The sequence below is a fragment of the Camelus bactrianus genome, chromosome 17 (assembly GCF_048773025.1).
Source record: "Camelus bactrianus isolate YW-2024 breed Bactrian camel chromosome 17, ASM4877302v1, whole genome shotgun sequence".
Taxonomy (NCBI): domain Eukaryota; kingdom Metazoa; phylum Chordata; class Mammalia; order Artiodactyla; family Camelidae; genus Camelus; species Camelus bactrianus.
The window spans coordinates 32,155,380-33,179,808 of NC_133555.1; the positions used below are offsets into that span (position 1 = coordinate 32,155,380).

Here is a 1,024,429-nt window from a genome sequence, read left to right on the forward strand (position 1 = left end):
AAACGACAAGCCACGTTCCTCCACTTCCGGGATCCTTAAAGTGTTTACTTCGGGTGGTTAATCACGGCCCCATCCCAGGCCATCCTGGGAAATGTAGTCCCACCCACCCCCAATACAAGGATGTGGTCGTCTTCGAACTGCATTTCCCAGAAGGCTGTGCTCGCCGTTTCTTTAGCCGGGCTACGGGTCGGTAGAGCGAACCCCTCATCCTGGGCTTTTTAATTTCTCAGGGGGAATGAGTGACGGTGGACAGAGGCCTTTGGCGGCGCCGTCCGTAGGCTGCTGGGCCTGGTGGAGCTGGGCGCGGAGGCTATGGAGGCGGTCATACAGCGCTCCTTCCGGTCGGGGGACAAAAAGTCGAGGCGCCGCGTCTCCTTTAATCGCGGTGGGCGGGGCGCGGCGAAGCGACCCGCGTTGCTATTGGCGGCGGTTAGGGGCGCGGAAACTGAACGGGCGGCAACGGCAGCCGCTGCTTCCTCCGGCTCCTCAGGCGTCCTGGGCACCCCCGGCCTCGCCATGGCCGCGCCCTGCCCGGTAAGTTCCTGCCGGCGGCGGCCGCCCGGGACTTGGTCTCCCCTCGGGGACAGTGGGACTCTGGCCGGACCCCGGGTTCCAAGCCGGTCCTCTCCGGCCACAGTTTACCGTCTATGCAGGAGGCGCCGGGTCGGGGCACCTAGTGAGCGCCTCCTACATGCCAGGCCTTGTGCGCGGCTAACAAACCATTTTCTACCCCGACGATTTGCATCCTAGAGGAGTCACTAGTACTGCCCGACTGGAAGTGTGACGTGGGGCCAGCGCCGGGCCTCTCTGGCCTAAGTCTCGTTATCCTAAGCAGTGGATGGCTTTTGAGGGTGCACTCGGCTTCGACTGGTGGGAGCAGCGGGATCTCTGCTTGCCTGAGACGTCCCAGGCCTGCAGTGTGACCTGGACCAGGCAGCCCCCTCTGAGTGCCAGGTCCTGTCAGAGGCAGAGGGGAGCACTTCAAAGCCCCTTGTTTTGAGAGATTATTTTGAATTTGCCTGGCCTTCTGACTGGGTTGAAAGTCAGGGAGGCTGGGTGGTGGCTTATTGGCTTTCTTAGGTGTAAGGGCACTTGAGCAGAGGGCCCAGACTAGGAGCCAGGCCTTTGATCCCTAATCTGGTGTTCTCCCCCACCTCAATATATACTCCACCTTTTGGGGGAGATGAGGAACGAGCAAGCCTTTGGGATTGGAGGAGAGGGTGTTGGGAGATTTCAGGGGTTCCCTGGTTAGGCGTGGATCTGCACTTGCCTTTAGAGGCGGGTACTGTTTTACTTTTGTTCTTCCAAGAAGCTCAGGTGGAGCAGTTGCTGCTCTATTGGGGGCCCTCCCCCAGCTGCCACTCCTCTTGTTGAAAGAAGGACTCTGGCAGGTGTGTTGGGGGTGGAGCTGGGCACAGAGACATAGAGGTTTTGTTCCGGTTACAGCTCTCTGGAGTGGCAGTGGCCTTGCTCTCCCCCAAGGACATTTTCCTCCCAAGAGGAGGCTTTGCTGGGCTCCCTGGTGCACCCAAAGTGCTTCTTTGAGGTTTCTGATGTTTGGGAAAGGGAGAGATGTTTGCATGGCTGGGATATAACTCTTCAAGTGCTGAGACATGAGTTGCTGTTGGATGGGGGAAGTCTCTGGAATATTATCTCCACGTCTTCCTAAGCTACTGCTCCTCTGATGCTGGGTGGAGTGGAAATAGTGGTAAAGCCGTGGGGGGCCTGTTCCAGGGCTGACCTTCGGATTGACTGGCCAGTCCACAGTGGAATTAAGGGTATGGGATCTGATTCCTGAGACAGGGATGCTGAAAGTCACCATTTTCTCCTCTTGGGCCTTTTGAAAAATAACTTTTATTATTCATGCACCATAAAATTCACCCCTTTGAAGTGTAAAATTCATTGGTTTTCTATTACACTCACAATATTGTGCAACCATCACTATCTCTGTCCAGAACATTAAAAAAAATTTTGTGTGTGTGTGGGAGGTTCCAGAACATTTTTGACACCCCAAAGAGAAACCCATGCTCATTAAGCAGTCCCTCCCCTTCCTCTCCTCGCTCCCTCCATCCCTGTCAGCCACTAACCTATTTTCTGTCTCTATAGATTTGCCAGTTCTGGACATTTCATATAAATGGAATCAGACAGAATGTGTCCTTTGGTTTCTGGCTTCTTTCACTTAGCATAATGTTTTCAAGTTTCATCCATGTTGTCGCATGTATCAGTACTTCATCCTTTTTTATGATTAAATAATAATCTGTTGTGTGGCTATATACCACGTTTTGTTTATCCATTATCTGTTGATGGACATTAGGATTTACTCACTTTTGGGCTATTATGAATAATATTGCTATGAACATTAGTGTACAAGTTTTTGTGTGAAGATGCTTTCAACTTCTTATGCGTATTTACCTAGAATTGCTGGGTCCCCACTTGATAACTCTGTTTAACTTTTTAAGCAACTACCAAAATGTTTTCTACAGTGACTGCTTTTCCTTTTTTTTTTTTTTTAAATTGTTTTGTCTACTCTGGCTGTTCTGGCTGTCTTACGTTTCATGTGAATTTTAGAATCAGCTTGTCAAATTTCTGCAAAAAAAAAAGGCACCTAAGATTTTGATAGGAATTCTGTTGACTCTGTAGATCAATTTAGTAAATATTGCATCTTAACAGTATTAAGTTTTCTAAACTATGTATGTGGGATGTTTTTCCATTTATCTAGGTCTTTTAATATTTCTTTCAATGATGTTTTTTAATTTTCACCTTGTAAGTCTTACATTTGTTTTGTCAAGTTATTCCTAAATATTTTGCTCTTTTTTATATATTTTAAATGGAATTGTTACCATACTTTTATTTTTCACATTGTTGATTGCTGGTGTACTTGATTATTGTATATTGATTATGTATCCTGTAACCTTGCTAAACTTGTTTGTTACTTTTTTAGTGATTCCTTAGGATTTTCTGTATACAAGATCATGCCTTGAGCATTTTTAAACCTTCCTGGCTATTATAGGAAGAGTCTTGGACGTGGGGAAGCCCCTTCCTCATTCAGGCTTCACACATTTGACCCTGGCTCTCTCCCAGGAGGACCCCTCGCTGGAGAGGCATTTTAAGGGCCACCGAGATGCTGTTACCTGTGTGGACTTCAGTCTCAACACAAAGCATCTGGGTAAGAGAAGGCATCTTGTTGTTATGCCACTTGTTAGGCACTGAGTTATGAGCTGAGCTAGTCTAATTTCTACCTGGGAGGTGTGGCGTGTGGGGAACAGGGTGCCGTAGGGACCCAGGTGCTTTATCTAGACCTACATCCTGCTTGAGCCAGCAGTCTCTCTGGGCGCTGGGCTTTGTGAGCTCCATTCTGCATGTAGAGTGTGAGGCTCAGAGAGGTTGGGGGCCTTGCTAAGGTCACACAGCCTTTCAGGGTGGGACCAGGTTCTGGGCTTTTCCATGTACACCCTACCTACCTCTTGGGTCTGGCCTGCAGTATGGGCTTTAAATAGTGGCTCTTTTTCCTTTGGGTCTTTATTGGCTCTGTTGGCCACAGTAATGTGGGCACACCTTCTTGTTGAAGATGCCCACCAGTGGGAAAGGTGTGGAGCAGAGATGGGTACTCCTCTCCCCTCACTGCCCTTGTGCTACAGCTGAGGCCCCCCTGCTGGGCCCCCTGTGGGTTCAACAAACTGTCATGGCTGCAGCTTTCTTGTTTCTATGGACGAGGCTCCCTCTTCAGTCAAGGTCCCCACCAGAGGCTGCTGGTCTCATGATGCGCTGTAGATTAAAAGGAAACTGAAATCATTTTTGGTCTGTTTTGGGGGACCTCCTCTAGGCTTTTGATGGGTCCTCTTAATGGTAAAAAGCCCATTAGATTGAGCTGGTTTCCCAGTTTTAGGAGGACTCGCTCTATAGGGCCTCAGCATATGTCTTTGGGGAGACCTGGGGCCCTCAGTTGCAGCTCAGGGCTGGCATGTGAAGGGCATCTCTGGTCTGGTTCCTGTGTGGGCCTGCTGCTTGGAGAGCTGGCAGACCGTAGTCTTTCCGAACTCCTCTCTGCAGTTACTGGAGGTGGGGAAGGCGGAGCCAAACTGTCACGCATGTTTCCCTGCTGCTCCCCCTGCCCCAGCGTCCTGGTGGAGGCTCCAGGCCCCCTAGAGCCGAGGGTCCTAGTGTCCCCTCTCTCCTCAGCCAGTGGCTCCATGGACTCGTGCCTCATGGTGTGGCACATGAAGCCCCAGTCACGTGCCTACCGCTTCACCGGCCACAAGGACTCTGTCACCTGTGTGAACTTCTCCCCTTCGGGACACCTGCTTGCCTCAGGCTCCCGTGACAAGACTGTCCGCATCTGGATACCCAATGTGTGAGTTACAGACTTTTGAGGGGCTTGTTCAAGTCTGGGCCCTGGTGCCAGACTGGTTACAGGGGGACATCTCCCTCACTTCCAAGGACGAGCTATAGGAAGGTGAGGCTTCGGCTGCAGCCCTCCCCTCAGGGTCACCAGGGAGTCTGGGCTGACCTCAGCCATCCTGGAAGGGATTCCACTGATGCTGCTCGCCCAGGAGTGAGGCAGGCAGGGGGTTCTGCTCTTGTAGGGGAGGCTCTGACCTCCCTTTCTGGGACTGGGGAACTCAGGCTGGGATTGACTTTGGGAGGGGTACTGAAGGGTGGGGAGAGCTTCCATGTGCCCTTATGTTGCTGTTTGGGGTGTGAGGGTTTCCTGACTCTGGGTACCCCTCCCTGCAGCAAAGGCGAGTCAACCGTGTTTCGTGCACACACGGCCACAGTGAGGAGCGTGCATTTCTGCAGTGATGGCCAGTCCTTTGTGACAGCCTCCGACGACAAGACAGTCAAGGTGTGGTCAACTCATCGCCAGAAATTCCTGTTCTCCCTGAGCCAGCACATCAACTGGGTCCGCTGTGCCAGGTGAGTGTGGCTCTGCCTGGAGACTGTTGGAGGAACCCGGGGGGTTGGGGGACACAGGGGAGCTGCCAGGTGCCGGCATCATGACCCTGGGCCAGTTACTTAGCCCCTCTTTAATATTCCTGAGCCCAAATCCCTTATCTGTGAATAAGAATGATAATCGTCCTTATGTTGTGAATTGGCAAAGCTTCGTTGAGCTGATGCATGATGAGTGAGTTAGTTCCTTGCCAGACACTGTTGACCCCCAACATCTGTGCAGAAGCAGCCCAAGGTGCATCATCAGGGGCCACTTACTAGCAGTAGCCACAACAACAGTAAGATAATTTCAGTACCACTGCTAGATTTTTTTTTTTTAATTCCTCATGGCAGTCCTGCAAGTCGGTGACATCATTGCCATTTTGCAGATGAGGAAACTGAGGCTCAGAACAGTGCAGTATCTTGCCCTGGGGCACATAGTAAGTGGCAGAGCTGGGGTTTGAAGCTGAGTCTCTGGCACAAAGTCTTACCTACTTTCTTCTGGGGTCAGAGGTCCAATGGGGACTGTTGAGGTGTGTTCTGGGGACCTGTTCCTCTGTCCCAGGAGGTCCCTGATTGCTCTGAGAGGCCTCACCATTGGGCTGCTGAGAACAGGAGGGGCCTGGCCAGAAAACATGTGTCAAGCCCACACCAGGCCTTTGAGGGTGGGTCTCTCAGAACCGCCACACCTTTTTGTTGGCAGGTTGTATCTTGATGACCCATTCACAGAGGCAGTGTAGACTCAAGGGACCTGGGACTGCGATAAGGATGCTGTTGGTGGGCTTTGGGGCACGTTGATGTTAATAGCACCAGCACGTGTTGCCGTGTGCAGTGCTGGGGGCCTTGTGTATGGCACTACTGCTTACCTGCTTACCTCCTTACCCATCTTGCAGAGAGGAAGGCACTCGCCCAGGATCACTCAGTGTCAGAGCAGGTCATGTGGCTTCAGCTGGTTCCTGGGGTCAGGTGGTGGGCAACGCAGGAAGGGTGGCCGTGGCAGACGGTGTGGGGTGCCCTGATGTCTGTCAGTCGGTGGTGTGACCCATGCCATGCCCGGTCAGGTTCTCCCCCGATGGGCGGCTCATCGTGTCCGCCAGTGACGACAAGACGGTCAAGCTGTGGGACAAGAGCAGCCGGGAATGTGTCCACTCATACTGTGAGCATGGCGGGTGAGTCCCCAGACCCGGTCCTCCACCTGTAGGCATTCGAGGAAAGCACAGATCTGGGCTCGATGAGGCCCTTAGTGGCCTCAGGTGGTGGCAGCTGGAACCTGCAGCCATATCTCTGCTGCTCTCTGTCTCAGCATCCCCTCCCGTGTGGCTGGAAGGTTTGGCCTTATCCCCATTCCTACAAACGATCGGAATGCTTAACCTCAAGGCTTGCCATTCCTGGGGCCTCTCTTCCCTTTACTTACTGTTTTACAGAATTGTGACATGTCTGTCTGAAAGTTGTACCCAGAACCCAAAAAGATGTTAACATGTTCTCCATGGTGATGGCTTTATAAATGAAAGGCTAATCTGGTTCTTGTAATGGATGGTGGCTGTTCACTTTGTGCCACATCATTGAGAGAGGGAGGAGCCTGCCTCTGAGCAGGGACTTCCTGATCTGGGTTCCTAAATGAACCCCAACTTCTGCCCCCTGTTGGGCTGGGAGCCTAGGTAAGGGCTCCCCCTGAGAGCTGGCTATGATGCCAGCCTGGTGTCACATCTGTATATATTGAGGCCCCTGGCCTGACTCCTGGATAAGGTGAGCCAGTGGCCCTGCCACCCTGTTGGCCCTTCACATCTGGCCCTCAGCTGGCAGGGCCTGCCCTGCCTCTGGCTCTGGTTGGGGCGTCAGCTGTCAGTGAAAGCCCTCGAGTGGCCAGCTGACCTTTGGTCTGAAGGCCACTTTCTCTGCTTGTATTTTGAAGTTGATGCTGGGACTTGCTCCCTGGTGAGTCCACCTCAGGTCACTGCTAGGTATTGTTCTCACCCTCTCCTTCATGCTCTCCCTCGGCCACCAGGTAAAGAAACAGGGCAAAAGGGAAGTATTCTGGGCTGAGGGAACAACGTGAGCAGATGTGCAGAGAGGGGGACGTGTTGGATGTTTTAGGGTCTGTTCTGATCCAGGGCAGACCTCCTACAGCACGTGGCGGCCCTTGTCTCTCCAGCTTTGTCACCTACGTGGACTTCCACCCCAGCGGCACGTGCATCGCTGCTGCCGGCATGGACAACACAGTGAAGGTGTGGGATGTGCGGACGCACCGGCTCCTGCAGCATTATCAGTGTGAGTGTCCCGGAGCAGCTGTGCTGGGGCTGTGTTGCACCAGGCATGTAGCTCATGGCTGTGGTGCCTGAATGGGCTTGAGAATGGATGGGAGGAGTCCTGGGTCTGTTGGGATCTCCAGGGTGGGTAGTCTATGGCGTGGCTGTCCTGGAATCTTGGCTGGGAGATGGAGCATGGTGCTACCTGGAATCTACCGAGCCCTTTGCTGCCCACTGATGAGGTGTCAGAGTCTCACGCACACTGCGTGCCCGATGTGGGGCCCTTGATGTCTCTCTCACCAGGCCTTCTCTTGAGGGGCACTTCTTGGGGGCTGCCCATGCCAGTCACCTCCCCCTGTAATGGAAGCTCTGCCTTCCAGGGCCAACGTGACAACCCTTGATGTGTGGTGAAGGGGGCAGGTCTGTCAAAAGAGGTCAGTGTTGGCCACCTCTGGTTCTATGGTGTCCTCCACAGGTGTGGAGCCATGAGCTGTATGAAGGGTCGATTTTGTTTGGGGGCCAGGCTCAGGAGCCACCCCCAGGTTGTGTCCCCTTGTTTAATTGTAGCCTTGATAGGCAGGGCCTTGGGCAGTCGACATGGGCTGGTATCAGGCTCCAGGAGGGAGGTGGCGGGGGTGAGGGAGACTTGGCTCTGATTAGGATGAGAGAGCTGGAGGGACGGGGGTAGGGGGCTGGCCTCAGAGCAGGTGTGACTGGGCAGAGCCATAACTCACCCTGGTTGTGGGATGGGGCCCAGGAAGGGAGCTGGTACGGGGCTGCAAGAGGAACTGGGAGTTGTGCAGCAGGCCAAATGGGTGGGCAGGCCTGTGGGCTCAGGGCTGCCACCAGGGAAGGTCAGGGCTGGAGTTGTTTGAAGAACTGTAGTTGTTGACTTGGGACTAAATTTAAAGTCCATGGCCCATTTACACAATTCACACCTGAAAATGGGAAGGATGTATCTGGACAAAAGTGTGGGGCTTAGGGTTCAGAGCTCTCCACTCGACACCCCCAACAAGCCCTTCCTAGCTGATTCTTAGACGTTTGAGGATGGCACTTTCTTGGGGTAACCAGGGGAACAGACCTTCAAAGAAGGGGGAGTGTATCCTGGTCTTAAAAAGCACATGATGGGAGGTGCCTCTGCAGCCAGCTTCAGCATTCCTAGCTGGGTTACTTGAATTCTCTGGGCCCCCTGGGACAATGATAAAGCCTGTTTCATAGGTGGTGTTGGGAGGGTAATGAGTTGGTCTCTGTCATGAACTGAATGCCTCACACAAAGTGGGATCCAGGTGCATTGTTAGTGGCAATGACTAACAGATGCCAAGTCTCAGTCCTGGCTGGAGTCTGCAGGACTGCTCTCAGCAAGGCTGGCCGGGTTGGTCAAGGCCTGCAGTACCGTACACCACCACCAGGCGGCCAGCTACAAGAACTGGTTCTTTCCTCAACTAGGGAGCCCTGAGGTTTGTCACTGACGTTGTTTCAGACAGAGGCTTGGAGAACAGAGCAGCAGCGGGGGCTGCTCTCTACTTGGAGACCACGCCTCTCCCTTTCCTCCTTCAGTCTTAGAGGGCTTTCTCCTCCTGTTCTGGGCCAGGCCTGAGATGGAGACTGGCTACATCTGCATAGTTGACTAGGGGAAGGTGGGAGGCACAGAGGAGTGCTGGGCCAGAAGGCCGCCTCTGAGTGTGGGGTCAGGAGGGAGGGTTTGGGCAGGGAGAGGTGGGGAGGGAGGGTCAGGGTATTACAATCCACATGAGGAGTATAACAGAGTTCTGGGTATGTGGCTTGTACCACGTAAGGCTTGACACTGGGAGGAGAGAATCTCTAGGTGACCTTGGGAGAGGCCAGGCCTACCTCTGATGGTTGGGAGCCTGGGTCTGGTGTTGGCGGGGTGCAGCCACAGGTACCCACTGGGGAGGGCCTTGAATGCCATGCCTTAGCCCAGGGTTCCAAAGTTGTAGCCTGACTGGAAGTGCTGGGAGAGGAGGGAAGGGGTGAGGGGCATCTGAGAGGACAGCAATGCTGAGAGCCTGCTTGGGTAGGAAGCCACATACCTGGGTGACTTGTGGGCAGGCTGTCCATGCTCGATGTCCCGTGAGGGCTGTGCATCAGAGTGGGCAGGGGTCAGCGTGGGCAAACCCAGGGGATGGGTTTTGGAGATTGAATAGAAGCAGAAGCTGATGCTATGGAGTAGAGGGGCCAGCTGGGGTGTGAGAAAGGCTAAGGCCATATCCTGCATCCCTGTAATTGAGGGGCCATGGAAGAAAAGGTCCATAAAGCTGCCAGAGTGAGGGGTGGGAGCCCCTTCTCCTGGCAATGGAGGGCTGAGGAGAGCAGAGCCAGGGTAGTGAAGGATTGAGGGTGTCTCACAAAGAGAGTGGTCAGGAGGTGGAGTGACGCAGAGCAGTAGGGGAGAGGTCCCTGGAGTTCTTGAGTGAGCAGGCTTTGTGGGCGGTAGGGAAGAGACAGTGCCAGGGAGGTGGTGAGTGGACTCAGATAGCATCAGAAGTTGAGTCCTGAGGGGCCCTGAGGTGCAGGAGATTGACAGGCTCCGCAGAGAGATTTGAGTCTGTTTTTGCAGCTGTCCTTTCCTCTTGTGACAGAGCTACTCAGCGAGCCTGCAGCATCTTATTCCTAAGCCACCCTTCATGGAAACCAGAGGTTTCAGGGGGCCTGGAATACTCCCTCTGAGCTCCCTGCCCGATGCATGGCACACGATGGGTATTCAAAAGGCAGCAAACTCATCCCACCACCTCTGGGCTCCCTCTCCGGGGCTCAAGGAGAGCCTGGCAGATCGGAGCTCTGGCTGGGGGCACACCTTCACCCTCTTTGCTGCTAGAGGGGCCTGGTCAGGTGGGCTCAGTCCAGTGGCTCCCCTAGAGAGCCCCAAGTAGCTGCTGTCCTCTGACCATCCACCCCTCCAGCCAAGAGGTGCAGGGGGATCTCTTTGGAGGCTGATACCCCAAGAAGGGGTATCCCAGCCCCCTGGCAGTGGACACTGAGCTGTTTTTTGTCCTTGATCCCTTGGAAACCCAGGGGGAAGTTTTTAAGGACAGTGACATCCAGTGCCTCCCCTGACTGTGCTTTGGGTGCACAAGGCTGTCGGGCTCTTCAGAGAGAAACTGATTCATGATATTGCAGTGTGTGGCTGGCCCACCCAGCCTGCCCATGTCCAGCTGCCCATGGTCTTGCTCCATGGAGGGCACTTCTGGTCCCATGTTGGGTTGTAGGAATCACTTTGGGCTCCAGCAGGCAGCTGGCACCATTTGTCTCAGGCAAGGAGATTTTTTGCTCCAGCCTGTCAGTGCAGCGAACAGTTCTGATTTCCCAATTCAGCAAGGAGTTGGTGGGGCTCCGGGAGCCCTGGAAGTGCCAGTCCCCACGGAGGAGCCCACATTAAGGCTGTTCAGACATCTGAGCAGCAGCCTTGTCCCTTAATGTGCCATGTGGTTCACAGGCACGTGAGGGCCCATTTTCCAGGGACAGGCCTGAGTGGTCAGCATTTCACAGGTGGGGTCACACAGCTAGGAAGCCATGAGTCTGGGTTTCCACCTGAGGGCCTCTGAGTCTGGTGTTTTCTCCACCATCCCAAGCTGGGTTCCTTACACCGTGTTGATTCTAGTCGTGTACTTGCCCGAGGCCCCTGGGACGACTTGGCTTGGTTCTCTCCAGAAACTCCATTTAGAGCTCTGAGTCCAAGACTCTCTGTCTACTGGTCCTTAGGACACCCCTGGACCCCCACCTTGCCCCAGACATGATCATGGAGGGTTTTAAAGCCACTCTGCAGCCAGCAGGGCAGGCCTGCATCCTTTTTGGTGTTTTGAGACCAAAAAGATTGATTGGGAGGCAGTGCAGTGTCCCACCTGATCTGGCCAAGTCACTGGCTCTTTCTCACCATCCCTAAGTGGGTGTTTATGTGACGTTTGCGAGGAGGAGTGTTTTGAGGGTTATGCTGCTGGTGTCAGTGCATCTTCATTGTGTGAACCCATAGCCCACAGCTTCTGTGTCACTGGTAATACCCATTGTGCATCATGAGAAGCCACCCTGAGCAGAGTGAGCTGAGCCCCTCGTGGTGGGGACTGCCGTGGGGATCCACCCTGGTGTGGCCTGCTCCAGAAAGGTACCTCTTCCTGGAGCACCGGGGGTTTCTCTGGGCTCCTTGGTCAGTTTGAAGCCCATCAGGCAGTGGGCCAGATTTGCTGAGGGCTTCTACAGGCAGAGGTGTGCACACAGTGTAGATTGTGGGTACCAGGTCTCTCCTTAGGCCACCTGTGGCCCACAGGCAGTGGTCCACTCCTGGTACTTGGGGGCAAGGTCTACAACCTCCCTGGCATCCTGGTCATCTGTAGAATCTTTTTTTTTTTTTTTTTTTTTCCCTCTGTAGACTTTTTAAAATTTGGCGTACAGCACAATTCTTCAGTCATACATGAACATACATATATTCATTTTCATATTCTTTTTTACCGTGAGCTACTACAGAATATTGAATATATTTCCCTGTGCTATACAGTGTAAACTTGTTTACCTATTTTGTGTATACCAGTCAGTATCTTCAAATTGCAAACTCCCAGTTTATCCCTTCCCACCCCGCTCCCCTCTGGCAACCACAAGTCTGTATTCTATGTCTGTGAGTCTGTTTCTGTTTTACATAGAAGTTCATTTGTCTTGTGTTTTTAGATTCCACATATAAGTGATACATGGTATTTTTCTTTTTCTGGCTAAGTTCACTTAGAATGACATTCTCCAGGGCCATCCATGTTGCTGCAAATGGCATTATTTTATCATTTTTTATGGCTGAGTAATATTCCATTGTGTAAATATACCACAACTTCTTTATCCAGTGACCTGTCAATGGACGTTTAGGTTGTTTCCATGTCTTGGCTATTGTAAATACTGCTGCTATGAACATTGGGGTGTGGGTGTCTTTTTGAATTAGGGTTCCCTCTGGATATATGCCCAGGAGTGGGGTTACTGGGTCATATGGTAAGTCTTTTTTCAGGCTTTTGAGGACTCTCCATACTATTTTCCACAGTGGCTGCACCAAACTGCATTCCCACCAACAGTGTAGCAGGGTTCCCTTTTCTCCACACCCTCTCCAGCATTTGTCATTTGTGGACTTTTGAATGATGGCCATTTTGACTAGTGGGAGGTGATACCTCATTGTAGTTTTGATTTGCATGTTTCTGATAATTAGTGATACTGAGGATTTTTTCATGTGCCTATTGGTCTTTCGTATGTCTTCATTGGAGAATTGCTTGTTTAGGTCTTCTGCCCATTTTTGGATTGGGTTGTTTGTTTTTTTCTTATTGTCATATGAGCTGTTTATATATTTCTGGAAATCAAGCCCTTGTCAGTTTCATCTTTGGCAAATATTTTCTCCCATTCCAAAGGCTGTCATTTTGTTTTGCTTATGGTTTCCTTTGCTGTGCAAAAGCTTGTAAGTTTAATTAGGTCCCATTTGTTTATTTTTACTTTTATTTTTTCATCTGTAAAATCTTGATGTTGGTACATCTCCATCCCTGGGTTGGAGTCCTCTCTTTGGGGCTGAGGTGGGGCCGGGGGAGTAGCCCACAGCTGTGCCCGAGTGGCAGTCTGCTGTCAGTCATCACTCATCTCTGCCATGCGGCCGGGAGGAGGGCCTGCAGCTTTGGGCCTGGTGAAAGTGGATCGTTCGTGGGCTGTCACTGCTCAGGGCTTCGTGACAGGAGGCTCACCCCCTTGGGGGGCAGCTGGGCCTCCGTGGAGACTGGCAGGGATGATTCTTAGGATGAGGCCTCCCTGGAACAGCCCCCACTCTGCCGAGCTGGAGAGGCTGCCCTAGGCTGGTGAGGCCAGTGAGGGAGGTGGGAGAGCAAGTGGGAAAGGAGGTTTGGTCCTGGTGTCCGGCACATACCTCAGAGCCTGCCATGCCAGGCTGGGCCCTCTTCTGGAGTAAATGGTTCCAGATGTTTCTACTCCAGCCAGGAGGCCTTTGCTATTCCTGCTGTTTATAGTGCAGCAGAGCTTTTTGGGCACACTTCCTCCGGGGCGGACTCCCTCCCTTGGGTGGGCTCGACCAAGGTAGGGGGCCCTCGCGTGGTAGCCACACCCTGCCCCTGCCGCCCTACGGATGCCGAGGAATCCCTGGGCTCCCTGAGCTCGCCTCCCCCGATCCACCCTGCTGCTGGCTCTCCCCGCCAGCTTCGTCTCAGGTGGAGCAGGGGTGGTGTTCATGCTGGCACAGGCTGCCACGGGCTCCAGGCTAGGGGAGGCACATGTGCCAGGAGCGGCATTTCAGGAGACCTGAGGGAAGATGGGGGCGTGGTGAGGTCAATGCAGGGCGGCTGTCTCTCAAAGCGGTCCTGCTGAGGGGCTTAGGGGTCAAGGGTGGGCAGGACCCCCTGGGGGATCTCACAGTGTTTGGGCCCCTCTCCCACCCCCTTCAGTGCTGGTTTGAACAATGATGTGGCGGGCACAAGCACACACAACATCAAGTGCCTGCAGGCCCTGGGTCTCCTGCCTCCCCAGATGTGACACACTCTTTTAGAGGGAGGGAAGGGTTCACTTTTTATGATTTGCTCAGTTGTGTAATCATAGCACCTATATTCTGATGGTTAAAAACTATATCATGTAAGTCTGCAGAGTAGAGATGAGAAGTCCCCCTGTTCCTGTCCTCCCCAGCGCAGAGAGGGCCCCTGCGCTCTGTCTGGAGCTTCTGTCCACACCTGCTCTGGGTCTGCACACATAGCTGCGTCCCTCCGCAAGTGGGCGGTCACATACGGCTCTGTGTGCTACTGATGTTCTTTCTGCTACTGCCTGTGGCTGGTGCCTGTTCAGTTCCTGCTTCGATCGGCTGTGGCTTTTTCCCCCCTTCTCTTCATGCCCCCATTTGTGATAAACGCTGGGGGTGCTGCTCCCCTCCTCTGTGGCCTTGAGTGTGGGGAGGGCGTCGGGCTGTGGGGGCTCCATACTCGGCCTCCAGGAGCTGGCTGTGGAGACCCCGTCAGCCCCACTCCAGGCCATCTCTTGGAGTTCCTAGTGCTTAGAGAATGTTCAGACCTAAAAACTGTGTTATATAAAGCCCTGACTGTCTCCCCTGAGTGTTCTTGGGAACATGGATCCACATTCCCCAGGGGAGTCGGCACATCAGCTGGACTGGTGTCTGAGGGGCTCCGTGCACCTCCATTTAGTGGTGGGTGGGTTGACTGGTCCAGAAGTGGTTCCTGTGTTCTCACAGTTCCAGGCGAGGGGTTGGTTTGGAGAATCTGCCCCTATGTTTGTGGCAGTTTTGACTTGGCGGGGTCCTTGTTATCTTAGCCCTGTTTGTTTCCCTCACCAGGCCTGTGGTAACGGATACAAAGGCACCATGGTCTTCCTCAGCAGCTTCCCTAAGAAGCTGTGATGTAGCTGGTCCACGCATTGCCATCTGTCCCCATGTGCCCTGCTTGAGTCTAGTTCACCCCTTCACCAACCGCTTTTGAGTCCTGCTCTGTGTCAGGCCCTAGGCCAGGAGCCGTGGACCCAACATCAGCCCCTTATGGGGCACATGGTCTCATGGGGGACCCAGCTGTGAACCAAAGAGCTGCACATAAATGTAAAACCTCTGCTGTGTAGAGACTCCTGGTGCTTCAGGAGGACAAATCCAGGTGGTGGCCCTGATGGGGAGGTCAGGGGGGTCTTCCTAGAGGAGGTAACTGAGCAGTGAGCTTCAGGGTCAGGGGAAGAGGTGGGCAAGAGTCTCCCGGGCCCATGGGCCATGGGGATTAAGGGGTGGACAGGTACCACAATTAGGGAGCCGACGGGGCTGGGGTGGCCAGATTTTGGAGAGCGAGGGCTACCGGCATGGATGGTGGGACTTGGGCTGGAGCAGTGGGGGAGAGAGTCATGATGGGGCTGAGCTGTTGATTTGGGTAAAGGCTTTTCTTTTCTGTTTGGTTTCACTAAAGCAGTAGCATGTTAGACAGACTGAGCATTATATTTGAGCACTCTGTTCTGCTCTAGCTTGACTGCTTGGTGAGGGGGAGAAGCAGAGGAATCTCTTGATGCCTCCGGCCTGGCTTCATGTGCTCCTGCTGCCTGCCCTCAGCTCTGATGAGCCTCCCCCATCCTTTGCTTGTGCTGCTCCCCTGGGAAATCCTTGTGGGCCTCCTCACAGCTCCTCTGAGGGATGGCCACTAGACCAGCCTCGGTTGGCCCCGATGGCCCATCTTCAGGCTTCCCTGGGCACCCCCAGCCAGGCCTGACTCACGTCCTCCCTGCAGTGCACAGCGCAGCGGTGAATGCCCTCTCCTTCCACCCGTCGGGAAACTACCTGGTCACGGCCTCCAGTGACTCAACCCTGAAGATCCTGGACCTCATGGAGGGCCGGCTGCTCTACACGCTCCATGGGCATCAGGTGAGGGCATCGGCCTGGCCTGAGTGGCATGGAATGGGGCAGAGGCTGCCTGAAGGTGGCCCTTCCCTTGGAGCCCAATGGGGTGGCTTCTGTGGTCCCCTCGAAGCCTGGGCAGAGGGGTGAGAGGCAGGAACAGGTTTCCCACTCACGACCTGCCCTGGTAGAAATGCTGGTCCTGGTGCTGCAGCTGAGAAGGGAGTGCGGAAGTTCAGTTGGGTGGGGAGTGGGACAGGAGACATTTGGACATAGTTGGCACACTTTTCCCAGGGGCTGAATGGAATCTGTCCCCAGTGACCTTGGGCATCCCTTGATCCAGCGGTTGAGTAGTGCCCTGGAACCCCTGGTCTGAATTGCATGGGCCTCCTAGGGCCCTTTGGAGGCAGAAACAACAGATGTCTTGCAGAGGCCAGTGTGAAGGAGGGAAATCTTCCTGCACGTTCGTTTGGAAATTCCTAGAGTTGAATCAAGGGAGAGAGGCCTTCTTCCTGAGCTGCTTTCACCATCTGGTGCCCTGGCTCTGTGGGCAGGCAGTGGGCTGCGGCTCCCTTTAGCATCTGGCCTGGGTGTGGACCTCTCATGTCCACCACCAGGAAGTTGAGGCAGAGCTGTCTTCTGGGATGTAGTTGCCACACCTGGTGGGGCCAGGGATACAGAGACCAGAGCTTTGCAGTTGGTCTGCTTTGCCACCTGTGAGCAGGAGGCAGGCGGGGTAGAGAGTGGGGACAGGCTCTCGAGGGCTGAAGGAGGCCCTGGGGTGCGCCTGTCTCTTAGGCTGGCAGCCAGGTATGAGGTGTCCATCCTAGGGCTCTCTGGACCTCACTGCCCTCTGAGTTGGGGCACAGGGGGCCTTGGTCATGGCTTGGAGTTGGGGCGCAGGCCTTTCATTATGCTTCTTTAGGATATGGAGGCCGCTTGTCCTCAGCCCATGGTGAGTCCTTGTCCTCTCTGTCAGAGACGCATCTCGGGTGCAGGACCAGCGGGCCTGTCCCCCCGGAGGCCGGCACATCTCGGTATTCTGTGGGGCCACTGGGCTGGGGTGACTGCTGCTCCTATCAGCTGGTGGAGGCCCCACCTCTGTTAGCTGTTTGGCAAGTCAACCGTGTAGATTCACACATACCCAGTTTGGGATCTAACCAGGAGGGCCTTTGAAAACCACATAAATGCTGCTACCTCTCCTGCTCCCACAAAAAGGAAAAGCCATGCATAGAAACACCACGCCAGCAGGTGCATGCATAGTGATCACTCAGAGCCTTCTCTTTTCTTGTGAGCATTCTTAAACCGCTGACTCACCTCTTAGCCGGAGAAGTCTTACACCCTTGAATGTGGCATCTGAAAGGCCCTTCCTGTGACGGGGCCCAGCAGCAGCACATACAGTAAACCTGTGGATGTTGTTCTCCCCAAGAAGTGAGACCGGGGCCAAGAGAAACGGCGTGGTGACTTGTCTGCTGATGAACCTGGAAGAGTGGGAACTAGGCTGAGGGACAGGGTTGGGGTGTGGAGAATGGAGGTGGCTCCAGGAGTCATTTCTTCCTCTGGGCACCAAGCTCGCAGTGCCCAGAGGACGTGAGTAGAAGGAAAGTGAGCTCACTCTGTTCGTCTTGCCATCTTCTTGTCCATCCATCATCCATTCGCCAGCTCACTGGGCTGAGCACCAGGGGTAGGAAATGGATGTCATGGTCCCACCCACTGAGGCTCGTGGCCTGGGAAGTGGGGGACTCCCTGAGAATGTCAGCCGAATGGAGCTCACGTGAGATGGGCTGGGAGGCAGGTTGAGTCTGTGCGGTACTTGGAGGGTTGGGCGATGGAAGATGGGCTTCTCCCCAGGCTGCTGCTCCCGTGAAAGTGGGAGTCTGAGTGTGAGGCTCAAATTTGTTTCTGTTCCAACCCTCCAAAGTCCCTGTCAAATACAGGAACTTCAGGATTGGTGTGCCACGGGTCTTAGGGGCTCTTCCTCCAGGGGGCCCACGACCCAGCCCCACTGTGTGGTGCCGGGGGATGGGAGCCCCGGGGCCTGGCTTGCTCATGGTTCTGCAGACCAATTTGGGGAGGAAGGAGCCGTCCAGGATGGCCCTGACTCTGTTCCATTCCTGAGCTGGCTTTAACCTCTCTCCTCTTCCTAAAAAGCTGAACCCTCCCTTCCTCCTCCCCCTCTTCCCGGAGACCTGTGGTAAGAACCTCCATGCACTTGGTGGCAGCTGGGTGCTGGATTCTCCAGCAAGCCTTCAGGGCAGATCAGGCCCGATTCCTTTGCCGCCTCTGCCTCCAGGGCACTTTCTAATGATATGGAAGCAGCATTGTGATTGAAGAGTCTGGTCTTGGAGCTGATGCTGGGGTGCAGGCACGTGGTGCAGCTGCCTGAGGAGAGCCTATGTGCCCAGCAAAGCCCCCCGTCCCCACCCTCCGTGCCCCAGGTCCACCAGGGTTTGCTGTGGCTCCTTGTTGCACCTGGCTCTGCCCCTGGGTTTGGGACAATTCAAAGACAGCTGAGGATGCCTTCCTGAGGGAGAATATAGTGCAGTTGAGCAGCCTTGATTTGGGCAGTTGTTAAAAACAGAGCCAGCCACCCAATGCAGGTGGACATCTGTGGCTGGGAGCTGCTCTGCTCAGCCTGACAGGAGAAACCTGTGGAAGTTGGGCCTTTGTTGTCACTTGGGAGTCAGTGTGTTCTGAGGATGTCCCTGACTTGTGAGAGTTTGTGACATGCTGTTGGGCCAGAGTGGCTTCGCTCCAGGAAAAAGGTCTTTGACATATTTGTTGACCTTTTTGGGGTATGTATCACCCCTGCCAAGCCCCAGGGAGAGGACCTGGCAGAGGCGCTGCATCACGTGCTGGGGAGTGGGCTGGAGCCCCACCTGGATGCTCTGTGCAGTGTCTGGTTCTCTTAGTCCCCCGACTCATGAAGTCCCTTCCCTGCCCCATCCTTCCGGGAAGACGTGCAGCTGTGCTCCTTGGTGACTTGAGCTTCCACATTCTGTCCCTGGAGGTGGCTAAGGGCCTCATCCAGCACAGCTGCCACCAGGTGCTTCTGACTCCAGATGAATCTGCCCATCCCGGATCGGGTGTGTACAGAGCGGGAAGGCATTGCCAGCCTGGAGATAACGCACCATCCTCCTTCCTCCACCTTCGACCCCGGGACACCAGTGCGACTTCTCTCTCAGTGGTTGGGCTGGTAGGGAGCCTGCTCCAGTTACCTTGCCAGCCGCTCTGACTGAGGCCAAGTGCTGGATGTGTTCGGCTGGGGAGGGTTCACAGCCTTGCCTGATGCCCAGCTTTAGGGAACCACCCCAATATTTTGGAGGACAAACAGCTTGTACCCACTGTTTCTGGTTTGGAAAAACCATCGTTCAGCCTGAAAAAACTGAATTTCAGGAGGCGACAGATGGAAGGAAAGGGCTCGGATACTGGAGTCAAACCATTCTGGCTCTGCCTCTTACCCTGTGACAGCGGGCAAGACCTTGCCTTTGCTGAGCCTTTCCTCCTCTGTAAGAACCACGCCCTTACCTGTCATACTGCGAGAGGATGCGTCTGTGTTGCCCCTGCAGACAGTAGGTCCTCACAGATGTTCGTCCCTTTCCTGTGCTGCTTGGGGAAAATGATCCCATGCTGTTCTAGGTGAGAGCTCTTTAAAAGGCCATTTAATGTTCCTGTTAACGGTCCTGGTCCTGCCCCCATGGGTGGGCAGTCACTGTCTGTTAGAAAACAGAGTCTGTGGTAGGGGGCTCTGACGAGTTAGCCCCCATGGATGGGCACAGGGCCATAGCCCTCAGCCCCCACCACCCCTGGATGAGGATCGCCTGTTTCCCCTCCCCCCACTCAGCCACAGAGTCTCTCAGCGGCTTATCTGGCTTCTGGTTTTGTTTAGGGTTGTCCTCATCTGCCCCAGAACATCCTCTTGCTCTGGCTTTTCGGTCACACAACTTCTAAAATCTGTCCCACGGTGGGTGGGCCATAGTGATTCCCCTGACCCATAGGCGCTTGTCCCCATTAGCTGCCCTAGATGGGTTTGGCCTGCTGACTCGGGGTCTATAGGTCTGTTTGCATTGCCCTCTCAGTCCTGCCCATTGGGTCATCGTTTCCAGGGCCCGAGTCCCGGAGGACAGGCCAGATATCCAAGGATACCAGGCTGGCTGAGGGGGCCAGCACCCTCTCTGAGGCTCTGGAACGTCTTGCTGTGGGGATCTGCTGTGCCTGGGACAGTTCAGCAGGAAGAAGGGGAGTCCCTAATTCTTGCTGGGTCCAGCACAGACTTGGGAGTGTCAGGGCTGCGCAGGAGCCTCCTCATCCTACCGCATCCCTCACTTTGCAGCAGGAAAGTCCAGGAGAGGGAAGGGCTTTCCCTGCACCCATAGCTGTCTTTCCAAGCCTTGTGCCCTGAGCAAGGCCCCCATAGTTCTCTGTGGCAAATGTGGGGGCAGTGTGCTAGAAATGCAGATTTATTTTTCTGTATTTTCTGAAACATAATCTTGAGCCGTGCTCATTTGGTTTAAGTCCCCAGAGCTATTTGGGAAAGGATGGTAGGCGGGACGTGGGTGGGAAGTTAAATCTGGTGTTTGTGGCTGTGCAGTTGGTGTTCGTGTCTCTGTGGAGTGATGAACGGCACAGGGACTGATGGGCCTGTGGTTCCACTTACCACAGCTGGCCCACAGTGGGGCAAGCAGCCACCACTGAGGGCCCAGAGCCCCGATCCAGGGCAACCGTCTATGCAAGGGGCTGTGCTTGGTTGTTGAGAAATCACAGGTTCAGAGAATGAGATTGGCTGATGCTGTTGGCAGATTGTGCCATCCTGGAGCCTAGGCTGGGATTGGGGAAGTGGCAACAAAGGGGCTGACCCTTTAGGAGGAGAGGCAGCAGTGGGACAGAGTGGCCCGGGGACGTGGGCCACCCCCAGCTGGAAGGAAGCTCTCAGAATTGCCCCTTTTCCCTCATTTCTTTGCGGCCCTATGGCTGTTGTGTAGTCCTTCCATTTTGGAGACTTGCTTTGCTGCTTGAGAGGCTCAGATCTGACTTTGATGAGGAGAGGTAAAGGGACATCAAGAGGAAGATCAGCTCATTGACCCCAACTTAAGTAACCGTGAGCTCGGCCCGGCCCCCTGTTCCCTGCCGACAGCCCAAGGTTGAGGGTTGGGAGCAGGTGTCCGCATGGGGCACAGGCGCCATCCGACAGCCGCTGCAAGTGAGTGAGTGCACAGCCTCTCTGGCGGGGGTTTGTGGAAGACACGGCCCGCTGCACTGGGTTGCGGTGACTGCCTGAGCACGAGGGTCAGAGACTGGGGCACCCACGCTACAGGCCTCCCAGGCCTCCTTGGTCTCCATGTCTGTTTGATGGTCACTCTTCTATTACCTCTGACGTGGGGCATGTGGTGTGACATTCCTATATGTTGGCAGCCAGTGAAAAACTTGTCAAAACCCTTGCAAGGTGGGGGTGGGGGTACCTTGCGGGGCCTTTACCACTGTAGTTGTTGTGGGTACAACGTGCAGGGTGTCAGGGAGTCAGGCGGCAGCTGGTGAGGAGAGTGGAGAGGTCTGGACAAGCTGCAGGGCCTGCGGAGTGAGAGTTACCTAGAGCTGTGGGATCTAAACACCACAGGATCCTTTGTTTTGCCGATTTTCCCCACTCCGTTGACGCTCTGCCATTTGAGAGTGAAGGAACCAGCCAGTATGGGTCCCCTGGATCTAGAAGTTCACACGGCAGAGGTGGTGTGTGGTGAAATGACCGTGTGTGAGTCCAGCCGAGCTCAAGGGCCACGTGTGGCTGGGGCAGCGAGGAGAGAGGTGGGAGGCCGGGCCACATCCAGTGCTCATGATGGTCATCTCATGAAAGACTCTGACCACCCGACCCAGAGTGGGAGAAGGACGGAGCTGGTGGAGCCTGTGAAGCGTCCCTGCCAGTGGACCCAGCCTGGAGCCACGTGGGGACCAGGACATCAGGCAGGTGGGCACCCCCGGCGATCAGGGGAAGGTCAGATCCCCACTGCTGAGGTCCCAGCTGAGAACTGCTGCTCTGAGTCATGCTTGGGAGTCACTGCAGAGGCCCTGGACCTTGCCTGTGGGAAGAAACAACTTGGCAACATGCCCGCCCTGAGCTGGTGAACAAATGAATCAAGAGTGACTAATTGACTGAGAGGAGTAAGCCGCCGTGAAGGCGGAACAGTCTCAGAGAACACACATCACATCTGAGCCCTGCTGGTGATAAAAGAGGCTCCCCCAGCCCCCGGGGTTTGGAAACTAGCATGCACTCAGTAACTGCTGGGCTAGAGAAAACCGCGGTAGAAAGGAAACGTTGGGAGAGGGGCGACAGTGAACATGTTGCGTATTGCAGACTTTGGGGATCTATGTAAGGTAGTAGTCCAAGGCAAACTTGTATCCTTGAATGAATTTATTAAAACCAAGAAAGATGGAAAATACCTGAATTAAGAGCTTAGTTCAGGAGGCTACAGAGGGAACACAGAGAGAGACCTTCTGGAGCTCACGGTGTTTGAAGTGCGGTGAGCAGTCCAGAGGCGCTGGAGCATTAATGAGGGCAAAGGAGTGGGGCTGGGTTGTCTGGGGCCCTGAGGGCCCACTGAGGGGTTGGGGTGTCGGCAGTGAAGAGATCTGTCTGCATTCCAGTCCATGCTGCCTTCAGCCCGCAGCGGAGCCCAGGGCCAGCCATTCTCTGGGCTGTGTTTTGAGCACCCTGAGCTGCTTTCGAGGGCCCTGGATGGATGGGTAGGAGCCTTTGTAGAAGGCCGCTCTTTCCAGGAGCACCAGGGTACCCGGTGGAGGAGCCATGCAGTCCTCTTGGTGAACAGGCACCATTGGGAGGACTACGAGCCTCTACCCTGGAGATTTCCTCACAGCGCCCTTGTCGCTTGCAGCCACCCCAGAGTTTCCCACGACCAACCTTTCCTGCCCGGACGGCTCCCAGCACCTGCTTTCTGGTCTCAATCCCCCTGCCGAACTGTGGGCTGCCGGCCACATTCCTCAGTGGTGCTGCTGCTGCTTGGCCTCCAGCATCTTGTCCCCAGCTTGGCATTTGATGGTTGAGTGATAGTTGAGTGACACCAGGAAAGGAGACAGACCCATAAATATTTGTTTGATTCCTTAGTTGTGACTTCTCAGGGACCTGCCATTCTTCAGCGGGCTCTGGATGGGCAAAGAGCCCGGCTTTTTGGATACTCCATGTACTGTTTTCCTTCCCTTTTCTGTCTTCCCTCTTTGTTTTTCTTCAAAATGAAAACAGTTTTGTTGTTTTGTTTTTGTATTAATGTAACAATTCTACATACTCGTTACTAAAAATTTCAAATAGGGGATATTACAGAGATTTCCAAGAGTCAAGTAAAAGTCACCTGAAATTGTGTCCCCCTGTAAGTCCTGTCAATGTGTGATGACTGTCCACCTGGAAGGATGTCTGAGTGACGCCTGAGCTGCCCCCATCCTGCACCCCGCGCGTGATGCCGTGCACCTGGCATTTCACACTCACTGTCAGTTAGAACGGATCGCTTTGTCCTGTTGGATGGCTGCACAGGACTCCCACGCTGCTGTGATCCCAGCCCCTTGGGCCCCACCTGCATGAGAAGGCAGTGAGAGACATGGCTGGGACCTCATCTCTGACCCCTCCGGCCCTGTTCTCTCCTCTTGGACATGTCACCCTTCAGAAGGATAAATGTACAGACCATCCCCAAGCATTAAGCGGGTTAATGCAGATGAAGCGCTCCGAGCAGCCTGAGCACCTAGTAGCAGCCGGCCTTGTGCTGCTTTCTCCTTCATCACCCTCGTTACGGGCAGCTTGGGGAGGAGGAGCTGTGGGTAGATTCCAGAAGCACGGGCAGACATGATTCCTCCTGTCTAGAGTGCCTGGGCCCAGGGGGCAACTCAGTCTAACCTGCCTGTCTCTTCTGGGCAAGCAGAGGCTGGCCTTGCTCCGAGACCTTGGGTCCCTTTCCAGCCTACAACTTTTCTGGTCTTTTCTGGCATGAGTGGAAGAGCTTGCCAGTGTTCTTCATGGTTCCACTGCTTTGTCAGCCCCACTGCCGGAGTCCCCTTATATGGGCAGCTGGGGCTCCTGTTGCTCCCCAGGCTGGTCTGGAGTAGCTGAGGTGGCCTTTGTGACAGTGGTCACATTGTTGTTATCAAGGAGAGAACCTCTCTTACCTGGTTTTGCTTGGGGAATGCCAGGTACTGCCACTCTGAAAGTCTGGCCAAAAAGAGGAGATGGTTTGTGGTGGTGTGCTGCTCTGTGCATCTTCCTGTAATGGATTTCAGGCATGGAGAAGAGCCCTCCCCCCTCCCTGGGAGATCATGCCCCCTGCCCCAAGTCTGCCTATGCTCACTGGTCCTCAGAGTGCGGCTGGGGGCAGGCCTGGCACCACCCTTGGGACAGTCGTGCCGTCTCAGCACCTGAGAAGCCAGAGTGGCACGTCTCCTCCCAAGGCCCCAACGTGAGGAAAGTGACGTGCCTGTTAGAAGAGCTGTCACATTGCTCCCCTGCCGGGCACCTTCAGTAAATCCCTGCCAGCTTCGTTCCTGCCCTGGTTCTGGCCTCTTGTGCCTCCTGGGCTCCCCGACTGCGCCCTGCCTCCGCTCATTGGCTCCTCCGTGGGGCTCCGGGCTTCTCTGGTCAGTCACAGGGTGTTGGGGGTGGAGGCAGGGAGCACAACCTGGGTCAGGGGCATCGAGTTCTAGTCCCATTGCTGGGCCTGGGTTAAGTCGCTTCATCTCTGTGACCTCCGGCTTCTCCTTGGGCAGGGGGACAGTGGTGCTGGCCCCAGTGGGACTGTCAGCAGGGACTGTCCCACTTATTTCTCTCTGCCATCCCTCGACCTCGTGGCCTGGCCTTTGTCCTGTTAGTGGTGCTCGGGGACAGAGGTCTCAGCAGTAGTCCTTGTGCTTGGGCACCTGCAGGTTCCTTGGCCAAAGGTTGGGGAGGACCCTGGGCTGAATGAGGCTCTCAGCCCTTTGTCCTGCTGCTGCCTTCACTCAGGAGCTTCTGGTTTTCTTCCCATGTATTGAGTGCCTAGAGTGACCTGTGGTGTTTGTTCTTTTTGGTTTATTCTGATAGGGTCCAGCCACCACTGTTGCCTTTTCAAGAACGGGAGAGTATTTTGCTTCTGGAGGTTCTGATGAACAAGTAAGTGAGGAATGGTTGCAGAGGCCTCAGCTGATACCGATCAGGACAGACGGGGGCTGAGGTGTCTTGGGGACGCCTGGGCTGGGTTTCACCAGCTTCCTTGGTGGCTTTCAGCGACCTGGAAGGCTGGATCTTGGGGTGGGGCACTCAGACCCCGGGCGCTTGCCCCCCAGAGCAGATGTGCTGCAGGTGCTGACCCCGTGGCCACATCTCAAAACCCTGACTGCTCAAACCAGCATGAGTTGGAAGGAGTCTGGGTTGTTGCTGCCATGAAAAAGTTAAAACAAAGTTCGTTAGTAACTTCTTTTTCCTGATTATAAGTGAATGATTAGATAATTATTGGATGTTTACCCTGGGCCTGGTACTGTGGGTAACGTGGCAAGAGCTTCTCACCTCATTTATTCCTCGTAGCAGCCCCATGGGATGGGCCCTTTCTTCCCCTGTTCTATGGATGGGGAAACCAGGTCTCAGCAGATGGCGGGGTGGAGGTTGCCCCCGGGCCTCTACTCCATCGTCTGACGACCTTTGCTTCCTGGCTGCTCATGTGCTGTGTCCACAGCTTCAGGGAGAGGATGTGTGTGAGGAGGTCCTGCCCCGCCTTGTCACCCTTTGCCCCGAGGCTTTCCACCTGCCAGCCCTGGTGCCTCCTGCCCAGACTGCTCAGCCCTTATGACCTGCCTCCTGCAAGGCACCCTGGCCCTGGGATCTGGCCCAGATTCTGGCACCTGGGAGGCTTCAGGAGCATTGAAGATTCCACTCGTCAGAGGTCTTTCTCCAGTTTATGTGTGGTGCTGCTTGTTCAGAGAACTGCACTTCCCTCAGGGGGAGGAAGCGGTGGCCGTTTTGAGCCAATGTTGGCCTGGTGGGTTGCTCAGAATGTTCATCCCATTGCTGCCGGGCTTCCCAGGATAGTCCCACTGGCCTCCCAGTGAGCCCCAGCCCCAGCCAAATGGACTGGTTTTGGTTGCACCTCTGCCAGTAAAGCAGAGGGAGGTTGGAGGCTTTTTCAGCACAGCCTGGATAAGAGCTGGCAGGCATCTTCCCACGCCAGCACCAGTTCCTGTGCTAACCAGACAGGGTAGAGGAAGCAAAGGGGACTCCTGAGGCTTCCCTGGGAGTGGAGGCCCATCTCATTGCTTAGAAAGACTAGGGAAACTGGTACAGTAAATTCACAAATAAAGTCACGGTAAACGAAATTTGCATAGCACAAGAGGTAACCTGGTAGGAGGTAGGACTTCCCCTACCCTGGCCTGTCCTCAGGCAGCCGCTGCCATCACAGGACCCCATAAGCAGGGGTGTGTCTGCCAACGTTCTGTTTGGGAAGGGGACACATGAGAGACCCTAGATGCCCATCAGGGTAGCAGTAAACAGTGGTGCTGCTCTACGAGTGATGAGGAGCTTCCCTAAGAACCAGGCTCGTAGCTGCATCTTGATGGGGAAAGCATCCTGGGCACGTTGAGTTTTAATCTGTGGATACGGGGGTGTTTCTGTGGCTTCAGTTCATAACTGGCCATGTTTCACAATTCCTGCCATCCTGGGAGTGTCCTTAGATGAGTGCAGCTGCATGTGGCCGACACCCTCCAGCAGGGAGCGCTCTTGTTCAGCTTTTGTTGGAGGAGCCTCAGGGCATGAAGGTCCTGGGATGTGGAGTAATGGGTGTGATACTGACTCCTCCCTGGGGGCCAGTGTCTGTGCCTACAGCCCTGTGAGGCAGAAACTACAATCATCCCCTTTTCACAGATGAGGAAACTGAGGAACGGAGAGGTTGAGGTCCTTCCCTAGTGCCACATGGTAAGAGCCAGGATCTTAACCCTAGTGGTCTGTCTGGCCTGGAGTCTGTGTCTGAACCACTTCTCACAGTGAAGCTGACCAGGCCACCCCTCTAAGGAACATCTGTTTTAGTGGAGAGACAGATGATAAACAAAGAAAAGGGACAGAGATGAAATAACTACCGACTCTGATGCTATGAAGGAAGTAAATGGAGGGCTATGATAAAAACTAGCAGGAGGGCCAGGGAAGGCTTCTCTGAGGTGTTAGAGCAGACACTTCAGCCCGAGGAGCCAGCTACATGGAACTTGGGCCTGGGACGCCCCAGGCACAGGAAGCAGCCAGTTCAAAGGCCCGATAGTGATAGTGTCTCCCCATCCTGCCAGGGCACCCTGGTCCCCTGGGGACCTGTCTAAAAAGCCTGCTCTCCAGGGAGGTGGGGCAGGTCCCAGAGATGAGTGGGGGTGTCAAGTGGGGACCGTAATCCCACCACTGGTCCAGAACTTTGGGGATGGCCTTTGGGCCCATTTTCTCCCTGGAGAAGGACTGGCAAGGGTTTTTTCTTCCCCCTGATGTGTGCTTGTTGGTCTCGGCAGGTGATGGTTTGGAAGAGTAACTTTGACATTGTCGACTATGGAGAAGTCATGAAAGTGCAGAGGCCCCCAGCCACGCTGGCCAGCTCCTCTGGGACTCTGGTAAGTGGCTTGACAGGCACATCCCAAGCCCTGTGACTGGTGGGCTGGGTCATGGTGAACAGCACTGGGCTCGGGGATGGTGGGGCTGCAGGCTTAGGCCAGTCATGCAGAAGAGACCCTGGTCACTTACCAAAAATTACTTAGGTGCTCATGGGGCTTGGTTTCAAACCTGGAATGAACAGACAAGACATGAAGAGGCTGTTAAGAGTAGACAGCTGGGTGCCTAGGCCCCATACCGTCTGGTAGGGGGTGTTTCCATGGCACAGGCTGCTGGTTGAGGCCCGAGGAAAGGAGGGACCTGTCCCATGCTGAGCCTGGAGCCACAGGACCCAACGTCAGGTTCCTAGAGGGTATGGGGCCTGAAGCCACAGCTGGGAGGAATAGGAAGGGCCCCAGCCCTGCTGTTCTCACTTCCTTTTTTTTTTAAACCATGGAAAGGAAGTTTCTCAGCCACAGACCATTTTTAGTTCCTTTGTTGGTAAAAGGGCATCAGTGTTCCTGAATTAAAATAGTTAACAATATTTGTTGGACAAATATTTAGGGAGAGGAAGATAACTGATAGGGTCTCAATGAATAAGGTCACATTCAGCTTTGGCTGAAATAAACAGTAAAGCCAAGGAGGCGGAGCCCTGAGGGTTGTAAGTGCCAGTGGCCGCAGGCTGTTTAAATCTCTCCCTCCTGGACCTTAGAGGCAGCGTGGCCTCTCCCACCGCGGAAACTGGCCTGAACAACAGGAAGTGGCTTGCCCAAGGCCCCCAACGAGTCAAGGTTGGCCCAGAATAGAACCAGGAAGCCTCCGAGTCCATCCTGGGGCTTTCTTTGGCTCCAGCAGAGGGCCCCACCCCGCACATGCCCGGCCTGCATGTCTCTAGGAATAGGCTAGGTTGGGATTTAAAGCTTTCCTTCCAAGGATCACCCTTGGCCCAGAGTTTTTGTTCTCCCTCCACGTTTGCTAAGGAGTGGCCAGTTCTCAGCTTCCAGGTTTGCTGGGGGTGGCCGGGTTTCCTGGTGGTCTGCTTGCTGCCATTTTATATCCACCTAGAAAATAATTTTCCAGGCTGTGGAATTGGGGTCCTCTGGGGTCTTCGGCCAGCTCCCCCTACCAGCTCCCCTTCTTTTGGATGTTTATAGTGAGCCAGGCCCAGCTGAGGCCTTTTTGTGTACCGCCCCGTGCATTCCTTACCTTGTCAGGGAGAGTGGGTAAGGTTACTGTTCTCATTCACAGATGAGACACCTGGGGCTTAGTCACTCGCCCCGGTGCCTGGACCTGGGGACCCACCGTGCTGGTCCCTCTGAGTAGGACTGACTGAGCTGGATATTGCACGTGGTCGAGGGCTGCCTGGAAGCGCTTCCCCTTCCCAGGGGAGGGCCCTGCCACTTGTCTCTTGGGAATGGCTAGTAATCATCAGCAAGGAGAGAACCCTGTGCTCCTTTTCTTGTAGCTGTTGGGAAAGTAACAAGTTGCCTCTTGTCTCTGCAGTCCTGGCTCAGAGCTGGGCTGTGGGGCATCATCACTTCCCATGGCTGTGGGGCCTGATCATCTAGGATGAAGGGTGTGGGGTGGGGAAAGCCAGCAGGACAGGCAGGGTAGGGCCTGGGTGGGCGAACCATCAGCAGGGCTTAGGAAGACAGGCCCGTGACGGAGCTGTTGTCACAGGTCCGCCCAGTGGGCGTCACCACATGGGGCTCAAATCAGGGAACACGTATGGGCTCTGGTGTCTGAACCCTGGCTGTGTGGTCCCAGGTAAAGCACCCACTCTTCCCAAGCTTTCATTTCCACCACGGGACCTGAATATCCCCAGAGGCAGGATCCGAGGACCCCACATGTGACACAGGTGAGCTCTGCCAACTCACGAAGTGACTTGACTTACTAATCCTAAAATTGTTCCTTGTTTAGGGCTTTTTCCTCATTTGTTACAAGCCCCTTTGAGACTCTGAGTTGCCACAAAAGTTCTCCTCCAGACACACGTGTGCCACCGGTGTACACTTTCAGGGGCTGCTCTGATCTCAGGACTGCCAGGCCAAGAGGAGATCTAGGGGTTTGTTTTGTTTGTTTTGCTTTATATACATAACATAAAATTTATTTTACTTATTTTTAAGTGTGCAGTTGATTAGCTTTAAGTACATTCACACTGTCTGGGCAACTATCACCACCACTGTACACAGAACTTTTTCATCTTCCCAAGCTGGGGCGAACCAGTTGGTATAGCGCTGCTAAGTGGCTAGGCTAGTGGTTTCCCCTGAGGTGGGGAGGCAAGCTGGCAAGTGTGGTCTCACCCTTCCTGCCCAAGGGCTTCCTTGGTGCTGAGATCGGTGCCTGGTGATCGATTCTGTGACTGTCCAGGGGTCTCAGCTCCTCAGGGAGTCCAGGTGCTCTGCAGCCATGTGCCAGGAGCTGGTGAGTTCAGGGAGCCTCCGCCCCTCCAGCTCTGTCCACACACCATCCTTTCAGCAACCCAGGGGTTCTCAACCTTGGCACTGTCTATCCTTTGGGCCAGACAAGTCTTCGCTGGGGGGCTCTCCTGCACATTGTAGGATGTTTAGGAGTGCCCCACTAGCTGCTGGTAGCATCTCCCCAGCCCTAGTGATAGTCAAAAATGTCTTCAGGCATATGCCTCCTGGGGGCTAGAGGTGCTTCCGGTTGAGAATCACCGTAGTAACTCCTGCGTCAGAGTGAGCCTAGAGGAGGGGTTGCTGCAGCGACAGGAGGGTGGGACTGTGAGCGTGGCTGCTGTCAGGGTGGGAGGGCACCGAGGACGCCGGTGCCTGTGCTCCTGCTCCACTGGGCCGGAGCTGGGCTCCCCTCAGCAGGTGTGGCCCAGGTCTCTCAGCCTGGGTTTCTAACACAAACTCATTTTGTAGAAATGTCATTTGGCTTATCACACTTTAGAATCTTCCAGAGGTGATGGTAAACAACAAAAAAAAGACCTTTAGCAACTTGGTTTCCATAACTCACACTCGAAGTGTGTTCTGGTCCTTCCTGCCAGCGGGCTTCCCTGGCTCTGAGATAGTACCTGGGGAGTGGTTTGGTGACTTGGCTTCTCAGAGAGCTCACGAGCACCGCCGCCGTGCCGCATCCAGCTTTGTCAACACACTGGGCCTCAGGCCCTGAAGCCGCATGAGTCACACCCGGGCATTTGGGGATTTTAGGAAGCCCATCGGGCCAGGTGCTGTATCTTGAATTCTGGACCATGTGCCCGTTAGAGTTTGGCAGTTTAAAGCCAGAGGAGCAGACCATGGCCAGGGCAGCCCTGTGAAGCTGTGACAGCCCCCTGCTTTGACTGTGGCATTCAACTCTCACTCTTGGAATGAAGGCCATCCTTGAGCCCACTCTGAACAGAGCTCTGTTCACTGCGGGAGCTATTTTCAACCTCTGGTTGAAATTCACAGCTTATTTTTAGACACATTTCATGTTGAAAAGCAAAAGCCATTTCCCAGCCCTTCAGAATGAGAATAATGGGTTCCATTTTCCCTCTATTCTTGGCTCACTTGTGATGAGGAGGGATTTCAGGGCCATGGCTGGGGAGCTTTCTCTGCCTGGGAGGCTGCAGAGGAAGGACTCCAGCCCAGACACCAGGCTGAGGGTGGGAAGGAAACTCCACATTCTGCCCCTGACATGCAGCACGGAGAAAGGCTGGAAGGTTTCGGACAGAGCAGTGCCTCCCAGAGGGGCTTGTTGGGGGTCCCTGAGCTGTCTGTGGCAGGGGCTTGTCCTGGCGTTTTCAAGGGTGGAGCATTTAGCTCTGTTCCCTGCTGCGGCCCTGGTCACCTTGCCCTCTCTGCACTCATCCTCACAGTTCTCACTCCCTCCTGCTGTCTGTGCTTTGGGGTCTGTCCCTGAGGCACAAGGACCACTGTGTCTTGGCTGACCTTGGATTTAGCACCTGCCTCCCAGGTCCCAGCCCTTGTAGGACTGATTTTTGCCTCAAACACAGAATATTTTAAAAACACCTTTAATAGCAAAGGTGCGTTAATTCTGATTTAGTCTTATTCTTGCCCTCCGTTCAACCATCTGAGAGCCCTTATGCAATTGGGAAGGAAAATTGTTCTGGGTGGGGCAGAAGGGGAGGACGGCCGAATTCTAGGTATTTTCAGTAAAACTGAAAAACCACTTCCTGAGTCCAGGCAACCTTGAGGGCTAGGACTGAGGGCTTTTCTCTACTCACCTCAAATGGGGAGATGCCTGGTCCCTCCGCAAGATTTCACAAGATGGTACATGCCAAGAGGCACTTGGAACCGTGCGAGGCACATGGCAAGTGCTCACCAAGCTTTAGCTATCTTCAAATTGTTCCTCTTTCTTCCTCTGTCTGACAGAGCTGGATGAGCCCTCTGCCCCATCAGGGGCTTTGTGGGTCCCAAACCTGTTGGAGTATGGGACAGACAGCAGGCAATGGTGGGGACCCTGCTACTGGGTCAGCTCAGCTGGCTGTCCCTGTGAGGTCCAGGGTGGGTTCTAGACTTTTGCAGGTGTCAGCTGTGTTTCCTGATGAGAGGTCCAAGCCCTCTCTGCTCCCAGACACAAAAGCAAATCCACAAGGTGGGTAGAAACTAGCCTCTTTTCCTCCTTCACCCCCATGATTCCTCAGGGCATGGTGCCCAGGACCCCCGGAGCCTCAGTGCTAGAACTGTCCACAGGAAGAGGCAGCCAGGCTAGCCGAAGATGTCTAGTCCAAGGCCTCGACTTTCTCTCAGGATGACTCGTTTCTTCTTTCGAGTTCCTCTGGTTCTGAATGGGGAGCCCCAGACCCCCCTGGGCCCCCATGGTAGCTCCCATGGTTCTGTTTTGGGGCTCTGCACAGGGTAGGCTTGTCTTAGGGGTTCTTTGGCCCTGATTCCTGGCCCACAGAGTCTTGGTACTAGATCTTGTCCTGTGCTGAGGATCTGGGGGGTTCTGGGTGGTGGTTGCTCAAGATCTGGGTTCTCACACAGACACCTGGCTTGTGGAGTCAGGGTCAAGGTGGGAGAAGGGGTCCTTTTCCACCTGCCTAACAGATTTCCTTTCTGCCTTGGGAACTTGGATGACTTGGGTCTGTTACTGAGAACACATACTTCTGGCTGGCATTTGCTTTCTGTAGTGATAAGAGTGTGGATTGGAGATGCTTGGCAGATGGGGCATTGTGGGTATTTAGAGCAGGAGTGAACCCAAATTTACGTGTCTTAGAAAGGAGCCTCTCCTTTCTCCATTTGACGCCAATTCTGTCTCTGAATTTTCTAAGGCTGTTAAAGGGGGCTCTTGGCAGCAGGTGAATCAGATGCCAGGCACTTAGGCATCTTGGGAAAGTGTTGGTTTCCTGGGGCCCTGACTCCTAACACATTGGCTGTCCTTGCCCTGGGCTCAGGGCATCTGTTGGGGTTGAGATGTGCCTCTTAATGTGCTGGGGGCTCTCGCATCGTGACACCTGGCTGAATAGCTGGCCATCCACAGTCTCCTTCATCCACGTGAATGAGAGCCCCTGGTGAGAAACACCCTGATGAGAAGCACAGGAAAGCAGACCCTCTCCCAGCACCTTCCTGCCTGGTTTGACCATGATTGGGCCTGGCAGGGCCTGGGCTTTGGGGGCTGACTTAGGAACAGTGGGATCATGTTTCCTGGGACTTACTTGGCAGCACATTTCTGTGTAGTTCCCTTGGGATGATTCATTCCTGCCCTGTTCGCTGTGCAGAGGAGAAACCTGAGCCTGAAGGTCACCTACTGGTGAGTGGCCCAGGCCCCGATCAAAGCCATGCCCCTCAGTCTCAGCCTTTTTGTTAGCAAAACTAAGAGATCCTTGACTGGAAAAGAACAAGAGGGATTCTCCCCATTTCTCAGTGGGAAAAATGATCCTAGCATCCTCAGCCCCTGAGACAGATACCCAAGCCCTAGAGTCTGGTGACTCAGAAATACAGCTGTCCGTCACTTTTGTGGGTGTGCACTTGTGTGGAGCCCTGGCAGCACTGCCTCACAGCCTCTGGTGTCTGCATACCCATTACCATCGGTAAAATTTGACTCCCCACTGCATGTCCCTGTTATTCCTGCCACCAAGACCCCAAGGTTCCTCTTCTGTGAGGCATCTCCAGATCCCCTGCATGGCCTGGGGCTGGGCACAGTACAGGTGAACAATAAGAGACCTGGCTGGCCACGGCCTGGCACTTCCTGGGATGGGGACAGCAATCTTACAAGGATGGCTGTCCTGGAAAGGATTCCTGGGCAGCCCTGCTAGGGAGGTGGATGATGCTGGAAACTTCTGGCTCTGGGAGCCACTTTAAGAGCTTGGCTGGCAGTAAGAGCTGCATTGCTCCAGTATCCTGTTCCAAGCTGAGCTGGGGCCTGGCTGGATGTGGCACATCTCTCCTGTAACCTCAGGCAAGTCATCTGGATTCTCTGTACCCTGATTTCTCTCTGTCGGCCTACATTACTCCTTTGGGCATTTTCCATTTTACAGGCTCACTCTGCAGAAGACCATCCTGCGGGGGGTCGAGGGGAGCAGGGCAGCTGCAGCGGCCTTTGCTACCTCTGGGTGACAGAGGCCGTCAGACAAGTTGCCTCACTTCACAGTGGATTGCATTTTCCCACCTGTGCTCTGGGTTTCTTGGTTTCCATGGGAAAACAGAAGAGACTAGAAATTTAAAAGATTCAATATTTGTTACCAAATTACAATTCTTAAAGAAAGTTTCCTGCTTGAAACAGCATCCTTGGGCAGTAGCTGGTGGGTGACTTGGCTGTGAATAGTCTAAGAGCACCAGAGATTCTGATGCCTCTGCTAGGGGTCACGGTTGGGGCTGGGCCCTTCCTTCCGACCTGTTGTGTTCAGTCCTGGGAAGCAGGCAGGATCCCTTCTCCTTTTCCCTCCAGAGGCTACAACTGATTTACTGGGAGATGGGTCAGGGCTGCTACCAGGCACATGTTAAATAATTACGGTGTTTACCAGAATAGAGGGGTTGCCTTTGGCAAAACAAGAACAATGTTTGCAGAAATGCATCAGGAGGAGTTACTGTGGGCTTCCAGGTAGTGAGTGGGGAGACGCAGTGTAGTGAGGAGGTGGGCCTTTTAACGTTTCACATTCATTGCAGTAAGCCTCTTAGATTGGTTCTTAAATGTTTGTGTGCATCAGAATCACCCTGCAGACTTGTTAAAACTCAGCTTACTCCCTCCCCAGAGGGTCTGATTCAGTAAGGAATTTGCATTTCTAACAAATTTCTAGGTGATGCTGTTGCTGCTGTTCCAGGTAAAGATGAAAAACTTAAATAATAAAAAAAACTGTGATGGTTAAAGGATGGGGAAATAGACTGGTGCAATCTTCATATAGGACACTATCTACAAAAGTATTAATATGTATTCCCTCCCCCTTTTTAAAAACTGGGGTGAATTTCACATAACATAAAATTAACCTTTTTCTAAAGTAAGCAATTTAGTGCATTCACCATGTTGTGCAACCACCATTTATATCTAGTTCCGAAACGTGATCACTCCAAAATAAAACTCCGTATTCATTTAAGCAGTTACTTTCCATTCCCCACTTCCCCAGTCCCTGGCAGCCACTAGTCTGCCTTCTTTTTCTGTAGATTTAATTATTCTGAACTTCACTCTGGAATCCAGAGGAAACCGGAACACCCTCGTGTCAGCTCTGTGTGCATCTGGACACACCTGGTGCATAAACCTGGGCACACACACACTTTTGAGAGCTCTTTTATCTCTTTCAAGGGTCTCAAAACTATTCTGGGTTTCCTTTCCCACTGGCAGCCAAAGCGTGGGTTCAGGGTCAGTGGAGATTCCACAGTTGCACATTGGGAAGTGAGCCCAATCGCAGGACTGTGGGGTCCTGACATTGTGGTGCTTTACTTCAAGGTACACGTGGCCCCAGGCAGGGCAGGCTGCATGCCTCAGAGTGCCTTTATTTCAGCCCTGGGGCCACTGCTGTGATGCTGCTCTTTTGGTGACAGCGATGATGAGCATCAGCATGCCTGGTCAGGCCACGCTGACAAGTCCCCTCTCAAAGGGCAGCCAGCTGAGGTCATGCATGTGGAGCAGAGAGGGTGGGCTAGAACTGAGGCCACAGGCATCTGAGAGTCTTTCTTCCTTCCTTCCTTTCTCTCTCCCTCTCTCCCTCTCTCCCTCTCTCTCTCTCTCTCTCTCTCTCTCTTTCTCTCTTTCTCTCTTTCTCTCTTTCTCTCTTTCTCTCTTTCTTTCTTTCTTTCTTTCTTTCTTTCTTTCTTTCTTTCTTTCTCTTTCTCTCTTTCTCTTTCTCTCTTTCTTTCTTTTCTTTCTTTCTTTTTGGTTCCATGCTGCTTTCAAACCCAGAAACCTGAAAATGGAAGAAATGAGCCACAAGTGGAAATAGACCCAGTTGCTCACATCTGACTCTGATTCTTTGGCCCACATCCCCTGTTCCCTAGTGGAGCTGTACTCATTCTTTTAGTCTGTTTCCAGATGGCTCCTCCTCCACGCAGCCTTCCCTGGAAGGGCAGCAGGTTATGAATTCGTTCTGCTCTGCCTGCCCAGAGGCTCTGCTGCTGCAGCAGCCCCTCTTCTGTGGCCAGCTCTTCGCAGGCCTGCCTTGTTTCTCTGGAGGGCTGGGACCTTGGTCTCCCCGTCGTGGCCAGCATACGTCTGGGACACAGAATGCTCAAGGAAATCAGCTCAGTGGGCACATGCCTGCTGTCTGTGGGCAGCGTGGGCTGTGTGTGTGAGGCTAGAGGCCGGCTCTGGCTCTTTCCTTTTGGCATTTTTGATGGTCCCAGGAAACCACCCTCTGGCCTGGTTTGGCAGTGTGGGGGCAGGTGGCGTGGGCTTTGTCTGGCAGTGGAGGGTGGGAAAATCCATGTGTCTGGACTAGAAGTTTTAGTCCTTGTTTTCTTTTTCAATGGGAAGAAGCCCTTTGCAGCTTATATTTTCCAGATTGGATGGCAGCATTGCCCATGTGGTGGTGTAAGGGTGTTGGATAATGCTTGTGTTTATGTTCTCATTGGTTACCATGGAAAAAAATCAGAATAGATCGTTTCCATGGAGATTATCTTAAAATTAGTTTCTTTGAAGGTCCGGACATTGCTGCAGGGTTCACTGAAGGCTCTGGGTGCCATCCGCCTTTCTCTGCGGCAGTGCCAGAGGCTAGTGCGAACATGCCTGGATTCAGATGAATTCGCCTCCTATGCTAACAATGCCAGTCCCACTGAGGGGTGGGGGGTGGTCCTGTGCCTCAGCTGCCTCTGGGTCCCACTTGCCCAGCCTCGGCTCCGCAGTTCATTCCTGCAGTTCATTCCAGTCACTTGGGAGCCTTTTTTTTTTTTTTTTTTTAATTAAACAAAACAAAACCTCTCTATTGGGGAAATTTTCAAGCTAACGCAAAGTCAAGAGGATAATATGACCCCCACCCCCGTGTACCCTGTACCTAGCTTCAACATTTTGCCAATCTTATTTCATTCATCTCCCACATTTTTTAGAAGAGCTGGAGGGCTTTTTTGTTTGTTTAATCCCAGATAACATTATTTTACCCTAAATACAGACTTTTCTTGGTTAAATAACTGCAGTGCTCTTATCACATCCAACAAAATTAATAATTCCTTAATATAAGATGCCTAGTCTGTGTTCACATTTTTCTGCATTGTGTAGAGATCGTTGTTTTGTGCTCTTTGTTCAAATAAAGATGTGGGAGGCTTTGAGGAAACCCATCTCTTCCCTCTTCACCACAGTTCTGGAGCGTGGAGAGGTCGAGCCACAGTTGGGCCAGAGGCAGGCGGACCCTTGGGGCTGCCCCCTCCCTCTGTCCTCAGGGATGGCTGTGGACTCTGAGCTCCATCCAGGACGCCTCTGTTCCAGCCGGGAGATGTGTCAGCGCAGGTGCACCAGCCACAGCCAGCTGTCCCCGGCTGGCATCCTCTGGGGTGCGCTGTCCCTCTTTGCAGCCTGCAGCCCTCAGGGAGGGAGAGAGAGAGGTGATGTAACCTTGACTCACAACAGCTGTGTGCAACTTCAGTTTCCAGGAAAGGGAGGCTGTGAGACCCTGGGGTCAGAGGAGGCAGCCTCCCTCACCTCCTCCCTGGGCAGCACTGAGGTGAGGACTTTGGCCCATCGGATGCCTGCTGCCTCTCTGGGGCAGGCAGAGCCAGTCCTGGTTCTGTCTTGGCAGGCTTTGCTCGTGTCCTGAGATGCTGCACAAAATATGAATTGCCGAGCTTGGGAGTGGTGCCCGGGTATGGTCAGTGCCTCTAACACTCTCCATTGAACTAAGTGCAAGGAGAGTTTAAAATAGCTAGCCTTTGTTCCCGAGGTTTTAAAAATTCAACTCCAGTAGTTACAATGAGCTGTCTTCAAGTGGATCTATAAATAAACTGCTACTGTTCCTCTTTGTCACCGAGAGCTTCGGCGTCTTCCAGAGACGTCGGCTCTGCCACTCATCTTCATTAGATGCCTCTCATCTGTGGGGCAGCTGCAGCCATCAGCAAGCTGGGCTGACACGCAGAGTTTGTAATGACAGCCACACGTTCCCTTTTAAAAAGCCACAGCCCCCCAAGATTAACTACACAGAGAAAGATGAAAGATGTAGCTTTGCATTAGAGAAACCTGACAGAGGTCAACCTCACCTGTCTACATGAGTCCCACGATGTCGTGCACGTGGCTTTTATGGTGTTCTTGTCAAAAATTGCATCACTCCCATCCAGTCATGAGAAACGTCTGACAGACCCAAACTGAGGGACACTTGACAACATAACTGATCAGCACTCTTCAAAAGTGTCAAGATCATGAAAGACAAAGGAAAACCAAGGAACTGACACAGATTGCAGAAAACAAAGGAGAAAGAGCTAAATGCAGTGGGACATCCTGGGTAGGATTCTGGAACATCAGGATCCAAGGACATTAATAGAAAAATTGGTGAAGCTCAGGTGGAGCCCTTCCTTAGTGTGGTTAATGGAATTGTCCCGATGTTAACTTCCTGGTGTGACCATTGTACTGATGGTTATGTAAGATGGTAACTCTGGAAGAGCCTGGGGGAGGGAGATATGGAAATTTCCTGTACTATTTTTTGCAAATTTTCTCTAAGTCTAAAATTAGTTCAAAGCAGTTTAATTTAAAAAAAAAAACACACACACACACACAAAAACTACAGTCAACACTTGAGCTTTATCAGAAGCCTTGATCTCCCTCCCAGGGTGTCTCAGTTTAGGTGTCTGTGGTGGGGCTGGTAGGTGTTCCTGTCTTGAGGCAGGAGGTAGACAGCCTGGAAGGGGGCCCTTGCGAACATGTGTGGAACTGAACTGTTGAGGAGCCAGCCCTCCGGAAAGCAGGTTGTGTGCAAAGGGAATGCTGTTACAAAGGTGTTGGTCACCAGCATGGGGACCGCAGTGCGGTGGTGTCTGCTTGGCAATGTGGTTGTTTCTCCAAATGCTCCCAAGGTGCATTTGCTCCAGGAACTTGGGGCGCAGCAGATGCTCTCCAGCATTGCCTCCTCCCAAGGCTCCCCTGGGCTGTGTGGAGGACCCCCTCACCCTGCCCTGCCCTGTTCCTCCTCGTCCGAGTCCCTGACCCTTGGGCTCTAGCCTTGCTGCCAACCAGTGTGTGTTTCTGGCTGGACCAGGCGTGGTGACCTGGAGGGCTTCAGCCCCTAAAGGCCTGGGATGATTTTCCTCTGTCCTCAGAACCAGGAGGGCTGTCCTCTATGCAGAGGACATTCTCGATGCATGAGAGTCTGCTTTCTCATGCTAGCCACCAGTTCAGTTCCTCAGCCTTCCTCTCCCCATTCCATCCCCGCTCCTTTCTGCCCATAGCTTCCCTCATACGGGTGTGTCCTTTCAGTAGGACAGTCCTCCCCCACCCTCCTTTTTTCTCCTGGGGGCATATTTGGACATTGGAATGACTTTCCATTTCCTGCTTGCCAAGGCAATTCTTTCATGCCTTTAAAACATTTGGCTTTATTTTTTTTTTTTGACTTTTTTTTTTAATTTATTGAAGTACAGTCAATTACAATGCGTCGTTCTCTGGTGTACAGCACAGTGTCCCAGTCATGCATATACATACATATATTCATTTTCATTTTTTTTCCATTAAAAGTTATTACAAGATATTGAACATAATTCCCTGTGGAAACATTTGGCTTTATAAGTCAGCCCTCTTGTCTGTGGGGAAATGCGTGGAAATCCTCAGCGAGTTTGGCTGCGGGGTCAGCAGGAGACAGCTGGGGGTGGAGCCCAGGGGTGGCCGACAGAGCCCTGATATGGGGCCTCCGTCTGGCTTTGGGCCTGAGTGAGGAGATGGGGGTTCCTTGGTTTGTGCATTTAACACCTCCCACATGCCCAGGAGATCTGTGACAAGTGTACTAGGATGACAGGGACAGCTGTGGTCCTGGGGTCTGGACGGCACTGGTTCTGTACAGAGTCCTGGGTTGGGCACGTGGATCCCTCACCCTCCACGTTAGACCCATCCTTAAACCCCTTCACAGTTTGTAGTTCCAAGGACACCCTGTCTGTGTGGAGGCACCCTGTATAGTCATACTCTGGGTAGAAGCCAATAGCAGTAACCAAACCCCATACTCATACTTGGACTGGCTTGGAAGAACATTCGTAAGACTGCCGAACAATTAGATGATTTTAAGAAACCAGAATTCATCTTGGGCTCAGGGCTATGTTTAGAACCAGAAGTTTTCCCTCTTGTTAGTCTCCCGGCCGGAACCCTAAATTATAGGGCAAACAAGGCCGTAGTATCTCTAGTCCACAAATATATGGGGAGAATACAGTACCAGGTTTCTTTTGAGCGTTGATTTGAGGAAACAGCTGTGCCTATTTCCATTTGACAAGCTGGAGCTGAGAGGAGCCCAAGTGAGCTCTGCCCTGTCCCCGCTCTCCTCATCAGGGCTGGTTTAGCAAACAGGGAGGAGGCAGACTGGATGCCTGTTAACTCTCCATGAGGCAAATTGTCAAAGCCAAAGGCCTGAGGTGGAGACTAAGAAACGTCTGAGTCCGTGAAGCTCCATATCCTCAGTGACTACGTGATGAACAGTTTGATGAAAGATGAAGTTGAAAAGACATAATCGTGTGTGTCTGTCCATTTCTTCCAGTTTTGCGCTAAGGGTCTATACTGTATACTAGGAGGGTACTAGTGAGACAGCCCAGATCTGGGGCCTGGGTCACTGTCCTCTCCTCTCCTCTCTCTGGCCAATCTCAGGCCATGGACCAGTTGCTGGTTGCTTTTGTCTGTTACAGAGTTTCAGTTTCTGGAGCAAGCTGGGCAGGGGCAAGGTCCAGTGTTAGAGATTAATAGAAAAAGAGAAATTTCCATCTTGAGCAGGTGTTAATGATTGACCACCCCACTCAACTAGAGGGGGGCATTCTGTCAAGTCAGCTCATGACATCTTTATGGTAAAACTCCAGCCACTGCTGGCTGTTGGCCAGGTGCGTGCAGACCTCACTTGCTCGTGACTGTCAGGCTGTGTATAGGCCCCTAAGCAGCTGAGTCCTGAAGTTCCATGGACTGGGCCGCTGCTGCTCAGGAAACCCTGCCTGGGACATCTGCTGACAACTGGGGAGTCACTGAAATGTGACTCTGGCCCTTCAGCATCTGAGGTCCATCCCCAGACCAGTGGTGGACCTCACGGGCCTCACCTGTGGTCTTCAACCTTGGGTTTTGCCCACTGGTAATGTCCTGTGGAGAAGCAGTGATTTTCACCTTGAGTGCAGAATGGCAGTGATGCGTAATGTCAAGTGCAGTGTCACGATGGGCAGGTGGGGGTCCTAGGGGCATTTCAGTTGTAACTGCACCTTTTGAAAGTCAGGTTTATTAGTATACAAATAGTAACATTCACCATTTTAGAAAGTGAACCATTCTGTGTGATCGCCGTCATGATCAAGTTATAGAATCTTTCCATCAGCCCCCAAAATTCCTTTGTGCCTCTTTGTAGTCAATCCACTTCTTCCACCTCCAGTTCCACGCAACTGTTAATATGCTTTCTGTCACTGTAGATGAGTTTGCAGTTTTCAGAATTTGATATAAATGAAATCATGTAGTTACATATATATTTTGGGGGGATCTGGTTTCTTTCAGCCTAATTATTTCGAGATTCACCCATGTTGTTACATGTATCAGTAGTTCACTTCTACTTATTTCTGAGTACTTTTCCATCAGATAGATAAACAATTTTTTATTTGCCTGTTCATGTTTGGGTTATTTTCAGTTTGGGGCTATTACAAATAAAGCTGCTGTTAATTTCTATATAAATATCTATGGGCATACGTTTCCATTTGTCTTGGATAAATACCTAGGAGTGGAATGGCTGCAACATATAATAGGTATATGTTTAACCTTTTTTTTTTTTTTTGAAATGTTTAATCTTTTAAGTAACTGTCAAACTGTCTTCCATAATGGTTATAACATCTTACATTCTCCCTAGCAGTGTATAAGAGTTCAAGTTTCTCCACTTCCTCGCCAGCACTTGAGGTGATCAGTCTTTTTAACTTTAGATCATTGTAATAGGTATATAATGGTATCTCACTATGATTATAACCTGAATTTTTCTAATGACAAATAATGTAGAGCATCTTTTTACAAGTTTGTTTGCCATCTTTATATGTTCTTTAGTGAAGTGACTGTTCAAATCTTTTGCCTTTTTTTTTTTTTTAACGTTGTTTGTCGTATTGGATTTTGAAAGTTCTTGTATATTCTGGATATAAGTCCTTTACCAGTTATGTGACTTGCAAATATTTTCTCCCAGTCTGTGTTTTCATAACAGCGTCTTCCAGAGAGGAGATGTTTTGAATTTTGATGAAGTTCATTTTATCAACTTTCTCTTTTCGGATCACGCTTTGGGTGTCATATCTAAGAAATCTTCACCTGACCCGAGGTCACAAAGATTTTCTCCATTTTAGAAGAAAAATATATACCAGTATTATAGTTTTAGAGTTTACATTTAGGTCTGTGAACCATTTGGAGTTACTTTTTGTGTATGGTGTGAATGTACTGAGGTTCTTCTTTTTTTTTTTTAATGGATATCCAGTTGTTCCAGCAATTGGTGAAAATACTGTCTTTTCTCCACTAAGTTGTTTGTGTACCTTTGTTACAAATTAATTGACCCAATATGTGTGGGTCTATTTCTGACTCTATTTGTTCATTGATCTATGTGTATATCCTTTCACCAGTACCACACTGTCTTGATTTCTATAGCTTTAGACTGTCTTAAAATCAGGTAACGTGAGTCTTCTAATTTTGTTTTCCCTTTCAAAATTGTTTTGGCTTTTCTAGTTCCTTTGCCTTTCCATATAAATTTTAGAGTCAGCTTTTTGATTTCTTTAGATGATTTTGGGGGAGAAATTGATCTCTTAACAACATTGAGTCTTCAATACATGAACATGATGTATCTCTTTGTTGATATTATTAATCTGGTTTTTCTCATCAGTGTATTATCGTTTTCAGCACACAGATTTTGTACATATGATGTAGAGTTCTATCTAAGCATTTTTGTAATGGGTTGAATGGTGCCTCCCCCCAAAAAAATGTCCATGTCTTAACCCCCAGAACCTGTGAATGTGGCTTTACTTGGGAAAAGGGTCTTTGCTTATGTAATTAAGGATCTCAAGATTAGATCATCCTGGATTATTAGGTTGGCTCTAAATCCAGTGACAGGTGTTCTTACAGGGGACACAGAGAGAAGAGAAGGCCCTGTGAAGATGGAGGCAGAGAGTAGAGTTATGCAGCGATAAGCCAAGGAATCCTGGAGCCACAAGAAACTGAAATGGATTCCTTTTTGGTGCTTCCAGAGGGAACGTGGCCCTTTTGAAGTCTTAATTTCAGACTTATGGCCTCCAGAACTCTGCGAGAATACATTTCTCTTGTTTTAAGCCACCAAGTGTGACAGTTTTTTAGACAGCTCTAGGAAACTGATAACACATGTTTTTTGGTGCTATTCAAAAGATAATGGCCAAGAATTTTTGGAAAGTAATGAAAGGTATCCAACCATAGATCCAAGAAGCTCAGAGAAATGACAAGCCGGTTAAAGAAACAAGAAAAACAAACCAAAAGCCCACACAAATTATATTCAAGCTTTTGAAAGCAAAGATTAAGAGAAATTCTTGAAGGTGGTCAGAGAAAGGAGATGCATTATGTACAGAGGATCAAAGGTAAGAATTCTGTTCTTATTCTCATATGAAACTACACAAGCCCAAAGACATGGAAGTAACATGTTTAAAGTATTCCAAAAAAAAAAAAAAAACCTGTCAACCCAGAATTCTATATGCAGAAAAAAAAAACTTTTAGAAATGGAGAAATAGAAACTTTTTTTCCCCAGACAAACCAAAGCTGAGAGAATTCATTACCCGTAAACTCGTACTATAAGAAATGTCTTGGGAGAGGGTATAGCTCAGTGGCAGGGCACATGCTTAGCATACTCCAAGTCCTGGGTTCAATGCCCAGTACCTCCAAAAAATAAATGTCTCTGTTCTCTTTCTTCTCTCTCTGAGATTCCAGTCACACATTTAGACAATTTGTTGTTATGGATGCTCTCTTCTGCTTTCCTCGTCCCTGTTATGTTTCAGTTTGAGGACTTGATCTGTCTTCAAGGTCATTGATTTATTTTCCTCAGCTGAATTGAGCCAACTACTAGCCCAGGAAAGCGATTCTTCTTATCTGTTACTGGGTTTCTTATTTCTAGCGTTTCCATCGACTCGTTCTTATAACTTTACCTCTCTGCTGAAATTCTACCTGTTCGTGCATGTTGTCCACAATTTTTCAATGAAACCTTTAACATACTACTCATAATTATTTTCAGTTCTCCATCTGATAGTGCCAGCATCTGTCATCTGAATCTGATTCTGCTCGTTACTTTGTCTCTTGACAATAAGATTTATTTTTCCTTGTCTTTTTGAGTGTCTTAGAATTTTTTTGGTTGAATTTTTGATTGAATGCCAGACATTGTGTTTAGGATAGCAGAAACTAAGATACATAGTCGGTCTGATCAGGAGGTGAGCTCAGTGTAGCATTACCTGGCACTTAGGGAGCGGTCCCGGTGTTGGAGGATTTTCCTCAATGTCCTTGCTCCATCCCCAGCTTTCAGCCCACCCTGAGGCCTGCTCCTCCGAGGGTGTCTGTTTCCGTGTTCTTGTGCTTCCCCCAGCAACAGGCTTCTGTTGCTTGTTCCTGTTGCTTGCTGGCTTTGTTGGAGGGATTCTCTGCTGTCCAGGCCCAGCTACAGTCTTAGTCAGGCCCTGTGTCCCTGGGTCTCAGAAGTAGGGCATTCTTAGTAGCCCTGCCCTTCCTCGGCCATTGGAGCCCTCAGTCGTCTCCACTCAGGGTGGTTTCCTGCCTCTCCCCCAGGGAAGAGGGGTTTTTATCTTTTTTTGCTCTGTCCCCAGTAGCTTAAGGATTTTGTTCCATAGGTAAGAAGGGTCCTGGCGGGACTTCATGCCTTTTCTATGTCTACTCCCTGCCTCCAGGCCTGCACCCTGGAGAATGAGTTTCTCCCACTCATGGCCCTGCCCCCTTCTTTCTCCTGAATGCCCAGTGGAGGTTTGTGGAGACCCTGTGAGGAGAGGCAAACTTCCCGTGTCTTTGACTCCCAGCGGTTCTTCACTCTCACCCTGTCCACACTGTGGCGATTTGTTAAAATGTGTAACTTAATTCTTCTCAGCCACTTGTGTGGCATTCAGTGTCTCTTCTTCCCATGCTTTGCCAGCAGTCAGCTGAAGCCCACTTCCTGTTTTCCTTGGAAGAGCCTGCCTTTCCCTTAGATTTCAGGCTAGTTGTTTGCTCTGTGACCTCAGCTCTCTGATTTAAGAAAACTTATGGTTCTTTTAGATTGTCGGCCTTTTTCTTGTTAGGCTGGGATAAATGCTTCCCCTAACTTTATATCTTATATAGCCAAAGCTCCTATCCATACCTGCATCTTGATGATGAAAAAGTGAGACCGTAGTCAATCCAGAGAGCAGTCAAGAATGGTCTCAACCTGATGGGTTGATTTCTTGTCCCAAGGAAGACCTGCAAGCTCTGCTCTTAGGTTTTGTTTTTTAATGAAAATTTACATTAGTCACCATGATATTTATGCAATTCCTACTGTGTGCACAGTGCTAAGCTCCTGGTGGCATATGACAGGCTGGCAGCAGCAGAACTGAGGGAAGCAGAAGATTAATCTACTGGGGGAAGGATAAATTAGGACTTTGGGATTAACAGATACACAGTACTATATATAAAGTAGATAAACAACAAAGGCCTACTGTATAGCACAGAGAACTAGATTAATTTCTTGTAACAAGTTATGATGGAAAAGAATCTGATAATATATGTATCTATATGTGTATGTACACATATAACTGAATTGCTTTGCTCTAAACCTGAAACTAACATTGTAAATCAACTACACTTCAATAAAAGATAAAATTTAAAAAAAAAAAAAAAGGTTAACATGTGAGAGCCCGAGCTCCCACACCAGGTGGGTGAGAGGGGACACCTCCCCAGACCCCAAATGAGATTTCCACAAACTTAAGTAGATTCATCTATTCAGAGTTTCACCTTTTTGTTCTTGTGATGTTAAGATGTTTCTATTTGATAAAACTGAAAGTTGTTGACTTGGTGCAGCTCTCTGCGTATGTAGGTATGTAAGCATGAGTTAAGTTGTGATTTTAGGGGTGATATACCTAAGGGAGGACGACCAGGCAAGGCCCCAAGTGGCCCTTGATGTTGAACAGACAAAGCCCTGATAGGACGTTTCCCCCTAAACACTGCCTTTGTTATTCCTCACAGCCCTTCCTCTTCTTGCCTTCTTATCTCTGCTTTATCGCATACTTATTTGCCAAGCTCTGGGGGAAACTGGCCTGGCTGTCTCCAGAGTGCTGGAGTGCAGGTGAGTGGCTGAAATGCTGTGCGGGGGTAGGGCTGCTGGCCCTTGGCCTGGGGAAGGTTTCATTCCACAGGAATGTCACCTTGGTGGGCTTGGCTCTGGGAGGCGTGGAGTGTGTGTGGAGGGCCCACTCTGTGTTCAGCTCTGTTCCCAGCAGGCATTCCAGGTCAGGCAAGGTGGGGGAGTGACACAAAAAGTGTTAGAGCCAGAGCCAGGAGCCTCTACCGGGAGGTAAGAGAGGAGCTGGGCACGGGAAGCAGGTCTGCAGGCGACAACTCCTGTCAGAGGCTGCTTCCTGTCAGGGAACTGCCTGTACTTTGGGTTCAGATCCCAGCTCTGTCGTTTCCTGTGTTAGAGCAGGTTATTTAACCTCTCTGAGCTTGCTTCCTCATCTGAAAAGTGAGGTTAGTAATGCCTGCTGTGGAGGGTCATTGTTAGGACTAAATGAAGTGCCATAAAAATGCTGGCACATAGAAGGTGGCAAGTGAACCACAGCGATTGCCATCCTGATGGTGCTAGACTGGCCGTGTGTTAAATGCTGTGATGTCTGCGGATGAGCGTGGACGGGCAGTAGAGAGGGCTGTTTCCTGGTGAAGGTGAGACCAGGACCAAAGAGCGTGGCCAGAACCCTGGACTCGTGAGTGAGGCTGGAGGCTGGGCGCCTTCCGATGGTCACTTCCTGTCTGAGCCTCAGGTTCCTGCTGCTCTGTCTGCCAGAGGCCACCTCCCTGGCTCGGGCACGTGGCTGCTGTCCTCGGGACTCCTTTGGAGCTGGCTGGTTTTGGGCTTAGGAGGGTTTCTGCCGCTGAAGTCAGTGGTGCTCACTCCGCCCCGCTTCCCACTGTCAGTGAGCTTCCAGAGGCTCGGCGCTGTCCATTTCTGGGCTGCTCAGTAAAAGCACTCAGAATTTCCATCCCCTCCTTCCCAGGCAGCAGGCGGTGCTGGTCTGGCCACTCCTTGAGGATGCTGGCTGTCAGGACAGAGTGGCCTTTCCTGAGGAAACCGGGAGACTCTGTCTAGAGGAAGAGCATGCCTGTCTGAAAGGGGGTCCTTCGGAGGTAGTGGGCACAGGCGTCTCAAGAAAGGCGCTGGTGATTTTCAGAGAAGCGCCTCTTGCAGCTCAGTCATCACCCCCATTTATTCTGAGGAAGGGGAGGGATTCCCAAGATAGATTAAACCTCTTGCCCAGGGCCCCCCAGCCCTGGTCAGTGGTGGAGCTCAGATATCAGTCAAGGCCGTCTCTTCCCTACCGTCCACTACTGTGTCTCCTGACAGCTGCCTGGGTCTGGAGGCCGCTGCAGTGAGGTGGAGGCCAGTCAAGGCTTCTGAAACATTTCCTTTTGGGATGGACTTCTGGGTGGGCTTTGAGACTGAAGTGTATCGCTTCCTGGAGGACTGGAAGGGCCCCAGTCCCGTGGGCACCACAGCAGACATGTGGACAGTGGGCATGTGGATGTGGCGCTGTTCCTGTTTTCAAGCACACTCTTTTGGCTTGTGTCTCACATTCAAGTTCTCTTTAACTGCCAGGGCCTGCATTTTTCCAAGTTCAAGTTGACATGCATTTGAGAGTTTGTTATCTATGAAATTAGAACACTTGCCGAATAAAGGAAAATACGCAGGTAGGGCCTGTGTGCTGAACTGCCCTCCTCTGCTGGTTGGGAATCCTTTCCTGGGCTGAGTCTTTTCAGGAACTCTGAGGCCTGCCCAAGGTGAGCATGTCCAGGGCTGAGCACCTTCCTGGGGCCGGGCCATTGGATTCATCCAAGAGATGGGTCGACTCAGAGGAGATGTAAGCCGGCTGCTGATGGTGGGCATGCAGGCCAGCCTAGTGTCAGAGCTAGGAGGTGGGCTAGTGTGCAGGTATCCTTGGTGAGCCCCAGTCATAGCCAGTATACTCCAGTGGCCGTGGCAGGGAGGGGTGCTGGGTGGAGTACCCTGGCTCTGTGATGTAGGGGTAGTTGACAAGCTTTGAGCCCAGTGATGTGCTGGATTTGGAGGGGAGAGGAGTGATGAGTGTAGATGGGAGACAAGGAGAGGGACAAAGATACATGGGCAGGTGGTGGGCCTTGTGGGCGGTCTGGCATTGATTCATCCCACTCATGTGTTCTGGCCCTGGAGATGCAGTGGCTGGAGGAACAGGATAGGGATGGGGCAGGTCCAGGTGTTCAGGAGCACAGAGGAGCTTCTGATTGGGAGTGCAAGGTTGTGGGTGAGTTGAGGATGGGATGCTCAGAGCAGGGGAAAGGAAGGGTGGAGGAGGGCCTGCCCAGCAGTGGGGACCATGGGAGCTGGGCCTGGGGATGCAGAGGCGTGGGGGAGCTGTGGAAGGAGGCAGGCCAGAGCAGGGTGCCCGTGAAGGGGCTTGAATTTTCTCCTGAAGGTGGTAGAGATCCCTGGAGGACTGGCAGAACTGAGGACTGGTGTGGTAACACTTGGAAGGTCTGTCAGTGAAGTCATGGTTTAAAACACTGAGTCCCCAGTGTGGCTGCATTTCTGGGTGACTGGGGCTTTGGGGCTTGTCATGCCCACAGGGAACAAGTCCACAGAGGAATTGTGGGTTCCAGGACCAAAACTGGGACATCTGCCCACTGTGTCCTTGAGAACCGAGTGGCTCCCAGAATCCCACCCACTGAACACATGCATGATGCTTTTGAGGTCCCGAGAAGCCTTTGTGTGCAGAGCCGTGCCTGACTTTCGGGGAAACATGCTGGACTGGAATGAGCCCCCTTTGGAAATCACGGATCCTCAGTGGTGGTGGGCGGCGGGGAGGGGATGGCTTCTGCAGCTGGGGACTGAAGGATCTTAGGCAGAGATGCCAAGCCCCTCAGTGGGTTCCTGGAGTCTTGTCTAAGCAAGCCGCCTGTCCTCTGGATTCTGACTCCTGCCAGCCACCAGGCCAGGACGTTCACATAGAATCCCTGTTTACCCAGGGTGTCTGCACCAGGGCAGGGTTGTTCTGGGCCATCCCCATCCCTTGAGTGAGGAAGTTGGCATTGAGCTGACCAGGAGGAGGGCTGACTTCAGAGCCAGGCCGGCCTTCAGGGTCTTGACTCTTGAGAGGCCTACAGGGAGGTTCAGGTGATGTGAAGAGTTGGCAGCCCCCAGCCTCTCTGAGGGCCTCCAAGAGCTGGCGGAGGGCACTCGTCAGCCCACCTCACAGCCCTCCCAGGCCCCTCCAGGCCAGACTGCCAGGCGCTCTGATTCTGCTCCTCACTCATGGCCTCTGGTCAGAAAGGAGGCCCCAGAAGGGAGCGTACAGGCCCGGACATGGGAGTCCTGCCACACTGCCGTTACTCACCAACATTTGGAACTCGTTTTCTCAAGTTTGCTGGTGGTTTAATCCACTTAATCCATCAGAGGGCTATTCCTCATTGTGTTTCCTCAGCACTAAATCAAGACTAAGGGGCTCTCTTTCCTTTTCGTTGTCTTTAGCCAGAAGTGGATTTTCCTGTCCCACCAGGCAGAGGCAGAAGTCAGGAGTCGATGCAGAGCCAGCCCCAGGAGCCTGTCAGCATGCCCCAGACACTGACCAGCACGCTGGAGCATATCGTGGGCCAGCTGGACGTCCTCACCCAGGTAAGCTGTGCTGTAAATTCACCCCATCGTCTGCACTGGCCTCGCATTTGGGCCATTTGAAATTGGGTTTTTAAAAAACATTATAACATACCTATTTGCCAACCCACATGAATGAAACAGCTGTGCCTGCCCTGGGATCCTGGTTCTCAGAGCCATCCAATCCCTGGCCAGACAACTGGACCCCAAAATCACCAACCCTGGATCCTGCTAGGGAGCACCCCACCCAGTGCTGGCTTGGGCCGCAGCAGCTTAGAAAGAAACACTGTCTGTCCCTTCCTCTGACTCTTCACTGGGTGGGCACTCCAGGGACGTGCCAGGGAACCACATGCAGTGAGAATCAGGGCGTCTGAGAGCCCAGGCTGCGGGATCGAGCGGGCACTGCTCCTTACCCTCTGAGCAACCTTGGAGAAACATCTTCAGCTCTCCAAGCCCCGGTGTGTTTATCTGTGATGTGCAGTGAGGTGGGCTACACCAGCCACATTTGTGATCAGGATTAAAGGAGATGAGTCTGCAGGAAGTGTTTGGCCTGTGCCTGGCCCTAGGGAGCTGCTCAGTGCTTGTTAGCTGTCTACCCTCATCAGTGAGGTCAACATGCCCCCAACCTCCCAGAGTGTCAGTGCATCTGGCAACTCATAACACAGACTTGCAATACAGTGGCTCCAGTGAGAGCAGTATCCCTGGCAGAGGGGGCGGCCAGCACTGCAGGCCTGCCCAGAGGGGTGTCTCATCCTCGAGTGGGAGAGCAGTCCTGGCAGAGGGAGCGGCCTGCCTGCAGGTCTGGAGGAGGCCATGGGTACATCCAGGCAGTGAGCTAAGCCCAGCGCGGCTGGCATGGGGCATATAGGTGGTGGCGGCAGCTGGGCCAATGTGGGATTTAAAGATCCTTGGGGTTCCTCCCCTCCTTGGATCTGGGTGCAGGCCCCTGTTTCCTGTGCCAGCTCAGGGGTAGAGCAAGGATGCAGGAGGGAGGCAGAGGACCCTGGAGTCTCTGACAGAAATTGAACTGAAGTGACGTGGCGTCCCTTCCCTAGCTCTGGATCTGGGACCAAGTGCACCAAGTTCCTCCACATTGTGTCGCCTGGTCCTCAGTGTGTCACAGCACCCCAGCTGCTACTGCACACCGTGGACCCACTGAAGGAAGGACGTTTGAAGGGAGAGGTCAGACCTCGGTGACTAGGGGCTGGTGGGACTATGTGCACATCATCCAGATGGTTCTGAGTTTCTTTACCCTTGAGAAGAAGGCGTGAGTTAAGACAGATGAGCAATGGGCAAAGACTGAAAAAATTATCCCCCTCAGACCTGTCAGAAACTGCCGTGCCCGCCTCCTGTTCTTCGCGGCATCATCAAGTGAGAGATCAGGGGAGGTGGAATGAATTAGAACTTCATAGAATAAAATTGGAAATTAAGTCTGAGAGGATGGTTAAAAATAGCTTCATTGGATCCAGAGGAGTATAACACTGAAAACATTTCCTGTCACTGTGTTTGAAGGGTGTACATGGAAGGTTTCATTATGTGTTAGCCGTCAGGAGTACGGTAGTAACTTTGGAAGAAACTGGCATTGCACGAAACTAGCGAAGGCTCTCTGGTGGCCTTGGCGTGTGGCTGGGGTCTGGATGTCTCAGACACCCTCGTCCTGCTCACACCATTCAGCCTGTTTGCAAATCCAAACAACACTCCACCCTGACCCAGTGCCAAGCCCCTGAGCCAGTCGCCTGCTCTGCTGGCCAGCGTGCGTTCCTAAATGCCACGCAGGGAGGCGCGTTCCTGATGGACTCAGTGTGTCCTGAGGAAACGTGGGTTCCACAGATGAAGCCCCAGTTCGGGCCTTGGAGCGCAGCCCATTTTCAGAATGCGGAGTGGTGTTTGCACGTGCTCCCTTCAAGCTTGGTCGCCGGTTGTCTTCCAGGCCCACCTCCTGTCCTGGAGTCAGGGCTCTAGCTGAGGTGTTCCAACTACAACCAGGGCTTCCCCCACTGGGGTTGGAGGTTCCCTGCCCCCTCCTCTTGGGACCAGCCTTGCTGGGGTAGCCCCCTCCCTGGAGGATCCCCTGGGGCGTAGACTTGGGCGACCAGCGGCATCCTCCCCCTGCCAGTACCTCAGCGGGGCTCTGAGCCTCCTTGTTATGTAAGTATTGCCCTCGGATGCTGCCGCCACAGCGGGTGCCCCTCACCAGCCTGACACACCTCTGCTCTGGAGGTCGGGGATGCCTCGGCCACCCCAGCACTGACTCCTACTTCAGTGTCTTCCGTCTGAATCGTGCTTGTTCTCCTCTGTCCCGCCCCATCACTGCCCCTTCCCTCCCCCACAAGGAAGTCTTCTAAGCAGCCTGTGAGAGAGACAGTGCCTTCTGGGTCCTTCAGGCCTCCGTCCTGCAGAACATCCTTCTGGGAAGAAGCATGGGGCCGCAGTGGGCAGTGGCCGGGATGGGTTGTTTACTGAGTGAGTCACGAGCCTCTAGCCCCTGGGTGACAGAGCAGGCGCCCCACCGTGGAGGCTCACTGTCTTCAGAGCCTGCCTTCCCTCCGGCTTGTCAGGCTGGGTGCAGCCCAGTGATTGGGTTCTTCTCGAGGTTTGTGGCCCATTTGGCACTGGTCCGAAGGCCAAGGACCCCGCCTCAGTCCTCGTCAGCGCAGCTCTGTGCAAAGCAGAGGCCCAGAAGTCATGTGGCTGAGCAAGCCTGGGGAGAGATGTGGCTCAGAGCTCATTTAGGTGCAAGTCCTGGCTTTCCCACCTCTAGCTCAGTGACCTTGGGCAAGTCACTTAACCTCTGTGCCTCAGTTTCCAAATCTGGAACACAGAGCTGATGATTGCACCCACTTCACGGGCCTCCTGTGTGGATTAGATGTGTCAGCTTGTGTGAAGCTCTTTGAATGGTCCCAGCACTGCCCTGTGCTGCTGTTGTGGTCAGTGCTGCTCCTGCTCTGCCTCGGTCATTATTCAGAGCCTGGCTGGTGTGGGTATGGGGAATCCTCACGACAGCACCAGAAATAGCTCTCTAGTTCCCCACCACCTCAGGAGAGCCATTCCTCAGCCCTCACAGTGGAGGTGGTGGTTTCCCTCCATTCACATACATTCACTGAGCCTCTTCTGTGTAGGGGGCCCTGGGTGAGACCCAGTCCCACCCTTGGGAGGGCCCCACAACTGAATCTGCTAATGTAGGAGCCAAGCCTCCAAGGAGGAGCAGGCCACTAGGGCCGCTGGAGACAGCTGGGCAGAGCACGCCAGGTGGGAGTCCAGCAGGCCAGATCGAGAAAGCCATGGGTCCCTTGACGTGGGCTAATGGAAGAGGCAGCACAGGAGTTCGGGCTTCTAGTGGGCAGAAGTCGGGGCCAGACTCATGCTGAGGGTCTGGGGTGGAGTGGAGATAGGGACTCAGAGAGGCTGGGACCCAGGTCGGGGTGGAGCTGTCATGGTCCTACCCTCAGGAGGTGACTTCTGCAGCTGCCCCTGCTTAGGTTTCCCTGGAGCCAGGTTTCCCTGCAGGGGAGGAAAGGTGAGGAGAGGAGCAGACGGCAATCGGCCCTTGGGCTCCTGAGGAATGAGGGCTTCCTCTGGCCCTCCTAGGCCCTAGGGGTGTGTGCAGCATCTGAATCCAGCCCTTCTTTTAACTTCTGCATTGAAGTTGTGCTGTTTTATTTTTTAGGAATATCTTTTTCATAAAATGCACACATTGTTTTTTGTAAATGTATTTATTCGGGGAAATAGATGCCGGGATGGCCTTCAAGGTGCTTCAAGGTACCTACTCCCAAGCAGGTTCACTCTTCGGCTGTCCTGGGCTGTTGGGTCTCCCCACAGTGTTGTTTTAGATGGAAGGTCCTCAGAGTGAAGGGATCATATCTTCATCATAATTTTCCTCCTGATGTTTGTCTGAGGCCTACAACTTGCCAAGGACTTTCCTCCACAACCCTCGTGTTACCTTCCTGCATGGTGCCCACTGCTGCCATCATGCCCAGTGCAGATAGGGTATTCATAATGGCTTGTTGTGCCTGGACCAGCTCCAGGGTCTGTTCAGCCTGGGGCTTCTCCAGGATGCCATATGATCCTGAGCTCAACCCATGTAGATCAGAACTTCCCCAGCTTTCTTTGATAACCGGTTTTGGTGTAGTTAGGGATGGCTTCATCAGGAAGTTCATCTGCAAACCAAACTTGAGCTTCCTGAAAGTTAAGGGCAAAATCTCTTGCTCAGTGCTCTGTGATCACAGAGCCCAGCAGGCATGGCCCCTGAGTTCGCTGACCAGAGAGCACAGCCCCTTGCCCTGACCCTTCCATGTTTGGGAGAGACACCCCCCCGCCTTACCCCTGTGAGGTTGCTATTTGGGGCTTCACTGGTTCCTCCACTGAGCTCCTCAGGACTCTGACCCCAGCTGGATGCCATGTCCTAGGCAGCCAGGGTTTATTTGGCCTCATACATCCTTACCAGCTGTTGGGAGCAGAGGTCCCTCCTTGGGTTTCAGAGCTGCTCTGCTCAGCCCAGTGAGCCCTGCCTGTTAGCTTGCCCTCCTGGACTTGAGGGCCAACTCTACCGTTCACCACGTAGGTGACCTTGGGCAGGTGATGTTGCTTCCCAGAGCCTCAGCTTCCTCGCTTGGAAAGTGGGGACAGTCAAGCCTGCTTGTGTTCCCTGAGCACTGTTGTGAAGCTCTTGATTGCCTGGATGGGCTTGACTGGCGCCAGCTGTTTTGTGAAGCACAGCGTTAAGTATTAAGTTGATGTTCTCCGAGGGGCAGTGTAGGAAAGCACCCAAGCGGCCAAGTGACACAGGAGTGGACATTCCACAGGCTCTGACTGCTGGAGTCCCAGGAGTGCTTTTGGGCTGCTGGTGAGACTAGTGGTCTGGCTGGACAGTAGGATGTGAGGGAGAGAAAGAGGAGGTCTTTCTCCAGTTCCAGGAAGGAGGACAGCCCAGGAGGTGACAAGAGGGACTAGGGTGCCTGGGGGCTGTTGAGAATCAGATGGGTCATAGGGCCCATTAGATGGGAGCCCTGAATCCAGAGCCAGGCATCAGAGGCAGAGACTGAAGCTCTTCAAAGATTTACATACATCTTGTGATAGCCGTTCTTTGAATCCAGTTACCGAAATGGTTGTTGGGGATTTAGGTTTTTCTTTGGGAGACTTTTTGTTTTTCAAAACCCCTCGTGGGAATTCTCAAGAGCAGCTAGGGCTGAGGTTACAAGTGTGGGTGCTGGGTACTGTATGTGCCCCTCTCTTCCTCTTGTGAGCTGGCCCTGGGTCCCACCCTCTCCTGCCACCTCTGGGGAGAACACACGCCTGTCCCGCGGCTGCCCTGGTCACTGACCTGCCAGGCCTGCCCCAGTCTTCTCTTCTTGAGAGGATTGGCTTAACCTCAAAGGTCCCCAGGTCCAGAGAAAAGTTCAGCCCAGCTGCTCTGGCCTAGCCTTGCCTCTTTCCATCTGTGTGGACCTGGGGAAGCCATGGTTTCCTCTTCCATAGAGGAGAGACTTGAGGCACAGCCCGTCTGTCTGTCCCATGGGGTGCGCAGCAGCGGTCAGTGTCTCAGGTGGGGCTGGGACTTCCCTTAGGGCCTTCTTTCCATGTGTCACCCCTCCCATCTGCCCATAGCCACGCCCCTCCCCTCATGGCCACGCCTAGAGGAAGGACTCTAGGGTGGACCCCTGCCAGGCCTGCCTGCTTGGTGATGGGCATTCAGTGGGTGTCCAGACAGAAGCCCTGACCTTTCCCCTTGTGTTCTTGTGGGGGTGCCACAGGTGATTTAGGGGTCTGTTTCCCTCTGCTGGCATTCCACGTGAGCTCACCTCCTGCTTTGGCTTCCTTCGCTTCCTTCACGGGCTCCTGAGTGACAGAAGTTGGGTGGGGTCTGGAAGTTGCAGGGGCCCCAGGTCTTCCTCAAGGACCAGGGTGTGGGTGTGGAGATGTAGACAGTACCCAGGAGCTGGGGAGGCTGCAGTGAGGGGCTGGGGCCTGGGCCTGGGCCTGGCAGGCGGCTGGTGGTTTCGCCCCAGAAGCCCATAGCAAAGTTATTTTTGACTCTGGTTTCACGTCTTGCTGCTTTTTAAAAATACCGAGCCCTGAAATTCCTGCGCCAACTGTGTTTTTCATGGAATCCGCGTTTCAAGCTGGCCACAGCAAGGCTGTGACGTCACACATTCAGGTTCCTGTGACTCACCGGGGGCTGCTGGGCTCTGAGACTGGAACGTGTGCACAGTGGGAAGTGGGGGGAGGCAGGCCCACCCAGCCCCACTGGTTTAAAGGTCCAGATTATTGAAACTCTGCTGACCTAACTCAACAAGTCTAAGGATTTGGGCTTCTTTGCTTTGAGGACTTGGATAGAGTGACCCGTTACTTTGAGGCATCCTGCCGCTCCCCTCCAAGGAGCTAGTTTGCTAGTTTCACACTGGTGGGAAGGTGGGAACACTGGGCCCACCCTGATGTGGGCTGAACTGCCTGACCACTCTCAGGGGCTCTCGGTGTCCCTCTTTCCTGGACAGACCAGCTGTTGTTTGTGGAAACAGACTCCAGATTTTATAGCAGTTATGCCATTTTCTGTGGGGGCTGGTCCTCCCAGGTGTGCCCAGATGGATCTTGCTGGGAAGTTACAGAGTGAAAGTCACCCTGTGCCCCGCCCCTCCCAGTGATCCCTGCTTGTCGGGTGTGTGCAGCCCTCCTGATGTCAGTCGCACACGCAGGCAGTACCTAGGGGTGACTGTTGCTGGTTCCCACGAGAGAGGGCCCTCCCTCCACTGCAGCACATCTAGCCACCTGGCCTAGACCTTGTTTAGCCATCCTCTTCATGGATATTTAAAGGCTGCTCTTGGGCCAAAGTTGAGTTCTGGACAGCCTAAGCTCCTGCCACTTGGGGTTTGGAGACAAGAGACTGGTTTTCCTCTGTTAAGAGGCTACTTCCTGGGAACAAAGGACTGAAGACACTCTGGTCTCTTAGACACTTTGGGTCTCTCTCTAGCCGGTTGCAGAGAGGCTGGGCCCTGGCTTTTCCCAAGCCCTGTTGCTCATTTTGACAGTTTATCTGCAGCCTTCTCTGGCTTTGCAAATGCAGAGGCACAGGGGAGTACCAAACCAGGGGTGGGGCTGGTGGCAGCACTCAAAGGTGGCCCGAGCTTGTGTTTGTTATTGCATGAGGGGGCTGGATGGCAGCTCCATCTTCTATCCCATCTGCAGTTGTGACCAAAAGCACCGCCTTTCCAAAGAGGCTGCAGATGGAAGGCCCCCGCCCACCAGATGGGTTTGGGATGGCTGCGGTTACCTCTGGGGCCTGGGAATGTTCACGGTCTTATGAGATTTCTCCTGTGAGACCCAGAGCAGGCCTAGAGCTGGGGGAGGAGGAGCAGGAGCTGCAGCGGGAGAGCAAGGCCCGTATAGGGACATCTCATTCAGACTGACTCTGGGATGATTCTAAGAGCAGGGACAAAGGGGACTCCAGGTGATTTGTTCAAGGGCTCTCCAAAGAAGAGTCAAGCACACTTCATGAGAAAGGGCCTAGGAGTCTTTTGGTTGTGACAGGCAGCCCCAAATGGGCCTGCATGGCTCTGAGATTAAGCAAGCCACAGCTGACCCCGTGGCCACTTGGCGATCTTCTGAACGAAGCACCATGAGAGCTGGGTCAGGAAAGGCTACAGTTGGACCTGCCATCTCTCTCCTCCCACTCTGTACAGACTACCTGGGCCTGGTCTGTCATACAGACTCCCACTGGACCCACAATAGCCACGGCTGGGTTGAGGAGATAAAGCAGAAAGAAGCTTTGAACTCAGGAGAACATGGTCTTTAGGGGAGTGGTTCTGTGTCCCCCATTCTGATCTGGGTCTAGCCAGTGGCTCCACAAAACCAGCCAAGATGAGAGGCCAGGTTTCGCACCAGGGCTCAGTAGGTACTGGGCAGGGCAGAGGGGCCTGTGAGCCCTTCATTCCTGAGGTGGTCCTATTGGACCTGGGCCACGGCCTGACTTGTCAGGCTATACTGAGCTTTTCCAGACTTCCAACAAGCTGCCAAGCAGTCCCTCTGACTTGTGAAGACTGTGTTTTATCAGGTATTGGCAAATTAACTATTTTAAATGGATTGTTGGAAAAATGAGCATCTGAAGAAAAGGGATGCTAAACGGGGCCAAGGCCACAGTACATGCCCCTCGCTTAGCCCTGTTTGGACTCACCCTGGAACTAGAGTACAGCCTATCGAGCAGTGACTGGCATCCTGCACCTTGAGGCCTGTTCCTGTCAGACACTTGGCTTCCCTGGTGGCCTGCTCATGGCTGCCAGAGATGAGCTTGAACCCAGTCCAGTGTTGGCAGCAGGTATAGCTCGGATCTTCCTCCTGGTGTGGGTGGTGCCCCGTGGGTCCCAGAGCATCCGGTTTTATGGATGGTGGTGAGCGGACCCACTTTTTATAGCTTCTCTTTTGCGGGGTAAGCAATAATGTGGAAAAGCCTGTGTTTATTTAAAAGAAGTTGCTATAAAGCCACAAGGAAGGTAAATTAGCCAAGATTCTTTAATCTGGTGACTAATCTACCAATAGAAAATAGTTTTTCATGTATTTCCCGAAGAGAGCTAATCCTCATTAGAGGTGGGGGCTGGGGGATGCAGAAATGCCAGAGAAATCCTATATCCCTGAGATAATGTGAAACAGAAACATGGACTTCTGGGCCCAAGGGACAAAAGCTCATTTCGTGTTGTTAGCAGCAGGCTGTGGGGTGATGAGGAGTAGCTATAAAGACATTTGCTGAGCCCAGAAAGATTGGGAGGAATTTCTTTAGAAACGTGTATTTTTGTGTGCATCAGCTGTGTTTGTGATCCTGGACAAGTTAACGTGTCACACGTCAGTGTGAGTGGGAATCTCCATTTCAGGCCTCAAAGCTTTTAGTCCTCATCAAATCAGGCCTGAGGTGGGAGGGGAGGAACTGGGCTGCTTCCTGGACTCCTGCCCCACTTTGTGCCCCCACCACGTCCTGCTGAGGCCAGGAGGCTTCCTCCCTCCTAAGGCCAGCTGTTAGTGGCCCCTCCAGGCTCCAGCCTGCCCGCCCTCCTCTCCCTCCTCCGCCACCCCAAGTCCTCGAGGTCCGAGGCCCAAGCTGGGGGGAATGTTCCCCACCAGCCAGGCGGGCTCATCCCCAGAGTACGGCTCCCCAGGCCCGGGGGACCTGGACTGGCTGGTGCAGGACTTGCCTTCTCTGCATCCCCATGGTTCTCAGGGTCTGGCATTTGTCCATCCAGCACTCATTGTGCACCTATTAGGTGCCAGGAGCTGTGCCTGGACCGAGAAGATAGCAGTGAGTGAGAGTAGACAGAACCCCTATCCTCATGGGGCTGGCACTCAGACTGATGGCCATCTGCAGGCTGCTCGGGGAGGATGCATCACACCTCTGACTCGAAGGCCCCTGTGTCACAGACCTTTAGGCACTGGACAGAGGCTGGGGCTAAGAGGCAGAGCCTTTGTTGGTAGGAGCTAGGCCCAGACCAGCAACCCCTGTCCCCAGGGATCTGGGCTGGCCACTTCATCCCCCATTCATCCCTGACATGTGGCCAGGGCACCATCAGCAAGCCAGGGCCCTGCGTGTGTGCACAGGCCCGCGCACATACACCAAGAGACAGAACTGGAGCTGGCAGGAGACAAGGCAGAGCTGGGCAGGCGCTGGCCCAGCAGCCCCACTTTGTTTTGATAGCTCACAAGACCCCACAGCAAAGAGATTCCCTTTTTATTGCATCTGTTTTAGATCTTTAGAATCTGAGTAAAGTCAAAACCATGCTAAGGGGAGATTAATTCCACATTTTTCCATCTTTGCAATGAAACCAAAGGAAAGTTAGACATTCTGTGCGGCACAGTCGAGACAGGGGTGTTGAGCCAAAGGCCAGCCCCTGGATGTTTCCCATGGCCTGGCACAAGTGCCCCAGTGCCATGGCTGGGTGACTGTGCTCTCTTCTTGAGACCCAGGACACCTGGGACCCTCTACCCCCTAGAAATCTGGCTGCTGTGTTGGGAGAAGGGGGCTGGGGTGCCCCACCCACTATGGGGAGACCGCCTGGAGGAGCCAAATCAGCCACAAGCCTGGAAATGATTAAAAGGAACTTTCCATCACAGGAGAACTTTAAGAAGCAGCCAGACCACCACGTGCCCTGATGGCTCAGACCCTACAAGGCTTGACCACAGGCCACCTTCTTCAGGGCTTCATCAAGCCCAGTGTGTGCCTAGGGCCCCCCAACAGCCCAGAGCTATTCATAAAGTATTACAGTGGCTCTTCAAGAGATGCGTTGTACAGAGGAGGAGTCTAAAGCCATGAGTCAGATAACTTGTCCAAGGCCACTCAGCAAGTTAGCGGTCAAGTTCAGATTTGGACCCACGTGGTACAGCTCCTGAGCCTGTGCTCTTACCACCCAGGTCAAAGGTGGGGACTGGGAGTCACTCTGACAGCACTTTCCAAGGGCCCACGCCTTTGCTACAGCCAGGACCTGCTGAGAGAGGAGGAGGGCAGGGACCTGGGTGCTGGGGTGGGGATAAGGAGGACTTCTTGGGGGAGGGGGGCCGGAGTGGGGCGTCGGGTAGGTGTGGTTTGCCCCAGGAGAGCAGTAGTGACAAGCAACCCGGGCCTTGGGTGCCAGGTGAATGCCACGCCGAGGAGTTGGCCTTTATTCTTGAGCTCTTGAACAGGAAAGAAATACAGCAGAAGCAGGGTGGAGGGCAAAGGGGTGAAGAGGGACCCAGAGTCACCAGGAAGCCAAGACAGAAGGAGCGAGACTGGGAAGCAGTCACTGAGTGGGAAATGCCGGGGGGACTACAGCACTGACTGTCGGGGTCCAGGGGAAGGGAGGGCCTGCTTGAGTCAGGTGAGGCATCTCCTCGGGCAGAGCCTGGCCCCGCACAGCAGCCACAGTGGGCTTGGGCAGCCCAGATCCTATCACGTTATTTATTTCTGGCACCTCCATCACCCCGTCCTGCAGCCCCTTGCCCGCCCCAGGGCCCATGTGCTCACCACTCCCACTGCCCAGTGCTGCCTCCACCCGACACGTCCCTTCTCTTGGCTGAGTGTCTCCCCATGCTGGAGCCCTGGCAGACTTGTGCTCGTGTGGTGCTCTGACCCCCAACCATTTCAGCCCTCTTAGCCCACTCCCTGTCTTGCCCTGTTCAGACCCCGAGGCCCAGTCTCCTGGCTTCCTGGGAGAGAAAGAGCAGTTTTCGCTCCCCTCGCCCCCAGGCAGAGGATGTCAGCTCTCTGCCTCTGCCATCAGTCTGTCTCTGGCCCAGCCACTGTGTCCACCTCATGCCGCCTGTCTTCCACGTTCAAGGGAGGCCCAGGAGGGATGTGCAGCCACAGAAACCAATACCACTGACCTAAGAGGGGCCCAATGCTCCATGTGGGGCCCTGCTTAAAGGTGGCTCCAGGGACTGGGGCACTGGGAAAAAGAGCTGCCCCCAGCTGGACAGATTGGGGAGTGCAGTGGGGAAGCCTGGAGTGAGGCCTGCACCCGGGGAAGCATTTTGTAAGGAACTAACCAAATAGCTGGGAAATGCAGATAGAACGGCTGGCCGATCACCCTCGTTGTTTCCCCTTCCTCCAGAATGTTATTCACTGTTGGTAATGGCTGAGCAGCTTTGCCGAAAGCCCACCAGGATAGGACTGGTACTGTAACCCCATCAGTACCTGGAAGCCCCGAAGAGCCAGAGTGTCGGTTGCTGCACATGGGGGGCACCTGACAAATGTGTGGGAGCAGACGATGGTGTCAGGAGGGCCCGTGTTGTGGGTGTCCTGTGGCCTCTCCAGAAGGCTCCAGTCTTCCCACTACATCTGCACGGGGAGTGCGTGCAAGAGGCCTTCAGTAAAGGTGACGGCAGCAGTGGCTCTGGGAGGAGGAGCAGCTGCTGGAAGGGGCCTGGCCCTGCAGGCCATGCTTGGCAGCCTCACCTTCAGTCCCAGAGCAGCAGGAAGGCAGTGGGGCTCCTAAGCCGAGGAGGGGTGAGACCCTGCTGGCTGCTACATGGGGTCTGGTCTGGGAGTGGCTGTGTGGCCGTGGTGAGGCGTGATGGAGGCAAGAGAGCACGAGAGGGGATGAGTGAGCGAAGAGTCAGTCGAGGGCCAGGGTCGGCACACTTTTTCTTAACAGTGAATATTCTGGGCTTTGTGGGCCGTAGAGTCTGTCACAACTACCCAACATGCCATTGTAGCCGGAAAGCAGCCATAGACAGTATGTAAGCAAACAGGCACGGCAGTAAACCTGACTGACAAAAACAGGCAGCAGGCTGACTGTGCCAAGCCTTGGTCTGGAGAGACAACAGAATTCAACAGCAAACAGGAGAGTTTCTAAAGGACCGATTTTCCATGAGAAGGGCTGTGGCTTCCTAGAAATTGCTGGTAACAGCAGGAGAAGGTGGTTCTGAAAGAAGCCCCCCAGGTGACCCCCTGGCAGGTGCAACTTGGAAAACGACATTTCTGGATCTCTTACGACCTCACCTGACTTGCAGGTGGAGGCCATGACCCCTAGAGGCAGATAGTGTTGGCAGAAGGGTAACAGTGTCCAGGTGTGGGGTCCTGTTGCTCCACTTCAGGGAGGGAAGTGCCTTATTTAAAGTGGAGCCCAATCTTGTGAGGGGCAGGGTGTTAGCAGTGACCTGGGTGAGTACCACAGAGTGGTTTGAGACTGATCACTTACGCTGTAGTGACACAAGCGCCCCAGTGAGAGACGGCATCTAAAATTAAGGTGTTAGGGTATTTTCTCATTCCCTGTCTGTTTAAAGGTTCTTGTTGGTATGTCCCTTTTGTCCCTATAGTTTTGCCTTTTCATAGCATAAAATTGTGACTTTTGTGATCATTCCAAACCTAAACATTTAGCCGGATAAGAGAGTCTGTTTCATGGGCACTGGGGGCATCTGAGGCCTGGGAACTGCCTCTGAGAGTGGCCTGATAGTATGAGGGGACTGCTGGGTGACCCTGACGGATGTCCCTTCCAAGCACTTCTGCTCATTTAATCCAGAGCCATCGAGCTAAGTGGCCTGACAAGTGGCTGCCACTGGGTGAGAAGAGAGATCCAGGAGTTTGTCCTTAGGCTGCTCAAGCTTGGGCATCGGGCGGGGGACAAGCAGATATCCTGGGGTCACAGGGCCTGTAGCCCTCAGGCACTGCCAGAGCCAGTGGGGAACAGGAAGTAGCCAGCCCTTTCCTTATACGTGCTCAATGCGGACAGAACAGGGTACACAGTTCCTGGTACCTCATTCTGCACTCTGAAGCCAGGCCACCACGGTTCATGGTCCACGTTAGTCATTTACAAGCTGTGTGACTTTGGGCGAGTTAGTATCACTGTGCCTTGGTTTCCTCATTAGGAAAAACAGGCTCCTATCCTGAAGGGTCCTTGTAGAGTGCCTGGCACATCATGCACGCTGCGGGAACGAACGTCAGCTGCCTAGAGCAGCCCCCGGAGCAGAGTGTGTCAGGAATCGGGAGGGGCCCCCAGAGCCCAGTCCTGGCTTCTCCCGCTGGTCTTCCCTTGTGCCTGGGCTCTACACCCAGTTACAGAGGGGACCTTGTGCCTGGATGGCACCAGAGCCAGGGAGAGGGCATGAGCTGCCTGGTTTCTCCAAGGTCAGCAGACAGGAGGGACATCTCTGAGGAAGAATTTGGTCCCCGGTGATGGCCATCTTTCCCAGCTACCTTGCCCAGACAGGTCCGCCCAACAGCCAGAACCCTGGACTCATCTCTTTCTCTAGTTTCCCTTTGCTCTGCTTAAAATTAAATCAGAGACCCAAGGACACCCGTGTCAGGCAGGGCCATTTCCCTCTTTGGCATCTGCCACCACACCCAGCGTGCACCTCCTTGGGGACTTTGTGAGAGGCTGGAACCAGGTCAGATCTCATTCGCCCTTAGGAGAGTAGACTCAGAAGGACTGCAGAGGTGTTTGCCTTTCCAGTGCCTCTCCTCACCCTCCAAGGCAGGTGGGCCTTGTCTCTGGGCCTGGGGAGCGGGACACAGTGTGGCAGGAAAATTCCCAGGGCTGGACCTGGAGCACGAGGTCGGGGCAGCTGCGAGCAGCCTGCTTGGTGTGGCACCGGGCCTGGCGGGGAAGGACTGTGGGCTCTGCTCCACTCTCTGAACATTGGGACAGCACATACTCGCGGAGGCTTGCTGTGCCCCTGACATTTGGTGTGGGGATATTGCTCTGAACCAACAGGGAAAGTTCACATGGCAGAGGTGGCCGGGGACCCATCCTTGCTAGGGATGCGCTACCCTCTCACTGTCTGCACCGCCAGCCCTGAGTGTACTCAGGCTGACCACTGCTACTTGGCTGCTCTGATAGGAGCCTTTCCATCACTGGGGAAGCCCTTTCCTTGGTGGAGGGAAGGCATGTCAGCAAATCAGAGGTCAGGCTTTCTAGGTTTCACTTTCTCAGGAGCGATAACCATTTTCTATGAAAATGAGGGCCCATGCTTTATTGGAGTAGGATTATTCAGACAAATTTGTGAAACAGAGACTACCAGTCGGTGTTCTAAAGTACAGAAATCCAAAGTGCCCTCCTCTCCCTGGCCCATCCTTCCAGCTCAGAGGGGATTTGGTGGGATCAGATGTCACTGGGAAGAGCCGGGTAGACTTAATCCTTGGATGATGGCTGCCACCCAGCATCTTCTCAGAGTAGCTGGAGGCAGAGGGAATAGGGGGAGCGGAGATCAAACACGGAGATGATGTGACTCTTCCAGAAGCTTGCCTGGGAAGGGGAGAAGCCAGAGAGCGGCAGGGGAGGGAGGAGCTGCAGGTTTAAGAGGGGGTGGACATTTTTTCAGCCTGTTTGTCTTTAACGTGCTATGAAGCATCCCTTCAAAGCTCCCAAAGGAAGGACCCATAACTGGGCCAGCACCCTCCATTCAGCGGGCAGGAGGGGAAGTAGATGATACTTTTCTGTTCAGAGAAATTTAACATCAGACTTAATAACCGTATTTCTACCAAGCTGAAATCTGGGTCCCCTGTGGAACTAAGCGGAGGCCTCATGAAATGCGTGACACCCCTGGTATTGATGTTGGCCCAGCACCCACTGCCTCGACATTTGGAAATTTCGTCCCTGTGAAGTGTGTGTGTGTGCTGGGGGCAGTGCTGGGGGTTGAGCAGAAGAGGAAAAGCTGGCTGGCTCCCCTACTGGGGCCTGGAGTCTGGAGCCATCGGAAAAAGTCTGGATGAAAAATGATTTTGGAGCTTGGCTCAGTGTGAGTTTCACAGCAGCCAGTGGAAACTTCCAGGAATGCTGCTCTGGGCCAGCCGGGGGCTGTTTCCGCCACCACTTTTACGAGACGCAGACCCCCTCCACGGCTGGCCGGCCAGCACAGGGGAAGCGTGACGGTCTCTTCCAGCTCAGCTCTGCCTCTCAGAGTTCAGTTCATGCTCCACAGGCAGCAACTTTTCAGGCTCTGTCCCATACCCCAGGGCATGGAGCCCTTGCTGCTGGGCCAGCTCTTTAGAAGGGGCCTGCCCCCAGGAGGAGCAGCCTCTGTGAACGGTGGCCTCCGTGAACAGTGACATCCATGCGGTATGCTGAGAGAATTTATAGCGGCCTCAGAGGGGAAACTCCCTCCCAAAATGTTTCAATGTTTTATTAAACGTATGACAGGAAACTTTCCTTTCCACTGGACCAAGGCCCAGAGCCTCTATGGAGCCTCAGGGAAGGTGGCAGAACCTCCTGGGGGAGCCCACAGACAAATGGGTGAAATTAATAGAAAGTTTTGTTTCTGAACCTGACCTGTTTCTGATGCCTGCAGGCTCCACGGCACAGGAACTGAGCCTGCCCCATTCACAATGGACTTGCCCAGGGCCTGGCGTGCACAGGCACCCAACCAACCCTGGACGAGGGGAGTGACAAGCAGGGACTTGATGCCCAGCGTGCATCAGGCTGAGCGAGTGCTGGAGTGGGCATTGACTAATGAGGTGGGCTTTTGGGGGGAGTACTTGAGGGCAGTCAGCTAGCCCCTCTCTGGGGAGCACATGGGCTCCTGGACACCACTGCCCCTCTGCCAACACTCTGTCCAAAGCCAGAGGAGGGGCGCAGGTTTTTGCAGCCTTGTCTGGGAGCCATGTCTGTGAGACTGGTCCTGGCCCACGAATCACATGCAGCACCAGGGGTGAGAGCATTGGACGGGCCAGACGGCCAGGTCTGCAGGCCAGCCTTCAGACTGGGTGTACGAGAGAGGCCAGGGAGCAAAGACTCGGCCTCTGGAAGCCAACATGATGACAAGCATTGGCACAGTGGCCAGCGTGGGTCAGGCCAACACATGCTGGGCACCATGCTTGCAGTCTCCAGGACCACTGTGAGCTTGACATCATTCCCATTAGAGAGGAAAAACGGCTCAGAAACAGGGAGTTCGGGCCTAACCCCCAGACAGCACATCATCCTTGCAATGGTCCTCAGTGGACTTGGACAGGAAGAGGCCCCCCTGGGCTCGGGGGAATCACCTCCCAGCCTGGGAAGCCCTCCGGGTGTAGCGAGCAAGGGCCCGAGGCATGGGCAGGACCCAAGGTGGGGGCGTCTTCATTTGTTGGTAATTTTCTCACCTTTGGAACAGAGATGGTAGATGGTCTCCAATTGGTTATGGACAGAGTGTGGCCCAACCGAGAAAGTGGTTCTGCTCTGGAAGCCCAGTCTAAACGCCAGACCACCAGGGTTGGGGGTGCCTGGCCTTTGGTTGTCTTGGGGAATGACCAAGGGCCGTGGGGCCTGCTGCCTACTCTTCCTCCCTGTGTCCTTCCCCTGCTCACCAACATCAGAGAACAACCGTCCGGAACCAGCAGGGGTGGACAGGAAGCCCAGAGACAAGGCGCCAGGCAGGATCCCTGGGTAGGAAGAGCTTGTCTTTGTTTGGCGGACCGAGGCAGCTGAGCAGGACTGGTTGAGGGGATCCCCAAGGCAGCCTAGTGGCCCCTCCATCCTCTGGGGCTGACCATTTGTTTTGCAGACAGTCTCCATCCTGGAACAGCGGTTGACACTGACAGAAGACAAGCTGAAGCAGTGTCTGGAGAACCAGCAGCTAATCATGCAGAGAACAACACCGTGATCAGGGGAGCAAGAATCAAGAGCTCGGTCGATTTGCGGGGTGGCAGGCCGGGGATTTGTACTGTGGGACGTGGGTGAATAAATAAAGGGGCTTCGGCTCTGGGAATCACATCCGTCCGGAGCCCCAGGGGTGGTGCTCTTTTGCTCTTCACCTGCTGTCCACACCTGGATACTCTCCACCTGGCAGTGGGGGGCCCCTATAGGCGGGGCCCACATCTGCACCATGGACCACATTTAGTTTAATGTGAAGGAACCACTTGAAAATGTCTGTGGCCTTGGAGTCCTAAGGAGCCCTCAGATGGCAGCTCTCCGCCGGAGGAGGTGGCTTCAAGCCACCTTGCTTTTCATTTATCTTACTGGGGCTTGTCACCCTTTCTGCCACGTGACAGGCTTTTCCCATCTCAGCGTAGAAATGGACTACTCGTTGGTTGGATAAGCCCGCAGTTTCCTCTAAATATGACAAAAGGCCCAGCATAGGCCCACCTGAGTCTGTTTTATCCAGGAACAAGCACTCTGGTGGGGAGGGGGTGGCTTTGTAGTGGCCTTGATTTCTGCCCCACACATGTCCACTGGGTCCTGGTGGCTTCCCCCTCTGCATGTGTGAGGGCAAAGGAATCTGAACATTAAAAAATACACTTTATTGAGCTTGTCGTAGAAATGGCTTGTTCTGAGTGAGACCTAATCAGCGCCCACCCCCATCCCCAGGGCCCATGAAGGGAGAATAAAAATGGCGTCTTGGGAGGGCCTCTATTGGGATGACCTCTGAAGCCCAGCACACCCTGTTTACAGCTGTTCAGAGCCTTGGGAAGCAAGACAGCCAGAGCCCCTGCACATATGCCCTCCCTCTGGCTGGCCTGGCTGCTGGCTGCTTCACCTGGGACCTGGAGGTCTCAGGCACCTGCCTTTCTACTTGCTTGTGAGGATTCCATAGGCTCCTTCTCGTGCATCCTTGCAGGAAAGCCAGGCAAGTGTTTCTTATATGTCTGAGTGCAGTCTGTGCCTTCAGCTTTGCGCTTCTGGGGGCGTGGCCAGCCAAGGATGTATTTATCCTGCAACACACCTGCCCTGCCCTGGGGGCTAGGGGAAGGCACTGTTAGATCTTCCCTAGAGCTGTCAGTACCAGGCAGCTGATGAGCTTCCCAGACTCTGCAGTTTCCAGGTAGGAGCAGAGCCTGGATGCCTAAGGGCTTGGACTGACAAGAGGCAGCCTGTGTTGAGTCCTGATGAACGAACCCGAACCCGAACCCGGGGAAGCTGCCTCTTCCCACTGGGCAGAGAGGGAGCTGCAATCTGGGGTCAGGCCTCAGGCTCTGCCTTTGGTCAATCTGTGTGACCTCAACATGGTGACATGAGCTCTGTAAGCCTCAGGTGCTTATATTAGGTGGTGGTGGTAACCACCCGCACCAGGTGGTGATGAGGTCGGTTCTGCAGTAGGTGCTTAACAGAGGCCCGTCGCTCCCGGGCCCCACCAGTCCCTCTAGGCCGACGGGGCCTGCTGTAGGTGGGGAAGACGCTGCTGGCTCAGGACGTTCTGGAGGCCCCCAGGACCTGCTACAGTCCTCCCACGTGGCCCTGCTGGTGTGTAGAAGAGCCCAGCAGGCCTGCTGGTCTAAATTGACAGGTTAAGACCCCCCAACTGCCTTGGGAAGTCATGGGCTCCCATGGGAGGCTTTTACGGGGAGTCTGGGCAACCCTAAGTCAGCTTGCGCAGAGGGTCCAGTGCCTGTGGGTCGGGCTCGTCATCCCGGCCCACGCTCGCTGTCCTACCACTGCTGAGCCCTCAGCTGTCGTGCTGTGGCCAGCAGAGCTGGGGCTCCCAGGTGGTGGGGCTCCAGCCCAGGGCGAGATCCTCTCCAAAGACCCAGATGGTGCCCCTTGCTGGGGACAGCAGGGCAGGAGCAGCATCTCCAGGGCACCGGGTGGCAGCTCTGCTCACAGGCCTGGCAAGGGCTGCCGTCGTTGCCATCTTCAGTGTATACAAGGATCTCGCCTTGAATTTCTCTCTGAAATCTGCCTTTCTGTGTGGGAGAAAATGTGGATTTGAGGGTCTGCTAGGGATTTGGGAAATGGTCTGGAAGCCCCACCGTGGCTACTAGGTGTAAACAGTCTGGAAAGGGCCCCCCCCCCACAGTGCAGGATCAGCGTGTCCTAGGACGTCTGACCTGGGCCCCCCAGGTGGAGGCGGGCTCTGGGCGCGGGCTGTCTGGGAGGGCTTTGTTAGAATGGCCTGCACATCACACTCCGGCCTCGACAGAGCCACCAGCCAGACCTGCAACTGGGGCAAAGGATGGTTCTTAGAGAGCTGCATATGTCTTTAAAACAGCATAGAGCTGCCTCGTCCAAGCCAGTGTGTATGACCACACCGAGGTCAGAGCTGTGGGGGACTCGACTCGGGCTCTCATTTGGGCCAGTTCTTCCCCAGAGAGTTCCTTTTCTTGCTCATGTGGGGCCCGACCCAGGACCTCACTGCTCTGAGAATCTAGGGGCCAGGTTGCTGCTGGGGGCAGGGGGACAGGGGACCCTGGGGTGCTCTGCTCTCTCTGAGCTCTGTCTCTCCAGCCTCATTTCCAACCCCTTTTCCCTGTGAAGGTGCTGCAGGACCCTGAGCTGGGCGACACTGCTGGGGCTGGTGGCAGGCAGGACTGGCTACGGGGCCTGCACGAGACGAGGAGGAGTATGGGGCCTCGGGTCCTTGAGGTGGCTTGGCCAGGTTGAGGGCAACAACAGAGGTCCTTTGTTGCGGTGCTTCCCAAAATGACACTCCCTGCTAGCCCTCCCCACGGCTCCCCTGGGGCTGGGCTCTTACCAGTCCCCCACTGGGGCTGCCAGCCCTCTGGAAATGTAGATGCCTTAGCTCGGCCGTCATCTCTCCTAATTTTGGATTTTGGTAACTGAGCTCCCAGAAAACCAAATTGCAGGCATCTTTATTTTTCTTCCTTCCTTCCTTCCTTCCTAGAAAGAGGAGGTTAGGTTAGGAGTTTTTTGTTAGGAAGAGCATCTCAGGGCAATTCCTACCCCACCCCTTCATGCCCTAATTTTCCTAACGTGAAATAAAAGAACAGTTATCTGTGATTTAAATCATGATCCCCCACCTACCCTTCACCAGATTCTTGGGGTTCCGGGGATGAATCTGCACTTCCTGCCAGAAAAACCAAGGGAGGCAGGTCAGGTGGGCTGGATGACAAAGCCAGCAAGAAGCAGCTGAGTCCAACCCCTGCCCGTGGCAAGCGTGCTGCCCTTTATTCCTGGGTCACCACTCCCAGGAGCACTGGACAGGCTGTGTTGCTAGCTCCCTGCAGGCCTGTCTTCCTGTCCTGGAAACTCTGTTATCCTCCCACCCGGCACTGTCCTTGTCCCTCTGTCCTCTGATCTCCGTGGTGGCCAGATACGTGAGAGCAGGCTGGCGAGAGGGCAGATCAGAGGAGACGGGCCCCTGACCCACAGCCGGAGTCTAAATCTGTCCCCTGTTAGCTCTATGACCTTGAACCTGTTCAGTAACCTTGTGGAGACCGTTTGTAAGCTAGTACCTGTCTTGCTGGGCACATGAGGCGCTCAGAACAAGCGTGCGATCACTGTGTGACTGGAGGGAGTCTTCTGGCAGGTTTTACCCTTTCCCTAGAACTTGGCCTGTGTGTCCATAGAAATGGGGTTTGATGGTCCTAGGGTCCTTCTGGCTCTGAAATTCTCAGTAGCCAGACTTACGGTCTCTTGATCCAGTGGTGAAGAGGAAGTTGGGATGGCAGGCAGCCCTTCCCCACCCAAGGAGGCAAGCACTCCAAGGCCACCTCTTCAGCCATCACAGAGGCCGAGGCCGAGGCCGCTACTCTGGAGGGCCAGCACAGGCTTTGGGGTGGGTGTTTGTGATTGCCGGGAATCCCGGAAACCCAGCCCGCTGAGCAAGCGAGAGCACAGTGAGTCACACTGGCCTGCCGTCCCGGCTCCCTGTCAATAGCCTCATCTTCCTAAACGGTTTGCTCAAGATGGGCCCCTGATGGCTCCAGCCTTAATTGGGGTGTGGCCATTTAAGGGGGACAAAAATCCCCCCAAGGGGTTCTCTCCAAGCACCCCCCCTCCACCCTAGCCTGCCCCAGGCTGCTGAGGAGGGAACCACCTTGCCAAAGCAGCAGTGGCCAGCTGGCGGCACCGGCCCCCGGGACATCACTCCACTTCCTGCGAGCATCGCCGCCTGACGCAGCCTTGTTCTGTTGCTGGGTGGGCTCCAGCGCACCCCAGCTGGCTGCCCTGGCACCCTGGGTTCCCTTGCTTGGCCGCTCTGGAGAAGTCTTTCAAGAGACCCAGGACGTGGGGCTCTCCCAGCCATGCTCCAGATGAGGCTGGAGCCAGCCCAGAGAGCCTGGGGCAAAGCCATTAGGATGCTTTCAGTGCCAGCCCCTCCTCCAGCTGAGAGCCGCTGTGTGGAAACACTCTCCCAAGAACCTATTTATAGAGCAAGGCCCCAGGAGTGCTTTCACTTCAGGTGAGGCCACCTCGAGCCCCATCTGCCCGGGCCTGCAGCTTGTGGCAGGAACCCCGGTCCCCACGCACCCTCTCCTACCACCCATGAGGAAGCTGAGCGCTGCTGGACAAGGAACTCAGGCAAGAGAGGAAGTCATACTCTCCTGCAGCTTCCCTTTCTCAGCCCTTGAGCTGCTGTTTCAGGCACAAGTGTGTGTTCCCGAAAGCGGGACTTAGGCATCTGTCGTGGGTGCCCAGTGGGCAGAGAGAGGCCTGCCCGCAGGACCCAGGCTGGTGCCGGCAGTGTCGCTCAGCCACGCATACTGACGTCAGCCCCTGTCCATCTCCATCCTTCCCCAGCTGGGCACCCAGACTCAGCTTTGGAAGGGAGACTGACTTTGGAGCCATGGCCTTCCCCCATGTTCACCCAATCCGTGTCGTTTGAGTCTCAGGCCTGACCCAGGGCACATCTGCTCAGCTGGCCTCTCCTAGATAACTGCGCTGCCCCTCCCCTCCACAAATTAGGCTCAGCCCAGGGCCTTGCTTTGACCTGGCAGGTCTCTTTGGAACCATCCAGCTCCCCTAGAAGTTCATACGGTGCCTCTCCACCTCTCCACTCAAACTGTGACTCCAGCCAGAGTCACCCCAAGGACATGCCCTCATGCCCAAGGTTGGCATGGGAGGGCCAACCATGTTCCCCAGGGCCAGCACACCCCCTGACCTCCACCCTCAGCTCAGCCCCCAGAATCTTCCTCCATGACAGCTGCTCCTGGGTTGGCTCCTCAGAAGCCTCGGAAACTTCGAGCGGGAGAAGCAATGTAATTAGTCTTCCAGACCCTCCAGGCAGCAGCTCACATGTGCCTGCTAACAGAAAACAGAAGGTGCTCTGTCACAGGGGCCTGGGCTGGCCCAGGTCAGGGCTGCTGCCATGAGACCTCTTGGCTGGAATTGTGAAGCTGACCTTTGCTCCTGGGGTGGCCCTGGTCCTGAGGTTGGGTCCAGTTCCCCTAAGAGTTGGGGTGTGCTTGGGAGTAGAGCCATCTGTGAGGCCCCAGGATGAGGCATGTCCTGAAGTCTCCTGGTGGGATGAATGCCACTGGCTTGGAGAAACTCCAGGTCTGAAGGCCTCTCTGGTGAGGGAAGGGGGCCTTAGGCTGGGGCAGGTCAGGTGAGAGCCCTTCCAACCTGCCCACCACTAAGACCATCCCAAAGCTGGACCCCCAAGGAGCCAGGACTCACTGAGATGGTGCCTGCTCCTTTCCTGCCTGGTCTGCTTCTGCCTTTGGCCCACTCCATCTGTTCTCAACAGCAGCCAGAGTCGGCTAAGCTATAAGATTAAAAAATAATAAATCAAAAAAGAAAACCTGTAAGACAGCTTAGGCCATCCCTGCCCAATCCCTTTCAGTGGTTCCCCAGCCCCCTTCAAGTATAAGCCACAACGTTCACCACAGCCAAGAGGCCCTTCTCCATCCTGTCCATTCCCCCACCCCCATCTCTGACCACCCTTCACCCTCCCTTCATTCCCCTCCAGCCACACCAGCCTCCTTAGTGTTCCCTGGACACAACAGGAACATTCCAGCCACAGGGCCTTTGCACCTACTATTCCTACTGCCAGGAATGCTCTGACTTCACCTTTCTGTGCCTTGGCCTCCTCATCCATAACATGAGGTAACAGCAGTAGTGGTCTCATAAGGCTTCTGGAAAGATTTGCTGAAACATTCCGCACAAAGCTCTGAGAACAGGCTTTGTCCCTGCAGGGCTCCGATCCATGGCCTAGGGAGGGCTAGGCCCCATCATCAGAGTTCTACAGGCCAGCCAGCTGGCTACAAGGCCTACCCCAGGCTCGGCCTTGGTCGGCTGGCTAGAAACCTGGGGCTCAAACAGTGTTCCTGGAAGGGGGATCTGTTGTACCCCGTGAGGCCCACAGACTCTGCTCCCTAACTGCTATGGGTCTGTCTCCCTGGAGACCTCACCACACATGCTGACGTGGCTCCTACTTAGCCTTCTCCCAACCAGGCTTCCAGCCACCAGGCCAGTCTGGGTGCCTGATAGCTGAGAGGGGCTGAGATGGGGGTCAGGGCCAATGGGGCAGTGGCTTCACCGCACCCACGGCTCTCTGGTGTGGTAGGGGCCACTGGGCTGGATCTGAAGGAGCCTCTTGCTGCTGGCCAGCTGGCTGGCTGTGGAGGGGCTGCCTCCTGCCCGCAGGGACCCTCCCACCCACCTGTTTTTATCCTGCCCCGAATGGCTCAGAATCCCAGTCAAACAAGGCCAGGGATTTGGGATTTTTTCTGCCTAAAGGAGAGGAGTGGGCCCCCTAAGTGGTCTCTCCTACTGCTGCACCCCAACACTGTGGGCCTGGAGGCCTCCTGCAGGGGCCTGGGAGGCTAGCAGCCACCCTTGTAGCGGGTGGGCACTGGGATTTCTAGGGATGGTCCTCCGCTCCTCTCCCTCTTCCCCCTCCCTAACCCTCCCTACCCCTCCCCTTTCTTCCTCCAAACACATGTTTCCAATCCCCTCTCAGGCCCCTCTCCCCCTCCCCAGCCCCTTCCCATTTCCTCTCAGAGGCATTGACTCCAATGTGGAACTCATTAGGAGACCCTGAGGGCTCGTAACCCAACTCTGGCCTGGGCTCAGGGAGGGGGTCTGTCCTCAGCCCCCACGCTGAGGCGAAACAGCCTCCCCGTCTGGCCCCCGTCTGGCTCTGTGCAGCCTTGAGCTAGAGACCACAGGAGCCGGTCATGGCCAAGAGCTGGGCAGTGCGGGTTGGGGGAGTGTGGCCAGGCGTCCGGCTCATCTCAGTCTGGTGCCCATTTCATCATCCAAGCCTCCTCAGGAGCCAGGCCAGGGCAGCTTCTGGTCCTACTGTGGCAGCTGGACCTGCTGGTGAAAAGCCAACCTCAGGGCTCCTAGAGAAGACCAGAGGAAGGGTGTGGGGTTCTGACCTGCTACCTGATGACCCTCAGCTTTTCATCTGAAAATGGGAAGGGAAGTCCAGGGAAGGGAGCATGGTTTGAACTGGGCATGTATGAATAAAGCCATTTTCTCTCCGGAAGGGCACAGTCCCATGGGCTGGAAGTAGAGGTTATGCAAAAAAACTGATGCTGTGGTCACTGGAGTTTGGGACATGCCAGATGAACAAAAAGCCAGCTACATCCCTGCAGGACTTTTCAGAGCCTCTAACACACTCCTAAGCTATGCAGCTGGGGCCACAGAATTGACAGTGTTTCGGAGACACTTGACCACACGACGCTCTTTATTGAGGTGTGCCTGGCGGGCCTAGTGTTCTATGGACCCCACTCTGGGTAATTCGACAGAAAGAGCCCTCAGAGGGCAGGAGGCACGTGTCAAAACCCTCTGATGGGAAAGGCTCCCTGAGGGTCAAAGCAGGGGCTGTTGTCTGCTGGGTCTGAGCAAAGGATGGGAATTGAATAGTGATGACAGCTAAGGAGGGGGCAGCAGGAGGCAGCAGGAGGCAGCAGGAGGCTGGTGTGGCCAAGGTTTGGAGGTGGGACCAGGCTTGAGCTGTGACTGATTCCCTCCCTACCCTTCCTTATTGGGGGTGGGGGCAGGTGTGGGCACAGAGGCAGAGGCATGAGGCTGGTGGGTAGGGCCTTGCCCCATGGGATGTTGGGAGCATCCATGCCCCACATCAGCCTCAAGACAGGGCAGTCATGGCTCTAGGTTCAGAAAAGTTACTCTGTCTCCTCTGTCCCTGTTTCCCTTCCTGTTGGGGCCAGCCTCTCTGCTCAGAGCCCATTCTATCCACACTCCCTAGCATAGCTGCTTCCAGTCCCCTTCCCATCCCTCCGCTTTCGGAGCCCTTCCCACAGGGACTCACTGCCTGCCCCCAGGGCCCTATTCCCCACCGTCCAGGCATAAGAGGGAGACATGTGCTCAGCCCTGGGCCAGACCCTTCACAGGGCACATTTCCTCCTGCCTCACAGCAGTCTTGTATGGTATCCTGTACCCCGTTATATAGAGGAGGAAATAGGCCTGGAGAGGGGAGGCTGCTGGTAGAGTCAGGATAACAACCAGGCCTCCTGGTCAGGCTCCCCAGTCTCCATCCTCCCATCTTACCTTTGCTTGTCCCAACACGCATGGCACACTCACTCCTTGGTCGTCTAACAGCCACACTGGGTTGTCTTGCTTTGTCCAGTGCAGGGCCTGGCAGGTGGTCAGCACTTGACCTTGTCTGGTACAGGTGCCGGGCCAAGGCCACTGCTGCTCGCAGTGCACGAGGGTGGTTGGGGTCTGTGCCCAGCCCCTTGGGCCAAAGAGGCCTTTCCCTCTGATGGTTCCAATGCAGAACCTGCCTGGCTGCCTGCACCCCAGGGAACTAGAGTAGGCAGAAAGTATTGCCCCATTTCACAGATGGAGAGGCAGGGGCACCTCCAGGGGCCACCCAAGTCCACAACAGCTTCCCAGATCTGTGGGTTCTAGCTCCCTCCTACCTGGGGACTCCATGACCCACTAGTGTTCACCACCTGGAGAATCCAGCCACTCCCCAGCCTGAGTTCTTGGGCCTGGCCTGGTGGTTCTGGGGAGGTTTCGACAGAGGGCTCCAGCTCTGGCCAAACCCACCCTCACCAGCCCTGGTTTCAGAGCTGCCCTTAGGGCTCAGGCCAGAGGGCTGGCCCTCAGAGAGCCCCACTAGAAGCCACCCTGAGGGTTCATTGGCTCCCTCCTCTCTCCCAGGGGACCGTAGTCTTTGCAGGGAGGGAGCCTCCCAGGTCTTGGGGCATGTGCCCCAGTGGCAGGAATAGGGCTGCGTGGGGCCAAACCAAGAAGGGGAGTTCCTAGTGCTTCCAAGGCTGCCTGCCTGCCTGCCTGGGAACGCTGCACATCCAGCTCCAGGCTGCTGCTGGACAGCTAAGCCCATGTAGGGTGGCACTGGGCATGAAACCTGGATGGGGCTGAGCACTGAGGCTTCAACCCAGCCACCTCGTGCCTGGGCCAGACCAGCTGGCTCCCAGACCATGTCCCCAGCCTCATCATGGTCACGTGAGCACTGTCACTGTCACGATCAATGCCTCATAGGAGGGATTCCTGAAAAACAGGGCTGTGTGGGCGGATGGGGAGGGGACCAGACAGGCCCAGGCTGGCGGCAGGCAGATGCTAATGAGGCGTTAGGCCTGGCAGGTACAGAGACCTAGCAGGCTGTGCCCCTTGGCCCACCAGAAGCTGACCCAGCCCAGGCCCCTGGCACATCCGCCCGCCAGGTACCCTGGGAATTCCCAGCCTCCCCCACCCTCCCAACCTCAAAGGTTGGACTGGCTTTGCTGTCAGGAGCCTGCCACTGCTAGCTCTCCTAATCAAAAAACCAGAGCTGGTTTGGCAAAGACAGACCAGGGCACCACCCCAGACTCCACCCCAGCTCCTTGTCTTTGCTCTGGCTGGGAATGCCTGCCCAAGATGCCCTCCCGTCCCCCCGCCCCTGCTCAAACCATCCAGGGCTCCAGGCCCTTCCTGGCCAAAGTAGCCTCAGAAGGATCAGAAGCTTCAGGCAGGAAGCCAAGGGTGACATGGTGGCCAGAGGCCAACACCTGAGGACCCTTGTTCCCCAAAGCCCTGGCTTCTAACCCTCAGAGCCCCAGGTGGGCTCAGGAGGTGCTGCCTATAAGCCCTGAAGTGTTAAAGGGAGGGGAGATTGGCCAACAGCAGAGGGGCCTGCAACAGGAAAGGGCTTGCCTTCACTCACGACTTTGGGGCAGGGGACCGGCCCACCCAGGCTAACCTGAGTCCTTTTCCTCTCTCCTCTGCCTTCCTCCCAGCCCCAAGGAAATCAGCGCTAGCCGCCAGGTTTTTCCGGATTGCTGAGCTGCTCCTCCTGGCCCTCTAGGGATGACCTCAGTGTTAGCAGATGGGGCTCCCCGACCCAGCTCAGCCCCTCTTCCAGGCTCACGAGGGGTAGTGGGCAGGCCTGGAACCCAGGCTTGGGAACTGAGGGGCCCCTGGGTCCACCAAGAGGTGGGAGTTTGGGTTCAACCTGCAGAGGGAGGCTGAGCTAGCGACACTCAGATGGGGGAGGGAGCGCCCTCTCTGAAACGGAAATTGAGGCCCTGCAGGAGCAGGGATCCATCCCATCATGGTGAGGAGCCTTCTGGCTCCAGGTGATCTCACTGAGTGACTCTGGGCAGGTCATGCTGGACAGGCTGAGGCCCAGGTGGGGAATGGAAGTGAGAGCTTCTGGAATCCTCTAGTATGGCAGGGGAGGGCCGAAAGCATTTGAAATCACAGGACCATGTGCTCATGACTGGCAGGACAGAGTCCAGAAGGAAGTCAGGATCCCAATTCTGACTCAGCTCCTTCCCGGGTGCCCACTCTGGCTCTGGAGGATGAGTGGATTTAGGGGGAAGAATAAGAAAGCAGTCAAAGAAAAGAGGCTGGAAAGGAGGGCTGAGGAGGGCTGAGTGTAAAGACCCTGAAGAGACAGTGGGCAGGGTGATGTAGGGGCAGCGGGGTAGCGAGGGAGATTGGAGGGCAGCCAGAGAGTCCTGGACGACCCCTCTGGCTGCTGTGTGGGGAATGCACTGTGGGGATGGGGCAGGGGGCCAGCAAGGAGGCTAGTGAGATGGTCCAGGGGTGAAAGAGGAGGATGTGGACTGTGTCAGTGGACAGATTTTGAAACTGGGTGGCGGGAAGGATCAGCTACATGTGCCATGGAAGTGGGAAGAGCATTTGATAGCACATACGCCACCTGCGGGATATAGCCTCCCCTCCTGACAGGGCGAGTAGCTTGTCCAGGCCCCCAGTCTGCCCCTCACCCTGCCAGTGTTGGCCCCTTGCCACCCCAGTGATGGGAAAGGACTGGCAGAGCAAAGGGCCCCCTGAAGAGCGTGCTTGGGTCTCCTCTGCAGGAGCCTGGAGCCACAGTGAGAGCTGGCTGGGGGTGTGGGTCTTAGTCCAGGGCCCAGCCCCTTGCCACAGCAGGGGTTAGAACCATGGGCCTTATTTTCCCCATCTGTCAAGTGAGTTGACAGCCCTCCAAGGGTTGGTGCAAAGCCTGGACATGGGGCCAGAAGGAAACACGACTTGAGACGATCAGGTGTGCTCCTGACCAGTAAGCCCACAGGGGCCTGTGTGTGGGAGCCCTAGGCAGGCACATCCCCCCTCCCCCACCGACCGCCTTTCCACTCGCCCGTGTTTATGTGTTTCCTTCCCATCACCTGGGCCACCGTGACTCACCCCAGGCCCAGTGGGTGAGTGAGTAACTGGCTGGGGTTGGAGCCAAGCCCTTGGGCCAGACATTTCCCTTCCTAGGCCTCAGTTTTCCCGTTTGGAGAATGGATAGACAAGCCCTGCTCTGCTCACGTTACTGGAGAATCTGGGGCAACGCAGACCTGAGGAGGTGAAAGCTGCAACGGGGTGAGGGCAAAGTAGGGGACAGCCTTTGTGTTGGGACCAGGCCTGCTTGACATCAGTTCCAAGACAGCCCCGAGCAGGGCTTAAAATGCTCACTTGCCCAGGCTGACCAGCCCAGCAGACCCCCTCCTCTTAGGGGAGCCCCACACTGGAGAGGGCTTGGAATGGAGGATGGGTGAGGCCCAAAATCTCTGGGCGACCTCCTGGAGGACTCCAGTGTTGAAGGGAGGCTCACACAGGAAAAGTCGCAGAGAGAGAAGGCTCCACACCCAGCCCTGCTCCACCCCAGACCCCTGCAGGCTGAGCAGCCCATAAGTGGGCAGAGAGTGGAAAATGCTGGGCCCTGCCTGGGAGGACTCGGAGCAAGAGCAGACTCTGCTGAGGTTAAACAGGGCAGGCTTTCTAAGGCCATGGCCCCTCAGAAGCTGGAGATGATTTCAGAGGGTGGGGGTGTGGAATGAGGAAGTGCATAGAGGCAGGGGCACCGTGTCTGGGGCACCAAGTAAGAAGCAGAAGAAAGTCAGGGTGAAATGAGCTGGGGGTGGGGACAGAGAAGCCATGGCTGGTCTAGCTATGAACTGGGGTCTCAGCAAACAGGCTTTATCTCCCTTGTCTACCAAAGTCAGTCGATTGGTCCTGCCTGCTTGGATGGGTCTTGAGGCCAGAGGATGGTTCAGCAAGAGAAGGTGCTGTGATTGACTAGTAATGTCCGCCAGGGACAAATCATAGCACAGTGGTGAAGGTGGCTGGCCCCAGTGGGCTGGTAAGTGGCCATGGTGAATCCACCTGGGGAGGTTGGCCCAGGGCCTGCAGTCACTCCTAGGTGGGGAGCTGGGAGAGGGAAGAATCTGTCTCATTTCCCTCTGAAGTCCCACTTCACCGCCCGGCACACTCCCTCGCCCAGGGCAGGTGCTCAAAAAATGAGCAGGAACTGATCAGGAGGCTCCCACAGAGGCATGGCTCCCTGCACTCTGCCTTCTCCATGCGGCCTTGGGGAGTTCCCAGATCTTCTAGGCCCTGGCTTCCATCCTGCCAGGTCTTGTTCTCTGACTTTCCTGGGTGTGACCCTCTCTCCCACCTGCTCCCCAGGGCCCTGTCCTACCCTCTCTGCCCAGCACACCTGGGCCGGGCAGGGGGAGAACAGACAGGCTGGTTCCCCAGCACGAGCTTCCCTGGGCCATGCCTGCCATCGCCCAGGGCCTGGCAGCCCCCTGCTGGAAGGAAGGCAGGGATGGACTTCCCGTCCATCCAGAGCTTGTCACCACAGAGATCCCAGCAACAGGCAATAGGGAAGAGTGAGCCCAGGTGCCTGGAGGGCTGGGGGAGGGAAGTGTGGATTCCACCACCCTGGAACAACCCCTCTGTGGGCACCCCTCCAACAAAAGGGCAAGTGCCCAGATGTACCGGGTCTGTTTGCATGTGTATTGTATATTTCTGCACTCGTGCATAGGTCTGTATCTGTGTATTTCATATGTATATGTGCCTTTGAGCATACGAGCACGTACAGGTAGGTCTGTGCGTGTTTATGCCTGCACTGTGTGTCCCTATGTGTGTCTGTACATGCACACGTGGGGGTGTACAGCCAGGACTTCCATCCAGGGCAGGAGAGTTGCCAGGTCTTTCACAGTCCACTCCTGGCCTGGCTTTGACATTACCTGTTCTCACTGTAACCCAGACAGGTGTCTCACCGAGGGATGGGGGAGAAGCTGTTCCAAGTTTCAGGGGTAAGCGGGTGACCCCTAGTCTGGTTCTCAGGCAGGGTCCTGATGGGACATCTCCCCCAGCCTGCTAGAGCTGCCGTGGGCAGAGGCTGGCTTTGTCACCAGCCACAGGCACCATGGACTAGAGTGCCCGGCCCCTGCCCCAGGTCCTGATCAGCTCTCCTAGTGGGAAATAGACCCCAACTGGAAAGCTGCTCTCCTGGAAGCAAGCAGGAGCTAACCCTAGATTTCTGCTAGCCTCATTAGGATAGGAAGGCAAGGAACTGACCCCCTTCCTCTCCTCCCCTTCTGGCATATGTCATTCAAAACCTGGTGGCCCATCTCTAAGAAACCCATGGGTACCAGAGGGAAAAGGAAAGTCTTCTTCCAAGATGCTTAAACAATTCTTGGTGACACCGCTCCTGGGAGACTATGCCACATGGATGTGTTGGGGGTGGGGGGGGTGCACTGCATAGTAGTTCTTATCTGTTCAGTTCACATCAAATATTCCACTATCGTGGCCAAGCCTCGCCCTGCTGGGAATGTCCCTTCACTGTGCAGTTCTGGGGCTGGATATGGGCAGACAGGGAAGGTAGCTCCAAACATGCCTCGCCGGCTTGGGCCTGGCACCTGGATGACTAGGGATGAGGCAGATGGCAGGAGGAGGAATGGGCTTCATGAGGGGCAGATGCGCCATTGGGCCTCCAAAGGGAGAGTCTGGTGGAGGGTTTTGAACTGTGACTGTGATAGAGTCCAGAGCAAAGATTTGGGGCAGGGGTCCCAGGATCACGGGGCAGGGGGTGCTGATCTAGCCTGGAGGATTAAAGGAGGCCTCCCTGAGGGTGAAAACTGAGCTGGGATCTTCTAGAAGGCAGGTGAAGGGTGAGGGCAAAAGAATGCCCCAGCTGAGGGAACTGTGTGCAAAGACCCGGAGGTGTGTGGGAGAGGGTACGGCTGCAGTGAGCTCAAACACACCCCACTCCTGAGAGACCCAGAGACCTGTTCTGGGGTCCTCACCCTGCCCCTCAGGAAGACCCTGATGAGTGGGGCATCTCTCTCAGGGGCTGCAGGTGAGGGGTCTGAACTTTGACAGACAGGAAAGGCCACATTCCTAAAGAGGAGGAATGTCTTTGATCCCATGTTCTAGCCCAGGGCCCCAAGTCCCCTCTCCCAGCATCCTTGAGAGAGGCTGACAGTTGGAGGGCGAGGCCCCTGGGCAGGGGCAGCTCTGTCCTCTTGCTCTGACCATAGGCAAGTACATGTTATGCTCTGAGCCTTGTAAGTCAGAGGGTTTTGTGTCTGTCCACAGCTCTGTCATCAACCCCCAAGGGCAGCCCTGCTGTGATCCATTTTATACATTGTGTCTAGCTGTTCAGGACAGGAGGCAGGGCTTCCATTCAGGAACCATGGCTTTGGGCCTCTCCTCCAGCCAGGGTGCTGGGGGCCCAGGACCCTGCCAGCATCTCACAGGGCCAGGGTAATTCTCTCACCATTTTGTTTCCACTGTCACCCCCTCCCCAGATGCTCTCCCTTCTCCTGTACTCAGCCAAAGCCTGCTTCTTCTTACATCCCTGCTGGCGGGTGCCCACCCCCCCGGCGAGTTTTTCCAATTCCGCACATTCTCATAGGTCTCTCCTCCAGGCTGTATGTCTCCCTAGAGGAGTCCAGAGGGGGTGGAGACCCAAGGGAGCCATCACCAGCTAATGTGAGGGGTGGTGGCCCTCCTACTCTCTTCCAGGGAGGTGCTTCGTCACACACAGAGGACCAGACTGTGGGGACACAGTGGAGGTTCCTATTTCAGTTGTGCCCCTACTAGTGAGAGGCACAGTCTTAGCTCCAACAGCCCCTAACGAGCCCATGGAGGAATGAGTCACTGGTCAGCAGGGGTGGGTGTGTGGAGGGGAAGGTGGTTAGCGGGACTGCTTCAGGGCCACCCCTCTTCGTGCCTTCAGGTCAACAGAAAGCTCAGATCCTGCAGGTTCCAGAAGCCCTCCCTTCGGCAAATCTCAAGCACTACCTCCCCTCACCTGTGACCCTGACTCCCTCCAGCTGGGTGTAGAGGCTGCGTGGCTGTGAGTCGACCAGCCTCGGGCAGAGTGGGAGGGGTAAGCCCCAAAGAGGTGGGGGCACTCTGCTCGTCAAGGAAAGGACCAGAGAAACCGCAGGGCTCCGCTGCGAGCTCCCTCCCAGGGCAGACAGCCCTGGTTCTGTAGGGAAAGCGCGGCATGCCCTGCGCACGCGCGCGCGCGCGCCGCTCGAGTGGGGCCGCTTTGTTCTAGCGCTACCTGCGGATCCATTCACCTCCTCCGCCCAGCCAGCCAGCGAGCCGAAGCACAGCGCTCGCTGAGACCCCGCCCATTTCCCGCGCTGGGTGGGATTTTCGGCCGGCCCCGCCTCCCTCTCCCCCGCAGTGTCTCCTTCGGCTGCGATTGGCCATCTGCGTGGCGCACTCCCACCTACCGCAAAAGTTGATTGGTGCGTTGGGAGGAGGTAGGCGGAGGACAGTCGATTATAAAGGAGCACTCTCCCACCCGCTCCAAAGTAAAAGTCACGTGGCGCTTCACTAGGTTCCCCCCGTCACCACCCTGCTTCGAAAGCTTTCTTAAAGTGACCGTTCTCTTTTCCCTGGGCTGGTCCTTTCCAGGATTTCTTCACCCTTGCCCTCGGAGGGTGGCAAGGCCCTAAGCCGTCCTACTCCGCAGTCGTCTAGGTGATGATTTCCCCTCAGGCCTGCTAAGGTGAGACTACCTTCAGGTTCCCGAGCCTGTGGTCCTCAGTGGGACTGTGCAGTCGCCTAAAACAGTGACAGCATAAGCACAGGGCCTGGCACATAGTAGGCGTTCGATTTCAATTTGTTGAATGAACTCGCTGAAAGAATGAATGAATGCGGTTGACAGAAGGAGGGGACATTGGGTCAGCTTGATCGCCCCCTCCCTCCGCCACATCCCCGGGGAAACTCTGCTTCAGGGAATGTGGGAAGAGGGTGCCAGGTGCCGGACGCCCCCAGGGCAGCCCTTCAAGGTAGGCGCAGAGGAGCTGGGAGCGCTGACATAGGGGACCTGGGCATAGGCGTCTTGGCCAGGCCCCCTAGACGAGTCATAACCTGTTCTGGGCAAGGTGAGAGGACGGCAGCGCTGGGGCCGGAAGAAGGCCCGGACGCCAGTCTCCGGACGCAGGTCTGTGGGCGCACGGGACCGCTCGCGAGCCCGCGTACTCGGTGGGGAGGGGCGGCGGAGGCGCGGCTCCTTTAAGCCCGGGCGCCGGCATCGCGGCCCCGCCCCCCGGAGGACGCCTCGGCGCGCGGCCGCCGGAGCTGCCGTTTAATTGGGGCTGTCAGGCCGCGGCGCGCGCGGAGGGCCGGGCGGGACGGAGGCCGGGAGGCCGGGGTGGCCGGCGTGCAGCTCGGCGGGAGGCGGGCGCCCAGAGACGCCGCTGGGGCCCGCGCGGCCGGGGCGCGTCCCAGGGCAGGGCTGCCCGGCCCCGGCCCCGGGCCGCCCGCGCTCCCCATGAAAAACCAGCTCCGCGGCCCCCCAGCGCGGGCGCACATGTCGGCCTCGGGGGCGTCGGCGGCTGGGGACACCGGGGCGGGGTCCGAGCCCGGTGCGGGGTCCGGGTCCGGCGCGAGCACCGGGGCAGGCGCGGCGACGGGTGCGGGGGCCATGCCATGCAAGAGCGCCGAGTGGCTGCAGGAGGAGCTGGAGGCGCGCGGCGGCGCGTCCTTGCTGTTGCTCGACTGCCGGCCGCACGAGCTCTTCGAGTCTTCGCACATCGAGACGGCCATCAACCTGGCCATCCCGGGCCTCATGCTGCGCCGCCTGCGCAAGGGCAACCTGCCCATCCGCTCCATCATCCCCAACCACGCCGACAAGGAGCGCTTCGCTACGCGCTGCAAGGCGGCCACCGTGCTGCTCTACGACGAGGCCACGGCTGAGTGGCAGCCAGAGCCCGGCGCTCCAGCCTCGGTACTTGGCCTTCTCCTGCAAAAGCTGCGCGACGACGGCTGCCAGGCCTACTACCTCCAAGGTGAGGGCAGGACCCAGATCCCGTCCGGGATTGGGGCTCTTCCGCGGCTCTCTGATAGCCCCGTGAGAGGCTGCTTTCTCTCCCCGTGCCCGCAGCCTCCCAGGTCGGCGCCACGTCGCCCCCGGCCCGCATCCGTTCCTCCCGGGAGCCCGGCCCCTGCGGTGCAGGTTTAGGCCGGCGCCGGGGGCCTCCTCTATACCCCTTTCTGGGCACGATTCGAGTGGGCTGAACAAACTTTTCCCCGTCTGGACTTTCCTTTTTTGCCTTTTGGAGCCTTTGCAGCTCCCAGGTCCCAGCTGAGCCCCTCTGCGGAGGGAGGGTTCCCTCCTGGGCACCCAAATCCAGCTCCTCCAGCCTAGAATGCGTGTCCCTGGAAGGCCAGGGTTAGAACAATAACATTTCACAACGATTCCTGCCCCTGCTAGGGCATAGAGACCGATTAGGTTGGGGGACTCCGGGCATCCTGGCATGAGTCTCACCGCTTGGGGAGTCACCGCCTCTTGGAGGCGCTGGGAGCAGGGCTGTAAGCAGTGTGCCTTGCCCCAGCTATGGTTTTCCGGGACCCCCAAGTCCTTAGCCTGCTGCCCAGAGATTGTGGAAGAGGGAGTCAGCGCTGGGAGGCGAGTGGCTGCAGCCGGTGTTTCCAATTAACATTCCAAAATGGCCTCTTGCTGGCAGCAGGGCGGGCAGACGAGAGGGGAGGGGAGGCCTGCGGCACCCTCGGGCGCAGGGCCCATGCTTAGCTGCAAGGCGCTCCCCATTTCTTGTTCCTGTACAACCCCAAGCAGCCTCTCCTTCTGTAGGTCCAAGGCTGGGCAGGAACCTTGTGTTCTAAGGGGGGTTCTGGAGAGGTGGAGCTGGGACCCCTTTTCTGAACCTGCCCTTACTGGGGGAAAGAGCCAGCCAATACCTTCACACTCCCTTTCTTGACTGTGGTTGAGGGTCTGGGGCAAGCACTGGATTCTTAGTCAGGAGGCCCAGGCCCTCTCAGCCTCTAGCTGACCCAGCCACAGCTCTGGTGCCTTAGACTCACATCTAGGAGGAGTTTGCAAACCCATAAGTGCTGGCCTGAGATGGGGTTTGCTTTCCTTTAGCACAGCAGTTACTTAGCACTTGTGGGTGCCAGGTGTGCTTGGGAGCTGTGGAAGAAGAATGAGCTGGGGTCTGTCCTCAAGTGCCCTAAAGCTGGTGGTGTAGCTGGGGCCCTGAAGCCTTATGGGTAAGGGTATGGAGCTCAGGCATGTTACTTCACCGCCCAGGGTCTCAGTTTCCCCATCTCCCCATCTGTGAAGTGGGTCATAGGACAGATGTGGAGAAAACAGAAGATACATATGTAAATACTTGGCACCGCCCACGTTGTCCATGGTTCAGTGCTTGCCGAGGGGGAGCCCTGGCTGTCGCTGGTCTCGTGCAGCCTGTTTGGTCTGGGGGCACTGGCTGGTGACATTGTCAGCCTCTCACCCAGGCCCTGTCTCACCCTGGCCACAGGTGGTTTCAACAAGTTCCAGACAGAGTACTCAGAGCACTGCGAGACCAATGTGGATAGCTCGTCCTCGCCAAGTGGCTCGCCGCCCACCTCGGTGCTGGGCCTGGGGGGCCTCCGCATCAGCTCTGACTGCTCCGATGGTGAGTCGGACCGAGAGCTGCCCAGCAGTGCCACCGAGTCGGACGGCAGCCCTGTGCCATCCAGCCAACCGACCTTCCCCGTCCAGATCCTGCCCTACCTCTACCTCGGCTGCGCCAAGGACTCCACCAACCTGGATGTGCTCGGCAAGTACGGCATCAAGTATATCCTCAATGTCACGCCCAACCTGCCCAACGCCTTCGAGCACGGGGGCGAGTTCACCTACAAGCAGATCCCCATCTCTGACCACTGGAGCCAGAACCTCTCCCAGTTCTTCCCTGAGGCCATCAGCTTCATTGGTAGGTGCTGCCGGGCTTTGGGCAGGGTGGGTGCGCAGGCGTGTCAAGGTGTGTGTGACTCTGGGTGTTGCCTGTGCCTGGCCAGGTACCTCTGGGCCTGTTGAGACCTGTGTGTGCCCTACATGTGCCAGCGTGTGCCCATGGGTGTACCCAGGCCCGCTGTGAGTCACAGTGGGCCTCAGGGCCTGAGTCCCAGGCTCCCTACAGCTGTCGGCACCTCCATGGACTCTGCTGTCCAGCTTGGGTTTTCCTGGCTGCGCTGTTTTGGGCTCAGCAAGCTGAAACATCCTAGCTCTCAGACCTCCCACGGGTCTCACTTGCTCTGCGTCATGCCTCAGCACACGTGTCTCTTTAGGATGGGGCTGTCACGGTTCCTCTTTGGGCTTTACAGTGTACCTGAGGGGGCCAAAGGATGGCCTGGAGCCAGAGGCCTCCCCCAAATAGGCAGCTGTTGGAACATGGTGACTCTAAGGGTCTCTTCAGGGCTCCAGATACTCCTGGCAGTCTGTGGGGCTTGATTGGCATGTAGAGGGTATCCAGAGAGTGTGGGGGAGGATGAGGAAGGCCTCCCCCAGGGCAGTGTGCTGTGCCGTCTGGCTTAGAGCCCTCTGAGCCCCCAGCATCCGCAGCCTCAGCTGACTCCACGAATCGCCTTATTTCTGACCTCCCATCCGCTTCCTCCCTGGCCAGCTGGAGGCTGTTAGATTGCAGGTCGTCTTCCTTGGCCTCAGTTCTCACCAGGGTTTGGGGAAGGGACACCAGATCAGGGTGGACATAAACCCTGGGCTCTCTGAGCCTGGTAACCCAGGGTTCTGCCCAGCCTCCGGTGGCAGGGAGAGGGTGGCCCAGGCAGGCTTTTCCTGCTGGCAGCTGTGTCCAGTGGAGGGCGTTTTGGTGTCAGCTGGGCTGGGCTAGCTTTAATAACAGGAAGTGGGAGGCTTCCCCGCCTCATCCGCTTACTGGGAACCAAAACTAGGTGCCTGGCTTGGGGGAAGGAAGGAAGCCAGAGGCCTGGGGGAGGGGCCGCCCAGGAGGACATGGCCAAGAGGGCTCTGGTGCCACCTCGGCATTCGTGTTCTCCCCGGTGAGGGAGTGGAGGGGGGCCCCCGGATTCCCCAGGGCTGAGCCTGGTTTATAGGTGCCTTTATCCTTCTTGAAGTCCCCTTTCTATCTGGGGAGGGGGACAGACCAGGGTGCAGAGGTAGAGGGAACCATTGTCCTCATTTGACAAGTGAAGGAATTCATGTTCAAGCATCCCATAGGACTCAATGGGGCAGGATCAAACACCAGCACCCCCACGGCTCAGCTGCACCCTGAGAGGGCTAAAAATAAAGCCAGCGGAAGTGGTTTTACCTTGGATCACCCGGGAGTAGGTTTGGGGGCCAGGCCTTCCCTGTATCTTGATGTGTCACCACTGGAGGCTTATCGCCACCATCCCCTTCTGCTGCCCCACATCGCAAGGTCAGACAGTGTGATTCCCCATGAAGCCGCAACATTTGTCTCTTCCCCTGCTGGTCTTGCTCCCAGTTGGTCCCCAAGTCTGGATGAAGCACCTCCTGCATGTTAGCCCTGGCCACCCTCATGTAGGGGTGGGGAGGGAAAGTCCTGCCAGGCCAGAGGCAGCAAACACCAGATGAGGAGCAATTTGAGAACCTGTGCAGCATCCTGTAGGAGTGCACTGTTTAAGTGCCAGCTGTATGCCTGGCTCCCAGTGGGCTCAGGAGGGGGACCTTGAAGGCTGCAGGTCTGTGTCTTGTTAATCTATGTTTCTGGCATGGTGACGTAGCTGCCCCAGGGTTCTGTGGAGGAGCGATGACAGGACTGAGTTGCTCAGTGGCTCAAACCAGTGTTTACTGAGCTCGTACTACATGTCAGGCAGAGGAGTCTGACAGCAGCACTGGGGGGACTGGGGGGGTGGAGGGGGAGCTGGCAGAACCTGGTCGGCTGTGGTGGGAGTTGTCACAGGCACATGGGCTGGGTGGGCCCCACCTAAGCAAACCCCACTTGTGAAACTTGAGGCGTGGCCCTCATCCCTGACTGTTCAGGAGCAGGGCTAAGACCCCAGGGACTGGCTGGTCACAAGGAAGAGATGAATACAGGGCCAGGCACCCCCTGTTCTCTTGTGGAGGAGCCTCTTCTAGCCTGTTTCCCAGCAGGCTCTCGGGGGTACCCCTGGGAGCTGCCCCAGGTCATGAGCTGGCAGTGGTGGGTGCAATGAATTAGGAGGAGCCTGTGTGTGGCCTTGGGCTCGTCACTTTGTTGCTGTGTCTGTTTCCTCATTTATAAAATTAGCTTGGTAGCCACGGTGCAGATGACCTGAGAGGATGCAGGTGACACCCTTGGCATAGTCGTAGCACAGTTATGGCAGCAGTAGGACTGGCAGTGATCACACTGTTTATGACACCCTCAGGTCCTCCTCAGAGCCCTGTGACTAAGCCAGCCCCTCTGACAGATGAGAAAACGGAGTTGCAGGGAGGTCCAGTGACTTGCAGTTCATGTGTGGCCGGGCCCTCTCCACAGTCATCCTCTTGACCTCTACCCAAGTCACTGTGCCCCCCGCCTGGGACGTCACCAGATCCCTTGAGAGTCAGGCAGCACCAGCTCATCACCATGCCACCTGTGGTGGCTCCCTGGAGGAGGTGCCTCCCTGACCCGTGCCTGTGTGTTTCAGATGAGGCCCGCTCCAAGAAGTGTGGGGTCCTGGTGCACTGCCTGGCCGGCATCAGCCGCTCGGTGACCGTCACGGTGGCCTACCTGATGCAGAAGATGAACCTGTCACTCAACGACGCCTACGACTTTGTCAAGAGGAAAAAGTCCAACATCTCACCCAACTTCAACTTTATGGGGCAGCTGCTGGACTTCGAGCGGACGCTGGGGCTGAGCAGCCCGTGTGACAACCACACCCCCAGCGAGCAGCTCTACTTCTCCACGCCCACCAACCACAACCTGTTCCCGCTCAACACGCTCGAGTCCACGTGAGGCCGGGGCCCGGGGGCTGGTCCCTCCCCGGTCCTCCCTGGGGCCAGCTGGGAGGGCCCACACCCGCTGCCTCTGGCCTGAGGAACCTGGACATCGCCTGTGCCCAGAGGCCCGGGCTGACGGGCGGCCGAGCTTCCCGCGCCATCTCAGGGCTGGCGCAGCCCCCAGCAAGGCCTCCCCCGGCAGGACTTTTTGGCGGGGCCCTCTGCGCTCAGACCCGTGGCTTGGTGAGTCCCGCGGGGGCCCCCTCCTTGTCCCAGGACACTCTTTTCTGCTGATGGCCCAGCCAGTTTGGCTAGTTTTTTTAAAGACACATCCATGGACCTGAGTTTACTTTTTACTTTTGGCAGGTAAATCCGAGCTCCCTGGAGCACAGAGTGTTCATGCTCTTCTTGATTTTTCTTTTTTTAATGAAAAGTGTTATTTTCAGGCTACATGCAACAGTGGATTGTATAAACCAGTATTTCATCCCTTTCTTGATCCTGCGAGAGAGAGAAATGTTCTTAGTTTTGTTTTTCTATTTCAAAAAGCAGTTTTTGGGTTTTTGTTTTTAATGGAGAAGACAAACCCCACGTTGATCTTGACCAAATGCGTTTTGCACATGTGTGAAGCCTCCATTTCTGCAGCAGCCCTTCTTAAAAGGGGTGGCTTGCTGCTCTCCCGGCATCGGGACCCCCAGCCCCGCCCAGACCTCCCACCTCTGCCCAACCCGACTTGGCACTGCATTTACCTATGATGACTGCCCCGGGTTGTGAGTCAGGGGCTGGACAGGCGGCCTTGGTGTTCTCTGCCCTCCCAGCTGCCCTTCTGGTGGTCCCTGCAGACTGCCTGAGGCAGGAGATAGAGGCCCTGTCGCTGTCCTGCTGGACGTGGGGCCACGTGGGACTGCCAAACAGTAGCATTAGCCCTTTGGGCTCAGCCCTGGGTTGGGGGGGCTGGGCCCCAGGCCCTTTTCTATATGTACTCACTACTTCTGTCTGTCTCTCTCTCTCTGTTTGTAGCTGAGAGTAGAGGCCCAGGGACCGGGGAAGCTTTTTGGTGGTGCGGCCCAGCCCCACCTCCCAAGTTTCTTCCCATACCCTGGCCTTCGCTCTGGTTCAGCTGCCACCCCCAGCCCCCTTGTCCCGTGGAAGCCTGCCCTGCGCTCATCTCACCCATGCCTTCCATTAAGAAACTCGCACCCATTTCAATCCCAGCACAGGGAGGCAGCAAGGATAGACTAGGAAAGAAAGGGGTGTGAGGCTCTGTCCATCCCTCACCCTGCCCCTGTATCCACAGAACAAAGCCACGGATTCCGTTATCCTCCTCCAGTTCTGTTCCTTCTCCAAGCTCAGTTCTCCCAGGTGTCAGGACTGCATGGGGTCCCCGGGAGGGGTGAGCAGTCGAGCCGGGGTCCCTGAGCGAGCCCACCCTCAGCATGAGAGCGAGGCCACGGAAACTCCGCCCCCACTGCATCTTACCTCACGGGGGTGGTTTTCAGGGATTCTTTAAGGCAGCAGATTAAAATCTTGCCACAGTTGAGAAATTGACAAAAAGCTTCCATGCTGTACATGGTTCTCTTCCTCTCTTTTTTACCTTTAAAAAGAAAAACCCAGAAAGATGCATCAGATTTGTGTAAATGAGGGTATGCCAAGAGGGTGGCCAGTTTTGCTTTATGATCTTATGAAGGAAAATTTGTGACCCTACATATATACACACATACATATATATATCCCGAACCAGCAACGGGACTTTGTTTATATTGCAAATAAATATTATTTTTTCTTTAAAATGACTTGTGTCTGATCAGGGCCTAGGGTCGGGGTGGAGTGGCAAGGACGGGCACTGTGGCCAGTGTCCCAGCTCCTGCTGGGAAGGAGGCAGTGGCCTGGGCCTGCTGAGTGCTAGCTTTGACTGGTCAGCTGGGAGGAGCCACTGGGCCTCTGGAGAAGCTGGAGTGCGGGCATTTCCCCAGCCGTTCAGGCGCAGGCAGGCAGGGGCATCTGGGCTTTCTCAGAGGACTTTGGCTCATTGGTTGGCAGGAGATGAGGCTTGGAGAAGTTTTGTGGCCCAAAGTCACACAACTGAGCCCCTGCTCGCCCAGAATTGCCCAAGGCTGTCCGCTTGGATGTTGCCCAGACTGCCCAAGCGCTCTAGGCTCCTGACCCAGCCCGCTGCAGCCCCAGGGCCCTGGCCCCTTCTCTTGCTGCTCTTGTGGATGGGACAGGGGGTCCGTTTATCTACCCCACTCCTTCCCCCACTGGCCTGGGGATGCCTGTAGGACGTGAAGCCTGGTCAGTGAGCAGGTCAGCCCTTCTTTGCTCCTTAGGAACTGTGTGGCCTCAGACAGGTCCCTCAGCCTTAGTATCCATTTCTGTAAAGTGGGGCCAGTCACACCCAGATACCCAGTGCTTTTCGTGCTCAGGCACGATGAGCCCATTATGTTCTTTTCCTGGTCTGGACCTACAGGGAGGCGTTGGCCGTGCCTGGCCTCTCCAGAGCAGGTGAGGGCCAGGCCTCTATGCAGGCCCCTCTGGAGGCTCAAGGCCCTGGGCAGGAGTAGGGAAGGGACCTGGAGAAAGATGAGGGCCATGGCTTGGGGAGTGAGGCCCCCAGTGGGCCACACAGCCCCATGTTACAGACGAAATGGGAGCTCTACAGGGGCTGGCGTCCACCTCACTCTGGCTGGATTGAGTGAGCCCGTCAGGAAGGGCGGGGGAGCCCGGATGCTGACTCAGTTTCCCCATCTCTGCCTCTCCCCTCGCTTTATCCCTTTGCTGTGCCCAGCACTGGGCTGGCCCCAGGTGGAGAGAGTGGGCAGGAGCCACCCAGCCCCCTCCCCAGGACTCTCCCCTTTGGGTTTTTCAGTCCCTCCTGTCTCTGTCTCTGTCCCTGCCCCATCTCTCCCAGGAGTTAAGTCTGACCAGAACAGTCACAACTTCATGCGTCTGATGAGGGCTAGAGGTCAGCTTCTGCAGGTCAAGGGACATGGGTTCAAATCCCAGCTGTGTGGCTGCTGGCTCCTCAACGCTCTTACTCCGGCTTCCCATCTTGAGAATGGGGCAACACTGGAGTGAAGCCAGCAGGCCAGTGAATGGGGAAGAGGAGGTGGTTTCTCGCAGCATCGGCAAAGGGGCGGGGGCTGCTTTTGCTCTTGGGCTCCCTCAGGGCCCTGGTCCTTCTGTGCCAGGGGCAGGCAAGGGGGTGGGGGCCTGAGCAGGCAGAGACTGGACCTTTGTTCCCTCTCGCTGCCCTTGGCCAGGGCTGGGGAAGCCCGCGGGTGCTGGGCTGGGGGCTGGGCCCTAGACCGAGTAAGTGCCTGGCAGTGCCGGCGTGCCCAAGCACAGGGTGAGGGGCGGGAGTGGCAGTTGCCTCCTGAGCTGCCTCCTCCAATCAAGGACTCAGGGGCTTGACCTTCCATGCAACCTGAAGCCAGGTGGCCTCTCTGACCCTCAGTGTCCTCATCTGTAAAAACTCCCACCTCAGTCCTATGCCTAGCTGAGGTTCCCTTCAGCTTCCTTCCAGTGAAGACAGAGGAATAGGTCATGGCTAGGTGACTGGGGCCCCTGGTCCTGGCTCTGACCTTAGCCTAGGCCATGCTTACTCTGGACTGCTGATCCCACCCTGGGTCCCAGGTTCCTGCCTCATGGTCCCTCACTCTGAGCTCCCGCTGTTCCACCTTGTCTTGGCTGTGCTGTCCCCCCATGGACTCTGTCTATCCCAGGCCATCTTTGGCTGAGGCCTTGGATGCTGGTGTCCCCAGAGCTCATGGACACCTGGCTCTCTGGGCTGCATCTGCTTCATCTCTGTGCCCTCAGTTCACTCTTTCCTCTCGACCTTCTTTATGCCTCTCTTTGGGTCGCTGTTGTCTCCATCTCAGCCCAGGCCCTGGGGACCCCCTCACTCCCTTCTTAGCCACTTCTTAGCTTTCTCATGGGAGGAGGATCTGAGCTACTCACTCACTGACTCGCTCCCTTGCACATTCATCCAGGAGCCATTTCCTGTGCCTCCTGGGCTGTCCCAGGAGTGGGAACATGCCCGAGGGAAGTTCAGTGATGTCAGGCTGGGTGGCAGGATAATGGGGCCCTTAACTTGCCCTCTGAGAAATGACTCAGGTGCAACAGCAGGCGTGACTGAGGTTGGGCCCGAGCAGGAACTCGTAGCGCTGTGGAAGAGTCACCCCGAATGGGGTCTGACAAGGAAACCACAAAAGAGACGAACACTTCCCTAGGTGGTCCGGCTCTAAGCCTGGGGGAGGGGGAGGCAGCCCTCTGGAGAGGGCCCACCCCAATGGGGCCCCTCCCCAGAGTGCAAACATAGTCATCCATTATGAATGGGGGGGCGGGGCCAGCAGCAAGCCTGTGCTAGAACCTGCCCCCTCCCCTGCTGCCGCCCCGGACACACGCAGGCCTGCCCGGACACTGTGTGCAGCGGGCAGAGCCTCTGCATCAGCAAGGATGTGGCCAGGGATACCCACACCCACACCCAAACCCCTGACGAAAGCCAGAGAGGCTGGTGCGGGAGCCAGGTGTCACTGGAGGGAGCATGCTAACATGTTAACCTCGGGGCACCTCAGGGGCCTGGGTGGCATTGGGGGTGTCTGGGTCCTGATCTTTGATACTTTTCTGCTGCTTGTTCTAGGCCCTCCCTACCCAGACACAGCCCTCTCGCCTCCTCTCAGAGGCCTTCTGGGATTGGTCTCGTCTGAATTCCAATGCCCAGCAGACCTGAGAGCCCAGGGAGAGTTCAGATTCGTCCTGTTCCCCTTCACCCCATGTAGACAGGCAAAGCAAGTCTAAGCCAGGGTGTCACAGAGTCAGTCACAGTAGAAGCAAGCCCACCCCCAACACACACAAGCTTGCAGCCCTGAATCTTTTCACCCAGGTCCTGCCGCCCTCATCGGTCTAGGAGCCTTCTCCCTCTGTCCCTATGAAGGACCTGACGCACACGTGCACACACTGCCCCCTCATTTCTCAGACAGGACAAGCCCAAGCAGGTCTCATAGTGATGGAGGAGCCGCCTGCCTCTGACTCCAGCCTCCTCTCATCAGGGTGCGGCCCAGTGAGGTCATCCCTTCCCAAGCGAGGCCATTAAAGACCATCATTAGCAACTCTCCAGAGGGAAGACGAGGCCTCAGCCCCATTGTCTCTGGTGGGCCAGATGAGCCCTGACAGGCAACGGGGGTCCCCACTCCAGCCCCTGCCGCGCCCCCTTTGCTCAGGCAGCCATCTCCTTTCCCAGGGCTGGTCTGTCATGTACCTCCAGGGGCATCATCTCGCCTGTGGTTTCTGTGCATCTATAGCATGTCCATCCAGTGCCTCCACACCAGCGCCTCCTCCTCTGGGCCCAGCACCCTTCTACCCCTGCTTCAAGCAAAGGAGAAGCTGCAGCCCCTTCTCCAGGGCTGGATGGGCCAGGAGGGGGGTAAGGGGTTGTGTCTAGGGGACAAAGGAGCCCCTAAAGAGCTTTAAGCCCAGGGCTGGCAGGGTCTAGTTGTCATTAGAAAGATCCCCTAGTTTCTGAATGGAGAACAGGCTGAAGGAAGGTGTTCAGGACAGGGGATGTTGGGGAGGCTGGGACAGTCATTTACGGTGGCTGCTGGGGGCTGGACCATTGTGGCATTAGAGGAAGGGGAGAGAGAAGGACACATCAGGACCCGCAGGACTTGAGCCTCATGGGAGGGAGGACTCCTAGTGCAAGCGGAGGGTCCCAGCTTGTCTGACTCCATACCCGTGACCTGAATGCCAGCCACCCTGCCATGGAGAGGATGGGTCTTAGCCAGGCCGTGCATGGGTCCAGGACGGAACCCTAGCCACTGGAGTCTGAGTCCCTACTCACCTGACCCCATCCCTCACTCTCTGTGTACCCACATGCTGACCACCCAGCTGGAAGCAGTAGCCACCAGGGTCCTTCCTCATACTGGAGACTTTCCTGGGACAGCATAGCCCTGGCGGCCCCTCTCAGAGCCTCAGTCTTCTCATCTGTACAGTGGGGATAAGAGTTGTAAGCTCTAAGAGGAAAAAGCAGGCTCCAGCTGCCCCTCATAGCTGTCCGGCCTGGGAGTTTTGCTGCTATCTGATCGGCTGGCAGCTCTAATTGCAGTAAGAGTAATAATAACACACACATGCATGCATAGCCCTTACTCTGGGCCAGCATGTCTGCTGGCTTTACATGATAAACTCATTTAATCCTCCCTTCAGCCCTTGGAGGGAGGTGCTGACTATCCCCGGTGGGCAGATGAGGAAGCCAGCCTGGGAAGGGTCCACATTGGAGTGCATGTCTGGCTGACTCAGGAATCCCTACTCTCAAAAATTCCAGGCCTGAGAGGTCCACAGTGGCTTTGGGGCATCTGGCCCCTCCCAATCCCGACACTACCTGGGCTCCCACCAGGTGGTGGTGCCAACCCTGGGAAAGCAGCATCTTGAGGGATGGAGCCTGCAGCCCCCTTCTGAAGGGGCTGTGATGCCTCTGTGGGTTCTGGGGCCAGGCAGGGGAGGCAGAGCTCGGGAGGCTTGGGAGGGAGTGTCCCTGAGTGCACAGGCTGGAGGGGAAGAGACTCAGGGACATCTAATTCTAACAGGTAAGGCGGTCTGGGAGGCTTCCCAGAGAAGGGGACATCTCTGTGTGAAGATGAAGCTTCTGCTATTCCTGCCTCCAGGCCTTTGCACTTGCTATTTCCTCCCCTTGAAGATTCTGCATCCCTACCGTGCCCTTTGACTGGCTACCTCTGTCTACTCTTTCCCTGAGCTTGGCTCAGATGCCTCCTCCTCCAGGAAGCCTTCCCCACCTCCTCCTCCAGCTAAGGTTCTGGTGCTCCCTCTGGTTCCCATGGCCCTCTTGCAGCCCCGTCCTCTGGAGGCCTTGCTAGCCAGGGTGCTGGGTCCATCTTGGCATCCTCAGCCCTCTGGCCACTGCCTGGGGCACCTCTGAGAACTTACTCAGCTCTGGATGTCAGGCCTGCATGACCTGCATACACAGAGATGTCACCTGTGGCCCCAGGGTCCCTGCCTTACTGTGTCCTCACATGTCCAAGCATTGCTGATTCTGCGCCTGCCATTGGAGTTGCTGAGGAGGTGGGACTGGGAACCTCTACGCCACCGACAGGATCTTTTGCCTCTGCAGCCCCTGTTCTCACCGCCTCTGTGCCCACCATGATCGCCAGCCCTCCCCTCTGGTTCCAGGCAGAGCTCCTGTTTATAAATATCTGCCACTGCAACAGCTAAGTGGAGGGGTCTGGAGGCCACGCTAATTGATTAATTAAACCCTCTCGGTTAATTAGCTCCATCCCTCTGGGGAAAAAACTCTAGAGCTGGAGCCAGAGCCTCCTCTGGGCTGGGGGAGGGTTTAATTAGCCTGGGTCAGGCTGAGCCTGATGCCAGCTGCTGGGGGCAGTGGCGAGCCGAGCCAGGGAGGAGAGTAGTTCAGGGCACTGGAGCTGGGCCTCCTGGGATGGGGAGAGGGAGCTCCAGATTTGGCCTGGACCAGCCACTCCCGCTCACCTCGTCCAGCCTCCTGGCCCTTCACCTGGGCCCCAGATGCCAGGGGCAGCTGGACCTGGAAGAGGGGGGAGAGGTGCACCAAAGGAGGCAGGACCCATGGGAGCAAAGGAGTGGAGGCTGGACCTGGGAAGACACAACAGCCTTTACTTGGTTCCCACGCACGGGCTGAGGAAGAGGCTAGCCTCTAGAAAGGGCTTCTCACCCTTGGCTGCTCAAGCACAGTGAGGGACTTGAATGCCAGCACTAGAGCTGGAACTTTCTCTGGATGTGGGAGGACACAGCAGGTCTGAAGCTGAGGTGACCAGGTTTGGGTTTTGGAAAGATCTCGGGGATGGCGACTAGCAGACAGTTGCTCAGGGAAGAGTGGATGGGAGGGGCAGGAGAGAGATGGGAGCTAACAGAGAGGGGCTTCACTGTCCAGAGAGAGTAGCGGTCCATCGGGGTGGGAACTTGTGGGGAAGGAGGTCTAACCTGGGAGTCAGCAGACCATCTAGAGCTGTGTGGCCTGGGGCCACGAGCTCCCTTCTCTAGGCCTCTCCCCCATCACCTGCACGTTTGGGGAAGGGGTTCCCTGAGGCCCCTTGCTCGGGATGTGAAGTCACGGACATGTTTCCTTGCCCCAGGACAAAGCACCTTATTTACCCTCAAGCTCTCTTGGCACCCAGGCATCCTGCCCAACAGGGTTCACATGTATGTGACAAGCAGAGCCCAGCCCCCAACACTGATCTGTAACATCTTGATTCCAAGCCAGAGGAGCTCAGGGGAGGGAGGGGGACACCTTGGTGGGGGAGATACCTGTGCTGGTCCCAGGCTGGTCCCAGGGAGGGAGCTGGCAGTGGGTAGGAGGCCAAGAGCCCAGGACACTCCGACCGCCACAGCAGCAAGCAGGGCTGCAGCCTTGGCAGGAAGCCGACCCCGGGCCGGTCCTCCAGCTCCCTGAGTGGCTGCCCAAGTGGGAACAATGACCCTTTCACGTCACGCCTCCTCCAGTCACAGCAACTTTGGCGCCGCAGGACAAAGGGGCCGTTTCATCATTGTTGGGCTGGATCAACAGCCCGCCCCGCCTGAGCCCTGCTGCCCCCACCCAGCCCAGGCCCGAGCAGGGAGGCCGACTGCCCAGCCTGGCCAGAGCCCGGCACCTTCTCCCCACCCAGCCCAGCCACAGCCAGCCGTCCCAGAGACCCTCATCGCAGTCCTTGCCTTTCCCCTGCGGGCTCAGTCCCTGTCCTTCCCCTCCTGAGCCTTGGTCTCCCTATCTGTGGGAAGAGGGCTGGGTGAGATGGTCTCCCAATCTCCATCCCCATCTGCCACCCTGACCCTGGTGGGGAAGACTCCACCTGTGCTCCCACCCCAGCCAGCGCTGGCCCCTAGAGGGAAGCAGCGATACTCCTAGAGGAGGGGTTACTGGCCCACAGGGTAGGGAAGACCAGGGGGTTTCTTAGTCTGAGTCCTTGCCAGGCCCCTGCTTAGCCTCTGCTCCCAGTGACCTTCTGTACTGTGAGCTAGTTCAAAGCCACCTTTGCTCATTCCTGGGCTAGCCTCACCTCCACGAGCACCTAGCTGTACAGAGGCCGAGAGGGCCAGGGCTCTACCGAGGGCAGACTCTCCAGTGTGCAGCCCTGTCTCCTGCCTCCTTTGTTAGGGACTGGGAATTGGAGCCCTGAGCTCCCAGGCTTCCTCCCTTCTCTTTTTGGCCAGGGTTTGCTGGGGCTTCCTAAGAGAGGGAGGGCTGGGATCTTGGGGAAGAGGCCCTAGTCTGGGGATCAAGGTAGAAATTACACCTCCTACCCTGAGGTCAGAGGTGAGTCAGAGAAAAGCCAGACATCAGGGGTCTGAGGCACACGCTCAGAAGCAGGGCTGTGGGACAGGATGGTGGCCTTGATAGTTTTAGAAGAATGCACGAAAAAAAATCAGTGAACTGTCATATTTAAGGATCAGATAGACAAAGGTTAACATTAATTGTGAAAACTCCTGTGTTGGTAGGGGTGTGAGGAAGCCGCAGGTTTGGGAGCCACAGTGCTGGTAACTCCCCCGTCCCCCCAGCAGAGTGCAGGGAGGCTGCATCTGGTGGGTGCCACCAGAGGGTGGGGATGCAGACAGCTCAGCCAGGGCTGATGGGGTAGGGGTCACCCCGGGTACACGCACATGACATAAACCCTTCAAGCAGCCACTCTTTGAGAAGGCCCTGCACTTGGGTCCCGAATCCCCACCTTCTGCTCAAGGAGGGCATAGGCTCTACCTTGGTGGGCTCTGCCCTGGTGGGCTCCTTCCCCAGGACCCCGCAAGTGGGCCAAACTGGGAGGGTGGGTTCCTGACGCTGGGGCGGTGGAAAGCCGGGGGCGTTGGGGAGGCACAGGTTTCCCCACCTCCCAGATGAGAATCCTGAGGCTCAGAGGAGCGAAGTGACCAGTCTCAGCCACACAGCAGGTGAGCGACAGAGCAGAGACTCATCAAGTGGCGACCAGGGAGCCGGAGTCTGGGGCTGGTCACCACTGGGGCTTGGTCTCCAGGTGACCCTCCTGGGCGCTGGGCAACAGGCCAGCTGTCAAGGGCAGACACTGTGTCTACGGCTGCGGGGGACCTGCAGGGCCAGGCATGTTCCCTGCTTCCTACAGCTGCCTGTCCTCTCAACCCTGCCCCGCCAGGCCCGGCGGCACTGCACACACACTGCCCCTTTGCCCTGCCTCACTTCCTCTGACTAAGACTAAAGAATCACCCCTTCAGGGGACTGGAGCCTGGCACCCATCAGCAGGAAATGCCTAGCCCAACCCTCCCCAGAGCCTGCCTGCCCTGCACATCCCTCACCCTAATCTGGACTCCCAGGAACGTGTGGTGCGGGAGGGGCCACTGCCCTGGGTGGAGCGTGCCAGGCTCAGGCTTGGAGTGGAGGTGAGTGCTCTCCCACTCAGACCTGGCCAACAGCCCCTTCTGTCCCAACTGCCCATCTTGTTGACTTCTAGCCTCAGAGTCCCTGGTGCCTGAGGCCTCCCCCAGTCCACTCAAGCCCAGGAGCCTGGGAGGGGGCTCAGGGCTGAGCCCCTGCTATAACTCCAGCTGCAGAAGGCCAAGATCTGGGCTCTGAGCACAGTTTCAATCTCCTTCAATTCCAATGTGGCCTCTGAACTGTTTCCCTCCAGGAAATAGAGAGGTTGAGTCTGTCTCAAGACGCCTGAGGACAGAAGTGGGAGCCTGGCCTGAAGACACTGGAGGGCTCCCCTTCTCAGATCCCTGGATGGTCTGCAGCCGCCATCAGGGTGAGGCGAGGGTCGGGGGGATGGGGCTTCAGGCAGCTTTCAGCTCCAAGCGGGGTCACAGCTCCAACACAGCCCTCAGTCTCCAGGCTTTTCCCAAGGCTTGGGCCCCAGCAGCAGCCAGAACCTGCCCAAGCTGGGCCTGTAGGAAGCAGAGGCGGCTACTGAGGCCTGAGGAAGAGGCACAGATGCCCAAACGTTTCTCAGCAGGGCCGGGAGGCTGAGGCTCTGGATTCTGGCTCCAGCTCTGGCCCCAAACGGCTGTGGGCCTGTGACTAGGTTCCTGAGCCCTCTGGACCTCAGTCTCCAGAGCTGCACCCTGGCTGGACTCAACGAGGGCTGCTCCCAGTTCAGATACCCTGAATTCTTGTATAATACCTGCCAGGCCAGACATCCCACGGTCTAACAGCCCACCCCAAATGGCCACCTCATGTGTCTCAAGGGTTCTGGTAGGGGACCCTACTCTGTCCTCAGCCCCTGATCTCCCATGAATGGTCACTCTGAGGAGGACACACGATGCCCTAATGGCTCCTTCCCTCAGCCCCAAGGCTCCTGAGAGCCTCTGTGTCAGTGTGCACCCCACTGTTGCCCTAGGCTCAGTAAGCAGCTCCAAACTGTGTGATCCAGGGCCAACTCTGCTCTCCCTGGGCCTCAGCTGCCACCTCTACGCAGTGAGTCCTTCCCCTCCTCGGGGGCTGTGGTCAGGATCAGAGATGTCTCATGAATGAGCCAGGTGGGTATCGCACACAGCCATGTCCAGTGGGGTGGGCTCTGAGGCCTAGCTGAGAGTCTGGCTTTGCAGACTGGTTTGCAATTCCACCTTCAGAAGCTATCGCTGTGTGACCCTTCACTTCTCTGAGCCTCACTCAGTGGGGACAATAAAGATACCAGTCTCACCAGGTGTGGGAGTGACTTGTCTGAGCCACCAGGCCCTGGGGGGTGGGGCAGGGTAGAGGAACAGGTGTTATTGGGTGTGGCTGCTGGTGGGGGGAGGTGGGCATGAGGTGGGAAAGCAGAAGCTCCCACACACCCCTTGGAGCCCACTGGCCCTGGGCTGGGGCTGGATTCCAAAGGCACTGTGGGGAGATCCCCAGGACACACCTTCAGGCACTGCCCAAGCAGCCACACTGCGGAGTGTGCCCCAGCTGGAGGACTGAGGGGGTGGACATGCCTCCTTGAAGATGGGGGACACAGTCTGGTAACCCTGCAGGTGGGTAGGAGGAACAGGATGCTGGGCCACTCTGCCCTGGGGCCAGAGTCCTTCTATCACAGGGGGAGCCCAGGGGCTTTCGCTCCCAGGCCACAGGTATAACAGCTTCCAGAAGACAGCTGGGCCACAGGTATAACTGCCTCACCACCCGCCAAGGGCATGGACCCAGAGATGCTTTCTGAAGGCCATTTGGCCCCTTGTGTCAAAATAACTTGTGGCCCAGCGGTCCTGTTCCTGGGAATTTGCCCCACAGAGATCACCACTGGAAGGAAAGGAGAAGCAATTAGCCTCTAACTTGCTCTGTGGTCTTCAGAGAATTACTTTCTGGACCTCAGTTTCCCCGACTACACAATGAAGGATTGCAAACACATGGCCAACACACCTCAAGTTTCTAGAAGCATACAGTCCACAAAAACTCAATCAAGAAGAAACAGATAATTTGAACAGACCAATCACTAGAAGTGAAATAGAATTTGTAATTTTAAAAAACTCCCTGCGAACAAAAGTCCAGGACCAGCTGGCTTTACTGGGGAATTCTACCACATATACAAAGAAGAACTTATACCATTCCTTCTCAAACTCTTCCAAAAGATTGAAGAGGAGGGAATACTCCCAAAGTCATTCTATGAAGCCACCATCACCCTGATACCAAAAGCAAACAAAGACATTACCAAAAAAGAAAATTACAGGCCAATATTGTTGATGAATATAGATGCAAAAATCCTCAACACAATATTAGCACACCGAATCTAACAATACATAAAAAAGATCATACACCACAATCAAGCTGGATTCATCCCAGGGTCACAGGAGGGTTCAATATACACAAATCAATGTGATATATACCACGTCAACAAAAAAGACAAAAACTACATGATCATCTCAATAGATACAGAAAAAGCATGTGATAAAATTCAACATCCATTCATGATAAAAACACTTACCAAAGTGGGCATAGAAGGGACATATCTCAACATAATAAAAGCTATTTATGACAAACTCACAGCCAACAAAATACTCAAGGATGAAAAGCTGAAAGCTTTCCCACTAAAATCTGGAACAAAACAAGGATGCCCAGTCTCATCACTTCTATTCAACATAGTATTGGAAGTCCTAGCCATATCAATCAGACAAGAAAAAGAAATAAAAGGGATCCAAACTGGAAGAGAACATAGGCAAAACATTCTCTGACATAAATCGTGACAATGTTTTCCTAGGTCAGTCTACAAAAGCAATATAAATAAAGGCAAAAATAAACAAGTGGGACCTAATCAAACTTGCAAGCTTTTGCACAGCAAATGAAACCATAAACAAAATGAAAAGACCACCTATGGAATGGGAGAAAATATTTGCAAATGATGCAAATGACAAGGGCTTAATTTCCAAAATACACAAACAGCACATATTACTTAATAACATAAAAAACAAACAAGCCAATCAAAAAATGGACAGAAACCCTAAATAGACATTTCTCCAACAAAGACATACAGATGGCCAACAGGCACATGAAAAGATGTTCAATATTGCTAATTATTTGAGAGATGCAAATCAAAACTACAGTGAGGTATCACCTCACACCAGTAAGAATGCCCATTATTAAAAAGTTCACAAACAATAAATGCTGAAGAGGGTGTGGAGAAAAGGGAACCCTCCTACACTTGTTGGTGGGAATGTAATTGGTGCAGCCACTATGGAAAATAACATGGAGATTCTTAAAAAACCAAAAATAGAGTTACTATATGATCCAGCAATTCCACTCCTGGGCATATATCAGGAGAAAACTCTATTCTGTCATTCTCTCTTTTTTCTTTTCCCTTTTTTTTTTTTTGCCAATTTTTTTTTTGAGGGGGGAGATAATTAGGTTTACTTATCAGGAGAAAACTCTATTTCATCATTCTCTCTTTTTTTTTTTTTTTTTTTTTGCCAACTTTTCTTTTGAGGGAGGAGATAATTAGGTTTACTTACTTACTTATGTTTAGAGGAGGTACTAGGGATCAAACCCAGGACCTTGTGTATGCTAAGCATGTGCTCTACCACTTGAGCTATACCCTCCTCCAAAGAAACCCCTATTTTGAAAAGATACATACACCCCAGTGTTCACAGCAGCACTGTTTATAATAGTCAAGACATGGAAGCAACCTCAATGTCCACCAACAGATGACTGGATAAAGAAGGCGAGGTATGTATGTACCAGCCATAAAGAAGAGTGAAATAATGCCATTTGCAGCAACATGGGTGGACCTAGAGATTATCATACTAAGTGAAGTGAATCAGAAAGGGAAAGACAGATATCATATATCACCTACATTTGGAAACTAAAACATGATACAAATGAACTTATTTACAAAACAGAAACAGACTCACAGACATAGAAAACAAACTTATGGTTACCAAAGGGGAAAGGGGGGTGGGAGAGGGATAAATTAGGAGTTTGGGATTAGCAGATACAAAACTACAATATATATAATAGATAAACAACAAGGTCCTACTGTATAGCACAAAGACCCATATTCAACAGCCTGTAATAAACTATAATGGAAAAGAATATGAAAACGAATATATATGTTTAACCGAATCACTTTGTTGTACATGAGAAATCAACACATTGTAAATCAATTGTACTTCAGTAATAATAAATAAATAAATGGATAAATAAATAAATAAACGACTCCTGCTGGGTGTGCCTGGTTCACACCCCTTCAAAGTGCCTTCTTCCGCTACAGGAGCCCATGTTTTAGATGGTCCCCTGATGAGTTTACCTCCTAGACGTCTACAACCGGTAGCTCCTATTCCCCGCCCCAAATTCTGAGGGTGGACAGCTTTCCGGACCATCCCCCTTAGTGCCCTTCCTGGGCTGCTGGAAAATCCCACCATCTTATTCCTCCAGTGCTGTCCTGTATCCTTTACTGGGGGGGAGTCCTGCCAATACTACATGCAGTGTACCAGCCTCCCAATACCAAACTCTGTCCCTTAGGGAAGTACCAGCTGTTGACAGAGGAACAATCAGAGTCCTTGTGCCTCTTCCTATGGCTGACCTAGCTACCTGCAAAGAGAAATTTGGATGTTTTTCCGACAACTCATAGAGGAATTCACTAAGCCGACAATGTCCTATGAACTTACATGTGGTCCCCCTTCCTACATGCTGCATTTTTTGAAGAGAAAAGCTGGATCCTTGGTGCAGCCTGGGCACACAACAATGTCAAGGACGTATAGTCTATCTTACTGGAAGGGACGCAATCCTCGACCAAGACCCACACTGGGACTACCAATAGGGAGGTACAGGGCTTGAACCCAGGAACCACATTATAACTTGCCTCAGAGAAGGGATGAAAGGCTGTGTTGTTAAGCCTTTTAATTATAACAAAGTCAGAGAAGTAACACAGGGAAAAGATGAGAATCCAGCCCTCTTCCAGGGCCCCTTGGTGAAGGCCTTTAGAAAGTATATCAAAAGCAATTGCGACACCCTCCAAAGGGCAAGTCCTAGTAAATACCCATTTTATCACTCAATCTGCCCCAGACATTAGGAGGAAATTACAGAAGGCAGCTATGGGACCCCAAACCCCCATGACTCAGTTCATGGACTTGGTCTTTGGAGTATCTGACAATAGAGATAGGGTTGAGGAAGCAAGAAGGATTGAAGGTCAACAACAAAAGGCAGAATCATTGGTGGCAGCTTAGCCCCTGAACCATCTCAGGGTCATCTCCCTTCAGAAAGTCCATGGGGTGAGGAGGTGGCGGGCAGGATCTAGAAAATCTGGATCAGGGACCTGGTTTTATTTATTTGTTTATTTTGTTTTTTAGGGGGGGGTAATTATGATTTTTATATATAGAGAGAGGTACTGGGGACTGAACCCAGGACCTCATGTATGCTAAGCATGCTCTCTACCACTGAGCTATATCCTCCCCCTGAAGGGACCTGTTTGAAATTGCAGCCAAGAGGGTCACTGGAAGGACGAATGACCCTCCTGTATGGAAGAGTCTACCCGAACCCTACCCGATATGCAAAGGAGAAGGCCACTGGGAGCGGGACTGCCCACTACCACCCTGGTCCTAAGGGGGCTTGGGGGTCCCAAACCGATAATGGCTGAGACGACCAAAGAATGATGGGTTCTGGGGCCCTCCCTGTTTCCTGAAGGACAACTGGTGATTTCCCCAGAGGTGTCCCAGGTAACCCTTGATGTGGCAGTAGGAAAGTTATTTTCTTACTAGATGCGGGGGCCACCTACTCTGTGCTGATTTCCCTGGACTGCTGTCCTCCAAATTCTGCACAGTAAGGAGGATGGATGGACGGTCCGAGGCCAAATGATCACCACCCCCTCCCCTTCAGCTGCTTACTAGGAAGTTACCCTCACATACCAGTTCCTGCTCATGCCTGAGTGCCCCGTCCCCTTGTTGAGAAGGGATTTGCTCACTAAATTCCAGACAACAGATAATAGTTCAATTTGCAGATCCCTTCAGAAAAGGCACCACCAGGAGAAACAACTGCTCTTAACCACGGGAGCCTGCTCAGTCCCAAATCAGACGGGGTCTCCCTCCCCCACCAGATTGTTTCTCAAATAAACCCTTCTGTCTGGGACACTGAGATTCCTGGCAGAGCTACTAATGTGCTCCCAGTTCAGATTTCATTGAAACCCAATGCTGATTACCCGTGGAAAAAACAGTCTCCCTTGGGCCTGAGGCCCAGCGAGGTATCCAGCTTTTAATAACCAAGTTCTTAAAATATGGGCTGTTACGACCCTGAGCTGCATAATACCCCCATTCTGCCCATAGAAAAGCAAAGTGGAGAGTACAGATTTGTTTAAGGCCTCAGGGTAGTTAATGAGGAAGTGGTCCCAGTTCATCCAATAATCCCTAATCCATACGCCATACTGACCCAAGTTCTGGAAAATGCAAACTGGCGTACTGTGCTGGACCCGAAGGATTCCTTCTTCTGCATTCCCCTGCACCCAGATTCTCAATATCTCTTTGCCTTTGAGTGGACAGATCCAGACACACTAACACTCCCCGGCTAACCTGGACTGTGCTGCCCCAAGGCTTCAGGGATAGCCACCACCTGTCTGGTAATGCATTAGCAAAGGAATTAAGAGAATTACATTCAGTTAATGGGTCTCTCCTACAGTATGTGGGCAATCTCCTAACTTCCAGTCTCAGGGAAGACTCAGATAAAAACACCGTTCAGGTCCTCAACTTCCTAGGGGAACGAGGATATCAAGTTTCTCCTCACAGAGCCCAGATTTTCACCCAACACATTAAGTATCTGGGATATGTGCTCACCCCTGGGACAAGGACTCTAGTCCAGGACCAAAAGGAAGCCACTTTAACCCTTAAACCCCCAGACTAAGAGGCAACTGAGGGCCTTTCTGGGGATGGCAGGATTTTGTGTAATCTGGATCCCTGGATCCAGATCCCCTTCTACGAGGCCCTAAAAGGACATGACCACGAACCCCTTAACTGGGCTGAAAATTGCCAACAGGCGTTCCTAGCTCTAAAACAAAAATTAGGGACACCCCCCCCCCTTGCATTGTCTCCTGAACTTAGAAAAACCCTTTACCCTTTATATAGCTGAGAAGCAAGGGATAGCTTTGGGTGTCCTCACTCAAAAACTCAGGCCCCTGCCTAGACCAATAGCTTTTATCTCAAAACACCTTGATCAGGTGGTCACTGGATGGCCAGGATGTCTTAGGGCAGTGGCTGCCACTGCTTTGCCAGTAGAAGAGGCCAGTAAGTTCACCCTGGGACAGTCATTGCAAGTCCTAACTCCTTACCAGGTACAAGGAGTCCTAGAGGCAAAAGGACACCAATGGCTGATGGGTGGACGATCGCTAAAATACCAAGCGCTCCTACTTGACACTCCAGGAGTAACTCGGAAAGTTTGCCAAGCCCTGAACCCAGCTACTCTAATGCCGGACCCCCACCCCACGGGTCCCTTGTTCACTCCCACGTGGAGACTTCTGAGCATGTTCACTCCAGGAGGCCTGACCTCAAGGATGAGCCCCTGACCGATCCCGATGCAGAGCGGTTTACTGATGGAAGCAGTTTCATGCACAGACCGGGGAGACAGACTGGCTTGGCCACAGGCAGCCTGCAGACAATTGTTGAGTCTGGAGCTCTGCACTCTTCACACTTCTGCCCCAAAAGCCGAGTTGATCATCTTGACCAGAGCACTGCAGCCAGGAAAGGCATTAGAACCAATATATATATCCTGATCTTAAGTATGGATTCTCAGTGCTCTGTGCCCTGCTGCCAAGGGGAAACACAGGGGACAACTAACGGCCACAGGGTCCCCTATAAAACAACCAGGCGGAAATTCTAGAAGTAGAAGCAGTCCAGCTTCCAAAGGAGTTTGCAGTCAGTCATTCATTGCAGGGGTCACCGAAGGGGCAACATTTCTCTCATAAGGGGAAACGCCCTAGTCCACAAGGCTGGGCAGCCTGCAGCCCAAGAACAGCCGTCCCACCAGCTGCAGCTCTCAAACCCGACAGTCTCCCCTTCCCAACGCCGCCATCCGATATGCTTGAAGAAACCCAGTGGGCTAAACACTGGGGACTGGACAGAGAACTCTCAGGGTGGCTGACGAGAGATAACAAGCTTCTTATTCTAGGGGCCGAGCAATGGAAAATAATTAAGCACCTCCACGAATCCTCCCACTTAGGGTGAGACTCCCTATTCAAACTGGTCACCCAGGTGTTCCTGGGTGAGGACTGTCCCAAACTGATAAGAATGTCACCAGGGCTTGCAAACTTTGTGCCCACAATGACCCAAGAAGCCATCCCATAACCCCACCCCTAAGTCAGCCCATTCAACATCGAGGAACCTATCCCGGGGAAGACTGGCAGATGGACTTGACCCAGATGCCACCACACAGGGGATGGAAAAACCTATTGGTGTTCACAGACACCTTTACAGGATGGATAGAAGCTTCCCCTACTAGGACTGAAAAGGTAACACAAGTGTCCAAATTTCTGCTTAAAGAGAAAATTCCGAGATTTGGGTTACCAAAAAGCCTACAGAATGATAATGGACCTTCCTTCACTGCCGAGGTGACCCAGGCTCTGGGTATTAACTACCGCCTCTGCTCTTTCTGGAGGCCCTCATCCTCAGGCAAGGTAGAAAAAGCCAATCATGTTCTACAAAGAACGCTTGGTAAGCTGTGCCAAGAGACTTCAAAAACCTGGGTCTCCACCCCTGCCCCCTGTAGCCCTTCTGCAGAACAGGATGGTCCCCAAGGGAATTTTAAAACTTTATTTGAAATGACTGATAGGTGGCCCTTGACTTCAGACCTCGTGTTTGATGAAGAAACCCACCAACTGGTCTCCCACTGTTAGCTTGAGCCAAGTTCAAAGGGCCCTCCAAGAATATGGAAACAAAGTGCTCCCCACCTCACAAAAGAAAAGGTCTTCTCCATCCAGTCAGGAGACTCTGTCCTACTAAAACTTGGAAGGAAGGGTCCCCTGAAGACCAGCTACCACCAAAATGGAAAGGACCTTATGAAGTGTTATTGAGTACCCCAACTGCTGTCAAGGGAGTTACTGGTTGGGTACGTCTGTCTAGAATAAAACCTGTATCTTGTAAGTCCCAACAGGAACCAGAGGCGACCCACTCCTGGGAGCCAGTGGAAGACCTCAGATACCTGTTCATGAGAACAGATAACTGACTTCACGTGGCCGTGGTGGGTTGGCCTCCTACTTCTTGTGTTTCTATCATGCCCTTACTCTGCTGCTTTTCAGAACCCCCTCCCCTTGATAAACATCTTCTTTGTCCCTGCTGGGTCTGAAAAGAAAAAGTACAGTAATATGATGTCAAAAGCCATGATAGTCCCAGTAGGACTTCTGACGGTGGTGGCGGCTCAGGGGGAATGGGCAATAATGCTGTAGTACACGTATCTAAAAGAGTCGCCCGGGGAGAAAACCTAGTTAATTGTTGTGTCTGTCATAAAACCCCTGACTTATAGCAATCATTACAGGTACACATAGGTACACATGACCAGAGCTTATCAATCAAACACACGGAAGCCCACCTCCACCCCCCCATCACCGATACTAGTGCCATGGGTAATACCCCCGTCAGGCCTCATTCCTTGCCTGCATTTAACTCTTTTAAACAAGGTGACTTAAAATTTTTGCATTAATCATGGCTACTTCTGTTATCCAGAAAACCAGTCATGCTTCTGACGCCACTATACCTCTAATGGTTCTCTTGGCTGTGGTAAACCTCTTTGGAATGATCCCTGGCCCCTGGGTGGTAATATTGCCACAATGTTTTTGAACCCAGACCCAAAATACATTCCCACAAATGCCTCCAAAAGGTGTGCTTATAATGAAGCCCAGACCCAAGGTGCCTAGGGGATAGGGATGGAATGGACTAAAAATTGGGCTACAAGTGGTCGGGCTCTATGGAAGTGGTAAGTAAAACCTTCATACTACACCATCTCATCTAAGCAGAGGGCATGGAATATTCCCCAACTTAACTATTTTGCAAATATTAAAGGGCCCTTTTCCCCACATTATGTTCTAACTTGTCCCTTCTGAGCTTGCAAGCAGCTGCTTCCTTGATGAACTGCTCTTCTCCCAGATCTCTTATTGCACCTTCAGGATATGTCTGGACATGTGGCACTCCCCACAATGAGGGCCCAAAGACAAGGGCACCCCTGGGCAAATGTGGCCCCTATGTAAGTGCTTAGCCTTATATCAGTAATGTGTGGCACGAGGGAGCCTGTACATTAGGACATTTGAGCCCATTCACAGTCATAATAACACTAAATATTGTCCCAGGAGGGCCATCAGATTAACACTGGCAGGAATAGGACTGGCAGGGGGATGGGCAGCTCCATGGGGAGGCTTTGCCTACTAGGTGGTAACCCTAGAAATCTAATCAGCACTTTGGAGACACTAGCCCTGACCACTGGAAAAGCCCGAAACAGACATCTAACTTCTTTAAACTCACTGGCCAATGCGATCATAGACAATAGATTGGCCTTGGATTAATTGCTGGCCAAGCAAGGTGGCGTTTGTGAGGTCAGAAACAAAACCTGCCGTATTCTATGTCAACAATTCGGGCCAGATCCAGATGGACATCAAAAAGATTTATGAACAGGCATCATGGTTACACCACTACAACCAGGGGGCAGACCCTAATGCCATCTGGTCCACCAATCAGAGCACCATCCCTAGCCTTACTTGGTTCCTGCCCCTCCTGGGCCCAGGAATGATCATGCTCCTTCTCCTCCTCTTTGGACCCTGCCTCTTTAACCTCTTGGTAAAGTTCACATCTTCCAGGTTACAACAGTTCCATGTCAAAGTGAAGGCTACACGAGGATTCCAGCCCATTCCGCCCTCTGATTTAAAACAGAAGACATCCTGCCCCTGGGACCCTACACCAGGCATCCAAAGATTTTTTTACTCCCTGATAGGCCGGGTCCATGCCCCTACTCAGCCCTGAAGCAGCTACAGAAGACAGTCACCCCTCTGCTTCCCATAAAATAATGAGAGTAAAATTTCTGAAGCAGGAATGAGGCAGGAGGGAAAGGGGATGGACACAAAGGTTAGATAAACGAAGAAGGGGCACCACTGTTGGGATGCGATAAAGTCTGTCCAGAACCAGCTGAAATCAAGGTGGCTTTTAGAATAGTCTGGGCATTGACTTTAAGCTCATTATACCTTCATTATGACACTCAAAATGACTCCTCCTTACACCAAGACTCTTCCAAGATGGACCATGAAAGACCAAAAAAATGAGCAGTCACCCAATGCCTGGAAAACCCCCCTTGTTTCACCAAAATAGCAAGAACATTCCTTCCATTTGTTAGCATATGAAATTATTTAGCCCCTAAAGACCTATGACCCCCATGCCCCAGGCCGCTCCCACTTTCTGAGATGGTCCGCCTTCTGCCTATGGAGTGTGTATCCCTCTAAATAAACCCACCTTTGCTTTTCTCTGGCTCGCTCTTGAATTCCTTCCTGCAACAAGCCAAGGACCCTCACTTGGTGGTCTGTCCAAAGGACTCCTGCAGGTCCCGGGATGTGAGGTTTCTCTCTCCTGCAACCATGAGAGGCCTCTACCCTCCCTGTGGATCTCGATTAGGGCTGGGGCGGGGACAGGCTCTCCTCTGCACGTTGCTGGTTCCCCCACCCCCTGCTAAATTCCAAGCACCTCTGGGAAGGTATGAGGCTGAGGTCCTTCTCCAGGACAGGCTAGTGGGCATCCTGACAGCACAGCCCACAGGGACCCATCTAATGGGTCATAACCTCAACGCAGCATTAGCCTGCAACACCTGAACACACCTGTCTAGGCCTGTGGAAGGTCAGGGCTGCACAGGCCTAGGGGGTCATTTGTCCCTCCCCTGGCTCCAGGCCCTGCAGCCTGCAAACCTTTGTTTTACCAACAGGAGGCAAGTGGAACTTGGCCTGGGTGTCCCGTGTGCATCCAAGAGACAGAAACACAAGCTGCTGGGCCACGATCACAACACAGTGAAGAGGTAACTAATCCACCCGCCCCGCAGGCCTCATGCGAAAGGCTGCCTGCCTCCCAGGAGCTCACAGGCCAGCTGAGTGAGGGAAGGGGAAACTCTAAGGAGTCGGCCTCCTGGGTGCAGGCTGTGTCTCAGGCACACACCCCCTTATTTCAGCCTCATGAGATGCGGTTTTTCACCCCGTCATTTGGACCACGGAACAGAGACTTACCGGGAGGATAAGGCGCTGAGCCAGGAAGCTGAGCTGTGATCCTGCAGGCGGTCCGGAGGGAGCCCTCGGAGGCGCGAGCAGGGCCAGGCCAGGCAGGGGTCCCTGAGGCCGTCCGGTTGGTGCTGCAGCCGGTGCTGGGTAGGATCTGCTCAGGCCTCTCCCAGCCACACAGCCTAGGCCCTGGCTTCTCCCTGTCGCCTCTGCTGCAGCCCTGGGATGTGCCCGGAACGCCAAAGCGGAGCAGCAGAATCCACCGCCCGGCGCCTAGCCAGCTACCCGGCTCCAGGCCAGGCTGGGCCCGCCTCTCCACACTGCTCGTGCCGCTGAAGCGTCGGCTCCACCCGCCCGGAGAGACCCGGAGTGAATTCAGCTGTGGCCACCCGCTCCTGTCCCACCTGGGAGAGAGGTGTTGTGGGGACGGAGGCTCCTGCAGAGCCCAGCTCACCCGCCTGCGCTCAGAGCCCACTCTGGGGGGCTCCACAGAGCCACGCGGATGCGCTCGGTGTCCAGCGGCTCACATGTCCTGAGATGCAGCACAGAAAACCCCGTGCAATATGTACAGTGGAATAATACTCAGCCTTAAAAAAAATGAAATAACGCCATTTGCAGCAACATAAATGGACCCAGAGATTATCACACTAAATGAAGTCAGAAAGACAAAGATAAATACCATATTATATCACTTATATGTAGAATCTAAAATATGACACAAATACACTTATTTAGAAAACAGAAACAAACTTATGGTTACCAAAGGGGAAAAAGGGTGGGGGAGGGAGAAATCAGGAGTTTGGGATTAGCAGATACAAACTACTATATATAAAATAGGTAAAAAAATATGGTCCTACTGTATAGCACAGGGAACTATATTCAATATCCTATAATAAATCATAATGGAAAAGAACATACATGTATAACTGAATTACTCTGCTTTACACCAGAAACTAACACAACATTGTAAATCAACTATACTTCAATAAAAAAGAAAAAAAAAAGAGATAATCCTGTGAGAAACAAGCTGCCTTCTGCTGAGGGCCACAGATACCCTCTCTGTGTGGGGTTAACAGGTCATCATAGCGGAGTTATTCCTGCAGGTGCAGGACACTTCTGCCACCTGCAGCTGTGTGACTTTGGGCACATTGCTAACTAGCCCTGCAAAGCCCCACATTCCTCATTGGGAAAATAAGGACTGTCAGACAGGTACCCCAGAGGTTTAGATGGGCAGTGCAGGGCCGGGCGTGGTAATGAGAACACCCCATTTAGTGTGGCTTTGCTCTCTACAGACCCTGTAGCAAGCATTCTGTATGCTCAATCTCACTGGATCTTCACAAAAAGCCCAAGAGATAGGCGTCATTTTCCCCATCTTACAGAAGAAGAAACTGAGGCTCAGAAAGGCTGAGACACAACCTGTTCTCAGGAAGGAGTGATGGGAGTGGGGGATGTGAGCAGATGCTGTCTTGAGGGGGCAGCCTGTTGCAGCTACAGGCTAGGGGCAGGAATGAGGGGGTTAAAGGGCATGGGGTCTGTCCAGGCTAGAGGAACAGGAAGGAGGCAGATCAAGCGGGGCAGGTGCTGGACCAGCTTGTTGAGATCCCAGAGTGGGACTGGTCCAGATAACCTCCCACCCTGCTAGGAAGGGAGACAGAACAGGAACTGAGGTCCCTGGTCTGTTCTGAGCAGATGCCTCTCCTAAGCCCCCAAATCCTGCTGTCAGGGCTCCCAGGAGACCCTGATCCTCACTACTCACTAGCCTGGTAGGCACAAGACAGGCACTAACACAGCTCAGGAAGAAGCAGGCAGACTCCAGGAGGCCAGGGATGGAGACTTCTTCAGCGCTAGGCTGTCCCTGGGACATCATTGTCGCCCTTGCCTCCCTGCCGAGTCTCTGCCTAGGAGGACCAACAACTTCTCTCCAGCCTGCACATCGGAGCTGGCCAGGCTCCCAGAGAAGTCTCAGAGTATGAATGAATTCCTTGCCCCACCCCGCAGCAAGCAGAGAAACAGCCAATACTGGGGCCCTCCTCCTGGCTGGCCTCCATGATTAACCCAGCAGCTTCCACCTACAGAACAAGTTCAGAGGCAGCCCCGTGCTTATCTCCTGAGGATTGGAGGTCTGTCTGTATCTTCCCTTGGCTTGCCATGAGGTGACCCAATCAGTGTCCTAGGATAAAAAGCTTTCCACACCTCAGGTGCCAATGCCTCTAGCCAAATCCAAGGAAGGGCCCCTCCAGGGTACGGGGCTTATAGGGGAATGTGGTGGTGGGGCTGACACGGCTGTGCATGTCTGTCCCCTCCCCTCCCCAACAGCCCCTGGCGGCTCCTTTCTGCATGACTGCCACGTTCACTGGCTCCTTCCCCATGTCCAGGGCCCCTTCCCTGCACAACTCAGACACCCCTCCCTGCCCAGCATGGCCCAGGCTGAAGAGTACCCAGAACCCCTGAAGATGGTCACGAGTAAAAAGGCTCTCAAAAGCCACCCAGGCTCCCATGCCTGCCTGATGAATTCAAGGCTCCCAGGGTGCCCCCTCCTACATTTCATGTAGCAAATACTTCCCAGAAAAGCCTCTGGCTAGTTCTGGGTCAAATCCACTGCCCTGGACACCAGGACAGAGAAAGGAGATCCAGGGTTCATCCCCACAACCAGGCCTGGTCCCTGCCACACCCTGAACACACCAACCCTTCATGATCCCAATGGCAAGGGTTGCAGGGTTCCAAGAGTGCCCCCGGTGGGGCCGTGATGAGTCCATCTTCCAGCCCAGGAGAGGGGTCTCCTTGTTCCCTCTGCCTCCTCCTCCTCCTTCCTGTCTCTGTAGCCCAAGGCCTGGGTTCTTCTCTCGGCTCCTAAGGTGGGCACCATCTCTTCAGATGGGACCACCCTGAGGACCCAGCAGGTGGTGGCTAGACGTGGCCCAGGCAGGGAGATAGCAAGACCAGTGTGCACAGCCCCGAGAGAAGGCCTGACCACCTCCAGGGGCTCATAAAGGGGAAATGTCATGATTTATGCTCATGTGTTTGTTCGTTTTTGACTTCTTAATTTCTTCAAATATTTATTGAGCCAAGGTAGGGAGGTGAGGTCAGCCTAGGGGTTTCTAACAGTTTGGGGGTGTCAGCTTTTAGCTCGCAGAGGGATCCCAGAGGTGGCCTCTGCCGGGCACCCAAAACCCCTCTGGGTAGACAGTGCTCTGAGAGCCCTGTGTTCAGACCCTAATTGAGCCACTTCCCAGCGGTTCAGCACTGGGCTGGTGCCCTCAGCGCTCTGGGCATTGCCTTTCTCAGGAAAATGAGGCCAAGGCAATGCCTGGTCCCCAGGGTAGAAAGGACAGGACACAGGCCATGCAGACAGGCACCTGAACAGAGTAAGTGCCCAGTGATGCAGCGCCATGTCGGTTTCCCTTCCCACCCTGTGCAGGAGGCTGAAGGCAGGGTCAGGACCCCGAGCTTGCTCCCTCTGACAAGAGCAGCCCAAAGCCCATTCCCTGGGCCTCAGTTTCCCCATCTGTGAATGGGTGAGGCAGACTCATGGGGCCTGGCCATGGCACCAAATATGAAGAGGAAACACACTCCACGCTCAACAGAAGCCCAGCTCGTCATCCCGGAGGGCATCAGGTTTTTCCACAAATAAGACAGCCAGATGTCCTGGCCAGCAGGCATAGGGGCGGGGCCTGGGTGGCCAAGGCAGGGGGACATGGGGCCTTCTGTGCCCTCCAAATGACCCTAAGTTATCTCCTCCAGACAGCTCCTTCCGCCAACTCTGTCCTCTGGCTACTGCTTATCTCCCTGATAAATGGCCCCACTGTCCTGACAGAGGAAGAGCTGTCTGTGTCCTTCAGAGCCCTCCCTGCTCTGGCAGGGCATAGCTGGGTGAGGACTCGGGCCTCAGCACGTCAGCACGGTGGCTGAAGATCCCAGGCCACTGACCCAAGATTCTGGCCAGGTGGGATGGGGACCCCAGCCCCAGGGAGGCTGGCTGGCTATCTCACTGCTGGTTGTCTTCCTGGTTAAGGCCCTTGGGGACTCTGGTCTAAAGCAGGAGAAAGGTCATGTCTTGGGGAGTTGGGGGGAAAGCCAGGCCCTCTTCTCACAAGGAGCTCATTATTTTCTCCCAGAACCTCCCAGGCCCTACTCGCACCCTCCCCACCTGACACAAACACACACACACACACACACACACACATGCACCGTAGGATACCCCAACCACAATCTGGCAGCAGGGAGGGGCTTGCTTTGAGCCATGATTTGTACATGACCCTAAAGTGACCCTTGGCAGATGCTGGCCACGTACAGGCCATGCAGTGACATCCCGTGGAAGGGGCGGGTGCCAGCAGGAAAGGCGGCGAGCCTGTCTCCATGAGGTCCTTTTGCCCATCCTACCTCCACAGCTGTTGGAACACTGGCCCCAGGGAACAGGGGGACTGGCCCAGGCATCCAGCAGAACGCCTGGAGTCTCTGGGGCTATGCAGACAGGGTCAGCCTGTGCCTCTTTGCAGACAGAGCTGCGCTCAGAGACCACACATCCCATAGGAGGAGACGTCTTCTCTTCCCTTTGGTCCAGGGCCGAGGGTCGGGTCTGCTGACCCCGCTTTTCCTTCTGGCTTCAGCCTGGCAAAGGCAGGTCCTCTGTCCACAGCCTGAATCTTGGACTGTGCCAACCCCTGGCACGTAGTTGGCTCTGAAGAAATGTCTGTTGATGAATGAATCTTGGCTCCACATGAATCTTTGATACTCTAGGTTCTTACATCCAAATATGATGTTTCATTGAAAAACATTCTGCACTTACTCGGGGCTGAGGTGGCTCCCAGCACACAGCCAGTGTCACTGCTGTTGCTGTTCACTTCAGAGCTGCCCTGAACCAGCCACTGCCAGTGACTTGGGGGGCAGGCCTGGGGGTGGTTACATTTTAGGGGCCAATAAAACCATCTTTCCAACATTCTCAGCATATGGGTATGAATAGGCATTTAAATCCTCCTAGCTGTTTGTGCCTGAACTTAAATCTCCATTGATAGAAACAATAGCTGTGGCTTTTACATTAATTTACCCCTCATTCGACATACACTGATGATGTGCATGCCCTGGGCTCATCAGGAGTGAGAAGACGTGGTCCAGCAGGGACCATGAGAAACCCGCCTGTGTTGCGAGCTAAGGGTGACGTGAAATGTGTAAGCACACCATGAAAGGCCCGATTCCAGGTTCCGTGAGTGCTCTGAGGGGCAGTGAGGGCGCTACAGAGACGGGTACCAGGGGGCTGTCACGATCTGCAGGCTGGGAAAGCTGCCCAGGGAGAGGACTGGGGAGCTGACTGTGAAGAGTGAGTGGGAGTCAGCAAGGGAAAAGGAAAGGGACACTTTCCAGACACAGAGAAGAACCTGGGCAAAGGCCAGAGGGCCAGAGAGACCGCAAAAGCCTGACTGTTGGTTGCAGTTGAGTGGAGGAGGGAGTCCAGTTCCAGGGAGAGGCTGGACCAGAGCACACAGGGCCTCTGGGGGCAAGCAATGGGGAGCCATGGCAGGTCAAGCAGAAGGAGCAGGAGGCCAGAGGCAACTTCGAGAGATCCCTCTCCAGCTGTGGTGTGGAAGAGGGTTATGGAGAATTTCACTCCCCAAAGTCTGGAGCTGATTTTGCCAGTAGAGACAGGGATGCAGTTTTTCATTGTTCTCTGTCATCTCCTCCATGCTTGTCCAGACTGCAGGCTCTCAGGGACAAGGGAGAGTCTGTATCTCATTCATTTCTGAGGGCCCAGAAGCCATCACAGGCCAGACATACAGCAGGGGTCAAACAGAAGCCTGCTGAGTGAGGGATCCCACTGACCTGGTGCCCCACCTGTCTGCCCATAGATGCCCGGGGAACTGTCCGTCAGACCCTGCCTCTACCCACTGGCTCACATCCTCAGCTGAGCTGGGCCGGGCCCTGCAGGACGTGCTGGACAGCAGGCCGGGCATCCAGGAAGCCGACTCCGTGCCTTTCCTCATGCTCCCACACTGGCTGCCAGCCGGGGAAGTTCTGGTCCGGAAGCCCTCCCAGCCATCAGGCTCAGAATTGCAGGCACCATCTACTGGGGCCAGATCAGATCCAGAGCCATGCAGCCTGCAGAAGCCCAGGGCCCTGCTCATGGAGTCCACCTTGGCCTCAATCTTACCTCAGGCAGTGGAGGCAAGACAAGAAGTCAAAGGTAGGGTAGAGATTAGGATGCAGAGAAACTTGGGTGGGACTGGAGGAGAGCAGTGCCTCCTACTCAGGAGGAACTGCTCACCAGCTACAGCTAGGCCAATTCACCACAGGCAGCCAGGGAATCAGTGAGCTCTCTGTCCCAGGAGGTGTGTAAGCAAGACCAGAAGCTGGCGGAACTTCCAGATCCCCTCCTTCACTCTGTAAGAATCCCCTACCCAGCATCCTCTCTCTACTGACCCCTAAAAGCCACCCCTCCTACTCCTGGGGGACGATCACGGCTCCTGTGTGGTCTCATCGCCCCTCCCTCCCCATCTCACTTGCCTCTTCCATGACATAAGAGTGGATGAGCTCAGGAGGTGTTTCTCTTTCATTCTCCGCCCTCCAAGCACCACACAAGAATTGTATTTATTCTCAATATCCATAAACATTTTCTTCTAAAACAAAAACATGTAAAGTCCCAAACCAATTAGAGAGAACATAAGAAGTCACCTTAATTTCAGGACACAAAGAAATACCATCAGGCTACTTGTGGTAAACTGGATTGCTTCTCCAAAGGCCTGAGGCTGTCTGGAAGGGGTCTGAGGGAGGCCAGAGTGGGAGGTCCCAGGACCCCCTCCTCTGCCCCTGTGCCCCTTAATACCTACCAGGAGCCCTCAGGTTGGGGCCCGGGGTCCAGTTTTGCCCCTGCAGACACACACCCATCCTCCTCTAGTCCCCAGATAACCGGCTTCCTCTTCTCTTGTACTTCTGATGAAATCCACCCCCACCCCCAGCATGGCTGACAGGGCCCTGGATCTGAACAAACCAGGGCCTCCACCCACTTCTTCATGCCCACTTCCTCACTCTCTGCTCCTGGCCTTTGCACTTAATGTTCCTTCCTCCCTGAACTCTTTTCCCCTCTCTTATCTTGGCTAAGGGTACATGCATCCTTTGGAACTCAGCTTGTATACCCCCTCCTCCAGGAAGCTCTCCTTGACCTAATCAGAGGTTTTCACAGCCACTTGTACACCCCCTGTCACAAGCCTGCTCATTCTGACACATACCTTCCTTCTCACATGTCTGTTACTTCCATTGCCACTCAGTGTCTCAGGGCCCAGCACAATGCCTGGCACAGAAAGTGTGCCTAGAAAGTGTTTGATGAATGAATTAATGTCCCCCTTAATGCTCTCAGAACCCTAAGCTGGCGCTGACTAGATGTTCTAGTTCCAAGCCCATTGTAAAAGCCCAAAAGGGCACAGCCTTGCCCTGAGTCTAGATACAGGTCTGGGGCCTGGGACTTGGGGATCCCTGCAACCTGGGGTGGGAGGGTGTGTGTTCCCAGAATTCTTTCCTAACGCGGTCCTGTTATTTAGATAGACCAGCTGAGAGCCCTCCATGAGCAGGAAGCAGGAAGGAGAGCTGGGCCTCTGTTCTCCCACCCAGTCCCCAATTTGGAGGGCGTGCAGCCTGTAATTTGGAAGGCTAATTTGGTCTGGGGTTAGAAGGGAGCTCTCTGTGTACTGAGCGATGCTATCCCCTCCCAGAGGAGGAAGTGTCCTCTCCCTGGGGAGCTGGGGCCTCTGCTCTCAGGCACAGGCTACACTGCTCCAGCGTCTCCCTGAGGCCCAGGCTAATATCCCTAGAACACAGAGTAGCCAGCCCTCAGCCAGAGGAAAGGAAGAGAGAGAAACCTGGGGTCTAGTCCCTTGGGCCACTGACTGCCCAGACAGGGGTTACCTCGGTCAGTGTGTCTCAGACATCAAAAAAAAACCAGTGGAGGGTCCCCAAGGACCAGGGTCCCAGAGTACCCCAGCCAACTGCTCAGGAGAAACACGGGGGAAATGGGAACCTGGCCCAGAAGCCGCATTCCCCAGAAACTCCCCCACTCCTGCTGCTCCCTGAGCCCAGCCACAGAGTCCCTTAACATTGCTCTGGCATGATGGGCTATCACTTCATTTCCATCCTTTGAACACTTTTCACCTCCTCCTCTGTGAAGCCCTCTGTGACCACCAGGCTGGATCAAGAGCCACTTTCAGGCTCCCACCATGCTGGACTTTTCATTTCATGGCACTGGGTGTTCTGCCCTACAGATGCCTGGTCATGGTCATCTTGGTGGCCCAGATCCCTGCCCAGGGTCTAGCTGGGCAGAGCTAGTATGACAGGACAGGCAGAGAGGCTGCTCTACTCCCAGCTGTGTGGCCTTGGCCCAGAAGCGGCACTTCTCTGGGCCTCAGTTTGCTTATCTGTGGACCAGGCAGATGGAAGCATTCCAGTGTTTGATGAACATGTAAATGAATGAATGAGAGTCTGGTCTAGAAGTTTTGTAAACCCTGACAACTCAAACCTTCTAGAGTTTCTTCTCCTCATTCAAGCTGCATGGCTCTCTGCCCAGGTACATGTCGGCAGGGACTGGCATTGGCCTTGGGATGAGGTAGGCAGAAGCCCCAGGGACGGTCAGGGCTGGCAGGAGTGGCAGCGGAGCTGAGACACTGGGACCTTGATAGGGTGATGGGTGACCAAGTCTTGGTGGGAGGGCAGAAAGACTTCAGGGTGCCAGGTACAGTCTCCCTCGCTGAACATGCCTGGTGTTCCAGGACCCCAGCCTGCTTGGGGGCTGCACCCCATCCTCAACTCACCCACATCCCAGCAGCTTCTCCCTAAACTTCTTCTCGGCTCTGCCGTCTGTCACCGGGGCTGGTGATTCACACGCTCCACTCTTCTTTCCTCTTCCTGACTAATTATAGCTCCTGCGTGTTTCTCCCCCTGGAAAAAATGTCTTCTTAAAAAAACATATTCCCAAGCCAGCAGTAATTAATTTGGTGAGCACCAGTGTGCAATTCAGACAGACTCTGAGGACGGGAAGGTCCCAGGTGTGGGGAGATGTCTTCCGTCCAACAGAGGAAGGGAGGGGCGTGGGACTTGGGGTGGACATGGGGCACTTCAAGCAGCAGAGGCTCAGTCCATCCCCCACTCCACCCACCTTGGCTCTGGGGACCCTGGGGAATGACAGTCACAGGAACAGTCATGGGGGCTCTATTGAGCACTACTAAGTGCTGGGCACAGTGCCAAGTGCATGGACATTTCATCCTCTGACACCTGCTGAAGTAGCCCTATGGGCCCCACTCTGGAAAAGAGGAAATTAAAGTTCAGAACTTGCGCAGGAACCCAGAGCCCTCAGTGGTGGGGAGAAACGTGCAGCCTGTGGTGCTGGGAGCTGTGGCCTGAACAGAGGGAGGCCCTGGACCACTAGGCCTCCAAGGGAAAGGCCAGCCCATGGCCCTCTGGCTTGTCTCTCTCTCTCACCCACCTTCGAGGAATCACAGCAGTTCCCCTGGAGCTGGGCCAGAGTTGAGACCACAAGTGTTGTCTGAGCTCTTCATGGGGCCCAGTGAGCAGACGTCAGAGCAGATGTCTGAGCTGGTGCCCCGGCCAGGTGGGGAGAGGAGACACTGCCGGGATCAGGTCCTAGAGCAACAGTGACAGAAAGGCTGAGATGTCTGAGACTGGGTGAGGGAGCCAGACAGAGATGGAGAGGGGGCAGACATGGAGACTGAAACAGAGAGATAGGGTCAGGTCTGAGTCAGAGGCCAGAGAACAAAGATAAACCCAGAAAGAAAAGACAGAGGTGCAGGGCATGGGGACTGAGCCCCAGACTGGGCAGGCGGGACAGCAGAGATGGGAGGGGACCCCAGACCTGGTGTGGCCCAGGGGCTGGTTTGGAAAGTCTAGGAAAGCCAGGAAAGAGGGCACATTGAAAGGAAAGTGGGAGAAGAGAGATGGCAGCCCAAAGCCCTACAAGGTTAGGCTCTGCCGGCTGGGCCCTCAAGGAGATAGGGCGGCCATGGGCCCTTCAGGCCTGTTATGGGGGTTGGGAGCCTGGTGCCTCCTGATCTCTAGCAATCCAGGAAGACTGCTGCGGGAGGTGGCTCCAGGGGAGTTGAGCATGTGGGCATGAGGAGAGCTGAGGGGGCATGGGTCAGGTGGGCAGGGGGGCCCATCCCAGAAGGGCTCCTCTGGAACCGGCTGAGGTTAGCCTGCCCACCCCCTCCACCAGCACAGAGGCAGAGACCCTCCCCAGGGACTGAGGAAAATCCAGGCAGGACTAGGCCTCTCCTTTTCTCCATAGAGAAGTGAAACCCTGGGGCTGTTGGTGTGGTCAGCCTGAGGCTGGAGGCCTCCTGTCTTGTCCTGCAGAGCCACCCGCCTCCCAGCTGAGGGGGAACTGGTGGGAGACAGGTTCAGAGCTTCCCCTCCCCAAGCCCAGGGTATGGGTAGCCTTCCCTGTGGTCAAGATGGGACAACCCTCACACCCTATGCCCCACCAGCCATTAGGAACATACCCCCTCTACCAGCCCTCAAGGCTAGGGGTCTGTCCCCATCTTCAGATTTCTCAGCCAGGCCAGGTCTCTCAGCTTAGGAAAGACTGTTCTTCTTACCCCAGATCTTCAAGACAAGACCTGTCTCTCCCCTCAGACCTTCCAGGCCAAGGTAGGACCCCTCCCCCAGGCTCCTCGCCTGCTCTGCCTTGGCAGCCTGGGAGGTGTCGACAGCCTTGCTAACCACAGGCAGACTGCCCCTAGCTCCAGCCATCACCTCCCCCAACTCCTCTGGACACCTGACACGGCCACTGCCCGCCCTGGGTCAGGGCCCAATGCCCAGGACCCGTGAGCCAGGCAGCTGTCGGGATTTCCGGCTCCCGGGGCCTCTGGGGCTGACACCTCTCAGCCACATTCTCGTCTGGACTCTGCCAGCCAAGTCTGGGCTCTTCTGGGGTCCGTGTCTGGATCCTGGAGCATCTGTCATGGGAAGGGAGGGTGACACAGCCGGGAGCAGGTGGCCTTGGGTGGCCCTGAGCCCAGAAGCCCAGCAGCCCAGCACAGCCTCCTAGGATGTGCCCTTGAGCCCCAGGAAGGAGGGGAAAGTGGCTGCTGATCCCCGGGAGGGGGCTGACCAGTGCAGGAGAAAGGTGCCCCTGCAGGCCCCCCGTTCTTGGTCCAGCCACCCTGCTGGGCCTAGAACAGTATGGTGATCAGGATATTTTGATGAAAACACTTGTTTCATGGGTTCCCCAAACAAACCAAGAAACCTCCCTTTGTAATGATGTAACAGGAAGCAACACAAAGTAGGGGTTGGAGTCTAACAAACTGGGTCCATCCAGCTCAGGCTCTGGGAAGATGACCAAGCCTCAGTTTCTTCAGCTATAAAATGGTGCTGCCCGTAACTTCCCCCTCAGAGAGTGCTGTGAATGATCAAGATTTCACACATGAAGCTGAAATGTGGATGGCTCTGTTTCAGGCGGCTGGCTCAGATCCCACCAGAGGCTCCAGGCCTCCCTGCACCACCCCCAAGCCCCCTTTCCCTTCTAGGATCCTCCTGGCAGGAGGAGACAGGCAGCCCTCGGCCCCCAGTCTCATGGCAGCCTGGGCAGGCCAAGCTGAGGTCTGAGGGGAAGGGGAACGCCTGGGTGAAGGCAAGGAGCCAGGAGAGCTAGGTGGTGGGCCCCTCCTGGGTGGGACCACTGGCAAGACCTCTGCCCTTGCCCTCAGTCTCTGAGCAGTGGGGACTGGACTGCTGGGTGCCTTCTTGACCCAGCCTGGAATCCTCAGGCCACCCCCAGGGCTCAGTCACCCTCTGTCTCCCCACCCTGGCTCCGGCCCCCTTGCAGGCCAGCCTGGCCTTTGGCCCCAGCTCCTCTGACAAGAAGAGAGGGAGAACACCAGGGCCCATCCCCATCTCAGACCGTTTTTAGCCCCCAAGGAACTCGGCGTCCTCCCAGCGAGGGTGCGTGGGTCGTAGCTGGGTATTAATAGCTCAGCTGGAGGAGGTGACCGGGACTTTCACAGCCAAACCCTAGAGGCCTCACATCCTGGGCGGACAGGGCAGCCCTCTTGTCATCCACATGTCCTCCACTCGCTCCCCCTATTCCTGTCCCCTCAGGTACTCTCAATGGCCTCTAGCCCCCACCCACTCATACATACCTGGTTCCCTCCTTGGTTGAACCTCCCTGTCCTCTCCTATGGTGTGGGAGAGACCTCTGGGGTCAGAGCTCCAGCAGTGGGGGAACGGCTGAGGCTGGTCCTTGACCAGGCTCCGTGGGAGATGAGAACAGAGAGGCCTGTGATAAGGCTTCCTCCTTGGCACCCATCTCCTCTGCCCGCTGGCCTCTCATTCCTGCTTGCCTACTCCACCCCAGCTCCCTCACTGGCTGCCATGTGGGCTGGTCCCCAAATATCTGTCCGTGCTGGGCCTAGAACGGAGAAGAGGCGGGAAAACTCAGCTGGCAGAGTGGAGGCCTGGAAAAGGTGCCTGGGATGGTGCTGCCTGCACACGGCTCAGGTGGGGCAGCTGAGGCCTGAGGGGCTGCAGAGCCACCTCTCAGGGGTAGCCTGGGGAGTGATGGGGACCTGGGTAATGACTGGACACCTAGGGCCTCAGCACAGTTCTTCCCCTGAAGCACCCTCCCATGCCACAAGGCATCTCACGTACCTGCCCCATCCGCTCATCCTCTCTCTGTTAGCCCACCTACCCCCATCCCAGGGCTCACACTCTCGTAGGGCATGATCAACATGGAGGTGGGTGCCACGATCATCCATGTTTTAGAGATGAGCAACTGAGAATCCCATCTGAAGGGCAGGAAGCTGGGGCTGGAGACCCCTAGCCCTGCTCTCATGGTTTTGGATAGAAGATCTACGCCCAGTCCTTTTCAGTCATGGTCAATCCCTGGAAGCTCTCATCTTATTTATCGTAGGTCCTCCGTCACTGGTCCTGCCCCAGGTCATTTCCAGGATACAGGAAGGCTTCTGAGTCTTTGGGGACTTCCTCCTCTGTCAGCTGAGGGCTGATCCTGACCTCGACCTCTGGCCCTACCTCAGCCTGAGTCCTGCCCCTGACCTCAGAATGAGCTTAGCTCTCCATCCTCATCAAATGCTGAACGATGGCCCCTGCCCTCTGACCCCTGACTCCATGCCAAGTCTGGACCACTGATCGCTGGACAAGACTGAAGCCCAGCCCTCTGGTCTCCAACCTCAGCTCCAGTTTAAGTTTCAACCCTTAGGCCCAGGTTGAATCCGGGCCACCACCCGCTGGCTCCCACCCCTGGCTGAGCCCCCAAGCCAGCCCTAGGCCTAGCAAGGACTGGTCCCCACTTCCCTCCCTGGCTCAGCCTGGCCCCCAGCTCTCAGCTTCTCAGCCTGGAGGAGGCCCTGCGTGCTCCTCACACTCATTCAGCCACCCCCACCCTGAGTTCTGAAGCAAGCTGACACAAGAAGCACATCACACCAGGCGATTTATGACTTGGACTAGCAGAGGCTGGAAACATATGCTATTTCTGAGCTGGATCCTGTTGGTTTGGACCGCAGGGAAGCAGAGCCCATAGGAGAGGGACGGGAAACACATACAGACAGATAGACGCACAGACACCAACCACGTGGTGACCTGGGACTGGGGCCACGCTCTCCTGGGGCAGAGGTAGGCACTCTCACCCACTCCGACCTGGAGGAAACAAATCATGATAAACGTGGCACTCCCCCCAACTCCTGCACCTAGTTTCCTTTCTAGCTGCAGAACCCATCTTCCCAGTGGCTCAGAGTGGAAACGGTCCAAGTTCCGGCTCTCCTTCCTACAGGCTGTGAGCCCTGGGGCATGCTGCTGAGCCTCAGCCTCCAACAGTGTTAGCAGCCTCATCTGTAAAATGGGGATATGATGCAATCTTCCTCATGGGGTTTTATGAGGACAAAAATGCAATTGTGGAGGCAGAGTCCCTGAGCATGCCTAGCACACAGCAAAAGCTTACGAAGGAGTAGCTACTAATATTTTATCAAAAGATCAAAGCCCAGCTGTTCCAATTGGAGGGTCCATAGCCTCCTCCTTCCGCTCTCACCCCAGGGCTCCTGGGGTACACAGTTTGGAAACCCTTGGCCTAGATTCTGGGCTGGCAGTAGGACCAAAAGTAGCATTAGCTGACGATTACAGGAGGCAGAACAGCATGGAATTTGTCAGCATGGAATTAGGTCACTGAATTCTTAAAACAGAGGAGCTACAGAAGCCAAAAAAACTCAACATCTGAAGGCACAGTGATCTCCTGGGCCAAGAATGGTGTGGACCAACCAAGAAAGGATGGATCCCTGCCTTGGACAGCAGGCTGGGCACCGCCATGTGCCCCTCGGCTTTCCCTGGGTGTCCTGCAGCATCCAGCGAGGTGGAGGGCCTCCAGCTCCATCGCGATCTCCAAAGCCCCACATATCCTGGAGATCTCTTGCTTCCCCACTGTCACTCTGCTCAGGTGTCCGGAAGGTCCAGCTGCTCCCGGGCCCTCCTCCCCAGCCAGATCGCCTCTATGACCCTTCCCAGGACTCCTCACCCAGCTGCTGAGGTCCCAGGGGTGAATTAGCCACCAGAGGCCCTGCAGAGTGGGCTCTGGACACATCAGTGACCTCAGGCCCTACCTGCTCTGGGCCTCCCATTCCTCAAGAGTGAAGTAAAGGAGTTAACCCCGTTGGAAGAAGGTGAGCACTGGTGCCCTGGGAACCTACTGTGCATCAGGCCCTTTACACCCACCATCTCTGATTCAGGAAACAGAGGGTCGGACAGGGGAGTGACACGCCCAAAGCCACATGGCTGGGAAGCGGCGGGGGAGGATTTGATCTAAAGCTACAGTCCTGAGAGGCAAGAAGTGGGGTCCCGGGTGTGAGCAGGCTACCCCTCAGTGGGCAGCAGCAGAGACCTATGGCCAGCACATCCTGCATCCTGATATCTGGGGGCTCCCAGTGGCCACCAAGGCTGGCGGAGCCCCAACACCGGTGCCATTCCCACATGACCTTTCCAGGTGGCTAATGAGGGCCCAGGAACCACTCAGTAATTGGCCTCGTTAGGCGGCTGGGGCTGCCCAGGGGATGGGGTGGCAGATGCTGGGCCCCGTGGGGACAGGCCAGACAGCCTCCCGTTAATTACCTGAAAAATCAGACAATTAGGCCTCCTGCCACCCGCCTGCCTACGTCCTGCTGGCCCCTAATTACTGATGTCTGCTGAGCAGGCCAGGAGTGACCTGGATTTGGACTGAAGACTAGCCACTGCCATCTCCCCCACCTCCCACCCTGCATCCATCACAGGCTGTGGACATAGAGAGCAGGGGGGAGGGTTCTCTCAGGGATCTTCCTGTAGCCCCTCTTCCCCTGCCCAGACCCTTCCCACCCACTACCTCTCCTGTTGAAGGCAGCTCTGGAACAGAAGAGATGGATGCCTGAAGTCCCGGTGGTGCTCAGGGAATATGGGTGGGCTACTAGGGGAGGGGCAAGGACCCAGATAGGGGGTCCAAGAGGTATGGGGCCTGATGAAGTGGTTGACCTCCCCCTTCTGCCTGGCTCCTCCAGGGAAAATTGCCAGACTGTTCAGGAGTCGGAATGGCTGAGAAGATGAAGCTGAGAGCCCTCCCGTGGACCCTGGGGATGCTGGGGGTCCTGGGTCTGCCCTGGGGGAGTCCCCCAACTCAGAAGGCAAGAGGGACCTAGACAAAGATGAGCAGGGTACAGCTTGTGGTGTTGGGGGAGGTGTGAAGAGAGGGGCTTGGCCTGCCTGTGGTGGTCCTGGAAGGCCTCCCAGAGGCAATGACCTTTAGGCTGAGCCAGGTGGTGGGTACACTGTCCCAGGCAGAGGGAACAGCCCATGTGAGGGCCTGGAGGTGCATCCTTTTCTGCTGAAAGCAGTGACAGAGAGGCAGGATACCTCCTCAGTAAGTATCTACCATGCACCAGGCCATAGGGTGGAGGTGGCTAGACTGGCCCTGACCCCAGACAGCTGAACAGGGAAGTTGTGGGGGGCAGGTAAGGGATGCAGGCATGAGCCAGACAGACATGAACTCCTGGCCTTGTGGAGTTTACAGTCTCGCAAGGCAGCACACTTTGTTGCTGTTCTTGTGTTGTGTGGTAGGTCACCAGTGTCCATTATATAATGTGTGGTTGGATGGATGAATGGATGGATGGATGGCAGACTGAGCCCCTCAGGTAAAGATGAAGAGACAGAGCAGACCGTTACTTCCAATCTTCTGCAGCCTCCACCTCTATTAACATAGTGCGAGAGTCCTGGGCCAGGAAGAGGGCTCTTTCCTAGGCTCTGCATGTCTCTCTATTGCATTTCATCTCCCCCACTGGCTCTAGCTCTCCCAGAGGTTGGGTTTCCTGCCCCATCTACCAACCTGGCACTCCAAGCCAAATTTGACCTTTGCCTGCTGATCAGTGAGAGAATCACCTTGTGGGACATTCAGCTGGGACTGGAGATTGGAGGAGGGATGGGGTCCAGGGGTTGGGACTCCTCCTGGATGAATGTGATGGAGTATCAGTGAGAGGAGGCAGGGAGAGGTGTTCAGCCTCCATAGTTCACCCACTTGGTGGGATATTTTTTGGTGGAAGAGGTCAATTAACTTTGTGTTTATTCCTTATTTCTCTCTTTAAATATAATATTTGATTAATGTAAAGGAATATTTGTGACGATGCATAATCATATAATGGACACTGGTGACCCACCACACGATATAAGAACAGGAATTAAATGTGCCTTGTGAGACTGTAAGTGCAATGAGGTCTGGGGTTCATGTCTGTCTTGCTGTCCCTGCATCCCTGCCCCGCACACCCTGAGTAGCGCCTGGCACCCCTGGGCCAGCAACACATGTTCACTGGTGGAATCTCCCCGTGAGTGCCACCTCTAACCAACTCCTGTCCCCTCCAGCATATCAAGAATCTTGGTTTATCACATTTTGGCCTTTTGTAAATAGTTCTATCATAAACATATGAATGCTTAAAACAATACTGTTTAGTTTTACTTTGGGAGGGAGCTTTATAAAAATGGCTTTGAACTGAATGTAGTTTCCTGCAATTTGTTTTCTTTACTCCCCATTATGGTTTAGGATTCACCCATGTTGCTGTGGGAGCAGTAGTTGATTTCTCAGTTCTCCTCTCACTGGGTATTTGTGTTGCTTAGTTTCTCCTTAGAAACAGTGCTGCTAAAAACATCCCCAGGGTGGGGGTGATTTTATGATCATTATTGTTATCACTTGTCTGGTTCCCATCCCGGCAGAGTTCACTGCTCCTCCATTTCCCTGACCCTCCTGCACACGCAGGCACGTCCTAGGCACACTGGTGCCCCAGAATGAGGCTCCTTGTGACCTGAGCCCACCCTGGAGGGGTGAGGGATGGGGAGGTCTGGGTAGGGGTGCAGCTGCAGCAACTCTGTTTATTTCAAATCTGGATCCTACGTGCACTGCACCTTGAGTCACCCTCCTAAGTACATCTGGTCCCCAGGCTCTATATATCCCCGCCTCCACCATTACTGTTACTGCTTGCATTCAACAATACTGGGCTGAAGGGTACAGGGGTCTCCTCCAGACTTCCTGCTGGACCGAGCCCACTGCTACCACCCAGCCAGGCTAGCCCCTTTCATGGTGCAAGGCCAGGGATCGAGGCGGGCCTTCACCCCCAGTTCTGCTCCCACAGCACTGTCCTCCGAGAGCAGGCCTGTAGAGAACTGGGTGAGAAAGGGCCGGCTCCCTTCAACGTTCTGCACCCCTTCCCACCTGTCAACGCTGGTTTTTTCCCATCTCCTCTCAGGGAACCCCGTCCTGGCTGCTGCTGCAGCAGCAACATTCCCTCCAGGCTCCCGCCCCCGTAGCCCCCAGGCTCCTCCTCCGAGCCAGGGTGGGAGCACAGTAATTTGAGTTATTTTTAGCCAAGCCGCATCCTCCTGGAGATGCAAGTCAAGGGGAAGCCGCCCCCGTGCCTCCAGGAGCTGCTTGCAGAAAAAGATGGATTAAAACCAGTGCTTCCAGGGCTTGGGCCAGGCAGGCCACCGCCGCTGAGATGGGTGGAGCCAGGACCCTGGGCTTTTCACCAGTAAGCTCCCCACACTGGGGCAAGCTTGTTAAGGGTGACGGGTGTCCCCCACATGCCCCTCACTGCCACCACTCAGCAGCTGTCCTCAGCCTGCCCTCTCCTGGTTCCATCCCCATCCTCCCTGCCTGCACTGAGGAGGGCATTCTGGGAGCCATCCCCCTCTGGGCAAGGTGCCTTGGGAGTGGGCAGCTTCTGTGTTTCCAGGGGAGATTTGGGGGCAGGGAAGACCCCCCTTCCTGATATCACCTGCCTGGCCTTCTGCCTGGCCCTAGGAGGGCTACCAAATGGGACGGACACCATGGTCCAGGCCCCGGAAGTACTTGGCATGAAAGAGTGCCTGGAGCCGTAGCAGCATAGTAGGTGGCGCCCTCATCCCCATCTCTCAGGCCAGGTCACAGAGCCACAGGAGGACGGAGCATTTGCTCAAGGTTACCCAGCTGCTGAGTGTCATAACGGCATCTGAGTCATGCCCTCCAGCCTTCACTAGTGGACAGGCCGTGAATGCCTGAGAATGTGACGACCATCTAACAACCAACTAAAGAACAGAAAGGAAGACTGATAATGTTGTACTGGGGGGATGTTGTACTGGGATCCACAGGCCATGATGCCAGAGCACACTCTCTCACAGGCTCGATACTCAGTGGTCACCAGTGTTGAGTCTCAGGCAACAACGTCCAAGCCCAGAAGAGCTCCCAGGAGTGACCTTGACAGAAAAGGAGCAGGGTGACCCTGGGCAAGTCACTTAACCTTTCTGAACCTCAGTTCCCTCATCTGCAACAAGAGAGGCCACTCTGCGGGTGTGGCGAGGACAGTGACAGCTGATGCACAGCTCCTGGCTCCAGGCCCTGGCAGGTTTCCTCTTTCCTGCCCAAGCTGGAAGGATGGTATGCTGGAAGGTAAGGACATTCACTGTGGGCCAAGCCTCCGGGACTTTGCAGTAGGTGCAGCAACAGCCTAGGCACGCCCTAATCAGCTGGGTTCCAGTGCCAGAGACCATGGGGAGCAAACGCCGGCTTGTGCCTGCTCGGCCCACTGTATTTGCCTCACCCCCTCCCACCTCTGCCGGACTTACATGGCCTGCCTTTGAGCCCCAGAAGCATGCCTCGTCTCCCAGGAAGGCCTCCGCGTCCCCTTCCAAACCTGAGGCTCCTGCCTAGATGGACCTCTCTCTGTTCTGCATCTTGGGGTGCTGTGCCCCGCAGCTTCCTCTTGTCCCAGCCCCTCAGACTTTGAGCATAGGAGATCTTCCAGGTGATCATGGCAGTAGCCCTGGCTCAGCAGACATAAAGGTTTCAAACTTGGGGCCTCAAAAGGCCCACCCACTGATCTCCCAAGTGGAACCAGGGGTCACCCTTTCTGTTTGCTCCATCATGGAGAATCTCCTTGTTTTACAAGGGATGGGGATGGCAGGGCGGGTGAGGGGCAGCCCCTGGGTAGGCGGGTGATTTGCCCAGGGACCCACAGCTTAGAAAAGGCAGCAATTGGGCCAAAGCCCATTGTCTAGGGCCACAAGCCCTTCTTACTCAGGGCACCTGATAAGACCATTAGGATCTCTAGCCCTCCTGACTGTGCCCCTCTTCAGATCCCCAGCTCCTTTCTGCTCTTTCTGGTGTCCTCTGTTCCTCCCTAAACAGGGATAGGCCTCCTCCCTCACTAGTCCATTATGTGCTGGGGCTGAGAGGGGGTTTACTGAAGCACTAAACAGGCAGCAGACAAGGGCAGGCCCACAGCTGCCCCCAGACTCCCACCCCTGTGGGGTGCAGCATCCAATGACCTCATCGCCTGTCCTTTAACCCAACAATAAGGATGGCCCCAATCCCCTCCTCTGACCATCTGGGTTCCCTGCTTGACTTTGCCACCCACTCTTTGTGTGCCCTTGGGCAAGTCCCTTCTCTCCAGACCCCCATTTCCCATCTATAGGCTTAGAGAGGGCAACTAGGTGATTGTCAAGGTCCCTGCCCCAGTGCTGGTTTTCCCAACTCTCCCAGGGGCTCCTGGGTTGCAGCTTTTGTCTCCTGGGAGAGGGTTGGGACTTGGAGAGTTGGGGGCTTGAGATTTTAGGGAGGTGACAGACCCCTGGTTCATTCAGAAGAATTCTTGCAAAAGCCACTTCATCCTGCCCTCTCTCCACTTAAGAATCTTCCATCTGATCCTGAGGCAGGAGTGGCCCTGGGATCCAGCTCCTGGGCTATAACCAGGGCTGAGAAAGGAACCTGCCCCTGTCCCCAGCCTCTCTTTACCCGGGCTAGGGAGGCACGCACAGGAGAGAGGGGCATCCAGGTAGGATGGGGCGAAAGGAGAAAGGGGAGCTGGAGGGGCCGTGGTTGCCATGGCAATGACGTTGCTGGCTCCACTGGAGGCTGCTAAGGGAGAAGGGAAGGGGTCCTTCTCAACCCTCAGCTTCATTTTTCCTTTTCAGATCCTCTCAAAACCTCAGATGCAGGAGTGGGAGCCCCTCTGGTGTGCAGTCCTGCACTGTCCAGCCCCAACGTGTGCCCACATTTTCCATCCCTCCCTTCCTAGCGGGACAGTCCTCTGTGCTACCAAGCATCTCCCCCTTCACACTCGGCCAGTCCCTGCCTTCCTGAGGCCAGCGGACCCCAGCCCCACCCCGAGCCTGCCCTCCTCCCAGGGACACTGCCACCACCACAAACACCCCCTCCTTTCTAGGCCTGTTCTGGGTGGGGTGAGTGGGTCTGAGTCGACACAGGCCCCTACTCTGGGTATCTGTTGGCCATGAAGGCCAGGGGCTTCCCCCAGGTCACCTGGTGGTCAGTGTCACAGGGCTTCCTCCATGACCTTACCAAGCACACACCATCCCATGCTCCTCAAGTCCTGGGGGGGCATCTGGACCAGGATAGCTCTCCATTTGGCTGTGGGACCACTAGCAAGTCACGCCCAAGGACTCCATCTCCCCATCTGTGAAACAGGGTGATAAGAACCCCACTAGCTCCCTAGGCTGCTGGGCAGTCTCAGGAATGCTCAGCCGGACTCCAGGAGGCTTCTTGCCTGCTCAGCACTCCCTCCACTGTCTCTGCCTTCACTGTCTCCCTCTCCACTGTCACAAGTGAAGAGGCTGAGGCTCAAAGAGGTGAAGTCACTCTGCTGGTGAGTGGCAGTCAGAATTTGCACCCAAGTCTGTCTGATTCAAAACCTGTTCCTTTAAACTCCAACAGACATAGCATCCAGTAACTCTGAGGTGGACCAGCAGGGGCTGTGCCCAGGAATACCTGCAGGCGCCATGTTCTCTGCCCTGATCCCTCTCTGGGGGAAGACACCATCCACCACCACTACCAGAAGCTTGAAGCCAGGGGAGACCCAACCCACCCAGAGAACCTGCTGAGGATGACAGAGGCTTGGTCCATGGGTGGGGGAGGTGGGAGGATTGGTGCCAGAAGCAGGGATGGGAGAGGTCTGGGAGGCTCAAAGGGCCTCCTTCTCAAAGGAGGGGTGCTCCAGCCGACCTGCATCAGCACCACTCCACCTGAGGTCCCATGCTGCCCCCATGTGGACGACGGGCTCACATTCCCTGCTGGGGACGGTGCATCACTTCTGGGCAAGGGGCCCCACCCAGAGGGAAAAATCAGTGGTCTAGGGCTGTGAAGGTGTCCCCAATGACCAATGAGCTGCACTCCCAAGCCTCTGCAGAGCCTGTTTTCTCTCTTCCCCACAGATCCTGGGCCTCAGCCCGGCCCTGCACGCTGCCCACCACCTTTCCTTCTCCCGGGAGCTCTGAATCCCAGACTCTTGGAAGGAAGTGAACTTGAGAGTTTTATCTTCCAACCCTTCATCCCATATTTCAACCTCCACCTCCAGTAATCCCTTGTATCTAAGAGCTCACTACCTCTGGGAGCAGCTCATGGTTTGGAGGAAACTCTGATTGTTAAAATGACCCCTGGCCGAGGAGCTAGTTTTTGTCTCCCTCAGTGATAGCTCTGCCCTCTGGGGCCACAAGAACCACATGGCCTCTCACTGGGGAATTTCTAAGCAGACTCAAAGCTTAACCTTGTGCTTAGGGGCCTCCTCTCTGCCCTCCAGTCCTCCCCTACAGGTAAAAAATCCTGGCAGTGTCCCTTAGTGGGTTTTAACCCACTAATGGCCCCTCTTAATCTGGGCACACTGGTAGGCCCTTTCCTCTGGAACTTCAGGACTGAAGGGACCCAGCACCTCTGAGGACTGTCATTTCCCTCCATCCTGGCCCTTCCTTAGATCTGTCCTCAGTTTTAGCATTCACTTGATACTGACATTCTTTCCCTAAGCCATGTCTTCCTCCCCAGAGGCCTTGTGAGGAAATAAGCATGGCTGGGATTAACAATGATTGAGCACCTAATGTATACTCAGCGCAGTGTTCGGTGCTTAACTCAGATTTCCAGTTTAATTGATAAAGGAACTTGAAGATGATTCAAAGAAATGGAAAGATATTCCATGCTCTTGGACTGGAAGAATTAATATTGTTAAAATGGTCACCTACCCAAAGCAATCTACGGATTTAATGCGATCTCTATCAAACTACCCGTGACATTTTTCACAGAACTAGAATAAATAATCCTAAAGTTTATATAGAACCATAAAAGACCCAGAATTGCCAAAGCAATCCTGAGGAAAAGGAACAAAACTGGAGGCATAACCCTTCCCAGACTTCAGACAATAGTACAGAGTTACAGTAATCAAAAGAGCATGGTGTTAGCACAAAAACAGATATATGTATCAATGGCACAGAATAGAGAGCCCAGAAATAAATCTTCACACCTACAGTAGATTAACAAAGGATACAAGAATATACAATAGAGAAAAGACAGTGTTTTCAGCGAGTGGTGCTGGGAAAGCAGGACAGCTGCATGTAAATCAGTGAAGTTAGAACACTTCCTCACACCATCCACACAAAAAAACTAAAAGTGGCTTAAGACTTAAACATAAAACAGGACACCATAAAGCTCCTAGAAGAGAACATTGGCAAAACATTCTCTGATATAAATCGTAGCAATGTTTTCCTAGGTCAGTCTACCAAGGCAATAGAAATAAAAGCAAAAATAAACAAATGGGATCTAATCAAACTTATAAGCTTTTGCACAACAAAGGAAACCATAAACAAAATGAAAAGACAACCTATGGAATGGGAGAAATATTTGCAAATCATGCAACCGACAAGGGCTTAATTTCCAAAATATACAAACAGCTCACACAACTCAATAACAACAACAACAACAACAAAAACAGTCCAATCCAAAAATGGGCAGAAGACCTTAATAGACATTCCTCCAACAAAGACATAAAGATGGCCAAAAGGCACATGAAAAGATGCTCACCACTGCTAACTGTTACAGAAATGTAAATCAAAACTACAATGAGGTATTACCTCACACCAGTCAGAATGGCCATCATCAAAAAGTCTACAAATAATAAATTCCAGAGAGGGTGTGGAGAAACGGGGACACTCGTACACTGTTGGTGGGAGTGTAAATTGGTGCAGCCACTACGGAAAACAGTATGTCTTAAAAAACAAAAAATAGACTTACCATATGATCCAGCAATTCCACTCTTAGATGTATATCCGGAGAAGACCCTATTTTGAATAGATATATGCACCCCAACATTCACAGCAGCATCTTTTAAATTAGCCAAGCCATGGAAGCAACCTAAATGTCTACTGACAGATGACTGGATAAAGAAGGTGTGGTATGTATATACAACATATATGCCATAAAAAAGAATGAATAATGCCACTTGTAGCAACATGGGTGGACCTAAGAGATTATCATATTAAGTGAAGTAAGTCAGAAAGAACAAGACAAATGTCGTGTGACCACTTATATGTGGCATCTAAAATATGATACAAATGAACTTATTTACAAAACAGAAACAGACTCACAGGCATAGAAAAAAAACTTACAGTTACCAAAGGGGAAAGGGGGTGGGGGAGGGATAAATTAGGAGTTTGGGATTAGCAGATACAAACTACTGTATATAAAATAGATAAACAAGGTCTTACGATAGAGCACAGTGAACTATATTCAATATTCTGCAACAAAAAATAATGGAAAAGAATGAAAAAATACACAAATACATACACACATATATATATAAACTGAATCATTTTGCTATACACTGGAAACTAACACAACATTGTAAATCAATTATACTTCAATTTTTAAAAATTGTCCATTTTAACCCCATGAGACAATTACTATTTTTATCAAGTTACACTCAGAACTGAGGCTTAGAGAGCAGAGATCTGGACCAAGAAGAGACTTTTTTATTTCTGTGAAATCCCTCCTGGCCAACTAACCTCTTGCCTCCTTATTCTGCCACCTGCCCGGATTTGTGAAATGTGTACATTTAATTCCTCAAACATTTATCAGGTCCCCACATGTACCTGGCACTGCGCCAGGCACAACAGTAATAACCCCAGATCACGATGTCCTGGGTTCACTTCCCAGTACTTTCATTAAAAATAAATAAAGAACCCTAAGGACCTCACCCCACCTGAAAATTAAAAAAAAAAAAAATTTAAAAATAAAAAAGAAATTGAAGAATTAAGAAATATCAATAACCCCAGATGTCTCTGACCCTGTAACTTCAGTGAGCAGGCCACACTGGATCCCACTCAGGATGTGGTTGGGACTGTAGCTCCAGACAAGGCCGAGACAAGACAACGCCCCTGCAGGCGACACGGTTCAGGTGGGTCATATCCAGCCCCGCTCAGCCCAGGGTTGGTCTGCTCACCAAGGCCTCACATCTCTCTTTGTCTGGGGCTAAAGGCATCTGCAAGGAACCTGGGTAATAGACATTTTGCGGAGTCCAGCCAGCAGCTCTGCCCAAGACTCTGCCATAGAGCAGGGCAAATGGACCCAGGCCTCCGTACAGAAAGAGATGGGGCAAGAGCCACTCATACATGGAAGGTGGGAGTATGCTGACCCTGGAAAAAGGGCAAGTTCTTCACCTTTTTTTTGTGTTAGAAGCTCCTCTGACAAATGGTGATGTTTATGGACTTCTTCTCAGAGTAAGATTTTTATTTATTCATTCATTCATTCATTCATTCATTTTTTTGTAATGGAGGTACTTGGGGTTGAACCCAGGACCTCCTGCATGCTAAGCATGAGCTCTACCACTGAGCTATACCCTCCCTCTTCAGAGTAAGATTTTTAAATGTGTAAAATAAAATAGGTTTACAAAGAATTTTCATGAAAGGAAAAGATGTCCACGAATTACGATTGAACAAATGAAATCAGGTTACAGAAGAGCCTGTGTAAGCTCTTTATACATTTACTATGAGAGAGGGAGGGAGAGAGAAGGAGGAGGAAGAGGTGAGGGAAGAGGGCAGGAATGGAGGGAGGAGGAAGGAAGGAAGGAAGGGAGGGAGGAAGGAAGAAAGAAAGAAAGGGAAAGAAAGACAGAGGGAGGAAAGAGAAAAAGAGAAAGGAAGGTAGAAAAACTCTCTCTATATACACTTGGCCAGCCCTACAGTCTTTCCCACTTTGAAAAGCACGGCAGGCTAGTGGCTCCAGATCATGGTCCCCTTTGGCTCTCTAAATGGCCTCCTCAGACTCAGTCAAAGGTCCTCATTCTTGTCACTGCCTCCTCCCTTGCCTGACGGCCGGGATCTTACCCGGGGCCTATCCCTACAGCAGCTCCAGTGGTTCTGCATGGCTATCATCCATCTCTGAATCTGCCTCCTCATCAGACTATGGCTCTCTGCTCACTGCTCTTTCTGACACAGTCAGAACAACCTGGCAACACCAAGTCCTCGGCAGGTGTCATCACTCACTTTTTAGGAGCTGTGAGAGCTGCTGCCTAGCTGGAAGGCCACACAATGGGGCAGCCTGCTTTCTTTACAGCAGTCATGGCCTTTTTTGCCGGCCCCCACTTGCTTGCTTCCCTTTCTCAAGGTGCAGCAGTCAGACCTTCTCCTCCTTGTCCCAACTTCTGGCCCCACCTCTCCCACTAGCTCCTCCACCTGTCTTTCTGGCCTCAGTTGTTTCTTTGGTGGCACTAGGTCACCCTGTGAGCATCTGAGCCTGCTCTTCATTCTCTGAAATCACATCTGCCAGATTTCTCTCCCTCTTCTCAGGAATGCTTCAGTGAGGAGTCACTTCTGTGTCCTGCCTCCACATCCTCCTTTCCCCTTCACTCCTCAACTCTTTGCAAAATGCTCCTGTCACATCAACTTGCCTGCCAAGTATGTCCAGTTCAGTAGGTGTTTGTTAAGCTCCTGTTCTACATCAAGTGCTGTGTCAGGCAGTGGGAAAATGAAGGTGACCAAACCAATCCCAAACTCATGGTGCTTGAGCCTATGAACACATTCAGAAATCAATAAGGAATATAGCAGTACACCAGAAATTAAACACAACGTTGTAAACTAACTATATTCCAATTAAAAAAAAAAAGAATGGCAAGAAAGAAATCAGAACCAAAGAAAGGAATATAATTAGAGTTTGGGAAAGTTCTATGAAGGAAACAGAATGAGAGGACACAGAGTAACTTGGGAGATAGAGCAGAAGGTATCTAGTTTAGATAGGTTAGCGTAGGGAGGTCTCTTCAAGAAGGTACACCATTCAAAGAGGTGGGAGAAGGTGGCCCAGGCAGAGGGGATAGTAAGTACAAAAGCACTGAAGCAGGAACAAGTGTTTGTGCCTGGCAGGAAAGAAGTCCGTGGGTTTGGAGAGAAGTGGATGATAAGGAGAGCATGGCCAAGGTTAGGGTGGGGAGGTAAAGAACGTATCCCCAGTGCAAGGGGAAGTCCTTGTAAGTGATAAAATGTGATTTGTATCTTTAAAAATGCCCTCAGGCACCACTGCTGTGTGGAAAATGAACTGTAGGGTAAGAGGTGGAGAGAGTAAGTTATGAGGAGGCAACGTTTACTCACTTTGGATGTCCAGATGCATAGCACATTTAATGCATCTAAAAAGAAACATCTGGATCACTGTCTCCTTGAAAACAAAGCAACAAGACCCCTGCCCCTCCTCCCCCAATCTTCCCCATTTCTGTAAACCGCACCGTCATTCACCTCCTTGTTCAAGCCAAAAACTTAGGGGCTACACTGGCCTTCTTCCTCACCCCCATCTTCTGCATCCCAAGCCCAGTCTATTCTCTTTCTTTATCCACTCCTATCCATCCCCACGCCCAACTCGGCTCTGGGCGCCATCACTCCTCATAGCTCTCTCTCCTCTCCTCTGCCCCCTACAGTTCATTCTCCCCGCAGTAGCCAGGGGTACTCTTTCAGAACACAAATCTCCCATCACGCCCCGCCCCACTTAAATTCCTCAAGGACTCCCTTCGCCTTCAGGACCTTTAATGAGACTTGGGACCCAAGTCTAGGAGGAATAGGAGAAGGGAAAAGGGCCGGTAAAACCTGAAGGAGCACCGCCTGCCCGTCTGGCTTGTGCCTTCCCGGGATTAGGAACCTTTCTTCAAGGCTCTGGGGGAAGCTTTTCCAGTAGTACCTTCCTGCCGCGACGACCCTACTTCCCGTGCTGCACCGCGGCCTTCCTCTTTCTCTTCCGGTCCCAGGCGATTCGGGATCTCCTGGCTCCGGTGAGTGCAAGCCGCGCGGCATCCGAAGCCATCCGTGACTCCCGGCCGGCGGCGGGGCCCAAGGCCTGAGGAGGACAGGGAGGCTGTGTGTGGCTGTGGGGAACGGAGGCCGCTAGGCAGGGGAGGTGTTCGTGGATTCTCATGGGGTAGATGGGAAGGGGAGAACCAGGATTTTGGGGGAGAGCGCAACCTTTTGGCTGGGGGGCGGTTGGTTTCGAGGCACCATTACCTGAGCTTGGGAGGGGGCGACTGGCATCGGGTCGTGCAGAGTGAATTGAGGCGGGTGGAGGCCGTGGAGGCAAGGCATCTGTGCTGCAGCCTCCTTCTGGCTTCTGGTCGCACGTTCTTCCAGCCAGGGCGGCAGCGGTAGGCCCAGCACAGCGAGCCCCCAGCCCTGATCTGCGCTCTCGTCCTCCAGGTACAGGCATGGCCAAGTCGAAGAACCACACCACACACAACCAGTGTAAGTTTCCCTGGCCCAGCCTTCATCTAATGCCCCAGACTTTGGCCAACATTATGGTTCCTGGGCAGGGCGAGGGGGCACGTTTCTACTGTGGGACTGGAGCTGATTTTGTTTTCAGCCACTATTACCTTTGGAGTTGTGGACTTAGAAGCTAGAGGTCCACTTGAGATACCCACAGTGCATTGCATTTAGTTATAACAGGTTTCCTAAACGGATCTCAAGTAATGGTTCTCCCAGGCTTGCCAGCTGTGATAGTGGTCTTAATAGAGGACATCTCTTTTGGTCTAATTCCTTTTCTTCCCCACAGCCCGAAAATGGCACAGAAACGGCATCAAAAAACCCCGATCACAACGATACGAATCTCTTAAGGGGGTGAGTTTGTGCACTGAATCACATAGAAGTGTGTCTCTTAGGCCCCAGTTGCACAGTCAAGGTCTTTTTCCAGCTTCAGCATCTGCCTGAGCACCGCTAGTAACTGTCACTTATCTTACCTGGCCTACCAAAGCCCACAATTTCTTTCTCTACCCAGCCAGTTTTTGCTTGAACTTCAAGGTCTGCTAGACCTGTAATAAAGCTTTACTCAGCCTTTACCCACCCAAGGTATAACCCCCTGGTCAGGTATAACCTGCTTCCTGAGGACAGTGTGTCTGATCATCTCCCTTGCTCACCCAGAACTTTTCAAGGGAAGGAATGGCCTTGTTTGTGTGCACCTGGTGTCTTTGTGAGTCTTCTGTTGTACATTAACCAGCCATATGATCTTAATCTGACCCAGTGCTTGGCCAAGCGGTGGTGAGCAGCTTCTCTTTCTGTGCTAGGGAGTTGTGAGGGTTAGCTGAGAAGGCTGAGACTGTAGGGTCTGAGCAGGAGAACTGAGCCCCTGTCCTCAGTTTGCTTCTCCCCTGTATCCTTAAGGGAGAGGGGGTGGGGTGGCCCTGAGGGGGTTTCAGAAAAAAACTAAAATTCCTGCTCAAGGAATTTCTTTCCTTCTGTGCTTGCATTTTAGCTCTTTTGGGCTCTAGGCCTGTAGCCCTGAAAATGTGGTCTGTATAGCATTAGAAGGGTGGAATTACTGGCTTTGGGGTGGAGATACATGTTTCCCTGGGATAGTTTTTAAGGTTCGGGTATTTGTGAATTTAAGGTTGACTTGATGCTGTCTAAGCTCTCAGTGGGTCTCAGGTGGAGCCTGACCTTTTGCTTACTGCTGTGGAGAGGGGCACTAGGGGTAACTTGGGGGCCCCCACATACAGCCGTCTATACTTTCCTTGCCTTCCAGGTAGACCCCAAGTTCCTGAGGAACATGCGCTTTGCCAAGAAGCACAACAAGAAGGGCCTGAAGAAGATGCAGGCCAACAATGCCAAGGCCATGAGTGCACGTGCTGAGGCTATCAAGGCTCTCGTAAAGCCCAAGGAGGTCAAGCCCAAGATTCCAAAGGGCAGCAGCCGCAAGCTCAGTCGACTTGCCTACATTGCTCACCCCAAGCTCGGGAAACGTGCTCGTGCCCGCATTGCCAAGGGTCTCAGGCTCTGTCGGCCAAAGGCCAAGGACAAAGCTCAGACCAAGGCTGCAGCTACAGCTCCGGCTCCGGCTCCGGCTCCGGCTCTGGCTCCGGCTCCGGCTCCGGCTCAGTCTCCCAAAGGCACCCAGGCCCCCACAAAGGCTCCAGAGTAGAGGCTTTCATCTATTGATGTGAGGATGTAAGGACTAGTGTGACCCCTGGGTAGCTGTCTGCATGGGGCTCATGTCTACCTGTGCTGTTTGTACAAATAAACCTGAGGCAGGATCTGTCAGTCATCCTGTGTCTGTGATTCAAGAGTTGGAACTAGGGTTTATTTAGGTGGGGTCGGTGTGTGTAGGAGAAAAGTTTAGCCTTCCCTTGATGGTAGCGTATTGGGGGAAGTCTGGGAAAATAGAGCCCTAGAGTGCAAGAAGTGGCTGGTAAATGAGGAGTGGTTGGGTGCCTTAGGGACACGGGCACGTGATTTGCTGGACTGGGCAGGGTGGTGAGGAAAGGGAGAAATCCCAACATCCTTGTCAGGTCTTGAAGCCTATGAAAAGACAGGGGAGGGACCCTGCGGAAGAATTCTGCACTCTGGCCTGAGGAGTTCTAGGTTCCTAGTGTGCCTGGCTAGCATCCACTGCTCTGGGTTTTATGGTCCCCCGAGTTCTTGGGACGAGTTGGTGTTAATTATGCTGGGGCAACAAGTGCCCCCCATGGTGTGTGGCCCTCATGTCTGAAGTAGGTGTTAACAGTTAAATCTTTGAACTCCTGCTCCATGAACATCCTTGCTGTTAAATACTTCAGAAGTGACCCTGTCCACATAGACTTTATTGTTGGGCAGGAGAGAAAAGGGGTCCTTGGCATTGGCCAAGGGTGGAGGTTAGGGAGTGTGGGGCTCAGCCATCACTGGGCAGGGCGGGCACACTGGCCAGGGCGGGCAGGAGCCGAGTGTATATGTCAATCCCGCGGAGGAACACGGCCTCATGCAGCCGCTCATCATGGTCGTGGAGCAGCACGGGTGTGCGGTTCATGGGTGAGAAGCCCAGAGCTGGGACCCCCGCCTGCAGGGGGCAAGGAGGAGCCATTAGGGGGAAGGCCAGTGCCCAGAACCACCCTACTGCCCACCCTACTGCAAGAGGCTCACTGCGCGAAGATAGCGGCTATCGGTGGAAGCAGGGAAGATCTCTGGCTCCAGAGTGAGGTTCCTGCAGAGAGAGCCTGGTGAAGGTGGAGGCAGAGGGGAGAGGGTGAGGGAAGGACTGAAGGGGCAAAGGAGGGTGGAAGGGGAGAGAAGGGCTGGCCAGTATGCTCACATGTCCTTGCAGACCCCACTAAATGCTGCCCACCAGGGGTCTGAGTCATCAATAGATGTCACTTGGAAGTCTGTCCACTTCTGTGGGGAGAAGGATGGCAGGGTCAGGGCAGGGCCTGGCATCTTGCCCTGTCGCAGGGCACACATCCACCCACCTACCCAGATATCCAGCTGGCCAGTCCAGCAAGAGACCCTCTTTCAGTCCCTCAAAGGCTGCAGGTCTGGGGCCTTCCCCTCCATTCACTTATTTCGTGTCCATCCTTCCTTCAGATCCTAGCCCAAGTGTCCCTTCCTCAAGATGGTGTTCCCAGACATCTCAGACTGGTCACATCCTCCAGTTACTGGTTCTCACAGTATAAGGTCCCAGCCTTTCCTGGACCATGGTGTTCATATTTATGTAAAAATAATATATTTGATTCATGTCTTAAGTCTTCCCTTCATATTGTAAGTTCTGTGAGGGCAAGAACTCTGCTCTAATTTTCCTCCCTAGAATTTATTCCCCAGCACACAACAGTGGCCCCCACAACCAATGTTTGTTGGTGAATAAGACGTCTTGCAGCCAAATAAATGCCTGGATGTACGCAAACACTGCCAGCAAACACTCATGCAGTGACACACTCGGCATACCATCTCCCCAGCTCCCACGAGTCCCCCATCGTAGGTCCTGAGTCCATACCTGAGCGAACTCCAAGGTGACGCCCTCACCAGCTGCCTGGCACCAGCCCTGCAGCTGCTCCTCGAAAGCCTATGAGAAGGGAGATAACCTGACCCCTCAGGCTCTCCCTGAGCCTCTAGGACAGGCTGAGGACCCAGACTCCCTTCTGACCCCGGCATAGGTGGCACCTTCAAATCCACATCTGGTGCCACACGGAAGTCAAAGCTGGCACTCATAGTGGCAGGTACCACATTATAGGCCACACCGCCTTCTATCTTCGTCAGGTTCACAGAAGTCACAGTCCCCTCCTTCAGTTGAGGGTTTGACTGCAGCCTGGGGGCGGGGTGGCAACAGCAGCAAGGAGGAAGAACAGATTAAAAGGTGGCTCAGCCTCCATCCTCCCCTGCACAGAGTCCCAGAGCCCTGCGCCGTTTCCCAGGCTGCCTTACCTCTGCCTCTCCTTCTCCCGAAAAGCCAGGATGGAGCTCACAACCTTGTGCTAGAAGAGTGTGAGATTAGATGTGTGTGAGGTTAGTGGCCCCAGGACAGAGCCTTCGGAACTCCCCAACTCCCTCCCCATGCGTCCCGCACCAGCTTCTCTGCTGCTGTGTCCTCAATGAAGCGCGAGCCGTGGCCTGGCTTCCCAGTGCTTGTGACCTGCACCCCTGGGAGAGGTAGGAACAAGGGGATGTCCTCAGCACGGGAGGGGCTGGGAAAGCAACCAGCCCTGGGTGGGCCCAGGGCCTTCCCCTCATTCCCAGCTCCTCTGGCAGGGCTCTGTCCCCCTCAGAATACACAGTGTAGAGCTGGTTTCTGCCTGAAGTTAGAGCCTCCCCTCAGAAGCTCAGGAAGGAGATGCCCAGGTAGGATGGGGGCTGGGAGGCAGAGGACCTGGGTTCAAGGCCTACTCAGGCCCTGACTTGCTGGGGAACCCTTGGCAGCCCCCTGCTCCTTCCAGCCCAGTCTGCCACCTGCATATGGACCCCCTCCCTCCAAGCGTATACTCACACCAGGGACTCCGCTCACTGTAAAAGACGGTGAAGGCGTCAGTGGGGTTGGCCAGGCCTGAGGAGGGAAAGGGGGTTCAGAGGGCGGAGTGGCCCAGCCCTCACTAGCAGCCTCCCTATCACCTGCTGGCCACTCAGCAGCCTGCCACCCTGCTCACCCTCATCCAGGGCAAAGCCAGCCCTCAGGGCCTGGAACTCAGGCCGCTTTACAAACAGCTCCATGCCTTGGTGACCCCCAGTCTCCTCATCTGTAAAAGCAGCAGGAATGTGAGATGAGGGGGCTGCCCACAACACACTCTCCCTGCCCTAGAAGGAGCACCTCCCTAAGCCACTCCTACCTGGCACAAAGGTCATATGGATGGTTCTGGGGAAATGGTGGCCCTCATCCTTCAGCCTCCTCACAGCCTCCAGGTACCTGAGGGGTAGTGAGAGGGTGTGAGCCAGGTGCTGTAGAGAACCACCAGATGCTTCAGTGGGCAGGCTAGAGCCCTTAGCCCTGCTCTGCTACAGCCCAGCAGGTGATTCCAGAGAGTCCCTGTCCCTGTCTCCCCATCCGTGCAATGGTCATAGCAGTAATTCCTGCCCATGAGAAGGGGTCAAGATGTTCCTTGGCTTTGAGGTTTTCCAAACACCTGGGTCTGGGCTCAATCCAATGAGCCAGTGGGGACACTGGGAACAAGGACTCACTGGATGCTGACACACTTCATATCCTGGGTACCCCTGCCATAGATGTAGCCATCAGCATCCTTGAAGGCTTCAAAGGGGTCATGACTCCAATGTTCCTGGAGGCAGAGGCAGGAAGAGGGACCCAAGCCCCAAATGCAGTCATTAATCCACTCTGCCCTACGAGCAGGTGCCCCAGGAGCCCACACCACCAGAGGGTTGGGGTGATGAAAGGGACAAAAGAAGGCTGAAGAGGGCAGCTGACAGCCATCCCTCATCTCTGTCTCCCACTCCCACCACCCTCCCATGCCCACCCAACCCCTGGCATGGAATGGCTACTGGGCAGAGGCTGCTAGAGTGGAGTAGTGCGTATGAGATCGAGAGTCAGTGCCAGGTCCAGCACTGTGGTCTCCCTGCGGTCAAATGGGGGGTCTGCAGCATCTCTGTCCCCAAGGACAACCCCCACACCTTGAAGACAGGCACCACATCTGTGTGGGAGTTGAGCAACAGAGAGGAGAGTCTGGGGTTGGTGCCTGGCCAGGTCAGCACAGTCACCACACGGCCAGGTGCCACCTGGAGAAGGCCAGGAGGAGAGTTAGTCAGTGCAGGCTGAGGAGCTGCCCCAGGGCCACCTCCCCTCCCCAGGCAAGGCCACAGGCTCACCTCCACTTTCTGACAGCCCAGGCCCAGCTGACGGGCTCTCTCCTCAAGGAAGGTCACGGCAGCCCCTGGGGACACAGAGAGTTTTGCTGCTGTTTCTGCCTCCCTACACCTCCCACCGGCCCAGGCAAAGCTGGGGGTACATCCAGAGAGGGGGAGCAGACCCCCACCTCAATGCAATTCTACATCCTTCCAGAGACACCTGCATTTCTGTCCCCAAGGAAGAAGACACATCTGGCCAGTCAGTAACCCTTTGTAGAAGGCCAGGTGGGAAGTCAGGGTGAGAAGCAGGTGTCAACATTATCTTCCTTAAAGATGGGGCAACAGGGGCAGAGACATGAGGCTCACCCACCGTCTCCCAGATAGTAAAACACACATCAAGGATTTGGACTGGGCCCGTGTACACAGTTCCCAGCCACCAAACTTGATTCCCTAAGGGCTTCTGGGGCCACTTTTTCCCTTGTGGCTGCCCCATCCTCCCCTCCCCCACCCCAAGTCCTGGGGAGTCAGGTGAAGTTGTTCCTTATTTAAAGCTAGGAGTAACTTTTGGAGCAGGACAGCCTCTGGAGAAACTGTCCCTCCACAGCCTGGAGGGACTGCTGAGCAATCTAGGGTGGATTGCTACAGGGGTGGAGATGCCATTTGAGGCAGCAGATTGGGCTCAGCTGGGTGACAACGGTTGGAGCCTGGTTTAGGGCACAGTCCCAGCCCCTGAAGCCCCACTGCAGGGCCTTGAACCGCCGCGTTCTCACCATAGTCGGGCTCGGGCTGGACGGTGCGGATGCGCAGGTACTGACGGAAGAGCGTCACGGATGGGTGCTCGCCCTCGCGACCCTTGCTGGCCATGGCGCTGCCCTGCCACCGTGAGCTGGGGGCAAAGCGAATGACTACCTACCCCTCCGGGCCGCTGGGGCCGGTGGACTCCTGCACGCTGCCCCTTTCCGGGCGGGGGTTCCCCGGACGTCCCACAGGGAGAGCACACCATGTTTCGGAGCCCCCAGTTACAGAGCCCTCAATCTGTGTCAGGCGCTGTGCTGGCCTCTTTCAACACATTTCCGTATTTACTCCCCCAAAGAGCCTCATGAAGTTCGTGCCTCTGAATGCCCACATTACAGGGGAAAAAGCTAAGAGAGGTTCAGGGACAGATAGGGAGTAGCTGAGCCAGGTTTGAACCCAGACACTGACTCCCCCGCCCTCCTAAAAAAATTTCTCCCAATTGCCCGGATTTCATGTCAAGGAGTCCCCGAATCCCTCTACCCGTCTCCAGGGCTCCCCACCTCGCTCTCTGCTGGTCTTGGGTCCGCGCTCGCCCCTCAGCGCCCGCCCTGAACTCTGGGCGAGACTCAGGGTCTAGCGAGGTCTCAGGTTCAGAACCGCCCCGGTCCGCCCACCACGTGGCCGGATCCAGACTACTGGGCGGGACCGAAGACTGCGAGTAAGGGCCGTCCCAGTCCCTAAGGCCCAGTCGTCTTGGACCTCTACGCCCGCCCTAGGTTCCAGCCTCCGCCAGTTACCCAAGTCTCGAATTCAGGAGCACGCCCCGGGGAAGCTGCCTCCGCCGCCAGCTCCACCCCGCGGCCGACTGCGACTCCAGGCTGGCCCCGCCCCCGCAGGCCCTGTCCCGCCCAACAGGATACGCCCCCTCCAGGCCCCGCCCTTGGTCCTGGGCAGCAGGCGCCACCTCCTGCAACCTCCCGATTGGGCCAGAGAGGAGGAGGGCGGGCACTGACCCTAAGCATCGCAGCTGACTCCTTGGGCGCCCCCTCGCTCTCAGGGTACAGCCCTGAAAAGTCCTTCCGAAGCTGGCCCCTGCCTGCCCTCCAACCCCCTCTCGCGACTTTTCGACTTCTCCCTTCTTCACGCCTCAGCTCCTCAGGGAAGGCCTCCCTGACTCCTCGGCCTCCAGTGTGGAGAATTTATTGGTTAATATTTGTTCTTACATACTGTGAGCTCCAGGAGGTTGGTCCATGTACCCGCAAGATTCTGTCCCTGGTAGGACACAGAGCAGACGCTCAGACAATGTGCCAGGAATGAAGGATAAATGGACGGACAGGCGCATGTGTGCTCGCTCGTGTGATTGTGCTGCTGTGTGGGCAAATCTAACAGTGTGTATCAGTGGGTATGAATGCATGACAGTGTGAGAAATGGGGGTTGGATATGACAGAGGATGTCACGGTGAGAGGATGTCATCGTGACACTATATGGCAGAATGAAAGGCTTTTGTATACAAAAGCATACATATGGCACATTCTTAGCTGACCCTGTGCCAGGCTCCCTGGTTCTTCTGCGGCCACCAGAGAGGAAGGATAAAGAGGCACAGGTAGTTCCACTGGCCACCCACAGACTGCACACAGTTGTAGCTGACCATTTGTGCGTCCGGCTGCCCTTTGTACTCTCAGTGGGTTCTGCCCTTTGCTCCTGGGGTTGAATCAGCTTGGGGAGGATCAGGGTTGAAGACTTCGACCTCTGGGTACGGCGGAGGCAGGCTGGGAGGCTAGGGTAAGAGTCCCTTCCAAACCTCCTGGGGTTTAAGCCTTGGCTGCTGTCCCACACATTCCCAGAGGCAAGCAGACTTGCTGGTTCACCAACAATGCTATTGTTGGGGCCCAGGGTAGGTTGCCCCAAACTTTGCCTCACTGGCATATTGATTATTTTGCATTAAAGTTACTTAAGAAATGTCCAATGCAAAGGGACATTCTGACCCTCTTTTCTGTCTCCTTGAAAGCAAGAAATAAATCTGTCAGGTGAAAGGTACGCTCCTGCATCTGGAGGTAGGACATCCTTATTGCCAGAAATAGAGAATTTAGGCCAAGAGGCCTGTATAAACAAACCTTGTTAACTTCTTTAATGTACTACCCCCAAGCCCAAACTCTGTCTAGATTCTTCATTAATTGAGCATCTAAAACATAATTTTCTTTGTTTTGTCAAGTCCTCACAAATATATTCTTTGTCTGAAAAGTAAGAAAAGCTGCCTGCTTTGGCCACTTCTTAGGTCCAATGAGACCTCCATGGGCATGATTAAAAATCTGTCTCTTTTTCTCCTGTTAATCTGTTTGTGTCAATTTTACTGTTAGCCCAGCTGGCAAGAACTCAAGAAGAGTTTCCCTCTCCCCAGCACTAGCACTGTTACTTGTTAAACCACATTCCCCAGCCCCATCTCTAAACATCAGGTTCCCTTAGGCAGTAGGTCCTGCATTCCTGACTCTCAGTCAGCTCAGCTGCCAGACCCTGGATTTCCCACCAAACCCAGTGGTCATTTAGCAATACTAATGTCCCCATATCCCTGACCCCACCCCCCACACCCCAACACTGTGTGGCCAAGTGCTCTGCTTACCCAGATTCACGCAATCCTAAAACCATTCTCTGAGCTAGGTGTTACCATCATGCCCATTTTACAGATGAGGAAACTGAGTCACAGAGTGGTGAGGGTAGCCAGCTATGAAGCAGCCCATGTCCTAAGCCTTCCCAGGCTCTGGAGCCCTCCCTCAATCTCCCAGCCTTGAAGCAATCCAGAGTTGTCTCCAACTCCCACCACAATTGCAGCAAAGCCAGGAAACAGGACCTGTCACTCCCCAGGCATGACAAAAATGTTTTTTTTTATTGTGTCTCTGAGATGAAATGAGAGGTCCTGACAGGGCCCAGTCCTCTGGCCTCTGCCCTCCAATCCCAGGGGCTGCCTCCCTGGTGGGGGACTGGTCTGACCCTTCAAACTCAGGCCAGGCCTAGGGGGCCTGGACAGTGGGTGAGCTCAAGGCAGGTGGTCAAGGAAGGCAAGGAGGGCGAGGTGGAAGTCTTGCGGCTTGTGAAGGTAGCAGGCATGGCCTGCGTCACGCAGCTTCACCACTGAGTGGTTAGGCAGGTGGCGGAGCTGCCGCAGTGACTCTCGTGCCAGGATGCGGTCCAGCTCCCCATACAGGATGAGAGTTGGGGTCTGCAGAGCAAGGCAAGGGGCTGTGATCCTGGGGTCTGATGAGGACTGACCCTGAAGCCACCTCCTTAGGAAATCTTCCCCAAACACCCCATTTCTTCCATCCAGATCAGGAATGGGGCCATGTGTCCTCCAGGTAAGACCTGAATCCTTTCCCCACCATGATTCGAGCCAGGGACAGGGAGCCAGGAGACCCTTTGGAAACCCTCCTCCCAGTACCTTCACAGCCCAGAATTGTTCCTGGGTGTAGTTCTGGGTGGAAGTGGGTGCAATGGGCACGAATCCCTGCAGCTGGTGGTGGCCTCTCATCAGGAATGGCAGAGCATAGCGGCCACTCAGCGAAGGGCTCACCAACACGGCATTCTTCACCTCCAGGTCCTGCAGCACTCGCTCCAGCAGCTCTGCCCGCCCTGCCTCTGTGCCTGCCTCCTTTGAAGGTGCTGAGTTCCCAAAACCTGGGAACAGCAGAAGGCATCTGCTGAGGGGGGCTGGGAAGGAATTCAGGCCTTCTTGCCCACCACGGTAGGGAAAAGAGATGGGGGGCAGTGGCACATAGCACCTGCTACCCCAGACTTCCCAGAGCTATTTTTTTTTTGTAATGTGATAGGCCTGCTAGAAAAAACATCTTTCATTCATTATATTGGCAAAACTAAAAAGACTGATAACATGAAGTGTTAGGGAAGATGTGGGGAAATGTGCACAGTCATACATGACTAATTGGAGGATAATTCCATATAGCATTTTTTGGAGAGTAAGATAGATTATAAATATTTATTTTAAAGATAAAAATTTTTAAAAAATATGTCCTTTAACCCATCAGTTGTCCTTGATGGCTACCCTACAGAAATTATTGCCCACATGCTCAGAGAAGCACATCCAAAGATGCTTTGACTTCCTTACTCAAGCATTTCAACTGACACTAAAAGCTAAATCAGCCACCAGGAAAGAAATGGCCAGATAAAACTGCTCTATCCCTCTGGTGGCTCACACTACAGCGAGGGAGGGTCAGACTACCTAGCATGATCCCTGAGACATGGTAGAGGAGGAGAGACCCAGGCTGCAGATAGACTGGCTAAGCAGGCAGGACCCCTGTCATGTTTATAGCCATCCACACACACAATCCTGCATATAGTCTGTGTCTCTAGGTATGGAAACGCCCCAAGAGGGGCTGGCACCCCCAGACTCCTTAGAGAGGTAAGAGGGAGAGAAACATGGCATGGGCCTCTGAGGGCATCACTCCTGTTTGATTTTTTAATGACAAGAATAATAGCATGGGGGGAGGGTACAGCTCATTGGTAGAGTGCGTGCTTAGCATGTACAAGGTCCTGGGTTCAATCCCCAGGCCCTCCGATAAAAATAAATAAATAAATAAACCTATTACCCCTGCCCAAAATTTAAAAAAAAAATAGCATAAATCATTTGTATAGCTGAAAAACAAACAAAAAGCTGCCTAGTTTGTCATCGAAAAGTCCAGTGAGATCTCCCCAGGCAATCGCTTGTAAGGAGGGTCATGTTTCTAACCGCTCTGGGACATGCAACCAACCACACTGCTGTCTTCAAGATAGAAAATAAAAACACAGACCTTTTTGTGTTGCCACCTTGCCTTGCAATCTGCCACTGCCTGTCCAGATATTGGGGTCTAGATGCTCCCCAGTCACACCTTAGGGCTCTCCTACTCCTCCAGTTGTCCGCTCTAGGAAACTGCCCCCGTAGACCCATGGGTAGGGGCTCTCACCTGGGAGGTCGAGGGCCACGGCCCGGTAGCCCCTCTGTGCCAGCAGCTGCAGCGTGCCCAGCTGCTCCCATGTGTAGGAGTTAAAGGCCTTTCCGTGGAGCAGTACCACATCCAACCTGTGGGTAGGCACACAGGGGAATGTGTGTTCTGGGGGTCTGGGAGTGGCCCACGGTTCTTTCATCCTAGGCTTCTCCCACAGCCCGCCTTCCCAGGCCCTGAGCACCCTGAATTAAGCTGGGGGTTCCACAAAGGGACTCCCCTTGGGCCTAGTCCTGGCACTATGCCCTGGGGTCAGCACCCACCTGCGGACCCGGTGGAATGGGATCACCTCGCGGTAAAAAATGGGGGCGTTGCCAGGGGTGAAACCAGCCAGGATCGTGACATTGGGATCTCTCCAGAGCCAGGAGGTCTGGTCAGGGGGTCCTGGCAGTCCCATGTACAGTAGCAGCATGAGCAGCAGGCCCAGGCCCAGCAGGGCTACCTGGGACCGGCTCATGGAGGTCTGAACCAGTCTGTAGGAGGAGAGGAGAGGGAGAAGAGGGTAGGGCTGAGATCCACAAGGCCCCCTGAACTCTTCCTCAAACCCCACCCAGAAGTCCCCGGAGAGGAAAAGCTCAGCCCTTGCCCTTTCTCCTGCTCTGGGCAAGGGTCTGAGGGTTCACACCCACTACTCCACATGCCAGGGCAAGGGCTCAGATACCCCACAGCATGAGGAGCATCTGAGATGTCCCCCTAGCATCGGTGGCCACCATTATCCTTGTGCCAGCTGAAACCACTTCCACTCATCAAGAGCTTCTGACAACCAGGCTCTGTCCTTGGCCCTTCACATGTAATTCCTCATGAATCCAATTAAGAATGCTGTGGAGCAGATATGACTATAGGTCTCCAACAAATGAGGAAATTGAAGCTCAGAGAGGTAAATTCTCATGCCCAACGTGCAGAGTAGCCAGTAGGGGAACTGGGACTTGAGCCCATGTCTGGCTTGCTAACCACCAGGCCACACTTGGTTTGCCAAGATGGAAACCTGAGCTGGGAGGTAATGGATGAACGGGAACCTTGCTAGTGGGATGGGAGTTGGGAGGGTTATTAAAGGTGAAAGACATTAAAAGGTAAAAGCATGTTTGGAAATGGTTCTTTTTATCACGCTGCATATAACAATGCTAAAATCAGAATGTGTTTTATAATTGAAGGGAATATCTAATACTCTACCCCAGCTAATATTAAGTGGGAGGGCAGATTATGGAGAATATCCTTGATGGAGGAAGTGCCTAGGCACGAGGGGGTATGAGGCTAGGGAGGAGCATGGCCCACCTAGAAACAGAAAGGGCAGCATGGAGGCTGGAGAGACGAATGTATCCCACCCCCCAGCTTCACGGCAAATGACCTGCTTCGTGGGCTCCTCCAGTCTGGATCCTTTGCCAGCCCAGAAGACAGACCTCAGGATCCAGGACCCAGGCAGAGCAGTTAGCCCTGCCTTTGAGATTCTGCTCTGTCAATTGCTGGCTATGTGCCTTCAGTTTGTCAATAAAACGGGGGTGACAACTTCATGGCTGCCTTCCCAAGCTTCCTGTGAGATTTCAATAATACAGTGAACTTGATGGGGGCTGTTGGGTCATCATGTCTTGGGTCTAGGATGAGCGGGCCTGCCTTGTTCCCAGATTCCAGTAAACACGTCTTTAATAAGTGCCAACTGGGAGCTGGGGAATCGCCTATGCCCTACCACCTCTCCCAGAAGCTTTGGGGATGTTTCCCAAGCCCCACCCCCAGGAGTCAGGGTTAGGTGGTGACTGCAGTGGCAGGCCAACTAGGGCTAATGGAAACCCAGCAGCTGGGTGGAGGAAGAGCGGGCTCCTCTCTTCTTTCTGACCGTGACCAGCCAGACTCGCATGCAAGCCTCCAACTGGTGTCACCCTAGGTTCCCACCAGGCCAAGCATGCACGCTGAACCTCTCTTCGTGGTGGTCCTGGGGCACTGGGGCTTCTCTCCAGGAAAAGAGGGACGGGACTTGTTGCTATGGTAACCCAGGCAGCTGGCACACTAGACAATATACTCTACAGATATGGGGGGGAGGGGGGAGCTGTACCCGCGTTAGGTGCTTGGCAGCCACGTTGACAATGACACATAGGTGTACACACGTGCACACAATGAGTCTTGTCCCCAAACACTTCATTTGTACAATCAATTCCCTGCACGTACACGCAGCTTCCTTGCACACGCGCGGGCCTGTGTGCAATCGATACTTGGAAATACACACCCTCAAAAATCACACACAGTCAGATACAGATAGACATACGCTTTCAAAATCATTTGCAGACCCTCATATTTCAAGCACAGTCATACACACAACCCTAAAACTACACATGCTCACAAGAAACACATGCACAGGCAGACAGATGGACCCCGCAAACACAGACCCTCAGAAATACATACACAGACTCTCAGGTAGAAACAGACCCTTAAAATCACACTCACAGAAATGCACACAGTAGACATACACAGACACCAGCGGGCAGACAGACCCACACACTCTCCCAACGCAGGCACAGAGAAACACTAACACACAATACACTGACACACACGTACACCCAGACCCCCAAGAACACACGCCGACAAACGTTCGCGGGGGTGCACACACACGCACACAACACGCGCGCGCGCGCGCACACACACACATCACACGAACATACGCACACCCGCTGTCCAGGCGCGGCCCCTCCCGCAGGACTCTTCCCCAAGGCGCCAGGACATGGGGCGGGGTAAGGACAGCCCGCCCCGGGCACCCTGCTGGCCTCACTCCCCTGGGACACTCACCCGGCCGACTGGGATGATCGACCGGCTCGGCCACTGCGGGGCGGGCTCAGCACAGGCGCAAACAGCCCCAGACAGCGCGGCGACCAGTGCGCTGCCTGCGCAGCTCTGCGAAAGGCTACCGGCACTAGGCGGCGGAGAGCGCGGCCACTGAGGCGCGCTTGCGCAGTCCGCAGTCGTAGGGTCCGCGCCTTGTAGACGCCTTGGAGAGGGGACTGGGGGTGGCGTCCCAACACAGCACACAGTCCTGGCCCCTCAGTCTAGATTTTCCAGATTGCTTTCGGGGAAGAACCACATGGCTTCTTCCCACCAGGCTCCACCCATGCTCAGTTTCTGTTCTGGACAGTTGAGTTTAGGATAACGGTTATCTTAAGAGGACCATATAGGGTTGTCACCACCACGGAGAACTGTATTAAGGACTTGGGGGCCTGTCGAACCTTAGAACAGTGTCCGGCGCGGAGGTCTCGCTGCGTAACTGCCAGATATTAGTACCATTACGCAGCAGCCCCAGGTCTGAACCCAACCACTGCCCTGACTCCTACAAATACACAGGTGGCACGCGTTCGGTTAAAACCCGGGGTGGCCTCTAGGCTCCTTCACGTCCCCATAGGTCACCTATCCTTGGCGACATATGACCAATATTTGGTCTTCCTCTGGCCTGTGCTGCGAGGCCCCGCACAGGGAGGCTGCAGGGAACCTACAGGACTCACTTCTTATTAGCGCTCTTTGAGGCAGGCAACATCACACCGATTCTACAGGCAAGGAAATTGGCTCGGAGGCGTTGGGAAAAAGATCAAGGCTGGACATTGGCAAAGCTTCTCACTCAAACCTGTCGGGCCTCAACTGCGTGCCAGGCTCACAACTCCCGGCCTGGACAGCCCAGGCTGAGATTGAGGGGGATAGGGAGAAAGGGTGCTGAGAGCAACAGGGATGAGACCACAAAGGAACCTTCTTTCTCAAGCCACACCATGTGCACGTGGGGCAGGTCGCTGAGGGTCTCAGGCGCGACCCAGCGCAGTGCTGGGAGCACGTGGGGCCGCTGTGAAAAGATGGGCGCAGCAGCACCCACCGGCCCTGCGACGGCCTGTGACCACAAGAGGGAGCCTCGGAGCCGGGGCACGGCTCGGTCCCCGCCCTCCGGAGGGCCACATCCCCGCTCCAGCCCCTTCTCTGCTTCCCTGCCCCGGGCCCCAGTCGCCGCCTCCCCTCGCCGGCCTCCTGTCTGCGCAAGCCCACGCAGCTCCCCAGGTACCTGCCCCGCGCCCCCGACCCTCTCTTCCTCTCTCCAGCTAGAGCCCGCCCCCACCTACCCCAAGTTTCTGCCCTTCCCATATCGGCTCCCCCGGTCCCTTTCCTCGGGTCTGCCCCCACACCTTCTGCGTGCGCCCTACCAGACCCAGCGAGCCAGAACCGAGGTCCTCGGAGGGGACAGAGCGAGCGGTGGTGGCGCCGGTGACCGCGCCCTTGACCGCGGCGTCAGTGCGTTGGGCCCCAGCGGGCAGCGTGCTGAGCACCCCCCATCCCTTGCTGGCCGGAACTCCAAAGTTCCCGCTCACCGCTCAGCGCTCTGGTTTCCGCCCCTGGAAGATAGGATTTTTTACTCCAACCTCGACCCTCTCCGGCTTGCGGTGCCAACTCACGACCTGTAACAGTGTCTAGAAGAGGAAGAAGTTGACAAGCAATAGTCAGCTACTCAGAGTTGATTGAACATTGACTATGCTTACTACGGGCTAGGCACCGGCTGAGTGTTTTACGTGCCCGGCCTCATTCAATCCTATCAGCCGCCTATGAGCTGAGTACTATTTTGTTAGCCCCATTCGTAGAAAAGGATAATAACAATGAGAACAATAATCGTAATGGGAGCCCCATGTATTGAGTTATTTCTAAGATTGGGCACCCTCACTTGTCGATTCCTTTTTTTTTTAAACTGGTAAATTATTGAGGTAGGCTTTAATGTCCCAAATTTCAGATGAGGAAACCAAGGCCCAAGGCTGTACAATTAGGTGAGTAGCAAAGGCAGAAATAACACCTCTGTCTTCCTCACCCTAGAGCATGTTTGCAGAGTTCTGGGGGCCTCCTAGAGGCCTCCTTGTTGCTTCGGGAGGGTCCCCCACCCTCTCTGTGGCAGTCTTCCCGGTGCCCCCTGGGGCAGGGTGTTCCTGGGCTCCTCATCAGTCTGGCCTTGAACTACAGGCACTTCACCAGCACAGAGGCAGGTATGGCGGGCGTGGAGCTGCGTGAGGGCACCATCCAGGTGCAGGGTCAGAGTCTCTTCTTCCGAGAGGCTGGGCCGGGCGGTGGGCAGGCTGCCTGCTTCTCCGTGCTGCTGTTGCATGGTATACGCTTCTCCTCTGAGACCTGGAAGAACCTGGGCACGCTGCACAGGCTCGCCCAGGCTGGCTACCGAGCTGTGGCCATTGACCTGCCAGGTATCTCTGGGGCAGCCTTCTGGACAGGGATTGTGGGGGCCTCACAGGGGACCAAGGGCTGGGGGCTGGGAGACTGGGAGGACCTAGCCAGGCTGACCTCTGAGCTTGATAGGACACAGTGTACACTGCAAGGGCCTTCGGGCCTCTCTAATCCTCGTCCGAATATGGTCTGGAAGTGCCCAACTGTGTTGCCCAGGCAGTGTTTCTGAGCCTCTGTTTCCTCGTCTGTAAAGGGAGATAACCACAATCATTCTGGGGGTTGGCTCTGGTGAGAATGGAATGAGATTATCCATGTAAATTTGTGGCCAGTACCTGACACATAATCTGTGCTCAGCTGATTGGAAGTAAAATATTTTGAAAGAGCCATAACCACAGGCTCTGTGGAGAAGTGAGACTGAGTCTCCTGACACTCTGTGGACAGGGCAGGGCCTGGTGGGTGGCTAAGCCCTCAGTCATGATTTCACCTACAAAGCTCAAAGTTAGATCCTGGAGAGGCAGGGTCCACCCCAGACTGCCAGACATGACTGGCAGGCCCCAGCTTATGGTGCCAAGTGTGGAAGGGGCAGCATGGCTGACCTGCTCCCCTCACTGGCCATGGCCAGTATGGTTTTCAGTGTCCAAGGGCGGGCCTCCAGGCCAGGTTAGGATTGGTTCTGACAGTGGGTTGGGTTGAACTTCAAGGCCAAGGCCTTGAACTAATCTCTCTGTAGAAGGTAGGGACTAATTGGAGGGGAGGTATGTGGGCAGAGCTAGCCCCTCAGCCACAGTGCTGGAGGCATCCACCCTGCTGGTCCTGGGACAGATGTCTCTGAAGCAGTTAACTCACTTAATTTTCACAACAATTTTAAATGGCAGATACTTTGGTTATCTCCTTTTAACAGATGGGGTAACTGAGCAGCTGAGAGAGGGCTGAGGGGACTTTCCCAAGGTCACATAGTAAGTGGAGAACTGGGACTTGGACTCAGCCATGTTGGACTTCAGAGCCTGATTCTTTGAGGACACTATACTGCTGGGGGAGATGGGCACAAACACATAGGGAAATGCCTTATAGCTTGCTCCAGATATGACAGATCTAGGCTGCTTTAGGAATAAACTCAGGTACATTGCATGCTGCCAGAGATTGACCTAGGAGGGCTTCCTGGAGGAAGGAAACCTCTCTCCCCTGTTTTCCTACTCACCACCTCTGTCTCTCCCACACCTGAATCCCTGCAGGTCTGGGGCGCTCCAAGGAAGCGGCAGCCCCTGCCCCTATCGGGGAGCTAGCCCCGAGCAGCTTCCTGGCAGCTGTGGTGGATGCCTTGGCCCTGGGCCCCCCTGTTGTGATCAGCCCGTCGTTGAGTGGCATGTACTCCCTGCCCTTCCTCACGGCCCCAGGCTCCCAGCTCCGGGGCTATGTGCCAGTGGCCCCCATCTGCACTGACAAAATCAACGCTGCTGACTATGCTGGTGTGAAGGTACCCCTGTGCGGGAGGCTGAGATATCCCTGCCGGGAGCAAGGAAGGGTCCATTCCAGGACTCTTCCTCATCTGGGGAGGGGGTAACCAATGAGTGGCTTCTGTGGGGAGCTGAACCACCAAATTCTGCCCTTTTGGTAACTTATCAGCAGATTACTGTGCCAAGCCTTATGCTAAACTGTGTGCCGGGCAGACACAAATTCATGCCTCTCTGTTCCCCTGCCCGACTCTACCCCCGCTATGGGCCACCTTGTCTCTCCCTCTCATCTGAGGTGACCCCAGGGACTGACATGATGGGGAGGGCTGGAGCTGATCTCCAGGAGACTGGGGCTGGTGTGGCAGGTCCCTGTTGACTCTGCCTCCCTTTCTTTTCTCTAGACCTCGGTTCTTATCGTATATGGAGACCAGGACCCCATGGGTCAGACCAGCTTTGAGCACCTGAAGCAGCTGCCCAACCACCGGGTGTTGGTCCTGGAGGGGGCGGGGCACCCCTGTTACCTTGACAAACCCGAGGAGTGGCATACAGGGCTCCTGGATTTCCTGCAGGGGTTAGCATGAGGCCCAGGCCTGCTGATGGCGGTGGGGCAACCTGCCTGCCTTGGGCTCTCTCTCATTCTCTCTCCCTCCAGGGCTCCTGCTCATTATGCACACGCAACACGTGTGTCTGTCTGTCTTTTGTCTCTTAGGGTCTATCTGTCTTTTCCTCTTCCTCTTTCTCTTGCAGTGACAGACTGGAGCGGTGAAATCCAGAGAAAAAAATTAAGGAATCAAGGAACATAATCTGGTGGAGGGTAATCCATTAGATGAGCTTCCCTTATAGACATTCCTGCTGGGCCTGCACTCCTTCCTCTGCTCTGACCAGCCTTCCCCCACCTCCCACCTCCTCTGCTCCTTTGGCTGCCCTGCTGAGCATTCACACCCCTTACCCCCACCTCTCAGGCCACGGATACATACATGCCCACCCACATGTTTCTGGAGGGACAGGCACACTCTCCCAGCAGCTATGCATTGCGCGCGCGCGCACACACGCACGCGCGCATACACGCAAACTGTGCCTCTCATACAACACTTGCACAGGCACATGCTGCCCTTCTCAACCATATAGCATGCCACATCTGGGAAGGTGGGGACCTCATGGGCCAGGCCTTGCAGGAGATCCTCTGCCAGGCTTAGGTGTGGCCAGCTCTGAACTTCATTTACCCACAGGCTGCAACTGGCCTTAGATAAGAAATGCCCCCAAAAGCAGAGGGCCACCCATTCCATCCTCAGGTCTCCCAGCTTTCCCCCCTCCTTCTGGGTGCTCCACAGAGCCTCAGGTTATTAGGCCTGGGTCTTCTCAATCGAGCTTGCTTCCTGCGCTGAGGTTTGGGGGCTGGGGAGACGGAGAGCGGAGGTCTGTGAAATAAAGTGATGCAATTAGACCCCGCAGGCTCTCGCTGTCTCCGGAGCGCCGCCCCTCCCCCGCCCCCCTTGGGCCCGCCACGGTGGCCCCTCCCCCACCCTGGCGGGACCAGATGGTCCCCCTGCCCTTTGTCCACCGGGCCAGATGGAGGGGAAGGGAGATTGGATTCCCCTCCCCACCCACACACACCCAGGTGCCAAGAGACTCAGCTGTAGGGGGAGGTGGAGGTCAGTGGGACCAGACTGAGCCGATTACGGATGAGAGGGGGGAGGTAGATTTGCGCCCGCGGCGGCGGGAGGTGCGGTGCGGGAAGGGGAGAGCTTGGGAACCGCCCAGCTCCTCCCCCTACTCTTACGCCTTCCCTAGTCGAGTACTCAACTGTGCGGCGTCCCTGGCGACCCTAGCCCGAAAAGGAATTGTGGGGGTAGCTTTGGGGGAATCACGGGACGGGTGCACAGGGTCACACCGCTCTCAGGCACCTCCTCCAGCTGGTCTGGTAACCTGTACTGGACGGACAAGGGCCGGGCCTCGCGGAAGCTGTGGGTGGCTGAGGAGTGTGGGGCTTGGTGGGGGAGAGCCCCGCGCGGGGATGGATGGCGCAAAAGCCAGGAGCTCCGGGAACCCGGCCCGGCCGAGGGTCGAAACCCGAGCTCCGAGGGAGCCGAGCCGGAGCAGGGCAGCGCGGGGGCTGGCAGCAGGGCCGAGGCCGAGATGGGGGTGCAGGGGGCTCGGCAGAGGCGCCGGGCTGGCGGCGCGGGCGGGAAGGACCGGCCAGCGGAGAGCGGAGGGACTGGGAGTGGGGCGCAGCGCGGGCTGTGCGGGAAGGACCGCGGCCGGGACCGCGTTTTAGGCCGGTTCCCCGCCTCGCTCCCGACTCCTGGGGGTTGGAGGAGCCGCCAGGGAAGGGTCGCCCCAGCCCTCCCGGAAGCGGCCGCCGCTCCGGGCGCACCGCGGTGCGCGGGGCGGGGCGGGCGGCTGCGGCACTTGGGCGGCTGGGGCGGGCCCGCCGCGCTGTAATCGGATCCGGGGAGGGGGCGGGGAGGGGCCGGGCCCGGCGGGCCGGGGGTGGGGGGGGGGGGCGCGGAGCCGGGCTCCGGGCCGGCCGGGCTCCGCGCCTGTCAAACCCCTCATTGTTCGCAGCTGATGTCACTCGCAGTTGTGAGCGGCCGCCTCTCCCGGGGACAATGTGGGACTGAGCGGCCCAGCCGCCGCGCCGCCGCCGCCGCCGCCGCCGCCGCAGGACAGCCCCAGCGAGGTAGGGCGCGGGCCGGGCGGGGCACCGCGGGCCGCGAAGTTTGGGGGTTCGGCCAGGGGCGGGGAGCCCGCGCTCGAGTCCACAGGCTGGGGTCCCGGGTTTGAGAGACTGGGAGACTGCGAGGAACATGTTCCCTGTCTGTCCCACACGGGCCCAGGCCTGCACAGGTGGGGGGAGCTGGTCTGCCAGAGGAGCCCCCAACACCAGGGAGGGGCTTCTTGGACCTGAGACCCCAGATTTGAGGCCCTCATCCCACCTGCTGTTTCTGTCCTTTGGACCTGCTCCTCTCTTGTCCTCCTGCTTTGGGTTCTGGTTCTGCTCCATCTGTGTCCCCATATGCCATTTCCCTGCAGTTCCTGGCTCAGCACACACCCCTTCCCATTCTCTGCAATCCTTAGGGGAGCCAGACAGACCTCCAGGCCAGGGGTGTGTGGAGATGACAGTTGGGGGCTCCGAGTGGCCCCTCGTGCCCTGGGGCTCTTCAGCTCCTGGGCTCAGACCTAGCTTCTTAGCTGAAGTCCTGGGAGGTGCGGGGGCTCTGGCTACTCACTTCAGCACGGCCCTGGAGCCTCCCTGGCCAGGAGATGGAGGTACCCGCCTCCTCACTCTCCTATCCCAGGCCCGCCATCTTGAGACCTGTGGCACCCTGTGCCCTGCCCGGCTCCAGCACCCTGGGGAGTGGTCTTCAAGGGGATGCACCCAAGGCCAGGTGCATTCCCTTCTCCCAGAATGTAGGCTCTTGGCCCCCTCAAGCCCAGGGTGATCACCTTCTTGCTGGACCAACAGAGCTTGTGTCCCGGGGGCCCTTCTTCCCCTACAAAGAGCATTTAGAACCCAGGGACTCCCCAGGACCTTAAATCTCGGCTCCCACCTTCACTTTTTACTGAGGTTATCCTCATTGCTTCAGAGCCAGCAACTGAGACCCTATCTTTACCATCTGAAGATCCCCCAGCCCCTCCAGGCCCTAGGAGCCCCTTCAACCTCCAAGGCACCCCCATCCCAGCCCCCACCCCCCAGCCTTCATCAGCATGCAGGCTCAGGCTGCCCAAACACAAGGGGATTGTTCTTCTTGCATGCTCAGGGTGGGGGGCTGGGAGCAGGCGGCCCACACACCCTGGCAGGCCCAGGCCATAGGGAGGCTGGTTTTGCCCCACCCTGTGTCCCCAGACAGGCTCTGTCCACCCTCCCTACTCCCATCACTGCTCCCCTGCAGCCTCCATCACCATTGCTTAGTGGCACTGATCTCTTGAGGGAAGAGCTCTGAGCTGCACAGGTGGACCCCTGGGTTCTCCCAGCTCAGCCAGTTGCCTCTCATGTAGCCTTACAAACAAGCCCCTTCCTCTCTGGACCTCAGGTTCCTCTCTGGTGGGGCCCTTACAGCTGTGACAGGCCGAGCCTGACTTTGTGAAACCCACACCACTCCACAGCTCTTCTTCCAGCTCCCCTTCCCCATGGGGAAACCCACTCTGGGCCCCCAGAAGTCTCAAAGCACAGCACAAATCCCCCACTCCAGTAATATGTACAGGGAGCCCCTAAACCCAGAGAAACAGCAGGAGCAGGGGCTGGAGGTGCTGAGGAATGGGAACTGGGAATACTGTCCAGGCAGATCCTCACTCTCCCATGTGACTGGTCCTCTTCTCACTCTACCCTCACTGCTCCTCTGGGACCCTTAGCCCCATGTCTCATCCCTAATTCCTCTGGGCCCTGCAAGCCCTTTCTTCTTCCCGCACGCTAAACCTGGTCCTAGCTTCTACCCTCCTGAAGGACCTCCTGCTCTCCTGGAACTCTCTGTGTAGAGGAAAGACAGGCTTGGAAATGCTCAGTTGAGGCTCCTTTGAGTTGCAGGCATCTTTGGGGGAGCAGATAGGCCTGAGTGATTACATCTGACTTGGAAAGTTGGGGAGGGCTTCACAGAGGAGGTGGCATTTCAGAAGGATTTGGACAGACAGTGGGGAGGATGGGCATTTCAAGCTGGGATCAGCCTGGGCAGAGGCCCAGAGGCCCAGAGGCCTGGAGGTGCTAGGCATGTTTTGCAGTCTGTTGTGTGTGGGGGATGGGGTGGAAATGAGACAAGAGAAATTGGCAGGGGTCAAATCATGAAGGGCCTTGAGTGCCTGTCATTGGAGGCACTGGGGAGCAAAGGATGAGCAGCAGAGTGGCCCAGTCTCCAGCCTGCAGAATGGAAGCTAGAGACATTTCTCAATTTGGGTGAGACAGTGACAGGATGGGTACCAGTGGGTGGGGCTGTACTATGAAGTTGAGCCCTTTCTCCTGGAATCCAGTCTGGGCCTGAGCCTGCCTTACTTTCCCTTGGCTGTGAGGACTCTTGGGGGGTTGTCTAATGATGCTCAAAGGAGGCTGTAGCCCTTCTGGCACCAGCCAGCCTGTCAGAGTGTCCCTCCTCTGCCTCGCATTGAGTCTACAGGACAGTTCTAGGTCAAGAAAACAGAGGCTGGAGCTCATGGACCTCAGGCTGCCCGCCTTCAGGGCCCTTGTCCCCTCACTCTCCTAAGAAATGGCTATGAATGGCTATCCTGGTAGGTTGTAAGGCTTAGAGCCTGGGTGCATGGGTCTGAGGATGCTGGGGCAGTCCTTATGGAGGCCTGGCTAATCAGGAAGGGTGAGCATGCCCAGAGAAGGAGATGGGCAGGGGAGTCAGGATCCCTCAGTGCCAATCCCCTCCAGGCCCAGAGTCCACCCTGCCTGACCCACCACCACGCCCTGCTTTGCCTGATGCCCCGAGCCATTCCCCAGCATCACTGGGTGTGGCCAGCATGGCTGCTTTTGGAGTGGGAGTAGAAGGAAGCTGTTAGGTTGGAGGCTGGAGATGCTGAGGGGGATGTTGGGGGATGTGAGGTGGGGGATGAACTTGGAGACTGGACTTTCCTCTCTTCCCAGCCCAGGTGGGTCTCTAATCCCTAGCTGGTCCAGACACTCTGGCTAGCAGAGCCGAGGGAATCCCCCAAGGGGCGGGCCGGTCCACTTGAGTCGCCTGGCCCCAGGAGCCCTCCCCTCCCCCGGATTGTTCTTGCTCCAGAACAAAGCCAGGGTGGACACTTGATCCCTGCATGCGGGGGGGGGGGGAGCTGGCTAAGCCCCCGGCCCTTTGATTGGGCAGCTGTCATGAGAGAGAGACAGCTGGGGGGGAGGGGCAGGAAGGGGCAGTCGCCATCGCTTACACAGCTGTCACACACACCCCCCCCGCCCCCTCCAGCTTGAGTGGCAGGAAGCCAGGGACAGAAGGAGTGGGCACTGCATCTGGGGAGGGGGTCTGGGGAGCAGGAGGGAAAGCCTGAGGTCAGAGGCCTGCTCTGAGCTTAGTATGTTCTGCCAGGGAGCCCTGCTGAGCAGAGGGGGCTGGGCACCCCCAAAGGTGAGCTGGAGGTCAGTATGGCTTGACGCGTGGCTGCCATGTGGGTGACCCAGCAGGGACCCAGGGCCCACTAGGCTGGAGCAGCAAATAACTCCTTAGAGACCCAGTGAGGGTAGAAGGGGCGCCAGTACGCCTAGTAGGGCTGCTTGTTCTTAGGGCTCTTAGGGAAATAATTAGGGAAACCTGTGTCACAACCCCTGGTTCTCCCCTAAAGACAGGAAGAACCTTGGATGTCCCTCAGAACAGAAATGACACAGAGAGACCAGCCACTGCCCCCTGCCCCCAGCCCATGTACATATATAGCACAGGTTGGTAAACTGAGGTCCAGGTCTGGTCCAGGCCTAACCAAGGCCACCCTCTGAATTTGGGGAAATGGGGCTCTGCCGTGGTCCCAGGTACCTTTTTTAGGGCAGGAGCCCTAGTTCTGCCATGTCATGGCCCTTCTGCCCTATTTTCCCAGGAGCCTTTGCCCACAGAGGGTACGTAGAAATGGTACGGGGTCAGTGTCAGGTCTCCCACAGGAGACTGCCCCAAAGGGGTCCCTAAGCCCCAGAAAATTCTGGAGCTTAAGACTGTGGCTCTGGATGAGCTGTCAGTCCTTTCCAAACACAGCCCACGTCTACTAGCCAGGCAGAGGTCTCAGGGATTACTGATGCCTGCTCCCACCTTTGAAGAGCACCCCCACACCTAGGAAGAGGACTGACAGACCCAGACGGGACAGCCAGAAACGGGAGGCAGACAGGGCCTGTGACAGAGCCTCGCACTAGCAGGAAGGACCCTGCTAGTCCCACCACGCCCCACCTCTCTGTGACCTTGGGCAGGTTACAGACCCTCTCCAGGCATCAGGCTCAATTTCCCTTTGGAGAATTGGTCTGTTCAGATAACCAGTGTGTTCTGAGCACCTTCTCAGGCCTGGCTCTGGCCTGACCTCTGGGAACACAAGGAGAAGGCGGCAGGCAGCCTTCGCTCCTGCTCTAAGGGACTCCCGGGCTGGTTAGGACAACAGAAACCAAACGCGTCATCATGAGTGTTTCTCTGGGAGAAGTGCAGGCAGCTGGGGGATTGTTACAAGGGCAGCTAGCATGAGGTTGGCCAGGATGCTCACAGAGCACCATCCCTGCATCCAGTGTTGACCTCTGACCTCTGGAGAGCCTATGGGCAGAACTTGAGACAGAGGAGCAAGTGCTGGGGAGGCGACAGTTACTGGGTGCCTGGGGAGACAGGATTGTCACCCCCATGGTACAGATGAAGAAACAGGCCTCAGGCCATACAGTGGCTTGCTCAGACTTCCTGAGAAAGCCAGGCTGGGAGCCCCAGCCCTCCTCCTCCACACGCAAGCTCTGGCTAGCAAGGGAGGTTCTGAAGAGGGCATTGGACAGAGCTCCATACCGTTGACCATCATGTCAGGATAGGGCAGGGAGGTGCCCAGAGGACTCCGGAGTGCTCGAGCCCAGTACACTCATTACGGCTGATGCCCTCCCGGATGGTAGAAGTTTGCAGGGTGGGGGCTTGGTGTTGGCTCAGACTTGGTCCCAGTTGGTTCCCTCCCTGTTTTCCTACTCGGGGTCTGGTCCTCCAGTGAGCTCCCCATTAAGGCTGAGCCTTGGCGGGAGACAGCCACTGGAGGAGAGGGATTTCCAAGCAGGATTAAGGTTCAGGATTAAGTTGGGGCATGAAAAGGGGTCGGATGGGGAGGGCTGGTGGCTGGGCTAATCCCAGCAGCTAATCTCCAGCTCCTTCCTCCATCAGTTAACGGCCTTGACATTACCCAGCCCCGCAGTCCCTTTCTTACCCATTACCCAGTCCCAGGGGGAAGTAGTCCCTCAATTTTACGGGTGAGGACATTGGGACTCAGAGCCCAAGTGACTTGTTTCTTGTAAAGTAGGAAGTGCTCCAGGCTGAGAATGTGGCGAGCCTGGACACTTCTTACCTCCTCAGCACATAGGAGGTGTGCTTGGAAAGCCACTGTACAGACTGCTGGTCCTCTGACACCCAACCGCCATCCCCTAGTCCTGAATGAACCTTGCCCACAGCTGATTTGCAGGAGCCTCTGCTTTAGTGACCTCTAGTGGGCAGACCTCTAGTGGGCAGACCTCTAGTGGGACTTCCTGGAGCCTCACCACCTTCACTTCCACCCTCCTTTCAAGACCGCCATGGCTCCCATGGCTGCTCCAGCTTCCTCTCCAGCTACTCTTCATGCTCTAGCCAGTGGGGCTCTGGCCCCTAGACACAAGTGCCTCTTGTTTAAAGTAACCTTTCAACCTTAACCCAACCTTCAAGGCCCCATTCACAGGGGTCCCCTCTTCCAGGAGGTCAGGGAGGAGGCACCCCTTCTCTGGACTCTCATACCCTCCTAGTTAATTCTTTCTTCTAATGTACAAAGGGAAGGGAAGGATACTCATGGAGACTGGGTGCCTGCCACGTGTGCTTATCTCATGTTAATTCCCCTAACACTGCAGGTAGGGCTGGGTATCCCCTTCTTACACGTGGGGCAGCTGAGGCTGGCCAGGTTGACACAGCTAGTGAGTTGCACATAGCACACAGGTCAATGTGACATTGAAACTTGGGGTCCACACTGTCTCCCTGCTCTGGGAGTTTGGCTAGCCTGGCTCTGGGATTCCCAGGTAAGGGCAGGGGACCCAAAAGAGAGCTGGGCTTCTCTCTAATCCCTCTTCCGCCACCCCTGCAGAGCCGGCCAGGCCACAGCGTGGACATATTCCCAGGCCACCTCGGCCCCAGCCCCGCCTGACAGGATGAGCGGCTCAGATGCGGGGCTGGAGGAGGAGCCAGAGCTCAGCATCACCCTCACGCTGCGGATGCTGATGCACGGGAAGGTGAGGGGGGTGGTTCTCAATGGCTCGGGAGGAGGTAGAGGGCAAGGCCAGGCCAGCTGGGAGAGAGTTTGATCTTGGGTGTCCAGTCTTTTGCAGAGCCCCTGCCCCAAGTGGGGGAAAGGGCAGGGCCTGGGGCATTGGTACCTGCTGACTCCACTCTTGTCTTGTTTGCAGGAGGTGGGCAGCATAATCGGGAAGGTAGGTGCCCGGTTCTGTTCTGCATGTCCCCTTCAACGTGAGGCCTCAGTCCATGAAAGGAGGCAATGACCAGTCAGCCTAAGAGCCATTCTCTATTTTGTCTCCTGCAGAAAGGAGAGACTGTAAAGCGAATCCGGGAACAGGTGAGGATGGAGTTTGGGAGAGGAGCCCAGGGCACCTGGTTTGGAGGGGAGGGGAAATCCCTGCCCCACCTTGTCCCTGAACCCACCATCTGGGATGACCAGTGAGTGCCCCTAGAAGGTGGCCGTTTCCATCCTGGGGCCTGCTGAGTGGAGGGGTAGGCAGGTTCCTGCCCGGGAAACAGAGAAGGAGCCGCACTGCCCGGCGGTTGTCCTGTATCCGCAGAGCAGCGCCCGGATCACCATCTCTGAAGGCTCTTGTCCCGAGCGCATCACCACCATCACCGGGTCTACAGCAGCCGTGTTCCATGCAGTCTCCATGATCGCTTTCAAGCTGGATGAGGTCTGGGGCTTGCTAGGGTGGGAGGCCAAGGGTGGTTCCTGGGGAGAAACAGGATTCCGACGCCACAGGATGGCTACAGGTGGGAGGGAAGGCCAAGCCCAGGGCAGGCTTCTCTCGGAGTGGGATGGGGGAGGGCTTTGCTCCTTCATCCCGCAGCAGGAAGGTGTCCCGGGGGTGGAGAAGCAGCAGGGGTGTGCACAGCCAACCCACAGTCTTCCTGCCCAGGACCTTTGTGCTGCTCCGGCAAATGGGGGGAATGTCTCCAGGCCTCCAGTGACCCTACGCCTGGTCATCCCCGCAAGCCAGTGTGGCTCGCTTATTGGGAAGGCCGGCACTAAGATCAAGGAGATCCGAGAGGTAAGGGGAAGGGGCTACCAGCCTCAGGTCTTACCCTTCTGTTTCGAGGGGCACCTGGGCTTATGGCTTCCTGTCCCCTGAGGAACTCCAAGCCTGGGCACTCTACTCTGGGTTATGGGAGTAGCCGGAGGTGGCCCTGTTCTCTGCTTGCAGACTACAGGTGCCCAGGTGCAGGTGGCAGGTGACCTGCTCCCCAACTCCACTGAGCGTGCTGTCACCGTGTCCGGGGTGCCTGATGCCATCATCCTGTGTGTGCGCCAGATCTGTGCTGTTATCCTGGAGGTGCTGCCCTGGGGCAGGGAGAGAGGGCAGGGGATGGGCCCATCCCCTGCCTTGTCAGGCCCCTAAATCCTCTGCATGTGACCCCAGGTAGAGGGCAGGGCGGGGCTGCAGGGATGGATTAGGAGCTCCAGGATGTTGGGATACATTTACCTGGGGGCTATGGGGAGGGCCTTGGGGAGGTCAGGGAGTCCTGAGAGGGTCCTGATAGAGCCTCCCCATTTGTGCCTTCCAGTCCCCACCCAAAGGAGCCACTATCCCATATCATCCAAGCCTCTCCTTAGGTACTGTCCTTCTCTCCACCAACCAGGTGAGGGGGGACAGCAGGAGGGGTGGGACGTGTTACTGGAGCAGGGGGAGGAAACGGAAGAAAGAATTGGGGGTCCAGGGAGAGGTGGGGAGGAGTGACCCTGGCCAAATTGCCCTGACCTGTCACATTAACCACTTTTACCCACTTTGTGTCCACAGGGCTTCTCCGTCCAGGGTCAGTATGGGGCTGTAACCCCAGCTGAGGTGAGTGACTACAGCCCAGGCACCCCTTCCTGTACCAAGCCTCCTCTGACTCCTGACCCCTCTTCTCGGCACAGGTCACCAAGCTCCAGCAGCTCTCAGGCCACGCAGTCCCCTTTGCCTCACCCAGCATGGTGCCAGGTGAGCAGCCCCTGCAGCAGAAGGCGGGGGAGATCCCAAGGGGCCGGGCAGCGCCCCCTGGAAAGGACGTGGGGTGGCAGGAAAGGCCTGGAATCACACCCAATCCCTCTCTCCCTCTAGCAGGACTGGATCCTGGCACCCAGACCAGCTCACAGGAGTTCTTGGTTCCCAATGACGTGAGCAGGGGATGAGGTGGTTTGAGGGCGGGTAGGGGGCCCAGGGGCCTGGGCCTCACCGAGGGTTGACTTCTGCACACCCTCCCCCAGCTGATCGGCTGCGTGATTGGGCGCCAGGGCAGCAAGATCAGTGAGATCCGGCAGATGTCAGGGGCACATATCAAGATCGGGAACCAAGCAGAGGGCGCTGGTGAGCGGCATGTGACCATCACTGGTTCCCCAGTCTCCATCGCCCTGGCCCAGTACCTCATCACTGCCTGGTGAGTGTGGGGTAGGGGATTACAGGTTGTGGGGCTTAGGTGCCTGAGAAAGGCTGAGGTCGGGTGGGGAGAGCTGAACTCCCTTCTTCGGGGGCCTGTCCCCTGCCTCCCCTAATTCTGTCCCACTCAGTCCGTGTTGCCCCATCTGTCCCTCATGTCCTCTTTCCCCATCCCTGACACTTCTCCCTGGGTCTTTGGCTTCCCCATTTCTCCCCTCACCCCATATGTGTTTGTCCCTTCTTCCTATCCCTACTCTTCCAGCCTTTCCCATCTTCTCCCCAAAGACATCGACCCTATGTCATTGTTCTCAATTCCTCTCTATTTTTCATCTAATCTCACCCCTTATATTTGCCCTCACTGCCCCCTTTCTCACCCACCCCTCCACCTTCCCCTTCATCTCCTCCCTCTATCCCTCTTTCCAGTCTAGAAACGGCCAAGTCTACCTCTGGGGGGACACCTGGCTCGGCCCCCACAGACCTGCCTGCCCCCTTCTCGCCACCCCTGACGGCCCTGCCCACAGCTCCCCCAGGCCTGCTGGGCACGCCCTATGCCATCTCCCTCTCCAACTTCATCGGCCTCAAGCCTGTACCCTTCCTGGCTCTTCCACCTGCCTCCCCAGGGCCGCCGCCGGGCTTGGCGGCCTACACTGCCAAGATGGCAGCGGCCAATGGGAGCAAGAAAGCCGAGCGGCAGAAATTCTCCCCCTACTGAGGCCAGCTGAGGCACAGGCGCGGGGGCAGGCTGGACCGCCGGCAGGGGGCTGCCTCCTCACCTTACCTGCCCAAGGAGACTCCAGTCCCAGGGTCCCAAACGCCGCTAATGCCCAGACGCATGGATGCACCCTCTGTCCTGCCCCGGTCTGTGGGTGTTCCTGCTCTCAAAGTGGGAACAGTTTCCAGCCCAGGGTTTTGGGAGCTGCGGCAGCCCCAGTGTAGGGGGCTCCACCTCCTCTAGCTCTGTGCTTGGATGCAGGGAGCATCCTTAGTGCCCCCACTTTGGGGGGGGGTCACTCATGCACTCCCCATCCCTTAGGGTCTTCCCACCTACTGCCCCCACTGTGGGGATCAGGGAGGAGACCTGGGGGGTGGCTGTGGGCCATGCTTCTCTCCCCACCTCCCTGCAGATTCCTGCTGCTTCCACTGATACCCTTTTGACTGGAATGGACTGACTGGGCTTGGCAGAGGGCAACCCAAAAAGGGGGCACTGCCGGGCAGCTGGGGGAGTGGCATGGGGGCAGGGGCCGAGTTCTCAGCAGCAGACACTCTGTACAGTTTTTTCAATCCCTGTTTTTGAATAAATATTCTCAGAGACCAGGAAGCTGTGAAACACTGTGGGTGTTGGCAAAACCTCCAGAAAAAGGGTGTGGCTAAGGGAGGCCCCAGAGGATCCCCACCTGTGACTCCAACAGCCGCGGTTGGGCTTCAGCCCCTTCCACATGCCAGTTCTAGAGCTTCAGGGCTCCTTGGGGGTCATGTTGTCCAGCCTCCTGCTGCTGGCACCAAGTAGATACGGTTGTTTTCCGAGCATTTTAGAAGCTGATGGAGGAGCTCCGGTAGTTTTGTCCAATCTCTCCTGGGTGCAGATGTCAGGAGGGTGGGGGTTCTTTCTGGGTGTCTCCCCACTGGTTCCTCTTGCTGTGGCTATAACCCAGACCCTGTTCTGCTTGGCCCATCCCTTTGGCTGTGAGCCCTTAGGGCCCTCTTCACTGTGATCCTGCCCACCTCTGCTCCTTCCTTGGCCCGGGGACCATCCATGAGTGTCCAAATCACCCAAGCTGGAGGAGCCCTTAGAGATGGTCCAAGACACAGATGGGAAAACAGACCTAGGGAAGGGTAAGTCTGTGCTCAAGGTCATGAAGAGATGGGTCCAGAACCAAGGATTCCGAGCTCCTAGAAGCCTCTGGGCCTTACTAGGCTGCAGGCCTCCTTTCTCCCATTCCAGAGCCAGAAGTCCAGGCAGGGCATTTGCCACACGCTGTGCAGGAGGCTGGATGGGCCCCTTCTGATACCACCCTGCTTTCTCCAGTCCCTGCTCAGCTTAACAGACAGATCTCTCAGGTGGCCTCTGGCATGCTCAGGCTCTCTCCTCCTGCCAAAACCTGGGTTTGTTCTGGTGCCTCAGAAGAGCCTAGAACAGGGCCCTCTGGAGGTCCCTGGAGGTGCTGCAGGAGTGCGCGAAGGTGCCAGGCCCGCGAAGTGCAGGCCCGCGGAGGCCGGGGCAGCGCTCGGCGGGCGAGGCGGCCCAGCGTTCGGCGCACGGGGCGCTGCAGCAGGCCATACAGGAAGGGGTGAGCGGCGAAGGCCGAGTAGGCTACCCAGGTGACGGCCGCCTCGGCCGCTGCGGCCTGCGCAGCGGGCGCCAGGCACGCACAGCCGTAAGGCAACCAGCAGGCTGCGAACTGGCCCACAGCCAGTGCTGGGGCCAGGGCTGCTTTGACCCCGCGCAGGCGAGGTCGGAGGGGCGGCAAGATGGAGAGGCGGCTATCCAGAGAGTCGGAGCGCGGCCGGGACCCGCGCGCGGGCCGTGGGGGCCTCAGGGCAGCGCGGCGCGCCACGAGAAAGATGCTGCCGTAGGCGCCGAGCAGCAGGAGGGCGGGCAGCGCGAAGGCCAGTAGCGCCCAGAGCGGCCGGAAGGGCCCGAGGCCCCCGGCCAGGACCGAGCAGCGAGCCGGGGCCGGGGGCGGTGCGGGCGGCGGCCCAAGCAGGGAGAGCGCGCCCAGCAGCGCCGCCGCGGCCCACACGGCGGTGAGTACGAGGGTGGGCGGAGGCCGCGCGCCGGGCCGTAGTGGGTGCACTATGAGGCGGTAGCGCGCCAGGCCGAGCGCGGCCACACCGAGCGTGCAGGCGGGCAGCAGCGCCGCCGAGAGGAAGCGCGCGGCGCAGCAGGGAGCGGGGCCCAGGCGCACGCGGCCCAGCCCCGGCGGTGGTGCTGCCAGCAGGCCCAGCGGCATGATGGAGGCGGCCGCCAGCAGGTCCACGATACACAGGTGCACCAGGTAGAGCGCGTCGCGCAGTCCCGGCGTGCGCAGCACCACGACCAAAAGTGCGCTGTTGCCCAGAAGTGCTGCCGCCTCCACGACAGCCGCCAGGATCAACCCTATTGAGGCTGCGACTTCTGGGGCGTTCAGCTCTGTGGTGTTGGCCATTCGAGGGCTCAGGCTTCACCCTGTGCTGGGACGCAGAGAGCTAAATGGAGCTTCCCTCTTCCCCGCCATTCCCTTCACCCGTCCCTTGCTCCTCTGGCCTCTCACCTCACAGGCTGCCCAGGCGCTGGCTCGGTCGCCCAGACTGCCATCCTCTTGGGGACTTGGCCGTCCCCATGGAAGGGTGCAAGGCTGGGACTGCGGCTCTCTTCTCCGCCCCAGCAACTCAGCCCCTGCTGGAGATGGTACTGGCTGTCACTCTGATGTTGCCCTTTGGAGATACACAGAGCTGACAAGGGAGGGGCAGGGCCTGGCACCAGCCCCCTGGGTCCTAGCAGCTGCCAGCTGGAGGCTGTGCTGTGGAAGTGCTGGGGGTGCCTCTGAAGGGGGGCCCAGGGCAGGCACAGGCTGGAGTCTAGACTGAGGATGTTAGCATGTGGGCTTTGGAGTTGGCCAGACCCTCTTCTGTCTTTCCCAGGGATGGGAAGTGCCCCGCTCCCCCCATCTGCTCTCTTCTGCCATCCCCGACAGTGGGAGTAATCAGATGGTTCGGCCTTTGTACTGAAGGGAAGCTGAGGTACCAGTGACACAAGAGCTGGAGCAGGGAGACCTCTAGGTACCCTCTGGTCCGCAGGAGGGCTGGTTCTCTCAGAAAGAGGAGGCAAGGTAAAGTGAGGGGAAAAAATCACAGGGCTTGGCACATAGTAGCTGCTCAGGTGGTATTTGCTTGGCACAGAATAGATGCTTCATGACAGTGTGTGGAATTAATGAGAGGAGACCTTAGGAGGCAACTGCTGGGTTTTTTTGTTTGTTTTGTTTTGTTTTTGCTGTTAGCAAACAAGTCCCCTTCTGCTAAGAACACCCTGAGTTTTCTTTAGGAAGCCACCCCTCCCCAACTCTCAGGACATATGGTTTGGTGAGCAACACCCCCACCTTCCAGATTCCTGATTAGACACAAAACCCAGTCCTGACCAGTCAGTGTATGGTACTCCCCAACCCACAGTATTGGCTCAGGGAAAGCCACGTGACTCCAGTGGGACATATGCCACCCAGGTGTAGTCACCCAGTCCCATGGCAGAACCCCATCTATACCCTGATGGCTTGCATTGGTGTCCGAAGCTCCTTCCTCTCCCCTGAACCCCAGACTTGGGTATCCAATTGTCTCTTCAACATCTCCCCCAGTGCTTTGACCACTGGGCATCTCAAACATCCTGTGTCCAAAATAGAACCATGACTCTTGACCCCTCCCGTCTGCTCCTTCCAGTCTTCCCTATCTTAGTAAATGCCATCTCAGAATTTTCCACTGATGCCTCCCCCCCCCCCCACGCCTCACATCTAATCCATCAGCCTGTCTGAATCCAACCATTTCACACCACTGCTACCATGTTCCCAAACTCCATTACCCCTCATTGGGACCATTTCAGCATCCTGCTAACTGGTCTCCTGGCCTCTGCTCCTGCACTTTGTGCTGGTTATTGGCCTGTTTGCCCTCAGACCCATTCTCCGGTCTTCCCTGAGCCTGCTCTGCCTTCCAGGAAACTGTGTCCCCAGGCTCCTCTGCCAGTTGGTTTAGGGGTAGATTCAGCCACTGGAAGTTACCAGCAGAAGGCTGGAGTGTGGCAGGAGCGAAGAAGCTAGGGTATTTTCCCTCTCATGCTCAGCCTGGGATTCTGGAACTCCCTCTGTGGAAGACAGCCTCTCTCTCCATCGCTCTGGCTCCCTTCAGGCAGCCCCCTCTGTGGGTCTGGTGCCTGCAGGGTGACTCTGGTCTCTGGGTATTAGAATACTATTTCCTTCCCTTAGCCTTCCAGCCTAGGGGAGGTAGCAACTTCCTGCTGTTGCTGATCCTGGGATCACCTCACTATTCCCTTTGGTAGTTCAATTCCTTCCCTGTGTCAAGTTCCCCTTGTTTGGAATACCTAGAGTGGTTTCTGTTTTGCTGATTGGCTCTTGACTGACACCAGACAGCCCACTTTCTACACAGCAGCTGAAGAGAATCCCTTTAAAAATGAATCAAAACAGGTCATGACCCTGCACTTATCCCTCCAAGAGCCTCCCATCATAGAATAGAATCTCACCTGCTCTGTGCTGAGGTGGCCCTCTCCCCACCTCTCTGACCTCACCCACTTCCTCCTCGCCTACCATACTTCCAGCCATACAATCATCTTGCTGGTCCTCCCACATGTCAAACTTGTTTCCATGATTTCAAAGACCTCAGGGTCTTTGCATGTGCTGTTTACCCTGCAAAAGAACATCCTTCCCTGAGCCCTCCCCATGGCCTGCTCCCTCACCTAATTCAGGTCTCCGCCTGAGAGAGGCTTCAGTGACCATCTTTGCTAAACTCGTTACACCTTCTCAGCACTAATCCTTTTATCCCACATTATTATTCTTCCTGACACTTTTCCTACCTGCTATTATAGTTCATGACTATGCACGTACTGGTTTAGAGCCTGTTTTGCTAGAATGTAAGCCCCTTGAGAGCAGGGACCTTGTCTGTGTCTTGTTCATGTCTGTACTCCTAGAACCCATCCCAGGCACATTAGTTAGCAGCAGTACAGATGTAGGTGGTAAGAGACAGGGCACAGACCTCCAGGTTTGATTCATCTGTTGCTGGAATTTGCAGGGCCCCAGTCTGATTCTGTATTATTCAGATGAGAAAAGTGGTGCTCAAAGAGGGAAAGAATGTTCTAGATCACACCTTGACCCCAGAGCACCTGTTTCGTAGGCTCTGTCCACATAGGTACCACTTCCTGGACTTGGACACAGCTTGAATTTAAGCATTTGCCTCCAGGAGGTGAAGCTGGATTTTTGAGGTCTCGGTTGAGAGGAAGGAGAAGGTGTTGGCTTTCTCCCTGCTCAGTTAGGCCTGCAGGTCCAGGGCAACCTCCAAGCCACCAGGGCCCAAGGAGGGCTCAGCAGGGCCAGGTGGGAAGAGCTGAGAAATGAGAAAACTAGACTGGGCAAGGCAATAGGGAGGGATGGGGACCAAGGTGGGTTGGAGAGTGCTCCCTCCGAAACCCTTCCACTTAATGAACAATGAAAACACTTTGTAGTTTATGGTTTTTTATTTTTTTAATTTGCAAAAAGAAATGCAGGAAGGATAAACTTCACCCACCCCCTCTACAGCAGGTTGGCTGGCATGGATTAAGATGACTAGAAGGACACTCTGCTTGGACTTTTGTACAACTTGGACTTTTGGGAACCATGTTAATGTTCTACGTATTGAAAAAAAATAAATTAACAACGATGAGGAAAACCCAAGAATAACAGAACCAGAAACAAATGAACCGACCAGCATTTCAAATGAATAACATAACTACACTGAAGGGAAACAGATAACTAATCCAAGTAACATTGGAACCTGGGCTCAAACTGTTACTTTGACCATTGACCCTCCATCTAAAGACAAAAAGAGATTTTGAATAAGATTCAATAAATCTTGAACTCTACTTAGAAACTTTGTTTTTCACAATGGCTTGGATGTAGCAATTCTGGAACTTCTTTTTCTGTGGAATTGAACAAATAAGTAAATGTACTGATGTTGTTGGGAACCAAGGCTCTGACTGTTAGAGAAAGGGGTATAAACATGGATTTGGGGAAGAATGGAAGGACCCTGTGGTGCTGAATTGGAGTTAGAGAAATAGATACAGATAGATGTGTTTGTTAATTTTCATAGACCTATTTCCTAGCTCTCTTTGCTACAAGGACTTAAAAGCAGTGACACACAATATCAAAGAACAAACCTACTGCTCAGATCTTGGATTCTAAATACCATTTCTGGCTCCAGAGAACCAGGGCTCCTTGGAGAAATGGCAGATTCCAGGTTTGTGCAAGATGAGCCTGGAACATCTCGTGATGCCAGAAGCTAAGGAAGTGCTCACAAAACGATGTAGCCACAAGAGTCATCGTGAAGGACCTTCTGCTGGCCAAAGCTAGGAAAATTTAAGGATCAAAATAATAACAGTAACAGATTATAACCCATTGCATAGAAATAACAACCCATAAATCCATACTGATAAGAAAGAATGAAAGGGGACTATTAAATATAGAAGAAATGATGGAATTAGGTAACTCATTTGCAACCATCTAAGCAAAAGTTGATTCAAGCCATTGATTTCAGGTAAAAATCATCATTGGATGTGAAAGCTAGCTGGTGAAGGTTGATGAGGAATGGGACAGTCACACCTCAAAATATTTCCCCACAGATTGCTGATTAATTACAAATGGGAGAAGTGGTAACTTCCCAGTGGAGAAACCTGGTGGACACCACCTTAAGTGATCAAAGTTAACATCACTAACAATAGGATGTGTCCCTCCTGATACAGTGCACCGAGGACACATCGTTCACCTAATGTTCCTGCCCAAACTGCAATGCCTGCATCTAATCACTGCAAAACATCAGACAAGCCCAAATTGAGAGACAGTCCATCAAACAACTGGCCTGTACTCCTCGGGAGTGTCGAAGGTGTCAAAGTTATGGGGAAAAAGAAAAGCTGAGGAATGGTTTCAGATGAAAGGAGGCCACAGAGACATGAAAACAAAATGCAGTGTGTGACTCTGCACCAGATCCTGACCTGTTGTCTAGTGCCTGCACCCCTCGTCTGTGGACAGGGTTACCAGGGGTGATAACTAGCATGCCTTTTGTGACACCAGAGCTGTGCCCCTTGGACATATTCTCAGCTTGTCTATAATATTCAGATATAAGACACACATGGGTGTTTGGTGCCCAGACATGAGGCCCGCTTGATGTGCGTGGCCACGTTTGGGCTGAAGGACAGAATCACCAGGTGGGTCCCACGTGACTAACAGTTCTGAGTTGATGGCAAGGGTCCCCTCTGAAGGCTCAGTGATCAGAGGAGGCTGGCTGTTGCAGTGACTGATGTAGATTGACCAGGTGGGTGGGAGTGTGTGACCCACATCAACCCTTGTGAGCGGTCGCTCCCTAGAGTGGGGCTGGAACTGCTGTGAACTCCCTAGAGGTCGCCGTGGAGAGTGAGGAGGCCCGGGCCTGGTGCAGCTGTGGCACCGACAAGCAGAGGCCAAGGGTGAGTGAATACAACATTTAATAAACACGCCCCTGCGTGCCTGAAGTTCGGCCCACCTTGGTGATCACACCTCTCGGAAGGACGGTCTGGGCTAAGTGGACGGCCCGAATGGATGAGGAACCCACCCACTCTCAGCCTGTGCCCCCCAAACTGCTGTATCCAGGTCCCGGTAATAATGCCAGTTCATCAGGCTCATCACCTGAGAAGGCGAGACCCTGAGGCTACAGCCACGTCAGGACTAACAAGGAATGGAGGGAGAGGCGATCACTGTCTGGAACCCAGGAGGGAGGTTTAAGAGTAGGAAGAAGGAGTGATATGGGGACACCAGGGATGGGCAGAAAGATTGAGGAGGATGGGTGAGCTCCTAGCAGGGCCCTGGCTGGGCAGTTGGGGTGCAGGCAGACAGCTCAGAAGCGAACTTCCTGCAGGTAGCGCAGGTGGCACTGGCTCTCCTGGTAGATGAGATACTCGCTCTGGGAGAAACTGGAGCTGCTGAATTCTGGGCAGGGCACGGGTTGGCCTTGGGGCACTGCCACTTGCTGTCCATCCAGCTCCAGCTCGGTGTCCTGGGTTGGGTTTGCAGGGCACAGCAAGGGCCATGGGTGACCCAAGGGTCACTGGTCCTCGGCTTTACCAGTAGGTCCTGGCCCACTATGCTCTCCACTTCTGCCACAGGGAGGGCCTGCTCATTCCCACCTTGCCAACCTCCAAACCACTGCACAGGCTGGGCCCTTTCCCTGGAATCTCCTCCCCCATTTCTCTGCCTACTCATCTTTCAGTGCTCAGTTGATGACACCTCTTCTCTGAAGCCCTCTTGGATGCCCAGGAATGATTAGCTAAATCGTGAATGTTTGTTGAATGACAAAGTGAGTGAGTGCACTGAGGAAGCCAGCTACTTTTTGTCCCTCTTCACATCCCCCTCTCTGCTCACTTCCTACCTGTAAGAGTCCTGCTCCATCTCAGCCCCACCTCTACCCTTAGGCCTGTTCAGCAGCTTCCTGGGACTCACCAGGCTCTGTGTGGCCTCAGGTGATGACACTGTTGAAGCAAGCGGGTGGCTGTTTCAAGCTGGGCTTGTCGTCGGTGAAGTGGTACTCTGTGCCCAGTGCCACCTCACCCAGGAACATGTAGTCAATGTGATGGGCCCCGCAGGACATACCAGTAACTGGGGGATGCAGGGAGGCTCAGGGTAGGCGATGGGCCCTCCTGCCTGACTCCTGGGGTCCCTCTCAGCTGCACTGTTAGCTCCTCTGGCTTTGCTGCCCCAGCCCAGAAAAGTGTTCGTTCATTTTCCATCCTTCCTCCAACCATTTCTCCAGCCCCCTTGTCTTGGCCGTGCTCCCTCCCTCCTCCCTCCTCCACTCCTTGGCTCCCTGAGGCCAGGCCTCTGCTGCCTTCACCAAGGTCAGTGGTGGCCTCCCCATGACTGTATCTGGGGCAGGGGCTTTTCTCTCTGTCCTGCTCTGCTGATTTTGCCACTGGCATCCTTCACCCTCAACCCTGGGACCTCCCTGCAATGGCTTTCCTGAGGCCACCCTCCACTCCTTCTTCGGGTCCTCTGCCCTCCTAGCGGACCCCTGGGCCTCAAGCAACCTTTAGCCCCATCTGCTTTTGGATGAATCCTCCAACTTTGCTCTCTTGGGTGGGTGGGTGTTGGTGGTCTCCATTAATGGGGTCAGCATGGGCTGAGGAGCCAGTGGGGGGAGATCACCTCATTGAGGACACCGCTGGACAGAAACTTAAGGGTCATTAGCGACACCTACGACCCTTTCCCACATGCTGCCCATCCCACATCCTACACACACCTCTCCCTCTCACACAGCCTCCCTGCAGCCTTTGAGATCCTGCTATATACATGTTCAGCTGTGCTCCCCATTGCTCTCTGAATAAGGCTCCTTGATCCTCCTGGGCCCCCAGGCCCCCCACCCACACCAGGCATTTGCTCTAAGCTTTACTATCAGGCTGCTGACCTGCTGCGGCCTCACAGCCTTGGTGCCACCCACTGGCTGCTTTACTTCGAAGGCTCCTCTTTCCCCTGCTCCCAGGTCAGGGTGGTCCACTCATCCTATCTGCATCACCTTCTCCAGGAAGCTGCCCCTGACCACCCGGGGTTTCCTCTGAGTGCTCCCAATCCCCAGGATGCCCCACTGAGCACTCGAGTTAGTAACTGTGCCAGGGTTCCTCGCCGGGACCCACCACAAGCTGGTCAATCCCTGGGCCCCAAACTCCTTGGCGTCCCCACACCCACTCAGGGCTTGGCCCCAAGAGATGCCTCACCACAGCTAGCTGACTTGCTGTTCTCTGGGGCGAAGTAGATGCCCTTGCCAACACGGCCACCAGAATGTGGCATGATGCGGAGCCCGCTGGTGAGGATGGCGGCCACCGCAGCCATGTTGGTGCCATGCCACAGTAGCTTCTGATTACCCAGCTTGGAGTGAGCCTGGAACTGATTGCCCTGTGGTGGGGAGGAGGTGGGAACAGGCAGAGTCACACCATCCAAGGTCATCAGAGGGTATGACCAAGGCCAAGGGCCCCCTTGCACACATGCACACGTGCATAAAACCTAGGCCTGGTGGAAACTGGTCAGAGTTGCTCAGCCGACTCGCTAATGGGCAGATAAGCCATGGTCATCTCCTTAACGGACAAGGTAGTGATGGGTGGGGAGCTCTCCCTTACCGCCCCTTCTCGGTTCACTTTCCAAATGTGTTGGAGAGCAGAACACCTGTAGTTGTTGCCAGTCTGTTCTAAATAGGTATGCATCACCTGTGGGGAGAGCAGAAGCTGGGTGCCAAGAGCGACAAACGTGTGGACCAACCCTACTAGTCCCAGAGCGATCCTCAGGCCCTGGAGACATGGGGAGAGAAGGCACAGGGTGAGGGACTCCTCCTGGCCCCTTGAGGGCAGATGGGCTGAGGGACAGTGCCCACTGCGAGCCCCGTTCCTCTGTGGGGCATCTGGTACTCCGGCGCCTCTGGGTCCAGCAGCTGGAGCTGGCATTTGAGGAGCTGATAATATTGGTCCAGTGGGTGTGGCACCTCCTCCACCTGCTTTGTCTCCTCTGGGGCTGCCTTCAGAGTCTTGGCCAGCACCTAAGGTGATGGGCATTGGCAGCCTGTCTGTCCACTTAACCCTGGACCCCCCCCTCCCTCCCACATGACCAGGACCATGGTCTCCCCACCTGTCTTTCCACTGTTCACCCCTGCCCCTGTCCTTCTGGCCTTCTCCTCCCCTGTCCTTCAGGGCCTGCCCATCGCAGTCCATCTATCTGTCCCCCTTCTCCCTTGCCCAGTTCGCCTTTTCAGTACCCCCACTGCCTGCCCACCTGCCAACCCTCACCAGCAGCATGTCCTTCTTGGCCTGCAGAAGCTCCGGGGAGTTGGTGGGGGGGGGGCCGGTTGTGGCTGAAGTTGTGGGGAATGACAGTGTAGAAGTGGGAGGACAGCTCCTCCAGGCTGCAGCCACCATCTGTGGGGGCTTTCAGAGTCACCTCCAGTGCCTCCGGGGCCTCAAAGCCTCAGGCAATCTGCTGCTTGCTCAACTTCCCCAGGGGCATCTTCTTCACATCTAGGGGAGTGGAGAGAGTGGGGGACTCAGCCCTGCAGCCCTGTCACCCCCGGGTCCCTGCTACCCTGCCTGGCCCCTCTCCCCTCACCCAGGTTCATGAGGGCCATGGCATTCTTGAACACGTCCTTGCTGAAGATGTTGGTGATGAGCTTCTGTGTGGCTGGGTCCAGGGAGCAGGGCCGCACCCGTTAAACCACAGTCCTCATGGAGCCTCCGTCTACCTAGGGGCAGAGGGCACACGTGGGCAGGGGCAGCCACACCGGGAGCAGACCCTGGCATTAGACAGACTGGCCAGACCGAGGCTGGATGGGGGAGGCCTGTGCCTGAGGTTGCAGAGCCAAGCAGTGGCGGAGCCCAACCAGCCAGGTCACTCTGTGCAGTCCCCTCCCTCCGCCCAGGCCCAGCCACCCTCCCTGGCCACTTCACCTTCACCATGGCTTCCTGGGCCTCATCTTCTCTCTGTACTTCGATAAGTGTGTACTTGCTGGGGTGGGCCACAAAGTGGTCCCGCTCTGCCCAAATGTTCTCGGTCTTGTTCCGAAATTTCTTTTCAAAGTCTTTCTTTTGTCCTCCAGTGACACGAAGGGGCTGAGCTTTGACTGGCCCACCTCTCCCTGCAACCAACGACTTTCAGGGGTGTGCCTACCACAGTGCCCACCGTAAATGTTGGCCTCTATTGTGCAGGCCCTGTGATGAGGGCCCCTGGATGTCAGAGGCGGGGAGGGGCCACAGTCAGCAGCTGTGGCCTTTTGGCCTGAGTAAGCTGTAGGGAACTGGGGAGCAGGGAGCATGCGTTGAGCAGGGAGAGGTGGGGAGGATGCGGTCACAGGGTGGGCGGGTGGCACTCACCACACGGCCCCAGCGGTTCCAGCAGACGAAGTGGTCGCCCTCCTCCAGCAGTTGGATGATGTAGAACTTGTTGTTGCTCGTGATGTTGGTCTGGTTCAGGATGCAGTCGTAGTCTGTGCACCTGTGGCCAGAGGAGGGATGGGGAGGGCAGGCTGGCTTGGGCCGCCCAGGGGGTCAGACTGTGCTGGGGTGTCAGAGAAGGCCCTGTCTGGGAACACTGCCTTAGGTGTGGTGGGGGAGGCCTGAGAAGTGAGGGGGACTGGCCCTGGAGTCTGAAGAGCAGAAATGACCTGCCTGGATCTGGTGGGATATAGCCCAGCCTGACCTCTGAGGTCTTGGGAGAACAGAGCTAACTTGGGAACCTTGAGCTAGTGGTAAGAGCCAAGTGGGAGGGGAGCAGGTCTGAGTGTATTTGTACTCAGGAGGGAGCAGGCACCAGGACTGGCCAGAAGCTACAGCTTACCTGGGTCCCGGGGTTGCTGCTGAGCGGGCACAGGGGGTCCACTCGGACTACATGCTTCTCTGTGGGTGCGGCCCTCAGGGCCTCGGCAGTGGAGTGGAAATTGTCCTCTTCTTCTGTACCTGGCTGCCTCTTCTTCTCAAGGCCCTCATGCTGCACTTGGGGCTTGCACTTTGGGGCCATGGCTATTCTGGGGCACAGAGGGGGCCCTTGGGCCTCCCTGGCCTTTGCACCCCACGTGGCTGGCATAGCACCAACTTGTCCCACACTGGGTTTGCCCTTTGGTGACCTCCCACTGCCTCCCCCTGCCTGCATCTCCTCCCTCCCAGCCTCTGACCAAACCCAGCTCTCTGCAACCCAGATACGCCCTTTTCTCCAGTCACAGGACCCCTGTCCGGTCTGTCCACTCTGGTCAAGGAGTGGGGGCTCTGCACCCTCTCTAGCTCTCCTGTGTATCCTAAGGTAGAAGGGAAAGTGAAAGGAAAATCTCCCTCCCTCCCACTTCTGGGCTCCCCCGACCCCCTCCCCCTTGGACCTGGCATAGCTGCTGGGCTGAGTCACCTCAGGTATGGAGGAGAGTGGGCAGTGGCTCTGAGGCCCAGCACTCCTGAGGCCAGATCTGTCCCTCTGGAGTCTGGGACCCAGTGGTGCAGAAACTTTTCCCAGCAGGCTGAAGAGTTTTGGGTGCCAGCCAGGGTCCCAGCCCATAACTGCCAGAGGGCGAGGGCCAGTCGCGTCCGCCCTGCCCTGCCCTGCCCTGTCCAGCCCTGCAGCCGGCTATGGGCAGGGCCACAGGGCACTCACCTAAGAGAAGCAGGGACCTGGGAGAGGTGGCAGCCACCGGGTCAGTACCTCCCAGGCGGTCCCGGTTCTGACAACCCTCTGTAAGCCTTAGTGGGGCGGAGGAAGAACTGGGGATGGGTAGGATTCCAGCTATTTGGCCACCAGTCTGGTGAGTCAGAGGCTGGGCAGGCCGAGGCGGCAGCCTGTCCCACGGATGGATGGACACTTGATCCAGACACGGCCAAGGCCCTGGGATTGACGCGCCCTTAGCGCTGCTCATCTGGCCTGAGGCATGCCATACGTGTCCACCGGTTGCCGAGTGACTTTGGGCCCAGGTGCGGGCATTACCTCCCTCTCCTCGGGGCTGTCTGGAGCCCCCTCCCCCGGTTTTCTAGTGCCAGACTGGTTCACCCTTGCCCCCGCCCCTGACCGGGAGGAGTCACGTTCCGGGACTCCGTGTCTTTGGCGCCCCCCAGCGTCCAAGGGGCGCAAACACAGAGAATGCGTCAGGGTCCGACCCCTCCCTCTTTAGACGTCAGCCAGCGGCAGGGCGCACGCGCCAAAGCTTTGGGCCGGAAGCACCAGGGAGAGGTTTGCTTCCTCCTGGAGCCTGGCGCGGGAGCCTATAGGAGCTCTAGGAGGCGAGGCCATAGGCGTTTATCCTATGGGCGTATAGGGGCGTGACAGAACCTACGGAAGGACCCGGAGGAGCTGAGGGAGGCGGGGCCCGCCAAGAGGTGGGAGCCTATCCGGGCTTGGAGTCTTGCGGGACCGCCCGGGTTTAGCCGCCACGTGAGTTCTCTGGTGGCCGCGGCAACACACACGGTGGGCACCATGTCTGCGACAGCGGCAGCTCGAAAGCGGGGAAAGCCAGCCTCCGGGGCCGGGGCCGGGGCCGGCGCAGGGGCCAGCAAGCGGCGGCGAAAGGTGAGCATGGCGTTTCCGTGGGAGGGGATCAGTCCCGCTACTGGGACCACGGTCTACCCATCCCGGGGACCAGTGCCCCGGTCCCCTCCCTCCGGGATCCCAGCTGGAGTCAGCGTCTTTTCTCTTTCAGCGGGCCAAATCCTGAAAGGCCTTGCACTTGAACCGAGGGCCAACGCCTTTCTCTGTGGCTCTCGAGGGACCGAAAGGGGACTTGGTCAGTGCTGGGGTGGTCGAGACCAGTGACCAAATAAAGTATTTTATAATTCCTAGGGCGATTCTGCCGGGGACAAGAGCAAGTCCAAGGGTGGCAGCAAGATGAATGAAGAGATCTCCAGCGACTCGGAAACTGAGAGGTAAGCTCTTTTTTACACTTAGTGGAAGGGAACACGGAGGCCCACGGTGTATGGAAGGAGTACTCAGTGAGTGGGTACAGAGCTGGGCCTGGAACCCAGGATTCTGGCCGTTGGTTCTCAGATCTTGGCTCTTTCCTCCAGTTTCTGACCCTGAGAAGTCTCATCTTTCCTGCAGGGTCTCTGTGTGGGGAGGACCCCCGAGTTCCAATGGGAGACCAGTGAGACCTTCCTGGCTCAAGACAGGGAACTGAACTCCAGACAAGGAGAGAGGGATGCAAGAAATGCTTGCTAGTTCTTCATTCTGTTTTCCCACCATTTCACAAGTACTGAGAGTCTTGCCCCAACTCTCAGCATATGCCAGCCACTGGCTTCACTGCTAAAAGACTGGAGATGAGCAGGTGAAGGCAGAATGTATTGTGATGGGGTGTGTATCTTATTGCTGTGTGTTTGGGGAGTTTAAATCCAGTCTGGAGAGATGAGGAAGGGTCCCTCATGGAGAGGGAGGGAAGGCAGTCAGGGATCAGAGGAAAGTCTGAGGGTTAAGTGGGCAAATGGAAGATGGAGAGGGTGGAAGGGCAGGTGGAAGGTGCATTTGGACTGTGGAGGGCTTTGAGTACCTCCTTCATTCTGCAGGTGACCAAGGTGGACCATGTTGCAGAGTCTCAAAGGGGGCTAGCAAGGTGTCAGGCCTGACTCTGGAATGGAAACTGTCATACCAGGGAATCCTGGTGCCTTTCTTAAGAGCTGGCTTTAGAAATTCTGCTTCTAAAATTGCATACATGTTGGCCTTAACCTGCTCACAGAAGGACCTAATATGCTTTTTGTAGTCCTAAGGTTACTGGGGCTGAGTGTGTGCCGGGCCCTGTGCTAAGCACCTTTAAATACTTTAAAAATGTGTCATGAAGTGTATTAGCTACAGAAGAGTTAACAAAATGTAATTGTCCTATAGAGAGTAATGATGAAATGATGAACCTCTGTGTACCCACCAGAGCTAGACCATTCACAGAAACTTAGAAGCCCCATCTGTTGTTCCTGACTTGAGTCAATCATTTCTTTGGTTTCCTTCCTTCCTTTTTCTTTATCTTTTTCTTTTAATCCTCCTCCTCCTCCTTCTTCTTCTTCCTCCTCCTCTTCCTCCTCTTCTGCCTCTTCCTCTCCTTCTCCTTTTCCTTCTTCTTCTTTTTTTCATTTTCTGATTCAGGTATCACATACAGTAATATTCACCCTTTGTAGTGTATAGTTCTGTGAGTTTTGGCAGATGCATATAGTCACATAACCACCAGCACTATGAAGATAAAGAAGGTTTCTACCCCTCTAAAATTCCCCCTGCTTCTTTGTAGTCAATTCCCCCTAGCCGCCCCAACCCCAGGTAACTACTGTCCCTGAAGTTTTGCCTTTTTCAGAATATCGTATGAGTGGAATTGTAACATTATATACTTCCCTTCCCTTGATTTTCTTTAGAGTTCTGTCTCCTATGTGTGAACCCATAAACAATAGATTGATTAGTCTGGGTAAACTGAGTAGATGTTCTGACCGTGGTTGTATGAGAGGAGGGTAGCACCAAGCCTGTTGGCTGAACACTTGCTGGGTACTGGGCACTAAATGATATCTGGAGCATGGTTAGGCCTCGGCTTCCTTGAGAGTTTCCAAGGTCCGTTCCAACGGATAAGGTCATGAGTGAGTCTGGGAAACAGCTGGGACACCTGACAGGGACTAGATATCTGCAGGCACGTGATCTGAGGGAACAGGCTGCCTGGATTTTCTGCTTCTGAGATCCCATGACCTATCTCCAGCTCCCAGGAGCAAGTCAAAGTAGGACTTGTCTTGAGCGAGGGGTGTGGAGGGAAAAGCAAGAATTTCACCAGCACCAGGTTAAGCCAAGAGCAGTTAAGCTTCACCTGGAATCTCATTCTCGGGGTAGAGGATGGTGCCATGACAGGGAGGATGGGGCAATGATGGTCCCCACGTGTCTGCCTCTTGGTTCCTTGCATCAGATCTGGGCTGACTGCTCCTCTTGTGTCTGGAAGTGGTCGTTCTGAGATCTACCTTTTCTGCTTTCCATGTTGGATCTTCTGTTTCCTTCTGTCTTCCATGCCTTCCTCATTCTTAGTTTACTCTCTCGTCCTGGAAGCACATCCTCCATCCTTAAAAGGAGGAAAAAGGACTCTGTGGCACCTTGTACTTCTGATAGTATCTTCACTCATCTTTAAACGTTTAACTGACACGCCATTCCAGGGGTTAGCTTTTTCTTCCAAATTTTGTGTGTGCGGCTCTTTTTTTCCTGCTCTCGTTGTTGCTGTTGAGTCATCTGAAACCATTTTGATTCCTGACCCTTTGTACATGGGACCTGATTTTTCTTGGAAGCCTATTGAGCCTTCTCTTTCCTCGGGAGTTGAGAGATTTCACAGTAATCTCTTTGGGTTTTGGGTCTGTTTTTATCCTTCGGTTGGGCACTGGGTGGGCCCTTTCAGTTGTAAGTCACATCTTTCAGTTTCCTGCATGTGTGATCATTGGCCACAAGGGCTGGCAGGAATGGGGGCGGTCGAGTGGCAAGGGAAGCAGTGAGGAGTCCCAGTCCTAGTGGCCAGAGGAGCCGGCCGAGCTCCCTCAAGCCCAGCCCCCTCCTCCCCACAGCCTGGCTCCCAGGAGGACTGAGGAGGAGGAGGAAGAGGAGCTGGAGGAGACTGCACAGGAGAAGAAGCTGCGCTTGGCCAAGCTCTACCTTGAGCAGCTCAGGCAGCAAGGTGAGCCCGTGGGTTGGGCAAGTGGTGGGTGGGGCCTATGCCTTTGTCTGCCTGCTGCAGTCCCAGCAACCTGATGGGTGACTGGTGCAGGTACCTGGTGGCTGCTGGTGCTGGCTGTCCTGTGAGAGGGTGGCTGGGAGCTCTCATGGCCTCCTGGGCAGGCCAGGCCTCCAGGGGGTTTTAGATTGATCTGATAAGTAAAGGCAGGGGGTGAGCAGGAGACCATCTAGTTCTCCCTCCCCTTTGCCAGAAGTAGCCCGAACGTCCATGAGACACAGCCCAAGTGTTCAGAACCCAGGACTGAGGTGGTGGGTGGAGATGGGAAGGGACAAGTGGGGTCTTGGCCTGGGTTTACTTGGCCTGGTCTGTCCTCCACAGAGGAGGAGAAGGCTGAAGCCCGTGAATTTGAGGAGGACCAGGTGGCGGGGAGGCTGAAGGAGGATGTGGTGAGTGTGGAGGGAGGAAGGTAGGAGGGAAGGGGTGGGGCTGGTCCTGCTCCTGGATCTCACCCCTCTCCTCTCCATGCAGCTTGAGCAGAGGGGCAGGCTGCAGAAGTCGGTGGCAAAAGAGGTGAGTGGGCAGGGCACTTTAGCATCAGATCGGAGGGAATCACCTGGGTTGGTGGGCAGATGGCCTAAGTGGGGACTCAGGCTGTGGAGTCTTTGCCCTGAAACACACTAGGGCAGACAGTCAGAAGGATCTGGTCCTGGCAGCCCTGGGTCTGGTTTTCCATCTGGGCAGGGTGGTGGGAAAGGACGGCGTGTGTGTGTGTGTGTGTGTGTGTGTGTAGGGGTGCCTTCCTGACCCCAGTCACAGTGACCTGGCCCCTACCTGCCTAGGTTCAGGCCCCAGCCCCAGCCGACATTCGAATCTTACGGGGCCACCAGCTGTCCATCACATGTTTGGTTATCACCCCAGATGACCTGGCCATCTTTTCTGCCGCCAAAGACTGCACCATTATTAAGTGTGAGTGAGTGTCTGGGTGGGGTGCCACACCCAGGGGTCATCTGGGAGGGCTGTTCTAGGGAGGAGGGGATAATCAGGGCAAACTGAGGCCTGATGGGGAAAGCTTCTGGTTGCAGGTTGGTTCCCTAAGAGGTGTTTTCTGGGTGACAGCGGAGGCTTCTGCCCGGGAGTGGGGTTTGTGAGCTCCCTGTCACTGTCATTGGAGATGGTGGAGCAGAGGCAGTGCCATTTAATGAGCATTGATGCTGCAGGTGGGAAGTTGGACTGGAGGACACATGAGGCTCTGCACAGCCCTGGGACTGAGTTCCTGGTCCTCCTGGGTTCCCAGCCTTCTTCCACTGAGCACTGTCTTCATCCACCCACAGTAGTAACAGAAGACCTCACACCATCAGTCCCAAAGCACTTTCCTGTCCTTTATCTTCTGGGCTTCATGGCTGCCCTTTGGGATTATTGTCACCACATGACAGATGAGGAAACTGAGATGATTTGTCTAGGGACTCACAGTGGCTGAGCCAGATCTTCTGATCTGAGGCCAGGACTTTTTCCATGACCCCACACTGCCCTTGATGGGGGTTGCCTGGCAGTCCTACCCCCCATCCCAGTAGCACCTCTTTTCCTCCTTGGTGTCAGGGAGCGTGGAGAGTGGCCGGAAGCTTCACGTGATCCCTCGGGCCAAGAAGGGTGCCGACGGAAAGCCCTCCAGCCACAGCAGCCACATCCTCTGCATGGCCATCTCCTCCGACGGCAAGTACCTGGTAAGGCAGGGTTGGCCCTGAGGGTGGGTATGAGATCTGGGCACACAACAGGTGCCCGTGACCATTGTCGTCCTCCCACAGGCCTCAGGTGACCGCAGCAAGCTCATTCTCATTTGGGACGCCCAGAGCTGCCAGCACCTGTACACCTTCACCGGACACCGGGATGCCGTTTCGGTAAGGAGCTGGGCCTCCTTTCGTGGACGTTTTATAGAGCACCTGAGTGGGCCAGGCTTGGTGCTGGGCTCTGGGGAACGGGGTGAATGGGGCAGAGGGCCCCCATCCTCAGGGAACCTGCACTTTGGTGTAAAGGGCAGAAACAGGGTGAAACAATAGGGAGTCGAGCTTGCCCAGGGAGAGGGAGGCTTTGAGAAGTCTGCAACTGCCGGAGGGCAGGAGAGCGTGGCCCTGGCCCCGCACAGAGCCCCGCAAAGCGCTCTCGCAGGGAGCCGGCTCTCTGTGCCACGTGGTGTGCTTTTCAGTGATGTGCTTTTCCCGATGTCCTGCCTGGGCCTGACCTCTGTCTCGCCTGCTGTAGTTCAGGTCCCATTTGCCCTCTCTCCATGCACCCCCAGGGGCTGGCGTTCCGCAGAGGAACCCACCAGCTCTACAGCACATCCCACGATCGCTCTGTGAAGGTGTGGAACGTGGCGGAGAACTCCTACGTGGAGACGCTGTAAGTGCAGTTGGGCGCACGCACGTGGTGGTGGGGATTGGTGGTGTGTGGCTCTGCGCATGCGCATTTACATGTGGGCCCCATCCACCTCTGTCCTCCCTCTATCTTCTGCTCCAGTTTTGGGCACCAGGATGCAGTGGCTGCACTGGACGCCCTGAGCAGGGAGTGCTGCGTGACTGCCGGGGGGCGAGATGGGACCGTGCGTGTGTGGAAGATCCCCGAGGAGTCCCAGCTGGTCTTCTATGGCCACCAGTAAGGCGGTTCACTGCGCTGGGCGTGGGGGCGGCTCGCTGTGCTAGGCGTCGGGGTGCTGCGTGGGTTGGGGGTGAGGTCGGGCCACGCCTCTCACGGTTCCTTTCTCCAGGGGCTCCATCGACAGTATCCAGCTCATCAACGAAGAGCACATGGTGTCGGGTGCAGACGATGGGTAAGAGCTGCCTTTTTGACATCTTCCACCACTGCCGCTGCCCCCGGACTTGCTTCATGGAGTACTCCCTGCTTGGGGGCTCTCGTAAACCCTTCTCATAGATGAGGACATTGAGGCAGAGAATTCAGGTGCATTTGTCTGCTTCTTGTGGCTGGTGTGCACTTGATCCCATCCTGCCATGTGGCCTTTCTGCCCTGCCCCCTCACTGGCCTGCTCCTTGTCCACAGCTCTGTGGCCTTGTGGGGCCTCTCCAAGAAGCGGCCACTTGCCCTGCAGCGTGAGGCCCATGGGCTACGGGGGGAGCCAGGCTTGGAGCAGCCCTTCTGGGTGTCATCGGTGGCAGCCCTGCTCAACACAGATCTCGTGGCCACAGGTGGGTGCCCTGTGTGGCAGAGAGGAGGGGGGCCACAGGGTGGGCGGTGCTCACCGTCTCCCTGCTCCCCAGGCTCTCATAACAACTCTGTGCGGCTCTGGCGGTGCGGAGAGGGCTTCCGGCAGCTTGACCTTCTCTGCGACATTCCCCTGGTAAGTGTAGCTTGAATGTCCAGCCTGTCTTTGCCACACTCCCAAGGCCCCTTACAGCCTTTTCCTGCCAGAAAGGCACCTCCTCAGAGTAGGGCCAGCTGTGACTTCTCTTTCTAGCCCCAGTTCCTAGCACAGGGCCCACAGGAACCCTCCCATCTTCCTCTCCCTTCTCCCCTGCTACCACTTCCCTCCTTGTCCTAGGCCCTGTCCTGAGGACTGAGGTACAAGGCAGGGAACAGTGTGGGGAAAGGCCTGAGGGGCCTGGCACTGTCATCAGTTCTGCATGGCTGGTGCTGGGTTGAACGCCAGGCTAGGGTGTGTGGACTCGGGGCAACCTAGGGCAGAGTGGCAGGATCTGTCAGTGACTTCTAGTGACATGCATGGCTTGGGTCAGTGGTGATGATCAAGGGGTCTCCAGGGTGAAGAGCCAGGCCATACTTGGCATACGGTGTTTCCTTAATCCCCATAAATTCACTGTGAGGCCCGCACTCCACTTCCTCCATCTCACAGATGTGGAGGTCGAGGTCCTGAGGGAGGGAGGGCTGGCCCAGGTGGCCAGAGGCAGAGCAGGGATTTAACCCAGGCCAGGCCTTTAACTATGATGCTAGGGCTGTGGTGGGGGATCTGTTCTCACGTCTTACCTCCCTCTTCCCAGGTGGGCTTTATCAATAGCCTCAAGTTCTCCAGCGCTGGGGACTTCCTGGTGGCTGGGGTGGGGCAGGAGCACAGGTATGATGCACCCCTCAGGGGGTGAGGGTGGAGCAGGTGGCACCGTTTGGGTGGCTGGGTGGGAATGGGGGTGGACACCGGCTGGGGCTGGGCCCTGCCTCAGATGCTCCTCTCACCCCTGCAGGCTTGGCCGGTGGTGGCGGATCAAAGAGGCTCGGAACTCTGTCTGTATCATCCCTCTCCGCAGGGCCCCCAGGCCCCCCACTGCTGGCTCCTGACACCCTTGTCCCCTTTATTTAAGTTCTTCCCAGGCCATCCCCTGCCTTCTTTGTATTAAAAGCCTCTTTTGGGCTTTGTCTCCTCCAGCTTCTTGGGCAAGGAGGGCGGGGTGGGGAATGGTGTCAGGGACTGTGGCCTGGTAAAGAAGGGCCTGAGGGCTTTTATCCTTTTCAGGGAACTTGGGGATGGAGCCCTCAGCTGGCTTCTGGCTCCTGGACCCTGAGTGTCTTCTCTGACCGGGCTGGTAGGGGTGAGAAGCTGCTGACCCCTCAGCTGAGAAGCTGTGGCTGTCCAGTTGTGTGTAAGGGCTGGCTGTGGGGGCTGAGAACTGCAATGAAGACAGCTCAGCCTCCCAGTCAGGCTGACCTACCCCACCCAGGCCAGGTCAGGAAGCTCTAGGAGCCAGACTGCCCTTGGGGTGGGGGTGGGGGATAGAGGTGGGACCCTGCATTGCTCACTGCTTGGGGACAAGGGTCAGAGTAGGGGAATAGCTCTGCCCTTGGTCCAAATGACAGTCTGCTCTACTCCTCGCAGCAGTGACCCTGCCAGGTGAACGTGTCCTGATTTCACCAACTGGACAATTTTCTTCTGCCTTGGGGTGAAGTAAAGAGGAGGTGGAGGGGCTGACTGGAGGGGTGGAAGTCTCTTCTCAGTGGGAAATGAGCAGGGAATGCTAAAGATTCGGCTCCAGCCTTTCCTTAATGCCTTGCGTCCAACAGCTGAGCCTGTGGTTCTCAAGGGGCAGTGCGGTCACCTCAGAGGAGGAGGCCACAGGGTTCCTTCCTGCTCCCACGCTCATGAGGCCTGCTCCTTAGACAGACCTGCTCCTGCCTTCATTCTCCGGGGGGCCAGAAGTGTCAGGTGCAGATTGAACCGCTGAAAATCCTGCTAGGGATCAGAGGATGTTCTAGAATTCACTCCCTACGTCCTGCCATTAATTGATCTCAACAATGGCATAAATGTACCTCCTGAATAACATTGCAAGTCACACAGAAATGCCCCTGGTACATGAATCCCTTTCCTATTAGCACATTCTCAGAGAAAAAGTTCAAAAATAAATGCCCTTGGAATTGAAACTGAAAATAGTCTATCCTACAGCTTCTCAGCTTTGGCCAGCTGAGACCTCTACTGTAGTTGGGCTCTGTCTTTCTTATTTATTTATTTAAATTGCAGGAAAAAACACAGAATATACCATCTCACCCATTTTTCAGTGTACAGGGCCATGGTAGTGGTGAGTGTATTCATGTTATATAACAGATCTCTGAAACTTTTTCATCTTACAAAACTCTATACTCATTAAACAACAACTCTCCTCTTTCCCCCAGCCTCTGGTAACCATCCTTCCACTTTCTGTTTCTATGAATTTAACTACTTTAGATACTTCATATAAATGGAATCATACAGTATTTGTGTCTGACTTACTTCACTCGGCATGATGTTCATCCATGCAGCATGTGGCAGGATTTCCCTCCTTTTAAAGGCTGAATGATGCAGTGTGTGGATAGCCCACATGTTGTGCAGGCAGTCTGCCACATGCCCTACTGCTCAGTCCAGAGCATCGCTCCCCTTCCCTCCTGCTGGACCTGTGGTCTTCTGCTCCTGAGTAGCTAGAGGATGTTGCTAGAGGGCAGTATCAGACTCTGAGGGTCCAGGAGGAGTCAAGGATTGAGTGACTAGACCCCACATTGAACATCAGATAAGAAGCTAGTATCCACTGTTCCTTCCCCCTGCTTGAGAATGCGACTAGGAGTAAGGACTGAATCTCTGACCCAGCTCTACCCACCATCCTCCCATATAGCACTCTCAGGGATGCTCCCACCAGCCCTGACAAACGGAGACTAAGAGGTGAAGGCAGTGGGGCTGGCATCCCACCTTCCCAGAATTGGCCTAGATCTTGCATCCTGGGCTTCATCTTTCTGCAGTCCTGGGATGTACCCTCTGGTGGCAGTGGCAAGGGTGATGCCACTTCCTGGCGATGATGACAGTATTACCTGTCCTGGTTATGAGTGTGTGTGTGTGTGTGTGTGTGTGTGTGTGTGTGTGTGTGTGTGTGTGTGTGTGTTTTAATCTTCTTTTGAGGAAAGGGTAGGTAATGAGGTTTTTATTGATGATGATGATGATGATTTTTAATGGATGTGCTGGGGCTTAAACTCAGGACCTCATGCATACTAAGCATGCACTCTACCACTGAGCTATACCCTCCATCCCTGGTATGTTTTTTTTTCTGCCATGTACTCATTTCCTTTCCTGGAAAGGGAATTTCCATTTCTCTTGGAAAACTATCCCATCCTCTGTGTAGCATGTTCATCCATCCATCTGTTCAACAAAACTTTACTAAATTCCAGTGATACCCCTGTTTTAGGCTGTAGGGATCCAGAAATGTGAACAGAAACATTTTCAAGTGGAGGACCATAGATGTGTAAACAAGCACACACGTAACACAAATTCAGATTGGTGTTACGAAGAGATAAAGCTGGGCAGGAGGGCAGAGACTGGGGTGGGTGGTCTCTTAGGTCACTCTGGAGAAGCACATTGAGTGTGACCCGAATGATGGGAAGATCTGGGGGAAGAGCATCCCCACACCTGGAACAGCCTGTGCAAAGGCTCCAAGACAAGAGAAGCAGAGAGGTGGCCATTGTGGCTGATGATGGGAAGGTGGGGAGAGTCAGCTGTAGATTTCAGCAGGGCAGGTGCAGGTGGGGCCTTGGGATCATTGGAAAGTCCTGTATCCTACAGTATACGATCTTTTGAGACGGGTGTAATGTCTGTTAGCATAATGTCTTTGAGATTCATATGAGTTGTGTGTATCAATAGTTTGTTTCTTTGTACTGCTGAGTTATGTTCCTTTTTGCGCATGTTCCAGCGTTGGTGTTTATTCATTAATTGTTGAAAGATATTTGGGTTATTTCCAGTTTATGGCTAATACAAATAAGGCTGCTGTGAACATTTATGTAAGTTAATTTCACTAGGACAAATGACTGGGAGCATAATTGCTGGGTCATACGGTAAGTATATGTTGACCTTTATAAGAAGCTGCCACACCATTTTGCAGAGTGACTGTATTCTCATTACAACCAGCAATCTCTGAGCATTCTGGTTACTCATTCTTGCCAGTGCTTCGTGGTGTCAAGATTTTTAATTTTAGTAATTCTAATAGGGACATAGTGACATCTCATTGTGGTTTTAGTTTACATTTCCATAGTGACTAATGATGTTCAGTATCTTTTCATGCACTTACTTTGCCATCCTCTTTGGTGAAATCTTTGTTCAAGTCCTCTGCCTATTTTTAACTGGGTTGTTCGTTTACTTATTATTAATGACTCTTACTTTTAACCTGCTTACATCATTATATTTTAAGTGGGTTTCTTTTATTTATTTATTTATTTATTTATTTATTTATTTATTTATTTATTTATTTATTTATTTATTTATTTATTTTATTGAAGTACAGTCAATTATAATGTGTGGATCTCTGGTGTATAGCACCATGTCCCAGTCATGCATATACCTACATATATTCATTTTCATATTTTTTTCCATTAAAGGTTATTACAAGATATTGAACATAGTACCCTGTGCTATACAAAAGAAACTTTTTAAAAATCTATTTTTATATATAGCAGCTAACATTTGTAAATCTCAAACTCCCACATTTATCCCCTCCCACCCCCTTTCCCCAGTAACCATAAGATTGTCTGCAAGTCTGTTTCTGTTTTGTAGATGAGTTCATAGTGTCCTTTTTTTTTTTATTTTTCACATTCCACATATGAATGAGATCATATGGTATTTTTCTGTCTTTTCTTTTTCTGGCTTACTTCACTTGGAATGACATTCTCCAAGGACATCCATGTTGCTGTAAATGGCATTATTTTATTCTTTTTTATGGCAGAGTAGCATTCCATTGTATAAATATACCACAACTTTATCCAGTCATCTGTCGATGGACATTTAGGTTGCTTCCATGTCTTAGCTATTGTATATAGTGCTGCTATGAAAACTAGGGTGCATGTATCTTTTTGCATTAGAGTTCCCTTCGAATATATACCCAGAAGTGGGGTTACTGGATCATATGGTAAGTCTATTTTTAGTTTTTTGAAGAATCTCCGTACTGTTTTCCATAATGGCTGCTCCAAACTACATTCTAAATGGGTTTCTTTTACAAAGCCTATAATTTGTCTTTTTAAAATAACCAATCTTATAATACCTTTTTTATTTGCCATACTTAGACTGTTTACATTTAATATAATTATTGATATCATTTGATTTAAGTCTACATTATATTTTTTGTTTTCTGTGAATTCCTTCTGATATCTTTCCCCTACCCCCATTCTTGATTTTTTTGGGGTTATTTGAATATGTTTTAGTGTTCCATTTTAATATATCTTTTGGCTCTCTCTCCTTTTTTTAAGTAGTGTTTGCTCCAGGGATTACAATATACATACTTAACTCTTCGCAGTCTACTTAGAATTAATATTTTACCACTTGAAGTAAAATGTAGAAACCTCACAACCCTTTACCTTCATCCTTTTATGTAATAGTTGCCATGCGTATTACACATATCCTTGAGAGTCCCACCAGACAATGCTATAGCAAGATTTAAAGGACTTACAAGGAAAATAATCTATTATATTTACTCAAGATATTTCTGTTGTATTGTCTTTGTTACTGAAGTCCCAGGTTTCTCTCTGGCATTATTTCCCTTCTTTCTGCAGAACTGCCTTTAACATTTCTTTAAGAGCAAGTCTGCTAGCAGTGAAGTTGCTTATTTCTATCACCTGAAAAGGTCTTTATGTCACAATTATACCTGAAGGATATTTTTGCTGGCTATAGATAGAATTCTGGGTGACAGGTATTCTGTTTAAGCACTTTAAGGATATTGTTTCACTGTTTTCTGGTCTCCATGGTTTCTGATAAAATATCCACAGTCGTTAGAATCATTTTTCCTCTGGGCTGCTTTTGTGATTTTTTTCCTTTATCTTTAGTTTTCATCAGTTTGATTATGATGTTTCTGGCCTTGGTTTTCTTGAGTGTATCTCTTTTCTCTTTTTTTATTGTATTAAAATGTATGTAATATAAAATTTACTATCTTAATCATTTTAGGTGTACAGTTAGAGGTATTAAATATATTCACATTGCTGTGCAGCCATCATCATCACCCCTCCCCATAACTTGTGTAGATCTGAAACTCTATACCAATTAAGCAATAGCTCCTCCTTCTCCCCTCCCCACAGCCCCTGGCAACTTTTTGTCTTTATGATTGTGACTAAGTACCTCATATAAGTAGAATGATACAGTATTGGTCTTTTTGTGACTGGCTTATGTCACTTAGCATAAGGTTCTCAAGGTTCATCCATGTTGTAGTGCATAGCAGAATTTCCTTCCCTTTTAAGGCTAAATAATATTCCATTCTATGTATATGTATATGCATTTTGCTTATCCATTCATTGGTCAGCGGACACTTGGCTTCCTTCAACGTTTTAGCTACTATGAATAATGCTGCCATGAATGTGGATGTACAGATATCTCTTTGAGACCCTGCTTTCATTTCTTTTGGGTATATACTTAGAAATAGAATTTCTGGATCATACAGTGATTCTATTTTTAATTTTTTGAGGAAGCTCCACACTGTTTTCCACAGTGGCTGTCCCATTGTGCATTCCCATCCAGAGTGTACAGGGTTTCAATTTCTCCACATCCCGGCCAACTGTAGTGTAATCCCTGACAGGTCTCCTTTTGCTCTGTTTTGTTTTGTAATGTAAGTGCCTGATTTTAGCTTTGTTGCTGAGGCATCCATTTCAAAGAGGCAGTCCCTTCAAAGACGGCTGGCTACTTGAATAAACACATTGCCAGAGACTTAACTAGAGAAAGAGCCAGCGGTTCCCCACTCCCAAGTCTTCTTTGTTTTAGCAATCTTGGGTGATTTCAATAACTAACCATTGGGCTGTTTGTTTGTTTTCTTCCCAGGCTTTAAGTTCTCCTACTCTTAAGCTTTAAATTAACCAAACGTGAAACCATAGGTCCCCACCCTCAACCCCAGTGATAGCAGAACCCCAGACCTGAGCACTCTCATTATTCCTGCAACCTCGCTGTGTGGCACCAGGTATGCTATGTAACTTCCACGTCTTTTAAATAATAAACCTCTATTTTTTTCAAAGTTTCCTGATAGTTACTGCTGAAGGGCGCCTTGCAGTTGTAACAGGAACCGCAAGGGCTGGTCCAGCTACAGCATTGGTTAGTGACAGGCTGAGACCAGCACTGAAACACTAACACTTGTTTTCTGCTTGTTTTTTTGTTTTTAACAGTAGCCATACTAATAAATGTGAGGTGGTGTTTTACTGTAGTTTTGATTTACATTTCCTTAATGATTAGTGATGTTGAGCATCTTTTCCTGTGCTTATTGACCATTCGTATATCTTCTTTGGAAAAATGTCTCCAGGTGTTTTCCCCATTTTTGAATCAGGTTGTTTATTTATTTTTGTTGACTGAGTATATCCTTTCTGGTGTTTGCTGAGACTGACTCTGTAAATTTACGCCTTTAGCCAAATTTGGGAAGTTTTTAGCTTTATTTCTTCAAAAATTTTTTCTATCCGATTTCTTTCTCCTTTTTTTCTGGGACTCCAATAATGTAATGTTAGATCTTTTGATATAATTCCACAGATGATTGAGGCTCTTTTTATTTTTTTTAAATCTTTTTTTCTCTCTGTTCAGATATTTCTATTGCTCTATATTCAAGTTCACTGACTGATTCCTGTGTCTTCTCCATTCTGCTATTGAGACTGTTAGTGAATTCTTTCAGGCGTTGTATTTTACAGTGGTAAAACTTGCAATTAGTTCCTTTTTTGCTTTGTTTTGTCTTAGTTTGTCTCTTCTGAGAACCCCTATCTTTCCATTCATTTAGAAAGTGTTCAATCTTTAGCTCATGGATGTTGGTTATAATAAGCACTTAAAAGTATTTGTCTGATATTTATAACATTAATTGATTGCTTTTTCCCTTGAGAAGTAATCAGATTTTCCTGGCTTTTCATATGAGCAATTTTGAATTGTATCTTGGGCATTTACTGTAGCCAAGGAGATGGGTTTTCTGGAGTTCATAGCACTACCACTGTAGCAACACAGCTCTGTAGCTTAACCTTGGGGCAGAGCCAGGGGAGAAGAAAGAAAGACAGAAGAAAAAAAAAAAGGAAAACAAATGCTGTCTATAATCTCTGGCTTGAGGTGTCTTTTTCTTATGCTCTGGTGAAAAAGAAGGGCTTTCTCTTGGATTATTTGCTGTCTGCACTTGCAAAATTCTGCATTTTGAGCTGCCCTCAACTTTAACCTGGAAGCTAGAACTGATTATTCTTCAGGTTTTGACCCTCTTTCCCAGTCAGCCTGCTAGTGTTTACTATTCAGAGTCCAGATTTTTGTTTGTTTTTTTTTTTGTACTCCAGATGTTTTAGTTGTATTCAATAGGAAGTATCAGCTAGAGTACACTTACTCCATCTTGCCAGTGCTGGACTCAACAGTTTTTATTTTATTTATTTTTAACAGCTTTGTTATGATTCCTGTACAGTAAACTACACATACTTCAGATGTACAATTTGATGAATTTTGTTAAGATATATACACCAATGAAACCACCGCCACAGTCAAGATAGATAACATTTCCATCGCTCCCCAAGAGGTGCAAATTTTGAATTCCTAATTTATCCCTTCCCACCCCCTTTATACCCTGGTGACTATAAGTTTGTTCTTTATGTCTGTGGACTCAGCAGTATTTTAAAGAAATTTTAAGAGATGGCCTCTACTGTTTACCTGCACATTGACCACCACTGGGTGGTGTTTCTGCCTGCTGTTCTGGGCTTCCATTAGCATTTCTTATAGTGGAAATCTGCTGGTGATAAAGTAGCATAACTCTTGTTTTTCTGAAAATGTCTTTATTTCAACTTCATCTAAAAAAAAATCAAGGTATAATTTGTGTATAGTGATATGAGGAAATCTTAAATGTGCAGTTAAATGAGTTTTGACAAATGCATATAGTCCATAATCTGCACCTCATCAAGCTACAGAATCTTTCTGTCACTCCAGAAAGTTCCTTTGTGCCTCTTCCTAATCAATCTCAACTCCCAGTGGAAACCAATGTTCTGATTTCTATCACTGTAGATTAGTTTTGCATGTTTTAAAACTTCATAAAAATGAAATTATATATGTTCTGTAAAACGTATTTGGCTCTTTTTCTTTTTCTTTCTTTCCTTTTTTTTACTCAACTGAAGATTTATCCATGTCATTACATGTATCATTAGTTCTTTACTTTTTATAGTTTTATAGTTGAATAGTATTTCATTTTATGGGTATTCTTTTAAAATTTACTTACCCATTCTCTTTTTTATGGACATTTGACGTCTTTTCAGTATTTGGCTATCATGAATATAGTGCTACGAGTGTCCAGTACAAGACTTTTTGTGAACGTATGTTTTCGTTTCTCCGGAGCAAATACTTAGGAGTGGAATTGCTCAATCATAGAGTCGGTGTAGGTGTATGATTCATTTTATCAGAAACAGCCAAACTAATTCCAAATTGGTTGTTCCGTCTCGCCAACATATAGTTTTTAGTTTTTTTCTTTCATTTTAGCCATTTTGATGGATATGTAGTGGTATCCCACTGTGGTTTAAATTTTGCCTTTCCCTAATGAATAATGATGTCAAGCAACTTTTCACATGTTTAGTGGCCATTTTTGTATCTTCTTTTATGAAGTATTGGTTTAAGCCTTTTGTCCATTTTTATTGGTTTGTTTGTCTTTATTATAGAGTTGTGGAAGTTCTTATATTCTGGTTATGAGTTCTTTGTCACATATATGTATTATAAATGTTCTTTTCCTCAGCTGGTGACTTTTTAAAGTGCCATCTTTTGATGAACAGGTGGTTTTCATTTGAATAAAATCCAGTCTATCAGTATTTTATACTTAGTGCTTTCTCTGTCCTAAGAAATCTTTGTCAGCTCCAAGGTCACAAAATAATTCTGGTAGGTTTTCTTCTAGAAGCTTTATAGGTTTAGCTTTAGGTTTTTTTTTTTTTTTTTTTTTGATCTATGAGCCATTTTGTCTTTTTTTTTTTTTTTTGTCTATGATGTTAAGGGTCAAGATTCTTTTTTTTTCCATCGAAAAATGCATTTCCTTTCTGCATTGAATTATCTTGATACAATCAAAAAATCAATAGACTGTGTAAATGTGAGTCTATTTCTGGCTTCTCTAGTCTATTTCATTGATCTGTTTGTCTCTTCTTACACTAATGCCACCTGTCCTGATTACTGTAACTTTATATTGTTTCCAGACGGTAAGTCTTGAAATCAATTAATGTAAATCGTTCAACTTGCACTTCTGTAACAGTAATTTCCCAACTGTTCATACAGTTGATTTTTGTATATTGCCTTTTAATCTTTCAGTTTTGGGGGCAATTTTAATTTTTATTCTTAAATAGCTTTATTGGAAAATAATTCACACACCATATAATTCACCCCCTTAAAGTGCACAGTTCAGTGGTTTTTAGTATATTCACAGATACATGCATACAATACCTTGGGTATCTTGCATGCTTGCTAAATTTTCTTAATAGTTCTATCTGATTTGATATAAGTATACTTTGTGAAATGATTACCAGTCAGGTTGATTAACACATCCATCACATCACATGGTTACCATCTCTGCTCCCTGTGAGAATGCTTATACCCTTTTAGCAAATTTCAAGTATACATACAGTGTTATCAACTATCGCCACTGTGCTGTGTATTATTAGATCCCCATAACTTACTTATCTTATAATGAAGATTTGTATCCTTTGACTAGCATCTTTGCATCTTCTTAACCCCCTGGCCTTGGTAACCACCATTCTTCTCTGTGTCTGTGAATGTGATTTTTTTTTTTTAATGATTCCACAGATAAGTGATATCAGACAGTATTTCTTTCTCTGACTGACTTATTTCACTTAATGTCCTCTACGTTCCTCTATATTGTTGCAAATGTCTTCTTTCTCATTGCTGAGTAATATTCCAGACTCTCTCTCTGTCTCCTCTCTCCTACTCTGTCCATCTGTCTGACACATCACATCTTTATCCAGTCATCTGTTGATGGTATCAATTTACATTCCCACAAACAGTGCGCAGGAGTCCCCTTACCTCTGTATCCTCACCACGACTTGTTATCTTTCTTTCTTTCTTCCTTTCTTTCATAGAGGTACTGGGGATTGAACCCAGGACCTTGTGCTCATGAAGCACATGCTTTACCACTGAGCTATATACACTTAACCGCTTCTCTTGTCTTTTTGATAAGAACCATTTTAACAGGAATGAGGTGATACCTCATTATGGTTTTGATTTGCATTTCTCTGATGATTAGTGATGTTGAGCATCTTTTCATCTACCTGTTGGCCATTTGTGTGTCTTTGGAAAAATGTTTATCCAGGTCCTTTGCCTAAATTTAAATTAGGTTATTAAATTTTTGCTATTGAGTTGTACATATTCCTTATATATTTTAATATTAATCCCTTACCAGATGGTTTGAAAATATTTTCCCTCATTTCATAGGTTGCCTTTTCATTTTGTGGTTTGTTTCATTTGCTGTGCAGAAGCTTTTTAGTTTGATACAGTACCACTTGTTGATTTTTGCTTTTGTTATTTGTGCTTTAGTGTCATTAAAAAAATCATAGCCAAGACCAATGTCAAGGAGCATTTTCTCTTTGTTATCTTCTAGGAGTTTTATGATTTCAGGTCTTAATGTTTAAGTCTTTAATCTGTTTCAAGTTGGTTTTCATGATTGGTGTGAGATAAGGTGCAATTTCGTTCTTTTATATGTGAATATCCAGTTTTCCCAGCACCGTTTATTGAAGAGATTGTCCTTTCCCCATTGCATATTCTTGGCTTCCTTGTAAAACATTAGTTGGCTATATACGTGGTGGGTTATTTTTGCCTTGTGGTTACCATGAGTCTTACATAAAACATCTTATAATTACAATATTCTACTTTAAGGTGATAACAGTTTCATCTGCATACACAAACTCTATCCTTTTACTCCTCTCCCTAGTTTTCTTTTTGATGTCACAATTTATATCTTTTATACTGGGTATCTATTAACAAATTATTGTAGCTGTAGTTGTCTTTAATACATTCATCATTTAACTTTCATACTAGAGTTAAGTGATTAACAAACCACTGTATACAGTATTAGACTATTCTGAATTTGAAAAGTCTCTACTTACTTTTACCAGCATGCTCTATATATGCATGTTTTCCTCTACTAATTAGTGTCCTTTCATTTCAGCTTGAAGAACTCCTTTCAGCATTGCTTGTAAGGCTGGTCTAGTGGTGGTGAACTCCCTCAGCTTCTATCTGGGAAAGTCTTTTATCTTGCCTTCATTTCTAAAGGACAGCTTTCCTGGGAAAAGTATTCTTTTTTTTTCCCCCATGGGAAAAGTATTTTCAGTTGGCTTTTTTTTTCTTTCAGCACTTTGAATATAATCATTCTACTCTCTCCTGGTGTACAACATTTCTGCTGGGAAATTTATTTTTATTTTTATTTATTTTTTATTGACGTATAGTCGGTTACAATGTATCAATTTCTGGGGTACAGCATAATGTCCCAGAGATATTACATATATTCGTTTTCATATTCTTTTTCATTAAATGTTATTACAAGATACTGAGTATAGTTCCTTGTGATACACAGAAGAAACTCATTTTTTATTTATTTTTATATATAATGGTTAACATTTGAAAATCTCAAACTCCCAAATTTATCCCTTCCCACCCCCTTATCCCCAGTAACCATGAGATTTATTATGTTTGCGAGTCTATTTTTGTTATGTAGATGAGTTCATTAGTGTCCTCTTTTTTCTTTTTTTATTAGATTCCACATATGAGTGATATCATATCGTATTTTTCTTTCTCTTTCTGGCTTACTTCACTTAGAATGACAATCTCTAGCTCTATCCATGTTGCTGCAAATGACATTATTTTATTCTTTTTATGGCTGAGTAGTAGTCCATTATATAAGTATACCACAATTTTTTTTCTTTTTAAGTTTTTTTTTTTCACCTAACCTGCCTCCTATTATCATCTCCTTTATAATTATAGGACTTCCTTTAGTCAGTCTTCAGGGTTAGGCCTGCTGGTGACAAAATCTTACTTTTCCTTTATCTGAAGGTCTTCATCATCTTTAAGGTCTTTCTTTCCCCTTCATTTCTGAAGAGTATTTTTGATAGATACATAATTAAGGTATAGGATTAATAATTAAGATGTAGAATTAAGAATTACAGTATTTTTTTCAGTACTTGAAAAAGGTTGTGCCATCTCCTGGCCTCTATGACTCCAAATGAGAAATCCACTGACATTTAACTGTTCCCTTATAGGAAACATGTTGTTTCTCTCTTCACACTGAATCCCCAGTGAATTTTCTGTAGGAATAAGGCAAGATTATTCTAAAACTTGTCCAGAGAGGCAAAGTCATAAGACTAACCCGGAAAAATTAGAGAAGAGGGTAAGAGGAGACATGCCCTATCAGAAAGCTCTGGTAATTAAAACAGTCTGATACGTAAGGAACAGATGGCCAGATCAGGGAGACAAAACAGAGGGTCCTGAAAGAGACCCAGACAGAAGATTTACTATTAGAAGAATATACGGTATATTTTATTTTACTTTATAATTTTTAAACTTTTAATCTTATTTTTATCTTATTTTATTTTAAAAAATTTATTTATTTTTGATGGAGGTACTAGGGGTTGAACCCAGGACCTCATGCATGAGCTCTACCACTGAGTATCCCCACCCATCTAGGGTATATTTTTTTATTATTATTTTATATATTTTTATTGAAGTACAGTTAGTTTACAATGTGTCAATTTCTGGTGTACAGCACATTACTTCAGTCACATAGGAACATACATACATTTGTTCCCATAGTCTTCACCATAGGTTACTACAGGATATTGAATATGGTTCCCTGTGCTATACAGTATAAACCTGTTGTTTATCTATTTATATATATATAGTAGTTAGTGTCTGCAGATCTCAAACTCCCAGTTTATCCCTTCCCACCCCCTCCCCCACTGGTAACCATAAGTTTGTTTTCTATGCCCGTGAGTCTGTTTCTGTTTTGTAAATAAGTTCGTTTGTCTCCCCCCTACCCCAGATTCCACATATAAGTGATATGTGGTATTTTTCTTTCTCTTACTTCACTTAGAATGAGAATCTCTAGGTCCATCCATGTTGCTGCAAATGGCATTATTTTATTATTTTTTATGGCTGAGTAGCATTCCATTGTATAAATATACCACCACTTCTTTATCCAATCATTTGTCAACGGACATTTAGGTGTTTTTCCATGTCTTGGCTATTGTAAGTAGTGCTGCTATGAACATTGGGGTGCGTGTGTCTTTTTTGAATTAAGCTTCCCTCCGGATATATGCCCAGGAGTGGGATTGCTGGATCATATGGTAAGTCTGTTTTTAGCTTTTTGAGGAATCTCCATACTGTTTTCCATAACAGCTGCACCAAACTACATTCCCACCAACAGTGTAGGAGGGTTCCCTTTTTTCCACACCCTATCCAACATTTATCTTTTGTGGACTTCTGAACGATGGCCATTGTGACTGGTGTGAGGTAATACCTCATTGTAGTTTTGATTTGCGTTTCTCTGATAGTGATATTGAGCATTTTTTCATGTGCCTATTGGCCATTTGTATGTCTTCACTGGAGAATTGCTTGTTTAGGTCTTCTGCCCATTTTTGGATTGGGTTGTTTGTATTTTTCTTATTAAGTTGTGTGAGCTGTTTATATATTCAGGAGATTAAGCCCTTGTCAGTCTCATCTTTTGCAAATATTTTTTCCCATTCTGTAGATTGTCTGTTTTGCTTATGGTTTCCTTTGCTGTGCAAAAGCTTTTAAGTTTAATTAGGTCCCCTTTGTTTATTTTTGCTTTTATTTCTTTTGCCTGGGTAGACTGCCTTAGAAGAACATTGCTGAGATTTATGTCAGATAATGTTTTGCCTATGTTTCCGTCTGAGAGGTTTAGCGTGTTCTGTCTTTAAGCCATTTTGAGTTTATTTTTGTGTATGGTGTGAGGGAGTATTCTAACTACATTGATTTACCTGCAGCTGTCCAGTTCTCCCAACGCCATTTGCTTAAGAGACTGTCTTTACTCCATTGTATGTTCTTGCTTCTTCTGTCAAAGATTAATTGACCAAAAGTTTGTGGGTTTTAGGATATATTTAAAAACTTACTATGTGGATACTCTTTCTAAATGAGAGAAATTCAGAAGTCTGACGGGAAAAGACACAGATTGGACTGCATAAAATTTCAAAGTACAGCATGCACGTGCGTGCGCGCACGCACGAGCACACACAGTCCTACTACATACTAAGACAAAATACAAGTGATATCTTGTGAGAATATTCTGTATCTGCAAGATAGATATGAAAGTTATAAAATCCCACCACACAAAGAACTACAAATCAATGACAAAAACACCGGAGAAGGGGTATAGCTCAGTGGTAAAGCGCATGCTTAGCATGAATGAGGTCCTGAGTTCAATCCACGGTAACTCCATTGAAAATTAAATAAACCTAATTACCCCCCCAATAATAAAAACAATAATAAAAACACAGGGATCCTAATAGAAAAATAGGCAGAGGATATGAACAGGTATTTCACAGCAGAGAAATAAGAACTAGTCAATAAACAGATCTGTTTATTCTCATGAAAAGTAAATTCAAACAAGACGTTTTAACTCAACATACGACAAAGTTAAACTTTGATAATATTCATTTGTCATTCATTGAATCCTCACTCTGCACAAAACAGTCTTAGATTCATAATGCTTGGAGCCTAGAGAGACAGATAATCATGAATACACATATATACTTACAAACATAATTGCAAATTATTTTAAGTGATAACGAAAGTGTAGATCCCATGAGAGTTTACAACCAAAGGAGCCTTGTTCAGAGATCACACTGGAATCAGAGAACCTATCTTCAAAAAACAAGTTGCTTGAGTTGAAATATGAACGATAAATTGAAATGCCCTGATCAAGTCGTGCTGTGAAGGCACCTACAACCTCTTCGGGGGTGGAGCACATTCTCGCGGCCACTGGGGAAACAAAGTCAGCTCGGCCAGAGGAGGAAAGCAATGCAAGAGGCGGAGAAAAGACAGGTGAGGTCGCGCACAGCCTCAGGGACCATGTGAAGGACTTTTGCCTTCGCTTCAGGGCAATCAAAAGCCATCAAATCATGTCAAGCAGAGGAGTATGTTTGGAAATGCTTTTATAAACATTAGGCCGAATTCTGAATGAAGAGAAGATTTGGAGAAAATGGTGGAGCTACACAAGACTGCGGGTGAGAATAGTTTGGACAAGCTTAGTAGTTAAGATTAAACACAGACACACGTCACTCTCAACATGTCCCCAGACGAATCCATTTCTTTCCTAAATTTGTCTTTTCTTGTGTTTATCATCTTAATGAAATAAAGTGATTAACTAAGAGATCTGGGCAAGTCATCCGTGGTATCGTCGAGCTGGTCATGAGCAGGTGAGAAACAGTGGTAGACGAGGTTTGAAGGAACGGCCTGCTGCAAACATCTCACCCAAGCGCTGCGCCCTGTACCGCCAAGAGGACGTCACACCCCCTGGAGATAAACCGTGTTTTCCTTCTGCACAGCGGGCGCGAGGCCCTGCGTACTTTCCAGTCTGCTCTCATACCGCCTCTCCCTGGACCGCTTTTCACCGGGCCAGCGAATTAATTTCTTCCTTTTTTCTCTTTCAGTGCTTGTCACGGGCTGTTTTTCTTTCCTGAGTCTCCCTTTCACACAAACTCACAAGTAAATTGTCCCTCCACCTGGACACTGCTCCCTGTTGCGACGGGCCTGACGCGCTCCTGACCCTCCCATCTCCACCCAAAGTCTAGCCCCATCCTGCCCCACTCGATCACGAGCTGGTAAAGAGCAGGTCCCAAAACCTCCGCCACACGCCCGGGACCGAGCCCACCGCGCTTACGGAGCGCAGGACACCAAGACTCGCGGGCTGTACACACCGCAGGTTCCACGAACTGGGAATTGCGGCCCTGTGCGACGGCGGTACCGCCCACGACGGCTGTCAGGGTTGGAGGCCCTGGATGGAAGTGCTGGGCTGCAGTCGGTTCTGGGAGTTGTAGTCGTCTGAGTGCGGAGGGCCTGGCCTCCCGCTGAGGCCGCGGTCGACCCTGGGAAGCGTGGCTGCCCGAGGCCCGCGCTCTGCGCCTCGTGCGCGCGGGGCGTACTGGGAATTGTGCTCTGGGCGCCTGCGCGGAGGCCGCGGTGGAACCTGGGAAGTGTGGCTTCCCTGGGCCCTGGCGCTGCGCCTCCTGTGCACGGGGCGTCCTGGTAGTTGTAGTACGTGGGTGCGTCCGCGCGGAGGCCGCGGTGGACCCTGGGTAGCAAAGCTGTTCCAGGCCTGCGGCTTAGTGGCGGTTGGTCCCTGAGGCTCTGGAAGGCGCGGTTTGCGGGGCGCTGTCGCCGGGTCCCTATCGCAGAGCCGAGAACCTGACCGCGCGGGCTGGGGTAGGTGAGGGCCGGCCCTGCCCGAGCCACGCCGGAGTGCGCTGGGCTCGGCTCCATCCCGAGCTCGCGGACACCAGGCCTGCCAGGCCGGCGCGCAGGTGGAAGACCCGAGCTGGGCCCGTTAAGGGGGGTGGCGCTGCGCGCGGGTCAGCTCCGGGCTCGGAGCCCGCGCCTTGGCGGGACGGGGCCGTGGCGGGACGGGGCTGTGACGGCGCCTGGACCGTGTGACGAGGGCGGTGGATGCGGAGCGACGGGAAGCCAGGCCGGGGCCCTGTTCCTCCAGCCCGCGCGCTCAGTTCTGTTCTCTCCCTGCCAGCCCTGCGTTTGCTCTCCTGTTCCCCGTGGGCCCTGCTGGAGCCATGGCTCAGGTAAGCTTGCGGGAAATTCATTTCCTACGGAACTTTCTTTGTATGTATGAACTTTCTTTTTCCCCTTGCTGCTTTTAAAATTCTTTTTTGTCTTTAATTTTAGACAGTTTTTTCATTTTTCAGTTTTATGAGGTAGAATTGTTATAATTTGCACATAACAATGCATTGCATGTAAATACATACATACAATATACCCATGTTTTAAAAAACTTACGTGTATGTACTGTTTATTGTTTCCAAGAATGTTTAGAGCTTTAGGTTTTTAAACTTACATCTCTATCAAAGGAATAAAGCCAACCACAAAATAAGAATTAATTCAAAAAGATACATACACCCTCCTATTAATGGCAATATTATTTATAATTGCCAAGGTATGGAAGCATCCCAAGTGCACATCAATAGATGAGTGGACAAAGACAATGCAGCATATATATGTAGTGGAATACAACTCACCCATAAAAAAGAAAAATACTGTATCATTTGCAGTCCTGCATTTACTTTTTTTTTCTTTTCACTTCAAAAACCGGAGTTTTATACCTGGTATAAATATTTCCATTGCATCAAAAACAATAAAATACCTAGACGTAAACTCAACCAAGGAGATTACCTGTACTCTGAAAACAGTAAAACCACTGATGAAAGAAACTGAAGATACAAAAAATTGGAAAGATACCTTGTGCTCTAGGATTGGAAGAATCAACCTTATCAAAATGGCCGTACTACCCAAAGCAATCCAGTGCAACTCCTGTCAAAATACGTTTTTTACAGAACTAGAACGAACAATTCCCAAAATTTGTATGGGACCATAAAAGGCCCGGAACAGCCAAAGCAATCTCTTGTAGATCTTTTTTTTTTTTTTTTTTTTTTTTTTTCTCTTTCTTCTTTTGTTCTCTTTTCTTATGGTTTGATGACTAGAGAAGTTCCTTTAACATTTGTTGTAAAGGTGGTTTGGTGGTGCTGAAATCTTTTAGCTTTTGTTTGTGAAGCTTTTGGTTTCTCCATCAAATCTGAACGAGAGCCTTGTGGCATTGAGTATTCTTAGTTGTAAGTTTTCCCCTTTCATCACTTTAAATATATTGTGCTATTTCCTTCTGGCCTGTAGAGTTTCTGCTGAAAAATCAGCTGATAACCTTATGGGAGTTCTCTTGTGTGTTATTTGTTGGTTTTCTCTTGCTAATTTTAATATTTTCTCCTTGTCCTTATTTTTTGTCAATTTGATTACCGTGTGCCTTGGTGTGTTCCTCTTTGGGTTGATCCTGTGTGAAACTCTCTGTGCCTCCTGGACTTGGGTGACTGTTTCCTTTCCCAAGTTGGGCAAGTTTTCAGTTACTATCTCTCCAAAAAATTTTTTGGGCCTTTTCTCTCTCTCTCCTTTTTCTGGGACCCACATGATGCGAATAGCGTGCTTCACGTTATCCCAGAGTTCTCTTAAACTATCCTCATTTCTTTTCATTCTTTTTTCTTTTCTCTGTTCTGTTCTAATGATTTCCACTAATCTGTTTTCTAGCTCATTGATCCGTTCTTCTGCCTTATTTAGTCAATTCTTGATTCCTTCTAGTGTGTTACACATTTCAGTGATTTTATTCAGCTCTGTTTTGGTATTTATATTTTTCAACTCTTTGCTAAAAACTTCACTCTGTGCACCTGTACTCCTCTTGAGTTCTCTGAACATCTTCGCCATCATTACTTTAAACTTTTTCTCAGATAAATTGCCTATCTCCTCATCACTTATTTCTTCTTCTGGGATTTTATCTTGTGTTTTGGCCTGGGAGATATTCCTCTGCTGCTTCATATTGTCTATCTTTCTATTTGTATTTTGAGGTAAGTTAGTTCCATTTGTCAACCTTAGAGAGAGGTGGCCCTCTGTGGGAAACGTCCTGTGCGTCCCAGGAGTACACTCTTCTCTTGTCATCCAAGGGCCACGGTCCAGCGGGTCCCAGGGCAGAGTCTGGACTGGGTTTGTGGATTCCTTCCACAGGCTTTGGGGCTGCTGTTTTCTTATTTCTGGTGTCTGCCCTCTGGTGGATGAGGCTGGACTAGCGCCTTATGCAGGTTTCCTGGCAGAAGTGTGTGTGTGTTCCCACTGACAGGTAAAGCTTAGTCCTGGACCTCTGTGGGGTAGGGCCGTGTCTAGAGGCGTTTGTGGCTTAGGAAGTCTGTTGACGGGTGATGTTTGGCCTGAGGCTTCCCTACAGGGTGTTGGGGCTATGTCTTGGTGCTAATGATCCAGTCAAGATGTCAGCCTCTAGGAAAGCACATGTAGATGAACACTCCTGGAAAGTCCTCCACCAGCCTTTATGTCTCCTGGGCAAGCTGCAGCTGTCCCCTAAGTCCCCAGGAGACCTTCTAAAACCAGCAGGCAGGTCTGGCCCCGGTTCCTATGAAATTACCGCCTCTGCCCTTGGACCTGGTGCACATGAGATTCTGTGTATGCTTCCCCAGAGAATGAAGTCTCTGTTTCCTCCAGTCCTGTGGGGCTCTTGGAGCTAAGCCCAGGAGCTTCAAAACCAGATGTCCTGGGGTCTCCTCCTCCTCCTGGCCTGGGGAGCCTGACATGGGGCTTAGAGCTCTCACTCCTGTGAGAGGCCCTCTGCGACTTAATTATTCTTCAGCTTGTGGATCACCCACCTGGGGGTATGGGGCCCGATTATATTGTGAGCATGTCCTTCCTACCGTCCTGCTGTGGTTCCCCCTTTACGTTTCCAGTTGAATACGATATTTTTTGCTAGATTCCAGTCTTTTTTTTAATGGTTGTTTGGCAATCAGTTGTGGTTTCATTGTAGTCACAAGGAGATGAGATTTTAGACAGTGTTACTATAATATGGCTTTGGATTGAACCTGGGGGACCTATGAGTGTCATGAACTGGATGCCTAAATCTCTTGCTGGATTTGGATGTTCTCAGCTATTATTTCTTTAAATTAGCTTTCTGCTCCTTTCTTTTTCTGTCAGAATTCCTAGGAGGGAATCTGAGGCTTTCTCTGAGCTTTTCTGTGGATACACCTGCTCCACACTTCATGTTCCTTCTGAGGGTGGGGTAGGGAGTTCTTAAGAATGTGTGCCTTCCCTCAATCCCCCAAAGCCAGGTGGGATTCTGATAGCCTCCTTTGCTTTCCCTAGGGTGGTGCTCAAGCCTGTGTGCTTTCTCCGGACCCTGCAGAGTGGACCGGCTTTCTACGCATGCTCATGAATCATCTGCAACGTCTCCTACTTGCCATCCTCAGGGGCCCACACAGGGAGTCTGCCACAGGTAGGGGAGTATGTGGGTGAATGGCTGCTCCTGGGGGCCTCACAGAATTCCCTGGGCATTGCATGGATGGGTCTAAGACAGTCATTGGTAGCGGTTTGGCAAATATACCTTCCTCCCCCTTCATCTGCATTTATAACGTATATGTATAATTATGTACCTTCATGGTTTTATTTACATCAATGGAGTCATAATGATGTTCAACTTTTTCACTTACATACATCTTGGGTACACTTTTTCATCAGTACATATAGATCAAATTCATTATTTTTCAATAGTTATGTTGTAGTCTATTGTATGAATGGACTGTAAACCATAAGATCAATGCCCAATTTTACCAACTGGGGAAGTCACCAATGACCGACTATCCACCTTCACATCAGTAGGCCACCATTTCTGGTGTCTTGCTGTTGGAGCCAGGGCTTTGGCCATTTCCAGCAGAAAAGAATAGACAGCACTTCTGTCTTCTCCTTGTAGGGGCTCAACTATTGGGAGCCATCCAGGTGCTTGAGTCATAAGTGCCCTTATGACATCATAGGTCTCCCTTCTCCATTCTTTGTCTCTATGCCATGGCTAGAGGAACACAGACCTGAGGGGATTTGAACCATCTACACCCAATCCATGTGGGACCAATGGTGAGTAAGAGAGAGACCCACACACTAGACTCTTTAGGGATGACCCCATAGATCTCTTGGGATGAGAGGATCCCCCTGACATCTGCATACTCTGGGAAGCCCTGGAACCTGGGTCTGTGTGGGTTACTGAGCCTCACTCGTGCCTTTCCCCTAACTGCTGATTGCAGGAGAAGGACCAGCCTAAAACAATAAATGAACAGGCTGAAAATGAGCCTCTGAAGAATGAGGGGCTGACCTCTTTACCGCCAGTGCAAGCACCACCACCGACCTTAGAGAAGAAGGCGGAGGTAGGAGGAGCCCTGACTTGGAAGTCTCTGGTTTTGTGTCTTATGCTGGTTGCTAGTTTCTTTTGTAGGTTTCAGAGCTAAGAACAGGAATAAACTCATTTTTGTCTGTGTTCTTTCCCCAAAATATAGTTGTGACAAAGGGAGTGGATGGTGCTACCAATAGACCCAGTAGAGTATGATCCCCCCACCCAGATGCCGCAGGGCTGGGGGTGGGAATGTGGGAGCTCTGTTTGCAGAATGGAATGGCCACCATATGGGAAGCTGGGCTTAATCATTGGGGGGCGGTGTTTGAATGTGTGCATGTACGTTTGCTCTCTCATGAAGGTTTCAAGTGTGAAAGTCAAGAGAAGTGAAGATGGGGAAGAGGTGAGAGGTAGAACTTTATGACGTGGGAGAAACCTTTAATACTGTGGTATTACAGAGGAAGAGAGCAGGTTGTGGATTGGAGCTGGAGTCAAGGATTAAAGGGTAGGATTAACAAAGGATGCCGATGCTCCAGCAGGTGGGTGGGGTCTAAGGGGAAGGGTCATGGGTCCTGGTCAAGTAGGCAGGCTCAGGTGGAATATGATAACCATTTGATCATGGCATTATTGCCCTCAGGTGGCCAACTTGACCCATGTAAAACTGGGTAGCCTGGACAGATATACTTCCATTTTACAGACAGGAACTCTGAGATTCAGAGCTTAATGTGATATGTTTGTGTTCATTAACTAGACGGGAGCAGAGATGGGGCAAGTACCTGGTCTTCTGGTTCTTGCCAGTGTCTTGCCCAGTTCTCCTGAGGTTCAGAAGAAGGGCTGATTGCTGATAGGGCATCAGGGTCCCTTACTGGTACACCCTGGGGCTGGAGGGGGTGGGGTATATTCTCCAAATGTCTCCTCTTTTTTCTTACTAGATCCCAAGAACCCCAAATAGGCCTCCTGTCAGTTATCCAGAAGTAGTCAAGATCCAGGCCTGGTGGCGGGGCACCCTGGTGCGCAGGACGCTGCTGCACGCGGCACTCCAGGTGTGGATCATTCAGTCCTGGTGGAAGCAAACACTGGTGAAGCTGGACCAAAGGAGGCGGCGGGCAGCCCTGGAGATCTTTACTCGGAAGGAGTGGGCAGCAGTCAGGCTACAGTCCTGGGTCCGCATGTGGCGCATCCGTCGGCGCTACTGCCGTTTGCTCAGTGCTGCCCGCATCATCCAGGCCTACTGGAGGTGCCACTCCTGCGCTTCCCGGGGCTTCATCAAGGGCCACTACAGAGTCACGGCCAACCAGCTGCATCTCGAACTCGAGATCTTGCTGGGCTCAGGGCCTTGCATTGTGACAGAGTGTATCCCCCTTCCAATAAAGCAGTGAAGTGATCTTTCCCAGCCTCTCTGCTTGATGCTGGTCAGAGCCATTGATAGCAAATACTTGGCATCTCATAGGCTAGCTCTGAGGAACCAGCAGGGGTTTTCTGAGGCCCCAAGGTTGTCAGGGAGGACGATTGTCCGCCCTTGTCCAGACTGAGCAGAGACTGTGATTGACTAGCAGTGTCTGACATAGGTAGGAAAGTTGAGGGTACAGATCTGCCATGTCACCAACTTGGGGAGCATCTTTCATGCTTGGTCTGTGCACATGGTTCCTCTCTGCAAGGTTGTGTGAGTGTTGTGATGCCAATGGCAGCACACTGGCCTGGAATTCACCCACCTGGGTCTGGTTGCTCAGGGCTCATTTCCCCACCCCCTGATTGAGAGGAGCCCACCCACCCCAAGCTCTTGATTGTGGCTCCTGTTGGTTCATAAATTGGTTCCGGTACTCAAGAGGGCAAGAAAAGACCGAAGAAAGAAGCAGACCACATCAGATTGGTAAGTGGCAGGTTTACTAAGTAGGGGAACTTTCAAGTCTTCTCTTGGGCGGCAACAGACAAGTAGATCTCGGTACTTGCTTGCCAGAATCTTGAAAGTTTGAATAGAGGCCTTACTGGGATGCAGTCATCATGTGTACCATCCAGATGTTCTCAACAACAACATGCTCTCTTAACGCTGCATCCTTGAAAGTGCCTCTGGGAATGTTGGGCAGAACGTACATTCCAAGGACGGAAGGGGGTGACAGACCTCCACTGCCTGGGTCCAGCTCATGGCTCAACTGGTGGTCTGACACTCTTCTCCCTGCATGGGTTCTGACGCTGCCAGCAGGCCCCCCTCTTTCCCCTGCCCGGGTTCTGTGCTGGGCACCCCTCCTTTGCCAACACTTTCTTCCTGCTCTTAGGAAATCCACACCCTATTCTGTTCTTCCATGGTGGCTCTCCCCACCAGGTGCACCTGTGTTGCACTGCCCAGTCTAATGACTCAGACCGAATTCAGCCCACCCCACACCTCGCCTTCAGTCTGTGGAATTAGGGACATGGCATCAGCAGGCACGGGAGGATTCTCAAAACAAAGATGAGCACCCAACCAGGAATCACCAAGCCTGGGAGGAAACCAACAGCATGAAAATTCACCAATCAGAAACATGGTGGCCAATGGAAAGACTAAGAAGGCAATTTAAAGAAGTGAAATTAATATTCTCAGTGAATGGGAGAAGATATCTTGGCCACAAACAAGTAAAGTGTTATTAAAAAGAGTCATTTATAGATCTTAGAATAAAACAGTGTTCAAATTAAAACCTGACGGATGGGATAAAGAGCAGAGTGGATGTAACTAAGGTGCAGATTGGAGAGTGGAAAATTTGACGTGAGAAATCCTCCTGGAATTTAGCACCAAAGGGCAGAGAAATGAAGAGGCTAAAAATAGGAAATAAAAACCCAGAAGTTCCAGTCGTAGTTGAATTAGTGTTCCTGAGAAAGGGAGAACAGAGATGGAGAGCAGGAACATTCAAAGTATTAATGAGCCTCCCAGAGCTTAGAGACGGATTGATTGCCCTCAAAAGGTGAAGGAAAACAGATGGAGCTCCCAACAGGTTGCAGCACAATCTCATAGCTGATGAAGAGAAAATAACTGAATATTTAGAGAGAAAGAAAATTGGCAAAACTATCCACTAAAGAATAAGTTTCAGGTTGCGATCGGCTTTCTCAGCAGCAATGCTGGTGCAAGGAGAAAGCGGAGTGACATCCTCAGGGCTCTGCAAGAAAAGACTGACTGATAGACGACCTAACACATTATTCAAGGGTAAGGGCAAAACAAAAAACCATTTTCACTCATTCAAAGACTTACTAACTCAAAGTTTACATCAAAAGTCTCTGAAAGTCTTTCTGGGAAATGAATTCTGTGACAAAAACAAATCCAGGAGAATGACATGAGAAGTAGTGAGTATGGATTTATAAAATTTATTTTTTGGGGGGGTGTAATTAGGTCTTTATGTATTTTTTAATTAATATTATTTTTAGTGGAGGTACTGGGGATTGAACCCAGGACCTCGTGCATGCTAAGCACACACTACCACTGAGCTATACTTTTCTCCTATTTATTTTAATAGATGTACTGGGGATTGATTGCATGCTAAGCATACAGTGCCACTGAGCTACACCCTTCCCCTAAATGTGTAAAATTTATTGTTGCAGACAAGATTTTCCTATAAGAATGCATATTTCTCTAAAAATATGTATAGCAGTTTAGAAGATACTGACATGGGAGGTTGCTGGAGGCAATGGGTAGAGAAAAGAAAATTGGGGTAAAGTTCTTATGTGCTTGGGGCAGAAGAGCGATGTACTGATTTGCTCCAAGAACTCCACAATGTAAAATTAAGTACGTGTTTAAGTGTAAGTCTTATCAGAGGAAAAGGGATAAGATGTATAACCATATAAATTAGAAACTGTGTTCAGCTAACAGAACTCTAAAATATAGTGAGTCGAAAAAATTGGAAATTTTTACATCACATAAAAGAAATCTGAGAGTGGGCAGCCCAGGCCTTGTATGGGATACCATCATGGGACTAAGCTACTATTATCTCACTCCCTCCCCACCATCTCAGGGAGGTGACCCTTGTCCTCATAATCTCAAAGTAGTTACCAGAGTGCTGGCCATCGTGTCTGTATTTCAGAGAATAGGGTTAAGGTACAAGGGCAAAGGGGCCAGAGGGTGTAGCTCAAGTGCTTGAGCACATGCTTAGCATGCACAAGGCCCTGGATTCAATTCCCCAGTACCTCCTCTAAAAAAATAAACCTAATTACCTCCTCCCCCCAAAACAAAAAATACAATAATAAATAAAATATTTAAAAAGGTGAAATGGCAAAAAAAAAAAAAATCCAACCATTTGAGTTGTTAAAGAGCTTCCCAAAAAACTCATCCAGCAACATCTCATTGGCCAGTGAGTATCATGACCCTTCCAACTGCAAGGGAGGCTGGGAAATGTCATTCATTTAAGTAAGCATGTTGCCAACCCCAATAAACTGGCATATCTTTTGGTGAGGAGTAAGTGAGGTGTGGATATGGGTGAGCAACTCAGCAGTCTCTGCCACAGTTTCTAAAGCAGTAGTGGGGAAAATACTCACCAATCTCAAAACTCACTGAAAACTTAATCTAACAAAAGATAAGGAAAGAAAAACAGACCATAAGAAAAAAATGATAGATTTAACGCACAAAGTAAGATGGGAATAAGTCCTTACATATTAGGTATCAATAAATGTGAGTTAGTAATATCCCCCATTAAAAAATGAGACTCACGCTGGCTCAAACAGATCTTGCTTATGGTGGATGTGGAGATGCACTACTCAGACTCCCCTTCAAGGAAAGACTTGTCTCAGCTCCTGGGAGTGCTGACTGCAGCCGTCAGCCCCTTCAGGGATTGCTTCAGCTGCAAAGAGCCTGCCTCACCCACAGGCTGTAGTTTGCGAACCCAAGCCCCAAATCCACGCCCATTATCACGGTGCTGAGTCCCTAACAGGTAGGAGGTATGTGTCTCAGAACTGATGCATGGAAATGGTGTGCCCCTGTGACCATACCTTGTACTGGTCCGCTTGTGTGTTTGTCCTTTCTGTCCCTGCAACTTGAGGCTCCATCTCACTGGAGGTTCTAGTTGTAGACAGCGAAGGCAGTCATTAGGGGTCATAGTAGGAGTCCTGTTAAACTTAAAGCTCTAGCTGTGACCTGGTCACTTCAGACTCATTTTGTCAGGAGACAAGCAGATGATGAAAGGGGTCACCATACTGGCAGGGATAATTAACCCTGATTCTGAGGAGCAGGCGAGGGGGCTGCGGCTACACTATGGGGGTAGGGAAGACTAAGGATGCTGCTTGAGTGATTCATTGGAAGATCTCTCGATGCTTTTGCTTCCCAGGTGTAATGGTAGACGCATACAGCCATGGCTTAAGAAGTACGTGGTGACCAGAGAACCCGATCCCTGAGGGATGAGGGTCTGAATCACTGCTCCCCTTCAGACACTGCCTAGATTGGCAGAAATGCTAGTCAAAGGTGAGGGGGATTCTAGAAAGGGTGGTGGAGGAAGGAGGGAAAGGAGTGTGAGTAATGGCTTCAAAATAAACTGGAGCAGTAGGGACTGAAGTTTGTCCCTCTTCTAAGTCTTCCCAGGAGACAAGACCACCTGAATCCCAAAGAAGCTGTTTTTTAACTTGGTGAAAGCTTGCTATGGAAAGCAAGTACCTCTGAGTGATGTGAAGGGGTGGGCGGTAGTGATTGTGTGAATGTAGTAAGTAGACCCTCTCTTAGCTGATGACTCATCCCGCAGCTCTTGGGAATATCGGCTGCTGCTGGGTCACTGCTGTGTCCTGTACTGGGAATCGCCTTTGGCCACAGGGAAGACATTAGACTGAGGTATGACCTTTCCTAAGGCGAAGCCTGCAACTGGCGACTCTTATGGTTGGTGTTAGGAGTTGAATTATGTCAGCTACCCAGGACTATCCAGTCTTGAACTCCCCCGATCCCACAACACCCTGAACAACCAATATGGAGACCCTCCAGACCTCCCAGATCTGACGCCCAATGTAAGTGAATGTGTCTCTTGGGCCAGGGCCCCTCTCCTGGTGAGGTAAACTCGGGTTCTGTTGTGGCTCCAGGTCTCCAGCGCCCACACTGGGGTCAGAGTTGGGCTGGGGACCACTAGGTATTCAAGTATTTTCCAAAGAGGAAGAGTCTTTTGTGGGCGACACCCCCCCCCCAAGCCCTAGAGCAAGGATGCAAGTTGGGCCACGATGGGGTCTTGGACCTAACCTCAAAGCCAGCTGCCAAGACCTCGTCGGGGAAGGATAGTGGGCTCTGGGGGTGGAGTCCATTCATTCATCTTTTCACTGTAATACAGGAAAAAATGAGGGAGTACGAGGCCATGTTCCAGGTCTGGGTTGAGTCCCTGGGATGCATCCCACGAAAGTGAGGGTCCTTGGCTTTATGTAGGAAAGAATTCAAGAGCGAGCCATAGTTGAGTGAAAGTACATTTGTTTAGAGATTTATTCCATAGACAGAATGTGGGCCATCTCAGAAAGCAGAGAGAGCAGTGTTGCTAGTTTTTATATGCTAGCAAGTGGGAGGATTATTCCAGCTACTTTGGAGAAGGGGCGCAGATTCCTAGGAATTGGGCCACCGCCCTCTTTTTGACCTCTCACTGTTATGCAGGTGGGTCATTCACCATACTAATACTTTACAATGGGTTTAATGAAGCTCAAGGTCCCCTGGAGGTTGAATCTCCCACCATCTTGGGCCTCAAGGTCTCCTGGGAGTTGAATCTTCCGCTCTCTTGGTGCTAATTGCTGTGTCATTCTTTTAATTGCTGTGCTCTGCCTCCTTCCCTCCTGTCTCACCCGGGCCTCACCCCTGTCTGCCTACCTCCATCCTGAGACCCAGCCCTTGTTCCCTTGGGCTCCATATGTGAGATCTGTCCTGTGCCCTTGGAGTAAAGGGACTCGAACCCCTCCCCTACAACCTCCAACACACTCAGATCCTACAAGGCTGTATGCATTACAGCCAACGTGGATGAAGGCGTTGCAATCAAATTTCATTGAGGTGTAATTTGGATACACGTGACATGTATCATTTTAGGTGTGTAATTCATTGATTTTATCCTCACAAATTTACACACCTATGTGGCCACCATGAAAGTCAAAATACAGAACATTCCATTATCCACAAAGTTCCTATGCACGTCCAACCCCCCAAGTCTGAGCAACTGTTGTTCTGTCCCCATGGATAATACTTTTCCTTTCTGCACCACAAATGTGTGATTCACATCGTGTGCCCCCTTCAGAGTCTGAGCTTCTTTTGCTTAGGTAATTTTTAAAGATTCAATGGAGGTTTCTTAGTGTTTTTTCCTATAAACAAAGAGAATCAGAGTGCTGGAGGAGATAGGGGTGCTGGAGTCCACAAGGTGTAGTGGTCCACAGTGGAGCCTCGGAGTAGGGCAGCTTTGGGACCAAGCGCCAGCTCCAGGACTGATCAGCTGTGAGACCAGAGTAAGCCATGTAAGGTCTCTGCACCTCAGGTTCCTCATCTGTGAAGTGGGTTGAACGTCATCACGCCATTATTATTACCAGGAACAGCAGAATGTGGTGACTAGGGGCCAGACTAAGGGAGGCATTAAACTGATGCGGGTCTCCCAGGGGCCTGGCCAATGCCTTTATCTTCAAACAGATGCTTCTGGTACCTTCACTGTCCCATGTGTCATACTCCACTATTTCCCCCCAGTCTCCAGTTCACTCTTGTCCTTCCCACCCCCGCATCCCATTAACTTCACATTGACACCCCCTTAAATGGCCTCCTCCTCTTCTCCACATCCACTCACCCCATAGCCCCACATCGACTTCCTCCATACCCACCCCACACTTTGCAAATGCACATCTCAGTGACCCCTGGTGCTATGGCCCTGAGAGGTATCCAGGACCTCACGATGACCAGGTGGGTCTTCAGAGGCCAGGAGGTAGCAAAAGTGAGACCTTGCATCTGCAGTGGCTGACCCTCCCCCATCTCCTGACTGTGACCTTGGCCCTCAGGGGAAGAAGGCAGGAGAGTGCTTGAGGCCAACTGAGCTCAAGATGGGGGCCCTAGCTGGTCCTGGGAGCTTATGGCTTCTCTGGCCTGTGTGGGTCTTGCTCTCCCTGGGGCCTGATAATTAGGTGACTGACAGACAGGCAAGATATAGGGGGTGTGGCCACAGCAAGGAAGTTTACTCTGTTCTCTCACCTCAGGTATCCTCATCAGAGATGATCATTGCTAATTTTTGTGGATATCTTCCTAATTTGCATCACCTACCTATCTATCCATCTATGTATCCCTCCCTCCCTCTAAACTGAGGCACTAGGATTGAACCCAGGACCTCGTGCATGCCAAGCACGCACTCTACCACTGAGCTATACCACCTGCGACTCCACTGCCTTTTAAAATAATGCCTTTACAAGACATGTGTATATATATATATATGCTTATACTGAGTTCATCTTGATCTGATAAACTTGCTAGATCTTGTACACTCTTCTGTATCAGTAAATACAGAGCACACTCATTCCTTCTAATTGATACTTGGTATGCCATTGTTTAAATGAATTGAAACCCATTTAATGAATACCAGCCAGGCTTTAATGAGTATCACTATACATTTTGGTGTGAATGGGTCAGTATTTGGGGATATTTTTTGTAGCCGGAACTCTAGCTACTTAGGTAGGAAAGAAAGGATCTTCTGGGTTTTCCTTAGAAGGGGCTCAACTGTTGGGAGCCATGCTGGTGCCTGAGTCATAGGTGCCCTTATGACATCACGACCATCCCCTCCTCCCCTCTTCCTGCCAGAGCTGTGGCTGGAAGGAGAACAGACCTGGAAGCGATGGGAACATCTAGCCCTTAAGCATCCTAACCGTGGGTAATTTGGTAGAGTGCAGACCTGAGGGCATTTGACATCCACCCCAAGGCATGGGCATTTGATGTTTTGTAAGAGACAGTCCGATTTCCCCAGACTTTCTGGAGGGCAGTACATGTCCCAGAGTTACCTCTGGAGGGGATCCCTTCGCCATGTTGGAGATCCTACGAAAGTCCAGGAAGCCTAGTGTGTGGTTGACTTGGCACCTTGGCACCTAGTGCTGGGGAAAGCACCCTTACTTTCATGTTTTTGTCTCTGATAAGGACAGAAAACCTTCCAAAGTATAGTCAATGATAACGATGAAATCGCATTGATAGAACAGAACTTAAAGGAGCAAAGGAGAGAAGAGGAAGGGACTCCACCCGCAACAACCTACCCACACCTCTGCCACTTCCCTCCCTCTGCTCCGTGGGTAGATGGAGCCAGGCTGTACTGTTGGGGACAGCCTTGACTTGTGACATCTCTGACCCTCTGACCCTCATGGTCTAGTGGAGTGACCCAAAGGTCTGTGAGCGTGTAATTTGTTGTCCAAAGAGAGATGCTTCAGTGAGTGAAAGGGCACTTATCAACATTACACCAGGACAACAGGCATAAACCCAGCATGTGCCAGGCAAAGTGGGATGAATGGCCACCGTCACAGAGCAGGAAATGAACAGGGATCGACTGTTCCTTGGCTGTTCTTTCCCCCCATTTCCTCCTTAGGCTGAGAGATGTGAGTCTAACCAAGGTGTGCAGATTGTGCCAAGGACGAGGGCAAGGAGCGTGAGCCCAGACCATGCAGGGTTGAGAGCTCAAAGTGGGGACTGTGTTTGGGGGATGCAAAGGTCAAGGAAGAGTGGATCGTGTCTGTGTGTGTGCATGTGTGTGCACGTGTCTTTGTACTGATGTGTGTGTTAATTGTGTTAAGCTCTTAATAGAGCATGTGAGGTGGAGGAATCTCAGTATTTTGGTGAGGCAGAGGAGAGATAGTAGGTTGCAGTTTTAACTTGAAGTCACAGGTGAGGGGGCAGGGGAACAAGGATGTCACTTTGTCAGCATATGAGAGGGGTCTGAAGGGTAGAGATGTGGATCTCAGGCTTGTGTTGAGGCCCGGGTTAAAGTTGTCTCTGTTTCCCCTCTAGATCAGAGTATTCTTGTCTAGATGGTCAGCCAGTTCCACGTAAAGCCGGTGAAGGTAGCAAGTGCAGGGTACCTCCATTTTACAGCTGGAGACCCTGAGACTCAGAGGGTAAGATGATGTGTCCGTGTCGGTTAATCAGAGAGTGGCAGAAGCGAGATATCTCTTACCTCTGAGGTGCAGCCGCTGCCCATCACAGCTCTCCTGACCGTCAGAGAAAGGGGTGATTGTTGTTAGAGGATCGGGGCCCCTTCCTGGCAGACGTGGGGCCGCAACATACGGGTTTCCCAACGGTCCCCTGTTTTCTCTTGCAAGGCCCCAAAGTAAGGATCGTGATGCTGGGAGAAGACAAAGCGGCCGTGTTTATCCAGGCCTGGTGGCGGGGCACCCTGGTGCGCCGGACGCTGCTGCACGCGGCGCTCAGGGCGTGGATTATTCAGTGCTGGTGGAAACAGAAGCTGGCGAAACTGCTGGAGAAGAGGCGGTGGGCGTCCCTAGAATTGTATGCGCGGCAAGAATGGGCAGCTGTGAAACTGCAGTCCTGGGTCCGCATGTGGTGCATCCGCCTTCGTTACTGCCGTTTGCTCCACGCTGTCCGCATCATCCAGGTCTATTGGCGCTGGCATAGCTGCCACACCCGGGGCTTTATTCAGGGCCATTACAACCTCAAAGAAAACCACCTGAATCTTCAACTTGAAATCTCTTTGGGCTCGCAAGCTTGTAGAGTTCAACAAAGCATACCCCTTCCAATAAAGGAATGACCAGGTCTGCTATATGTGTGTCCCCAGCTCTTTGCAGCCATTTCAAGGATGTCATTGAGCTAATGATGGCAGATACGTGGCATCTCATAAATAGGCTCTGAGGAAGTGGCAGGGGTAGTCTGGGTCTAGTGTGGAGGATTTGAGTCTGGTGCTGGATGAGCAGGGCCTGTGTTGATCAGCAGTGTCTCCGTGGGTAGGAGAGTTGGGGTTTCAGGGCTGCCAGGTCTTCCAGGGCTGCCAGCTCTAGGGAGACTCCTTCACAGTGTGGTCTGTGTAAATGGCGCCCCGATGTCGCTGTGCAACAGGGAAGCCTGTGTCATCTTTTGTTCTTTTCCCCAAAGTCTTTAAAACTACTATGAAAAAACTGGTAAATATACATAACATAAAATTACACTTTAACTATTTTTAAATATACAGCTCAGTGACAGTAAGTATATTTACACTGTTGTGCAACTGTCACCACCATCCACCTCCAGAACTTTATCTTGCGAACTTGAAACTCTGTGCTGTTGAACAATAATTCTTCATTCTCCCCTCCCCCAGCCTCTGGCAACCCCTGCTCTACTTTCTGTCTCTATGAACTGGATTATTTAAATGCTTCATATGAGTGGAATCATGCAATCTTTATCCTTTTGTGACTGACTTATTCCACTTAGCATAAGGTCTTCTAGGTTCATCTATGTTGTAGCATGTGCCAGAATTTCATTCTTTTCTAAGGCTCAGTAATATTTCACTGTATGTATATACCACATTTTGTTTATGCATTCATCTGTGGATGGTCAGAAACAGAGTCCACAAACTGTGGATATTCCTCAAACTCAATGATTTCAATTGTCCTATCTTTAAGTTTACTGGTTCTGTTTTCTCTGCTGAAATCTGCTTCTGAATCCCTTAGTGAAATTTTCATTCAGTTATCATACTCATCAAACCCAGCAATGCTTTTTGTTTCTTTTTATGTTTTCTCTCTCTTTATTGATATCTCCACTGTGTTCATACATCATTTTCTTGATTTTTCTCATGTCTTCTTTTAGCTCTTTGAACACCTTTAAGACAATTGTTGTCAAGTCTTTTTCTATAGAGTCCACCGTCTTGTCTTACTCCGGGACAGTTTCTGTTGATTTACCCTTTTCTTTGAATGGGCCATATTTTCCTTTTGCTTGTATGGCTTGTATTTTTTGTTGTTGTTGGAAACTGGACATTTTAATCTTATAGTACAGTTTTTCTAGAGATCAGATTCTCACCCTTTCCATGCTTTTACCTTTTTTTTTTGTATTGTTCCTTTGTTGTAGGGTGTCTCTGTGTTGGGGATCAGTGTAAGGTGTAAACTGAAGGTCTTCCTTGGTCTTTTTTGAGCCTGAACCTTTCTCTGGGCATACATGATGTCATTTTATTTTATTGTATTTTGTTTTTATTTTTTATTTTTTGGAATGATACACCTAATAGCAATAATTTTTCTTCCTGTATTTCATAGAAAGCTGAGGAAAAACATGTTTCTTCTTTTCATATTCTTTTCCATTATGGTTTACCACAGGATATTGAATATAGTACCCCGTGGTATACAGGGACACCTTGTTGTTTACCTATTTTATATATATAGTAATTTGTATCTGCTAATCCCAAACTCCCAATTTAGCCCTCCCTACCCCCATTCCCATTTGGTAACTATCAATTTGTTTTATGTGTGAGTCTGTTTCTGTTTTATAAATAAGTTAATTTGTGTCATATTTTAGATTCCACATATAAGTGATATAATATGGTATTTATCTTTGTCTTTCTGACTTCATTTAGTGTGATAATCTCTGGGTCCATTTATGTTGCTGCAAATGGCGTTATTTCATTTTTTTTAAGGCTGAGTATTATTCCACTGTACATATTGCACGGGGTTTTCTGTGCTGCATCTCAGGACATGTGAGCCGCTGGACACCGAGCGCATCCGCGTGGCTCTGTGGAGCCCCCCAGAGTGGGCTCTGAGCGCAGGCAGGTGAGCTGGGCTCTGCAGGAGCCTCCCTCCCCCCAGCACCTCTCTCCCAGCTGGGACAGGAGCGTGTGGCCACAGCTGAATTCACTCCGGGTCTCTCCGGGCGGGTGGAGCCGACGCTTCAGCGGCACGAGCAGCGTGGAGAGGCGGGCCCAGCCTGGCCTGGAGCCGGGTAGCTGGCTAGGCGCTGGGTGGTGGATTCTGCTGCTCCGCTTTGGCGTTCCGGGCACATCCCAGGGCTGCAGCAGAGGCGACAGGGAGAAGCCAGGGCCTAGGCTGTGTGGCTGGGAGAGGCCTGAGCAGATCCTACCCAGCACCGGCTGCAGCACCAACCGGACGGCCTCAGGGACCCCCACCTGGCCTGCTCCCTGCTCGCGCCTCCGAGGGCTCCCTCCGGACCGCCTGCATGAATACAGCTCAGCTTCCTGGCTCAGTGCCTTATCCTCCCGGTAAGTCTCTGTTCCGTGGTCCAAATGACACGTCTCATGAGGCTGAAATAAGGGGGTGTGTGCCTGAGACACAGCCTGCACCCAGGAGGCCGACTCCTTAGAGTTTCCCCTTCCCTCACTCAGCTGGCCTGTGAGCTCCTGGGAGGCAGGCAGCCTTTCGCGTGAGGCCCGCAGGGTGGGTGGATTAATTATCTCATCACTGTGTTGTGTTCATGGCCCAGCAGCTTGTGTTTCTGTCTCTTGGACACACACGGGACGCCCAGGCCAAGTTCCACTTGCCTCCTGTTGGAAAAACAAAGGTTTGCAGGCAGCAGGGCGTGGAGGCAGGTGAGGGACAAATGACCCCCCAGGCCTCTGCAGCCCTGACCTTCCCCAGGCCTAGACAGCTGTGTCCAGGCATCGCAGGCTAATGCTGTGTTGAGGTTATGACCCATTAATGGGTCCCTGTGGGCTGTGCTGTCAGGATGCCCACTAACCTGTCCTGGAGAAGGACCTCAGCCTCATACCTTCCCAGAGGTGCTTGGAATTTAGCAGGGGGTGGGGGAACCAGCAACGTGCAGAGGAGAGCCTGTCCCTGCCCCAGCCCTAATCGAGATCCACAGGGAGGGTAGAGGCCTCTCATGGTTGCAGGAGAGAGAAACCTCACATCCCGGGACCTGCAGGAGTCATTTGGACAGACCACCAAGTGAGGGTCCTTGGCTTGTTGCAGGAAGGAATTCAAGAGCGAGCCAGAGAAAAGCAAAGGTGGGTTTATTTAGAGGGATACACACTCCATAGGCAGAAGGCGGACCATCTCAGAAAGTGGGAGCGGCCTGGGGCATGGGGTCATAGGTCTTTAGGGGCTAAGTAATTTCGTATGCAAATGAGTGAGAGAAATGTTCCTACTATTTCGGGGAAGGTAGGGGGTTTTCCAGGCATTGGCTGACCACTTACTTTTGGTTTTTATATTCCATCTCGGAGGTGTCTTGGTGCAAGGGGGGAGTGGTTTTTTTTTTAAAGTCAAGAATTTATTTTATTTTAAAATGAACATTGACGAACACCCCCCCCACCCCCGTTCCCTACCACCCTACAAAACTTTTGAATGTTCAATAGCCTATTCATTTTAGGGTACAAAGCCAGCAAAAACTCCAGTTGTCTAATGATGAATGTTTGAGAATAGTTTTATGGGTTTGTTGTCTTTAAGTAGCTGAGCACCTACTGGAAAAATTCCTTAGCTAATGGCTGGAAAAAAAATTCAATTTCTGCACAGAAAATACCATTAACTTAGTAGCCTTTGCTTAATGGGATTAATTCTCCATGAAGTCGAAGTGCGATACAAGCAGCATTAAGTTCATAGGCACACAGAACTAGTGCTCCAACTGCTAGCACAAATTTCAGCTTAGTACGTAAATTACTAACCTGTCCATCTCCATCAAACTTGGGACTGTCCCTGTACATCTAAGGGAAGAAATCACCACTTTGAATATAAATACCTCCACGAGAAAAGGGTAATTCAGTTAGGGTTAGACAAAAGATAAGTGCAGGTACTACAGAAATAGCTGTTGGAGATAACCATAAAATTTTTTAACACTAACTGCGTGGAGTGAACCACATAAGCTACTAGCTGTTGAACACCAGTGTTTTCAAGATACGACTTTTATAAACATGTTTTATTTGTTTGCTTATACCATCAAGGGGGGGTGGTTTTGAGTGTTACAATGAAGGTATAATGAGCTAAAGGTCAATGACCAAACTATTTTAAAAGCCACCTTGATTTCAGCTGGTTCTGGACAGTCTTTATCACATCGCAACAGCTGCAGCCCCCTCTTCATTTATCTACGTTTGTGTCCCGCCCCTTTCCCTTCTGCCTCATTCCCGCCGAAGAGATTTTACTGTCATATTATTATGGGAAGCAGAGGGGTGACTGTCTTCTGTAGCTGCTTCAGGGCTGAGTAGGGGCATGGACCCGGCCTATCAGGGAGTAAAAAAATCTTTGGATGCCTGGTGTAGGGTCCCAGGGGCAGGATGGCTTCTGTTTTAAATCAGAGGGCGGAATGGGCTGGAATCCTCGTGTAGCCTTCACTTTGACATGGAACTGTTGTAACCTGGAAGATGCGACTTTACCAAGAGGTTAAAGAGGCAGGGTCCAAAGAGGAAGAGGAGTATGACCATTCCTGGGCCCAGGAGGGGCAGGAACCAAGTAAGGCTAGGGATGGTGCTCTGACTGGTGGACCAGATGGCATTAGGGTCTGACCCCTGGTTGCAGTGGTGTAACCGTGATGCCTGTTCATAAATCTTTTTGATGTCCATCTGGATCTGGCCAGAATTAATGACACAGGTACAGCAGGTTTTGTTTCTGACCTCACAGACGCCATTTTGCTTGGCCAGCAATTAATCCAAGGCCAATCCGTTGTCCATGACTGCATTGACCAGTGAGTTTAAAGAAGCTGAAAGTCTATTTAGGGCACTTCCAGTGGTCAGGGCTAGTGTTTCTAAAGTGCTGAATTTCTAGGGTTACCTCCTTGTAGGCAAAGCTTCCCCATGGAGCTGCCTATCCCCCTTCCCGTCCTATTCTTGCCAGTGTTAATCTGATTGACTGTGACTGTGAATGGGTCCAAATGTCCTTATGTACAGGCTCCCTCGTGCCACACATTATTGATATAAGGCTAAGCATTTACATAGGGGCCACATTTGCCCTGGGGTGCCCTTGTCTTTGGGCCCTCATTGTGGGGAGTGCCACATGTCCAGACATCCTGAAGGTGCAATAAGAGATCTGGGAGAAGAGCAGTTCATCAAGGAAGCAGCCATCCAGATCCATGGAAGGGACAAGTTATGAACCCAGGGTGGGGAAAGGGGCTCATTAGTGTCTGCAAAGTAGTCCAGGAGAATTCCATGCCCTCGGCTTAGATGAGACAGTATAGTAAGAAGGTTTTGCCCAACAATTCCATAGAAGAAACCCATGCCCCTGCCATGTTATCTGTGTCTAGCCCAGAAGTCTTGTAGGCCAGAAAGGGATGGGATGATGTATTCAAAGAGCTGAGAGAAAAGACTGCCAACCAAGAACACTATATCCAGAAATGTTATCCTTCAGATTAACATTAAGGGCAGACAAAGAAAAGCAGGGTGAGTTTATCACTAGACCTGCCTTGAAAGAAACGCTCAAGGAAGTTCTTCAAGTTGAAATGAAAGGACACTCAGAAACATCCTGGAAACACATGGAAGTGTCAAACTCACTGGTAAAGTCAAATATATAGTCAAATTCAGAATGCTCTCATACTGTAATGGTGGTGCATAAATCACTTTTTTTCATTTTTCAGATTTATTAGGTAAAATTGATACAGTTTGACTCACAGACAACATAGTGCATGTAAATACATATATGCAATATACTACACATATTTTAAAAAATAAACATATGTGTACTATTCAGTGTTTTTAAGAACAGTTTAGAGCTTTAACTTTTTACCCTTGCATAGTTATCAAAGGAATAAAACCAACCACAAAATAAGAATGAACAGAATGCAGTAATCCAATCATAAAGGACAGTCAAATGTGCTTACACATATAAAGAAATCAATCATTAAATTATAAATATAAGTAATTCATTTGTGTCCTTTTTTAGATTCCACATATAAGTGATGTGATATATGGCATTTTTCTTTCTCTTTCTGGCTTACTTCACTTAGAATGACGATCTCCAGGTCCATCCATGTTGCTGCAAATGGCATTATTTTATTTTTATGGCTGAGTACTATTCCATTCTGTATATTTATACACCAGGCCTTCTTTATCCAGTCATCTGTTGATGGACATTTGGGTTGTTTCCATGTCTTGGCAATTGTAAATAATACTGCTATGAACGTTGGGGTGCCTGTGTCTTTTTGAATTTAATTTTTCTCTGTGTATATGCCCGGGAGTGGGATTGAAGGATCATATTGTAAGTCTATTTTTTTTTTTTTTTAAGGAAACTCCATAATGTCCTCTGTAGTGACTGCATCAATTTACATTCCCACCAACAGTGTAGGAGGGCCTTTTTCTCCAAACCCTCTCCAGCATTTATCGTTTGTAGCTTTTTAATGATGCCCATTCTGCTGGTGTGAGGTGATATCTCACTGTAGTTTTGATTTGCATGTCTCTAACAATTACTGATGTTGAGCATCTTTTCACATGCTTGTTGGCCATCTGGATGTTGTCTTTGGAGAGATGTCTATTTAGGTTCTGTCCATTTTTTGATTGAGTTGCTTGTTCTTTTGATAGTAAGTTGTATGAGCTGTTTGTATATTTTAGAAATGAGTCCCTTGTCAGTCGCATCGTTTGCAAATATTTTCTCCCATTCTGTAGATTGTCGTTTCACTTTGTTGATGGTATCCTAGCTGTGCAAAAGCTTTTAAGTTTAATTAGACCCCATTTGTTTATTTTTGCTTTTATTTCCATTACTCCAGGTACTGGTTCAAAAATATATTGCTGCGATTTATGTCCAAGAGTGTTTTGCCTACATCTTACTCTAGGAGTTTTATAGTCTCTGGTTTTACATTTAAGTCTTTAATCCATTTTGAGTTTATTTTGTGTATGTTTTTAGAGAATGTTCTAATTTCAGTCTTTTACAGGTAGCTGCCCAGTTTTCCCACCACTTATTGAAGAGAGTGTCTTTTCTCCATTGTGTATTCTTGCCTCCTTTGTCATAGGTGATTGACCATGAGTGGGTGGGTGTGTTTGTGGACTTTCTATCCTGTTCCATTGATCTATGTGTCTGTTTTTATGCCAGTACCATATTGTTTTGATTACTGTAGCTTTGTAGTAGAGTCTGAAGTCAGGGAGCATGATTCCCCCAGCTCCGTTCTTTATCAAGATTGTTTTGACTATTCAGACTCTTTTGTGTTTCCATACAAATTTTAACATTTTGTGTTCCAGCTCTGTGAAAAATATCGTTGGTAATTTGATAGGGATTGCATTGAATCTGTATATTGCCTTGGGTAGTCTGGCCATTTTAACAATATTGATTGTTCCAATCCAAGAACAGGGTACATCTTTCCCTTTGTTTATGTCACCTTCAATATCTTTCATCAGGGTCTTACAGTGTTTGGAGTACACGTGTTTTGCCTCCTTGGGTAGCTTGATTCCTAGGTATTTTGTTCCTTTTGGTACAATGGTAAATGGTATTGTTTCCTTAACTTTTTTTCTGCTATTTTGTTGTTAGTGTATAGAAATGCAACTGATTTCTGTATGTTAATTTTGTGACATTTCCTCTGTTCCTTTTTTTTAAAGCATGTTGTTTAATACATAAGTGTTTGAAGGTTTTCCTGATGCCTTCCTGTTATTGAATTTTACTTTATTCCGTTATGTCAGAAAAATACTCTGTATTATTTAAATTCTTTTAAATTTGTTGAGGTTTGTTTTATGAATCGGGATGAGTCTATCTTGGCGCATGTTCCTTGGTTGCTTGGTATTCTGCTATTGGATGGAGTGTTCTATGAATGTCAGTTAACCCCTGTTGGTTGATGTTTTTGTTCACTTCTTTTGTAGATTTTCTGACTTTTTCTGTCTAGTAGTTCTATTGATTGCTGAGTATGGTGTTGAAGTCCTAACTATAATTGTGGCTCTAACTTTTTTTTCAGCTCTGTCAAGTTTTATTTCATATATGTGGGAACTCTGTTGTTCGGTGCATACAGAATTGGGATTGTTATGTCTTCTTGGTGCATCGATCCTTTTATCATTGGGTAATATCCCTTTTTATCTTTATTAATTTTTTGTGCTCTGAAGCCTATTTTATGTGATATTAATATGTCTATTACTATTTTTTAAACATTTGTTAGCATGATACATCTTTTTTCATCATTATACTTCGAACCTACCTGTTTTGTTGTGTTTGAAGTGAATTTTTTATGGACAGCATGTAGTGGGTTATGTTTTTTAATGCAATCTATCAATCTTTGTATTTTAAATGGGGTACTTAGACCATTCACCTTTAAAGTAATTATTGATCACGATTAAGTCTGCATTTTATTTGTATTCTGTTTCCTGTTTCTCTTTACCTGGATTTCTGTGAGTTACTGGAACAGTTTTTAGAAGTCCATATCTAAAAATGTATATTGATTTTGAATATATGACTTTGAATAACTTCTGAGTGGATGCTGTAGGTAATACCATGTACTTACATAACTGACCGCAGCCTGTATTGATGTTTACCACGCTGAGTGAGGTATTGAAACTTTGCTTCTACTTCTGTCCCTTCACCCTCCTCACTTTTAAAATGTAATTGCCTCAAGTCTTCTCTTCCATACATTGAGCACCAAAACAGATGTTATAATTTTTACCTCAACCATCAAGTGTGACTTTTGAATCTCAGAGAAGGATAGTCCATTAGACCTAATTTTACCCATTCCACTGTTCTTTCATTCTTGAAGTTCTAAGCCTTCTTCTATCATTTCCTTTCTGTTGTTTCTTTTAGCCATTCTTTAATGATAGATCTGTTAGTGACAAATCGTCTTAGTTTTTCTCTGTCCGAGAAAGTTTTTATTTCCTCTGAATTCCTGTAGGATGGTTTTGGGGGATAAAGAATTTGAGTTTGACAGTTGTTTTCTTTCAGCACTTGAAAAATGGGATGCTTTTTTTCTGACTTTGATTGTTTCAGGTATTTTTGAATTACTTAAATTATTTTTTCCTGTAGGGAGTGCGTTGTTTCTCTCTGGTTGCTTCCAAAATTGTTTTCTCTGTGTTTAGTTTTCCAAAGTTTGATGATGACGTGTTTTGGTATAGATTTATTTTAGTTTATTCTCTTTGAAGCTTGATCAGCTTCTTGAATCTGTAGGTTTATGTATTTCACTAAATTTGAGAAGTTTTCAGCCATTATTTCTTCCAGTAGTTTTTCAGCATCACATGCTTTGTCTTCTCCAGGGACTCCAATGATATAGATGTTTATCTCTTTTTTATTGTCCCAGAGGTCCCAGAACCTCTGTTCATCTTTTTTTTTTTTTTTTAGTTTTTCTCTCAATTGTTCAATCTGAGTAATTCTATTGATCTACCCTTAATTTTTTTTTTGGGGGGGGGAGCATAGGCAATTAATCTTATTTATTTTTTTTCTTAATGAAGGTGCTGGGATTGGAACCCAGGACCTCATGCATGCTAGGCACACACTCCACCACTGAGTTATACCCTCCCCCTGACCTTTAAGTTTAAAAATTTTTATTTTATGTTGTCTCCAATGTAATATTGAGCCCATCTAGCAAGTCTTTTTAAAATTTCAGTAATTGTTTTTTCAGCTTTATACTTTGCATTTTGTTCTTTTTAATGTTCATTTCTTAAGTGAGGTTTTCTATTTTTTCTTTTGTTTCCAGACAACTTGTAATTACGTGTTGAGGCAATTTTTATGAGGATTGCATTAAAATTGTCGTAAGATAGTTCTAAGATCTGATTCACTTCAGGATGAGTTGATTGTCTTTTCTCATTCAAGTTGTGATTTTATGGGTTCTTGGTATAATGAGTGATCTTCTATTGTATGGTGGAGATTTTGGATATTATATTAGGAGGCTTTTGATGCTATGTAAACCTTCTCTTTTAGAAGGCAGCATCTTGTTTAGATTTAGCATGTGGATTCTGGCCTCCTTTTGTGGACCCTTTTTCCAATGAAAATTTTCTTTTCTGGGCTCCTTCAATGCAATTCTGCTTTATTCTTTTGGTTCTGCTGGATCCTTTCTGGTGTCACCTGCGAGGTGGAGGGCTTTTTCCTGGGTCTCCTGTTGTCATTAGATGGAAGGTTCAGGATGTTGGACCTCTGAGGTAGAGAGCAATACCCTCACCAGTTCTCTGGCCACCTGGTTGCAGTGGGTTTCCCACTCTACCTGTGCTGGTGCCCCTGGAGGAGAGAAGGGGCTACCTGGACTGCATTTTGCTGTTGGGTGGAAGGTGATGAGAGTCCTGTTCCGGGTCGTCTCCCGTGGCTGGAAGGACAGGCAGGGACTGCTGGGTCTGGGTTGCCTCTGCCACAGATGGAGGCCAGGAGATGCTGAGGAACAGGAGAATGCCCTCTTTCCCCCATGTAGTTTGGGGCAGGAGATGGGTTGGCATGCTCAGGTTCTACTGTTGCTGCTGTGGGTGGATCAGGCCTGCTTCTGTGAGCAGATTAGAAATGCAGTGGGTTGACCCATGTGGGTTCTGCTGTTATTGCTGCTGAGGACAGGTTGGGCCACTGCTGCTGTCAGATGTGGTGTGTGGAGTGGGTGGACAAGCCTCGGTTCCAGTGCTGCTGCAGCTGCTGTGAGCAGATCTCGCCTGCTGCTACCAGTGGGGGTGGGGCATGGGGATGGTTGTCTCATATGGGCACTGGAGTCACTTCCGTAGGAGATTCATTTGAATGTTGTCACTAGGTATGGGACTCCCTGCTTAGTCTCTGCTGGGCTTCCCCTTCTTTTAACCAGAAAGGGCATGCTTTTCTTGGTCTGTTTGCTTGTTTTGTTTTGTTTTGTTTTCCCTATGCCTGTTGGTGGTTTTAGGTTGTAGACATCTCTGCTGTCCAGTCTGAAATATATGATAGGTAAAAAGAAAAGGCAGGGAATTCATCAAGTTGTACTTTAAAAAATCTTGAGATTCCTGCTGAGTTACCATCTTTCCACATTAAGAGTCCTTTTATAATTGTCTGTTGAATTATTTTCAGAATATTTATTTTGTGTTTAGAGAGGAGGAGAAGGGAAAAGTGAGTTGACACCATCCTATGCAAGAATTGGAAGCTCCCACTCCTACATCTTTAACCAGATAAAGCACAAAACTTAGATTACCCAAAAAAACTGTTCACAAGTATACATAGCAGATTAATTTGTAATCACCCAAACTAGAAACCACTCCAAGATATTTCAGTGGGGAACAGCTTCTGATACATCCGTGTGACAGAATGGCACTCAGCAATTGAAACAAGTGAATACCCACAGCACCACCGAGAGCTCTCACTCACATTATGCTGAATGACAGAAGGCAGACTCAAAAGTCTACAAACTATTAATTCTTTTATGTGACACTCTGGGAAAGGGAACACAATAGGTACAGAGTGGTTGCTAGGGTCGGGTGGTAGAGTAGTGGGTGACTACAAAGGGGCCCAGGGGAGTTCTGCTTTACGTCTCCTGAAGGTCAGTTGTAAGGAACATACTGATTCTGTGATATTAAGGAATTATTGTGGATGTTGAAAGATATGATACATTGATGTTACATTTTTACGATGGTCTCACCTATCAAAGAGATATTCTCTCTGAATTAAGTGGTATGACTTTTTTTGTTTGCCTTTTGTAAATTATGTTTTTCAGTAAAAAGTAGTAGTTAACTCCGTAGCCTAATGTAGAGAGGATGCGTAAGGTCTGAACAGAGAAATAAGCATTGGATTTTGCCAGTGGGAATATTGGTGATGTTGATCAGTGCAGTCTCAGTGGAGTGAGAGGGGAAGATGCATGACTGGAATGGGTAGAAAAGAAAATTGTAGGAACAGAAGTGGAAACAGTGACGGCATGTTTTATACCATGAGGAGAAATAGAGAACTGGAAAAGAAATTGACATCAGATCTTTTAAAGATGGGAGAAGCAGACATTGATCATTTGGATAGTGGGGTTATGAATGCAGGATCACGTATTTGAGATGGCACAGGATAGTGGAGGGGGTTAGGCTTTGATGGGATCAAAGACCCTTCATGTGTTCCAACTGGAGGGAAGGCAGCAAGTGTGGTCCAGATGGAGCTGGGATGGAAAATGAGGTGGTAGGAAGATGGGGGTCCAGTCTGCTCCCATTTCTTCAGTTAAGTGTGTGGTGACATACATCATTGTTATGGAGTTCAAGGGGAGAAGATGTGGAATTGGACGTTGGGAGAGGAGGTGATATGAATTATTCAACTCAGAAGAAAGAAATGCAAAGACACTAGAGAAATTTCTTGGGAAAGTTGTATAGTGGAGACCTGCCGTCACGAATATCAGCTGAGGCCACCCCTCGTGGTTGTTGCTCTAGCCTCGCTCCATCTTCTGCAGGCACAGAGCAGGTGGATGACTGAGTCCATCCCATACAAGTTTACAGAGGGAGGGCCAAGGGAAGTCAAGTTATGCAGGAGAGAGTTTACAGTAATTAAGTACAGCATCTTAACTGGGTAAAAACAGAGATACAGGGGCTTCTCAGGTGTGATGCTGTAAAACATTTTTTGTAGAATCAGTGGACTGGAAGACCTTATCCCATCTGAAGGAACCTTCTATTAGGGATCTTTGAAAGGTGAAGTGGAAGGAGAGAATAAAGTAAAAAGAGAATGGAACACCAGAAAAAGCAATTTGGACAATAGCATAATTGTTGGTAATGGTGAGGTTTAGAGCCAGTCTATTCAATGGAATAGCCACTAGCCACATACGGTTATTTAAACTTAAATCCATTTAAATTAAATTAAAATTAAAAAATTCAGTTCTTTAGTTGCACCAGGCCCATTTCAAGGGCTCCACAACCATGTGTGGGTAGTGGCTAGCACAGTGGACAGCAAGCATACAGAACATCTCCATCATTACAGAAATTAGTATTGAGTAGCACTGCTTTAGCATGACCACAGGAGTGAGAATGGAGACAAGAGTAGGGTTGGGGGTAATATGAGAGGGAGCCCTGTTTGTTGCACATCTGTCGGGGGGTGTTCTGGTCAGGGAATTGTGGAGATGGAGTTAAAGGGCCATGAAGTCCTCTTTTCTACCTGTCCCCAGGGGCATCACCTGCTCATCAGCATGTCCAGTGACACCTGACACTAAGGCCGGCCTCCCGTCCTTCACGTGGGGCTGCACCGCCCTGCTCCCAGCAAGTCAGCTACACGTTGACCTTTTCACTAGGTGATTGCCAAGGACCCGTTGTCTGAGGCATCTGAGATGGCAGCCAATTCGCAACCCCAGGCTGACAGGGAAGAGCCTCAGGGTCTGTTGTCATGTGCAGAGGTACCCAGAGTCTCCAGGAAGATGCAACCCACCTGTCTCTCAGGTCCCCGGTGAGAAGAAAGGAATGGGGCTGGGATCGGAACTGGGACTTGTGGCTCTGTTATGTGTCAGGGTAGAGTAGGACCTCAGTTTCTTTTTAGACAACTAAGTAAGTAGCATGTGGACCTTGTCATTCCAGAGCAGGGTCCATGGGCACAAGGGGAAAAGCTCACTGAAGTTCTCTCGCAGAGAGGAGAGGAGGCAGCATGGCTTAAGTCCTCAAATTTCCATTAGGTTGGGGGAGAGGATGAGACATATGAGATCAGGTTAGAGCTTTACTGGGGACAGGAGACACAGTGCCCCTTCTTGTCCTCCCTCAGGGGTTGATGATCTCAATGTGGAACTGCAGGTGAGTGGCTGTGACCACACAGTGGCCCCTGAGGAGAGCACAGGTCTGGCAGTTGTGGCATTGCCAGTGGCACTGGATGATGTAGATGGCGTTGAGCACCTGGCAGTATCGCCAGTGGACGCGCCACATACGGACCAAAGACTGGAGCTTGACCACCGCCCTCTCGGCGTGTGCGTAGGTGATCAGGGCTGCCCTCCGCTTCTTCTGCAGCCGCCTGTCCAGGGTCATTCTCCACCAGCACTGAATGACCCAGGCCCTGAGGGCCGCATGCAACAAGGTCCGGCGCACCAGGGTGCCCCGCCACCAGGCCTGGATCTTCGTGGCTGCTTTTATTCTCTCTTTTAAAGCTTTCTAGGCAGAGATAAGAGAGACCACTCAGGGAACTGCCTGCCACCAACTTCTAGGATATTGCTGGAAAGGGCCTGGATTCTCTTAACAGTCAGCCTTTACTTGGAGAGTTCAGGAGAGTTAGCCGGACACTGCCTAAGAGGCAGAAGTCGTGGGTGGTGAGTCCTCGTCTGTCAATATGGACACATCACCTTGCCCTGAGTCACAGCATCCTCCTCTTGACTAGCTCACAGGTGCTTGGGAAAAACCATTAGGAACTAGGAGGGTGCAGTAGGGATCTGAGGGACTTGGTTAGTCACTCTCTACCTCTTCGGTATTTATTGGGTTTGGGAGATTTGGCCTCAATGCTTTTGCCTAGTATTCTCTGCTAATTCTAACCCCATTGGCTGATTTCTTTGTGCCACAACAATGTATTTCAATCTGGCAGTAGGTTTTTTAACACCTTCATCACATCCTGTGCCCCTAACCTTCCCATAATTTCTTTTTTAATGGGGCTACTGGGGATTGAACCCAGGACCTCATGCATGGTAAGCAGTGCTCTACCCTGAGCTCTACCCTCCCACCCCCCCCCACCCCCCCGTACTCCCAGCTTTCGCATATTGTGAACTTCCTGCTCTTCCATTCAGAGTCCTCACATTCTCATCTGTTCAGGCATGTCTTAATGGCTTTCATTCTTTCCAAAACCCAGACCCAGAGAACCCATGCTGGGAAGGGAGTGGAGGAAAAATAAGCCAATATTGAGTTGACTCCTGATTATTTTAAACTCTGGAGCCACAAGAGGCATGATTCCACACCCTTGTGACAGACAGGAATGTTCTGGATATCTGTGAACTATGTGGAGATTTTACCTACCTTTTTTTTCGACAGCTGCCTCTGCTTCTTCATCTTCCATGCAGTTATTTCTTCCGAATCCTCAATTACAATTAAAATTAAATGGCCATCTTTCTGTTATCAGAATTAAACAAAATGAATGGATGAGCTAAGACTACTGTTTGTCTGTAGGCTGTACACAGAGATGCCCACGGCCTCAGTGTCCCTTCTTTTCCCCAAACCTGTGACGTCCAGGTGATCACCACCCACCCCGGGCCTGCCAGGTGTATCTGGCCATGTCTCTTACACAAAATCGAATCCCCATGGCGCCTGTCTCTAGATGGTTCTTTAGCTTTGATTTGTCTACTTCCCAAGGTCTGGCATGAGTAATATGAGGGAAGGAGCTATGACTTAACAATCGGTTTATGACATGAGGATTAGGATATTTGCCACATAAGTGAGTCTTCCTCAGAAACAAGCTCCATGGAACTTGGTCTCCCTGTTCAGGTCCCTTCTGTCAGAGATGTACCAGCGCTCAGAGTGGAGGGATTGGGCACCTAAGTGCCATTGTGTACCAAGGCTCTCCTCCAGGGAGGCCTGACCACGTCCTTTCTCATTCTCAGTCACCCGGGAGAGCAGGAGAGACTGTGGCAGTCTGTCTCCAGACAGCTCTCTCGTGTCTTCTCAGACTTGGCACTTTGTCTCCCCTTGATTCAGGTCTCAGTCCCTCAGTGCACCGTAGGAACTGGAAGGAGAGAGACTAGATGAATCTAGAAAGCAGTAAAGTAAAACCTTAAAATTAATTAAATAGAAAACAAAAATGAGTGGTAGATGATAAATGGAAAAGGTGATCTTTTTCAAATTACTGCCTCTGTGCTGGGTGTCAGAGCACGTGGGATTTTTCATGAGTCTTTTAAGAACAGAGTCTCTGTTTCATACAGCCCTCCAGCTCTCCCCCGCACAAGCCCCGCTGGCCTTCAAAGCCAGCGATTCTGGGTCCTTGTCATCCAAGTGCAGGATCCCCGGGCTGCGGAGCCCAGTTTGGGGCTCAGACCCCTGACACCTTGGGGAGAAGCTCTGCAGTCATTGTCCTCCTTCTGTTTGTGGGTTGTCCCCCGGGGGTTTGGGGCTTGAGTGTACTGTGTCTCCACCCCTCCCACCCATCTCGTTGTGGTTCCTTCTTTATATCTTTAGTTGTAGAAAAATATTTTCTGCTGGTCTTCAGGTCATTGTCATAGATAGCTGCTTTGTTAATAGTTGTAATTTTGGTGTGCCCGTGGGAGGAGGTGAGCCAGGGTCTTCCTGGGCCACCGTCTTGGCCACACCTTCAGGTTAGCATTTCTTGATGATTCTTGCCTGAGTTATTTATTACTATAGTTGTCTCTAAGCGGTGAATTTCTAATACCATAATTTTTCGTACATATATTAGTTGCTTTCTACTGTAAGGAAGATATTTCTCTTCTCATTAACTTTTCAAATATTAATTTGTATCAGTGTGAACTGATGGGTTCATATTTAATTCAATAGGTCATAATCTGCTGTCATCATAATAGCTTTGGTGCTGAAAATGACCGAAGTTTGGCCACTGGGAGCCCTTCATGCTGGTCTCTATTCTTTTGATGTGTCCCCTTTACCTTTGATTCTTTCTTTTTTTCTTTCTTTTTTTGGGGGGATGGTGGTGGTAATTAGGTTCATCCATTTGTTTATTACTTTTGGTGGAGGTACCAGGGATTGAACCTGGGACCTCGTGGGTGCTTGGCATGTGCTCTACCACTGAGCTATACCCTCCCCTTTCTTTTTTTTTTTAATTCGAGTATAGTCAGTTACAATGTGTCAGTTTCTGGTGTACTGCATAATGTCCTAGTCATGCATATGTATATACACATGTATTTGTTTTCCTGTTCTTTTTCATTAAAAGTTATTACAAGGTATTGAATATAGTTCCCTCTGCTATACAGAAGAAATTTGATTTTTACCTATTTATATACAGTGGTTATCATTTGCAAATCTCAAACGCCCAAATTTTTCCTTTCCCACCTCCTTTCCTGCAGTAACCAGAAGATTGTTTACTATGTCTGCGAGTGTGTCTGTTTTGTAAATGAGTTCATTAGTGTCCTCCTTTTTTCTTTTTTTTAATACTTCACACATGAATGACATCATATGGTATTTTTCTTTCTCTTTCTGGCTTACTTCACTTAGAATGATGAATGTCCTTCTACTCCACCATCTTGGCACTCCCTTCACCTTTGATTGTTTCTTACATTGAGATATTAGACTTATGAGATAATAGAAAATATATATTGATCTTTGCCCCTAGACCCTGGCACAAAACTCCTGAAACCTTTGTAATTTCTTAAGTGATAAGAGCATCTTTTGTTCTAATATTTAGTCTTTGAACTGGATCCTGAAACAGAGCTCCTGAAATTCTTGTGATTTCCTGGGTGACAGACGTGTCATCTGTTCTCATGAGGTGACTCTGGGTGAGCTCTTAGAAGGACTAACAATGAAAGCTGGTCATAGAAAAGATCAGTCCATGATTAGAGTGTGGCATTTCCAGCTTCACAGCCCATTTTCTTGAGAAGGGAAAGGATTGAAATGGATTTTTCCAAAAAGTGTCAGAAATTGTGTTTTGTATGAGTACTAAAGGAGACACTCAGGGAGAAGACTTGTACGAGGCAGAAACTGAGCTTTTCCTACTTCAAAGGGGAAGAACTGGAGGTGTTTCTAACTTAGTGAGGTTCCCTAGATCCGCAGCATCACCAGGAACCTTGTTAGAAATACTCGTTCTTGAGAACCTGATATGCTGAATGAGAAATGCTGAATGGTGCCCAGAAATCTGCTTTAATGAGCCCTGTTCTAAATTTAATGGGAATACACTGATTGATTCAGAGCATCAGATGACCCAGGCCTTCATGCTGCAGAACTGGTGGTGGTGGTGGTGGTGGTGGTGGAGGGGGCACAGATGATACTGTGAAGGAGTTTCCCTGGAGTTTGGCTGACTTGGTGGCCCTGCAACCCCAAGTCTCCTACCCATGGCAGACATTACTAATCAATCCCAGGCCCCACTCATCCAGCCCCTGGCTCTCAGAATCCTCCTTCACATGGGGCCCCCGACAACTCCCACTGCTTCCTCAGAGCTGACCTGTGAGATGCCCAGTATCTTCCATCAGTTACCCTGACCCCTCACTGAGATGAGGAGCTTGTCTGACAGAGACCTGGTGACACAGTTTTGGAGCCGACCTGATCAGTTCTTTATTGGGAAGGGGATGCAGTCTGTAATCCGACAGATCTTTGAGCCCAGAGAGATCTCAAGCTCAAGTCCTAGCCGACTTGCTGTGAGTTCATAGCTGCCCTGGAAAAAGCCACGGTTTTGACATGTATACCAGCGCCAGTAGACCTGGATGATGCGAACAGCGTTGAGCAAACGGCAGTAACGGAGGCGGATGCGCCACATGCGGACATAGGACTGTAGCTTGACCACTGCCCAGTTTTGCCGCATGTCCTGCTGCAGCGCAGCCCGCCGCCTCTTCTCCAGCAGCTCGGCCAGCTTCTGCTTCCACCACCACTGAATGATACACGCCCTGAGCGCCGCGTGCAGCAGCGTCCTGCGCACCAGGGCGCCCCGCCACCAGGCCTGGATCTTTATTGCTTGCAGCTCTTTGTCAGGGGCCTGTAAGGAAAAAGTAGGGACAGTCAGGGGACATTCTGGACACACCTCAGTCCCGGAGTGAGCCAGGAAGGAGTCCTGATCCTTCATCAAGAATGGCCTCTTCCTCAGAAATTCAAGAGCACTGGGCAGGCCCCTGGCTGGAGCCAGAAGACCAGATAGGTGTCCTGTCTCTGTCACTCTTGGTTAACAGACACACGACGTGGAACTCTGAATCTCAGGGACCTCATCTGAAACCTGGGGCACACCTGCCCTAGCTGTCACCTGGTTACGTGGCCCTGGTTGGCCAGTCTACACAAGAACACCATGATCTATGGGTCAAAGGTTTATCACGTTCCTGGGCCTGAGCACCCACCTGGGATGCGTATCACTTCCTTCAGCCCTCGCCCACAGCTGGACAAGGGGCATCCTTTGCTCTGCTTTCATGCCTGACTCCAGCTCCAGTGCACAGCCTGCGCTCCCCCTCTGTCAAGTCATAGTGTCAGAAGTCTGCCTGCACCGCACAGTTTGGAGTCTTTCTCACTAACTGCTCACTTTCACTTTTCGTTCTCACACCTTCAACTCCAGTTAACACATGTACACGCACTCAGGTAAATACACACACACTTCTACATAGTTTTAGACTTGTTTCCCTGCACTTGACTATGCATCCCCTAAACACAGCCCTCAGCACCCCCTCCCCAGCCTGGCATGGTCTGATTCCCACTTGTCAGGGTTTCTCCTCCCCACGACCAAGTCTCCATGTCTCAGTCACACCCATCTTTCTCGGACAGAGAGGGAACTAGGACAAAAGGACAAGGATGAGTCAGTTCCTTTTTGTTCCAGGTCTGGTAGGACAACCTTTCATCCTGGTTGGCCTGGGACATTCTCAGTTTATGGTGGTTGTTCCTGAGCAATAATTCATAGCAGTATCTTTCACTCACGAATGTATCCTGCTTTGGGTGACAAATTCCCTGATCATCCCAAGCTATGGGCCACATGGAAGACAACCTGTCACTCCTGGATGACTTTGATCAGACATGGTGCAGGTCAGGATCCCCCTCAACTTTGAGGGCCTCTATCAGCCTACCTTTGCTGTGGTGGGTGAAGATTGAGGCTTTTCTTTCTTTTTTTTTCCCGTTGTTTTCAATGTGGTTTTATCAAAATCCTTCGTTATGATTTCATCCGACTTGCCACCCTTCTGTAATCAGAGTTTAGAGGGGAAAAGTATGGGTAGGTTGTTCTCTATAAACCCTTTACCAAGTTCACTACATGCTCAACCTTCTGCCTTGCCTAGAGACCCTTAGATAGGGACTCACATCCTTAATTAACTGTGGAAATGCACCTTTCCCCTGCCTGCAGCTTTGGGTGGTCTGGCTCTCTCTTACACATCGAATGCCCATGACTTGGAAAAAGGTGGTTCAAATCCCTCAGGTCTGTGAGTCCCTAAATTTCCCAAAGTCAGGAGCTATGCTTCTATCGCTCTTCAGATCTGTACTCTTCCTTGAGATCCATACGGGTTGATGTAGGTATCAGTAGTTCATTTCTTTTTATTGCTGATCAGTTTACCATGGTTTGAATGTACTACAGTTTGTTTTGCTGTTCATTCATTTAGCTGTTTGTGTTGTTTCCAAGTTTTTGGCTATTATCCAGCTATGAAATTTTTGTACAAGTTTTTATTTGGACAAATGTTTTCAATTCTCTTGGGTATCTAAGGGTAGAAGTGCTGGGTTATATGGTAATTCTGTATTAACTTTTTGAAAGACCATCAGGCTGTTTTCCACTGCAGTTACCCCATTCTACATTCCCATAGCGTTGCATGAGAGAGAGTTTTTCCAATCTTCACTACCTGCTGTATTTTAGATATTCCAGTACTGCAGAGATAAAGCCAACAGCATTTCCTGATAGGTTGATATGGGAGGGAATGAATGGAGGTAAGTAAAACAGTATTGAGAGAGAAATTTCAATCAAACAGACTGCGCGAATGGTTAAGGCATAACGAGAAGCAAGTTTTGGACAGAAACATAAGGTGTGGGGAGTGAGAGGTTTTGTTTCTGCTACATCATGTCCGAAAAACCAATTAGACATCACAGCAGGATGTCAAGTGGTATGTTGCACTTTGGGGTATGGAATGCCTAGGAGGTATCTAGAATGGAAATGTAGATTTGAATAAGGATAGAGCGAAATATTTAAAACCACATGACCAGATAGGAGTAAACATAAAGAGGAACGAAAAGAAGTTTGAGGATTGAGCTCCTCATAGGCTGATCAGTGGAGAAGCCATTGATAAGAAAGAGCAGCCAGTGTAGAAAGGAGAAACAGGACACTGAAGGTGTTCCTGAATCCAAAAGGAGAATTTCAAGGAGAGAGTTTTCAACTGTGCAATCTGATGCAGACAGGATGACAAATGAGAGCAGAGAATTGACCACTGGACTAGGCAGGTTAGTTGGTAATTTTAGAGTGTTTAGTTTTTGTCATTTAATGAAACACTCAAAACATGGAGGCTTCAAACAACATTCGGTTCTGTGAAGTCACAGCTTGGGCTAGGCTCTTCTGGGTGATTGTTCTGCTTTCAGCAAGGCCCACTCAGATATATGTGGTCAGTTGGCAGGCGAACCGGGGGGGGGGGGGGGCTGGTGATGTAGGATGGCCCCATCAAAGATGGCTCGTCTCTGCCCCATGTGGTCTCTCATGCTACAACAGTAATCTTCTGTGCATGTGGCAGATGGCTGTACAAGGCTTTTTAGAGCCTAGGCTTGCAACTGGCACAATACTGTTTCTGTTGCATATTGTTGGCCAAAGAAAGTCCAAAGGAAGCCTAGATACAAGAGGAGGCAAAGTAGCCTCCATCCCTTGACCAATGGATTTAGAGTCACATTGCAAAGAGGCACAGATACAACCAGGGAAGTAATTTTGGTCATTTTCGCCACAGTCTCTCTCATTGAGTACCCTTGATGAGCATGGTTTCTGTGGAGTTGGAGGTACGGGAAGCCCAGCTGGAGGGAGTGTAGGAGAGAATGGGAGGAGTGGAAGGGGAGTCAGTGACAACATATTTTGCTATGAGGAGATGTAAAAGCTAGAATAGGGGATAGTCTGGATGGACTTTTTAATTATGGGGCACACTTTGTATTGAAACCCTGACCAGGTGGAGGAAGTTAACTCTGTGTTGCCTGCAAGCATGTAGACCTCAGACCAGTTGGAACCAAAAGGTTGATGTTGATTCCCGGTTACTCACTATCAACCAATCAAAAGAATGTCCATGAACTGATCATGCACTCCCACAGCCCTCTCAGCACGTAGCCCCTTCCTCTTTTCTTCATATTACCTCTGAACAAAACCTAAAAAGTCAGGTATTGGTTCTTCGGGACATGAGTTTACCTTATCCCCAGGATTGCCAGCTTTCCCAATAAAGCTATCTTTCCTTTTACCCAGCAGATGTCTCTTAATATTGAATTCTTAAACGATGAGCAGTTGAACCTAAGTTTGGTGACACAAGGACTAGGGCGAGGCCACTCAAGTGTGGTGTGCCTTTGTTACTGCTGAGATAAGTACAGAGATGGAGAGTAAGCATTTAGAAACTTCAAAGCAAATTGAAATAGTAATTTTATGTATGTTCACTCTAATAATTAAAAACAAGCCTTATATTCTGTGTTCCTTTTCCATTTATTTTTATCGTTTTACAAAAGATTTGGTCTATGATGGATTGGATTTAAAAAAAAAAGGTCCTTCCCTGTAGACAGCTTCAGAAGGATTGATTTACAGTGGGATCATAGGAGTGGATGACTAAGCTAGGATGGAAGCCAAAATCACTGGAGGTGAGAGGCAGGGGGCTTGGGGGCATCATCCAGTCAATGTTGAAGTCACTAAGAATGATGTCATGCATAGGGGGGAGGTGATTGATATCAGTGAGAATGTTCTTAGTGTTCAGAAGCCTGGAGAAGCTGGTCCTAAGGAGGGAGGATGGAGGCAGAACTCAAGTTTCTTAAGATCATGATATCTGCGATTTCCCAGAGAAAGTAGTATCCAAGTTAGCATGAAGCTTGCAAAACCTTGTGTCCAGTCATCACTAAGACCAGCCTCCTGTGCTTTCTCTAGGCTGCTCTGTTCCCAGGAGAGCCACCCAAGTAACTGACTTGGGTAGAAATAGAAAGCCAGTGGGTGCAACCCCAGCTAGCCCGTGAAGGCAGGCTGAGTGTGTGGCATGGGCTTGGAGGCAACTCTTATAAGGGGAGGTACCCAGAGTCTCCAGGAATATAAAGCCCAACACTTCCCAATTGCAAGTTTAGGAGACAAGAGTGGTGCTAGGGCTGTGGAATGGGACACCTGGCTCATCAGCAGTTTCTGATTTGGATAGAGTCAGTGGCATATGGCCACTGAGTCTAGAGTAGGAGCCATGGGCAGTAATGGGTGGGGGTGGAGGAGGGAGGGAGAGGTACCTATACTGAAGTATTTCCCCAAGCAGAAGAGGAAGGGCAGGGCCTGAATCCTTGGGTTCCCCATCGTGTGGGAGTCACTGAAACACACAAAACCTGGTCAGACATTTATTGGGGCAGTGGAGCCAGTTCCCCACTCTATAGCACTCTTAGACTGATAGGATTTCAATGTGGAACTCTGGCTGATTGAAAGTGCCTCCATACTGTGCCTGTGAAACATCATTGGTCTGGAAGGTGAAGCAGCTCTTTGGGGCTTGGAGTATGCAGATAGCATTGCACACTTGGCAGTAACGTTGATGGCACTGCCACATGCGAACCCAGGACTGGAGCTTGACCGCCGCCTGCTCCTGGACTACATAGTTCTTCAAAATGGCCTGCCGCTGCTTATGCAGCTGCTTCCACACGAGCGTTTTCCACCAGTACTGAATCATCCAGGCCCTGAGGGCGGCTGCCAGCAGGGTCCTACGCACCAGGGTGCCACGCCACCAGGCCTGGATCTTCCCAGCCGCCTTCTCTCTTGCTCTCTGACGTTGTTTGGCAAGAAGCAACTAACCAAGCAAAGCAGAGGACTCCCAGTGAATTTGTTACCATCAAGCACAGCTCTAGTGTCTGCCCCAGAGGACTTGATCTACCCTCTTAATAGTCGGCCTTTCCCCTGTTGGTTCTGAGGACCCAGGAAACCTGGGTGGGTTCTTGACTCTACTTCTGTCTTGTCTGTGATCATGAACACATCTGCTCATGCTCTGGGTCACAGAGTCTTTGTCCATAAAATGGAGATAGGCTTCTTGTCCTGTGGTCTTCACAGGTTCTTGGAATCAGTGGAAATGATTTCTGACCCAGAAGACCTCACTTGCACGTAAGGAACCAAATGGTCCTCATGAGGATGAACCTCTGCATTTATAGCTTGCATCTCAGCCCAAATTCCAGCCCATGATGCTGACTCCTGATGCCTCATACCATGTCATAGCCCCTTGGGGTCTCCCCCCAGCTTATTTCTTTTGATGTCCACTGCTACCTCTCAGTCACCCCCATATCCTTCTAGGCCCAGGCTGCTCTTTCTCCAGCTCTCCAGTTCCCCCTGTACTGCATCCCACCTTCCATGTTGCCTGTGGGCATCCTGATTCCTCACTTCTTTATCCTTAACACAGATCACCCAGAGTAGAGAGGATATTTACAAGAACTGGAGGGCAATACTGAGCTGACTCTGGTGAGACTAGAGATGGAGTCTCCACTTCCAGGGACTCTCGTGTCAGAGGGCAAATGATCTGTGGGTCTCTCATGCTCCTGGACCCCACCTACCTTCTGCCTCTCTCTCTCTGCTGCATCATCATCTGGAGCAGATTTCTGCAATAAAAATGTAGGGAGATACCAAGTTACCCAGGACATTTTTCACAGAACTAGAATAAGTAATCCTGAAATTTAAATGGAATTACAAAAGACCCAGAATTGCCAAAGCAATGCTGAAGAAAAAGAATGAAGCTGGAAACAGCTGTCTCAGATTTCACACAATACTACAAAGCTATAGTAATCAAAACAGCATGGTATTAGCACAAAAACAGACATGTGGATCAACGGAACAGAACAGAGAGCCCAGTAATAAACCCACACGCCTATGGTCAATTAATTTTCAACAAAGGAGGCAACAATATACAATGGAGAAAAGATAGTCTCTTCAGCAAATAGTGTTGGGAAAACTGGGCAGCTGCATGTAAATCAATGAAGTTAGAACACTCCCTCACTCCATACACAAAATAAACTCAAAATGGCTTAAAGATATAAACATAAGACAGGACACCATAAATCTAGAAGAGAACATAGGTGAAACATTCTCTGATATAAATTGTATCAATGTTTTTGTGGGTCAGTCTACCCAGGCAATAGAAATAAAAGCACCAATAAACAAATAGGACCTAACTACACTTAAGAGCTTTTGCACAGCAAAGGAAACCATAAATAAAATGAAAAGACAATCTACAGAGCAGGAGAAAACATTTGCAAATGATGCAACTGACAAGGGCTTAACTTCCAGAATATACAAACAACTCAATAACAAAAAAACAAACAACCCAATCCAAAAATGGGCAGAAGACCTAAACAGACAGTTTGCCAATGAAGATATACAAATGGCCAATAGGCACATGAAAAGGTGCTCAACATTGCTAATTATCAAAGAAATGCAAATCAAAACTACCATGAGGTATCACCTCACATCAGTCAGAATGGCCATCATTCAAAAGTCCACAAACAATAAATGCTGGTGAGGGTGTGGAGAAAAGGGAACCCTCCTATATTGTTGGTGGCGATGTAGTTTGGTGTAGCCACTATGGAAAATAGTATGGAGATTCCTTGAAAAACTAAAAATAAACTTGCCATATGATCCAACAACCCCACTCCTAGGCATATATCCAGAGAAAACTCCAAGTCAAAAAGATACATGCACCCCAGTGTTCACAGAAGCACTATTTACAGTAGCCAAGACATGGAAGCAGACTACATGTCCATCGACAGATGATTGGGTAAAGAAGGGGTGTGTGTGTGTGTGTGTGTGTGTGTGTGTGTGTGTGTGTATGTATACACATACAGTGGAATATTACTCAGCCATAAAAAAGAATGAAATAATGCCATTTGCAGCAACATGAATGGACCTAGAAATTATCATAAGTGAAGACAGACAAAGACAAACATATATCACTTATATGTGGAATCTAAAAAAAAAATGACCCAAATGAACTTATTTACAAAATAGACTCAGAGACATAGAAAATAGACTTACAGTTACTAAAGGGGGACTGGGGAGGAGAGGTATAAGTGAGGATTTTGGGATTAGCAGATATAAACTACTATATACAGAATAGATAAACAACAAAGTCCTACTGTATAGCACAGGGAACTACATTCAATAGCTTGTAATAACCTGTAATTGAAAAGACTATGAAAAAGAATATATATGTATAACTGAATCACTATGTTATACAAGCAGAAACTAACACAACATTGTAAATCAACTGTACTTCAGTAGAAATAAAAGAAAAAAGAATGTAGAGAGAAAACATGAGTGAGGATCAGCCTCTATGCAAAGTCCTCATAGCCCCAGCTCCCGATTCTTTCACTGGGTCCTCTGAAATCATCTGCTGTTTCTCTCGGCCATGGGGCAACTCCCCACCCCTGAGGAAGGGAGCGTCTAAGTCTTACACAGCATTTACTGCCCATGGTTTGGGGGCAGTGTTTCAGGTGTTCACACCCCCCTCTGGTCGCTGCTCCATTGGCCCTGGCAGAGGCAGGAAGGATGGTAGATGAGGAGATAGTCACGATGTCACAAGGGCAACTATGACTCAGGAACCATATTGACTTTTCCAGTCTCAAAGTTGTTGGATAAAGTGGAAACACACCTGTCCATTTCCCTCCTACCAGGGATGGACGTGGGTCTTCGGTAGAGCCACAGCCCCAGAAAGTCTGCCTTCTCCCAAGGATGTTCTCTGGTCTGGTCCACCCACAAGACTGTCCTGTCTGCAGCCACTGAGTAGAGCAGCTCATATGATGCAGAGGAAGGTGCGTGGGCTCAGGCTGTCGCCCATGCCCATCTGCTTTGTCTGCCAGGGTGCCCTTCTTCAGTGGGTGAGAAAGTCCTTCCTTTAATGGGGATCAGCGTGGGTATGGAGGATGACTAGAAGGGGCCAAGGAAGGGTTGGCGTGGATGTACCTCAGCCAATTTCTATTCCCTCCCTCCAGCTGTAGTAATCCCCTGTCCTTCTGAAGCTGTTTTGTTGCATTTAGCAAGACAATACGTGTTCCTTATAACAAAACAAGTCCTTTTATCCTATGTCTGAAAGTTAGTGAGCTGGAGGAATTTCCCAAACATGAGTCATTACCTAGGAGATAGAGATAGCATCGCTCCCTATCCTACCCCCCGCCCCCACTGTGGAGTCCTCTGGTTGTGGCGGTGGTCATATTTTAAAGGAGTCAGTTATCCAGGCTTGCTTCAAAAACCAGCTGTTTTCTGTCTGTCTTGACAGACACTTCCCAGCCACATTCACTTTCTCTTAACGGACTCTGGATAGCTCCCTCTAGATCCCAGCAACACGCTGACACTGGCATGGCCTCTTTATTTGAAGGCATTATCTATCAACTTCTCACTAAAGAAGATGCAGATTTAGCTTTCTGCCCTACTCAGAACAACCCCACTTTCCCCTCCCCTCTTCCTCCCCATGAGGTTTTTTGCAGTTGAGGTCCAATCATGATTTAATGTTTACATTTTCTTGACTGCACAGGTGCCATGACACTGTGCCATGGAGTACACTCCGATTCCCTTTCTTCCCAGTTTCATAGAAGCTCTTTTTATTACCAGGATGTTTAAAAATATGCATAATCGGACAACAGATAATGACTCCATATGTACTCATGACCCAGCACAACCCGTTTGTCTCCTCTGAATTAATTTCTGAGTGACCTCCCATGATTGTCTACAGCAGTCAATGCTGCAAGGAGCATTTTCCTCTCTTTGCAGCTGTGGGAGGTGTTTTCCAGGAATACACACGGGGTGGCTTGCTGAGTCGGAGGACAGGTGGCTCCTCCATGCCACTAAATCCTGGCAGATTGCTCTCCACAGTGGCCGCACCAGCACCAGTCTAATCTCTGTCAATCACTGACTAATTTTTCCTGAACTGAAAGATGTCAGGTGGTATCGCCTTGCTGTTCTAATTTGCATTTCTCCGACCAGAGACTTGAGCAGAGTGTGATTCTTAAGGGTGGGTACCTGGGCTCCAGTCTTGACACAGACCCTTTCTGGCTGTGTGAATTTGGCAAGTCTTTCAGCCTTTTTACGTCTGTTTCCTCCTGGGTAAAGTGGAGATAGTGACATAGTTCCTCCATCATGGTGCTGTTGTGGTGACTCACGCAGGTGAAGTCCTTGGAATGGCATTGTGTTCCCATACTTCTCCGTGTCTTTTAGCTCTTGTGATTACTGCATCTTGGCCATTTGGTATCTGTGTAATTGCCTGATCCTATCCTTGTCCTCTTTTTCTACTGGATTCCCAGCATTCTCTTGTACGACTTCCTTGGATAATCCTTTGCTGGAAAGAAATGTTGCAAATATCCCTTCCCAGACATCATCTGCCTGTTAACTTTTTCCATGATGTCTTTCGTTGCACAGATATCTTTCCATTCATTTCCCCCTTTATAATCATGCTTTCCCACCCAGGGTCACGTATTTTTTTCTATTAGATTCTCATTTATGTTTTACATTGACATCGTCCCCAAGTGACAGAAACATGATCCTGCCCAGTGTGTCTCCCTCTTTCTTGTATTTAGTCCCTGATTTTGATTGAGCACATTCTATCATAGTTTCCTAAGGAAAGGTGCATGGATGTGCATTTGTAGAGAGTTGCATGTTTGAAAATGACTTTATTCTAGTCTCAAGACTGGTAGATGGTGTTGCTTTAGTATAGAATTCTAGATTGAAAATCATTTTCCTCAGAATTTTGAGGACTTTTTTCCAGTTTCTTCTAGAAGTCTATTGCTACTCTGATTTTTTTTTGTCCATGGGATATGACCTATTTTTTCCTCTCTGGAAGCTTTAAGATCTTTTCTTTATCCCTGATGTGAAGAATTTATTGTTGTTTCAATATATATACTTACGTAACGAGTACACCATTCTATCCAGGTCTTAGATTTGTGGCTTCAATCCTACTCTCTAGAAACAGCTGTCGCACCTCCCCTGACAGTTCTCTCAGCTAACCATCCCAGGTCCCTCATACCCAATAAACATGTTGTTCTCAACGTCTCCAAGATTTTTCTCTCATTCATTATGTTAGATGCTTGATTAGCCTTTTAGTTTAGAAAATTCATGTCCTCCAACTCTGGAAACCTTTATTGTATTAGTTAAAAAATAATAATTTCTCCCCTTCAATTTTCTCATTTTCATATATAAATCCTATTAGTGAGATCATAGATTGATCTTCTAATTTTTCAATATTTTCGACATTATTTTCCAACTCTGTATTTTTTGTTCTATTTTTTGGAAGATTTTCTCCATTTTTAAATTTTTTAAAAATTTATTATTTTTTTTTATTCTCTCCATTTTTAAAAGAATCTTAACTTTCAAGAGCTCTTTCCTGTCCTCCAAATAGTCTTTTCTTTAATGGGATACTATTCTTATTTCATTGATTTATCGTCTTATTAGTCTAGAATATTAGTTATAGGGTTTTTTTTTTTAACATTTTTCTTCTGTTCCCAGTATTCCCTCTATTTCTTTTCTGTTTTTGTCTCAGTCTTTCATGTTAGAAGATTTATGCAAATTGTAACAATTTACGTTGAATGTTGCCTATTTATGTGTAAGAGAAGAACACTAAAAAGTCCAAGGGAAGCTCAGCGGGCCTGGGTGGGGCTTACTAATGCTGTTCAGTATAGACTCATAAGGCAGAGCTGGGGTTTGCTTCAGTGGGGGAGAGCCTAGCCATCAGTATTCATTTGTCTTACTCTTTGGAGCTTGTGTAAGGTTGCATGAGTGGTCTTATATTCACATCTTCTGCTGTGGAACTTTGAAGTTTCTTCCCATAAGGGAACAGAATCCATCTTCCTGTGCCTTGGGTTTGGCTACGTGACTTGCTTTGGCCAGTAGAATGAGGTAGAATGATGGCATGCAAGTTTGGCCTTGGCTTTGAAAGGCTTTGCCCATTTATGTTTGCCCTTTTGCACTTCTGCCATTGGCAAGACAAGAAGATGCCCGGGTAGCTTGCTGGTGGGAGGAGGAGGAGGAGCACATGGAGCACAGCTTTCCCAGCGAAGCCACCCCAGCTGAATCCAGCTTAGGTCAACACACTCACTGTTGCATGCCACTGAGGCTTGTGGTAGTTTGTTACGCAGCATTTGGGTAGCAGTAACGGACTGATTCCCTAGGGAAGGATCCCAGGACCTTGAGTCAGAGTAGGAAAATGAAACTTGACCACAGGCCTTCAGGAAGCTGAGCTGGCACAGAGGGCTGGAGGTCTCACTGTTCAGCCTGCACACTTCCAACCAGCCTCTCCATTTCAGTCTGGCACTTCGCCTCTGCCTTCAGCCTGAAATCCCTGAGTCCAGATGCTCTTTGGTTTAACTTATCCAGAAAATAAACCTCTTTTTTTGGCCAGGGTGGAGAAGAGGCTATTGCCCAGCTGTACACATGAAGGAGGGGAAATGGAGTAAAAGGAGAATCCCAACAAATCCTTAAATAAATGTTTAAGCCTCACCTTAGATTCTTAATCGCTGGCGCTTCACGTTAACACTTTGCTGTTATAGGTTTGTAACGTATTTCAGTGTGACTGATCATTCTCCCAGTCTCCTTTTTCAAAATTGTGTTAATTGTGGAAATGTATTCTTCAATATGATTTTTTTTGCCTCAGTTTGATGATTTCCCAAAAACTCCTGATGAGATTTTTATTGGGATTGAGTTTAATTTACAGATTACCTTAGAGATAATTGGCAACTTTACAATGTTAAGTCATTTTATCAATGACTATATAGTATTTTTTTCCTATTTATTCAGGTCTTCTTTTATGTCCTTCTGTGCTGGGGACAAAAGTGGCATGTGTAACTTCAAGGATATGCCCTTAAAGAGAGGTAGCATGCCTTTCTCCTTCTCTTTCATCCTTGCTGGCTTGATTGTGGATGTAATTACTGATTCTGAAGCTGCCATTTTGGATCATGAAGTGACCTTAGGAACAGAGGCCACATAGAGCAGAATAACTAGTTGGAAGGGGCCAGGATTTGTTACCCTGTGGGGGCCACACGACGCCTGGAACACCTGTTTCTGAACTTCTATGGGAAAGAGAAACCTCCATTTGTTCAAACCACTGTTACTTTGGTTCTGCTTTCATGTACAGCCACCACATCGTCATTAAACACTGCCCCAGGGATCAACATAGTGAAGTTCCCTAAAATGGTAGCCACAGCATTACCTGGAACCTTGTTTGAAATACTCATTCTTGGGAACCTGATATACTGAATCAGAAATGCTAGGTGGGGCCCAGAAATCTGCTTTAATGAGCCCTCCACATGATTGGGACGTATGTTAAAGTTTGAAAAACATTGCCCTAACTATTTCTCTCTCAGGTCCAACACCCCTGATAGGCTCTCTTCATGGGAAGACTGCCCACTTCCTTTAGAGGGCAGAGCTCAGAGGTTATCCACAGCACATAAGCTTCACATAAATGGAGCAGAAGGCAAGAGAAGGACCTGACTGGTTTGTCTAGTCTTCATGCAGTTGTTTCTGGCTGATGGTTGCCCAAGGCTTCCTCCTGCTGACTTGTTGAACTAGGCAAATGATAAAACTCCACATTTGGCTCATAGGTGACCAATCCATGATTACATTCACACTCAGACCATTTTTATTCTAGACGATAAGCTGATTTATTTATCAGTCCACAGCAGTTTCCTTTTTTTTACAACACTACATAGCATTACAAGAATGTCCCAGTCTTCTGGGCACATTAAATGAGAGATAATCCCATGTTTGCTGTCAAGAATTTCCTAGGTATACCTTCTGCCAAGTTTTTAATTCAAAAACCAATCTTTGGAAACCACTTCCTAAAAAGCAACATACATAAAATTCAATCTCCTTTAAGTGTTTACTAATCTGCTGAGGTCTCCTGCTTTTTTGCTGTCTGTCTTAGCAAACTGACTTAAGTGAAAATGGAGGCTTTTTGGCTCACAAAACGAAGAATTCCCATAGCACAGTGGGTGGTAGCTTCAGACACGACTGGATCTAGAGGCCCAAAGGAATCCTTAGGACTTAGTTGCTTTCTTTCCATCTTTTGGCTCTACTTTCCTCTGTGTTGGCTCCATTCTCAGCCAGCTATTTCCCTGTGGTGTTCCGCAGCAGCTCTGGTTTCATAATTCTTATAGTCAGCTCCAGACTGAGTCTCATTGGCCTGGCTTGCATCGTGTGCAGATCCTGGAACCAATCACTGTGGCCATATGTGTAAATTATTCTGACATCCCTCTCACTACTTGTGCATCCTGGGCTGAGGCTTAAGTAAGTGCCTCCATCACCTGGGAGCAATCATGTGGGTGCCTTGCGTGGGGATTCTCTATCCCGTCTCTGTGGAGCTATTAGGGATAAGGGGTGTCAGGGCTTAGAAGAGCAGATCTGTGTCTGAGGATTGGCAGGTTAAAGAAAATGATCCCTACTAGCAATTTACAGATCAGAAAATCCACTGAGTCAGAGAAACACACAAGGAGACAACATTATAAAAGATGTAGGTAGAAGGAGGCAGAGACGGAGGGAGAAACTACTGTTGAACATAAAGAGATCATTATAGATACAGTGAAAGACAAGATTATGAAGTGTAGACAGAGAGACAGCGTGGAAGACCAATCTCCAATGGAGATGGAGAAAAGTATGCAACACAGTACTGGAGAAATGGAGACACAATAACACCTCCTCTTTCCACCACCCAGCGTGTGTGCGCACGTGCACACACACAAACACTGGCAAAGAGAAATAAAAATTCAAAGAGGTTGAGAAAGACATGTCTTTGCGGTATGGTGGATCTGGGATGGTTGTCAAGAGAACCATTCATTCGGGGTGGTGGGACAGTCGTTTCAGGGAGGGGGATTGAACCATGGTAAAGCCACAAACCCAGGGCCTGGATAGAATTGTGTATTCATTCATTACCTAAATATTTATTGAAACAACAAAAAGGAAACCACAACCCAATTAAACATTTTTTCAAAACTGGATTAAATTTTTCTCCAAGGAAGATATACAAGTAAACAGCAAGCACATTAAGATGTCCATCATCATTCGTCATGAGGGAAATGCCAAACAAAACACAGCAAGACATCACTTGATACTCACTAGAATGGCTAGATTTCTTGTGTATGTGTGTGTGTGTATATTTATTGAAGTATAGTCAGTTTACAATGTTGTGTCAATTTCTGGTGTACAGCATAATGCTTCAGTATACATGAACATACATATATTTGTTTCCATATTCTTTTTCACCATAAGTTACTACGAGATACTGAATATAGTTCCCTGTGCTATCCAGTATGAACTTGTTTATCTATTTTATATATAATAGTATCTGCAAATCTTGAACTCCCAATTTATCCCATCCCACCCCCTTCCCCCTCTGGTAACCATAAGTTTATTTTCAATGTATGTGAGTCTGTTTCTGTTTTGTAAATAAGTTCGTTTGTCTTTTTTTTTTTTTTTAAATCCCACATATAAGTGATATCATACGGAATTTTTCTTTCTCTTTGTGGCTCTCGTCCTTAGATTGACAGTCTCCAGGCCCATCCATGTGGTTGCAAATGGCATTATTTTATTATGTCTGAGTAGTATTCCATTGTATAAATATACCACAATGTCTTTATCCAGTCATCTGTCAGTGGACATTGAGGTTGCTTCCATGTCTTGGCTATTGTAAATAGTGCTGCTGTGAACATTGGGGTGCATGTATCTTTTTGAATTAAGGTTCCCTCTGGATGTATGCCCAGGAATGGGATTGTCAGATCATATGGTAGGTCTATTTTTCGTCTGTTGAGGAATCTCCATACTGTTTTCCAAAATGGCTGCACCAAACTACATTCCCACCAGCAGTGTGGGAGGGTTCCCTTTACTCCACACCCTCTCCAGCATTTATTTATTTGTTTGTTTGTGGACTTTTGAATGATGACCATTCTGACTGGTGTGAGGTGATACCTCATTGTAGTTTTGATTGGCATTTCTCTGATAATTAGCGATATTGAGCATCTTTTCATGTGTCTGTTGGCGATAGAATGACTAGATTTTTTTTAAAAGGAAAAATAAGAGTTGATAAGGATATAGAAGTATTGGAACCTTTGTATGTTGCTGGTGGGATGTAGAATGGTTTAGCTACTAAGTATTTATAGTGGCATTACTCATAAAAGCCAAAAGTTGCGAAAGGTCCAAATATCAAGAATGTGTAAACAAACAGTGATATATCCATATAATAGTTATATACGCTACTACAGAAAGTAATGAAGCGCTGAGGCATGCTACATTGTGGAAGAACCTAGAAAAACATCACGTTAAGTGAAAGAAACCAGACACAGATATTGTATGATTCCATTTATATGAAAAGACCACACAAGCTAAATATATGAAGACAGAATGCAGATTAGTTGTCACCATTGGCTGGAGGTGCAGGTACTGGGGAATGATTGCTTTATTGGTATGAGGTTTTCTTTTAGGACAATAAAAATATTTTAGAACTTGATATACATAATAGTGGTTGCTTAACACTGTGAATGTAGTAAATGCCGCTGAATTGTTAATCTTAAATAATGGTTACTATTACATAGCTAATCTAACAATGGTTAAGTGAATTATACTTATATCTCATATATACATGTACATGTATATGTATTTTATGTATGTGTGTATGTATATATATATTTAATGTTCATTTACATAGATGGCACTGCCAAGGAGTTTCCCTGGAGTTGGCTGACTTGGTGGTCCTGTAACCCCAACTCTCCTACCCATAGCAGACATTACTAATCAATCCCAGGCCCCACTTATCCAGCCCCTGGCTCTCAGAATCCTCCTCCACATGGGGCCCCTGACAACTCCCACTGCTTCCTCAGAGCTGACCTGTGAGATGCCCAGTATCTGCCATCATTTACCCTGACCCCTCACTGAGATGAGGAGTTTGTCTGACAGAGACCTGGTGACACAGTTTTGGAGCAGACCTGATCAGTTCTTTATTGGGAAAGGGATGCAGTCTGTAATTCGACAGATCTGTGAACCCAGAAAGATCTCAAGCTCAAGTTCCAGCTGGCTCGCTGTGAGTTCATAGCTGCCCTGGAAAAAGCCACGGGTATGGCAATTATGCCAGCGCCAGTAGACCTGGATGATGCGAACAGCGTTGAGCAAACGGCAGTAACGGAGGCGGATGCGCCACATGCGGACCAAGGACTGTAGTTTGACCACTGCCCATATTTGCTGCGCATACTGCTCCAGTGCAGCCCGCCGCCTCTTCTCCAGCAGCTCTGCCAGCTTCTGCTTCCACCACCACTGAATGATACACGCCCTGAGCGCCGCATGCAGCAGCGTCCTGCGCACCAGGGCGCCCCGCCACCAGGCCTGGATCTTTATTGCTTGCAGCTCTTTGTCAGGGGGTGGCTTTTTCACTGGTGGGGGGGGCTGCAAGGAAAATGAAGAGACAGTCAGAGAACATTCCCCACCCACCTCAGCCCCAGCCTGAGCTAGAAAAGGGTTCTGATCCTTCATCAAGAATGGCCCCTTCCTCAGAAGTTCAGGAGCACTGGGCAGGCCCTTGGCTGGAGCCAGAAGACCAGACAGGTGTCCTGTCTCTGTCACTCTTGGTTAAAAGACACATGACGTGAAATTCTTGAGTCTCAGGGACCTCATCTGTAACCTGGGGCACACCTGCCCTAGCTGTCACCTGGTTACGTGGACCTGGTTGGCCAGTCTACATAAGAACACCATGATCTATGGGTCAAAAGTTTATCATTTCCTACCTCGGCCTGAGCACCCACCTGGGATGCGTATCACTTCCTTCAGCCCTCACCCACAGGCTGGACAAGTGGCATCCTTTGCTCTGCTTTCATGCCTGACTCCAGCTCCAGTGCACAGCCTGCGCTCCCCCTCTGTCAAGTCATAGTGTCAGAAGTCTGCCTGCGCCGCACAGTTTGGAGTCTTTCTCACTAACTGCTCACTTTCACTTTTCGTTCTCACACCTTCAACTCCAGTTAACACATGTACACGCACTCAGGTAAACACACACACACTTCTACATAGTTTTAGACTTGTTTCCCTGCACTTGACTATGCATCCCCTAAACACAGCCCTCACCACCCCCTCCCCAGCCTGGCATGGTCTGATTCCCACTTGTCAGGGTTTCTCCTCCCCACGACCAAGTCTCCATGTCTCAGTCACACCCACCTTCCTCAGACCGAGAGGGAACTAGGACGAAAGGATAACAAGAGTGAGTCAGTTCCTATTCGTTCTAGGTCGTATCTGACAACCTTTCATCCTGGTTGGCCTGGGACATTCTCAGTTTATGGTGGTGGTTCCTGAGCAATAATTCATAGCACCATCTTTCACTCATGAATGTATCCTGCTTTGGGTGACAAATTTCCTGATCATCCCAAGCTATGGGCAACATAGAAAACAACCTGTCACTCCTGGGTGACTTGGATCAGACATGGTGCAGGTTGGGATCCCCTCAACTTTGAGGGCTTCTATCAGCCTACCTTTGGTGGGGGGGGTGAAGGTGGAGACTTCAGCTCTTTTTCCTTCTTTTTCTCTCTTATTAATGTGGTTTCATCAACATCTTCTATTACAATTTGACAAACATGGCCATCCTTCTGTAATCAGAGTTTAGAGGGGAAAGGTATGGGTAGGTTGTTGTCTGTAAACTCTGTGCCAAATCCACCATGTGCTCAACCTCCTGCCTTGCCCAGAGACCCTAGATGTAGGACTTGCATCCTTAATTAACTGTGGAAATCCACCCTGCCTGCAACTTTGGGTAGACCTGCTGTCTCTTACACAACATCGAATCCCCATCACTTGGGAATAGATGGTTCAGATCCCTCAAGTCTGCGATCCCGTATATTTCCCATAGTTACGAAGTAGGTGGCTCCATTGCTCTCAGGTCTGTACTCTGTCAGACAGAGCTCCAGCAGGAAGAGAGGAGGAGGGGAGAGAGAGATGATGTCATAAGGGCACCTGTGACTCGGGCACCTGTGACTCAGTCACCAGGATGGTTCCCAACCATTGAGCCATGTTGGTGAAAATGCAGAAGTCCTGTCCATTCTTCCTGCCATAAATGACCAAAATTTGGCTAAAAGAGCAGGACACTGAAAATACTGGCCCATTAGCACAAAATTGTACAAAGTCAGTCATGTCTGATAACATGGCTGGTTGATAAAAACAAATTTGAGACAATTTAAACATCATTAATAGGGAGTTCAATTTTGTGGATTTCAGTTCAATCAAACAATGGAAACAAATAATATTTAGAAAGAATGAGTTTGGAGCAAAATCTTAAACAAGTCTGCACAAAAGGAGATTTACAAATGGCTGAGAAGGACATGAAATGATGGCCAACATCAGTAGTCAGGACAGAAATAAAATTAGAACCACAATGAGATATTTTCTAGACACCCGAGAGAATGGCTAAAATGAAAAATACTGAAAGCATTAAATATTGACCAGGATGTACAATAGCTGAATCTCTTAATGGGAATGTATGAAGCAGTAGAAATACTTTGAAAACTGGTTTGGCAGTTTCCAATAAAGTTAAGCATATCTCTACCCTGTAACTCAGCAATTCTACTCCTAGGTATTTACACAGGACAAATGAAAACACGTATCTTTGAAGGATTTATGCATGAATGTTCATAGCAAATTTATTCAAATAGGTCAAAATTAGAAACAACTGATGTTCACCAAAGGTGACCAGACAAAGCAATTGTAGTATATTCATATAATGAAGTAATAAACAGTAATAAAGTGATGAAAACAAATATATGGGTGTATATGCATCAATGGGACACTGTGCTGTACACTGAAATTGACACATTGTAATCACCTGTACTTCAGTTAAAAAAAGAACAAACTACTGAAACATACAATATCATAGAGGAATCTCAAAAACATCATGCTAAATGAAAGGAGCCATTAATAGGACAGTACTTACAAGATGATTTCATTTATACAAAATTTTACAACAGGCAAAATTAAACTATGGGTAAAATAATTCAGAATAGAGGGTACATCTAGAGTAGACGTATAACAAACACCTGCAAACAACAGAAAGAAACAGAGAAATGTGCTGTTACCTTGTTCTGGGTGGTGCTTACTAGGCAATATAGAACTGTGAAAACTCACCTAATCATCTCCACTTAATAAAACCACAAAGAATGAGTTTGTTCTCTATGTACCAACATGGAAGGTAAAAGTAAAACAAATTGAACAATATGGTTCCTATCTAGGTACATATTTATATGGATGCATTATAAAGACATTATTTTTAAAAGGAGGCGATTAGGGAGTTACACAGTATAAAATTTAACAACGATCATCTTTGAGACTAGTGTAGTTGGGGAGACAGTAAACCCCTTCACTGTGGCTGAATCCCCTGTGTCTGGCTCATGTGCCAGGTACCCAGTTATCAGCTTCCTGGGAGAGGAATCCTGAAAACCCACGAAGCCTCCAGGGCCAGCTAGGGCCCCCATCTCAGGCTCTAGTGGCCTCAAGCAGTCTTCTGCCTTCCTCTTTACGTCAGGACCTCAAGGTCACAGTAAGGAGATGGGGATGGTCAGCCACTGCACAAGCAGGGCCCTCCTCTGCCTATTTCTGGCCTCAGAAGACTCACCTGGAGCCACAAGGTCAGTGCTGAACAGAGAAGCCCTGGCCAAGGCCTGGGGGTTATTATTATTTTTTAGGTTTTTTAAAAAACTGAATTATAGTCAGTTACAATGTATCAATTTCTGGTATACAGCACAATGTCCCAGTCATGCATATACATACATATATTTATTTGCATATTCTTTTTCATTAAAAGTTATTACAGAATATTGAACATAGTTCCCTATGTTATACAGCAGAAACTTCTTTTTCTTTTTTTTTTTAACATTTTTTATTGATTTATAATCATTTTACAATGTTGTGTCAAATTCCAGTGTTCAGCACAATTTTTCAGTTATTCATGGACAAGAAACTTCTTTTTCTTTAACCTATTTTTATGCATAGTAGCTAACATTTGTAAATCTCAAACTCTCAAATTTACCCCTTCCCACCTCCTAAGGCCTGGGGGTTATTGAGAAACCCTGGTTCTCTCTCAGAGTCACCATCCCAAGAGTTGGTAAGAAGCACATTTGGAGTGTGGTGGGTGAGTATGGGGGAGGCCAGTATGACAGAGGGTGTATAGAGAAGAGCAGGAGGCCATTTAAGGCCGAGGGTGTCAGTGTAAAGTTAATGGAATGAAGGCAGAGGGGAAGGTAAGAGTGAGTGGGAAGACAAGCGAAGTTGTGGGTGCAGTGCATGGGACGGGGAAGGCTTACTTGGGAAGCATCTGGAAATAAAGGTGTTAGACGATGCCAGGCTTGCATCTCTGGTTTTCTTTCTTAGTTTAGATCATGGCCCAGAAATTTTTTTATTATCTTATTACTTTTCAATTCCTTCAAGCAGAAATTTAAAAAAAGATTTTGATCTGCTTTTCCAATTATTCTTAGTTATAGGATTAATGCTAATTACTTAGTACACCATTGTTAGAAGTGGGCGCTTTCTCATTGGTAAAGGCAAAGTGTTTTTCCTACCACTTTATATTTAACTTATTTCCTTTTGTTAGGAAAATCCAGATGTGTCTTTTTTGATCCAGTAAGAAAGTCTATGTATTTTTAATAGATGAACACTGCCAATTCATATTTGTTATGATTTCTGTTATGCCTGGACATGTTGTCGTATTGTTTAATGGTTTCCATTTATCATCTTTTTTGTCCCTATTTGCCCTATTTTTGTTGGATTGGTTGAATTTTCTTTTAAATGTATTCCTTTTACTGTTTTGAAGTTGAGACAGAGAGTGTTAGTTGCCTAGCCAGGATTCATTTACTAATAGAACCGTGATAATTGGATGTGGAGTAAGGAGGAGGAAAAGGCGACCTGCAAAAGCCTCCTGAGCAGGTAGGTGTGGTCATGTGGCACTCACTGGCCAGTGAGATGTCAGCAGAAGTCATTCGGTGGGTCTTTTAGGAAAGCTTATAAAAAGGCTGCCTCAAGCCAGGAGGGCTTTTTTGCCCTTTGCCTTTATCTGTCTTCTTTCCTCCAATGTTCATGTGATGTCCGGCACTCTGGTAGCTATATTGAGAGTATGAGGATAAGGGTCCAATCATGAGCCTGGGAAAGGAGAGTGACAGAAGTCTGGATACTGGTCAGGGACTTCCCACATCTAGGTTTTTCCTATGTGAGACAAAAATAATCCTCTAATTTATTTGAGTCACTGTTGTCTAGGTTTCTTTCCAATTTGGATTCCTTGTGTTTATTTTGTCTGATTGCCGTGGCTAGGACTTCCAATACTTTGTGGAATAAATGTGGCAAGTGTGGGCATCCTTGTTTTGTTCTTGATTTTAGAGGACGTATATTGTGTATCCCTTAACTGCTTATTGTGGATATAGATGGCTTTACGACTTTGATTTTAACCTTCCTACGGGCTCTACAAGTGGCTGATCTTCTACCTTTACTGTATGTTTGCCTTTACCAATGAGATTTTCTTTTGTAATTTTCATATTTCTAGTTGTGGCCTTTTGTTTTATATTTAGAGAAGCCCCTTTTACATTTCTTGTAAAGCTGGCTTCGTAGTGCTGAACTTGTCTGTAAAATACTCAGGCCTGCTGTTCATGCCAAACCCGCCGCCTGCTCTATCGTAACCATTTTTAAGTATATGGTTCAGTGTTACTCATATGTTCATAATTTTATATAACTGTCACCACCATTCATCTCCATAACTCTTTTCTTCTTGTAAAATTGAAACTCTATACCCATTAAACAATAACCACCCATTCCTCCACCTCCAGCCCCAGGAAACCATTATTCTTTCTGTCTTATGATCTTAACTCCTCTCAATACTTCTTGTAAGTGGAGTCATTCAGTGTTTGTCATTTTGTGACTGACTTATTTCACTTAGTATAATGTCCTCAAGTTTCATCAATGTCGGGGCATGAGTCAGAATTACCTTCATTTTTAAGGCTAAGTAATATTCCATTTTATGTGTACATGATATTTTGCTTATCTACTTATCCATTGATGGACATGTGGTTGCTTTGATATTTTAGCTGTTGTGAATGATGCTGCTGTGAACCCTGATGTACAAGTATTATTTAATATTGAGCTTTCAGTGATCTTGGTTATATACCTAGAATGAGACTGCCAAATCATATGGTAATTCTATCCTTAATTTTTTTTAATTTCATTTTGTTGAGTTATAGTCAGTTTACAATGTTGTGTCAATTTCCAGTGCAGAGCACAATTTTTCAGTTATACATGAACATACATATATTCATTGCTGCATTCTTTTTCACCGTGAGCTACCACAAGATCTTTCCCTGTGCTACACAGTACAATCTTGTTTATCTATTCTATATATACCTGCCAGTATCTACAAATTTTGATCCCAGTCCGTCCCTTCCCAACCTCCCTCCCCCTTGGCTACCACAAGTTTGTATTCTATGTCTATGAGTCTGTTTCTGTTTTGTATTTATGTTCATTTGTCTTTACTTTTCTTTTCTTTTCTTTTCTTTTCTTCTAGATTCGACATATGAGCGATCTCATATGGTATTTTTCTTTCTCTTTCTGGCTTACTTCACTTAGAATGACATTCTTCAGGGACATCCATGTTGCTGCAAATGTCTATCCTTAATTTTTTGAGGAGCTGCCATGCTGTTTTCCACAGCAGCTGTACCATCTTATATTCCCATCAACAGTGCACAAGGGTTCCAATTCCTCCACATTCTCATCAACACTTGTTATTTTCTGTTTTTTGATAGTCTCCATCCTAATTGGTGTGAGGTGGTATCTCACTGTAATTGTGATTTGCACTTCCCTCATAATCAGTAATGTTGAGCACTTTTATGTGTACTTATTGACCATTTGTATATCTTCTTTGGACAAATGTCTATTCAAGTACAAATGTACTTCCTGAGAAGTACGTGGTGATCAAAGAACTCAATCCCTCGGGGATGAGGGTCCGAATCACTGCTCCCCTTCAGACACTGCCTAGACTGGCAGAAATGCTAGTCAAAGGTGAGGGGGATTCTAGAAAGGGTGGTGGAGGAAGGAGGGAAAGGAGTGTGAGTAATGGCTTCAAAATAAACTGGAGCAGTAGGGACTGAAGTTTGTCCCTCTTCTAAGTCTTCCCAGGAGACAAGACCACCTGAATCCCAAAGAAGCTGTTTTTTAACTTGGTGAAAGCTTGCTATGGAAAGCAAGTACCTCTGAGTGATGTGAAGGGGTGGGCGGTAGTGATTGTGTGGATGTAGTAAGTAGACCCTCTCTCTTAGCTGATGACTCATCCCGCAGCTCTTGGGAATATCGGCTGCTGCTGGGTCACTGCTGCGTCCTGTACTGGGAATCGCCTTGGCCACAGGGAAGAGGTTAGGCCGAGGTATGACCTTCCTAAGGCGAAGCCTGCAACTGGTGACTCTTATGATTGGTATTAGGAGTTGAATTATGTCAGCTACCCAGGACTATCCAGTCTTGAACTCCCCCGATCCCACAACACCCTGAACAAGCAATACGGAGACTCTCCAGACCTCCCAGATCTGACGCCCAGTGTAAGTGAATGTGTCTCTTGGGCCAGGGCCCCTCTCCTGGTGAGGTAAACTCGGGTTCTGTTGTGGCTCCAGGTCTCCAGCACCCACGCTGGGGTCAGAGTTGGGACCACTAGGAAGGAAAGAGGAAGAGTCTTTTGTGGGCGACCATACCGCCCCCCCCCCCCAGCCCTAGAGCAAGGATACAAGTTGGGCCACTACAGGGTCTTGGACTCAACCTCAAAAGCCAGCTGCCAAGACCTCATGGCAGGGACAGTGGGCGTTTTGTGGACAGAGGAGAGCAGCAGCAGGCCTGCTGAGTGGGGAGAGCCTGAGGATTCAGGGCTTCCCCTGGGTGTAGCCTGAATAAGTCACATTTGGTTACACTTTCTTCCGCCCTTCTCCCTACCTTTCTCTTTCAGACTCCAGGTCCCCATGACACTGCCCCTACCCCAGGTTTCTCCATTTCTCCTTCCTAGGCTTTCCTAGTGTCAACTTCTCTCCTGGCCCCAAAGTGCTCTGGCCTCCTTATCTCAGACCTGGGGATTTTCAGCACCACCCCGAGCCCACTCCCACTCCTGCCAGGACAGAGGGGACAGGGTAGGGCGTGACAGCCTCTGTCCCTAGTTATGGAGAGAAGGGTAGCAGGTCCTGAAGCCTTTGGGTGTCTAGAGAAGTGCACTGGGGCTGGAGTCCATTCATTCATCCATTCATTACTCACTCAATGAACATTTTTTTTTTTAACTTACCATGTTCTGATATTGTGCAGCCTCAGGGGCCACAAATGTGAAAGTGGCTCCGGGAAGCAGTGAGGGAAGAGTCTGGTCAGCAGACAGAGGGCGACAGCAGGATCCCACGAGGGCCAGAGTGGAGGTCTGGAAGAGGAGTTGGGATTTCTCAGGGTGTAGATCTACCAAGTCCTCCTCTGAGGGGCTGCCAGGAAGACAGCTGTGCCGGGGTCTGCGTGCTAGGGGAATCCAGCTGAGTGTGGGGTGGAGGCAGAAGAAGGGACCCAGGCAGGGGCTGACAGGAAAGGGCTGCCTTAGCGCAGGCCCCGCCCAGCAGACCTGCTTTCCGCCCCCTGTAGGCTCTGGGGCTGGGAGCAGATTCAGAGGGCTGATCCCCTAGAGATCTTCACTGACCCCTGCTTTCTTCTCTCTTTTCTGCCCCTCCCTGAAGGGGTCTGCTGAGAATCTCTAGGGGGAAATTCTGGTAGAGGTGGCAGAGAATGGTGGGGATGGAGTGGGAGAATGGGGAGAGATCCCAGAATGCAAGTACTTCCGTGGTTCACACACAGTGACCCTGAAGGGTGTTTGTATTTTGTCCCTTGTGCTGTGTCCCTTACTCCAGTTCTAAGAGGCATAACCCCATCGCTCCAGGCCCCTTGCCCAGCACATGATCAAAACTTCCTCTGGGATAGTGTCACCCCTCTGTTTCTCAGTCCCTGGGGAGGCTCCTCCCTGCCCACTGGCTTGAATCTGGGCAGGTCCTAGTGACACTCAAGGCCCCAGCACCCTCCCTATCCCTAGGGTTACCACGTCTACCAACAACGCAGCCCCTGGGACCCTTCCTTGTCTGAGTTTCGCTCCACCCTGAGACCCAGCCCTTGTTCCCTTGGGCTCCATATGTGAGATCTGTCCTGTGCCCTTGGAGTGCAGGGACTCGAACCCCTCCCCTACAACCTCCAACACAATCAGATCCTACAAGACTCTGCATTATAGCCAACGTGGATGAAGGCATTTCAAACAAATTTCACTGAGGTGTAATTTGGATACATATGACAGCATATGTCCATTTTAGTTGTATATTTCATTGATTTTATTCCTACAAGTTTGCACACCTGTGGCCACCATGAAAATGAAAATATAGAACATTCCATTATCCACAAAGTTCCCATGTGCATCCATCCCCCAAGTCTTAGCAACTATTGTTATGTCCCCATGGATAACATTTTTCCTTTCTGCACCAGAAATGTATGGATTCACATAGTTTGCCCCCTTTGGAGTCTAAGCTTCTTTTGCTTGGTAATTTTTAAAGATTCAGAATAGAGGTTTCTTAAAATTTTTTCTTAGAAAAAAGGAGAATCAGAGCACTGGAGGAGATAGGGGTGCTGGAGTCCACGAGGTGTAGTGGTCCAGAGTGGAGTCTCGGAGTAGGGCAGCTCTGGGACCAAGTGCCAGCTCCAGGACTAATCAGCTGTGAGACCAGAGTAAGCCATGTAAGGCCTCTGCACCTCAGTTTCCTCATCTGTAAAGTGGGTTGAATGTCATCACGCCATTATTATTACCAGGAACAGCAGAATGTGGTGACTAGGGGCCAGACTAAGGGAGGCATTAAACTGATGCGGGTCTCCCAGGGGCCTGGCCAATGCCTTTATCTTCAAACAGATGCTTCTGGTACCTTCACTGTCCCATGTGTCATACTCCACTATTTCCCCCCAGTCTCCAGTTCACTCTTGTCCTTCCCACCCCCACATCCTGTTAACTTCACATTGACACCCCGTTAAATGGCCTCCTCCTCTTCTCCACATCCACTCACCCCATAGCCCCACATCGACTTCCTCCATACCCACCCCACACTTTGCAAATGCACATCTCAGTGACCCCCTGGTGCTATGGCCCTGAGAGGGAACCAGGACCTCACGATGACAGGTGGGTCTTCAGAGGCCAGGAGGTAGCAAAATTGGGGCCTAGGGGCTGACCCTCCCCCATCTCCTGACTGTGACCTTGGCCCTCAGGGGAAGAAGGCAGGAGAGTGCTTGAGGCCAACTGAGCTCAAGATGGGGGCCCTAGCTGGTCCTGGGAGCTTATGGCTTCTCTGGCCTGTGTGGGTCTTGCTCTCCCTGGGGCCTGATAATTAGGTGACTGACAGACAGGCAAGATATAGGGGGTGTGGCCACAGCAAGGAAGTTTACTCTGTTCTCTCAACTCAGGTATCCTCATCAGAGATGATCATTGCTAATTTTTGTGGCTATCTTCCTAATTTCCACTGCCTGCCTGCCTATATATCTATCTATCCATCCGTCCCTCCCTCCCTCCCTCCCTCTAAACTGAGGCACTAGGATTGAACCCAGGACCTCGTGCATGCCAAGCACGCACTCTACCACTGAGCTATACCACCTGCGACTCCACTGCCTTTTAAAATAATGCCTTTACAAGACACGTGTATATATATATATGCTTATATTGAGTTCATCTTGATCTGATAAATTTGCTAGATCTTGTACACTCTTCTGTATCAGTAAATACAGAGCACACTCATTCCTTCTAATTGATACTTGGTATGCCATTGTTTAAATGAATTGAAACCCATTTAATGAATACCAGCCAGGCTTTAATGAGTATCACTATACATTTTGGTGTGAATGGGTCAGTATTTGGGGATATTTTTTGTAGCCGGAACTCTAGCTACTTAGGTAGGAAAGAAAGGATCTTCTGGGTTTTCCTTAGAAGGGGCTCAACTGTTGGGAGCCATGCTGGTGCCTGAGTCATAGGTGCCCTTATGACATCACGACCATCCCCTCCTCCCCTCTTCCTGCCAGAGCTGTGGCTGGAAGGAGAACAGACCTGGAAGCGATGGGAACATCTAGCCCTTAAGCATCCTAACCGTGGGTAATTTGGTAGAGTGCAGACCTGAGGGCATTTGACATCCACCCCAAGGCATGGGCATTTGATGTTTTGTAAGAGACAGTCCGATTTCCCCAGACTTTCTGGAGGGCAGTACATGTCCCAGAGTTACCTCTGGAGGGGATCCCTTCGCCATGTTGGAGATCCTACGAAAGTCCAGGAAGCCTAGTGTGTGGTTGACTTGGCACCTTGGCACCTAGTGCTGGGGAAAGCACCCTTACTTTCATGTTTTTGTCTCTGATAAGGACAGAAAACCTTCCAAAGTATAGTCAATGATAACGATGAAATCGCATTGATAGAACAGAACTTAAAGGAGCAAAGGAGAGAAGAGGAAGGGACTCCACCCGCAACAACCTACCCACACCTCTGCCACTTCCCTCCCTCTGCTCCGTGGGTAGATGGAGCCAGGCTGTACTGTTGGGGACAGCCTTGACTTGTGACATCTCTGACCCTCTGACCCTCATGGTCTAGTGGAGTGACCCAAAGGTCTGTGAGCGTGTAATTTGTTGTCCAAAGAGAGATGCTTCAGTGAGTGAAAGGGCACTTATCAACATTACACCAGGACAACAGGCATAAACCCAGCATGTGCCAGGCAAAGTGGGATGAATGGCCACCGTCACAGAGCAGGAAATGAACAGGGATCGACTGTTCCTTGGCTGTTCTTTCCCCCCATTTCCTCCTTAGGCTGAGAGATGTGAGTCTAACCAAGGTGTGCAGATTGTGCCAAGGACGAGGGCAAGGAGCGTGAGCCCAGACCATGCAGGGTTGAGAGCTCAAAGTGGGGACTGTGTTTGGGGGATGCAAAGGTCAAGGAAGAGTGGATCGTGTCTGTGTGTGTGCATGTGTGTGCACGTGTCTTTGTACTGATGTGTGTGTTAATTGTGTTAAGCTCTTAATAGAGCATGTGAGGTGGAGGAATCTCAGTATTTTGGTGAGGCAGAGGAGAGATAGTAGGTTGCAGTTTTAACTTGAAGTCACAGGTGAGGGGGCAGGGGAACAAGGATGTCACTTTGTCAGCATATGAGAGGGGTCTGAAGGGTAGAGATGTGGATCTCAGGCTTGTGTTGAGGCCCGGGTTAAAGTTGTCTCTGTTTCCCCTCTAGATCAGAGTATTCTTGTCTAGATGGTCAGCCAGTTCCACGTAAAGCCGGTGAAGGTAGCAAGTGCAGGGTACCTCCATTTTACAGCTGGAGACCCTGAGACTCAGAGGGTAAGATGATGTGTCCGTGTCGGTTAATCAGAGAGTGGCAGAAGCGAGATATCTCTTACCTCTGAGGTGCAGCCGCTGCCCATCACAGCTCTCCTGACCGTCAGAGAAAGGGGTGATTGTTGTTAGAGGATCGGGGCCCCTTCCTGGCAGACGTGGGGCCGCAACATACGGGTTTCCCAACGGTCCCCTGTTTTCTCTTGCAAGGCCCCAAAGTAAGGATCGTGATGCTGGGAGAAGACAAAGCGGCCGTGTTTATCCAGGCCTGGTGGCGGGGCACCCTGGTGCGCCGGACGCTGCTGCACGCGGCGCTCAGGGCGTGGATTATTCAGTGCTGGTGGAAACAGAAGCTGGCGAAACTGCTGGAGAAGAGGCGGTGGGCGTCCCTAGAATTGTATGCGCGGCAAGAATGGGCAGCTGTGAAACTGCAGTCCTGGGTCCGCATGTGGTGCATCCGCCTTCGTTACTGCCGTTTGCTCCACGCTGTCCGCATCATCCAGGTCTATTGGCGCTGGCATAGCTGCCACACCCGGGGCTTTATTCAGGGCCATTACAACCTCAAAGAAAACCACCTGAATCTTCAACTTGAAATCTCTTTGGGCTCGCAAGCTTGTAGAGTTCAACAAAGCATACCCCTTCCAATAAAGGAATGACCAGGTCTGCTATATGTGTGTCCCCAGCTCTTTGCAGCCATTTCAAGGATGTCATTGAGCTAATGATGGCAGATACGTGGCATCTCATAAATAGGCTCTGAGGAAGTGGCAGGGGTAGTCTGGGTCTAGTGTGGAGGATTTGAGTCTGGTGCTGGATGAGCAGGGCCTGTGTTGATCAGCAGTGTCTCCGTGGGTAGGAGAGTTGGGGTTTCAGGGCTGCCAGGTCTTCCAGGGCTGCCAGCTCTAGGGAGACTCCTTCACAGTGTGGTCTGTGTAAATGGCGCCCCGATGTCGCTGTGCAACAGGGAAGCCTGTGTCATCTTTTGTTCTTTTCCCCAAAGTCTTTAAAACTACTATGAAAAAACTGGTAAATATACATAACATAAAATTACACTTTAACTATTTTTAAATATACAGCTCAGTGACAGTAAGTATATTTACACTGTTGTGCAACTGTCACCACCATCCACCTCCAGAACTTTATCTTGCGAACTTGAAACTCTGTGCTGTTGAACAATAATTCTTCATTCTCCCCTCCCCCAGCCTCTGGCAACCCCTGCTCTACTTTCTGTCTCTATGAACTGGATTATTTAAATGCTTCATATGAGTGGAATCATGCAATCTTTATCCTTTTGTGACTGACTTATTCCACTTAGCATAAGGTCTTCTAGGTTCATCTATGTTGTAGCATGTGCCAGAATTTCATTCTTTTCTAAGGCTCAGTAATATTTCACTGTATGTATATACCACATTTTGTTTATGCATTCATCTGTGGATGGTCAGAAACAGAGTCCACAAACTGTGGATATTCCTCAAACTCAATGATTTCAATTGTCCTATCTTTAAGTTTACTGGTTCTGTTTTCTCTGCTGAAATCTGCTTCTGAATCCCTTAGTGAAATTTTCATTCAGTTATCATACTCATCAAACCCAGCAATGCTTTTTGTTTCTTTTTATGTTTTCTCTCTCTTTATTGATATCTCCACTGTGTTCATACATCATTTTCTTGATTTTTCTCATGTCTTCTTTTAGCTCTTTGAACACCTTTAAGACAATTGTTGTCAAGTCTTTTTCTATAGAGTCCACCGTCTTGTCTTACTCCGGGACAGTTTCTGTTGATTTACCCTTTTCTTTGAATGGGCCATATTTTCCTTTTGCTTGTATGGCTTGTATTTTTTGTTGTTGTTGGAAACTGGACATTTTAATCTTATAGTACAGTTTTTCTAGAGATCAGATTCTCACCCTTTCCATGCTTTTACCTTTTTTTTTTGTATTGTTCCTTTGTTGTAGGGTGTCTCTGTGTTGGGGATCAGTGTAAGGTGTAAACTGAAGGTCTTCCTTGGTCTTTTTTGAGCCTGAACCTTTCTCTGGGCATACATGATGTCATTTTATTTTATTGTATTTTGTTTTTATTTTTTATTTTTTGGAATGATACACCTAATAGCAATAATTTTTCTTCCTGTATTTCATAGAAAGCTGAGGAAAAACATGTTTCTTCTTTTCATATTCTTTTCCATTATGGTTTACCACAGGATATTGAATATAGTACCCCGTGGTATACAGGGACACCTTGTTGTTTACCTATTTTATATATATAGTAATTTGTATCTGCTAATCCCAAACTCCCAATTTAGCCCTCCCTACCCCTGTTCCCATTTGGTAACCATCAATTTGATTTCTGTGTGAGTCTGTTTCTGTTTTATAAATAAGTTAATTTGTGTCATATTTTAGATTCCACATATAAGTGATATAATATGGTATTTATCTTTGTCTTTCTGACTTCATTTAGTGTGATAATCTCTGGGTCCATTGATGTTGCTGCAAATGGCGTTATTTCATTTTTTTTAAGGCTGAGTATTATTCCACTGTACATATTGCACGGGGTTTTCTGTGCTGCATCTCAGGACATGTGAGCCGCTGGACACCGAGCGCATCCGCGTGGCTCTGTGGAGCCCCCCAGAGTGGGCTCTGAGCGTAGGCGGGTGAGCTGGGCTCTGCAGGAGCCTCCCTCCCCCCAGCACCTCTCTCCCAGCTGGGACAGGAGCGGGTGGCCACAGCTGAATTCACTCCAGGTCTCTCCGGGCGGGTGGAGCCGACGCTTCAGCGGCACGAGCAGCGTGGAGAGGCGGGCCCAGCCTGGCCTGGAGCCGGGTAGCTGGCTAGGCGCTGGGCGGTGGATTCTGCTGCTCCGCTTTGGCGTTCCGGGCACATCCCAGGGCTGCAGCAGGGGCTGCGTGGCTGGGAGAGGCCTGAGCAGATCCTCCCCCAGCACCAGCTGCGGCACCAACCAGACGGCCTCAGGGACCCCTGCCTGGCCTGCCCCCTGCTCGCGCCTCCGAGGGCTCCCTCCGGACCGCCTGCAGGATCACTGCTCAGCTTCCTGGCTCAGCGCCTTATCCTCCCGGTAAGTCTCTGTTCCGTGGTCCAAATGACGGGGAGAAAAACCGCGTCTCATGAGGCTGAAATAGGGATGTGTGCCTGGGACACAGCCTGCACGCAGGAGGCCGCCTCCTTGGAGTTTCCCATTCCCTCACTCAGTTGGCCTGTGAGCTCCTGGGGGGCAGGTAACCTTTTGCATGAGTCCTGCGGGGCGGGTGGATTAATTACCTCATCACTGTGTTGTGTTCATGGCCCAGCAGCTTGTGTTTCTTCTGTCTCTTGGAGGCACACAGGAGGTACCCAGGCCGGAAGTTCCACTTGCCTCCTGTTTGAAAAATAAAGGTTTGCAGGCAGCAGGGCGTGTAGGCAGGTGAGGGACAAATGACCCCCCAGGCCTGTGCAGCCCTGAGCTTCCCCGGGCCTAGGCAGCTGTGTCCAGGCGTCGCAGGCTAATGCTGCATTGAAGTTGGGGAATATGAGGGGAGCGCATTAAATGGGTCCCTGTGGGCTGTGCTGTCAGGGTGCCCACTAGCCTGTCCTGGAGAAGGACCTCAGCCTGCCAGAGGACCTCGTAACTTCCCAGAGATGCTTGGAATTTAGCAGGGAGTCGGGAACCAGCGCTTTGCGGAGGAGAACCTATCCCACAGAGCTAGTCGAGATCCACAAGGAGGGTAAAGGACTCTCATAGTTGCAAAAGCGAGAAACCTCACATCTTGAGACCTGCAGGAGTCCTTCAGACGGACCACAAAATGAGGGTCCTTAGCTTCCTGCAGGAAGGAATTCAAGAGGGAACCAGTGGTAGAGTGCAGGCTTAGCGTGCTTGAGGTCCTGGGGTCAATCCCCAGTACCTCCATTTAAATCAATAAATCAATAAATAAATCAAATAACCCCACTACCAAAAATAAATAAATAAAATAAAGTTGTAATACTAAAAAAAAAAAAAAAAAAAAACAGAAAAGCAAAGGTATGTTTATTTAGAGGGATACACACTCCATAGGCAGAAGGCGGACCATCTCAGAAAGTGGGAGCGGCCTGGGGCATGGGGGTCATAGGTCTTTAGGGGCTAAGTAATTTCATATGCTAATGAGTGGGAGGGGTATTCTTGCTATTTCAGGGAAAGAAGGGGATTTTCCAGGCATTGGGTGACTGCCCACTTTTTATCCTTTTATGGTCTATCTCAGAGGTGTCTTGGTATAAAGAGGAGTGGTTTTGAGTGTTACAGTGAAGGTATAATGAGCTAAAGGTCAATGACCGAACTATTTTAAAAGCCACCTTGGTTTCAGCTGGTTCTGGACAGTTTTTTTGCACCCCAACAGTGGTGCCCCCTCTTCATTTATCTAACGTTTGTCTCTCCCCTTTCCCTCCTGCCTCATTCCCCCCGAAGAGATTTTACTGTCATATTTTTATGGGAAGCAGAGGGGTGACAGTCTGTCTTGTGTAGCTGCTTCAGGGCTGAGTAGGGGCATGGACCCGGCCTATCAGGGAGTAAAAAAATCTTTGGATGCCTGGTGTAGGGTCCCAGGGGCAGGATGGCTTCTGTTTTAAATCAGAGGGCGGAATGGGCTGGAATCCTCGTGTAGCCTTCACTTTGACATGGAACTGTTGTAACCTGGAAGATGCGACTTTACCAAGAGGTTAAAGAGGCAGGGTCCAAAGAGGAGGAGAAGGACCATGATCATTCCTGGGCCCAGGAGGGGCAGGAACCAAGTAAGGCTAGGGATGGTGCTCTGATTGGTGGACCAGATGGCATTAGGGTCTGACCCCTGGTTGTAGTGGTGTAACCATGATGCCTGTTCATAAATCTTTTTGATGTCCATCTGGATCTGGCCAGAATTAATGACACAGGTACAGCAGGTTTTGTTTCTGACCTCACAGACGCCATTTTGCTTGGCCAGCAATTAATCCAAGGCCAATCCGTTGTCCATGACTGCATTGACCAGTGAGTTTAAAGAAGCTGAAAGTCTATTTAGGGCACTTCCAATGGTCAGGGCTAGTGTTTCTAAAGTGCTGAATTTCTAGGGTTACCTCCTAGTAGGCAAAGCTTCCCCATGGAGCTGCCTATCCCCCTTCCTGTCCTATTCCTGCCAGTGTTAATCTGATTGACTGTGACTGTGAATGGGTCCAAATGTCCTTATGTACAGGCTCCCTCGTGCCACACATTATTGATATAAGGCTAAGCATTTACATAGGGGCCACATTTGCCCTGGGGTGCCCTTGTCTTTGGGCCCTCATTGTGGGGAGTGCCACATGTCCAGACATATCCTGAAGGTGCAATAAGAGATCTGGGAGAAGAGCAGTTCATCAAGGAAGCAGCCATCCAGATCCATGGAAGGGACAAGTTATGAACCCAGGGTGGGGAAAGGGGCTCATTAGTGTCTGCAAAGTAGTCCAGGAGAATTCCATGCCCTCGGCTTAGATGAGACAGTATAGTAAGAAGGTTTTGCCCAACAATTCCATAGAAGAAACCCATGCCCCACCCTGCCATGTTATCTGTGTCTAGCCCAGAAGTCTTGTAGGCCAGAAAGGGATGGGATGATGTATTCAAAGAGCTGAGAGAAAAGACTGCCAACCAAGAACACTATATCCAGAAATGTTATCCTTCAGATTAACATTAAGGGCAGACAGAGAAAAGCAGGGTGAATTTATCACTAGACCTGCCTTGAAAGAAATGCTCAAGGAAGTTCTTCAAGTTGAAATGAAAGGACACTCAGAAACATCCTGGAAACATATGGAAGTGTCAAACTCACTGGTAAAGTCAAATATATAGTCAAATTCAGAATGCTCTCATACTGTAATGGTGGTGCATAAATCACTTTTTTTCATTTTTCAGATTTATTAGGTAAAATTGATACAATTTGACTCACATAGACAACATAGTGCATGTAAATGCACATATGCAATATACTGCACATATTTTAAAAAATAAACATATGTGTACTATTCATTGTTTTTAAGAACAGTTTAGAGCTTTAACTTTTTACCCTTGCATAGTTATCAAAGGAATAAAACCAACCACAAAATAAGAATGAACAGAATGCAGTAATCCAGTCATAAAGGACAGTCAAATGTGCTTACACATATAAAGAAATCAATCATTAAATTATAAATATAAGTAATTCATTTGTGTCCTTTTTTAGATTCCACATATAAGTGATATCATATGGCATTTTTCTTTCTCTTTCTGGCTTACTTCACTTAGAATGACGATCTCCAGGTCCATCCATGTTGCTGCAAATGGCATTATTTTATTTTTATGGCTGAGTACTATTCCATTCTGTATATTTATACACCAGGCCTTCTTTATCCAGTCATCTGTTGATGGACATTTGGGTTGTTTCCATGTCTTGGCAATTGTAAATAATACTGCTATGAACATTGGGGTGCCTGTGTCTTTTTGAATTTAATTTTTCTCTGTGTATATGCCCGGGAGTGGGATTGAAGGATCATATTGTAAGTCTATTTTTTTTTTTTTTTAAGGAAACTCCATAATGTCCTCTGTAGTGACTGCATCAATTTACATTCCCACCAACAGTGTAGGAGGGCCTTTTTCTCCAAACCCTCTCCAGCATTTATCGTTTGTAGCTTTTTAATGATGCCCATTCTGCTGGTGTGAGGTGATATCTCACTGTAGTTTTGATTTGCATGTCTCTAACAATTACTGATGTTGAGCATCTTTTCACATGCTTGTTGGCCATCTGGATGTTGTCTTTGGAGAGATGTCTATTTAGGTTCTGTCCATTTTTTGATTGAGTTGCTTGTTCTTTTGATAGTAAGTTGTATGAGCTGTTTGTATATTTTAGAAATGAGTCCCTTGTCAGTCGCATCGTTTGCAAATATTTTCTCCCATTCTGTAGATTGTCGTTTCACTTTGTTGATGGTATCCTAGCTGTGCAAAAGCTTTTAAGTTTAATTAGACCCCATTTGTTTATTTTTGCTTTTATTTCCATTACTCCAGGTACTGGTTCAAAAATATATTGCTGCGATTTATGTCCAAGAGTGTTTTGCCTACATCTTACTCTAGGAGTTTTATAGTCTCTGGTTTTACATTTAAGTCTTTAATCCATTTTGAGTTTATTTTGTGTATGTTTTTAGAGAATGTTCTAATTTCAGTCTTTTACAGGTAGCTGCCCAGTTTTCCCACCACTTATTGAAGAGAGTGTCTTTTCTCCATTGTGTATTCTTGCCTCCTTTGTCATAGGTGATTGACCATGAGTGGGTGGGTGTGTTTGTGGACTTTCTATCCTGTTCCATTGATCTATGTGTCTGTTTTTATGCCAGTACCATATTGTTTTGATTACTGTAGCTTTGTAGTAGAGTCTGAAGTCAGGGAGCATGATTCCCCCAGCTCCGTTCTTTATCAAGATTGTTTTGGCTATTCAGACTCTTTTGTGTTTCCATACAAATTTTAACATTTTGTGTTCCAGCTCTGTGAAAAATATCGTTGGTAATTTGATAGGGATTGCATTGAATCTGTATATTGCCTTGGGTAGTCTGGCCATTTTAACAATATTGATTGTTCCAATCCAAGAACAGGGTACATCTTTCCCTTTGTTTATGTCACCTTCAATATCTTTCATCAGGGTCTTACAGTGTTTGGAGTACACGTGTTTTGCCTCCTTGGGTAGCTTGATTCCTAGGTATTTTGTTCCTTTTGGTACAATGGTAAATGGTATTGTTTCCTTAACTTTTTTTCTGCTATTTTGTTGTTAGTGTATAGAAATGCAACTGATTTCTGTATGTTAAATTTGTGACATTTCCTCTCTGATCCTTTTTTTTTAAAGCATGTTGTTTAATACATAAGTGTTTGAAGATTTTCCTATTATCTTTCTGTTATTGAATTTTACTTTTATTCCATTATGTCAGAAAAATACTCTGTTATTTAAATTCTTTTAAATTTGTTGAGGTTTGTTTTATGAATCAGGATGATTCTATCTTGGTGCATGTTCCTTGGTTGCTGGGTATTCTGCTGTTGGGTGGATTGTTCTATGAATGTCAGTTAGCCCCTGTTGGTTGGTGCTGTTGTTCACTTCTTTTGTAGATTCTCTAATTTTTTCTGTCTAGTAGTTCTATTGATTGCTGAGTATGGTGTTGAAGTCCTAACTATAATTGTGGTGGCTCTCTCTATTCTTTCAGCTCTGTCAAGTTTTATTTCATATATGTGGGAACTCTGTTGTTCGGTGCATACAGAATTAGGATTGTTATGTCTTCTTGGTGCATCGATCCTTTTATCATTGGGTAATATCCCTTTTTATCTTTATTAATTTTTTGTGCTCTGAAGCCTATTTTATGTGATATTAATATATCTATTACTATTTTTTAAACATTTGTTAGCATGATACATCTTTTTTCATCATTGTACTTCGAACCTACCTGTTTTGTTGTGTTTGAAGTGAATTTTTTTATAGACAGCACATAAGTGGGTTATGTTTTTTAATGCAATCTATCAATCTTTGTATTTTAAATGGGGTACTTAGACCATTAACCTTTAAAGTAATTATTGATCACGATTAAGTCTCCATTTTATTATTTGTTTTCTATTTTCTGTTTCTCTTTACCTGGATTTCTGTGAGTTACTGAAACAGTTTTTAGAATTCCATATCTTAAAATGTATATTGATTTTGAATATATGACTTTGAATAACTTCTGAGTGGATGCTGTAGGTAACACCATGCACTTACATGACTTACCGCAGCCTGCACTGACGTTTACCACGTGGAGTGAAGTAGTGAAACTTTGCTTCTACTTCTGACCCTTCACCCTCCTCACTTTTAAAATGTAATTGCCTCAAGTCTTCATTCCATACATTGAGCACCAAAACAGACGTTATAATTTTTACTTCAACCATCAAGTGTGACTTACGAATCTCAGAGAAGGATAGTCCATTAGAGCTAATTTTACCCATTCCACTGTTCTTTCATTCTTGAAGTTCTAAGCCTTCTTCTGTTATCATTTCCTTTCTGTTGTTTCTTTTAGCCATTCTTTAATGATAGATCTGTTAGTGACAAATCGTCTTAGTTTTTCTCTGTCCGAGAAAGTTTTTATTTCCTCTGAATTCCTGTAGGATGGTTTTGGGGGATAAAGAATTTGAGTTTGACAGTTGTTTTCTTTCAGCACTTGAAAATGGGATACTTTTTTTCTGACTTTGACTGTTTCAGGTATTTTTGAATTACTTAAATTATTTTTCCCTATAGTGAGTGCGTTGTATCTCTCTGGTTGCTTCCAAAATTGTTTTCTGTGTTTAGTTTTCCGAAGGTTGATGATGCTGTGTTTTGGCATGGATTTATTTTAGTTTATTCTCTTTGAAGCTTGATCAGCTTCTTGAATCTGTAGGTTTATGTATTTCACTAAATTTGAGAAGTTTTCAGCCATTGTTTCTTCCAGTACTTTTTGAGCATCACATTCTTTCTCTTCTCCACAGACTCTAATGATATAGATGTTTAGATCTTTTGTTATTGTCCCAGAGGTCCCTGAAGCTCTGTTCACCTTTTTTTCGGTTTTTCTCTCCATTGTTCAATCTGAGTAATTCTATTGATCTACCCTTAAGTGTGTTTCTTTTGGGGGGGCACAGGCAATTAATCTTATTTATTTATTTTTTAATGAAGGTGCTGGAATTGGAACCCAGGACCTCATGCATGCTAGGCACACACTCCACCACTGAGTTATACCCTCCCCCTGACCTTTAAGTTTAAAAATTTTTATTTTATGTTGTCTCCAATGTAATATTGAGCCCATCTAGCAAGTCTTTTTAAAATTTCAGTAATTGTTTTTTCAGTTTTATACTTTGCATTTTGTTCTTTTTAACTTTTATTTCTTAAGTGAGGTTTTCTATTTTTTCTTTTGTTTCCAGACAACTTGTAATTACGTGTTGAGGCAATTTGATGAGGATTGCATTAAAATTGTTGCCAGATAGTTCTAAGATCTGATTCACTTCAGGATGAGTTGATTGTCTTTTCTCACTCAAGTTGTGATTTTGTGGGTTCTTGGTATAATGAGTGATCTTCTATTGTATGGTGGACATTTTGGATATTATATATTATGGTGGAGGCTTTTGATGCTATGTAAACCTTCTCTTTTAGAAGGCAGCATCCTGTTTAGATTTAGCATGTGGATTCTGGCCTCCTTTTGTGGACCCTTTTTCCAATGAAAATTTTCTTTTCTGGGCTCCTTCAATGCAATTCTGGTCTGCTTTATTCTTTTGGTTCTGCTGGATCCTTTCTGGTGTCACCTGCGAGGTGGAGGGCTTTTTCCTGGGTCTCCTGTTGTCATTAGATGGAAGGTTCAGGATGTTGGACCTCTGAGGTAGAGAGCAATACCCTGACCTGTTCTCTGGCCACCTGGTTGCAGTGGGTTTCCCACTCTACCTGTGCTGGTGCCCCTGGAGGAGAGAAGGGGCTACCTGGACTGCACTTTGCTGTTGGGTGGAAGGTGATGAGAGTCCTGTTCCGGGTCGTCTCCCGTGGCTGGAAGGACAGGCAGGGGCTGCTGGGTCTGGGTTGCCCTCTGCCACGGATGGAGGCCAGGAGATGCTGAGGAACAGGAGAATGCCCTCTCTCCCTCTGTGTAGTTTGGGGCAGGAGATGGGTTGCAGGTTCTACTGTTGCTGCTGTGTGTGGATCATGACTGCTGCTACCGGTGGGGGTGGGGCACGGGGATGGTTGGCTCATATGGGCACTGGAGTCACTTCCGTAGGAGATTCATTTGGATGTTGTCACTAGGTATGGGACTCCCTGCTTAGTCTCTGCTGGCCTTCCCCTTCTTTTAACCAGAGAGGGCATTCTTTTCTTGTTCTGTTTGTTTCTTTTGTTTTGTTTTCCCTATGCCTCTTTGTGTTTCTAGGTTGTAGACATCTCTACTGTCCGGTCTGAATTATATGACACATAAAACAAAAACCCAAGGAATTCATCAAGGAAACTTTGCAAAATCTTGAGATTCCTGCTGATTTCCCATTTTCCATATTTCAAAGTCCTTTTATGATAATCTGTTGAATTATTTTCAGAATATTTATTTTATATTTAGAGGGGAGGAGAAGAGAAAAGTGAGTTGACACCATCCTGTGCCAGATTGGAAGCTCCCACTCCTAGGTTTTTAACCAAATAAAGTGTAAAACTTAGATTCACACAAAAACTGTTCACAAGTATACATAGCAGATTAATTTGTAATCACCCAAACTAGAAACCACTCCAAGATATTTCAGTGGGGAACAGCTTCTGATACATCCGTGTGACAGAATGGCACTCAGCAATTGAAACAAGTGAATACCCACAGCACCACCGAGAGCTCTCACTCACATTACGCTGAATGACAGAAGGCAGACTCAAAAGTCTACAAACTATTAATTCTTTTATGTGACACTCTGGGAAAGGGAACACAATAGGTACAGAGTGGTTGCTAGGGTCGGGTGGTAGAGTAGTGGGTGACTACAAAGGGGCCCAGGGGAGTTCTGCTTTACGTCTCCTGAAGGTCGGTTGTAAGGAACATACTGATTCTGTGATATTAAGGAATTATTGTGGATGTTGAAAGATATGATACATTGATGTTATATTTTTACGACGGTCTCATCTTCAAAGAGATATATTCTCTCTGGATTAAGTGGGGTGGCTTTTGTTGCTTGCCTTTTATAAATGATGTTTTTCAGTAAAAAGTAGTAGTTAACTCCGTAGCCTAATGTAGAGAGGATGCATAAGGTCTGAACAGAGAAATAAGCATTGGATTTTGCCAGTGGGAATATTGGTGATGTTGATCAGTGCAGTCTCAGCGGAGTGAGAGGGGAAGATGCATGACTGGAATGGGTGGAAGAGAAAATTGTAGGAACAGAAGTGGAAACAGTGACGGCATGTTTTATACCATGAGGAGAAATAGAGAACTGGAAAAGAAATTGACATCAGATCTTTTAAAGATGGGAGAAGCGGACATTGATCATTTGGATAGTGGGGTTATGAATGCAGGATCACGTATTTGAGATGGCACAGGATAGTGGAGGGGGTTAGGCTTTGATGGGATCAAAGACCCTTCATGTGTTCCAACTGGAGGGAAGGCAGCAAGTGTGGTCCAGATGGAGCTGGGATGGAAAATGAGGTGGTAGGAAGATGGGGGTCCAGTCTGCTCCCATTTCTTCAGTTAAGTGTGTGGTGACATACATCATTGTTATGGAGTTCAAGGGGAGAAGATGTGGAATTGGACGTTGGGAGAGGAGGTGATATGAATTATTCAACTCAGAAGAAAGAAATGCAAAGACACTAGAGAAATTTCTTGGGAAAGTTGTATAGTGGAGACCTGCTGTCACGAATATCAGCTGAGGCCACCCCTCGTGGTTGTTGCTCTAGCCTCGCTCCATCTTCTGCAGGCAAAGAGCAGGTGGATGACTGAGTTCATCCCATACAAGTTTGCAGAGGGAGGGCCAAGGGAAGTCAAGTTATGCAGGAGAGAGTTTACAGTAATTAAGTACAGCATCTTAACTGGGTAAACAGAGATACAGGGGCTTCTCAGGTGTGATGCTGTAAAACATTTTTTGTAGAATCAGTGGACTGGAAGACCTTATCCCATCTGAAGGAACCTTCTATTAGGGATCTTTGAAAGGTGAAGTGGAAGGAGAGAATAAAGTAAAAAGAGAATGGAACACCAGAAAAAGCAATTTGGACAATAGCATAATTGTTGGTAATGGTGAGGTTTAGAGCCAGTCTATTCAATGGAATAGCCACTAGCCACATACGGTTATTTAAACTTAAATCCATTTAAATTAAATTAAAATAAAAAAATTCAGTTCTTTAGTTGCACCAGGCCCATTTCAAGGGCTCCACAACCATGTGTGGGTAGTGGCTAGCACAGTGGACAGCAAGCATACAGAACATCTCCATCATTACAGAAATTAGTATTGAGTAGCACTGCTTTAGCATGACCACGGGAGTGAGAATGGAGACAAGAGTAGGGTTGGGGGTAATATGAGAGGGAGCCCTGTTTGTTGCACATCTGTCGGGGGGTGTTCTGGTCAGGGAATTGTGGAGATGGAGTTAAAGGGCCATGAAGTCCTCTTTTCTACCTGTCCCCAGGGGCATCACCTGCTCATCAGCATGTCCAGTGACACCTGACACTAAGGCCGGCCTCCCGTCCTTCACGTGGGGCTGCACCGCCCTGCTCCCAGCAAGTCAGCTACACGTTGACCTTTTCACTAGGTGATTGCCAAGGACCCGTTGTCTGAGGCATCTGAGATGGCAGCCAATTCGCAACCCCAGGCTGACAGGGAAGAGCCTCAGGGTCTGTTGTCATGTGCAGAGGTACCCAGAGTCTCCAGGAAGATGCAACCCACCTGTCTCTCAGGTCCCCGGTGAGAAGAAAGGAATGGGGCTGGGATCGGAACTGGGACTTGTGGCTCTGTTATGTGTCAGGGTAGAGTAGGACCTCAGTTTCTTTTTAGACAACTAAGTAAGTAGCATGTGGACCTTGTCATTCCAGAGCAGGGTCCATGGGCACAAGGGGAAAAGCTCACTGAAGTTCTCTCGCAGAGAGGAGAGGAGGCAGCATGGCTTAAGTCCTCAAATTTCCATTAGGTTGGGGGAGAGGATGAGACATATGAGATCAGGTTAGAGCTTTACTGGGGACGGGAGACACAGTGCCCCTTCTTGCCCTCCCTTAGGGGTTGATGATCTCAATGTGGAACTGCAGGTGAGTGCCACTGTGTACCAAGGCTGTCCTCTAGGGCGCCCCAACCATGTCCTTTCTCATTCCCAGTCACCCAGGAGAGCAGGAGGGAGGGACTGTGGCTGTCTGTCTCCAGACAGCTCTCTCATGTCTTCTCAGACTTGGCACTTTGTCTCCCCTTGATTCAGGTCTCAGTCCTTCAGTGCACTATAGGAAATTGGAAGGAGAGAGACTAAATCAATCTAGAAAGTCGTAAAATAAAAATAAAACCTTAAAATTAATTAAATAGAAAACAAAAGCGAGTGGTGGATGATAAATGGAAAAGATGATATTTTTCAAATTACTGCCTCTGTGCTGGGTGTCAGAGCACGTGGGATTTTTCATGAGTCTTTTAAGAACAGAGTCTCTGTTTCATACAGCCCTCCAGCTCTCCCCCACACAAGCCCCGCTGGCCTTCAAAGCCAGCGATTCTGGGTCCTCGTCATCCCAGTGCAGGATCCCCGGGCTGCGGAGCCCAGTGTGGGGCTCGGACCCCTGACACCCTGGGGAGAAGCTCTGTAGTCATTGTCCTCCTTCTGTTTGTGGGTTGTCCCCCGGGGGTTTGGGGCTTGAGTGTACTGTGTCTCCACCCCTCCCACCCATCTCGTTGTGGTTCCTTCTTTATATCTTTAGTTGTAGAAAAATATTTTCTGTTGGTCTTCAGGTCATTGTCATAGATAGCTGCTTTGTTAATAGTTGTAATTTTGGTGTGCCCGTGGGAGGAGGTGAGCCAGGGTCTTCCTGGGCCACCGTATTGGCCACACCTTCAGGTTAGCATTTCTTGATGATTCTTGCCTGAGTTATTTATTACTATAGTTGTCTCTAAGCGGTGAATTTCTAATACCATAATTTTTCGTACATATATTAGTTGCTTTCTACTGTAAGGAAGATATTTCTCTTCTCATTAACTTTTCAAATATTAATTTGTATCAGTGTGAACTGATGGGTTCACATTTAATTCAATAGGTTATAATCTGCTATCATCAAAATAGCTTTGGTGCTGAAAATGACCGAAGTTTGGCCACTGGGAGCCCTTCCTGCTGGTCTCTGTTCTTTTGATGTGTCCCTTTCACCTTTGATTATTTCTTACACCAAGTTATAACAGATTTGTGAGATAATAGAAAATATATATTGATCTTTGCCCCTAGACCCTGGCACAGAACTCCTGAAACCTGTGTAATTTCTTAAGTGATAAGAGCACTAAGAGCAACTTTTGTTCTAATATTTGGTCTTTGAACTGGATCCTGAAACAGAGCTCCTGAAATTCTTGTAATTTCCTGGGTGACAGACGTGTCATCTGTTCTCATGAGGTGACTCTGGGTGAGCTCTTAGAAGGACTAACAATGAAAGCTGGTCATAGAAAAGATCAGTCCGTGATTAGAGAGTGGCATTTCCAGCTTCAAAGCCCATTTCCTTGAGAAGGGAAATAATTGAAATGGGTTTTTCCAAAAAGTGTCAAATTGTTTTGTATGAGTACTAAAGGAGACACTCAGGGGAAAGACTTGTACGAGGCAGAAACTGAGCTTTTCCTACTTCGAAGGGGAAGAACTGGAGGTGTTTCTAACTTAGTGAGGTTCCCTAGATCCGCAGCATCACCAGGAACCTTGTTAGAAATACTCATTCTTGAGAACCTGACATGCTGAATGAGAAATGCTGAATGGTGCCCAGAAATCTGCTTTAATGAGCCCTGTTCTAAATTTAATGGGAAGACACTGATTCAGAGCATCAGATGACCCAGGCCTTCATGCTGCAGAACTGGTGGTGGTGGTGGTGGTGGAGGGGGCACAGATGATACTGTGAAGGAGTTTCCCTGGAGTTTGGCTGACTTGGTGGCCCTGCAACCCCAAGTCTCCTACCCATGGGCAGACATTACTAATCAATCCCAGGCCCCACTCATCCAGCCCCTGGCTCTCAGAATCCTCCTCCATATGGGGCCCCCGACAACTCCCACTGCTTCCTCAGAGCTGACCTGTGAGATGCCCAGTATCTGCCGTCATTTACCCTGACCCCTCACTGAGATGAGGAGCTTGTCTGACAGAGACCTGGTGACACAGTTTTGGAGCCGACCTGATCAGTTCTTTATTGGGTAGGGGATGCAGTCTGTAATCTGACAGATCTTTGAACCCAGAGAGATCTCAAGCTCAAGTCCTAGCCGACTTGCTGTGAGTTCATAGCTGCCCTGGAAAAAGCCACGGTTTTGACATGTATACCAGCGCCAGTAGACCTGGATGATGCGAACAGCGTTGAGCAAACGGCAGTAACGGAGGCGGATGCGCCACATGCGGACATAGGACTGTAGCTTGACCACTGCCCAGTTTTGCCGCATGTCCTGCTGCAGCGCAGCCCGCCGCCTCTTCTCCAGCAGCTCTGCCAGCTTCTGCTTCCACCACCACTGAATGATACACGCTCTGAGCGCCGCGTGCAGCAGCGTCCTGCGCACCAGGGCGCCCCGCCACCAGGCCTGGATCTTTATTGCTTGCAGCTCTTTGTCAGGGGCCTGTAAGGAAAAAGTAGGGACAGTCAGGGGACATTCCGGATACACCTCAGTCCTGGAGTGAGCCAGGAAGGAGTCCTGATCCTTCATCAAGAATGGCCTCTTCCTCAGAAGTTCAGGAGCACTGGGCAGGCCCTTGGCTGGAGCTTGAAGACCAGACAGGTGTCCCGTTTCTGTCACATTTGGCTAACAGACACACGACGTGGAACTCTGAGTCTCAGGGACCTCATCTGAAACCTGGGGCACACCTGCCCTAGCTGTCACCTGGTTACGTGGCCCTGGTTGGCCAGTCTACACAAGAACACCATGATCTATGGGTCAAAGGTTTATCACGTTCCTGGGCCTGAGCACCCACCTGGGATGCATATCACTTCCTTCAGCCCTCGCCCACAGCTGGACAAGGGGCATCCTTTGCTCTGCTTTCATGCCTGACTCCAGCTCCAGTGCACAGCCTGCGCTCCCCCTCTGTCAGGTCATAGTGTCAGAAGTCTGCCTGCGCCGCACAGTTTGGAGTCTTTCTCACTTACTCTTGACTTGTACTTCTTTTGGTTATCATACCTTCGACTTCGGTTAACACACATACAGCCACTCATGTAAACACCCAGCCCCCTCCCCCGAATTCTAGACTTGAGTTTCTTGACCATGTACTTGACTATGCATCCCCTAAACATAGCCCTCAGAACCCCCTCCCCAGCCTGGCATGGTCTGATTCCCACTAGTCAGGGTTTCTCCTCCCCACGACCAAGTCTCCATGTCTCAGTCACACCCACCTTTCTCAGACCGAGAGGGAACTAAGACGAAAGGATAACAAGGGTGAGTCAGTTCCTATTCGTTCTAGGTCCTATCTGACAACCTTTCATCCTGGTTGGCCTGGGACATTCTCAGTTGATGGTGGTTGTTCCTGAGCAATAATTCATAGCACCATCTTTCACTCACGAATGTATCCTGCTTTGGGCGACAAATTCCCTGATCATCCCAAGCTATGGGCCACATGGAAGACAACCCATCACTCCTGGGTGACTTGGATCAGACATGGTGCAGGTTGGGATCCCCCTCAAGTCTGAGGGCCTCTGTCAGCCTACCTTTGGTGGAGGGGGTGAAGGTGGATGCTTCGGCTCTTCCTCTCTCTCTATTATTAATGTGGTTTCATCAACATCTTCTATTACAATTTGACAAACATGGCCATCCTTCTGTAATCAGTGTTTAGAGGGGAAATATATGGGTAGGTTCTCTGTAAACTCTGTGCCGAATCCACCATGTGCTCAACCTCCTGCCTTGCCCAGAGACCCTAGATGTAGGACTTGCATCCTTAATTAACTGTGGAAATCCACCTTCCCCTGCCTGCAACTTTGGGTAGACCTCTCTCTTACACAGCATTGAATCCCCATGACTTGATAAATGGTTCAAATCTCCGAGTTCTGCAAAATTTAGGTCCCCTAAATTTCCCGTAGTTAGGAAGCAGGTCTCGGGTCTGTACTCTTCTGGGAAGAGCTCTGGGAGGTAGAGAGGAGGAGGTAGAGATGATGTCTTAAGGGCACCTGTGACTCGGGCACCAGGATGGTTCCTGACCATTGAGCCATTCTGGTGAAAAGGCAGAAGTCCTGTCCATTCTTCCTGCCATAAATAACCAAAATTTGGCTAACATAGCAGGTCACTGAAAATACTGGCCCATTAGTACAAAATTGTACAAAGTCAGTCATGTCTTTGATAACATGGCTGGTTGATAAAAACAAATTTGAGACAATTTAAACATCATAAATAGGGAGTTCAATTTTGTGGATTTCAGTTCAATCAAACAATGGAAACAAATAATATTTAGAAAGAACGAGTTTGGAGCAAAATCTTAAACAAGTCTGCACAAAAGGAGATTTACAAATGGCCGAGAAGGACATGAAATGATGGCCAATATCAGTAGTCAGGACGGAAATAAAATTAGAACCACAATGAGATTATTTTCCAGACACCCGAGAGAATGGCTAAAATGAAAAATACTGAAAGCATTAAATATTGACCAGGATGTACAACAGCTGAATCTCTTACACTCTGCGGATGGGAATGTATGAAGCAGTAGAAATACTTTGAAAACTGGTTTGGCAGTTTCCAATAAAGTTAAGCATATCTCTACCCTGTAACTCAGCAATTCTACTCCTAGGTATTTACACAGGACAAATGAAAACACGTATCTTCAAGGATTTATGCATGAATGTTCATAGCAAATTTATTCAAATAGGTCAAAATTGGAAACTGAAATGTTCACCAAAGGTGACCAGACAAAGCAATTGTAGTATATTCATATAATGAAGTAATAAACAGTAATAAAGTGATGAAAACAAATATATGGGTGTATATGCATCAGTGGGACACTGTGCTGTACACTGAAATTGACACATTGTAATCGCCTGTACTTCAGTTAAAAAAAGAACAAACTACTGAAACATACAATATCATAGAGGAATCTCAAAAACATCATGCTAAATGAAAGGAGCCATTAATAGGACGGTACTTACAAGATGATTTCATTTATACCAAATTTTACAACAAGTGAAATTAAACTAGGGGTAAAATAATGCAGAATAGAGGTTACATCTAGAGTAGATGTATAAGACATCACCTGCAAACAACAGGAAGAAACAGAGAAATGTGCTGTTACCTTGTTCTGGGTGGTGCTTACTAGGCAATATAGAATTGTGAAAGCTCACCTAAATGATCTAGACTTAACTGCTTATTGTGGATATCAATGGTTTTACTACTTTTGATTTTTCACCTTCCTACAGGCTGTGTAAGTGGCTGATCTATTACCTTTATTGTACGTTTGCCTTTACTAATGAGATTTTCCTGTTTTAATTTTCGTATTCTAGTTGTGGCCTTTTCTTTTACACTGAGAGAAGCCCCTTTTACATTTCCTGTAAGGCTGGCTTCATGGTGCTGAACTTGTCTGTAAAATTCTTTATCTTTCCTTCATATCTGAATGATACCTTGCTGAGCAGAGTATCCTAGGTTGTAGATTTTTCCCTTTTCACCACATGGAATATGTTGTGCTATCCCTTCTGGCCTGGAAAGTTTCTGCTGAAGAGTCAGCTGGTAGTCTAAGGGGAGTTCGCTTATATGTAAAGAGTAGTTTTCTCTTGCTGCTTTTGAGATTCTATTTATTTTTTGCCATTTTAATTATAATGTGTCTTAGTGTGAACATTTTAGGGTTCATCTTGTTTGGGACTCTCTGTACTTCCTGGCTATCTGTTTCCTAGGATAGGGGTGTTTTCAGCAAGTATTTCTTCAAATAAGTTCTCTGTCCTTTTCTTTCTTCCCCTTCTGGGACCCATATCACGTGTCAGTATGCTTGATATTGTCCTAGAGGTCTCTTAAACTATCTTTATTTTTTAAAATTCTTTTTTTTTCTCCTAGGCTTGGCCAGTGTTATTTTCTCTAATCTGTTTCCAGTTTTTGGGTCCCTTCTCTGTGTCATTAATCTACTGTTGATGCCTCTAGTATATTTTCCATTTCAGTTATTGTATTCCTCGGCTCTTCGGTTCTTCTTTAGCCTTTCTAACTTTTTTGAAATTCTAACTTAGCTGTCTGCATGGTCCAGAGGGGCTTGGTCTCTGGTGCTAATAGGCTAGAGAAAGGATTCCAAACTGGTGCTGACCGGTGCAGGTATTATTGTGGTAGAATGAGCTCCCCCAAATGGCTGCTGCCAGTGTCTCCATCCCTAGGAAGAGTGTACCCTACCTCTCCAGGCGGCTCTCCAAGATCAGCAAGTGGGTCTGACCCAGGCTCTTTTCAAACTGTTGCTTCTGTACCTTGGCTTGGAATGTTCAAGATTTTGCATTCACCCTTTAAGAGTGAACTTTCTGTTTCCTAAAGCCCTCTGGCTCTCCCCAAAATAAGCCCACTGATTTTCAAAGCCAGACACTCTGGGGGCTCATCTTCCCAGTGCAGCTCCCTGAGCTGCAGACCCTGATGTGGGGCTCAAACCCCTCGATCCTCAGGGAGGACCTCTCCAGCTGCGCTGTTCTTTCCATTTGTGGGTCCCCTTCCCCTTCACAGGGGTTTGGGCTCTGACTGTACTGCATTCCTGCTCATTTTGTTGTGGTCCCTATTTTATGTCTTTAGTTGTGGAAGAGATTTTCTTCCAGTCTTCAGGTCATTCTCATAGACAGTTTCTCTGTAAGTAGTTGTAATTTTGGTGTGTCTGTAGCAGGAGGTGAGTTTAGGGTCTTCCTGTTCTGCTATCTTGGCCACTGTCCAGCCCTTGGGTTTTAATTTTGACAACTTTCTTGTTCCTCTGTAAGATCCATAAGTGGTTCTTTCAAAGAATGTGTTGTTTTTTTCATGTCTAAGTGTTCTCCCATCTGTCAAAAATATTAACTTTATTTCCTTAAATTATCTTCTTAAGTCTTCCCTTTGGCTACTGTGTTTCTGCTTGTTAGATTTAGGGAGGCTTTTTCATGCTGTTGGTTTCCCCTAAAGCTTGATGATTCCTGGCTGGGTGTTCATCTTTGTTCTGAGACTCCCCTTAGCCTGCTGATGAGTGCGTCAGTCCCTGATTCCGCAGATCACATGAGCCAGTGTGAGACAAACTGTCGGAGTTGGGTGTCAGTGGGTGGCCTCCTGGGCAGGAGTCTTACTGTACAAGAGGGTTACATGGCACCAGGCCCTGCCTCCCCTTCCCAGGTCACTCACAGTTCCTCCCTGAAGACGGCCCTGTCTTGCCAACTGCAAGACTCATCTGTAAAGCTGGCTCCTCCTCCTCCATACGTATTCCAACCAGTCCCGGTGGTAGCCCGCAGCCTCTGCTGCCCCCGGACCGGATGCCTCCAAGCTTGGAGGGAGTGCATGGCCACTCCGCACTTTGAGACCTTTTTTGTTTTTAGAGCTTTGATTAATTTTCTTTCAGTCTTTTCATATCTGCCTCTGTCCTTTAAAGCATCCATGTAATTTCTGTCCAGTGACGTTCTCTATTTTTTTTTAGGTACTATTAGTTTTTTTTGTTTTAATGCATTTCTTTTCTGTTATTCCCATGAATTTGCAGTGGAAGAGGAAGGTCTGAACCTGTGCTCAAGTATTTTAATCCATTTTCTCATGGACAGTTCCTGAGTTTTCTTTGAGGTCATGTTTCCTTGAGGTTTGTGGTGAAAACACTGAAGCAGATTTTAGCTAGTGCCTGTGCATTTCCTCTGCTGATGGTGTGTCTCTTATCTTGTTTTTAATGAAAAATGTAAACTTAGTTTCTTCCTGTTCTTCCCTTCTATTTTCTTCCTTTATCTCCTGAACATTTCAGTCTGAAAGTCATTAGGCTGAGCAGTACGTGTATTGTGTATTTCTATTCTAAAACGATCCATGCACTTTTTAAATTGGTTTCAGTTTTCTGCTAAATTTCTCATGTTGTCTTCTATTTTCATCAACACATTAAGCATATTTATTTTGAACTTTGAATCTTGTGACTTCATTATCTGGCTCCACTGGAAGTCTATTTCTGTAATTTCTCTTGTTATAAAGCTTTTTTTTTTGGTCTTAAGTTTGGCTATAAAAATAATAGGTGTGAGGATGTGTAGGAAAAATTTTCAAAGTAAGTTGAAATCTGAGAGATGTTCTCCTTCTTCAGAGATGACTTACGTTTGCTCTGGCTGGTGACTGGAGCATTAGCAATCCTGGGTCACCTTAATCCAATGCCAGAGATTTAGATGTTGTGAAACTGGTCTTCTGTCATTGGAAATGCTAGTCTATTTCTAGTTCACTGTTCTCCTAGGATGGTAAGCCCTCTCAATTTCCAACACTGAACATTGGGGTTTATCAGGGTGCCCTCATTCTTGGCAGGTGTGGTCTCTAAATTCTGTGCCTTCTCCTAAAGAAACCGTCAAAAATTCTGCTAAAAAATTCAGCTTGTTGACTTTCCAACTGCCTCTTCACCACCCCTCCCACTAACCGGGGCTGTGAATAACAAGATGCTAATGTTGAGCTGACCTTTTTATTTTTGACTTCTGTGTCCAGAACACTTAATGGTTGTGACATCAATAATCTAAATTTTATTTATTTATATGAAACAGCTGTCTTTCTTCTGCTTCCCTAAAAATGTTTCAACTTCCTTACTTTAAATTACTGTTTACTTTTTTAGTCATAAAATACACAGAAAATATACCATCTTAACCATTTTTAAATGTACAGTTCAGTGCTATTAAATATGCTCATGATGTACAACTATCACCACCATTCATCTCCATAACTCTTTTCTTCTTGTAAAATTGAAACTCTATACCCATTAAACAGTAACCACCCATTCCTCCACCTCCAGCCCCAGGAAACCGCAATTGTCTCTGATCTCACTCTCAGTACCTCTTATAAGCGGAGTCATTCAGTGTTGATTGTTTTGTGACTTATTTTGCTTAGCATAATTGTCCTCAGGTTTCATCAGCTGTGGCTTAAGTCAGAACTACCTTCCTTTTTAAGGCTAAATATTCCACTGTATGTGTGCACATTTTACTTATCTGTTTATTCATTAATAGACATGTAGGTGCTATATTTTAGCTATTGTGAATGCTGCTGCTATGAACACAGGTGTGCAAATATATTTTGAGATTGTGTGCTCAATTATTTTGGGTATATACCTAGAATGAAACTGCCACATCATTTGGTAATTCCGTCTTTAATTTTTTGAGGAACCACCATGCTGTTTTCCCAGCAGCTGAACCATCTTACATTCCCACCAATAGTGTACAAGGGTTTCAACGTCTCCACATTCTCATCGACACTTGTTATTTTGGGTGAGGTGGTATCTCATTGTAATTATGATTTGCATTTCCCTAATGATCAGTAATGTTGAGCATTTTCATTTGTACTTATTGGCCATTTGTGTATCTTCTTTGGACAAGTGTATATTCAAGTCCTTTGCTCATGTTTAACTTTATTTTTGTTATTATCTTTAGAAGTTTTTTTTAGTGTATTCTGGGTATTTATCAGATATGTGATTTCAAATATTTTCTTCCATTATGTGGATTGCCTTTTTGTTCTGTTGGTAGTGTCTTTTTTTTAAACTGAAGTATAGTCAGTTTAAAATGTTGTGTTAATTTCTGGTGTACAGCATAATGGTTCAGTCGTACATGTACATATATTCATTTTCGTATTCTTTTCCACTGTAAGTTACTGTAAGATATCGAATATAGTTCCCTGTGCTATACAGTGTGAACTTGTTGTTTGTCTATTTTACATAATTAGTTATTATCTGCAAATCACGAACTTCCAATTTATCCCTTCCCACCCCCTCACCCCTGGTAACCATAAATTTGTTTTCTCTGACTCTTGTTTCTGTTTTGTAAATAAGTCTTTTTTTTTTTTTTTAGAGTAATATCGTATGGTATAAGTAAGTAATAGAATATATGGTATTTTTCTTTCTCTTTCTGGCTTACTTCACTTAGAATGACAATCTCCAGGTCCATCCATGTTGCTGTAAATGGCATTATTTTATGGCTGAGTACTATTCATTGTATTCATGCACTATAGCTCCTTTATCCAGTCATCTCTCATCTCTCAATGGACATTCAGGCTGTTTCCATGTCTTGGCTATTGTAAATAGTGCTACTATGAACATTGGGGTTCAACAGTGTCTTTTGATGCATAAAAATTTTAAATTTTCATGTAATCCAGTTTGTCTATTTTTTTGCTTGTTGCCTGTGCCTTTGGTGTCATATCCAAGAAATCATCACCAAATTTAATGTTGTACAATTTTTGTCCTATGTTTTCCTCTAAGAGTTTTAGAGTTTTATGTCTTTGATCAAATTTATTTTTTATATGGTGTTAGGTATGGGTCCAGTTTCATTATTTTGCATGTAGATATCCACTTTGCCCAGGGCCATTTGTTGAAAACACTGTCCTTTCCCCCGCTGAAAGGTCTTGGCATTCTTGTAAGAAATAATTCGAACGTATGTGTCAGGGTTTATTTCTGGGCCCTCTTTTCTGTTCCATCGGTCTTGGTCTGTTTTTATGCCAGTACTCTACTGTTTTGATTATTGTAATGTCGTACGCTTTGAAATGAAGGAGTGTGAGTCCTTCAGTTTTTTGTTTTTTTTTTCAGGATTGTTTGGGCTATTCAGGGTTCTTTGAGTTCCATATAAATTTTAGGATAGACTTCTATTTCTGCAAAAAAAAATGGGCATCAGGTACTGATAGGGATTGCACTGAATCTACAGATTATATCTTTATTAAGTCTTTCATTCCATGAACATGGAATATATTTCTATTTATGTTTTCTTTAATTATTCCCAGCAATGTTTTATAGTTTGCATTGTACAAGTCTTTCAGTTTCTTGGTTAAGTTTGTTCCTAAGTATTTTATTTTAATGCTATTGTAAATGGATTTGGGGGGTAGTTTTCGTTTAGGATTGTTCATTGTTAGTGTATACAAATGCAACTGACTTTTTTTTTTTCTAATGGAGGAAGTGGGGATTGCACCTAGGACCTCCTGTGTGCTAAGCATGCATTCTGCCCCTGGGCATTCTACCCACCCTCTGCAATACAACTGATTTCGGTCTTTAATTTTGTATTCTGCTACCTTGCTGACTTCATTTACTAGCCATAACAGTATTTGATTGTATTCCTTAGGATTTTCTTTATCCGACTCTATCCTCTGTTAACAGAGAGAGTTTTCCATCTTCTCTGTGATTTAAGTGGCTTTTACTTCTGTTTCTTGCCTAACTGCTCTGGCTAAAATTTCCAGTAATGTCAAACAGAAGTGAAAATGGACATCTCTGCCTTGTTCTTGACGTTAGTGGAAGGTTTCAGTCTTCCACCACTGAGTGTGATGTTCCCTGTGGGTTTTTCATGTGTGGTTTTCTATTATGTTGAGGTAGTTTCCTTCTACTCCTAGTTTGTTGAGTATTTTTCTTTATCATGAAAGGGTATTAAATTTTGTCATAATGCGTTTTATGCATCATATGGGTTTTTCCCTTCATTCTGCTAATGTAGTGTATTACATTGATGGATTTTGTATGTGAACCAACTTTGCACACTGGGAATCAATCCCACTTTGCCCTAGTGTATAATCCTTTTAATATGCTGCTAAATTCAGTTTGCTAGTATTTTGGTGGAGATGTTTTCCATCAGTGTTCAAAAGGAATATTGGTGTGTAGTTTTCTTTCTAGGCAGTCCCACACATGCTTCTCATGGCCGTGATCCCATGTCCTTGGGTCAGCTTTCTTCTCTCTCCTCCTGTGGGTCCTTGAGGATGTCCCTCTAAGCCAAATCTAGATGCTGGCCAGCACATCCGTCTCCAGCTCTCCTCAGTGCATCCCAGATGAACACAGTGTTGTTCCTTTTTAAGATTTTCTACATGGGGAACAAAGAAAAACAAAATGGGCATTGCAGCAAAGTTTAGAGCATTAATACAGTATCCAGTCCCAAATTCTTGCTTGTTACTACATGGGATGGTGTAGGAAACTAAGGTATCCACGTGCTTGTTTTAGTATCTCAGTTTGTGCTTCCATTGCCTTGCATGGGAAGCCAGTCACCTCAAAATTCGCTGTGACAGCCAGCTCAAGGTGCAGGGACACATCTCACCAGGACCTCTTGGTAGACAGGATACTTCTGGACTTTTATCCATACATGTGTCTACCATTGCACTGGATCTTGGCTCCACTGAGATGATCAGGAAGAGATTTTACTTTTTCTCTTCATTCCAAGTATTATGGCTTACTTTAGGCTAGCCCAAATGATGGAGGAGCAATACAGGATCAGAACAAGGAAAAGGATGTTTAGGAGATGCAGGGGAGAAACGGTCATAAAATGTAGCATCTCAAAGATATGAATGGAATGCAGGGCAGCTCCAGGACTCCCCAGGACGTTAGTGGCATTCACTCTCGTCTAGATGCTCCAGTTGGGAACTTTTTGTGTTCTAATTTCTGTTGTTACTACCATTTCATGTCTACATTCTCTTTATTCTATTTCCTCTGCCTTATAACATTAACTACTTCATAACTTGAGCCTGGTTATGACCCCTCGTGACCCCTCATATTGCATCATTTATGCAAGTGATCCTCAGCTCTGCTGCTCTCATTCCAATTGTCTCTTTCAAACTCTTTTTATAAAATTCAAATTTGAGGCCAAGAGAATATTTTCTGATAGTTATTACATACATATTTAAAAACAAAGCTCCACATATATCCATTAGATATTCAAATATTCTATTATCATTTTTAATCCACATATTTATTTTACAATATCATATTTTATAAATTGAAGAATAGCTGATGTACAAAATTAGATGCTACAGGTATACAATATAGTGATACAATTTTGAAAGGTTGTACTCCATTCATAGGTGTTATAAAATGTCAGCTATATCCCCCCATGTTGTACAATCCTCCTTGCAGCTCACTGGATACCTGCTAGTTTGGACCTCTTCCTCCTCCGCCTCCACCTCGCCCCCCCTTCCCTCTGCCCCCTGGTAACCACTAGTTCCTTCTCTACATCTGTGAGTCTGTTTCTTTTCTGCTATCTTCACTAGTTGGTTCTAATTGTTTTAGATTCCATGTGGAAGTGATATCTTCCAGCATTTGTCTTTCTCTGTCTGACGTATTTCCCTCAGCATCATGCCCTCCCAGTCTACCCACACTGTACACCAGAAACGAATACAACACTTTGAATCCACTGTAGTTCCGTTAAAAAGCAAACAGACTGTGTGGAACTCTGTGCTTCCTGGACTTGGGTGAGTGTTTCCTTTCCCAGGCTTGGGAGCTTTTTGGTTACGATCTCTTCAGAGATCTTCTCAGGTCCTTTCCCTCTCTCTTCTCTTTCTCGGACCCCTATCATGTGAACAGCAGTGCTCTTCATGTTGTGCCAGAGTTCCCTCAAACTATCCTCATTTCTTTTCATTCTCTTCTTTTTTTTCTGTGCTGCACTAGTGATTTCCACTAACATGTCTTCTAGCTCACTGATCCGTTCTTCTGCCTCATTGAGTCTATTTGTGGTTCCTTCTTGGGTGGTGTTCATTTCACTGATTTCATTCTCAATTCTGGGTATTCTTTGTGTGTGCGTCTGTGTGTGTTTTTTTTTATTGAAGGATAGTGAGTTTACAGTGTTGTCAGTTTCTGGTGTACAGCATAATGCTTTAGTCATGGATGAACATCCATATATTTCTTTTCATATTCTTTTTCATCATAAGTTACTACAAGATGCTGAATATAGTTCCCTGTAGTATACAAGAGAAACTTGTTTCTCTATTTTATATATAGTAGTTAGTATATCTGCAAATCTCGGACTCCCAATTTATCCCTTCCCACTCCCTTCCCCCAATGGAAACCACAAGTTTGCTCTGTCTGAGTCTGCTTCTGTTTTGTAAAGAAGTTCGTTTGTCTTTTTTTTCCCCCAGATTCCCTATATTATGGAATTTTTCTTTCCTTTTCTAGCTTACTTCCCTTAGAATGACAATCTCCAGGTCCATCTGTGTCTGCAAATGATATTATTTTGTTATTTTTCATGGCTGAGTAGTATTCCATTGTATACACATACCACAACATCTTTATCCAGTCATCTGTCAATGAATATTTAGGTTGTCTCCATGTCTTCTTGGCTGTTGTAAATAGTGCTGCAGTGAACACTGGGGTGCGTGTCTCCTTTTGATTTAAGGTTCCCTCTGGATGCATGCCCAGGAGTGGGATTGCTGGATCCTATGGTACGTCTGTTTTTCATCTGTTGAGGAATCTCCGTACTGTTTTCCCTTATGGCTGCCCCAAACTACATTCCCACCAACCATGTAGGAGGATTCCCTCTTCTGCACACCCTCTCCAGCATTTATCGTTTGTGGACTTTTGAATGAAGGCCGCTGTGACTGGTGAGAGGTGATACACCTAGCTGTAGTTTTGATGTGCATTTCTCTGATGAGCAGTGATATTGAGCGATTGTTTTCCATGTGCCTCTTGGCCATTTGTATGTTTTCATTGGAGAATTGCTTGTTTAGGGCTTCTGCCCATTTTGGGATGGGTTGGTTTGCTTTTTTTTTTTAATCATTAAGTTGTATGAGCTGTTTATATAGTCTGGAAATTAAGCCCTTGGTCTCATGTTTTGCAAATATTTTCTCCCCTTCTGTAGATTGTCTTTGTTTTGCTTCTGGTTTCCTTAACTGTGCAACAGCTTTAAAGTTTAATTAGGTCCCATTTGTGTGTTTTTGCTTTTCTTTCTGTTGCCTGGCTAGACTGCCCTAGGAGAACTTTGCTAGGATTTCTGTCCAATAATGTTTTGCCCATGTTTTCTTCTAAGAGGTTTAGAGTATCTTCTCTTAGGTCTAAGTCTTTAAGCCATTTTGAGTTTATTTTTGTGTATGCTATGATAGATTATTCTAATTCCATTGATTGACATGCAGCTAGCCACTTTTTCACAGTAGCGGATAAGAAGACAACCTTCAGAATAAGGAATATTTTGCAAAAATTGAGACGGATGAGGGCTTAATTTCCAGGATATGTAAACAGCTCATACAATTTAGTAATACTAAAATAACCAAATCCAAAGATGAGCGGAGGATGTATATAAGCAATCCTCAAATGAAGACATACAAATGGCCTAGAGGCACCTGAAAACTGTTCAGTATTGCTAATTATCAGAGAACTTCCAATCAAAACCACAATGAGCTATCACATCACAGCAGTCACAGTGGCCATCATTCAAAAATCCACAAGCTATAAATGCTGGAGAGGGTGTGGAGAAGAGGGAACCCTTCTACACAGTTGGTGGGAATAGTTTGGGGCAGCCGTAAAGGAAAACAGTATAGAGATTCCTCAACAGATGAAAAACAGACTTACCATATGACCCAGCAATCCCACTCCGGGGCATATATCCAGAGGGAACCTTAATTCAAAAAGATACACGCACCTCAGTGTTCACAGCAGCACTATCTCCAGCAGCCAAAACATGGAGACAACCTAAATGTCCATGGACAGATGACTGGATAAAGACGTTGTGGTGTGTGTATACAATGGAATACTACTATGCCATTTGCAGCGACATGGATGGACCTGGAGATTGGCATTCTAAGGGAAGTAAGCCAGACAGAAAAAGAAAAATTCCATATGATATCACTTATATGAAGACAGTGGGACTTATTTACAAAACAGACAGACTTACAGACATCCAAAACAAACTGATGGTTACTGTGGGGGGGGGGGGCGGGGGAGGGATAACTTGGTAGTGTGAGAGCTGCAGATACTAACTACTATATACAAAATAGGTAAACAAGAAGTTTCTACTGGATCCCAGAGAGAACTATATTCAATATCTTGTAGTAACTTACCGTGAAAAAGAATATGAAAACAAATATGTATGCTCATGCACACCAGAAACTGACGCAAACATTGTAAACTGACTTTACTTCAATTATATATGTGTGTATATATACACACACACATACATACAGAGAACAAGAGAATACCAAAACAGAACTGAAGAATGAAATCAGTGAAATGAATACCACCCAAGAAGGAACCACGAATAGACTCAATGAGGCAGAAGAACGGATCAGTGAGCTAGAAGACATGTTAGTGGAAATCACTAGTGCAGCACAGAAAAAAAAGAAGAGAATGAAAAGAAATGAGGATAGTTTGAGGGAACTCTGGCACAACATGAAGAGCACTGCTGTTCACATGATAGGGGTCTGAGAAAGAGAAGAGAGAGGGAAAGGACCTGAGAAGATCTCTGAAGAGATCGTAACCAAAAAGTTCCCAAGCCTGGGAAAGGAAACACTCACCCAAGTCCAGGAAGCACAGAGTTCCACACAGTCTGTTTGCTTTTTAACGGAACTACAGTGGATTCAAAGTGTTGTATTCGTTTCTGGTGTACAGTGTGGGTAGACTGGGAGGGCATGATGCTGAGGGAAATACGTCAGACAGAGAAAGACAAATGCTGGAAGATATCACTTCCACATGGAATCTAAAACAATTAGAACCAACTAGTGAAGATAGCAGAAAAGAAACAGACTCACAGATGTAGAGAAGGAACTAGTGGTTACCAGGGGGCAGAGGGAAGGGGGGGCGAGGTGGAGGCGGAGGAGGAAGAGGTCCAAACTAGCAGGTATCCAGTGAGCTGCAAGGAGGATTGTACAACATGGGGGGATATAGCTGACATTTTATAACACCTATGAATGGAGTACAGCCTTTAGAAATTGAGAATCACTGTAGTGAATACCTGTAAGATAGAACATTGTACGTCAAACTACTGCAATTTAAAAAATATGATATTGTATATAATAAAGTTAAAGAAAAACGTCCTGGCTGTGAACACAGCCCACCCCATCAGCAGACTTCCTGAGCCACAGATGCCTCTAGACACGGCCCTACCCGCTGGAGGTCCAGGACCAAGCTTCACCCGGCAGCACCCACTCCTCCTGCCAGGAAACCTGCATAAGGCGCTAGTTCAGCCTCACCCACCAGAGGGCAGACACCAGAAATAAGAAAACAGCCCCAAACCCTGTGGAAGGAATCCACAAACCCAGGCCACACTCTATCCTGGGACCGGCTGGACCCTGGCTCTTGGGTGACAAGAGAGGAGTGTACTCCTGGGACGCATAGGACGTTTCCCACAGAGGGCCACCTCTCTCCAAAGTTGACAAATGGAACTAACCTACCTCAAAAATACAAATAGAAAGATAGCGTGAGGAAGCAGAGGAATATCCCCCAGGCCGAGCAAGGCACAAGAGAAAATCCCAGGAAAAGGAATAGGGGATGAGGAGATAGGCAGTTTATCCGAGAAAGAGTTTAAACTAATGATGGCAAATAGGGTCGGAGGACTCAGGAGGAATACAGAAGCACAGAGCAAAGATTTTAGCAAAGCGTCGGAAGATGTAAACAGCGCCCAACCGTAACCCTCCCAGACGTCAGACAATACTACAGAGCCGCGGTAATCACAGCAGCATAGTGCTGGTCCCAAAACACACATATGGATCAATGGAACAGAAGGGGGAGCCCAGAAAGAAACCCACAGACTTTTGGTCAATTAATCTTTGACACAGGAGGCAAGAACATACCATGGAGTAAAGACAGTCTCTTCAGCAAATGGGGTTGGGATTACTGGACAGCTGCAGGTAAATCCACGAAGTCAGAATACTCCCTCGTAGCCCACACAAAAATAAACTCAAAATGGCTTAAAGACTTAGACCTAAGAGAAGACACTCTAAACCTCTTAGAAGAAAACATGGGCAAAACATTATCAGACAGAAATCCTAGCAAGGTTCTCCTAGGGCAGTCTAGCCAGGCAACAGAAAGAAAAGCAAAAGTATTCCAATGGACCTAATTAAACTCATAAGCTTTTGCAAAGCAAAGGAAACCAGAAGCAAAACAGAAACCCAACCTACAGAATGCGAGAAAATACTTGCAAAAGATGAGACCAACAAGGGCTTAATTTCCAGACTATATAAACAGCTCATACAATTTAGTAACACTAAAACAAACAACCCAATCTCAAAAAAACAAGCAATTCTCCAATGAAGACATACAAATGGCCAAGAGGCACATGGAAAACAATCGCTCAATATCACTGCTCATCAGAGAAATGCACATCAAAACTACAGCTAGGTGTATCACCTCTCACCAGTCACAGCGGCCTTCATTCAAAAGTCCACAAGCTATAAATGCTGGAGAGGGAGTGGTGAAGAGGGAATCCTCCTACACGGTTGGTGGGAATGTAGTTTGGGGCAGCCATAAGGGAAAACAGTACGGAGATTCCTCAACAGATGAAAAACAGACGTACCATAGGATCCAGCAATCCCACTCCTGGGCATGCATCCAGAGGAACCTTAAATCAAAAGGAGACACGCATCCCAGTGTTCACTGCAGCACTACTGACAACAGACAAGAAGACATGGAGACAGTCTAAATGTCCACTGATAGATGACTGGATAAAGACGTTGTGGTGTGTGTATACAATGGACTACTACTCAGCCATGAAAAATAACAAAATAATGTCATTTGCAACGACACGGATGGATCTGGAGATTGTCATTCTAAGAGAAGAAAGCCAGACAGGAAAAGAAAAAATTCCATATGACATCACTTATATGTGGAATCTAAACAAATAAAGACAAATGGGACTTAATTACAAAAGAGACAGACTCACAGACATCCAAAACAAACGGATGGTTACCCAAGTGAGTGGGGGAAGGGTTGGGAAGGGATAAATTGGGAGTATGAGGTTTGCAGATACTAACTACCATATATAAAATAGAGAAACAACAATTTTCTACTGTATAGCACATGGAAATATATTCAATAGCTTATAATAACTTTTCATGAAAATGGAAACAAATCAGAGGAAATTTTTGTAAGAAAAAAAAAAACATTATCCAGCCCTGCTGTGTGCCAAGTACTGTTACAAGCATTTGTTAAATCAGAGTAAGACAGGCAGTCTCTAGCCGCATAGAGATCACATTCTACTTGAGGGAGACAAATCGGTAAGTGTGCTTTCTGTGAATTGGGCCAGATGACCATTTTGGACTGTGCACTGAGAAAGATGTTTATGGACCGCATTGTCTACTTTTGACAACGCTAACCCTCACCAACATGGGCAAGTGGGTTAAAAATTTAGTTGCAAAATATCCTAGTCTGAAATGTTACCCGTGAGCTCAAGGAACCAGAAGAAACTATGGTGCTGATAATTTTCCTTCCTGTAGAGGGAGCTCCTCACCAGCCAAAATGGGATGCCATGGAAAATGCTTTTAGAACACGTTCTGAAACATTTTCTCCGTGAGATTTTTGTTGGGAAAAGCCAAGTGGTTCACTCATAAAAATTCTTTCAGCTTAATGCTTAGAGCTTTGGAAATATAATTTCCTCACCCAGTATCACTTATCCCTCCAGCCCAATTTTAATTTATTTGTTCAAAGTATTAAAATGCAACACCTTCTGGTTTGTTTTAGAATAGCTGATTGTCATTATGAAGTACAAACTTTTAAAGCCAGATTTCAATACAACCTTTGCATAATTAGTGGATACAACTGGAAAGTGTGTTAGATTAGGAGGCAGAACCAACAAGGCCAGTTTCCCTCCAAGCAGCAGGTCTTTGTGAGAGTCTTTCCTAGCTTCAGCAGCCATTAAAATCAGTATCAGAGGGAACTGAGCTTCAACTCCAGACCAGCAGATCCCTCCCAAGACAAAAATAAACCAAGACTTAACCCAAATAAGAAGAAAAAACAATCACCTAGGCAAAGGATGTGAACAGACAAGTCATAGAAAAAGAAACAGCAAGGGGGAAAGGATTCTGAACATATGCAAAGATGCTCTTAAAAAAATGGTGACTGGTGATTACCAGTCCTTCAGGTTGGTAAGGGTGAAGAGAAACAGGCTGTATCACATGTTGTTGGTCAGAATGCAAACTGGCAAAACCTCTCTGAATAACAATTTAACAAAATCCATCAAAACTAAAAATGCAGCAGTACAACTGATCCAGCAATTGTACTCTGGGTATTTTTTCTACACAAATACTCCTACCAAAAGTCAGCATCCACTTGACATCAAAATCTGTAATTAGGTTAGCACGGGATTAGAAAACCATAGGCCAGCCTGGCTTGTGAACCCAGATGCAAATATTAGCAGACTGACTCCAAAGGGTAGGATTTATCCTATGAATGCAAGTATATTGATCGTTGTTCCTAACTGGAAACAACACAAGCTGACCCATATTTATTTAAGCAGAAAATAAAAGTAGTGAAACAATATTTATTAGCTCACCAAATTTTCAGGAAGTCTGGAGACTAGGCTCAGAAATAGATCATGTCTAGAACCATAGAAAATGCCATACCCAAGAACTAGCCTGATGAGGATTCCGCCATGGGCACAAAGGATGCGCCCTCGGTTCTCCAGATCCCATACTGCAAGCTGAAAACTCCTCGTGGGTACATTTGATTGGCCAGAACTGTCACATGTCTGCTCAGCAGCCAAGGAAGCTGGGAAAGGAAGAAATTGGCATTTACAGCTCTGGCACTAGAAGCAGGCTGTCTCCCACCAAGACAGATAAGAAGGGTAATTCCCAAACACAGGGAAGAGACTCAGGTGCCAGGAAGTCTTAAATATGGCCGAGACCCGCCACTGTGAGATTTCCACAGTAAAAAAATCTTTTGATGTAATTCACAGTATTAACAGATCAAAGAGGAAAACCATGTAATCTTCTCTATGGCTGTGGGGGAAAAAAGCATTTCATTAAAAAAAAAAATAGCAAACAACCTAGCTTAAAAAAATAAGCCCAAGACCTTACCAGATACCTCACCAAAGAAGACATACAGATGGCAGATAAGCACGTGAAGAGATACTCCATATCATGTCATCAGGAAAATGCAAATTAAAACAATGAGATACCATGACACACATGTTAGAATGGCCAAAATCCAGAATACTGGCAACACAAAATGCTCTCATTCATTGCTAGTGGTAATGCAGAATGGTTCAGCCACCTTGGAAGACAGTTTGGCAGTCTCTTACAAAATAAGCATACTCTTATCATATGACCCAGCAATCTTGTTCCTTAGTATTTATCTAAAGGAGCTAAAATTTACGTCCGCACAAAAATCTGCAAACAGATTATTAGAGCAGCTTTATTCACAACTGCCAAAACTTGGAAGCAACCCAGATGTCTTTGAGTAGGTGACTGGATAGACTGTAACACATCCATACAATGGAACATTATCCAACACCAAAGGAAAAAAAGCTATCGATGAAAAGACATGGAGCTTCAATATATGCGTATTACCAAGTGAAAAGGCTACAAACTGTATGATTCCAACTATATGACATTCTAGAAAAGGCCAAACTGTGGAGTCAGTAAAAAGTATCAGTGGTTGCCAGGGGTTGGGTGAGGGAGGGATGACTAAGAGGAGCTCAAAGAATTTTTAGGGCAGTAAAAATACTCTGTATGATCCTATAATGGCGGATACATGCCATTCATTATACATTTGTCTACATCCACAGAATGTACAACACAAAGAATGAACTCTATCACCCAAAATTTATAGTTTACATTAATGTGTCAGGGTAGGTTCATCAATTTTAACAAATATACCACTTTGGTGAGGGATATTGATAGTGGAGGAGGTTTTGCATGTGTAGGGGCAGAAGGCAAATGCGGATTCCCTGTATCTTCTGCTCAGTTTTGCTGTGAAACTAAAACTGCTCTAGAAAATATTTTCAGAGAAAGACAAATACTGTATGATCTCACTTATACGTGGAACCTTAAAAAAACAAAACAGAACAAGCTCTTAGAAAAAGAGATCAGACTTGTGGTTACCAGAGGCAGGGATGGGAATGGGGGATTGGAGGAGGCTGGTCAAAACGTACAAACTTCCAGTTATAAGATAAATAAGCACTAGGGATGTAATGTACAACACGATGGCGATAGCTATCACCGTATGCTATATAGGAAAGTTGTTAAGAGTAAATCCTAAGAGTCCTCATCACAAGGAGGAAATTCTTTTTTCTTCTTTCTTTTCTTTTTATTGTATCTACATGCGAAGATGGATTTTAGCTGAACCTATCATTTCACAATATATGTAAATCAAACCATCATACAGTAAACCTTAAACTTATACTGTGACATATGTCAATTATTTCTCAATAAAACTGGAAAAAATAGAATATAATCTTAAAAAAATAAAGTCAAAAAAAACCATTAGAATATCAGAGCAGGAAGAAACATAATTATTTTGAAAAGCGTAACTAAAATAACCACCCACTAACATCCTCATTGGTGGGAAAGCATAACAAATGTTAAGGTCAGAGGGAGAAGAGGTGCCACGCCCCACCAGATCCTTTTCAACACTGTACCAGAATCCTTGTGTAACAACAGCAATAAACTCAAATTACTAAAATTAGGAATGACTTTGGGGACCTTATGAAATAAAAGGGATCATAAGAGAATACCATGAATAATTGTATACCAACAAATTAGATAACCTAGATGAAATGGACAGATCCCTAAAAGCACAAACTCTCAAAACTAACTGAAAAGGTAACAGATCTGAACAAGCCTATAAGAAGTGAAGAGATGCATCAGTAATCCAAAACTTCAAAGAAAGCCAAGGACCAGTTGGCTTTGCTGGTGAATTTTATACACATGAAAGAAGAACTAACACCAAGTCTTCTCAAATTCTTCCCAAAAATAGGAGAAAAGGAACTGCTCCCTCACTCATTTCCTGGAGGTCAGGATTACCATGACACAAAAGCCAAAGACACTATAAGAAAACTGAAGACCAATACCAATTATGAGTACAGATATAAAAATCTTCAGCAAGATACTAGGAAATTAAATCCAAAAGCATATTGAAAGGGTTATACACCATGACCTAACAGGATTTATCCCAGGAACGCAAGGCAGCTTCCACATATGAAGATCAATGTAATACACTGTATTAATAGAAAAAAGGGGGGAAAGTCACGATTATCTCAATTAATACAGAAAAAGAATTTGACAAAATTTAAGACCCTTTCATGATTAAAACAAAAACCATACAATAAACTGGTAGTAGAAGGGAACTTCTCAAACTAATAAAGGGCAGCTATGAAAAAACCACAGCTGACATACTTAGTGGTGACAGACTGAAAGTTTTTTTTTTTTTTCTCTAAGATGAGGAATGAAACAAAGATACCTTCCTCCATTGCTGCTATTCATTATTGTACTGGAAGTTTTAGCCAGGGCAATTAAGCAAGAGAGAATGAAATTACATTCAAATTGGACAGGAAGAAGTAAAACTATCTCTATTTGCAGATGACATGATCTTACACATAGAAAATCCTAAAGAATTCACACAAAAAAAGTTGTTATAAACTAATTCAGCTAAGTGGCAACATGCAAGATAAACATTTTTATTTCTACACAAAACCATTTGTATTTCTAAACAATAACAATGGAAATTTAAAAAATGAAATTAAGAAAACAATTCTATTTATAATAGTGTCAAAAATACTAAATTACTTGAGAAAAAAATTAACCAAGCAGATGCAAGACTTGGACACTTAAAACTACAAGACATCATTGAAGTACCTTAAAGGAGACCTAAATATATTTACCGAATCCAAGTTCATGTGCTCATGTGATGCGCAGTGAGGCCAAACAGTACCAAAATGTCAGAGTCTGGAGCAGACAAAGGTTTGTTGCAGGGCCAAGCAGGAACAGGCGCCTCCTGCCCAACCCCCCACCCGTCCCGCTGCCCCCACCCCAGCCCCCTGAAGGACTTCAGCAAAGCGTTTTTAAAGAACAGGTGAGGGAGGGGCAGCCCAGGGCATGTGATCAGCTGTGCACGCTTCTGATGAGCAGTTCTTAGGTGCCAGAAGGTCTGGGAGCTACCTGCTCATGGTCATCAGATAGTTAATTTCTTCCACTTGGTGGTGGTTTTTAGCGCTGAAAACCTCAGGGAATGTGTACTAGGTATTATTATCTGGGTACTTCAGAGATACAGGGGAGGGGTCTGTCTTGGGAAGGCCCCATAGGGTCCTTCTCAGTTATAATTCCCCTTTTTTCTTCAATACTTCTCAGTATTGAGAAGAGGTGTTGGATGAGAAGGGGAATAATGTTTTGGTTCATCATAAACTCAGAAGAACTCTGTTTTAATCTCCAATCCTGTCTCATCCTTCCACAAATCTTTCAGGGAATGAGGCAACGGCTGCTCTCCTTCCTGCTGAAATGGGGCACAGTCCCACCGAGACCGAGCAGGACCCTGTGGGGCACCCCCCAAACCCCTGCCACATGTGTATAGAAAAGCTGAATCTCCCAGGTCCCCCTGAGTCATGAAAGAACAGGCTCGAGCAGTTGATGACTAAGACAACAGGCAGAGATCCACTGCCTGATGCACTTTCCTCAGTTGTGTCACAGATACTCTGCCACCAGAGGGGGAAAACGAAGCTGCATGATGACCAGATCTTTTCCCTAGCCTCCCCAGAATGGCTGGTGGTGTCCCAAGTATGACGCAGCTTAGATAGTTCCAAGTTCTCAACAATACAGGAATGCGCCTGAGATCACGTCCACAGTGGCCACGTAGTTTTTACCTTGGATGTCTGAACCACAGCTACTCCATTTAGACTTTCAAACGTATTCCCCTCAAGGCCAAAGCAGAGGTACAATGCACATCCACAAGGCCACAAGCAGGCCGCTATGGTCAGTAAAGTTTAAGTTAAACTATGTATAAGCAAGAGTGATATCCCCCTATCTCAACGTGTGCAGGTTTTTCCATCATTTCCCCTTTTGATTGCAAATCTTTCAATAGAAAGCACTGATGATCAAAATGGCCATCCCTCTGTTGGGATGGTGGCTCCTGCCCCAGCTTCAGATCATGTCCCTGGTGCTAGGCCTCCTTTATATCTGGTTATTCACGTTGGGGAAAAACTAATCAGGTATCAGCAAAAGGCTCAGAGGTATGCTAATGCGGGAACATGTTATAGGCCATCCATTTTATCACTTATACGTTGTTACACAAACATTTTACATGTGCTTTTAGCAACAGACTTGAAGCTAGCATTGTTACACATGTTGACTAGTTATACTCTGTGACAACTCCATTAGAGAATTCTCTTTCTATCCTAAATGTATGGGGGCAACAGTGTGGTTAGAAGTTAAACAATAACTTTCAGTACGGAGAGGGAACCAAACACTTGGTAAACAGTTCAATTAAAGAACGTAGATTAAAAGCCAGCTAATATTTCAGACAAAACCAAAAAACTACAACCATATTCATCAGTTCATTCAATCCTATGAAATCCATCCTTTTCACTAACAGCTTTATGAAGTTTTCATTAGACTTTTAAAATATCTTACCCAGCTCAGCAGTATGATTTTAAAGAAACCGGCACTTGTCCAGAAGTCCCTTTTATGAATCCTCTTGAAGGTGAAGTCTTGCAAAGCATCAGCTTAACTGTCCATGAAGGACAAAAGAACGCAAAAGGCAAGGTAAAAGATGCGAATACAGTGTGCCTGACAAGCTTAATCAAGTTGCTGTGACATACAACGTTCCATGGCAACCAGAATCCTGACTGACAGCATTAAACCAGGACACACCCAAATTTCAGAAATTTCATATAATTTCTAGAATGTCTAAATTAATATTTACCCATAATGTACAGTCTGAGGAGACACCGCTCATTTGACAGTGCTTCCTGTGCAATTCAACATACCAACCGATCCTAGTTAAATATTTTTCTTTGAGATGCCTCAGGGGCCCTCTGAAGCATCCCAAAGTTAGCTGAAGTCAAACAGAACTTTAATTAGAATTTGATAGGAAGTTTGTCAAAAATATCAAAAAGTTTCACACCAGTTGTTATCAGAATAATTCTGCGTTAAATTTCTTTTCTTAAGCGAGGAACCAAATCCCGTCCTGCAGCAGCCTACATTCAATAACAAGATCCATTCATCCATTAAGTTTAATCTCAGCCCGACCATGAAGGTCTCCCTTTCCACAAACTCTCCACAACTTTCTGTATCTCTATTAGTTTCTCTTATTTTTTTTCATCTAGAAACAACCAGCTTTAGGACAAAATCATTTTTTTTTAACAAAATGCAATTCCATTCCCACTATCTCTTACTCAAAACATACATTCTACTTTCCTACTATATACTGAAATGTTCCCTTTATTATTTTTAGTAGTTTTAAAGACATATTTAAATTAGAATCCTCAACTCTTAAAAAGCTCAACTTCTAGTGAAAACCAAGAAGATAATCATGAACTGTCTTTTCCATTTTCTATAGATTGGCAAACACAAACACCAATAATAATTTCCAAAACACATGCTCTGTACAGAAAATATCTCACTGCGGCACCAAACATATTTAACAATAGTCCTAAACATCTTTTAACTTCTCTGCAGGTGGAAGCCAATGCCCAGTAAATAATGATTCAGTATCTTATTTAGGAATGACCTAGCTATTCAACAAAATTCCATCATTTAACTTCTTTTAGCACAATATCAAGAGATTTTTTTTTTTCAGTTCTTCCTCTTACTGTTTTTACAAAAACCAATCATCTTGGCTATTTTCAGGGATTTTTTTTTTCTTTCAGTTCCCAAATATCCACTTCAGCTTTAAAAAAAAAAAAAAAAGCAACAGTAACAGACAGTAGCAGATCTATCATTCACTTTCACGTGCCTCACTTTCAGCAAAACCAGGAAGAGACAACACGACTTGGACTCAGGTACCGACACACGCGCGCGCAGGTGCACATGCGATAAACCTGAAGCAACTACAACAGGCCACTTTGATATAATAGCAGAGCCATTAGGGGCCATTTTTTCTCCAGATCTCAGGAAGTACTGAGGCCACACAGTGTTACAATAAAAATATCATTTTCTTTCATTTAAGAGAGCATAGCTTAAGCTCTCCCAGTTTTGCAAAAATACCCCAGGGGACTATAAAATGGAACAGAGCTCTGAATACCCATAATAATTATTCATGGTTGGTGTTGTCAAATATCAAGGAAACAATTCAGAATGGTCTCTCAGGATCACGGTTCCCTAGCCCCAAAAACGGAGATTCTCAGCCAATTCCCCATCAGTCCAAAAGGAAAGAACCCCAACCAATGCCCCGTCAGAGATGAGGCTGAATGAATGATCCAGGCGGGTCCAAAAGGGAAAATCCCAGTCAATGCTCTATCGCAGGCAAAGCCAACACAAAGGGAAGGCTACCCCTGGTGCTGTCACACGCAAGCCCATTACTCACCAGAGACGTCTCAAACTGCCAATGCAAGTACTGATACACACACACACACACACTACCCCCCCTTTTTTTTTTGCAGTAATGGACAAGCTAATCTCTCTTCTTTTTAAATGGGGGTACTGGGGATTGAACCCAGGACCTCCTGAATGATAAGCACACACTCTACCACTGAGCTATTCCCACCACACACCCTCCAGACAAGCTAATCTTGATGTTAGTATGGAATTGCAAGGGTCCCAGAATAGCCAAAATAATCTTGAAAAAGATAAAGTTGGAGGACTCAAACTTCTTGATTTTAAAACTTGCTACTACAAAGCTCCAGTAATCAAGACAGTGTACTGGCAGGGGGATAGATATATAAATCAATGGATTTGAATCGAGAGATGAGAAGTAAACCTATGGATCTATGTTCAATTGATTTTTCAACAAGGGTACCAAGATCTGGGGGAAAGAATAGTATCTTCAACAAATGGTGCTGGGATAACTGGATAGCCCCGTGCAAAAGAATGAAGGTGGCCTCTTACTTCACAACATACACAAATATTAACTCATAATTGATTGAGGTCCTAAATGTAAGAGAGAAAACTAAGAAATTCTTAGAATAAAAACCATAGGGGTAAATCTTTAAGATTTGGCAATGGATTTTTAGTTCTGAGACCAAAGCACAAGCAACAAAAGAAAAATAGATAAACTGGACTTCATCAGAATTTAAAACTTTTGTGCTTCAAAGAACATGATGAAGAAAGTGAAAAGACAACCCACAGAATGAGAGAAAATATTTTCAAAATGTATCTGGTAAGGATCTAGTGTCCAGAATATATAGACGACTCTTACAATTCAACAACAAATAAGCCAATTGAAAAGTGGGAAATGGACTGGAATAGACATTTCTCCAAAGAAAGATGTACAAATGCCCAAGAAGCACATGAAAAGATGCTCAACATCATTAGTCCTAGAGAAATGTAAATCATAACCGCACTGAGACACCATTTCACACTAGGGTGACTATAATTAGGAAAATGGAAAATAACCTGGGGGGATATGTTGATTGGTAGGAAGCTAAAATGGTATCGCTGCTGTGGAGGAGCTTGGTGGTTCCTCGGAAAGTTGAACAAAGAATTACCAGATGACCCAGCAATTCCACTCCCAGGTATGTATGCAGAAGAACTGAAAACAGGTGTTCAAACAAATACTTGCACACCAATGCTCATAGCAGTACTGTTCATAACCACCAAAGAGTGAAAACAGCTCAAGTATCTGTCAACCTATGAATGTACAAATGAAATGTGGTTTATCTATACAATGGAGTATTATTTAGCCATAAAAACGAATGAAGCACCGAAACATTCTACAAAGTGGATGAACCTTGAAAACATGCTACATGGAAGAAGCCAGACCATATATGATATGATTCTGTTTACATGAAGTGTCCAGAGCAAGCACATCCATAGAGACTAAAAGCAGATTAGTGGTTGCCAGGGTGTGGGGTGAGGGAAAGGTAATGGGAAGTGACTACGTAATGGGTATGGGGTTTCTTTTGAGAACGGTGAAATTAAAGTTAAAATACGATGAAATTAGAAACTGGACTTAGTAGTGATGGTTATACAACATTGTGAATGTACTAAAAGCAACTGAATTGTACACTTTAAAATGGCTAATTTTGTTATATTATTTTTACCTCAAATTAATTGAAAAAGACACGCAGAAACACAAAATAGCTTTATATTTGTTTAGGTACATGGATGTACTATGTCTATAAATATATAGCTAATAGTCCAGGATACACTCTAAGCTGGGAGCAGTAATAGTATAAGGCGGGAACATTGATCGCCAAGGGAAATTTATTTTGAAATGTATGAATTAGAAATAAATTATTAATTAAAAAATGTTAGGCTGTGTATGAGTATAAGACCTATAGGAACAGCTCTGGGGGCAAATTTCATGGGAAATTCACTTTCCACCTTATATATCTCTGCATTATTTGAAATTTTAGAAACAGACACACCATATTCATAAACAGCAAAAAAAATTAAGCAAGAAGAAGAGAACCTGAAGCCGAAGAGAGGCGCAGTGAGGAAACCGAGGCCAAGGATCATGCATGGCCTTCAGCCCCATCCCATGCCACTTTGTGAATAACTGCCAAAGCATGAATAGAAAAGGTGCTGGCAGGTTTTTCCAGGGACTTTCAAGACAAAACCAGGATATTCCGGCAACAGCCAGACCAGCGTGGGGTAGGGGAGAGGTCCTCAAGAACAGGGGGCTCTAGTGTTGTGACCATGGCAACCTGACCTGGATGGACTGAACCTCGGCATGCCAGCCGCGTCCAGAGCCCCCTTCTGAGCGATCCCTTCTGCAGAACGCAGCAGACTGGGGTGGAAGTAGGTGCCTGATGCCAAGACCAATGGCTTAATGCACTGATAGAGACCTGTTAAGACCAGCGCTCTGCTCACCCTGATTGACAGGCATTAAAGGAAGCAATAGGTCCACCCTTGAGGACTTTTAATGTGACATAAAGAGGCTGCTTGGTTGACAAAAGGATCAGAAACCCTAAGACACGCCAATAAACAGCGCCATGGCAATTAGTACAAGTGATGGTACAAAGCCTCGAATACACAAAAACAGGAACCACAGACAGTACATGGCCCCACAAGCGGTGGGCACCCAGCAAACCCTCATGTAGAAAAATGAGCAATAACAGGCATGCTAAAGCCAGAGCCAGAATGGCCTTCCAAATCCCAAAGGACTCACAGCATCTCTGCATCACCCGTGCCTGCCGTTCCAGTCCTAATTCTGAATCCTAGAAACGCAGCTCTCTGTGAGCTCCCAGGAGCCCTGGCCACACAGTTGCATTCTTATAGCACAGCAGGGCCGATCCAGGTTTTGTGGGACCTGAAGCTTATGTAATTTGGAAGGCCTACTTTAAGAAAAAAAAATTTAGACTTAAAATCAGGCAAATGAGTATTTAGGACAAGTAAAGAAATCATAAATTACACATTTTTAAAGGTTGGCAGGTAGCACAAACAACAGTGTACATGTTAGTTAACTGTCCTACCTCACTATTTCCTACATTTTTAGCTGCATAACCTCTGATTACTTTTTCATATGATGATTTTGTAATAGGATTTTCTATAGAAACTTGTTTGTTATTGATATTGCATAAAATGTGATTTCTTGAATCACTTTGCTATATACCTGACACATTGTAAATCAATTATACATGAGTTAAAAAAAAAAAAACACAAACCCCAAAACAGAAACATGTGATTTCTCTTGCTGACTTACACACTGTTCATGGCAGTTCTGCTTGGTCCTCTGCAATCACAGGAATTCTGTGATAAATCTATTTCACCAAATTTATACCCAAGAAAGAAGGAAATTTAGAATGTTTCTAACTGTCGTATTGCATTATCAAATATATTCATGATGTGACAAAACTTCAATTTTCACCAGGAATCAATGAGAACAGAATCCTCCAGTTACAGTTTACCATGTCTGAGAATAGGAAGAATTCTCTACAGACCAGCTTTTGTTCTCCACACTCTCCAAAGCTGGGTTTTCCTTCCCTGCCCATTCACTCTGGTGCTGGGCCCTGCAGGGCACGTCCGTACCACTGCAGCAGCACTTCTGTCCCCGCATCTTCATACTGTGACCCAGATGAACAGATGTGGTAACTGGCAGCAGTACTCCTGGAAGCCACAGCTAGCAGGATGGGGAGCGAGAATTTCTCTCTTTCCAGAGGTGGTTGTGAACCACATAAACCTATCCCATTAACCCATAATAAGTGTATCCCAACTCAGCCTCCCGCCTAAGTCACATCCCCAGAGAGACTGTAGCCGTTCCACAGCACCCAACAAGAAAAGGGTGACAGAAGGAGTCAGAGAGGGGGAGACAGAAGCCCTCTCCAGTCGCAGTGAAAATATCTTGCTTTCACGAAATTTACAAAAAAACCATACTAGCCCAGGAACACACTGCTTGGGTCCCTCCCAAAGGCTGACACAGAAGCTTCCAGAAATCCACATGGGTGAGGAGTATTCCTAAGCAAAATCACTTACTTGAAGGAAAGCTGCATGAGTCTCTCTCTTTGTTGCCACCAGCAGGAACAGAAGTGAGTGCCTGGAAGTTGTAGAAAAGAGCAAGACTTAAGATGACAGTTGGGTCTGAGAAATAAACTGAAGGCAAGAGATCACAGCCGGCCCCCCAAAATGGTGGGAATGAATATGTCAGGGGACTGGGTGATCTATAAGGAGACACAAGCAAGAGAAGAGGGGAAAGACATGTGGCCGAAACGTGGACAGACAGGACCTGATGAGGGGAGCCATGTGCGCAGGTGGGCGGAGTCTAATGATGGGGGTGACTAACAGTTGAGGGTGGGGCTAAAGTCTAGGGTGGCCTAACTGATGGATGAGTGGACTCTGAAGATCAGGGCCATGGACACACAAAATGTGAGTGAGGCCCGTACAGAAGGGACCTGCCCAGCGGATGATGAGCAGTGTTTAAAGGTGAGTAGGGGTTTGGAAATAAGATGGATGGGGCCTAGAACTGAGAGGCCAGGGCTGCCTGGGTCAGGCCCCTTTCTTGCCAGCACCAGAGGTGGGGACGGGCACGGGAGGGTACCCCACTGAGCATCTCCGTGTTCTTCCTTCCCCCAATCAGTTAGAGAAGGCAGCCATAAAGATTCAGTCCTGGTGGCGTGGCAACATGGTACGCCGGACATTACTGCACGCAGCACTCAGGGCCTGGGTCATCCAGTGCTGGTGGAGGTCGATGCAGGCCAAGATGCTGGAGCAAAGACGGCGCCTGGCACTAAGACTCTACACCTGCCAGGAGTGGGCCGTGGTGAAGGTGCAGGCACAGGTTCGGATGTGGCAGGCCCGCAGACGGTTTCTCCAGGCACGCCAAGCAGCCTGCATCATCCAGTCTCACTGGCGCTGGCATGCCAGCCAAACCCGAGGCCTGATCCAGGGCCGCTACGAGGTCAGAGCCAGCCGGCTAGAGCTCGACATCGAAATCCTCATGACCTAGGGTGCGGGCAGAGCCAAGGAGACTGGATCTCTCTTCCAATAAAGACATTTACAGATCATGGTCTTGCACTTCGGAAATGAGACCCAGAGGAGGGGGATCAGCCCCTTATCTCCCTACCTTCCACCCGCAAACAGGTTCCCTGGCATGGTCTAGAGCCCGTCCCAGTGCAGCCCACGATAGGTAGGCCCTCACTCCTAATGCCAACCTGACCAATCTTGTACTGAAAAGAAACCCCAGGGCTCAGGTCAGGCTCTGACACCTCGGCCAGCCTGATCCCAGCTCCCTCCGTAAGTGGGGTTATCCATTGGGCTTTATTTTTCCGCAGCCTCTGCCCGGGCATCTCCATTCAGGCAGGACGTTAGAGAGTCTGGCTGCAGTCAGAGCCAGCTGGGAAGGCCAGGATTCCACAGGCCTATGATTGGCAGGGCCCTCAGGGCCAGCACAGAGCTTGGCAGGGAACCAGGAGGACAGGGTACCCCAGAGGAGCAACAGCGGGACAGGCGCTGGGCCTCAAGGGGGGACAGCCAGGCAGAGCTGGCCCGGGGGAGGGGCTGAGATGCTGCAGCTATGCCTCCCTCCCCGGGGCCGAGAGACAAGGCTTCCATCCCCTCTGCTGGCCGCTGCCTGTGAGAACCAAGCGTGGGACTGGGGAGGGGAGAGAGAGTTGGGGGTGGTTTGCGGGGATGTGGGTAAACAAGCAGGGGAGGATTAGGGGTGGGGATCGGGGAGGGCGATCCCTTTTTCATTGGAGGTCACTGGCTTGGGGATGCAGGCTCTAAATCCTACCATGTCCTCAGAAGCAGCGGTGCCAGCCTCCCTGCAGAACCCCCTTTCTCCCCCAGCCTCCCACCATCTACCACACCCTCTGCTGGGCCTGCGTCTAGTGGGTGCTGGTGGGTCTCCGCTTTTCTGAATCTCTCATTATCTTTTGGCATTTCTGACTCAACCATCTCTGTATAAGATCTCTCACCGTCTCTGCTTTGTCATCCCTGCCCAAGGTCCCTCACCCTCAGCCTGTGGCAGGTATGATGTTTGTCTCTGAACCTGCATCCCAGAAGTCTGAGGTCCATGACCCTCCCCAGGATTTTGCAATGGGTGGCCTTGCACAAGGGATGGGAGGACCAGCCGGGGAGGTGTACAGAAGCCAGAGGTCTTCATGGGCCTTGCAGCTGGGTAAGGTTTTCTCTCACCCCAGGCCCCCTTGGATGTGTGTGGGATTCAGGGCAGGGTGTCTCCAGAATAGTTGTTGACAGATGTGAGGGATTCAGAGATCAGTTCAATATCCATCGCCTCCAGTAGCTGCAGGTGGCACTGATGCAGCTGGGTACCTCAGTCTTCCAAGGGACCCCTTTTAGGAGCTTCAGACACAGCTCTCTCCTCCCCTGCTGACAGCAGAGATGGGTAGGAAACTGGTTATGTCTGCAAGCTGGACGTGGCAGGAGTTCTGCATGACTAGCCCAGCAGGCACCCACCCCTGCAGTGAGAGGTGTTCAAAACCTGTGCTGGCGAGAGTTTAACTCTGATTCACAACCTAAATTGGGCATTGGAATCCCCTAAAACACACACACAAAAATACTTGTGCCTGGGCCCACCCAGAAATTCTGTTTTAATTGGACTGGGGAGAGGCGTGGGCATTAAAATTCATTATGTGGCCACAATTTGGAAACTGCTGAGTTAAGCCCTTCCCAGGCCAGGTTATCTGGCCCTCAGTCAGCCTGCGTGGTCCCACGCGGGGATGGTCATGCAGAATTCCAAGCTGAACGCTCAGTGGGCTCAAGGTAATCAAGGCTTTCTGCATTCTTAGCTCATCAGGGAGCAAAGTTAAACAGGGATCTAGAGGCAGAGCTACTTTGGGTCAAAAACCTTTGGAAACAGGAAGACACAGCCCCTCCGGAGAGCTGGGGCCTGGAGGGGGAGAGGCTGTTGGAAGCAAAGTAGGCTGGGCCTCTTGTCCCAGGTAGACCAGATCTCAGGAAGATGGTGCCACACAGGTTGTGGGCAACGGAGACCCTGGGGCTAGCCCAAGAAGGCCAAGTCTCATCCAAAGTCTTCCCTGCCACCTGCAAGAGTCCCTCCAAAGTTCAGGGGTCTTGAGAAGCCATGGATGGCCTAGCCCTGTGGACGGTGGACATCAGAGAGCCCCATGCCGAGGAAGTGAAGGAGGCACAGAACGGGAGTCAGGACAGAAGCTCCTTTTAGAGCAAAGTCTGTGTCTAGTGTTGGCCTAGACTGGTAGAGCCAGGTAGGACTTTTTAGAGGGGGACCTCACAGACCCTCCCTTCTCTTCTCTGCCATCACTGAGAATTGAGCTGCACAAGGACCTCTTCCTGAGAATACACTGAAACACTGCAAGTGGGGAGGGGAGGCGTGTGCTTGCAGCTGTGGGGCAGAAGTGGGTTTAAGAGCAGTCTGGGGGACTTGGTATCCCTACTATTGTTCCTCCTGGAGGTGACATGAAGGCCCCAAGAGCTATGTGCCCGAGGCCCAATCAGCAAAGACATATGCTGACCCTCAGACTGGCCCAGCCTCCTGGGCCCCTGAGAAGGCAGTTCAGTAAGTAAAGGCCCATCTCCTGCAGGTCATTCCAGCCCTGGGAAGGGAGCCCCAGGTGGCTTCTAGTCTCCTTGCCCCAGGATGCCCGCCTCATGCTCTCAAGCCCCTCACCTGACACACCGCCAACCTCATCTCTGATCCCACAGCTCCAGGGTCTCAGCCTGCCTCACCTTCTGCCATTCTCTGCCCCACGTGCCAAACCCGAAACGAGACGCCCAGAGCCACTGCCGTGCCGTGCCGTGCCGTGCCGGGAAGGCTGAGTGGGCTGACCAGCATCCCACCCATCACTCCCACATATCCACACGCGTTACTGGAGGGCACTGGTTCTGACCGCCACCCCAGCCACCCTCACTGTGCCAGGTGTATGTTGCTCAGTGTAAGGAGGTCTTTGTTCAGCTTTGTTTCTAAAAATCGAGTTTGTTTGAGTCCACCACAAGAGAGTAGTCTGGAAGCAAGCACTTGTTAGGCAGAAGAGCTGGACTGAGTTGAGAAGAAAAGTTGTTTTCTGGGCACTCCCAAGCTGGGCTTCCATATCACCTGTCCAGAACCAAGAACTTAGGAGAGTGTGATTCTGTAGAGGGTGACCACAGATTCTGACGGTGAAAGGGGTGGGAGACAGGGCAGGTAGAGACGGTTCCAGCCACACAGGGAGAGACAAAAGCCCACTCATGGCCCTGCGACAAAGGAGGATGAGGGGGCACAGCTACTGCTGCAGCCTGCCGCCAGATCCTGCCCTCAGCCCTCCCCAGGTCACCCCGGCAGGCACAGGGGACTCTGAGAACACAACCTGGGGAGGCTGCACGGCTCAGAGGTGAAAAGGGAGGGGCCAAACGAGTGGGCCTGAGGGCTGCCCCCAATGAGCCCTGGATACTCCCCATGGGGCTGGGAAGTAGCCAAGAGTTCCTGCGCCCCCCCAAGATGGGAGAGGCAAGACGTGCCAAAAGGACCAGCCTCCTAAGGAGGCCTGGGACAGAGACAAGAAGCCACAGACTGTGGCAACCTCACCACCTGAGGCCAAAGTAGGGAGCAAGGGCATCACAGAAAGTGGCTTCAGGTCTGTGGGTGGGGGACACAGTAGGGTCATCTATTAGGAGTGGGCTGAAGACAACATGGTTTCCACAAGAGCAAGCAGGACCACCCACAAGACCCAACCCAGGAGGGGAGGCGGGGGTATCGGGGAATGATGATTGGCTATGAGTCGGTAACTGTTGAAGCTGGAGGAGCACTCCTCTAACTCTGGATGTGTTGAAACATTTCCACAATAAAAACATGAAAAAATAACTTCAGTAGAAATAATAGAAGAATAAAAAATAACTTAAATAACTTCCAAACTGTTAGGAATTATATTGGGCTCTTAGGAACAGAAACCTGAAAACCCGTGGCTTAAACAAGTTTGTTTTCTTCTCCCATAAATAAAGCCCAGCAATGGGAAGGCCAAGGGACAGCAGCTGCATGATGTCAAGAGGCCCCATCCTCTCTGTTTCCACGCTGCACCCCTGGGATGGGGCTGGCCCTTTTACTCTAGGATGGCTCCTAGAGTTCCAGCCATCATTCCACATTTCAGGAGAGAGAAGAGAGCCACTTATGCCAGCTGACTTCATTTCTTTTAAAGGCCTTTCCCACAAGGCTCACTCATCCAGCCCCCTCCACTGATATTTCAGTGGCTAGAACTGCTACCAGACCCTCCCTGCTACATATAAGGACACCGTGACCAAACTCAGGTGCATCCCAGAAGGCTAGATTCTGCTGTGATACAAACTTCCAAATCTCAATGGCTCAAAAGAAATGTATTTCTCACTCACACAAACCTGCTGGGCTCCAGGCACCTCTCCACGCAGTGTCCCACTGTGTGTTTGCTCAGCCTACCAGGCTGCTCCCACTCCTACCTCACCTCCACGTGGACATGAGCTCCTGTGACTGAACTGGTCGAAGTCTGGGCAGGAAGGTCTGGAGAGAAGAGCACTGGCATTGGAAGAGTCATAGTTCACTTACGCTCCGGTTTTATTGGCTCAACAGCCATGTAGCTGTGTCTAACTTCAAGGAGAAGGAAAACGCCATCTTCCAACGTGCCTGAAAGGAGCGGAAAACAAGAATATTGGTGAACAAGTCAATGTGCGCCACCTCAGCGTTCCATTTACAAGACAGAAGGGAGAGTAAGTAAGTACTGGGAGGCAACCAGCAGCCTCTGCCACGCTCCTGAAACGTCAGGGGGAAACATGAAGAAATCGCAATCAATTCAACAGGAATATGAAATGGAAAAAAACAAGTAAGAAAGCAGTGATAGAAAACCCAAAGATGGGAATAAATCTGTATTAAATGGAAATGGGTAAAATTTGTCTGTTGACAGAATCTCACACTAGGTTTTTAAAACTATCCAACCATATGTTGTTTATAATTCAGACATCTAAAATAAAAGAAAGCTGGAGATTAAAACTGAAACAACAGAAAAAGATAAAGCAGAAGAGAACATTTAGCTATTTCAAAATATACGTAATCTCCTCTCTCCTGAGATCTAAGGAAAATGAAAAGAAAGCAATTGACTTCACCAAAAAAGCTCACAATTATTAACAAAGTGAAATAAGGGCCATCAATGAATAAGAGGGACCGCAGCTTGGGAAAGGGGAAAGCAAGAGGAGAGGGCTACCAGGTGAGGCAGGAAGGAGGACACTGAAGGACAAATGCTCGGGGCAAAAGAACGAGGGACCAGGACTCAAATGCAGACATCTGACTCCAGGATCTGGGCTCTTAACCACTCTCCCAACTGCCTCCTCCAGGAGACTTGTGTAAGAAAGCCCTGATAGAATGACAGAATGGAGCGCTTGAAGAAAACACACACACACACCTTTATTTTAAGGATAAAATGAGTATTGAGGGCAATGGGCAGTCCTTGCCACCAGGAAGTTCAGCAAAATGTAAAACAGCTGACGATTCCAGCTAATATAAAGTATTCCGGAGTACTGAAAGAACAGAAACTTACCCAGCTATCTTTATGATGCTAGCATAGCACTGATATCAAAACCAGACAAGTATTCTGAGGATCAAATATATAACCTGGTGACTATATTTGATAACACTGTATTGTGTAGTTGAAATTTGCTGCAAGTAAATATTCTCACTAGATAGACAGAGACAGATATGTTAATTAACTAGATGGGAAGAATCCTTTCATAATGTATTTATACACCAAATTATCACAATGTACAATTTTATTTGTCAATTACACTTTAATAAAGTTGGTTGGTTTTTTGTTTTTGTCTTTTAATTACGCCTTGTAATTTTTTGCTGAAAGATAGACGTTATATACTGTGTAAAAGGAATTATGGTAAACAGACCCTCAGTGATATAGTGGTAAGGTGTGGAGGGAGGGGAAGCATTCAAAGTTCTGTGATTATATGTCTTTTGGTGATTCTGTGCCCCTGGACTATCAATTTCACCAGCGCTTCTCCATTTTTTTCCTCCTCGCATGGAACAGATCGACTGGAGGGGACTGGAGTTGTGTATTTCTCTTCCCACATGCGGTAGGCAAAGCCAACTAGACTTGAGTATTTCTCCTCCACCTTGGACTGAGATGTAACACCAGCAGGTTAGGCTCTGGTAATGATTTCTTGTGAGGGCAAGTCTTATTAAGGAGAACAGAATGCTCTTGAATAATTCAAAATGGTTTATTTCCCCTTCCCTTGTCAGAAGTACAAGGGTATCTTTCTCTGATATTCACTGTAAGGATCTGCTTGAGCTCCTGGAGATTAAACTCACAAAATATGAGGGCCCCTCTCGGGCTAGGTCCCCCTGGTGTTCTTCTCTCTCATGCTTGTCCACGCTGAACGTCCAGTAATTCATCGGTTATAGTTCAGCTGTTCCCACCTCACACTGGTTCTCATGGAGGTTTCTGTTCTGGTAAGTTGTGATTCTTTGTGTCTACCTATCTGTATCTCCAATTTGGGGGTAATGGTTTGCCCCGTGACCTCCCTTCTCTGACACATTCAGAAGAGTTGTTGATTTTTTAGTTTGTTCAGTTTTTTACTTGTTAGGATGGAGGGAAGGCTTCTAAAGTCCTTACATGATGGACTGGAAACCATAAATACTATCATTAATTTTCTATTCCAGTTATTGTATTTTCTCACTTCTGTAAATTTTCTTGGTCTTACTTCTAAATTTGATGATTATGTATAATTTCTTATTTCTTCCAAATTTTTATATTTGTCTTTCACTTATTTCAAAATACAGCATAGAGTTACCTTATTTCTTGGCTTGACAGTATTAGTATCTTAAGTCTTTGCAGATCCATTCCTGCTAGTTCTCACTCTCAAGGTGCCTTCTTTCCTTGTGTGTTTACTAGGGTTTTTTAAAAAGTCATCTGCTCATTTTACCTGTGAGAATTACTTAATTCCTGGGATGAATCCAGAAGAGGACTTTGTTGCTTCTCTCAGATGCTTGGGCAGACAATTAGTCCAGGAGGACTGCAAACTAACATCTCAGCTTGTATGTTTTTGGATAAACTATGCAGTGCGAATTTTGGCTGAAAACCTGCAATAGGGAGATCTTTGGTTATAAATCCTCAGGAGCAATTTTTCTTTCTCTGCACAGTACCAAAAATCTACTCAAGAAATGTTCTCTGCCATGTTCAAGCGTTGGGTGATAATAGTATTTGGGGGTCCCAAATATATAAAAGGATCTCCTATTTGACTTCCCACTTTGGGCATGTCTTCTTGTCCCCTGATCCATATAATGCTGTGACAACCTGAGCTCAAATTCATATGGTTTGGTAAATTTCCTCAAGACAAAAAGGCAAGTTTACAACTCCAGTTACATACCTCTCTGAATTCCCATCTTGATTTGGTTGAGTCTCTATTCTTTTCATCTTGCCATACTATCAATGCTTTTAAAATATAGTTTTTAATTTTTGTTCAACATTTAAATTATCCTCAGCATGTAGACTAATCAGGATTCCTAGTCCACTAGATTGCTTAAAACGTAATAGCATAATGGACATGACTTTCAAATCCCGTTTCACCAGATCCATAACCGTTTAAAACAGACATCCTGGTCCATAGACCCCGAAGATAGAAATATCCCACAGCATCTATATTCTGTGCCATATATTTCTTACGTCAGTCGGAGCCCATGAAACCTGATCCATTACAAGAAGGATGGCATGGCATGAGAAACCGTTGCCCAACAAGGAAGATCTGGATCAGTCTCTCATGAGCTAGAATTTGTAAATATGGAGCCAGTCTTTGAACAGCATGTGCTAAGGCTTCACATGTCTTAGATTCCATCAGATAGAGGGTAGAACATGAACAATCTGAGAAAACCAAAGGTATGACATAGAGAAGGCCCACAGAGGAGATGAAGACATTAGTTGACAGGAGGAGAAGGTAAAAGAAGCAGAGAAACCCGAAGGAGCCCAAGAGAGCAGGTCCACAAAGTTCTGAGTTCTAGAGAAGCACCCCATTCTGTTCAGGTTTCTGGGATGCTGGTCTTTCTACAATTCCATTACTCTAATCCCCAGGACATATCTACTCTCTTATCGATCCCTGCAATGGTCCCTCATCATGCATGCTACCTTTTGTGACACTCCTCGAAACTAATGCAAACAGTAAAACCTCCTATGACTATTTCATCACAGCCATGATGTAATACCATGGTAGATCCACAGGTGAGCACACAAAAGTCCAGGAGAACTTGGTCAGCAAGGAAGCCCTTGCAGTTTTTGTCCAGCAGCCTGAAGCTGGCTGACTTATATATTATCCTGATAGGATTTTAATTCCTCTGGGAGGTAACAGAAGCACAATCCATGATGTGATTGAACAAGTGAGTGGAAGTCTTGGGTCCTGCTACCATATCAAAGGGACTAATAACCCAAGGTCTTGGGATATGTGCTACGTGAACACTGTGACATATCCCCTATGTTGCTTTTTCCTTTTATTCCCAGTTGTGCGGAAGAGGGTTAACATAGCAGGCCTGAGAACGCTATCCTTAGGAAGGCATGCTTGAAAAGTCAGCCATTAGCTCATGTCAAGGAATTTGGATTTTCAGAGGGTTCCCACAATTCCCTAACTGATAAGGTCATTTACTGCATCTGAACTGTTTGTACAAGCAATGTCATTTGTGCTGAATACCTGCTTTCCTTATGAGACCCTGGAATTTTGGTATATGCTATCCAGAGGGTGTCTATATGGCTGAACCCCAATAAAAACCCTGCGCCCCTTGAATCAAGTTACCCTCCCTGGTATACATGTTGTCTCAAGTCATTGCAGGAGGAATTACACACTTCCTGTGTGACTCCCCTTGGAGAGTACTCTTGGAAGCTTGCACGTGGCTTCCTCTAGACTTCACCTACTGTGTTTTTTCCCTTTGCTGATTTTGCCTGTATCATTTTCCTGGAATAAATCTCAGCCACAAGTATGTCTATACGTGGAATCCTATGAGTCCTAGAGAATCACTAAACCTGGAGATGCCCTGGGGGACCACCAACATAGCAGTGTACAAAATCCAGAAAACAAAAAAGCCATTACTTTATTGTACAAATATAAGGACAGAAACTGAGAGGGTGGTGCTAGCAGCCATAAGAGGAGGAAGGAACAGATACAAGTCATGAAACCCAGATCAAGAGAAGACAGGAAAGGCTTGAGCCCTGTAAAATCTGAGAGAGGACATGTGGCACCAATATCCCTGCTCTCCTAAGTAGCTGGTAACAGGCAGGGATTACAGATGGGCTACAAAAGAAGAGGACTTTGGTGTGGATGCGACTCAGAGATCCTGCATTTCCATCCTGGGCTCCTCTCTGTCTCTGATGGAGGTGAAGCGGACAGATGTTACAACCTGCCCCATGGCACTGGTTACAGAAGACACAACAGTGTGGTGGGTATAAAACCCTTATGTCACAGTTATAATTATGATCTTGTAACTCACCTCTCTCTCCCTTCCTACCAGTGCCAGGACTCTCAGCAACCACATGAGACTTGGCTGTCATCCAGAGCCGTGGCCAGATCTATTCTGGTGGTTTCCACAAGACTGGGAGTATCACGTGCCTTCTTAAGTCCTGAGACAGGATAGGAAGCCACAAGGAATAAAACACCTCGTTTTCTACTCATCCTTGTAATAACAACAGAAAAGTGGCCAATGTATTAGAATTGAAGACTCTGAAGACACAATCCAATGGCACAAGAATAGGTAAGTGTACTTACTTAATAAAACAGAAACAAAAGACACATGGAAGCTCCACAGGGATAAAGAGAATCTTAACTGTTTAAATATGAACCCTTGGGATCCCAGGACAGAGAATTTGGTCTTTTTGTTGGATCCAGAGTCTTCCATATTGAGAGCTCAACACCTCTCTTGCTGCCTCTCATCCTCCCCTTTCCAGACTAGGGGGAGGGATGTTTCTGGATGAGAGATGGAGCATGAATGGTGGGAAGAAGAATCGGCAAAGTGTGAACAGGGAACAGGAGAGAAGGACAAGACTAGGGACTGGAAGGAGCTGTATATGGAAGACCTGGACAAGATATACGTGGTAAGGGAGTAAGAGTAAAGGCCTGAGAATCAAGAGAAGTTGGGAGAAAGATAAGAAAGGTTCAAAGTCTTCTGGGTGAATAGGTGGCAGCGTATAGGAAGCCACGGCACTGGGCTAGGACTGGCAGGGTTAGCCATGGACGTGCTGAGCAAATCAGAGGGCCGCTGCGTGGGTGGAGTCTATGGGGAAGGGACGAGCCCTGAAATTATGAAGGCCGGCAGAAGAGAATTCCAGAAACTCATATGGTGTCCTCCAGATCGAACATGCAAAAAGTAGTACAGGAAGCTCAAACTCAAAGAACAGAGTGGTATGCCCTTAAGGGGAGAGGGGTTACCACTCAGGTATCCTGGCTCCAGTCACTGCTAACTCCCTGAACTTTAAGGAAGGGCTGACTGTTAATAAGAATCCAGGCTGTTCCAGAGACACCCTGAGACTGAGAAGGGTGGCAAGAAATTCTCTCTCTGCCTAGAAAAGAGCACAACAAGAGCAAGGGCATCCATGAAGGTGCAGGCCCAGTGAGGATGTCCCCTGGGGTGCTGGACACTGCTGGATATAGCCCTTAGGGAAACTCAAATCCAAACCACGATGAGACATCACCTCACACCTGTTAGAATGGCTATTACCAAAAACAGAAGGTAACAAATGCTGGCAAAGATTTAAAGAAAAGGTAACCCTTGAGTACTGTTGGTGGGAATGTAAACTGGTGCAGTCACTATGGAAAACATTATGAAGTTTCCTCAAAGAATTAAAAACAGAATTACCATTTGATCTGGAAATCTCATTTCTGGGTATATTGTCTAAAGGAACTGAAGCCAGGATCTCAGAGGTATCTGCACTCTCGTGTTCATTGCAGCATTATTCACAAGCACCAAGATATGGACATGACCTAGATACCCGACAACAAATGAATGGATAAAGAAAATGTGACCTGTATAAAGAAGATGTGTGCACACGCACATATATATACATTGGAATATTATTCAGTCATAAAAAAAGAGTGGAATCCTGCCATTTACAATAACATGGATGGACCTGGAGGACATGATGCCAAGTGAAATGGGCAAGACACAGAGGGACAAAATACTGCATGATCCCACCTTTATGAAGAATCTAAAATAGTCAAATTCAGAGAACAGAATAATGACTCCCAGGACTAGGAGGAAAGGGAAATGGACAAGTGTCTGAATAAATTCTGGAGGTCTATAGTATAACAGAGTCTATAAGTAACAATACTGTATTGTATACTTAAAATGTGCTAAGAAGGTAGAACTTATGTAAATTGCCCTTACACAAAAGAAGAATTATTTAATTTAATAAATAAGGGAATGGAAGGAATCTTTTAGATCTGATGGATACATTTATGGTCTTGATTTTGGTGATCTTATGGGAGTACATTTATCTCCAAACTCATCAAGTTGTATATATTAAATATGTAAATATTATTATGTATATATTAAATATGTAGCTTTTTGTATGTCAATCATGCCTCAATATAGTGGCTTTTAAACAAATTATTATGAACAACTGTACTCCAACAAAATAGATAACACAGATGAAAGGGTCAAATTCCTAGAAAAAAAATTATGAAGTGACCCAAGAAGAAACAGACAATATGAATAGATATATAACAAAGAGATTAAATCACTAATCAAAAACTTCCCAACAAGAAAAATTTAGGTCAGGTGGCTCTGCTACTGAATTCTAAACAAACATCTGAAGAATGAATGCCAATCCTTTTGGAAAACATAAGAGGAGAAAACGTTTCCTTAATCATTCCATAAGACCAGTATTACCCTCCAATCAAAACCAGACAGGGACATCATGATGACAGAAAACTGCATCTCAGTATCTGTTGTGGGCACAACGGGGCGGGCTGGTAAGGCGGGTTGGTGAGAGTTCATCGGAGGTTAAATATAAGTATAGCGGGAGTGTATTAGGGTACACTGCCTGTCACAGGCGATCGCAGGCCATAGAGGCGAGGGGCGCCCATGGGAGCACCGAGGGCAGGTTGTCGGGGTGGTTTCTAAGGTCAGGTCATAAGGTGCCTGATCTGCTTGTTCACAAGTCTCTGATTGGTTGTAGGTGAGGTAAGAGGTTTAGGGTCACCTTTCAGGCAGTGGGGTTTTACTCTGATAAGGTGGGCTGAAACAAGCCAGCCTGAGCCTTACCCTAGGGCTGTTAGTTTGTTAGAGGAAACATGGGCAGTAAAGAATGTACTTTATCTGTTGAGACATCACAGGCAGACATCTGAGAGCCCAGAAATGGGGGTCATTGGACTTTGAAGGACATCAGTGGGCCCAACAATATCCCTTATGAACATAGATGCAAAAATCCTCAACAGACATTAATAAGGCAGATCCTACAGCATATTAAAAGAACTGCACACCACGACAAAGTAAGACTTACCCCCAGGATTTAAGGTTCAACATGCAAAAATCCATTCAAAGTAATGTAGCACATTAGTAGAACAAAGTGGTAGGGGAGAGGGGAAATCACACGACCCTCTCAATTGATGCATTAAAAGCTTTGGACAAAATCCAACATCATTTCAGGTTTATAAAAACACTCAGAAAGCCAAATGGAAGATCCTCCACATGAAGAGCACTTATGAAAAAATGCCAGCTAACCTCACACTTAAAAGACTGAGAGCAGCCCCCTCAGAGTTAAGAATCTGACAAGGATGCCCACTTTCACTGTTTTTCAACACTGTAGTGAAATTCTAACCAGCAATTAGGCAAGAAAAACAAAATTAAAAGCATCCAAATCAGAAAGCAAAGAGTAAAATTATCTCTGTTTGCAGATGACTTGATCCCACATATAGAACATTCCAAGTAATTTTTAAAAAACCTATTAAAAATTTTTTAAAAATAATAAAAACTATTAAAGCTAATAAATGAATGCAGCAAAGTTGCAAACATAAGACCAACACACAAAAACTAGCTATGTATTATACACCAGCAATGAACAATCTTTCTTTTTTTGGCAACAGTCTTTAAAGAAAATTGAGAAAATAATTCCATAATTCACAATAGTATCAAAAAGAATAATACATCTTGTACCAAAGGCAACTTCATGTGCCTGAGGCGCAGGGAGGCCAAACAATACTGAAATGTTGTAGTCTGCAGCAAAGAAGGGTTTATTGCAGGGCAGAGGAAGGAGAACCAGTAGCTATTGCTCAAAAACCCCCAAACTCCCTGAAGGATTTCAGCAAAGCATTTTTAAAGACCAGGTGGGGGGGGGGGGGCAGCCTTGGGCATGTGATCAGCTGTGCACAAGTCTCTGATTGGTTGATGGTGATCAGCTCTTAGGCACCAGAAGGGCTGGGGGTTACACGCTCATGATGACCAATCAAGTAGTTAATTTCTCCCATTTGGTGGTGGTTATTAGCATCTGAAAAACTCAGGAAATATACATCAGATACTATTATCTGAGTACTTCAGAGAGGAGCTACAGCAGAGGATATGGGGGAGGGGTCTGACCTGGGAAGGCCTCATAGGGTCCTGCTCCACTACAATTTCTCCCCTTTTCCTTGATACGCCACACTCTTGAGAACAGGTGTTGGACAAGAAGGAGGATAATGTTTTGGATAGAAAGGTTAATCATAAACTTGGCAGAGGAACTCGGTTTTAATTTCCAATCCTGTTTCATCTTTCCCCAAATCTTTCAGGGAAGAGGGCAATAAACTTCCTGGAAGTTTATTGGAAAATTCCTGCTGAAATGGGTGTAGTCCCACCTCGGTTTGGGGAATGGACCACAGCTACTCCATTTAGACTTTCAAATGCATTCCCCTCTTCAAGGCCAAAGCAGATGTACAATGCATGTCCAGAAGGCCAGAAAACAGGCTGCTTTGGTCAGTAAAGTTTAAGTTAAACCATGTAGAAGCCAGAATGATTTCCCATACTTCAATACATGGTTCTTCCATCATTTTGCATCATTCTGATTGCAAATCTTTCAATAGAAAGCTGATGATCAGAATATCTATTCCTTAATGCTGGAGTGGTGGCTCTTGCCCCAGGTTTGAGACAGGAGGGAAGGGGTCAGGGCACAGCCACTTAAGGAATGACAGCAATTTAACACCAAAATGGTGGAAGATTCAACTCCCAGTTGGCCTTGAGGATTAAGAGGTTTGACTTCTAGTAGACCTTGAGCTTCATTATATGCTCATTGTAACAGTGATAAATAACATGCCCGCAGGCGCCATGACAGCCCCAAAGCTAACCGCAAACTGCCAAAGAATGGGTGGTGGCCCGATCCCTGGGAATCCCAGCCCCTTCCCCAGGGCAGTTGGAATGATCCCACCAGTACCTTTGTGAAACTACTGAGTCATAAAAACAGGCAACACCAAGCCCAGTGGCCCTTTTTTTGCTCCCTTCTCTTTGGAGGTGGCCCGCACTCTGTCTGTGGAGCGTGTACCGACTTTTACTTTAACCTGAGCACCTAATTCCTGCACCTCTTGCCTCACTCTCTATGCAGTCTGTATCTCTCTAAATAAATCTACCGTTACTCAACGGTGGCTCGCACTTGAATTCTTTCCTGCGCGAGGTCAAGGACCCACACTTGGCGGGGCACGTCCCAGGGGTTAAACTGAGACCTGGGACACGGTCCTCCTCACGCCCCCCATCTGTTTTCCCACATCAGGTTCAGATCATGTCCCTGGTGCTAGGCCTCCTTTGTATTTGCCTAGTTATCCACACTGGGGGGAAACTCATCAGACATGGAGAACAGGCTCAGAGGTATATTAATGGGGAAACCCTTTATAGGCCATACATTTTATCACTTACAGCCAATTGTTACACAAGCATTGTACATATGCTTTTTTGTTTGTTTTTTTAAAGTATAGTTGATTTACAATGTTGTGTTAGTTTCTGGTGTATAGCATAGTGACTCAGTTATACATACATATGTTCTTTTCAATATTCTTGTTCATTATAGGTTATTATAAGCTATTGAATATAGTTCCTTGTGCTATACAATAGGTCCTTATTGTTTGCCTATTTTGTATATAGAAGTTTGTATCTGTTAATCCCAAACTCCTAATTTATCCCTCCCTCCACCCCAATTCTGCTTTGGGAACCGTAAATTTCTTTTCTATGTCTGTGAGTCTGTTTCTGTCTTATAAATGAGTTCATTTGTTTCATTTTTTTTAAATTCCACATATAAGTGATAATTGTGTTTCTCTGCCTGACTTCTCTTAGTATGATATCTCTAGATCCAACCATGTTGCTGCAAATGGCACTATTTCATTCTTTATGACTCAATAGTATTCTATTGTACATGTGCTTTTAGCAATAGACTTAAAGCGAGTATTGTTATACATCTTGACTAGTTATACTCTGTGACAACTCCATTAGAGAATTCTCTTTCTATCCTAAACATTGGGGGCAACAGTGTGGTTACAAGTAAAACAGTAACCTTCAATATTGATAGGGAGACAGACATTTGGTAAACAGTTTAATTTAAAAATGAGGATTAAAAGCCAGCAATATTTCAGACAAAACCAAAAAATTACAACCATATTCATCAGTCCACTCAATCCCATGCAACCAATTCTCCTTACCAACAGCTTCATAAAATCAGAGTTTTCATTAGACTTTTTAAATATCCTACCCAGCTCAGTGGCATGATTTAAAGGAAACCTGCACTTGTCAAAATGCACCCCTCTACTAATCCTCCTCAAGACAAAGCAGTCCTGCTAAGCATCAGTTTAAGTGTCTGAATGACAAAAGCCCCAAAAAGGCAAGGGAAAAGATCTCATTAACAATATTTTTGACAAAGAAGCTTAATCAAGTTACTGTGACATACAACATTCCAAGATAACAACCAGAATCACAACTGATAGCGTTGTACCAGGAAATATCCAAATTTCAGAAACTCTGCAGTTCCTAGAATGTTCACACTAATAACATCCATCCATACCATACAATCAGAGGCGGCTTATCACTCATTTGACAATACTTCCTATACAATCCAACAATAATAGATATACATCATTCCCTCACATTGACATGCCTCACTTTCAGCAAAACCAGGGAGACATAACAGGATTTGGACTCAGGTACTGAGATACACGCCACACATACACCCCTAAGATAAAAGCCGATCATTTTCCAGGGAGCGGGTATAGCTCAGTGGTACAGCCCATGCCTAGCATGCACGAGGTCCTGGGTTCACTCCCTAGTACTTCCGTTAAAAAAATAAATAAATAAAACCTTATTATCTTCCCCCACAAATAAGTAAGTCTTTCCCACCTTTATGTTTCTGATTTCTAAAGATAAGATTCTGGTTTGAAAAAAAAAAAAAAAGCCAACCATTTTCTTCCATTTATAGGAGCAAAGCTAAAGATCTCCCAGTTTTGCAAAAATACCCCAGGGAACTATAAGATGGAACAGAGCTCTGAATACCCATAAGAATTATTCATAGTTGGTGTTGTCAAATATTCAAGGAAACAACAGGAAACAGCAATTCAAAACAGTCTCTCAGAATCACAGTTCCCTAGCCCCAGAAAGGGAGCTTCCCAACCAATTCCTCATCAGTCCAAAAGGGGCGAACCCCAGCCAGTGCCCTCTGAGATGAGGCTGAAAGACCAAGCTAGAAAGGGACAATCCCAACCGACACACTAGGGAGGGATACCCTGGTGTCGTCCATCACACGCAAGCCCATTGCCCACCAAAGACGTCTCAAACTGCCAATGCAAAGTACTGATACACACACACAAACAAAAAAACATGGCCCCACAAAAAAGGACCAGACAAGGTGTAGCCCCAAAATTCCACTCCATTCCCAGATGGAGGCTTCCAGAGTGACCCAGCACTTGAAAGAGAACAGACCCAGACTGTGGAGAGAATTCCCACCCTGCACAGGCTGGAGTGACTCACCCCTAAGCGACACTGAATGCGGACCTCAGCTCTGAACGTTTCTGGGCTCCAAACAACCTCATGTCGTGGGGCGGCGGCTGGTGCCGGTCAGGTGCCCGGTTCCCTGGAGCAAAGTGAGGTCCGGCAGCTGCTGGGGACCCAGGGAAGGGCTGCCCCAGGTAGGGCTGACCCATCATGGGACAGACTCCTGGCTGGCTTGGCCAAAATTGTTACTGAACACAAGTTCGTGTGCTCCACACGCAGGGAGACCAAACAAACTGAAACGTGGGCGTTTGGAGGAGAGACAGGCTTACTGCAGGCCGAGCCAGGAGAAAAAGTGGCTCAAACCCAAACTCCACCCCCCGCCCACGCCCCCAAACTCCCTGAATGGTTTCAGCGGAGCATGTCTAAAGGCTAGCTGAGGGAGGGGCAGCCCAGGGTTTGTGATCAGCTGTGCACAATTCTCTAATTGATGGTGATCAGGAAGGCACTGGAAGGTCTGGGGGCTACTTGCCCATAATCATCAAGTTGTTAACTTCTTCCATGTGGTGGTGGTTTTTTGGAGCTGAAAAACTCAGGAAATATGCATCAGATACCATTATCTGGGTACTTCACAGAGGAGCTGCAGCAGAGAATATGGGGGAGGGGTCTGTCCCAGGAAGGCCCCATTAAGTCCTGCCTGGTTACAGATCTAGGAATCAATTTACTCAAGGACTCGAAAGACTTGTACATGGAAACTACAAAGCATTGCTGAAAGAAATTATAAAAGATTCAAATGAGAAAACATCTTGTGTTCATGGATTTGAGGACTTAATTTTTGTTAGGATGGCAATACAGTCGGCCCTCTCTATCCACAGCTTCCACATCCATGGATATGGAGGTGGACTATATACTTTGCCACTTTACAAGGGACTTGAGCACCTGCGGATTTTGGTATCTAGGGGAGGTCTTGCAACCAATCCCCCGCAGATACCAAGGGATGACTGTACTCTTCAAGGTGGTCTATGAATCCAACGCAATTCCTATCAAAATTCCAACAGTCTTATTTACAGAAAGGAAAAACCAGATCTTCAAATTCTTATGAAACTTCAATGAATCCTGAAGCGCCAAAACAATCTAAAAAAAAAGAACAAATTTGGAGGGCTCACGGTTTCTGGTTTCAAAACTTACTATAAAACTACAGTAATAAAAACAATGTGATACTGACATAAGGATAGACATAGTGCTGGGACACCTGGATATTCATATGCAAAAAATTAACTGGGACTTCTACCACCATATATAAAAATTAAAATGGTTCAACGACCTAAATATAAAAGCTAAAGCCATAAAATTCTTATAAGAAGACAAAGGGGTAAATCTTTATGAGCTTGGATTTGGCAATGGATTCTTAGATATGACACCAAAAGCATGAGCAACAAAAGCAAAAATAGATAAATTATTCGTTAAAATTAAAAACTTTTCTTGACAAAGGACATTGTCAAGAAAGCAAAAAGACAACTTACAAAATAGGAGAAAATATTTGCAAAGCATATAACTGATAAGGGTCTAGTATCCAGAATATATAAAAGACTTTTACAACTCAACAACAAAAATGCAAACAAGCCAATTTAAAAATGGGCAAAGGACTTGAACAGACATTTTTCCAAAGAAATTATGCAAATGGCCAACAAGCACATGACAAGATGGTCAATACCATTAGTCATGAGAGAAATGCAAATCAAAACTACAATGATGGGGAATATAGCCAATATTTTATAACTATAAATGGAGTATAACCTTTAAAAATTGTGAATTACTGTAATGTACACCTGTAACACATAATATTGTACAACTACACTTCAATTTAAAAAACATGCTATTGTAAAATAAATACATTAATAAATAAAAAATAAAAATTAGTAAAAATAAAACATTAACTAGGTAAGAGCCATACCTGGTGATATAGAAGGATTTCCTATAAAGTAAGCAAGTGCAGAAAAGAAAGAAAACTACAATGACATATACCACTTCACACCCATTAGGATGACTATTAAAAAAAAATAGAAAACAAGTATTGGATAAGAATGTGAAGGAATCTGAACTCTCATATGTTGCTGATGGGAATGTAAAAATGATTCAGCTGTGGATCCTCAAAATGTTAAACAGAGAATTCCATATGATCCTCTTTTTAAACCCCAGGCATAAACACCATGGGAATTGAGAACAGGTACTCAAATAAATACTGGTACATGAACATTTACACCAACACTATTTACAACAAACAAAAGGTGGAAACAACTCAAACGTTCATCAGTGGATAAATGAATAAGCAAAATGTGGCATATATGGACAATGGAATATCATTCAGCCATGAAGAAGAATGAAGTATTTATTAATGCAACATGGATAAACATAAAAAATATCACGCTAAGTGTAAGAAGCCAGACACACAAAGTCACATATCGCATGGTTCCATTTGTATGCAATATCTAGGATAGGTAAATAAATACAGACAGAAAGTAGATTGGTGGTTTCGCCAAGGGCCAGAGAAGGGAGGAATGGGGAGTAACTGTTTAATGGGAACAGGGGTTTTTTTGGAGGTGATGAAAATGCTTCAGAACTAGGTAAAGGTGTAAGTTGAGCAACACTGTGAATTTACTAAATGCCACTGAATTGTTTACCTTAAAATTAGTTAGTTCACGTTCTCTTAATCTTACCTCGTTAAAAAAAAAAGTGTATACCAAAAAAAACAGGAGAAAATTTTCACAAACCTTGAGCAAGCACAGAATTCCTAGACAGGACATAAAAATCACTAACCATTTTTTAAAAACTGACAAACTGTACTTCAGCCAAATTTAAGTCTTTGCTCATTAACAGAGCAAGATAATTAAAAGCAAAGCTACAGGGTAGGAGAAAGATTCAAAATGCATTTATCTGATAAAGGACTCACCTAGATATATAAAGAACTCCTCCAAATCAATATTAAAAGATAAATAACCCAACAAGACCGAGCAAAAGGCTTGAACAAATACCTCAGAAAAGAAGATACATGAATAGCCAAGGAGTACATGAGGAGATGTTTAGAATAATTAGTCACCAGAGAAATACAAATTAAAACCACAGTAAGATACCACTACATATCCACTAGAGTTAAAAGGACTGACAGGAGGCAAGAAGGAGGTGAGTATCTGGAACTCTCATACATTGCTGTAAAATGATACAATTACTTGAGTAAAATATTTGGCAATTTCTAATAAAGATTAAAAAAAATGCTGACCCTATGACTCAGCTGTTCCACTCTTAGGTATTTACCAGAGACAAGTGAAAACCTATGTCTACAAAAAAAAAAAAATGCCCAGAGGTGTTCACAGTATATATATTTATAAAAGCTTCAAAAGTTGGAAATAGTCCAAAATATATATCAACAGGAGAATGGATGGCTAAATTATGACATGTTTGTACAATGAAATACTACTCAGCAATAAAAAGGAATAAAGATCTGATTCTCACAGCAACACGAACAACATGATGGTAAACAAATTGAGAGAAAAAATTCAGACACAAGATTCCATTTACATAAAGGTATGATTCCATTTATATAAAGTTCCAGAACAGGCAAAAACTAGTCTATGATGATCAAAATCAAAACAACGGTTGTCTCTGGGAGGAGGTGGTAGTTACTGGAAAGGGGCCTAAGGGAATTCTCAAAAGAAACGGGAAATGTAGATTTTGGGTGATGTTTGCATGGGCGTACATGTATGTCAAAATTCACGGATTTGTACCCTTAAGAATCTACTCATTTTATATATATGAAATACTTAATATTTGTTTTAAAATCAGACAGGCATCAGACTTCTCTACCAGCAACACTCAAAGCTAGAAGACAATAGAGAAATGTCTACCGAGTTCTGAAGGAGAGAGTGTGGACCATGAAGAAGGTGATCAAAAGGTACAAACTTCCAGTTACAAGGTAAGTAAGTATGAGGGCTGTAAGGTACAATACGACTATCGTTGACATGGCCATGTGACCTGTACGACAGTTGTTAAGAGTAGATCCTAATAGTTCTCATCACAAGGAAAATGTTTTTTCTTTTTTCTTTTTATTGTGTCTATATGAGATGATGGATGTGAACTAAACTGATTTCAGTAAACATTTCACAATATATGTTAAGTCAAACCATTATGCTGTATACCTTAAACTTATACAGTGATGTATGTCAATTATATCTCAATGAAACTGGAGAAAAAATAACTTTTTTTAAAAGTTCTAGAAGAGGAACCTGTTCACAGGCATAGAGAGCAAACTTACGGTTACTGAGGGGAAGAGGGTGGGAAGGGATAAATTGGGAGCTTGAGATTTCCAGATACTAAGTACTATATATAAAATAGATAAACAACAAGTTCATACTGTAGAGCACAGGGAACTATATTCAATATCTTGTAGTAACTGTAATGAAGAAGAATATGAACATGAATATATGTATGTATGTGTATGACATTATGCTGTACACCAGACATTGACACAACATTGTAAACTGATTATACTTCAATATAAAGAATGCAAATTTAAAAAAAGAGGAGCCTGTTGTTTCACAAATTGGCCCGTACACAAAGGGCAAGGAGAAAAGAAAGAGGCAGCTCACTCCAGATTAGCAGGTGGCAGGTTTAATAAACAAGGGAATTTACTTGCCAGGCTTGTCTTGGGCAGCCAGACAAGATTTCTGCACCCACCCACCAGAATCTTTAAGTTTATATAGAGGCCTTAATGGGGTTCAGTCATGTATTCCAACCAGATGTTCTCAACAAGACATCCACTCGCAGCCTACACTGTCAAGGCTGCCCTTGAAACAGCTCCCACGGTGGGAATGGCAGGCAGAGCATACACTCCAAGGACAGGGACGGGGTGAGGAGCCTCTGACTGCCTGAGTCCAGCTCGGGGGTCAACTAGCAACACACTGCCTGGATGACCTCCCAAAAAGCCTAAGGAGACATGACAACTAAATATAATGTGGTGTCCTGGATGGGGTCCTGGGAGAGAAAAAGGATAGTAGGCAAAAACCAGGAAATCTGATTAAACTATGGATTTTAGTTAATAATAATGTGTGAATATCTGTCCATTAATTGTAACAGGTGTACTATTTGCTACTAATTTACTAATGTAAATTGTTAGTAGTAGAGAAATCTGGGTGTGGGGCATGGGGGAACCCTCTGTACTATCATCACAATTTTTTTATAAACCAAAAAACATTATTATATTAAAATAATAATAAAAATAATACAAAATTAAAAAAAATTTTAAGTGTGGACCCCAAAATATTAAAACCAGTCAATCTTTTATTCAAATAAAAAGTCAGGAGGTAAACATTCCCATCACTAATCTGGGTGATGATTGTAAGATATGTTCACTTTGTGAAAAAATTTATTGAGATTTATCTCTATGAATTGTGTGCATTTTTCAGTAAGAATTTGTTTCATATCCATAAAATGGGTATATTAATAAAATGTACCTAATATAGCTATTGGATATTGAAAAAGCTATGTACAATATATACAATAACATGTATATACAATGATAGATTCTAGAACACAGTAAATACTCGATAAATGTTGTACATTGTTTTAATTAAAAGAAAAGAATACCCTTGATTTATATTTTAAAAACTCTGGAAGGGGAGGAAAAATAGAATGGGGGTGTATCTGAAAAAATGCTAGGCAGAAGTTAATAATTCTAAAGGTAGTTAATGGGCTCATGAGGGTATTCTACTTTTTTATATATAAATATTTTCTCATAATAAAAAGGGGAAGTAATCATTAGAAACAAGCGTTCTTTTTATGAAGAAGAAATTATTAAAATTTGGCAAAGTAAACTAACAAAACCTAGTCTTTGAAATCTTTCATGGGGGGAGTGGCCAAAATGGCAGAGTAGGAGGACCCTGAGCTCACACAGGCACACCAAAATTACAACTATTTACAGAGCAACCACTGATGAACAAAACCAGATGACTAGCAGAAAAGATCTACAACTAAAGACATAAACAAGGAACCACAATGAGATGGGAAGGGGGGCAGAGATCTGGTATCGTCAAGACCTACACCCCCAGGAGGGTAATCCACAAGGGGGAGGACAATTGTAACTGCAGAGGTTCTGCCCAAGGAGGGAGTGACCCGATCCCCTCACTGGGCTCCCCAGCCCAGGAGTCTCTTGCATTTCTGTATACTTACAATGAATTAGCCATCTGTATGTCTTCATTGGAGAAATGTCTGTTTAGGTCTCCTGCCCATATTTTTGATTGGGTTGTTTTTTGTTGTTATTGAGCTATATGAGTGGTTTGTATATTCTGGAAGTTAAGCCCTTGTCAGTTGCATCATTTGCAGATATTTTCTTCTATTCTGAAGGTTGTCTTTTCATTTTGTTTATGGTTTCCTTTGCTGGGCAAAAGCTTATAAGTTTAATTAGGTTCTATTTGTCGTTGTTGTTTTATTTCTATTGCCTTGGTAGACTGACTTGGAAAACATTGCTACGGTTTATGTCAGAGAATGTTTTGCCTGTGTTCTCTTCTAGGAGATATATGGTGGCCAATAGGTACGTGAAAAGGTACTAAATATTGCTAATTATCAGAGAAATGCAAATCAAAACTGCAATGAGGTATGATCTCGCACTGATCAGAATGCCCATCATTAAAAAATCCACAAAAGATAATGCTGGAGAGGGTGTCAAGAAAAGAGAACCCTCCTATACTGTTGGTAGGAATGTAATTTGGTGCAGCCACTATGGAAAACAGTATGGAGAATCCTTTAAAAACTAAAAATAGCTTTACCATGGGATCCAGCAATCCCATTCCTGGGCATATATCTGAAGGGAACTCTAATTCAAAAAGATATATGCACCCCAATGTTCACAGCAGCACTGTTTACAGTAGCCAAGACATGGAGACAACCTAAATGTCCATCAACAGATGACTGGATAAAGATGTTGTGGTATATTTATACAATGGAATACTACTCAGCCAGGAAAAATGAAACAATGCCATTTGAAGCAACATGGATGGACCTAAAGATTATCATACTAAGTGAATTAAATTAGAGAAAGACAGACATCACATGATATCACTTATATGTGGATTCTAAAAAAATGACACAAATGAATGTATTTACAAAACAGAAACAGACTTACAGACATAGAAAACAAACTTATGGTTACCGCGGGGGAAGGAGTGGGAAAGGATAAATTAGGAGTTTGGGATTAGCAGATACAAACTACTAGATACAAAACAGATAAACAAGGACCTACTGTGTAGCACAGGGAACTATATTCAATAGCTTGGCATAACCTATAATGAAAAAGAATATGAAAACGAATATATATAACTGAATCACTATGCTATGCACCAGAAACTAACACAACATTGTAAATCAACCATACTTCAATTAAAAACAAAGAGGTAAAAACTTCCAGTTGCAAAATAAATGAGTCACTTGTATGAAATGTACAGTGTGGGGAATACAGTCAATAACCATGCAATATCTTTATACGGTGACATATCATAACTAGACTTATCATGGTGATCATTTTGAAATGTGTAGTAATACCAAAACACTGTGTTGTGTAACAGGAACTAACATAGTGTTGGAGGTCAATTATACTTCAAAAACAAATGAACTCATAGAAAAAGAGATCAGATTTGTGGTAACCAGAGGCAGAGGGTCCAGGGGAGAGGGAATTGGATAAAGGCTGTCAAAAGGTACAAACTTAAGTACTAGGGATATAATGTACAACATGATAAATATGATTAATACTGCTGTATGTTATATATGAAAGTTAAGAGAATAAATCCTGGGTTCTCATCACAAGAAAAAATGTTTCTACTTCTTTTTGTATCTATATGAGATGATGTATGTTCGCTAAACTTATTGTGATAATTTATGATGTATGTAAGTCAAATCATTATGCAGTACACCTTAAAGTTATACAGGGATGTATGTTAATTATATCTCAATAAAACTGGAGGAAAAAATCTAATCTTTATAATAACATACAAAGAGAGGGAAAGGGCATCGTCAAATATTAAAAGAACTCAGAATATGGGAACCACAAGTCTTTCAGGGAAAATAAAAACTAGTTAATAAAATTCCATCAGTTAAAAGTAAATAAAAACTTAAAACTCAGGAATGAAAAAACTGACATAAATGGACTGGTGGTGACCTGTGCATACATTAGATATAGAATGAGTATTAAGTAACTAAGTAAATTATTGTTACAAAACAGAATTTAAACTTGATGAAATTAGACGGTGTAAAACTACTCATTGATTCTCTAATTCATATTTTAATGCATGTCAAAATACTAATGAGAAATGTTCTCAATTTCTCAGCAAGGAATTAATCAATCACTACGGCCTACCATAAAAATGTGATTAATAAATTTTTTTAAATCGTGATGCTATAAGACTACCAGGGTGAGTTTCAGATTTTGTGAATCAAACTCATGAAACACAAGAGGCTGTTCCAGCATCAAGTTGATCTCACTTGCAGAAAGGATTCAGAACAAGGAGCCCCATATCCCAGGAGCCTCAGAGACAAAGATGCAGGCTCTCAGGCCAGCATCCCTGAGGGATGGAAACTGACGTGAGTTCAGACCACATCAGCACAGAGAAGCTGCGGTGCCTGGGCTCCCTCTGCTGAAATACCTCGCCAGCCACCTAGCACCTATGGCTGTCTGCCTCGCTCCCAGCTCCCATCATTGTGCTGGTAGCGCATCAGCGACAGGTCAGACAGTCAGCAACCCCAGGAGCAGGTGCAGTGCACTTCAGGAAGGGCGAGCACCAGCCCACTCCACTCCCGTTCATGCTGTGAGAAGGCTGCCCACGGGTCAGACTCTCCTCCAATTCCCTAAGACCAAAGAATGTTTACCTCTAAATGTCACTGTGTCTTTTCTTAAACTTAAGAGGGTTTTTTTTCTTTTTCTGGGGGGGGGTGGTTGAAATATCTTTAATGGAGAAGAAATGTGTGTGACGTTCAAGAGTTTCTCCAGTTTCACATCAGATTCATTTTCTTCAATTGGCATCAAGTAAAATTAAATCTTCACTAAAAAAAAAAAAATAAACATATGGCATGATCTCATTTTTATGAAAGTATTTCTATCTCTCGTTCTATCTGTAAAAAAGCACAGAACTATGTCTAGGATGCTGTACCAGAAACGGTAAAGATGGTTATATTTGAATGATGAAACTTTAGGTAATGCTTTTTCTTTTCGTACTTTTCTGCTTAAACTGTTTATGGGGAGCAGATATTATTTTCACAGAAAGAATACAGTAATTTAAAAAAAAAGAAAAGAAAATCTAACATTTTGGCCAGAGTCCTCAGGGTTTAAAGCTTCCATGTTTTACTTCCTCTTGCTCCTCCTCCCCGCTCCCCCCACCCCAAGTCTCCTCCATTTCCCTCCTCCCTCCCTTTTCACTTCCCTTTAGCCCCCTCCCTTTCTCCACCCCCTGCTTTCCCTAGTTCTAGCCCCTCTACTCCAGACTGAGAACCCTATCTTTCCTGCAGATGCCCTGCTGGTCCATGGGTGTGGGAAGGATAGGCTCCTTTCCTTTTTCTGCAGGCGGTTGGGATAAGCACCTTTCTCAGTGGTTTTGAGACCCTCAGTGACCTCCCCTATAACCGAGCAGGACCCTGGGGGGACTTCCAGGGTCAGACCCCTCCCCCATATCCTCTGCTGCAGCTCCTCTCTGAAGCACCCAAATTATAGTATCTCATGTATATTTCCTGAATTTTTCAGATGCTTAAAACCACCACCAAAGGGAAGAAATTAACTATTTGATGATCAAGGGCGCATTGCCCCCAGACCTTCTGGCGCATGGGGGTTGATGGTGTTAACCTCCCTGTTACCTCTACATCAACCATCAGAGAACTGTGTGCACTAGCTGATCACGTACCCTGTGACCCCCTCTCCCTTACCTGGCCCTTAAATATGTTTTGCTGAAATCCTTCAGGGAGTTTGGGGGTTTTTTTGGCATGAGCCACCCTGTCCTTCTCACTCAGCCCTGCAATAAATCTTTCTCTGCTCCAAACTTCCATGTTTCAGTTTGGCCTCATGGTGCAGCAGCACACGAACTTGCCTTTGGTAACACCCCTCGTTTGCCCGCTACTTACCATGACCCGCCACAGCAGGAGAGGAGGTGAGAGCCACCAGGGCTGTAAGAGGGACGGAGAGAGAGCTCTGGCATGAAAGGTGCAAGGCTCCCCACATAATTCTGCCATGTGGAAGCGCTTGAGTCTTCTTCCTGGCTCTGTGTCAGCCCCTTAGCTCCATTTTTTGCTCCCCCTCCCTTCCCCCTTCTCATCTCCTCCCCCCATCTCCTCCTATACTTTTGCTCAGTATATCACCAACTTCTTGGGTTGCGATATTCTATCAATGCTCCGCCTCTGCAGAGAGCTTACTGGCCCCTACACTGAGCCTAGACTGGAGGAGCAGTGAGCAGAGTGGCCTGAACCACCCTCACCCAAGCTGTGGGGAGCCACAGTTGAGTGGGAGACCCGGGTGCACCCAGAGAGGATACCTGTTGTTTGCACATGACCCATTCCAGAGACAGGTAGACAGGTGAAAATATGAAAAGCTGACGGACGTATGGGGGGAGGGGCGGTCTTGGAACAAAGCCACAGGGAGAAACAGCCAAGCTCCAGGGTAAATCAGGCTACCCAAACAAAGCAAACTGATGATCATACTCAAGGAGAGTCAACTTACCCAGATAGGCGGCTCTAGGATGGGAGAGAACCGCCAATACTTGGTATCTCAGCTGTCAGGCCTCTTCTTTGAGGGTTCCAAGTCTCACAGGAGCAGGGCCATTCCAGTAGGGACACCTAAGCCCCTACTCTTTCAGGGGTTTGTGGACATGGACGTGGCATTGGAGAGAAGAGCAAAGACTTAAATCCAGACGGACCGCTCAGGACCGGCAGGAGGACTGCAGGCAGAGAGAGTTTGGTAACAAGGTATGACAAAGACTAACAGCTGAGGAGCGAAGGCCAAGAGATTTCTCCAGATTCTCCGCCTACAACCCTGTGCGGAAGTGGGTCGGACAGAAACAAAGGAAAGAGAGAAAGAGCTCAAAGGCAGAGTCAGGTTTATTTTTGGAAGCGTGCAGAGGGGTCTCGAGTTATATTGGAGCCTGTGCTCCACATACACGCTTTTAGAGAAACCTACTGTGACTGCCTCCAGGCACTAGTCTGTACAGCCTTGGTTATTTATCCCCTTGGGTAGGAGCTTATTGGTGAATTCTTATGCAAATGAGGGGTACTGAGAGGTAAGTTTTGATTGGTGGGTTTACTGAACGTGAAAGGGGCGTGCCTGAAAGATAGAGGGGCAGGGAAGAACGTTCCCGTCTGTAGTTCTCACTCAGGTCTGGGGAGGAGGAAGTTATGCACGTAAGGTATGCTGATGGATAAGTGCTGATTGGTGGGTTTTGCAGAAGGCGGAAGTTATTACTTGAGGTTGGCTCAGCTTGTCCTGAAATAGCAGCGGACTGGCGAAAGGAGTGGCAGACGGGCGAAACGCAGGTTCGTGGTGTCTATCGGAGGGGACGCCGAAGGAGGGAGGAGGGGCCCAGGGAAGGAAAGGGGTGTGGCCCCACAGAGGCCTGACCCTTAGGAATTCTTCACTGACCTCCAGCCCTCCTCCCCTACCCCCAGGCCTCTGGGCCCTTCCCCCTGGATGGGTGGCAGGGACAGAGATTCTTCACTGTAATACCCTTCGTACCTTTTTGGCTGTGAACCAAATAAAAATGTTAATGACTACCTTTTAAAAAGTATTATTCCATTTTAAGGAAAATATACTTGAGCCATGCAAAGGAGGTTTGCTTTTCGGTTGCAAGGGGATCAGAGTCCTGTCTTGGCCTGTCCAGGGCCTGGGAGGGTGGGCAAACGTTCCTTGGGTCCAGTTTGACAGGAAGACCCAGAAAAGGGCCCCTAGGAGCAAGGAACAGCACCAGTTCCCATGGGGCTCAGCGTCCTGGTGCCTGGCCACTGGGGGCTGCACCCAGACCTGGGTCATTCAGGGCTAGGGATCTGGAGCAGAGACACCCCAGTAGGGTTGTCAAGATTAGCAAATGAAAATACAGGATGCCCAGTTAAATTTGAATATCAGATAAACAGTAAAAATGCCTAGTATAAATAAGTATGTCCTAAATACGGCATGGGACATACTTACAATAAAAAGTTTTCATTGTTTATATGACATTCAAACTTGACCAGGCATTCTGTATTTTATTTGGCATCCTCCACCCCAAATTTTGGCTGGAGAGAAAGAAGGGTTCCTGCAATTTCCTTTTTTCAGTTCTTAAGTCGTTAACCCAAATTTCCACAGCTTCACCAGCCTGTCGAGGCAAATGAATTCACTTAAAAATAACAGATGTCCCTGGCCTGCCCGTCTCCCAGTGCAGGACCTTGACCCTCTGTCCCACAGTCTGAAGCCGACCCCAAACAGTGAGGTCAGAACTTAAGTCAGGTTTTGCTCCTGGTGTCGGCCTGGGAGAGGCCCCCACCCGGCCACAGGAGGGCAGCATTTGCCTGGCTGAGCCGTGTGGCCGAACCTGGAGCCCGGCCCCGCAGGATTGTAGAGCCCAGAGCCCTCGGGCAGCCCCCGCGTTTGCAGTCTGGGGCTCACCAGCAGAGGGCGCTGAGGCACTCTTAACCCCTGAGAAAGGCCTGCTTCTCCCACTTCTCGTCGGGCGTGGCGCGACAGCAGATGGCCTCTCCAACTGCCCAGACCCTGCCCTCCCTGCCTCACTTCCTCCTTCCTCATACGCTCTTTCTGGCTCTGTTCGCGCCACGTGAACAGGTGATGCTCGAGCCTGTGCCTCCTCTTGGGTCCCTCCATCTCAGACGCTCAGCCTGGGTCTATGCTGATGGATGGCTCCTCCAAGTGCCAGGCAGGCCAGACGTGGAAAAGCCCACAGTTCCAAAGGGTCATAGTCAGCTGTCCCTCCTGCCCCCTCACCCACACGATCGAGGTCCCCACCCCGCCCCGTCCCCCAGACTGCCAGACAAGCCTGTATCCATTTAAACCACCAGCCCTCACCCTAGCAGGGCCTTGGCCGGTCTGCAGCAGCTCCTTTCAAGGGAGGATGGCTTATTCATTTTCTGTCTCCCCTCCACCCTTCGGTCCCTGGGCAGAACAAGGTCTATCTTATGGCCATCAGGTCCTAGCATTGGCACAAAGCAGAGTGAACAAATACTGGCAAAATGATGGTTGAGAATCTGTGGCAGGGGTGAGGGGCCTCCCTGGATCAGGGGCAGAGTGGTTTTTTTTTTTTTTTTTTTAATAAAGACACTTTATTTACAGATAATACAAAATAAACCACAGGACAAAACTACTGTGCAGGGGGAGGAACGGCCTCTATAATAACCCCGCTCCCCAACCCAGAATAACTCATATAAAAAATTTAAAAGGCCCTAGAAGGAGGGAGGGGCAGGGCTGGAAGCACCTTTGCTGATTGGGGACTGGGGCCTGCAGTCCTCAGCCACCCTGTTCCAGGGCAAAGTGGACCCTGGCTTGCTCCCTTCTGAGTCCTGGGCCTGGCAGGGAGGGGACACAGCTGCAGGGGCAGTTGGTGGTGGTTATAGAGGCTCCCTGGCCCAGGACCTTTTCTGACTCTGGAGGGTTGGAGGAAGTCCATTGGTAAGTGGTGCTGGGGGGCGGGGGGGTGTTATTGCAGTGCTTCAGCCACATCCTCCTCCTGGCCCGGGACATGGGTCTGCACCGGGCTCCAGGGAGCAGCCGTGTGGGGGCAGGAGTGTGGGGATCCTCACAGCGACGATGTCGTCGAGTCCACCACCTCACGGCCATTGCACACAGTGGGGACGAACTGGGAGCTAGACCCTGGGGAAAGGAAGCTGGAGGTTGGGGCCAGCCCCAAGGTCCCTTGGGCAGGGCAGGCAGCAGGGGAAGAAGGGCTGCAGAGGGCGGCTCCCCGCCACCACCCTGCCCTCTCCTGTCCAGCCTCATCTAGGGGGCCCTCCACCCCCAGCCAAGGAATCTCAGCAACCCAGGGAGTGGGCCCCATGCTGAGGAGCTGAGGCAGGGAGAGGAGGCCCAGGTGGAGAGGGGTGCTTAGGGGGGATGCCGACCTTGGCCGCTGGAGCTGGCCCTGGTGGCAGCACTGCCGAAGCGGCTGGTGGGTGCACGGTGGCTAACCACGTTCTTTTGCGGCTGGAAGAGGATGATGTGCAGCTTGGGCGCAAAGAGACAGCCGAGCACCACGGAGCCGCTGAGGCTGACCGACACACACATGGTGGTGGTCTGTACCTGTGGTGGGAGAGGTCAAGGATGAGTCTGTCCCAAAGGCCTGGGCCTGGCCCCAGGAACCCTGCCCAGGCGGTGGGGTAGGGAGTGAGGGAGACAATAAGCATCCAACACTGGGCCTTGGTCCGTTTGCCAAGCCCCAAAGGATTTTTAGGCAGGTTGGGCACAACCAGAGCATCAGCCCCAGTGCACCGTCTTCCCAGGGAGACCAAAGTTCTAGCTGTGGGGGTGAACATGCAGGGGCACGTGTACACATGGGAGTGTGTGTGCAGGTGTTATGTATGTCGAGATGCAGATATAGAGTGCCTGCGTATAAATGCATGTATATCTGTGTGGCGGTGTGTGTGCAGTGGGTCTTGAAAGTGTGCAGATATGTGCACATATAGAATGCATGTATATGGATGTGTGTAGCTGAGAAGACCTGGATGTATGCCAGGTGTGCCTGTGTGTGCACAAGTGAGTGTAGGGGTACGTGTGTGTCTGCATGCATAGGTGCTGGTGTGTGTGTGTCTGCATGCATATGTGGGTACTGAGTGTATATATTCCGGGTGGGTCCTTTGCCACTGATGATTGGCATGCAAATGCAAATCATATGCAAATGCAGGCTGCGTTAGAGCAGATTCCCTCCCAAGCTCTGGCCTCCACCACCCAGGCAGGTGGCCCAGCAGGTGGAAGAGCAGCCAAGCCCAGCCACCCCTGGCCCCCAGTACTGCCCACCATACCTCTGTCCTGAGGGAAAGGGCCTTTGCAGGGGCTCTTGCCTTGATTTTCCTGCTTCTTTAATTGTTAAGATTGTCAATTCAGACCCTGCTCTATACTCCCAAGCTGAGAGACCTTAGGCAAGGGACTGAACCTCCCTGAGCCTCCGTTTCTTCATCTGTAAAATGGGGAGAGCCATGGAGTTTACTCCAGAGTTGTGAGGATTAACCAAGATTATCCTCTTACTGTTCAGAGCTCAGGTCATCTGTCGCCTCCTTAGAGGAGCCTTCCCTGACCACCCCATCCGAAGCAGCCTTTGCCTCTTGAAGCTGAGGAGACCCATTGAGACACTCGGTGCCACTTGGATGGAAGCCACCACCCGGGATACAGTTTTCACTGGCTTTGACCTTCCCTGACCCTACACCCCAGCTCTCCTCCCCCTCTTTGCTTCACCTTTCCTGTCCTCCCCAGTTTCATCTCTCAATCCCAGAGTCACACAGCTCCAGGGGCACCGGGCCACACTGCATGGCTTCAAGGGGCATCAGAGCATGGCACCCTCTGGGGCCGCTGGCTCAAGAGCCCTGCCATTCCCACATTCCCACCCCTGCTCACCTCATTTATGCCTCCCCACCTCAACCCGGAGTGAGGGGCAATGCAGACCCTCTGCTCCAATCAGCTTCCATTTTGGCTGCCCTTCCCCACCTCCTCCACTCTACCTATCCCAACCTGCCTGCGCGGCAGAGTCCGGTTCAAGGACTCCTCTTCCAAGAAACCCTCTCTGACTCCCTTCACACACCACCACCACCACCACCACCACCACCACCACCTACACATCTCCCTCTTCCACACTCTCGTTGGGGCCTTTTGTCAACCTAAAGCAATCAGCAGCATTGCCTGACTTAGTTCTTTGGTCAATCACCCTGCTAGTCCAGGAGCTCACCAAGAGCAGAGACCGGGGCTCCCCTTCTGCAACCAACCCCTCAGTGCAGCAGGGCAAAACCTCTGCTCATTTGGACGTATTTTGGCACCTCCATCTCCTCCCAGGTCAGGAGATGATATCTGAGTCCTGAAATCTCTTCTCAGCTCTGACCCCTCCATCTCCATAGCCATTTCCCCAGGCCCCACTCAGCTTTCCCACCTTCCCCTGGGGTCCAGTCCCAACTGGGCCACCACAAGCTGTAGGCCTCTAGGTGAGCACTAAACCTGTTGGAGCCTCAAAGTGATCAGATTGAATGGGATGCCAGGAAACAGAAGGTCCCATGTCCTGCTTGCTCCCCCAACCCCCGCCCGCCCTGTAGTGGGGACTCACCCGGTAGTCACTGGAGGTGACATAGAAGATGGGCAGGAAGGCCAGCCAGATGATGCAGGTGGTGTACATGGTGAAGCCGATGAACTTGGCCTCATTGAAGTTCTCAGGGCACTTGCGGGTCTTGAAGGCATAGAGTGTGCAGAGTGCGATGAGGAGAACGTTGTAGGCCAGTGAGCCCAGCATGCTGGCGTCGCGGTGGTTGCAGCGCAATGTCACCACCTCGCGCCGCTCGGGGGCTGTCTCCTTGCCCGTGCCCGGTGCCTCCACCACCAGCCAGGCAACCACAATGAGCAGCTGGCCTGAGATCAGGGCCAGGCAGATGGCCACCTGGGAGGCAGGGCTGATGAAGCGCGGCCGCTGGGCTCCCTCCCGGGCCCCTCCGAAAATGCGCGCAATGCGGTTGGTCTTGGTGAGCAGGGCTGAGTAGCAGACGGAGAAGGCAGTGCCCAAACCGAGGCGCCGTAAGGTGCACACTACTGTGGACGGCTTGGCAATGAAGACGAAGGTCATGCAATAGCAGAGGAAGACGCCACCCAGCAGGATGTAGCAAAGCTCCCGGCCCGAGGCCTTGACCACTGGTGTGGCATTGTGCCGTACGAAGACACCTAGCACAAAGAGGGTGGCCAGGGCCCCCAGGCAGGCGATGGTGACGGGTCCTACCGCCCAGGCATCGCCCCAGCGGATGTACTCCTGGGGCAGCTCGAAGCAGCCTGTCAGGCTGGCATTGGGCCAGTAGCCCAGGCCACAGTCAGCACAGGTGAACTCATCCAGCCGGTACTCATAGGGCTGGCAGGGGATGCAGAGCCAGCAGCAGACTTCCCCCGGCTGCACGCTCTTCACCTCGTTCTGCAGGCAGGGCTCACTGCAGCGAGAGGCGGGCAGGGGCCCGGCTGAGGCGGAGGCCCATGGGATGAGGCTGGTGTCCAGGGTCAGGCCTTCTGCCCAGTAGCCCACCTTCTGGTAGCGATAGCGCCCACTGCCCGCCCGCAGATAGGTGAAGATGTTGTAGCGACCGATACCGTCACCAAAGCGGTCGAAGCGGACCTCACTGTGGGTGTCAGCTGGGCGGAAGGGGGCTGGGGTCAGGGAGGGAAGGAAGAGAGGGATGGATTGGTGGGTCATCCTGAAGTGACCTCAGCCCTCCCCCGAATGTGGAACCCAAAGCCCAGAGCTGAGGCCAGTTCTCGTCCTTCTGATCCTCACCCCAATGCTAAAGCTGGCCTAACCCCAGACGTTTCTCTAAATGAGAGGCTACAACAAACCCCAACCCTAAGCTTCAATTAGAACCCCAGCTTAAAGTCCAGGCATCTCCAGAACCCAAATGCCCACACTAACCCCCAGTTATGACTCCCAAAACCCAGCCTTAGACCTTCCAATCCAGACTCCAATTTTATCCTGACACAAACCATAGCCCTTTCTGCAAAACTTAGCTTGGAGACCCTTCCAAAGCTAAACTCAACCTCAGGTCCAGTCCTGGCCCCACTTAATCCTAAAAATGACAACCCTAGCTCCAGCCCCTGTCAGTCCCAACATTGATCCCAGGGTAAGCTGAATCCCAACCTCAGCAGTCACCTGGAACCACTGATGTTCACCAGAATGTTCCTGGCAGACAGCTCACAAGCCACTCTACTCCCCACCCCCATTCCCCCGTGAACCTCACGTCTCCCAGCCAGGCTTAGGAGGCAGGACCCCTGCCGTCCCAGGTTCCAGTGAGAAATGGGGTTCAAGTTAGCAGATGATGTGCTGAAGGCCCCGTGGTGAATGGTGCGGCCTGGAGTCGAATGCAGGTCCCTTGCAGTCCCTACTTTCCACCCAGCCTCAAAATCCTCAAAATCCAACTTGAGCCCTACCATAAATTCCACCAAGCCCAGTGGGCTAAATTTAGCCTTGCTCTAATGTCAACCCAATCAGACTCAAATGCAACACAAACTCTCATCCTGATTCTCCCATAACTCTGAATGTCAATCGTATTGGAATTACTATTCGTCTTATTCCTGGGCCAGCCCTGGCACCCTCTCCCACAGTTCCCACAGTGATGCTTTCTGAAGCAGAGCAATGATTCTCAGGCATTTATTTTTCTTGAAGCTGGAACTTTCATTCAAATAACTTTTGGTTTGAAGAAACCACCTTGAGTGGAAAATCCTAATGCACCTTTATTCTGACTCTCACTGATATTTTGCTGCCTGACAATCAGCTTGAGATCTCCCAATGCCTCCTCCCTGCATGATAAAGAGACAGGAGAGAGAGGGCAAGGCTTGAGCAGGAACCAGAGACCTTCACAGTGCTGGACCAGGCCAGACGTCTACTCTATGAAAGGGTGTCAGAAAATGGAACCTCAGTCCTCTCAGCCTAGCTGTACTTGTCGTGGCTCTGACCCCAGCCCCTTGGGTAAGTCCCTGACTTGCTGCAGGCTGTGTTTTCTTAGCCATGTACTAGAACCTGAGGGCCGGCTCCCTCTCACCCTCTGAGGTCTAGCAGCCTGGTGGACACTGGCCAGCACCATTACCATCAAACTTGACGTTGAGAACGAAGTCTTTGTAGAGGCGGCGTCCATTGACTGGCCGCATTGCATCACAGAGGTGGGTGGTGTTGGGGCAGAGGGCACGATGCATGTTGTGCAGCGCGTGGGCCATGGCATACACCGCATTGACCACAAACATGATCTTGGACTCTTGTTCAAAGGGCACAGCCCGCAGGGAGTGGGCTGCACAGTCTCGCTGCCGGAAGCTGCAGTGGAATCTCTGCTCCCAGAACTCACGGAACCAGGGGTTCCGGCTGTTGTTCCAGGGGTCCAGGCTCCGGAAGTAGGAGGCAAAATCGCTGATGGGGTAGGAAGCCAGCTCGATGGTGATGGCACCTTCAGCAGCACCCTCGCTGCCTGCCACCACGCTCTCCAGGGCCCCCCAGCCATCACTGGCCACCCAGGTGAAGCTGGCGTTGAGGCGCTGGGTGGCAGCAAGGAGCTCGCGGGCATCCTCGGAACGGGTGAACAGGACAGCCACGCGGGCACTGGGCTTCTGCAGCAGGGCCCGCACCACGCCCTCGAAGGCTGCCCGGTTCATGGCGCGGCCCACCTTCTCCGAGGTGGCCACACAGATGTTGCGGGCACGGGCCTCTAGCTCAAATGCTTCGATGCCTGTCTCGCCATAGTCACCCTCGGATGCCACAGTGGACACATAGGTCCAGTTGAAGAAGCGGAGAATCTCAGCCATGGCTTTGGCTTGGTAGAAGTCAGGGGGCACCGTGCGGGCAAAGTAGTCATAGCGAGACTTGTCACTTAGCTTGGCACTGGTGGAGGCATAGCTGATCTGTGGGATCTGAAATAGTCGCAGGAGGTTGGCCACCTGGGGGAGAGGGAGAGGAGGTGAAGACAGACACCAAGTCAAATGCTAGAGACAAATGTGTCCCCCACAGCTATCAGACCTTGGGATCAAGTGCCCGTGAGGTCGGCCCTGAGGTCCCCCTCTCCTCAAAGACCTATATCCTATTTTGAGGTGTCTTCTCCAGGGGTCAGGGAGTTCCCTGTCCTTTCCCAATGGCTGAGAGAGAGAAGACCCAGGGCTGAGGTAGCAGAGTCCTGAGCCACACCTGACCCCCTCTGACAGATGCATGGCAGTAGCAAAAGGAGGGAGCTAATGGAAGGCCCAAGTCCTGGGTGGAGAGAGGTTGACAGTTGGCTGTGCAGGGAGAAAGAGGCACTAGATGGCATCTGGGATGCTCGGGGCTCTTAAGCTCTCCACCTGTTTGAGGCAGGTAACCCTTTCCAGAGTCAATCCTGATAGGATGATGGAGAAAGAAGAAAAAGACTCTCCTGGAAGGAAAACCCAGATTTGAGGGCTCCATAGCTCTGAGCATCCAAGAGTCTCCACTGGATGCCTGAGCCTGAAATAAGCAAGGCTCCCTACATACCACTGCCTGCCTGGCAAACAGTCTCCACCCTCAGATCTTTGGGACCTGTCCCCAAGAGTGGGGTGCAGCCAAGGGCCTGGTGGGATGGTGGGTAGGTAACAGCAGGGCCTGCTCCTGGTTCCACAAGAGGGAGTTAGGTCTGAAGCAGCCTATTTGCCACAGGTTCACTCTTATGCCAACAATGTCAATGCCTTCTCTGTACTTTCTAACTCTGTGCCCCTTAGCAAATTGGCAAACCTCCCTGAGCTTCAGTTTCTCATTCCTGCCTTACAAGGTTGCTAAGCAGATAAAAGTAATGATGTATGATGCAGCCACAGTACCTGGCATATGGAAGATGACAGGGATTTGGGGAAGAGAGAAGGGGCAGGCATGTGGAGGGATCATTACCAGGCAGGTGCAGTCTAAAGATAAAGGGCTGAGCTTGGTCTTGACCCAGACAAGGAAAAGGCCAACCAAGGCTATGACAGGCAACTTGGGGAGAGGGAGGTAACTGGGCTCCTGGAGATGAATGCATGGGGCCCTTAAGAGAATTCTGGAGGGAGTGCTGGGAAAGTACCTCAGAGCTCCTGAAGACATCAGCAAGTAGGAGACTGCCCATCCATCCCTGCCCCAGCCAGGGCCACAGATGTAGGTGCCAGCACAGCCACACCCCTCCAAGCTACTACCAGCCACCTCCAGTATCTGGGACCAGCAGGACCAGTAATTCACTCCCTGCAAAAGGGGGATGAGCAGGCCTCCCCCAGCCCAGGCCAGAAGCTGCCTCCGTGGTTCAGCTCCTGCTTCCTTTCTCCTAAACAAGAATTCCAGGTCATGGGTCCTGGCCTTGCTTCTGGTAGTGCTCTCAGCTGGCCTCCTAAAGGAAGCTGAGGCCCCAGACAAGGCCTTCCTTATAACCACCAGCCCCAAGCCCAGTTCTGGCCTCAATTATGCAGCAGCCTACACCAGGCACCAGGCAGACAAGGGTCCAGACAAGAGTGGAACCCATTCAGGGATGGGGAGGATCCCACTTGGGCTAAAGCCACCAGGTGGGCCAAGGGACATCAGCTGAGCCAGTCCCCTGTGCTGACCTCTTATAGGAGAGCAGGAGGAGGGAGGACTGGTTCCCATCCCTTCCCACCCCTTCAAATCCTGCATCCCCTGAAGACCCTGGGGTACCCTCCCCCTCACCTTCCCACACATCCTGCTTCTCTTCCTTCTGGGTCCCCCACCCCTGTTTCTCTTCTCTGGGCTGCTCTGGGCTTCTACCTTCCACCCCTTCCCAATCCACAGAGAGATGATCTGACAGTCCCTTGTTCTTGGCTGAGAGCTCTAGGTTCATGTCTCCACTTTGTGAGCACCTTGACTTGTGACTTGCCTCTCTCCAAGCCTCAGTTTCCTCATCTATAAAATGGCTTAATAACAATAGCAGCGAATATTGATTATGCCCTTATGACTTGCCAGGCCCTGTGATACATGCTTTGCATGTATTTTAAATTTCCATCACACCCCTAAGAGCAGTAAATATTACAAGTCCCATTTTATAAGGATGAAACTGAGGCGCAGAAGAGAGAAATAATGCCCAGAGTCACACAGTAGGTGGGGAGGTGGGGTGGGGAGCTAGGAGTCAAAACTTGAGTTCTGGCTCAAAAGTCCTGGTTATTAAGCTTCTCGGGACTATTTAACATCAGATGTGTGTTTGTGTGTGTGTGTGTGTGTGTGTGCACGCGCACGTACAGGGAATATTTTCCTTGCACAGTCTCTAAAAATTGACCCCCATTACATCACAGGGACACTTTCTTAGTCTTCAGTAAAGAGCTACTCAAAGGAAGCTTCTGGTCCCTCTTCCAATGCATGGCAGCTCAGAGCCTCTGCTCAGCAGGAATTCCAGGTCTCCACCTCCAGCCTCCCCTCCCACCCCCCATTTAAACAGCCCCCATGTACCTGGATGGAGACATCGCTGTAGGAGCCGCCAATGACACCAGTTATGGCAGTGGGAGCATCACCGTGGGTGGCATAAGAGCCGTCGGGGCAAATGTGGCGTGAGCCATCGGCACCCCGGCTGAGTGAGGCACGCACGAAGTCAAGTGCCTGCTCCAGAGCGTGTGTGTCTTTGGAGCAGCTGTCGAGTATGTGCGCACCTAAGCGCACACCCGGTAGCAGGCTTGGGTCACGGTTGATACGGTCCAGCGCAAAAAGCATGGCCTCCAGGCGCTGGATGCCACGATGTTCATTGACAGGACCACACTCCTCTGCCGGGCCGCCCTTCTGGTGTACCGGAAACAGCCCACCCAGAACCAGGTCCCCCTCCAGGGTCAGCACCTTCTTGGCTGGGCCCTCAGCCACAGCACCCCACAGCAGCAGCAGAGCCAGAAGCCCAAGCAGTGATCCCATGGCCACAAAGGGGATGGATGGGTCCAGCAGACCTGGGCCTCTAGGGGATGAGGGTAGAAGCAGCAAAGGCAAAGAGAGGTGGAAATGGACCAGGAAAGGACAGACAGGAAGAGGGTGAGGAGGGACCCAGCTCCTGCAGAGAAAGAGAGAGACAGACAGGCAGATAGGGAAAAGTGGAATCTGAGAGTGACTACCCCTCTGACTCTGCCTCCCCCAAGCTCCTTTCACAGGGACTGAGGAACCAGGGAGAGGTGGTATCACTAACTAGGATGAGAAGCTCCTGGGACATCCCCGAGGCCTGCCTCTCAGCCCTGCCCTGATCTGGGGCTGGAGATAAGCTCTGTGCCCATCCCAAACTTAGCAGAGTTGGAGCACTGCAGAGAGTAGAGTCCCAGACGGAAGACAGGAGACCCCAGCCAACACCAATCCCACTGTGAGTCACAGAATGTCCAACACCCTACACAAATCTCCTGGAACCCCAGAGTCAACAGCTTTGCAGCATAAAGTCACAGTTACAAACTTAGGGGATGGGTCCAGTCCCCATCCTGAGCTTTGGATTTCCAGAGAGGAGCCATTGCAGGCTGAGAACCCACCAGGGAAGAGGGAAGGAAGAGTCTTTAAAGAGTAGTTAGTCTCCAACTCCTAGGGAGACTGGAGCCCAGGTGAACACCCCAGGGTCCCAGCCTCTGGTTCTTAAAAAGCCATCCTCAAAGCCCCCTGACTGAGGAAGTAATAGAGATTCTAGCTCCTGGAAGTTAGACAGCAAGGTAGAGAGTCTGGCCCCAAGGAGGGACACCGAAGTGGCCACAGGTCCTAAAGTCAACAAGGAAAGTAGATGTGAGTGTATGTATGTGTTAGGGCTGGGGGTCAGTTCATCTAGTCAAAAATCTCAAAACAGGGCTCAAGGTTAAGACTTTTGTAAACCTTAGCTCTACGTAGAACACTGAGACTTTTGGCTTCCCATTTTCTCTTCAGCTCAGAAACAAGCAGAAAAGTCATCATTTCCAGTCTCCCCGTCCTCAGCCTCAGGGCCCTGTGCACCCTGGCTCTGGCCCTCAGAGACCCTCGCCTCCTTCTTTCACTCCGCACCCATCATTTGTGCCCCAGCTGCTCTCCCAGACACCCACCCGACAAGGGCTGTCACAATCACACAGGTCTGGGGAGACTAGGAGAGGGTAACTGAGCCTGAAGAAGGGCAAAACTCGTTCAGGGACCCCACATCCTGGCCACAGAGACTGGGCTCTTCACTTTGTCCCCTCACCTCCCCACGGTTAATCTCCCGCTGAGGCCGAGTCAGGCCAGGGGGACTGGGATCCTGTGGATACTGAGGAAGAAACAGCTCAACCAGGCAAAAAGGAGAGGCAAGCGTGAAGACCAACGCAGATGGAGACAGGGACTCAGATGGGGGCTGAGGCCCTTACCAGTCAAGACCGCAAGCCTCCCACAGGGCAGCTGGGACCAAAGCTCTGATAGGGACAGGACCATGGAGATGGAACCCTGGGAGGGGGCAGCCTGGGGGCCTGGGCCACAAAATTCCGGCAGGGAGCGATGGAGCCTGAGAGGCTGAGACAAAGACAGAGGCACAGACAGACTGACCAAAGGACAGAGGGGCAGGAGGAACGAGGAAGCGCGTTGCAGGGCATGCGTTCTCTGGGAAAGAAAGGTGGGACGCCTGGGGCTGTCATCCCGCTTCCCGGAGCTCCTGGCGAGCGCTGTCTGGACGCCTGGGCCAGTCCCGGCCCGAGCACCTCAGAACCCAAGGGTCCGCGGGACTCTGGGACACGGGGTCAGGATCAATAAGGTCGGCGGCGGCCGCGGCACCACCCGGCTTACCCTACCTTGCGCGCCCGGCTCAGGCGCGGAGAAAAAACGGAGAGGAGCCGGGAGCGTGGGGTTCCAGCTCCGGCTAGCTCGCTGGCTCGCTGGTTCCGCGGCTCTGATCTCTCGGCCCGCCTGCTCGCCCAGCCGCTTTCAATCGCGGCCCGCCCCGCCCCCGGCCCCGGCCCGCCCCCAGCCCCTCCTCCGTTCCTCCCAACTCCTGATCTCCCGCGCCCAACCCGGCCTCCGCCTCCCTCTGGATTCCTCCACTTCTCCCCTCCGACTCCTTAGGGCCACAGGCCCGGAGCTGTCCGCCGCGTGGTGCTGAACCCGCGGGCACTCCCGCGCTGCGCTGGAGCAGGTGCCTCTTTGCCCCCTCCACCTGAAGTCAGACTGCGTCCCAGAGAGCAGCGGGCATGGAGCAAGGGGCTGGGAAGGTCACTGAGCCCCAGGAGGTGTGCACAGGACTATAGGTTCCCATCTGCGAGAGAAGGAGGGTAGGCCCTAGGGTTGAGAAGTGCCATTTGGGGATAGGTAAGGGGGCACATGGGAGGTAGTCGGAGCACTTAGCCTGCTGCGTCCCTGTCCTCATGTCCATTCTCCCCACCCATGTACTGCAGTTCAGTCCACATGCCAGGCCTGGGGTGGGGGCATGTGTCTTCTGCCCTAAGTGAGAGCTGAGGCCTGAGTCATTAGGACGATATGGGGGGGAGGGAGGGAAGGGTCAGAGGAGGATGGGACCTTCTTTTCCTTCCTGCAGATGACCTTTAAAGCTGCTACCTCCCCACCACACACACACACACACATACACACACACACACATACACACACACACACACCTAGCCCTGACCTCCCCAGCCCCACCCCTCCACTAATCTCCACTCTCATGTGCAAAGGGTATTTATGGCAAAGAGATACCAACCTAATGGGGGGATGGGTGCTGCAGGACCAGGGACTAGTGTCAACCCTAAAGAAGACAAGCTGGGACTGGCAGGGGGATCTGGGAGAGGAGGGGGCTGGGGAAGAGGCTCCTGAAACTGGCTGCTGTGTAGGAGGGAGCAGAAGCTGGAGCGGGAGCTGGAGCCGCAGCAGAGGGAGGACAGCTGTGAGATGTTCTTGACTCTTCTTCCCTCCTGCAGCAGAGTGGGGAAGGATGCCCCTGGGTAGTGTGGTGGATAATCCGAAGCACCATACTGTGCTCAAGTATCTGGGGAGGGGGCTTGCACCCAGATTTAGCCCCAGAGTCATAATGCACACACACTAATAAGTGCTAAGGGGCACAGCATCTCTACACATGTTCTCCTGGCACTGCCCTTTCTTCCACAGGTGTCAGTAGAGGCAAGGCTAGCTCAGACACATGCTAATGAGCACACACCAAGCCCAGGTCCCTCTGGTACACGTCTACATGTGGGTTTGACAGTTGAGGGGGTGGGGGGCTGTCACCAAGGAAGGACAGGCTTTTCCCCTGGACACAGAAACCCAAAGCCCCACTGCTCTGGAAAGAGCACAGCTGTGAAACAGATCAACACATCAAACCCAAACAAACACAAACTCCATCGCTAATGGGAGGCAGCAGGATGAGAGTTCAGAGCTGTCAGACAAGGCTGGGGAGACAGACATGCTGTCTTCCAGCTCCCGTGCTTTCACCCTCTCTGGCTGCCTCAGAGCAACTGTTTCCTGGGGCAGGTGAGTGAGGTGCTGGGCCCCTGGAGCAGAGGGGTTGACAGCAGCAGGGTGCTGAGGAGAGGAAGCTTCAGAGTAATCCCAGCCCATTCACCAAGGCAATCTCCCAAAAGACAGTGCCAGCTCCAGTGGCCCATTACGTGACCCACATCAAGTGCGCTGCATGGTCCCGCGTGCAGCATGGACATGCTGTTACATACTCAGCTATGCAGTCACTACTCCTGCTGTGCACACAGACACACCCAGGTTTACCTGCAGAGCTGCACATGTGGACGTGTCCACACATATATAGCTATATTCATGGACACACAGCTGCACAGATGTCTGGCTTTACATGTGGACACAGAAAAACACACAGCTTTACACATGAACACACAACCATACACATACAGCTGTACAGACACATAGCTACACACTGATAGCTGTATACAGACAAAACCCCCAGACTGATACCCCCAGTTAGCCAGTCCCACACTCCTGTAATACAACCAGACAGTAAGACACTAAGCACAGGAACACGTGCACATAGCCACACAGCCATCCACACAAGTACAGCTATGCCTAGCCACAATCACATCTGGATGCCCACTTGGCACAGCCTCACCCAGGACCACCACCAGCTGACCCATCCATAGTTACGCACACAAAACCAAAGGCATGTGCATGTGCGCATGCACACACACAGGTACACAGACACTGGCGGGCACAGCGGGGATGTCCTCACTGGCTGGGCAGACACCAGTGTGAGCACAGGCACACTCTGGCCACAGACACAAAGGCATCTCTTGGAAGCAGACAAAGGCAGGCTGTGAGCTCTCCACTCCTGAGCCCTGGAGGGCATGCTCAGCTTTCATACCCCTTGTCCTGATCTGCCTGCTCTCCAGCAGCCTGGGGGAGAGAAGCAGCTGTTAAGTGGGGCCACAGAGCAGGAAGTGAGGGCCTCCAATACCCTCCTTCCTCACCCCACCTCAGGGTACCTAGCCAAGTTCCTCCCTTTCCTCAGGATGCTCCTGCCCACTCCTCGACTATCTGAGGGCTCCCCAAGGTAGAACAAATGCACATCGCAAATCCAGGTGGAACAAGAAAAATCATTTGCTTTATTCTGGGTCCTGGAAGCTCCAACGTGAATCCGAAAAAAGATGTAACAGGGGCAGCAGCCCTAAGGGCTGGGTGCAGACAACAGTCCTGGCTCCTCTGGCCCTGGGAGCCCAGAGGGCAGTGAGGAGGCTTAGCCAGAGGCCCGGGACAGAAGTTAGGCCCCCCGAGTCTCCAGCCTGAGCCGAGGAGGTGGAGGAGAAAGAGGCAGAAGACTGTTCAGTTCCTTAGAAATTGCACCATAGAAAGGTGCAGGCCTCGGGTTACTCCTCGCCCTTCTCAGGGGTACTGGGCTCCCGCAACCACTTGGCAGCCCCCAGGGGCTCAGCCTCGAGGCTTGGCCTTGGCTCCCCCATGGGTCCCTCACCCTCCAGATCCAGCTCCTCAAAGGATGAGCCACTGGCACCCGACTCGCTGTAGCTGTGCTCACTGCGGGTGTCACCATCATCCCAGCCGCGGCTGCTCACCCCAGGGGACAGGGTGGCAGCTGAAGTCTCCCGGCTGCCAGGACCCACCTCCAGGCTCACAGAACTCGTGTCACTCATTGTGTCAGCTCCTGGGCCAAGAAGAGGGAGCACAAGTTAGCTAGGACCCCCACCCCCACCTTCAGGGCAAGGACAGAGGCTCTACCACTGGTCCAGCAACTCAGCATAGACATGCACTCATGAATAATAAAGCTGGGCCTGGCTCAAGAGGCCTATTCCAGCTGCCCTCTGCCCTCTGCCCTGACTGGGGCTGCACTGACAGGGCAGATGGAGAGAATGGGGAGGGAGAAAGGAGGGCAGTCTGCTGTGCACTCCTCTCCCTAGCCTGAATTAGCCTCAGCTCCCTGCACTCCCACAAAGCCTGCTCCCTCCCCACCACCAAACAGTCCATTAAGGACCACTCAGCCCAGAGGTGAGGTGAGGAGCTGAGGGTAGAACAAAGAGACTCAAGCAGTGTCCCCTCCTCCATCCCCCATTTCACGCTTGGAGAAAGGTTTGTCCAAAGCCAGCTAAAGAACCCTGCCCATAAGGCTCAAGGACAGGAGAATGGTCCAGGAGGCCTACTCTCCTGTCCCCTTTTCCCCATGCAGAGCTCCCCAAAAGCAGCCATATCTGGGAAGTCAGCTGGCTTCTGCCTCTGGCCCACACTGAACCCCAATTTGAGGAGGAGGTTGGGGAAGGAGTGGGAAGGGGAAGTCCTGAGAAATCCTCAACAAGTTGCATGGGAGAAGGATGCTGGAATGAAGCATTTTAAGGGCTTTCTTCTTCTATGCCTGGGTCACCCCAGTAGAGCCCTTACCCACCCCCAACCACTGGTGGCTCCTGAGCCACAAAGCAGCTGAAGGGGACCCTGGAGAACTCCGCTGGTGGCTGGAGAGCCCTAAAATCCCTCCCAGCCTGCTCCTCCTACCCCCAACACCTCCTCCAGGGCAGGTTCATCTGTCCTGTTCAGGAGCAACCCCCAAAATTCATCTTCCCAGATCAGAGGCACTGGCAGCAGTTGGAGGTGGCAAGGAGGGGCAAAGGGCTCAGGCCCACTGTGTGTAGGAATCCAGATTGAGAGAAGGCGGATGGATATGCCTCCCTTCCTGTGTGAGAGGGAGGGGGGCAGCTGTCAAACATCACAGAAGGTGAGGGGTGAGCCAGCTTCCTCAGATCCTATCTCCATGGTGATGGAGTCCCAAGCCCAGTGCAGCTGGGGACTGCTTGGCATTTGGACTTGACCTGGAACTTTCACTGAGCCTCAGCTGTGACCCAGGGTGGGGGTGAGGGGATTTGGGATCTGCTCCCCCAGTCCCTTTAGCCCCAAGAAGATGCCCTCTGAGCTCTACTGGCAGAGGTGAGGTGAGCCCTGCAAGTGCCAAGCTCCTGGCCCAGGGCCGCCTTCTTGCTGGGGCCCTAGTCATGGCTCCCAGAGTGGAGACATTCAACAGTGAGCCAGGGCTACTCCCTAAGTTATGCGTAGTACCCTCTGACCCCGGGGCAGGACTCCAGCCCTTCTTTTGCTCCTTAAATGATTACTGGTGCCACACTGGCTGCAAGCCTGAAAGGAGCAAAGGAGGTGGGTAATTTCTCCCTGGCCCCATTAAACTAAGTTCTACCGTCCCACCCATCCAATGGCTCTCTTGGGACTTGGGTATGGGAATCTGCCTGCTTGCCGGCCGGATGCCTCCTCCCTCTCCCAGTTCCTAGGTGAGAAGTGACCAGAGGAAGGAGCCCAGGGGTGTCCCTTTAGGCCAAGGCCCAACACGCTGGGATAAGGACAGCCCCTGGGCATGTGCAGACACCTCTGGCAAATGAGTCTAAGGCAGTGAAGCAGTATCCTTCTAGCCCTACCAAGGTCTGCACAGAAAGAAGTCCTGGAGTCCTGGGCCTGTGTCCCAGGGCAGAAGAGGCCAGGCAAGGCAGAGCAGTACCTGAATCCTGAAGGCTGCTGGGACAGAGAATGAAGCTGCCACCTTCACCCTAGTCCCCGTCTCCTCCACTGCCCATAGCCAGTGCAAGGAGATCAAATATTCATCGCCTCTCTGGAGCTAAATAATACATCAATGTAATAACAGGCGCAAGGCAGCTAATCACCCCCTTTCACCTCCCAGCCCAAGTGGGGGCCACAGCAGGGAGGCAGACAGGGACAGGCCAAGCCTTGGGCAGCCAGGCGCCCACCACATGCTGCTGCACAATGGCATGCACCTGGCAAGCAGACACCCAGAGTCTGCCCGGGTGTCAGGGCAGACCCTGTCAGAGGTGGGCAGACCCCTCAGCCCCTACACCAGGGAGTGGGCGGGCAGGCTGGTGGGGAGGATAGGCCAAGGAGCTGGGGGCGGGGGAGCTAAGCTGCAGCCAGCTGTAGTGAGTGCCAAGAAGTCCTTCAACACCCCTGGCAGGCGGTGTTTGGAAGGGGTGGGCCAAGGAGGGGGGCGCAGGCAGCAGAGGGAGGTCAAAGGAAGGTCAAGTCGCTCCCTTTCCTGCCCTGGGGACTGCCCAGGCCTGCTGACCTTGTGCCATGTCCTGTGCCCACAGTAGGGGCACTGAAGAGTGTCTGCCAGGCACTACCAGGCGGGTGGGAGCAGTGCCCCATGGAGGTAATTAAGTGGCAGATGAAGTTAACTGTGTTGGACATGGCCCCTAGGGAGTGAAGACTGCCTCCCAGTCCCCCTCCCCCACCAACACATGTCTCTCAGGGTGACCTTGGCTGTTGAAGATTGGATGGACAGCGGGAATCTCCTAAAACAGGAGGTGAAGAGGGACAGCCACTTTTCTCTCAGCCCTTTACCACTCCCACAGGTCATGGACCTCCAGAGTCACATGAGGTTCCACCAGCACAAGGGTTGGACTCTCAAGGATTACCTGGAATGCTACCAGCAAGCCCTCTCACACAACTGGGGACAGCCCAGGGTCACAAGAGGTCATGACAGGAGGGTGTGCTGAGAGCAGGCAAGCAACCTGCTAGCCTGGATCTACAAAACCTGGATCTGATGGAAGGGGCCCGGCACTGACCTCCTGGCTCCCCTCTGCATGCTCTCTGGTTGCTCTTTGGCAGGAAGAAAGCAGCTGGCTCTGGGCAGGGCCCCAGGCTGGGGGACAGGAGAATACCTGTTCCCCACCTTACGTTCCAGATCCAGTGCCAATCTTACTTCCTGATGAGCCCCACCCAAGTGACACCTTTCCTGAGCATCCTCAGCCCCCTCCCACGAGCATCCAGCTGTCTGTGATCTGTGTTTCCAGGGGTACTCTTGCTGCATCTGAAGGGAATGTGTGTAGGGTCTTGTGTCTGTGTTACCAGGGATAAAGTGTGTGAATCCACATCTGCATGGATCCGCGTGTCTAGGAACAGGCAACTCTGCATGTGGGCAGGTGGTTGGGCAAGGGTCTCCTCCTTCTGACTCTGCCAAGCTTAGCCTGGAACCACAGTGCCAACCCAGCCAGGGAGATGGCTCCTCCACCATGCCCCACACATCCAGGGAGGGGGGCTCCAGACAGGGCCCCACCCTCCTTCCTCCACCCTCCGTACCTGTGCCATCCACCTGGGTGTCGTCAGCCTCCGCAGGCCCCCGGCTTTTCCGCTCTGTCTCCTTCACCTCAGGCACATAGAAGTCTCCCTGTCGTGCCAGCGGGCACATGAAATAGATCTGGTCTTCCTGGTAGATCTCCAGCCGCGGGTGGGCACAGAGCTTCCGCTCCTTGTCAGAGTGTGGAAGGTGGGATGAGCTCTCCAGGGCCTTTAACCCACTCGTCCCTGAGTGGCCCCAGGAACCATCTATTTTTTATTCCCTCCCAGGGGGCTGGCTCCGCCTCCTGCCCCAATCTCCCCTAAGTTCCAAATCCCTGCTGAGTGAGGCACACACACAGCACCCTAAGGGTAGAGTCCCACACTCCAGGGGGGCAGTGGTCTGAGGACCCAGGACAACATCCTAGGACAGGTACTAAAAATCCCAAGGGCCCACCACTGCTAATCCTGGGACCAAAAAGCTGCTCCAGAAAGCAGTGGTCTCATAGAGCCATGAAGCTTCGCACTGCAGACTACCCTAAGTCAGGGACTCCAGGCTCCAGGTGCCCAAGTCATGCCAAGCTCTGACCTGCCAGACTTTCCATCTCAGGACCCCGTGGCCCTGACCTCCTCTCTGCCCTGGACAATGCTGACTGACCCACCAGTATCAGGAGAGGTCAGTGCCACTGACTCTTAGGCCTCTAGCCCCTGCCCTTGCAGGCATGTGACTGACAAACCCTGGATTGGAGTTCCAGGCCAGCTAAAAATCTCTCCTACTCCTATTCCCCTGCTGGTTCAGGTCTACGCCAACCTCCGAGACTATCAGATGTGGCTAGTTCCCACCCCTTCTCACACCTCAGCCCAGAGTTTCAGCAGAGGGGAAGAGGCAGACCCTAGGCTAGAGGAGCAGACAGGACAAGAAGGTCTAACACTGGATATTGCCTGGCTCCCCAGTCGGCTGAAGTAGCAGCTTATAGGGCCCCAAGAGGAGACAGGCACTCCACTCTCCTCTGCCTGGACACAGAACCTAAAGCTCTGCATCCCCCAGGGTGTGTGGAAGGTGCACAGACTCATGCCAGAGCTGCCTTGAGACAGGCAGAACAATCAGAACAGGGGTCAAGTGAATATTGCTCCCGAGCCTGCCTCCCTTTCCTACATCGGAGCACAATTATCCACTAAGACGACTGCGAGGTCCATGCCCTGTCACCGCTCACCCACCAACCTTCACAACATGGCTATTTATAGCACCCGCCCAGCTCTCACCATGAGCTCTGAAATGAGCCTTCCATTTAGCGGTAATGAGAGACTTATCGCCTGGTGGGGAAAGCCACTCCAGGGCTCCACTTGTGTGACTGCCTGGCCAACCTTAGAGCTGAGAAACCAACGTCCAATTAAAGCAAGTGAAGAGGGGTAAAAATGAAACCCTGGAGAAAAGAGGGAGGGAAGAGTGAGGCTGAAAGGTTCATCCAGCCAGGGTCCTCAGCAGCCTGATGGAAGCCACATGGGGGTGGATGTCCTGGCCCAAGGTCTAGCTGCAGCTTAGCCTCTGACTCCACACATGACCCAGGCAAGGCCTCTCATCCTAAGTCTCTGTGTGCTCAAACACAGAGTAGGACATGCTAGCCCTAACACCTCCAGGGACAGTGAAGGAAAATCACTATTTTTAAGATTGAGTCTGACCTTTTTTGCCAACTTGAGAGCTCTATGGGCCATCTCGGCCCCCAGCTCTTCCCATCTCTGAACACACCAATGGCTGCTTCTGCTTTCTACCTGCCCACACACCCACCCAAGGCCTGGTCTTCAGAAGGAGGGTAAATAAGAACATGACATCAGGAATAAGGAGGGTAAATAAGAGCACGACATCAGGAATGAGGAGGCTCTGGGGCTCCACTAATGCCAGCACTTGGGGGCAAGCATCTGCCAAACCTGAACCCCACTCAGTGACTGGGTCATGTTGCCAAGGCCAGGGTCAGAGGCCTCCTGAAGGTCCAGGGCCTTTCCTGAAGCTAGAGGGAATAAAAGGCCCCTGAACCCAATCAGAGCATGGCCTTCACCAGCATCCCATGCTCACGGCATTCAAAGGGTCTAAAAGGAAGCTGCTGAGTGGCCATCAGCTACCCAGAGGCCCATATCTCAAGGGCTGTAGACAGATGACTTTTGGGGATACTTCCAGGAACCAGAGCCTGTGCCCACCTAGAAATCCCAGGGACAATGGGACAGTACCCCAAACCTCACCAACACTCAAGCCACCTGCCTAGCTTTCCTTCTGGAAGTAACAGGGATAATAAGAGGGAGTAGTCTCCCTTCCACCCTCCCCTCTAGGCCAGGCATCAAGGTGGGTAGCACCAAGCAGCCACCCTTGCCACCTGCTCTCCAGCCCCCTCATTGGCAGGCAGGAGGCAGCTCTGTGGCTGCTCTGCGCATCTGCCTCCTCCAGAGAGCCCAGCTCTGAAGTTGCCTGGCGGTGGACAGCCCTGTTGCCATGGAAACTGCATCCTCCATCCTTGCCGTCGTCTTCATTTCAAAGCCATTGGGGAGAACAGAGGAACAAGGGAGCAGAGCAGGGAGAGAAAACTGTGGCCTGGGGCTATGCAGCCATTCCTCCCCTGCCCAGCCCTCCCTCCTCACAGCATCCCACATAGGGAGTGCCAGCTGCCCAAGCCTGCCTCCAGGCCCCTGGAAGGGCAGCCTCATACCTGAGTCAAGCCCAGTCTTACCCCTGCCACCTGGGGTCCCTGGCCCTCCCTACTGGAAGGAGGCACAGAGCTAATTAAAATCTCATTGACGGCTCAGCCCCAAATTATTTTAACACATGCCGGATCCTATCAAAATTCAGACTCAGGCAGGAAGAAGGCAAAGGCACAAACTTCCAACCCAGGCCCATAGATACAGGAGGGGCTTATAACTGTCCCTGTAGCCTCTCCTTGAGACCCCTCTCCATGCTCTGCCCACTGACCAACAATGAGTCCCAGTGGGGGCTGGGGATGGAGGGTGTGGGACAGGGGAAGGACTAGCCATATGCTCTGCCCCTAAGAGATCAGGCAGAGAAGACAAGCCCTTTCCCTCCCAGCCAGGTGTAGCCTCTGAGGGAGGAGAGGGAAGCCACAGGCCAGCTCTCAGGTCCTCACTGCACAGCAGGAGCTATGGCCCAGGCAGCATGTCAGTGAGCTGGTAAATATTGGAAAATCATCAGAGGAAGGCAAGGCCAGCTGCCTCTCCCTCAGCTAGCCCCAGGGAGCCCTTGGAGAACAGACTGCCAAGGACACCAAGCCAATGCCACACTGGGCTGGTACTGCCAGGGAAAGGGGCCTAGAGTCCTCCCAGCCCTGGGCACACCCCTTCCCACAGCCCAAGCAGCCAGAGGCCTGAGGAAGCAGCACCGGGACAGGAGAACCTGCGTGGGCCACTGAAGCCACTGGCTATCTGACGAGGCCACAACCCAGGGCAACTCACCCCTACACACAGACTCAAGGGGATCACAAAGCCCTGCTCCAAGGTGGGAGAGATGCAGACACCTAGAGTCTTCCCCACCTAACAGCAAGAAGTAAGCTAATCACGCTAAGGTGTCACCAGGGACTGCTAGAAACTGGATTCTGGAGTTCCAGTTTCTCAGACACACCTCCAAGGCTTCCCTCCCACCTGGCCTTCCACAAACAGAAACAAGAGGGGGACTTGGGACACCATCCATAATGCAGGGGTTTCCAGGAGACTCAGTCAGAGCACTTCCCCCACCAGCATCTCTGCACTGACACCAGCTCACCCCTATAAGGGTGCTGGCAGATAAGGGAAGGAGTGATGCACAAAAGGCTGTCATGGTGCCACTGCCTCGGCTACTTTGGGAACATGCCACTCACTCTCTCCTCACCTCAGGTTGAACTCATCTCCTTGGTGCAGGGGCAAACATTCGGCCCATACAGCTCAGGGCTCCTGCAAAGGGGCTAGACTGGGATGCTGCGCCAGTGCTTCCCCGGTAGTTCTTACTGAACTAGGGGAGGGGAGGAGGGAGGCAAGACAGGGGACCTGAACTACCCCATTTGGTCTTCTGCTCCCGGAGCATCAGCCTGTGCCCTGGCCTCGGCTAGGGGTGGGGAGGGTGTGGTGTGCAGAAGAGGTCAGGCCCAGGAGGGAGACTGAGGGTGGATCCCATTCCCAGGCTGCCCAGAGCCTGGGTGTGCTCAGCAGTAGGTGGCCTCAAGTCCCCAGGAGGATGAGGCAATGGGTGTAGGCCAAGGACTGGGTCACAAATCTCCTACATGAGCTCTAGGCCTACAAAGGGATGAGGTCTGCTCCATCCATCTCTGCTCCATCACAGCCCTTTACTTCTTGTCTCACTGGGGTGAGGGGCCCTGTCCTACCCATTCCTCCACACCAGGCTGGACAGCCAGTTAGCCACACAGCCGGCAAACAGCTGTTGCATCCCACCCGAGGTGGTGACATCTCTTCACTGGGTGAAGTGAGGCATGCTCATTTTTAATTACACAGACACTGACATGCACCCGCCTGCACACAGCAGTCCCTGCAAGTGGGGGCTCAGACCCTGGAGGCCCCTTTGGCAGCCGGTCTGCATTGAAGTGCAAAGTGATAGGGTAGGCACAGCAGGGGCTATGGCTGGAATGTGGCACATTGTTATTATTCTGCCCAGGAACTTCTGTCAACTTCCCCCTCTCTGGCTCCCTCTCATCCCCAGTGGGCCTCTCAACAGCCTCTGGCCCAGAACCTAAACCTGTCTGTGGGACAAGAGGTGACAGCAGGAGACAGCTTTGGGGACTTTGCAGTGCCAGCAGGGAGAGCCTGCAGAAGGGTTGGTGAGCACCCTTCCTCCTTGGAGCAGGAGGCCCAAAGGTCTGAAAATGAGAGGCAAAGGAGACAAGGAATGAGACAGACTACCAGGGAGGGGACAGAAGGGGCAGGAAGTAGCACAGACAGCTCCAGGCAGGAGTCCTGAGCCTTGGCCTAGCTACTGACAAACAGGTAGCTTCTCTCTGGGTCTCAATCTTCCCAAATATAAAATAAAGAGATTGGGATAGATGACCTCAAAAGAAGTGAGGAACCAGAAAAGATTAATAAAAAATCCATTATTAAAGACAAGACAATTGTATACTTGGAAAACTCAGAATTAATGGAGAAACTACCACAAACATTAAGCTCATAAAATTGACAAAAGCACAGCCCATTTTTCTGTGCACTAGTCAGCCAGTTAGAAAATGTAATGGAAGCAAGAGAAGGCCCTCTTGGAGTCAGGTCTAGCCTGGGCTGAACTGGGAGCCCCCCTAAATGGCAGGGGAGGGGATGGTAGAGGAGCCAGGCCTGGGTGGGAGCCTGGGGAAGATGGCAGAAAAGGGGAAGGTGTGAGGCAGAGTAGGGGCGGGAAGGTGGGGTGCTGTGCCTGGCACCCAGCCTGCTGTGCCTGCTGCTGCCACTGCCTGAAGACTTTTCATTTTCACCTCAGAGCTGGCAGCTTGCCACACAATTTACACCTCTGCTCATATCCTGCACACCCAGGCCCTGGCTTCCTGGGAAGCCTATGAGGGGGGCCTCAGCAGCAATGGAGACCAGGGTTGGGCAATGAGAAGCAGGGGAGGGTGGTTCCCTCTAAGCAGACACAGGGGACACAGGCCCTTAAGCATCTCAGTGCCTGGTTGGGCTAAGAAGACCCTGACCCACAGCCATGCTCAAGTGGCCAATACTCAACCCCAGTTCAGCCCTGCTCTGGCCTTCTGGGCCTTCATGGAGCAGGACCACAGCACTGGGAAGCACTGGGGTGGGTACTCCATGGAGAGCTCAGGGGCTCAGACTTGGGATCCTATCACTCTCCTTTCCAAATCTGGGAGGGGAGCCACAGCCTCCCAGATGACATTGTTGCCATGGCAGGCTCCACAGCCCACCCCTCTCCAAGATCCAGCCACTCTCTGCAGCATCTGTGCAGTCGAGGACCTTGAGCCAGTCCAGCTCATAAGCCAACAAAAATGTTGCTGATTGATTATCCAGCAGCAGGAAAGCTGCTTGGTGCAGATGGAGCTTTGAAGCCAAGGGATCAGGGAGCCAGAGGAATCATGATGTGCCAAAGGGAAGGACAGGTGGGCAAGTGGGGATGGAGAGGTGGGGGAAGGAGAGAAGGTAGGGGAGGAGGAGAGGGCCCTGAATTTCTCATCTGGGACTGGCACCTCCACCCATCCCTCAGGGAAGACCTTCTCTCTGGAGCCTTAGATTGCCTGTCTGCATAACCAGACAAATAGTCTTTCTTTGTCTGAGGGCTCTGCTAAAGGACAGAGTTGTTCTGCTCTGGAGGGATTCCCCCTCCTAGGAATCTCTCCTTCCTTGTTCCCGGAATCTCAAGTTCTCTGGAGAAGAGCAAAAGAATTCTTCCTTGGTAAGGCCCATCTGCCAGAGGAAGAAGGCTCTCTCTGGATTGGTGACAGCCCAACCCCACAGCACCATCCAGACAAGCCTCAGCCCCCAGGGTCCTGCAGGGCTGCCAAGCTACCATATCTGAGCTGGTATTTCGAGAGTGGTGGCTCCCACGCCCGCCCCAGCAAAGGCTGGCTTTGTGCTTTCATTCCGGGGGTAGGGGAGTGGGGAGGGGTGAAGCCAGAGAGGCTGAGGAACAGGTTCCAGGGCCCAGGCTTGCAGAGGGGAGAGGCCTAGCTCCTGTGGGGTCCCCCAACACCTCAACACCCAGGGGCAACTCCCTAAAGAGAGTCAGGTGTGTGTCTGGGGTAGGGAACGGGGGTCTCCTCTTGGCTCGTGGGGAGGGGGATCTGGGAGTGGAGTCACAGCTACCCTGAGCTAACTTCTGTTACTCTTGTTCAGAGTTTGTGGCCTCCAGCTCTTCCTCCCCACCTCTCAGTGCTCATAGTCCTGTTCCAAAGTCATCCTGGATGCTGTCACTTATCGGCTCAGAAATCATCAGTGGCTCCCTTGAGCCTGCAGGACTCAGCCTCATCTCTTGCTCCAACTCTGCTCTCCAGCCAGACTGGATACACAAGCCATGCCCAAGTCAGTGCCTCCGCCTGACCTGCCTTCCCACCTGGAAAAGGCTACCCACCCTGCAAAGCTCAGTCCAAATGCCACCAACCCCAAAGCTTGCTTTGCCTTTCCCAGTGAATTCATCTCCCCCTCCCCACCCCACTCCCTCTGTGGGCACAGCTAAGCCCTGTGGCTGGCAGAATGGGTAGGAGGAAAGAGTTCTGGGGACTTATCACTCAGCCCCAATCCTGATGCTTCTGAGAGTTCCCTCCTCCCTGAGCTGGGGAAGGCCAATTAGCAGGCGGCAGCACTGGCAGGTGAGCTGGCCCTGGAGCCCCAGTGAGGGAAGCCTGGGAATGGAGCCGCCTCCACCTCACTGAGGGTGAGGACATGAGGCCCAATAAGGTACCTGCAGCAGCTGCTGCCTGTGCCCAGAACAGCTGCCAAGGTGTCCCTTAATGAATGCCTGCTGGGCAAACTGGCAGCCAGACTCTTCCTGCCCTTTGCTTCTGGTTTAGTCTCCCAGACTGACAGCTTCAGTCCCTGACCTTGCCCACCAGGGTTGGAGACAGAGGGTCAAAAGTGTGTTGTGCCACGGCACTGCTATTCCAGGCCCATTCTGAGCACCATCCCCAGTGTATCCCAAGTTCATGACAAGTCCTCAGCTTTTAGGGCCCAGCCCCACTCATGGACAGGGCAGAGTGGCAAAAGGCCTGTAGTCATCACAATGATTCTCAGCCCAAGGGACCTAGCCTGGACTCAGCCACTGCTTCATCCCTTGCCCTTGGGTAACCGCCCCACCCCAGGCCTCAGTAGCCCTATTGATAAAATAATAGGGATGCTGGCTTTGATTAGGACTTTATGCCTGCCTCCTAACTGGTTCCCCCATGCCGCCAACAAGGCCACACAAAAGAGGGCCCAGTAAATAACTACTGAGTAAGTGACTGAGCTGAGATACCAGGAGGGCCTTTCTTATTAAAAATAAAGCTCGGGAACCCTCCCACATTAGCTCAGCAAAGGTGATGAGCAGGGGGAGAGATGGGGGAGAGATGACCCCAAATTTCATTTTCCACTGGGGCTTCCTCACCTGGATTCCCACTGCCAGGGCCACGCTATTCCCCACTGGTGTTCTGGCCCCAGCGTGGACTCAAACCTCCTCCACCTCTGATGCCCTCAAAGTCCCCCAGACAGCTTAAGGGGAAACAAACACAGGAGATTATGAGCCACTGGATGGGACCCAGGCTAACCATGCTGCTGGAAGCTTCCTCACAACCCACAGCTCAACAGGCTGACCCACTTCTGTAGGCAACCTGCTGAGGCCCCTGCTCCTTAGTTGCCAGCTGGCTGCCCCTTGACACTGCCAGCCTATCACCCACCATTCAGGACTTCAGTCACAACCACTCCAGGGAGATCTCCACCCTGACACTCCCCAAGGCCTCCTCCAGGTCCAGCTTCCAGCTCCTCCAGAAACAAGTGCCTCTTCTGAGAGCTCCCGCCCCTGCCCGGTGCCTCCCAGCTCCACTCACACTGCAACTGTCATGGTGTCCTGAGGATCTGGAACAGACATGCATCTGCTCAACTCTGCATCCCTCACAGGACAGAGGTTTTCAAACCAGTTAAGTCTTAAACATCCTCCTCCAAAAAAAAGTTCACAAGGCCATCTGATTTGTAAAACCCAAGGGCAGAGCAACTCCAGTTGAAGCAGGTAAAGGTCTGAGTGCAGCTCCCCGACCCCTGGCTGCCAGTCATGGGGGCACCTTGGTACAGCCCCTAGGCTCCTGTCCCAGAGGAGTCTGAGAACTAAGGTCTCCCTGCCCACGGCTATCCCTGGTAGGATAACCCCATCAACCCAGCTGTCCCAGAACTCTACCACTGAGGTTCCCCCGAAGGGCTCAGTATACCTGCCCTGCCTACCACACCTGTTCAATTCTATGGAGAAAGAGCCACTATCCAACCTCCAGGGCCGACCTGCATTTCCCAGCCAACCTGCCTCCATGCAGACAATGCCCGGTGTCTCCCTGAACTCAGGAGAAGATGCCCTAACATCACAGACCACTCCCTCAACACCCACCAAAAACTTCCGGGAAAGCAGAGACTCTGGGAAGAGGGTTTATGGGGAAAAAATCACAGATCCTGTTGCGAGGAATTCAGGCATAGGGGGCTTGGCTGGAGATTCTAACACTCTCAGTGACCTCCACTGCCAACTGCAGGCAGATATAAGTCAAGTATCGAGTGTGGGGACCTCACACACAATCCCACACATGGGTCCCCAGGCCTCCCACTCAGTTCTGGACTCCTCCATGTGTCCCAATTCTTCCCGGGAGGTTCATTAAGACTGGTCCCACTCTGAGGTGAATTCTGGGGCTTCTGCCTATTACTTGGGACTGACATCTGGGACCCACCTTCTCTGTGGCCTTGCAATTTCAAGGGAGCTCAGTTCCCTCCTGCAGCTGCCAGGTGCTCAGGGAGAGTGGTCTCCTCCTGCCCTGGAAGCTCATATCTTGGACTCTGGTGGAGCAGGCTGAAAAAGCTGGGGCATCTTCCATGTGGACTGATGGTCACACAGCACCCAGGGACCCGTCACACATATGCTGTCCCAGGGGGCTTGGCTTGGAGGCCCCCAGTGGTTTACGTGGAGGAAGGCAGAGTTCCAGCCCCAATAGCTCAGCTTACCAGGCTGCCAAACTAGAGAAGCCTGGGCCAGAGAGCCAGGGGCTGCCACACAGACCACAAAGCTGAGATCTGGTCGTCCTTCCAGAATTTCTGCAGAGGCCTGACAAGTGCTTCTCTTCAGGCTCCTCATGGTGACACTGAGGACCCCTGCTGTCTCATAAGACCAATCCTGTCCCAGGCTCAGGCATACCTGCAACTGCCAGGACAGCAGCTGCTCTCTACCTCCCTCCTCCAAAGCTCTGAGATCATTCACCTCCAACTCGCGCCCCAGCATCTGGGGAGGCAGGTGAGCCTGCCAAGCCCTCCCTCACCCCTCTTGAAATAGAAAGTCGATGGCTGCTGTCACTGCATCTGAAGCAACTCCACAGCAGAACCAGCCTCAGATCCAGAGAGAAGCCAGCAAGGTGGAGAAAAAGAAGGACGTGGGCTCATGTATGTAACATGACACATGGTTAAAGGCAGCCAGCTGTCGGGGTTGGAAGAGTCAGAAGCGCCCAGTCTCATTAGCAGCCTCCTTTCTCTGCTCTCAGGGCAGTGGGGAAGAGGGCAGGTGTGAGAGCGAGCCTTATATTCTCTGCTCTCTGTCATCGAGGCTGAGAGAGGCACAGGGCCTCCCCTTGTCCACTGCAGGCAGAGACCAACAAACAAAACCAGCTCTTCCTCGTGTTTCACCTGGCTTTGACCCTCAGGATGAAAGACCAGGCTATACATGGGGGTAGAGGTGAATGCCACCCCCAGAAACCAGCAGAGCACCTGGGCTGCGCCCCAACTGTGGGCAGCCTGGCATCTCTCACTCTCCCACACAGCATGCCTCAGACACCTCTGGAGAAGCCCCTTGCCCTGCACCCCTGCTTCCTCATCCCAGGCAGGAAAGAGGATGGTACTCCCCCTGCTCCAGCCATAACCCCAGGAAAACCAAGCTCAGACCACAGACGACAGGCCCCCATGGGAGGAGGAGGCAGAGGAAGGGCTTTCATCTAAGAGGTGACGTCAAAACCGGGCAACCTGTGAAGCTGTCAGGGGCCGGGAAATCTGGACAAAGGTGTCTAAAAATAAACCCCTGAAGCCAGGAAAAGGCTTTGGTGGCTGAGCTGCTTGCCACCACACCGCATGCTACCCGTCCTGTTCTGAGATCTGGAACCCAGAAAGTCTCTTCCTAGGGGTGCTCCTCCAGACCAGCCCTTGAGGCTGAGGATGGCACAGACAGGACTGGAGACACCACACACCAGCCCTTTCGTGGGTGAAATGCTGAGCAGGCCTTGGTCACTGACGTCTCCTTCCTGCCCTCACCACCAACCAGCTTCCCCACCTCCTGCCCAACCCACCCCCAGGCAAGCACAGCGCCCCCATCGCCACCCTGCCCTAGCACCCTTCTGGCTGCCACCCTCCAGTTCACAAAGGAAATCCTCCTCTATCTTCCTCATGCCTGGCCTACCATGACCACCCTCCTGTTTCTCCTCTTCCTATCTCTGGCTATCAGGTCCACAGCTGGTGACCCAGGGCCCAATTTATTGATTCCCCAGCCCTGATCCCAGACCCTTACATCTCCTTAACCAGGACCTGTCTGAGCTCCCATTTTCATCACCAGGGCCCTGTCCCTTTTCCCAAGCTGCTTTGGGGAACAAAACCACCAGGCTCTTTCAAAACCCCCAAGTTCACAGTCCTGCTAACTTTCTTCCTCCTGTATCCTGACCCCAGCCACACTGGTCAAGCTCTCTGCACAACCTTTGCTGCACAGCTGCCCCCCAGGGCAAGCACTGTCAATAGGCTCATGTCCCAAAGCATGTCTACCAGACTACACACATCACTGCTGACTCCACACCCTGACTCAGATGTCTCTCTGACACAGCCCACAGAGCTGGCTGCCCCGCAAGCCAGTTCCTCAGCCATTCCATATCTCAGTGCAAAGCACCACTATGTGCTCCCCCACCTGCCCTGGGCCAGAGGTGACCAGAGCCTGTGACTCCTCCCATTCCTTCCCCGCCACATGATCCAACCCACCCACAAATCCATCAGTTCTACCTCCAAAACAAATTGTAATTAGTTTTAATCCAGTCCCACCCTGCCCAGAGATGGCACAGCCCATCTTACATGGCTCATATCCTGCTACTCTCCTGGCTAGAACACTGCAGTGACTTCCCACTGACTTTAGATCACCCCCATGCTCCTCATCCTGCTCTGCCTAGAACATTCTTACCCCTCTGCAAGTGCTTTCACAGGATTCTGCCTAAGAGGCTACTTCCCCCGACAGGCTGTCCCTGACTACTCCGTTCAAGTTGGCTCCCTGCCTTTTCTCACCCTGTTCTTTCCTAGCACGTCCCGTTTTTGTCTGACATTATTACCTATCTCCACCACCTCACTGTAAATGCCTATTTCACACACCAACGTCTCACACCACGTCCAGCACAATACCTGGCACAAACATTCAATAAATACAAATTGAACAGATGAATAAACAATCACTTCCAAGCCCAAACTGGGGTCATTTCCCTAGCACCCAAGTTTACAAAATGTAATAGAGGAGGAGGGATTTACAACAGGGAAAGTTTACAAAGAACTCCACAGACACAAGAGACTCCTATCAGATCTCCTGGTGTCTAGCTTTCTTTCTTCTTTCAGGCAGGATGGTCCACCAGCACTGCCAAGGGCCAGGTCAGGAACTGAGGAAGACAGAGTCTGCCACTGCTGCCCCAGTCCTGGACTCAGGGAGCAGGTGCATAAGCCCACACAGAGGCAAGGCCAGGGCAACACATATACACCTGGGGCCTCCCAGCCACTGGAAGCCTCAGAGCCCTTGCTCTGCAGGCCTCTAGCAGGAAGGGGGCATGGTAGGTCTGGAGTGGGGACTGAGCACTAAGGATATCTCTGTTCCAAGCCAGAGCTGAAGTAACAAGGCTAGGTTTCTGAACAAACTCCTCATGCTCCTGGGAGATGTTCTGGGGCCCACAGGGTGTCAGGCACGTGGAAGAGATGCCAGCAGCTTCTGCCCATCTTCTTAGTTACATAGGCAGCTACACTACAAGGGCCCCGGACTGCTGCCCTCCCAAAACCACCTTTTCCTCCCAGACACGGCAGGCCTCCCTGACCTCCAAACGACTGGCTGCCCCTTGACACACACACCAGACCTTGTCTCACCTTGATGTAGGCGTCCAGGGCAGGATGGACACGGCGGGTAGCCAGCCAGATGGACAGGGTGGTGGTGTAGGGGAAGGTGGCCGTCACCACATGGCTGGGTGCCGGGAAGGAGAACACCCTGAAGCCAAATTTCTGATACAGTCGGATGAGCTCAGGGGAGGGCGACTCATCACCTTCACTGAGAATGCTGCCCACTGCACAGCGGCACTTCTCAGGGGGCACCTAGGGAGGCAGAGAAGAAGTGTCAGGGCTGGGCAAAGGAAGGAGGCCCTAAGACCTCTTGCCTCCTGGCTTCTGTGCCAGCTCGGGCTTGGCATAACCACCAGCTGCTACAGGCCATGCAGCCCCAGACCCTAGGATTTTCCTGCTGAAATCCATCCACGGCCCTGGCCTGTGGTATCCTGCTGCAAGACTCATCCATCCCTTCATGTATTCCTCCAACACACAGGCCAGGCCCTGTGCTGGTTGTGGAGGGGCTGCAGGAAGCACTGGTCAGGAAGCAGAATCACAATGAACTCTGGGTTGCTGATGAAATTGAGAGATCCTCTTCCCAGACTCTCAGGTGGGGGCCAACCAACATCTCCAGGGCCTCCAGATCTCCTCTCCACCCCAGGCCCCATCCCAAACTTGCCCCACTTCCCAGGCACCTTCCTGGCCGAGACTGTTGGTTCCTACAAGTCTCTCTGGGCCCGCAGTGCCTACACTACACAGCACTCTGCTCCCCTCCCTAGCTGCCCTCCCTCCCCTGGTTCCCAGAAACCCTAGCCAGGTAGAGGCTCCTATGTGAGTCTCCAACAGTTCCTAGACCTGACCCCAGGCCTGCAAGGCCCAGTGCTTGCTTCTCCTCCTGGCATCAAGAGGCCCAGTTTGTATCACCTCATGCCACCTGAATCTGTACCAGCCCCCAGGGGTATCTGTTCCTAAATCCTAGAGACTTACCACAGACCTTGTACTCTCCATCCTGGGTTTTCTTCAATCTGAAGGCCCTACTCAGGGCCCACGGACCTTTAAATTTAAACTCCCTCTACCTCCACTTGCTCTCCTCCCCAGCCTACCTTCCAAGTACGGTAAAGTCATTTTTACCTCTCCCTGCCCTCCCACTGGCCCTCTCCAAGTCCTGTCAATAATCCCCTAGGGGTTTCTGACCTCTGCTCTGCCGCTCTACTTTGGCCAACTCAAACTTGCCCTTGGAGTCTCACTTTGCCTTAGATTTGGGCACTCTCACCTCTATGTAGTCCCTGCGGGTCACCCTCGGCTCTCTGAAGTTCTGGTCCCCTTTCTGGTCCCTTGAATCCTCTGTCATTAAGCATAACTCAGGGCTTTTGTGGCAGGCAATATGGTGCAAATTCAGGAGAGAGGCAGGCCTGGGCATGAATCTCGAGTCCTGTGTTCTGGATGAGTCCCTTGGTTTCCTAAAGTCCCAGTTCCTTGATAGCAATTTACAGAACTGTTGTATTAAATGAGATCCTTCACATGAGGGCTTAGCACGGTCCAGCACTCAGCAAGCACTCCATTGTTGTTTTATTATTAGTAGCTATGACACAGGCCAAACAAGTAACCCTTGGCTTAGAATTCTCACCTATCCAAATCTCTGAGCGTGCAGCTCCTCCCTGCCCATCCTTCAAGTCCAAATACCCCCTTGGGGAGCCTTTCCGGGTGGCTCCCACACACATCCCAACATCGTGCTGTAATCTCTTCCCCACATCAAGTCTACCTTGCAGCACAGTCACTTCTCTGAGCCCTATGTTCCTCCCATCCTACCCAGAGGCATGGGAAATCACTGCAGTACCACCTCTTGTCTCTAGATGGTGCAACTGCCCCATTCACACCCAAGATTTGCGACAGAAGGTCTGACAGGCCTTGCTGACAGACCAAGCGACAGTGCCCGTGGCAAAGCCTATCTTGTTCCTAACCCTTGCAATCTATGCTGTACAAAAGAAACATCCAATATAGGCTAAATAGAAAAATGAATGGAGGGTCACTTGATAATCTCCTCTCTAACTCCTGGCCTGCCTGGGTTTGGGTCCCAGGGTCTTGATCGTCAGCAGCCCTACTGGAGCTCCCAGCTCCACATCCTCCTTAGTCCCCCAAAGGCACAAGAGCACCTATGATCATCCTGCTTAGAATCTCTCAACAGCTCCCAATTCACCTCTAAGATGAAACTCCTGAGCCAAGCATGCAAGGCTGCCTCCGAGTGGCCCACACCACACTGCCCACTTTGTCCACACACTCACCTCGCACTCCTTTTCTGCATCCCCAGGCCTGAGTAGGGGCCAGGACCCAGGTGGGCAGGCACCCACTAAGCATCTGAGTGGCAGAGGGAGAGATAAACCCAGGCTCTGGTCAATCCGCCTTGCAGCCTCCTCTCCTTCCACACCCCACAAACACCCACATGGAACTATTTGCAGCTCTCCAAACATACCACATCCTCCTATGCTTCCTGTCTTTGCGTAGGCTACTTCCCCTGCCTGGAATGTCCTCCTAACCCTACTCCAGAGTCCCTTCTGCCTGGGAAACTCTCCCATCCTTCAAGACACAGCTCAACTCTCATCCTGAAAGCCTCTGTTGCTCCTCGCTAAGCAATCCCTCCTCTCTCATCCCCAAATGCCCACCAGATGGAGTAGGTCTTGTGCTGTATTGTAACTGATGGCCTCTCCATCTCTCCCTACCACTCCAGGCCTTTGGGCAGTAACGTCCAGGATCTTGTGCACACAGAAAGTTCTTGGGTGTGCTCAGCAATAGTACGTGAATGCATACACATGCACACATGGGCCCTGAACCATGAGCAAACATCCTCTCCCTCCACCTTGAAAAAGGAAGAACTCTTATCACATGGGAGGGAAACAGCTAATGAGACAGGGCTCCTGAGATCCCGGAGGTGTGGGGCACAGAGGTACTCCCTCCCTTTCTGCCTGAGGAATCGCTCAGTTCTACAAGTGAGGACACTTCCTGCCCTCTCCCCTGCACAAGTGGCTAAGGGGCAGCCTAGGAGGCTACCCAGCAAGCCCACCACCTGCTAAGCAGCCCCATACCAGGTGGGAACTGGAAGGCAGTCGGAACCAGGAACCAGCAAGGAGACTGGCAGGCCCTAACACAAGCTGGGAATGGCAAGGCTGGTCTTGGAGGAGTGGAAAGCTTCCCTGGGCTCCCTGGAGAGCCCAGGCCTACCTCCAGGGGAATGGCCCACCTAGGCTGTCAAGGGCCCAGAAGGTAGGAGTGCTCTGATGGCTAGAAACCCCACCCATCTTGGTTCAATGCAATGGCTTTATCTGAGCCTGACCCCAGGAAGTCAGCCTGAGTCTCCTAGTTCCATTTGTCTTTTCCTCCCCATATCAGTCATTTCTGAGTATCTATGCCCAGAACAAGAGCTAGACCAGAACTAGTATCAGCAAGGACCCACATCAGGGAGACAGAGCAGTGGCCAGACCCACCACCAATGTGAGTAAGGCAGGCCCATCCAGAATCCGCCCTCAGAGCAAAAGTGTCAGGTAAGAGATGCCAGAGTATCTCCTTTGGGCTGTGAGGCCTCCTGAGTCCCAGCATTGTGAGAAGAGGGCAGTCTGCTTAGAACCTCCAGCTACCGAGTACAAGCTGGCCTCACTGCCCCTTCCAGAGAAGCCTCACAGTACCCTGCTGACCCTGCTGACCCTGCTGTGTGAGCCCTTAGTGAAGAGAGGGTTCCTGCCTGGCCAAGACCTAACAACAGCTAGTACCTGACAAGGAGCTCACCACCGGCCCCAGATGCTGCTTTCCATGCTTCAGCTTATTAAATCCAAAGAACACTGTTCCTGAGATCCAGAGAACAAAGCTATTCAGCAAAGGTCACCCAGCAAGGCAAGTTTGGAATCAGGATTCAAACCTAGGCAGACTGGCTCTAGAGTGTGCCACACTACTTACAGCCACTCTGAGACCAAGAAATAGGCCCTGACTAGGAATGGCCTGTGCCAGGGCCTCTCCCTCCACTGCGCCTCCTCATATGGCCCAGGCAGCCCACAGGAGGCTAGGCCAGAGGCAGGCAGGGAGAGTTCCTAAAAGCACAAGGTCCTCAGAAGTGGTGGGGGGGATGCCCAGAGCCCTAAAGCACCTTTTAGGAGCTGGGTGTTTGGCCTTATCCTTACTATCTAATCCCCAGAAAAACAAAACTTCTGAAGCAGGAATTATCAGATGGCCAAAGCGACTTGTTCAGAGTAACATGCTGGTTAGCAGTGGAGCCTTGATTCAAACCCAGAGTCCAAAGCCCTCTTCTCCCACACCTCACCCCTTCTCCCTTCCAAAGGCAGCTCTGCTGGGCAGAGTGGGCTCACCTTTCCACAGCTGCCCCACAGTTAACCTGTTGCAGAGCAAAAGCCTGGACTCCATCTGGCCAAAAATCATTACCAGGTAATGGGGGTATGGGATGGCCTGGGCCTTCAGGAAGCATCAGCCCAGCCCACATTCCCACTGATCCTGTTGAGGACTCAATTCAGGGAAATTCTATTCCCTCACCCCAACTATTCCCACGATCCATGGGACCTCAGTGTTTCCAGGGAGAACGGGGGGGCCCATACCCCTACACACATTGAAGGGGAAGAGGGGGAACAAACTCTTACCAGCCTTAGGCCCTGTAGACTTGGTGGCCCAGACTGTCTCTCAGTGGTCTAGGGGGAAAAAGGAGGTCTAATGCGGTCTAGCTTACTAAAGGCAGAACCCAAGCGCTACCCGTTCCCATCGCCATCACTCCATGCCTGGGGCAAGCACCTTCTTCTTGGCCAGGTAAACTGAACCAGCTGCCACGCCCTACTTGCCTCAGCCAAGCTCCCCACAAGGGCAGATAGGTAGGTACTTAAGCCCCAAAGACAGCAGCTGAGGCAGTGGCAGCAGAGGGTGGGGCAGGAGGTGGAGGGCCAGGCTAGCAGACAGGACAGAACTGGTCAGGCTCATATGGTCAGGATCATATGAGGTGCTCAGGGTCCTCTCCAGCTCCTTCCTAACACCCAAGGGGAGGCAAAAGTCACTGTCCAACCCCACCAGCCCCCACCTCAGCAGTAGGGGAGAGGACAGAGCAGTACTGGATATGTGTGTGTGCGCACGCACGCACGCACTGAGGGAGATAGGGAGGTGGGGTGGAGGGGTGAAGACAGATCCCTGACTCTGGAACTCACTCGCTTCTTTGGTACTTAGAAGAGGAAATGGCCACACTCCATGAATGCTGAGCCTGGGAGTGCAGAGGGACACCTATGAGCCACTGCCAGGGTCTGTCAACTTCCTGCCACATACTCCTTCCTTCCTCCCCCCATTGCTATCAAGGTCCTCAGGGATGGAGAATGGAATCCTTCCGGCACCACAATAAGCACTCGCCCAGATCTTACAGCCTCCTCCCAAAAACGACTCCAGGAGAGAGGGCCGGCTGGCTGGCTGGCTGGCTGGCTGGCTGACATACATTCATACATACATACATACATACATACATACATACATACATACGTGTCCCCAGGATGTGGCAATCGCCACAATCTTACTGTGGTGGTGCCCTTTCCTGTGTCACTTCCTGGGCCCAGAGTCAGACCAGGTGAGGCCTCACCAGGCTTTTCTCAGGAACCAGCCTCCCCTTGCCCAGCTGAGGTCTGGAAGGGGCATGGCTGGGGAGCTGTTAGTCCATACCTCATGGGGGTGGGCAGCACACACAGCATGTGGCCACCCCTCACCTGGTCACTCACTGCCCCACTCACAGAGCCTGAAATAGCCTTACTTCCTCCCACACTCACAGAGAAGCAGGTTTTAGCTCCTGTTGTGCTGGCTAGGGAGGGTGGAGTGGGGATGGGACACTCAACAGCTCAGCCTACATCCTGTCTCTTCCTTCTGTGAACCACAATATACAGGGCCCCATGCTGAACACCACTGTGGGAGGCAGCTAGGGAACAGAAAGCTTGGGCTCTTCCCTTCCCTAGGACCAGATGAGGCCTCTCCTATAGGCTTCCCTCATACCCCTTGCCCACTGAGAGTTCCTGAGGTCTGGGCCTCTTGGTCTCCATAGTGCCCTAGTGCCCAGGATAGAGTGGCACAGAGCAGGTGCTCAAATCTTTGTTAAATGAAATTAAAGAGCACGATTAAACTGTGTGAGATAGCACCCCAGCTCCTATCTGCTCCTTACTCTCCTCCTCTATAATATCAGTAGCATGGACCCAGAGGCCTCAGGTCCTTATAGATCAGCCTGTGACAGCCATGAGCACCCGAAGCCTGGGGTCCAGGGTTCCCTGAATCTTTCAGGATCTCCGCCAGGCAGAGATCACACTGCCCAGCTTCTAGAGTACATGGAGACTAAGCATCCCTGAGCCATCCCAGGTTCAAGGTGCGACCCAACTCTAAATGGGAACTCAAGTGTTTCCTGGAGTGACCCAGGACCAGGATGGACAGGGTCAGAGTGGCCACTTTGACCTATATGTCCACCGTCTGTGCCAACCAGATGTTCACAGGGTCTAGGCCTGGTTATGAGTGCCCAGCCTAACAATCCGTCATCACAACTAATTAGCATGAATGTTTTTTTCCACCCTTTTGTTGTTGTTGTTGTTGTTGTTATAGTTCTGTTGAGGGCCAGGTGCTGGGGTGAATGCCTCACCTATGTCACTTAATTTAACCCCTGCCAGCCTACCTATAAGCAGGTACTTTAACATGACTCCATAGAGGAGAAAATGGGAGGCTCACAGAGGGAATGTGATATGCCCAGGTCACACAGCAGGACAGTGGTGAGACAGAATCACTGGCCTCAAGGCTGAACTCTCAGGTCATGGACCCCTAGACTGGTATCAAGTCGGGCTGTGCCCCACCAATCCTAGACACCCAGGGATCACCCCAGAGGATCCACCATACCTCTAGGAGAACTGTATGGTGGGCTGCCTGGAGGTGGCTGGGTCACGAGGCCATGGGGAGAGTGCCCCATGCCAGGATTCTTCTATCTCACTTTTCCCTGGACCAGCCTCCAGCACTGACCCCAAGGTACCCCACTGCCTGGGCCCTTTCCCATCCTGGAATTAGCACTTTCAACCCAAAAGGCAGCATACTGCTTCCAGAACAGGACATGCTGATGAGGAAAAAGGCAGCTGCAAGGATTCTCATCCCTCCCACTGAGGTCTTGCAAAAGGTTCCAACTGCATTAGGTGTGGAAGGAGGGGCAGGGACTTACAGACCAGAATCCTGTAAGGGTGGGGGTCTGGCATCTGGTCTAGGAGCTTCTCATAGCCCAGCATCTGCCCCATCCCACTTGGGCCCCAGTGCTCTTGGCTCCCATTTAGTGGCATCTCCCAGCCACGTGACCTCAAAACCTCAATGTCTACTCATTCCTCATCCAGGCCAGGTCACCGCTCACCTAAGCCCAGCTCAATGTCTGCAATGGCCCCCTGCCTCAACTCTTTCCCTCCTCCACCTGCTATCCCGTAGTTTCCTGAACTGCAGGTGGCAAACTGTGCTGCACCCTTCCTCCCAGCCTACTGTACCACCCACTGCCTCGGCCAGCAAACCCTTCTACCTCTTTCTCCCCTCATCATGTGTCCACTGGACACACTTCCCCTGTCACCTTATGTCTGTAGGCCTGCACAGCTGTAGTTCCCTTAGGCAGGAGGCCCTTCCCAGGAGAGCAAAATTCTATCCATGGCAGAAGACTTCCTCCCTGAGCCTCCCCAGCAGGCTGGAGGCATGCTCTGAAAACCCACAGCTCAAAGCTCTGTGGGCACTGAGCACAGTGCCCTGCTGGAGATTCATTTATGTAGGGATGACTTGCCAACCACACAAAGCTTCTTGAGGGCAGGGCCAGTCTGTTCATCTCCAGAGTGCAGGTGTCAAGAAGAACCTTGCACAGAGAGGGAGTGAACACACCTTTGTTTCAACAGAGCACCCCAACAAGGCCCGGTCAGCAGACAGTGTGTAGGCTATAGGCCTTGCCCACTTGAGCTCTCTAGGGCAAGAGAACAGAGCTGGGGATTCCCAATGCTTGCACTAGAGGTCGCAGGACTCTTGGCAGAGCTGCCAGCCCATGCAGCTGTGGGCAGCACCATCGCATGACATGGCAGGAGGCCACATTGGTGAGTCCTGAGTCACCACAGGCTGTAAGCACAGCCATGCACCCACAGGATGCCAGGGACACCAGGTTAGTCTCTGACCCTAGCATCCTGGACAGCTCACCTGGCTCCACTTGCCCCCCCAGGCCCTATCCTAACCAGGCAGCTTGATATCCAAAGAAATGCCATACCACAGGGCCAGGGGACACCACAATGGTTGGAGAGGTGGGATTCCACCTTCTTTTAGTAGGAGAGCTGAAAGAGGGAAGGCACAGGAACAAGATAGGACCTCAAAGATAGGGCGGAATCGGAATGGCCTGGCCTTAGAGCGCTGGCCTCAGATAGGGCTGGAAGAGGGACGGAGAGCGAGAAGAGGAGGCAATAGACCAAAGCCCCAGTAGAGGCTAGGGACTCACAATGGTGTGGCCCCCTGCACTCAGAAGTCCATGGGTAGCCATGAGCCAGGGGAATCAGATCTGGACAAACAAAAAGCCAGCATATGGATGCCTGGAGCAGAAGTCCAGACTAAATCTGGAAGGAGCTTTAAGCTCAGAGAGGAGGTGGTCTGCAGGGCCAGCTCAAACATTTTCCCAGCCCTTCTTAGAAACCAAAACCCAACAAGCCCTGCCTCATGTCTGTCCATGGGGCAGAACCCCACCCAGGGCACAAGAGGCTCCTTACCAGATGGGGGTTGTCATAGTAGACGGCAATGGAGCGGAGCTTGGGGGAGACGCTGCAGCTCTCTGTGAAAAGCCGCCCGGTCTCACCATAGGGCCCCATGTGGAACTTGTAGGCCACGGTGACGTTGCGGATGGGAGGTGAGCCAGCACTCACTGCCACCCCAGCCAGTAGCCCTGAGTACCCAGCAAAGGCCAGCAGAGTCAGCAGCAGCAGCAGCGTCAGGCACCCAATCAGGCCCAGGAGTAGCAGGTCCGACATGGCTCTGTGCCCCCCACGCCGCACCCCAAGGCAGCTGCAAAGGAGACAGAAGGGAGAGGAGGCTGGTAGCCAGATCTGACCAACGTGCCCACCTGCCCGCCAGCCAGTTCTGGCTCAACCTCAGCCCTGCCTTGGGTGCTCTGACCCAGGAGAGGGAGGGGCCAGAGGTGTTTACACACAGAGTGACCTAGAAGGGAGCTACAAAGGATGACTGTAGCCACAAGCCTCTTTATTTCTCAATCATAATTGTTGGGGCTCTCAGAGCAGCTCTGTCAGCTGGCAGCCTTGGTCACACCTGGGGGAAACTGAGTCAGAGAGAGGCACAGAAGCCTGTCAACCAGGGACATATTCCTGGCCCTAACCAGGCTCCCCTGATGGGCCAGACGTTAGCAAGCTTGCCTTTTCCCCACACTGCCTCTTCCTTACCACAATTGAGCCACACTGCCTGCCCAGCCTCCCCAAGCCTCATGGACCACTGCCAGAGGAAGGACAGGCAAGCACAGGGTCCAAATACTTATTTAAAAACAGGGAAACCATGAAGAACAAAACCTCAGGAGGAAAATGTGCCAGAGGAAGAGACTCTCATAAGAAATCCTCCTTGGCTAAGGACATCTGGCCCATGGAATATTGCTACCCAGTAAGCTCACCCATCCAGAACCAGAGGAGAGACCAGATCAAAACAGCCTGAGCAGGCGGAACAAAGTCCAGACTTGAGCTAGCTGCCAGTGCTAACAAGTTCTATCTTGCTTTTCCAGCCCATAGACTAGAAACTGCTAGGAAGGGGAAAAGACTGCTAGAAGTAGAGATACACAATGGGAAGCATGAGAGTCACTCACCCCTGAGCATTTCATCCCACGGGGGAGGGGTGCTGGCCTAGGGGTAGCCACACCTAGGGCCCACTTGCTGCCCTGTCCCTCCCCCTTCCTTCCCTTCTCCCCAACATCTCCGGGTGTTTGGAATTTAGTTTTCATGGTCTTGATCTCCCCACCTGACCACTCGTACTAGGTAGTTCACAGAAAGGCATCCTGGGGTGGGTTGGGGGGCAGAGGTTTTTTTTCTTTTTGTGTATATCATGTATTTGGCAATTTTCCCTCTTCCCCATTGGCCTTTCCCTATTCCTATTTGCATGGTATAAGCAAAAAAAAGACACTTGTTTCAGGGGAAAAAATTAGAAGCAGAGAAGCTATCCAAGAGCAGGCCTAGGGACACAACACAGAGGATGGTGTGTGAGCCATTCAAGACAGACCATCGGGCCCTCTGTGAAACTTAGGGCCAGAAGCCTAACCCTCTTATACACAGGGTATGACCTGAGTCACCCAAGGAGGGAAAAAAAAATCATACCACAGGGAAGAATGTTTACAGAGGAATGGAAGCATGTGACCCACTGGAGGAACATTCCCACCCCAAGTATTTAAAATTTAAAAGGTTTAGGAGTTGAAAGCCAGCACTTCAGCCCTATGGAAAACTTGGCTCTGTGGAATAATTTGTTCCCTATGGGTTCTGGGTATCAAATTTTTTTGCTGAAAAATTGTCTTTGGAGTCAACGTGCACACAGTATTTGTGTTACAAAAAGCAAAATAAATGCCTAAACCTATAGCGTCATGACATTGAGCCGCCTCTTCTCACTCATCCGTGTTCCTGCCCAATAGTTGCACTTTTTTGGATGCATTCCATGTCCTACTCATGTTGCCTTCAGTTACTTTCACTCTTGTTTTCTTTGATGATAATGATGATGATAAATCTGTCATTGGGTATTTACTATATGCCAGGCACTGTCTCAATGTTGAAACAGAGCTATTTCATTAATCATCACAAGGTGGATGTGGATCAGAAAGCAAATGGTTAGAGGTTAAGAGACCTGCCCAAGGTCACACAGGTACCAAACAGAGCCACCTGGACAAAATGCAGGCAATGGGAATCCAGGGAGTCTGATTCCAGGCTGCCATTTCCACTTTCTCTCTCCTCCCTGGTGACAGGGCTTCCAGAACAGTCCAAGTTTTTATGGACATCTCTGAACCCATAGCTTTCAGCTGGAAGCTCTCAGCATCTAAGTCTCCCACTTGTCTTGGGACTGACCACCCCTCACCTTAACCTACCCCCATTCTCTCAGCTGCACACTTCCTGTCCACTCAAAGGAGCTTAGTTCCCACCTTTCTCCTCCTCTCACCTGCTAAACTGCTCAGAAAAGGAGGGAAATGTACCTGAGGGCCCCAGAGCTTTGGTCAGCACTGTTAGTAGGCAGGGCTACGTGAATTTCCCAGTACTCAAGAGAAAGGGAAGGAGAAGGGCTGGGGAAGCTCACCTCTAAAGCCAGGCTCACTTTTAGCAACTCATGGCATCCAGGCGGCAAGGACCAAATGCTCCAAGTGCTCCAGGGCTGGGGGCAGAAAGAAAATAACCACTGAGCCGGGAACCGTGCCCTGACTGATCCTCTTTCAGGGAAAGCCCAGGCCCCTCTCTACAAGAATTCTCTCCTCACCACAGGTTGCACCTCCCAGTCCTCAGACCTCTTAGGGAAACCAGAAGCCAAACTCTGTCTCAAAATGTCAGCTCTTCATTAGAGCCCTATCCATGTCCCTGTTCTTGGAGAGCCCTCTTCCTGGAAGGCTCCAGCCACTGCATCTGGCCCTGATCCTGGACAGGCTGATAACCTCTCCGGCCTCGGTTTCTCCTCGGTCAGAAGCCCAGGCTGCCCCGCGCAGGCTTCCTGAGGCAGCTCACGTGCGTCGCGGAGGCCGGGAGGGCCCTTAAAGGGCCCTGCCGCAGGCAAAACTTCAGCGCGTGCTGGGCGCGGGAAGACTTGGGGGCTCGAGGGGCCCACGCCCGGAGGAAGGGACGCTGCCTCCATTCTTCATCCTCACTCTCGGCTTCCAGCCCCTGCTCACCCTCGCCTCGCCTATTTACCCACGCCCTTTTCTTTTCAACTACGACTTCACGGGGCCCCGCGCACCTCGGCAACTTAAAGGAAGCTAAACTTTGCAGCCACAGCTGCGAGGCGCGTCCTCAGGAAACCGGGGTGCAGTTAAAAGTGCGGTTCTGGCCTCCGTCGTCGTGCCCCCCGCCCCCTCGCCCGCCACAGGCTCCACTGCCTCTGGGTGTGCCCGTCACCCGTGGCCGAGGCAGAAGGGGACCCGGCTGGCAGGACTGGTCCAAGGTCGCGTTCGGGCCCTTGAACCCAGCCAGGGCCAGCTGTGGGCGAGAAGAGATGCAAAGGTTGGCTGGGCCGCGGGGGTCACAGTGGAGACGCGGCGGCCTTGAGTTGCTGGGGCGGACGGAGGTCCCAGGCCCTCGGCGCGCCTAGAGCCACCCCGGCGGGAACACCTCTAGCGCCCAGCCCTCACCTCAGCGGCCGCCAGCCGCGAACGCCGATCTGCGCACGCGGTTCCAGGCTCAGTCGCGGAGCCTGCGCGCGCCCGCTGCGCACGCTCGCCCCGCCCCCTCTAGCGGCAGGACGTGGCCGTGGCTGTGGGCGCGTGCGCGCGGGACCGGTAGGGCAGAGGCCCGCCCCGCCCCGCCCCGTATCCATGGCGACGAACCCGCGCCTACTCCCTGGAGCTGTCCAGGGAGGAGCCCACGCGGCACCTTCCTGCCTCTCACAAATTATTGGGTTGCCAAGGGTGACTTAGCAACAACCCTTAGCATCTTGGTTGTCGAGCGCACCATGACTGCCCGGCCCCAGGTGTGGGGGAAAGTGGGCTTGGTGGCCCGCAGTAGAGAGCCAGTCTGGAGTCCTGGAAGGCGGCACCGGAGAGGAGCGTTATCCTGGGTAATGCCACTTTCTTTCACTTGAGGCTTCGTGACAGACCTGGGAACCCAGCCAGGCAAGGCCACTTGCTCCCATTTTACAGCTGAGGCTCAGGGAAAAAACTGGATCCAATCTCCGGACAGTGCAAATATCAGCTTCCTGCCTCCAATCCTCCACCGCCACCTCCTCCCTTCCTGGCCCCCCAACCAGAGCACAAGGGTGATTATTCATCCATCCAACTTTTATTGAGTACCACTCCCTGCTAGGACGGTTCTGAAGGGTGGAGATACTAATTGAACAAAACCAAGGCCCCGCCCTCCTGGAGCTCACCACGTGAACTTCGCTCTCCTTTCAGGCTCCCCCTTCAGTGCCCTACACGTGGCTGGGGGAGGCTAGTCTGCCCTTCTAGCTTAACGTAACCCCAGGTCAAGTGTAAACTCCTTGAAGACAGGTTGATCTTCAGCTCATATTTCTGAGGATCTACAAACAACAAAGCACTCTTCTAGAGCCCCTGAGATAAAACCTCGTCCTCCTAAGAGGTCCAATCTTGCAGTGGAGGGGTTAGGGGAGGGGACAACTATGCTCATAAGCTTGGCCACTAGACAAGCTGGGCCAAGAGCTAATTTGGTTTTCCTCACATGGAGGATAGATGTTTGGGAGGAGAATCATCTTATTGTGGATCCATTACTGTACTAGCAAAGGACAGACTAGGCACACAGAGGCACTTGCAATCCTGGTTTCCTTTCCTTCTGCTTCACATTGTTCTGTCCACAGGCAGGGAAGATTAAACCTCACCCACAGGGCTCTGGGCCAACTAGCAGAAAGGGTAGCTGACCCCTCACAGGCACTCAGGACTGGGCTGGCAGGGTTGTAGCAATTCCATTCTGCTGAGAAACATTAGGCACATGATCAAATCATCTGGGTGCCCCAGGCAAGTGGACTGGCATTTGCACCACACTTGGAAGCATTTCCTGTGAGACAAGGAAGGGCCAGTGCCCTCGGAGACAGACAGCTTCTGAATGGTCAGTTTTGCTTCTCAAAACCTGATGAGCTTCTCCCAGGAAACTGTTGTCTGGAGCTGCCCTTTCCTCATCTTGTTCTCTCTGCTCACTTCCTTTAGCTTGGTTGGGGAACTACAGAGCCCCACGTCAGAGTTCAGGGTGTGCCTTAGGAGCCCCAGCATCTCTGTGGTGAAATAAAAGTTGGCCAGTGACTGAGGCTGCAGCCATCAGCCTCCCTGGCTTCACTGCAGGCTGCTCCCAACAAAGCAAGCCCCACCCTTGGTAGGATCCCAGCAAGGCCTCCACTAGCCACAAGGAGGAAGTAGCTCAGGCACTGTCCTCTCCCCCTTGCGGCAAGTTTGAGCAGACTCCATCTCCTAGCTGCCTCACCCATGCTCAACTCCCACTCCTATCTCCTAACACACATTTTCTCCTCTCATGAGTCCAAATTTGGCCTCTGTCTCCTCCTGCCTTCCTCTGTCCAAGGAATCCCTACACAGGCTCTTTAATTCTCCTAGTAAATTTTCAGAGGATGTTTCCCCAGGGCTCTTCCCCTTAAAGGGACCAAGCTTGGAAACCCAAGTGTAGACGGTCCCCTCCTTCCCCTATCTTCTCATGTTCCAAAGCCCTTGGTATTTCTCTTCGAGGCGGTGGTTAGATCCTCTAACTCAGATGATAAACGGAGAGCACACATGCAGTATGCAGTGTAAGGTGCTCTGCAAACCCTGCCACCAGCCATCTCCCTTTGAAGAAGACCCTCTGAAGGCACTGATGCTGTGCCCAAATCCCTGGCCACTCACAGCCTAGTTAGGGCTGGCCCTGCAGGACTTGCCATGACTCAGGACCAGCTAGCCTCAAGCCATTCTTGAGTCAGCTTCGCTGTTTCCTCTAGAGCCAGGAAATGAAGTCCTCTTCAAGTGAGCAAAGGCAGAAAAAGCCTAGTGAACCCTACTGCATAAAAAAAGCCTGCCAGCAATCTGTCCTCTGTTCCTACCCTCTACCCCACAGGTGTCATCCCAGCATCCACTATGCTCCCTTTCACCACCACCCAGCCAAACAGCTGTTCAGACAATTCCTTGATCAAACAACAGTTTGATCAGTTTAAATTTTATTTTACAAAAAGAGAAATAAAGAAAACTGATAGGCAGTTATACTGACTTACAATTGTTCTGTTTGCTTTTTTAAAAAAGTGACATGAAACACAAGTAAAAATAAATACGTCATAGAAACAGCCAGTTGCCCAGTCTCTGGGGCAGGAGCACCTGCCCTGCTGAGAGGAGGGAAGCCCATGATCACACCAGCAGCTGGAGCACCCAGCCGCAGATGATCCTCAAAGTCAGGGGCAAGTCCCAGGCCTCAGGGGGCGTCCTGAGGAAAGAAGACGGAAAACCAAAGCCAGGTGCCAGGTCCCTGGGGCCACCTCATCTCCCCCCACTCCTCCTGGCAGCAGTGTGGCCTTAGTGGTTATCCATTGCGACCCCCTCAACCCACCTGGACCCTCTTCCCCCGACCCTTCTGGAGAGGGTACAAGAAAAAAAACAGTCTCGGGCAAGCTGAGCGGATTCTTCCGGTGAGTCCCCAGCCCACCCTGAGTAACATAACCAGATAACAGTCAGTTTACACCCATGTGCACATGAGCAAGCATGTGCACGCGCACACACACACACACACACACACACACACACACACATATACACACACACAAACCTGGGCTGAGCTCTCTTCCAAGGGAGGGTCCTGGGTCAGGTCACAGTATGAGGTCCCCTCTCTTCTGAGTATCATCCCAGTAGTGGTAAGAGAGCACCCAAATCTCCCCCAGCCCCCGGCACTAGACTCTGCAGCCTGTCTAGCTACCTCTCCCCAATGCACTAGATTACTGTGGCAAACAGACCTATGAGAGAGAAAAGGAACAGATTCAGGTCCCTGAAGAGCAAAGAAGTTGGACACTGCCTGCTCAGGAAATTCATTGTAAGACTTGGGTATTCATAAAAGGCCTAAGGCCAAGTTAGTGGCACAGAATAGACATTAAGGGATCACAGCAGAATACACAGGGCAGAAGACAAGAGTAAGGAGGAGGGGAATGGAGTCGAGTCTGATGGAGAGTGTAGCATTCTCAGACAGACCTTGAGGTGAGGATTTCTTGGGAACAGTCAGCAGGGGGCCAGAAAGTCTCCTGGAGGTCCAGTGAGGGAAAGAGCTCTTCTCTCAGGAGTTCTGGAGGGGAAAGAGCCACCTAGCTGGATGCACAGGAGGCCACAGCTCAGAAAGGAGACTGGTCCTTTGTGGAATCACAGGGGACTGGGAGGCACAAGGGGGTCATGGCCAGGAACACTAGGAACAAGGAATGTAAAGCCCCAGAAGACCTTCCCCATGGGATGAGGATTCAGTTCCAGTGCAATGCCAGGCATGAACAGACTGAAGCAGAGGAACTTGCTCTGGCAACAGCTTTGGGAGTGACAGTCCCACCCAGATTGCTAAAGTATAGTTGAGTGTTTTCAACCTATCGGCAAAATGTTACCCCAACTATTTGCTTCATGCTCTGGAGTGGGAAAATTTCATATTTAGTTGTGAATCACAAGTACATAGAGATTCCACACACGAATTCCTAGGGAAGAGAGTTCCAAGGACCAGAGTTATTCTTAAGTCACAAGATGCTTAAGATAGATGCTTAAGAAGCATAACACAAGGGGGTGAGAACTTTGCAGATATCTAATGTGAAAAAACAGATCTGTATCCAACATGGTTCATTTACTTTCTCACTTAAATTAAGCTAATTTGTCTCTCTTCAATTTTTACCTACGAAGATACTGACAAAAGGAAATCAAGCATTGCTACAAATGGTAATCCTGAATCATTAAATAGTACTATATTCCCTAGGTCGAGGATTTAGGCTAAACCAAACAGATGGGGCTTGAGAGGACCTTGAAAACATTCTGTGGAAGACAATAGTGAGGGAAAATACCTAAGTCTGATCTTCTGCTCTCCCTCATGTCACCATCCTTCCCTTACTCAGGCTCGGATGGTGGGTGGAGGCCACCACCAAGTGTCTCTGATCAAAGAAACTGTAAAATACGGCTCTCAGACTCTGAGACATTTCCTGCTTCCTTCCTACATATGCTCATGTTTGATGTGCATGCACGCTTGTCTACCAGCACATACAAAGAGACAGCAGAAAAGTCACAAAAGTGTTTTCAGGTTCATTTGGAAAAAAAAAAAAAAAGAAAAAAGAAAAGAAGCAAACCATGGAACCAGTAGCACTCTAATTTCCCATGATTCCACCCTACCCCCTTACACAACATAAGCTGCACATATCAAAGAAAGCCTTGTCTAGTCAGGTCAGCCTCCCAAAACTATGGCCTCTCCTGAGTTGAAGCAAGACCCAGGCTGTGGAACTACTGGGTAGAGAGCAGGCACGGGCGGCCTCTCAGAATATCAATTCACTTCCCAGTGCCTTCAAAAGCCTATCCCTCTAGTGACTGGTTTCAATTCCTTGCTGGGATAGTTTCTGGATTCTCAAAGCCTGCTACTGTGATTTCCTAGAGGTAAACACAGAAATACCCCCTTCTTCCCTAAACACACACACAAACACACACACATACACGTCTCTGGGATCCCAGTGCTCTGGGGCCTTAGAGGCATCAGTAGCTCAGGTTGTGACTGTGCTCTGCAAATTGGAGATCCAGGCTAGCTTACTCCTACTGCACCAGCCTCAACCAGAGAGCCCATGCCAGCTGAGTCCCTTCACCATTCATTCTTGGGATGCATCTGGAAGAGAAAGCACTGGTTGTAACTGCTGTTTTAAAATTATTAAAATAACTTGCATAGCTAAATTGTAGGTCTAAGGCTTCTATGAGTAGGAGAGTTAAGTGTCTGAAGGGTGCTTATGAAAACAGAGAAAGAAAGCTCCTTAAGTTCCACTTTTTGTGTAACTGGACAGCACACACACACCGCCATCAGCCATCTCCGTCTCTTCTCTGGGGATAACATCCAGAGTGCGCTAAGGCCTTCCAACAGGGGAGATGGGCTGATCAGAAGAGTTGCAGAAGCAGCTACTTACTAGGGGTGAGCTGGCCAAGCTGCTTCCAGGGCTGGGAAGAGGCAGGTGCAGCAGCTGCCCAGTGAGGAGGGACCCATGTGTAGGTGGTAAAGCGCTAAAGCCATACAGGGTTTGTTCATCATAAAGAACTTCCTAGCAAGGTCTCAGTAGCAGTGAGGGGAAAAGCCAATAGGAAGACAGCCAGTGTTTATGCTTAAAGACTAGATGCCCCCTGCCCCCACCCCCAGCACTGGCAACAAGAAAGGGGAGACCCACAATGACTGATGTGTTCTTTTAAAATGATTTAAGGCTCCTACAGAGGAAGGGCTCCTCCATGTTCCTTCGAAGAGGATGGAGGTAGCAGACACCAGGCCCACACTGAGCATCTATCTGACAGGCTGGGGAAGCCCAGACACTTTCCAATAGGAAATCAGTAGTCTGTTTCCTCAACCCAGCAGCCACCTATACACAGCTTTCACTATTCAGCATAGAAAGCCTGCCTCTGAAGTCATCCCAGGAGGACACAGCTCCAAATTTGGGGTCACTTTCCAACTGCAAACTCCATGATGCTAAGTTTCAATCACTGTGGAATGAGTCTCACCCTCACCAACTATCCAGTCACAGGATTCCCTGATCTTCCTGAGAGGCCATTTCCTGAAAACATAGTTCTTTAATAAACCTTGGTCAAACTGAACTCTCTTTCCTTGGTCAATTCACCATCCACCCAGGATTTACTCACCAGCAGCTATGGGGTCTGGGATATCTGAAAATTTCCCTTCCCATCTCCTACCCTCTTTACCCTAACTCCCCCTCCCACCCACCCCCCAAAAAGAACCAAGACACATGAAAAGTCCAAATAATAAATAATTGCCCGTAAGAAATAAATTAACATGGAGCTCTCTTATGGGGAAGGAAAGGAAAGGAAAGGCCTCCAGGACAGGTAGCTGGGGGCTCAGTTCCATCCTTGTGAAGAATGTCTTTTCTGGCCACAACTCCATGACCTCTCACTCATACACCACAGTGCTTCTCCCTCCCAGCCTCTGCACACAGACAATCGCATGCCCTGGTAAGGGAGATCTGCTCAGAGACAGCCACTGGGGAAAGAGACAGAGATTGGTAATGCCCGTTTTCTCTCATAATTTCCCCCAAACTTAAAAACAAATGTGGCTCTGAAAACCAGGGACTTGGGTTAGCTGGGCCTTGTCTGCACCCAACTAGAAGGAAACTTGTGGTTTCCATGGCTCTTCTCCTGGGCTCACCCTGATGTTCATCCTAATAGTTGCCAAGAACCACCACACTCTGATTTCCATTTTTAAAAAGGTAAATTCATTTCTTAGTTTCCCCCTTAGTCCCCCCTCCCTCCCTTCCCACCCACCATCACCCCTGCTCTGTTACATACACGTACATACATACATAAGCACACACACGCACTAACACACATACCTGGTCTGCTTCTTTCCCATCCCCTAAAAAGATTCCACTTACATGGAATCTCAGTCTGCCCACCCTTCTTTTCTTACCCTCCCTCCCTCCCCTCCCCTCTCCAGGCCAAGCTAAGTCACCCAGTAAGGCAGCTCTCTTGGGAGAGAATGTTCCCAAAGACAGAAATGGGACATGAGCTTCTACGCTCAAATGGGCAAGCAAGCAAGCAGACAGCATAAACAAGGCAGGCAGGAAAAGAGGCAGGCCACCTTGCCCCTCCATTCCTGTTTTAGGTCCCTGATTTCCCACTATTGCTGCTCTGTCGGATTTTTTTGCTTCTTTTCTTAGAAACAGCAACAGAGCCCTGCCACCTATGGCCAGCCACCCTTCTTCGTTTTCTTCCTTTTCCCTCCTGCCTAGTGCCCTGTTCTCAGAAAGCCCAGATTGCTGCCTTCCATCTTGGTGGGCAACCTGCCAGGGGCCCCGAGTGAGGTGGAGAGGGGCTCCCCAGCTATTTCCCCGTGACCTCTATCACATCATCATCCTTTTCCTCATCATCATTGGAGCTGAACCCCACTTCGGCAACCTCATGAGAGTCAAATGGAGGCACCTGGGACCGGAGGAGGCCACCAGCGGGGTAGCCTGCATGTGGGGACATGTAGCCTGGGTAGACAGACATGCCCCGTGAAAGGTTGCTGGACAAGACAGGGGAAGGAAAAGGCGCAAACATCCTCGGCTCGGACAGGAGTGGCTGTGAGAATGGGAGTGAGTAGCTGGGTAGTATCCCTGGTACAGAGGGGTTGAGCATGAAAGAGGGGTTGCTGGCAGTGACTGAGGTAGCCGTGGAAGAGGAACTGACGGGGCCTCCTGGCACCAGAGGGTCAGTAGTCACTGGAAATACCAGGCGGGCATCTGCCAGCAAATTGGACAGCTGGTAGTAGGAGGGGGTACTGCCCATAAACAGGGAGTTCTCCCCAGCCTGGGAGGTGAAGGGTGGGGTGAGGTTATGGTTTAAGGAGACGGGTGGCACGGCAAACCCGCCAGAAACTGGATACCCGTGTTCATACGGCTGCACGGGGGCTGGCAGATGGCCCTTCCTGGACCGCCGGCGGGATGACTCCTGGGCAGCAGATGGTGTGGCCAACTTTCGCTTGTGGCCCCTTAAGTCCAACACTGGGTGCCTGTCACCACAGGGCTGGCCCGTTACCAAGAGGGAACTATTGAGGCAATGACCCCCATGTCGAGGCTCAGTCCCAAGAGCTGTCCCAGGAACAGCACTGCTGTCCACAAGTTGAGCCGGGGGACCAGGCAGGGCGGCATTGGAGCTTGGGGAACTCTGACGGGATTCCCGGGCAGCAGCCACATCTGCATACTGCTGGAGCTCACTGATGATCTCCGGGCTGTCTGGAGAGACGGGTCTGGCCAGCCCCTCGGGGTCAGGGGCTTTGGGTGATGAGGCACTGTGTCTGCCGTTGCTTGTGGACTCGAGAGAAGGCCCTTGGGAACCTAGGGACAAAATGTAGGTAACTGAGAACCAGAATGGCCAGGGAGAGAAAGAGAGTATAGGAAAAAATTACATTAAAAAAAAAAATCCTATCCTATGGTCCCCCAAATTCAAATAGTTTGATGTACAAATGATATTATCCAGTCAACTTTTCTCAGTCACAAAGAACGGAATCCTTTGATGGAGGAAACAAGTCTATCCATAACAAGACATGCAACTTCTTTGTACCCCAGTTCCCCAATCTATGAAACTCCACCAAGGTGAATCCTATGAAATAATGTATATGAAATGCTAAAAGATCATTCTTTTAGTGAGACTCTTTCTGGAGGCAAAGACAGTTAGTGACCAGGATGGGAGAATAGAGGAAAATGACATTTAAAAAGCAGTCCATCCTAGTTTAAAAACAAAACAAAATTCATGGCCATGAAAGATGGTTGAGACAACTGGGAAATCTGAATATGGCCTGGATAGTAGGATGCAATTGTTAACTTTTTTTTAGTGTAATAATGGTGTTATGACTCAGAGGAGTATGTCCTTAATCTTAATCAATGTATGCTGAAATATTTAGGGGTGAAATGACATGATGACTTCAACTTACAAACAGTTCAAATAATAGGAAGGTAGAGAGAGAAGAAAGTTAGTGAGAATGGGACAATCGCTGGCTCCAGGTGCAGTATGTGGGTGCCACAGTGCTGTTCTTTCAACTTGTCTGCACGTATGAAAATGTCCATAATAAAAGCAGTCCAGCTCTCATGCCTCCTGATAGGAGGATAAATGAGAACCACTCCCAGAGAGGAGAATTTTCCAAGAGTTCCTGACATTGTTAATATGCCACACATACACTCTTTGACCTGGCACTCCCACTTCTAGGAATTTGTCCTATAGATACACCCACATGACTGTGAATCAGAATTGGAATGGTGAAGTACAATTTATGTCCAGGGACAGGGAACTTGGTAATGCACTATTATACCCATCTGACGGTGTCCTGTGCAAACCTTCACTGAGGAATAGCTAAAGAAATGATAAGGAACAAGCACTGAGATACATTAGTGAATGAAGAAAAGGGCAAACAGTAGATAATAGTAAGTATCTGTTTTAAAAGAAAAGTTATCTACATACATACTGTTTTTTTTATATACACACATACACACATGCACATACATATCCCTGTACCATGTGTTTGTATAGAGTATCTCTGGAAAAAACACCTCCAGGTGGATGGAGTAGCACCTCCAGGAGAAGCAATGGATGGCTGGGAGTGTGGGGGAAGAAAAACTTACTTTTCACTTTACCCCTTTGAATTGTGAACCATGTATACATTCTCTATTCAAAAAATAAATTAATTACAAACCAAACCAAAAAAAATGCCACCTAGGTCAATGGAAAGTAGAAGGCACTATACCTGAGGCAGCCATCCGACCATCTTCAGGGGCCTTTGGTTTGCCAGTCGCCCGGACAGCAAAGATTCGCCCATCGCTGGTGCGGATGTATGTCCCTAAGAAGAAACATGAGGAAGACTGTTATGAACAGACATGCAATACAGCCAACCCTGGGAGACTCCAGGCCTAGGCACTGTGGGTTAGGAAACAGCTGCATATTAGGTCTCACACTCTCTCTCAGTATCCCTGAAACGAGTGGGGTGACTGAGCTGGGGACCCAATATTATTCATTTATTTCACAAACACTGATTTCATGACTACCATATATCAGACACTGTTCTAGACACTGCAGTACACAAGACAGAAAAGGGCCCTGTCTCATGGAGCTTAACCTCCAGAGGAGGAGACAGACAATTATACTAGAAAACATCAGGACAGGTTAAATGCAGGACAGGAGGAAATAAAACAGAGTGCTGTGAAAGAGAGTAAGTAGGCTCCCTCTGTTGTGGACCAGGTACTCCAGCTCAGGTCCTCCTCTTGATTTGGGAGGAGGGAGTCTTACTGCCTCAGCACCCTCCCTCCCTTGGTAGGAATAATTCAAGACGGGCCATTCTAGTCCCACACGGCACTAGTCTACCTTCCCTTGGTCTTGGGCATGTCTTTTGATCTATCTCTTGATGTCAGAGCTGTCTCCTGGCCAGAGGTCGAAAACTTTTCCTTAAAGGGTCGGTTAGTAAATATTTTTGGTTTTGTGGGCTGTAATGTCTCTGTTGTAACTACTCAGCTCTGCTGCTGGGTGTAGCTGTGCTCCAAAGAGCTTTCTTTATGGACAACGAAATGTGAATTTCATAGTTTTCACATGTCACAAAATATCATTCTTTTGATTTTTTTTCCAACCAGTTGAAAATGGTTGAAAATGTAAAACTCATTCTTGGTTCACAGGAAGCAGGTGTGATTTGGCCCATGGGCCATAGTCTGCACCCCTGCTCTGGGCTACGGAGAACCCCATCAGGGGGTTGCATGCGACATACTCTGTGTGTATATGTTTCATGGCATCTTTTCCCTGAGACTGAAGGTACTTTAACCCAACAGAGGCTAAGGCAAACTCTCCTTACTAAACAAAGACCCTCACTTCAGGGGAGCCTCACACAGCAGAGGCTGACAGGAAAGACAGGCTTCAGCTGAGTCCTGACACCATCCAGCCCAGATTTCTCCCTCCAGCAATCTCATCTTTCTCCATAAGGAGGCCAGAGGCAGTGGACTTCTTAAATGACCACACTCGAAAATTCTGTCATGCAACCCAGGTATACCACTACATTTCCTAGTCGGAGACCTCCACCCTACTCTAAGAAAGTAGATAAGATGGCACAACAACATACATGTTGGTTTATAACCCATTCCACAGCTCATTCCCTCAGATTCTGGTCTCCCTATGTGTAGCATAGTGCCAGACATTAAGCTTTTGATTGCCAAGGCATCCATTTCAAAGACATCCATTTTGGATAAACAAATTGCCAGCTCTAGGACACAGTACTAGCTAAACTACTAGACTAGGGATCCAGGCTGCTCCCACCCATGAAAAGTTCTCCTTTAGAAAGCCCAAGATAACTTAGATAACTAACCCGTGAGTAACCCCACTTTTCCCTTCCCGTACCCTAATTCCCACTCTTATGTTTCAAATTCACCAATAGAGTGAACCCGTGAAACTCTAGCCATGTAATTCTTGGACCCTAGTAAAGACAGACCCAGGTCCACAGTCTTTTTCTCTCTCTCCCCACAACTTTCCTGTGTGGACCTCGAGTTTACCATGTACCATTCAGAACCTGTGGGTAATAAACCTTGATTTTTCAAAGTTCCCTGATGGCTTTTGCTGAGGTACATTTTGCAGTCATAATATGAACCACAAGGCTGGTCCAGCCACTACACTGGCTCTGAGGAAATGTCTATGGGGGCTTGCCACAAGTAGTACAGGACTGGATGACTGTCCCAGGCATTCCTAGCTGACACTATCCATAGGCTGAGACTAACACAAAGCACTGTCTATCCAAACCCACTCCAAGATTCTCCATAAAAACAACAGCAAAATAAAGGAATGCAGGGACCCTAACTCCCTTCTTTTAAGCCACTGACAGATACCCACTGGGCCCACCCCAATTTGGCTGAGCTCCTAGAAGTATCATTCCTATGTTTCTCCAACATGTAACACTCTTATAGGATGATTCCTACGCCCTCTCTAGCTCAAGCCATATGTATTTATTCTGCTTCCCAGTCCACCACTTTCAACCAAAGGTAGGGGATGAGCCTCTTGGGTCAGGTTCTCACCTTTTGTCCCACGTATGATGTGGATGCTCTCACCAGCAGTAATTCTTGCCTGTACATCTGTGGAGCTGTTGAGTCCAGGAATAACAATATCTAGTAAAGACACAGATCTCATATTTAGATTACATGGGCCTGACTGAAGGAGGAAAAGAAAATGCAAAGTCCACATCTACCCCTGTTCCTCAGTGGTTTACCTAAAGTGTCTCAGTGGAGCAAAGGTCAGAACGATGGAAGGTGGAGCAAGCAGAACCTCTCACAACTGTCTAAACAAAGACTACTATGAAAACAAGACACTTTTTAGAAATCTGTCTTTCTGATCAATTTTCCTTGATTTAATTTAAAAATCAGAGTTTTTGGCTTAGAAAAAGTTTTAGCTAAATGGTTATTTCTACTTTTTCCCTTCTTCTCCTGAAGCTATTTGCACGTATGTGTTCCATAACACTTTAGGCTCCAAAAGTGGCCTCATCCTCTTCTTTGCTGGCATTACTCCATACCTAACTAAAGAATGAAGAGAAGAGTACTTTCAAGAATCAGCAAAGAAGCAGGATTACAAGAGGCTGTCTTTTTGTTTTTATTTGCTTTAATTTTTTTTAGAATGGCTGTGTGTTATTTTCATACTCAAAAAACCCAATTAATGTATTTTCATTAAAATGTATCTATCATGAATATTTCTAGATAACAAGATGAAAAACAGCATCACGAAATGCTTTCCTTCCCCCATTACCTTGAATCACAGAATCAACTACAGGGTTAGATGGGCTACCCACCTCCTACCACTGGCCCACATTAAACCCACCAGGTTCAGTCCACATTAAACTCACAAAGCAAAAAGCAAGCGACATTCAAGTCTTCCAAGTAAGTAGCAAGGGTGACAGCTGTCCTTCATACCCAGCTGGCCCTACAGACAGGCAGGATTCAAACACACTCAAACCTCTCTCAGAAGACCAACTCTATGTCCAGTGACATTTCCACAATCTCTGTGGTATTCAGAGTCCATCCCACCCACCAGTTCTGAGTTATTATTCTTCAGATATTTCTCATTAGAATGCAAATTCTTCAAGACCAGGGACTGCTGCTTTCTCCATTTTTACCAAGAATGCCAATACAGTATGGCCTAGAATGCAAACATTGTTGAATAAAAACTTCCTGAATGAACAAAGTAATTTTAAAAGGGACAGCACCCCGGGAAGAGAACCCAGAAACTCCCAACCTGTTGTGGTGACCACTTTCTGCACAAGGACTCCCGCACGCTGCAGGTAGTTGATTGGGAAGTTCATAGCTGGATTGGTGCTGGAGGCAGAGCTTACACTGCCTCCCAGTGGGACATGTCGGGGCATCATGGGGATGGGGGTGGACTGAACAGGACGAACACTGGCCACGGGCTTCTCATCACTCTTCAGGGTTGGCTGCCTAGAAGAGAAAGACAAGCACACTAAGAGAGTTTGGCAGAACAGCCCTTACTTACCTTTCAGCAAAGACTGCTGAGCCTGTCCAGACTTAACCCATTCTAAAGCCTCAAATGCTGCTGAGAGAAGGATCAGAAGAACCTGCAGGGTATGGCAAATTCAAAAGGAGACTAGAGGCAAGGCTGAGACAGAGAGACAGTGAGGGATAAGGCCTCTCAGAGTCTAAGAAGAATCAGATGTCATCGGAATAATACCTTTTTGGAACTATGAGGTGACATGTGCTCCTCTAGAATCTGGACTGTCTACATACATCAGGAATTCGTCCTTGGAAGTTAGGAAGAGGCAAAGATGCCATAAGGGAGGAAAAGTTCTTCAGAACACAGTGCATGCTAATTTGAAGACAAATGAGTGGAATTTTCCCACTTACCCAAGGGAAAAGGGCCATGTGATGCCACATGTTCAGGTGATCTTGAGACCGTCTGTCCAACTTTAACCATCTTTAACCTCTGAAACCTTAAGATTCAATAAGTAATACAGACACCTCTCTCTCCTCTGCATTACTTTTCAGTGGGCTTCTCCTGGGGCCAGTCCCCAAAGTGACCCACTAGTCATGGCCATCACAAAAGCAGCAGCAGCCAAAATGTGTGCACAGAAGTTGGGCTTCTAAATGGTACATGGCCACAGCCAACCTGAGCACTGGTTGTGCACCTCTTACTATGTCCATGCCGAAATGTTTTCCTATGGTCAGTGATGCATTCCTCACTCTTCACCTTCCTTTTAAGCAGATGATCCGACAACCTTGAGAAAGCAGCTCCTGATTTAAGATTTTTGAAGTTAAGTCCCTAAAGTCTGTATTTTTGATCTTTAGTCCTAGGAAAGAGACCCTCTTGGATTGGTATGTTCTTCCTCATCCGACAGAAGACTGGCACATGAAAGAACACACTTTTATATATCACCCTGCAGTTGGAGTCAGTCTGCATGACTCCTCAATCACACTGCTCTTCGGTTGCTATAAGCCTCTGTGGGCAGCTCCTGGGGCCCTGTGGATGTCCACATTCCCAGATAACACAGCAAGCTCACCAGGGTCTGGGGCCCATCTCCTCAAAGTTGGTCCAGGGTGGCTTTGCAGGAGCTGGAGGCTCTGCTCAGATGTCAATGGGATTCTTTTCAGGATACGAAGTCAGAAGGGTAGCCCAAGCCCCATACTGCAGGGGCCAAGGTAAGGAATTTGGGTGGGAAGGCCTCATCATCTGTACCCAGAAAGGATAGGGAATCAGCAGGATCATGGGATGGCTCATCAAGTGCTGTGAGAGGCTGAGGCCTCCCACAGGGCCGGAGCTGGGCCAGAAAACGAGCTGACATCTCCTCACAGCCCAGCCCATTTGTCACATCTTCCCCCCATGTGGCTTTTCTCCCACTGGGTTCAGACTTGTTCCATTCCTGCTGCTACAAGGAAAAGCCCAGAAAAGAGAAAAAAGGGGTGCAGGACAAGAGAAGAGGACATACTCAGGCAATAGTATCTTAGAAAACAACCTAGAAATAAAGTGTGAAGGCTTTGAAAGACAGCAATTCTCCACTTGAAGGGTACATAAAAAGTAGCAAGTTTACTCACTAAAAATTAGTCTTATTTAAAATTTTACAAGGGTTCAGTTTCTTAAGAAGCTCATTTGCAGGGGAGGGTATAGCTCAAGTGGTAGAGCACATGCCTAGCATGCACAAGGTCCTGGGTTCATATCCAGTACCTCCTCTAAAAATAAATAAATAAACCTAATTACCTCCTCCCCAACCCCCCGCCTCCCAAAAAAGCAGCAGCAGCTCATTTTGTAAGTTTTTTTTCCTGTTTTAACAGAATCTTCAAAAGAAAAGTCTTATATCTATCCCTCTCAAATAAAATAATTATCTTTAATTCAAGATCATCAATGAAAAAATGCAAAGTGCCTATACCAGCTCGGGAAGCTGATCTGGTAAGGGTTACAAGGCACTTTTTGTTGAAATGAAAAAAAATTTTTTTAAACATAGGTAACTATTCTGTAATTTATTACAAAGAGCCTCTCCCCCCCACTTAGCAATTGGCTTCCATCCTGTTTGTATTCTGAACAGTTCTAGACGTTGTATTCAAGAAAAAGATTTTTTGCTCAGGAACATGGCACAGACACAGAATGAAATCCCATTAGGAACAACAGAATCTCCTGTCTACAATCTAAGACCTATGGAGGACCCAGCTTTCACCCTTGAACTTCGCTGCTAAGCAAGGTCTAGGACCAAGGTGCTACGGTAGGAGGCAGCTATGTGGGAGGGCTGGGCGTCTGTGTTACAGGAAACTGCACCTCCCTGGGAATCCACAAGGACTCTCCTCAGTCACAAGGCCAGCAGCTCACTCTTCCAGCCAGAGCCACTTAAAACACTCGGAGTGCTGAACTGCTTCAGCACCTCATCCAAGAACAGAACATGTCAGTTTACAGCAGCCAAAGAGCAAGTCATAGGCTTTCCCTTTGTTTAAAGAAGGGACCAGTTGAAAAGTCTGGGCCTGGCCCAGCAGCAGACGTTTCTCCCCTTTCAGTGACTCACCAGTTTCTCTGACTGAAGGCGGGGATGCTGGTCAGGCTCTGGTCGCTGGCAGGGTAATACTGAGCGTATGATGGGCGGGTATATGGAACTGAAGTGCGTTTGTCTTCCTCGTAGCTTTTCTTTGCTGCTTTTTTCTCAGCCTTGGTCAGCTTGTGATCCTTTCGGTTAAGGAGCAATGACTCATGCTCAAAAGGCTCCTGGGGACACAGGAGGATGTTGATTTAATTACCAGTCTTCGTTCCAACATGGCTGACATACAGCAAGCCTACTTTAAAACCAAGAAAGGGCTGGCTGTGTGCAGCACTTAGCAAAGAGCCTACTCACAGACACACAGGCAGGCTTACTGTCTTTCTGCCAAGAGTATAAATTCACACACAACTCTAACCTAGCCCCAGCTTTAGATAACTCAAAACTGCTTTCCATATCAAAAGGATGGGAGAGTTCAGAGAATTAATAGAGTATATTTCCAGAATTTCCCCCTCTTTTTCTGCTAGGAAAACTTACACTGGCCAAATCATTCTCATGGCTGAGCTCAGCACTTCTAAGATAAGATTAGGGTTGGGAGTGGGGAGGGGGCTGTATGAGGCAAGGAAAAGTAACAGTTGAGTTTAAGTCACCTGGATGAAACAAAACTTCAGATGAAGGAAGCAAGCTTGCCAGACAAGCCTCCTTCAGTGGAGAGTGTGGTACGGGGCACCCAAGCATAAAGGGTCTTACCTTGGTGATGAGGTGAGGGTACTTCAGACAGGCAAGTTGAAGGACTGGCTCCTTGATCCCCTTTATATTCAGGGATGCTTGCGGGGCCGGCTCCTTCTCAACAAAGTGCAGTAGGTTCTCCACCTCCTTCCGAGTAAAGTTCAGCATTGGATTGAGATCATCTACCACCCGATCTAGAAGGGAGAAGACATGGAGAAAGTCAGTTCATAGCGAAGAAGACTGCAAAAGCACAGCTACAAAGATCGGCAAAGAGAAGAGAGGTTGGGAGTGACAAAAGTGTCACTAACACCTAAACCACCTCGGGCCACTCATACCTGAAAGTCAAAGACCAGGTCTGAGGCCCTCATGAAATAGAAATACCTTAAAAGAAATCTGCATAATTAGCTCAGCTCTTATCATTAAACCCATCTTTAATAATCTGAGGTAAATCCCCTCTTAAGCAATTATTTGAATCAGAATAAGATGGAAGTAACTGCTGGCTTTCTATGATTGAAAACCTGTCTGTGTTCCCACATCCTGCCCCTCCTCTCCCAGCCTTTGTACAGTAAGAATGGCAGCCTGTATAAATCTGCCTCCTCTGAGCCTAAAAGGTGGCTCACCTGACATGCCCTGCTTGGAAATCTGACGGTCATAGATCTTCTTTTCGAGGGTGAAATCAGCCACCAGGCGATAGATGTGACAGGGCTTTTTCTGGCCGTAACGGTATACCCGACATACTGCCTGGGCATCGTGACAAGGGTTCCAGGAAGCATCAAACACCACCACTCTGTTGGCACCGATCAGATTCACGCCCAAGCACCCAGCCCTTTAAAACACAAGCCAATAATCACAGAACCTTTAGTTTTAAAGATGTTTTTCAAATCAATTTTACCCTGTGACCCCTACCCTAGTATCATCCTCTTTGTTCTAAGCAGAATATAGCAGAGGATTTCACTGATCTGCTGATGAACAGTACATTTCTCAAGCACTGAAAAGTATGCCCTGAAAATCCACCATGAAAGTGCCTACCAGCTTGGGAAGAAAACCTACTCTCCATCCCTCTGTATGGAGTAAGGCCCTATATCCTGTCCCCAGAGTAATGCCACTTGGTGAGGGGAAATGCCTGCATACTGAAGTTTCTGGTGCGTTCAGTCTAACAGCTTAGGAGAGTGACTGGTTTAAACCCTTTGATCAAGGGCATTCAGATGGCAGAAGGCACCACGGCCTTTAGGCTGCTGGGCATGAGACAAATAACGGCAGCAGCCTTTTACAGCAGTTACATTACACTGGCTACTTTTTACAGTACTTTCACATTCGTCACATTGTCTAAGCCTCAGAACAGTCCTGAGAGAAAGCTAATTATGACCATTATCGATGAAGATCTCAAAGAAATTCATGACCCTATCATAATTGCCCTGCTAACACAAATTCCATTTGGGGTCCCCTCTCTGACCTCAAAAACAAGTCACAAACCTGAGGAGATCTCTTCTGACAGAACTTGAACAAGCCTCTGGGATAGCTGTCCATGTAGCCAACTGCTCTGAATACAGTCCTCTGACCTCCCCTCTCAGGATCCACTCACCTTGTGGAGAGAAGGAACAGCCAGGTGGTGAGGTTGCTGGGATCATTGAACTGATTAATGAGTCGCTCCCTCTCAAAGGCAGGGGTGCTACCATCTAGCCCTAGGACAGAAGGAAAAACACAAGAAATGAACAGATGAGGGCAGGGGTACAGAGCAAAATTATTTGGCAAATGTGTTTTAAAAACAAAACAAACACACTACAGTGCTTGATCCCACACCCTGTCCCTGCTCAGATTCCATGGGATCTACCATGAGACTCAGGTATCTATCATTCTAAAATAACACTGTGATTCTTACATGCAACAACGACTATAAACTGTGTTTCTCCCTTTAGTATCTTGCGTCAGTTCTAAGGCCAAAGTTCCTAGACCAAAGAGTGCATAAGAATAGCTGTAATCAAGAAGCTTGGAAAACACTGGCTCACGGTGACCTCTCTGCCTCAGTCCTGTGAATCCTAGTGAGTGCACAAGGGTCAAGGGTTTTGTGTTTTGATATAGATGATGTTCCTCCACCAGGAATCTGCATTGTTAACAAGCTCCTCAGGCTAAGAAGCGGCTAGAAGGATACATAAAAGAAATAGATCTGGAGCAGTAGGATGGAGCTTAAGGAGTGAAAAGAGGGAGGCTTAAAGGAGAAAAACTAAGCTTAAGAAGCATGATTAAGAGAGGAGGGGCTATGTTTGTCACCTGAGGTAAAGCAGAGAAAAGGGCAAAACTCAGGCTATGAAATACCATTTGGAGAACTGAAACATGACGACTGTAGGAAGCATTAGTTGAATTGCCTGGTATTAGAGGCTCCTCAGTCAGCACTCCAATCTACCTTTTCAACCTGAGTTCCCACAGTTTCCAACCACAGCTCAGCACCGACTCATTGGGATACAGATAGTCAACACAAGGCTCCAGGCTAGATCCTGTGCTGGGGTCTCTTCACCATCTTCTAAACCTCCATTTCTCTAAATTCTTCCTGATTTAAAGGCCAGGGCTTCTCAGCAAGGGTGATTTCCCCACCCTCCTACCCTATAGGGAACATCTGGCAATGTCTGGAGACATTTCCAGTTGTTATAACTGGGTGGATGCTAGTGCCACCTAGTGAGTAGAGACCAGGAATGCTGCTAAACATGCTACAGTACAGCAAAGAATTATCTGGCCCAAATGTCAGTATCTGCTCAATAAGTGCCTGAGGTCAGTATTTCTCAACTTTTTTTCATTATCACCCTCTTAAGGAGCATTTTAAAATATTTTTCTCAATTACCTTGTCCTCCATAAAATTTCAACACCACAGATATACTGTATACATTTATTTTCTGTATGCATATTTTATGCATATGCTTTATACTTTTAAAGTTAAACATTTTTTCATCCCCTCAAGAACTGATTTGCACCCCCTCAGAGATGCTATCTTCCCCACACAGAATGCATGATCTAGGCTGTGTTCATTCTGTTCCTCCCACCTAGAGTGATCTTCAGGTCACACTAGTTCTGTATATTCAAATTCTCCCCACCTTTGCAAGTCCAGCACAAGTTCCACCTCCTCCAGGAAATCTTCTCCAAGCGACCTCACCATGATGATGCTGTCCTCCATAGAATCTTCATTAGGGCACTCAATCAATCAGTGCTACTTTGAATCTGTCCTCGAGTTGCCGCATCTCAGGTAATGACAAGGCCTATGCCTTCTGTGTCTCTGCACTCCCACTATCTCCCCTAAGCTCCCCAGCCCCAGTCCAGTGCCTCATACACAGCAGCTTCCTCTCAGTATCTCTCTGCTCCTTAGCTAATCACAAATATTCCTACGCATTTGATGAAGAATGGAGTAGGAGGAGAGAAAGAGAGAGCAGAAAAGGAAACCCATGGGCAGACCTTGCCAAGGCTCTAGGAACAAAGCAGCAGTGAACTCACGGAAGTAGCTGACGTTTCGAACCCACTTCTGTACTCCTTGCCCCTCAGCACCAGGTAGACAGGGCACTTCTCGCTTCCCCAGGAACTCCTCAATTAGAGCCAATGTGGAAAGGCTCTGGCTGAAAGGGACACATTTGGTTCAGAAGGCTCCCAGACCCAAGGGAATCTTGTTCCCCAACAGGCCCACACCAATAGGCTCCCGTCTGACAGTCAGAGCTCCCACAACTCCCCATAAAAGGTAACCCCACAAAGAACCACCAAGGGTATTCTTTCTAGCTCATAAGGGAGGAGAGTCATCTACCCACTTATTAGCACCACCCTACTAAAAAACTCTCTATCCTATTACTTTCTCAATTGAAAAATTCTGGGCTTTAGCTCAGTGCAGAGTAACAAACAGCATCAGCATTAAAAACCAACACTGCATGCACATACATCAGATCTATTAATATGGGCCACAGGCAATATTATGGGTCTTACTAAGGAGACAGATCACTCAGCTGCTTCCAAGTTATTTATGCAGAGAGTCAGTCCATAAACCTAGGGGGAACACTAGGTTCTCCCCAAGTTAGAATCACTGCTTTGCTCTCAAAGTATGTCACACATGGAAACCCTCACTCTGAGACTTCCAAGCCAGGCTCCTGCCACTTAGCTCTCACTGGAGCATAAACTGCTCAGAACAAAAGAGAAGCAATCTACTTTATGTCTGTTTCCCTGAGGAGTGAGGCCTTCATGGGACTCAAAGTTGTGGCAAGACTGAGAATGTGACTCTGGAACAAATCAGATCACTTATCTGGCCTTACATACAAAGTTTAAAAAAAAAAGGCTGGGGAGGCATAGAAGCAAATTAGACCAGAGGTCAGCAAATGTTTTCTGTGAAGGGCCAGATAGTAAATAGTTTAAGGCTTTGCAGACCACACACAGTCTCTGCTGCATATGCTTCTTTATTAAAAACAACAACAACAACAAAACTTTTAAAATGTAAAAACTAGCTCTCAGGCTGCACAAAAACAGGTCACAGGCCAGATATGGCCTGAGCTATAATTTGAAGGATTTGACTATGATCTCTAATGTTAGCCTAGGGTTTCAAATTGTTCTCTGCAGAGAAATTGTATTGGACAAAGAAACAAACTCCAAAAAAGACAAAACACAAGAAGGTCCTCACAAGAAGCACTGATTGCAGAGGCATGGAGAAAGAAAAAGGGGCTGGTGCAAACCCAGCCAGTCTCACTGTGTAGGCACTGTGTCTCTCTTAACCAAAGACACATTCTTGGAAATTTCTCTTCCTACCTGAACACAAGGATCTTGTCCCCAAGCTTCACACTTTCCTCAATCAAATGGAAAAGCAGTACCATCTTGGGAGAATTCTCCAAGACACCAGTCTGGTAATTAGCCAAAAGGTCTTTGGCCTGTAGGAGAGAAATGAGGTAGCGTGGAGGAGATCCATGGCCAGATTACTAGAAATACAATTCTCTCCCTCCAAGGTAGTAGCTCACGAACATTCTTTATAGTTCCCTGCAGAGATCTTGGCAGTATAAGGCACTAAGCACATCCCACCGGCTCCCCACAAAGGCTTTTCTCAGCAGTGGTTTATGGCCATAGAAGGATCTGCTCAACTCACCCATTCATAAGTGACAATGTTGTTGCCTCGCTCCTGGAAAGGGTTAAAGCCGACCCCTTGTAGGAACTTGCTATTGGTTGCCTCTCCCATTGAGGAGGCCAAGGCGCTGTCCTCCCCCTTGCCTTTTGTTCCCTGTGATGGGCAGCGGGAACTAGTCCCTGCTGAACCAAGCTCTTCCACGTCCAAGTCCTGCTCATTGGCCAGGCTCTCCTTCTGAAGGGCTTCATATAGCACATCAGGGTGATTCCAGATCTGAGGTTCAAGTTAAAGGAGAGGTAGCACAGGGCAGAGAACAATCTAAAGGTGTCCCAGGGAGCCTGGAAACACACACTTGCTCAAACACACACCTCCCACAGCACAAACTGTCTCACCAAAAATTAGTCTCCCCACCCCTCTCTTAGCCAAAGAGACTGCACGTTCATTTTCACTAAATAGCTGTTTGCCATGATACATAAATGGGAGAGTTCATACCAGAAGGCATGCCAGTATGTTTGGCACACAACCAAAAAGGCTACGTCACAAGCCTTGTATTCTTATTTAAACAGAAACAAGAATATTCCTGTTTCACCATGTAGCTACAGTTAACTACTGTATGAAACTATGAAACAAGACCAAGCTCTCCCTATGGACAAATGTACCTAACTTACAGATGAGCAACCGTAAGTCATTTCGGGGACTATTCCTGGCAGAAGGTGAGAATTCTGAGGAAAGGGGTAGGGAGGTGGTGGGAAGGGTATATTAGCAATGCAGCATCCTCACAGACCACGTCTGCTTTAGCTTCCTGGCCCTGGTCTAGGGCTGTGGCTACAGGAGAAATATTTTGAAACCCCATCAATAACCAGACACACACCTTCAGCTGACTGATTAAAGCAGTGGTCAAATAGGAATAATACCCAACAGGTTGGTTGAGAGCTGTCAAAGAAACAGGCCCCTTGTGAGGCAACAGTGAGCATCTGGCCAGATCAAAAGTAAGTCAGGGTTCATCAACCTGTTCACGAGCCTTAGTGCTAAAGATACCTAGGCCTTGCTGTCCCTAAACCATCTCAAGCATTGTCACAATGAAAGAGATCTTGATCTGATTAACTATGGATTAAAAGGGAAGGTACTCCTCATAACTTGTCTAAGCTATATATTTCTTGAATCTTGAATACACTAGCAGTCAAAAACTCTGCCCCACAATGTTTCTCTATCACCTCACTTTTCAAGTGAAAAAAATCAGTGAGAAAGGAAGTGATTTCTCAAGTTTGGTATAACAAGTTGTGTGGCTGAGTTGCACAATTGCCCTAAAGGGCACCATTTACATTATAGCCCATGAGTGGCACTCCCAGGAATTGCCCCACCTTGAAGCCCCCAATGCAGTGAACTGAGGTGGCCCCTCTCACATCAGTCTTCCTTTATCAAGGACTCCTAGCAGGACTAACTCCCTTGGGACCGTGGGCACCCTTAGTCTGTATCTTAGTATCTCATGAGACCTCAACACACCTTGCAGCACACACAGAAAGCTTTGAGGGGGTTCAGCCCCAGCCAGCCGCTGCTACCACAGTCCCGGAAGCGGTCCATGAACTGTGTGTACAGATCTCGCTGGATCTTGGAAAGCCGCACCAGGATCACATTTTCTTCCTTGGCAGGGAGATGAATCTTCAGCACAGTGTGGCCTCTCCTACAAAGGTCATAATTGACAAGGTAGTGTGGCCAGGAGGGGTCAGTGCAGGACAGAAACAGAACCCTGCATTTCTGCCACACCTCCTTCTTTAGGATCTCAACGTTCACAGCAGTCTTGCAATAATGAGGACTAGTTCACCAATCATCAAGAAGAAATTCGTTTTGAGGATAAAAACTAAAGCAAGAGGTAGAGTGATCTGTCCCAGGTCCCTGAAAGGGTGATGGTGACCAAGGGAACTCCAGGTTCGCATTCTGATCTAGGGCTGCTTCTCTAAGCTTTTCCCACACATGTCATCTTAACAAGGAAAAACACAGGGATACTTCAGACTTGCCTAATCTATGTATTTTAAGATGCTGAAATTGGCTAGCCCCTACCCCTTAGAATCATCATTTTGTTCTTTTATTCAAGTCATTAGAATGCTAGCTGTCTCTTGCTTCTCACAGCAAGTTAGGCAGTTATCCCTAGTAACTTCAAAGATTAACTTCTGAGAGAAGCACTTCTGGACCATACTTTCAGAGACTGAAACACTGCATATATCCACCATTTGCTAGCTATTCAGGAAAATGTGCTCAGTGAAAGGAAAGTTTTACTATTGCCCTACTACGGAGGGGCCCTTGCACTGTAACAACCTTTCCCCTTCAGGAAAACTCGGCAAGCTCTTCCACGAAGGCTCTCCAAGGATTCAGAAAATAGGGCCCTAGAGATGGCTCACCTCTGCACAAAGCCCTCCAGGAGGCTGTGCAGGACATGGCTCCGGTACCGCATGAGGCGGACATCCTGAGGTGTGCTGTCAATACACTGTCCATTCAGGATAGGCCGCTCAAACATGTTGCTGAACTCCTGCCGGGTGCCGAGGAAGTCTGGGCGCACAAAGTCCACCATGCACCAGTACTCGATGAGGTTGTTCTGCAGGGGGTACCCGGTCAGCACTACCCGGCGGCGAGAGCGAATGTTCTTCAGGGCCTGTGAGGTGCTGGCCTGGCAGTTTTTGATGCGGTGTCCTTCGTCACAGATCACCACATCAGGGCCAGGGCGGCATAAGGCCTTCTCAAACTCTAGGGAGGGAAGAGGATCCGGAGTAAGAGGGTGAGAGGGCCTGCTCTTAGTCAACAATATGAGAAGTAGGGGTGCACCCTGGAGGAGACAGAAGAAATGAAGGAAGCAGGAAAGCAAGAGTCAGCCCCCATTGGTGAAAGGGAGCCAGCCATCCAAGTTCCTGCGCATTTGGTGTGACATGTTCACCTGGCCTGTTGACTCTTGCAGTAAATGTCCCTTTTCCCTCTTTCCTTTCCTTAACTGTCTTCCCTTTAGGCTAAGAGTAAAAGCTGGCTTGCATTCCTAGGGTTTATTCAAACTGGGCAGCAGAGAACATGACTTTACAGAGTACCAGCTTAGGATTAAAAATTAGCCTGAAGGATATTGATGGGAATAACCCAGACACTTCTGTCAGCTCTCACCAGTGTCTTGGCACCATCTGAAGGTGGGCTGGTGGGAGTTTGCTAAAGGACAAGGTCTTCCTGGAGTTACTCGCCAGTCATTGCTAAATGGCAAATTCATCCCAGCTCTACCACAGAAGCAAACCTACACCAAACATAATCTCGTAGATGAAGAGACTTATAAAATGAAACAGACCCTGAACCCTAAAAAAAAACTTTCCTCCCCAAATAGGCAAAGGCCCCTTTGAAGAGGGAACAGAACTAGAACATGAGAATAGCTTTCACCAAAAAAAAAGAAAAAAGAAAACTAGGATAAATTCACAAACAGTATCATTACTACTCTGCATATTCATTTTCAAAATACTTTAGAAATATTTTCTTAATGCTACGTCAGAGCATCTCTGGGAAGTGGCAGAGGCAGCAGTTACTCTTCTAACTATTCTATCAAAGACACTGGGGAGTCTTCCCCAAGCCAGTCTGTGGCCTGGCCTAACCAGAACTCCACTGCCTGCAGAGAAACCAGCACCTTCTGAGAGCCAGTGCAGGTCACCCCACCTATCTTGCAGACCAGGATTTCTGGTTCCTAACAATACAACTCACATCAATAATGCCTCCCCCTTGACCACGTGCTAGAGCAGACACTATTTCTTTTCTCCTGAAACACCCCTAGGAGTACTTCCAGAGAGCCTGCCCACCTCTCCGAAACTCCTGCTGTCGATCTTCCTCATCCAGATCAATGATGACCGGGTGAGAACGTTTCTTGGTTTTCTTCGGTCTACCTGTGGCAAAGGATTTCTTCAGGGTGAGGAGTCTGTACATTTCGTACCCCATCAGCAGCACCCCACCCTCTGACACCCAATCAGCCATCACTTTAGCACGAGCCGCCATTGTCCTGCAAGAATAAACAGAAAGAAAATATTATGGCTTCTCCAGCTCCCTAGGAAGAATTTCTCACAATCAAAGCTGTGTTGATATATATTCAGAAGTCCTTATTGCCAAAGACTTCATGTGGCAACATCACAGGGCTGGCTAGCTACCCGAAGACTTTCCCATCATCCTACAGAAACTGAGGACAGATTGGGTCATTGATGATGGTTAAACAGTAAAAAAAAAAAAACAAAAAAACACAAAACAGAATTCAAAGGTACAAGACAAGCAAAAGTGACATCTCCCTTGGATGTGCATGCATGACTATAGTACTACATCTGAGGGAGAATTTCAAGTTATTCCCACAATAAACACAAGGCAGTAAAAGCAGAGGCAATTTTATATTTCACCTGCTCAGGCCTTGTGAGTAAAGGACATGCAGTAAAGGGAAAAAAGAGCAGCGGAGATAAGATGATGCTCAGCACAGTCCCTTTACTCCTAAACAACTGAGCCCTGGCTGTATTTCATTAGCTGCACAGGGACTAACAGTCCTGAAATCTAGGAGAAAAGAGCAGGTGATCAGCCACCTGTGGGGCCACTCACAGTTTCCTCATTTTGCTGTGTGTAATCAAACATCACAAAAGGCACCCTCTGCAGAAAAGAAAGTCTACCTTCTCAATTATCCAATATATCAGTGGGGGAAGGGTAGCATGGATAGCTGGTTTGGACCAAAAAATAGCTTTAGATTTTTGGAAAACAAAAAAAAGAGTTGCATCTTTCAAAGCTTGGAAGCTGTAGCACTGAAGGTCAACTGTAGATTGATGCTTAAGAGAAGAGATTGGTGATTAGGTTTCTAAGTAAAGATAAATCTAAAAGGTGAAAAGTTAGAAGATGGAAAGTTTTATCATGTTGAATTTTATTACTATAAGAAATGTCCCAGGCTACGTAACTCTGACTTTACTGAAAAACCAGACAGAGAAAAAAATGAGCAGCAAGAAGAGAGAGAGGGACACATCAAGAAACCAAAAGGGATCTGGGAGGTGAAGGCACATACCCAAACAGACTGCCTTGACATCCAGATCCTGGGAAGAAGTCTACAAGGAAAGGGGCAGAGAGGAGAGGGCAGGCCACCTACTTGTGCTCATCATTCAAGATGTGAACTTTAAAGAACCGAGGTTGGATTTCTTCAGGCTTGTTGTCAGCTGGAAGGGCTTCAGGAGCAGGGAGCCACATGTTGAACTCTGCCAGCCAATTCTGAAGAGTATTAACCTGTCAGAAAGTCACATCCAAAAAGAGAGTTTTAGGGAACAAGCTCAGAGCTGAGCTTTCTGTCAAGATGTCTAGTGCCTAGTAAGGCATTAACCCAGTGCTTCAGAGGGGTGACTAAGAGCTGCCTTCCCCAACTCTTACCGGCACGATGGCAAGGACAGTTTTGGCTGGCGTGTGGCGGAAGAGGACATCGATGAAGGAGATCACTTGCAAAGTTTTCCCTAGACCCATGCTGTGGGCCAGGATACAGCCAAAGCCACTACTGCTCTTAAACCTCTCCAAGGACTCAACAAGGTTATCATACAGGAACCGGATCCCGCCAATCTGACAAGGGATAAGCACAGACAAATATCAGAGGGGCTGACAAAGACCAGGAGTCCACTTTTACTTACTTTGGAATTAGTCAAAATTAAGTAAATGAGCAGACATTATACCAGACAGCTAGTGTGGACGGCTACAGAAGTTTCCCTGTACCCTGACTAGTTTATTGGCTGGTGACAGTCTTCTTGGAGGAAACAGAAAAGCATTCACCTAGTACAATGGCCCATCTGAGGCAGGACTCTTCAGTAACAAATTCCCACAGGGTTCTTTCACTCAGCCTTGGCCTGGCTGCCTTTGGTTGTTTACCTAGAGGCAGCCCATTCCACGAGGAGCAGTTCCTATTATTAAGATTCTTATGCTGTGTCAACCTCTGCCTTCATGGAGCTTTCACTCACTGGTCCTGGTTCCCAGTTCTGGATCAATACAAACTACTCTGATCCCTCCTATTAGAAAGTCCCTCAGACTCTGAGTCTCACATTTCTTCTGGAGCCACAAGTTCCTAACCACACCGCTGCTCTCCAGAGAGCAGCTCAATCAGTCTTGCAGATCTCACAGAAGGAGGCTCAAGATTATTAAGCCAAGAGATCAGCACCTTTTACGTGATGGGGCAAATCTTGTTCCTTCCCATTCATCAGGAATCCTGAAGCATCAACTGCTGGGAGGAAGAATCAGGCCTTTTCAACAGCTGCTCGTGGTACCAAACAAGTACTTCACAGGCTGTGATGCTAACAACCACCAGCAGGTGATATCCACAGCAAGGAAGCTGAAAGGAGACAAAGAGGAGAGCCCAGATTTGCTGTACCTGATGAGGTTTCACTGCCCGTGCCAACTGTGGGGCCAGGAAGACATTCTCCTCCTCTGGAGGGTGGTTCAGGTTGACGAGGACCCGCCCCAGAGCATCACGCTGATTTAAGACGTCATTCACATGGGTGCCACCCTTCTCCTCTTCCTCATCCTCCTCACTGACGGACTCACTGCTGTCCACAATGTGCAGAGTGTCCTCCTCTCCAGAGCTCAGTTCAATCACCTCTGAGACAGCCAACAAAACAAAAACAAAAACCCAGGGAGCAGAGATAACTTACTGCCCCTTGTTAAAACAAAAGAGCATGGAAACAAAGTTAGAACTTGTTAACACTTATAAAAATGTTTCTTTCTATTATTTCTCTCTTTCTGCTTCAAGTTAAGACAAGAGGAAAACTTAAATTTACCAAGGAGACTCAGAGAAATTTGTCACAGTCAGACCCCAAACTGAATGAGGAAGGACTGAACTTTGTACTAGGCAAAGGTACAGCCAATTTCTCAGGGTGAACATTGGTCAGGAGGAAGGAGGGGCACCTCTGGCTCGATCTTACCATCTCGACTGCTTTTTTCATCCTCACTGCCACTGCTACTGTCCAAACAAATGACTTCCTGGGTTAAGACCCGAGGAGGCAGTTGGGGACCATCACTTGCTCTTAAGACAATTTCCTCTAGGAAAGAAAAAAAAAAGACAGACGGGAATGTCAAAACCACATTTAGCTCAAACATCTTCCCCCAAATGACTTGCCATCCTCCTCTTGTTGTTCTCAGAGGGATTACCCTCTGAGGAGAGAAGTAAAGGACATCTCAGAAACCTCAGCCCCCTTTCCAAATTCCATTTTCTCTACTGGTTCTTATTTCCTGGTATCTACACTGCGCCACTAGAAAAGGACCTAACCCCTGGCATGTTAAAATCCAAAGTTATGAGGGGAAAATCGAAATAAGATCAATTTGAGGAGGCACACTTTTATCCATCTTAACTTTTAATATGAGATCCTACTGACTGTGTGCTCCTAAGAAGACAGATGACTTGAAAGCATTCCTGAGAGGCCACAATCTTACTCCATATCTGTCCTTGACCACTGTACACATCAAGGGCCTCTTCTCTGTGCAGCACCGGGCCTTTCCTGCCACCTCCTCTGCTTACCGGGAAGGAACTCCAGGGGAACAGTGGGAATAGGGGCTGCATAATCCTTCCTCTGCTGTTCCAGGCGTTTCCTTCTTTCCAATTCTTCCTGTTGTGCTGCTTTGGTAACTGGCTCCAATTGATCTTCCCGGAGCAGCTTTCTAAACATTAAAATAAGATAGAGTACTTGGGTTCACTTGAGATTTGGGCAATGTAATGTCAAGCTAAAGAGGGAAATCACCATTGCTGAGCTCAGAGAGCTGAGGTGGGAGGAGAAGCCACATCAGTCTCACTACACCCATGCAATGGGCAAGATAAAAAAATAAATGGGACTTCAAGGCTCAGGTGGTTCTGGGCTAACATATTTTTCATATTATTTAACTTCCTGACAGATGCCCCTGCTGACTCATCTCTGCATATAACAGACCAAGAGTAAAACAGAATAATATGTGATTCATAAAGCTGAAAAGCAGTATAAAAAATCAGTTGTTGCATGGGGAAGTGGGATTATGGATGATTCTACAGGCTTATTTTCCAAACTTAGAGTAATATTTTCAAGGGGTCATGTTTAAAAAAAAATGAGGGTCGGAGGAGAAAAGTATCACTTATCTTCTTTCAATAGTAAAATTGTTACTGGTAGAAGAAAGGACTGTTGAGGATTTGGATAGTTAAGGAAGTTCACATCTGCTGTTCTCTTAGGTCAAGGAAGAAGCCCTGCTTTGGACCAGACAGTTCCCTGCCAACTGAATTTGAGTTCTAGGAGGATGAGAACTCAACTTTTTATCTCCTCTAATTTTGAGACATTAGGAAAAAATAAAGGAAGAAACAGAGTCTAACCAGAGCACCCTATGGTTGCTTCCCAGGGCCTCTAGAGAGTAGTGCACTCCCCAGTGGTGCTCAAGTGCCATCCACATCCACTCTGTATCCTCTGACAGCCCAGACCCAGTGGTCCTGAGCTGCATCTTCACTATTAATTGGGGCACGCAGCTTACACTTTTCTCCTTTGGAAATAGGACTCTCCTTCTCAAACCAGCCCTTCTTCTACCAACAGCCATCAAATGAAAGTAATACTTCTACTCCCTCGCTTCTCCTCCTACCCAGAGCACAGCTCACCGTATGTTTCTCCTCATGTGGGAGGGCTTCTGAGCTCTCTTCTTTTTGGGGTCCTCGGAGGCTAGGCTTTTGCCTTGGTGGTGCCTAAGCTGCTCTGAAGGCTCAGACTGAGATGAGGTAGTTGAAGTGCACCGCAGTGGCTGCTGCCCATCTTCCTCCAGCTGGGCACACTCAGTGCCACACATGTCTTCCAGGGATGGGTCTGAAAAGACAAGGGGAAAGAAGTGTCAGGGACCAAACTTTACTGGAAGAAAAATGGGTTTTGATGCCAGACACACCAGTATTCAAATCTCAACTCAGCAACTTATTAGCTGATGATCTAATAAGCCAAGTTACATCTCTCTGAACCTCAATGGACTTATCTATAAAATTAGGATAGTAATGCCCACACTTTAGAGCTGCTGTGGGGACCAAATAGTGTGCATGCTCAGAGCAGACTTACGACAAATGAGAGCCATCACTCTTGATATGATTTAGCACTATGATCAGAGTGAGGAAGCATCATGGCCTCGACTGCTCAGAAAGGGACAAATGGGTTCCAAGTACAGCTCACACTCACTTGTGTGTGACTCTAAGCAAATCTTGTCTGCCAGCAGGGAAAATACTCCTTCCTGCAGTATCTTAAAAAGTTCACCTATCCAATTTACCAACCATTTAATAAGGGTTTACAACATGGCAAGCACTGCTCTGGTTGCCTCAAGGGACATTGATAAGAACTCTTCCCTTCAAGGACTTTGTTTTCTAGACATAATAAGGCAAAGCATGCTAAAAACCAAAGGAGGGGCAGACCAACTGAACTAAAGAACTTAAAAGTTCAAGACACCATTTTTCAGCCAGCGGTAATTAGTTAAACCACAAATAATTGTGTTAGGGTCGCAGAATACGAAAAGTGCTACTTTGTGGGATGATCCCACAAGGAATTATATGGGAGGTAAAATGTGAGTGAGGCCTTGAAAGATGAATAGAACGTCTAAAGGTATTTGCCTTGGGGATAGCAGGAAAAAGGGAAGAAATTCCTAGCAGAGGGAATGTGATTTATGGTATCAACCACCAGCAAGGACTAGGGTTGGGTAGGAGGGTCCATGTGTATGTACATCCCTCTCCTCATCTGCAGAGCAGCATTCTGTTCACTGGATGGGCAGGCTTTGACAATCACATAGACCTGTGCCCAAGTCCACCAGAGCCTCCCAGATACAAGCACTACACAACTAAAAGGTCTTCTTTCCCAAAGGTAAGAGGAATTCAAAACTAGAACATAAATGCTGAAACTGAGGTCCTCTAATTAGTGCCATTTGGCTCTCAGGCAGGAAGGACACAGGAAGTTGGGGGTTTTGGTGGGATTATTTTTATTTGTTATTTTGGATTTACCAGTTTTCCACTATTATCCTTTTCCCATCATAGGATCCCATCTAGGATATCATATTGCATTTAGTTGTCTTGTCTCTTTAGTCTCCCCTAAACTGCAGCAGTTTCTCAGTCTATTCTTGTCTTTCATGAATTTGACACTTTTTTGAAGAGTACTGGTCAGGTGTTTTGCAGACTGTCCCCCAATTTGGGTTTGTCTGATGATTAGATTGGGGTTGTGGTATTTAGGAAAGAACACCAGAGGTGAAGTGCGCTTCTCATCACCTTATCAGAGTACATGATATCAACATGGCTTATTACTGGTGACATTGACCTTGAAGTGGTGTCTACAAAATTTCTTCACTGTAAAATTACTATTTTTCCCTTTCCATTTTTTTTATTCATTAGATGCCAATCACTAAGTCTGGCCACATTCAGTGGGGAGAGAATTAAGCTCCATTACCTGCTGGGAGGGGTATCAAAGAATTTCTGAACATATGTTAAAACCACATACAAAAAAATGTTTGGGGAGGGGCTTTGAGAATGCAAATGCAAATGCAAATATCCTGTTTCTTAGACGTTTCACCCACTAATTTTAACATTCATCAGTGGATCTTACCTAGAGCAATTAGTATTGTGCTGTTCTAATGGTGCTTTTCAATTTTCCTCTTTGCTTCCACATTTATTACTTGGAGTTTTTCTGGAAGGGAGATTTGTCCCTTCTTCTTCATTTATATATTCAACATTTTATGACAGTATGGATTCAAGAAGAAACACTCAACCCTGTAGACTTTGGTAAAGGGAGGCCAGGGCTGCCATAGATTTCAATGAGTGAATCAGTTAATTGAACCAGTTAGCATCCCCAAGCTGAAAAAAAGACATACCTTGGGTCATCATCCAATGCACTCAACCACATAAAAATAACAAATGGGCCATCTTACCAATCCGTGGCTGAATCAGGGAATCATGAGTTTCCCAGACATACTGTTACTGCTCATCTTCCATGCCTTGAGGATGCCCTCCTTGCCCTGTTACCATTCTGAGTTCCTTATGGTCTCTTTCATATTGGTGCCAGATTTTAGAATAGCATGGAGTTGGAAACTAATATTTCCTAAAAGATGACAGAGGTTAGGGGTTCAGTATGGACACTGAAGCCATACTACTGGGATGTGAACATCAGCTCTGCCCCTTGTTACAACCTTTCTGTTCCTCACTTATAAAGAGAATAACAACTGCACTGTTAGTCCTTAACCTCAGAGGGTTTGTGGTGATGACTATATGAAATAGCCTAAATAAAGCACTAGAACAATGCCTGGCATATAATAAAAACTAAATAAAACAAGCTGCTGCTTTCACTATGACTACCACTATCCCAGATACAAGGAATACGTTTGGTTTCATCTTTCTTTCTACAAAGTGATTTTTGCTCCTCTCATTCTAAGTATGATACAATGAAGCCCTAAAAACTTAAGAAGACTTGTCTATGGGTATACAGGAAAACAAGAACAGACAGTTAAGAGAACACGCTTTGTAGTCAGGCAATCCTGGCTCTGTCACTTATTAGCTCTATGTTCATGGGTTCAAATTCTCTGAGCCATAGTTCCTAAATTTGTAAAATGAGGATGTAAATAGCTCTCCCATTGAAAATATTATTCTTTAAACTCAAGTCTGTCAAACTCCATACTCCCAACCACATTCAACAGCCTGGAGGCATACAAAGCTCTGGGTCTTGGTCAGCCATGCTAGGTAGCACTATTCATTTGTGTGGAGAACTCAGACTTCAATTATATATCCTAATCAAAGATCAGAAATAAGAAAGCAAATGGATATGCAGAAATAACATATGCAAACTGCATTTTGTTCTTAGAAAATGAGTGTTTCTTACACACACACACACACACACACACACACACACACAAACCCCACATGAAGTTGTAGATTACTCCATTCTAAACCTCTGCACATGAGACTGCCACAAACCAGCCACTGTCACCTCTCCATCCCTGCTTTTAGTTTAGCCTAACATACATTTGAGCATCTACTTACTATGTAGCAGCCCTGTGCCAAGGCATAATGGAATGGTCCACACGGGGAAACACATACACACGTATATGACAGTGGAGTGCCTAATAGCAACAACACTTGGGGAAAGGACACCTAGTCCAGGCTTGCCTATCGGTAATGGGGACTGTTTCCTTGGGAAAAGTGAGACCTGGGTTTGATCTAACAGAATGGGCAGGCGCCAGCTTATAAAGAAAGAAAAGAAAGAACATTCTAGATAGATATTTTTAGAAGCATGAGCAAAAGGAACAGAACCTCTAAGCAAGGTGGAATGGTGGGGAGGGTATAGCTCAAGTGGCAGAGTATGCTTAGCATGCATGAAGTTCTGGGTTCAATCTCCAGTATCTCCATTTAAAAAAAAAGATAATAAATAAACAAGGTGGAATGGTTAGGAAAGTAGATGAGGTTCAATATTGGCTAAAATGAATTAAGCAAAACAGCAGGAGGAGTGGCCTTCCAACCCAACACCCACTTTTCTGCGTCTTCCCGGGAGCTCCTTTTCCAAGGAAAATTTAGGTGTAGATCCAAGATTCTCCCTGGATGCTGGACAGCACACAAGTCAACCCCTGTCCTAGAGAGGACTACTTGCAAAGCCTTTTCTTTCCCTAGCATTCTACATCCCAGTGCCTGGTGGTTCGGTGGGGAGAGGAAGCTCAAGTGGCCATTGTAGAAGCTGGGGGTGAAGGTGGATGGTGGGTGCATACATGCACACACACTCACATGTGAATGCCCAGAAGCAGCACTGGGAGCATCTTCCTTGGCCCTTACACACTGAGAGATCACTGAAGGTATCAGGCAAACAACCTTTGCTTTCTGAAGAGCAAAGGGGAAATGGCCAAGGGAGGCACCAAAAAATGTTCATGACGGAACACTGCAATACTATTAAAATGAGCAAGAGGTTAAAACATCACAGTCCCCTCTCTATTACCACTGGGCCCACAGCAGATGTTTTATAAAAGGCCTCCTAAAGGCAGCAGAGTCCAGCACGGCAAGTGGCATTGAGAATGCAACATGAGCCTTGGCTTGGGAACATGTTCTGCCTGCTGAGGAAGCACGGTGTCATCGCTCCAGTGTCCAGCTGGACATGAGAACTAAAAAAGAAGCTCTAAGGTAGAGCTGCAAGTCTGACAAGATGTCCTCCCAAATGCACTACTCTGCTTAAGTAGTCCTTTCTCATTTCCATCTGAAGCACCACAGGAGGAAAGCTCAGCAATTCTTGGTTTTCCTTAAGGACTATTATTCCTTCAGGCACCCCACCCCTCCAAAGAGCTAATATTTCTATGGCACTGTCACACAGTACTACTGTCACCTCCCTCCTAAGTCACAGCCCACGATTCTTCCCTCCTAAAAAGGGAGGCCATCAAATTTCTCCTCCCAAAGGACAGGTGGCTGGACAGCACATTCCCTAACAGGGAACACCCACTGCTAATTTGGCCACTTCACCAACACTGCAGCCTGACTGACACACCAATTACACTTGGGGCTGGGTTGGCACACTTGAACATGGTGTTTTGCTGGGTCCTTTGACCTGTTCTGGTAATGACCTTTGATGTTCTTCTGGCCTTAAGGCCTTTTGTTTTGTTTCTATTTCACAAGCAAATTTATTGAGTAACCACTTGGAGGAACAGTTGGAGGCAAGGTTAGAGAGTAGGCAACAAGACAGAGTCAGAATGTAGAGGGCAGGTTTTAAATGTCAGGCAAAAACGTTTGAACTTAATGTGTTGGGCAGTGGGAACTTGTTGCTAACTATTGTATTTCTTTCTTCTGGTTTCTGCCTTGCAGAGTGGGCTGTTTCTGGGAGGAGGAAGAACAGAACCTGATAGCCTTTCAATGTCACACATTCACCATCAAACATTCCAACTTGTGAAGCTCAACTGTGAATTCCTGTCTGGCATGGGTTGAATGCAGCCAAGCACTGCAGCAATTTTTAAATGATCAGACATAGTTTATACAACTCTCATGCACAGTGAGTTCAGACACAGGTTTCTCCTTTCCTTTATATACAGGATACAGGTTTAAACCAGCTCCTTACCACCTAGCATTCTTTGAATGAATCCTTAGCTTCTGTGTTCAACAACTGTTTGCTTGTGAAAGGGTTTTAGTTTATGGATGTTCTGATATTTAAAGTTTGCTGCAATGTAAGTCAGTGTTTTACAAGTCCTTCATTACTGCTTCATGATGCTTATTGTGAAGTTTCTGGTTTCCACATAACATTATAGTAGAAACCACATCTTAAACTATTCTTAATAATAAAACAGCTATTTCAAAATATAGTTAATTTTTCCCTAAGTCAAAATGTAACTTTTCACTATGCTCTTTTGTACCTTCTGAATATTGAACCATGTGAATTCACAACCTAACTAAAATAAATAATTTAACTTTCGAAAAACAGCCCACCCCAAAATTCTAGATAATCCACCAAAAGCCACTGAGGAAAAAAGATAAAAGATTCAACAAGAAGTTAGAGATATGTGCTTTGACAAAGGAAAATTAGTGTCCGCATGATTTAAAAGTCAGTGACTATTATCACCCAAGTTCAGGATCATGAAATCAGATCTGGTGGCAAACACCTCTGAACTTTCTCCTTCATGTGAGCCAGTTGTAAGCAATAATCACCAGAGTTATATAAACACCAATGAACTCTTACATAAACTCCTCAGGCATTATGACCACCACAACAACAAATATGATAGGTAAATGAGTAGCTCTGAAAAAAAAAAAAATCCCTATATTTCATTCATTAGGGGTATAAGGTACAAACACTTCCAGAGCCCTCTCTCCAGCTATTCTATTATTTTCTTCCTCCATAATGCCATCTGTATAAACAAAGATCAGTGGATTTCAAGTCTTACCATGTGTCTCCTGACACAATGCGATAGGATACATACATGCCTGTGATGTATGTGCGCCAAAACACTGAACCTGAATCCAAACACATCTTGATATCTCACTCCTGGTTTGCAAAAATACAGGGAACAAAGGACTACATTAAACCTGATAAACAAGACCACAGTAGTGCAATCAGCAAAGTCTAGAAATGTGCAAAACTACAAAATATGTGAATCCTTTTCTTTTACAAATAAATTGCAATAAAAAAAAGAAAATGAAAAAGAGGTAGGTTACATCTTAGATATTATTTTAAAAGCTTATATGTTAAGGAAATTAAAAAGACAAATTAACTAAATGTGGGCCTAGTAGGGACTTAAATAAATTAGCATATCAGTAAAAATAACTTTTCAAAGATAATCAAGGATTATCTGGATATTTTACAATGTAAGGGATTATTGATTTTAAAAATTTAGATGTGATGATGGTATGGTGTTTGTTTTGTTTTGTTGTTTTTTAGGGACTTTTTATGTTAGAGAGCAAATACACTCTGAAGTTTGTATAGATAAAATCTTACAATGTCAAGGAACTAGTACTTCCAAATAATCCATGGCTAGGGGGGAACAGATAAAAAAAGACTAGCCCTGTATTCATAACAACTGAAAGAGAGTACTGGGAACACATGGTTCATTTTACCAATTTTTAAAACTATGTCTTTATTTTTTTAAATTATGTTTGAGATTTTCCAGAATAAAAAATTCAATATTTTTTTTTAATTTTAGAAGTTTTAATGAAGAACAAAATGTAACAAGCACTAATCTCTAAACTATTTAGATCTCAACTGTCCCATATTTGTTAATATACATTTACTTTATACTGGTAATCGATGAATACATATCATCTTGTGTTCTGCTTTTGGTCACTTGTTTTATATATAAATATTTCTTTGATATATTCCACATGTCATTTTAATGGCAAGGTATCAGCATATCACAGAATATTTTGTCATTCCCCTGATGTTGGGCATTTGTGCTGTTTCTTATTTTTCATTCACACTTACAGCGGCATAAGCATCTTTGTACAAACATTTTCCCCTTTTGATTTTCTTATTTGTGGTACAATGCACTACAGCTGGGGAAATAAGCATGGAATTTTAATGTTCAGAGATTGGCAAACTTTTTTTTTTTCTGTAAAGAGTCAGACAGTAAATACTTTAGATATGAGGTCTTTGTTGCAACTACTCAACTTTGCCCTTGTAGCTCAAAAGCAACCATACATAAACAAATGAGTGAATGAACACAGCTGTGTGCCAGTAAAACATTATTTACAAAAACAGGAGAAAATAATTTTGAAAAAGAACAAAATTGGAGGACTCACAATTCCTGATTTCAAAACTTCCCACAAAGCTACAGTAATCAAAACAGTGTAGAGCTGGCATAAACAGAAATATATACACCAATGAAAGAGAATGGAGCCCAGAGATAAACTCTCACATATGTGGTCAAAGGGTGTTCAGCAAAAGTATCAATACCATTCCACAGAAAAAGGACAGCCACTCTGATAAAAGGTGCTGGGAAAACTAGATATTCACATGCAGAAGAATGAAACTGGATTCTTACCTTATACAAAAATTAATTCAAAATGGATCAAAGATCTAACTGTGAAACCTAAAACTACAAAACTCTTAGAAGAAAACTTAGGCAGAAAATTTCATGACACTGGGTTTAGAAATGACTTCTTAGATATGACACCAAAGGCACAGGCAATAAAAGAAAAAAAAAGGAACACTGGACATCATAAATTTTTAATTTTGTGCATCAAAATTTTGTAATTTTGTGTATCAAAATACACTATCAACAGAGTAAAAAGGCAATCTATGAAATGGGAGAAAATATTTCCAAATCATATAGTTAATAAGGGATTAGTATCCAGAATATATAGTGAACTCCTAAAACTCAGTAACAAAAAACAAACTGATTCAAAAATGGGCAAAGGATATGAACAGGCATTTCTCCAAAGAAGATATACAAATGGCCAAAAAGCACGTGACAAGATGTTCAACACCACTAATCATTAGTGAAATGTAATCAAAACTACAATAACATACCATCTCACACCTGTTAGGATGGCTACTATCAAAAAAAAAAGTATCAGCAAGGATGCAGAGAAATTGGAACCCTTGTGCACTATTGGTCGGAATGTAAAATGGCACAGCTGCTGTGGAAAACAATTCTTCAAAAGATTACCCACAGAATTACCATATGTTCCACTTTTATATATATATACCAGTCCACTTCTAGACATATATTCAAGAAAACTGAAAGTAATGTCTCAAAGAAATATTTATACATTCATGTTCATAGCAGCCCAGGCATCCATGGACAGATGAAAGAAGGAGCAAAATGTGGTATATATGTACAATGGACTATTATTTAGCCTTACATAAGGAAGGAAATTCTGATACATGCTACAACATGGATGAATCTGGAGGACACTATGTTAAGTGAAATAAGCCAGTCACAAAAAGACAAACACTGTATGATTCCACTTATATGAGGTACATAGAGTAGTTAAAATCATAGAGACAGAAAAGGGTGGCTCCCAAGGTTCCCAAGGGCTGGGAGGGAGGAGGGAATGGAGAGTAATTGTTTAATGGGTACAGAGTTTCAGAATGAAATGATAAAAAAGTTATAGTGATAGATAGTGATGATGGTTGCACAACAATGTGAATATACTTAATGCCATAGTATTGTACACTTAAAAATAGCTAAGATGCTAAATTTTGTTACACATATTTTACCACACACACAGAGTTGACTTAGTTATTATGCTAAGTTCAAGTTAGACACAAAGGCCACATATTGCATGATTCCACTTATAGAAATGCACAGAAGAGGTAATCTATATAGACAGAAACTAGGACAGTGGATGAAAGGAGCTAGGGGAGAGGATAATAAGAATGACTGCTTACAGGTAACAGGGTTTCTTTTTGGAGTGATGAAAATGTTCTGATATTAGACAGTATTGATGGTTGTACAACCTTGCAAATACACTAAAAATCACTGAATTGTACACTTAAAAACGGTGTATTATATCTCAATAAACATATTTTTTTTAAGTTGGCTTGCTTCTGCGTCCAGCTAAGGTGTAATATCTTGAGGCAAACCAAAGCTTGTACCAAGAACTACTAGAAATATGTTACCAAATTTAAACAAACAACAACAAAACCCCTTTGAAGGCATGGAAGAGATTCTAAGACAACCAGGGGTTGAAGGGACAAGATTCCAGAGAAGGGGAATACTATGCAGCCATAAAAAGAATGAAATCTTGCCATTTACGGCAACTTGGATGGACCTGGAGGGTATTAAGCTAAGTGAAATAAGTTAAACAAAGAAAGACAAAATCCATGTGATTTTACTTAATGGAATCTAAAACAACAAAACAAACAAACAAAATTAAACATAAACAGACTCTCAGATATAGAGAACAAACTGGTGGTTGCCAGAGGGAAGGGGGGGTGGGGGTGGGGATGAAGGAAATAGGTGAAGAGGATTAAGAGGTACAAACTACCAAGGCATGGGAGGGTATAGTTCAAGCGTTAGAGCACATGCTTAGCATGCACAAGGTCCTGGGTTCAATCCCTAGTACCTCCTTTTTTATATATATACAAAATAAACAAACCTAATTACCTCCCCTACCCCAGCAAAAAAAAAAAAAAATTCTTAAAAAAAGATATAAACTTCTAGCTATTAAAAAAAATCACGGAAATGTAATGTATACATAAGGAATATAGTTAATAATATTGTAACAACTTTTTATGTGATGGATGGTAACTGGTCATATTGTGGTGATTATTTCATAATGTATAAAATATTGAATCACTAGGTTGTACACCTGAAATGAATATAATATTGTATGTTAATTATAACTCAATAAAAAAGAAAAGTCACAGTCTTGTAGACAACAGCAGTATATATATCTGACAAAAGACTTGTATTTAGAATATATTTTTTAAAAAACTCTTATAACTCAGTAAAATGACAACAAATAACCCAATAAAGAAGAGCAAAAGGGGAGGAACAGACACCTCAGGAAAAGAGATACAAATGGCCAATGAACACATGAAAAGGTGCTCAAAATCATTAGGGAAATACAAATTTAAAGTATAATCAGACACCACTTGACACCCACTAGAATGGCTAAGATTAATAAGACTGGCCATACCAATTGCTGGCAAGGATATGGGGCACCTGGAACTCTCATGCACTGCTGGTAGGAGTGTGAAGTGGTACAATCACTGTGGAAAACATTTTGGCAGTTTCTGATAAAGTTAAACATACACCTACCGTACAACCTCACAATTTACTTATTGGTATTCTATCTATAAAGAAATGAAAGCATATCTCTAATTAAAAGAAAAACCCATCAACTTTTACAGGAATGTTCAAAGCAGCTTTAGTCATAAGATTGAATGTCCATCAACAGGTGATGTATAAACAAGGAGCAGTACATTTATGGAACTGAAACACTACTCAGCAATAAAAAGGAACACAGAGAAATTGGAACCCTTGTGCAACAACACAGATGAGCAAGAGGCCAAGGACAAAAGAATAGGTATCATATAATTCCATTTATATAAAATTCTATATAATGCTAACCTATAATGACAGAATTCAGTTCAGTGCCTGGAAAACGGACTACAAAGGGGCATGAGAGAACTTTCTGGGAAAATGGATATTTTCCACATCCTGATTAGATTGATGATAATGTACGTATATACATTTGTCAACAGTCATCGACCTATACAGGCAAAAGATGTGAATTTTAATGTGTGCAAATTATATAATTGATTTTTAAAATTTTGTGATATCACTAAAGTCATCCTTAAAAAGAAATTCATAGCCTTAAATTAATGTCAAAAAATAATGAAGAGTGAAAATTAATGATGTAAATTTTTTTCACAAAAAAATTAGAAAAAGAACAGGAAACTAAACCCAAAGAAAGTAGCAGGAAGACAAATGAAGATAAGAGCAGGTTAATGAAACAGAGGAAAACATACTTTAAGACTAAAAGCAACAGCAAAACCAAAAGTTGATTCTTTGAAAAACAAGCATAAATACTACACCGTCAGAGAGCCCTACCACCACCACCACTATACCACTCTAGCTGAAATAGGCCCTTCCTCACTACCCCTGGGGCTCATTCCCTTTCTTTTTTGTTTACATGGTTCTTCTCAAGATCTGAAGTTATTTTAGTAACTTGATTCAACACTTATCATCTGTCTAGAATGTAGCTCCTTGAGGGCAGGGATTCTGACCATCTCATTCTCCACTGTATCTCTCAAGTCTAACAAAAATGCCAGCTGTCTAACAGATGCTCAATGAATGGATGTTGAGTATTTTTAAATTGTGCTTGTTTTCATAAAAATTGCCACTAGAGAAAAATACACATGAATAAAAAATCCACTGAAGCATATCAGTTCTCACTCAATATGTTCATATTCAAATATGTTCAACACATCACCATTTATGAGAACATACTGATGTTTTCCATGGCCCAAGCTTTACCTGACTCAATAAATGGCATGAAAGGCCAATATATTTGCCAATAAGTCTTCAAAAGTTAAAAACTCATGCAAAGCAAAATGTGATTCACCTTCAGAATAGTCATGGAAGCCAGTTTGAGAGAGAAAAAAAATTCTCATCATAGAAGCTCCTTGGGAAGAAATAAATCTTCATAGCATTAATATAGAAGGCACTAGTGGATTATAAGTTAAACACATCCTTTAAAATGAGATCTGAGAGCAAGGGAACCACTATTATTCTGACTAACTCATGAAACAACCTGAGATATGAAGAAAAGAAATGTCTGGCCTCTCCACTTAGTCCTCATAGGGAAGGGGAACAACTGCAAATCATCAGTAAAAGATACCAAGACTGCTCTCAATCTTAGCACTGCTGACATTTTGGACTGGATGATCCTTTGTTGTAGGGGCTGCCCTGTGCACTGCAGAATGCTTAGTAGCATCCCCACCCTCTGTCCACTAGATTCTAGAAGCACCTTCCCAGTTGTCTCCACCCATTGCCAGATGTCTCCTGGGGACAAAATCAATCCCTATAGAGAACCATTGCTTTTAGCACAATCAAAGTCAAAATAGTAAAGACACAGTCATTTGTAAACACAACTGCTCCTCTTTCAACCCATCTGAAATTTAAGCCTTGTGTTGCAAACGGATTTAATTTTGATCCTGCTCAGCATGATAATGAAGATTTTTGGCTATCTCTGCAACCATAGCAAGAATTACCGAGTTCTCAGCACATCAACCGCAAAGCAGGAACTTCTGAGCAAACGTAGAAAGAATACAGACTAAGGCTGATACCTTGAAGGATTCTAGTTCAATTTCTGAATAAGATATAAAGAGTTATGAGAAAACATAAAGTGAACGCTTGGCTCTACTAAATCTTACAGACAAGGTAATGTCTAGAATAATTTCACAAAATCAAAATTTTAAAAATCCAAATTAAACCCAAAGATGCTGATCAAAACCACATTCCAAACTTTAAAATATGCCGCTCCTATGTCTTCTTTTTCACTCATGAAATAAATGACTATCAAACAACAGAAAAGATTGCTTAAACTGACTACAATGAAATTAGAGATTTTTTTTACAATAAAGAACACTGTGAACAATGTTAAGAGATAATCCACAGACTTGATGCTATTAACAATACAAATAGCAAAGGATTAGTATATCTAGAATACAATACTTACAGATATGAACACTTAAATAGGAAAAACATCATCACCACAAATAGTCAAAACTGACATCACTTTAGAAATTTGAGCTGGTTCTTGAAGTATTCCCCTACTTTCTCCAATCACTCAATTTTATTATTCCATCAGCCTTGAGAAAACATCCACTAACATCCTTAACCGATTTCTTTGTGGCAAACACGAAAGCTAAATCATCTCTTCAGCTTGATTTCCCTGACTCGGTCCATCCCCCAGGATTCCAGAAGCATCCCCACACCCAGCCATCACCACACCTTACAAAGAGAAACGCTGCTGCTGCCCAGGAAACAGGAAGCAGAGAAAGAGCTAACTCCTATCTGGAAATGGCTGCTGCTCATTGAGAGCAACACACCACCCAAGGCACCTGGTGACCATGGCACCTGGCAACCTGCAGGAAGCTTCCTGGGGGAGAGCCCTTCCTTCCAGACTCTGCCAAAAGCCTCAAGTGACAATAGGCTGACTATTCTTTCCTTAAGAGTTCTCTAAGGGACTCTCAATTCTCTAGCAAAGATTTTTTTTTAAAACAGAAATGGGCTAGGCATAAAAATGAAATTTTGCCATTTACAACAATATGGATGGACGTGGAGGGTATCATGTTTAGTTTAATAAGTCAGACAGAGGAAGACAAACAGTGTATGTTATCACTAATAGGTGGAATCTAAAAAATAAACTAGTGAATATAACAAAAAAGAAAGACTCAGAGATACAGAGAACAAACTAGTGGGGGTAGGGGAGGGGGGCAAGATAGGAGTAGGGGATTAAGAAGTACAAACCACCACGTATAAAATAAATAAACTTTAAAAAACCCGAAAAACAAAAGCAAAAAAAATTTTTTTGAGATAAAAAAACAAAAATAAGCTACAAGGATATATTGTATAGCACAGGGAATATAGTCAATATTTTATAGTAACTATAAATGGAGTATAATCTATAAAATTTTTGAATCACTACTCTGTATACCTGAAATTAACATAATATTGTAAATCAATTGTATCTTCATTTAAAAAAAAAGGCAAAAAAAAAAAAAAAGGCTAGGGATATGAATGCGAAGACAGAGACAGAGGCAGTGAAATGTTTTTTGCTTGTTTCCCAAAGTATGAGTGATCCAAATATGCGAGAAATAAAAATAGAATTAGAAACTCAAGTAAATTATTCCTGGAAACTTCAGAACAACTAAAGGGCCAGTGCTTCTCTACCTGCCATTCAACACTACAGGGAATAAAGTGGTATCAGATGCTGCAGCTGCTGGATGTTATATAACCTGAGAGAGGTGTCAGGACTGGAGCTGGTCCGAGGGCCATGTCAATCCATGCTGGGCTTCTTGCTCTTCTTGAGGGCTCCAACTGGCGGTCTCTCTCAAGGAGGCTAGAAGGCAATCTCCTGGCATCTCTGATGAACCTGCGAGCTGAGAGTTAACAGGATCTCTGCAGCCACAAAGTGGAAATTTCAAAGAGGAATGAAGAGAACAAGCCTGCTTGCAGCTCAAGGAATTGTGGCCCTTCCCTCAGGAGCTCAGGCAGGTAAAGCCCCACACTCTCCCACCTAGAAATTCATTTTAAGTGGTGGCGGAAACACAGAATAACATTCAAATCTTTCTATAACATACAAACTCCACTAGGGCCCCATGTAAGGGTGTCCATAACAAGCAAGAGGAAACTAGGAGGGTACGGGTGCTGTCCCTTTTAAGAGGGAATGGACAAAGAGTAACACCAACAGCTCATTCTGCTGTTTTTATTTGAGGGAGGACTTGGGTACACACACCAAGGTGATAAACCTCTGAAATTTGTTACTGTTGTATGTGTTAACTTAAGAGAGTAAAACTGGTCCTATGAACAAACAAAAGTATGCCATTAACCTGCGTGTGTATGTGGGGGCGGAAATCAATGAAACTCAGTTTATTTTCCCATTCTACTGATGAACACTTTGAACACTGAGGCTACAAACCACAAAACACACACAATTCTCAGAAGGATTCAGTAGTTGAGAAAGGGCTGTGAACAAAGACTGGGGTTTCACAAGGAGAGTATAGACTTTGCAGCAGACATCACGCTGGGAAAGCACAGGAGGCGGGAGAGGTAAGATACCTTTACAAAATCCCAAAATCAGAGAATACAACTATAGCACAAAATTTCCTCCACAAAATGCATTCACATATAACTGAAACATTTAAATGATCTCTTCAGATTCTTAATGATGATAAGAATTTTTGATTTGAGAGCAGAGAACAGGGTAGGTTGAGGAGCAGACACTGTAAAGGGCAGGGCTCAATTATCAGTTCCCGTACCCCAGAGAGCATCAGTTAAAGTCATGCCTTGGCAAAATAATAAACTATTGGATATCAGAGATCTCCTGAACTGTCTTCATTAATTGAAATCTTAAATGTTAACATGAATCAAAAGGCTGGAGAATAAAGTCTGGTCAGACAAAGACAGGTAAAGCCCTTTTGGACTGACCATATTAGAAATAAAGCAACAAATCTTTTCCTTAGGGCCACAGAAAATGTAAAGAAAATAAGCATCTATCTGGCAGCACACTGCAGCTTTGCTTCCTGGTTAGAAGAGTGGCTGGTACACAAGTACAAAGTCTCTGTGATGGAAGGGCATTCAGCAGTGGCTCTCTTGGGATCTTACACCCCACAGTGCAGCAACTCTATGGACCTCTACTATATATGGTCACTGTCAAGGGAAAAACCTCATCCTTGCCTTCTCCCTTCTCCTCATGTTCAATCACAAATTCTGTGGGCCTCCAAAGGGTCTCCCCGCCTCCTTGATTGCGCCCCCTCCAATCCCCGCTGCAGAAAGAGTGAACTTTCTGAATCTGATGATGTCAGTCTCCACTCACAGGATCTTCTAGGATACTTCAAAACGGTCTCTTCTGCCCTTAGGATAAAACCTAAAATGCTTAAGGCCTTTTCTGACTGCTAGTGTCCCCCTGCTCTCTGATCACCAAGTACCTCCCTCCAACCTGCACCCACACACTCTCTGCTCCCTGGACTCAAAAGCACAGTGCTCTCAGGGTCTCTTCTGGGCATTGGTTGATGCCGTGTCCCTCTTTCCCCATCTCTTGATCTAACAGTTGTGTTAGTCTAATGACTTAATTCTAACCCATAGTCTCTTTTGGGTCTTTGCTTAAAAGTTAGCCTCTAGAAAGCCTTCTCTAGGTTTCTTCCTTTTTATTTCAGCATGTGCCCAACTGCTAAGCTGCACTGTCTGTCAGTATAGCTGCAGAAAGTTAATAGCTAGCTGTTGCTGCCTCCCCTGGTATGCTGTTTAGGGAACTTCATTCAAACCTGGCACATCCTGCTTCTGTATTCTGAACTGGACCAAAAACAACTTGAAGATTTCAAAGGATGATTCAGAAAATACTTAAAAGACCTTCCCCTCAGGAGGATTGCTGGGTAACTCTGAAGTCAGGGCACAGCAACTGGGGAACAGCTACAGTCCCAGCACAGGTCTGTGGTGAGCCCTGCTAGATATGGATCCCACTCCATCCTTGGTCATGCCCAAGTCCATCCAAAACTGCTCCAGTCACTAGCTCTGCTTCCAGAAGCACTGTGGCCCAGCCCACCAGTAATGCCTGTTATATCCTCCTTTAGCCAGGTTTATTCATGTTACAAATATTACTCATTCAGTCCTCAAAAACATCCCTATTCAGTAGATGATGCTATAAATATTCCCATTTTACAGATGAGAAAACTTGTCTCACAGAGTGATAAGTAGTAAAGACAAGATTTGAACCCTGGTGGTTGATCTGGCTCCAGAGGTCATGCTCTTAGCCACTACACTACATAACCTAATCTCATCTCCCTGAAAGTTATGAGGGAAGAAAATAGAGTTCAGAGACAAAGCCTCATATGTACTGTGCCTTGGTTTACAACACAGGGTAAAACAAAAATGTAACGCAGAACACTAGATCAGTTAGATAATCATATTGGGGATGTGGAGGGATGAAACTTGACCCCTCCCTCACACCACACAATAATCAATTCTGGATAGATTCTAGACCTAAACATGAAGGTAAAACATTAAAGCTTCTAGAAGATAACAGGAGAGTATCTTCATGACCTTGGGGGTAGACAAATATTTCTTAAACAAAGGACAAAAAGCACTAAACATAAAAGGAAAAAATGATCAATTCAATCTCATTAAAATTAAAACATCTATTCACCAAAAATACAATTTTAGAAAAGAGCATAAAACTTCAAAAAATACACAATTAAGAGGTAAATCAAGCAACATAGATGAGAAAGACACATGTATGTGCATGTTTATCCAAAAGGTCCATATCCAGATACAAAGAATTCCTATAAATCAAAAAGAATGTTGTGGAAGAAAGAAAAATGGTCAAAAACACATGTTCAGGCACTTTGCAAAAATGAAAGCGATCATAAGCTTATGAAAAAGAGCTCAACATCTGAAGTAATCAGGGAAATGCAAATTAAACCCAAAATCAGATGCTCTTATCCCCTGGATTGTTGGGAAGGAATGTTAAAGGTCCCACAAAGTCACTCTGAACAACTGGGTCAATGTCTGACATACTTTTCTGATGGAGGTTTATAAAACAATCTTCTGTACACCCAAACTCTGTGCCCCCTTGTGTCTCTAAGCCTGGCACACAGAAAAGGACAGGAGTAAGTATCAAAATCAGTACTACTTTATTTCTAACCAGGAGGTCACCATAAACTCTAACATAGACTATTCTGAAAAATCAGTCCAATGACAGATACTCAAGTTGTCTTAGGAAAAAGAGATACAAGTTTCTGGGGAAGAAGAGAAGGAGGATAGAAATACAGTATAAAAAGAACTGGCTTGAATCCATAATTTATAGAATCCTGCTGATCATCTATGTTGAGAACAAAATGCTGAAATGTAACAGAGTGCTATTAACACTGTCTTGTTTTGTCTTAGTGCATTCAGTCACATGGGCTAACTGTTCCTCTAAGTTGATTCATAGTCCTTTTCTCTGTTTTGGTGATTCCTTTTTGTTCCTAAAAACATGTGCATCTTCCCTGTCTTCATCCAGAACAAGAGAACAATAGACCCAGAGTTCAGGTTGTAGACTTTTCATTTTGTGAAAGAGAACCTAAAGGCTCAGCAACAACTTGCCCAAGATTACAAAAGTTTAGATGAAGACAGTTGCCTTGTCTTGAGGGGTGTTCCTCTCTCTATTATATGTTGAAGTACTGAGGTGAGTACTGAGGTTCCCAGGCCACAGTTACAGCTTGGCTTTAGCCAGTATGGACTGCCCCTAATCTCTCCTGCATCATCAATTTCTCCCTCCCTACCTGATCAATCTCACTGGCAAAAATTTAAAAGGACAAAACCTGTTCTCTACCTATTCTTGTTTGAGCCTCTATCACTACACTGAAACTGAACATCAAGGGCACAAAGGGCCCCGAGGGCCCCAAGGGCCCCCACATTGCTAACTCCAATGGTCAATTCTTAGTCCTCATACTACAATGACTACTGATAGACTTTAACTAACACAGTTGATCACTTCCTCTTTGAAATGATTTTTTTCTAGCCGGCTTCCACAGCACTTTTCTCTTGAGTCTCCTACTCTTCAGTGGCCATTTCTTCCAAGTGTTCTTTCCTAGATCATCATCATTCCCTCCTCACCTCTGCTTATCCAGTGCTTAGTCGCTCAGATCACTTCTCTTTAACTTCTCTTATTCCTGGAATAATCAAATCTCATCCTGTCCTGTGATATAAGTACCATTCATACACAGATATATTCCACTTTTAAAAAATCTCCAATGTAGAGTTCTCTGAACTTCAACTCAATAGTCTAACTGCCCTCTGGACATCTCAACTTGGAGGCATAAGACACATCAAACATAACATGTCTCCCAAACTGAACTCCTGTCTGCCCCCAATCTGTGCTTCTCCCAAGCTCAGAAAATGGCATCTTCACATTGTTCAATTAAAACATTGGAACTCATCCTTATCTACCCTCTTACACAATCTATCTCTGACACAATCTATATCCATTTCATCAATAAATCCTACTGGCTCTATCTTCAAAACATATTCAGAATCCAACTAATTCTACCACCTCCACCAAGCCACCATCCCTCCTGCCTGGAATTTTGCAATATCCTCCTAATTAGCCTCCTTGCTTTTGCCCTTATCTCTCTCACAGCCTGTTCCCTGTGTATCAGCCAGGGTGATCTGTTCAAACCCTGCAATGGCTCCCACCTCACAGAGTAAGGTCTCCCATCGTCTGACCCCAAGGTCTTTCCTCTACCACCCTCATCCTGGTATACTCTGCTTCAGCTACCCTGGCTCCTTGCTGTTCCCTCCACACACCAAAAGAAAAGCTCCTACCTTTGGATTTTTTCTCTTGCTATCCTACCTGCCTGGAATGCTCTTTCCCTAGACAGTCACCAAGCTAGCTCCCTCATTTCCTCCATGGCTCAATACAAAGTCACCTAATCAAGTGGAGTCTTTCTTGACCACTCCACATAAAGAAGCATCACCCCACATACATACTTCACCTAGTTCCCCTTTCTTCATAGCACTTAACACCTCTGACATACGGTTTATGTACTTATTTATCATCTGTCTCTACCTAACTAAAATGAAAATCCCATGAGGAGAAGCATTTTTTTTCCAGACTCTTATAGAAGAGGCATTTTTATTCCCTGCTATATTCCCAATGCCCATGCCAACGCCTAGCAAAAGAGTAGCTGCTCAATAAATAAATATTATTTAATGATTGAATGCATCCCTTTCCCTTGTCATTCTCATTACACTGTATTGCTCTCCTGATGCCCCATGCGCTCTTTGAGACCTGCTACTCTTTTAGGCACTAATACTTAATGGGATATATAGATTTTTAAGCAACTTTGACCCCAACAGACTCTATTAGGTACCTTTCTAACAATACCTTGATTTCAACTAATGCATGTGACAAAGTTTACTATGGTAGTCTTCCATATAAATGGTGGTCTGTGGGCTGGAGAACAGTCACTTGGACGCACAGATAGATAAGTAATCTTATTCACTGAATGTTAATGGTTCATCTGAAGGGAGGTGTCTGGCAAAACATCACCAGGTTCTATTCTTAGTTCTATCCAATTCCATTGTCCCCAATGTCTTGGACAGCCAATGGAGATGACAAATCCATTATCCAAGCAAAATGAAAGAATGTGTCAATACAAAAGCTTATGCATGAATGTTCACAGTGGCTTTATTTGTAATAAAAACAACAAAGAACACCCCCCCCATTAAAAAACAGGGAAGCCAGGGAATAAACAAATTGGGGTATATCCATACCATGGACTACTACTTGGCAATGAAAAGTAATGAACAATTGATATACACACATGGATGAATCTTAAAATAATTATGCTGAGTAGGCAGGAGGGTATAGCTCAAGTGGTAGAGCATATGCTTAGCATGCATGAAGCCCTGGGTTCAATCCCCAGTACCTCTTCTAAAAATAAATAATAAAACCTAATTACCTTTCCCTGCCAAAAAAAAATGCTGAGTGAAAGAAGCCAATCCCCCAGAAAGAGAAAGAGAATGAATGTACTATATGGCTCCATTTATACAAAAGTCTAGAAAATATAACTAATTAGTAAGGACACAAAGCAAATAAGTGGTTCCCTAGGGACAGGGTTAGAGGGTAGGGAGGAGAGGGAGAGATTTCAAAGGGGCATAAGAAAACTTTCAGAGGTGATGGATATGCTCATCACCTTGATTTTGATGATGGTTTCATGTACACAGCATACAATTAAACCTCAATAGAGCTGGAAAAAAAGAAGAAAATCCAAGTAACTTTTGAACTGTATAGAATTCTGACTATACAGCCTCAGTAGGATATAGCAAAAAGGAAAAAACAAAACTACCCCCCCAAAAAATTTTGAAATTTACTTAGATTTATTGCTTGCAGTGGAACTATTTGAAACTATTTTGTATGTACTATAGGACTGAGCAAATGAGTAGATATATTGATGCTGCTGGGAACCAGTTGTCACTGTGAGAGAAGGGAGATACAGATAGTGAATGGGAGAAGGATTAAAATTATGAACGACTGTTACGAATATATCATTTAAAAATAAATGTATTTCCTAGCTCTGACCACCAAAAGAGGCTTCTGAGTAATCATGAGCAAAGATACCTCAGTAGTCATGAGCACATGTACACACCAGATCTTGGTTTCTAAATAGCATTCCCCTCTGAAAGAAACCAAGAATTCCCGCATTGGAACAGAGAAAATACAAGCTATGTCTAGAAATATTTTTGTGCCAGGAAAAAAAAAGGAACCCCCCCCCCAAATTGTAAGGGACATGTCAAAGGAACAGAAGTCAGCTGGAAGGGGCTCCCACTAGCCAAATCTGGGACAACTTGAGCATCAAAACAAACATAGGAGTGGATTCTATCACACTGACTTTCTTAAAAAAAGGAATCCAAGTAAAGTGGAGAGAGAAGGCTCATCTTTATCTCAAGAAATACAAATGAATATAGAAGAAATATAGAATCAGAAAAATCACCATTTTGCACCTACCATATTAAAAACTGATTCAGGCAAGAATCATAAATGGAAGCTGAAAATACTGCATTAAAGACTGGAGGCAGTGGTATTTCCATAGTTTTAGGTTCAGAGCAAAACCGAGAGGAAGAAACAGAGATTTCCCATATACTTCCTGTCCCTACATATGCATAGCCCTCCTCCATTATCAAAGTTCCCCACCACAGTGGTACCTTTGTTATAATGGCTAAACCTACATTAACACATCATTATTATCCAAAGTCCATAGTTTACATTAGGGTTCACTCTTCGTGTTGTACATTTTATGGGTTTGGACAAATATATAATAACATGTATCCGCCACTATAGTATCATACAGAGTAGTTTCACTGCCCTAAAAGTCCTCTGTGCTCTACTGACTCATCCCTCCTCCCTCAACAAACCTCTGGCTATAACTGATTATTTACTTTTATTTCTTAAGAGTAAAAACTTAGAAAAGTAAAAATGAATGGAATGCCATGGAATTACAAAACAGTTCTGATTTTGAAAAATCTTACATGGCACATGCAAAAAAAAGATACACAATGGGATTCCCCAGTTTTTAAAAAATATACATTTGCATAGCAAAATAACTGGAAAAACAAAATATCAGTACTCTTACTATCTTTGGCTGATGGAATTATGGGTGATTTTTGTATTCTTTATAATGTTCTATATTTCCAAAATTTGTTTAATAAGCACATATAATCAGATTGTTACTGTTAGATAGCAAAGTCAACAACTGGTTTGGCATTATAATAGATTTTGAAATATTATCCAAACTCTCTAAAGAAGGATCTAGGATTATTAAGCAATCGCAAGGTTCATAACATTTATTTATAAATGTTCTTAGAAGAAGAAGACATCTAAGCTCAAAATAGGGATGTCTAGTGTGACAGAAAGGCCATAATAAATGGTGAAAACTATAACCTCCATAACCTATGCTGCCTTTTGAAGGGCCCTGGGGGCTTCCACAGGAGGGAAAAAACAATGGCTAGGATTCCCATTAGACTGCTGAAACTACTCCCAGTGCAATTCTTTACAAGACAAAAGCCACCCACTCTGATCTTATTCCAAAACTCTGGAGGTTCCTCTTTACTTCTTCCACTTTCAACTGCTCAAAGAGCATGACTTTTTCTGCAGACTGCTGCGATTTTCTGATAGGTTCAGAACTCAAAATAGCAGCTGTTAGAACTCAAGCAAATAAACTCAGAGTTCTAGATGTATCTCAGACCACCATTGCTGGCCTTACGTGCTCAAACCCCTGTCTATCTCACCCCAGACCACTGTGTCCTTTGCTTTCTACACTCCAGCCACCCTGGCCTCCACCTTCTTGATTTTTAAACAAGCAAAGCTGTTCCTACTCCAGGGCCTTTGCCCTGGTCCTCTGCCTAGAACACTTTACCCCTGATTCTTTATATTGCAAGCAAAGAGAACAAATAGAAGGCAGTCAGAGAAAAAGCGAAAATTAAACTCCCTGGAGGAGAGTAAGAGACCCAGCTTTCCCTACCCAGTGGTCCAAGGTGAAGGGGGTCAGCCTGAGGCCAAAGTTGATATACAGCAGGGGGAGGGTATAGCTCAAGGGGTAGAGCACATGCTTAGAATGCACTAGATCCTGGGTTCAATCCCTAGTACCTCCATTAAACAAACAAACAAACAAACAAACCTAATTACCTACCCCCCAACCAAAGTTCACATACAGGAAGCTAGCCTTCTGTCAACAAGACAGCTACGAAGCAGGTTCCAGAAGAGACTAAGCATGCCCATCTCTAGCTGCAATTCCAGGATCCTAGTACCCTGATATGCCATGTAAAAGAGACAAGAATAAAATGAAAAAAAGGTCTATAAGTTTTAAAGAACGTATGAGCCCATCAAGTCAGTTTTCTGTGTCCAAATATTGATCAACTTAAACAAGGGCTTCTCAAACTTTTCCACTGAGCAATCCTTAATTCCCGCAGAAAATGTCTCTTTGGGGCTCTTAGGGCACCTCCAAAGCATTCAAACTCTATTCTAAAATTTATTTGAGTGTTTGCTTTGGCAGCGCATATACCAAAATTGGAACGATACGGAGATTAGCATGGTCCCTGCACAAGGATGACACAAATTTGGAAGCATTCCACATTTTTTCTTTAAAAAAGGGGGACATTTTGCAATCAAAATTTAAAAATAAATAAATAAATAAATAAAATTTATTTGAAGAAATTTTTATTTTAAAAATTCATGTGAATTCTGATTTCTCTGCCTTTATTTCCATTACAAAAACAGAAACTTTTACATCCTTACCAGTTAAAGTACTGAACCCCCAAGCCCTGACACTACTCCACCAATTTTCCAATAAAACTGACACTCTAACAAAGTTTGTCATGTTTATTCTGAAGCTCCATAAAATCCCAGTATCCCTACCAAAACCTAAGGAACCAAATTTGGAAATAAAACCTTTTGGTGAACAATCATTCTTAGAATAACCAGTAACTTGTTTTAAGTACATAATTTCTGTCTGGGGCTTCAGTTTGTTTTACAGCACAATTCCTTTAGAAAAACCCTACTCTTCTCTTAGCCAAAAGAGGTTGTTCAAATGTGCCAAATAGCTTGGATGAGCAGAGGGCTCTCAGAAGAAAAGGGTGGTGGTGGCCCCAGTACCCCTGCTGAAGAACCAGGAAAATACCAGAGAAATCAGCACAGGTAACAAAGTAAAAAACACTGGAGGAAAAGAAGTGGGGCATCTGGCTTTTCTTTGCCAATATTCCATAAGAATAAGGTTAGCTTAAAAGAAGCACTAGGGGGAGGGAGAATCTCATTATTAACTAAGATTATGGTACACCTGGAAAACAACTGGAATTTGGGAGTGAAACCAGGAATTGTATTTGTTAATCCAGATGAATGTTAATAAAAATTACATGAAGTTCTTGTTGAGCGAACAAATTAAGTTCTCAGAATCTCCCCCACCCTCCAACCTTTGGTGAATATTTAGGCCCAAGTTTCTCCAATGTGTCCCCCTGCTGCAAGGGGACAGGAAACTACATTGGGTAAATTAAGTTAGGATTTTTGCCATTTTTACAGACAGAAAGACCCTTGGAAATATCCCTTGGTCTAGACACTCTATCACCTGTAGTTGTCAAGGACATGAAAGGAAGAATCTATTGTAGGCTTAAAGAGTTGAGCGACACTGAGGAAAACAAATGTGCCAATGAACCAGCAAGATACAGGAAAACCTCTTTGCAAACATGAAAATAAAAGACTGTCACATGCATCAGCCATGCCATACTTTCACATCTACTGGAACACACATTAAGCAGTAACTGAGAACAAACTTTCTCTGTAAAGCCTAGATTATTCTAGGAGTTCCCTTCATCTGAATATTTCTAAGTACCTTATCTACAGCAAGAGATTAAACCTGAAGCTGAGCTAGAATAAAATACTGAGCCAGAAAAACCATTGCATAGGAAAGCAGGTTTTGAATCTCTGCCTCTAACAATGACAGACCCCAAAGGGGCTGACATCCAACCTTCCCTGCCATTCCAAAACAGAGGAAAAAAAAAAAACAGGAATGAAACACCAATCTAAAACATCTCACAACATGCCACAGGTTCCCTAACATGTTATAAACAGAAAGTACTATCTTCTTCCTCACTTTTTTGAAGATGAAGTCATGGTGCTGTCCCCCAGTAGTCAAAGCCTCCATGTTCTACCACAGCCAGTTCTCAGACTAATATCTCATAAGTCAACACTCAAAGGTCAATATCAAGGGAAGATAATGCCCCAACTTAATGCAGCAAAGCTAAAAATATCTTTAACTCCCCCAACCACTCCCTATCTTGTTCCTCCCACCTTTGAAAAGCTTTCATCATCCTTCCAGGCTTTATATACTCCATCTTCAACCTGCCCCACATAGCCAATAAGTTATCAAGTTCTATAAATTCCACTGCAACAAATCTTACTATATATTCCTCCTGTGCAGATTAACTGACTCAAACAGTTCAAAACCTCATTAACCCTTCCCATAAAGCTCTAGCACAGACCTAACTGGTTTTACCTATCTACAGGCCATTTCTGCTGTATACTGCTAGAATAACATTCCTAAAATAAAAGGCCTAATGAACGCTCCTCAGTAAAAACCTCTATCAATTCCGTGCTGCCTATAAAACAAATTCTAAACTCCTTCATGATCTGACCAGAGGCCATCACTCCACTCTGGCTGTCCTCCTAATGTGTTCAATTCTATACCAAGTAAGATAGCTCATCATGCACTAGCATATGCTATACTTTCCCTTCTGCTTCACCTTTATTCATGCTATTACTTCTAACTGTCCTCTCATCTCTGCTCAACAATATTACCAATCAATTTCTTCCCTCAAAGCACAAATTAAGAAAGAAAGCAAACATATCACAGGCAAGGAAATTACAGGAATCTATGGGTCCAAGACCACTAGACCACAAAGTCTCAACATAGGGACTCTGCCACTGACTCCCTTCATGATTTGAACAAGTATGCTCCACTCTCAAATCCTTGGACCCAAGTCTGCACGTCTGTCAAAAATGAGCTGAATGCTAAAGGTCCTTCCAGCACTAAAGTGAGGCTTCTGGAGAGGAGGAACAATCCATTTCCTGGGAAGGAGCACATGAGTTCATTGTTGCTGTGTTTGTCTTAGATGACCTAAGATATCCAACTGCAAACACCAAGCTCTCTCAGGAAAAATTATATGAGAAGAAAGATAAAGCAACCTCTGTCACTCACTGGAGCTACTCACCATCCAGCAGGTCTTCCTCATCATCCCTGCCATGCTCCTCCATTGCCACCTCCTCCTCCTCCTCCTCCTCCTCTTCCGCATCCTCCAGCTCCACATCTGGGTCCAGGTCTGGATCGCTCCCTGAGGCGGATTCGTCTGACATGGCTCCCAGAGGTCCTCAGTGGACATTACCGACTCATGGTCCACTGCAGGGGTCCTGGGAGGAGGAAAGGAGGCATCAGAATCACCAAGGGCTTCACTTAGGAGCATGAATTTTTCAAGTAGAAAATGTCAAGGGTGAATTCCCTGGAGCTTTTCTAAGCAGGCCAGCTAATCATACCAAATTCCCAAACTTCCTCCAAAGTGCACTGGCCCCAAAACATATTTTGGTGTTTCTCTGCCCAGCTCAAGCTTCTCTTAGCTGCTTGTTTGGTCACTTTAAGATATTTTCTTGTCCAAACACACTATACACCTCAGAATTCCCATTTGTTCATTCCCTCATGCATCAACTGTTTCCTGAGCACCAACTCTCTCTCTATTTATATATACACATAAACAAATACAGATATATAGTCACAGGCACTGTGCTAGGCTTTGGGGACAGAGTAGGAAAGAGAAAAAAGCATGTTAGGGGATGCTAGGAGGCTGGTGTGTGCCAGAAGGAGCTACTATTTTATGTTAGGGTGGTGGGCCCCCCACTGAGCAGAGGCCAGAAGAAGAGTCACACAGACATCTGGAAGTGGTGTGTCCAGGCAGACTGGGCAGCAAAGGCAGAGCCCTAGAGTGGGAGTAACTGGGAGTGCACATGGGATAAGGAGTGGACCCTGCCTTGGAGCACTGCAAGGAAGATGGTCCACTTTCCAATCATCTGAATGAAGAGCTTCCAGTGGGCAACTGGCTAGTCACCACACTGTCACTCCTCCAAAGCATGTAGGGAGCCTCAGGTTTCCCATAGCTCAGAATATCCTTGTGCCAACATCACTGCTTTCAGGCTCTGCCACACTTCTTGGCCCAGTTCCAGCTCCATTTTTTTTCCAAGAAGCCTCTGTCAACTGCCACAGCCTTCTGAACTCTAGTAGCCATGCTGACCATGCTGACCTTCACCGAAGGCTTTACATGAGCTACCTGGCAAAGTGATTTGCTGCCTTCTGTTTCTCAACTCCTGACCCAGCAGTAGGCCCCTATGGGCAGGGATTTAGCTGGGAATTGTTTCTCTGTATCCTAGAGCTAGCAGCATGTTCTATCCAAATCATTCATTCATTTGCATTCACTCCCTCTTTTGCCAACCTGCTCTATCATGTCTACTATGTGTCAGGCACAGTGCATGTCTGTCTGTTTCTCTCTCTCCACTTTACTATTAGCTATTAAAGGTAATTTCTTGAGAGGAAAGAAAAAACAAGAAAAAGAGAAAGCTAGATGGTTGCTCTGTGATAAAGCAAATATAGCAAAATATTAACATGAGATTCACTAATTATTTTGATTTTTCATGTATTTCAAATTTTTTATAATAAAATATGGGGGAGGGAGGCACAAGATAAATAATCTTTTATAAGACAAACTGCTGTTGACAACCACAACAACAATTAGGTCATTCCTCCCATCTCCCAAAATTAAAATTAAAAAAAAAAAAAAGGGAAACATAAGTCTCTAATTATTCAACACAAATACTATTCCAGAACTGGAATCTTTTATTAAGGTCCAGACACAATTTGAAAAAGAATGTCTATGTTCTCCTGAACAGAAACAAAACAAGCAAACTGGATCATTTAGAGTGTTAGAAAACTGTTAAGTTTAAGACTGCTCAGTTAAAAATGACAGGAATTATGAGTGTGTGTCCCAATGCATCACACTTAGCTTCTCCGGACAACCAAATCAAAGAATAGCTGTGAAATGATTTAGTTATAAAATTTAAATTTTTGCACTAATAGAACACTTTCAAAAACATTTATAAAGGGCATTTAGGTACAAAGAGAAGAAAAGTGATCTACAAACACACATGAATATAACCAATGTTCAGAGAATCCTATGTCTTTAATTCATCAGGCTTTAGAAAGGAAGTAGTAAATCAATTAAAATTAAACATCAGAGGGGTTTAGAAGTGAAATTTATTTCTGAACATTAGTATAATGATAATTTATCAGCAACTACTCTGTACTTAGAAGTCAATGTTCATAATCAGCATAATCCCCTTGTTTCATCCTAGACTGCTTGAGGTAAGTGTTTTGCTTACAGTGTGCATGGCTGATTATGGAGTAGCTTTTAGAGAACAATTTTTAATTAGCAAGTACATTTAGGTAACTGAATGCTTGTCATTTTAGAGAAGAAATTGTGTGGTGGTGGAAGAATGACAATCACTCAGAGGTAAGCAATAACAGTGAAAAGCCTCCTGTAAACCCCAGTTAAAAAACATCTTCAAAACAATCTCAGCCCCTAGCTCCTGAGAGAAGTAAACATCAAACATCCAACAGCCACACATATTACTAGAATATGAAAGACATTGGTCCAGTCCTCTTCTCAAAACATTTTAAAAACAGAGGACACTTTAACATAGCACTCAGGTCATCAGATGTCTATAACAGAGAAGAAACTGGAAAGTAATAGATTTCTTAACTCCCACCAAATGTGGTATTTCTCTTTGTCTGTCTTCCACAAGCCATGAAATTTCTTTAAAGAGATGACACAATGAATTCTTTTCTCAGCTCTTTAGAACCATACCAATTACTTAAGGGACAGATTTTGCTATTATTGATCACCTTAAAAAAAAAAAAAAAGCCAACCTTGAGGGGAAGCAGCAGTCAGTTACACTGTAAGAGGCTCCACATACACAGACAGGCACTTCTATGTGGGCACAGCCTTTCAGAACACAGGGAAGGCAGACCTAAGTCAAGAAATTAGCTCTAAGTAGAAATGTTAGACAGACATGAGAAAAAAGTTGGTAAGAAAAAAAATGCATCTCCCCATTTGCTCCTTATCCCATGTGAAACACTGCTTCAATCTCTAGCGAAGAGGAGCTCAGCTTCTAAGACACAGAAACCAGGAGAGTGATTATGGATGTGCCGCACCTTAATAAGGACCAATACTCCTACACAGCAAATTCTGGTAATCAAAGTCTATTTTAATGAAAATAGAGAACTATTTAAAGGAACTCCAAAGAGAACCAATCTGAAAGACAAATATTCAATTCCTAAGTAACATGTTAATATCTACAGTTTAATATATTGGGTTTGCTAAAAGGAGGCTATAATTATGAAGAAACATACAACCAATCCCAGTCGAGCCCCTCACAGCAATCTTGAGAGTGAAGGAAGAAGTTCTTCCGCCCTCCTAAATTCAAAGACAATGATGCCTGTCTATAGAGTGTTGCCTGGCCAAGAATCAGCAGAATTAATCATGTGGGCACAGCCCTTAGACATACTCCTGGCAGGGAGAACACACAAGAGGAAATTAAACATACAAAGACAGACAGAGAGACATACACACATGTACATACACTCAAAGCCTTTGTTCACAAAGCAGACCACGTTTGGAGAGCCCACAATGAAAGCATAAAACTGCAAGCACATACTGCTTCACCACCGCAGGGCAGCCAGTGCAGTTTTAGAGATGTCTTTGTGGTCCTCAGCAGCATCTTGATCCTGCCTTTGATATAAAATAACCAATTCCAAACTACCATGTCCTCATTAATTTTGGTGACTTTGAGTAATGTTAAATTTCCTCAAATGATCTCAAAGCAACTCAACAGCAAGTGCCACTCATACTTTTTTCCCATTAAGAATATAAATAAAAACCCATGCATTTATACATTTACAAGAGGAGAAAAGTCTTCAGAGCATGATAATATTCAGGCCAAAATTTTAAGCAACGCCCCTTCAAAGAAACCCATTGGTCAAATAATTTATATAATTTAAAGAAAAACAATTACTCACTAAGTACCCACAGGATTCTTCCAGTCTGCTGTGAGAGAGCTACTGTGGATCTCTAAAGTTATTTCAAAACACCTTTCCCGTGCAAGACAAAGATGACGTATACTTTAAACTTCCAGGTAGCCCAAATGTCTTTTGATTATCTTTCAGTTACTGGAAAACACATTGAACACACACAAAGCAGCCACAGAACTAAACTGACAGAGCTCAAAATATTTTGTTTGTAAATCTAGTAAGATTTTTGGCAATTAGGAACTTAAGACAAAATAAGGAAGGAAAGATGAACAAATAGATTCAAGACTCCAGAGAGAAGAGCCACAGGAGACAACTCTCCCAAAAGGCAATGCAGTGAGTGAGGCCAGGCCTAGAAACTCAGCACCAAGCACAGCAGAGGCACTGGAGCCATATTTAAAGAAGCAGTCAAATAACCTAAATTCTAGCCCCAGTCTACAGGAAACCAGCTGCATGACCTTAGGCAGATTGATTCTCCCTCAGCTTCCACTGAGGCTCTTTTTCCAGCCTAGGGGAGAGATGGGCCTGAGTTCATCTTCAAGATCCCTTCCAATTTCTCTGACAGCAGTTCTTAAAGGGTAGTCCAGGAACCCCGGAGGGTCCTCAAGATCCTTTCAAGGGAGCCAAAAAGTCAGAATCATGCACAGGTTAAAGAGCCACTCAAAGTGCAAGATAGACCAATGGATTTTAATGTAACAGAATACAAAAAGTTCCCTGATACATTTTCAAAGTCTTTATTATAATTAATCTTTAAGAAACTACTACTTTTCAGAGTTTTGATATAGTACCAAAGAGTGCCCACAATTATCTGAAAAGGCTGTTAAAACACTCCTCCCTTTTTCAACTACATTCTTCATGTACTTCAACAATATAATAAGCCAGCAATAAAACAATGTCACAACAGACTAAATGCACAACCAGAGCTGAGAATTCAGCTGTCTCTATTCAAACAGACATTTTCAAATTTTCAAATATGTAAAACAATTCTGCCTAATTTCTTTTGTTTTGGAAAATATAGTTATTTTTCATTTAGAAGACTGAGACGCTGCCTGCTGCACTAAGAGGGCAGATTACTTATTTTTCATTAAAAAAGTTACTTATGTTAATATATAATTATTTTATTTTTTTAAATGAATTTTTTTAATTTCTCAGTTTTAATTTCTAACACAGCAAATATTGACTAATGTAACCCATATATACAAAAGTTCTTTGGGGTCTTCAACAATTTTTAAGAGTATAAAAGGGCCCTAAGACCAAAACATTTGAGAACTGCTATTCTAAGACAATAAGACTCTAAGATCTATTTGTCTTCTGCCCAAATTTTCAGGTATCACAAGTATAAAATATCTGAGTAGTTCCATACTATATTTAAATAAAAAGCTACAAAATTAATTTGATATATAAATGATATACACAGGGGGTTTTTTTTTATAACTAATTAACCATCAAAGGCAAACTTTCTGAATGAAGTTAATACTACATTTGCAAAACCAGATAAACAACCAAGTTTATATGGTATAGCACAGAGAACTATATTCAATATGTTGTAGTAACATAGTGAAAGAGAATATGAAAACAAATATATGTTCCTATATGACCGAAGTATTGTGCTATACACCAGAAATTGACACATTGTAAACTGACTACACGTCCATAAAAATATATTTTTTAAAAATACTACATCTGCAAAGTCAAATGATAATTTGACTTAAAATGACTTTACCACTGAATCTCTGCTATCCACACCCCCTTCAAAATGGCCAAGGGCTGAGGTTCCGTATGCCTGCCCCTCCAAAGCTCCCCTGGCTTAGGCCCTTCATCTAAGAGGTCACTGAACAACACATCCCTGCAGAGTCAGTCCCAGGAGTTTTGAATAAGTAGGAGTAAAGCTCAAAGGCTACTGCTGAGGGGAGCAAATTAAAGATTCATTTCATTCTCTATGGACTCAGCTGGAAAAAAAAAAAAAAGGAGGGGCAAGTGGATGGAGAGGGAGGAAAGATTTGGGGAGGGGTGAGAGAGAGAAAAAACACAAGCATTCAAGTTGGGAAACACAAGCTAAAGCCGTGATGACAGATTTGGCCATGAGAAGCCTATGTGAAATAGCCACTGCTCCCCAGAGAAATCTGAGCTCTGAAAAAAATTACACACACACACACACACACACACACACACACACATACACACACCCTACCACATATGTTAAAACATCAGATCAGCGTAATCTGAGGGGTGGTTAAAAAAAAGTAAAACGGCAAGAATAAAAGCAATTCTGGCTAAATATGTTACCATTCAACTTGTGAGCCCTGTTATTTCTTTCCACGCAGCTCTAACTTCTTGCGGATTACAAAGATAAGGGCCCGCTTGGCAGAGGCATGGATGGCCCACCTTCCCCAGGCTTCCTGGAGCCTAAGCCAACCCTGAGTCCATATCAGCTTAAAGGCAGGTCAGGTTTATCTACCAGATGGTGAGATTGAAGAGGCTTGGCAAGCCAAGCATGCTCAGTGTCCCATACCTCCAAATCCCCCATCACAACCATCTCAACTTCCCTCACCAATCTCTTCCTTAAACTCTCTGAGGCTCCTCCCTCTCCTAAGAGTTCTGCCAATCATAAAGCCATGGAACTCAGTGTGGGAGCCTTCAAACCCAGACAAGTACAAGCTGTGCAGAAGGGATGGTTTACCCTTCACAGACCTGCAAACATTCAACATGTACATTAGTAAAGACTTCCCTGTATCTAGTCAACCTACCCACTAGACACAATCCTGAAAAGTTCTATGCAGGTAGCATTTCAACAAACCAAAGCTTTAAAAAAATAAGACTATAGCAGGGACCTTACATGAATTCTTCTGTAACACAATAATCACTAATTTTCTGAATTGATGCTGATCACTTTAGATTATCAATCACCATTTCTTTTAAAATAGCTATACCTACATGATATACAGGTTGTATACTGTGGTCTTTCCTAAATTGGTATCTACTATAAATAAAAGTTTTCATGGATGATTACTATTTTATGATATATATTCATATTTTCAAAATATTCTACAGGGAAAATATAATATACTAATACAAATGCATTTCTATGGTTACTCAAGTTTTTCACTTTGGCTTTGTCAGTGACTTGGGCACTCTGTGCACTTAGCTCCTTAATGACATAGGTAAATTCCTCTGGCTCCATTTCTCATAGTTCTAAAATGAACGGTAATGCCAGTCAGGTGCAGACCAATTATGGTGCCTGTAGCACAATACAAAAATACATTTTGGTCTTTGCCCCTGGTTCCTGGCACAGAGCTCCCCAAGCCCCTGGACTTTTCTGAGTGATAGGAATGTCTTTTGTTATTCATGTCAAGCCCCTTTTGACCACACCTGAATTTATGTTAATGAAGTGACTCAGGGTGTGGTCCCTAGAAAGCCTCAGGATGGGACTGGTCACCAGTAAGACCAAATGACTAGAGGGCTGGAACTTTCAGTCGTATCTACCAACACCCAAGATGGGGGCAGGGAGCTGGAGATTAAGTTGTACAAAAATTCCTGAACACTGAGCTTCAGAGGGCTTCTGGGTCAGTGAACACATCAAGGTGCTGGGAGGGTGGCACCTAGAAAGGGCACTGAAGCGCCACAATAATCCCCCCTCCCCCATACATTGCCCTATGCATCTCTTCCATTTGGCTAGTCTTCAGTTGTATCCTTTAAAATAAACCAGTAAACCTAAGTATGTTCCTGAGTTCCGTGAGTCATTCTTGCAAACTTTTGAACCTAAAGGGACTCATAAGAACCCCTGATTTATAGTCAGTCTGTCAGAAGTATGAGTAGTCAAGAACTGCTGACTAGCATCTGAAGCAGGCGCAGTCGTGTGGGACTGAGTCTTTAATCTGTATAGTCTGCACTAATTCTGAGTACTTAGTGTCAGAGTTGAATTGTTGAACATCCAGTTAGTAGAGAGTCAGAGAATTTGTATTTCGTGCTGAAAAACATCCCAGTGCCACAAGGATTTAAGTGACAAAATCACAGGGAAAATTCGTATCTGTAAAGTACAAGAGAAAATTTAACAATCTATTATTTCTTGACTTCTCATGTGCAAAAATAGTGTCATATACTTCAACGCAACAGGTAACCTGTGCCTTTAAACTACTAAATGTGCCTTTAAACTACTAAATTTCCAGTTGACTTAAATTAGTTACTAAATGATACATGGAATGAGAGTCCATAGTGGGTTCACCCCCTCAAATCGCAAAGGAAGAAAAGAACCACAGATACACCAAATCTGTTTCCAATACTGTTTTCCATATTTTCAATGCATAATAAAAACTGATTATGAGAACTAGGAGAAAACTAGCAGAACCAAGGAGAATTATTTAGTGATTTAAGCAATTCAAAATATGTAAAGGGTCTAGCCATCACCTGTCTTTTAGATACCACCCCTCCCTTGGCCAACACACTCCATTAGACAACCAAAACTATTAGCAGCTGGTAAACACGGAAGAACTGAATTATACTGAGTTCTATTCAAACACAATCCTTTTCCTCTCAAGGTGGCATCAGCTTTTTCTAGATTGCAGGAGGAAGCCAGGATCAGAATGAGAATTGGAAGAATCCTGGGACTGTGTATATCCCAACATGTATGTAAAATAATTCTCTACGGAACATTTCAGATTAGAGGAGACTAAATGCAATGTGAGATTCTGAATTGGATCCTGGACCCAGAGAAGACAATAGCCCTAAAAGCCTGTACTGAGGATAATAGCTGATGCAATTGTCAGGACTATGAATTAGATAATAGTATTGTATCAATATTATATTTCCTGATTTTGAGAACTGTTTTGTGCTTATGTAAGAAACATATTTTAACTACACACCTATTAGAATGGCTAAAATAAAATTTAAATAAAATAAAAATTTCTGATAATGCCAAGTGCTGACAAGGATACAGAGAAGCTGGACCTCTCCTCCACTGCTACTGGGAGCACAAAACGTTAAAACCACTCTAGAAAACAGTTTGGAAGTTTCTTATAAACTAAAACATACATTTAATATCCACTCTTAAATATTTTGCCTAGAGAAATGAAAATTTATATTCACACAAAAATCTGTATGTGAACATCTATAGCAGTTCTGTTCATAATCACTGAAAATTAGAAACCACCCAAAAGTCCTTTAACTGATGAATGAATAACAAACTGTGGAACATTCACAACCAACTACTAACCAACATGAAAAAGAAAAAATTACTAGTGTATACAATGTCTTGGATGACTCTTAAAAGGCGCCATGCTGACTGAAAGAAGTCGGTCTCAAAAAGTTACACATGGCTTGATTCTATTTGTCATTCTCCAAAAGACAAAACTATAGGGATGGAGAACAGATCCGTGGGTTGGGGTGGGGGGACTTTTCTGGAATAGCAGGAAGCAGCTCTTTCCTGGGAGTAATGGGACTGTTCTGAATCCTGAGTGTGATGGTGGTTACATAAATCTATACAGTATCTTCAAATTTATAGACAAATGCACTCAAAATAATTTTATTGTATGCTAGTGTAAAAAATCTATTTTTAAACTGAAATATAACCAAAAAGAAAAATATTTTAGGATATACACAATCAAGTATTTAGAGGTAAGAATAAATAAAAAACCTTCTAAAAGATGTTAACAAGGAGGAGAATAAAATTATCTGTTCCTGGTTCTTCAAAGATTTAAATACTTAACAAGTACAAAAATATCCCATTTCAAAGTACAGTTTTGAAAGATTACCTAGCTAACTATTCTCTCTAGTTAATTAGTAACAAATTAGTAACAAACTTCCTTTCCTTTAAGACACAATAACTTCAGGTTAAAAAGGCTAATTAAGCCTCCCAGCATCCTCATAAACAGAGAGGATGTCCTCTTACTAGGGGGTAGGCTTCCCTCCCTCTTCCCCTGAGCCCAGCAGGAACTGGAACCATCTCTAAGGCAAATCTCACTTGAGTTCCCTCTTGAGGGCTCCAGGTTTAATCAATGTCATAAACAAATAGCACCCCCCTGGCAGGTAGAAATTAGACTCATTAGCTTGCCCTCCCTCCTTCTTGGTGTAGATGTGGCCCAGTTATTAACAGTCTTCTAAGGGGACTTATGTAATCGATCTAGATTATGTGTTTCACTGTTACTTTATGGCCAAAGTTATTTAACCTGTGTCCCATTCTTAAGTTCTTAGGTGTGCGCGCACGCATGCACACACACACACACTCACTCTTCAGCAATGTGGAAGTAAGTAGTTTAAGATTCATACTACTGAACCAATCAGAGTTAACTTAATGTCTAGCAGCTTGTGCTATCGGTCTCTCTCTAGTCTAGAACTGGACAAAAATACTGAAGAAAACAGTGACATCTGAATATCAGCAAATATAAGCAGGAAAGAAAGTGTGCACCTGACATAAAGCCTATATAGAAAAAAGGCATCTTTTTTCAAATTAAAACTCCTATAAAGTCTCTGGGGGAAAGCATATACTGTCTGGACAAAACTCAAGCTATAGATTTTGCAAGTAAGAGGAGAACCTTCAGGAAAACCTCATTTCTGTAGGCAGAAAATAATGAATGCTAACCCTTGGGAAGAAGGGCCATCTGTCAAAGATGAACATGGCCTGTGTGCATGTGCACACCAAGTCATGTACCTCCCATCACTCTTCAGATAAAGATGCTATTCTATAGAGACAAGGCCAAACTTCATCATACCAAGTGGGAAGTGATATAATGTAGAAAATAAATAATTCACACAGGGCCGTTATGGCTACGAGAAATTGTTATGATAGTGGGGATAAAGGGCAAGAGCTGAGATGAACTAAAAGCTTGAGGAAACATTTTAAGGGAAAAGGTGGCTGACAGTTATTTGGAGAAAGAATGGTCAAAGAGAAAGGCTAGCAATTTATTCAGTCCAAAGCTTAGGTATTTTCTATGATAAAGACACTGTCCTGGCCACTGTGAGGGGTGATATAAACATATGTCTCAAAGAAGAAAACTCAGACATAGAGCAAGAAGCCATAAGACTACCTGACTCCAAAACAGAAACAACAAAAATGTCATTTTTGGACACCAAGGAAGTCTGCAGCATTTGAATAAATACCAAATACCAAATCAAATCTAATCATAATTTAAAACTATATCCCTAACATAAAAATGAAAAATGGCATTGTTGTCTCAGTTGGAAATTTACAATGCTTTTTCTCCCCTCATTATCTGCCCTAAACACATCTACACTCTTTCACTTGGTCCCTTGGTGCCTAAGAATACTCATTCACCCTAGTGCATTTAATGGTATAGTCTGGGGCTGCATGGTTTCTCTCCAACCAGGGTGAGGCTGTATCCTGGAATTAAACCCCACACCTCTACCTCATCCACACTTACTATGCCAACTTACAACAGTGGGCAACCACCGTCCAAGAACAATCTAGTTAACTAAAACTGAAGCATAAAAGAGGAACACCTAGAGACAACTGCCAAATCTCAAGGATAGAGACTCTAGGCCCACATTTGGGAAAGAAGGTTTATATAGTTCCAATCTTCTGGTCATTCAGTCAACAAGCAGTTATTAAATATTTTTGTGACCTATTCTCAAATGGACATGCCCCAGCACTGCAGCCAAAATAAAAATGCCCAAAAAAGAGAAGGGAAGTGAGTGATAGAAAAACGACAGGATGAGAAGCTAATCCTCCCTCCTGCTCACCACAGCAAGCAAGAATGAAGCATGCACCTCACTGTTACATAACAGAAGCTGAACAAAAGGCCCAGCTAAGGCAATGGAGGCATCTGCAGAGCATTACAAACCCAGGGCTAGAGGCTGGCACTTTGCCATGCTAATAACTACTGAACACCCCACATCACAGCTATTTCCAGGATCTCCTCATCATCTCTTCCACTAACTAAAAACAAAAACCACTGACTTCCATAACAAACAATTTTGACAGGTGGGCCTCTTCACATTCAAATGTCCCCATTTAAAGATAGTTCTGCTCTTAATGAAGATCATATTATTAAGTTATTTTTGTACCAACTTGGATATGACATACTAGGCAGGCCTCTACTTAGATTTTTGATTTGATATTAGTATTATACAAATTATATTTTACTCTTTACAATAAATAAAATACTGAAATTTTAAGAATAATTACAGATTTTGAACTTTGACAGGCTTCTAAAAAATGCCACTCACATAAAAGGATAGAAAGAATCCATGTAGTCTTACAAATGCATTTAGCGCTGCTGTTATCTTGACCAAAAACTATGAAATACACTCCATTTTAAATTTTGGAATGAACACAAACCAAGATTAAGTGTGTCATTTGATAGCTTCCCCATTGACTCCACTATTACAGCAAAAGTCTATAAAATGATTCACAAAGAAATTATGAACTGGGAGTGAGTACTTGAATACTGGGTATAGCACAGTCATGAAGGCAGGACAGCATCAGAGGAAGATTTCAGGTCAACAGCTCTAGGAACTATCTGGTGGAAACCAGTAAGATAGTACCACAATGGACAAGGTACATCTACCAAGTTGGACAAGGACTTCCTGCTTGGCCCCTTGGCAGAGGGGAAGAGCCTGCAAATTCTGTCACTGCAAAACACTTAAAAATATGGGTAAACTTCTAATAAGCATCCATTCTAAATGTACAGCTGTTTTCACAGACACACAAAAGTAACAGAACTCCCCAAGGACCACAAAGGAAAGGCAAACTGAAAACACAAATACTCTTGAGAGCTGACGCTACAGCAGTCCTAGGGGAAGAGAAGGCTATCAATCTTGCAGCGAGGTGGGGTGGTGGGGGAAATGGAGGGGAGATAAAAGACAATGCCTTGGGCTCAAAGAAGCTAAAAGAGGATTATGATCTCTACATAAAGCCAAGATCTTGAAGAGTTATACTCTCAGGAAAGAGTGGACTAGAAAAAAATCTAACCACCAACAAAGAAGACAACATAAAATCTTGAGTTAACCTAGGTTGGAGGAGAGAAAAAAGAGATCCAATGGGAGTCTGTAACCAAGAGTATGCCCTCAAGCCAATTTGAGGTTGAAATACATACTTACCTACATGGTCCAAGAAATTAACCAAAATTAAAGTGGTCCCAAGCAAGTGATACATCCTAACTGCCTTGAAACAAAAGTAAAACATCTCTGGGATATACCTCAACCTGGACCACATAAGATTCCCACATATAAAGCCTTACTGAAGATGAACTCACAATTCAAAAGTATAAACACAGGAGGGATTAATCATATAAAAGCAAGAGCCAATAGGGTCAGACTCTTAAAAATATATCTATATTGTGAAGGAAGAACATTCTTGCAGGGATGCAACAGAAGGACATCAGGCTCTCCTCTGCTTGGCAGCCTGTGCTGGACAAGGGCACTACTCCTGGGGAAGGCCAGTCACCTGCCCAGGAAACTGAGAGTGCTGTTGCCTCAAAGCCTCTTTTCCTTAAAAACAAGGGAAATGGGGCCCATGAACACTGATGTTAAGCAACTCTAAAGACAAAAGATCTAGATCTCAACAGAAAAGAATCTGAGAAGCTGAAGAGGTCCCATCATTACACATTTTTGTGAAGCTCAATCCTGGCAACTTATGTAGGCTTCCTAAGCATCTGAGATTGGCAATTAGAATGAGTAGCGTACAGGAGTGAAGAATCCTCCTCGTTCTCATCTCTAGACATTGCCTTCAAGTGCCCCACACCCTCCACTGTCATCAACAAAATGGTAAAGAATAAAGCTTCCTTCATTTGAACTTGTAAAAAGGAAATCAAATGAAATGCTGTTGCTTAACATCCTATTATAAACATACAAACAACATGAGCCACACACTCCCACAAAGCTGTGACTGTCTCCTTTTAACTCTTTTTTCCATCTATTATAACATCACATCTGGGCTAGTTTCTTCAATAGGCTAGATCTGGTTTACCCAAGAAGCCAGTGTCTATGTTTTACTGAATCCTAATAATGTTAATCAGCCTCTTCTTCAGAGGGTTAAAGGAAAGAGCAGACTCCAAGAGCCCCTCTCATACCTCTGACCTAGTCCCTCTACTTCTGACTCCTCACTCTATGCTTATTTTTGATTAGGCATCCTACATAACAAATTTCACATTTTCAGTTACATCTAATGGAGGACCCCAAACCTATTATATTCTGCTAACTGTGGCCCAGAGTGGGCATTTGTTGTTTTCCTTTGTAAGTCAACCAGACAAATTGCTTCAAGATACTTTTAGCTTGTGGATTTCCTCAGATCTTACTAGGCCCTGGCAGCAGTTTCAAACACTTCAGAAGGCTATATCTATACAACACGTTAACAATGGGATAAAGATGGCGTAGCCAGCTGACTTGAAACCCTGAAGAGTCCATTAGTAGCTGAATCAACTACTTAATTTTGTTTTCCAAAAGCTGTCACCCTCTGGGCTGCCCCTAAACTTAACAGAAAGTAACTTTTTTTAAGGAAGATTTTAAAATAACCACAGCATGTTTAGAGAATTATTTGAGAGAAAACTTCGGTGAAGGAAAAGACATCATGATCTGTACAGGACAAGCTTCTACCACCTAGTAACTAATCCTCCTGCACCTGGGCCTTTTCCAATGTCAGGGAAAGTCAATTTCATTATCTGCAGACTTAACAATCAGTTAAAACTCACTAAAGATACTACCAAATGCTTACACACAGAAAAGAGTTAAAAAGGAATAAACCCTTCTCAGCAAAATGATGAAGCAAATGCTGTGGTAGTCTGCATTCAAATTGCTGACTGGTGATTTCTGACAAACACATTAGGGGGTTGGGGAGTGGGGATGTATGAAGACCATGACTTACAAATCAAGAGGTTCTTTCTCTAAAATGCATATTCTCTGTACCCTGACATAAAGAGGCCCTGAGATCTTGAATCAGGCTGCTCTATGAAGCTTCAGAGAAAGAACAGAAGTGATAATGACTGAGAATCAACACTTGGAAAGTTCATACACTATATGACACCAAAGCCATTCCCCAAGGATTTGTCCCTCTAGGAAGGGTACTAGCCAACAAAGAACAGTAAATAGCAATAGAGGTCCAATTTAAAAAGGAGGATAAAGATGGTTCCACAAAGATAGTTCTAATACATCCAAGTGCCAAAATCAGAAAATGGTTACAATCCATCATGCCAGAAATTGACCCCTACCTATTCCAACTTACTAAAACTGACAAAACAGCTAACCATTGTGGATTCTTTGGTGGTCTCTAGAATGTCTTTTTAGAGAGTCACATCTCCAGAGATTCTGCCCAGCTCAAGAAAAACTTACTAAACAACTACCATCTACTAGGGACAAAAAGATAAAGAGCAGGCACAGGTCAGGCAGATCAAGCATTAAGAGGAATGAGGCCCAAAGAGTTCTGAAGAAAGAGTTGGACAGAGTTAGGTAATATTGGGGCTGGGATTGCTGGAGATGAATGGAAAAGAGGTGGGAAGAGGGAAGAGTTCAAAGATATGGAATTCTATGAACATAACTGAGAGACAAGAAAGAGCAGAATGTGTTTAAAGAAATCCAAGAAGGTTGTCTTACTGGAGCATAAAGTAGCAAGTACGGGGGAAGAGTACAAAATAAGCCTGGAGAAGCAACAGGGCCAAGATCATGGAACACCCTGAATATACTAAAGAGACTGGATTTTATCCTACAAGGAAGATCAAAATGACATGATCAGATCTGTCTTCTATAAAGGTCACTCTGCAGCATAAAATGTTGAATAAAAGCATAGGTATATGCAGTCTCAAAACTGAAATCCCAAATCACTCTTCAGTGTGACCTTGGGCAAGTCAATCTCTCCGGGCCACAGTTTCCTTACCTGTAAAATGGAGGTACCCTCTACTTTCAAGGATTATTAAGGGAATGATGTGGTGAATGAATATAAATGCAAACTGTACTATGAAGACAGACAGTTCAGTATTTAGCACATTGTAAGTATTCAAAACATGGTCTGGATGAAATATTTGCTGGAAGAAATGTGTAAGATGGAATAAGAGGAGGCAAGAAACAGCCAGTTAAAAATCCAGAGGCCAAAAAATAAAAAAATAAAAATAAAAATCCAGAGGAAAGGCCCGATTTGAGAACTATTTAGGAGGGAAATAGGGCTGTTTAGTAGTTTAGGCAGTGGAGTACTGTTCTTTGAGCCTCAGTGAAAGAGTAAAAGACACATGAGGCTTCTCTACCAGGTTTCCCTAACCAGGGCCTATGATACCGCTGTCACCTCCTCCTTGGATACCAACCCAGACTGGAGACCAGACGCCACAATATATCTCAGCTTTTACTATCAGTACTGCTGAAGAGGCAACAGGTATATCATGGAGTGGGGGCTCTTCAGTGTCAGAGAGACCCAACTGGCACCTTTTAACTGAAGCAAATTACACACCTTCTCCTCATTTGGAGCAATGACACCTACACTTCAAGTGCTGCGAGCGTTCATGCAGCATATGACCCGGCAACATAATAAGGACTCAGTAACTTAATACAACACAAACAAATCCTATGAAGATGTGAAGCTTATTTTACAGTGTCCATCATAAAAACACTACAGTCTTATCACAGCTCCAGCTACCTGGCAGCCCTGGTAGCCAAGACTGTCCAATACACATCAGTATGTTGGTTCTCATACAGGCAACTCTTGTTCCGTTTAGGGGGAGCCTGCTTTTATTTCCAAAATGTGTGTAACATCTTCCACCATAATATGTGCTATCTGGTTTATAAACAAATAAAGCTGGTTTTGGAGAGCTCATCTTTGGAAACAGAACTAAGATACTGTAGTTTTACCCAAAAGTTAAGAAAAAAATTGGCCCCAAGCCCAGAAAACAGGCATTCCTTCTAGACAAAACTGGATAAATCAAGTCTACAAACAATGTGTGGATAAAACAGTAGGGAAGGAAAGATATGGAGACAATCAGAATAATCACACCAAAAGGCCAATTCACAGTCAAGAAGGGAACAAAGGAAGACTCTGGAATGTACCAGTTCAGATCTGAAGCATTCAGGTGAGGCAAAAGCTACTAAGTGTAACATACCAAAGTTACTAAATAAAAAATACCTGGGACATAGATATTTCCCCTGTTATGCCAGAGTTCAGATTTATGTAAACAGTACACCTAAATGCTCTATTCACATTAAGGTTCAAGATTCCATACGAGACATTAGGCAGCTGGAGAGATATTACCTGGGGAAGAAAGAGTATCAATGGAAACAAACTTTAAACATATTAAATGTGAATGAGTAACAGTTTCCACTTCAATAGGCTAATTTACTGATGCTGCAACTACTTCACAGATTTGATTTCTCATAAGGGTTGTATTGATTGTAAATGTCACAAGGCATTTCTTGCTACTTTCATTTATGGAATAGTAAGAAAAATGAATCTTCAAAGGAGAAAAACTTGCCAAAATGTGTTGACATGGAATTGTTCTTTAAGATGCTGCCATAGTACATGGTTTTGATTTAAAAAATAAGTTAAGCCTTCCTCTAAACATCTAAAATGTTTTTAAAAACATTTAATCTAAAACATCCACTTCAGAGTCAGTGGATGAAGAGCAAGTCTAACAGGGGCCAACTGACAGATGAGACCAGGTCACAAGTCTCTGATAGACGAATCTGGGCTAAAAGCACCAGTTGGGTCAATCAGTGAATTTTAATTTGCCCTAAGCAAAGCTTGCAGGACAGACCTGGCAAGGTGCGTGAACAAATCTACCAATGTATGAAACAGATGGCTCTGCCAAAGAGGCTCTGACCTATTAGAGGAGTCTTTCTGAGAACATAAAATAGATACAGTAGAGCAAACTTCAGGAGATTTTCAAGACCATTTTTACAATATAATGTTGTATAAAAAGCACAAAAAAACTTACATATATTTAGATCCCAATTTAAAACTAAAACCACACATGTGCAAGTATTAATATATGCAAAGAAAAAAAGTGAAGAAATGTACCTAAAGGTTAACAGGTTTTATCTCTGCATGGTAGTTTTACCAAAAAAGTTACTATTTTCTTCTTCATTCTTTTGTCTTACAATAAATAGATGTGACTATAATTATAAAATCAATATCTTTACACATGTATTCTCTCTGTAAAATCGAACCATCAGTGAACAAATCCTATTTAGCCTCATCCCCATCCTTAGCAGCATCATGTTTTTCAGGCTGTGACTGCTCCTATCTGTAGCCACACCCAGTGACCAACAGGGTAAGCTCGCACACTGCCAACAAAAGTTCACTGGGTATCTACTACAGAGGCCCCACCTTGGCCAGGGCTAACATGAGGGCCTAAAGGAGCATGTGAAAAATGACCATCAATACTTAAAGTCACCCTTGAAAAGTCTTCTCAATTGTTCACATAAATACAGTATAGTTTTATGTTGTACTCCTGTAGATATATACACCAAAAATAATTCCAAAAGGGTATGATATTCAGAAATTAAGCCCCTCATGTGTTTTACTGCTTGGATCAGTCCAACAATTCTTCACTGGCCCTTAATTTTTCCTCCCCTGACTCCCCACCCCCAGTAAAATACTTACCAACTCATGACCACACCACCTAAACAATTTATCTTCTGCCAATGGTCAAGAATTGTTTAAACTTACCAGTTTTGTCAATCATATTAACTGTAACAACACTGACTACATCCAGTGCCTTTGGGGACTCATTCACTGAGTAAAATGGTGAGTAGAAATTACCTCACTATTCAAATCATTATACTCTCTTTTTTCTTTCTTTTGCAAAGTGTGTGATTGAATTTAAGTAAGGATAACTGTTAGATATAATTCCATTACATAATCAGAGGACCTTTGTATTGGGAGTGCAAAAAGGGAATCTTAGTGTCGTTGGGCTTACTGTCATTCCAGTTAAGGACACAATGCCTTATTAAGTGCCTAGTGAATGATAGAGATAACACTAGAATTCAGAGAAGAAAGCAATAGTCAGGCTTGGATAATGTTGGAAGGCTTCCTAGAAGAGGCAGACCTTGAGACAATCCCTGAAGCAAGGCAGAATTAGACAAGAGAGGAGGGGAGAAGACATTCCACACAAGAATCATCGCTTGGATCTGAAGAACGCTGAAAAGGCAGAAGGTGTAAGGTTTTCTGGAAAGGGAGATAAAATGATTCATCAATAAATACGGATTAAGCACCTACCATTGACCAGTACTGGTAGGTGCTGAAGATACACAAATGAGAGAACCCTGGTCACAGAATGGTGATTGGAACCACCCCAGGAATCATCCAGTCAACTGACACAAATATGTAAGCATATACCATAAGCTATCTGATGGGTACAACATATGACTAAAATTCTTCTTCAGTCAACTGATGAATAGATAAGCAAAATGTAGCATATCCACAGAGCAGAATATTATCTAGTGGTAAAAGAGAATGATGCACTGATACATGCTACAACAGTGAGACAAGCCAGTCATAGAAAGCCAAATATGATTCCATTTACCTGAAATGTCTGGAAAAGGCAAATATATAGACACAGAAAGTAGCTTAGTGGTTACCAGGGGGTAAAGGGAAAGAAGAATAGGGAGTGATAGCTTAATGAGTACAGGTTTCTTTTTGTAATAGCCAGTGCTGATGATTGCATACCTTTGTGAATACACTCAAAATCACTGAATTCAACACTTAAAAGTGGTGGAAATTTATGGTATGTGAATTATATTTTAAAAGAAAAAAAAAAAAGGAAAGAAAGACAAAGGTTCTACAGGACAGAGCAGGAAATAATTTTGCCTGGAAAGACTGGTGAAGTCTTCCCAGAGGAGGCAAGAGATCTGAATGTCAAAGGATAAAGACAGCTTTCCTTAAGAAGGGAGTGATGAAGTCATTCAGGGAGAGGGAATGACATATACAGAAGTACAGTTTCCTAGCACTAGAGATTGGGCGTACTAAATGAGGAAAATCACAAGAGACGAGAAGAAGACAGGCCAGATCTTGATCCATCAGTGTCCTGAGGACCTTGTTGAGGAGACTGAACTTTGTCCTATACAAGGATTGCCAAATATGTGGCACTTGGCAACACTTTCCTGTCTGCACCTCTGGCAGACATAACTATTATGCCACTGGGGCCTTCTCTGCTGAGCTCAGAAGTGGACTCAATATCTATCTCCATACAATCAATCCTCCCCACAGTCCAGGCGCCCCCAGTGGGAGTCACTAAAGGATCTCAAGCAGGGAAGTGGCATCATCTGAATCCCCAAATTAAAAAGAACACTGGTGGCTAAGTGAAGGCAAAATTGGGTAGGAAGCTGTTGAAACAGGCTGGACAAAAGGTGATGAGATCCTGAACTATGGTAGTGGAAATAAGAAAGGAGAAAAAAAGGAAACATTAGAGACAAGGAGGTAAAACCAGTAAGACTTCAGGAGCCAAATGGAGCCCCTTGAGGGCAGCTTTGCTCACCACTACCTCCCAGCATCCACCACAGTATTTGGTATGCTGGAAGGGTTCCATAGATATCAACCAAATTATTGTTTTTTTTCCTACATTCTCTCCCTGAACCTTCACAATAATACCATGAAGAAAAAAATGTTATCCCCATTTCACTGATAAGGCATCTAAGATTTAGAGAGGTTAAGTGATCTGTCCCAAATATACCCAGCTAGAGAGTGGTAGAACTCAATCCCAACCCAGACTTCTAACTCCAGACTCCAAGCTCTTATCCATGGCCCAGGTTTCCAGCTTGAACAATGAAGCAGGTAATATTGTTAATGACGAAATGCCAGAAATGGCTGGAAAATGGAGGCGGGTCAGAAATACAGGCTTGGGTGTTCTTGCCACATTCAGAGAGCTGAAGCCTCAAATATGGAAGATACTCAGGGAGTGTATGTAGTGGGGAAAGGGTAGTCAAGGATGAGTCAAACCATGAAGGAATGGAGTTTGCACAGTAAGTCAGAGAGGCAGGGAAAGAACCAAGCAGGGGAGTATGCAATCAGGAAAGACATCAGCAAGGCAACCATGATCAAGATTCAAATGCTACAAAAATTTCAGATGCATTAGATAGAGGGGAAACCACAGAGAAAGACAGCATTTAGGAAAGGGATTCTAAAAGAGGTTGAAGGCTGCCTGGTGTTTTCTAAACCTGCCAGGACAAGAGTCTGGGGAGGCTATTTAAAATACATAGACCGCCAACAGTTATCTTGTGCAAGTGATTCAGTCTCTTTGAGCCTCTTGTTATCTCCTCTTTAATCTGGGAACAACAGCATCAACTTCATAGTGTTATTGTGAGGACTGTATTAATACATGCTTGAAAAGAGGCCCCCTCCCCTCCCAGATGATTATGACACTATCTGAAAATTGATTTTTAGGAAATCCAACTACAGGAACAACAGAAGGATTTTTAACTGGAGATAGAAATGGATGACAGGCAACGCTTTTAGAAAGACTGTGAAAATGAGAGAAGAAAGGAAGGAAAATCAGCCATCATAATCCAGGACTAGACCTGGAGGGCCTGGGCTAAGACGAAGGCAAAGAAACCAGAAAGAATGGAGCAGGGGTGAGGCATTACCAAGAAGAACTCACAGGACGGAAAAGGAAAAATTATTTATGGACCCGAGGCTTGAAGTCTGGGTGACTGCAAAAACAATGGCATACCCTTCATCAAAATCAGGAAGAACAGAAGGATAGCTGGTTTGGTGGGGAGAAGTGAAAAAAATCCATGCAAGATATTTGTTAAGTATTAAAAAATAAGCATAAAAGAGCCAACTGGCAGCAATCATATTTTGGACAGGAAAGCAGTACCAGTTAAGAATATAGGCTCTGGGATGAGATGGCGTGGGTCTGAGTCCCAGCATTGCCACTTTCTATCTAAGGGAGACTTAAGAAGTTTCCTAATTTCTCTAAACCTAGATTTCTTCATTTATAAAAGAAGAACAACAGTACATATCTCATATAAATTTTTCTAATTAAGTGAAAAAATGAGTACATTGCCTAACACATGCAAGTTAGCTTTCAATTAATGTTGGGGATAACCTTTAGCTACTCCGTGATGACAGTACATAGTATGACCAGCTATGCTTTGGAGAAGCTAAATTACCCAAAAAGTCAGAAAAATCTTCCTAACTCTGAGACAGGACAGGACAGCTGAGTATTCTTTGAATTTTGACATCAAGGAATTGGTACCTGAATTAGTACCACTTCACAAGCTAGGCCTTCTTCATGCTTGACTATGTAGTCATCACATCCTTAGAACACTTGGGTTTAAAAATATTTCTGTAAATGTTTTTAACTTGAAGCAAAGTTTACTTTAGCTCAGACACTTATTCAATCAGTATTTATTGCAAAACTATTAGTACAAAGAATTGTTCTAGACACTGTAGGATGCAAAATTACACACAGTGTTAATGTGGTACCTACACTCAAGAAGATTACATTAGAAGGCAAGAAAAACTTACACACACAAATAGCTTAAGTACCAGGCCTACTGGGAAACGTCACTGATGCACTGCCAGTCATGCAAGTCAGGAGAGGGAGGACTCACTTCCAATGTGGATGAAGCTGTCACCTAAACTTAGTCTAGATAGATGGTCAAAATTTCAACTTGCCAGAACATAGGTTCAGGGGAAATAACTGAACAGGACATCCAAAGGAAACAATGTGACTATAGATACAAAGCTGTAAAGGGCCAAAGCTGTGTTCTGGGAAGAACCAGGAGTCAGGACTAGCCATGAGATACCTGGCCCTACACTGAGGACAAATGAGAAGGAAGAACCAGCCACAGAATGAAGCCTGGATTTCCCAGGAGAAGAGACAAGGTGGAGGAAGCCAGAAACTTGTTTGGGAGCAGAATGGTGAATATGGTTCCACATAGGCTAACTAGGACATTTCTAAAACCATCCTCTCACAGCTGATACTTTTAAAGCTAAAGGACTTCAGATTCTAATCCAGCCCTACCATCCTTCTGACTGAGGACACAAAGACCAAGAGAGGTGACTGAATCACCCAAGCCATGAAGTTAGTGGTGACACTGAGTGCAGTCTTGGTCTGCAGACTCAGTTCAGGGCACTTTGCACTCGTCTCCAAGATGAGACAAACATGCCCAAAAGCCAGGATGACATGTAGGTTTGTTGCTTAGTAAAGGAACCAGCATTATAGAATGGAGTCACTTGGATAGCCTGAAGTGGTGGGAGTAAAAGAGCTAGATTTCTGCAGGTCAGACTACAGAGGGAACAGAAGAGGAAAAAACAAACAAACCTGGGTTACATCCACATCTGGTGGGGGGGGGGGAAGGGGTTTTAAAAAGGCACCTGAGCTGAAAGGCAGGCAGAGACTCAGGATACGGCAGAATCTTAGAAACCAAGGTCAGCGTCTCCTACTCAGCTGACACGTATGCTTTCAATAAATAGCTGCTAAACGAATAGACGGATGAATGAAGAAAGTAAAGACAAAAAATTACCCACATAAACAAAGCAGGGTGCTGAGCGCTTCATGTGGGAGTAGATGAGATAACCTCAAAACCACCCTATGAGGTAGCATTGTCATCACTATATTTCAAGATGAGAAAACAAGTTTAAAAACTGCTCAAGTTAAACAGCAGGTATCACAGCCCGGATTAAAAATCAAGTTCTCACTGTTAAGGAAACGTTAAATTTTATTAGGGTAGAAAATGGCAAGGTAATGATACTTAAGAAATAAAATGTTATTAGTTAGAGACACACTCAGCAACAATGTTTAAGATTTAGCTTTAAAGTATGCCAAAAGCAGCAGAAAATTGGGAAGGACAATTGAAAGAAAAAAATTGGAGAAATGCCCAGTCATTACTAAAATTGGGTGATAGGTACACAGGGTTCATTATACTATACTCCTTGCTGTTGTATATGCTTGAAATTTTCCATAATAAAAAAATCTACCCACGCACAGCTTCCTTCTATGTAAAGATGGTGGGGAATGGGGAATTAGTCAAAACAAAAGAAAACAAACATAAAGAAAAAATCTTTGTTAGGTTAACAAGGAATTCACCTCAGAGATAGTATTCAGGAGAAAAACAGGACCAGAAGCCAGACTACAAAGTATTAGGAGCTACAGATAAAGCAGGTGGTGAGGAAATAGCAGTAAAGCTGCATTTTAGATGAAAGAGGGCTAGGGTAGCATGAGAGGCTCAGAGCTAAGTAAAATCCTACCCTGCATGCAGATAAAAACAAAAAGGGGAGAGAGGGAGGACAGGAAGATGCTAGGAAGATAATTGTGTAGTCAATTAATTAACTGATCAACCTATCTATTGAATAAAAATGTGAAAAGATGCTCCTCCTCCTCAAGGAAATGTAAATAAAAATTATCTATGCTTCTATTGGCAAAGATTAAAATTACTGATAATGTTCAGTGCTAGAGAAGAAATATAAACTGATACAATCATTTGAAAGTTATGTGGTAATATCTAGCAAAATTTTAAACATGCATAACCTTTGACACAGAAATTTCACTTGTAGGAATTTATCCTAAGAAGTATACAAAGTACAGAAAGCTGTATACAGTGTATACAAAGAGGTACACAGATATGTATACAAGGATCCTTGTAACTGCAAATAGAAACAAATGCCTATCACCAGGGGACTAGGAAAATTGATACAAATATATAATACTATATAACTATTACAAGTTACAATAGATATGTGTCCTAAACTTGGGGAAATGCCCAATATAAAAGCATTAAAGAAAAAGAGAAAATTACAGAAAAGTAGATATACTGTGATTCCATTTCTGTAAAATGGAATTACTTTATCCTACACACATACAGACTAATAAACACATACATGTTAGTATACATAGCAGGAAAAAAGTGTAGATAAATATAAATCAAATTTAGAATAGCAGTTAACATTGACGTATGGGATTATAGGTTTCTTACCTTATTTAAAAATGCCAGAATTTTACTGTGCTCATGTAAATTTTACCTACATAATCAGGGGGGAAAAAAGTCAAAAAGTTAAGGACTTTCCAAAAGCAAGAGACTCTGAGTGATGAAAGTGTCATGATAGAAAGGAAAAGGAGAAAAATTAGGGAGCATAAACCCTGAAGTGAGGTCGCTGGTCAAGAATAAGGGAGATGGGGGCAGGTCTGGGGCTTGAGGGAAAAACGAGCCTTGGGAAATGGGCAAGAAGCTGCTGTGGAAAACGGGACCATGAGAATACAACACAAGAGCATCCAGATGGGCAGTGAGAGCTCAGCTCAAGTGAGGCAGAGGGAACTGCAGACAACCAAAGCAGCCCATTTTCCTGACTCCTCAGAAACACTGGGCAGCCTAGGGGCAGTGAAAGAAGCTAGGAGAGAGAATTCACGGATAGCAACTGGCAGAGCAGAGGACAAAGTCAGGCAGATTCTCAGACCTGGGGAAGGTAGCACTGAAACTATGGACCATGGCAAGCCAGCATCCAAACCAAGGTGGGGGAGGTGGGTGAAACAGTGGAGAAGAGAAAGGTAGAGAGAAGGGGTGGGGGAGACAGTGACACTGGAAGACACAATGAGAACAAAAAGCCTGAGCTCAATCCAGGATCGCACCTAAAAGATTCCTTCCCAAACTTCCATATTTTTCTTCCAATTTCTATACTTCATCACATTAAGAGAAAGACCCCAATTTGTGTCACTGGGTATCAAGTGCAAAACCATCTCCATCTGGTTCTGGGTTTTTCTCATGAACATTGAGGGATCTATGTGGAAGGTGGGGGCTCCCTCCAAGGATCCTCCCCCATCCAGCTCTTTCAGAGTTACTTGGCTACTTCTTGTGTGGCACTACCTTCTTTGTGTGAATCCTCTACTGGCCGGAAGCCTGGAATAAGGGGCGACTGTCACCCTAAAGTGAAATACTAACAGTATGTCATAAGGACATTAAAAAGGCCCCTAAACTTAGAAACCTCGCATCAAGTCCCAGCTTTTCTTTTTATTGGCTTTGTGCACTTGAAAGCAAGCCACTTTCCTTTTTTGTGTTTGCCTCTTCATCTATAAAATGGGGATATCTGCCTCACAGGGTTGTTGGAAGGATGCAGTAAATATACATGAGAGTGTTTTATAAACTATAATATCATACATATGCAAGGCATACTTATGATAGTAAAGCAGATATTTTTCAATTCTATCTATATATAACTTTCATCAATGGTGCTATAAAATCATGAGTAGGTGCTAGTACCTTCAATGCGTCTACACTGGCTGAAACTATCCATGTTTTTATTGCTTTTAACCTATATTATAACAATTTCCTTCTTAAAATTTCAACACTGCTCACAAAATGTCTTCAATTTAACAGTTGCTTGCCATATTTAAAGTGCCTTATGCTTTGTCTCAGTTTTCCTTTTTATCTCATGTCAATTTTTATCTTTAATCTAACTACAGTTATTTTTCAAGCTTTGGCCTTTTCTGCAGTCTGTTATGTTTGTCACCTGCATGAAAGAATAACTGCATTACGTAGGCTCCAATAAGCTGGCCAGTGGGATTCCTATGTGGTCTGATCAACCATGAAAATTAAATCAAAGTAATTTAGATAGTATACTCTCAAGTTATTTTACCACTAAGAAGAACCAAGAGAGTGACTAAATGAATTGGCACAATTCCATTACTTCCAGGTTAACTCAGAACATATAGCTTCCTAACAAAGAATTAATATATCAGTTTCAGTGTTAGTACAGTATTAGGCTAAGCAAAGACCTAATACAGATAATTTCATAATCACTGAGTTCAAATTCCTAAATAAAGTTTGGGCAAATGATTTTATATCCTGAATATAGTGACATTGAGCTCAGCTACGTCTTCAAAAGGTCCATCAGCTGACAAAAGTCACAATATCCTAGTGTTAAGTCCATTACCCACTCCCTGGCTGGACAGCAGTTGTCTGGAGACCTTGTAGCTCAAACTGATTAGTCACTGTTCTTCACACATGAGGACAAAGTGCTCAAAGCAGTAAGTGGCCAACGAAAGATCTAGATAATACCCATGAAGAACTGTCACGTTCTCTTCCAAGGGAAACTTCTGCAAGACCCAAAGAGAACAAGTAATAGCTCCCCAGCATCACACCATGAACATATGGAATAAGCAACAAAATTTTCAGCTAAATAAACTATTGCTTATAGTAACTTGGAAATACAAAGGTAGAGGCACTGCTTCAGCCAGGATCAGACACAGCCATGAAGTCAGAACTCTCATCACGTAACCATTCCACATCATTTTGTATGCAGAGGACATTCATTTCTTCACTTGACATTTACTGAGTAGCTATTTCTGTGTCAGAAATGGTTAGGTACTGGGATATAAAGTTAATCAAGACTGGATCCTGCCCTCAAATAGATGTAGGAATGGAAAACACACGAAAATACCCGAAGTTAAAAGTATAGTGATTATGAAAGAAGTTTTCACAGATTGTAATAGCCATACAAAGAAAAGGCATTCAGCTTAATTTGGAAAAAATCAAGGAAGACCTTTAAGTGATAGTGGTGCCTGAATTCCTAGTGAATTCAAGTCCAAGAGTCAAACAAACACTAGAATGGGGAGAAAAATTAGCAGGAGAAATAGTTTGAGGATGCTGGGACCTTCAAGGAGCTCACTATAACTAGAGCTTCAGGTAACAGAAGAATTATGGCAAGAGAGACTAGAAAGGAAGAAAGCAGAAGCCAGGTCATAAACATCCTTGTGAGATGCTGAAGTAGATACATATCAGGATCTAGATGTTCATGTATTTTGAGGCCAGAGGAATATTATTTACTTTTAACTGGAGTTAAAGACCACCCAGAATGGAGGGGGGATTTGGCTAAGGAAGACTAGAAGAGATTTAGGGCCAGTTATTTTGAATCATTTCTGTCTGGCTCATACTTATTTTTCTCTTGACTTTTTTTCCCCCTCTCACAGGGAAAAAATAAAACTGAACAATTCTATAACAAATCCTGTGAACCTTCTGTTCATCAAAAACATTTCTGAACAGAGTGCTATATTCTATCAAACTAGCCCAAATTAGAGAAAGATGACAAATCTCTCCAGTATCTGGAGCCTTCTAGGTAAAAAGACCAAAGTCAGATATCTGATACCAACAGAAGAAAGCTAGAGAAACATCCTGATCAGGGGCTACACAGGACATGACGCTGCTTGGCACATGTTAGCACTCTGTCTATAGAAATGCCCACTGTTCCCAAAACAAGGACATGCCAAACAGCTACCTCCTGGCTTCCCCACAGAAACTGCCAGGAAAAAAACCTACCAGTGCCAGGAATGACCTTGGACTTTATAGTGTGGACTCGCCTACCAGTACTGGATAAAGACTATCTCAACAATTCTGTCACCTTCCAGGGTGCCAACAGGTGTAGACAGAGGGCTGCCTTCCTCACCACACAAGGAAACTGAACCTCTCTTCCATGCATAGCACCCAGCTACACTCCTACTACTACTACTACTGAGAATAGTACCCCCTACTTAATGATATACACCAACTACTACTAACAGCAAGCACTGACCACCCATGAAGCATTAGGCACTCATCTCCAGTCCTCACTACAACCTGCAGAAGTTATATTAGCCTCATTTTACAGATTGAAAAAAATTAAATTAAAAAACAGAGCTCGGGGGCGAGGGTAGTGTATAGTTCAGCAGTAGAGTGCATTCTTAGCATGCACGAGGTCCTGGGTTCAATGTCCAGTATCTCCATTAATAAATAAATAAATAAATAAAACTCATTTCCACGCCCCCCCCCAAAAACACCAAAAAAGGAAGGAAGGAAGGAAAGAAGGAAGAAAGGAAGGAAAAAAGGTTCAGAGAGGTTAACAGTTTACTCAGGCCAAAAAGCAAGCAAGAGGTAGAGATGAGATGACTCCAAAGACCATGCTCTTTCCATTATATTTAGACATCTTAGAATTTTTCCAAAGAAATCAAATACTCTAAGTCTTCTTTCCAAGAGTTTCTGAAGTTGATCCATCTGACAAAGAGGCAGTCAAAAACATTTTTCAGCAATTACTTTGCCTTCTAAACAACTATTTGCTTTATTTAAGCAGTTTTTATTTGATTTGATCAAGTGAATATTCCAGATGGAAACAGATACTTCAAAGAATTTATTTATTATCTAAATGCCTTGATTTTAAATCTTATCTTTTTTTTTTTTTTGGCCAAAATACATACACAGGGAGATAGAGAAGAGAGCCAAGACAGAATTTCATTTAACTAGATCAGAATGGAGATTAACAAAGCCAAAAAGCATTAAAATACAATTTATGCAGTAAAAATTAAGAGGCAAGGAATTTCAAGTAGATTGAGCCTTACCTCAACCTTATTCCTCCTGTTCTAGGAGACAGCACTCCAAGCCATCAGCAGACACTCCCAGCCTACATACAGTGAACCAGACAAAGGAGGGTAAGCAACGCCTTCAGTCTCCCAAAACCACAGTGGGAAGGAAAGTGTGATGGCTTCCTGGGGAACCTAAGCACATACACAGGATTTGTAAATCACTACTCATTCATACACACACAGAAACAAACTACCTTGTGTTTGTCTACAGGTGTATTTAAAGTTAACAGATTTATCTAAATAAAACAATACAAAAACAATCTCATACCACTGTGAACTTTTTCCATGGAAATATATGAAGATAATCAATTGTCACTAGTCAAAATCAATACTTTATAAAAACTTCATTCAACAGCTTTACTGATTAAATGCTTGCCTGAATCACTTCTTTCCTCACAGAACTATAGCCACTTGTGAAATATGAACTACTACTATTAAAACATCAAAAACATGACCATTGTGGAGGTGCCTAATACAATGCCTGGCATAATTCAATAGATAGTGGTTTATGAAACAATGAATTACGTAAGATAGAAAACTTACAAGAAAGAAAGACAGAGAAAGAATACAGTTCAACGGGAATATATGATTTTTTAAAAATTAAGGGAAAAAACAATCCCCAGAACTATCAGTATAACTACAAATAGAATTAACCTCAAATCTCACCTGAAAATTTATACTCCAGTATACTCCAACTAGGCAATATACTTCCTAACACTCTACTGTCTGGAGTTTGCACACTGCCTTTCAAGGATACAGATGAGACACAGTGTACAGACCAAATTTACTGAAGAAAGACAACACTTCTAGTGAAAATAATGTCCTGGGAGAGCTAAAATGCCAGTCACTAAGATGTAAGAGATTTAATGTAATGACTTCATGGTAGTAGGAGAAAATGAAGTTTCATGGATTTAGGGATATAAAGAACTTTTTACAACATACACTGTTTTCACATCCTTCTCTAGAGTTGCATACATTAAAAGAGTGACATACAAATTAGTAAAAACAGGCTCTTAAATTAATTTAGATTTATAAAAATTGGACTGAAAATCCCTAGAATTTACATATATTATGGTGTCTAAATTTGTCTGTCATCACAAACAATAGCCATACTGCTAAAAAGAAAGTATGAGTCACAATTCAAAAACAAATGAGGAAAAAAACGAACAGAGGAAAGCTTTGGCTCCAAATACCATGAAGAAATTCTTAAAATTATTGTCAATGACAGCTACCATTCTGACTGGGAGTAAGAAGGAATGGTCTACACTGTCTTCTATTCGGGAGCAAACTTAATTCAGCCCCCAAATGCCCCTTTCAGCTCCATTTGCCTCAGTGCCAACAGTCAGCCACATCCACTAGCAAAGGCAGGGAATTCTAACAAATCTGAGTCACCCCTTCCCCCGCAGCAAGAGGTCATTCTCTGTAAGAAAGCCCACTCTGCAATGGTCCCTTGTTCATCTCACAAGCTGCCACTGCCGTGGCCCACAAAAGGCGAATTCCCCAACCTCAGCAGCCTCCTCTATAGTCTCCCAATTCACAATTCTAGCTTCATCCTAATGCCAACGTAGCCAACACTGCTCACCGTGACACTCTTGTGACAAGTTCCCTGCCTGAGAAGCACTCAACGCCAGGATGCATCTGGGCCCTGGAGAATCCAGCTCTTTGCTCAACTCCCCTGTGCCCAGTTGAGCTACTGCCTTTCCAGGAACTAATCACCAGCTACCTCATAGAAGCTAAACTCTCAATGCCCCTTCTTCCCAGCCAGACCCCAGTCAGCTAAGTTCACAAACCTCGGGACGTGGAGATGGGGGGATAGGGCGGAGAAAACGCATCTCGATTTGTCTTAGGGACCAGGCACACTGAGGCCCCTAGAGTTCCAAAAGCTAAGCCACCCCCTCCCCATCCACCCCGCTATGGTCAGTCGCCAGGACGCCTGGATCAAATGCTAAGAGCGCACGCCGCTAGAGTTAAGTCTCCGAGCCCCTATGACTTCCTTTCCTGGGTACAAAAATCCAAAATACCAAGCCAACGAGGCCCCGAGTGGAGGCCAAGACCCCCGCCAAGCCTCCGGCCACTGGAGTTTCCCAGGTCGGATCCAGCCCCTCAAGGCCCGGGCTGCCGGGACCGACTAGCTGCCCCAGGCCGCTGAGCGCCAGGGGCCCGGGCCGCGTCCGTACTCGGCCCCCATTGTTGCGGGTCCCGGCGGCCCGAGCCGGGAGCCGGGGGCCGGCACCCACACTCACCTCCCGCGCCGCGGCTCCAGGCCGCGACGGGCCGGGCAGGGCCAAGTGACTGAGCGTTCCGCTGCGCCCGCCTGGGCAGTGCCTCCGGCCGCGGCGGCGAAGGTGGAGAAAAGCAGCCGGCCAGGCCCGGGCGCCGCAGGCTGCCTCCGGCTGAGCGTCGGTCTTCTCCGGCGGCGGCGCTCGCAGCCTCCGCTGGCGGTCCGCGCCAGAAAGCGTCCCCCTCCCGGCCCGCGCGCCCGGCCTCCCGGACGGGAACACGCGCCGCCGACAGGAAAGTTCCGCTGAGAACCTAGCGGAGGCCCCTCTTAACCCGCGCGGGGTGGACCGCGATTCCTCACTGAACGGAGCCGTCTTTGGTATAGAGAACTGTTTCAAGAGTGAACGAAAAATGGAAATTTCAGGTTAGAAACCTGGGAATGGTTTTAGTGGTGGGTCTGACGGAATGGGTTTGCACCCCGCTAGCCACCAGAGAGGAACGCTGGCTAGTTGATGCTTCAGTTGTGATCCTCGGTTCGTTCTCATTCCTCACTTGGGGATAACTTCGGTGGCTTGTTAAGATTGAATGAGATGATGTAAATGTCAGGAGCAGAGATATGGGGCTCAACATTGGGGATCGGTAATTGCTGATGCTGCCAATGATGATTGCTACTACTACTATCGCCTCCTAGAGAGGTTGTGCGCAGCCCTGAAGGACCCCTGAAATTGATAAGCACCATGTAACCCTCGGTTTTCTTTCTTCCACCACAACCTCCTGCCCGTTTCCTGTGGACTAAAGCCTGAAAAGAAGCAAGGACAAGAAAGGGCTTTCTTGATCACTGACACTCGGGGAGGTTAAGGATGCAGGTTCTCCTCCCTCAAGTTGGGAATTACTGCCATGTGGGCTCCAGGTAAGAAAAAGAGAGATTGTGTCAGCTCTCTCCACTACAGCCCCAGGTTCCCTTCTTCCTCTTCTTCCTCCTCCCCCTCTTCCCAAGAAATGAACACTGATAAGATGATGAAAAATTTCTAAAAGTGGATTTTGTTCTTCTCATAAAATCATGATTAAAAAAATCCTTTCTCCTTCCCATTTCCTTTTTCGTTTGGGCCATCACACCTCTAGAGATCAGTTCCTTTTCGAGCAAATTAGGTTATAAAAACACAAGTGTGTATTCCCAAACTATTGATGGCAATTTAGATCTGCAGAAAGTGCTCCAAAAGTATCATAGCTTTCACATGTCCTCAAGCTTTCCATTCCCACTTGGCCCCTTGGCCTCTGAGATTTAGGAAATTCTCCCTTGATACCCTTCTCCCTTGTCTGGAGAGACTTTCCAGAAAGGGTCTGGTATCAGTCACTTGAACCTAAATTAATTTTTGTAGCTGTATCACACATGGATTTCCATTTAGATTACCTTCTGGAAGTAAGGAAAAGGCTCTGCTGGCTAAAGGCATTTTTGTAACCATCTGGAAACAGCAGGCTCATAGGTTAGAAAGCAGCATGCTCAAAACATCTGGAGGCTCTCTATTCCCTCATGTAAGGGATTTCATCCTACGATCTAAAGGGACAAAGATGCTCCCAAAGCTGATTCACTTTTCTCAGAATCCCAAGATCAGACCAGCACTCTTACCCCTCCCTGCTGCAGGCCTTGCATTTTCCCCAATTGGCCTCTTAGCTTGGACCACCTATGTGACACATAAAGCAGATTTCAACGCTCAAATGTTGAAGTGAGTTCAAGTGAGAGCCCTAAAGATGACCAAAGGGTGGAAAAAGAGACCAGTAGAACTGGGCAGAAACTTGAGAGTCTTAGTGTTTATTCCTCTCCACTCTCCAAAAAGACCCCATACACAACCATCTAAGACACCGACACTTACCTTCCTCCTCTGTCACTGAGCTTGGAGCAACAAGGGCCAGGGCTGGCTCCCCTGGTGATGGAAGTGCCTTCCATTTCCTCCTCCCAAGATGCCATTGCCCTTCTGTGACATTACTGCTTCTTTGCCCTCCAGGAGCTTCCCTGACAACTTGGATGATGTTATGCCCTCACCATCGCCTTTGGAGATAACGCTACCCCCAATTCACTTGTAAGAAAATGGGTTCTGTTGGGGGGGGCGGTATTCCCTAGAGTGACACACACACAGCTGCCTATTGATGGCTCTGCCTTCAAGTTAGGTTTAAAAATCTAAGGTCTTCCTGCTGGGATTAGATGAGACTCACCAGCGACTTGTTAATCAGAAACTAGAACTAGGTCTTCTTCATCACTGTGAACTCACACCTGTGAAAACACCCACTTCCTTTCACCTGTTTCATCTACTCCTTACTCTATGAAAGCCATCTCAGTCCTTTTTCCACCAGCCATGCTTCCAAGCCATCTCCTTTTCTGGATGCCAAAGCCATGATCACTCTGAAACAGGTTCCAAGGTGACAGAGTTGTTTTTCTTTCTTCAAAAAACATTCTTGGAATGTTTTTTAAACTTTCTGCTTGTACACAACTTCTCTTCTACTGGATTATAATCTCTGGGAGGCTTTTAAAAGTCCACCCCAATGTTTAAGGAAGGACTGGCAAAATTGCTACACTATACAATTCTCCATTCAGGAATTACATACTGGGTACCTACCTTGCACCAGGCACTGTGCTGGATGCTGGGGGATATTAATAAGACATGCAAGCATAAATGTAAGCATTTTGGGGTATTGGTGCATTTAATCTTCACATTGACATTATGAGGTATGTACAAGTACTATCCCACTTTAAAGATGGAAAAAATTGAAGCCGGGATATAAGTAGGGGGTGGGGTTTGAGCATAGAATACTCTTATAACGATGCACTGAAGTGAATCAAAATTTATATTCAAAGTTGAGCTTGAACGATTCTGGTCTGTAAAGTGTAATTAATAAAAACCTGTCCCATGTGGATGTTCAGATATTTGTTGTCCTCACACTGTATTTCAGATGTTAATCTAGCACTGAACAAGAGATACAGGTCTCTGCCCTAAAGTCGCTTACTTTCTAAACAGGGGAGACAAATAATATAAAATAATTTCAAATTCTAATAAGTGCTGAAAAGAACATAAACCAGAGACCTATATAGGAGAGAGGCTGTCAAGAGAGGGAGGCATTGGGTAAGACCACCCTGATGAGGTGACCTTTGAGCTGAAATCTGAATGCCAAGAGGAGCATGTGAAAACTCAGGGAAGGAGAAATCTAGGCAAAAGGACCAGAGCTCAGAAGTGGCATGGGGTGGAGTAAGAACCCCCAAATGACTACCCTGGAGAGTGGAAAAGTACTTGTAGTTTTGCTCCCAGATTGCATGGTCCTGAAGGAATCACTACTTTCAGGGCTGATCCTGGGAGGATGAGAAAGATACAGCCATCAACTCCTAGGGAAGCAGCCCAGATTACTGTCGTACCTGATAAATGACCATGCATATTTGCCAAGTCAATAGACAGATGCCGTAGAAACAGTTGCTTTAAAAAAAGTCCTACAGGAAATAATTCCATTGTCTCCAAGATGGAGTTCCATCAGCTTCCTCAAAGAAGCCCTCCATGACCACCTACCCAATTTAAGCAGCTGCCCAGTCATCATGATATCACCCTATTTTCTCTACCCACAGAGAACTTAATGCTATCCAATATTTTTATTTATCTTTTAGCACCTCTCTCCCTTTATAAGATTGTGAGGCCAAGGCAAAAGGATCTTGTCAGTCTTATCAGGATCACCAAGACCGAGGACAGCCACAGAAGAGTTCAATAAATATGCTTAACAAACAAAAATATGTGTTGTGCCCATCCTTGAAGCAGGCCTGTGAGGCACTGGGAATGAAAGGGGAGGGGTGGGGATCCCTTGGAGCTTTTGGCAAACCAGGTAAATCTCATATGATTGTGATAATTCAGAGTGAGGTCATTTCTCCAAGGATGGTACAAATCACAGGTCATGGGAAAATGGAAAGGGAGAACTCCCATGCACAAGGTGAAAGTGTACTGCAATAGAAGAAGACTCGCTAAAAAAGGGCCTTTAAAGATGAGGAGGATAGCAGAACAGCATGGGAAAGGGCATGAATATAGGAAAGACAAGATAGAGGTAGTACTAGCTGGACTTCAGGGTTTAGCTGTGCAGGCTGGGATGGTCAGGGTCATTCCTGGCTTCTCAGTGTAACTCCTGACAGCTCAGTCAGTGGCCACTCCCTGATCACTTTAGAGCCAAAGTTTTGGTGACTCAGGTTCCATTTAACCAACCCTATTGGGCTGGGTGGGAAATGTGAGGGGCCCTGGGCCATGGCTCCAAGGCCATGAGAATCTGCCCACCCTCACCACATGTGGATACTCCCAGAGGCAGGGTTAGCTTTCATGATAAAAAAAAAATATTCAGCAAACTGGGAAAGAAAGAAACTTCCTTAACATTATAAAGTGTATTTACAAAAAATCCACAGCTAAAACTGTACTCAATGGTGAAATGCTGAAAGCTTTGAAAGCTTTCTACTTAAGACCAGGAACAAGATAAGGATGTCTGCTTCCTCCACTGCTATTTAACCATTGCACTGGAAGGTCTAGCCAGAGCAATTAGGCAAGAAAAAGATGAAGGCCATCAAAATCAGCCTTTTGATGGCTAAAAAAAAAAGTTTAAACACTCAACAAACTAGGAGTAGAAGGAGACTACCTCAACACAATAAAGGCCATATATGAAAAGCATGGCTAATATCATATTCAACGATGAAACGTGAAACTTTTTTATATAAGATCAGGAATAAGACAAGAGTGCCCACATTCATCACTCCTATTCAACACAGTACTGGAAGTCCTAGCTAGAGCAGTTAGGCAAGAAACAGAAATAAGACATCAAAATTGAAAAAGAAGTAAAATGATTTCTGTTCACAGATGACATGATCATATATGCAGAAAACTCTAAAGATACCACATCAAAAAAAAAAAACCTAATAAATGAAGCCAACAAAGTTGCAGGATACAAAACCCACACAAAAATCAGTTATGTAGTCATACACTAATACTGAACAATATGAAAAGGAAATTAAGAAAACAATTCCATTTACATGAGCATCAAAAGGAATAAAATACTTGGTAACAAACTTAACCAGAGAGAAAAGACTAGTACATACACAAAAAACTATAAAATGTTGCTAACAAAATTCAAGAAGATACAAATAAACAGAAAGACATTCTGTGTGCATGGATTGTTAAAATATTAGTGCTGCCCAAAGCAATCTACAAATTTGATACAATCCCTATCAAATCCCAACATTTTTGCAGAAATAGAAAAATTCATCATAAAGTTCATATGGAGTCTCAAAATAGCCAAAACCATCTTGAAAAAAAAAGTGAAGCTGGAAGACTCATACTTCCTGATTTCAAAACTTAATACAAAGCTGTAGTCATCAAAACAGTATGGTATGGGTATAAAGACTGTCATGGAATAGAATAGCAAGCCCAGAAATAAACCCTTACATGCATAGTCAAATGATTTTTGATAAGGATGTCAAGATCATCCAGTGGGGAAAGGACAGTCTTTTCAAAAAATTGTGCTGGAAAAATTGGATATCCACACACAAAAGAATGAAATTAGACCCTTACCTTACACCATACACAAAAATGAACTCAAAGTGGATTAAAGACCTAATGTAAAAATCTAAAACTATAAAACTCTTAGAAGAAAACATAGGGGAAAAGCTTCCTAACATTGGATTTGGCAATGATTTCTGAGATAAAAAAAAAAAACAAACCATAGAAAATTACAAGTGTTAGTGAGGATACAGGGAAATTAGAACCCTTGTGTTTTGCTGATGGAAATGTAATATGGTGAAGCCACAGTGGAAAACTGATGATGACAAGACCCAGCAATTTCACTTTAACATATATATATACCTAAAAGAATCAAAACCAAGGACTCAAACAGATACTGATATATATACCTAAAAGAATCAAAACCAAGGACTCAAACAGATACTGATACATTGTAACATTATTCACAATAGCCAAAGTGGAAGAAACCCAAATATTCATCAACAGATGAATAAAAAAACAAAATGTGGTATATCCATACAATGAAATGGTATTTATTCATAAAAAAGAATGAAACACACACACACACACACACACATATATATACATATATATATATATATATACTATAACATGTACTAACACAGTGAAAACAATATGCTAAGTGAAAGAAACCAGACATAAAAGGTCACACATTGTATGATTCTATTTATATGAAATATGCAAAAAAGGCAAATCCATAGAGACAGAAAGCAAGTTGGTAGTTGCCATGGGCTGAAGGAGGGGAAGGGAAGACAATGGAGAATAACTGCTTAATAGGTATGAGGTTTCATTTTCAGGTGATGAAAATTGGAATTAGATAGAAGTGAATGTCCTAAATGCCACTGAGTTGTACACTGAAAATGGTTAATTTTCTGTTATATGAATTTTACCTCAACTTAAAGAAACTGAAGGAAGAGTTGAGTTACATGAGTTCTCATGGCTGGTAACTGGTAGAGTCAGAATTTAAACCCAGATCTACATTCAAATACATATTTATATATGTATGGTGCACAGTGAGAAGACAAAGCATTTACTAATCCAGAGGCAAATGATTGTTATGCTGGTGCTTCCCTGAGAGCAGGGTTCAATAAGGGAGGGGGGATGATGCCTCCCACATGGCAGGTGTTCAATACATGTTTTTCTGAGTAGAGGAAGAAGAATAACATTTATATATCCTGAGGTCTGGAGAGAACTTGGAGTATCTGGGAAGGGTTGACACTCCCTCCATGCAGTGTAGGGTTCTTCCTCAGGGATGGTGTGGGGGCAACTGCTTTTACAGGCAATGTGACCTTGGGGAAATCACTTAACCTCCCTGAGATGGGTTCTTCATCTGTAAAATGTGAATAACGTGTGTGCAATGGTGAGCAAGAAATGGGGAAACGGCTATAAACACTCTTTGAAAGTACTAAGTCTATGTGCAGGTTTATTTAGTTCACAGAAAATTTGGCTAACATCTTTGCTGTTTTAAGTCAATTCCATGATCTTCTCCTAGAGAAGATTATAAGCTCTTACTATGTAAGATTGGCTGGGATTCCCCAGACTCACCAGCACTTTTGCAATTATCTTGGTTATAGCATCTACCTCATTCTTACTGGAACTGTGTCTGACTCTTCTAGCTGGGACCACATTGGTTCCTCTCAGTAGCCTCAAAGTCTAGTACAGGACTGGGTTCCATGAACACGTACTGAATAGAATATTAAAGTTGTCCACAGCCCCCATTTTCCACGAGGGGATTCAGTTTCATTGAAAAAAAAAAAGAACCCTGGGGATTTGTTATACAAAGATGAAAAGCATGCAGCCCCTGAGGCTCCTGAGGGATACAGGCACACAAACATAATTATAATACAGTCTTAACTCCTGTGAGAACCAACTATCGGCAGGGCTTCAGAGGAAGAAACATTTGGTTCAGACACTCCAGTAGTTAAATCCTCCCTTCAGCTACTCCTCAGTCATTTCCAGGCCTTACCTACTCCCATAGCATCACTCAATGTGTTGTTAATCTTTGGGTGCTCAGTAATGTGTGGTTGGACCAATTCAGGTCAGAGGGCCACCATTACTTCTTGCTAAACCTCTACTCCCAGTTAGTAAACTTACTGTGCTTTAATGCCTGGCCCAAATGTCATCTCTTCTGCAATGCCTCTATGAACCTGAAGACCAGTCCTTTTTCTGTGCTTTCTTGGCACTTCGGTCCACAAATACTTATTGGGCATATTCTGTTTCAGCCCTGTAGATAGAGTTATCCAATTTGGCCTCTGTATTAAGAGCTTGTGTCAACTGAGGGAGGCAGAGCAACTAAAGGCAGTTACACCACTACAAGAGGGAAACACAGGGTAAATACCTTAAGGGTTGCAGGAGACACTTTTGGGGTCTACTAAGTCCATACTCCCCTTTACAAAACTGCACACCCACTCAGGAGTAAAGCCTATAAAACATGTTTGTGCTATGGGTCAGTTCCCTAGCAGTAGCTGATTGGCCCAGGGAGAATACCTAATTACAGATGGGCCAACTGGATTTTATAGCCCTAAAATTTGGAGTCAAGTTCGAAGATGCAGAGAGCTATGAAATAAGTCAGAGGCCACTGGGCTGAGAGTCCCAGACGAGGAAGGGAAAAAAGTACCAGGGTCCCTGCCTGTGGAGTCCAAAAATTACCCCCACTTCGCTCTTTATAATCAGGTCTTTGTTTTGCTTAAAGGAGCTTCAGCGGCTTTGGATATCATCACAACAGCCCTAGTTCAGACAGATTGGCTAGGCAGGCTCCCAACTCATATCGGGGTGAAAGGAAGGAGAAAATAGGCAAGCCAGGTTTGGGAGCAGGAGTGGGAGTTGGGTGAAGGGTGGACAAGAAGATTCTGAGTATAGGTAAAGGTCAAGAGGCCAAGAACTGCATGAGTAAGTTACAAAGAAGCAGGGCTGGGAGCTTTTAGAAATGCAGACATTCGGGCCCAACCCAACCTACCACAATAGAGCTCAAGAGGCTCTCTCCAATGCAGAGCCTGCTGAGTTGTCACGGCTGGTCCTTCTCCTTTTCTTTTGTCTTGTTCTTTACCCACGTTAATCTTTCAGAGACCAGTGGAATTTTAAGCCCTTCAGCACCAAAATTTCTAAATGGAGATCTCTGGATTTCAGGATCAGGTCAAGAGCTGAATATGTCTGCAGACTTTGATGTGTATGGACAGTTTCCTGGGGAGAGGACTCATAGCAAGGTAAGGACCTAGAAGATAAACAAAACAGAGAACAGAAAAACAGAGAAAATTAATGAAACCAAAAGTTGATTCTTTGAAAGATCAATAAAATTGACAACCCTTTAGCTAGTCTGACCATGGGAAAAAAAAGATTCTAATAACCAAAATCAGAAAATGAAAGTGGGAATATTACTACTGATTCTACAGAAATAAAAAGGACTATAAGAGATTACTATGAATAATTGTATATGAACCACTTGGCTAACCTAAATGAAGTGGATAACTTCCTAGAAACACAAAACCTACCAAGACTAAATCATGAATATAAAATATGAATAGACCTATAACTAGTAAGAAGATTAATCAGCCATCAAAAATCTCCAACAAAGAAAGGCCCTGGACCTGACAGCTTCTTGGGTGATTACTACCAAACATTTAAAGAACTAACACCAAGACTTTCTAAACTTTTCAAACAAAACAAATTGAAGAAGAGAGAACACCTGCTAACTCATTCTGTGAGGTCAGGATTACCCTGATACCAAAGTTAGATGAAGATACTGTAAGAAAAGAAAACTACATACCACTATCCCTTATGAACACTGATGCAAAAATCCTCAACAAAATACTAGCAAACTGAATTTAGTAGCATGTTAAGAGGATTATATGCCACAACCAAGTGCAATTTACTCCTGGAATGCAAGGATGTTTATCACATGAAAATTGATCAATGTAATAACATCATGTTAATAGAATGAAGGGGGAAAAACACTTGGTCATCTCAATTGAGGCAGAAAAGGCATTTGACAAAATTCAACACTTTTTCATGATAAAAATGCTCAATAAACTAGGAACAGAAGGAAACTACTTCAACATAATAAAAGCCATAAATGAAAAACCCACAGCAAAATTCCTACTTAATGGTAAAAGTCTGAAAGCTGTTCCTCTAACATGAGGAACAGGGTAAGGATGCCTGCTTTGCCACTTCAGTACTGGAATTTCTAACCAGAGCAATTAGGCAAGAAAAAGAAATTAAAGACATTCAAATAGGAAAGAAGTAAAATAATCACTGTTCACAGATAATAGGACCTTATATGTAGGAAATACTGAAGTTTCCACATCAAAAAAGCTGTCAGAACTAATAAATGAATTCAGCAAACCAGGTAGATACAAACTCAATACACCACTGTGTATGTCTGTTACGGAAATGACAGGCCAGCCAAGAAACAAGCACCACTCGGAGGGCTGGAGTACTCAGATTTATTACGCCGGCGGGCTCAGAGGGGCTTCTGCTCCGAAGCTCTGAGCACCTCCAAGACGTGCACATGAGGTTTTACAGGGTTAATTACAAGTATGGGGCTATTAGCCAATAAGGTTCAAACAACAAAAAGCAAGGAATCAGTACACTGGAGCTTATCAATTTGGAACAGATCACGTTACTGACACTTGTTGAGCTTGGATTTACGAGTTAGCTTGTTAGCCCAGTAAACTGACACTAAACTTCAGATTTATGAGTTAGCCCAGCAGAACTTAGATCAGTAAACTGACACTTATCACACTTAGATTTGTGACTTAGCTCGTTAGCTCAGCTGGGCTTTTCCTTCACATGTCTATACATTCATAATGAAGTAAACAGAATAACAAAGGTTGCCAAGAATGTGGAGAAATTGGAACCCTTGTGCATTGTTGGTGGGACTGTAAAATGGTAACTACTGCTATGGAAAACAGTATGGCAGTTGCTCAAAAAATTAAGAATGGAATTATCATATGATTTAGCAATTCCACTGCTGAGTAAGTACTTCAAAGAACTGAAAGCAGATTATTTGTACCCCCATGTTCATAGCAACATCATTCACAATAGCTAAAATGTGGGAGCAACCCAAGTGTCTATCAACTGATAAATGGATAAACAAAATATGGTATATACATACGATGGAGTATCATTCAACTTTACAGAGGAAGGAAATTCTGACATATGCTATAGCATAACTGAACCTTGAGGACATTATGCTAAGTCAAAGCCAGTCACAGTAAGTCATATAATGTGTGATTCCACTTACATGAGGTATCTAAAGCCATCAAATGCACAGAACAGAAAGTAGGACAGTGGCTGCCAGGAGTTAAGGGGAGTGGAGAATGGGGAGTTATTGTTTAATGGCTATGGAGTTTCAGTTTCACAAGATGAAAAGACTTATGGAGATGGATGGTGGAGATGGTTACACTCTATGAATATATTTAATACCACATACACAACACATTGAAGGTCTGGACCTCCAGGATAGCTTCTCCTCCCCATGTCCCTCTTACTGGGAGGGAGGAGGTGGCAGGCAAGGGGGCTTACAAAGGGAGGCATGAGCTGCCTAAAATGAATGCGGCAGGCCAGGGGAGGGAGGATGGGGAATCCTCCTCCAGCACCTCTGACCTCAGGCCCTAGAAGGTGGGTAGCTGGCTCATCCTTCCCCAGGACAGGTGTCCTAACACCTGGTAGAGGTCACTGGGCTGCTCCAGCCCCTCTGGGAAGATGTTGTCCTCCAAGGTGGCATCTTCATTCAGCTGCTGGTGATGGGGGTGTGTGTGGAGGATTGAGGGCCACAGACCAAGCAGTCCCTGGTGTGTTGGCTGAATGCTCACCTCCTGTGTCTTCTTTCCAAATAGAGGAGAGAACAGAAGCTCCAGACTTTGTCCTTAGAGCTGAGCAGCCTTGAACAAGTTAGTAACTTCTCAGAGCCAGAGCTTACTCATCTGTCAAAATGGAGCATAATGCCTTTCCATAGGACTGATGAAGGAACATTTTGAAGGGCTGAGCATAGGATCTTGCACAAAGTAGGTGCTCAGGGCCTGTCAGGAGTCTGGACTGACTGCAGAACTTCAGCCCCAAAGGAGGTTAGTAACCCACCAGAGGACTGGCTGTAGCATCACCAGTTAAACCATGTGACCGAGCTAGGGACAAAGCCTTTGGTGCCTCAGCATCCTGAAATAAAAGGCGGGAAGGGCCTGTACTTGCCATCTCCCTCCCATGAGTGGCACCTGAGAGGGAAGCACAGGACATAGATGGCTTTAGGATAAAACACAAAAGCCAACTGATACTGAGTAATGACTGGGGTTAGGCTAAGCCCTTTATGTCCCTTAGGTCATATAACCCTTGCAAACACCAGGGGAGGGTACTGTTCTCTGCCTTTGTCAGTTTTACTTTTGTTTGTTTGTTTATAAATAGAATATTTTTAGGGCAGTTTTAGGTTCACAGCGAAACTGAGCAGAAAGAAAGTAGAGTTCCCCCAAAATCTTCTTCCCCAAAAGTCCCATAGTCCATATCACCCAAAGTCCATAGTTTACATCTGGTGCTTGTACCTTCTATGGGTTTTGACAAATGTATAATCACATGCAGAGTTTTACTTTTTAATACCAATTTTACTTTTTTTAATTTATTATTACTTTTTTAATGGAAGTACTGGGAATTGAACCCAGGACCTTGCACATGCTAAGCATATGCTCTACCACTGAGCTATACCCCCACCCACCCCCAATTTTATTTTTATCAAAGTAGTACATTGAGAGGGGTGATGGTATGGCTTAGTGGAAGAGCACATGCTTAGCACACAAGAGGTCCTGGATTCAATCCCCAGTCCTGCCATTAAAAAAATAGCAAATAAATAAATAAACCTAATTACTACTCCCTCTAAGAAAATAAACAAACAAACAAAGTAGTACATGCTCAGCGGCTTCAAAGTGAAGAGTACAAAAATGGCTTATATGGAAAACCAGGTATGCCTCTTCCTTGCCCTCTCCGCCCTTTCTAACCCCAGGCCCAGGCCCCAGGACCAGGATGGCATCCTTATATATTCAAGGGGCCACACAGTTGGCACCAAGGTAATGAACCTCCTGCTCTGATCAGGAACATCAAAAGGCACAGGAGACAAACAGCCCATTAGGGTCAAGGGGCCAGATGGGCTGGAAAAACCCTCTGCTCCAAGAAGTCAACCAGGCATCTCATACAAGACATTCTAAAGGTATTTTAAAATCCTTGCTTGTTTCTTTAGAAGCCCCAGTCATCATTTGCAGAATTTTGCTAGATGAGGGGAACTAAAGCCTCACATGGGAAGACCACTGTGATGCGAAGCTGCCTGGATGCAGGGAGATTCAGGCTCTGGTTGGCTGCGTGGCCTGCAAAAATTTCTCCCCTCTAGACCTTGAGATTTTCATGCAAAAAAACCCAAGGAGTTGGCCAGGTGATCACTAGGGCCCTGCCTGTGCTGACAGATTGAGTTTGTGCTGCTGCTGCTAACAGCCCCATGTCTAGAGCTCTTCCTGTGAACTGGGTGCTTCCTTGGAACCACCTCAAAGTAGGCAGTATTGCCCCATTTCACCGATGAGGATTGACACTCAGAAGGGCTGTTAGGGCCGTAAAGCAAGAGAGGGGCAGTGGAGATTCTAAACTGGAGTGGCATGTTCTTCCCTGCGGCTGGGTCTTTGAGACTTCTGGCCCGTTTTCCCCAAAATAGTGCTCTGGTGTATATGTGGCAGGTGGGAGAGTGTGTAGGTAGGTGGGTAAGAGGGGGTCCCATGGCTTTGAGTAACAGCGGGGCCCAGCTGACTCGGCCCCCAGGATTTCAAGCCTCTAGCCCTCACCTCAGGGTGAAGACCATTACGTATGCCTACATTCTGTTTAATGCTAATCTTTCCTCCTCGGCTGTGAGTTCTCTGCCCTGGGCTGTGAACTAGTCACCTAGGGAGCTTTGGACAACAATGATGGCTGTGCCCCGCCTGTAGAGATACTGACTTGATTGGTCTGGAAAAGGGTCATGGCCCTGGTTGGTCATAAAAGCTCCACAGGTGATTCAGATGTGCTGGGCTGGGAACCTCATCGGATCCTGTCAGTTTCTGAAGAGCCTTGCTACTTCCTTCACCCCGCGGGGTTCTAGGGAGTGTCTGCACTTCCTGGCCCTGCCTCTCCAGCTATAAAGGCAGAGCAACCTTTGCTTTCAGCTACAGTGTAGCTGTTTTCTCTGTAACAAGGTTCACAGCACCACTACTCTGCTCTGCTGAATTTGTTCTCCTTGGAGTAGCCAAGGCCATGATGTTTCTTAAGGAAACTCTGGAAGAAAAGTCTCTGAAATCCAGTCCTGCCCTGGCTTGTGGGATGAGGAGCCCATTCGCCCGAGTCTTCTCTGCTTTGCATCTTAGGGGAAAAGAAATGGGGAGGACAGGGTTTGTTCTCCACCCAGGGTGCCCTGGGCGTTTTCTGGCTCCTAGGTGAGGCTACCAGCCCCACGAAATCAAAGACATCCCATATTCAAAAGAGGAAAAGGACAATTCCAGAGGCTACAAGGGTCTCAGAAGCAAGTCCAGCAAAACTGAATGTAATCTGAAGGAAGACAGTCTCCCGTTTCTTGCTTACTGAGCTCAGGTACAGAAAGGTGCTTGTGCTCCTGACTTAGGAGGCCTATGTGGGCTTTGGGCCGCAGAGCCTTGGATGATGATTTTAGAGCCTGCAAGAGAGAAGCAAAGTTGGGAGCAGAGAGCCAGGTGAGAGGATGCACTAGAAGTTGTAAATAAGTTGTCAGAACCAGGAACTGGAAGTGGTGGGGGAAGGTACTCGGGGGCAGAGCTCTGAGGTGGCTACTAAACATGGCGTTCCTTGGCCTGTTCTCATCCTCCATAAAGCCTGGGCTTTGAAGTCACAGCTGCAAGGAAGGCCAAATCTGGAAGGGCCTAGAAGCCATGTGGCATGTGGTTTTCAAACTGAGCTTCTTAGAACCCTAGGGAGTTCCTCAGGATTTGTAGGGATGCTGCCACACAGTGTTCTGCAACTCCCAACGTGGCTCCTTTATCTATTTAATGAGCCGGTGTACAAGGGGGAAAAAGATTTTGTGGTAAAATAATGCTAACAAAATTTGAAAACCATAGATTTAGTAAACTTATGAGAGATGGAAGGGGAAACTTGTCCAGAGTTCCCCTCTAGTCACTTACCCCTCAGGCCAGGCCTGTCTCCACAGCATACATGGAGCAGAAAGCAGGAGGTTCTCTCCGGAGGCATGACCTGAATGCAGCAACACACATGCCCAGGAGAGGAGTCACATGAGGGACAGCCACTCTCAAAAGAATGAGTGACCCTAAGACCCAGACTTGCTGACCCTGATAGGCAGTGTGAGGCTGACTTGGCTCAACTGTCAAAAGCTCTCAAGATTCTAATCTCTTTTTACCTTCAGGGAAATGTAGGGCCTTGGCCTGGGAAGTGGGGCTCCTGGATTCCAGACTGCCCACCATTTCCTGGGACATTAGCCTTCTCTTTAACGGAGGCAGCTGGGCACAGTCACTCAGTCCCTAGACCGTGGGCCCTTTAGGACAGGGCCTTTCATCTCCACTGTGGGCTGCATCCTCCTCAGCCCAAGGGACACAGGGCCACAGCCAGGCACAGGAATCCTTAACTTCACAATAGCGGCTAACTTCCCACATTTTATGTAGTGAAGCTTTCTCTTCCCTCCTGTTTCTCCCCTGGGTTGGCTCCTCTGGAGGTGAGGATCTCTACACTCTGGAGACAGTAAACTCTGGGCCATTTCTTTTGATATGCTTCTTCTTCTGAGCAGTCCAACAGGTAAATACGCCCCAAGGCCATCAAGGCTGCTTATCAGTGCAGCAGGATTTGGCCACATGTGCTTGTCCAAGAAGCATGTGGAATATTCAATCAGTAGATGATGATGAATGGATTGAGCTGAGGGGAAGAGCTGGTTCCTGCTTAGAGGTCTTAACCTCTCTTTGTCATTGGATGCCCAGAACATCAGTGATCAGGACCTCTATAGTACTCATTTGGGGCAGAGCCCCCCATTTCCCTCTCCCCCTGGGTTTCCAGGGACAGACCCATAGCCAAAGACCACAGACCCAGGCCCCGCTTTTCGTACCTCCCTGACTAGGACCTGAGAAACCATCTTCTTCCCCAGGTCTCCAACAGATCCCCTCACCCCCTACAACCTGAGTCCCTGCAGGCCCCTCTCCAGAGTCCAAAGGCCACTTCTGGAGCCTTCTGTCTCCCTCAGTCATACTCACTAGTCCCTGGTTGTCCCAGACCCTGGTCTTGTAGGGAGTCAGCCAGCTTTGTGACTTCACAAAAGGCTATCCTGTGACAAGTTTGGGCCTGGTGAATGAAGCAGGAGCTGGGCAGAGGGGCTCCCCCCAGGAACATCATGTAACTTTTCATGGCAAGACACCCCTACCTCTGAGGGAATGAAGAGGAACTGCCTCATAGTAAGAGCCCAGGACACCCTCCACACTTAGAAACCCCTCCCCTTGATGACTTCAGCTCCCAGGCCTAGCTGGGTACTCCTGGCTATATCTGGCAGTATCTCTGCAACGTCCAGGCCCATTGCAGCAATATTTGGGGGTTGGGCAGGAAGTGATTCATTTAGGTGCTGATGGTGGGTCTCTGACCTCTGAAATGGGGGTCAGACCAGCCTCCTCCCATTAAACAGTCATTCCCCTTGAGGCCTTTCAAAGTGAAGGAACTGTTGGAGGGAGAAGCTTTACCTGACCTGAGTCTTCATCAGGGTCTGCTCCAGCAGTCCCCAGAGTGCCATCAAATGGGTCAGGCCAGGGACCCCTGAATCCTGTCCTGTGGCCAGAAACAGTCATTATAAAAATTTAAGGGCTTCTCTCTCTAATGCTGGCGCCACTGTTGTTTCTTCCTGGAAAGATTTATGATTCTAGGAACCTGAGGCAAAAGAGGCTGAGGGTGCTTTCCACTTACCTTCTCTGCACCTGTTCTCCAACCTCGAACTCTTACCTGGAGCATAGCTTCTGGGAAGGGCAAGGCCCCAGGAGTCAGCAAGGAGGATAACTGGCAGCCAGGCTCAGGGATCTGACAGGTCCCAGGGGTATCTGGAGAGCAGAGTTCAGCCCTTTTCCTGCTACAGCCCCTCTCCGTGCTGGGAAGATTCACTGTAAGGGTGGCTCAGGGGATACCATCTCTGACCATCCCTCTGGCTTCTACTTTGATTGTGACATCACCATCCTGCCAGAGGACCCCAGGGAAAGAGGTGAGTGTGCTCTGGGCAAGGGTTCCAGACGTAGGCTCCATCTCAGCAGGGAGGCAGAGCCAAGGGGTGGTTTGGGGAGGGTGACATGGCTGGCTTCACATCCAAGGGGCTCCTTGGCCTTGACAGCCCTCACTCTTGTTCAATGGTAGCCTTTGCAGGCCTGAGGAGACCTAAGAGCACATCCTTTTCAATCCACCCTCTGACCCACTCGGTTCTCAGTTCTTTGCTGGGACAGAGAGTGGACAGATGATCCCTAAGAGTAGTTACTCCACTACTTCCCAGGGTGTCTGAAAATGTGCCCTAGGATTTTTCTCATAAGGAGCTCGTCTCTCATTTTGATGAGGAAAGCTCGAGCTCTTCCAGCAGGCAGGAGTACGGGGGGAAAAGAGACATCAGCCAGGGCTGAGGCGGTCCTGAAGAATGGTAGCAGGGACAGCCACAGACCAAGAATATTCACCATAGGAATAGCCATCACTTAGCTAGTACCTCCCACGTGCCAGGCAGCAAGTGAAGCACTTACAAGCATGATCACATTTAGTCCTCACAGCAGTGCTAGCAAGGAGGCATTTGATTCCCATTTTCTAGCTGGAGAAACTGAAGCTCAAGAGGTAAAGTAATTATTCCAGGGTCTCACAACTGGGAAATGGGAGCACCAGTGTTACGACGCAGATTTGTCTGCCTCCAAAGCTGAATTCAGTTGTTGACTTGTCTCCTTCTGCACACTCTTCTCAATAAAGAGGAAAAGAAGCTATTTTCTCATCCTCAACCATCAGTGATAGGGTTAAAGAGAGAAGTGGAGAAGGGTGGAATTTGAGCCTGATATCGCCCACATCATCAGCTTTTGGATAAGGGAGCCTTGACTGCTTGGCCAGTCTAATCTTTAATGAGAGCCATTGGGAGGTAGCTGTTCTGATTTGCTTCTATTTTGTAGATGAACTAAGTGAGGCCCTGGGGGCTACTGAGGGGAGTCCTTGGGGTCTGTGGCTGAGCAGTGGTTCTCAGTAGTTGCCAGATAAAATATAGAATGTCCAGTTTAATTTTCATTTCAAATGAACAGTAATTTAAAAATATAAGTATGCCCTAAATATTGCATGGGACTCTTCTGGGGGCTCCTCATTCTGGCTGGGGCCCTGGTACATGGGAGTTGGGATGGAGCTGGGGAGGAAGTCATGGCTTCATTTCCCATTTAGGTCTTAGGTCCCTCTCTGAAGTTGTGCTTGTGGGAGCACGAGGTTGGGACTGACTTCTGGAGACTGCAGCGTCTGTGGCCACCGGACAAGGTAGACCCTCAGTTCCTCCCTCTGTGAAATGAGAATGGTGGACATGGATGTAGTCATATAGGGTGGCTGCTTAGCACAACTCTTGGGTAATGGAGGTAGTATTCCATATTTCTAGGGGGCTTGAGGGGCTCCCAGGAAGGAGGAGGGCAACAAGTGAATGATTAGAATTCCCTCTTTGTCCAGGCTGGGATCCCTAGAGCCTAGCATCCTGGGGCCTCTCCTTGGTGGCTCCTGTGACCCCTGGACACTTGCAGTAGCAGTAGCCAACAGCATAGTGGGAGCAGGACAGGAGAAGGCAAAAGAGTTGTGTGGCACCAGGGTGGGGATGGGCTGATGGAAGCACTTGGGTCTGGTGAGCCAGGAAGTAAGTGATAGAGAAAGGGTGGAGAAAAGGGAAGAGGGGGATGATGGGGGAGACAGTAGAGAGGGGAGGAGCATCCTGAAGGCCAGAGGACTTGATGCTATTGATTTTCCTACCCCAGGGGTTGTGCATGCTTGGGGATGGGGACAGACTGGAGTAAACCTAATTCTGTAGCCCTTGGTGCTGGGGCCAAAGAAGGGCTGCTCTTGCCTTTCTTCTGCCACAGGGCAGCTCTGCAAGCATGACTTCTTGCCCTTTTGGATGGTGGCTGCTTTTCTGAGGCATACCACTGGGGGAGGTGGGCACAGCCAGAATAGCGGGAGACAGAGTCCAGAAATGTTCTTCCAAAGAGGCCAAGGACTCTCTCTCCAATGATTCAGGTGGATGTGCCAGACCAAGCTGGGTGTGTGTGCCTGATTTATCTGTGGCCTTCTGCTTGCATGTACTTAGTTGTGAAAGTGTTGACTGTGAGGACTGGTGCCAATGCATAGGTGTGCATGCTGTGTCTCTGGAATGCATGCCTGGCCTGTGAAATGTGTCAGTGAACAGGCATGAAATGTATGTGCAGCCTGGAAAACCCGAGTGCAGTCTTTTCCTCTTCCCAGAGTGGGAGTCTTGGAGTGCCTGCAAGTGTGTGGCTGTATGTGTATAGGAGGTGATGGCAGAAGTAGGGGAGCTGCAGGCATTATAAAACAGAGATTCTAGGGGGAGCAGTTGCTAGATAGGCCCTGCATAGCTCCTGCTCTGCTTCCCCAGTCTCCCGGGCCCTGGCTTCTCCAAAGGCCCTCTGGGATTTCCCTTATTCCCATCATTTACTCAGGGCCCCAGGCTGATTTTCTTAAGGAAAGCAGTGCTATCTGGTGGCAGGCTGAGAATATGCCAGGAGCAGGTGAGCTGGACCCTGGGTTCCCACAACGGCTCTCTGCCTTTCAGGACCCCAGCTAGTGGAGAAGTCAGCACCACACTGGCTAGATGATGGACAGAGGGAAGATGTCTAAGGCTTGAATGCTCCACCCTTATGCATTTGTGGTTCATGGCCTAGGGAGTGCTGGAAGACTGGTGTAGGAAAGTTAAGAGTCCAGCCTTTGGGCCCATGAACCTGGGCCCCATTCCTTGGGCTACCAATCTGGGCTCAGATTTCTCATCTGTATACGTGGCTAAGTGTACCTACCCTGTGGGATGGTAGTGAGGGTTGTATGAAAAATGAGTAAAATATCTGGCTCAGAGCTATAAAGCCAAAGAAAATGGTAGTGGCCATTACTGATAGAGGCAAAGTCCCAGAAGCACAGAGAAGAGAGCTGTGTGTTGTGGCAGATGAAAGGGTTTCAGAGAGGTGACACGTCTGTGATGCTGCTACCCAACATTCTAGAATTTTGGGCCTGAATAGCTGCTGCAAGTTACACGTTCAAGTAAAGGAAGGAGGTCTCTTTTCTGGAAAGAGGGGAATGGGGTCTGATGGGAAACAGAACTAAGAGACCTAGCATCCAGGTTCTACCTAGCTTATTTTTTTTTCTTTTATATCCACTAGTTTGTTGTATTTTTCAGATTCCACACGTAAGTGATACCATACAATATTTGTCTGACTTATTTCACTTAGCGTAATAACCTCCAAGTCCATCCACGTTGTTCCAAACAGCAAAATTTCCTTTCAATAGCTGAGTAATATTCCATTGTGTGTGTGTGTGTGTTTGTGTGTGTGTGTATCTTCTTCATTCACCAGGGTTTTTTTAAATTTATGTATTTATTTTACAATATCATATTTTAAAAATTGAAGTATAGTTGATGTACAATATTATATGTTACAGGTATACAATATAGTAATTCACAATTTTTAAAGGTTACACTCTATTTATAGTTATTATAAAATATTGGCTATATTCTTCATGTTGTACAGTACATCCTTGTAGCTTATTTTATACCTGATAGTTTGTACTTCTTAATCCTCCACCTTCATTTTCCCCTCCCTTCCCTCTCCCCACTGGTAACCACTAGTACCTTCTCTACATCCGTGAGTCTGTTTCTTTTCTGTTATATTCACTAGTTTGCTGTAGTTTTTTAGATTCCTTGTGTGATATCTTCCAGTATTTGTCTCTCTCTGTCTGACTTACTTTACTTACTAGCTGGCTTCTTATTAGCTATGGAACCTGAGCATGACAGCAGGCTTTTTGCGTCTCATGTTCCCCATGTGTAAGCGCTGAATATGAGGACTCCATAGAAATACACAGAAACTTGCTCAGGACTCCCAGAGATAAAGACTGGGTAGGATCTTGTCGGGGAGAGATTCTGCTCACCTGTGGAGTCACGTTTATCTTTCATATCTCCAAAAAGGGGTCCCTCAGTCAGAGTCAGGAGTCGTTCTGGTTTTGCTGCTGATTGGTTGCGATATTCAAGTCATTCACTCTTTCCGGGTCTCACTTTTTCCAGCTGCAAAATAAAAGAACTAAATTAGCTGACTTCTGAGGTCAGCTCAGCCTCAATCTATGGCCTTTTTCCCCCCTTTCCCCTGCCTCACATATAATACTTAGGATAAATATTTATTGATCCTACGGGCTAAGTCTTAAGCAGAAATACAAAAAAAAAAAAAAACAAAACCCAAAAAACCCAGAGCGTCTGTTTAATGAGTGCTGTGATTTCTCATATGCTTTGAGAAATATTTTCTTAGATCCTGGTATGTTATAGGAATAATGGGACAAATGAAAAAAATAAAACAACGACTCTCCCCTATCAAACAAGGCAGAATAAGGTACTGAAAGGTATACAACCTTGGCTTGGGAGGATCCGGTCTTTCACTTTCCGCTTCCGCCTTCCTAAGCAGCCAATGAGTACCTAGCAGTTCGCTAAAAACTACAAACCCCAGAAGTCAACGCGCAGGGCAAAGTGCCCATGCGCCAATCAAGACGGGCGGGCCCCGCTCCTAGAGGAGGAACTTCATTTCCCAGGCGGCTTCGGCGCTCGTCCATATTCCTCGGCTCGCCCTGGCGTTTTCCTCCCGCCTCCTGCCAGCGAGCCTCGCGCCAAGTCGGGGGGCGCGTGCGCGTGCGAGTGGGGGACGTAGTACGCGAGTGACGCATAATATGTGGGCCGCTCTGGAGCCGTGGTCGCGCTGTGTGTGAGTGAGGGACAGAGTGCGGGACCTGAGGCGGTGTGTGTGAACTGTGGCCGCTGGCGGGGTCAGGGGGGAGCGGCGGAGCCGCCCGGAAAGGTGAGTGGGGAAGGGAGGGAGACGGCTCTCTGGGAGGGGAGCGAGGAGGTGGGGCGCGTGGCCGGGCCGGCGGGAGAGTGGGCGCCGGGCTGGGGGAGGGGCGGCACCTGCCTGGGCCGCCGGCGGGGAGGGGGCGGGCCGGGCCTGCCGAGGAGGCTTGGTCCAGGTATGACAGCACTTTTCCTCTTCTAGATTTTTGGCCCAGGGGCGGGGCCTCCACGTTCTTCCTCTAGTCTGCAAGAGAAGCTTCCCGAGAGTAACTCTTCCGCCCGGAGTGGGGGGCAAGGGTGTGCCCGCCCCTCCCTGGAGGAGGGGCGCTTCTCATTCCCCTCATCACCTTTTTCCTTCCAATCCTACCAGTCTTGTTCCGTACGGGCTGGGGGGCTCCATCTTCCCTTCCGTACGGCGGCCCCCTTCCTTTCTCGTATTGTGTCTCCGCCTCCAGCTCTAGTCACCTGGGCGGGCTCTCCCCTCCCTCAGCCTCGTGCCACCACCTCCTGCACCCGCCGGGCTCTCGGACGGGGCAAGGGGGCGGAGCTTTCCGGAATCTCCTCCCACCCTCATGGTGGAGGGGAGGAGTGGGAGAGACGTGCGGGTCCTACAGTTTGGAGCCAAACATGGGAATGCCCACCAAGCTTCCCGGGAGCCTATTTCTGGGGTTATAGTCGTTTTTAACTGAGTGTCAGGCATTTGCTTAACACACTATTCTCTTCCTAGACGGTTTGCGTCTCACTTCCTCTTATTGCAGTGTTAGCGCTCGTGTTTCGCTTGTGTTGAAGTAGTTCTGAAGTGTTTGTAGTAGTTCTTTTTGAGTCCCAGATGACTCGTCCTTGTCCGTGTCACTTTGGCCTCAGTTTTTACTTATTACTATCTTTTCAGTGAAGTCTTTTAATTAGTTTACGCGTTTTAATTATTAGCAGCATCTTCCTGTTCTAAACGCTTAATTAATGTACAAAGTAAGAGGTTCGTTGATAGTGTTACCCTTTAATTTTCTTGTCCCACTTTACTGGAGTTTATTTTTGAGATTTATATAAGCTTGTATATCTAGACTCTGGGAGTCGGTTTGATATTTCTCTGCTTGATGCTGTTAAGATTTGGGTTTTGAATGTAACGTTACCCATTTTCGAGTGGTGATATATTTTTGGTTGTTAAGAAGATAATAGGTACAGAATTTGGAGACTATAAAGGAAATCCTTTTATGCTCAAAATCTCTCGAGTAGTTGTTGAGCTCAGTGTCTTACTATTCTACCTGTTGTACAGTAGTTAAACTTAATAGAGGAACAATCTGGTAGAATGAGCCACATGTTTGAAGTGTTTGAAGTCGGTTTGTTACCAGTGTTCTGACGTTTTTGTCATGGTCGTGGACAGTAATAGGTTATTGTTATATGTAATCTCAAATGTTATACTAATTACTGGGTAAATTTTACTTGAAGCTCCAAACTTGGGTCTCCCCTCCCCCCCGTTTTCTTTTTCTTTTCTCCAAATAAACAGGAATGCTTACAGACTTTGTTTCAGGATTGTAGCCTTACAGGACCTATCCTTAAAGTGAACTTTTTTTTAGGCATTGGGATACTTTCTGACCAATAGGTCATTCAGTATTGTGTGTTAGAAGAGCACTGATTTTATGGTTTAATTCAAAAGTTACAAAAGATATCAAAATGGTAGAAAAGTGGTAGAGCGAGGGTAATAACATGTGGTTAAAAAAAATCTTTCACCTACCTTTATCCCTCAGAAAGTCAGTTACCTGCCACAGAGGTGATAAATATATCCACTTCTTATGTATTCTTCCAGAGGCACACACATGCTTTGCTTTTCTCAGTTGACAACATATTCAGAGTTGGTCCACATTAGGAAAGGAAATGCTTTGTAGTTTTTTCCCTACTTTTTAATTAGGAAAAAAGCTCAAGCATACTAAAGTTGAAAGAATAGTAAAATGAATACTCGTTTATCCATCCAGATTCAACAATTGTTAATATTTTGCCGTATTTTCTCTTAATAGGTAGATGTGGTGTATGTTTATTTTGTGGAACTATTTGAAAATAAGTTGCAGACATAGCACTCCTAAATAGTTTGGCAAGCATCCTTTAGGATAAGGATTTTCTACATTTTTTTTTGTAGGGCTTTATGTTCTTGCATTGTATGGGCAGTCTTATCTTTTAACCCTCACAACAGCCATTTCCATTTTACAGATAAGGAAATAGAGATTTGGAGAAGTTAAATAACTTGGTCAAGATCTCACAGGTATGTTGGCAGAGTTGGGATTTGAATGCTTGAAACCCTTTTCTACCAAGTACCAATTGATTAGTCTTGGAAACCTTCCTGAGCCCCTTTTCTCATCTGTAGAAAAGGACAGGGTGGTTATGAAAATTCAGAGTAATGTAAGTAAATTACTTAACTAAGTGTATATCTCATACTAATATTCACTGATGGGTAACTATTGTATCACTTTTAGACGGGCCATAAATTCTGTATACGACTTAAAGAACTCACTTTGAAACATGGTGAATTGAATAATGCCCCTTCACCATGTTGTCCATAACAAGATGACTGCACCTTTTGCATTTTGTTAATAGTCTTTCATTAATAGTAGAATGAATTATCATTGATGTTACTATTTTAGTCTATTATAAGTTTATATTTTCCCTGGGCAAGTGATTAGTCCCAAAGTTATAATTATTCTTAGGCATAATTAATTTTGAAAATGCTACCAAAAGTACATATGTGTTCCTAAATTGAACTCTAAAATGTTATTTTAATGCTCTTAAGTTGACCTTTACTAGAGGTTGTTTTTCTTTTAAATTTTGCCTTATGTGCTCTACTGGGCTGATTGCTTAAGTTATCCAGGAGGCATTCCCTCCTGGACCTTTTTTTCCCCCATTTATGAAAAAATTTGGTAAAATCTATGTATCATAAATTAACCATTAACTGTTTTAAAGTGCACAATTCATTTGTACTTAGTAGATTAACAGTGTTGTGCAACCATTACCTCTTTTAGTTCCCAGACATTTTCATCACCCCGAAAGGAAACCCCATATCCATTAAGCAGTCATTCCCTATTTCCCCCTCCCCCATGCCCCTGGTAACCACTAGGCAGCTTTAGGGTATATTTACCCATTGTGGATGTTCCATATAAATAGAATCACACGATGTGTGACCTTTTATGTCTGACTTTTTTCACTTAACGTTGTTTTAAAGGTTCATCCATGGCTGTAACACATATCATTACTTCATTTCTTTTTATGGCTGAATAACATTGCATTGTATGAATATAACCATATTTTGTTTATCCATTCATCTGTTGGTGAACATTTGGGGTTGTTTCCACCATTTGGCTATTGTGAATATGTTGCTTTGAACATTTGTGTACAAGTATTTGTTTCAATATTTGTTTTCAGTTCTTTTGGGTATATACCTTGGAGTGGAATTGCTGGGTCATATGGTAATTCTATGTTTAACTTTTTTTTTTAAACTTTCTGAGGAGCTACCGAACTGTTTTCTGTAGCTGCTATGTCAGTTTTCATTCCCATCAGCAGTATACATTCCAGTTTCTCCACATCCTTGCCAGTGCTTGTTATTTTCTGATTTTTTGGTTTTGGTCATCCTAGTAGGTACGACTGGTATCTCATTGTAGTTTTGGTTTTCATTTCCCTAATGGCTAATGATGTTGAACATCTTTTCATGTATTTGTTGGCCCTTTGTATATCTTCTTTGGAGAAATGTCTATTCAAGTCCTTTGTCCGTTTTTGAATCAGGGTTTTTTGTTGAGTTGTAGGAGTTCTTTATATATTACAATGATACTAAATCTTTATCAGATAGGTGATTTGCAAATATTTTCTCCCATTCTGTGGGGTGTCTTTTCACTTTCTTGATAATGCACTTTGATGCACAAAGTTTTAAATGTTGAAATCTAATTTATTCATTTGTGGCTTATGCTGTTGATATCAGATGAAAATTCCTTGCCAATTTCAAAGTCATGAAGATTTGCCCCTATATTTCCCTCTTAAGAATTTTGTAGTTTAAGTTCTTACATTGAAGTCTTTGATCCATTTTGAATTAATTTTTGTATGTGATGTGAGGCAAGGATCCAACTTCATTCTTTTGTATGTGGATATCCAGTTGTTTCAGCACAATTTATTGAAAGATAATGGTTTCTCAAAAAATTCTTTCCCTGTTGACTGGTCTTGGTCTGGCCTACTTGTTGAATATCAGTTGACCATAAATGTAAGATTTTATTTCTGGACTCTCCATTCTGTTGTATTTGTATGTATGTCTTTTTTTATGCCAGTACTACACTGTTTTGGGTTTTTTTTTTTTTTTTGATTTTTATTTTTTGATTGAAGTATAGTAGATTTACAATATCGTGTTAGTTTCAGGTATACAGCAAAATGATTTAGTTATATCTGTGAATTTTTTTCAGATTATTTTCCATTATAGGTTATTATAGGATTGAATATAGTTTCCTGTGCTATACAGTAAATTCATATTGTGTCTATCTTACATATAGTGTTTTGTATCTGTTAATCGCATACTCCTAATTTATCCCTCCTCCATCTCCCTTTCCACATTGGTAACCATAAGTTTGTTTCCTATGTCTGTGAGTCTGCTTCTATTTTGTATATAGATTCAAGTTATATATATTTTTTCAGATTCCACATATAAGTGATAATTCTTTCTCTGTCTGACTTAATTCACTTAGTGTGATATTTTATAGGTCCATCCATGTTGCTGCAAATGACAATATTTCTTTCTCCTTATGGCTGAGTAATACTCCATTGCATATGTACATCACATCTTCTTGAGCCAGTCATCTGTGTATGGGCACTTGGGTTGTTTCCATGTCTTGGCTGTTGTAAATAGTGTTGCTGTGAGCATTGGGGTACATGTATCTTTTTAAATTAGAGTTTTTGTCTTTGCCAGATATATGCCCAGGAGTAGGATTGCTGGATTATATGGTAGTTCTATTTTTGTTTTTTTAAGGAACCTCTGTACTATTGTCCGTAGTGGCTGCACCAACTTCCATTCCCACCAACAGTGTACAATGGTTCTCTTTTTCTCCACACCCTCTCCAGCATTTATTATTTATAGGCTTTTTCATGATAGACATTCTGACTGGTGTGAGGTTATACCTTATTGTGGTTTTAGTTTGCATTTCTCTAATGATTAGCGATGTTGAGCATTTTTTCATGTGCCTGTTGGCCACCTGCATGTCTTTTTGGAGAAATGCCTATTTAGGCCTTCTGCCTATTTTTTGACTGGGTTGTTTGTGGATTTTTGGTATTGAGTTGTATGCGCTGTTTGTATATTTCAGATATTAATCCTTTGTCAGTCACATCATTTGCAAATATTTTCTCTCATTCTGCAGGTGGTCTTTTCATATTGTTGATGGTTTCCTTTGCTGTGAGTAGTACACTGCTTTGATTGCTGTACTTTGTAGTTTTGAAATCAGAAGTGTGAATTCTCCAACTTTCTTCTTTTTTAAGATTGTTCTGGCTATTCAGGGTCCCTTGCAATTACATATAAATTTGAGGATTGATGTTTTCATTAATTCAGAAAAAATCATTAGGTTTTTGGTAGGGATTGTATTGATGGTTAACTGCTTTGGAGGGTATTGCCATCTTAACAATATTAAGTCTTCTAATCCATGAACATAAGATGTCTTTCCATTTATTTAGGTCTTCTACAGCAGTGTTCTGCAGTTTTCAGTATGGAAGTCTGGTGCCTTTTTGGGTTAAATTTATTCCTTAATATTTTATTCTTTTTAGTGCTATTTTAAGTGAAATTGTTTTCTTGATTTCATATTTGGATTGTTTATTGCTAGTGTATAGCAATATAACTAATTTTTGTATGTTAATCTTGTACCATGTAACTTGCTAATTTGTTTATTAATTCCAATAGTCTTTTTGTAGATTTGTTAGGATTTATTATATATAGGGTCATGTCATCTGTGAATAAAGATAATTTTATTTTTTCCTTTCCACCTTGGATGCCTTTTCTTTTTCTTGTCCAAATGCTCTGACTGGAACTCAGTACAGTGTTTAAGTGGTAAAAGCAGACATCCTTGTCTTGTTTCTGATTTTAAGGGGAAAGCTTTCAGTCTTCCACCATTCAGTATAATGTTGGCTGTGTTTTTTTTTTTTAATGCCCTTTATCATATTGAGGAAGTTCTCCTCTGTTCCCAGTTTACCTAATGTTGAAAGGATGTTGAATTTTGTCAGATGGTTTTTCTTATCAGTCAGATGATCATTTTCCCCCTTTATTCAATTAATGTAATTGTATTACATTAGTTGATTTTCATAAGTTGCACCACCCTGGGGTAAATTCCTGGGGTAAATCCCTCTTGGTCGTGGTATATAATCCTCTTAATATACTACTGTATTCATCTTCCTGGTATTTTGTTGATTTTTGCATCTATTTTCATAAAGCATATTGATTTATAGTTTTCTTGTGATGTCTATCTTTGGTATCAGGGTACTGCTGGCCTCATGCAAAAAGTTAGGAAGTGTCTGTCTTCATTTTTTTGGAAGAATCTGAGGATTTTTTTTTTTTAATGGAGGTACTGGGGATTGAACCCAGGACCTGGTGCATGCTAAACATGGACTCTACCATTGAGCTATGCCTAGTCCCCAGGATTGATGTTAATTCTTTAAATATTTGATGGAATTCACCAGTAAAGCCGTCTCTCTCTGTCTCTCTCTCTCTCGCACTTTTAGGATGTGTTTTAGGAGATAAATTTTGCTGTTACCTTATGTTACTACTTCGCCCACTCTCTAGATCTTTTACTTCTGCATAAAATTTTACTGTCAAAAAAAATTGATTAAATTATTGCCCCACTCTTCTCAAGATTGTCAAGGTCATAAAGAAAAAGAGAAGACTCAAAAACGGTCATAGACCAGAGGACACTAGGGAGACATGACAACTAAATGTGATGTATCCTGGATGAGATCTTGGAACGGGAAAAGGACATGAATGGAGAAACTGGTGAAATATGAATCAAGTCTGGAGTGTAGTTAATGATAACGAACCAAGTTTTCTTTATTTTGACACCATACCACTATAAAATGAGATGATAACATTAGAGGAACCTGAAGTAGGTGAGGGGTATATGGGAATTCTCTTAACTATTCTTGCAACTTTTTAGTAAATCTATAATTATTCCAAATAAGTTTTTAAGTTTTATTCCAAATAAATTTTTTAAAATGTAGATTAGTCAAAATTGATTGCAGTCAAAATTACAGCCTGGGTTTTCTCAAGGTAAGGTCAGAAGTCCATATTAATTTGTCACATCTGTAGTATTTCTTTTTTATGACTTTGTTTAGAAAGACTGAAAATGTGAATTCTTTGCAGAAAAGAAGCCTTTTAATTTTTTTGTTTTGGAAATATTTTTTCTCCTTTGGAGTTAGGGGTAGCCCAGGTGACATGAATCACTATCTACCATTAAAATTGTCTCAACTGTATAAAACATAAGTATTTAAAATTTAGAGAGTTGGTAGTATCATCTTTTATTTATTTGGTCTTATGGTAGATATCTTTAGAAGAATGACCAATAATCCTAGGTCAGCTAGTAATCCCTTTCTGGTGTGAAACTTTTTGTGGAATGGTTGCTATTTCTGTGGAAATACATACTTTGCATTACAGGATCTGACATTTTGATCTGAAGACTACTTTGGCAAAGTTGATCTTTGAACCATCTAAACATTCAGGTCTCATTTATCCCGCTTGGAGTCCCTTATAAACCTCTCTTCCCCGTGTGGATGTCTTACACGGCTCCTTTAAAGCCTGTCTCAGCTCCTTGTCCTTCTATATCCCGGGCTGATCACTCAACCCAGCACTTTTTCTGCCTTTCTCTGGCCTCTTATCTTTCTTCCAGGAGGTCAGTTGTGAGACAGGTTAGGAATTTTGAAGACAAATGGGTTTATAATATTCCTTCCCAACTTTCATGCTGGTAATGATATCTACTTCAGTACTTGATCTTTTGTTAATTAACAGAGTTGTGTTTTTTATCTTTCATAGAACTTTCCCCCTAAAGACTTATAAGAACAAAATATTTCTGGGAGTAGTTTTTTGCTGCATTCTGTATTTTAAAAAAAAATTGTGGCCTCAAAGATTTGGACCTCAAGATCTAGACGTGGGATTATTGTTTGTTTGGTATGAAGGTGCAGGTTTAGAGTGTTCCTGTGAAACTTTTCCTCAGGTGAAATGACGTAAAGTGAAGAAGCAGTTACCCTAGGACATATCTTGCTAACAGATACACAAAATAAATTGAGATAAAGCACAGATGCTCACAGCGGTTCGAAGCTATGGTAGCTTGATGCTGAGTGTAGTTCCTGTGGAAGGAGCTTGGAGGTGCCACTCTCAGTGCTTGGGGTGCACACTGCCTTTATAATGGTTTGCTGCAAAACATGCTGAATGCTGTTTTTGCTTTTTGCTTTTTTTCATAAAAGCAAAAATCCTCTTCAGATTCCTTTGGTTTAGCAAAAACATATACTAATGTAGATCTTTCATAAAAGCAAAGTGGGCATAAAGTGAACTTTTGAAATGTGGGGGTACCTGTATGTGCATTTTTGAGGGGAGAAAGGGACCATAGGTTTTGCCCACTTCTCAGAGGGATTCCTTATCTAGAAAGGTTAAGAATCATGATTATGATCCAGTTCCCTGTCATTTGACAGTGAGCAAACTGAAGTTGAGAGAGGTAAAAAGACTTGTCCATCATGACTTAATAAGTATCCGGGCTCCCAATCCCTGCTTTTCTACTGTACAATGAATAAAATTATCTACAGGGTCCAAGGGTTAAGTTTCTCTTGCTTTAAATTCTTTCCCTTACTTGCTCATCCCTTTTTTTCTCCCTCCTCACTTTTCCTTTTGTAGGAAGTGTGTCAGGTTTATTTGCCTGTGTTCATTTGTTTCTCTCTCTCTCTCTCTCTTTTTTTTTTTTTCTGCTTCCTTAGGCCAAGCCATGACTACAGTAGCGGTACATGTGGACTCGAAAGCTGAGCTCACTACCCTGCTGGAGCAGTGGGAAAAGGAACATGGCAGTGGGCAGGACATGGTACCTATCCTTACCAGGTATGAACAATTAAGGTTTTTTTTTTTTTTAAAGAAGAAATTGGAGAATAGTATAGAATATTTTCACTTTGTGAATTCTAAATCCATTTTCTCCCTGTCAGAGCTAGTCTTTCTTACTCTACTTCTTGAAGCTTTTAAAATTTCTTACCTTCCTCTCACTCCCTTTGTCATCATTCTCCTTTCCAGGTTCTTCTGCCAGTGTTTTAGCCCCAAGGTGTTGTTTGTGATTCTCTTTTCTCTTCATCCTAAATATTCTACCTAGATAGTTTTCTCTCTGTCCATGATTTAAAAAATTATTCTCATGTTAACTTTCAAATCTCTATTTCTACTTCAGACCTCTCTTTTTAAAAATTTCAGACCCATTTCTCAGCTGCTTGGTGTATATATCTTTACTTGATTATTCTATAGACACCTGAAACATACCTTGTCGAAAATAGAGCTTATCATCTTTATCCTACCTCCCTCGTCATTCACCGCTTGTGCTTTTGTACCCCCTGCTTGATGTAAATGGTTTTAAACTAAAAACTGAAAACCATTCTCCCCAGTGTATTCCTCTACTAGCACAACTTAGTCTCTAAGCCTTGTGGATTTCTACGTGCTCTTCTTCCTCATTCTCATTACTACTTCCTTCATTAGGTATTGATCATGTCTTGACTGGCCCATTAGGCAGTGTGCATTTTCCCTCTGTCTCCAATTTACCGCTTCTAATACATCATCTCCTTTGCTGAAAGATTCCTCTTTCTCATACACAAATCTGATAGTCATACCTCTGCTCGTTATTCTTCTCTGGCTCCCTTTTCCTACAGAATGAAATGTAAATTTTTCAGAGTGGCCTATGATGCCATTTGTGATTTGGCCTTAACTTCCTTTTCCTGCTTCATAGTGTTGTTCTCCTTCAGTAAGGAATAGTACCGTGTTTTCCAGCATCTATGTGCCTTTACATTTGTTGTTTCTTTGGCCTGAAATGCCTTTTCTTGGTACATCTGCCTGGCAAGCTCTAGTCCTTTCAGAAAGCAGTTAAAAAATCATGTCTGTCTCACAGACATAGAGAACAAACTTATGGTTCCAGTGGGTAAAAGGGATGGCAGGGGGAAAAGAAAATCATGTCTGTAAAACCTTTTCTGATTTTAATGTCCCTGCTGGGTTTGGGCCCTCCCTTCACCCACCTCTTCCGCGTTTTTTTCTTTAAATTACTCCTGTCATTTGAATATAAATATTATAATCCCTCCCATTTTAATTACCACATTGTACTATAATTATCTTTTTACATGTGTCTCCTCATTAAATTGTAAGCTTTTTGAAGGCAGGTACTACTCCTTTTTATTGGTGTCTTCTCAGACAATGACTTGCCCAACGCCTGGTACATAATAAGCTGTGTGTGACATAATTGTATCGAATGAATGTGTTAAGAAGGAGAGACAGTGAAAAATAAAGGCTAGGTAGGGATGCTCATGGTTTTTCTAAGCAGGAGGTCACTGGAGGGGAACTTTAACATCTAATCTTTGATATCATAGCAGTGGAGAAAAAACCTTTTTGTTTATGCAGTGATCTATTTGTTAGGGATAAAGAGAACTCTGATCTTATAAACATTTAAATAGGGATAAATGCTTTGTTCATAACTGCTCTTGATACATGGGGAACATGTGAAGTTACAGTTTTTTTTTTTTAGGAAAAGAATTATTGCTGACTGGTGAAAAGTGGATTATCGTTTATAGAGGCATTGGAGATTAAGAACTACTAATCACAAGCTACTTGAAATGCAACCACAGTGAATTAAAGAATCTTAAGTATTGTGCAGTTAACATGTGGATTATTGATTGATGTAACTGAAAGGAGGAGAGAGTCATAAATGGGGATGATGATGTTAGTGGTAATTCATTTAATTGCTCAAAAAATATTGAGCATGCACCCTAAAAATAGTCAATTTTATTTTCAGAATTATTTCATGTTCATTATCATATTCGACCCTGAACTTTGTAATTATGCTATGGTATTCAGCAGTGCAAAGCCTAAAATAGAGGGGCTTTGTCTTCAAGGAGATAACTGTATGGGAGGCAACTAATGGATACAAAACAATGCATAGTTGTACAAGTAGTATATAATGAAGTGCTAGATTGGGCAGTGTGGTTTGTAAATATTGTAGGGGCTAAGAGAATGGAAAGATTTGAATGAGTCAGTTTTTTTATTTACTCAACAAATGTTTGAGGACGTTTTGTGTGTCAGAACTGTAGGAGACACTTCTCTGAACCCTGGCTTCCTCATTTGTCACTAAAAATATCACTGAGAGCTACATTGTTAAAAGGTAGGCATCCTCAGAGCTACTTGCAAAAGACTACATAGTCGGGCGATGGAAAGCTAAAGTTAGGATACTGGGTTTTAACTCCAATTCTGGTGGGCTTTCCAGTTACAGGATGTGGTAAAGATTCCTTGGAACAAGGACTTGAAAGTTGGTAGAATATAGCTTGATGATATGCAGAGACAGAGTTTTCTAGGAAAAGTGAAAATGTGACTGAAAAAGGCATCCAGGGGAGAATGAACTGGGACATGTTTTTGTGGCAGTGAAGAAATGGGCCTCACCAGAGTGGAGGGTTAATATAAAGTAGGAATGGAAGATAACGTTGTATGGAACAAGCTCTTAAAAAGATCTTCAAGGTTAGATGGAGACTTTAAGAGACAGTAGGATGAGAAGAGTATAGTTTGTTTTAGAGAGGGGCAGCTGCTACCATCCTCCAAATTGTGGGTCTGTTCACTGGATATTTCCTAAAGTACATTCACATCTGTCACCCCTTACCCCCCCTTCCCCAGCTGGCTGTGGATTTGGGTGTTTGCTGTATTCCATGAAAGCAAATGAATTTCAGGCCTACCTACTCTTTTATTGACTACTGTTTTTAATTATCTTTTTGGCCATTTTCCTAAGAAAAATACACAACTGTTTATAACTTTAATTGACTTTTTATTCTTTATGTTGTTTTATTATAATCAAGTATTTTGACTTGATTCTGTGAAAAGCGACTGGCATTGGGCCAAGCTATATGAGCTTAACCTGGGTTCTGTGGGTTTTTTTTTATATTATTGAGATACAACTTATAGTCGATCCATGGTTGCTTGAATCTGTGGATGTGGAGGGCCAGTGTGGTACTGTGACATTGTATATAAGGGACTTGAGTATCCAAGGATTTTGGTATCCCTGGGAGGGTCCTGGAACCAATTTCCTGCAGATACTGAGGAGTGACTGTATATACTATATAGTGCTCTGCCTGATGGATTCTTTACTTGTGAAATCATCACCCAAATCAAGTTACAAAACATGAGTACCACCTCCAGATGTCTCCTTCCTGCCCTATCCCAGTCAATATCTACCTTTAATTAATTGGTTTTCTATTTGTTTTTGATTTCCAGTTTTCATAGGAACAGTACCTAAATAGTTCTGACATATCAAGCTCTGTTCTAAGCAAAGTACATATATTAACTTAAACCTCAGGGGAACTATAAGATAGGGACTGTTACCCTCATTTTACAGATTAGGCACAGAGAGGTTAGGTAACTTGACCAAAGTCACAAACAGTGGAAGAGGTATGGCTTGAACTTTGGCTATCTGACTCCAGAATCCATGTTTTTAACTTCTGCTGTGCTATATTGTCTAGTTTCTGCTGAGATACTAGTAGATCTTATAATATGTAATTTAAAGTATATTTTGTGTGGTCACCCTTTGTGGCAAAGAGAATTTTCAGGTTTAGGGGGAAAGGTAGAAATACTGTTGAAGATTGATGGAGAAAAATATACCAAAGTGGGCAAGAATTTGTAGGTAGCTTTATCCTTAAGACTAGGAAGTATGATTTTATGGAAATAAAGCATATAGGAGAGTTTGAGTTGGGACAGAGCATGCTGGATACTGGAGAGCATGATAGCCTTGTATTTGATTGTCATTGTAATAGGTTAAAATGTCAGTCTTGCTTAGGGTACTCAATAAGTGATTTTTCTTATTTCCAAAGAATGTGTGAATATAAAAGAACAATTGATACATGCAGCAACATGGATGACTCAGTGTGCTGAGTGAAAGAAACCAGACGTAAGGGAGAGGGTATAGCTTAGTGGTAGAGTTTGGGCTTAGCATGAATGGGGTCCTGGGTTCAATCCCCAGTACCTCCATTAAAATAAATAAATAAACCTAATTACCCCCCCCAAATAACATGAAAAAAATAAAATGGATAAAAAAAAGGTCAGACATAAAAAGAGTATATATGATTTCATTTATATGAAATTCTAAAACAGGAAAAATGATCTTTAGTGAGAAAAGGCAGATGAGTGGTTGCTTGGGGCGGAGATGGGAGCTTGAGTGGGTGGAAAAATATTATAGGCTGAGGTAACCTAGAAAAGCCCTGAAGTAGTTATGAATTTGGACTCTGAAGAGTAGGGAAGGCCATGTGGCTGCAGCTTAATAAAGGAAGAGTGCAGGAGTAGAATGGTCAGAGATGCAGACAAAAGCCAGTGTAAACCATGGCAGTGCTTGGGTTTAATTCAAGTTGTTGTAGTAAGTCATTGGAGGTTGGAGATGAATTGTGTCAGGTTAAGCATAGAAGCAAGAAACAAGGAGACCAGGGAAAAGTCTATTGCACATAGTCCAGGAAATTGATAAAGTTGGTCTGGACAAAGGTAGGAATGGTCAAGATTTAAAGAAATGATTGAAGTCAGGAGATATTTTGTAGGTAGAGCTAATAGGAATTTCTGTTGTGGGGGATGAGAAAAGGAAGGCTTTAATGATAACTCCTAGGTTTTTGGCTTCTGAGGGGGTGGTAGTTTTTTTTTTTTTTTTTGAGACAGGAGAGTTGGAGAGAAGGATGAATTTGGGAGTGGAAATTGTTTTACAAGATAATGTATAGATCTTTATGTTTGTCAGGAGAATGCCCTTTTTGTGACTTTTTGCTTTTATTTTGTATCTTGACTGTTGAATTGATTACTGCAGATGGTGGTACATTTTTTTCTGTATGCTTGTCTAGAATTGATCCTGTCTTCCCTTTGTGCTAGGATGTCTGAATTAATTGAAAAAGAGACTGAAGAATATCGTAAGGGGGATCCAGACCCATTTGATGATCGACATCCTGGTGAGACCTGTGTTCTCTTAAACCTGGCTCTAATTTTCATACAAAAAATTGCTTAATATAGGGACTATTTTTCAATTGAAATAACATCTTTCATGCTAAGTTTTAAGACCTTTTACTTGTTAAAATATTGCTCAAGGTAGGGGCAGTGAGGAAAAATAAATTCCTGGAAAAACTGAAGTATTTTAAATATTTATGTATCAAAAAGGAGTTACTAAAAAGTTAGTTATAACTTAAAGAAACTAAATTATATTAAGTATACCTTATTAATTCGGTTGATAGGATTACAAAGATTTAAAAAGAGAAAAATATCTTCCCTCTTTGACTTTTAAACCAAAAAATGTTATCCTCTGTGCCTTTGCCTTTCTAACAATGGTAATTATCCTTTTACTAATGGGGAAATGTGGTTGAGAATGCATTCAGTGCCTTGCGTTTAGTTATGAAATTGATACTTGGAATCTTGAATAATAAACAGACTTCTTGATGACTATTTTAGTGTCTCAGTAGCTAATATATGCCATCTCATATTAATGTGGTTTTATTTTGGGCTAATTTAATTAGAGCCATGACAACCGAGCCTGCTTCGGCATGGAATTTGCTATAATATAGAACTGTATGTGACTTGAGACTGCCATTTTATGTTTTCTCTAAGGTAGATTATAAGGGGACAAAGCTTAAGTGGAATGGGCCCACACTGCATATAAACTTTCTCTTTATAAAGCCAGAGCAGTTCTTTATGAGTCAAGAGTCTGAAATTTTGTATGTGGAGAAATAGAAAGAGTGGGACCTATAAAAATAAAAGCATTTACCTGAATATTCCAGAGTTTATTTCTATTTCTTGGACTTTTATTCTCAAATCTGAATAAGCTATGCATTTCAGACTGAGTGTTCTTTGTTTATGTGACATTACCTGTTGCTCTTGTCCTAGACATCCCTACTTGTGATTTTGAGAACTATTTACCTGTTTAAGTCACATCGTCAGTAAGGCAATCATAGCATGAAGAAATATGAAAGTGAATATGAAATAAGAAATGAAGTTAATTCACGGGGTTATGAAAAGAATTAAAAGATAATTACGCTTAGTGCATTGCCTTGGAAAGGATGAAATAGTAACAAGTAAGAAAGGAAAGTCAGAATGATACTCCTTTTTTCAGTAGAAATTTAAAGACAGTTTTTTTCCTCCCTACTTCTTACGTTAAGCAATATCTGTCATTAGGCATAATTTCTGTTAATAAAAATGAAGGTCTCAGTTTTATTATTTATAAACAGAGAAAGTTAGGTAATCTGATATCCTCATTTGTTTTTATAATATCGTTCTCTAACTTCTGTTTTTGTGAATTTGGGATATTCATTACAGCTTGGTAAAAACTTTATCAGCAGTTTACATTTTTTCTTCATCCTAAATTGTATCCTTTGACTAAATTTGTCACTCTGAAATGAAAATTAAATGAAATGTATGGTATCTGTTTAAAAAACAAACCAAGAATTTTCCTGACCATTAACTAATTCTTTTACTTTTAGGCTATGTGTTGAGTAGATCCTGGGTTCCTGGCCTTCTCTATCCTCAGGAGCTCAGAAGTTAAAATGGCCAATGTTACTTTATCTTTAGAATTGGTGATTTCTTGGTGGGATTCCCCTCCTCCCCCAAACCTGGGGTGTCATTACAGGTTTGAGGACACATCTCTGCTGCTGTTGGCATTATAGTTGAAAGAGAGATTGGGCTTGGAGCCTGTCTTCTCCAGGCCACCCATCAAAAAGAAGCTGTGCTTCCTTCCTTTCTCTGGCTGGGAAATTGGGGTTTTTCTGACTCTTAGGCCCCCATATGATTCTTTTGTAGACTTTGTATACTCTTAGTGATGCTGGTCTGGGTCTAGTGCTCATTTATTTGATTTGTCATTGATGTGTAGGCAAATGCTGGATAATGGGAAGGTTAGAGAGCAGCATCTCAAATTTTTTATTGTCACTTTTAATTTTAAAAAATGTTTCTTATGAAATCTAATTCATCAAAAGAATCTTTTGTTTCTGTTTATTTTTGCTGACCTTTTAAAAACACTTGAACAACCCAGGTGCCTTTCCAGAGGTCTAAATTGCTTGAGTGGGATGACTTACTCATTCCTTTGTTTGTTCCTCCCCTCTTCTTTTGGTAGGTCGAGCTGATCCAGAGTGTATGCTGGGCCACTTGCTGAGAATACTCTTCAAGAATGATGATTTCATGAATGCAGTAGGTTTGCTTCTTACTTTTCTCCAGAGATCATCACCAGATGCTATACCTTTATTGTTTTTTTTGTAAATAGTTTGCTTTCTCCTGAACCCTTTCCAAAGTTGGGAATAGACTGGGTAGATTTTTACATTTGGTATTGGTTCAATTAAATAAGAGTAATCATGGACTTCTTTATTACCAAAGTCCTGGTTGTGGCCAGGGTGTTTTCTCTTTGGTGTGTAGTTTGTTCAGTTGAATATTGGCGAGGGTTCCCACGGCGTCTGTGCTCATTCTGGGGCAAGATGATTTTGAGTTTGGAGATATAGGAGTCCTCTTGGGTTCCTGAATAGAAAAATGAGTGTTGTGTGCAGCATGATTCTGCACTGACAGTATCGGTGTGTGCATTGGGTATGTGGAGGGAGAGAAAGGTGCCTTACTTAAGTCTGTTGAGGAGTAAATGAGGGGGGAAAATATACATGTATTACTTATAGTTCCTGAACATAGTAATTGTTCAGTACATTGTGGCTGTTAGGTTTGTTTTTGGATGTGGAATAGCATAATGCTTGAGAGCATGGGCTTTGGGGTCCATGTTTTGGCTTGAAGTGCAGCTCCATTGTTCATTGACATTTTGATCTTTAGGCAACTTAAGCCTCTTCAAGCTTTATTTTCCCCAAGCTTTATTTCCCTGATCTATAAAATAAGGATGATCGTTCTTACCTTAAAATGTTTTTGTAATCTTTGAATGAAATTAAGCATGAAAAGTGCGTAGCTCAGAACCTGGCACATGAGGGCTCAGTAATTATTAGCTGTTAGTATTATTTGTATCATATTAATACCTAATTATATTTCTTTATTGCTGGTGTCTTTTCTCAGCTTCATATCACTTCCAGTTGCCTCCTAGACATTCCCACGTGGTTATTTCCCACAGGCACCTTGAATTCTGCATGTCTAATTGTTTGCCCCACAGTCTGTTTCTCTTGTTCTCTAGCTCAGTAATGGTGTTTCAACCAGCTAGAAGTTATCGTTTATTCCTGTAAGCTTTCTTATTCAGTGAACTTATAGGTCTTATTGTTCCTTTCCCCTAACCTTCACAAATCCCTCCACTTCTTTCTGCCCTTGTTGCCAGACCTTAGTTTAGCCACCACTATCTCTTGATTAGTGCAATAGCCTCTTAGTTGGTTTCTCTTCTTGTCTTCCTCCAACCCATTCTTTGTAGCCCAGATATCTTTATGAAATGCAAAAAGTGATCATGGTACTCTCTTGCTTAAAATCCATTAGTGGTTTCTCATTGCCCTCAAGATAAAATTTAAGTTTCTTATTTTGGTTTATAAACCCAGTCTGTCTCTGGCCTTTGTTCTCTCAATTTTCAGTTCTTGCCCTTTGGCCCTCCTCTCCTTCCAACTCCTCCTTAGCTACCCCTGCTTGTCCTTTATGTTCTTGCTTAGAATCCTTTCCTCTCTAAAGCCTTCTCTGAGATCTTTGCCTTTGTACGGCCTCTCATAGGCTTCTGTAGCATCCCAAATTTATGGTAGATACTTGTTTTTCCAGCTGTCACCTGTGTTGGATTATGAATCCTTTGATGGTAGGACTGTGTCTTATTCACTCAACAGTGAATTGTATACCCAGCAACAGAACACAATGCCACTTAGTAGTAGGGATTTAGTAAATATATGATGACTGCCAAAAGGAAAGTTTTATTAATACATTTATTTATAAATATAAAAATCAAGTTTTTCATTAACCATTGTTAAAAATGTGGGTAGTTAAGGGAGGCTTATCTTGCCCTGCTTTATCCATCTGAAAAAGTGTACGTGAGGATGGGGGGTGATTTCTTTGTGATACCCTTTGATCTTTCATTTCTGTGATTGCTGAGTTACTGTTTTAGGGGGAGGTTTGGCTTTAAAGCTGAAGAAGAAATTATATATGATATTATGGCTCAGCAGGATCATAACTATAATAATTAAAGTTTTTTTCTGTATATATTTTTTATTGAAGTATAGTCAATTTGCAATGTGTCAGTCATACATGAACATACATATATTCATTTTCATATTCTTTGTCACCATAAGTTACTACAAGATATTAGATATAGTTCCCTGTGCTAAACAGTATGAACTTGTTTATCTAATTAAAGGTTTAATTGGTAATGATAGGTATAGTGTTCTTCAGTACACTTTAGGCAAGCAATGGAACTGTATTAAGGATTTATTAGACTTCATTAAGTTGATTGGATTGAATTTCAGATTAAAGTATCCCTTTTCTTTACAGCTGGTAAATGCATATGTGATGACAAGCCGAGAGCCACCTTTAAACACTGCAGCTTGCAGACTCCTACTGGACATCATGCCAGGGCTGGAAACTGCTGTTGTCTTTCAAGAAAAGGTACTTACTGAAAAGAAAAGAAACCATTTTATTTTTTAATTGAATGGTGATTTGTTTGATTTGTCTCTTAAGATAATTGTTATGTTTTTTCTTATTACAGTAGTAATCTGTATTACAGGAATTTAAGAAATCAAGACAATAAGAAAAAATTTGAAGTAACTATTTTAATGAGTACTTGCTGTTTGGGTGCTGTAGTATTTTTTAAAATCTTAAGATTGTGGGGGAGGGTATAGCTCAAGTGGTAGAGCACATGCTTAGTTCAAGCCCCAGTACCTCCATTGAAAAAAACCAAATAAATAAACCTAATTACATCCCCCCTGCAAAAAATAAATAAATAAATTTTTTAAAAGTAAAAAAAAATCTTAAGATAATATTGTTTTTTTAAATAGTCTTCCTTTATTGTGTATTGACATGGCTACCAAACTTTCACTTTTTTTTTCTTTGCTATTTTAGAGGGGAGGTTTATTTATTTTTTTTGGAGGAGGTACTGGGGATTGAACACAGGACCTCATGTATGCTAAGCATGTGCTCTATCACTTGAGCTGTTCCCACCCCCCCAAGATCATATATTTTTAGAATGGATTTATGATCTTATCCAAACTCTTATTCTTAATGATGAGTGGTCTTCCCCAGTGATAAAGGACTTTGTATTGTGAGCAAGCCTGTCCTATATTTGATGATATTTAATATTCATTTGGTTAATATTTGAAGACCTATTCAGTGCTGTATTTTATGCTATGTGCTGGGAATATTTTGTAAGCAAGATAGGAGCTTACATTTATATACGTGTTTGGGAGGGCAGACACTGATAATTTCACGTAAGGATAAGTGCTATGAAGACCAGAAAATGGTAATTTGATAGTGACTGGGTGTGTCCTTCGACTGCCAAAAATTAGTTGCTCTATTTCTAGAAGCAATATAAATATTTTGTACCTTAGCATTAAGAGTTTGCAGTGTGAACTGGGTATGCCACATAGCTTTCTTTGTTTTTAAAGATGCTAAAAATTTAATTCTTCTGAAACAATCTGAAAGTCTCAGTATGGCTAAACATATAAACCAAATGAAAGAGCTAGAAATAGATTTTCTTAACTTTTGAGAAAATTTTATTACAGAATTTTACTACATAATGTATTTTAGAAAGTAAAATTGTAATGAATGCTATATTTTGCAATATTGTGCAGAACAGATTTAAGAATCTCCAATTAGCTGCCATTGTGGGAGACTAAAAAAATCTATTTCCTTGTCAAAAGTGTTTTAACATGAATTCTTTTGAAAACCAGGATGAAAATGAAGCATTTATAGCAGTATATTTGTACATGCAAGATTTATTGAAGGTTATAGATGATTTTACCATGCTTTGTAAAAGTTTCCTGGTTGCCATTTATAGGAAAATCATCTCTAGTCCTTTATAGTTCATCGTTGTTTGTTTAGAATGAAGTGACTACCCTTCAGATGTTGGAAACATGAGGGATATTTTGAATAACAAAGCTTTCTGCAAGAACAGTTTTGTTTCTTTAATAACTGATTTCTGTTAAGTTGGAAGAGGTAAATTATTCAAAGATAATGCTGTATTAGGTTGGAAATAACATTGCCTTGAATCCATTGTCCTAGAGCACAGATTGTTAACCTCTTTGACCTTATGAGACCTTACCATTGGATTACATGATGGTCTTTTACCCTTCAGAAACATCCTGTACACATTTTTTGGTATTAATTAATGTTTTACTTCTTTAAAAAACATTTAATTATAGTGTGTTAAATTAATGAGTCAAAAATTATTTTTGGGCAGATTGGCTACTGGTGTGTCACAAAGCTACAGTTAAGACTCATTGCTTTAAAGCAGTGTTTCTCAAACTTTGTGAACCATAGTTACACACTTTACATTTCTTTTTACATTGCAACTCAGTCCATACATTATATATATGAAAGAGAGTTTTCTTGAACATTGTTTACCCTTTGTGCAGTGCATTCTTTTTTTTAAAATATATTTTTATTAAAGTGTAGTCAGTTTATGTTATGGCAGTTTCTGGTGTACAGCATGCATTCTTATATTTTCTATTTCATTTCTTTTTTATTTAAGAGCTAGTTGTAAGTTACTAAATCAGTTGTATTCTAGCTATTTTAAAAAGTTGCTGGCTTTTACTTTCAGAGATATTGAAATAGCTTTAAATTTCATTTTTATTTAAAATTAATTGGCTGAGGGAAAGAGTATAGTTCAAGTGGTAGAGCACATGCTTAGCATGCACGAGATCCTGGGTTCAATCCCCAGTTTCTTCTCTAAAAAAATAAATAAATAAATAAGTAAATCTAATTACATCTCGCCTCCCCCAAAAATAAAATAAAATAATTAACTGACTGAATAGTTTCTTCATTATATTAAGTATAGTATAGAACTGAGTACTTTTATATTGTTTATGTACCAGGTTTTTCGTACTGTTTAGTTTGTCAGTGTTTGTTCTTAGTCCAGTAAGATCAGGACCTTTATGGACTTAACTCTTTAAGAGTACTGCTTTAACAGTTCTCTTTGAGATTGTCTTAAATTATTTGAGGTGGGAGGGATAGAATTGGAGAGAATGAAATCTCAGAAAGTATAAGTCGGCATTTTCAAGATTTCATACTCTGAGTCATTAAAATTCCTCTAAAATGTTAATAGGTGTTTTATGAAGAAAGTGTTCATGGGGTCAGTTGGATGGCTACTATTTATTGAGTGCCAGCCCTGTGCCAAGCATTTGATTTGTATTATGTCACTTAATCCTCACAGTCTTCCATGAGGTAGGAAGAAAACCATGAGTCTGCGGTGTTTTAGAAGCAGAGAGGAAAGAAATGGTTTTAAGACAGAAGGGAGGAAACCCAGATCTACCAAGATGATTGACCAGGATAACTTACAAGCTCTCCTGTTGAAGACAAATACAAATTCTGGGTAAACTATAACAAACTCTTAGAAAGAGAAATCCCTAGGTGCCAGACATGAAGAGCCAACTGTAAAACCAAAGGAGTAATTGAGGACAGGAGACAAAATCTTGGGTGAGGAGTTAGAATGGAGACCCTGACCTCTGTGTAAAACTGCGACTCCCAAAGGACCTTAATTGAAACAATGAGGAAAATATATCTGCCTCTTGCTTTGGGAAAATGACAGGTTTCTCAGTCTTTGACTCCACTCTTAGGGGCAGGTAAGTCTTCTTTGAGAAACTCTGGACATGGGCCTTATTTGGGTTTATGTTTGAAATTTCTATCATATGATTAGGGACCCCAAAGTCAAGATATTACTGGCAACAGCAAAATTGTTCTGGATATTCCTTGTGTGTCTGGCAAAAGCAAATGTGAAACTTCTCTGGGAGGAGGGTCTCACAATCCAGGCCACAAGGGATTCTCACGGAAAAAGCAATTTCCACAAAAAGTGAATTCACAAAAATACTGCAAAATAATCCCAACAAATAGTCCTCCATGATTCGGAGTCAACAATTAAACAAACGGTAATTAAATAGAGTAGTTATCTGAAAGGTACTAAAAAGAAAATGCCTCTTAAGTGATTGAATGTGTTTCCTTTTCAGATTTTTCATTACTAGTATATAGATATGCAACTGATTTTTGTGTGTTGATTTTGTGTCCTAGTTTGCTGAATTCATTTATTCTAACAGTTTTGTGTGTGTGTGTGTGTGTGTGTGTGTGAGTACGTGTGTGGAGTCTTTATTGTTTTCTATGTATAAGGTCTTGTCTGTGAACAGAGATAATTTTATTTCTTCCTTTACAACATATGTACTTTTAATTTCTCTTTCTTGCCTAATTCTGACTAGAACTTCCAGTACTATGTTGAATAGAACTGGTGAAAGCAGACATTGTCTTGTCTTGTTCTTAATTGTAGGGGAAAAAGCCTGTCAGCCTTTCACTGTTGACTATAATGTTAGCTGTGAATTTTTCATACCTGGCCTTTATTTTGTTGAGGTAGTTTTCTTCTTTTGCTAGTTTATTAAGTGCTTTTTAATGAAAACATGTTGATTTTTCTCAGATTCTCTGCGTCATTTGACATGCTCATGTGATTTTCTTGCTAGTTCACAAAAATTAATTTCACACTAATTCTGCTAATGTGGTTTGTTCCATTGATTGATTTTTGTATTTTGAACCATATTTGCATTCCTGGGTAAATCCACTTGACTGTGTCATGTAATACATTTACTCTGCTGCTGAACTCAATTTCCTAGTATTTTATGGAGGATTTTTGCATCAGTATTGAAAAGGGGTAGCTATAGTTTTCTTGTACTGTCTTCATCTGGCTTTGATATCAGGGTAATGATGGCCTCATAGAATGAGTTAGGAAGTGTTCCCATCTCATTAATTTTTTGAAAGTTTGAGAAGGATTGGTATTAATTCTTTAAATGTTTGGTAGAATTCATCAGTGAAGCAATCTGGTCTTAGGTTTTTCTGTTTTGGGGAGGTTTTTGACAACTGATTCAATCTCCTTACTGGTTATAGGTCTGTTCATTCAGTTTTTCTCTTTCTTCATGAGTCAGTTTTGGTAGATTGTGTTTCTAGGAATTTGTCCATTTTATCTAAGTTACCCAATTTGTTGGTGTATTGTTATTTATAGTGTTCTCTTACAGTCCTTTTTATTCTTGTAAAATTGGTAGTCATGTCACTTTCATTTTTGTTTCTAGTAATTTGAGCCTTTTCCCCACCTTGGTCAGTCTGCTAAAGGTTTGTCAATTTTGTTGTTCTTTTCAAGGAAACAAGTTTTGGTTTCATTAATTTTCTCTATTTTTCTATTCACTATTTGATTTATCTCTATTGTTTGTTTGTTTATTTATCTATTTATTTATTTATACTTCTCTTATCTTTGGATTTTGTTTGCTCCCTTTCTTTGTTCCTTAAAGTGTACAGTTAGGTTATTAATTTGTGACCTTTTTCTCTTTTTAACTTTATGTGCTTGTGGCTGTAGATTTCCCTCTTTGTACTGCTTTTGTGGCATCCCATAAATTTTGGTATGTTGCATTTTTGTTTGCTTTCATCTCTAGGTATTTTCTAATTTCCCTGTATTTCTTCTTTGACCCATTCATTTTTTAAGAGTGTGTTAATTTCCATATATAAATTTTCCAGTTTTCGCTTAGGTTGTTGACTCCTCATTTCATTCCATTGTGATTGGAAACAATTCTTTATAAGAGATCAGTCTTTTTTAAATTGTTAAGACTTGTTTTGTGGCCTAACATAATGATCTATCCTGTAATGTTCCATTTTCTCTATATGTTTTTTAGCTCTAATTGGTTTTTAGTGTTGTTCAACCTCTGTTTTCTTATTGATTTTTCTGGTTGGTTATTCTATCCATTATTGAAAGTGGAAGTTAAGAGTTTTCAATTTGGCGTAATGAAGTTCTGGAAATATATAGCAGAGATGGTTACACAACAATGTGAGTGTACTTAATCCCACTGAATTGCATGCTTAAAAATGGTTACAAATTATTGGATGTAAAAGAAAGAATCAGAACTCTAAGAAGAGTCCAAGACATTAAAAAAAAATAGCCATTTGGAAAGTGAAGCAAGGAACTACTGGAAATAAAAATTACAGATACTGAATTTTAAAACGACATAAATGAGTTAGAGTGAAGTTTAGACACAGCTAAAAATAGACTTAATAAACTAGAAGATCTGCCAGGATAATAATGAAGCTCTTAGAAATAAAATATGAAAGATTTGAATGAAGTTGAGATATAGGGAGTAGAATTAGAAAATTAAAAATATATCTAAAAGGAGTTTCGGGAAAAGAGAATAGAGAGGTAAGGAAAAGGCAGTATTCAGAGAAATGAGGTTAGGATTTTTTCGATTAATGAACGATATGACCACTCAGATGCAGGAAGCCCAACGAAGAATACCAAAGACAAAGAAGATTTTAGACGCAACTAGAGTCAAGAAAATTCCTGCAGATAAACATAGCAGGCTTTTTGCCACAGCAGCAATAGAGGCCAGATAATAGTAGGAAATGTCCTCAGGGAATTTCTATAAACCTAGAAATACTGACTGAAATAAACAACTTTGGACAGCAAAAGGGGGAACAGAAATTTGGGGTAACATGCAGGTGGAGTTTGTATTTTAAGCTTATTACACTGGAAAGAGAAAAGAATGAAAGACATTTAAAATAGATGGTACATATATTTTCATATCAATAAATATTTTAAAACAAAATTTCTCAAAACGTGTTTTTCAGAGTGTTAATTTTTTTTAAAGCTTGAAACTTAGAAATACATAGAATGAATCCATGATCCTAGGGAAGAGTTTCTTAAGATATAAAGTGCACAAAATTAAAAGAAAATATTATTAAGTATGATTAAATAAAAAGAACTTGTTTATCATAAAAGACATGACTATTTTACAGAAAGTGGAATCCTGAATAGTCAGAGGCATGAAAAAAAATACTGAATCTCATTAGTAAATAAGAAAATTGAAGTTAAACAGAATAATTTTTTTTTATACCCACCAGACTACAAAAAAAGAAAAAGTCTGATAGTGCCCAAGTGTTGGTATCAGAAAAAAAAACAACTATTCACTGTTGGAAATGTGAATTGTTGTGGTCACTTTGAAAATAGTTTGGTATCCTCTGGTAAAGTTGAGCATACACACCTGTGACTTGGCAGTTCCATTCCTAGATGTTTACCCTAGGGACATGCTGGCACAAAAATAGGTATAGTTGGTTAAGTCAATGAAATAGCAGCAGCAGAATGTGGAGGTGAAGAGCACCTGGAGGTATACTGCCCGGGATCAGATCCCAGCTCTGCCACTTACTAGTTTTGTTACTTTTGGTAAGTTACTCAACCTCATTGTGACTCAGTTTTCTCTTCTGTAAATACAGTAAGTACTTACCCAATCATATAGGGTTGATATGAGGATTAAATAAGTTATGTATAAAGCCTGTTGAGTGCTGTTTGTGACGATTACAACAGTATAGATGAATGTAAGAAACATAATGTTGAATAAAAGAAACAAGTTGCAGAAAAATACATATGGCACCACACAATTTATAGAGTTGAAAGCATAATTTTTGACAAAAGCTTTAGGAGAAAATTGTTAAAATTTAGCAATATAGGTACCCTTTGGGGAGGGAGGGGGCAGGTGATACAAGGAGGGACACATGGGAGGTTTCTGCTTTTTTTTAAATTTTCAAAGTTTTAATAGTGAATTTTGTACACTGAAAGTAGTCATTTCAGATTTTATGCTAAACAATGAAATCTCACAGAAATAAAAAAAGAAATGGCAGTCTTTGAAGTCTCCTTGAATATAGAAAAGACTCTTTTCCCCAGTTTTGTTTCTTCTTCTTTTTTTTTTTTTCAGTTGAGTTATACTCAGTTTACAATGTTGTGTCACTTTCTGGTGTACAGCACAATTTTTCAGTAGGTTTCTGCTTCTTAAACTCGGTAAATCACATAGGTGATTTTCATTTTCTTTGGACTACACATGTTTATATGTATTATATTTCATAATAAAAACTAATTTAAAAAAGTGGGATAGTGGAATTAAATACTTGTTTGATGGAGGACTTCTCAGAGCATTGATAATGTTAATTGTGCATTGTGAACTTCAAAGAGGGACATAGAATTTTTAGTGCTCCCCACTTGGTCATGGAACCTTTTGGGTCTTAACAGCTAAAATAGGGCTATATTATGTGATTGTTGATCTTTAGGTTGATTTATAATGGATAAATAGGATTCTGTTTCACAGATGCACAGAAACTTTATTTAACTAAACCTACTCTTACTCTTGTACATTTAGTTTACTTGCATTTTTTAATCTTATGAGCAATACTGAAATACTTTATTAAAATTTTTTTTACAAGACTGAAATCTTTGGGGTGGAGGGTGGGAAGGGATAGACTGGGATTTCAAAATTGTAGAATAGATAAACAAGATTACGCTGTATAGCACAGGGAAATATACACAAAATGTTATGATAACTCACAGAGAAAAAAATGTGACAATGAGTGTGTATATGTCCATGAATGACTGAAAAATTGTGCTGAACACTGGAATTTGACACAACATTGTAAAATGATTATAAATCAATAAAAAATGTTAAAAAAAAAAAAGACTGAAATCTTTGCTTGTATCTTTAATTATGAAAATTGATTTTCTTTCCTCCCTGCATTATACTATTTCATTTCCTTTGCTATAGGAAGGAATTGTTGAAAATCTTTTCAAATGGGCCCGAGAGGCTGATCAGCCATTGAGGACATATTCTACTGGTCTTTTAGGAGGTGCTATGGAAAATCAAGACATTGCTGCCAACTACAGGGACGAAAATTCACAGCTGGTATGGACCATGTTAGAATGATTTTTTTGCATAAGATGGGAGAGTATTCACATGTTCTTTCTTGCTATCCGAACTTGAGTAGATAGATTTTATTCACTGCCTTGTACTAGAGTGTAGCTATAATTTCAGTATTTCAAGATTACTTTTTTATAAGAGTTTTGACTTTATTTTTTTTTAACTTGAAAATAGCTGTTTTTAATTTGTCAAGAATCGTCTTAGTTTATACCAAATAAAATTGTACCATTCTCTTTCCCTTCCCAATATTTGGATTATGAAAAATTTCAAACATATGGCAAAATAGAAAGAATTTTACAGTGAACACCTGCATACATACTGTTCTACACTTATGTTTTATGACATACCCATCCATCCATTCTCCAATTTTTCTATCCATCCACATTTTTTAAAATGCAGTTTAAAGTAAATTGCCAACCTAATCACTCTTCTCTTTTTAAAACTAAGCATAATACTGTGGTTTAGGATTGGCCCAAAAAATGAGTACTTAAAGGAAAATGTAAAACATAAGTGGAAAATTTGAAAAATAGATTGTGTAATTATATGTATAATGTAGATAATATCTAACAATACAACTTATAACAGATAAAGTTTGAGAAACTTTTGACTTTCAAAGACATTTTTTAAAAATTGTGAATGTAACTAGTGTCTGCCTCTTCAGGTGTGATGGCCCAGCCCAGCTTGATCCAGACAGATGTGTTGTGAATTATGTGTTTCATGTGCAGGTTTTCTGGTTTGGGTTCTCTGGGGAATTTTTTGGGGAATTATTTATTTCATCAAGCTGTAGGAATGAAGTCAACGTATTTTTCAAATCTTTACTATTACCAGGCATTGAGATAACTGCATGAGCATCCAGTTCTCCTTAAGTAGAAATGAGATTTTCTTATTAAGAGTCATTTAAATTAAGATGTAGAAGAGATAACCCCTTTTATTCCATTATCTGTTGAAAGGTGGCAATAGTGCTTCGAAGACTGAGGGAGCTACAGCTTCAGGAAGTGGCTTTGAGGCAAGAAAGCAAGCGTCCTAGCCCTCGAAAGCTCTCCTCTGAGCCTCTTTTGCCTCTGGATGAAGAAGCTGTGGATATGGACTATGGCGACATGGCTGTAGATGTAGTGGATGGTGAACAAGAGGAAGCCTCTGGAGACATGGAGATCTCCTTTCATCTTGATTCAGGCCACAAGACCAGTAGCAGAATGAACTCAGCAACCAAACCTGAGGAAGGAGGATTGAGGAAAAACAAGTCAGCAAAACAGGGTGACAGAGAGAGCTTTAGGAAAGCCAAGCAAAAGTTGGGTTTCTCATCATCTGATCCAGATCGCATGTTTGTTGAGCTGTCTAACAGCAGCTGGTCAGAAATGTCCCCCTGGGTGATTGGCACCAATTACACTCTTTATCCTATGACTCCTGCTATCGAGCAGCGACTTATTCTCCAATATTTGACCCCATTAGGAGAATATCAGGAGGTAAGCTTATTAGGAAAGTACTGTTCACACTTTGGGATTACTGTGTTTATTTCTGGGATATTTTATTGTAGCATTTCATACATTAATGTGTTTTTACTCTAAAACAGAAAACTCTGCCTCAAACTGGTAAAGTCTTATGCATGTCACCTCTGATAAGGCCTTTTAGATCAAAGTGTGTTTGTGTTTATCTTCATAAAACAGGTGGGAGGAGGTACCTCATTTCTTTAATCTTCTGTCCTCATAATGGAATAGGAAATATGTGAAAATAAATCCAAATGTTAAGACTTGCTTTTGGTATTGATTTCAGTTACTTCCCATATTCATGCAACTTGGATCACGGGAGTTGATGATGTTCTATATTGACTTGAAACAGACTAATGATGTCCTGCTTACATTTGAGGCACTCAAGGTAAAATTCTTAAGAATATTAGATCACTGAACATTTTGACATGGATGGGCCTGTGTGGTTTGCTATAGTGCATCTCTGGATTTTATTGTTCAGGGTATTTCTATTGCCAGATGTGTCAAAATAGTTACAAATGAAAATTTCCTATTTAGGTAGAAAAGATGAGGCTTACCAAGTGCCTCCACAGAAATTCAGGGGTCAGTCCTAGAGGATTGAATGTTAAGGGAGAAAGTGGATCTAGACCTGGGAGTGGCCTCAGTTATTGTTACATTTAGGAATGGGAAACTACGTGTATAGTACTTTATGTCATACTACTTTTTCAGTATTCCCTCTGCCAGTCAACACTTTTTCTGAATTCTTAACTATGTGCATATTGTATGATATTAGATTATCTAGGGTGAACAAAATATAAACCAGAAAATGAATAAAGAAATAGAGGCATACCCAAATTCAGTAAAGGTGAATGATTTTCTAGGTTGCAAAGAGGCTAAATATGGGAGGGCAGGTCAGTCTAGCCCACCAGAGCCATACCTATTCATGATAATTAAGGTAAACTGAATAGAGAGAGGTTAAGTTGAATGCATACCATCGTGGCTGTTACAGTTCTACCCAACAGGTAACTAATGAACATAGGACTCTTCTGTGATGTTTACAATATTAGACAAATTAAGTCTCTGCTCTTTATGGTTTGGTTAAGAGAGACAGGCATGTAAACCTGTGGTTTCTTTTAGATATTACGGATGTTGTGAAAAAAATGTGGGGCACAAAGGAAGGACTAGTCTGTTCTTCCTGAGAAATAATAGCTACCAGACAAGACCTCTGAAAGAGAGATGACGTTCTCTCTGGCTCTTTAAAGTTAGCAGTTTTATTCCTGATATTCCAGAACTATGCTGTCAAGTAGAACTTTCTGTGATGATGGAAATGTTCTTTCTGCTGTTCAGTATAGTAGCTGCAAGCCATATATAAGCACTTAAAATGTAGTTAGTGCCACTAAGGCACTGAATTTTTAACTTAATTTTAGTTAATTTAAATTAAATTAGCACATGTGGCCAGTGACTACTGCATTGGATAGCACAGTTCCAGAGTGTATGAAATGAAGAAATTTTCCTTTCAGATCCCAGAAATTTTAAATTTGGAGGATGTCAGACATACTTTGGAGTAACATGTATCCCTTGTGTGGGATATAGTGTGTGTGTGTGTGTATAAAGTGTGTAAACTCATGATTATGCTTTGAACAGTGGGATGAAGCTAGAGATGAGATTGTCTCCAGTGGCCCAAAGGTGTTGCTTTTAGATGCAGCATCCTGTCCTGAAAAGGATGTAGTGAAAGAAGGAATTTGGGCAGTTGCTATTTCTATAGATTTTTGTTATGAGGAACTATAATGGTTGTCATTATTCAGCTGTTTTGATGCAGAGTCATATAAAGGATTAAAGAAGATGAAATAGGGACAAAAGGAAAAATCACACAACAGATCCTTATAGGGATATAAAAAAATGCAGAAAGTTATGTGTACTGTTTCGCTTTAAAGGAAGACTCAGTTGTGTAGGAGAAGGAACAGGTGTTGAAGGTAGTAGAAACAAAATAGATGAAGGTAGTAAATTAAAGTAGTAAATTAAGAACTATGTCTTACATGGAGGTACAATATAAAGAGAGAAAATACTGTCTTTGCCTACATGAGTGAGGTGAGCCAGGTTATGGACTGTGTTGAGCCAAATAAAATTAAGGAGCAGGTAAGAGTTGAACCTGCTTGTTCTTTTTCCCCACCTGCTGGTGGAACTGCCACTTTATGGTAGTGACTTTGAGAAAAACCACCACATGCAATGGCCTAGGTATTGGAGAGAGAACCATACATGGTTTAGCTGTTCCTTGGGGAAAGACTGGGTGTGAGTGTGGTAGAAGTTTGTGTAACAGACAAGAAGAGTAAAGAGGGAAGAGATTTGAATCATGTGTAAGGATCAGTCTGAGTCTAGGTGTTGAGAGAACTTATGAACAGGGTACATACCTGTTTTTTGCCATTGACCTTAGTGAGATTTATACAGGTATCAAATCATGTGTGTCTTGTTCGTACCATGTGCCTGTGTCACCACCCATAAGACACCTTGGCATGAGAAACAGGAGGGGGAGCCATAGTTCTCCCGAGGCCCCATCCGCATTGGCCTGGGTTCAGAGTCATTGAGTAGCCTGCTGCTTGCATTGCACTCCCTGCCCTTAAAATTGCCCAGAAGATCAGGTCCACCCAGAGAGGCTAGTAAGAATTGAACATTAAGTTAACAAAGCTTAAAAGATAGCAAAGGCCTGTCTTTTGTAGACTTAGTAAAACAGTTTTTTAATGAAGATCTATTTAAAGTACATTCTGCTTAGTTCTAAAAATTTACTACTTTTGATAATTTGCTACAGATTGTTCTTTGGGGATATACTAAAGATCAAGTTAAAAGAAGGCAGTTTTGGATTTTATTAGATGATGAGTCAGTGACTGAGCCAAAGTTAAATAAAACGTAGAGCTGACTATGATTAAAATGGGAAGGGTAACAGAAATTCTTAGCGAAGCTATGTAACGATAGATTGGTTGTAGGATTATGTCATTACTTACAGCAGTATTTTTCCTTTCTTGTTTTTCACCTTCATGGAAACCTTTGATATTGGGAGGGAGTGTTATGGATTCTTAGAGTTTGTTATGTTTTTGTTTTTTGTTTCCCATAAGCAGTATCGGTTTTACTTCTGTTGTGAGGGAGTGATTGTCTACTTCAGAGGAGTCCTATATTTAGCAACTTAATATTTTGTGAAGAAATATTTGTTCTAGATTATTCCATGGTAACATATGTCCTCTTTGTTTAGCACCTAGCATCTCTCCTGCTCCATAACAAGTTTGCCACAGAATTTGTTGCCCATGGTGGAGTACAGAAATTACTGGAAATTCCTCGTCCTTCTATGGCTGCAACTGGTGTGTCCATGTGCTTGTATTACCTGTCCTACAACCAGGATGCCATGGAAAGAGTTAAGTCCAGTCCATTTCAAATGTATGGGAGTGGAATAGGGTGGGGAACACTCTAGTACGCTGACAGAACGACTTTTGGATAAAAAAAAAAATGAATAGCTGCATTAAGTTTTAATGAACGAAGCAAGGAGCATAAATGTCTGATCTTTACAACATTTTAAAAATGTAAAATTCTTTAGAAAAGTTCCCAAATGTAAGGTTCTTTAGAAAAGGTCCTTTCCCCCCCTTAACTTTCTGGAAAAAAAAAAAAAAAAAAAAACCAACAAAATCCAAGACAGGTCTGGGAGCTTCTTTTTGCCATTTCTGTTGCATTAGGATATTAGGATATTGTCAAGCTCATTTCAGATGTCCCTCAGTAGAGTTACATTTTGCTTTTTTGAGTCAGTCTGTTGTAAAAACAACAGAGGATACTTTGTATATGTTAACAAGTAGTTTGTGGTGGAAATAGTAAAATCATCCCAGTTCTCAGGGCTCCAGAGGTCCCCTAGCTGGTTTTTCTGTTTTTCCAGTTAAGACTTTTTATTTAGTGATTTTTTTAAAAAGTGTAAGTGGGTTGTACATTTGCAAATAAGTGGGTCCCTAGACACTTACTAGGGAAGCGCTCGTCATTCCTGTGCCTGGAATATTTTTCTACTATTCTGTGTGGTGTGACTCTTCTGGTAGAGTGAAGCTGGTAAATTCTTCTTGGACAATGTCTTTTTTCATCTTTATTTATTAGTAAGGCAGTGTTTTGATTTTAATGTTTTCACCTCATGAGATCAACATTATGCAAGAATATATGGTCTTTTGAGAATAGTAACCTAATCTGTGTGTGTATGTACAAAATTAATTGTGGTTAAGATTAAAAAAAAAAAGTACCATGCAAACCTGGATAATGCTTCAGAATTCATTGTCTGACCTTTAGAAGCCAAGAATATGTTTGAATGAATGAGTGAGTGAGAGGATAATAAACTTGGAGAATTTATTATCAGACAGCTTGGTCACTTTTATCACCCTTGGGCAGTCCTGTGCTTCCCTGAGCCTCTTCCTTATCTGTTACATGAGAATCCTAATACCTGTACAACAGAGCATTGTGAGCATTAAAGGATGTAAATATTTGCAAAATTTGGCACTCAGTAAGTGTAGGTTGGATTTAAATATTTCTCTAAATTTAGGTTGTTTCCAAGCTTGGAGTAGATTGTTATAAAATTTCATTTGTAACTTAAGCTTTAAACTCAGAATGACTTGACCAGGAATGATGATTGTATTCTGCAAAGCTATCTGTCTACATTGGTGAATTTTTCATCCCTTTTGAAAGCTCCTTTGACCCTAGTTTTTAAAAATTATGTTTTTATTTTTATTTTTTTACAGGTTTGCATGCATCCCCACAATGTTCTATCTGATGTGGTGAACTATACCCTGTGGTTAATGGAATGTTCTCATGCCTCAGGATGCTGCCATGCTACTATGTTTTTCTCAATCTGCTTCTCCTTCCGGGCTGTGTTGGAACTCTTTGACCGCTATGATGGTCTTCGTCGTCTGGTGAACTTGGTGAGGTTCTTCAGTGGCTTCTCTTTGTGAGGAACAGGGGTCCTGCTTATCTAGGTTGCCTTTCAGCAGCATTGAGGAGAGGAAGCTTCTGACTGGAGGAATTTTCCTGTCATTCTCATAAAGTCTTTTTTTCTCGTTCATTCACAAATTTCTCTTCCTCTTAAGCAGTTAGAGGACTGTGCCATTGTAGACTTGCCTTGAATATAGTAATTCTGTAGGGGGAATTGCTTGATCTTTCTAAAAGCAATAGTTTTGTGCCTCTGTGTCTTTTGACATGATTGAAAGCTATGTAATTTTTCAGTATGAGTTTAATGTTTTGCTTTCTTGTGGCTACTCTTAGCATGTGTATAGACAGATGTACTTTGATATTTGTTAGTCTTCTTGAGCATAAACTGAAATCTTCTCCTTTTACTTTTCTTTTTTGTTTTCTCCATCTTTTGTCCATTCTTTCTTAATAGATCAGTACTTTGGAGATTCTAAATTTGGAAGATCAGGGTGCACTTCTGAGCGATGATGAAATATTTGCCAGCCGCCAAACTGGGAAACATACCTGCATGGCCTTGCGCAAGTACTTTGAGGCTCACCTAGCTATTAAATTGGAACAAGTGAAGCAGTCACTTCAGAGGACTGAGGGTGGCATTCTTGTTCATCCTCAGCCCCCATACAAGGTGAGAGAACCGTGTCTTAAAGGGAATGTTGTTAATATTCTCTGTAGCATCTTGGGCCTGAAATGCACATTCATATCAGTGAAGTCGACATGAGATGTACATTGTCGGATTATACTTGCACTATGTGGAGGCAGAATACTTGAAAATGGAGGTATCAGGGACTTATTTTGCTTCCATTTGTAAGTTGGTGCGTCTCTGGGATACTAGAACTAAAAGATGAGCTGCAATGTGCGTAAAAGGGCTTTATTTTATGAAAAGTACTGGATATCCTCCTGTGTACTACTTCCTTCTGTGTGGAATTTCTTTTCTCAGAGGGTGTGTCTAATTCCACTTCTCTATCATTTTTGAACTTAACTTGGTATGTCTTGGAACAAAGATTAGTAACTGCATGTCTTAAAAATCACAAATTGAAAAGAAACCCATTATTTTACATGGTGCTTCTTTTTCTTCTTAAGCTGTGAGATATAGGCACCAATAATTTGAACATTATGTTATTTTTTTTGGGCAAAAGGTATTGTGAATCTAGTTATAAATAAAAGATTAAACAATATATATGTATTTATTATTTCACATATGGGCTGTGGACTCAAAAATTGTGGGATTTGAAAGCATTTATTACTAAGCTTTGTTATTAAAACCTTTTGGCCATTGAGTTGTGCTGAAGAAAGCAGGCAAATTGATAGAGTTCTTTAGTGATATATCTTTCTCCTTTTAGGCATGTTCATATACTCATGAACAAATTGTGGAGATGATGGAGTTTTTGATAGAATATGGCCCAGCGCAGCTATACTGGGAACCAGCAGAAGTCTTCCTCAAACTGTCTTGTGTCCAACTCTTGTTGCAGCTTATTTCTATTGCCTGCAATTGGAAGACCTATTATGCAAGGTGGGATCAGAGAGGGATTTCAAAAGAAGTTAGATTTTGCTTTTTGCTAGATTGATGTTGGTTTTCTCATAGTGTGTGCTTAACAAAAACCCGTTGAATTGAAATTTTGGGCTTGAATCTGAGAAACTAGATTAAGTGTGATAATGTAATGTTAAATTTATAGGGTGCTTTGTCTTGGTGATTGTGAATACTGCACAGTAGGCAGGGATCAGCATCTGTACTCTTAGAGAAGTTATGTAATTTACATGGTGACAGCTGCAGAGGTGGGGTTGAAGTCCTGTCTTGAGACTAGAGTCCAGTATCCTTTGGTACTTAGACTTAAAATGTCTCTCCACTGCTTGACAACCATGTATAATATTTATCTTACCTTCACATAAAACTATTTTTTACTCTTGTTATGATTTTCACCATTCAGTTAAAAACAGAGCAGAGCAGGACAAGGGTCAGGAAAAAAAGACAGCTGATGGAATCAGAAGGTTGGATGGATTCTATTTCAGGATGATACAAACAGAATTAAATCATATTTTGGAAAGGAATCTGAAGAGAAGATAGTAACAAGGTTAATAAACAGTGGTTCTTGACTTTCTTTTCCTATCTGCCCACTACCATAAGACACAAGGGGCTTATTTAGGGTGCACATGGCTTGTTTGCTAAAATCCCAGGATATTAAATCTAGGGGAGTATTTTTGGAGCGGCCACTTTCAAACTTTTTGGACTCAGGATCCATATTAAAAATTATTAGAACCCCCCCTAAAACTTTTGTTTTTGTATTATATCTATTGATACTTAACATATTAGAAATGAAAACTGAGACGATGTAAGAATATTTATTTATGAATTTATTTAAAAAATCTGAACCCATTGCTTATTAGTATTTTTTAATGAAGTTTCTAAAATAAAACCAGATGATTTCATCAAGTTTTTAAAATGTCTGGCTTCATATTTCATATCTGCTTTTGTGTTCAGTCTTATGTGACATCACACATGACAGCCTCTGGAAAGCTTTACAATACACTCGTGAGAGAATGAGACTGAGAAATGGAAATAACCGCTTAGTGTTACTATGAAAATGGTTTTTATATCTCAGCACCTTTTGAAAGGGTCTCAGAGACTCCTGGGGTCCCCTAGCTAAAATTTGAGAACCACTGTTTTAGAGCACTAAAGTAGGTTATTATATTTACTTGGAGAACATTGCTTTAAAGATGATGAAAACTCAGAAGATAACTAGGAAGGTTATAAATACATTTTCTGAGTGGTAAATCCATATTTGGTTACTTAAAATATAAGTATGTTCTTTAAAAGCTTATTTTTAAAAATAAAATTAAACTCTTGTTTCTGCTTAGATTATACAGAACCTTAGAAATGAAAATTATTCTCAGCCACTGTTAATTTCTTCAGTCTTTTTTCCATAATGTATGTAAATATACATAATTGAGATTATAATATTTAAGCAAATCTTTTAAATGAAATATCTCAAAATACTTAAAGGTCAAGAATAAAATAACAACTACTCCATACCCAGGGTTGGCATGTTGCTGTATTTGTTTCTTTCTCAATTCCTTTCCTCTTTCTGCCTCCCAAAGTGACCAATCTTCTGAATTTGGTGTGCATTGTCTCCATTCATGTTTCTATGCCATACGTGTGTGGGTGTATAAATAACAATATAGTACTCTTTTGTATTCCTTAAAATTATGTAAATATATCCTGTATGCGTCTTTTGCCAACTTGGTTTTTGCCCTGTATTTTTATTTACTTTTTTAATATAAGTTTTAGATATACAGTCATCCTTATGTGTTTGAGATTTATACATGTTGATATTTATTTGAACTCTTATATTTCTATATTATACTTTATTCTCCTATTGATGGACATTTAGTATCTGTTACTTCTTTTCTTCTTGTCAAATGAATGGTACCACAAACCTCTTTTTGGAGTCTCTCTTGAGGACATGATGTGTACAACCTTGGTTGTAGTGTGTCTGCATTTCATCTTTAGTGGATGTTGCCAAGTTGCTTGGAAAATGATCGTAGTGTTTTCTTCTCCCAACAGCAGTCAATGGGAGTTTTCATTTTTCTACCTTCTTGCCAATACTTGGTATTGTCAGATTTAAAATTTTTTATCTTAAGTTTTCTATTTCATTAATGTTCTATTTTGAGCCTTTTCCTTTGTCCTTTAGAGTTCTTTGAAAATAATTGTCAAAGTAGTTCATCGTATGAGTGTACCATAATTTAACACGTGTATTCTTATTTGTGTAAGTTTTCTTAATTCTTTTGCTATTTTACATGATGTGATAATGGACATCTTAATACATAAATATTTGTTTGTGCTTCTGATTATTTTCTTAGGACAGATTCCTAGAGGGGAAATTCCTGGGCCAAAGGTTATGAACATTTTAAGAACCTTGTTTCATATTTCCAGATTATTTTCTAAAAAGAGTATCCTAATTTCTACTCCCACCAAAAGTTTGAGAACATTTGTCTCTGTACATCTTCACCAGCACTGGGGATTATCCTTTGTTTCTAATCTTAGCAATTTGATGGGTGAAAATTCCAGTCCCATGTTTTTTGAAAGTAATGTCATAGTGACTTACAGAACCTCTTTTGACGCCATGACTAGGGACAGAGCCAAACAGGTAGTAGTTCGGATCCATCGTATGTCTGTCTGTCTGTCTCTTTTAACTGTTGTTTCTTGTGACTGTATCCTAGTTTCCCTTTGACTAATTCTTCTTCCTGTCCAGGAATGACACTGTGCGCTTTGCTTTGGATGTCCTGGCTATTCTCACTGTTGTGCCAAAAATCCAGCTCCAGTTGGCAGAGTCAGTGGATGTGCTAGATGAGGCCGGCTCCACTGTCTCTACTGTAGGTAGGTTGTACCTTGCCATTTTTGTTACTGCGTGGTCTGGATTTTTTTCCTTTGCCATTCTGGTTGTGGTTACTTACCTGACCGAATTTTGCAATATTAGAGTAGAAGGTAATAGAGGAGGGTACCTTGTAAGTCATGCCATTAGATTCATATAGGGTAGTCATGTGAGTAAACTCAGGTTTTCTGGGTTGTACAGGTGTTTCTGCTATAATGGTTTACATGTGCATTCCTGAAACCTTTTTACTCTGCAGAGTGTTGTGCTAAAAATAGAATTCATGAGAAAAATGGGTTGGGGCAGACAGTGAAAATAAGCAACTTTGTTAGCTGAGCCCTAACAAAATTAGTAAGTGGCAGGCAGCTCAGAATGGATAGCAGCTGTTATATACAAAACAAAAGCATACACTTTGTTTGAAAATACCTCATAAGCAGGCTTATGGGGGCTGCTGCTAAGGTGAGCATGACAAATAGTGTGCCTGCTCTGGGTCCTAGGATGCACCACTCTGAAAGTCCAAGGCATAGCCACTTGTTTTTAACTTTTCTCATATATAGAAGAAAGAGTTCCTGCTGCCACTATAGCAGCCAGGCTGAGGGCTTTTTCCTTTCCTCCTGAAGGTTTTAATTTATTCCCACTATTTTTGCTCTCCTTACCTAGGAAAAATTGCACATGAACCTTGGTGACTTCCACATTATACTGACATCATTCCCCTATTTAACAACTGCTTATGAGGTATTGCGTCATAAAGATACATTGTAGTAGAACTGATTGCATTTTACACAAACTATTCCTTGTGCTTTTCTTAAAAAGTGTGGTAATTTTCTTTTAAATGGAACAAAATGAATAGAAATTTTGACTCTGGAATAACCAGTGAAGTTGGCTATTAGTTTTATGAGGAGTTATATGAAATGTTTTTTTTCCCCCCGATAGGTATCAGCATTATTTTGGGAGTGGCTGAGGGTGAGTTTTTTATTCATGATGCTGAAATTCAGAAGTCAGCACTTCAGATTATCATCAATTGTGTGTGTGGCCCGGATAACAGAATTTCTAGTATTGGCAAATTTATCTCTGGAACTCCTCGGAGAAAGCTGCCTCAGACTCCCAAAAGCAGCGAGCACACTCTGGCCAAGATGTGGAATGTGGTCCAGTCCAACAATGGCATCAAGGTGCTTCTGTCCTTACTGTCCATCAAGATGCCCATCACAGATGCAGACCAGATCCGGGCCCTGGCTTGCAAGGCCCTGGTGGGCCTGTCTCGCAGTAGCACTGTCCGGCAGATCATCAGCAAACTGCCCCTTTTTAGCAGCTGCCAGATCCAGCAGCTGATGAAGGAGCCTGTGCTGCAGGACAAGCGCAGTGACCACGTCAAGTTCTGCAAGTATGCTGCTGAGCTCATTGAACGCGTGTCAGGAAAGCCACTTCTCATTGGCACTGATGTGTCCCTGGCACGACTGCAGAAAGCAGATGTTGTTGCCCAGTCGAGGATCTCCTTTCCTGAGAAAGAGCTGCTTCTGCTGATACGGAACCATCTCATTTCTAAAGGGCTTGGGGAGACAGCAACCGTGCTGACTAAAGAAGCTGACCTGCCCATGACTGCTGCCTCCCATTCTTCTGCCTTCACCCCAGTCACTGCTGCTGCTTCTCCTGTGTCTCTCCCCCGTACCCCTCGCATTGCCAATGGCATTGCAACTCGACTGGGCAGCCATACTGCTGTGGGTGCCTCTGCCCCTTCTGCCCCTGCTGCTCATCCTCAGCCACGGGCCCCCCAGGGTTCACTAGCTCTGCCTGGCCCATCTTATGCAGGCAACTCCCCTTTGATTGGTAGGATCAGTTTTATCAGAGAGAGGCCATCACCCTGCAATGGCAGGAAAATCAGAGTGTTGCGGCAGAAGTCGGACCATGGCGCCTACAGCCAAAGCCCAGCCATAAAAAAGCAGTTGGACAGACATCTTCCTTCCCCACCTACGTTGGACAGTATCATCACAGAATATCTTAGAGAGCAGCACGCGCGCTGCAAGAACCCAGTTGCCACCTGCCCACCTTTCTCTCTCTTTACTCCTCACCAATGTCCTGAGCCAAAACAGAGGCGGCAAGCGCCAATAAACTTTACCTCAAGGCTAAACCGCAGGGCATCATTTCCAAAGTATGGAGGGGTGGATGGCGGATGCTTTGATAGGCACCTTATCTTTAGCAGGTAAGGAGAGGTAACCTCACTCCCTGGGAATTGGAAGGATTTTTCTGTTTAAATCAAAATGTATGGGCAGTATCAGCATGGAGTGATTAGTCCAGAAAACCATTTCTTGGCCTGCAATACCAGGAATTCCTACTTTGTGGGACTACATGAACACTGTAACTATACCTTCTTTTGTCAGCGGTGGATTCCTTGTGTGATTATTGGCAACGTTGATAAGATAATCTTCATTCTTGTTATAACTAGTATATTTTCTAGAACCCATGCAATACTCTGTCCCTAACTAGGCTCCCAAATTTGTTTTTGTGCTGGTCCAAGTTGTCTCCTTTTCTGATTCTTTATTTTTCTTAATGGAGGTGCTGGGGATTGAACCCAGGACCTTGTGCATGCCAAGCACATACTCTACCACTGAGCTGTAGCTCCTCCCCTCCTATTCTGATTCTTTACAGTCTTACATACAGGTCATAGGATCTCAGGTTTTAAACATGGGCATTTTTGTTAATGTTAAAAATTTTAAATGAAGGTCCTTTTCTCTCTTTTAAAATGAAGATAAACCGCTGAAGGTCACTATGATATTTATGAAGAACCCATTTCAAACATACTTTTGTCCTTCTAACAGTTTCCTTTTTCCATGTTCTTGCATGTTCCTTATCTCTGATTCTGTCTTTTTTTCTTTTTTTTTTGCTTAGATTCCGCCCCATTTCAGTGTTCCGGGAAGCCAATGAGGATGAGAGTGGCTTCACCTGCTGTGCATTCTCAGCACGGGAGCGGTTCCTGATGCTTGGCACCTGCACTGGGCAGTTGAAGCTCTATAATGTGTTTAGTGGACAAGAAGAGGCCAGCTATAACTGTCACAACTCAGCTATCACACACCTCGAACCTTCTAGGGTAAAGGTTCCTTCTAGGTTGTTCCCAGTCATTCTTCTAGGATAGGTTGGTGAACTATGGGCCGGTGGGCTGGCTGGCTAGTTGCCTGTATTTGTACATAAAGTTTTATTGGAGCACAGCCATGCTCATACGTTTGTGTATTATCATGGCTGCTTCTGTGCTACAGTGGCAGAGTTGTGTACCATAGTGGCATGAAACACAGACCATATGGCCTGCAGAACCTGACGTATTCACTCTCTGGCCCTATGTTTGCCAGTCTTTGTTCTAAGACCTTAAGATAGATTTTTTAAAAATTTGCTTCGGTTGGAAACAGATTATCAGCTATGACCACAAGAGTTTTTTGTGTATGTCAGAAGGAAATCTCTTACGTACTGTGAATTTTTAGAAGAACAAGCATTATTTGATTCCAGTGGTGGCTCATAATTTATTAGTACTGTTCTGTGGATGGAATTGACACCTTTGCTGTTTCTAAAAGTCAAGACTGCTAAGATGACAAGGATAATTTTTCTGATTTTAGAGTAAAGGAGGCTCACCTTTTATTGGGCTTTCTCCTTGAGAAACCTTTAAGAATCCTTAGCTAGAGAGGCTAACACTTGTTTTCAGTTGACTGATATTTCAGATGAAGGAGACAGAAATATGGCCAAATATTAAGGAGGAACCATCTCTGACATCTTTCCAAGCCACCCCCCCTTGGGATTTTTGTTACTAGTTCAGGAGGATGTAATATTCTCTTAAATTTAGTTACTTTTTAGGACATAGGAGGTACATGTTACTTAAATCCCAGCAGCTTCTGACCATTTCTTGGTTCCTAAGAGTATTTCTGTTTTCTTCATAATCCAACAATATTTTGTATGCTTGGATTTTAAAATGCTCATGGTAAGTAGCATTTATATAAACATATTATTACCCACCTTGGGCCTCCCCTCATCTTTTAGGACGGGTCCTTGCTGCTGACATCTGCTACTTGGAGCCAGCCTCTGTCTGCACTTTGGGGAATGAAATCAGTATTTGATATGAAGTATGTATCTACTTTTACAACCTAGTCTCTCTGTTTTATGATTTACCCTTTTCATCTGATTCTTTGACTCAAAGCCTTTTGGGAAAAAGAGGAATGCTGTAAGTTATTTTGCTCACTTCTCTTCCTCATCTGTGGTTCATGTTTAACAAGATTTTATCTTTTTTAGTTCCTGGACATTCTCACCCAGTATATACATTCCCATCATACAGTAGACCCTTCACTAATCCGAAATGGCACATCTGTATGTTTTCTCATGTTCACATGTGAAAGTTGCACTTTGTTGGGGCATAATTCAAAGGCACATGTGTCCTTCTAGCCATTTTTTAACCAGGTAGTTCCCATTAATTACTTTGGATCTGCTTGGACAAAACTGATGGAGGGATTTGCTTTTTAATATTAAGTGTACAATTTTTACCTCTTTGGGAACTGAGAATCTTTAGGTGAGTATAGTCAGGCAAGAGGCTGAGGATCGCTTTATTTTCAGTCAGTTGAATGAGTCTGTCCTGAAGGTCAGTTACTTAATTACTTTTGTTGTTTGTTCACAGGCATTCCTTCACAGAAGATCACTATGTCGAGTTCAGTAAGCACTCTCAGGATCGAGTCATAGGCACAAAAGGAGACATTGCCCACGTAAGTACTTAAGAATCCACTGCTTTCAAGCTGATTTGTCCATTTATTCTGAACTCTTATGGACTGAATGTGAGGACTTAAGTCCTTTCGGTGACAAGAAATTACTCAGTCATAGTGTTTCCAGATGGCATCCAGAAGTGTAATGGGGTAGTTCTAACCTCTATGGGAAAAATGTGAAAAGACTGCACATGAACTTAACCTGGCAATTTGAGAACGATTTCATATAGCACAGCAGATATTTTTAAGCAGTAAGTTTTAGATGAAATAAAGTCCCTGCCTTTATGGACCCTCACTGAGGAGACAGTAAAGAAGCAAATATATGGTATGTCAGGTGGTAAGTGCTGCCAGTGAAAAGAAAGCAGGGCAAAAGGCAGGAAGTGCTTGGTGATGGTATGGGAGACTTCTTTTTTAACTAGGATAATCATTGTCACTGATTGGATAATGTTTATGTAGCGTCTTGAAGGAAGTGTGGGTGTCACGCAGATGTCTGGGGGAATGTGATCTAAGACAGGGAATGACAAGGGAAAAGCCCTTAATTGGGAGGTGGGAGGGAGAAGGGGAGGGTAAGAACTGAGGTCAGTGGCGGGGGAGGTACGGAATACCATGTAGTATCTTGCAGTGTGTTATTTAGGACCTTTGGCTTTTCCTCTGAGAGATGAAGACACTGGAGGGTGAGCAAGAGGGCATGTGACTAGATATAAACTTCCTAAAGTGTGAGTCTGGTTTCTATGAGAGAAGCAAGAGCAGGCTGTCCAGTTAGGAGGATATTGTGCCCACTAACATGTGAGAGCTGCAGGGGGGCTGGGCCCAGGTAGGCATGGTGGAGGTGATGAGAAGTGATGCTTCTGGGCCCTGGGTTTTGGACACATGAAATGTGTGATTCTCTTAGATATTCAGATAGGGAATGGATGGTTGAATATACAAATTCAGGGTTCAGGAGAAAAGTCTGTGATGGGAGATATAAACATGGGAGTCATCCACTTGTCAGTATTTTTAGAGCCACGAACTTGGATGAGGTCATTAAGGAGGCTAGAGAAGTAAAGTGAGGACGGAGTCCTGGCATGTGCCAATATTTAGAAGTTGCCGTTATGAGGAGGAACTTGGGAAGGAGACCAAGATAGTGGCTAGTTAGGCAGCAGGAGATCCCGGGAAAAACATGTGCCCTAGAAGGTAAGGGTACTCAAAAGCTTCCGATTGATCTTCTGGGTCAGAAACTGCTGATGGGGTGCATAAGATGAGAATTGAGAGATGACCTTTGACTTGGTTACAGGGTGGTCATTGTTAACCCTGTCAGGAGCTAGTTTGTGTACTGGAATGAAAATCTGATTAGACTCGGTTCATGAGAGAACAGGAGAAAAGAAGTGGAGACACTGAGTATAGATAAGTCTTTTGCTGAAGTGTTTTGCTGAAAAAAATAGGTAGAGAAGTGGGGGTAGTAGCTTAAGGTGGAGGATATGGGGTGGTGAAAGGAGGGTTTTCCCCAACCTTCTCATTTGAAAATGTTAAAATATGTAGAAAAGTTGAAATAGTAGTACATATAACTATCACCTAGATTGATCAGTTTAATATTTTGCCGTATTTTCTTTCTGTGTAAATGTGTGTTTTTCTGAATCACTGAAAGTAAGTTGCAAACATTGTGACATTTTATCCCTAAGTCTCATAGCATGTATATCCTAGCAATAATGACATTTTATTACATAATCACACTGTTATCAAATATAAGAAATTTATAGTAATTCCCAAATACCATCTAATACCATTCCATACTCAGTTTTCCCAATTGTTCTCTGATATGTTTGGTTTCAAATGTTTTGTTTTGTTTTTTTGAACCAGGATCCAGCCAAGATTCACATATTGCATTTGATTGTTATGTCTCACTAATATTTTAAAGCCAAGAACCATTTCTCCAGTTTTCATGACATTGAATTTTGAAGAGACCAGGCTAGTTGTCTTGTCCCATGATCTGGATTTGTTTGTTTCCTTGTGGTGTCTCCTTATTTGTTCCTCTGTTAAAGGAGGATTTTTTTTTTTTAAAGATTGGAAATATTACATCATGTCTGTAAGCTGATGGGATAGATCTGGTCTCTGCATGGGTTGCACATTGTAGACTTTGGAATTGTTACTATTGTAGGGCTAAACTGGTATATTGGGAGTTTAAGGAGAAAAATATATTTCATTGATGCCTTTCTCCAAAAAGTAACCTGTAAGAGTATTTTATGGATAACCGTTGGTTAATCCATATGGAGAATTTCTCATTTTCAATCTTAGAAATATTTTCTTTTTCTTGAAAGGGGGACTGGGAAGAAGAGGGTTTTCTTATCCCTGTTACAGTCTTAGCTTCTCACTTTCTTACTTGTGGGAAAGAGACTTTTCAAACCCTGAATGGAAAGCACAGCACATAAACTTTGCTTGGATGTGTGTGGCCTTCCTACTTTCCAGTTATTTTTCAGTATTAGGGCTTTTATAATTTTGATGGGATTTGGAAAGTGTGGGAAAGATACTTAACACAGCTTCTGTTTGAATTTGTCAACGGATGGATTGGTCTGACTTTTCTCTTCCCACCCCTTCTTCTCTAAAGATTTATGATATTCAGACTGGCAACAAGCTGTTGACTCTGTTTAACCCAGATCTTGCCAACAACTACAAGAGGAACTGTGCCACCTTTAATCCTACAGATGATCTTGTCTTAAATGACGGCGTCCTTTGGGATGTCCGCTCTGCGCAGGCCATCCACAAGTTTGACAAGTTCAACATGAACATCAGTGGAGTTTTCCATCCGAATGGGCTGGAGGTCATCATTAATACTGAGATTGTATCCTTTACAGCCATGTCTCACTTTCCATTTGTTATCTAGTTTGTAATGCAGAAATAATTTATCTTTCTACCAATACCTAGTTGAAGTAACCACACAGGTAATAACCTGGTGCCTCTCCTTTGGTTTGAAGTGTCATTGAATCTCCAGTGGATTCTTGTTGATATTGGTAATTATTGATGATTCTTACTAGCATGTTTTCTTTGTGTTGGGAAGAATGACCAGATTTCTGCCTCCCACTTCCCCAAGTATCAAATTGAGTTTTATTTATCTTCAGAAGAATTTTGCTTTTACTCTATAGAAATCGATTGCTATACATAAGAGTGAAATGAAGCACTGCTGATAAGAGAAGGGGAACTCATGTGGCTTTCATGTATGTGAGGATATCGTTTTACCTTGATCTCATTGACTTATAAATCATTAATAAGAAGGAGGAGAAAAGTGATGTTTCAGAATTTCCTCCAAGAGGTTAGATAAGAAGTTTCGGGTAAAACAGTTTTCCTTGACCACTCCCCTCCTAGTGGGACCTTCGTACTTTCCATCTTTTACACACAGTTCCTGCACTGGATCAGTGTCGTGTGGTGTTCAACCACACGGGGACAGTGATGTATGGAGGTAATAAATGTTTTATTTTTCATCATTTTCTCTTTCTTCTCTCCCCTCCCCTCACTTAATTGGATACTTCCTATTAAGAAGTCTCTCAAGTATGAACTGGAAAACATTTCAAAGTTGAAACATAAAAGATAATAGCATAAATGGTAACAAAATTTGTTGATGAAAACAATGTTGATTTAGGGTGCAAGGTGACTGGCTTTGAAGATAACAAGTAAATCTTGTATACAAAGAAATTTCATGCAGTGATTTCCCATATGTTATCATTATGAATGTAAAGAAAAACCTTTGCATTTTTGGTCTTGGGATTTTGTAAGCTTTCAGCTTTAACTGTTGTGGGAGGTTCAGGATATTGTTTGGATTTGCAAGGAGAGGATGCTTTGAGAGGAACTAACTAGATGCAGAGTGAATTTACTACAGGGAAACTCACTGAAGTCTCAAGATTTCAGTGAAAATTAGTATCTACAGTTGTGAATGGGGGATGTTTCTGATTCTAATAGTGTTTTGTTCCCCTGCCCCATTTCCCCTTTTCCTCCCAACTAGCTATGCTGCAGGCAGATGATGAAGAAGACTTAATGGAAGAGAGGATGAAAAGCCCTTTTGGGTCATCCTTCCGAACATTTAATGCAACTGACTACAAACCTATAGGTAAGCATGAAGGGGCAGACATTGGTCATTTTGCCATGTATTGGTGTTCCTTTTCTAAGATCCTCCATTTTCTGAGAGGATTATAATTTTTCACTGAAAAGCAGAGGAGTTATGGCAATATTTATGAACAATCAACTTGAATTCTCTAACAGAAAAGCTGGTTTTAAGATCACAGCAGTAGTCCAATCCCGAGTCTTGTCACATTCTGTTTTCCAGCGACCATTGATGTGAAACGGAACATCTTTGACCTATGCACAGACACCAAAGACTGTTATCTTGCTGTCATTGAGGTAAAGGGAGTTAGCAGAAACCCTGCTGTTCTATTGTGATGTTTAAGATCATTTCCAATTTGTAATCCAGGTATTGTCTGATAGAAGATGTGTTCTCAAGTTGGTGCATTCCTGATGGTAGATTATTGATAACCCACTCATTTCATGGAGAGATACACTGTATAAGAGAAGTAGTAGGAAAATCCCAGTATTTTCCAGCATAGAGAGTTCTATCTCCTATTATCCTGGACTCACATTGTCATCCCTTTATTTTAGAGGAGTCTGGATCTCTCGCCAGAGCATCTTTGCAACAGGTTTGCTCCAGGGATGGTGGTCTCTTTTGTGCCCATATCCTTCTCTGCCCAAGCCTTCTCATTCTGTTTTTCTTTCCCTCTGTATCCTAGGTGTAACATTTTTAGAGTCAGTTCAAGAATTTTGGTTATCAGAAGCTTTGATAGTTACAGGGTCATGGTATGTGAGTGCCAGGCATAGTTGAGGCATGGATGTGGGCCTTCTGAAAACTAACTGCCCCTTGTGGACTGGGTGTTCTATTTCAGAACCAAGGCAGCATAGATTCTCTGAACATGGACACAGTATGCAGGCTGTATGAAGTGGGCAGGCAGCGTCTGGCAGAGGATGAAGATGAAGAGGAGGACCAGGTCAGTGGTCTTTGAAATTTCTTCCTTCTAAATAATGCTTTATAGAGATTATGCTCTTCTGCTTTTTGCTATCAGGGTTTTTTTGTTTGTTTGTTTGTTTGTTTGTTTAAGTTTTTGCTGTAGGGGTGTTTGCTACCATTTGGCATATTTTGAAGGCCCTTGATGACTAAAACTCAGAAGGAAGCAGATCCTGTTATTACAAAACTTTTAACCAGTACCTGATGGTCCTTGACTTCCATTTATAGATTGATTTGCAGTTCAGCAATCTCTGATTTTGTTTTAGAGATTTCCTTTAACTCGCCCTCAGTATCAGTGCCCTGTCTGGCTTCTGGATAAGCGGACTGCCATTTTCCCAATGTCAATACAAAACAGAGAAGTCACTCTGCTGGGATAGGTCATAGAAATGGCTTAACCTTTTAAAGTTCTGGTTTGCATTTTCTCGCTTTTATGGCATAATCTATTTTTAGAACAATAGAGTGAGTTTATAGATACAGGGAAGATACTGATGCTTTTGAGAAATTAAACATTTATAAAAGGTGAGTAGATGGTATCAATGTCCCAGTCTTAGCTTTTCCTTTCTCATAGGGAATTTTAATTTACGATCATGTTATGCTAGGTGCTGGCCTGTGTGGTGAGTCAGTTGATGTCAGTTATGAAGTGTTTCTCAAACTTAATGAGTTTCAGCAGATCTTTACTGCCTACTAGACTCACACATTCTCTTTCCAAGCATACACCCTTAGCCTGATTCTTCAGACAAATCTGAGAAATATTAATTGCTGAGTAATGTAAAATTGAAAATGAATGACTGGGTTTTTTACTTTCTTGTTGCAGATAATAAAGCAGATAATGTGTCCTTTTTCCAGATCTTGGATTCAGTTCTGTTTCTTTCCTTTGCTATGGTGTTGCTTAGTCTTGGTGCTTTGTCTCCTCTTTAAGGGCACAGAGGTGTTCTGGGTGAGAGCAGGGGCCACCATAAGACAAGAGGAGGTGCACTTTCTTCTGTTTGCTCTGCCATCGCTGTCTGATTCTCATCCCTCAGCTACTCTTTGGTGAATCATGCTAGTGCTTAGGGCTAATGGAATAGCATCCTTCCCAAGCAGTTTGTACTTAAGATTTAGAATAATTTGTGAGAGCAAACATTTTGAAAGTGGTAATTTTAAAAGTGGTTTTTTTTTCTGATGCAAGTGTAATACTATGGGCCACTTTCTGACAGGACTTAGTACTGACTAAGCAAGGGCGTTTTGTTGCGCCAGTTTGAGATTTAGGTATGTGTTCCACTGTTGGGCTTCATAGGTTAAGAACCTATGCTTTGTTCTCTAAATTGAATCCTTGAGTTCTCTGTCACTTGGGATCATCAAGCTAAAACAGACTCACTTTACAATCCATTGTGTGAGCTCTCTTGATCTCTGTCTCTGGTGGAATGTTCTAGCTGGCTAAGCATGAATTTTACTAGAGCTCAGAGATAATTCATAATCCCAAGAAATGGGTTTCTGAGCAGAATGGGGAAAGGGGGCTTGTATGTGTTTGGAGTTAGTAGTCACTGTGGGATTGGAGCACAGCCTTCTTTAGGACTTGCTTCTTATCCCAGAGGGACTGTGCACCAGTGCTTCCTCTGAGGGAAGCCCTCTTAGGGAAGGGCAGTTTGTCAGCCCTATCTTTCCTCTCCCTTTGCCCACAGATAAAGATAGTCATGATCCTTGTTGGATACCATGGGAATATTATTTTATAAAGCACTTTACTGAAAATGACATCCTCAGTACAATACTTTCTGCTTTTTCTGGAATAGATTATTTTTTTTTAGAGCAGTTTTAGGTTCACAGCAAAATTGAGCAGAAGGTACAGAGATCTCCCATAAACGCCCTGACCCCATAGGCATAGCCTCCCCCGTTAACAGCATCCCGCACCACAGTAGTACATTTGTTACAACTGATGAACCTACATTGACACATCATTATCACCCAGAGTCCATGGGTTTACATTAGGGTTCACTCTTGATAGTGTACATTCACGTCTGGACAGAAGTATGGTACCTCTGTTGTAGTCCCATACATAGTAGTTTCACTGCTCTCATCCTCTGTGCTCCACTGGTTCATTCTTCCCTGCCCCAGCCCCTGACAACCACTGATATGTTTACTGTTCCATAGCTTTGCTTTTTCCAGAGTGTCACATAGTTGGAATCGCACAGTATAAGCCTTTTCAGATTGGCTTCTTTCATTTAGTAATATGCATTTAGATTTGTTCTTTATCTTTTCATGACTTGATAGTTCATTTCATTTTAATGCTGAATAGTTCATTGTTTGGATGTACCACACTTTATTCATTCACATACTGAACATCTTGCTTGCAATTTTGAATAGTTTTGGCAATTATGTTTTGGCATAATTTGAATAAAGTTTTGGCAAATAAGTATAAAGCTCCTGGAGGGCGTGCAAAAAAGGGAACCCTCCTATACTTTTGGTGGGAATGTGAATTGGTACAGCCACTATGGAAAGTAGTATGGAGGTTCCTTAAAAAACTAAAAATAGAGTTGCCGTATGATCCAGCAATTTCATTCCTGGGCATATATCCAGAAAAAACTCTAATTTGGAAATATACATGCACCCCTGTGTTCATAGCAGCACTATTTACAATAGTCAAGACATGGAAGCAACCTAAATGTTCATCGACAGATGAATGGATGAAGATGTGGTGTGTGTGTGTGTGTGTGTGTGTGTGTGTGTATACATGGCTATGTATATATATACACACACACACACAATGGAATACTACTCAGCCATAAAAAGAGTGAAGTAATGCCATTTGCAGCAACATGGATAGACCTAGAGATTATCATATTAAGTGAAGTAAGTCAGGAAGAGAAAGACAGATACTGTATAACGCAAATGAACTTATTTACAGAACATAAACAGACTCACAGACATGAAAAATAAACTTATGATTTCCAAAGGGGAGATGGCGTGAGGGAGGGATAAATTAGCTGTTTGGATTTAGCAGATACAAACTACTATATATAAAACAGATAAAACAATGAGGCCCTACTGTATCGTGTAGGGAACTATATTCAATATGCTGTAATGACCTATAATGGAAAAGAATTTGAAAAAGAATGTATGTACTCAAAGTGTATCACTTTGCTATATACCAGAAAGACAACATTGTAAATCAACTATACTTCAATTAAAAAAAAAAGAATAAAAGCTCCTGTATCAACTATACCTCAAAAAAAAAACAAAACAAAACAAAACCCACACATTGTGCACCTTAAACTTACACAATGTTATATGTCAGTTGTATCTCAGAAAAATGAAACTCAGATTACCTATTTAAAAAAAAGAATAAAACTCCTGTAAACATCCATGTGCAGGTTTTTGCGTGGACATCAGTTTTCAAATCCTTTGTGTAAATACCAAGGAGTGTGATTATTGGATCATACAGTAAGAGTTATGTTTAATTTTGTAAGAAACTGCCAAACTGTACCAAAATGGCTGTATGATTTTGCATTTCTGCCATCAGTGAATGAGAGTTTCTGTTGCTCCATGATCTTTTCTGCATTAGGTGCTGTCAGTGTTTTGGATTTTGGCCATTTTAATAGGTATGTAGTGGTTTCTCACTATTTGCTTAATTAAAAAATTAGTAGACACTTATTCCTTCGGTTGAACAACCCCTATACATAGTCAGAATACGTGGTTTAAGACTTTTAAAATTTTGGGGTGGGGGGAGGTTATTAGGTTATTTATTTATATTTATTTTAATGGAGGTACTGGGGATTGAACCCAGGACATTGTGCATGTTAAGCATGCGCTCTACTGCTGAGCTATACCCTCCTCCCAAACTTTTTTGAATAGAAAGAAATTTAAGTCTTGCAGTTGTGAGTCTGCTACAAATGTTTTCTGCAAACTATATAACTGAGCCTTTTGAGACTCCTCCTCATGGCTGGCTGCTACCAGACCAAAAGGAAGGAGTCTTTCTCCCACAATCTTTTTTGAACTTCTCCCCTACTTCAGGAAGCTTCTTTCCAGTGGAAGACTCTTTCATTTTATTTTACATTTTCCTGATGACATATGATGTGGAGTATCTTTCCATATGCTTATTTGCCATCTGTTTATCTTCTTTGGCCCATTTTAAAATTGGATTGCTTGTGTTTTTACTAAGTTTGAAGGGCTCTTTGAATATTTTGCCTAACTAATATCTTTGGATATATCATTTGCAAATATTTTCTCCTAGTCTGTGGTTTGTCTTCTCATTCTCTTGACAGTGTCTTTCACAGAGTAGAAGTTTTTATTTTAATGAAGTCCAGCTTCTCAGTCATTTATGTCACATGTTATGCTTTTGGGGTTGCATCTAAAAAGTTATCACCAAACCCGAGAACATCTAGATTTTCTCCTATACTGTATCTTCTAGGAGTTTTATAGCTTTGCATTTTACATTGAGGCCTGTGATCCATTTTGAGTTAATTTTTGTGAAGGGTGTAAGATCTGTGTCTAGATTCATTTTTTTGCATGTAGATGCCCATTTGTTTAAACATCTATTGTTAAAAGACTTTTTCTCATTATACTACCTGTGCTCCTTTGTAAAAGATTCAGTTGGCTATATTTGGGTCTATTTCTGGTTCTCTATTCTGTTCCATTGATCTGTTTGTTCTTTCTCCAATACCACACTGTTTTGATTACTGTAGCTTTACAGTGAATTTTAAAGTTGAGTAGTGTCAGTCCTCAACCTTTGTTCTCCTTCAATATTGTGTTGGCTATTCTGGGGCCATTGCATATAAACTTTTGAATCAGTTTGTTGATATCCACAAAATACCTTTCTACTTGGTTGTGGTGTATTATTATTTTTATATATTGTGGGATTTCGTTTGCTAATGTTTTGTTCAGGATTTTTACATCTGAGTTCATAAAAAATACTGGTCTGTAGTTTTGTTTCTTGCAATGTTTTTGGCTTTGGTATTAGGGTAATGCTGGCTTCGCAGACTGAGCTAGGAATTATTCAGTCTGCTTCTGTCTTCTAGAAGAGAAATTTTAAAGAAATGATATAATTTCTTTTTAAAGTGTTTGGTAGAATTTGGAGTTAACTCAGTTTTCCCTGAGTCTCTCCCATGTATACATGTTATTAAACTTCTGTTTGATTTTCTCGTTAAAAAAAAAGAAAGAATTCAGCATGAACCGATGAGGGCCTGGTGCTTTCTGTTTTGGAAGGCTATTAGTTATTGAACATTTCTTGCAAAGCAGGTTTACTGGCAACACATTCTCTCAGTTTTTGTGTGACTGAAAAAGTATTTCTTCACTTTTTTGGGGGTATATTTTTATTGAAGTATAGTCAGTTTACAATGTGTCAATTTCTGGTGTATATCATGATGCTTCGGTTATATATGAACATACATATATTCATTTTTATATTCTTTTTCACCATAAGTTACTACAAGATGCTGAATATAGTTCCCTGTGCTCTACAGTATAAACTTGTTCTCCTTCAAGTATCCTTGTTGAAGGATACTTTTATAGGGCACAGAATTATAGGTTAGTAGTTTTTGTCTCTCAACATTTAAAATATTCCTCTCCACCCTTTTCTTGCTTTCATAGTTTCTGAGGAGACGTGGAATGTAATTTTTTTCTTTGTTCTGTTATAGGTAAGGTGTTTTCCCCACTCTGGCTTCTTTAGGATTTTTTCCTTATCTTTGATTTTCTGTAGTTTGAAAATTATGTGACTAGGTATGAGTTTGGGGGACATTTATCTTGCTCAGTGTCCTCAGAGCTTCCTGGATCTGTGATTTGGTGTTTGACATTAATTTGGGGGATATTTTCAGTCATTATTATTTCAAATACTTTTTTCTGTTCCTTTTTTTCCTTCTCCTTCTAGAATCCCATTACATGTATGTTACACCTTTTGTAGTTATACCACAGTTGATATTGGATGTTGTTCTGTGTCTTCAGTCTTCGTTCTCTTTGCTTTTTGGTTGTGGTGGTATATATTGAGATATCCTCAAGCTCAGATTCTTTCCCTAGCAGTGTCCAGTCTACTAATAAAGCCCGTCAAAAGCACTCTTCATTTCTATTATGGTATTTTTGATTGGTAACATTTCTTTTTGGTTCTTTCTAGAATTTCCAGCTCTCTGCTTCCATTGCCTGTCTCTTCTTGTATGCTGTCTGCTTTATCTATGAGGGAGCCCTTAGCATCTTCATCATAGGTGTTTTAAATTTCCAGTCTGATAATCCCTCCCATATCTGAGTCTGGATCTGATCCTTACTTTGACTCTTCAAACTGTGTTTTTTCCCCTTTTAGTATGTCTTGTAATTTTTCTTGACAACTGGATATGATGTGCTGGATAAAAGGAACTGTTGTAGGCCTAGTAATGTGGTAAGGTGTTGGGGAAGTGGAAGCATTTTATAGTCCTCTAAGTGGGTCTCAGTCTTTCAGTGAGTCTGTACCTCTGTCCTGTGAACTTCACACATGCTTCTCAGTTTCTTCCATCCTTTTTCGGTAGGACAGGATGGCTAGAGTGGGCTGGAGATGGGTATTTCCCTTCCCTCAGGTCAGTTAGGCTCTGATAAAATCTCAGCAGATTAGGCTCTTGTTAAATAGTTTCTCCTGAGTGTAGGCCTTGTTAGGAACAGAATGCTCTGATACATTTCAAAATACATGTTACCTTTTCCTTCCCCCTGCCAGAAGCACAGGGGATTTTTCTCCAATATTCACCATGAGAACTCGGTCAAGTTCCTGGTAGTAAAACTCACAAAAGTGTGGGGCCCTGATGACTGGGTCCCCTGGAAGTTTCTCTCTCAGACTTTCCTCAGAATTGTCTCCAGCCATTGGTCAGTTACAGTTTAGGTTTTCCTATGTTGGCACTGGTTCCTGTGGAGGTTTGTTCTTCTGGGTTTATGCTCTAGCAAGTTGTAGTTGTCTGCATTTGCATGTTGGTCTCTCCGATTTGGGAGGCAGTGGTTACCCTGTCACCCCACCTCTTTGTCAAATCTAAGGTTAATGATGTTTTAGTTCGTTCAGCTTTTTACTTGTTAGGGTGGAGTGATGACTCCAGCTTCTTACCTGCCTAGAACCCAGAACAAGTACCATTGTTTTTTAAAAACCATGTTTATTATAGAGGACAGTTAGGATCCAGAGTTTAAACCACTTCACCAAATGCAGCCAGGAAATCCCTCTTATAGAAAGGATTTCCTTTAATGCATTCCAGCTGTGTGGCTGTAGGGGTCTCAGTCTTGGTTTCACGGGTGAGAGGAGCCTGCAGCGTTTAAACTTCACGAGTTATGAGATATGTGTGAACGGGAGAGGTCTTCAGATGAATACTTGAGATCTTTGATTTATTTGTGATGTGGATCTTCATGTTTTCTTGAGTGCTGTAGTGTTTAACTTGAACGTGTTGCTAGTCTTTCTTGGTACCAGAGCTTGCAAGTGGTTTAAGATCCTCCAAATGTCGTGTGATTGCTTTGGGTCAGTTTCTTGGTAGTGTCTGTTCTTTTATTCTTGTAGCCTTTTGCTTCCTTAGACACCACCTTCACTTTATGCATTCTCTTTTCCACTTTAGCTGTCATAAATCAGGATGTAGTTTATCCTTGAGTAGATGTAGATGGTGATGTTGTTAAGCTGTTTGTTGGTATATTACAGTGGTATAGGTGGCTGCAGACTGTCTGTTCTCCTTGGTTCATGCATCACTACACCTGTCACTATAGATCACTACAAGGTACTAGTTTTGTCTCAAGCTTCTTGGATGTTACATGTTGAACTATAAGTCTGAAGCAAAAACTGGGTTTATTTATCTTTATCCCTACTCTCCCACATCCTTGCAGTTCACAAAGCAGTGGGAAGTAGTCTTCTCTGGAAACTGTCACCTGGGTCCATGTAATACCCAGTGTCTGTCTTTGAGGAGGAGGTCAAGAAAAGAGAAGCTAGATATTTGGATGCTGGGGGGTTATTCTTTGGGCTGGTCTCATTCTTCTGGCAAATGTAGAGTGATGGATGAGAAGTGAATCTTGGGTAGCTGGCTGTGGAAGCAAGAGACCACTATAAAGGAACAAGTCAGTGTTCCTCTCTTCTCATTCCATCCTCTCCAGGGAGGCTTGGGTCAGAGAAGAGGCTGATTCAATCTTCTTCTGTGATTCTGTTAAACTTTCATTTTGAGAGGTTAAGGGAGAAAGATATTAGACAGAGGTGTCGGCTGGTTTTTAGGATTTCTGACTATGGTGCAGGAAGGAAAAATAGAGGCTGTCATGGCATAGACAGCCAAGGTGAAGAGGGGCAGACTCAAAGAGGGCCCTGACTAGTGGCCAGGGCTCATTGTCTGGAAGAGCCTGAAAGTTTTCCAGCTGGGAGAGGACTAGATGTCTGTAGGTGGCAATGTGTGTGAAGCATTGCTTCTGGATTTCTTAGGAGCAAGGCGCATTGCATTACATACTGATACCACGAACCTTATGCATCAGCTAGTGCACGTCATGTTTGAAGGACATCCATTAGAGAACTGTTTTTACCCTTAAGCTTGAGGTTTTGATTTTTATTTAGGGATGTTTAAATGGAATAATACCGTATCTGTTTAAGCAATTTAAGAATTTTTAACCTTAATTCTGTTGATTCACGTGTCCTAGTATTTTGCTGCAGTAGTGTTTCGCTACATTTTCTGTCTCCATCAGATTTCTCCTCACTCCCTCTTCCCTGTTTCACCTTGATTTTTTTTTTTTAAACTCTCTTCCCTTTGTTTGCTTCACCTGATTTTAAAACTGGAGACTTCATTTTCATGAGTCATTTGCTATTCAAAGTTTTGTCCTAGTCCAGGTACCTGCTCTCAGGTCTTCTCAGATGTTCTAGGTATGACTTACATGGCTCAGGGATGTAGGCACCTGTGACTGACACCTTTGAATTTGCCTTTTCACTTTAGCAAAATAAAGTCAGAAGCCTGAATGGTCAGCTGCTATCTGATAAAATAGTTTAGCATAAAGTGCCTATATAAATGGTTGATATTTATTTATTGAAAGAGCTTTATTGAGATATAATGTATGTACAGTAAAAATGGTTGTCTTTTGGCCTTATGTTTAAATAAGTTTAGAGATTAAGAAGAAAGGATGAACTGTACCACAGTATTGTTGAATGAAAACGTAGTACAGTGTATTTGACAGCCATACCTGAGGCTGCTAGTCTACTAGCCTTGAGGCATTTGATGAAAGCAGAGATAAGTCAGTCACTTATCAAAGGTCCTAACATCCATTGGAATTTTGTATCTGTATTGTTTTAAAAAAAATAAATTCAATCAACTAGATGTTGGCTTTTAGGAAAATTATAAAAACCAAAGGTTAGTAATTGGTCAGCATTCCTAGATTTTGAATAGGCAGTACATTTCAACTAATTATATTAATCTTAAATTTCTTTAAAAAAAACAAAAAACACAAGGGAAGAATGCTTTCTTTTCGCCACTCCATTTTGGAATCCGGGACGCACTGTGCTGTGCTTCCTGTGTGTTCTCCGCTGCCTAGAAGCATATGCTGAGTGCCTTTACTGATGACACACCTGCTGTAAAGCTTGGTCAGTGACTCCTCAAAGGCTTTCCACCCCCTAAAATATTTAAAATATATGTGAGTTATATTCTGCTGGCAAAGAGAGAAAAACACAAGCATTTATGACCCTGAGGTGAATCTGTAGCTTTTAAGGATAGTTAACACCAGGAACAGGTATCAAAAGGAGAAGCAGGAGTTTAAATTTTGCAGATATGACGTGGTGAAATGTCAAGACAGTAGGCTTTGGTTTTAATTGCATTTTTAAAAAAGCTATCCTGGTTTTTAGATTAACCGTTCTTAAAGTGTGACCAGAGGTTTGGTTTTCCAAAAGATTGGTTATTTTTTTGAAGGCAGTATAGGCTAAAAGCTATTTCTCTTGAAAAATAGACATGTATTCAAGAAGAATGTCGAATGGTCTAGAAACAAATGCTGCACTAATTTAAAAAATCAAATTAACTCCTAGAGAGCAAGGCATTTTGATATAGGAGGGAAGGTCAATCATAGTACTTACACAGGAATACCTTGGAGATAATGTGGGTTCAGTTCCAGACCACTGCATGAAAGTGGATATTGCAGTAAAGTGAGTCATAAGAATTTTGTTTGGTTTCCCAGTGCATATAAAAGTCATGTTTACACTGTGTTGTGGTCTAGGTGTGCATTATGTCTTAAAAAAACGTATATACCTTAATTTAAAAATATTGCTGAAAAAGTGCTAACCATCATCTGAGCTTACAATGAGTCATCAAAGATCACTGCTGACAAATATTATAATAATGAAAAAGTTAGACATTGTGAGAATTACAAAATGTGACATGAGACGTGAAGTAAGCAAATGCTGTTGGAAAAATAGCCCGGATAGACTTGCTGGGCACAGGGTGGCTTGTGGGAGCTTCATTTGTAGAGATTGGTTCCATCGGCCTGGACCCTGGGTGAGATTGAGGCATGTGTATTTTAGAAAGCTTTCTCAGGTGATTCTGAGTAGGAGCCACTCATTTAATTAAATCATCTCCTTTAACAAGCAGTTGAGATTTTAGAGAGGTTAGCATTAAATAGATGTTTAGTAAATAGTCTTTGCTTCTGTTGTCATTCTGTAACATGGGCAGCGTTTTGGAGCTCCTGAGGCTTTTGATGTGGGGATAAGACCGTGAGGGCTGGAGAGACTGCGGATGGACAGGAGGGGGGCGGAGGCAGGTGGTGAGTGCAGTGCGAGGGAGTACCGGGGCCCCAGGTCTGTGGGAGGTAGTAAACTGGATATGAAGCCACAGAAGTGGGAGAAGTGAAAGGTGCTTGAGATTTTCACCTGGTAACTGGGCAAAGTGTGGAAAGGTGCTAGGTTTAGGGGTGCTTTTAATTCAGTTTTAGCATTAAGGGATTTTAAATTTCTGTGGTACAGATGAGAGCTTTCTAATGAGACTTCAGGATTTATGAATTGGAGGAGATGTGAAGGCAGAAATAAATTTTAAGTTGTAGGAACCTCTGTGCCTAGGAAATCTGGAAGGGACCAGATAAAGATCAGCAGCCCAGTGTAGAGGCCAGGATTGGTTAGTCAGTCACTGTAGAGAAGCTCCGTGGTTGGCCATTCAGGCCTTCGTATTCCTTTATGAAGGTTCTAGTTATTATAACAGAACAACAGACTAACTGGTCACTTCATATGAGTCAGGCACTTTCCAAAGAGATTATATACATACATGCATACATTTTTTCCCCCTGTAAATCCTAATAACAACCTTATGAGGCTAAGTCTGTTGCCTCACAGTCAATTGTAGTGTCTGTAGAGTTTGGATTCTGCAGAGACAGTCTGCCTCCAGAGCACACACCGTTAACTGCTGCACTGTGGGAGGGGTGTGGGCAGGAGCTGGACTGTTGAGAGTTAAAGAGAAGACTGAGTGAGTAGATGAGAGAGCAAGTGGCAGCTGAAGACCTGGAGGCCAGGCATAGCGTTCAGGTCACCTTTTTCAAAAGTCCATAGATGGAAGGAGTTTGAAACCTGTGTAAATTGAGACGTTGTTAGGTTTGGAGAAGCTAAATCTTCAGAGAAGGTGAGAAGCCAGTGGAGACAAGTGTGAGGGAGTGAGGGTAAGAGAGATGCAGCTGTGGTTATAAGATCCTGGGACAGACTGAGGTCAGAGTGGGAGTGGAAGTCTTGCTTCTTCCTCAGACTAGGGTTCAAGTCATGTTTAGATGTGGAGAGGGGAGCAGAGGGCAGCTGAGTGAGCTCCTGTCAGTTGACCTGGTCTCTGTACAGGAGGGGAATGGGTTGGTTTATCTGCATGGGTTTGGGCTTTCGGTAACCATGAAATCGACTTAAGGTGGAACCGAGAAGGGAAGAGTTTTGGAATTCTTTGTTTAGGAAAATTTATTAGTAGTTTAAAACAGCCTGGCCCTAAATTCCTCTGTTTCTAAGCCCTAAAATAGCAGTCTTAGAGAATTAAAAAAATGATATTCCTAGGTCCAAAACCTCATCTAAGTGTTAATGGAGTTGAGTCAGGATTCTAGCAAAATTTGCTTTTTTCATTAAATAATCCTTTTAAGTTTTTTGGATCACTTTTTTGACCACTCATCACTGGAAGTTTTATTGTCTAGATAGGAAGAAGAGAGGCTCATGTTACCAACCAGTACTTAAACCTGCAAAAAATGCTCTTAAAATTGCTTCCTAGACTTTTTTGGGGTTCAGCCACAGGATTAGATTCTACCACAGCATTTTGGACATATCTTGTGAGCCTCTGTTTTATGATCCAGGTTTCAGATTTAAAATTAGGAAAGTGAGTTTATAGCCATATTCATGTGTAACAAAATACATGTTAAACCATTGGTCATTAAATACAGAGTATAAATGATGAAGTGATGTGTTTTATTTGAAATTCAGGTAGATCTCCCCCTTCGTATTCATTTCCCTTCTCCTGGGATGGTCACATATGTCCTCATGGCCTTCTGGGATGAATAAATACAGACTATTTCTACAAGATGGAGTAAAGGTTGGGTTTGTAGATTCTTGGAAGAATTTGGAATGGTGTCTGTAGTCCAAAGCTTAGACCTTGGTTGACCTATTTTCACTGATTGCTCTTGATTTGGGAGCTTTTCCTCAGTTCTCCTGGGTCAGCTAAGCTTTTGATATTTTCAGAAATGAAGATTGATCTTCCTTAAATTTGCTTATTTGAACAGCTTAACCTTTTACATACCCACTCAGATGTGGGCTTTTCAAAGTTACGCCATCCTTAGACACTGAAAATTTATGTAAATTGCCCAAGTTCACACAACATGTACTTAGCAGAGCCAAGATTGTAACCCAGGCTTGTTGGATCCCAAAGCCCGAGCATTTTCTCCTGGCCTGGACTCTGACAACAGTGATGAATGTGCATCTCAGTAACTATGTATTAAGTTAACTTCAAAATGAAAACAGTTAACACTGTCTTCAGTTTTAAATGTAATTACTCTCTTCCACAGAGGCTCAGGAAACACAGGGCCCTGGGGACTCTCTTCCTTAATGTGCTTGTTTTTAACTGTGGTACCTTTATTCATGGATTAGAACTAATTTTGGTCAAGGCCATGAAAATGTGCCTGGAAAAAAGAGGCAAAAGTTGTAATCTGGTAAACGCTTTGAATTATTTCCTTAAATTTTGATCCCTCTCTCCGTTCCCAGTTATTTGTATGAGCTGATGTGCTTGTAGGGGCCAGAAGCTTGTCTGTGCCTCAGCTCATTTTTACTGCCTCCAAGCAGTCTTAGTTCCTTTCCAGTGGGCGAGTGCTTAGCAGCTGTCCCCATGGAGGTGACGTGTGGCAAGGCTGTGGAACATTGCTCTCAGGTCATCACGGGTGCGCGTGTACACACAGCGCACACCCACTCTGGTATAGACCATACACATATTTGCACAGGCATTAGAATTAGTGGGTATTTAACGGGGTCAGTTTTTCTACATAGCTGCCAGAAATTGTTGAAAAGTCTAAATCAGTGGGTCAAACAGTGTATCAAAAAGTCTCTAAATGGTGGTTCCAAATTACCAAAAGTTCATAAAGCAGAGCTGCTCTGCTGACTGTGAGCCTCGTTTACTTCACAGCTAGTGAGCACCAGTGGCTGGATGAGCACGGGATGTTTGGTTTTTAAGTGATTGGCATGCAGCAGCACTTTAAAAAATGTTTTAAAAATATTTCTTCTGCTGATGTAGGGCTTGTTCTGTCTTGGCTTTCATTAGGCTCATGCGTTAAACGCATTTTATATTTTATTATTGCAGAAATTAGAATCATTTTGCTCCTGGCAGTGCTGATAGTTGATGTTTGAGCAGAAGGATTGGTCACATTTACTTGGGAACACTTGTCATCCTTATCAAAGCAGAGGTGTCTTTGTGTCCTCTCTTGCTTGTAGGGAAACAGTTTGGATTTTAGTGCAAAATTGAAATCTGGCAGATGCCAAAATATCATTTGCAAAGCCTAGGGTACCCAGAGCCAAGTATTTCATTAGTTTTCTAGTGAGTTTTCCTACCTTTGGGAAGATCTGTTAAGAATGGAAGGATGGACAGTTTCTCTGGCATACTTTGTGTGTGTCTTATGTTAGTGTTCTATATTGTAAGTCTATTCTGTTGGACGTTCAGATCACTGGACACTTGTGATAGCACTGTTAGGGGCTTACTGACATCCATGCAAGGACAAGAATTTGATGACTCAGCAGCTGTGTTCTTTCTTTTCTATTTTCAGTTAATGGAGGTATTGGGGATTGAACCCATGGCCTTGTGCATGCGAAGCGTGCACTCTACCACTCCGCTTCCTCTGTTGTCTTAAAGCATTTGTTTTTAGATCCCAGGTGGAAGTTTTTGTTCCAGTGCCTCAACTGATTTCATTTGGTTTGGTTGATGCAGGAGAGAAGGAGCCCTTTTAGGTTCATTATTAGTTAGTTAGGAACACAGAATATTGATGGCAGAGACTTCTGTGAAGTGAGTTGTCTGTTTCCTTGGATGAGGGCCGCGTGACCGGTAATGCCTTTGTGGAGTGACCGGTAATCCTTGTCTGAGGAATGCTCTGAGTGTCTTGGGGGACATGTATGTGCCTGTCTTACCCTTTATTGGCACGACTAGCTGGCCCATGAAGTCGGTGCTAAGCTAGATCACCACTCTCTGCTGACAGCTTCCTCCCCTTTGGGAAGGAGGGAGAGACTCCCCATGTGGCCTACATGGGCTGGGCCTGTGTTTGTCCTAATGGGCCTCATGCTCTCTTACCAGGAAGAGGAAGAACAGGAGGAAGAAGATGATGATGAAGATGACGACGACACTGATGATCTAGATGAGCTTGACACTGACCAGTTGCTGGAGGCGGAGTTGGAGGAGGATGACAACAACGAGAATGCAGGGGAGGATGGGGACAATGACTTTTCTCCCTCTGACGAGGAACTAGCAAACCTGCTAGAGGAGGGAGAGGACGGGGAGGATGAAGACTCTGATGCAGACGAGGAAGTGGAACTGATCCTGGGGGACAGTAAGTCTAGGGCTGACCGTGAGGCTGAGCCTTGGTACCCAGGGAAAGGTCCCTTCCCTGTGTCAGCCCAGCCCAGAGGGCAAGCCGTGCTGGGGCTCTGTGCCCTACGAGGAAGAGCAGTTTCACATCTCTGATCTTCTGCACTCCTGTCATGATGACTGTGTAACCAAATAGCTGCTATCTTTTATCTTTAAAACAGGGGTTGACAAACTTCTTTTATAAAGGCTGGACAGTAAATATTTTTGGTTTTGTGTTGCAGCTCCTCAGCTCTGCTGTTGTGTGAGAGCAGCCAGAAACAAGACATAAATTAATGATGTGGCTGTGTTCTAATAAAATTCTATTTACAAAAATAGGTGGCAGGTTTTGTTTGGCCCAGACTATAGTTTGTCAACCCCTGCTTCAGAGGATTAGCCTTAGAATGAAAGGCCACAGTGTCATTCTCCCAAGAGGCAGAACATCAGACATCGTCAGACACAGCTGCTCGTGGGGGTTCTCTACTTTCTCCTTTCTAAAGTTATAAAGAAATAACAGCGCTCTTGTGGCGAGCCCTTTCCTGTCTGCTTTTGCCTAATCCCTCTTAAGGACCAGGGGACAAATGTTTTTCTTTGGCTTCTGTATTGTTCCTTTTTTTCCCCCTTTCTTGTTCCAAGTTATGAAGAACAAGCTCCAATTTTTCTAGTACTTTCCCATTAGAATAGCTTTCTGAAGTCAAGTTGCCCCCTGACTTTACTAACGGGTCCTGGGTAAACCAGCTGGTAGTTCTAAGAGCCTGCAAGCTCTGTGCTGTGCTCTGTTTGAGGGCAGATTTGGCCTCATCACTGTGACATGTGGCACTGCTGACAGATTCCTGCTTGCTCAGGCTCTGGTTCTTCCTAGCGCTGCCCTGCCTGACGGGGGAACCCTCCCTGTGATGACCACCCGTTTTTCATGTAGCTAACCTGGCTAGCGTTCTCACAGCCACGGGAGGTGTTATGCATAACATGGTAGCCACTACCTACCTGTGGCCATTAAAATTTTAATTCAGTTAAAAGTTCATTTCCTCATTTTCATGTCCACATTTCAAGTGCTCAGTAGCAACACGTGGCTACCACACTGAACAGCACAGGTACAGAGTTTCATTGTGCTGGCCTAGGCCCAGCACACGCCAGGCCTCTTCAGAGCAGACGCTTGGTTTTTGTAATTGCTTGTTTGGTGGCAGGGGGGAGGGCCGGGATGGGAGTTTGTGTGGTAGGAGGAGAGGGCAGTTAGCTGTATATATTTAAACACATATATAAGAGATTCTCCTAGTCCCCAGTGACCTGAATCCATTTTCTTTGGGATGAACCTTATACATGATTCTAGCGCTCAAAGATTGAAGGCAGTTGGCTTAGGGGAGACTGTCTTTCTTGCCAAAGCTGTATTTTGAGGAAGCTCTGTGGGGCTGGGCGGGAGTTCCTTATATCTGCCCGTCTGCTGTTTGCCAACTTCCATTTTTTCGTACTTGGAGGTTGAGGTGATTCAGTCGAGGAGGACTTGCCTTGCCCCTGGCCATGGTCAGAGAGCCAGGTAAGAGGGACTAAGGGGCAAGGGACACTTGACAGTATTGATGGGAATAAAAGGGAAAGTTTTAGTGGACTTTCTTGTCATCTGTGATGTGGGGCACAAGTTCTGTTTCCCTTCAATTACAAGTAATAAGGTAGTTTAGGGAAGCAGCTGGTACCCCTGACCTAAGAGTATCACTGATTTTTTCCATTCTCAATTTGAATATAAAACCACTAAGTTTGTATTTGGCCTGTAGCATTACTGCCTCCTTCAGCCTTTAACTGTTTAGTCTAGGACATGCCTTCTTTCAAGCCCAAGAGGTAATGTGGAGAACTCTCATTTCTGTCAGCAGTAAAAATGTTACTTTAACTTGGTGGGGATATTTATGTGAAAATGCCGTTGTAGGTGACAGTGTGAGGACATGGCAGCTTGGGGGCTAGAACTGAGGTGGTGACACCGAGGTGGCAGCGTGCGTCCTCCACTGCTCCTTCCCTGTAGAGACCGACAGCGGCTCACAGCGGAGCAGACGGGGGCAGCCTCTGTACCCTGGGTTTACCATTTGCCTCACACTAATCATCTAAAGCGTTAGCTCTTAAGCTTTTGGGGTTTATGGAGCCCCTTTAGTGTGTGATAAAAGCCACTGTTGACTATAGAAAACCACACCCATGTGCCCCACATGTAACCTGGCGTAAGCCTTGGATCCCACAGAGACGTGATAGATTTCAGATGCAAAACCCCGGCCCTCAGAAGAGAAATACCTTGACACTGAGGTCTTTGTGTTTGTTTGTCTGCTCTGCCCTCCTTTGAAAAGCCTGTATGTTGTAGAGCAAGAGGTTGCACATTGCTGGGACTGTAACATCAACTGCCTTTGCCTCCAGGGCCTTTCAGAGGGAGAGGTCCCGACCAGAGTCTGGGGTTGGGTCTCTTCAGCATTTGGAGGATGAGAAAAGGCTAAAGAAGGTAGAGGGAGTGACCTGCCACCTGACCACCAGGAGGGGAGTCGGTGCCTGACCACTGAGGGTTCTGTTAATCCTGTGCCTGACGGGTTATTTGCTTAAAGATGATTGTGGTGGTGTTCTCCTTCGGCTGCATTTAGTCCTTAGATGTGATGCAGCTGTGAAGACTCTTAATTCTTAGTGGCTCTACACCTGACGGTTACATACTGTTAGGCAGGTGGGGCTTGCATTGTCGGTTCACAGGTCGCATGAGCACCGGGGGATTCTTCCCAATCCCGTGGGCCGGGACACGGTGCTGCCCCTGCTTCTCCCCCTTCCCTGCTGGCACTTCCTCCTGGAGGTCCTTCAGTAAGGAAGCCGACGAGGCCTAGTTTGTGGTTTGGCTGTGTCAGGTATTAGTTTGATCTCCGTCCTGTTTTCCCCACTCCTCACTGTGAAGTCAGGCTGTGCTTGCATCCTGTTAGACCCAGGAACACTGGTTTTTCCCAGCCATCTTTTTTTTTTTTCTGTTTTCTTTTTGTTTAAATTTTTTTCTTTCCCAGTCAACTCTTTTGCTTACTTTCAGGCCTTTTTTTTTTGTCTTTTAAATCACAGCCCTACTTTTCTTAGTTTTACTTTATCCACTTCCAGTTTTCTTCCTAAAGGAGATTGTAGTGAATGAAGGTTTGGGAACACGCAGTTCTTCCTCAGCTTTCCTCGAGTGGAGTCTCTCAGGTTATCTGGGAAGGGGCTGATGAGGGGTTCTTTGGAACCACTGGCTGTCCCTCTCCACAGGGGGACCTCAGAGCCTGTGGGCATTTGCAGGGCTCCAGCTCAGGATGTCTTCCCACTTCCCTGGGGACCTTGTTAAAATTGTTTCAGTTTCCTGAGCTGTGAGTGATCCAAATGGGCACTGAGATCTTCCCTTTACCTTCGCTCAACAAATACTACAGCTAGCTCCTATGTTTCTGTCCGATTTCCATCAGCTAGATGTGTGTATCTACCTCATTTTGAGGGTTCTTTCTGTTACTGCTTAGTGTCACCCCTTAATGGATCCTTCCAGGTGTTCATGTGGTCTCTTCACTGCCTGGAAGGCAGAGGGTCAAGCAGAAGATTCCTTGTGTGCCAGAGACACAGTGCCACCTTCCAGGGTGTCATAGCTACCCACTGCTGGCTTCCAGCCCTGTGTTCCTAGGCACTCCCTCTCTGGGATTGCTGCATGCTGGCCTGTACCTTCTAGGGAATTTGTTCCCTGCAGATTATATTCAGAAATTGCAGAGGAATGAATCCTCGGTTGAGTATCTCTGCCTTTATGAGGTCTTCTGAGAAGAGTGGTGGAGGAGTTTAAGAGAACTTTCATCTTTGCTCAGGCCCAGCCTGTCTTTTTAGTGGTCTTAGGGGTCAGGCAGGCCTGTGCTCACCCCTGAAGGACTCTGGAGGCCAAAGGACTACATGGGCTCACATCACCTCAACCCCTCTGCAGCCAAAGCACCATGGGTGAAAGCTTTAGCGTGGGCTTGCCTGGTTCCTTTAGGGCCTTCCAGGCAGGAGGAAGAACCTCTAGGAAGCAGAGGGCACCATGTCCAGGCCCTCTGAAAGGTAAGCAAGCGAGAGGTCCCAGGGGAACCACCGTTGCCAAAACAGTATATTCTCCAGAGCCAGCTCCAAGGAGTTAATTGATGTGTTTTCTTTCTGGAAACTGGTAATTAACCTTGCTCAGGCATAAATGTATGTGTATGTAGGTGCCTTCTTCAGAAAGCTTCCTGTAAGCCTAGTGCATAATCTAGTCTCTCCCTTTTCTTACCTTTCAGCCGACAGCTCTGACAACTCTGATTTGGAAGATGACATCATTCTATCTCTAAATGAGTGAGGAGCCATCACCACGTGGAAGAGATTCTTGGCAGGCGAGAAACTGAGTCAAATGAATTCAGAACATCTTCCCTTCCCCTTCTCCCAGGGCTCTTTTAACGAACTGCATGCCCTGCATTCAGAGGATTATAGCTTAGAGAGTCTCACTGGAATCTTGAGGGTCCTTCTAAAAACAATAACAACCACAAAAAAAAGACAGCAGGGGTTAGGCCCTATTCTGCTTCCCCCTTCTCCTAGGATGGACATATCTTTCCTCAAGGGAAAAAAAAACATGTCTCTGGGGTTATTTCACAATATATTTTCTTTGTATAATGTTCTTTACTTAAAGAACAAGAAATAGTTTTTTATAAAACTTAAAAAGAAAAAAAAAAGGCATTTATAACTGAGGGTATGAACTTATATCCACCAGGTCTCTTGTCCCTGCACTTCATTTTCTAAGGGAAGAAAATGATGTCTAAAGAACAATATAGAGGCATTTTTACATACATATTTAAATGAAAAGGAAAATCGTGGTTTCTTAAATTGATAAGGATTAAGAATATTTTATTATAAATATAATATATGATTTTTTAACCTGTTTTGTTGCCTCATATGCTGTCAGGATAATTTGTTTTCCTTCCAGAGGTGCCAGAGGTGGGGAGGAAGGCACTGCTTGTTTGCTGAATAAATGCCTAGGTTCACCCGCCTTCTCGGTTTGGGGGCAGCAAGGTCGTTGTGGATATTGGTTTTGTGGAGTTGAGGGAACTTAGGATATAAGTTCACTCCCTCTATTTTTCTTTGTGATTCAGTTTTTCAAAAATCTTTTTTTCTTCCCTTTCTCCCCAATGTGGAAATTACAAATCAAAAGCCTTTTTCTTTAATGTAAAGTGTATTTATTTAAAAAAAATACAAAATAAACTACAAGTCTGTCTTTGTTTATGGCCTTTCCCTGTTCTCTTACCAAAGTGGGGGTCTGTCCCTTTCCTTGCAGCGCTAGCCAGGCAATAGAGAGGACGCCTTCCAGGAGAGGCAGTCCAGCACGGTGGTGAGAACACATTCTGCCCAAATAAAGCGCTCTGGGGAGAAAAGCAGCTTAGTTACAGTGCCTCACCCTGGCCTGCCGCTCTCCCCCAGAGAAGGACCAGGCATGGGGTTGAGGGAGGTGCTCAGGGCATCGTTCACTGTGTGCCCATCTCATCTCTATCCTGGGTTCTGAATCAAGAAGGCAGCTCCGGAGTACAGATTTGGTGGAGCTGGAAAGGTAGGGGTCCTGGGAAGTTTTGGAGCAATGAGCTGGCAAAGCTAAGGAGCAAAAGCATTTTGGCCATCCCTGTAGTTGGGTGACTGTCATTACTGTACCTTTAAGGGACTACAACGGTAGACCCGGGCACTTCTTCAGTTTTGGCAGTTTGTGGGGCTTGGGCGGGCTGGCTTTGCAGGTACTTCACAGGCCTTGAAAACTGGCCTGTGGTTCAGCTGTGCCACCACCAGGGAAAGGACCAGCTGCTCTTACCTTTTCACTCACCCCACCCCCATCTTTCCCACAATAAATAGAATGTAGTCTCTTCGAGTTTGCCCAGTTTCTGTCTTATAGGTATGATATAGCTAAAGAGATTTTTCTCCCTCTGCTGAGAAGAGAGGACAAACTTGTGAAGTAAACAAGCAAGACAAGATAGCTAAACTCATCAGGGGCCAGTAAAGCCCTGCTGGGCTTCAGAGCACTGTGCATGTATGACACATGCGGAAGTGGGCCTGTGTCACTCAGGCACCTCTTGGTCCTCCAGAGAGCAGAGGCCTTAGCTTAAAGGGGTTGCTAACACCTACCCAGTGGAATACTCTGCTGGTGCATTAGAAGAAAACAGGCTAAAAGCCAGAAGTACTAAAAGCATTATATTCTAGCCATCAACTCAGCTGAGACAGTCTCCCTGAGCTCTGCCAGCAGCTGCTGGGAGCACCCACAGGTCTCTTGGGTGGAGATGGGAACCTGCTACAGGAAAGCAGAATCCTGGTCGACTTGACAACACATCCTTAGGGAAGTGCCCTAAGAGACTAAGGAAACATCAGCCCTCTTACTCTGCCAGGGCTTGAGCTCTGAGTAATTCAGGAAGAAACAGTGGAACAGTAGCAGAACACCAATGCAAATTTTGCGTTAAAGCCACACCTCAGACAGGACCAGAACCACAGGTGGAGGCACTGGGTGCCTGCAGCTAAACCTCTCCCTGGGGGCATGTCATACATCTGCCAGGGCCTTGACCACCTGACCGATCCCCGTAGTACTAGTCAAGGCCTTTCTGAGAGACGGTCACAGAACCTGCTGTGTCTTTAAGAGCGAAAGGAAGGAAGGAGTTGAGAAGAGGGTCCAAGCAAGAGAGACAGTCACACACAAGCTGTGGTTCTTCATCAACACTCTAGTTCATTTTGGGGCCAGAAAGCACCTATCCCTGAAGAAGGGTGAACAAGGCAAGGGTTTAAGTGTCTTCTCCAACCAGATTTCTTAGGTTTCTGTCTGGGAAAGCTAGGAGGCATAGTATTTATTCTGGGTCCTGAGCACCCACTTTATGAAGGAACAGCCCAGAGAAGTTTCAGGCTTAAATACAGCAAGGTGGCTGTGACCTGTGCCCATGGCATTTGTCAGTGTGCCTTCAAGACACCCCCTACCTCATCTGCTCTAATCGAGGCGAGGCCCACTCCTGCCCGGAATGGTGCCACTGTGCCCCACACTGATTTGCTCAGATACCTGGCAGTTGTGGCCAAAGCTCGAGTACAAACAGGCACATAACACACTTCCTTATGTTAATGTTTTCCGTTACGAACATGCTTGTTCTCAGTCGTGAACACCAGCTGAAGCCCAGTGAGCGGCACTTCCCCCAGGCACATTCCCTTGTTTACCTTAGATCTCCAAGGTCTTGAAAAGACACCTCCCACTGTCCTTGTGGAGAGGCGTGCATTCTGCACGCAGTCCGCACTGAGCCCCAGCTTCCACCGCATGAGTTGTCACCTGTGCTGCCTCGTGCCAGCCAGGGTAGTCACCAGACCTAGACAGGGGATGGCATGGTCAACAGAACCCAGAGTTCCTGGTCATTTAGGGACTTGTTTCCCTTACTGGAGCTTCTGTTCTCCCTCACCCTTGACAATGATCCTTTTGGAACATCTGAACTGCCACAAACATCCTGAAATAGTGTCTGGGCTGTGCTCTGTGGTGTCAGTTGCTGTGTGACTGATTTCCCTTCCTGACCCAACACTGCTGGCTTTTTCTGCCAATGCTGGCCACACTACCATAGCAGAGACAGGTCGCCACAGAACTTAAGACTCCTTCAAGCCATCTTTCCCTACCAGCTTGAGGATGACTCCACATTCCTCCCCAACTCAGCTCGAGTGGTTTTGAGCTCGAGCACTGCCCAACACCTTGGCAATGCGACGCTTCCCCACAGAAGCACCTCCCCCAGTGGTCCCCACCTCGACAGCAGGGCAGGTGGCCTCGGCACACACTCTCGCCTGCCCCGGGGAGAGCAGCCTCTTCCGAACCCGCCATACTCGCTCAAAAACTCTTCGGGCCCCAGGGATTCAGTGTCTCCCACAAAGCCCTAGAGACTGGGCAGAGGCCCACTCCATTGACACATCACCCCCAACCAACCAAAGGAAAAAAAAGAATTCAAACACCGGGTAAAGTTCAAGAAAAAGTCCAAGGAAAGCTGCCTCCCACCCTCCATTCCAGCATTTGGTCTCCAGTGTCCCTGGGAGTCTGAGGCAGCTCTGTCTCCCAACTGGGTATCCCTGGGCTGCTGCATTAAGGCTAGAAGGGAGGCTGAACGAGAGAAGGAGGCTGCACGGATCCATGGCACCAAGACCCCTTGACATCAATATTGCACTGCTCCTCCCATGACTACAAGACCACACAACTGCTAAAGACTACTTGTCTTCAAAAAGGCTTGATGGACACACACAGTTTGGGGCAGGAAAACAAAAACTAGTAGCTACCACAGCTGCTGGGTACAGACTTAGGCTCAACCCCTTCCTGTGCGTGGGGTCCTCTGGTTGGCAAGGCAGGGTTGCGTGCAGACTGAAACCCACCTGCTCTCAGCCAAGATTAAAAAATGTGAACATAGTCCCGACAGCCCAAAGATCTGAAGGGCTGAGACCCACTAGTGCAGCAGGACGGTGAGCTATGCCAGTGGTGGAAAGATGACAGGGCATTTGTGTGCATGTAGCGGGGAAAAGCCTTCCATTCTTTGAGCAAAAAAACAAAAAACAAAAACAAAAACGTGATTAAACCAGGAGCTGAGCAGGATTAAAAATCCATCCTCTGACAAAGGCTTTACTGACAGCTTTCCATACAGTTAGTCAAAAAATAAAAAAATACAGAACACAGCAGACAGGATCTCGTACACTAGAAACCAACATGACAGGAGTCCCTTCTCATCACTGTAAAAAAACCCCCCCAAAACCTAAGAACTTAGCTTTGGTGGGGGACAGGACTTTGGTCCCCTACCAAATGAACTGAAATAACCCAGCAGAGGATTCAGATTTTAAAATAACTGCTTTTGTGACACAAACGTGGAGCTGGAGAAGACAGGTTTGGGCTAGGCTGTGTCTCTTACTATAACTATCACCATGTGTTCTTCTTCTAACTTGCCCAATGTCCTCAGTGCTGACTGGAGGTACTGCTGAGAAAAGTCGCAGGGCGGGAAGGCATAAAGCATGCCTGTGCTGTCTCTGCCCTTGGACCCACCCACTGGCAGGCTGATCACCCCTGCAGCCTGCTTCTGTTTCAAGTAGGAGACCAGGTTCCTGAGAAGCCGCCTCTGTAGGCCTGGTTCCACCGCGGGCATCCCCTCAGTGCCAGGCCCAATGGGGGAAGCCTGGGTGGCTAGGAGCACTGCGTAGCCATTGGGGCTCCCCTGCTTGATGCGTCGTGTGACCTCGTCGAGCTTGGGCTGGTCCAGTCGAAGGCGCTGGGCAATCTTCAGCTGGGTCAGCTTACTCCCAGAAGTGTGGTCTTTGAGGAGACCGCTGATAACCCCTTGGTCCCCCTCTAAGATGTGCATAGATGTTGGGAAGCAGCTGTTTTTCAACACTAGAAGCCCATTCCAACCCAGCTGCAGTGTCTGGGCATACTCTGAAAGATTCTTGAGCTTTTTGGTCTCGTGTTTTGGCTCTTCGAGAGACTTGGGCTCAGCCTCAATGGTCCGATGATTGCGCTCGCCCTCTCGTGTCTTCTTCCCGTGGGAAGAGTCTGGAGCCTCATGGTGGTGGTGGTGGCTCCGCTCCTCAGCCCCGTGTCTGCTGTTGCTGAGGGAGTTGCTGCCGGATTCCTTGGTCCCTTCACTGGAGTGGTTTTCCTTGCGGCTGCGCTCAGGGGTGCGATCAGAGCCTCGGTCCGCCTGCTGCCCACCACCCTTGGTCCTGCTCCGTTCCTCATAAGGGGAGTGGGCTGTCCTTCCGCGATCACTGGAAAGGCTCCTCCGCTTCCGCCTCTCCTCCCAGGGCTTAGGCAGGCCCCGGTCCCCATCTCCTCCCCAGCGCTCACCACTCCGGCTGCGCACTGAGCGGCTGTAGCCCTCGAGGCTGTTTCGGCGGTCAGAGCTTTTACTGGGGCTGGTCCAGTCCCCTTCCAAAAAGGTCCGGTCTCGGTCTGAGTACAGGAGGTGTGGGGGGGTCCTATCCCGCACCCGCAGATCAGCGTCCAGGTTTCGGTGCCGAGTATATCCATCTGGGAGAAGCTCATAATGCACAGGGAGGGGTGAAGGCTGGTACTGCTGGGGATACCGAGTCTCCTCTGCTTTGGCAAAATCCACACGCAGCCTGCGGTCGGGACCACCCAAGGGAAAGCCCCTCATTTTAGCACAAGCGGCCTGGGCGGCGTCCAAGCTCTCATACTGGATGTAGGCAAAGCTATCCCCTTTGACGTGATCAATGGTCCGAATGCTCCCAAAGCGGTCAAACTCCCGGGCTAGCGCTGCCAGTGAGGTGTTAGGTCCCAGGCCACCCACCCAGAGGCGTGTGGTGGGGTTAGCCTTGCCATAGCCTATCTTAATGGGGTTGCGGCCAATCACTCGGCCTGACATGGCCACCTTAGCCCTATGGGCCATGTCCAGGTTCTGGAACTTGAGGAAGGCGTATGCACCACCCTGACCACGGGCGGGTCTCTTAATGACCACCTCCTCAATGATGCCGTACTTCTCGAAAGCCCGTCGCAGCTCCACCTCTGACACGCTGTGGTCCAGGTTCCCGATGAAGAGGTTGCGAGTGGCCCGCTGGTCGTCCTCAGGCATCAGGTCCTCCTCACACACGGCCGGGTAGCCGTAGGGGCGCCCGCGGTCGTCGTAGAGCCCGTAGTAGTCCAGGGCCCGCTCCCGGGACAGTCCTACGGCGGCGGCGGCGGCAGCATCCAGGGCAAACGCTGCGGCGGCGTGGCGGGCGCGGGGTTCCCGCAGTGGCGGGGCGGCAACTGGGGACAGCGAACGCTGCTTGTACTGGTAGCCGCCGTGCAGTGGGAGGTAGCCGAGCGGGTCGGCAGGCGCGGGTGGCCCGGGGGGCGGCGTGGAGGCGGCGGCGCTGCTGCTGCTGCTTCGGCGGCTGCTCCCGCCGCCGCCACCACCGCCGCCGCCGCCGCCTCCGCGCAGGTACACCGGCTCCACCTTGAGCGGGCGGTCGTAGAGCAGCAGCTGGCGGGCCAGGGCGTGCTGGCGGGCCTCACGCGCGTCCTGTGGGTGCCGGAAATTCACGTAAGCCACGCGGCCCAGCTCAGGCGTGTGCGACAGCCGCAAGCTGATCTCTCCAAAGCGCTTGAACTGGTGGAAAAGCCGGTCCTCGAGGTGCTCGGCGGGCAGCGCGGGGCTCAGGCTACTGATGAGCAGAGTCTTGTACTCGGGTGCGGCCGCCGACGAGCCGGGACCCGCAGGCTCGGCCCCGGGTGGTGGTGGAGGAGGTGGTAGTGGAGACACGCGGGGCGAAGCCCCTGAAGCGCCTGGGTCCCCTGAGGCCTTGCCACCGCGTCCCCCGCCACCGGCGCCCGAACCGGAGGAGCGGCCGCTGCTCGCACGGTGATTCGCGTCCCCGGCGCCGCGGCCGTCGCGATGCCCGCTCCCACTGGCCCCGCTACCGCGAGGTTTGTCGCGGGCCCGCGTTGGAACGGGATGCTTGGCGCCACCCGAGGCCTTGTGCGCCGCCCGCCGCCCGCCCGCCTCCGCCTCCCGTTCGCGCTCCCGCGGCCGCTTGGCCGACGACGACGAGCCGCGCCCGCTCGGGCTCGAGTCTCGCTCGCTCTGCCTCTTCATGGCGCCGGCGCGGCAGGCGGGCGGGCGGCCCGCAGGCCCCTCACAGCGGCGGCGGCGGCGGCCGAGGAGGCAGCGCCCCCGGCGCCGCCATCTTGGACAAAAGGACTCGGCGCGGCGGCGGGGCGGGAGCGGAGCCCAGGAGCTGGGCGTTGCGTTATCAGGCTGCGCCGGCCACGTGATCCCGTACGGGCGGGGCGAGAGCTCCGCCGGGCGTGCGTCATCCGGCTGCGCCGCCCCGTGCCACGTGACCCAGCGGCAAATGGTCTAGTGCGGCCGCGCAGTGGGCTCTGGCGCCACCGCTCGACCGAGAGCTCCGCGCCCTCGAGAGCTGGCTTTTGCGGTCCCCGACCTCAGCAGGCTGCGAGACCCCGGCCTCTGGCTCCCGCGTCAGGAGCCCGCACTGATGGGTGGAGTGGCAGCCTCTGTAGGCGTGGGGGGCACTAGGCCTTGACCCAGCGCCCTCTTTACATAGTGCTCCCCTCAATTCCAGCACTAGGCTTGGGTGACCCCCATACCCTGCCACGGCATCTCCTAACTCGACTCGGGGCTTGACAAACGCGAGGACCAAAACACGGCACTCCCTAAGTCGCACGCCGACTCCCTGCATTCAGGTTCACCGGCATTGGTCCCCAGAAAGGCCATGAGGACTCTGGCTATGCATGCAGGAAGGCGAGACCCGTCTAGGCCCAGGCACAGAAACCCGGAATCGTAAACCTGCAGTTCCTGGAGTGGGAATGGGCTCCTTGGTGCCTCGGGGCCCTGCCCTCTGCTCTGGGCATCCGAGCCACTGGCAAAGAGGTCAAAACCAGTGGTTACTCAGTTTGCAACACTTACCTCTCCCGGTGGTAAGGTGACGGGAGTCTTGCCCACGTGCCCAAGCCCCTTGGGGAATCTTTCATTCTCCAGGGAGAGTTGCTGGAGGCTTCGCAGCAGAACTTGACCCAACTTCAGCCACAGAAAGTGTGGAGTGGAGAGCACCACAGCCCTGCCCTCCTCCCACAACCAGAAAGCAGCTCCTGTTAATGACTAAGGCACGTGCAAGAGGAAACAGAAGTAACACCTGTAACACTTCGTGCCTCGGGAAATATTCCAGAAAGGAGTTAAGCCCTGCAGAGATAACCTTGGCTATCAGCCCTAGGGTGGTAGTAGTTGGGTTGTTTTCCCTGTTCAGTGTGGCCTGGAGGACACGGGGGCCACAGAAACACAGACCTAGGGTGGTAAGGGGAGACAGCTCCATCTTCTAAGACTTCTGGCTCCAGCACTTTTCAGGGGCTCAGGATACAATGCTTGTTAAATCTTAACAGCCCTTCTAATTCCCCTAACAGGGAAGGCCTGGCCTGAGAAGTGGCTCCACCTTCTTGCTTTCCTCAGACATGGTGTGGTGGAAGTGAAATATGTGGTCCTGCTGCTACCAAGCATTGATGGACTTTACAGCAGGCTGAAGTCCCTTCCAATAGGCAAATGGATCCGCTGCACAAAGGATGTGACCTGAGGTCAAAGCAATTCCTTGGAAAGTGCTGCTTCTTAGTCCTTCCCTTCAGGTGGTCTCTGCAGGTATGAGGAGCAGAAGTGTCTCTGTGGAGTCATAGCTCACGCAGGCAACTGGGTTTCCCAAGCACCAACCCCAAAGAGAGCAACTTAGAAATCAGACACTAGGGACACTCTGCTTACAAGCTCTCAGGACCTCAACTGTTAAGACTTCTCTTGGGTAAACAAAGGCAAAAGGCATCCTCTCCTCAGCTTGTTGTACAAACCAACTCCTTCCAGTCTTGCAAAATCCCAATTAGGCATCAGAGGCTTGGGACTGACACTAGACCACAAACCCAAATGAGCGAGTAGATGGCAAGATCTGGACAGTGATTGGTGGAGGTAGCCAGGCCAAGAGCATCTTTAGAAATGTGACAGTACTGAACATTTGCAGTTATTGAAAACATCATTGCAGAAAAAGCACACTATACATCCCCTCCACAAGGGTTCACACCAAGCCCTGATGTCAGCCTTTCTCATGTGGGTATAAGATAGTCCATGCGGGGTTAGGGTTATCAAGCCCAGCCTGCTCCCCAGGCCCTGCTCCAGTCCTGTACAACCCCGCAGGCCTTGGTCCCCCTGTCCTGCCCTGCTATCTCCAGTACTGGCTGGTGGCTGAGGGACAAATGTGAATATACCTGAAAACTCTGTAAACCGGAAAGCATAAACCGGTGAAATCTTCATTCGGGGTAAAATCCTATTTCAGTATTCACTTTAATTCTCCAAGGACAGCTAGAAATTTTCTTCCTTTAATAAAAAAATCCCAGACACACTTCGAAGTCCTAGAGTAAACCGGCCACAGAACAAAGTGAATCCCCCCAAGGGGATGTTGTAGACCCAGCATCATCAGGAAAGCTCCAGGCTTCACACCTGACTTTGTCAGGAGCCGGCCTAAAAAATAAATTACAAAAAGGCTGTTTGGGGAAGACACAGATGAACTGTTTTCCCCTCAGGTGCAGCAGGGATCAGGCAGACTACAAATCAGTCCGTGAACTGGCTGCCTTGGGGGCGTATTTAGGCATCAGTTCATTAATCTTCCGGATGTAGTCAGACTTTTCTGCACAGCCTTTGCACGTCTCGCCCCAGTCGTCCAGGATCTTCTTTAGCTCTTTAACCCGAAGCTTCTTCAGGTCCACTGTGCTCAGGTCGATCTGCTTGTCTGGAGGTGAGAGCAGGGAGAGTAACCAGCTGGGCAGGAGCAGCTTGGGACCCCCAATAGTCCTGCACAGCCAAACCATCCCTTAAACAAGCAGCCCTCCTGGTCATAGGGGCAGAGACACTTCCAGACACATGCATGTGTGTCAGTGACCACTGCCTCCAAGAGGGGCAACTGGCCAAGGTCCCTTCACCAGGAAGGTGAGTTTCATGCTGGCAACGTCCACCACAGACGTGCAATGTCACCAGGGACAGGAATGGAGCCCACACGGTCCTTACAGGAGGAACTGTATAGGAGGAATGTGGCTCCCACTCCAAATGCCTCTTCAGTAGTCACAGTAGAGCTCACATCACCGTAGAAGGACAGCTACAGCGTGACAGAGTAGACAGATCCCCTAGCCCCAGTTTCCCAACACAGGCCCTGGTCAGGCCCGTTTGAATTAGGAGCTCACTCTCCATAACCACTTGTGACCATGCAGAGACCTTGAGCCATCAGCACTGAACCAGGATCACTCTCAGAAGACCTGGAATCCTTGAGGCACGTGGGCAAACACAGGCCCTTGGACACTCAATTCACAATGAAATATGCTGGTGCCGTTTTAAAATTTTACAGAAGAGGACAATATTCCTGCCCCTGACTTTCTGAAGACCTGGAGTGTTTTTTCCACCACGGACTTATTCAGCAAGAGAGATGCCATGAGCCCATAACCTTGGGCTTGGCTGATGGAACACAGCACTTCTTAAAATAAAGATCGCTGGGCCTTCAGCGCTTATAGTCAGGACAAGCCTGTTAAACCCCAGTCAACCCACATCCCTTCTGTGCTCCAAAACTAACAGTCCCATCTTTCCTCAGACTAAAAGCCAAATCTTCACTCACCTGCCCTCTGGGACCTGACCACCCACCTGTCATGCCACTGGGTTGCCTTTGAAATGCTCTTCTATTGATTGTGCCCTGGACTAACCCCCTACCTCCTTCAGAGTCTGCTGAAGTGTCACTTCCTCAAAGAGGTTGATTCTGACCTCTACCCTGAGGCCGCCCCCCACCCGCACCATGGGCACCACCTACCAGGCCACATGGCACACTCACAGAGGCTCTAGTTCCCCGTGCCTCCCCAGCCAGAAAGTCAAGTCCATCACTGCCGGAGCACAGAAGGGCTACAGTGTTGCCTGCACAAGGCCTGGCCACACTCACCGTACTTGAGCTCACAGATCTGGCTGTCCTTCTTCTTGAGTTTCTCACAGATCTTCTCCACAGGGATGTGGTGGGCCAAGGGCTTCGACACCTCATTGATGATCTTGGTGGCTGCATCATCTGTGGCCCCAATGTAGTAGCACTGCAGCAAGAAAGGACAATGGCCTTCAGGAGGTGCTACTCGAGAGCCATCTTCTCCAAAGAGTATTGACATCTCAAAACATTTTCCTTCTCTGCCAGGGCCTCATTCTCCCATGTCCCCGCCTGTACTGGCAGTCAGATTCAGTCAGTGTCAACCCAGGCTCTCACTACACACTCGGTCCCAGAGCTGACAGCCACCGTATGAATTTAAAAGTCACCAGGGTTCAAACCTTTAAACAGAAAGACAGACAAACCAGAGACAGCCAGGGAAATTAAAGCTACAAAAGCCATCTTTTCATTAGGGCTCTCGTCCTCAGTTCAGCCCTGATCTACCCAGTGTGCACTTTGTTATCTTCTTCGGTTCTCACACATGCCAAGACTTCTGGCCTCTGGGCACTCACACTAGCTGGTCCCTCTGCCTGGGATGCTCTTCCCCCACCACAATGATGACCCTTTCTCAGAAGAATTCTTGACTACTTTGTCTAAATCAGCACTCACCCCCTCTACCATACCACCCTGGTCCATTTTCTTCATGACACCCATCCCACTGCATCATTTGTCTATCATTCCTCTCCCCAGTAGTCCTGGTGCACAGCACACAGTAGACAGATGCTTAATCAGTAGTAAGAGGGTAACATCACACCTACAGAATACGGGAAGCACTTCAGTCCCACATTAGTTCACTGAGAGAGCAGCTGGCCTCCGGAACAGACAAGTGGGCAGGACCTTTAACTCAGAGGCTGGTGAAGCCGAGGGTTAAACGCCAGCTAAGGCCAGCCTGGGGAGGGTCAAATGGCTACTCACCAACCGATTCTCTTTGCCTCTTGCTTCACGGCAGAACTTTATAAGTTCTTTTTCAATAGAGGCTGGTGAGAATGTGACATCTCTGTCTTTGAGGTCCTGGTAAAATCTTCCCAGATAAGAAATACAAACTGGAAAAGAGAGGGAAGAGAGATGCTCAGCAAACATGGAGAAGGGTGTTTTTCCATCACCGGATTTCTTCAAGTGCCCACAGGTGGACAGAACGGGGCTCCAGGTTGCTGGGTCCCCTGGCACACCCAAGGCATGCGGGGAACGAGCATCACCTAATGACCCACAAACGCCTTCTGTCTGCTCTTTCCATAAAGTGTAAGCCGAGACTGAACACGTGTCCTTGAGATGGACTCACTGTGACCCTCAAAATGGACAAACTGGAGGCCGAAAAGGAAAATGATCCAAATGCTGCTCATTTCCAAATACAATACCGAACCCTGAAATGCGGCTCTGCAACCCTACCAGACCAGGCGCGGTGCCGAAGGCCGGCCCTTAGGACTCCCAACCGGGCCAGGGACGCTCCCGAGAGCCTCTGCCCAGTGATGGGAAAGGACCAAAACTCCGGCGTTATCTCAATTTCAGGCCAAGTTTTCTCAACGATCTGGTTCCAACTTTTTCTCGTCGGACCAATGCTTTTTAGGTCCAAGAAATCTCTTCCAGGCCCGGCGTCGGCCCCAACTCGGGAGGACCCCTCTGGGGCCGGCCGCCGCCGCCACCCCCGCCCATTCCAGCCCGAGCCTCTCGGCGGCCCCACGGCTTGACTGGGTTCAGCGCCGTCGCCTGGCCGGCCACAGCGCACGGACCCCGACCCCGCCGCACCTTCGCAATCGCCCTGCCGCAGAGCCCGGCCGCCCGGCAGCACGCTCAGAGCCAGCGCCACCGCCAGCCCGTGCGTAGCCCACATCCTCCTCCACCCGCCGCCGCCACCGCCCGACTGAACCGCGCCCGCCGCGCGGCGCTGCCTCAGGTCCCGGCCGCGCGCCCTAGCTCCCCATTGGCGGGAGGCCTTCGCCCCCTCCCACCCGCCGCACCCCCATTGGCCCACGCTCCTCGGAGCCCAGACCGGCGGCTCCACGCTACCCTCCCCCATTGGCTGGTGGGTCGCCCGCCCTCGGCCCTAGACAGTTGTCGGCCGCTGATTGAACCAGAGCAGCCCGCAGGAAGCGGCCACAGAGGCGACGGAAGCGGCTCAGGCGGCCATCTTGAGTATGGGCAGCGGTTGTGACTGAGGCCGGGCACCGTGGGCTGAAGTGGGATTCGGCCGTTTCCCCGCGGCTTGTTGAGTTGTCCAGCATACGCCCTGTTCTGGGCCTAACGCCCGCCTGAAAAACCTTGCCGACCTCCCCGGCCAGGCGCCGACTCGTGGCGCAGGTCATGGGCTCTGGGGTCAGCCACAACCCGACAGGATAGGGAGGGCGGCCGGCTGCAGGCAACGCTCTGAAGAGGTTTCTTTATTTTTTTAAAAACGATCGCGTGGGCGGGGGACCTGGCCTTTGGGGAGCACCTGCGAGGCGGGATGACCATGGCCGAATTTCCCCAGCAGCTTAGGTGCCCACTCGCTTGAGCCGCGGGTGGCCGGAGCCCGCCTCGCCCGTTCCGACAGAAGGACCCCGGCCGGGGTGGACAGACTCTGGGCTGGAGGGCGGCCCACAGGAAGGCTCCCCTCGGGGCTGCAGTCCCAGAGCTCAGAGCAGCCCGGGTCAGGGCTAGTTGTGTGGTGCTGGGATCTGAACCGTCCCCCCTCACTGCGGGTTGTCGGGGGCTTCAGAGGTTTGTCCCCCCACGTTGGGAAGAGCACGCCGTTTTCCTCACAAGCTCCGGAAGCCTGGCCCGGCTCGCTGGCCCGCCGCCTTCTGCTTCCCAGCCGAGCGCTCAGGGCCCCGGCTGCCGAGGGCGCCTCCGGAGCAGGGTCCTGTGGGTCAGCGGACAGGCTTCGGAGGGGGTGTCCTCCTTGGCTGGCTTTTCTCGAAGGCAGGACATGGGAAAGGTTGGCTCTGTGCTCAGGGTAGAAACGAGGTTTCTATGGGGCTTGGAGCCCAGCGACAAGGGTTGGAGAGGGGCACTTGCGTTGCTCCCATTCAGTGAATTCAGTGGATCAGTATCAGGTATTCATCTTTAATTCACATCACAGCAGTCAAGGGAGTAGGGAAATCAAGTGGCAGATATTTACATCTAAAATTCACATTACTTGTTGGATTGAGAACATGCTACCACAATATATACAGTAAAATACCTCTTAGGACACTAGTACAAATTTTTTTCTTTGAACTTTGCTCTCTGGTACAGGTAAGATCATTTTTAAATCATTTCTTATTTTAAACATAAATACACAAAAGAAATGGTTAGAAGTTTTCTTATTTTAAATAAGCACAGAATGCCGAGGTTAAAAACATTTATAGGGCTGAATACCAATTGGACATCACACTCTATACATTTTTTGCTCAAATTCCTGTACAAATACACAGCATTCAAATAGGTATTTACAAATAAGCTTGAAAGAATGAAAATTAGTATTTCACAATCATTTCAGAGGATTCTCATCTCTGGCCTCCCACTTCCCCTCAGACTGGCTGATTCTCCAAAAAAAAAAAAAAAAAAAAGGGGTTTTGGAACATGTCCTTTTCATCCAACTAGGGAAAATGGAGAGGGAAAACAGACCTGGCTCACCTTGCATGAGGCAAGGCCAAACAAACCCACACTCCCCTCTCTGCCCTCCCATGTCACCAGGTGGACAAGTTAGATGTTCTTACATGATGACTGCCTTGTCCAGGGATTGAGGTTCAGAAGTGCCCTAAGATCTAAAGATGCCCTCCTACCAAAGAAATCCAAAGTTAGTCCCCACTGACTGCCACACTTGTGAACACCAGATGGTCCAGGCCTGCCCTGCGAGGTCAGGGCTGCCAGGACTGACCCACTCTGCCTGGGGTCACCCTTACAGTATCAGAAAGGACCCAGACTGGTGGTGAACACTCCCAGCTGCCCTGAAGGTAACATGGCCCTCATCTTTCCTCATACGTACTTTGCTGGCATTCCTGTTAAAACAAGCTGGCATTTGTTTACAAGCATAAAACACCCTGACCATGGAGGTCAGATGGGCCAGCAGAAGAGGATTTAGGAGAGAATACACCTGCTCAGCAAGAAGGCAGCCTTGTGACCAAAAAAGTTGTGAACGCAAGCAAATGAGAGAAAACAATGTTTTGTAGACTTTTAAGTAACTTAGAAGCACCCTGGTAAAATACTAATTACCACCCTACCCTATCTCCCCAAATAATAAAGCAAGAGGAAAATCAGTGCCCTGACTTGAAAGAGTTTCCTATAAAGACACCACTGTCTTCTGCCCAACAGACTGGGGAGGCTGGAGAAGCTGCCCTCCTGCCCGCCCTGAACCCTGAGTGGTGGTCCCCATGGGCCTGGAGCGGGGGCCCTGCACTTGGCCACTGGGAGAGGACAATTCAACCTGTGTGGCTTCTGCTTCTAAAAGGAGAAGCTCCCTCCCACCCTTTTTACCCAAGAGCTTGCTGATCTGACCACAAGTCCTCAGGCCTTGGAAGCCTGGCTGGGCAGACAACCCCACTGCTTGGAGGTAGTGCTGAAAATCCCTGATTCAGGAGCTGGATGACAGGCACTCTGGCCACTTCTGAAAGCTCAGAGGATTTCCGGCCCCTGCCACACCTCAGCCTCCCTCCTATATCAACTCATCTCTCAACACATGGCCACCCGGGCCCTGGGGAGGAAGGTGGCTAGGGTAGTCCCTCTGACTTCACACCCCAATTCAAGCCCCAGAGGGTCGGAGATAACTACTGTAGATCTGTTTGCCAAGGGGGCTTCTGCAGGGCATGGGATGTATTAAGAGTGGAGGGGAGCAAATGGTCAGAAATAAAAAACGATGGAGGGAAAAATCCAAGGTAGAGCAGGAGGCAGGGCTGGCCCACAGGAGCCTGGCAGTGTGCCCGGGTGTGCAGTTAGGCCAGGTCACATGCCTGAGCCAGCAGGTTGGCCCAACCAGCCCCTCAGTCACACACTCCTGGATGGAAGAGCAGGCAGGTGGGCAGGTATTTGTGCAAAATGGCTTGTAGCCCCCTTGTCCACCTGTGACATGTAGTCCACGTGGTCCTTGCAATCCCTGAATACAACCATGAGCTCTTCTGTCCACACAGTAAAGGAAGAGGTTCCTAGTGCAATTTCCATTCTTCTGTGCGTCTCTACCCTGGAGGGAAGGCCTGGGTTCCTACTCCTGGGGCCCGGGAAAGCTGCAAAGCAATTCTGTCTGTGCAATATCTCCACATAGCTCCACGTGGTCTGGAACTGCAGGAGGAAGAAAGCATCTACTGCACAAGGGAAAAAGGAAAACCCATAGAAATGGAGATGTAGAAAATGAAATAAAAACAGAAGCCACAACCCTTCATGCTGCTGTGGCCTCTGTACATGGCAACACACGAGTTCACGGCAGTAGAACGTAGACTCGGGGTGGTTCTCTCCTGAGTGCCAGGCCTCTCTGGCTCCCTGCAGGGGAACTTGCTTTTCAGACCTGGAGTGGTTGGGTGAGCTGCTCACTGAGGGTGGTGTCCCAGCTGCCTCCCGGCCCCTCACTGTTCCCCTCGGCCGTGCTCCCAGGCCATGCGAGCCTGCTCTTCCTTGGTGCTCCCAGGAGGCAGCGAGGCCTTGCGGTGCAGGCCCCGAGGCCTCTCGGCCTCCTCACGTAGCAGCACACCCTCGTCGTGCTCCAGGGCTGGCAGGCGGGGATGGTAGGGCTTGGGGGGCAGCGCAGGTGGGTCCATGGGGTCCTGAGGGATGACACATCCTGGGGCTGAGTGGCTTCGGCATGGCTGGGCCTTGATGGAGTCCAGGACGGCGGACTCGGAGAGACTGTAGTGGACAGGGAGGTAGGGCGGCTCCAGGTCTTCATCAGCGTTCCAGGCCTGGCTTGGCATGGAGTCCATGGTGTCGGTTCGAGGAGGGGCCTCCGAGGAGTGCCCAAAGTTACTCTCACTTAAGGAAGACACGCCGCTGCTGGCACTGCCGGACAGCGTCGAGTTGCTGCCATCCAGGCCTGACTGGGGGCTTGTGGGGGAGGCTGGGATAGGGTGCAGGGGTGACTGCAAAAGAAGAGCAAGAAATGTTAGGATCCCTATTTCCAGGTAGGCTGACCGGCCTACCACATGAAGAGATCAAGAGACTGCTTTTTACTGAGCTCTAAAGTGACCTCATCAACAGAATGGTTCTTGTTCTGTCACCAGCAACCCCTCGTTCCTCCCTGTCCCCAGCAAGCCAGGGCAGCTCCAGAATCGCCTGCAACCAAAAGATGGCCCCATCCTGGCTGCTGGGCATCCCAGGCCACTGGCTGTGGCTCTAGGGTACTGACAGAAAGGCTGGATCGTCAGGCCAGTTGGGGAGGGTAGAAAGAACCTCGCGGGGGCCATGGATCAGATGAGTGCGTTCTGCTGCTAAAATCTGTCTTTTTTAATTTGCAGGAAAACTAACGAGTTTTTCATAAATGTTTTGTACCTGATGCTTTTTGTTTTGACTGGATTCTAGTTTAAGATGCCCTACGATCCGCCACAGGAATGTTTCTTTACCTCTTGAACTGCTGTGGTGTTGGCAGAGAACCCCCTGGCTTCTCTCTGCTCGCCACCCACACACTCTGAGTACCATGTGTTGCTGTCTCCAGGACCCTCTGACCTCCCTGCCCCCATCATACCTGCTGCAGGACACAATGGTCACCTGCATCCCGAGTGTGGCTCTGGCCCTACCCCAGCTTCTACCAGGCTGGGATCTCGGGGACAGGAGCAGAGGAGGAGAACCTCAGGGGGATCCCAGCAGACAAGATGACCCATCTCACAGCGGGTGGGGCTGTCACTTCAGTACATTACCTTGCGCAGGGTCCGGGCAGGAAGGGCCGGTGGGGTGTCACCCAGAGGGTGGTGGAAGGCGTCAAAGTGTAGGGAGTAATGACCTGCAAAGGGAACAGAACCAGAGCCTCAGCCGGGGCCCCTCTTGGGCTGCACGTCAGCACATCTTGCTGGGCCAACTGGGCAGACATGGAAAGCATCTCCTGCGGACCCCTCAGCAGTGGAGGCCACAGAAAAAGCTCTCTTTTCACTCAAGTTCTCCAAAACACAGGCTGCTGGAGTAAAGACCCCCACACCACACAGGAGGTCAAGAAAGTCAAGTGCATCAGAGCCTGCAGAACAACAGGCCGCAGACAGTGGCAGCTCTCCGCCCATGACGGGCTGGTGACTGTCAAGCTTGGCACAGTCAGTTCCTCTGTCCTCAGCCTCCTGGGTCAGAAAAGCCTTACTGAGCTCACCTGCTGCACCTGGACACCTCCTGACCCCAAAGCCCAGCAGGGTCCTTTCTGTGGTGGGGATGATTCTTCCTTGGCTGAGTCAGCCTGTCTTAGCCTGGAGGGCTGCTGACCTTGACCCTGAGCAGGGTCTGAGACCAGGGACTACCTGGGGGGACCCGCTGGAGGTCTTCTTACCATGCAGCAGGCTTCGGGGAGGCACTGGGGGGGGCAGGATGCACCCCATGTGGGCAGACAGGAAGGGCTGGGCCTCTCGGGCTCCGCTATCCAGGCTCCAGCTGCTGGGGGCTGCTGGCACCGCTGAAGGGTGAAAACAGATGGCATGAAGGGACATTACTTCCTGAGCCACCCTCTGGGAGAAGCCCGTCCTACAGCCTACGGCTTCTCCTGGTGTGTACTGTGGTGCACACATGGGGATGACATGCCAGCCCCTGGGACAAAAAACGCTGGCCAAGCAATACACAGTGGCCCACAGGGGAGAGTGGCCAGGGACAGAGCCATGTAAGAGGATGGCAACAAGTGAACTGATGTCTGAAGAGCTGTCAGGATGAGACAAGTGCTGAGTGAAGCACAGCAAGGAGTCAACGTCTGTAGCCTCCAAGATTTGCCAGGAAGAGGAGAGAGCAGAAAAGAGGAGAGAGAACAGGCTGACGAGACTGAGACAACAGAGCGCAGCCGCGGAGCTTCTGACTCAAATCAAGAGTCAGGGCTCTCCCAGAGCCCCAGCCCAACAGGAACGCAGGGAGCAGGATGGGCGCAGAGACTGCCTCCGTCCACAGCCGCTGCGTGGGCAGGAGCTGCCCCCCAAAGGGCCTGTGGTAATGTACACACTCTGACCATCCCTGATGCTTCTGTGCCCCGTGGCCAGATTTGGGATCCAGAGAGGGGTTTTCGAGGCAAGGACTGGTATTCACTGTGCCCGCTGGAGGAAAGAGTGTAAAGCCGAGGAGCCATGGCTCAGGTCCAGCAGGACCTACTGCTTCCCAGGAGGAAGGAGGGCTGTGGAGTCTGTGGGTGCTTTTGGGCACACAGAGAGGCCAGGTTACTGGCACCCACATGGTACGGATGCAGGGGAGAGTGGGCCCTGGACAAACGGAAACACATGAGTGTCCACCTGTGCGAAGGAAGGTCCAGCGCCAGAATACTGGCCCCTCAGCCACAGATGGGGGAGTGACTCTATAAGAGGGGAGAGGGGGAGGAACGGCTGGACCTTGGGGTCCGAGGGTGCCACTCTGCAGGAGCAGCAGGGGACCTGTGAATGCTGTTGGCCAAGTCCTCCTGGAGAATGGATACCACTGACAAGAAATATGCCCTTTCTCTGACGGAGCCAGGCAAGCACAATCTCCCTTTTGGGCTCTCAGCAGCAAGAGAGAAGCACTCTGCACCTGGCTTTATTTGAGGCAGTCACAGCTAAAGTGAGCCTGAGGAGCTGGGGTGCGGGTTCTCCCCACTCCAGGTTCTGAGTGCAGAATGCCAGGGCCTAATGGGACCTGAAAGGCTCTGGAAGAGGAGCTGGAGCCCAGTCTTTGAGGAGGAGGTGGCCAGGTATAATGTCCACCCTCATCTCCCTCACTGGTCAAGAACTGCCGTGGAGTTGCAGCAGAACACAGGGAGGAACTCAAGTACCTCTATAGCTTCAGTCCTGAGAAGGAGAGCTAGGTCTCATGGGATGGCTGGTGGCTGGTGGCAGGACAGAGGGTGTGGCAGTGGCTGGGTGGACGGGCACTCAGGAGGAAAGAATTCTACTCTGGCAAGTACCAGGTGGATTCTGCCAGAGGGCCTCCTCAGAGAGCCTGAGCATCCTAAGAACAGGGCGGGCCTATTCCCATGCCGGCTCTCCCCAAGCTGTGGCGCGAGTTTCCTGGCCCTCAGCACTGAGACTCCCTTTCCTCAGAAAGAAAAGTTCCATCTCCATAAAAAGCCACCAAATCTCAGGGAGTAAGAAGCTTGGAGGTGGGTCTGGGTAGCTTCCCCAAAGGGGCTCTGGCAGCCAAGATCTCAAGTGCACATCTAGACCCTACAAGGATCGTGGGACTGCAGAAGTGACCCACAAGGGCCCAAAGGAGCTTGCGGGCAGGAAGGCTATGAGGGAAGAAAGCCGGCAAGGCTGCAATGGTTTACACAGGGTACCTGTCTGAGCCACTCCACATGAACCAGGAACCATCACCTCACCCTGGAGCCTGCTGTTGGTGACCAGTGAGACCTGTGGACCTTTTCTATGCAACACAAGTGCCTTGGGGCGAGTGGAAAATCTAAGATGGAGTGACCTATCCTAGGAAAAGAGGGGGCAATCTCCACTGTGTCCTGGCCATTTCTCTCTCTCTCTCTTTGTGTTACAGGCTACCACTGGCCTGAGGTCACCAGTGCACAACCCACAGCCCTGAGGGCAGGCTTGCCTGGTCTGGGAGTCCCTGTCTGGCAAAGAGAGGCACCTGTAAGTGAGAAGTGGAGTCCTTGTGGGACTCAAGATCCTAATGACAAGAGAATGGTGACAAGCACGTACAGTTCCTGCCCTGGGGAATCCAGGCAGAGGCTTAGGGATTTGTTACTCTGGCCTACCTGTCTCCCTAGGCAAATGTCTAGTTTGCTGCCCACTAAGTCCTGACCTTGTGGTTTGAACATGCCTGCTCTGGGCTCACCCTTTGTTCTCAGACAGCCCTCTTTCCTTCCCACACCTGGGGGTGGACATGTCGTTTCTTGCTGCAGCTTGGTTGGTCTGAGGCCTGCAGCTCTTCTGGGTCCACTTGGCATAAGGTCCTGGTCTGTCCACCAGTACCCATTTGAGCTGAGCCCATCTGTGCTCTTGGCTAGATCTGAGATCACTCCACAACTCAGGTAAAGAAAAGCCTCTGCAGAGTCTGGCTATTGAGGCCAAAAAGGCAATCTGTTTTGGGGCACAGGTGCAGTGTTCCAGGTAAGCCACATGTTTTGGGGTGTGCAGCCTTGAGGGTGGGAAGGCATCTTCGACCAGAATCTCTGTGGCCCCTGCTGTCGAGCACCAGGTGCCGATGCCTACCAGGTGCTGAGGTTGTGGACTCAGTGTTTGGTCTCCTTAAAGAGGACACAGAGGTATGTCCTCCGTGATGAGCAAGGGAGGATGATGACAGTGGGGACAGCAGACAGCACTTGGTGAGGAGGTGCAATGACAACACAACAACAGCTTTGGAGGGACATGTTCTGATGGGACAGCAGGTTATATGTTGGGGACTAAGTGTGCCCTACACTCCAACAGATGGAGGACAGGGGAGGGCAACCGACAGGGAGAGGGGCTGATGTGGGGCCAGGTTCTGTGTTGCAGGTAGGCTGCACAGTCCCCACACAGGTATTCTGTGTTGAGATTAACTCAGGTTTCCAAGTCTGGGGCTCTGGGCTGGGGTCATATGGGTCCAAGCCTGGTTCTTCCACCAGCTTGCTGGAGCAGAACATAAGGTAAAACCCCACTATCTAAACAGCCTCTGTTCTAAGGACTGCCCAGTTGCATGGTACAGTTGATGGGCTTGCAGTTTAAAAAAGGGACTCATGGCAGCTGCGGGCCAGAGCCGCTACAGGAGGACTGAACTCCCTCTGGGGACACAGAGCATCCCTTGAACAGGGCTGCCTCTGGCAAATTCACTGCCATGGCCTGTCCTTCCCATTATTTTGGGGGGCTTGCTTGGTCACAGGTCTGTTCTCAGCAACAAGGAGAGGTCCCTGTGGGCTTAAGTTAAGAGGAACCAAAAGCGTCACAGGGCCTGCTGAATTCTGGGGCTGGCTGGGAGGATCCCAGGGGAGTGGGTGCCCACCGTTTTCACACAGCAGCCTGAGACTGCATAAAGATGGACTCAGGACAGGCGGCCACTATGGTCTTCCTGAGGGTGGACCCTGAGAAGGGAGAGATACAAACAAACAGGATCCAAACCTCAGCATAAAGCCAGACGTGGGTTAAACAGTGAACACAGGAACTGGTTGGGACTCTGGACAAATAGACGGGCCTGGGTGTTAGAGTGTGGCTCTGACTTGGCCAGCTGGTGCTCAGGGACAAGAGTCAGACGTTCAGGATGGGGACAGACATGGGAGGAGGCCACCTGGGAAAGGGAATAATACCTTTTTCAGCCACAGACAGATTGGGATCACTACAGGGTTTGCAGGTTCCGACCACTTGCTGGAACAGGGCCCGCTGGAAATTTGGCAGCTGAGGGAAGGAGAAAAACATCAAATAGAGTGAAAACAACCAGTCACACCTTGGGGGCAGTGTGGTGGGCCACAGGAGCCAGGACATTCCAAGATCAGACTGGAAAATCAAAGCAGTGGCACAGCTCATGCTTGAGACGTGTTGGGAACTTCAGGCCAGCTGGAAAACTGTCCGTACTCTCCGGCTCTGAGTCCTGCCATATGCAACGTTTGAAGCTCCACCCTCCAGTGTCTGGCTGGGCTCCAGGCTGTCTTGTCCATGGCCAAAAGAAAAGGACACAGGCGCCTGAGGGTATCTAAATACATCCTTCTGTCCTGCCAAGTAGACCCACTGGTAGAAAGGATTTACGGACCCCTTTCATCCCTGAGCACCGGCAGGTTTGGCCTCCTGGAGATGCCCTGTTCCACGTTAGCACTGGGGGTAGGGCAAAGGGCAGCACTCAAGCCTGAGTCCCAGACAGGACTCACTGTTCTGATGGGCAGCTGCCAAGCAGACCTGCTCCTTCCACCTGGCAGGGCTGATGAGGCACAGGGAGGGAGTACGGCTGAGAAAGTCCTGGCACGTCTGGGACTAGGTAACAGTTGTGGGGAGGTGACTTTCATGGACTCTGATAGAAAGGCAGGGCAGACTAGACAGGGAAAGAGTTCATCTCTGCAGCTTCTTGTGCAAGGCCCCCAGATAGGGTATTTGGAGAGCTGTGCAAATGGTGTGGAGAATAGTCCCAGCAGGTAGAGAGGGGCTTCAGGTGTATGGACTGATGGATGAAAGAAGCAGTTTGCTCCAATGAGGATGTCCTTCATACATACAGGGCGGAAGGCCATCATCCAGACCACGCCCACCACTGCCTTCAAAGAACCAATCTACTCTGCCAATCTACATCTGTTTACAGATGAGGAATTTGGGAGTCTGGTCAGGACAGAGAGCCACACAAACAATGGTGGGTCTACCCACAGCTGTACTCTGTCTGGACTGCTGGTCCTCAGATTCACTGCAGTCCTCACCAGGAGCCCGGAGCAGCCCTCTGAGGGTCTTATGGCAGAATGAAGGAGACACAAAGGACAAGACAGAAAGCCTAGCAAGTGCAATGAGGGAAGCCCAGGCCAACACACTTGCAGCAGACGGCAGTCGGTAGGCCGGGTCTACTACCTGTCCGTTCTCCAGGATGGCTGCTGGATACATGGCGCTGCTTGGGCGGTCCCGGTGTGTGGGCAGCAGCAACATCATTTCCCGGGCATGGCGGTACTTATCTGGCAGAGAGGGAGAGCCTGTAACCAAGTGAGAACAATCACGCACAGATGACAAGCCACAGATGGAGGGCCCAGAAGGCAAGCATCCCTGGGGCCACGGAACCAGGGTAAGTGTCCCCTGTAGTTGGGGTGAGGATGAGCTCAGCAAGCGCAGGAGGAATGAAGCAGAGCCTGGTGGTTAGATAGTGGTGGGGCCTGCACCTGGCATCCCAGCCACGGCAGACATACTACAGACTGGAGCGGTGTGGACCCACTGACGGCCCCTCGCTGTGCTCAGAGGCAGGTGGTGAGGAGAAGTGGGGACTGGAGCTGAGGCCCTAGAGGCCCCCTGCATCCGGCATTGGGAGATAGGTGTGGCCGGGATGCTGGGCTCACTCAGGGGACCCAGGCCAGCTTACAATGGAGCCACCGCACAAAAACAGAGACACTCAGATAACATAGCAGCACAGTTCTAACTTGACCCAGTGTGTCTCCACACACTTACCTTCTCCAGACACCACTGGCCCTGTTCTCAGCTGGCCTCCTACCACCTTTTCCCAGACTCCAGGCCCCCAGTGCCTGGCCTCTGCCTTCCTGGCCATCCTACTGCAGACCTGGCCAGACTGGCTGGGGGGCCAGGGCCCTGAACACGGAGGGCTCTCCAGGGTTTCTCACTCTAAGACCGCTCTTCAGTGAATTCAGGGGGCTGTGGAGCTAGTCTAGGAGTTGTGGGGCTTTAACCCAGGCTCTTGAGTTGACTTCGTTCATGCTCTATAATTATGATGTCTCTGTGGTGACCCCTCTGGCCTGAGGGGCCATTACAGAGGCCAGACCATGCCAGAGGTGGTGTGGCTCAGTCCCTACTGGAGCAGGCCATAGCTACGGGCCCAGGAATCAACCAACAGTCCTCAAGGGGACCTTCTTCAGAAGTAGTAAGAATAAACTTGCTGGCTTTCCCTGGGGATACAGAATTGAGAAAGCCCTCCAAATGTGCATCACCCACTGTGCCAGACACAGCATGCCCATTTCAAACTAGTGGGGATCTTCTGGACCTCTCATGGGAGGGTCACTGGACCCTGGCAGCCCGGCAGCCTCTTGCTGGTTCAAGTGACTGAAAGTCTTCGTGGTGTTCTCTTAGTGAGGCTGGAGAGCTGAGACCAGCCACGGGGTCCACCTGAGAGGTGAACCTGTAGCTCTGGAGGATCTGTGTCCCTGAAAACCAAGCTCTCCAGGGCCTTTCCTTGAGTGTGCTGTGCAGACACTGTCAGAGCACAACTTAAAGCGGTCTTCTACAGCCATCTTGCCCCAGGAGTTACCAAAAAATTCCTCTCGTACTCATTTTAGTCCAAGAAGATGAGGCTTAAGTACACCGAAGAAGTCAGTATAAAATCAGTAATGCAATTATTATTTGTGTAGACTTCTTCCACACTTGGTCTGAGTGATACTGTTTGTAGAACCTCAAGGCTGGCTTTAAAATCTAGTCTTATTAAAAATATCCTTCATTGATAAGGGAATGAGTAAAGTATACTTTTTTGAACAACCAGGCCTGAATTGCTACTATTCGGTGATCTTTACTGGTTTCAGTATTTTCTTTTAGAACGTGTGCTCTAAGGTAACCTCAGAAAGATGGCTGTGTAAAGAAAAAAGGAAATGTCTCCTAATGCCACTGAGTTCTATAGTGGGAGCCCTGCTGGCCACAGCTCTGGACAGGGCTGCCCTCCACTTAGCGTGCACAGAGACACAGCCCCTTTGCACCAACTCGGTTACATCACACTCAGGCGTAATACGCATCCCACACCAGACATGTGGCTGGAACATGGTATACTGCCTTGCTCCGGTTGGCCATGGTCCCTGACCTCACAGATCTCAGTCTGGCTCACCAAGCCAACCCCAGAGCTGTACAATACACGCTCTGGGGCTAGGATGGAGGGAAAGCAGCCTGCAGGCCCCAGGGACTCTGCTGAGGATTTGTATCCATGTTATGGAGGCCCCTCTGGTGCCAAAACAAAAGGGTGCTATGTGCTACCACCAGATCTTCTAACTCTACCATCTCACTTCCTTCCCCCTGCCCTCTTCCCATGGTAGGAGAGAGTGATGGCTACTGTGCATGAGAACATTTAAACACCACAAGGGCTTCTGTGTCACAGGACCTGAACTACCTGAGCTGTAGTCTGGTAAACCCCGTAGAGGCTAAGTCTCTGCATGACGGAGTGAGTTTATTCAAGATCAATCATAATCCCCGTTTCCTAGCCTGCTCAGTCTTTTGACCACCAGGGGGCGCCGCTGCCTTACAAGAGTCTAGACTGTGTCTTGCGGGCCTTTCACCTTGAAGGTTTTCAAAGCAACAAAAACTGCAGCTGAGTGTCAGTGGGCACAGCGAGGAGAGCTATGGTGTCAGGACCACCCCTAGGAGTGGGGAAAGCGACTCCATCGCAAAGGACTCTCCTGATCACTTTCTCCATGAAGGCCTTCCCCTCACCCGTAACACCAGACACAAACCCCAGAGGATACTGTTCCCTCCCTTCTGTGCCCCTAGTGCATCTACCACTGCATCTACCTCATTTATCTAAAAACATCAGTCTTCCTCTATGACACCAGGTCACAGTCTTTATCTTCCCTCACACGTGGGCCTGACACATGCTGGGCCTGCACAGGGGCTGCTATCAGCCTTTTGCTATTGGATATTCTGGATATTCTGGAGTTTGGCCATTGTGATAGCTTATCTCCAGAGACAGCAACCATCGATGCCTTCCTTCCCCAAACACACATGCACCTCCTCACATCATGAGCTGGAGTCTTATTCCCCACCTTGGCATCTGGGTTGGCCTTAGTGACTTGATTAACCAACAGAATGTGACAAAAGCAACATTCTGGGACTTCCAAGACTGGGTGATAGGAAGTCTTGCCATTTTTGCCTGGGTGGCTTGGGGTGCTTGCTCTGGGGAAGGCCAGTTTTGTGCTCTGAGAAACTCTTAACTACAGAGAGAGGTCACACGTAGGGACTCAGGTTGACAGCTCCAGCTGAGCTCCCACCGACAGGCACTATCAACTGCCAGCCACGTGACCAAGCCATCTTGGTGTCCAGTCTAGTTGAGCCCCTGGTGACATCTGACTGCAAGCCAATGAGAGACTGCAGCTGAGAACTGCTCAGTGAGCCCCATCAACCCACAGAACCATGCGAGATGACCGTAAATTGTTGTTTTAAGCTACTAAGTTTTGGTGGGTGGTTTATTATGCAGCGATCAATAACCAAGCCATCTGAAATAGAGGGATTACTTCCAAACAGAACATAATTTCTATTCTACTCTGATGGTGCAAGAGCCGGGCAGACTCCTCACTGAGTACTCATAAAAGCTTGATGAGTGAATAGATCAGTGAATGTTAGCTGGAAGGACAAAAGTGATACCAGCCAGCCTTGAGGTCCCTGATGGTGTCTCTGTCCTCTCCAGGGCACCACCTACAGGAAGTGTCTGAGCAATGTCAGAGTGGAAGTGAGTTAAAACATCCCTCCCTACTGCCTCCTGTTTTTATCAGCAATCATGGTTCAGAGATCTGACTTCAGCAAGAATACTCAGATAAAGACTTAGATATGGCCGAGTATATAAGAGAGTTTTCAGGTTAGGGGAAAACCCACACAACAAAAATCTGTTTCTGCAGCTCTATTCAGGAGCATTTACCTTAAGACCCATTGAACTCCAGTACAGCATTCGTGGCTAACTTCACAGGGTTTCCTGGCTTTATTCCCAAAGCCATCTTTCAGTGTGCCTTATAACAACAGATCATGTTCCTTCTTTATATGAGCAGCCCTCACATATTGATAAATCTTCAGCATGTTGATCTATTTTTCTTAACACTAGAAACACCTGCTTCAAATGCTGGCTCCCCTTTTCTAAGTGCCTTAGTCCATGTTAGGAAGGCCATCATGGGAGTGGAATGGGCATCAGACTGAGGGCTGGCAAGTCTAAAGACTTGTACTCCAAATCAACCTGGCCGTGAACTGGGTGGATGGTCTTAAGCCTCTCTCACTGGACCGGTTTCCTCCACAGGAAATGAGGGGTTGGGCTAGACGCTTCAGGTGAAAGTCTGTAACTGCGCCTGCTGCAACCGTATCCCCTTCTGCCATATGCCAAGGCTTTTTCCAGTTGGCCACTGCCTCTCTCTCTCTCTATCATTTCCACTGTGGACCTCTCAGGTTTGTGTGCTTTGAAGAAAGACGTTTTGGTTTTTTTTTCCTTAATGACCTTCTATGTCATGCATTTGTGCAGTTTCTCTTTGTCTTCAGTATAATGAGAAGAACAAAGAGACTCCATCCCTTTGAAGTCTGGAAGCAACAGTCAGTGACTGGCTGGTAAACTCAGATCACTTACTCTTCTGTTACTATCCTGTGTAGCCAACCCTGGGAAGCATTAGACCTTAGTCACCATAGCTAATTTCCATTCCACTGCAAATGTTTCTATCTAAAAGGACAGAGAATTAAGTCTCACTGCAGGAACTAGAATGAGAATGTGAAAAAGATGCTGGCCCTCAGAGAACAATATTTATCCAACTGAATAAGAAATCAAGCAATAATTGGCAAAGTGAATAGCTTTTTATAGAGCCATCTCTCCTGAGAAAGCCTTTCCCAACTGAACAAAGTTTTTTTTTGGTTATTGTTACCATTTAGAACATTGTTTTCCAGGATTAATTTTAGTCTTCAAATTTAATTTTCATACTTTTTCATCATGTTTGCTTACTCAAGACAAAACTCACTTTTGCCTTAACTTTGAGCTTTATTCTTACAAACACTTCATCTGAGAAGAACTGAGCTTTCTCCCAGGCTGTGTCCTCTTTTGAGGTGGAGATGTGAAGGTTAGCTACCTCAGGGGCAGCACCACTGCAGCCACTGCCCAGAGCAGGGTCTGAAGCCAGCCAGAGAAAGACATCTGGAGGTAGGAACCCTTAGTCCTTAGTGCTGAAAGTACAGGTGAGCATTCTCTAAGTTACAGGGCCGCTTTCAAAGACACAGCCACAGATGAGAGGAGGACAAGAGGGGCCCATGAGGCTCTCTCCTCTCCCTTCTGCAAGCAGCGCCCTGCCATCCTTACCTCGGGCACTGGAAGGGGCAGAGGTAATCATCTGGGATGGTGCTGAGTGAGTGGAACTCAGGCTGGAGGAAGAAGGGCTTGCCTGGGACGAGGACAGAACAGAGACGTTGGTGACTGAGCCCTGGTACCTGGGGTTGGGATACGCGAGCTGCAAAGGGAGAAAAATCAGCAGGATAGAGGCCAACACTGTAAGACTGGCCTAGAGTTGGCTTCTTCATGCCATGAGGTGCCCAGACCCAGAGTCTGTACCCTGGCCGTGTTGCAGGTCAGGCTGTTGGCCAGCACTAAGGGCCACCCATACCCCCCAAGGAGCAGGGCTGTTGGGTCGACTCTAGCGATGCTGTCCATGGAGGAAGCAAGATTTAGCCATCAGGGATGCCAAGCAGGAGGGCAATTTGGTAGAGGAGCTATCCCACAGTATCTCTAAAAGTAGCCAAGATTGAAGCTAGATCTCCTTGTGAAATAAGGCCTGGGAACTGCAACATGGGATGGTGTGGAGGGAAGGCAGCTTTGCGAGCTCTGGCTGTTCTGAATTCAGGAACTAGAGAACTAGGTAGGGATGCCAGCCCTCACACCAGACCAGCCAGCAGAGAGGTGAGTCCTCCAGGTACAGTGCCCTGGCCATTTTCCTCGGACAGCTCTGGTACCTGCATATGGTGGTACAGGTCCTCGGGAGCCTCGCCCATGGAGCTGTCACCCAGCATCACCACATTTCCTGCTTCGCTAGATGTGTGTGAGGACAGAGAGGATGATGAATGGCGGCCGGTGCCCATTAAGTTCATGGGGCTGCGAACAAGAGTGGAAAATAGGAAGGAGTCAGGCCTGGAGCTGAGGAACCTTGCTAGGTGGTGAGGGGAGAGTGATGGGGTGTGTGCAACAGTCATCTCCAAGCCCCAGTCATCACTGGTTTAGACAGTTCCATTGCTAATGCTCATACCCACCTGAGGCCTGAAGAGTCCTGAACCCCACCCTGCTGCTCAGGGGCCCCCAGTCTGGGAGGGCCAACAGTCGCCTGGCATAGCCTCTACTTAGAATTAAGTGGTTTATGGCCACTCAGTCTGATGAGATCAGCAGTTTCTCAGGAGGAATGAAGGAGATACGCTGAATCAGATCAAGGGTCCCAGGTGCCCCTTGCAATGGCCTGTTACCCTGAGCCAGCACCAGCCCCCTGCTGGGATCTGCTCGGCAGTTGGGGTGTCTTCCTGGTTTGGGGAAGCTATCAAAATAGCTGGCTGTGAGCCATCTGTTGGCTTCCTTCCACCTCTGTGGACACGGGCTTGCCAGCAGTTCTCTTCTGTCAGCGCTACGCAGCCCCCATTCACTCGTTCCTTCCCATTTGCTGAGTGCCCACTCTGTGCTGACTTACTGCTCACACTGGAAAACAAACCCAAGTGGGGGCTCCTCTCCAGGCGCCTCCCCTGGCCTGGTCTTCCTGCCCTGGAGACTTGGAGTCTCCTCAGTGGAGCCCCAGCGACCATGACTCCTGGGTGCACAGCAGGCACACCTCAATGTCCGTGTTGTTCTCCTCCTTAAAGCCAACTGGTGATCCTCACTCCCCCTGGGATCAAGTCCAAAGGCCTGAATGAACAGAGCCCATCCAGAGCTGGTCCTAGCCCCCTTCCATGCCCCAGAATCCTACACTCCAGCCACCTGGCTCTACCTGTAGTGCTGACCAGACTGGCTTGTTCACATCTTGAGGCATCTGCACATGTTGGTCACTTTGCCTGGGCCTTGCTCCATCACTCTCCTAACCCCAACTCTTTTCTGCCTAGCAAACTTCTACTTATCCTTCAAGACTTACCCAACTGCCTCCTCCTCCGTGTTCCCACAACACCACGTATACCCCTCTGTCATCCAGGATGACTGGATGCAGTGTGTGGATTCTGTGGCAGGAGCTGCGTGTTTGCTGTGCACATGGGTGAGAGAGCATGCAAATACACACAAGCACTATTTTGGACTTCCTTGCTCTGATCTCTGACATTCAGACTTACCTTTGTGGAGGGGACTCTCCTCAGTCCTAAGGTCATACCTGTGCCGGTGGGTCATCTTGATGCTCTCGGGGCTCATGGGACTATGGGATGCTAGGACATTTCCCCGTGGGGTGCTGGTGCCTGAACATGCAGGACTTAGCTTGTCCAAACCCGGAAACTCCTGCTGAGAAATGAATGCACTTTCATCAGAGAGTGAAGAATAAATAAGTAATTAAGGGGTGAGAGGGAAGAGCAGGCTGGGGATAGGAATGTAAAAGAAAACAAAAGAATCATACACTTCAGCTGAACCTGACCTGCTGGCTTCTTTTGGACAGTGACCCCTTCATGGCTAAAGCACCCTTCTAACCTCACCGCAGCCTAGACCAGAGGGAAGCCCAGGTCGACCACCTAGGAGAACACCTGGAGTAGGCTGAGGCTGGTCTGAGTTCATAGGAGCATGTTAACAGACTTTCTCACTACAGAGTAAGTAGAACAAGAGTTGGGAAATAGGAGAGAAAGAGCTGATCAGCAGCTGTCAGTGCGTGCGCACCTCTTACATAAGGACTGGAACTGGGTTTTATTGGATTGCTAGATGGCCCAGCTCTAAGTTACCCAGTCTATGGGGAGACAGGACACAAAATCCTGATGCAAGTAACTGAAAGACAGCACAGTTCTATTTTAGCATAATTAAATTAAGTATGTAGAAAACTTGGCAGAAACTTTTGATCCCAAATCCTCCTAGATGACAGCACGTTGGTTTGTGTCCCTATTTGCAACTATGAGGAAACAAAGCACAACTGCCAAGGTTTCCTCAAGTCCTTCACAGTCTGTGGGCCCTAAGTCCACCGGGGATGTTTCTGAGCTTGGCTTGAAGAAGCAGGAGTTTTCCCACCCCTTTTTTCCAAAGTACGAAGAAGGCTGAAATGTGTTTCTGCAGCTAGGGAGGACACCTCCAGGTGTGCCCTGGAGACCTTGACACATGTAGGCGAGCATCCTGTGCTTCTCTCTGCAGTGACCTGACAGCCTGCATGGTAGAGAGCTCCCTCCTCCCCTACACCCTCTTCCCGCAGTGGCCAGGCCCAGCTCACCTGGGTCACCTGCTGTGATGGGGAAGTTTGTACACAGAGAGACTAGCCAAGCTGGCAGGAGACAGAGGGGAATGAGAAGGAATGGAATACCCATCAGATTCAGACACAAGCTCTTTACTGAGTGCACATCCTAATTTTAAGGGGAAAACATAAACTTTCCCTGCATATTTCACTTTGAACTATCACAGGGTATAACCATTACAGCAAGGAGAAACTTCAGGTTTTATGAGCTTTCCAGAGGGCCCACTTCTCAAACTACAGACAATCTTTTTGTCTTTTTACATTTCATGTTGTCCTTACTTGTGCAGGACCAGGCTGAGACCCACACTAGGGCTTGGAGAGACTGAGATGACCAGAATCTCCAGCAGCCAAGCACAAGGCAAGTCAACAGGTCAGGCCCACTGAGTCTGAGTGGTCCAGCCTCCCCAGGGCGTCTGTGGCCAGTGGTCATCCCTGAAGGGGAACTTCTTGTCCATGATGGCCTTGTTCAACACCAAACAGCTCTACTTCCTTTGCCTCCTTGCCATTTCTTTTTTTTTAATTTAAATTTTTATTTCTTTAAAACTTTTTTGATTGAAGTATAGTTGATTTACAATGTTGTATTAGTTTCCGGTGTACAGCACAGTGATTCAGTTATATATACATATTCTTTTTCATATTCCTTTTCATTACAGGTTACCCTGTACAAGCCACTGAATGTAGTTCCCTGTGCTATACAGTAGCTAGTCGTTCATCTGCTCTGTCCACAGTAATTTGCATCATCTCCTTGTCACCTCTACCTAGTGCGCCTGGGCAGTGAGAAGAGGGTGGCAGGTAATTGGGCTCACACCCTTTGAGATCTGACAGCCAGCCTGCTGGGCAGCCTTCTCTAGAAAACACTTGGAGTCAGCCCTGTGGTTGAAAATGAGGCAAGGGTATGTGAACAGGAGGCTCATAACCATCTGAACTCTCATCTCAGCCAGCCAGCATTCCCCATAAAACCCTTGGAGGGAAAGCAGCCTTGGAATACAGGCCCTGCTTCCACATGTGTGCATCAGTCCTTGAGTCAAACCCTGCCATGGAGACCTAGGAGTCAGGTCAGAGTCAAAGAGACCTTCTAGGGTCTGGGCCAACCCCAGAACCTGCCTGACCCTCCAAGAGCAGCCAGTACAGAAGCACTACTCACCTGGGTTTTCTCAGACATGAGCCTGGGTCACCACACATGACAGAGGAAAAGGGAGAGACGGAAGGCAGGGAGTTAGAGGGGAAGGGTAAAGAGAGGGAAAAGAGAGGGAGAGGAAAGAGAGGGGTGAATATTGGAAAGGAGAGAGGAGAAGGAGGGAGATGGGGAGAGAAGGCTGGCTCAGGCTATGCCTTACCTCGTAAGTTCTTGGGATGAAAAATAACTCCAAAGAGATCCCTGCATGTGGGCCATATACTTTTAGCTCTTTTCCTCCTCATATGAAAACCTCTCTTCACCAGCACAGCACACTGAATAAAAACATTCTCTGACCCTGAATCTGACTCCTCCCTAGGGAGGGAGTGAGCAAGGGATCCTGGGCATCCTTCTCCTGGATAGAGCAGACACCCTGTGCCTCCTGCTCCCCTGCGGTGGAACAGCTTTTCCTTCACACTTGCCTCCTCTGCTCCTCTCACTTCCCTTCCTTTGACTTGCTGCACAGATCTGGAGGAAGGGACACCTGGTTATACTGCAGCAGGGCAGGACAGGGACCAGCTTACGTGGTAGAGGCTGGCCCGCATCATCTGGAACTGATCAATCAGCTTCTTATGCAGAGGGCGCATTTCTGGGTGCACGAACTTCTCATGAACTGCCAGCCCGACGCCAAGGACATGGACCTATTAGGGTAACAGACAAGGCCACTCTATTAGCCAGGAAGAAGCCCTTGGTACTATAGCCATCCAGTGGTGCCTGGCCTTTCCCTCCTAGACACTGGCCTCCAACTCCTCTAAGACAGACCTGTTCGGTTTTTTGTTTTTTTTTTTTTGTTGAGTTACAGTCAGTTTACAATGTTGTGTCAATTTCTGGTGTAGAGCACAATTTTTCAGTCATACATGAATATACATATATTCATTTTCACATTCTTTTTCACCATGAACTACCACAAGATCTTGTATATATTTCCCTGTGCTATACAGTATAAACTTGTTTTTCTATATACACCTGTCAGTATCTACAAATTTCAAACTCCCAGTCTATCCCTTCCCACCCCCTCCCCACTGGCAACCATAAGTTTTTATTCTATGTCTATGAGTCTGTTTCTGTTTTATATTTAAGTTCATTTGTCTTCTTTTTTTTTTTCAGATTCCACATATGAGTGATATCATATGGTATTTTTCTTTCTCTTTCTGGCTTACTTCACTTAGAATGACACTCTCCAGGGACATCTATGTTGCTGCTACTGGCATTATGTTGTAATTTTTTTATGGCTGAATTGTATTCCATTGTATAAATATACCACAACTTCTTATCCAGTCATCTGTCGATGGACGTTTAGGCTATTTCCATGACTTGGCTATTTTAAATAGTGCTGCTATGAACATTGGGGTGCTGGTGTAAGACAGACCTGTTCTTGCATGAGCTCCTTGAGCTGGCTGATCTTCTCAGCATCTCCTGGGTGCTTGGTGATGTAATCTTTATCAAAGAAGGCCTGTGAAAGGAAAGGCCAAGTCAGGAAGACTCTTCCCAGGGTTACTACTTAGAGTCTGAAGGTGCCACCTGAAGGGAAACTGGGCTGCCTCTTTACAGATACACACACCAATGTACCTCTAGTTGGCCTGCATGAACCTCCTGTAATCACAGATGTGTTTTTTGTGTCTAAGAAGGACTGCAGGTAGCCACGTCATCTAAGCCTGAATGCTGGTTCCAGTCCTTCCTGGAGCCTGGATGTCCTGGGTAGGGCAGGCAGGGCTGGTGGCCAGGGTGAGGAGGCAAGTCTCTTAGCTAGCCCACAACTCACTTCTTCTAAAGTCCAGGGCTCCTCTTGGAGGCCACTTAATATCCTTCCATAATCAGATGAGTTACCCATCTGCCAGAGTTCACAGAGTAAAAAGGCAGAAAAGGCCCCACAAGAGAGCTGTGCCATGGAAACAGGGAGTGGTGGGGAGCTTAAAGCCTCATCCCAGGACCATCCTCAGTCAGCTGAGGCACAGCCAGGAGAGGGCTTGTCCTAGGAGGCTGGAATCTCAAGAAGCAGTGCCTGAGATCCACCTTTCCAGCCACACTGCCTGTGTGGGTTGGGTCTAGGGCCGAGCTCACCTCTTGGTAGCGGGCGATGCCTCCGTTGACAGCTGCATCAATGACGCCATTCAGGCACATGCTGAGCAGATTGATGTTGCCGTGCACCTGCTTGTGCTGATACTGGCTGATCAGGGCCCGCAGCTCCTGGTTCTTATTCTCAACAACCTGGATAGCATTCTCCAGAGGACTCACCTCCACCTGGGGGCACACAGCACATGGTGGTGTCATCCCAGGCACAATGACAACCCCTCCCTCATTATGGTCCTGAGAGCAGGGACCTATGATCTGTGATGCTGATTTCCTTGTTCCTGTGGACTTGAGACTTCCTGAGCCCTTTCTAATGTTCTCATCCCATTTGTAGGCACTTAGAAGTCCAGTAAATAGTGACAAGCACCGGTTCTGAAGTCAGAGAGCTCTGGCTTCCTGGATCTCAGAGTACAGATTTAACATTTGTAAATTGGGAGAACAAAAACACATGCTGCCTAGGGGTGCTGTGAGGATTACAAGAGAGAAGGAAGGGGCACAAAGCCTCCGGCACAGGACTGCCTGTGGCAGCCTAGGCAGGCAGGTGGCCAGAGCATTCTCTTTCTACAGTCTGTAGAGAAAGGCCCCCAAAGCAAGGGCTAAGGGAGCCGCTGAGAACATCAGCCCCACCTGAAATGTGGCTCACCAGTTCTCTCCTCTCCACTTCGAACCACCGAGAGATGCCAGGCAAGCTGTGGGTCAGGGTCAGAGTGGTGCGCTCGATCCACAGGCTCTGTAGGGAAGGCACAGGTAGGTTCAGGCCATTAAGCAATTTTTACCACACCCCGCCTGCCCGAAGGATGAGACACTGATGAGTTCCTGAGAAAGTGGGGCTTGCTGCTGGCCTCACTATAAACGCTGTCCCTGCTTCCCTAGATTTGTTCACCTTGAATTCATTCTCCTTGTCCTTGGGGCCTTTGTGAAAAGGCCTGTCGTACCGGAACTTCCTCACATTGTTGACGCGGTAGAAGCTCTTAACACGATCCGGGACCCTGTCCATCTGCAAGACGTCCACATAATCTGGAATGGGTGTCACTGCATAGATCTGCAAGTCTGGGCAGGAAGTGAAGGAGAACCCCAGACTTGAAAGAGATGGACCTGAGTAGCTGACCCCTGTCATCTCCCCAAAGGAGAGAAGGACACCACAGCCCCTGTTCTCTAATGGTAAAAGCAGCATTTCAAAGGGCAGATCAGACCCAAATACAGTTAGACCAAATCTCCCTGTCTGCCCTGCTCCCTGCTCCAGTAGTGAGTCTCCGAGCACTCAGCCATGGTGAGATGTCAATAGCCAGGTGCTCCTCAGTGCCCCTTTAAGAAAGAAGGGAAAGGGTTCAGGAGAATGCAGGTGCCTACCCCACAGGAATGAGAAAGTTGCAAGGGCCTGGGCCTGCCCACTCACTGTAGGTAAACTATATTCACCGCAAAACAACCCTTTAATAAAATACTCTCTGGGGTCTCTGGAGAGAGAACACATAGGACCCCACCAGCCCTCCTTTCTCTGGAAAAAGCTTCCCAGTCATGGTGACAGTCATGAGGTCTCTAAGAAAGCTGTGTGTGAGGGACAGGGGGCAGGCCAGTGTTTGCATTCAGACTTGCAAGTGCCACTAAGACAACAGGCACTCCCCATCTCTTTCGCACTCCCTCTGCCCCAACCCCAGAGCTGTGCCTCAGTCCTCCTGACAAAGGCTCCGGGTAACAAGAGGTGTACATGGGAGTGGAGCAGGGCACAGAAGTAAGTGGTAGCATCCCTCTGGCAGGAGTCCACAGTGATGGCTGCTGGCTGCCTAGGCAGGCCCTTCAGAGGGCAGGGTGAGGACGAAGGCGCTGGCAGGAGCCAGCCGAGAGCTCTGCTAAGTGTGGGTCCGTAATAAGGACACATTCTGGTTCAGGACTGATGGGTGACCTAGCCTGTAAGGCTGACACCATGGCAGAGGGGCAGCTGTCTGGGTGGGTTGTACCTCCCAGGGCCCCAGCCCTCCTCCCCCGACCAAGTGTCAAAAGATACACTGGGCGTCACACTGCAGGATGGCATCATCAGGGTGGTTGGGGTGCTGCATGGCGACGGCCTGTGGGAACTCGCTGAGCATCCTCTGCTGGAAGGCCTCCAGCCTCTCGTAGTCGTGGCCACGGCACACATATTCTTTGTTCTGCCACAAACAGGAGAGCACACTCTATGCCTTGCCTGCAGCCCCCACCCCCTCATCTCACAAGCATGTCCTTGGAGCCTCTGTGGCAGGCGTGGTGCACAGCACTCAGTCTCTGCCCCTTAAGGGAAAATACGGTCAAGAAGGGAGAGGGAGAGAAGGGAGAAGTGCACTGTGATGTGGTAGTCCAGGGTGGGAGGCAGGGCACAGGCTGCAGGAGGCTCGCAGGAGGGAGGGCACCTCACTCAGGAAGGGATTCAAGGTTGCAGGGGGGGAAGTGGGATTTTGGAAACAGACAGGCCTGGAAAGGGTCCAGAAAGGTGCACCTGGGTTAGCGTAGCAGTGAATGGTGGGGGGCAATCTATGTGGGTACAATGACAACCAGGGTAACAACAGCCAAGACAGGAAAAGGCACAGCTAGAAAGAAGGTGCTTATGGAGAACGGGTGGGAAGGTGACCAAAGAGGCCTGCAGGTGTGTGTCGCAGGGTGCTGCCATGGGTGCCATCAAGCAATGGGCAGGGATCAGGTGTGTGCTTCTGAAGGATCACTTTTGTCAGCTGGGAGAAACAGTCTAAATCCAGCGCAGTGTCCAGAGAGCATTAATAAACCCCTCTGACAGCAATTCCTTTGCAACTGTGTCAGCAGAACATCATTCTAACTACACATTTCTTCAAACCTCATGTTACATCATATTTGGTATGGGTTAGGTCTCAGTTTTTCTCTTTGTGGACTGAAGGCAGGATAAAGCACCCTCAACCCTGCTGCTCTGACTAAGTCATGGTGGGTCAAGAGTGAGTGGCTGGAGAAGTCCTCTGAAGCCCTCTGGGGACATCTGTTTGCCTGTCTAGCTGCCTCATCAGATTCTTTGACTCATAGTGTGAGGCAGAGGAGGAGAGAGGGAGGGGTTCCACAGGGCCAGCTGTACGCTTCCCGATACAGAGATAATCACAGGCCAGGCTGTGGATGACTTCAGCCTTTTTGGAACAAGAAATCTGCCCACTTTTCACTTCTTCTCCTACTATGGGAGAACTCAGCTAAGGGTAGGCCACATGACCAGATGGATCAGAATGGAAGGGTAACACTGGAAGGGAGGTCAAGATCAGGAGGAGCAGGATGGCCTCTCCAGTGGAACAGGCCAGTAGTAACAGACAGAGACATTTGCTTGATAAGCAGAGCTGACAAAGAAGGCAACTGTGACAAACTGGCCTTTTCATATCCACTCAAAAATGTACAGTCCTCACCAGTGTCTGATCATGGGTCAAATGAAGAGAAAGAGAAATTCCCCCGAGAAGGGAGGGCTGGATGTTTTCCTGTCTCCAAGTGGATTTAGTAGATAATCACATCTGTGAAGCAGGGCAGGCAGATGGTCCAAAGACTCAAGCTGACAGGGCTTAAAGTAATAGATGGCCTAGGTGTTCAGGGACGGTGAAAGAGTGGCCTAGCCTTCTGGGGAAGACCCAGCAGGAGGAAGGGACATAGCATTGACCTTGAGGCTGGTTGTTGGTTTCAAATCTGCTCAGGCAAGAGCATCAGTATCCCCACACGAGACAGATCTGGCCGCCACTGCTTTACATTTGTCCTTGCCATCTACAAGGCAAACGGCCACCTCCACTGGATGTCTTCCATTTGCCACAGATGAACTGAGCAGCTGAGGGAGGGTAAGGCAGCATGTGGCCAGGCCAGGCAGATTTGTATGCATGAAATAGAGCTCCTTCTGTGGAGAAGAGGATGGACTGATGGGTGACACTTCCTAACACCCCTTGTTATTTTTCCTCCATTACCAGCACCCTCGAAACACATTTGAATATTTAGACTGTCACTTCTGAACGTTATATGGAATGCCTCAGGTGCAGGTTCTATGCCAGGTCCTACTTGTCAGAAAGCTCTGAGAGACCTGAGACACTGGTGCGCCCTCTGACATGAGCATGACAGGAGGGAGCCAGGTCGAACCATGATGGAGACCTCCTGCTTGGCAGGGACAGACATGGGGGACACCACAGCCTGATTTTGTAATACCCCAAATAATGATGCTTGGAAGTAAAGTCTGGCTAATAATGTACAAATTGTGGAACTAAACAGGAGAAGAAAATGACAATAAGGCATAATTTGCAAAGGTAAAATGGAAATGAGTTACAGGGCCAGAATCATTAGCTTATCAAAAGACTTTCTAGAAATGCTTTTGTACAATTCCTTGTACAATTCCTTCTTCCTCTTCTGCTGACATCTACCTCTACTGCTGCTGTAGGATCCACGCTGATGGGGCAACAAACATGCCACTTCGGAAACACCTGGGCCGGATGGTAACAAGAGTGGAGGAGGTTGTTTCCAGAGGAGAAACTCACTCACATTCTGCTACTAGAAACATTCTTGTGGAATGGGGATCACAATCGGGCAGTGCGCATGCTGTCTCTGTCACTATTACTAGTTGTCACAGAAATCATTTCTCTTTTATAGCCTAGAATGATTACTGCCCAGGAAATGAGCAAGTTGACCAGCCTTACATCTAAAATGTGGTCAGCCTGGACTCTGTTGCTTAGCAGACTTTTTTTTTTTTTTTAAGGAGCCATTAAGCCCAGTTGACCTTCGATACCCAGCTTATTATTGCTCATTGGCTAAAGCAATTTCTCCAATAAGACAGAATCCCAAACATATCACTGAATTCTATGAGCTTCCCCAGCTGCTTCTTGAGACTTGTGGACCCTGAACCTTAGTAAGACATTAGAACTGGGAACAATCAGAGCTAGTCTTAGGTCTCGACTGCAGCCCTAGGGCCCTTTCATCAGCACAGATTCACTAAGGTCATCTAAGAACAACAAATCCCTATGGGCCACAGCCTACAAGCCCAGGCTGGCTCATCCTGGAGCCTCTGGGCTGTGCTGAATGAAGAAAACAAAAATCGCAAATCAACAGTTCTCCATCCTGGCTGCACAGCCTATAGCACAGGTAGGAGGAAGGACCTTCATCTTAAATGACAAATGCTAAGAGGCCAGCCTACTGTTGAGGTCAGGACTGTACTGATGTCCTGCCTGGCTGAGAACAGTCACAATGGAGGATTCCAGGCACTGGAAGCAGAAGTTGGAAGGTTTCTAAACATACCTATGGGACATTCTCAGAACCTGGTCTTTTCCTGAAGGAGCTTTGTTGATTTAGTAAGAAAACCACCCTCATACGTTCCAGGTTGCTACAAAATATAGCAGAGTAAAACAGAGTCTAAAGTTGGTAGCCAGTCCAGTGAAAGCCAAGTGTTTTTTGTTGACTCGTCAGTCCTTCAAAAAGAAGTATTCAGTAGAATAGGGAAAACAGTGAAAAAAAATATAAATGAATTATGTGTAAAATATGATAGAAACTCTTGTGACTACCTGAATGAACTCACCCGAAGGAAGAAAGGAAACTTCCTGCCATAGAAGCCCACACGAAAGAACTCCGGCTCCAGGCGTTGCTGCTCCATGATGTTGTCATAGTAGCTGGCCTCCATTTTCTGTGAACAAGAAAGGCAGTTGCCTTCAGGTTGGCCTGACTGCTAGGGGTGTCTGAAGCAAGTTCTCCCAGGCCCAAAGAGACACTGTCTTTTGGAAAGAGAATATGGTGACTCAATCTAGATGAAAAGTGAACCCCAAGCCATGATCAACCTCTCCTCCAAGAGCCGCCTGATGGAACAGGCTGAAGCCCTTTCTCTCCATTGTCACCTGACGGTGGAGTAGGGACACGCCTGAGAGGCTGCCCTGAGTGTCCTTCCCAGTGAGCAGACCCAGCCCTACAGAGACCAGGCTTGCTGTACTTTCAGGGGCACACACTTAACATGGGATTTTTTTTTTTTTGGACAGGGATTCCTGGTTTTGACTGATACTGTACCAACTGACCTCTGGCTAGTGTTGCTTATAGGTGGCTAACAGCAATTCTCAGCACCATTTTCCATCAGTCCAAATGCATTGCTCTTGTTCATTGATCATCTGAATGAAGATGCTAACAGAGTGAGCAAGGCTTAGTTGCCAGCATCACTGGTACTGATTCCCATTTAGGAGATTTAAAATTTTAAAAGTTGAACAAAAAATAACCATGATGTCTGCAATTAGTTGGTAAGTTTTTTACTCTTGGATCATCTGACTTCACATTCAGAGAAACTCACTGAACTTTGATTGGGAAGATGGCTCTAACTCACTCAATCAAACCAGCCTGCCAAGGAGCAGTGGCCTTCAAAGACCAACCAAAAAGCTATTGCTAGAGAACCGCATCTACTATATAGGCCCAGATCCTGGTGAGGATTAGGGGACATAGCAGAGCTAGCCATGCTGATGAGGATGCAAGAGGAGGATGAACTGAGGCTCTTGACTTCTCTTTGCCAATGAAGTTAGCAGCTGTTATGATTCATAACCCAGCACCAGCAACTAGGAAAAATTTTATGGAAATCTTCAAAGTCCATTTCACTTAATTCTGAATATCTTGCATCAAAGAAGGGAATAAAAACTTCCCTTACTTGGGTGCTTAGAAGTGACCATAAGCCAAAGCAGGGAAAGATCTTATAAAGTTTTCAGATGAAGCATCCCTGAACAAAATCATTGCAGGAAAAGCTTCTTCCACCTCCTCCCTGAAACCCCCATCCTGTCCTGCGTATGCTGCTTCTCTCTTCCCTGCACACCAGTGGCCCTTGGGGCTGGATCATAGAATCATTTGTCAGGTGCGAGTTTTGGTTCCCCAGCCAGAATGCAAGCATCTTGAGGACAGGAACCTTGGCCTCTGCTTCTCTTGTACTGTCCACAGCACTAAACCAAGGGCTGGGCCCACAATGAATGCTCCCTCAGAAGTTGATGCCAGCAAAGTGCTTGCTCCCCGAGTCAGGGTTGGGGTAGGGGAAGGGGCAAAGCTCACCCGAATCCAGCTGAGGCTCTGATAATCGTAGAGACTCTCATACTGACATGCCAGCTCCCTGCACAGTGGGATCCCAAACTCCCAGCTCTGTGTCAGAAATAGGAACAAGGCTTCAGCATCTCAAGCATCCTCGGAATGGCCCAAGCCCATATCAAACACATCACAGGGCACAACCAAAGGCCTCCTGCAACTCGTATGTCACAAAGAACATATGCTCAGAACCAATTTGTGGAGCACAATACACCGCCCAGTGGCTTTCTGGCTCAAGGCAGAGCTTTCCACCTCTGTGAGTAGGTTTCTACTCAAATGTTTCCGCCTCCAAGAGGCCTTTCCCTGACTACCTTGTCAAGGACAGACACTTGCCCATTCTCTGTTTCATTACCCTGTAAGCATCTTATTTTAAAAAATACTTACTTTTATGTTGTATTACTCTCAGTTAGATGACAAACTGCATGAGGGCAGGGATCCTGCTTATATACTCTATCCTCAGAGTCTAGAACAGTGCCAGGCAGGAGCAGGTACTCAGTAAAGATTGATTTAATGAGTTAATGAAGGAAACAATGACTTTTAAATTAAGATCATTTAAGTTTAGAAACAAGTATGGACACCAAGCAGGAAGTGGCTACCCAAGGACTTGGGAGTAGGCCTGACAATTTACTTTATAGAAATATTCAAATTTTAGAGTAGGCATCAGATAATCCTTGCCTGGCAAGGCCCCTGGCTGTTTCTGTGGTGTGGCTCCTGTTACAGTGATAGGTCCATCTAACAGGTGCCTGAGGAGGGCTGCAGTGGCCTTCACTAAGGGGCAATATTGCCCATTTCCTCCTCTTTTTAATATAGTGCTTTCTTTCTTGGTTAGATTGAGTGCTATAGGTTTACTCGATATTTTAGCCAGGCTCTTCTCCCCAACTTCTAACTACTGATCAAAATTTTTTATTATAGGAAAAATTTAAGCATATAGAAAAATAGAAGAATGAACCCCTAGATACTTATCACCCAGCCTCAACAATGACCAACTCATAGTCAGTCTTGGATCATTCATACCCCACCCATCTACTCCTCCCCATAGTTTTGAAAGCAAATCTCAGACATCATATAATTTTACCCATAAATATTTCAATATGAGTGTTTAATATGGACTATGTTTAAAAAATCGGTTTGAAATAGCATCAGGGAGAAGAACAGCTCTATTTCATGTGGGACTGTGTTTCTTAAAAAGAGCATGTTATTTCCATCCTTTGAAGAAATTAATGCCATATGGATTGAACTGCAGGGCCAATTAAAAATACTGAAACAAAACAAACAGGATTTTAAATAGACCCTGACTCCCTGCTCCAACACAATGCCTCTGCTTCAGAGAGCTAAAAAGCCTTTTGTACTTCCATATCATAGCTTTCATGGGGGCACATGTCCGTTGTCTTTTTCGCTCCAAGTGCTGCCTGGGCAGGTTTTAGCGAAGGGCCCATAAAAGAGTCTGCCTGGCAGGCAGCCTCCAAGGGGGTTGGCTAAGCAGCTGAGCTGTGTGCAGACGGACAGCCAGCCCACCAGGAGTGCCCCACGGGAAACTGCCCATTTAGGTGATGAGGGCCCCACGTGGGGCTAAAGGCACTCTGCCTGCTGACGGCAGCTCCCAGCAAAGCGGGTCTGCTCGCTTACTAGGATCAGGGCTTATCTGCCTTGCTGGCATCTCTGGCCTAATTCATAGCCCTGCTGCTCTATGCCCGCTCCCACAGCCCAAGAGTCAGCCAGGACCAAGAGTTTTAAAACACTGTGTCAGCCTTGAGGAGTTGTGCTGGTGGGTCTGGGAGTTTCAAGAGCTATCTTTGAACACAGGAAGGGAATGTGCTGCAGGTATAATGCCTCCCCACCTACATCTTTTCTCTTGGTTTCCTTCCTTCTGGCAGGAGGCAAAGTCAGCTCTAAAATTCCTTACCAGTGTTTGAAATACAATCACTTCTACCAGCTTGGGCAGGTGTGTGTTTACACATCCTTGTTGCCCCACTGACGGCATAAAAGTTGCACTGACTTAGGGCTCACTCTAATCAAACTGGAAAGGAAGGCAAAAGTCTAGGACTCCAGACTGGCAGTTTTTGTACCTCTGTCTACGAACAACATAACAGGAGCAACAGACTCTTCATTCCTTCAAAGGAGTGTAAGCAATAGCAACCCTCAGGCAGGCGGGTGCAAGCCTGCCCCCCTCAGAGAAGGCTGGTTCAGTCCTGATGGTGTGTACGCCAGATAAAGGGGTCCGAATCCTCTGTCCAGCTTCCCTTCCTGTCCACTCCCTCTGCCCTGGGATGAAGCACCAGCTCCCATCTTCATCCCTCTCCTTCCTTCTTTTAACTCCCACTATGCCATACCCTTTGGAGTGTCCCTCTCTCCTTGTCTGGTCTGGAGGAGCTGACCCTCTGTGATCAAAGCCCAACTCACCTTGGAGCAGGTTCCTAGGTTAACCACAACCACTGGAGAGAATACCCAGGGCTAGGCTCTGATCATGAATTGAACGTCTAATTCAGTCCTTCTGGATACTCAGGAAAGGACCGAAGGAGACTGGGTTGTCTGTACAAGGCAGGTAACAGAGAGGTTGGAGTGTGTGGAAAAAAAGTTAGGAGGGCGTGCCTTGCGAGGCAGGGTATGCTGGAAGTGCTGGGGGTTAGAACGCCTTTACTGGCCCCTCTGGCAGCCTCCTTTTCTGCCCTCTTCCTGCTGCCAAGGTAGCTTTCCTCCTGGCACTAATAACCCTACAGGAGCACTTTTCCTGCAGCAGCCAGGTTTTGCTTTTCTGGAGCCGTTAAAAAAAAAAAACCAGAACAATGTCCCCCCTCAAAAAAAAAAAACAACAACCCTGAATGCTTTCAAGAGAACTGGTTAGCCCTACCCAGTGGCTCCATCAGGTACTGAGGCACAGAAATAGAAAAAGTGGGCCTTCTGTATGAAACCAAGAGAATGAATCTGATAAATACCCCTTAGAGGATAAGCTCATGAAAAGGCTCACTGAGTGGTCTGTACTCAACACAGAACCTGCTCCCCCAGAAAGTCACAGCAAAGGCAGGAAGGAGGGAGAGATCCCCAAGAAGGTGGCCCATGGGACCTCCCAGCCCAGCCCGCCAGTTCCTGCTCATTTACAATATTCAGGCAGGGTTTGCATTTCATTACTTTATTCATATTAAGCCTTTTTTTGGTGTTGGGGGGTGTTATTTATTTATTTATTTTAATGGAGGTACTGGGGATTGAACCCAGGACCTCATGCAAGCTAAGCATGCGCTCCACCATTGAGCTATACCCTTCTCCCCAATTTAAGCTTTAAGCCTGTCGTGTGGCATGAAAAGGGGACCACTAATGCTCACATGACCCACTGTTAGGCTCAATCAGATTAGCCTAACTCTCTACTCTGTACTCATGAAAAGAAAAGAGAGCTAATACGCTGAAAACACTTAATGCACTCACACCACGCTTATACCATTACTTTCAAGCTGGGAGGGCTTCCTGGGCATATGGGTAAGTGGCAGCTCCAGGTGGGTTGGGTGCCAGGAAGAAAAGCCTAAAAATTTGCTGGCATGGGACTCTAAGTCCATCCCTGGACCAGCAAGGAGAGGTGGCTTTGGGTCAGTCGTCTGTGGCTGGCTGAGAGCTAAGCATGGGTCTTTGTTCTGGACTGGGTTACATGAGCGCTCCTGAGGTTTTGGGAAGGTTCTTGCTTACAGTGCATTCCCTCACATGGGTGAATGTTTCTGACAAACACAGAAATCATCTATGCTGTGTAAAATTGATGAATGTTTTCCAGTTTATGGGTGAAAGCTATTAATGTCTAAATCTTTTTTCTTATGATGAAAAAACTCATTTCAAAAAACCAATTTCCATATAAGTCAGGAGGTCAGTCACTACAGTTGCCTGAAAGAGCTTATTTTTTAAGACATGCTCAAAGCTGAGTAATGAGAGAACAGCTTCAACAACTTACACAGCCCCAGCCTTTCCAGTGCATGGGCCACACCCAAAAGTACATGATGGTCAGAGGGCTCCACAAGGAGCTCTCCCAGAGATGGGAGCAGAATAGCTGGGAAGCCCCAAGGAAGTCTGAACCAATGCTGACAATGCCTACTAATTCCACAGAATCAAGTTTGATGGAGAATTAACTCTAATGAGGGGAGCCCAGGCTGTGCTGTGAGGAAGGGAAATCCAAGACAAGAACTCCCTGTAAGAGGGAGTACAGGCCTTCTTCAGCTATGGTTAAAATCCATTTATTTTTTAGCTCACATTTTCCATGGCAGACTAGAAAGCTACAATAATTTAAGTGAATCTGGCCCAGAAGCCCCTGCTTTGGAGCATCAGCAGTTATAGACGTGTAAAGCTGGCATGTGGGCTTGTCTCTTACACCCCTAATCTGGAATTGGCTTCCAAGCCACAGAATTAAGCTGTTATTTTTTTCCCTAGAGAAAATCATGCTGCCTCCAAATCTAATGCACACACGTGGGCATCCACCCCCTCACCGCCCCACACAGCACCCTCTGCAGCTGCTGCCATCCTGACAATGAATGCCACGCGGTACAGCAGAAGCTTAGGGGCTCAAAGCCCTGCCTAATAACACCTACCTTGCCTTTGTTGAAGTAGTGGATGATCTTGCGGCACAGTCCCTCTTTCCGCTGCCACTCTGTCTGGGACGGGTAGTGGAGGAATTCGCGAAGCGGCCGTTCTTCCCACTGCAGCAACTCACAGTAGAGGAGCAGTGTGAATGCGGCCTCTGTGGGGACAGGCGATATGAGGTCCAGGGGCAGCCAGGTGCCAGGGGACCCGGCTAAGCAGCATGCCAGGGCAAGGCATGTGCAAGCCAGGTCAAGGATGCTGGATATACCAAAGCTGAGAGAGAGGGGGTTGTCCAGCCAGCCAACAGCCCTTGACCACAGCATGAAGGAAACAAATATTCTAGTCAACACCTTCCTCTCTCAGCCTGGCCATCTGCTCCGGCTGCAGATACAGTATGGCCCAGCTACCTGACAGTCTGCACAAGCCACTTTGCTTTGGAACACACTGACGTGTCAGAGTGAGTTCCTGGGTTCCTTTTTGCTCAACTGACTAAAGCTTCTCTTTTAACTTTCTCAGAACTGGCTGTGAGGGGTGAGCATGGACCAAGGCTTTTCCCAGCCCCCCCAAAGCCAGCCTCAGTGCTTCCAGGTCCATTTTCTGACCTCCATTTCCATGGCCTTGGGAATGACTGTTTCTCCTCATCTCAACTGTTCCTAAAAGGACCAGAGAGGAGGAGTGTGTATGCTGATGGCTGTGTGATGGGCTCCATTCCAGGAGGAAACTAAAGTCGATGCTGGGCCCAGGGCAGAGGCCTAGTGACACATCCCGTACAGGTAGGGGAGTTAGAGAGGGTTTATGAAACCACTGCAGCTAAATACTGCAGCTCCCTAAATCCCAAGGAGTGAATCACACTGGATTACGGCTGCTGCTCAGGGTCCTCATTCCACAGTCTGCTCCCTCCTGTTCTATTTGCTCATTTTAGTGGGTGTCTCCTACTGGCAAATTAATTAGTTCTAACTTCTGCCTGGCCTTCAAGGCCCTATTCAAATCTGCTCCCCATGACTATGAAGAATCTCTTTTCTAATTATTTTGTGACCTACTTCTAGTTTTAGCCAGGCATATTCGCCTGCAGCCACTTTCTAGGCTCCGCCTCATCATCCTTGCCTCTCTGCCTATGCTCTGGTCATCAGACCTCCTGGCCAGGGATATACATGCCTCCTCACTGGATCTGGGAAGCCCTTTTTCTCTGGGGACAAGCCCCTGAGGTCCTCAAGGCCTCCTTTTGGAATCTAGGAAACCATGTTAAATCTTTTTTTCTTCCCTGTCTATGTTCTTTTCAGATGTTGTTCCTGAAGCCACCAGAGATAAGGTCTTTCTCTGTCCAAATTCCTGACCTAGGCTCTTAGTTATGGTCCAGTCCTCCAGGAGTTTAGTAAATGCTTCTACTGATACACGGAATTTTTCAAAGTCTATCACTTCACTGCCCTCTCAAAGGTTTTCTGGGATCATGCGTGCATGTGGACGCAGAAAATGGCAGATTCAGCCTGGTCGTTTCAGATTTATTCATGCCAAGTTTTGTGGTCAGGAAAGGCGGCATCTATTCCAAACTCTCTAACATCTAACATAACACAAGGAAGGAAGATTCTGTGTTTCTAAAAATTCATCTAATTCTAGTAAAGCTTGTGAACAAGAACAGCTTCCATTTTCTGCTCTATCACACAAATTCAAGTCCAATGGCTCAAGGGCCAAGATGTGATGGCTGGTCAGCATAGTGAAGAAGGTGGCTATTTTGGGGGACTATGGCACAAGGTGATCAGGCAGGACACACATGGATACACATATCCTCCTGACTCAGAGGAGTGCTCAGTAAATAAGAGTGTGGCAGTTCAGTTGAAATGCTTTTAAATTTGTTCTTTTACAAAATGCCTTAGTAATGGATTAAATTGAAGATACAATGAAAAGGCACTTGTCTGGCCTGTTAGAAAGTCAGGTGAACATGGTCCATACTCTGCATTGGGAGCTCATTGTGGGGCTGCTGTGTAGCTGCAGGGAAAGAGGCCAGCCTGCAGGGCAGGTCTGCCAGCAAGTTCTGGAAGTCCTAGGGTTAGGCTGATGTTCCTGTGTCATGGCCTCACTTAGCTCCAGCTGTGAGGGTCCTTGAAAAAGCTCTGCTCACACGGAGTGACAGGGAGCTGAAGATGCTCTGAAACTGGCACACCAGAAGTGGGAGGTCACCCTTGCCGCCTCAGAAGCGGTGAACAGGAGGCAAGGAGAGAGGAACAGCCTGAGGCAGCAGAGGACAAGGCATGAAGGCACAAGTGGAAGTTCTACCTGCTTTTTCTCTAACCACGTGTTACAAAGGAGTTGTGGGAAAGAAGCGAGGTGAGAGGGCAGCATGGGCCCTGATACTCTGCTAAAATCTGGCAGGAACCAGCCCAGAGCCTTTCTCTGCCACCTGTGCACGTCTGTCAGTCTGTCCTCATGGGCTGGCGTGGCTCTCTCCCTTCGCACTCACCTGTGTAGTTTTCAGCCTGCAAATGCATGTCACAAAGCTTATGGATGTAGCGAATATACATCTCTTCTTTGTTAATCTCAGATTTGTAAAAGTTCTGTAAGAGAGAAGGAAATATACATGAAGCTGAGAGAGGCTGCCACCTGTGGAGGCCGTATCTGAGCTCTAGGCAGTTGGCCAAAACCCTGGTGTGCTGGACAGGACAGGAGGACAGGCTGTAGAGGCAGCCAGACCACAAAGAGAAAGGACCAGCCAGAAGGCACACCTGCTGGGGCTGAAACCACTGGCAGATCTGCAGGAGCCCTGAGGAGTGAGAAAGAGGAAGAGGTCCAGGGCAGAATGGAAATTAGAGTATGTCAGGGTTGTCAGGACCTTGCCAAGAAGTCAGGCTAGAGCTCTGTCCGAAGAGAAGCTCATTTCATTTCTTTCCCAAGTGGGAATGGGAGTGATGAGGTACAGGTCTCTAAGATACCAGTAACAGAGCTGATGACTCAGAACCTTAGGCTTCTAGCCATGTATTATAGGAAGAACAAGCCAAACACAGGGCAGGACAGAAGCCATTCCACAAGGCAGATAGGAGGAAGAGCCCATGTTCTCTCACCATCAGGTTAACAGTGCAGCCAATCTTCTTATTCTCCGTTTCCTCTCCTTTCATGCAGTCCCTGGAAGGGAGAGCACAGTTGAATGTCCCATGGCATGAAGTGGTGCTCTGGGGACAACACAGAGACCTGCAGTGTCACTAAGGTATTGATGTGACCAAACTCAAGATTAGGTTGCTCTCCAACAGAAACTTCTTCCACAGTTGAGACTGTACTACGAGTTCCCTCTAAGCTTTGGACCCATCTGTAGGGTTCAAAGATCTCTGTTCAACTGAACCTCTTGTTCTGGTGGCAGAGTGTAGAGCCCTACCAATGCCTTCAGCATAACAGAGTATGGTAGGTAGTGAGGTAGAAGGTTAAATTCTCAAGTTCCCAAAAGGGGTGGTACAGAGCTTTCCTTAAAGTGCAGGTTTCATTTTGAAGGATAGTGTTTAATAGAAGCTAAGACACTCCACTCCAGGGACCTACCTTCAGGACCCTGTGGCCACAGCAACCATGGCATGGCTGCCATGTTCATCACCTCTTTGGCATTTCTCCCTATGGTCTCCTTCCTGTGCACTAGTCTCTGGAATCCCCTCTAACTAGGAGCAGTGAGTTTGGAGCTTCTTTCTGATTAAAGGGTAGCTTCAGCCAGGGCTGAGCTGCATTCACACTGAGCAGGGTAGGGTGCAGGAGGGGTCATGGCTGGCCTGTCACAGAACAATGGGAACACAGAGAAGGGATCCTTGCCAAGGGAGGGAGGGGACTGGTCAAAGCCAAGCTCCTCTGGGAAGGAGCAGAGGTCTAGCACAAGGAGATGAAAGAATGAGAACCAGAGTAGTGAATCCAGCAAGAAGCCTCCTGTACATCCAGCCAGCCAGAGTCCCATCTGTCTGCTGTGTCTCCTTCCTTGGCAGCCTGCACCACTCTGGAGAAGATATAATTCCTTGTGCAGCTGTGTTAGCAGCTCTGGGGAAAGGCTGCGTAAGGGGGTTTGTGGACCACTAGGATCAAGTGGAGAGTGTGTCTTGGCTTTGCTCCATGGACAGGCACAGGACCCAGTGAGACTCATGGCTGGGAGTGAGGAGCCCTAATTCAAGTCACTGAGCCTCTGGATAGTCATGTGACACAAACAGTTGTCCCACCTTCCTAGCTGCATCCCAGCACACAGAGAGATGGCTTCTTTTAGGTGGTTTCTTTGAAAGAAAGGGAGACTGAGAATCCACACAACTCTCATGGTATCCTGTGAAGCCAAGTGTCCTTCCCCCTCTGGAAGGCCACTGTCAAGAGTTGGCAGCTCTGTAGGGTTTGGAACCAAGGTTTGTCTTCACCCTATAAGGCATGTGGCTCCTTTGTAGCCAGACATGAAGGTCCTGAACACACCACTGCGGAACCTGTCCTTTAGTGCTATCAGGGACAGTAAACTGCTGTGACTTTTCAAGAGGAGTGAACTTAAGGACCAGATGGCCAACTTGTTCCAAAATACCCACAAAGTGACAGAAGGCATCTGCAGTAAGTTGACTCATGCAAGGCAGTGACATCTCAACAAGCTACGCTGGCATTCAATTGTTTGTTTTTTTCCTAGAAAGCATCTGAAACATTTACCAGGCATCACCTTCTGTTTGGCCATGACCAGAACTTTACAGCCAAGTCAATTAAACAGAAAAGCAATGGCCTCAACACTGTGATGCCAAGGGCATTCCTACACACCTCTGTTCTCCGTGACTGCCTCTTCCATGCCCTGTTAACAGCAAACTCTTACCTTCTAAGTGGATTTGCATCACTTCCGTGTGGCTGCTCAACAGACAGGACACCTTTTAAAGTCTCTGATTTGGGTGCAGCCATTGTGCCCCTTTCACTCTATCTCTGGGGGATGAGCAGGGGAGTCTCCTTAAAGAGGCTTCTGAGGCATCTGGCTATGTGCAGTGTACTGGCTGTGGCCTAGACCAGAGGCGGGGTACCCCTCAGTGCTACTGGAGGGGCCTGGGAAAGGAAAGCTCCATAACCCACAGTCGCCTCTTCTGGGTGGAGATTTTACTTGAAGAGCCCCAAGGGCTTGGCAACTCAAGCTCTGTCCCTGACTATTCCTGGGCACTAAGAAAACTTTCCCTAAGGCTCTGCTTCCTGACCTGGGATACACAGCTCCTACCAATGAGCACCTTTACATCTGGTACAGGGTGTCTGGGATTCACACAGAAGTTGAAGACATTGACACAAAAGTTGAAGAGGTACTCTTCTGAATACCCAAGGTTCATGTCAGCCTAAAATTGAGCCCTACACTATAGGTTCAGGTCACTCTGGAGTACAACCTATTGATTATTTGTATAATCGATATATATGTATTTTAACTTTCAACAACTATTTTATTAGTAAGTTCTTGTTGAACTAAACTGCACTGAGTTAGAAGAAGAGATTTCTTTGGTTCCTGCATGTTTTCCCAGTAGGTTCACCCAATCGATCAGTATTACTGCATACCTGCCAGGGGACCATCAAGGCTCCATGCAGGGGACCAGGGAGATAAGAACAAGGCCCCTGTACTAAAGGAGCTGGCTCTCTTCTGCTGGATGAGTCACAAAGGTGATAAATAATTATCATCCAAGGTGACTCATCCTCTGAGATGTGCACAGAGAGCCAGGTAAGCTCCTGTCTTTGAAAGCCTCCTTGATAGGGGTGGGTTGGAAGTCTACTCCTGGGAAGACTGCTCTAATGCTAGGGTACAGTATTAGAGAAGCCTGAAGGGAAGGATGTGAGTGGCAACAACATGGATGAGGAGCTAGGGCACAGCTCGTGAGTCAGACAGATCTGGTTCAAATTCTGGCAATGGCACTTCTTACCAATGAAATTTCCTCATTGGTTAAAAACGATGATTGCCCATTAGGGCTGCTTATGGGATCAGAGCCAATGTTTGTAAAGCACAAAGCACATGGTATACTTGTAATAGTTGAGGCCATCATAAACATCACGGTGTTTCCTTTCAAGTTACCAAGGAGCTACACTGAGAGGCTGGGGCGCAGGGCATGAGTACTGGGGACTGGCAGGAGACAGGGCTGGAAAGGTGGGCAAAGGCCAGTTTAGGAAGGGCCTTTGATCCACATGAAAGAGTATGAACTTTGTTTTACAGGTACCATCACTGAGACAAGAAATTATGGAGAATGAAATTGATTTTGGATATGAGTTTGAGTTGCGTATAGGTACATAAATCAAACAGGTAGCCAGAACTAGGCCTTGGAGACTAAGAAAGTAATGTCTGCTCTTTCTGGTAGGCCACAGTGAACAGGGCTGAGCGTCAGTAAATGCTGCAGTGAGGGGCAGGTACAGAGTTCTGTCCACCCCTCTTCCCTGTCTGATGGCAAGTACAGGGAAGGCTGGGGATATGGCATGAACAAAGGAATTCCCTTTCCAAAAGGGGTCCCCCAAAGGCCACCTGTGACCTTACAAGGTCCAGGAAAAATGTGCTGAAGCTTGCATCAGCACAACTGTGCTACAGGAAGAGGGGATGTTCAAGATGTGAGCATATTTCTCAGGAACTGCATTTCCATGTCCAGGCCAGTGTAATGGACACCTGAGTTTTCTGCTGAGCAGAAGTCTTGGCATAGCAGTACCTTCTGCTTGGCAGCAATTAGAGGTGGCCTAAGCTCCTTCATTTCCTGATCCATGGGTTGAAAATGCTCCACCATGGTAACTGCACAACTTGTAGCACAGAGAAGACAGCTACTGCCTGGAGCTGAGTTTCCTCTCTCATTCCTCCTCATTCCTTATCACCTTCTATGTTCCCAAAAGGCATCCTTAGCTACCAACTGAAGTCTGCTGAGAGAACAGCTAAGGCTGCAATGACAGCTTCATTGTTACTTTTAGTCTAATTCAAAAGACATGATATGACTGAGAAGGCAGACTTTCATGAAAAAAATTAATTTCATATCAACTCTCAGATTGGACAGAGCATAGTGATCTCTGAGCTCACAGGCTGCCTCCTCTAATCTGCTCATGGCCAGGACCAAGGGGCAGAAATAAACAGACTTCACACAAAGAATGGAGGCAAGGCAAAGTAGGGTCCTCAGTCCCTGGAAAAACCAGCTGAAAGTCTTCCTGCGTCACATTTCTGTACCAGGTGATATTTTCCTGCCCATCTGCCACATGACTCTGAGAAAAGTCTGCACTAATGACCTACAGTTGTTCCCTGCCTTGCTCTGGAGACAGCCTTTCTCTTCCCCTATGCTGTGCCCACTTCTCTGAGCCCTCACCTTTCTGGATGAAAAGCCAGATGGCTGCATGTCCCTGGGATCCCTCCTGGGTACCTGTGCCCACACATCAGGGGGTAAGCCCAGGAAGCCCTGGCCTACCCCTGGGAGGCTTCCTCCTTCTCTCTCTTTGCCATCAGTAGATTCCTAATGACGGGTGATGCACTCAACACCAGAACAGTCCTACTTTGATGGCCACAGGGTCTCAATTTTAAGGCCAGGGGATCCTCTTGCTGGGGAGAGTATCCTAACCAGAGAACAGGTCAGGTAGGTGCCTGAGGAAATACCTGTAGTCAAGAAGACGTTCCATGAGGCGAGTGACTGAGGTCACAAAGGAAATGCCGGTCTCTCGCCATGTTTCCTGTTCGACCTTCTCCAGCAAGCTATTGGCAGAAGCAAACACAATGCACAACTCATGAGCTTTCCTTGGGCACCAGAGTGAGGTCCCAGAGTCCATGGGGCCTGTGATGGATCTGGAGACGGCAGACTTACCACACTGCAGTCTTACCTGGGGTAGGGCCCAAACAGCTGGGTTCTACTCCATGCAGCAGAAAGCAAAGACAAAGCAATTACTGAACTGGAAGCAAAAAATGAACACATCTTCCCTCTCCTGTACAAGCTCCTATGGATGCCATAACGGAGGGAGGGGTTTCAATGCCCCCAGCTCCTTTAGGGTGTACACACTGCAAGGTAGGTCTGTTTTGAACAAGCACTTAAGTAAGGGTCCACTGAGCGATGGGCCCGGCTTTGCCAATTGGCTGGCTGCCTCTATCACTGCTTAGAGCCATACTTAGAAAATACACAAACCAACCTTTTCATGTAAATCAAGGGAAAGATTCCAACCAGTCTCGAGGGCCCAGCATGAGGGCAGGTCATCTGCACTGTCAGGGGATGCTCCCATGCAAAATGTACCACAGCCAAGAGCTAAATGCCCAGGTGTTTTTTCTCACTTGCCAGCCCATGTTCCTATTACCTCAGAGCAGCCTCTGACTTCCCAAGAGCCTGGCTTCTGAGATCCTCTGCCTTCCCACGGATCTCTCCTAGCGGATGGTGACCTGGACTCTTTGTTTGCTCTAGTGATAATCCCAGATCCAGGTTTCTTTCCTGATTTCTTTCTACACTGTCTGCAGCTCCCTAAGATCATGAAAGTCAGCTGGAGTGGAAGGCTCAGGCAAGGGCCCAGCACTGGGGACTCATACCCACAGCCTGACTGCTACTACTACTATGATGACAACTGTATTAACTTCATTGCTCAGAGTACCTAAACTGAGCTGAGGCTTCTGGGAAAGTAAAGGTTTCCCAAGTGATCCATGTTACTAGACAGAGAAGGCAGGACCATTGGGTATCACCTCTGAGCTGTGCGGATAAAGCCACTGTATTGGCATTTCCCACTGTATTGGCATTTCCCTAGAGGACAGAGAGAGGTGTTCTGTGGGCAAACAAGCATAGAAAATGCTGATCACTACACCTTCCTTTTGGAGACTTTTCACATCTTTCTGTACATTAAAGGCTTTGAGAAGTTCTTTAATAGATGCCCATTCAATTTTGTTTAATTGAGTCTTTTCTAACCAGATTAGCCTATGATCCACTTGTTTTTGTTTTCTCAGCACACCTACAAACATCTTCCCTAAAACACAAGTTGGGAAATGCTGTTCCATGGTCATCAGCAGTTTTCAGTTCTGAGACATGATTTAGAAGAGTTTTTGAAACACTATTTGGTCAGATAATTATTAACGGCAAATTAGTTTTGTGCATTTTACTTTGTAGTAAAATCATCTGTTAGTGGCTTAGGAAGAGATTTCTCTGCCTTATTTCCACAACTAGAAACATCTTCAGCCATAAGACAAATACTAAAATACTACAGGATGGATTCATTTTCCCAAATTAAAATTATTTAAATTTCAAATAAATTCACATTTTAGTGTATGACTCTTCCAGGAACAAAGTAGGCAGGGTATCGCAGTAAGATTTCCCCCTCTTGAAGGGGGAGGATATAGCTCAAGGGGTAGAGTGCATGCTTGGCATGTACAAGGTCCTGGGTTCAAGTCTCCAGTCCTCTAAAAATAAGTAATAAACCTAAATATCTCCCTTCCCATTCCCCACCAAAAAACCCCTCAAAACCCTAAGATTTCCCCCTTTTTTGGTGGGGGGTGATAACTAGATTTATTTATTTATCTTTAGAGGAAGTACTGGGGATTGAACCCAGGACCTTGTGTATGTTAAACATGCGCTCTACCACTTGAGCTATAATTTCCCCCAGATTTCCCCCTCTTGAAACTGGAACATCTAGGTTGCACCCAGAGCTGCTTCTTACTGGCAATGCAACCGAGGGCATCCTGCCACTTCTCTGAGCTCAGTTTCATCACCTCTATTCATCCGGATAAGATCTGCCCTGCCCACCTCACAGGTATGTTGTGAGGATTAAATAAGAAAAGTCAACACATTCTGTACACTATAAAGTTCTAAGTAAATGTACAGTATTATTATCGGAAAACATGTTACAGGCTTATCTTCAAAATGGCACTAAAACAAATATCAAAGCTAGAAATAATGAGTGAGATGGGAGGGGGCTCTAGAGCTGTAAATGTCTTAAATTTTTGTTTTTTAGGGAGATATAATACCCAACTCTACTATCTATCTGGGAGGACCATGGCTCTCCTGAGGCCCTTCTTTGGACTTAGCCCTGTGGCGAGTTCTGTAAGCTCTTTTGGCCTCCCTCAACTCAAGGCAGACGCCACAACTGGTGCACCCGGGGCCCCTGACGTTATGCAGACAACCACCCTGTTTCTTCACAAATGGAAACTGGTCTGGAGAAGAGGGTATGGCTTGTTCAAGTCACAAAATCCATGGTAGTGTTTTTCAAGCTGATTGTACAGTCTTACACAGCAGAGATTTAATTTTTTCCCCCAGAAACACCAGCACTGAGCTCTCAATGAGTCCCCAAGAGCTCCTTGCTCAGCTGGATACAGTGCATGCTGTGAAGACATACAATGATCCTTTTCCTATCAGCAAATCTAAGAGCTCAGAGTTACCACTTGTTTCCACCTCTTCAGTCAATATGGCAATTCCTGGGAAAGCTTGCCATCATGATGCCACTTTCTTGTTGACAGAAGATGAGCACTGCCACCACCAGGAACAACCCGAGTCTCTCCTGATACCCAACCTCTGAAGCCTGCCCAGTGCAGGCTGCACCCCTATCCTTCATCAGTCCCCCTCAGCAGCCCCCAAAGTGGGTGCCTGGAGCTGAAGCAGCTTACAGCAGGCTGAAGAGCTCCCTGTAGCTCTCGTCACCTTTCCCTTCTGACACCATGCTGTCCAGCTTGTCAATCAGCTCGGCCTCCACCTAGAGGGAAGCAGAGACTTTGTAAATGTGAGCTGACCTCAGAGGAAGAATAGGAAACCCAGCCCCCGCAATGGGTGAGGATGTTGGAGAACTGCTTCCTGATTTTGTCCTTGTATCAAATAAATCCTGGAGAAGGCTGGATCTCATCTATCACCAAGAAACCATCCTGCCTCTCCCAATTAGGAAGGGTTCTCACTCTAGCGGTTTAAATAAGAGTTGGAACTGACACATCTCAGACACTCTTTACCCAATCTAGTGGCAAAAGGCAAGGATTCCCTGGAGAGAAAAATATTTTGGATTCAAAAGAGGACTTGGTCAAGTGTTTTTCTTTCTTAAAAAAATATTCACTCCAAAGAATCCGTATGTATAAAATACATTTGGTTAGAATTTTACTGTCTAGTTAGCCAGTCACAAAGGAAGACTTCTGGGGGGCTGGTCCTCACACTAATGGCTGGCACTAGTCTGGGCTGAGGAAGATGTGAGTGTTTCCTTCAGAGAGTCTCCTTTAGGATAAAAGTCTCCAGTCTTTGTCCTCACAGGACCTAAAGTCCTTGGAGCTGCTGCCCCTGTTGCTGCTTCCTTCGCTGCTTCCTTCATCACTGGGGTCCCCTGCACTTGTTATTGGATTCCTAAACTGTGAGGAACAGTACTGCATTGTTCCCACTAACCTGCAAGGCATTTATTTGCTTAGCCACTTTTCTAATAGGCTTTACTGGATTTACACTGAGGTGAGAAGTTAGTTGTAAGTGATGTGAGATAAAATCTTTTAAACTCTTCATTAGCCTTTAAAATGTGGAATTGTGGTATCATTTATATAGATTTTTATATAAACAAAAAATGGCATAGCTGCATTTAATGAAATAAAAATAAAAATGAAAGCATTTTCTCACTCCACATAGGGCCAGAGTCCTAAGGCAATGAAGTAATAAAAGAATAATTGAATTAGGAAATTCACTGAAGGCAATTACAGTTTCTGAAATCCCATCAGCAGAAAATGAGAATGGATGAATAAATATGGTCCTTTTTATAGTGGTCTGCTCTGGCCAGGTTGAAGACTGTCGTACATTTGTGTTTGGCCTGAGAAGTCAGCTGTTTGAATATACATTTCAGAGGAAATACAAAGTCTGAGATTAGGAGCCCTGAGGGAGAGAGGCCATCTGGCTTTCTCTGTGTGGAGAAGAGGCCCCACCAGGGACTTGCCTGGGGTCATGCAAAGTCAGGGAGGGACCTCCCTTCACACTTGCAGGTACATGTTGTGCTTTCCAGAACAGAGCAAAGGTGGGGAGGGGACCTGGAGCGGCAGAGAGCATAACAGTGCAAATATGGGTGCAGCAACTCCCGGGAGTTCTCAAAACGGGTCCTTGGGCCGGCAACATCAGTCACTAGAGATCTTGTTAGAAAAATAGAGATGCAAATTCTCAGGCTCCACTAGATCAGAAAGTCAGGGGCTGAAGGGCAGCAGTCTGTATTTTAACAAGTCCTGCAGGTCATTTTGATGCCTATTCAAGTGTTAGAACTTCTGTACTGGGCAAAGGATCTAGTGATGGAAGAATCTGGGGACATGACTTCATTACCCTCTGCAGTGCTGATAAAGGAAGAAGTTACTCGGAGAAATTGAGAAATCCAAAACAGGGACACTGAAGATCAATGTATGCAAAATCAATGTCTCTAAGTCAAACAGAATGCTAATAAGTTCTTCAAATATATCACGTCATAATTGGAAATACTGACAATTTCAGGTCTGCGGAGTTCGTTTTATTCTAAAAAACCAATATTCCTGATGTGACACCTTGTCATTCAAAAAATATTTGTCCTGTGACATAACCAGCTGCCTACTGTACAAAATATCTACCTCTCAAAGCCTAAGCTTCCTCATTTGTGAAATGTAATGGCAGTTAATACTTCTCTTCAGCATCCCTGTGCCCTAACTCATGGGAAGTGCTCAATGATTGTTAGCTTTGATTTTCATCTCCATGAACCCCCCATGTCTCAGGCATAGGTTCTAAGAACTAAAAGCACAAGAAATAGACTTGGCCCCAGTAACTCATCATCTGGTAGAGGAGGCAGGGACAATGGCCTACCCGGCTCAAAATGTGCAATGCTTGGATGGGGCACACAAAGAAAAGGTGGCCTGGGGTCTGAGCAGTCTACAGAGAACAGTGGTTGTCTGAAGAAACAGTATTGTACAAACGTAAATGGTTTTGCTCTTTGATCCAGCAATTACAGGTGAAAGATTCACTTAAGAAAATAATTAGAAATGGGCATGTTTTTCTCAATATTAATGGTAAAAATTTGGAATGACAAACTACACTGTGGTCCAAGCCATGCAATGGGAGACCATGTAGCCTCTAAACTGACAGTGTAGTGCAGGGGAGCATTAACTGACATGAAGAGATAGTGCTGACAAGGTGTTACTAAAAAAAGGAGATTAAAAACCAATGTACACAATGATCTCACTTTTTAACTTTAAAATCTCTATGTATTGGGAAATACAGTCTAAAAAAAGACATACTTGGTCCCTCTCCCCCTTGAGTTACTAATAGTAGTATGATTATGAGTTAATTTTCTTCATTATAGTTTATTTGCAGTTTTAATTTTTCTACATTAAATAAGTATTATTTTTATAATTAGAAGAAATCGTTTTAGTAGGTGGTAAGAAGTACAGGAGTAGTAAACAGAGCCAAAGCTGTGGAAAGCCTAACTAGAACCGAGACCAAAAAGTCACTGGATTTTGGTGATTAGAAGGTTATGTGAGACAGCAGTTTCTACAAAAGTGGGTGCACAATATATATTAGACTGAATTGACAGGAGGGTGGGAAGTGGAAATGTGGGGAAGAATAGACCATTCTTTAAAAATATGTAATATCAAAGGGAATCTAGAGCAAGATTTTTTAAATCAAGGACAATAAGATTTGTATGGCTTGTTAGATATTAATTATTCATGACAGTCTTATTGGGGGAAAGAACACAGCTCATCAACTGAGTCCTGAAATGCGAAACAAATGAGCTCCAACTTAGGCTTCCACAAAGCTAACCTTCCGTTTTCAGTGTTAGTGGTGGTGCAGTGCAGCCCGGATCTTCTTTTGGTGGACTCTGATGACCTACGGTGCAGTTCTGCAGTGTCATCTGCTTCTTGGTAACTGGGTTCCTTCATCAGGCAGTTGTGCATTTTACACAATTAGGAGGTACACATTGAACCAACATACAAAAGCGACAATTTCTTTCTGTTTGAAGTCGTTATTTCCTGAAGTTCTGAAGGCATTAGAGCTGCACATTCCAAAAATGGATTCTTATCTTAAATACTATTTACCCATTATAAAGAGCATCTATGAAACACCTAGAGCTAGCATTATACTTCAGTGAAACACTGAATGCTTTCCCCTAAGACTAAGAACAAGGCAAGGATGTCCACTCTCATCACTCTTCTTTAACATTAGACAAGAGGTCCTAGCCAGTGAAACGAGTCAATAAAAAGAAATGAGGCTAACAGATTAGAAAGAAAGAAATAAAATCATGACTTTTTGCAGGTGACAGGATTATCTAAATATAAAATCACAAAGAGTCTCCAAAAAAGCTTCCAGATCTATTAAGTGAATTTAACATTGCAAGATACAATGTTACTGTACAAAACAACTATATTTCTATATACTAGCAACAAACAACTGGAAATTAAAAATTTTAAGTCAGAATAGTTTATAATAGCACCAAAACCAGGAAATAGTTACATATAAATCTAACAACATGTGCAAGATCTGTGTACTGAAACTACAAAACACTAATGAAAGAAATCAAAGAACACCTAAATAGAGAGAAATACTGTCTTCATGGACTAGAAGTATTTATTAAGTACTATTAAGATATAAATTCTTCCCAATTTGATCTATAGATTATAATACAGTCCCAATAAAAATCCAAGATGGAATTTTTGTAGATACTGAAATGGTGATTCTGAGGTTTATAAGAAAACAAATTGGAATAGCTAATACAATATTAAAAAAAAAAAAAGAACAAAATTGGAGAATTCACACCACCTAATTTTAAGACTAACTATAAAGCTACTATAATCAAGACTATGTGGTATGGGTGAAAGATTAGACATACAGATCAAAGAAAAGACAGGTGAGTCCAGAAAGAGAACCACATGTATATGGTCAATTGATTTTTGACAAAGAATAATCTTTTCAACAAAAGGTGTTGAATATCCATATGCAAAAAGGAAAAAAAAGGCCTGAGCTATACTTCACACTTTATACAAACATTATCTCAAAAAATAGATCACGGATCTAAATGTAAAATTATAAAACTTCTAGAAGAAACATAGGAGAAAAAAATTTTATGGTCCTGAATTAGGCAAAGAGTTCTCAGGTATGCCCCTAAAAGCAAGACCCATACAGGAAAAACAATGATCAATTAGACTGCATAAAAATTTAAAGCTTTTGTTCTATGAAAGATGCTGGTTAATAAGTGAAAAGACAAGCTAAAGACTGGGAGAAAATATTGGTAAATCATATATTCAACAAAGAACTTACATCCAGAACATATAAAGATCCCTAAAAACTCAACAATAAGGAAACAGTCTAGTTAAGAATGAATACAAATTCTGAATAAATAATTTCACCAAAGAAGATATAAAGGTGGTAAACAAGCACATTAAAAGATGTTTATCATCATCAGTCATTAGGGAAACAGAAATTAAAACCAAAATGATGAACATCTGTACACCTATTAGAACGGCTAAAATAAACAGATAATATCAAATGCTGATGAGTATATAGATCAACTGGAATTTTCAAAATCTGCTGCTGGGATTTCAAAATGTTATAGTCACTTTGGAAAACAGTTTGATAGCTTCTTATAAAGTTAACTATACATTTACCATAATAACCAACAACCCCATTCTTAGGTATTTACCTAAAATGAAAGTTTATAGTCATCCAAAAACTTGTAAAGAAATTTTTGGTGATTCATAATCACCAAAAAGTGTAAATAACCCAAATGTCTTTCAAATGGTGAATGAATAAACTGTAATGGAATACTACTCAGCAACAGCATTAACAACACAGATGAATCTCTCAAAGGCATTATGTGAAGTGAAAGTAGCCAGTCTCAAAAGACTACAGTCTACATGATTCCATTCACATGGCATTCTGGAAAAGGCACACCTATAGAGATGGAGATCAATGGCTGTCATAGGTTAAAGGTAGGGGAAGGGTCTGACCACAAAAGAGGAGCAAGATGTGATTTTTAGGAATTTAAAAAACCTTAAAAAAAAAAAGACACATGTATTCAGCATCATGATGAGACTATCACATTTAGCAATCAACAGCATAGGTGCAAAAAAAAAAAATCTACATTAAAACCCTTGGTTGGAATACTTTACACTTTCCACAGAACAGAAACTAAGGAATTTAAAAAATCTTCATGGTGGTAGTGACATAACTTTATGTATTTGCCAAAATTTATAGAACTGTAAATCACAAAGAGTGAATTTTAATCTAAATTTTAAAATAGTTAAAAATAAATAAATAATTTAAAAATTACTGTTTGCCTGGTCTGCTCCTCACTGTTACAGTCACTCACTCTGAGATCACTGGTTCATCCCAGAATCACAGGGCTGAGAGTGAGCTTAGTCAGGAACTGGTACAATCCCCAAGCCAATATAGAAATCTCCCCTAGAGGTCTCCTAGGAGCTTCTCTTTGAGAACCACCAGCAAAGAGGAACTCTCAGCTTACAGTGGATAGTTCTTGTTGCTAGCAAGCTATTTCTTTTATTAGCTAAAATTGGCTTTTCTACCACTGACCTCTATTGGTTCTAGGCCTAGTCCCTGGAGCTATAGATAAAAGGGCAGGGGCTACCTCCTCTACCTTAGGGGTGGCAGAAGAATTGCACAGAGGGACAGCCTGAAGCCACTTTATCAGAAGCTGAGGGCTTACACCTCATGGACCCACCCTTCTCTGTAGGAGCCTATGAAATTCTAGGTTACAAGAAGTCATCTGGTCTGGGCTCTAGCCCTACCAATACCTGGACCATATACCTTGGGGATTTTCCGGGGAGGAAAGACAACACACTCCCAGCCTTCTCCTGAATGAAGCTGGGAAGTTAGTCTCAGCCATTCTCTACTTGATCAGAAAGTTCCTTTCACATGATGTTCAATTTCTTTCCTTTGATTCTTTTCTGGCTTCTAACTTCATGAAGAAAATCCACAAATCAATTCTGGCCAGAAAGTAAGGGAACCCTTGAACAAGATTCAAGATAGCCACGTCATAGCCCATCCTAATGGAACTATATAGCCTGGACATCTAGATCCATGCAAAAGGGGTCCACTGCAGGGGACAGCACCCTTAACACTGCCAGGTGTTGTCTTACCTGTTTGAAGTTGCCATTTTTCCTTTGCTCCCAGTCCATCATGTCATGAAAGATGGGAATCATGATATTCCGCACTTCTGGCTGTGGGACCAGTGTCACACCCAGAAAAGGACCAATCATTCCCGGAATAAAATGGATCTTATGTTCACCTGAACAACAAAACCCAACAGATATTAGTTCATGCTTGCATTGCTTCTTCCACAGAAGCTTCCCAAGTGGGGTCACAGCACATGATCTGATCTGCACTGGAAGCATCTGAGACCAAAGCAAGTTTTCCCCTATGGTTTTCTGAGATACTCCCTTCTCTTGGCTTTTTAGAGGTCAAGGACTAAACTGGACCAGCCTTGTTAAAACAAATGTTCAACAGGCACAAATGGTCTTTCTAAAGAATTTACTGGGAGATTCTACAAACTACCTGAAGATCATTCTGAGGTCAAGGAACAGAGTTCACTACTCTAAATTGAATAGGATTTCTGAGTACCCTGCAACAGTTTCAGATGGTCTGTTTATAGCATTTATTTAGCAAGGAAAATCCATCAATTTCTGCTTAAACACAATGCTCTATCTCTGCAGTTTCTGCCTCTAGCCCAGAGGCATGTAAGTGATGAGGATGTTCAGTCCTAGGTCGAGCCACGAGAGGTCTGAAGGTCACGGACCTCTTTCATTGAGGTGCTCAAGTATGTCCAAGAGGGCCCCTCCTGAGTTAGCAGGAGCCTCCTACACAGTCCTACCCTGACAGACTGGCTGAGAGACTCTATGTGTATCCCTACTCCACCCCTATCTCTTGTCTTCACATTGCATTTTTGATGGTAGCACTACATTTATTCAGATCAGCTTGGCTCATTCCTCATTTTTCCTAATGAGGCCTTTCCATGGGAAGTGGGTGATATGAGTTTCCCTGTGACTAGACTGCCATGTGGGGCATATTATGTGAAGCCAGGACCAGTTTTGAGGACCATGGGACAGAACTTTTCTCTTCCTTGCAATGGCAAAACAGTAATAGAATTATCTTCCAGAGCTCTGCTTTTAGTCCTTCAGAGACCAAGGAGACAAACTGTGGGACTCTGTAATAATTGTTACAATCAAGTAAAGTCAGTTCTTGAGGACCAGAAAATGTCATTTCCACCAAAAACAACGAGACAGGAATGGCTTTATCAGCCAAATTTGACACCTTTTTGATTTTTTCCATGTTGAAAGCTATCTGAGGAGCAGATGTTAGCTCTGAGGCAGATTCTATATATTCTAATCTTCGTCTTTGGTACAGCTGTTAGTCTCCTGTGTTCCTGGGAATTTCAACTTCAAGGTTAAAATCTATACCCAAACTGTGCCAGATACAGGGAGTAAGAGTACTGAACCCAGAAAGCCTATTTGGGGACATGCATCCCCACTTACGGATGGAAGGCCTTGGTGCTGGCGGGAATAACTTGTATCTTGCGTGCTGCTTCTCGTGTTGGTGACTGGGATGGTTAACAGAGGACTCTTAAGATTTTATGGCAATCATTCCTAAGACTTCAGAGCTTAGTTGAAAGCAGACTTCACTAGGAAGAGTAAAAGCAGCTTCTCTAGCATCCTGACAGGCCACTAAGAAACCTATAGTACCAAAGGATGGCCCACCTAGTCACCAGGGTGATCCAAGGATTCTACTAAAAACTCTAAAAATTTCAGATCCAAAGCAGTGGATATTAGAGAAGCTGTAAAGAGAAGCTGTCAAAAGAAAGGAGACTAAAATCAATCTGACCTAGGGACTGCAATTCCCTTCTTACATGCGATCTTCATGCAATTGGCAGCAGGAACCTGGTCTGGATGCCTGAATACCGGAGACCCAAGAAGTGTTTCAATCCTAATTAAACTGAATAGCTGCCCTTGCTCATGTGCTGAGTATCTCCAAGATCTATGCTTCTGGGCCTGTAACATCTGGACTGGGGCAGGAAGAGCCCAGAGGATCTTACAGGCATGAGTTCTCAAGCTGGGAAAAACTACTGTAGTCCTCATCTTTTTCTCCTTTGACTTTAGTTCTCCAAAAAAGGGACTGTGCATATGTATAACTGGGGTCTTATTTCTCAGTCCACTCTCCCTGCCAAGGGCTTTGTGCACATGTGCTACACTCTGCCATCCATCTGAGGTGTTATGTTAAAGATATGTAAAGGTCTCTTGGGTTTGAGCTAACATTCATAAAACTTGGGGGAAGTTATTAGTCTTGTCACTTTTTATTTGGCTATGCAATATGTGGAAGGGAAAAATATGGAGAAAAGACCTACCCAAGTTCTGCCACATGCTGAACAGTTCATAAGCCATCATCACACGCATGTCCCCATACCTGGGAATAGAACACAGGCATCAGCTATTAGCAGAAGAAGGTTCAGGAAGATGGGGCTACAAACCCAAGGAGGCCAGTACTTCAGCACTGTTTCTAATGCTTCCCAAAATACTAAGTCATTTGGCTCTAAACAACTTTCACATTTAGCTCCTTGGGAAGCTACCCCGGTGAGAACCTTGTGGACTTCTGAAGGAGCCTCTCATGGAAATATAATCCCATCTGGGCACATGGTAGGGATATGAATAAGAGACATATGTCTTACTTATCTAGAATCTTTTTCCTCTTGGCTGAAGTAATGATTTCTAGCTGAAGGCTTGGCTGATTTATGAACAGAACTGCCAGGCTAAAATAAGAATTCCACACCTAGAGAGACAGAGAGAGAGGAAACATGTGACAGCCTAAGCCTTTAACCTTGCAAGGAGAGATTCTAAATATATGCATGTAGCACAGAATTCATTTTACAATGTTAAGATATTGATTTTTAAAAAATATCTTTGCAAACAGGACTTTCCCCCCCTTTTTTTGACTTCTCTGAAAACAACGTGTTGATTCTGGACTAGAAAACGTCCTCATGCATGGCTGGCTCCCAACATCTCCAACAGGGGGACTCCTAGGTCATATTTTAATCACTACCAAGTTTGGAAGCTATGAACATATTAAGAAGGCCCCCAGTCACCTAGCAGTCACCTAGCTGAATCTTTCTCAAATTCCTGACCTGCAAAACTGTGAGCAAAAGAAAATGGTTGTTTTAGGTAAAACAAAACAAAAGTAGTGAACTTGGCTTTTGGCTTACTATTACCCTAGGGTTATCTGTAACCCTTTGGTTATTACCCTAGATAGTGATGGATCTCAGAAGCTCCTACCTTAAAGTCGAAGTCTGTCTCTGTGAAATTCTTGTGTAGCGCAGAAGACAGGTACTGGACAGTAGTGACGATAATACTGCAGTAAGGGAACAAGGTGTTGGCAGAGTTAAAAGACTAACAATGGCATTAGTTAGCTTTGCATCAATGGTCTACGGCCCGTGTACAGACTTCTGGAGTACAACTAGCTCACATGTAAGATGTGACTAGAAAGGAAAGAGACAGATGGCACAAACCCCACAAAATTGGCAGAACAGCACAGAACACAAGAGAGGGTTCTAGATCTCGCTCTGCTGTTACCTAGCCTTGCTACTACTTCTCTCTGGGCCCCTGATTCCCTGACTATAAAAGGAGGGGAGTGGGCTTGACGGTTCTTCAAGGTTTCTTCCAGATCAAAGACTGAATAATGAACATATATTATGATCACCAAAGGACTTACAGTATAATCTTATTATTTCCCTTGTTAATAGGAGTTTATAGTTATTAAACCCCTACTTTTGTCATATATTATTATTTTCATCTATAAGTCATTTGATTTCAGCCTTTGGTCTAGAATATCATTCTCAATTTTAGCCCGGGCACATATAGTGGGTAGTGGGAGGCTGACTTGCTGGAAACGAGGGCATAGGTTGAGGGAGGGGGAAGAGAAGTAGGACAGGTAGGTAAGCGTTTGATTACAGAGGGCTTTGGATGCCTGGAAAAGGAGCTTACAACTAACAATAACTACCTAAGCTTTGGTGCAGAAGAGGGGCAAGGCAAATAGTGCATTAGAGAGACTAGTTCATCAGCAGAGTGGGTAACAAATTTGAAAGGTAAAAGCCTTGAAAGAAGAGGCTGCTCCTGCAGAATGGTCTGGGGAGCCTGAAGAACCCTCAGTAGAAAGCTAAGAGATAGAAACAAGAGGGAGTTAAATGGAAAATCCACTATTTGAGGAAGTATCTGTGCAACTCTTTTTATAATCATTCTTCTGTTGTGTATACAATGTTTGCAGTTTTGAAAAAAGAAAAGAAAGAGCACTATAAAAGGTACAAAGGAGAAAAACCATGCTAATACGTTGCTAATATATGTATAATATAAATAATTTCACTACATTCTGCATAATGCCAACATAGAATGCAGATCAGTGGGAGGAGGCAGTAAGCTAGAGAGTGGTTTTCTCCTGAGTGGAGGGAGACTGGATGAGCCAGTACCTTACCATCTGCAATACTTGTCTGGCTTGCCAGTTAGAAGCGCAGGATAGAAATATGAATGGGGCAGAAAATTTGCAGTCAGCCTTAGAATGAATTCTATGGCCAGAGGCAGAAGTGGTCAGAGCCTCACAGCCAGGTCTCTGGTAGGTAATTAGCACAATCTGTGGGAGGTAAGCAGTGTCTGGTAGACAATATAAATCAAATCAAGAGGGCTTGGGATACTGCCTGAAACTACAGAGCAACAGAGGCCAAATGAACAGAAATTCCTCAGGGAGGAATCCTTCTTTGGGTATTATATTTCCTTCTCTATCCTTACCATGACATCATCTGTCAGGCACTTAAAAATGCATTTTTGAACTATCATTGACTCTTTCTTCTCCTTGAACTTATGGTAAATGGCCAAGTCATGCTGATTGTGCCTACAAACATTTTCACATTTACCCTCTCCTCTCTGTTCCCATGGCCTTGACCTTGATTTCTGTTTTGCTTTCTTTCCCACACATACACACACTCTCCTTAGTCTGAGAACAGTTCTGTGGATGCTGGTGTAGGGCCCTTCCACACTCACTTGCTTGTGAGAAGTCTCATCACCATCCAGTCCCGCGGAAAGACACTCATCTTCATTAGGTTCCGGAACACACAGAAAATCTTCAGCAGGAATTCCTGATCAGAGAGGAAAATCTCATGTAAGACACCATCACTACCACTGCAGCATACATTTCCTCAACAGGGCTCTCCTGACCTCTAGACCATAAGAATGGGTGGGACCAGTGGGTAAGACTCTGGTTCCCTTTGTGAGTTGCTTTTCTCCTAGAGTGCTGCATGAGAGTGAGTTCAAGGCACTCTCACAGGCCAGATGGGAGCAGACCCAAACTGGGCAGAACAGAGGCAACTCTACAGCTGCTCAGCCCACACCTAAAGACCAAAGCACAGGGAGTTCAGCAGAAATGGTATCCACCTAAGTTCATAAGTTTCAATCTTTGGGGCATGGCCCCTGAGCACTTGACCATAAGAACTTGCTCTCCTGGATGTTAAGAACACAATGACAGGAGAAGCACATTAGGAATGGCAGAATAAATACCTCCAAAAATGTGCTTCTCCATGAAAACAATAAGAACAGTGGCCAAGACTGGTTAATCAAAGGTTTGCAACAATCCAAGGAGTATTATTCAAGAAAAATGACTGAACCTCAGTAGGAATAGTGAGCCTTATTGCATTCTAAATTTTCCCATTCCCATCTTCTCTCTCTCCCTACCTTCAAGGTATCCTTGAAAACAAGCAGCTGTAGAACCATGGTAGTAGTGAAAACCAGTAGCCTAGCAGTCACTAGACGGGACAAACTGGTTTTGGAGCTCCCAAAAAAGCACCATCCTAAAAGAACTGTTACTGTTTGATCTGTTTGGCAGCAACCTGAGAAAGCCCCATTCAGAGGTCTTATTTGACCAGACTCAGAGCTCAGTAAGTGAGAAAAGCCTTATCCCAAGGTCATTTGTTGAAAAAAATCAGCCATAAAGATTTAACATCCCAGATGTATGAAGCAATTATATCAGTTGAAGCAAACAAGAGAATGGTAAAAACACTTAAAAGAATCTGGGGAATGAGACAATCACATGGGGTTTTGAAAAGCCCTGACATATTCCTAAGAACCTAGAAGACCACATACGTGTGCAGGGCTATACACATTCCCAGAAAAGATCTAAGAAGTCTAATCTTTCACCTCTGGCTGACTTTGAGGCTCTATGCAAGCAAGTGAAGTCTAAGGCAGTGAGGTAAACTGCTGAACCATGAAGGCAAGCTCCAAGCCTCACACACAGACATCTAGAAAGTGTGGAAGACATTGATTTAAGGCATTTAAAGGCATTTCTGTCCAGTTATTAGCTGAACATTAAGCTAACTGAAGACTTCAGTGGCTGCACACAATAAAAAATATAGACATTAAAGAATTAGTCCAGGAAAGTCACTAAACAAGCAAACAAACATCAACAAAAACAAAAGAACAATAAACCCTAGGGATGTGGGCAGGGGAAAGGGAATCTGATTTCCAGAACTGCTACATTATTTAAGTTGTCCAGTTTTCAACAAAGAAATTGTAAGACGTGAAATGAAATAGGAAAGTAGGGCCCATACACAAGAATGAAGTCAAGAGAAACTTTTCCTGAGATAGCTTAAATGTTGGACTTACTAGGAAAAGACTTTAAATGGGCTATTATAATATGTTCAAAGAACTAAAGGAAATCATGCCTAGAGAATTAAATAGAAGTATACAAATAATATATTACCAAATAGAGAACATCAATAAAATAGGTATTATTATAAAGCATTGAACAGAAATTCTGGGATTGAAAAGCACCATAACTGAAATGAAAATTTCACCAGAGGAGCTGAAAGCAGATTTGAACTGGCAGAAGAATTAGTGAATTTAAACATAGGGCAACTGAGATTATATCAAGGAACAAAAAGGGGAAAAAATGAAGGAAAATGAACAGAGCATCAGACATCATCCAGTGTTCAAATATACAAATACTAAAAATATCAGAAAGAGAGGAGATACTGGCCAAAAAAATCCCCAAATTTGATTAAAAAAAAAAAAACCCTTTAATCTATACATCCAAGCAGCTCAGTAAATTCCAAATAGGATAAAATCAAAGAGACCTACATATAGACACATCATAGTTAAACTGACAGATGCCCAAACAAGAGAGAATCTTAAAAACAAGAGAAAAACAACTCATGGTGTACAAATGATTCTCAATAAGATTAACAGGCAACTTGTCAGTAGAAATGATAGAGGCCAGAAGGCAGTGGGATGACATATCAAAGTACTGAAAGAATGTTAACCAAGAATCCTAAACCTAGGAGAACTATCATTCAAAAATGAAGAAGAAATTAAGACATTCTCAGATTAAAAAAAAAAAACAAAAACCAGAGAATGTTAGCAGTAGACCTGCCCTACAAGAAATACTAAAGGGAGTCTCTCAGACTTAAACAAAAGGACACTAGACAGTAACTTGAATCTACATGAAAAAATAAAGTGCACTAGGAAAGACGACTATATAGATAAATATAAAAGACAGTATATATGTACATTTGTTTGTAACTCTTCTATTTAACTTACAAGACAACTGCATAAAGCAATAATTATAAAACTGTGTTGATGAGATTACAATGGATAAGATATAATTTACATGACAATGATAGCTCAAAGGAAGGGGAAGGATTGAACCTGTACTGGAGTAAATTTTTTGTATACTATTAAACTAAATTGGTATTAATCCAAATTAGATTGTTTTAAATTGTTAATTGTCATTCTTACGGCAACTACTAAGAATATAACGTTAAAAATATACTAAAGGAGACAATAAGGGAATTAAAATAGCATGCTAAATAAAAGTATTTTTTTTAACATAAAAGAAGGCAGAAATGGAGGAATAAAGGAACAAAAAAGACATAAGGCTGATATAAAACAAATAGCAAAATGGCAGGTGTAAATCCCAACTTATCTGTAATTACAGTAAATGTAAACTTCAATCAAAAGGCAGAGGTAGAAAGAATGGATAAAAAATAAAACAAAATCCAGTTATATGCTGTCTACAAGATACAAAAATACTTTAGATGCAAAGACACAAATGTAATGTAAAAAAAATAAATAATGTACAATGAAAACAGTACCCAAAAGAGAACTGGTATGGCTATGTTAACATCAAACAAGAGACCTTAACAAAAAAAAAAAACATGTTATAATGATAAAGGGGTCAATAGATCTGGAAGACAGAATTATAAACATATGCACTTAAAACAGAGTCTTAGAATGAAACAAAACCTGACAAAACTTAAAGGAAAAACAGACAGTTCAACAATGATATTTGGAGACTAAGTGGAGTGTACCACTTTCAATAATCTACAGAAAAACTAAATGGAAGATCAGCAGAAGAAAGAAATTTTAAACAATATTACAGACTAACTAGACCTAACTGACATCTATAGAACACTCATCCAACAACAGCAGAATATACACATTCTTCTCAAATGCACATAGAAGGATACGTGCATTCTCTTCTCTAGGGTAGATCATGTTAGGCCACAGACAAAACCTCAATGAATTTAAAAGAACTGAAATCAAATATAGCACGTTCTCCAACCACTATGAAAGAGAGTTAGAAATTAATAACAGAAGGAAATCTGGGAAACCTTAAAAATGTGAAATTAAACAGTACCTTTCCAAATAACCAACACATCAGAGAAGAAACCACAAGGGAACTTAGGAATACTCTGAGATGAATAAAAGTGAAATCATATCAAATCAAAACTTAACAAATGAAGCTAAAGCTTAGGTGCCTATAATAAAGAGAAGCAAGATCTGAAATCAATAACCTATCTTACACCTTAGGAAACTAGAAAAAGAAGAGCAAACTAAAGCAAGCCCAAGGAAGGGAATAATAAAAGAGCAGAAATTAATGAAACAGAGAAGAGGAAAATAGAGGAAAAAAGAAACCAAAAGTTGGTTCTTTAAAAAGATCAACAAAATTGACAAATCCTTAGCTAGCCTAAGAAAAAAGACTCAAATTATTAAAATTAGGGATGGAAGAAGGGATATTATTACCAATGCTACAGAACTAGAAAGGATTATAAGGGATTACTAAGAATAAATGCATGCCAACAAATTGTATAACCTAGATGAAATGGACAAATTCTTAGAAAGATACAAACTACCAAAATTCATTTAAGAAGACACAGAAAATGTGGATATACCTATCATAAGTGAAGAGATCAAATTAAAAATTAAGAAGCTTCACACAAAGAAAAGCGCAGGACCAGATGGCTTCACTGGTGAATTCTACCAAATGTTTAAGTTAGAATTAATATCAATACTTGTTTTTTTGATTATACCCATTTTCAAAGTAAAGTAGCAGTGGTTTTGATCTGCATTTCCCTTATGACTAATGATGTTGAACATCTGTTCATGTGTATATTGACTATTTATATGTCTTATTTGGGGAAATGTCTATTAAAAGCCTTTGCCTATTATTAAACTGGGTTATTTGTCTTTCTATTGTTGAGTTGTAAGAATTCTTTACATAGTTTAGGTAAAAGTCCTTTATTAGACATATGATTTGCCAATATTGTCTTCCATTCTGTGGGTTGTCTTTCACTTTCTTGATGGTGTCCTTTGAAATACAAGAGCTTCTAATTTTGACAAAGTCTAACTTATCTATTTTTTCTTTTGTTGTTTGTTTTTCTGGTGTCATATCTCAGAAACTACTGCTAAACCAAAGGACATAAAGATATACTCCTACGTTTCTTTCTAAGAGTTTTATAGTTTAGCTCTTACATTTAGGTCTATGATCCTCTTCTAGTTAATTTTTAATGTGGTGTGAGGTAGGGGTACAATTTCATTCTTTTGAATGTAGGTATCAAATTGTTCCACCACAGTCTGTTGAAAAGACTCTTCTTTCCTAATTGTATTGTCTTGGCACCATTACTGAATATCAACTGACTATAAATATAAAGGTTTATTTCTGGACTCTCAATCCTATTTCACTGATTTACATATCTATATTTATGCCAGTACCAATCTTGATTACTGTTATTTTGTTGTAAGTTTTGAAACTGGGAAGTATGAATCCTCCAATTTTGTTATCTGTTTTTAAGACTATTTGGCTATTCTGAGTCCTTTAAATTTCCATATGAATTATGGATCAGATTATCACTCTCTGCATAAAGGCAGCTGAAACTTTGATAGGTCTTGTATCAAACCTGTAGATCACTTCAGTAAGTATTGTGATCCTAATGATATTAAGTATTCTAATTCATGCACATGGATGTCTTTCCTTTAATTTAGGTCTTCTTTATATCTTTCTCTAATTATTTTATCCATTTCATGATACTGTAAGTGGAACTGGTTTCTTAAATTCATTTTTGGATTGTTTACTGCTAGTGTAAAGAAACATAATTGTTTTTTGTATATTGACTATGCATCCTGCAACCTTGCCAAACTTGTTTCTTAATTCTGATACTGTTTTCTGTGGATGCCTTAGAATTTTCTGTGTACAAAATCATGTCATTTGAAGATAGAGATAGTTTTACTTCTTCCTTTCCAATCTGGATGCCTTTTATTTCCTTTTTGTGTCTAATTGCCCTAGCTAGATCCTTCAATATAATGAATATAATTGGCTAGAGTAGACATTTTTCTCTTGTTCCTGATCTTAAGAGGAAAGCATTCAGTCTTTTTATTAAGTATGATGTTAGCTGTGGGTTTTTCAAAGATGCTTTTATCAGTTTAAAGAAGTTCCCTTCTATTTCTAGTTTGTTGTATGATTTTATCATGAAAGCTTAGTGGATTTAAAAAATACTTTCTCTATATCCATAATGATGATCATTTTTTTTTTTGTCCTTTGTTCTATTTAATGGTGTATCACACTAATTGATTGTCATATGTTAAGTCAACCTTGCATTTCTGGGGTAAATCCCACTTGATCATGGCATGCAATTTTTTTTAGTAGGTTGCTGGATTCAATTTGCTAGTATTTTGCTGAAGATTTTTATATTTATATTCATAAGGGACATTGGTTTGTAGTTTGCTTTTCTGGTGATGTCTTTGATTTTTGTATCTGGGTAACACTGACATCATTAAATTAGTTGGAAAGCTACTCTTCTATTTTTGGAAGAGTTTGTGAAGAATTGGTATTAATTCTTTTTTAAAAATTTGGTAGAATTCACCAATTAAGCCAACTTGTCTTGTGCTTTTCTTTTTGGGAAGTTTTAAATTATTAACTTAATCTTGCTACTTGAGAAAGTCTTTTAAGATGGATAATCAAAGAGACACTGAATTGTATAATTTAAAAGTGTGAATTTTATAATATGCAAATTATATCTCAATAAGGCTGTCACAAAAAAGAACACATGCACAGAATTCTATATTCAGTGCAGTGGACTGAACATGTTCCCTCATTTCTGTTTCTCCTCAAATTCCCTAAAATGACAGTCAAGCAACAGAAATACACACCCCCTCAGAGACAAAGAAGAGAAGGGAGGAGAACACAGTAATCAAAAGAGGTCAATAAATTTTGAAAGCTCTCATGGTAACTGATGTAGTTTATTTGAGAAAGCCTACAGCCAAGGGCCTTTGGAGGTGACAGCAACAGGAAGCAAGAATCTCAGAAACTGTAGGCATCACCAGGCATCTCTGTGGGACTTGGGTATGAGGGCTAAAAACAGGAAGGCTGGCTTATTGTCTTCCTAAGATCTCTTTTGCCATCTCATGCCACTAGGTGACCAGCCTTTCTTCACCCTGTCAGAAGGCTGACAGCTGCCCTCTGGAGTATTGCTCACTGAGGATCTGTCCTCAAGAATACAGCAACAGTTGAGTACTGAAGTGCCAAAATGAGATAGGCACTGACAGAAAGTTTACCTGCTGTACTGGAAGACTCCTGGACTCTCTTTTTGCTATCTGGTTCCCCAAATACTGACAGGCTACTCCATCAATAGGAACAGTTTCCACTGAGGAAACAGACAAGTCCAAGAGAACAGGCCAACACATAGAGGAATTAGAGGATGCTATGACCAAACAGTCAGACCCTCTTTAGTCATCTACAGGAAAGTCTGCTGGAGACAAGCCCTGCACACACAGTTTCTAATTAGCACCAAAGAACCTCACTTACAGACACAGTCTGACATCCAGGAGTCTACACATATAGGAGGAAAGTCTCTGACATGAAAGAGACTAAACAAATAAAAACAGGGCAAGTCTCAAGGGGAAAAAAGTGATCTGACAGCAACTGACAGATTTGACCACGAGGAAAGCTGGAAGAAGAGGTAGATATTACAGAACTGATAGAGGGAGAAAGAGATCCTAGCCAGATTTGAAAACTAAAAGAAAACAAAAAATAAATAAAAAAATAACAAAAGAGGCAATTAATTCCAGGAAAAACAAAAATTTTTACAAGAAAAGAAGTGTAATAATACAATCTTGGCTCACCATAGTACTTACTTAGCTGTTATAAAGAAGTGTTGACCAATTTAAACAAAGACGTATGCAAACTATATTGGAAGAATGAAAGGAAGGACATGTGTGAAAGAGAGAGGAATGATTCAGGAGAGTCAGCCTCATTTTCTGTGGTAGAAAGAAATAGTAACTAAAATTTAAAATTTAAAATGTCAGTAGAAGCTGCCTGAAGAACAGCAAGAGTTCAAAGTGGCTGCTTACAGGAGTAGTGATTAGACATGGGTCAGGCTGAGCCAAGGAACCAGTTTTATGTTACATGCTTTGTAATATTTTTTGGCTTTTAAAATTACACACACACACATTGCTGTGATAAAAACAAATACTTAATTAAAAAGTAAGAGAATGATGCTAGCCTCAGCTTCTGATTGAGAATCAATTAGCCACACACAGAGAGAGAGAGAAAATTATCTAGAACAGCCAGAACTAGGCTCCACAACTCAGCTCAAGAACTGCTTGACCTGGATGTGAGCTCCTGGCTCTAGCTAACTTTTGGCTTGCTTCGAGGGCTGTCAGGGTCATCCCTCCCAGAAGACAGGCTGGCCTCACTGCAATGAGTTAATGAAAACAATGTGCAGAGACCCATGTCTGTGAAAAGGCAGGCAGGATCAGATATTGGAAAGTTACAAGTGATACTTATTAACTGATACAATATGATTAGTAAGGATCACAAAAGAGAAACAGTGTAATGTATTACTATGAAATGCAAGAGACCTGACTCTGGATGGAGGCAGAGTATAGACCTTAAAGTTTGTAACAGTTCCTTTATCCAGGGATGAACTGAGTAGCATGTGCTAATGCAAAGCCCTAGGGGTCTGTCAGCAGCTGATATTATTCAAAACTTGGGAATACTCTCCTGTCATCCGATCATGGGTCCATTTTTCTGCACTATCTGTTCCTCAGTTTTCTGGATCCAGTCTGGCAGCCAATGGAAAGTGCTCATTTTTGCTCTCTACAGGTAACTTCCAGATACACATTTTACTGAAGAAAAGTTGTCATCACTATTATTACTATAGTTACTAAACAGTGATACTTGTTTCAGGGGCAATCTACAAATTGACTGTTGAGTTCATAAGAAAGGGAAAAGTCCTGGTTTGCTGACAATCAGCGTGGCCCAAAGTAGCCTCTCATAGAGGCACATTGTCACAGGGCTGCTATCATTCAGGGAAAACTTGCCAGAGTAACTGGGGTCTGGCTGTATGGGAATATTGCTGGCTTTTAGCTTCTGGAAGCCATACAGTCAGCTGTACAGTGGGGCTGATAAATCCTACACCCTTGGCAGCACTGGTCACTTGCACTCACCCCCTGGCAGGGGGAAAACTCCTCCACAGTTTTAGCTGCACGCTTCCTTTCCCGGTGAAAGGTCAGTGCTTTTCTGCCTACCTTGAGTTCATCTTTGCTCTGGAAGTTGTCCAGGAGGTGTTGGTAATGGGTGTCACACATCTGGCGGAGCAGTGAGAGAAGGCAGGATACATACTCGCCCTGGGGACCAACCCAAAAAACATTTAGCATGGCCAGTCACAAGAGCTGTGTTCCCCCAATCCACAGAGGGCAAGGAGAGAAGGAAGGGTCTGAGATGGCCCCAGTGATCATGAAAGTGAAGGTAACAACTCTGGCCCTGAAAGTGAGTTTACTTCTCTGCTAAGGGAGGCCTGGAGGGCTTGGAACCTCTGCAGCATGGGGTTAATTGGAAAACCTTAACCTATAATAATGAAGTACTACAAAGTGAGACAGATAATCTAGCTTTCTTCCTAGGAAAGTTTTGGCTACATCATCCTCTGTCATTATATGCTGTCAGAGTACCATACTGAAGTCTGGAGGGGCTACTGGGAACAGGGTGCTCAGCCTTTTCTGCTTCTGGACTGTGCCTATCCTGCTGGGCTGGAGCAGCCCTTCTACAAGGATCTCCTTGGAGACCTCCCAGAGCTTATATGTGATCACTAGACTAGGCAGACAAAACAAAGTAGGTTAACAAAAGTCTCTGGAAAGCAGAGGGGTCAAAATGAACTTTATGAGAAGATGAGCTATGGGCTTTAGGACAAATGAAAATTTAAAGATAAAAACTGAGTCTTTAAAATTTCTTCATGTTCCAACTGGGGCACACAGACAAAAGCCCCACCTTAAGGACTCCAAAGACTCATCATCTCACGGAAAATTTTGGCACAGGGCAGCTGAGCATAGCCTTCTCTTAGAAGGTTACCTCCTCAGAAGAAATGGAGGGAAGTTAATTCACTTGGGCAGTTTTCAAATGTTTTTAAACTCATGGGAATTTGACAACACTTTTTTTAGTCTCTCAAATCCTTTTTAGACCCATGAAATTATTATACATATATGTATATAAAATATATACATTTACATGATCTTCAGTTTTATCTAAAAAAATGGGCAGAATAAGCCGTAATTTATAGATTTGTTGTGAGGATCAGATGAATTAATGTACATAAACATTGAAGTAAAAAGTTCAGTATAAAAAGAAGTGCTCAATAAACTTTTATTATCATCTTCACTAAATCCACATAAAATTAATCACTTCATTAGTATTGCTAAATGAGTTAATATTTGTAAAGTGCATAAAGCAAGGTCTGGCTCACTGCCAGTACTGTGCTCTTGTTAGTAAGAAGGATGAGTTACCAGGACATGCCAGAGCACATATGTTTTTACCCTCAATAGGAGAGTACCCTCAATAGGTGCTCCTAAGGGAGCAGACATTCCTTCCAAGCCCAATGCTCCAGAACACATGCCTGCTCTCTGCTCTCCCTAACAGGCTGGAGCTTGACTTGTTTCCTCAGAAGGTTTTCTACAAAGGGATCATTGTAATCTCCCACCTGCCAACCGGAATATTTGATACACTCTGTTTATCATGTTCCAACATCAGGGCTAAGAAGTCCACTGTGTACAGGAGTGAGAGTCCTGAGGGGTGTCTCTCTGCCCCTCCTGAGAGGCTTTCCAAGTCTGTTTCTAATTAGATTTAGATCACAGGAGATCATTGTCCAGTAATGCTGGTGCAATTCTACGTCATCACATTATTCCTGATGCTAGATATTTAGATACAAACACTATGGACAAATGCAACTAATTTGTAGATACAAGCAATTACTGAGAAAATTATTGTCACATACATCATTTACGAGTGCCTGCTGAGTCTGCTCCTAGAAGGAATAGTCTATTTTTCACCTCCAACCTGGTACTACATCTCTGCTTCATTCCCCATCACAGAAAATTACTTGGCTCAAAGGCAAAGGCCAACAGAGACAGTGTGCAGGAAAAGAGGACAAGAAGCAGTCTCTGGATCTACCCTTAAGCAGACTCCTGTGAGTATGACCCTAGAACTTTCAGAGTGGAGATGAAGTCTGATTCAAGAAGGAAAGAAGGCAGCATGCTGACAATCATGCAGGAAGGGAGGCTGCGATGAATGTGGTGTGATGGTGAGGTGGGGTTTGGTGTGGAGGAGCCCCAGGTTAGAAAAGAAAGCAAGAAAACCTGAATGTTAGTTACTAACAGTGATCTCCGCTGTGCACTGCGGGCACCGCTGCCCTCTTACCGCCTCCTGAGCGTGCGATTTGCTCATGATGGTGAGCAGAGTCTGTAAGAGCACGTCCAAGAGGCTCTCCACCATCATTTCTACCTCCTCCATGACATCTGCCTCCTGGAGCGAGCAGCGAGAGAGCACACCGTTAGCACCAGGCCGGCTGACATGCAGCTGGCAGTACTTACTAAGCCAGCCATGTCAGGAGCGGTCTTCTGACTGAATCCTCAACACTGAGCTCTCGGCCTCACTGGCATGCAGTGTCAAAGAACCTGGAATGAGGGCTCTGAGAGGAGGTGAGGCACACCTGCCACTGCTGCCCTGGTCTGGTGGCTGGGGCCTTACCCTAACCCAGCACCACCTTGATACCCACAATTCTGAACCTCAGGCAGATACAGTAGTTCAATCTACAGGGCAGAGGTTAAATGTTTTCTTTGATTTCCCTAGAAAAGTCAGGAGAAAGCACAACACCGCTGACTAATACTTCAAGAAAATGGTAAAGAGTACTCACACCACAGGGTGTGGTGGCAGCACCTTCACTACTGCTAATGCACACAGAAGTATGTCAGTCTTTCTGAGGACCATTTTCTCCTTGAGTGACCTCAATCTTTGCCTCTGACTGCTGCCCAGATATGCCTGGGTCCTACTTCTAGCTCCTGGGCATTTTTCCTCATGTTCCCTGGTCCACCAGAAGGACTCTGCCTCAGTGTGTCTTTCTTGGGCAGCTTCACAAAAACAACAGAGCATGCCTCCTCACGAATGGCTGCTTCCCAGCCAGCGGGTTCTGAATTTAGGAAGAGTCTGTGCTATCTTTTTATAGACTTCTCACATGCAATCTCAAACCCTATAGCTTGATTTTCATTATCTCACAAAGAGATATCCATTGCCCCATCTCCAGTCTATATTATTACTGGTTCAAATGTCCATCTGTCCATTCATCCATCAAACCCATCATTCATTAAGTATTTACCATGTGCCAGTCACTGTTTGAGAACCTGAGTATACAGAAGTGAACAAGAAAGATGGTATCTGCTCTCACAGAGCTTAAATTTCATCAATCCCTTACCCATCCATTCAATATAGTTATTCTCTGCCCCATTCTACATGAAGAATTTAAGCAGCTTTTGGAATCAAGTCTTCTTTCTCATCTGTTGAACTGATCATAACACTCTTACCTGTGATGGTTCTTTGAGTAGTTGTAAGCAACTAATTGCACTTGACTCTCTAGCCCCATAAATACAACCAGATCATCTCCTTCAGGTTTTTACCTGTTCCCATGCCTCTTCCATTCCTTCCCTCCCTTTTTTTTTGCCCTTCAATTTCTCGCCTTCCTTTACCAATAAGCTTCCCACTCCCTCAAGTCTGTGACCCTGAGTTACTGGTAGACCTTATGTGTCTGGTGTTGCCTCTCTGAGGCCTGGTGGGAAGGAGAGCTGCCAGGCCTTGTCTGGAGCCAAGAGCAAACAATAGGGCCTCTACAACCACCAGTGTCACTGCCAGACTGGGCCCTCATCACCAGATGGTACTTTAAGTCTGGATACCAGTGTACCCTATTGAGTCCTTGTATCTTGCTCAAACCAAACACACTCTTTTCAGCACCTCTCCTGCTCTATCTTCATGGGTAACCTAACCTTGTATGCTCTTATCACTTGGCTACTGGCCTTCATTTTAAATGCACTTGAAATTTTATTCTCTAGAAACCTTATCTCAATAAGATGGTGTAATAAAAACCTCATTCTTGTTTTTAATTTCTTTCTAATTCCTTATCGTTTCCAAATTTTCTATAAGAGATATGTATTTCTATTATCATAAATATATACAATAGACATAATTAAAATAAATTCTTACTCTTAGCCATGCCTAATACATGTCTTTCCTCCTTTCCTCCCTCCCTCCTCTCCTACCACGGAGCTCTTCTAGAAAATTAAGCAAAGAGGAAAGAAAATAGGCAAAAGCATTACTAGTTGAAACCTGATCCGTAAAGTACAGTCCTGATCCCATGAGGCTCAGAACTCCTGTAGGCATCATTTATCTCTAGTACACCCTGATCTCATCTGGCATGGTATAGCAATGCCATATGGGTAGAATCAAGCTGCCAGGAAGCTGACAGAAAAGTCTGAATGAGCAAGCTGCCTCTCAGCCTGGGCCTGCCTCTCTGTGCTTGTGCCTGAGTATCCTCAGAACACTCCCAGGAACACAGAATTTATACCTTTAGGTAGAAACACAGCATGCACAGGACTGAGCTTTCTGGCACTACTGATAATTACATTTCTGGGTGTATCTATGATAGAGCAGTTTTTTCAAAAAGCAAGACTTTGTTGTGTTGAGAAGCCTGCTGGGCACACACAGGCAGGCCTCCATTCACTTGAGCACCTTCTTGTCACTGATGAAAGCTTCTCTGACTGAGAAGTGTACAGTGATCTTTGCTGGTGTGCTTCTGGCTAAAGTAACACAAGATAGGGACAGAGCTGGGGGAGGGGGGTGGAGTGCATCTAGGGCCACTACCAGAGAGCTGGTCTTGACGATGGAGAAGATGCTGCCAAGAATCCCTGAGCAGATTAGCAGCTCTTTCTGCTGCCTCAGGTGAAGGTGAATGTGATGGAGAACCACAGGAAGCAGGATGCGGCGGGATTCTGGGAGAGGAAACACAAAGGAGAAAATGCCCTTCAGAGGAGAACTGGCTCCTTTTGGAAGCTAGTGGCATTGTGGGAATGCAGCTGGTCTCAGAGCAGGTGGGGCCGGGACTGGAGCCAGGCTGGAAGTCACCCCCTTTCCTTATGTGGGCCTAAAAGCCCACTTCCTGGACATTGTGAGACAACCCACAGCATTATCTTCCCATCTCTCTTTCCTTCTTTCTCATTTTAGACCAAAATGTCTATGGTGTTTTGTGCAAGATGAATGTTAGGAGGTTGCTTCCAAATAAAATCTCTTAACTGACTAGACTCCCAATTAAAAGCACAGATTACAGTGAAAACTCCATTTAAATGACATATTTAGTTCTATGACCTACACTGATTGAACTTACAGACTTAACAGGATTATAAATGGTCCCTCTTCACGATACCCTGGCCAGGCAACCTGGCACTTCCACTCCCATGAGCATTTACTTTGTGTCAGCCACCAGGTCTGCCCCCTTTTCCCCTCAGGCCTCTGGGACACTACGAGTGTCCGCAGCAATGAAAGGAACAGAAGCGGGACTTTTGTCATAAGCCTTTGATAATTAGCTAACCCTCACTGCCAATCCTACTGCATACATTCACATGTTCTTCTTTTCTTTTCTCCTCATTGTTAACTGAATAGCATTTCATCAGGTGACTATTTCTAGAACTCCAGAATCAAGGAAGGCTAAATCCTAGTTCAAGTTCTTTTATTAATTCACTCTAAGACCCTAGGCAAGTTGACTCCTCCTGTGGGCTTATTTCCCTCATCTGTAGAATGAGGTGCTAATGGCCTTGTCTGCATTTACTTCACAGGTGTGGTGAGAAGACAAAGTAAAATACAAGTGTGAACATGTTTCTGGTGTCCTGCACTCCTATGTGGTTAATGACTGCGTGATGCAAGTACCATCATACCTGGCCAGCATGATTCAGTCAGACTACCAGTAACACGAACAAGCCATGATGTTTTGAATTTATTGTTCATAGCTGACCATAACTAAGTATTCCGATGAAATTCAGAATGAAAACCTTTTCCAGCAGAAGACAAATTACATGGCATACAAGAGATTTTGGGACTGCCTTGTCAAATACTTAGAATATGTTCAAACAAAATGGAATGACAATTATTCTATGCTTAAAAGGATCCTTGGATAAAAGAGAAGTTCTTACTGTATTTTGTAGACTAAAATACCAACAGAACAGGATTTGTAACAACCAATAGCTGCCGGCAGACAAAATAGTATTTCATTATTGGAACCTGCTGAAGAAGAGACCAGACTGATGTGCCCTGAGAATATAAGCTATATTAGAATATAAGTCATTTGGTTAAATGACACTACTAGTAAAAGTCCTCTTGCTTCAAGGAAGATGCTGCAACTCAGGCATTCAATAAAACTGAGATGCAAACAAAAATTTGATGGTGGCTTGTTATCTCAAAATTCAACTACACAGTTCCTGCCACATAAAGTTTAAGAACAATTTTTCTTAAGTGATCATGAGATGCAGCAAGTATATGCAAAAATATTAGAAATAAAGTATATCAACAAGGGCAGTCTGCTGTCTGCCTTTTCATATATTCAGAAAGCACCTGCCTTTAAGCAGTGCTCAAGGCTTGAGTATGTACAATAGCCCAGTGATAGTGCGTCCAACCCACTGATTTTATCTTCAATCCAGGAACTGGTGAAAAGAGAAGTATTTACTATAAACAGTTACTAATGGAGAAAAGCTGACTTCCTTGGTGGCAGCTTTACCATCAGCAATATTTTACACAGGCAGAGATAAGTTAAAGGGAGCATCTATTCACTATCGCAAATGTGTGTAGCCCTGGGCTGAGAAATTGTTGTTCTTGTACTTTAAAAGTCAAACTTAAAAGATTTTACTACCAAAAAATTCTAATTATAAAAATTCTGGTAGTAACTGTTTTGCTAGTATTTCAGATTTATTTCTGTGCCCAAGAAGTTTATTTCATAATAGTGATACTCTGCTTAAAGGACCAGGCTCATACTGATGTTAACATCTGGCCAGTGAGTATCCAATCACATTCAATGTGGTTTCAGGTATGAATTTGGAAGTTCTTCCCGAAAGACAGTCTGGGCTGCTGATGGTATCTGTTAGGCTCTCCTGGTCTCTTTCGGAGTATGGAGGCCTACCTGTCCATCTCTTTGTCTAATCTTTATGGCTCCTTCAAAGAGAGGAAAAGGAATCTAACTGGTAAGGCAAGGAACCAAGAAAGCACAGTGGGTCCTCAGGGTCCCCTTTCAGGGTCTCTTATTTCCTTGACTTACCTTATTCCCTTTGGCTGGACCCTTCTCTCTTGTTCCCCCTCCTTTCCTTCTGCTTTCTCATCCTGCCCCATTTTTGGCAGCTGCCTAGATTTGTGAGCCTGGAGGTTGTTCTGCAGGCCACCCCATGCAGGTCCCTGGGAATAAACTGTGAGTAAGGCAGTAGGCCTAGGTTTTGGCTGCATTCCCTAACAGACTTTGCCAAAAACTCTGCATTTTAAGAGCCACTGGTTTCTTGCATAATGGTTGATAAAACTGATCCTTTGATTACCAACATCCCAGTAAGGAGGAAAGGTGAGTGTGACTCTTATCCTAACTTGATTTACCTGAGAAAGAAAACAGGCGGCTGTCCACAGTTCTGGCAATGGACTGCAGCTTCACCACATCCATTGACTGCCCGATGTGCACAGTGCTGGGCATGCTCCCCAGAGTCCCTCTCACAAACTCTGCCACCTCCTGCACAGTGAACATCTGCAGCAGCTCGTCAAAGATGGTTGGGAAGGAATTGAGGAGTGCAGCCTGTGGAAGAAAGCCAAGCCTTGGTTAGCTCAGAGTTAGGTGTGTGTCCATCTTGCATGTTTAGACGATGATACAAGGTGATGAGAGGCTGAGAAGGCACTGCAGCACCCGTGCCTCCAGTGGCCTCCTCTCTGGCCTTTGACTCCACCAATCCCTGTAGCACTCTTGGGATATGGAGCAGGGAGAACCAAAAAGGAAACCAAAATAAGACAATTTACTGGAGGCTAGGCCACTTGAAGCTTTCAGAACTTGCCAAGGCATTTGCTGGCAAGAGAAGGAAATACATAGAGAAGCCAGCTCAACATGACTTAATATGCACAGCTGTTTTTGCTCATAAAATGAAATAATAATTTTTAGTTTGTTTCTGTGATTGAGCTCTTGATTTTCTAATTTTGGTCCCAAATTCAGGCTAGGAACTTCTCAAAGAAAGCATGGCAGAAGAAACTGAGCATCACGAAGCAGCAGTAGTTGAACTCCATTTACAGCCCTGCAGCCAGCAATCCAGCTCTGAAGGCGGGACTGTTTCCCCAGAATAGTAGCATTTATTTGAAACCATGAAATCTGAAGACTTTGTAAATTATTTCCTTCACATGATGCCTGGCAGTCCCAAGTATAAATCCAAAAGGATGGAGAATGTGTGGATTTAGTTACTCATGAACTTTGAGGACTGATGATGATGTTGGCACAGTGTTCAGTGACCCAGATGACCCGAGCAAGGGGAGAGTGTGCGTCTGGAGACTTCTCTCCCAGGATCTCAGCTTTGGGCCTCCTGAGGGCAAGCTGAGCCTCTGTGGGGCAGAGTAGTTTAGGAGAAAGAGAATGGATTTTGGAATTGGACAGACATGAGTTTAAATGCCAGCTTTATCATTTACCTGCCACATAACCTTGGGTGAATTACTGCCTAATCCTCATTTTTCTCATCTATAAAATGGGGATGATGCAATTACTTCTCTCCTGGTATGGGTATGAGGAAAAAGATTAGCTGCGCAAAGTTAGTTTCCAGTAGAATGACTGGTACACAACACGCTTTAAATAAATGCTGGCTTGTATTCTTTCTTGGCTAAATGGAAGCAGCATAAAGGAGGCTTTTTCTGCTTCTCAGTCCTCTTACACTACTAACCCAAGACCTGCAAAGAGAAATGGAGTGTCACTTTGCGACACTCTTCACAAGAGTGTACTCTTCCTAAGAGGCAGGTTGGGAGGGAGGGGGCAGTTTTTCCTGACTGCTTCATCAGGCAGTGAGATGCTGGCCTAGAGCGAGTGAACATTTACACCATGGGGAAACAGGTCTGTCATACTGCAGTCTATGCTCACGCCAGGCCCAAGTACCGAACTTATGCAAATTCCATCTGCAGATTTATAACGCCCTGGGATATCAAGGAGATCATTTTGTAGTAATTAGAACCGGTACAAACACAAAGCATCATAAACAGCTAGATACAAAAGATAAAGGGGGAAAAGCAAGTATTTCATAATCAGCAACAAACAGCAGCTGATTTGCTCTCTTAAAGGGTGAAATTTCCTAAACTTACGCACCAGGACAGGATACTTGCACCCTAACATGTCCTAGTGGTTAGAATTAGAGACATAAAGTCTGATTGAACAGTAAACTTGCTGAGAGTTCTGAAACTCATGAAACATGAGTCTGGCACCAAAGGAGCAGGTCTGACTCTGACTTAGGTCTAAGCTGAGACTAGATCTAAGCTATTTATCCTGATGTGGTAGGAATAAGCCATTGAGGGCATTGCTTAGTTCTCAGAAAGTATATCTGCCTGGCTCTGCCAGCTACCTCTGAGCTACCATATCTCCACAAGCTAAGGGAGGAGTAGGTGTTCTGAGCCCTTGTTGGCAGGAATAGATAGGCTTGGGGAGAGAAAGGGAGGAAAAAGATGAGTTGCTTGCAGTATTTACAAGGGGAGCCCATGGAAGGAGCCTTTCTCATTAGAGATACCTGTTGACCTTGAGATGTTCCACTCTTTTATAGAGACTACCTCCCAGTTGCTTACTTGTTCTCTGGGGCAACGGGCCTATAGGCAATTGGCATCAAGGGGCAACATTTAAGCAAGTGAAAAACAGAAAAAGCAGACTATTCTAATCTTAAGTGAGATATTTTAAAATATATCTGCACTAATGACAGACCTGGTAATGACTGACTGAATGGACATGAGAGAGGCTGTCTGGTCTTTGCTGACAGGTTTTGATGTTAATAACTGGCTTCAAAAAAATCAAAGAAGCGCAATTAATTAGATAAAATTCTGACATTCATTTATGAGAGAGAAAACTCCCTTGTGACTAGGGTAATGAACAATATCCTTGATCCTTTGCAGGGTAAGCTTGCATGGAAAAGTTAATTGAATAGCTGACCAGACATTTTTAACATAAGGAAGCAAAACTCCTTCCCACACTGTTATTTCTAACAGAATCTAATCCTAATTCTCAGCCGAAGTTTTGTAGTTATTTCTGCTGTTTTTCAACCTACTTCACTCTAAATTCCTAAAATGGACCAATACTAACATAAGGTTTTAAAAATTAATATAGTGACTAGGAAATAAAATTCTCTCTATAGTCTGAATATCCTCCATAAATAAGATGTTCATGAACCACTAATACTATGGTAGCTAAATAAATCTGGTCTAAAGGCAGCTCCTGAGAACAAAGTTGTGCTTCTTCTCCACAATAAAGCACCACTGGGCTATTTTATATTTGGAAGCTGAGGCATAGCTGGATTTGAAGTAAAAGCAGCATTTTGTTCTATTAGGTATTTCCTTATAAATTACCCCTTATCTAACACATAGGAGCCTGGCAGGGCTTCTTCGACTCTGGAAGCCAGAGGACAAAGAAACCACCTGCTAAGACAGACAAGAATCCAGCAGCAAAGCTTCCCTGCAGCTCACAGACCTGAGTGAAAAGGAGTGTTTCTGAGTTTCTGCTGTCCAAACTGAGCACAAACCGGATGGACTGGAAAAGCTCTTGGATGCTGGACCGGAATTGCTCCTCTTCCATCCCACAGGTGGCACGTGAGTACAGGATCCTTGACTGCACGATGAACTTGAAAAGGTACTCCAAGGCCTGGAGGTGTGGGAGAAAAAGGGATAGAGAGGTGTTAAAGATGGCTAGGAACTAACACAAGGGGGAATGTAAGATAGAGTACCAGTGAATTATACACCACAATCAGGAGACAGACAATTTCAACTATGAAGACAAGCACTTTAACTTTTTAAGCCTTTCTCAAAAGTCCAAACTTTCTTCTTACTGAGAGAATCATCAAATTATTTCATGAGGTTCTGGAAGTGAGGAACCACCAATTATTATGGAAGCAGCTGAATTCAAGAACATACAGGCTCAAAAGAATGTTATATTTTTCTGCATTTTTTCATATCCACAAATAAAAGGCTAAAAGGCAATGATGTAAGAACCTCTCCTGAATTTATTTCAAGAAGGAAGAATCCTTTAAAGAGTCTTCTATTTCTCTGAAAAATAGCTGGGGCCTGACTTGGTGCCAGAGATCAAGTCTGGAGAAAACCTGCCCTAGTTGCACAGCAGCTGGTGAAGCAGACACACCCACTCTCTAACCTCTTCCAGACCAGGACACTTGCCATAACAGTTCATGACCAATACAGAAGAAAAACCTCCCATAACATGTCTTGGGAGGAAAATCTGATTCTGAGGAGTCCATGTAGCTTGGCCTGTGCTTATGAGCAAAGTAATTCTCTTTTTAGAAAATTCAAGATCCAAGACTATACTTTCTATTCAAAGAAAGGCTAAAGATATCCCAGACAATAGAAAGGCAGAGACACTGAACCCTGAGGAGAAACTTATCCAAGGATGAAACAAATGGAGCTCAGTTACCTGAAATATGTAACAGGAGACAATTCCCAACCCACTTTTCATAATCTATCCATCTATCAGGTTTAGCAAAGCAACATTTTTTGGGGGGAAGGGTGTGTGTACCCTACACTAAACCTAGTTGGCAGTGAAAAATGGCTACCTCAGAAAAAAGTGTGTTCTGATGTTTGCACCAGAGGATCGCGTAGAATAAGTTAGTGTGTGGCCTCATATCCATAAATGCTATATCTCCCTACTAGTAGCCTTTTAATACCTGGCCTGTAACGAACCTGGAAAGTCTGCTACATACTCTAATTTTTAAAGGGAAAATGTTTTCCTTATCACCAGTTTTTCATTTTGAAACAACTACCACATAAGACATGTTTTGAGTGGTCTGAAACATCCACTAGTTGCACAGTGGAGGCAGAACCAGACAGCAAAGTCGCTTGTTCTTCCTGGGTATGAGGGCTTAGTTCCTCCATCAAGTCCTAAAACATAAAACACTCTGCAAAGGAGTACAAGGCTGTTGTTGAAGATGGCCCTGTGAAAACCTGGATGAGGGCAAGGAAAACAAGCTCACTTTCAGCCATCCATCAACACCTGACTTCCCCTTTCCCTACGCCTCTCGATTTTTACCCAGGTAGAGCTGGTCACCTGTGGCAGACACAACTGGGGAAAGAGAGGAGGGCAGAAGAGTGGAGTAAAAGGTGAGGGTGGATCTTATGGAAGCTGTTCAAAGTTCACAAGTGTTCCCAAGCCCATGCGGAGACAATGGAACACTTAACTATTGCTGAAGCAGCTGCTCTGTCTTTTTCTACTTACTAAACCTGAAAGAAAAAGAGATCCTAAAAGTTATTACAACCTTTCTATTACCAAGGAGACAATTGTGCTTTCTTTTTCCTGGCTTCCTGGTAAGGATCTGATGTAGATTAGCAGTGAAAAGTGTGCTGTCTTTTTGGAACCTCTCACCAAAAGCTACCCTCAAATCCACCAAAGATACTCCCCGAGAGGTCATTCACACAGGAACAAATCATATAACCAAGTAAGAAAATAAGGACTCTTTTATTTTCATCTTCTTTAGCAACAGGAACTTTGGGAAAGGTCATGACTGAGAATGAAAGGAAGAGATGGGACATGAGTGAAAAGATATACTGAATCATGACCAATAAAGAAGAGGAGGTTTCCTGGTCCACAGCTTATGGTACCAGAATAAGGGGTGCCAGGCCAGAAGCATATGCATCCGGAGCAGAAGGATGAAAATAGGATCAGATGGAGACTTAACAGTTTGGTCAAGAGGACTTGTAACCTGAAATCTGATGAAAAACAGGGAAATGCCTCATAAAACTTTATGTCTAGATGCATCAGTATTAGATACCATTCAAGTTAGTTTGAAATGGTAGTAGCAAAAAAGTGCCCCTGAAAAGTGCTCCCCCAAATGGGACTCTTTCTTTTCCCCACCCAAACCTGATCTTCTCCAGGAATTCTGTACCTTCATCAGAGACCCTGTCATCAACCAGCCCATCTAGCCAGACCCTCAGGTCCTCCTCTCTGTCACCTCCCACATCCACTCTAGCATTTGAAAGCCCCTACTTTGGTCACATCAGCCCCTTTATGGCTGCTTAAAAACTCTAGCTCTTTCCCATCCAGGCTTTTAAACATGCTGTTTCCTCAGTCTGGAATGCTTATTCCCCAACTCTTAACACTGATTTCAGCTCAGAGGTCACCTCCTCATAGAAGCTTTCCCCAAACTCTTGATCTGAAGTAAACCTTCCTCTACAGCCAGTCTATCCCATGATCCTGTTTATTTCCCTCAGAGCACTCATCAATATTTTCCCTCACTGACTTTGTTATTTATCTGACATGTTTATTGTCTACCTTTTCTCCACCTGAATGGAAGTGCTAGGAAGGCCTAGCCTTTTCTGCTTGAGCCCCTGCTGAATCCCCAGTGTTTGACACAGTGTCTGACACATGGTAGGTACCAAGCAATACTGACTGCCTGAATGATTCTTAGGAGAAAACTTCTGAGATATCTTCTCCAGTAACTTTAAGCAATTAATTCATGGACTCACACAGAATCTTTGGCATTTAACTCAACTTGTATCCCTTCTAATACTAGATGAGGCACATCCTGGATGCTGGGGCTGAGAGAAGAGCAAAACCCAGGCCCTGTCCTCACATTACACTCAGAACCGTGCTCTACCCTCTAAGAACACAGGTGATGCGTTCTTCAAGGAAAGAGGTCAGTCAATCTTCTCTTTGCATCTTAGCACCCATGACAGATGCGGACTGCTTAGCAGACATGTACTGCATGAAGGAGGACAGAAATGAGACTTGTGGCCTTAGATTTTTACAGAATGTGCAGAGAAGGCCCAAGAGGAAACGTGGATTTATGGCTTGATTTTGCCTCTTTAATCTGATGATACTTACAGAAACATCTTGTGGACAAGAATAACAAAATTATAGGTCCACTAGTACTTAGAACAGATGATGGTATATTAAGAGAAAGAGCAAAACTACTTTGCTGCCATTCTTCTATTACTAACTAGAAAGGGTGGGAAAGACATAGTTAAAAGGCAACTAAAAAAGGTAACTCAAGAACAAGGAAAGACAGGGACAGAAATAAGCAAGCATGAACTTGCTTCAATTGAGTTCCCACAGGATACAACAGATTTCTTCAAATAGCTATCTGGAGAACTGTTGAGCAAAAGAGCAATCAACATCCTCATAAGTGGTTCTCTACAGTAGAAGCAGTAGCCATGAAAAGAAGTTACTAGGAAGTATAGATAATTCACAATGAGGACAGTCGCCTGTAAACTGGAGCTGCCCAGCAATGCAAAGGGCTGCCTGGTCATGGAACCTGTCCAAGCAGGGGTGTCACCATGGGGGACTCTGGGTTCCTCCAAAGGTCAAGGTTTTACGATTATCTTCTTCTCAACATATCCACATACAGTACATTCACTCAGTTCTTTTTACTTAAAACAGTTACAAAAAACAATTTTTACTAACTACTAAAGAAGGGAAAAGTACTGAAAGATCTTATTTCTAATCAATGTTGCCACCAACATTGGCTTAGAAGGAGATATGATACTTTAGCCAGTAGAAGCAAAGACTGATGTTGTTGGCAAAAACCAGGCAGGCCAGGAACCACATGCACATCATCCCTTCCTCCTGTTTAGAACTATCAGGAATAAAGACCTTCCAGGGAAAAAAATCAAAGTGAGGAAATGGGAGTTATGTGGATCAAGGCGGTGATTCCTGAAAGCAGAGAAGTGTATGGAATGTCTACACTTGTCCTGCACACCACACCATTGAGATTACTCACAAAGTTCTGCAGGAGTGAGCCCTTTGGCTACAGCGAGCTCAGTACATTACCCGCATGGCTTCCTGAATGTGGTCCTGCCGAATCAGTTCCGCTGAGCAGTCCATGTACCACTTCAAACAGCGGATTAGCTCCCTGGGAAAGAGAACAGTTATAGAGACCCCACTTTAATCGAAAAGCAATGCAGCCTGAAATATCTGCAGCTCTCAATTAGCCACACAGGAAATAATCCTGCTGATGAACTAGAATGGAGTGATGAATCCATTACAGCTGTGAAATCTTTAGATCATCTGAGACCAGACAACACTCCTTGTCCAAAAAGAGTTGCCACATTGCAATTATCAGTTACAATCACTTTTTTTCACTCTCCCTGACATACATCTATTCTGATTACAAGAAAGTTCTACCAAAGTCTTGGACTGGATGCATGTTCTTGTTTTGTTTAAATTTGCTAAGGCTCCAGAACATACACCAATGACATGGTTAAAAGGCAACTAAAAAAGTAACTTAAGAAAAACACTCTGAATAAAGGTGTACAGTTCCACATTCCCCCGCCTTGCTTCACCTCCATCTCACTGGTCTCATTTCCTTAGGATGAAGTCATTCGCGTGGAATGGGGTTACAGCGTCAGAAATTCTGCACGTTTACATGGCTAGAAGCACAGAGATCAAGAGTACAGGCCCTCGTCAGACAGCAGGATTCACCTCGGGGGCCTCTCAGTTTCTAGCTCTGTATCCTTGGGCAAGTTATTTGTGCACTCTGTCCTCATTCTCTTCATTTAAAATAGAGAAGAAACAATATAACATCTCAAAAATATTGTGAATTCTAATGAGACGACACATGTAAAGCACATAGCACAGTGCCTGCTCTCCAAAGTGACATCAAAGTGTCAGAGTTCCAGTGACTCCACAGCCTTACCACCTTCGGTTTTATTTATGTTTCCAAAAACTGTGCTCATTCCACAGAATAACATGGTGACTTTTAAAATGGCTTTAATGGTTCTAGATAACCTGTGAGTGTCTCCCATGTTTACTGTTCATACCACCTCTCTTATTGACTGTCTTTTTATTTTCTTTGACATTTATTTGTGGGTGATATATTTAGCTATTCACATGTTTCTCATCAAAAGACCAAGACCTATTTTTAGCAGCTTTGCCACCATTTCTTAGGAGGAAAAGTATGACAACCATGTAATAAACTATAGTTTAAAATGTCAGTGAAAAGCCCACAACTAACATCATACTCAACAGTAAGAGACTTAAAGCTGTTCCTCTAAGATCAGGAACAAGGCAAGGATGCTTGCCTGCTTTTGCTACTTCTGTTCGACATATTATTACTAGAAGAGCAACTGAGTAAGAAAGAGCAATAAAAGGCATCCAAATTGGAAAGGAAATAGTAAAATTATTTCTATTTGCAGCTACCATGATCTTGTATGTATGAAACCCTGTTAGAACTAATAAATAAATTCAGCAACACTGCAGGTACAAAAATCAATATACATAAACTGATTGTTTTTCTATACACTAATGCTGAACAATCAAAAAAGGAAATCAAGAAAATGATCCATTCACAGTAGAATCAAAAAAGAATAAAATACTTAGGGATAAACTTAACCAAAGGGGTAAAAGACTAGTACTTTGAAAGCTACAAAATGTTGCTGAAGAAACTAAAGAAGATACTAATAAGTGGAAACACATCTGTGTTTATGGACTAAAAGACTCAGTATGGTTAAGATGTCAACACTACTCAAAGTGATTTACAAATTCAATGCAATCTCTATCAAAATCCCAATGGCATTTTTTGCAGAAATAGAAAAATCCATCCTAAAGCTCATATGGAATCTCCAGGGACCCCAAATAGCCAAAACCTTAAAAAAGAAGAACAAAGTTAGAGGACTCATACTTCCTGATTTCAGACTTGCTACAAAGAGTAACTGATTATAAAGAGTAGTTTAAACAGGGTGGTACTTGCATTAAGACTGATATATACATCAACAGAATAAAATAGTCCAGAAATAAATCCTCACAAATATAAATAAATAAATAAATAAATAAATAAATAAATAAATAAATAAATAAATAAATAATTTTCAACAGGGATGCCAGGACCATTAAATGGGGAAAGAATAGTCTTTTTCAACAAACTACATTGTGAAAACTAAATATTCACACAGAAGAATAAAATTGGACTCAAGTTACACAGTAAACAAAAATTAACTCAAAATGGATCAAAGACTTAAATGTAAGAGGTAAAACTGTAAACTCATACAAAAACAAGAGAAAAGCTTCATGACATCAGATTAAGCAATCATTTCTTGGATATGACATCAAAAGCACAGGCAACAAAATACAAATAGATAAACTGAACTATATCAAAATGGAAGACTTCAGTGCATCAAAGGACACAATCAACACATTGAAATACAATGGGAGAAAGGATTTGCAAATCATGTCCCTGATAAAGGGTTAATATCCAGAATATATAAAGAACTGCTACAGCTCAACAACAAAGAACCAACGAACCTGATTCAAAAATGGGCAAAGGACTTTAATAGATTCTTCTCCAAAGAAGATATACAAATGGTGAATAAGCACTTGAAGAGATACTCAAAATCACTAATCATTAGGACAATACAGATCAAAACCTCAAAACCACAAGATACACATCATACTCATCAGAAAGGCTACTACTAAAAAAAACTCCAAAATGCAAAAAAAAAACCCAAACAAACCCCAAAACCCAGAAAGTAACAAGTATTGGTGAGAATGGAGAGATACTGGAACCCTTGTGTATGTTGGTGGGGATGTAAAATGGTGCAGCTACTGTAAAAAACTGTTGTGTAGTTCCTCAAAAATTTAAAAATAGAATTACCATATGATCACCCAAAAGAACTGAAAGCAGGGTCTCAAAGAGATATTTGTATGCCCATATTCATAGCAGCACTATTCATGATAGCTAAAAGGTGGTTGAATATAGCCAAGTATTCCCTGACAGATGAATGGATAAACAAAATGTGGTATATACATACAATGGAACATTATCCAGCCTTTAAAAGGAAGGAGATTCTGACACATGCTACATCATGGATGAACACTGAGGACATTATGATTAGTGAGATAAGTCAGTCACAAAGAGACAAATATTGTATGATTCAATTTATATGAGGTACCTAGATTAGGCAAATTTATAGACAGAAAATATAATGGTGATTACAGAAGAACTGGGTCCCGGGGAATGAGGAGTTTCAGTTTTGCAAGATGAAAAGAGTTCTGGAGATGGATGGTGGTGATTGATGGCTGTATAAAAATGTAAACATACTTAATGTCACTGAGCTGTACACTTATAAATGATTAAGATGATAAATTTTGTTATGTGTATTTTACGACAGCTAGGAAAAAACAGATAAATGAAGCTTTAAAATAAACGTCAGCTGAATGAATGGTGGTTGCCAGTGAACTTTTTAAAAGCCTGTCTTTCTATACAAACACAAGTCCTAATGATGATGCCAAGCACTACCTACTTGTATGCCAGGGCTCCAGCAAAGTGCTTCTGGATGTATGTGTCCATTACAGGCCGGAAATGGAAATATTTGATGTCTCGGAGCAGGTTGATGATGAATACCTGGGAGAGATGGAGGATAGTAGGGTTCACTGGGGGACTCAAACCTATCCCCAGGAAACAACTCTTGATTCTTCAAGGAATGGCAAACTCTCATTGTTTTCTCTAGTGTTTCCACGGAATGTAAGATTTCCATTCTGTGTCTGTATTTCCATCATGTTCGTTCTGGCCTCCCATTTCAAACTTGGGACTCATCTGTCTATGCCAGTCTTTGAGCTTCTCTCTTCACAATAATGCTGGGCGGTACAACATGGACCAGGGGAAGGCAAAACAATACCCGCGTAGGTGGCATAAACACTAAGATGTCTCAAAAAAAAAAATTGTATGCTGAGCCAAACCCGCCTAAGAAAGTCTGTGCATGGGGCTGGCTGGCCAATGAAGTGAGGAAGAAAAGTGAGAGACACAAACATTGCAAGTACCATTCTAATTCTTGCCTCTGCTCCTCATCTATCAGGTAGACTTAGAGTATTTGATTCTCCTTGAATACACAGACCTCCTGTGGGACTGGATATGTTAAAGAAAATGCACTAACCATTCAAATCACTATCCATTCTCACTAAGCCACCTTCTGGGATTCTGGTTCCCAAACAACTGCAGAGGGAGCGTGTGATGCTCAAACCACAACAAGTGAGTCTCTGCCTTTCCTGGTGGTGACTGTATCCTACTTTAGAAGTGCAAAACCGGGCTGTCCTATTTCCTGTATTAGTCTCTGGGCCTTTTGTTGGTGAAGGTCACTATTTCAGGGGGTAGGCAACCATGCAATAGTGGTGAGACTGAGTATCAAAACTACAAAGTTGAGGTCCAGACCTGACCACACTGAATTCTTCACATTTGATCTCGCAGAGATCTGCCTGATAGGTTGGTTGTTGGTTTTCCTTGGGTGACATGCCTCAGTTCCTTTTCTACTAGAAAGTATCTACATCTTGTATTGAGTCTCTCTAATAAACTGTTATCCGTAGATTTTTAAAAATATGTGACAGTAATAATTAATAAAAATCAGGAAAGGTGAGCCTTACCAAAGATTGAAACACCAACAGGCCGTATTTCTCTGTATTATCATCCAAAATCACAAAGAGTGTATCTAAGATGTCCTGAAGAAACTGCAAAAGCATAAAAGTCAAAGGTTCAGGTCTTAGGACCTTGTACGCATGGTCAGACTTCCACACATCAATGAATTTATCTCCCAATAAACAGTCAAAGATCTAAGATCTCACACCACCACTTATAAACAATCTAGTACCCCGCCTCCACCGAGCTAAGAGACAACCAGGTGGACCTGGGGTGTGTGCTTATAGTCCAAAGGGCCCTGAGAGAGAGACCCAGAAAGGCTCTTCCTGTTGGGTAAGTGCTAAACTTCCAAGGAAAGAACAATTACCTAAAAAACCTAGGACATCCATGTAGAACAGTAATCTTGAAATAGAGATAATCTAAATAATTTTGATGGCAAATTCGTTTTGAGAAAAAGAGGTCACTTTCCTGGGACACCCATAAGGTTCAGTAGTCCCTCATTCTCTACTATGGCCTTGCTCTGTAGAGGACATCTGGATGAGGGTGGGGCAATCTAGGCCTTACCAACAGAAACTATTTTTTGGTCTAGAAATAAGTATCCCTGAAGAAGGGAGAGTGTAGCTGATGAGGACTGTCAATGAGGGTAAAAGATCTGGAAGAATCTTTTTTTTTGAGCATGAGCCTTTTTCTTTCTAAAATGCAAAAGTCCTGGGAGAGAATAATAAATAGGTCAAAATGCAATTTAATGATACAATGTTTACAACTTATTTCAAAACAATGTAAGATAGAAGGCATGGGTGGGGGGTTGATGGGCAGGACTGGCCAAAGGTTTATGATGATAGTTGGGGCTGGGTGGTGGGTACATGCAGGGTTATATATACTAGTCTATCTACTTTTTTTGTATGTTTCAAATCTTCTAATAAAAAGTAAAAAAATTTAAAACACTAGCATATTCTCTTTACATTCTCTTTTGGTTTGAGACAAATATTGATGCTAAAATCAGATGTGCTACTAGGATGTTCTCCTGTCAGGGATGCATCAACTCAGCCTTACAGAGATCACAGACTTTTCTTAATACCTGGTCTGTTTACTGGTTAATATTTTTAATGTGTTTAGAAGGAAAAAAATGTATGGAGTGTAAATTTATCTTAAGTTTCAAAAACTAGTATTAGCTTATTTGAAAAGAGTTCTTTTAAAACTTTATGATACTCTGATCAATTAATTAACACAAAGTTTATACAGGACTCCATAAAAGTGCAAAGAGGTACACAGCTTTAAAACTGTTCCTCATTTGAAGACACCATGATGTGTGGTATTGAGTCAATGGAGCTGTAAAATGAAAGTATGGACAGTGCATCTGTGCTAACAACAGAAGTTAGAATGCACACTGATAGACAGGTTGCCTTCTTGAGATTTAATTTCTATCCTACATTCCACTGCTCTTGCTGATCACCAAAAGCACCTCCATTTTCCTTCATCTGAGTTCAGTCCATTGTGTAGAATCCATCTGCTGGGCTGTCACCATCAGGAAGTGCCTGGGGGTTTTCTAGAGCTAAAGTCAGGTAAGGCAAAAGGCTGGTTTCTACAAACTGCAGGGAAGCCCTATAGAAAACAACTAGGGTCTGGCAGTGTTGCAGTCAGTCTGCTCAGGCCTTTGATAGGAAATGCCACAAAAGTATTTCATAAAGCAGTTGAGGCTGGGAATAAGGAACAGTTCTCTCATACAGAATCTAAGTGAGAGACTGGGGAAAATCAGCAGTTACAGTTAATGTAGAGTATTGAGAGTTCCTCTAGAGAGTCAAGAGAGTAGAGCCAGAAAGACATTAGGCTGGGTCTGTGGTAAATAAAGCGTTACAAAGTGAGGGAACCAAGGAAGGGAGAGAGAGAGACCTAGAGGCTTGCAGGCTGAGACTACTTCTGAGAGGGTGCTTTTACCACTGCCCTTTAGTTACTGTTTTGCTTTCTAGGAAGAAAAACAAGTCAGAAAATTGGCTTAAAGCTTAAATACAGTTTCTGAAAGGTGATAAAATTGATGTGATATCTCCTTTAAAAAAAGAGGCTAATTAAAAAAATTTTTTTTATTTCTAGACAGCTAATTATATAATCTCCAAAAGTGGTCTTAGAGGCTTACTGGCAGAAATCAAGGGGAAATAAGGCCTTATGGCCAGATTCTTGCTCAGGCAGCATGTGTGAACTGCGTGAAGACGTACCTTAACAATTTCCTCCCCGCTGACATGCCGCAGCCGCCCTAGGATGTCCATGATCCGGTCTGGAAAGGCCTTCCATTTCAGCAAAGCAAGGAGGTCCACTAGGAAGCAAGCCCAAAAGATGGTGAACCCTGTCTATGTCATGGACAAGCAAAGCCCAGACTCTCCCTGCCAAGGGCAAGTGGGATCTGGAGCAAGAGAAATAGCTGTGAGCAGTACAACAGCGTCTTGAGTGCTGAGATCAAGGCTAAAGACACATCTGTGAAGTCTGACAGTGCACTAGTGAGCTGCTAAAACCATGGAAACCTCATAGGCTGCTACTGCCAAATGATTCCTTCAACTTTGAATGGAAAGAATCCCCTCACTGTGGCATGAAAAAGTGGTATTTTCTGTCTCTCTTAACATATACCAACAACATGGAACCAGCAACTGAAGACAGTGCAGGGCACCACCCTGCAGGCATCATCACCTACCGTTCTGGGTGAGTTTGGTGGAAGAGAGCTGTGTGGAAATAAAGAAAGACTCTTTGGTGCTGCGCTGGAAGATGAGGCTGGAGGGGATGTTAGGACAGCCATTGTAGTCCTCTTTGCAGCAGGGCAGGCCCAGGTACAGAGCGTGGTTGTTAAACGTGCTATTCTCATCACACTGCAGGCAAAAGTAGAGAACATAAAATGTCTCTTGAGCCATGCCATGTGTAAAAATCAGGTCCCAAGGGATTCCTGGGTTGATGTTTGCCCTCATCTTCCTAAGGCCGGACCTTGGGCCTCAGGTCCTCTTAAAAGAGTGCTTTCTGTTCAGAAACTCCCCAGAATGGCTTACACGGCTTTTGAGAACATGGCAGGGCATGTGGCCTCTGCCTGGTGTGCAGGCAACCTAGAGTACCAGCTACAACAGTTGACAGAACCACAATCCCAAATAGCAGGTCTCTGAATGTACTAGCCAAGGCCACAATGGCACAGAGGTATTGGAACAGATTTCCATTACTAATGGAGTAGGAGGTGGGAAACAAAGGCCCTGCTGGCATTACTTGTGGGAGGAAACCCACCACATTTAGAAGACAAAAGCCTGCCCACAGCTGTCCTGCTGTCTCCACCAGCTCACCACCCTGGACACCCTGGCCCGCCCAGTGAACACTACATAACTGAGAACCACGTGTGAGAGTGGCCTCAGCGGGGTGAGAGACAGCCAGGCCCCATACCTTGTATACATAGAGCTCATGGATGTCATCTGAGAGGGTGGTGCCATCGTCCCGCATCAGGGGTGAGAATGCAAAGCCAAAGAGTTTCTTTTCCCCTTTGTCCTTTGCTGTAATCAGAGCCAAGAGTTAGTTGTTTTGCCCCAAACTTTGCTTTTTAACAGAAATTCCCTTTTTGCTTATCACTTATGCTCTTTACTTCTTTGTTCCTTATTTTGTTCATTAATTAGGTAGTAACCCGATGGCAAAAATGATGAGAGATGCACTAGACTGAGTATCCATTTATATTCCAAGGTACACAGGGTATCCAGACCCAAATAGAAACTAAATTGCTAGTCTTGATAAAGCAGGCCCTCTTTAAGAAGCAGCATACAAAGGAAACCCCCAAAAGGGAATGACAGAGGGTCCAGGGCAGATGCTAGGCAAAGTCAAGACCAGAGCCCATGTTTTTGAATTACTGTCTAATGAACAACCTCTGATGACATCCCATCTAATTTTCTTGCCCCAATAGTAAGAACCCTCTTAATTCTGTTCCAGAGAGGAAAGGGTTATATTCATATCCTCAAAGGAATGTGACGAGAAGTCTCACTCACTAGAACAGTGTCTGAACTCAAAGCGCAGGTGGGAGCCCCGGAACCGGTCAATGGGGATGGGCAATTTGATAATTTCTCCCCAGCGAGGACTATTACTGTGGTAGAGGACGAAGGAGTGGTAGGAACTCCTATTCGGCTCTCCTGAACCCAAGCTGATGCAATCCTGGAAGAGAGAAGCAAAGTAAGGTACTATCTTCCTGGAGGAACCCCCTGGATTTCTGTGTTATGAGGACACTTCACTTTCCCCATTGTGCAGGTCTCATTTTCCCATCAGGCCAAATCTTTTAGATGAGAAAATTCATTTGACTTAGATTTGATACTTTTGGAAACAACTGTTCAGATGGCATAAGGAATCAGCAGTCACAATGCTCCTTGTTTTCCTTGGGGCAGAAGTAACCACATATATTGTTCAATAAACCTGGTGGTGTGTCTGAATCACTAAGGTTGGCTCTTCATCCTCATTAAGAAAGGAAACAATGAACTCAGAGGAGAAGTCAACTTACACAGCACTTTCAAGATCAGAAAAATAATTAAAGAATTAAGAGGAGAGTGCTTGTTTTCTAATCTTCAGCCCAATGGTGCACTGGCATTTTAGGCTGCCCTTGGCTGACTATCCTTGGATATAATCAAGGTAGGCCAGACTTAACTTGACCCTGGTTCCCAAGTATTGCTGTGAAGATGCAATTCCATGCCCTTTCCCTGTCTGCTGTGGGCAATACAATCAGGAGCAGTTCCCTGTCCACATGGGGCAGTGTCAACAGCTGACAGCTCTGCTAACCTCAGCATTATCCAGCAAATAATGGACATGACTTAGTTCTTGAGGTGGGTTTTTAAAATGACACACAAATCACTTTTTCTACCACCATTTCAACATTATCTTCTGTTTCTTTCTAACTTTGGGAGATGATTTTGACTAATTTTACCTTTTTCCTTCTATAAAATGTAGATGATCATTCCTAGGCTGTCTACATAAGGCTGTTGTCAACGTATAGAAGCAAGGTTTGTAAAAGTCTGATTTCCCTCTACCAAGTGATACACAAATGGTGTCTTTTTATTTGCCAGGGACTTCACCATGACATGGCTGAGGGGAAAACTGACATAATGGCAGTAGAAAAACAGCACTCCCGGTCTTCACTTTTAATGAAGAGTGACAGAGAATCCTTGTACTGCACTGGCTAGAAATAGTCTTTTAGGGCCTGAGTCTGCTATTCCTTGTCCCATAACTTGGAACCAGCAAGTACCTAAGTCCCACCTTTTACTAAAGAACAAATATAACTTCCTGTATTAGCTCAAGGAACAAAAAGAGTGGGAACTAGTAACAGTTACCAAAAGTTGGCAGCTCGATGCTAGACAGGTAGCAGAAAAAGTAACATGTAGGACAGAACTAAAGGGAATAGGTCTAAATTGGAGCAGGAAGGATTCAGGTCAGACAGTAGGAAGTTTCTAAAAAGGCTGTGTGACACTAGAAGTCATTATCAGAGCATGCTGCATGGATTCCTTGAAGAAAGGAACAGGCACAGAAGAGTGCATATGGGGTGATTTGAATTCAGTCCTTCCTGAGGAGAATGGGTCTCTGGACCAAGTCCACAGAAGCACTAAAATTTTTACAGGATTAGGCTCCACTCCAAACTGACTGGCAAAGCTTACCTTCAAGATTTCTCCATCTGCATAAAGCACATACATGGTCACTTCAATATTCTTCTGTACACTCTTTCCCCCTCTCTCGAAATCCCCCTTCTCCAGGGTTAGGTACAGGTCATTGCGGATATCGCCTGTAGGGAAAGAAAAGTCATGTTTTCATGACCACAGAAGCCGCACTGCCCTGTATGCATGGAGGACAAGGCTAGCATTTGGGTCCTTCAAGGGTCAGGTGGGTGCCCAGGGCATTCCAAGCTTGGTTAATAACAATGGACATTCTACCAGTTATCAGAGCAGCAGAACTCAGGTTGGTTAGTCATGTGCTCTCTAAATCTGAATGCTAAAGGTGCTCACCACAGCTTGCCGAGGGTGGGAAAAGGCAGACTTCAGGTAACTGCTCAGTCTCTCTCCTCTTCAGGAGAATAACTGTAATCTAAGCCTCCCAATGAGGAAAGATTTTAGAATCAACGGGGATAACACTTATTTTAATCACCTCTATGTCTTAACTACCATTCCCTCCACCTTTCCTTCAAAAAAAAAAAAAGTAGTTTCCTTTGTCTTTTCTAGGTTTTCTTTGTGCAACCCTTAACCCTTCTGAGTCCAACTAAAGGATACACTACTTCCTTCTGGAGGCTTATCTCCAAATCCTACTCCCTGCTGGAATGCCAGGCAGAAGTCACCGGACTGTTAGTTTTTCTTCTTTTTGTTGCAGGTGCTCTGGGAGCAGATGATTCTCCAGAAGCACAGGTGCTAAAACACTGGTGACAGTCTGTTGTGCCCTTCTTCGCCGCGCTCTGACTCCAGCCCACACAGCTCATACCTGCTGCTTGAGACTGAGCAGGAGTAGCTCAAACTGCAGTTCTGAAATGATCTAACTCACATCTGTTTTTTAGGGGGGATGGGATTGTCTTTCCATGTATAGGAAGAGCTTATTAATTAGGCTTCTAAACCTGTAACATGAACAGTTTTACTTACACATTTTATAGAAGGGTTTTGACTTTCAAAAAAACATAGTAAAGGCTGTGGGGGAAAAAATCTTTAAAGGAAGAAAATGGCAAAGGAAAACAGGTAAGGCCAAAGTGAAGATGTGTTAGCAGCCTGAAGAAATCAACTGAAAGTTAATGGAACAATTAACTTGCAAAGCAAGCCAATTCAGAAGCCAGAAATTCTTTCTACTTCTGTTTTTAGAAAAACTGGCCTATCTAAATCTGTTCATTACTTGGAATCACAATGGCATAAAGAGGTTTTGTTTTTGGTTAGCAAGTGAGTTTTCCCAGATTGGTCAGATAATGATGACGACCTATTTTCTGCACTGCCTACCCTTCCTAACTTGGAAGTGCCTGAGTGTCTCTTATGCATGAAATAGTGAAAGGCCAGGTCTGGCATATATCTTGGGCTTTTGGGGTCTTCCTGACCAGACCATCTATTCTTCAGGCACCCCAAGAGTGCAATTATGGTTATCTGGTCACATGATGCTCTCAAAATACCTTGGCACAAGTGGGGAAGCAATTCTTTGACAGCCCAGAGAACTTCCTCTAATGTGTGAAAGTCATTTTCCCCAAACAAATAGCCCTGAGGCCACCATGGAGGGAAGAGGAAAATGTGTTCTGAAAATCACACACAAATGCAACTGCTGGGTAGGTGGGACAGACTTTAGGGCGCCCACCCTTGTAGTCCGCACAGACTTTCCTCCTGGGCTGAGGAGAGCTTCTACTTTGAATTCTGATGAGTTTGGAACTTTAATCTGCCTCTTTTGGACATCACTGCTTGGGTCCTCCTGGCATACCATTAAAACAACACTCACATGTGCAGAGAGGGTGGAGAAGGCTAGCAGAAGGAGAAGAGAAACTCAGATTCATCAGTTTGCTAGTATCAGGACAGAAACCGAATAAAATCAGTCCTGAAAGTAAAATTCAAAGTTAACTGGGAACTTTACTATGGATTATTGCTATTATAATGGGATAAATCAGAGTTGATTACTCTTTGAATGTTTAACAATTGAAACATGCACCTTCTGATAAAAGCCTTTTAGTTACTTATTAGCTTTTCTATGGAATTTAAGTAATTATTCCATTTCTAGGATGACTTGGCATAAAGTGAACAGCCTAGAGGATTTTAATGTCTCGTCTAAGGAATAGGTGCTTTGTTTAAAATTACCCTGGAAGTTATTCTCAAGATAATCCACGTGACTTCTACAAGCAGCTGCTGGCTGTCAGCAATACAATTCTAGATTGTACGTTTTAAATTTCTGCGGCTCTATATTAAGGTTAACCATATTACAATGAATACGTCCTTAAATGAGACATTTCAAACTTTTCCTAGTAATGTACAAAATATTAATATAAAATTGAGCACTGTCTTGGGGATTAACAATGACAGAATTTGGTCTGTGTTGGTTTTATAGAGTGAGCTCACAGTTTCTACACAGCAACTCTCCAGGGCATTTTAAACCAAAATGCCAATTTCAAATGGAAGGACTGAGATAGTCTTACGTAAAAATTTTCTGTTTAAAAAGAGTGACTTTGGTGATCATCTAGCTGAGAAAATTTATCGATATAAGTGCCCTCTGAGTTACAGACTCAAGCAGCCTGATTTCATCAGATCTCTGGCCACTCTGTTATTTGGAGAGCAGACCTGCCTAGACCAGGGCCGTTCTCAGTTAGAACGGGTATTAGGCTGCCTTATGGGTTGCAATTTTGCAAATTATAGCCTCAATTTTGAGAATGACACTTCGTGATAGTTAATGTTGTTAGGGCCTTCTTGTCAAAAGCTCTCTGGGGGATCATTTAAATAGAGCTCTCCACTAATTCTCCTGGAATAGAAGAAACAAATGCGAAAAGCTCCAGGATCTAATGACCCAGGCCTGCCTTACAGGGAGCCTCCCAGGATCTCTGCTCTTTAGCTGTCCTTATCGCATGTTACATGTTCACAAGCCTACAAGTGGAATCATGCCTTTGGGTTAAGGTACTGTCTCCAGGAAGCTCCTGTAAACTTCAGAAACAATTTTCAGGAAATATTACCAGGAGAGGGATGAGAATGGGCACATTACAATAAGGATGGGAAAGAGAGGCCTGAATAGTGGTTTCTGCAGTTAGTCTGCAGACCACTGGCTGGCTATATGTGAATCACCCAGGGGAGCTTGTTAAAACTAGGTTTCTAACATTCACCCCTTGAGATGCCAGTAGGCCTTGGGTGGGGCTTGTATACATGTATTTTTAATGATCATCAGGTAATTCTGATGCTCTCCAGGGTTTAACACCAGGGGACCAGAAAGTGGGAATCTGCTGGGAAGACGTTCGTGAAATTTAGCTGGGGGTGGGGAACTGGGCAGCTCTCAGGCAGCATGGAGGAATGCTGGGAGAGGGGAGGTTTCTCCGTGGGGAGTGGGATTAAGTATTGATGAGGGCAGCCCTGCCTCCCTTTGTTAGGTGTCCTCTGCTTCCCAAGGTTGGCAGAGCATCTAACAACATCAGCAATGCTTCATTTCTCTGAATGATTGGTGCTCGGCTAACATGCAACAGAGTTCCTTGAATGGAAAGATGAATGGATGAGGTTGTTCTTGTAAGAGAGCTTCAGAGTAAATAATCTTTGTCCCTTTCACAGTTTCACATGGCAACCAGTGCCAATTGTTGGTATAGATGCATGCCACAGAACTAAGGACTTAAGAGTAAGCAGAGGTTGGCAAACTTTTTCTATAAGAGGCCAGATAGTTAAGTATTCTAGGCTTTGTGGATCATACAGATCACTCTCACATGTTCTTTGTTTTCACAATTCTTTTAAAATGTAAAAAACCATTCTCAGCTGGTAGGTAGTACAAAAACAGGCTGCTGGTTGGATTTGGCCTGTAGGCTATATATAGTTTGCTGACACTTGGAGTGTTCATTTGTCAATAACAGCATCACTACACTGCAACTACACATTAAAAGTCCAGATTCCTATAAATCTACATTTAATAGCTGTTGGGAAGGAGCAGAGTAGTGAACCTGAGGCCATCTTATTATATCAGGTATTGGTCGGTAACATGGGTTCTTAGGGAGTGAGAGGTCTTAGAATGAAACAGTGCTTTTCAACTACAAGAAAGATTCAGGGGCTGGGGAGCACTGTGACAGAGCTGCATCCGGCAGTGAGAGAATTGCATGGCTCAGTGGCCAGGTCTAGTCCTCCAAAGACCTGCCCTCCAGCAGGATTCTGGAGAAGCAGCTCACAAGGTGCTCTTCGGGTCTTCTCTAAGAGCAGTCTCTGTAGAGGTTGCAGAACCTCTGAGGTACAGCTCAGGCACCAGAATGTCTGTTGGCAAAAGAATCTCTTACTAAACACTGCAGCCTTACCTGGAATTTGGGAACGACACTGTCCCAGCCTAGGTGGGATTCTACCCCAGGAAAAATGATCCAGGACAGCCCACACAGGTTAGGACACTTGGTCTTATTTGGATTCTTTATTATATTCATGTTCCTTCTGTATAAATTACTCATGTCACATATTTGGAGGCTTTGGGTTCTAGGATAATAGTATCTAATACTGTATTATTTAGACCTTGTCTAATCCTAGATAGGATTAGGAAGGGCTTCTATGGATAGTGTTTTCTTTCCCTTAAGACTAAAAACTAGAATTAACTTTCTCCCAGCAGACACAGCAGCCTGCTAGAGATGGTGCCAATTTGACCTGTTGTCAGATTAGGAGTCTCCTGACAGCATTCACGGAGATGTGGAGATGCTAACTACCATTCAATATGGACAGTTTCAGACACATCACTAATGTTTTATGTTGTAGTAGTTCTTATTTTGAGGAAGAGACTAAATAAAAAGGCTCTTCGGAGGATTTCTTTAGAGTATCCAGGAAAGACAGGTTCTTTATTTTTCTAACCATGTCTTCAGTGTCACACTTCTACTGGTTTCTATTGCTACAAGTCAGTGATGTTATCCGCTCCAACAGGATGACAGGAATGGGCATAGTGTGACATCACTGTATATGCTTACTCCTTTCCTGGGCAAGGGATGTGATGGTCTTCCTACCTGCTGTAGGATTAGATATAATCATTCCTAAACAATGCCTTAAAGATATTGCCAAAGCTTCATTTGACACTCAGACTGACAACAGTCTTATGAATCTACTTGTGGTAAATACTTTCATCACTCTCTTGAGGAGAGCTTTCCTTCAAAAGTCATGTCTCTGTGTGTTTGCTGTTTGTATGAGATGTGTCCAGCAGAGCTGAAAAGAAAAGCTTTCTGCCTTTCTGATTCTCTGTAGCTTGGGATAAGCACTACGCATTTTCTTTTCAATGGGAGTAGCTGATCTACCTCATATAAATCCATCCCTGTATCTATATATACCTAGGGCTTGTTACGGTTTTCTAAACATTCCAACATGTCCTTAGTTTTCTCTGATCTTAATGAACACCCAAAGTAATACACAGTTTTCTAGGCTGAGCTGGCAGCTTCTCTAATGTCTGGTCAGTCATCCCAAAATGTGAGGCTGATGAAGGATTAATAATGTACATGACATCCCACCCGAGTATTGCAACATTCCATGAAACAAATGAAGATGGAAACAAAGCAGGCAAAAAGCAGACAGGACACACAAAAGCAGGAACTTACACCCAACTATCTTCATCTCTGCACCAGAAAGAAAGGGGCGAGAATGAGGGGACAGCACAGAGAGAAACAAGAACAATTAAGACAAACAGGAAAAGAGAAAATAACCTCACTTGCAGGTTGGTGATGAAGCATGCACTTTTTATCAGGGGTCAAAACAAAGGACAGAGTGTATTTCTGAGCACAAGGGCAAGAGTCAGGGGGCTCCCTAGAGGGATGCCATGCCTGCATAGCTTGCTGCCTTCTAACCGGTAAGGTCAGGGCAACACAGAGAGGAACCCAGGGAGGAGCTTGTGCCAGGTCTGACTCAGGGAGGAGCAAAGCATCCCTAAAGCAGACTACTCTGTAGGACCCAGTTCTCAAAGAGGGTCCTAAACCAGCAGCATCACCATCACTCGAAAGCTTGTGAGGAATGCGACTTCCTGGGTCCCACCCCAATCCTGCTGTATCAGAAACCCTTGGGGTGGGCTCAGCGATCTGTGTTTTTCCAAGCCTTGCTGGTGATTCTGACACTGAAACTAGAGAACTACTGCTTTAGGAAACACTTAGTCATCAGCTAGAACACAATCAAGGGCAGGTTTCTTCTGACAAGACAGAAGCTCATTTAACTAATATGAAAACTTGGCCCATATCACCCACAGTTAATGACATCTTGAAAATTCAAGACTTAGAAAACAAGTTAAAATGTTGTATTTCCCACAAAGCCATGGCAGTGCTCTGTATTTCCACCAACTCCAGGAAACAGACTTTCCAGGAAAGCTAAGAATTAGAGAACTACATAGAAGCTGGTGGCACATCTCTATGGGCTTAGATGTGGTCTGGAGAAGGGTACAGTCTGTTCCTGAGCAAGAGGTTTTAGATCATTCCTTTCAGTTTACAGTCTTCTGGCTGACCGTTTTCTTTAAAGTTTTATTTTGGCTAATTCTGATACATTAGTCACAGAAAACAAAGTTAACTTCAACTTGTTCACCTGAAATGCCTTTCCTGCTCCAGTATTTCCTGCCCATTTTCTTGAAAAAAATCTAAGAAAGGAGTAAAAGTGTACTATGGAGTTATTAGCTTTTGTACTAAACTGAGTCTGGAGGAAAGGAGGAAGTACCCACAGAAATATTGTGATAAATCAACAAAACATTGTTAAGTGCTCAGTTTCAAAATTAGGCTTAAATTTTCTTATCTATTTATTCTTCTGTAATCTAGGATGGCATTTCCTGGATTGATGTGCCTTCTCTTGGACCTCCCAGACCACCAGCAACGGTGCCTTGCCTCTTGCTCACTACCGTGGGTCATGAGCACAGCTGGATGGCCATGGAGTCAGGGCTCAGCTGTGGCAAAGAGCAGTACATCTCCCGTTCACAGCAGTCACGTGGTGTGTACATACACGCTCACGGAAAGCAGTGGGGAGACCACTGGAAGGACCTTTCTCAAAATGGTAAGTTAGATGCCGGGGCGGTTAAAGCCTGTCTGAACTCTGTAACTGTACAGAGTTACAGACAAGGACCTATCTGGGTCATTTAACAAAAAAGACCTCCCCAAATGAGTGTCTGATGGTTTCTGCCAAATGCTGGTAGTTTTAAAATAAGAATCACAGTATATGAATAATTCTAATTTTTCCATTTACTCTAATTTCTCAGACTTAAGTGTTGACATGCTCACAGTTACTGACATAATTTATTTCCTTGTTCATTTCCCATATGTCTGTGTGTCAAAAAGTTGCAACTACTTGTAATGTGGTCATGCCAGCACTGTAAGGGCTGAGGGACCACTGCAGCCCAGGTACAATATTCCCACAGGTAAAGAGTGGGCCAGCTGTAGGTGGAGGCGCAACCTTACCAAGGGACTTCCTGCCACAGGCAGGTTCCCAAGACAGGTTGACCACAGTGTAAAACACTGCTGCACACTTTTCCCACTGCTCCAGCAGGACCTGCAGGGCCAGCCCTATCACCTTGCCCAAGGGTGGCAAACCCAGTCTGATGGTATCTTGGGGTGCATTAAGGGTGCTGTCAATTATTAGCATACAATCCTGAGAGTGACCATCTGTTCAAAAAGTTCTTTCCTCAGGGGGAGAAAGAGTAAAAGAGGGACAGATGCATCAAGAACTGCTTCCTGCCTGTGAATCAATCTTCACTTTCAGCTCCAGCACTCAGTACCTCAAGGGCAGACAACGCAGCAGGTGGTACACTCACAGCTCCAGCCTGCACATTCCAGGACTGCCCGTGTTGCAGCCTTGTGGGACAAAGGGAGGGAAAACCCCGTTAACCTGTTTGCCTCACCAATGCCTGATACTGCTGATTTCCACAGTCATGTCTAACATACCCAAAAGTCCTTTATAAGCCTGTGTGCCAATGATAAAAAGAGATGCAGAGTGCTCCACAGAAAGATCTCTTTCCATAGATGAGGTCTGAATACTGTAACTCTTGAAATTAAAGTTTGCTTTACAAATCTTACTTGTTCTTTTCTAGTCTTTGCTCACTTTGTTTTGATTCTATGACTCTGTGAAGGCCAACAGGAAGGAAATGCCCGAATCTTAGACAAATACCTTCTTAAAAGAAAGAAAAGACTTTAAGTACATTTTTTAAAGAATGTATGACTCCACATCATGAGCCTGGATATCTAATTTTAAAAAGATCACAAGGTCAATTTTGGTAACCACTGATTCTCTCTTCAATGACACATTACCAAGAAGCCAAGGACTATGCCTGGGCTCATCTTTTTCTGATTACCAGGGCAATAGAGGGCTAAGGAATGCTGTCAGGACAGGATGGGAGAAACACCCTGTGGAGGACATCAATCCTACAACAGCCAGATGGGGGCCTTTCATAAGCATGAAGTCTCCTTAACATTTAAAGATAAATATGGAATTGACCGAATGGCCCAGGATTCTTATCCAAAAGTCCCTCCTGTGTGCATGAGCAGGAGATGAAAGCTGTTCACAGCAGCTTGCTCTGCTTTCACAGTGTCTATGGAGAGAGAATGAAGGCAGCAGAGAACAAGTCTGGGCATAATGTGGGCAGTTAGAAGGCAGCCAGTGTTATAATCCATTATATGGGCCTTCCCTACGCTCAGGTCATACTCCTCTCTGGGTACATGCTGGCGAATATTTCCAACAAGAGGATTTTAGAGCACCATGAAGCCAAGTAGGTGATATTTAGACTGGTCACAATCAGTTAGTTCAGTCTAGTCTGGCTTGACCCTTTTAAATAATGGCAAACAAACTTATAGTGGAACATTAAAACTCAAGGGAAGGGGTAGGTCTACTCCTTCTGTAATCCATCCAGACAACCAGCTATTGGCCTGGTCTGCTTTCCCCCTCCTTGTTCACATCTTCTGTGGTTATGAGACCACCTGCCATCCACCTGAGCCATGTCTCTACTGTTCCCTCACTCCCTACAGCCCCTTTGGCTCCGATGGCCTGTTTGGATACACTTCTCCAGCTTCGCCTGTATCTGCCTGACTAGGAAGCATGAACTAGGGACTGATCTGCTGGAACCACACTTGAGGGTCAATGCATTCCCACTCTCTTCCCTTGCTCCCCATCAGGCATTAGATGAAGGGGGTTAAATAATTCCTGAGAAACCGGCCAGGTAGTACTATTCACAGTGCCCAATTTGTACCATTCTGCCTGATCCATTTTCCTAATATATAATTTTTTTTTCATTACAATGCATTTTTCTGATAGAAATGTTATCTGCTATTCCTACATGAATTGGGATTCATTGATACTACAGGCACTATTTTCCTTAAAGAGGAAGTTATTGTGAGGGGATTCTTTTCTAAGAAATGTAATAAAAGAGAAGAGTGTAAAAAGCATCCCCATGAGAAGTTCTGTGTTGAATCCTACCATCTAGTCTTCATAGGAGACAACGAAGCCCAGCTGCTGGACTGTCATGTTGCACTGGTGAATATACGTATATGGGGGCTTCTGGAAAAGAACAAATGCCACAAGAGCCAAAGGAGCCACTGGCTGCAGACCGCAGCCAGCAACCTGACTTCGGCTGTAGAGGCTTTTAATGGCTGCAGGGCTCCTCCACCGCACACGTCACCACCCGCTCCACCATAAGAGAAGCACTGGACTCCATCCTCAAACCCTTCTCCCATCCCAGCCCCAAGAAGTTCTGCCTACCTGGCATGATGACATCAGGAAATCCCAATTTTCTTGTAATTGCCAGTCCCCTATTAAATATCATAGGATTTTCTCTCCTAATCTGTTCCATGTCTCCACGAAGAAGCTGCAGAGAAATGATAAGACCTGCAAAAACAAAAGCAGTATCTTACTCAGAACCACACTTCCACTCTGTACTGTAGTACATACAAAGAATCACAGTTTTTTCAGAGGAAAACGTGCAAAATCCAGCATTTTTCTTGAGAAAAATTTTGATATAGAAAGTGGTAGCTAGAATGGAGACAGTAACCAATAGAGTTATAGAATAAGAATGGCCTGGGAATGGAGAGGGGAGAGGGGACAGAGAAGCAGAGAAAGAGAGAAGTCAGACAGAAGAGTCGCAGACACTGATCTAGCAGATCCAAGTATTCTAGTAACTAGGAGCATGTACTCTCACTGCTGGGTCAGGGGAGGAAATACAGTTCTACTGCAGCCAGATAGAACCTCAGGATGATCTCACTGCTTCAGCTAAATGTATCTCCCCAAGAAATCCTGGGCTTATGCCCATGAAGTCCCAGGTGTCAGTAACACCAGGGTCACAGTGCCCTGAAAAGCAGACATATGGTATTCCAGTTGGCATTCTGGTTAGATAATCTGTGTTTGGGATTTGGTCACCCTAAAGTAATTTTTATAACCTAATCACTTGATGGACTCAATTATATTTAGTTTATGAACCTGAAAGGCTGGGGGCCAGAACCCAGACCACAATGATTTCTGCAGAAGAAAGCAGTTTGGGAGGTCCTCATCCCTACACCACAACCTCAGCTCATTTATCTGCAGTATCTTTACACAGCTATCATTAAAATCATATCCTCTGAGTGAACAGGAATCCACTGACCTAGGAGATGGCCTAGCTTGGAGCAGATAGCTAAGGATGAGACATTTTCCAGAATTTGAGATGGCAGTTGGAAGGCAAAGGAAAAAAAAATCCATGAGGGCACTCTTACCATTCTGCATTGGCAAGGATTTATTCAAATACTCACAGACTACCTTCCATCACCTTATTTTCTGAGCAACCAAATTGGCCTAGACATGCCAAGTGCAATTTGTGAGGATGTAGACTGAAGGGGCAAGAAGTCATATGTAGCTTCTGAGCTACTCAAAGAGAACCTGAGGGTGGGAAGGGATAGACTGGGATTTCAAAATGTAGAATAGATAAACAAGATTATACTGTATAGCACAGGGAAATATATACAAGATCTTGTGGTAGCTCACAGCAAAAAAAATGTGACAGTGAATATATATATATGTTCATGTATAACTGAAAAATTGTGCTCTACACTGGAATTTGACACAACATTATAAAATTATTATAAATCAATAAAAAATGTTAAAAAAAAAAAAAAAAAAAGAGAGAACCTGAGTAGCTGCTCTCCGGCTCCAAACGTGACCAATAAGAGGGCTTCAGTTTATGCAAGAGAGCAAGTGAAAAGGCACATGAAACATGAAAGAAACCACCAATGAAGGCTATAAAAACTCCATTCCTTGGATTAAGAGATACAAACTACTATGTATAAAATAAATAAGCAACAAGGATATATTGTACAGCACAGGAAAGTACAATCATTATCTTGTAATAACTTTAAATGGCATATAATCTATAAAAATACTGAATCACATGTTGTATACCTGAAACTAATACTGTAAATCAACTATACTTCAACACTTCAATTAAAAAAAAAAAAAAAGAAAATGGAGAAAAAAAACTCCATCTCCTTTTGAAGGGGTTGGGATCCTGGAACTTCTGGATCTCTTTTTTGGTTCTGAAACCCTGGGTGATTAAGGCACATGCCAAATAATGCTAAGGCATGGTTCTCAGGACCAAAGAGCCTCCATGAATAACACAGAAAAGTGACCCACTCACCTACCAAGTACACAACCATCCCTCAGCAACACTTGGTGTTCTGCCACCAACCATCCAGCCCTCAAGTCAAAGAGCGTGAAAGCAACTAAGTCTATGCAATTTCTCTGTTAATCTGATCCCTGACACAAGAAAACTGTTTTCTTACTGAATTTCATCTCAAGTTAGAGACTATTCCATAAGAAAGTAACTGGATAAACTGAAACCTATATGGAACATTGGAGGGTCAGCAACCTGGCCCCAGTTCCTCTTTATCCCCATCCCTTGTGGAAGAGCTGGATGAGAGTTAATAATGTAAATTAATTTTAGCCCAAGATACATAAATAAAGCTGTGCTTAAAAGCCATTAAAAAATATACAGGAAACCAATGCATCAACTGTTTTATTTGCTAAAAGTTGGATTTGTGGCTACATATCTAAGAGGCCAACAATGGAAATGAAGAGCCACACATATCAAAGCTGCACCTAAGAGATCTGTTTACTGCTGGATGACGCATTTACTCTCAGCACTCAAAACCGATATCGCAATTCCTTCTGCATTTTTGTATGATTTGACTTGAGGGGAAAACACTACTGACTTCTGAAACAGAATTGCCAAGGCAATAAGCTGGCCATGACGCTTAACTCAGAAGGGAGAGAGTTTATAGCAAAAAGAATTAATATTTTTAATAAAGATGTATCTTTAATTAAGGCGACTAATAAAGACCAGAACTATCCTTGAACAATCTATGAAATTCTCTGACACAAAGACCCCAGAGTCCAGCAGTGGAAAACCCACGTTCAGAAGCTTGACAATAGAGTGGAAATGCCAGTGGCCTGGAGTATGGAAACCTGGGCTCCTGGTTCAGCCACTAAATCATTTCCTTGAGCTTCAATTTCTTCTTTTAATGTGGGAGTTGAAACACATAATTTCCAAGATCTTAACAAGCTTCCAAGCTAAGCCTTGCCAAGAAGCAGTGAGATACACGCTTCAAAGAAAAGCAGCCTATTTCTCCTTCTGGGTATCCCACAAACACGTGGAGACCTCCACTCACTAGGGCCGTCCTAACTGAGGCTCTCTGAAGCCTGTGGTGCCCCCAGCACAAAGGGAAGTGCTTTTCTAGCTGCTTAAATGGGCAGTATCTGTCAGTTCTGGACAAAAATCACACACACTGAAGACAGCATGGTCCCTTGCTCACTCTGGGGAGTAAGACAAAATTCGACATCTGAATCTGGTGAGGTGATGGTAGAAACTGCTCTTTCAGTTATTTCTTTTAATGTATTATTACCACCATCTCTCATTTAAAATGTTCTCCATGTTTTAATTACATCACGTTCCAAGAACTTGTAGCCAAGAGTAGCTCTTCATAAACCGAATTAAGTAAATAAAGCAAAGAACACTATAAATACTGGTATGAACAGTTTTCCAAATTGCTAGTAACTTTTCTATATTTTAAAAACAAGATTTGCCCCTTGGTTTAGCCTAATTTTAGGTGAAAGATATGGACTCCCTTCCCTCTTCCAGCCACTGCATGTACTTCCTTCGCATCCAGGCACAGACATAAGAGAAAACAGTCACTTAGAAACAAGGAGAGAGGCCCATGCAGCAGAGTTTGAGAATTCAAGGACTTCCAGCTGAGGGTCTCAAACTTTGTAGCCTCTAGTTTGGGGCTGCTCTGAGGACACTCTTAGTTGAGTATCTCCTGATCCTGATAGAGAAAAAAAGTTTTTCTCAACAACTTTGGGAACTGTCATGCCTTGTAGTGACTTTATGTTGTCATTTAAGACCAATGTTTTATTTACAATAGGTCTGTGGAAGTTAAAACAAAGAAGATTACATAAAAGAGGTTATGAAATAATTTAGAGATTAAAAACTATCAGGAGAAACATAGTTCTATGTAAATTTGATAGCTATCTTAAAGGGTATATAAAAGTTCATAGGCTTTTATTTTTATTTATTATATACGTATTTTTATTGAGGTATAGCTGATGTACAATATTATGTAAGTTTTAGGTGTACAATATAGTGATTCACAACTTTTAAAGGTTATATTCCATTTAGTTATTATAAAATATTGACTACATTCCCTGTGAACTATCCTTGCAGCTTATTGATTTTATACATAGTAGTTTGTACCTCTTAATCTCATGCCCCTATCTTGTCCCTCCCTGCTTCCCTCTTCCCACTGGTAACCACTAGTTTGTTCTCTATATCTGAGTCTTTCTTTTTTGTCATGTTCACTAGTTTGTTTTACTTCTTACATTCCACATGTAAGTGATATCATACAATATTTGTCTTTCTTTAACTTATGTCACTTAGCATAATACCCTCCAACTCTATCTGTGTTGTTGCAAATGGCAAAATTTCATTCTTTTTTTATGGCTGAGTAATATTTCATTGAATTTATACCACATCTTCTTTATCCATTCATCTGCTGATGGGCACCTAGGCTGCTTTCATAATGTGGCACTTATAAATAATGTTGCCATGAACAGTAGGGTGCACGTATCTTTTTTAATTAGTGCTTTTTTTTTGGATATATACCCAGGAGTCGAATTGCTGGATCATATGGTAGTTTTATTTTTAGTTTTTTTGAGAATCCTCCATACTGTTTTCCACAGTGGCTGCACCAATTTACATTCCCACCAATAGTGTATGAGGGTTCCCTTTCCTTCACATCCTCACCAACACTCGTTATTCGTGTCCTTTTTGATGACAGATATTCTGACAGTATGAGGTGGTATTTCACTGTGGTTTTAATTTGCATTTCTCTGATGATTGATGATGTTGGGCATCTTTTCATGTACCTGTTGATCACCTGTATGTCTTCTTTGGAAAAATATCTATTTAGGTCTCATAGGCTTTTAAATAGTGCTTCTAATTTAATTAAGCAATTAATGTTCAGTTTAGAATTAATTCTAATACATAGAACTACACCAAAATTTAGACAGACATTAAACAGTTTTAAAAGAAAAGGAGGGAAAAAGAAAAGGAGAAGCTGAGCTAAGATGAAAGCTGCTTTGAAATAAAGATTTCCTATTTTAGTTTCAGAATGATGGATACTGGCAGACTAATCACTGATTCTCATTAGTGTCAGGCTTTCTTGATGATGCTAACACTGAACAAGAATAGAAAAAGTGATATTGTGTCTTTGAGGGTGGGGCTGGTTATGTGATCTTTGTTCAGAAAAACACAGACTTCACAATGTGACAAACCCTGCAACACCTCCTTTCGCTCTGAATTCAACCAGGAACTCAAGTTACCTTTCAAAGCAAATGGAATCCACAGTAGAAAGAAAAGAAAATGTACCTTGGTCAGAAGTAACTGGGGAAGGTCTCAAATTATCACAAAAAGAAATAGAAGTTGCTTGGGCAGGAGAATAAATGTCTGTAGGGAACTGAACTTTACATATGGCAACAGATCAGCACAAATCAACTGAGGTGTGTATGATCAGTGACTGCAAATGCAACACACAGTCTTCTAGCTGGAGAAGTACATTACCGTGACTGGCACTGGGGGCAGAGTACTTGGCACTGGACTTGCGGATGATATTCTCGTGGATCTGGGACCACTCACTCTCGTTGTTGCACCTGCAACAGAAGGACAGGCGTCATACACATCTGGTCTGACATTCAATGTGTAACACAAAGTCTGAAGGGAAACTAAAGTGTATATTCAGTATATTTTACTAAATTAGACAAGGCTCATTTTCTGTTAAGGCACACAGAAGATTCACATTTGGGGAAAGAGTAGAAACTCTAAAATGAATCTCTGCAAATGTTCTTAAGTGGCAAAAATAGCACTAAAGTAGCACTCTCCCTTGTGATAAGATTTTTCTTTTTCAGTCCCTTACACACACACATACAACTAGGCACTAGAGGAAAGTTCCTGATGGAGAAAAAAATAGTTCCTCTCGACAAGTACTGCTGCTTAGAAACTTCCATGCCTTGCATTGGCTTTATACTGTCATTCAACTGTCATTATAATGTCCCCAAAGAAAATCCTGCTAAGCTCAGAGCAATATGGATATTTGCTTGTGGCTGTATTTCAGCCAGACCAAGATAAAAAGAAAAGTTTGGGAGAGTAGTGAATTTGGTTCATTGTGAAATCCTCTGTAGTCAGAAGAAGGCTTAGCAGAGAAGGCTGGATGACTAAATACGTAACACTAAAGTTCTTTCCTAGGGACTTTGGGATTAGAACAAAAGAGAGAATGGAGGAACAACACTGCACCTCTGTTAATTTCTGACATTTAGAGTCCTCTCCTCTAAAGGACAATTCCAAGAACACTGCAGCCACACAACCCCTTGGTAGACCTTAGGAACAGAGACTAGGAAATAATTCCTTATCCTAATGTAGACCCCTTGATGAAACTGCAATGAGATAAGGGTCATTTCCTGAAAATTCCATGTGACACCATGAGTCTCCATAGCCTTGGCCCTTCCCCACTTCCCCTGTTGGATAAAGAGGACTCACTGACCCTAGAAAACAGAACCCATGCACAAAGAAAAACCCACAGGATCTCTCCATGGTTACTAGAAGTATGCAGTCCAGCACAGCCACTTCCAAGGAGGAATCCCAGCAGGAGTTATATCACATACCATCCAGCAGTGTGAAGCACAACAGGTTTCTAAATAAAATGGTTTGTGTAGAGGCCATTCAGAGATAAAGGAGGTTGGTCACTAGATTAATTTTGTTATTCAATCAGTGGCTCTTCAGACTCCACAGTCAGTATAGATAAGCCTCATTTACTCAGAGATGTTATCACTGTCAAAGACAAGCTCTCACAGTCCAGAGCTTTGAGGAACATTTCTGCTTGCAAAATTCCTTCCAAGCAAAGGAGGGTAGAGAGTGTTCTTTAAAATGATCATTTGTGATTTAGCAACTCAGTTGGAAACCAAAAGTGAGAGGTGCTGGCAGCTGCACATCCAGCCCTTCCTGTCTGACATGCACACTGTCTCATCTCCTCCAACCAGTCAATGCATCAGAGAAGTGCCTGCTAGTGAGGAGTCAAAGACTTGTCTTGCTGTCAGACTTTTGTCACTTTCTAGGTTTACAAAATCAGTAGTTACCATGTTTAACAGAAATCTGACTACAGTTTGTCATAAATAGCATACTCCCTCCTCACATTAAAAGAAGAGTCTTGACTAATGCACAGGTATAATGAACACAGACAATAGTATTGTACTATAGTGGTGCAATGTGATAAATATTGCCTGATTGGCAATTATATTGCAATATATAAATATATCAAAGTAACACGCTGCTCCATCTCAAATCCTTATAAACAAACAAACAGAAATAAATAACAGAAGAATCTTGAAAATTAACTCCTTCCTTCCAATAGGGGTATAATTTTTAGTATTTCTCCAATAAAACACTCACTGTTTCTTTGGCAGTATAATGCAGCTGGTGCTTTATTAACCACATCAACAGTGACAACATGCATTATTTCACCGACATGTACCCTTCCACCCAACACACACAATTCAGATGCCAGACACATGATGGCTTGTCCCTGGTGCGCCTCTCCTTCTGCACACCCCTTAACTACCAGTGGTCTTCACAGATCTGCCTTCAGCCTATTTCCTTCTTATCTTTTAAGCTTTCTGGGCAATCTCACCTGCTCCCATAGTTTCAACCACCACCAAAAGCTGCCAAGCCCCGAAGCAGTATCTCCAGTCAAGAATCACCCCTAAGCTCCCGACCTGCATGGCCACACAAGAGTTTGTCATTTCTTCCCCATCTGTCTGCTCCCAGAGTCTCCCTCTCACTGAGTGGGACCTGCTAGTTCACTAAACCAGAACTCTTCCAGCTGTCATCATGTCCTGTAGATTTTGCTATCTTAAAATCTATTACATCTGACCTCTCCTCTTCATGGTCTTGGTCCAGCCATTATCACCTCTCTTTTGGACCAGAGTAATCATCACCTACCTCCACACTGGCTTTTCAATTATTTCCCTTTCCAGAATGCAAGGGAGCTACTCAAATCATCTGAAACTGAGTGGATGTAGTATTATCAGCATATTTTAACCAATCACTAGGATATTTTGTAAGGACAAATTATAAATGTAAGCATTTATTAACCAAATGAGTTGTGATTATAATGAGGCATGATGATGTTATATTCAATCAAATTAATATTTAGAGCATGATTACTGATTTTGATAGTTTTTCCTCAATCATAAGATGCATGAGGGATTGTCACCTGAAAGAGGTCTGTGTGTCTCTGTGGCACTTTCCCCACAGAGGAGACAACCAGCACAGGCAATGAAGTAGTACTTCAACCACTGCATGTCCAGGGATTTTACTCAATGAATAACATAGAAGGATGAGAGATTTTTGGTTTTCTACATGGGCTCTCTAAACATTCTAAAGCATCAGAGCAGGTGTGCAGGTTCTGCTCAACAAAGAGGGTTCAGAATACTCTTCTCATTTACTCATGTGCTAGAGCACAGGTTACTGTGCCCCATTTCCCTACTACCTCCTTATCTTCTTGATTTCTGTGTTTCTTGTAGGTATTCACCCAACTTTCTTCTCATCTTTCTCCAAGGTGGGCAACACAAGAGAGTATTCAAGAAATTTTAAACGGTTATTTGTACGATCTTTAAGTTTGCATTTTTAGAAGAATGCCTACTATAGGCAGGATATGATTGGGGTATTTTCCCATATTTTATTTCACTTAATTCTCATAATTCTGTAAGACAGGAATTATCATGTTCATTTTACACATGAGGAGAGTGCGGTGAAGCTGTAGTCTAAACATAGGTCTGTCTGGTCCCCAAAGCAGGGCCGGGATGGGTGGCCAGAGAGGAAGAAGCTGCAGAGTACTGTGACCCTGAAAGCCTGACTCCTAATCAGGCTGCAGGGTACTTGTCTCCCTGATGTCAGTCAGCATTCCCATTCTGTCTAACTTCACCTAACTGCATGCACGTATTCAGTTTTGACCACAGCTTAAAACTTAATTTAGTGCAAATAATTCATATTAAAATTCTTTTTCCTGGGGCATGACCTGATTTATGTTCCCTTTATTTGACTGAAAGTCCTAATAATCTAGAAAATAGGCAACAATCTACATATTTAGGAACACTACTGATGCTGACAACTGCTTTATGCCATCCTCACTTGTAGTGTAAAAGAAGAGAGAAGCACTGAGAAGGATGAAGAAAAATAGCATACATTTCTATAAAAGTGGCCCAGTTGAACAGAGTCTCTAAGACCAAGTTGACACAGATCAACTAATCTTTCATTCTGGATGGTCTTTCATGGGCCATGAGAAACTAACTGCCTTTTCATTTCTGAAAAATTTATAACTTATACATGTTTATTTTAATACAGTCAATATAAAAGGAAGACAAATAGCATATATATAAATATAATTATAGTGTGTTAGCAGGAATATTTACTTTTACTCCTCTTTCTAGATGGTTAAAGGCTTCCATGAGTAACACTTCTACCTCACCCATCACTTTCCTGGGAGAAGGAGTGACTTCTTTGGCCAGTGCTTCTAGAAGGACCTAACATGAACGTCTCAGTTCTGCCTCTTCCCTCTTTTGGGACCAACCTGTTTTCAGAAAGCACACAATCTCTGCATTGCCAGACTTTAAAAGTCTTTCTAATTCATGGTTAATGTTATTCACAAGTTAGAGTGGGTTGAATAGTAGGCCCTAAAAAGATATGTCCACATCCTAATCCCTGGAACCTGTGAATGTTTCCTTATTTGTAAAAAGTGTCTTTGCAGACGTAATTAAATTGAGGATCTTAAAATGAGATCACCCTGGATTATCTGGGCAAGCCCAGGTTCAGTAACAGATTTAAGATAGACACAAGAAAAGATACAGGCAGGAGAAAGCAGCAATGTGACCACACTAACAGAGACTGGAGTGATGAAGGCCCAAGTCAAGGCATGCTGATGGCCTCCAGAAGCTGGAAGATGCAAAGAACACATTTTAGTCTAAAGCCTCATGAAGGAGTGTTGTCCTGCTGGCATACTGATTTTGGACTTCTGGACTCCAGACTGTGAGAGTAAATTTCTATTGTTTTTAACCACCCAATTTGTGGTAATTTGTCACAGCAGCCATAGGAAATGAATGTGGCTCACATATGTAAACTATGATCTCAAATTTAAGTTTTGTTGCTAATAAAGGTGTCACATTTGTCTATACTGCATATATAATATATCATACACACACACACACACATTATGTACACACACCACAAATTTATACCTGTGTGACTCTACACTGGTACATCCATTTTTAATCTATATTCAATATTCCAATCTTGGAACCGATCTACCGATATCCATTAGCCTCCGTGAACTGCAACAAGTGGCATTTTTATTCTTAGTTTACTAAGCTAAAATTGCTAAATAATTGGGAATGAAAGTTGACGTTTGTCTTGTATCTTTTTTAATATCAGGATGATTGCAAGGTTTTTCCCTTCTGGATGACTAATACGCTAATCGCACTGTGATCAGAGTGTGGCTTGTACTTTGTGGAATTTATGGAAATTTTTTCTATGAATAATTTTTGTAAATGTTCCGTGGGCACTGGAAAAGTTGTATTCTGTTTGTTGGGCAAAATTTTTTTTTAGAGCTGGAAGGACCATACCTAAAGCCTGGTGACTGGGATACTCCAGTCACATTTATTGTCATGGCATCAACAGCACCCCGTTTGATGAGAGCTTCCTGATTTAGATGATAAATTATGCTCACCCTATTTAGAGGTAGGAGAGCAAGTGGCTAAGAGCCGCTTAACAAGGCTGCTCAGGCATGTGCCTCACCACTCTGTGTCCTGTTTCCCCATCTGTAAACAAAAGAGGTAATAACAGCCCACGGTGAATGCTCAATGATGCTGTTATTACCTGTCACACCAACCTTATTCAGATTCTCTCCTAAGTCAGATTTATTTATGTGATTTAGATATTTATCTCCATCCTTAATTTTTGCCTTACCTATCAAGAGGCATATTAAAATCTCTTGCTTTTATTGTTCTTTTATGTTGTATTTCTAATAAACTGGATACAATAATTTCGACTCATTATTACATGCAAAGGTCACAACAATCAGATCTTCACTATAAATTCCACCTTGTATTGGTATAAAGTGCTCTTTCTATCCCTGTGGAGGGGAAAAAGAGCTTTCTGGAACACTGGTGAGTTGGAGGCACAGATGTTGGCAAGGACACCTGGGCTTCTCACTCTGCTTTCTTTCTCCAGCTGAGAAGGTAGGTACGTTAAAAGTAAGTCTGGTCAACACTTCTTTAACTTAAGAACATGAACTCTTAGGTAATTATCTCCAGAATGGGGTGTGGACCTAAATTTAAGGGTAGCAGTGTATTCACCCTCTACTCTGCAGAGACCAAGTATCAGGCACAGGTTCTGCTATGGCTTGTGGGGTTGAGGGAGGGAGTGAGGCTGTGACGTGTTATATCTGTGCCTATCTGGGCCCCTCTGCTTCCCATGAGAACATGTGTTCCTGGAGGATGAAACAGGAAAACAAATTTAACTTTACAGTGTGCATGTATTTTTTTTCCTGTCAATCCCTGATACTTCTTATACAGTATACTCATTTCACACCTTTCATCTTACAGTTTATTTTTCACCATTATTTTGACATTTGTTTTCATTTTGTTTGTATTTAATTATTATACTTAGCCTGTTTATTCTTAATTTTTTGTGTCTTATTATACTTCTAAGTCACTTATTAATATATAGGTGAATTTTGGTTTTTGCCTCTATTTTGGAAATTTTTACCTAATGGGATTTTTTTCATCTCAACTATATTTCTCATTATAACTGATACAGGCTTTCTACTGTCCTTTGTGCTACGCTTTATGATTTTTAAAATGCACTTTTATAGCAGCTTTTGTATTGTATGGTCTATATTCTTACATGCACCTTTGTGATGAATGATTATACCTACTGCATTTATTTATATTAGAGTTTCCTTTAGGACAGAAATGTGAAATGTCTAAATCTTTACTAATAAAAATATCAATGGAGCCTTTAAATCTGATTTGTACCCTTATTAACATTGGTTACTAAAAGGTATAATAACCCAACAGCAATAGAAACTAAATGCTGACCATAAAGAAGAATAGATACTTTAAAAATAACATGTTCTATAAAGCCTGTGATATGACTTCTATTTCTAATACTTTTTGTTATTGCTGTTTTTGAATCATTACAGATTAAATGAAAGATTAATTTTATTTATTGATTTATTTATTGAAGTCTAGTTAGTTTTCAATGTCAATTTCTGGTGTACAGCATAATGTTTCAGTCATACATATACACACATATATTTGTTTTCATATTCTTTTTCATTATAGGTTACTACAAGATATTGAATATAGCTCCCTGTGCTATCCAGTATGAACTTGTTGTGTATCTATTTTATATATACTAGTTAATATTTGCAAATCTTGAATTCCCAATTTATCCCTTACCACCCCTTTTCCCCCTGGTAGCCATAAGATTGTTTCCTAAGTCTGTGAATCTGTTTCTGTTCTGTAGGTAAGTTCATTAGTGTCTTCTTTTTTCATATTCCACATATGAGTGATATCATATGGTATTTTTCTTTCTCTTTCTGGCTTACTTAACTTAGAAGGATGATCTCCAGGTCCATCCATGTTGCTGCACATGGCATTATTTTATTGTTTTTTATGGTCGAGTAGTATTCCATTGTATAAATATACAACTTCTTTATCCTTCTGCAGATGGATATTTAGGTTTCCATGTCTTGGCTATTGTAAATAGTGCTGCTATAAACATTGGGGTGCATGTATCTTTTCGAATTAGAGTTCCCTCTAGATATATGCCCAGGAGTGGGATTGCTGGATCATATGGTAAGTCTATTTTTAGTTTTTTGGAGAATCTCCATACTGTTTTCCACAATGGCTGTACCAAACTACATTCCCACCAACAGTGTAGGATGGTTCCCTTTTCTCCACACCCTCTCCAGCATTGTAAACTTTTTAATGATGGCCATTCTGACTGGTGTGAGGTGATACCTCACTGTAGTTTTAATTTGCATTTCTCTGATAATTAATGACATTGGGCATTTTTTCATGCGCCTACTGGCCATTTGTATGTCTTCATTGGAGAATTGCTTGTTTAGGTCTTCTGACCATTTTGGGATTGGGTTGTTTGTTTTTTTGTTATTAAGTTGTAAGAGTGTTTATATATTTTGGAAATTAAGCCTCTGTAAGTCACATCTTTTGCCAATACTTTCTCCCATTCCGTAGATAGTTGTTTTGTTTTGCTATGGTTTCCTTTGCTGTGCAAAATCTTATAAATTTAATTAGGTCCCATTTGTTTATTTTTGCTTTTATTTCTATTGCCTTGGTAGACTGCCCTAGGAAAACACTGCTAAGATTTCTGTCAGAAAATGTCTTGCCTATGTTTTCTTCTAGAAGGTTTATAGTGTCTGGTCTTACAAGTCTTTAAACAGTTTTGAGTTTATTTTTGTGTATGGTGTGAAGGAGTGTTCTAACCTCATTGATTTACATGTGGTTGTCCAGTTTTCCCAACACAACTTGCCGAAGAGACTCTCTTTTCTCTATTGTTTATTCTTGCCTCCTTTGTCAAAAATAATTGACCATAAGTCTGTGGGTTTATTTCTGGGCTCTCTATTCTGTTCCACTGATCTACATGTCTGTTATTGTGCCAGTACCATGCTGTTTTGCTGAATCCCTTTATTTCGAATATCACAGCATTGTTTGGGTAAGTTACATTTTCCTCAAATAAGTTCAATCAATGCAAGTTTTAGAGGCTTATAAAGTTTACCTGACAGAATTGGTTAAAAAAGTTTTTAAAGAGCAAAACTACACAGATTTAGTAATTATCCTTGGGTGTAACCTCCAAATTGAAGTGTTGGATATTACTGTAAAACTCACCTTAAAAGCATCACAGTAGCTGTATCATTAAAGTCACATACATGGGACTACAGGACAAATGAAAACAAAGAAACATCAAGTGTCCAACTGTTCAGCAAATATGTAATTGGGCCTCATGATGAATTTCCAGTGAAAGCATCATCAAGGAGCAATGTACCAAAATCAACTTGACGAAACTGAAAATAATGTACCTTGGAAAACTGTTGTCAGATGACTCAGAAAATGGTTCTAATGATGACAAAGACCTGATGGCATGACTGCACATAAAGAATTTGAATGAAATCTTCCTATAATATCCGAGAGTGGGGAATAAGCAATACTTCTCAATTTTACATAACATATGATTAAGTTCATAAAGTGTAATACACAGTCTACATAATTTAAAATATAACTAAAGTGATAAATTTAATATTCTAAGTAGTTACCTGTATCACTAGGTTGGCCTAAAAATGTTTGTTTGGACTTGTTTCATTCTAAGTTGGACAGTGGTCATCACATATTCAGAGGCATCTTATATTTGGTCACATGAATTATTTATGGACACCCCCCACCCCACCCCAAGGCTGGCTTTAGCTTCTTGGCATTCCTGTCCTTTCATGTTCTAGGCTCCAGGTTCAGCAAACCTTGCACCTGCTTGTGACCCTTGTCCCTCTGGCCAAGAGGAAATATAAGATATCTACATCAGGATGAACTTCATATAGTGGTTATTTATTTGTGATTTTTAAGGCTTCTGGCTCATTAAAAAGGAACATAATTTTTATGCCTCAGCTTCCTGCTGCGATTTTCTTAAAAGGATGTGGTGCCTTCCCAATACATGATATTAAATGTCTATAAAGCCAGAGAAGTGATCATGGCAAAAGACATACAGGGGCCTGAGGCTTGAGATTGACTCTAAATAATGAAAGAAATGATGAGAATGTCAATAACTAATGAGATATTTTGCCAGTTCATTGATTAAAACTATACAAAAGATTTCAAAATTCTGTCCTAGCAGAGGTTAAAGCACTTTCAGCAGCAATTAGTAAACCTTTAAAGCTTCCAATTCAATCAAACATGTCCCCTTAAACTTACTGGAAACTATTACTTCCCCTGAGGGCTGGATTCACTGTGCTAATGTGGATTTAAAATACTAATCATAGAGAAATTCCATACAATACACAAAATCAATTTCACAAACATGCAGTTGGAAGTCTCTGTGAAAGTCTGTTAGTATTGTCAAGTGGAAAAATTATCCTACATTTTAACTCTGTTAGTCCTTCAAAATTTTTTTTAAACTTTCTTCTCTATAAAAACAACTTTCTCTGGCTTTTTAGAACTGATACATTAGACACAGCTCAGAGGAAGAAGCTAAGAAAATGCTACACATGAATCCCACTTCTTACGGAGTGACATGTTGGTACTGAAAGCTGTTGTTTTAGAAGCAATTAGGCCAGTTAAGCTTGACAGCATGATTTCAAGAGGGATGCTGTGCAAGCCCCTATCTGCAAGGAGAAGTTGCACTGAAGCAAGGAACAGCTGATATATGCAAAGAGATGCAATTCTGGAGTACTGTATAAAGCCCCTGCCCTTGTTAAGAATAGAGTGGAGTAAGATGATAATGATGATGATCCTCAATTTCTGTTTAGTCCTTTTCAAAGGGAGGAAGTTGTATCAAGAAGCAGGTCCCAACACCCATCACTGAAGAGATCTGGTGTACGGAAAGAGTCTGTGACTGATGCATCAAAGGAAGAGAAAATCCACCCAGATCTCCTCTGTAAGTTATTGTTCCAAAGGAAGATCCTCCTCCCATCAAGTACACAACTCTGAACAAAACAGAGTTTAAGGCAAAACAGGTTAATACGGCGATTTGGGCTTTTATTTTGAAATTAATGAAATGTGGTTGATTATACAAAGACCAAATTAAGCACAGTTGTGAATTTAGTTCACGTGATGACTGAATCAGACAGAACAGATAATAGAGAAAAATACCCACAAATACTATGGTGAAGATATATTAACCTGGTGATTGACGGTGTTAGATTTAATTTGCAAAACCAATACTGAGTTAAAACCAAAAGAGGACAGATGTTTTTTTAAAAAATTCTCACAATTAGAAATATACTTGCTTTAAAAACTCACTAAACTCACCACTGAGCATGTTTTCAGTGCTATGATTCATGCCTAAGTCTCTATAAGCAAAGACAGATAATATACTTGGATTCTGTTTCTTTTTTGTGTTTTCTTCTAGTGCTTAACAAGAGTCAGGAGGATACACACTGCAGATCCCCTGGCTAATGAACACTGAAAATAATGCCATGCTTAGCTAGATGTGACTTATAGATCTGTGGTGGCAGAAATCAAGAGTGAAACCTCAGCATCTCAGAAAAACTGACTTTTCTACAAAGACAGGACAACCTGACTCATGATCATTCTTTGAAGTAATCTACTTCAGTAGCCAGCTCAGTTACAATAGCTGGTGGGCAAGTATTAGACACAGATGACTCTTTTATATCCAAGACACATGAGAAACGAGATTTTTGGCTTTCCTTTAAATAAGGTCGGTTAGTCTTACATAGAAGAGGAAATGTGTACTACCAGACTTTTACTTTGGAATAGAAAGTTCCAAGTTCAGAGGCTTCAGAATCACCTGGCAAGTTTATTAAAAACACAACTGCCTGGGCCCCACCCCAAACCTTAGATGGAAATCTTTGCATTTTCAAAAAATTCCCTATCCTACATATCCTGATGATTCTTTGCCCTGCAAAGCTCAAGAAATGCTACTCTTAAGGGCAGTGCTGGGGATGTCTTATGTTGCAGATAATATTTCTGATGTCTATTACTCACGTGTAAACCTTAAGAACAAAATCTTTTTCTTCCTTTAATTCTGTGAGCGACTGCAGGACATCCAGGATGCTTAGGACCGCACAGCCATATGGTCGCCGGTAGTGCAGGTGAGCAGGGCCCTTCTTGGAGTCATTCAGGAGCATCCGGCCTGGAGCACAGCAGAAAACACCAGTCAGACCAAGAACTCCATGCTCCTCTACAGCATCACTGAATTGCCATGCAAGGATGCCAGAGCTAGAGGCACTTTAGAGATCCTCTGAATTGGAGACTAAAGACAAAGAAAGCCACTTAAAGATGCAAGGATATTTATGTGGAGGAATGCCAAACAAGCCTCTGGCCAGGGCTCTTCCCTTGCACCACATTCAATTAATCTCACCACCCACCTCAACACCAACAGTCCATTTATTAATCATATGAGAATAAAACAGTGGTTTCATGAATTTCTTAGAAAAACCAGTGTGCTAATAGATATAAACTTCTTAGACGTATTAAAGATACACAGTTTAGTATTTTAGCTGCCAGGTAAAAACCATATATACACAGATAAGGAGGGCAACGTGCTATTCTTCTAACCAAATTCTGCTGTCAAAGCTGCTCCCAAACCACTGTGGGAGTGAGAATAGTCTCATAAAGTGGATGGGAGCTTCTCTGAGCTGCTTACCAAGGCCGTGCCTACAACTGCAAGAAGACTTGCAAATGAAAGACTGGAACCTCAACAAATGCTTTATTAAGTGTGGCAAAACAAAAAAGAAAAGTACAGCAAAATTGTTTGGTTGGCAAAGGATTAAAAATACTCTTTGACAAAAATGTCCAAGACACGGCAGAACCCAAATCTATTAAGGAAGACTTGGTTAGTCTCAGGCCCCCAAATTATGTCAGAAACTTGAAATAAGACTGGACAAATGGACCACAGGTAGTAAAAAATCACCTTTTTTTCATCTTGGGTGGGGGAGAAGTGAGATACCATCCATCTACTGCAGTAATGACAGAAACTCTAATTTTGTGGAAAATAGCATAGATACATACTTTTGGATACAAAACATAGCAAAGGCCATTCACTATTGAGCTGGCAACCCGAGAAAGTTGTTATAAGATCTCTGAGGCAGAGGGCTAGCACAGAGACAGGGCATTAGATGGAGAGAATGTCAAAAAGCAGACCACTCGAAATAAAGAGTATGGGTCCAAAAACAAATACGAAGCAGAAAATTTCAAGTGAGAAAAAAATGAATTCATTTATATCAAACTCGGCTACTACAGCAGATGAACTTAAGGTAGAGCTCTGATACCAGCTGGATGCTAACGCTGAGTCCTGAAGTAACAGGTAAGAGTGAGGGAGACGACAAAGGGCATACACAGTAGATACTCATCTCAAGCTGGGCTGGTCTTAGTCATGTGAATGGATAAAGTGGACCGTACCTATGCGTATCACATGGGCAACTATATATAAATCTCTCTTCATATCTTTGCTGCTCAGATCCTAAGAAAAGAGAAAAAAGTAAGTAAATTAAGGCATTAAATACGCAGAAAACAATTAAAATTCCATTTCGAGCCTCACAATGGTTTGCTTTCGTCGCTTTTTAGCATATGTTAAAGGTCTGGGAAGGGGATTAAGGCATATAGCAGTTTAGTGTTTATAAGATTCCTGCAGTAAAAGTTTGGATATCTTACATGTCTTTGAAAGTTTATTTTACTGACAATTTTTTCCAGCTTTTATTTAGACCACCTAACAAATAGCTACGAAACTTCCCACTTTAGAAATTGTCATGATATTGCCTTATCCATGTTTATTCTAATATCACACAAAAACATTTTGTAATAAAAGAAGTTTTTACTACAGAAAAAAATGGGAAAACATTAAAGAGTTCTTTAATGACTGAATTTCTGAAAGTTTTATTTTCTACTAATTTTACATTTATTCTGTTGTCCACAAAAGATTATTATACACTAGATATGTTCCTTTGAAAAGAGATTAATTTGATTTTAGTGAAACCTCAATAATTTGATCTCCCACTTTTAAATTCGGATATGTATCATTTGTACTAAAGTATAAAGCTAAAAATAACTATCTGGAAAACTTTAAGGGCCTTCTTTAAGTAAACAAATCTGATCCAGAATCAGCAGCTTTTAAAACTAGACTTATGAAAATAATTTTACATATTGAGTTATTTATGTTTAGAACACATTTTGAAATAAAATGTTTGAGTATATATTTAAACTTTGTTTAACATGTTATACATGAAATAATAAAACTCCCTTTAACATATATTCTGTTTCAGACTTTTTACCAGGTCATCAGCTTGCTGCTCACTCTCAGCCATTGTTATGAATTAATGATGACTGATATAGTAACCTCTGCCCTTAAAGGGACAGGTTCCTGTGATTTCCCTTTTGCTTCTAGGAAAAGATTCCTTGGTCCTAGGTATATGAAAGAAAAGGAGACATTAAAAAATAATGTGTAATGGGGAAATTGAAGCTTTTAGATTCTAGATGGTTATAATATCTTGCCGAATTCTTGATGGAATAATGAACTATGCTGATAATGAAATAGGTTACAAAATAATTCAACATAAATTGGTATCTCTGGAATCAAAACGGTATATTTTTACATGAAAGTTGTCTTTTGATATTGAAAAAAGATGTTTCAGGCTCTATTTCACTATTTCCTTTCATTTAAAATGATATCCTCAAAACACCACTGTATTTTGACACATTAAGATGGCTACTAAAATACAAACAAATTTAAAACCAGATTACCATTTTAATGTAATTTTGGGGATTGAAACATGTCTATTACTGAAGGATATATAAATGTTTGGCACATTTCAAAGTGAAATGGTTCCTTCTACATAGCTTGAATTGTGTTAATCCAAACTATCAAATGATTAGTATAATTATAAATTCCCATATACCTAAATAATTCAAGCCAGTTACCAAAGATGACCAAACACTAACCATATGGGTTATATACAAGAGCATGGGACCTCTCCCTTGGCTCTGTTCAAGTGACTAAAAGGAAGAAGCCTTAAATATAACTTACGGTATTTTCTAAGTGGATAGGCAGGGGCTCTTTCTGACCATGTTGTACATGGTACCCAGAACTCTCTGTGGTATTTATTTGAGGTCAATAAAAATAAGATGATAATAATCAGTACAAGAAAATCATTTAAGTAAAATTATTATTTGTGAGTTCTACATAATTTCAATGTCAGAGGTCCATGTAAAAGCTATCTTATTAAATATAAGTACATGGTTAAACACAGTTACCACAGAGTTACAAAACATACACTCTCTAAGTACCAAGTGTGGCTATCTATGTCACAAAACCTGTAAAACTAAGAAGGGAAGAGAGGTGACTCATCTACCATTCATCTGGTGAGCAGGGTTTGAATTTAGATTTACTCACTGGGTAATACCCTTCCATCCTATATAACTAGGAAGCTGATTCCCAAGCTGGTGGGTAGAGAGGGCAGTAACTCAGGGATCAGCATCTTGGCTCAGTTACTAATGTTTCATTTAAAACATGGAAAAGTCAATGCACTTCCTTGTGCCTGGACTATATCCTTTTCCTGTAGAGATAATGGGATTTACAAATACAAAACACAGCCAATTTATTCATTCTCATGCTGCAGAAAAGAACATAATATTTTAATAAATGATGTTGCTACACAATAACCAAGTTCATTCTTAATCTCAAGAAATCACTACCTAAAATTCTATTTTGAAATGTGAAAGAATGCAAATAAATGTAAAAAATACAATGCCAACTAGTTTATGCAAAACAATACAAGTTCATTTTCTGAGTTGGTCACTCAATTATAACAGAAAATAAACATATATTCATTTATTTATGTAACAAATCATTATTGAGACCTTAGTACTTGCCAGGCATTGTGGGAGGCACTGGATATGTAGTAAAGAGTAAATATACAGACGTGCTCTCTCATGCTCATACACACAGCCACTGTCAATCATGAAAGTCATCAGAATCCTCACTGATTTAGACATTCACGTAAATGTGAAACACCTCTTCTTGGATAAAATTCTTCCTGCACAGGAAGCTCTGAAATCTAATATGGTCAGAAAAAAACAGGCTTTACCAAGAACAGGACTGTGCATGGATAATGTGACCATCTGTAATGTGGCTCCGAAGTCAGCTTGAGTAACCTTGCAGAACTGCTCTGCTTGTATGGTTCCCTTTCTTTGATGCTAAGGTAAGCTAACAGGTGGCACTGACCACAACTGTCATTTTCTCTGTAACACATAGCCAATCTGGAGAATGCCTTTGGCTCACAAGAGGAATTCAAGTCTCAGATAATTAGAAAACAGGTTCTATCAAAATTATTACTTCATATGGCTTAAAGTAAAACATGAAAATCCTGGCTAGCACCATCTTGTTCAAAAATCCTGTGTGCTTTGAAAAAATTTCTCAAATCATTTTTGGAATCTTTTTTTAAAAAAAAATCCAGGACTGTACTGCAAAGGGAATTATAAAAGTGGGTATTTTTAGCAGTCTTGTGCCTTCCCGTTGTGGCAGAGTAACCGCACATCGTAAGTATTATGTGCATCTCTGATTTATAAAGCTGGAGCTACAGCTTAGGCCTCTGGGCTCATACAGATAATTAAAATGCTGCTAAGTGAAAATTTTGATTTACTGTAATTACATTCAAATACCGTCATAATTAAGTTCATTTTTCAAGAGACAAGGACTGCACTCATCATCTTCAAGGACAGTACACACACACAGCTCTGTTCCCAAAATGCCAAAGAACAAGGAATCAAAGATTTCTTTTGCTGCTTTAGCCAAATAATATCGAGATCCAGGATCTAGAAAAATCTCTTAAGGTCACTGAGACATTCTAGACAAATGGGTATCTCATCTCACTCTAATACTGTTTCAGAAAGGTGCCCCCAGAGAACCATGTCAGTGTTTAGTCACTCTTACTTCAGAGGCTCTCTCCTAAAATTCTAACCTAAATCCCATCAACCGCAATGTGGATTCTTTCCCTCGTTCTTCTCCTACTGAAGAGTACTGATCTTTCCAGACTAAACCATCTCAACTCCCTTAGCCACCTTCATGGATCTGCTTTTCCTGCTTTTTCTTCCTGAATTATCTCCTAAGCTTTGAAAGCTTTCAATAAAAGTTATCCCTGTAAAACTGGCTTCTGATTCTGCAGTAACATCATTCGAGGTTTTGATAGATAAAGTTGTAGTAAATGAACAAAAAAGTCAAGAAAACAAATCCAATTTTATCTCTTAGAGAAAGTTACACATCACAGCCCTAGGTAAGTCCCATTTATGTTTAAGAGGCACACCACAAGCTTTGAAACACCTGACTGTCATCCATCAATCACACACAAGAGCAGTGGCACTGTGACACCATCACATCTCCCTGCACTCAAGAGGTTTTGATGTAGCTCAGTATCACTGAAGCAGATCAAAGAATCCACAATAGTCAAAACTGGTTTAAAATTGTGACACGGTCTTGTTTTCTTCAGCAAATTAGTTACTCAAAAAAATAAAGCTGAACAGTTAAGTTTTGTAACTGGATAAAAAATTTTAGTAGATCAGAATCAACTTAAAGAATACACAAGGATTATGAGGCTTAGCACCTTTCAATAAACAGGTTACCAAGCCTTCTCTGAGCTCATGAGTCCATGATCTCAGAGACCATGAATCACAGCATAGTTATTCAGAAAAAAACTAAAGTATGGATCATGGCAGGAAAAGACTCTCTGTTTGGTATTTGAAAGAGGAGGACTACCTAGTTTGTCTCTATTTATATGAACTCACTAAAACTCTGCAAAGCTGTAAATCTGCTGGGTGCCTTTATAGAAACTATACTTACACAAAGAGAAATTCCCCATAGTCTTCAATAAGAATAGTAAGAAAGACTTTTCTCAGATAGTAAGTATCTATTATATTAAATAGCTTCTAAAATGCGTATCAGTAAAAGGTACTTGATTGTATTTCTTTAACAAAAATTTCAAATAATAACTGTAGCTAATTTCAGTTTTCTTAAATATTTCATTAAAACCTGATAGAAACATAAATCAAGTTCTATTCTCCGCAGCATGTGGGGGAAATAATAATAAATGCTTGTTGCCAGGGCAACAATATCCACATAGCAGGACCCTGGTTAGAGTCAATAGCAGAGAAGGGAAAGAGAATTTGCACATACTGTAAAAAGGGCACACATTCGTTCTATCTTCTCTGGGTTCCTTGGCCCACCATTCTTGTTCAGTCTCACCAGAAACCGCTCACTGAAACGTAGGAGAGAGAAACAAAGAAATGTAAAGGACCGCATGCTCCAGAACAAATAAAAAGGGCATTTATAGAGAAACCCTAAACACCTTCAGAACAGCTCAAAGTGACAGGCGAGGCCAAAAGTACATGCCTAGTGGCAGGAGACTATCTTGCAAAGCAACATGCATTAGAGACTACACACTGCTTAACAGGTGCTGTAGTTTATCTGCCAGTTGTGGCTCTTATCTCCCTAAAAGTGTGTGTTCCCTGAGGGCACCAATGAGGACTGCATCTTTTATTTTCCCAAAGTACCCTCAAAGCTTTGGGTATGATAGTAAGCCCATAAGAAGCACATACATTCTTTGATGTGAACAAATAGATCATCATAAAAATATCAATCATACTAGGTCCAAAAGAGCTTACATTATCCAGTTTACATTTTCCTATATAACTTTTGAGAATCATTTTAGGGCTAAGAAAAAAATGTTGCAGGGGCTTACAAAAATTGGGTGAAAAGTCAAAAAGAAATAATGTACTATAACTAAAGCTGTAATCAGAATTTAATAGGGCCATTAAAATATTTTATTTCCGAAACAATGCAGGTTAATTCCTAAAGGAAATTATTGGACTGAAATGCTTTAGAAATAGTGCTTTTCCAACATCTGAAGAAATGTCTCCTTGCTCTCTTATCTCCTTCCTGTCCCTCCCCAGGATCTTATTCCCATCTCTTTATCCCAAGGATCTCTACCAACTATAACAGGAAAATTGAGCCATGCCACAGATGAAGTATGTGATTCTAAAAGTAATTTACTTCTGTGCCCAGAGTCATGTACTATTTACACATATGAGGTATCAGTAAAAGGGCCAACACTAAATATTACATTAGAATTATAAGATGTGTTATAATATCAACTGCACAGGTTGCTTAGTTTGTTCATGTACTCATTTACTCAACAAAGTTATTAAATTCTCTGTGCTAAACATGGGAACAGAAATGTGAAAACAATATATACAAGGCACTTTACTTCCTAGAGCTCATGGCCCTGGTAGGCAGTTAAATGTGCAGAAATGAAGCTCAGGAACGATCTGGGTCAGATATAAATTTGAGATTCTTCAGCTAGGGGATTAGATGAGAATCAGCAGGAAATATGCACAGAATGAGAAGAAAAAAGGGCTTTGGTTAGAATCCTGGGGGATACTGATATTTAAGAAATAGTTAAAAGAATTAGCAAAGTAGACATGTAGGGACAAACAGAAAGGCCAGAAAAACAAACAAACAAACAAACAAAACAAACAGGATGGTGAGATGCTATACTAGTTAAGGGAAAAAAGTATCTGAAAGAGGAAGGAGGAATCAGTGAGGCCCAAGGTCATTGGGAATCACCGGAAACAACAACAAAACAGTGTCCACCGGATGTTAGGACAGAGATCATTGGTGATCCTGGCAAAAACCATTTTAGCAGAATGACAGAGAAAGAGGTCAGTGTGTAGAGTAAGAAATAAGGAAGCAGAAATAGTCTTTGAAGACTCTTTGAAGAGGTGAAGAGGGGAAAGTGATGAACTTTTAGTTAAATGGGCAGGTTGAGTTGAGGGAAGTCTCTGTTTATAAAGATGGATAACCCTCATGTACATATTCAATTAATTTTCAATAAAAGTATCAAAATTCAGTAAGGGAGCACAGTAGTCTCAACAAATGGTGCTGAACAATCCATGTAAAAAAAAAAATGAATCTTGATCCTTGCCTATAAGAAATTAACTTGAATTGATCATAGACCTAAACATAAAAGCTAAAAGTATAAAACTATAAGAATACATACAAGAAAAATGAGACAAGTACCTCTGTGTATCTTATTCACTTTTGTATTTCCATATTTAGCACACAGTAGAAAAATCTTTGTGATCTTGGATTATTAAGCAAATACCGTGAATCACAACAAAATAACAAACTGGACTTTATCAAAATGAAAACCATCTTCTCTTTGAAAGACACTGCTAAGAAAATGAAAAGACAAGCTACAGACTGGAAGAAAGTATTTACAAAAACTCACCTAAGAAGGGACTGTATCGGAAACATATAAAAAACTCAGAACTTAATAATAAGTAACAACTCAAAAAATGGACAAAAAAATCTGAACAGATCTTTTCCAAAGACTATAAGGGATGGCAAGTAAGCTCAAGAAAACATCATTAGTAACTAGAGAAATGTAAATTAAAATGCACAGTGAGATATCACTACACACCTACTGGAATGGCTAAAATTAAAAATTGAATCTACCAAGGATTGGCAAGAATGCAGAGCAATTAGAACTCTCATAAACTGTTGAGGAGAATGCAAAGTGGTACTCTGCAAAACAGCCTGACAGTTTATATAAAGTTAAGCATACACTTACTGTATGACCCAATAATTCTCTTCCTAGCTATTTACTCAGGAGAAATGAAAACATGTGTCCACACAAAGACTTGTACGTGAATGTTTATAGCAGCTTTATTCATAACAGCCAGAAACAGTAAAGAATCCAAATGTTCATCAGAGATGAACAGATAATCCACACAACGGTATATCCATACAACGGAATATTACTTCACAATAAAAAGAGCAAGCTACAAAGATTTATAATAATATGCATGAATCTCCAAAGCATTATGCTAAGGGAAAGAAATCAATCACAGAAGACCATATACTTACTATATGTTTCCATTCACATTAAATTCTATACAAAGTAACACCGTAGGGCTAGAAATCAGGTCAGGAGTTGCCAGGACTGAGGAAGGAGAACAAGAACTGATTGTTAAGGTGCCTAAAGGAAATTCTTGGGGTAGTAAATGCCCATTTCTTGACTATGGTGGTGGTTTTCCAACTACAGATTTATGAAAACTCACTAAACTCTGCATTAAACGGGTGAATTCTATTATATATATGTAAATCACAATTCAATAAACTTGACTTCAAAAAAAGATGGGCTACACCTAAGAACATTTACAGTCCAACGGAAAAATGCTAGCAGAAGGGGAGATACTGGAGACAGAGAGAGAAAAAATAATTGGTAAAGCCAAAGAGGTTCCTACCTCCTCAGAGAACTGCAAGAATACACAGGAGAGTAAAGGAGGAAACAGTATGTATAGATACAAATAAGCCTGTAGTTTTAGTAATCTGAAGTTGAGGCTTATCAGAGAAACAAGAACTAAGAACATAAAGGTAAAGTTAAAAAAAAAAAAGAAAAAAAGACAACCAAAAACATCAGGAAAAATTCTCAAGACCATCTGAAAGAAAATGTAGTAAGGAAAAGTAGAAGTTATGGTTGTCATGTGGACAAGAGGAGAGTGGAAAAAAGGACATTCAGTTGAGTCAATTCCTTCTCCAAAGAATAATCTTGAAACTTTATAAATCTCTCTGTCTCCTTTAGTACCACTAGATTAGGCTACCACTGGACTGTAGCTGGGATTACTATAACATATTCCCAATTGATCTCTCTACTTCCCTTTTTGCCTCTCTGTAATTCATTCTTCAAAAGACCTATCCTTTTAAAATGTGAATCAAATTATAACACTTCCCATCTTAAAATCTCTTTTCATATGGTTAAAGTGATTTTTTTTTATACAAGGGTATCAACACAATTCATGGAGGAAAGAATAGTATTTTTAACAAATGATGATGGGACAACTGGAAATTCACATGCAAAAGAATGAAGCTGAATCTCTATTTCACACTATATATAAAAATTAACTAAAAATGGATTACAGATGTAAATGTATGAGTGAAAACTATACAACTCTTAAAAGAAAACACAAGCATGCATCTTCATGACCTGGGATTAAGCAATAGTTTCTTAGGCAGGACTAGGATACTGAAAGCAAAAGCAATGAAAGAAAAAATAGATAAGCTGGACTAAATCAAAATCAGAAACTGTTGTGTTTCAATGTATACCATCAAGAAAGGGAAAGGCAATCCACAGAATGGAAGAAAATATTTTCAAATAATATACCTGATAAGGGACTTGTATATAGAATTTATAAAGAATTCTTACAAATCAATAATAAAAGGATTTCAATAGACATTTCTACAAAGATGATAAACAAATGGCCAATAAGGATATGAAAAGTTGTTCAACATTGTTAACCATTAGAGAAATGCAAATCAAAACCACAATGAAGGTACTGCTTCACTTCTACTAGAATGACTTTAATCAAAAAGACAGATAATAACAAGTGTTGGCAAGGAGGTAGAGAAATTGGAACCATCACACATTGCTGGTGGAATATAAAATGGTGCAGCCACTTTGGAAAACCATCTGGTAATTCCTCAAAAGATTAAGCATAGTTTAATATATGATCCAGCAATTCCACTCCTAAGTATATATCAAAGAGAAATGGAAATATATGGCCACCCAAACACTTGTACATGCACATTCATAGCACTACTATTCATAATAGCCAAAAGGTAAAAATAATCAAAATATCCATCAACAAATGAATAGACAAATAAAACATGGTAAGTATATTCATACAATGGAATATTATTTAGTCAAAAAAGGAATGACGTATTGATACTTGCTACAAGGTAGATGAACCTCAGAAACATCATGCTGAGTGATAAAAGCCAGTCACAAAAGACCACATAGTGTATGATCTCATTTCTAGGAACTGTCCAAAACAGGCAAATCTATAGGAACAGAAAACAGATTAGTGGTATCCTAGAGCTAGGGGTTTGGGAGGAAACAGGGTAACTTTTAAAGGGTATGGAATTTCTCTTGGGAGTGATGAAAATGTTCTAAAATTGACTGTGGTAAAGTTTGCACAACTTCAATATACAAAGTCACTGAACTGTATCCACTAAATGAATGAATTCTACAGTGTGTGAAATCTATCTCCTAAAGCTGTTGCAACAAACAAACAAAAGCAACAACAATAAACCTTTTCTTGGCTTACTCTTGCTCTCAGATAAAATAAAAATCAGATCTCTAAGATGTGCAAGGCCTTATGTGGAACATTTGGCATATGTTTATAGCCCCATCTCACAAGAGCCTTTCTTATTACTCTCCACACACACACTGGTCTCCTAGATGTAAGTTTCCTGAACAAGTCAAGCTCACTCTTGCCTTAGGACCTTTGTACATACTATTACTCCTGCCTAGAATGCTACTCTTTCAGCCCAAGTGGCTCAGTTCAAACGTCAAGTTTCCCAGAGAAGCCAACTCTGATGATGTTAGCAAGAGCAATACCCCTCCCCCATTATCCTCTCTCTCCTTTACAGTACTTAGCACACACTAATTATTTTCTTTCTTTACCTATTATCTTTCTCTTACATGAGAGAATAAGCTCTTTAATAACAAGGACCTTTGCTTAGTGCTATATCTCATGTACTTTCAAGAGGCTAACCTAAGACAGGTGCTCAATAAATGTTGAATGAAATAAAGTGGAAATTCCCTTAAGAATTGCTGTGTGGTATATGGAAGCTTGCTGACAAAAGTCACCATAAACTGGATGGGTAGCATCACCATCGCACTGTGCAGAAACATGGATGGGCCAATACGGGCAAATAAGATGGTCAGCACAGAGCGAGAAAGAGCAAGAGATCAAGCATGCTGTGGCAGTCAGAGTCTCCCAGATGCTCACTAAAATCCATGTTTTCTGTCTCTTCTTGGGCAGTTCTTCCAGTGCCCACCTGAGCTTCACATTTCCTAGAGCCTTTCCTGCATCTGGTTTCATCTGGCCTTCTTTACAATTTGTGAAACTCAAAATAACTGCTTTTCCATTTCAAAGGGCTGTAGGTATACATCAAATTACTTCCTGTTTTGCTAGCTTTATAAATGGGTATGATAAATAAATGCTGTTTTCTGTTAACATTCAAACTATTTAAAGGCAAATATCTAACCAATGGCTCCTGATTTGGCAACAGCTGTTCTGCAAAGAAGTGATCAACACTGCTGGGAAATACTACATTAAACACAGTTAGCCAGGTTTCTACCCTCAGGACTTCTCAGAGGCTTAAAATACTGTGTTTAAGTTTAACGGGATAGGTGACTTCCGACCCCACAACCTGCCTTTGTGTAAGGAGATGGAGTCAGCACAAATATAGTTTGATAAATGCTAACTAAATCTATTTGCCAACTAGAGCTACAGTATCTCCTCCTATTTCCCAAAAGTGTGAAAGTAACTATGGCCAAAAGAGTAAAATTTATTTACAGAGATCTTACAAATATCCACATTTCTATATGAGAACAACAGGTCAGTTTTTCTCTTATCTGGATAAGAAAACCCATTCTTTCAAGAGAAAAAAGAGATGGTTAAATTCTTACTCTTCAATAAGCAATGTTATGAGAGAACTGCTCTATATTTACTTGTCTTTATGATGAGCTATGCATGAACAGTATATGAGGCTATATTAATTTCATATTATTGAGCAAGTTCTTACAAATGAAAACCGTAATTTGAATCTGTGACAAGTCTAATAGTGTCTTAATTTTAAGATCACTCGCTTTAATGAGAGTTCTAATTCCTGGGTGGCACTGCATTTCATACACTTCTCCATTGATGGGAATTCATGCATCCCTACAGCAAATGTTTGGTGACCAACAATGAGGCGCTAGTCTGTGCCAGGTGCTGAGGCAGAGATAAAGTTTCTAATCCTCAAGGAGGCTATTTCCTGAAGACTCTGCTTTGGAAATATAAGCACGCTTCTCAAATAAATTCAGAGGAATTCTCCCCACTCTTTCAATTTAATCTTCATGCTTCTCATTTGGTCCTCTATGGAGATGGATGCTAACTACTTAGCATCTCTCTCATGATAACCTCCCAGGTGCTTGAAAGCAGCAAGTAGCCCCAAGGCCATACTACACTGTAAAACCCAAAAGATTAGGAAATCTATAATATTTCCTCACAGACGCATTTTCCAATTTAGATCCTTGGCTTTATTTCTCAAGTTCTTCAGGTTTTCCCATTTCATTCTAAATCACAGAGAGCAGAAAGGAATAAATGGGTTTCATAAAGGTAAATCAGTGCTGTGGCTTTCAAATTTATTTTTAGAATCAACTTTTCCCTTCTTTTCAACAAAACCGTACACTATTCACCAACATATGAAAAATTTAAAGACAGAGATACTTCGGTTGAATTAGACGCAGGGAGGAAGGACAAGAGCAGGAACCCTCCATACTCAGGCCTCTCTCCTCACCATTACCTGTCTGTGAGACACTTCAAGGCTCCAAAGAACATTTTTATGACTCCTAGTACAGTTTAAGAGTTCTTCTCAGCTTTCCTCCCTCCTTTTTATTCTTTCAACAAGCATTCATGAACTCCTACCATGTTCCAGAAACTGAGCTAGATGCTGGGAATATAGAAATGAAATGGTCCCTCTCCTCAAGATTCTGAGTCTAGTGGGATAGACATACATAAACCCAAAACTGCAACACAACATGCAAATGCTATAATTAATTGCACAGAAAGAGGCTGACAAGCTTCATCGGGATGAGGATAGGCTGCCTAAATGAGATACTGGGCCAAATTCTTGCAATATTGCTAGGCTTCTGGCATTTGGTAAAGGGTAGTTAGAGATGAAGAGAAGGGGATACCAAGAGAAGAGTGTGCCAAGTGCAGACCCTCTTAAGTATGAGGCAGCATGTTAATGGGGAAGCTTAGGTCATGAGTTAAGAGGGCACTGGAGAGCCAGGGCATGGTCAAAATTGTCATGCAACACAGAGTGGGCAAACCCATGGTATTAATTACATGTGAGGGTTCACCAAGCTTGGCTATCACCAGGAGTACCTGCCAGCTTATTAAAAGTGCAGATTCTTGTGCCTCATCCCAGGTCTTCTGGATCAGAATCTCTAGAGGAAAGAACTCCTGGAGGGAGTCCAAGAATCTGTATTTTTAAAAAGGTCTCCATTGGTTGTTATGATCAGCAAGTTTGGAAAACCCCATTATGTGCCTTACAGAGGCTTGAGGGTTCAAATATGAGAAGCCATGTTGATCTCATAGTTTTTTAGAAAGATCACTTGGGCAGCAGTGTGGAAAGCAGATTGATAAAGTACAAAACGCTCCAGAGACAAAATAAGTAGTTCCGGAAAGCTATGATGCAATTCTGGGACTCAACACAGGTGAATGGATGTGAGATATATTCAGGGGATAGAGCTGAGCAGGTTTAGCAGTTAACCGAATGTGGCAGTGTCAATAAGAGAAGATACAAGGAGGAAGATACAAAGTTCAGATGTGCATGCTGAATACGAGATCTCTCTGGGATGTGTAGGTGAACAAAAAACAGGCAGCTAAAAGCCCAAGTCTGAAGCTCAGGGAAAAGATGTGGTTGGGAGACAGTCCTGGTACAGCAGCAGCAGCACCAGCCACTTAATGAGTGTTTTTTGTGTACCAGGCGTTGTATAAAGTGTTTCTTTTCTTGCCTAATTGCATTTAATCTGCTTAACAGGTATTTCACCTCTGAAGAAACTGAGAGTCAAACTTTTCTGACTTGAGATAAAAAAGTAGAGAGTGGTAAGGCTAGAATTCAAATCTGAAGCCGTTTGACTTCAAAGCCCATGCTTTGTCTGTATTTCATCTTATGAAATGAGCATTGAAAAAAAAAGTTTGCGGTGGAAGTGGGGAGGGGATCCCTGGGCAACTATATCCGGGAAATGCTGCAAACCACATCCTGCCCGAGAGATGCACAGTGAGCATCTGAGTTGCACAGGCTCCCAGAGGTGCTGGGTGAAGGAAACGGAGCTATTCCCAGGATTCCTATCACACACATGGGGCACCCTGATCCTTCTGATTAGAAACTCTATGACAAGCCCCATTCCAGCTCTGCTGACGGCACCTAGTCTCTTTGAAGTTCATGGCATTCCCACCCAGAAGACTGAGAGATCAGAAGGGCAATACCTTGCCTAATATGGAATAAGCAGAGACTCTTGAATGACAAAAAATCCCAGAAAACAGATTATTTTCCTTTTCTCTAAAGCAAAAGAGACACATGAGTAAATCTGTTATCACATATTCTCAAAGTTTTAATAGTGTTTCTGTAATTATACAGCCCCTGTAGGGTCTTTAGAAATCAGGCACTTCTCATGAAAATGAACTAAATGGTAACTTAACGATCAGTTACATGGGGAGTTGCAAACAGATGTTTTTACTCTAATGATTTATGCTCTCACCCAGGATAAGGCTCCCGATTCTAACGATAAAAATCATGTTAATGAATAAATGGGGGTGAAGTGAGGGTGAGGCTCTACTGACAGGACAGCACAACACTGAGTCAGTTTATCTTTGCCATCTCTAACATTCAAGTCTTAATGCTTCTGAGGAAGGTGTACCTCTGTGTGGGGAAGCTGGGGGTGGGGTGGGGAATGACCCTGCTATATACTTTGCTAATGACGGACTAAAGAAGTGCCACACTTTTACACTTCTCAGCTGAAGGGCAAGCAGTCTGAAGTATTACAGAAAAGTAATGCTAGCCCTTGATGTCAAGCAATGTTAGAACAGCAGCCATTTCTCTCTACTCGGGAACACCTCTTTTGTCTGGTATAGACAAATGTACCCTTTGTAAACAGGTTCTTTGCAACTTCCCAAGAGTAACCCAGACTGAGTACATAATCCTGAAAGAAATGCTGACAAATCAATAAATGAATGAAGTTTGAAAGAAACAATTTATCCAAGAATTCTTTCATCAAGTGTACAGAATGCTACCTCTTAATTTATCCGATTGCACTTAAATGTAAGACCAAGCACTGTCAGAAAAATAAAGCTTTTAAAAGAAAATCACTGATAACATGGTCTAATGTTTCCCTATTTATTTATTACAATGTTTTCCAATTTATTTACTATGCAAACTGGAAAGATTTAAACAAATGCTAAAGTGTGCTTGCTCCCTAAGGCCTCATGTAAAAATACTGTCTTGGTGATAATAATACAGAAATAAATGTCTTTTATGAAAGATTATACCCCAGATATTCCAATCAAGGCATTTCCTAATGAATATTCTAATAACTGGAAGAAGATAACCTCAAAAATTCATTCTTTCGCTAACAGGATCTGACTGCAAGTAAATTTGAAAGAGCAAACAGCATTCTCTCCAGGAATTTAATTTCTGAGACTTTTCACAGCCTTCAAAGTCAGGCTTTGGAATTTCTATATAACACAATGAAAATGACACAAACACACACCAAGGTTTTGAACAGGACAAATGGCAATTACCAATGTGTGTACTACATTTCAGAGTTTATCAGCACCTTCATACAGTAATCTATGTGATAAATAGGAACCTGGGAGGAATACTCCAAGTTTTCCATGAAAAGAGTTATCTTCCTGATCTCGCTCCCCGTTCCCTCATTACCTACACTTATACTTACTGATACTCTTTTGTTCTGTGATTTCCATTTCTTTGGCTCTTTGTTCAAAATGTGAACATTGTTCTTTTTAATTTCATTCCTTTACTCACTACACATGTTTTCTCTCTGGCATGATACAGGGAAAGAGGAATACATATTCATAGATGAAAGAAAAATCATGGTATTTGTTTAAGGCTGTTCCTGGTCTGCCATATAAAACACACACACACATTTCTACAAATTTGGCCTGTTGTAATTATGTAATTCTTCTGATTAAGGATACCAGAATACATGTTATTTACACTTATTAACTTGTTCTTGTCACTAATTCTGCTATTGTTTCAGTGCCTCGGTGAGGCAAAGTCTTGCTGTTTAATATGATATTATATGTCATGAGGGAGTCCTGATGGGAAAGGCAGAGTTTATAGAAACCAAAATAAACATACTCAGAAGAAACAGGAAAATCTTGACTGTTTCCTGAATAGAAGCTAGAAACCTCAGCCAACCTGAAAACCAAATAAATATTTAAATCTGTCAGATATTTCACTAGATATTTTCTAGGCTTTTAAAGTATAAAACTGAGAAGCTCAGGAATAATCTCAGGGAACAGCAGCAAATAAAGATTTCCTAAGTACTAAAACTTTGAAAGAAGTATTTAGGAACTCTAATTTTTTTTTAAGTTTAAGATATAGAAACCATGTCTACTGCACTATGTCAAATTCTTTTTTACTTTCCTTTAATATGGAAAATTGGTTATATTATTTTAAAAACAATCTTACAGTAACATAGCTAGTAATGTATAGAGATAAGACTTTAAGTCTCAATGCTCCAAAGTCTGCACTAATCCTGTACATAATTGTCTTTTGTGATATATATTTAAATAGTGAAAATGAGATTTAATATTGATAAAAAAGTAAACCAATTTAAAAATAGTACATAACTCTAAGCATTATATATGTAGAAATTGTGCACAAATGGAAGCACTTGAGACCACAAAGGACTTTTTCCTTAATTTTCCTCTTTGGCTTCATGTCTTTCCCTCCTCTTGGTATCCTGTGCACATGGACCAAGTCTACCCTTTCTGCCATGGCCCTCCACAACCAGTTCACCAGATCACTCAGTCCACCAGGTTCCATGCCATGCCACACAATGTGACAGGCACTAGCCACATGTAATTGTGAATATTTAAGTTTAATTAAAATTAATAAAATTAGCAACTCAGTTCTCAGTCATGCTAGCCATGTATCAAGTGCTAAACAGCAAATGTATCTAGTGGCTACCACGCATACCATAATGTTCTACCATAAACAGAACATTTATATTATCCTAAAAAGTTCTATTGGACACTATAGCTCTATAGGGGAGGGGTGGTCACCGAGACAAATGGCTCTGTACTACTGCATAGCAGCATTGCTCCAAAGCACAAAATTACAGTGCTGGCAACACTAGGGTCAGGATACACAGATGGGGTATTGGGGGTGAAGGAAAGGTGTTCAGAGGGCCAGGGCAAGAAATGGCACTCTCCAGGGCAGGAGTTCCTGATCTCTAAGGCTTAGAAATGGGCATGTGAGAGGCAAGGAGACATCTGAGAACCTAGCAGTCAAAGTATAGATGAAGACATCTACACATATGGGGTGAACTAAAATTTTGTGAGCCAGGAATACAGGTCCCAAGTGAGGCAGTCTGAGATGTCAATGGCCAGGGATCTGGGACAAGAATCTAGGAAGTCAGATAGGATATAAAAAACTGCCAGTGAACAGGTTCCATGTAGTCTGCCCTTTGGCCCCTTCTGAACTTTTTGTTGAGAGTGGGGCAGACTTGAAACCCAGATGTGTACATAGAGTAATTTTCAGCTTCATGAAAAATGTGCTCTATCTGTGCCTGGGGCTGGGACAAAACAGCCAGATATTTGTGCAGACTTGGGATGGGAACTTGGCAGTTTCTGAGTACTCTAGTAAGTATAGGTTACACATTATTTTTAAGTAAATGCAACCTCTTTTCTGCATTCAGAACGTTACAGCAGTTAGCACAAATTCACTGCACGTGTTAAAACAGGCCTAATCATCTCTGACCTGCCAGCCAGGGTACTAAAGGGTAATCTTACGACACAGACATAGTCTGTGTTTGGAGACTCCATTTTTGCCCTCTCCATTTATTTTACATTTCCTATAGATTTAGGTGGGCCATAAATAAATGAACATCTTCTGAGGCCCAAGCCTTTCGGGAATACATCCAAGTATCTTCTGTAGCCTTCTATCTCTAGGCACTCCAACCTCCAGGTCAGTCTATCAATTACTGCTAGACATATTTTCTGCAGATATGGCTTAAACAATACGACTCTTCTCATAAAAAGAGAAACTTTCAGAGATGCTCCATCTCTGCAGATAAAGCCTCCTCCTGGTAGTCCATGCTTTGTAGCATCTGTCCTCTCCCTGACTTTCCAGGTTCCCCTACTGCCATCAACATACCTGATAGCCTTTCCCTAAAAGTACTTATTTGTTCACTGCATCCTGTCTCCCTGCTTCTCTCTGCTGCTCAAACCCTGCCTATCCTTTGAGGTACTGCTCAAGCATTTGGTATCACAAAGGTTTCTGTGAACCATCAGTCAGGAGGGACCTATTCTTTCTCTAACATCTAACCAATAATGGCAGTGACTCTACCAGGGTAGCATTAGAGCTAGTTGTGTACGTATGTGACAACTTCTCTGTGCAGAGAAGAGTTAATATAGCAGGACTGAGACTGCTATCCCTAGAAAAACCTGCCTGCAAGGCTGGCTTTTGCCTGGCATCTGGGAATTTGGCTCTTGGAGTGTTTCCAACAGTTAAGGGTGGCTCACCATGCCTAGACTGTTTACGTGAACAATATGGTTTATGCTGAACACTTCCTTCCCTTCTGGGAATTTTGTATATGCTAAGCAGGGGGTAGGGGGTGCCTACGTGACAGGCCCCAACGAATGCTGGTTGCTGGGTCTCTAATGGGCTTCTTAGCCAGAAACACTGCACACGTTACTGCATTTTCACTGCTGGAAGAATGTGCTATGTGTGACCCCTCATGTGAAGGAGAGGGTATACGGAAGCCTGCACAAGGATCCCTTCAGACCTTCCTTACAACCCACCTGTGTATCCTTACTGGGTCATTGTAAAAAACCTCAGCTATGAGTAAGACTATATGCTGAGTCCCACAAGTTCTTCTAGTGAAGGACAAGAGGTTGTCCCGGGGGTCTCCAACACATCTTTTAAGTCCAGTGTCCTTGTCTGTAAAGCAGCAGAGATTGTATGTCCTACATCTCTGCAACCCTCAAAGACTCAAGTACAGAATTTACAGCTTAAAGAGACTTACTAAATAAAAATAAATTTTACCTAATAAAATCTTGTTGACTTTTAATAACTTTATAAAAACAACACAATTAAAATACCAAGGTAGCTGAGGGCAAAATGAGAAAATAATAAAGGGGCAGTTTTCCCCAAAGAAGACTCCAATATATATACACAAAGCTTTTTCCTGCTTTAAAGGCTCTCATGGGCTCCATAGCAATAAATGAACATTCTGAATGTGCCTGCTGCTGCCACAGGGCTCTGATGACATCTTAGCTTGATGGAATCTCTCTGCTATCTTGCCTCCCAGGCAAAGCTAACAGAGATTCGGTCACTTGAGGTCTCAGGGGAGGCTGTCTGCCAGGTGCCCAGCAAAAGCGGGGCCTCTGTGGTAGAAAGAATCTTTGCAGTGGCAATAGACCTATATTTGCCCTTTCTGTCTTTCAGAAGCCCAGCTAAAGCATACAAAACCACTGACGCTTGGACTCAAGAGCAAAGTTCTGACATGTGTAATAACAATGATAATTGTGAATACTTACTGAAATTTTCTATCTGCCAAGGCCTAATCTAGGGACCCTGCATGTATTAACACAATGATGAAGCAGACACTACTATTTTATAGCTGACGAAATGGAAGTACAGAGGGGTTAAGCAGCCCAGCTTATCTGGCAGCACTAATCAGGGTAAGGCAGGTAGGCTCCAGCAGGAGTGTGAGTTCAGAGAGTTGAGGACAAGGGCAAGGAGAGACCTCAGAAGTTAAGTCCAGGAATCCTGATGCGTCCTGACTTACAAGGCTGAGGCAGGAGAATTTTAAGCAGGGCTGATATTAGGGATAGAGCATGGCTAGATTGAGCTATCCTCATGGACAGGAGGATAAAACCACAGACTGGTCATGGCTGACCACACTCTGGTTAAGAGCAGAGTGTGGAGGCAGCAGGTGGGGAGGGATAAATTGGGAATTCAGGATTTGTAGATACTAACTACTACATATAAAATAGATAAACAACAAGGTCCTACTGTATAGCACAGGGAACTATATTCAATACATGTAATGGCCTATAGTGAAAAAGAGTAGGAAGAGGAATATATATATATATGTATAAATTTATATAAATAAATGCTGTATACCAGAAATTAACAACACTGTAAACTGACCATACTTCAATAAAAAAAAATTTTAGAAAAGAACATTCTCTAATACCATATAAAAAAATAAACTCAAGATGGACCTAAATGTAAGACTGGATACTATAAAACTACTAGAGGAAAACATAGGCAGAAAACCCTCTGACATAAGCTGAAGCAATATTTTTTTGGATCAGTCTCCGAAAGCAAAGGAAATTGAAACAAAAATAAACAAATGGGATCTAATTAACTTAAAAGCTTTTGCACAGCAAAGGAAACCATCAACAAAATGAAAAGATGATCTACTGAGTGGGAGAAAATATTTTTAAATAATATGACTGATAAAGGGTTAATATCCAATGTACAAAAACAGCTCATACAACTCAACAGCAAAAAATAAACAACCCGATTAAAAACTGGGCAGAGGAACTGAATAGACATTTTTCCAAAGAGGAAAAGCAGATGGCATAAAAGACCCATGAAAAGACGCTCAACATCATTAATCATCAGGGAAATGCATATCAAAACCACAATGACATATTACCTCACACCTGTCAGAACGGCTATCAAGAAAAAGAACACAAATAACACACGTTTGTGAGGATGTGGGAGAAAGGAACCCTCATACACTGTTGGTGAGAATGTAAATTGGTGCAACCACTGTGGAAAACAATACAGAGGTTTCTCAAAAAACTAAAAATAGAACTGCCATATGTCCCAGTGATTCCACTCTTGGGTATCTATCAAACAAACAAAAACACTAACTGTAAAAGAGATATGCAGCCTAATGTTCAAAGGAGTCTTATTTACAAATGTCAAGATATGGAAGCAACCTAAGTGTCCATCAACAGATGAATGGATAAAGAAGATGTGGTGTGTATAATATATATACACACACACAACGGAATACTACTCAGCCATAAAAAGAATGACATTTTGCCATTTGCAACAACATAGATGGACTTGGAGGGCATTACACTAAGTGAAAAACTAAGTGAAATAAGTCAAAGACAAATACTATATGATATCACTTAAATGTGAAATTTAAAAAATACAACAAACTACTGACTATAACAGAAAAGAAGCAGACTCACAGATACAGAGAACAAACTAGTGGTTACCAGTGGGGAGAGGGAAGGCAAGAGGAGCATATAGGGATAGGGAATTAAGAGGTACAAACTACTAGGTATAAAATAAACTACAAGGATATATCATACAACATGGGGACTATAGCCGATATTTTACAATAACTATAAATGGAGTATAACCTTTAAAAACTGTGATCACTATATTATACATCTGTAACATATAATATTGTACGGCAACTACATGTCAATAAAAAATCTTTTTGCCCTGAGATGATCTCTAATAACTTCAGATTTAAATGTAGGCAGATGTTTTACACTGCTTTGTGAAGGCAGAGAAAATAATCCCTAGTTCATGAAGAAATGCCTCTGGTTCTCACAGAAACACTTCCAATCACCACAAGTTGTGTCTCAGCGAATCTTGCCTCAGAGATCCTCCAAGATTGTGACTCTAACGACACTAGCCACAGGACTTATATTTGAGCTGTTTCTTTAAGCATCTGGTTTCCAGAGGAACACAAATTAGTTAAATCTCACCCAGCTAAATATATTTTAACAACAATAAAGCTCTTTGAAAGAAACACAAGAAATATAACAAACTTCAATCCTGTATTTTCTTTCATCTTTTCATATTTTCCTTCATCCACTACTTTGGAATCTCTTTAGCTGTATTCTGTAAATTTGAGATTTAAGATCATGAAAGAAATTAAGTCTGTGTTGGTATCAGAGTTGGTAACAGAAGCAAAAAGAAGGGAACATTCAGTTGCCTCAGAAAAGAGCAGGCCCCGGCTGGCACCGCATGTGTTTGAAGAGTAAAAGTCTCCTTGCACAGAAAGGTCTACACACCTCTCCTGAAAAAGGGCCGACAGCCTATTGTCAATTCACTGAATCACAGGACTTCCACTCCCATACCTTTAAAAGCTTCCTGACAGCTTATTTCCCAAAGCTGTGCTCATCACCTGGCTCAAAAAGCCTTCACAAAACACTTGGGGCTATGAAATTTCCTCTTAAAAAGCAGTCTCCTTAGCTGTTGTAGTACCTGAAACTGTCTTGTCTACATATTTACCAGTTGTGCTTTCCTGATAGCAGGGATTCTCTTGATCAGGAACATAACAGGGCTAGATCAGACATTCTTTGGCCGCACCAAGACTGCACATTTTGAGTAGGAAGAGATTGTCTCCTTGACCAAACTCTAGTCAGGTTCCTCTGAGTTTTTCAATGAGGTTTCCACTTCTAGACTTCCATGTCCTTCTTAGTTTGTTTAATAGTAGCAAGAATCCTGTGTTAAGTTGGTTTAGCCAGAATCCCCCACCTTCAATATATTACCCCCTCGGTATCAATTAGGCTCCTCATTCCCCATTACTCCCAGGTGATATCTGATCACACTGGCTTGCCTTCAGGAAGAATCTTGTTAGGCTAGTGTAGCCAGGATCCCCCCAACCCCTGATGTTTCTTTTTAGTAATTTTCCATCCCTTGACTTCTACTCTGGCTCACTGTCTATAAATCCCTACCTTCTCTTGTTGTAGTCATAACTGAGCCCAATCTCTCCCCTCTACTGCAAGACCCCACTGTAGTGGTCCTTGTATCTACTGCAACAATCCTGAACAAAGTCTGCTTGTCTCCACTAAGTGTCTGAATAATTCTTTTCTTTAACAAAGCCCTTAGTGGTGATATATCTCAACCTGGCCCTTGATATCTCTGGTAGATACTCTCTGCTGGTTTTTAGCAGATTGTGATCTGCAGTAGCCATATTTAAAAAGAAAAAAGCAGCTAAATGGTCTTTTGGACCAGAATGGCTGGAATGAATCCTTTGAGAATTGTCTTGTGCTGACAGTACCTAGTAGGAATTACCATCCCGAGGCATGGAGCCAAGCGGATGCTAGGAATAGAAATGACTAACCTGTGTGAATCGCTCTACTATGGCTTTGACCTTGAAGAAGGAGTAGAAATGGGGAAAAGAATGCCTTTAATATAAATTCAGCTAGATTCTACACAAAGTAATTTCTGCAACTACAGACTTAATGCTAAAAGTGTTTCTTGAGAGTTTATAACAAATAATTAATTAATTTGATTAAGGTTATCAGTTCACTGCAAGCTCTGTAACATTTTGCTTGCACAGCTGACACTAAAGAACTGAGGGAGTGAATCAGTGTGTGCATATTATGGCAACTTTCTAGTTTTCAACTTAAGTTGAAAACTTGTTCAGAAGTTTACTGCCACTTTGTTCACAAAGGATTTTCCTCCTACCACAAGTTATATTTTCTTTTCCACTGTCTTTATAATTTTCACCTCTACTGTTTTGCAATTTTCTAAGAAAGACTAATTAAATTTAGCCACTAAGGTAACTCATTACTGTTTTGAATAATACCTAAAATCATACTTTCTTAATGTGGATTTGGCCCCTAAGACACCATGAACATGTACTTTTAGAATGTGAAGGAAGAAAGAACCAAAACAGTTTCAGGAACCTTCCATTATTGGGTAGATTTTAGAATTCCATTTATCTACTGACTTTTCAACTGTACCTCTTTGCATTATTTTACACATCCTTAACTTTTCACAGGCAATTTAGAGTTAATATCTTCCCATTTTACAAAAAATGCAGAAACTTTGTAACTGTGGAGGTTAAGTAACCACTCCCCAACCCTTTCTGCTATTCTTGTCATAGTCACTACATGTACATACATTAGAACACACTCAAGAAAATGTTACTTTTTTTTATACAGTCATTTTTTTAAATGAAGGGGAAAATATATTTACCATTTCCACAATATGCTTAATTCATTCCTGAATATCTGAGTTTCCCTTCGATTCTTTCTTTTAGCCTGGAGAACTTCTGTTAACAGGTCTTGCAGTGCAATTCTGCTGGTGACAAATTCTCTGTTTTCCTTTATCTGAAAATGTCTTTATTTTCTCTTCATCCTTGAAAGATCTTTTTTGCTGAATATATAATTTTGTGTTTGTTTGTCCTTCAACATTTAAAAGATGGCCTCTATAGTTTCTGATGAAAAGCCCATGATCACATGAATTGTTCCCGTGTACAACGTGTCATTTTTTACTAGATGCTTTTAAAATTTGTTATATTTACCCTGTTTGGTTTTGATGGGCTTCTTAAATCTGTAAATTTACGTCTTTCACAAAATTTGGGAAGTTATTTGCCATTATTTCTTCAAATGTTCTCTCTGTTCCATGCTTTTTCTTTTCTTCTGAAATTCCAATGTGGGCCTTTTGAAATAGTCACCCTAATGCTTTGTTGTTTATTTTGTTTTGCTTTAATATTTTTCTCTTTTCTTTAGACTGGATGATTTATATTGGTCTTCAAATTCACCAGTTCTCTCTGCTATCATCTCATGGTTCAATTAGTCTCTTCCAGTGATATTTTTATTCCAGTGACATTTTTATTTTTCAATTCTAAAATTTCCATCTGGTATTAAAAAGTTTTTTCTGTTGAAATTTTTACTATCTTTTCATTTACTGAAGATGTTATAATAGCTGCTTTAAAATCCTTGTCTGGTAATTTCAACATCTGATTTATCTCAGGATTGGCTTCTGTTGACTGTCTTTTCCCCTAAGACTGGTCATGTTTTCCTTGTTCTCTTATGTCCCATAATTTTGGGTTGTATCCTGGACATCATAGTTATGTTGTGAAGACTCTCGATATTCTTATATTCTTCTGAAGAGGGTCAGTTAGTATTTTTGTTTTAATAAGGAATTAACTTGGTTAGACTTAACCTGTAATCTGTTTCTCCTGTGACTGATGGCAGGTCAAACCTCAGTTTTCTCTTAGTCTTAGTTGCTAGCTGCTTTGAGTATGCCTTGCATATGTGTGACTGAGGGATCAGCCAGTGACATGGGAAGAGTTGATATATAAAGTTTGGGATTCTTTATCTCCTGCTCTCTTCTCTTCAGGACTCCCATCAGTGATCATGCTTGCCCCAAGCTCCGTCTCTTGGTACCTCAGGCTAAAAATATGGCAGGCTTCCTATTGGAGTTTTGGCTACTCCATGCTATGCTGAGATTACAGCTCCAACCAAACCCACAAAAAACAGGAAACTCATCCTGTGTTAGTCCCTTTCTCCAAGGTTTACTCCCCTCCAAAATTTGCTTGTTTTGTTCATTCTGCAGGACCCTAATGTGGTTGTTTTTTTGAATTTTACCCACTGTTAATAGTTGTGGAAGGGCTAGGCTGTTAGGAGCTCACTCCTCCATACCAGAAATGAAACCAGCACAGGTCTACCTTAAAAAAAAGCCCCAATCCAAGCCATCATCATCCCTCATCTGGATTACTGCAAAGGCCTTCTACTTAGTTTCTTTATTTACCTTTAAGTGACCAGGGGTGAAAAGGATGGCTGTAATTTCATCCCTTGGCTCCACCTCATTAATTTGGAAGTCATTTTGAGATCCAAAGGTGAGAAGATGGTAGAAAAGAGGTCTCTCCCCTGGAAGATAGCCCCATGGTATGTTCACCTTCTCAGTAAGGCCTACCCTGAATACCTTATTCAAAATAGCACATTCTCATTCATACTCTACTTTTTCTATCCTGTGACATTTACCCTTCCAAATATACTATACAACTTATTTATTTATTTTATTTATTGACTGACTACCCCTACTAGAAAACAAGCTTCACTAGGGCAAGAATTTTTGTGTCTTATTCACTATCATACCTCTAGAGCCCATACTAGTGGAAGCACATAATAGGTGAGAAATAAACATTTGACTGTACCAATCCACTATAACTTCTAATTCTGAAACCCCTTAGTTTTGTACATTCCTCTCTAGGCAGAGGATTTTTCTGAACTTATATCAGAAGCATTAGTCTTTGCATTCTACTCTACACTGTGTATTATGGTCTAGACAGAGCAGAAGGCAAATTTCTTATAAACAAAGAACTTCTTAAAGAACACAACCATTTCTTTTGTTTTTGTCCAGACTCTGTAGGACATTGTATTAAAATTTTTCTCCAGTCTGACATCTAGACTCAGGATATAATAAGAGATGGCATACATAGGAGAGCAATTTCTGAACTTATGCTCAGATGAAAAAGGACACAGATTGAACCACAGGCCAAGGTACGTATCTAAAATTAAAGTTCCATTTTGCCTATCTCTAAGCAGATTTTCACTCTAAAGTTTCTGAGCAAGATCTGATGCCTTGGGCATATATGCAGAAGCATGTTGGGTTAGCTTGGCCACTAGAGTGAAATATATTTAGCTTTAAACTATATTTGCATTCATTCCGTCTATATTTTCAGTTTTGCATTATATAAGAATATATATTAATGAGAAAACTTGTAAGACAATAAGATTATAAATAGTTTAACTTAATATCCATGCATTGGCTTCTCCATCCATAGGGCACAGATTCCTGGCTTACTCTGTATGAGAGAGTGAACTAATTTTTAATTTCCCTAGATCTTTGTAATTTCCAGGGAAGTTATGCATACAGACAATGAGAGCAGGGTAGAAAATGAAAGTGATGTTGATAGTCACCAGGACAAGGGTACTAGCTCCTCTTATTCCTGCTTGGACTCACAGAAAATCCTTGGGGGAGTATTGGAAGTAAGCTGGAGTCTATGTCCCAAACCAAGTTAAGATAGGTTAGACCATACCATGGGGCCCTAGGTGGAAAGATCAAGACTGATGTGCAGGTCCTTGACTGGCTGCCTGAGCTCCTACAGATAAGCTCCTGTTGTACTGTAAGACATGACCTCTTTTGCAGAGAAGAGCAAAACTGGTTTAATAAACAAAGGTGTAAGGCACCATTTTAAAAGAAAATTTGTCTCCAGAGGTACCTGAGATTTTTCATAGAGGCAGATTATCTCATTTGGGTACAAAGCTCGACTCTCAGGCAGAGCCCTCTACTTCAATTACAGAAGCAGCTGATTTTCCAGAAAAAGTTTATTCTACACAAGGGTATTTTGAATGTCGAGCAAACTCCAAGAGAATAAGAAGTAAGGATTTTGGCTTGCTTTGCACAGCATCCACGAAAAGATGGCTACCATAAGTGCTTTCACATGATAATCAAGAGAGGTTAAGTTTTTGAGGGCAACTCTGTATTCCCAAGGCCTGGCAGAAAAACGTGGTATACTGAAGACTCCTTAGGGAAAGCTAGTTGAGTGATGAAATCCATCACTGGCACTCAGAGGCTTTCGAGCACTCTGCTAAATTTGTAGAGGGCCAGCGAGAACAAGAGGCACACCAGTGGTGTAGAGGAAATAAATTAGTTACACAGTAATACTCCTCCTGTGAATAAGGAAATTCACATAATAGAAAAACTATCCATACAGAAGCAAATAAAGATCTTAACACACAAATTCTAAAAGAATATTGTTTATACTATTTTGAGGAGATGATTATGTGGTTATTATTAAATAGATTAAGACAATGGTTAACAGTCATGACAGACATATATGCAGAAAAAAAAATTTTTAACAAAGGCGATGACTTCCTTATAGAAAGGGAATCCATGATATTAGGAAAAAAATGTAAAGGACATTTTAAATTCTGGCCATTTATAAGCTTTATCTTTCTCTTACCCCATTATCACTCAAAAACAAAGCAGATCTTTGTTCCAGGCTACCAAGCCAGAAGGCTGGAAGAAGGGGAGAAGTACAAATGACAAATTTTTTTCATATTTTTCTACTCATACAGCAAAACCAATATTTGTTATAATTTGCTATAACTATTTTTCCCTTAAGACTGTTGTCAGCTACTTTAAGAAACAATTACTATCAAAACTTCAAATCTGTCAGTTCAAGGACTTTTAAAAAATTTTAGCCTCTTAATATATTATTATAATACATATTTATGTATATAGACATATATAGTTTTTCCTCACAAAGACAAGTCGAACTATAATACAGTTGTAAACTTGCTATTTTCACTGAACAGTATTTCATTAACTTTCTTTCTTATATAGAACATGTTTATGTAGAAGCAGTCCCTGTTTTAAGCAGAATCCTCAAATGGTCTCCTAAACTTCCCCCCAGTAATCCTAGGGTTGCATAATCCTTGGGACTGTAAGTATGATGACTTTTAACCCCAGCATTAGGTTATGTTATACGGTACAGTTGACCATAAAATAGGAAGACTATGTGGATGAGCCTGACCTAATTCCATGAGTCCTTTAAAAGCACAGAATTTTCTCCCACTAATTGCAGAAAAGTAAGAGATTTAAGGCATGGGAAGGATGTTGCTGTTAACCTGAAGATGCAGAGGGCTATACAGCAAGAAAATCAGGTGGCCATTAGGAGCTAAGAGCAGTTCCCAGCTGACAGCCAGCAAGGAAACTGGAACCTCTATCCGACAACCGTAAGAAACTGAATCCTGCCAATAACAAACCATAAACTTGTAAGTAAATTTTCCCCTACAGCTTTCAGATTACAATACAACTCAACTGACCCTTTGACTTCAGCCTTGTGATAACCTGAACAAAGAACCCAGAATGCCCTGGCAGACTTCTAACCTACAGAACTATGAACTAAAAAAATGGGAAATTTTGTAATCCATTACATTTGTTTTAATTTGTTATGCAACAACAGAAAACTAATTCAGTCCCCCTCTCACCTGTTTTCACCTCAATCTTTTCAAAGGCTAAACTATTACTTATTTAGTCCTCTCTTCTCTTATGGACATTTAGACTGCCTTAAGATATTTGCTATTACAAAAACAGCATTCTTATACATATGAGCACAAATTTATTGGTATCAAATTGTTCATAGTATATGTATACAATTTAAAAATGTGTACCATGACACCAAAAATACAAGCAAAAAAAAAAAAAAGATACAAGGCTTCATCAAAAACCGCTGTGCATCAAAAGACACTATCAAGAAAGTGAAAAGATAACCTACAGGAGGGGAAAGATTTGGAAATCATATATCAGATAAGGGCTTAGTATCTAGGAAACATAAAGAACTCTTAAAACTCAACAAAAAGACAAATCATCCAATTAAAAGTGGGCAAAGGACTTGAATACACATTTCTCCAAGGAAGATACACAAATGGTTAAAAACATGAAAATGTGCTCCCATCATTAGTCATCATGAAAATGCAACTTAAGTTACAGTGAGGAGGGAAAAAAACCCAGAAAATAGCAAGCACTGATGAGCATGTGCAGAAACTGGAAACCTCATACATTGCTGGTAGTAATGTAAAATGGTTCAGCTGCTGTGGAAAACAGTTTGGCAGTTTCTCAAGTTAAATACAGAATTACTGTATAACCCAGCAGTTCCACTCCTAGGTGTATACCTAAAACCAATATATAAACCTAAAAGAACAGAAGACAGGCACTCAAACAAATACACATACATACATGTTTATAGCAGCACTTTTCACTACAGCCAAAAGGTAGAAACAGTACAACTGTCTATCAACGAATGACTGAATAAACAAATTGTGGCATGACCATACAATGAAATATTATTCAGCCATATAAAGAAATGAGGTCCTTATGCATGCAACAACATGAAAAAACCTAAAAACGTAAGTGAAATTACTCCAGATGCAAAAGGTCACACACTGTATGAATCCACTTATATGAAATATCTAGAACAGATAAATCCATAGAGATGGAATGCAGACTGGTAGCTTCCAGGAGTGGGGTGCGGAGGAATGAATGAGAATGAGGAACAACTGTTTATCAGGGCTTCCTTTGGGGATGATGACAATGTTTTGGAACTAAACAGAGGTGGTGGTTGCACAACATTGCGAATGTAATAAATGACATTCAACTGCTCACTTTAAAATGATTAATTTTGTTTTGTGACTCTTACATCAATTAAAAATGTGTTCCATAAAATTTTTAATACTTATAGTTTGCCTTTCTTCTTGATTACCCTTGCTACTAGTATGTCTATTTTTTAAAGTTTTTTCCCAAAGAATCAGTTTTTATTTTATTGATCCTCTCTATTGTTTATTTCTTTAAGTTCTATTATTGTATTACTTTCTTCTACTTTCTTTAGGTTTATTTTTCTTTTTCTAATATCCTAAGCTGAAAATGTAATTCATTTATTTTTCTTTATCTGGGGGCAGGGGAATTGCCAATGATCTGGTTTGTTGACAACTAGAGTGTAAAAGTGGAGGAGAGACTCAGCAAAACTGAGGGGCACAGAAAGGCACCCATTTACTGACAAACCCTCAAACAATGCTTGGGCAGCTGTTCACAAAGGTCAGTGTTGGGAAGCAGCTAAAGGAACAGCTATACCATGGCTCTTCCATAAGGGTGCTGTGTCAATGGAAGTCCTTGACAGTATTTAAGGTCTCATCTGACTTTAAGTTGGGTGAGGGAACCTAAGGAATTCTGTGAATACCTTTACTTTTTAAATTTAAAATCTAATTGAATCTATGTGCAACAGTGTTTAAAAAGTCTAATAGTAGTATCTGCTGGCACAGCTAACTACATTCGATACTCTGTAATAGCCTATAATGAAAAAGAATATGAAAAGGAATATATATATACTGAATATGTGTAACTGAATCACTATGCTGTACATCAGAAACTAACACAACATTGTAAACCAACTATACTTCAATAAAAAAGAGAAAGTCAAATAGTTTAAAAGGCTTCTTCGTTTTTGATACTGGTGAAACCTTTAATCAAGATACCATAAACCATCAGTGGGCTTCATGGCTTTTCCCAACGTATACTGTATTTGTTAAGAACAAAGCATTTTAATTTTGGCCCAACTTGGATGTTGTAAATTTACCATTGAGTGAGGTGGCGGTAATGAGGGCAAGTTCTGTTTAACACCCTTGGCTTCTTCATCCTCTAACAATTGTCAAAGTGCATGGCTCCCAAACAGGAACCTTGTAAGAGCAAAGCAAACAAGCAGCCTTATATTTGTGTCTTCATGCCTTTCATCAATGATGAAAAATTATCAGCCATTATTTCTTGGAGTACATCTTCTCATTTTTTACTTTTCTCCTTTTCTGTGATTCTAGATGTTAATTACCCTTTCTCATTCTATTCTCCATGTACCTTAATACTTTCACATTCTTCATTTCCTTTTTATCTCTTTGCAGCATTCTGGATAGTTACACTCATTTACTCAACAAATATTTACTGAACACTTACTAGGTGACAAGAAGTGTTCCAGGCACACAGGTACCTTAGTGAACAAAATACATCCCTGCCCAGGAAGAGACAAAATGGGGAAATAGACAATAAATGATAAACACAATAAATGACTAAACTATATAGAATGTGATAAATGCCATTTAATAAAAAAATGAGAATAAGGTAATTTCTTTTTTTATTTCAAAAAAAGACAATTTTATTTGTCTGTAATGAGATCACAGATTATCTTAGAAAATTCTGTTTCAAAGCACAAGTGAAGAAAATCTGCATAATGTTTGTCATACTGGTTATGTGATGACATAGAAAATACATATACATCTCATTGTCTTACACAGATGTCAGATGTAACACTTCCTAGAAAAAGTCACATTTCTCCACAATTCTTTTTTTTTAAACTTTATTGAGGCATGATTGACATATGAAAAGCTGTATATATTTAATGTATACAACTGGAAGAGTCTGGAGATAAGCATGCACCCATGAAACCATCACCACAATCTAAGCCATAAACATACCCATCATCTCCAGAAGTTTCCTTTCACTTTACCTATTAGTATTTATTTATACTGTGAGATAAGAACACTTAACAAAAGATTTATCCTCTTAGCAAAAATTTAAGTATAAGTTATCTGTAGGCACCACGCTGTATTGTAGATCTCTAGAATTTACTCATCTTGTATAACTGAAAAAGTACCCTTTAATTAACACCTCCCCATTTCCCTCTCCCCCTAGGCTCCAGTAATCACTACTGTACTCTCTCCTCCTAAGAGTCTGACTGTTTAGACTCCTCATATAAGTGGTATTACATAGTATCTATTCTGTATCTGGCTTATTTCATGAAGCACAATATCCTCCAAGTTTATCCATCTTACTACAAATGGCAGGATTTCCTTCTTTTTAAAGGTTAAACAATATTCCACTGTATGTATATACTACAGATTTCTTTATCCATTCATCCACTGGTAGGAACTTAAGTTGCTTCCTTGTTTGGTTGTTATAAATAATGCTGTAATGAACATGGGAATGCAGCTATCTCTTTGAGATCCTAATTTCAATTCCTTTGTATATATATACATTTACCCAGAAGTGGGATTGCTGTATCATAGGACAGTTCTATTGTCTATTTTTTGAGGAACCCCTATATTGTTTTCCATAGTGGCTGCATTAGTTTACATCATCAGCAGTGTACAAGGGTTTCCTTTTCTCCACATCCTCCCCAACATTAATCTTTTTTTTTTTAATTTGATAAATTTGACATGATACATTTTGTAAACTTTAGCTGTACAGTGTTACTTTGATATATTTATATATTGTAACATGATTGCCATTGAAGCAACACTTATCACATTGCATCATAGTACAATATTATTGTCTTTTATTAATCATACTGTATGTTAGATCTCTATAGCTTATTTACTACTTGTTACAAGTTTGTACTCTTAAACACCACTGATCTTATTCCCCCCTCACATCCCCTGGCAATCACCACTGTATTCTTTTTTCCCCCATTTGACTTCTTTAGATTCCACATGTAAGTGATACCATACTTTCTCTGTGTGACTTAACTCACTTAGCATAATGTACTCAAGATTCATCCATACTGTTGAAAATAGTAGGACATCCTCCTTTCCCATGGCTGAGTAATATTCCATTGTGTATATATAACACATTGTTTTTATCCATTCATCCATCCACAGGCATTTGGGTTGTTTCCGTATCTTGATCATTGTAAATAATGCTGTGATGAACATGAGTGTGCATTATCTTGTCAAAATCATGTTTTCATTTCCTTTGGGTATATATCCAGAAGTGGAGTTGCCGGATCATATGGTAGATCTAGTTTTAATTTCTGAGGAACCTCCATATTGTTTTCCATAGTGGTTGGATTAAATTACATTCCCATCCACAGTATATCAGGGTTCCCTTTTCACCATATCCTCGAGTCATTCTAACCAGTATGAGGTGATATCTCATTTTGGTTTTTATTTGCGTCTCCCCGATGATTAGTGATGCTGAGCAACATTTCATTTTGATGTTCTCTTCAGAAAAATGTTTAGTTCTTCTGTCAGCTTTTTAATTGCTCTGTTTGTTTTTATGTTTTTAAGTTGTGTTCTTTATATATTTTGGATATTAATCCCTTACCCGATTTGGATATTATTTTGCAAAAATTTTCTCCCATTTTATAGGTTGCCTTCATTTTCTTGATTGTTTCCTCTGCTGTACAGAATGAAATTTTTAATTTTGATATAATCTCACTTGTCTACTTTTGCTCTTGTTGCTTATTCTTTTGGTGTTGTATCCAAAAAATCATTGTCAAGGCCAATGTCATAAGCTTTTTTTCTGTTTCCTTTTAGGAGCTTTATGGTTTCAGGTCTTACATTAAGTCTTTAATCCATTTTGAGTTGATTTTTGTGTGTGTTACAAAGGTAAAATTTCATTCTTTTGCATATGGGTGTCCAGCTTTCCCAACACCATTTATTGAAGAGGCTATCCTTTCCCCATTGTGTATTCTTAGCACCTTTGTCAAAGATCAGTTGACTGTATATGTGTGGGTTTATTTCCAAACTGTCTATTCTGTTCCACAAGTCTTTGTATCTGTTTTTATGACAGTATCATAATGTTTTTTCAATTGAAGTATAGTTAGTTTACAATGTTGTGTTAGTACCATACTGTTTTGATTGCTGTAGCTTTGTAAATATTTTGAAATCAAGAAATGTGATGCCTTCAGCTTTGTTTAATGTTTCTTCTCTTTTACTTGCACTTCTCCCCCAACCTTAAATGAACTCCTACATTACCTGACAGCACACTGCACGTTAGTTACATAAAGTGTTTTCTTAATAACTGAAATATTTCCTGTGTTTTGCTCTTTGCTCTTCTCACATGCTATCACATTTTTAGACAGCTTTGTTTTTGCATGCAGGAACTATGCCTATGAAAATTCTCATCTTCATTTGTGACAGCTTACCTGTATCCCAGATGCCCCAACCACATGGCCTGTGGTTTGTCTAGCAATCCCCTCAAATTCAACATAGCCAAAATTGAACTAATCATTTTTTCACTTGGCTGGATTCAATAATTATAGTAAAACTCTCCTTGACTCTTACATTAAAAACCACTGAGTTATATGTTTTACAGAGAGGGAGGGAGAGAGAGAAAGAGGGAAGTGGTAAGAGAAATAACTAGGTTTGTTGCTACATTTAAGTAGACTACTCATTCATTCAACAAATAACTACTGAGTACCTACTATACGCCAATACTCTTCCTATGTTCAAGGAATTTTCCGGTGAGTCAGATTAAAAAAAAAAAATCTCTGTTCTCTTGATGCTTACAGTTCAGTGTTGAGACATAGGCAATAAAAATGGAATTTACCAAGCCAACAAAAGTAGGGAGGCATAAAAGAGTAAGGCATGTTTAGAAAAAGCCAAATAAGTCATCAGGGCAAAAGAGGATGCATGAAATACGGTTAGAGAAGTAGGCAGAATTATACCTTTTATGCCATGCTAAATCACAAGAGCTTTACTGAGAGCAGCATGAACAATTATGTGGTTATGCGGGAACTGACATGAACAATTTGCATTTTTTAGAGAATTATGATGGTGGTGTGAAGAATAACTTAGGGTAAGAAGAGACATTCAGGGAGTCTATGTTTCAGAAGAAATGTGAAGGATCTGGGGTGACAGCAAGGATAAACTGCAGGCAGTGATCTGACTGATATTACAAGATAGAAGTTAACAGAATACAGTGATTAATTGAGAAGAGGAGATAGAGAAGGAGGAGCCTAAGAGGACTCCTAAGTTTCTGACCTGGATCTCTGATCAAACAATAATGCCTCTCACTTGATTTAAAGAACACAGGAGGAAGTATATGTGTGAGGAAAGAAAGTGAATGCAGCTTAGATATGTTGAGGTAGAAGTGTCTGAAGGACATCCAGGGACTATGTCTGGCAGGAAACAGGACCTGAAGCTCCGGGGGAGGTCTTACTTAGAGATTTAGGTTTCAAGGCTAAATATTTATGACTCTGTTTGGAAAGATGAAATGTCACAAGAAATAGTTAAAGCTGCCAACGCCCTATCCTATCAGCTGCTGCTCCTGCTCTCCAGTAGATCATCTAATACTCATCAGTCAACATATATCAGAATGTGCTATGTGGATTTGCAATTTATCATTCACTTTAGACCCCCGAGGTTTGCCTATGGAATCAGCAATGAAACTTACAGTAGAGGAATAGCTGGTTTTTTCTTTAGCCTGTTCCCCTGCTCACATGCGTTCTTTAGCACAAAGGTAAGAGTGTCCCGGCAATACTGAACACTAGACTAGCACCATTTGATTGGAGATTAGATTAGCAATATTGGATTGGAAAGACAGTCACTCAAGGAGTTATCTTGAGGAGCAGAAATAATTAAACTGATAGCTCTGTTTCAGCACTCTGAACACTTGATGTAATACATCCCTAACCTTTTGTGACTTCTGATAACTGCTTTGAGAAAGTAATGTATGACCAGTTTAATACCTAATCATAATGAAAGCATATTTATCTAGTAACACCAGCCCAATGACCTAAAATCTTTGAGGGCTTATACAAGTACACAAATCCTAATGGAAAGAAGAACATTTATTGATTAAACCTAAATCTAAAATTCTACTTATTAGTTCACTCTCAAAACTGAAGAAAATTGATATTTTCAACTGAGAATCTTACAATTTTATTATGTGAAGGTGGTATAGTTCTCTAATATCTGGGGATTTTTAAATGACCTAATCATTGCCAGCAACTCTACAAAAATTTTTTTAAACATTTCTTTTTTTAAAATGTTTTATTGTTTCTTGAGACTAAATTACAAACAATAAATCCAAAGATAAAACTACTGGGGCATTGATGATCTTGCACGGATTATAAACCAGAGCAGGAGGGTGCCTTTACTGGGCCTGGTTCTTCTCTGTGCAGTAAGCCCAAAAAAGAACGTACTGGACACAGGCACTGTGTGTGGTGCTCAGATCACAGAGAGAGAAGACAGTCCCTGGCACTCAAAGTAGTATGCTCTCATTTTCAAACTGCAACCATGGACTTTCAGTGGTTCCATGGGGTACTAGGTAAGGCAGAGGCAGGGGCATGATGTGATTCCTGTTATTTCCCCTTTTCCTTCAACAGTGGAGTAGTTCCAGGCAGGATCATCAATGCACTAGTTGTTTTATCTTTGGATTTATTACTTATAATTTAGTCTCAAGAAACAATAAAACAAAACAAGATTACACTGTATAGCACAGGGAAATATACACAAAATGTTATGATAACTCACAGAGAAAAAAATGTGACAATGAGTGTGTATATGTCCATGAATGACTGAAAAATTGTGCTGAACACTGGAATTTGACACATTGTAAAATGATTATAAATCAATAAAAAATGTTAAAAAAAAGAAACAATAAAACATTTTAAAAGAAGAAATTGGAAAAACTAAGAAAAAATTTTTGTAGAGTTGCTGTAAATGATTAGGTCATTTAAAAATTTATTGGACTTTCTTAGAAAATTTATCTTGAAGAAAGGATTTTTTCACACACAAACATAAATAATAAAGTTTACAATCTTCTAGTCTAGCAGAAAAATAAGAACAGCCAGAATCTATGTCCACACAGCCCTGGCCTGTAAATCTTGCCTGTGCAGCAGCTAGAGCTTCCATCACCATCACTACCACGTCCTCTACCACAGTTTTCCTAGAAGCACATACTGGGAGCCACTGGAGGCAAGGAAAACCCACATGCCCTCGTCAATGAGAGTATTATTTTATTCTTATGCCAGAATGAAGCACAGTGCTTTAATTTTGGTGGGGAGGAGGGATAAGATTAGAGGCACTGTGAAACATGCAAATTAACTGCTTCTCTTTTGTACTCTGTTACAACTTTCATTTTTCATTTTGCCACATGTAACATGCAACTGGGAAAGTGAAACCACTGATTTCAAAATGCTATTAAGTAAAACAACAACAACAAAATACCCATAAAGCACTCAACACAGAAAGTCCCCAAGCAATATAAAAATATCCCAAGACTTATTTTCTCTTGGCCCCATCTAGAAAATAACCACAGAGAAATGCCTGGGCTTCCAAAAATTCCAAGTTGGCTACAAAGGGCATCTCATCCATTCAGAACCTTGGCTAGCCTCTAGAGGAAGAGAAGGCTAGAGTGTTTCCTTGATTTCTCCCTACCTTTCAAGGGAAAAAGCACTGCTGCAGTTGCTTATGTCTAAGGGTCTCACTGTTCTGTCAAGAAACATGGTCTAATGCATGTCAGTCCCTTTCTGTGGCTTCTCCTCCAATCCAAGACAAAGAGCAGTGATGGAGTCAGGCCAGCTTTCCCTTTTGCCCAGAAGATGCCCTTCCTTTCACAACGTAGACTGATAGTGAGGACTGGGGCTGCTCTCAGACAGGACATTAGACAATTTCCCTGTGAACCCTCTCCTCTACATGTAGGAGAGCAGAGCTCAGGGTCTCCTGCATTCAAGAGCTGGGCCTCTTTGCTGAATTTGCTTTGTTCTATGTTTATCCTATGTGTTTTCTCTGGCATTGAATAGATGCATCCTTTTCTCTCCCTGAGGTGGTGATGGCCAAGATCAGGATTTGAGCTTCCATGTGGAAATAGGCACAAGATACAAAAGTGCCCACACATGACTTCAAGGTACACTGGGATTTGAGGCAAAACTCTCAGCTAAATAAGGGGAGGTTACTTTATCTTGTTTTGCCTTGTCTGTGCATCTATCTTCTCCGAAGTCCAGAGATGCCTATGAACCAGGACACACCATCCTACTAGAGTCTCAACCTCACCAGAACTTCTAATAACTTTTACCTGATCTGCTTGCCTTCTCTCATATCATATAAGGAAAAGAAGACATCGGTATCCTCCCCAATGGTATTGTAGGTGAAACTCTTCAGGCTGAGGAAGAAGTGATGTGGCACTGGTATCCGACAGGTTTCACCATGACGTGGGCGCATTGTATCTACCTAATGAGGAAGGCAAAAAACAGTGATTTTTATTTTAGTTAGTCATTATATTGATCATAAATAAAACTAAAACTAACTGATTAACTCTCCTCATACGCTGAAGGGGACTATTTGAGAGAGAGAGATTGACTGAAGGTGTTCTCTTTGCTAGTAGCAGATGCTGTACCAATATGTGTGGTCTGAAGTGGGCAAATATGCAGCTGGGAAAAGTAAACAGAGTGAAGGAGATATGGGAACAGTAATTTCAACTTCTGCGTGAACTCAAAATCTCTACCAGGTTAGAAACATCTAAATTCTCCAGACAACTATTTCCAAGGTCATTTCTTAGAGTTGCTGTCATGATCGTGATGCACTTGATTTACACTGTTAGATGTTAATACTAAATACCATTCTGAATACTATTTTGATGTTTGCAGACTGATTCATTTTAGTCTCTCAGTCTACTTTGTTTCCATTGTGCTTATGTAAATTTGCACAGAGGAGTGGAGACTTGCTAAATCTAGCTGGAGGTCAGGGCTCCTTAGAGGAGAGGCACCACACAATCAGGAAGTCAGCAGTGTCTGTCATTTCCTGCTGCATCTCTATTTTGTCATAAGAACTGAGGGAACAAACTGCGAGGCCTGGTTAAGCTGCTTACCTGGGATGTGCTTTGCTGTACGCTCTGCCGGCTTGACAAATGCTATGGAAAGAAAGAAAGAAATTTCACTCAACTGGGAAGGAAACTAACTTTAATTAAGCACCTTCTATATGTTAGGCACTGATATGTCTTTTACATATATGATCTCATTTAATCCTAATAACCTTGTTAGACAAATATTATTTGTATTTGATGGAGGAAACTAAGGCTTAGTGTAAAGAAGTTAACATGCTAAGGGTCCCACACAGCAAGAAGGTGGCAAAGTCTGGATCCAAATCCAGGCCCTTTCATTTTAGAGTACCAGCCAATTCACAGGTGGGTGCTTGCTACTAGATTTTTGCTTTGCCACTGTCCTCACCACACACTGCGTCACGTCCTACACTGTGTGATCCACCTTCTTCAGGCTCACCACATGGGAGAAGGTATAGCCTTTAATCACAAGGCAGTCCCTCCCTAACATCTCTCCATGCTGTTTCTTTGTTGCTGCCTAAAGTTAGAAGTAGATCGCAATCCCAGCTACATGCAAATAGGACAAATTGCTCACTCTCTCAAGAGACATTTTCCTCAACTGTAAAATTTAAATAAAAGCTTTTATTATCTTCCTCACAAGATTACTGTGAGGCTAAAATTTCATGACGGGGAAGCAGCATGACATAGTAGTCAGGGACCTAAGTGCAAGTCAGGACATCCTGGTTTTAAATCTTGACTTATTTTTTCCTCATCTGTAAAGTGAGGACAGCATTTTTTGCTGAACCTCACAGGGTTCTGTGCAGATTAACCCAGCCCAGTACACACTGTACGTGGTTGGTCACTGTTATCTATAATTAGTTTTCTTCTCATTATTGGTATTCTTCTTCATTATTAGTTATTTCAGAAAAGTCAGTCACATTTAGAAGCAAACCCTGGTTAGCAAGAATGGTGGGTTCACACACATTCACTCTCTGGTCCTGGTAGACTTAAAAATGCGAGTTTCTATCCTGCTCCCTTTTGGTCCTAGAGGTTGTGAGACAGCGCTCATTTGGTGAACTGTGGGTAAGAAATATGGTTGCTAAGCAGAATGGTTTCATTTCTTTAACAAATATACACATTTAACTCTAAATAAAACTTAAATAAAATTAATATTAATTAAATATTAATTTAAGTGTATCTCACCAGCTATATTTGCTAATTATTAAATATTCATGTGCACTATTAGCTACATTGATTATTATTAATGATTAATGTTCATTCCATGGGACTATATGTTTCCATGATACATATTAAATATAACAAAAACAGGTTTTCACCAACTGGGGAAATCATCACATAGAATGTATATGTACAAGAGAAAACTTTATATATAACAGGTTATAAAAAAGCTTTTAAAAAATCAGGCTTTCAAAACATATCAAGCTTTCTATGGTTTACTGACCCATATTGCACTGGGAAGATTACTGGCCTAAAATATTTTCCATTATCTTATTTTCAGGGGCTACACTAAGTCATTTTTCTCAAGTGAATTTACTCACTCTTAAAAATGACTACCAATCTCAAACATAAATGTTCAATTATAACTGTATATGGGAGTTTACAGCTAATTTCAGTGTAAAACATCCCAGCTGACAACTTCAGAGGCATCAAATCTGGGGAGAACTTTTCAGCCTAGTCTGAAAGCACCTCACACAAGTGGCCAGAGAATGGCACTGGAACTAGCATTTTGGAACGTCTTCCACAGTAAGGAAAAAACACTACCCTGTTGTCATGCAGCCTTCAGCTGGCCAGCTGGTACTTCCCTCTTTAGAGCCACCATCACCTGTGTTAGAGCTGTAATGTATTATGTTCCCATGTTTGCTACCTAAGTCTACACTTTACCCACTTTACCCTCCTAGGGAACAAAGTATCTATCATAATTTTTATATCCAAAGTGCTTTGCAAAAATACATCAAAATACAAATTAATCACGGAATGTATGAACTACATTATTGCCTCTGCCAAATTTTACCCCACAGAGAAGTCATTTTCAGCCTTTTCAAGTCTCTGGTCCATTTAGTTCACAAAGGTCTACCAATATGGGGAAAAAACGGTGTAGCTTTAGACATTCTATTTAACTGAATAACACAATTAATTGCCTGCTATGTATGTTGGGAATTGTGTTAGGTATTGTATGTCTCACAAGGAAATATAAGATATATCTGGGTCAGGATCACCAAGGAAATGATGCTTGATTGTTAGTAAATAATCAACTGATTTAAAAATCCAGAAGTGGAAATATAAATATTAATCTATTAAAACATTAATTAATGAAAAGTTAAAAGCCCTAAAGGCTTGCAGTAAAAGTATCAGTCCTCTGTTCACTTTATCCTATTCCCCAGAGATAAGTGCTTTCAACTCTTTAATGTATTTTTTCCTAGAATTTATCAAATATTTCTAAATGTCATATTTACACTGCACTTTTTAAAATCCAATTTGAGATTTATCTATGGGCTTCTTATTACAGTAGCTGAGGATTTTTGTAGTTGTTTACATCCATTTCCCTTAATCCATCTTCTTAATATCTCACATGTTTTGGTTAAAACCTTTTTATTGTACTATAACTGTCAAATATGATTCACTGCCGAGTCACGCAGTATACTTCATTTAAAATTTAAAATTAAACTTTCTTTCTTCTACTACTATCTGCTTTTATACTGAAGCTACTTAGTTTTACTTACATTACAGGGCCTTTTCCTGCGCCCTCCAACAGCTCTATAAAATACCTTCCAGGGATTTGTATTTATATTAAATACATATCCCTCCTGGCTGCCCTTCTGCTTTAATCTTGACCAGTTATTCTCTAGGCCTACTTCACAACTATCATCCTGGGACTTTCCACTGATGTTAACCTAAGAATTCTTTGTACCTTCCATTTGAGTCAGAATCCCTTTCCTGGATGGTACTTGTCAACATCTTTTGGTTTACTCCTTCACTTTAAAGAAATAATTCATTTCTCAGTAGTTTCCTGAAAAGGGATCTAAGAGAGAGGTTTGGTTTGGTTGGAGATTCTGAATGACCAAAATTTTCTTTAGGCTACTTGATGGATAATGTGGCTAAGTAAATACAGAATTCTAAGGTGAATTTTACTTTCCCTCATAGTTTTAAAGGCAATTGTTCATTATTGTCTGCTTTTCAATTTTGCTATTAGGAAGACAAATGCTTATTCTTACAACAATCCTTCAGTAGGTGACATATTTTTCTCTCTGGAAGCTTTCAGCTTTAGTGAGCTGAAATTTCACGATTAAGCAATAAATACTTGTTGGGCCTTTTCAACCTAGATACTCAGATCTATGTTCTGGGAAAGTTTTTTGTTTTTAGCTTTACTGAGATATAGTTGACATACAACACTGTATAAGTTTAAGGTATATATGTATTTATTGCAAAATGAGTACCACAATGAGGTCAGTTAACACATCCTTCACCTAACATAATTACCTTTATGTTGTTGCTGTCACCATGGTGAGAACTTTTAAGATCTACTCCTTTGGTAACTTTCAAGTATATAATACATTACTGTTAAGTGCAATCACCATGCTGTACACTAGACCCCCAGGATTTAATGCTCTTATAACTGGATGTTTGTACACTTTGACCAACACCTCCTCGTTTCCGCTATTCCCCAGCCCCTGATCTACTCTGCCTGTGTGAGTTCAGCCTTTTTAGATTCCACATATAAGTGAGATCACAAAGTATCTGCCATTCTCTATCTGACTTACTTCACTTAACATAGTACTCTCCAAGTTCATCCATGCCACAAATGGCAGGATTTCCTTCTATTTTATAGGCTGAATAATAATTCCATCTTATATATACACCATATTTTCTTTACCCCTTCATTCATCGATGGACACTTAGGTTGTTTCTATGTCTCAGATATTGTGAATAGTACTTCAATGAATATGGAAATGCAGCTATCTCTTTTGAGATTCTGATTTCAATTTCTTTGAATATATACCCAGAGTGGAATTTGTAAATTACATGATAGTTCTATTTCCTATTTTTTGAGGAACCTCCATACTGTTTTCCATAGTGGCTATACAAATTTATATTTCCACCAACAATGCACAAGAGTTCTCTTTTCTCCACATCCTTGCCAGCATTTATTTGATGGTAGGCAAACAGGTATGAAGTAATATCTAACAGATTGAGACAATATCTCATTATGGTTTTGATTTGCATTTCCCTGGTGATTAGTGATACCGAACACCTTTTCATATATTTCTATGTCCTCTTCAGAAAAAAAGATCTTTTGGCTATTTAAAAACTCAGGTCATTTCATCTTTGTTATGAAGTATTCCTTACATATTTTGAATATTAACCCTTTATCATATATATGGTTTGCAAATATTTTCTCCTATTCTGCAGGTTTTCATTTTGTTGATTGTGTATTTTGCTGTACAGAAGCTCTTCTTGTTTGATATAGTTCCACTTGTTGATTTTTACATTTGTCGCTTGTGCTCTTGATGTCACATCCAAAAGATCATTGCCAACACCAACGTCAAGCAGCTTTTCCCATTTCTTTATGGATATTTATGGTTTCAAGTCTAACATTTACATCCTTAATCCATTTGGAGTTAATTTTTGCGAGTAGGGTAAGACAGGCGTACAATTTCATTCTTCTGCATGTGAGTATCCAGTTTTGTCAACATTCACTGAAGAGAGACTATCCTTTCCCCGTATTGACTCTCTTTTCAAAATATTACTTGACTGTATATGTGTGGGTTTATTTCTGGGATCTTGATTCTGTTCCAATCTTTTCTATTGGTCTATGTACCTGTTTTTATGCCAGTACCACATTGTTTTGATCACTTTAGATTTGTAATATAGTTCGAAATCAGGGAGTGTGATGCCTCTAGCTATATTCTTTCTCAAGATTGCTTTGTCTATTCAGGGACTACTGTGGTTCCATATGAATTTTAGGATTGGTTATTCTATTTCTGTGGAAAATACCACTGGAATTTTGGTAGGGACTACAGTGAATTTATAGATGGCTTTGGTAATATGGGTATTTTAACAATATTAACTCTTTCAGTTCTTGAGCATGGGATATCTTTCCATTTATTTTTATCTTCTTTAATTTCTTCACCAATGTCTTATAGTTTGCAGTATACAGATCTTTAACTTCCTTGGTTAAATTTATTCCTAAACACTTTATTGTTTTGATGCTATTGTAAATGGGACTGTTTTACTTCTCTTTCAGATAGTTCACAGTGTATTCTGATTTTTGAAAAATTAACTTATGTATGTTTATTTTGTATCCTGAAACTTTACTAAATTTGTTTATTCTAACAGCTTTTTGGTAGAGTCTTCAGGGTTTTCTATATAGAAGATCAGGCCATCTGCAAATAGTGACAGTTCACTTCTTTCCCATTTGGATGCCTTTCGTTCTTTTTCTTGCCTAATTGCTCTGGTTAGGACTTCTAGTACTATGCTGAATAGGAATAGTGAGAGTGGGCACTCTTGTCTCGTTCTTGATCTTAGAGGGAAAGCTTCGAACCTTTCGTTGTTAGGTATGATGTTAACTGTGGGCTTATCATATATGGCTTCATTTTGTTGAAGTGCGCTTCTTCTGTGCCCACTTTGTTGTGAGTTTTTATCATTAAAGGATGTTGAATTTTGTCAAATGCTTTCTACATCTTCTGAAGTCATCATATGATTTTTATCTTTTGTTAATGTAGTGTATTTCATTGATTGATTTGCAGATGCTGAACCATTCTTCCATCCTGAAATAAATCCCACTTGATCATGGTGTATGATCTTTTTACTGTGCTGAATTTGGTTTCCTAGCATTTTATTCAAAAATTTTATATCTATATTCATCAGGGATATTGGCCTGCAGTTTTCTTTTCTTGTTGTGTCTTTATCTGGCTTTGGTATCAGGGAAATGCTGGCATTTTAAAATAAGTTTGGGAGTGTTCCCTCCTCTTCAACTTTTTTTTGGAAGAGCTTCAGAAGGATTGGCGTTTATCCTTCTTAAATGTTTGATAAAATTCACCCATGAAGCCATCTGGCCCTGGGCTTTTATGTGTTGGGAAGTTTTTGATTACTGATTCAATCTCCTTACTCGTTATTGGTCTGTACAGTTTTCCTATTTCTTCATAATTAAATTCTTGGTAGGCTGTATGTTTCTATCTAGGTTGTCCAATTTGTTGGTGTATAATTGTTCATAGCAGTCTCTTATGATCATCTGTATTTCTACTGTATCAGCTGTAATGTCTTTTTTTTTCATTTATTATTTTGTTTACGTCCTCTTTTTTTCTTGCTAAGTCCAGCTAAAGGCTTGCCAACTTATTTATCTTTTCAAAAAAACAACTCTTAGTTTCACTGATCTTTTCTATTCATTATTTTTTCTCTGATCTTTGTTATCTCCTTCCTTCTGCTAACTTTGGGCTTAGTTTGTTCTTTTCTAAGTTCTTTGAAGTATAAAGTTCAGTTATTTAAGTTATTTTTCTTTGCTTAATGTAGGCATTTATCACTATAAACTTCCTTCTTAGAATTCCTTTTGCTGCATACCTAAGTTTTAGCATGTTGTGTTTCCATTATTGTTTGTCTCAAGATTTTTAATTTCCCTTTTGATTTCTTCTTTGATCCCCTGTTTGTTCAGGAGTGTATTGCTTAACTGGCACATATTTGTGAGTCTTCTGGTTTTCTTCCTGTTATTGATTTCTATTTTCAAATCACTGTGGTCAGAAAAGATATTTAATATGATTTTGACCTTCTTAAATTTGTTAAGACTTATTTTGCAGCCTAACATGATCTATCCTGGAAATTTTTCTGTGTGCACTTTAGATGCCACTGACTTTGAAAAGAATATTCTGTATATGTCTGTTAGGTCCATTTGGTAGTAAGTATAGTTCAAGTCCAATGTGTCCTCCTTATTGATTTTCTGTCTGAATGATCTATCAGTTGTTCAAAGTGGGGGTACTGAAGACATCTAATACTGCACCATACTCCCAATTTATCCCTCCTCCCTTCCTTCCCCCTTCGGTAACCATAAGTTTGTTTTCTATGTCTATGAGTCTGTTTATTTTGTAAATAAGTACTATTTTTCAGATTCCACATATAAGTGGTATCATATAATGTTTGTCTTTCCAGAGTCAGCATTTAAAACCCACATCCAATCATGTTATTCCCTTGGTTCTGCCAGACTATCAGTTCTATCAACTTGGGGCTTACAAAGCTCTTCATCATCTAGCTCTTGCTGCCTTTGTGGCCTTATCTCCCAATTGCTAACATATACTTACAAGTCAGTTACCAAATATCTTATAGTTTCCTGGAGTTACCACTTCTCTACGCTCTGTGCCATTTTGGAATGTTTTTCCTTTTTGTCTTCCTGGTGAAGCCCTGATCATCCCTTAAGACTCACCTTAAGCATTACTGCCTCTGGAAGCTTTCACTGATTTTTCCCAGACCCAAGAAATCAGTCACTCCCTCTAAAAGCATCAGTGTATATCTTAATTATGACATGCAGCACATATATGGCAACTGTTTGTGGTCTACTTGATCCCACTAGAATAATTTCTAAACACAGAAATTGTGCATGGGCTTCAGAGGCAACCATCAATTCCCTAAAACTGAGTGCAACATTTTATATGCAAAACCATACTTGCATGTCCTGGGGAGAAATTTCATGTGATCCTCCATAATCCAGAAAGTGTTAGGAACCAATACCCTAGATGGCAATAGTATTGAGGGAAGGAATAAGTCTTGTTCACCTTTAATTTCTGTATCTCACACCTATCACTTTGCACAGAGCATAGTTAAGGCAACACAAATCCTTCTGTATACTTTTAATATACAGAAGCAAGTATACCAAAGCAACTGATATGTTATTTGTGTATTATTTAGGTAAATTTCCCATGGTCCCTGACCAGGTGACATACTTTGCATCCTCTATGTGCCCTAAAATTATTACACCTTCTTAAAGAGAAATTTTTACTTCTAAAACTTGAAATTCTCACCAATATATACTCCTCAAAGTGAGGTTTTACCCAGTACCTTACTCTAAGCTTAACAGTCACCTGAGGTTTCTGATGTTTATTTGTTTTACTTTAAAATTTTGTACCTTTAAAGTTCCTCTCATTCAGCCTGTAAAATATAATCTTGGTCATTAATCAACTCAATACACTTTTATAATCAACAGACAGCTAAGGATTTATCAGTTTCTGTCTCTCTTAGAAATACTGGTACATTATTTCTAGGGTTAATCACTACATTTATAACCGCCTCTTTCCAGCTTCAACTACTTTCTCTTTTTTAAGAAGTGGGAAGAGCTGGAATTTTAGTAACTGCTGCAGGCTGAAGGAGCTCTGTTCACCAGCAAAACCAACTGAGAACTGATCCCTAGACATTACAGTAGGCCCAACAACCCTACACAGTAATTCCATTTAGAAAGCAAATGTGATATATATACTGCCCCAAAAGGAAGACCCTTTACATACACTGAAACAAAGACAAAGGAATGGTTTTAGCAATATTGTTTCATAATGTAATTAGGGATAATAAAGGAGAAAAAAAAGTGTACAGGAACAAGCTACCCCATGTTGTATTTCTTACCATTTTATAAAGATCTGAAACACTAATCTGGTCCGAATCCACTACTTCAAAGTCCTTTCGTGGTACCAGGTCCAGGCCCAAATGCCTAGTAAAGAGAAAGACCACATTCAGCAAGTCATGTCCTTAGATTATTCATCTCTCTCTGTATGCCTGGAAGCCCATGCCTGCCATGACCTTGTGGACAGAGGTTCAGACACTGCTCTGGCAGGGACATGATCTTATCCAGTAACCAAACTGTGTTCACCTTTAGGCAAATAAATGAGGCTAGGAATCTTTAAACTGACAGTTTTAGTCATGAAGTGGTTCCCCCTGTGTTGGTAAAAAGGATTCATTCAGTATCACATTTATAATAGACTCCTTGAGTTCATTAAGGATGAGTTTTCCTAGATTAATAAGTCATATTTATTTTTCTATTTCTACCCATCCCATACATATGCTCAAGGCTCAGCCATGCATTACTTCCCTTAAGATGAAAAAATTATTCAGGGTCCAAGTAGATTTATAATTCAAAGTCAAACATATAAAAATCACCTTCAAAAGGTATTAAATTCAAAGACATATATGTTTTGGTTTACTTTTATCTCATTTGAAATTTAATTACTACTGACACTGGTTTATAGAAAAGACCTTACCACACTAGCCAGTATCTTAAGACACTTTTGATGTAAGTTTAACTGGGGAGTACTACTAGTAAAGAAAATAATACTTAGAAGATCTGGTATAACTTGGGCAGGAAGGAATAAGTGATGGTGTTAATGGCTGACTGGGAGGCAGTGGAAATAACTCTGGACAGTCAGAACTCTTGGGTTCAAATATGGTACATAATCTGTATTCAATATATGTTAGCTCTTTCCTCACTCTCTAGAACAACAGTTCTAAACCTGGAGTCCGACGGAATTATGGGGTCATGGTTTCTTAACTACTTACACAAGTATGTGCATGTGTTCATGTATGCATTTTCTCCGAGGAGAGGGCCTATCACTCTCATCAAGGTTTCAGAGATGCTCTGTGATCACTCTACTCTAAAACAAGGGTTATGAATTATCGCATCCAGCAAAACTATTCCATACATGATGCAAGTATGTATTTTTTCTTCTTTTTTTAAACTTATATATATATATGTTTATATATGCAGGCCATATATACACACACACACACTTATTAAAGTCTATTTTTTTTCTCTTCACCTGGATTATGAACTATGTTCAGAATATGCTAGCAAAACTAATTCTGTAGGCTCTTTCTCTTCATAAATCTTATTTATTTAAAATAAGGCCATATACACATCCAAAATGCAGGTTTATTTTATTTATAATTTACATTCTACTTATAGGAAAAGATATGAAGATGTTAAATTGTAGTGAGACTGTTAAAATAAAAATGGGAAATCAAGCTTGTATGAAGAAGGTATAGCAAAGATACTAATTACATAGGCTAATATGATTAGTGTGATTAAGAATTAAAATTCAGATGTGTACTTCTAGTAGGCAAGAAAAAAGGAGAAACCTATTTTTCTACTAAAGGATAAAAACTCAACTTTTTCTATTATCTATTATTATAACTTGCATTATTCTATAATAGAGAAATGTGAGTTTTTAAAGAGGGGATGATTTTAATAGTTTATAGTTTAATGGTAAAACTATGCCATCAAATCTGATTATTAAAGTTAATGCACTTAAATCTGTAAGAGGTTTTATTTCCTACCTTCATAATCAAAGAAATACTCTATTCAATCATCTCTTATTAACTATTCTTAATTTCTCTGAAATTATTTCAGACTTCTGGTTTCTAACACTTAAAGCATGAAAAGGCAGCAGTGTCATGGAGAGCAAAAGAGCACTGAAGCACATCCTTTTTACCTCTCTCAGGATAAAAAGCAATTTACACTTTAAAGAATGATCTCAAATATTTAAAATACTTTTACATGCATATGAAAAAACAGTGGAAAGATCACAAAAATGATATTAGTACTTGTATAAGGAAAGGGGTATTATACAATGAGCACTTAAGACAGTTTACAAATTTTCTGTAGTCATGCTATTGAAACTTCTTAAATAAAAAAAATCAAGAGAGAAGATTTCACACGTATTCTTTAACTGCTGGTGGTCATACAATGTATGATATAATCTAAATATTACAATTTAGTAACAAAAAGGACTGTACAAACAATCCAATCAAAACAGGTGTTTTCTTTTTGGGGTGCGTGTAGTTAGCTTTATTTATTTTTAGAGGAGGTACCGGAAAATGAATCCAGGACTTTGTGCAAGCTAAGCATGTGCTCTACCACTTGAGCTATACCCTCCCTCCAAAATAGATGTTTTCAATACAATAGTTTAAGAAAAAAATCCAGATGGATGTAAGTCAATAGTGCCAGGGCTGAGTGTACGTGTTCTGTGGTAGTGCACCGCACAGTGATGGGGCCTGTCTGGAGACCAGCATTCATGCAAACTCCATCTCTTAGCACTACGACACCCTCAGTTTGCTTGTCCATTCAATTATCCCTCCACCCATATATCCACCCACTAACCTCAAAGATATTCTCTGAGGATCTATCATGTACACCAGTGGTGCTAAATACTGGGAATACAGCAGTTTTGAGTCAAGCAAATGTTCACATTCACCATGCTAATTTACCCCTGAGAGCAGAGCGTTTTCCCTCTCCTAGAAATCACTAGAGCACAGTACCTTTTAGTTGATTTCATTATCTTAGGAAATAAAATGATTAACAGGTGATCTGACAAAACCAAAGACTGATTTCCCTCTACTAAGATCATCTTCAATGGAGAAAGAGTAGTTTTCAAAAGTCAAATTGGAGGAATGTCCTCATTGGAAGAAGGGAGAGATGCTGCACAGTGAGAAACAACACATGTTTACTATAAATTCACTCTGAATAATATTCACTCTGGCTGTTTCTTCCTATGGTATTCTCTAAGAACAGTGAACAGTAAGCACAGGGAATGGTCAGCTTAGTCTCTTCTCCATCTTCACAGCAAAGGTAGGCAGTGCCACACAGTAGTTGAAGAGCATGGGTTCTGATGTCAGATTGCTTAGTTTGTATCTTGGCTCTCCCACCAAGTCACACTGTCTTCTCTACCATCATAAGCTGTTTTTAAGGATTAATCCATGTGAATCACTCATTCATCAGGCATTGTGAACTGCTTCTGCTATTGTAATTATCATTATGTTGTAGTTACATCATTAGCCAAACTATGGCTTACAGCACAAGGGCTGTGATTGAAGAGGTACAGTGTCTGAAAAATAGACTCCTAAACAGATGGACACAAGCAGGAGGCATACAACTATGTAAATATCTACATACAGATGTGGTATAGAGCTGAGTTTTCAAAGTGGTCTAATTGCTTAGGTGAACAGTCTTCCCAAAAATAGTTAGCCTCTCACCACTTGTCACTGATCACTTGTTCATTCATTCCAATAATTCAATAAATATTTATTGGCATCTACTCCATACTAGGCTCATGCTGAACTTAGGGATGCAGGAGTGAATAAGAGACATACTTTTGCTCCTATGTTCTTTTAGATGCACCTCTCTAAAGGCCCTGAATCTCTGTATCAAATTCTTTGAATTTTACATGTCTTTTAAATGTTCCATATTCTAGTCTATTTTCTATTGCCTCTTTTTCTTCTGGGTTTCCTCACCCGAACCAAAGAACACAGGAAATAACTTAAAGTTAATTAATTATAAACAAAGGAAGTTTTAATGCATTTATGACTTAGTTCTCCCCCAGAATCAGTTGAAAAAGACTAGAGATACTAAGATTTTCTGTGGGCAGTGCCCTTTTCTAACACTTAGAGTAAAGAGCGCATACAGATATAATATACTAATGAAAGCATGGTACACTTGTATTTAGATAATAAAATATAAGATAATAGCTACCTTTTTTACTGAACATTTACTTGGAATAGGTGTTTTTTGGATATCATCTCTAAGCACTATGGGAAGTACACAGTATTACACCCATTTTATAATTGAGAACACTGAAGACCAGAGAAGTTAACTAAGTGGTCTCTTAAGGGAGTAGAGTTGAGCTTGTCTCAAGCTAGGTCTGTCTTACTCTGAACCCATGATATTTCCACTGTAACTGCCGCCTTTCCACTAATAACCATGAAGTTAAGTACTAATGGCTGTAAGTGATTTTAATCAATTTGGTCATTAATAGTCTGAGGAATGATTTTTGTATCAATCCATTAACCCAGAAGGAAACAAATACAGACTGATGAATGAGTGGCCACCAGGCGTAAGAACAAACCCACCTTAGCACTTAGATATGCTCACCTAGTGCCTGTCAAGTGCAGGCATTGTGCTAAGTGCAGGGTATGATGGTGGGCAAAACAGATGCACAAGAACCAGTGAGTGTGTGGGTATTAGTCGTCTGAACATAGTAACTTGGCAGACGATTCTGACACATGTACACTTTAAACAAAGTTATCTCAGACTTCTTAAGTAGGGCAAAATACTGATTGATGGGCACAATACCTTACATCAGGAGAAATCTAAGAAAGCCCTGGAAGCTTCTGCTAATTTCAGATGTCCTGAAGCTGGAAAATATCACTATGCCCTTAAAGAGAAAGTACTGAACAAACCTTTCTGAGTCCTAGCTAAAAATCTACTCAGAGGAAACTCGCTGGGGTGGGGCATGGGGTGGCAGTATTTTCTACACACTACAACCCAAACTGCTGCTTGTGTTGCTTCCTCCAAGAGTAATTCCCTTGGTGAGCAACATAAACTAAGCAGGAAGAAAGAGACGTGGGTGGGTTACATACAATTTATGAAAATCTGAGAAAAGGTACAAAAGAGAGGCAGGGGAGGGAAAGAATATGATAGAGGGAGAGGGAGAGAAAGACAATTAAATAACTAGAAATTATTACATATTTGTCAGTTATTTGTCTTAAATGATAAGACTTCACAATAAAAAGATACCAATTTTTTCATTTGATACTTAAAATCTGTAGAAACATTCTAATTCAACAGCTTATAAAATATTTATATTTTATTCAAATCTGTACTTTCTCCCTAAAGAAAAAATACAAAAATTCCTATAAATTATTCTAAGAGTAAAATATTTCTTACTTAGGTATTTTTCTAAGGCAGAGATCAACTAAGCTGTGTCAGTAGTGGGCTTACACAACTTAACTCAGCTATGCTATATTTACCATGGTGATAAGATTAGAGACTGAGAAGAAACTTTTCTCAACATCTTTAATAGGTGATGAAAATATTAAATTAACACATTAAAATTACATTGCTAGATAAATTATTTTAGAATTCCCTTGGAGAGAATGTAATTAACTGACTTATTCTTTGAACGGGAGAGTTGAGCAGAAATAATGGTTGGTTAATTTGAACACTACTTTGTTTTATGCCCTTCCTGTATTTTATAACATAGTATTACAAATGTGATTTCTGCCTAATACAATTATAGTAACTTTCACTTATGGAATGGGTGTACACATACACGAAGAGGCCAACGAGTGAAAGTCACATACATTTAATGCCAGAATCTTCAAGTTTTTGGCAAAATAAATAATTCCTAATCTCAGGAAACAAAATTTAAATTGTTGTCATATAAATGTGGAGAGCTCTGTATTTTTAAACTCTAAATAAAAGGGTACCAGTTTAGTTTCTATCCTTGAATGTTCTAACTCAGTGTTAAAGCAGATACACATTATGGGACAAGGAGTATAGATGATAGAACAAAGATCGAATAACCTACAGACCAGAAATACTGACAATAATTTATTTGGTTTTAAGACTTACACTTATAAATAATCATAGAGATAGTAAAGTCCTGCAGAAGCTATACGGCTTTTGGGATCAGTTCTAGGTACAAACACTAGTTCTACCACTCACTATGCAACAATGGAAAACATGTTTCTTGCCTTGGAAGATCATAACAGCATCTCATTGTAACAGTGCATATAAAGTTTGACCATGCACTTGCCACAATGATACAGACAGATGTGCTCAATAAACAATTAGTAGCTGTTATTAATAGCTTCTGAAACAGGTTCTGAAATACAGGAAAAGGCATAAGGTTTAAACTTACATATGATTAATATTTAGTTACATCAATTAAAACATAAAAATACAATCAGCAAACATGGATTGTGCACCCACCACATGCCAACATGTGCTAAGCTTCAATATTTTATGGCATTTATGAAAATGTGGTGGAATAAGAAGTGTGGAACTATGAGGGCATAAAATGGGAACAACGGATATGGTTATCAATGATCAACTGTTGCATAGAACAGTCTCCTTTATATAACTGAACAGTATGATATGATTTTATTTTTGCACTAAATCATTTCTTCTTTCAAAGTAAGAAGGAAAAATTTTCAAAAGGTTCATTCAAGTGAGAATCAGAGAGAATAGTCCTATTGTTTGGGGAGCATATGTCTGCTTCCTTTAATAATATTATAGACCTACAAAGTTCTCAATTAAGTTTTCAAGTGACTGTAATTTCCAGTGTAGGTAAAGAGAAATTAAAAGAAGAAGAAGGGGGAAGGAAAGAAGTGGAAGGGGAGGGGAAAAGGAGGGAAGAAGATACAGAGACTCCAGGAGAGGAGGATCAGGGGAAAGGGGAGGGAGAAGGGGGAAAGTATGTGTTTGGGGGTAAAACTAATCTCCTGGTTTTTGGTTTTTATCAAAATGAACATATAAATACTACCCTCTACACACACAGAAGCACATACACATTCTGTAGATAAAAAGTTATTAATGAAGGTAGAATAGCACTATAATTTACTGACAGGTATTTATAATGGCCTCTACCTTTTTCAAATGTAATTGAACTTGTTTGCAAGCTATCACCTTTAAGTTTTCAGATTTGACTGCAAAATCTAATTGGTCTGTTTTCCAAGCTTTATCCTAAAGAGATACTAGTATTTCTAAAATATTTCTCTTATATTTACTGGTATGTATGGTTGCAGTTAAAACTGCAACATAATGATTTATGCAACTGTTAGTGTCATTTCCAGTGCAACAATTTGCTTGGCACATAGTCATATTATGTTTGCAATTATTACTATTATTGCTTTTTTAAATAAATGCAATGGTACCATTTAATAACATACTATTTGGGGCTGAGGAGACAGGATCAGTAGCTATGCTGTAAGTTATCATACTGCATTTTGCCAAGATTTTTACTACCCAAAGTTAGATTTAGAGAACACTGTCTGATCTATGGTACACCTGAATTCATGGTATATACAGGAGTCTGTGGTACATGTCAAGAAATCCTATTAACAGTCAAGAAAGAGTGTAATTTAATGAAATTAACCAGGATAGGATGCTGTAACTTCAAAATGTCACAAATAACTAATTTAGGGTTGTAAATTTTTTCTTTTCTACTGAAAAACAATACCATGCTGGGCTGGTATTACTCTGCAAGGACACATCCTCAAGGCCCTTCTTAAGAAAGGAGCCATGAAAGGTAACTTCTATATCCTTGAATGCTTTAAAATGGCTTTATTTGGCCTTGACACTTGATTTGATAGTTTAGTTGTTTATAAAATTCTGGCTGGCAAATCATTTCCCAAATGAATTTTGAAGACATTACATCATTATATTCTAGCATCAAGTGTTACTGATAAAATTTGTGAGGCTGTGGTGTGAATCTTATTCTTTTGTAAGACCTGTTTTTCTGTCTGACAACCTTTTTAGAAGCTTCTCTTCATCCCTGGAATACTGAAATATCTTAAGGTGCCTCGCTGTGGATTTTGGTTCTTCCTCCCCATTCATTACACTAGGTATCTGATGGGCTCTTTCAATTCTAAGAGCTTTTAAATTCACCTGCCCTTTGGCTCTAGGAAATCTTCTATCAGTTCTTTAGAACTTCCCTTTTATCGCCTTTATTCTTTTCCTGGAAATTATAATGTCTGATGTTGGACCCCCTGGACTGAACCTCTGTATTATTCTTTCCTCAACATTTCCCATCTCTGTTTTCTTTTCCGAAATATAAGATAAAATTATCTTTCTGTTCTCTTCCTGCATTTTTTTTTTGAAATCACATTCTCCAATCCTTTTTCATAGCATTTTATAGTACATAATGAGTCTTTCTGATTCTCTTTAAGGATACTCAGAGATTTTTTTTCAAGTTCTTTACTTATCTCTAGGTCTCTCTGGAGCCAGGTATTTTGTTTATCTTGGTCTCTCTCTTCCCTCTGGAAGGATTTCTCCCAAATATCTGATAAGGGTCAACTGTTCACTCAAATTTAGAAGGCACTAAGAGTGTGGGGGACTTTTCTTTATGAGGGTAGATGACTAGCAAGCGTCTCTTTCTCATAAATGGAAGAAATCTAGTCATTACACTTTGAAACCCTTAAATATCACAATCTGAAGAAATCTGCAACAAAGTCCCAGGCCAAACTTACATTGCCCAGTTTTCCTCTAGGCAGTTGGTATTTGTATTTGTTTATCCGAAGGGAAACACTTGGCTGTCAGGTTTTCTACTCATGTTGGTGAAGTATTATTCCTTTACAGACTTTTAAGCATGTCCTTTTTTAAATTCCAAAGCATACTCCCTTTCTTTCATGATTCTAGAAGCTGCAGGGCAGAGCAGCTCCTTCATTAGCTAAAGTTCCTCCATATATTATGGGCTTCTTCCGTCACTAATCATCTCTCTACTTTTCAGCTCCTAAAAATGGGTTCATATATCCCATTTATTGCTGGGCTCCTCCCATTCCTTTTATTTTCTATCATTTCAATGATGTCTCAAAGGGGAGAAGAACTAAATACTTGTACTAAAATATACTTAAGGTGTGTGTGTGTATGTGTATATATATATAATATATTATATATATATTTATATATATTTATCTTAAATAGGAAGCAACTCAGGCACTTCAAAGTTTCAATGGACCTCATTTTAAGAGAATGAGATAAGCACTTGAACATTGTATCAATTATTAAATCTAGGAAGAAATAAAATCTGAATACTATCTACTCTAGCTTCCCTGCCAAAGTCTTAGAATTTTACTTGTCTGGCGATAGCAAATAATCATACCCACTGCATAAATGCAGAACTATTTTTAAATGACAAGTCAAGAATATTTTGAAGTACAGATGTAGACAGCTCCCATTTGTAGTATATGCTTATTCAGATTCACTGTATAAAATGTAAAAGACATTGAATTTACATGAAATTTAAAAAGTACTAAAAGATGAAACAAAAGAGTATTCTGATTACTGGGGTCTAGAATCAACAAATCTGATTTGGAAGAAACTCCAGAATATAATGTAGTCCAATTATTTAATTTTCCAAAAGTGAAAACAGAGGCTGAGAGAGTTTCAGTGAGTAGAACCAATGAGTGTTCTTTGCTATAAACTAAAAGAAACAACTACTGATTGTAAACATGATCAAAGCTTAGTGGAGAATACAACGTCTTTTAATCACTAAAGAGAAGCTTTGATCAGGTATAAACTCGGATCATAAATGAAACTGAGAGATACCCAAACGATATTCATACTTACTCATTACCCCAGTCCAGGCGCACGGTGATGTGCCGCTTAACCTCCCGCACCTGATCCTGAGTCAGGTGCCCAGACAGTAGCTGCCTTCGAAGGTCAATAAGTTCATTCATCACATGGCGTAGCTTGTAGAAAAGATCTACTTTATGTTTCTGAAAGGGCATTTTTGGTGTTGGGTAAAATAAAAAAGGGATATGGAAAGGGAATGAAAAAAGAAAGAGAAATAGTTAAACTATGAAAAGTGTTCATTTCTTTGAACCTCTAAAAAAGGCAATGTAAAAAGAGGCTTATTTAATAAAGATCTTAAAACGAAGTCCTTACTTCCTACTGTTTAAAAATCTCTATAAAGTGAAATCTAACAATATGATTGAACTGGATCATGCAAAATACTGTTTATCTCGACTCCATCCTGGACTGTTTGTTTTCCAGTAAAAGTTACTAAACTTAATCAGAATAGAATGGAACAGGAGCGTAGAGCTGTTTTCTCTAACTGAAATTACTGTGTATGTAACAACAAAGATCTCAACCACCAGCAACATCTCTGGTTTCTCCAGGAAGGACACTCAAGTCGGGGTTGGGGAAAGAGAGAGAATCATCTGCCCTATTTTGAAAGAACTAAGGTTTCACTATAAAGCTACAGTCTCTGGAGTGAGAGTCATCCCAGGTTTCCAGGCCTCATTTAGCTTTAATTAGCTTTAGAAAACAGTATGTGTCCCTAGTGTCACAGATTTCTACTCTCTTCAGTTTAATAAAAAGTGTCACCTTTGTAAGAGTTAAGTAGAAACATCTTAATGAACTTAATTATGGACACCATAGTGGTTTTAACCTTACAAGCAAAAAAACGTAAATGCCGTGACTGTAGATGCTTAGCAAAAAGGTTTACTTAAGAATAAAGGTTTAAAAACTAAACTCCTATTTGCTCACAAGTGAAATCTTGACTCAAGAATTTTTCAGTTTCTATTTCTATTATAGAGAAGCACAATTTTATATAATAATTAAAATTCTTGGAATGTAACTTATCTGTAAAGAATGCCTTTAAAGACAGATCATTCTTTACCATCGTGTTAGTAAAGTCTCTATCTGGAATTTCCCCTAAAAAGATACTTGCCAAAATAAGCTTGATTAAAGTGTTTGTAAATAAAATTACTTATAAAATTAATTACAAACTAGTAGAATCTGCTAATGTTTTTAAGTGGCCATGATCTTATTGATTAAAATGTTTGTAACATCATACTATTTAGAAATCACCTAATGGAGCATTAGATTTTTAAAGGCCCATCTTAAAGAGAAATTATTTTTAACTAGAAGACCTTAGGAATCACATACTCTAACTACATCAAGCCGTACTTTCTTCACTTAGTGAGCATATGAAGAAAAGTTAAGCACCCTGATAATACACAATGCTGACAGAACAGCAGAACTCACAAATTCTTGCCAGCTCGAAAGCAACAAAGCCTAAGCAAATTGCATCTGGAAAACTGAGATCTTGAAGATAAGCAATAAAGGCAATGTGGTGTTTGCTTCCAGCACATGCATTACTTTTTGATAAAACAGGGCCACAGGTCAAGTTTAAAATAGAAAGTTAGAATTACTATTTTCCCATCAAGCCATACACAACAATTCACTGCATACATACACAGGTTTTTATGCATTCACTCAATTAACAAATGCTTATGGAGCACCTGCTGAGTTCTATCGCTTTCTTGTGATCAAAAGTCCCTACTCTCATGATGCCTTCATTATAGAGAGCGGAGACAGACCACAGACAAATAAATAATGGTGGTGATAAGTTCTAAGAAGAAAAATTAAAGCAGAATAGAGATAGTAGGTGACCAAGGGTGGTTTGGCTGGGGCATGGGAGAAGTTATTGCTTCGGGTAGAATGGTCAGGGAAAGGCTTCTTTGGAAGCAGAACTTTAAGTAGAAACCTGAATGAAATAAGGAGACAGCATTTGGGAAAACTAGGGAAGTTTTAGAGGCATAAGAAACAGCAAGAGGAAATGCCTTGATGTGGAAGTGGACTTGGCATGTTCACAGAGAATAAAGGTCGGTGCACCTGGAGCAAAGCGAACAAGGGGGAAGTGGTGATGATGCAGTCAGAGAGGCAGCACGAGCTAGATTAGGCAAGGCCTCTGCAAACCAGGTTAAGGGCTTTAGCTTTTATTCCCAGCAAGATGGGAAGCCACGTGACATTTGGAGCAGAAGAGTAACATGATATGACTTAAGTCTTGAAAGGATTACTCTGAGTACTCTGTTGAGAATAAACCATGAAAAGGCAAAGAGGACTGGGGGTGAGGGTGTCCAGTTAGGAGGCTATTTATTGCAACAATCCACAGGATGGTGGCTGACTAGACAAAAGTAAGAGTGAAGGTAAAAATGTTAGAGTTTGGAATTTTGACAAGTTTTGCAGGTAGAGCTGTCATGATCAGCTGATAAATTAAATGCAGGATATGAATGGAATCAAGGATCATTCTTTTTCCTAGCCTGAGGGGTATGCCTAGAAGAGAGGAAAAGGGTTCAATTTGGACATGCTAAGTTTGACCCTGAGTTCCAACATTTAGAGGTCAGGAAAGTGAAAAGAATCTAGCAAAGGAAATTAAGAAGTAAGCAGTGAGGAAGAGGAAAAGGAGAGTTTTGAAAACAATGTTTTAAGGAGGACTTTGCTAAATGCACAGAAAGGTTACATAAAATACAGACTGAAAACTGGCTACTGGATTTGTGGTGGCCATCACTGACCATGGATGGAATGGCCAAAGTGAGTTTAAGAGTAATGGAAAAGGAGGAAATGGAGACAGAGCACAGACAACTCTTGTAGAATTTTCAACAACTGGAAGCAGAGAAATGGGGTAGTGAAACAGGTTTGTGCCATCAAGGAGGGATTTAAAATGAAGCACAATTTTAGGCTATTTGTATGCTGAAGGGAATGATCTAGTAAAGGGAAAATTTGATGATGCAGGTATTAAATCCTTGAGTAGCCAAGAAGGGATGGGTCCCAGGGCAAAAGGGGAGGTTTCATTTAGGCTGGATACTCTATTGTCACAGAGAGACAAGGCACAAAAGTGGGTAATGACACAGGTAGTTGTAGGAGATTTGGTGATAGAACTAAATTTTTCCTCTGGCTGTTTTATTCTCAAGGAAATAAAAAGCAAGGTCATTAGCTGAGAGTGAGTACAGTGGGAGGGGGTGTTAGAGGTTTGAGAACAGAGGAACAGATATAAGACAGTTTCATAGGAAGTGATAACACAAATCATCAGGGAAAAGACAGTTCAACTGTTAGACGGTTTTGAGATTGTGAATACTAATTAAAAGTGCAGTTGTGTGTTTTTTAAAGCCACACATAATGAAATACACTGATACTGAAACATCATATATATGTGTGTATGCATCTATATATGCATACACGTAATATATACTTGCATACATGTACATACAGTATCTATGTAACAACATGCAGACACATACAATATCAATGCAAGAATACACTTACATACTCTTTTAAGGCATTACACAGTTATTTTTTTAATCAAGAGCTTTTAGCAGATGGTATTTTCCAAAGATGACAATAACATCTCCCATTCCAAAAATGTGTCCCTGACACTCTCTTCTACAAAAATGTGACCCTGACTGTGCCCTGGTATAAGGTGGAGCCTATTTCTTTACATCCTTAAATTTGGCAGGCTCTGACCAACCAAACATGACAGCAGTGAGCTAGGCTAGTTCTAAGCATAGCCCTTAACTAGTCTGGCTCTTATGCTTCCTATCTCTTGGAATACATGCTCTTGGGAGGTTCTCTCTCAGAATCCAGCTGCCATGCTGTGAAAAGCCCAAGCTACGTAGAGAGGCCACAAAGAGAGGCTCTATGTGAGTGTGAGTGGGCCATGTAGATGCCATGTTTAGCCCTGTCAAGCCTTCAGGAGACAACAGATCCTACCAGCATCTGACTGCAGCAGAATAATAAACCCTATGAGAAAACTGCTAAACTGAACTCAATCCAGCCAGAGAAAAATGAAATATAATAAATATTTGTTTTAAACCACTAAGCTTTGGGGTAGTTTGTCATGTAGATAAGCAGAACAATTGTACAGTACTTTTTTTCCCAACAGAAAATCAGCTACTGTTCCCAATAATAGAAAGCTAAGAATACTAACCCTGCACTAAGAATGAAATGGATCATATAATCAGAATGCAGCACGATTATTACAATTAATGCAGTGTTAATCTTTTTCCAGGCCAACCTAATGGGCTCTTTTGACCAGAGGTCCCAGCCCCAGAGGCTCCACCAGTATTGCCCCGACACCACATGGTATTCTTGGGTTTATTAGCTGAAGAGAACACAGAACATTCAACATGAACAATCTGGGAGACTGGCCCCAGGGTACACAATTTACCTAGGACTACTTGATGCCACAGCTAAATACCTCACTCAGGCTGAAAAATCCCTTTCTACTGAGACGCCTAATCCTCAGCAGATTCAAATAACAGTATATGAGGGATACCTCAGAGATAGGGCAGGTTTGGTTCCAGACCACTACGATCAAGTGAATATTGCAATAAAGAAAGTTACGTAAATGTGGTTTCCCAGATGTGTAAAAAATTATGTTTACGCTATACTGTAGTCTATTAAATGTGTAATAGTATTATGTCTAAAGAAACAATACATGTACCTCAATTAAAAAAAACTTCACTGCTAAAAACCACTAACCATCATCTGAGCCCTTAGTGAGTAGCAGCAACAAAGATTACTGATCACAGATCACCATAACAAGTATAATAATGAAAAAGTTTGAAATATGGAGAGAATTACCAAAATGTGACACAGAAACATGAAGCAAGCAAATGCCATTGGAAAAATGGCACTAACAGACTTGCTCGACACAAGGTTGCCACAAACCTTCAATGTGTAAAAACGGCAGTGTCTGTGAAGCACAACAAAGGCAAAGCACAATTAAACGAGGTATGCCTGTAATTAGGTTGGCGGTTAAGATTTAGCTTTCCTGAATAATCATCCCTAGTTCCTGTCAAAGCTGAAGAATTTTTTAAAAAGAATAATAAGAAGAAAAAGAAATCTTAGCAACACGACGTTCAGCCTCTCCAAAAGCTCTAATATCTAATATTTGCAAGAACGGTCACAGGGTATTTGGAAAGTATATTGAAGAGTCAGTGGAAACCATAAATTTAAAATAATTAAGCTGTTTTGCAACCACATGTTAAGTAGAACTTGCCTCGTTGTTGTGAAGGAATCCCTGGAACTCTGCAGAGAAATTTTAAATTTTAATACTCCTGATTTAAAAATGACTTTTACTAAACTGCTTATAACCCAGTATGGAAAGAAAGATTGTGCTACAATGATGCCTCCTGAGTCAATAAATGAGCAAAGTTGTAGAGGATCTGTCATAAGGCATGCTATCTTTATTTTAAAACTACATATGCATAAAGATTGGTTAATATATGCTATATAAAATTATTAAAACCTAATTAAAAGAAAATTGTATCAAAAGCACTGCTCATCAAAGAGAACAAATGTCCTGCCATGGGTACTAAAAACTAGTTCAACTTAATGGTAATTTAGTTTCAACTTAATGGAAATTAAACATTGCATCTAAAGTTCAAGTTGTTAAGAGAACAAGTCCAGATCTCTTCTCCATTTTACCTCTTACTTTTGAACATTCTTTTATTTATATACAGGTAGGTGGCTTACTTACTCATTTTATTTCTTGCTAAAAGATTAACCATTAAGAACTTGAGTTTATTCAAACTTTTCCAATACTTCTTTCTTTAACTGCTACTAATAATCAAGTCTCAAATATGGGATGTGGATATATAACATTCTGAGAACTGAGAAAAACAAAATAAGACACGATATATACTTTAAGATTTGAAAGCTCATAATGGAATTATTTGAAAACTTTAAATGAATATTTCAAAATTAAAGTCAGTATTTTTCTAGAAAATATGTTAAATTTGACTCAAGAAGAAACAGAAAATCTTAATAACAGATAATACGTAAGAAATACATTTAAATAATTTCCATTTTATACAAACATTTTCAGAGAAGAAAGTAGGGGAAAATTACCTGTCTCCTCCTGTGGGGCAAAAATAACTTTGATTTATAAGGATAGTGTAACTGACAAGAATAGCAAGAGAAAAAATAAAGATATGGAAGAATCAATATTGTCAAAATGGTCATACTGCCAAGGCAATCTATAGATTTAATGCAATCCCTATCAAATTACCGAGGATATATTTCACAGAACTAGAACAAATCATAATAAAATTTATATGGAACCACAAAAGATCTAGAATTGCCAAAACATTACTGAAGAAAAAGAAAGAGGCTGGAGTAATAACTCTCCCAGACTTCAGACAATACTACAGAGCTACAGTAATCAAAACAGCATGGTATTGGTACAAAAACAGACATATGGACCAATGGAACAGAATAGAGAGCCCAGAAATGAACCCACTAACTTTTGGTCAACTAATCTTCGACAAAGGAGGCAAGAATATATAATGGAATAAAGACAGTCTCTTCAGCAAATGGTGTTGGGAATACTGGACAGCAGCATGTAAATAATGAAGCTAGAACACTCCCTTAAACCATACACAAAAATAGACTCAAAATGGATCAAAGACTTAAACATAAGACAAGATACAATAAACCTCTTAGAAGAAAATATAGGCAAAACATTATCTGACATACATCTCAAAAATGTTCTAGGGCAGTCTACCCAAGCAATAGAAATAAAAGCAAGAATAAACAAATGGGACCTAATCAAACTTACAAGCTTCTGCACAGCAAAGGAAACCGTAAGTAAAACAAAATGACAACCTACAGAATGGCAGAAAATTTTTGCAAATGAAACCGACAAAGGCTTGCTCTCCAGAATATATAAGCAGCTCATACGACTTAGTAAGAAAAAAAACAAACAACCCAATCCAAAAATGGGCAGAAGACCTAAACAAGCAATTCACCAAGGAAGAAATACAAATCATCAATAGGCACATGAAAAAATGCTCAATATCACTAATCATCAGAGAAATGCAAATCAAAACTACAACGAGGTATCACCTCACACCAGTCAGAATGGCCGTCATTCAAAAGTCCACAAATGACAAATGCTGGAGAGGCTGTGAAGAAAAGGGAACCCTCCTACACTGCTGGTGGGAATGCAGTTTGGTGCAGCCACTGTGGAAAACAGTATGGAGATTCCTCAAAAGACTAGGAATAGACTTACCATATGACCCAGGAATCCCGCTCCTGGGCATATATCCAGAAGGAACCCTGCTTCAAAATGACACCTGCACCCCAATGTTCATAGCAGCACTATTTACAATAGCCAAGACATGGAAACAGCCTAAATGTCCATCAACAGATGACTGGATAAAGAAGATGTGGTATATTTATACAATGGAATACTATTCAGCGATAAAAACCAACATAATGCCATTTGCAGCAACATGGATGTTCCTGGAGAATGTCATTCTAAGTAAGCCAGAAAGAGAAAGAAAAATACCATGTGAGATCGCTCATATGTGGAATCTAAAATAAAACAAAACAGAACATAAATACAAAACAGAAACAGACTACAGACATAGAATACAAACTTGTGGTTGCCAAGGGGGCAGGGGGCAGGAAGGGACAGACTGGGATTCCAAAATGTAGAACAGATAAACAAGATTATACTGTATAGCACAGGGAAATATATACAAGATCTTGTCATAGCTCATAGCGAAAAAAAATGTGACAGTGAATATATGTATGTTCATGTATGGCTGAAAAATTGTGCTCTACACTGGAATCTGACACAACATTGTAAAATGACTATAACTCAAAAAATGTTAAAAAAAAAAAGATAAGTATGTGAGGTGATGAATATATTAACTCAATCACGGGAATCTTTTCACAATGTATATATATATCAAATCATCATGTACCTTTTAAATATATTACAACTGTATTTATCAAATATATCTCAACAAAACTGAAAAATATTTAACAGAAAAAAATTAAGTTTCTTAATATCAACTAAACTATAACCCTATTCAAAATGTTTATATAATACACCACAGCTCTAAAACTCATCTCAGTATAACATAAAAATATCTAAACTGCAGTATTTGCAACCTTAATAACTTTTTTGCCAAAAATATCTTTAAGCCCAAGAATTTCAACTTTCATTTTAGGTTGTTCAACGACATAGTTGGCCAAGGCTTGAAATTAATTTCAAAAGGGAAATTTCTGTAAAACAAAATCTCTAAACCCAAACTATTTCATACTGATCTTCAAGCACATATTTGTAAGAAATAAGAACACAAAGAAGCAATGTATTCTTTTCTTTTTTAACTCTTTAATAATATGGGGTGTTCCTATACAATCTATTTGCTTGACATATATATTTAATTCCCCACCTCTCAGGGGCCAGGATGTCTTCCTCACTCCACTCCCAACCCAAACTCATCCTCCCTCACAGACTTGTTAATAATCAAAATAACACCCCTTATAGCTTCAATCCTTTTTCACAACACAAATATTTGCCAGAGAGGTAAGACTTAAGTGTTAGATTAAGTAAGCTGATCATATTCTTCCCCTACAGCAGACAAGCATCTTGATAAGAAGGACAAAGCTAACTGAAAGGTAAGGAAAATACTAGTGGTATGAAAAATGGAGACTCCATTTGCTGGTGCCAAGGGCACCCATTCACAATTCTGACTTACCTAACAGTGGGCATGGACAGCTAAGGTATTCTCAAGCTCAGTCAGCCTTCTATGTAAGACAGAACAAATCTCTACTCAAAGGCAGCATTTAACCTGGCTCCCCTAGGTACCTCTTCTCAGATGCAGACACCAGTAAGAAATCAGACTGTTACCCTCTCCTCCAAATGTTAACGTTGAAAGCCTGAAAGTAGACAACTTGGCCGAAAATAAAAGACTGAAAACTAAGCACTGGTGACAGGGTGGGAGGACAGTTGAGTAGAGGGGAGAGGAAGGAAATCAGTGAGAATCAAGCCCTTTATGTGCAGAAAGGCTCAAGGACTGGAGGTACCAGGAACCTCTGAAGATGTATATGTGCATGTACGGGTGTGGTAGGTCTGAAGCATGGGGAACGGAAACGGGAGAATTGCCTCTTACTGACATTCCCTAGAGTCACTGATTTGCTTGGTGCAATGAATTCTTCCCCAGTGCAAGCTTTTTCTCTCAATCATCAGTATACCTCTCTTATGGGATCCTTGAATCTCATCAGCATTTGCTAAAGCTTATGGCAGCTTTAACTCACAGTTCAAGGGCCATGGGCAGAAAATCAAGAGTTCTCATTTAGATGAAAGTCTGAAATACTTGGGACCAGGAATTTGTAAAAGTAAGTGATATTAAATGCCATGAAGCTGTCATTTTAACTATACTTCTATTAGGTAGGAAGCAAAATAAAAGAGACAATAATAAGTTCTGAATTATTACTGCCAGTATTGGTCCTTATTTTAACAACAGAATCAATCTATTTGCATCTTAGAGGAAAGAAACCATGCCATTATGATTATCCATAAAAAGTAATTTCAAATCATCAGCAGTATCATTTTCAAATACAAAAGAGAATAAACAAAAGTCTATTTTGGAATTACACCCGGGTAAAGCTATTTCAAGGCTCAAATCCAAGGAAATGGCATATGCAAAGGAATGGTACTGGAAATGCTCCTAATTCTCTTTTCTAAAAAAGCCTTTTCTTCCTGCATTAAGAGCTATTGTCAAAGACAAGCAGAACAGTGACTAATAACGAAACCTGTTATCTCTATACTCTGTAATTAACAATGAATCAACATATGCCCAACTTCTTCACTCCTTTCAGATTTGATAAGAGAAACAAAAGTTCAAGAAATCTATGTTAAGCTACTCCTCTTTCCCACATTAAAAAGAATACTTCTTTTTAGCATTCTTAGGCTTATTTTTCACTTACCTAGACCAATTTCCTTTCTTTACAAATATTCAGTCTTAGAAATGAATGACTTACATAGTTGCTACAATACTGTTGCTTTGAAAAAGTTCATCAATGGTTAAGGACAAGGAAGAGTAATAAAAAGCCAGTGTTTTTTACATAATAAGTCTTAGTCTGTTTGGGCTACTATAACAAAATACCATAAGCTGGATGGCTTATAAAGAGTAATTGACTTCTCACAGTTTTGGAAGGCTGGAAGTCCAAGATCAGAGTGCCAGCCTGGTCAGATTCTGGTGAAGGCCCTCTTTTGGGCTGCAGACTGTGAACTTCTCACTATGTCCTCACACAGTGAAAGGGTCTAGGATGTTCTCTGGGTTCTCTTTTATAAGGGCAGCTTATACCTGTGGCTTAGAAAACTGAACTAAGATCTGAGCCACTGCTTACCACATGCATAATAGTGTGCAGTTTTGGTCTAGCTAAAATAACTGATTGCTAAAATAAAATCAACACTCTCAGAAGCAATATAAGAGAATTCAGATTTTCTACAACATAGTATTCATAGTGTCCAAGTTGTAAAGTTACTTGATCTAAATCCGATCAGGAAGGAAAATATAGCCCAGTTTCAAGGGAAAAGACAGTCAACAGATGCTAAACCTGGGAAGGTCAAGATATTGTCAGACAAACACTTTAACAGAGCCATTATAACTATACTCAGTGAAATAAAGTAAATATATAAATGACAAAATAAGAAATCTCAGCATAAAAATTAAAAACATTAAATGACAAAATAAGACATCAAGGCAAAAAAATGAAAAACATTAAAAAAAAATTCAGAAATTTTAGAACAGAAAATACAATATGAAAAGTAAAAATTTCAGACTGAGGCTAATGGCAGAGTAAAAATGACAGACAAGTCAGTGACTTGAAGACAAATCAACAGAATTAATCTAACCTGAAAAGAGAAAATAAAATTGAACGAAAAATAAGTAGAGCCTTAGAGCCCTGTGGGACAATTTCAAAAGTTCTAATATAATTATGATCTCAGAGACAGAGAGAAAGTAAGACAAAAAATACTTGCAGAAATAATGGCAAAAAACCTCCCAGTACTGGTGAAAAGTATAAATTTAGAACTTTCAATAAGCTCAGCATATCTGCAAACAAACTAAAGGAATTCATGTGTAGGTATACCTTAGCCAAACTACTAAGAACCAAAAATAAAGAAGAGATCTTTAAAGCAGTCAGAGAACAACAGTAAATTACACACAGCAGAATAATGATTCACATTTCCACTGACTTTTCATCAGAAACTATGAAACCAGATCATAGCAAAACAGTATTTAATGTACCAGAAAAAGTCAACTCAGAATTCAATATCCAGAAAAAAATATCATTTAAGAACTGAAGATAACATAAAGACATTCTAAGAAAAAGGAAAACTAAGAGACTACATTGTTACCAGACTCACACTACAAGAGATACTAAAGAAAGTTCTTTATAATGAAGAGAAACGATACCAAAGAGAAAATCCTGGATCTCCAGAGATGAGTAACATTGGAAATGGTAAATATAAGGGCAAATGTTAAAGACTATTATTTTGCTCTTAATTTCTCTAAAGTATGATTGATTAAAGAAAAAATTATAATACTGTCTTAATTGAGTCATAGCATAGAGAGATGTAAAACACATGAAAACTGTAACAAAGAATGGCAGTGGGTGTGTTTTGTAAATACACCTACACAGTTGAAAGGTATCTACATTTCATGTGAAGTAGTATAATATCAATTCTACACAGACTATGAAAAGCTAAAATGTATATTATCATTCCTAGAGAAATAACCAAAAAAAACCCAAAGAAATATAGCTCAAAGTCAATATAAATTATAATCAATTTCCTAAAAGTATTCAAGTAATTCCACAAAATATAGAAAAGGAAAAAAAAGAAAGGAAAGATGGGACAAACAAAAAATAGCAGATGTAAATCAAATATATCAAATGATTACATTAACTCCAATATAATAAATGCTCTAATTAAAAGGCATATAATATCATAATGGATAAAACGCAAGACCCAACTAAATGCTACCTACTAGAAATGTACTTTTTTTTTATTGCCCTTAAAGTCCCCTGCTCCACCTAGTCATCCTTCCACCCCTCCATCCCCTGACAAACTCTGATTTTTTTTTACATTTTTTATTGATTTATAATCATTTTACAATGTTGTGTCAAATTCCAGTGTAGAGCACAATTTTTCAGTTATACATGAACATATATACATTCATGTCACAGAAATGTACTTTAAATATAAGGACATGAAGAGGTTGAAAGCAAATGAAACAAAAAAAATATGTCATGCAAACAGTAAGCATAAGAAGGCTGGAGTGGCTATATTAACATAGGATAAAATAAACTTAAAGACAAGAACACCAGTGTCAAAATTAATAAAACTGGACACTAAATGGATGCACTATACTGTAGGTAAACTATTCGTCAATATATTTTTTTAAAAAGTAATACATCATATTAAGTGAAGTAAGTCAAAGACAAATATCATATGCTATCACTTATATGTGGAAATAAAAAAAAATGATACAAATGAAATTTATAAAACAGAAATGGACTCACAGACAGAGAAAACAAACTTATAGTTGCCAAAAGGGAAAGCGGGGTGGGGGTAAGGATAAATTAGCAGTTTAGGATATAACATATACACACTACTATTCATAAAATAGATAAACAACAAGGACCTACTGTATTGCACAGGAAACTATATTCAATATCTTATAATAACCTATAATGGAAAAGAATTTGAAAAAGAATATATATGTATGTATAACTGAATCATTCTGCTGTACACCTGAAACTAACACACTGTAAATTAACTACACTTCAATAAAAAATGGTTATAAAATTAAAAGAAAATAATATAGTATCAATAAGCACTTATCAAACTAGAGTGGCATTTAGGGCTTGGGGTACTAACATGAAACATAGCTTGAGGGACTAAAACATATATGGCTAAAACTTGTTTAAAAGCAATTTTCTGTTTGTAAGATTATAAACTGATTTGGGATGTCAACTACCTGTCTCAAAATAAACACTGGAAAAACTACTGAAGTGAGAAGTGAAGATTCCCAGAACACACACACACTCAGGGAAGGGAAAGAGAGATGGGGAAGAGAGAGAACACCTTGAGAAACACTTGAGGACAAAGAAGACTGTCTTAAACTGATGTATGTGTGAAGGGTGGGTACTGTACCATGGGGCACCACTTTCAATAATGCTTTTGTCCCTACCAAACATTGAGAACATTATTAATGGTTCTTTCACTATAAAATCAGTAGTAACAATTAGGGTTGTCTATCAGCAGGATAAAATCAAGATAAAGGACAAACTTTGCTGGGCAAAATACTGATGAAGTAAGTGCTGGCACAGAATCCTCTTTCCTCTCATTCCCAAGGCTAGTGGATTAAAACATAAGACAGCTTCCTTCCAATGTTGCTTCTCCCTAAGAGTTTAAAGGTACAGCAATGGCCAGAAGTTGCCTGGAAAAGTAACACAAAATGGAGTGATCAATATGGTTTTGTGGTTATTGTACTCTCCTTTCTAAGATTCATCCCTTAAAAATTGATCAGGACAGATAGGCACTAAAGCCTAAATTTCAGCTCTAATTTGGACCAAGATATATCACCAAAAGAGTTGATGATCAAGAAAAAAAGGATGCAAATAAGCAAAGCACAAAAAGCAAATCAAAAAAAGGTAAATGATTAAAGACATATCAAATTAAAAAGTATGAAAACTTCTGTCTCATAGTGATGATGGAGTAGCTGGCAGCGGCCCAATGGTCCTGTGAGTACAGCTTTAAAAAAAAAAAAAAAAGCTAGAAAACGTACAAAGAAAATCTTTTTGAAGCTGAAGAGCTTTCAAGCCAGAGAGCTAGGCCTTACAAGGCCAAGACCCAGGAAGGAAGGAAAACTCAATGAGGTAAATGCCACATTCTGTCTGCCACTTTCTCACTCAGACATTTAATTATTCTTGAGTTGGAAAGAAAGGCTAAGAAGCCAGACTAAGAGGCAGAGAAGCCAAGAGAGAGCTTTTGTCAGTCACAAAGGACTAGGAAATAAAAACTGGGATTTATGCTGCCAAGGGCTTCCAGGACTTGTGGGATTAAGGTTTAAAAGAAAACAGAAGCTCACTGAGGGGTGCTACTTTTCCTCTTTATGCATTTTCTGATTCTTAAAATGCTTATTCCTCAGTGTTAAAAAGCCTAACAGAAAGCAAGCTTAAAGTAGAACAAAAATTTTAACAGAGTTTTGGATACAAAAATTTGAGCCAGGGCTTGACAAGGCAGAGAGGCCACAGCAAACAATCCAGTTTCTCAGTTGAAACCATTAGAGGGTATATCCTAGAAATGGATATGAATCAGAGGTAGGTCACACCTTACCAAGACTGTAATGCAGCCTCATCAGATAATCTGCCCCTACTGAAACTGCCTGCCAGGGATAAGGTAAATTTCTCTCTAGGGGACTAGAATCCCACACAAAGCCTCTATAATTTTTTTATAAAATATCTGGCATTCAATAAAAAATTATCAGGTTTACCAAGAAACATGACCAAAGAAAAAACAATAAATAGGAAGAGACTCACAAGATATTTGTCTGTAATTGGAATTATCAGACAAGGCTTTAAATTAACTATAAGTAATATATTCCATTAAATGGATGAGAAGATAGATAATTTCACCTCAGAACTGAAATCTATAAAAATCAAATAAAGATCCCAAAATTGAAAAATAGATCAAATAAAGAACTCAATAGCTGGAGCAAAAGAAAGCAGTTAATTTAGAAGAGAGATCAAACGGAATGAAACTGAAAGAAAGATTTTAGCTTTCCCAAGAACAGATGCTGAATTAAAGAAAAGAAATTAGTTAGGGAACACGAAGGATGGAAAAAGGGAAAATCTACGAACCTCCTGTTACATTTCAGACATTGCTAAGCTCTTGCAAAATACATCTCTTGTAATCTTCACCACACCACTCGGAGCCCGATATTATTATACTCTCCTCCATTTGACAAAGGAAGAATCTGAGATTCAGAAGGGCTAACTGATTCACCCAGGGTCACTACTTAGATGCAGCAGAGGTAAGACACAGAGCTCAAACAAGTTCCCTAGTGCACAGAATCATTATAGCAGTACTGTGAGAAAATACTATCACCTCCATGTACTGGTAAGGAAATTGTTAGGCAGAGAGATCATGTGAATTTATCCGTTACTCTTTTGCTGTATCATTCTGCCCATTCATTAATCACACATTTACTGAATACCCACTATGTGCCAAACCCTACGGTAATACTGTGGATAAATAGATGGAAAAAAAAAATAGTCCTTAAGCCTAAAAGGCTTAAAGTCCAGAAGGGTTAGTGACAAGGCCAGAAGAATGAACAGTAAGCTACAATATACTCAGATAAGTGATATTAGGAGAGGCAGCTACAAAGGTTGGGCAATTAACCTTGGGAAGGTTTCTCACAAGTGGTATGTATTAGAGCAGTGGTTAACCGAATGAAGAAAACAATCACAGAGGTGTGGAAAAACTGGCACCTTCAGGGAACTGGAATCTTTTGCAATGAAACATTTAGAGTACTAAATATTTATGGGAAGACAGGGAGAAATTAAGCTAGAGAGGGAAGCAGAGACAAATCATGAAAAGCTTTGTATTATACCATGTTAAAGAATGTGGGCTGGATTCTGTAGATGACAGCAAGTCATTGGAGGTATTTAATTAGAAAATAATATCATATTTATGATTTATGAAGTAACTATGAAAGTAGTAGTAGTAGGAATGATGGGTACAACTGTTGAGAGATGTGGAATATGAGACGTGGAGACAGAATGAGCCTGGATCAGAAAAACTAGGTAAGAATCTTTTGTAGAAGTCCAGGTAAGAAGTGATGATGGTCTGTGGAGATAAAGCCACAGAAGAAATAATAGATTTGGGAAGTATTCAGGAAACAGAAATGATGAAACTTGATCATTCAAAGGCATGAAGGAAAGGAAAGAACCTATGATGATTCCTAGGTTTCTTCAAGAGGAGTCTGAGCCGACTGTATTTGGGAGTATAGGAGAAGAATTTTAAACATGTTGAATTGAAGTATCTATGGGATTTAGTAGAGAAATACAGTGGGTTGTTGGCTATAAGAGTCATAAATTCATGGCATAAGGCTGGGATGGGGTTAGAGATACAGAAAATATGTTTGTGGCTGTAGAGGATATGCATGAGGACACCCAGGGAGATTATACAGATGAACAAGAAAACATGGCTGAAGACATTTAAGGGGGTCAAAAAAAGAGAGGAACCTATGAAGTAAGACTGTGGCATAACTATACCTCACATATCCAGATAGAGAATATTTAGTACTCATAATTCCCCATATTTTTACACACAAGTCACCAAAATGCACATACAATGAGTACATGACATACGAAGAACATGAGATAAGGCTATCAAATAACAGCACTATCCCCAATCTATAATATCTTAATATTCTGAACTATTTTTGCCACAAAATAACAAAATGCTCATGTAATACAGCATTTCTTCCCCCAGACTGTCATCTAAAGGCAGCACAAAAATCCTGTCAGGCTGTGGGCTTTTATTGCTTTAAAATACTGAAAGTAAGAAAGTAGAATGTAGAGCAAGACTGCAGGTCCTGGACCGGGGTCCACAGACAGGTGGTTTGTCTTTTGGATCATGCAGTGGAGGTGCAAGGAGCCATCTTTTAGAGTGCTCTGGGCCTGTCATCACAGAAGCCTCTCAAAAAGAGCACCCTGTAGGCCCCCTTCCTTGATACTGACTGCAGAGGACAGCTTTGCCTTCTGTTAGACTCAATTTACTCTGAGACTACTTCTTGGATGCTCATTCTTCAGCAAATATTGACAAAGAAGCTAAGACCCAGCCTATTATTTATCAGCCAGAAGCATCTCTGAGATTCAGTTAGCAGCACTGTTTGTTTCTAAGCAATGGCAGCTGAAAAGGAACAATACACCTATTAAAACTTCAGTATATTCCTTACTATAGCTTGTGAAAGAGATGGGAAAATTTTAAGTGTAAAAAGGGGCATAAGTAATAGAAAAATCCTATTAATAGAAATCTTAAAAATTTCAAAATTATATTCATATCAAGAGTGCATGTATATACTATCACTACATAATACTGTTATTGGCAATAAATAAATTGCATAAATTTTCTTAGAAAACCTCTTATTTAGTGATATTGCATATGAATAACCAAGTTACCAGCCATTTATTAGGTTGAATGTGAAACTGCCATTTTATAGGTCCAAAATCAATCAAGTATCAGCAATTTTATATGACTTAACTTAAAAGAGTCAAAATAGATGCTTCTCCCAGAAACACAAAGGCATTCACTAATTCATCCAAAGTTTACTGAGGACCTACATGGTGTCATGCATCATTTTAGATGCTGGGGTTACAGCAATGCACAAAATATAATTTAAAAAAATCCCTTCTTTCATGAAGTTTAAATTATAATAGAAAGTAGAAAGAAAAAAATAAAATAAGAGGAATATAAAGTATCTTAGAGGTAATAAATGCTACAGAGAAAAAGCAGGATAGGGGAATAAGGAGTTTGAGAGGGAACATGTACAATTTAAAATATGGTGACCAGGAGACTGTGACATGAGCAGAGACAGGAGGAGAAAGAGTGACCTGCGAAGGAGGTCATCACTCTTACTTAAATGAGGTATTGAAGGACTTTTTAAATTAGATTAACTCCATCTCTACAAGGCACTGTTCTCAAATGAAAATATGAAACATTAAAAATGTATGGGCTTGAATGATCAATATGATAGCTTAAAAATAAAGACTGTGGAGAGTCTATTTCCATTTAAGTAAGCTATATCTTTATAGGAAGTCATTGTGATCACCACTATTCTACATTTCCAGAGAATATGTAAATTATAACAACTTAGAAATGGTGCAAGAGGCGTATGCTTGACTATTTACATACTGGGGTTATAGAAGTGCACAAAACAAAATCCCTTCTTTCATGAATCTTGCATTATAGTAGAAAGGGAGAAAATAATTAAATAAGTAGAATACATAATATCTCAGGATGATTAATCATCTCTCAGTTACTGGTTTCAAAGTTCTGTTTTCGTAAACATGGATGGAATCACAATTTCTCGTACATTCATGGCAAGAGAACACTTAGCTGTGTTAGTTATTTAGTTATCTATCTATTGCTGCATAACAAAATACCCTACAACTTAGAAGTTGGAAACTGTAAACTTGATCTCACAATTTTTATGAATCGGGAATCTGGGAGTGGCTTAGTTGAATGGTCCTGGCTCAGGGCTGCAGTCATCTCAAGACCTGAATGCAGTAAAATCTGCTTTCAGTCACTCACGTGGGCTTCTCCATAGCCCATCTTGAAATAGGGCAGCTAGGTTCCACCAGAGTGTGAGTGATCCAAGAGACAGAGACAGAGACAAACAGACAGGAAGAGAGAGAGACCAAGAGACAGAGAGAACCCAAGATGGAAATCCCAATCTTTAAAAAATCTAATCTCAGAAGTGAAATACCATATCATTTCGGCTGTATTCCAGTCATTAAGTCCAGCCCACACTCACGTGGAAGGGATTTCACAAGGAGGGGGATGGTATTTAGAGACTGCCCACCACAACCACCCCTGCCAGCTATTTACATACTTAAAATTTCTTGATCCTTAGCCTTAGGAAAGTAGGCTGTTTTTAGGAAGCAAACGGCAAAATATGGAAACATGAAGCAACCTAATAGAGTGGACATAAAAGTTAGTGAGTACATGATACAAAAGTGAGCAAGGCAAAAACTGGCTTAAGGTCCCTGGGGCAACACAGATGCCAGGCAGAGTCCACCTCTTTCAGGATATATTTGCCAGTTAGTTGCCTGAGCGTTTAAGACCGAGCTCCTGGTCTACTGGATAACTAGCCTGATGTCTACTGGAGCCTACTTATTCTCACAGACGAAAAATGTATCATGGTACGATCACCAACGCACTCTTGGGGACAGAAGAAAGAAAACTGTACCTCCAAGTGTAGAAGGTATTAAAATGTTCTTACTTGAGGTGCTATTCATATGTGTAGTCAGGAATGTTTAAATTAAGTTTCAGGCTGATATTTTTACAGACCCACTTCTCAATTCTGCCTTATACAAAACTGCCTTCTATGAGCTGTATATAAGAAATTTTGGTTGCCCTTCACATTTCTGGTAACTTTGCAATGCTATTAAAATAAATTCCTTATAAAGACACCTACATTGGCATTGATAACTAAAACTAACTACTGCTGTTAATGGACATTACATGTGGTCTCAATATCCTGCAGATGGTCTTGCAAAGAGGAGTTCAATAATACTTAACGAGAGAATAAATGGCTAACTAAACTGATGTACCATGTTGGTCCTATCCACAAGATCAACGCATGACATTATAAGACTGCCCAGTCTCTTGAGGTTGGAACACTTCCTATTACCTCCTACCCTCTTGGAATCTTTCTATCTTTTAAATGTACTGTCTATTCCTGACCATCTTTCCCAAAGTGATCCTCATTGATCTCTAACTTTCAAGATCGGTAGCACTCACCATCTTTACTACTCATTATAATTTTTTTATTGCCCTCTATCACCTCTTCTTTTGAAACTTTCCCTCCCCAAAGTCTGTTAAGTACTTAAAAGTCTGTAACAATATTTTATATTTAAGTACATTCTCCACATTTCACCCTGTCTCTTTCCTTCAACTGCAAAATGCAGACCTTGAAGAAGTAGGAGATCAAATGATGGTGGACCACAAATTTTTTTGCTGCAGACCTAATGGTTTGTTTCCTGCTGTTGCTTCATGGTCATAGATGGCTCAGCCATCCTACGTGCTTCACAGAGTCCTAAAAAACATGCCTTCCACATCCCCTAACTGCAGATTCCATGCTTTATCTCTTTGGTAGTTTCTTTGGTAAGCTGGCCTCCACCTTTTCAGCTTTGTGAATGACGAACAGCACCTCAGCACACCAGTGACATTTCAGAGCCTACTGCTAATGACTGTGTCTCTTCATTAAATATTAAATAAGCTTTGTAGGTTGTACTCATTAAATTGCTAAAAAAAATTCATACTTGAATCTGTTTAAAATAGGCAAAAACTAACAGCAGTCACTCCTCTGCCAGACAATCACAGCTTAGGTTCTTTATTACAGATGTCAGAGATTATTTAAGTCAGCTTATTTTTCCAAATAAATTTAACCATTGAAGAAATATATTTCTCCTACTGAGAATATTTTTTAAACTGACAGTAAGAGTTCTTCACATCAATACAAAACACTATATAAAAATAATACTAAAGATGAGAATCCAAACCTTTTCTGCTGTTTCAGGAATGTAGAATTACTCACCTCCTACAGAATGCCTGATCTTTCACAACACACCTATGATATCATCATAATTCAATTTAAGAAAATCATGCTTGTATGTTTCACGTCAAAAATTTTGTTGCATTCTCATCCTTACTATTTATGTTATACAATAATAATTATAATAGGTAACATTTACTGATCACTTAAGAGTGCTCCAGGCACTATGCGAAGTGCTCTTTACATGTTAGCTAACTGAACCCTCACACAATACTTATGAGGTCATATTTTCTCCTTACATAATCTTGGGCTCTTCCATGACTCTAAATATCACTGACTGATGGTTGCATAACCTCATTCTCCAATTCCACTCTCCCTCTGGAAATCCATAACCACGTTTTCATTTGGGTGTGGATATCTTTTCCATGATGTCCAGAAATAAACTCATCTTCTATTTTCCCACTTTCTTCCTCATCTTCAGACATATACACACTTGTTCCTCAAAGTATGGTCCTTTGCTACATTTTATATCTTAGCTAACACAACTACTGCCCACTAAATCTCTCAGCTGAGAAACAGCACAGGTTTGAAATCACACTACCCAGGTTTGAAATTGTATCTCAATCACACGATAGCTGTGTGAAATGGGCAAAGGAAGTAACCTCTCTATATCAGAGTTTCTCTTACTGAAAAACTGAAGACTTTAATAATACCTATCTCATAAGGTGACTGTGAGGAATAAAAGAAAATATGCTAAAGTTTTATGTGCCCAATATATAGTAACTGCTTGATAAGTTTACACGTGAAATATTTTACTACATTTTCTTTGACTTCTTTTCCCTTAACAACACACAGTTAGTTGGCTGTTGGATCTCACTATTTTTATTTCTAGAAATTTTCTTGTATGCAACCCCTGCAACCTCTGTAATTCCCCTGGCTCAGGCTTACATTATTTCTCATATTCACTGGTTCCTTAGCCTTGCCACGCTACTCTATTCCATTATTAATGCTGCAAAAGTAGATATAATTATATCCTTCTATTCCTTAAAAAAAAAAACTGTGGCTCCCCATAGCCTTAAAAAATAAAAGGCAACTTCATAACCTGGGACCAACAGCCTTTTCTAGTCATATATTATAGATACCTATCACTAAGCCCCTGTGGCTGAGGCAGCACAGATCAGAGCCTGGTCAACAGTAAGCACCTGGGTGTTTTTTTCTGAAAGTTATAGAAAGCCATTAAAGGATTTTAGGAAGGGCAATGGTATGATGAAGTCAATTTTAAAAGGTCATTTTGAACACAGTATGAAGAACTGAATATAGGAGCCTTAAAATGGACATGTAGATTCTATTACAGTTGTACTGGTGAGAGATGATGGATCAGAATGGAAGCAATGGAGGTTAAGAGATTAAAGAAATATTTAGCAATAAAAATATAGTGAATGAGGTGATGAGTTCATATGGACTTCTCAAGTGCATGTAAGCTAATAAGTACTGGGAAAAGACCAAGTTGAAAGAGTACAGGAGGCTGGGAGAGTCTCATTTTGAAAGTGCCAGGTTTTAAGTGCTCTGAGAAGATCCAAGGGAGAAGTAAGTAGGAAGATTTCCACTTCCAGTTATTTAAGACTGAGTTATTTAATCTTCTCACTAAAAATATCTAAAAGTAGTACATAAAATATTTCAAAACCCAGTTTCTTTAAAGAATCAAAGAGCCAACAATATGGTAAGGAATTATTAAGCCAAATTTTGAAAGAAAGCAAAAACCCAGAGAAAGAAGCTAAATAACCTAACCTGCTTTTTGCCCTAAAGACAACTGCTAATCTAGTCAAGACCACAGTTTGACAGCCTTTGTGCTGGGGGGACAGATGTAAGAGCTCACCCAAGTGGAGAATCTAAAAGGAGGTACTCCCCCATTAAACTAGGAACTCAAAGGGCTATACTTTGGATAGGAAAACTAGAAGTAAATCACATTACCCTATGGGACTGAGGAGATGGTCTAGTGCTAAACAGATGGAGTAAGGAGCCTTTTCCCTAGAGGCTGTAACCACCACTGCAGTGGCTTTGTGTGAATTTGATGTTCAATGTGCATCACTGGTGTAGTCCAGGAAACCTCAATCTTAGTTTTGTTGAAAATGGTTCCAAACTAGTACCCTAGATCCAGCAGATGTAAATGCAAATTCTCTCTAGAGGAAGGTACTTTTATCCTAGGCCTCAAAACATATCCACACAAAAAATTTTAAAACAATGAACAGTATAGCCAGATATCCAAGCATCTGAGGTACCAGAGTAGAGCCAGTAAAACACCAAACATCAGAAAGATACTTCAAAGACTTGAGTTATCAGAATTATAAGACAGATTATAAAACAACCATGCTTATTATAGTTACAGGTAGCAAGTAGGCAGCTAGATATATGGGTCTGAATGTCAGAAGAAAAGTCAAGGCCAGAGCTACACAGCTGGTAGACACTGGTATGTAGATTCTGAAGCTGTGGGTATGACCTAGGAAGAGAGCCAGAAGAAAAGGGGGTCTAGGACTCAGCTCTGAGGAACTCCTAAACCAGAGTTTCTAGAACCACTCTGGGTCCAGAACCAACCCCAAACTCAATCTTTTTGAGGCCTAAGCATTTTAGATTTTACTAGGTTCCTGTGTAGTAAATTTTCATTACTTAAAATGACTGAGAGAGTCTGACAAATATAAAACCTGAACAGAATGATGAACTTCCATTGTTTTCCCTTCACATATCAAGGATCACATCATACAAAACCATCTACAATCTTCAGAACATCCATGCACTTTTTCACATTCTCATGCCATGTTCCTTCTGCTTGGAAAACTACCCGTTTTCTCTACTAGTCAGAATTCTACTAATTATTTATGAGGCAGTTTGTGGTTCTGCTTTTAGTATCCTTCTCTAGGACCACCAGACACAGTTAAATTCCCCCCACCTCTCTCTTTCCCAGGCTCTTCTACTCATATCTTTTTTTAAAAAAATTTAAACAGTATTCATCACATAGCACTACCAGCTGCATGCTGCTCTGTCTAGTAAGAGTATGGGCTTCCTGCGGGCAGGGACTATGTGTAAGTTATCTGCAAACAGCAGATACTCAAATGGTGGATAAAATGTGTAGTGAGCTTATCAGTTTTAAATAACAACAGAAAACTCTCAGATGACACTAATATTAATTCCATTTATAAAAGTTGCCTTTAATATTCATTCACATTTTTATTTAAATCATTTTAATTTCTTTTTTAAACTTTTTAAAAATTTTTATTTCATTTAGGGGGGGTTATTTAGGTTTACTTATTTATTTTTAGAGGAGGTACTGGGGATTGAACCCAGGACCTTGTGTATGCTAAGCATGCACTCTACCACTTGAGCTATACCCTTCCCCTCTTTTTGTTTCTTCACTGAATAAAATATGATCACATTAGATTAAATTATATATTTATACCAACGATGTATATGGTTTTACTGTTTTGCATTTAAATATATCTGATTCTAATATTTGGTGGCTACACATAGATACAATGAAAATAAAAGTTTATAAAAAAGTCCCAGAAAAAAATCTACAGATAAAACTATGAATATGAAATATAATAGTATGTCTCACCTACATACAAGATTTTAGTTAACTTAAGTCTGTGAAAAAATTCTTTGTTCTTTTCTACTTTCAGAATATGAGAGTTAAATCTATAAAAATGTTATTCCCGCACAAGCAAGATAATATAAATCACTTTGAGAAAGCTCAATTTTGAAACATTAAAACTTTAATTCAATTACTTAGAAAAACAAATTCAACAGCAAGCTTTAATATATTTCTTCTATTTAACTTTAACCATCATGAAAATTAATTTTAAACATAAGACTCAAAGCATTTATCTGGCTTATTCCTACCCAAATAAGCCACAATATGACAATTTGCTTACAATTATTCTCCCTTCTGCTGGAGATAGTGGGGTGAAAGGAGGAGAGGAAAAGTAAGAACATGGGACTTAGGCAGAGTTGGAAATGTTGGATTCACAAGGTACTTGCTCTTTGGCCTTGGAGAAAGACTTTTCCTCTGGAGCAATGTTTCTTACTAAAGGTTATTACTAACATTAAATAAAGTAATGTAGTTAACAGCACTTAGCAAATCAGTATTCTTTAAACCGTGGATTGCATCCCATTAGTAAGTCATAAAATCTAGAGGGTTGAGATCAGCAACTGCTTTAAATTATACTGGATCAGATGTAACAGAGTATACTGTATGAAATAAGTATTGTTTTATCAAATAACACTTATTTCAAAATTGGTGCAACCACTATGGAAAAAAGTACCGAGGTTCCTTAAAAACTAAAAATTGAGTTACCATATGATCCAGCAATCCCACTCCCAGGCATATATCTGGAAAATATGAAAACTTTAATTTGAAAAGATACATGCACCCCAGTGTTCACAGTAGCACTATTTAGCCAAGACATGGAAGCAACCTAAACCTCCATCAACTGATGAATACATAAAGAATGGTGGAATATTACTCAATCATAAAAAATGAAATAATGTGAATTGCAGCAACATGGATGGACCCAGAGATTATCATACTAAGTGAAGTAAGTTAGAGAAAGACAAATATTATATGATACCACTTATATGTGGAATATAAAAAATGAGACAAATGAACTTATTTACAAAACAGAAACAGACACAGAAAACTCACAGACATAGAAAATAAACTTATGGTTACAAGAGGGAAAAGGGAGAAGGTGGGATAAATTAGGAGTTTGGGATTAACACGTACACATTACTACACATAAAATAGATAAACAACAAGGACTTACTGCATACCACAGGGAACTATAATATTTTGTAATAACTTATAATGAAAAAGAATATATATGTAACTGAATCACTCTGCTGTACACCAGAAAATAACACAACACTGTAAATCAACTATACTTCAATAAAAAATATTGTACAGCAAATTTTAAAAAGAAATTTTAAAGAGAATACTTTTTTCAGTATTTCGATGGGTGTCTACATACAAATATGTATATATACACATACATACACATTTATATACGTGGAATAGGTTGCAATGTAAAATGTACTTCTTAATGTGGTTTGCATGAAAAAATTTCAAAGTCGGTGGTGTGAATCATAAAGTTTGTTAGTGACCAAAGGTGACCTCAAACAGGTCATCTAACTTCTCTGCACCTCAGTATCTTTCCTAACAAGTGAGGTAATAACTGTTTCTTCTCATAAATTGTTGTAATGATTAAACTGGATCAGATAAATAATCAACATATGGTAATTTTAAAATATGACTGAGTTACCTTTATTAATACGTTAGACTAAATTTTAAAAGATCAAGGATGATAAATTCTAGAATATATTCTTTATCAATAGAATTTCAATAGAATAAATATTAATCAATGTGAAAAGAAACATTTGTTACAGATTTAATTTATCAATCCCACCAAAGTGTGTTCAACAGCAGAAAATCAGTATTTTGATAAAGAAACTATAACAAAACAAAAGTAATTAAGAATGTACACAACCCTTGTCATGTGGCCCTTATGGGAGGTAATCACAAAGGTAAGAGGCAATCTTTGCTAAAACAGTACAATCTCTGTGGCTGAAAAAGGTGATACACCAAGACACGAGAATGGACTGGAGACTGCAGAATGCTGCCTGGAGAATGGACAGTTACTACGTGGCTGCTGCTAGGCAGTGAGTTTCCAGACTCTAGCACCTCAGGCCCGCAGCAATGTGCCACTCCTAGAAATAATACTTTTCCCCTAAATCAAAGTGGTTTGCTTGAACAACTTTAGGATCCTTTTTTAACACCCTTTCTTGTAAGATGTAAGTCTGAGCTTAGACTAATGGCATACAGAGTTCTACATAAATGTATATTGTATTCAAGCTACATAATTTAATGTCTATCAAAAATATTTTAATGCTATTCTTTCAAAATATGAAACATGTCTAATGTAAGGCAGGAAGAGAAAATATAGATTTTTCAACAGAGAAAATCCAAAAGAATATGATTATTTAAAACACTCAGAAAGACAACTCAAACTATAATAAGGCTCATTAGGAAATTTCAAAAGATACTCTAGTAAGAATGGGAATCAGCCTAAGACAGACTATACTAAGATCATATCACTGTGTAATTGGGTTGGGATAGAGTGGGGGGGTGTGCGCGCGCGCATGTGAATATGTCACATCTGCATATTGCACATGGCATTTATAGCAGCAAGATACATCTTCACAGTTGAATATGGAATTAGTCATTTGGGGATATGTGTCACAGACAAACTCAGACAAACATGATTAAAAGGGTTTATGATAAGGAGGAATGAATGGATGTAATATAATTGGGGTTTACTTTAGATTATTTCTCCATGCTTGCAGTTTTTTAAAATAAAGACTTAAAAAAGTAAGTTTTATGTTCACAGCAAAATTAAGATGAAGACACAGACATTTCCCATATACCCTCTGCCCCAACACACGCAATCTCCCCATTATAAAGTCCCCCACCACAGTGGTACATCTGTTATAACCGATGACCTACATTTACACATAATTATTATCCAGAGTCATAGTTTACATAAGGGTCCACCTGAATTCCATCTCCCTGTGATGCAATGTGGAAACTTTCAGGCAATAAGCGTAGGTAATCTTAAAGCTCACTTTATATCCCGTCTCTCAAGGAGCACTATCTTATCCTTTTGTTGCCTGATATCCAATTTCTTTAAAGACATTGTTTTATATATTTTGTCTGTGTTTTGTTGTTCAAGTCGGAGGGTATGTATAGTCCCAGTTACTTCATCTTGGGCAGATGCAGAAGTCTACCCTGATTTTTAAAAGTTAAACCAGGTTTTTACTTCTGAAATAAACAACACTTGGTCATGATGTATTATCCTTCTTATATAGCTGGATTCAATTTGCTGAAATTTTGTTTCATGTCTAAGTTCATAAACTAAAATAGACGCAATGACTACCACAGTGGGAGAGATGAAGAACACTCCACCCTGTCACACTACTGTTAGTAAGTAGAATGAGAGAAATATAAAGACAGTCACAGAAGCACAAAGCTTATGGATATCTTTAGACGTGTTGATAAAAGAAACTCAAGACTTGCATATAATATAGTAATGGTACATATCACATTTTTTAAAAGAAAATTTAACAATGTAATTTAAAGCAAGTTTGACAACTGCATTTAAAATTGAGATTAATTTATAAAGTTATTATATAAAGGGAGGAATATATATATATATATATATATGTATATGATTGCTTAAGTCAGTGACTGAAAAGAATCAGGTAGAACTAGAAAGAATCAGAGCATGTACAAGGAAGAACAGGATTTTAGATATATAGATGTAAGATACTATATATGTATCTCCTATACATATGAGAGAAAGGGAGGAGGAGAAGGAGGGGGGAAAAGAGTATGCTTGAGCAAGTGAACAGGCTCACCCTGGGTGTTAGCAGTGTTCTCTGAGCTACAGATTTCACTGGATCTCATTGTCTCCTTGCATAGTAACAGTATTGTCCTGCAAGCCAGATGACTTTGTATAATCATTTGGTTTAAATATTGATACCATACGTGGATTATTTGAGCTCGGGGAAAAAAAAGTATTGTCAGTCTTTCTTGCTCTTCAGAGTAAACTGGATACTCTCTACATCTATCTAAGAATATAGCTGTGTCCCATGGCATGTATTATTCTAAGTCTCCATGGAAACTAGGAAGTGAGAGATAAAACCTCACAAAAGAATGTCACAGTACAAGATTCACCCGTATGGGAAAAGTGTCTTTCAAGTCACTTTAATATCACAATTAGGAAACTAAGTAACAGCTTTTTAGATACCAGCAGAGGAAGCTTCACTCAAGTATATATCATAAATCATCATAACTTTCATAAAATATATCTTGAAGTCTTTTGTTGTAAAGACATGCTTCTTGTTAGATAAATGATTTCAATGACTTCTAGTAGTTATATACTATGGACTAAGCAAGATTATGCTTGAGTTTTTTCCCCATAAGAAATGAGGATAGGAGAACATTTCAAAAATTCTAGTTCCTTTCTATTAAAATTGTGAGGCCATTTCATACACAACATAGTGAACAGATCAGAAGTGTAATAAGACCAAGGAATGAACCAAGATGGGTAAGAGAATAAATTATGTCATGTAATGCTTGCACTGTCTTTGGAAGAAAAGAACCATATTCTGTCTAAATACTCACTGACTTTCATTTCATTTAATCTTCAGATAAATAAGATATACAAAGTCTAAAGTAGCTCTTACTTCATTTACAACTCTCTCCCCTGTCAGTTCCCTACAGCCACACATACAATGACCTCATCTTTGTTCCTGGAAAAAAACCAATGTGTTCCTAACTCAGAGCCTTTGAACTTGTTACTCATCTGACAATACCACTTTCCAGAAATTACCATGATTCATTTTCTCACCTACTTCAACTCTCTTTCAGAAGTCACCCTATCTGGAAGACCTTCTTTCACACTGCCTTTAAAATAGCAATGCAACACCAACTCCATAACTTCCTACTGATTTGATATAAGTCAGAAATGTGAAATACCCTGTATCTCAGAATATATTTAATTCATTTCTGTTTGTTCATTATCTGCTTTCCTACACTAGAAAGTAAGCTCCAAAAGGACAGGGATCTTATCTTTTCTGTTAACTGCTGAATCCCCAGCAAATATGGGGCATATACTGTAATGTACTGAACATCGAAAGCATTCAATATTGTTGAATGAATGATTGAGTGAATGACTTACTGTTGATGAGAATATAAATTTCAAACTTGTGTTATACTTAGCACTGCCCACTATTGATCATATACCCTTTCACAAGTGCACCCTGAATCATAATTATCCAGGACTTACATATGTATTATCCCAGTTCATCCTCACAAGAGCCTGATGACACATAAAAGATGAGAGAGCACAGAGGCTGGAATGGACATGTTGGCCTTGAGCCAACTGCAGTACATCTGAGCGGATACGACTAACAAGCCAATAGACAGTTGGAAATAGGAAACTGCTGTTTAGTGAAGCGATCTAGTTACTACACTTTGGTAATAATCATTTTTGTGAAACCACGACACTGAGTGAGCAGAGGTAGTGTATACGGAGAAGAGAATTCAGCTATTCTTCCTGCAGAATACAACTAAGTCAAGGAGAGCTTATGAGTAGAAGAATAACCTAGTAAAAGAAGAGTGACATGAACAGTTTGGAGGAGGAAACAAACTAAATCTCGTTAAAGAGGATGAATTTCCAGATGACAGGAGAGGGACTGGATAGAAAGAGAAGCTGAAAGATATCAAAGGAAGAATTGCTACAGTTGAGAGAATATATGATGTCTGCAGGGCAGGAGAGAGAAGAGGAATATACAGGGGGAAAAAACCAAAACCTAAAAGGCCATAAAATGAGAACAAAAACAAAAAAACCCTGCTAAATTGCAAATAAGCTTTCAAACAGACAAAAAGAGAATAAAGGGAGGGAATTATGGAATGGATAATTTGGCTTTAGGTAATTTAACTAATTTAAGAACCCCTCTTTCTAAATTAACTGAGCAAAGTCAATGAACAAATAAAGAGAACCAGAATTATTCTAATACACTGCTCAGTTATGTGTTTTAATGTAAATATTTAAAATTTAATAAAGACATCTAGAGAATAATACAAACAATCTGTCACACATCAGACAGGTTTCTAGATGTAAACCTGGAAGTATCCATCTGATGTATTCTAGTATTCTGGCTGGTGTTCAACATGTAAGCATTCCTTAAAATACCTGAGTGCCACAGACCTAGTGAACAGAAATGCTATTTGTCTTAAAAAAAAAAAAAAGAAAAGAAAAATCCCTCCCTGAAATATATTGTTCTACTTTAACAATGCGTGGTTATGTAAATGCTCGGCATGAGGAGACAAAAAAAGACTGGCACTTTGTTTTTACAGTAGTAACACCCAGTGGAAAAGTGTCCCAGCATTTGGTTCTGACAGATTAGCAGAGTAATTTTCAGAGCAAGGCAGTCCTAAGAATATCCAAGATTTGAAACTCCAACTAGGTAATTCTAGATCATGAAGGCTGAGAGAGTAAGAGGAAATGAAACTTAATGCTCATTAAATGTCAGGGGTATGTGTTTATTTTACTTTTACTTTTATACACTTTTTAAAGGTTACATTCCATTTACAGTTATCACAAAATACTGGCTATATTCCGCACGTTGTACAGTATATCCTTGTAGCCTATCTTATGCCCAATAGTTTGTACCTCTCACTCTCCCACCTCCTCACTGGGAGCCACCAGTTTGTTCTCTTTATCTGTGAGTCTGCTTCTTTTTTGTTATTCTCGCTAATTTTTTGTATTTTTTAGATTCCACATATAAGTGGTATCACACAGTATTTGTCTTTCTCTTCTCTGACTTATTTCACTGAGCATAATGCCCTCCAAGTCCATTCATGTTGCTGCAAATGGAAAAATTTCATTCTTTTTTATGGCTGTTTTATGGCCTAAATGTAAGGGTTTTTTTTAAGTTATTTTATATTAAATATCAATTTGAAACCAAATTAATTTCAATATCAATATCTAGCTACAAATTATTTCCTTTCTGCTTGTTTCTATAAACAGTTGCTATTTATTTGCAATATCATAGATCAAAATTTTCTTCAAATTTTAAACACTTGAAATAAATTTACAGATATTAAAGAAAAGGGCTCAGTATAATATTACAAATTTTATGTGTATTAGCATTATCCAGATATTACAATGAAAAGCTGAATAATATAAAACACCAACTTTTTCATTTTAATATCTTTATAATTAATGGTTAACAAGTACTATAAATTTGTTCAATTTAACCGAGTCTAAATCTCTTAGAATGGAAAACTTGGAGTTAAAGTAGGATACCTAAATTCTACTCCCATTTTGCCTACTCAGCTAAACCAAATCTATCTTCTTCAGTTTGGTTATGATACACCAATTCTCTAATCCTCAGTTTCCTTATCTATAAAACAAAGGGATAAGGGAAAAGCAATTTTTCCTGCCTAACTTCTGGGATGTAGTGAAAATACAATGGAAAAAGGGATGCCAAGCGTTCAAGTTGCAACATTCCAACCAAATATGTAGTGGTATAATCGTTACTGAAATTTAACCTGTATTTCACAAAATTAAATACTAGGCACTTATTTTTATCCAATCTCGTATCATAAATAGCCAAAATGAATTAAACCCAATTCTGTGACTCACAAGGTAAAGAGAAAAGATCTAATTATATACCGGCAATTACGCTGAAGACACAGGGAATCTAGATTTGACAATCTGTGGTTCTTAAAGTATCTGTACTCACCAATAAAATCTTCAAACAGGTAGTCCATGGATAGTGAAGTTTCTTATTTTTTATTGGAGTTGCTCTCCAATAAAATTTTTTCCTATTCTCACATACTTCCCCCTAAAACATCTTCTTTAAAAGGCAATTTGAAGTTCAGATAGATTTGGTATATCATCAGAATGTTGCAAAGTCAGGTGATTTAACAAATTTTGAAATACAAATGAAACAGTGGCTGATGAACTAACCAGCGTTTAAAAAGTGATGCATAGGAAATAAGAAGCGGTGGTCCTCAGTAAAAAGTGACAGTCACAATCAGAGCAGCTTGAACTGTGGGTGAAGGGAAAGTCCCAGGAATGATTAAATACTGATTTGAAATGATAATTAGCAACACAAGTGCCCTCATCCTCAGAGGGCAGGGAGAGACAACAGCGCTTACACATCAGTCACCATTTAGAGCTAGAAGTAAGGATAACAGCAACTGCTACCATTGATTGCCCATCATTGTATTGGGTGCTTTAGATAAACAATGTAATCTGTACAGCAACCCACCAGAAAGGTTTTGTCTTCATTATTTTGTAGGCTGGGAGACTGAGACTCACAGAAATTATACACCTACATCAAAGTCACAGAGTATGAGTGGCCTAAATATAGGTTTTGAACCCAGGCATACTTAACTCCTAAATCTATGTTCTTTCCAATACTGTTATATATGCAAAGCTCAGGTTCCATATATACATGAGATCCTGGATAACCAAGGTAAATTTAAGAAAAAAAAATTACAAATAAAAATATTAAATCATACAAGAAAGGAAATATATTTATCTGATGCAAAGACACAAAACAAACCCAAGCCTATCATAACGTTAATCAGGAGAGAGGAGCAGCTCCTGCAGATCCTGACATGCTTGACGAGCAGAGCTTCTGACAATAGTCACCTCCACTGTGCACCCTGCTAGGTTACTGTGGCAAGATACCCTGTCTGCTGCTGCCACCTGGTCACACAGTCAGCATACTCACTCCAACAGATTCACAATTATTCCCTCATGTTGAGGATTTAAGTGGCCAATTTCAAACAATGAATTATACTTAAAGACCGCCAAGCACCATTTCTGAACTGCTGTGTCCAACTCTTTTGGGCATAATAACTTTATTCAAGAAAAGGTGGGGAAAATCATTCCTAAGTTGTGCTCAGAGATCTCGGTGAAGAAACTTACGTCTGGAGTGATACAATTAACATTAAAGTTGTGGCTGAGTTAGAAAATTACCTGATGGCCCTGACACTGCTTAGGAGAAGTATCCTCATCATTAGCAAAAAAAGATCAGAGCAAAGACTGCATAACCTTTAGAGTTTAGCGTTCTCAAACTGGAGAAACCCCAACACAACGGAACTGTAACAAAGTCAACATCTGATGGCCCCTTGGTCATGTTGGAAAAAATGCTATATTGTAAATGTCTTTCAAGTCTATCTCCCTAGCTCTCAGAACACAACTTTATTTGTTTATATCAAAAGAAGCAGTCCCTTGATCCAAATAATTCAAAGATGAGTGAGAAGCCACAAACAATGTTATGTAAACAGTAAACCAAAATTCTCTGACATTCTGTTAGCAAACAAGTATCTAGGGTTTCAAAGTTCAGCCAGTGGTGCAAATCTTTCTTTCAGCTTTAAGTTATGAAACATCCCAGCAAGCAATTCCCCCAACTTAGAACCACTGCGTCTCTCTGCTTCATGTAGCATTTTCCTATTTCATCTGTTCCTAAACTCTCATATTACAAGCCTCATTCCTGGGATTCACAGAGAATGCTAACCCCAAGATTCTCTGCCATGTATCATGCACAGTTTGTGTAATTAGCAGACCCTAATCACAAGTGGCTGTGGAAAATCTCCCTCAGAAACTGACTATGCATGGTTTCTGCTTACCTTCCTTCTCAGTCTTTTAACATTTTTTCCTTATCTTTTAACTTTGAGTTAAAAACTTGAAAAAGATCCTCATTTGATCTATATTCTCTCTTGGAAATTTTTGCTATACATAAACTTAACATTACCATCACCTGTTCAAAAATATATTTACTTTTGTTTTTCCTGGCTTCATTATTCCTTTGATCTGTGCTTTTTTCTTACCCATTTCTAAATGATAGATAGTAGGTATCCTCTGAACTAGTGTGGACCAAATGACAACTGTTTTTCAAACTAAGGCATCCTAAGTAAGACTGAATGGTCCCCACATTTAAAACAGCAACAACACTGAGTAAGCAAGACAGTCAGAACTAACTGCTCAGTGATATGGCCTCCAACTCCTAATGCTCAAAAGAAAAAACTAAAAACTTAAATTAAGGAGCAAAGATAATACACACCAAATATATACGTTTACTGCAGTATTAGTCAAAGTTGTAAATAATAGAAAATCAAGTAAATAACCAACAACAGAAGAATAGTTGAACAAATTACAGTGCAGTCACATGATGTAATATTTAATATTATACAGCCATTAACAATGATTTTGAGCTATAAAGCTACTGTCGCTGAGGATTTTAAAATGTATATGTATTTACGCCTATTTGTATTTATGTGTATACTCATATCTGTAGATGGTTCCATAAGCAAGGAGATTACTACTGGTTCCCAAATTTTAAAGAAGGAAAGTTCAATCAAAAAACTATCAAAGAATGTGACCTCATAGTGTGAATTAAGAAAGGCATAAGATTTTATCAGTAATTCAACATTCATTTATTTACCAGTGCCTACTGTGCACCAGGCAATGGGAAAACAAAGATTTTTCCCTTACCTCAGCTTTAGAATATTTGTTGAACAGTTTCAAAAAATAAACATCAACAATTAGCCTTGACCTTTATGTTGTCCAATTATTTATAAACATTCAACCTAGAATGTCTGAACTTGAATTATTTACCAACCAACTTGATAATAAGTACCATTTTTGCTCATTGTCCCCAAATTTACTGTTCATTTTGGTCTTTTTGGCAACTAATAAAATCCACTAACGTGATCATATTGTATAAAAACTACTTCAAATCAACCTACTGCCATATTTACCTGGATTTTGTAATCAGTAAACAGAAGCAGCGAGAATAGCTCAGTTCTACCTGCTGACCTCCCATCCATCCACCCTCTAGGACCCATCTTAATGCTAACGTGTACTTGGGAGTCTTCCAGAAATCCCCCTACACCACACTGCTCTTCTATCAGAAGTGACCTCTTCCTGCTTCAAAATCTCAAGCACATCATGCCACTGGTACTTTACATCATGCAGCTTTTACCAGCTGGGCCTGACTTCTGGCATTGGTCTGTGATGAGACAGAGGTTATATGTAGTCTGTAAGGCTAAAGACTCCTCTCCATCATTTACCAGCCAAATGACTGTGAATCAGGCACTTTACCTCTTTGAAACTCAGTTTTTTCTTCTGTTAATACAGAGTATTGTCAATAAAACTTGTCTGAAAGGAGGTGGCATTAAATAAAATAGATATAAAAAATTCTTAAAAAGTCCTTTTAACTGAAAACCTAGTGAAAATACCTTGAAATCAGTCTATCACCATAGCACAGTCTAACATTAATGGATTAGTTATCTATTATCTATTATAACTTTATTATAGTTTACTTAGAGCACCAAAGAAATCAAGCTAATAGCAGGCATGATTAATCAGTGACTATGAGTAACCGATAACTTAATAGGAAACGTCATTACTAGTTAAGCCAGTAAAACCTTCCTTAAGCCTAATGGGAAGGTATGAGTTTTGCACATACACATGTCAAGTGTCACTGGCAGCCATATACATTGTACGGAACTATTTATTCCATAAGATCTACTCATGTAACATACCCAGATCGGTGGTGCAATAATTATCCACAGGCAAATCAGAAAGCGTAAGTTATACTACTAAACTTTCTAAAAATTTTCTATATATTTATCAAATAGAAATATCTTTAAATAATTAAATTCTTCTTTAGGAAAAGGAATGATTCCATAAGATAGACACAGAATGCTTTTTTTAAAGACCATTCAAAAACATGGTTTCATACATCTGAAGGCAAGAATCTGAAAACATTTCTAACCTAAACTCAACTTGCTAATCTATAAAGTCAAAGGTAGTAACATTTACTTTCAAGGAGCTACGTGAAAGAGTGGTTTGAGGCTTGTTCATCACAGCAGGGGCTATTTTTCAGAATATAGGTCAAAGGGATTAAATATTATCCAGGACTAGAATCTAGGTGCTCTTATTAGAATGTAAAAATCATTTTTATTAGAATGCAAAAAGTAGAAATGTATTTTCCAAAAGTACAGTTTGGTCTTTATGTTATAAGATGAGTCATAAACTCAAAATTCTATTTCCACCTCTGCAAATAACATGGTCAAGTAATTTAACTTCTCTACATGTCAGCTCCCTTGCCACTAAAAACAGAAATTAACCAGCTCTCTTAGGAGTAGTATGAGGATTGATTAATTCATTTATAACAAATTCATCTTCTTTAAGAAATACACAACAGATATATATCTACATCTATATCTACATGTCAATAAAGATCATCTGTATCTATCCACATTTAATATCACAGGAACTTCCACAGTGGCAGTGACATGATTTTTGAAGCAAACTAAACAAATAATTGAAGATGTTTTTCCTTCCAAATCAATCAAAACATACACAGGCAATCTGCAGGAAAAGAAAAGTAGGTGAAACAAAAAACAAATGAAAAATCACAGTAAATAATCTGGCCAAAAACCTATTTGTTAAACTATCTTCCTCTGAGGTTTATATTTACTTTCTCTTTCATTTAAAATATAAAATCCTGAAGGGTAAGAGGCATATCATAAACTCTGGTATGATATTTTACCAGAAGTGCAAGGGTTCTGGTAAAAGATGGCAACAGAGGAGGCTCCTAAACTCACCTCCAAGGATGCACTGAATCTATAGCTACACACAGAACAATTTCCTCAGAAAATAACCCAGAAATTAGCTGAATGACTCTTACACATGAGAAAAAGTCCACGTTGAAAGGGGAAGGAAAGTCCCAGACACATAAACCCAAACCATAGCACAATGAGACAAATCTGAGAGGAAATTCACAACTCTTTACTCCTCTCTGAGAAATAAAGGGTTTGGACTGCACATTTGGCACTCCACCTTTTAAAACTTCCATCTGAGAGATGGGGCCCCAAAACATCTAGCTCTGAAAGCCAACAGGGCTTGCATCCACAAGACTTACCCACTATAGCAAACATCTGAAAAAAACAATTCTTAACAGCCTCCCAAGAACTTGCTGTGGCTATTTCCCTCCCACCCCCACCCCGTTCTGCCTTTGGGCTCAGTACAGAGGGAACAAACACAAATGTCTATCTCCCAGTCTTTCCCTAGGCTCATTTGCATATCTTAAAAGCTGTAGCCTGAGAGTCAGGCTCCTAACTTAGAAAAATCTAGGGACAGAATGCAATCCTTCCCCAGGGATCGAGAAGGCTGGCACCTGCCATTTTTGCACTCTCCCTCTGCTCCACTCCAGGTCACTGGTATCTACCTGGGAAAAGTGTGTGCACACACCTGGTACCCTGGTTTCTGCGGCTACCAGCCAGAGAATGTACACCTTGATCTTCTGTCTCTGGTGGCCAGGGGGCCTTTCATTCAGGGTTCTCACAAGATGCAGGAAAAAGAAAGTCCTTAACTGGCTATCCTCCAGGACTCATCAGCACAGGGGCGGAAGGCAAAAGTGTCCCAGATGCCAAACTAAGCATAAAGTTAGTAGGAAAAAATAACAAAATCAAATCAGTAATAAATGACCCAGAGTCAAAAAAAAAAAAAAAAAATCAATGAAACTAAGAGTTTTTTGAAAACATAAAAACAGACAAGCCATTAGCTAGACTTTCTTTGTTTTCTATACACTAATAATGAACTATCAGAAATTAAGAAAATAACCCCATTTAGTTTTATCAAAAGAAACAAAATAGGAATAAATTTAACCAAGAAGGTGAGAGACTTTTATACTGAAAACTACACGACACTGACAAAAGAAAGTGAAGAAGACACAAACAAATGGAAAGATATTCTGTACTCAGGGACTGGAAGAATTAACATTGTGTTATAATGTCCATTCTACCCAAGACAATCTGTGGGTTCAATATAATCCCTATCAAATTCACTTTTCACAGAACTAGAAAAAATAATTCTAAAATGTGTATGGAACCACAAAAGAATCTGAAAAGCCAAAGCAATTTTGAGAAAGAACAAAGCTGGAGGTATCATGCTTCTTGATTTCCAACTATACTACAAAGCTGTATTAATAAAAACAGTATCATATTAGTATAAAAACAGACATAGATCAACGGAATAGAAGAGAGAGGCCAGAAATGAACCCACACATAGATGGTCAATTAATTTCTGACAAAGCCAAAAGCATACAATGGGGAAAGAACAGTCTCTTGAATAAATGGTTTTGGAAAAACTGGACAGCCATAGGCAAAAGAATGAAACCAGACCACTATGCCAAACAAAAATTACCTCAAGTGGATTAGACTTTCATGTAAGACTTGAAACCATAAAACTCCTGTTAAGAAAACATATGCAGCAAGCTATTTGACACAGATTTTGGCACTGAATTTTTGGATCTGACTCCAAAAGAAAAGGCAAAAAAAGAAAAAATAAACAAGCGAGACTACATCAACCTAAAAAGCTTGTTTTTGCTCAGCTAAAGAAACCATCAACAAAAATAAAATGCAATCTACTAAGCTGAAGAAAATATCTGCAAATCATGAATCCAATAAGGGGTTAATATCAAAAAATATAAAGAACTCAAACAACTCAATAGCAAAAATAATCCTATTAAAAATGGGCAAAGGATCTAAACAGACATTTCTGCAAAGAAGATATATATAAACAACATACAAAAAAAATCATACACCATGATCAAGTTGGATTCATCCCAGTGTCACAAGGATAGTTCAACATACATGAAAAAATCAACGTGATACACCACATCAGCAAAAGGATAAAACCCACATGATCCTCTCAATAGATGCAGAAAAAACATTTGATAAATTCAACACCCCTCATGATAAAAACTCTTACCAAAGTGGATACAGAGAGAACATACCTCAACATAATGAAAACTATTTATGACAAACCCACAGTCAACATAATACTCGATGATGAAAAGTTCAAAGCCTTCTTGCTAAAATCTGGACCACAACAAGGATGTCTGCTTCTTGTCTCGGTGGTGGTGACCACTTCTATTCAACATCATATTGGAAATCCTAGCCATAGCAATCAGACAAGAAATCATTTTTGGATTGGAAGGGAAGAGGTAAAATTGTCACTATATTCAGATAACATGATACTATACATAGAAACCCTAAAGGCTCCACACAAAAACTACTAGAGCTGACAAACAATTCAGCAAGGTAGCAGGATACAAGATTAACATGCAGAAATCTATTGCATTTCTTTACACTAATGACGAAATATCAGAAAAGGAAAATTTCTTAAATTCCTTTTAAAATTGCATCCCCAAAAATAAAATGCTTACGAATAAACCTGACCAAAGAGGTGAAAGACTTATATGCTGAGAACTATAAAATACTGATAGAGAAAATTAATGATCATTTAAACACTGATTGTCACATCACCCAAATCTGTGTGACGGTTGTGTTTCCTCAAGGGGGACCCAATCCACAGTGGATGAATAACGTGTTAAAGAAATGGAAAAGAGATCCCATGCTCTTGGATTGGAAGAATTAATATTGTTAAAATGACCATACTACCCAAAGCAATCTACAGATTTAATGTGATCCCTATCAAATTACCCAGGACATTTTCCACAGAACTAGAACAAATAATCCTAAAATTTATATAGAACCACAAAAGACCCAGAATTGCCAAAGCAATCCTGAGGAAAAAGAACAAAGCTGGAGGCATAACCCTCCCAGACTTCAGACAATACTATAAAGCTATAGTAATCAAAACAGTGTGGTACTGGCACAAAAACAAAGATCAATGAAGAAGAAATAAACCTACACACCTATACAGTTGATTCATCTTTGACAAAGGAGGCAAGAATATACAAAGGAGAAAAGACAGTTTCCTCAGCAAGTGTTAGTGGGAAAGCTGGACAGCCACATGTAAATCAATGAAGTTAAAACACTTCCTCACATCACACACAGAAATAAACTCAAAATGGCTTAAAGACTTAAAAATAAGACATAACACAATAAAACTCTTGGAAGAGAACACAGGCAAAAACATTGTCTGACAAAAATCATAGCAATCAGTCTCCCAAGGCAAAAGGAATAAAAACAAAAATAAAGAAGTGGACCTAATTCAACTCACAAGCTTTTGCACAGGAAAGGAAACCTTAAACAAAACAAGACTACCTACGGACTGAGAAAATATTTGCAAGTAATGCGACTGACCCTCATACAACTCAGTAACAACAACAAAAAAAAATCCAATCAAAAAATAAGAAGACCTAAACAGACATTTATCCAAACAAGACATACATTACACTTTCTCCATTCCAATTACTGTGGTTTCTTCATCCTGAATGGATCCAGCCTGATGCAAAGGCACAGTGTTAAGTACTAGATATCAAGATTAAACAAGAAAAATCCTGGCCCCTTGCCATGGTGGATCTAAAAGTCTAGTGGTAAAGACAGATAATAAATACACAAACACAGAGTAACATACAGCCAACAAGAAACAATAAATAAAATAAGAAGAAACAGATGAGGGCTCTTTAGATTGGGTGATGAGGACAAGCCTCCTTGAGGAGGTAAAATGTGAGATTAGCCCTAAAGAATAAAAAGACAGCTAAACAAACTTGAGTGTATTACCTCTCTCATTCTTCCAAAAATATTCCAGGAAGAGACTATCTATTGTATGTGTATACTTGCTTATAGATTTATATTTATTGTCTCTCTTAGGAAATAAATTCTTTGAGAGTTTGCCTCCATGCATATTATATTCAATGAATTTTCTAGAGCTTTCTAAACATTCAAGAAATCAAAATTTCTAGTCATTCAGGGAATGATCCTTTCCTGTTTCTATGAAATGAGTTCTCCTGGAAACCAGCAAGGACATAAGCTCTGGTATGTCCAATTTCAGGATACTATAATGCCTTCTCCACTTTTTTGTTTTTTGGCAATTTGGTATGTTAACTAGGCATTCTTGTGGACATTTTGGAAATCAAATACTGTCTTTTTCTAAACAGAAAGAAATCTGAATTTTTAAAATTAGATTTTAAGACTAAGGTCTCTTTCTTTATACTACAAAGTGAGTCATCTTAACTTCAAAAGAATATTTTGTCAAAGAAAGATCAATCAAGCTTCAAAGAAACAATTTAATGACAATGTATCAACTCTAAAAATATCTAGTTAGGGATAAGGAAGCCAGAGGATGGTTTAGGAACTGTGACATCTGAGGAAAAAGAGTTTCACAAGCAATTAGCAAAAATTTTAAGAAAATCACTTAAGTTAGATCAACCTTCAGCACCTCCTATATGCAGATACTCTGCAAAGGGCCCTCATATACTGTTATTTATTTTGCTTATCTTCCTGATACCCTCTGTGCTTGCTCTTGTCTCAATTTTACAGATGAGAAAACTGAGACTCAAGAGTGTTTAAAGAACTTGCACTAAGCCACAAAGCGAAAAACTTGGGAAGCTGGGATTCAGGCCTAGCTGTATAATGCCAAAATCCATGTACCCTCCACCTCTACCAATTACTAATGCAATTAAATTGGTATTGTACTTGACCATTATGACTTGTCATGGAAGCCAGTGAGGTAGATTCTCCTGGATGAAAGTTGTGACCTGGAAGCAAAAAGAAGCTGGCCAATTTTGGAAACATTATTAAAACTTTATGTAAGAAAAAATTATTAAGTAGATTTATTAAGCAAGAAAATATATGTAGCTTCTAAAAGCAAGTTTCTGAAAAATGGGCTCTTATTTAGGAGAGAATTTTGACAAAAGCAAATGTCTGCTCTCTTAGAAATACTCTTTTCCATGAATAATACTAAATTTTCTTGGCCCCTTGCTTATTCTTTTGGGGAAGAAATTATATACTTTTGAACCATCTCTAAATACTGCTATGTTCCGGCATATTTTTGATCCACAGTTTTAGAAACTTTCGTATCTGAAACAATCACTTTCAGTTTATGTTAGGTAAAAACAAAATTTTCCAGAAATTAGGAAAACATTATAACACTTCATGCTTTTAAAATATGCTGCTGTCGTAACTCAGATTTACAAAGCAAGCCTTAGAGCTGATAATGTCTCCCTGAAACAGTGTCCTTGGGTATAATTTGCTGGCCTAGTGCTCTGCACATTGTAAATGTAAAAGGACATGCAACTCCGCTGGGGATGCCTCTGAAAGAACTCCAGCTCCCCAGCCAATCTGTCACTCTTTGCCTGAAATATTAAATGCATTTCTATCAAAAGTGTGTTTGAAAGAAGCCTAATAACTCAATCCCAATTACCTTTAAACAGGAGGATGCCGTTCCTCACTGAAAATTTATTTTTACAGAATATTGGAAATGAACATTGTAATACAGCTACCACAGTTCATAATGGTATCCAAGGGTAAGTAAAATGAAACCCAAATGCATTATGGCATCATAGCAGTAATGAGGTCCCAGGTATCATTTTTTAGCCTAATTTTAGGACTGCATAATCTCCTCTCACAGTTTTCATGAACAGTATTCTTTTTCAAGATTATTTTAAACCAGGACAATAGTTTAAAAGATCCTTGCTAAAATTATGGACAACCATTAACCAAAACAGTCTTAGTGATCCCAATATGAAGGAAAAGCTCTAAAAGCAAATCAGACAAAATCATACATCTTTAAATAATCTTTTACATCCACTGTTGTACTGACATAGATCAGGACCAAATACTTGCCAGATCATGATATTAATATTAGTTTTTTTCCTGATATTGACTCTTAATGGGTTTAAAGAAACGCCATTATGTAGTCTATTAAGAATTCATACAGGGGAAAGATACTCATTTTTGATTTGTGAACTCACATGAAGCCAAATATGGAAAGGTAAAGATTAGTCAATGTAGCAGTATGGTGAATTTTTCTAGGATCTGGTTGGAGGCAAGGTTTGAAGCAAAAAGATTTGTTCACCCGCCAACTCCTATCCAGTAAAATCTGGTCCATGAGAGAGGAAGAGGGAAACAGCATATTATCAAGTCACCTTAGTCACTCCCTCACTTTTCACCAGAGTATGAAGTGAGAATATCAATGCCATCTCAAAAGACTGCTCTGAATACAAAATGGTTAGAAATGTATAAACAGTATTGAGTCCACAGTAGACCATCAATAAATTACCTTTTTTTTAGTCAAGAGAAGAGGACCCTTGAAGAGAATTGTTTTAAAAAAGAAACAAGCTTTCAAGAGCATAGAACAAAATGGAGAAATATCACAAATCAGAGATAACCCCTTCATATAAAATAAAATCTATAGACGGTAGATAACATTAAAATGAAAATAAAACATTTAATATATGGCTGAGTGGTTAGGAAAGTAAGGCCATAAACTACTATAACATCATAACAAGGAGAATTTGTCATGGAATCTGCACTTGCCCTGTGGGCACCTACCAATCCCTGGACTTTAGCCAACTATCTTAGGCCAGAGCTAGGTGGGAGGTAAGAGCTAGGGTGGAGGTAAGGGGGAAGGCTAGAATTCTAGAAGGCAGGTCAGGTATCCTTAGTGAATGAGTTAGGAGGGAAAAAAAAATCCTACCAAGCACAGAGAGATATTGAGACTAGGTATCCATCTCAGCTTTGGCTTTGGATGGGGTGAGGAGCAAAAAGGAATACTAACTGCAAATGAGGACTTGCATAGGTCTGAGGAGAAAATTCACACTATGACTATAGCCTAAGGAACCTCAATCTAAATTTTAATACATTTCCAGGAAAGTAATATCCCAAGAACCTGGCAAAATAAAGTGCAAATCCTCTCTGAAAAATGTTTTAACCCTTTAAAAAATTCCTACAGTTAGAGGTCCAAAGAACATCAGCACAAATTAAAAACAAAACAAAACAAAATCAGGATTAAAACAAGTGAATATGAATAACAGCAAATAAAAAGAAAAAAGAGTCAGAAAAAAAATAAAGAGAAATGGTATCAACTACTTAAGGTTATCTTTTCTATAGTTATTATGTCTTCATGGACTCTACAGAATTTTTGGTATTAAAGCCATATAGGATTAAAAAGATCAAATGATTGAAATTTCAATTTGAAAGAAAAAGTACATTTTAAAACATGCATTTTGTGTAAAAACTTAAAAATCAATTTCTTTCCATTTCACTGGATACAGTGAAGGCAAGCCCCTCATTTTAGAGGAAAACAAATAAAATCATTAAATTAAAATTAGTAGGAATCAGTCATTCAATGAGTAAATTCATTATTCTTTCAATGACATCTCATTAGTCAACTAGGGTTGTGTTTGGCTGCATTTAACAAACATGATTAAAAGATTTGACAAGATAAAAGACTTTTTCACATAACAAAAATTTCAGAAGTAAACAGTCTAGGGATTCTATGGTGATTCTACAATGTCAGCAATACCTTAAATATCTTCCATCTCTGTGCTCTGTAATCCTTAGAAGGTATTTTTTTAACATAATTGTCATCTCTTAGTAATATGCCAATACAGTAAGTCATTTATTAGAAGAAAAGCAATGGCTTATCCAGAAATTCCTGTAGAAACTTCTGCGTATAATTTATGGCCAGAAATACACTGCATAGCATCCCCTAGCTTCAAAGGAGTCTGGGAAGATGGATACTTTTGCTGTACACGACACCAACCTAAACAGTTCTGACTCTTAACAAGGAAGAAAAGGAATCTGGCTACTGGATAGCCACAGTGTGTCTGTCAAAATATTCTTTTAGATTTTAAACCTATTAAAAAGAACACACTAAAAATTATCATTTTTTTAAAAAAAGCCTTCAATTATTAAAATACTGATTTACAACATATTTTGAGAGAAACCCTTTATCATTTTGTTATATACAAAATATATTTTTAAATGCAGCAAGAAAAAGAGCTTGCCAGTTCTAAAGATTGAAATTTTTAGGGTAGGGTAAGATATGGGGCTAGAATGTATTTGAAAAAATATAGGACTAAAGCAACTACAGGACTTGCTTCAGGAACAGACTCCTACAATAGTAAATATCATTCTTATTAAATAACAACAAAAATGAAATAAGTAAGCAAGCATTCAACCAAGCACTTAAAATGTGTCAGGTACTGTTTCAACCTTTTTATATCATTTAAACAACATGGTAACCCTAGGAGGCAGACACCATTATTATCTCCTAAGAGGAAGCTAATCGGCACAAAATTATGCCACTAGCAAGTTGTGACATCAGAATCTGAACTCAGGAAATCTCTCTCCAGAGCCCATGCACTTAGCCACTATATGTCCCTCTGCTGAATTCCTCTTATATGTACCCTAAACATCTGATGATGTAAGCACATATGTTCTTAATATTTGACAAATCAATATTCTTTAGACAAACATAAAAGTAAATTTTGTATCTTCTGCTCTTTAGGTGGGGTCTCAATATGACATTCTGCCTTCCATTTACAGACTTAATCTTCCAAAGATTACAAAGACACTATATTCATCAGAATTTGGAGAACTGTGCCTTATTTCTAGTAAAATCTAAAAATTGTTCATTTTTAGGATTCCTAAAATTTTTTTCAACTTTTATAGCAATAGTAGAACTGTTATAAAGTATATCATCTTCAGTAACTATGTTCTAGTATCTTCCTATAACATGAAAACATTGCTGCACTGTTATACTCCATCACAAAGGAAAAAAGTAAACTACAGGGTAAACTTCATCATAGATATCCACTCAAAGGTGAATTTTTAATAGAAAAGCAAAATTTCTAATACTATGTTACCCTAAAATAGTACAAATAAATGATTAAAACTACTTAGCTACAATTATAAAATATTTCAGTTATACACATGAGGGAAAATTCATAGGCCAAAATTAATGCAAATACACGTGTCTTTTCTATCTAGTTTATAGTGTCATCTTAATAGACCCTATAATTGGATATTAAACCCTATCATGGAAAATGTAAACAACTCATACTTTTTTGAGGAAGACATCTTAGTTGTTGGAAAATTCTTTTTCTCATTTAGATAATTCTGAAAATGAAGAATAAGCATAATTGGTAATAAATTTTTTTCCAGCTTTATTAATAACTGGCCTCAATTGGTATCTTGGCAAAAGGAGAAAGGTGTCTTCTCTATGTGACTTCTAATGTGCTTTTAGTTAAAAAAAAAAGTACTTGTAGCATAAATATCTATCTAAAATTTGACAATGTTGGTTTTGACAGGAATGAGTAATGATGTCACTGTTTTCCACAAATCATGATTCTCAGATAATCCTTTTCACATCAAAATAAGCTTACTGGATGGAGAGATTACAGTTTTAACTGCCTCAGAGGGATGAGGGTTTTTCTATCCTGGCTTGAGTATATATGTACTCTTATCCAAAAGCTCCATTATATAAATGAAGTCCACTTCATTGAGTCTATTTATTTCTCTATGCATAAACACTTCTTAAGTGACAAAATCCCTATCATCCTAAATATCACCTACATCAGAAAATAAACATCAATTATGCATACCAGAAGAGACATACAGTTCATATCAAAAACAGAATAATGCAACTAACACTGATTGAATGCTTGAAGCTTTATATGCAATTTTATTTAATCTCTAACAAGCCTTTGAAATAGTCTCTTGTGCTAAAAATGGGTATTATGAAGCTAAGACCTAATAACAAGCCTGACATAGAAAGTAAAAAACCCAAATTCGAGTCCAGGTCCAAAGCCCTTTCCCTACAATGTAACATAACTTGCTGATGCTATGATGAAAGCTCAACAAAGCAAATTAGGTAGTGTAATCTCTTACCATAAGCTCTTGTATACACATACTATTCACTTAACACTGGTAGTATTATTTCACAATATCATTATTTTTTGATGAAAGCTTTATTTTTCCTAACAAAGTAATATATATTCACAATTCAAAATTCTGAAAACAGAAAGATTCAATATTTTGATGAATTCTTCATTTTTCTCCAAAAATGTTTTTATAATACAGATGATGTTATACTTTATACATAATTTGTGTATATATTCATTTTAGTATATAACATATTATTAAAATTTTTCTAACAACTCTTTAGATATAAACACTAACTCATCTGTCTTAATCGGACCACAGTTGGCACATTCAAGGAAGTAAATTTGTTTGCCATTGCAAATAATGCTTTAATGGAAATATAAATTTATGAGACTGCAATTCACCACACTCCCATATTTAATATTATCTTAAAATAAATTCCCAGAACTATAATTAATACGGTCAGAAGAATCTAAATTTTCCTAAACTATTTTTCAAATGTGCCAACAAACACTTGATATCCACCAGCAAAATATGGAGGTGTTCATTTTAGCAAAAATTCAATGGCAGAGGATAATTTCCACTTTCTTACCTGTAAATTTTAATGAGAATTTATCTCATAGATTTAATTTGGATGTCTTTGATTATTAGGAAGACTGAATACTTACTTCCCTAATGTAATGCCTATGGAATGGCTTGTTTGGATCCTTTGCAGATTATGAACTGGTGTCTTTACTGGTTTTCTTACTGATTTTTATAAAGTCTATATACAGAAAAATACTAATCTTTATAGTCATATATGTTGAGGCTTGTTTCTCATAGTTTAATATCTTTTATTTATATTATTTTCCTTTTGTTTCAAAATCAGATAAATTAGACTTTAGACGTTACTGACCTAGATCTTTCTGGTTCTTAAGTATACTTATTCTCAGAGGACAGTCAGTTAATTAATTGCCTCTTAGTAAAGTTAGAAAAAGAAAAGAAATATAAGGGTTGAAATTAAGTAGGGAAAACAGAGAATGTTTACTTTTCTGACTGATTTTAGCAATATAACAGATTTTTATTCTCTTCTAGTAGAAACAGTCATTTGGAGAAGACTTATATTCATTTGTTTTGAATTCAACTGGCTATATGTCTGACATCCTACATGCATAAAAGAATAAAAACAATCATTTGACACTTGCCATATTAACAACAGGCTGAAAAGAATTAACCAGAAACACTGATTTTTTAAAATGGCAAAGAAAGGCAACATTCCATTCCTCAAAAAGTGAATTTAAAACCTGTAATGGCAATTTCAAACTTCGCATATAAAGCATAAAAATTATTCTTTGCAGTAGTCCTCTTTCCAATACAGCCTCCCAATTTCAGGTATTTTCATATCTCTGGAAAATTGGTAAGCAAATATATAAACCTACTATTATTGTGTTACTGACAATTCCTCCTTTTATGTCTGTTAATATTTGCCTTATATACTGAGATGCTCCTATGTTAAGTGCATATATACTTACAATTGTTACACCTTATTCTTGGGTTGATCCCTTGATCTTTGTCTCTTGTAACATTATTTTAAAGTCTACTTTGTCTGATGTAAGTATTGCTACTCCAGCTTTCTTTTGATTTCCATTTTCATAGAATACTTATTTCCACCCCCTCACCAACTCTCAGTCTGTATGTGTTCTAGATCTGAAATGAGTCTTTTGTAGACAGCATATATAAGAGTCTTGTTTTTGTATCCATTCAGCCAGTCTGTGTCTTTTGGTTGGAGCATTGAGTCCGTTTACATTTAAGGTACTGCTGATATGTATGTTCTTACTGCCATTTTGCTACCTGTTCTGAATTTTTTTGTAGGTTTTCTTCCCCTTCCTTCTTTTGTTATCTTCTCTTGTAATCTGACTATTTTTAGTGTTACGTTTGGATTCCTTTTTTTATATGTATATCTATTACAGACTTTGCAGTAACCGTGAGGTTTTTGTACAGCAGTCTCTCTCTCTCTGTATATATATATATACACATATATGTGTGTGTGTGTGTGATTGCATTAAATTGCTGATCTCTTAACTGCATATGCATTTTAAAACCCTGCATTTGTGCTCTCTTCCCCCTCATTGTTTCTGTTTTCAATACCATATTTTATATCTAATTGTTTTGTGTAAGCCTCAACTACTTATTGTGGATGCAGATGATTTTACTACTTGTCTTTTAACCGCTAATACTATCTTTGTATGTGGATGATTTCCTAACTTTACTGTATGTTTGCCTTTACCGGTGAGCTTTTCATTTTATAATTTTCTTGTTTCTAGTTCTGACCTTTCTTTTTCTCCTAGAGAAGTTCCTTTAACATTTGTTGTAAAGCTGGTTTGGTAGTGCTGAATTCTTTTTGCTTTCACTTGTCTGTAAAGCTTTTGATTTCTCCCTCAAATCTGAACAAGAGTCTTGATGAGTAGAGTGTTCTTGGTAATAGGCTTTTCTCTTTAATCACTTTAAATATACTGTGCCACTACCTTTTGGACTGTAGTTTCTGCTGGAAAAAAAAAATCAGCTAATAACCTTTTGGGAGTTCCCCTGAATGTTATTTGTTGCTTTTCCTTTGCTGCTTTTAATATTCTCTCTTTATCTTTAATTTTTATCCTTTTAATCACAACGTGTCTTGTGACCCTCCTTGGGTTCATCCTGTATGGGATTCTCTGTACTTTCTGCACTTAAGTGACTATTTTCTTTCATAGGTTAGGTAAGTTTTCAGCTATTATCTCTTCAAATATTTTCTCAGGCACTTTCCCTCTTCTCCTTCTGAGATCCTTATAATGAGAATACTAGTGCACATGATGTTGTCCCAGAGGACTCTTAAACTGTCCTCATTTCTCTTCACTATTTTTCCTTTTTCTGTTCTGCAGCAGTGAGTTTCACTACTTTGTCCTCTAGCTCACAGATCTGTTCTTCTATATCATTTCAACATGTAAGAAATGTCAAGTATTTTCCATTCATTTCTTTGTACTCTCTTGGAACTCTAACATGTATTTTATAGTTACAACATGTCTCACTTCAGATGCTAAATTTTCATAATAAATATTTTATCTGTATTTATAGTTAAGAAATTTACAGTTAGAAAACAGATTAAGATGCTCAAGTTGTTCCAAACATGCTTAAAAGTTTTCTCAAAACTGAATTAATACCCCAAAATGCTTCTCCTTTCATATTCACAGTGACAAAACTGGTTTATTTCTTTTAGTATAATTTGACCTTACTGTAATCAGTCATTTGATTCTGCAGTTATCAGTTTTAAAATTATCGAAACTCTATCCAAGTCAATCACTCTTGTGTTAACTCAGTAGAATTAACATCAAATCCAAAGAGGTAACACATAACTTAAAAAGTAATTATATGAAGCTGGAGGAATAACCCTCCCAGACTTCAGACAATACTACAGAGCTACAGTAATCAAAATAGCATGGTACTGGCACAAAAACAGATATATGGATCAATGGAACAGAACAAGCATTTTAATATGAGTCTTCCAATCCATGAACATGTCATGTCTGTCCATTTATTTAGGTCTTCTTTGATTTTGTTCATTAGCATTTTGTGGTTTTCAATATACAGAAATTGTATGTTTTGTTGGATTTATACTCAAGTGTTTCAGTTTTGAGCAACTGTAAATGTTATGTGTTTTAAAATTTGGTTTCTAATTGTTCACTGCCAATTATGCAGCAGTATGATTGACTGAGAGTTTGTGTGTATGTTTTGACCTGATATCCTGCAGCTGCAAACTTACTTATTTGCAGGACTATCTTTTGTACACTCTAGTATTTGTTTGTAGTTTCACCGGGATTTCCTACGTAGCCAATCATATTGTCTGCAAACAGGAACAGCTTTATTTCTTCATTCTAATACATACGTCTCCTCTTTCCTTGCCTTGCCTTACCTTACCATACTGGTTAAATCTTCTAGTAGTAAGCTGAATAGCTTTGTTGAGAATAGACATCCTTACCTTTTCCCCAAAGCAGAGTTTTAACATTACGTATTTGATGTATGCAGTAGGTTTTTATAAATGCCCTTTATCAGGGTGAGAAAGTCCCCTTCTATTCCTAGTCTGCTTAGAGTTTTTATCATAAAAGTATTGGATTTTCTCAAATGCTTTTTCTGAATCATTGATATTATGTAGTGGTTCTTCGTCTTTAGATTACCAATAGAATTCACCACTGGAACCATATGTGCCTGGACGTTCCTTTTTTGGAAGGATGCTGATTACAAATTCAATTACTTTAACAGTTGTTAGGATATTCAGATTATCTATTTTATCTTGAGTGAGTTTTGGTAATTTGTGGTTATTAAGGATTTGTTCTATTTATCTCAACTGTCATTTATATGTATAAGGTTGTTTATACTACGCTCTTATTACCCATTTAATGTTTGTGGTAACAACAGTGATAGCTCTTTCTTTAGTCCTAATATATTGATAATTACTATTTTATCTCATTTTTTGACTTTTGCTAAATGTTTATCAATTTTATTGGTATCTTCAAAAACTGGCTTTGGTTTGATTGGTTTTTCTCTATTGCTTTTCAATTTTTAATTTAATTAATTTCTGCTCTTTTTTTCCTTTTATTCTGCTTGCTTAGGTTTATGGGGTGGTTTTTTTTTAACCTTTTGACCCCCTTCACCCTTTTCTCCCACACTCCCCCCCCACATCTGGCAATTACCAATCTGTCTCTGTTATCTGTATCTATGAGCTTTGTTTTCTAAGATTTTACATGTAAGATAAATCATATTCATATCGTATTTATCTGTGTCTTTCTCCATCTGACTGAAATTCTTGAAGTAGGAGCTAAAATTACTGATTTGACACCCTGCCTTTTTTCTGTTAGATGCACTTAATGCAATAAATGCCCCTTGTGGCACTGCATTAGCTGCATTCCACAGATTTTAATATTATATTTTAATTTACATTCATTATAATATATTTATTTCTCTTAAGACTTCCTCTTTGATACATGGATTATTTAATAGTGGGTTGTTTAATTCCTAAGTTCTTCAATATTTTCCTGTAACCTGCTATGGATCTCTAGTTTGTCTCCATTATGGTCAGAAGAGCCTTTGTACAACTGAATTATTACAAAGTTGTTAACTTTGTCACTCATTTTTAGTATAGATTTTTTGTGTCCTATCACCCTCTACTCTCTAAGTTTCCAGAGGATATAAACCGAGATTTTATTCATCTATTAATTAATCTATTAATTGTTGATCTGGCAAAAAGTATCATGTATGACATATCCTTTAAGGTTAGTAGCTGTAAGAAAGTGTTGATACAGCTTCTTGGCCCTTACTCACCATTAGGTTTATAATGTAATTCTGAATTTTGCTCATTCATTCAATAAAGACATTTTATGAAAACTTCTAGTGATTCAGCAATGAGTAAGACAGCTATAGTCCTTGTGTTATGAAACTGACTGGTATACAATAAAGGAAACTGCAGGCATATGAACAGTGTGCTCTCTTTAGGTTGGACAAAAGTCAACTCTGCTATGTTTCAATAAACATTAGAAACATACATTTGAAAAACTGCAAATATTCAGAAATCTTAAAATTTGCAGTCGGCATAGGTACAATAATTTTTTCGCTCAGTACAATGGAACTTTAATGATCTGGTAAACTAGTTATCTACTACTTACCACATAGAGTTGTTTCCAAAGACTGGCCCATTCTTGTAGAGTCGATGTAACCTCAGTCACAATAGAATCTTCAAGTGGAACCACAGTTTCATACTGCCTAGAAACAAAGCCACAACAAACAGCCACATTATCTCTGATAAAATACCATAATTCTATCCATTACCCTTTTCAACATGTGTAACTCGTATTTAACCTCATGCAAATATAAAGAGAGGTACATCTAACTGAATAAAGATTCTTTTGCAGTAATACACTGCAAGAGTATAACTGAACTGAATTAATGTAAAAACATTTAGGTTTTTCTATACAAACCCACAATTTTACTTTTAGAAGTACTGTCTTTAAAGAGAGTTTTTAACTTTTAAAGACAGTTTTTAAGCTTTTTTCTTTAAAGTAAGACCACATCACTACCCAAGTCTTGCTTAGAGTAATATTTTAAATTATCTGTGTCCTTTACATGTATCAACAATGCAAATTAGCTCATGCTCTGATGGAAATGGGTTGGGCAGGGGAGACTCAGACATTAGGTTTTAAAAAGTTTTATAAGCTCTCCCTTATACTGGTGGTGTGTTTTCTAAGAAACTAGTGTCTATTGAGGAATTCTAGGTCTGGTAGAGGAAATCTGATCCTGGAAACAGAAAGGTACTGGGTTTCTCTCTGCCTACCTTATAAGCAACATCCATTATGATTCCAGTCCCTGTGCTAAATGCCAAGGATTTATCAGTGGACAAAAATTGACAGGGTCCCTATCTTCAGAGAGCTCTTATTCTGGATAGGGAATTAGACAGACAAACAATCACAACAAAAAGATACAGACAGTGATGAATCTAAGAACAAATTAAAGTGTACACTCAGAGATTTTAGCTGGAGGACACGACCTAAGAAGAGAATCAGTGAAGTCTTCTCTGAAGAACTGGCAATGCCCAAAAGATGCAAAAAAGGTCATGACAGGAAAAGTGTGTTGTGACCGGAAGGGACTAGGTGTGGTGCCACCTTCAGAGGAAACAGCATATAAGAAGTCACTGAGGTGGAAAAGAATATCACATACCTAAGAATTCAAAGAAGGCTGGTATGAATAAGGCGAACGTCACTGTGGGGAAGGAGATCTAAAAAGCTACTGGAGGACTTGGTTCTACATTGGGACCTTGAAAGCAGGTAGAAGTAACTATACAAGCACCAGACAGATGTGCTCAGAGAGAGAAAATGAGGTGGAAAACAAAATCTCCCACTGCTAAAAACCAAAATTCTAAAACACATAAAGAATCTAATATTCAAAGGCTTAAAAATAAAATATTCTTTTCAGGATTTTATAAGTCTGATAACCATTTTAAAATATCTAATTTAAATTAAATAATTAAATGCTAAGAGAAATGAGTAACTTTCATTTAAAAAAGGAAATATATGAAACAAAAGAAAAGAAATAAAACAAGAGTCAACGGGTATGCAAAATAATCGACTATGAATTTTGCATATGAAAAATATTGCCAAAAATGCCAAAATGATGACTGAATGGAATAATGAAATGTGATATATATGTAAATTATATATATATATAAAACATATAATGGAGTTTTATTCAATCTTTAAATGGAGTAAAATTTTGATACATGCCACAACACGGGTGAGCTTTGAAAACACAATGCTAAGTGAAATATGACAGACACAAAAGGACAAGTATTGCAGGATTCCATTTATGTAAGGTACCCAGAATAAGAAAATTCACAGAGAAAGAAAGCAGAATAGAGATTAACAGGGGCTGGGTGAAAGGGGGAATAAAGAGTTATTGCTTAAAGGTTCAGAGTTACTCTTTGAGATGAGGAAAAAGTTCTGGAATTGTACCTGGTGAAGGTTGTATAATATTATGAATGTTCTTAATGCCACTGGATTATACACTAAAAAATAGTTAAGATGCTAAATTCTATGTTATATATATTTTATAAATGATACAATTTTTTAAATGACAAAAAATACCAGTAGTGGAAAAAAACCCTCAACACAAAGGGTATATGCTAGACATAATTCAAAAGAAAATCAGTAACAAGATGTATAAAAGAGTACTTAAAGAGACATGGGGGTGAGGTGAAAGAACTTCAAACTACTAACAAAAATCCCAGAAGAAGAGAGTGGCAGTGGTACAGAAAATTGTGATTTTATTTTCCTAGCTGTCCTGCATTGTAACTCCCATTCTATATTTGAGAAAAACTCTAATGTAGAGACAGAGCTGCCTTCCACTATACAAGTGGAAAATGGTGGACACCTGATTCCTCAGACTCCTTATGACAATAGCACAGGCTCATAACCTGAGCTCCAACCACCCCAAACTTACAAAAAAAAACAAAACCCAATTTCCAAAGCAGTAGAGATTATAAAGATACCAACTATGTGGCAGCTACAGTCAGTCTCCAGAGACAGCAGTCCTATGGGAACATCCAGTTTTGAGTTAGGGAGGGAAGGGGGAGAGGCAGAATTAAATACATAAGTCAAGGTGTATCTCACTGAGAATATTTGTGAAAAGACCAGAAGGAAGTAAAGAGATAACCAGGCACAGTATTCAAGCATAAGAAACAGCATGAGCAAAAACCTGAAGACTGGAATATACCTAATATGTCTGACTAAAAGCAAGGAAGCCAGTGTGATTGAAGTAGATTGAGAAATAGGAACAGCAGCAGAAGAGGTCAGAAGAGTAACAGGAAGCCAAATCATAAAACCTCATAAGCCTTTGTAAGAACTTTAGTTTCTGCTTTGAGTGAGATGGGAGCCACTGAAGGGTTTTAAGCACAGGAATAACATGATTTAATTTATATATTTTTTAAAAACCACTCTGGCAGCTGTGCTGACAATAAACTGTAGGAGGGCATGGATATAAGTGGGAGAACAGTTGGGAGGCATTGTAACAGCATAAGCAAGAAAGCATAATCACAAAAGTCCCTGCTTTTCATTCCATGTCAAGCTATGACAGTTTAAGACGTAATCCTGTCCTGCTCTAATACTGCACAAAACACAGCTCTACCCCATCGTCCTTGAGATGCTCATGCACGTCGTACTGTTCTTTGGCAGCTGACTCTAAGTATCTTCCCCAATAGTTCCATAGGGGGAACCCTTATAGATTCCCTTTTTATTCCCTCTTGCATCTACTCATCCACTTCAAGGCCCCAGATCCCCAACCATATGTGATGCTGGTAATGATAAGCTTCCCAGAACACATGTAACAGAAATCCATACAATTATAAGAAGAGTCTAACACTGTCTTCTTTGCTGTATCCTGGGGGGAAAGTCTGAGGTTGATAAACATACCAACAATAAGGTTTAAGGAAAAAAAAAAAAAAAAGGATAACTTGGCCAGCATAATCAAAAGCAAGAGACCTTCTGGATACTGCTGACTTATTGTTTCTCCCTTTAACTGTATGCCAAACAAAGAGTTAAATAAATCTAGCAGACATAGAATAGATGGATGAGACAATTTGATATACTCCATAGTATCTAATTGGAAGGATAATCTCTACTCAAGAAACCAGGGCTACAAAAAGCTGAATGCTCACTTTACTGATGCTCTATGTAAGAGTTCAGAGCAATCTTCTCTTTCATCTTCAGTGTTCAAATAGCCAAAAACCAAACTCTAGTTTTGATCTTGATCATTGATGAATTACAATGTAAGCTGAATGTCTGGCCTTTTATAAATATTAAGATAAAAAGCAGGCTACTGATTTGGAAAAAATGGTAGAGACAGAAGAAACACCAGTAACTTAGAAAACCATAAGTTTCACTCCTACTAACTCTCCCTTTGCAGCAGAAAAAGGACCTCCTTCTCTACTGATGAAGGTGTCCTTGCCTTGCCTGGAGACTTTTAGATTGGCTCACCCAAGTGAGTTGTCTTGCAGAACAAGTCAATTTTCCTTATGCTCTACACCTAATACACCCAGTGTCCCATAAATTCAACCTGTTTCCTTTCACAGCCATCTCAAAATGAATGTAGTGTAAGGGACAGCAGCTGTTCATAAGCTCAACTGAATGGACTTTCACTCATCAAGGCTGATCTGGTACCACAACTGCTGAATGAGAACTGGCCAACAGCAGTGGGTTACCCTGAGACTCTGCTACAGTATCATACTCCAGATGGATTAGCCAACACTGTTAGGCAAGTTTATTACAGTGGACTCTACTGATCATGAGAGGGATGGGACTTGAATTTTCTTTCTATGCCTGCTTTACTTCTGGCAATGGACCTTCAGTAGTCTTTTGAATACCTTATTTGCTACCATATTAATGTTTAAAACTATAATATGAGGAAGGAACTCACTTAAAAAAAAAAGCAAAATAAGAAACGGATACCCACAGGATTTACTGATATTATTAATTACTTCATTACCCAGAGCACTGGACTGTATAGAGTCAACAGAGAGAACTAAAGAAGACTTCGTTATGCCATCTTTTTAAAGACTGGGGTGCTATCCACATAATGTAATAAAGGCTCTGAACCAGCAACCAATATACAGTTATGTTTCTCCCACAGGCAGAATACACGGGTCGAGAGAGAAGTAGAAATGGAAGGGGCACTTCTTACTCTCAAACATAATGACTCGCTTGCAATATTTTAGCTTCCCATCCCTCAGGCTCTGGCTCTGCCAATACAGAATCCAATGGAAGCATGAATATACCAGATGAGAACATTATTAATTATGTTAAATCTAAGGTTATTATGAAGCCATTTCAGGTTCAGGTTCTTCCTGCCACTGGGTAAACAGGAAAAAAAGTCAGTTTTGGTACTGGCTGGCATGATTAATTTTGACCAGCCCCCAAGAAGAAAAAGGTCTGCTGCTATACAACAGAAGTGGGGTAAAGTATAGATGCAACCCAAAGAGATCCTCAAGGAGCAGCCTAATACTGCCATGCTCTGTGGTAAAAGTTATGGAAGACTTACAGCATCCATAAACATAGAGAGCTACCAAGGGTTCATATACCATAGATGAGGTACTAGCTGAAGCAAAGAGATCATCAAATGGGTAGCAAAGATGGGAAGTTACTATGTATTATTCCTTGCTGTATTGTGTATGTTTATAAATTTTACTTCACTGATGTCTTCCCTCTTCCTTTCCCCATCTATTTTTAAAGGGTGTGGTGATGAGCTTTAGTTTACATTATAATCCACAAATTATGGAAGAGCAAAAGAAAAACATAAAACTAGTCTCCATTTCTCTAGAAAGAATATTCTACAGATAATCAATTTGGAAACATATACTAAGGATAAAACTTTGTGTAATACAGCTAAAGCATTATGCAGAGAGAATTCTATAATCTTCAAATCTTATATTAAAAAAGACTAAAAATAAATTCACTATGGGCCCAATCTAAAAACTGACCAAAATTTTCAATTTAAAAAAATTTTAAAACTCAGAGGTCAACAAAAAATTGAAAACAGAGAACATTATTTATGAAAACTGACAAATATACTAAATGGAATAGAAAACAATGAGAGATGAGTCAGGATCAGCAATGTGAAAAGGCTGGTTCTTTGCAAAATCAAAACAAACTTCAGAAAGGACTGATGATGTGAAAATGAATTTTAAAAAGCACAAAAACAATATCAGTATAAAAGGAGGGACATAACCATAAACTGCAGTCAAGATTTTAAAATATCCTAAGAAATACTATAAAAACCTTTATGACAAAAAATATGAAAAATGAGAGATGCAAAAATTTCCTGGAAATAGAAACAATATACTAACAAAAATATTAACAAAGTTGACTAAGGAGAAATAGAACACCTAAAAAACCATTACAGAAAGTAAATTAATAATCAAGTTTTTGTCTTTTACCCAAACAATTCACTGACCAAATAAATTTTTATATATAATTTTTTATATTAACCCATTATCAAATATGATTTGCAGTATTTTCTTCCATTTCACAGGTTTTTCATTTTATTAACTGTTTCCTTTGCTTGATGTAGTCCCATGCATTTATTTTTGCTTTTGTTGCCTGTGTTTCTGGTATCAGATCAAAAAAAAATCACTGACAAGGACAATGTCAAGGAGTTTTTCCCCTAAGTTTTTTTTCTAGGAGTTTTACAGTTTCAGGTCTTAGAGTTTAGTCTTTAATTCACTTTTAGTTGGTTTTTGTATATGGTGTAAGATTAGGTAAAATTCATTCTTTTGCATGTGTATATCTAGTTTTCCCAACACCATTTATTAAAAAGGCTATCTTTTCCCCATTGTATATTCTTGGTACCTTTGGTGAAGACTTGTTGACCATAAATGTGGGCTGTAGATGCTGTTTCACTGGTCTAAGTGTATATTTTTGTCATACTATTTTGATTGTTACAATTCTGTAATAAAGTTTGAAATCAGAAGTGTGATGCCTCAAGTTTTGTTCTTCCTTCTCCAGATTTCTTTGGCTATTTGCAGTCTTTTCTGGATCCATATGAATTTTGTGATTGTTTTTTCTATTACTGTGAAAAATGTCATTAGAATATTCATAGGAGATTGCACTAATTTTATAGGTTGCATTGGATAGTATGGACATTTTAACAATATTGATTCTTCTAATCCATAAACACAGATTTCCATTTATTTGTGTCTTTTTCAACTTCTTTCAACAGCGTTTTGTAGTTTTCAGTGTACAGATCTTTTACTTCCTTAGTGAAATTTATTCTTAAGTATTTTATTTGTTATGCTATTGTAAATGGGATTTTTCTCTTAATTTCTTTTTCAGATGGTTTATTGTTACTGTATAGAAACATTACTGATTTTGTATATTAATTTTGTATCCTGCAACTTTACTAAATATGTTTATTAGGTCTAATATATTTTGGAGGAGTCTTTAAGGTTTTCAATACATACGATCATGTCATACGTAAAAAGAAACAATTTTACTTCTTCCCTTCCCATTTAGATGCCTTTTTTTTTCTTTCTTTCTCAATTGTTCTACCTAAGAATTACAGTACTGTGTTAAACAGAACTAGTAAGAGTGACATTCTTATCTTATTCCTGACCACTGAGTACCAGAGTAACTTACTGGCTTGTTACATATGGCCTTTATTATGATGAAGCATATTCCTTCTGTACCTAACTTCTTGAGAGTTTTTAATATGAAGGCATACTGTATTTATCAAATGCTTTTTCCATGTCTACTGAGATAATCATATGAGGCTATCACTCCTTCTCTTAATGTGGTGTATCACATTTATTGATCTACATATGTTAAGCCATCCTTGCATCCCAGGGATAAATTTCACTTGATCATGATGTATGTTTTTTAACACGCTGTTGAATTTGGTTAGCCAGGATTTTTTTGAGGGCTTTGTATCTGTGTTCATCAATGATACTGGCCTGTAATTCTTTTCATGTAATGTTCTTGTCTAGCTTTGGTATCAGGGTAACACTGACCTTGTGAAATGAGTTTGGGAGCTCCCTTCCTCTTCAATTTTTTGGAAGAATTTGAGAAGAACTGGCATTAATTCTTTAAATGTTTGGTCAAAGTCACCAGAAAATCATCAGGTCCTAGGCTTGTCTTTGTTACATGTTTTTAAATAACTGATTCAATCTCCTTCCCATCATTTCTCTGTTCAGAGTTTATTTCTTTATGATCCAGCCTTAGTATGTTTCTAGGAATCCATCCTCTTCCAAGTTATCCAGTTTGTTGGTGTATAGGTGTTACTGGTAGATTCCTATGATCCTTTTTATTTTTGTGGTATCAGCTGTAATGTCTTCTCTTTCATTTCTGATTTTGAGTCTTTTTTCTTAGTCTAGCAAAGATCTGTCAATTTTATCTTTTCAAAAACCAACTCTTAGTTCTGATGATCTTTTACACTGTTTTTCTAGTCTATTTCATATTTCTGCTCTATTTTTTTATTATTATTTTCTTCCTTCTGATAACTCTGGGTTTAGTTTGTTCTTCTTTTTTTAGTTTTTTGAGATATGAAGTTAGATTGTTTTTTGGAGATATTTTTCCTTAATGAAAGCATTTATCACTATATGCTTCGCTCATAAACATGCTTTTTCTGCATCCCGTAAGTTTGGGTATGTTTCCATTTTACTTTATCTCAAGATATTTTTAATAACCCTTTTGACTTTATCTTTGACATATTTCAAAATTCTCTTTGTTTTTAACTTTGGCAAGTTTGATGTAATATGTCTTGGAGAAGCTGTCTTTAAATTAAATCTGTTTAGGGAGCTTTGAGCATCACATACCTGAATGTTCTATCTTTCCTCAGGTTTGAGAAGTTTTCAGCCATTTCTTGAAATTAGTTTTCTGCCCCCTTTCTTGCTCACTCTTCTCTTTCTGGGACTAATATAATACATTTATTAGTTCTCTTGATGGTAGCCCACAAGTCCCATAGGCTGGACTTCTTTTCATTCATTTTTCTTTTTTCTCTTCTGACTGGATACTTTCAAATGACCTGTATTTGAATTCACAGATCCTTTCTTCTGTTTGATCAAGTCTGCTGTCTTTTCAACTCCAGAATTTATGTTTGGTTCTTTTTATGATTTCTATCTCTTTGATTAATTTCCCATTTTGCTCATATATTCTCCTGATTTCATTATCTACCCATGTACTCTTATAGCCACTGAGATTCTTTAAAACAATTGTGTTTAGTTCCTTTTCAGCCAAGTCATAGATCTCAATTTCTTTCAGGATGGCTAATGGAAAACTGATGTGTCCCTTCAGTGGTGTCATGAGTTTCCTTGATTCTTCTTATCCCTTGAAGTCTTGCATTGTTGTCTTTTATTTGAAGAAGCAGCCACTTCCTCCAGTCTTTACTGACTGACTTCAGGAGACAAACACCTTTACTAATCAGCCTAGGTAAAAATCCTGAGGCTCTCGCAGATCTTTTCTATGTATGCTTCTGCTCTACCTCTCTTATTCCCTTTTGGAGAGGAATTCTTAAGATTGTATGCCTTCTCTCAACATCACAAATCTAGGTTAGATGCTGACTGATGACCTCATTTATTTTCCCTAGGGTGGTGCCCTAGAGTGCTCAAGTTGTATACCTTCTCCTGAACCTACAGAGCCTGTCTGGCTTTCTGTGTACAACTGTAAGCCACCTACAGTAGCTCACATCTTACCATCCATGGGGGTGTGTACAGTGATGCAGCCACAGGGAGCTGGGTGAGGTGTGTGGAACATGTGAGGTGTTTGTGGGCCAGCTGGCAGAGTATGCAGAAAGGTGTTCCCAGTAGCTCATACGCAGCTTCCTGACGGAACCCGCCAAGTAGTTGGATCCATGGCCCTTTGTTGATTTCTGAGTCCTGCTTGCTGTAAATCCCTACCTCTCTTCCATGCTCCCAGGCTCTCCCAACCTCAGTACTAATCACCTCAGTACTCTGGCTAAAGTGAGAAAGAAGTGGGCCTCTGGGGCAGCATCCCACATGGCTAGGGAAGCCAACTGCTCACACACTATAGTCTTACTTTCGTCCAAGGGAAAAACTGCAGGCCGACAGGGTCTCTAGTAGCACTGAGCTGTGTCATCTCTGGAGAGGGATGTCATAGGTAAAGTGAAACTGTTCTTCTTACCCTCTTCCATGCTTCTACTCTCAGATTTTTTGCTTTAATGATGTGCTTCTTCACTGGACACCCAGACTTCCACAAAAGTAATCCTGTCATGGAGGTTGTCAAAATCAATCCTTTGGTGACACAGGAGATGATGGTGGAAAATTCCTATTCCTCTGTCTTTCTCGTCACTCTCCAGGCCCAGACATTTTGACAAGTTTTATCAAATCCTTAAAGAAAAATTAATCTCTACATTAATGTTTTCAAAGTCTAGAGGTTACCTGCCTCAATCAAAAAGTCAGAATAATCTTTATATCAAAATTATTTCATGTGACAAATTTCATGTGTATATAGAGAAGCAAGAATGTTAGTGAAAATGCTACAAAATGAAATGCAATAGCATGCTAAAAATAATATATTATGACCCTGAAGGGTATATCCTAAGACACAGCACTTTTTTAAAATTGAAGTATAGTTAATTTACAATGTTAGTTTCAGGCGTATAGGAAAGCAATTCAGTTATACATATACATATTTATTTTCAGTTTCTATTACATTATGGTTCATTATAAGAAACTGAACACAGTTCCCTGTACTATACAGTAGGCCTTTGTTGTTTATCTATTTTACATACAGTAATGTGTATCTGTTAATCCCAAACTCCTAATCAGTCCCACCTCTTTCCCCCTGGTAACCACAGTTTGTTTTCTATGTCTATGAGTCTATTTCTGGTTTGTAAATTTAAAAAAAATTTTAATTCCACATATACATGACATCACATAATAGTTGTTTTTCTCTGTCTGATTTACTTCACTTAGTATTATAATCTCTAGGTCCACCATGTTGCTACAAATGGCATTATGTCTTTCTATTTTATGGCTGAGTAATATTCCATTGATATAGCACTTTTAGAGTAGAACTACTGATACTGAATATTCTTGACTTGTCTCTAAAATTTCAGTGTTATTTTCCTACTTTCCTAAAAATATGTATTTTAAATGAATGCTGATTTAATTAAGTGGGGTTTTTTTTTTGCATCTATTGTATCTATTTAATCTATTAAATCTAATAGGTGCACACAACCCCACCTCTGCCATTCTTCCACTTTCCTGATAATGTAAATCTCAAGAGGAGCAACATAAGGATGGAAAACAGCGTAAAGCTTGAGCAGTGGCATCTTGAAAAGATTGTCCATCACGTAAATCCTACTATCCAGAATCACAGAGCTACTCCAGCTGCTATCCTTTCTGAAAACTTGTACCTTAGCCTTTTCCTTTCATTTTGTGAACTACCTCAGATTTTTCCAATAATTTTTATGGAAAAAAATGTGCTCTAATTTGTATTTCTAGATCATCTAGTCTTTTTTAATCAGTATAGACATGGATAATGATAAACTGTACAGCTCATCACTAGAAACCTACTATGTTAGTATTAAATCATTAAAGACTCTAACTTATTCATTTATTTACCTATTATGTTTACTAAGCACTTAATATTGGGCTAAAGAAAAGGAAACACAGGTAATAACTGGAGTATAATAAAGCACTGGCACAAAGAAAGAGGTGATATACATTCCTTGATACATTTTCAACCAACTATAAATTAATTTAACACTGTCAACATCTTGTTTATATATCCATACATATGAAATGGGAGACTATTACTGCAGAAACCAAAACACATTATATCCACTGTGTTGGCATGACTTGGTCATGGCAAATGCATGATGACTCTTACCAAGCATCACATTCTTTCCTAAATGTTCAAAAATCATTTCTTCTTTTGCAGATACTAACTAATATATATAAAATACATAACATAATGTAGAGTACAGGGAACTATATTCATTATCTTGTAGTAGCCTATAATGAAAAAGAATATGAAAAGGAATATATGTATGTTCATGTATGACTGAAGAATTATGCTGTACACCAGAAACTGATGCAGCATGGTCAACTGACTATACTTCAATAAAAATATATATTTAAAAATCATCTCTTCAAATTGAAGTACTTTTCAAACATGAAACTAATATTCTTGAATTACTTTAGTAATTCAAAATGTTACTAACAAAACAGATACTCAGGTGGGGAATTAAGTGGTTATCCTGACCTGAGCAAAGAAAATATGAATTTTAATTCAGGATTTAATACAGTCCTAGAGTGTATACATAAACTTCTCTCTACCTTAAGTATTCTTCAGAAAACATTAACAAGTTACTATTTTCCCATCAGCTACTTAGTAGTCTTTGCTTGTTTTATGTTTAGTAGTATAAATAAGTTTTGTTATAGAATTATATGCACGTGTTTCAAAAAATAAAAAATATTAAGTAAAAATAATGTACCAAATGCACTACTTATCTGTTTTCAATAAGCACTGTTGTATAGCCAACTCTTGTATAGTTTTGCTGTGAAAAAACAAAAAAATGAGTTGAGGAAGTGGTAAGTTGATGAAAATTATCTCGTAAAAGGGGAAAGATTGAAAATTTAGAAGAAATTACTGCAAGAGGGAATTTCTAAAAAAAAAAAAAATCACTGTATTCACATTCATCTCTAATGAGGACAGAAATTATTGCAGTAAATACACAAGTTAAGAATAAAAGTGCCAGAGATTAAAACTGAGAGTAAAGAGGCAATATTCAAAAAATAATATAAACATGAATACTTCCTTAAAGAGAATATAAGAGGAGTACCTGCAATACCTCATAACTCCCTCCTAAAATAAATTTAGTCAGTTATAATTTGACCCTAGATTTACAAGCTTCTTTTCTGCAGTAAAAGGTGTATTTTTCAATTGAACTCAAATTTGTCTAATGATCAGTAAAACTGACAACTCCTGAAACTACGGAAGTTGGTTATTCCTAATTCAAATCATGCCACTAATTTCCCATAATTAAGGAATAAAAATATATGTTTCATAATGTCATGGTGTTATATAAATATGCCAAAAAGACCTCCTATATATTGGTCCCTAAGTTGTTTACTTCATAGCAAGTGAGCACCAGTAACTCAGAATCCACCAATGCCAAATTTTTACACATCCAACTGCTTTTAATATAGCCCAAGTAGAAATATGTTTAGCCACTTAGAGCCTGCCTGTTTTACATATTTAATGAAATTGCAATCAATGCCTCCTAGCCATAGATAAGACAAATCTTGAGGCTATAAAAGACTCCAAGCTGCTGCTGTCCTGAAATGCTCTCTAACCCAGAGACTTACCATCTTGCAACTGAGTAACATGATCTAGACACTTGAGTCCCCTCTCCGGTGCACTCTCCCCCTTCTAGGTGTGCCATGCCCTGCCCTGCTGTCTCTGGAAGGTCTCTGGCTCTGAGGGACTTTCCTTTGCAATTTGTCAAAGCTCTGCCTAAATAAAGCTCATTGTGTGCCACTAATAACTCGTGGCTGTATAAGCACGAGATATAAGCACTGAAATTCTTAATTTACAATAAATGTGCAAGTTTTTCAGCAAAACTTTACAAAAAGTAGCAACTATACCTGAATCATTTTAAAGAATGAGAAAACCCAGGTATCAAGAAACACTTTAAAAAGATAACTGAAATATGAAAATTAAGTTCCCATAAGAAAATATCCACAGATAAATTAGTAAAGCAATTTCACTCCCTGTCAACCAAATAAAAAACAAGGACTTCAATACAAATGGCACTAGTTTTTCAAGAAGCAGATGATACACCCTAAGAAGCACTGAGAGCACAGAGTCATGCTCCCCACAAGTGTGGTAGGATGCAATGAAGAATGCACACGATAGAAATGCAATGCCTGTTCTCTGACTAAGAGGCCTTCAACTCCTGGCTAATATTCACTAAGGGAGAGCCCTAAATTCCAGTCCTGCTGATCTAACCAAGCACTGGGAAGATATCTAGGAGAAATTTGACCATTTTAATCAGCAACACCACCTATGCAGTATTGCTATCCAAAACGCTTAAGCTGAATCTAGCCATGAGGAAACCGGCAAACACAAATTGAGGGACATTTTACAAAACAACTGGCCTGGACACTTCAACACAGTCAATGTCATGAAAGGGAAAAAGAAAACCAAGGCTGGAGAACTGTACTAAACTAAAAGAGATTGTAATGTGACAGTGATGAAATACAATATTTAATTCTTGATTGGATCATGGACACTCCCCACACCCCCACCTGCAAAAACCAGTCAGATAAAAACAGTTATAAAAGGGCATTCATGGGAGAATTTGGGACATTTGAATATGGACTATATATTTTATAGTATTATTACATCAACATTACACTTCTTGAATATAACAAATTGTGATTATGTTAGATAATATGTTTTTTCTTAAGGTATACATACTAAAATATTTAGCAATAACGGGTTAGGATGCCTAAAACTTACTGTCATATAAAAAAGCAGAGCTGGGAAGAGAACATGAGCACAATACAGCAAAATGTTGGTAATTGGTGAATCTAGAGAAAAGGATATGGGTTTTATTTATATTATTCTTGTAACTTGTCTGTAGATTTGAAATTTTTCAAAATAAAAAATTAGATAAAAAGAGTCAGAATGATTTTTTAAAAAGAAGTACATAGAAGAATTATTTCAAAACTAAGTATGCTGTCACTTGACATTCAGTTTTGTTTATGAGGGCCATAACTTGAGTCTTAAAACTGTGTTCTATTTCCTCTTCTTTCATTCTCTCTCAAATACCTTCTCATCAGGCTTTCATTCCCCGCACTCTACCCAAACTGCTTTGAACAACATCTTCAGTCTCACTCAACTTCAACAGCACCAGACATATTTGATTAGTCCATCCCCTAAATATTTTCTTTGCTTGGTCTCCAAGACACTACTGTTTCATTTCTCCACCTTCCTCACTGGCCACATCTTTTCAGATTCTTTTGACTGATTCTTCTTTTCCTCCTATGTTTATAAACCTTACAGTTCCCCAGTATTCTGTCTTTACTTCACTTCTCCACTTACAGTAACTCCTTTACTGTTCTCATCCAGCCCCACAGCTTTAAATACCATCTATAAGCGGATGACTTTCAAATTTATGTCTCAAGCTCCATACTCTCTCTCCCCAGAACTCCACAAACAGCCAACTGTCTACCTGACATTTCCACTTGAATATCTAAGAGTCATTTCAAATTTAAAATGCCCCAAATTGAATTCTTTGGTTTTCTTCCCCAAAATGTATGTTTTCCCAAACTTCCACATGTCAATGAATGGCAACTACATCCTTACAGTTATTAAGATCACAAAGCTTGGAGGCATCTATATTTCCTCTTTGGGCCATATGCTATCAGCAAATTCTGTCAGCTCTAACTTCAGAATATCTAGTCATTTTATCACTTATCACTCCAGTGAACACCTGAGTCCAAGTGATCATGATGTCTTCCATGGAGTATTGTAATCTTCTACCAGATCTCCCTGCTTCTGCCCTTGCTCCACTGTAGTTCTACTCTCAACTAGAAGCACAGAATATTGCTTTTAAAATGAAATAAGAACATGTCCCTTCTCTTTCTAAAGGTCTTTTCCAGCTTCTTGGCTCATTCAGTAAAAGCTAAGATCCTTGACATGGCCTGTAGGGACCTACAGTATCAGTCCCCTGGCTGCAGCTTCTGCCCAATTTCAGCTCCCATTAGTCCCATTCCTAATCATAGTGTTATACATCAGGGGTATTATTTCTGCATTTTAAAGTGATTCATTTGCATTTAGAAAATACATTTTATTAGCACTCTTGCTAATATATGCTTTCCTGATCCTGGTCTAGATACTACTCCCTTTTCCTTTCCTCACACAGCTTCTATCTGGTCTTGATGCTTTTGGCCATCCTTACTTATAAACTTGAGGTGGCAGATTATTTGTCCCAAAGGTTCACCAACACTGGATTTTCATGTTTTCCTTCTCTATATCCTGTGTCTTTGATGTTTTATAAAAGGAGAAGGGGAAGAATAAGAAGTATGCTGGTTATACAATCATGTCAGAGTCTTTTCAGTTATAATCTTACAGTGCCTCAATAACAAATTTTATCTTGGAAAGCATACCAGACATTTAACCAATAACTCTCATCTCCATGTCTACCCTTATAAATACTGATTCTGAGGCTGGGATTTACAAATTTGTTTCACAAACTCCTTTGTCAATTGGAGGCATTAGAAAGATTCAGGGAAAAAAGGAGGAAAGCAGAAATGTTTCTAGCTGTTTCTGTAAATGACTCTCAACCAGAGAAAACTGGATCCAGCCTCCAGTTGTTTTTGGCATTCCCAGAAACAGCCTCACTGCCCTTCTTTGTACATACCTGCAGTAGCCATGTGACATCCCCTCCTCAGATGTTTGAATTCCAGTATCTGAAGTTCCATCTTCCAAGTTTCTGGGTTCTGGTATACCCAATCTATTACCTTTTGTATCCCCAGCCATTAGAGTGTTGAATGCTTTACTGTTTATTATTTAGTGATTATTTAGTGTATATTTAGTGATTATTCTAGGTTCTATCAGTATTTCCTCCTTTTTTTCTTTCACTCTCCAAATCTGTATCTAAAATTACCTATATTAAATTCTACCTCATAAAGTGATTCATAAGTATCTCTTTCGCTGACTAAACCTTAACTTACCAAAGGGATACTGATACTAATTCAACTTCTGGTCAAAAACATTATTTCTAGTACCAAAAGCTATCACAGTTATATAGTACCCTAAATTTATATTTTAAAATGATGAATTTTAAAAAATAAAATCACAATCTTATAGTAATACATATTACTTTTAAAAATAAGACATGACAGTAAAAAAATTTTAAACACCCACAATTTAAAAGTGTAAAAACAATAAATATGAACATTTTGGCCTATTTACATCTTGTCTCTCTTCTATTCAGAGATTGCTTTTGTTTTGCAAATTTGTGATTATGCATCCATTTTGTACACTGTCTTTTTATCCTTAAGGTATGCCTTTACCATTTCTTCGATTTCTACTTGCAAAAAGAGAAGATTTTAAAAGTCTCCCTTACTCTGACATACAAAAATAAAATGACAGACTTATCACTAACTCCTGTCCTATCAAGGACTAGTCTCAAAACAGTGTATTATTTTTAAAAACATGCTGCATGCATAACTATTTTTATAAAATTTATAACAACTCAGGTTACCTTTCCAGTATACAGGAAGAGAGATTATAGTTGTCAGTATTTTATTAAGATAAAATTATGTCCTGAGAATTTTATATGATAAAGCAAGTATATTTTTAGCAGAAAAACATGCCAACGGCATATTTTATACTATGAACCAAAAAGAAAAACACCTTCTTCTGCAACCAATAAAAATTATAAATTTAGTAAGGCCAACTACTCACCCTCTATTACTGACAATTGCTTTTTTCAAATGAATGTAATTTGCAGGAAATATCCCCTGTAAAAGAGAAAAGATTTTCCATTAGAAAAAGCAATTTGTGACTAAATATCTCATATACATTAAAACAGCAGATTTAGTTAGTCAAGATTTCAGCATAGAAATACTCTATCAACAACACAGTAGATCTCTTAATGTAGCAACCACTTTACATATTAATTAATTAATATTAAGTTGGTTACCAGGGAAAGCGAGTAGAAAGGGATAAATTTGGGAGTCTGAGATTTGCAAATGTTAGCTACTATATATAAAAACAGATTTTTTTTAAATTTCTTCTGAATAGTACAGAGAACTACATTCAATATCTTATAATAATCTTTAATGAAAAAGAATATGAAAACGAATATACGTATGTATATACATGACTGGGACATTATGCTGTATGTCAGAAATTAACACATTATAACTGACTATACTTCAAAAAAGTAAAAAAAAATTTTTTTTAAAGGGAAAGAGGAGACACCATAACTAATAGAACAAATATACAAAGGATCATAAGAGACTACTACAATCATACACCAACAAATGGTGGTATATCTATACCATAGAATATAACTCAAAAATAAGTAAAAAGTAATAAACCATTAATACATGTACAACATGGATGAATTTCCAGAGTTATGCTGAGTGAAAATACTCATTCTCAAAAACATGCATATTTTATGATTCTACTTATACAACATTTTAAAATGACAAAATTATAAAAAGAGAGATCGGATTAGTAGTTGTCAAAGATTAAGAAGTGGTAAAGGTGGAGGGAAGTGGGTATAGCTACAAAAAGGCAACACCAGAGATCCTTGTGATGGAAATGTTCTGCCTTGAACATTTATGTCAATATTGATGACATATTTAAGAGCATCCAAAAATCAAAATAGAGTAACTATGGTTCAAAAAGCCAAAATGGAGCTGAGGGGCCATTGTAGATGTGGTTTCAGACATGTTCCTGCACTACTGAGAACTTGAATTTTCTGAATTGTGTCAAACTGAAGGACACCATCAGCTGCTAGCAGTTGCTGGCTGCAAACTTGTAGTTTCAAAGTATTCCCCACCTTCCTCCATCCTCCATACCCATCTTGCTTCACAACTATGTAATCATGTTGAACCCCAACCAGTCCTTGCTTAGCAAGAACACTTCTTGTTGGCCCCAATTCTAATTCTTGACAATTTATGTAATCTTGTGGGTTTTGCCTTTATAAGCTTCCCCCATTTTGTAGTCCAGCACAACACAATTCAAGTGCTTAATTCCTGGGCCGTAGTCCTAATAAACCCCAAATAAATACTTTTTTTTTTTTTTTTTTTTGCCTCAACCAGGTCTCCATTCTTGAAATTCTTGGTTAACAATACCTTGGTTTTGATACTTTACTACAGTTTTCTAAGATGTTATTAACAGAAGATATGGGGTAAAGGGTACACCGGGTCTCTTGATATTACTTACTATAAATGCATATAAATCTTTAATTACCTCAGAAATATAAAGTATAATGATGGAAGAAATTTTTGCATATAGGGGTAGGGAGAAGCCATTCTGGCATATACATGATTTGACCTAAACTTTATGTCAACTAGAATAGCCTGGCTTATACTCTGTTAAGCATACACTGTACATCTGGTTTAACCATTAAAGAAAAGAATGAGTTATCCAGAAGTAAAAAGAATGTCCACTTTGAAGACCAGGGATAAATGCCTCCCTTCCTATGACACCAGTGCTATTACTTCTTCAAAGATAAGGTTTGCCTCCCAGATACCAAGGGCATACTGACTCATTGTGTATATGCTAATCTGTCTCTTTTGAAATCTTGTACCCCTGTCATGTTTGATGTAGGCTCTTTGTTATGACAAGATATAAAACTGTGCTGAAAACCATGCCTCTCCGGAGTGCTTTCTTCCTTGGGGGAGGCTACACTCTGCGCTAGTCCTCAGCTTGGCCTGAATAAAACTCTCTTATTATAGTTTACTGATTATTTTGTAGACAATAACAACAGCTAGAAAGTAAATTGAGAAACCGAGATGATAACTCTCAAAGTGAATGTGAAATCGTATCTTCAGGGCTTGACATAAAAACCATTTAATGATTTTTTTAACATCTTTACCAAGGTATAGCTGATGTACCACAAACCACACATATTTAAAGTGTAGAATTTGATGTTTTGGCATATATATATATACCAGTGAAACCATGGCACAATTAAATAATGACATCTGAATCATCCCCAAAAGTTTTCACATACCTTTTTGAAATCCACCCCCTCTTCAACACTATTAGCAGGCAACCACTTAACTGGTTTAAGACATTATAAACTATTAGCATTTTCCAGAATTTTATATAAATCAAACTGAAAACATTCGAATATCAGTCCTTTATTCACAAAATCAGCTCTACAACATTGTATTCTCGAGAATCTACATCTCCTTTCTTTCACCCGTAACCTACTGTAGTAACATCTCTGCCTTCTCTCCTAATCACTGAACTCACCAGACTCTGGCTTTCTGCCATTACCATTCTATCATTCTATCACATGTGATTCTCTTAAAAATCACCAATGGCCTTCTAACTATCAAATGCAATGGCTCCTTCTCAGCACCCATTCTTTTCTACTAGACTAGACTACTCCATAGTACTTGAAATCATTAACTACCCTGTTTTTTAAAAGCTTTCTTCTCCTTAGCCAACTATGACCACCATTTCTCAGTGTCTTTGTGCTAGTTCCTCTTTTTCTGTCCTCCAAGGTGCTGGCAGTCTTTAAAGTCTCATTTCCACCCTGTGCTATCATAGTAGTTGTTACAGCAACAGAAACAAGTATTTACTATGCTGTGCTAGGCACTGTGTTAAGAGCTTCATGTAAGCACACTGATTACTAACAGTTCTACAAGATAAGAAATAATGTCATCCCCATTTCAAACACACACAAAATTTAGACAGAATAATATAATGAACTTCCATGAACCTATATCACCCAGCTTCAACAATGATCAACATTTCGCCAATCTTGACTCATTAATTAGTTAATCCCCACATACATATTCTTATTCACTGCCATATTTTAGAGCAAATTCCAGAAATCATCCATAAATACTTCAATATGTATTTTTAACAGGTGCTTACCATTTTTGCAATAAACCATATTCCATAGTTATACTTGTGACAATAGTGAATCTTTACCCCTGTTAAATGACAGATTCGCTGTTGTCAAAGAGACATTAGCCAAATTCCTTAGCATTCCTTATATTCTTTCGTATTATGAGACCCTTTAAATATGGGTCCAACATACCTTTCCTGACTTACTATCCATCATTCTCTTGCACTATGCCCTAGCCAGTTTGGACTATTTACCATTACCTGAACATATCTTGCAATTTCATGCCTCTATACCTCTGCTTTTGCTGTGCAAAACATTCAATAAGGTACTGTTCCTATCTGGCAGAATTCTAGGTATCTAGTAGACAATTATGGTTTAAAAACTGATCCTGAAACCACAAAATGAAAATAAATACAAACTCTGTTGAATTTCATCCTTTCCTTTTGGGCATATGCTTTATAAAAAGCACAAAATTACCATCAAATATCTGTTCTCCTTTTTCTTATTTTAACTTATTCTCTTATTCTTTAATTCATAAATTTAGTAGTACATATTTCCTGCATATTATGCTTCTCTTAAATTGTACAATTTTAACACATGGTCACAAAACTACATAACTGAAAGGGTATTTTATAATGAAATTTTTTTATACAAAAAAATGTTTTACCATTTACCAAATTTCTGAATGCTGTATTTGCTATCTGGTTCAGGTATTATTTTATTTGGGTTATTTCAAGTTTATTATTAGTATAAATTATATGTAACTAAAATACAATTTAACAAGCCACCTCTTTTATTTTTCTGTAACTAATAGGTATGAAAAACCTACTGAAATTTTTATTTACTGTGACCACAATATTATGACAAATAAAAGATACACAGGAATGCATTTTTAAATCATTCTATGTGTATAAAATCATTAAATGATTATCTTTCACAAATACAAAAGAATTTTAATCATGGGTCCACAAAATATCACTGCCACTAGATAAAATTTAATAAATACTGTCTTTCCATCTGTTAATTTTTTTAAGTTTAAGAATACAAATACAAGCTATCAAGAGGTATAACAGATATGTGTTGCTAATAAATACTACAGTAATCTAAGATTCTAGAATTAAGTTGGTGTTACCAAAATACACAATCTCAAAAAGTATCACATTAGCCCAAAGTGAAGAAATTAAAGGAGTCCAATCAGACAAAACGAGCTCTAACACTTTAGCGTAATTTGGCTTCCTCATTTTGATTAGTTTATCAAATCATTGCTAAGTTAATCACAAAAATGGCCTCTCCCACAGACTAAACACCTTCATTGTAGGAAAACTAATTTAGAAAATAGGTATGAGATTCGGAGCAATTTTCCTTAATTCTACAACAGAACTCTGATTACCCTGCTGGAGAAGCCATACAGAGAGGGAGAGACCTTGAGATTATACATGGAGAAGTCTAGCTATTTCAGAAATCTAGCTAAGGATAGCCTTCCAGCCATCCCTGCCAAGATGCCAGACATCGGAAATACTCTTGGATATTCCTGCCAGCTGAACCCTCAGATAACTGTAGCTACAGGTGACATCACCTGTACCAGAAAAACTGCCCAGATGATCCCAGTAAAGACAAAATCATGAGATTCATTTTTAACCATTAACCAAAAATGGTGATTCATTTTTAACCATTTTGGGGTGCTTTTCTGTACAGTAATGGATAATACATCAAGAATATCACCACTGATGTATCATTCTACAAGGTTTTCAATTGATATTTTAAACACAAACATGAAATAATTTCAAAGGCCATCGTCTCCACACTAGTATTGTTTTGTTTTCCAATCATTTATAAATTTCTCATTTATTCAAGCTCTAAATATTTGACAACTTTAAATCAAGATAAAAAACATAAAATATAAATATAATTTATTTCCACATAAGCATCCCTGAAATGGGAAAAACACCTGAAAGTGTGTTTTAAACTAGAGATATGAGGGAAAAAATTAACTATGCACAGTGATTCTCAACCAGGGAAAATTTTACCACCACCGCCCCACCTTTCCCCAGGCCCAGAGCCTTTAGCAATGTATGGAGACATTTTCCATTGCCACAAAGTGAGAAGGGGGTTTTACTAACATTTAGTGAGTAGAGGTCATATATGCTGTTAAACTTCTTACGATGCACAAGATAACAAAGAATTATCTGGCCCAAAATGTCAACAATGACAAGGATAATAAGCCTCAATGAGGAATTAAAATTTGAAGATGCTGTCTTATTATCACTATCTTAAAAACTAACAAAATGAGTAATTCTGCTGGCAAAACTAATGGTTAGAACTCTGAACATTTTTCTTTTTTATTAAAAATAACATGATAAATTGGATATTTTCTATATAAGAAAAAGCATAAAACATTATTAAGCTACAGAAAATATATAAGGAAAACTGATTACATTATAGAAAAAAGTAAAGCAGAAAAAAGCTTTTGCAAATGCATTACTGGAGAAGAATGTTGCTAAATGTATTATAACTGCCAATTAAAATATTTTGTTTGCTCAAATTACTATTAATTAGTAATAAAATAAACACAAAAATCTTTCATAAAATTAGTATTTTGCACTTAAAAGTTGTATTTAAATTCATATTTTAATAAGAACATTACGCCAACAGAGACAATCTAATTGAACATTATTTAAAAGTTTTTTTCATTTTAGAAATAATTCATCTAACTAATCATATGACTCCACAGGACTAGGTCTATGAAAAAGTCGATTTACTTTTTGTCAAATATTTGAAGGAAAAAATATTAAATGTCCAAATTGGCTTTTTCAACGTAAGTTTTGTAGCTGTCACCACACATGAATTTTCTGTGCTTTTTAAAAAGCCATTTTAATACTGCTGAGACAGAGTAGAGTCTGATACAATTCTGTAAAGGAAAGAATGAATGTGACTACTGTAAAAGATTAAAAGATGGACAAGTAAGAATTGTTTTTATATCAAACATACTAGGCAGCTTTCTACATTACAAAAGGTAACAAACTTTTCATTACCTTTACATTTGGCTTCTTTGTTGAAACTCCTCTATACCAACCTAAAACAAAGCATAAAAATGATATTAAAATCATACTGCTGTCATTTTTTGTAAGAAACATATTCTTAGGAAAATAAATAAATTCATACAAAACTCTCTAGTAAGTTTTAGGTGCTTAGTATACCTTAACTAGGAGTTTACTCCAAAAGAAAAAGTCTTAGAATAAATACATTTCCAATTTTCATCAAAAGGCACAATACTCCTTTCAACTAAGACAAAAAAATTAGAAAAGATTTCAGAGGATATATAATCAAGTCCTTCAAAGTTCCCAGATGAAAATGTCAGGGGTTAGGAAAATGCCAAAATCATACAGCTTACTGGTGGCAGACAGGGAGTACTGCCTAAACTTTCTGTTTCCTGGTTTCATTAAATCTCCCATGTACTACTCTCATTCTATTGCCCCAGGATCATATCTCTGGCCCTTCCTCAAATAGAAACCAACTTATCTAAGTTTCAGGACAAAGCTGCAAAGAGAAAAAAACAAAAACCAGTAAGAACCAACCAGGTTCAAGATGGTAGAGGATCTGACTACTATTAGACTTTGAGCCTCATTATATGCTCACTGTAATACATCAGCATGCCATTCTGACTGGTATGAGGTGATAGATACCTCATTGTGGTTTTGATTTGCATTTCTCTAAATACTTAGTGATATTGAGCATCTTTTCATGTGCCTATTGGCCATCTGGATGTCTTTGAAAAATGTCTATTTAGGTCTTCTGCTCTCTTTTATTGAAGTATAGTCGATTTACAATGTTTTGTTAATGTCTGGTGTACAGCATATTGATTTAGTTATATAAATATATATATATATATATATATATTCCTTTCTTTTTCATTATAGGCTATTACAAGGTATTGAATATATAGCTCCCTGTGCTATACAGAAAGGCCTTGTTGATTATCTATTTTATATATAATAGTATATGCAAATTCTGAACTCCCAATTTATCCCTCCACCCCCACCTTCCCCGTGGGTAATCATGTTTATTTTCAATGTCTGTGAGTCTGTTTCTGTTTTGTAAATAAGTTCATTTGTGTCATTTTTTTCAGATTCCACATATAAGCGATCTCATATGGCATTTTCTTTTGTCCATTTTTTTATAGGGTTTTTTCTTATATTAAGATATATGAGCTCTTTGTATATTTTCTAAATTAGTTCCTTCTCAGTCTCATTGTTTGCAAATATTTTTTCCCGTTCTGTAAGTTGTCTTTTCATTTTGTTTATGGTTTCCTTTGCTGTGCAAAAGCTTTTAAGTTTAATTAGGTCCCGTTTGCTTATTTTTATTTTTATTTCCATTACTTTAGGAGACAGATCCAAAAAATATTGCTACAATTTATGTCAAAGAGTGTTCTGCCTATGTTTTCCTCTAGGAGTTTTAGGGTATTTGGCCTTACACTTAGGTCTTTAATCCATTTTCAGTTTATTTTTGTGTAGAGAATGTTCTGATTTCATTCTTTTACATGTAGCTGTCCAGTGCTCCCAGCACGACTTATTTAAGAGACTATCTTTTCTCCATTGTATATTCTTACTTACTTTGTCGCAGATTAATTGACTACAGGTATGTGGGTTTATTTCTGGGCTTTCTATCCTGTTCCACTGATCTATGTGTCTGTTTTGTGAGTGTCAGTATCATACCATTTTGATTACTGTAGCTTTGCAGTAAAGTCTGAAGTTAGGGGGCGTGATTCCTCCAGCTCTGTTCTTCTTCCCCAAGATTGTTTTGGCTATTTGGGGTCTTCTATGTTTCCATATAAATTTTAAAAAATTTTGTCCCAGTTCTGTGAAAAATGCCATTGGTAGTTTGATAAGGACTGCAATACATCTGTAGATTGCCTTGGGTAGTACAGCCATTTTAACTACATTGATTCTTCCAGTCCAAGAACACGGTATATCTTTCCAACTGTTTGTGTTGCCATCAATTTCTTTCATTAGTGTCTTATAGTTTTCAGTGTACAGGTCTTCTGCCTCCCTAGGTAGGTTTATTCCTAGGAATTTTATTTTTTTTTGATGTGATGGTAAATTGGATTGTTTCCTTAATTTCTTTTCCTGATATTTTGTTGTTAGTATATAGAAATGCAACAGAGATTTCCATGTATTAATTGTGTAATTAATTTTGCCAGATTCACTGATGAACTCTAGTAGTTTTCTGGTAGCATCTTTAGGATTTTCTATATATAGTATCATGTCATCTGCAACCAGTGAGTTTTACTTCTTTTCCAGTTTGGATCCGTTTTATTTCCTTTTCTTTTCTGACTGCTGTGGCAAAGACTTCCAAAACCATGTTGAATAAAAGGGGCAAGACTGGGGATTCTTGTCTTGTTCTTGATCTTAGAAGGAATGCTTTCGGCTTTTCACCATTGAGTATGATGATGATGTTATATCTGGCCTTTATTATGTTGAGGTATGTACCTCTATGCCCATTTTTTGGAGAGTTTTTATCATAAATGGATGTTGAATTTTATCAAAAGTTTTTTCTGTATCTATTGAGATGACCATACAGTTTTTATTCTTCAGTTTGTTAATGGGGTATATCACACTGACTGATTTGTAAATATTTGAAAAACCCTTGCAATCCTAGGATAAATCCCACTTGATCATGGTGTATCTTTTAATGCATTGCTAGAGTCAATTTGCTAGTATTTTGTTGAGGATTTTTTCCATCTATGTTCACAAGGGATACTGGCCTGAATAGGGACTTTGTTTCATACTTTTAAAGCTGAGCCCCAAAAGAGTGTGTGACCTGTATTAGAGACTCAAATATTTAGTGGCTGAAAAAAATGAATAAATCTGTAATACATGGGATGAAAATATTCACCTGGCAAGTGGACCTGATAAAGTTAAAGCTGATACATGTGAAGTGCTTTGTACAATGTCTAATACGTTGTAGTACCTCAATTATTTGGTGGGGGGGGGCAGTGACAGAGAAACAAAACACACTAAAACCCTATGCTTTCTAAATAATACTGTAAAGCATATTTCTAAACCTCTCCAAAGGAGACTGGGCCTATGAAAACAAAAATTGCAGTCTCAAGTTTCTTAATAGAAATGGTATTCATTCTAAGAAACATTAGGGAACCAAAACTACATACTCCTAAACAACCCTCTTAAATCATTTTTGGAAAAGTAAGGATACAAGTAAAGAAATATTCTTACCCATCTAACAAAGGTTCAAATTAGTGCATGAAGTAATATCTATTTCTTCCTTTCTCACTGTCTGTTGATACAAACATTCTTACAGAAAAGATTTACTACTGCAACAGAAAGTATAATCACTGAAACTAAAACTGGAGAGAATTTCGAGTATGAAGAGCCTCCAAACCCACGGAGCTCTTCCAACATTAAACAGAAATGATTTTTTCACCATATAACCTGTCCAAAATTAGTGATCTCTGATAGAACCTAAACTATTTACATGAGGTACATGACTTTAGCCGTAATTCCTTTACTCTTAAAAAGCCACCACTGAATCTCTCATGTTTATAACCACAGCTCTGTTTCAACTGACTTTTAGTTACAACTCATCTTCATACGAAATGTCATCTAGAGCTATCCATCTACTAGTGGTCTTTCTATTTGTTACTTGAAATAAGATTTCTACCAAAATAAACCAGATGTAGAAAGTAAATTAAAAATAGGATAAGCTATAATAAACCAAAATGTCTCTTTTGATTTACTGTCCCAAAATACAGACTGGCCTAAGAGAAAAAGCTTACTTTCTTAGTCTATATAATTTTTTCACCAGATGTATAGTTTTTCATGAGAAGTCAAACTACATTTCCTGTAAGCTAGGTTTACAAAAACTCTTTTTAACATCAAATTCATCAACACAAGAAATAAGTAAGAGTCACTACTGAGAAAGTTCTATGCTGAAAAGAGCCATAAAAAGAATGAGTACCAAGTAAAAAAGCAAAATAAAATGTAGGTTGTAATCCCACTTTAAAAAAAAAATCAACGCAAATCATAATCTCACTTTTAAAAAATATTAATTTGTAGAAGATTCACAGATAAGATAGAAAATGACAAAGCAGAAAACTAAAGTGGAAGAACAACAGTAGAACCAAAAGCTACTAAGATATGAACTGGACCCTGAAACATTAGATTTGATTTTAGTGACCTGGTGAAAGCATGCAGTATACTGACATTGTGGCACAAGTGTCTAATAAAAGTGTTTGCTTATGGACTTTGTATTTCTCCAATCTTGGCCTCATTTGATATAGAAGCAGCCCCATGCTATGTAAATTTCCTTCACCCAGGCATTATAATACCCGTGGAGATAAATGAAAAACTGACACATTTGCATTTCATCAACTTAAACATTATTGCTTACATTTACTAAAAATAGTTGGCTTGCCTAAATAAATTTTTTAAATATATACTAGTAAAGCCAGAAATTCAATAACATATATCCAAAAGTCTACATTAAAAATATTACAAATCTAGATTCTAAAAATGCCATGTTATAAAATATGATTAAAAATTAAGGTAATAAATGAGACAATTTCTAATTGAGATATAATGTTAAACCCTAATTTATACTGAAATCACTAGGGATTTTAATTTAAGAGTTATTCAAAGTATATTCTATTTAAGCAATTATTCCACAAAGGAGATGAAAAAATATGGAAAATAGATTTTTAAATAGAATATAACCACATTAGATTAAAGAACAAAAAGCAAACTGTAGATTTTAGAAAGACAGCTAGGGATTCACTATGCTTTCAAAGATAACAGAACTCAGAGAAACATTTCCTACTGTTTGAAGGTAATTAATGTACAAAAAATAGAACTGAGAATACTAGATAACTGTCACAGAAATAGGAAAGTAGCACACTAGTGTGTATGTGTGCTTACCGTTTCTAAGTAAGTACTCAGTGAGTACTTACTGTGTAAATGAAATGAGACAGGTCTAAGGGTTTACATCTCTCAACTTAACTCTCAACTTAAACAGAGTTAACCTTCCAACTTAACCTTCCATGACTAATGTATAAACACACTTGGTATATAAATTTAAAAGTCAGTTCAAGCCTGATTTAAAAAAAAAAGAGATTTTTTGAACATTTTAATTCTATTAGGTTAGATTTATAACAAAGGGAATACAAATTAAGAGGGAAGACTGGGAAAACACTCTGGATCTTGTGTATAAATATATATATTAAAGATTAATTCATCTGAAAGCTATAATTATTTCAACATACAGACAAAAAATAGTGGTCACCTCTCCCTGTGCCATGATCTGTGCTAGGCATTTTCATATCTACAAACTCAAACACTGCTGAATATGACTTTGTCAAACATGCATCATCATTTAAACTGTGAAATGTCCTTACCAGTCACCCAATGTAAGTAAGGCTATACTATCAAAGAGAGCCAACAGTACCACTACAATTGCTACTGACAGAGAAGCTACAGAACAGTGTTCACAGTGTTAACCCAAAAGAATGAAGCCTCTATAAAGATCAAGCCATGTGACAGTCAACAATCAGCGGTCCTTTACAAACATTCTGGGGGCAAACCAATCAAGCTAGATCAAAAGTATCAAATGAAGTCCAACAAAAAGTACCCTTCAATAAGAAGTTTCAAACTTTTTATTTCAAAGGTACAATGTATTCTTCACTATCTGACAAAGGAAAAAAAAGTACAAATATATTCCCCAACTCCCACCCTAGGGCTAACAGCTGCTGAGGAAGTAGAGACAGGTAGACAACAAGTACAATTTCTCTTCCTTTCATATCATGATTTAAAATAGTTTAATTTTAAAAATCATCATTCAGGTGGAATGAGTATAGCTCAGAGGTAGAGCACAAGCTTAGCAAGCATGAGGTCCTGGGGTTCTATTCCCAGTACCTCTATTCAAAAAAAAAAAATCATCATCCATTATGAAGGACAGATTTACATGTAGATCCACTTAGAGACCATTTAAGTAACAAATTTACAATTAAGCTCCAAAAAAAACCCTACAAACTTCTAAAAATGCTAATTTTTTCTTTGGTATACCAATAAAAATATGCACAGCCCATCCAATTCTTTATCCTTTTTCCAATTTTATAACCAATAGGTAGGAAAGTAAGTACCAACCACTTGTACAAAAAAAGAAACTTTTTACAGAATTCAGCCCAAAAATGGGAGAACATAATTATTCAAAAGGTCTATGTTCAAAGTTCTCTTTCCATTATTTTCATTGATAACTATTATAGAATACCCTGGCATATTTATTTGCACAATGTAATGCTATTTTAAATCTTAATTTATGAGATGTATAAAAGATAATAATTGGCAATAAATAAATGTACATTAAAAATTGAGAACATTTACTCCTAAATGAGTTATTGTTCCTTTAGGATCAGTCACTCCAGAAATCTGTAAACAAATTTCAATAATATTGCCACTGATTAAGATAGTTTTAAAACTATTTTAGAATTCAAATATATATAAAATACTTCTACTAACTTCTAGTCCTAGCCCTGACAAAACACTTTTCATTAAAAATAAACCTGAGCAAAATATATGAAACAATTATGTAAGAGAAATGTAAAGCAACTATCATAGACAAGATTTGAAGCACTAAAATCCTTGGGGAAAGAGAATCAATCATATCAAAGGAGCTCCTCATTCACCTGAGTTTTTCCCCTGAGGATATACCAGCAAAAATGAAGAGTCCTGTTGAGATAAGGAGAAAAGAGTTGACACTAAGAGCTACCTGATACAATCTCCACTCCCAGGATTGCCTAATTCCTAAAGTGCTCATTCAGGGTAAGGTTCCAAGAAGCCCAGCAGAAAGAAGCAGCTGAGAGGCTAAAGAGCTACACGGAGCTACATTACCATTAGAGAAACAATGCTCACATTGACTTTTCACAGAAACAATGGAAACCAAAAATTAATGAAGTAAATATTTAAAATAATAAAAATATTCATCAACCTAGAATTCTACACTCAGGGAAAATACCTTTCAAAAATGATGACAAATTAAAAAAGACATTCACATAAACAGAAGCTGAATGGATCTGCAGCAAACCGGCACTAAAAAAACATTATAAAAGAAATACTTATGGTAAAAAGAAAATAATCCCAGATGGAACCATGAAAAAGCAGAAAGAAAGAAAAAGAACTGGAAAGGGTAAAAAATGTGGGCAAATGAATATAGACAGAAGTAAAATATATGACAACAATGATACAAAAGGTAAGAGAGGGGTAAACAAATCACTGTAAAGTTCATACATTGCTAGAAATGGTAAAGTACAAATTTAAGGTAGACTCTAATAAGTCAAGGATGCAGTTTTAAACTCTAGGGTAACCACCAAGGGACAAACAAAATACTTCAAAACCAACACACTAATAGAGGAAAATAAACAGAATAATAACATGCTAAGTTACTTTAAGAAGGCAAGAAAGGATGTCAAAAAATAAAATAAGGCACAAAGACCAAGATGACAGACTTAAACTTAACTAGATCAATAATTAAATCAAATGCAAATGGACTAAATAATCCAACTTGTCAGACTAAACAAAAATAATCCCCCATTAAGTGCTATTTACATATTCCACACACATACACACACGCTTAAACATAAGAACGCCTAAAAGTTACATGAAAGCCCAAGGTAATCACACGGAGAGGCCTTGAGGAGAAGCGGCCGGTGCGTGGGAGAGAGAAGCTCCACCAGCCCCAGCTCTTCTAGCCCCAGCCATTCAAATCATCCCAGCAGAGACCCCAGATGCTGTGAAACTGAGGTAAGCCCCTTGGCCCCACCCAGATTCTAGACCCACACATACTAAAATTAAATAAGGATAGATTGTTGTTTCAAGTGACTTGATTTCGAGTAGTTTGACAAAATGGAAAAATTGGTAAAACAATTATTAAAGACATTTTTCTTAATAAACAAAAAAAAAGGAAAAAAGGTGAAAGTAAAAGAATGGGTGACTTTCACTTGGCCCCAGAAAAATGGCAGGCGCTGAATCTCTCCACATAGCTTCCAAAAGACATACAGATCAAAAGAAGAATAAATAAAGCCATACATAATCTATGTCTTCAACATTACTAAGTTGTCAGAGAATACTAGGGACTTCAAATCATATTTACATAGAGAAAATATCCAAATTAAACAGAGCTAACTCCAGAGCTTCTGCTACTCCTGTACAGCTCTTCACTACCACATCTCCAAAGCGAGCTTCCCTCCTACTTACCCATTTCCCCTCCGGATGCAACACCTTTTAAGACTGGTATTTCTTTTTCACATAGACTCTCTGGACTATTCCTTGCCCTCTACACACAGGCTTATCGTGGAAGAATGAGTATTCTTAGCTGATATAGGCAGAACAGTATGAAGCAGAGTAGGAATTTTGTCAAAACAAATCAAGTACATGTAAAATCCTGCAGGAAGCTCAACTGGTCATTTTGTCCTCAAACTTAAAAAGCATTAAGATAGCAGCAAGGAACATGAAGGTACACGACAAAACAGCAGTGAATAGACAGGACTTCAGAATACAAAGAGAAGAGATTTAGCAGTTTGAGGTACCTGAGGCCATTCATCAAAGGCCATTTGAAACATAGAATATCAGCATCATTCTAGACACCCAACAAATTTGGTTTCAAATATGTCCAGAAAACTACAAAAATTAAAAATTACGACGCTCCTCTACCAAAAACAGGCCATCTTAAAGACCCAGGGGAGGCAAACACCTATCTATATAAAACTTCAAATCCCGAGGCTTATTTTCTATGGTCCACTGTCTACTACTAACTTAAACTCTCATATAATACTCCATGAATGAAAACGTTCCTGGTGAACAGAAAATCGAGAATTAAAACTACCTTGATTGTGTAAATGTCCAAAAACAGTAAATACATGTTCATTCATTCAGTTATTAAAGTAACCTATTAGGAGAAATATCAAGTCCCAAACAATCCAACACTTTAGAAATGGAGCTCAATAAATAGTGGATTTTCCAAAACTAGAGTCTCAATGAATGACAAACAGCTTAATACTCCAGGCAGACAAGCAGAACCCTCTTTCTGCCACATACCCTCTATGTTTCTTCCAACCTTTTGAGCTTCAGTTTCCTCAACTAAACATGGAGGTAATGTTTCATATGGTTATTTTAAAAATTAGCTGAAATAATGAATGTATAATATCAACTACTATTACCTAGAATATGGTAGGTAAAGAGCAAATGATTATTATAAAACTCTTATCTGCTTTTAAACATTAACTTGTAAGCACAATGGGAAATCAGCCAAAGGCATTTAAAAGTAATAGCTCAGAACTGTATTACACAAATATACACTAAATACTGTAATTTCAAACTTTCTAATAATTTTCACACATAAATCATTTCCTAAAGTTAAGAAAAATAAATCCTTTATAGTTACAAGAAGGCTTTCTTCTTATCAAAAAGATGCAAAATTTTATTATCCATAAATCTCATTAAAATTTAAAATTTTACATGCCATTAGAAAGTGATAGGGAATATTTATCCAGCAAAGTAGAGACTAATAAAAAAAGTATCCAACCAAGGAGTCTCTTTATTTATTATACAATTTTTCAATAATATTAGTAATAATGAAACATCTTCTTTCATTTCTCTATTTCTCTATATGAATTAGAAAGTTAGCACCCCTTTGTTGATGCTTACAGTGATTTTAGTCTAAATACTAAAGTAAGACAAGATAAGAAAAGGAAAACCAATCACATCAGTGGCCAAGATGGCAGTGCAGGAAGACCCTGAGCTCACCTCTCCCACAAGCATACCAAAATTACACCTATTTACAGAGCAACTACCAATGAGAACAACCTGAAGACTAGCAGAAATGATTTTCTACAACTAAAGATATAACAAAGGAACCACAACAAGATGGATAGGAGGGGCAGAAATGTGATATAGTCAAGACCCACACTCCTGAGTAAGCAGTCCCAAATGGGAAGATAATCACAATTGAAGAGGTTCTCCCCAAGAAGCAAGGGGTCTGAACTCCATATCGGGCTCCCCAGTCTAGGGGTCCTCCACTAAAAGATGAGCTTCCAAAACGTCTGGCTTTTAAGGCTAGTAGGACTTGCATATCAGAGAGCCAGAGGGCTATAGGAAAACAAAGACTGTTCTTAAGAAGCTCACACAAAATCTCACATGCTGAGATTCAGGACCCTCTCCTAAGTCTCCAGCTTTCTGACTTAAGATCCTGTGACTTTTCAGCCTCTGTAACCACATGAGTCAATTCCTTATAATAAATCTGTGTGTGTATACACTATATGCATATATAATGTATGCACACACATACATACACTACCTAGCAGGTTGCTCCTACAGACCAGCTCCAATCCACTCTACCAAGTTTCTTCATTAAGGGCAGGCTAGATGTTTCTATGGTAGCCATGCCCTTTCCAAAAGGATCTAAACTTAAGCTTTGAGACAGGAAAATATTCTTTTAAATTCTTGGTTCCTTGCTTGTCAGCTCTTCCTCAGCCCTAGAAATAGTTGATTTCTGCATTTGCTACTTCTATATCCCCTTGAATCTTCTTACACCCCTTTTAGTAGTTAGCCACTTTTTACTAGTTAACAATTATGTATGGATATTAAATATTCCTTATGCAAATTATTAGTGTGATTTGTCTCCTGACTGGATCATAAGTGATACAGCAATAAAGTTTTTATATTTTTATTTTATTCTTTTTATTAATGCTGATAGTGAGCCACTAAATAGAATTTATAACCCCATAATGATTTGATGAGGATAGCTTTAAAAACACTTCTTTAAGGTTATAAACTTAAGAGTTAAACTGCTAAGTCACAGGATATACACATCTAAACTGACAAGGTATCAGCAGTGTATAAGCACTCCCACTGAAATATATCCATGCCAATATTTAGATATGTCAGACATTTAGTCTTCTCAAACTAGTATGTGTGAAATTGTTCATTATTCCAGTTTTAACTTGCTATTCCTTGACTGCTGACAAGATTAAGCATTTCTGTAGTCCCTGATCATATTTTTTCATTTTTCTATTCATCTGTTATTTATTCTTATTAGTTTATAAGTGTTCTTTTATATTCTAGTTGTTTATCCTCGTCAGCTAAATCATTGCAAAAATTTTCCAGTCTGTGATTTGATTTTCATCCTTTTTACACATGAATATATTTCACTGATGCATAATTTACATATAGTGAAATGCAAAGTTCATGAACATATAGTTCTCTGAGCTTTGACAAATGCAACAGCCATATAACCCATATTTCATCAAAACACAGAACTTCTCAATCACCCCGAAAGTTCCCTCATACCTCTTTGCAGTCAATCCTCTCCCACAGGTAATCACTATTCCATTTCGCATCACCACAGATTTGCAGTGTTGCTTGTTCTTGGATTTCATATAACCATCCAGAATGTAATTTTTCTATTTGGTTCTTTGCTCAACATAGTATTTTTAGGATCCATCCATGTTGTTGCATCTTTACATTTTTACCTAGTTTACAAAGATCTTCTATTTTTAAATACATTTTTTCCTGATGTGTAAATGCGTAAGTATGCAAATCATTAGTACACAGCTAAACAAATCTTCAGAGTATGCACCCATATGTCTACCACCCAGTAAATAAAATATTAGCAGCATCCCAAAAGCACGCACACCTCTTCCAACCACTAACATACACACACCCTTAAACTGAATGTGATACAGAAAGGAAAATGGATGAATGGTTGCTACACACAACAGTATCACAGATACACTCTAGATAAGAGAAGCCAGATAAAGTGGTTATCTAACCACTATCTGACAAACATCACCAGCTAACAGTTTGACCTGGTTCTACATTTTATGTACATGAAACCATAACAGCATGAACTCTTACATCTGGCTTCTTTTGTCAAAAGTGTTATCTATGATATTCATCCATATCGTATGTAGCAATAATACATCAATTTTTCTTCCAGGGTCACATTCAATTATATGAATATATCATAATTTATTTGCCCATGCTACTGCTGATGAGCATTTTGGTTTTTTCTAGTTTGCAGCAATTATGAATAAAGCTGCCACTAACATTTTACATGTGTATTTTGCTGTTGGATTTACACTTATGAGTAGACTTGCTGGATCATAAGGTACACATACATTCAGCTTTGGTAAACCGTGCCAAAGAGTCTTCCAAAGTGGTTAACCCACTGTCTCTCCCACCAGCAGTGTATGGGAGTATCAGTCGTTCCACATCCTCATCAGCACTAGGTATTGCCAGTGTTTTGAATTTCAGTCATTCTAGTGCTGTGTCATGGTATCTCACTGTGGTTTAATTTGCATTTCCCTGATGACTGAGACTAAATACCTTCCCATATGTTTACAAGCCATCAGAATATCTGTGTAGTGAGGAGCCAATCCAACCCTTTTGCCCATTTTTCTACCACACTGTCTCATTTTGTTTTACTGAGTTACAATTAACACACAATATTATATTAGTTTAAGGTGTACAAAACAGTGATTTCGTATTTTTACACATTATGAAATAATCATCAGAATAATTCCGGTTACCATCCATCACCATAAAAAGTTGTTACAATATTAATAACTGTATTTCCTATGTGTATATTATATCCCCATGACTTACTTATTTTATAGTCACAAACAGCAAGATCTAATTCTTTTTTATGGCTGAGAAATATTCCTGTGTGGGTGTCTGTGTGTGTCTGTGTATATCTCACATCTTTATCCATTTATCTATTAATGGACACTAAAGTTCCTCCCATATTTTGGCTACTGTAAATAGTGCTTCAATGAACATAGGGGTACATGTAACTCTTTGGATTACTTTTTTGTTTTCTTCAGATAAAGTTCCAGAAATGGAATTGCTGGATCATACAGTAGTTGTATTTTTAATTTTTTGAGAAACCTCCATAATGTTTTCAATAGTGGCTACACTAAATTTACATTCCCACAAACGGTTTATCAGAGTTCTCTTTTCGCCACATCCTGACCAATACCTATTGTTTCTTATCTTTTCTCACGCATGTGGGGTGGTATCTCGTTACAGTTTCAGTTTGCTTTCCTTTATGATTAGTGATGTTGAACATCTTTTCATGCGCATGTTGCCTATCTGTATGTCTTCTTTGGAAAAATGTCTATTCAGGTCCTCTGCCCACTTTTTAATTGGGTTGTTTGGGGTTTTTTGATATTGAGTTGTAAGAGTTCTTTGTATATTTTGGATATGAACCCCCATCTGATATATTGTTGGCAGATATATTCTCCCATTCAGTAGGCTGCCTTTTTGTTTTGTTGGTGGTTCTCTTCGCTGTGCAAAAGCTTTTCAGTTTGATATAGTCCCATTCGTTTATTTTTGCTTTTGGTTCCCTTGCTTGAGAAGACAGATGCAAAAACATATTGCTAAGACCAATGTCAAAGAGCATACTGTCTATATTTTCTTTATGATTTTAGGGCTTATAATTAACTCTTTAATTGATTTTGAGTTTATTTTTGTGTAAAGTGTGAGAAATCCAGTTTGACTCTTTTGCATACAGCTGTCCAGTTTTCCAAACATTACTAAATAGGTTGTCTTTTCTCCATTGTATATTCTTGCTTTCTCTGTTGTAGACTAATAGACCATATAAATGTGGGCTTATTTCTGGGCTCTCTATTCTGTTCCACTGATCTGTGTGTCTGTTTTTATGCCAGTACTATACTGTTTTGATTACTATATCCTGGTAGTATAGTTTCAATCCTGGGAGCATGATACATCCAGCTTGATTCTTCTTTCCCAACATTGTTTTGGCTATACAAGGTCTTTTATGGTTCCCTGCAAATTGTAGGATTATTTGTTCTAGTTCTGTGAAAATGACGTTAGTATTTTGATAGGGACTGCAATGAACCTGCAGACTGCTTTGGATAGTATGGACATTTTAATGATACTGATTCATCCAATCCATGAACATGGTACATCTTTCCATTTATGTGTGTTGTCTACAATTTCTGTATTCAATGTCTTATAGTTTTCAGAGTACAGATTTTTCACATCCCTGGTTAAATTTATTCTGAAGGCTTTTTTTTTTTTGTTTCAATTGTAAATGGGATTATTTTCTTAATTTCTCTTTCTGACAGTTCATTCTTAGCATAAAGAAATGCAACTGACTTCTTTAACTTAACTTTGTATCCTGAAACTTTACTAAATTCACTTATTGGTAATAACAGTTTTTTGGTGGAGTCTTTGGGGTTTTCCATACATAGTATCATGTCATCTGAAAACAGGGACAGTTTTATTTCCTCCTGTCCAATTTGGATTCCACTCTTAGTATTTTTCTTGCCTAATTGCTGTGGACCTTCTCTCCCTTTCAGATCCCTCCCAGGGGCACAGATCCTAACCCAATGCCTCTTTTATATGGAGATCTTTCTTGAAGCTTTGGTTGTAAAGGAGTTCTTCTGTCCTGGGAGCAAGGAAGTCAAGCTACAATCTGAGCATCCCAGTCCTGGGGCCCTGCATGAAGGAGACAAGCCCCTTTGGCTGCTGGGAGAATTGCTGGGAGAGACAGAAGGGCTGAAGAAGCCTAGAGTCTATCTGTGAAGAATGCGTGCATGCTGACTTGCCAACACTGGAGAAGAGACAGTCTCACACTGGCGGATGCTACTTCACTGCACTCCCCAATCCAAACAGTTGAATACCCCAGCCCCATTCACTCCACACCACAGCTGGTTTGAGATCTGGGCCCCTCAGAAAAGATTTGGTCTAGCTATGCAGAGACAGACCAGTGGGTCTAGGGCATGATCCAGGTGGAGTGCTGATGGCCACTCCACACAAGGGCAGTGAGTTGAGTAGATACAGCCACTGTCAGGATGCACATGGGATGGAGCCACAGGAGCATGCAGTAGTGAAGTGCTGAATCTCGGGCAGACAAACCCTGGGAGAGAACTCGATCTAGCTATGCAGAGACAACTAGGAGGGCCTGGGGTGTGATCTGAGCAAGGCAGCAGTGACCAGTGTCAGTGCACGCAGGAGGCATGCAGTGATTTATTTTCCAGTGACACTGCCCAAACTCCACCCACTCCACACCACAGCTCAGAGCTGGATCTGGACCAGACAGGTCCTGGCAGAAGACTGCCACAGAAGAAACCCAGATCTCTGGTGACAACCCAGTCACCTCAATTCCTAAAGCCACAGGTGCCCTGACCTGCAACCCCAGTCAACTCCACACCACAGCCTTGCATCAGATCTGAGACAAACACAACAAAGGAAGGGAAGTGATCTTGTGCTGTTTCTGAACAGAGTCATAGATGTCTACAAAGGTAGCATATAGGTCCCCTATGAGTGCACAGATCTCACTTGCTTCAGAAATCACCTCCTATGGGGTAGGGAACACACTCAAGGGAAACACAGCCTGATTAAGCTCAACCCTCAGGGCTTCTACTCCAGCATCTAAGGAGTAGACCTCATCCCTGACAGGGCAGTGACAGCCAAGGGGCAGAGAGGAAGTCCCATCTCACACCCTGAATAGGCTATAAATCCTCCAACAGCAATCACACCCCCTATCAAGGGAATAACAGCCAGCATACCCTGAGGAAAGATGTGGCTGGCATCCAGACCAAAATAAGCTCTCCCACTGAAGACACTGGACACACACAGTTTACACAAGAACGCTTCCACAAAAGGAAAGAGAGGAAGAGAGAGAGAAAGAGAGAGAGAAAGAAAGAAAGGAAAGAAAGGAAAGAAAGAAAGAAAGAGAAAGAAAGAAAGAAAGAAAGAAAGAAAGAAAGAAAGAAAGAAAGAAAGCCCTTCAAGACCACAGTAGATAACTATTACTCTTAAATTCATAGAGACAGAAAAAGTTAAGTAAAATGAAAAGGAAGAGGAACTACTCACATTAAAACAGCAAAATAAATCCCCTGAAAGAATAATGAAAAAGAGCTCACCAGTCTACCAGATCCCAAGTTCAAAAAGGTGCTAAAAAAAATGCTAACTGAATTAAGAAGGACTTTTTATAGAAATGCAGGTGACTATAATAAGGAACTAGAAACTACAAAGTTGAACCAATATAAAATAGATAATTCAGTTGGCAAGATAAAAACAAATATAGAAGCAATGAATAGACAACTAAATGATACAAAAGAATGAATAAGTGACCTGGAAGACAGAATAATGGAAATCACCCAATCAGAACAGCAGACAGAAAGACAAATGAAAAAAAATAATAATAATAATAAAAACAACATACAAGATCTATGGGATAATATAAAACATGCCAACCTATGTATAATAGGGGTTCCAGAAATAGAAGAGAGACAGAAGGGAATGAAAATGTATTTTAGGAACTTATGCCTGAAAACATAACAAATCTAAAAAAGAAAACAGACATCCAGGTACAGGAAGCACAGAGGGTCCCAAACAAGATGAACTCAGACACACAAGATATTATCATGATTAAAATGACTAAAGTTAAAGATAAAGAGGGGATTCTAAAGGCAGCAAAAGAAAAACAGAGTTAAGTACAAGGGAATCCCAGTAAGGTTATCAAATGATCTCCCTGCAGAAACTTTGCAGGTCAGAAGAGTGTAGCATAATATATTCAAATTCTGAAAGGAAAAAACATGCAACCTAGGATACTCTACCAAGCAAGATTATCATTTAGAATAGAAGGAAAAATGAAGAATTTCTCAGACAAGCAAAAACTAAAAGAATTCAGCAATACTAAACCTAACCTAAAAGAAATATTGAAAGGTCTTCTCTAAATAGAAAAGAAGAATCTATAGGAAAGCAAAAATCACAATAGGAAAGGCAAATATATAAAAAGATTGAAGATCACTTAAATAAGACAGTACATAGATTAAAAATAACCAAAAAATTGTAAAAGTGATTATAACTACAGTTAACAGTAAAAGAATAATCATGAAGATATAAAACAAGACATCAAAGTAACAGAATGTAGATCTTCAGAATCTGTTTGAACTTAAATGATAATCAGTTTAAAGCAAGTAGATATGGTTATGGGTCAACATACTTGAACTCCATGGTAACCACAAATCAAAAAACATACAACATATATACAAAAATAAAATGAAAGGAACTATAAAAGAAAATAATCAAACCACAAAAAGAAAGAAACTAAAAGAAGAAATGAACAAAGAAGAATGATAAAAGTAACTGGAAAACAAAGATTAAAATGGCAATAAGTACATACTTACTTTAAATGTCAATGGACTCAGTGAACCAATCAAAAGCCACAGAGTGGCAGACTGGATTAAAAAAACAAGAACCTACAATATGCTGCCTATAAATGACTCACTTCAGAATGAAAGACTCAAACTGAAAATGAGAGAATGGAAAAAGTATTTCATGCAAATGGAAATAACAAGAAAGCAGGGGCAGCAATGTTCATATCAGACAAAATAGACTTTAAAACAAAGGCCATTAAGACAAAAAAAGGGTGTTGTATAATGACAGAGATCAATACAAGAGGATATTACACTCGTTAACATGTACACACCTAATACAGAAGCACCTAAATAAATAAATCAAATACTAACAGACATAAAGGTAAAAACAGACAATACAATAAAAATAGACAATACAATACAATAATAAGGAGGAGATTTAACATCCCACTGACATCAGTGGACAGATTATCCAGACAAAAAAAAAATCAATATGGCAAAACTAGGTCTTAAATGACATAATAGACCAGTTGGGTTTAATTAATATCTCCAAGACACGACATTTTAAAAAAAAAAAAGAATACATGGTCTTTCAAATTCACACAGAATGTTCTCTAGGATAGAGCACATACTAGGTCACAAACAAGCCTCAACAAATATAAGAGGATAGAAATTATTTCAAGTATCTTTTCTGACCATAATGGTATGAAATTAGAAATCAACCACAGGACGAAAAATGGGAAAAGAACAAACACATGGAGACTAAACAACATTCTACTAAAAAAACCAATGGGTCAACAATGAAAACAGAAGAAATCAAAAAATACCCTGAGAAAAGTGAAAATGAAAAGACAACCTTACAAAATCTATGGGATGCAGCAAAGGCAGGTCTAAGAGGAAAGTACATGGCAATACAGGCCTTCCTCAGGAAACAAGAAAAATCTAAAATAAACAACCTAACCTACCACCTAAGAGAATTAGAAAAAGAAGAACAAACAAAACCCAGTCAGCAGAAAGAAGGAAATAATAAAGATCAGAGAGGAAATAAACATAATAGAGATGAAAGAAAGAAAGAGAGGAAGGGAGGAAAGGAAGGAAAGGAAGGAAAGGAGGAAGGAAGGGAGGAAGGGAGGGAGGGAGGGAGGGAGGGAGGAAGGAAGGAAGGAAGGAAGGAAGGAAGGAAGGAAGGAAGGATGGATCAATAAAGCCAAGAGCTAGATTTTTGAAAAGATAAACAAAATTGACAAACCTCTATCCAGGCTGACCATGAAGTAAAGAGACAGAACCCAAATAAACAAAATAAGAAATGAAAGAGGAGAAATAACAGTGAGTATCACAGAAATACAAAAAAAAAAAAAAATAAGAGAATACTATTAACAGTTACATGTCAACAAATTGGACAACCTAGAATAAATAGACAAGTTTCTAGAAACAAACAACCTGCCAAAACTGCATCAAGAAGAAACAGATAAGGGGAAGGGTACAGCTCAGTGGTAGAGTGCATGCCTAGCATTCATGAGGTCCTGGGTTCAATCCCCAAGTACCTCCATTAAAATAAATAAATAACTTGATTACCTCCCCAAAACAAAATTTTAAAAAAGAAGAAGAAACAGATAATTTCAGCAGACAAATCACTAGAAATGAAATATAATCTATAATAGGGGGAAAAAAAAAAACTTCCTGCAAACAAAGTCCAAGACTGGACAGCTTCACTGGGGAATTCTATCAAACATATAAAGAACTTAACCCTATCTTTCTCAAATTATTCCCCCAAAAAATATTAACGAGAAGGTAACACTCCAAAATTCATTCTATGATTCCACCATCACCCTGAAACCAAAACCAAGGACACCACAGTTATGGGCCAGTATCTGTGATGAATATTGATCCTCAACAAAATAGTAGCAAACCAAATCCAAACACATAAAACGGATCATACACCATGATCAAGCTGGATTTATTCCAGGGTCACAAGAATGGTTCCACATATGCAAATCAATCAATGTTATATATCACATTAACAAAAGGAAAAGACGAAACCACATATCATTTCAACAGATGCAGAAAAAGCATCTGACAAAAATCAACATCTATTCATGATTTAAAAACCTCATCAAAGTGGTTATAGAGGGGACGTATCTCAACATAATAAAGGCTATTTATGAAAAATCCACAACTAACATAATATTCAATAGTGAAAAGCTGAAAGCCCTCCCACTAAATTCAGGAACAAGACAAGGGTGCCCACTCTCACCACTTCTATTTAACGCAATATTGAGAATCTTAGCCACAGCAATCAGACAAGAAAAACAAATAAAAGGGATCCAAATTGGAAGAGAGGAGGTAAAGTGTCACTATTTGCCAATGACATGATACTGTATACAGAACCCTAAAGTCTCTACATATAAACTATTAGAACTAATAAATAAATTCAGCAAGGTAGCAGGATACAAGATTAACATACAGGAATCTGTTGCATTTCTTTCCATTAATAATGAAATAACAGAAAAATAAAGTTTTAGAAATTATATTTAAAATCACATCAAAAAAAAAATATCCAGGAATAAACTTAACCAAGGAGGTAAAAGACTTATATGCTGAAAATCATAGAACACTGATAAAGGAAACTGAAGATGATTAAAAAAAATGGAAAGATATCCCATGCTCTTGAATTTGAAGAATTAATATTATTAAAATGGCCATACTATCAAAAACAATTGACAAAGTTAATGCAATTCCTCTCAAAATACTCATGATATTTTTCAGAGAAAAAAACAAATAATCCTAAAATTTATATGTAACCATAAACGACCCAGAATGGCCAACACAATTGTGAGAAAAAAGGACAAAGCTGGAGGTATAACCCTTCCAGACTTCAGACTAAACTACATAGCTAGAGTAATCAAAACAGCATGGTACTGGCACAAAAAGATACACAAAGACAATGTAACACTATAGAGCGCCCAGAAATAAAGCCATGCATCTACAGTCAATTAATCTACAACATAGGAGGTAAGAATCATACATGGAGAAAAGACAGTCTCTTTGACCAATGGTGCTGGAAAAGCTGGACAACTACATGTTAATCAATGAAATTAGTACATTACCTCACACCAAACACAAAAATAAACTCAAAATGATTTAAAGACCTAACTGTAAGACACGACACCATGAAACTCCTGGGGACAACAGAGGCAAAACATTCTTTGACATAAATCATAGCAATATTTTCTTAGATCAGTCTCCTAAGGCACAAGAAATAAAATCAAAGATAAGCAAATAAGACCTAATCAAAATTAAAGGCTTTTTCACAGTAAAGGAAATCATCAACAAAACAAAAATACAACCTATAGCATGGGAAAAAGTATTTGCAAATGATACAACCAACAAGGGGTTAATATCCAAAATATACAAACAGCTCATACAAGTCAACACGGAAAAAACAAACAACCCAATCAGAAAATGGGCACAAGACCTAAACAGGCATTTTTCCAAAGAAGACATACAGATGGCCAACACGCACATGAAAAGATGCTTAACATCATTAATTATTAGAGAAATTCAAATCAAAACCACAGGGAGATGTCACTCACACCAGTTAGAATGGCTATTATCAAAAAGCCTACCAAAAAAAAAAGCCTACAAATAACAAATGCTAGAGAGGGTGTGGAGAAAAGGGAATCTTTGTATACCACTGGTGTGAATGTAAATTTGTGCAGCTACTATGGCAAACAGTATGTAGGTTCCTTAAAAAACTAAAAATAGAGCTACCATGTGATCCAGCAATCCCACTCCTGGGTGTATATCTGGAAAAATTGAACACTTATTGGAAAAGATAAATACACCCCAGTCTTCACAGCAGCACTATTCACAACAGCAAAGACATGGAAACAATCCATGGCCCCTCACCAGAAGACTGGCTTAAGAAGATGTGGTACAAAATGGAATATTACTCAGCCATAAAAAGGATGAAACATTGCCATTTGCAGCAACATGGATGGACCTAGAGACTATTATTCTTAGTGAAATAAGTCAGACAAAGACAAATACTCTATGAAATCACTTATATGTGGAATCTAAAATATAATTCTAATGTATCTATATACAGAACAGAAATAGACTCATAGACACAGAAAACAAACTTAAGGTTACCAAAGGGGAGAGGCAGGAGAGAGGCACAAATTAGGAGTATGGATTAACAGATACAAACTACTACATAAAATAGATAAACAATGAGAATTTACAGTATAGCAGGGAATTATATTCAATATCTTATAATAACCTATAGTAGAATATAATCTGCAAAAATAATAACTGAATCACTATGCTGTACATCTGAAACTAACTTAATATTATACTTAAATTTTTTAATTAATATTTAATATTTCTTGTAAGGCCAGTTAAGTGGTAATGAACTCCTTTAGTTTTTGCTTGTGTTGGAAACTCTTCACCTGTCCTTCAATTTTGAATGATAACCTTACTGGATAGAGTACTCTAGGTTTTAAGTTCTTTCCTTTCAGCACTGTAAATACATACTGTCATTCCCTTCTGGCCTATGAAGTTTCTGCTGAGAAATCAGCTGACAGTCTTATGGGGTTTCCCTTGTATGTAATTAGTTAGTTGTTTTTCTCTTGTTGCCTTTAAGATTCTTCTTTATCTTTAACTTTAATCATTTTAATTATAATATGTCTTGGTGTGGATCCCTTTGGGTTCATCTTGTTTGGGACTCTCTGTGACTCCTGGTCCTGGATGTCTTGTTTCTTTCCCCAGGTTAGGGAAGTTTTCAGCCATTACTTCTTCCAGTAAGTTTTCTGTCCCTTTCTCTCTTTCTTCTCCTTCTGGGACCCCTATAATGCAAATGTTAGTATACTTGATGTTCCAGAGGTCCCTTAAACTCTCATGTTTTTTAAATTCTTTCTTCTTTTTGTTGTTCTGACTGGATGATTTCTACTATTCTATCTTCCAGATAGTTTACCTGTCCTGTATCATCTGATCTGCTGTTGATTCCCTCCAGTGTATTTTTTTTCTTCAGTTACTGTATTCTTCATTTCTGAATGGCTCTTTCTTCTAAGTCTTTGTTGAAGTTCTCACTGAGTTCCTCCATTTTTCTCCCAAGTTCAGAGAGCATCCTTATGACCATTTCTCCATTTCATTAGGGGCTTTTCATGGGGTTTTATTTTGTTCTTTCACTTGTTCATCAGGCTTGCTTTAGTGCCTAATTCTTAAAATTTTTTTAATTTGGGGGGGGATTAGGTTTTTATTTATTCATTTATCCTTTAATGGAAGTACTGGGGACTAAATCCATGACCTTGCGCATGCTAGGTACACACTCTACCACTAAGCTATACCCTCACCTATTTTGTTCTTTCATTTGAAACGTACTCATCCATCTCCTTTTGTTTGACTTTTGGTTTTTGTTTCTATGAATCTGGCAAAATAGCTACTACCTCTCTTGGTTTTGAAAGAATGGTCTCATGTGGGAGCATCACCTGTGCAGACTGCTTGCACCTGCCATCTGTCCAGGCAAGGGGACATCCCTGAGGAATGCTGCACCCAAGGCCAAAGGTATGGACTGGGCTGGACTGGTCTAAGCTAGACGTAGTCCCTGGAGAGCAGCAGGTAGTGGTGGAGGGATGACTAGAACTGGATCAGGTCTGGGCTGGGGGAAAGGGGCAACCCCTGGGGAATGCTGTATCCAAGGTGGCCTTGAAGGAATATCTAGGCTGGATCAGGCCCAAGCAAAGGTAGTCCCTGGGGAACACTGCACCCAAGGTCATCTTTGCAGGATGGCTGGAGCTAGAGTGGGCTTGAAGGGAGCTCTGGATAGACTCAAACAATGGCACTCACTGGTGCCTCTGACCTCAGAGAGGGCTCCAGCAGTTCCTTGTTAATTTGGCAGAAGCTCTAGAGTTAGTAAATGGATTTTCTTCCTATATAGTCTAGATGCCCATTAAACTGCTATTTTTTTTTAACCTTGTCCAAGGGCAGGCAAATCTGTGCTCAGGATCCCCAGTTACATCCCTCACTACTGCAGGTCACCAGGGGTGAGGTTTCTGTGGATACCATGTCTTCGTCTTTTCTACCCATTTCTACTTGGTCCTTCTATGTGCACAGCAGCTGTTCAATCAGCTCTCAGGTCTTTAGCGGGAAGAACTGCTCTATGTGCATGTGTAGATTTGCTTTGTCCACGGGAGAAGAGGTGAGCTTAGGGTCTTCCTATACTGCCATTTTGCCCTTCTCCCTCTAATTTTTTATTCGCAATAGTTCCTTATACACTCTGGATACAAGTCCTTTAATCCATCTCTCTCTCACTGTGACTTATTCTTTCCCCTCTCCTTAATGATATCTGTTGAACAGACCTTCATTTTAATAAAAGTACAACTCATCAATAAAAGATCTTTGTCTACCTCTAGGTCAAAAAGGATATTTCCTATGCTTCCTTCAAGGTGCATTACTGTTTTACATTTCACATTTATATCTACCATCCAACTGGAATTGAGTTCGGAGTGTATGCTGTGAAGTAGGATTCCAGGCTCACTGATTTCAATACTGACGCAATACCATTTATTGATGAGGCCATCATTTTTCATTCCAACTGGTCCAGCATCACCTAGTGTAAAGAACATCATTTCCCTACTGCACTGCAATACCACCTTTTTCACATATCACTGGATGATAAGCATGACAATCTATTTCTGGACCCTCTACTCTGTCATTATTCTGTCTTTGCACCCAAACCACAATGTCTTAATTTATAAGTCTCATTTTTAGATCTCAGTGGGAAATCTTTCAATGTTTCACAACTGAATATGATGTTTTCTGTAGGCATTTAGTAGATATTCTGTATCAGATTAAGAAAATTATATTCTTATTTTGCTAAGAGCATCATGAAGTAGTTTTGATTTATACTTCTGTTTTAAGAAAATTACTAAAATAAGTACTGCACTAGAGCTTCCTTTCCAGAAAAGTGGACTCCCAGACTTATGTGGTTCCTGAGTCACGGTAGGTTGCACTTACTCCCATATCCATCTGAACTGTAGCCAAGTGGATCAGAGCTCCAGTTTCATGAGCACTATCTCCATGCTCCCACGGCAAAATTTCCACTCTTGTTATATAATTTAAGATGGTTTCTAGTCATGCTAAATTGCTATCCTAGGCTGCCCAAGTTATTTCCTATGGTGTCAATTTTGTTGTCAGTGCTCTGATTTTCTGTAATGTTTCCATAGCTGTATTTCTCCCATATAGATTGCTGATTTGAGTGCATAATTTTGAAGAATGTGGTATTTTTCAATAATGCATAAATATTACAGGAGAAATATCCAAATATATCATGGACAAGGCTAGCAGTCAAGCCAAACTTGATTTGAGCATATTTATTGCCTTGTTTTAATTATGGCTGATCACATCCAGCCAATGAGACAGAAATATAGAAATGAACTGATTATAGTTCAATTCTATTCAAATGCAGCTAGTCTTAAGTGGAAGACTATGTGACCATAGGAAATGAAAAATCATCATTTGACATAGTACGTAGGAATCATGTCCTGACAGCCAACAACAGTTATTTAATTATTGGCTCTATTAATATTTGTCTACTCTATTAGAGTAGAGTCAAAATAGCTTTATGCTGAACATAGATCAGGAATGATTTTAAATAGCAGTGTATCATAACATGATTAATTATGGCTTCGGAATGATTGCTTATAAACTAGTATTACAAAATAGATATAAATACTGCAAAAAATAATCACTATTTGTGTGTTATAATTCATGGTTCCATACTTACCTTCACACTTTTCAAGAATCTGGACTGTTTCTCCTATTTCTAAGACCAACCCTTGAGGGACAGATCCTCGAAAGCTGCATATCACTAGAAAAACAAAGATAAACACATCAATTAGCATTTTTAAATACTGAGACAGGGTCAGTGTCACTGAAATTAAACATTAAATTTTCTTAAATATATACTCTCCTTTCTAATTCGTTTTTCAAAAAATGTAAGTCCTTTCCAACTTAATCTGTATTTTGAAAGGTAATATTTAGTAGTTCAGAACACCAAAGTGCATGTTGGCAAAATCACTATTATCTAGTGATGCATGTGCGTGAAAACATTTCTGTAAACAGAGTCTTTCACTCTCTTTCAGCATGGCTTGAGTTCATACGTCCTTTTGTGGCAAGTATGTACCAATTAAGAAAAAATAAACATTGTAAGCTTCAAAAAAAGAAAAAAAAATTGTAAGCTTCTTATGTACTACAGACAGAAAGATATTTTTATATAAATAAATATGATTATCTTTAAGAAACAGAATCCCCATAATAAAAATAAACAAAGATTAATGAAATAAAAAGCAAATGTAAAACAGAGAAAATCTAGATACCCATTAAAGTCCCATGTATTTTTATTTTTAGAAAACTGACAAACTGTTAGGGGACGGTATCACTCAGCGGTAGAGTGCACATTTAGCATGCATGAGGGTCCTGGGTTCAATTCCCAGTACCTCCATTTAAAAAAAAAAAAAGAAAAGAAAGAAAGAAAGAATAGGAAATTGACAAACTGATTCCAAAATTTACATAATACAAAAAAACAAGAATAGCTTTGTCAATCTTAAAGGATGTACACTCTCATATATCAAGTCTTATAATCTGAAACTCTTTAGAAATATTGACATTAATATACATCTACGCAAGACTGATCCAAAAAAGGTACAAAATATCAGCAATAAAAACATTAATGTAACCAATAATTAAATGATATATAAAAGGATATTAGATAAAACTTCATAATAAAATTTGAAAATTTAGAATCTAGATAAATTTGTAGAAAGATAAACTTATAAAAACTGACAATCAGAAGTTAAAAACTGAAACCAATACAGAAAATATGTGAACGTGTAGCAAGGTCACAAGATACAAGGTGAATTTTTTAAAGTCTATATAGGAACAAAGAATTAGAAAATGAAATATTTTAGAAATACACCACTTACAACAGCATCAAAAATGTCAAGTAACTATAAAGAAATCTAAGAGACATATGGAAGAACTCTATATAGAAAACTGTAAGACATTAGATATAGTAAAGAGCCTAATAAATAAAGGTATACCTCATACTAATGGTTCCAAGACTCAACAGTATTAAGATACAGATTTTCCCCAAATTGATCATAAGATTCTATGTAATATCAACCAAATCCCAGCAGACACTTGTGATTCTACAATGTGCATAAAAATGCAAAGGATGAAGGAAGGGGACATACTGCCTCATATCAGCCTTTTCAGTTGTTTAAAAAAAAACCCAAGCTATAAAAGTGTGTGTGTGTATCATCATCTATTTGTATGTGTACATATATGTATATATTTAATCTCAACCAAAGACATCAAATTTGCTTACTGGTTACTACAGACAACGTTCATATCCCCCAAAAATTCCTACGCTGAAACCTAATCCCCAATGTGATGGTATTCGGAAGCGAGATCTTTGGTACATGATTAGATCATTAAAGTGGATCCTTCATGAATGGGATTAGTGCCTTTATAAATCAAGAACCCAGAAAGATTCCTCACTCCTACTACAATGTAAGGACACAGAAGTTGGCAGTCTGCAACCCTGACAAGAGCCCTCATCCAAATCTGACCATGTTGGCACCCTGATCTCAGACTGTACAGCCACCAGCACTGTAAGAAATAAATGTCTGTTGTTTATGGTATCCAGTTTGTAGTATTTTTGTTACAGCAGCCTGAACAGGACTAAGACATTGGTAATTATTATACTATTTAATTAGAGTATTTGGTTATATTTATAAATACTTGTAACATTACCAACGTATATTTGTATTCTGTAAATATTTTAAATTCCCAATGGAAAACTAAATTCTGAACAAATAACAAAGCAGTCATACAACTTCTATCATTTAATGCTATACGGATTTGGAAAATGTTAAGAAACAGAAAAAACTAATCAACATTTCCTCCTTTAAGTACCAAGTGGGGGAGAAAATGGTCTTCCCTATGATTTACTAGGTTGAACTCTTCATCACAGTGGAGAAAAAAATCATGTTCCAGAGTTTAAGTTCTTGCAGACACCCACATAGTAACACGAGACAGCTGTCTACAAATGCTAAGATCAAAAGTATGCAGTCTCTAAGTCATCACTTACAGTAAAACTACAATTAACTGCATGAGCATTTAAGAATTTAACATCATCAGTTCATCTAGTCCCTAACAAATTCTCTATCAAGACCCTTGCTATTATTTCAATCTTCAGAGCATTCAGCACTCCCGTCTTCTTAACCTTTAACACTAATTGACAAGAACATTAAAATTACCAACAACCTTCATTGTTTGAAACTGGGTGTTTCATGCATATTCAGAGAACCTATGTAAGCCTTCCATTTTAATAACTATCTTCATTCAAGGCTGGCTTTCAAGTGATTTTTTAAATAAATGTAGAAATAGAAAAGAAAAAAATTACTATTTCCTAGAGAAGCAAGAGGCTTGAAAGAAAGTGGAGTTTTCTCCCTATGATCATGGGTCTATTTTCAGGCTTATAACCTATTTGCAGGCATATCACAAAGAATAAACATATTATTAATAAACTGTTTCACTCTATTATCCTCTGTGTCTTTCAGGTACATTAGAAATTACTAGTCAGTGTAAGCTTCAAAATAATTATGCCCTTTACTATTCATTATTCTTTAAATTTTGTACCATTTCAACATCCAAGTAATTAAGAATTCATCGGTGGCAAAGAAAGATTGAAGACCTTTGAAAAACAACATATTAATAGAGACAAATACTAATTTTTTTTTAAATTTTACACATACTTGACAGTTTTCATACTATGTTAAATAGAAAAATTATAAATAGTATTTATACCATGATTCCATTTTTTTGTGTGAAGCATACAAATAAAAATGGTTGTAGCTAGGTTATAAGAATAGGGATATTTTAACTTGTCTCTTGTTTTGCTTACCTATTTTGTCTAAATTATACATATACTTCTCTAACATTTCTACCTTTATATATGTACATATACATATACATACATACACACATTCATAGGAAAGTTTAATCTTGGCTAGATCATGAAATAAAGAGTCAAAAGATACATTCTGAAGCAAATCCACTACACAGTCTTGGATTGCTGTACCAGCCTGCCGAATGTAATATTACAAAATCAAATCTCTGATTTGGAAAATGGGTTATCTTAGCAATAGACTCATAGTCCAAACCGAGCCTGTACCAGTGTGGCTCAGAGAAAAATATCTACCTCTTTCCACTCAATTATTTCTCCAAGTCAAACAAAAGATATTCATTATAAGAACTGTACTCCAGGACTGATCTATATTATTCTTCCTCCTATACTATTAAGTTAATTTTCTTCTAATTGTTTACATAGATATTTCATATGTCATATATTAGTTTCATAAATATAAACAATGTATTTCTGGAACATTATTCTGTTCCAAGTATCAATCATTCTTGTTCCAAAATCCCACTTTCAATTACTATTACCTCACTCCCAAAACAAGGTGGAAGAAGCAGAAGGAGACTGCCTGGGACTCTGGCTAGTTTCCCATGACACCCCAGCCCACACTGGGTGCCCATCCCAGCCCCTCTTGCTCTGCAGCACAGCTCCCTAACTAGGGTGAAGGCTGTTGTTGCCAAAGAGCATGCACAGTTATGGGGACAGAGCCAGGCTGGACCCAAAAATACATCTAAATAGAGGCAGCCACTGCTGGTGCTCTCTGAAGAGGCAGATCAGGAGCATTTGGAACTCTGACTGGTGTACCAGGACCACCCCAAAACATGTTCCCACCAATAACAGGTGCACACTTTGATTCTTACTCCTCCCGCACTGCTCCCTTCTGGGCTGAAGGTGCTGATGCTAAGACAAGGGAGAGCACGCATTTAATGCGAACAGCGCCAACTTGGACCCAACCCTCAGGGGTGCTGCTCCAGCACTTTGGGACCTGACCCTATCCCCTATAGGGTAATGTCAGCCACTGAGCACAGAAGAACCCCCAGCTCACACCTAGTTCTGAAGAGGACAGGAGAACCTCCGGCTCACTCCTGAGCACAGGAGAACCCTCAGCTCACACCTAGATCTAACCCCTCCATCTCCAGCCCTACCTCCCACCAAGGTGATAGCTCCCAAAACACCCTGGGGGAAGACATAACTCATACTCAATTCAGATACAGCTCTGCCACCAAAGTCACTATGCACACACAAACTGTATAGGGACACACCCATGCAAGGACATACCCATGCAAGAATATACGTTCAAGATAAGGAAAGGCAAATGCTTCATCTTACTTCCTAAAGAGAGAAAATTAAGCAAAATGAGAAGACAGGAGAAGGCAGTGGAATTTGTTTCAAATAAAATAATGAGGGCAAAACCTGGAAAAACAACTAATAAAACAGAGGTAAATAATTTACCAGATAAAGATTTCAAAGCATTAGTAAAAAGAATGCTAATGAATTAGGGAAAATGATAGATGAATACAGTGAAAATTTTAACAAGAAACTACAAAGTCTATAACAAAAGACCAAGGGAATTATATAAGGGTAAAGGGCTCAATACAAAAGAGAATATAACATTCATTAACATATATGCACTTTAATACCGGCGCATCTAAGTATATAAATCAAATATTAAAAGATATTAAGGGAGAAATACAATAACACAATAGTAAGGTATTTTAACACCCCGCTTATATCAAAGGACAGATCATCCAGACAGAAAATCAGTAAGAAAACAGTAGTTCTTTTTAAGTATTTACAACGTTTTGCTAGTTTCAGGTGTAAAGCATAGTGATTCAGGTTTTTTTGCAGAGTATATACTATAATAGTTTATTACAAGATACTGAATGTAATTCTTTGTGCTATACAGTAAATATTTATTATCTATTTTACATATAGTAGTTTGTATCTGTTAATCCTATACTAATTTGTCCCTGCCCTCCTCCCTTTCCCCCTTAATAATCGTAAGTTTGTTTTCCATGTCTATGAGTCTGTTTCTGTTTTGTATACAAATTCATTTGTACTGTATTTTAGATTCCACATATAAGTGATATCATTTAATATCTGTCTTAGTGTGACTTATTTCACTAAGTATAATATTCTCTATGTCCAACTACATTGCTTCAAATGGCAATATTTTATTATTTTTATGGCTGAATAATATTCCACTGTGTGTGTATGCATATATATGTATGTATGTGTATACACACACATATATATGTATATACCACATCTTCTTAAACCAATCATCTGCTGATGGACACTCAGGTTGTTTCTATGATTTGCTATTACAAATAGTGCTTCTATGAACACTGGGTGCATGTATCTTTTCATTTTTCCTGATATAACCAAGGAGTGAGTTTGCTGGATGACACGGTAGCTCTATTTTTAGCTTTTTAAGGAATCTCCATACTGTTTTCCATAATGGCTACATCAATTTACCTTCACACCAATGGTGTACAAGGGTTCCCTTTGCTCCACACCCTCTTCAGCATTTATTATTTGTATGCTTTTTGATGCTAGCCATTCTGACTGGTATGAGGTGATATCTTATTGTGGTTTTGATTTGCATTTCTTTAAATACTTAGTGATGTTGAGCATATTTTCACATACCTGTTGGCCATCTGTATGCCTTCTTTGGAAAAATGTCTATTTAGCCCTCCTGCCTGTTTTCTGATTGAGTTGTTTGTTTTTTCCATATTGAGCTGTATGAGCTGTTTGTATATTTTGGATATTAACCCCTTCTCAGTCACGTCACTAGCAAATATATTCTCCCATTACATAGGCTGTCTTTTCATTTTGTTGATGGTTTCCTTCACTGTGCAAAAAGCTTTTAAGTTTGATTAGGTTCCATTTGTCTATCTTTGATTTTATTTCTTGTGCCTTAGGAGACTGAGCTAAGAAAATATTGCTATGATTTATATCAGAGGATGTGGAAATAGTAGTCTTAAATGACACATTAGACCCATTGGATTTAATAGATATCTACAGGATAATCCATTCAAAAACAGCAGAATACAGATTCTTTTCAAATGCACACAGAATATTCTCCAGGATATTCACATGCTGGAATCTATTTAAATTTAAGAGAATAAAATTTATATCAAGCATTTAACCGGACCACAACAATATGAAACTAGAAATCAATTACAGGAAGAAAAAATGGGAAAAATCAAACATGTGGAGACTAAACAACATGCTACTAAAAAGTCAATGAAGAAATCAAAGAGGAAATCAGAAAATACATCAAGACAAATGAAAATACACAACTTTCCAAACTCTATGGGATGCAGCAAAAGCAGTTCTAATACATGCCTACCTCAAGAAGTGAAAAAAATATCAAATAAACAACTTAACCTATCATCTAAAGTAATTAGAAAAATAAAAGTGAAGCCCAAAGTCAGCAGAAAGAAGGAAGTAATAAATATCAGAAAGGAAATTAATAAAAAAGAGGAAAAAAAAAACAGAAAAAATGATTGAAACCAAGATCTAGTTTTTTGAAAGGATAACCAAAATTGATAAGCCTTTAGCAAGTTCATCAGAAAAAAAAGAGAAGACCTAAATAAACAAATTACAAAATAAGAAAGGAACGAGGAGATATTACAACCTGTATCACACAGATACGAAAAATACAAAAAAAAAAAATCACAGGAGAGTACTATTAACAGTTGCACACCAAAAAACTAGACAACCTAAAAAAAATGGATAAATTTCTAGAAACATAAAATCTTCCAAGACTAAATCAGGAAGAAATAGACAATCTGAACAGATTGATCATAGCAGTGAAACTGAATTAGTAATCAAAAACTCTCAGCATACTAAAGTCCAGGTCCAGGCAGGTTCACAGAATTCTACCAAATACAAAGAAGGGCTAATATATATCCTTCTCAAATTATTCCAAAAAATTGAAGAAGAAGAAACACTCCCAAATATATTCTATGAGGCCAACATTACCCAGACACCAAAACCAAACAAAGACACTACAAAAAAAGAAAGTTACAGGACAATATCTCTGAATATAGATTCAAAACTCATCAACAAAATATTAGCAAACCAAATCCAACAATATATAAAAGGGATCATACACCATGACCAAGTGGGATTTATTCCACAGATGCAAGGATTATTCAATATCCACAAATCAGTCAATGTGATACATCACATTAACAAAACGTAGGATAAAAATCATATGATCACTAAGTAGATGCAGAAAAAGCATCTGACAAAATTCAACATCCATTCATGATAAAAACTGTCATCAAAGTGGGTATAAGAGGGAGCACATCTCAACCTGGTAAAGGCTATTTACAACAAACCCACAGCAAACATCATATTCAACAAAGACAAGGATGCCCACTTTTGCCAATTCTATTTAACACACATATTGAAACTCCTAGCTACAACAATCAAACCAGAAAAAAAAAAAAAAGACACCCAAATTAGAAAGAAGAAGTAAAACTGTCACTTTTTGCAGATGATATCATACTACATAGAGAAAATCCTTAAGTCTCTACCAACAAACTATCAGAAGTAAAATGAATTCAGTAAAGTTCAGGGACAAGATTAATATACAGAAATCTGTTGCTTTTCTATATACTACTAATGAACTATCAGAAAGAGAAAGTACAAAAACAATGCCCTGTAAAAATCACTTCAAAAATAAATAAAATCCCTAGGAATAAATTTAACCAAGAAGGTTAAAGACCTATATGCTCCAAAAATTATAAGACACTGATGAAGGAAACTGAAGATTCTTTAAAGAAATTGAAAGAGATCCTGTGTTCATGGACTGGAAAAATTAATACTAATAAAATGTCCACGAACCATTTTACAGATTTAATGCGATGTCTATCAAAATGCCCATGACATTTTTCATAGAATTAAAACAAATAATCCTAAAATTTATATGGAATCACAAAAGGCCCCAAATGACTAAAGCAATATTGAAAAAAAGAACAAAGCTGGAGGTATCACACTCCCTGACTTCAGACTATACTATAAAGCTACAGTAATCAAAACAGCACGCTACTAGCACAAAAACAGACACATAGATCAAGAGAACACAACAGAGAACCCAGAAATAAATCCACACACTTATAGTCAATTAATCTATGACAAAGGAGGCAAGAGTATACAATGGAGAAAAGACAGTCTCTTCAATAAGAGACTGATGCTGGAAAACTGGACAGCTACATGTAAAAGAATAAAATTAGAACATTTTCTCATACCATATACAAAAATAAACTCAAAATGAATTGAAGACCTAAATGTAAGACTGAAAATCATAAAATTTCTAAAAGAAAATATAGAACACTTTTTGACATAATTTACAGCATTATTTTTGGGATCTGACTCCTAAGGCAAAGGAAACAAAAGCAAAAATATACAAATAGGACCTAATCATACTTAAAAGGAAACCATCAACAAAACAAAAGGCTAACCTACAGATGGGAGAAAATATTTGCAAATGCTGTGACCAACAATGGGTTAATATTCAAAATATACAAACAACTCATACAACTCAATATTGAAAAACAAACAACCCAATCAGAAAACATGGCGAAGACCTAAACAGACATTTTTCCAAAGAAGACATACAGATGGCCAACAGACACATGAAAAGTTGCTCAAAACTACTAATCATCAGAGAAATGCAAATAAAACCACAATGAAATATCACCTCACATCCATTACAACAGCTATCATCAAAAAGACCACAAATAACAAATGCTGGAGAGAGTGCAGAGAAAAAGGAACTCTAGTACATCACTGGTAGGAATGTAAATTGGTGTAGCCACTATGGAAAACAATATGGAGGTTCCTCAAAAAACTAAAAATAGAACTACCCTAGGATCTGGCAGTTTCACTCCTGGATATATATACAAAAACAAAAACACTAGTTTGAAAAGATACATGCATCCAATATTCAAAGCAGCACTATTTACAACTGCCAAGGTTTGAAAGCAACCTAAGTGTCCATTAACAGATGAATGGATAAAGAATAAGTGGTGTGTGTATATATACATATATACATACATACATACATACATATATATATATATATATGTATGTATGTGTGTGTGGATATATACACAATGGAATATTACTCAGTGATAAAAAAAAAGACAATCTCTTCAGCAAGTGGTGTTGGGAAAACTGGATAGCAGCATGTAAATCAATGAGGTTAGAAAACTCCCTCACTCCATACACAAAAATAAACTCAAAATGGCTTAAAGACTGAAACCTAACATGAGACATGATAAATCTCCTTGAAGAAAACACAGGCAAAACATTATCAGACAGAAATCTTAGCAATGTTCTCCTAGGGCAATCTACCCAGGCAATAGAAGTAAGAGCAAAAATAAACAAATGGGACCTAATTAAATTTATAAGCTTTGCACAGCAAAGGAAATCATAAGCAAAACAAAATGACAACCTACAGAATGGGAGAAAATATTTGTAAATGATGTGACTGACAAAGGCTTAATCACCAGAATATATAAACAGCTCATACAACTTAACAACAAAAAAACAAACAACCCAATCCAAAAATGGGCAGAGGCTTTATACAAGCAATTCTCCAATGAATACATACAAATAGCCGATAGGCACATGAAAAAATGCTCAATATCACTAGTTATCAGAGAAATGCAAACCAAAACTACCTCACACTGGTCAGAATGGCCATCATTCAAAAGTCCATGAACGAGAAATGTTAGAGAGGGTGTGGAGAAAAGGGAACCCTCCTACACTGCTGGAGGGAATGTAGTTTGGTGCAGCCATTAGGGAAAACCGTATGGAGATTTCTCAAAAAAAGTGAAAACAGACCTACCATATGATCCAGCAATCACACTTCTGGGTATATATCTGGAGGGAACTCTAATTCGAAAAGATACATGTACCCCAATGTTCACAGCAGTGCTATTTACAATAGCCAAGACATGGAAGCAACCTTAATGTCCATCAACAGATGACTGGATAAAGAAGTTGTGGTATATTTTTACAAAGGAATACTACTCAGCCATAAAAAAGAATAAAATAATTCCATTTGCAGCAACATGGATGGACCTAGAGATCATCAATCTAGTGAAGTAAGCCAGAAAGAGAAAGTAAAATAGCATATGATGTCACTCATATGTAGAATCTTAAAAAAAAAAAAAAAAGAAAGAAATAAAAGGACACTATGAACCCATCTACAAAACAGAAACAGACTCACAGACATAATAAACAAACACAGTTACTGGGAAAAGAGAGTGGGAAGGGATAAATTTGGGAGTTTGAGATTTACAAATATTAGCCACTACATACAAAAACAGATTTTTTTAAAAGTTTCTTCTGTATAGCACAGGGAACTATATTCAATATTTTTAATAACCTTTAATTCTTTAATAACCTTTAAAGATTATGAAGACAAATATATATATAGATGTGTATATGCATGACTGGGACATGATGCTGTATAGCAGAAATTGATGCATTGTAACTGAGTGTACTTCAATATTTTAAAAAGCATATAAAGTTCTGAGCACAGTACTATAATAGTATATATACATTTAAAGGAAAAAAAGATTTGTTGTGTGTGTGTGTAAACAATGGAATATTCAGCCATAGAAAAGAATGAAATAATGCCAACTGCAGCAACATGGATGGACCTAGAGATTATCATACTAAGTGAAGTCAGACAGAGAAAGGCAAATATTATATGATATCACTTATACATGGAATCTGAAAAAATGATACAAATGAAGTTATTTACAAAACAGAAATAGATTTATGGACATAGAAAGCAAACTTATGGTTACCAAAGGGGAAATGGGGAGGAGGGATAAATTTGGAATTTGAGATCTATTATGTGAAATAGATAAACAACAAGGACCTACTGTATAGCACAAGGAAATATATTCAGTATTTTATAATAACCTATAATGGAAAACAATCTGGAAAGAACACATACATATGTATACATATGAATAACTGAATCATTTTGCTGTATACCTGAAACACTGTAAATCAACTATACTTCAATAAAAAAATAAAATTAGAAAAGTAAATCAATAACATTAAGGACAGGCTAAAATATGTACACACAATGTAGAGAAAAAAAACAAGCTGAAATTTTTAAAGTAAAGGTTCTTAACCTGAGTCCAAAAATCAGCTTTAAGAAGTCCATAGTCTTACATGCGTGGTAATTTTTTTATTTTTGCACATGTGGATTTCCCTGAAGAGACTGCCCATAACATTCATAAGATTCCCAAAACAGAACTTAACACTTGCCCCCTTTTCCCCTAAAAAAGCACCACTAAATTAAAGATAACAGCTGTAAAAAACAAATGATATATAATAAAATTTTTACTTAAAAGGCTTAAAAAGCAAAACCAAATGGTTTCTCAAGTTTATGCTCTGGGAGAAAGGTAGGTTTGTTCTGAGGCCAGAGAGGTTATGCATCTTCCCAGTGGTGCTAAAGCTGATGATACAGACTCCAAAAGCAGAATCCCTGGGTTTGAATCTTGACTCTACCACTTACTGGTTGTGTGAAAATGGGCAAAACATTTAGCCTTCCTGTGTCTCAGTTTCCTCATCTTTAGAAATGGGGATGATAATAATATATACTTCACAGGATTATGGTGAGGATTAGAGTTAATATACGTAAAGTGCTTAGAACAGTACCTGGTACAAAGTACCATGAGGTGGGGAGGGGAGCATGTAATGTCTGATGACTCAGGAGAAGAACAGAGATTTCAAAGAGGTGGTTTGCAGAGTGGGAAATGGAGAAGCTAAGAGTAGACACATGGAGGATAGATGGAAGAGGACAGCAAGGGGTCTGTCTCTCATCTTGGCCAAAGAGACAGTGAATTATTAGGGAGAGATACAGAAAGAGGAGTGGAAGGAGCTTTCTCTCCAAGTATTTGAGACCCAGGAGTACAAGCAGAGCACATTAATAGTTCTAGCCCTGTTTAAGGGAACAGGTGTCAAAAATCACAGTTACAAAGGCAGTTTTGAGAATTCTTAGTAGTTAAAAAAATTATACAACTAGAAGGAAAAAGAGTATTAACATGTAGCACTGAAGCTTAGTTTCAGAACCTGTTTCTGTCATTTACCTAATTAAAATAAAGAGCTTCAAAGAAAATGCAACCCAAAGAACTGGTTCCATTTACTTTTATGAGATGATAAAATGTAATGATCATTTCCTCAATCAATAATCTATTTTCAACTTAAAATCTCCAAATACGATGGAGAAAAATACTCTCTCACATGAATCAAAGTTAATAAGGTAATTTATAAAGTAACAATGCATTCTACAACACAATATTTTCTTACTGAAATTATATATATACTCTAATCTTACGTGAGGAAAGATAAGTACAGTACCTTTATTTTATTTTACTGAAGAGGCAAATAAAGGTAGTTAAATGATCTGTTCACAATCATTATAGGTTTTTCATGTTAGGAACAGTAGTCCCTAGTTCCTCTGAAAGTAAATCCCATTATTCTTTATCTAGTTTTTCTGAATCTAAAATTACTCTTATGCTCCTCCATTTCCATTCCTAAAATTGATTTTTCCCTTGATCAAAATGTTTTATGGACTCCCCACTGCCCACAAAATAAAAGCCAAATTTCTCATGTTGACATTCAAGGCCCTTCACACTCTCAGTCAAGCCTATCCTCCCAATCTTCACCCAATGACACAAGACTTGGTCTGTTCAGTTCTTCAAAACACATTACACAAGTCTCCAATTCATACCTCACTGTTTCCTATTGCCTTGATCTCCTCTCAAGCTTCCTCTTCCCCCACAAAGATCCCATGCATCATGCATCAAGTCTCAATTCTTTTCACTCTCAGAAATATTTCTCCCAGGCTCTAAAGTCCTCTGGCACATTCTATTTCTACCTTACATTTGACATTAACTATGGCTTTGTATGCATGGTGTGTATGTGCATCAGGTAGTCTTATCGCCTTACTGTTCCATGTGCCCAGCATTCCTAATCCAAACTTTTTACAGAATTTTTTCCATTCTATGTGATTTCAGTGACGCTGTCAGTCAGACCCTCTCAACCACAGGTGGCATATATGGTAGACTGAGCCATACCATTCATTCCCTGAAGCATTCCCACCAGGAAGTAGCTCCTATTCCATCATGCACTGTAAAGATGTAACCCCAGAGCTGCCAGGAGCTATGTTCCCCAATAATGAAAAGAGTAAAATTTTTTTAAGTTAATGACTGCAAAAGAGAGTCCAACCCACCAGCATACACAAAAAAGTAAAATGGAAACATAGATGTCCCAATGTCTTGAGTCCCTGTTCCCAGTCTATCCCAAGGCCAGATCAATTCATGCCTTTTTTGGTTATGTGAACAAATGAACTCTCCCTTCTGCTTCAGTTTGAGGTGAATTTCTATTAATTATAATTGAAAGAATTCTCAAGAACAGGAGTATGCTTGTTTTCTCCATTAAATAAACCTTCCACATAGTAAGCATCCAATAAATATATCTAGCCTGATTCCTATTTTCTGGTGGTTTTATCCAAGATTTGATGATATAGCACACAATGTTCAGGAAATCAGGATTTCAGTGAACTCAAGACCTAAATAGCCAAACTGTGTGACTTTGAGCAAGTCACTATCTCTGACCTTGATGATCCTATCTGAGAAAAACAAAAATACTGAATTACATCATTATGGTTCCTTTTATATCTAAAATTACATAAATATATAATTCTTAGCTAAAAATTCTTGTCTACTAGCATTTTGTTTATGGTTTCCTTTGTTGTGCAAAAGCTTAAGTTTCATTAGGTCCCATTTGTTTATTTTTGCTTTTATTTTTGTTGCCTTGGGAGACTGACCTAAGAAAAAGCACTGCTGCAATTTACATCAGAGAAATGTTTTACCTATTTTCTCTTCTAGGAGTCTTACGGTGTCATGTCTTGTATTTAAGTCTTTAAGCCATTCTGAGTTTTTTTGTGTATATGGTGTAAGACAGTGTTCTAACATCACTGATTTACATGCAGCCATCCAGTTTTCTCAACACCACTTCCTGAAGAGACACTCTTTTCTCCATTGTACATTCTTGTCTACTTTGTTGAAGATTAATCAACTATAGGTGTGTGATGGTTTATTTCTGGGCTCTCTGATCCACTGATCCAAATACCTGTTTTTGTGCCAATACCACGCTGTTTTGATTTCTGTAGCTTGATAGTATTGTCTGAAGTCTGGAAGGGTTATGCCTCCAGCTTTGCTCTTTTTCCTCAGGATTGCTTTGGCAATTCCCGCCTTTTATGGTTCCATATAAATTTTAGGATTTGTTCTAGTTCTGTGAAAAACGTCCTTGGTAGTTTGATAGGGATCACATTAAATCTGCAGATTGCTCTGAGTAGCATGACCATTTTAACTATTAATTTTTCCAATTGAAGAGCATGGGATATCTTTCCATTTCCTTGAATCATCTTCAATTTCCTTTAGAGTTACCATATGATCCAGCAATCCCACTCCTGAGCATATATCTGGAGAAAATTCTATTCAATAAGATACATGCACCCCAAAGTCACAGAGGTACTATTTAGAGTAGCCAAGACTTGGAAGCTAAATGTCCATCAACAGATGACGGGATAAAGATGATGTGAGAGATATATATCTGTATCTCTATATCTATACAGATAGAGATATAGATACAGAGATATAGATAGATAAACACACACACACACACACACACACACACACACACACACACACAGACTACTACTCAACCATAAAAAAGAATGAAATAATGCTATCTGTACCATGGATGGGTCTAATGCCAGCATGGAGAGACCTAGAGGTTATCCTAGTAAGTGAAGTAAGAGAAAGACAATTATCATATGATATCATTTATACATGGAATCTAAAATATGGTACAAATGAACTTATTTACAGAAGAGAAACAGACTCACAGACATAGAAAACAAACTTATGCTTACCAAAGGGGAAGTGGGGGCAGGGATAAATTAGGAGTTTGAGATTAGCAGATACAAACTACTATATACAAAATAAACAACAAGGTCTTACTGTATAGCACAGGGAACTATATTCAGTACCTTGTACTGAATAATGGAAAAGAACATTATTTATATATAATTGAATCTCTTTGCTGTACACCAGAAACTAAAACAACACTGTAAATTAACTAAACTTCAATTTTTAAGTCTACTGAATCAATAAAAGAATCCAATGAGGTACCAACTTTCCAGTTAGATATATGCTCAGGAGTGGGATTGCTGGATCATATGGTAACTCTAAAGGAAACTGAACATACATATTTGAAATGCTTCCACCAATCTCCAACCACTACAATAACATGAGTTGCTTTCTTCTATTGTTGGAATTTATTTTAAACTATATGGTCTCTATGAAGCACACAATTAAGAATATTCCTAAGTGAAAGTATCTGAAAGAACCACTCTAATGTGCTAACTCAAGGAGATTAAACTGACCTTTTAAAACTTATCCTGAAGTTCAACTTTCAAATCATTTTCATTTCACTAGGAGTCTGGGGGAAAACATAAAATAAGTCTCTGGGTAGTGAGATTCTGGCTAAGTAAATTTCTTTTCCTTTTATTCATTTCTACATGCTATTTTTCCAATAATAACTACATATTAACTTGTGTGGTTTTAAATTATTCTTAAATTATACATACAAAGTTTTAATATTTTGATCTTGGGAAGGACACAGAACTAGCAGCAAAATGGGGCATGAATACTAAGAGGAAGGAAGAGACAGAATGCCCAGAAATTTTTACAAATACAAACAACAAATACTTGTTGCTTTACAAATACCAACAACACACACAGCAGGGACATGAACAAGTAGTAGCTTGGTTAACTGAAATGGAAATTAATCTTGTTAAGAAAGAAAGGAAAAAATATGAAAAATCTACAGCAAGCATCATACTCAATGGTGAAAGCCTGAAAGCTTTTCCTCTAAGATCAGGAACAAGAAAAGGATGACTGCTTTCACCTTTTCAACATAGTGCTGGAAGTTCTAGCCAGAGTAGTAATTAGGCAAGAAAAAGAAACAAAAGGCATCCAAATATGAAAGGAAGAAATAAAACTATCTTTCTCTGTAGATGACAAGACCTTATATGTAGAAAACCTTAAAGAATCCACTCCCCCTCAAAAAAATGTACAGCTAACAGGGGGGCAAGGGTATATAGCTCAGTGGTAGAGCATGTGCTTAGCATGCATGAGGTCCTGGGTTCAATCCCCAGTAACTCCTCCAAAAAAAAGTAAAATAAATAAATAAACCTAATTACCTCCCCCCTCAAAGAAAAGAACCCCCCCCAAAAAAAGAAAGAAAAAAATGTTACAGCTAACAGATGAACTCAGCAGTTGTAGGATATAAAATTAACATGCAAAAATCAGTTGTTTTTCTATACATTTACAGTGAACAGTATAAAAACAAAATTAACAAAATAATTCCATTTATTATAGTGTCATAAAAATAAAACTTAGGTACAAATTTAACCAAAAAGGTGAAAGTCTTGTACACTGCTAATTACAAGACACCACTGAAAGAAATTAAAGACAATCTAAATAAATGTAAAGATATCCATGGTCACTGACTAGAAGACTTAATATGGTTAAGATGACAAGGAAGGAGGGTATAGCTCAGTGACAGAATGTGTGCTTAGCATGCATAAGGTCCTGGGTTCAATCCCTGGTACCTCCACTAAAAATAACTAAATAAACCTAATTACCCCTCCAAAAAATAAAAATAAATGAAAAAAGATGACAATACTACCCAAAGCAATCTACAAAATCACTGCAATCCCTATCAAAATCCCAATTGGTGTTCCTAATGGAACACCAATCATTGAAACAATATTCCAGATATAAAATATTCATAGTATAATAGATTTAAAATAAAAGACTATAGGGCAATATAAACAGTACCATCCTAAATTTATTTTAAATGTCCACATCTGAAAAAAAAAGACTGGAAAGATATACCAACATATTGAGAGAGGTTAAGTCTAGGTAACAAAAGTAAGATAACCCTTATTTTCTTGTTTGTGTATTTTTCTGTATTTACTGACATTTCTATAATATGTACCTTGTGTAATCAGAGGAGATATGCTACACAGAAAAAGATCAAATGTATTCAACATATTGAATTCATAATATAGGGAAGAACAGAACATATTATATTCTAGAAAAAATTCCAGCAAAAAAATCTTTCCTTGGTGCTTTTAAAGGTTTGATCTTGAGTTTTCCGGAAAAGTCCCTTATAAAACACAGCTTCCCCAAAAGTGTCAAATGAAAGAAGTATGCTGGGGTAAGTTCAAACTGCATCTCAATTACCTGCTACAAGTTTTCTGAATCACTGTTGTGATAACTGTGAAACTCTATGAAAATCTATGAGATGGATTCATAACCCTAAGGCTCCCACCCCAAATCAGTCCTCTAAACTCAGTTATAGGCAGTAAATCTCCCTAACAGGTTCAAGAAAGGAAAAGGCCAAGGGGGAAAAAAGTGTATTCATGACATCACAAATTTCTAACAATTAAATATTATTAGAGTTGTACTCTGCTTTTGAAAATACTATTAGGATTAACAAAGCAAAATAAAACTCTTCACTAGGTTGGACTCCTAATTAAGCATTTATTGATCACTACATGCTAGATCCTAGGGTTACAAACATGTAGACAAAATTCCTTGTCCTCAAGAAGCTCAATCCCCTGGGGAAAAGAGATGCAATTAAACATGATCTAAAGGATAAGTGCCATACTAGAGGTTGGTACCAACTGCTATAGGAGCAAGAGGCAGTGCTTATTATCAGGGAGAGCTGGGGAAGGCATCAAAGAGGAGATGACATTTGAGCTTTTTAAGGTGGCATTCCCCTGGCAGAGAAGGGCAGTCATTGCATTCCTGTCATATTATAACAACCAGGCAAAGTGACAAAGGTAGGAAAGTTTTAGGCTTGTCTGGAAAAGAGTGAGTTGTCCAGCACATCCGAAGTGTAGGGAATGCAGAAAGTATATCAGAAACAAAACTCAAGAAAAGTTTGATGCCACTCTGCCTCCTGTACATGAAGATGAAAATGGACTTAACATTTTTTAATGCTATTGTATCTTTATCACTCCCCACACTTAAATGTAAGGCCACACAGACCTCTTAGCAGCATCTTTCCTCCTTGGCCATAGATCATGGTCTGGCTAGGAACCCACTCTAACCTCAAACACTATCAGGGTCACAGAGGCGGCACAGCTGGTACTGTCATGAAATTTTCAGTAAGTCGTCTGGACAAAATCTACTCCTTTATAAACTGGACACTTCCCTCTAGGTAGTAAAATTTTTTCCTATTCTGTTCGACAGTTTTATCAGCCACTTGAAAAAGGACAGAAGACAGATTTATCAGTTGTTTAGTGAAAGGCTCAAGGGAAAGATTATAATATGTGGAATAACAAACTTAAGCTACAAAAAGACTAGACAAGTTGTACTGATAAGCCCAATACAAAGAGCCTACCCTCAAAGAAATTTAATGAAAATAAATGTAAAATCTTCTAAAATAAAACCAAGTTGACACAACATTGAAAAATGATTATAAATCAATAAAAAATGTTAAAAAAAAAAAACCAAAGTTTCACATTTATGTTTACTATCAATAGCACAAGTTCAGGACAAAGGAGATCTAGCTTGTCTTCAGTTCACATGATATAAAATCTAGAGTTTAGCTGTTATAAAACCAGTATGAGTAATTAGTATAAAATTGAAGCTCAAAAGTCTCCAAATATCAAGCTTTAGATCACATTAACAAAAAGTATACAATTCAATGCTACAAATACGTGTATAAAACCTTCTACATGCGGTACTGAGTTACGTCTGTCAAGAACACAAAGATATAGTTGACCCTTGAACAACAGGGACTTGAGCTGTTCAGGTCCATTTATATGTCAATTTTTTTCAGTAAATATAGTACCTATATTTTCATTTTACAGATCTTTAAATTAAGTGTGGGGGAAAGCTTGTATTTGATTAGAGATCACAATATGTAGAATCAAAAGAACTAGGGTTTGAGTCCTGATTCCACCCAAGATGTTTCAGCTTCCTGCCCTCAGGTGAGTCATTTATCAATTTCTTTGTTTCTGAGGCAGAAATAGCAGAGCACAGATTTTTGACTGTGTGAGGGGTTAGCATCCCAATCCCTTGTGTTGCTCAAAGGTCAACTGTAAACATGGCACAATCCTTACTTTAAAGAGTTCACAGGCTAAAGCAGTTTTTTTAACCATGGGTCACAAAATCAATTGAGCAATTTTTTAATGAAATAGAAATGAAGAGAAAATATTAGAGTACACTGTACAAAGTACTATATTATGAAACTTTTGTTTAACTTTTTCATGTATGTGTACAGTATACACATATACACATAAAAGATAATAATGTCAAATGTATTTCTTATTGTAGATCATAGTCAAAAGTTGGAAAGACATTAATCTAATGAAGAGGATAAAATAAATATACCACTGTAAGGTACACTGTATCACTGAATTTAAAAGAATAAAATCTGTCTGGTTGGAGAAAAAGAGGGGTATGGTCAAGGATCTAGAAAAAGATTTACAAAGATAGTAACATACAACAGGAGCCTTAACAGATAGGGAAGAATTTGAGAGACAAGGACAGTGGGGTGAGGGAGAGGAAGCACCCCATGTAGAAAGAATAATATGACAAAGACATGATGCAGCAAATAACAAGAAGTGTTTGCGAGGTGGCAAACAATCCTGGCATATGGCAGCACTGGTATAATTAAGTCCAGACGGAAGGACCTGGGGCAAGTTCAGTTTGGCTAAAGTGTACAGTACAAGCAGGTCAGCAAATGAGGCTAAAAAAGCAAATGAGAGCCATAATATGGAAGTTCTGGGCATACAGTAAACAATGAATGTTAACTATTCCACTGGTCTTACTTAGTACTGGAGACTTAAACCATATTATCTCTAAAATCCTTTACAATTCTAAAATTTTATGAATTACTGAAGGGCTATGATGCAAATTATTTATGTGTAGATACAGAACACAAACTTATAAGAAATTATAGGGAGTCTATTCAACAAGGAAGAATGTTCTCATCACAGCTGTCTAAGAATAAAATGGGCTATCTCAAAAAATGGTGAGGGCACCATCACTAGATGTATTTGAAGAAAGATCAAAGTATGATACTAAGTCTGTAATATAAAGTTCTGCATTTATCATATGCTAATTCTTCCAACAATTTTGGTTCTCACTCATCAATCAACAAGAGCTCACGAATGAGTTCTGAAGAGGGAAAAAACAGATGCAAGCAGGAGGTTGGGATTTTATTCCATTGTAGAAAAACAGGAAGTTTCTGAATGACATTTCCCAACACAGTAATTACCTTTACTAGAGGATCCTAATGTGTGATATAGCAAGTCAACTACAAGTACTCAGGCTACAGTTAAAATAATTTGAAAATACTTATGAAAGTTCCCAGAGCCTTTGTGTGGAAAAAAAATCTTGCTCTTCTATACAGAAGTCAAGAGGGGGTATGCAAGAGTCTTGAGAGCATAATAACAATAAACAGGTTTGTTCATTACAGTAAAAGTAAAACATTGGAAATAAAACACTAATATAACATATCCAATAATGCTTACTCATTGGAAATAAATTCAGATCATTCTTATCATCAAGAATAGACACACAAGAATTCAAACATTCGTAATACAAATTATTAAAAATTAAAATTCAGCACCAATGTAAAAGTATGGTATGCCTATAAAGCACTGTCAACCTCAATGGCTATTCTTTGAGACATGATGCTTCAGAATGTGTCTAAAAAGAAAATGGTGTCATGTTTACAATTTAGCTTAATATTTCAAAAGCATAGTCTCTTATGGCACTGCAATGATAAAATTAACCATGACTTTTCAATAGCCTATAGAATATTGTTGCATATTGACTCTTCTGTTAAAATATTGGTAATTTCCTGCTGTTTATTTCCTGCTTGCTTTTCATAATATCAGATCAAAACAAAGCTTGTTTGGTTTAAGAAGGCACTCAACAAATGTTTCCTGAATTCAACTTCTTTCCTCTCTACCAGCAATGACTGTACTTCAATAAAAAAATAAAATAAAATTTAAAAAGAGGGCAATAGTACTCAACAAGCTCCTCAGAGCTATTTAAAATCTCCCTTCCGAACTGTCATGCCTTGAGTCTGTACTCATCAATGCAAACACTACATTCAGAAGCAGAATACATACTATGTAGTCATATAAAAATGTTTAATATAGAAATAAAATTCCTTAAATATAACTAGCCAATTTAAAGTTAAAGTCTGTAACGAAGGTCTTATCTTTTGAGCCAGAGACATACACTACTGACAAATTCCTTTCAGAGGTAACATGGTGTAATGAAAGCAGCTGTGGATTAGAATTCCGAAGTTCTAGGTTCAAATCTCAACTTGGCATTTATTGGTTTAAGTACCTTAGATCAGTCACTTAATTTCTTTCTCACCTGCTTAAAAAGAAAAAAAGAAGGGAAAGGTGATAGTATGTTTAAGGCTCAAGTAAAATCACGACGTGGATGTTCCCTATGAACACTAAACCCCTGATAATAAAACATCAAGCACATCCTCACTCTTCAGAACTAAATAAAGTCCTGGGTATGAGACATCTTCTCTACCGCAAGTGGATACCTTTACCTCTGAGAGCCCCTTTCAGAGGCTTCAAAGGCTGTGATTCCCTTATGGAGCAAGTAACTAGAGAGGCATTGCCCTCACACTGTTTCACTGAGTTGAAGCTCATTTACCAACAGATTTAGTGAAATTTTGTGAACACTGGTTCTTTCTGATCTGGCTTCTTGGACCTATTCCTTCCTCACCTTCAGATGCCTCTGTACTACAGGATCATTAGAAGTTACATTTCTTTAGGCCAGTCACAAAAAGACAAATGCTAGATGATTACACTTACATGAGCTATCTAACATTGGCAGGGTCTTAGAAACAGAACATAGAATGGTGGTTGCCAAGGGCTGGGGAGGCGGGGTGGGGGAGTGGCAGTGTGGAGAGGGAGTTGCTGTTTAATGAATTCAATTTTATGAGATAAAAAAGTTCTGGAGGTCTGTTGCACAAGAAGGCACATATACTGTACCATACACTTAAAAATTATTAACATGGTAAATTTTATGTAATGTGATTTTCACGGCAATATAAATAAATAAATAAATAAATAAATAAATAAATAAATAAATAAATAAATAAATAAATAAATATTTTTAAAAAGAAGTTAAATTTCTTTTATGGACTCAGTGCTTTTTTTAAGTGCTTTTTTTCCCCTATCTGGGGAAAATCAGGCAGAAGGAAATCAAAAGTAAGGCAAAAAATATGCAATGTTTTTAAATTAAAAAAAAATAAGTACAGCATTACAAAACTAAAATATAAGGTATTCTGGTTGGTAATGAGGAAATTCTTTCATGGTCTACTAAGTGGGGATTAGAAAAGAATAAGCAATAAATGCTCTCAATTATTACAAAATTTACCTCATGACAGCAGAATAAACAAGATGACCTTCTGAAGCAGCTTCCACTTCTAATACACAAGTACTCAAGCCTCTGCTACTATCCTAGTCTAGGAGTTTAATTAAAAACATTCTTGTTTTATTTGTTGGTGATGGTTACTACTGCTGCTGCTGTTAGAGGATGGGCAAAGTATTTTCTTGGTCTTTGGTTTCTATATTTGGTAGTTTGAGTGCAATCAATATGGGAAAAGACAGGTGTTTTGCAAAAATGCTTGGATTCTTCTCACCCAATGCACGGTAGAACAGGAAGCTTCTAGAAAAAGTAAAATAAAGAGTCAAAAGATGCAGGGCTTTCCAAGCATTCATGGCAATAGAAAGGAAAGCAGAGAATCTAAGATGGAAAGAAACATAAGGAGTCAGAACACAGGCTAAAAGGGTAAAGAACAGCCCCTTGTAATACTAGAGAAGGACAGTAAGAGACAAGTATATCACAGAATTTTGTCCATTGCCAAGAAGAAAATTAAGAGATATTCAATTGTTGAAGGACAAAAAAGGACTAACAATCTCTGAGATGCAATTTCATCATCTGCATGATGAAGTTAACATTAGGACTGCTCCTGGAATCTACATGGTGTAACATAAGTGAGAGCCCCCAGCACACTGACTGGACCATCACTCATCTTCAGAAAAGGGCAGTTTCCTCCCCTCCCTCTAAAGTCAATCACAGAACATTACAATGGAAAGGGAGGCTTAGGTATTGCCTAGTCCTAAGTGAATGAATCAAATAATTTGAAAATGTTACAACCTACACAGAATTTCTACATCGTAAGAAATTTTAAAGGCATTAAGATATTACCACAGGGTCTCAAAAACCTTACCAATGTCAAATACAGATGAACAGCTACAGTGGAAAAAATTCCTTTGCACCGCTGCAACAGGGGACTTCTTCCCTCACCAACATCCTAGCAATTTATCCAAATTGGTGAGAAGGTACAAGTTTTCCCTCCTTGCTGTAAGGATTATGGATTAGCAAGCAGAAATAGAAATCTGTGCTCCAAGTTGATCATAAAAATCAAAGCTGAAACTCAAAACATTCTCTCATAGGAATAATGATAATGGTTAGATTTTTAAGCTAGCAATTAAACAAGGTAGCTGACATGTCATTTTTAATTGACTATTTTTCTCACTGTAAGTACAATATTCAGGCTACTTTATAGATTGAACTGGCTTTTATGAAAAGGCCTATGAGTGTAACCTTAACATGCTTATAGAAAAAAACGTATTCTGAGTTTTAAACAATCTATACGAGAACTTTTAGACTATAGCTGAGGAAAAGACAGTAGAAGAAAGATATGAGAAAAGCAGGAAGAGAGATTCTTTGTTTGGCAGAAAAGACAAATAAATCACACTCGATCACAGCTGCTTATGTCTTCAGAACAAATGTCCCTCTCTTTTAACAACCATTTAAGTCTTGCCCTGTGCCCCATGCAGTGCCCCTCCACAGAAGGGAAAAAATACAATTTTTCTAAAGCTAAACCCACAGTCCTAGGAATGCAAGAATTTCACTCATCTTCCTGAGTAAATCACATACCAAATCCTAGTGCTGTGAGATTCACGTATGCCTATCTCGATTACCTTGCATTGCCCCCTTTTCAGAACTAACACACCTGAGGAAATATCTCGTGTTATTATTATTCTAAGTACTGTACTAAGGGGAAAAGAAGAAATTAACATTTACTAAGCACTTTGTACGCTCTCATTTGATTTTCACAACCCCGTAGGTAAACATTAACCCCAATTTACACATTAAGAAGATGATGTTAAGTAACTTGCCCACAACACCAATAAAAAGAAGCCAAGACTCAGAAATCTGCTAACTCCACTACACAGAGGTTCCTTCCCAGAAAGAAAGAAATTATCACTTAGGTGCCACTGGACAGTCGACCACTTTCACATCAACTGTTTGTTATTCTGGCTAGGCAGGTCTGAGAAAAAGTCATGAAGAAGATAAATCATCAATTCTTTACGGAATGCTTTTAGTATTTAGGAAATGTTCTAAGAGAAAGGGTAAATGGTCCCCAGAGGTGAATCCCAGCTCTTCACATCATTTCCTGATTCCATCTCAACAGAGACACTAGCACTAGGGCTGTTTTTATCACTTCCATCCTAACACACATCAATATGACCTTAGCACATAGTTCATTTAAAACTTCAGAAAGTTACCTTTCAAAACAAGATTTCCTACCAGCACAGATCTCTGCAGGTCCTTAAATTTAAATAAATTCAACTTCTACATAATTTGCCTGATGGTATTCCTAAACATTTGTTACCACTGACAGTTTAAAATGTTCTTGTAGTGAATTGTGAACTAAACCTTGACTGAGCTGCAGTAAAACTGGAATCTGTCTAAACAAAAATCTATCTTTAGACAGATTATCCATCTATAATTTTCCATTAAAACTTGGGGGAGGGGGTACCTGTACATTCATTTTTCAGTCTGTTTCTAACTGAATAAGATGACAGGTGACTTAGAATAATGCAATGTGGCCAAACTCCTCTATCATGAAATTGCCACAAAACATTAACACTATAAAAGTAAAGCTAACATTCAATCCCTTAAATTATTGAATATTATTTTTAAAGAAGTTTAATTTTAGAAGAATTATTTAGCCTCTGGAGTTTAATACTTGTAACAGATAAAAAGAAGATTCTAAGACGAAAATGGTCTCATCTAAAAAGAGGTTGGATGGTTTCTTAACAAAGCCATGACTCTAATACACACTAAACTTAACATTGGGACATGTGCAAAAACACTTCCTACCATAAGGTAATTATTATTTCTAATACAAATTAAAACGGACCAAACATTTCCAGTCAATTGCCTGCAAAATTCTCAACTGGGAAAATGATGTCAACGTGTTTTATCCTTTTTGTTTTTGGTAAGATTCCAGTCCAAAAATAAAGTCATCCGTCTCATCAATTCAGGTGCGGAAACTCATTAAAACAGGTTTGGGAGCGGAGAAAAGAGATTCTCAGAATTTGGCTTCTTGGGTACAACTGTCCTGTGCCCCACACCAGAAACCTCCTCCCGCAGCCGCTGGGGCCCTGCCCGGCCCTCCCGCTCGCCGCACCTTCCGAGGCCGCGCCGCCAGCGCCCCCTGCCGCCCTCCGGACGCCCAGAGACCCGCTCCCACCCCCGCGCCCTGCGCCCGCGCCGCCCCCACCCAGCGCTCGCCCCGCGCCGAGGCCGCGCAGCCTGCGGACAGGGGCGGGGGCGCGCGGGCGCGAATCGAGGCGGGGTCGGCACGAGGCCGAGAGCACGGGCGCGTCCCCCGAACCCCCGCCGCGGTCAGGCCTGAGCCTCACCTACCTACGCCGTATTTCTCTTCCTCCGTGGGGGTCCACATGGCCGGGCCGGACGCGGCCCCGCGGGCGCGGCGGCCGGGCGACAGAGCGGCGGGGACGGCCGCGGGCCCGGCTGTGGCGCACCGCGAGCCGAGGCGGGGGCGGTCAGGCGGCGCGGGGCAGTGGGCGGTGCATCCCTCACAGGCCGTCTGGGATGCTACCGCCAACACGTCCAGACCGCGAGGCTCCACGGCCGGCCCAGCAGTCCCGGGTGGTGCGGGCGAGGGCTCGCCACCTGTCCGTCCTCGCGGCTCCCGCGCCGCCGCTCCGTCCCTCACAGCTCCGCTGCTCGGCTCCCGGCGCCGCCGCGGTTCGGCTCGCCTCAGCGGGCTCGCAGGACGCCCGCGCATGCGCTGGTCCCCGGCGCGCAGGGGCTCGCGCTGCCCGGGCTCGCGCCGCCGGAGCGCGAGCCCACGCGCCGCCGCCGCCGCGCGCCAGCGGAGGGAAATCCGCGAGAGGCGATTGGACGGCCCCGCCCGGGTCAGGACTAGCTCTTCGGCGGATCCAGGGCCCTGGGAGGCAGTGGGAGCTGGAGGAGGCGGGGCTGGGTAGGAGGGAGGCCCTCTGGCCCCCGCGGGCTTCGGCGTCCACTGCCTCCTGCCAGGCAGGCGGAGGTCGCCGCTAAATCGCGAGTCGGAAAGGGGAGAGCCGGGGAAGGAAGGAACGATACCGTTTTCAGACCCTTCCCGGTGTCACCCAGCGTCAAAGCGCTGTCACCACCCCATCCCTGGAAAGGTCCCGGAGCCACCCTGCGCATCGCGGGACCGGCAAGGTGAGGTCGCCGCGAGAGAACCAGGTGGGCATAGTGGTGCCCCTCGATCTTGGGTCTCCGGAACTCCTTTTAGGGCGAAGACGCTGGCGCCTCCTTGGTTCTTGTTTGGCCTGCGCAGTAAATTTTTGGCCCCGGAACAATCAGCAACCTTCCTTGTAAGGAAGCACTTCCTCGTTGGGATGAGGGCGGGAGAAGTTGTGTTCCTGCCCTGAGTATTCTCTCTCCTATTCTTAGGTCTCTCCCTTACAGGCCATTCTGAGTTTCTGGTTCTGTACCTAAACTTTCCTCCTTTCTCCCCTCCCTAAGAATTCATTCACTCTTAGGCCTACAAATATCACCTCATGCCCTGGGTCAACAACTCATCAAAGACCAGGAAAGTCATGGCAACTGTAGAACTTCTTTTTTCCACCTACATCTGGACCGCATGGTGTTCCTAGCCCTAATCCCAGCAAATCTATACATCTCTGTCACCAGCACTACCAAGTCAAAACCGTGATGTTACCGCTCACCATCCTCTTGGACATCCCCACTCTTCAAAGCCCAGCTCAGCACCTCACCCGCAGAAAACCTTCCCTGATCCTGCAGCTAGCAGATTGGATCCTTCTTTTGCCTGGGATTCAAGCTGTGTTCATTTGTGTCTTACTTTTTCCATAAGACTGTCAGCTCCCAAAAGGCAAGCTCCAGGCCAAAGGCACCTTTCTGGCCCATCAGCACCCAGCCCAGCATCTGACACACACTTGTTGAATAGGAAGCAAGACTAATACAAAAATATCTATATCTTGGCAATCAACAGATCTTGTTGATTCTTCATTCACAATGTCCTTTATGATTGTTAAGGCCTGATTGTGCTCACCTGGATTATTGCCACAGACTCCCAATTCCTGACCTGGACTCCTCCTCCCACCAAAGAAAGCTGCCCACCCTTGCCCCTGGAAAATGTTCTGTAAATAATGGAGTTTCTCAATAGCTAGCTACTTTTTTTTTGGTCCAAGAACATAATGAAAGAGATATACTTATTTATGTAGCTTACTGTTCCAGGAAGATAGACCCCCTGCCAATGGCCACCGTGGAATGTTTGGCACGGAATGAAGCCACAGTCCCACAAAGCTTTCTCCAGAGAGCTATCCAGCAGGCAGGGCTAAGTTACACAGACCTTCTGAACAACCTTAAAAAGGTCTAGTTCCTTTAAAAAAAAAAAAAAAAAAAAAAAAACCTCTAGTTCCACTCCATTGTCTGGTGTATGTGATGACAGTCTCAAGAGCTTTTCCCCAAAGTTTACTCTGTTGTTTCCCATCTGAATCCATCTTAGATGATGACTTCCCCAGATGAAGACCATCCCAATCCATGACTGCACACTTCAGCTCAGGGGTGGGAGGGCAAAGGAAAAAGAAAAGGGGCCAAGGTGAGAAGGAAGGCATCTCATAAGCCCCAGACTCCTACAGTCTTGCTGTTTGCACTAAATTTACATTGTTGTCCTGAGTTGAAGCAAAAGGGCATAGCACACGTTGTGGAAAATCGGCCTTCATCAGGACTATGCACCTGCTCTCATTACCCACAGCTTGTGCTCTGAGCCCTTCCTCAAGCTGTCAGTCCACTCGACTAAGTAAGGCTTTCAATCCGCTCTCACCTCACACAAACACACCTCTCCTAGCATGTGAACTGACTTCCAGCTGACCTCTGCAAATCAGCACCCTGCCCTCCCTTCCTTCCCACCCACTCTTCCGTATGTTCTCACCACCACCCAGGTGCACTGCCTGCTCCTTCTCAGGATCCCCAGGAACCTACTGCACTGTTGTTGCCCCTGTCCCCCATTTTCACCATGTTCTGCCCCAATGGGCTCCTTCTGTGGTCCCAGGAACACCTGCCCTGTTGGTACCCTCATCCCCCGTTCCCTCCCTCCTCCTCTCTCCATCTGAGTTCAAAGAAGAATTATCCACTCCAGACCCTTTTATTTCAACACAATCCATTTGGCTCTCTGTCCCCTAAGGTCTCATTTCAGATCCTGTCATCTCCTGGAAACTGCTCTCCCAGAAGTCCCCAAGGCCATCCCAGCTCCAGACATAGCACATGCTATTCCCTGGCTCTTGCTGGGCCTTTGCGTAAAATATCCCTCAGCCCATGTACTCTCCTCTCCTGAAACTTATGGATCCTCCTCACCCTCCAAGAGCCACTTTCCCCAGGAAATCTTCCCCAACTGCCCTTGACTGAAGGGAATTTTGCTCTTCTACGAGAGCTTTTCCTGTAGTGCTTGCTTATCCCATCCTGCTCCAAGAGGTCAAACATGTCCACCACGCACATTATCAAACATCTGTTTCCCTCTTCAATGGTGAAGATCACTCTTCACTTATTTTTACCCCACAGAGACTAACATAGTGTCTGCCACCTAATAGGAATTCAACATATACTCCTGGGTGAATGATCTGCCTGTATGTTTCCTGAGGTCTAATAAAATAGGTTGGAAAAGAGAACTGAGAAATTTACTTCAAGTCACAAATCCCCAAATTCAGAAACTTGAGTTAATTAGACTAAGTTTTTTTGATATAGGCACATTGGCTTTAATTAAAAATTCATTGAGACATGTTACTGAGTAGCTGTGTAAAAAATAATCATGGTGGAGGAATTTATCTAAGAAATAAAGAAGTCTGCAAACAGTTTGAATTAACATGTCACTATTACTTTGGGGTTGAACTCATAACCTCAGATAATAAATTGCATTGTAATAAATGAGTGAAGAGGAAATCAAGCTTTCAGCAGGGTATTCTTTAAGACTGGTGGCTATTAAAAATAGCCCATAACCAAACATTTTGTAGTAACATACAAGAAATGCAGACAGCATCATCTTTTTCTCCTAAATGGAACTCAAGTTAATCACCAGTTTTTTAACATAAGCAAACTTCATAATGATAAATCCCTCATCACCTTTGTGAAATAAAACTGGCCCTCTACAAAGCTCAATGAGCTATACTTCATATCTTCTCTCCATGTTTTCTGCTGCCTGGAGAATCAGACAGCAGCATTTAAGGAGCCAGCCAGTCTGATGACTCAGCTCATAAAACAATGTGTGGCCACAAAGATGATGTTTATCCAGGAGCATCCTGGAGACTCTTGCTACTGAAGTCAGCAAGCAATAGGCAAGTGGTACACGATGCTCACTCTCCCAAGAGTTTCTGGCCATGGTGCCAGAGCAGCACCCACTTCCCTCTCCCAGCAGGTGATCTCAGCTGATGCTCTGTCCAAGCAGAATGATGGGAAAATCCTAGAGAAATGCAGTGGGAATAGCGGCAATTGCAAACAAAGTGCAGGTGATAGTGGTGACATTATGCCTTCTGATCAGGAAGCGCCTGCACCTAGAACTTATGCCCATCTGCAGCCCAGGGGCAGGTGGATAGAAGGCTCAGAACACATGTTACCCAACTCATCTCTGCCTGCTAGGTTCATCTAAGAGCGAGTCTGCTCTGATTAATAAACATCTACAGAGCTGATTCCCTTCATGGCAGAAAGACACCCAAGCTAGTCTCACTTCACCACCACCCCTTAGGTTCCCCCAAAGCAACACCTTTTAGGAAACCTCCTCTCAGGAGGTAACATTGGAATAAAGGACTAACAGAGTAGGTTAACACAGAGATGGCTGACAGAGAATCCTTTCAGGTGAAGAGACCTAAGTGACTAAGATATTATTAGTATTTTGCTTTAGATTTTGTTGCATGTGAATATCTTTGTGGTGGGGAGGGGATAGGGAAGAGTGTGAAAAAGAGACAGATTAAGCAGTGCAATATTTCATTATTTTCCCTAAAATGACAAACTTTAACCATCTGTTCCTATTTTACCAACCCATTCAAAATATTATTAAAATGCAGATTCCTTCCAGTTAGCCAGGGTCTTTTAAATGAGAAGTGACCAAAGCTTCCCTGATTTCAACCACTGGAGACTGATCTGACACTTCTGGCAGGGCTATAGCTATCAAGCCCCTCCAGGAGAAGCACCTCTGGAAAAGTCACAGGCTTCTCAGCACCTTCCTCCTGCCCACTCAAGACTGTGAGCTACCTAGAGCCAGTATCATGCTGGTTTTTTTGGTTTTGGGGGGGGTTGCTTTCTCAGTGCCTAGCATGCAGGATCATAGACATAGTTGGTACTCAGTAAATATAGCTTGAATGAATGCATTAGCAAATATGTATTTGCTTTTTTCCCAGAAATTTATCTTTGTTCCAAAATGGTTTCTGTTTGTTTGTTGTTTATTTCTGCCCAAGAAAATGAAAGGAGATAGAATCAAAAACAAGATACCCCCTGGAAGGAGGGGCAAAACGGTAGAAACTTGGCATCACTTAGATCACCTTTCCTTTTGGGGGAAATAACTGTGCCCTTGAATTTCTGCACTAAGTCACCAAGGAGGAATTGAAATTAAAAACCTTAGAGAGTAATTAGCAACAAAACGTTCTAATGTCAAGAAGTGAATTTTATGGGACCGTATTTGTAATATTAATTGGGCCTCTGCGTAGCCAAGGGGTGAAATTATTGCTCCAATACAAATAGACCCAAAAGAGAAAAACAGCCCAAAATAGCACTGATATTGCAAATCAGGACAGAGATAATTTCTCGGCACATAAAAAGCAACCAATTGCGATGCCTTCACCAATTCGCTTGAATTAAGTGCAAAACAAAGCATGTTTGTTTGGTGTAGCACCACCTACCCCATCTCTGAATTGCTGTGGGGCTGGGGCTAGAAAGAGAACTCAGACTTTGCTCCCACCAGCTCCTCATAATTTTCACCTCAGCATATGGGAAATTTTAATCATTCATCCACCAAATATTGATTGAGCACCTGTTATGGACCAGGTCCAAAGCAGAAGATGTTCAGTCTTTCCCGTCACAGAGTTTACCATCTGGGTGCGGGGGCAGAGACACTGAACCAATGATCACACAAGCAGATCTCTGATTTAGAGACATAAGTACTAGGACAGAGGAGCACAGTGCACAAAGGGAGCATCCACCAGGGGGCCTGACCTGGTTTGATAAATCAGAGAAGACTTCCTGGAGGAAATGATGTTTAAACTGGAACCTGACAATGCAGATGAATCAGCCAGGTAAAGTAGGAGAGAAAGTGCTCTAAGCAGAGAGAGCAGCATTTAGGGGAGGTAGGTCTGGTGAGGAAGGAGCTCAATGTCTCTGAAGAACAGGAAGGCCGGTGCGACCAGGATGTGATAAGTGAGGAAGTAAATACGTGGAGAGTGGGGAGACATGTGGCTAGAGTGGGAGGCAGGGCCAGGTCTTGGGACCTTACCGGGTCCCATGACAATGGGGCACCAACCAGTGCTGGGCCTTGGATCAGAAGCAGAGATGAAAGACATGAGTATGATCAGGCCCTAAGACCAGACCTCTCAAGGAGATCTTTGGATGTTGGGGGGAAACCTAGGCAAATACCCACCCACTTGAGTGCTGGGCTCAGAAACACCACTATACATTCCCTAATCCTCTGCATACCCAACAAAGGCTGTGCAGAACCACTCCTCATCCAAGACCGCTCCAGGCTTCCCTCTCCTCTTTAAGCCAATCCTTCCTTGATTCTCAAGGCGGCACACCTGAGTGTAGACTCAGCCATTCTCTCCCAGGCTCAGAGAGAAGAGCAACTTACCCACTGCAGGGCCAACTCTCCAGAGTCTAGGAGGGGTCCTGGGGCCCCCTGCTTCAATTGCGACCTTAACAGTCTGCCTGTCCCCCACAGCCCTGCCCGTGCTGAGGGTCTAGGAAAGAATGTCACCAAGCATGCCAAGAAACAACTGGCCCTGAGTCTGATCAGGAACTGCTGCTAATCTCTTTCTCGAGGAACATTTAGTAGAGGATAAAAGTTAAAAAAAAAAATTTAAAGAACTCGCCCCTGAGAGCACACCTTAGATGTATACTTGGAATGTGCCCCAGGAACTCTGACCCAGAAAGCAGCAGCACCAATGCCCACCTTGTTGCCACTGAGAAACAACTCTAAAAAATGGAGCCTATTTTGTTCTCCAATTAGCATTGAAGGCAATAGATCAGAATTTAAAATATGTAATCATGAATTATGGAACAATCGTGGAAGCGACTCTGACCCAGAAAAATGCCATGCCAAGAGCCATGGTAATTTTTCATGAGAACTCATCACCAGGTGATCTCCGCCGAAACCACAACCCACACTCAGCCTGTCCCAACTCCAACCCCAACCTGTCACTAGAGGCTATGGCCAGCTCTTGGGCTTTTTTAAGTTATAAGTGACCTAGCAAGAGCAAAGAGAGTTCGAAGGCTCTGGGTTCACATTCAGCTCCAGACACTTTGCAGCTGGACTCCATGCAAGTAGCTTAACCTCTCTGACCCCAGTTGCCTCCTCTGTCAAGTGGGAATAATAATGGCTTCTACATGAGGGATGCATATGAGGAAAATGCCTGGGAAACTCTTCAGCACAGAACCTAGCAGAAGGTAATTGTTCACTCAACATTGGAACTTTGCTCCCACCCCACCAGCTTGGATTGCTTTCCAGAAATGCTGGGTCTTTTTGCTTTGGGGAACCTGCTTCTCCTCCAGGCAAGCCTGTAAGAGCTGATTCGGTCACCCCCATCCAGCTGGGCTGGTCTCCCGCAACCGCCTCTTACCAGGCAGCACTTAGCTCAGCACTAGCCCCTTCTCTCTATTTAACACCGAAAGGTATTGATTTCCCCGAGCTATTTCCATGATGTAACACCCTTGAGAACCACATAGCCCATTGGTTCCCCTCCATGACCATCTATCTCCTGCTCATAGCCAGTTTCCCTAGAGCCACAGGGTCCTCAGCTGCCAAGGCTAAGGTCTGTTTCATTCTGCACTGGTTTAAAGGTCAAACATGAATTTCTCCCCATTATTGTACTGTGTCTTGTCACACAGACTCTCTCTGTTTCATGCATTAGTCACAGTCTTGCTATCAAATTAAATATTCCTCGGTGGTTATTTTTAGAGAAATCTTTTTCTAACTCTACATGGTGCAATGATGTGTGTGCACCCACAGCTCTGGAATCCAAGCATTATCAGGTGGGCTCCAAATTGTGTGAGGGCTCTGATTCCTCTAGAGAGCAGTAGCCAGAGGAGCAGTGGAGTTTGTAACCTGACTCTGTCCATGAAATCCCCTGCCTAGCCAAAAATAATTAATCCCCCAGGCTCTGGATGATTCATCAATCAGTCCAGTAAAGGCCCAAAAGAGGCTCTTAGCACAACTGTAAGTTAAGCAAACATATCTGTACCATCCCAATTGCTGGTTTGGCTCTTTCCTCATTCCTAGTGCAAAGACATCAAGAGTAATTGTGCCCCCACACCCTGCCCCTCAGTTGCAGCCTGCTCTCAGAAGAGAGCCTGTTTCCCTCCTGAGGGAATGACAGTGATGGCTTACGGAGAATCTACAGGGCAGGCTGAAAAGCTGCTGTGACTGTTCCCTGATGTCGGGACGTGGGTCTGGCCTGGGGAAGTGGCACTGAAAACCAGGCAGCAGGGACTGCTGTGACTGTGAAAACTGGCTGGAGTACGGGATGGGGACTGTTCAGGAAGACACAAAGTTTTGACCCTAGATCGCTGCAGTGGTTAAGAACAGCCCTGGCAGGGCCTGGAGAGCCATTCAGAGAGCCCATTTGGAAAGTAAAAGTGTGGATCACTTGATAGGATCTACTCCCTCCCATGAGGGGAAGTAAGACCTGTAAGTGAACCTGTGAGAAAATGAGCATCTTCTCTCACCATCAAAGAAAGACCAATTGGAGCTACAGTGAGACCCCTTCTTTGGCCCATCAATGAAAAAGAAAAGTTTTAAATGATAGTGTGGAGACAATTACGAATATGAGAGTAGCCTGCCTCATGTAGTGTTTCTCAGTGGTGTGTGTCTAGCTGACCCCCCCACCAGCAATATAGTAAGTGGGAATCACAAACCCCTAAAATGTCAGTTCTGTGAAAATGGTTCAAGGGACAGCACCACACATGGACATCCAATGCAAACCTGTCTATAAATATTGGAAGTAACCCAAATGGCCACCATTAGGAGATGAATTAATTGAACACAGGGCGTTATCACATGCAATTTTATGCAACCAATAGCAACAATGAAAGTTATGTATCAACATGGAGAGTGTCTATTATATAACATTCAATGAAAAATAATCAGGCCCTGAACTATTCACAGCATGGTTATAATTATGCAAGAACACTTGCATGTAGAAACAAAGCAGAGTAAAATGTACCAAGAAGTGAACCTTTCCCTCTTTTCTGCAATTTCCCAATGAATATATGGTGCTTTTATGACAAATTTACCTGCAAAGCAGTGCAGCTTTCTGGGGAAAATAACACACATTGTCAGGACATGGAGCTGGGCAGCACTGCACTCTGTAGTCTACCCTCCCACCCTCCTTGGAGCTCATCCCTCCTGGTGATGAGCATGGAGGAGGTCTTGAAGCTGGACTCATGGTAGAGAGCAGGGGACAGCACTGGGCAATGGATTCCTGTGCCAGCTTTATCCACCACTCTTGCCCCAGCCTGTCTCATCAACTCATCCACCCTGGCTGGCCTAGGCCCTAACTTCCAGAGCACAGGGCCCACTTTTCTCTTTCTCCATGGCCAGTGAGGGCTTTGTTCTCTCAGCAAATGCCTAGAGCCCCTCAAGGCTCCTCAATGGATGCTCAGAGAAAGGCTGCCACTCCCCTTCTCTGCGCTCACTGCCTCCACTTCTGTATCTACAGCTCCCATCTCTCCAGTTGGGCTTTGAGCCCTATTTCTCCACTGAAATGCCTGTGTTGAGGTTGTGAACGAAAATACTGCAACCATATCAGTAAACAAAGAATGCTGAAACCAAGTCATCAGAGGCTGCTGCCACCCCCTAGTGAGGACAGGCCTGCAGCCCAGCCTCTGCAGCCACTCACAATGGTGCCCTCTGAGGGGACTCAGAATAAGAAAGGACAAGATACTGGCCCTAGATAGCTAGATGCTTGTCAAAGGAATGAATTCAATGAGCCCAAATGTTTGCTTCTTCCCATACATAGAAAAGAACTAAATTCTTTAACTTGAGATGCCTAGTTTTCTTTAGATAACAAGCAATCTTTTGTTGTTCCAACTACCTGGTCTTTATTGTAAAGCTCCTGTATATCCTAGCTCCTCCCCTAGCTCTTCGGAGCAGTTCCTCAGAGCCATCTGAGGGGCTGTCATCCCAGCTCAAGTCCTCCTGCCAAATGAAACATAACTCTCAACTTTTAGGCTGTGCATTTATTTCAGTCGACATGGTCATCAAGGTTTCTCTGTTCTTGTTCCATTTTTCCTGTTTGGCAGCATCGAACACAGTGACCATCTCTTTCTTGGAACACTTACTTCAAGAGACTTCAAAAAGACTATACTCTTTTAGTTTTCCTCCTACCTCACTGTTCCTCCTCAGTCGACTTTCCTGACTCCTTCATGTCTTCCCAACCTCTATCCCAGGATTAAGTCTGCTTTTCATCCTTCTCCACATTTTCTTCTGTCTTGTCTGGCTGTGTGGCTTTGGAGTCCATCTAAATCATGATGTTTCCAAAACGCTGTGCCTCAAGCTCCATCACTCCAGCTGCCTTCCTGACACCCTGAAAGTCTAAAAGCATCTTGAAATGAAAGTGGCCAAAGCTGCACCCTCACCCCCAATGTCCTCATCTCAAAAGGCAGCATCAAGGCAACAGTCTAGCATCATCTTTGGTTCCCTTCTCCTTCCCCCACATCCATTCCACAGTGAATTCTGTGACTCCAAGGCCAAATACACCCCAGATCTCCCATCATCCCAAGCTAAACCACCCCTCTCTCTCACTTGGAATTCTGCAGCCTCCTTGTCAGTCTCCCTGCCTCCCCTTTTGCCCTTACAATTCTTCCCAGGCAGCCAGAGGAATTGTTTTTTAAGTGTAAATCACAGCATGGCATCCCTGCAGTCAATCGAATGGCCTCCCAAGAAACAAAGCTTCAGATACTTACTCTGTCTTACTCTGCAGGAAAAATAGAGGCATAAAGATTGGAAATAAAGAAGTAAAGCTCTCTTTATTCACAGGTAATGTTATTGTGAATGTAGAAAACTACCAGAGCTGATGAGAAAATTTAGCAATGTCACAGAATACAGATTAATATATAAAAATCAATTGTAGTTTCATAAACTAGTCATAAAATAGTAATCAACTACAGGGAAATTAAAATTGTTTAAATTCTACTTCCAATAGAACCCCAAAACTAAAAAGACTAGGTGGGATTCAATGTAATGCTAGATGTTCTAGCCTATAAAATATTGCTAAGAAAAACTAAGACCTAAATAAATAGAAAGATATGCCATGTTGATGGACCAAACGTAATCAAGACAGTATGGTGTTGGCAATTATATAGACAATCAATGGAAGAGAATAGAATCCAGAAGTATATACCAGTGATTTTTGATACGAGTGCCCCAGCAATTCTGCAGGGAAAGAAATGTTTATTTTTCTTGAAGAATGCAGCTATCTAGATATCCATATGAAAATATAAATCTCAATCCTGAGCTCTCACCTTACTAAAAAATCAATTATAGATGGCTCATGGCCCCAAATGTAAAAGCATTTAAAATTATACAGATTCTAGGAAAGGGAAAAAAAAATGAAGAATATCTTTGTGTCTTTGGGATAAGTAAAAATTTCTTAGAGAAAACATAGGAAACACTAATCATAAAAGTAACTAATGATAAATTGAATTTCAAAAAAATGAAAAACTGCTCATCAAAAGCACCATTATGAAAATGAGCGGGTAAGCCATAGTGCAGGAGAAAACATTCCCAACTCATACCCTATGACAATGGCTGTGTATCCAGAGTACATCAAAACCTTCCACAACTCAATAATAAAAAAGGCAAGCAACCCAATGTTTGAAAATAGGCTTAAGACTTGAACAGGTATGTCAATGGCCAATAATCACGTGAAAAAGCTCCCAACATCATTAATCACCAGGAAAATGCAAACTAAAACTATAATGAAATACTACCACATATCCATCAGAATGGCTAAGATAAAAAAGGCAAATAACACCAAATGATGAGGATGTGGAGTAACTGGAAGTCTCATAAATTCCTGATGGTGAGGGAAGGATATAGCTCAGTGGTAGAGCGCATGCTTAGCATGCATGAGGTCATGGGTTTGATCCCCAGTACCTCTGTTAAATAAAAAGAAAATAATAAATAAGTAAACCTAGTTACCCCCCTCAATCAATCAATCAGTCAATCAATCAGTTGCTGATGGGAATGCAAAATGATACAACCACTTTTGAAATCTAGCAGTTTCTCAGACAGTTAAACATACACTTAATGTTATTTCCAGAAATTTTACTAGGTATTTACTAGCCATTTCAGTCCTAAGTATTTACCCAAAAGAAATGAAAGCATATGTTCACACAAAGACTTATACATGAATGTTCATAGCAGCTTTTTTCATAATAGTCAAAAACTAGAGTCAAGTAACCACCAAATTATGATATATTCATAAAATGGAGTACTCTTCAGCAATAAAAAAAAGGAAAGGACTACTATTGCAAAAGCATGGATAAATCTCAAGGAAGCAAAAGAAACCAGACACAAAAAAGCTATTTACTTCCATACTGAAATTCCATATAATTTCATTTATATGAACTTCTAGAATAGAAGTTATCATATCATCTATGATGATAGAAATCAGATCAGCATTCTGTGATGAGGGGTTACTGGGGAGTTTCTAAGATGATGGGATTGTTCTATACCCTGACTGGGACCCTGGTTACATCGGTATATGCATTCATTTAAAATGGTTTAACTTTACATTTAAGATTTCACTTTGTATCAATTATACCAAAGAGTCAAACTTTGGAAGTTACTTGTTTGACCATAACAGTGACCAACTGACAAACCTATGGACTGTTTTTAAAGCCCACCACAAATCCAATGCTACTTCTTGTGGAAACCAAGGTGTGGACTCAGATGAAATGTGGATGTGGTCTGGAGGTGTTGGGTAAATCAGGCCTGGGAGCATACTGCATGTCTTCGATCTGATTATTCATCAGGTCCAAGCCAGGCCTTGACTACTGGACTCAGAATCTCAGTCCTGGAAAGCAGGAGTTGCTGTAGATACGTGCTGGGGCAGGTGAACAAAGACTGCCAGGGGATGAGGCTCTAACAGGGGGCTAAATGCTTTCCCTCTTTGGACCAGGACCAGATGTACCCTCAGGGTTGGTTTTGTGCTTGGGAGGTGGCCCTTGGCCCTTACCCAATCTGAAGATTTCTCAGCCCTGTCAACTGGTCCTGGAGTCAGGGGGTGATTCAAGTTTAGGGGTACGTGTGTGGCCTTCAGAGAAAAGGAATTCATCTCCTGCCTCCACCTGTTCTCTCTTTCCTCCAGGCTGGCTGCTGGCCTCTCAAGACTGTTTTCTTCTGGCTCCCTGGACCTTAAATTTTGATTGTTAGAAACGCTCCTGAGTAAGTGGCAGACAACGCTCAATGCACTGCAAAGGCCTTGGCAGGGCATAGGAGCATCTGGCCTCCTGGCTGCCCCAACCCTCTCTGTCAATCAGATACCACTTCCCCTCCCCTCCTCACAGTATAAATGGTCCAAGGCCCACCACTCCCTCCAGCTGAGTTGGAGTATCTCAATTCTTGAAGCAGCAGGTTCTGTGGTTATGATGTTCTCACACTGAATCCTCCTGAGAACCGTATGAGTATCATCGTGGCCATTTTACAGTGAGGACACTGAGATTCCAAAGAGAGGAAGAAATTTGTCCAGGATGGTGCACAGCAGCCAGCCCCAGAGCTCCAGGTGTTTCCTGACACCAACCCCCCTTCTCTATACCAGGAGAGAGCAGTGGCTATAATCCTTGAGGATTATAAGGCTGAGGAAGGATTATAATCCTTGAGGAAAAGGGCTGACCTTTAACCTTCTGCAGAGCCTAGAATCAGCAGTGCCAGACCTAGGACCATGACATCCAGGTAACTGGACTCTGAGAATGAAACATCAGAAGCCCTGAAGCTGAAATCCACAAGCTCCTCTAGGCCTCTCTAGTCCCAATGCCCTCCTCCCTTATCCTCAAATTTAGGACTATATCCAGGGAGCCTTCTTTTGTTCACAGCTCCCACTAATTACCTTGAATGACCTTGGATGAGTCAACTGACCTCTGATTACCTTCATCCTAGAAGGCAGAACCTGGTTGCCTGCTCTTTTCCTAAATTTCTTCATATCCACTGCATCTCTGTCTCCTCCAGGCAGCCCTCCTATCTTTAAGTGGGCAGGATTTATTCCACCTAATTAGCTCTATGAGAAAACCCACTAGACCACCATAGTAACAAAAGGAAGAAAATTTACCAGGGTTAGGACCTGAAGGGCAGGTATGAGAAGTGGGGTGCCTATCCTGGGAAGAATACCTTGGGGACAACTCACCCCTTGGCAGTGCTCCCAGCCCAGGTCCCTGGCCTGCATTGACTCGTGGGCTAGAGAGAGTAGGGCCTTGTCTCCTGCTGGCTGAGATTATGGTACATGGTTACTGCTGAGAATCTCTGTACAGCCCACCCCCTAGGATCTCCCACTGGAGAATTTCCATAATTCCAACAAGATTGAACCCCTTTTATGGGAGCTCACTAGGAGGAATTGATCCTCTCTCTCCTGGGACCCAGAAGACAGGCCCTATCTTTATAGAATCTATCTCCAGAGGTGAGTTATATCTTATTGCAATTTCTCCAAGTGGAAATAAACACAGCTACTGGTTTTCCTGATGTTAACAGCCCCAGCAAGCTTTGCATCCACAGTTTAGTGAGTTCAATTTATTGCTAACAATAAAGTATTAAAGCCATCTCAGGGGCAGATGGTGCATTTGTAGATTTGAGGGCCAGGTGAGGGTAGTTGATTCACATCTAGCCAAGCTACCCTGAGCCCTGGGCAAGACCCTAGGCAGTCGGTAGCAGAGCCTATAGAAAGGCTCCAAAAAGCCCAGTTTCCTGGGGCCCCATAAGGCTGTTTACATGCTCACTTCTGTTCAAGGGAGGCTGGACCAGCACTCTCCAGGCATACTGCACTCATTTTTGCTCCTCAGATATTTGAAGGTCTTTTCAGCCCCATGGCCTTTGCACTTGCTATTCTCTCTGCCTGGGATACCCTGCCTTCTGCTCTTCTTGTCATTCATCCTCAACTGAGTGTCCTCTTCACAGAGACTTTCCCTGACCTTCATATTCCTGTTGGTTACCCCATTTTGGTTATGGACTCTGTCATTAAAGAAGGAGTTCCGTCTGCTTAGGTTGCCCCAGCCAATAGTCCAAGGAGGCTTGTCCACAGTAGGTACTTGAGGCCAGACCATTGCCTCATCTGGCTGGTGTGGTGACCAGCCCTGTGCCCCACAGTCCCTGGATACCTTCATGACCATGTGAGGAGGAGTTCTCTGGACGTGCCTTGGCTGCCTCCTCTGCCTTGCTGTCTCCCTCAGTGGCCTACTGACAGGGACCTGCAGGAAGAGAGAGGTCTCCAGGGCAGGTGGGCAGCTTACTTAGATGGGGGCTCTGACTGCAGCTTTTCCCAGGAAGACAGCCTCCTTTCTGAAGACTTTTAGCCTACAACTCAACATTTCCCAATACACCATCCAACCCCACAGTCTCTTGAGTGAGGTGACATTTTCCAGGATCTATGATATGCCAAGAGTTCTTCAGGGCATCATTCCTTACCTTTCAGTCTCATAATCCAGGCGGCAAGTGTCGTTGTCCTCATGTTCTAGTGAGGAGATGGGCTCAGAGAAGTTAAGGGGGTTGTCCAAGGTCACAGAGCAAAGCTGGAAGGGGGTCCCAGGCTTTGCAACCTAGCCCACCTTCCATCTCATCTACAGGGAAATGTCCTGAACTTAAACCCTGCTGGAAGGTACCTGGCACTCCCTGCCCAGGTTCAGGGGGCAAAGAGAATGGGAGGTTCCCCTGAAGGGCCCTTCCTCTAGCAGCCCAGGACACAGAAGATCCAGAGAAGGGACTGGCAGGCTTGTGACACCACCAGCCAGGCCAGGTCAGGGAAGGGACCCGGTAGGGCTGGGACTTTTTGGGCAGGGACAGCATTTCTGTTAGGGAGGGGATCATAGAGCCCCATGTTCTTGGGTTCAGACCCTGGCCCTGCCACTCACCACACATAGGGACCTGGGCACTTTATCCCAGTGCCACTCAAGCCTCAGTGACTTCATCTGCAAGATCGCCATAACCCCTGCCTAGGAGGGCTATTGGAAGGACAGAAATGTAAAGGAGGTCATGTATGAGACACTTTGGCACACTCTGGGTGCTCAAAACATGGGCTCCAAGGATTGGCTGGGGTAAACCAGGTCCAGAGTTGAGTAGGCCTGCCCCTCACCCTTCCCTTGGTGGGCTCTGAGCGCCCAGGTGGGGAGACATGGCCCATGAGTCAAAGTCCTGTCAACTGAAAGCTAGGCTGCCCTAGGGAGCGTCTCCACACTGGGGGCTACTCCCGAGGGCAGCTGAAGGGCCTACCTTGCTCCTGCACAGAGAAGCTATCAGGTCTGACAGCTGACTGGTCTCCCTGGCTTGCTGTGAACATAGCTGAAGCCTGGGGGTGGGAATAGGGGATAGTCTGCTTTATCCACACAGCCCCTGCAGCAGGGGCAGGTTTTAGGGGATAAGGTAGGCTCCCCTTTGCCCAACTTTCTCTCAATTCCCCACCAGAAAGAGGAAAGCAACCCTGCCTAAGACAGCCATGCTCACCCTGTCAGCCGTGCTCCCTGGTTGGCACTCCGCAGCAGCCCAGCAGACAGTATAGGCAACTGTTGTCCACCTGTCCCCAGTAGTCTGGACATTCTGAGGACAGGAGCAATGGGAGAAAGAATAATCTTGAAGCCACTTTGCCATGTCAGAGTCCCGTCACGGAACTTGGCAAGCTACTTCATCATGCTGAGCCTTGGTTTCCCATCTGTAAAATGGAATCATAATGCCTACCTACAGGATTTGAGATACATTTTGTTAAGTGTCTAGTTCAGTGGTCTGTACACTTTGGAAAAGCACACAAGCTCTTATTCAAATCAAATCTCAGGAGAAACTCCAATATAAAAAACAGCTCTGTTGGAAGCAGGGGTGGAGGGCCCTAGGACTCCCCTGCCACACCCTGAGGGTCCAGGGAGTCCAGTGTAAAAAGATGCAACTATTTTCAGGAGCCACCTGAAAAGGCTGTACCAGTAGGAAGTGGACAGACTGACAAGCTAGCATCAAAAGCCAGGTATATCTCTAGGGGAGGCAGATGTGGATATGGGGAGGAGGGACTGCTTCACCCCTGAGTTCCCCATCCTCCAGGAGATGGGATGAGGAAATGAGGGACTTCCTTGCCATGGCTGCCTCTCACTCATTAAGCAGACTTGTTCTCCATATGGCACGTCCCACTCCTGCCTCCTTATGTTGCCTCACCCTTTACCCGCCAGCTGGAATGCCCTTTTCCCAAATCTTCGTCTATCCAAATTTGCCCTTCAAATTCACGTGCCACCACCTCTCGGAAGCCCTCTATGATTATCACCAGTCAAAAGCAGCATTCCTTCCTCTGACCTCCTCTGCCTAAGAGATTGAGGGCTGTCTCCCCCTCTGTAAGATGGGAGCATGAGGACTCAATGAGATGGTCCAGGTGATCCCGTATAGTCCTAGAGTGTAACGGGCACTCAGTAAACAAGCTATTCATCATGATGTTGTGGTCTTCCCCTCCACCCAGGCAGGACCACAGTTCCCTCAGGCTGTGGCACACAGTAGGCATCTACTAAATACTCACCAGGTGACCAGCAGGTGGCCCCATACCCCAATTAACCTGCCCTGACCAGGTGCTCTGAGTCCCAGGAAACTGGTTCCCTTGAGTCACTGGCTGCCTTCTCCTGATCAGGGGAACTGGAGAGAGGGCAGAACTGGCAGAGTCTTGGCAGCTGGGCAGACTAGCAGACACTTGGGCTGCATTGATGACCACCACCTTTGGGTTTGGCCACCCTTCCCCTTCTCCACTGAAGCCCTGCCCCGCCCTTGTGAGGATTATTCCTATATTAAGAGATAAGAAAACTGAAGCCCAGCAAAGTGCACTTTCTGCCTGAGACCACAGAGTATACTCCTAATCCAGGAAGCAATGGCAGCGTGTCTATCAAGGGTGCCCACAGCATCTGGCCCTGATTAATCATTGTCTCATTTTATTGATGGAGAACCTCAAAAAGAGGAACTCCCTTGTCCGCAGCTTCGTGTAAACCAAAACTCAGATCTGGCCCTAAACTGAATAATCCCAGCCCACCCCACACACAGGGTGGGAGGTGGGCTTCCCAGACCCTTCTCTGCCTGCTGGCCTCGATTCCAAGAGGTGAACATGCTGGCTGCCCAGAGGGACAAAGGGAAGAATTTTAACCTGCCAGGAATGGGGACAGCTGTGAGGACTCACTAGGGATGCAAAAGCTCATCCAAGGCAGCCAGGTCTGGAGACAGCTACCCGGGGCCTGTGCCCTCTCTGCATGCCTGCCAGAGAGAGAGAGTTTCAAGTAGGTCTGGAATCATTGAGACCCCTGCAGAGGTTGCGGCAGGGTGCATTTTGAGGCTCAATTCTGCCGCTGCAGTGGAGGGGCTGAATCGAGGGCAGAGAGGGGCTGGTGTGGAATAGCAATGAGCCAGGCCTCTGGAAGCCAGCCAGCACCAGGTTTGCAAGACAGAGAACTCTGCTGTCAGCTGGGTCAGGGGGAGCATCACTGGGAAGAAACCCTCGCCACACATGCACACGTACAAATATATGTGCACTCACACGCACACACATGTGAATACACCTCTTATGGGTTGTTTACCAAAAGCTCCCATGGAAGCCACATGAAACCTGTGCAAATGCCTGTATCTAAATAGGCTGATGTGCACGTGTAGCCCCTTGGCTTCTTAGCTTACCTGATACCAGCTAATTGTCAGGGTTTGCTCCCATTTCACAGACAGCCACATTGAGGCCCCAGAGTGTGACTCAGCCAGGCATCCAGCCTCCCAGGTCTGACTCGTGAGAGTTGCGCCTGATGCTAGAAATCAGCAGGGCTGGGCTTGTCCCTGGGCTAGTTTCCTCATGGGCTCTTGGATGTGGCCAAGCAGATGAGGGAGGTACAGGAGTGAACTTCCCATCCTCTGCTAACTACCTCTGCTGCACACCTCCCCACCTAGTCACAGGAGAGGCCGTGCCCTCCCCAACAACAGCCAGGGGCCAAGTATGGCCAATAAGAATCCTTCCCTGGGGCTGGCGTGCAGACACCTGAGCAGATGCCTCCCTGCTGGGACTGCTGAACCTCTGGTCCTCATGTGGAAACGGTCCAGGCTGGCCCTCAGCAGAGGCACAGACAGGCAGAGCTGAGGGGCGCACAGCGCCCCTCTGTCCCTGAGGCCTGGTCCCTGCAGTTCTGCCTTTAACCCTGCAGTCTATCAGGCAGCCTTCCCAGCCACTGCAGCATAAATTCCCTCTTTGCCTTAAACCACATAATGACACCTTCTCAAGCCACATCCTCCTTTCACAGACCGTATCAAGCCCGTGACTGAACACGTATTTGTGTGATATTTTGTCCTTCTCCCTCACGAGTGTAAACTCCCCAAGGTGAGACTCTGTGCACAGCGTCCACTGCTGCCTCCCGTGCACCCAGCACACAGTCTCGGGCAGTGGCCACTCAGCAGCCAAGTGAAGGAGTCAGTCGGCACCTCTGCAGCTTTGTGACTAGGTAGAATCACCTGCCTTTGCATCTGACCTGTGTTTTACTGGGCAAAGTACATGTTGAGGGTCGGTCTGAACCACAGACTCTGTGAAGGCCCCAGAATTCATTTGGGGAGCCCAGGGGCCCTTCAGAAGGGTGGGCCGCCCTCCTTGAAGCCTGGAGCTGGAACCAACGTCCAGGAGGCCCATATGATGTTGCTTTGGAGAGCAGGCCTTTGGGAGTGAGACCCCATGGGTGGAGAGAGCCTGATTTTCTGGGTGGAAAGTCCCAGAGGTAGATTTGATGCTGGCTGCTTTTTTTCTGAGCAACTTCAGGTACTTCCCTCCTTCCTGACAGCTAAGTATGCTGGGGTGGCAAATGGGTGCTGGGCACGAGCCATGTACCAGGCACCTCACCAAGTACTTCACACACATCATCTGCCCAGATCCCCCAGATGACTCCCCAGGGTGGGCACTACCATCCCCACTACACCCTTGAGGAGTGTGAGGCGGGAAAGCTGGGAGACTTGTCCAAGGTCGGCAGGCTAGGAAGCAGCATCCTCAGATGTGCTTGCCTGCCCCTGCCTTCTAACATCTTCGCACCCTCCCCCATCCCCTGGGGGGAATTGAGGGGGAGGCGGGGGCTGTGGGTGCCAGATAGCTCTTGGGAAACTGGGAGGACAGGGGCTGGGGGAATATGCCACAGTTAGGGCCCCCCCAAGGCTGCCCACAAGGGCTCCCAAGGGCTGAGGGTGCTCTGTCGCTGGAGTCATCAAAAGACAGGTTCCAGCGTCCCGCCTCCTCCCCTCCTCAACATTCTCGCTGCCAAATGAAATCTGGCAGCTTCTGAAAATAGCTCAGCATTGCAGCAGGCGCTCTGCCCGCCCTTCAGCAGGCTGGCACACAGCTGGGGGTGGCCACTGTGGGCAGACACTGGTGCACACCAGGCCGGGGGCGGGTGTCACACACAGTGCACCGGAGCAGTGCAGAGTAGCTGCCATCCCTCAGCTCCTCTGACCTCTCCATGCCTGCTGAGACCAGGGTGGCCCTGGAGTCAGCCTGGCATGTTTACCAGGCCTGAGGCACCCTCTGCAGCAGGAGTGAAATCACTAGTGGGTATGGGCACATGCCCTTGGGCCACTTTTGTCCACTCATATAGACAGAGAGAAACCCAGGGACCAGGGGAAAATGCCAAAATGTTGTTTATTAATATTTGGATGTAAAACCCAGCAGTGTTGCCCTATCTAAGGTGGTCTAGGATTTCCCAGCCAGTGAGAGAAGGACTGGGAGCCAGGAACCAAGCTGGGTGTCAGGCACTTGCCGGGCCCACATCAGGCATTCAGCACCCTGAGGCTATGTGGGCAGCATGGGACTAGGTGAGCCTGGACCAGAAAGAAGGGGCCTTCTCCACTCTGACTCAGGCCAAAGCCAGGACTAGACCTTCTAAGCATCACAGAGCAGCCTTCTGCTGCCTCGGGTCTGACCTGGATAGAGAGACTCCTGATTAACGGGAGCCTCTTGGCTCTGCCTCCAGCCATCCACTCTCACAGATGTACACTAGGAGACAACCCCTGCCATCACCTCGGACCAACCAAGAGTACAGGATGAGCCATTAAGGAGAGAGGCCTTCCTTTCTGGGATCCGATAAGCAGGTTGGGGCAGGGAAACTGCACTGGCTTTTGTCACAGTGACATTCTCCAAAATAAAAAAGGGTTAAAAATACTTCCTACCCTCAGTTGAGATGAGAGGCCACTCTTTGGGTAGAGGGCGTAGTAACAGGGTGGCTGGGCCCAGGAACTCTATGGAAGGAGAATTCCAAGGGCCCTGTGGGATGGGGTTGCAGCAAGACAGGGCTGGACCACCCCGGGAGGCTGGCAGACTGACCCTGTGTCCTCAGTGAGACCAAAGAGGGGTGAGTCTGAGCGGGGCAAGCAGCGTGAGGGAGAGCAGCCTCCCCAAGAAGGCACACAGACCCTCAATTGCCCCTTCTCCCTCCCTTGCTCACTCACTCAGCATTCAGAGACAGCAACCATGTCCCTGGTCACCATGACAACCAGTGACCGGATGCCTTTCCCAAGGCCGGGCCCATCTGCCCACCCTACAGGGAACTGTTTCCACAGAAGGAGGGAAGCCCAGCCACAACTCCCAGTGGCCTAGAAGTCTAAGGCCATGCCCCAGGACCACAGAGCCACAGTTCATTCAGGCCACTCTGGCCAAAGGCACAGCAGCTGTAGCAGGTCGCTCCCTAGCCCCCAGGCTTTGGCCCTTCTCTAGGGCCTCAACCTAGGCTGGGACCCTGAAGGACTGGGGTCATAGTCCCCCATCCTGAAGTTCCAAGTAACAAATTAAAACACAATAAAATAACCCTTTTGTTTAAAAAATGACCCTGGGCTCTCCGGGTCAAGGCTTCCGCACACTCCACTGTGTCCTCCAGACTGAGAGGCCCTGCTCCTCTGACCCCATGAGCTACTGATTACTGCAGCCCTGCGAGGCCGAGGAGCCGCCTGCCTGCTTCTTCCTCCTCTTGTTGAGGAGCCGGTTGTTAGAGGTCTTCAGGTCCTTGATCTTCACCTGGTCGTAGTCCACACGCATGGTCGCCAGGGCGCTGGTCATTTCCTCCTGGGGACGGGTGTGGAGGAAGATCAGTATATACTGACCTCAAGATCCATCACCCTCCTGTCTGGATAGCCCCTTAATTATGTCAGTGACAGCCTTTGCTGCCCGAGGGCCTCCTGTATACCTACCACTGGGCCCACCCTTTTGCCTCACTTAATCCTCACTAGTCCCTTGCAGCAGACTCTGAGCTTATCCACTAAGGCACAGGAAGTACAGTGAATCCCTGGGACCACCAAGGATAAGTAGGATAGGGACTTGGACCAATGTCACCTGCTCAGAACCACAAGGCCCACAGGGAATGCCATCTTGCTGTGCACCCAGGGCACTAGGACCCAAAGATTGTGTCCTGGGTGCCCTGGCTCTGAGCTGCTGCGCCATATGCTCAAATCTGGCCTCTGCTGAGTTTAAAACCATGCTGACCACACTCTCAATGTTGCAGATTATAATAGGGGTTGTGGCCAAAGCCTGGGGCAAAAGTCCCTTCACTGAGTCCCTGGTCCGCTTCATTGAGGGAGCAAGCCCAGAGCACTACCCTGAATGGGGTAGCAGCCCAGTGCTCTGAGTGCCAAGATTGGACCACTGGTGCAGTCACTGACACCTTGTGTCAATGGGAGAGGGGGCGGAAGACCCAGGTTCTAGGTGGTCATTACCCTTTTCCCAAAACCCTGTTACCTGCAGGGAGACTGAGGTAGAGTCCACCCACCTTGACTTCATCCCAGTGGTCTCTGTCCTCCTGCAGCACCCGGGCCGTATGGAGTGGAGTCTGCGGCACCACCATTGATTGCTGGAAGGAGCCCCAAGCCCCTGGATCAGATCCCGCAAGCACCCGGGACAGCACTGGCTGCCCCACCCCACCCCCTTTCTTCCAGACTCAGATGGGGAAACCAAGGCCCCGGGGGGTGAAGGAGCCTGATAGGAGCAGTGAGGGGCAAAGGCAAGTCACAGGTGGGGCACTGCCACACATCTGTGGCCCATGTCAGGGCCTCCAGAGCCATCGCCCTCCTGGCAGCCCTCCTCTAGCTTGTCGTCACCCTGCCCACCACGGGACCACAAGGCGCTTACGTTGATCCATGGATGGTTCATGAACTGTGTGATGGTCAGCCTCTCTGTGGGGTCTGTCTTCAACAGGAGGCGGATCAGTTGCTTGGCTATGGAAGAGAGGGGAGTGGTGAGGCTGCCCAGTTCCTCAGAGCCAGCCCTCTTCCCACAGACCACGAGCTCCACACATGCTCTTAATTCCTGACCCACAGAAACAGTGAGTTAATAACTGCTTCCTGTCCTGCTTTCTTAACTTGTATTTTTTGGGGGAGACGTAATTAAGTTTATTTATTTATTTTTAATGGATACCAGGGACTGAACTGAGGACCTCATGCATGCTAAGCACACATTCTTACCACTGAGCTATTACTGCCCTACCCCACCCTCTTTTCTTGTTTTAAGTGTTCAGGGTAATTTGTGAAGCAGCAATAGATAAATGATAAAGGCAGACTTGTTTGTGGTCCTGAAAGGGAAAATACGGATGAAAGACACAGTTAGGGGAAGTTTTGAGGAGGCAGGTTTTGAGCCCATTTGGTAGACATAAAAATTGAGTTTCAGAAAGGTTAGGTGACTTGCCTAGGGTCGCACAGCTGAGATGTGGGGGAGCTAGGATCAGGTCAAAAAAGTGGTCTCTCCCAGAAGGAAGGCTGGTGGGGTCTGGTGGAGAAGCTGGGGCAGAGGTTCACTCACCATCTTCAGAGACTTCTGACCACTCAGGATTGGGGAAGCCATACTGGCCGAGGCGGATCCTTCTCTTCATCCCTGGGGAGATGGCCTGGCCGGTATTGGAGTAGAAGGGCGGGAAGCCGCACAGGCTGGGGGAGGGCGGAAGTCATTCGGCACAGGTATGGGGGCAGTGTCAGGGTGGACCCCTTCTCCTCCCCAAGACCCTGACTGGGGAGACAGACAGCCAGACACCACGGCACCAGGGCTCTCAAGTCTGGGGTTCATCCCAGGAACACCATCTGCCCTTGGCCTGGGGAGGCCTTCAGGCAGCCTGAAGGAGGGGTGTCCCATGACCAGAGGGAAGGCCAACCTACATGAAGTGTGACCTGCTTAAGCCCCTCACCAAGGGTGGCGGGTGGTGGGGCAGAAGTGGTACTGAGGGTACATGGGGGTGGGGGTGCAGGAGTCAGAGGTGGTTATACTCACAGGATGTACATGATGACACCCAGGGACCACATGTCACATGACTTGTCATACTTTTCTGGACCCAGGACCTCAGGAGCTACCAGGGCAGAGGGCACAGGAGGGCTCTCAGTCTCAAGGGTCTTGGAGCCCAGGCAGGTACCTAAAGCCCGGGCAAGGTGGAGAGCAGGTGCCCGGGCTGCTGGAGGGGCACAGCAGATTGGTGTCTGGCACCTTCTGGGAAGGCAGCATGCGTGTGAAGTTGGGGGAGGAAAAACATCTCCCAGAAAAAAAAAATCCACTTTTAGGCTGGGTTGTAAGAAACGATAGCCTCCTAGCTACTTTGGGCCAGTCTCAGCCTTGGTGAGAGAGGAGAGGGAGAAAGGGGCAGTCTGGGGTTTGGTGGGGTCCTGCCATAGGTGAGAGGGCCTCAGCCCACCAGCTGCCCTGTGTCCCTTGCCTCCTGAATGCACAGGCTAGGTCACGGGCAAGGAAGAGCTGGGGCCAGGGCTCTGAGTTCCACTATCAGCTTCGCTACCCTCCCACGGGGCCTTGGTCTTCCCACCTGTGCAATGGCAGGGGGAGGCCAGAAGACTTCTAAGTTAAAATACCGCAAAACACATCCTGGTAAACAGAGTGCTGTTCCAGCTGTCTCAAGGGGCTTCCTACCCCTTAAACAGCCAGCTCTCTTGGGAGGCTTATTCTGAAGGAGAAGAGCTTTCTGTAAAACGAGTCATTGCCCCACTCTCCGGGAAGGGCCACTTGCAGCAGGGGCTGTCCAGATCTGGGGGCTGCCCGCTCATGGGAGCAGGGAGTTTCTCCAGGAAGCATGAGTCTGTGCACCACCCTGGGTCCCAGCCGTGCCCTGGCCTAAGGGACTCTCTCCCACAAGGCAGGTGGCTGGTACCCTGTATCCCTCTAATGTAGGAGGAAACGCCTGCTCCCTCTCTGAACATGACTCCCAGGAAGATAAAAACTGGAGAAAAACAACCGCGTTTGGGCTCTGTCCCAAGCTGATGGCAGCCTTTTATCACGTATATATTTAGAGCCACTGTGATGTCATTCAGCTCACAGGCCACAGCCAGAATTTTCCTGGATCTATTTTCAAAAGCAGAAGCTGGAGTTTGAGAGAATATTTTTGCAGCCTCCGGCCCCCCAGTCACCGCCTCCACGCAGACAGAATCCTCCCCTCCCTCCTCACTGGGCTTTAACCCTTTGGCTTCGGCAACCCACCGGCTGCCTCACACCACAGCAGGGTCCAGGCGTGACCCAAGGACTCACCCACATAATAGGGAGTGTAGCAGGGAGTCTGCAGGGCATTTTGGGTGGTCTCCTTGGCAAAGCCAAAGTCAGTGAGCTTGAGTACCGCATCTTTCTCCTTGGACGTGTAGAGCAGGTTTTCAGGCTGGGCCGGGAAGAGAAAACATTGGTCTGGAGTTAGGCTCCAGGTGGGGGCAGAGTCTCAGGGTGATCTTTAGCCAGACTTCCTCCCTCCCTCTTTCCTCTAGATTGAGGCAGGAGAAGCCAGGCCCATCTCATTAAAAAGACCTTGTTCTCGGCCACCAACAATGCGGGCCAAATTTGGAGAAGACTAAGCTGGCTAAGAAGTAACTTGGCAGAGTGGAAACTGAGGCAGGTGTTCGACCAAGGGTGTGGATAACCAAGTGCCACAGAAAGCCCAGGGGCAGGAACTTCTGAGGCTGATTTGGTGATGCTGCCATGAAATGCCAAAATGAGGGTTCGAGGGAAAGCTAGGCTTCTGATCCAGTGCTGTCAAGCCTACTTCCTGTGCCCAGCCCAGGATGAGCCCACAGGACAGGCCCCCTTGAGGTTGTTCAGGGAGAAGGCCTCTCTGCTTAGGCCCCAAGGAGCTGCACAGAGGCCAACCTTCCTGGTTATAGAGCACAGAGAGTCTGAGGGATGAAGGCTGCATGGAGGAGGCAGCCCTGAAGCTGGTTTTTAATGAACAGGTAGGACCTAGGCCCATGGAGAAGGGCAGCAGAGTTGGGGTAGCAGGATGGGGCATTAGATGGAGTTCCAGTCTGGAGCCAGTGAAAGCTATTTCTCAGGTTCTATTTGAGAAAATCTTACCTTGGATTGGGATAAAACAAGGAAGCAGTTTTAGTCTACACAAAGGAATCTTCTCTGCAGAAGGCTTTTCTCCCCTCAAGGGAAAAAAGGAAGCCAAGGCCAAAATAAAGGAAGAGTTCAGAAGGTGAGTCTATTGTGGCTTCACTTGTATCCAAAATCAAAGGCTAACTGTATGGGTTGGCGATACTCAGCCAGAGGAAGGACCTGATGCAGCAGCTGGACCCTCAGGTCTCCTCTGCCCAGTCTCAGGAGGAAACAGCCTAGGGGATCATGCTCTAGGAATGGGGCGAAGGGAGTTATAGATTCTGCTCTGATGGGGGCTGGCACATGCATTGAGTGTGTGTATGTGTGTATGTGAGGCTGCCTCAGTTTACATTTCATCCACCTGATCCCGATCACCTCTGAGATCCAGTCCTCCCTGGGCAGGAAATTTGGAGAGAACATCTCGCAAGCCTGTCCACTGGAAGGGCAAGTAGGTCCAGCGATTGGGTTACCTCTGCTCCTTTCTCCAGTGCCCAGCCAATGGCTTCTTTGCCTTAAAATGCTGGCATTAGAGGGCCCAACCTATTGAAACTATGGCTGCTACTTCACAGAAGCCCCAACAGCATGAGGCAGCCCCGGCCTGAGGCCTGGCACATTGTGTCTCCCCAAAATCCTTGGTGAATGAACAAATGAATGAATGAATCCCAGTGCAGCAACTGCACAGCCTTGAGCAAGACACTTAATCTCTCTAGGGCTCCTCATTTGTAAAATGGGTAACAGCATCCATCTCACAGGCTGGGTGAGGATTAAATGAGATGCTTCTTACTAGGACCTACTGGCTTGAGGTCGGCACTCAGTCATTCTTATGGCAATTCAGATTACAGTTTTGAAGGAAACAAGGAGACCTGTCTGACTAGAGCACAGTGGGTTTGCAGGGACCACGGGAGAAGAGGCTGAGAAGAGCAGTCTGGGCCAGGGGGCAGAGGTCTTGAATGCTGACCAAGGACCCTGGATTCCATCTGGTGGATGCTGGGACTATTGGGGTTTATGGGTGGTACTCTCTTCCCTGGTCTCCCAACCTGGGTCCTGGAATCTCACCTTGACATCTCGGTGGGCGATGTTCTGGCTGTGCAGGAACTGGATGGCGGTGCCAATATCCCGCATGATCTCTGCGGCTTCTGCAGACACAGATGGGAGGTAAGGGGGTGTCAATGATGCCAGTCAAGGGTCAGGCAGCCTAGAGGACTCCACCCTATCATCCCTCCTGGGAAAGCACGAGCCTGTAACAGCACTCTTGCCACCTAGAACCCCCATCCCATACCCTGACTCAGACCAGCCTAGGTTCCTCTGGGAATGCCCGCAGTTCACCTGGACCTCTTTCTGCAGGCCTGGGCTACCTCTCCCCAGGTCAGCTGCTGGTTGGCATCAAGAGGCCTTGAAGCCTCCATCCCAAGGCCATGGAGTCCACCTCCGACAAGGTGTCATAGACTCACAGAACCCCTTGGGAGATGGACACTCTGTCCCACCCCCTCCTGTTCAGCTGGGGAAACTGAGACACAGAGAGGAGCAGGGCCTTGCCCAGCATCATACAGAAACTCTGTATGATCCATCCCAGCCAAAATCCCTGGTCCAGCTGCACGCACATACCTCTCTCAGTGAAAGCCTGGTCACCACGCTCCTGAATCCTGCTGAACAACTCACCACCTTCCATGCTATAAGACAAGGTGACTGTAAGCAGGGAGAGGGAGAATCAGGTGTCAACCCGCCCCTGCCCTGAATCACAGGCCCAGGCCTCAAGCCCTGCTGCTCTTCCCCTGGGGAAAGGTCACTCTCAGCCTCCCTGTGCCTTGCAGAGCCTGCTGTGTGGTGGGCTGTTAGCTTGGGTGGGTTGAACTGAACTCTTAGAACTAGAGGAGGATGGTGGGCTCAGATCTTCACAAGGGAGTCCCTGTGTTCCCAGTGGCACAGTCCCTACCTGGTAGCCCCACACTCATCCAAGTTTCCCCAAATGAGGATGTCAACTATCATCATCATGACCATTGTTCTCTGAGCATCTACTGTGGGCTGTGCCCTGGGCAAACCATTCATGTGTGCTGCTGTGTGATCCTGGGCTGGTCCCTTCTCCTCTCTGTGCCTCAGCTTCTTAGTTTGTAAAACAGGGATTATAGCACCAACCTCACAGAGTAGTGGAGATTGAATCAGCAATACACTGGAACACTTAGAATGAACAGGGTGAATGCTACATTAAGATCTTCCTCCATATTTCATGTGGGAGTTACAGTGATTCAGAGAGGTTAGCAACTGCCCAAGGCCACACAGCTAGTGGGCAGCAGAGCCAGGATCTGAACCCCAAATCTGACTCAAGAGCTGCTACCCTGTGGGGTGAGGGGGAAGGAAGGAAGACAGAGGGGAGCTGGAGGCCAAGACAAAGGGCCCAGGGTCTGAGAAAGGTCAGGACTGAGCCACAGCGCTAGTGGAGAAGCCTGGGGTGGAGGAGTCCGCTGGCTCCAGCACCAGGTGGGACCACGGGAGCACACATCCAGGTGGGAAGGAGAAAGCTGAGGGGACCGTGTACGTCCTGCTCTTCCCCAAATCTCCCCCCAACCCGTGTTCAGGGCTTGGAGGCCTTCTCTGACAGCTCTTCCACCCTCTCCTCGCAGAGCGGAAATCACAGCCAGGGAGGACATATTAGAGCCCTGTGGCTTCCTTCCCATCCTTGTAGGATGCCCTGTGGCCAGCTGCACAGGTTCCACCCCCCCGCCCCCAGGGGCTGCGGTGTCTCCTGCGGCTGCTATCTAAAGACCAGAGAGGGCCCTGAAAAAATGATGGGAGCCTGGGGGCCACTGGGGTACCGGTGAGGCGCTGAGGTGGGGGGTGGGGGGGGCATACCATTCCATGACAATGAGGAGACAGCGCTTGTTGTGATGCATGTTCTCATACACGTCCAGGATGCGCACGATGTGGGGGCCGCCCGAGGCCTGCCAGTGGTGCTCCACCTCCTGCCGGGCCTTGGGGCTGTCGTACAGGAGCTGAGGGCAGGTAGGCACAGAAAGCGTCAGACTCAAAACCCACTTCTCCAGTAGCCACCCAGATGGTGCCACTGCCCTCACTTTGCAGACAAGGACATGTATGCTCAGAGACACCGGAGACCTGCCTAAGGTCACTCAGCTTATGAAGGGCAAAATGAGGGCTCAAATCCAGGTTTTCCTGATTCGTGGTCCAATGAGCACCTGGATTTGATTGAGGTTAGCTTCAAGCAGCCCAGCTGGTAGCTTGGGAAGGCCTGGGAGGTGGCGGAAAGCTTGGATGGGCTCAAGACCACAGAAACCCCTGTCTCCCTTCCCAGGGGCAGCAAGGAAGCGGAAATTGAGTAGGTTTTGTAGTCAAATCACATATTAGCTGTGAGACCCCAGGCCAGGGGCCACATATCCCCGAGCTTCATTTTCACAGTGGGATGGCAGAAGAATGTAAACCCAGAGATAGAGTCTGGGGGCAGGGAGGACCCTACTTGAGGGAGGTGACAGATGGCCTGGTGGCATGGGGTCCGGGCCTGGGGCTAAATTCCTCCAATGACTCAGTGTGACCTCAGGCAATCACAGCTCCAAGCCATAGTCCACAACTCTGTAAAACTGAATAATGACAGAGTCAGCCCCACAGGATGCATCACAGCAAGGTAGGCAGCAGGTGGGCGGGCGGGCGGCAGGATCCTTGTTCAGGTTAACTCAGCCCTGGGCTCTGGCTGCCAACCTTAAGGCCAATCACCGGAAATGAGCAAGATCCTGAAGTGGGCGGAGAAGTCAGCATGCAGAGGGAGATGGCCCAGAGTAGGGAGAGCAGGGATGAGCCATCCCCTAGTAGGGCTGCTCACATTGGTTTCCTAGTGGAGCAGGGCTGAGGACCAGATAGGCTCAGATCAGGTTCATCTTGCTCAGCACCCACAGGACCCTGGGCCACTACTGGTCTTGGTTTCCTCCCCTGCAGAATGGTGCCTCCTGCCAGGGCACTGTGTGGGGCAGGCTCTGGGACCAAGCTCTCTAGGCAAAGACCAACCGGGGTAGAGAGGAAGGCAGTGGGTTCTCGCATCTGCTGGCCCGTGGCTGCTCCATCTCCGGAGCTATTCACCTTGACCCTGGCCTGGAGTGCAAGGAGCTGGGCCAGCCCCTCCACTCCAGGGTCCCTGCTCCACTCCCTAGTCCAGGACGGGCTGTGCATGGAGGCAGCTGTAAGGAGACACTCCCAGCCTGGAAACCATGGATCCCTTGCGAATGCTGCCTCTGCCTCCCAGAACACCCCTCTGTTCCACGCCCACACAGCTCCCAAGCCCCAGCTTCTTACTTAATAGTGCTGGGGGTAGAGGCTCGGTCATCCCCAATCACCACACCAGCTCACCCACATTGTGTCCTGAGGTGGCTTTAGCCAGGGGGACCTCAGACTTTAGCCACAGGGTCAAAGATGTGCCATCCTCCCTCCCTGTTCTGTCCTCTCTGCACCCCTTCTCTGCTTGCCTCCTAACACTTCTCCCTGGCCCCTCTTCCCTAGCCTGTCCTGACTGTGTCCTACCAGGGCCCCCAGGCTGGCTCCTGGACCCCCTCCTCACTCTGCCCTGCTTCTGGTACCCAATCCCTATACCAGGGTCCTCTCTCTTCTCTCATAAGACCCCAAGCCCACAGCTGGAACACTTTCGGTGGGTTCCTCAGCCCCACCTCTCTCTCTCTGGCCCTTCTCTACCTTTAAATCCCTACCCTTGGTCCTCCAAATAAAGGCCACCTCCTCCCTTGGCATCCAGGCCTTGCCTTCCTCTCCCTGCTCATTCCTCTGACCCCAGAACACTTTGGGTTCTGGTCAGAATGATGTACATGCTGGTCTCAAATAGGCCTCACTCTATGCTTATGCCATGTGAACTCTCACTCCATCTCCTTCGCCTTTGAGCCAACTTTCTCCCTTTGAGGAACCTTCTGGGCTCAGTTCAGATGTCTTGTCCTCTGGAAAATTCTCCAGCTGTTCCCTCAGTGGTTTTTGCCTCTGTACCTCCCACCAGACTGGAAGGAGCTTGAAGGCAGAAGTAGGTCAGGTTAACCTGGAAGTCCCTGGCTGGAGCCTAGCAGAAAACATTGGGCTCCTGAACAAACAAAGGATGGGAAGAGGGGTATGGTAAGAGGGGAGGAAGGATGGAGGTGGATGGTCAAGGAGAGGCCAGAGAGCCTCATGGCCCGGGCCTGCACCCTGTGCTTTGCTGAGGTGGAGGAGCAGGTGGAACTGCCCTGAGTTGGAGCCTCTCAACGTCTCCCATCCTACTCAGTCCATATTTAGGAACCAATTTCCCATACAGATTAAAATAGTCCTTCCCTGAATGCCAAGGCCACTAGAACAGGCACAGGGGCAGGGAGGAAGCTGCCTCCTGAAAACACAATGAGTGCCCTCGGGCCTCTCTGCAGGGGAGATTACAGGGGCCAGAGCTCTGCAGTGGCCTCAACCAGGGCCAGCTGCCAACATGTTTCCTGGGCTGTCACTCTGGATCCCTCGAGTTGACCTTGAGTATAGCACCAAACCTCTTAGAGCCTCAATGTTCTCATCTTTCTTCCCCACAGCCAGGGCCTTCACCTCTTCCAGGAGTTCCTCCCAACGTCACCTCCTCTCAGAAGCCCTCCCTGACTTCCCTGTCTAAAGAGGACCTAAAGGATCCCTGATTCTCCCTTCATCCTTTATTTTTCTTTCTATAGATGCTTGATTATTGAGGTATACTTCACATACAGTGAAGTGAGTATACTTTACATTCATACAGGCCTCAAATCCAGTTCAGTGAATTTTGATGACTGCACACACCCTACGACCCACAGCCCTGGACAGAAAATGCTGCCAGCTCCCCAGAAAGCTCCCATCATTGCTCTTTTTACCTCCCTCCTGTGCAGCACTTTCTCACCACCTACACTTAGCGCATTCCTTTGACGACTCCTTAAACAAATACATACTATAGATATTGTACTTCCAATGTGACTGGCTCTGTTCTGAGCACTTTACAAATATTACAAGGAAGAGACTATTACCACCACTCTTTAGCAGAGAAATTGAGGCACAGAGAGGGAAAGTAATGGCCCCAGATCACACAGCTGTTTCCCAGTAAGGCTGGCACCATGCTGCCTACTGCATCAGACTGTGGGCCCACAAGGGCAGGGCCAGTCTGCCTGGTCACCACTGGGTCCCAGTATTGGCCAGAACACTGACTCAGATAATATTTGTAGATTTAATGAACAAATTTGTAGAGAGGGGGTAAGAGAAAGAAATTCTCACAACCACGAGGACAGAATAAGATTAAATTGAGGAGGCCCCAGGAAGGCTCAACAAATGGGAGACATGACAACCTGGCCAAACTTGCTCCCCAGTGTACCTCACCCACCCTCTCTGGTGAACCAGACTTTACCTCCTCTTCCAAGGAGCCCATCCTGACTGCTCCAGCTCACAAGGCCATTATTACAAGATGGCTTCATTCATGCAGGTGTACATGAGTCCTCACCATCCTTCATAAAAGATGTCCCCAAGCACAGGTTCCACCTTCCCAGGCACAGGAATGAGCACAGGGCTAGGAGACAGGAGGCCACCAGGTTCTACTCCTATTCTGTGTGACCTTGGGCTGGTCCTTTGCCTTTCTGTGCCTCTCTCTCCCCAGTGTTAAGTGGCAAGGCTTGGGCTAGACCAGGGGGATGGGAACCACAAGGAGGACCTCTGGTCAGGGCTCCTTGCAAAATACCTACTGTAGCCCCACTCCCACATCACTGCCCCCATGGACTGGCCCCTGGGTCTCCACTGACCCTATATCCAAATGCCTGAACCTCATGGGGGTCACCTGGTGTCCTGGTCCTCAGTCATAGCTCTGGAGAAAAGAAGATGGGGTGGCCTTCTGACAACCCAACAGACCTACACCCTAGCATCACTCCCATCCTACGTCCCCTGAGCACCCCCCCCAAGGGGTCCACCAAAGCTGGAGGGTCTGTGATGGCTCCCGGGCAGCTCCACAGCTCCAGCTAGTGCCCGACAGGCATCCCCGCACACCTGTGAGGCAGAACCTTGGCTCCCAGGTGTACTGGTGTCATGGGTCCCCACTGAAGTCAGACGAGCATCGAATCTGAGACATTTCCTTAAACAAATGATACTACACTAGCTTCAAGCTTTGATCAAATGCTTCCCACCCCATCCTTCTCCCCTCACTCTCCTTTGCCAAAGTCTCTTACCTACCCAAGAGCCTGCAGCCAGACACCTGAGACCCCTGCCAATCTGACCCGACAGTGAACCCAGCAAAGGCTGAGGGCAGAGCAGCCTGTGCCCCACAGACACCTGCCCACGCACCTCCAGCATCACCAGCAGGAATGGGAGCCTCGGAACTGGCCAGGCCTCCTTACTGCCTCCACGCTGTGTCCCTTCTCACCCGCGGACAGGGTTTACATGTAGGTGGAGGAATTCCTGAGTTCAGGAATTCAACAGCAGCATTTGACTGTTTGGAAAACAATTTGCATTTTACAAGACACTCTCTTTTCCCTTATCTCATGGGAATGCTCAGAGCCACCCTGTGAGGCAAGCAGGGTGGGGATCATCAGCCCCAATTTAAAGATTGAGGGAAAAGACGCTCCAGAGGATGAAGTCATTGCCCTGGGGCTGCCAGGCTGGAGTACGGTGAGGCTGGGACAGGGAGAAAAGGACTTTTGAGAGAGCATCCAGACAACCCCCACACCCCCGAGGGGAACTGAGAGGACGGTGTGGTCCCAAGTCGGAGGGCCCTGGCCAAAACTACAGCTTGCAAAACTCAGGCAACTTGTTCTGAAATAAATGTGTGCATGGGTGCAGAGGTGTGCACATGAGCAGGGGTGTGTGTAGGTGTATGTAGGTGCGTATGTGTGCCCATGGAAACATGGGTGCGTGCATACAGAAGCACCTGCATGTAAGGAGTGTGTGCAAGGGTGTGTATGGGTGTAGGTAGTTTGGGGACAAGGAATGTGTGTCAGTGTGTGGGCCGTGGGTATGTTTGTGTCTCTATACTCTGTGATGTTGACTCTGAACCCCCTCAGAGAGTAGGACCCATACAACTATCCATTTATTTGTCCAAAATTTTCTATTTCTTTGAAGTGTCTACAGAGAACTAGGCACAAAGAGGTGCCCAAGAAAGACTGGGGGTCTTGCTAAAACAACTCAACCTCTGACAGCCTTGCCTGGGCAGGTGACCAAGCCCAGACCACTCTGCTCAGACCTCCACTCCCACTGAGGCCCCACCTCCACGGCAGGGCCCATCGCCTCCCTTGCACAGAGCTGTAAAAGCACCCTGTCTGCCTTCCTAGAGAATCAAATAGAGCTGGGATGTCTACGGTGACTCTGTAAGACAGCCTTGGGACCAGCCCCCAGCACTACTCTTCAGCCACCTTCCCAGGCCCAAATGCCCACACACATAGTCAGTGTCCACACCCAGCTCACCCCAGGGCAGGCTCTTCCCAAGTTAAGTGTTCACAGTATCTCTGTCTGTCTTACACACACACACAGGAGGCCTCAAGGCCTGGGCCTGGACAAGTAGCCTCCCCAACCCCACCCCAACCTCCATACTCCCAGCCAATTAACCTGCAGCCCAGGCCAAGCTGCTCTGTGGCCTCTGCCGGAACACCCACTCCTTCCGGGGGAGGAGAGCTGGCTTGTAATCTCTCCCATCAGTGAGGCAGCAGCAATTAAGAAATACGAATTTGATTTCATGACAACCCACAGCCTGATAGACACCACCCCTATAGCAAAGGGAACCTCCTGGAAGCCACGGGTCCATTTCTTCTCACTGCCCTATGGGCCACCACAAGTCACATTGTTTCCCCTTTCCTGGGCTTCCAGCTTTGTTCAGTGCCAGGCGGGAGCACTGAAAAGGTACACTGATGACCGGGCTGTTGATGACACCACAGCAAACACGCTCGGGGGCCCAAAGTGAACAGAATGTTATAGGAAAACATAGGTTTGCGTATTTGTAAAATACTTACAAATACATAGATTTGTAAAAATGACTCGTTATTTTTTTCATGTGGAGAACCCCAATTCTCTACAGAGGGAGATCATGGATGAGAAAAGCACTTTGAACTGACAAAACTCCCTCCTTGTAAGAGTCTTCAACTCAGTCACATCTGGCATCCCTTCTGGCTCCCAGTTCTGTGATTAGTGAGGATAATTTTTCCATGTGTCGTAGCTCTAATCTTCTGAGAGACACCACTGGAAGAGGAGGATTCACTTTATAGCCAGTTGTTGAGACCACCCTGCCTTTGTGCTGTTAGCACCAGGGAGGGTCATTACTGCACTGCGCCCTGGCTCCTGGCCAGCTTGTGGGACCCTTGCTGGCTGCTTTGCCAACTTGGGGCATAGGCCATAGTTTCGTGAGGGGATGATGAAGACTGACCTCAAGTTCAGGGTTCTAAGCAGGAATTTCCTCCTTAGGGCCTCAGTATCTTCCTTTTAAAGCCAGAGCCGTCCCCTCCTCACTGACTTCACCCTCTCCCTCCCGCCAAGGGCACCAGTGCTATCGGGAAATCTGCTGGCCATGTCAAATCTAACATTTTAGCCACAGTTTCAAGTGAGAGCCTCAGACATGTGCCATTATTCTCTCACGCACTCATTTCCCCAGCTTTAGTAGCTCAGTAAGGGAACGAATGGAACCAATTTTGCTGCTATGGATTAGTTGGCCCCACGCGGGAACAGACCTCGCTCCATTAACTTCTGGCCATATACAGTCCTCTGTCTCAGGGTTGGCTCACATTATACCACTGACCCCAAACGTCTAGGCCACAGCTGAAGACCCAAGGCCTGATGCAGTGTGAGGACTGCCTTTATAACAACAGTCTCTCCCTGGGGCTCAGCTAGTGCTGCATTGGCCACAGCGCTTGGCCACAGACACCACCTCATTCATCACTCACTATATCCTGAGAAGAACCAGCATCATCCTTTACCTGTGGGGAAACTGACTCTAAGAGGTTAAGTAACTTGCCCGGTCACACCTCTGGGTAGTGAGAGTCAAAACTTGAATCCATACCTGTTAGCGCTAGCAGTGTGGACAATGCAAACGGCTGCTCTGCTCCTGTTATATGTGGAGCTTGGCCCCATGTCCCTGGGGCTAGACCAGGCTCTGCCACTTGGCAGTTATTACGATGGTGGCGGATGTTCACAGGGCCCCTGCTAGGTACTGGGCAATTATACTCCTTCAACAATGGCATCACTGACCATCATTTTCAGCTGAGAAGACTGAGACTCAGGGAAGTTGTATAGTTTTTCTGGGTTACAGGGTTCACCCATGGCTATCTCCGAGTCTAGGAGTCCTTTGGGAACCAGGATTCAACTCTCATGCCCAGAAAGTTCTGCCCATTTTACAGATCTCCTCCCGATGCCTGCAAACATTTCCTGCCCTGCCGAGGGGTGGGTAAGCCTGAAGCTGCGGCTGGGAATGCTACCACAGGCACTCTGTCCTCAAGCATGTGCGGGTCTACGGATGAGTTACTGCCCATCAGGATGCTTGATGAGGATGTAAGCCCTAGGGAACTGGTCCTGGCTCCTTCTCTTTCATTCTCCTTTCTTTCCAGAGCCACAACCTGGCAAAGCAGGCAAGATGGGGAAGGCCAGCCCCTCTCAAGGGAGCCCAGGAACAAAGAGGGCCCCCAAACAGCTGCTCACATTCCAGGCCAAGGCTGGGTACCTGATGGTCAGAAGTGGGGGTGCAAGTAGCTGACTGACTGGGAGCCTCCCTCCTCACCTCCCACCATAGTCCTGGGACGGGAGGGAGTAGCTGGGGCTCCAAGCTCAATGTCTTCCCAGGAAGCTCTGCGAACAGGAGAGCCAACACACACTTGAAATTGTCAAGTCTCAAGAACACAAAACTCCTTCAATTTGCTAAATATTGGTGGTCTCAGTTTGTTTGCTTCCCACCAGCCCCAGAAAACCTGGAAACAAAGGCAGAAGTGCCAGGTCTGGGGAGGAATAGAGAGGTGTGGGGGAGGGGATGAAGGTTTCCAAAAAAAACTAAGCTAGGCTCCTAGGCAGGGAGGGAGAGGGACAGAGGAACATGAGTGCTAGCTGGGCAGGCCCAAGGGTCCCAGTGCCCTAGGCCAGGGTCCATGAGCTAAGAAGAACCAGTTATGGCCACACAGGGCTCCAGGTCAGACAGACCTGCGTGCCAGATGCAGAGGACAGTTCCGTCCTCCACTCACCTGTGGCTATGCACAGGCCATTCAATCTCTCTGAGTCTTACTGGACCAACCTGGAAAATGGGGACAGTGACAGTACTCATATCCCTCAATGGCCGTGAGGATGGAATGAGAACACACAGAGAGCTCAGGTTAGCACAGGACCAAGTGCACACAGAGCAGAGATGGGCTTCAAGGTTTGCTTGGCTTCAGGGTTCTCCTGTGTCTTGCCTTGAGGTGGCCTCACAGTCTTCACCTCCATGTTCTTCAGATTATGGGGATATTCAGGTGCAGCCTCTGGGGCCCAGGGAGGTGGGCTCCCTCCAATCCAGCAGGTCACAGAAAATGATCTCAGATCCCGAGAGAGGCAGGACTGGGCTTTGCAAAAGTGGACCAAGGATCAAGAGTCTGTGGATCATGTTTTGCTGTGAAAGGCTCAGTGAGGAGGGGGCAGACCCTCCAGCGTGGGGAGATCGTGGCTGATCTCAGGGGGGAACCCTGGCCATGGGAAACAACCTAAGCCAGGGACCCAAGTCAAGGAATTAACCCAGCCCTCAGCTTTGGCAGACTGGAGGAGGGGGCACCCCCACTTTCTTCGACAGACACCTTTACATCTGCAACTCCTCTGAGCACCCTCTCGAGCAACGCCCCCTTCTGCAAAGTGTGTGGTAACCTTGCGTTGGTCCCCTAACCTCCCTGAGCCCCAGCTCCTCATCTGTGAAATGGGCACACACTCTCCTCACCCATGAGTGGGGCAGGCAGGTCTGGGACTATCAGCACCTGCTTTACAGGTAGGGAAAGAGGAGCAGAAAGAGCTATGGCCTCCACCCTCTCTCAGAGGTTACACAGTGTGTAAGTAGCAGGACCAGAACTCCCCTGCCCCCGGCAGGTGCCAGACCCTCACATTCCACCCATGGCCTTCCCACGGGGCTGAGGAGAGGCCGCACGGCATCTCGTGAGCCCTGCGAGTGCTTGCTCAGAGGGTCCAGCTCCTATTATTCTCCTTTAGCTTCTTAAAGGAGAAAATGATTTTTCTGTCAAAATCAGCTACACAATTGGTGAAACATTACCCTGGTTCTATTTCTTCTATGACAGCGTGAAAACAAGACATATTCTTCGCAAGACTGAAAAACTTTTAGCAAACACAAGTGTTTTATTCTGAACTCAGAAATGCCTCTTCAGTGGGCCTTCCTCATGCAGAGACCCCCACCTCGGCCACTGAGGCTGTGCCCCAGCTGTACTGCAGTCATGCCAGCCCAGCCCATGCAGGGCGACAGAGGCAGTGGCCACCTTCCCTAAGCAGGGGCAACCAGGGCGAGTGAGGCCATGCCCAGGAGACCCCTGCTGAGGCACCCAGCTGGCCATGCCTCTGGCCAGCTCTGCAGAGGGGGACCCAACAGCCTCTAGCTCTCGGAAGGACAGCTGGTTTCTTTCTCCCAGAGGAGATGTTACAAAGATGACAGAGAGTAAGAAGTGGGGGCTGCAGAGACCCTAGAGAAACGTCTGACTCTGCCCCCAAGACCTGCTCCTCCCAAAGCCAACACCACGTCTGCTCGGCAGCTCTCCCACTCCCCTGGGCTTCATCCACGTCCCTGCAGCTCCCCACACAGGCCTGGGTGAGCGCGGGCAGCCATCGCCCTCCTCAGGCTCCTCCCAGGGGAGGCAGGGGAACTGGCTGCCCAGGCTTCCAGCCTCCTTGGCCTTGGGCCCAGGCCCCTCTCTCTGCTGCTCCTGTTCAGCTAGGAGGCTCCCAAGCCTCCAACACCCAACCAGCTCCTGGGAAACTCCTGGTCTCTGGAGCCACAGCCATGAGGAAGGGGAAGCGAAAGAGGGAGGAAGGCCTCACCCTCTGGGAGGCTGGGACGGTGGCCTGGCAGCACCGAGGGACACTCCTGCCCTGGGAATGGGCTGCAGTGACTCATCTGTACTCTCTCAGCCTTCCTAGGGTAAAGACGCACCTTGGTACTGGCTTGGCCTGACTCAGAGATCGAACTGAGCCACGGAGTGCGCTGGAGAGGGGTCTTAACCCCAGAGCTCCTGTTCCCAGCAGAACACACACCCCACGGTGGTGTCACCCCAGCTGACTGTTCCCCTGGCACTGTTCATAGTCACTGCCCACCAAAATGGTCTTCACAGCCAGAAGGGGGGCCCCGGTCAAGCAGAGCACCCAGCCCCTTATTACAGATGGGCACACTGGCCCGGGAGGGGGCCTGGCACACAGGGAAGGATGGCTGAGAGCACAGCTTGGCTGCCAGACAGGCTGGGGTTCCAGCCCAGCCTGGGCGTGTCCTGCTATGTGATCCTGAGTGAGTTAGTTTGCCTTCCTGGACCTCAGTCTCTGCATCCAGGACATGGGGGTGGTGACAACCCATTCTTAGACTCTGCTGTGTTTGTGTTTAGTGTGTAGAAAGCACTCCAGGGATAAGTGGGTGCTTTTATCCCCCCGCCCCATGCTGCTGCCTGTCAGAGGGCATAAAGACCACCTGCCAGTCCCACTGCCACATCCTGAGAAGGGGGTCTGTTTATGTTGCGGGAACAGCTATGGAACAAGCTGAGTCCCCTGGAGGCTGAACCCTTAGGAATGGGGTGATGACTGTGGCAGGTCAAGGCCCTGGCCTTTCATGCTCCTGAAAATAGACTCTGATCATCACTTAGGGGGTGGGGTGGGGTCAAGTTCAGGGTGCAGGCTAGAGAGCCAGCAGCTCTGGGGTGCTCATCCCAGCTAGCGCGGGGCAGCGCAGTTCTGAACCTAAAACAGAGGCACACTCCGCCTCGCACCTCAAGCCCTCCCATCCCCTCCATAGGCTCTCTCAGTTGGCTGGGAGGCTGTGGCCCTTTCTCTCCCCGACCTCATCCAGCAATCCTTGGGCGTCACAGTGCTCCTGGTCTTGCACCATTGTCCCCAGCAAGTCTCAGACCACTGAGCCATAAAAGGAGACCCACTAGCAGAAGCCACAGCCAAGGCTGACTTCCCAGACTCCACAGGGAACCGCCTCAGGTTACAAGCTTGGCCCAAATGCCCCTGACTCCAATGCTCCAGCTGCCAAGGCGGACAGCACTCGGTCAAGGCCAGGAGCGGAGGAAACACTGTGAGCGGCCTCCTTCTTGTCCTATCCCCACCAGACACTGGGGGGTGGGGCAGGCTTTCAGGGTGACTAGGATGAGTAAGATGAGTCCCGAGCACCTGACCAGCCCCCATCTGTCCTCCGCCTGCTCTCAGCCCGCAGGCTGTGGAGAAGAGGCAAGCCAGGCCCGAACCCATGAGACAGATAGAAGGTGGCAGCCCGAGAGGGGAGGGACTGAGCGACAGCAGAAGAAACAGAGATGGGCAAGAAGGAGAGGGACAGGGAGGCAAAGAAGACAGAAAGAGGGAAAGCAGCACAAAGAGAAAGTAGCAAGGACAAAGCCCTCGTCTAAAGAAAAAGGCAAACCTAATACCAAACCTGCAAAAAAAGCAAAATCAATCTTCTCAGCATCCCTGATCCATCCAGTGCTAAAAAGGCCTCCTGAGGCTCCTCATCCTCAAAAAGGCCCACCTGGTGCTCCTGCTGTAAACCGGCCCCCATGGTTCCCACACAGCAGGGTGCTCATCACAATGACACAGGGCCTAATCCACTTAGTTCCAAAAGGGCAGAGGTGGGGAGGCGTTTCTTTCACATCATTCTTTCCAACCCTGCAAGGGGCTGGCTTCCCCAGGTGCAGGGTAAGCCCAAGTGAGGCCTCATGAAGGCCAATAAAGTGCCACCAAAAACTGTACCCAGGCCGCCCCAGATGAGATCTCCGCTCTCTGACAGTGTCTGTGGGCCTGGGCAGTCTCATAGCAGGAGCCCAGGGAGAGTTAGCTACCCAGACCGCATCCCGTTCCCCACCACACATTCAAATCCAGGGTTCAACTGCACCAAAATGATGGTGGTTTTGCAAAAAATTCCAAAACTGCCTTTTTCCAAGGTCACTTGGGGAGAAAGTAGCAGGAAGGACTTTAAGCACAGAGCCCTGTTCCTCTCTCAACCCCAGGTGGCCTCTCATGTGGAGCCACACGAGACCTCGAACAGGTGGGACAAAGGGCAGCAGAACCGAAGTTCTCCTGGGAAAACATGGGAGCCTGTGGGAGTCCATTGGAGCCATGATCCCCCTGCCCTGAGAGCAGCAGACTCACCTATCCGGGTGGGACCTGGTGAACACTTTTACAATACAGGTGTGCTGCGAAGACGCCCTCACCTAGGGATGACCACTGTCCCCAGCTCTTGCCTGGTGGCCATCACCTTGGGACACATGGCAGCCCGTTGCCAGGAAAGGAGGCTGGGGGGGCTACAGAGCCAGATGCTCCACCTGCTGCCCCCTCACAGGGGTCTCCTATGATGATGTGTCAAGGAGGTCCTGGGAGAGGAAGACAAGGGATCAAAGTAGGAAACAGCTTCCCCAAGTGCAAACCTCAGCAGAGACATAACAGACCTCTGTTGTCATAGAGACCAGGCCCTGAACTGAACAACAGCCCAGGTGACCCAGAAGCCCCTACAAAACCCCTGGCAACAGTGGTCCACAAGGGTGGTCCTGGTGATGCTAGAAAAATAAGCTCTGGGAGAAGGAGGGAAGATTTTTGCCCACCTAGTGGGGAAGGTCACCAAAGAGAGAGGCCTCTAGTGGACGACCTATGAATCTGAGTTGTGGGCAGATGGAGAGTGAGAGTCACCTCTGGCCTTTTCTCTCCATCCTTCAAGCCCTATGTAAACGCCTCTTCTTCCGGGAGCACTTTGGTCCCTCCACAGCTCCCCAGAGTTTGTCAGGGCCCGGACCCCAGCCCTGCTGAGATGAGCCATATCTGACCAGGACACAAGACTCAGGAGTGGGGAAGTGGTACTGCACAGCAGGTGCTGAGCTGTCCAAGCCAGACATGTCGTCACACCCTGGGTCTTCCTCTGTCATCCACATCCTTCTCAGACCAGAGGCCTGCATTAAAGCTGGCAATGTCTTCCAGAAAACCGCCCCTGGCTGGCCCGGTCCTGACAGTTTTCTCTCCCCCACTCACCAACCTGACTTCCTGCCTGTGGCACCCTGGACTCTGCTAGGCTGCGCTTGCCTGAAATTCAGAAGGCCTGGGACGAACCACACAACCTTTCTGGTGCAGTCCCACGGCCATCATGGTCCTCGTGCACTGGCCTTGCATGACCACCACCACTTACAGGCACAGAGTCCTGTACAGTGAGGGAGCTAGGCAGGTACAGACAAATACCAGCAGCATCACTTAGGACCCAGGGGAACCATGGAGGACGTTGCCAGCATCCTTCCAGGGGCCAAGTCTCAGAGACCCTCCCATGTCCCCACAGACTTGCACGAGGCATGAGATGACTAAGGTGCTAAGACTCTGTCATCAAACTGCCAAGGCTCATGTCCCAGCCCTGCCACTCACCAGCTGTCCACCTTGGGCAAAGCATTCACCTTTATGAGTATCAGTGTCTTCAACCATAAAATGGGAATAACAAGTTAGGTAAGATAACACGTATTGCACACTGAGAACAGGGTCAGCCAGACAGAACACTCTGGAAAACTGTTAGCTATTTACAAGAATATTAGAATCCACAACCCCAAGGCCTGACACCTGGACAGATGGCATCACTTCCTGGGTGGGAAGGGAAAAAGGTTCTGGGAGTCCCAGCAGAGGGAATCCCAACAGTAGCCAGGAGCACAGCTTCTAAAGCTGTGACCAAGGCCGGCTAGGCAGGGTGTGAAGCATCTCAAAACAACCCACCTCCGCGGAAAACCCACAATTGGCATTTCGTAGGGTTTGATGCCCTCCTTAGGATGCTCATTTAAAAAGCAAATGGCCTACTCCTGGCAGTTCCAAAGGCTCCACTTGAGTGTGGTAGTGCTTGACCTCCTCAGAGCCTTTCCTTCCAGGAGATGGGCAGCCTGTGGAGATGTTAAGGTGCAGTGAAACCACTACTGCAGACTCCAGACCCCACTGTACAGGGCTGCCAGCCCTCCACATGCTTCCTGATTTGTTGACTCAGTAAACAAGAGGCCCCGCAGATGCTGATCTGACCGGTCTGGAGATGGCAGGTGAAGGAGTGGCAGCTGCCAGATGAGAAAGTACCTGGCTGTCCTGGCAGCCCCACCCAGCCTCAAATCCAGCTCTACAGCACCAGCTCCAACAGGCCAGCCCCACCTGTGGAGCAATGCAGGGATTTCCTGGGCATGGGGATCTGGCACCCCACCACTCCACTCCACAAAGACAGTAAGAGGAGGGCGCTGGGAGCCCTGGGGGCCTCCAACAGGCTCCAGTGGACCCAGAGCCCAGAGAGCAGGGGCAGAAAGAAGACTCCATTTCTCCTCCCATGTGCAGAACCCCTCTTTTATTGTTTTTATTTAAGTCACTTCTGCCTGCCAAGAGGCTGAGGACCACAAGTGGGCTTGGCAGGAAGTCAGGAGGGAAGAGGATTCTGGCCTCTGCTATAATCCGCCCTCCCAGTTAAGCCATGTGACTTCTGACCACTAACTCCAGGTCCCAATTTTCATATATGGGATAAGGATTGAGGGGCTGGATCTCAGCTATGATGGGGTGACTGATGGGGGACAGATGGGCAGAGCTGTGTCCAGTTAGGAGTGAAGCTAAGGGGTGTCAATTAACCAGTTAGGACTGGAAGGGGTCACAAGCAAGAGGTCAGTAGGAGGCAGTCCCCTGCCCTGGATACTTGGCAAGCAGACCTCCAGTTCCTGCCAAAGGGTGGAATGGAGAGTGGACTGACAGCACTGGTGGCGGAAACTGGCCTTGGGAGGGAGCCGCTGAGTGTGAATGAGGCCAAGATAGACCAAGCCAGTGATCAGGGGCTGAGGGAAAGGGGAAGAGGCCCAGCTCCCCAAGGAGGAGGAGTCTACTTCTCTAGGGCCCCCAAAGAGCAGCAACAGCTACAGGGACAGCGACCACAGCTCTTCCTGCTTTATGAGCGCCTGCCCTGTTTCAGGCTTCATACTAAGCACTATCTGCCACCTTGAGCAACAGGACCAGGAGAATGGGCATAGAGAGCGATCAAGACGCTAGACCTGGACCACCAGGAAGGAGTGGGCTGGACAAATCCAGGCTACAGGACAAGGACAGGCCAGCCTGGGGACCTGGGATGGTCTGGGGAAGCTGAGAGACACAGAGCCCAGGGCCTCTACTTAGGCTGACCTGGAGCAACTGGAGAAGGGGCTAGGTAGAGGCAGAGAGAGGGCTGAGACCCATTCACAGGCTGGCTGAGCTCCTGGGGCCCAGGCCTGCCCATGTGCTGAGGTCCCCCTGTCCTGGGCCTCCTGGGTAGGGAGCAGAGGCTATAAGCAGAAAGGTGCCCCCTCCCTCCTCAAAGCAGAGTCATCACTCACAGTATAGGTACAAAGTGCTTCAGGCTGTGTTTGTCCCATCTTGAAAGATGGAGTGAACCTGCCCAGTAGGGTACGGACTTTTAGGCTTGGTCACTGGAGAGGGTGGGGGTTGGCAAGAACAGGAAGGTGCTGGGGTGGGGTCCACATCTAATCCATGTCCCCCTGGAGGGCCAACCTAGGGTCAGGTCCTGAAGGTCTCAAGCCAGTAGCCCTAGTCACACTCACCCCTGAAGCCTTAAGGGGTTCTGTAAGCCTGTCCCAGTTCCCAGCCCAGAACAGAGAGCACTGAGGCCCTAGATTCAAGAGAAGATGCCTTGGAAGTTGTTGCAGTCACAAGTTCCCCCAAGTTACTTGTTAGACACAGCACCTATGGGGAAGGGCCTAGACCCAGTCCTGGGTCTAGGCCAGCGCTGCCTGGGCCCATGATCTCTAGCCTCTCACACTCTCCATTCCTCCCTCACAGCATCTGGAGTACCACAGGGGCTGGTCAGAGCTCAGCCCTGGCTCACAGGGCCAAAGCCTCAGTATTAAGAGGTACTCTGGCCTCAGTCAGCCTCTTGTCTACTCAGACTGCCCCCTGACCCTAGCAGGGCTGAAAGGGCTAAGACAGTGCTGAGGAAGAGGGTGGAGATTCTCACTTCTCACCCCATTACCCCCATCTCCCCTCAGAAGAGCCACCTTTTCCCTGAAGGACTCAGAGAATCCCCTGCCTGGGGCTCCAAAAGGGCCCCCTAACCCCACTCCACTGCTGAGTTAGTAAGCCAAGAAGCTGTGCCTGAGACCTAGCCCCACCGGCCCAGCCCTGAGCATCCTCAAGACCCATTCTCATGATCCCTTCCAAGATCACCCTGGGGAGACGACTATTAGTCCTAGTGCCACTGGGGAAGACAGAGAGTTAGGCCCAGGCCCCTGCTCAGACACTTGCAAACCCTGCATGCTAAATAAGTCCTGTAGCCTCTCCAGAGCTGCTCCAGTTTCTTTACCAATTACTCTACATGCATCATTTCATCCCAAGCTCACATCAACTCCTTATCTTATCAACCCTTGCAGAGAGGCAGAAACCTGATTTCAAGAGTCCAAAGAGCTAGTCCAAGGTCATGGAGCTGGCAAATACAGGCCAAAGATTAGAGCTACATCTGCAGGACTCTGTGCTCAGGCTTATGATTGCAATGACTATAAAATGAGAAGATCCTTGCTGTAGTCTAACCTCCAGGAGCCACTCTCCTTGCCATGCTCTACCCACCCAAGTGGCCACTGGCACAAACTGCAATTAAGTAAAGTTCCCAGTGATGACAGATTCAAGGGATTCTGGGTATGGGGCAGGGTCCTAGGCCCAGAAGTATGTGGCTAGATCAGCCATCCCCAGGACTGCCTGGATTCCACCTGTATCAGTGAGGTCTTAGCCAGGCCTACAGCGGCATGACGTGGCTAGATGGCTGGCCTGCCCTCTGCCCAGGAAACAGGGTGGGTCAGACTTGAAATAGGGCCTGCCCCTTTCAACATGGGTCTGGTGACTCAGCTAGAGCCCATCAGCACCTTCCTGCCCACAGGTGTGATGGGCATCAGCCTTGCCCACCAGCCAGCCCTAAGAGGCTCCCACCACTGCAGCCGGGCAGGCAGGGGCCACAGGAAAATGTAGCCCCACCTCAAGCTTTCATGGGGACTCAGTCACAGGCAGAAAGAAACTCAAACCCATTTCAGTCAGAAGAGCTTTTCATGGAAGGAACAGCCAAGCTGAGTGAAGGTCCTCCTTGGGCCCAAACACATAAGCCCAGCCAGAAACCCAGAATCAGGAGCCACTCTTTCCCTACTTCCGGGTACAGCAGGCTCTACTCATACTGACTCCACCCCCTGCTCCCTGGGACACCATGAGCTTAGCTAGGCTAAGCCTCAGTTTCCCCATCTCTAAAGGAAGAAGGACCTGACTTTACAAGGAAGTTTGAGGATGAAAAGTGCTGCTGAGAGTAAGATTAACAGGGGCCCTGGGCATTTCCTGTACCCACAGGCCTCTGCTGTTGGGCCCTCCAAGTCACCTACGCAGCACTAAGGGTCACTGACCTTCAGGGCACACTTCTGCCCAGTGCGCCTGTGGAAGCACTCCAGCACCTTGCCGTTCACACCCAAGCCCAGCACCTGCTTGGACAACTGGTAGTCATCTGTTACTGCGTACTTCTTGGGCTCGCGCCGCCCCCCGAGGGCCGGAGCGCCGGCTGGGCAAGGTCCGCTGGGTGCGGCTGGCGCGGGTACAGGACCCCCCTGTTCCTCTGTTGTCTCGACATCCATGGCCCCTGCGGGGCGCTCGGAGGCGGCGGCCCCAGCCTGGCGCGTCCAGGGCACCTGGGAGAGAGAAGAAGAGTGAGTTCCACTCAGACTCCTCAAACACACCTCAGCCTTGGAGCCCCTAAACTAGACTGGGCTTCGGGGCCGGGTCAGGGCTGGGAGAGCGGGGCGAATTGTTGGAGTGTAAGGACGCATGGCAGGGGACGGTGGTCGCGCAGCCGGGCACAAGCGAGTCCCGCCCGGCCACAGGTCCAAAGGGGAAAGGGCTGGGCGCGGATGGGCCGCGAGGTTCCGGGAGGGGGAGGGGGAGGGTGCCCAGTGAGGGAGAACCTGGCGAGGGCGTACCTGACGGCGGTGCACCTGGCTGCGGCGCCGTTGACGGGCAGGGGCGGCGGTCGCGGGAGCCGGCGGCCGCTAGCGCCCAGAGCCCAAAGCCGGGAGTCGCGCCGCCGGCGGCCCACGTGACCGCCCGCCCGCCCTCGCGCGTCTCCGACTTGGGGCCGGGCTCGGTCAGCCTTAAAGGGCCAGGCGGGCCCTGGCAGGACGGGGCCGGACGGGGCGGAAGCCCCTGGCGGTCCAGCCCTAGAGTCACAGCAGAAATAGGGGACGTGGCTTCTCGAGGGGGCGGAAACCTCCTAGGCTCCACCGGCGGCCGGGGAGCTCCCAGGGCTAGCGCAGCCGGGTCCCGCGTGGGCTGTGTGAGCCCCGAATTTTACCAACCACTAGGGAAGTGAAAGCACAGATGTCTTGTTTCTGTTGGAGATTCAGGTAGCCTCTTGAGTCGGTTGTTTTCTCTGCACGTTGCTAGGAGCAGTGAGGGGAAACCATGCATTCTGACTCACCTGGGTTAATTGGTCAGTTGCAAAACATGTATCCATGATGTACCCATGTGGGGAATGTGTGTAAGCATTGGTACCGGTATGGACACCGCAAGGGGACAGACATCACCATTGCGTACTTTTTACCTTTCTGTATGTAACTTGTAAGTCTTCTGACTTCCTTAATAGTGACCGATCGCCAGAGTACCTAAAGTCTTAATTTTTGCCAACATGCCAAGTGAAATGCAATTTTGTGATTCTCGTCTCTCTGGTTCCTGGTGGCTCTGGGCGTCTCTCTAGCACTGGCATCTCTCCCTTTCTGTGCATCTCTTGCTCATATTCTGTTGGGAATACAGCGTCCTTGGACCAAAATTCTAAATTCCCATTTGGTCAGATCCATCAACTTTTCACCTTATGGTTTGAGCTTTTGGTGTGTTTAAAAAGCCCCCTCCTTCCACTCCAGTGGCAGATATTCTTTATTAGCTAAATGGTTTTCCCTTCCACATTTAGGCCTCTACTCTGAGCCCATCTTAGATTACCTTACATAAATAAACCGGTTTTCCCATCCCAGGCTGTTAACTCTCATTTCACAGATGAGAAAACTGAGGACCCCTGAGAGGAAACAACTTGTCTAGAGCCGCAGGGTGTGTGGCTGTCTCCTTGGACAAATCTACACTACTCCCGTATATCCTTCTCACACCCCGCCCCCAATCCCAAACGAGGTGTCGTGCTTGGGACTGGGAAGGTGCGAGGTGGGGCAGGATCCCTGCACGGTCCTCTGCTGCCATCTACCGACCATTAACGGGACTGCAGGAACGCGACCTCTGTCCCAACCATGGGTTATCTATGTATATGCTTAAGTATTCAAAGGTATCTTCTGGCTCTGGGATTGGGGCCCCGCAAGCTCCCTGTCCTATGCACCCCCAACACACATACACACACATGTGGATGCACACTTATGCCTTATCCAAGCTCTTCAGTGCAGCAACTCCAGGAGAAAGGGCACCCTCTCTGTACAGTGATTGAGCTGGATGAGGGTGTGTTGAGGGTCTGCTCTGTTTCCTTAAGGAGACCTTCAAGCTAGCAGGGTTCAGAAAAGCAGAGGCCCTGAAGATAGTCTCAACTAAGCGTACTGAACCATCCTTTTGGACCAGACACTGGGGAAGTGCTCTATCTGGCACCCCATGACCTCACTGGGACTGGAGACGGGAGGGCAGTACCAATCCCACACAGCCTGCAACACAGACACATAAGACAGACAAGTCTTGAGAGGTCAAGAAACCTGCCTGAAGTCAGTAGCTGTCATGGCAGAGCCCCCATCCCAACCCCCAAAGAACAACTCCAGGGCCCAGCTCTCACCCTCAAATTATGCCCTCCTCTCCTGTGCCCCTCTGCCCCCTCCCACATCCATATGTACATATTCTCACACGTGTTCACATATGCACAATCACACATTTACATGTGTGCACACATGCACATAGAGATACACAGGCATGCACACAACACACACACATTCATGCCTAGCTGGACCAGGACTTCTCTCCTTGAGCCTCACCTGAGAATCTGATCCAAGATCCCAGAGCCTTGAATAAAGCCTGTGATCCAGATATTTTCATTGCTTGGAGACTAGAAAAGGATCCTCCTTCTTCTGTGGGGGTGGCTGGTTTGAGCCAGATGAACCCAAAGCTGAGCAATGTTTCATTCTGGACAAGCAGGTCTCGACTCATAAGCAGCAGGCTAGGGAGTTGAGGGTGGAGGCAGGCTCCTTGTCACAGACAAGGACTTCTCTGCATGCCATGGTCTCTGAGATATCTTATTTTCTAAAAATAGAGTTAGATTACAATTGTTCTAAAATTTTTATATTTGTAGTTTTCAAACTGGTCTCTTTTTATTAAAAATTTTAATTGCATAAGTAAAACTTGATTGTTATATAATAAATAAAAAACATACAGAAAGGTAAAAAGTATGCAATGGTGATGTCTGTCCCCTTGCGGTGTCCATACCGGTACCAATGCTTACACACATTCCCCACATGGGTACATCATGGACACATGTTTTGCAACTGACCAATTAACCCAGGTGAGTCAGAATGCATGGTTTCCCCTCACTGCTCATGTTCCAGTAAGTATCTGCCACCTGCCCACTGATGGGAGGATTTAGTATTTGGGATGGCTGGGCCAGGGCAGGGGTGGGTTCATGGTGGCAGATTCTGCCACACAGCCCTTCATGATAGCTGCACATCTATGGGGATGGGGGCTGAGGCCTTTGGAGTAGCTTACAATGACCAAGGGGTCCAGTAAGTGCCTGAACAGCATGGGAGGGGGGCAGCTGAACCCTCCCTCCCCCAACACACACACACTGTTCTTTGAGAAGAGAGGCTGCACATGTGAGAGTATAGAGACAAATGAGCCAGACCTTGAGGAAGGAACTCCCGTATAGTCTCGTGACCCATCTTCTGACTGTTCTGAGTGGGGAGGGGCAGAGAGATCCTGCAGCAAGGCCAGTTCCTGGGGTGCAAGGCAGGGGTTTTTCTGCAAGGGAGAATCTAAGGCGATTTGACACAAGAAACTAGGAGAGGAATTGCCACTGGGTGTCAGTGTTGGCCCAGCAATCAGGGCAAGAGGTGCTAATTAGATGGCTCCAGGGACTCACAACACCTAGGGCAAGCAGGCACCTGGGGCAAAACAGAGGCATATCACTGTCCCCAGCATGCCTGAAAGGTGCATTACACTGTCAAATTCACAAAGGACGGTTGGAGGGCAAAACCCTTGGGGCCCTTTAGTTTACACACAGAACTGCATAATCACCGACTTCTGTAGGGGGCTTTCAAGGGGACATCCTTGGTGCTCGGCCATTGACTGGCCAGGAGACAGGGAGGCTTCACTGAGGACCTGAAAGTTGGATCCCGAAGGATGCCTAGAAGCTGGCATGTCGCAAGAAGAGGAAGTGTGGGGAGGGATGGGGCCTGAGAGATCTAGGATATACTGTAACCTCTCTCTGCCTCAGTTTCATCACCTATTAAGAGGGGGCAATATGTAGTAGTAAGAAAATAAAATGGGGCTGGAAATTGCTGAGCACACCTGGCACATAGTAAGTGTTCAGTAAAGTAGAGTGAGAAGGAAGCGGTACAGTATTAGGGTAGAGAGCTTGGGATTTGTCCCCACAGAGAACTAGGTTCAAATCCCAGCTCTGTTGCTTGGCAACTGCGAAGGCCCTTTGCCTTCACAGTAATGCAGGGCAGTAGCCAGTTCCTACTGAAGAGATAGCATCTGACGCAGGAGCCCCAGGCTGGGATCTCCAGGTGCCCCAGCCGTCAAAGTGAGTAACAAGGGTTCCACGCCCATCAGCATCCCATTAAAGGAGCTTCTAGCCTATTTTGGTGGGGCTACACTGAAGCTCAACTTCTCTTTAGGAAATTTATGGAGAAGTGGATTCCCTGAAGTCACTTCTCATTTGAACCAATTATTTTGTCATTTTGTCCTGTTTCACAGGGCTTTGCTTTTGGATCTCTCTGTTTTTCATCTCCTCCCAGGCAGGGCAAGCTCAGCCCTGTCTGCCCTGGGGAAAGTCTGGACACTACCATCCAGGCCTCTGGACACTGCCAGCAGTCTGTCATCCCTGGCAGGAGATCTGAATCTTACCTTCTTCCCTGGGAACATGAGGATACACATTGGACAGTGGGGAGTGGGGAGCAGACCCTGTCGTTTCCCCAATTCTCTCCCTCTCTTTCTGGCCTAAGGGCTTGGAGAAGGTGTACGTAGTCCCTATAGTCTTTCAAGATGCTTCCTGGGGAGTCCAGTGAACTCAGAAAAGGTGGAGAGGATTGCAGGTAGGAGCATGGGCTTCTGACTTTTGTTCCTGGGGCTCAGTCTTGTCTGCATAGTGGGGGCAATACCAGCTGTTGAAGATAAAGTGTAGCAAGTGCTCCATGTAGATGGGAGGGGGTGTCACTGCTCCTTCTCTCTACCTTATCATCCTACAGTTTCTCTCTGGGTGTTTGGAGCTCCAGGTCTCCCACATTTTTAGGAGGCCCACCAATCCAGAGACAGATGTAGACTGTCCAGTGGGCTGAGCTGGGGGCTCACTATCCTTGCCTGCCTCCCCAAGTCAGTAGTCATTTCTTCCCTGACTGGAGGGCCTGCCAGAGGCCAGCTTAGGGTCGAGACTGAATGGCCCTGCTTGGTGCAAATGTTGCTATGGTGACTTTTCCCCCAGGTCTCAGAGAAAACGTTCTTGCCTGGATCCTTTTGGCTGTGGTGATGTCAGGATTGACCCCCGTGGACCTGCTCGGTTCTGAGTACTCCTTCCACATCTTTTCCATCCCCCAATGTCCCTCTTCAAACCATATCCCATGCGACCCACACACAGAGTCCAGGTGCAGCCCACAGGGGGCGCCCGCACACCAAACCGCCTTGAAGGAGACGAGCCCGTGACCCCGCCCTCCTGCTGTCACCACTTCTTCAGAGATAAGAGGTCCTGTCCCCAAGGAAGGGGAATGCCCGAAGAAAATCTGGACTTGGGTCTGTAGAACACCGGCCCCTCCCTGGCCTTCTGCTCGGTCATTCCCTAGTGGTCTCTAGGTCAGGCTCAACCCCACATAGTCACGTCAGCCTCGGGTCCAAGCGCTATAATTGGTCCTCCTCAACCACTCTGCTCCTCCTCCTGCACTTCGATTGGTCGGTGAGCGGGGTCCCGCCCCATTTTCCTGGAAAGTTCTTGGAAATCTGTCAAAGGTGTTTCCTTTAGCGGCCCTCGGCCCAAGACTAGGGAGCCGACGCCTCTGCCCGCACCTCTCCCCGCCGGGCCGCACAGCCGGCGGTTCTAGGAAGACATCGCTTCCGGGAAGGGCTGGAACTCAGAGGACAAAAGATTAGGCTGCTCGCCCCGCCCCGCCCTCCCGGCCTGCCCCCCGCTCCCTTCAGGCCCGCCCGCACCGCCACCTCTCAGTCCCTGCCCGCCGCCTGTGCGCCCCGGGACCCAGACCTGCGAGCGCGACCCGCTCTCTCCAGCCACCGCCGTCTGGCCGAGCCCCAGCTCCGGAGCTGCCGCTGCCGCTGCCGGGACATGGTCCTCTGCGTTCAGGGGTAAGCGCTGTTCTTCGCCCCCGCCCAGCCTCCGAGCTGGCACAAGGCAGGGTACTGGCCTCGTGCTAGGTGCCGAGTATTAAGAAAGCCTGACGGGTCAGAAAGCGCCGGAAAGACCTCGGGAGTGACAATAGGGAGGGGTGACAACATCGTCACCACCTCTACTCGCACCGTGGGTAGGGAAACTGAGGGTCGACTGGCGACGGGAGAAACACAGGGTGGGCTAAGCTGGGGTTCAGGCCGAAGCAGGTAGACGCCTCAGGCAGCGCGGACTTCAAGACCTGGCTCACCTGCCCAGACCCCCTTCTGGGCCCAGAAAGCTCTACCCTGGCCTGCTGGCCTGGTGGCATACTGATGACCTTGGGTCAGCCCCTGCCCCTCTCTGTCCTGTCATCCACTCTCCTGCTAGCAATTAGGCTCTTCTGGAGAAGCCAGCCTGAGATCCTTGACTCTCCTCAGGGTGGCACCTGCTAAACAAGCAGCTCTTGGGAGAGCCTAGGTTTAGCCCCGTCCTGTCTGGGGCACCCCCACAATAGCTTCACCCCTCCTCTCAGCCCAGTCTGGGATCCCAGTGTGAGAAGGAACTTGGCTCCTGCCCTGCTTTCTCCAAGTTTCCCAAAGACTTGCGGGGGTGGGCACTGATAAGACAGTCTTGGCCTCAGCTAAGCATTCTTAGCACGTTCTTTCTGCCCAGAGCCTCAGGGTCCCCTTCAACCAAGGGGTCTGATGCTCTCCAGACTGATCTGACAGGAGCTCAGAAAGCTCCAGGGAGAGAGAAAGATGTGAGTGGGTGCTCCACAGACAGGGAGAGCTCGGTGGCCCAGTGGCTGCTGTTATCAAAACTGGCATGGTACCAAATGAGGAAGGGTGGAAGGTGGAGTGAGGCTCAAGTACCCCTTGTTCTGAGCAGTCCTGTTTCCAGGGAGGAGTCCTGGAGGTGCTAGGAAGACTAGGTGCTAGGAAGAAATAATTCAGTATTTCTCCTTAATTGTCTCCAGTATCTCCCTTCCTCCTCTCTGAATTTTGGGATTCTAGAACACCTTCCCACACCACCACTGCCTTTGTTTTCAGGAACCCCCCAATTCTGGGGTCCCACACTCTCTTTCACTTTGCTCCAGCTGAAGATGCCCTTGGAACCTCAGATGCTGGGTGTCAGGGAGTGAGATTTTTAAGACCTACACATACACACACAGCCACAGACCAGCTGGTGCCCTCCTGAGGAAGGGAGCAGGGATTCTCCACTATAGGTCTGGGTTGTTGGCTTTGCTGAGGGATCCCCCCTCAGGGCTGTTTGCCCTAATTGGCTTGGTCCCCAGGCAGAACTCACAGGCTGAGCTCCATAGTAGGCACACACACGTACAAGCCACCCACACCTGGAACACACCAGCCACCGCCCCCACCATGACGATGACACAGCTGTGGACACACCCCTCCCAGATATACACTCACTCACCAGGAGCTTGTGGTGACCAATACAGCCATTCACACACCCAGACACCATGTTGGCCCTAGAGGTACCCACATTCACATGTGCCCTGCTAAACTCCGGGGGCTCCATCTGGCCTGACCAGCTAGCAGCCTACCCTACTTCGGGAAGTCTCCTGGGCCTGAGATGAGCCCTGGATCCCAGCAGGCAGGCCACCAGTCAGTTCCTCGGAACTCAGCCTCCAGCTCCCCAAAAGGGATTCCAGGGCTCTGTAGTGCAGTGGGAGTCGGGGTGGAGAAGTATTAGCAGGCTGTGGTGTGCCAGGGTCTTGGGGCCCCTTCTCCTCAAAGTGATCATGGGGCCCTGATTTGTTAAAATTTTCTAAGAGTCACCTATAACCTACACTGCCAGATCTGGTTCCTGTGTCTGGCTCCTGCTGTCGGCTCCTGCCCACCTCTTCCTGCCTCGTAAGCAATACCTGGCAGTGTTTACCCATGCTGTCATTTCTGCCTGCTGTCCCTTCCCCGCTACTCCTTCCTTTGGCCTAGCAAACTCAGCTCAGGAGCAGGCAGACCCTGACTTCCCCATGACATTCTTTGCTTTTATGACTTTGGATTGTTAGTTCTCCTTTAGGGCAGGGCCCAGGGTTTCATTACCTTGGTGTCCTGAGATCCAGCAAGGGACCAGACCCAGAACTTAGGCCTGAGGATTTTGTGATGAGGAGGAGAGGACAAGCAGTCTTCCTTGGGAACCAGGACCATGCCCCTCACTCCCAGGAAGCCCCAGGATCACCATGCTGGGTGGGTTTCCCCTAAAGGGAAGCTACTGCTCCAGTTGCAGCCAGTTCAACAACCCAACTCTAGCCATCTGAGAATATAATGCGGCCAAACCCCTCAGTGTCTGGGCTGCTAGGAACCCTCATGGAGAGGGGTGGGGCACGGGTAGAGAAGCTGAGGTCTAGGGAAGAGCAAGGTTTGTATAAGATCTAGTGCCTGGTAGGGCAGGCTTGTCAGGGTGGGATCCGGAAGGTGGAATGAGTACCCTGCCCTTCAGTGGGAGCTTGTGTTTATGGGAGGTGGGACTTGCCAGCACCTTTAGAGGCCACTGTCTACCCCAGACCCTCAGCTGGAGGAACAGAGAAAAGGATGGGAGTCTGATCTGTTTGGGGAGACTATTCTGGCCTCTAAGCCCTGGATAGTGTGGACCTAGGTCCCTCCAACAGATACTCTTATCATTGGAGAGGTCACATGTGACCTCAGACATCCTACCATAATCTTGGGGCCTCTTGGAGGACCCCGCACAGGCTCATCCCTTGGCTCAACCAGGACTAGTGCCATTTAATCAGCCCACCACTGCCAGGAGAGCACCATTGTAAGGCCTCTTTGCATTGAATCCTATCAGTGTGGTGGAGACACCAACTGGCCACTGTGAGCTAAAAAGGCATATAGGGAATGATCTGTGTATTTGGTTGGTCCAAAATACAGAGATTACAGTTGGCCCTCCATAGTGGCAGATGTGAAACCCATGGATACGGAGGGCCCCATGTGTTCAGTGTACCATGCCATTCATATAAGAGACTTGAGCATCAGCAGATTTTGGTATCCACAGCAGCTCCTGGCATCAGTCCCCACAAACTGGAATCAGTCCCCATGAATACTGAGGGATGATTGTAATTACTGTTTAATAAATGTGGGAGGGTGGAGAAGTCTCTTTCAAAAGAGGGCTCATATGTGGGGAAAGTAATCAAGGTGCCTTTACTGATGACAAGTGGGAAGTGGGGTACTGGTCTCATTGAGCCCATGGGTGGGCAGAGGAGAAACTGGGGTTCATAGTGAGACAGACTGGCTGGAGGTCATGTGCCAGTTTGGGGCATAGGGGATCCCTGGAAATAGGGAGAACACAGGGCCTCCACTCACTGCCCATCTACCTTCTTCTAGACCTTGTCCTTTGCTGGCTGTGGAGCAGATCGGGCAGCGGCCTCTGTGGGCCCAGTCCCTGGAGCTGCCCGAACCAGCTATGCAGCCTTTGCCTGCTGGCACCTTCCTGGAGGAGGCAGCCGACGAGACCCCAGCCAAGTCAGAGAGTGAGCCCAAGGTTCTGGACCCTGAGGAGGATCTGCTGTGCATAGCCAAGACCTTTTCCTACCTTCGAGAATCTGGTGAGTCTGAGGAGGAAGACAGGCCTTGTCCTGGAAAGTCTGATGGGAGAAGTTTAGTTCTGCCTTTTGAGTCTAATTTGAGAGACATGGCCCTGCCCAGAAGAGTCTGATGGGGGAGGTACAGCCCTCCCTAGGGACATATGAAGGGAGAAGCTGAGCCTTGCCCTGCCCTGGGTTGGTGCCCCCAGCTAATTTCCACTGTGACCATTTTCTTGCCCCCTCTACACTTGCCTAGGCTGGTATTGGGGTTCCATTACGGCCAGCGAGGCCCGGCAACACCTGCAGAGGATGCCAGAGGGCACATTCCTAGTACGCGACAGCACCCACCCCAGCTACCTGTTCACACTGTCTGTCAAAACCACCCGCGGCCCCACCAACGTGCGCATCGAGTATGCAGACTCCAGCTTCCGCCTGGACTCCAACTGCCTGTCCAGGCCGCGCATCCTGGCCTTCCCAGATGTGGTCAGCCTTGTCCAGCACTATGTGGCCTCCTGTGCTGCAGATACCCGAAGCGACAGTCCTGACCCTGCACCTACCCCGGCTCTGTCTACACCTAAGGAAGATGTGCCTGGTGACCCAGCACTGCCTGCTACTGCTGTGCACCTAAAACTGGTGCAGCCCTTTGTGCGCAGAAGCAGTGCTCGAAGCCTGCAGCACCTGTGCCGCCTCGTCATCAACCGTCTGGTGGCTGACGTGGACTGCCTCCCACTGCCCCGGCGCATGGCTGACTACCTCCGACAGTACCCCTTCCAGCTCTGACCTGTCCAGGCATCACCTAGCCTCACCCAGCCAGATCCTAGAGGGGATGCCGGCCCTAGCTGGACTTGGGCTCCCACTATCCCTCCTCCAGTTATCCTGGTGCCTGCATGCATCTGGCAGTTGGACCAGGAAGAGTCAGCAGGAGCAAAGCTTGGGGCCAGGGGTAGGGGGAAGTGTCACATGACTTGGAGGTCAGCAGCCATTGTGGTGGGCCATCTGTCAGAAGACAGGGAGACAGGCAGGACCTTGTTTCACCCTGTGGGCTGGGCCCAGGCCCCCACTTCCCTACTGTGGCCTCCTGAACTGCATAGACTTGGCTGGCCCTGGTTTCTCAGTCCACAGAGTGGAGCAGGCCCCCTCCTTCCAGCCAGCCTTTGTCTCAGGGAGGATGGCAGCCAGAGGAACTGAGGTCAACAGTGACAGTCCCCTGATGGGAGAGCAGGCCAGGCTGAAGGACTGCACAGTTATACAGTATTTATTTATTTATTCTCCTTGGGTTGATCTCAGCGTGAGCCAACCATACCTCTCTGCCCTGAGCCCTGAGTGCTCCAGAGACTCCAGCCCTGCCCCAGCTTCTCCAGCTCCTCCTGGTGGAGAGCCCCATTCTGAGATGTGTTGCTGGACCCAAGGCAGTCCTGGATGTCCTGGTGCTGCCCCACCCCCTGTGAAAGTGTCCACTCTCTTCTGCCCCCAACCTTGTTTTGGGAGATTGGGCAAATGGACAAGAAAATGGAGCCAAGGCATTAGAGCCCAACAGAGCTGGCCGCTCACCCCCTCGCAGGGCAGAGCCCTACCTGCACAGAGCTGGTCTCGCTGAGGCATAGGCCCTGCATGAGTGTGGGTGCTGGGCTGGTGGGGAGGACATGCTACTTTGAGAGCTGCTGCTCCAGCTCTTCTGGGTCTGTTTCCTGCCCAGGAAGGTGCCTGCACGTGAGAGAGGGAAAGAAATACATATCTGATAAGACTTTATAAAGTGATTATTACTTTGAAAAACAGTTTGGTAGTCTTTTTTTTTTTCCACTGATTTTTCTGTAACGACAATAAAATTGTATCTTTCACTTACAGAGCCCTCAGTGGGGCCTCTTTTGAGTTCTGCACAGTTTGTCTCCTTCAATCTTATTATTGTTATCCCCCACTTTATATCTGCGTCAGCAGAGGCCCAGAGACCTATGTGGCTGAGCAGCCCTGCTAGTGGACCACTGAAGAGTGGAGGGGGCAGGGAATGGCCTTTCTCCACTCCTTTCCTCTTGTTCCCTCTGGAGGGTGGGAGGCAGGAGGTAAAGGCCAGTTGGATTGCCTGCAGGGTCCAGTGCCAGGTTTGGGGTGGTGGCAGAGGAGCATCAGACCTGATAGAGGTACAGACAGGAGATGTCAATTAAAGACAAAGTGGAGAATTCTGGGGGGAATGGGTGCTATGGACAGCTCCAGGGGCCAGCGTCTTTTGAGATGAGGAGGCCAACAGTCAGAGAAGTCAGGGCCAGTCACTTTACAGGGAGTGCAAAGGCACCAGGGCATGACTGGGAAGCTCATATTCCCAACCACAAGGAGGCCTGGGGAAGAGTCATTCTGTGCAGCGCTGCAGACAGTTGAGTTGGGGATGGTGGCCAGTAAGCTGGCAGGATCTGACCTGAGGTGTGGTGATGGGGTTTGGGCCCAGCTGGCTGGGGTTTGAGGACTCTCTTCTCGCACTCAGGGTCCTGGAAACCAGAAGTAGGTGGAAGAGCAACTAAAATGTAAACACTCTCCATTGTCTGATGGTCTGATCTTGGAGCACTTCAGCACCTGGAATCCCACCATGTCCTGAAATTTTCTGCCCCTTTACTTGAGTACCTCACAGGAAAGCTCCTCTGAACCTCATTCATAGCCTTTTAACACTTAGTTTAGAAATAGTTCTAACCTTTCTATTTTCTTAGCCTCTAGGCAATTAGAAGTTACAGCTGAGAAGAGGCAAATGCTGGCAGGTTGGAAGCAGGAAGGTGTGAGGAGTGACATGTTGTTAAGGAGGAGGCAGGAAAGGATAAAAAGCAAGAACTATGGAGGCATAGGACCTTGAAGGCATGGAGATATTTGTGGCCAAGAAAGGACCTGCTACTGGGTAAGAGTGAGTGAGAGGTGGGTGAGGGCTCTCTGTACTGGGAGTGGGGCCCAGGCCCACATGTCCCGCCTGGCACCTTGTCTGTTGCTGGCCGCAGGGCCCGACAGCAGCCCTCCTCCAGGTCACCATGGCCCTGCCAGCGATGTCTTTGGTTCCTCATTGTTTCAGCCTGGATCTCAGCCCCTTGGTGACTCCCAGAATGCCTGAGGTGACCCCTCTGTCTGCTCCACCCCCAGATCAAGTACCCAGTAGTGGGGTAGTGGACACAGAGCGGCCAAAGGCAGGCTATTTCCCACCTGGTGCCATGGCCCAGAGAGAAAGCTGCTGGAGCAGGAGGAAGCCCTTTGTTGTCCACAGAAGGGAGAAGTCTCAGGGTGCCCGCCAGGTGCTGGCAATGGACAAAGGCTTTGCACTTTATGTCATGTTCACCACAACCCTGGGAGTGTCTAAACATTACCCATACTCCACAGTTGAGGAAACTGAGGCCCAGAGGGGGCAGGGGACTGTCTGAGGAGGTGAGGCACAGAACAGAGCTAACCCTTCAGGGTCCCGACTACCCACCTGTCCCTGCACTACAGGAGGCAGCGAAGACAGGTGGCTGGGGGGCAGCTTTCAGGCGAGCTGTTCTTGAATGCTGGTTTTATCCCTGTGTCCCTGCCTGCTAAGACCTGCTAAGGTCTCTGGAACCAGTGTCCTAGACAACAGGGTCCTATCCCCCTCATCCTCACCTCAGCCCAAGCCAGGGTCTAGCTCTTGCCTAAGGAGGAGCTGGCAGCTACTTCTGACCTCCAAGATTTTTATGTTTCAGTCTTCTTTTCACGTTTACCTATCAGGGGAGTGAGTGATGCCTGCCTAGAACAGGATTAGTGGAGGGCATGCCATTGGGCCCTAGACCCAAGTCAGAGACCCAGACTAACAGATGCTGAAAATCCTCTGGTCACTGCAGTCACCCCTGGGTGGTTCTGGGCTGGTGAAAGGAGCACACACTGGCTGGGGAGAAAGATACCACATATAAACAATAACTGGTGGTAACCCATTACCAATTAAATCCTTTCCCAGTACATGTGCTCTTTGGGCACCAAGTAGGCCAGACTTCACCCAGGCCCTGGGGTCACAGCAGGGAACAAGATGGACACATTCCTCAACCTTGTGGGGCTCATGGGCTGGTAATAATAAACAAGATAATAAACAAGTAGACAAATGGGCACTCAGGACAGGTTTTGAGAGTGAAATGAAAGCAAAGCAGGGGGCAGGGAAGAGAGTGGCTTTGGGTGGTGGGGACATTGCCACAAATGAGAGGGTTGGGGAAAGCTCTGGAACAGGGTGGCACTGATCCTGGACATCCAAACAAAGAGCAGGAGCTGGTTATGCAGACAACTTAGAGAAAGGATATCCAGGTGGAAGGAGCTGCCAGGGCAACTGCCCTGAAGCAGGAACAAACCTGGTAAGATCAGGAGTAAGAAGTCTGGGATGGCTGCCCAGGAGAGCTGAAGAGACAGGATGGGTAGAGAGGGCAGAGGGAGCACATGGACTGTGTTCTGGTGTGATGGAGTATTTCTTCAGAGTTTAGAAAGGAAATGCTATGATCTGATACTCATTTCTAAGGGGTGAACCTGTTAGCTGAATGGGGATGGCCTAATGAGGGCCTGGGGGCTGGAGCCCAGAAAGGAGGTTGAGAGGTATGGGATATGGCAGAATAGGGTGTGGTGGAGAGTGGAGGAGGCGAGGGCTGCAACTAGGTGATCTGGGTGGGGTTCGTGCCCCATTAAGTTCTCACTGCAGCCTTCCACACCAGAAGAGGTTGTCCCCATTTACAGCAGAAGAGGTAAGTAAGACTGAGAGAGAGAAATTGTGGCTTTTTCAGGATCACACAGCTTGTGAGGGACAGAGCCGGGGTTCAAACCCTGACTCAAGACGCTGTTTGTGTAACTGCTGCTCTGCTCTGCCTCCCAGGGGCTGGCATGCTAAAGCCTTGGCCCTCACAATGCCCTGGGGGCATGCAGAAGGGGTGGGATGATTCAGGAGGGCTTTCCGGAGGAGGGGGCAGGAGTTAGGGCTAGGGGCTGGGCCCTGGAGGATTCTGCCAGACCAAGGGTAGGTGGGTTTAGAGATTGATCCTGTGTGGTGTCCCACCTTGAACTCACGATGTCCCTCTAGAAAGACTCTGGGACAGAGGCACTAGGCCATCCAGGTTTCTCTTGTCAATCAATGAAAGGTTTTGCTGGGATGCTTCACTCATGATCACGGAGTGTCCTAACACCCCCTGAATCATCAGGGTCCCTGTACCTGTGTCCAGCTTCTAATCTGCCAACTGAGCAAATCCTGCTGGATCAGAGCCAAAGAAAGGTCTGAATAGGGCAGGGGTTATGGCTGGGCTGGCTCCACTCTTAGATGGGAACTCTCCCACCCTGCACACCTGGCCCACAGTGAAGTAGAAGGGCAAAGAGCCTGAAATAAGTCCTGACCAAGAAGACAGGAGGATTCTGAGGACATCACAAAGGCCCTCTTCCTCCAGAAGAAGTGGAGCCCGTGCAAGCCTGGGCAGCCCTTTCATGCCAACCTGTTAGACCAGTTTTAATATAAAGCAGGTTGGAGCTTTGCCAGGAATTCAACATCCTCTCCTGGTGAATGTGTCCTCTCCACCTTTGACTGCAGGGTGTGGGGCCCCCTCCCCAGCTTAGGCAGGCCACACAGCCAGCTGCCCAAGGGGTCATTCCAATGGACAATCTGGGGCAGCAGGCTGGGGCTCCCACTTCTGAGACTCAAGGTAGAGGAGGTTCCTGGAGGTCTAGTCCTGGTGAGCACATCCCCCACATCCTGCTTTTACCCCCACCTTCCCTCAAGTGATGCACACAAGTGCATCATGTTCTGTGTACTTGGTTTTGGGGGGTTTCCCGCAAACTCACTGAACCTCAGAAGATTCCTCAGCTATGAAACAGTGACAGCACAGCTCTCAGAGGGGACAGGGGGGCCCCAGGAGGATTTATTTGAGGTGATACAGAGAAAAGTCTGAGAGAGTTCAACCTGGCAGCACGGCAGCTGTCACTGTAGCTATTCCTTGTCCATTGTTTTAATCCCCTTTGAGAGGTGGGCCAGGCAGGTGGGCCCCTGAGGGCCTCATGGGGCCTGCAGAGCAGCTGGCTGGAACTCTCCATAGCTATAAGCAGCCCCTCACCCCACCAGCTCTGATGCTGCCCTCTCTTCCAGCCCAGCCCTTCACCCTAAGGCATCATTTGCCAACCAAGGCCTTGGGTTCTAGTCCTCGTGAATAGACCTTTTGTCTGGTCTCTGCATGGGCTGGGGTGGAGGCTAAGCCAGTCGAACTGTCTAGCAACTTCTCTTGTAGCTCCAGTAGAGACTAGGCCATCTGCTACCCTTGCCCACACCTGGGAGATGGGATTCCCTCAGGCCTGTTACTCTCCCAGCCCTCAGTGGTCTGTTATAAGTGAGGGAGGTAAGCTGGGTAGGTGCCTCTGGGTCTGTCCTATTTCAAAGCTGCAAGCCTGAGACCCAGAGAGGCAGAGTCACCCAGACACCCAGAAAGGAAGCAGGCATATGGGGTTGGAACCCAGGGCTTTGAATCCCAGGCCAGGACTTGTCCCCCTCCACCCTAGAACTCTTGAACTTGAGTTGGCTGCCTTCTGGCAACTTGAATGCCTGGTTCAAGGTCCCCCAGACTCCCTTTGTCGAGACCTGGACTCTTCACTGCCCTCTAGACATGCCTCCACTCTCCTCCCACCTTGGAGATAACCCTCACATTCAACTCCCTAGCCTGTTGATTTCCAAGTCCCTCTCCTTTGCCCCTCATCCCTCTCAAGCTATCCTTTTGCTGCTCCTGCTGGCTGCTTTGCCCAGATCTAGGCTTACCATTGGTCACTCACCTGACTGGACCATCCTAATGGCCTCCTCATCGGCCCCTTCAGCCCTACCACCGTCTTCAGAGTGAGGGGCTTGCAAACCCAATCTTGTCCAGCCTTCCCCACTTAGTGATTTTCATAGGCTCCCCTCATACCTCGCCCATGTCTTACCCTAGGCTCCAAGATATGGCTTCTCAAACTGCCAAGCCATTCCATTCTGGTTTCCTCCAAACAGTCCTCCAACTATATCATTCATCCTGGAATATCCTTCTTCCTCACTTCTGCCAGGACAAACTCTTACTCACCCTTCAAAACCAAACTCAAATGCTCTTTTTCTGAGAAGTCTTCCTTAACTTCTCCAGTACTTATTCATGCCTGTGTTAGGCACCCAATGCATCCTAGGGAATCTCCCTGGAACTTGAGTTTTCTCAGGTCTCTCCAGCCTGGGGAGGAGAAAACATACTTTCTATAATAGGTTCAAAACAGCCATTCTTTGGCTAAATTTCTCTATTTCCCTTTTTCTCCCTTTCTCTCTGTCTGTCTGTCTGTCTGTCTCTCTCTCTCTCTCACACACACACACACACACACACACACACACAGCTTCCCATGAAAGTTCCCTGGGGATGTCTTTGAAGAGGCAAATTAGCCAAGTGGAAAGAACTCTGGCAGAGTTCAAATTTCAGCCCCTTCAAAATCACCCTGGGATCACAGGCGGATAATTTAACCTCCTGGAGCCTCAGTTTCCCCATCTGTCAAACAGAAATAGTGGTAGTGCCCATGCCACAGAGTGGCTGGAGAGTAGCCATGCCTGGCTTTGGGAAAATACGGAGTGAGTAGAAGCTGATGCTCATCTCTAAGCAGGAGATGCAGCAGACCCAAAGAAGGAGGTTTTTGTGTGGCCAAAGCTTTATGCTCAATGGAAAGACAGTTGCTTCCATGACCCAGGCCTGGCTGAAGCAGGCAAGGCCCAGAGCACAAGAAGTGGACTCTGAGGGCTGAGGGAACTTGAGACTGCCACAACTCCTCCAGGCAGTCCTCTAGGATTGCTCATTTGCACAGCCCCCACTAGGGAGACCTACACTCCAATGGTGTGGCTGGAGAGGGAGTGATTCACCCCACACCCAGCACCAAGGAGCCAGACTGTGCCATTCTTGTCACCAGAGCTGGGCTCCTCCTCCATGAGGAGTGAGGATTTCACTCATAGTCTGGATTGAGCCAAACCTTTGTTCTAAAAGTGCCCCTGACCCCTCAGCCCTCTCCAAAGAAGCCCCTCTCTGCTCCCTACTGCCACCAGTCCTACTTTTGAGCAACAACAGTGTGTGTGTGTGTGTGTGTGTGTACACACACGCGTGTTGACCTTTCCACTTGGCCAACATTCCTTTGTTTTTCTCAGTTCCTTCGGGTAGAGTAGGAGGAGCTGTTAGGAGAGCAGGTTCTCAGGAAATCTTTTCTCCAAAGCCCATGAGACAAAGAGCGCAAGGAGACACTGGAAAACGAAGGCTTATCCAGAAGACGGGTTCCCAGGGCAGTTAGAGGATTGTGGGTAAGAGACAAAGAGGAGTGTCCTAATAGAGAGCTCTTAACCTCAGTGTGAGTGCCTAAGGGGGCTGGCTCCTCGGCATCCTGCCCAGGTCAGTGTTGTCACCCTGGCATCTAGTGGGCAGGCTGAGCTGAGGCAGGCAAAGCTGGGTGACCCTGGGCAGATTGCTTTATCTCTCTGGGCCATATATGTCTCAAAGTAGACCAAAGTCCTGAGTTTGCTGTCAGTATGATCAGCTCACGCTCTCTCTATGCCAGAGGTGCCCAGGCTGGGTTTCTATAGCCCTTTTTCTCTACTCAGAGCCAGCAGATGCCTGATCCGGGGCTGTGAGCTTTGGGGCAGTAGCACCCCCTCTCAGCACTGTGATAATCCCCCCCACCTCCCCATCTCCTCTGGGTCTCAGTGACTGAATTAGGGAGTGCTAGGCTCCACGAGGATCCCTGGGCCTGGTAGAAGGCAGAGAAGGCGTGGCATGGGCACCCCCGCCCCCACCCTGGATGAGATGTTTTCGCTAGAATCGAAGCAGCTGCGGCTAGAGGCCTCTTCCCAGGAAGTAAGAGCAGAGGCCTCTTCCAAGAACTCAGAGGAGGCCTGCAGGCAGGGGAGGGGGGAGTGGGGGAGTTAATTTTAAACCAAACAGCCTTCAACGCTCCTCAGGAACTGGTTGCTCAATGTGATCTGGCAGGTCCCAGGCGGGTGGGCGGGCCTGGTGCCAGCTCAGGCTGAGCGGGGTGTGTGGAGGACACGCCCCAGAGGGGGAGGCCCAGTGACCTTGAGGGAAGTTGGGCCCTGTCCTTGCCCACGAATCAGGGCCTGTCACCCCCAACCCCACCTACCCAACCCAACTTGTTGAGGGTGTGGGGTGAGATGATTTCCTCTGTCATAATCAGGCAGGGTGAAATTATAACAAGATTAATAATATAGGTGTCATGTCCTTCCAAGAACTGACTATTCCACTCCCCTTCCCTGCTCAGAACTTGCCACTCCTGTCCCCTGGCTTGTACCACTGGAGGTTATCTGATGAAGGCCTGCTCTGGGGCCAAAGTAAGGCTTGTGTCATTTGCCTACTAGATGGGACTTTGGGGTGGTGGTGGAGGGATGGAGGGTGGAGTGGAGCAAGTTGGGCCCAAGTTCTGAGACTAAAGGGTGAGTCTCCTGTGTGTGCAGGGAGGCTCTGAGCTGAACACACTGGGCCTACCCCCGCCCCCATAGCTGGCAGGGAGTCAGAATGCCTTCACACACATTGACCTCCCCCTCAACCCTAGTGTGGCCACCCCCTCCAGACTGACAGCCTAAGCCCACCTCTCAGTGTCTGGACCCCAGAGGCCCCGCCCAGGGCACCCCTTCCCTCCCTTCCTCCACCAGCTGCCCAATAAGACCCAGCAGCCTGGGCGGGGTGAGGCCTGTGTTCTAGGAAAGGATCCTAGGCAAGAGCTGCCAGGAGCCTCAGTTCTTGGAATTGGCGCTGCAGAGCGAGGGGATGCTTCCTGGAACCTCCTGGCCACTCCAGGGAGAGGCTCAGAGACAGGGCTGTGACCTAGGTAAGGGAATGTGGTGCTGAGGCCTCAGCCGGGGTCCTTGCCTCCAGTAAGCCCTCTCTGATTGTGGGTGTCCCCTTAGACTCCCCTATCTTGACACTGAGTCTGGAGGGCCCTTCTAAGGGATCTGCCAGGACAGGCCCAGATCTGGTGCAGCCTCTTCAGTACCTAGCGTCCAGCCCAGGGACAGGTACAGTGTTGACAACCAGAAAGAGTAGGGAGAAAAGGGGAGTGTGTGCCTGGGGAGAAGGGCTTTGTGCAGGTGTGGGGACACAGGTGAAAGCGGGATGTTAGGTGTGAGTGAGCAGCCAGGGGTATGAAGGGCTAAGAGGGAGAAGGGAGAGCAAAATGCCAGGCCCTGCTTGCTGAGTCCCTTGTTGGTGGACAGACAACTTCTGGTCAGGACTTCTGTGTCTCCTTCAGGCCAGTCATTTCCTACAGGGCCTCTCCCTCAGATCCCTGTCCCACAGCTGAGGTACGGGGCCTGCTCCAGTGTCAGGCCACTTGGTGTGATCCTACCACCGGTGCACAGCTGTGCATCCTGAGCACACATCTGGCCCATTAGAGCCATAGTTACCCTATTTAGAGAATAAAAAGAAGCTGCAGGGCCCCCAGGAAGGCCATGAGGGTTGTGACCCTATTCTGAGACTGGGTTGGGGCCTAGTCACACTTCCAGGGAGCTGCCATAAGTATTCCTATCACAGGGTCCCAGGGTCAGCAGTGGCCTTGAAGTCTGGCTGAGGGGACCGGGGAGCATGTCAGGGCTGGCACAGAGAAGTAAGGTTCTCCCTCTCTGGTTGGGTGACCTTGGGGCTTGGGGCAGCCTTTTAACCACTCAGAACCTGTTTGCCTTCAGAAGAATGGAGAACCCTAACTGGCCAAGACTCTCCTCTCCCTTGCCTCTCCTCTCATGTCCTCAGGTCAATCCTTGGATCTGACTGAGCACAGCCCCAGGCCTGCTACCCACCCACCCCCAACAAGTCACAGAGAAGGGGGCCCCCAGCGCATCCCCTAGAGGCCAGGCCTGGGGTTGAGAAGGGCTGAGATTCAGTGCCTGGGCGGGGGTTGTGAGGTGGGGCTGTGACTGAGAGGTCCTTTGAGCCCTGCAGGAGGATGGTGGGGCAGCCTAGGGACCTAGTTCATTATCATAATTCTCTGGCATGACCTGCAGCAGCAGGCAGTGGGAGCACTGCATTCTCCACCACTCAGAGGCCATGACATCTGCACCAAGGCCAGGCTGGCCTTGACTGGGAGGCTGCCATGGGAGGACTGAACCTGGAATCACCCGACCTGAGTGGGAAGAGCTGCTAGGTGGCACCTACTGGGTTTGCAGGGGACACTGGTGTCCTGCTACATATAGGTGGTTCCAGAGCCAGGCACCCTGCATAACTTGAGCCAGTCATGAATTCTTATCTTACAGAATCCTGGTGAGGAGTAAATGTATAGATTTGATGAATTTTCTCCTTGGGGTCTCCTCCCTAGTCCCACCCCACTCCTCCGACTCCCCCTTGGCCATGAGCCCATGTAGACACGAGTCCCAGAAGCACTCTCTCTCTGGCCCTTACTGCAGCAGGAAGAACTCTGGACACACCCGCTCCTTCCACAGGAGCACAGGCCCTGATGTTCACAGTGCTCTAGGCGAAAGGCAAATAGAGGCCCTCACTACAGAATCTAAATATTTAAAATCATAAATCAAGCCACAAACTGCTAATAAAATATGCTCTATCCTCCTACTCAACAAATAAACTTTCATAACAATAATAAATCTGTAAATCTGCAGTTTTTATATGTCTCAAATTCATATAAAATATCAGAAAGTCAGACATCAAATATGCTTGAGTTTAAGAGTTGTTACTCATGTCCAGGCATCTAGTGATGTGAGTCAGAAGGTAAAGATGTGCCTAATTTAAAAGGTATTACATACTTTTTCTGTAACATTTACTGTTCTTGCTTTTATTCCAGGAAAAATATTATGTTTTCTAATCAAGATTTTCATAATTTCTATCTATTAGCAGTAGTGATTTAACAGGTTAAAATAAAATATTAAATTCCAAGGTCACAAAAATATGAACTAAATTAAATTTAAAATATTTTAAAACTGAAAGTATTTATAATATAGTCCAAAAAGTTGTTTTTAAAATAATCAAAATTAGTGAAAATTAAGTCAAAATACAAACTATTGAGTTATAATGAACTAATGTAAAAATCTAAATCAAAAAGATTTAAAACTAAAATTTTATTCAACTTTTTGAAATTTCTATTAAGTTTTAAATATTTTTATAGAAATAAACCTCCCCAATTCACATTCAGATCCTCTGTGAACACTGAGGCTGGTTCAAAACCCCCTGCATTTCCCTGGGGCCTGAATGGTGTCACCGTGAGTGTTGGGTTTGTCTCGCACTGTGCCAGTGGTGAGTGTCACCTCACCAGTGATGGTGATACCCACATGTTCTCTAGTCCACTTACTGTGAACTGATCATCTGTGTGCTTGTGATACATTCTACATAATAGGCTCCAGGCAGATTAGAGGAGTGACAGACCAGGTACAATTTCCAATAAATGGCAGTGGAACAATTGGGAAAAAATGAAGTGCAATGTCTACTTCACACAGGCAACCATGATAAATTCTATATGGACTAAATATTTAAACATGAAAAATGAAACCCTAAGAGTCCCTCAGAGCACCTCCCTGGGAGTCACAACAGTATTGATTCTGGGTAGGGAAAAACCTTCCTTCGTGTGGCTCCCCTGCATTATTTGCAGGACAGGTCTGGAGAAATGAGAACCACATCAGAAATCCATTAATGCCGTTTAGTGTCATCTTCCCACTCTTGGAGGGTTTTCCCCAGAGGCAGGCTCTGGGACAAGGATCCAAACATAAATAGCTTATTTCAGAGGTGATGTCAAGAAGCACCAGTAGGGTATTGGAAGACAATGTTTCCTGGTTGTCTTCCACTTCTGTACACTTGCTGGTAGAGGCACTGACTGCCCTTGTTCCAAGTAACACTTTCAAGGGTGATTACAGTGAACAGCCTTAGAAGGTAGAGATACTGTCTCCCTCCAGGGAAAAAGGCAGATTTGTTTTATCCACCATTAATAAAGATAATAGCTCCCTCTGGGGCAAAGGTTGGGCAAGTTTGCTTACAGCCTGTTATAAAAGATTTGGGTTCCCTGAGCTCAGGGTTCCTCTCGTCAACCCATTGCATGTGCAGGCATCATCTGGCCCTTATTGGGTCACTCTGTGGGAACTGGGGTTCCAGGAAGTGGTACAAGAAAATGCTGATCCTCTGTCTACTCTGTTACTGTAGAAAATAAACTGACCTTTGTTCCTAAAGCAGGAGTCTTGTGTCTTCTGCCAGCATCCTCAGCAGTATGACAATTTGCTAGCTTGCAGGTTGGGTGAAATCTCAGCACCTTCCCAGTTTCTGACATGGAGGAGAGGAGAAGTGAGACAGGGAAGGAAAGGAAGCCAGAGAAGGTTTCTTAATAAGTGGGTTCCCTCTGTGGGCAACTGAGGTCAGTCCTCGGTTGAGAGATGGTGCAGAACACACCTTAGAGTTGTCCTACCCAAGAGATAAGGAAGCTGGGGTGCGTATCCACCAACTGCCACCCCTCGCTGGCTTAGGGCTACTCCAGGGGGTGAGCTCCCTGGCAATTTTGGTCACCTATCAAGCTGGCCTCTGAGGCAGACAAACCTCAAGCCAAGCATTGCAACTGCTGTGTGGGAACTTGAGTGTGAAGGGATATACTCCATGTGAGCAGGGCCTTATCTGCACACTGCCCATGCCCAGTGCCTGGCACAGTGCTGAGCAGATAGTGACTGAATGTACGGTGCAGGGCCCAAGGATAAGGGCCTGTTTACTTGCCTCTGTCCTCCACTAGGCCATGAGCTCCTTGTGGGCAGTGTTAGTGTCAATTTTTCCTTCACACTCCAGCACCAAGGGTAGGCCTGACAATCTTAGGCTCCCAGTCAGGGGTGGAGGGGAGCGAGGGGATAGCCAGGCAGTGATGGGGCTCAGTCTCATAGGGCAAAGGCAGCCTCTCACCTGCTTCCTGAGACCAAGTGAAAGGCAAGAGCTCTGGAAAGGAGCAGAAAACTCTGTCTGGGGCCATTTAATACAAGAGAAGTACCCAACAAATCTGAGGGGTCTCTACTCTTTGTTCAAACCCTACCCTCCACCCTACCAAACAGTTCTAGCTCCCAGCTGAGGTGTACTCAGGGTGCAGGGGAATAAGAAAAACCTGGAATAGCAAACTCTGAGGGGTCAATCTTGCCTAGAGTACAGTGCTCCAGGCCTCTGGACCGTCAGGGAAGAAGCAGAGTTGCAGGCAAAGGTTGAGGCCTGGCAGAGGCCCTGTTTCCTCTCCTGGTTCCTGGGCCCACCCCAGTGACTGGCAAAGTCTGGAGGGCGGAGCTGGCCTGGGTGTGGCTCCCACTCTCTCAGCCCCAAAGAACCCTGTACCCCCAGCCTAGGGCTCTGGGGGTCAATTTTATGATGAATAGGTGGGTGAACAGTGGGTGGGAGTGAGGGGGTACAGAGGCTGAGGGAGGCTGGAGGCAGGGGAAAGTTCCAGGGGGGTCAGAGAAAGTGGAAGAAGAATTTCAGCAGAATTTGCAAGTCTGGATTTTATCTGAGGAATCAGACACAGAGAGACAGAGATTACTTGAGAGAAAGGGCATTCCAGGCAGCTAGGACAGAAAAAGCAATGTAATGTGTGAGAAATCCCTGGGCATAGTCAGTGAGGCTTGGGAGGACACTGTGGTTGGTCCCCAGGTGGGTTTGCTGGGAGAATCAACCCAGAATTTGATGCAGTGTGGCCATCAAGGGGTGCCAAGCCCCAAATACCAGGCCAAAAAGGTCAAGGACATGGACAGGTGCCCGGGTCTGGCTCATTCCCCTCCGGATCTTCCCCAACTTGCTGTGTGACCCTGGGCAATTCATAGGCCCTCTCGGCTTCAGCTTTCTTTTCCATAAAATGGGAGTTCCCATGAGCTCCCATGACTCAGAGATAGTGGTTGGGCCTCTAAACAGGGTGACATCCCTTAAGAACGTGTCACCCCTTTTCCAAGCTTGGAAAGTAGCCTCAACCCTCAGCAACACAGGGACCCTCACAGATGCCACACACATACAGTCCTGAACTGGTTCCCAGAGCCTGGAGTTCCCCCATCCAAGGGAGGCCCTGTGTGGACACCTGTGATCATGGACATGGACCCAAGTGCTCAAGTCCCACACCTGTCACCATGCACGTACCTATGGTCACCTGTGTAGAGGTGTGCAGGTTCTGTGATGTGCACGTGTGATGTGGCCTGGCCCTCATGGCTCCCCACTGCTGACCAGAGCAAGCCTAAGGACCCAACCACTCATTGGAGGCCTGTCAGGAGGAGCTGATGTCCAAGTCCATGACAGGTTCCCACCTGAACCACCTCATCTGTCTTACAGTTGATGCTAAATGCCTGGGAATGGGACACGACAAATAAGGACCTCAGTCACCCCTTCTCCAAGCTTGGGAGGTAGTTTCAGCCTTAGCAACCCAGGGCCCCTCACAGATAATACTGGCAGGAAAAAAGGACCTGTCCCGGATGCTGTGTCCTCACATGACTCTGAATTCCACCCCACCCAGATGGCCTCAGAGGAGGCTGAGGTGCTGGGTTCTTGGCTGTGACTCAGCGGAAGGAAGACAGGAGTGGGGGGTGTGCTGGGGCCTTAGGGTTTTGCTTCTCATTTCTCTCTTTCTAAAGCATAGCAAGTTCCCAGAAATGAAGGTACAGAAACCCCAGACTCTCAGGGGCACTGGGTTCCCCAGTCCTCCCACCCCTAGAGGCACCACACAGGGTGTAGGGAAGCCCCTAGTCCTTGTCCCCTGCTTGGGGCCTTCTTCCCCACCCCAGAACCAGGGACTGAGTATCTGGAAGGTCCATGCTGGAGCCAGGAGTAGGTCGTGAACTCCAAAGACTTTTCAGGAGCATGCAGTCCAGATTCACTTGCTGGGACAAATGCTGGGTGAGAGGAGACACTGGAACCTTTAGGACCCGTAGGGATGGAGCAGTCAGGGTGGGCTTCCCAGGAGAGGCAGAGGCTAACCTCACCAAGAATCTGAGAGAGGGCATCCTCAGATGCCCCACATGAGTTCCTTCTCTCTCCCTTGCCCATCCTTCCCTCTCTCCTTCCCTTCTCTTCCTTTCCCCCTCTTTCTTTCATATTTTTAACTATTGAAAAAGCCCAATTTTAAAAAAACCCCACACAGACTCAAATGGGCACAACACCAAATTATGATCATTTAGAATCTTTCCTGTGTGTCCAGAGAACCAGATTTGGGCTGAGCTTGGCATAAAGCTTCTCCTGCTGTCCCTGCGAATGAAGGAGACTGCAAGGTGGTCGGAAACACTGCTACTTTTGTAACCATTTATCTGTGAGAATCAGGGGTCACTTGGTCCTGTGCCACCAAAATCAAACACCGAAAGAAACTGGACTCTGAGGCTGACATAAGATTCACTTCCACCCTAGCCCCCAGTTCAAACGACAGTACTCATCACTATTCGCCTTGATGGACTTAACACTGACAAAGTGTTGAGAATTTGAATTTATAAAATATATTTATGTTTAAGATGCTGTCTTTATCTTTAAAAAAATATATATTATTTGAGTTCCATGTGAAATTTAGTTTAACAGAACAAACTCCACAGCTCTAGGGATCTGGGCAAGAGGGCTGGGCAGAATGAGCAAGAGGCAGGGTTTCCATGCAGGCAGGCAGTGGGGAGCTCTGGACAGTTCTTGAGCTGTGGAATGCCTTCAAGAAGAGTTTTAGGCACATCCACACACTCCTCCCGGAACCACCCAGACCTGAGGACCTGTGCTTCCCATGATACGGCAGGCTTTATACCCGCTTATGTAGAGACGGGACTCACTTTCCTCACCCACCTGTCAGCTGGGAACCAGAGTCTGGGAGTCAGCCAGTCCCACCCCACATCCGGAGTACATCGGAACCTCCTTCCAGTAGCAGCCACTTTCACTGCCCTCCCCTCCCCAGTGGGCCCCTCTTCTGTGGGGTGTGAAAGTCTGGCACCCGGGCAGCTGGGAGGGGGGAAAGCTCACTCCACATCTGGTGCTTTTTGTTTGACTCACCACTTTCCTCTTTGCCCTGGAAGCCCACGTCAGCCCTGGGGCCACCCCAGCTTGGCACTGGGGCCCCTCGGGGAATTGGAGCCCTGAGCTGCAGTTGGCCTCAGTTGGCCTGCTCACTCTCCTTCCAGCTGGGATGTCAGAGGACTGGGCTCAAATGCTACCACAGCCACTTCCTGCTTGTGTGATGTTGGGCAGGCTAAGCCTCAGTCTTTTCATCTGTCTAGTGGGCCTAGGAAGGCGCCCAAGACATGCAGACAGGATTGATGACAAAGTATGTGTGGCACATGGCACCATTACACATGGAGATGCCTGGTCACTGTGGTTGACAGCCCTCAGGCCTGGAAGGGTGGTCTTCTCAACTCCATCTAAAGTGCTGCCTCCAGGCTACATCCCCAAATGTTAACATCTGGATCTTCAGATACCCTGAAACTTAAATTAGGCCCCTGGTATCCAGAAATGCATTCAGAACTCATCCAAGGGCATTCACCACCATCACTGCCTTGCCCCTATACATCTCTGTTCACATGATTTCAGGCCTCCAGGCTTCTGCCTAGACTGCCCTCTCTGCCTGCTCTATCCCTGTCCTGTGCCTCATCCTCTTCAAGCCTGGTGTGATGGCAAAGGCCCAGGTCCTGGGTCATTCTGCTTGTGCCAGAATCCCAGTTCAGCCAGCATATGAGCAAGCTCCTTAACCTTTTTCAGTTCGTTTCCTTGTCTGTAAGATGGGATGGTTCACAGACTCTGCCTTATGGGATATCTTGAGGGCGAATGAGATAATCCCAGAAGCACTTGGTTCAGGGTGCACCATTCAATCTCCATATTTTATAGGCTCTTCTGATTGATGTCATCTCCCCAGAGCCTGGCACACAGTAGGGATTGGAAGACCGAGGTCTGGGCCTATGTTGCACACAGCTCAGGAGAAGAGCCCATAGGCGTAAACACTGGGCTTCCAGAAAGCCCTCTGGGATCAGCCCTGGCAAGCCCTGCTCCTGCTCCGAGGATCCATAAGCCCAGGTGGACCACTGCATTGAGCCCTGAAGGGAGCAGCCCAGGATCCAGCTATGCTGACCTCAGTGTCTCTGACAGTCATATGGGCAGCAAAAGCAGCCTCAGCCTCCCTTCCAGTCCAGCTGTGTGACCTGCACCCTGCTGAGCCTTGGTTTCCTCATCATGAAGATGATTAAAAACCCAGTGTGTGAGGTAGCATGATTAAAACTAATAAATGCAAAGCAGCTGCTTGGGGCCCATTGCCCAGCAGGAGCTCAAGAAATGACGGCAAGGAGATGGAGGAGGAAGGCCCAGGGAGCGCTGGTTGGATACTTCGCTCAGCTGCAAGGTCCAAGGGCAAGCAAGGCCCAGGCAGCTCTAGCTTGGGGTTCACTCTGCTTGCCCACACAGCTTGGCCTCACACTGACTTCCAGGAATGGCAAAGGGCCTTGGCTGCCTCTCCTGGCAGGCAGGACCACTCTTGGAAAGCAAGGCAGGGTCGGGGTCTGCAGCTGATGAAAGGCTGGAGGCTGGGAGCCAAAGAAGAGACTTGGGTTCAAGCCCCAGCCCAGGCCTGCTGAGCCTTTATATTCTCATCTACACACAGGGATCTTTGTGGGTGCCTCAAGCCCCAACAATCCGCTCCCTGGGCTCAGCAAGGTGGGAGATCTGATCTTTCCACTCCCCCAAACTCATGTCCCAGGAGAGGGCTACAGATTCAGTACAAGGGGCAATATGGTGGCATCCCCAGCCCTGAGAGGCAGAGTCTCTGGGAGAGACCCCAGCCTCTGGAAAGGGGCCACCAGGCCAGGCCTGCCTTCCCTGGGGCAGAGCTGGTCTGAGCCACCTCACCTTGAATCCTCAGCCATGGCCGGGGCCAAGTGGAGGCCAGCTCAGTCTAGGGCTCCCAGCAAGGCTGAGGTAAGCTCCCTTTGCCTCTCCTACTCTGTGAACTGTCAAACTGGCCTTTCTTGACCATTTTCCTATAGGATGGTTGAGGGGAGTGTGTCTCGGAAGTGGAGTGGTCCCAGAATTTGAAGCTCCTACACATCTGATTCCTGATTACAAGGCCAAAGGTGCCTAAAGGTCCTTTCAGCGGTGCATCACCAGTTCCCTCAGAGCAGGAGCCGCTTACTTGGGGGAAATCCCACTCTCCTCACAACTACCACCAAGGCTTCAGATGGGACCCAGATCTGTCCACACACCCATTGGTGCAGTTGGGCTAATGGAGCTGACATCAGCCGTTTGGCCCTGAGGACTTTATGAGCCACAATTTGTGCATCCCAGAGCTACATGAAGAGCCATATAAAACAGCCGCACAAGCCATCCAATTAAATGACCAAGGGCCCTTGGAAGCAATGGGGGCTGAGGGCACTGCATCAGGAGTCAGGAGGCAAGCGCTATATGATCTTGAGTAAGCCCCTTCCTTCTCTGTTTAAGAGAGAGGGAATCAGGGATTGGACATGTGTCTTGCTACAATTTACCCCTGCCAATACAAACAGGCCTTCTTGGCTTCATCCAAAGCATATCAGGGGACTTAAGCTGACCCTTGAACTCAGGTGTCCAGACTGTCCATCGCCCAGATTCTCAGTCTCAGACCCAGCATGAGTCACGTCAGCCCATGTCTGGCCCCCCAGTAGCTCTCCATGTGGCTCCTGAGTTGGGGCTGTGGCTTCAGGAGCCCCAGACCTTGGCCAGGTGGGATGGTGCCTCCAGAGCCACTGAGTGTCCCTCATCTGGAGTGAGGTCCTGGTCCAGGCGTGGACAGGCAGAGTCGAGGGTTCCAATTAGCCACTTCAGCTTTGGGGACCATGAGGCTGAGAATCCCAGGAATGACTAAATTCTATTCCAGCCACACAGCCCAGCCCACACCTATAGCAGGAGCTGGGCACTGCCTGGTGACTGGAAGGAGCCGAATCTCCAAGGCTTACATGGAGGGGTGAGTGTTGGCCAGAGCTGCTTTTCTGCCCCTAGAGTCAGGGGCTACTGCACTCATTTCACAGACATGGTACCTACTCACCCTCTGCTCATCCTTACAAACTCAAGGCATGCTGGGCCAACCACATGACTCCATGGAAGCCAGGAACAGGCTCAGATCCAGTCTCTGAGATCATCTCTGAGAGCATAGGTGGTCCTCATGCCAATGGATATGGGCCACGGAGGCCAGCTTTGCTCTCTCTTCCCCAGTCTCAGTCCCATTCTCCACCCACTCCCAGTGCCCGGACCAGACTCTCTGGGGCCCACGCTGGGCCCCTTTCTTAGGTGGACAGTGGGCCTGGGCAGCTCATGTCTCCAGATTGTAGAGGGTTCACAACCCCCACCCCGGCCACCTCACTGCTCAGAGGAAAAGCATTCAAGGCAATCTATCATGCACCTCAAAAATTTTCAGTCTTTTCCCATTTCTAAATTTCAATTGCAAAGCTACTTCCATTTTTAGGTACTTGTTAGAGCAGCACTTCATTTTGGGTACCAAAATCTGTATTAGTTTCTAATTGCTGCTATAACAACCACAAATTCAGTGTTTTAAAACAACACAAATATATCATCTTACAGTTCTGGAAGTCAGAAATCCAAAATCAGTTTTACCAGGTTAAAATCAAGGTGTTGGAAAGATGGCATTCTTTCTTGAGGCTCTTGGGGAGAATCCATTTCCTCGCCTTTTCACCTGTGATTACACTGAGTCCACCTGAATAATCCAGGATAATCATTCCATCTCAAGATCCTTAACTTAATCAAATCTGCAAAGTTCCTTTTGCCACGTAAGGTAACACACTCATAGGTTTGGGGGATTAAGATGTGGGTATCTTTGGGGCCATCATCCTGCTGACCACAGGAGGGGGAGGGTTGCTTTGACGGTCTCAATCCCTGCCCAGACGGCCTGTCCCAGAACCGAGGGGTCATGAGGCGGGGATCAGACTGCTGTTCTGGCCAACACTCTGGCTGGGGCCCAGAGCTCCAGGAAACCTGGTGCCCGCCCCTGCTGCCGCCAAGGACAGCCTGTACTCCTGGCGTGGCCACTGTGCAGAGATTAGTTGCACTTGAGCCCTCCTAGTGGCTATGGCTCAACCCAAACAGCTGCCTGGCTCGGGTGGGAGGCCAGGCCCTCAGAGCTTCCTCCCTCTGCTGCCCAGAATATGTGAGAGCTGCTGTCAGGTCAGATGTGAGCCACATGGGAAATTCCAGCTCCATTCTAGAAAATGCACATACTATAGGCTTACTGGTGGACATTCACTGAGCTTGCAGTATGCTAGATCCATATGGGACCCCAGAGATGAGATAGACACAGAAAGGTTCCAAACGCATGGGGTAGAATGTCACTGGTACCTGTAGAAGGGAGAACACAGAGGTCAGAGTGGGTGTTCCAGAGGAGACAGCATTTCTGCTGGGACTTGAAGAAAAGAATAATCTTGGACTGGAAGTGGTAGGCAAGGGCATTCCTGATGAATGAACTGCTGGGGCAAGGGGAAGGAGGGGTGTGTAGGGAATGGAGAGCTCTATAGGGAGGCTGGAGTCCAGAGCAGTGGAAAAAAGAATCCGAAAGTGAATAGGGAGGGTCATGTTGGCCTGAATAGGTTAAAGTAACTCTCAAAGCCAATCAGCAGTGGAACACTTTGTTCTGATGGACGCTTACTCAGAGCACTGATAGGGCTTTGGGAGGGCTCCCCAGGGCCCTTCTCATAGCCATCCCACCTCTTCAGACCTGGACTCTGCAGGACACAGAGATCACACTCAGGTCATGGGGAGCTACCCAAGGGCTTAAGGGGGGACTGAGAGAAGTTAATGGCCCAGGGTCCAGGTGGAATAGGGGAGAGCAGAAAGGGCACATTTCAATAAAGGAGCTAGACAGGACCCATGGAGAGAGCCATGGCAGCTGGGAAAAGCATCCAGCTGTGAGGCAAAGTCTCAGTTTCCTCTACTGTCAGAAGAGGGGAGGGAATTGCTCTTCCAGAGTACATTCATCAGGGACTCCTACCCCTTTGCCTGTGCTCAAAGGAGGCTGGGCGAGTAGCAGGCACATCCCTCAAGACCTCAGGTGCCTGCAGAACCTAGATTCCACCATCAGCCCCACGTTCTCCTGCTGTTCTGTCTTTAGGGCTCCACAACACATGCTAAAGGAGGCAGCTCATCTCTGGCGCTGGCACCAGGAGAACGGAGGAGATAGGGTGAGTGAGACTGGTTTTCCCTATGCTAGAGGCACTGGTTACTCTGGCTTGGACCTCAGGGCACTCAGGTCCTGGTGAGGAGGGAGAGGAGGGACTAAGGGGAGATCTGGCTGCCAAGCTACCAGCCCCTTAGTGGCTCCATTTCCAGAGGTCAGAGAGAAGTCAAGAGCCCAAGACTCAGACCCCTGCCTTTCCTCCTTTCCAGACTGCTGTGTCTGTCTGCCTCGTGTTGGTGCCAAGCACAAGAAAAGCATGAGAGTACAGAGCCCTCCCTGTGTCTGCCCTCCAAGGCAGGCAATGGAGGTACTCATAGTGCCCCATGAAAGGTGCAACCCATGGACTCCTGGCAATCATATTAAGATAAAGCGCTTGATACCATTTCTCAGATTTGGAAGCCAAGGCTGAGGGAGGTGAAGTCATCCACCCAAGGTCACATCTAGCGAGGGGCAGATGTCAGGACCTGCATCCAGGCTGGTGTGGCTCCAACACTGGAGCTCAATGTCCAAGTCCCAGTCAACCCATGGCTGCAGGCTTGAAGACCCACCCTGCCAGTCCACTTGGCCTGAACCTCTTCCCCAGGGGAGTCAAGCCCTATAGAAGGAAGGTGTCCCAAGGGTGGCTCCTGCTTCAGTGTCCCCAGCTGCCCCTATACTGTCACTTCCCATCATCACTCTCTTGGGCTGTGATACTCACATGCTTGCCAAGGTTCTTCCTCAGTAATGAGCCTGAGGCCAGGAGGGTTAGACCATCAGGGAAGCCATCACTGGTTGAGGAGTGGCCCAGGCTGTGGGACAAGGAGGTAAGAGACTGCTAGGTCAGGGCAACTGCCCTGAGATGCCGCTGAAGACAGCATCAATAGTCAAAGGGCACAGGTAGGAGGAGAGAAAGGGCAACACTGGTGAGGCAGGCAAAGGTCTGAGAGTATATGGGGGCTCAGAAAGCCAGGCATCTTGCCCTGCTGTGCCCCATCCTGTCCTTCCAGGTCCTTCTGGAGCAGCCATGAGGATAAGTCCCTGGCTCCTCCTCAAAGGAAGCTAGAGGCAGTTTAGGGTCCATGCAGCTAGGGCTGGGCAAGAAGCAGGATACTGGGGCCCTTGGGCTGTAGCGTGGCCTCTGCTAAGGCAAACGCAACCCCTAACCACAGCGGAGGAGTCGCCCAGGCCAGGTGTAACTCCAGCAATACAGACCCCCCCCAAGGCAGGGACCTAACTTCCCATCTCCATTTGACTTCCTCCCACTATGTGACCTCAGGCAGGCCATGTCTCCTCTTGTGGAGTCCATGCCTCGGGAGTGGGCACTCAGATACCAGCTACAACCTTCAACTGGCTGACTGAGAGTAAAATGAGGCTGCTACCTTGCACTGACCTTGGAGCCAACTTCTCACAGGGAAGGGAGCTGCCAAGGTCCCACTGTAAGACACAGCCCTGGAAACCAGCATCCTGGCTCCATCAGAGGATGCTGCCCACTGGACCACACTGCCTCTGGCCACTGCACCACCAGGTCAGGCCCTTGAAAGTGACAGGTTGGAGGAATGGGAGAGGGGAATACAAAAGAACGCACCAGCCTGGTCCACTATGTTTCTCAGGACCCACTCTGATGCAGGCTAACACCAGCACCTGCCAACCTGGAGGTCTCCTGCCGCTGTGGACAGAAGGGCTGGGCCTTCAGGCCTCCTGGCAGCCACAAGTCTGCCAACCAGAGCTGGGGTGGAGGTCAACCTTGTGCTCACCGCCTCAGCTTCTCACTCTCCCCAGCCCCAACCAGGGATAGATGGGTTATCAGAAACCCCAAGGCTGACTTAGAAGGAACATTTTAGCTAAAAACTATGGGAATAAAAAGTAAAACAAGCCCTGCTCACCCCCTACTGTTAAATGAATGTGGACACGTGACCCCAGAACTGTGCAGCAAGACCCCTCAGCCCCCTCCCCACCAGAAAGTAGGCAGCCACCCCCAAGCTCAAGCTCAGATGCAATTACTGTGCTCAGAGTCTAGACCCAGTCAAGGGAGTGTGCTTTAGTGCACCTGGGGCACTGGAAGGCTAAGCCAACCCCCGGGAGAGAGGAGCTCAGTGCCAAGCGCCCTGGCATCTGAGGCCAGGAGGAGCACAAGTGCCCTTCTCCACACTGCACCCCACACCCCCACCAGGTGGGGCCTGACAGCCGGGCCCGCTGGGGCAGAAGGAAGCTCTTACCCCCGGCACTGCCTAGGGGCAAAGGGTCAGGGGACCCACAAACCACAATAACAAAACATTAGGTCACCACTTGCTGGTCTCTTGCCACTTTATTGGCTGTATCTCTCAACATCCCCAGAGCAACTCCACCCACAGAGACACTGAGCAACCTGCCTTTGCCACACTGATGTGATAGAATCAGATTGGGAACCTGGGTCTGTTCAGCTCCTAAGCTGGACTGTGGGTACCCTTGCTTTTGGCATCCCCAGGAAGGACATCCCTGCCCTTGCTTCTACCCTCAAATCTCCTAGAAATGTAGAACATGGGGAATCACAGAGCCACAGAAAATGCTGCAAGCATCTGAGGTTCTGGAAGGCACCACCCACCTCCCTTAAAGTAGCATTCCAGGTAGAAGTGTCAGCCAGCCACTCTGGCAGGCTGGAGCACGGGCCAGGCATCTGCAGGGCAACCACGCTGTGGCCTAGACCTCTGGATATGCAGGAACCGGGGCCTAAGGAGACAGGGACAAGGGGGCAGTCACTGCCTGGGCCCTGGGGAATGAGCAGGGTGTGGGAACTGCACACTTGCCCCACAGCCAGAGCTGGAATAGTCAGAGTGGAAGGACCAGTGTGGCTGTGGGAGCTGGGGGTTGGGTAGAGCCTCACCTCCCACAGAAATCCCGGCGCACAGTCACGAGATTGAGGAACAGGTCTGGCCGGCTCTGAAGCCAGCTGCCAACGAGCTCTGGGTGTCTTGGGTCCACTTCTAAGAAGATGCTTCTATATGGGGGAGAAATGGGTCAGCTCAACTGGGCAGGGCTGGACCTGCACTTCTGGGTTACCTGAGCTGGGAGGAGTAGAGGTAGAATGATGGCCAGGGCAGGCCCAGTACACACTGGGAGGGAGAGGCTGCTGAGGTTAGACCCAGGAGACACCCCATCCATACCCAGAGTCCTTCAGGAGTCGAGGTGCCAGGGCCAGGATGTGGGAAATGATGTCCATGCCCTCCTCGCCACCATCCAGGGCTACTGGGTCTTCATAGCTGAAGGGGAAAACAGTGGGAGGTGAGGGCCTGGGATGGCTGTGGAGAAGCTGAGCAGGGCTTCCACAAAGAGGGCTCTATGGAACTCACGCTCTAGGCTGAAAGGAGAGTCTGAGGACCCAGAGGGGGAGCCCCCAAATGATGGCAGCTCCAATTCCCCTACCTCTTATAGGCAGCCTCCCACCAGGCAGTGCTGGGAGTGTTCAGTGATCCGTAAAGAATGACAACGTCCAGGGCATGAGGGCCTCCCCACAACAAAGATGTTCCTATTCTTGGCCTGGGGAGGCCTAGAGCTGGCCCTGACCACTCCTGAGAGCCAGCAAAGGGGAAGCCAGCACCCCAACCCACACTACTACCTCATCCAGAAGCTTCTGGGCTACCCCTGATTCTCAGCCTCTGAGAGCAGGATGGCTCAGTGCAAAGCCTGGAGTAGAGTCTTAGTCCCAGCTTTCCTGCTAAGCCCCCACACGAGTTTGAACAAGACCCTCTCTTAGCCTCAGTCTTCTGGAAAATGATGCACCCATCCGAGCACCTTCTAAGTACTGTACACCACGTCTGATATTTTAGTCATCACTGAGTCCTCTCCATGGTCCTGCAAAGCTCTACCACTCCCTTTCCAGAGGCAGAAAACTGAGGTGCAGAGAGGTTCAGTGGTCTTAAGTGGGAAGGCAGAAGCTGAACCCAAATAGGTCTGTGGGTTCCAGAGTGAGCCTCTCTTTCAACACCATTGCCCCTTTCAGCCCCCTAATCTCCCTATCCCCCTGATGGTGTGGTCCTCCAGGACAGGCCCATCCCACTAGACCTTCTCAGGCCTGGCCTCCCTGGTCTACCACACACCTGAGGATCTCAGGGGCCAGCTGCTCCATGTCCCGGTGGAAGACGTAGGGAGGGTTGCTGACGATCAGGTCCACGGGGCCCCAGGGTAGAATATGTGCCCAGCTGTCCTCTGTGGTCAAGGGGAACAAACAGCAGAGAATGGGAGGTAAAGGGTGGTAGCTCCAGGCACCACCATGTCCCTTGGGTAATCCCTCTTCCCAAGCCTATCTCTGAACCCAATAAACTAGACTTACAGATTACTGCCCAGGGTCCCCAGTCAGCAGCCTGGCTGGGAATGTGTATGCTGTGACATGGCAGTTCTCCCCCTGGAGTGTCCCTGCCCTCTCTTCTTCCTGTTAAAAATCTCCTCAGTAAGCAAGACTCAACTCAGGTGCCGCCTTGAGGCAGCCATCTCTGATTGCCTGCGCAAAGCAAGAGCCTCTGTCCTCTGCAGCCCCAGAGGCCTTGCCACTCCACCTCATAGCCAACACGGACTAAGTGTATGGAGGGCAGGCCTGGCCTCAGTCAATTGATTCCTGGTGACTTTGTCTACTGGTCCCATCCTGAGCCAAGTGCTATACCAGCTGTACACTCCATGGAGGGGGCACACAAACTCAAGGATCCTGTGGACAAGTGATGGGACCAGAACTGGTGCCAGGGCCCCCGAGGACACTCTGTAAAGGCAGAGCCCAAGTTGTGTTGTGCTGGGGCCTGACAGGGGCAGGGGGACACTCAAGTATTCTGGTCCCAAAGGCTTTCTTTTGAGCTTCTGCTTATCTCTTGACAACAAGCCCTAGGTACGGGGATATGGAAGGTAAGGAAGACACTGAGGCTGATCTCTTCAGGGGTCAGGTCAGCCTAGGAGGCAATAGGGACTTGCCTGTCCTCAGCAAGGACTACTCTGAGATACCCCACGTGTGTGTGTGTGTGCGCGCGCACGCGTGTGAGAGAGCGAGGAAGGCTGGGGAAGCCCTCCCTCTACCATTGCAGAGTGCCTCATCCATCCAGCAGCACCTGTACCCAGGATCCCCACCCAGGGAAGATGGGTGAGGAAGGTACCTAAGGTCACATCGAGGGGGATGATCCGAATCCTGTCCTGCAACTGAAGCCTGGAGAGATAGGAAAGTAAAAGTGAGTATGGCGGGGCCGACTCCTACTCTTGACTAGGAGAATAAACCCTTCGTGGATCAGCAATATACCTGGTTCCCACTGTTCTTTTGTAACCCTGTGGGACTCATGCCAAGCCACCCCAATTGCCTCCTCCTTCTTGGGTGCGGACAGTGCTGGGTTTGATACTTGCATAGGGGTTGAGATCAGGCCCCTAAGTCTGACTTCCACCAGCCTGACCCTCTATCCCCAAGACCACCTACCTGTGAGCATTCTCATTGGCCAGGCAGATGGCAGCTTCTCCCTTGTCCACAGCAATGACTTGGCTCTGCCCCAAGAACAAAGGGTACATGGGAGGCAGGGTGCTTGGAGAAGCCAGGCCTTGGGACCAGAGCCCTCCTCCAATTCCCTACTAGAAGAGGAGGAAAATTATCAATAGCTTTTTCCTCTCTGTGGACAGGGTTAGGCCAGATAGAAGGGGATGGGAGCTGGAATCTGTGACCTCTAAGAGCTCTGTCTTCCTCCTACTTCCAGTCATTCCCCCTCAAGGGCTTCTAGCAGAGATGGGTTGCGGAGAGATCAGCAGGAAGGACAGTAAGTGCCAGTCACAGTCTACCCAGGGTGGGGTGGAGGGATGCACAGGGGGCTCACCTGGGGGAGCTTGCTCAGCAGGCTGAGGGAGATGGCTCCTGATCCACAGCCCACCTCCAGGATCAGGGGGCCACCTTGGGCTCTCACCACACGGGATCTTTGGGTCACCTCTTCCAGCACCCATTCAACCAGTTCCTACAAGGTAGAGAGATCTGGATCAGAGCTGGTGCTGACCTAGCCCCTGCAGGTCTTGGCATAGAGCCGAAGCATGGTTAGCCCCTTTGTGAACATAGAAGGGAGGTGGCTAAAGCCAGACTGAACTTTGTATCAGCTGAGGCCATAGGTGGGTCACTGTCTCTCCATGCCTCCACTTCCCCAACTGTAAACTTGAGCACAGTTGTGGATAACCCACCTCACAGGGGATGGGGGTAGTTTAAACAGAACCACATTCATGAAGCATTGATTTCAGGCTTGATACATGGTAAGTGTTCAGTAAGCCCTCGCTAATCCCTTTAGAGGTATCTTCTTGTTTTGTGCTCAAAGCAGTGCTAAGATGGTCCCTGGCCACCTCCTCTCCTGGCCCTGCTTCCAGAGCTTTCCCTATACTAATCTGTTAGATCCTCACAACCAGTCCATAAGGAAAGTAAGGCCCAGAGGTTAAGGCCCCGCCTGGAGCCTGGCCTGCAGCTCATGGTGGCCAAGAATCAGGGGTCAATGTGTCCCCAGCTTCCTCATAACCTCCCCAGAGAAGCTCCTAGGCTGAAAGGATGGAGAATTCCCTCCATGGAGGGATGGGGAATGACACAGTCCCACCTGAGTCCCATATCTGAAGCGGGCTATGGTATACATAGGGCAGCGGGTAAGTGGGCCCACATGGAGGGAGGTGCCTAACTGCACCGTACCTGCCTTGGCGGCAGGGGGACACTTTCAGATGCTGTTTACAAACAACAGAGTTTCAAGTCTCACCTATCCATCTGCCACCTGCAGACTGTGCATGGAAGCCATTATAGGGTGGAGGTGAGGGTGGAGAGATGCTGCCCAATGGCCAAAATGTTTCTAAACAGCAATAGAGTGGGGGCCCAAGTAGCCAGGCATGGAGCAGGGAAAGGGCAGTGTGGTCCCTTCTCAAAGGTGCCCCTTCGGATGAGAGCAGGAGAGGTTCTGGGGAGGCTGGGGACTCCTGGGATTCCAGGCAGGGCTGGCTCAGGGAATGATGGGAGGGGTCAGCAAGTAAGCATTTCCCTCATCTGAAATAGGTCTACATTCTTCAGAAAGGCTTCCTCAACCCCCACCAGGGTCTTTCTTCACTATGTGCCTAACATCTAGGATGGGGTCTGCCTCTCCCGCCAGATTGAAGGCTCCATGATGGGAAGACTAGGGACCTAACCCATCACGGTGTGTCCCACATGAGCAGGGCTTGGCCCACAGAGGGGCCTCTAGGTTTGGCTACTTCTCAAGTGCTGGGCCAACTCTCACTCAGTTCAGTGGCCACGGGAAGCTACCCTCTGAGTCTCAGACCGCCAGGTCCCCTCAAGCTCTCAATGTCAACAGTTAGGCCCCAATGGAGCAGAGGGCTCTAGATCACTCAAACCCATTTTCCACATAAGCTCCTCAGTGCTAAGTCCCCAGAAGTATTTCATCCTTCCAGGCACCCCAACCAGGAGTAAAGCTCACCTGTCCCCAAAGGTAGCAAGTCCAAGGCAGGTAGAACTTGATCAGTGGGTCTAACCTTTCCTATTCCAAGCCCCTTCTGCACCAAACAGTCTGTCTCCAGTCAGAGAAGGCTTTCCATCACTCTCTCCCACTGGCCCTATACCAGGCACTATGGAGACTTAGGATGCCAGCAGCGAGCTGGGCCCACAGCACTGGGACCGGCACAGAGTGAGCAGTCGAGGGCTGTGGCCGAGAGTCTGCAGTCTCAGTGGTGAGGTCACATACTGAGCGGCCAACTGGACAGCTGAGACTTGTCAGGAGCATGAGCTTCCCTTGGTTTCCTGGCCACAGACAGATCTACCCTGGCTGGAGAATGACCCCTCAGCCAACCACACTGGCCAGCCACCTCACAGAGACACCTCGACCTGAGAGGCACACATCATATATGTGAATGGCTACCTGGGTAGGGTGTGAAGCTGAGACTGGGCTCCCACTGTCATCAGTGCCCTCTTGTCTCTCTCTGACACTCCAGACCATGAGGGGATCATCTTGGCTATGGGACCACCTGGGGGTGGATAGGGGTGGAGATCACTCCCAGCAAGTCCAGAAACTCTCTTGCTTGCCTAGTAAAGAGCCTCCTCAGCCTAAAGTAGGTAGGTTCCTCAGGGAGGCTGAAAGCCAGGCTGGTCACAGGCCCAAGGCACCACTTCCAGGTGAACAAGAGAAGAGCACAGTGGGGTGGGGGCAGAGGGGCAGGTGGGAAGAAGGCAGAGAGCAGGCCGCTGTCGGCTCTGCCTGGAGCCACTGCCTCAACAGGACTCCACAGCCCTCAAGAAGTCAGCCCAAGGCCTCAGCAGGACATGAGTGCCATGAGCGCCTTCATTAGGATCACACTCCTGACGGGCAGCCCCAGGAAATTGGCATTGCCTCTCTCAAGCTAATCACAGATAGGGCACAGAGCCTCACCTCACCAAGCTGGGTGACAATGGCTCACACTGCCAAGCCAGGGACTGAGGCACCTTCCCACCCCCAGGGAAAATCCAACTCGTCAGGCCACATGCCACCTACAACTTTGCATTTTAGAATTTTGCACTCATCATCAGAAACCACCCTACAATGGATGGAGAGAATGCAGGCAACTTGGTCCTTCCCCTGCACTCATTCTCCCCACTCCCTGCCACAGGCCACGTCCTCTCAAGTTCCTGGTAAAGCACCCCCCCAATGCGGCTTCACACTGGGGCAAATCTGGCAAGTTCTGAGAAATGTCCGTACAGTGAGGCAAGGATCTAGCCTCCCAACCACAGCCTCCCTCCTCCCCTCAACCCCCTGCAGCAGAGCTGTTCTCCTGGCCCAGACCCACCCAGGAAAGCGGGGCCCCCACATGGGAGCCGGAAGTCCACACCCAACATTCAGTACCCTGAAACACATGGTTGGTGCCAGGTCAGCTCTGAGGGGACTCAAAGGTCATCAGGGTAGCTTCCCTCCCATGCCCTGACCCTTGGCAGCCTCAGGAGAGACTGACTGACCTCCTGGCCAGAGGTCACATGCTTGGGGGAGCCACGGGCTGACCTCCCAAAAACCTGCAGGTTGCAGGCCACATCCTGCTCTGGGTCTCTGCACTCATCCCAGCTCATCCAATCCGAGATGGGGCAGCCCCATGTGAGGTATGGGGCCCTGATCCAGAAGTCAGGATGTCCAAGTGCTGCCCCCATGCTCCCTGCCTTGGCAGCCCTGTGACTTCAGCAAGGTCTCAGATTCCCTACTGTCTCTGCCCTGACACTGGCAGTACGGCGAGGACTTGGCCTCCCAAACACATGATGTACAGGAGCAGGTGGGGTCAGAGGGTTTCTTGGCTGAGGAAGAGAGGCTCGGAAAGTGAGGAGGGGCTCTGGGTCCCTGGCTGGGGCAGGTGGATGAGGCCTGATCTTTCCCAGGAATGTGTGTGCCTTTCTAGAAACATCCCTTCTCAGAAACTGGTGCCCTCTGGCTTGCCCACCAGCCACACCCACATATCCCTCTACCTGCTCTGCTCTCACTGGCTCCCAGCTCTGCCACCTCCAAGGTCAGGAAGAAGCCCAAAAAGGGCCACAGAAAGCATCTCTCCCAGGATCAGGGTGCCTCACCTAGAGATAGCATGCTGGGACCACACACTTTCCAATCCTAGTAATTTGAGAGACACAGGAGATTACCTGACTAGATAGTGGGTGTAAAAGGTAAAAAGATCCCAACAATTCCCTGGTTTGGAGGCCCAACCCTCTCATCATCTGGGCCCAGAGGGGGCAGTGACTACTCGAGGTCACAAAGCTGTACCAGCTTTCCAGATGTCCAGCTGGAGCCCTCTCCACTTTGCCCATGCCTCCCGAGGAAGAAGTGGGCACTTATTTCCCGGGGCTGGGTAGGCCAGGGGCCCACTGGACAGCTCCTGGGGAAATGACAAGAACAGGCTGAGCACTTGGTGGGCAGCACTAACTGGGGCACCCTGAGCCACTGCCAGCCTAGGGACTGGGACAGTAGCTTGGGATATGAGGACAGTCAAGGAGGCCAGCAGGAGACTTCTTTCCTCTTGGCCCCACCTACCCAGCCAGCCAGGAAGGGCACTGCCTCTAAAAGATAGCAGCCATGGGGCCCCAGCGCCCCCTGGAGGAAGTCTGGGACAAGACAGGTGCCTTAAACCCCCTTCATTCCCATCCTGCCCTGTCCTGGAGGCACACTTACCTCTGTTTCCCGCCGAGGGATGAATACTGGGGGCACCATCTTCAGACTGAGCCCCTGAAAGTCCCACTCACCAAGGATGTACTGCACAGGCATCCTGCAGAGGGGGCAGAAGGGTATCATCAATGCCAGAGCCTGGACCAACAGGACTATGTCTGGGTTGAGGGATACTGTGGCCAAAGGTATTGGGTAGAGTCACGTCTCCTGTGCCCAAGAACTCCTAGCCAAGGCCTTCCCTCCCTCCCTTCTTCCTATTTACTACCATGACCCCTCTCTATCACTCCCTCATCCCATCACCTCCTTAGTCCTTGGACTCTTTCTTCCTCCCTGACCATGGACTTGGTGGGGCCGAAGGGAGCTGGACCTTGCTCCCTACACAGAGCCCTCAGGTTTGGCTCATGGGTGCTCACCTTTGCAATCGGTAGCTACTCAGCTCCTGGATATACTGTAACTGCCAAGGTGTCAGGGGCTGGGTCCAAAGTTCTGGCCTCAGGCTCTGAAACTGCCCCACAGAGAATGTGAGTGGCTGGCTCCCCTGATCCAGGTTTCTTTTGTGGACAATGCCAGTGGGTCCAACACTAGCCACCTTGGTCATCCCTGAACCCCTAGTGCCTGGCACCCACTGTAAGTTTCTTGGATGAATGAATAAGTATCTGCCCAAGACACTCCTTCAGAAAAACCCCATCATTCTCAGCTCAGCACTGTCATTGGAGTGAAAAAGCCTAGATGTCTCTTCCCCAGGGTCCTCCCTCCTCCTACTTCCTGTCCTCTTGACAACACTGCACTTAACTGTTTTGGCTCCAAGGACATGAGCCACGATGTACTCACTGGATTCCCGGGCCTCAGGGATACCCCTTTTCTCAAAGACTGCTGTCCAGTGGTTGACCAGCTCTGTGACATTCAACAACCTAGCCAGAGGCAGATGAGGCCGCCATGAGGTGAAGGTGCAGCCCCAAATGCCTCCCCTCCACCCTAGGCCAGACAGGAGGGCCCTCAGCATTCTGCCCCAAGGATCCCTTGAGCACTCCTCAAGGTCCCCAAGTCTTTCTTGTGATGTCAGCTGCTGAGGATGGTGACTGGCCCCAGCTGGGTGTAGATGGAGAAGTCACAGGCTCTGGCTCCTCAACATGGCTCTGGTCCTCAGGTGTGGCTGTCACCCTGGAATAGGGAAGGAGAACCGGGAGAGTAGCTGAGCCTTGTATGACTCACCGCTCTCTGACCTGTTGCCTGAGAAAGGGCATGCTCTTGCTCTGTTACCTCCTTGACTCCATTTTAGCCCCTCACCCATCTATTTGATTCTTCTCATCTTGGCCAGTGATGTTTTCTTCACATCTTTGGCTGAAGTGATCTGAACCCATTGCTCAGTCCCTATTAATAAATGGGCCGGTGTGGATCAGGGCCCAGGCTTGGGGGTTAGACAGATCTACTTAACCCAGCAGGTGTGACTTTGGGAAAGTCATTACTTCTGAGTTTCAGTTTCCTCATCCTTGAAATGGGGAAAATAACACCAGCTCCATGGCAAGCAGTGCATCAGTCAATGAATGTCAAGGACCTAGGAGCCAGCTCAACACAGAGGGACTCAATGTTGCACGCTTTTAACAATACTACTAAGGGGAGGAGACTGCCTTTGCTTGGGAGCTTTGCTTCGGACATTTTGCACGTACTGTCATTGATTTATATGCTGGAAATCCCCTCCCCCACCATTTAACCCATAATTCTAAACATTAGCCAAAAATGCCACCTAAAAACTGACAATTTTTGTTAATTTTATATTTAAGTTATCACAAACAAATTTAACTGAAGATTTTAAATCAGTGGTCTCCTTTCCTTTCACAGAGACCAAGCTTGGTTCAAACTAGCCTTTACTGAACACCTGCTAGGTGGTGCCACATCTTCAGGGACAAGCAGAGAAGAAAAGGAGACTCCGAGAGGAAAGTAACTTGCCCAACGTCACCAACTAGGAACGGTCCCAGGCAAGACCCAAGTCCTTCGCACTCCAGAGACGGCTCTGTCCACCAGAGCGCTGCCTCGAGAGGCCCGAAGTCACGGGTGCAGTTTCCCTCAGTTTCGCACAGTATCGTTGACACAGGCGAGGTCGCCTCTCCCCAGGCCTGTTTTTCCAACTGCACACGGGGAAAGGGGGGTCTCGAGTGTGTTCCTCATACTTGCCTGAAGCGTTACCTCACTCGACTAAAGAAATTGCCGCGGGCTCGTTTCCCGGACGTGCGTGGGCCGCGGTGAGCTCCTTCCGACGCCCCGCTTCCGGGATCGGCGCAGCTGAGCGAGGGCTCGGGCGGATCCCGTCACCCAGCTCCAGGGTTCCTAGAGCCGCTGCGTTCCACCTCGGAAGCCCCAGCGGGCGGGTGAGGGAGGACATGAACGCCATGCCCACTATGCCTGCAGGCCCACGGGTGGGAAAGCGTGTGTTGTGTCTAGGGTTGCTCCCCGAGGGCTCTGAACGGACAGTCTTCCTGAAAGTCACAGCATGGACAGGGCTCCAGCCTGCGGTGGCTTCTCCGAGACGGCGTTTTGGGTACCCGGATGGGGAGGTGTGTAGCCAGCTCAAATCCAGGCGTATCAACAGCCGCCCTGGGTTCGAGAATTGGGGCGCGAGACCCAGCGGCGTGGCCTAACGTAGTCTGTATGTCGAGAGGGCCGCACTGGGGCGGGTCCCACGGTGGGGGGTGGGTACCAATTTGGGGGGAGGGACCCAGCGTCCAGGACTTGAGGTCCAGGTGGTTGGTGACTGGACATCAGGGCCGCTCTTGACCCTTCAGCTCCCGTTTAGGTTTGGAGCAGGGAGCTCGAAACTGGAGGTAGTAGACCATGGTTTGAAGTCTGATTCGTCGGGAGATTTTGTCCAGGTGCAACTCTGTGAGCCTCAGTTGCTCCTTTAAAAGTCATGATAGTGTCCCGCGAAGTGTGGTCTGCTAATGCTACCCCTTTGCCCTCGAATCTATTAACTAAATCACTGTTAACTAAACTACTATTAAACATACGGTTTCTCGGGATCCGTCCCAGACTGGAGGGTCTGTATTTGTTAACAAGCTATTCGGGTGATCCCCATAAGCGTCTTTGAAAACCTGAGGATTATTAGAAGGTATCTGAAGGCTCCTCCCCAGAGATGATTACGCTTTGGATAGAGGGGTGTATGTAGGCTTGCCTGGGTCCAGGTGACCAATATATCACTCCAGTAATAATACCATCCCGCCCCAACTTCTCTAAAGATGCTCCATTTCTGTCCCGGAGTGGGTGTCGTTTATTAAGAGCCCTCATACCAGAGCCCATCTAAGCTGGAAGCTGAGATCCATGGGGACAGAAGCATCTTGCTCTAGGTCACAAAGCTAGTGGTGGGTCGAGCCAGAGTTCGACGCAGGCTCAAAGACTTCCAGTCTAGTGTTCTCCCCAAACCTGCGTCCACCTGCGTTTGGGGAGCGGGAGTCTGTCCTGGAGGAGGTGGAGCTAGGGCTAGCAGGAGGCCGGAGTTCTGGCGCTTACGAAGGGCCTGGCCCCACATCATCCCCGGCGGGACTCCGGCATATGCCGTGAGGGGTGGGGGGTGGTCCCCAAGAACAGCCACCCGGCTCCGGCTCCTGTTGGGGGCAGAGCCAGATCCGAGCGGCAGGCAAGCGGGCCAATGCAGGGCGGTCTCTGGGCCTGACAGCCAATCCGGGGCCGGGGGCGCGGAGCGGCCAGGGAGGAGAGGAGCAGGAGCTTGGAAGACCCGCGAGGCTGCTGGCCTCGACCCCACCCCCACGGTGAGTCCCGGCTCTGCCAGTCCCGGGCCAGGCTGGCAGAGCAGGCGCTCTCGGCTTGCGGGCGGTGCGACGTCGCGGGCCCAGCCCAGGGAGGTCCACCCAGGGAGGGCGGACCTTGTGTCGGATCTGCCGCCCCCCACCCTGGGCCTGGGGGGTTCCCCCCATCCCCGCCCTGGCATCCTGCGGGTCGCCACCACTCCTAGCGTCTTCGGCTGAGCTCGGCGCCCCAGAGAGGATTAAGTAAGTGCTGAGGTCACCACTTTTGTGCAAGAATGGAGGAATCTGAGTCGCGGAGGTGGAGATGGGGATTGGGGCAGGGAGGACTGATGAACCTGGTGGAGAATGGTTTGCCAGTTCTTGGGTTCTTGGAGGTCGTGGTTCCCACCCCTTTCTCCCTGGTTTCCTTCACTTGTCCTTTGGACTGTGAGGCAGTCCCCAGCAGTGATGAGCCCTTTCTCTCGTTTGAAAGGAGGAGTAAACAGAGACCCAGAGCAAATGCTAAGGGTCTGGCCCAAGGTCACATCTGGGGTCAGTGACAGAGCCAAGAAAGAACCTGGGTTTCCTGACGTGCCCAGCGTAGCTGGAGGAAAAGGACAGAGAGGGACAATGAGCCTCTGCCATCACGTATCCCTGTGCCAGCCTTGCCCCTTCCTAAGAGGCCATCGTGGTTGTGTGCACACCTCACACACCCATGCACCTACACAGGGAGGCACCCCACGTATACCCATGAGCTTGCACACTGAGATGTTCGTGCAGCTGTGAGCTGTGCATCCCTCCTCTCCCTAGGCCTGCCCTTCTGCAGTTTGGCTGGGACCTCTTCCCCGCTGCTTGCCTAGGGCCCTTTGGCCTGGGAAGGCCTAAGTCACACCCTGGACTGGGTGCATCTCCCACCCTCTGCTCCCAAGGGAGGAGGGAAGGGGAAGAGAAGGCATTTCAGAGTGGAAGTTCCATCCTTCCCTCTGAAGATATGCTCTCCTTGATTTTCTCCTAGTCCTTGACAGCCCCTAGCTCTAGGGGGTTCAATTACCCCAAGAGCCTACAGAGAAGCCCTGCCAGAGGACCTGACCTTAGCCTCTCTCTCCTTCCTGTCTTCTGGTCTCACCACACCTGTCCCTGCCCCCACTCCAAGTACAGGCTGGACCACACAGCAGGCTGAGTTCAAAGGCTTCTGTGGCTCCCCTTTCGCAACTGGGTTGCCCAGGGGTAGAAGATCTAACATTTATTGGCTGCTTACTGTGGTCGAAGTTTGTGCTGAGCCAAGTCTTTTCTAGGGGCTGGTTCATTCTGACATTTCAGTGACTCTCTGACCCTTTCTGTGTGGGAGATGCTCTTAATATCTCCACCTTAGACTCAGGAAAACTGAGACACTGAGGGATGGGAGTGACTTCTCTAGGGTCAGTTAAGTGGCTGAACTGGTGTTCAAAGACAGGCGTGTCTGACTCTTGGGCAAGTGTTCCCCACTAGGAAAGGAAAAAGCTGCAGAATTTTTTTCTCCAAACAGGAGGTGAGGGATGTGGGGTGCAGAGAGTGAGAGATGGGAACGTGGGGAGTGGGGAGTGACTTTTTCTTTCAAACCTCTCCACTACCTTTCACATCTTCCAAGTGTGATCACTATGATCCTCTTACCCACAAAGAGGGGGCAGGGCTTCATTTCAGTTTCCTAGATCCACAGGGGACCCATGGATATAGAAAACACATGTCTTGATGTCCCCTGAATTTGCCCTTGCCCTCAAACTTCTGTTTCTCCTGTGTCTTAAGAACTTAGGGGACTTCATCTCACCACGGAGTCCCATCCTCAGCCTCATGTTTTTTATTCTTTCCTTTCCAGCACCCAGGGAGGCAGGGAGCTCCCTTTATCCAATGACGTGACCACCTACATGGGTAGTGGGGGCCACAGGCTGGGACACTCCTGATGTCAGAAGTGAGTGGGCAGGTTGACCGACCATAGGCTGTCTCTCAGCCAGGCCCTCTCAGTGTCAGCATGGACTCAAGGATCCCGTCTGCTAGGGGCTGGTTCAGCAGCCGCCCACCCACCTCTGAGCCTGACCTGGAGCCTGCCACAGATGGGCCAGCTTCTGAGACCACCACCCTCAGCCCAGAAGCCACCAGCTTTAATGACACCAGAATCCCTGATGTGACTGGTGGCACAGCCGGCGTGGGCACAATGCTTCTATCTTTTGGGATCATCACAGTGATTGGCCTGGCTGTGGCCATGGTGAGAGCTGGGGCAGGCTGGTTCTGGCCCAGATGGCCTTCAGTTGGCAGAGGGTGGTCAGTGTTTAGATTTTAGAGAATCTAATCAGAACATAGTTGTCTGTTAGTGATAGTCCAATCTTCCCCTTCTGTGGGGATTTGCTTATTGGAGTCCAGAGACCAGAGAGGCTGCCTCCAATTGGAAGAACTGGAGAAGGTTCTGAGGGATATATATGGTGTTCTGAGCTGGGTCATGAAGGAGGGTGTTCCAGGTGGAGGGAGGGTCCTGATGGGCAAAAGTTTGGATGTAGGCAGAAGGTTCTGTGAGCAGCAAGCCAGACAGTGAGGCAAGTGAGTGTGGGGGTGGAATAAAAGTAGAGGCCAGAGGGCGATTGGGATAGATTGTGGGCTGTGGAGTCCAGATGGGAAGCTCCAGGCATGGCAGGCTGCTGGCAGTGTTCATTCATTCGTTTACTTGGCAATCATTTACTAAGCACTTGCCCTGGGTGAAACCTCCGGGACCCCAGGGACTAGGGGGGCAAGGTCCTGCTCTGTGGTTCTTACAAGGAGTGGGAGATAGATAAAACCAGGGATGCCAAGGAAAGCCCATAGGGACTGGGTTGGGGAATTGGGGGGGGTGCTTCCTAGGCTGAGTGGTCTGGGACAGCTGAGGGGGCAACATTAAAGCTAATTCTTCACAGTGGAGGCCTGGCCCCAGTGTCATGAGAAGGGCAGAGTTGGGCAGACTAGGACAGAGGTGAGCTGGGGTGAGGTCTGTGGATGTCCCTGAGAGTGGATGTGATGCTCCCAGATCTGGAATCTGCCTCTGAAGATATGGGCTCTCCCCTTAAGATGATACCTGGACATTCAGAATGTCACTGAGGGACCACTGGAGATTGTGTAGGCTGAGACCAGGGAGGGTGGAAGTGCACCTGTGGTGCACCTACATTCTGCCCGCTGCCCCTCACAGGCTGACGGCTGGCCTTAGGCTCAGGGGCATGTTTCTCTGATAAACAGGGCAATGGATGGTCCATCCATGGCCTGGCTGGAGCTGCTGATAAACCAGGGTCACCATACGGTGATCCCTGCAGGCTCCGGATCGCTGCCAGGGAATAACTGCTGGCCAGCAGGCAGAGCCGGGATGCAACACACGGAGTGAAGTGGGGGACTGGGCAGTCTCCTGGGGCAGGGACAAGGCACAGCACCAGTGTTTGGCACCCATGTGGTGGTTAAGCAGGCAGAGACACCCTAACCTCAGAGGCAAAGAAGGGTCTCAAATCTGCCCTTGTCACTCTTGGCCAAAGATTTTGTCCCAGGAACTTGGGAAGACTTCCTTACTCTTCATCCTGGAGTAACATTCAGAGGGCCACGATGGATGGCCTTATCACCAAAATCAGAGCAGCAGGGAGATTATGGGGCAAAGGCAGTGGAGGGTAGGCAACAGCCTCTGGGCACTGTAGGACAGGTCCAGAGATGTTCCTTGAGTACTGCTTCCTCTCCCCTCATGCCAATCCTGAGCCACGAGGAGGAGTCACTCAAGGAGCCAGGAGGAGGAGTAAATCAGTGCCAAGCTTTATGCCTCACACATAGGTGGAACAGTCAGGGAGGGCTTCCTGGAGGAGGTGGGGCTACAGCTGGACAGTGAGGGGTGGGGAAGATTTGAAAAGGAAGGCATGTGGGGTGGATGTTAGTAGTTGGGGCAGAGGGAGCAGCAAAGCTAAGGTGTGTAGACTGGATAAATGTTCTGGCCTCTCTTGAAGGTCCTTCTGCATCACTGGGCTGCAAGGCAGGGAGGAAAGGTTGGGGCAGGGCTGAGGGGGAGGGAGTACAGGGTGCTGGGGCTGCAGCCGCTGGTTCAGGGCAGGCAGGGGCTGGGCCAGAAACCTGGAGCTCCTGTTGCATCCCATCCGCAGGAGAGCAAGAGGCACGCCCACATGTGATGTCCTGGAGCGGGTGGGGGAGCAGGAGGCACCTCGGTTTCTTTCACCTTTGGGGTCCCTCAGGAGTGAGCGGCAGGAGGAGCTGTGGGCCAGCCAGGAAACAAACCAGATTCAAGCTGTGAATGGGCCACAAAGAGTGGGGGTTTGGGACAGAGTCTAGGGACATAGCTTTTCCCCAGTCAGAGGTGGTCATGCTACTGGTAGTCAAAAACCACCAGTTTAGGGATGAGCATGGTGGCAGAGGTCCCTGGAGTCCCTGCTCAGGTGGTCACCGTGATTAACCCCCTGCCTCCCTCCCCTTAGTGCTTTGTACCAGGATTTCCTGCTCCAGCCTGGAGCTCTTGGGTCTTGGATGTTTTCTCAGGCTGCCTAGGCCTTATCTTCAAGTCTGTACAATGGGGGCTTAGGACTTAGGGGCCTTTCTAGGTTCCTCCAGCATCAGGATTCTGAAGTTTGGTCTGGGCTGGTGTCCAGAGGCTCAGGCCTGCCTCCTCGGCCCCTGTCCACTGAGGGCCATCAGCCTCCCATGAAAATCCCAGGAACTGGGCCCACAGCCTTGCCTTGCAGAGTCTGGCCACTGCCTGGCCCCTGTTCTTTTTGGCCATACATGAGGAAGAAATTTGGGCCTGGGGACAGTTGAGAAGAGGGGGTGTGCTGAAGTATCCCTTTACCCCCACTTCATCCCCGAGGAGTCCGAGGCACGCAGTGAGTGGCTGGAGCCACAGTCAGTATTAGTGAGCCAGGCCTGACTGTGTGCTCTTCCCGGGCTGGAACGCTGCCCGCATCTGAGTCCAGGCACTGTTGGCATCTAATAAACATCAAATGGAAGTGTGAATGTGGGGTTTATGTGTCTCTGGGATGGGGTCCCTGAGGACATGGGGACCTAGAGATGTCCCATTCATCAGCCTCAGCATGTCCCCGGTCCCGAGGGACTGCTGGGTTAACCAGGGCCTCCTTTCCTGGCCATTTGATGCTGCCTCTTCTCTTGCAGGTTTTGTACATCAGGAAGAAGAAGAGGTAACTCCCCAGGTGCCATCTAAGACTCCAGTCCACGGGCAATGCTGGGCTGGACTCCAGGGGACGCGGGTGGGAAAGGAGAGTCCTCCCATCATGAGGGCCCCTCTGTTGTCAGGGAGTCAGTGCCTCTTCTGCCCACTTGGGGTTGGGAGTGATCTCTTTCCCTCGGGGAGGGCTGAGCCACCCTTGACCTGCTGCCTTGACTACCCTTTCCCCACCCAAGCCCCTCAGGAGCTGTGGACCCCACAAGGCCGTGGCCTAGGCATCCCCACGGCCCCTACAAATGATAACTCTGTGGCCCATGGCCCCACCTGGTTCCAGGAGTGGGTGACTATCCCTCCCAGGCCACCCATCTGAGGGGTAGAACCAGCACAATAGGGGCAAAAATGTCTTTCATTCAATCCCAAGGGAAATCCTCGGGTCCTAAATGTAGTGGTGTCAGCTGGTCAGCAGGCAGGGGCTGGGGGGCTGGTAGGAGGGGACGGGCCTGCCCTGCCCCCAACAGCCTCTGCCCCCACCCCTAGGCTGGAGAAGCTACGACACCAGCTCATGCCTATGTACAATTTCGACCCCACGGAGGAGCAAGATGAACTGGAGCAAGAGCTGCTGGAGCACGGGCGGGATGCTGCCTCCGTGCAGGCCGCTGCCGCTGTGCAGGTCGTGCAGGGCAAGGTGGGCACCGAGCAGGCTCCCCAACCCAGCCCGCAGGCTGTTCATGGCTCTTCTGCCCCCACCCTCCCTCCTTTCTCATGCAGCTTTCTAGCACCTGCCATGTGGTCAGGTGGCAGGTGTTGGGTATAGGGATTTAGCCAGGCTTGTTTAGAAACTGGTAGAATTGCTCTGTGGCCACCACAGGCTGACTGCATAAGGCTAGACTGGGGCAGTTCTGGGATCCAGCGTGGCTCTGCCACTGATAGCCTAGTGATCTTCAAAGCCCCATTGGCTTCTTTGAGCCTCATTTTCTCATTTACAAATGAAAATCCTGATTCTTGCCCCTGGTACGCCCCCTCAAACTAGGGGGAAAGCAGGAGAGGACTGATGGGAGAGACTGTTGGGGGGCTTAGACCCTGGGTTCCTCTGCTTGCTGAGATCCCAGTCCTGAGTGTGTTGTGATTGGGGTCAGACTCTGGGGCAGTGGCACCTCTGAGTAGACTGGTGGGTTCCTAGTAACTGGCAGACCCCCGTCAGGTGGAGCCCCCAGACAGATTCACCTCCCACGTCCAAAGGGTCAGGTACCTGTGCTGTTATCTTGCCAGAGTCACTGAGCTGCCTGGCCACTTGTCACCAGTCCCTGAAATCCTCAGGGGCCAGAGCACCATGAGGAGGCTTGGTCTCCCCCGACCCATGATGCCCTTTGCATCCTTCCTAGCCTTGACCCCACAGAGGCAGAATTGGGCTGGGAGTCCGGAGATCCCTTGGTTTTTCTACCAGTCCTGTGTCATCCAGATTAGGATACATTCCCTGCTTGGGATGGTCAGGAAATTGGGCTGAGAACCTCGGTCCACCCAGAACGTGGGCCTACTGACCATTTGACAGCTGTCTCCTGTGCACTTCCCTTGTGCCAGCCCCTGTGCTGGGGCTTTGGGGCTTGAGGTACAGAGGTGAGCCCCTCCATGGCCCTGGGCCCACAGGGTAAGCGCTGCAGCAGGCTGAGGCTGCTGCACAGGCTAGAGATGGCTATCGGGGAGGAGTTACCTGAGCCAGGTCCAATTTCATAGCTGAGCTTGTGAGAGGGCATTCCAGGCAAAAGACATAGCTTTCCAAGCCTGGTCCATCCACCAGAAGGTGGAGGTGCCTGGGCCAGAGAGTGCATGGCCTTGGTCAAGGTCCCTGATGTCCCTGACTATCTCTCTGCAGACCACTCTCCCTTCTCAGGGCCCGATGCAGAGGCCCAGCCGGCTGGTGTTCACCGACGTAGCCAACGCCATCCACGCGTGAGTGGCCTGGACCTCTGATGAAGACACCTGCCACAGTGCCCACAGAGCTGCCTACTCCGAGATCATTAAGACCTACTCTCAGGACCTGCCCTGCCAAGGCCCCAGCTGTTTCGAGGACCCACCTGCTAACTTTCCATGCTCCAAGAGAGGCCCCTGGCCAGGTTGGGCCTATGGCCACTGATGTCCTCTGATCTGAGGGGCCTGGCATGGAGAGCATCCCTCATGTCAGGGAGGTGAAGAGCCATTGCTGGCTGCCTTGTTCCCTTTCCAGACCCCTCACATCAGAGTCTGTTCCTCTAATGTGGAGGAAATGGAGGAGACATGGGTTGGGAATGGGAAGGGAAAGAGAGTCGGGGGTTTCCCTTCTGTCAAGGCAAGACCTGTCTTTGCAATCTGGAGCCTCCTCTGGGGTGGGGAGAGGCAACCAGCCAGGTCTTGGGGACGGTATGGTGGCACCCTGGGAGAGGCTCAGGGATAGAGCTGAATGCCCAGCGGGCAAGGATGCCAGGAGGAGGGCTGCTCCTATGCAGGGTCCATCCATGTTACAGAGGGGCCATGAGGTCTTCCAGACACCCCTCCCTGGCAGCCAGCTATTGGCTGGGCCCAAGCTAGGATGGGAGCTGAGGGGGGGGGAGGTTGGGGAGCAGGTGTGGAGGGATGCCATGCCAGACCTGCTGGGAGGCCTCATAGATGTGTGCAGATGTGCCCACATGTGGATTTGCACCTGTCTCAGCACAGGGGCCAGGATGGAGACCTCTGCATAGCTCCACACTCCAAGCTGACCCCTACACCATGGTGTGTAGAAGAGCACTGAGTAGGCCACCTTGTCTGCCTTCAGTGTTCAGGGACAGAAGGGAGAGGAAAGCAAAGGCGAGGGTCCACTGCCCACTGCATCTCCTCACTGGGCTCTAAATGCCAGGTAACCTGCTTCTGAAATGGTTCCCTGTCTTGGTTATGTTGGTGATCTGGGGTTGGGGGAGAGGCTATTGGTCTAAGGGCAGTGGCCGCAGGCTGCGGGCTAGCAGGGGGAATTCTGACTGCCTGAAACCTGGTGGGGATACAGACCTAGGAGACCTAGTCTGTTTTTTGAGCACACAGCCCACCTACCCATTGTCCGCCCACCCCAGGCCCCTCAGGAATTCTACCATTCTGAGGCATCTGGACAAGGCCGTAGGCCAAGCCAGACCCCAGGCACTGAGCACTTTTTCTCCACTGGGCACGCATGCGCACATGAGCATGCACAGCCGCATGCCCCCAGGCCCAGCCTTGCCGCCCTCGCTGTCCTCTGCTGGTTGGAGGGGACACGAGGGTGGCATGTACAAAACTTCTGCTGGGCAAATACCACGTGTCAGGATGTGAGGGCCGAGGAGGCCTGCGTGGGGAAGGTTCTGGATTGATTCCTCCTCTAGATGCTATAAATACGTTAGCACTTGAGCCAACTGGAGGGCCGTGGGTAATTTAGGATGCACAGAAGCTGTAATTTAACTCACAGTATCTCCATGTAAGAGCATTAAAGATGTAATTAAGATGTTTACACAAAAAGAGTGTGAGCTTGTGACACTCCGAGTGTGAAACCCCAGGAGGGGCAGGATGGGTGAGGAGCTGTGGGGGACCTAGGTGTGGCCGCTTGGATTCCAGCTATGAGGTGGGAGCCGAGTTGGCTTTCTTGTTCATTTGGGTGAAACACCTCTGGTCCTGAGTTCAAGGCTGCTCTGGGGCCTCATGCCTCAACTGTGGAATGGAGTCACATGCCTGCCATCCGCTTGGGTGGAGAGGCCAAGTGGACAGGACCTGTGGGACCAGAGGTGGGAGGGGGCTGGAGCCCCAAGGTGCAGGGGAGGTATGGTGCCTCTGGACCCATAGGAGCTGGGTCTGAAACAATAGGGGAAAAATGGTCTTTCCCAGAGTACAAGGGTGCAGGGGGTGGGTGGGGGTGTGAAGCCACCTGCATGGTTCAAAAGGGTCTGGGGGAGAATGACACCAGGGTGACCAACTGTCCTAGTTTTCTCAGGGCCGCACAATTTTAGCATTGAAAATCCCACAAACCAGGACCCTAAGTGACATGCAGACCCTCTGCTAGAGAGCTGAGCCTTCAGGCTAGTTAAGTGAAAACAAGGAAGAGGTGAGCTCCCAGGGCTGGGCTGGAGGTGGGAGCTTCAGAACAGGGCCTTGGGTAAAGGGCGAGGGCGCCAAGCACCCCATGGGCCTCCCACACTGGGGTCAGACAGCTGGGTCTTTCCGTGACCAACCCCGGCCTTGGGGAGGTGTCCCCTTTCCTCAGCACACTGGCAGGACTCCTGAGGGCAAGAGGAGACAGGATGTATAGGCTTTGCACCCGCATCCTGTTGGAGAGCCCTTCAGCCAAAGAATGTGGAGCTGCAGAAGACCTGATGTCTGGGAGACCCTAAAAACGGTCTACAGAGTAAGGCTGGCACGGAGAACAGGGCCTGGGGCGGGGGCTCCAGGAGGACCCCTGTCCCCATTCTCTCCCACTGCCTGCCCTAGACCCCTTTCCTGGTGGGTGGGCTTGGCTAGGTGATGGACAAATGGTGGCTTTCTGTGGGTGACGGGAGCTGCCACCTCATCCCTTGTCCCCTCGCAGTCACCTCTTCCCTTCCACCCACCTTCTGTTTTCTAGCTCTTTCCCAGTCCTGGAGGAAACCCAGATTTCCCGAAGGTTCCCAGGTCTTCCACAGAGTATGAGATCAATAAACATCGGGGTAAGAGTTTCCAGGCGACATGTCCTCCCTGTGACCTTGGGCCTGGTGGGTTGATCAGAACTCTCCTCACTGCCCTCAGCCAGGCAGAAGGGGTGAGATGGTGTTGCCTGCCTGCCGTTGCTGCTCTTGACTGTTACAAGAGGGCCCTTGGGAGCTGCCCCCAGCCCCACACATCAGTACATGAAACCCCACCTCATGAGTAGCGACCAGGGCTTCAGGCAGAAGCTGCAGCGGTTTGCAGGGTGGTATCAGGGTGGACGTAGATGGGTGCCTTTGGAGGAGCCATCTTGTTTAATCAAGTGAGGTGTCACCTTCAAGCCAAAGTGAATACAATAATCCCATTGCCTGACTGCAGGCAGATGCCAGGGATGCGTTCAGAATGTAAAGGAAAGTTCTTGTGGAGGTGAGCCCAGAAACTCCGGTGGAGTAGTCTGACCTTGCAATGGATTCTTTCCAGAAACATCACCGAGCCTCACTGGGGGCCCAGCACCAGCCCGGTCTCTGCATTGCCATTTGAGATGGGAAGAGATAGATGTCAAATAGGAAGAAGGGATGAGTGTGTGTGTGTTATGTGTGTACACACAGTCTGTACGTCCATATCTTTATATCTACATCTCTATGAAAAAGAAGGCAGGGAGAGGATCTGAGTGTGCCTGGGGGGTGTTCAGATGCTGAGAGCAGACATCTCCACCCTATCCTGTCCAGCTGTCCCTGTAGCAGGCCTTAGCATGAGGACAGCAATACTGCCTGCCCCTACCAGGGTGGCTCAAGGTGCTCTAAGCCCCCAACTCCCTTTAACCTGACAGGAGGTTGGGCATGTCCTGAGACCCCGTATGCATAGCCATCTCAGGGGAAAGGGCCACAGATTCAGTCCAGCTTTCCTAGGCCAGGACTAGGACCTGGTCACCTCTGAGGCTCCATGGCAGCCTGAATCTCAGCCCCATATCCTCCAGGTGTGCCTGTGTGGGATGGTGTGGGAGGCCATGGCCTTGTCTGCACTGCTCTGTTCCCCTGATACGTGGCCACTGGGTGCTGGCACCTCCCACCTGGATCTGCCAACACCCCACAGATCACTCTCAAGGGGCACCCAGTTTCCCCAACTCTCACATCACTGGTCCAGCTCCTGCCTTCCTGGATGTCAGCATGGATGGATATGCCCACCTCCTGGGGGCCTCCCCAATGTTTCCAGTGACAGCCAGGCTGAGGCCCATCCAGTGCCCTCAGCTCCTCCTACCTGGCTGCCTCTGGGGTCCAGCCTGGGAGAATGTAGAAGGGACAATAGTAGATGTCCCAGCCCTTGTGGCTGACAGGCCTCCTGTCCTCTGGTCAAACAGGAGAAGAGGGGGTGTTTATCCCTGCCATTCCCGCCTGCCCAGCCCTAGTGTACTTCTGTTGGAGGCGTGGAGGCCTGGGTTTGGGGGGGGTAGTCAGGTATACTTCCTGCGGTGCAGCAAGAGATAAAGGGGCACGGGTAATAACAATGCCAATACTAATAACATAATAATAATAACTATGCATGGTTTATTGAGCTCCTGCCACGTGCCAGATATAGTGGACCATCTCATGGAGAGAGGGCCAGGTCAGTCGGCTGACGTGAACCCAACACAATCTCACTTAATTGCCAGTGCCCTTCTTGCAGGGTATCCGGTCACCCATTGTACAGAGGAAGAGATCCAGCACCCAGGGACTGGCTCTTCCTCTACACCGTTCGAGAAGGGAATCTCAGACAATCCTAGAAATAGGAAGGTGCTGGGGCCTGATGGGGCACCCAGCAGGCACTGCCCACTTGGCTCTCCAGTCAGCCTTCCAGCCTCGGATGCCCTCCTGTGCTGCCACCTGCTGGCATGTATAGGCACTGCAGATGCCTTCCTGCCCCATCCTCAGCCCAGTCGCCTGTCTGGTGGCCCTGAATTCTCCTCTGGCCCCATCCTTGGATCCCTCCTGCACTCAACCTCTCCCCTACGTGGTGTGGAGAGCAGCCCTCACACTGCAGGTCCTGACGTGGGGACTTATCTGGCTGGGCCAGGACTAGGCTGAGGTGAATGGGAGCCTAGGGTTTAAAATGTCAGAAGCCCTCACTCAGGTGCTGGCACTACACTTGCACCAACCTGAACATGAATGCCTCCTCAAATCTGTGCCCTGGGTGCCTCACTCACCTCATCCTAGCCCCAGCCCTGCTACTTAGGTCCAGGAGGCAGATATAGAACCACTGCCCCACCCCTGCTCCCCTGCCAGCAGGCTGGAGGCCCCAGAAAGCCAAGTAATGGGAGTGTGGGCCCCTCCCTGGCAGAGATCGCCAAGACGCTCTTCACCCCGAGGAGGCTGAGAACAGATTATGAGCGACTTAAGGAACTTAGCAGCAATTCAATAACAGGTCAATAAGGTGACACTCTGAAGCCCCTAATGGAGGAGGGCAGAATTCCTGCCATAAATCCCTGCAGGTGGGTCAGCCCCGGAGTCTGTGTGTGAACCTGCCAGGACACTGGCAGGCAGAAGCAAGGCCCGTTTAACTCCTCCCAGGAACCCCACAGCCTGGGTACCACTTGTGCCCTCGTATTATACGTGGGGGAACTGGGCACAGAGCACTAGGGTTACTTAGCATGCAGCAGGGCCTGGATTTGACCCCAGCTGAGCTAACCCCAGAGCTCACATCCAAGACTACCAAAGAAGGAATGTTCTCTGAAGACAGAGCTGTCCCTTCCCTCACCACTCACTATTCTCTTCAGTCCTTCCGAACTCCTCCAAACCAGGCCCCAGCTGGACTCTGGGGCTGAGGGGCACCCACAGGGGGCTGGCCTTGGAAGAGTCCCACCCAGCATGAGAGTCAAACAACAATGCTGACAGCAACAATTCACCCCTCACTAGGAGGTGACAAGAGGCACAGGCAAAGTGACAAGGGAATTCAGAGGAAGAAACACCCCTTCTGAGTAGGGATAAGGCAAGGCTTTCATGGTGCTGGGCCTTGTGCTGGGTTTGGACACAAGTTGAGGGGGGACGTTTCAGGCTGGGCAGGGACAAGTTTTAGGAGACGATGGACTTCCTCACAGCCATGACACAAGTGATGGAGATCTCACCAGATGACCCCTACAAACATGGGGCACCTACATTACGCTGGGCCAACCCTATGTGCCATAAGCATTGTCTCTTACTGAGTACCCTTGTCTTCCACGCTGGTGCTGGTGGGGAAGTGGGTCTATCAGACAGCTCTGCGAGGATCACCAGGCCAAGGGTGCTGCTGAATGACTCCTCCAGAAAGACCACACCCTTCTCCACTATGCCAAAGGGACCCAGGAGGCCTGTTTCCATCCCCAAGGGTAACCTCCCCAAGCCTCAGTGGTGAGTGGACCAATTTCCCTTGGCAAGGGTATTCTGGGGCTCTTTCCAATGTGACCACCAGGTGGCGGTGCAGGCCTAGATCATGAGCTCAGCATGTGGGGCCAATATTGGGGCGCTCTGAGTGAAATTTGGCCCTGAGGCTTTTTTCAGCAGTCTGGGTGGCTGGTGCACTGAAGCTGTTTGCTTCCTCCCTGCCAGAAGCAGGCTGGACTGTGGCTGGGTCAAGAAGACTTCACATGTCTGTGTCTTGAGACTCCAGAACGGAGCCAGATACCTAACAGGTGCTCAGGGCTATTCATTGAATGGAGGATTGATAAGTGGTCCTTCCCTCATGAGAATTAAATGAGACTTAATATATGAAAGCACGTGGAGTCTTCAATAAACGTATGTGCTTACTTGAACTTTTATTATGGAGGATGGGTCTTCCCAGAACAATCCCCAAAGATCTCCTCCATGCATATTTTGGAAGGTCTAGGCTGCGGGCCCTGACTTGGTATCTAGTCACTTCTCCCAGCAGGGGATAAAGGCTGAACCCAAGGATTCACCAGTCAACAGAGCAGCCCTTGTGGGCATTTGGAGACAGGAGGGGTCTGTGCCAAACACCGAGGGTTGTTCAGGGACTGCCTCTCCCCTCAGCTTCAGCAGGCAGCTTCCATAGGGAGGGAAGAATGCCAACCTTCTTGTCCCCAGGAGACAGGGCAGGCCTGCTGGCAGGTTCAGCTGGCTGGAGGATGGGCATTCCCTTTGGTGGTCATGAGCTAAGCTCACAATATCTGCAGATCACTCCCTCCTGCAACTTTCCCACTGCCACTTGTGCCTGCCCTGGGACTTCCACTGTCAATGCCGTCTTTACCTCAGATCTTAGCTCCTTTCAGTGCCTACAAGGGCATTGCATAGAAAGATGATAAAGGAGACTTGTCTCCCCTCCCCCACTGTGAAGACTTCTTTCCAGATGAGATCAATTAACTGTCCCACCTGTAGCCAGTTTTGAAGCTAGCTCTGTGGAATCCATGGCCTCGCTCTGAATGGGTGTGGTTCATGCCTGCATCCCATGTGGCAGTCCCACTTCTCGCTCTGGGCTGGGGATGGCAGGAACTGAAAGCAAGGAACAGGCAGCTCCCACAAAGTGGTAAGTGTCCACATGCAGCCTGACTGAGAAGCCAGCAGTGTGACTGACCGCACACCACCATCAAAACCGGGTGTAACTCATGGACAGTCAGCCTCCCACTGTGGGTGCACATGCCACACACACCAGAGACCTCTGCACAAAGACCCTGGGACAACTAGACTCAGCCAAATGCTCTTTGCTCCATGAACCAGCTGGCCTGAATCTCAACTAATCCGCTAGTGACTACAGGTAAGGCCCTAAATTTCTTGACTCAGTTTCCTCCTCTGTAAAGTGTAAGACAGGCCCTCTCTCTTAGAGCCAGAAAGGAATAATAAAATAAAAAGAAAAAAACAGACACAATGCAACAGCAGATCCAGACCTATTTTTGGAAACTTGCAGAGAGATCTCCAGTTATACTGGAGCCCACACTCTGCATGCAGACTTTAGGGAAGACCCACAAAAACAGGTTCCCATTCAGACTGGGGCCTACTTTCTAACTCCCAGACTTGGTTATTTATCCCCATGGGTAGGAGCTTATTGGTGGGTTCTTATGCAAATGAGGGGTACTGCGAAGTTTTGATTGGTGGATATACTGAAAGTGAAAGGGGCATGTCTGAAAAGAGAGGGCCAGGGATGAACTTTCTGCCAGTAGTCCTCACTCAGGTCGGGGGAGGTGGAAGTTGTTATGCCAATAAATTATGCTAAAGAGTAAATGCTGATTGGTGGGTTTTGCAGAAGGTGGAAGTTGATACTTGCAATTGGCTCCGCTTGTCCCGGCAGATGGGCAAATCAGAGGCTGGTTGTGTCTGTCACCCACTACTTGACAGGATTAAGAGTTCGTATTTGTAGAGGGCCTAAAACAGTGCCTGACACACAGGAAACACTAGGTAATTATTTGCTAATTTAACATGCTGAAGATTCAAAGTGTGGCCCAGGGGCTACAGGGCCTTCACAGGAGTGGGAGACTCTGAATCACAGTAGACTCAGCCTTCGGGCAGCCCTGGGGCCACAGGGGCTGCAGGTGCACCTGGTTCAGGTCATACCTTCTGGCTCAGCCTCTGGTCTAAACCCTCCCGAGTGGCCCAAGTTCTAAAGTTACCTCTGCCCAGGAGCACATGTGGTCCCACCAAGCCTCCCACTACCAGGCAGGGGCAGGGCCATGGGGCAGTCCCCTGCTCCAAACCCAGCTTGATCTGGGGCCTCCTGAAAACACAGCCCAGCCTCTGGGATCCAGCCTGGGAGGAATAACTGGGAACAGCTGGGGCAGGAGAGAAAGGTCAGGGCTTGAGCTCTGGGGACAGAGAGCCCTCTGACCTGACTCCACTTAGCCACCTGAATGGTCTTCCACTGGGGAAGGATGGGATACCTCAGGTTCCTGACAATTCCTGAAAACCAGCAGATGGTAGAGGCTACTAGTCCCCTTCTCCCTTTACAAGAACCCCAGCCTGGCTTAGGGCCCTGGAGCCTGGGAGTCCACAGGCCACAGAGGAGGGGCTGGTCCCTTGCCCTGTTTCATGCTCTGTCCAGCTCAGAGATGCCAGCTGCCTTCCCCATCCCCAGGCAAGAAACTGGGGCCTTCCTGCAACCTATAGCCCCCAAAGTCACTTACCTCCCTCCCTCCAAGTCCTACAAGTTTGCCCACGCAGTCCTCCTGGCTGGCCATCTTTTCCCGGGGCTCCCAGCCATGCCCCACTCACCACTGCCCCCACAGCACCTCCATCCTCCACTCACAGGCCTGCAAGCTTCTCCTGAACTCTGGAACCCCCTAGTTTGGCTTCCAAGCCCCTCAGTCTGCTGCCTCCATCCTGTCCAAGCCATCTGCTCAGACTGCAGCCAGTCTCCTGCCTCTGCCCTCTCGCCCCAGGCCTGGGCCAGGGTTATGGCCCCCTACCCCTGGCTGGGCCTTGCCCCGGGTGGGCAGCAGCCTCCTTCCCTGCTTTCCACCCAGCTCTCTGGCAATTACCCGAGTGATTAATTTGGTAATTAATCATGCTCTGGCTGCCCAGGTCGCTTTTCTTCTGCTGGCCTGGTCTGGAATATAGATCTGCTCGGCTTTACTTTTCCTGGGAAGGGGGGCTGAGTCCTGGAGATAGGAGGGATGGAATTCACTCTGAGTCCCATTGCCCACCCCAGGTCCCGCCAGGCACATGAGGCTGCTTGTAAAAGCAGTCAGGATGAGATTTAGCTGCATGAGGGATGCTGAGAGTCTGAGTGCTGAGCACTGGAGGAGAACCATGGTCACGATGCTCAGTGAGCTCTTGGCCTCTTGAAGCCTCCAGACAGCCCGAGTCCCACTGTCTGGTTGGAGGAACAGGGTAGCCTCCTGACAGATGCACCGTTTCAGATGGGCTTTCAGCAGCAGTGGGGTTTGGTGGCTCAGGAGAAACTTAGTCTTGGTGCCTGGTGACTTTGGGTGGGTCCAACCCCGGTGGCCCTGACCTTGCTGTGGGCTCCAGTGGGGCTAGCCACCAGAGGTGTGGCCCTGCAGGTACAGTTACCAGATGCACCTCCAGGACGGGGTCCCTCCGGGGCTGGCTCTGTGGCATTGATTGAAATGACCCCCTGCCAATTAGGGTTTTTTCAAGGAAGGTATAATGATCCCTAATTGGCACCCTCATTAGGTGCCAATTAAACACTTAAGGATTTCTTACAAGTTTAACGCATTAATAAGGCAGCTCATTACATGGTAACGAGATTTATTTCTCATATTTATTATATTGTTTCATCACTGCTGACAGCCGAGTTATTTTTACAAACATGGCTTCTTACTGATTGCTTGCAGTTCTGTTCCTACCTGGCCTCAAACAACATCCTTTCCTACCAGGGCTTTTCCTTGAGCCTTGGTCTCCAGTCCCCCACCAGGTCCTCCCTGGCCTCTTTTGGTTCAGCCTCCCAGGGGTGAGTCAAGCAGGCCACCTTCTTTCCAAAGTCTGGAAGGACCAGAGCTGGGCCCTGCAGCAGAACACAGACTCCAAAGGGCTTCAGAGACCAAGAGCCTTGGGGTACCTCTGTCCATTGCACCAAACTGCATTCCAGGAGCACAGGTGGGATGCAGGGAAGAGTGCTCCCTGCTTTCAGGGCAGGGGCACAGTAGCCAGAGGAGGACAAGGGGGTCCTTTGAGGCTGTCCCCTGGAAAAGGAGGAGGGTTGCAGGCAGAGGGAACTTTGCTGAGACCAGGGATCTTGGAGAGGTTTGGAATTACAGCGAACGGGCAGCCAGCAGAAGCAGACCCTTAAAAGCCATGTGGGGCTTTGCGGTCCATGGTAGGGATCTGGCTTCCATCCAGAGGGTGACAGGGAGCCATGCAGCATTTTGAGCAAGGAGGGATGTACCAGATCTCTGTTTAGAAACATCAAAAGGAGGATGGTCTGGGAGGGAACAGGGAATAAACATGATGTCCCCCTTGTGCCTGCTAGATTCCCGGTGAGCTCCCCTTGGCCAGACCCATCACCAAGAGGGCAAAGTGGATGCCACCAAGCAGCTCAACTTCGTAGGATGTGTGGGAGATGGGGGCTGAGCATTCTGAAGGGCACCAGCAGGGTTCCAGAACACTTACCCTTCTTTTAAAGAACACAAGGTTAACAGCCTAAACATACACCACATCTTGTTCATACATCACCTCGTGTGGCACTGCCTCACCCTCCTCCGTTTTAATAGCTGCATAGTACTTACGGTGAGGACGCTCAGCCAGGCTCCGCAGGGTAGGCTGCTTCCAATTGATTACTCTTAGAAACATCACACAGCGAATACCCTGGGGTGGGATTTCACAGGCTTGTGAGTTTATCTGTAGGATAAATTCCTAGAAGTGGGCAGTGCTAGCCCAAAAGATCTATGTGCATTTTTAATTTTGATAGATATTGCCACGTTGCTTTCATGGAGGTCACACCATTTATACTCTAACAAGCAACTCACTACAAGTTTCCCATGTGCTGACCAGAAATGTTCATCGACCTTTCACAACTTCGCCTGTTTAATCTGCATTTCTCTCAGAGAAATGAAGTTGAGCATCATTTCAGCAGTCAAGTCTTTTGGATTCCCTTTTGTGTAACTCTGTGTGCCTCTCCTCTGCCCACTTTCGGTGGGATTGTTGGTGTTTCCCTTCTAGGTTTATAGGGGCCCTTTACCCTTTATCTATACGAAATTAGTAGTTTTCCCCTCAGCTTGTTGTTTGTCTTTAAACTTTGATTTTTTTTCCCCATATGGAAATGTTTGATTTTCATGTAGTTGAGTGTATCCAATTTTTTCTCTCATGGCTTTTCTATTTTTTTGTTATACTTATAAAAGGTCATATCAGATTAAAGCTGTACAAAAACCCCTTGTTTTCTTCTAGAAATTTGTTCTTTATTCTTTAGTCCATCTGGCTTTGATCCAAGTGGAATTGGTGTTCGTTTTAAGGTATGAGGTATGGAACCAAGTTCATTTTTTCCCTCCAGATTATCACGCAGTGATTTCAACATCATCTATTCTTCAAAAACCCCTTGTTTTCTTCTAGAAATTTGTTCTTTATTCTTTAGTCCATCTGGCTTTGATCCAAGTGGAATTGGTGTTCGTTTTAAGGTATGAGGTATGGAACCAAGTTCATTTTTTCCCTCCAGATTATCATGCAGTGATTTCAACATCATCTATTCTTGGAGGTTACTCTTGGCTGAATGATTATTGAGACTTTAGGAAATGTACCACTCGGGAAATAGCATGGTCTGTGGTGGGTGGGGAGGGGCAAACTGTGTCAGGAGACCAGCCCTAGTAGGACAGGATGGCAGGGTAGGATGTACCAGGAGGTTGAGAAGAAAGAAGAAAAAGTCCATTTGATGGGATGTATTTGATTTTTTTCCCCCTTGGACTCCAAGAAGTTCATTTTTGGTACCAAGTTTTAACTTTGCTTGCCACATCATAATTCCTTCAGTAGATTTGGTGACCTTGAAATAACCTTGATGCCAGCAGAGTTGTGGGGAATTGAGGAGTAGCAGGAAGGGAAATCTATTCCTTCCTGAGGACCCTCTGTTGAGGCCAATTGGCCAAGGCCTTTGGGTCCTGAACAAGCCCTTTCCCCCTCACCCAGCTCTGGAGAAGGGAGGAGGGTTACTACAACACCAGTGGGGCACTGAGGAGAGCCTTATGGGACTCACTTCAGGTCCTGCAAAGAAAACCAGCTGCATTTGTGAGTGAGGCAAGGACAGGACAGGCAGGGCTCAGCTGGGCTGCACCCACCTCTCTGCTCCCCCTTCTCCCCACTACCCTCCCAGCTCCCACTCCTTCCCCTCTTCTCTGCCACTAAGATCCATTAGGCGTGGCCCTGGGTGTCCTTCAGGCCCTAGGTCCTCCCTTAATACAGTGGAGGCCAAACAGGCCATCTCTGATACCAGATCTGCTTTGAAGGCATTCTGGAAGGTTCTGATGGGCACATGTCTGAGACCATTTTGGGAGGCTCTGATCCAAGGCAAATGAAGGCCCATATTCCCGGCCAGGATACTAGTGGAGGACTGGTGGGGGGAGGGATGCATATCTGACTCACCTGTGCCTCTGCCCCCAAACGTGAGGCATGCCCTTCCCTCCACCTCCTTCTGGGAATTGCAATAGCAGGTGCTTTGCCTCTTTCAACCACCAGGTGGCAGCAGTGGAAGTCATATTCAGCCCCATTCCATCCTTTCTCTTTGGAGCTGTGAACTTGATCTCCAAAGAGACCCTAAGGTTATCTAGTGGCCTTGGACCTCCAAGGAGCTGAGGAAAGATGGAGCCACACTTCTCCAAGACACAGGACACCCCTTCCGTATGAGAGGAACAAGGGGTTTGTGGCTCCTATCCCAGCACCTCCCCAGGGGGCGGTTGGGATAGTAGCTGGGTGGAAGGAACAGAGATTGGGAGCTACTAGGATGGTTCTCAGGAACTTGACTACCCGAGGCACCCACAGCCATGCCCCAGCCAGGCCCACTGATTCCTAGACAGTATCCAAGAAGACCCTTCCTAGAGGCTGAGGACGCTAGGCAGGTAGAGGGAGATAAGAGGGTGGAGTAGGTGAGGAGAGGAACCACAACTGCTGACTGAGGTTCCACAGCCCCAAGCTGGTCCCCCACCCAGGATTTGGCACCAGGGTGGCATTAAATGCTCTGGCATTGCCCCTTCGTGGGCTGAGGCTGAACTAGGCCCTGAAGTCAACCCCATACCCACCCCCGGCAACAACCTGTGGAGTCCATCTCTTCCTTGCCACAGAGGGCAATGTCCTGGAGGGATCAGAGATTCTTCCAGCATCTCGTCCCCAAACTCTGCATCCCTCGGCTGCACCAGGCTCCTTGTCATCCACTACAGCTCCAGGCACTTCTCATTTATCTCCATCATCTTGGGGGTGGAGGCACCAGATTTGGTGTCAACCTTCACATGCATCCTGTCTGGGCTCCAGAACCAGGGCCTAGCCCAGGCAGGGCTTGGGGAACCTGCTTTCTGGGTGTGTAGGGTCCTTGGGGTCCTGGCCATCTAGACTCTGTCTGACAACCTGGATCCAAAGCGTTAAGCCTTTATGTGGGACCCTCAGAGATGGGCAGCCCATTGCCCTGGCAACAGTCTTGTTACTGGTCCATGAACAGGTCCTGCCTTACACTGTCCTGAGTGGCCCTGGGGACCTGAGCACTCATGGACCAGTAAAGAAAGCAGCTAAGACCTTGGGTCCCAGGGAGGGCTTGGTGAGGTGCCTTCTCCTTTGGGCTCCCAATGCCTATGGGAGACAGATGATAAACAAATGAACCAACAAACAAGGTATATTTAGGCTCTAAAGGAAACAAACCAGGACTGTATGTATATACATTGGCAGGGACAGCTTCAGATGGGCAATCAAGGAGAGGAGGGCACTGAAGCATCTGAATGTCAGGGGTTGCTGGCCACATGCACTTGAGTCAGGGGTGTTCCAGGTGGAAAAACAACAACAGGAAAAGTAAAGGTCTAGAGGCTTCTTGGAGAAACAGCCAGGAGGCCAGTGTGGCAGGAGGAGAGTGACACGGTCAAAGAGATTCCAGGCCAGAGGAGAGAGCCTGGGCTCCCTGGGTAGAGAGGAGTTTCTAGCAGCCCAGAAAGGACACCAGGGCAGACATGGGAATGAATGAATAAATGAACAAAGAACAAATGAGGCCTGGAGCCAGCCTCTAGCAGCCAGCCCTCACCCTGAGGTATTCATGAGGAGGTTTTGGTCTCCTTGACAAAAGCACTCAGGAAAACCCACTTCCTGCCCAGGTTGGGGCTTGGCCCAGGGCAGGTGAGGGCTCACCAGGGCTTCAGCTTCCACACCTGTGACAGGGTGGGGCCAGCCCCTCTGCCCCCCAAACCCTCAGCCCCCATGGAGGCGGTAGGTAGCCTTGGTAGGCTGTGGACAGCTGGGCTCCTGCTACCCAGGCAGATCCACTGCAGGAGCCCTCCCCGACTTCCTGGCCCAGCCCTGAGTCATCCGTCAGGCCCAAGGCTGCCTCACCCAGCCCTGACCCCCACCCAGGACAGGGACCATTTATCTCCATCACCTGCTCCCAGCAGCCAGGCTATCAGCCAACAGGGCCTATCTTCATCCCACAGCATTGACACTGAGCACCTTTCCTGACTCTTAGTCTCATCAGCTGGACTCCCCCAGGGAGGAGGTTGCCTCAGGCAGGTCCCTGCACAGTTCTACCTGGGCCTAGAAGCGGCACCCCTTCCCACCAAGCCCCTGGGAGACCCAACTTCAAACAGCTCAGGACACATGCACCCGAGACATCTGTGAGTGCCCACAGTGCGCCCACGTGGGTCGGGTACTGGGCACAGCACTGCAAGCAAGGCCAGGGCCCCACCCCACCCACGCAGAGCTGTGTTCCCCTGGCCAGGAGGGACTTGGGTTCCAGGCCCGGGCCCACAACCAGTGCAGATTCAGGGAGCCTCAGGCCTGGGCTCCTCCAGCTTGGGGTCCAGGAACCCAGGGGCCTCCATAAGGGGCCTGCCTCATCCTGCCTCAGAGGCTGAGGACAGAGGTGTCAGAATCTACTGCTGAGAATGACAGTGTGCGGCGCAGGGCTCTTCCCTCACTTGGCAATGGGCGCAGCCTGGATGGTACGGGCATGTCTTCACCTGCCCCAGGTGAGAGGCCACAGGCACCAGGCAGAATATGGGGATCTGAGAGACCTGCGTGGCTGTGAGTGTGTGAGGACATGGCTGTGGACACATGTGTGAAGGGTCGCCAGGGTCCACCAGGGCAGGGACAGTCCCTGCTGCCACCATGGGCTGGCATACGCCTGCCAGGGTGTGAGGATGTCAGGGTAGCATGCAGAGGACGGGCCACAGCCATGACTTGTCATCTTTGATTGGGGGTGGGCCCTGAGCTCAGGGGATCTTCTGTGCTGCCCTGCCTGGGGCCAGGGGCCTGGGCCTTTTTCATCACTCCCAAAGGGCACAGGGGTCCCCTGAAGTGGGATCACTCTTCTCTCTCCTCCCTTCTCATTAGGGCAGCTTCTCTTCTTCCCGAGTTTCCACCCAAAGGCCCAGGACAGGCCCTTGGAGCCCCTAATCCCTGTGCTCCCATCAGTGGAGCGTGTCTTTCTCCCCAACCTTATCTGTCTCCTGCAGCCATCGCTGCCTCCCCTGCGGCCAGCCTCCCCCTCCCTCCAGCCTCTCTGCAGGTCAGGTTGGTGCGTCCTCCTCTCCTCCTCTTCCCTCCCTCCTCCTCTCTCCCTACACCTTCCTCCTCCTTCCCTCTCTCCTCCCCCCTTCCCCTGCCTCCTTTCCCTCCTCCCTATCTTCCCCCAATCTCTTCCTCTCCCTCCCCCCTTCTCCTTTCTCCCTCCCCTTCCTTCTTCCTCTCCCTGCCACGCCCACCCTTAGGGAGAAAAAGGAGTTGAGGGGGCTGCGGACAGTGGCCACTGTACTCACTCATCCAAGGTCAGTTTTCAAGGCCACTGGACAAAGACCCCTTTGGCCACTTCCCTCCCAAGGGGAAGAACAGCTAATGACACCCCACAAAGAGAAGCCCCTGGAGGCTGTTTGACAGTGGAGATAGAAGGGCCTAGTAAGGAGCCCATTACCAGATGCAAATATGAGCTGTGGCCTGGAAGGGTTCGCATCCCAGCCCCAGCAGGCTACACGCTCCCTGCAATCTGGAGTCCGAGCCTCAGGAAATCCTTAGGAGGAGGCTTTGTCCTCCTGAAAGAACACCGTGCACTGAATACCGCAGTCTGAGAGCTTGGGGCCAGCGTGCAGCTTGCTTTCTTGGCCTCGGGCTTTCAGTCCTCCCTTCTGTATCAGAGGTGTAGGGTGTCAGCCAGCCTTGTTGATGACCTGACCCAGGGTCAGTTCTCACCTCAGCCACTTCTGTTGTGAGCTTACTCGCAAGTGAGTTGCTTAAACTCTCAACGTCTCACTTTCTGCATCTGTAAAATGGGATCATGGGGCACTTCTGCTTCAGGGCCTGTGAGGACCTGAGGAACTGCCTGGCACGCGGACTTCTCCCATAAAGGGCAGGACCAGAGTATCACAGCTGAGTGTGGCAAGATGAGCCTGGGCTAGTGGTGAGCAAAAAGGACACCCTGCCCCCCGCCCCAACTCCTGTCTGGTCCAGAGAAGAGATACAACTGAGATTTATCCCTGAGCTTGCAAAACAGCCGAGGAACACTGGAGATTAGGCAGGCTGGGTGTGACTGGGGAAGGGCACTCCCTGAGGACCTCATTCTTTGTCCATGAGAGGAGTGGGATGCAAGATGTGCAGGCAGGGACAGGGTGACTAGGACAGTGACAAGGACCAGATGCAACAGTGATGTGAAAGCCTTGCACAGAATAGGTGCTCAGTGAGGCCTCATTTTCCTCTGAGTTCTGCCTCCTCCAGTGCTGAGCATCAGCTCAGGGCAAGTCAGAGCCCAGGTGCTGTCCAGCACAGGTTGAGAGAGAGCGAGGGACAGTGCACCCCAGCTCAAGCTTAGAGAGAAGGCGCCTGTAGAGGGATCTCAGAGTGTCTGCCCCAGGGGCTCCCCTAGAGTGATGAGCACCTCTACAGACAGAGACAGACTAATGGATGGAGATGGAGAGCCTCTCCTCCTCTGTCCTTGTGTCCAGGGACCACTTGAGGAGATCTGGCTGGAGTGGTCTGTTGAGGCTTGATCATGGTGGCCTTGAGTGCCAGGCCCAGGAGAGATGGTTATAACCACTGTTGGCTGCAGCACAGTAAGCTAGTGGGTGTGTGTGTGTGTGGGGCCACACGGCCAACCATGTGGGATGTGGGGACATGGCTGTGTGTGTTTATGCATGAGGAGACTCAGCAAGGGGTGTGTGTGTGTGTGTGTGTGTGTGTGTGTGTGTGTGTATACAGTCCTCTCCTGTTGCCCTGGCCTCTCCAGGAAGCGCACCTACACTGCTGTGCTCCCAGGTGGGCAGGCAGGTGTCCACCCAGGCACTGAGACATCCCAGCTGTCCACCTGTGCACCACCTCAGCCACCTCTGCTAATGGGCCATGTGGACCATGAACACATCAGGTCATTAAACAGCTGATCAGTTCAACTTAACTTCTTGGAGGAAAGCAGCCGTACTCGGCTGAGGGATGGCAGGGCTGCAGGAGGTGGAGGCAGGGTGGGGAGGGGCTGGGGAGTTGCCAGGGCAGGGTGGGAGGGGGTGGCTGCCAGAGACAGCTGTGGAATGCACCCTGGGGACAAGAGAGAAGCTGAGGAAAGGGGAAAGGAATTATGACTGAGGTCACAGACCAGAGGGGCCAGGACAGGACTGGGTGGTGGCATAGAGAATGGAAAGCATGGGAAGGAGACCCAAGGGGGGCAGTGTGTGTCCTCTCAGCTTCCCAGGGGTCCTCCCCTGGCGGGGCAGTGCCAGCCATCAGGACACAGACATACCACCCAGCTTCCAGGATGCTCCACGACCTACTCCATGGGCAATGCTGGTCCTAGGCTCTGCCCCAGGTGCCCGGGGGTTCTTTTTGACCTACCACATCTTGCGCACAGAAGAATTGGCCCCATGTGTGAAAGCCCCTATCACTAGAAAGTCATTCATTCATTCATTCAGTGATATGCCCTGAGCACCCACTAAGCACCAGATTCAGGGTTTGGCAAGACAGATACTGGGAGGAGGGGTTGGTGGAGGGAGCAACGGAGATGACGTGAGGAGCAGAGCATAGGGCAACTTAACATGAACATACATGTGTGATCTTGGCCAAGTCCCTGCCTCAGTTTCCCCAACTGTAACATGAGGGGCTCCCCATCACTTATGTGCACTAAGTGGGATGCCGTAGTGAACAAGACAGCCTAGTTCCTGCCTCTGGGTTTACAGCCTAGAGGGGGCCAGAAAAGAAGAGAGTCAGCCCTCAAGGAATTAATCAAGGAAAGGGGAGTTAAGATCCTGTTTATGCTCAGTAGAGGTGGGGCCGGCTCAGCTGTGCACTCCCAGTTGTCCCTGGGGAATCCCTGACTCCATCATTCTCTCTCCATGGACTGGGGATAAGCATATGCCCCCCCCATCTCTCTGGTTTGACACAGGCCTGGCCATTTAGCTTCCTTCATCTCTAGGACTATAGTGAATTTCTGGGATGGGCATGTGATCTATTTGATGCTAGGGCTTCTGCTAGGGGCAGGTATGAGGTATATAGAGAGGGAAGGACATGGGAGGGCCTGACTGGACAAGAAGTTTACACTCAAGGAAGTACAAGATAGAGAGGCTGTGTTCTGGTAATAATGTTTGAGTACCTGTATCCAGCCATACCTGAATCTCATAATTTGGACTCTTCAGTTACTTGTGCCAATAAATTCTGTCTTGAGACTGGAGGAGCATGTCATAGTTTCTGCCTCCTAATTCATGATCTGAAGAGTGAGAATACCCTCTATGCTTGGTCGGGTCAAGTAAGAGGAAAGAAGTTTTCTCAGCAGAGAGAATAGCATGAGCAAAGGCCCTGGGGTTAAGAAAAGCTTGCCACATGATCTGCCTGGTGGGGTCTTTGGTGGCCTTGGCCTGAGCCATTTCCAGAGTGTAGAAGGGCTGCAGCCAGAGCTGGGGCAGGGGAGAAAATGGGGATGGGAAGCGTGGCTGAGACTGTAGACATCTGGACTAGGAGGAGGGTATTGGAGAGGCTCAGCCATCACCTTCTGGGCATCAGATCCATAGACTGTCTGCATCCTTCTCCATCCCCCGCCTCTGATGGAACCGACGAGTCAGTCAGTAAGGGTTTACTGAGCCCTCTTCTCCACCTCCACTGCCGTGCCATTCGGGACGAGGGACAGGAGACATAAGACCAGTCAGGAGGGGCCAGGAAATGACACAGAGAGCACATGGAGGCTCAGGGGAGTGACGGGGCTCAGGGGAGGCTCCAGGTCCATCCTAGACTGTGTGGCAAGAGCTGTCAAGGTGAAGGGGGGCCATTCCAAAGCAGGGGACCAAGAAGAGAGGAGGTGAGTGGTCAGCCTGAAGGCAGGACCCAAGAGACACTAGGAGGCAAAGTGGGGTCTAGACTTTCCTTAGAGACCTTGGTATCCTTCTCTCTTCTGTGAGATGAGGGTGCCCCTGGCGCTCCTAGGAGTGGGGTGGGAGACCCAAGCCTCCTGAATCAGAGCTCTCCCAGGTCCCACCCCAATCCACGGAGTGGCTAAAAATAAAAGCGACGATAATTTCCCTAAATGAAACCTCCACTTAAACACTTAAAAAGCAATAAAAACTCAATTTTCTTTCTCTCAATTATTTTACTTATTCCATTTTCCAAAAGGTTCACCCTGTTATGAAGATGTATTTTTCCCCATCAGCAGCGGCGTTCTCCGCCATTACTCAAACTGACTCAGCCTCCCTCTGCCAGGAGGGTCGCCTGGTCTCCGCGGCAACGGGCTGCTGTGGAGGACTGTGCCTTCACCACTGCTGCCTTGTTGGTGGGGACACTGAGGGGGCAATATCTGTCCCCCACACACAGCTTGTGCCTCGGTTTCCTGGCCTCCTCGCTCGGCACCCCCAGCACTTTTGCTTGGCCTCCCTGCCTCCAAGAGTCCCCACCAGCCCATACCCTCTCCCTCCTGGCCCCTCCATTCAGGCTCCTCTGCAGTGCATAGAGGAAGATTGAGTCCCATGGCCCCCAGACAACACGAGGCCTGGTTCAGGGGAGCAGGCCGAGTGCTTCATCACAAAGTCCTGACACTGTAAAAATTAGGTTTCCGATGTCATTAGTGCTTTGTGATCAGCTCCATTTGTATCATGCCCGCCCTGTTGCCTCATCTCTGCTAATTGTTTTCCACTCACTCCTTCCATTTTTAAACTGCTGTCTTGTTGGCTTTTAATTTTTAATTATTGCTGCCTCCCCTTCTTTCCTAATTGGTCCAGGCCCCTACGGAGGCTCCCTGTGCTGTGGCTGCAACTGGCTTCCTCCGAGTGGCCGAGGCTTGCCCACCACCTGCCCCAGTCGGCCCTGGGTAGTCACAACCTTGCTCCAGAGGCCGGCTGCACAGCTGGCTCTTGGTGCAGAGAAGGCATTGTGATCCAAGTCCATCTTCCAAATGCACACTGGGCACCAGCTAACTATGCAGGGCTGTGGGTGCAGTGATCCCTGGGGGATGTGAATGACCGGATCCACCTGAGTACTGCCTTTGTCCTGTTGTGGGACAGCAGCCTGCGGTTGGTGGGGATGCAACTACCAACCTCCTCTCCCACTTCCCAACCACTCACTACCCAACCCTGCTTTCCTCAGGGGCCTGTGCCTCTGAGATTTACTGTAATAGGATGTCAGTCTCCTCCCTGACTGCCCAAAGGCCAGAGATCACTCTCAGCCTCACCTCTGATCCATTGTCCACACAAGTACTTCTGCCTGGGCTGCCCTTCCTCCTCTTGGCTCTGCTGAATCCTGCTCAGTGCTCTCTCTCTGTCAGTTCATTGGTCTGTCCATTTGTTTATCCATCTGTCCATTGTCTACCCATCTATCTGTGCCTCTCTCTATCTACCCATCTGTCTCCCTGTCTATTTGCCAGCCTGTCAGTGTCTCCTAGTCTGATTTTTTTGCCCCTCTGTCTGCCCAAGCCCCTCTTTGCATCTGCCCTAACCTAAGTCCTTCCCTGGGTGTCTGCCCACAAGGCTTCTGGTTTTCCCTTCTCTGTAAGGCACAACTCTGTAGAAGCCCCTCCCACATTTTACTTGGTCACAGACAAGCCAGAGCCAAGTTCCTGGGGAGTTTCAAAACTGAATCTGACCTCCACTTCCCCCAGCCTATGTCACATATGTTTCTGCCTCCAGGCCTTTGCTCCCAGCAGGTGTGCCTGCCAGATGTGCCCTCTCTTCCTCTTGACCCACTCAATGACTGCAGACCCCCCCAACCTAGACTTGGTAGGCCTGGGCCCTGTTCTAGGTCTCCTTCTCTCTTGCTATGTGACTTGGGCAAGATCCTTCCTTTCTCTAAGCTCCCACTTTCTCATCTGTAAAATGGGAACAAACCATAGTTTCTGCATGACCCCTCACAGGGCTGCTGTGAGGCTCATAGGGGTTCTGGGTGAATGTGTAACCATATAACCAGTGGGAAGGGAGGCCAGGGGCCCAGTTTTTCCCCACCCTTTGGGACTTTTCACCCAAACCCACATTTCCCATCTCTGAGCCCTCTGAGTTCTCCACCAATGGAGTCCTTACTGTGTTTCAGGAGCTGAGCTTCCTCATGCCATTTGATCCCCAGCACAACCTTATGAAGCAGGGACCACCAGCAGCTCCAGAGAGGGAAGAGATGAGCCCAAGATCCCACAGCTACTAAGGGCAGTGTAATTTGATCTCAGGGATGTAGCAGCTTATCTTGGGGTGGGTCATTGGGTGCTGGCAAGCCTGGTACTCCTAAAGGTTGGGATGGGCAGCCCCGGCCTTGGTCAGTAATATTAGCTCACTTTGGTGCTGGACCCATGTTCCAGATGGAGACAGTGAGGCCCAGAAAAGGAAGAAACTGACAAGGTCACATGTGAATCCTGGTCTAGCAGGCGCTCCATCTGCCAGGCTCCCATGCTCCCTGGTGGCAGGGAGATGGCCCCCCTACTGCAGGGGGAGGGCTGGCCTGGGGAATGTGTGGATCAGGCTGTACTCACAGGTGACTGAGGTCTTCTCATGCCCAGTTATCCCTCCTCCCTGCCCTGGTCTGTTTGCTTCTTCAGTGGTGTGAAGGGGAGGGCAGGGCTAGGATGGAAAGGAACCACATCACTTGTCTTGCTCAGCGTCCCCCATGCCAAGTCCCCAGCATAGGGCCTGGTTCAGAGCAGGTGCTCTGACACCTTTGGTGGCTGAATGCATGAAAGGAAGAAGGAATAAACGTCCCAGCCCCACTTAGCCACAACTGAATGCAGCCCCAGGCACCAATGGGAGCTTCATCCAGAAGCACCTGGACTTCAAAGGAGGATATGGAGGAGGTGAGGCACTGCTGATGGAATTGCGGACGGAGAAGACTTGGAGGCGATTGGAACCAATTGGCGTCCTGGTAACCCTGCTACCAGTCCTCGCAGCAGTCTCAGACGACTCAGACTCCTGGTCGGCTCTGTTGGCCTGACATGTGCCCCGACCCCGTCCCCGTGTCCCAGACGTCGGTATCTTGCGGGCAGCGGGCAGCGGTGCGGGGGCAGCCCGGGTCGCCGCAGAGGAGGGCAGTGCCACCTAGCCGGATGCACATGCGCGGAGCAGCCGCCTGGCCCTGTCGCCGCCGCCCGCGCCGCCCGCGCCCCAAACGCGCGAGAAAAGCAAACAAAGACGTATTGGTTTCTGCTCTATTAGAGGCGCAGGAGGGGGGAAATCAATGTTTAGTAAATGGGAAAAGAGAAAATCGTTCAGGAAAGACAGTCTATTTCCAAGCCGGAGAGGGGTTCGTAAACAGCACAGGCCATTGCGGAGGAAGCACCGCGGGCCATAAAACTCCCCCGAGCGAGCGAGCGGAGGAATGTTCGCTCAGCGAGCCCCGCAGCTAACGCGGCGGCGCGGGGCGCCGACAGCGACGCCGGGCTGCTCACTCAGGCTGAGGGTGGGGGAAAGGCGCGGCAGCAGCCTTGCAGAGCCACAGCCAGGTAGCTCACGTTCGCCACGCTGCTCCCCTTAATCCCTTGCATGCCCCCCACCCCCGGCCTGGGTTGCATCTGAGCCCCGTCCTCGGCCTGCGGAGACCTGCGTGGTGGGCCCTCGCTCACTGAGTCGCGCCTCGTGGCTCCAGACACCCTCTCTGTCTAGGGCTTAGGCTGTTCCCAGGAGAGTCAGGGCTGGCTTCCTGGAGGAAGGGCGTTTGAGCTGGGCTTTGAATCATGTGGAGAACTCCAGATTAAGAAGGGAAGGAATGATGATCTGGGGTGGGGATCTGCTTAAGCAAAGGTCAGGGTTATTTGGGAGGTAGCCACAGGCTCTAAAGAGATGGATGCAGGCAGGGATGGGGAACTTTTGTTTCAGAGGGGGTGTCTGAGAGACGGGGAGAGGCTGAGGATGGGAGAGTGGAATTGAGGTGGGGGCTGGCGTCCAGGTATTTGAAGGGGCCTCATCTCACCCTCAGGTCAGGCTGCACTGGCTCCAAAAGATCCAGAGAAAAAGTAGAGAATCAGAGAGGGACTGTCTGAATCCTGTCTGAACAGATGGGAGGCTGAAATCAGAGTAGTTCCTGTTCCAGTAGTTCTGGCCCCTCCTGGTGAGCCAGACTGTTTGAACCACCTCTCTGGATGGCCAGGCCGCTGCCCTGCCTCTGCACCCCGCGGGGCCCCTGGAGGCTAGTGTTCTGTTATTCCAGAGAGCAGGGTGCGTGGGATGGAGCCTTTTGTACTGTCCATTCATCAAGGCCCGGTGGACCGCGCTGGGAAGTATTGAATTTTGGCTTAAGATGGATGGCACAACTGGAGTCTCCTTTACAAATGAATTATATTTTGTTTACCATTTGTGTGTGCGTGTGTGTGAGCATGTGCGAGTACCAGTTGGGGGTGTGGATTTAAGGGGCACACTCCTGTGGGTGGGCATGCGTATTTAGGAGTGTATGCATGGAGAGGAAGTGGTGGCTGGGGTGCAGGCAACTCTTGGAAGGAGTTCGATAGAGAAGAAAAAATCCTCGAGGGTGGGGCCAGGGAGGGTGAGCAGGGAAGGCAGCAGCTTTATTGTTGCTGTTTAATATTATATTGGTACAGGATTCTGTTCCCTGCACTAAGTTCCTTCCAGGTGAGTCTTTCAGCTTCACAAGATCATGTGAGGGTATGAGGTCAGATGTGTTATCATCCCCATTTGCTGAGGAAATGGAGGATCAGAGAGGTGAAGTGACTTGCATGAAGTCATACAGCAATATCCTGGAGCTGGGCCTCCAGAGCATGGCTGGGGCCTGAGGTGATTTTCCTGGTGGGAAGGTGGCTCTAAGAGAAAGCTGGGACGGAGAGGAGAGAGTGGAGGGCAGGGGATGAGGGATGTAGGGGGTGCTGGAGCACCTCAGGGCAGAGCACTGGGGTCTTGATGTCTCTAGGCAGGAAAAAAGGCTGGAGAGAGAATGTCCCCAGCTGAGTGGCCCAACAGAGAGGCCTTTCTTCATAGCTGAGGGGAAACTACCTGGACCCCTAACCCCTCCCAGGACTTTGCACCCAGGATATCTGCTTCCATTCCTCTCCTCTGGGCCTCTGCTTTCCCATCTGTACATCAGGGTATGTGGACTGGGTTAGGGGAGTGGAGGACTTCTGGGCTTCTCTGAGCTCTGACCTTCTGGAGCTCTGTGTTAGGCATATGCACAACTAAGTGCGCACATGTTTATGTGGGGGAGTGTGTGCATGCCCAAAGGGGAGCACAAGTGCACAATGGAGGTCCAGAGGAATCTGGGCTTGTGCTTGTGTGGGTCCCAGCCCATGGGGTGGGGGAGCATGTTCGCACGTGGGAGGAGGCACCCCAAGGGTCTGTTGGGTCAGCTCAGTCCAGGATGAGAAGGGTGAGTGTGGGCATGAGTGACAAATCAGGTTAGGCCAGGCCTGTACCTGGGTTCCGGGGTTGGGGTGGGGCAGGGATGGGGTCCAGGTGCAGGAAGAGGAAGTGCAGGAGGCCCTTGGATCTCAAAATTTAAATTTCCACCCACCATAGCCCATTCCCATCCCTGCACCCGCTCTGGCCCCACTGCTCAGGGCAGGTGCAAAGAAAACAATTTTGCTCCAGCTAAGGCCAGCAGGAGATGGAGACTGTGATAAGGGAGCTTCAAGGCGAAGTCAGCCAGCACGGCCCCTGGCTGGCCTGGGGAGGGGGTGATGGGGGAGGGGGTTAAAAGGACGGGACTCAAAGAGGCTCAGGGTGAGGGAGCCTGAGGAAGGAAGGATGAGGAGAAAGGCTGCCCTAGGGGCCAGTCTACAGGGACAGGAGGACAAGTTCAAGGACACCAGAGGTGGAGGGACTGGCTGAGGATGTAGACACTGAGAAGGGGGCTTTTAGGCTCAATCCCAGTGGGGCCCTCAAGGAGTCACCTACCCCAACACCTCCTGAGTCCTGGAGTTGTCATCCAGTGTGGTCATCTAGCATAGCTAGACATCTAACTAGCAGGGTTGGGGAGCCCGAGTGGCAGGAAGAAGCCTGGACCAAGCTTTGCCCTTGAGTGCCAATGGAGAATCAAACATGGCCAGCCTCAGGGCTACTGGGCAGGAAGGTGGATAGGGGGGTCTTGGCAGCAGAGGCTGCTCCCCTCCCCACTTCAGGAAGACAGGCATCTTTCATCCCAGATGCCTGGTGTCAGGGGGACACCTTCACCAGAGGAAGTGCTCCCAGGCAGGGGCCCACTTGCCGATGGGGAGCAGGTGCTAGACGCAGGCCATGCTAGGGCCGGTCCAGCCAGCCTGCTGCAGTGCCCCATCCTGCCACCCTTTGAGGTCAAGCAGGACTGTGCAGTGAACTAGGAAAGTGGGAGCAGCTAGATGGATGGGGCCAGGGGCTGCAGGTGAGGGAAAGGGGAGACGTTCAGGCAGGTGACCCTGATGATGAGGTGTCTCACCTCTGGGAACCGCCCCCCAACCCCTGGCAGGAACCAGGTCAGGCTTCATCCAGCTGCCCAGCCCTTGTGCCCAGTTCTGTTCCTCATGGCAAGCACCCTACGGATTCTCTTGCTTTGACTCCCTTCAGAAGAACAAAGGAAGCCTGGCAGGGCTAGCTTGGACTCTCCCTCCTCCCAAGGCTATGATGAGTGACTGAAGGGCCCAAAGGCTGTTACTGGGAGTAGGTTGTCCTTTTAGAGCATTTTGTTCATTGAAGAAACAAATGAGTCCCCCAATCTGAAGTCCAAGAGCCTCTAGAAAAATAGCCTGTAGCTTCAGAATTGTCCTGATTTCTTTTATAGCGGTGGTCCCTGGAGGTCCAGGAAAACTGTGATGAGGGGTGGGGGGCACTTTTGCCACTCCTGCTCTTATTAGCCAATACTTCCAGGGACTCCTGTCTATCCCCTTGGGCCTGACATCTCCCATGTTCTGAGTGTCCTCCCTGCCTTGGCCTTAAGGTGCTACAGGTCTGGGATCTGTATCAGGCCCCAGTAGGAAGTCCTGCCTGCTGCAGAAATGTCATTGTGGACATGGTCCATCTGCCAGACAGCCAGGGCCTCTGTCCATCCTTCACCCTATCTTTCTATTGTTTCGGCCCTTACTGAGGCAGCCTTGGGAAATCTCCCTGTCTTTCTCAGTGGGAGAGGGGAGAAAGAGGGTGAGGGGGGGCCTGATGGGTAGAGCAAGCTGGGCTCTAATATGGGCCTCCCTGCAGTCCCCCGACCCAGGCAGAGAGGGAGGGGCCTGGGATTTTTCCCTAGGCTGGGAGGGCAAGTGGGGAACTGGCCCTCTCACTTAGTAGATGGGCCTCGTGACCACGGAGAGCTCCTACATCCCAACCAGACCCCAGCCTGAGCCCAGCTGCCCCACTCAGCCTGTGAGTGAGTCCCTGGAGGTCCCTCCTGGTGAGTCACATGGGTCTATTGTCTTCCCAGTGAATGTTTCACATCTTTCTCCTGTCTCCTCCATGTTGTCCTGGATAGGCCAGGATCTCAGGACCAGCATATTTGTTGATCATCTGAATTTTGGTCTCCCACGCAACCTCCACCACACCCCAGGCTGCTCTCTAGTCCTAGGAACCATCTTCCCACACTCTCCTTCCTCTCAAAGTTTTAATTTAACCAAGCTATCCTTTCTTCTCCCTGAAGAATCAATATTTTCTCTGTCTTTTGACACTTATTTTATTTTATTTTTACATGCGGCCTCCCAAAGCCTGTAATTTATGGCTAATACCATGCAATCAAAGACAATGGCTGGGCGCCTCTGAGCAGGAACAGGCAGGATCCCTGCCAGGTGCCCCCAGGCCCCTCCCTCACCCCCACCCACTCACAGGGGTGTCCATGGCTGTGAGCCCTCTGGGTACAAGAGCCACAGGGAGCCTGGGAGAGACATGAGCCATGATCCCAGCCATTATCTGGAGGGCACCAAGGATGGGTCCCCAGCTGGAGTGGGCCCTAGAGTAGCCCAGGAGTGTGGGGGCTTCTGTGAGAGGCTGGTCTGAGTGGAGGGGCAGGCAGGGTGCTCAGGCGCTCCCTGCTTCTGGGCCCACCTCAGCTGCAGAGTGCCCCCCAACTGAGGTACCAGGGCAATGCTTCTCTCAGCTCGTACCTCCTTACTCCCCTCCCACCCCTCCTCTGCCTCTGCTGTGCTGTGCCCTCGTGGCTTCCGCACTATAATCTACAGTGCTGTTACTCTGTGTCAGTGATTTAAATCCTCTGATGGAGCTGGTGACAGCTTAAATGGCTGCCATCCCCTCCCCGTACCCGCCGGGCCCTGACGAGGCCCCATAGGGGGAAGGGGGGTTTGCTGAGGTGGGATTTAGATAGTATTTTCCAAGCTCCAGGGTGGCCAGCTACCGTTCCTTGCCCCTCTGGCGGGGAGGGAGCCAAGTGCGCCCTCTCCTTCCCCTCACTGGTGATCAAGGAGGGAAGATAAAACCCTCCATAAATTCCTGGGAAGTAGAGTGTCTGGAACACGCTCAATTCCACCTGCCTGCAGGTGAGAGGTGCAGGGGGCAGGGTGCCCAGCACCCAGCGTTCCTTCTCTGTGGCCTGTGGTGCCTGTGACAATAGGGAGCAGGTCAGGCTTGGAACCCAACCCTGTGCAGCAGAGCCAGCCCCAACCTCACCAGTCACCCCCAATCATGCTGACGCTCAAACTCCAGCCCTGCTCCCCGGTTCTTCTTCTTAGCCTGGAGTCTTCCCTTCCATTAGAATATTTGACCCCCAGTTCCATCTCTCTTCAGCTAATGGATAGGTGGACGCTATACATATGGGGAAAGTTGAGGCACATAGAGGCAGAGCTAGCCAGGGCAACCCAGAAGTCGGTAGCAACACAAATCCATGCCCCAGCCCCTGCCTCATACTGGGTTTCTTGGTGGGTATGGGGCATCGGAGAGTGGAGCTGGCTCCCCTGCCTGGCTCCCTCCCTGGAAACAGGTCCAGAGCAGGGCACTGGAGTGAGGTAGGGACAGAGCTGAGAGGTCTTGCTGCTGGGTAGGGTCCCTCAGCACTGGATCAAGAGAGCCTATGAAGGTCCAGCATTGTCTGGTCCTCTGGCTCTGGGGTCCCGTGTCCTCCAACAGAAAGCCCCAGAAAGAATGGCCAGTCTGGTCCACCAAGGTCCAAGGCTGGCTCAGGGGGGCCTCACATGAAGGGAGGGCACAAGGTCTTGGCTCTGCTGATGAATGTCAGGGACAGGACTTGGCCTTTCTGGGGCCCATGCCTGATGAGGGCGGACGAGACCCTGGTCGGGCACTGTGTGATGAGAGGGAGCAGCCCAGGAGCCAGGGGATCACTCCAAGGCCCATTCATATTTGCGGAAGGTCATTAAAGCAGAGGCCTGAAGGTAGGGTGAGTGGAATTCTCCAGAATTCCATGGGAGGGGGTAGGTATTACAATCAGAGGGAACAACATGTGTGAAGTAGCCCCTGACAGAAGAGCCAGGACTTTGACGGCGGAGGGGCAGAGGGTGGCATGACAGTTCTGGATGAAGAGGGACAGATGAGATCTTGTGACCTCCCTTGTCCCGTGTGTGGACACAAGGCAGCTCGCCCTTTCTCCTGGAGCAGACACTGAGGCGCAGAAGGGTTAACTGACTTGTCCAAGGTCGACAGTTTGCACTGTGGTTGAGCTGTGACTTGAGCCCAAGTAGCTGCTACCCCTCAGCTCCCACCCCAGCCAGGACTCGGGCTGAGCTGGGCTTGTAGCTCACCAGCGTCCTAAACCCCTGCAAATCCCTCCTGGGAGTAGGAAGTGTCAGAGGAGTAATTAAATGATTGAGTGAACAGGGCCAGTAATTGGAACAAGGCACTCGGCCACACCAGGTGTCCTTCCAAATAGCCACATGGTCTCAGTTGGGGGCTCCGAGGGCCTGAGCTGGTGGGAGGGATCTGTCTCTTGCCAGGGGTGGGAGTCAGGCAGACTCTCAGCTTTTGTCACGGGAGCACCAGAAAGTGGCTCAGGGCTCAGTAGCCAAATTGTTCCCAAGTCCGAGGGAGCTCATAGTCTGGAAGGCAGACTCTGGACGACTGGACAGGCAGAGGATAGGGTTGCTGGGGTGGAGGCAGGGGCTGACTTCTTAGGATTCTCTTTCACCCGGAACAGTCCCCTTAGATAGAGCCAGGCTTAGGAGTGAGACAGTCCTGGGGTCTCTTCCTGCTTGCAGAACCCCCTTTGCCTGCCACCACTCGCGGATCCACAGCCCTGACTCAGCAGCTTAGCGCAGCTCCCTGCACCTCCCACCCCAACCACCTTAATGACTTTTTAATAAATTGAAAAATTGTTTCAATACCAAATGTGATCCCGGGACATTGTTCGTGACTGTACTGAGCTTAAGTCAAACGCTTTGCATCCCCAAATCCAACTGATTAATAATTACAAGGAGCAAGTCTGTCTTTACTGTAATGTGTTTAGGAAAACTGATGGATTTAATTTTTTTATCGGCCAAAGTAAGAAAATGTAATCTTTCTGAAAGTATCTAATACAACAATGCACCGTAATTAGTTTCTCTGGAAACAGGCATAATGGAATAGAATAATAAATCACTTCTCCTTTCGTCCCTTCCCTCTGATGGAGAGAGATTTCCCTTCAGTGGGGCTGGGAATAGGACAGGGAACAGAACTGGAGGGTTTGAACTGTGCAGCCCCAGTTCCTATCTGTTGAGTCAGCCGGCCATGGGCCTGCTCCCCCCTCCAAGGGATGTGGAGTGCAGGTCCTCCTTTCCAAGGCCAGAAGTCAAGCATCTTTCAGGAGCTGGAACTCAGGTTCCAGAGCTGCGGTTGCTCCCCCTCCCCCAACCCCCACAGTCAGACCCATACCCACTGCCTTGGACACCCCCCTGCCTGGGTATACTGGTTGAGTACTTAAGATCCCAAGATGCAGGAGGTCGGCTAGGCAGGCAGAAAAGGGTTCTTACTTTGTGGCTGGTTACTACCATTTGTGGTTCATGGTTACTACCTTCCATGATGTTTCCCTTTCCCCAAGCTCAGGCTGCTCAGTGAGAGACCCCAGAAGGAGGGGAGTGGGTGAGAGGGTGGGGCCAGTCAGCTCATTCAGTGCTGCCCCCTCCTCCAGTCCTTCAGACAGAGCTCAGTGCCCCTGCTTTGCCTGTTCTGGGTCCTGTCCCTACTGCTGGGCAGCCTTGCCTGGTAGCCTTCACAATCCTCATCCCCTGTACCTGCAGCCTGGGCCAAAACTCCAGATGTGGACTGTCCTCATCAGAAGCTCCCCTAGACCCCAAGTGCCCCCTCCCTCAGCTGCTGCTCCTGCCCCAGGCTCGCAATCAGTAATGACAGGATAATTGTTTGTTTTATTGATCATGACCAGCCTTCTGTAGCCCAGTGATGGATGATGTGGGAAGAGCCACATTTGCCTTGGCACTGGCACGCAGCACCAGGAGAATCAGATGTGACCTCGCCTGGATGCAGACTCTCCCTATCCCATCACATCACCCCCCCACCCCCACCCAGCCCTGGCCCATGGGAGTACAGCAAAATAAACACTAAGCTGGGAATCTAGAGTCCTGGGGCTGACATCTGGAATTTCAGACCCGATATCCAGAGCCTCTAAGCAGCCCCCTCCCCTCAATCTCCCCTTCTGCATCTCAGCCCCTGGAGACAAGGCTGCAAGGGTAGAGAACTGGAGATCCAGTCTGTGACTAGGCACCCCAAATGGTGATTTACAAATGCCCACACAGACCAGGAGGCTCACAGCCCAGAACCAGCCAGACAGCTGGTCACCCAGAGCCACTGGGGGCCTCTCTGGCCACCTCATTTATCATTCTCCTCTGTCTTGGCCTTTCTGTTGAGTCTTCTACCCTTTCTGAGTCCTCACAAGACTCTACAGGCCGCTCTATGACTTAGCCTTTCCCTTTGCAACCATTACCACACCTGTGGCCAGAGACACCCCCTGAAGCCCAGCTCAGACTCTCCTTCCCTTTCCACAAGGCTCCACTGGGAAAGGACAGGCTCCTAGGTCCTCTAGGCTCACTCAGCCTCAACCCCTTGGGGCATCCTTTCCTGGAGCAGAAATCCCAGCAGGAATGCAGAGGGACTGAGAAGGCTTTATCTCAACACTCAAAGTCCTGCTGAGCCAGGGGAGAGTGTGGGTGCATGGGGCTGGGAGGTGGAGGCAGGGAGAGAAGGAAATACAACAGTGAAAGCCACTGGGCAGTTGACAAATGTCCTTGTTCTGCCTGCTTCCAGGCTGAAGGTAGAATTGCCCCTTCCTGCCCTCAGTGGTCAAATGGGACTGCCATCTGGTTCTGACCAATAAGTGATGAGCAGAAGCAATATTTCCAAGCCAGAGCAGTTAATTGCTGATGTGAGACCTTTCAAGGCCCTCTCTCCCTCTGCCAGGACCGTTTTCCAGACTTTGACTGTTTAGTCAGCCTGGTCTCAATGTGAGGATGACATGGAGCAGAGCCTTGACTGCCCTATGAAGGACATGTAGCAACCAAAAGAAATAAACCTTCATTATTTTAAGCCACTAAGATTTTACGTTGTTGTTACAGCAGCCTAACTTAACCTATTCTGATTGATGTGGGGAGGAAGCTGATGGCTCTGTGAGCAGGTGGTACTGGGTGAGGGGAGGAGGGGTTGGCAGTGATGGTAGACTATGTGCCAGGAAGCCAGATTCTCACTCTGGTTTAACCACCCTGGCCTTTCCCTCCTCTATGCCTTAGTCTCCCCACTAGTGAGGCACCTAAGTATCTTTTGGGACTGGGGAGAATGGAATGAGGAGACAGTGTGAAAGCGTCTTGAATCGGAAAGAGTAAGCACAGGTGAGCGTGGATGGAGATGGTGATGGTGAGTCCTTGGCTGGGTGATGATGCTACTGTGGGGGTGACAGTGAAGGCTGACTGTAATGGTGATGGCAACACTGAGCTGCTGAAGGCAATGTTGGTAGTGGTGTTTGGGCTGGCCACGGAGATGCTGACGGCAATCGAGACCACTCCTGTCAGCCTAGCCCAGGCCCTGGCTTCCACCAGGGCACCGACGCGGCAGTGATCACAGCAGACCCAGATGGAAGGTCTCAGACGTTGATTAATCACCTCCACTGGGGCTGGCTAATTGTCCACTGATCTCTGCTCATCCAAGGCCCTGCCTGCCTGACCCGGGTGAGCCTTCCAGAGCAGTGCTGCACAGTGTCAGAGCAGAGGTTTCTCAGATATGCCAGCCCCAAAGGCCTCTTCATTTGCCTTAGCTGAGCACTCCCCAACTGGGTGCAACACAAGCTCCTCCTGGGAAGCTGGGTGCCAGGCTGGGCAGCTGTACAAAGCATCAGATGGTGTTTTCCTGACTCTTGTTGAGCACAATATGGAGTTGCCATGTGTCAATGATATGTGCGGGTTGCAGGGCTTGTGGGGGAACTTAGGATCTTGGCTAACGGAATCTACTCTTGGACACTCCTTGCAGATGTCAAGGAACTCATCCTGGCTCCATCAGCAAACATCTGTGTCCCTTCCATGCAAGGCCTTGTACTTGCCACTGGGGGCACCACGGACTCAGTGATGATGCTGCCCTGGCTTGCGCACTGGAAGTCCCAGTCTGATGGAAAAGGCAGCTCTGGACCCAGACACACCGAGCATGATGAATTTGACCCAGATATCTGTGCAAGGGCCAGGGCAGAGCAGCTCTCTGACTGTAAGGACCTCCAGCCCACGTCCTTTCTGGTACCACGGGGAAGCTGAGGTCAGGAATGGGTAAGTCCCAGGTCACACGAGGACTTGGGGGTGAGCTGGGCCAGAGTCACTCTCCTGCCTCAGGCCAGGGCTCCTCACACCACACCCCAGCTCCTCATTCTGAGCTCTATTTTTGCTGGAAGGCACAGATGAAGATTTAAAAAAAAACTATTCCATTTTGTTTTTGCTGAATCAGCACTTCTGTCATCCCAATCTGAGGGGCTTGGCTTGTCTGCTACGAGGGGGGAAAATGCCTCCATTTAAAAGCAGAACTAAAAGGAAAACATCCACAGGCCCCATTTCACTGCAGCAGACATGATGAGCAAACCACGGTCGTTAACATGATAAAAGTCACTTTGTCTGGGTGTAAAATTCATTTTTCCCCATTTAGCACATGGTGCATTTGCATCGCACTGCAGTTGATGGGCTGTGGTCTCCTCCCAAGGATGTCCCCAAATTGTTCCTATTCCCCAGGCAGGGACCCCAAGACCTGGGCCTGGTGAGGCCAGGGTCATGGTGCTGGGAGGAGCTCATCGTGCAGGTGTTCCCTTGGCCACAGGCTGCTCCTCCCAGGGACCTTGAGAGGGACCTTAAGGCTCTACACTCTCAAGTCAGGTCTGGAGGAGATTTGGCAGGGATGGATGAGTGGAGCATTAGGGGACCCCAAGGATTCCCCACTGGCCCAGTCCTTACCCTGGCTCCGGCACAGAGTGCCCGCAGAAGGCTGCCCTGCCCAGCAGCTTGCCCCAGCGTCCCCTTCACCCTCCTCAGTCCCAGGAGTCCTGCCTTCAGAGGCAGGGCCTTACTGAGCTCCAGACTCTCAGAGAGGAGAGGGAGTTGCTTGTAGTCCCCTGAGCAACCAGGGCTGAGCTCATTCCATCCCAACACAGCAGGGCCAAGGGTTCAAATTCCATCATCACGGATGCCAGAGCCCACAAGGGTCAACTGCCAGGGCCGAGACCAACAGCCTGGGTCCTGCCTCCCAGCCTGTTTTAGGAGATAGCCTTGGAGGGTCCCCTCTTTTGGACTCAGTGTCCCCAGTCATGCAGTGACAGGTTCCATGGGCCAAACTCTGAGCTCCCTCCCAAGCCTAACCTTCCCTGAAGGGTGTTCAGACCTGAGCTACTGTTCAGCCTGAACCTTGAGGGGGACTTAGGACTGTGGGCTGAGCAGACAGAAAGGGTAGGAAGGCAGAACCCTCTGTCCTTCTGACCAAGAGGACCCAGGGCCTCCCCACAGTGGCTGGGCTGGCTCCAGGAAACAGGTGGCATTGAGCTACTGCCCAAGTGGCCCAGGTGAGGCTGGCGGCCACTGTGGGGACTATGGAGAAGATATACCCCAGAGCTTTGGAGGGATGTCTGAGAATCCCTTACTGCAGAGTTTTGCCAATAGACATGGGAAGAGGGAGAAAGGACAGGACCCCCGTGACCCTGCCTACAGCTATAGGGCTTGGACTCTTACTAATAAAGCTGCCAGCTGTGGTGGGCAAGGAAATAGAGAGAAGACTCCTTCTGGAGGGAAGGAATGCCGCAGGCTGTGGGTGAGAGTGGAGGAAGCTCCAAAGAGGGGGTGGCAATTGGCCCTAAGAAGGAGGAGTGGGGAACCCTTAGGTGAAATGCTTACCTGGCCCTGGGGCAGGCTTGGGCAGAGTGGACTCAGAAAATGCACAGTAACTGTAACCAGGGTTGCTGGGTCTCCCTGCCCTGCCTCCTTAGTTAGAGAGACAGAGAGGCTGGAAAGGCCTGAGCAGTGGACAGTGGTCCAGTCACAGCGGGGGACATGTCTAGGTCATGGGGCAACAGTGGGGGACTGGACACCCTTTAGAGGTGATGTCCCACGTAAGCTTTTCTGGGAAAGGCGGGACTCCAGCAAGGCCATGGTCCAGTCATAGAGGGACGCCTAAGCTACCCCTCTCCTCCAGCCTGGAACAGGGGGCGCTGTGTCCTGCACCCCACGGCTTACATCCTGCTGCCAGAAGAGGGGTCTGTGACTGCCGGCCAGAGACAAGTTCTCAGGGACTCTGGGGTGCCTGGGGAGGAGAGAGAGGCCCCCCGCCTGGTGAGAGGGTGCGGGAGGCGCAGTGCGCATGGCGGGCGGGGCCCAGCAACAGCTGTTCACTTACTGAAGCTATTTTATAATATTGCCAGAGCTTTTAAAATAATCCCATTTCTGCAGCATATTCCCAGCTAATTGGAGCTGTCTCTTTCTTATTAAACAGAAAGGTTATAAAAATGTGTGTTGAGGGTTTAAGAGCAATACCTCTCGGCTGCTCTGATTGTTATGACAAGGATAACGTAAGGAAGCTGGTGCTTGGCAGGCTGGGCGGAGCGGGCTCTGGTGCTGGGCAGGGGTGGAGCAGGGGCCGCCGCCCAGGCAGGGCCAGGCTGGCTCTCCCCATGGCCCCTGGCTCAGAACAGGCTTGAGGAATGGCAGCCTTCCCCAGAACAATTGCTCTCTAAACACTTAGGCTGCTGTGACAGGGCTGTCCATCACCCAGGCCTCTGACGGGGGCAATTCGCATAATTTACTGAGAGGCAGAGGAGAAGGGGGAAAGCGATTCCAATTAGCTGAGCTAGGAGGCAGATGAGTTTGCCCAGACCTCAGCGCTTCAGGATGATGAATAAATAGCCCCCTCTCCATGATGGAGGCAGCCCAGGAGCCCCTGTTTGGCAACTGAGGGTGAGGGTACTAAGAGGTACCCATTCTGCAGATGGGAGCCTGAGGCACACCCATGGCTATGAAAGGCCTTTCCCAACGTCCTCCAAGGAGGTTTGAAATGAGTCCGGACTCAGTTTGGAGCTGAGGCCTTGTGCCCAGCTCCTGTCCCTCCTTATTCCCACCTCTGGCATGGGGTGTGCACTTTAACTCTGTTCTGGAAGCCTCTGGAGCCCCCACCCCCACCCCCTGCCATCCTCCATCAGAGTGGCCCCTCTTCAATCTGTTTTATATGGGGGATTTGATCAAGTTTAGTTTAAAATGAATTCTTGTGGATTAACAAGATAGTTGGAAATCGAGTGTCGTGGAAGAGGCCCACAAGACTTTGATGGACCGCCCCCACCCCTAACTTAGCGACTGCCCCTATCTGAACAATTCAATGGGCAAATCTCTTTAGTCCCTGGGATCCTTCCTGGAGCCTCTCTAACAGAAGAGAAGCTTCTAAACTGACCTGGGCCACCCACCTCCTGTCCCTTTCTGTCACATTGCCCCACAGGCCACCTCATTCTCCCTGTGCGCCTCAGTAGCTGCAGGAAGACCTCTGCCCCTTGCCCCAACCTCACAGACCCATCACTCTGAAATGTGCTCTGGTCCCAGTCCTGCCCCTGGCTTGGCGTGTGCTGGGCCTGGCTCATCACCTCCACTGGGTGAAATGTGTAGGGGCGGGGGCGGCACTATTGCCCCACCTCCTTCCATGGACCTGGAGGGCACCACGGGAGCAGCCCTTTCATGCGTGCTTACGACTAGTATCAAAGGGTCAAGCCCCTAGTGGCTTCTCAGCAGCTCTGAGAGGAAGATGAGGGGGCTTATTGAGCCCATTTTACCTTCAAGGAGACTGAGGTGCAGTGACATTAGGTAATGAGCTCAAGGTCACCTGGGCCGAGTGGATGTCTGCTGCCTCCCCAGCCATGAATCAGGCCAAAGCACAGGGATGACTGTCCTTTCCACCCTGTGCTCATGGGACATTTCTCCTATGATTTGCAGCCACTGCCTGTATCCAGCTCTGCCACCTGCTTCCCGGCCTCCTGGCCTTCCTGCTCCAGTGCAATGGGCTCTTTCATCATGGAGAAGCTTCACTTCTCGAAACAGAGCAGACCTTAAACGCTTCACTGGCTTTCCCTGGAGCAGATCCTACCTTCACTCCTTTTACTGCTTCTCCCATGTTCCCTTCACCTGGAAAGTCCTCTCCTTTACCTCTAGAGAGCCTTCCTGTATTTTCGCAGCAGAAAGCAGTTCCCTCTCCTCATGCATCCCAAAGTGCAGATGTTCATCTCTGCTGGGCCCAGGGATCCATGGAGGGAAAGGGGAAGGGCAAGGCAAGGGGCAGGGGACCCTTACCTTACCCGTGGGATCTGAGATCTGCTCCCTGGCTATGTGGGGACAGATCCCCAAATGCTTCCTGCAAAGCTCTGCCTGGAGGTACCTCAGGTGGAGCAGGCAGAGCAGAGAGGTTCAGTCCAAGCAAGACAGAGGAGGCCTTTTAAATGTTAGTCAAACCCAAAGGTGGGCAGGAAGTGCTGATTTGCATGCCATGTGCGTAGTTTTGCGTATTGAGATAAGATGGACTTACTAATTTTTTTTTTTTTAAAGACTACAGTATGCCTCAACCCTGCAGGAGCTGGACTGGGAGTCAGATCCCATCTCTACTGCTTCCCGGCCAGATGGAACAATTCACTTGGAACCACTGGAGCCTCAGTTTCCCCATCTGCTCAATGGGGCTAATGCTATCTACTTTGAAGGTTACTATGAGAATCAGGCATCTTTCCAGCCCCGTGCCTGGTATGTAGTGGGGAAGGAAAGGCTGGAGGAGAGGGGGCAATGATGATGGGGGTTATGATTCTCATTCACTTTCTGGAGGAAACATCAAGAATTCTCTTCTGAAAATCACAAGAAAGCCACAATGACCTGGGTAAGTCTTTTTCCTTTGTACAGTGAATATAAGGGGAGGTAGGGAGTAGGGGCACTCCAGTGGGAGTGAAGCCCTTGCAGTCTCTGTTTTCCAGGAAGCTACAGTAAAACTCTCAGTGAGGTCAAAGCGAATCTAGAGGGCCAGGGGGTCAGCAGAGCCTGGGATGAGGAGATTCCAGACCTGTCCAGATTTCTATAAGAACAGCTAAACCAAGGGTGGGGAATAGCTCAGTGGTAGAGAGCGCGCTTAGTGTGGTTCAAGCCCCAGCATCTCCATTTAAAAAAAAAAAAAAAAGCAGCTTTAAAGAACAGCTGGGCCAGGGTTCTGAGACCAGCCAGAACAGGAATAAGTTGCCCTGGAGTGTTCAGCAGCATTTCTACAGTACGTGTATGGGGTTGTGGTGGGGCACTGAGTGACGGGGGCTTAGGGGGAGCCCTCAGTCCAATCAGAGACATGTGGTTGGCAGAGAACAGTACAGGGCCCTAGGAGGAGGTTATGTGGAGTTATGAGGGCAGGATCCATCTCACTCCCAGGGGTCTGACTGCAGGACTGGCAGGGGTCACATGGCAGGCCTGACCCCAGACCCTAGCATGATAGAGGTGATATATTAATACATAGTCATTTAGTCATTCTCAGCACTTGACATGCCCTATCCTCTGAGGGGCCTGACCATGCCTGGCGTACCTACTATCCCTGGGGTCAAGCACCACCCCCACCCCTGCCCCATGCCTGACTCATCGCCAGTGTTTCCTGTCCATGGCCTGCTCCCAGCCACCCGATGGCAGCTGGCTTGGATTTTCAGGCAAGACCTGAGTGGTTTGTTGCAAACTGCTGAGTCCACATCCTCATCCTCCCCGAGGTCTCTCTGTCTCTCTCAGCGAGTCTCTCCACCCGCCTCTGCCTCTCCAAAGCTCCTCCTCACTCATTTAGAAATTAAGACCTCAGCAAGATGGTGCTCTGGAGCTGCCAGACTGGGCTCGAGGAGGCTGTGGCAATTGGAGTGGGAGAGGCCTTCCAGCTGGTAGGAACATAAGCAGGCAGAAGCCGCTTCACTCTCCTCCAGACCCTTACTGGCCTACCTGGGTGCAGCTTTTCAAGCACCCTCTTCTGCTTGCCTGGAGCCCAGTGAGGCTCTAGGACAGCCTTACTCTGCAGTCAGAGGGCTTGGCTCTGCCTTGGGAATTCCAAGACCTCCAGGGTCTGTCTCTAGGCCGCTGATGGGGCCCTCTGCTGCCTGCATTTGTCCTGGTAACTGCCTTGCTCTGCTGACCACAGTACTGGCCTCTATTAAGGAAAGGATAAACAAATACCCAAGATGGGACATAGGCCAGCTCTGACCACAGGAGAGTGCCATGAATGGCCCCAATCAAAGACCCAAGGGGCCTGGGTTCTGGCCTCAGAGGTGCCACTGTTCACTAGGTGACTTTGGGTCCAGCCCAAGGCATCTCTGAGGCCCAATTTGCCATTTATGGAATAGAGTGAGGAGTCCACAGAGGTCCTGTTGTCCTTTGAAAGTGGCTTGATCATCTCCAGAACATCCAGGCTGTTTCTTACCTGCCTAGACCCTGGTTTCAGTTGGGAAGGGACCTAGAATCCCTGCAAGCCATAGTCACTTGGGGCCCTTGTGTCCTGAACAACTTCCCTTTCCCCACCTGGGGTACAATGGTCCCAAGCCAGTCTCTGCCCTGCTTGTCCCTCCAACTTCCAGCCCTGCACATTTCCTTCTACACCTCACAGGCTTCCATTAAGACCAGGTGCTCCTTTCATTTGCCTAACCTGGTGCTACTTCATGCTGGCAGAGGAGAGAGTGTTTCCATACAGGTCGGGGAGATGAACAGCCCTGTCTGCTTTGACCCATTGTGTGGCCTGAGGAGCGGGAGCTTCCAGCCTGCTGCCCATCTGTCTTGAGTGTCCCCAGCCTCCCTTGTACCCTCAGGCTGCAAAGTAGCCTCCAATCCAGCATGACCTTCCTCAGCAGATCCTCGTGGCTCACACATTCCCCCTTGGGTCAATGTCATAGAAGACTTCATAGGGGACGGGGGGTTAGGGGTTGGAAAATACCCTCCTCCTCCCAGGGCCTGGGTAGTTGCTGAATTATAAGTGCATTTAGACTGTGTTTGAGGCTAATGGCCTGGCTTCAGGGACAACATTTCCAGGCTGAGGGGGGATCCTCCAGGATCTACATCTCCAGACCACTCCAACCAGTAACGAAGGAGTCCATACCTCCTTCCTCCCTGCTCCTTGCCAAATGTCACCCCAGGCCCCAGAACGGGCAGAGATATCCAAGGCCATAACCCAGGGCTGCAGTGGCGCCGTGATTCAGGGAAAGCCCCATATTCAGTGCTAATGGGAAAAGCTAGACTGGTTTCTGGCAGGAGGCCTCCCTTTTCCTCCCTGTCTAGTGTCCAAGGAACTCAGAGAGGGTCCTGAGTGCTGGCACAACCCCCTAGAAGGCAGGGGCCTTGTGAAATGGGGCCGAGCAGCTTCTGGGCTGTCTAGCCTCTCACTGCAGACTGCTCCTACTGGCCCTGCTGCCACCTCCCACAGCATCAACTTCTTTCAGTAATCGAAGAACACCTAGCCTCATCTGTCTTCAAGGCTCAGCAAAAAAGTGCTAACTGCCCCTCACAGGAACAGCAGCCATCAGTTAAATTAAGTGATAGTGGAGCCAGGTCCTGTCCTCCCCTCAACCACCTAGCAGAGGCTAATCCTCTGGTGGGCAAAAGCCAAGAGATGCTTTTAAAAGAAGCAGAAGGTTTGAGGACTCTTCCCAGGGTGTTTCCCCAGCCCATGGCTCAAGTGGGTACTTCCTGGGGTCTCGCCTTGCTCTCTCCTGCCATTTCATGTCCATGTACTTCAGGTGCCTCTGGCTGTTGCAGAGGGGAAGGTGGATGGCGGGATGTGTGGACCTGCCCCCTCTCAGGAAACATCTCATGCTCTGCTCTCACATTGAGCAGAGATAACTCCATCAGGAGACACATCCCTGGCTTGCTGGTTTCATTCACCAAGTTGCCAAAACCCTCTGTGCCTTAATTTCCTCATCTGCAAAATGAGCAAGTTAGGGACAGTTTGTTTCCAGAATTACAGACAAATGGATCCCAGCAATGGGCAGGGATGGGAACGGACTGGGAAGCCCTTTCCCAGTCTTGGTGGGGGAGGCCAGCGCCTGTTCCTCTCCACTCTCTGAGGGCATGGAGGGGTGGCTATCAGAGGAGGCAATTTGCCGTGGCCATTCTGCTGAGGTGCTGATGGGGCATTAGGTGGTGATGGAGGGCCGCCTCCATCAGAGCCTGACTTAGCCCAGCGCTGACACTCTTCACTTCCACCTGGAGGCAGAAAAACACGTCTCGTGGAGAGTTAGAGCCCCTGTCAGTGCTGGCCGGGGGCTCCGAGGAGACTTTTATTTATTTGGAAGCTGTTCAGACACCTAATGCTCTTTGGAGGGGAGAATTTCTCTCTTTTATTTGTCCTCATTTTCTCTTGCCGTGGTGGGATGGATACCTTGGGGGAGGGGGCTAACTCAGCGTCTGGGCTCATGTACTGCATGTGGGACACAGGGGTGGCACTGAGGGGCCTCCCACTCCCCTGGGGCAGATGTTCAGGTCAGGGTCCTCCCAAGGGGGTTTCTGAGGACTCTGAAGGCTCCAGTGCATGGGAGGGGCACAGAAGACAGAGTCTCAACCTCAATCTGGAGCCTGGGTCTCTTTGCTCAGTATAACCCTGGGACAAGCCCTTGCGCCTCCCTAGGCCTCAGTTTCCTCATCTGTCAAATGAGCAGGTGGACCAGAGCTCTCCAAAGAAAACTCCAGACTGTCCAGGACAGCTACTGGTGGGAATGGGGACCAGCAAGACAAGGGCTCCTGGTCGGAGCAGTCCCTCCGGCTGGTCACTCATGCCTGAGCTGAGAGGACTCGAGCTTTGTAAGGGCAGTGAAGGCAGGAAGGTGAAGCTGTGCTTCCCTGTGCTCACACAACCAGTGGTCCTTCTCAGAGGATGATGCTACCCGGAGTCCTGGAATCCTGGATGCAGGGGTGAACAGCCTCTTGACATCCTGGCTCATGGTCACCTCTGAGCCGAGGCTTGCCCCACGCTGCCTGTGAAGCCACACCATTGTCTCCCTGCCTCTGTAGGGGGGCTCCCCCAGGGGCTGCATTCCCCCCTCCTACTGGTGAAGAGGTGCAGCAAGGAAGAAGCTGGGGCCTGGGCAGACAGCCTCCTCACTGTTCCCTGCACAACTGCAGCCTAGTCCTGCCTCAGGCATTTGCCCAGACCCTCTGCCAGGGATGCTCTTTCCCCTGCCTCTAGCCATTCATCCATCCTGCCCTCCCTGCTCTGCCATGCCAGTTTCAAGGCCTCTTCCTCCAGCAAGCGTTCCCTGACCACCTGAGCTGTGCAGCGCTGAGTGACCACGTTCTCTGTTTTGCCCACTTGGCACAATTATGCCTGGTTTGAGGTATTCACTGTGTTTTTCTTGTGTATCATATTCCCCTGCTAAGTGGAGAGCTCGCAGGGGCCAAAGATCAAGCCTCTTATACCTGCCAGAACCTACCTGATTAACCATTGTCCTCTCTCTGTCAAATAATCCGGGTTCGGTGACCCTCATGATTACAGAGGTCTTACCACGGAGCATCCACCGCAGTGCAAGAACTGGTTTTCTCCAGGAGCCCCATGCTGGGTTCTTGGCTTCTCTCATGTTGGAGGCGGGGATGGGGACAATAAGGCCCAGGATCTGGGGGCTCTGACTAGCCTCACCCTTGGTCATGGGAGACAGATCTGGGATGACAACCCAGGTCTCCAAACTCAAAGCTCCATGTCCTGATCTACACTGACCCCTGGGTGGCCTCGGGCAAGTCTCCTCCCCTCTCTGGGCCTCAGCTTCCCCTTCTCTCTAATAAGGGGGTTCTACAGGCTCCAACAGTCTACAACCTGGGGCTTGGTTCTAACTTTGGTGTGCAGGTGGTGATGGCTTGCACTGCCTGAAAATGTTAAACTCCATTTATTACAGTAAATGGCACTAAACTGATTGTGGGTCAATTATTGTGCAGAGGAGCCTTGATGGCTTCTTGATATATTCAGAGATGGGGTCCCTATCTGCTTGCATCTGGAGGCCACGCTGCATCTGCACCATGCTCAGGCAGGGGCATTTGTGGGGCCATCGCATCCCTGGCTGTCCCCAGGGTACTAGTGGATGAGCTGTAGGAGCCTGCAGGTGCAGCACTGGCAGTCAGCCCATGCCTGAATGTGTCCTTGCTGGAGACCCTTGGGAACCACTAAGTCCAGCCCAAAGAGGGCAGAGAATAGGCATGTCAGAGGAGGCTTGTTGAGGTGGGGATGGCCTCCTGTTATAGAAGGACACTTGCCAAGGCCAGAGCCAGCTTGAGTGACCCAAGTGGAGACAGAGCTGGGTCAATGGGGCCCAGGAGGACAGGTCCTACCCTCCCTAATATGCAAGATCCTGTTCCTCTTGCAAGGCCAAGTTGGAATCCTTCCTCCTTTTCCAGGAAGGCTTCCCTGCCTGCCAGCATGTAGGACCTGTCCTTCTCAAGGATACCTGAGTCTCTCTGTGGTTTCTCTTCATTAAGCTCTTGCTAAGTACCAAGTCCTGCCCTTAGGGTGTTACATGCTTTGGGTCTTCAGACTATCCTTGCTAGGTGGGTATCATGTCTCCCATTATATCACTGAAGAAAGAGAGGCTCAGAGAGACAAAATGACTTGCCTATACAACCTGTGATACCTGATGCCCAAGCTGACACTCCTTATGCCCAGGCCCAACCAGTCTTCCTAGGCATACCCCCAGGCTCCTGGAGATGCCACCCAAAAGTCCTTACATCAACGATTCCTCTGCCTTCCCAATGGCCAGGCTCTGTGTGGGGCCCTGAGTGGGTGACAGGGGCAAGTGACATGGTTCCCAGCTTGGCAAGAGTCCAGGTTGCCAATGTTTTTCTGAACCAAAGACAGAGGCTGCTACATATGTGTGTGTGGCTGGTGGGGGGACAGGAGAGTGGGGACAGGGAGGGGGAAGCCTGTCTAGTTGAGGGGAGGTCCAAGAAGTCTTCCTGGCATAAGTGGTATTTATGGGTTCATAAATATTCTGGATTCAAGTGGTAGAGATGAGGGAGAGTGTTCCAAGTGGAAGGAACCGCAGGGGCAAAACCCTGAGAAAGCCAGTCCAGCCTACTGGCTTATGGAGCAGCAAAAGGGTGATGAGTGGAAGGCTGAAGTAGGGATCCTGCTGCCTCAGGTGTCCCGGACACTCTTGATGGGCTTTCTCGTCCCTTAGGACTTGCTTGGCACATAGTAGGTTTTCCATGAAGACCTCTTAGTCTCTACTGGCCTTCCCAGATGACTTCCCCTCAGCTTACGTGCAGAACTGGCACCCACCAGGCCCCCCGCCGCTATCCACTGGCTGCAGCTTATCTGCCCCTGCTGCCCTCCGTCTTCCAGCACAGGCATCTCTGGCCAGGTGGGTAGCCCCAGGCTTTGGCTGCTAAACCTGTCAATGCTCCTGCCCTAGAAGTCCCCCTCTTCCCCGGGAAGGCTTGATTTTTCCTCCCATGATTTTAACCTGTGGCTAGAGCCAGCCACCAGGAGACGGAGGATGTTGTGAGCCTCAGAAGTTGGAGTGTGTAAACTCTTACTACCCACTTACTCTTAATTACCTCCCCTCCTTATTTGTCTTCCTTTAACGGCCTGTCAACCAAAATCTCCCGCCTTTCCCTCGGCGCCAGCGGCCTCAATTAGGTGTACATCTGTGGCGGCTAGAACTGAAATGCCCAACTACCAACGCCGACTTGCTGCACCCAGGCTGGGGGCAGGTGCCTGATGGCCTGGGCATTCTTTGGTCAGTACTTCCACCCTGGTGTCAAAGGGCAGGGAGGCTGCGCCTGACATTTCTCACTCTGCCCCTACAGAGTTGGCCTTGGGAAAGTTCCCACCTAACCTCAGAGGGCACCCAGGAGGGGTGATGCCCTTTGTGCTGGTCCCCTGGGGCCATGAGCAGAGACATTTATTCAGCAGAGAGATGGGGGAGGATACCACAGGCCAGCCCTTCTCTGGGCAACAGTGAGATAGAGATACTAGAAACAGCAGGGGGCTGGGAGGGGGCTAGTTAGGTTAGCTCAAGCTTGTTGACTCTTCTGTGCAGCATCCCCTCCCCCTTCTGTCCAACTGGAAGCACTGCCCTGCCCAGAGGCCGGGGTGTGAGCATCTGGCACAACCAGGCATCTGACTCAGAGAGGGCCCTGCTTGTCCCTCATAGAGCTGGCCTGGCTTGGCCTCCCACCAGGCCCCTCCTGTTCACCAGGCCCCAGGCCTATCAGGGGTTTGGGACCCAGGGCCTTCCTTTGATAACGTGCTTGGGGCCTATGGCAAGCCTTGGTCTGGCCCCTGAAGACCCACTCAGTTCAGGGGAGGATAACACTCCAAAGCTGTTCCCCTTTGCTTGTAGGGGTAGGGCAAGGGTGGGACAGCCCAGGCAGGACTGAGGAGTAAGTCAAGGGTGTCCTGAGCTCTATTTCCAATCCTTGACCTCTACCTTCCTTGGTCCAAGGGTTCCCATTCTTGCCTTTAAACTGCAAATTCTTTTTCAGCCTGACTTGTGCATAGGTGATGGGAAACTCACCCAGATATCATAAGGTGGGGGCTTTTTCTCAGGTGGTTACTGCCCCTCACTCCTCATGTGAGGCACAGACTCTGTGAGCAGTTACTGCTAATGGTGTTTTGCCCTGTGCCAGGCTGGCAGGGAGCATACTCCCATCCTATCCGTACCAGGGGCAGAAGAGGGTCCCAGGGCGACTTCAGGGGGAGTCACAGGGATGTTCTCCCCCAATCATGAGTGTTTCAATTTACCAAGCAATTCACTCCTATTCTCACTTCATCCTGGAAATGGGGGTGGGCACCCACACAAGCATTCATAAGGAAGGAGACTGAGGCTCTGAGAGGCCCAAAAGCTGCAGTCAGAAATGACACCAGCCCAGCCTTCTTCCAGCGGCAGGGAAGAGCCAGGAACCTCCAGGACAGAAATAATTGGATTATGCAGGGGTGAGTTTCCTGGCACTAGAGGAGTCTAAATAGAGGCTGTGCCAGCCTTGGGGGCTGGGGCTTGGGGCTGGTCTGCTCACAGTGGCTGCTTAGCCCAAGGAAGTGAAATGAGCAGTTTCAGAGGGCTGTATCCTGCCATTCCCAGCCTCTCACAACCGTGCAACTGGACCTGGTTACTACTCAGGGAGCCGGGAGACCCCGGCCCTTTCTCTCTGTCGGGAGCTGGGGACCCAAGTCTCCCCATAAAGGACTCTTGAAGGTAGCTGGAGCCCCAGGGAATGTGAGTTCAACACCGCTGCCCTCTACTGCGATCTCTGCTGAAGCCTGTCATTCCACCATTAAACCTATGACTCCAGGCCTTAAGCCTGGTGAAGGTCGAGCCCCCAGAAGGGTCACACATGT

General features: G+C 45.8%; 28 protein-coding genes, 3 long non-coding RNA genes, 1 other non-coding gene and 1 pseudogene across 93 annotated transcripts; 14 read left to right on the forward strand and 19 right to left on the reverse strand.

Moving 5' to 3' along the window:
- The first annotated feature begins 221 nt into the window (after positions 1-221).
- POC1A (POC1 centriolar protein A) lies at positions 222-67,122 on the forward strand. Of its 5 annotated transcripts, none has more exons than XM_074344774.1 (11): positions 225-534; positions 3,085-3,166; positions 4,180-4,351; positions 4,735-4,914; positions 5,988-6,095; positions 7,079-7,194; positions 15,410-15,543; positions 24,584-24,652; positions 27,016-27,114; positions 49,335-49,478; positions 66,381-67,122. In XM_074344774.1, the coding sequence occupies exons 1-11, from the start codon at positions 313-315 to the stop codon at positions 66,477-66,479; spliced, it is 1,425 nt and encodes a 474-aa protein (XP_074200875.1). In that variant the 5' UTR covers positions 225-312; the 3' UTR covers positions 66,480-67,122. The 5 variants fall into 5 exon arrangements, with proteins under 5 accessions (XP_074200877.1, XP_074200876.1, XP_074200875.1 ...); XM_074344773.1 differs by having other exon boundaries at positions 227-534; positions 3,082-3,166; XM_074344777.1 differs by having other exon boundaries at positions 424-534; positions 3,011-3,166.
- A 3,185-nt stretch (positions 67,123-70,307) lies between these two features.
- Positions 70,308-72,300, reverse strand: LOC141573778 (uncharacterized). Its single transcript, XR_012499993.1, has 3 exons — positions 72,173-72,300; positions 71,895-72,063; positions 70,308-71,797 (listed from the first exon to the last, which is right to left on the reverse strand). It is a non-coding gene; the product is annotated as an uncharacterized LOC141573778 (long non-coding RNA).
- A 9,624-nt stretch (positions 72,301-81,924) lies between these two features.
- On the forward strand, positions 81,925-90,694 carry DUSP7 (dual specificity phosphatase 7). Its single transcript, XM_010969080.2, has 3 exons — positions 81,925-84,021; positions 85,510-85,944; positions 88,616-90,694. Exons 1-3 carry the CDS (start codon positions 83,505-83,507, stop codon positions 88,921-88,923), a joined length of 1,260 nt encoding a protein of 419 aa, XP_010967382.2. The 5' UTR covers positions 81,925-83,504; the 3' UTR covers positions 88,924-90,694.
- Positions 90,370-139,027, reverse strand: LOC123612562 (uncharacterized). 8 transcript variants are annotated; one of them, XR_012499988.1, is made up of 6 exons: positions 138,914-139,027; positions 135,081-137,852; positions 120,993-121,150; positions 120,322-120,448; positions 111,542-112,119; positions 90,370-90,498 (listed from the first exon to the last, which is right to left on the reverse strand). It is a non-coding gene; the product is annotated as an uncharacterized LOC123612562 (long non-coding RNA). The 8 variants fall into 8 exon arrangements; XR_012499987.1 differs by having other exon boundaries at positions 138,851-138,954; XR_012499989.1 differs by lacking the exon at positions 135,081-137,852 and having other exon boundaries at positions 138,914-138,993.
- Positions 138,996-141,350, forward strand: RPL29 (ribosomal protein L29). Of its 2 annotated transcripts, none has more exons than XM_074344787.1 (4): positions 138,996-139,095; positions 139,448-139,558; positions 139,866-139,930; positions 140,832-141,350. In XM_074344787.1, the coding sequence occupies exons 2-4, from the start codon at positions 139,522-139,524 to the stop codon at positions 141,225-141,227; spliced, it is 498 nt and encodes a 165-aa protein (XP_074200888.1). In that variant the 5' UTR covers positions 138,996-139,095; positions 139,448-139,521; the 3' UTR covers positions 141,228-141,350. The 2 variants fall into 2 exon arrangements, with proteins under 2 accessions (XP_074200888.1, XP_010967397.2); XM_010969095.3 differs by having other exon boundaries at positions 139,063-139,095; positions 139,514-139,558.
- A 514-nt stretch (positions 141,351-141,864) lies between these two features.
- ACY1 (aminoacylase 1) lies at positions 141,865-146,995 on the reverse strand. Of its 3 annotated transcripts, none has more exons than XM_074344781.1 (15): positions 146,869-146,995; positions 146,107-146,222; positions 145,358-145,422; positions 145,163-145,267; positions 144,719-144,813; positions 144,370-144,446; positions 144,190-144,279; positions 144,033-144,089; positions 143,616-143,689; positions 143,474-143,523; positions 143,213-143,357; positions 143,046-143,114; positions 142,371-142,450; positions 142,202-142,262; positions 141,865-142,118 (listed from the first exon to the last, which is right to left on the reverse strand). In XM_074344781.1, exons 2-15 carry the CDS (start codon positions 146,198-146,200, stop codon positions 141,954-141,956), a joined length of 1,227 nt encoding a protein of 408 aa, XP_074200882.1. In that variant the 5' UTR covers positions 146,201-146,222; positions 146,869-146,995; the 3' UTR covers positions 141,865-141,953. The 3 variants fall into 3 exon arrangements, with proteins under 3 accessions (XP_074200882.1, XP_010967395.2, XP_010967396.2); XM_010969093.3 differs by lacking the exon at positions 146,869-146,995 and adding an exon at positions 146,632-146,859; XM_010969094.3 differs by lacking the exon at positions 146,869-146,995 and adding an exon at positions 146,632-146,861 and having other exon boundaries at positions 141,976-142,118; positions 142,202-142,275.
- A 1,938-nt stretch (positions 146,996-148,933) lies between these two features.
- Positions 148,934-155,564, reverse strand: ABHD14A (abhydrolase domain containing 14A). 6 transcript variants are annotated; one of them, XM_045505928.2, is made up of 5 exons: positions 155,382-155,564; positions 151,320-151,529; positions 151,018-151,133; positions 149,502-149,770; positions 148,934-149,285 (listed from the first exon to the last, which is right to left on the reverse strand). In XM_045505928.2, the coding sequence occupies exons 2-5, from the start codon at positions 151,511-151,513 to the stop codon at positions 149,103-149,105; spliced, it is 762 nt and encodes a 253-aa protein (XP_045361884.1). In that variant the 5' UTR covers positions 151,514-151,529; positions 155,382-155,564; the 3' UTR covers positions 148,934-149,102. The 6 variants fall into 6 exon arrangements, with proteins under 6 accessions (XP_045361884.1, XP_045361885.1, XP_045361886.1 ...); XM_045505929.2 differs by lacking the exon at positions 155,382-155,564 and adding an exon at positions 155,217-155,362; XM_045505930.2 differs by lacking the exon at positions 155,382-155,564 and adding an exon at positions 155,199-155,362.
- On the forward strand, positions 154,860-159,129 carry ABHD14B (abhydrolase domain containing 14B). 3 transcript variants are annotated; one of them, XM_074344783.1, is made up of 5 exons: positions 154,860-155,073; positions 155,795-155,828; positions 156,019-156,254; positions 157,467-157,708; positions 158,087-159,129. In XM_074344783.1, the coding sequence occupies exons 1-5, from the start codon at positions 154,875-154,877 to the stop codon at positions 158,264-158,266; spliced, it is 891 nt and encodes a 296-aa protein (XP_074200884.1). In that variant the 5' UTR covers positions 154,860-154,874; the 3' UTR covers positions 158,267-159,129. The 3 variants fall into 3 exon arrangements, with proteins under 3 accessions (XP_074200884.1, XP_074200885.1, XP_074200886.1); XM_074344784.1 differs by lacking the exon at positions 155,795-155,828 and having other exon boundaries at positions 154,930-155,073; XM_074344785.1 differs by lacking the exon at positions 155,795-155,828 and having other exon boundaries at positions 154,934-155,073; positions 155,875-156,254.
- Positions 159,130-159,271: 142 nt separating this feature from the next.
- On the forward strand, positions 159,272-170,289 carry PCBP4 (poly(rC) binding protein 4). Of its 3 annotated transcripts, none has more exons than XM_074344778.1 (13): positions 159,272-160,365; positions 166,428-166,572; positions 166,747-166,770; positions 166,881-166,913; positions 167,137-167,253; positions 167,479-167,610; positions 167,764-167,892; positions 168,125-168,199; positions 168,358-168,402; positions 168,477-168,540; positions 168,661-168,716; positions 168,807-168,976; positions 169,596-170,289. In XM_074344778.1, the coding sequence occupies exons 2-13, from the start codon at positions 166,492-166,494 to the stop codon at positions 169,909-169,911; spliced, it is 1,242 nt and encodes a 413-aa protein (XP_074200879.1). In that variant the 5' UTR covers positions 159,272-160,365; positions 166,428-166,491; the 3' UTR covers positions 169,912-170,289. The 3 variants fall into 3 exon arrangements, with proteins under 3 accessions (XP_074200879.1, XP_074200880.1, XP_074200881.1); XM_074344779.1 differs by having other exon boundaries at positions 168,664-168,716; XM_074344780.1 differs by having other exon boundaries at positions 168,664-168,716; positions 169,399-169,829.
- Positions 170,290-170,815: 526 nt separating this feature from the next.
- Positions 170,816-172,773, reverse strand: GPR62 (G protein-coupled receptor 62). The gene has a single exon (XM_074344782.1). The coding sequence runs from the start codon at positions 172,119-172,121 to the stop codon at positions 171,030-171,032; it is 1,092 nt and encodes a 363-aa protein (XP_074200883.1). The 5' UTR covers positions 172,122-172,773; the 3' UTR covers positions 170,816-171,029.
- Positions 172,774-175,164: 2,391 nt separating this feature from the next.
- On the reverse strand, positions 175,165-183,330 carry PARP3 (poly(ADP-ribose) polymerase family member 3). The gene is given in 12 exon segments (XM_045505935.2): positions 175,165-177,740; positions 178,173-178,328; positions 179,441-179,618; positions 179,840-179,926; positions 180,091-180,252; positions 180,494-180,553; positions 180,555-180,727; positions 180,816-180,948; positions 181,154-181,293; positions 181,296-181,341; positions 181,577-181,689; positions 182,030-183,330. Coding segments are annotated over 12 exon segments (2,133 nt in total). The 5' UTR covers positions 182,745-183,330; the 3' UTR covers positions 175,165-177,570.
- Positions 183,331-183,516: 186 nt separating this feature from the next.
- On the forward strand, positions 183,517-191,212 carry RRP9 (ribosomal RNA processing 9, U3 small nucleolar RNA binding protein). The gene is made up of 15 exons (XM_010969096.3): positions 183,517-183,746; positions 184,017-184,099; positions 186,734-186,843; positions 187,222-187,289; positions 187,372-187,413; positions 187,683-187,809; positions 188,440-188,564; positions 188,646-188,738; positions 189,137-189,237; positions 189,355-189,489; positions 189,602-189,664; positions 189,892-190,037; positions 190,110-190,189; positions 190,845-190,918; positions 191,043-191,212. Exons 1-15 carry the CDS (start codon positions 183,654-183,656, stop codon positions 191,134-191,136), a joined length of 1,434 nt encoding a protein of 477 aa, XP_010967398.1. The 5' UTR covers positions 183,517-183,653; the 3' UTR covers positions 191,137-191,212.
- Positions 191,213-201,339: 10,127 nt separating this feature from the next.
- On the reverse strand, positions 201,340-201,412 carry TRNAM-CAU (transfer RNA methionine (anticodon CAU)). Its single transcript has one exon. It is a non-coding gene; the product is annotated as a tRNA-Met (tRNA).
- Positions 201,413-207,517: 6,105 nt separating this feature from the next.
- Positions 207,518-213,581, forward strand: LOC105080202 (IQ domain-containing protein F1). Of its 4 annotated transcripts, none has more exons than XM_010969101.3 (6): positions 207,518-207,694; positions 208,011-208,062; positions 211,181-211,310; positions 211,885-211,942; positions 212,110-212,229; positions 213,125-213,581. In XM_010969101.3, exons 4-6 carry the CDS (start codon positions 211,940-211,942, stop codon positions 213,569-213,571), a joined length of 570 nt encoding a protein of 189 aa, XP_010967403.1. In that variant the 5' UTR covers positions 207,518-207,694; positions 208,011-208,062; positions 211,181-211,310; positions 211,885-211,939; the 3' UTR covers positions 213,572-213,581. The 4 variants fall into 4 exon arrangements, with proteins under 4 accessions (XP_010967403.1, XP_045361985.1, XP_045361984.1 ...); XM_045506029.2 differs by having other exon boundaries at positions 207,520-207,792; positions 211,785-211,942; XM_045506028.2 differs by having other exon boundaries at positions 207,520-207,698; positions 211,785-211,942.
- A 146-nt stretch (positions 213,582-213,727) lies between these two features.
- On the forward strand, positions 213,728-224,536 carry IQCF5 (IQ motif containing F5). The gene has a single exon (XM_074344789.1). The coding sequence runs from the start codon at positions 222,440-222,442 to the stop codon at positions 222,863-222,865; it is 426 nt and encodes a 141-aa protein (XP_074200890.1). The 5' UTR covers positions 213,728-222,439; the 3' UTR covers positions 222,866-224,536.
- An 11,995-nt stretch (positions 224,537-236,531) lies between these two features.
- IQCF2 (IQ motif containing F2) lies at positions 236,532-245,274 on the reverse strand. The gene is made up of 4 exons (XM_074344136.1): positions 245,152-245,274; positions 241,143-241,415; positions 237,788-237,880; positions 236,532-236,938 (listed from the first exon to the last, which is right to left on the reverse strand). The coding sequence occupies exons 1-4, from the start codon at positions 245,272-245,274 to the stop codon at positions 236,555-236,557; spliced, it is 873 nt and encodes a 290-aa protein (XP_074200237.1). The 3' UTR covers positions 236,532-236,554.
- Positions 245,275-245,876: 602 nt separating this feature from the next.
- Positions 245,877-249,034, reverse strand: IQCF3 (IQ motif containing F3). The gene is made up of 3 exons (XM_010969102.3): positions 249,017-249,034; positions 247,124-247,168; positions 245,877-246,372 (listed from the first exon to the last, which is right to left on the reverse strand). The coding sequence occupies exons 1-3, from the start codon at positions 249,032-249,034 to the stop codon at positions 245,974-245,976; spliced, it is 462 nt and encodes a 153-aa protein (XP_010967404.1). The 3' UTR covers positions 245,877-245,973.
- Positions 249,035-257,522: 8,488 nt separating this feature from the next.
- Positions 257,523-259,358, reverse strand: LOC105080305 (IQ domain-containing protein F5-like). The gene is made up of 3 exons (XM_010969250.3): positions 259,341-259,358; positions 259,046-259,159; positions 257,523-257,972 (listed from the first exon to the last, which is right to left on the reverse strand). Exons 1-3 carry the CDS (start codon positions 259,356-259,358, stop codon positions 257,523-257,525), a joined length of 582 nt encoding a protein of 193 aa, XP_010967552.3.
- Positions 259,359-285,708: 26,350 nt separating this feature from the next.
- LOC105080306 (IQ domain-containing protein F5-like) lies at positions 285,709-294,154 on the reverse strand. Its single transcript, XM_074344137.1, has 2 exons — positions 291,105-294,154; positions 285,709-286,112 (listed from the first exon to the last, which is right to left on the reverse strand). The coding sequence occupies exons 1-2, from the start codon at positions 291,148-291,150 to the stop codon at positions 285,709-285,711; spliced, it is 450 nt and encodes a 149-aa protein (XP_074200238.1). The 5' UTR covers positions 291,151-294,154.
- Positions 294,155-294,436: 282 nt separating this feature from the next.
- GRM2 (glutamate metabotropic receptor 2) lies at positions 294,437-359,742 on the reverse strand. 4 transcript variants are annotated; one of them, XM_074344800.1, is made up of 9 exons: positions 354,841-359,742; positions 351,518-352,355; positions 349,012-350,087; positions 346,829-347,006; positions 343,452-346,580; positions 320,351-320,428; positions 314,836-314,896; positions 303,895-304,039; positions 294,437-295,445 (listed from the first exon to the last, which is right to left on the reverse strand). In XM_074344800.1, the coding sequence occupies exons 1-5, from the start codon at positions 355,288-355,290 to the stop codon at positions 346,507-346,509; spliced, it is 2,616 nt and encodes an 871-aa protein (XP_074200901.1). In that variant the 5' UTR covers positions 355,291-359,742; the 3' UTR covers positions 294,437-295,445; positions 303,895-304,039; positions 314,836-314,896; positions 320,351-320,428; positions 343,452-346,506. The 4 variants fall into 4 exon arrangements, with proteins under 4 accessions (XP_074200901.1, XP_074200900.1, XP_010967407.2 ...); XM_074344799.1 differs by lacking the exon at positions 303,895-304,039; XM_010969105.3 differs by lacking the exons at positions 303,895-304,039; positions 354,841-359,742 and adding an exon at positions 353,477-354,812.
- Positions 304,050-316,829, forward strand: IQCF6 (IQ motif containing F6). The gene is made up of 2 exons (XM_010969103.3): positions 304,050-315,282; positions 315,437-316,829. Exons 1-2 carry the CDS (start codon positions 315,181-315,183, stop codon positions 315,803-315,805), a joined length of 471 nt encoding a protein of 156 aa, XP_010967405.2. The 5' UTR covers positions 304,050-315,180; the 3' UTR covers positions 315,806-316,829.
- A 123-nt stretch (positions 359,743-359,865) lies between the features above and the next one.
- Positions 359,866-389,093, reverse strand: TEX264 (testis expressed 264, ER-phagy receptor). 5 transcript variants are annotated; one of them, XM_010969107.3, is made up of 6 exons: positions 388,943-389,090; positions 387,904-387,978; positions 385,344-385,635; positions 376,633-376,854; positions 363,883-364,051; positions 359,866-360,442 (listed from the first exon to the last, which is right to left on the reverse strand). In XM_010969107.3, the coding sequence occupies exons 3-6, from the start codon at positions 385,599-385,601 to the stop codon at positions 360,150-360,152; spliced, it is 942 nt and encodes a 313-aa protein (XP_010967409.1). In that variant the 5' UTR covers positions 385,602-385,635; positions 387,904-387,978; positions 388,943-389,090; the 3' UTR covers positions 359,866-360,149. The 5 variants fall into 5 exon arrangements, with proteins under 5 accessions (XP_010967409.1, XP_010967410.1, XP_045361905.1 ...); XM_010969108.3 differs by lacking the exon at positions 388,943-389,090 and adding an exon at positions 388,552-388,906; XM_045505949.2 differs by lacking the exon at positions 388,943-389,090 and adding an exon at positions 388,081-388,270.
- A 2,326-nt stretch (positions 389,094-391,419) lies between these two features.
- On the reverse strand, positions 391,420-498,326 carry RAD54L2 (RAD54 like 2). 7 transcript variants are annotated; one of them, XM_074344795.1, is made up of 25 exons: positions 497,725-498,176; positions 493,540-493,634; positions 491,733-491,802; positions 485,543-485,797; positions 445,654-445,849; positions 419,369-419,570; positions 418,277-418,416; positions 417,684-417,800; positions 417,134-417,360; positions 416,152-416,334; positions 415,877-416,010; positions 414,570-414,766; positions 413,151-413,493; positions 412,258-412,435; positions 410,776-411,027; positions 410,445-410,563; positions 409,158-409,276; positions 407,263-407,362; positions 406,301-406,506; positions 405,702-405,874; positions 404,985-405,181; positions 402,221-402,420; positions 401,014-401,103; positions 398,715-398,807; positions 391,420-397,311 (listed from the first exon to the last, which is right to left on the reverse strand). In XM_074344795.1, exons 5-25 carry the CDS (start codon positions 445,793-445,795, stop codon positions 396,317-396,319), a joined length of 4,407 nt encoding a protein of 1,468 aa, XP_074200896.1. In that variant the 5' UTR covers positions 445,796-445,849; positions 485,543-485,797; positions 491,733-491,802; positions 493,540-493,634; positions 497,725-498,176; the 3' UTR covers positions 391,420-396,316. The 7 variants fall into 7 exon arrangements, with proteins under 7 accessions (XP_074200896.1, XP_074200895.1, XP_074200897.1 ...); XM_074344794.1 differs by lacking the exons at positions 491,733-491,802; positions 493,540-493,634 and adding an exon at positions 498,196-498,326 and having other exon boundaries at positions 497,725-497,857; XM_074344796.1 differs by lacking the exon at positions 491,733-491,802.
- LOC123612581 (U6 spliceosomal RNA) lies at positions 442,931-443,031 on the forward strand (annotated as a pseudogene).
- On the forward strand, positions 477,306-483,450 carry LOC105080208 (uncharacterized). The gene is made up of 4 exons (XR_836331.3): positions 477,306-477,461; positions 477,836-477,947; positions 479,041-479,115; positions 480,684-483,450. It is a non-coding gene; the product is annotated as an uncharacterized LOC105080208 (long non-coding RNA).
- A 153-nt stretch (positions 498,327-498,479) lies between the features above and the next one.
- Positions 498,480-566,413, forward strand: DCAF1 (DDB1 and CUL4 associated factor 1). Of its 3 annotated transcripts, none has more exons than XR_012499994.1 (25): positions 498,480-498,635; positions 507,581-507,698; positions 512,724-512,800; positions 514,945-515,018; positions 517,266-517,379; positions 525,530-525,667; positions 526,633-527,145; positions 527,453-527,554; positions 530,387-530,545; positions 531,897-532,076; positions 532,535-532,744; positions 533,460-533,629; positions 536,367-536,491; positions 537,417-538,680; positions 539,367-539,565; positions 540,501-540,583; positions 541,129-541,213; positions 543,792-544,025; positions 544,547-544,640; positions 545,181-545,285; positions 545,502-545,575; positions 546,112-546,213; positions 560,918-561,170; positions 562,657-562,715; positions 565,438-566,413. XR_012499994.1 is itself a non-coding variant. In XM_074344791.1 (25 exons), exons 3-25 carry the CDS (start codon positions 507,589-507,591, stop codon positions 565,494-565,496), a joined length of 4,524 nt encoding a protein of 1,507 aa, XP_074200892.1. In that variant the 5' UTR covers positions 498,481-498,635; positions 500,825-500,876; positions 507,581-507,588; the 3' UTR covers positions 565,497-566,413. The 3 variants fall into 3 exon arrangements, 2 of the variants coding, with proteins under 2 accessions (XP_074200892.1, XP_010967412.1); XM_074344791.1 differs by lacking the exon at positions 562,657-562,715 and adding an exon at positions 500,825-500,876 and having other exon boundaries at positions 498,481-498,635; XM_010969110.3 differs by lacking the exon at positions 562,657-562,715 and having other exon boundaries at positions 498,481-498,635.
- Positions 566,414-569,753: 3,340 nt separating this feature from the next.
- RBM15B (RNA binding motif protein 15B) lies at positions 569,754-572,884 on the reverse strand. Its single transcript, XM_010969111.3, has one exon. The coding sequence runs from the start codon at positions 572,749-572,751 to the stop codon at positions 570,055-570,057; it is 2,697 nt and encodes an 898-aa protein (XP_010967413.2). The 5' UTR covers positions 572,752-572,884; the 3' UTR covers positions 569,754-570,054.
- Positions 572,885-575,005: 2,121 nt separating this feature from the next.
- On the reverse strand, positions 575,006-578,498 carry MANF (mesencephalic astrocyte derived neurotrophic factor). The gene is made up of 4 exons (XM_074344804.1): positions 578,399-578,498; positions 577,571-577,698; positions 576,626-576,767; positions 575,006-575,437 (listed from the first exon to the last, which is right to left on the reverse strand). Exons 1-4 carry the CDS (start codon positions 578,481-578,483, stop codon positions 575,253-575,255), a joined length of 540 nt encoding a protein of 179 aa, XP_074200905.1. The 5' UTR covers positions 578,484-578,498; the 3' UTR covers positions 575,006-575,252.
- Positions 578,499-579,680: 1,182 nt separating this feature from the next.
- DOCK3 (dedicator of cytokinesis 3) lies at positions 579,681-878,833 on the reverse strand. Its single transcript, XM_074344805.1, has 53 exons — positions 878,452-878,833; positions 852,353-852,436; positions 827,408-827,448; positions 821,243-821,298; positions 804,428-804,524; positions 752,169-752,317; positions 742,676-742,760; positions 734,108-734,149; positions 733,316-733,470; positions 700,496-700,577; positions 695,734-695,794; positions 694,318-694,465; positions 683,099-683,187; positions 677,719-677,844; positions 668,017-668,141; positions 666,370-666,532; positions 665,780-665,886; positions 665,055-665,226; positions 664,585-664,682; positions 662,383-662,466; positions 661,269-661,369; positions 657,802-657,883; positions 653,503-653,673; positions 650,412-650,604; positions 647,652-647,779; positions 645,162-645,266; positions 643,004-643,102; positions 634,190-634,284; positions 632,435-632,510; positions 631,834-631,934; positions 631,513-631,571; positions 629,255-629,403; positions 622,802-622,887; positions 619,832-619,927; positions 615,330-615,390; positions 614,732-614,825; positions 612,285-612,433; positions 607,696-607,782; positions 606,203-606,307; positions 602,690-602,831; positions 601,571-601,737; positions 601,331-601,417; positions 600,679-600,858; positions 599,987-600,070; positions 599,142-599,258; positions 596,394-596,518; positions 595,012-595,150; positions 594,365-594,512; positions 589,201-589,319; positions 587,967-588,054; positions 584,061-584,183; positions 583,450-583,532; positions 579,681-582,675 (listed from the first exon to the last, which is right to left on the reverse strand). Exons 1-53 carry the CDS (start codon positions 878,486-878,488, stop codon positions 582,166-582,168), a joined length of 6,150 nt encoding a protein of 2,049 aa, XP_074200906.1. The 5' UTR covers positions 878,489-878,833; the 3' UTR covers positions 579,681-582,165.
- A 20,268-nt stretch (positions 878,834-899,101) lies between these two features.
- Positions 899,102-926,093, reverse strand: MAPKAPK3 (MAPK activated protein kinase 3). Of its 2 annotated transcripts, XM_074344818.1 has the most exons (12): positions 925,937-926,093; positions 925,370-925,648; positions 907,662-907,801; positions 906,420-906,484; positions 905,871-905,950; positions 903,981-904,104; positions 902,724-902,799; positions 902,262-902,386; positions 901,596-901,681; positions 901,237-901,317; positions 900,426-900,536; positions 899,102-900,362 (listed from the first exon to the last, which is right to left on the reverse strand). In XM_074344818.1, the coding sequence occupies exons 2-12, from the start codon at positions 925,592-925,594 to the stop codon at positions 900,318-900,320; spliced, it is 1,158 nt and encodes a 385-aa protein (XP_074200919.1). In that variant the 5' UTR covers positions 925,595-925,648; positions 925,937-926,093; the 3' UTR covers positions 899,102-900,317. The 2 variants fall into 2 exon arrangements, with proteins under 2 accessions (XP_074200919.1, XP_010967417.2); XM_010969115.3 differs by having other exon boundaries at positions 899,102-900,536.
- A 5,266-nt stretch (positions 926,094-931,359) lies between these two features.
- On the forward strand, positions 931,360-936,898 carry CISH (cytokine inducible SH2 containing protein). The gene is made up of 3 exons (XM_010969116.3): positions 931,360-931,493; positions 934,857-935,077; positions 935,313-936,898. Exons 1-3 carry the CDS (start codon positions 931,474-931,476, stop codon positions 935,834-935,836), a joined length of 765 nt encoding a protein of 254 aa, XP_010967418.1. The 5' UTR covers positions 931,360-931,473; the 3' UTR covers positions 935,837-936,898.
- Positions 931,457-969,538, reverse strand: HEMK1 (HemK methyltransferase 1, mitochondrial release factors N(5)-glutamine). 13 transcript variants are annotated; one of them, XM_074344810.1, is made up of 13 exons: positions 969,400-969,538; positions 968,021-968,388; positions 967,641-967,732; positions 967,234-967,327; positions 962,926-963,060; positions 962,538-962,602; positions 962,227-962,276; positions 961,189-961,297; positions 960,256-960,351; positions 959,976-960,089; positions 957,834-957,924; positions 936,631-936,760; positions 931,457-931,582 (listed from the first exon to the last, which is right to left on the reverse strand). In XM_074344810.1, exons 2-13 carry the CDS (start codon positions 968,228-968,230, stop codon positions 931,488-931,490), a joined length of 1,281 nt encoding a protein of 426 aa, XP_074200911.1. In that variant the 5' UTR covers positions 968,231-968,388; positions 969,400-969,538; the 3' UTR covers positions 931,457-931,487. The 13 variants fall into 13 exon arrangements, 11 of the variants coding, with proteins under 11 accessions (XP_074200911.1, XP_074200912.1, XP_074200909.1 ...); XM_074344811.1 differs by having other exon boundaries at positions 931,474-931,610; positions 969,400-969,537; XR_012499995.1 differs by lacking the exon at positions 931,457-931,582 and adding an exon at positions 948,188-948,291 and having other exon boundaries at positions 936,629-936,760; positions 969,400-969,535.
- Positions 969,455-979,617, forward strand: C17H3orf18 (chromosome 17 C3orf18 homolog). 8 transcript variants are annotated; one of them, XM_045505948.2, is made up of 5 exons: positions 969,455-969,779; positions 972,949-973,203; positions 976,113-976,138; positions 976,663-976,810; positions 977,996-979,617. In XM_045505948.2, the coding sequence occupies exons 1-5, from the start codon at positions 969,606-969,608 to the stop codon at positions 978,074-978,076; spliced, it is 684 nt and encodes a 227-aa protein (XP_045361904.2). In that variant the 5' UTR covers positions 969,455-969,605; the 3' UTR covers positions 978,077-979,617. The 8 variants fall into 8 exon arrangements, with proteins under 8 accessions (XP_045361904.2, XP_074200920.1, XP_074200923.1 ...); XM_074344819.1 differs by having other exon boundaries at positions 969,584-969,779; positions 972,953-973,203; XM_074344822.1 differs by having other exon boundaries at positions 969,674-969,779; positions 972,817-973,203.
- The last annotated feature ends 44,812 nt before the right edge of the window (positions 979,618-1,024,429 follow it).

Coding starts and splice junctions, on each gene's coding strand:
- RAD54L2 (XM_074344794.1), bottom strand. CDS start 445,795: ATGTCAGACGAATCCGCCTCAGGGAGCGATCCAGACCTGGACCCAGAT. Junction 405,875..406,300: donor TTCCAAGCAGGGCATGTCAG/GTGAGCCACCTT, acceptor TCTCCCTTCTAG/ATCGGGTGGTAGATGATCTC. Junction 405,182..405,701: donor ACCCTCACCTCATCACCAAG/GTAAGACCCTTT, acceptor CTGTGTCCCCAG/GAGCCTTTTGAGCATGAGTC.
- TEX264 (XM_010969107.3), bottom strand. CDS start 385,601: ATGTCGGACCTGCTACTCCTGGGCCTGATTGGGTGCCTGACGCTGCTG. Junction 376,855..385,343: donor ACTATGACAACCCCCATCTG/GTAAGGAGCCTC, acceptor CTGCCTCCCTAG/GTGCCCCCTGAGAAGTGCCG. Junction 360,443..363,882: donor CACCCAGGTGGATGGCACAG/GTACGGAGGGTG, acceptor TTCTTGGCCCAG/GAGCTGACACAATGAGTGAC.
- DOCK3 (XM_074344805.1), bottom strand. CDS start 878,488: ATGTGGACCCCCACGGAGGAAGAGAAATACGGCGTAG. Junction 643,103..645,161: donor AATCGCACGCTCAGGAGGCG/GTAAGAGGGCAG, acceptor GTTGGTCCCCAG/GGCGAGTATGTATCCTGCCT. Junction 607,783..612,284: donor ACTACTTCAACAAAGGCAAG/GTAGGTGTTATT, acceptor TTTCTGACACAG/AGCTGGGAGTTTGGGATCCC.
- IQCF5 (XM_074344789.1), top strand. CDS start 222,440: ATGCTGGGAGAAGACAAAGCGGCCGTGTTTATCCAGGCCTGGTGGCGG.
- IQCF3 (XM_010969102.3), bottom strand. Junction 246,373..247,123: donor CAGAGAGAGAGAGGCAGAAG/GTAGGTGGGGTC, acceptor TTGCTTGGTTAG/TTGCTTCTTGCCAAACAACG.
- DUSP7 (XM_010969080.2), top strand. CDS start 83,505: ATGAAAAACCAGCTCCGCGGCCCCCCAGCGCGGGCGCACATGTCGGCC. Junction 84,022..85,509: donor CCAGGCCTACTACCTCCAAG/GTGAGGGCAGGA, acceptor CCCTGGCCACAG/GTGGTTTCAACAAGTTCCAG. Junction 85,945..88,615: donor TGAGGCCATCAGCTTCATTG/GTAGGTGCTGCC, acceptor TGTGTGTTTCAG/ATGAGGCCCGCTCCAAGAAG.
- RRP9 (XM_010969096.3), top strand. CDS start 183,654: ATGTCTGCGACAGCGGCAGCTCGAAAGCGGGGAAAGCCAGCCTCCGGG. Junction 183,747..184,016: donor CCAGCAAGCGGCGGCGAAAG/GTGAGCATGGCG, acceptor TATAATTCCTAG/GGCGATTCTGCCGGGGACAA. Junction 187,810..188,439: donor AGACTGCACCATTATTAAGT/GTGAGTGAGTGT, acceptor CCTTGGTGTCAG/GGAGCGTGGAGAGTGGCCGG.
- ABHD14A (XM_045505928.2), bottom strand. CDS start 151,513: ATGAGCCGGTCCCAGGTAGCCCTGCTGGGCCTGGGCCTGCTGCTCATG. Junction 149,771..151,017: donor CGTGGCCCTCGACCTCCCAG/GTGAGAGCCCCT, acceptor ATTCCTTCCCAG/CCCCCCTCAGCAGATGCCTT. Junction 149,286..149,501: donor AACAATTCTGGGCTGTGAAG/GTACTGGGAGGA, acceptor CTTGCTCTGCAG/ACCCCAACTCTCATCCTGTA.
- IQCF2 (XM_074344136.1), bottom strand. CDS start 245,274: ATGCATGACATCATTCTTAGTGACTTCAACATTGACTGGATGATGCCC. Junction 241,416..245,151: donor TCCACTCCTATGATCCCACT/GTAAATCAATCC, acceptor TTTTCCTTACAG/GCCCCTGACAAAGAGCTGCA. Junction 237,881..241,142: donor ACGCTGTTCGCATCATCCAG/GTCTACTGGCGC, acceptor TTCTGATAACAG/AAAGATGGCCATTTAATTTT.
- GRM2 (XM_074344799.1), bottom strand. CDS start 355,290: ATGGGATCACTGCTTGGGCTTCTGGCTCTGCTGCTGCTGTGGGGTGCT. Junction 352,356..354,840: donor ACAGCGATGTCTCCATCCAG/GTACATGGGGGC, acceptor CCTCTCCCCCAG/GTGGCCAACCTCCTGCGACT. Junction 347,007..349,011: donor TCACCTCCAGTGACTACCGG/GTGAGTCCCCAC, acceptor CTCCCACCACAG/GTACAGACCACCACCATGTG.
- LOC105080305 (XM_010969250.3), bottom strand. Junction 257,973..259,045: donor CTTCACCCCCCCCACCAAAG/GTAGGCTGATAG, acceptor TTTTCCTTGCAG/CCCCCCCCACCAGTGAAAAA.
- LOC105080306 (XM_074344137.1), bottom strand. CDS start 291,150: ATGGGAATAACAGAAAAGAAATGCATTAAAACAAAAAAAACTAATA. Junction 286,113..291,104: donor TAAAACAAAAAAAACTAATA/GTACCTAAAAAA, acceptor AAGAGCTGCAAG/CAATAAAGATCCAGGCCTGG.
- GPR62 (XM_074344782.1), bottom strand. CDS start 172,121: ATGGCCAACACCACAGAGCTGAACGCCCCAGAAGTCGCAGCCTCAATA.
- IQCF6 (XM_010969103.3), top strand. CDS start 315,181: ATGGATGAGTGGACTCTGAAGATCAGGGCCATGGACACACAAAATGTG. Junction 315,283..315,436: donor ATGATGAGCAGTGTTTAAAG/GTGAGTAGGGGT, acceptor TCCCCCAATCAG/TTAGAGAAGGCAGCCATAAA.
- RPL29 (XM_074344787.1), top strand. CDS start 139,522: ATGGCCAAGTCGAAGAACCACACCACACACAACCAGT. Junction 139,559..139,865: donor CCACACCACACACAACCAGT/GTAAGTTTCCCT, acceptor TCTTCCCCACAG/CCCGAAAATGGCACAGAAAC. Junction 139,931..140,831: donor GATACGAATCTCTTAAGGGG/GTGAGTTTGTGC, acceptor CTTGCCTTCCAG/GTAGACCCCAAGTTCCTGAG.
- ABHD14B (XM_074344783.1), top strand. CDS start 154,875: ATGGGCGCAGCAGCACCCACCGGCCCTGCGACGGCCTGTGACCACAAG. Junction 155,074..155,794: donor AAGCCCACGCAGCTCCCCAG/GTACCTGCCCCG, acceptor CCCAAATTTCAG/ATGAGGAAACCAAGGCCCAA. Junction 155,829..156,018: donor GCCCAAGGCTGTACAATTAG/GTGAGTAGCAAA, acceptor CTTGAACTACAG/GCACTTCACCAGCACAGAGG.
- POC1A (XM_074344773.1), top strand. CDS start 313: ATGGAGGCGGTCATACAGCGCTCCTTCCGGTCGGGGGACAAAAAGTCG. Junction 535..3,081: donor CCATGGCCGCGCCCTGCCCG/GTAAGTTCCTGC, acceptor GCTCTCTCCCAG/GAGGACCCCTCGCTGGAGAG. Junction 7,195..15,409: donor GCTCCTGCAGCATTATCAGT/GTGAGTGTCCCG, acceptor TCCTCCCTGCAG/TGCACAGCGCAGCGGTGAAT.
- PCBP4 (XM_074344778.1), top strand. CDS start 166,492: ATGAGCGGCTCAGATGCGGGGCTGGAGGAGGAGCCAGAGCTCAGCATC. Junction 166,771..166,880: donor TGGGCAGCATAATCGGGAAG/GTAGGTGCCCGG, acceptor TGTCTCCTGCAG/AAAGGAGAGACTGTAAAGCG. Junction 167,254..167,478: donor TCGCTTTCAAGCTGGATGAG/GTCTGGGGCTTG, acceptor CTTCCTGCCCAG/GACCTTTGTGCTGCTCCGGC.
- RBM15B (XM_010969111.3), bottom strand. CDS start 572,751: ATGAAGAGGCAGAGCGAGCGAGACTCGAGCCCGAGCGGGCGCGGCTCG.
- ACY1 (XM_074344781.1), bottom strand. CDS start 146,200: ATGGCCAGCAAGGGTCGCGAGGGCGAGCACCCATCCGTGACGCTCTTC. Junction 144,447..144,718: donor ATGAAGTGTGTCAGCATCCA/GTGAGTCCTTGT, acceptor ACTACCCCTCAG/GTACCTGGAGGCTGTGAGGA. Junction 142,451..143,045: donor TCACCTTGGAGTTCGCTCAG/GTATGGACTCAG, acceptor TTCTCCCCACAG/AAGTGGACAGACTTCCAAGT.
- HEMK1 (XM_074344806.1), bottom strand. CDS start 968,230: ATGCTGAGGGCCCTCCTGTCTGGCCTAGGGTGGAGGGGAGGCATTTGG. Junction 967,328..967,640: donor AGTAGCTACCGATTGCAAAG/GTGAGCACCCAT, acceptor CCCCCTCTGCAG/GATGCCTGTGCAGTACATCC. Junction 960,090..960,255: donor CGACTCCTGAAGGACTCTGG/GTATGGATGGGG, acceptor TCCCCCATATAG/AAGCATCTTCTTAGAAGTGG.
- MAPKAPK3 (XM_074344818.1), bottom strand. CDS start 925,594: ATGGATGTCGAGACAACAGAGGAACAGGGGGGTCCTGTACCCGCGCCA. Junction 906,485..907,661: donor CTCCTCATTGTCATGGAATG/GTATGCCCCCCC, acceptor CTTGTCTTATAG/CATGGAAGGTGGTGAGTTGT. Junction 905,951..906,419: donor CCAGGCTTTCACTGAGAGAG/GTATGTGCGTGC, acceptor CTGTGTCTGCAG/AAGCCGCAGAGATCATGCGG.
- DCAF1 (XM_074344791.1), top strand. CDS start 507,589: ATGACTACAGTAGCGGTACATGTGGACTCGAAAGCTGAGCTCACTACC. Junction 532,745..533,459: donor ATCCTCAGCCCCCATACAAG/GTGAGAGAACCG, acceptor TTCTCCTTTTAG/GCATGTTCATATACTCATGA. Junction 540,584..541,128: donor AAATCAGTATTTGATATGAA/GTATGTATCTAC, acceptor GTTTGTTCACAG/GCATTCCTTCACAGAAGATC.
- CISH (XM_010969116.3), top strand. CDS start 931,474: ATGGTCCTCTGCGTTCAGGG. Junction 931,494..934,856: donor ATGGTCCTCTGCGTTCAGGG/GTAAGCGCTGTT, acceptor ACCTTCTTCTAG/ACCTTGTCCTTTGCTGGCTG. Junction 935,078..935,312: donor TTCCTACCTTCGAGAATCTG/GTGAGTCTGAGG, acceptor ACACTTGCCTAG/GCTGGTATTGGGGTTCCATT.
- C17H3orf18 (XM_045505948.2), top strand. CDS start 969,606: ATGAACGCCATGCCCACTATGCCTGCAGGCCCACGGGTGGGAAAGCGT. Junction 976,139..976,662: donor TACATCAGGAAGAAGAAGAG/GTAACTCCCCAG, acceptor CCCCACCCCTAG/GCTGGAGAAGCTACGACACC. Junction 976,811..977,995: donor TGCAGGTCGTGCAGGGCAAG/GTGGGCACCGAG, acceptor ATCTCTCTGCAG/ACCACTCTCCCTTCTCAGGG.
- MANF (XM_074344804.1), bottom strand. CDS start 578,483: ATGTGGGCTACGCACGGGCTGGCGGTGGCGCTGGCTCTGAGCGTGCTG. Junction 577,699..578,398: donor GCGGCAGGGCGATTGCGAAG/GTGCGGCGGGGT, acceptor TCTCTTTTCCAG/TTTGTATTTCTTATCTGGGA. Junction 575,438..576,625: donor GATCTGTGAGCTCAAGTACG/GTGAGTGTGGCC, acceptor TCTCACCTCCAG/ACAAGCAGATCGACCTGAGC.
- LOC105080202 (XM_010969101.3), top strand. Junction 212,230..213,124: donor CCTTAGAGAAGAAGGCGGAG/GTAGGAGGAGCC, acceptor TTTTCTTACTAG/ATCCCAAGAACCCCAAATAG.